This window comes from Scyliorhinus torazame, chromosome 5 (genome assembly GCF_047496885.1).
Source record: "Scyliorhinus torazame isolate Kashiwa2021f chromosome 5, sScyTor2.1, whole genome shotgun sequence".
Taxonomy (NCBI): domain Eukaryota; kingdom Metazoa; phylum Chordata; class Chondrichthyes; order Carcharhiniformes; family Scyliorhinidae; genus Scyliorhinus; species Scyliorhinus torazame.
This window is the reverse complement of record NC_092711.1, coordinates 261,917,177-263,070,609: the sequence shown is the minus strand read 5'-3', so window position 1 is coordinate 263,070,609 and position 1,153,433 is coordinate 261,917,177. Positions and strand designations below refer to the sequence as shown.

Here is a 1,153,433-nt window from a genome sequence, read left to right as displayed (position 1 = left end):
GTCTGACCAATGACAAGAATAACAGAAACAATTTGATTTGGTACACTCGTAGCCACTTGATGGACAAAAAGCAAGAGACTGATATGAGGCTTACAGTATATTCAGCCACATTAAGTTGTCAAATAGTCATATATGGCACAAAAGGCAATTTGGCCCATCATGGCAGTGCCGGTTCTCTGCAGAGCAATCCAGTCAGTCCCACTACCCTGCTTGATCCCTGTACCCCTGCACGTTTATTACCTTCAATTATTTTTATTATAATTATGACTCTATCTAACAAATCAACAATTATCCACAAGCAACATATCCAAGACGCTCATCAGGGCTGGAAAACGTAATGCTTACAGGCCAAAGTTTCCAGTGTTTTGGGCTCTATCTGCTGAAGTTTCAACACTTTCTCTAGTATATTCTCTATCTCTGGATCATTCAGCTTAGCCCTGGCTTCAAACTCATAAAGAAGCAACAGGATTTCTGTAGGATCTTTTGAGACATCACCTGCAAAGGAAGAGAAACAACGATGTTGGTAGCACAATAAAATGGCCATATTCAAGACTGCATTGCTAATGTCCAACTCAGAAAAGGAATTGATTATTGCACCTAGAAACATTAAGGTTCTTTAGCTCTATGAGCCCAGGCCTGTAACATCTGCATGTGCTCTAAGATTTGTTCTGTTTGAGAGTTTCAAGGTGCTCTTGATCACTGACCTGCTGCTGTGGATTTGAGCGTCGCCCAAATCTCCCAACAAACGTGAATATGTTCCCGTGCTTGAGTCAGGCTTGCAATCTACAAGGACAAAATAATTACGATGGAATGCACGTGTAGAGATTCCTAATATTTTAAAACTCTGTATTTCAAAATCTTTTTAGCAAACATGGTTTCATTTTGCAAACTTCACTCATACATTAATTTGTTTGCTTCTGTTCACAAAAGTGAAATCTTCATCATGACCAAAAGGATTCCCAGTCAATCACCTTACCATACCAATCTATACAAGTTCATGTAGGTCAATGTTTGCATGTATTGTAGGATAGGTGAAGTGCCATAACTGTCGCTGAAGTCTGAGATGCAGATATTGTGCAGCATCAGTAAGTTAGCTTGACACTTTGATCCAGGAGCCAGTCACACCATTTGGGTTAGGAAGTGGCACAAGTTGGTTATGGGCAAAAAGGTGTAACTGGGTGTCAGATAAGTAAAAGGAGCCGAGGTCCGATGGTGGAGGAGCCTCTCTCCTTGTCCTTACCCAATAGGTAAGGTTTCTTGCTGTCATAGTTGCTGAGAGAAAAGCCTGCAAGGTGGAATCTACATGGCGCCATTCCACAGGAAGCCAATCAAATCAGGTGAATGCATGTGAATATAGTCGTGATAAGGGGCAGTATAGTCAGCACAGATCCTCACAGGTCATAATCCCTGGGCTGTTCCCTGAGCTATGTGCAAAATGGCACATGGATAAATAGATTAAAAGGTTAAATGCATAGCTGAAAGAGTGGTGTGGGAGGCAAGGGTTTCGAGCCATGGGACATTGGCATCAGTTTGGGAAGAAAAATAAGTTGTTCCATTGGGATTTTTTTCCACTTAAAATGTGCTCAGGCAACTGTCCTGGCAAATTTTCTAACTAGAGAATGGATGGGGTTTTAAGTTGATGAGGTCTAGGGCAAAATTCTCCATTTGGGAGATTTGGACGGGATTCTCTGTCGGCCTAAGCTGAAATCGTGAAAGGCGGTTGGGCGGAGAATTGGTTTTGACACCAAGATCGTGGTGGGTGTTGGGTTCACGCCAAATCGCAAATCTCCGGTGCCTCGACAGCGTTGTCAATACGTTCCCTTTCACAAGTACAGTAAATGGCATTTGCATATCATTAGCAGGCCTGACCTGTATTCTCCAGGGCTTCCGCGATTCTCCGCCTCCACTGGGGCGGGGGGGGATTTCCGGAGGCGAGGTTCACTTCTGCTTTTAAAAATCGTGAAACATATGCCGTGGCTGATGAGGGAGAGGAAGTAAAACACGCAGAGGCACGACCGTGGGCTGCCCGTCCTGCGACCGTGGCCTGCAAGGCAGCCATCTGGCTACGCACCCCACTGACCACCCATCTTGGCCCCTGGTTCTGCAGAGTGCTACCGGCCATATGGTTGCACCAACCCATCACACCCCCCAGCGCCACATCCACCCACCGCCATACCACGCCCCCTCCCCCCAACCGGCCCCCAGCAGGGCATCATGTGGTCCACCCAAGGCTAACGCCCACAGTAGCCACAACAGGGGGCCGCGGAGCGTACTGCTGGCAAGGGCCTCGCCAGCCGACAGTACCCCTAGCAACAGGGATGGGCATCAGGGTCAGGGGCCCCAATGTGCCCGTCAACCACCCTTCCCTTTCCCCCCCTCCCCGTGCCCGTGGGTTATCCTCCCCACCTCTCCCCCTCCTGCCCTTCTCGCCCCTTCCCCCACCCTGTTCGTTCTGTTCCCCCTCTTTTGCCAGGCGCTCCCTCCCTTTCGAGAGCTGCTCTGTGGTTCCCCCTCCCCTTTTAGTTCCATGTTCTCGCATGTTTGCCAGTTCCCTCCACCACTCACCCTCCCCCCCCTCCCCCCAGAGCATTTCCTCCTCTCCTTTGCCCTTTTTTTCCTCCCCCCTCCCATCTTTCTCGCTTCTGTATGTCTCAGCCTTATCCCCCTCCCGTAGTACGTGCAGATGTTCATTCCCGAGTGCGCCAAGGACAGATATAATAATAAGAAAAAGAGCATTTTCAGTGGTTCACGTGTATCCATTATGGCTATCTTCCCAGCCCGTTTTTCTGAATGAGTTTGTCTACTTCTCCAGGCGTGTTGAAATAATACTCCCCCTGATGCTGTATATCACCCAGAGTCTTGCCGGGTACAGCATCCCCAACCGCACTTTGTTCTTAAACAGAGCCGACTTGGCCCTGTTGAACTCGACCCAGCGCTTGGCCAGGCAGGCCCCAATGTCCTGGTATACTCCGATTGTATGCCCTTCCCGTTTACAGGACCACGTTCTCTTTACCCAGTTCAAACTCCGCTCCTTGTCCTGTGAGATACCCTCAATTACAACTCGAGAGAGATGATTGATAATACAAAGGCTTTAATTAGCAGTGAGCCAGACAGCTACCGAGAAGTGTGCTCACTGCACACTGGACATTACCTTATATATGGGTCCCTGGGGGGTGGAGCCAGAGGTGGAGTCCCCTAGGATTCCAAACCCATTCTTAAAGGGATTACATTAAAGGTGCAGTAATCAATCATCTCCTTGTCCTGAAATCTGTGGAGCTTTGCAATGATCGTCCATGCTGGTTCTCCTGTTTTGGGCCTTTGTCGGAGCGACCTGTGGGGCCTGTCCATCTCTGGGAGCTTGGGAAAGCTCCCCTCGCACCGACCACCTTCCCTAGCATCTGTACTACGTATTCTGTTGGGTTTCGGCCCTCATTGCCCTCAGGTAGCCTTACAATCCTTTTTTTTTGAATTTAGAGTACCCAATTAATTTTTTTCAATTAAGGGGCAATTTATTGAGGCCAATCCACCTACCCTACACATCTTTGGGTTGTGGAGCGAAACCCACGCAAACACGGGGAGAATGTGCAAACTCCACACGGACAGAAACCTTAGCCGGGATCGAACCTGGGACCTTCGCGCAGTGAGGCAGCAGGGCTAACCCACTGTGCCACCGTGCTGCCCACAGCCCGACAATCCTGAGGTTCTGGCGGTGGGACTTATTTTCCTGGTGCTCCACATTCCCCTTGAGTGCTCCCTGGGCCGCTACCAACCTTGCCACTTCGGGAGCGAGACAATCCGATCGTGCTGGTCAATGACTGCTTTTTCCAGTTCCTGCCCCTGGAGCTCCAACCGCCGCTCCTCCCTTTCCAGCGCCTTTGAAGGAAACCAGAGCAATTACGAAGGCCGCCTTCACGGTCACCAAGAGGTCCTCTCTAATGGAGCCCCTAATTTTAGGAGCTCTTGTGTTATGAGCTCCATTCACTGTCCTGTCAGTGGATGGGCCGGCATTTGTGTTTGCGATCCCGCTTGGTCTGCCATGTCCTGCTCTGCTTGACGCCTCGTGTCTGCAGTCTGGGTATCCCTCTCCTGACTCTTGCTGCTCTCACTATCTTTTCGGTTTCTTGGTTGACCTGAGGGATTTCCTTGGGTAGTTGCTTGTTTTAGGGTGAGGATGGTTTTTTTTTTTGTTGGCTCAATGCTGATTTCCAGGTTAAAAGGACCTAAGTTGAAGTCTTCAGAGGAGAGCCACCTTTCATGTGTACTGCTTAAGCGTTCTCCAAGGCGGCCTTCAGGACATGCGACAATGCAGAATCACCAAGCAGAAACTTATAGCCAAGTTCCGCACACATGAGTACGGCCTCAACCGGGACCTTGGATTCATGTCGCATTACATTCACCCCACACCATCTGGCCTGGGCCTGCAAAATCCTACCATCTGTCCTGGCTTGAGACAATTCACACCTCTTTAACCTGTTGCTCTCTTTGGTTGGCTCTGAATATGGCGGTCAATATGGTCGCCTTCCTTAATTCTAATTATGTTTGCTCTAGAGTTGCCAGGTATCTTTCGATACCTCCACAAGGTTCGAAACCGAATACTGATCAAAGACTTGATACACCAGTTAGTTAGTTCAAAGTCAATGCTTATTTAATTACACCCAGTTAAATATACCCATGCACGAAACTCTACAGACTAAATTATCACTACTGCTAAAGCCTATACTTAGCTTCAGGCGCCCACTCAGTCAGAGGAACAATGGCCGTTGTTCGGTTCTGAGGCTGCTGGGGTCGAACTGGTACAGGGGAACATCTAAGGTCATCTGTCTGGTAGCGTGCGTTGGCCTTGGACTTACTTGCTTCTGGTGCAGCTGGTGGACAGGTCTCTCCTCGGTGAGAGCCGGGTCCAAGAGAACAATTCTCTATTGGGGGCTCCTTCTTATACCCAAAGGGGCTTCGCGTGCTTTTGGGCGGGCCTTGAACTTGGCCCCAATCAATTGGGCCGTTTCTTGATCATTCATATTGATCTCATCGAATAAAGGGGTGGGTGCTCTGATGGCTGGGCGTGTCCTAGGTGGCTGTTGGCCTGCTTTGTTTCGGTCTCCTCTGGTGCCCTGGTGTCTGCCTTAGTATCGGTTACTCAAATGTTACTCGTTTGTTCCCGGAGATGGGCCATTAGTATGCCAATGGGCCGACAGTTGTGGTCTTGTCTGGGAGCTGCGGCTCCAATATACAGACAAACCCTGAACCTGCTTATTTTCTCAGCATTGTCCATTTTCCCTGCAATCTTTGCAAAGTGTCCATTTTGTAATCGGGAAGTGGCCATCCCAGATGGCTACAACCCCTCCTTGTGATCCTCAACGCGAAGCATGCAGGATCACATTACCGCATCGTCTTCGTTCTCTGACCAAGCTGGGCACCCATAAGCACTTCACAGGCTCTACACTGCCCTATCCTATGAATCGCAATTTTTACCTAAAATCATTTTACATACATACATCATTATAAAACTCTATGGGGCGCCATGACATTCAGGCATACATTATAAAATAAAAAAACTGGAACCTCTAACTATCCTCAATAAAGTATCCTCACTCAAACAATCAAAAATAATCTGCAACACTTTAAACTGTACAAATAGCAGCAACAGGCTTGGCAGTCAAGCAGAGGTTACATTTCTTTATTGAACGAACAAAACACACACAAAGAAAAACGGATGCACTTTAATTCACTTAAAGGGGTTGGGGGGTTTGTTGGAGTCCGAAAATAGGGGACCTAAACGTGTATACCGGGGTGCGAGAGCAGGAGGCTTTCCTTCGCCATTTCCTGAGTCTAAGTGTCTGTACGACACTGCAGAGTATCGCCAGTACTAAGAGTACTTCTACTATGTAGGATAGTGAATACCAGGTGATAAACCTGTCACACCAGGTCAGGGTGTCGGTAACTGTCTCGGGGGTAACTATCTCGGGGTTAACTATCTCGGGGTTAACTATCTCAGGGTACAGTGTATGGCAGGGGTGGGAATCATTCACGGGCTGTGTGGTAGGGGTCAGGGGGGTAGTGTCCGTGCGCAACTGAAGGGATCCCGATAAGATCCAGGTGAATAACATGAAGGTTGTCTTCATCTTTCCTCTTGTCGGTCTTCTTCTTTTTCTTCCTCTGGGGTTCCGGAGTTCTGTGGACACGAGCATAATATCTGTTATTATCTTGCTTAAGATCTCGTATGTCTGTCTGTCTGTCCTTTGTTGCCAATTACCCATTATAATTGGTCACCATCTGTGACTCCCTCATTTAAAAAAAAAAGAATATTTGGACAATATCAGAGAAAAATACTGACGAAGTGCGAGTCCTCTCGCAGCCTGCGCGATCTACCATCCTAGTGTTTGAGGATGTAAATAGCATATGGAAGAAACCTAAGAAGCAACCAGAAACAAACAAAAACGTTTCGAACTAAAAGTGCCAAAATGGGGTGCATGTGGGCCGCGGCAGGTAAGATTGGGTGGAATCCCCGGGTAGGACGGTGACCAGTGCTGTTTGTGCTCTACCTGAGCGTAGCTGACCAGAGGGGGGGGTCCTCAGGCAGGGCGGGGACCAGTGCCGTTTCTCCACTCTTGAGCGACCGGCAAGAACGGGTAAGAATGTGGTCGTCGTGGGGGCTGTCTCATATGATCGAATCAGAAGAGTAGCTATGAGTGGTGTCTGCCGACAAACTAGTTCCTCTGAACAGTTGTCTGTCGACAAACTTGTTCCATTAACTGCCAGTGGGCGTCAAAAGAGTGGTGGCGTGCGGCCAAGAAAACTTTTAAATTCACAAACAACATTTAACATGTACATTAAATGAGCAAACATACATAACATGGTGCAGGTTCCATCAGAAAGATGGACACCGTAAATCACATTTGGCTTGGGGTGGAACTAGCATATGGGGTCAGTGTAGTGTTACCGAAGAGGAGAGGAAAGAGGAGTGAAACAAAAATGAAGTGGCATTGCTGAAGTGTCGCTGCCATGAGAAGTGATGGGTAAGTGCTCACAGTTTGCATGGGGCAGCTGGGACCTTGCAGCTGCTGTGGATGGTGTTCTGTTTCATATCTGGGGGTTTGTCTAGCTGCTGGGAGTGGGTCTCCTGCAATCTCGGGCGAAGTGTCCTGACTGCCGACAGTTGTAACATGACCCCTGATGCACGTAAGGTAGAGCAGGCTCTCTGGGGTATGGTTCCCTGAGTGGGGGGTTGGGGCTGTTGGTGTCGTCACTGGCTCGGGGGGCATTTGTGGGCTGATTCCGTTGCGGTTTCATGGGGGCTTGACATTCTTGTGCGTAATGACCTAATTGGCCGCAATTGTAACACTCCTGGGATTTGGTTTGCTGTGGGCTGCTTCTTCCCTCATTTACCCATGCGGGGCCGTGGTGCGTCCTAACTGGATGCATGTCTGCCTGCTCTTCCCATGGTTTTGCAAATGCGGTTTTGCTTTGGACGGATTGTTCCCAAGTGCGGGACAATCTTTTCAAAACCCATTTCTCGTTGTGGGCCTCGTCTGAGGGGTTGTAATTTGCGCAAGCTCTCTGCCCTGCCTCTGAGAGACTAGGATTCGAGTCCATTTGGCCATATTATCCGCGGACAAATGGGCGCGGGCTAACTCTCCAAATACTGCTGTGAAATGTATCCACAAGCGTCCAGCAAACACTGTGGGCTGCTCTATTTTCTTTTGCCTACACTTGTTTAGGCCTTTACGGGGTCTCCTCTGTTATAGCTGATCGCATCCAGGATCGCTGTGTGCATTTCTTGGAGTGTGCCTCCTCCTACATTCTGTGGGTCGGGAAGGGCTGCCACGACTGAAGGGTTGAGGCTTAAAACTGTGAGCTTCACTTGCTCCTTTTCGTCCAGGCCATACATGGTAGCCTGCTGTTTAACTCTAGCGAAAAACTGGTGGGGGTCTGATGTGGGAAGGAACGGTGTAATTTTTCCACACGCGTCCTGTAATTGGGTCACGGTTAACAGGGTTGTATATAGGAAATATGCGTTTCCTTCTGCTGCGGCCCTGCGATGTGTGGTTACAGGGTTCATGGGTGTGTGTTCTGCCTGTTCAGTCAGGGGTTGGGGTGCTTTTCTTTTCTGGGGTTTTTCTTGCGTACATGTCCCATGTACGTATCTGTTGGCAGTTTCATTTAACTCCTGCCGATCGGGGCCATTTTCCTGGTCTAACTGGGGTCCAAACGTACTTTCAAACCCATTTTGGACAGAAAGCAGAGATTGCAATTCTGCAATTTGCTTTCGGCACTTTGCATGATCTACGAAGCTCTGCCTTTGTTCTGTCATAGAAGTGTGGAGCGCTCGTAGGGCTGCTTTTAAATCATTGCACTGTTTCTGCAATCGGTTTCTTGTCTTACCCAGGACACGCAGGGCATAATCGTACTGGGTCTGAAAACTACTCAAATGGGCGAAACAAGACTGGTATGCCCTCTTGGCATCATCCACATCTCTGCCCCTCGATGCTAACTGTTCTCTTAACTCCTTATTCTCCTTCTCAAATTCGCTCATATCTCCCTCACTATTTCTGTCTCTCGCCTCAATCCCTCTACGGAGCATCCTAACGACCTCCTCTGTGCCTCGCAATTGTGCCAAGCAGGACATGATTCCCATCGGCTTGCGAGCTTTCCCTAAGCTCTTCTTATGAATCTCTGACAGGTTCTCCCACCAAGTATGTCTTATACTCTCGGGACCTGTTTCTGCATTGGCGCAGAATTCACTCCGAAGGGGCCATCCTTTCCCTTTGAGATATTTCCTGATCTCTTCTTCCCATATGGGACACTGTCCTACTGTACCGGTTGCTGCGACCTCGAATTCTTGGGGGTTCATAAGGCGTTCCATTGCCTTCATTGCCATTTTCTCTCTATCTCTGGGTTCTCTACTGAATTTGGAACAGGGGTTAATAAAGTGGTGATGTAAACACGGGTATGGCTTACGCTACTTTCCGGCCTACAAAACTCCCGACAGTTTTACGCAACAAAATCTCTCAGGTTTACATTATATCCCTGTTAGTACGCATGCATTAACACACTTCCGAATCTTGGAGGTTTGATCAGTATCGTTCTCACACTTGTGGTTTTTCTGTTTCCAATTGGATTCCAATTCAAATGTGTTCTCTCAGAGTGACTAGGCCACTTCTAGGTCGGGTCCCGTAGGAGGTCGCCAGTAAATGTTGCTCTATTTGGTTGGCTCTGAATATGGCGGTCAATATGGTCGCCTTCCTTAATTCTAATTACGTTTGCTCTAGAGTCGCCAGGTATCTTTCGATACAAGGTTCAAAACCGAATACTGATCAAAGACTCGATACACCAGTTATTTAAGTTCAAAGTCAATGCTTATTTATTTACACACAGTTAAATATACTCATGCACGAAACTCTACAGACTAAACTATCACTACTGCTAAAGCCTATACTTAGCTTCGGGCGCCCACTCAGTCAGAGGAACAATAGCCGTTGTTCGGTTCTGAGGCTGCTGGGGTCGAACTGGTACAGGGGAACAGCTAAGGTCGTCTGTTTGGTAGCGTGCGTTGACCTTGGACTTACTTGCTTCTGATGCAGCTGGTGGACAGGTCTCTCCTCGGTGAGAACAATTCTCTCTTGGGGGCTCCTTCTTATACCTAAAGGGGCTTTGCGCACTTTTGGGCGGGCCCCAATCATTTGGGCCATTTCTTGATCATTCATATTGATCTCATCCAATAAAGGGGTGGGTGCCCTGATGGCTGGGCGTGTCCTAGGTGCTTTGTTTCGGTCTCCTCTGGTGCCCTGGTGTCTGCCTTAGTATCGGTTACTCAAATGTTACTCTTTTGTTCCCGGAGATGGGCCATTAGTATGCTAATGGGCCTACAGTTTTGGTCTTGTCTGGGAGCTGCGGCGCCAATATACAGACAAACCCTGAACCTGCTGGTTTTCTCAGTATTGTCCATTTTCCCTGCAATCTTTGCAAAGTCTCCATTTTGTAATCGGGAAGTGGCCATCCCAGATGGCTGCAAACCTGTGATTATCCCTCTCTCCAGTTGCTCCATCTGAACCTGTAGACTTAATTACCTGCAAAGTGTCGTATTGCATCTTTGACTTTGTCTCTACATATGTTTCTGGAGCCCACCTCTTCATTCACTTGAGGACGGAGCAGTGCTCAGAAAGCTAGTGATTCGAAACAAACCTGTTGGACTTTAACCTGGTGTTGTAAGACTTCTTACTGTACTCACCCCAGTCCAACGGCAGCATCGCCACATTATATTTCATTGATTAGGGTATGGTGTGGTTGGTTAATGTGTTCAGAAAATTCCAGCCGTTCGCTAATGGCGGAATTCTCTGGTCCCTATGGCAGTGCACCCCCGCCCGCAGGTTTCCTGCCGGCATGGAGTGGCTTTGATGGGAATTCCCATTCACACTGGTGGGAACAGAACAAATGGTGCACCCATTTCCACTACCAAGAAACACGTGACTGGGAGATTGGAAAATCCCATCCTATGTCTCAGAAAAGTAAGCATCATTTTTTCTGACATGAATTGATATAACTGATCAGTCTGCTAGAGAGAATTTTTGCGTATAGTTTACAATTTGTTCTGTGTCAATACAATAACACTCCCAAATATAAGCCTGTCACGACACCTGCTCTGAAGTATTTGTTGCTTTCCGACCAATTTCCAGACTAGCTGCTGCGGCCATTAATAAGCAAGTCTTTTGACCAATCAGAATGGCTTTATCAGTTGAGACCATCTGTGAAAGCTAAAGAGAAATATGATACACAGATAGACCCTTTGCAAAGATCAAGAAAAACAAACATGTTGGTAAAATGCAATTTTGGTGGTGGGGAAAGGCCGGTGGTGCAAAATACAAGGCAGAATCACCTGCCCATTATACAATCCGCCTAATTTTCCTTTCCAATGACTTCAAAATTGAGTTTCACCCCTATATATTTAAATAAGCAATTATAACATGACAGTTTTCAATAGCAATTGTACTCCAAAATAATTAACTGGAGAGTGTAAATATTTTCCTTCTTTCTGATTTACACTCAGCTTATCTGTTGCTCAGATCCTCTTCCTTAAAGAATTGTTGTAATAGAAAACTGTGTTCCAATATTGAAAGTTCAGGGCAGATCCACCTGCTTCAGAAAGCAGAAAGGTTAAGGCAACTTTCCAGAGACTCTGAAAACTGAAAGGTCAGTGAACCTCTTCACTTGATTGGACAAAATAAAAACTTCTTCATACTCTCTCAGCTGTCCTCCTCATATAAAAAATAAGTGCTTAAGTGTTTCTAACCTAACTCTAGACCCTGGATCAAAGGCATTTATATAATATTTGTCCATATTTACCTTGATCGCTAGTCACTGAACTACCTACTGGTTGGTTAAGAAGCTCTTGTTTGTAAGCAGATTTACAGAATTACTAAGTTAATACATTGTGTCTTTGGATACAAAGTCTATGGCCACATAAGGCATGAGTAGGTATCCATTTTGCTAATTTACGTGTCACTATCGTGGAGGAGGAGAACAGACATATCTTGCACTCTTTTGTTCCCCCTCCTCTTGTGATATGTCTTGCACAAAACCTCTGGCACTTGTCTTTTTTTAGCCTAACGTCCCACTCTTCTTTTAAATTGGCTGTGCTTTGGCCCCAGAAATTGGGGGACATTTTTTAAAATTAAGGCACCAATCTTAGTCCCGTTCAAAGTCCTGTTCATCAGCACAAGAATGCTTTTCTCAGCCTGTTCCCAGTTTTCATTCTTACATTCAGAACACACTAGCCAGGCAATGTTTCCAAACAGATGACAGCTTTTCAATATACCATTTTCCCTCAGTTCCCATTTCCAAAGCATTTAAAAAAAAAACATTGACTGAGCTCTTCCACCTCATCCCAGCCCCGCACCCATAAATTTATTTTAAAATTCTGGCTCCTCTCTCAGGACATTTTCTTTTCTTTAGGCTCTTCCCAGCCTGACTTTTTAAAAAATTTAGAACACACAATTTTTTTCCCCCCCCATTAAGGGGGAATTTGGCGTGGCCAATCCACCTACTCTGAACATCTTTGGTTTGTGGGGGTGAAAGTCACGCAGACAAGGGGAGAATGTGCAAACTCCACACGGACAGTGATCCTGGGCTGGGATTCGAACCCGGGTCCTCAGCAGCGTAGGCAGCAGTGCTAACCACTGTGCCGTCAGCCAGACTTTTCCCCCACTTGCATCTAGTTTTTTTCACAAGTCCTTGTCTTGATTCCAGTGACAGCCGCTCCAGAGCCTCCATGGCTTATTTCCCTCAGTTCCTGCAGCATCCTCCTCCTTAATCATATCCAGTACTCCATTCCAAATCCAACTTTAACCCTGTAATTGCCTTTCACTCCCAGTCCAAGTTTAAAAACCATTTAATAATCTTGACCCTATTTTTATTTCAACTTCATTTCCCCAACCTTCCTCTACTTGTCTATGTCTTAATTACCATTTCCACTCTCCGGTTCCTAGTAAAAGTTCCAACCTCTTCCCCATCAAGCACCGTCTCATCCCTCGGTGCAACCGAAAGTACTCGGACCTCCTCCTGTCTGTGGCCACACTCGCCATCGGGACCTCATACAACAGCCTAATCCACCTGACAAACCTCCTCCCAAAACCCGAACCTCTTCAGCACCTCCCACAGGTACCCCCACTCTACCCTATCGAAGGCTTTCTCAGCGTCCATCGCCACCACTATCTCCACCTCCCCCTCCGGCATCATGATAACATTCAAAAGCCTCCGCGTTCAACTGTCTCCCCTTCACAAACCCCGTCTGGTCTTCATGGATGATCTGCGGCACACAATCCTCAATCCTCGTGGCTAAGACCTTCGCCAGCACCTTGGCATCTACATTTAGCAAGGAAATCGGTCTGTAAGACCCACATTGCAGGGGATCCCTGTCCCGCATCAGGATCAAGGAGATCAGTGCCCAGGACATTGTCGGGGGCAAAGCCCCCCCTCCCTTGCCTCATTAAAGGTCCTGACTAACAGCGGGCCCAACAGGTCCATGTATTTTTTATAGAATTCGACCGGGAAACCGTCTGGCCCCGGTGCCTTCCCTGCCTGCATGCTTCCTATCCCTTTGATCAGCTCCTCCAGCCCAATCGGGGCCCCAATCCCGCCACCAGTCCCCTCTTCCACCTTTGGAAACCTCAATTGGTCCAGGAAGCGGCCCATCCCTCCCTCCGCCCGTGGGGGTTCGGATTGGTACAATTCCTCGTAAAAGTCCCTGAAGACCCTTATTGATGCCAACCCCACTCCGCACCACACTCCCTCCCCTGTCCTTAACTCCCCCGATCTCCCTAGCTGCGTCCCGCTTCCGAAGCTGATGCGGCAGCATCCGGCTTGCCTTTTCCCCATACTCATGAATCGCCCCCTGGGCCTTCCTCCACTGCACCTCCGCCTTCCTGGTGGTCACCAGATCGAATTCGGCCTGGAGGCTACGCCTCTTCCTCAACAATCCTTCCTCCGCGGCTCCTCCGCATACCTCCTGTCTACCTTCACCATCTCCCCCACCAGCCTTTCCCTCTCCTCCCGCTCCCTCCGCTCCTTGTGGGCCCTAATGGAGATCAGCTCTCCCCTCACCACCGCCTTCAGTGCCACACATACCATCCCCACTCGGACGTCCCCGTTGTCGTTGGACTCCAAGTACCTCTCTATACTTCCTCGGACCCATTCGCTCACCTCCTTGTCCGCCAACAGCCCCACCTCCAAGCGCCACAGCGGGTGTGGTCCCTCTCCTCCCCGATCGCCAAGTCCACCCAATGCGGGGCTTGGTGAATTGGCTATTGCCGAATACTCAGCATCCTCTACTCTCGCTACCAGCGCCCTACTCAAAACGAAAAAGTCGATTCGGGATAAGCCTTATGGACATGTGAGAAGAATGAAAATTCCCTAGTCCCCGGCCTTGCAAATCTCTGAGGGTCCAGCCCTCCCATCTGATCCATAAACCCCTCAGCACTCTAGCTGCCGCCGGCTTCCTACCCGTCCTAGACCTGGAGCAATCCAATGCCGGATCCAGCACCGTGTTAAAGTCTCCCCCCATTATCAGGCCCTCCACTTCCAAGTCTGGGATCCGACCCAACATACGCCGCATAAAACCCGCATCGTCCCTGTTCGGGGCATACACATTGACTAGTACCACCCTCTCTGCCTGCAACTTACCACTTACCATTATGTACCTACCGCCATTATCTGCCACAATGCTCGACACCTCGAATGACACCTTCTTTCCCACCAAGATCGCCACCCCTCGATTTTTAGCACCTAGCCCCGAGTGAAACACCTGACCTACCCACCCGTTCCTCAATCTTACCTGGTTTGCCACCTTCAGGTGTGTCTCCTGAAGCATAACCACATCCGCCTTGAGCCCCTTCAGGTGCGCGAACACGTGGGCCCGCTTAACCGGCCCATTCAGTCCCCTTACATTACAGGTTATCAGCCGGATCAGGGGGCTACCCGCCCCCCTGGTTATTGAAAATATGGAAAGATGTGGTTATTCCAAAATCTACTTTACTTACTTAGCAATGCGGGACCTAGGAACCATGCTACTAAGTGGTAAGTAGATGAAATCTGCGGTGAAGGTATGGGATATACCGGGGGATAACTTGAAAACATAGTTTGACCTGAATAGCACCCACTGAAGCTTGCATCGGAGTCGGGGAGTGAGAATCCCTGATCACCATTTAGAAGGTCGGCCATTTTTGGTATAAGGGGACTTCTAAGAATAGAGGTGAGTTTTCAAAAACATGGCGCCCAACGTTTTAATTAAAACCCTGTTAATTACGCCTAGCAGGTTGCTTTATTTTCTACATTGCAGCCGTCGTGTTAACACTGTGTTAATTACGCCCAGCCGGTTGTTTTGCTTTCTCCATGGCATCCAGCGTGGAGGCCTAGAATATTAGAAGTTTCTAGGTAAAGAGAGGCTAGAATATTAGAAGTTTCTAGTTGAGCAAAATGGGGCCTAGAGTGGGGGCTGGAATATTAGAAGTCTCTAGTTCCCAAGAAACGGTTGGAATATTAGAAGTTTCTGGTCTATGTGTGAGTCAGGCTTTACCTGCCAAGTTTAGTCTGGAAAGTCATGTGTGATTGACTTTTGTAAGGATATTCTGTGGATCGAGGGGACTGAAGCTCAGGTTGGGTGTGTAAAATCAGCAGACTCGAAGATGCTGACTCTGAGAAAAAGTCTGCAAGACATCTTGGTGACAGCACTAAAAATCTTGCATCCATTACTGGTAAAAAGAGGCCAAAAAATAAATCATCCTTAGAGTAAGGCAGATTGTGAGGTTACATCCTAGAGAAATGGGGACGCCTAGAATCTTTAGAGACCTATAATCAATCGACCCTCAACTAAAACCGGAAGATAGTGCCTTAGTCAGCCTTGGATAGGGCCCAGAAAGGGTACTTATCCTTAATTTCAGATTGCAACTGAAAGGGACAACCAGGAACAGAACTTAGAATTCCGAAAAATGGCAATTAGAATAATCCTCTTGCTCTGAAACACGGTCAAGAGAGCTGAAGCAATGAAACAAGAGTGGAAGAAATTAACAGAGGCAAACATACTCCTGCATAAGTGAAACTTTATCAGCATGGAGGGGGTCTCAATTTTTGTTAAGACTAACTAAAACCCTACAGAGGTCCAAGATCTCAGTGGATAAACGTGAGTGTGTGTTTAATAAGGGTTTGTGAAACCCTACAAAATAGAGATCCAAGATCTGAGTGGATTAATGAGTGTGTGTATCTCTAATAAGGAATTGTGAATTTCCTTTGGTGTTTATATTTTTTTTAAATGTTGTATTTTGCAAAACAGAGTTTCACATCAATTAGAAGTTATAAATGGCAGGTAGAAATGTGGTCAGTATTATGAGATGATAAATCAGTATGTTCAGAACTAAATTAGTCTCAGAATAAACAGATAAAGAAGTTTTTACTGGGCAGCAGTCAGAGCTGTGTGCTGGAAATCACTTTGAAGCTGATGTGTTGAAACTGACACTGCATAGCTCCGCAGGGTCCTAGTGCCTGACGATCACAAGATTCACCAGCAAAAATAATGATGTTTAGAATGTTAAATACATTGAAGAAGGAGCTTTAGAGAATAAAGATTTTGGATCAAAAGTTAGATAAGAGAATTACTTGCAGTATAAGGAAAAGAGAATCTGATGGCAGGGAAAGATTTGATAAAAAATTAATGCAGAGGAAATTTGGGTGAAGCTACCAACTAAAACTGCAGGAAAAATAATCAGTGAAGCTGTAAAATGTAAAGATAAGGTTGTTCAGAATTTGGGTAAACATACAGTTGACCTAGAGAAGCATGGTGGCTGGAGCAAAAGAAATTATATCATAATTAAAACACATGACCCAATTGGTGGGAAGACAGTGAACTGAAACCCGTTAGCAGCATTGATAGGACAGATGATGAAGTTAAAATGTCATGTTTGGAACTTACCTTCATAACAATCCGGTCGTATTCAAAATAAAGTAATTAAAGTAAATGCAGTAGCAATATCCGGAATGTATCAGGGTAAGGTTTCAATGATTGGATCACTGAGTGTGCAAAAGAGGAGGAGTTTGAGATTCTTTGAATCTCACTCAGGGGTGCAATGACAGAAGGAGGAGGCTTAACAGGCATTAATTGTATGAAGGACATAAAGGATAAGGAAAATAAACCAGTTCCAAAAAAAAAAGGAAAGAAATGGTAGCAAAAGAAATCCGGAAGTCCTGGAGAGGGCACTTCTGGAATCCAAAATAAGATAGAAAGTACAAATTAAAGAATAGGGCCCTCTCCACCCTTGACCTGTTCATTTGATTTTTCAGATGGAAAAAATAAATAACAGACAAACCAGTTCACAAGAAGGAAGAGAACTGCACTCCAGAGAAGAATGTTTTAGACAGGATTGGGGGGGAAACTAATGATACAATTAGCTACATATTTGAGGGAATTAAGTGACAAGAGCCCGGAGTAAAACTTTACGGGTTAGAAATAAATCAAAATATCAAATTATTACATAACAGTGAAACCTCCGGTCAGACATCTCTAATTGGACATCAGCTGATGGATGATCTGTAGTCTCCACGGGGTATGTACTACGTGGTGGAGTTATTAAGGGTCTCGGCAGACAGCAGTGACTGATGAGGAACCCCGATATGATAAAATAACATAGTTTAAGAATTTTTGTAGCTTAATGCCACGGCGGGAAAATTATTACCAATACAGCAAACAATATTGCATTGACGAACTGTAAACATTATTAAGGAAGAAATGTCATATAAATTGGTAGGAACTGTTATGTATGTATGATAAATGGGGGTATGTGTGCCGTTCAAGAACTTGATCAGCATTTCTAAACTGTGTGAATGTTTAAATAGAGGGGGAATACTGGTAGTTTAGTGTGTTTTATTGATTTAACTAAATAGAACTTCACAAATAATATTGATGTTGTTCACATGCCATATTTAGTATGTAATGACTATTGGTCCCAAAACCACAAAGGGATGTGCTGCTATTGTACTTTAATTTTAGTATTGAAATTGTGATAACAGTTGCAAATATGTAAAGTTGTAATACACGGTCTTTTTGTGTGGTTAGGTAATGAGTAATGTGTTAAGATAAGACTTAATTTTTTTTTACTGTGTATTTAACAATAAGGAGAATTTATTTGGAAAAAATGACAGTTCAATGTGGTTTTGCGAATACTGTGGGCATATTATATTGCAAATTTGTAATGGAAAATATACACTTTCATGTTGTAAGGGAAATGATAACAGACGAAAGGGATTTGAAGGAAATTTGTCAGAAAGATATTCTCTCATGTACACCAGGGGTTGGCAGACATTATCTAGATTATCATAGAATTTACAGTGCAGAAGGAGACCATTCGGCCCATCGAGTCTGCGCCGGCTCTTGGACATAGCACCCTACATGGTTCAGGACAATGTTAGACATTAATGTGGGGAAGTCAGGGATAGAAGCAGGATTGATTGCACCTTTTAAATTAATGAAGCAAGGGGTAGTACATGATATCATAATTTACCATTCCGATGAGAAACGGTAAGCAGTTTTGATGTCAGAAAAATGGGACAGGAAACAGCCAGTGATGAACAAAAGACCTTTTTGGTTACTGATGGACTGAGTTGTGTGCTGTTTCTAAGGGACATGAGGAAGCTTCTACGGTGCTGCTACCCCAAGGAAGTAAAATGCTTTGGAGGTAGTGGAACACACGGATATAGCTATTGTGTTACCTTCCTGAGCGGCTGCGGCTATAGTTCACGGTAATTGGACTTGAGGAAAGAACGGAAAAAGACACTGGTCTGTGATATGGAAACATTTACAAATTGATTTCAGTGCACAATTTAAAATCACAAAACATGTACATACAAATGAGAAAAATTGGGGATAAATGTTAGTCAGTACAATTAGATGGGGGGGATAATTGACGAAATGATATAGTTATGTTTCAAATGTCAAGACGGGGTGTTATTGAAAATATGGAAAGATGTGTCATTTGAATCATGGAAGTCTGGCAATGTCTGGTCTGAGAGAAACATGAGAGAATACAGGGCAAGATCCCACAAAGGGTTAACAGCAGCTGCAAGGAGAGGATTGGAAAATGCAGATAGCCTTGGTCAAGCAGGCTTAGCAAACAAGACAAACAGGATTTTGAATGAAGCCAAAAACAATGGCTCACACCTTCATTGAAAGTAACTATCTTAGTAAGCATCTGGAAAAGAATGGATGAGGTTCAGTTGAATTTGGTGAGAATTCTAGGTGTGAAAATTTGCTTAAACCAGGTAAATTAAAGAAAACTGGAGACTATCAGTCTACAAGAAACATAATTGAAAGGCAAAATCAAAGTCAAAATTGAGCTGAGGACACAATTGGAAAATAAAACTATAGAAATGACAGGAATTAAAAGTAACACCTCTTGAAGTCAAAGCATTTTGAACATCACAAAGGAAATAATGTACTCAGATCAATGAGATGAAGTCATGTCAAAATGAATACTTAGTTGGATTAGAAAGTTTAGATCAAAGATACTTTTTACAATCAAAGTGAAAAATGTTACTTTACAATGACGTCATAAAAACATAATAACTGTTAAGAAAGAGAATATAAACCTAGAGACCAAGGCAACCAGAACCAGAACTCAGAGGGAGAGAAAGAGAAGCAGAGAAGGAACAAGCAGCTAGAGTCAGATAACAGTCAGCTCAGCCATGGGAAAGAGACAGGGCAAAGCAGCCGAGCTAAAATAGCTAATACATCTAAGGAAGACTAGAATTTAAAGAGTAGCCAGAGTCAGCTCAGAGATAGCCAGCAGAGCTAGCTCTCACAGCTCGGTACATGGGAAAGATAGGACATAGCAACTGAGCTAACCAGCGAATACATCTAAAGAAGACCAGACTTTAAAGAAGATTGATTGTCAAGTTGGGCCTGAAGGTCCCTTCAACCAATCAGAAGGATCCAGAAACAAGATATTTTCCTTTCTGTAAAAACAGTAATTGCAGCTTTAAAAATAAATAAATAAAATAACTTAATTTAACCTGAAATAGTGGTTATTCCAAAGTCTACTTTACTTACTTAGCAATGCAGGACCCAGGATCGATGCTACTAAGTGGTAAGTGGATGAAATCTTCGGTGAAGGTATGGGTTATGCCGGGGGATAACTTGAAAACATAGTTTGACCTGAATAGCACCCACTGAAGCTTGCATCGGAGTCGGGGAGTGAGAATCCCTGATCACCATTTAGAATGTCGGCCATTTTTGGTATAAGGGGACATCTAAGAATAGAGGTGAGTTTTGAAAAACACCCTCCCCCGCCGACTAGCCATTACCCCTCCTCGGCCAGCCACGCGCCCGCACCCCACACCCGGCCCGTTGCCCACAACGGCATATCCCCGTCTCGACCCCCCCCCCCCCCCCACTCGCTCCAGCTCCTCCTTGACCATAGCAGCAGCAACTCGATCTCCCCCCACCCAACCCCACCGCCGCCCCCCCCCCCGGCAACGACCCATCCTAGCTGATTTACTCCCCCCATTGCACTTCCGCAAGTCAGCTGACTCCTGCTGACCCCAGCCACTCCCGCCTCTCCTTCGACTCCTCCCATTGTGTGGCACACCCTCCTCTCCCGTTCCCCGTCCATAGGCTTTCCCTCCTGCCCCTTCTGTTATAAGCACGGGAAACAACCCTTGCTTCCTACCCGGCCCTGCCACCTCTGACGCAGCTCCTTTTACAGGCCCAGTCCCCTCACCCCTGACTCGGTCCTCCCCCTCCCCGCGAGGCCCCATCTCACCGCCGGCCACCACCCCTGTTCCATTTACCTACCCCCTCCAAGAGCCCCCCCCCCGACCAACCCAACCAAAACAGTGCCCAACCCACCCCAGCCACCCTCACCAACCCGAAAGAGAAAAACACAGAGAAAACGAAACCCGGAGAAATACAAAGGCATAAAGAAAATAAAGGCCTTGAGAAAAAAATAAACATAACATATCAACCGCAGTCCCCAATCGCCCATCCCGACCCTCGATCTGTGTCCAACTTCTCGGCCTGAACAAAGGCCCACGCCTCCTCCGGAGACTCAAAATAATGGTGCCGGTCTTTGTAGGTAACCCACAGTCGCGCCGGCTGCAACATGCCAAACGTCACCCCTTTCCTGTGCAGCGCCGCCTTTGCTCGATTGTACCCGGCTCTGCTCTTCGCCACCTCCGCACTTCAGTCCTGGTATATTCGAACCTCCGCGTTCTCCCACCTGCTGCTCCTCTCCTTCTTGGCCCACCTGAGCACACACTCCCGATCGACGAACCGATGGAACCGCACCAGCACCGCCCACGGAGGCTTGATAGCCTTGGGCCTCCTCGCCAGCACTCTATGGGCCCCTTCCAGCTCCAGGGGCCCCTGGAAGGACCCCGCTCCCATCAGCGAGTTCAACATGGTGACCACACAGGCCCCCACGTCTGGCCTCTCCAGCCCCTCCGGGAGGCCCAGAATCCGCAGATTCTTCCGCCTCGACCGATTCTCCATCTCCTCGAACCGCTCCTGCCATTTCTTGCAGAGCGTCTCGTGCACCTCTACCTTTACCGCCAGGCCTAAGATCTCGTCCTCATTGTCAGAGATCTTTTGTCGAGCCTCGCGGATTGCCACCCCCTGGGCCGTCTGTGTCTCCAGCAGCTTATCAATAGAAGCCTTCATCGGCTCTAACAAGTCCATTTTAATCTCTCTGAAGCAGCGCTGGATACCCTCCTGCTGCTCCTCCGCCCACTGCATCCACGCTGCCTGGTCTCCGCCCGCCGCCATTTTGTCCTTCTTCCCTCGCACCTTCTTCGGGTCCACCTTTTTTGTCGCCCCGCTCCTAGTTGAAGCCATTTACTGACGGGGAGCTGTTGTAGACTCCTTCCCACACCGGGAAACGTCAAAAAGTGCCACTGGGGGCTCTGAAGAGCCCAAAAGTCAGTTTTTGCGGGAGCCGCCGAATGTGCGACTTAGCTCCCGCATAGCCGCAACCGGAAGTCCTCTCCGCCCTTTTTAATGGGAGCTCACCAATCCCCCTCTCCTGGTCCCCTGGGTGAACCACGAACAACTCACTCTTCCCCATGTTGAGCATGTACCCCGAGAAATCCCCGAATTCCCTAAGGATCCTCATTAGCTCCGGCATTCCCCCCACCGGGTCCACCACATATAGCAGCAAAGCCGTCTGCACAGAGCGACACCCTATGCTCCTCCACACCCCGCACCAACCCCCTCCAGTTCCTCGACTCCCTCAGTGCCATAGCCAGGGGTTCAATCGCCAGTGCAACGAGCAGGGGGGATAGGGGACACTCCTGCCTCGTCCCTCGGTGCAACCGAAAGTACTCGGACTTCCTCCTGTTTGTGGCCACACTTGCCAACGGGACCTCATACAACAGCCTAACCCACCTGACAAAACCCTCCCCAAACCAAACCACTTCAGCACCTCCCACAGGTACCCCCACTCTACCCTATCGAAGGCTGTCTCAGCGTCCATCGCCACCACTATCTCCGTCTCCCCCCCCCCTCGCCGACATCATGATAACGTTCAAAAGCCTCCGCACATTCGCGTTCAACTGCCTGCCCTTCACGAACCCTGTCTGGTCTTCGTGGATGATCTGCGGCACACAATCCTCAAGGCTAAGACCTTCACCAGCACCTTGGCATCTACGTTTAGCAACTAAATCGGTATGTAAGACCCACACTGCAGGGGATCCTTGTCCTGCTTCAGGATCAAGGAGATCAGTGCCCGGGACATCTTCGGGTGTAAGGCCCCCCCTCCGTTGCCTCATTGAAGGTCCTAACTAGCAACGGGCCCAACAGGTCCATATATTTTTTATAGAATTCGACTGGGAAACCGTCCGACCCCGGTGCCTCCCCGCCTGCATGCTTCCTATCCCTTTGGTGGGCTCCTCCAGCCCAATCGGGGCCCCCAATCCCGCCACCAGTCCCTCCTCCACCTTCGGAAACCTCAATTGGTCCAGGAAGCGGCCCATCCCTCCCTCCTCCAGTGGGGGCTCGGACCGGTACAATTCCTCAAAGAAGTCCCTGAAGACCCCATTGATGCCAACCCCACTCCGCACCACACTCCCTCCCCTGTCCTTAACTCCCCCGATCTCCCTAGCTGCGTCCCGCTTCCGAAGCTGATGGGCCAGCATCCAGCTTGCCTTTCCCCATACTCGTAAATCGCCCCCTGGGCCTTCCTCCACTGCACCTCCTCCTTCCTGGTGGTCACCAGGTCGAATTCGTCCTGGAGGCTGCGCCTCTTCCTCAACAATCCTTCCGCGGGCACCTCCGCATACCTCCTGTCTACCCTCACCATCTCCCCCACCAGCCTCTCCCCCCGCTCCCTCCTCTCCTTGTGGGCCCTAATGGAGATCAGCTCTCCCCTAACCACCGCCTTCAGCGCCTCCCAGACCATCCCCGCTCGGACCTCCCAGTTATCGTTGGCCTCCAGATACCTCTCTATACTTCCTCGGACCCGCTCGCTCACCTCTTCGTCCGCCAACAGCCCCACCTCCAAGCGCCACAACGGGCGCTGTTCCCTCTCCTCTCCCAGCTCTAAGTCCACCCAATGCGGGGCGTGGTCTGAAATGGCTATCGCCGAGTACACATTGACCAGTACCACCCTCTCTCCCTGCATCTTACCACTTACCATTACGTACCTACCGCCATTGTCTGCCACAATGCTCGACGCCTCGAATGACACCTTCTTTCCCACCAAGAGCGCCACCCCTCGATTTTTGGCATCCAGCCCCGAATGAAACACCTGACCTACCGACCCTTTCCTCAATCTTACTGGTCTGCCACCTTCAGGTGTGTCTCCTGGAGCATAACCACATCCGCCTTCAGCCCCTTCAGGTGCGCGAACACGCGGGTCCGCTTGACCGGCCCATTCAGTCCCCTTACATTCCAGGTTATCAGCCGGATCAGGGGGCCACCCGCCCCCCAGACATAACCCCTCCTCGGCCAGCCACGCGCCCGCACACCACGCCCGGCCTGTTCCCCACGGCGGCAGACCCCCATCTCGACCCCCTCCCACTCGCTCCAGCTCCCCCTTGACCATAGCAGCAGCAACTCGATTCTCTCCCCCCCCCCCCGGCTAGGACCCATCCTAGCTGTTTTACTCCCCCCATTGCACTTCCACAAGTCAGCTGACTCCTGCTGACCCCGGCCACTCCCGCCTCTCCTTCGACTCCTCCCATTGTGTGACACACCCTGCTCTTCCGTTCCCCATCCACAGGCTCTCCCCCTCCCCCTTCCATCCTAAGCGCGGGAAACAACCCTCGATTCCCCGTCCCGGCCCCGCCCCCTCCAGCCTTCAACGCGGGAAAAAGCCCGCGCCTTCCACATACCCGGCCCTGCCACCTCTGCCGCAGCTCCTTTTACAGGCCCAGTCCCCTCAGCCCAATTCGGGCCTCCCCCTCCCCCGCGGGGCCCCATCTCACCGCCGACCATCCACCCCAGTTCCCTTTGCTTCCCCCCTCCAAAAGCCCCCCCGACCAACCCAACAAAAACAGTGCCCAGCCCGCCCGAACGACCCTCACCGACCAGAAAGAGAAAAACACAAAAGAAAAAAAAGAAACCAAGAACAAAGGACCTCCCCTCCAAAAGTAACATATCAAGCGCAATCCCCAAACGCCCATCCCGACCCTCAATCTGTGTCCAACTTCTCGGCCTGAACAAAGGCCCACGCCTCCTCTGGAGACTCAAAATAATGGTGCCGGTGCTTGTATGTGACCCACAGTCGCGCCGGCTGCAACATGCCAAACTTCACCCCCTTCCGGTGCAGCACTGCCTTCGCTCGATTGTACCCGGCCCTCCTCTTCGCCACCTCCGCACTCCAGTCCTGGTATATTCGAACCTCCGCGTTCTCCCACCTGCCGCTCCTCTCCTTCTTGGCCCACCTGAGCACACACTCCCGATCGACGAACCGATGGAACCTCACCAGCACCGCCCGCGGAGGCTCGTTAGCCTTGGGCCTCCTCGCCAGCACTCTATGGGCCCCTTCCAGCTCCAGGGCCCCCTGGAAGGACCCCGCTCCCATCAGCAAGTTCAACGTGGTGACCACATAGGCCCCCACGTCCGGCCCCTCCAGGAGGCCCAGAATCCGCAGATTCTTCCGCCTCGACCGATTCTCCATCTCCTCGAACCGCTCCTGCCTCGTGCGCCTCCACCTTTACCGCCAGGCCTAAGATCTCGTCTTCGTTGTCGGAGATCTTTTGTCGGCCTCGCAGATCGCCACCCCCTGGGCCGTCTGTGTCTCCAGCAGCTTATCAATAGAAGCCTTCATCGGCTCAAGCAGGTCCGCTTTAATCTCTCTGAGGCAGCGCTGGATACCCTCCTGTTGCTCCTGCGCCCACTGCATCCACGCTGCCTGGTCTCCGCCCGCCGCCATTTTGTTCTTCTTCCCTCTCGCATCTTCTTCGGGTCCACCACCACCTTTTTAGTCGCCCAGCTCCTGGTAAAAGCCATATACTATCGGGGAATTGTTGTAATCTCCTTCCCACACCGGGAAACGTCGGAAAAGTGCCGTTGGGGGCCCTGAAAAGAGCCCTAGTCAATTTTTGCGGGAGCCGCCGAATGTGCGACTTAGCTCCGCAAAGCCGCAACCGGAAGTCACCGTTCTCACTCCTAAACACCGCGCAAAGTTTCTAGCGAAGGTTCAGGCAAAACGACAGGTGAATTGCTTGCCAGAAGTGATTACGAAGGATCAAACCAGGTTTATCAAAGGCCGACAGCTGTCGGCTAATATCAGACGACTTTTGAACGTGGTCATGTTACCACCCAGGAAGGGGACACCAGAGGTGATCATCTCCTTGGATGCAGAAAAGGCCTTTGATGGAGTGGCGTGAAAATATCTCTTTGAGATACTGGAATGGTTTAGACTTAGCGGGTGAAACAGCTGTACAGCACTCTAACGTGAGTGTCTGGACGAACGTCACCAGCTCATAATGCTTCCGGCTGCACAGAGGCTCAAGACAGGGATGTCTGGTGTCCCCGCTGCTGTTCTCTCTGGTAATTGAACCACTGATTAGCACACTCAGATCATCGGACTGGTGGATCTGCATTGAGAGAGGAGGCAGGGAGCATAGAGTCTTCTATATGCAGACGACCTGCTGCTCTATGTCTCAGTCCCCCGAGCCAGCACAGAAAAGATAATGGAGCTCCTGAGGGAGTCTGGAGCCTTCTCAGGATACAACTAAACCGGAGTAAGAGCAATATCTTCCCAGTCAACCCCCTGGGAGAAGAGGTGGAGCAGGGAGCGCTGCCATTCATGTTGGCCTAAACTAAGTTTGGGTATGTGGGGATCCATATAGCCCACAACTGGGCCTGACTCAACAAATCGAACCTAACCAGTTGGGTGGAAGTGTTGAAGGCAGACCTGCGAAGGTGGAACTCACTTTTGTCTCCCTAGTGGGGAGAATGCAAGCGAAAAATGAATGTCCTGTCGAGGTTCCTATTCGGATTTCGGTCGCTCATATCTTCCTTCCCAAATCATTCTTCGCCAAGGTAGGCAAGTTGATCTCGGCGTTCGTATGGGTGAGGACGAATCCCAGGATACGTAGAACCATCTTGCAAAGGGGACAACGCTCAGGAGAACTGGCACTACTAATTCTTCTGTTCAACTTGTAGGCAGCAAACAATGAAAGGTTGTGGGGTTTGCTTGGGGAGCCAGGGGCGGTGTGGGTGCAGATGCAGATGTGTAGGGACTTCCCTGCAGGCACTGGTTACTGCCTCACTTCCTTTCACCCCGGCCAGGTTCTCGGCGAGCCTGGTGGTGGTTGCATCATTAAAGGCCTGGAACCAACTCAGGCACCACATTAAGCTGAGGGACATGTCCGTCTTGGCACCAATCTGAAACAACCATAGTTTCATACCAGCTGGAATGGACGCAACCTACAAAACCTGGAAGAGGAAGTGAAGGCGAAATGAGGTTTTAAGGACATGGACATGGGATGGCAGATTGGCAAACCTGGAGACACTAACTGAAAAGTTCTAACTCCAGGAAGGGAGCGAGTTCAGATCTCTCTAGATCCGGGACTTTCTCTACAGAGAGGCATTCAGCTGTCTAAGCACACCTTGCCAGACAGATTGATATTGCATGAGTTGGGAAAGGGAAAATCTCAAAGACATATATGGGTGACTGGAGGAAATAAGGGCCCCACTGGACGAAACAAGGGAAAGCTGGGAGGAAGAATTGGGCCTCGAGCTTGAGGGAGGACTCTGGAGCGGGATTCTGGACAGAGTGAACTCCTCGTGCGCCAGACTGTGCTAATACAACTGAAGGTGGTTCACATACCACACCTAACCAAAGCGCACATGAGTGGACTCTTCCCAGGAGTGGAGGATAAATGTGAGAGATGCCAGAGGGGGCCGGTAAACCACTCCCAGATGTTCTGGTCCTACTCAAGATCGGTCAAATTCTGGGCCACCTTCTTTGAGACCATGTCCGAGGTCGTGAGGGTTAGGATAGAGTCATGTCTGCTGGTGGCGGTCTTCAGGGTGTCAGACCAACTAGGGCTTCTTGAATGGAGGTGGGCCGATGTCTTGGCCTTTGCCTCCATGATAGCCCTGGAACCTACTTGGTGGAGATCAGCAGCGTCACCTCGGGCCTTAGACTGACTGGCGGACATGGCAGAATTCCCAAAACTAGAACAATATTTAATTTGCTGTCAGGAGGCCAGAGGAAGGGTTCCACTCCAGGTGCAGGCAGTTAATTGCCATCTTCAAGGACCTGTTCGTGATCAGTAACTGGGCGCAAGGGGGAAGAAGGGGGAGGGTTGTCTTCATTGACACTGCTAAACCAAAAACTACACACTGTTCAAACTACATATATCCATTTTATTGATGTTTACAAGTAGAATTGGGGTTATGTTTCGCCATGTTTGAAATAAAAATATATATATATATATAGAAAAAAAATAACCTGCACACTAAGGGCAATTTCGCATGTCCAATCCACCTACCCTGCACATCTTTGGACTGTGGGAGGAAACCCGAGCACCCGGACTAAACCCACGCAGACGTGGGACGAACGTGCAAAATCTACTCAGTCACCCATAGCCAAATTGAACCCGGATGCCTGGTGTTGTGCAACAGCAATGCAAACCACTGTGCCACCGTGCTGCCCTGACAGATTGTGGAGGCACTGAGGACCACCACAAACCTGGAGACCCTCTGGAGGATGTACTGCAAGGCTCAAGTAGAGCGGTCCAGACATCAGATCCGCATTTTTAGAAGCCCAATGCACGGCCAATGACAGCACGGGTGGCGGAGTGGGCCTCGTTATACCTGGTCTCCGCCTGTCTCAGGACTCCGCATCGGCGCCATCAGCCACGGCCTCAGCGGGTATCTCTTGCCCCCATGAGCCAACCTGACATCCTGGGGTGTTCCTCGTAGGCACCGGGGATGGCCTAATGCCCTGAGATGTAGCTGTCATGCATGCTCGCAGAGTAGCGTGCATGTGCAGGATCCTCAGGCAGTGGTCGCACACAATCAGAACATTCAGGTTGTGGAACCCCTCCCTGTTAATAAAGGGCACTCCCTGATGCCCGGGGCTCGCAGGGTTACATGCGTGCCATTGATGCCCTGCTGGACGTGGGGCATCCTGGCAATGGCGACAGATCCTGCAGCCTGGACATCTTTAAGGGCCTGGTCCAGGTCGAATGTCATATGGCCGGATAGCCGGGCATACGGATCATTCGTCATTTTCTGGATGCAGCTGTGGGCGGAAGATTGCGATATGTTACACAGGTCCGCACTTGAGCCCTGGAATGACTGGTGGCAAAGAAATTTTGGCCGGCAGTGACCTTCAAGGCCATCGGGAGCGGGTGTCCTCCTCCTCCATGGGATGCCATGTCCGCGAGGTTGTGTAACAGATGCCGCACTGTCTTCCTGTTGAGATGCAGTCTTCTGCTGAATTTGCTGTCTGTCAGCTCATGAAAAGACCAATGACGTCTGTACATCTGGGCATGTCATTGGACCCCCCTTCTGGCCCCCTCCTCAGCCTGATGGGTCGACGACTCTTCAGGGTGTGCGGCAGCCCCCTGCACATGTGGTGCTGTCTCCAGCACAGCGAAGACAGCATCAGAGGATTCACATACCGGGACCCTCATATCTCCCAAGCCTCCACCCCACCCCCCCTCCCCATGACTGTACCACCTTCTCTGAGAGTGTCAGCTAGTTGGGCTGCAAAACATCGCTCTGCACACTCACCCCATGCCAGATCAGGATCCCTTGACCTCAAACCTCTGCCAGCAACATGAGGGAAGTCGTGCTCAGCAGTCCTCCATTCATCCAGGCACTTACCCTTTGGCCGCGAGAGGTTCCTCAGTGGTGAAGCGCTGCTCTTTAGTGTTTGATTGGTGGCAACTGCCTCTATGGTGCTGATGCTCCGAGAGTACAGGCACATTATTCAGGCATCAAAGGTTGCAGGACATCCAGCCCACTAATCATCTTCTCAGACATGGCATCTGTTACTTTGGGAGGCACTTGGGAGTTCAGGAGCGTGAAGTGCTATAACAGCTAACAAGGCTAATCCCACCTTTGTGATAAGATTTCAGCTGTGAAGCTAGAAGCTGTTCATAGTCAAAGGGATTGAAATTGACTTTCATGAGAGAAGCTGCAGCATGGCTCTGTCCTGGGAGTTTGATGGGCCAGTCAGGCTGCAGCTGTGGTTGCCATTATGGATCTTCACAATATTTAAAGATGGCTTGAAGGTGTCATATAAGCAAAGCCCCTCAACCCCCCTTATCCAGGCGACCCTGGACATGGACTCCTCAATCCCCCCCGAACACCCTAACACCCCTGAAGGGCCCCCATTCCCCCCATGGGGGAGCAGTTCCGGTGCCCTTGAGATGCATTCCGGTAAATGGAAAGGGCTCCTCACCTGCTCACTCCCCTTGGTAGCCATTGTATCAGCTTCCCATTTTTGTAAAGGCATACTAAACAATTCTCGTGCCACTTCTTGCGGGGGAGTTGGTTGACTCCCAGGAAGCCTTCAACTTCAATCGCGCTAATGAGACTGAAATGAATGCAAATTAGGCTTAATGACCTTCTCGCCATTTTTGGGCATGATCCAAAACTCGCTATCGTGATCGGGCTGGGTGAATTGCAAAATGGCTCGTGGTTTTGATCTCTCCCACGATTCACCCAGCACACCTGAATCGGTGCCCGTGCAACATGGCGGTTGAACCGCGCCCTATATGTTCAGCTGTGTTGTCTTATACCTCAGTCCAAAACTAAAATCGAACTTCTCTATCCTCAGTTCTTCTGCACCCTATCCTGATTTACTGTTTGCAATGCCACAGGAGATTAACAGCTGCGTTAATAAGTCACTTTGAGGGACTAGATTTTTGTACTTGCATATCTAATCATGAAAGACGAATTATAATATATGAGGAATATAAGGCATTATTACATGGATACTTGAAGCAGCACCATGTTCAACCACTTTGATATCACAATTGCATGCTTTTTATCTATTCATTTCAGATTAAGCAAAATTATTTATTTGAATAAAACAGTAATAAGATGCAAAAAATAGAATTTGTACACACCTGATAAGAAAGGGTGAAAAACTCCCTCATTCTGCTTGTGCAGTCCTCGCACTGCAGAGCTAAATTCCAGGCTTATAAATACAAAACACATGGATATCATTGGTAATACTTATGTTTTTAAAAAAAAAAATCTATTTAGTTCCATTCACTTTGTAGCCTATGTTACTGTAATAAAAATAATCGCATCTCATCATTTATTGGTATTCCAATCACACCAAATTCTTTCAGCCCATGTCTCGCCTGTGTATCAGATCCAAAACAATCCACTCACTAATGACAATGCTAATGGCTTTAAGGGTACAAAGTCAAAATGTGCAGCAGAAATTGCTATGAGGTGTACAATAACTTGACTTCAGGACTAAACTTGCCATTTTTATTAAACCTATATTCAGCATTCAGAATTATATGTTGCTGCCAGTACAATTCCATACTGAACAAAATTTTAAATATCTGAATAATCATCATCTTTTGTGGCACTGGACCCAGCTTTGAACTACAGAACTAATGTCGTAGACATTTGTTTTTTTACAATCACCAAATTTCTTTATTTTTCTTAAACTCAACTATTGTTGGTGGTCACAAGGCCAAATATAGGTGGCTTTAATTTTGGAGACATCTAATGTGCAGACATCAAACATGGTTTAATCCATCTGTTTTTTTAATGTTGCTTAATGTAACTCATAAGGAAGCTGTCGTGAACCAAGGTGAATTTGTTTACATATTTACAATTACATGGCTAGCACAGCATCTTGCTCCCAGTGCACACCCTGCTGGGAGGATAGATCTGATCAGGCTCCGAGTTGGGCCTGCCTTTACCCCTGCCATAATGAGCCCTACGTAGGGAGCCATTATTCGATGAATCCCACAGGGCGATCAAGGATTGATAGGCCACATGGGTTTATAAGACCCTCCCCCCAAGGGTTCAAAAGTCCCCCATCAGCTGCCACTGGCAGAGGCATTCTGCGTCACTTAGCCAGCAGCTGAACATCCACTGGCGGTGGATCTGGGTTGGGGGGAGTGTAACAGGTTGATGCACACCGCTTCCTGGCTGACCGCCGAAGGGGAACCATTGGGGCCTCAGTGCCGGACACGCTGTCGCTGTCACCGCGGATGCAATATATCACGTCCATATCGGAATGTGAATCGCAGAACTGTTGCTGGGCCGGACATGACGACCCAGATATCTGGGCCCTCAACCCAAGGGGCGGCGTCAGTGGTACTACCGCCGGTGGAACGTCGCAATAGGTGATCTCATGCCTAGTCAAGTGGTCCACACATTTCTTAAGGGTTTTCCCTTGTACTCGGAACCTACATAAGAACGAGGAACAGGAGTAGGCCATCTGGCCCCTCGAGCCTGCTCCGCCATTCAATGAGATCATGGTTGATCTTTGTGGACTCAGCTCCACTCTCCGGCCCGTACACCATATCCCCGAATCCCTTTATTCTTTAGAAAGGTATCTATCTTTTTCTTAAAAACGTTTAAAGAAGGAGCCTCAACTGCTTCACTGGGCAAGGAATTCCAGAGATTCACAACCCTTTGGGTGAAGAAGTTCCTCCTAAACTCGGTCCTAAATCTACTTCCCCTTATTTTGAGGCTATGCCCCCTAGTTCTGCTTTCCCCGGCCAGTGGAAACAACCTGCACGCATCTATCCTATCTATTTCCTTCATAATTTTATATGTTTCAATAAGATCCCCCCGCATCCTTCTAAACTCCAATAAGTACAGTCCCAGTCTACTCAACCTCTCATCATAATCTAATCCCCTCAACTCTGGGATCAACCTAGTGAATCTCCTCTGCACTCCCTCCAGTGCCAATATGTCCTTTCTCAGGTAAGGAGACCAAAACTGAACACAATACTCCAGATATGGCCTCACCAACACCTTATACAATTGCAGCATAACCTCCCTAGTCTTGGACTCCATCCCTCTAGCAATGAAAGACAAAACTCGATTAGCCTTCTTAATCACCTGTTGCACCTGCACACCAACTTTTTGCGACTCGTGCACCAGCACACCCAGGTCCCTCTGCACAGCAGCATGTTTTAACATCTTACCGTTTAAATAATAATCCATTCTGCTGTTATTCCTCCCAAAATGGATAGCCTCACACTTGGCAACATTGAATTCCATCTGCCAGACCCTAGCCCATTCACCTAACCTATCCAAATCCTTCTGCAGACTTCCGGTATCCTCTGCACTTTTTGCTTTACCACTCATCTTAGTGTCGTCTGCAAACTTTGCCACATTGCACTTGGTCCCCAACTCCAAATCATCTATGTAAATTGTGAACAACTGCGGGCCCAACACTGATCCTTGAAGGACCCCACTAGTTACAGGTTGCCAACCAGAGAAACACCCATTTATCCCCACTCTCTGCTTTCTGTTAGTTAACCAATCCTCTACCCATGCTACCACTTTACCCTCAATGCCATGCATCTTTAGTTTATGCAGCCGGATATGCAACCTATACGAGACCGAGTCAGTCTGGTCCAGCAACACCCCCGCGACCCACAGTGCACCATCGCCATTCCGTACATAAACCGTGTCCCCGACATGGAACATTCACCCCGACATCCCGTATCTGCGGAACCTCCTCTGCGACTCCGGATGCTACATGACAGCTCTACCAAGATTTAGAAGACCAAGACTTAAATGAGTCCGGAGTTGTCATTCCATCAAGAATTCTGCTGGAGCAATCCCAGGTCACATGTGGTGTTGTACACTAATTGAATAAGAAACACGGCAACTGCATGTCCACAGACACAGTCAACTGCGTTTTAAAACTTTGTTTAAAAGTTTGGACCACCCACTCTGACAGTCCATGAGAGAAAGGATTATATGGTGTTGTACAGATGTGCTGAATGCTATTGCATTGCAAAAAAAGGCAAACGTCCATCTGTAATCAGCACCTCTGGAAGTCCGTGAGTATAAACAGATCCCCAGAGTTTCTCAAAAGTAGCCCTGGATGTTGTGGAAGACTTCCTGAAAACTTCCTGCCACTTTCAGTGGACGTCCATGATTAAAAATATGGAGCCCATGAATGGTCCAGCAAAATCCACGTGGAGGCGAATACATGGACGACCTGGCCATTCCCACGCTGGCGAGGGCAGATTCTGCAATTCCCAGCAGGCTGGGCATTTTGTACCATTCTCTAGATGTCCGGATTGATATCCGGCCACCAAACATAGCTTTGTGCCGACATATGCATTTTGCCAGCTCACGGATGGCCAGCGTCGAAATCATGCATCAAGGCTTTCCGCCCAACAGGGGGTATGCCCAGCTGAATAGCCGACATTATTACTCCAGCCTCTAAACTCAACTCAGAGAACTACGGAGTAAAAGGTCGCAGATTCACTGAAAAAGGCTCCTTTTTACTGGCGCCGAATAACAGAAGGTGAAGCTTCACCAATGCCGGGTCCCTCTGCATCCATGCACGTACTTGAGTAGCCATCACTGGTAAGGTGTCCATAAAATTCAAGGCCGCAATCACCTCATCTGCTACAGGTGGGGCCAGGACGCTCGTGGGCAACGGCAATCTGATGAGGGCATCCGGCACCCTGCTACGTGAATGGTGTTAAAAAGTGTACTCGTAAACAGCAAGCAGGAGTGCCCACCGCTGGATCCTGGCTGAAGCAATAGGCGAGATTCTATTGTCCTCTCGGAATAGGCTGAGCAAGGGCTTGTGGTCCGTTATACACATTTTGATGGAATTTCTTAATTCCAGACAACAGCCAGACCTTCCCTCTCAATTTGTGCGTACCGGTGCTTGGCGTCCGCCAAGGTTCTCGAGGCAAACGCAATGGGGCGTTCCATGCTGTCACTCCATGCCTGGGCCAACACTGTCCCAAAGCCATAAGGGCAAGCATTGCACGTTAAAATCAAGGGTCCAGTCGGGTTACAGTGTCAAACCTATCGGTTTGGAAGATAGGTGCCTTTTCACAGCCACGAATGTCTTGGGACACGCCCAAGCACCATTTCTGATCTTTCCACAACACATGCAATGGGGCCAATAGGGAGGCCAGGTTAGCGGTAAACTTGCCAGGAGAATTAATGAGGGTCAAAAAGGATCAGAGTTCAGTGTCGTTCCATGGGGTGGGGGGGCCCCCTTTCTAGCCCAGACGTTATCCTCGACTGGGTGCAGCCCAACACAAACCACGTGATATCCGAGGTTTAATTCAATTATGCAATTTTTAAGCATACTTTCAATTGCATTGTTAACCTGTGCCAATTTTAAAGGGTTAAATCTATATGGATGTTGTTTAATTAGAACAGGATTTCCCACTTCTACATAATGTACAGCCATTTTAGTACTTCCCAACTTATCTCCACAAACGTGCCCATGTGATATCAATAACTCTTTCAGGTCAGTTTCTTTTTCCTCTGGAAGGTAACTCAACAATTTATCCCAATTTTTAAGAATATCCTCGTTTTCCAATTTAATTTGAGGGATGTCAAATTCAAAGTCATCTGGATTTAGTCCGTCACTGAGTTAGAATCATTAAAACCTCCTCCTTTTGTTCTCCTTCCCTTTCAAAGTACCTTTTAAGCATATTCACATGACACACTCGGTGGGCTTTCGTTCTATCCAGCGTTCTTACCACACAATTCACCTCACTTAATTTCCTTTCAATCTGATAAGGTGCACAAAACCTTGCTTTTAAAGGTTCATCTACCACTGATAAAACTTTATCTCCACTGGCAAAACTACGAACTTTTGCTTTCTTGGCCACTACCCTTTCATCACATGTTGGGCAACTTTTAAATGTTGTCTACCCAATCCCCCTGCTCTATTTAATCGTTCCCTAAAATTTGACACATAATCCAATAATGTAAGTTCCAACTGCTCACTCACCAATTTTTCCTTAATCCATTTAAGTGGTCCTCTTACCTCATGACCAAAAATTAGTTCAAAAGGACTGAATTTGGTTGACTCATTAGGTGCATCTCTAATTGCAAACAGTACGAATGGAATTCCTTTATACCAATCCTCTGGATAATCTTGACAATAAGCCCTCAACATTTCTGATGCCACCTTTCTAATGCCCCCTGCGATTCTGGATGGTACGCAGTTGATTTAAATTGTTTTATTCCTAAGCTATCCATAACTTCTTTGAATAACCTAGAGGTACAATTTGATCCTTGATCCGATTGTATTTCTGTGGGTAGTCCATACCTAGTAAAGAATTCAAGTAACTCCTCCACAATCTTTCTAGTTGTAATATTGCTTACGGGAATGTCCTATGGAAACCTAGTAAACACATCCATTATAGTCAAAAGATATTGATTCTCACTTTTCTTTTTAGGAAGCGGTCCTACGTAATCAATTAAGACCCTTGTGAAAGGTTCTTCAAATGCTGGAATGGGTATGAAGGGCGCTGGTTTTATCACTGCTTGAGGATTCCCGATCACTTGACATTTGTGACATGATCGACAAAATTGAACTACATCTTTATGTAGTCCAGGCCAATAAAAAGGTTTTTGTATTTTAGCTTGAGTTTTCTTTATTCCCAAATTACCTCCCACTGGTACCTCATGTGCTACTCGCAACACCCGCTTTCTATACCCTACTGGCAATACCACTTGATGAACATCTGGCCACTTTTCATCTGCCTGCATATGTAAAGGTCTCCCTTTTCTCATCAAGACATCACTTTTACGATAATAACATTCTGGTATACACTCATTCCTCATCCGTGTATGCTTTCTGATACATCTGTTTTATTTCTACAACTTTCTGTTGTAACTCCGCCAATTTTCCTGAACTAAAAATATCCGCTTCATCCTCCACCTGTTCTTTTCCAACCATCTGATCAAAAATCGTTTCTGATAATTGAACTTTAATTTGATCTTCACTCTTTGATTTCTCCTTTTGTCTTAACCTGTGACTTTGCAACCTTGTTACTACACAATCCTGAAAAATCCCAGGATATTCGTCCTTCAACACTTCAGTTATCTGATTTTCCACTGGCTCATCAACCACAGTTGGCATCACTCCCACTCGCGATCCAGCTGTATCATTACCCAAGATAAACTGTATTCCTGGACAAGTTAGTTTCTCTATTACTCCTACTGCCACTTCACCACTCTTCACTGGGCTTTCCAACCTTACATTATATAATGGAACACTACTCGTCTCACCCTGAATTCCACATATTATCACATTTTGTGGCAATATTCCTCCCAAACTGCATAACTCCTCATAATAAGAACATAAGAACTAGGAGCAGGAGTAGGCCATCTGGCCCCTCGAGCCTGCTCCGCCATTCAATGAGATCATGGCTGATCTTTTGTGGACTCAGCTCCACTTTCCGGCCCGAACACCATAACCCTTAATCCCTTTATTCTTCAAAAAACTATCTATCTTTATCTTTAAAACATTTAATGAAGGAGCCTCTACTGCTTCACTGGGCAAGGAATTCCATAGATTCACAACCCTTTGGGTGAAGAAGTTCCTCCTAAACTCAGTCCTAAATCTACTTCCCCTTATTTTGAGGCTATGCCCCCTAGTTCTGCTTTCACCCGCCAGTGGAAACAACCTGCCCGCATCTATCCTCTCGATTCCCTTCATAATCTTATCTGTTTCTATAAGATCCCCCCTCATCCTTCTAAATTCCAACGAGTACAGTCCCAGTCTACTCAACCTCTCCTCGTAATCCAACCCCTTCAGCTCTGGGATTAACCTAGTGAATCTCCTCTGCACACCCTCCAGTGCCAGTACGTCCTTTCTCAAGTAAGGAGACCAAAACTGAACACAATACTCCAGGTGTGGCCTCACTAACACCTTATACAATTGCAGCATAACCTCCCTAGTCTTAAACTCCATCCCTCTAGCAATGAAGGACAAAATTCCATTTGCCTTCTTAATCACCTGTTGCACCTGAAAACCAACTTTCTGCGACTCATGCACGAGCACACCCAGGTCTCTCTGCACAGCAGCATGTTTTAATATTTTATCATTTAAATAATAATCCCTTTTGCCGTTATTCTTACCAAAATGGATAACCTCACATTTGTCAACATTGTATTCCATCTGCCAGACCCTAGCCCATTCACTTAGCCTGTCCAAATCCCTCTGCAGACTTCCAGTATCCTCTGCACTTTTTGCTTTACCACTTATCTTAGTGTCGTCTGCAAACTTGGACACATTGCCCTTGGTCCCCAACTCCAAATCATCTATGTAAATTGTGAACAGTTGTGGGCCCAACACTGATCCCTGAGGGACACCACTAGCTACTGATTGCCAACCAGAGAAACACCCATTAATCCCCACTCTTTGCTTTCTATTAATTAACCAATCCTCTATCCATGCTCCTACTTTCCCCTTAATGCCATGCATCTTTATCTTATGCAACAACCTTTTGTGTGGCACCTTGTCAAAGGCTTTCTGGAAATCCAGATATACCACATCCATTGGCTCCCCGTTATCTACCGCACTGTTAATGTCCTCAAAAAATTCCACTAAATTAGTTAGGCACGACCTGCCCTTTATGAACCCATGCTGCGTCTGTCCAATGGGACAATTTCCATCCAGATGCCTCGCTATTTCTTTTTTGATGATAGATTCCAGCATCTTCCCTACTACCGAAGTTAAGCTCACTGGCCTATAATTACCCACTTTCTGCCTACCTCCTTTTTTAAACAGTGGTGTCACGCTTGCTAATTTCCAATCCGCCGGGACCACCCCAGAGTCTAGTGAATTTTGGTAAATTATCACTAGTGCATTTGCAATTTCCTTAGCCATCTCTTTTAGCACTCTGGGATGCATTCCATCAGGGCCAGGAGACTTGTCTACCTTTAGCCCCATTAGCTTGCCCATCACTAACTCCTTGGTGATATCAATCCTCTCGAGGTCCTCACCTGTCATAGCCTCATTTCCATCAGTCACTGGCATGTTATTTGTGTCTTCCACTGTGAAGACCGACCCAAAAAACCTGTTCAGTTCCTCAGCCATTTCCTCATCTCCCATTATTAAATCTCCCTTCTCATCCTCTAAAGGACCAATATTTACCTTAGCCACTCTTTTTTGTTTTATGTATTTGTAGAAACTTTTACTATCTGTTTTTATATTCTGAGCAAGTTTACTCTCATAATCTATCTTACTCTTCTTTATAGCTTTTTTAGTAGCTTTCTGTTGCCCCCTAAAGATTTCCCAGTCCTCTAGTCTCCCACTGATCTTTGCTACTTTGTATGTTTTTTCCTTCAATTTGATACTCTCCCTTATTTCCTTAGATATCCATGGTCGATTGTCCCTCTTTTTACCGTCCTTCCTTTTTGTTGGTATAAACCTTTGCTGGGCACTGTGAAAAATCACTTGGAAGGTTCTCCACTGTTCCTCAACTGTTTCACCATAATGTCTTTGCTCCCAGTCTACCTTAGCTAGTTCTTCTCTCATCCCATTGTAATCTCCTTTGTTTAAGCACAAAACACTAGTGCTTGATTTTACCTTCTCACCCTCCACCTGTATTTTAAATTCCACCATATTGTGATCGCTCCTTCCGAGAGGATCCCTAACTATGAGATCCTGAATCAATCCTGTCTCATTACACAGGACCAGATCTAGGACCGCTTGTTCCCTCGTAGGTTCCATTACATACTGTTCGAGGAAACTATCGCGGATACATTCTATAAACTCCTCCTCAAGGCTGCCTTGACCGACCTGGTTAAACCAATCAACATGTAGATTAAAATCCCCCATGATAACTGCTGTACCATTTCTACATGCATCTGTTATTTCTTTGTTTATAGCCTGCCCCACCATAATGTTACTATTTGGTGGCCTATAGATTACTCCTATCAGTGACTTTTTCGCCTTACTATTCCTGATTTCCACCCAAATGGATTCAACCTTATCCTCCATAGCACCGATGTCATCCCTTACTGTTGCCCGGATGTCATCCTTAAATAACAGAGCTACACCACCTCCCTTACCATCCACTCTGTCCTTCCGAAAAGTTTGATACCCTCGGATATTTAACTCCCAGTCGTGACCATCCTTTAACCATGTTTCAGTAATGGCCACTAAATCATAGTCATTCACGATGATTTGCGCCATCAATTCATTTACCTTATTCCGAATACTACGAGCATTCAGGTAAAGTACACTTATGTTGGCTTTTTTACCTCTGTTCTTCATCTTAACTCCTCGATCAGTAACCTCTCCTAAGTTATATTTCCTCTTAACCTTTCTCCTAATTTTCCTTGTCGTCGAACCCACATCTTCCTGTAACAACCTGCCGCATCGCTTACCATTAATGTTTTCACTTCCCGTTTTATTTCTTTTAGTATTCCTGGTCCTATTCACTGAGCTCCCCTCAGTCACTGTACCTTGTACTGTCGCCCTTTTTGATTTTTGACTATGGCTTCTCTGCCTTACACTTTCCCCTTTACTGCCTTTTATTTCTGTCCCTGTTTTACTACCTTCCAGCTTCCTGCATCGGTTCCCATCCCCCTGCCACATTAGTTTAAACTTTCCCCAACAGCTCTAGCAAACACCCCCCCTAGGATATCGGTTCCAGTCCTGCCCAGGTGCAGACCGTCCGGTTTGTACTGGTCCCACCTCCCCCAGAATCGGTTCCAATGTCCCAGGAATTTGAATCCCTCCCTCTTGCACCATCTCTCGAGCCACGTATTCATCCTCTCTATCCTGACATTCCTACTCTGACTAGCTCGTGGCACTGGTAACAATCCTGAGATTACTACCTTTGAGGTCCTACTTTTTAGTTTAACTCCTCGCTCCCTAAATTCAGCTTGTAGGACCTCGTCCCGTTTTTTACCTATATCGTTGGTGCCTACGTGCACCACGACAGCTGGCTGTTCACCCTCCCCCCAGAATGTCCTGCAGCCGCTCCGAGACATCCTTGACCCTTGCACCAGGGAGGCAACATACCATCCTGGAGTCTCGCTTTCGTCCGCAGAACCGCCTGTCTATTCCCCTTACAATTGAGTCCCCTATCACTATAGCCCTGCCATTCTTCTTCCTGCCCAGCTGCGCAGCAGAGCCAGCCACGGTGCCATGAACCTGGCTGCTGCCGCCTTCCCCTGGTGAGCCATCTCCCTCAACAGTATCCAAAGCGGTATATCTGTTTTGCAGGGAGATGACCGCAGAGGACACCTGCACTGCCTTCCTAATCTTGCTCTGTCTTTTGGTCACCCATTTACTATCTCCCTCAGTACCTTTCACCTGCGGTGTGACCAACTCGCTAAACGTGCTATCCACGACGTCCTCAGCATCGCGGACGCTCCAAAGTGAGTCCATCCGCAGCTCCAGAGCCGTCAAGCAGTCTAACAGGAGCTGCAACTGGACACACTTCTTGCACGTGAAGGAGCCAGGGACAGTGGACGTGTCCCTGAGCTCCCACATCGCACACGAGGAGCATGACACGGGTCTGAGATCTCCTGCCATGTCTTAAACCTTCGGTTAACTTGAACAATCTCAATTTCCCCCCCCAAAATTTAACTAAATAAATAAACAATGAAGAAAAAAAAAATATATATATATATACCAATGAAAAGAAACAGAAAAACAGAAACACTACTTACCAGTCACAAAAAGCACTTCCTCCCCTCCCAGCTTCGAATTCCCACCTCGTTTCAAATTCCCAAACTCACTCTTTGCTGTCTCACTCTGGCTGTCTTCTCTGTCTCACTGGGAGAACTCACTCTCTTACCATCAAAGATTGACTAGCTCCCATATCTCTTAAAATTGTGACTTCTTTACCGACTCCTCCTGGTACACATGAGTAAACTTTACCCACAAAAGTAAATTCTTTAAAGAGATCTGGCACCTTCTTATCAATCACCTCTTGATCAGGCTGTACAATTTTTTTGCACCTCCTTCACTTCACTTGGGCTTTTCTTTATCACTTTAACAAACCCCACAGGCTTATCCTGTTTTACCGCATCAGCCTTCCCAGTGCTTTTCTTCAACCACCAACACTGACTTTACATGGCCTAGTTTATTGCAGTGAAAACATTTGAAACTTTTCATTTCCCTTCCAGCCTCCTGAATTTCTTTTTTCATCTGAGGTACACTCTCCTTATCATCTCCCATCAGATCCCCATTACCACTTGAGTATTTCTCTTTTCCCCAGTTTTTATCCCTCACAGGCTGAAACTGATCTCGGATACCAAACTTTGATTTATGAACTCATTCATAACCATCTGCCATTTCTGCTGCTAACCTCGTAGTTTTAATCCTCTGCTCTTCACAGGAGTTCTCACTACATCAGGAATTGAATTTTTAAACTCCTCCACAAGTATAATTTCTCTGAAAGCTTCATACATTCGGTCTATTTTCAAAGCCCTTATCCACCTATCAAAATTACTCCGTTTGATCCTTTTAAACTCCATGTATGTTTGACCAGGTTCTTTCCTTAAATTTCTAAACCTTTATCTGTAGGCTTCAGGCACTAGTTCATATGCACCCCAGTTGGATTTTTTTCACCTCCTCATACGTCCCAAATACCTCCTCTGATAGTGATGCAAACACTTCACTAGCCGTACCTACCAGCTTTATTTGAACCAGTAATACCCACAAATTCTGTTGACATTCCATTTGTTTAGCTACCTTCTCAAATGAAATGAAAAAGGTTTCTACCTCCTTCTCATCACACCTTGGCAATGTTTGGACATATTTAAATAATCCCCACCAAGCCTTCGACTATGACGCTCTGTCGCTTTATCCTCACCACTATCCTCAAACTGTATGTTTCTCTTTATATACGCCAATTTTAACTGACTTGTCATGTTTCATGGCAATTTTCTGAAGTTCAAACTCTCTTTTTCTTTTTCCCTGATCTGTATCTCCCTTTCTCTTTCTTTTTGTTCTGCTAGGGCTATTCTCTTTTTCTCTTTCTTCTCTCTCTTTTTCTCTTTCTTTTTCCCTCATTTTGTATTCAAGCTGCTTTAATTCTTTTTCATGTTCAAGTTGCTTGATCTGTAACTGAATTTTTGCCATTTCTAATGAGTCAGACTGTATCTCAGGCAATTTTAAGTGCTCATCTACCGCTGCAAGTACCTCTTATTTTTGTAAGCTGTACGGTAACGTTAACTGCAATGTTTTTGCCAAATCTAAAAGCCTGTTTTAGCCTCTGTTCGTAAGTTCCTGCGTGTGACCTTCTCCACCCCCAAAAACTTCTGAGCTTCTGAAAGAGCCATTATCCACAGCACACTCCTACTTAAACTGGAATACCACACCTGAAAAGCAAACACAAATATGCACGCCCCTCACTGTCTTAAGCTCACAAAGTCAACCCAATGACGAAAGATAGACTTTTACCCCACGAGCACCCAATTTAATAATAATAATAATTGTCACAAGTAGGCTTCAATGAAGTTACTGTGAAAAGCCCCTAGTCGCCACATTCCTGCGCCTGTTCCGGGAGACCAGTACGGGAATTGAACACACGCTGCTGGCAATTTTCTGCATTACAAACCAGCTGTTTAGCCCACTGTGCTAAACCAGCCCCATTTCGTATGGGCCAGGGTTTAGAGAACACCACAGTATATGATGGAGTTCACCTAACCCATAACTTTTAATAGATTTTGGTTACGAGGAGCACAAGAGCCCACTTTCCAGGTGTTATGCAACAGAGATCTTAAGTATTTTTAAACAAAACAATGTTTATTCTTTGAATCCAGTTAACATTTTATAAACACACAGTAAACATTTTATCAGCTACCAACACAAATACCCCCCCAAAGATACAGTACTCTATAGGTAATAACTTTCCTAACATCCATAAGCCAAACACCCTTTTCAAACAAAACAGTAGGTTTGAATTCCTTACAGAAAGCAGGTATTTCTTTGAAGTTATCAAGTGGTCTGGAGGCATTCTTTAGCATGCAGAGAGAGACCAAAAAAACACCTTCTTTGTTTGAATGCAGCTCCCAACTGAAAACAAAACCCCAAAACTCAGAGGCACAAAGCAGCTTCCAGCTCAAAACGAAAGTAAAAGACTGAATCACAGCCCAGCTCCACCCACACAATGACATCACTGCAGCCATTTGATAAAACACACTTTTCTTAAAGGGACCCTCACATGATAACCCTGAAGACCCCTCTGTCATCCTTCCATGTCCTAAACATAGCATCTATCCTAGTCATTGTGAACTTATGGTTATTGCAGATAGGGGCCTCTATAGACATACCACTGAGTTTGAAGTGGCACCTGAACTGGTTCCCGGTCTTTATGTGGCTACCACACGGCTCCTAGATATGTGTGAGGGGCTGGGAGTGAGGCGGGGCCAGCACCCAGAGAAATGTCACCGTGCAGGGGGCCCAGTCTGCCTCAGGCTCATTGAGCCACCCCACTCTGTGTTTGCGCAGTGGTAAACAGGAGGTTAGGCATGTCCAGGCATCCCATGTGTCACCCTCTCTGCAAGATGGCTTTTTGGACACTCGGGGCTCCCCCCCAGACAAAGGCCATGATTAGCAGGATTAGTTCGCCTCGAGTTGGGGAGTTCCTGTCTGTGGCGGACCTTCTCCTCAATATTAGGCAGGTTGAGGCTCAGCCGTATGTGCAGCCGGCAGTCCCACCAATAGCTCAGAAGGTGCCACCCCGCTGGTGGCGTGCAGCGTGGTGTGGTAATGAAATAAAAACCAGGTCAAAAGGGTCTCCGGGGAACCAGAGGTCTGATTCCACATCCCAAACTTGAAAGTCTATGCTGCCTGCTCAGCGAAACCATTTGATGATGGGTGGTGAAGTGCGGCGCTCACGTGGCTGACACATTTCAGTAGCAAAAAATCCCCATTGGTGAATACGGTGACGTTGTCCGACACGAATACCTTCGGGATTCCATGAGGGTGGAGGCCTGGCCCACATCGTTGTCACCATGTGGTGGACATCTAACCATTTCAAATGGGTATCCACGATGAGCAGAAACATCACTCCCTGAAAAAGTCCTGCAAAATCAACGTGGAGAAGGGACCACGGTCAGCCCGGCCACTCCCATGGGTGGAGTGGTGCTACAGCTGGAAGCCTCTGGTGCTCCTGGCACCACATATATTGTCAGGGTCCCGATTTCGGAGTCGATTCAGGGCGAGAAGACATTACTTCGGGCCAACATCTTCAAATTTGAGACCCCTGGGCGGCCGTTGTGTAGATCCTTTGGGATGGCCCCATGGCCTCTTTCAGGCACGACCAAACAGAATCCCCAGAGCAAAATAACATCCACCACACTGAGCTCTGCTACCTTTGTGGTGGACGCCTCATCCGGGAGTGCTTGATGCTGAGTCCCGTATAGTAAAATGTGACGGACTCTGGTCAGCACTGGGCCCATCGGAGTCCATACCTCTGTCTGGGTCGCTGTGACTGGCAACGAGTCCATGAAGTGCAAAGCAGTGACTACTTAATCGGAAGCAGCGGGTGTGAGTGGTCTGGTAGGTAATGGAAGTTGGTTGAGGGCGTCTGCGTATCTTTGTGCCTGGCCGGTGCTCCAAAACATATTTGTACCTTGCCAAAAGTAATGCCGACACTGAATCTGGGTGGATGCCACAAGCGGGATTGCCCTGTCCTCCTTCAAAAATCCCAGTGATGCGCAATCAATTACACTCAAGACAAAGTGATTTCATAACTGAAGGCTTTAATCTACTAGAACTTGTTCCCCAGCAGCTTCGGTACGGAAAGTGAAGGCTGCTGGGACGGCACCGTTTATTATACTCCGCCTGTCAGGGCGGAGCTACGTAACAACAGCCAACGGTAGACTCCTGGGTCTAACCAATGGTCATCAGCCTCTTAGGGACCGCAATACCTGGTACTACCACATTCACCCCGTTAAAAAAAAAGAGTCCGGCGGGGGTGGAAGCCAGTGGTCACAGTCGCCTTTAACATGATATGATCAGGTATGGAGATACCGTGGTGTCGAGGATATTTACAAAGTGTTCAGAGTGAAGCAATCAGTCGATCGGGTGGCCTGGTCGTCCTTCTGGAGCGTCTGGGCTTCGGTGGTGATTCTGGTGAGGGTCCCGGTGGTTGCGACTCCGGGAGCATGGTTTCGGCCTCCCCTAGGCGGCGCTGTTGGGGCAAACGGTTGACAAGGGGAGGGGGGGCCATCTGTAGGTGGCGTCGGTGGGTGGGCGGGCCTAGGCAGGAGTACTGACCCCTCCCACTGCTGTGGGGGGGGGGGGGTAATGATTCGGGTGCGCATGGGGTACCGGCGGGCGCCAGGTCCCGAAGGGAGACTCTATCTTGCCGGCTGTCAGGGAACACCATTAGGCGTACTGGGGGTTAGCGTGCAGCAGGTGGACCCTCTCGACCAACGGGTCCTACTTGTGCGCCCGCACGTGCTTCCGAAGCAGGATGGGTCCGGGTGTCGTGAGACAGGTTGGGAGCGAGGTCCCGGAGGACCTCCTGGGGAAAACAAGGAGACGTTCATGAGGGGTCGGATTTGTGGTTGTACAGAGCAGCGACCGGATGGCATGGAGGGCCATCTGGAGGACTTCTTGCCAGCGGGAGACTGGGAGATTCCTGGACCGTAGGGTCAGTAGGAGAGTCTTCCAGACCGTTCCGTTCTCCCTCTCCACCTGTCCGTTTCCCCGGGGGTTGTAACTGGTCGTCCTGCTCGAGGCGATGCCCTTGCTGAGCAGGAATTGATGCAGTTCGTCGCTCATAAAGGAGGACCCCCTCTCACTGTGTATGTACGCGGGGAAACCGAACAGTGTAAAGATACCCTGGAGGGCCTTGACGACGGTGGTTGTGGTCAAGTCGGGGCAGGGGATGGCGAATGGGAACCGGGAGTACTCGTCAATCACGTTCAGGAAATACGTGTTGCAGTCGGTGGAGTGGAGGGGGCCCTTGAAATCCATGCTGAGGCGTTCAAAGGGACGGGAAGCTGTTATCAGGTGCGCCCTCTCTGGCCGGTAGAAGTGCGGTTTGCACTCTGCGCAGATTTGGCAGTCCCTGGTGACTGACCTGACCTCCACGATGGAGTAGGGCAGGTTGCGGGTCTTGACGAAATGGAAAAAGCGACTGACCCCCGGGTGGCAGAGGTCCTCGTGGAGGGCTCAGAGGTGGTCCACTCGTGCTGTGGCACAAGTGCCGCGGGACAGGGCAACAGGACGCTCGTTTAGCTTCCCCGGACGGTACAAGATCTGGTAGTTGAAGGTGGAGAGTTCTATCCTCCACCGCAAGATCTTGTCGTTTTTAATCTTGCCCCGCTGTGCATTACCGAACATGAAGGCAACCGACCGTTGGTCCGTGAGGAGAGTGAATCTCCTGCCGGGCAGGTAATGCCTCCAATGTCTCACAGCTTCTACTATGGCTTGTGCCTCTTTTTCGACTGAGGAATGCCGAATTTCGGAAGCATGGAGGGCACGGGAGAAGAAAGCCACGGGCCTGCCCGCTTGGTTGAGGATGGCCGCCAGAGCTACGTCGGACACATCACTCTCGACCTGGAAGGGGAAGGACTCGTCGATGGCGCGCATCGTGGCCCTTGCAATGTCTACTTTGATGCGGCTGAAAGCATGGCGGGCCACCGTCGAAAGGGGGAAGGTTGTGGACTGGATTAGGGGTCGGGCTTTGTCTGCGTAGTTGGGGACCCACTGTGCGTAATAGCTGAAAAACCCGAGACAGCGCTTCAGGGCCTTGGGGCAGTGAGGGAGGGGGAACTCCATAAGGGGGCGCATGCGTTCGGGGTCGGGGCCTATAACTCCATTTCGCACTACGTAGCCTAGAATGGCTAGACGGTCGGTGCTAAACACGCATTTATCCTTATTGTATGTCAGGTTAAGGATTTCCGCGGTCTGGAGGAATTTGCGGAGGTTGGTGTCGTGGTCCTGCTGGTCATGGCCGCAGATGGTGACATTATCCTGATAGGGGAACGTTGCGCGTAAGCCGTACCGGTCAACCGTTCGGTGACACCAAAGGGAACCCATAAAAATTGATAGACCAGCCCATCTGCCTCGAAGGCAGTGTACTTGCGATCACTATCATGGAGGGGTAGCTGGTGGTAGGCGGACTTGAGATCCACCGTGGAGGAAACCTTGTATTGTGCGATCTTGTTTACCAGGTCGGCTATACGGGGGAAGAGGGTACGCGTCCAGCTGCGTAAACCTGTTGATGGTCTGGCTGTAGTCAATGACCATCCTATGCTTCTCCCCGGTCTTTACCACCACTACTTGAGCTCTCCAGGGACTTTTGCTCGCTTCGATGACCCCTTCACCCAGCAGCTTTTGGACCTCTGTCCTGATGAAGGTCCGGTCCTGGGCACTGTACCGCCTGCTCCTGGTGGCGATGGGTTTGCAATCCGGGGTGAGGTTCGCAAACAGGGAAGGCGGGTCGACCTTAAGGGTCGCGAGGCCGCAGACAGTAAGGGGAGGTATAGGGCCGCCGAATTTAAAGGTCAGGCTTTGCAAGTGGCATTGGAAGTCCAGCCCCAGGAGGGTAGCCGCGCAGAGGTGCGGCAGGACATACAGGCGGAAATTGTCGAATTTCCTGCCTTGGACAGTGAGGTTCGCTAGGCAGAACCCCTTTATCTCCACCGAGTGTGACCCGGAGGCCAGGGAGATCCTTTGGTTTACAGGGTGGGTTACAAGTGAACAGCGCCTTACCGTGTCAGGGTGAACAAAGCTTTCCGTGCTCCCAGAATCAATCAGGCAAGACGCCTCGTGGCCGTTGGTGAAGACCATCGTTGTAGCCGTTGCGAGTGTCCGGGGTCGACTTTGGCCCAGTGTCACCGAGGCCAGATGAAGCAGTTGCGAGTTCTGATCGGGCAGCGTGTAGTCGGCCCAGCTGGGGGCCCATCCAAGATGGCGTCACCCATGGGTCGCACATGGTGTCCAGGGATGAACAAGATGGCGGCGGGAATGGACAAAATGGCGGCACCCACCCGTCCAGCGTGGTGTAAGATGGCCTGGCAGACCCCCACAAAGTGGCCCTTCTTGCCGCAGGCGGGGATGATTCGCCTGCCCGCAGAGGAAACAGCGGGGCCCGGCGGCGTTAGCGGGTCGTTTCGTAGCGCAGGCTTGCGGGGTCAGGGGGCCCAGGGGGCCGCCGGGCGGTCGGACGCATGGGTCTGTGCGTTTTTGTAGGCAACGTCCATGGACCCTGCCAGGGCCCGTGCCTCTCTAAGTTCAAGGGTGTCCCTTTCTAGGAGTCTTCAGCGGATATCTGAGGAGCTCATACCTGCTACGAAAGCACCCCTGATTAAAAGTTCCGTGTGCTCTCTCCCCGAAACTTGCGGGCAGCCACAGTAGCGCTCGGTAGAAATCTTCCAACGATTCCCCGGGGCTCTGCCGTCTCGTAGCAAGCAGGTGACGTGCGTAGACCTGATTTACAGGGCGGATATAATGTCCTTCCAACAGTTCGATCGCAGCATCATAGTTCTCTGCCTCCTCGATAAGGGTGTAGATCCCAGGGCTGACCCTTGAGCGCAGGAGATGCATTTTCTGTCCTTCCGAGGGGGTGCCTCCGGCCGTCTCCAGGTAGCCTTTAAAGCACGCCAGCCAGTGTTTAAATATTGCAGCCGAGTTCTCCACGTGGGGGCTGAGTTGAAGGCACTCCCGTTTGATTCGGAGATCCATCCTTCCAGCTTAAATCTAGTAGATTAAATTGATGCGCAATCAATTACACTCAAGACGAAGTGATTTCGTAACTGAAGGCTTTAACCTACTAGAACTTGTTCCCCAGCAGCTTCGGTACAGAAAGTGAAGGCTGCTGGGACGGCACCCTTTATTATACTCCGCCTGTCAGGGCGGAGCTACGTAACAACAGCCAATGGTAGACTCCTGGGTCTAACCAATGGTCATCAGCCTCTTAGGTACCGCAATACCTGGTACTACCACACCCAGGAGGTGTTTGTGGTCAGGAAGGACCATAACAGTGTGACCGTGCACACACTGGTGGAAAAGTTTCACAGTGAATACCACCGGCAAACCTTCTTTTTCCATTCACCCATCGTTTTGCTCTGCCGCCGCCAGGGTGCAGGAGGCAAACACGATGGGGCGCTCTGTGTCGTCGTCCATCCTGTGTGCAAGAACAGCCCCGATGTTGTCAGGCAAGGCATTGCAGGTCAGCAGACGGGGCTCTGGCAGGTCGAAATACGTTAAGAGTTGCGTTGAGTCTCTTAATCCGTGACCTGTGGTAGCCCCCCCACCGCCCCCAGCATGTTTTACATTATCGTCTGAAATATAGCACAGGCGGACGACACTCCGTTTGCGCCCTAGGTTTCGAAGAAACATTGCATTTAAATATGTGTTTTAAAACAGTGTATTTAGCCAAGCCTTTTTAAAGAGTTGACAGGTATTTAAGGTGTTTTCATGTTTTTTCCCCCCTTGGACTGTAAATAATAAGCCATTTTCCTTGGTAACATTTTTCTGCCAGCTAGCCAACACAGGAGAGTCACTGGAGGAGAAGAGCATAATTAATTGTGTCAAAGTTGAGAAGAACGACAATTGGAATGAGTCCCAGATGGCATAAAACAAAAATAATTCTACTTTTTAGTCATTGCAGGTCTGTTAATCCTCTCCAGTGTATTTTCTTGGCCAGACTGTTCATTCTTTTACCTATTTTTCGAAACCAATTTGCTTCACTACTTTTCAGCTCTACAGTCATCTTTCCCTCAGCTATCTGAACCATTAGTTTCTTATGAGCTGTAAGAAAAACAGCAAAGTCACTGTTAACAATTGGAAAATGCAGCCATTATAATGTTTATAGCGTATAAGCTTTTTATATCAGCGTGAAATTTGTTTGCAACAATTTTTAATCACTAAAGTGAAACATGTGATAAGTCCATAATTTCTCACAAATATACTTGAGGGCAGCACGGTAGCACACGTGGCTAGCACTGTGGCTTCACAGCTCCAGGGTCCCAGGTTTGATTCCCCGCTGAGTCACTATCTGTGCGGAGTCTGCACGTTCTCCCAGTGTCTGCATGGGTTTCCTCCAGGTGCTCCGGTTTCCTCCCACAGTCTAAAGACATGCAGGTTAGGTGGATTGGCCATGATAAATTGCCCTTAGTGTCCAAAAAGGTTAAGAGGGGTTATTGGGTTATGGGGATATGGTGGAAGTGAGGGCTTAAGTGGGTCGGTACAGACTAGATGGGCCGAATGGCCTCCTTCTGCACTGTATGTTCTATGTTCAGTAAATTGGAAAGTATAATCCAAAACTAAATATTACAGGAAGTACATTTTCAAATTAAACATTACAGAAAGTGCAAAAAAATGCACTTCTCTCCATACAGCATGCTGGACACGGAATGCCTCTACACAATTGCAATGTACGTGGTATTTACAATATACATTCCAGGTCAAGCACACGGCTCCAAGGTATTGGTCGGCACATAACATTCTTGAGGCCCTGAGGGAAAAGCAAATGGTGGATCCTGTTGGATGTTCCGTGAGCAGAATGTCAAAGTCAATTGGCAGAAGGCCTCATCGCATACGTTTTAAAGAAGCACCATGAAATACCATGGCTGGTGGCGAGAAGGGAACTCCCTCCAAGATCCTTAATTCTCACTGATGTTTTACTCCCACGACATGCTGCCCTCATAGAATGTACGATGGGGAAGAGATTGTCCTCCACTTCTTTCTGGAAAAAGGTGCAGTGGTCTTTGTTGTACCTTCCGACTAAAAGTACAAAAGAAATAGGATTGCAGAAGCACATGGGTTTCAAGCAAGATTAACAGAGGTTTATTGAATAGGTTTTCACTGTACAAGGTTTGGCACTAGACTCCCCAAAAGCCCGTGAAGTGGTCAATGATGTCACGTAAGTCCTGTGACTCAAATCTTAAAGACATTGCAGAGAGACGTACAGTGACGGGGAGGTGCTGAGAGGGTGAACAGAAGGTGGCACTCTTTCTGGAAACTTGAAATTAAACACTTTTAGTCCAAATTCCGACCACTCTTCCAACACCACTACAACGAAGGAGGCATGCCAGGCAACAACCCGGGGAGCCACAAAGATGGCAGAGACAGTAAATGCCTGGAGAGAAAGACTGAGGCAAACGCGTACACGTGGGGATCCGGCCACCCCTGAATGGGATGGGCTGCCAGAACATATGCCTGGATATCCCCCGATAAATGAATGCAGGGACCTCCTAACAAAGGAGCTCCAAGTGCTCAAAGACGGCATTAAACTCAAAATGCTATACTCCACCCCCTTAACAGTGACCCAATTACGGGACACGTGCGAGAAAATCACACCGTTCCTCCCCACCTCAGACCCCCACCATTTCTTTGCCACAGTTTTTTTTTTTTATAAATGTTTTATTGAATTTTTTTTCCCAAACAACAATTTTTCCCCTCTTACAAAGCAAACGCAACAATAACAATACAGAAATTGTAAACAATACACAAGTAACAAAACCCCTTTATCTTTGACCTAAACTAAACCCCCCCCCCCCCCCCCCGCCCTCCCCCTGGGTTGCTGCTGCTGGTCATCTGTCTTCCCTCTAACGTTCCCCTAGGTAGTCGAGAAATGGCTGCCACCGCCTGGTGAACCCTTGAGCCGATCCTCCCAGGGCAAACTTTATCTGCTCCAGTTTAATGAACCCCGCCATATCATTTACCCAGGCCTCCAGTCCGGGGGGTTTCGCCTCCTTCCACATGAGTAGGATCCTGCGCCGGGCTACTAGGGACGCAAAGGCCACAACGTCGGCCTCTTTCGCCTCCTGCACTCCCGGCTCTTCCGCAACTCCAAATAGAGCTAACCCCCAGCCTGGTTTGACCCGGGCCTTCACCACCCGCGAAATCACTCCCGTCACTCCCTTCCAATACCCTTCCAGTGCCGGGCATGCCCAAAACATATGTGCGTGGTTTGCCGGGCTCCCGCCACACCTCCCACATTTGTCCTCCACTCCAAAGAACCTGCTCAATCTTGCTCCCGTTGTGTGTGCTCTATGTAGCACCTTAAATTGAATCAGGCTAAGCCTGGCGCATGAGGAAGAGGAATTTACCCTGCTTAGGGCATCAGCCCACATACCCTCCTCTATCTCCTCCCCTAGTTCTTCTTCCCACTTTCCTTTTAGTTCGCCCACCGACTCCTCCCCCATCTCTCGGTAAATCTCTGACACCTTGCCCTCTCCGACCCACACCCCTGAAAGCACCCTGTCCTGTATCCCCTGTGTCGGGAGCAACGGAAATTCCCTCACCTGTTGTCTAGTAAATGCCCTCACCTGCATATATCTCAAGAAATTTCCCCGGGGCAACTTATACTTTTCCTCCAATGCTCCCAAGCTCGCAAAAGTCCCATCTATAAATAAATCTCCCACCCTCCTAATTCCCAACTGGAACCAGCTCTGAAATCCTCCATCCATTCTTCCTGGGGCGAACCTATGGTTGTTCCTGATTGGGGACCCCACCAGGGCTCCCCGCACCCCTCTCTGTCGCCTCCACTGTCCCCAGATATTCAATGTTGCCGCCACCACCGGGTTCGTGGTAAACTTTTTAGGTGAGATCGGTAGGGGCGCCGTCACCAGCGCCTCTAAACTCGTCCCTTTACAGGACGTTCTCTCCAGTCTTTCCCACGCCGCTCCCTCACCCTCCATCATCCATTTACGTATCATTGCCACATTGGCGGCCCAATAGTAATCGCCCAAGTTCGGTAGTGCCAATCCTCCTCTGTCCCTACTACGCTGAAGGAACCCCCTCCTTACTCTCGGAACTTTCCCTGCCCACACGAAGCTCGTGATGCTCCTGTCTATTTTATTAAAAAAGGTCTTAGTGATTAGTATAGGGAGACATTGAAATACAAATAAGAACCTCGGGAGGACCATCATCTTAATTGCTTGCACCCTGCCCGCCAGCGATAGAGGCTGCATGTCCCACCTCTTGAAGTCCTCCTCCATTTGTTCTACCAACCGTGTCAGATTAAGTCTGTGCAAGGTTCCCCAGCTCCGAGCGATCTGAATCCCCAGGTATCGGAAGTTTCTTTCCACTTTCCTTAGAGGCAAGCCTTCTATCTCTCTACTCTGGTCCCCTGGATGTATCACAAATAATTCACTCTTCCCCATGTTTAGCCTATACCCCGAGAAATCCCCGAACCCCCTCAAAATTAGCATAACCTCTATCATTCCCCCCGCTGGGTCCGACACGTATAACAATAGGTCATCCGCATATAACGAGACTCGGTGTTCTTCTCCCCCTCTAATCACCCCTCTCCATTTCCTGGAGTCTCTCAACGCCATGGCCAGAGGTTCAATTGCCAACGCGAACAACAATGGAGACAGCGGGCATCCCTGTCTTGTTCCCCTATATAGTCGGAAATACTCCGATCTATGTCGACCTGTAACTACGCTTGCCGTTGGAGCCCCATAAAGAAGTCTAACCCAGCTAATAAACCCGTTCCCAAACCCAAACCTCCTTAACACTTCCCATAAATACTCCCACTCCACCCTATCAAATGCCTTCTCTGCGTCCATTGCCGCCACTATCTCTGCCTCCCCCTCCACTGGGGGCATCATTATCACCCCTAATAGTCGTCGCACGTTAACATTCAGTTGTCTCCCTTTTACGAACCCTGTCTGGTCTTCGTGCACCACCCCTGGGACACAGTCCTCTATCCTCGATGCCAGTGCCTTTGCCAACAATTTGGCGTCCACGTTCAACAATGAAATGGGTCTATAGGACCCGCACTGCAACGGATCTTTATCCCTCTTCAAAATTAACGATATCGTCGCCTCCGACATCGTCGGGGGTAGAGTCCCCCCTTTCCTGGCCTCATTGAACGTCCTCACCATCAACGGGGCCAACAAGTCCACATATTTTCTGTAATACTCCACCGGGAACCCGTCTGGTCCTGGGGCCTTCCCTGCTTGCATGCTTCCCAGTCCCTTAATAACCTCGTCCACCCCAATCGGTGCCCCCAGGCCTACCACCTTCCGCTCCTCCACTTTCGGGAACCTCAATTGGTCCAGGAACTGCCGCATCCCCTCCTCTCCCTCTGGGGGTTGAGACCTATACAGTTCCTCATAGAAGGTCTTGAACACCTCATTTATCTTTCCTGCCCTTCGCACCGTGTCTCCCCTTTCGTCTCTAATTCCTCCTATCTCCCTCGCTGCTGCCCTCTTTCGCAATTGATGAGCCAACAGGCGACTCGCCTTTTCCCCATATTCATACCTCCTCCCCTGTGCCTTCCTCCACAGTACCTCCGCCTTTCTGGTGGTCAGAAGGTCAAATTCCGTCTGGAGTCGTCTCCTCTCCCTGTACAATTCCTCCTCCGGGGTGTCTCTGCAAATTCCCTATCCACCCTTAAAATCTCCCCCAGTAATCTTTCCCTTTCCTTGGCCTCTGTTTTCCTTTTGTGGGCCCCAATGGAGATCAGCTCTCCTCTGACCACCGCTTTTAGTGCTTCCCATACCACTCCCACAGGGACCTCGCCGTCGTCATTGACCTCCAGATATCTCTCAATACACCCCCGCACTCTTGCACACACTCCCTCATCCGCCATCAGTCCCACATCTAATCGCCAGAGTGTTCTCTGCTCCCTTTCCTCTCCTAATTCCAGGTCCACCCAATGTGGGGCATGATCCGAAACCGCTATGGCTGAGTACTCAGCTTCTTCCACCCTAGAGATCAACGACCTTCCCAAAACAAAAAAATCTATCCGGGAGTACACTTTATGGACATGGGAGAAGAAGGAAAACTCCCTAGCCCTAGGTCTAAGAAATCGCCATGGATCCACTCCCCCCATTTGGTCCATAAACCCCTTAAGTACCGTTGGCCGCTGCCGGCCTTCTTCCGGTCCTTGAGCTGGATCTATCTAGCCCCGGGTCCAGCACCGTATTAAAGTCCCCTCCTAAAATCAAGTTTCCTACCTCCAGGTCCGGTATACGCCCCAGCATCCGTCTCATAAATCCCGCATCGTCCCAGTTTGGGGCATACACGTTAACCAACACGACCTCCATTCCCTCCAGCCTGCCACTCACCATTACATATCTACCTCCGCTATCTGCTACGATGTTCTTTGCTTCAAATGCGACCTGTTTCCCCACCAAAATGGCCACCCCTCTATTCTTTGCGTCCAGTCCTGAGTGGAACACCTGTCCCACCCATCCTTTCCTTAGCCTAACTTGGTCCGCCACCTTTAGGTGCGTCTCTTGGAGCATAACCACGTCTGCCCTTAGTCCTTTCAAATGCGCGAGCACTCTGGCCCTTTTTATCGGTCCGTTCAGGCCTCTCACGTTCCACGTGATCAGCCTCACTAGGGGGCTACCTGCCCCCCTCCCGTGTCGACTAGCCATTACCTTCTCTAGGCCAGTCCCATATCCCGCCTCCGCGCTCCCGCTCGCTCCCCCAGCGTCGCACACCATCCCCGCCCACCCACTCTTTAGCCATTTCCTTTTGGATTTCCGCAGCAGCAACCCAGTTGTCCCCCCCCCCCCCCCTCCCCGCTAGATCTCTTTCTAGCATGATTGCTCCCCCCATATTACTTCCGTAAGTCAGCTGACTTCAACTGACCCCGGCTACTCCTGCTCACTCCTCGACCCCCCCCATGTGGGGAACTCCCATCCGCCTTGCGCCTGTCTTCCCGCCTTATTCTTTCTGGTGCGGGAACATCCCTTTACCTGACCCGCCTCTTATGGCGCAGCTCCCTTTCCCCTCCCCCTCCCCTTCCCCATTCTCCAACTATGTCCCGTCTTTCCCCCCTCACCGGCGCCCACATTTCCCCAATGTCTCCCCCCTTCCCTGTTTACTTCTCAATTAACTTCCACCGTAACATTAACAATAACATTTCCTGCAGCATCAGTCCCTCAGTTCCGATCCAATTTCTCTTCTTTGATGAAGGTCCATGCTTCCTCCGCCGTCTCGAAATAATGGTGTCTCTCCTGATACGTGACCCATAGTCTTGCCGGCTGCAGCATCCCGAACTTCACCTTCCTTTTATGCAACACCTCTTTGGCTCGGTTGAAGCTCGCCCTCCTTCTCGCCACCTCCGCACTCCAATCCTGGTATACCCGTACCACTGCATTCTCCCATCTGCTACTCCGCACCTTTTTAGCCCATCTCAGGACCTCTTCTCTATCCTTAAGGCGGTAAAATCGCACGATTATCGCCCTGGGTGGTTCTCCCGCTTTTGGTCTTCTCGCCGGAATCCGATTTGCCCACTCCACCTCCAAGGGGCCCGTAGGGGCCTCAGCACCCATCAGTGAGCTCAGCATCGTACTTGCGTACGCTCCACAGTCCACTCCTTCCACACCCTCAGGGAGACCCAGTATCCGAAGGTTCTTCCTTCGCGCTCCATTTTCTAGGGCTTCGATCCTTTCAGTACACTTTTTATGAAGTGCCTCGTGCGTCTGTGTCTCAACCGCCAGGCCCAGGATCTCGTCCTCAATATCTGTCACCTTCTGCTCCACCACACGGAGCTCTGTCTCCTGGGTCTTTAATGTCTCCTTGAGCCCCTCAATTGCCTGTAGCAACGGGGTCAGCACCTCCCTCTTCAGCAGCTCCACGCACCGTCTCACAATTTCATGCTCAGGCCCCCATGTCGCCTGCGCTTTCTCCGCCGCCATCTTGTACTTCTCTCTTTCTGACCCTTTGGTCGACGATTCCTCGCGCTGCAGCCGCCGCCGCCGGTTTTTTCCTCCTTCGTTTGGGGGGGACTCCCTTCTCACACGCCCCACACCGGGTTGCGTCGTCGAAAAATTCCCCGTTGGGGCTCTTAAAAGAGCCCGAAGGTCCGTCGGAGCTGGAGCCGCCGAAGCGTGCGGCTAGCTAGGCATCACCGCAACCGGAAGTCCCTTCAGTGGCCTTGATGAGGTCTCTTCACAGTTGTTCCCTCTGCTGCTAGAATTCACTTTTGATACAGGCCCTCAGGTCAGCTTGCAGCTTTAAGCTTGCCCTTCCCCCGCCTGCATGCTGGAAGAGGCCCTGTTTATCCTGCAGTTGCAGCCAAATCTTTTACTGTTTCTGCGTGTGTCTGGCAACCAAGAGACATACCCTTCCTGGGGGACACTGTCGGGGGAATATTGCAGCCTTCTTCCCACACCGGGAAATGTCAAACAAATGCCGTGGGGGCCCTGTAAAAGAGCCCAAAAGTCCGTTCCAAGCAGGAGCTGCCGAATATGCGACCTAGCTCTGCATAGCCGCACCCGGAAGTCTCTTTGCCACAGTTAAGCATCAGGCAACCATGTATGGCCTGGATGAGCGAGAGCATGTAAAGCTCACTGTTTTAAGTTTAGATCCTTCAGTAGCAGCAGCCCTTCCCGACCCACAGAATGTAGGAGGAGGCACCCTTGCAGAAATGCATACCGCAATCCTGGATGCGATCGGGTATAACCGGGGTGACCCCGTAGATGGCCTCAACAAACGTAGGCAAAAGAAATCCGAGCACCCCACAGCGTTTGCTGGACGCCTGTGGATCCACTTTGCAGCAGTCTTTGGAGACTTAGACCGTGCCCATTTGTCCCCAGACAACATGGCAAAATGGACCCGCACCCTTATCTCCCATGCCACAGAAACAGGACAGAAAGCTTGCGCGAGTTATGATCCCTCAGAGGAGGCCCATAATGAGAAGTGGGTAGTGAAAAGATTGTCCCGCACTTGGGAGCAATCTGTACAAAGCAAACCCGCAGTCAAGAATCCCGAGGAAAAGCAGGCCGCAGCAGATATGCAGGCAGTAAAAACACACCAGAACCCCGCATGGGTGAATGAGGGAAAGAACAGCCCCCACCCAAGTCACAGGAGTGTTACAACTGCGGACAGTTGGGACACTTCGCAAGAGAGTGCAATGCCCCTAAAAAGCCACAGAGAGCCCAGCAGACGGGCACTCTGAGTAAGAAGAAGACAGAGCCCATTCATAGCGTTGGCGCCCGTTCAGATCAGACGGACTTGACCGGAATGGACTGACGGTGCAAGGGCTCCCCCAGTTGGGTCTGCGACACCCTTTGGGATAGGTCCGGACGACCGGTAGTTGCAGCAAAAATTCGGGGACAGCCCATCGAATTTCTCTGGGACACAGGAGGATCCCGCACCACAATAAATTCCTCCACCATGTTCCAAAAGGACACGTGGCCCACTACAGCCACCATCACCCTCAGAGGCTTTACAGGCCACTCACAGAAGGGACACATCACAGCCCCTGTACCCATTCAAAACGGTACCATCATCACCAAGCACCCCGTAGTTTTAGTTGACCTGCCCCACATAGCAGAACACATTCTGAGAATCGATTTCATGAATTCCCATAATCTTTCATTCGATCCAGTCAACCAGTGTGTCTGGAAGATGGCAAAATCTGCAAGAGTCCCCGCAACGCTCAACATAGGAGAGTACGCGAACAAAATTGGCGCAGGAGGCGAATTTTGGTTTAACCCGACCACGCTTAGTACGGACAAGCAGGTTAGGGCAGTTCTGCAAAAGAAAAGGGCAGCATTAGCGACCCACAAGTACGACTGTGGACGGATGACTGGCTCCGTACAAATAACAGGACCTGACCCTAGACACCAAGAACAGTATGAGGGAGAAATCTCATAGAAACAGGCAGAGGGAGAAATCTCCAAGCTAATAGAAAGCTTATTAGAGCAGGGTGTACTTAAATCAGTAGCCTCCACTAATAATGCCCCGATTTGCCCAGTGAGAAAGCCTGATGGATCATGGCGACTGACCATCGATTACCGGGAACTCAACAAAAGTCCCGAGACCATGCTCAAGCAGGGACTCAATTCCCGATTCTTTACGGTTTTGGATGTCAGTAATGGATTCTGGTCCATTCCATTCGCAAAGGCGTGCCAGTACAAATTTGCCTTCACCTTTAAAGCACAGCAGTACACGTGGACATGCCTGCCACAAGGATTCCACAACTCCCCCTCCATTTTCCGACAGCTGGCAAATGGTTTAGCCAAATTCTCTCGCCCCGAATGTCTCGTTCAGTACGTAGACGACCTAGTACTGCAGACAGACACCAAGGAAGAGCACATTGAGCTTCTGTCTGAACTCCTGGAACTCTTACACTCAATCGGTTGTAAAGTCAACCCCAAAAAGGCCCAGATTTTGGAGGAAAAAGTGATATATTTGGGAACAATTATCACACACGGTAAACGCGAGATCGAGCATAAAAGGATTGACTCGATTGCTAAATTGCCCCTTCCCCAGAACGTTTCAGCCCTCCGGTCGTTTTTAGGACTGGTTGGCTACTGCCAAAACCACATTGACGGTTTCGCCAGCAAGGCAGCACCCCTCTCAGGCATCCTAAAGAAGGGAACCCCCTGTGAATTGCTTCCGCAGCATACGGATGCTGTGGACTCTTTAAAACAAGCACTCATAGCAGCCCCCGCACTACAAGTTCCAGACCCACTTTCTCCTTACGCCATAGAGGTGGCGACCACAGACTGCACCCTTTCGGCCGTGCTCCTCCAGGAACGGCACGACCAGTTATCTTACGCCTCCAGAATTTTAGATGCTGTGGAGCAGGGATTTTCAGCCTGTGAGAGGCACCTGCTCGCAGTATTTTGGGCAGTGCAGTATTTTTCATATATTACCGGACTGAACGCCATCAAAATTCTCACCGAACACACCCCCACCCAGCTTTTACTGGACGGACGACTCAAGGACGGCACAGTAAGCCAGATTAGAGCAGCGAGATGGACCCTTCTCTTCCAGGGACGGGACATCACTGTTAACAGGACAAAGACGCACACCTATTTAGCCGACACCTTACAGTACCCCGGAACCTCCCATGAATGTGAAATTATCTCTCCACACCACGACACAGGTGCCTTTATCGCTAAAACAACCCCCATAAAGATAGGTAGTTCAACCCAGAGCCCCTAGCACACAGACACGTGTGAGCCCATAAAGATCTATGTGGACGGATCTTCCACAGTCTTGGATGGGAAGCGCATAACAGGTTACGGTATCTATGTCGAGGACGCGCAGGGACGCGCCCTTGAGGAAATATCGTTAAAACTGCCAGGCCACTTAGGCGCGCAGGCAGCAGAGCTCGCGGCCATCGCGTATATCGTGGAACACCCAGATTCCTTGCCCAGGCCAGCAGACATATACTCGGACAGCCTCTATGTCTGCAACAGCCTCACGGAATTTCTGCCCCTGTGGAAAGCAAGAGGATTTGTTTCCGCAGACGGAAAACCCCTCCCCTCAGCCCCATTGCTCCGTCACATTTTAGAGAGAGCACAGAACAGGACTTCTGGGATAATCAAAGTCCGCAGTCACCATCGTTCCTCCCCCCCTGGAAATATGAATGCCGACGCACTGTCTAAGGCAGGTTCCAAACATGGATATTTTTGGACACCCCCCAAAAGCGCACCAATGAGTGCAGTTCAGGTCTCACAGACAAAGATCGAGGATCTAGTGAAGGCCCAGAAGCAGGACAGCAATCTCAGGGAGATTGTAAAAGGAAAATATCCAGCTCCCTGTGAGAGGTTCAAAAATGCACTGACCACACATGACGGTGTGGTGCTAAAAGACACCCTTTATGTGGTTCCTGAACAGGACAGGAATCAACTGATTTGTTTGTTCCATGACGGTCATAGATATCAGGGAATCGATCCCACTACAGCCCATCTCAAGCAGCTTTGTTGGTGGCCGAATTTAAAGGAAGATGTAAACCACTACATCGAGAATTGTCTTATCTGCGCCCAGAATGATCCGGACAGCTATGCCAAAAAGGCACACCCGACCCGTTAATGGCCCCTGGACTAACCTCCAGATTGATTTTATAGGACCACTGCCCCCTTGCAGGAATGGCTATAAATATGTACTTGTGGTAATTGACACATTTACGAAATGGGTGGAAGCATTCCCAACCCGCACAAACACTGCAAAAACCACAGCCAAGATTTTGACCCACCACATCTTTACACGATGGGGACTCCCCTGCAGCATTGAATCAGACAAGGTTCCCATTTTACGGGACGTGTCATGCAGAACGTCCTCACGATATTTGGCATCACCCAAAAATTCCACATAGCATACCACCCACAGTCGAGTGGTATCGTGGAGCGCATGAATCGGACCCTAAAATCCACCCTCAGAAAAATGGTCCAGCAGAACACCACTTGGGACTCAGTCCTCCCTTTCGCGCTGATGTTTTTGCGTAATACAATTTCTACTTCCACAGGTTACACCCCACACACTCTCATGACCGGACGCCCCATGAAAGGCACAGAATATTTGTTAGGTTTAGACTTGACCAGCCCCGAAATGACGGCCCTCACACACGAGAAAGCAGTAGGGCAATTAGTTCAAAATGTTAAAACGGCTCAGCTAGCAGCCGCAGTAAAATTGGGCACCAGAAAGAAACAGAGCAAGGCGCGTATAGGACAGCAAGTCATGCTCTCCGTGCATAACCCCAGCACATTCCTGTCGCCAAAATACTCGGGTCCGTACTCCATTGCGGACAAAGTAAGCCCTTCTGTATATAAAATAAAGTACCCCAACGGTAAGACTGCGTGGTTCCATATAAACCAGCTGAAGGCATATGGGACACAGTAGAACCACGCACACCACGTCATGCTCGACACAGCACACCACACCCCGCCCACAGCCAACGTAACCCTACCATCCCCCAACACGTCCAGCCCAGCCACGGACTCGACCTCGACTCCACCCCCGAAATATACACTCCGCCCCAAACGCCCACAGACTGCAGCAGCAGAGACAGCGACTGTGACTCGGACGATAGCCACAGCACGCCTCCCTACTATCCCCATGCAACAGGACCACACCCAGCGATTCCGACTACGATCCAAGTGATCCCTTCATGATCACTTTCCTAAACAAACCCCACCACCGACAACCGAACTACACCGACGACCCCGATTCTGTCCCCACACAACTGGACACCAACTATTGGCACTGAGATAATTCGTTCCGACTCGTTCGCAACGACGAGAGCGACTCCACCTCACACCATGCAGCCCTTTCAGCCCTGATACACTCAAGTGTTTGGCACCCAGGAGACGATGACGACCTTGGGTCTGACTCCCAAACCGAGAACCCCTTTGCGACCCTGTTCGCAACCGAGAACTGAGGTGTCCAGGTGATGTTTTAAAAGGAACCGCTAGGGAGAAGTGGTGTCCTTTCTGATGGAACCTGCCGCATGTTTTATGTTGTTTGTAAGTTTGTTAAATGTGGTTTGTCAGACAGGAAAAAAAAATTTCACGGCCCCACGCCTTTTCGGCCGAAACCTCGGAGGACTTGCCCACAGAGACTCACTATTGCCAGACACTAGTTCAGCGGAACTAGCTTGTCAGTTGAGATCTTCGTTTCCAGTGTGGTATTGAAAAACGCCAGTACCGGGGCGGTGGTGAGCTTGACCTTGAGCTCCTCCCATTCACTCTGGTGTGCGGGCAGCCACTGGAATTCCGTTGTCTTCTTGACCAGGTGGCGAAGAGCCGTCGTGTGCGAGGCAAGGTTAGGAATAAACTTCCCCAGGAAGTTGACCATCCCGAGAAAGCGCAGCACTGCCTTCTTGTCTGCCGGCTGCTGCATGGCTGCGATGGCTGCTACTTTGTCGGCATCCGGCCGCACCCCTGACCGGGAGATGTGGTCCCCCAAAAGCTTTAGCTCAGTCTGGCCAAAAGAGCACTTGGCTCGGTTGAGGCGCAGGCCCTGATCTCGTATTTGTGCAGACACGCTGGAGACGACTGATGTGCTCCTGTGGTGTGGTGGACCAGATGATAACGTCGTCTACATAGACGCGTACCCCTTCGATGCCCTCCATCATCTGTTCCATGATGCGATGGAACACCTTGTAGGCAGAGATGAAGCCGAACAGCATCCTATTGTAGTAGTATCTGCCAAATGGAGTGTTGGAAGTGCACAGCTTCCTGCTAGACTGATCCAGTTGAATCTGCCAAAAACCCTCTGAGGCATCAAGCTTGGTAAATATTTTTGCCCGAGCCATTTCGCTCGTGATTTCTTCTCGTTTGGGTATGGGGTAGTGTTCCCTCATAATGTTATTATTCAAATTGTTTGGGTCGATACAGATCCGGAGCTTGCCGGAGGGCTTCTTGACGCACACCATGGAGCTGACCCAAGGCTTTGGGTCCGTGACCCGGGAAAGCACTCCTTGGTCCTGCAGCTGCTGCTTGAGGCGGTTCTCGAGTGGTGCTGGGACTGTACGAGATGCGTGAATGACCGGGGTGGCGTCCAGTTTGAGCCGTATTCTGTACGTGTAGGGCAGTGTGTCCATGCCCTCGAAAACCTCCTGGTTGTGCGCGAGGAGTGAGTGGAGCTGCGCCCTAAAGTCTGCATCCGGGAAGTCGGACGTGCCTTCTGGAGACAGAGTGTGTACCCGTTGAACGAGGTGGAGGACCTTGCACGCCTGTGCGCCTAACAGAGAGTCCTTCGAGGATCCAACTATTTCAAAAGACAATGTGGCTTTATGTGAGCTGTGTGTAACCTCGAGCTGGCAGGACCCTGTGGCCGGGATGACGTTTCCATTATAGTCAACCAGCTGACAGTGGGATGGCAAAATCGGTGGTTTAACCTTCAAGGTCTGGAAGGCTGACCTTGCAAGTAGATTGGCGGATGCACCAGTGTCCAAGCGAAATGTGATCTGTGATCGGTTGACCGTTAGGGTGGCACACCACTCATCGCCCAGATCAATGTTGTGCACAAGCAGCGGCTGGTGGTTCCGACTTGGGGACATCCGGTTCTTGCGGATTACCACAACGCGGAAGGGTTCCCTGTCTTCGGTATCACTGGTCTGCATGTTGTCAGGATATGACTCAGTGTATGGGGGCTGAATAGCCCGCACGTCCCTGCGAGGCTGGCGGAATTGTTGAGGGTTGGCAGGTTGAGCTGCTCGACAGCAGGCAGCGCAGTGGCCCATCCTGCCACAGCGGCGGCATTGTCGCTCTTTGGCCGGACATTGCCGCTTTAAGTGGGCGGAGACACAGTTGCCGCACGTCGTGACGTCATGGCGTTCATTGCGCATGCGCGGTCTTGCGTAGAGCGCTCCAGCGCATCGCGTCCCTCTGCGTCAACGTCCCCTTCTTTTGGTGCGTACAAGCGCGGGAGACCTCGGAAAGCGCGCGAAATGGCTGCCCTCGTCCGGGCCGGGAGAATCTCGATCAACTGGACTCGCTCCGCATCGTAGGACCCCTGCCGTGCCGTTTCGGCCGCCTGGATTTGGGAGTGCCGGCTGGTCGTGTTCTCGTGGAGGACGCAGGTCTCAATGGCAGTCGCGAGGGTGAGGCGCTTAATGTTGAGGAGCTGCTAACGCAGGGTGTCCGAGATAACCCCAAAAACTATCTGATCCCATATCATGGAGTCGGAGGTGGCCTCATAGCCGCAGGACTGCGCGTGGATACGGAGGTGTGTCAAGTAGGATTGAAAAGGCTCATCCTTACCCTGCAGGCGCTGGTGGAAGAGGTACCTCTCGAAGCTCTCATTAACTTCTACGCTGGAGTGTTCCTCGAATTTTAGAAGCACCGTCTTGTATTTTGTCTTGTCCTCGCCTTCCGCGAATGCCAGGTAGTTGTAGATGTGTATGGCGTGTTGCCCCGCCGTGGAGAGGAGGAGGGCGATCTTCCTGGTGTCCGATGCATTCTCCCTGTCTGTGGCTTCTAGGAAGAGCTGGAAGCGCTGTTTAAACAGCTTCCAGTTGACGCCAAGATTTCCAGCGATTCGGAGTGGCTGCGACGGGCTGATGTTGTCCATGGATCAGGATGCCGGATTTCTGAAAGGGTGCAGGTAGGTCTCACAGTCGCTGGTTAGCTTCCACTACTGGTATCATGTCGTGTTGGGTGTTCCGATGCACAAATGATCCAACACGGCTGTAGATGATACAACTCTGTTTTATTGTCTTAAACAATAACAACTACTAACTGCTGGCTGAGGTTCGTGCTTCACCAGCTAACCTGTGGACCCAAACCTATCACGATCTTGGTGAGGCACTCAGCACATGGGCTATGTCTGAGTGGCACGCTGTGAGCTGTGCTCTGAGCTATCTCCTGGTAGAATGAGTGGGAACTGTGGTGTTCCCTGTTTTATAGTGCGTGTGCTCTCACTGGTGATTGGCTGCGATGTTGTGTGTGTGTTGGTTGGTCCAATTACCTGTCCATCAGTGTGTGTGTGATTGCACCATGATATGCTGATGTGGATATCATGACAGACGTAGGTGGGGAAACCGAACAGAGCGAAGATGGTGTTGAGGGCTTTGATGATGGTGGCAGATGTCATATCGGGGCATGAGATGGCGAAGGGGAATCTGGAATACGTGTTGCGATTGGTGGAGGGGAGGGGCCCTTTGAAGTATACGCTGAGGCGTTCAAAGGGGCGGGAAGCCTTCACCAGGCGCGCATGATCTGGCCGGTAGAAGTGCGGTTTACACTCCGCGCAGACCTGGCAGTCTCTGGTGATAGCCCTGACTTCCTCGATGGAGTAGGGCAGATTGCGGGCCTTAATGAAGTGATAAAAGCAGGTGACCCCTGGGTGACAGAGATTGTCGTGCAGGGTCTGGAGTCGGTCCACTTGTGCGTTGGCACATGTACCTCGGGACAGGGCATCAGGACAGAGCTTACCGGGGCGATACAAAATCTCGTAATTAAAGGTGGCGAGCTCGATCATCCACCGCAAGCTCTTATCATTTTTGATCTTACCCCGCTGTGTGTTAAACATGAAGGCAACCGACCGTTGGTCTGTGAGGAGAGTGAATCTACTGCTGGCCAGGTAATGCCTTCAGTGCTGCACAGCTTCAACGATAGTTTGGGCCGAATTTTGGAGGCATGGAGGGTGAGGGAAAAGAATGCCATGAGCCTGCCTGCCTGGTTGAGGGTGGCGGCCAGAGCGGCATCTGATGCATCGCTCTCGACTTGGAAGGGGAGCGTCTCGTTGACTGCATGCATCGCGGCCTTGGCGATGTCGGCCTTGATACGGTTGAAGGCCTGGTGAGCCTCGGCCGTCAGTGGGAAACCGGTGGAGTGGATGAGTGGGCGGGCCTTGTCCGCACAGTTAGGGACCCACTGGGCGTAGTATGAAAAGAACCCCCAGGCATCGTTTGAGGGCAGTGGGGAAGGGACAGATCCATGAGGGGGCGCATGCGATCGGCGTCGGGCCCTCGAACTCCGTTCTGAACCACATAGCCGAGGATGGCTAATTGGTTCATGGTAAAGACATACTTCTTCTTGTTGTAGATTAGGTTGAGGAGTTTGGCGGTGTGGAGAAATTTGGAAAGGTTAGCGTCGTGGTCCTGCTGGTCGTGGCCGCAGGTGGTGATGTTATCCAGGTACAGGAGAGTGGCCCGCAGTCCGTACCGGTCAACCATTCGGTCCATCTCTCGTTGGAAGGCCTGAGACCTCGTAAGTGACGCTGAAGGGAATCCTAAGGAAAGGGTAAAGGCGCCGTCCGCTTCAAATGTGGTGTACGGGCGGTCCGCCTTGCGAATGGGGAGCTGGTGGTAGGCAAATTTCAGGTCCACTATGAAAATGAAATGAAATGAAAATCGCTTATTGTCACAAGTAGGCTTCAATGAAGTTACTGTGAAAAGCCCATCGAGAAGACCCGGTACTGTGCAATCTGATTGACCATATCAGATATGCGTGGGAGGGGGTACGCGTCAAGCTGCGTGTACCAATTGATGATCTGACTGTAGTCAACGACCATCCTGTTTATCTCCCCCATTTTCACCACTACCATTTGGGCGCTCCAGGGGCTGTTGCTGGCCTCGATGATACCTTCCCGCAGCAGCCGCTGGACTTCAGACCCTGATGGTGGGGATGTTTGAAGAGGCGATAGGGAAGGGGGTGTTGCCACAAATGTTGGGGCAGGCATCGATTTCCCTGTTGCTAAAAAAAGATAAGGACCCGACGGAGTGTGGGTCGTATAGGCCCATATCACTTTTGAATATGGACGCAAATGTATTGGCGAAGGTACTGGCGGGTAGGCTGGAGGAGTGCCTCCCGAAGGTGATAGGTGAAGATCAGACGGGGTTCGTAAGAGGAAGGCAGCTCTTTTCAAACGTTAGAAGGGTATTGAATGTGGTTATGGCACCGGCAGAGGGGAAGGAATGCTGAGAAGGCGTTTGACCGGGGAGAATGGGGGTACTTGATGGCAGTTCTGGAGCGGTTTGGGATTGGATCAAGATTTGTGAACTGGGTAAAGCTACAATATAAGGAGCCGAGGGCGAGTGTCCACACAAACATCAGCTCGAGATACTTTTCTCTCCACCGTGGGACTAGGCAGGGATGTCCTATGTCCCCCCTACTGTTTGCTCTCGCGACTGCGCCGTTGGCCATCGCATTAAGAAGTTTGGGGATATGGAAAGGATTAGTGCGGGAGGGGGGATTGAGCATAGGGTGTTCTTGTATGCCGATGACTTGCTGTTAATACGTGTCGGAACTGAGTGTGTTGATAGTGGGAATATTGGAGCTGCTTTGGGTGTTTGGGTCTTTCTCGGGATACAAGCTGAAACTAGACAAGAGTGAGTATTTTGTGGTGTCTCGGCCGGGGGTGGGGGCAGGGGCTGCCATTCCGTAGGGCAGGGACTCACTTTAGGTACCTGGGGGTGCAGGTTGCCCGGGAGTGGGGGCGGGGGGTACTGGTGCTGGGCAGAAACTGTGGCTGCCCGTAAGTTTCGGGCAGCGAGCACACGGAATTTCTAATCCGGGATGCCTTCGTAGCAGGTATGAGCTCTTCAGAGATCCGCCAAAGACTTTTAGAAAAGGACACCTTGGGACTGAGAGAAGCATGGGCCCTGGCAGGGTCCATGGATGTTCCCTCCAGAAACGCGCAGTCTTATACGCCCGACAGCGCAGCGGCCACTTGGGCTGCGTGGCATCCCGCAGCGGCAGCCCCACTGAGCTTCCCCGTGTCCTCGCAGGCCTATGCTGTAAGACGGCCCGCTAACGCCGTTGGGCCACGTTGTTTCTTCTGCGGGCAGGCGAAGCACCCCCGCCAGCGCTGCCCAGCCCGCACCTCCACCTGCAAAGGGTGCGGCAAGAAGGGCCATTTTGTGGGGGTCTGCCAAGCACGAGCCGTGGCTGCGGTCTCCAACGACTCCGGACCGCCACGGCAACCCTCCCTTCGGGCCCCAGGCGGCCAGCACTCACCGCCACCCCCCCTATCCTAGGGCCATGCCCGACCCACGACAGCAACCACCTTGCGCCTCGGACGCCACACCTGGACGCCACCATTTTGTCCATCCCCGCCGCCATTTTGTCCATCCCCGACCACCATATGCGATCCATGGGAGATGCCATTTTGGATGGGTCCCCAGGCCCTAAGCACAGCCGACTACATGCTGCCCGATCACAACCCACAACTGCTCCATCTGGCCTCGGTGATGCTGGACCAAAATCGACCTCGGACACTCGCAACAGCAACGACGACGATCTTCATCAACGGCCACGAGACGTCTTGCCTGATCGACTCTGGGAGCACGAAGAGCTTTATACACCCCGACACGGTAAGGCGCTGTTCACTTGTTACCCACCCTGTAAACCAAAGAATCTCCCTGGCCTCCGGGTCACATTCAGTGGAGAGAAAGGGGTTCTGCCTAGCAAACCTCACTGTCCAAGGCAGGAAATTCAACAATTTCCGACTTTATGTCCTGCTGCACCTCTGCGCAGCTACACTCCTGGGGTTGGACTTCCAATGTAACTTGCAAAGCCTCACCTTTAAATTCGGTGGCCCTATTACCCCACTTATTGTCTGTGGCCTCGTGACCCTTAAGGTCGACCTGCCTTCCCTGTTTGCGAACCTCAGCCCGGATTGCAAACCCGTGGCCACCAGGACCGGACCTTCATCAGGTCAGAGGTCCAAAGGCTACTGAGGGAAGGAGTCATTGAAGCTAGCAACAGGCCCTGGAGAGCTCAAGTAGTGGTGGTAAAGACCGGGGAGAAACATAGGATGATCATTGACTACAGTCAGACCATCAACAGGTTTACGCAGCTGGATGCGTACGCTCTCCCCCGCATATCCGACCTGCTGAACAGGATCGCGCAGTACAAGTTCTTCTCCATGGTGGATCTCAGGTCCGCCTACCATCACTAGTGACCGCAAGTACACTGCCTTCGAAGCAGATGGGCAGCTCTACCAATTTTTAAGGGTTTCCTTTGTTTTCACTAATGGGGTCTCGGTCTTCCAACGCGAGATGGACCGAATGGTTGACTGGTACGGCTTACGCGCAACGTTCCCGTATCTTGATGTCACCATCTGCGGCCATGACCAGTAGGACCACGGCACCAACCTCCGAAAATTTCTCCAGACTGCGGAAATACTTAACTTTTTTTTTTTAAAAAAAATTTTATAGAAAATTTTTGGCCAACCATCACAGTACATTGTGTATCCTTTGCACAGTAATATAACAATATAAATAACAATGGCCAGTTTTATAAACAAGAAATAAATAATATATAAACAAAAACAAAACTAAATGGCAACTGCCTTGTCCCAGATAAATATTCTCCAAAAATATGTTTTAAAAATCCAATATACAATTATCTATAACAACAACCTATACATATTATACTTATATATTAACATCCCTGAGAATCCCTCTGGTTCCTCCCCGCCCCCCCCCCCCCCCCCCCCCCCCCCCCGGCTGCTGCTGCTGTCTTCTTCTTTTCCATTCCCTCTATCTTTCTGTGAGGTATTCGACGAACGGTTGCCACCGCCTGGTGAACCCTTGAGCCGATCCCCTTAGGACGAACTTGATCCGTTCCAGCTTTATAAACCCTGCCATGTCATTTATCCAGGTCTCCACACCCGGGGGCTTGGCTTCCTTCCACATCAACAGTATCCTGCGCCGGGCTACTAGGGACGCAAAGGCCAAAACATCAGCCTCTCTCGCCTCCTGCACTCCCGGCTCTTCTGCAACCCCAAATATAGCCAACCCCCAGCTTGGTTCGACCTGGACCCCCACTACCTTTGAAAGCACCTTTGTCATCCCCACCCAAAACCCCTGTAGTGCCGGACATGACCAGAACATGTGGGTGTGATTCGCTGGGCTTTTCGAGGATCTCGCACACCTATCCTCTACTCCAAAAAATTTGCTAAGCCGTGTTCCAGTCATGTGCGCCCTGTGTAACACCTTAAATTGTATCAGGCTTAGCCTGGCACATGAGGACGATGAGTTTACCCTACTTAGGGCATCAGCCCACAGCCCCTCCTCAATCTCCTCCCCCAGCTCTTCTTCCCATTTCCCTTTCAGCTCGTCTACCATAAACTCCCCCTCGTCTCTCATCTCCCTATATATGTCTGACACCTTACCGTCCCCCACCCATGTCTTTGAGATCACTCTGTCCTGCACCTCCTGCGTCGGGAGCTGCGGGAATTCCCTCACCTGTTGCCTCGTAAAAGCCCTCAGTTGCATATACCGGAATGCATTCCCTTGGGGCAACCCATATTTTTCGGTCAGCGCTCCCAGACTTGCAAACGTCCCATCTACAAACAGATCTCTCAATTGTGTTACTCCTGCTCTTTGCCATGTTCCAAATCCCCCATCCATTCTCCCCGGAGCAAACCTATGATTATTTCTTATCGGGGACCACACCGAGGCTCCAGTCTTTCCCCTATGCCGTCTCCATTGCCCACAAATTTTCAGAGTAGCCACCACCACCGGGCTTGTGATGTATTTCTTCGGTGAGAACGGCAACGGCGCCGTCACCATGGCTTGTAGGCAAGTCCCCCTACAGGACGCCTTCTCCAATCTCTTCCACGCCGCTCCCTCCTCCTCTCCCATCCACTTACATACCATTGAGATGTTGGCGGCCCAGTAGTACTCACTCAGGCTCGGTAGCGCCAGCCACCCCCTATTCCTACTATGCTGCAAAAATCCCTTCCTCACTCTCGGGGTCTTCCCGGCCCACACAAAACTCATGATACTCTTCTCAATCCATTTGAAAAAAGCCTTCGTGATCACCACCGGGAGGCACTGAAACACAAAGAGGAATCTCGGGAGGACCACCATTTTAACCGCTTGTACCCTCCCTGCCAGTGACAGGGATACCATGTCCCATCTCTTGAAATCCTCCTCCATCTGTTCCACCAACCGCGTTAAGTTTAACCGATGCAATGTATCCCAATTCTTGGCTATCTGGATCCCCAAGTAGCTAAAGTCCCTTGTTACCTTCCTCAGCGGTAAGTCCTCTATTTCTCTGCCCTGCTCCCCTGGATGCACCACAAACAGCTCACTTTTCCCCATGTTCAGCTTATATCCTGAAAATTCTCCAAACTCCCCAAGTATCCGCATTATCTCTGGCATCCCCTCCGCTGGGTCCGCCACATACACCAATAAATCGTCCGCGTAAAGAGATACCCGGTGTTCCTCTCCTCCCCTGAGTACTCCCCTCCACTTCCTGGAACCCCTCAATGCTATTGCCAGGGGCTCAATCGCCAGTGCAAACAATAATGGGGACAGAGGACATCCCTGCCTCGTCCCTCTATGGAGCCGAAAATATGCAGACCCCCGTCCATTCGTGACCACGCTCGCCATCGGGGCCCTATACAGCAGCTGTACCCATCTAATATACTCATCTCCAAAGCCAAATCTCCTCAACACGGCCCACAAATAATCCCACTCCACTCTATCAAATGCTTTCTCGGCTTCCATCACCACCACTATCTCCGCTTCCCCCTCTGGTGGGGGCATCATCATTACCCCTAGCAGCGTCCGTATGTTCGGATTCAGCTGTCTCCCCTTCACAAACCCAGTTTGGTCCTCATGGACTACCCCGGTACACAATCCTCTATCCTCATTGCCATTACCTTCGCCAGAATCTTAGCGTCTACATTTAGGAGGGAAATAGGTCTATAGGACCCGCATTGCAGCGGGTCTTTTTCCTTCTTTAGGAGAAGCGATATCGTTGCCTCCGACATAGTCGGGGGCAGCTGTCCCCTTTCCTTCGCCTCATTAAAGGTTCTCATCAGTATCGGGGCAAGCAAGTCCACATATTTCCTATAAAATTCGACTGGAAATCCATCCGGTCCCGGAGCCTTCCCCGCCTGCATACTCCTAATTCCTTTCACTACTTCCTCTATCTCGATCTGTGCTCCCAGTCCCACCCTCTCCTGCACCTTAGGAAATTCCAGCCGGTCCAGGAAGCACATCATTCTCTCCTTCCCATCCGGGGGCCGAGCTTCGTATAATCTTTTATAGAATGCCTTGAACACTCCATTCACTCTCTCCGCTCCCCGCTCTATCTCTCCTTCCTCATCCCTCACTCCCCCTATTTCCCTCGCTGCTCCCCTTTTCCTCAATTGATGGGCCAGCAACCTGCTCGCCTTCTCCCCATACTCATACTGTACACCCTGTGCCTTCCTCCACTGTGCTTCTGCAGTACCCGTTGTCAGCAAGTCAAATTCTACGTGTAACCTTTGCCTTTCCCTGTACAGTCCCTCCTCCGGTGCCTCCGCATATTGCCTGTCCACCCTCAGAAGTTCTTGCAGCAACCGCTCCCATTCCCTACTCTCCTGCTTTCCTTTATGTGCCCTTATTGATACCAGCTCCCCTCTAACCACTGCCTTCAGCGCCTCCCAGACCACTCCCACCTGGACCTCCCCGTTATCATTGAGTTCCAAGTATTTTTCAATGCACCCCCTCACCCTTAGACACACCCCTTCATCTGCCATTAGTCCCATGTCCATTCTCCAGGGTGGACGCCCTTCTGTTTCCTCCCCTATCTCCAAGTCTACCCAATGTGAAGCGTGATCCGAAATGGCTATAGCCGTATACTCCGTCCCCCTCACCTTCGGGATCAACGCCCTTCCCAAAACAAAAAAGTCTATTCGCGAATAAACTTTGTGGACATAGGAGAAAAACGAAAACTCCTTACTCCTAGGTCTGCTAAATCTCCACGGGTCTACTCCTCCCATCTGCTCCATAAAATCTTTAAGCACCTTGGCTGCAGCCGGCCTCCTTCCAGTCCTGGATCTCGACCTGTCCAGCCCTGGCTCCAGCACCGTATTAAAATCTACCCCCATTACCAACTTTCCCACCTCTAGGTCCGGGATGCGTCTTAGCATACGCCTCATAAAATTGGCATCATCCCAGTTCGGGGCATATACGTTTACCAAGACCACCGCCTCCCCCTGTAATTTGCCACTCACCATCACGTATCTGCCCCCGCTATCCGCCACTATGGTCTTTGCCTCAAACATAACCCGCTTCGCCACTAGTATAGCCACCCCCCTGTTTTTCGCATCTATCCCCGAATGAAACACCTGCCCCACCCATCCTTTGCGTAGTCTAACCTGGTCTATAAGTTTCAAGTGCGCCTCTTGTAACATAACCACGTCTGCCTTAAGTTTCTTAGGGTGTGCGAGTACTCGTGCCCTCTTTATCGGCCCGTTCAGCCCTCTCACATTCCCCGTGTTCAACCGGGTTGGGGGGCTTTTTACCCCCCCCCTTGTCGATTAGCCATCCCCTTTTTCCAGCTCCTCACCCAGTTCCCACGCAGCTGTGTCCCCCCCAGGCGGTGCCCCCCCCGCCCACCCCACCCCATTCCGGCTCCCCCCTCTCCCCAGCAGCAGCAACCCAGTAACTCCCCCCTCCCACCCCCCCGCTAGATCCCCCACTAGCGTAGTTACACCCCCCATGTTGCTCCCAGAAGTCAGCAAACTCTGGCCGACCTCGGCTTCCCCCCCGTGACCTCGGCTCGCACCGTGCGACGCCCCCTCCTTCCTGCTTCCCTATTCCCGCCATGATTATCATAGCGCGGGAACAAAGCCCGCGCTTCCCTTTTGGCCCCGCCCCCCATGGCCAACGCCCCATCTCCTCCACCTCCCTTCCTCCCTCCACCACCACCTGTGGGAGAGAGAAAAGTTACCACATCGCAGGATTAATAACATAAAACTCATCTTGCCCCCCCTTTTTCCCCCCTCTTCGCCCCCCATACTCGCCCCACCACTTTGTTTCAAACGTTCTTTTTTAATAACCCGCTTATTCCAGTTTTTCTTCCACAATAAAAGTCCACGCCTCATCTGCCGTCTCAAAGTGGTGGTGCCTCCCTTGATATGTGACCCACAGTCTTGCCGGTTGCAGCATTCCAAATTTTATCTCCTTTTTGTGAAGCACCGCCTTGGCCCGATTAAAGCTCGCCCTCCTTCTCGCCACCTCCGCACTCCAGTCTTGATATACGCGGATCACCGCGTTCTCCCACCTACTGCTCCGAGTTTTCTTTGCCCATCTAAGGACCATCTCTTTGTCCTTAAAACGGAGGAATCTCACCACTATGGCTCTAGGAATTTCTCCTGCTCTCGGTCCTAGCGCCATCACTCGGTATGCTCCCTCCACCTCCAGCGGACCCGGCGGGGCCTCCGCTCCCATTAACGAGTGCAGCATCGTGCTCACACATGCTCCGACGTCTGCTCCTTCTGCACCTTCAGGAAGACCAAGAATCCTCAAATTATTCCTCCTCGCGTTATTCTCCAGCACCTCCAGTCTTTCCACACACCGTTTATGGTGTGCCTCGTGCATCTCCGTCTTCACCACCAGGCCCTGTATATCGTCCTCGTTCTCGGCAGCCTTTGCCTTCACGACCCGAAGCTCCCGCTCCGGAGTCTTTTGCTCATCCTTTAGCCCTTCGATCGCCTGTAATATCGGGGCCAACAGCTCCTTCTTCATTTCCTTTTTAAGTTCTTCCACGTAATATTTCAAAAACTCTTGTTGCTCAGGGCCCCATGTTAAACTGCCACCTTCCGTCGCCATCTTGGTTCTTGCTTGCCTTCCTTGCCGCTGCTCCAAAGGATCCACTGCAATCTGGCCACTTCCCTCTCCTTTTTCCATCCGTTTCCAGGGGGGATTCCCTTCTGGTTTACCGCACAGTGCTTCTAGCCGTTAAAATTGCCGTTCGGGCTCTTATTAAGAGCCCAAAAGTCCGTTCCACCGGGAGCTGCCGAAACGTGCGACTTAGCTGGTCATCGCCGCACCCGGAAGTCCGGAAATACTTAACTTAACGTACAATAAGGATAAATGCGTGTTTAGCACCGACCGTCTAGCCATTCTCAGCTACGTAGTGCGAAATGGAGTTATAGGCCCCGACCCTGAACGCATGCGCCCCCTTATGGAGTTCCCCCTCCTTCACTGCCCCAAGGCGCTGAAGCGCTGCCTCGGATTTTTCAGTTATTACGCCCAGTGGGTTGCTAACTACGCAGACAAAGCCCGACCCCTAATCCAGTCCACAACCTTCCCCCTGTCGATGGAGGCCCGCCAGGTCTTCAGCCGGCTCAAAGCAGACAATGCAAAGACAACGATGCGCGCCATCGATGAGTCCCTCCCCTTCCAGGTCGAGAGCGATGCGTCCGAAGTAGCTCTGGCCGCCACCCTCAACCAAGCAGGCAGACCCGTGGCCTTCTTCTCCCGTACCCTCCATGCTTCAGAAATTCGCCATTCCTCGGTCGAAAAAGAGGCACAAGCCATAGTAGAAGCTGTGCAACACTGGAGGCATTACCTGGCCGGCAGAAGATTCACTCTCCTCACGGACCAACGGTCGGTGGCGTTCATGTTTGATAATGCACAGCGGGGCAAGATAAAGAACAACAAGATCTTACGGTGGAGGATAGAACTCTCCACCTACATCTACGAGATTGTGTACCGTCCTGGGAAGCTAAACGAGCCTTCCGATGCCCTGTCCCGCGGCACGTGTGCCACCTCACAAATGGACCGCCTCCGAGCCCTCCACGAGGACCTCTGCCACCCGGGGGTCACTCGCTTTATCCATTTCATTAAGGCCCGGAACCTGCCCTACTCCATCGAGGAGATCAGGACAGTCACCAGATACTGCCAAATCTGCGCAGAGTGCAAAGCGCACATCTACCGGCCAGAGAGGGCGCACCTGATAAAGGCTTCCCGTCCCTTTGAATGCCTCAGCATGGACTTCAAAGGCCCCCTCCCCTCCACCGACCGCAACACGTATTTCCTGAACGTGATTGACGAGTACTCCCGGTTCCCATTCGCCATCCCCTGCCCCAACATGACCACAACCACTGTCATCAAGGCCCTCCAGGATATCTTTACACTGTTCGGGTTCCCCGCGTACATACACAGTGATAGGGGGTCCTCCTTTACGAGCGACGAACTGCGTCAATTCCTGCTCAGCAAGGGCATCACCTCAAGCAGGACGACCAGTTACAACCCCCGCGGAAACGGGCAGGTAGAGGGGGTGAACGGAACGGTCTGGAAGACCGTTCTACTGGCCCTGCGGTCCAGGAATCTCCCAGTCTCCCGCTGGCAGGAAGTTCTCCCGGAGGCCCTCCACGCCATTTGGTCGCTGTTCTGTACAACTACCAATCAGACACCTCATGAACGTCTCCTTGTCTTCCCCAGGAAGTCCTCCTCCGGGACCTCGCTCCCAACCTGGCTAGCGACACCCGGACCCATCCTGCTTCGGAAGCACGTGCGGGGGCACAAGTCGGACCCGTTGGTCGAGAGGGTCCACCTGCTGCATGCTGACCCCCAGTACGCCTACGTGGCGTTCCCTGACGGCCGGCAAGATAGTCTCCCTCCGGGACCTGGCACCCGTCGGAGCCCCACGCGCACCCGAACCATTACCCCCCCCCCCCGCACCTCACTGGGGGGTCGGTCCTCCCGCCGCTCCTACCAAGGCTATTCCACCCACTGACGCCCCCTACAAGCGCCCCCCCCTCTCATGTCAACCGTTTGCCCCACCAGCACCGGGTGCTAGGGGTGACGAAGCTGCCATGGACGACGATGCCACGTTCCCGGAGTCGCAGACGCCCGGACCCCCACCAGAATCACCACAGAGCCTCAGATGATTCAGGAGGATGACCAGGCCACCCAACCGACTGATTGCTACACTAACTGTAACTGTAAATGAACACTGAGTGTATATACCTTCCACGCTTGTAATTACTCACGATACCTCCATATCTGATCATACCATGTTAAATGCAATTGTAACCACTGGCAACCACCCCCGCCGGATGTGGTAGTATCAGGTATTGCAGTACCCGAGACGCTGTAGACCATTGGGTAAGCCTAGCAGCTTACCATTGGCTGTTTGGTATGCGGCTCCGCCCTGACAGGCGGGGTATAAGAACAGGTGCCGTCCCAGCAGCCCTCATTCTGTACCGAAGCTGCTGGGGAACAGATCTAGTCTATTAAAGCCTTCAGTTATGATACAACCTCGTCTTTGAGTTTAATTGATCGTGCATCAACTCATCCACCACGTGCATCGCGGCTTTGGCAATATCTGCCTTGATGCGGCTGAAGGCCGAGCGGGCCTCAGCTGGCAGGGGGAATATCGTGGCTTTGATAAGTGGATGGGCTTTGTCTGCATAGTTGGGGACCCACTGGGCGTAATAGGAGAATAGCCCCAGGCAGCGTTTGAGGGCATTGGGGCTGTGGGGAAATGGAAGTTCGATGAGGGGGCGCATGCGGTCGGGGTCGGGCCCCAGAATCCCGTTTTCGACGACATAGCCGAGGATGGCTAGCCGGGTAGTGCGGAAAACGCACTTCTCTTTGTTATGTGTGAGGTTGAGGGATTGGGCAGCCTGGAGGTGGTCGTCGTGGTCCTGTTGATCATGGCCACAGATGGTAACATTGTCCAAGTACGGGTATGTAGCCCGCAGCCCAGTAGTACTGGTCCACCATTCGGTCCATCGTTCTCTGAAAAACCAAGACCCCGTTAGTGACGCAAAATGAGACCCTGAGGAAGTGGAAGAGACAGCCGGCTGCTTCAAAAACAGTGTAGTGGCGCTCTTCCGGGTGGATCGGGAGCTGATGGTAGGCAGACATCAGATCGACCGTGGAGAACACCTGGTACTGTGCGATCTGTTTGGCCATCTCCGCTATGCGGGGGATGGGGTACGCATCAAGTTGCATGAAACAGTTAATGGTCTAGCTGTAGTCCACAACCATCCGATTCTTTTCCCCGGTCCTGACGACCACCAGTTGTGCTCTCCAGGGGCTGTTGTTGGCCTCGATGATCTCCTCCCTCAAGAGTCGCTGGACCTCCGACTTGACAAAAATCAAGTCTTGTGGACTATACCGCCTGCTCCTGGTGGCGACGGGCTTACAGTCGGGGGTGAGGTTCGCAAAGAGCGAAGGGGGGGGGCGGGACCTTAAGGATCGCGAGGCTGCATAGTGAGGAGGGGTAGGGGTCCGCTGAACTTTAGCGTCAAGGCTTCGGTGACTGCATTGGAAGTCGAGTCCAAGCAGTAGGGGTGCGCAGAGGTGAGGGAGAGGTGCGCAGTTTAAATTGGGCGTACTCAGTGCCCTGTATCGCGAGGTTCGCGACACAGTACCCCCGGATCTGTACCGAATGGGATCCGGAGGCGAGGGAGATTGTCTGGGGTGCGGGGCAGATGTGGAGGGAGGAGCGCCTTACCATGCCGGGGTGGACGAAGCTCTCTGTGCTTCAGGAGTCGAAAAGACAGGGGATCTCGTGCCCATTCACCCGGACGGCCATCATTGAATTCCTCAGATGCTTTGGCCGCGACTGGTCGAGGGTTACTGCACCAGGTAGTCTGCGTGGTCTGAGGTATCGAGGTCAAAAGATGGCGACCTCCACGTCTCGAGCTGAGTCAAAGATGGCGACCAAGATGGCCGCCACCATCGGTCGCACGTGTTGGCTGGTGTTGAAGATGGCGGCCAATACGGCAGCCCCCACGGGTCACACGTATCGGGCTGAGTTAAAGATGGCGCCCCCACACGAGCAGCACGAGGCAGGTGATGCCTCTGGAGGGGTCGGTACCAGCAGGCACGCAGCCACCTTGTGGGGTCTGTGAGTCCATGGATTGGGCCTGGTGAGCTTTCGACTTCAGGGCTTTGGATCGGGCCAGACAGACTCTGGAAAAATGTCCCTTTTTGCCGCAGTCGCTGCATGTCGTGGTGCGGGCTGGGCAACGTTGCCGGGGGTGTTGGTCCTGCCCACAGAAGTAGCATGACGGTCCCCCGGGCTGCACAGGCAGCCGCACGGCACAGGCCTGAGACGTAGTCGGGTCTGGTAACGGCCGTGTCGGTGGTGCCCACAAGGGGTTCGCTGAGTCTGCCGGGAACGCGCTGAGGTTCTGGTCGGCCACCTCCAACAGGGTGGCTAGTTTTACCCTGTCCTGTAGGTCAGTGGGCCCGTTTTCCAGCATTCGCTACCGGATGTAGTTAGACCGGACCCCAGCCACGTAGGTGTCCCGGATCATCAACTTCATGTGCTGATCGGCCGTCACGTCCTTGTAGTTGCGGGCGAGTAGCGTCAGGTTCTCTAGGTACTCGTCCAGCGATTCCCCGACGCGTTGACGGCGGGTAGTGAGGAGGTCCCACACGAACACTTCATCCACGGGCTTCACGAACTGTCTCTTTAGGATTGCGACCGCCGCTTCGTACGTGGCCGCGTCCTGAATCATACCCGATATTCGGTGGCTCACCGGGCGTGGAGGAGGCGCAGCTTGAGGGCATCGGACGGAGGCGTTTCAGAGGAGTCGAGGCAGGCCTCAAAACAGCAGAGCCAGTGGGAGAAGATTTCCTTAGCTTCTGCTGCTTGTGCATCGAGTTCCAGTTTATCAGGCTTTAGAGGAGCTTCCATAGTGATGTCTTTGGTTAATAAATTGATGTATTATTAATTCACTGCAAGACGATGAGTGAGTGAACATAGGCTTTATTAACCAAGAACATGCCTGTCTGTGTCTGCTGTACAAATGAGCGCCGCCTCGAGGCGGTCGGTCTATATACCGACCGAGGGGGGGCGGAGCCCAACAGGTTCCAGTACAATACCTGTAAGGAGATCACATTACCATTGGGCCACAGTGCTCCACAGACAGCTTATACTATGGTGAATACATTCACCACAGGCAGACACTGCAAAGAGGCAATTGGGAAAGGCCATTGTCTAATGCTTTTCAGCCAGAATGCATCACTGGGTGGCACAGTAGCACAGAGGTTAGCACGGTTGCTACACAGCGCCAGTAACCCAGGTTTGATTCCCGCCTTGGGTCACTGTGCGGAGTCTGCATGTTCTCCCCGTGTCTGCGTGGGTTTCCTCGGGGTGCTCCGGTTTCCTCCCACAAGTCCCGAAAGATATGCTTGTTAGGTGACTTGGACATTCTGAATTCTCCCTTAGTGTACCCAAACAGGCACCTGAGTTTGGTGACTCGGGGATTTTTACAGTAACTTCATTGCAGCGTTAATGTAAGCCTACTTGTGACACAAATAAAGATTGTATGGGCTAGAGACTGTGATAGTCATGTAAAATACTTCTGAAAAATTATATTTCCTAACTGCAAATACACCAACAATTCATCACAGCAAAAAGATCACATTAACTGTAGGTTGGAAATGAAGGCCTACAAATTTTAGCAATGGGCGTCAAGCTAATAAATACATTTTAAAACAATGTTCAAATTCAATGTAACCAAAGTGACCAGACTCAAAGTCCCACAAAGATGACATAGACGAGTTGGACAACTGTCTGTTTTAAGAATATGCCAGATAACACTATGGATGGAAAGAAAAAGTTTGCATGGTATGACACCCTGAGTTGTCTGTGCTTGCACAAAAACAGATCAAGCAACAGGAGGAGGTATTGACACTAGCAGATCAGGGAGTGAAAGAGATATGGAAACCATTTAAATTTGAGCTGACCAATCAAAGATGGAAATGTTGCCAAAGTCCCAGAGGATCATGGGCTGTTCTTCCTTTTGAGAGCTGACCGATGGTGATTTAACCTGAGGGTCACCACACCTCAGGCGAGAGGCAAGGTTAAGAAGGCGGGGCCTTCACGAATAACCTCAGCCGGTACAGGAATTGAACCCTGTTGATGTCACTCCGTATCACGAACCAGCCATCCTGCCCCCCTTTCAGAGATTTACTGCAGAAACAAAATGGCTTGCTATCAAGAGGTAACAAAAAATATGTGGGGACTCCTTCCTGATAGTTACAGTGTGGTAGTCACCCCTGATGTATATATTGTATATACAGGATGTTGGTATAGGTACTTTACGGTAAGGCCCCTGTACTACAGGTACGGGGTTAGATCCCTGCCTGCTGGTTCTGCCCAGTAGGCAGAGTATAAATATGTGTGCTCCCAGTACAGCAACCATTTCGTCAGCTGCTGGAGGAGGCCACACATCTCAGTGTAATAAAGCCTCGATTACATCTTACTCTTGTCTTTGTGTAATTGATCGTGCATCAATTTAATACACTGAGTTTTTCAGAAGACGGACCTCCGCATCAAGCCGGATCGCCTGCAGCTGCATCCGCAAGCAGACAACGCCAAAAAGGACTATGAACATTGGCTAGCTTGTTTTGAAGCGTACATCGGGTCTGCGCCAGACGAATCTCCAGAAGCACAGAAGCTCCAGATCCTTCACACGCCGCTGAGCTCCAACGTCTTTTCACTTGTCCAGGACGCGCTGACCTACGCAAAGGCCATGGAGCTACTGAAGAAAAACTACGCTCAGCGGACTAACACACTCTAGGCCAGGCACCTCCTCTCCACACGGTGTCAACTTCCTGGTGAGTCGGTGGAAGATTTCTGGCACGCCCTGTTCCCCCTAGTTAGAGACTGTGACTGTCAGGCCGTTTCGGCCACGGAACACTCAAATTTGCTAACGAGAGACGCATTTGTTACGGGCATAGGGTCGAACTACATCCACCAGCGCCTCTTAGAGGGGGCCACGCTCGACCTTGCTGCGACCAAAAAACTAGCGCATTCACTTACGGTTGCATCACGCAATATTCAAGCCTATGCCCCCGACCACGCGGCCCACCCCGCCCTGTACATTGTGGACTCAGCAGACGGCCGCCCCATCGTGGACCGCATCAGCGACCGCCCTCAGCCAATCCCACGCCTGTGCCGCGTGGTAGCCAAACAACGCCGGGGGGCCCAAATGCTACTTCTGTGAGCAGTCAAAACACCCCCGACAGCGCTGCCTGCCGCGGAGCACCCTCTGCAAGGCCTGTGGCAAGAAGGGACATTTCGCTGCAGTGTGCCAGGCCCGCTCAATCATCGCTATTGTCCCGGCACCCCCCACGTGCAGCCAGTGGCCGCCGCAATCTTCCCCTCCTAGGACCATGTGCGGCCAGTGGACGCCGCTATCTTGCCCGACTCGCAACACGTGCGGCCCGTGGGCGCCGCCATCGTGTTCCTCCCAGGATTAACAGACGGCACCATCTTGCTTCCCCCACGACACGTGCGGCCCGTGTGCGCCGCCATCTTACCCGACTCAGGACCCATGCCCATCGGGCACCTCATCCGGCCGCTCATCGCCTGCAACCGGCAAAGACCAGCCGAGTCTTGCCTCGGTCACAATTGACCAGTCTCGACCACACACCCTCGTGACTGCTTCAACCAAAGTGAAGGTCAACGGGCACGAGATCTCCTGCCTGCTGGATTCCGGGAGCACTGAGAGCTTCATTCACCCCGATACGGTAAGGCGCTGCTCCCTCGCGGTACACCCTGCGAACCAGAGAATCTCCCTTGCCTCCGGGTCCCACTCCGTGGCGATCCGGGGGTACTGCATCGCCACTCTCACCGTCCAGGGCGTGGAGTTCAGCGGCTTCCGGCTCTAGGTCCTCCCCAACCTCTGCGCTGCCTTGCTACTCGGCCTGGACATCCAGTGCAACCTCCAGAGCCTAACCCTGAAATTCAGCAGGCCCCTACCACCCCTTACGGTGTGCGGCATCTTGACCTTTAAGTTCCCTTTTTGCAAACCTAACCCCGGATTGCAAACCCGTCGCCACCAGGAGCAGACGGTACAGTGCCCAGGACTGGACCTTCATCAGGTCTGAAGTCCAGCGGCTGCTTCGGGAAGGCATCATCGAGGCAGGCAACAGCCCCTGGAGAGCCCAAGTGGTAGTGGTGAAAAGTGGGGAGAAAAACAGGATGGACATTGACTACAGTCAGACCATCAATCGGTACACGCAGCTCGATGCGTACCCCTTCCCCGCATATCTGATATGGTCAATCAGATTGCACAGTATCGGGTCTTCTCGACAGTAGACCTGAAATCGGCTTACCACCAGTTCCCTATCCGCAAGGCGGACCGCCCATACACTGCGTTCGAGGCAGACGGCCGCCTTTACCACTTTCTTAGGGTTCCCTTCGGCGTCACCAACGGGGTCTCGGTCTTAGAACATAGAACGATACAGCGCAGTACAGGCCCTTCGGCCCACGATGTTGCACCGACATGGGAAGTCAAAAAACAAAAGCCATCTAACCTACACTATGCCATTATCATCCATATGCTTATCCAATAAACTTTTAAAATGCCCTCAATGTTGGCGAGTTCACTACTGTTGCAGGTAGGGCATTCCACGGCCTCACCACTCTTTGCGTAAAGAACCTACCTCTGACCTCTGTCCTATATCTATTACCTATATCTTCCAACGGGAGATGGACCGAATGGTTGACCGGTACGGACTGCGGGCCACTTTCCCGTACCCGGATAATGTCACCATCTGCGGCCACGACAAGCAGGACCATGACGCCAACCTTGCCAAATTTCTCCACACCGCCACTCTCCTCAACCTCACGTATAACAAGGAGAAGTGCACGAACCGCTTAGCCATCCTCGGCTATGTGGTCCAGAACGGAGTTCTGGGGCCTGACCCCGATCGCATGCGCCCCCTCATGGAACTCCCTCTCCCCCACTGCCCTCAAACGTTGCCTGGGGTTCTTTTAGTATTACCCCCAGTGGGTCCCAAACTATGCGGACAAGGCCCGCCCGCTCATTCAATCCACTGTTTTCCTCTGACGGCCAAGGCTCACCAGGCCTTTAACCGTATCACGGCTGACATCGCCGATGCACGCGGTCGACGAGACGCTCCCCTTCAAAGTCGAGAGCAATGCACCAGACTCGCTCTGGCCGCCACCCTCAATCAGGCAGGCAGGCCCGTGGCAGTCTTTTCCCGCACCCTCCATGCCTCCGGAATTCGGCACACCTCCGTCGAAAAAGAGGCCCAAGCCATCGTTGAAGCGGTGCGGCATTGGAGACATTACCTGGCCGGCAGGAGATTCACTCTCCTCACTGACCAACGGTCAGTTGCCTTCATGTTTAACACATAGCGGAGCAAGATCAAAAACGACAAAATCTTGAGGTGGAGGATCAAGCTCTCCACCTACAATTATGAGATTTTGTATCGCCCCGGTAAGCTCAACGAGCCCCCCGATGCCCTATCCCGATGTACATGTGCCAGCGCACAAGTGGACAGACTCCGGGCCCTGCACGACAACCTCTGTCACCCAGGGGTCACACGTTTTTACCATTTCATCAAGGCCAGCAACCTGCCCTACTCCATTGAGAAAGTCAGGGTGATCACCAGAGACTGCCAGGTCTGCACGGAGTGTAAACCGCACTTTTACCGGCCAGACCATGCGCGTCTGGTGAAGGCCTCCTGCCCCTTTGAATGCCTCAGCATGGACTTCAAAGGGCCCCTCCCCTCCACCGACCGCAACATGTATTTTCTCAGTGTGGTCGATGAATGTTCCCTTTTGCCGTCCCATGCCCCGACATGACGTCTGCCACCATCATCAAAGCCTTCAACACCATCTTCGCTCTGTTTGGCTTCCCCACCTACGTCCACAGCGACCGGGGATCCTCATTCATAAGCGATGAGTTGCGCCAGTACCTGCTCAACAGAGGCATTGCCTCGAGCAGGATGACCAGCTACAACCCCAGGGGAAACGGGCAGGTGGAGAGGGAGAACGGGACGGTCTGGAGGGCCATCCAGCTGGCCCTACGGTCCAGACATCTCCTGGCCTCCCGCTGGCAGGAGCACTTCACTCTATTTGGTCGCGCCTGTGCACCGCGACTAATGAAACCCCCCATGAACGTCTCTTTGCCTTCCCTAGGAAGTCCACCTCTGGGGTTTCGCTCCCGACATGGCTGGCAGCCCCAGGACCCATTCTCCTCCGTAGACACGTTCGACTCCACAAGGCGGACCGGTTGGGTGAGAGGGTACAGCTACTTCACGCCAACCCGCAGTACGCCTACGTAGTGTACCCCGACAGCCACCAAGACACAGTCTCCCTCAGAGACCTGGCACCAGCTGGTGCCACCCCCACCCCTCGGCACGACTCACCCCTCCCCCGGTGCACCCCACCGCAGTCCCCGCTCCGGGACAATCCATCCTCCCCTTGCTCACACCCGGGGATAAAGAGGATTTCGACACGCTCCCGGAGTCACAGAAGACCAAGCCGCCGCTGGAGTCGCTACCAGCACTGCGGCGCTCTCAATGACCGATCAAGGCACCGAACCGGCTAAATTTGTAATATTATCTGTACTTTTAAAACACAACTTTCTGTATATAGTTCTCCACCCCCCCTGCCGGATTCATTTTTTTAAACAGGGGGTGAATGTGGTAGTCACCACTGACGTATATATTGTATAGGATGTTGATATAGGTGCTTTACGGTAAGGCCCCTGTACCACAGGTACGGGGGTAGATCCCTGCCTGCTGTTTCTGCCCAGTAGGCGGAGCATAAATATGTGTGCTCCCAGTACAGCAGTCATTTCGTCACTAGCTGTAGGAGGCCACACATCTCAGTGTAATAAAGCCTCGATTACATCCTACTCTCGTCTTTGTGTAGTTGATCGTGCATCACACTGTTCAAGCAGCAAAGACTCAAATCCGTTCATCTGTTCATCCTCTAGCAAACCGTGTAAAAGAAACCAAGAAAAAGGAAAAATACTATTTAGGTGTGTAACAATGTTACAAAAGGTGCCAGGTGTCTCATATACACAGAAACTTATCAATATGCTAGTTTCTGAACTCAGCTACTGCAAAACTTACAAATGTGGAATATTTAGTTTGCCTGATGTGGAATGCACATTCTTTGCCTGAGATGCGTACCTCATTTGCCTACATTATAACAGCGTCTGCACTTCAAAGTACTTAATCGCCATCACTTAGCAAAGTTCTATGAGACCAAGTGAGCAGAAATCCAGTCTCAGGGAAATATGTATCACTGTGCACCAGCCAAGCAGATTGTCGATACTGTCACAAGGCAACTGAACAAGAACCAAACTCCCATCACCAGGCAAATGGGAAACATCCTGACCCATTTATACCATCCTAAAACAATACAGGAAGGCAGGGCAGCATAGTAGTTGCTCCATCATGGATGATGAAGCAGGAGTGCAGTGGGAACAGTGAGTGGCCTGTTGAGTGGGCACAGGGAGCCGTGGCTGAGCATGCGGGTAGGTATTACTGCTATTCTCCACTGTACAGAAGAACATAAGAATTAGGAGCAGTAGTAGGCTAACTGGCACATTAAGCCGGCTGCACCTTTCAAAAATATCATGGTTGATCTGACTTGTGGTCTTAACTCCACTTTCTGCCTGCCCCCCATAACCCTTCATAAAAATCAATATCAAACTCAGCCTTGAATATAATCAACGACTAAGCTTCCATTGTTCATTATTCCATTATTATGGTGGGGCAGGCAATAAACAAATAACTGATGCATGTGGAAATGGTACAGCAGTTATCATGGGGGATTTTAATCGACATGTCGATTGGTTTAACCAGGTTGGTCAAGGCAGCCTTGAGGAGGAGTTTATAGAATGTCTCCGCGATAGTTTCCTAGAACAGTATGTAATGGAACCTACGAGGGAACAAGCAGTCCTAGATCTGGTCCTGTGTAATGAGACAGGATTGATTCAGGATCTCATAGTTAGGGATCCTCTCGGAAGGATCGATCACAATATGGTGGAATTTAAAATACAGATGGAGGGTGAGAAGGTAAAATCAAGCACTAGTATTTTGTGCTTAAACAAAGGAGATTACAATGGGATGAGAGAAGAACTAGCAAAGACTTTATGGTGAAACAGTTGAGGAACAGTGGAGAACCTTCCAAGTAATTTTTGACAGTGCTCAGCAAAGGTTTATACCAACAAAAAGGAAGGACGGTAGAAAGAGGGAAAATCGACCGTGGATATCTAAGGAAATAAGGGAGAGTATCAAATTGAAGTAAAAAGCATACAAAGTAGCAAAGATTAGTGGGAGACTAGAGGACTGGGAAATCTTTAGGGGGCAACAGAAAGCTACTAAAAAAGCTATAAAGAAGAGTAAGATAGATTGAGAGTAAACTTGCTCAGAATATAAAAACAGATAGTAAAAGATTCTACAAATATATAAAACAAAAAAGAGTGGCTAAGGTAAATATTGGTCCTTTAGAGGATGAGAAGGGAGATTTAATAATGGGAGATGAGGAAATGGCTGAGGAACTGAACAGGATTTTTGGGTCGATCTTCACAGTGGAAGACACAAATAACATGCCAGTGACTGATAGAAATGAGGCTATGACAGGTGAGGACGTTGAGAGTATTATTATCACTAAGGAGGTAGTGATGGGCAAGCTAATGGGGCTAAAGGTAGACAAGTCTCCTGGCCCTGATGGAATGCATCCCAGAGTGCTCAAAGAGATGGCTAGGGAAATTGCAAATGCACTAGTGATAATTTACCAAAATTCACTAGACTCTGGGGTGGTCCCGGTGGATTGGAAATTAACAAACGTGATACCACTGTTTAAAAAAGGAAGTAGGCAGAAAGCGGGTAATTATAGGCCAGTGAGCTTAACTTCGGTAGTAGGGAAGATGATGAAATCTATCATCAAGGAAGAAATAGCGAGGCATCTGGATGGAAATTGTCCCATTGGGCAGACGCAGCATGGGTTCATAAAGGGCAGGTCGTGCCTAACTAATTTAGTGGAATTTTTTGAGGACATTACCAGTGCGGTAGATAACGGGGAGCCAATGGATGTGGTATATCTGGATTTCCAGAAAGCCTTTGACAAGGTGCCACACAAAAGTTTGCTGCATAAGATAAAGATGCATGGCATTAAGGGGAAAGTAGTAGCATGGATAGAGGATTGGTTAATTAATAGAAAGCAAAAAGTGGGGATTAATGGGTGTTTCTCTGGTTGGCAATCAGTAGCTAGTGGTGTCCCTCAGGGATCAGTGTTGGGCCCACAATTGTTCACAATTTACAAAGATGATTTGGAGTTGGGGACCAAGGGCAATGTGTCCAAGTTTGCAGACGACATTAAGATGAGTGGTAAAGCAAAAAGTGCAGAGGATACTGGAAGTCTGCAGAGGGATTTGGATAGGTTAAGTGAATGGGTTAGGGTCTGGCAGATGGAATACAATGTTGACAAATGTGAGGTTATCCATTTTGGTAGGAATAACAGCAAAAGGGATTATTTTTTAAATGATAAAATGTTAAAACATGCTGCTGTGCAGAGACCTGGGTTTACAGGTGCAACAGGTGATTAAGACGGCAAATGGAATTTTGTCCTTCATTGCTAGAGGGATGGAGTTTAAGACTAGGGAGGTTATGCTGCAATTGTATAAGGTGTTAGTGAGGCCACACCTGGAGTATTGTGTTCAGTTTTGGTCTCCTTACTTGAGAAAGGACGTACTGGCACTGGAGGGTGTGCAGAGGAGATTCACTAGGTTAATCCCAGAGCTGAAGGGGTTGGGTTACGAGGAGAGGTTGAGTAGACTGGGACTGTACTCGTTGGAATTTAGAAGGATGAGGGGGGGGATCTTATAGAAACAGATAAAATTATGAAGGGAATAGATAGGTTAGATGCGGGCAGGTTGTTTCCACTGGCGGGTGAAAGCAGAACTAGGGGGGCATAGCCTCAAAATAAGGGGAAGTAGATTTAGGACTGAGTTTAGGAGGAACGTCTTCACCCAAGGGGTTGTGAATCTATGGAATTCCTTGCCCAGTGAAGCAGTAGAGGCTCCTTCATTAAATGTTTTTAAGATAAAGATAGATAGTTTTTTCAAGAATAAAGGGATTAAGGGTTATGGTGTTCGGGCCGGAAAGTGGAGCTGAGTCCACAAAAGATCAGCCATGATCTCATTGAATGGTGGAGCAGGCTCGAGGGGCCAGATGGCCTACTCCTGCTTCTAGTTCTTATGTTCTCTGTGAAAAAGAATTTCAAATACAAGTAACTCTGAGAGCAGAATGGTCTCCTTATTTTTAAATTGTGCCCTTTGATTCTGGAATCCCATGAGTGGAAATTCCCTCAGTATCCACCCTGTAAAGCCCCTCAAGAATCTTATTGTCATGATATACATCAGCATATCAAGGTGCAATCACACACACACTGACGGACATAGAGTAGGACCAACCAGCATACACAACATCGCAGCCAATCACCAGTGAGAGCACACGCACTATAAAGACAGGGGACACCAGAGTTCCCGCTCATTTCTGGCAGCAGCCAGCTCAGAGCACAGAGCTCACAGCCTGCCTCTCAGACATTCACCATGTGCTGAGTGCCTCACCTAGATAGTGATAGGACAGGGTCCACAGATAAGCTGGTAATGCACGTACCCAAGCTTACAGTATGTTATTACAGTCGAGTTAATAAAATAGAGTTACACCATCTCCAGCCATGTTGACCTGTTTGTAGACCAGAACACCCAACACAACACTTATATATTTTAATAAGATCACCTCCCATTAGTCTGAACTCCAAAGGCATAATCTGCTCAACTTTTCCTCATAGAACAACCCCTTCAACCCACAAAATGAGCCTGATGAACCTTCTCTGAACATGAAGAATCTGAACTTTAAGGTTTATGCTTTTGTTTTTAAAATGTTTTTGTTAAGAATTTTTCAATAATAACAATATTTTCCACCTTACAAACAAACCCCCCCCCCCGTAACAAAAAAAAGAAAAAAGAACTCACGTGGCAAGACATGAACATGGCAAGTCAATAAGATACAAAACTTTGTACAGTGGATTCTTCCCGTACATGTCAGTTTCCGGATCCTACCATGTGTTTTCTTGCTCAAATGCCCCCCAGAGAAACCCCCATCCCCCCCTCAAACGGTGTCCCCCCCCCCGGGTTGTTGTCCGACCTTCCTCTAACGCTCCGCGAGATGGTCTAGGAACGGTTGCCACCGCCTGTAGAACCCCTGCGCAGACCCTCTCAAGACAAACTTTATCCTTTCCAACTTGATAAACCCAGCCATATCATTTATCCAGGCCTCCACACTGGGGGGCTTCGCCTCCTTCCACATTAGCAAGATCCTTCGCCGGGCTACCAGGGACGCAAAGGCCAGAATACCGGCCTCTTTCGCCTCCTGCACTCCCAGCTCGTCCACTACTCCAAATAGTGCTAGCCTCCAGCTTGGCTTGACCCGGGCTTTCACCACCTTAAATACTGTTCCCGCCACTCCCCTCCAGTGCTGGACATGACCAAAACATATGGACATGGTTCGCCGGACTTCCTGAGCACCTCCCACATCTGTCCTCCACCCCAAAGAACCTGCTCAGCCTCGCCCCCGTCATATGAACCACCTTAAATTGTATCAGGCTAAGCCTGGCACACGAGGAAGAGGAATTAACCCTACTTAGGGCTTCAGCCCATAGCCCCTCCTCCCCCAACTCCTCCTCCCATTTACCCTTCAGCTCCTCTACCAAAGCCTCCCCTCCCCCTTTCTTTCATCTCCTGGTATATCACCGACACCTTGCCCTCCCCGACCCATACACCCGAAATCACCCTATCTTGAATCCCCTGTGCCGGGAGTAGCGGAAATTCCCTCACCTGCATCCTCACAAACACCCTCAACTTGCATGTACCTGAAAACGTTTCCCGGGGGTAGCCCAAACTTCTCCTCCAGCTCCCCTAAGCTCGCAAACGTCCCGTCAATGAACAGGTCCCCCATTCTTTTAATCCCTACCTAATGCCAGCTCTGAAATCCCCCGTCCATCCTTCCTGGGACAAACCCCTCTCCACTGTGCCGTCTCCACTGCCCCCAGATCTTTAGCGTTGCCGCCACCACCGGGCTCGTGGTATACCTTGTCGGCGAGAGCGGCAGCGGTGCCGTCACCAGCACCCCCAGGCTTGTTCCTTTGCAGGACGCCATCTCCAATCTCTTCCACGCCGCCCCCTCTCCCTCCATCACCCACTTACGGATCATTGCCACGTTGGCTGCCCAATAATAACCACCCAAATTCGGCAACGCCAACCCTCCTCTATCTCTGCTACGCTCCAAGAACCCCCTCCTTACCCTCGGGGTCTTGCTTGCCCACACAAATCCCATAATGCTCCTGCTTACCCTCTTAAAAAAGGCCTTAGTGATCACAATTGGGGAGGCATTGGAATACAAAAGGAAATCTTGGGAGGACCACCATTTTAACCGACTGTACCCTACCCACCAGCGGGAGTGGCAACGTGTCCCACCTTTTAAAATCCTCCTCCATCTGTTCCACCAACCGCGACAAATTAAGTTTGTGCAGTGCCCCCCAGCTCCAAGCTACCTGAATCCCCAGGTATCGAAAGCTCCTTTCCGCCCTCCTCAACGGTAGGTCGTCTATCCCTCTTCCCTGGTCCCCCAGATGGATCACAAAGAGCTCACTTTTTCCCACATTGAGCTTATAGCCCGAAAAGGGTCCAAACTCCCGTAGGATCTGCATTACCTCAACCATCCCCTCCACTGGATCCGTCACATACAGCAACAGGTTGTCTGCGTACAGCGGCACTCGATGTTCCTCTCCCCCTCAAACCACCCCCTTCCATTTTCCCCGACTCCCTTAACGCCATGGCCAAAGGTTCAATTGCTAATGCGAACAGCAGAGGGGACAGGGGGCACCCCTGCCTCGTCCCTCGATACAGCCGGAAATACTCCGACCTCCGCCAGTTCGTGACCACACTCGCCACCAGGGCTTTATACAGGAGCTTAACCCAACTGATAAACCCTTCCCTGAACCCAAACCTCAACACTTCCCAGAGATACTCCCACTCTACCCGATCGAAGGCCTTGGTTTATGCTTTTGTAAGTAGGATTATAAAAACTGCACACAATACTCTAGGTGTGGGCTCACCACTTTCCTGTATAGTTGTTCCAAGTGCACCCACTTTTAAATTCCAATCCCCTTGTTTAAAAATAAACCTCAATTTGCCTTCTGAAGAACATGCTGTATCTGCATGGAATTTCGGTGATTTATGCGAATTGTCATGATCTTTGAATAAAGTTAAGATTTAATAATGAGTAAAATAAAGACTAATTAAGTTTTGGATAAAATAAAGTTAAAAGAATTGGACAAAAGTAGAATTGTAAGAGTGCAGCTCTCTGGAGGGATTTTTATGTGCCAATTAGCTGAGCAGCTGGGAAAGAGAAGTTTTGAGATCTGGCCCACCATGGTCATGTCATCAGCAAACTTGCAGATGGAGTTGGAGCCAAATTTTGACACACAATCATGTGTGTAATGGGAGGATAGTAGGGGGTGAAGTACACAGCCTTGCGGGGCCCAGGTATTGAGGACTATCGTGGAGGAATTGTTTATCCTTACTGATTGTGGTCTATGGGTCAAGAAGTTGAGGATCCAGTTGCAGAGGGAGGAGCCAAGTCCTAGGTTTTGATATGCGCTTGCCTGGGATTATGGTGTTGATGTTGGACCTGTAGTCAATGAATAGAAGTCTGACGTAGGAGTCCTTTTTGTCGAGATGCTCCAGGGATGAGTGTAGGGGCCAGGGAGAAAGCGTGGACTGTGGACCGGTCGTGGCGGTGTGCGAATTGCAGTGTATCACGTACTGGGGAGAAGGAGCAGTATTATTACGATCCCAGCAGATCCAACAGTGGCTAGGATACTGGAACTAAACCCCAATATGTTATTTTATTTGTGAGACTGTGCAGAAAGAATGATTCGCTCCAGGAGTGATTGCATGAAAAAATAGGGATTTGGTATTTAAAAAAAAGTTTTTATTGGCATTTTTCAATTTTACAGAGTGAAACTTTTGTGTCCGATATTTGCTATTTACAGTTTCTTATTTACATACACCTTTCTTGGTATATCTTCTCCCCCTCCCGGGTCCCTCCTTGGTATCCCCCTCTTCGTCCTGGGTGTTCTATCGCTGAGCTCCTGTTTCCCCCCCCCCGTTCTGCCTTTTTTGTTGCAGGCCTTGTGGGTTGGGCAGGGGGAGGGGCTATGTACCCATCTCCTCCCCCTTGCCCCCTTCATGCCTCTCCCTGTGGTTGCCCTGGGTTTCTTCCTCATCATCTCCGCCCTTTGTACCTCCTTGCTCTCCCTTGTCTCTCCCTCTTTCCCTAGTCACGGTTGGCCTCGAACAGGTCTTGGAACAGGCCGACTAATTGTTCTCATGCTTTATGGAAGCCCTCTTCTGACCCTCGTATGTTGTAATTGATCTTCTCCAGATGGAGATATTACGCTGGGTCTGCCAGCCAGTCTACAGCTGTGGGTGGTGCTGCTAATCGCCAGCCGAGCAGGATTCTCTGGCGTGCGATTAGGTAAGCGAAAGCAACAGCATTCTCCATGTGTAGTTCTGGCTGGTCTGATATCGCAAAGACTGCCACTCTCAGGCATGGCTCCATCCTCACCCCCACAACCTTGGACACCGTCACAAAGAAGGCTGTCCAGAACCCTACAAGTCTGGGGCAAGCCCAGACCATGTGGGCATGGTTGGTCAGGCCTTCCTGGCACCTTCATTCATCTTCCACCTCCAAGAAGAACATGTTCATTAGGGTTCTGGTTAGGTGCACTCTGTGCACCATTTTAAACTGCATGAGGCTGACCTTTGCGCAGGAGGAGGTGAAGTTGGCTCTGCTCAGTGCTTCGTTCCAGAGTCCCCACCCTACCTCTGCCCCAGTTCATCCTCCAATTTTTGTCTGGTCTCGTCCGTGGCATTCAAGCTCAGTCCAGTAACTGTCCATAAATGTTCCCGCAGTTCCCCCCTTCCTTACTGTCCGTGTTTATCAGTTCCTCTAATAATGTGTTTCTCGGGGCCCTGGGGTATCCTACTGCCTCCTTGTGGAGAAAGTGCTTGACTCGGAGGTGCCAGAGTTCCTGTCCTGTCGAAGTTCCAGGTCTTCCATCAGTTCACTTACTGTCGCTAGTCTGTCCCCCATGTAAAAGTCCCAAACTGTTAGCCTTCCTGTCTCCAATTTGTAAAAGTGGTGCCGAACATGGCTGGTGGGAATTTGTGGTTTCCGCAGATTGGGGCCATCTCAGTTAGACTGAAATGTTGCCTCATCTGGTTCCATGTCTTTAGTGTGGCTACCACCACTGGGCAGGATGTGTATTTTGTCGGGGCGATGGGAGCGCTGCCTTGGCAAGGCACCGGAAGGTCGTTCCCTTGCAGGAAGACTCCTCCACTTTCACCCATTCCATGGCGGGTTCATGTATCCATCCCCTCGCTCTCTCTGCCCAGTGGTAGTATTGTAGATTCGGCAGAGCCTGACCGCCCATAACTTTCCTGCTTTGCAGTGTTGATTTTGGGATTCTTACCCCCTCCCCCCACACAAACGTCATCATCATTTTATCGATGCATTGGAAGAAGACCTTGGTGATGAAGACCGGTATAGATCTGAACAGGAAGAGGGATCTCGGCAGTACGTTCATTTTGATCATCCGTACCCTCCCTGCCAGGGAATGGAAGCGAGTTCCATCTCCGTGGGTCCAATTCAACTTCCTCTGCCAGACTGGTCAGATTCCACTTGTGGATCCATGTCCAGTCGTTGGCTATCTGGATCCCCAGGAAGCGTAATTTGTTTTGGGCTAGTTTGAATGGGAGTACCTCCAGCTCTGTCCCTCCTTGCTCTGGCCCAGGTTGAGTTTGTAGCCCGAGAAGGCTCCAAACTCTTTCAGGAGCTGCTTGATTGCTCTCAGACCTTTCTGTGGTTCTGAGACCGAGAGGAGCAGGTCATCCACATAGAGTAAGGCTCTGTGCTCTCTGCCGCCTCTTTGGATGCCCTTCCAGCTTTTTGCATCTTGCAGAGCAATCGCCAGGGGTTCAATTGCCAGGGCAAACAGGAGCGGGGACAATGGGCATTCCTGCTGTGTGCCAGTTTCCCCAACCCTTCATGTTATCTCTTGCTCATCCACCCTCCCAGGCAGTCCCCCCCCCCCCACCCCCCAAGGTTGCTGCTGCTGCTGACCGACCTTCCTCCAACGCTCTGCGATAGTCTAGCAACGGTTGCCACCGCCTGTAGAACCCCTGCGCAGACCCTCTCAAGGCAAACTTAGTCCTCTCCAACTTTATGAACCCAGCCATATCATTTATCCAGGCCTCCAGGCTGGGGGGCTTTGCCTCCTTCCACATTAGCAAGGTCCTTCGCCGGCCTACTAGGGACGCAAAGGCCAGAATGCCGGCCTCTTTCGCCTCCTGCACTCCCGGTTCGTCCACTACTCCAAATATTGCTAGCACCCAGCTTGGCTTGACCCGGACTTTCACCACCTGAGATATTGCTCCCGCCACTCCTCTCCAGAACGCCTCCAGTGCCGGGCATGAACAAAACATTTGGACATGGTTCGCCGGGCTCCCCGAGCATCTTCCACATCTGTCCTCTGCCCCAAAGAACCTACTCAACCTCGCCCCCGTCAAGTGCGCTCTGTGAACCACCTTAAATTGTATCAGACTGAGCCTGGCACACGAGGAGGAATTAACCCTACCCAGGGCATCAGCCCACAGCCCTTCCTCGATCTTCTCCCCCAGCTCCTCCTCCCATTTACCCTTCAACTCATCTACTCGCACTTCCCCCTCTTCTTTCATCTCTTGGTGTATTTCGACACCTGGCCCTCCCCGACCCACACCCCCGGGATCACCCTATCTTGAACTTCTTGTGCCGGGAGCAACGGGAATTCCCTCACCTGTCGCCTCACAAAAACCCTCACCTGCATATATCTAAAGGCATTTCCCGGGGGTAACTCGAACCTCTCCTCCAGTGCCCCATGGCTCGCAAACGTCCCGATCAACAGGTCCCTCATTCTTCCAATCCCTGCCCGATGCCAGCTCTGGAACCCCCCGTCCATCTTCCCCGGGACAAACCGGTGGTTACCCCTGATCGGGGACCACACCGATGCTCCCATTGCACCCCGGTGCCGTCTCCACTGGCCCCAGATCCTTAGCGTTGCCGCCACCACCGGGCTCGTGGTATACTTTGTCGGCGAGAGCGGCAGCGGTGCCTTCACCAGCGCCCCCAGGCTCGTTCCTTTACAGGACGCCATCGCCATCCTCTTCCATGCCGCCCCCTCTCCCTCCATAACACACTTGCGGATCATCGCCACATTTGCTGCCCAGTAGTAGCTCCCCAGGTTTGGCAGCGCCAACCCTCCTCGGTCCCTACTGCGTTCCAGGAACCCTCTCCTTACTCTCGGGGTCTTATTCGCCCACACAAACCCCATAATACTCCTACCTACTCTCTTAAAAAAGGCCTTAGTGATCATGATGGGAAGGCACTGAAACACAAACAGAAACCTCGGAAGGACCACCATTTTGACCGACTGCACTCTATCCGCCAGTGAGAGCGGTAACATGTCCCATCTTTTGAAATCCTCCTCCATTTGCTCCACCAAACTCGTCAGATTCAGTTTATGTAGGGTCCCCAACTCCTGGCTATCTGGATCCCCAGATACCAAAAGCTTCCCTCCGCCCTCCTCAGCGGTAGGTCCCCTATCCCTCTTTCTTGGTCCCCCGCCTGTAATACAAAGAGCTCACTCTTCCCTACATTGAGCTTATAGCCCAAAAACGCCCGAAGCTCCCTTAGAGTCTGCATGACCTCCACCATCCCCTCCATTGGATCCGCCACGTACAGCAACAGGTCATCCGCATATAGCGACACCCGATGCTCTTCTCCGCCTCAGACCACCCCCCTCCATTTATTAGACTCCCTCAATGACATGGCCAATGGTTCGATCGCCAATGCGAACAGGGGAGACAGGGGGCACCCCTGCCTCGTCCCTTGGTACAGTCGAAAGTACGCCGACCTCCGTCGGTTCGTCACTACACTCGCCATCGGGTTCTGTAAAGGAGCTTAACCCAACTGATCAACCCTCCCCCGAACCCAAACCTACGCAGCACCTCCCAGAGGTACTCCCACTCTACTCGGTCAAAGGCATTCTCCGCGTCCATAGCTGCCACTATCTCCGCCTCTTCCTCCTCCGATGGCATCATCATCACGTTTAAGAGCAGCCGCACGTTAGTGTTTAATTGCCTGACCTTTACGAATCCCGTCTGGTCTTCATGGATCACCCCTGGGACACAGTCCTCGATCCTCGTGGCCAGCACTTTTGCCAGCAACTTTGCATCCACATTGAGGAGCGAGATCGGCCTGTACCATCCACATTGCAGTGGGTCCTTGTCCCGCTTTAGGATCAAAGAAATTGTCGCTTCCGACATTGTCGGGGGCAGGGTCCCCTCCTCTCTTGCCTCATTCAAGGTCCTCACCAGTAGCGGGGCCAACAGGTCTACGTACTTCCTGTAGAGCTCCACCGGGAATCCCGGGGCCTTCCCCGCCTGCATACTCCCCAAACCCTTGCTCAGCTCCACCAACCCAATTGGTGCCCCCAAACCAGCCACCTCTTGCTCCTCCACCCTCTGGAATCTCAGCTGATCTAGGAATCGTCTCATCCCCTCTTCCCCCGCTGGGGGCTGGGATCTGTACAGCTCTTAATAAAAGGCCTTAAATACCTCGTTTATTTTCGTCGCACTCCGAACCGTGGCTCCCCTTCCATCTTTGCCTCCCCCTATTTCCCTCGCTGCCATCTTCTTAGGGAGCTGGTGTGCCAGCATCCGACTAGCCTTTTCCCCATACTCGTAGGTCGCCCCCTGCGCTTTCCTCCACTGTGCCTCCGCCTTCCCTGTGGTCAACAGATCAAACTCCGTCTGGAGCCGTCGTCTTTCCCCAAGTAATCTTTCCTCCGGGGCCTCTGCGTATCTCCTGTCCACTCTCAAAATCTCCCCCACTAACCTCTCCCTTTCCATACCCTCGTCTTCTCCCTATGAGCCCTAATGGAGATTAGCTCTCCCCTGATCACCGCCATCAACGCCTCCCATACCACCCGCACCTCCCCGTTGTCGTTGGACTCCAAGTTCCTTTCGATACACCCCCTCACCTTCCCACACACCACCTCGTCCGCCAGCAGTCCCACATCCAGCCACCACAACGGGCGTTGGTCTCTCTCCTCTCCCAGATTCCAGTTCCACCCAGTGCGGGGCATGGTCCGAAACGGCTATGGCCGAATACTCCGTCCCCTCCACCCTCGGGATGAGGGCCCTACCCAGAACAAAGAAATCTATCCGGGAGTAGGCTTTGTGTACATGGGATAAGAAAGAAAATTCCCTGGCCTGCGGCCTTGCAAACCGCCATGGGTCCACTCCCCCCATCTGATCCATAAACCCCCTAAGTACCTTGGCCGCCGCCGGCCTCTTTCCAGTCCTTGATTTGGAGCGGTCCAGTGCTGGATCCAACACTGTATTGAAGTCCCCTCCCATTATCAGGCCTCCTATCTCCAGATCCGGAATGCGCCCCAACATGCGCTTCATGAATCCTGCATCATCCCAGTTCGGGGTGTATACGTTTACCAACACCACCCACGCCCCTTGCAGCCTACCGCTCACCATTACATATCGCCCTCCATTGTCCACTACAATAGTACTTGGCCTCAAATGACACCCGCCTTCCCACCAATATTGCCACCCCTCTATTCTTCGCATCCAGTCCCGAGTGGAATACCTGTCCTACCCATCCCTTTCTTAACCTGACCTGGTCCGCCACCTTCAGGTGTGTCTCTTGGAGCATGACCACGTCCGCCTTCAGTCCCTTTAAGTTGCGAACACTCGAGCCCTCTTCACCAGCCCATTCAGGCCCCTCACATTCCACGTTATCAGCCGGATTGGAGGGGCTCTCACCCCCCCCCCGCCGACTAGCCATCTCCTTTTCTGGGCCAGTCCCGTGTCCACGCCTCCCTCACCCTCCAGTCCCCCAAACGGGGGACCCCCGTCCCGACCACCTCTTCTGTGTCCCATTGCCTTTCGGCCAGTGCAGCAGCAACCCTTTCCCCCCCTCCCCGCTTGACCCCCGTCTCGCTTTTTTGCTCCCCCATGTCACTCCCGTAAGTCAGCTGACCCCGGCTTCCCCCGCCGTCCCATTGACCTCCCCGTGTGGGAGTCTCCCAATCAATATGCATTCCTTCGTTCCCCTTCCCGCCTTTCTTCCCGCGTGCGGGAAAAACCCCGCGCTTTCCAAAGCCCGCTCCGCCCCCTCTGGCGCAGCTCCTGTCGTGGCCTTGTCTCTCTCCCCCAGCCCATGTAACATTTCCTGCGTGTGATTGACCCCCTATATACAACAACCATCACACATCAAACCTCAAACATCCCCCCCACCCTCACAAACCCTCAGTTAAGAGTCGAACTTTTCGGCTTGTACAAAGGTCCACGCCTCTTCAGGCGTTTAGAAGTATTAGTGTTGGCCCTTGTATGTGACCCACAGTCGCGCTGGCTGCAGCATTCCGAATTTCACTTCTTTCCGGTACAACGCCGCTTTGGCCCGGTTGAAACTCGCTCTCCGCTTTGCAACCTCCGTGCTCCAGTCAGGGTATATTCGGATCTCTGCATTGTCCCACTTACTGCTCCGCTCCTTCTTGGCCCATCTCAGGACCCACTCTCTGTCCGTGAACTGGTGAAACCTCACCACCATCGCCCTTGGCGGCTCATTTGACTGGGGCTTCCTCGCCAGCACCCGATGTGCCCCGTCCAACTCCAGCGGCCTCGAAGGGGCCTTCGTGCCCATCATCGCCTCGAGCATCGTGCTCGCGTATGCCCCGGCATCGGCCCCCTCCACTCCCTCAGGGAGACCCAGGATCCGCAGATTCTTTCTCCTCGACCTGTTCTCCAGGTCTTCGAGTCTTCCCGCCCACCTCTTGTGTAGCGCCTCGTTCTGCTCCACTCTCACCACCAGGCCCACGAGCTCGTCCTCGTTCTGACTGACTCTTTTCTGTACCTCCTGGATTTTAGCTTTGTGGGCCTTCTGGGTGATCCCGAGTCCTTCAATTGCCGAAAGCATAGGCGCCAACATCTCCTCGTGCTGCTCCTCGAAGCAGCGCTTGATGAACTCCTGCAGCTCCCCTTTGTCCCTGGCCGCCGCCATTTTGTTATGTTTCCCTCTCTTTTCCCGTTGCTCCAGTGCCGCTCCTTTGGCCGTTGCACTTCTGGTCCGTTTCATAGAAGTTGGAGGGGGACCTCTCTTTTCCCTTCCCCACGGGTTGCGTAAAAAAAAAGTTCAGTTGGGGCTCCTCTAGCGAGCCCGAAAGTCCGTGGTAGCAGGAGCTGCCGAATTGTGCGGCTTAGCTCCGCATAGCCGCAACCGGAAGTCGTCCGGCGCGATTCTTTTATAGAAATCCCCTTGCATGGAGCTGTAGCTCTCCAGGATTTCTCCCAGACCTATTGGTGCTTCGTTACCCCTGCCTGTCATCCCCCACAACTGGCATATCCAGTCCATCAAGGAACTGTTTCAAACCCGCACCCCCGTCAACACCCGGTTACCAGTCTGCCTCTGCTGTTTTTTTATCTGCGCTATCTCCCTCGCGGCTGCCTGCTTTCAGGTCTGATGAGCCATTTGGCAGCCATGCTTGGTGGATTTTCTGCCATGGTCTTCTTTAGAAAGTCTGTGCCGTCCTAGTTGGGAGTGTACACATTTAGCGGTACTAACGGTGCCCCATCTAGGACATTGTTGACCATGACGTACCCCCCCCCCCCTCCCCGACTCGGTCCGTAACCATCCTAGTCTCTGTGAACTTTGTCCTCTTGCTAATCAGTGTGGTTACTTCCCTAGCCCTCGGCCCTTAATATGAACGGTACGTCTGGTCCAGCCAGAGCTTTCTTACCTGCAGTCAGTCCTTCTCCCTCAGGTGTGTCTCCTGCAGGAAGATTATGTCGGATTTCAGGCTTCTTAAGTGGGTGAAGACGCTGGGTCTAGTCACTGGGCCGTAAGCCACCTAACATTCCAGGAGATGATCCTGATGGCGAGTTTCTGTTCCCCCCCGTTCCTGCGGGGTCAACCTTACTTACCTAGTGGACGTGCCACTGCACTCTGGGGTTTCCCTTTTTAGGATGCCGTGCAAAATGGCCGCGGTCGCAGTTCTCATCATAGGCCGGGCCCTGCGCTTCAGTGTTTCTCTTTGTCTAGGGGCACCCAACATGGCCGCCAACTATGTGTACGTCATGTGGGTGCTCCCCTATACTCAAGGGTTTCCCTTTCTTTAGGGACCCTACAATGTGGCTGCTTGTGGTGCCATCTTGTTTCCGCGGCCTGCTCCCTGCCTGCCAAAGCCAATCCGAGTGCCAACTCTTTTTCCCTTCCTGTTTCCTATGTATTCCATGCCGCGGCCTCCCTTACTGCCTGTCTTCCGTGCTAGCCCTCCCTGCTAGTATGGTGGCTCCCCTCCAAGGGCTGGTCTAGCCCTTTGCCCGCTGAATGTCTGTTTTCTCTACCTGCCCCCACCTGCTTTTCCCTGTTCTCGCTCTCTCATGTGAGCTGTCTTTCTGATCAGAACGAGGCAGTACAGTCCCACGCAAACATGTTACATTGTCTATGAGTCTCTGTTTCTGATTTTTCAGCGATCTTCCTCCTAACCGCCTTCATCATTGCCTCGCTTGTCCTTTCTCCAGACTGTGGCCCGTATGAAGTCGCTTGCCTCTGCCGGGGTATTTGTGGTGGTATGTATTAGGGGTAATGTGGTACCTGTGAAGCTGAGAGGCTACTGGCTGATAGGTCCCGGGTCCTGGTTGGATCTGCCGACTTCTGGCTCCGCCCTGAAGGCGGAGTATAAGAGCCCGAGCTTCTCCCCACAGCCTCATTCTGTTGCTGAGCTGCTGGGGACAAGTCTCGCTTAATAAAGCCTAGATCGACTTCATCACTTCTTGTCTCGCGTAAGTCATTGTGCGCTACAATTTATTAAGCGAACTTAAAAGACTATGGAGCTCCGGATCGCCCCGGAGTGCCTGCGGATCAGCCCCCACACAGCGAACTCGGCGGCCGTATTCAAACACTGGCAAGCATGCTTTGAAGGCTACCTCCGAACGGCCCCCGGCCGGATCACGGAAGAGCAGAAAATGCAGGTCCTGCATTCGAGGGTAAGCCCGGAAATTTACTCGCTTATAGAAGACGCAGAGGATTTCCCAACGGCGCTCGCATTGCTGAAGGGCATCTACGTTCGGCCCGTAAACCAGGTCTACGCGCGCCACCAACTCGCGATGAGACGGCAAATTCCCAGAGAATCGTTCGAGGAATTCTAAGGCGCACTGCTAATTTTGGGACGAGGTTGCAACTGCCCGCCAGTGAACGCGATTGAACACACAGACCAGCTAATTCGTGATGCATTCGTGGCAGGTATGAACTCTCCCCGAATCCGAATTAGAAAGAGAGTCGCTAGGACTCTCAGAGGCATGGGCCCTTGCAGCCGCCCTTGATGTGGCCTCCCAAAACGCCTGCGCCCCCGACCGCGCGGCAGCCCCTTGGGCCCCGTGGATCCCCGTCGCGACCAACTCCCCGGCACCCCCCCCCCCGCAAGCTTGCGCGGTTAAAGCGTCAGACCATCCCGGTGGGGCCCGCTGCTACTTTTGCGGCCAAGTGAAACACCCCCGGCAGCGCTGCCCGGCCTGCGCAGCTACTTGTAAAAGCTGCGTCAAAAAGGGCCATCTCGCAGCAGTGTGCCGGTCCCGGGGGGTCGCCGCAGTCCCCGGAGAAGAACGAGGACAACAGATCCCGAACACCCCCCAACCCCCCATGTGCGACTCGCGGGCGCCGCCATTTTGGGTCCCGGGCACCACGAGGGGAGGATGGGCGCCTCCATCTTGTGACCCCCCAGCCACGTGCGATTCATGGGGGTGGCCATTTTGTCCACCCCCGACCACGTGCGACCCATGGGGGGGGGGCCATTCTGTCCACCCCCGGCCGCCTGCGATTCATGGACGCCACCATCTTCGTTGACAACAAAGGACCCCAGCATCGACGGCTCCACGGGGTCCGAAGAAGACGCCGCGACACTACTACCACGACTGGCTTCGGTGACAATGGATCAATCGCGGCCCCGGACGCTCCAGACGACGACAACAACAGTGCTGATCAACGGATACGAGACGCCGTGCCTGATCGACTCCGGGAGCACTGAAAGTTTTATTCACCCAGACACGGTAAGACTCTGTTTTCTGACCATCCATCCAAGCACGCAAAAGATTTCCTTAGCTGCAGGATCCCACTCAGTGGAGAGCAAAGGGTTCTGCATCGCAAACCTAACGGTGCAAGGGAGGGAGTTTAAGAACTACAGGCTCTACGTCCTGCCCCAACTCTGCGCGCCCACATTACTGGGATTAGACTTCCAATGTAACCTTCAGAGCCTAACATTCCAATTCGGCGGCCCAATACCCCCACTCACAATCTGCGGCCTCGCAACTCTCAAGGTTGAACCGCCGTCCTTGTTTGCAAACCTCACCCCGGATTGCAAACCCGTCGCCAGTAGCAGACGGTACAGCGCCCAGGACCGGACATTTGTTCGGTCTGAAGTCCAGCGGTTGCTGAAGGAAGGCATAATCCAGGCCAGCAATAGTCCCTGGAGAGCCCAGGTGGTAGTCGTAAAGATTGTAGCGCACAAAGACTCACGAGAGACGAATAGAGATGAAGTCGATGAGGCTTTATTAAGCGTGACTTGTTCCCCGCAGTTCAGTAACAGACTGGCCTGCGGGGGAGAACTCCTGGTTCTTATACTCCGCCTTCAGGGCGGAGCTAGAGGTCAACAGCCAACCAGGACCCGGGATCTATCAGCCAATGACATCACGGCTTCACAGTCCCACATATGCGGAGTCTGCACGTCCTCCCCGTGTCTGCGTGGGTTTCCTCCGGGTGCTCCGGTTTCCTCCCGCGGTCCGGGGATGTGCGGGTTGGGTGAATTGGCCAATGATAAGTTGCCCTTAATGTCCAAATTGCCCTTGGTGTTGGGTGGAGGTGTTGGGTTTGGGTGTGGTGCTCTTTCCAGGAGCCGGTGCAGACTCGGGGGGCCGAGTGGCCTCCTTCTGCACTGTAAATTCAATGATAATCTATGATTAATCTAGGACAAAGGTTCGGCACAACATCGTGGGCCGAAGGGCCTGTTCTGTGCTGTATTTTCTATGTTCTATGACCCTTAATGCATACTACCACATTCACCCCTTGTTAAAAATGAACCCGGCGGGGTGGTGCTTCGCATGGCGGTAGGGGTTTACAAGGCTGGTCCTGGGAGGAAAACTTTTGCATGTCATCACAGTATGTACAGGGTTTTTTTTTAAAAATGTTTTGCACTATTTACAGTAGTCGTAAGGGGGAAAAGAAAAAAAGTTCTCGTTAAAAGTCCACAACATTGTAGTGTTACATCTATGCCACGAGTCGGTCGGGCGGTCTGGTCGTCCTTGTCGATCGCCTCGGCCCCGGTGGTGGTGCTTGTTCCCGTGTTGTCGTCTCCGGGAGCCTTACGGTTTCTGCTTCAGCTTCACTGGTCGGACCTGGGAGGAGGACCGATCCTCCCGGGAAGGGGGCGGTGGCGGGGTGCGCCGGTGGCAGGAAGGGGGTGATTGGTGTCGGGGGGGTGTGCGTGTTGCCGGCGGGTGCCAGATCTCGCAGGGAGACCGTGTCCTGTCGGCCGTCGGGGTACTCCACGTAAGCGTACTGCGGGTTCGCGTGGAGGAGGTGAACACTCTCGACCAACGGGTCCGACTTGTGCGCCCGCACATGTTTTCGGAGCAAGATGGGTCCTGGGGCCGCCAGCCAGGTCGGCAGCGACGTTCCAGAGGAGGACATCCTGGGGAAGACAAGGAGGCGCTCATGAGGCGTTTGGTTAGTGCTAGTACACAGTAGCGACCGGATGGAGTGGAGAGCGTCCGGGAGGACCTCCTGCCACCGTGAAACTGGGAGGTCCCTGGACCGTAGGGCCAGTAGGACGGTCTTCCAGACCGTGCCGTTCTCCCTCTCTACATGCCCGTTCCCCCGGGGGTTGTAGCTGGTCGTCCTGCTCGAGGCTATACCGTTGCTGAGCAGGAACTGGCGCAGCTCGTCACTCATGAAGGAGGACCCCCTGTCGCTGTGGACGTATGCGGGGCAACCGAACAGTGTGAATATTGTGTTAAGGGCTTTAATGTCAGGGCAGGGGATGGCGAAGGGGAAATGGGAGTACTCGTCCACCACATTCAGGAAGTATGTGTTGCGGTCGGTGGAGGGGAGGGGCCCTTGAAATCCAGACTAAGGCGTTCAAAGGGACGGGAAGCCTTGATCAGGTGCGCACCATCCGGCCTGAAAAAGTGCGGTTTGCACTCTGCGCAGCTGTGGCAGTTCCTTGTGACTATACGGACCTCCTCCACAGAGTAGGGGAGGTTGCGGGACTTTATAAAGTGGTAGAACCGAGTGACCCCCGGGTGACAGAGGTCCTCGTGGAGGGTTTGGAGGGGGTTAATTTGTGCGGTGGCACATGTGCCGCGGGATAGGGCATCGGACGGCTCGTTCAGCTTTCCGGGACGGTACAGGATCTCATAGTTGAAGGTGGAGAGCTCGATCCTCCACCTTAAGATCTTGTCGTTTTTAATTTTGCCCCGCTGTGCATTATCGAACATGAAGGCTACCGACCGTTGGTCCGTGAGGAGAGTGAATCTCCTGCCGGCCAGGTAATGCCTCCAATGTCGCACAGCTTCCACTATGGCTTGGGCTTCCTTTTCCACTGAGGAGTGGCGGATTTCTGAAGCGTGGAGGGTTCGGGAGAAAAAAGCCATGGGTCTGCCCGCTTGGTTAAGAGTGGCCGCTAGAGCCTAATCGGAGGCGTCGCTCTCGACCTGGAAGGGGAGGGACTCGTCGATGGCGCGAATCGTGGCCTTTGCGATATCCGCTTTGATGCGGCTGTAGGCCTGGCAAGCCTCTGTCGACAGAGGGAAGGTCGTGGTCTGTATTAGGGGGCGGGCCTTGTCTGCGTACTGGGGGACCCACTGGGCGAAAAATGAAAAGAAACCCAGGCAGCGTTTTAGGGCTTTTGAGCAGTGAGGGAGGGGAAATTCCATGAGGGGGCGCATGCGTTCGGGGTCGGGGCCTATTATCCCATTGCACACTACATATCCCAAGATGGCTAGCCGGTTTGTGCTGAAAACGCACTTGTCCTCGTTGTATGTGAGGTTCAAGGCTTTAGCGGTCTGGAGGAATTTTTGGAGGTTGGCGTCGTGGTCCTGCTGATCGTGGCCGCAGATGGTTACGTTGTCGAGATATGGGAACGTGGCCTGCAACCCGTGTTGATGAACCATTCGGTCCATCTCTCGTTGGAAGACCGAGACCCCGTTTGTGACGCCAAATGGGACCCTTAGGAAGTGGTATAATCGCCCGTCTGCCTCGAAGGCTGTGTACTTGCGGTCACTTAGGCGGATGGGGAGCTGATGGTAGGCGGACTTGAGGTCCACGGTGGAGAAGACCTTATATTGGGCAATCCGATTGACCATGTCGGATATGCGGGGGAGAGGGTACGCATCTAGTTGTGTGTACCTGTTGATGGTCTGGCTATAGTCTATGACCATCCTTTGCTTCTCCCCTGTCTTTACTACTACCACCTGTGCTCTCCAGGGACTATTGCTGGCCTGGATTATGCCTTCCTTCAGTAGCCGCTGGACTTTGGACCGAATGAATGTCCGGTCCTGGGCGCTGTACCGTCTGCTCCTAGTGGCGACGGGTTTGCAATCCGGGGTGAGGTTTGCAAACAAGGATGGGGCCTCAACCTTGAGGGTTGCGAGGGCGCAGATAGCGAGTGGGGGTATTGGGCCGCCGAATTGGAAGGTTAGGCTCTGCAGATTGCACTGGAAGTCTAATCCCAGTAATGTGGGCGCGCAGAGTTGGGGAAGGACGTAGAGCCTGTAGTTTTTAAACACCCTCCCTTGCACCGTTAGGGTTACTATGCAGAAGCCTTTAATCTGTATGGAGTGGGATCCTGCAGCTAGGGAAATCTTTTGCGCACTGGGACGGATGGTCAAAAAACAGCGTCTTACCGTGTCGGGGTGGATGAAGCTTTCTGTGCTCCCGGAGTCGAGCAGGCATGGTGTCTCGTGCCCATTTATCAGCACCGTTGTTGTCGTCGTCTGGAGCGTCCGGGGCCATGCTTGGTCCAGCGTCATTGAGGCCAGACGTGATCGTAGTGCTTCAGCGTCTTCCGCGAACCCCGTCGAAGCGTCGATGCTGGGGTCCATTGTTGCCGTCCAAGATGGCGGCGGGGGTGAACAAAATGGCTGCCCCCATGCATCGCACATGGCTGGGGGGTCACAAGATGGCGGCGGGGGTGGACAAAATGGCCGCCCCCATGCGTCGCACAGGGCTGGGGGGGTCCCAAGATGGCGGCGCCCCTCCTCCCCTCGTGGTGGCCGGGACCCAAAATGGCGGCGCCTGCGGGTCGCACATGGGGTGCTGGGGGGGTTGGGGAGCGTTTGAAACGCGCAGGACTCCTTGTTCTCCGGGGACAGCGGTGGCCGGGACCCAAAATTGCTGCGCTTGCAGGTCGTACATAGGGCACTGGGGGGGGGGGGGTTGGGGAGCGTTAGAAACACGCAGGACTGCTTCTTCTCCTGGGACAGCGGCGACCCCCCGGGACCGGCACACAGCCACGAAATGGCCCTTTTTCCCGCAGCTCTTGCAAATCGCTGCGCGGGCCGTGCAGCGCTGCCGGGGGTGTTTCGCCTGGCCGCAGAAATAGCAGCGTGCTGCCCCGGGACGACTTGGAGTCTGAACCACGCAAGCCTGTGGGGTGGGGGTGGGGTTTGTCGCGACGGGGGTCCACGGAGCCCAAGGGGCTGCCGCGCGGTCGGGGCCGACCGCGCGGGCGTTTCGCGCGGCTACATCCAGGGAGGCTGCAAGGGCCCGTGCCTCTGAGAGTCCCAGCGACTCTTTTTCCAAAAGTCTTTGGCGGATTTGGGGAGAGTTCATACCTGCGACAAAAGCATCGCGCATCAACATGTCCATGTGTTCAATCGCGTTTACCGGCGGGCAGCTGCAGGCCGGTCCCAAAATTAGCAGCGCGCCGTAGAATTCGTCCAGCGATTCTCCGGGACTTTGCCGTCTCATTGCGAGTTGGTAGCGTGCGGAGATCTGGTTCACTGGGCGAATATAGATGCTCTTTAGTGCTGCGAACGCCGTCTGGAAATCCTCTGCGTCTTCGATGAGAGGGAAAATTTCCGGGCTTACCCTCGAGTGCAGGACCTGTAGTTTCTGGTCTTCTGTGACCCGGCCGGGGGCCGTTCTGAGGTAGGCCTCGAAACAAGTCTGCCAGTGTTTGAAAACTGCTGCTGAGTTCACTGCGTGGGGGCTGATCCTCAGGCATTCCGGGATGATCTTGAGCTCCATAGTCCTTTAAGCACGCTTAATAAATTGTAGCGCACAAAGACTCACGAGAGACGAATAGAGATGAAGTCGATGAGGCTTTATTAAGCGTGACTTGTTCCCCGCAGTTCAGTAACAGACTGGCCTGCGGGGGAGAACTCCTGGTTCTTATACTCTGCCTTCAGGGCGGAGCTAGAGGTCAACAGCCAACCAGGACCCGGGATCTGTCAGCCAATGACATCACGGCTTCACAGTCCCACATGACCCCTAATGCATACTACCACAGTACAGCGCCCAGGACCGGACATTTATTCGGTCTGAAGTCCAGCGGTTGCTGAAGGAAGGCATAATCCAGGCCAGCAATAGTCCCTGGAGAGCCCAGGTGGTAGTCGTAAAGACCGGGGAGAAGCAAAGGGTGGTCGTAGACTATAGTCAGACCATCAACAGGTACACGCTAGATGCATACCCTCTCCCCCGCATAGCCGACATGGTCAATCGGATTGCTCGGTATAAGGTCTTTTCCACCGTGGACCTCAAGTCCGCCTACCACCAGCTCCCCATCCGCCCAGGTGACCACAAGTTCACCGCCTTCGAGGCAGACGGGTGGCTATACCACTTCCTAAGGGTCCCATTTGGCGTCATGAACGGGGTCTCGGTCTTCCAACGGGAGATGGACCGAATGGTTGACCAGCACGGGTTGCAGGCTACGTTCCTGTATCTCGACAACGTAACCATCTGCGGCCACGATCAGCAGGACCACGACGCCAACCTCCAAAAGTTCCTCCAGACCGCTAACGCCCTGAACCTCACATATAACGAGGAAAAATGCGTTTTTAGCACAAACTGTTTGGCCATCCTGGGATACGTAGTGCGCAATGGAGTAATAGGCCCCGACCCCGAACGCATGCATCCCCTTATGGAATTTCCCCTCCCCCACTGCTCCAAAGCCCTGAAACGTTGCCTGGGCTTCTTTTCATATTACGCCCAGTGGGTCCCCCAGTACGCAGACAAGGCCCGCCCGCTAATACAGTCCACTACCTTCCCCCTGTCGACAGAGGCTCGCCAGGCCTTCAGCCGCATCAAAGCGGATATCGCAAAGGCCACGATGCACGCCATCGACGAGTCCCTCCCCTTCCAGGTCGAGAGCGACGCATCCGATGTAGCTCTGGCAGCCACCCTTAACCAAGCAGGCAGACCCGTGGCCTTTTTCTCCCGGACCCTCCACGCCTCAGAAATCCGACACTCCTCAGTGGAAAAGGAAGCCCAAGCCATAGTGGAAGCTGTACGACATTGGAGGCATTACCTGGCCGGCAGGAGATTCACTCTCCTCACCGACCAACGGTCGGTAGCCTTTATGTTCGATAATGCACAGCGGGGCAAAATTAAGAATGACAAGATCTTAAGGTGAAGGATCGAACTCTCCACCTACAATTATGAGATCTTGTATCGTCCCGGAAAGCTGAACGAGCCGTCCGATGCCCTATCCCGTGGCACATGTGCCAACGCACAAATAGACCACCTCCAAGCCCTCCACGAGGACCTCTGCCACCCGGAGGTCACTCGATTCTACCATTTCGTAAAGTCCCGCTCCTCCCCTACTCTGTGGAGGAGGTCCGTACAGTCACCAGGAACTGCCACATCTGCGCAGAGTGCAAACCGCACTTTTTCAGGCCGGATAGAGCGCACCTGATCAAGGCTTGCCGCCCCTTTGAACGCCTCAGTTTGGATTTCAAAGGGCCCCTCTCCTCCACCGACCGCAACACGTACTTCCTGAACGTGGTGGACGAGTACTCCCGTTTCCCCTTCGCCATCCCCTGCCCCATGACAGCGGCCAGTGTCATTAAAGCCCTTGGCACCATAATCACACTGTTCGGTTTCCCCGCGTATATCCATAGCGACAGGGGGTCCTTCTTCATGAGTGACGAGCTGCACCAGTGCCTGCTCAGCAAGGGCATAGCCTTGAGCAGGACGACCAGCTACAACCCCCGGCGGGACGGGCAAGTTGAGAGGGAGAACGGCACGGTCTGGAAGACCGTCCTACTGGCCCTACGGTCCAGGGATCTCCCAGTTTCCCGGTGGCAGGAGGTCCTCCCGGACGCTCTCCACTCCATCCGGTCGCTGCTGTGTACCACCACTAACCAAACGCCGCATGAGCGCCTCCTTGTCTTCCCCAGGAAGTCCTCCTCCGGAACGTCGCTGCCGACCTGGCTGGCAGCCCCAGGACCCATCTTGCTCCGGAAACATGTGCGGGCGCACAAATCGGACCCGTTGGTCGAGAGGGTCCACCTTCTCCACGCGAACCAGCAGTACGCCTATGTGGCGTACCCCGGCGGCCGACAGGACACGGTCTCCCTGCGGGACCTGGCGCCCGCCGGCAACACACACACACCCCCAACACCGATCACCCCCTCCCTGCCATCGGCGCACCCCGCGACCGCCCCCTTCCCTGGGGGGATCGGTCCTCCTCCCGTGCCCGCCCAGGAGTAAAACAGGAACAAACAGCGAAACGCTCCCGGAGACGACAACGCCCGAGCAAGCACCTGCACCACCACCGGGGCTGAGGCGATCGACGAGAAAGACCAGAGCGCCAGCTCGACTCGTCGAATCCGCATGACACTAAGAAAAGCAAGAATGTTGTTGTAACAAAAATCTTTTTGCTCATATTGTAAATAGTTCTCACAAACTTGTACATAGCCCAGTGTAGGGCTAAAGCTGTATTAACAGTCCGAAATTTGTTCCAGGGCTAGCCTTGTAAACCCTTACCACCATGCGAACCACCACCCCGCCGGGTTCTTTTTTAACAAGGGGTGAATGTGGTGTTATGTATTTACATAGAATTTACAGTGCAGAAGGAGGCCATTTGGCCCATCGAGTCTGCACCGGCTCTTGGAAAGAGCACCCTACCCAAGGACAACACCTCCACCCTATCCCCATAACCCCACCCAACACTAAGGGCAATTTATCATGGCCAATCCACCTAACCTGCACATCTTTGGACTGTGGGGGGAAACCGGAGCACCCGGAGGAAACCCACACACACACGGGGAGGATGTGCAGACTCGGCACAGACAGTGACCCAAGCCGGAATTGAACCTGGGACCCTGGAGCTGTGAAGCAATTGTGCTATCCACAATGCTACCGTGCTGAGAGGGAGGCTATTGCTCAGGTCGATGGTCTCCCCCTCTCTTTGGCGGCCGGATCCCCTTTCCTCGTGGGTCTGCCGGTTCGTCCGCTCACTGTTCGTGGCCCTTTCCGCCATCCTTTCGGCCCCTTGTGCTCCCGTTCTTTGGAATTTTGTTTGTTGTTCTCTTTCTTCTATTGGGGTTCTTGTGATATTGAAGTTTTGGGAAAAATTCCCCTAAAAGTGCCTTTTTTGATTCTGGTTGGGAGAGCCACCTGATGTGCATCTGCTCAGCACATCACCGGAAGTCCAGCCGTGATTTGGTATTTTAAAAACAAAACTTTATTAGGAATACAATATTAAACTCTTGAACATCACACCCAGAAAGAATAGCTTACAATTACCCCCTTAAACACTGCTACACAATTCCCCATTGAACAAGAAAAGAAACATACATCTCTCAATCCATCTTAAAATCAGCAAGGCATTGAGTAATATTTGCTTTACAGAACAGATTTGGCTCCTGTCAGAATCCCTCCAGAGTTTAGCTGAATATCTTCAAAAAACCTGGTTCGCTGGAGCATTTCAGCTTCTTCCTTGTCCTCAGACAAGACTGCTCTGCTTTAAATATTATTACTCTTTTCTAGCTATTCCACTGTGGGAGAATTGTGGACTCAGTGTCAGACAGATCAGACTTCAACTCCGTTCAAACTGTCCCTCTGCATCCCTTGGCTCCACCTCGCAATAACATTGGGACTTTCCGCAGTCAAACCACAGTACATTAGCCCAGACTGAAAAACATATTCCTCTGGTCAATTTCACCTTCGGGCACCTAAAGTCTCCCAGGCTTTGCAATCAAAATCCTTTTTTAAAAACATGACCACTGTAGTCAAACATACCATAACTCCAGGCTTTTAACTCTTAAATTGCCCAAATATTTGACGCCAGTATTTCTAAAATCCTCCATTCGCCAAAGCTTGAACAGCTAAGATCATAGCCATGACCAGCTGGAAATTGAAACAAGCTGATGCTGAAAGCTGCAGTTTTGAAAACCTCAAAAGAGTCTTCGCTTAACTCAGTAAGATGCTTCCTAAATAAAGATAAACCATGTGCTGTAACTATTTTCTTAAAAATATAGCGTTGATGGGGCGGTGGTTCAAGGCCAGGGATATAATAATAATCTATAATAATAAGAATCTTTATTATTGTCACAACTGACCCAAGCCGGGAATCGAGATATTCTTGAGTTCAGGAACATAGATGCGGAATGAGGTTAATTCAAATATACTGTGTGTGTCTGTGTGTGTGTAGCCATTACTATAGTTAACTGTGTTTCATATTGTGGTCTTTTTTGTTGTGTGTTTTACTGCTCAATAAACATTCTTTGTTTAAATTATTACAACAAGACTGGACAGTTCCATCACCAAATCAGAAAATAAACATGAAGAACCGGCGCTCCAAGATACCCTTGCATCTAACATCAGCAGGGTTCTTAACAGTATGAAGACACCTAGATCCCTCCGTACCACATCATTCTGCAGTCTTTCTCCAATGAAATTAGGCCCGTGTGCTCCCCATAACTACAATCTATTAAAAGTTGTGGGTCAGGTGAACTCCATGATACACTTTGGGGGTGCAGGTGTTGAGGATTGAGGAGAAATGGGAGGAGCTGGGGGGTGGGGTGAGATAGGATTGAGGGGGGGGGGGGGAGGGAAGGAGAGATATGGATGGGGAGTGAGGTTTAGTGTATCATGGAGTTCAACTGACCCACAACTTTTAATAGATTGCAGTTATGGGGAGAACAAGGGGCTCCCTTACAGGTGTGATGCAAAGAAAATCTACAGTACTTTTAAAACAGTATTTATTTATGAAATCAGATAACACTTTATAAACCCACAGTAAACATCTTAACAACTATCAACACCAAGAAATCCCCAAAGAATACAGTGCTCGACAGATAACCCTTAATAAATTCCCAAACATCCGGAAGACAAAAGACCCTATTTATCACAGAGATCAGGGGCGACATTCTCCAACCCCCCGCCGGGTCGGAGAATCGCCGGGGGCTGGCGTAAATCCCGCCCCTTCTGGTTGCCTAAGTATCCGGCACCGGATATTCGGCGGGGGCGGGAATCGCGCCGCGCCGGTTGGCGGGCCCCCCCACTCGATTCTCCGGCCCGGATGGGCCGAAGTCCCGCCGATAAATTGCCTGTCCCGCCGGCGTAAATTAAATCACCTACCTTACCGGCGGGACAAGGCAGCGTGGGCGGGCTCCGGGGTCCTGGGGGGGGCGCGGCGCGATCTGACCCCGGGGGGTGCCCCCACGGTGGCCTGGCCCGCGATCAGGGCCCACCGATCCGCGGGCGGGCCTGTGCCGTGGGGGCACTCTTTCCCTTCCGCCTCTGCCACGGTCTCCACCATGGCGGAGGTGGAAGAGACTCCCTCCACCGCGCATGCGTGGGAAACTGTCAGCGGCCGCTGACGCTCCCGCGCATGCGCCACCCGGAGATGTCATTTCCGCGCCAGCTGGCGGGGCAACAAAGGCCGTTTCCGCCAGCTGGCGGGCGGAAATTTCTCCGGCGTCGGCCTAGCCCCTCAATGTTGGGGCTCGGCCCCCAAAGATGCGGAGCATTCCGCACCTTTGGGGCGCCGTTTTGGGTGCCAGTCGGCGGACATTGCGCCGTTTCCGGAGAATTTCGCCCCAGGTTTAAATTCATTATTGAGAGCGGTCAGCACTTTGAAATCACCCAATTGATTTGGAGACAGTTCTTAGTTTGCAGAGATCCTTGCTTTGCCTGCAGCTATCCAGCTCTCGAAACTAAACTAACCACATCCTGTAGTGAACAGCCTAAAACTAAAGTAAAAGCAGACAGACAGCCCAGCTCAACCCACTCTTTGACATCACTGCAGCTCTCTAATAAACTCCCATTTCTTAAAGGTACATCTAGTACAGCTATTTTATAAACACCCATTTCTGAAACACCCATTTCTTAAAGGTACAATCACATGACAGGTTCTACTTTTCTATTCTTCCTTCCAAAGTGGACAGATCCCATTTTCCCACATTATACTCCCTCTGCCAAACATTTGCCCACACTTAAACTTATCTATATCCTTTTGCAGACACTTTGTATCCTCCTCAAAACCTGCTACCCTACCTATTTTTCATCATCAGCATCTTCAGTAAATCAGTATACAATCTCTTCATCCAAGTCATTAATTTAGACCGCAAATAGTTGTGGCCCCAGCACTAACCCCCGTGGCACTACACTACATTCAGCTTGCCAAATGAAAATGATCCATTTATCCCAACTCTTTATCCTGTTGGTCAATCCTCCATCCACTTTAATATAACAACTCCATGTGCTCTGAGAACATATGAAATAGGATCAGGTGTAGGCTATTCTGCCATTCAATGAGATTATGACTGATCTTTTGTAAAAGGACAAGACATTAATTTTAATAATTATTTCACATATATAATAATAATCTTTATTGTCACGAGTAGCCTTACATTAACACTGCAATGACGGTACTGTGAAAATCTCCCCAGTCGCCACATTCTGGTGCCTGTTCGTGTACACAGAGGGAGAAAACCGGAGCACCCGGAGGAAACCCACGCAGACACAGGGAGAATGTGCAGACTTTGCACAGACAGTGACCCAGCCGGGAATCGAACCTGGAACACTGGCGCTGTGAAGCTAGAGTGCAAACCTCTGTGCTACCATGTAGGTATATATATATATATATCTCTTAAAATTATATATATATATAATATATATATATGTGCGATCATTCAAGACATTTAGGTTACTGAGTGCCTCAAACTGTGATCCTTAATGCAGCCCCAGAACATGTGCATGTGATTCGCTGGCCCCGACCACACCTCTCACACTCATCTGCCACCCCCTGGAAGAACCCACTCATTCTTGCCCGAGTCATATGTACCTTGTGTACAACCTTAAACTGTATCAGGCTCACCCTTGCGCACAAAGAAGTTGTATTTACCCTACGCAAAACCTCGCTCCATACTCCCCAATTGATCTCGCCTCCAAGCTTCCCTTCCGATTTCTCCTTAATCTTCACCTCCCGCTCACTTCCCTGCTCTCCCAGCCACCTGTATATATCTCAAATTCTACCCTCCCCTTCCACATCTGGAAGCAGCAGTTGCTCCAACAGCGTGTACCTCGGCAAAATAGGGAACTCATTCCAAACCTTACGTGCAAGGTCCCTTACCTTCAAGTATCTAAACTCACTCCCTCCTCCCTCTCGGGACATCTACTCTCTCCCCCAGCTCCTCCAGATTGGCAAACCCTCACTTTGACCAGCCCCACTTCCCTCCGCCTCCTATACATGGTATCCATTCCCCCCCCACCCCTCTCAAACCCATTATTCTCACACAGCGGCATTAACACTGACATACTCTCCATCCTAAAATGCCTCAACTGGTTCCAAATCTTCACCATAGCCCTTAAGCTGGACCCCTACAGGATTCCTCCTCCATCCTGACCCATTCTACCCCCTCTCCTTCCCACCATCGCCACACCTTTTCCACATTCGCGGCCAATAATAATGAAGCAGGTTCGGCAAAGTCAACCCCCCTGATACCTCTGTAGCAGGATCCTCCTAACGCTTGCCACCTTCCCCACCCATACAAAGTCAGAAATAATGGTGTCCAGTTTCCGAAAAAAGGCCTTCGGTATAAAGATCTGGAGCGCCTGGAAAATAAACAGGAACCTCGGCAGAATATTCATCTTTACCACTTGGACCCTTCCCACCAAAGTCAATTGCAGTGTATCCCACCTCTTAAGATCCTCTCTGGCCTCCTCCACCAGCTTCGTTAAGTTCCACTTGTGGACCATCGTCGATTCCCTCGCTATCTGTATCCCCAGGTATCTGAACCTATCCCATGCCACCTTGAATGGCATCCCCCCTAAATTGGCTCGCCATCCCAACTCATTCACTGGGAACACTTCACGTTTCCCTACATTCAGCTTATACCCAGAGAACGCCCCAAAAGTCCCCAGCAGACACATGATCCTCTCCATGCTCCCCAGCAGATCCGAGACAGCGAATGGTTGGGCGAATGGGCCAGCGAAGATCGACACCTGATGTTCCCTCTGTCCCCTCATAATCCCCTGCTACTATGACGACCACCCCCCCAAGTGCCATTGTCAATTGTCCAGCGCAAAGAACAGTGGCGACAGCGGGCACCCCTGCCTTGTTCCCGGTGCAATTCGAAGTTCCGTAAGCTCATGTCATTCGTCCGCACACTCACCCTCGGTGCCACATATAGCAAGCACACCCATGCTACAATCCTCGGTCCAAAACCAAACCTTCCTCGAACCTCAAACAAGTACCACCTCTTCACCCGATTGAGAGCCTTCTCCGCGTCCAAAGACACCACTCCCTCAGGTACCTGGGCTCCCGACGGATTCATGACTACATTTAACATCCTCCTTATATTGCTCGACAGTTGTCTACCTTTTACGAAGCCCGTTTGGTCCTCCGCAATTGCCCCCGGGACACAACCCTCCATCCTTCTCGCCAACAACTTAACCAGCACTTTCCCATCCGTATTCAAAAGCGATATGGGCCGATATGACCCACATTCCACCGGGTTCTTCCCCTTTTTCGGAATTAACGTAAACACTGCCTGCGTCATTGTCTCCGTCAGTTCCCCCTTCTCCAGCGCCTCGTCATATGCCCCCAAGAGACCTGGAGCAATATAAGGAGGTTGTTAAATGTAGTCATGAATCCGTTGGGAGCCCAAGAGACCCGATGGCAGGTCCGTCGCGAACTCCTTATACAATTCCGCCGGATATCCATCCGACCCCTTCCCCGACTTCATTCCCCTTATACTATCCAGGATCTCCCACAGACCCAGGCGCTCGTCCAACACCTTCCTTTTTACTTCCTCCAGCGGAGAAAATTCCAGTTCATCAAAAAACGTCCCATGTCCTCTCTTTTCCCACCGGGTCCACCCTGTACAATTCCTCGCAATACTTCCTAAACGCCTCATTTATCTTCCCCGGCTCCAACATTGCATCCCCAGCCCGTATCTTCAATAATTCCCAGGACACGGCCTGCCTCCGCAGCTGGTGCGCTAACATTCGACTCCCTTCTCCCCATACTCATACTGCACCCCACTTGCCCTACGGAGCTGTCCTACCGCCCTCCCCGTTGTCAGCTTATCGAATTGGCCCTGTATCTTCTTCCTCCTCACTAATCCCTCCGTGGTGGGCACCCTTGAATACTCCCTATCCATCTCTACTATCTTGTTCACTAAACGGTCCTTTCCCTATTCGCGCAATCCTTGAATGAGATAATCTCCCAAAAGATGGCCGCCGACACCTCCTCTGATTCAACTCCACATAAACCTGAATCGCCGCCCGCACCTTGTCACAAAGGTCTCCACTCGCCAACAACCCTGAATCGAACCTCCACCCCCGGCCTCTGCTCCATCCCGTTCAAAGTCGAATCTTCAGCCAGTGGAGCGCAAGGTCCAAAATCACTATCCCCCCTCCACCCTCACTAAATTCTCCCAATTCACCACAAAATAGTCAATCCTGGAATACACCTTATCGATGTGCGAGATGAAGGAATACTTCCTGCCCGCCGGGTTCGTAAAAGGCCAGGAATTCACCATAACCATCCTTTCCATAAATCCACCCAGCTCCTTTGCCATTTGTACTCTACCCATCAACCTGGGGCTCAACATATCCACATTCAGCTCTGAGACAGTTAAAATCTCCTCCCATAATCAACTGGTGCGTGGCTAAGTACAGATTGCTGCCAGCAACCCCCTCATAAAACCCACATCATCCCAATTTGGCGCTTATACGATCACCAACACCACCGGCATCCCTTCCAATACGCCACTCAAAATCACGTATCTCCCACCTGGGTTCCTCACTTCCTTCGCGCTCACGAACCACGTTTTCCTGCTCATCGAAATTGCCACGCCCCGTGACTTTGAATCAAATCCCGAGTGGTAAACCTGCCCGATCCACCCCTTTCTAAGCTTAACCTGGTCCTTCACGCGGAAGTGTGTCTCCTGCAGAAAGACCACCTCCACTTTCAAGCTCCTAAGGTGCGCAAATACCCGTGATCTTTTAACTGGTCCATTGAGCCTGCGCATGTTCCACGTTACCAGCCTTACCGGAGGTTTGTGCTCCGTTCCCCTCTACCATCCGTCATCCTCTGAAGTTAACTCCAGCCTCGGTAATTCAACCTGTACCTAGACCATCCCAGAAGGCACCCGACTCAGCCCCTGACCATGTCCCTTCTCCCCCTTTGCCACATCGCGTCAACCTCCCCTGCCACGGCCACCTCTCTCGGCCTTCTCCCCCCTCGCTTCTGCTCACCAGTATTTTTTTTAATTTTTTAAAATAATTTTTATTAAAGGTTTTCATAAAATATCAATAACAAAATGAGAAAGAAAAAAGAACCCAACAGGGTTAAGTACAAAACACAATCTAAAAAAGCAACCCCCCAAACCCCTCCCCCCCGTACCTAAATAATAAATTAACATTAACACCCCGACTTAAGACAACAGGTGTATACACCCCCTCAGACCCTTCCAGTGTAAATAACATAAACAAAAATAAAGTAAACCCCCCCCTCCCCCGAGCTGCTGCTGCCATTGACCAATGTCTATCGTTCTGCCAGAAAGTCTAAGAACGGTTGCCACCGCCTAAAGAACCCTTGTACCGACCCTCTCAAGGCGAATTTCACCCTCTCCAATATAATGAACCCTGCCATATCGCTGATCCAGGATTCCACGCTTGGGGGCCTCGTATCTTTCCACTGAAGGAGAATCCTTCGCCTGGCTACCAGGGACGCAAAGGCCAGAATTCCGGCCTCTTTTGCCACCTGCACTCCCGGCTCCTCTGCCACCCCAAATATTGCGAGCCCCCAGCCCGGTTTGACCCTGGATCCTACCACCCTCGACACAGTCCTCGCTACGCCTTTCCAAACTTCCTCCAGCGCTGGGCATGCCCAGAACATATGGGTGTGATTTGCTGGGCTCCCTGAGCACCTAACACACCTGTCCTCACCCCCAAAGAACCGGCTCATCCTTGTCCCGGTCATGTGTGCCCTGTGCAGCACCTTAAACTGTATGAGGCTGAGCCTCGCGCATGAAGAGGAAGAGTTCACCCTCCCTAGGGCATCTGCCCACGTCCCCTCTTCGATCTCCTCTCCCAACTCCTCCTCCCACTTACCTTTCAACTCCACCACCGAGGCCTCCTCCTCCTCCTGCATCACCTGGTAAGTTTCCGAGATCTTCCCCACTCCCACCCCCCCCCCCCCCCCCCCCCCCGAGAGCGCCCTGTCCTGTACTGTGTGTGGCAGTAGCCGTGGGAATTCCACCACCTGCCGTCTGGCAAACGCGCTTACCTGTAAGTACCTGAAGGTGTTCCCCGGGGGGGAGCCCGTACTTCTCCTCCAGCTCACCCAAGCTCGCGAACTTCCCGTCCACAAACAGGTCCCGCAACTTTCGTATGCCTGCCCTGTGCCACCCCGAAAACCCTCCACCTGTTCTTCCTGGGGCGAACTGGTGGTTGCCCCGTAATGGGGTCCACGCCGAGGCCCTAACTTCCTCCTTATGCCGCCTCCACTGCCCCCATATTTTGAGGGCCGCCACCACCACCGGGCTCGTGGTATACCTCCTTGGAGGGAGCGGCAGCGGCACCGTTGCCAGCACCCCCAGACTCGTACCCACACAGGACGTCGTCTCCAGCCCCTTCCATGCAGCCCTCTCCCCCTCCAGCACCCACTTGCGCACCATTGTCGCATTGGCGGCCCAGTAGTACCCACAGAGGTTGGGCAGCGCCAGCCCCCCCTATCTCTCCTCCACTCCAGGAACACCCTTCTCACCCTCGGAGTCCCTCGCGCCCACACAAACCCCATTATATTCCTGTTAACCCGCCTGAAAAAAGCCTTCGGGATAAACACGGGGAGGCACTGGAACAGGAAGAAAAACCTTGGGAGCACCGTCATTTTGATTGACTGCACCCTACCCGCCAGGGACAGCGGCAACGCGTCCCACCTCTTGAACTCCTCCTCCATTTGCTCCACCAGCCTTGTAAAGTTAAGCCTATGCAGGGCCCCCAGCTCCTGGCCACCTGGACCCCCAAATATCTGAAACTTCTCTCCGCCCTTTTTAGTGGGAGCTCGCCAATCCCCCTCTCCTGGTCCCCTAGCTGAACTACGAACAGCTCGCTCTTCCCCATATTGAGCTTGTACCCCGAAAAGTCCCCGAATTTCCTAAGCATCCTCATTACCTCTGGCATTCCTCCCACCGGGTCCGCCACATACAGCAGCAAGTCGTCCGCATAAAGCGACACCCTTTGCTCCTCCCCACCCCGCACCAACCCCCTCCAGTTCCTCGACTCTCTCAGTGCCATAGCCAGGGGTTCAATCGCCAGTGCGAAGAGCAAGGGGGGACAGGGGACACCCCTGTCTCGTCCCTCGGTGCAACCGAAAGTACTCGGACCTCCTCCTATTTGTGGCCACACTCGCCATCGGGACCTCATACAACAGCCTAACCCACCTGACAAATCCCTCCCCAAACCCGAACCTCTTCAGCACCTCCCACAGGTACCCCCACTCTACCCTATCGAAGGCTTTCTCAGCGTCCATCGCCACCACTATCTCGGCCTCCTGCTCCCTCGCCGGCATCATGATAACGTTCAAAAGCCTCCGCACATTCGCGTTCAACTGTCTCCCCTTCACAAACCCCGTCTGGTCTTCATGGATGATCTGCGGCACACAATCCTCAAGGCTAAGACCTTCGCCAGCACCTTGGCATCTACATTTAGCAAGTAAATCGGTCTGTAAGACCCACATTGCAGGGGATCCTTGTCCCGCTTCAGGATCAAGATCAGTGCCCGGGACATCGTCGGGGGTAAAGCCGCCCCCCTCCCTTGCCTCATTGAAGGTCCTAACTAACAGCGGGCCCAACAGGTCCATATATTTTTTATAGAACTCGACCGGGAAACCGTCTGGCCCCGGTGCCTTCCCCGCCTGGATGCTTCCTATCCCTTTGATCAGCTCCTCCAGCCCAATCGAGGCCCCCAGTCCCGCCACCAGTCCCTCTTCCACCTTTGGAAACTTCAATTGGTCCAGGAAACGGCCCATCCCTCCCTCCTCCTGTGGGGGCTCGGATCGGTACAATTCCTCGTAGAAGTCCCTGAAGACCCCATTGATGCCAACCCCACTCCACACCACGCTCCCTCCCCTGTCCTTAACTCCCCCGATCTCCCTAGCTGCGTCCCGCTTCCGAAGCTGATGCGCCAGCAACCGGCTTGCCTTTTCCCCATACTCGTAGACCGCCCCCTGGGCCTTCCTCCACTGAACCTCCGCCTCCCTGGTGGTCACCAGGTCGAATTCGGCCTGGAGGCTGCGCCTCTTCCTCAACAATCCTTCCTCAGGTTCTTCCGCATACCTCCTGTCTACCCTCACCATCTCCCCCACCAGCCACTCCTTCTCTCCCCGCTCCCTCCGCTCCTTTTGGGCCCTGATGGAGATCAGCTCTCCCCTCACCACCGCCTTCAGTGCCTCCCATACCATCCCCACTCGGACCTCCCCGTTGTCGTTGGTCTCCAAGTACCTCTCTGTACTTCCTCGGACCCGCTCACTCACCTCCTCATCCGCCAACAGCCCCACCTCCAAGCGCCACAGCGGGCGCTGGTCCCTCTCCTCCCCCATCTCCAAGTCCAGCCAATGCGGGGCGTGGTCCGAAATGGCTATTGCCGAATACTCGGTATCCTCTACTCTCGCTATCCTCTACTCTCGCTATCAGCGCCCTACTCAAAATGAAAAAGTCGATTCGAGAATAAGCCTTATGGACATGTGAGAAGAATGAAAATTCCCTAGCCCCCGGCCTTGCAAATCTCCAAGGGTCCACCCCTCCCATTTGGTCCATAAATCCCCTCAACACTCTAGCCGCCGCCGGCTTCCTACCCGTCCTAGACCTGGAGCGATCCAGTGCAGGATCCAACACCATGTTAAAGTCTCCCCCCATTATCAGGCCCCCCACTTCCAAGTCTGGGATCCGACCCAACATACGCCGCATAAAACCCGCATCGTCCCAGTTCGGAGCATACACATTGACCAGTACCACCCTCTCTCCCTGCAACTTACCACTTACCATTATGTACCTACCGCCATTATCTGCCACAATGCTCGACACCTTCTTTCCCACCAAGATCGCCATCCCTCGATTTTTGGCATCGAGCCCCGAGTGAAACACCTGACCTACCCACCCTTTCCTCAGTCTTACCTGGTCTGCCACCTTCAGGTGTGTGTCCTGGAGCATAACCACATCCGCCTTGAGCCCCTTCAGGTGCGCGAACACGCGGGCCCGCTTAACCAGCCCATTCAGTCCCCTTACATTCCAGGTTATCAGCCGGATCGGGGGCTACCCGCCCCCCTCCTCCGGCGACTAGCCATGACCCCTCCTCGGCCAGCCAAGCGCCCGCACCCCACACCCGGCCCGTTCCCCATAGCGGCATACCCCCGTCTCGACCCACCCCACACGCTCCAGCTCCTCCTTGATCTTAGCAGCAGCAACTCGATTTCCCCCCACCCACCACCCCACCCCCCACCAGGGCCCATCCTAGCTGGTTTACTCCCCCCCCATTGCACCTCCGCAAGTCAGCTGACTCCTGCTGACCCCGGCCACTCCCGCCTCCCCTTCGACTCCTTCCATTGTGTGGCACACCCTCCTCTCCCACTTCCCATTCACAGGCTCTCCCCCTCCGTTCTAAGCGCGGGAAACAATCCTCGCTTCCCCGCCCCGGTCCCGCCCCCCCCCAGTCTTCGGCGCGGGAAAAAATCCCGCACTCTCCACCTACCAGGCCCCGCCACCAACCAAAACAGTGCCCAACCCGCCCCATCCACCCTCCCCAACCCGTAAGAGAAAAACACAGAGAAAAAGAAACCCTAAACCCCACGAACCAAAAATAGGCATAACATATCCACCGCAGTCCCCAATCGCCCATCCCGACCCTCAGTCTGTGTCCAGCTTCTCGGCCTGAACAAAGGCCCACGCCTCCTCCGGAGACTCAAAATAATGGTGCCGGTCCTTGTAGGTAACCCACAGTCGTGCCGGCTGCAACATGCCAAACTTCACCCCCTTCCTGTGCAGCACCGCCTTCGCTCGATTGTACCCGGCCCTCCTCTTCGCCACCTCCGCACTCCAGTCCTGATATATCTGAACCTCCGCGTTCTCCCACCTGCTGCTCCTCTCCTTCTTGGCCCACCTGAGCACACACTCCCGATCGACGAACCGATGGAACCGCATCAGCCCCGCCCGCGGAAGCTCGTTAGCCTTGGGCCTCCTCGCCAACACTCTATGGGCCTCTTCCAGCTCCAGGGGCCCCTGGAAGGACCCCGCTGCTCACCAGTATTACTTGCTAGCGTGGCAGCTCCTGTCATAGACTCCTCCCAATAATCCCCCCCCCCCACATTCCTCCGCTCAGGGAAGAAGATCATACCCTCCTCCACCCAATCAAAAGATACATCCTGAACTCCAAGTCACCTCCCCCGAGATCAAACAAACAAGAGATAAAACACAAACAGCCCCATGAAACAAGGGGGGGTTGGGATCCCAGAGCTGGGATCCCTACCCCCACTTCAACCATATTCCCAACCATTACAAAATACCAGCACACCAGTTACCCCGTGATTTCAACTCAGTTCTGCCCCCTAGTTTATACTCCTTGATTAAGTTCTCAGCTGCTTCTGGGGTCTCGAAGTAATATTCCCGGCCTTCAAACGTCACACATAACTTCTCTGGGGAAAGCACCCCAAACCTGATCCGCCACTGATACAGCACCGCCTTGGCCTTGTTGAACCCTGCACAACGTTTCGCCAACTCGGCTCCAATGTCCTGATATATTTGGACCTTGTTCCCCATCCATTCGCAGGTGCGTTTCTCCCAGGTTAAACGCAAGATCTTCTCTTCCTCCACAAATTTGTAGAGTCTCACGATCACTGCCCGTATCTGCCTCAGAGACCTGTGTGCTCTGTCCACTTCAGGGGCCTTATCCAGCACCCACTCCGCCATCAGCATCTTTGACAAGTACCTCGTGGCACTCACACCTTCCACTCCTTCAGGCAGACCCTTCATACGCAAGTCCTGCGTTCTCAAGCGGTTATCCTGCTCCTCCACCTTTGCCCTCAACATCTTGCAAAGGTCTCCCAAGAGCTCGTCTCTGCCTCCAATGCCACCACTCAATCGATGTGATCCAAGATCATCCCTTCAATTTCTCGGATCTGCGACCCCTGCACCACCACACATTTCTCCATGCTAAATTGCCCTTTCGTGTTCAAAAAGGTTAAGTTAGGTTACGGGGATGGGTGGAGGTGTGGGCTTGGGTAGGGTGCTCTTTCCGAGGACTGATACAGACTCGATGGGCCAAATGGTCTTCAGCACTGTAAATTCTATGATTCTCAGGGGGGAGAACTACCCAATGAGGGCATAGCCTATGATGCCTGTGTGGAGGCCACAGAGTGCTGCAGACAAAATACAGTGAGGCTCATACTGCAATTTGCACTTTGGGTGAGCAAACCACAGGGATGTTGAAGATGAGGCTCTGGTGCCTGGACTGGTCTGGTGAAGCAATGCAATGCAATTCACAGAGGATGTCACACATCGCCGTCACCTGCTGCATGCTGCACAATCTGGTGCTCCAACAGGGGGAGGAACTAACTGAGGACATGGAGGAGCAGCACATCTCCTCTGATGAGGATGACTTTGAAGGGGTTGACGCTGGGAAGATCCTCAAGGGAAAGTATGTTGACCATGAGGCCATGGCCATGTCCAGTCAAGGCAGACAATTTTAGGATGTGCATATTGCCGCCAGATTCATTGAGGTCCATGTGGATATCCAGTGAGGATACCCCAGTAGCTTCACATCCCTATGCAGCATTGTCCCTATATTCCAGGTTCCAAGTGAATTATGACAACTTGCTGTGGGGACAGTGCATAGATCCTCAAAGAATATATGTGAATATCTGACTCCTGTCTGGCTGAAGGGAGCTTACTTACTCTCAATGACCAGAGTCACGTTATGCGCTGATGCAACGGAGAGAGTTTACCTTCTCCAGATCCTACAGCATACTTAAAAGAGCTGAACCCTTGGCGAACAGTATCACCAGAGGCAGGTGGGATGGGGAGCCAAAGGTGCAGCGAGCACACAGAGAGAATGGTTGAATTGTGTGATGTCAGTCGAGTACATTCGAGGTACAGGCATAACTGTTGTGTTCAGTCACTGTAAAAGAATGTCAACAGTGTGCTGGGAAAGTCACTCAAAGCACCGAGCCCTGGACTGAGAACCCTGCCTTTATCTTGCACACAAATCGGGTTTCCACTTCAGCCTGACAGGAACACAGATCACTGTAACAAGGAACCATAAAAAAGGTGAAATTAGTGCCAATTTATTTACAGAACTGGACCTTATGTAGAAATGAAAAATACCAGTGTCCACGCTGTGTAACTAAAACTTCTTAACCTTCCTTAACCTGCCCCTATATCTTGGTGGAACTCCAACATCCATAGTGGAGATGGCAGCTGCTTGCTGACTGCGATGACATTGGTGTGGGTCCTCTGGAGGGTGGAGACCGAGGGGGCCCTCAGTCTGCTTTCAGTGACCTGCTACGTGGCTGTGTCACCCTAATCTGCTTGTGGGGTTGGAACGGTCACAAGAAGAGGGGATTCAGATGGGAGGGATACTCCTGCAATCACCTGGGTGAATGGACCCGGATTATGCACCAGCTGGCCCTTCTACCTATGGGTGCCCCTTGAGAAAGAGGGGCAGCTGTAGTGAGCTCGAGAAGCCCCACCTCCCTCTGGCATTGGTGGGTCAACGAGTGCCTCTGCAATGGAGTGCATGGAATGCAGCTCCTGCAGCAGTGCAAGCGAGAAGTCTTGAATCAAGGTCTCTACTGTGGCTGTCACCCTACCAGTGTTGACTGCAGTGCATTAGCTTGTCTGCACAATCACTCCAAACTGAAGACAGATGGACTCGTCCATGGAGCCTTGCAATCTGAGGAGTGCCGCAAACATCCCTTCCTGATTTTCCCTACCTTGCCTTTGGAGCTCCAGCAAAGGAGGCATAATCGAGTCCAGAGGCCTGCTCATCTCACTTGGACTCAGCAAATTCCAGGCCTCCAGCAATCCTCGTAGAGCCGGCACCCTTGGATGCCCCTGCTTGCTATAGATCGGACATTGTGATGTGCTCAGCAGACTGTAGACCCCAAGGCTACTCTAGAACTAGGTCCCACCATGGTGTGTCTGCAATGGTGGAGGGTTCAAGGGTGAAAGTTGTAATGGGTTTTCAGTGTGGATATATGATGGGTCTGTGAGTGTGAGAGTTTTGACTGATGAGATGACTGACTTACCTTAGCAGAACGGACTATATCATTCATCCTCTGGTGGAACTGGTTGGCTGTTCTCTTCCACAGGGCGTTGACACTGACGACTGCTGCCATTGCCTCCCATGGTGCATCAGTCACCTTGATTGCAGGTCTTCACCCAGAGTGTGGATCGAGTACACTGCAGCAGGCCTCCAATGTACCCAGCAGGCGCTCGAGGGAAGCGTCTGTAAATTTGGGAGCTGAATGTCTCCTGGGTCTGGCAGCCTCGACTCCCAGTGGCTTCCTCGGATTTGAAATGTGCTAGCTGCGCGCTGATCTTTGAAGTGTTGAGGTGATAGTGGATTGGGTGAATCAAAGGCCACCCGCCACAGCCACAGAGTGGAACACGTGATTGTCAATTTTATTCTCTAAGTTCTGCATGATACAGTTGAAAAAGCCTGCATTGCTGTCGCCCGGCTCAATACAACTTTCCCTGCACAACATCGGACTTTGCCGATTTAGGAGATGATTTGGTCCTTTGGATTTCTCAACAGCACACCCAGAAGCTTGTCACTCCATGAGCCAACTTGTCTCACTGAAACTCTTGTCTTTCTTACAAGGGTTTCCAATCTCCACATTTGAAGAATTTACCATGGAATTATCCCCCCCAAATTGCTCCCATTTGGACAGTTTCAACAAAAATTCACCTCAGATTTTCAATCTCGTCGTCTTGAGATCCCTTTCCTCTGGATCTTCCTTGTACATCTAAGTATCATCTTCCAAGCACAATTTCAGATCTTCGGCTGTATTACACCACCGAAGGAAGTAAGGAATAACCAACCTCCAGCTGCTTCTTCGGAACTTCAGGTTTCTCTCGAGCTTACTTTTCTTAAAGTCAGTCCCCCACAGCATTCTCTATTCATTTTGGAGCCAATCACTCTGCTCCATTCTCTCAACTTTGTTCAACAGGATCTATTTCTGATCTTTGTCCTTGTCCTTAATTAGGGTGCCTTTTTGGATTTGGTTCTGATCCTTGTGCCTGGGACCCATCTCCCAGCCCCGTCCCTGTGTCCAGTTCCATGGTACACTTCTCTGCAATGGCACTCTTCTTCAGGTCACTAGACCTGCAGTTTCACTTTCCTTCTTTTTCAGCTGTGTAGACACATGGGGTTAGTTCGCGGCATTACAATGTAAAATAAATGAACTGCGCATGTGCACAGGGCCAGTTCCCAGCCTGAAGATGTGAAAGACACCAACTGCGCATGTGAAGTCCTTTCCTGGCCGACGCATTCACAGGAGTCCACCGAACAAAGAAAAGCGACCTGCGCATCTGCAGCCATTCTAAGGCCAGGAGAGCAGGTGCTGGTTTAGGTAGGAAGAATAATGCAGAAGCCAGAAGAGCCACAAAGTGTAGAAGATCTAAACAAAAGCCTAGGAATGATAATGCTATTGGTGCGGGGCAAGTCACCCTCCAGAAATGTGTGGATTTTGAGAAGCAGAGTGCCTCATCTGTGGGAAAAACAAATAGGGCCTGCCCAGTACCAGCAGAATAAATAATCCAGCCCCAGTCCATAGTATGGAGGATTGGCCAGCACGTGAACGGAACATTTTGTCGCTGAATAATGTGAAAGCGGGCAATGTAGCCACCATCACAGTGGTGTTGTTGGTGAATGGCCAGCCACTGAAGAAGGAAGTAGACATGGGATGTCAGCTACTGTTGTAAGCGAACAGACCTACTGTTATCTCTCAGAGGTTCAACCCCCGAGGTTGAGGAATACTGCTCCTAAACTGGCTACATATACCAGAGGCCATAAAAATAGTACAGGTGACCATGACTCCAGTGAGTTATAGACATCTATCTGCACAGCTACCATTGATAGTGGTGTCGAGCCAAGGACTGAGTTTAATGTGACGTGACTGGCTTCAAGAGTTCAAGTAGAACTGGCTTGAAATATTTTAATTGAATGAAGAAGGCCTACATGACGTCATACAAAAAAACAAGGAATTGGAAACGATCAAAGGATTGCAAGCAAAAGTCATGTGGACCCGGAAGCCACCCCAAGAATGCTTGAAGCAAGTTCTGTGCCCTAAGCAATAGTAGAGAAGGCCATACAATTTGCTGAGTACGCAGCATCCATTGTGCCGGTAGTTAAACCAGACAATACCATTCGTACCTGTGGACATTACAAGCCGACGATAAACCACACTGTGAAACCAGGTAGATACCCCATCGCCAAAATAGAGGGTCTATATGCCCAGTTGGCTGAGACTTGATATATACCAAGTTGCATGTGAGCACGCTTACCAACAGTTAGAATTGGACAACGCATCAAGAGGATATGTCACCATAAATACTCATAAGGGATTATACCACTATACACATGTACTGTTTGGGGTTTCATCGATTTGTGGCATCTTCCAGCGAACTTTGGAGAGTTTGCTGCAGGGTTTCCCCAGGGTTGTTGTTTATTTGGACAAAGTTTTAATAACGGGATCCACTGAAGAGGAATATCTAGCCAATTTAGACGAGGTTTTGAAGATATTTCAGAAAAGGTGAGCTTAGTTGCGAGGTAGGTGTACACCCATATTAGGAAGAGAATCAAGGTGTGGAGAATTGCACAGCGCCCATTTGGGCGTGTCAAAGATAAAAATGCTGGTAAGAAGCTATGTTTGGTGGTCTGGCATCGATACTGATATAATACTGTGAATCAATGTGACCAATGCCAGTTACATTAGAGGTTGCCTGTTGCAGCTCCCTTACACTCCTGGGATTGGAGCTAACTGGTGGTCACCAATTATTGCACTTACTACAGTAAAGTAATTGAAATAGCTGAACAGTTACAATTCAGATGCGATAGCCTCTGAATATTAAATCGTCTTATTGTACCTACCTGTCTTTAAATATGATAAAAGAGAGTCCAGTCGCTCATGCCTGCCAAAAGAAATAGGCATTATAGTTAGGTGTTGACGTTAAAAATTGTTAGTAAGTATGGTTTACTCACTAACCATAAGCATAATTTTGTATGATTTTAATTATACTTGTTCTAATCAGGAATTGTGAAACAGAACAGGGCCAGAGCTATACACCACAACTCATATGTGACTTCCATGTGATTAAATTGCTTTTAAGCCATGCAACATTATGATATGCAAAATATTGAATAAATACTTAATTGAAAATATATTCCACATCCTCTCCAGTTTTGCTTTTAGCTTCCAGATTCTGGGCACCCATCTAAGAACTTAAATGCCTAGGCTGAACTTCCAAAGTCCCCTAATTCTAAAACTACCACAATTCTCTCAAGTTCCGAGATCTCTCTTCCCCAAGTTCCGAGATCTCTCTTCCCCAACCAATGGGTCTCTCGCTTTCAATGATCCCAAGTGCCTGAATTTATCACTATATTCTACTTTGTTCTAGGACCCACCCACAAAATACAGCAATCCGCAAAGCAATTATCAATCCCACAACTAGCATTCCCTTTCACAATGTTCCTATGCTGGCATCAATATCCCTGATAATATGGAGCAACAGCCAGTTCTTATAAAACCTTTGTCTGTTTTACCATGAGATCTGCCAGTAAGTTTGAAAACTTTCTATTTGCAATGAAGTATATATAAGTGTAAGGGTACTAATAAATATATTTAAGTTACAACAGCTTGTGACATATTGAAGGAGCATTACAGATCAAATATATAGTATAGTTAGTTAATTTCACATTGCTAGTGTTTTTCTTTAAATTCTAAGAACTAATGCTATTTTAAAAACTGAAATTAGCAGAAGCAAGATTATATAAAAAAGATATATCTTGAAAAAGGAAACACAACCAAGGCAATGGCAAGGAACAGAACTGGGGCTTTTAAAATAACAGACCAATTGGAGCTGGAGCTGTGGGGTTGGGGAGAGACATACCTGAGCCTGCATGTGGGAAAAATGCAGAACAAGAATAATATTTCAAATCACTATGGGACTTTTTCAAATAAGGAATAGAAAATAAGGGTTAAAAAGTGGACAACTGAATTTTTATTTTGAGAGAGAAACATAAGTCTGTTTTTAAAAATTTATGACTGGGTTAATTATAAAAAACAATGGTGATAAGCTTACCCAAGTTTGGTTGAATGAGCTCCAGGCAGGATTGGTGAACAAAATTAATTAAGTCAGTAAGATAGGTTTGAAGCACTGGAGGCTTAAAGTGGCAGAAAATTGCTGATGGCACATGTGATAGCCCAGGGTCTGGTGCCGACGCAGGGTGTAATGTTGGAAGTGCTTCCCACCTCCTTACACAGATGGCCTTGTAAATAATGGGCTGCGGGTTTCTGCCCTGACTCAGTCCGTAGCACACTCACATTTGTGTCACAGCATTCTGAATTTAAGCCGCACTCTATGGGCAGGATTTTCGGGGAGTGGGGGGGCGGGGGATGTTGGAAAATCCTGGCTTAAGACTTGAGAACAAGAATACAAGGTTGATGCTCCACGTAATGTTGAACAGCGGGTGGGAGTGGTCTTTGATTTTACTGCCCGCTTTCCCCAGGCAGGGGGAGGTGTAGATAGAATCAATGGATGGGAGGCAGGTTTGTGTGATGGACTGAGGAAGTATAAGCACTGTTTGTGCCTTCTTGGTGGTAGTGTTGACGTGGGTGGACCAGGACAGATTTTTAGTGATGTGCACCCCTAGGAATTTGAAGCTGTCAACCACTCCACCTCAGCCCCGTTGATGCAGACAGAGGTGTATACAGTACTTTGCTTTCTGAAGTCAATGACCACCTCTTTAGTTTTGCTAGCATTGAGGGATAGATTGTTGTCGTTGCACCACTCCACTAGGTTCCCCATCTCCCTCCTGAATTCTGACTCGTCGTTGTTCGAGATCTGACCCACGATGGTCGTGTCATCAGCAAACCTGTAGATGGAGTTGGAACCAAATTTTGCCACGCAGTCGTGCGTATAGGGAGTATAGTAGGGCCGCGGTATTGAGGACTATCGTGGAGGAGGTGTTGTTATTTATTCTTACTGATTGTGGTCTGTGGGTCAGAAAGTCGAGGATTCAGTTGCAGAGTGAGCAGCCAAGTCCTAGGTTTTGGAGCTTCGATATGAGCTTGGCTGGGATTATGGTGTTGAAGGCGGAGCTGTAGTCAATAAATAGGAGTCTGATAGTCAATGTTGTCAAGATGCTCTAGGGATGAGCGTAGGGTTAGGGAGATGGTGTCTGCTGTGGACCGGTTGCGGCGGTATGCGAATTGCAGTGAATCTAGGCGTTCTGGGAGTATGGAGTTGATGCGCTTCATGACCAACCTTTTGAAGCACTTAATTACTATTGATGTCAGGGCCACCGGACGGGAGTCATTGAGGAACGTTGCCTGGTTCTTCTTTGGCACCGTAAGTAGGTTTATGACCTACGTCTGCGAGCGGCATTCGGTCCCGCCTATTTGGTATGATGCTGGTCTTCTTGAAGCAGGTGGAGACCTCGAAGCAGAGTAGAGATGGTTGAAGATGTCCGCGAATACATCTGCCAGTTGGTGCGTGCAGGCTCTGAGTGTACGACTAGGGATCCCATCCGGACCAGTCGCCTTCCGAGGGTTCATTTTCAGGAAGGCCAATCTGACTTCGGAAGCTGCGACGGTGGGTATGGGTGTGTTTTGGGCTGCTGGGGCACTTCACAGTGGATCAATGCATCGAACCGAGTATAGAATGCATTGAGTTCATCGGGGAGCGGTGCGCTGCTGCCGGAGATACTGCTCGGCTTTGCTTTATAGTCCATCATATTGTTTAGGCCTTTCATAGATTTCATAGAATTTACAGTGCAGAAGGAGGCCATTCGGCCCATCGAGTCTGCACCGGCTCTTGGAAAGGGCACCCTACCCAAGGTCAACACCGCCACCCTAGCCCCATAACCCAGTAACCCCACCCAACACTAAGGGCAATTTTGGACACTAAGGGCAATTTATCATGGCCAATCCACCTAACCTGCACATCTTTGGACTGTGGGAGGAAACCGGAGCACCCGGAGGAAACCCACGCACACACGGGGAGGATGTGCAGACTCCGCACAGACAGTGACCCAAGCCGGAATCGAACCTGGGACCCTGGAGCTGTGAAGCAATTGTGCTATCCACAAGGCTACCGTGCTGCCCATCTACGATGTGAGTCTGTAATGCTAGTCTATGACTCTAGCTTGGTCTGATATTCTCTCTTGGCATCCCGGATGGCTTTGCAGAGGTTGTAGCTGGATTTATTGTCTAGGTCAGGGTCGCCCGACTTGAACGCCTCAGACCTGGAGATGGAAGTCTATCCAAATGATCACAGGTATTGGGGGACTGTGTATTTTTTTTCTTCAGTTGGTTGGCATCAATTATTACTGTGAAAAACCTCACTAGTGAGATCAACATTGGAAACTTTTCAATCTTGATTAGCAATCATGGAATGCCCATTGATGCATGAATCAGTGGGAACCAGCATGGAAATATGAAGTTATCTATACCTCATCACTGAGCAGTGGAACTTTCTCTAGAACTATAAATATTGAATCTTATGGAACAATGCCCTCAAGTGGGGCAGCAGCAAGATATTTGCAAAGAGACTGTGCTTGTACTTTTGAATACTGTGCATAAAGACCTGCAAAACAAAGTCCATAACACTACAGTGGCCTTAGCAGCTAAATCAAAACACAGTATGGATTTTGCAGTCAGAGTTGAACGAATAGTACTTGATGTTCATTGTGCTTACAGCTTCCCACAGAATTCTTTGTGTGGATTTTTAAACCGTAACTTATGGTCATCAGCTACAGGGATCCAGGTTTTGTCTGAACAGAAGGCTTAATTCTCCCAGCCCATTAGGGATGCGGGGGGTAGTTGGTGCTATATGTTACGTCAGTGCCATGTCTTCCAGCCTCTAGATTTGCATGGAGACAGACTTCCTGCAAGAGTGGTTGCCCACTTGTGTGCCACAAGTAGTCAATTAAGATGTTTAAAAGGGAAATTAGCCACTAATTGAGGGCAGATGAGCCCCACGCTGTCAGGAGTCTTGCAACACAGAGTAGGTGGCGTCACAGCTGAGGTTCTAAGTGTAATCATATTTTTTTTAACCCTGCTTGCAGAGCAATAAAGGTAAAATAGGCTTAACTGAAGCCAAAAGCATTCTTCTAGGTGGTCCGTCTTCAATTCACACTGATAACCCCAACAGATCTGGCTCTTTTTTATTAATCCCATCTTTTTTCAAATGCCCTCACATTTTTCATCTGTCTCAGCATTAGACTGACGAGTCCTGAAGGCGCTCCGGCACATGTCCAAATGCCGTCCTTAATTGCAAAGAGATGGAGATGTGGCTTATTAATTGGTCACCTGCCATAAGATTGCAGAGCATGTCACACATCTGCCATGAGAGTTGTCGTGCCTGAAAATGTTCTGGGTGTCTGAAGACTTTTCAAGTGAAGAAAATTCTGGCAAATTATTTTCTTGAAACAATAAGATTGAAAAATCCTTCTGCAGGAAACCAGGAAGGGAAAGTTAAGGGTATTCAATTCAATGTAATTAAAAAAGAAAAATAGAGACATAAAGGGCGCGATTCTCAGGCCACATTGTGCTCAAGCGAGCGAACACCAGGAGAGGCCACTCGCGGACGGACGTAGGTTGTAAACCTACTTACGACCTACCTGAGCGGGATCCACTGACCCCCTTTGATTCTCCGGCCTCCCCGAAGAGGCTGCAGCCAGGTGCTGATCAGTGCTTGTCCACACAAACGTGGACCAGGTGGAACGGCACCCAGCGGGTTCCCAGGCCAGCGGAGGCCCCTGGTTGGTTAGGGCGGCTCCCTGGCCATCTTCCTGGAAGGTGGGCACGTTAGCACTGCTCAGCTGCACCTTAGCACTGCCACCATATCACTGCCAAGGTGCCTGGATGGCACTGCCAAGCCAGCAGGAGTACTGCCTGGGTGTCAGTGCAAGGGTGCCTGAGTGCCAGGATGGCACTGTCAATGGTCAGGGGGTGAGGGGGGCCATACCCATGAAACAAGGGTGGAAGGGGGGGGGGGGGGGAGGCTGAAGGGTGGGGGAGTGCAGTACAGGTAAGTAGGGGGCTCCGGGAGGTTGGGGAGTGATGGGTGGGGGTCCTAGAAAGGAGGAGGGCTTGAAGAGGGGGGACGCCTAGGGACCCCATAACAGGTTGTCCTCACTTAGGGGGGTGTGGGGTAGTGTCATGTGTGTGGGGGGTGACATTGTCCATGGGTGGGGTGGTGTGGAACCCACAAGCTCACTTAGAGACCGGGCACCCTTTCAAAATGGCGGCCCGATATCGGAGTTCAGCTCCCCAGTGCTAAAAAAAAGTTCTAAGTGTGGGCTAAACCGGTGGGAAGCTCTACACGGCCCAAAAAAGTGGCTAAATGTCACTGAATAGCAGTTGGGAACTCGCTGGCAGGAAACTTCTTGAAAAACCCGCCACAAATTAACTTGGAACTTTTTTGGGAGAATCGCGACCAAGAGCTATGATTGAGAGCTCTTGACCATATCAAAAGCAGGTAAGTGCTTTTCTCTCAGAGAAAGCACTCCACTGCTTTTGATGTGGTCAAGAGCTGTCAATCCTTTCTAGCTAGATGTTTCTAAACAATGCAGTCTGTTTCACAGCAGGGTACTTGAGATCCATTCAAACATGAAAGGAAATGAAATTAAACAATCCAGACATCTGGCTGTCTGGAAGCTGTCAATTACAGTCTAGTAAAAGCAATTTCCCATTGATGTGAATAAAAGCCTTGCAGAAATGAGTTTTAAAGCACTGTTTTTTAATGTTTCTGGTGGGACTGCTCTCTGGCTTCCAGCAAGGTTGTCTGTTGTGGGGAAGGTCTCTTATTCTGTTATGGGGGGAGGGGGGTCTCTGTTATGCGGTTCTCTGGTCAAGGGAGTTGGGTCACGCTCACACTGTGGGGATGGCCCAGCAGCTCCCGTGTGTGTGGCGGGCGGGGCATCATCTCCCAAATGGAGAATGCAGCCTAAAATCTCTAACAATAATTAAAATCCTAAGGAAAAAGTTTCACACTTGCAAAGGTAAATTTTCAGCATCAGAGCGGTTGTTTTGTACCAACTAAGAATTATCACTTTGAAATTTCACATACGTTTACATTAACAAGTCTTTCATTTTTTCTGGCAAATTTACTGGGGTAAGTACCTCAACTTCCTGCCTTTCGGGCTTGACTGCTGAATCAGCTGGAGAGATACTGCAACAGCAAATCTTGCAAAGGTGTTTGGCAAATTGGACAGCTTGTTCTTGATTCCTGTGTTTAACTATGTATGTGTGGAGGGTGGGAGATGCTACCCACTTTAATCCATTTAACGGTGAACGTTAATAGTTCTAGCATTATTGTGGCCGCAAAATCAAGGCCTGCCATGCTTAAATAGTAGCACCGGAAGTAGCATCCCCACCTATTACAGTAAATTTGCAACCGCTTTTAACACAATTGTCAGAGAAGATGCAACTGGAATAGGTACAACCAGAATACAAGTGTGATGTAGTTACCTTGTTTCCTTATCATCTGTGTCTGTAATAGATGGCACAAGGCGAATTAAACATCTATTTAAGGTAAAGAAAAATAAAATGTACCACCTGGAATTACTTCAGAATTTCTGCAGATAAGGACTTGATAAATAATTTAAATACAGGTATATAATGTGTACAGTTCTTAGGACAGAATTCTCCGTCTCGTGACACCGCAAACGCGAATCATGATCACACTGCTGAGTGCTGCCCATATCCTTTAAATGCACAGAAGACCTTTGGTCATCTGGGAGCCTACCAGGCCATCCCTCTGGAAACCCTCATACCCTAGCTGTATCAATCGCCAAGCTCAATCAGAAGTCCACCAGGCTTTGCCACTCCTCAGAAGCACTGCCCCATTTTACAGGAAGCAGGGGATCAGCAGAGCTTACCCCAACCAGAGATTACCTGCACTGCAGCCTTTAGAACCCTCCACGGTTCTTTGCTGTCACTGACCCCCACCCTTCTGATCTCCTCCTGGTGAGACTGGCAGCGTTGACTGCTTTTGCCACCACCCCCCAGGCAGTGATCAGGAGGGCAGGCTCAAGTCTGTAGCGCACATTGGGGAAGAGGGTGTCCCTCTGCTATTCACTGGCATAGAATGGTGGTCCACCTCAGGTGTCGGTCTTCTGTGATTCATCTTGGTGGCAGCAGTGAGTGTGTGGTAAGTGTAGCACTTAAAAACAGCTCCAGCTGCCAGGCTCTTTGGTGCTAACTCCAAAGCTAGCATCAAATTCAGTCCCTGCTTCAACACTTAAGAGACTTTCAAACAGAAAATCTTGCCCGTAGCATTTTCAAAGGCCTTCCATTCCTTTTAAGTGTCAAATATCCAAATTTTAATGTCGGAACCACTTAACATGATTTCCCATTTTGTGGGGAGGGAGTGGTATAGTGGTATTGTCTCAGGACTAGTAATGCAGAGACCATCCAGTCATGCTCCGGGGACCCGGGTTAGAATCCCGCCATGGCAGGTGGTGAAATTTGAATTCAATTTTTAAAAATCTGAAATTACAAGCCTATATGTGACTCCAGATCCACAGCAATGTGGTTGACCCTTAAATGCCATCAGGGATGGACAATAAATGCTGGCCCAGCCAGCGACGCTCACATCCCATGAACAAATAAAAAAGTCAGGTGCCACATCAAAGTAAATTTTTTAAAAGCACAAAAAATAAGAGCTCATGTTAGCATGAATAGAGAGTTGTTCAGCTAGCAGGACGCAGAGTATGCTTACATTTCATTTTCAGACTGGGAAGCAGCAACTAGTGGAGTACCATAGAATCAGTGCCGGGGCATCAACTATTTACAATCTACATCAATGACTTGGATAAAGGGACTGAACGCAAGGTTGATAAGTTTGCTGATGGCACAAAGGTAGATAGGATGGAAGAAAAGGACATAAGGAATCTGCCACAGGATATAGGTAGATTAAGTGAGTGGTAAAAAAAATTGGTGCATGGAATATCAAGTGGAAAAATGTGAACTTGCCCACTTTACCAGGAGGAAAAGCAATATATTATTTAAATGGAGAGGGATTGCTGAACTCTGTTGCGGTAGAGAGCAATCTGGGTGCCCTGGTACAAGAGGTTAGAATGAAGGCACAGCAAGTGATTAGGAAAGTAAATATAATGTTATTGTTTATTGCAAGGGAAATTGAATATAAAAATAGGTAAGGTTTGCAGGGCATTGGTGAGATCACATCTGAAATACTGTGTATAATGTTGGTCTCCTTAAATAAGGCATTAGTAGCAGTTCAGAGAAGGTGCATGAGACTGGTTCCTGGGATGAAGCAGTTATCTTATGAGGAAAGGCTGGACCTGTATCCGTTGGAGTTTAGAGGAATGAGAGAAGCGGAATTAATGTTTCAGGTTAATAACCTCTTATAAGAACGTAAGGTTACTGACCTAAAATGCTAACTCTGTTCCTCTCTCCATAGATGCTGCCAGACCTGCTGCGTATTTCCAGCATTTTGTTTTTACTTTAGATTTACAACATCTGAAGTATTTTGCTTTTTATTTTTGTGATTTAGCTGAAGGATGATCGTCAGCCAGGTTACTGGAATGACTACCCTGCTCTCTTCAAATAGTGCCAAGAGTGTTTACATTTATCTGTACATGTATTGCCAGGACATCAGCTAAACATTTCATATAAAAAGTATATACTGTGTACCTTCTTGATGTTTATTTTATAGATTGGGACAAGTTATTCTTAATTTTCTAGGCTAATAGAATGGCATTGGGCATAAAAAAGTGCTCAAATTCCAACTTGATAATTTTTGACAATTAAATACTTACACCTTGCAGTTTCTACTAGCTGCAGAAGGCTTCAAGTTAACCAATGAACACTATTGGTCAGCATCTATGCATACCTGGGTATAAACCTGAGAGCAGAACATAGGCAAGCAGTTGGAGAGACCTTGTTTGGTGTTAATTTGCATCCTAGGATATCCTTCAACCTGTAGTCTCTTTGCACAAAGTAACCAAAAGCTGAAATTTACGGTGGGGGAGTTATATCAGAAATTGAATAGAAGTAGTGAAATAAAGTCAGTAATGCTGTCACTATGAGAATATGCTGAAAAATATTATTTGGTTTTAAGTTTTATCAATATGTGAACAATAAGATATTCCATTTATTGTGTTCTAGTTCTGTACCTGAGAGCTGTGAACAGCTGACTACAATCTTGGGAGAAGTCACATATATACTCAAATGCCCTTCTGGCAACATCTTCCTGATTATTCTAAAATATGCATATATAAGATTGCAAGAGTTAGATTATCAATGGTATTGTAAATGCTGAACCACTACAGTATACATCTCTACAATTACAAAAAAAAACATTAAATTACAAACACTGCTATGAATGTAAGAACTAAATATACATATTGTATTATATGCATTTGTTGCAGTAATGTTTTAAAGGCTTGGGTTAGGGTGTATATATATATATCTACTGCAGTGAGATATTTTTTAAATCCTGGTTTAAAAGACAGACAGACTTTGTGGCTGCAAAAGGTGCAATTAAGATGTCATAAAAGTGTGATAATAATTATTTTAATCATGCTTATGTTTATAAGGAGAGACCTAATTGGATTTTGTACTGATTTCTGGTGAGTAGATAATTAGAGACATTGCGTTTAAACTTAAGTATGCCATGGGATTTGAGTGGAATAAAGATGATGTAACTACTAGGAGGAGGCAGAACTGTAGCAGTCTGTTTTAGTGAGTTTCTGGATGCTGTGAACTGAACAGAAGATTTTTCAGAAGGCTGTCAGATTCAGCATTAATCTGACAGGGATCTGCAGGCTGTTAACTGAAAGGATCTCTCTTTTCAAGCAGTCTCCAACTTTTGCTTGAAGCCTAGTGCCAAGCTGGAGTACTTCACACTCCTCGAGTGTCAACAGGCTGTCAGCATCTCAATGTACTAAACATTTTGGTCTGCTCACTTTCAGCCTTGCCCTGAACAATATTACTCATCCAGATTCTAGATTGAAAGATGTTACAGCACAGGTGGAGGTTATTCGGCCCATAGTGTCCACGCTGGTCAACAAAGATCTGGTTACACTAATCCCATTTTCCAACTTGGCCCATAGCCCATGAGGTTACGGCAGTGCAAGTGAACATCTAAATATTTCTTAAATGTTACGAGAGTTTCTGAGTTGGGTGGAAAGTAAGGGGTGCATGGTTAACACAACCTGAAGCTGGTACATCCTCCTAGATTGCAGGCAGAGAGTAAAGTGGAATTTGAGAAGCTGCACATGAAGGAACAGTTATCCTGGATGACTTTAGTTGCTACAGCACTAATAACGCTAAGCACTGTCTCCAAGGAAATAAGAACTAGCTGTCATGCTTGTTGTCCCTGCCAGTTCTATACTGCTGTCTCCTGTTGTGTCACAGTTTGTCTTGCAAGGGAGAGGGAAGAGTATTAATCAGCATGATGCAACATGTTTGCGTGATGTGTTTGTTATAGCAGTAACTGGAAATGTGAGAAAGCCATCGCTTCTCAGCCTTTTGGCTAACATCAAGCCCAAGGGGAGGTGAAATGCCTTTACTTGTCAGCTTGGATCTTGTCTGTCTCCCTTCTGGAGACCATGAATTGGATTCAATTTGAATTGGTTTTTGAGGCAAGCAATGAGATGGATTAAGGGTTTGCTCTGTGCACTGGCTATTGGGATGGGATAAAAATTTTAATCAAAAAAAGGAAATGTGAGAAAGCTGTGAGAACATGAAGCTTGCAACAGTGTTAAATGAGCAAGAGTGAGTTGTAGCTCATGAGTGTTAAGCAGGAGTTCTGATTGCTAGAGATTGCAGATGGGTCATGAGTGATATGATTGTGGTACATTGAGAAGGCTGTGAGGTTGGTTATTCCATTGGTAGGAGATGGCATTTTAAGATGCATTCATTGAACTTGACCACTCCTGCAAGTTCACAGAACTTTTACCAACACTGGATCCATGTTCTCCCAGCCGATTGATCTTAATGGCTATCTGCTCCAACTCTCTTTGCAAGCTATCTCTGAGGGACCATTCTCCTATTTTCCCTGTACTGCACTGCAATTGAGAACCTTGGAGCTCTCTCAGGCCCACTACTTAATTGCTTCTTTCGACTCAGAGTTCTTTCCCAACCACTTCTACAACCTGTCGCAGTCAGCATGCACTTCCCTTTAAGAGATGCAGGCTGGTTTAAAGAAATAGAAGCTAGGGCAGCACAGTGTTGCAGTGGTTAGTACTGCTGCCTCACGGAGCTGAGGCCCCAGATTCGATCCCGGCCCTGGGTCACTGTCCATGTGGAGTTTGCACATTCTCCCCGTGTTTGTGTGGGTCTCGCCCCCACAGCCCAAAGATGTGCAGGATAGGTGGATTGGCCACATTAAATTGCCCCTTAATTGGAAAAAAAAATGAATTGGCTACTCTAAATTAAAAAAAATAAGAAATGGAAGCTAGCATTAATTGGTTCCAGCCTTGCATGAACCTGGGTTACACACTACAATTGTGGCAATGACAGCTGACACCACAAGCTTTGTGCATTGCCGACAATCCCTCCAGTGTGGGAATTGCGCATCACAATCCCAGCGCCTACTATAGCCCTTATCAAGGGCTGTGGTGTAACGTGGCATGGTGTAACGATAACAATCTCTCTCAACGTCAGCAAAATTAAAGAGCTGGTCACCGACTTCAAAAGCGAAGTATCATACACACCCCTGCCTGCATCAATAATGCCGAGATGGAGATGGTTGACCCCTTCAAATTCCTAGGTGTGCACATCACCAACAATCTGTCCTGGTCCACCCACGTCGACGCTACGAACAAGAAAGCACAACAGTGCCTATATTTCCTCAGGAAACTAAGGAAATTTGGCATGTTCACATTGACTCTCACCAATTTTTACAGATGCACCATAGAAAGCATCCTATCTGGCTGCATCACAGTCTGATAGAGCAACCGCTTGGCCCAAGACAGTAAGAAATTAGAGAATCGTGAACACAGCCCAGTCCATCACACAAACCCACCTCCCATCCATGGACTATGTCTACACCTCCCGCTGACTGACCCCTCCCACCAGGATTATTCTCTCTTCCAACTTCTTCCGTAGGGCAGCAGTTACAAAAGTCTGAGAACACGCTCTAACAGGTTCAAAAACATCTTCTTCCATGCTGTACCAGACCTCCTGAATGACCATCTTATTGACTGAACTGATCTCTTCACATATCTTCTCTACTGAGTAGTACTACACGCTATATGTGCACTCGATTCCTTGCCTATATTTACACATTGTGCTTTTATGTATGTCCTATGTGTTGTCATGTATGGAACAGTCTGTCAGGACCGTACACAGAAAAATACTTTTCATTGTACTTTGGTACACGTGACAATAAATGAAAATCCAAATTTAATATCTTTCCCCCCCAATTAATTCAATTTTGGAACACTGGGATTGACTGACTCAAGTAGAGTTGTGTTGTCATTTATCGGCTAATTATTAACGTGCACATGGCAAGTTGTCTTGCAATTTAGAACATTTCCTACTGACTAAAATTGTTGAAAATATATATTTTTTACCTCCAGAGCAATATGTGCAGCAACACTCAGAAAATCAGACACTGCAATTCTATTGGTGAGCATATCATCTTCACGCTCAACAGATTTCTCTGTGAGCTTTCCTATGGTTTTAATTGCCTGCACAGCTGTAAAAAAGTAAAGAAAGCCACAGAAAATATATATTTCAACTTGTATTTTGTAACTAGTATATTGAAATAATTCCACTTTAATTTAGGATGCTCATTTTGCTTTTGAAAACAAATAATATACGGTATAGGATCATTATCAGGAAGGATATAATAAAATGATATTGCCAATTTTACATTTACATTAATACATGGTCTTTTAGATTTAAAATGCAGCAGCAAAATTGGGTAGGAATTAAAGTTTTTAAAAATTGTGTCCGTCTCCCTCCACCTTTGATTTCCCCCAAAATGCACTTTAGACCATATAAGAATAATCTTTACTGTCACAAGTAGTCTTACATTAATACTGCAATGAAGTTACTGTGAAAAGCCCCTAGTCACCACATTCCGGCGCCTGTTAGGTACACTGAGGGAGAATTCAGAATGTCCAATTCACCTAACAGCACGTCTTTCGGGACTTGTGGTAGGAAACTAGAGCACCCGGAGGAAATGCACGCAGACACAGGGAGAACGTGCAGACTCCACACAGACAGTGACACGACAGGGAATCGAACCTGGGACCATGGAGCTGTGAAGCAAAAGTGCTACCCACTGTACTACCGTGCTTATCCCATCATGAGTTGACAATCAACTTCTTCCAAGCCTCAAACTTTAAATGGAGGTTTGACTCAGCACATGATTCCCCAAAGCAATAAACAGGGCTGGTCTCAGCTTGCCAGAGAACTGTTGTGTGCTAGTGGTGTAACCTCTATGGATAATGCACACTTGACAATTCAATAGATCTGTTAATCTGCAATAGTTAGCAGTGTAGCATCTACCTTTCTGTACATCACTTTCCAAAATAGCAATTTTGTAGAGACTGAACTGGGTGAAGGTATTATCTGGGTCAATTCGTTCTGCTTCTTTTATAGCCTCTTTTGCCTAGATATAAAACATTTGACAAGGTTCAATACAATTTAAGCCAGCTTCATCACTCCACATTGTTAATTCCGATAAAAAGCAAATACCCAAAAAGCCCATGACTGGAAAGGGATCCACAAATGGAACCTCATCAGTCTGACAGAGGAAGTAAAAAGTACCTGCAAAGATGGAACACACTCCCACTCTCCCTCGCAGGGAGAGTCCAGACGATCAAAATGAACGTACTGCCCAGGTACTTCTTCCTACTTAAGATTCATTCCGTAATCATAGGTTCACACCAGCGCTGACTGATGCCACCTTCAAAAAGTGGGGACAGGACGGAGGGACACTGACAGTCAGGGACGGCAGGGTTGCAACACTGGACGAACTGACAGAGAAATTTTAGCGAGCCGGGGGAACAAGCTAAGGTACCTGCAACTCAAAAACTTCCTACAAAAGGAGACGAGGACGTACCCACAACCGCCACTACTAGAAGGGTTACTGGACGCAAGCATACTAGATAAAGGAACCTGTGGAGGCATGTATGACCGACTCTTCCCGGAGGTGGAGGATAGATGTGAACGGTGCAAAGGAGGCCCGGCCAAACACGCTCACATGTTCTGGTGTTGGATCGTGTTTTCGGGATCCTTAAAGGGGAGGGGGAGCAGCCACAAGTCGTGGTCCACATAGGTACTAACAACATAGGTAGGAAAAGGGACAGGGATGTAAGGCAGGAATTCAGGGAGCTAGGGTGGAAACTTAGATTTAGGACAAACAGAGTTATTATTTCTGGGTTGTTACCCGTGCCAGCGAGACGAGGAATGAGAGAGAGGAGTTGAACACGTGGCTACAGGGATGGTGCAGGAGGGTGGGTTTCAGATTTCTGGATAATTGGGGCTCATTCTGGGGTCGGTGGGACCTCTACAAACGGGATGGTCTGCACCTGGACCAGAGGGGTACCAATATCCTGGGGGGAGAAATTTGCTAATGCTCTTCGGGAGGATCTAAGCTAGTTCAGCAGGGGATTGGGAACCTGAATTGTAGCTCCAGTATACAGGAGGTTGAGAGTAGTGAGGTAATGAATAAGGTTTCAAAGTTGCAGGAGTGAACCAGCAGGCAGGAAGGTGGTTTATAATGTGTCTTCTTCAATGCCAGGAGCATCCGGAATAAGGTGGGTGAACATGCGGCATGGGTTGGTACCTAAGACTTCGATGTTGTGGGCATTTCGGAGACATGGATAGAGCAGGGACAGGAATGGTTGTTGCAGGTGCCGTGGTTTAGATATTTCAGTAAGCTCAGGGAAGGTGGTAAAAGAGGGGGAGGGGTGGCATTGTTAGTCAAGGACAGTATTACAGTGGCAGAAAGGACGTTTGATGAGGACTCGTCTACTGAGGTAGTATGGGCTGAGGTTAAAAACAGGAAAGGAGAGGTCACCCTGTTAGGAGTTTTCCATAGGCCTCCGAAAAGTTCCAGAGATGTAGAGGAAAGTATTGCAAAGATGATTCTGGATAGAAGCGAAAGCAACAGGGTAGTTGTTATGGGGGACTTTAACTTGCCAAATATTGACTGGAAACGCTATAGTTCGAGTACTTAGATGGGTCCGTTTTTGTCCAATATGTGCAGGAGGGTTTCCTGACACAGTATGTAGATAGGCCAACGAGAGGCGAGGCCATATTGGATTTGGTACTGGGTAATGACCAGGACAGGTGTTAGATTTGGAGGTAGGTGAGCACTTTGGTGATAGTGACCACAATTCGATTAGGTTTACTTTAGTGATGGAAAGGGATAGGTATATACCACAGGGCAAGAGTTAAATCTGGGGGAAAGGCAATTATGATGCGATGAGGCAAGACTTAGGATGCATTGGATGGAGAGGAAAACTGCAGGGGATGGGCACAATGGAAATGTGGAGCTTGTTCAAGGAACAGCTACTGCGTGTCCTTGATAAGTATGTACCTGTCAGGCAGGGAGGAAGTGGTCGAGTGAGGGAACAGTGGTTTACTAAAGCAGTTGAAAAACTTATCAAGAGGAAGAAGGAGGCTTATGTAAAGATGAGACATGAAGGTTAAGTTAGGGCGCTCGAGAGTTACAAGTTAGCTAGGAAGGACCTAAAGAGAGAGCTAAGAAGAGCCAGGAGGGGACATGAGAAGTCTTTGGCAGGTAGGATCAAGTATAACCCTAAAGCTTGCTATAGAATTGTCAGGAATAAAAGAATGACTAGGGTAAGAGTAGGGCCAGTCAAGGACAGTAGCGGGAAGTTGTTGTGTGTGGAGTCCAAGGAGATAGGAGAGGTGCTAAATGAATATTTTTCGTCAGTATTCACACAGGAAAAAGACAATGTTATCGAGGAGAATACTGAGATTCAGGCTACTAGATTAGAAGGGCTTGAGGTTCATAAGGAGGAGGTGTTAGCAATTCTGGAAAGTGTGAAAATAGATAAGGCCCCTGGACCGGATGGGATTTATTTTAGGATTCTCTGGGAAACTAGGGAGGAGATTGCTGAGCCTTTGGCTTTGATCTTTAAGCCATCTTTGGCTACAGGAATAGTGCCAGAAGACTGGAGGATAGCAAATGTTGTCCCCTTGTTCAAGAAGGGGAGTAGAGACAACCCCGGTAACTATAGACCAGTGAGCCTTACTTCTGTTGTGGGCAAAATCTTGGAAAGGTTTACAAGAGATAGGATGTACAATCATCTGGAAAGGAATAATTTGATTAGAGCTAGTCAACACGGTTTTGTGAAGGGTAGGTCATGCCTCACAAACCTTATTGAGTTATTTGAGAAGGTGACCAAACAGGTGGATGAGGGTAAAGCAGTTGATGTGGTGTATATGGATTTCAGTAAAGCGTTTGATAAGGTTCCCCACGGTAGGCTACTGCAGAAAATACGGAGGCATGGGATTCAGGGTGATTTAGCAATTTGGATCAGAAATTGGCTAGCTGGAAGAAGATAAAGGGTGGTGGTTGATGGGAAATATTCAGACTGGAGTCAGACTAGTGGTGTACCACAAGGATCTGTTCTGGGGCCACTGCTGTTTGTCATTTTTATAAATGACCTGGAGGAGGGCGTAGAAGGATGGGTGAGTAAATTTGCAGATGACACTAAAGTCGGTGGAGTTGTGGACAGTGCGGAAGGATGTTACAAGTTACAGAGGTAGCCATGATGTGGAGGTGCCGGCGTTGGACTGGGGTGAGCACAGTACGAAGTCTTACAACACCAGGTTAAAGTCCAACATCGAAACAAACCTGTTGGACTTTAACCTGGTGTTGTAAGACTTCGTACTAAGTTACAGAGGGACATTGGTAAGCTGCAGTGCTGGGCTGAGAGGTGGCAAATGGAGTTTAATGCAGAACAGTGTGAGGTAATTCATTTTGGAAGGAATAACAGGAAGACAGAGTACTGGGCTAATGGTAAGATTCTTGGCAGTGTGGATGAGCAGAGAGATCTCGGTGTCCATGTACATAGATCCCTGAAAGATGCCACCCAGGTTGAGAGGGTTGTTAAGAAGGCTTACGGTGTGTCAGCTTTTATTGGTAGAGGGATTGAGTTTCGGAGCCGTGAGGTCATGTTGCAGCTGTACAAAACTCTGGTGCGGCCGCATTTGGTGTATTGCGTGCAATTCTGGTCGCCGCATTATAGGAAGGATGTGGAAGCATTGGAAAGGGTGCAGAGGAGATTTACCAGAATGTTGCCTGGTATGGAGGGAAGATCTTATGAGGAAAGGCTGAGGGACTTGAGGCTGTTTTCGTTAGAGAGAAGGTTAAGAGGTGACGTAATTGAGGCATACAAGATGATCAGAGGACTGGATAGGGTGGACTGTGAGAGCCTTTTTCCTCGGATGGTGATGTCTAGCACGAGGGGACATAGCTTTAAATTGAGGGGAGATAAATATAGGACAGATGTCAGAGGTAGGTTCTTTACTCCGAGAGTAGTAAAGGCGTGGAATGCCCTGCCTGCAACAGTAGTGGACTCGCCAACACTAAGGGCATTCAAATGGTCATTGCATAGACATATGGACGATAAGGGAATAGTGTAGATGGGCTTTAGAGTGGTTTCACAGGTCGGTGCAACATTGAGGGCCGAAGGGCCTGTACTGCGCTGTAATGTTCTATGTCCTGTGCCCCAGACTTGCGGGGGACTGAACAGCCTTCTTCGAGGCAATATCCGAAGTGTTGGGGATGAGGGTGGAGCCATGCCCGAAAGTGGCGGCCTTCAGGGCATCAGACCAGCCAGATCTATTCCTGGGAGGAGGGCGGAAGCCCTTGCCTTTGCCTCCCTGATCGCCGCCGTAGAATCCTGTTCGGCTGGCAGTCAATAGCACCACCCAAAGCTGCAGACTGGCTGTCCGACCTCTCAGAATCTCTCGAAATGGAGCAGATCATCTGCATAAAGCGAGGCTGTGTGCTCCACCCCCCAGACCAGCCCCCTCCAGCCCCTTGAGGCTCTCAGTGAAATTGCCAGCGGCTCTATGGCTAATGCGAACAGAGGGGAGAGGGGGCACCCCTGTCTCGTCCCCTGATGCAGCCTAAAATAGTCCGATGTCGTCCAATTCGTCCGTACGCTTGCCACAGGAGCTTAATACAGCAGCCTGACCCAGTCAATAAAGCCCCGCCCAAATCCGAACCGTCTCAGTATCTCCCACAGGCATTCCCATTCTACCCGATCAAAGGCCTTCTCTGCGTCCATTGCGACCACTACGTCCACCTCCCGGGGCATCATGATCACGTTTAATAGCCTTCTTACATTGTCCACCAACTGCCCTCCCTTAACAAACCCCGTCTGGCCCTCCCCAATAATGTCTGGAAGACAATCCTCAATCCTAGAGGACAAGATTTTGGCCAATAGTTTGGCGTCCACATTCAATAGGGATATCGGCCTGTAGGACCCACACAGCTCCGGGTTCTTGTCCCGCTTCAGGATCAGTGAAATCGTGGTCTGTGAAATTGTCGGGGGAAGCACCCCTCTCTCCCTTGCCTCATTGACTGTCCTCATCAACAACAGCCCAATATCCCAGAGAACCTTTTATAGGACTCCATTGGGTACCTGTCCGGCTCCGGGGCCTAACCATACTGCATGGCCTTCAGACCCTCCGCTATCTCTTCCATCCTGATCGAGGCCCCCACCCCCTTCTACCAGCTCCCCATCCACCTTCGGGAAATTCAGCCCCCCTAGGAAGTGCCTCATCCCCTCCAGCCCCGTTGGGGGTTCCGACCCATACACCCTACTATAAAACTCCTTAAACGCCTTATTCACCCCTGCTGAGTCTCCAACCAGGTTCCCAGCTCCATCCTTTACTTTCCCTATCTCCCTGGCTGCCTCCCTCTTTCTAAGCTGCTGTGCAAGCATTCTGCTGGCCTTCTCTCCATGGTCATAAATCCCCCCTCGCCTTTCTCAGCTGCTCCACCGCCCACCCTGTGGTTAACAAGCCAAACTCGCCCTGCAGCCTCCGACGTTCCGTTAAAACTTCTGCCTCTGGGGTCTCCGCAAACCTCCTATCGACCTGTAGTATCTCCTTTACCAGTCAGTCCATCTCTGCCCTGCGTACCTTCTCCCTGTGGGCTTGTATCAAGATCAGCTCCCCTCTAACCACCGCCTTCAATGCTTCCCAGTCCACCCCTGCCGAAGTTTCCCCCGTCTCGTTGACTTCCATGTAGTTCTGAATACATCTCTTCGTCAGCTAGAAGGCCCACATCTAATCTCCAGTGCGGGCGCTGGTTACTGTCTTTATTAACCTGTAGGTCAACCCAGTGCGGGGCATGGTCTGAGATTGTGATCACCGAGTATCCCTTCTCCACCACCCCCGTCAGTAAGGCCCTGCTCAGAATAAACAGGTCAATCCAGGAGTACACTTTATGCACGTGTGAGTAGAAGGAGAACTCCTTCACCCTCGGTTGCCCAAATCTCCAAGGATCTACCCCCTCCCCATCTGCTCCATGAACCCTTTTAGTTCCTTTGCCATTGCTGGCAGCCTGTCCGTTTTTGAGCTTGACCGGTCTAAACCAGAGTCAGTAACTGTGTTGAAGTCCCTTCCCATGACCAACTTATGCGAATCCAGGTCCGGTATCCTCTTTATAAACTCCACATCGTCGCCAGCATCCTGTTTATAAGCTCCACATCGTCGCAATTTGGTGCATACACATTTACTAGTGCCACCTGCACCCCTCCAATTTCCCACTGAGCATAATGTATCGGCCTCCCACATCCGAAACTATTCTTCCCACCTCAAATACCACCCGCTTGTTGATCATGATCGCGACCCCTCTAGTCTTCGAGTCCAGTCCCGATTTAAAAACCTGTCCAACACAACCTTTCCTTAATCTAATCTGGTCAGCTGCTCTAAGGTGCGTCTCCTGCAACATTACAACATCCGCCTTCAGCACTCTCAAATGCTCGAACACGCGTGCCATGTTGAATGGCCCATTTAACCCTCGTACATTCCAGGTGATCAGCCTAGTTGGGGGGGCTCATTGCACCCCTCCCCCTTCGCCGATCAGCCATCACCTATCCTGGGGCAGTCTCCGGCCCGCGCCATGAGCCTCCAACCCAACCTCCTCTCTGTCCCTCAGCATCAGTCCCTCCCTCGTCAGCAGAACATTTCCCCCCCCTCTCCCCACAAGTAACAGCACAATGTAAATCAACCCCTTTGATAAGCCTAACATCTCCTCACCCCCCACTGCGCTTCCATGAGCTAGCCCACCCAGCTAGCTTGGTGGCCCCACCCCTGGCACCAGACATTCTCCCACCTATTGTTCCCTCCCCATCTTGCCCCCTGCTCATACACACATATTCAAATTACAAAAAATCCCAACACAATTGCCCGACAGAAAAAAACCCGCGAAAAAGATCAAGCAAGCATCTGACCAAACACACCTTCATCCCCCAACAGTGCAAATGTAAACTTTAACTCACTCAGCTCTGCAACTGGCCCCAAATCAATACAGAAGGCATTACAAATAGCATTGACAAAACAAAAAAACAAGAAACTTTTTAAAGTTGCAGCAAAGTTCAAAAGTTCTCAGTCCGCCGCCACCAGTCCTTTCCTTTTCGGCAAGTCCAGCGCTTCCTCAGGTGACTCGAAATAAAAATGTTGCTCCTCGTACGTTGACCTGATCTGGTTAAACCCCGCTCTTCTCCTGGCCACCTACGCACTCAGGTCCTGATAGATGCGCAGGATACTGTTCTCCCATTTGCAGCTCTGTGTCTGCTTGGCCCACTGTAAAATATGTCCCTCTCCAAATACCTGTGGAATCTCACTACCATTTCCCTCAGGGGTCTCCCATTTGCGGCTTCCTCGCGAGCGCTCTGTGAGCCCTGTCTACCTCCAAGGGTCGGGAGAATGCCCCATCCCCCAGCAGCTTCTCAAACATGTCCACTATGTATGCCCCAGCGTTCGTTCCTTCGGACCCCTCCGGGAGCCCAACGATTCTCAAGTTCTGCCAACGGGACCTATTCTCTAGGTCCTCCACCTTCTCCAGGAGCCTTTTCTGCTGGTCTCTCAGCATCCCCACCTCCAGCTCCACCGCAGTTTGATGTTCCTCCTGGTCAGCCAGCGCCTTCTCTACTTTCTGGATAGCCCGATCTTGGGCATCCAATCTAAGCTCCAGCCGCGCAATTGACTCTTTAATCGGATCCAAGCAGTCCCGCTTCTGCTTGGCGAAGCCCTCCTGGATAAATTGCATCAGCTGCTCTGATGACCGCTGGGTCAACAAGCCAGAGGTCTGGTCATCCGCCATGCTTTCTCCCCCTGCAGCTTCAGCCCAAGCCATCTCTGTCCGTCTGTTTTAACCTTTGCGAGCACTTCTAGTCCTCCTCTCCATGCACCGATGTGGGAATCCAGTACCCAATTGCCTCTGTCATCGATTTTTCAAATCAGTTCCGGTAAAAAAACGGGGGAAAGGGTCCAAAGGTCCGACCCGAGCGGGAGCCACCAAATGTGCGACTTTCTCATTCATAGCAGCCACCGGAAGTCCTAATTAGAATTTCTAGATTCAAAGAATATTCTCAATGACAGGCATATGGTATTACAACATAGATGGCTTTGTCAGAGGGAGATCATTCCGAACAAATTTGACTGAATTTTCTGAGCACGTGACTAAGTCTGTAGATGAGGGTAGTGCAGCTGATGTAGCTTACATGGATTTCAGCAAAGCATTTGACAAGGTCCCACAAGGGAGACTTATTAAGAAGCAAATGCACATGGGATACAGGGGATCTTGATAAGGTGGATTCAAAGCTGACTGAGCTGTAAGAAACAGAGAGTGACTGGAAGCCAGCGTCCAGTGGATCGCCAATTATTATTCATTTATATAAATCGTGCCATAGATTACAAAAGCAAGGAAGTCATCTTGGAGTTATATACAATATTGGTCAGGCCACAGCTGGAGCTCTGAGTGCAGTTCTGGTAGCCACATTATAGGAAGGGTGTGATTGCACTGGAGTGGGTGCATTTCACCAGGATGTTGGTCAAGATGGAATATCATAGGTATGAAGAGAAGTTGGATGGGCTTGGTTGTTTTCACTGGAACAGAAGACAGGGGCGGCCTGATCGAAGTGTACTAGATTATGAGGGGCATGGACAGGGTGGATAAAGAACAGCTGTTCCCCTTAGGTGAAGGGTCGGTTACAAGGGAACACAAGTTCAAGGTGAGGGGTGGGAGGTGTATGGGAGATTTGAGGAAAAATGTTTTTACCCAGAGGGTGGTGACGGTCTGGAATGCACTGCTGGAGAGGGTGGTAGAGGCGGGTTGCCTCACATCCTTCAAAAGGTAACTGGATGAGTACTTGGCATGTCTTAACATTTGAGGTTATGGGCCAAGTGCTGGCAAATTGGATTAGTATTGGCAGATCAGGTGCCTTTCATGTGGCAGTGCAGACTGGATGGGCCAAAGGGCTTTTCCTGTACTATATTTTTCTGTCATTCTGTGAAAATAAAGGATCCGATGAGGAAAGCTAAAAAGTGAAAAGAACTAACCAGATTTGTTAGAAGTAAAAAAAAAAGTTGTGATGGAGCAGCTATTTTAATTAAATACAGGCAAATCTCAAGAATCATTAAAAGCTTCAAAAGAAATACACGAGAAAACCATTTATCTTTTATGGCGTAGTGGTATTGTCACTGGACTAGTAAAACAGAGACCCAAAGTAATCCTCTGGGGAGAGTGGTTCAAATTCCACCATGGCAGATGTTGACATTTGAGTTCGATAAAAATCTAGAAATAAATTAAATAAAAATGATGACCATGAAACCATTGTTCTTTGTCATAAAAACCCATCTGGTTCACTATTCTCTAGGGAAGGAAATCCTTACCTCGTCTGGCCTACATTTCATTCCAGACTGACCACAATGCAGTTGTCTCTTAAATGCCACCTGAAATGGCCTACCAAGCCAATCAGTTCAGGGCAATTCTGGATGGGTAATAAATGCTATGAACAAATATTAGAAAGAACTTCTCTTGATTGATGAATTGCCCTCTTGGATTGGAAATATTTCTCTTGATCATTTGGGGAATTCAGAATTATAAATGTTCTTAGTAGTGAATGTAAACCTAATGTGCTTCTGATAAAAGGTGTTTTAAGTCTTATGGATGTCAAAAGGAAAGCTTAACGGATTACTTAGTGTTGGATTCGTTGGGGGGTTGTATGTGAATTAACGATTGTTAATATGTTCACTGTATGTTTTGAAAAGGTTAACTTGAGTTCATAGAATAAACATTGTTTTGCTTTTAATATTACTTTTCCATTTCTGCTGTACACACCTGTAGAGTTGGCAGTGTGCTCCCCATACCACAATCTATTAAAAGTTGTGGGTCAGGTGAACTCCATGATACACTTTGGGGTCCTCTAAACCCTGGCCCATACCAAATTGGGGGCTCGTCCGGGATAAAAGTCTATCTATTGGATTGGCTTAGTGAACGTAAAGACAGTGAGGGGTGTGCATATTGTGGTTGCTTTTCAGGTGTGGTATTTTAGTTTAAGTGGGGAGTGTGTTGTGGACAATGGCTCTTTCAGAGGCTCTGAAGATTTTGGGGGTGGAGACGGTCACACGCAGTGCCTTACGGACAGAGACGAAAAGCTGAATGTTAGATTTGGCAAAAACATTGCAGTAAACATTACCTGACAAAATGCGAAAAGATGAGGTCATTATGGCGGTGGCGGAGCATTTAAAGTTACCTGAGACACAGTTTGACTCATTGGAAATGGCAAAAGTTTGGTTACAACTTAAACAAATGGAACATGAGAAAGAATTAAAGCAGCTTGAATATGAAAGAGATGGAGAAAAAAAGAGAGAGAAAGAGATAGAGAGGAAAAAGAAAAGGAGAGAGAAGGAGAAAATAAAGAATAGTCATAACAGAACAAAAAGAAAGAGAAAGGGAGATACAGACAGGGAAAAAGAAAATGGCCATGATACATGACAGTCAGTTAAAATTGGCAGACGTAAAGGGAAACCTACAGGTGGATGATGATGATGAGGATAGTGAGAAAGAGCGTCAAAGTCGAAGGCTTGGTGAGAATCTATTTAAATATGTCCAAGCATTACCAAGGTTTGACGAGAAGGAGGTGGAAGCCTTTTTCATTTCATTTGAGAAGGTAGCTAAACAAATAAAGTGGCCACAGGACATGTGGGTATTACTGTTTCAAACAAAGCTGATAGATAGGGCTAGTGAAGTGTTTGCATCACTACCAGATTCTGGGAGGTATCTGGGACGTATGAGGAGGTGAAAAAAATCGATCTTAAGTGCATATGAACTAGTGCCTGAAGCCTACAGACAAAGGTTTAGAAATTTAAGGAAAGAATTTGGTCAAACATGCATGGGGTTTGAAAGGATCAAACAAAGTAATTTTGATAGGTGGATAAGGGCTTTGAAAATGGACAAAACCTTTGAAGCAGCTCTCAGAGAAATTATACTTTTGGGGGAGTTTAAAAATTCAATTCCTGATGTAGTGAGAACTCATGTGGAAGAGCAGAGGGTTAAAACGGCGAGATTAGCAGCAGAAATGGCAGATGATTATGAATTAGTTCATAAATCAAAGCTTTGTTTCCGACATCAGTTTCAGCCTGAGGGATAGAAACTGGGGACATGAGAAATACTCAAGTGGTAGAAGCAAAGGTGATCTGATGGGAGATAATAAGGAGAGTGAAATGAAATGAAAATCGCTTACTGTCACAAGTAGGCTTCAAATGAAGTTACTGCGAAAAGCCCCTAGTCGCCACATTCCGGCGCCTGTTCGGGGAGGCTGGTACGGGAATTGAAACATGCTGCTGGCCTGCCTTGGTCTGGTTTCAAAGCCACGATTTAGTCCTGTGCTAAACCAGACCCTGCAGTGGACCTCAGATTAAAAAAGAAATCCAGGAAGGTGGAAAAGAAATGAAAAGTTTCAAATGTTTTCACTGTAATAAACTAGGCCATGTAAAGTCACAATGTTGGTGGTTGAAGAAAAGCACTGGGAAGGCTAATGTGGTAAAACAGGATAACACAGTGGGGTTTGTTAAAGTGGTAAAGGAAATCCCAAGTGAAGCGAAGGAGATGCAAAAGATTGTACAGCCTGATCAAGAGGTGATTGATAAGAAGGTGCCAGATGTCTTTAAAGAATTTACTTGTGTGGGTAAAGTTTACTCATGTATATCAGGAGGAGCAGGTAAAGAAGTCACAATTTTAAGAGATACGGGAGCTAGTCAATCTTTAATGGTAAGAGATGAGGAGTTATGTAGTTTGGGAAGAATGTTGCCAGAAACGGTGGTAATATGTGGAATTCAGGGTGAGAGGATATCAGGGTAACCCATTCAGGGTATCAGAAAGCATACACAGAAGAGAAATCGGAGTGTATACCAGAGTGTTATTACCGTAAAAGTGATGTCTTGATGAGAAAAGGGAGACCTTTACATATGCAGGCGGATGAAAAGTGGGCAGAAGTTCATCAAGTAGTATTGCCGGTAGGGTATAGAAAGGACGTGTTGCGAGTTGCACACGAGGTACCAGTGGGATGTCCTTTGGGAATAAGGAAAACTCAAGCTAAAATACAAAAACATTTTTATTGGCCTGGACTACATTAAGAAGTAGTTACATTTTGTCAATCATGTCACACATGTCAAGTGACAGGGAAACCTCAAGCATTGAAAACAGCGCGGGAGGAGAGACAGCCGGCACATTGAAAACAGCGCGGGAGGAGAGACAGTCGGCACATTGAAAACAGCGCGGGAGGAGAGACAGCAGGCACATTGAAAACAGCGCGCGAGGAGAGACAGCCGGCACAGTGAAAACAGCGCGAGAGGAGAGAGAGCCGGGACATTGAAAACAGCGCGGGAGGAGAGACAGCTGGCACATTGAAAACAGCGCGGGAGGAGAGAGAGCCAGCACAGTGAAAACAGCGCGAGAGGAGAGACAGCCGGGACAGTGAAAACAGCGCGGGAGGAGAGACAGCCGGCACAGTGAAAACAGCACGGGAGGAGAGACAGCCGGCACAGTGAAAACAGCGCGGGAGGAGAGACAGCCGGGACAGTGAAAACAGTGCGGGAGGAGAGACAGCCGGCACAGTGAAAACAGCGCGAGAGGAGAGAAAGCCGGGAGATTTATAAAGCGCGGGAGATTTTTAAAAGTGCGGGAGGAAAGAGAGCCGGGACATTGAAAACAGCGCGAGAGGAGAGAGAGCCGGGAGATTTAAAAAGCGCGGGAGCTGTGAGTCAGAGTGGAGATTTTAAAAGATCGCGGCCTAGTTTCGGGAGCAGTTCAGAGGAGGAGGAGCAGTCTCTGCCAGGGAGAGAACCTGAGAATATCTAAGACACTCAGAAGGTAAGTAAGTGATTTTTACTTTAATGCCTTTTTCAAATTGTGTGTGTCGGGGGGAAACTGAAGTGACATCACAGAAAAGCTGTGACCTGAGTGGCTGGTTGGGAATCTACACTAAATTTTAAAAAATTAAGCATTGGTAACTAATTAAACATAATTACTGACTGAATTATAATTTAGAGGGGTATCTAAGCCAGAGATCGGAGAGTACTATATTTAGCTTTCGCATTTATATTAGAAATCTAGTGCTAGGAAACAGATAGTTAACAGTAACTTTAAAAAATATATATATATAAAAAACATTTTTTAAACTTTTAATTTTAATTAATTGACGCAATGTCAGTTAGAGGGGTACAGTGCTCTGACTGTGAGATGTGGCAGGTCCGGGAGGCTTCCAGCGTCCCGGATGGCTTCATCTGCAGAAAGTGCACCCAACTGGAGCTCCTCACAGACCGCATGGTTCGGTTGGAGCAGCAATTGGATGCACTTAGGAGCATGCAGGTGGCGGAAAGCGTCATAGATCGCAGTTATATAAATGTGGTCACACCCAAGGTGCAGGCAGAGAAATGGGTGACCACCAGAAAGGGCAGGCAGTCAGTGCAGGAATCCCCTGTGGTTGTCCCCCTCTCGAACAGGTATACCCCTTTGGATACTGTCGGGGGGGGGATAGCCTATCAGGGGAAAACAGCAGCAGCCAGAGCAGTGGCACCACGGCTGGCTCTGATGTTCAGAAGGGAGGGTCAAAGCAATAGTAATAGGGGACTTTATAGTCAGGGGCACAGATAGGCGCTTTTGTGGACATGAAAGAGACTCCAGGATGGTATCTTGCCTCCCTGGTGCCAAGGTCCAGGATGTCTCCGAACGGGTAGAGGGCATCCTGAAGGGGGAGGGCAAACAGGCAGAGGTCGTTGTACATATTGGTACTAACGACATAGGCAGGAAGGGGCATGAGGCCCTGCAGCAGGAGTTCAGGGAGCTAGGCAGAAAGTTAAAAGACAGGACCTCTAGGGTTGTAATCTCGGGATTATTCCCTGTACCACATGCCAGTGAGGCTAGAAATAGGAAGACAGAGCAGCTGAACACGTGGCTAAACAGCTGGTGTTGGAGGGAGGGTTTCTGTTATCTCGACTACTGGGAGCTCTTCCGGGGCAGGTGTGACCTATATAAAAAGGACGGGTTGCATCTAAACTGGAGAGGCATAAATATCCTGGCCGCGAGGTTTGCTAGTGTCACACGGGAGGGTTTAAACTAGTATGGCAGGGGGGTGGGCACGGGAGCAATAGGTCAGAAGGTGAGAGCATTGAGGGAGAACTAGGGAATAGGGACAGTGGGGCTCTGAGGCAGAGCAGACAGGGAGACGCTGCTGAACACAGCGGGTCTGGTGGCCTGAAGTGCATATGTTTTAATGCAAGAAGTATTACGGGTAGGGCAGATGAACTTAGAGCTTCGATTAGTACTTGGAACTATGATGTTGTTGCCATTACAGAGGCCTGGTTGAGGGAAGGGCAAGATTGGCAGCTAAACGTTCCAGGATTTAGATGTTTCAGGCGGGATAGAGGGGGATGTAAAAGGGGTGGCGGAGTTGCGCTACTGGTTAGGGAGAATATCACAGCTGTACTGCGGGAGGACACTTCAGAGGGCAGTGAGGTTATATGGGTAGAGATCAGGAATAAGAAGGGTGCAGTCACAATGTTGGGGGTTTACGACAGGCCTCCCAACAGCCAGCGGGAGATAGAGGAGCAGATAGGTAGACAGATTTTGGAAACGAGTAAAAACAACAGGGTTGTGGTGATGGGAGACTTCAACTTCCCCAATATTGACTGGGACTCACTTAGTGCTAGGGGTTTAGACGGGGCGGAGTTTGTAAGGAGCATCCAGGAGGGCATCTTAAAACAATATGTAGATAGTCCAACTAGGGAAGGGGCGGTACTGGACCTGGTATTGGGGAATGTGCCCAGCCAGGTGGTAGATGTTTCAGTAGGGGAGCATTTCGGGAACAGTGACCACAATTCAGTAAGTTTTAAAGTGCTGGTGGACAAGGATAAGAGTGGTCCTAGGGTGAATGTGCTAAATTGGGGGAAGGCTAATTATAACAATATTAGGCGGGAACTGAAGAACATAGATTGGGGGCGGATGTTTGAGGGCAAATCAACATCTGACATGTGGGAGGCTTTCAAGTGTCAGTTGAAAGGAATTCAGGACCGGCATGTTCCTGTCAGGAAGAAGGATAAATACGGTAATTTCCGGGAACCTTGGATAACGAGATATTGTAGGCCTCGTCAAAAAGAAAAAGGAGGCATTTGTCAGGGCTAAAAGGCTGGGAACAGACGAAGCCTGTGTGGAATATAAGGAAAGTAGGAAGGAACTTAAGCAAGGATTCAGGAGGGCTAGAAGGGGTCACGAAAAGTCATTGGCAAATACGGTTAAGGAAAATCCCAAGGCTTTTTACACGTACATAAAAAGCAAGAGGGTAGCCAGGGAAAGGGTTGGTCCACTGAAGGATAGGCAAGGGAACCTATGTGTGGAGCCAGAGGAAATGGGCGAGGTACTACATGAATACTTTGCATCAGTATTCACAAAAGAGAAGAAATTGGTAGATGTTGAGTCTGGAGAAGGGTGTGTAGATAGCCTGGGTTACGTTGAGATCCAAAAAGACGAGGTGTTGGGTGTCTTAAAAAATATTAAGGTAGATAAGTCCCCAGGGCCTGATGGGATCTACCCCAGAATACTGAAGGAGGCTGGAGAGGAAATTGCTGAGGCCTTGACAGAAATCTTTGGATCCTCACTGTCTTCAGGTGATGTCCCGGAGGACTGGAGAATAGCCAATGTTGTTCCTCTGTTTAAGAAGGGTAGCAAGGATAATCCAGGGAACTACAGGCCAGTGAGCCTTACTTTAGTGGTAGGGAAATTACTGGAGAGAATTCTTCGAGACAGGATCTACTCCCATTTGGAAGCAAATGGACGTATTAGTGAGAGGCAGCATAGTTTTGTGAAGGGGAGGTCGTGTCTCACTAACTTGATAGAGTTTTTCGAGGAGGTCACTAAGATGATTAATGCAGGTAGGGCAGTGGATGTTGTCTATATGGACTTCAGTAAGGCCTTTGACAAGGTCCCTCATGGTAGACTAGTACAAAAGGTGAAGTCACACGGGATCAGGGGTGAGCTGGCAAGGTGGATACAGAACTGGCCAGGTCATAGAAGGCAGAGAGTAGCAATGGAAGGATGCTTTTCTAATTGGAGGGCTGTGACCAGTGGTGTTCCACAGGGATCAGTGCTAGGACCTTTGCTGTTTGTAGTACATATAAATGATTTGGAGGAAAATGTAACTGGTCTGATTAGTAAGTTTGCAGACGACACAAAGGTTGGTGGAATTGCGGATAGCGATGAGGACTGTCAGAGGATATAGCAGGATTTAGATTGTTTGGAGACTTGGGCGTAGAGATGGCAGATGGAGTTTAATACGGACAAATGTGAGGTAATGCATTTTGGAAGGTCTAATGCAGGTAGGGAATATACAGTGAATGGTAGAACCCTCAAGAGTATTGAAAGTCAAAGAGATCTAGGAGTACAGGTCCACAGGTCACTGAAAGGGGCAACACAGGTGGAGAAGGTAGTCCAGAAGGCATACGGCATGCTTGCCTTCATTGGCCGGGGCATTGAGTATAAGAATTGGCAAGTCATGTTGCAGCTGTATAGAACCTTAGTTAGGCCACACTTGATAGTGTTCAACTCGGGTCGCCACACTACCAGAAGGATGTGGAGGCTTTAGAGAGGGTGCAGAAGAGATTTACCAGAATGTTGCCTGGTATGGAGGGCATTAGCTATGAGGAGCGGTTGAATAAACTCGGTTTGTTCTCACTGGAACGAAGGAGGTTGAGGGGCGACCTGATAGAGGTCTATAAAATTATGAGGGGCATAGACAGAGTGGATAGTCAGAGGCTTTTCCCTGGGGTAGAGGGGTCAATTACTAGGGGGCATAGGTTTCAGGTGAGAGGGGCAAGGTTTAGAGTAGATGTACGAGACAAGTTTTTTACGCAGAGGGTAGTGGGTGCCTGGAACTGGCTACCAGAGGTGGTGGTGGAAGCAGGGACGATAGTGACATTTAAGGGGCATCTTGACAAATACACGAATAGGATGGGAATAGAAGGATACGGTCCCAGGAAGTGTAGAAGATTGTAGTTTAGTCGGGCAGCATGGTCGGCACGGGCTTGGAGGGCCGAAGGGCCTGTTCCTGTGCTGTACATTTCTTTGTTCTTTGTTCAGTGATAAAACCAGCGCCCTTAATACCCATTCCAGCATTTGAGGAACCTTTTACATGGGTCCGAATTGATGGTGTAGGACCGCATCCTAAAACAAAAAGTGTAAATCTATATCTTTTGACTATAATGGATGTGTCTACTAGGTTTCCAGAGGCCATTCCAGCACGTAATATTACAGCTAAAACGATTGTGAAGGAGTTACTTAAATTCTTTACTAGATATGGGCTACCCACAGAAATACAATCGGATCAAGGATCAAATTTAACCTCCAGGTTATTCAACGAAGTTATGGATAGCTTAGGAATAAAACAATTTAAATCAACTGCGTACCATCCAGGATCGCAGGGAGCGTTAGAAAGGTGGCATCAGACATTAAAGACAATGTTGAGGGCTTATTGTCAAGATTATCCAGAGGATTGGGAAAAAGGAATTCCATTCGTACTGTTTGCAATCAGGGATGCACCTAATGAATCAACCAAATTTAGTCCTTTTGAACTAATTTTTGGTCATGAGGTAAGGGGACCACTGAAATTGTTAAGGAAAATTGGTGAGTGAGAAATCAGAACTTACATTATTCTAAAAAGGCTTCTACCTCCTTCTCATCATCCTTCTCTTGGCAATGCTTGGACATATTTAAATAGATCCCCACCAAGCCTTTGACTTTGACGCTCTTTCTCACTATCCTCATCACTATCATCCAACTGTACGTTTCCCTTTACGTCTGCCAATTTTAACTGACTGTCATGTTTCATGGCCATTTTCTGAAGTTCAAACTCTCTTTCTTTATCTTTTCCCCTGATCTGTATCTCCCTTTCTCTTTCTTTTTGTTCTGTTAGGGCTACTCTTTCTTTTCTCCTTTCTTCTCTCTCCTTTTCTTTTTCCTTTCTCTCTCTTTTGTATTCAAGCCGCTTTAATTCTTTCTCATGTTCCATTTGTTTAAGTTGTAACTGAATTTTTGCCATTTTCAATGAGTCAAACTGTATCTCAGGCAACTTTAAATGCTTAGCCATAATTACCTCATCGTTTCGCATTTTGTCAGGTAATGTTAACTGCATTATTTTTGCCAAATCTAACAGTTTGCTTTTAGTCTCTGTCCGTAAAGTACTCCGTGTGACCGTCTCCACCCCCAAAATCTTCAGAGCCTCTGAAAGAGCCATTGTCCACAACACACTCCCCACTTAAATTAAAATACCACACCTGAAAAGCAACCGCAATATGCACACCCCTCACTGTCTTTAAGTTCACTAAGCCAATCCAATAGATAGACTTTTATCCCGGACGAGCCCCCAATTTGTTATGGGCCAGCGTTTAGATAATCTCAAAGTGTATCATGGAGTTCACCTGACCCACAACTTTTGATAGATTGTGGTATGGGGAGCACACGGCTCACTCTACAGGTGTAGTACAGCAGAAATGGAAAAGTATTTTTTAAAGCAAAACAATGTTTATTCTATGAACTCAAGTAAACCTTTTTAAAACATACAGCGAACATCTTAGCAACCATCAATTCAAATACAACCCCCAAAGAATATAACACTAAATAATCCTTAATAACTTCCCAAACAACATCCAGAAGACAGAAGAAACACGTTTTAACAGAAGCACATTAGGTTTACATTCACTACTGAGAACATTTATAATTCGGAATTCACCAAATGATCAGGGCAGAGAGATCAACAGTACACCTGCTCTGTCTGGCTTCAGCTCCAACACTGAAAACAAACTAAAACACATCCTGCAACAGCCTAAAACAAAAGTAAAAAGCTGACAAGACAGCCCAGCTCCACCCACACTCAGACATCACTGATGAACACCCATTTCTTAAAGGTACATTTCTTAAACACCCATTTCTAAAAGGTACTCTCGCATGACATCATGTTGTCTTGGTATTTTTGTCATTCACCTTAAATTGACACCTTCTGGTTCTTGATCCTTCCACCAACGAGTACAGTTTCTCTCTATCTACTCTGTCCAGATCCTGTCATGATTTTGAATACCTCCAACAAACCTCCTCTCAATGTTCTCTTTTCCAAGGAGAACATCCCCAGCTTTTCCTTTTTTTTTATAAAAAAATGTTTTTATTAAGAATTTTTCAATAACAAAATTTTCCACCTTACAAACCACGCCCCCCCCCCCCCCCCCCCCCCGTAACAAAGAATAGAAAAATAACTCGCGTGGCAAGACATGAACATGGCAAGTCAATAAAATACAAAACTTTGTACAGTGGATTCTTCCCGTACATGTCAGTTTCCGGATCCTTCATGTGTTTTCTTGCTCTAATGCCCCCCAGAGAAACCCCCCCCCCTCCATCCCCTCCCCCTCGAACGATGTCCACCCCCCCCCCCGAGTTGCTGCTGCTTCATCTAACGCTCCGCGAGATGGTCTAGGAACGGTTGCCACCGCCTGTAGAACCCCTGCGCAGACCCTCTCAAGGCAAACTTTATCCTTTCCAACTTGATAAACCCTGCCATATCATTTATCCAGGCCTCCACACTGGGGGGCTTTGCCTCCTTCCACATTAGCAAGATCCTTCGGCAGGCTACTAGGGACGCAAAGGCCAGAATGCCGGCGTCTTTCGCCTCCTGCACTCCTGGCTCGTCCACTACTCCAAATAGTGCTAGCCCCCAGCTTGGCTTGACCCGGGCTTTCACCACCTTAGATACTGTTCCCGCCACTCCCCTCCAGAACCCCTCCAGTGCTGGACATGACCAAAACATATGGACATGGTTCGTCGGACTTCCTGAGCACCTCCCACATCTGTCTTCCACCCTGTCAGCCCCTCGATCACCAGCATCGGCGCCAGCACCTCCGTTTTCAGCTCCTCCACTCATCGCTTGAGGAACTCCTGCTGGTCTGGCCCCCACGCTGCTCGCTCTCCGCCCTCCACCATCTTGCCTTTTTCCCCTCGTTTTGGTCTCTGCTCCAGGGCCTCTTTCCTCGTCGTTCCACCACAGATCTCTGCCATATATTGTGAGGGGGGACCTCACTGCACCTTCCCACACGGGATTAAATCAAAAACAGCTCCGTTGGGGCTCCTCTGGAGAGCCCGAAAGTCCATAGTCGCGGGAGCTGCCGAAACGCGCGGCTTAGCTCTGCATCGCCGCAACCGGAAGTGATCCCCAGCTTTTCCAATCATAGGAAGAGGAACAGGGGTGGGCAATTCAGCCCATCAAGCCTCTCCACCATTCAATACATTCATGGCCGATCGGACATTTCAATGGCTTTTACACACACTAACACCATTACGCTTTACGTTATTGTTAATCATCAATTTAATAAATCTCCACCATAAACATACTCAATGACTGAGCTTCCACAGGCCTCAGGGTTAGGGAATTCTAAAGATTCCAACCCTTTGTGAAAAGAAATTTCTGCTTACTGTGGTCAAACGCGACATCCTCCCTATTTTGAAATTGTGCCCCCTGGTTCTGGACTTTCCAACCAAGGAAAACATCTTACCTGCATCTACCTTGTCTATTCCTTTAGTATTTTGTAGGGTTCAATGACACCTCTTATTATTCAAAACGCAAGAGAATAAAGGCCCAGTTTGTCCAATCTTGTTTCATAAGATAGTCCCAGAATCTTCGGAACAAGTCTGATGAACCTTTGTTGCCCTCCATCTATGGCAATAATATCCTTTCTGAGATAAGGGGAACAAAACTCTACACAGGAGCAGTGTAAGGACTGGATTCTCCGGTGCCCGATAGCGGCAGCGAGATTTGCAAGCGGGCAGAGAATGTTGTGTGGAGCAAAAAACAGGATTGGTGCCTTGCACTGAATCCGTTGAGATGCTCCCAGTTCCCCGTTTGCGGCGGCATCGGGTTCCCCGCCCCCGCCAGCGGCCCCATGGAAATTGCAATTTGCAACGATTTGCCGATGATTAATGGGCTGGACACGAGATGCCCCATCCTTCTCAGGTTGGAGTCACCCGGACGTGAATTGGCACAAGCATTTCCGAATGGAGTCCAGGCGCCATGGCTGTTGAGGGGGAGCAAGAACGTATGAAAATTCTCCAAACGTTTTGGCCTTGCTTTAGGGGGGGGGGGGGGGGCTGCCTGGGCTCAGGGAATAGCGAGGAACAACTTGGTTGCAAGTGCATGGACCCAGGGTGCAACGGCTTACTCAAAAAGCGCTTCTGATGCCTTGACCACTCTGGTGGGGCTCTCCAATATAGTCCCGAGGGGGCATTGTGGTGGCCCACTGCGTACTCCATAATATCGCCCAGCAGAGGGACGACATGCTGGAAGAGGAGAAAGAACAGCAGGCATCATCTGACGAGGAAGATGAGGATGGCTTCCAGGGGTATCGGGGTGTGGATCCTGAGCTGACATGGCAGGCTGCCCAATGTGTGATCCAGGGCAACCGCACACATGATGACCTCATAATTTACTAACTAGAAGGCATGGCCGCTGGCAGTTCCGCTGCTCTGTCACACCTCTTCACTCCACTACTCCCAAAATTCATTCCCCGCGCCCCAGACACAGAAACCCTCTTCCCCATTGTTAAGGATGAGATTGCAGGGTACTAGGAAGTGCTTGTAAAATAGGGCTGAGTAAGTACGGCTTCAACAAAGGGCGGTCATGCCTGACAAATCTGTGAGGAGGTAGCAAGGAAGTTAGACAAAGGAGAGCCAGTGGACATGATCTGATTGGATTTCTAGAAGGCCTTTGATAAGATGCCTTACAGGACTCTGCTAAATTAGATAAGTCTCCATGTCTGCGTGGGCCTCACCCCCACAACCCAAAGATATGCAGGGTAGGTGGATTGGCCGTGCTAAATTGCCCCTTTGAATTACTGTAAATGTAAAATAAATAAATAAGATAAAAACCCATGGTGTTAGGGGCAAGGTACTGGCATGGAAAGAGGGCTGGCTGATTGGCAGAAGGCAGAGAATAGGGATAAAGGGGTCTTTTTCAGATGGCAGCCAGTGACTAGTGGTGTTCCACAAGGCTCAGTGCTGGGCCCACAACTATTCACGGTATATGTTAACGATCTGTAACAACGAAAGGAGGATATTGTTGCTAAGTTTGCAGGTTACACAAAGATATTTAGAGGGAAAGGTAGTGTTAAGGGAATGAGGAGACTGCCGAAGGTCTTGGACAGGCAAGGAGAGTGGCAAATGAAATACAATGTGGGAAAAGTGTAGGGTTATACACTTTGGCAAAAAGAATAGAAGCAGAGGCTATTTTCTAAATGGGGAAAGGCTTCGGAAGTCTGGAGCGGGGGCTGTGGTGGGGTGCGCTGGGAGGGGGGGGGGGTGGCGCCGGAGCAGAAGGCGGTGTGCGTGGGGACCCAGCTGGTGCCAGGTCCCTGAGGGAGACTGTGTCTTGGCGGCCGTCAGGGTACGCTACGTTGGTGTACTACGGGTTTGCGTGGAGTAGCTGTACCCTCTCAACCAGGTGGACTTCCTGGGGAAGGCAAAGAGACGTTCATGGGGGGTTTAGTTAGTCGCCGTGCACTGGAGTGACCGAATGGAGTGAAGTGTGTCGGGGAGGACCTTCTGCCAGCGGGTGACCGAATGGAGTGAAGTGTGTCGGGGAGGACCTTCTGCCAGCGGGAGGCCAGGAGATTTCTGGACCGCAGGGCCAGCTGGACGGCCTTCCAGACCGTCCCATTCTCCCGCTCTACCTGCCCGTTTCCCCGGGGGTTGTAGCTGGTCGTCCTGCTCGAGACAATGCCCCTGTTGAGCAGATACTGGCTCAGCTCATCGCTCATAAATGAGGTCCCCGGTCACTGTGGACGTAGGTGGGGAAACCGAACAGAGCGAAGATGGTGTTGAGGGCTTTGATGATGGTGGCAGACGTCATATCGGGGCATGGGATGGCGAAGGGGAATCTGGAATATTCGTCAACCACATTGAGAAAATACGTGTTGCGGTCGGTGGAGGGGAGGGATCCTTTGAAGTCCACGCTGAGGCGTTCAAAGGGGCGGGAGGCCTTCACCAGGCGCACACGGTCTGGCCGGTAGAAGTGCGGTTTACACTCCGCGCAGACCTGGCAGTCTTTGGTGATAGCCCTGACTTCCTCGATGGAGTAGGGCAGGTTGTGGGCCTTAATGAAGTGATAAAAGCGGGTGACCCCTGGGTGACAGAGATCGTCGTGCAGGGTCCGGAGTCGGTCCACTTGTGAGCTGGCACATGTACCTCGGGACAGGGCATCGGGGGGCTCGTTGAGCTTACCGGGGCGATACAAAATCTTGTAAATAAAGGTGGAGAGCTCGATCCTCCACCGCAAGATCTTATCATTTTTTATCTTACCCCACTGTGTGTTGTTAACCATGAAGGCAACCGACCGTTGGTCTGTGAGGAGAGAGAATCTCCTGCCGGCCAGGTAATGCCTCCAGTGCCGCACAGCTTCAACGATAGCTTGGGCCTCCTTTTCGAGGGAGGAGTGAATTTCGGAGGCATGGAGGGTGCGGGAAAAGAATGCCACGGGCCTGCCTGCCTGGTTGAGGGTGGCGGCCAGAGCGACATATGATGCATCACTCTCGACTTGGAAGGGGAGCGTCTCGTCGACTGCGTGCATCGCGGCCTTGGCGATGTCGCCCTTGAGACGGTTGAAGGCCTGGTGAGCCTCGGCCTTGATACGGTTGAAAGTCAGTGGGAAATCGGTGGAGTGGATGAGTGGGTGGGCCTTGTCCGCATAGTTAGGGACCCACTGGGTGTAGTACGAAAAGAACCCCAGGCATTGTTTGAGGGCCTTGGGGCAGTGGGGAAGGGGGAGATCAATGAGGGGGCGCATGCGATCGGCGTCGTGCCCTAGAACTTCGTTCTGAACCACATAGCCAAGGATGGCTAATCAGTTCCTGCTAACACACACTTCTCCTTGTTGTAGGTTAGGTTGAGGAGTTTGGCGGTGTGGAGAAATTTGGAAAGGTTAGCGTTGTGGTCCTGCTGGTCGTGACCGCAGATGGTGATGTTATCCAGGTACGGGAAAGTGGCCCGCAGTCCGTACAGATCAACCATTCGGTCCATCTCCCGTTGGAAGACCGAGACCCCATTAGTGACGCTGAAGGGAACCCTAAGGAAATGGTAAAGGCGGCCGTCCGCTTCAAACGCGATGTATGGGTGGGCCGCCTTGCGAATGGGGAGCTGGTGGTAGGCAGATTTCAGGTCCACTGTCGAGAAGACCCAGTGCTGTACAATCTGATTGACCATATCAGATATGTGTGGGATGTTGCTAACTTTTGGTTGGCTCTTAAATTGTAATTTGCTCTGTTTGTTTAATCTTTGCTCGCGAATCGCCCGGTATCTTTATGATACCGCCACGAGGTTCAAGTTCAAGTAATGATCAATAACTCAACACACCAATTAGTAAGATTCAAATCAAAACACATTTATTATACACAGTAAATCACTACTCATGCATTAACTCTACTTTCTAGGCTATTCCCATCACTAAAAGGCCTATACTTAGCTTCGGACTGGCCCACCAGGTCAGTGGAACAAATGGCCTTTCGTTCAGGTCCTGAGTCTGCAGGATTCAAAAGCTGGTATGGACTGGTAGCTAGGAGCGCCTATCTCGTAGCGAGCGTTGACTTGAGACTTACTTGGTTGGCGGCAGCTGAGACAGGTCACTCTCACGGGTTGATTAATGTTGCTGAGTGACCCTGCCAAAGAAGGACAATTTGAACTTGGGGGCATTACTTTATAGTCCCCAGCGGCTTCCCGCCCTTTGGGGCGGACCCCGTACCTGGTTCCAAGTGATTGGACTACTTTCCGATCACATTTGAATCGATTTCTCCAATACTGGAGTTGTTCCCTGATCGTTGGGCGGTCCTTAAATGTCCGTTGGTGACCATTTCTCTTGGCTCCTGCTGGCGCCGAGGAGTCTGGCTTGGCTTTATTTACCTTAACTGCTGCCATTGTGCCTTGGAATCGCTCATTACTATGCAGATGGCTGCTGCATTACTATGCAGATGGCTGCTGGTTTCTGTGCTGTCCTTACAGGTTTCAATACACATGATTTCTGTATTTACTAGTTGTGGTGGTATGTATTAGGGGTAATACGGTACACCATGATGCCGAGGGGCTATTGGTAGACAGATACTGGGTCCAGATTGGATCTGCCGCCTACTGGGCTCCACCCAGAAAGGCGGGGTATAAGAACCCGGTTTCTCCCAGCAGCTGCATTCTGTAACTGAGCTGCTGGGGAACAAGTCTGCTCAATAAAGCCTCGATCCAAACAGAGAAGGCGGGTTGACCTTAAGGGCCGTGAGGCCGCATACAGTAAGGGGTGGTAGGGGCCCGCCAAATTTCAGGATTAGGCTCTGGAGGTTGCACTGAAAGTCCAGGACGAGTAGCAAGGCAGCGCAGAGGACATAGAGCCGGAAGCCGCTGAACTCTACGCCCTGGATGGTGAGGGTGGCGATGCAGTACCCCCAGATCGCCACGGAGTGGGATCCGGAGGTCAGGGAGATTTTTTGGTTAACGGGGTGTACCGTGAGGGAGCAGCGCCTTACCGTATCGGGGTGGATGAAGCTCTTAGTGCTCCCGGAGTCCAGAACGCAGGGTATCTCATGCCCGTCGACCTTCACCTTTGATGATGCGGTCGCGAGGTTGTGAGATCGGGATTGGTCGATCGTGACGGAGGCGCGACGCGACTGATCGTCGGCGGTTGCAGGCGGTAAGCGGCCCGATGAGGTGCCCGACAGGCAGGGGTCCTGAGGCAGGGAAGATGGCGGTGCCCACAGGCCGCACGTGTCCTGAGGCAGACAAGACGGCAGCGCCCTCGGGCCGCACGTGTCCTGAGACAGGCAACATGGCTCCACTCATTGGTTGTGAGGTAAGCAAGATGGCAGAACCCACGGGCCGCACGTGTTGTGAGGGGAGCAAGATGGCGGCGCCCACGGGCCGCACGTGGTTTGAGACGAGGAAGACGGCGGCGCCCACAAGACGCACGCAGGGTGGGTGCAGAGACAATAGCGGCAATTGAGCAGGCCTGGCACACTGCAGTGAAATGTCCTTTCTAGCCGCAGGCGTTGTAGAATGCGCCGGGCAGTGCTGCCGGGGGTGTTTTGTCTGTCCGCAGAAGTAGGTCCCCTGGGGTTGGTTGGCTGCCACGCGGCGCAGACGTGGGGTTGCCTGGGGATGGTCGCTGGCGGGGTCCACAATGGGGTGGCCGCTGGCGGGGTCCACGATGCCCAGGATGGGTGGGCCGTGCGATCGGGGGCATACGCCTGTACGTTGCATGAGGCGAGTGTGAGCGAGAGCGCTAGTTTCTTGGTTGCTGCGAGGTCAAGCGTAGCCCCTTCTAAGAGGCGCTGGTGGATGTAGGCCGACCCTCTGCCCGTAATGAACGAGTCTCTCATTAGCAGGTTAGAATGTTCAGCGGCCGAAACGGCCTGGCAATCACAGTCTCTCACCAGGGCGAGCAGGGCACGCCAGAAATCTTCCACAGACTCACCGGGAAGTTGGTGCCGCGTGGACAGAAGGTGCCTGGCGTAGATCTTGTTGGTCTGCTGAGCGTAGTTATCCTTCAGTAGCGCCATGGCCTCTGCGTAGGTAGGCGCGTCTTGGAAGAGGGGAAAGACATCGGAGCTCAGCCGCGTGTACAGAATCTGGAGCTTCTGTGCTTGGGTCTGTCGCAGATCCGATGTATGCTTCAAAGCAAGCTAGCCAATGTGCAAAGGGCATTTTGGCGTTGTCTGCTTGAGGATGCAGCTGCAGGCGATCCGGCTTGATGCGGAGATCCATCTTTGTAAAATCTCTGTGTAATAAATTGATGCACTATCAATTACGACGAGACGAGAGCAGAGAGTAATTGAGGCATTATTACACAGAGATGTGTGGCCTCCGACAGCTGCTGCCGAAATGGCTGCAGTTCGGAGAGCACACACATTTATATTCCGCCTACTGGGCGGAGCCAGCAGGCAAGGATCTACCCCCGTACCTGTAGTACAGGGGCCTTTCCGTAATACCCTCGTATGCAGTGCAGTATATACAATATAATACAACAGTGGTGACTACCACAAGACTCGATGGGCTGAATGGCCTCCTTCTGAATTGTAGATTCTATGATTCAAATGCAATGTTAGCATTCGTTTTCAAAGGACTTGAATACAGCTGAGGCTGCTGACGCTCTGGTCAGACACTATTTGGAATATTGAGAGCAGTTTTGGGCCCATATCCAAGGAAGGATATGGTGGCCTTGGAGGGGTCCAGAGGGGGTTCACAAGAATGATCCCAAGAATGAAGGGCTTGTCATATGAGGAGCGGTTGAGGATTCCGGGTCTGTACTCGATGAAGTTTAGAAGGATGAGGAACCTGGGGGAGCTCATGAAAACTTAAGAGTAATGAGGCCCAGAGAGAGTGGACGTGGAGAAGATATTTCCACTGCTAGGAGAGACAAGAACCCAAGGGCACAGCCTCGGACTAAAGACATCCTTTAAAACTGAGGTGAGGTGGAATTTCTTCAGCCAGAGGGTGGCGAATCTGTGAAACTCATTGCCGCAGAAGACTGTGGAGGCTAAGTCACTGAGGTTCTTGATTAATAAGGGGACTGGGGGTTACAGGGAGAAGACAGAAGAATGCGGATAGGAAACATATCAGCCATGATCAAATGGCGTAACAGACTCGATGGGCTGAATTGCCTAATTCTGCTCCTAAATCATGGTCTATGGTCTAAGATCACCATACATTCCTCTAAACTCCAAAGGATACAGCGCACGTATGTCCAATCTTTCTTCGTAACTCAGGTAATTTAGTCAATGTAAACTATTTTTCTGAATACTAATGTCGCTGCCAGCAATTGCTTGAGAATTCGCCCACCTTGCTGCCTTCAGTGGAATATCAGTGAAGGCTTCAGATACTGTGAGTCGGGTTGCAGTCAGTTTTCTACTAGTGAAGCCCGTTTGAAAGAACCCTGAGGAAATTCCGGATGTGTTTGTGTGTTACTCAATATTGTCAAACTACTACATCTAGCAAATTGTCCTGTCATAGAATAGAATCATAGAATCTCCACAGTGCAGGAGGCCATTCAGGCCAAAGAGTGTACACCGACCTTCAAAGAGTATCCTATCTCGGCCCATTCCTCCACCCTATCCCCATAACGCACCTAACCTTTATATCCCTGGACACTAAGGGGCAATTTTATCATAGCTAATTCTCCTAACCTGCATATCTTTGGATTATGGGAGGAAACCGGAGCACCCAGAGAAAACCCACGCAAACACAGGAAGAAATTGCAAACTCAAGACAGTTACCCAAGGCTGGAATTGAACCCTGGTGCTGTGAGGCAGCAGTGCTAACCACGGTACCATTGTGCCGTCATGTTTAAATCAAATTTTCCAAGAATTTATCAGAACGTGCAAATTTTACTTCTGAGCAATGCCTCAAAACTTTATTTTCGCATCTTCACATTAATAATAATAATCTTTATTGTCACAAGTAGGCTTAGATTAGCATTGCAATCATTAACACTGCAATGAAGTTACTGTGAAAAGCCGTGTGCATCCAGTAATATTGCCATATTCTGTCCCCGAAATACAGGACATCTGCTTGTACGGATGCACTGCTATAAACATGGGAACAAATAGATGTTTGTACTCATGTAAATATATATATATATATATATATATATATTCTAATAAAGACGTAGTACCTTTTCCAATTGATTTAGATGAAGGTAACAAGATGTCCTGTTCCTCTGCAGTCTAGCCACGTTCTGATCCAGTTGTCCAGCAGAAAAAAAACTTAATGAATAACTGTACCATTGGAGAGCCTCTGTGTAATTTTGTACCTAGAAATTGGAATGACAAAATGTGAAATGAAGTGATTCCAACTCACTATAAGTCTCAGTTTGATTCTTTAAAGGTTAAAAGGTCTAAATGTTCAGACTTTGCAATCATGTTATGCTGCAATGAATCAGAATATTGAGGAAAAACTGTTTTGGATGGAGGATGGAAACAAACTAGTAAAGAAACTATGCAGGTACAGTGATGCAGAAAGGCCTTAGCAGAAAGTGTTCTTCCACAAACCTCCAGCTGACAACTCAAACTTGGAAAACATGTAATAACTTGACAGGGCAAAACAAAGTCAGGACAAATTCCAAAAATGTACACTGGTAGCCAAATTTTGCCACTTGCAACCATTTTCCTCTCACTGAGATGAAGTGCAAAAGAACTTTGCTACTTATGTGGCTAAAGGCTGTTTCCATTACAGCCTTGTTCTATGCTACCTGGGCAGGTGCAGTCGGCAGCATACACCTCCCAAAACCTCTGGGCAACCTGGCCTTCCCCGATCCACCTTTTATTCTTCATCAAAAAAAAGGTGTATTTTCTATTAAAATATCACATGGATTTTTCATGATTGTGTGAAGGAGAGAAAGTGTAAACCCTGTAACAGAAGAATGGCAATGAAAGAGTAGTTGGTCGTGAATTTTTTTTTTTGCAAAATGAAACCATATTCAGCACAAAATTTTGCTTACGGTTCTCGACTTCATACCCGAGAACAGGTGAAGTCACAAATTCTGTTTTTTTTCCTCTAGAACCAAATTTCTAAGTACACAGGTTATAATATATGGGTCTTGAGTTTCCATTCACAGGAGTGAGAGTGGTCAAAGACAAAAAGGTCTGAAAGTTATTGCTCAAAGACAGAAGTGCCCAAAAGCGTCTTCTGAGGAATTATGGGCACATTTCTCCAGAAAGGTTTCCAAGTGTGGTAGTGAGCGGGAATTGCCGCGAGCTTCCCAGCGCTCAGCCTGGTGAGGCAGACAACAAAATATGACATTAATTGGCCCACTTAATGAGGCCCTACGGGGCTTCACGCTGCAAATGAAGGCTCGCCAGCCGATTCACCGGGACCGCGCTTGCCAGCCCCCCCCGCTAACAATGTCGAACAGCACTTAAACAGCACTTGCACAGCCAACCCCACCTAGCTCGCAGCCTAGCTCTGACTCCGAGACACCCAGCCCCAAGGTTTGGAGACGCAGAGCTGGGGAGGCTCCTAGATGCAGCGAAGGCCAGGAGGGATGTCTGTTCCCCTGAGGGTCCTGGGGTTTGGGTCACAAGGCAGCCAGTGCCGCCTGGGATGAAGTGGCAGTTGCCGTCAGTTCGGGCAGCATGACCAGGAGGTCTGGCCTCCAATTACGGGTCAATGACCTATACCGAGCAGCATGAGTGAGTTGACTGCCCCTCCCCAAGACCTTACCACGCCCTCGCGAGCAGCCCCCCCCCCCCCCAACTCTCCATGTGCCTCCTCCCCACCCTCCTGTTACTCTCCCCTAACCACTCCCTTCCCCCCCCTAACTGTGAACCGCAGTGCCCTCTGTCGCCACAGGAGAAACTCTCCAACAGTAGCTGAGAGAGGGCATCTGGGTCACATTCTGGTGAGCACTACACAGTCACTGATGCACATAAGGTGGATGTTGGAATGCCCAGGTGAGACAGCAGTCGGCAGTCTGCTTGATCCCAGGGCCCAGCTGGGTCCCAGCCAGATGCTGAGCCTATTGAACATGCTATCACGGAGATGATGGAGACGTTAGGAAGCGGCCGTGACATTCAGAGGGAGATGTCAGCGACACTCCAGCAGGTCCATAGCCAATTGGAGGAGTCCTACAGGATTCAGGTACAGGACATGTCACTGGCAATGGTGGCAGCGAGGCCAACACTGCTAGGGTGGCGACTGCAGTGGAAAGACTGGTGCACGACGACAGCAGCACTAGTGGAGATGTCCAAGGGCGGTCATTGACGACCATGGCTGAGGGCCTCGGCAAAATGTCCGACTCGCTGGGGGACATGACCCAGTACCAGGCTGATCTTGATGAGGTGTTGCAGAACATATAATCATAGAATTTACAGTGCAGGAGGCTATTCGGTCCATCGAGTCTGCACCGGCCCTTGGAAACAGCACCCTACTTAAGCCCACGCCTCCACCCATGTCCTGTCCCAGATGGGAATGGCCGAGGCACTGCAGAGCTTGGCCTAGTCGCATGTGGGCATTGCTGAGGCACTGCATAGAATGGCCCAATCACAGAGGAACATCGACGAAGGCGTCGACACGATGGTGCTAACATTCGGGAGCCGGCAGGGAGGGCAGAGCCAAATGACGCAAGGGCAGCCGGGTCTCAAAGCAACTGCCCCTCTGTCTCGAGGTGAATTCCAAGGCCCTATGGGCACCGAGCGGGAGGACAGGGTGCTGGGTGCCAACCGTTCCCATCTCATGGAGTCGGAATGGTGGCCACCAGCTCCCCCGAGTTCCAGCCTCTGACAACGCCTCGTCTCGCAGTCAGCACATGGGACTGGACGGCTTGGCTGTGCATGTGCTGCCGACAAGTGCACTGGGGCCCTCCAGCCCGAGGACATCCGCTAGGGGCATCCAAGGCCACAGGACGTGGTAAGCAGCTGACTGTCTCCACCTCTGATCACAGAAAAATACAGTGCAGAAAAGGCACTTCGGCCTATTGAGTCTGCACTACCACATGAAGGGCATCAGATCTGCCAATCCTAATCCCATTTGCCAGCACTTGGCCCATAGTCTCGAAAGTTAAGACGTGCCAAGTGCTCATCCAGGTACTTTTTAAAGAATGAGGCAACTCGCCTCAACCACCCGCCCAGACTGTCACCACCCTCTGGATACAAATCCCACAATCTTCAAATCCCCCCTGAACCTCTCGCCCCTCACCTTGAACTTGTGTCCCCTCGCAACTGACTCTTCAATTAAGGGGAACAGCTGTTCCCTATCGACTCTGCCATGCCCATATAATCTTGTACACCTCAATCAGGTCACCCCTCAGTCGTCTCTGCTCCAGAGAAAACAATCCAAGCCTATCCAACCTCTACTCATAACTAAAATGTTCCATCCCAGGCAACAACCTGGTGAAACACCTCTACACATGCTCCAGTGCAATCACGTCCTTCCTATAATGTGACGACCAGAACTGCACACAGCACTCCAGTTGTTGCCTCACCAATGTTCTATATAACTCCAACATGACTTCCTTGCTTTTGTAATCCATGCCACGATTGATAAAGACAAGTGTTCCATCTGCCTTTTTAACCTTATTAACCTGCCCTTCTGCTTTCAGAGATCTATTTACAAACATGCCAAGGTACCTTTGTTCCTCAGGACTTCTCAGTGTGGTGCGGTGCCATTCATTGAATATTTGCTTGTCAAATTGCTCCTTCCAAAGTGTAAAGCCACGGCAGGATTAAATTCCATCTGTCACTTTTCTGCCCATTTGACCATCTCATCTATGTCTTCCTGTTACCCAAGACTTTCAGCTTCACTGTTAACCACCCAGCCTACCTTTGTGTCATCCGCAAACTTACGGATCCAACCCCGCACATAGTCATCTAAGTCATTTATATAAATGAAGAATAGGGGACTCAGCAGATCCCTGTGGTACGCCACTGGCTTCCAGTCACTAAAGCAGCAATCTGTCATCACCCTGTCCACTGCAGTTCAGCCAGATTTGAATCCACCTTATCAAGTTCTCCTGTATACCACATCCATTTGCCTTCTTTACAAGTCTCCCATGTGTGACCTTGTCAAATGCTTTGCTGAAATCAATGTATAGTACATAAACTGCACTACCCTCATCTATAGTTAGTCACGTCCTCAAAAAATTAAATCAAATTTCTTGGGCATGGCCTCTTTCTGACAAAGCCATGCTGACTATTCCTGATCAAACCTTGCCTCTCCAAGTGGATAGATTCTCTCAGAATTTTCTCCAGCAGTTTCCCTACCACGGACGTGAGACTCACTCAGGCTACTGTAGGGTGAGGGAATGAAAGATGAGTCATAGCCACAGTGGCTGATTCATCTTTCATTCCCTCACCCTACAGTATAAATATCTCCCACTTTCTATGCCTTTTAGCTTTGGCAAAGGGTCATTTGGACTCGAAACGTTAGGTCTTTTCTCTCCTTCCAGATGCTGTCAGACCTGCTGAGATTTTCCAGCATTTTCTCTTTTCTTTTCTGATTCCAGCATCCGCAGTAATTTGCTTTTATCCAGGGATAGTTAGGTTCTCTCATGTTGGAGATGGTCGTTGCCTGGTACTTGTGTGATGCGAATGTTACTTGCCACTTGTCAGCCTGAGCCTGGATGTTGTTCAGGTCTTGCTACATCTGGACATAGACTGCTTCAGTATCTGAGGGGTTGTGAATGGCACTGAACGTTGTGAAGTCATCAGTAAACATCCCCACTTTTGACCCTATGATGGACTTTCTTACCATTTAGGAAATACTCCGCACATCTGTTCCTTCTACCGAAGTGGATTACCTCAATTTTTAAACATTATATTCCATCTGCTATGTTTTTGTCTACTAAGTCTGCCCAAATCCTCCTGTACACATTCCCGCTTAACTTTGTATCAGTCACGAACTTGGAAATATTACATTTGGTCTCCACATCCAAATTAGTGACATATATTGTGAATAGCTGGGACCAAGTACTGATCCTTGCTGTACCCCACTAGCCACAGCCTGCCAAAGTGAGAATGGCCTGTTTATTCCTACTCTCTGTTCTCTGCCTGTTAGCCAATCATAGAATCATAGAATTTACAGTGCAGGAGGCCATTTGGCCCATCAGGTCTGCACCGGCTCTTGGAAAGAGAATCTCACTTAAGCCCTCACCTCCACCCGATCCCCATAAACCAGTAACCCCACCTAACCCAAGGGCAATTTAACATGGTCAATCCACCTAACCTGCACATCTTTGGACTGTGGGAGGAAACTGGAGCATCCGGAGGAAACCCACGCAGACACGGGGAGAACGTGCAGACTCCGCACAGACAGGTGACCCAAGCCGGAAATCGAACCTGGGACCCTAGACCTGTGAAGTAACTGTGCTAACCAGTGCTACCGTGCTGCCCACGGCCAACCCTTAATCTTGACTCCTATCCCATGTGCTTTCATCTTACTAATCATTCTCCTGTGGGGAACTTTATCAAAAGACTTCTGAAAATCCAAATAAAGTACATCTATTGACTCTCCTTTACCAATTTTGTAAGTAACATTTCCAGAAAATCAACAAGTTCATCAAACATGACTTCCCATTCATAAATCCGTGCTGACAATGCCCAAGCATATCATATCCATTTATCAGATCCTTTATAATAGATTCCAGCATTCTCCCTAATTAACTAATACTGATGCAAGACTAACAGGTCTGTAGTTCCCCGTTTTCTCTCTCCATCCCTTTTTAAATAGTGGGGTGACGTTTGGTACGTTCCAATCTTCAGGAACCATTCCAGAATCTATAGAATTTTAGACGATGATCACCAATGCATCCACTAACACTGTAGTAACCTCCTTCAACACTTTGGGAACCATATCAGGATCGGGGTACTCATCAGCTTTCAGTCCCATTAATTTCTTCAATACAACCTTCTTACTTATACTTCAAATCCGCATTCTCCCTAGTCCCTTGAATCTCTAGAGCTGGGAGATTTCTTGTATCTCTCAATAAAAACAGACTTAAAGTAATGGCTTCTCTGCCATTTCTCTATTCCCCATTATGAATTCTCCCGACTTTGACAAATACTTTCTTTTTACATCCTTTTTTATAGTCCGTTTCATTGTTTTTTTGTTTAGGTTGCAGTCATATTCTGTTTTCCCTTTATCAGTTTCTGGACCTTCCTTTGCTTTATTCTAAAAATCTCCCAATCCTTAGGTTTACCATTATTTTTGGCAACTTTGTTTAACTTTTATTTTAATCTTATACAATTCTTAACCTCCTTTGTAAGCTGCAGTTGACTGTTTTTTGGGGGGTTTGCATCATGAAGGAACGTATAGGTGCTCTAAGCTATGTAATAGTTCATTGAAGACTATCCATTGCCCATGTATAGTAAAACCTTGTAATGTATTTTCCCAATCCATCTCAGTCAACTTGTCGTCCTTCCTTCATAATTTTCCATCTTCAACTTTAAACCCTGGCTTCAAATTGAACTTCCTCACTTACAAACATAATGGATGCAATCTCACCAAATTCGCTCGAAGTGTGTTAGAGAGTGCGAAATGTCGTGAGTTTCCTCACAGCCACCCTGGCGCTAATTAGGCCATTAAGGAGGCCGCACATGCTTCACACCGCAAATAACTGTCCCACCAGCTGATTCTCCAGGACTGGGAACAGCAGCTGCCAGCTAACGAAGGGGAGCAGCACTTAAACCCGCCCTGCACAGCAAACCATAGACAGCACGCTGCCATGCCACCAAGGAGACACGGTGTAGTAGAGACAGGAAACCCTGCCCCCCCCCCCAAGGGGGACAGACGGTCAGCCACTGTTGACTGGGAGGCAGGGGCCATTAATTCGGAAAATGTGACGAGGAGGATCACCGCCCAATGCCGCAAGAAGTCCAATGACCTCCACCGGGCCACATGGTGATTTGGCACCGGCTTCCTGGCACCAGTCCCACCTGCCTACCCCGAAACCCCGCCCCCCCACCCCAACGACCCTGCACTGCCATTTGCTCAATACACCCTGGTATCGACCGGCACTCCCCACCCATGCTCAGCAGTGGTGCATCCACCCGCTGAGGCCCCGTATCTTATCTCGGTGGGCGAAAGTAGTGGATCCTCATCTCAGCAATGGAAACGGGCTGGTTAGATCGGAAACCAATCCACGCCCGGCATCGTTCCCAATTTTGGCCTCTCCCGCTATCTAGCCGGCCCGCCTATCCACGCCTGGCACGACTTGGTCAGTAGATCATGCCCTCTAAGTGTATTTTCAAGCGGGTTTGGCTGGAAGTTGTCACTTTTGCTGGGCGTGGGAAGTTTCACTCTGGGTTAGCCAACACTTAAGAGATCCCAATCTAACCAAATGGGAACATAGTCCCATAGCGAATGCATTTATCCATGTGTTTTTCCGGCATTCACAATGCCGAGAAACACCCCGCTATCTAACGGCCATCCTGTAAGATACGGGGCCTCAGCGGGTAATGCGCGACCGAAGCTGCACTGAGCCCCGTTTTCTGCTCTGAAGAGTTCCACTTGCCACAACTCCTCAGTGCAGAGGGAGATCGGGATACCATTTAAAAAGTCTGGTAGTGCCACCCAGTAGAGCTAGGGTGGTAATGCCAAGGTGCCCAGTTGCCAGAGGGAGAGCCATGGTACTACCCTGCTCTGTCCCTGACCACCCATTTAAAATCAGGTTATTCACGTGATGGATTCACATTGGGTTTCAAAATGTTTATTTTTATTGATAAACCAACTTTCCACTGTATCAAATAAAACTACATCTAGATATCACTCAAATATACCGAGGAATGTCTTTTAAAGTAATATTTTTCATCATGTTTTAAACTGCTGCCCAATTGAGCTGATTAATGGCAGATTTTATGTTGCCAATGTTTTAACTTTTTGAACAGAAACTCAAGAACCTTTTCAAAGTCAGCACAACTTACAGCAGACAAAGTGGAAGTTCTATCTCCATTGTAGTACAAAACAATCGAAAGAAGGGAGCTCAATGGGCAGCGTGTTTTCCTGCAGCAGACGTGCCTCACCATTGGCCGTTAGCAGGACATTCTGTTCCCTCCAAAGTCAACGGCCATTTGCATTTCTCGCTGCCGCACCACTGGGTAACCTGCTGTGAGGGGTTGGTTGCTTTCGGCGGGAAAGGCCAGAAATATTTGAAGTAGAGGTGGCTTGCCCAATAAAGGTAACAAAGTACAGAATTTCGGTATTCATGAATGCATGGTATATCTTTAATTGTGTTTCATAAATTTCTATTACTTGCTTCTCACCTCAAAATTCTTGGCAGCTCTTTCCCAGAGAACAATATGAAATCGAGTCAAAATATCTGATGCAAGTCGTTTCCCTGTGTAATGGCCTAAATTTGTCAAACAGAAAAAATTGATTACAGTGAAAGTATGCCGAAATGGTTGACAACTGTGGAATGAACATTACCATTCGGATTCGATAAGAACACTGTTTTTCTGCATTGACACTAACTTCTATACAAGTGGTTCTCAAAAACCTAGTCACCAGCAAATTATCCTGAGCAGTCGTCTTTGCAGTAAAGTCCCGCCTTTCATAACTTTCTTGTTTGTGTTTTCACTTACCTGCACTTTACACACCGCATCGCCTATTGCCTGAGCTATATTTGATCATCCACATTTGAAATGTCCAAATCTCTGCACTGATTGTGTGCAGTTTAGGTCTCCTTTTCTGAGGAAGGATGTTCTTGCTCTCAAGGATGTGCAACGATTTACCAGACTGATTCCAGGGATGGCGGGACGAGGAGAGATTGACGAGGTTAGAACATTACAACGCAGTACAGGCCCTTCGGCCCTCGATGTTGCGCCGACCTGTGAAACCACGCTAAAGCCCATCTACACTATTCCCTTATCGTCCATATGTCTATCCATAGAATTTACAGTGCAGAAGGAGGCCACCCGGCCCATCGAGTCTGCACCGGCTCCTGGAAAGAGCACCCTACCCAAGGTCAACACCTCCATCCTATCCCCACAACCCAGCAACCCCACCCAACACTAAGGGCAATTTTGGACACTAATGGCAATTTATCACGGCCAATTCACCTAATCTGCACATCTTTGGACTGTGGGAGGAAACCGGAGCACCCGGAGGAAACTCACGCACACACGGGGAGGACGTGCAGATTCCAAGCCAGAATCGAACCTGGGACCCTGGAGCTGTGAAGCAATTGTGCCATCCACAATGCTACCGTGCTGCCCACTCCAATGACCATTTGAATGCCCTTAGTGTTGGCGAGTCCACTATTGTTGCAGGCAGGGCATTCCACGCCCTTACTACTCTCTGAGTAAAGAACCTACCTCTGACATCTGTCTTATATCTATCTCCCCTCCATTTAAAGCTATGTCCCCTCGTGCTAGACTATCACCATCCGAGGAAAAAGGCTCTCACTGTCCACCCTATCTAATCCTCTGATCATCTTGTATGCCTCAATTAAGTCACCTCTTAACCTTCTTTTCTCTAACGAAAACAGCCTCAAGTCCCTCAGCATTCCCTCATAAGATCTTCCCTCCATACCAGGCAACATTCTGGTAAATCTCCTCTGCACCCTTTCCAATGCTTCCACATCCTTCCTATAATGCAGCGACCAGAATTGCACGCAATACCCCAAATGGCCGCACCAGAGTTTTGTACAGCTGCAACATGACCTCATGGCTCCGAAACTCAATCCCTCTACCAATAAAAGCTAACACCTTCTTAACAACCCTCTCAACCTGGGTGGCAACTTTCAGGGATCTATGTACATGGACACCGAGATCTCTCTGCTCATCCACACTACCAAGAATCTTACCATTAGCCCAGTACTCCGTCTTCCTGTTATTCCTTCCAAAATGAATCACCTTACACTTTTCTGCATTAAACTCCATTTGCCACCTCTCAGCCCAGCGCTGCAGCTTATCTATGTCCCTCTGTAACTTGTAACATCCTTTCGCACTGTCCAATCTTGTTTTCGCTGGAGCTCAGACAAATGAGGGGATCTCATAGAGACTTATAAAATTCTAACAGACTAGATACGGTGGATGCAGGGTCTTCCCGATGGTGGGTGCGTCCAGAACAAGGGGTCACAGTCTGAGGTTTCGGGATAGACCATTTAGGACAGAGATGAGTGGTCAGCCTGCGGAATTCATTACCACAGGAAGTAGTTGAGGCTAAGACATCGAATACATTCAAGAGGCGGCTAGATATGGAACTTGAGGTGAATTAGATCAAGGGTTAAGGGGAGAAAACAGGATTAGGCGATTAAGTTGGGCGATCAGCCATGATCGTGACGAATGGTGGAGCAGGCTGGTACGGCCGAATGGCCTGTTCCTGCTCCTATCTTCTGTTTCTTTGATAGGTACAACCTTAAGAGTACAGCTCAAGTGTGGTATCAGTTCATTTCCATGAAGGTACCAGCTTCACCATTAATTAATTTTCGAAGAGACCTTTTATTTCACAAGTTCTTTGGAAATGCGCAAATTAGATTTGTCTCAGTAGTCAGGCTCAGGGACAGTGTTGGGCAACCTGCGGCCCAGGAGCCGATGCAGCCAATCTGGGATCTGAGTGCAGCCCACAAGGTATTTTGTTGACTTTTGCCCACATGCATGTTACCACATTACGCTGATTTCTGTCTGTGAAGGTTTTTTCGTATCAATATGACTGAAGTGATATGCCATGAAGCAAGGGTAAGTGAGGTGTGGTGCTTGCTGATTGCTCCAACATTGACAGTGAGAGCTGTGTGCTGCCTTTGCGTCCAAATTATAAATATTTCTTTTGTTTTTAACACTTGAAACTGATGATAGTTCTATTAATATACAAATGATTTTCTAAAACTTAGGAAATATTTGGTCCACTAAATGTATTTAATCTTATTCATGGGTCATGGTTAGTGAACAAGCCTGATTTCAATCTTGCAGCCCACTGAGATGAAAGAGGGCCACTCGTGTAGTCTACTCACAAGATTAGGTTGTCCTATATTACAGGTTTGTGTGGTAGGTGTTGGCTCTCCGAATACTTTGAGGGAACTGGACTATTTACTACAGAGATCATATCATAGAGAATATGTGTCTTTATAAATCTTTGTAATCCTTAGTACTTGTAACCTCTGACTGGTTTAATTGACCTAAGGGGCAGGGGCGGAAGCCGGTGTAGATCAGATTAGAATTTCCAGGATCTATTTTACCCCGATATGCCCTTGGTTTTTTTGCTTTTTCATTTACTGCAATCCCTTGATACAAATCTGGCGAGGTTCCTATTTCATTATCGGACCGGCCTTCATCTCACAACATGGATAGCACCAGCAGAGCTATTACGGGCCGACGCCTCAACCTGCCTGAGCCTGACATTACCAAGTTCAGGCTGGAAAGTAGAAACAATGCAGAACCTCCTTGAAGTACCACCACCGGGCATCTGAGACAGGCCTTAAACCGCTTATGTCTGTAATTTCAGGGACGGTGTCCAGTGGGTCCCTGGGATCATGTTGGAGAGAATGGGCCTGTTTCACACATGGTTAGAACCCGAGAGAAGACCGTACGGAAACAATGCGGACCACCTCAAGGGCAGGGAACCAACTTCGGAGGAAACTACACCAGGGACATCAGTGCCTTTACGGTCCCTTGTACCACCATATAGTCAAGAGTGGACAGGACAATGACTCGGCCTCGGTCATGGACACAGAAATGTCAGCACTTATGGACGCCACCGCAACTGGAGCCGAGCCCCCTGGCAGAGCCGTCTGGATATGTTCTCCTGCTCCTTGACTTGACATTATTCTGTTCAATTTTGGTCTCCTTACCTGAGAAAGGACATACTGGTGCTGGAGGATGTGCAGAGGAGATTCACTAGGTTAATCCCAGAGATAAGGGGGTTGGATTATGAGGAAAGGTTAAGTAGACTGGGACTGGACTCGTTGGAATTTAGGAGGTGGAGGGGGTATATTATAGAAACATATAAAATTATGAAGGGAACAGATTGGATAGATGCGGGCAGGTTGTTTCCACTGGCATTTGAAAGCAGAACTAGGGGGCATAGCCTCAAAATAAGGGGAAGTAGATTTAGGACTGAGCTTAGGAGGAACTTCTTCACCCAAAGGGTTGTGAATCTATGGAATTCCCTGCCCAGTGAAGCAGTTGAGGCTCCTTCATTAAATATTTTCAAGATAAAGATAGATAGTTTTTTGCAGAATGAAGGAATAAAGGCTTACGGTGTTCAGGCGGGAAAGTGGAGCTGAGTCCACAAAAGTTCAGTCACGATCTCATTGAATGGCGGAGCAGACTCGAAGGGCCAGGTGGCTTACCCCTGCTCCTAGTTCTTTATGTTCTTATGTTTCACTCACAGTGACTTGCATAGATACCCCAGGATCCCCACCTCCCCCTCCAAGGACACGATTCGATCGCTCTAGACGACCACCTTCTCCACCTCGCGAATCGTCATTCCTTGTGCCTCGAGACACTCCTCTACCCGGTCCATCGATCCTTGCAGAAGTGCTACTGCTCCCTCAATGGCCTTCGACCAGTCACCATGCATCTCCTTCCTTTGCTGGCAAAATTCCTCTTTAAAGGCCATCAGTTGCTCCATCTGGGGCTTTCCCCCTGGCAACGACTGTTCCCCCTCTGCCATTACTACAATTGTTGCTGTCCCCTCCAGCTCGTTAGCCAGGTCTTGAACTGTTTTATGCTGGGCCTGGTAGCCAGTAGATATGCCAATCTTGGAGAACCTCTTCCTCTACATCTTCTGCACCACTTCCAGACCACAGGAGCATGGGTACTTATCCATTTTCAAATGGTGGCCAGACCTATCGTAAGTGCTTCAAAGCTTCCTGTCTGGTTGTAAACTACTTCAAGGATCAGCTTCTTGTACAGACCAAGATCCTTCATTCCCCATACCAACAGATTTCATCTCTCAGATCAAGAGCCATCAATTAAATAACTATTTTTAATTTGTTGTCAGATCAAGAGGGATAAATACTCAATTCTTTTTTAAAAAATCTAATTAAATAGTATACGGTGATTGGATTTACACTGACACAAAAACATTTTTCTAATGTTTAATTTCAAAGGTATAATTTAAAGGAATAACTCATGGCAGGACAGCTCCAAGGCGTGGTCTGCTCATCTTGCTCCATGTGGCAGGCTGGGGACAGTTCCAGTCAACAGGATCAGCATATGTGCAGGAAGTGTCTCCGGTTATAGCTACTGGAAGCTCGAGTTTCAGAGCTGGAGCAGCGGCTGGAGACACTTGGAGCATCCAAGAGTCGGAGAGTATCGTGGATAGCACGTATAGAGAGGTGGTCACACCGCAGGCTCAGACTCTGCAGGCAGGAAGGGAATGGGTGACCACCAGACAGAGCAAGAGAGCAAGGCAGGTAGTTCAGGATTCTCCTGTGGCCATTCCCCTGCAGAACATACATACCAATTTGGATACTGTTGAGGGGAATGGCCTCTTAGGGGAAAACAGCAACAGCCAAACTCGTGGCACCATGGTTGGTTCTGCTGCAGAGGGTAGGAGTAATAAGTGTGACAGTGCAATAGTTATAGGGGATTCAATTGTAAGGGGAATAGACAGGCGTTTCTGTGGCCGCAAATGAGACTCCAGGATGGTATGTTGCCTCCCTGGTGCTAGGGTCAAGGATGTCTCGGAGCGGGTACAGGACATTCTGGAGGGGGAGGGGGAAACAGCCAGTGGTCGTGGTACACATCAGTACAAACGACATAGGTAAAAACAGGGATGAGGTCCTAAAAGCAGAATACAGGGAGCTAGGAAGGAAGTTAAGAATTCGGACCTCAAAAGGTAGTGATCTCAGGATTACTACCGGTGACACGTGCTAGTCAGAGTAGAAATGACAGGATATATAGGATGAATACGTGGCTGAAGAGATGATGTCAGGGGGAGGGTTTCAGATTCCTGGGGCATTGGGACCGGTTCTGGGGGAGGTGGGACCTGTACAAACTGGATGGGTTACACCTGGGCAGGGCTGAAATTGATGTCCTAGAGCGGTTGGGGAGGGTTTAAACTAATATGCCAGGGGGATGGGAACCTACGCAAGGAGTCAGAGAAAGAGGGAGCAAGGACAAAAGCAAAAGGTAGAAATGTGAATAAGAAAAGTGATAGGTGGAGAAACCAAGGACAAAATTCAAACAGGGCAGGAGAGAAAAATATTGGGACAAGACAAGCATTGTGAAAAAGACAAACTTAAAGGCTCTGTGCCTTAAAGCACGGAGCATTTGCAATAAAGTGGATGAACTAATTGGGCAGATAGTTATAAATAGGTATGACATAATTGAGATTATGGAGACATGGCTGCAGGGTGAACAGGGATGGGAACAGAATGTCCCAGGGTTCTTAGTATTCAGGAAGGACAGGCATAAAAGAAAAGGTGGTGGCGTGGCACTGCTGGTTAAAGAGGAAATTGACACAATAGTGCGAAAGGATATTAGCTCTGACAATGTGGAATCTGTATGGGTAGAGTTGAGAAATACCAAGGGACAAAAAACATTAGTGGGTGTCAGACATAGACCCCCAAACTGCACTGGTGAGATTGGGAATGGCATTAAACAAGAAATTAGAGATGCATACAATAAGGGAATATCGGTGATCATGGGTGATTTTAATCTTCACATAGATTGGGCAAATCAAATTAGCCACAATGCCGTAGAGGAGGAATTCCTGGAGTGTATACGGGATGGTTTTCTTGACCAATATGTGGAGGAACCAACTAGAGAGCAGGCCATCTTAGACTGGGTACTGTGTAATGAGAAGGGAATCATTGCCAATCTGGCTGTACGAGACCCCTTGCCGACGAGCGACCATAACATGGTAGAATCTTTTATAAAGATGGAGAGTGAAGTCGTTGATTCGGAGACTAGGGTACTGAATCTTAATAAAGGGAACTATGAGGATATGTGGCGTGAGTTGGCCTTGATAGATTGGGGAGAGTTACTTAAAGGGATGACAGTGGATAGACAATGACAAACATTCAAGGAATGCATGGAGGAACTATAGCAACTGTTCGTTCCTGTCTGGCACAAAAGCAAAAGGGAGTAACAGGGCCAATCCATGCTTAAAGGAAATTAGAAATAGTATCCGATACAAGGAAGAAGCATACAGGTTCGCCAAGAAAAAAATAATAGGTCTGAGGATTGGGAGTAGTTTCGATTTCAGCAAAGACGGAGAAAGGGATTGATTAAGAAGGGGAAAGTACAGTACAAAAGGAAGCTTGCAGGGAACATAAATCCTGACACCAAGAGTTTCTACAGATATGTGAAGATAAATAGATTGGTAAAGAGACATGTAGACCCACTACAGACAGAAACAGGGGAATGCATAATAAGGGGCAAAGAAATGGCTGAGCAATTGAATACATACTTTGGTTCTGTCTTCACAAATGGGGGCACAAATCAGATCCCAGAAATGTTGGAGAAAGAAAGGTTTAGTGAGAGGGAGGAACTGAGGAAGATCAACATTAGTAGAGAAATGGTGCGAGGAAAACTGATGGGATTGAATGCGCATAAATCCCCAGGGCCTGAGAATCTGCATCCCAGAGTGCTAAAGGAGGTGGCTCTGGAAATCGTGGATGCATTGGTGGTCATCTTCCGGGATTCTATAGACTCTAGAAATGACCCTGTAGATTGTAGGGTAGATCACATCACTCCGATATTCAAAAAGGGAGGTAGAGAGAAAGCAGGGAATTATAGACCAGTAAGCCTAACATCGGTAGTGGGGAAAATGTTTGAATCCATTATCAAGGACTTTATAGCGGAACATTTAGAAAGCAGTGGCAGGGTCAGTCAGAGTCAGCATGGATTTAGGAAGGGAAAATCATGCTCGACAAATCTGTTGGAATTCTTTGAAGAGGTAACCAGTACAGTCGACAAGGGGGAGCCAGTCGATGTGGTATTTCTGGACTTTCAGAAGGCGTTTGACAAAGTCCCGAACAAGAGATTATTGTGCAAAATTAAAGCGCATGGGATAGGGGAAATGTATTGAGGTCGATAGAAAACTGGTTGGCAGAGAGGAAACAAAGAGTAGGGATCAATAGGTCCTTTTCAAATTGGCAGGTAGTAATCAGTGGGGTACCACAGGGGTCGGTGCTGAGACCCTAGCTATTCACAATATATATTAATGATTTGGATGAGGGAACAAAATGTAACATCTCAAAGTTTGCAGATGATACCAAATTAGGTGGGAGGGTGAATTGTGACGAGGATGCAGCAATCCTACACCAAGATCTGGACAGGTTGGGGGAGTGGGTAAACCAATGGCAGATGTAGTGTTATTTGGATAAGTGTGACGTTATTCATTTTGGAAGCAAAAACAGGAAGGCAGATTACTACCTGAATGGTTGTAAATTGGGAGAGGTGAGTGTATAGCAGGACCTGGGTGTCCTTTTGCACCATTCACTGAAGGTAAGCATGCAGGTGCAGCAGGCGGTACATAAGGCTAATGGTATGTTGGCCTTCATTGCAAGAAGTTTCAAGTATAGAATCAGGGATGTGTTGCTGCAATTGTAGAGGGCCACGAGTATTGTGTGCAGTTTTGGTCTCCTTCTCTGAGGAAAAATGTTCTTGCTCTCGAGGGAGTGCAGCGAAGGTTTACCAGACTGATTCCAGGAATGGCGGGACTGTCATATGAAGAGAGATTGACTAGGTTGGGATAGTTCTCGCTGGAGTTCAGAAGAATGAGGGGGGAATCTCATAGAGACTTATAAAATTCTAACAGGACTAGACAGGGTAGATGCAGGGAAGATGTTACCAATGATGGGTGTGTCCAGAACCACGAGTCACAGCCTGAGGATTCAGGGTAAACCATTTCGGACAGAGATAAGGAGACATATCTTCACACAAAGAGTGGTGAGCCGGTGGTATTCATTACCACAGGAAGTAGTTTTGCTAAAATTTTGAATATATTCAAGAGGCGGCTGGATATAGCACTTGGGGAGAATGGGATCAAAGGCATATGGGGAGAAAGCAGGATTAGCCTATTGAGTTGGCTGATCAGCCATGATCGTGATGAATGGCGGAGCAGGCTTGAAGGGCCAAAAGGCATCCTCCTGCTCCTATCTTTTATGTATGTATGTATCAAGAATTTACAGGGCAGAAGGAGGCCACCCAGCCCATCGAGTCTGCACCGGCCCTTGGAAAGAGCACTCCACCCAAGCCCACACCTCCACCCTATCCACACACCTCCACCCTATCCCCATAACCCCACCTACACTTTTTTGGAAACTAGGGGCAATTTAGCATAGCCAATCCATCTAACATGCACATCTTTGGACTGTGGGCGAAAATCGGAGCACCTGGAGAAAACCCACGCAGACACGGGGAGAACGTGCAGACTCCACACAGACAGTGACCCTAGCCGGGAATCGAACCTGGGACCCTGGAGCTGTGAAGCAACTGTGCTAACCACTTGTAGCGCACAAAGACTCACGAGAGACGAATAGAGATGAAGTCGATGAGGCTTTATTAAGCGTGACTTGTTCCCCGCAGTTCAGTAGCAGACTGGCCTGCGGGGGAGAACTCCTGGTTCTAATACTCCGCCTTCAGGGCGGATCTAGAGGTCAACAGCCAACCAGGACCCGGGATCTGTCAGCCAATGACATCACGGCTTCACAGTCCCACATGACCCCCTAATGCATACTACCACATTCACCCCTTGTTAAAAATGAACCCGGCGGGGTGGTGCTTCGTATGGTGGTCAGGGTTTACAAGGCTGGTCCTGGGTTGGAAACTTTTGCTTGTCATCACAGTATGTACAGAGGTTTTTTTTTTGTTTTGAACTATTTACAGTAAAAGGGGGAAAAAGAAAGAGTTCTCGTTAAAGTCCACAACATTGTAGTGTTACATCGATGCCACGAGTCGGTCGGGCGGTCTGGTCGTCCTCGTCGATCGCCTCGGCCCCGGTGGTGGTGCTTGTTCCAGTGTTGTCATCTCCGGGAGCCTTACGGTTTCTGCTTCAGCTTCACTTCTGGTCGGACCTGGGAGGAGGACCGATCCTCCCGGGAAGGGGGCGCTCGCAGGGTGCGCCGGTGGCAGGGAGGGGGTGATTGGTGTCGGGGGGGGGTGCGTGTTGCCGGCGGGCGCCAGATCTCGCAGGGAGACCGTGTCCTGTCGGCCGTCGGGGTACTCCACGTAAGCGTACTGCGGGTTTGCGTGGAGGAGGCGAACCCTCTCGACCAACGGGTCCGACTTGTGCGCCTGCACATGTTTTCGGAGCAAGATGGGTCCTGGGACCGCCAGCCAGGTCGGCAGCGATGTTCCAGAGGAGGACTTCCTGGGGAAGACAAGGAGGCGCTCATGAGGCGTTTGGTTAGTGCTAGTACACAGTAGCGACCGGATGGAGTGGAGAGCGTCCGGGAGGACTTCCTGCCACCGTGAAACTGGGAGGTCCCTGGACCGTAGGGCCAGCAGGACGGTCTTTCAGACCGTGCCGTTCTCCCTCTCTACTTGCCCGTTCCCCCGGGGGTTGTAGCTGGTCGTCCTGCTCGAGGCTATACCGTTGCTGAGCAGGAACTGGCGCAGCTCGTCACTCATGAAGGAGGACCCCCTGTCGCTGTGGATGTATGCGGGGCAACCGAACAGTGTGAATATGGTGTTAAGGGCTTTAATGACTGTGGCCGCTGTCATGTCAGGGCAGGGGATGGCGAAGGGGAAACGGGAGTACTCGTCCACCACATTCAGGAAGTATGTGTTGCGGTCGGTGGAGGGGAGGGGCCCTTTGAAATCCAGACTAAGGCGTTCAAAGGGACGGGAAGCCTTGATCAGGTGCGCACCATCCGGCCTGAAAAAGTGCGGTTTGCACTCTGCGCAGATGTGGCAGTTCCTTGTGACTGTACGGACCTCCTCCACAGAGTAGGGGAGGTTGCGGGACTTTATAAAGTGGGAGAACCGAGTGACCCCCCCGGGTGGCAGAGGTCCTCGTGGAGGGTTTGGAGGCGGTTAATTTGTGCGTTGGCACATGTGCCGCGGGATAGGGCATCGGACGGCTCGTTCAGCTTTCCGGGACGGTACAGGATCTCATAGTTGAAGGTGGAGAGCTCGATCCTCCACCTTAAGATCTTGTCGTTTTTAATTTTGCCCCGCTGTGCATTATCGAACATGAAGGCTACCGACCGTTGGTCCGTGAGGAGAGTGAATCTCCTGCCGGCCAGGTAATGCCTCCAATGTCGCACAGCTTCCACTATGGCTTGGGCTTCCTTTTCCACTGAGGAGTGGCGGATTTCTGAAGCGTGGAGGGTTCGGGAGAAAAAGGCCACGGGCCTGCCCGCTTGGTTAAGGGTGGCCGCTAGAGCTACATCGGAGGCGTCGCTCTCGACCTGGAAGGGGAGGGACTCGTCGATGGCGCGCATCGTGGCCTTTGCGATATCCGCTTTGATGCGGCTGAAGGCCTGGCAAGCCTCTGTCGACAGAGGGAAGGTCGTGGTCTGTATTAGGGGGCGGGCCTTGTCTGCGTACTGGGGGACCCACTGGGCGTAATATGAAAAGAACTCCAGGCAGCGTTTTAGGGCTTTTGAGCAGTGTGGGAGGGGAAATTCCATGAGGGGGCGCATGCGTTCGGGGTCGGGGCCTATTATCCCATTGCGCACTACATATCCCAAGATGGCTAGCCGGTTTGTGCTAAAAACGCACTTGTCCTCGTTGTATGTGAGGTTCAAGGCGTTAGCGATCTGGAGGAATTTTTGGAGGTTGGTGTCATGGTCCTGCTGATCGTGGCCGCAGATGGTTACGTTGTCGAGGTACGGGAACGTGGCCTGCAACCCGTGTTGATCAACCATTCGGTCCATCTCTCGTTGGAAGACCGAGACCCCGTTTGTGACGCCAAATGGGACCCTTAGGAAGTGGTATAATCGCCCGTCTGCCTCGAAGGCTGTGTACTTGCGGTCACTTGGGCGGATGGGGAGCTGATGGTAGGCGGACTTGAGGTCCACGGTGGAGAAGACCTTATATTGGGCAATCCGATTGACCATGTCGGATATGCGGGGGAGAGGGTACGCATCTAGTTGTGTGTACCTGTTGATGGTCTGGCTATAGTCTATGACCATCCTTTGCTTCTCCCCTGTCTTTACTACTACCACCTGTGCTCTCCAGGGACTGTTGCTGGCATGGATTATGCCTTCCTTCAGTAGCCGCTGGACCTCGGACCGAATGAATGTCCGGTCCTGGGCGCTGTACCGTCTGCTCCTAGTGGCGACGGGTTTGCAATCCGGGGTGAGGTTTGCAAACAAGGATGGGGGCTCAACCTTGAGGGTTGCGAAGCCGCAGATAGTGAGTCGGGGTATTGGGCCGCCGAATTGAAACGTTAGGCTCTGCAGGTTGCACTGGAAATCTAATCCCAGTAATGTGGGCGCGCAGAGTTGGGGAAGGACGTAGAGCCTGTAGTTTTTAAACTCCCTCCCTTGCACCGTTAGGGTTACTATGCAGAAGCCTTTAATCTGTACGGAGTGGGATCCTGCAGCTAGGGAAATCTTTTGCGCACTGGGACGGATGGTCAAAAAACAGCGTCTTACCGTGTCGGGGTGGATGAAGCTTTCCGTGCTCCCGGAGTCGACCAGGCATGGTGTCTCGTGCCCATTTATCAGCACCGTTGTTGTCGTCGTCTGGAGCGTCCGGGGCCGTGCTTGGTCCAGCGTCATTGAGGCCAGACTTGATCGTAGTGCTTGAGCGTCTTCCTCGAACCCCGTGGAGCCGTCGACACTGGGGTCCGTTGTTGCCATCCAAGATGGCAGCGGGGGTGAACAAAATGGCCGCCCCCATGCGTCGCACAGGTCTGGGGGGTCCCAAGATGGCGGCGCCCCTCCTCCCCTCGTGGTGGCCGGGACCCAAAATGGCGGCGCCTGCGGGTCGCACATGGGGCGCTGGGGGGGGGGGGGGGGGGGGGAGTTGGGGAGCGTCAGAAACGCGCAGGTCACCTTGTTCTCCGGGGACAGCGGTGGCCGGGACCCAAACTGGTTGCGCCTGCGGGTCGTACATGGGGCGCTGAACAGCGGTGGCCGGGACCCAAACTGGTTGCGCCTGCGGGTCGCACATGGGACGCTGGGGGGGGTTGGGGAGCGTTAGAAACGCGCAGGACTCCTTGTTCTCCGGGGACAGCGGCGACCTCCCGGGACCGGCACACAGCCGCGAAATGGCCCTTTTTCCCGCAGCTCTTACAAATCGGTGCGCGGGCCGGGCAGCGCTGCCGGGGGTGTTTCGCCTGGCCGCAGAAATAGCAGCGGGCTCCCCGGGACGACTTGGCGTCTGAACCGCGCAAGCCTGTGGGGTGGGGGGGGGAGGGGGGTTGTCGCGACGGGGGTCCACGGAGCCCAAGGGGCTGCCGCGCGGTCGGGGCCGTAGGAGAACGAGCCCAGCATAGCCCAAACGCTCCCCAACCCCCCCAGCGCCCCATGTGCGACCCGCAGGCGCCGCCATTTTGGGTCCCGGGCACCACGAGGGGAGGATGGGCGCCGCCATCTTGTGACCCCCCAGCCACGTGCGATTCATGGGGGGCGGCCATTTTGTCCACCCCCGACCCCGTGCGATCCATGGGGGCGGCCATTTTGTCCACCCCCGGCGATTCATGGACGCCGCCATCTTGGATGACAACAAAGGACCCCAGCAGCGACGGCTCCACGGGGTCCGAAGAAGACGCCGCGACACTACGACCACGACTGGCTTCGGTGACTCTGGATCAATCACGGCCCCGGATGCTCCAGACGACGACAACAACGGTGCTGATCAACGGACAAGAGACATCATGCTTGATCGACTCCGGGAGGACCGAAAGTTTCATTCACCCAGACACGGTAAGACGCTGTTTTCTGACCATCCAAGTATGCAAAAGATTTCCCTAGCTGCAGGATCCCACTCCGTAGAGATCAAAGGGTTCTGCATTGCGAACCTAACGGTGCAAGGGAGGGAGTTTAAAAACTACAGGCTCTACGTCCTCTCCCAACTCTGCGCGCCCACATTACTGGGATTAGATTTCCAGTGTAACCTGCAGAGCCTAACATTTCAATTCGGCGGCCCAATACCCCCACTCACTATCTGCGGCCTCGCAACTCTCAAGGTTGAACCGCCGTCCTGGTTTGCAAACCTCACCCCGGATTGCAAACCCGTCGCCACTAGGAGCAGACGGTACAGCGCCCAGGACCGGATATTTATTCGGTCTGAAGTCCAGCGATTGCTGAAGGAAGGCATAATCCAGGCCAGCAATAGTCCCTGGAGAGCACAGGTGGTAGTAGTAAAGACAGGGGAGAAGCAAAGGATGGTTATAGACTATAGCCAGACCATCAACAGGTACACACAGCTAGATGCGTACCCTCTCCCCCGCATATCCAACATGGTAAACCGGATTGCCCAGTATAAGGTTTTCTCCACCGTGGACCTCAAGTCCGCCTACCACCAGCTCCCCATCCGCCCAGGTGACCGCAAGTACACAGCCTTCGAGGCAGACGGGCGTCTATACCACTTCCTAAGGGAAATTTGGTGTCACGAACGGGGACTCGGTCTTCCAACGGGAGATGGACCGAATGGTTGACCAGCACGGGTTGCAGGCCACATTCCCGTATCTCGACAACGTAACCATCTGCGGCCACGATCAGCAGGACCATGACGCCAACCTCCAAAAATTCCTGCAGATCGCTAACGCCTTGAACCTCACATACAACGAGGAAAAGTGCGTTTTTAGCACAAACCGGTTGGCCATCCTGGGATACGTAGTGCGCAATGGGATAATAGGCCCCGACCCTGAACGCATGCGCCCCCTTATGGAATTTCCCCTCCCCCACTGCTCCAAAGCCCTGAAACGTTGCCTGGGGTTCTTTTCATATTACGCCCAGTGGGTCCCCCAGTATGCAGACAAGGCCCGCCCGCTAATACAGACCACTACCTTCCCCCTGTCGACAGAGGCTCGCCAGGCCTTCAGCCGCATCAAAGCGGATATCGCAAAGGCCACGATGCGCGCCATCGACGAGTCCCTCCCCTTCCAGGTCGAGAGCGACGCATCCGACGAAGCTCTGGCGACCACCCTTAACCAAGCGGGCAGACCCGTGGCTTTTTTCTCCCGAACCCTCCACGCCTCAGAAATCCGCCACTCCTCAGTGGAAAAGGAAGCCCAAGCCATAGTGGAAGCTGTGCGACATTGGAGGCATTACCTGGCCGGCAGGAGATTCACTCTCCTCACCGACCAACGGTCGGTAGCCTTCATGTTCGATAATGCACAGCGGGGCAAAATTAAAAATGACAAGGTCTTAAGGTGGAGGATCGAGCTCTCCACCTTCAACTACGAGATCTTGTACCGTCCCGGAAAGCTGAACGAGCCGTCCGATGCCCTATCCCGCGGCACATGTGCCAACGCACAAATAGACCGTCTCCAAGCCCTCCACGAGGACCTCTGCCACCCGGGGGTCACTCGGTTCTACCATTTCATAAAGTCCCGCAACCTCCCCTACTCTGTGGAGGAGGTCCGTACAGTCACCAGGAACTGCCACATCTGCGCAGAGTGCAAACCGCACTTTTTCAGGCCGGATAGAGCGCACCTGATCAAGGCTTCCCGCCCCTTTGAACGCCTCAGTTTGGATTTCAAAGGGCCCCTCCCCTCCACCGACCGTAACGCATACTTCCGGAACGTGGTAGACGAGTACTCTCGTTTCCCCTTCGCCATCCCCTGCCCCGACATGACAGCGGCCACAGTCATTAAAGCCCTTGGCACCATATTCACACTGTTCGGTTGCCCCGCATATATCCATAGTGACAGGGGGTCCTCCTTCATGAGTGACGAGCTGCGCCAATTCCTGCTCAGCAAGGGCATAGCCTCGAGCAGGACGACCAGCTACAACCCCCGGGGGAATGGGCAAGTAGAGAGGGAGAACGGCACGGTCTGGAAGACCGTCCTGCTGGCCCTACGGTCCAGGGATCTCCCAGTTTCCCGCTGGCAGGAGGTACTCCCGGATGCTCTCCCCTCCATCCGGTCGCTGCTGTGTACCACCACTAACCAAAAGCCCCATGAGCGCCTCCTTGTCTTCCCCAGGAAGGCCTCCTCCGGAACGTCACTGCCGACCTGGCTGGCGGCCCCAGGACCCATCTTGCTCCGGAAACATGTGCGGGCGCACAAATCGGACCCGTTGGTCGAGAGGGTTCACCTTCTCCACGCGAACCCGCAGTACGCCTACGTGGCGTACCCCGACGGCCGACAGAACACGGTCTCCCTGCGGGACCTGGCGCCCCCCCGACACCGATCATCCCCTCCCTACCACCGGCGCACCCCGCGACCGCCCCCTTCCCGGGAGGATCGGTCCTCCTCCCGTGCCCGCCCAGGAGTGAAACAGGAACGAACACCGAAATGCTCCCGGAGACGACAACGCCTGAACAAGCACCTGCACCACCACCGGGGCTGAGGCGATCGACGAGGAAGACCAGACCGCCCGCTCGACTCGTGGCATCAGCGTGACACCAAGAATGTTGTTGGATTGTAACATAAAGAATTTTTTTCTCTTACTAATATTGTAAATAGTTTCACCAACTTTGTACATAGCCCAGTGTAGGGCTAAAACTGTAGTAACATGCCCGAAATTTTCCTCCCAGGACCAGCCTTGTAAACCCCTCCCACCATGCGAACCACCACCCCGCCGGGTTCCTTTTTAACAAGGGGTGAATGTGGTGGTATGTATTAGGGGTCATGTGGGACTGTGAAGCCGTGATGTTATTGGCTGACAGATCCCGGGTCCTGGTTGACTGTTGACTCTTGGCTCCGCCCTGAAGGCGGAGTATAAGAACCTGAGCTTCTCCCCGCCGCTTCATTCTGTTGCTGAACTGCTGGGGACAAGTCTCACTTAATAAAGCCTCATCGACTTCATCACTACTCGTCTCTCTCGTAAGTCATTGTGCGCTACACAGAGGCGTTTCAGTTTAGTCCTGAAGATTCTCTCTCCAAAGATTCTGCACAGGGAAAAGCAAATAAACCCCCGGTTGTTGCCTTTATTCATGAATGGCATGTAATATATACTGGTTTGCTTAATTGGAATACAGTGGCAAGTTTAGGAAGTAAGTTAAGATTTCCTATTTTCCTTAAGAACTGTTCTAACAGTTAACTGTAAAGCTATTTCTTTGTTGCTAATGTGGTTCATTCTGTGATTACACTAAAGTTTATTTTAACATAAAAGATACCTATTGGTCAGTTTCATCACTCCTGTGGTCCAGTAACATTTCCTCACAGTTTTACAAATTGAAAACGGTTGGGTTCTCACTCAGGACCCTAACAATGCACTCACTCCTGTACAGTCTCAAATGAAACTGTGTGAGAGACTCTGGCCATTTATCTGACAGTAAATGGTCAGAGTCTCTCACACAGTTTCATTTGAGACTGCACCAGTAACATTTCCTCAGTTTTACAAATTGAAAACAGTTGGGTTCTCGCTCGGGATCCTAACAAGCACCCTTGTTCTTTCACAGGGTAACAACCTTTGGGTTATACATAGCCTGTGGCACTGTCCACTGCCTCCAGTGGAGACCGAGAAGTCTGTTCATTTGCTGTAGGAATGTCGGTTTCCAGTGCATGATGAATTCAGGTGGTATAGCATCAGTATTTGGAGGTTCGCTCATGTCAACTCAATAATAACCTTGCTAAACACCTCCACTGAGATTCAATTTCCAACTTTGTCATGGCGGGCAGGTTTTCTCTGGAGTCTAAAGCTTCCTCAGTGTCAGTGGATTCTCCCGAGACTGCAACTCAAAGTTGTGTTTTATTTAGGTAGGAAGTATGAATGATGTTGATGGGATGATGGCATTTCTGTTTTGAATTTTTAAAGCTTGACAGTTGCAACCAATGATCTGTATCACTGTCAGTGCTGAATATGTTGAGAAAAAGCTCAGAAAGACAAGTCTGGTAATGATCAGGTCGAGCTGGTACCAATGATGATCTAGGAAGTCTTCAGCACACTTTGTGGCAATTGTTCTGCAAGGTGTTACACAAATTCTTGGTGGCAGCAAAGCTCAAGTACTCTCTGTGCATTCTCATTTATCTTTCATAGGCCATGAAATCGGAGGCAGGATACCTATGCCTCATGGTCCACCGCCAATCTTGCATGGAAGACAACTATGATCCTGGAACCCTCACTGGGTCATATTGTAGCACACCACAAGAAAGGTCTTTGGCGAAGGAGATCGAAGGATATACAAATTGAAAAATGTTACTAAAAAATATATATATTTTTTTAATGAATTCTCCGTGGTTTCTGGCAGAATGCATTTTTACTGGTACATCGATTGAGTAGAATATCTTCTCTTCCTGTTGATGAAGGTTGCAGGTTTGTCCAAGGGAGCTTTGATGACCACATGTGTGCAATCAAACACACCCAATCCCTGTGGAAAGATTTCAACGGTCCCGAATGGTCCCAAAGGCCACACTCCTCTCTGCCTGGATATCAGAGTCAGTGCGGTAGCACATAACTTTTAAAAAAAATTATTTTAAAATAAATTTAGAGAACCCAATAATTTTTTACCAGTTAAGGGGCAATTTAGCGTGGCCAATCCACCTAGCCTGCACATCTTTGGGTTGTGGGGATGAAACCCACGCAGACACGGGGAGAATGTACAAACTCCACACAGACAGTGACCCGGAGCCAGGAACGAACCCGGGCCCTCAGCGCCGTAGCCGGCAGTGCTAACCACTGCACCATCCTGCCGGCCCTGATGCAGTAGCACATAAACTCTCCAGTCCTCTTCAACAGGCAGTATATTAAACAGGTAAATATCTATTTATCAAATAAGGCAGCAGAAGGCATTCTGATGGTTCAAAATTGTTTCATTGCGATACTATTGTTCAGTACAAACACTGGTTTCCACTCCAACCTTCTGTATCCTCTCCTTGTCCAGAACCAATCTCCCTACTGAGGAAAAATCCAGCTATTAAGTCGCAACGACCATCACCTGCTCTCAATTCACTCTGCAGCTCGTCTTTCTTAAATCTGAAAGGGACCTGCATTTCCAACATTGGTGACCTCCTTAATGGAATGGCGAGGTGCTACCTGGGATATCCCACACATGTTTCTGGTGGGTCCTGGAAGGTGACTTTCAGAGTCTCAGTCATTGAGTGCCCAAATGGTTCCATTAATTGCAGGTTACGCTGTCACTTGAAATTAACGGTCTTCTCTGACACTAGCATTATGACATCTGGTGGCAGTTCATTTGGCTTCAGGACACCAATGTCCCATTTTCATTGCTCTTGCTGTTGTTTCCCATGACATCATTCTGTGGCCTGTCCAGCCACAGGCAGCATCTTTTGCCTTGCCATTGCTGCAATGGCATTGGTGACTCTGGCTGATGTGTCACTACTTTTGCATTTGGGGGTTAAGGCAGATTAGGTGCATGAGTCTCATGCATCTTTCCTCCCCTTTACTGGCTGGTGCCCTTGCCAGGCATTTGAAATAGCACCTGCCATAGAGTGAAGTCCAGAAACGCCGTGTCAAAAGTAATTTATTTCCTACACATAGCTAGGATATACAGCAACTAAGAAACAGACTAAGTCCCAGCCGGGACCATCCTGAGATTTCAGCTTTTATCTTGGGGAATTAATTAGCCCACTGTTGGGCGTCCGTCCCTCAGCGGGGGAGCTCATACTCCACGGGCCCTATGGGGATATCAATCAGTTCGTCCCCATGGGTCTTGTGGGGGTTATAACATCCTTCTCTCCCCAAGTCCGAAAGTCCCTCTGTTACAGGGAATAGAAGATGTTGTCTTTTCTGCTTTGCCTGCGGTTGCGCCACTGCTGTTGTGGGGCTGGGTTGGGGGCATGTACACGTCCGGGACCGTCGTTTTGGTTGGCACCATTGGCGACCATCCCCTGACGATGCCATCAGCCGAGAACTCGAATGTCTGAATATCAATGTTGTATCCTGAATCCTATATCATCTGTGTTGGGGTCCCCAGGTCCCCTTGTGCTGGGCTGGTGCGGCTGGAAGACACTGCCTCCAGTGGGGTTTGTTCTGATGCTGGTCCCCTGCTCCGGTGGTGGTCTAGGTGCCATCCGCTCCCGTGTTTTTATCGAGTACAATGTTGGTCCAGTCTGTCGCACCACGGGTCTCTGGAATTCACCGTGCATAGTCTCTGAAGTTGCAGACGTATACTGCATCACCTGGTTGGAAATCACTGGCTTGCTTTGCCTGCTTTGGAACTGCTTCTGAAGGTCTTGACGCTTATATACTTTTCTGCTGATATCAGGGAACTTCAGGCTAAGGTGGTTTCTGAGCCTCCGGCCCAACAACAGTTCAGCCACTGTCAATCTAGTTGTAATGTGTGGCGTAGTCCAGTAGCTGAACAGAAAACACGCCAGCCTCTTCCCCTTGGATCCCGTTGCATATTTTCTCATACCTTCTTGAAAGTCTATACTGCTCGTTCAATCAAACCATTTGAGGAAGAATGGTATGGGGCTGTCCGGATGTGCTTCATCCCACTTGTCTTCGTGAAGCGTGCAAAATTCCTCCCTGGTGATCGGGATTCGTGACGAACACCTCTGGGATGCCATGGGTACTGAAGGAGAGTCGTAGTTTCTCAACAGTGGCTTTGAAGTGATGGACGACATTCGATGAACATCTAGCCATTTGGAATGGGTGTCAATTATCAGTAAGAGCATTGAGCCTTGAAAAGGTCCGGCTAAATCTGCATATAGGTGCATCCAAGGCCGACCCGGCCATTCCATGGGTGGAGTGATGTGGCTGGTGGGAGCTTCTGATGCTCTTGGCATGATTTCAGCATCCAGGCCTAGCTACCGTACGTAGCTCCTGAATAGCATTTTCATTTTTAACACCCCCAGGTGTCCACTGTTCAGTTTTTGAATTATGATCTGTCTGCCCTGGCTTGGGATCACAACGTGAGCCACCCACAGAAGGATGCCGAACTCCACGCTGAGCTCTTCCTGCTTGGTCTCAAAAGCCCAGCTCCTTTGGCAGTTTCCCTAGCTGGCACCCATATAATCTTTCAGACTTTCTGTGTTCCTAAGAGTTTTGCCATTCTGTGTTCCGAAGAGTTTTGCCATTTACGGTATATTTCCACTCTATGTCAGACCTACAAAAATGCATTACCTCACATTTGTTCAGGTTAAACACAATTTTGCCATTTCTCTGCCCAAGTCTCCAACCTATCTATGTCCTGCTGTATCTTCTGACAATCCTCAACACCATCTGCCGCTCCACTAACCTTGGTGTCATCCGCAAACTTACTCATCAGACCGGCTACATTTTCCTACAAATCGTTTATGTACATTACAAACAAGAGGGCAAGCACAGATCCCTGTGGAACACCACTAGTCACAACCTTCCATTCAGAAAAACAGCCTTACACTGTTACCCTTGGCATAACTTTGCCAACAGTGGGTCCTTCTGTGTCCAATCATATGTTTGTGCAGCGGCACTGGCAAGGCATCCATGAAATTTAAGATCGATTCGACCTCGTCAGTCCTTGTGGGGAGGGGGAGAAAGAGTGTCGGCAATGGGAGCCAGCTCAGAACTGCGTGCCCAGGCGATGCTCAAACGCATACTCATACGCTGTTAACAATAGGGCCCATTGCTGTATCTGGGCAGATGCTATTGGTGGATTTGCCTTGTCTTCTTTAAACAATCCGAGCAGTGGCTTCTGGTCCATTATGAAGGTGACCTGACGCCCACACACATACTGGTGAAAATTATTCATCGCAAAGACAATGGCTAGCCCTTTTTTCTCAATCTGGACATTGTTGCATTCCGCAGGGGCCACAGTCTGGGATGCATAGGCTGTCAGTCTCTCCTGTCCGGCATCCATGCGGTGTGATAAAACCGCCCTGATTCCGTACAGAGAGGCATCATAAGTGACCAAAAGGGGCTGAGGGGTCGTAATGGGTCAACAACCCTGATGACGACAATCACCACTTCACCCTGGCAAAGGTTTTTTCCTGCCACACACATTTGATGTTTCTTCAGAAGCGCATGCAGCAGTCAAGGACTGTCACCAGGTTAGGGATAGATTTAATGTAATAATTCACCAGTCCAAAGAACAACCGCAATTCGGTCACATTCTCTGTTGTGGGGGCTTTTTGATTGCTCGCACCTTCTCCTCTACTGGGTGCAGGACGTCCCAGTCAACACGATAATCTAAGTACATGACCTCTTTGGCGTAGAAAACGCATTTTCCTCTCTTAAGGCAGACGCCTCTCATGGAAAACCCGCGAAGGACTTCCTCCAAGCTGATGACACTCTGCATGGCAACCTTGTATATTCCTAGAGGCCTCTGTGGCTATTAATGGTCACACATTTTCTGGAAACCGTGTCCAGCTCCAATTGGAGGTGTGTGTGAATAATATAGAGTTTAGAAAAAGTATGTCCTCCAACCTACTTTGCATAGAGGTCCTCTATTCGCATCATCAGGTATCTGTCCAAATGAGAGGCCTTGGTTACTGTTAGCTTATAATCGCCGCACAAGCGGACAATTTTGTCTGGTTTCTGTACTGGAACTACAGGCATTGCCCATTCTGGAAATTGTATTGGCTGGGTAATTCCTAGGCTTTCCAAGTGATTGAATTCATCCTCCACCTTTTTCAGCAATGCGTAGGGAACTGGGCTGGCCCTGAAGTACTTTATTTGGGCCTCAGAGTCTATGTGGATCTTGGCCATGCTACCTTTAATTTTACCCAGGCCGTTCTCGACGATTTCCAGGTTCTTCCTCAGAATTTTGTATAAACACCCAGTGCCCATCCTGAAAATCCGCTGCCAGTCTAAACAGATGTGGAGATGCCGCCGCTGGAGTGAGATGGACACAGTAAGAAGTCTCACAACAACGCCAGGTTATAGTCGAACAGGATGTATTTGAAATAACAACTTTCGGAGCGCTGCTCCTTCATCAGGTGAAGTCACCTGATGAAGGGGCAGCGCTCCGAAAGCTTGTCATTTCAAATAAACAATTGGACTTCAACCTGGTGTTGTGAAACTTCTTACTGAAGCTAAACAGAGCCTCTGGATCCAATCACAGCCCAGCAGACTCGAGCTGGGAGTCTGTACTATTATCAAGGGCAACATGACAGACATCTCCGTAGGCAACTGGGGTCATTGTTGTACCTGCGATGGATGGTGGTTTCCCCGTGTATGTTACCAACCCAGCCTCGGTGTACCTTACGTTAAAATGCTAAATTCCCATGTTGATCTTTTCGAACATCTGCCATCCTATCACTGAGACTGCAGCCCTCCGTGTCCACCATCATTTCCACTGGATGACCATTCACCTGGAAAGTGATTTTGATGAGGGAAGCCTGCTGTGTGATGATGCAATTCAACAGCATGCACTCATCCTCGTCAGGCTTCTCTAGGTGGAGGGTCCTGCTCTAGGAAGGCGTTCTCCTCAACCAGGGTGACGTTGGCTGATCCGGTGTTGCAGACTATACAGTTCGACCAGCCACAGTTGTTGCATCTCCATGAATCCTCCTCCAGTGTGGTTGGAAGGAGATGCCTCGCCTGGCTGCAGCGGCCCTCGGCTAATGTGTCTGACGGTGTTCGAGCATGGACACGATCACAGAGGTCCTACTCAGAGGGGGCACCGCTTGTTTGAATGGGGAGGGCGTCCTATGCCAGTCACCTCCATCCCCGTTTGAACCCTGGAATTCCTGGACTCATTTCTCCATAGTCTCCCGTGAGAGGGAGATCCAAATACCCTTTTCATGTCTCGTGATGGTCTGGTCACCAGTTTCTGCTAGGTCGCCATGTTGTTTACTCTACAAACAAGGAAGTCTCATAGCATCTCGGGTAGGGATGGCCCATAGTCGCAGTGTTTCGTCAGTTTGCCTAATCGTGTGCTCGCTTCAGCAGCACATATACTAGTTTGTCTAATCGTGTTAGGAACTCAGTAACAGACTCCCCTGGGGTTCTCTCGGTCATGTTAATTTGGTATCTTTGGATATTAAATAATGACATGGGGTCGTAGTGGTTGGTCACGAATTCCTCAAATGTCTTGGGAGCCTGGGGCATTTTTGAAACAGTGCAAACCTTGCTCATTTGCAACCGTAGTCCGAGTGGCCTGCTGTTGCATCTGTTGTTCCCTTTTATCCTCGCGCCAATAGCAGTCAATGAGGAGTCCCAAAAAGGTGAGTCAAACGTACTTTATATCCCACTCATAGTTAGGAAATACAGCAACAGAGTAACAGTCTCAAGTCCCAGTCGGGACCATCCTGATTTACTGGCTCCTTCCTGGGCTGGTTTTATCTCAGGGAATTAACAAGCCCGGTTTTGGGCCTCCGCCCCTCAGTGGGGGAGCTCGTACTCCACGAGCCATATTGGGAGATCAATCGGGTCGTCCCTGTGAATCTTGAAGGGGTTATAACACTGTCCAATTCTACAGCTCCCGTCCCCTCTTACCAGTCCATTGGGCTCTATTAAATTCTGCCCAATGTGTGTGCCCTTCACCTTGGTGCCTGAATAAAAGGAATATTTTTCAATTTAATCTATACTGCATCTCTTGTGAAATCCAGTTACAAAATATTGGAAAAAGAAAATGGTCAGGCAAACGTGAAGGATAAATGTGTTGAAGGAGCATGAAAAGCAGGCAAAAACTGCAGAACATTATCTCAAGGAAGCTAAAAAGGGATGACTAATGTTCTAACCAATAAAACACACACAACACATATTTTGATCGTGAACAAAGGAAACAACATTTGAAGAGTTTAATAGGTTTCTCTTTATTAATGGCAAGATTCTTTTCATGCGGTAGATTAGCTAAAAAATGTATTTTGTGGCAAAACACCCCTGAAAGTTTAGGATGGGATCTCATTCATGGTTCTCATCAATATTACTGAAATCTTTCATTGGCAGGTGTACAATACATGAAAATAAGTTTCTTGGTAAAAATATAAGTTAGTCTGACGAGTTCCCTCAGGATGAACAGAAAATGCAAGTGCCCCTCCAAGGTACAGTATCTTATCACTTATGCTGCTCATGCAGATTTCTACTTGCCCTCCCACAGCTTAATTCATGCCACCATTCCTTGACCTAATTATGAAAATGAAAAAACAGTGGAAATTTTAGCAGGTCTCTTTCCTGTGTCTATGACACTGAGCTGCCCCTACACACTTTATGGAAAATGACCGTCTTAATGTCCAAATGTCTGCTGGAAAATAAAATGGTGGACTTCCGGGTGCGGCGATGACCAGCTGAGTCGCACGTTTCGGCAGCTCCCGGTGAAACGGACTTTTGGGCTCTTGATAGGAGCCCCAACGGCAATTTTGACGGCTAAAAACACTGTGCGGTAAACCAGAAGGGAATCCCCCCTGGATACGGATGAAAAAAGGAGAAAGTGGCCGGATTGCAGTGGATCCTTTAGAACAGCGGCAAGGAAGGCAAGCAAAAACCAAGATGGCATCGGAAGGTGGCAGTTTAACATGGGGCCCTGAACAACAAGAGTTCTTGAAATGCTGTGTGGAAGAGCTCAAAAAGGAAATGAAGAAAGAGCTGTTGGCCCCGATACTACAGGCGATCGAAGGGCTAAAGGAGGAACAAAAGACCCAGGAGCGGGAGCTTCGGGTCGTGAAGACAAAGGCAGTCGAGAATGAGGACGACATACAGGGCCTGGTGGTGAAGACGGAGACGCATGAGGCACATCAGAAACGATGTGTGGAAAGGTTGGAGGCACTGGAGAACAACGCAAGGAGGAACAACCTGAGGATTCTTGGTCTTCCTGAAGGTGCGGAGGGAGCGGACGTCGGGGCATATGTGAGCACGATGCTGCACTTGTTAATGGGAGCGGAGGCCCCGGCGGGTCCGTTGGAGGTGGAGGGAGCATACCGAGTGATGGTGCGAGGACCGAGAGCAGGAGAAATTCCCAGAGCCATAGTGGTGAGATTCCTCCGTCTTAAGGATAGAGAAATGGTCCTTAGATGGGCAAAGAAAACTCGGAGTAGTAAATGGGAGAACGCGGTGATCCGCGTTTATCAAGACTGGAGTGCGGAGGTGGCGAGAAGGAGGGGGAGCTTTAATCGGGCCAAGGCGGTGCTTCATAAAAAGATGATAAAATTTGGAATGCTGCAACCGGCAAGACTGTGGGTCACATATCGAGGGAGGCAAAACTACTTTGAGACGGCGGATGAAACGTGGACCTTTATTGCGGAAGAAAAACTGGAATGAGCGGGTTATTAAAAAGAACGGTTGAACAAAGTGGTGGGGCGAATGTGGGGGGCGAAGAGGGGGGTTAAAAAGGGGGGAAGAAGAGGAGTTTTATGTACTAATCCTGCGATGTGGTAACTTTTCTCTCTTCCACAGGTGGTGATAGGGGGAGGAGGGGAGGTGGAGGAGATGGGGCGTTGGCCATTGGGAGCGGGGCCAAGGGAGAAGCGCGGGCTTGGTTCCCGCGCTATGATAATCATGGCGGGAATAGAGAAGCAGGAAGGAGGGGGCGTCGCACGATGCGAGCCGAGGTCACGGGGGGAAGCCGAGGTCGGCCAGAGTTTGCTGACTTCTGGGAGCAACATGGGGGGAGTAATTACGCTAGCGGGGGATCTAGCGGGGTGGGTGGGAGGGGGGAATTACTGGGTTGCTGCTGCTGGGGAGAGGGGGGAGCTGGTATGGGAGGGGATGGGCGGGGGGGCACCGCCTGGGGGAGATACAGCTGCGTGGGAATTCGGATGAGGAGCTGGAAAAAGGGGATGGCTAATCGACAAGGGGGGGGGGGTAGGAAGCCCCCCAACCCGGCTGATCACGTGTAACGTGAGAGGGCTGAACGGGCCGATAAAGAGGGCACGGGTACTCGCACACCTTAAGAAACTTAAGGCAGATGTGGTTATGTTACAGGAAACGCACCTGAAACTGATAGACCAGGTTAGGCTACGCAAAGGATGGGTGGGGCAGGTGTTCCATTCGGGGCTAGATGCGAAAAACAGGGGGGTGGCTATATTAGTGGGGAAGCGGGTAATGTTCGAGGCAAAGACTATAGTGGCGGATAACGGGGGCAGATACGTGATGGTGAGTGGCAAACTACAGGGGGAGACGGTGGTTTTGGTAAACGTATATGCCCCGAACTGGGATGATGCCAATTTTATGAGGCGGTTGCTAGGACGCATTCCGGACCTAGAGATGGGAAAGCTGATAATGGGGGGAGATTTTAATACGGTGTTGGAACCAGGGCTGGATAGGTCGAAGTCCAGGACTGGAAGGAGGCCGGCAGCAGCCAAGGTACTTAAAGATTTTATGGAGCAGATGGGAGGTGTAGACCCATGGAGATTTAGCAGACCTAGGAGTAAGGAGTTCTCGTTTTTCTCCGATGTCCATAAAGTCTACTCGCGAATAGACTTTTTTGTGCTGGGAAGGGCGTTGATCCCGAAGGTGAGGGGAACGGAGTATACGGCTATAGCCATTTCGGATCACGCTCCACACTGGGTAGACTTGGAGATAGGGGAGGAAACAGGAGGGCGCCCACCCTGGAGAATGGACATGGGACTAATGGCAGATGAGGGTGTGTGTCTAAGGGTGAGGGGGTGCATTGAAAAGTACTTGGAACTCAATGACAATGGGGAGGTCCAGGTGGGAGTGGTCTGGGAGGCGCTGAAGGCGGTGGTTAGAGGGGAGCTGATATCAATAAGGGCACATAAAGGGAAGCAGGAGAGTAAGGAACGGGAGCGGTTGCTGCAAGAACTTTTGAGGGTGGACAGACAATATGCGGAAGCACCGGAGGAGGGACTGTACAGGGAAAGGCAAAGGCTACATGTAGAATTTGACTTGCTGACTACGGGCACTGCAGAGGCACAATGGAGGAAGGCACAGGGTGTACAGTACGAATATGGGGAGAAGGCGAGCAGGTTGCTGGCACACCAATTGAGGAAAAGGGGAGCAGCGAGGGAAATAGGGGGAGTGAGGGATGAGGAAGGAGAGATGGAGCGGGGAGCGGAGAGAGTGAATGGAGCGTTCAAGACATTTTATAAAAAATTATATGAAGCTCAACCCCCGGATGGGAGGGAGAGAATGATGGGCTTCTTGGATCGGCTGGAATTTCCCAAGGTGGAAGAGCAGGAAAGGGTGGGACTGGGAGCACAGATCGAGGTAGAAGAAGTGGTGAAAGGAATTAGGAGCATGCATGCGGGAAAGGCCCCGGGACCGGATGGATTCCCAGTCGAATTCTATAGAAAATATGTGGACTTGCTCGCCCCGGTATTGACGAGGACCTTTAATGAGGCAAAGGAAAGGGGACAACTGTCCCCGACTATGTATGAAGCAACGATATCGCTTCTCTTAAAGAAGGAAATGGACCCGCTACAATGCGGGTCCTATAGACCTATTTCCCTCCTAAATGTAGATGCCAAGATCCTGGCCAAGGTAATGGCAATGAGAATAGAGGAATGTGTCCCGGGGGTGGTCCACGAGGACCAAACTGGGTTTGTGAAGGGGAGACAGCTGAACACGAATATACGGAGGCTGTTAGGGGTAATGATGATGGCCCCACCAGAGGGGGAAACGGAGATAGTAGTGGCGATGGATGCCGAGAAAGCATTTGATAGAGTGGAGTGGGATTATTTGTGGGAGGTGTTGAGGAGATTTGGTTTTGGAGAGGGGTATGTTAGATGGGTGCAGCTGTTGTATAGGGCCCCGATGGCGAGCGTGGTCACGAATGGACGGGGATCTGCATATTTTCGGCTCCATAGAGGGACAAGGCAGGGATGCCCTCTGTCCCCATTATTGTTTGCACTGGCGATTGAGCCCCTGGCGATAGCGTTGAGGGGTTCCAAGAAGTGGAGGGGAGTACTTAGAGGAGGAGAAGAACACCGGGTATCTTTGCATGCGGACGATTTGCTACTATACGTGGCAGACCCGGCGGAGGGGATGCCAGAAATAATGCAGATACTTGGGGAGTTTTGGGATTTTTCAGGGTATAAATTGAACATGGGGAAAAGTGAGTTGTTTGTGGTGCATCCAGGGGAGCAGAGTAGAGAAATAGAGGACCTACCGTTGAGGAAGGTAACAAGGGACTTTCGTTACCTGGGGATCCAGATAGCCAAGAATTGGGGCACATTGCATAGGTTAAATTTAACGCGGTTGGTGGAACAAATGGAGGAGGATTTCAAGAGATGGGATATGGTATCCCTGTCACTGGCAGGAAGGGTGCAGGCGGTTAAGATGGTGGTCCTCCCGAGATTCCTCTTTGTGTTTCAGTGCCTCCCGGTGGTGATCACGAAGGCTTTTTTTAAAAGGATTGAAAAGAGCATCATGGGTTTTGTGTGGGCCGGGAAGACCCCGAGAGTGAGGAAGGGATTCTTACAGCGTAGCAGGGATAGGGGGGGGCTGGCACTACCGAGCCTAAGTGAGTATTATTGGGCCGCTAATATTTCAATGGTGAGTAAGTGGATGGGAGAGGAGGAGGGAGCGGCGTGGAAGAGATTAGAGAGGGCGTCCTGTCGGGGGACTAGCCTACAGGCTATGGTGACAGCCCCATTGCCGTTCTCACCGAGGAACTACACCACAAGCAAGGTGGTGGTGGCTACACTGAAGATTTGGGGACAGTGGAGACGGCATAGGGGAAAGACTGGAGCCTTGGGGGGGTCCCCGATAAGAAACAACCATAGGTTTGCCCCGGGGGGAATGGATGGGGGATATGGAATGTGGCAAAGAGCAGGAATAACGCAACTGAAAGATCTGTTTGTGGATGGGAAGTTTGCGAGTCTGGGAGTGCTGACCGAGAAATATGGGTTGCCCCAAGGGAATGCATTCAGGTATATGCAACTGAGGGCTTTTGCAAGGCAACAGGTGAGGTAATTCCCGCAGCTCCCGACACAAGAGGTGCAGGACAGAGTGATCTCAAAGACATGGGTGGGGGATGGTAAGGTGTCAGATATATATAGGGAAATGAGGGACGGAGGGGAGACTATTGTAGATGAACTAAAAGGGAAATGGGAAGAAGAGCTGGGGGAGATCGAGGAGGGGCTGTGGGCAGATGCCCTAAGCAGTGTAAACTCGTCGTCCTCGTGTGCCAGGCTAAGGCTGATTCAGTTTAAGGTATTACACAGGGCGCATATGACTGGAGCACGGCTCAGTAAATTTTTTGGGGTGGAGGATAGGTGTGCGAGGTGCTCGAGAAGCCCAGCGAATCATACTCATATGTTTTGGTCATGCCCGGCACTACAGAGGTTTTGGATGGGGGTGACAAAGGTGCTTTCAAAAGCAGTGGGGGTCCGGGTCGAACCAAGCTGGGGGTTGGCTATATTTGGGGTTGCACAAGAGCCGGGAGTGCAGGAGGCGAGAGAGGCCGATGTTTTGGCCTTTGCGTCCCTAGTAGCCCGGCGCAGGATATTGTTAATGTGGAAAGAAGCCAAGCCCCCGGGGGTGGAGACCTGGATAAATGACATGGCAGGGTTTATAAAGCTAGAGCGGATTAAGTTCGTTCTAAGGGGGTCGGCTCAAGGGTTCACCAGGCGGTGGCAACCGTTCGTCGAATACCTCGCAGAAAGATAGATGGAATGGAAAAAAGAAGGCAGCAGCAGCAGCCCAGGATCGGGGGGCGGGGGGGGGAGAGAACCAGAAGGACTCTCAGGGTTGTTAATATATACTGTACAATATGTATAGGTCGTTGCGACAGATAATTATATATTGGACTGTTAAATTATATTTTTGGAGAGTGTTACTTGTGATAAGGCAGTTGCCAATTAGGGTTAGTTTTCATTTTTGTTATTTATTATTTATTCATTTTTTGTTTATAAAATAGGTCATTGTTATTTGTGTTGTTATAATATTGTGTAAAGGATGCCCAATGTAATGTACTGTGTTGGTTGACCAAAAATTTTCAATAAAATATTTATTAAAAAAAAAGAAAATAAAATGGTGCCTAAATTCAACAGTTGAGCTGGCAAAAAATTGAATGTACATTGCTTTCTAATGCTACATTCTAAAATCATACAAATAGGACCAACTTTGTCAGATTGAACATTAGCCAAAGTGCTCTTAACTGTAAGCATGCTCCCGAGCAATGAATAATATAATCAATTATTATAAGGTGATTGCCTAATCCTCTTGACAATCTCTTACCTGCAACAATGCCTTCGATCTTCTGCATGGCAAGAGCATCCTTGCCTCTCTGCAGCAGTTGCATAAAATGCATTAATAAAACTTTTCCAATGTCATGACTGGTTTCAAACTGCTTGGACAAAGTAGTCAGAAATTCAAAGGATAATCCATCTCTGTTGAAAGCCATGGTGTTAGTAAGTCAGCATTATATTGATGTTTTCAGCAATAAGCACTCCTAGTAGTTATCACAATCTAATACTCATGATATCCTGGAGATCATAAACCTGAATTTTCCTATAATTGGGGTAGACACAGCCAGGTTTGTATGCATCTTTCTTCATCAATATGTCTGCAAGCTGCCAGAAAACAAATTTGTTTTAATGAAGAAAAATACTATGGCACTACTTTCAATGAGGGGTGGAGTTATTTGTTAACACTTAATATTTTAGCCAGTGCCTCAAAAGAAAGATGCAATGTCCTACGAAACATTGGGGTAGGATTTATATTAAAAAAGCTCACTTGTGCTCTGGGACTGCGGTGCTGAGGACCCAGGTACGAATCCCGGCCCTGGGTCACTGACAGTGTGGAGTTTGCACATTCTCCCCATGTCTGCATGGGTTTCACCCCCACAACTCAAAGATGTGCAGGTTAGGTGGATTGGCCACACTAAATTGCCCCTTAATTGGTAAAAAAATAATTGGGTACTCTAAATTTTTTTATTATTTTTTTTAAAAAGCTCACTTGTGCAATAATTTCCTGGAACATCTGTACAAAAGAATGGCAAATGCTGTAGATGCACTATTACTGCAGCATTAGTATTCAGGACATTCTGAACCATGGAGAAAAAGATACGGCATTGGGAACAAAATTGCAACCTCACAATATAAACATATTTATACTTTTTGACGTAATTTTGTTTTAGTTTGCTTCCAACTTTATCTGAGATATTAGAAATTCGAATTAATGGGAAAAATGGCTGATGAAAATGGAAAAAGACTGGCATATGTAGCAACTTTTACGATCACAACACATCCAAAGCATTTTACAGCCAATTGACTTTAGAAATTAAATATTGCTGAAAAGACATATTTCCAAAACTTTTGTCTTGTATTTTTCAGGACAAACGCAAGAATTTATAGGAGAAAAGGGGTGCCGAATGGTTAAAAACAAATCAGTCAACAAGGGGTTTATTCTCTGCAAACAAAAGGAGTTGAAGATGTTGAAGCCTTGAATTAACTGGAAGTGCACCATTGATTTCTCCATGACAATATCTCAGCTAGTCGATTTGCCAACCAATCAGCACTCCTTTTCTCGAGGAGTATAAAGTTTTGGGACTGTTTGAAAATTGCCTTTCTTGCATTTGCCCTCATCAGTGCAAGACAAATAACTTCAGCCACATCTCTTTCCAGCAATACTTTTGAAGTAGTCGCAGTTGTAATGCAGAAAACACGACAGCAATTTGTGCACGCAACTCCCACAGGCAGCAGATGACGATGACCAGCTAATATGTTTTTATGATGCTAATTGAGAAAAAGAATTGGCCCCAACACCAGGAATAACGCCCCTGCTCTTCTTCAAATAGTGCTAACGGATGTTTTACATCCACCTGAGCAGGCAAGTTGGGGGCCTTGATTTAATATTTCACCTGAAAGGCAGCACTTTCAATTGATCTTTGTGCTCAAGCCCTGCAGTGGGACTTGAACCCAGAACCTATGACTCAGAAGCAAGCATGCTACCAATGAGCCATGGCTGACAAATTTGAAAATAGATTCCAAGTGATTTAATCGATTCATTAACACCACTCAAAATTTACATACCCCTAATTGCTGAGAGGCAGTTATCTGCCAGTCACCTGAGGCCTGTTTAGTGGCACAAGGGTGTACATTGTATTCTTCTCTTTGAAGCTTCAGTAATGTGAGTCACCCTGGTTAGCTGAGGTCTGTATGAAAGACAGACAGAAAGCGCACTCAGTAAGCTCTGCGCAGGTCAAGGAGACACAGCCTGAGTGAGACACATCCAGAGTGGGAATTGAAACTTGGTAATTTGGTGCAGTGAGGTAATTGGGTGCAGATTGGGAGACGGTGCTTTTTCCCTAGTGTTTTATTCTCTTTCTTCTAGCCTGTAAATTTTAATCTGCAGAGAGAGAACCAGAGAGCATCCTGGGAAGGTAAGTGATTTTTATTTTTATTACCTTTTCAAATTGTGTGGGGGGGGGAAACTGAAGTGACATTACAGTAAAGCTGTGACCTGATTGGCTGGTTGGGAATCTACACTAAATTTAAAAATTAAACATTGTTAAACTAATTAAACATAATTACTTAATTATAATTAAGAGATGTAGATAAGCCAGAGATTGGAGAGTACTGTATTTAACTTTCACATTTATAGTAGAAATCTAGTGCTAGGAAACATATAGTTAACAGTAACTTTAAAAAAAACATTTTTTAAAATGTAATTTGCTAATTAATTAACGCAATGTCAATTAGAGGGGTGCACTGCTCTGACTGTGAGATGTGGCAGGTCCAGGCAGCTTCCAGCATCCTGGATGGCTACATCTGCAGAAAGTGCACCCAACTGGAGCTGGTCACAGACTGCATGGTTCGGTTGGAGCAGCAATTGGATGCACTTAGGAGCATGCAGGTGGCGGAAAGCATCATAGATAAGTTATATAAATGTGTTCACACCCAAGGTGCAGGCAGAGAAATGGGTGACCATGAGAAAGGGCAGGTTGTCAGTGCAGGAATCCCCTCTTGAACAGGTATGCCCCTTTGGATACTGTCGGGGGGGGGATAGCCAATCAGCGGAAAACAGCAGCAGCCAGAGCAGTGGCACCACGGCTGGCTCTGATGTCCAGCAGGGAGGGTCAAAGCGCAGAAGAGCAATAGTCATAGGGGACTCGATAGTCAGGGGCTCAGATAGGCGCTTCTGTGGACGTGAAAAAGACTCCAGGATGGTATGTTGAGAGTAGTAAGGGCGTGGAATGCCCTGCCTGCAACAGTAGTGGACTCGCCAACATTAAGGGGATTCAAATGGTCATCGGATAGACATATGGACGACAAGGGAATAGTGTAGATGGGTTTGAGAGTGGTTTCACAGGTCGGCGCAACATCGAGGGCCGAAGGGCCTGTACTGCGCTGTAATGTTCTATGTTCTGGTGCCAGGGTCCAGGACGTCTCCGAACAGGTAGTGGGCATCCTGAAGGGGGAGGGCAAACAGGCAGAGGTCGTTGTACATATTGGTACTAACGACATAGGCAGGAAGGGGCATGATATCCTGCAGCAGGAGTTCAAGGAGCAAGGCAGAAAGTTAAAAGACAGGACCTCTAGGATTGTAATCTTGGGATTACTCCCTGTGCCACGTGCCAGTGAGGCTAGAAATAGGAAGACAGAGCAGCTAAACACGTGGCTAAACAGCTGGTGTAGGAGGAAGGGTTTCCGTTATCTGGACCACTGGGAGCTCTTCCAGGGCAGGTGTGACCTGTATAAGAAAGACGGGTTTCATCTAAACTGGAGAGGCATAAACTTCCTGGCCACGAGGTTTGCTACTGTCCCATGGGAGGGTTTAAACTAGTATGGCAGGGGGGTGGGTACCGGAGCAATAGGTCAGAAGGTGAAAGCATTGAGTACTAGGGAATAGGGCTAGTTTGGCTCTGAGGAAGAGCAGACAGGGAGATGTTTCTAAAAACAGCGGGTCTGGTGGCCTGAAGTGCATATATTTTAATGCAAGAAGTATTACGGGTAAGGTAGATGAACTTAGAGCTTGGATTAGTACTTGGAACTATGATGTTGTTGCCATTACAGAGACCTGGTTGAGGGAAGGACAGTATTGGAATCTAAACGTTCCAGGATTTAGATGTTTCAGGCGGGATAGAGGGGGATGTAAAAGGGGTGGCGGAGTTGCGCTACTGGTTAGGGAGAATATCACAGCTGTACTACGGGAGGACACCACAGAGGGCAGCGAGGCTATATGGATAGAGATCAGGAATAAGAAGGGTGCAGTCACAATGTTGGGGGTTTACTACAGGCCTCCCAACAGCCAGCGGGAGATAGAGGAGCAGATAGGTAGACAGATTTTGGAAACGAGTAAAAACAACAGGGTTGTGGTGATGGGAGACTTCAACTTCCCCAATATTGACTGGGACTCACTTAGTGCTAGGGGCTTAGATGGGTCAGAGTTTCTAAGGAGCATCCAGGAGGGCATCTTAAAACAATATGTAGATAGTCCAACTAGGGAAGGGGCTGTACTGGACCTGGTATTGGGGAATCAGCCCGGCCAGGTGGTAGAAGTTTCAGTAGGGGAGCATTTCGGGAACAGTGACCACAATTCAATAAGTTTTAAAGTGCTGGTGGACAAGGATAAGAGTGGTCCTAGGGTGAATGTGCTAAATTGGGGGAAGGCTAATTATAACAATATTAGGCGGGAACTGAAGAACCTAGATTGGGGGCGGATGTTTGAGGGTAAATCAACATCTGGCATGTGGGAGGCTTTCAAATGTCAGTTGAAAGGAATTCAGGACCGGCATGTTCCGGTGCGGAAGGATAAATACGGCAAATTTCGGGAACCTTGGATAACGAGAGATATTGTAGGCCTCGTCAAAAAGAAAAAGGAGGCATGTGTCAGGGCTAGAAGGCTGGGAACAGACGAAGCCTGTCTGGAATATAAGGAAAGTAGGAAGGAACTTAAGCAAGGAGTCAGGAGGGCTAGAAGGGGTCACGAAAAGTCATTGGCAAATAGGGTTAAGGAAAATCCCAAGGCTTTCTACACGTACATAATAAGCAAGTGGGTAGCCAGGGAAAGGGTTGGACCACTGAAGGATAGGCAAGAGAATCTATGTGTGGAGCCAGAGGAAATGGGCGAGGTACTAAATGAATACTTTGCCGCAGTATTAACCAAAGAGAAGGAATTGGTGGATGTTGAGTCTGGAGAAGGGTGTTTAGATAGCCTGGGTCACATTGAGATCCAAAAAGACGAGGTGTTGGGCTTCTTGAAAAATATTACGGTAGATAAGTCCCCTGGGCCTGATGGGATCTACCCCAGAATACTGAAGGAGGCTAGAGAGGAAACTGCTGAGGCCTTGACAGAAATCTTTGGATCCTCACTGTCTTCAGGTGATGTCCCGGAGGACTGGAGAATAGCCAATGTTGTTCCTTTGTTTAAGAAGGGTAGCAAGGATAATCCAGGGAACTACAGGCCGGTAATCCTTACGTCGTGGTAGGGAAATTACTGGAGAGAATTCTTCGAGACAGGATCTACTCCCATTTGGAAGCAAATGGACGTATTTGCGAGAGGCAGCATGGTTTGTGAAGGGGAGGTCGTGTCTCACTAACTTGATAAGAGTTTTTCAAAGAGGTCACAAAGATGAATGATACAGGTAAGGCAGTGGATGTTGTCTGTATGGACTTCAGTAAGGCCGTTGACAAGGTCCCTCATGGTAGACTGGTACAAAAGGTGAAGTCACACGGGATCAGGGGTGAGCTGGCAAGATGGATACAGAACTGGCTAGGTCATAGAAGGCAGAGAGTAGGAATGGAAGGGCGCTTTTCTAATTGGAGGGCTGTGACTAGTGGTGTTCCGCAGGGATCAGTGCTGGGACCTTTGCTGTTCGTAGTATATATAAAGGATTTGGAGGAAAATGTAACTGGTCTGATTAGTAAGTCTGCAGACGACACAAAGGTTGGTGGAATTGCGGATAGCGATGAGGACTGTCAGAGGATTTTAGATCATTTGGAGACTTCGGCGGAGAGATGGCAGATGGAGTTTAATCCAGACAAATGTGAGGTAATGCATTTTGGAAGGTCTAATGCAGGTAGGGAATATACAGTGAATGGTAGGACCCTCAAGAGTATTGAAAGTCGGAGAGATCTAGGTATACAGGTCCACAAGTCACTGAAAGGGCCAACACAGGTGGAGAAGATAGGCAAGAAGGTATACGGCATGCTTGCCTTCATTGGCCGGGGCATTGAGTATAAGAATTGGCAAGTCATGTTGCAGCTGTATAGAACCTTATTTAGGCCACACTTGGAGTATAGTGTTCAATTCTGGTCACCACACTACCAGAAGGATGTGGAGGATTTAGAGAGGATGCAGAAGAGAAAATTACCAGGATGTTGGCTGGTATGGAGGGCATTAGCTATGAGGAGAGGTTAAATAAACTTGGTTTGTTCTCACTGAACGACGGAGGTTGAGGGGTGACCTGGTAGAGGTCTACAAAATTATGAGGGGCATAGACAGAGTGGATAGTCAGAGGCTTTTTCCCCAGGGTAAAGGGGTCAATTACTAGGGGGCATAGGTTTAAGGTGCGAGGGGCAAGGTTTAGAGATGTACGAGGCAAGTTTTTTTTACACAGAGGGTAGTGCCGGAGGAGGTGGTGGAAGCAGGGACGATAGATTTAAGGGGCATCTTGACAAATATATGAATAGGATGGGAATAGAGAGATATGGACCCAGGAAGTGTAGAAGATTTTAGTTTAGACGGGCAGCATGGTCGGCACAGGCTTGGAGGGCGGAAGGGCCTGTTCCTGTGCTGTACTTTTCTTTGTTTTTTTATCTTTGACATGGAATGCGAAATGTGGAGCCAAGAATTTGCAAAAGGAACATTCCCCACAAACCTGTGAATGTAAAATGTGATACTGAAAAGGTTTGTCGGGAAATTCAAACCAACATATGTAGGTTAATTTTCAGTCTTAATGTTGTTGTTTTTGTTTAAATTTAAAAAAGGTCATTATTATCTGTATTGTTACAATGTTGTGTAAAGGATGCACAATGTACTGTGTTGGTTGACCAAAAATTTTCAATAAAATATTATTTTAAAAAAAAAATTTTCAGTCTTAGCACTTTGATATTAAATATCACTGAACATGCAAAAAGAATCAGACACACCTTATAGAACCCCGCTCATCCTCAATGCCCAAGTAGTTAAAAACAAAAATCCAGCCAATAATCTTGAAGTAAGATATGGGTTACTTTAAGATGATTTCACTGACCGGTTATGCTCCAAGAGTAGTTTTGCAGCTTCAAGACAAACATCAAGTGATACTTTTCCAAGAAGATCTTCAACTGCTAAAATGAACCAAAATAAATAAAACACAGCATCACAAAATGTCAGTTCCTGCAAACTGTTCCTGTTGTGACAAAGTGCTCTAGTTTTTACCTGATCTGCTTAAATACGAACACTTCGGATCACCACATATCGGAGAGACCAAACGCAGACTGGGTGATCGCTTTGCTGAGCACTTTTGGTCTGTGCACATTCAGGACCCTGACCTTCCCGTTAGGCTAGCCATTTTCACACAAGACCCTGCTCTCATGCCCATATGTCTGTCCTTGGCCTGCTGCAATGTTCCAGTGAAGCTCATCTTTCGGTTCGGCACGCTACAGCCTTCCGATCTCAACATCAAATTCAACAACTTGCGATGATTAGCTCTACTCCACCTCGACCCCTTTGTTTTCATCCCATTTCATTTTAACTGTCTTTTACCATCTTTCTTTCTCGTCTTTCTTTATATATATTTATCCCCCCAATCCTATCCCCTCTTTCCTTACCTTTTCTCCTCTTTGCTTCCCCCTTCCCCTCCCCCACATCTACACCTGTCAGAGTTTACCCACTGATGTTAGTTTCTCTGCTGTTTGACCTTTCACACCTTTTGTTCTCTCTGGGGATTGCCATTAGCACTCTTTCCCCTTGGTTTCTGTGGCTATTAGACTCTGTTCCCCTGGTTTCTGTGACAATGACTCATCTTTCACTCTCTTACTCCACAGTATAAATATTTCCCACTTTCTATGTCTTTTGGCTTTGACAAAGCGTCAAAACGTAGCTCTTTTCTCTCCCTACAGATGTTGCCAGAACTGGTGAAATTTTCGAGCATTTTTTTTATTGGTTTCAGATTCCAGCACCCACAGAAATGTGCTTTTATTGTCAAGGAATGCTGTTAACAATAATAATAATCTTTATTATTGTCACAAGTAGGCTTACATTAACACTGCAATGAAGTTACTGTGAAAATCCCCTAGTCGCCACATTCCGGTGCCTGTACGGGTACAATGAGGAAGAATTCAGAACGTCCAATTCACCTAACAGGCCCATCTTTTTTGGGGACTTGTGGGAGGAAACTGGAGCACCCGTAGGAAACCCACGCAGGCATGGGGAGAACGTGCAGACTCGCAGAGTGACCCAAGCGGGAATCAAACCTGGGACTGTGGCGCTAATACTCTCCCAACCAGTACCACTGTGAAAACTGTAATGACCAATAAACATTAACTTTTTGTCAATTTTGTTGGAGCATGCGTGATGACCATACAGATTCCTTTTTACCTCTCTAAAAAAGCAACATAAGTATCCATCCAACTGGTTAATATTTTGGATTCTAGAGGATCAATAAAGATGGTAATTGTAAAGCAGTGTGCAACACTTTTTCTTCCCAGCACTGCAGCAGAATATCAAGGAGACGCATAGTATCCAAAACAATAAGGTCGATTTTTAAAAATAAATTTAGAGTACCTAATTATTTTTTTCCAATTAAGGGGCAGTTTAGCATGGCGAATCCACCGAACCTGCACATCTTTGTGGGGTGAAACCGACACAGACCTGGGGAGAATGTGAAAACTCCACACAGACAGTGACCCGGGCTGGGATCGATCTCGGGCACTCAGCGCCGTAGGTAGCAGTGCTGACCACTGCGCCACCATGCTGCCCCATAATAAGGTTGATTTTAATGGTCAGATTTCAGATGAGGTCAGGTGCAAAATAAATTTGCTGCCCCACGGTTTAAAGCCCATGCTAATTTTACACCTTGGCCTCATTGACATCTAATTTATTGGTTTCCCACCTTATCACACTGGAAACTGGAAGCCCACCCACTTTCATGACACAATTCTGAGGCACTGATAGACCTACCAAGGAATTTCAGCGGAGGCTGCATCACAGCCATTTGCATCGAACAAAGCTGCAACGTTTGGTGACACCAAATTTTAGACTGACCACACTCTCCAAGTAGACTCCACAGCACTAATGCCATGCAAAATGACCTCACAAGAGGCTTGAAGTGAATACGGACCACAAGATGCATCATTCAAGGAATCTTTTAACACCCCCTACCCACCCCGCAAAACGTTTAGCTCTGTGATTTAAAAAACAGCAGGCATTTTTGTAAATTTAATTCAGAATATTGTGTTGCCCTATTATGTATTTTTTTTAATTCCCTTTTCTTCTCATGTACTTAATGATCTGTTGAGCTGCGCGCAGAAAAATACTTTTCACTGTACCTCGGTACACGTGACAATAAACAAATCCAATCCAGAAGGATATAATGGTATCCTATCACAAAATGTGAAACGAAACAGACTATTTGCCAAACGCAGACATAAGAAAACATGATTTCTAGAGATATAACATGCACTTGGATTACTAGAAAATTATAACAGGAATTTCCAATCATATACTTATTTACAATCCTTAAGAATGTGGGTGAAAATGTTTGCAGGCCTGAAGATTGTCTCGTGGTTCCTTTCTTAAAAAATATTTTATTCAAGGCATTTTCATATAAAGAAACAAAAGCAGAACAACCACCATACAACATTATAAACAACCAACACTCACCCCCTGCTCCCCTAATACCACCCTTCTCACATCCTGCCTTCCCCATGTTAACCCCACCCCCCGCTGACCCCTCAAACCTCCTGAAAGAAATCAATAAACGGCTTCCACCTTTGAGTGAACCCATCCGCTAACTCCCTCAAGAAGAACTTGACGTTCTCCAGCCTCAAGAATTCCACCAGATGGTTCACCCACACTCCCGCTTTCAACAGCTCCAAATCCAGGTAAAATCCGTCTCCGGGCTATCAGGGAGGCAAAGGTCAGAACATCGGCTTCTCTCACCCCCTGGACTACCGGGTATTCCGACACCCCGAATATCGCTACTTCTGGATTTGGGACCACCTCCACCCCGAGCACCTCGGACATCACGTCTGAGAACCTCTGCCAGAACCCCCTCAGACATGGACACGCCCAGAACACGTGGATGTGATTTGCGGCGACTACCCCCACCCCATACCCACAACACCTATCCTCTACCCCTCTCAAAGAACCTACTCATCCTTGCTACTGTCATATGCACCCGATCTATTACTTTAAATTGGATGAGGCATAACCTCGCACACAAGGACGCACTCACCATCCGCAAAGCCTCTGCCCATGACTCGGCCCCCACCTTCCCTCCCAGCTCCTCCTCCCACTTGTGCTTTATGTTCCCTCCCAGTCCATCAATTCCTTGTAAACATCGGACATCTTCTCCTCCTCAATCGTGTCCCTCGACAGCACCTTGTCATGAAACCTGAGGGGGCGGGAGCCCAAGGGCGGCACGTCTCTACTTACGAAATCCCGGACCTGGAGGTACTGAAAGCCGTTCCCCATGGCAGCTCATACTCTTTCTCCACATCCTCCAAACTCGCAAATTTGTCCCTATGAATAGATCTCCAAATTGCTCGATCCCTGCTTACTGCACCCCCGAAACCTCGCATCTGAACCGCCCAGAGCAAATCAATGGCTGTCACAGATCAGCACCCACACTGAGGCACCCTCCAGTCCCAGATGCTGCCTCCACTGCCCCCACACCTTTAGGACCTACACCACCACTAGGCTCAAGGAATACCTGGCTGGCGAGAATAGCAGAGGCGCTGACAACCAACAAAGCCTTCAAACTTGTTTCCCTACACGATGCCACCTCCATTCGGCCCCACGCCGACCCTACCCCACAACACATTTCCGAACCATAGCAATATTCGCCACTCAGTAGTTTACCATGTTCGCCAGCGCCAGCCACTCCCCCCATCCCCATCCAGAATGACCCTCCTAATCTCTTGGGTCTTTCCCGCCCACACAAACCCAGAGATCAATGCATTAACCTTCTTAAAAAACAAATTTGGATTGAAAATTGGGAGGTTATGAACAACAAACCAGAATGTTGGCAGCATCGTCATTTTTAACTGTCAGAGGCAACATATCCCACCTTTAGAGATCCACTTTCATCTGCACCAGCCGAGTCCGGTTCACCTTGTGCAGCTGACTCCACATAGATACCCAAGTATCTAAAGCTCGCCCCTAGCACCCTGAACAGCAGTTCCCCTCACATCCTCTCCTGCCCACTAGAATCAATCGGGAACACATCGCTCTTTCCCATATTCAACTAGTATCCCGAAATACAGCCAAATTCCTCTGATATCCCCATCCCCGATACTGCCCAACGGATGAAATATAACAGATTGTTTGCATACAGTGATACCCTCTGCTTGACCCCCTCCAGCTCAATCCCTCTCCAGTGATTTAGCAGTTTGGATCAGAAATTGGCTAGCTGGAAGAAGACAAAGGGTGGTGGTTGATGGGAAAAGTTCAGACTGGAGTCCAGTTACTAGTGGTGTACCACAAGGATCTGTTTTGGGGCCACTGCTGTTTGTCATTTTTATAAATTACCTGGAGGAGGGCGTACAAGGATGGGTTGTGGACAGTGCGGAAGGATGTTACAAGTTACAGAGTGTAGCGCACAAAGACTCCGTGAGACGAATAGAGTGAAGTCGATGAGGCTTTATTAAGCGTGTCTGTTCCCCCGCAGCTTGATAGTAAACTGGCCTGCGGGGGAAGACTCCGGCTTCTTATACTCCGCCTTCAGGGCGGAGCTAGAGGTCAACGGCCAACCAGGACCCGGGATCTGTCAGCCAATGACATTAGGGCTTCCAGTCCCACATGACCCCCAATACATACTACCACATTCACCCCTTGTCAAAAATGAACCCGGCGGGGTGATGCTTCGTATGGTGGTAAGGGTTTACAGGGCTGGTCCTGGGAGGAAAAGAAAAAAAAAAACATTCGCAAGGCAATACAGTATTGTACAATTTTGTCCTGTTGCAACTATTTACAGAGGGTATGGGAAGAAAAGCAAAATGTTCTTGTGAAAGTCCATATTTAGTTTTAGATCGACGCCACGAGTCGGTCGGGTGGTCTTGTCGTCCGTGTCGATCGCCTCGGCCCCGGTGGTGGTGGTGCTTGTACCGTTGTCGTCGCCTCCAGGAACCTTACGGTTTCAGCTTGGGCTTTATTCTTGGTCGGTGCTGAGGGGAGGGGGACCGATCCTCCTGGGAAGAGGGCGGTCGCGGGGTGCGGCGGTGGCAGGAAGGGGGGGGGGGGGGGGGGGGGTTGGGTTGATGATGTCGGGGGGGGGGTGCGTGTTGCTGGCGGGCGCCAGATCCCGTAGGGAGACCGTGTCCTGTCGGCCATCGGGGTACTCCACGTAGGCGTACTGGGGGTTCGCGTGGAGGAGGTGAACCCTTTCGACCAAGGGGTCCGCCTTATGTGCCCGCACATGCTTTCGGAGCAGGATGGGTCCTGGGGCCGCCAGCCAGGTCGGCAGCGACGTTCCAGAGGAGGACCTCCTAGGGAAAACAAGGAGACGCTCATGAGGAGTTTGATTAGTGCTCGTACATAATAACGACCGGATGGAGTGGAGAGCGTCCGGGAGGACCTCCTGCCACCGTGAAACTGGGAGGTCCCTGGACCGTAGGGCCAGTAGGACGGCCTTCCAGACCGTGCCGTTCTCCCTCTCTACTTGCCCGTTCCCCCGGGGGTTGTAGCTGGTCGTCCTGCTTGAGGCTATGCCCTTGCTGAGCAGGAACTGGCGCAGCTCGTCACTCATGAAAGAGGACCCCCTGTCGCTGTGGACGTAAGCGGGGTAACCGAACAGTGTGAAGATGCTGTTCAGGGCTTTAATGACTGTGGCCGCGCGCGGTCATGTCAGAACAGGGAATGGCAAAAGGGAAGCGGGAGTATTCATCCACCACATTAAGAAAATATGCGTTGCGGTCGGTGGAGGGGAGGGGCCCTTTGAAATCGAGACTGAGGCGTTCAAAGGGGCGGGAAGCCTTAATCAGGTGCGCTCCATCTGGCCTGAAAAAATGCGGCTTGCATTCCGCGCAGATGTGGCAGTCCCTTGTGACTGTACGGACCTCCTCTAAAGAGTATGGGAGATTGCGGGACTTGATGAAGTGGTAAAACCGAGTGACCCCCGGGTGGCAGAGGTCCTCGTGGAGGGTTTGGAGGCAGTTAATTTGTGCATTGGCACATGTGCCGCGGGATAGGGCATCGGACGGCTCGTTCAGCTTTCCGGGACGATACAAAATCTCATAGTTGAAGGTGGAGAGCTCGATCCTCCACCTTAAGATCTTGTCGTTTTTGATTTTGCCCCGCTGTGCATTATCGAACATGAAGGCTACCGACCGTTGGTCCGTGAGGAGAGTGAATCTCCTGCCGGCCAGGTAATGCCTCCAATGTCGCACAGCTTCCACTATGGCTTGGGCTTCCTTTTCTACTGAAGAGTGGCGGATTTCTGAGGCGTGGAGGGTCCGGGAGAAAAAAGCCACGGGTCTGCCCGCTTGGTTAAGGGTGGCCGCTAGAGCTACGTCGGAGGCGTCGCTCTCGACCTGGAAGGGGAGGGACTCGTCGATGGCGCGCATCGTGGCCTTTGCGATATCCGCTTTGATGCGGCTGAAGGCCTGGCAAGCCTCTGTCGACAGAGGGAAGGTCGTGGTCTGTATTAGGGGGCGGGCCTTGTCTGCGTACTGGGGGACCCACTGGGCTTAGTATGAAAAGAACCCCAAGCAGCGTTTCAGGGCTTTTGGGCAGTGCGGGGGGGGAAATTCCATGAGTGCGCGCATACGTTCGGGGTCGGGGCCTATTATCCCATTGCGCACTACGTAGCCCAGAATGGCTAGCCGATCGGTGCTAAAAACGCACTTGTCCTCGTTGGACGTGAGGTTCAAGGCTTTGGCGGTCTGGAGGAATTTTTGGAGGTTGGCGTCGTGGTCCTGCTGATCGTGGCCGCAGATGGTTACATTGTCGAGATACAGGAATGTGGCCCGCAACCATGTTGATCAACCATTCGGTCCATCTCCCGTTGGAAGACCGAGACCCCGTTTGTGACGCCAAAAGGGACCCGTAGGAAATGGTATAATTGCCCGTCTGCCTCGAAGGCTGTGTACTTGCGGTCACTTGGGCGGATGGGGAGCTGATGGTAGGCGGACTTGAGGTCCACGGTGGAGAAGACTTTATATTGGGCAATCCAGTTGACCATGTCGGATATGCGGGGGAGAGGGTACGCGTCTAGTTGTGTGTACCTGTTGATGGTCTGGCTATAGTCTATGACCATCCTTTGTTTCTCCCCTGTCTTCACTACTACCACCTGCGCTCTCCAGGGACTATTGCTGGCCTGGATTATGCCCTCCTTTAGTAGCCGCTGGACTTCGGACCGAATGAAGGTCCGGTCCTGGGCACTGTACCGTCTGCTCCTAGTGGCGACGGGTTTACAATCCGGGGTGAGGTTCGCAAACAAGGACGGGGGTTGCACCTTGAGGGTTGCGAGGCCGCAGATAGTGAGTGGGGGTATGGGGCCGCCGAATTTGAACGTAAGGCTCTGTAGATTGCATTGGAAATCTAATCCCAGCAAGGTGGGGGCACAGAGTTGGGGAAGGACGTTTAGTTTGTAGTTTTTGAACTCCCTCCCCTGCACCGTTAGGGTAACTATGCAGAATCCCTGGATCTGTACGGAGTGGGATTCTGCAGCTAGGGAAATCTTTTGTGCGCTGGGATAGGTGGTCAAGGGACAGCGTCTTACCGTGTCGGGGTGTATAAAGCTCTCCGTGCTCCCGGAGTCGACTAGGCATGGCGTCTCGTGGCCGTTTATTAGCACCGTTGTCGTCGTCGTCTGGAGTGTCCGGGGCCGAGCTTGTTCGAGTGTGATTGAAGCGAGAAGTGGTTGTAGTAGTGGAGTGGGGTCCGTTGTTGCCGTCCAAGATGGCGTCGGGGATGGACAAAATGGCCGCCCCCATACATCGCATGTGGCTGGGGGGTCACAAGATGGCGGCGGGGGTGGACAAAATGGCCACCCCCATGCGTCGTACAGGTCTGGGGCGGTCCAGGATGACGGCGTCCCTCCTCCCCTCATGGTGGCCGGGACCCAAAATGGCGGCGTCTGCGGGTCGCACATGGTGTGCTGGGGAGCGCTATGACCGCGAGCGCTAGTACCGCGCGGAGCTCCCTCACCGGGGACAGCAGTGGTCGGGGCCCAAGTAGGTGGCGCCGGCGCGTCAGGCGTGGGGCGCGGGGTGGGGGTTAGGGTGGCGTTAGGGACGCGCAAAACTCCCTCCTCTCCGTGGAGAGTGTTGGCCGGGACCCAAAGCGGTAGCGCCGGCGGCAGGTCATACATGGGCTGCGGGGAGGGGGGTTGGGGAGCGTAGGTGGCGTGCAGAGCTCCCAGTTCTCCCGGGACCACGGTGGTCGGGACCCAGAGCGGCTGCGCCTGCGGGTCGTACATGGCGTGCTGGGGGGGTTGGGGCGCGTAAACTGCTTGCAGGGCTCCCTGTGCTCCCGGGACAGCGGCGACCTCGCGGGACCGGCACACAACCGCATAATGGCCCTTTTTCCCGCAGCTTTTGCAGATAGCTGCGCGGGCCGGGCAGCGCTGCCGGGGTTGTTTCGCCTGGCCGCAGAAATAACAGCGGGCGCCCCGGTGCGACTCGGCGTTTGGACCGCGCAAGCCTGTGGGGTGTCCGGGGGGGGGGGGGGGGATGCCGCGACGGGTACGTACGGGGCCCAATGGGTCGCCGCGCGGTCGGGGCCGTAGGCGCGGGTATTACGCGCAGCCATGTCTAGGGAGGCTGCTAGGGCCCGGGCCTCTGAGAGTCCTAGCGACTCTTTTTCTAGAAGTCTTTGGCGGATTTGGGAGGATTGCATACCTGCCACAAAAGCGTCGCGCATTAACATGTCCGTGTGTTCGTTTGCGTTCACCGACGGGCAGCTGCAGGCTCGTCCCAAAATCAGCAGCGCGGCGTAGAACACGTCCATCGATTCTCCGGGAGCTTGCCGTCTCGTCGCGAGCTGGTAGCGAGCGTAGATTTGGTTAACTGGCCGGACATAGAGACTTTTCAGTGCTGCGAACGCCGTCTGGAAATCCTCCGAGTCTTCGATGAGGGAGAAAATCTCCGTGCTCACCCTCGAGTGCAGGACCTGCAGTTTTTGGTCTTCTGAGACCCGGCCGGTGGTCGTTCTGAGGTACGCCTCGAAGCAAGTCTGCCAGTGCTTGAAGGCTGCTGCCGCGTTCACTGCGTGGGGGCTGATCCTCAGGCATTCCGGAATGATCCTGAGCTCCATAGTCCTTTTTAGGCACGCTTAATAAATTGTAGCGCACAAAGACTCCGTGAGACGAATAGAGTGAAGTCGATGAGGCTTTATTAAGCGTGTCTGTTCCCCCGCAGCTCGATAGTAAACTGGCCTGCGGGGGAAGACTCCGGCTTCTTATACTCCGCCTTCAGGGCGGAGCTAGAGGTCAACGGCCAACCAGGACCCGGGATCTGTCAGCCAATGACATTAGGGCTTCCAGTCCCACATGACCCCCAATACATACTACCACACAGCGGGACATAGATAAGCCGCAGTGCTGGGCTGAGAGGTGGCAAATGGAGTTTAATGCAGAAAAGTGTGAGGTGATTCATTTTGGAAGGAAGACAGAGGACTGGGCTAATGGTAAGATTTTTGGTAGTGGATGAGCAGAGAGATCTCGGTGTCCATGTACATAGATCCCTGAAAGTTGCCACCCAGGTTGAGAGGGTCGTTAAGAAGGCGTACGGTGTGTTGGCTTTTATTGGTAGAGGGATTGAGTTTAGGAGCCATGAGGTCATGTTGCAGCTATACAACACTCTGGTGCAGCCGCATTTTTGTAAAAAAATAAACTTTATTAAAGTTTTCAAACTCAATTTTTCCACTTTACAAATCAACATAAGAGATAACACAATAACTAATAAGTAACATTATTTAAATAAAATAGTGAACCAGCAAAGTAACAAAAAATAGTGCTCGCCCCCCACCCCCCCTCTCTGGGCTGCTGCTGCTATCTATTTTCCCTTAACGTTCCGCGAGATAGTCAAGGAACGGTTGCCACCGCCCGGAGAACCCCTGAACCAATCCTCTCAACGCAAACTTCATCCGTTCCAGTTTTATGAACCCTGCCATATCGTTTATCCAGGCCTCCACGCCGGGGGGTTTCGCTTCCTTCCACGTAAGTAAGATCCTTCGCCGGGCTACCAGGGACGCAAAGGCCAGAATATCGGCCTCTTTCGCTTCCTGCACTCCCGGCTCTTGCGCTACCCCAAATATAGCTAACCCCCAGCCTGGCTTGACCTGGACCTTCACCACCGTTGAAATCACTCTTGCCACTCCCCTCCAGTACTCATCCAGTGCCGGACACGACCAGAACATGTGTGTGGTTCGCCGGGCTTCCCAAGCACCTCCCGCACCTGTCCTCCACTCCGAAGAACCTGCTCAGCCTAGCTCCCGTCATGTGTGCTCTGTGTGGAACCTTGAACTTTATCAGGCTAAGCCTGGCACACGAGGAAGAGGAATTTTACCATACTTCGGGCATCAGCCCACAGCCCCTCCTCAATCTCCTCCCCCAGCTTCTTCCCATTTTCCTTTCAGCTCCTCTACCAGCGCCTCCCCCTCGTCGCTCATCTCCTGATATATTTCAGACACTTTGCCCTCCCCGACCCATACCCCCGAAATCACTCTATCCTGGATTCCGTGTCGGGAGCAGCGGAAATTCCCTCACCTGTTGCCTCGTAAACGCCCTCACTTGCATATATCTGAAGATATTCCCCGGAGGCAACTCATACTTTTCCTCCAGCGCTCCCGGGCTCGCAAACTCCCTCTCTCTAAACAAGTCTCTCAATTTCCTAATTCCTGCCCGGTGCCAGCTCTTGAACCCTCCGTCCATCCTTCCTGGGACAAACCTATGGTTATTCCTGATCGGGGACCACACCGAGGCACCCGTCACCCCCCTATGTCACCTCCATTGCCCCCAGATCTTTAAGGTTGCCACCACCACTGGGTTCGTGGTATACCTTTTCGGGGAGAGCGGTAGCGGCGCCGTCACCAGCGCCTTTAGGCTCGTTCCTTTACAGGACGCCATCTCCAGCCTCTTCCACGCCGCCCCCTCTCCCTCCCTCATCCACTTGCAAACCATCGCCACATTGGCAGCCCAGTAATAGTCGTCCAAATTCGGCAACGCCAGTCCCCCTGCTGTGCTGCAGGAACCCCCTCCTTACCCTCGGGGTCTTCCCCGCCCACACGAATCTCATAACGCTCTTATCTATTTTCTTAAAAAAGGCCTTAGTAATCAAAATGGGGAGACATTGAAACACAAAAAGAAACCTTGGGAGGACCATCACCTTTACCGCCTGCACTCTGCCCGCCAGAGAGAGCGGCAGCATATCCCACCTTTTGAAATCCTCCTCCATCTGCTCCACCAGCCGCGTCAGATTGAGTTTGTGTATAGTTCCCCAGCTCTTGGCTACCTGAATCCCCAAATATCTGAAGCTCCTTTCCACTCTCCTTAACGGCAGGGCGTCTATCCCTCTTCCCTGATCCCCGGGGTGTACTACGAAAAGCTAACTCTTCTCCATATTAAGCCTATATCCCGAAAAATCTCCAAACTCCCTCAATATCTGCATAACCTCTGTCGCATTTGGAGTATTGCGTGCAATTCTGGTCGCCGCATTATAGGAAGGATGTGGAAGCATTGGAAAGGGTGCAGAGGAGATTTACCAGAATGTTGCCTGGTATGGAGGGAAGATCTTATGAGGGAATGCGGAGGGACTTGAGGCTGTTTTCGTTAGAGAAAAGAAGGTTAAGAGGTGACTTAATTGAGGCATACAAGATGATCAGAGGATTAGATAGGGTGGACAGTGAGAGCCTTTTTCTTCGCATGGTGATATCTAGGACTAGGGGACATATCTTTAAATTAAGGGGAGATAGATATAAGACAGATGTCAGAGGTAGGTTCTTTACTTAGAGAGTAGTAAGGGCGTGGAATGCCCTGCCTGCAACAATAGTGGACTCGCCAACACGAAGGACATTCAAATGGTCATTGGATAGACATATGGACAATAGGGGAAAAGTGTAGATGGAGTTTAGAGTGGTTTCACAGGTCGGCGCAACATTGAGGGCCGAAGGGCCTGTACTGCGCTGTAATGTTCTATGTTCTAAGCGCCATTGCCAGCGGCTCTAAAGAAAAGGCGAAAAGCAACAGGGAGAGCGGGCACCCCTGCCTCGTTCCCCGATGCAGCCGAAAATACCCCAAACTCACCCAGTCCACCGCAGCCCCTCTCTCTGGTCAGGGACCCCGACTCGTATAACCTTCTGCAGAACGACTCAAACCTGCCATTCACACCCTCTGGGTCCATCACCATCTTAACCTGATCATCCCTCACTCTGCCAATCTCCCTCGTCGCCTCTAGTTTCTTAAACTGATGAGCCAACATCCTGCTTGCCTTATCCCCGTACTTATACACCCCTCATACCCCCCATAACTGCCCCTTGGGCTAGTGTCCACCTTCTCTGTGGACACTAATCCAAACTCTATCTGGAGCCTCTACCTCTCCTTCAACAGCCCAGCCTCTGGGGCTTCCGGATACCTCCTGTCTTCTCTCTAAATCCCGGCTACCAGCCTTGCCATCTCTGCCCGCTCTACCTTCACCCTGTGTGCCCGAATCGAGATAAAATTCCCTAAACTCCCCACTGACCAGCGCCTTGAGTGCTGCGTGGTGGTCGTGACCTCCCCAGTGTTGTTTATCTCCACATACCCCAGAATGGCAGCCCTCACCCGCTCGCACATCTCATCTGTCAACCACCCCATGTACAGCCTGCACAGCGAGCGCTGTCCACACCCCCCCCCCCCACCTGGGCCGCGTGCAAATCCACCCAGTGCGACGCGTGGTCAGAGACCACAATCGCTGAATATTCCGACTCCACCACCCCGCCAGCAAAGCCACGTCTAGCACAAAGATATCCATGATGTGGAGATGCCGATGTTGGACTGAGGTGGGCACGGTAATAAGTCTTACACACCAGGTTAAAGTCTGCGGGTTTGTTTAGAATCACTAGCTTTCGGAGTGCAGCTCCTTCCTCAGGTGAATCAAAGATATCCAGTCGGGAGTACACCTGCTGCATGTGGGAGAAGTGTGAAAATTCCTTCATCCTTGGCCTCCCAGACGTCCACGTGCCCCATAAACCTCTTCAGCTCCTTCGTCAACTTAGGACTTAACCGGTCCAAGCTCAGTTCTATAACCGTATTAAAATCCTGCCCCCCCCCCCCAATAATCAACCGACGCAAGTCCAAGTCAGGGATGTTGACGAGCACCCGCCTCATAAAATCTACGTCATCCCAATTTGGGGCACAAACGTTTCCCAAGATCACCGGCATTCCCTCCACTTTCCACTAACCATCACAAACCTCCCCCACCCCCCGAATCGACCACAATGTTACCCACCCACTTATTAACCAACGCCCCCCCCCCCAACCTTCATATCCAGTCCTGAATGAAACACCTGGCCATTGTCACGTGACCCATCAAGCCCTCCCTTGGATGTCCGTCATCGATCTTTTTCCAACTGTGTCACACCAACCACACCCTTGTCAGTAACCTTCCCCCACCAAACAAAACACCAAACGCATCCCCATCCGTTGTCCCTCATAAACCACATTGCCTTCCATGCCGTGCCAAAATAGTACTCTCGCTTCTGGAAACTCACCGACAGGCAGGCCGGATACAATACAGTGTGCAGACACGTGGGAAATACCGCGGCGTGGCTTCCGGGTCAACCTGAATACGGGCCAAGGCAAATTTTATTCTTCCCCAAACCGGGCTGGGTATCATCCTAGTACCTCAGTCAAACCATCAGAACCTGTTTGAAGAATGTGCTGCAAATGGCACAACCAGTCCCGACCCAAAAGACCATGGACCGTACCGTTACATTAAGGGAGGGCCACTCGGGGAGCTCCAAAAAGTGCAGCTGCAGGCAGTCGCCCTCTGTCTCCACATCCTCGGGAGCAGCACCCTTGGGTTCATCCAAATGTAAAGTAAGGCCCCTGGACTGGCCCCAGCTCCTACTGGAACGAAGGCCCTCTAATGTGTCCAAGACCGATGCTTGCGCCCACAACTCCTACACTGACTAGGCTCCTCATCCATTGGTTCACGAGACGGTTCCCTTCGGGGAGGAACGTCCGATGGCCACCGCCGTGGGTCCTTACGGCACCCCAGCCAAGGTATGCCAGGGGTGCGGGAGACACTTTTGGACAGGAGGTGTGTTATGGGCCAGGGTTTAGAGAACCCCAAAGAATAGCATGGAGTTCACCTGACCCACAACTTTTAATAGATTGTGGTATGGGGAGCACACGGCCCACTCTACAGGTGTGGTACAGCAGAAATGGAAAACGTATTTTTTAAACTCAAGTTAACCTTTTTGAAACATAGTGAACATCTTAGCAACCATCAATTCAAATACAACCCCCAAAGAATACAACACAAAGTAATCCTTAATAACTTCCCAAACAACATCCAGAAGACAGAATAAACACCTTTTAACAGAAGCACATTAGGTTTACATTCACTACTGAGAACATTTATAATTCTGAATTCACCAAATGATCAAGAGATAGTCTTTTCATGTCAGTGGTATCAACAGTACACCTGCTGTGTCTGGTTTCAGCTCTAACTGAAAACGAAACGAAAAACACACCTTGCAGCAAAAAGCCTAAAATGAAAGTAAAAAGCAGAGACAGCCCAGCTCCACCCACATTCTGACATCACTGATAAACACCCATTTCTTAAAGGTACATTTCTTAACCACCCATTTCTTAAAGGTACTCTCACATGACAGGTGGTGCACCCCAAGGCATGCACCTTCATTCCCTGAAGCTCCTGCTCTCTCAGGACAACACTATCTGGATGGCCTGTTGAAAAGTCAAAGACGGCCCGGCTAAGTTTCCACTGTGTGGCCGCGTTGTTTATGCCGTAAACCAAACAGTCTTGTAACATCTCTGACAAAGTGTCATCATAGTCACAGTACACCGCAATCCTGTGTAGAATGAATACGAACTCAGCGAGGGATTGTCCAGGGGTCTTCTCTGCGGTGTTAAATCGGTAACCCTGGACTATCGTGGATGGCGTTGGGTTAAAATGTTGCCCACCAAAGTCACAGGTTCATCAAACGTTTTACTGTCAGGTGCAGCTGGCTTTTAAGTTTCTTAGCACCACAAACGTATGTACGCCACAGGCATTTTGCAAAATGACCATTTGGCATTCATTTTCGGTGATGTTATTCACCCAGAAGTAGTAACGCATCCGTTATGCATAGTGGTTCCAACTCCCCAGCGCAGCATTCAATACATTAAAACGTCCGTAAAGAGGCATGGTTCAACAGAAAAAGAACTTCCAACTTGTATCCAACAAAAGTCCAAGGAAGTGGCTTCAGCAGCGTAGAGAGCTAGCCAACTTTAACCCTCGTCGCCAGTTTTGTGAGGGCCATGAAGAATCCAGCACGAAGTTATGGAATCAATCAGAAAGTAACTTTATTTACAATACGTACAGAACAGCAGTAGTTCACCACTGTTTCTTTCTTTAGCCGGTACCACACTGGCCAGCTCTATTTATACATCTGCAACTACTTATGATCGCCCCCGCCCCCCCTCATTGGGGGAGCTCATACGCCCCAAGAGTCATGGGATAACCAATTGTCCCCAGTCAATAGGATTCAGGCAGGTTGTAACAGTGTGATATTGTTTCATAAATTCGTGCTGGATTCTTCATAGTCCAAAGATGTGCAGGTTGGGTTGATTGACCATGCTACATTGTCCATTAATGTGCAAAGGTTAGGTGGGGTTATGGGTTTGCAAGGAGGTGGGCCTAGGTAGAGTGTTCTTTCAGAGGGTCGGGGCAGACTCGATGAGCCAATTGGCCTCAATCTGCACTGTAGGGATTCTATGATTTTAGAGGACAAGTGCAAGGGAAATGGAGGGGGCCAGCCATTCATGTCCACATGTTTTGTTGGTAGGGTTTGGAGCCCGATTTTCCAAGCACTGTCAGAGATCATGGGGGTGAAGGTGGCACCGTGACAGCTGGTGGTGGTTTTCTGTATGTCAGAGCTGGCAGAGATAGTGGAGGGGAGGGTGAAATGTTGTGGTCTTTGTCGCTCCAATTGCCCGGCAGTGAATCCTACTAGGGTGAAGGTCGGTGGAGCCACCGAGGGTGTCAGTGTGGTTGGGGGGTATGGCGGAGTTGCACAAATTGAAAATAAATAAAGTTTGCTCTCTGAGGGTCAGTGGAGGGATTCTTTGAAAGATGGAGGATGTTCTTGTCCCTATTTGAGGACTTCTTTGTCACCAGCAGGGGGGCTAGGGCAGGGCAGGATGGGGGGAGGGGGATGAGAAAATATGTCAAACTTTGTGGATTGTGATATGTTTTGGGAGAAATTGTGTGTATTTTGTATACTGGTTTGGAATAAAAATACTTAAAAATATTGTCTTCTGATCGCCTCTTTAAACTAGCTATAAAATGTATAACAGCAAAACTTTTCACACTTTCAGCCATAATATGATTAAGAAATCAATTGATCTGTTTAAGGTTCAATATTTTATATATTTAAGCTAATTAAAAGCGACTGTACTATAACAAAGGTATTCCTGACAATTGACTAGCAGTTTTACTCGAATACTAATTTTTGCTTCTATATCATGATGCTATGAATTTGTTTTTAAAATAATGTATTTTAACTCATTCTGGTTCATGCAGAACTAGGTTCAAACTCCACTTCTTACCTGCAGAAATAACTACATCGGAGGAAACACATTTCAAAAGGATTTTAATCTTCAAGAACAATCCAGCTGGGTGGGGATTCTCCTGTTGCATTAAAAAATTGAACAATTCATCACAAAACACAAAGTGTTTTTAAAATCGTGTTTTAATTCATATGTCCTGTCCATCAATTTTGTTTTACTATTTCCCATACTGAAGTCCCTGTACTTGTTTCTGCCACTCCTAACAATAATGATCTCTGCACCCTTAGTTGTCCAGAGTACTTACGCATTTTGTTTTTCAACCCAGACTTTGTAAGAGCTCATGCATTTCCCAATGTTTCACTCTCCCACTCTTGGGTTCAACTGATTGTGCTTCTTTCTGTGCTACCGGAGAATTACTGAAAAATATCCCCAATTGAGGCAGGACTAGAACAGGGAAATAAACAACCAATAACTTGCAGTATTGTGTTCCTCACATGCAGAGAGACATCTCAAAGTATTTTACGATGCAGAAGACAGCAGAGGTAAGAAAAAGATATGTAGAGGGAATGAGAGGGGTTTGGCAGGGTGAAAGCATAGTCAAAGAGATTGGTTGTTTGGAGGCTTTGGAAGGTAAATTATGGTGGCAACACAGGAGTATTGGCTGATGGAATGGGTGCCAATGATGAAGCAAAGGAGCAGGGAAAGAGGAGTAGGCTGGAATGAAATGTAAATAAAGGACCGTAAGACTTGGGAAAGACTGAGGAAATCAAATGGTGTGACAGAGCTGCCAACCTTTTCCAACAGAAATCAGTATTTTGGCAGTAAAATCAGTATTTCTCTTCAAAGAAGAAATACCCACAAATCTGAAGTACAGCTTTACGCCTTTAAAACATGAATGGAAAATGCAAATCTCACGTACATCATCATGTATGGGTGTTTCCAGATTAAGTTTCAAACATTCAGTAAATCGAAGAATGAAAAATGTGAACAAAATATTCAGCTTTTTACGTGAAGTTCAAAATTGTCCTTACACCAGTATCAGAGCTCAGTTCAGGGGGGGATACAAATGAAGCTTTGTGGGTAGAGCTAAGGAACAAAAAAGCAACAACCACATTGGTAGGTGTTTATTATAAATAGTCAGCGAGAAATTGAAGAGCAAATATGTGCGCAATTCGCAGAGGTGTGTAAAAATAATAATAGGGCAATTATATTACGTGATTTCAACTTTCCCAGCATTAATTAGGATAGTCACTGTGTTGAGGACTTGGATGTAGCGGAGTTCATAAAATGTATACACGAGAACTTTTTATCTCAAAATGCAGATGGTCCAACAACAGACGTTGCACTGCTGGACCTAATTCTGGAGAATGAAGCCATGCAGGGGAATGAAGCCTGACAAGTGGTTGATGTGTTGGTGGGGGAGCAGTTGGGTGATAGCGACCACAACATGGTATAATTTAATTTTGTTATGGACAAAGAAATGGACAAGTTGCAAAAAACGATTTTGGATTCGGGGAAAGTGTTTTTTTTCATAAAATAAGTCAGGACCTGGCCAAGATAGACTAGAAAGAGTTACTTGTGGGCAATCTACAGAAGAGCAGTGGGGGGCACTCAAAAAAGAAATGGGGAAGGTACAGGCCCAACATATTCCCTCCAGGGAATTGGAAGAAGTAACAAGCCCAGAGAATCATGGAAAACCAGAGATATTCAGGGTGCGAGGAGAAGGAAAAGAGAAGCTTTTAGCAAGTAGAAGGGGACCAAATCAACGGAGGCATTAGTGGAGTACAGAAGTGCAGGAGGCGCTCAAGAAAGCAATTATGAGAACAAAGAGGGAATATGAGAAAACTCTGGCTGGTAAAAGTAGAGAAAATCCCAAGATATTCTGTAAGTATAGAAATGGGAAGAATTTAACCAGGGAAAGAGTAGTGCCCATTAGTGACCAACGGGTAAATCTGGGTGGAGCCAGCGGACATTGGCTGGATGTTGAACGAATACTTCATAATTGTCTTCACCTAAGAAAATGAGGAGGTAGAATTAGAACTCGGAGTGAGAAACTGAGGTTCTTGAGCAAATGTCGCAGGGAGTGACAAGATATTGGAGGTGTTGGCAGGCTTAATAGTGGAGAAATCTCCAGGTCTGGATGAATTGTGTCCCAGGATGCTGTGGGAAGAGAGGGAGGAGATTGCAAGGGTGCTGACCCAAATTGTTAATTCGGCTCTGGTCTCGGGGGAAGTGCCAGAGAACTGGAAAACAGCTAATGTGGTTCCACTATTTAAGAGAGGTTGTAGAGATAAGTCAGGAAACTGTAGACCAGCGAGTCTCACGTCATTGGTAGGGAAACTATTGAGGAAAATTCTAAAGGAGAGAATCTATTTCCACTTTGGGGAGGCAAGGTTTGATCAGGATTAGGTTTTGTAAAGAGGTCATGCCTACAAATTTGATTGAATTTTCTGAGCATGTGACCAGTTGCGTAGATGAGGGTAGTGCAGTTGATGTAGTTTACATGGATTTCAGCAAAGCCTTTAACAAGGCCCCACATGGGAGACGTATAAAGAAGGCAAATGCACATGCGACACAAGGTGATTTGATAAGGTGGATTCAAAATTGGCTTAGATGTAGGAGACAGATAGCTGCTTTATTGACTGGTAGGTGTCATGATACCCACATTAACATATCATGGTGCAATCACACACACACACTGATGGACAGGTAGTTGGACCAACCAACACACACACAACATCGCAGCCAATCACCAGTGAGAGCACACGCACTATAAAACAGGGAACACCACAGATCCCGCTCATTCTACCAGGAGATAGCTCAGAGCACAGATCTCACAGCGTGCCACTCAGACATACACCATGTGCTGAGTGCCTCATGAAGATAGTGCTAGAGCTGGGTCCACAGGTTAGCTGGTGAAGTACGAACCACAGCCAGAAGTTAATAGTTATTATTGTACAAAATAATAAAACAGAGTTGTACCATCTACAACCGTGTGGCTTCGTTTGTGTATCGGAACACCCAACGCGACACGATACCAGGACTGGAAACTCGACAGCGACTGTGGGACCTACCTGCACCTCTTCAGAAACCCACCATCCTGCGCCATGGAAACCATCAGCCCGCCGCAGCCGCTCCAGATCACTGGAAATCTTGGTGTCAACTGGAAGCTGTTTAAACAGCGCTTCCAACTATTTCTAGAAGCCACAGACAGGGAGAATGCATCGGACACCAGAAAGATCGCCCTCCTCCTCTCCACAGCGGGGCAACACACCATCCACATCTACAACTCCCTGGCATTCGCGGAAGGCAAGGACAAGACGAAGTACAAGACGTTCCTGCTAAAATTTGAGGAACATTTCAATGTGGAAGTCAATGAGAGCTTCGACAGGTACCTCTTCCAGCAGCGCCTGCAGGGTAAGGATGAGCCTTTCAAATCTTACTTGACACACCTCCGTATCCTCGCGCAGTCCTGCGGCTATGAGGCCACCTCCGACTCCATGATACGGGATCAGATAGTTTTTGGGGTCATCTCGGACACCCTATGCCAGCAGCTCCTAAAAATAAAGCGCCTCACCCTAGCGACTGCCATCGAGACCTGCGTCCTCCATGAGAACGCGATCACTCCCAAATCCAGGCGATCGAAACGGCACGGGTCCTATGAGGCGGAGCGGGTCCAGTCGATCGAGTTCCTCCCGGCCCGCGGCCCGGACGAGGGCGGCCATTTCACGCACTTTCCGAGGCCTCCCACGCTTGTACGTGCCAAAAGAGGGGACGTTGACACAGAGGGACGTGATGCGCAGGCGCGCTCTACGCAGGACCGCACCGCTCTTGCACAGTGGCGCAACAAACGCCATGATGTCACGACGTGCGGCAACTGTGGCTCCACCCATTTAAAACGGCAATGTCCAGCCAAAGCGCGACAATGCCTCCGCTGTGGCAGGATGGGCCACTATGCTGCCTGCTGTCGAGCAGCTCAACCTGCCAACTCCCAACAATTCCGCCAACCTCGCAGGGACGTGCGGGCGATTCAGCCCCCCTACACCGAGTCATATCCTGAAAGAATGCAGACTAGTGATACCGAAGATAGGGAGCCCTTCCGCGTTGCGGTAATCCACAAGAACCGGATGTCCCCAAGTCGGAACCACCGGCCGCTGCCAGTGCACAGCATTGATCCGGGCGATGAGTGGTGTGCCACCCCAACGGTCAACAGATCACATTTCGCCTGGACACTGGTGCCTCCGCCAATCTCCTCGCATGGTCAGCCTTCCAGACCTTGAAGGTTAAACCACCGACACTGCCATCCCACTGTCAGCTGGTTGCCTACAATGGAAATGTCATCGCGGCCACGGGGTCCTGCCAGCTCGATGTTAGTCACAACTCACATAAAGCCACATTGTCTTTTGAAATTGTTGGATCCTCGAAGGACTCTCTGTTAGGCGCACAGACGTGCAAGATCCTCCACCTCGTTCAGCGGGTACACACTCTGTCTCCAGAAGGCACATCCGATTTCCCGGATGCAGACTTTAGGGAGCAGCTCCATTCACTCCTCGCGCACAACCAGGAGGTGTTCGAGGGCATGGGCACACTGCCCTACACTTACAACTTACGGCTCAAACCGGACTCCACCCCGGTCATTCACGCACCTCCTGGGGGCCCAGCACCACTCAAGAACCGCCTCAAGCAGCAGCTGCAGGACCTGCAGGACCAAGGAGTGCTTTCCCGGGTCACGGAGCCAACGCCATGGGTCAGCTCCATGGTATGCGTCAAGAAGCCCTCCGGCGAGCTCCGGATCTGTATCGACCCAAAAGATTTGAATTACAACATTATGAGGGAACACTACCCCATACCCAAACGAGAAGAAATCACGAGCGAAATGGCTCGGGCAAAGATATTCACCAAGCTTGATGTCTCAAAGGGCTTTTGGCAGATTCAATTGGATCAGTCCAGCAGGAAGCTGTGCACTTTCAACATTCCATTTGGCAGATACTGCTACAATAGGATGCCATTCGGCGTCATCTCGGCCTCCGAGGTGTTCAATCGCATCATGGAACAAATGATGGAGGGCATCGAAGGGGTACGCGTCTACGTAGACGACGTTATCATCTGGTCAACCACACCACAGGAGCACATCAGTCGTCTCCAGCGTGTCTTTGCACGGATACGAGATCAAGACCTGCGCCTTAACCGAGCCAAGGGCTCTTTCGGCCAGACTGAGCTAAAGTTTTGGGGGGAACCACATCTCCCGGTCGGGTGTGCGGCCGGATGCCAACAAAGTGGTAGCACTTGCAGCCATGCAGTAGCCATCAGACAAGAAGGCAGTGCTGCACTTTCTCGGGATGGTCAAGTTCCTGGGGAAGTTCATTCCTAACCTTGCTTCGCACACGACTGCTTTTCGCCACCTGGTCAAAAAGACAACGGAATTCCAGTGGCTGCCGGCACACCAGTGAATGGGAGGAGCTCAAGGTCCAGCTCACCACTGCCCCGGGACTGGCGTATTTCGATACCACACGGGAAACAAAGATCTCAACTGACGCCAGCCAGTCGGGCATTGGGGCGGTACTCCTGCAACGAGACGACACCGCATCATGGGCCTCAGTCGCCTATGCGTCGTGGGCCATGACCCCCACAGAACAGCGCTATGCCCAGATTGAGAAGGAGTGCCTTGGCCTGTTCACTGGCATCGACAAGTTTCAAGATTATGTATATGGTCTTCCGCAGTTCACTGTGGAGACCGACCATCGCCCCCTGGTCGGCATCATTCAGAAGGACCTCAACAATATGACCCCTCGCCTCCAGCGCATTCTGCTCAAGCTCCGGAGGTACGACTTCCAACTTGTCTACACCCCGGGGAAGGATCTCATCATCGCAGATGCTCTGTCCAGGGCGGTCAACACACCCTGGACCGCCTCGGAGGGGTTCATTTGTCAGTTCGATGCACAAGTAGCCTTAACATCGGCCAATCTGCCGGCCACTGATGCTTGTCTGGCCCACATTCGCCGTGAGACTGCGGCTGACCCCCTTCTACAGCGTGTAATGCGCCTCATGACGGAAGGGTGGCTCAAGGGGCAGTGCCCACAATTTTACAGTGTCCGGGACGACTTGGCCGTCATTGATGGTGTCCTCTTGAAGTTGGACCAGACCGTGATCCCACACAGCATGCACCTGCTTGTCCTCGAATAACTGCACGAAGGCCATCTCTGAGTTGAAAAGTGCAGGCGGAGGGCCGAGAGGCTGTGTACTGGCCGGGCACCAGTGACGACATCGCCAACATGGTGCTCAACTGCCCCACCTGCCAAAGGTTTCAGCCGGCGCAACCCCCTGAGACACTTCAGCCCTATGAGTTGGTCACGTCCCCCTGAGCGAAGGTGGGCATGGACCTCTTTCATGCTGGTTTAGCACACTGGGCTAAATCACTGGCTTTTAAAGCAGACCAAGGCAGGCCAGCAGCACGGTTCAATTCCTGTACCAGCCTCACCGAACAGGCGCCGGAATGTGGCGACTAGGGGCTTTTCACAGTAACTTGCTTTGAAGCCTACTTGTGACAATAAGCGATTTTCATTTCATTTCAGTCATGCGCTCGGCAGGGACTACATTATTCTTATTGACTACTTCTCAAGTTATCCGGAGGTCATACGCCTGCACGGCATGACGTCATCAGCTGTCATCCGGGCATGCAAAGAAACCTTTGCTCACCATGGAATTCCACTCACCGTCATGTCTGACAACGGGCCTTGCTTTGCGAGCCAAGAATGGTCTTCCTTTGCCACTTCATACAACTTCACACACGTGATGTCCAGTCCCTTGCATCCTCAGTCGAATGGCAAGGCGGAAAAGGGTGTCCAGATTGTGAAGCGGCTCCTCTGTAAGGCTGCTGATGCCGGATCTGACTTCTGTTTAGCCCTGCTGGCCTATCGCTCGGCCCCACTGTCCACGGGCTTCTCGCCAGCCCAGCTGTTGATGGGTCGCACCCTCAGGACCACTGTGCCGTCCATTCATGTTCCTGACCCCGACCATGCTCCAGTATTGCGAAAGATGCAACAACACCGTGCTCAGCAGAAGGTGGCACATGACGCGCGGGCGACTGATTTTCCTGCCCTGGCGCCTGGAGACAACGTACGCATACACCTACCGGAGGGTGGCTGGTTGCCAACCGCCGAGGTTCTCCGCCACGTGGCTCCCCGCTCATTCCTGGTTCGCATGCCCGATGGCTCCATTCGCCGCCGTAATCGGCGGGTCCTTCGTCTGGTTCTGGGCTCGCTACGAGATCATGCACCGGTGCCAAGCCCTCCTGTTGTCCCTGATGTCGACTTTGTTGAGCTTCCTGCCACTCTGCCTCTTCCTCTCTCGCCCGTGGCCAGGCCTATTCCTCAGCCGGTGGATCCTGACCCACCCTTGAGGCGGTCAACCCGAATTCGTCGCCCACCTGAGAGACTTGACTTATGAGCCTGTTAGCACATTGGACTCACTGAATTGTTTTACAGTACTGTTAACGAGTTTCTTTTCTTGTCGTTCATTGTTCCATAAGTTTTCTCTCGTCGTTTGCTGATTGCATTTGTTCTGTTATTGGTACAACCTCGTTGCTCTGTTGCACCCGATACCTTCCTCTGTATATAGTTTAGCCTCATGCACATGTTGTAAATATTGCACACACATACTCAGATGCACTCAGTACACATTTCTATTTATTAGCATGTAGGCACATATCCTTGTAAAGGGGGGGGATGTCATGATATCCACATCAGCATATCATGGTGCAATCACACACACACTGATGGACAGGCAGTTGGACCAATCAGCACACACACAACATCGCAGCCAATCACCAGTGAGAGCACACGCACTATAAAACAGGCAACACCACAGTTCCCGCTCATTCTACCAGGAGATAGCTCAGAGCACAGAGCTCACGGCGTGCCACTCAGACATGGACCATGTGCTGAGTGCCTCACTAAGATAGTGATAGGGCTGGGTCCACAGGTTAGCTGGTGAAGCATGTACCCAAGCCAGCAGTAAGTAGTTGTCGTTGTTAAGACAATAAAACAGAGTTGTCCCATCTACAGCTGTGTTGGATCATTTGTGCATCGGAACACCCAACACGACTGAGGGAGCTTTGGCCTGCTGAAAAGATGACCATTCACTCATGGCGGTGAGGACCCGGGTTCGATCCTGGTTGCAGGTCACTGGCCGTGTGGAGTTTACACATTCTCCCCATGTCTGCGTGGGTCTCACCCCCCACAACCCAAAGATGTACAGGGTAGATTGGCCATGCTAAATTGCCCCTTAATTGGTAAAAAAATAATTGGGTACTCTAAATTTAAAAAAAGATGATCATTCATAGAAACATAGGAAATAAGAGGAGTAGGCCATTCGGCACTTTTCTGCCATTCAATATAATCATGGCTGATCACCCAACTCAGTAAACTCTTCACCCTTTTCCCCCCATAGCACCAAATGAATGTTGCCAGAGTACACTCTCCCCTTTGCGAGGAAGAGATGACTGATGGTGAATTAACCAAGGGTCACCACACCTCAGTCAAGGGACATGTTTGAGAAGGTGGTAAATTCAGCTGGTAGCGTAATTGAACCTATGCTGTCTCCCAGCATACTGAACCAGCCATCCAGCTCACCGACCTGCACCTGCTAGCTGATACAGTCTCGGCAGCGCCCCGGCAAAGTCCACTTGTCACTGTGACACAGCTCCCAGCGATTGCAGTGGAGAACCTGGAGCACCATGTTCAACAGCACGAGTGGTGTTGTCCAAGGCAAGTCAGTGAGAGCCATGGCTGAGGGCCTCGATTACATGTTCCAGTCGCTGGGGGATATGACCTTGATGCAGATGGACATTGCCGAGGTTCTGTGGAGCATGTCCCAGTGTCAGGTAGGCATTGCTGAGGTGCTCTGGAGAATTTCCAGTCGCTGGGAGCCGTGTCCCAGTGACAAGTGGACTTTGCCGGGACGCTGCGGAGCAGTCCCAATCGCCGCAAGTGGGCATTGCCGGCGCTGAGGGGCATGTCCCAGACGTACATTGGTGAGGCACTGCAGAGCGTGGCCCAGTCACAAAGGAGCATTCCTGAGGGCATCGTCATCATGGTGCAGAGAATAGGGAGCAATGATGTAGGGGCCTCTGGAGCGGAATCTAAATACCCCGCTGACCCAAGGTGACCCCCAAGGTCCTACAGGCCCCAACCAGGCGGAGGTAGCGTGGCAGGATGACTCTGAGCCACCCTACGGGGAGACTTTGACGGTCATCAGCATTCCCAAGTCGCCCCCACCTGACAACATCTTGGAGTCAGCGGGCAGAATAGGCCGCATGGTTAAACATGTTCCACCGTCAAGGCGGCCAGGTCCTTTCGGCTCCAGGCCCTCAAGAGGACACACGCAAGACGTACAAAATGCCATAGTGCGCAGTAAACAGCCTCCAGAGAATTTCCAGTCGCTGGGGGCCTCGTCCCAGGGACCTCGGACATGTATCCTGGGGACACACCTAAATGTAGTGTGGGGGGGGACAACATCATTACCCACGGAATGTTAGGGTCACTATTGTAAACTACATTAAATCCAAGACATGCAAGGCCTCGTCACGTTTTTCCACACAATTGGCCGGCCTGCACCCCCTTCCCCCATTCGCCCTCCCCTAGCCCCAGCCCCCCAGGCATGATGGTCCTGGATCTGTCCCTTCTCTCCCCCAAAGCATACCATATGCACGTGATGGGTGTGAGCGTGCTGTCAGCAGACAGACAGGAGTCAGACTATGACATAGATTAAGAACAACCAGAGCTCAGTTCACAGTGGGTTGTCATCATCCTCCAGCTATGTATATTGACCCGCTGACATTGCTGACACAGGCCCATTACTCTGATGTAACAGACCCTGGGAGGGTGGGGCGGCAGAGGGGGATTAGGCGGGTGGGGAAACGGAGAGTGGGGGTGATATGACAGACGAAGCCACGTCCTATGAGAAGCGGGCGATGCCTAGGGCCTCCCTTGCCCTCCAGGATTCAGGACACAAGCCGCCGCTACCTGTCCCTCATCCTCCGGTTGCTCCTGCGGATTCTCCCAGGGCTTGTCCCTCTAGGTCCAGCTCTTCCTAGTCCTCCTCCACCACGTCGCCCCATTGCTGCGTCAGGTTGTGGTGGGCACAGCAGACCACCACAATGTACATGACCCTCTGGGGTGGGTGTACTGTAGTGTACCATCAGAGCGGTCAGGGCATCAGAACCACATTTTGAGCAGGCTGATTATCCGCTCAATGACAGCCCAGGTGGCCACATGGGCCTTGTTATATCGGGTCTCCGCATCGGTCACTGCACCGTACTGGCGTCAAGAGCCAGGTTCCAAGCAGGAACCACTTATCTCCCATGATCCATCCGATCAACATGGGGTGTCCCTCAAAAATGCCAGGGTCCTCCAACTGCCATAGGAAGTAGATGTTTTGCACACTCCTGGGGAAGTGCGCATACACGTGCATGATCTTCAGGTGGTGGTCACACACAGGCTGGACGTTCAGGGAGTGGGTCCCATTCCTCTTAATGAAGGATGCTCCCGGACCACCCCGTGCGCACAAGGCAAAATGTCATATATGTCAGCCCATGCTGTCCGACATCTCTTCGAACGACCAGGAACTCCTGTACATTTTTGACCATTGATGGCCTCTCCCTCTGGTTGCATCCCTGGCCTGAAGATGGGCGAGTCCTCAGAATATGGAGAGGGCCCTGGCATATGGGCTTCCATGTTGAGCTTATGCCGGTGTCTGGCCACCTGGACTGCGAGGGAAGCTACTATGGGGTATACTATATCATCTATACTATGATATCTGTAAAGAATCCCCCCCCCACCCCAACCGATAAACCCACCCACCCTCCGTTTGCAGGGGAGTTCACACTGCTGCAGCCCAGCTCTAGGATGCATCATTGTTTGCTGCTGCCTCTGCAGTTGTGTAGCCTCCAGTGTTCAGGCAATGTGTCGAGGCCGCAAGGTCTGATTGGGATTCTAGGCTGTCACACCTGCCTGTGACATGGCATGTAAACCCAGGGCAATCCGTTTGTGAACTGTGATGTGCTCACATTACGAACGTTGACAATGCCCTAGTCGCGATAGCCTGCAGCTGTGTGGCTAGAGGTCACCATGGTCAGAAGGGGTTAAAGTGACCGTCGCCATATTATCATGGATGGGGCTCTGTCTTGGAGGTGTTCGGTAGAACCGACAGGCAGAAGATGAGGTTTCCCCTGGTATGGGTAAACATGATCCCTTGAGCACAGTACGAAGTCTTACAACACCAGGTTAAAGTCCAACAGGTTTGTTTCGATGTCACATCGAAACCTGTTGGACTTTAACCTGGTGTTGTAAGACTTCGTACTGTGTTCACCCCAGTCCAACGCCGGCATCTCCACATCATGATACCTTGAGGAAGGGAGGGAAAGCTGACAGCCCAGAGGCAACCCCCTACCGGTAACAGCCGACACTCCAACCAGATCCGGCAACCCTTACCCCGACGGGTGCTCCCACACCTCCTACCCTGAACACCTCCTCTGATCCCCACAGCAGCCTCTTCGCTAGTTTCACGTTTTTAAAAAGGTGAGCTAAACGGCGCCTGTGTGACTGCTCGCTGGGGAGCCGGTTAGATGACGGGAGGCTGTTCGATACGGGGTTCCTACATTAATAGGATGGAGATTGGCCTAAATTGGTGATTATTGGTTTCTCGCCATGCCTCGGCGGGATCCTGATCTCACCAACAGGGATGGGCCGGCTAAATCGGAAACCAATTGGCGTCTGGTGTGCTTCCCGATTTTAGACTCGGAGCTGCCCACTCGGATTCGCGCCTGGCGCAGCCTTTAGATCGTGCCCGACATGTTTGCTAAAGCTGTGATTAAGAGGTTAACTGCTAGGCAGGTTGCGATGTCATTCATGGGAGGGCATGGGTCGGTTTTGTTTTGCTTTGAGCTTTGTCCTGTGTCTGTTGTTCTTCGTTTCATTTTTAGAGTTCTGCTTTGGTTTTCTGAGGCAAGGAGATGTTTCTCAAAGCGACTCCAAAAGATTCTCTCCCAAAGATATTGTGCATAAATCTGTAAGACACCGAGTGTTAACTACATTAATAAGTGGCATTTGACCCGTGTGTGAACTTTGTTTAATTCAAAGTTTAGAAGGAGATGGGAAAGTAAGCTCAAAGACCTCTCTTTATTTTTTTTAGATCTATTTTACAGTTAATTGAAAGCTATTTTTTTATGGATGTTACTGGGGTTAACCCTGCATTAACAAAGATTGTTTTCATATAAAAAAATCCCTATTTTCAGTGGAATCATTCCTGGAGTAAAGTATCCTTTCTCACAGTTTAAAAGTGAAAAATTGTTGAGGTCTCGTCCGGTTTCCCATTATAAATTGGGGTCTGGTCCCGATACCCTAACAGTTGTAGTATAACCAAGGGACAGTGAGAGAGATATTCAATGCTGAACATATTTATAAGTGCCAAAAGCAGTGAAGGATAAATAGAGTCAGTAAGCCTAGGTTATAATCTTACAGGAATGTTGTGCCACTAAAGCTAACTAGAGGACTGCATAAAATGCCTTACTTGGTTTGCAAGAATGACAGCATTAAGAGCTCTCTCCTGGTGTTGGTTGATGTCCCATTCTAGATAAACATTAGCCAATAAACGCAAAACCTTTGCCTGGAACAGAACAAGTCAGTTGTAATATTTCACATTTCAATATTGCATATCTGTGACACAGTGTCTATCCTTTAGTTCTTTAAGTCATTTCTGTCTCTTAAAGATTATCTTTCATAGGCCACTAATTATGTATAACACAATATCACTTGCATATCTGCACATAATTAAGAATATTTGGCACAGCAAAGCTTTAACATCATGTCTGTGAAGATGAAATAAAAACAGAAAATGCTGAATAAACTCAACAGGTCTGGCAGCATCTGCAGAGAGAAACAGATTTAATGTTTCAAATCTGTATGGCTTCTTCAGAGCTGAAGAGGGGCAGAAATGTGATGGATTATATAGTTGGAGAGAGGATAGAGAAGGTGTAGCAGTACTATTATTAATATTCAAAAAAGGTAGTATCTCTATCTTGAGGATAGCCTGATCACAAGTATGTGAATTGCCAAATCATCAGCAATCAGTTCCATATGAATAAAAATAAATTTGTCAAGGAAGGAGCTCTGGTTTGCTGAAAAGATGACCCATCAGGTACCTGCTGGAATTGATAGAGTGCATCAAAAATGAAAATCTGCCCCACAATGCATACAATGAGACACGTAGGAGATAATCATGTGACTGACCATTAATAATCAGAAATTGTGAATAGAGAAAGTCCCGTCAACGGTGCAACTTTTCCATGTACTTGCAATCAGGATCATTGCACAAATGAAGGGCTGTTTAAAGGAGTGTTTTTCAAACTTTTCCCGGGGCCCACTTTCACCTACCAGTCGACGATCGTGATCCACGCTGGTCACCCCTTTCAACACACCATTTCTGTTTACCTTTAATGCGACAGGTAAGCCTGCTTGCTCCTCATGATCTCACTCCAATCAGGTTCACAGGAGGAAAGGGTAATGCACAGTGCAGAGTTCAGCCTGTTCCTTTGTGCTGTCTTTATCTTTATGAGGACAGAAAATCTAACCTCGCACAAGTAGGTCATTGTGAAGAGGAAAAGCAACAAAATGTTTGTTTTACTCCGCACTGGATACTCCTCGGTGATGCTACTCCAGAATGCTGACAGCCTCATTGACTTATGCCGTGTTTTAAATGTGCTGTCACAGGTGATGTGCTGAAGTTCAGTCTCTTCATTTAGTGTCAGCTGTAAGTTAATAATTGACTCCAGCGTCCAAACTCAAAGGATTTTTCACCTACTGCTTCTCGCTAAATCTGCAACTTCTCTTCTGGAAAGTAGCGACAAAATCTATTGTGCACCAGGTGTGACGAGACATTGACAGTTCCCTTACTAACACTCTTTTCTTTGATGTGTTGTAGCAGTGTGGGGAACATGTAGTAGTTTTGACTTTGTACTCGCACTTGCCAAACTTTCAATGACTTTTGTAAAGCATCTATTTCTTCACTATGTTGAAAGCAATCATCATCCTTCCCTTGCAATTTGAGGTTCAGTTCATTTAGTATTGAAAAGATGTCTGTAAGGTAAGATATCATCAGCAAACATATCAGCCAGAGGGGACGATTTTTCAAGGAGGAAAGTATGGATTTCATACCAGTTCTTAAACTCTGACAAACACCCAACCCATTGACAGCCAACGTACTTGTGTGGAACAATAAATGTGTGTGCTCGGCCCCCATAGTGAAACTCAGTCTCAAAAAGCCTGGCATTGAGTGCACTGCGTTTACTGAAATTCACGACTTTCACAATTCTTTTCAACACCACTACAAGATTGGATGGAATTCCTTTTGATGCCAACGCCGCACGGTGAATGAAACACGGATTACAAACAATGTCCAGACCAGCTGTCCCCTTAATCCTTATTATAACTCTGCTGTTTTTCCCAGTAATGTTGGCTGCCCAATTCCTTGTGATTCCTCTGCAGTCGAGCACGCATTCTCCAACCACAATACTACTCAATGTTTCCAAAATCTCTGCGCCAATCGTAATGTCAGGCAGCACAGCAAATCCTCAACAAATTCATTGTGCCAAACAAATCTGAAACACCTGTAATTTCATTCAGTTGTACTGAGAACTCCTGTGCTGACTTTAAATGAGAAATAAGTTGGGCGTTTAAATTCTCAGCAATATGACAAATTTGGCGAGCCACTGGGTTATCACAAAGTGGGTGCATTTCAGTTTTTCAGCTGACCTCTCATCTAGGACCATACGAATTAAGTCTAATGTTGCAGGGAGAATTAATCTCTCTGCTAGTGTGGGGCATTTTATCTTTAGCTACAAGGTAAGAGGCTAATTGTGCTTTGTTACTTGTTACTTCTGCTAAGGACTTCAGCTGACAATTTTAGTTCTCGCTGCATCCTTTGAAACAAATCAAGAGGTTTGTCCAAATGCCATAAGTTTTGAGGGTTTTAAATATTTACTTGCCAATACTTTCCTGCATATAACATACATGGGCTTTGCATCCTGATTTGTATTGGCACAATTAACATAGCCTTACATCAAAAAATCAGCTTTATATTGCTTTATTCGCGATTTTAGTTTCTTCTTAATGGGTTGTTCACAGAAGCCCTGGAACGCTCACCAGCACTGTTTTGTTCCGCCATGGATTCTCCTGCGCAACTCGCACCAGCACTGCTTTTGTCCTCCCATGGACTCTCCCGACTAGCTCTCTCCAGCAGATTCAGTTGCGAGATCCTGCATGTTTGTGCCTCTGGCCCTCTATTCCTTATTACGAAAAGATCCATTTTCAATTCTTCACAGTCCTGTTACCTTGCTTGCTGGCAACCAAAAAATGGAGGAACCTCTCCTCCGTGATTTCACATCCAAAGCATGGACATGCAGGGTGCGTGACATCAGTGTACGTGACGGGCGCATGGCCTGTTCTCTGCTGCAGCTTTTGGCGGGAAGACTCCATTGTTTTTAAAAGGAAATTTGGTCCTGGGACAGCATGCTGGTGTCAGGAGGAGGCAGCATTGAGACAGTGCCCTGACGTCAGAAAGAGGCGGTCTGCCCCCTGGGCTTCAGGCCTGCGCTCTGCAGGATCCGCCAGGGGGGGGCACACGTGCGCGAGATGACCAGCATTCTTGAAAGTCGGTCGTGACCGGCATTTTTAGAAGTCAGTTGCAGCCTTTGAGCGTTTCTCTTGCGATGGGAATCGCCATGGCCTATTACTCATGCAACCCTCCCGGCACCCATCAGTTTAAAACATTTGCATTTCAAGTTGCAGAAGGATGAGGTTACTCTCTAGTGACCAGCTAGCTCGGGCTTTATGTTAGCATTCCTCGAGTTTTTTTGCCAATTCTACAATGACAAAATTCCACGACCAGATAATAATGCATCTGAACTCCCATGACCTTGAGACTTTCCCAGTTCATTAGGGTTTTGGGAAATATCACTATCAATAACAAGGCATAAAGGAAATGTGCCATAACTTTGGTATTTTGTCTCACTTTAATTCTGAGGCTCTCTCTTAAATCCAGACCCAGTACACAAGGAAGATAAAAATTGACTATAGTTCAGATTTCTGTACCAAGCCTTTCCAGGTACAGTGTTGAAAATTTCACCCGTTTTGGACTGAATTAAGGAATAATGTTAAATTAAACAATGCTATTTTTCAGTATTTTCATGAATAGTTTTGAGCAGAGAGACCTCAAAAATAGGTTTGCATTATTTACACAATCATGAACCTTCGAAAAATGGTCAATCAAGCAGGTTTACTGTATTAAGCTGCATTGCATGACATCTGCTATTTCATAGAATTTACAGTGCAGAAGGAGGCCATTCGGCCCATCGAGTCTGCACTGGCTCTTGGAAAGAGCACCCTACCCAAGTTCAACACCTCCCCCCTGTCCCCATAACCCCACCCAACACTAAAGGCAATTTTGGACACTAAGGGCAATTTAGCATGGCCAATCCACCTAACCCGCACATCTTTGGACTGTGGGAGGAAACCGGAGCACCCGGAGGAAACCCACGCACACACAGGGAGGATGTGCAGACTCCACACAGACAATGACCCAAGCCAGATTCGAACCTGGGACTCTGGAGCTGTGAAGCAATTGTGCTATCCACAATGGTACCGTGCCATCCTAACACTCATACCTTTACTTTTTTGCCCTGGATCCTTGACAACTGCAGTCCACAGAAGCGGCACGGTAGCACAGTGGTTAGCACTGTTGCCTCACAGTGCCAGGGTCCCAGGTTTGATTCCTGGCTTGGGTCATTGTCTGTGTGGACTCTGCACGTTCTCCCCGTGTCTGTGTGCGTTTCCTCTGGGCGCACCAGTTTCCTCCTGCAAGTCCCGAAAGACGTGCTGTTAGGTAATTTGGACATTCTGAATTCCCTCTCAGTGTACCCAAACAGGAGCCGGAGTGTGGTGACTAGGGAATTTTCACAGTAACTTCATTGCAGTATTAATGTAAGCCTACTTGTGACAATAAAGATTATTATTATAGAGGAGAATCTTCTAAGGAATCAGATTCACGTATTGCATTATTCTGAAGCATCAACAAATAACTGGCTGGGTTACAGAGCGAGATAAGAATGTTTGTGCATGTGGTGAAACATGCCATGCTGATGAGCAACAGCAAGCAAGTGCTGGTTGTGGTGTTGGGTGCTCTGAGGTACAGATGAACCAACACGGTTGCAATTGGTATCGACCATACTCCTGGCACCATGTGGTGTTGGGTGCTCTGAGGGACAGATGAACCAACACGGTTGCAATTGGTACAACGCTGTTTTTTCCAACTTGTTATTTACAGATCTGTCTTGATACTCCGCACGTGGTGACTCTCTGAGTGTGTTGTTAATCAGCTCCTGTCCTTGCCCTGGTCTCCAGATGGATTGACCACCAGGTGTCCTGTTTCTTGTCTTATACTGTCTCTGTCCTTGTCTGTGATTGGCTGTCGTGTTATGTGTGCTAATTGGTCTGTTGGTCTGTCTATCATGATGTGTGTGTTTGAATATCATGACATCCCCCCTTTTTTACAAGATTATATGCCTACGTGGTTATAAATATGAATGTGGGACTTCCGGGTGCGGCGATGACCAGCTGAGTCGCACGTTTCGGCAGCTCCCTGTGAAACGGACTTTTGGGCTCTTGATAGGAGCCCCAACGGCAATTTTGACGGCTAAAAACACTGTGCGGTAAACCAGAAGGGAATTCCCCCTGGATACGGATAGAAAAAGGAGAGGGAAGTGGCCAGATTGCAGTGGATCCTTTAGAACAGCGGCAAGGAAGGCAAGCAAAAACCAAGATGGCGTCGGAAGGTGGCAGTTTAACATGGGGCCCTGAACAACAAGAGTTCTTGAAATGCTGTGTGGAAGAGATCAAAAAGGAAATGAAGAAAGAGCTGTTGGCCCCGATACTACAGGCGATCGAAGGGCTAAAGGAGGAACAAAAGACCCAGGAGCGGGAGCTTCGGGTCGTGAAGGCAAAGGCAGCCGAGAATGAGGACGATATACAGGGCCTGGTGGTGAAGACGGAGACGCAGGAGGCACATCAGAAACGATGTGTGGAAAGGTTGGAGGCACTGGAAAACAACGCAAGGAGGAACAACCTGAGGATTCTTGGTCTTCCTGAAGGTGTGGAGGGAGCGGACGTCGGGGCATATGTGAGCACGATGCTGCACTCGTTAATGGGAGCGGAGGCCCCGGCAGGTCCGTTGGAGGTGGAGGGAGCATACCGAGTGATGGCGCGAGGACCGAGAGCAGGAGAAATTCCCAGAGCCATAGTGGTGAGATTCCTCCGTTTTAAGGATAGAGAAATGGTCCTTAGATGGGCGAAGAAAACTCGGAGTAGTAAATGGGAGAACGCGGTGATCCGCGTTTATCAAGACTGGAGTGCAGAGGTGGCGAGAAGGAGGGCGAGCTTTAATCGGGCCAAGGCGGTGCTTCATAAAAAGATAAAATTTGGAATGCTGCAACCGGCAAGACTGTGGGTCACATATCGAGAGAGGCACCACTACTTTGAGACGGCGGATGAAGCGTGCACTTTTATTGTGGAAGAAAAACTGGAATGAGCGGGTTATTAAAAAGAACGTTCGAACAAAGTGGTGGGGCGAATGTGGGGGGCAAAGAGGGGTTTTATGTACTAATCCTGCGATGTGGTAACTTTTCTCTCTCCCACAGGTGGTGATGGGGGGAGGAGGGGAGGTGGAGGAGATGGGGCGTTGGCCATTGGGGGCGGAGCCAAGGGAGAAGCGCGGGCTTGGTTCCCGCGCTATGATAATCATGGCGGGAATAGAGAAGCAGGAAGGAGGGGGCGTCGCACGGTGCGAGCCGAGGTCACGGGGGGAAGCCGAGGTCAGCCAGAGTTTGCTGACTTCTGGGAGCAACATGGGGGGGGAGTAATTACGCTAGCGGGGGATCTAGCGGGGGGGGTGGGAGGGGGGAATTACTGGGTTGCTGCTGCTGGGGAGAGGGGGGAGCTGGTATGGGAGAGGATGGGCGGGGGGGCACCGCCTGGGGGAGATACAGCTGCGTGGGAACCGGGTGAGGAGCTGGAAAAAGGTGATGGCTAATCGACAAGGGGGGGTAGGAAGCCCCCCAACTCGGCTGATCACGTGGAACGTGAGGGGGCTGAACGGGCCGATAAAGAGGGCACGGGTACTCGCACACCTTAAGAAACTTAAGGCAGATGTGGTTATGTTACAGGAAACGCACCTGAAACTGATAGACCAGGTTAGGCTACGCAAAGGATGGGTGGGGCAGGTGTTCCATTCGGGGCTAGATGCGAAAAACAGGGGGGTGGCTATATTAGTGGGGAAGCGGGTAATGTTCGAGGCAAAGACTATAGTGGCGGATAACGGGGGCAGATACGTGATGGTGAGTGGCAAACTACAGGGGGAGACGGTGGTTTTGGTAAACGTATATGCCCCGAACTGGGATGATGCCAATTTTATGAGGCGGATGCTAGGACGCATTCCGGACCTAGAGATGGGAAAGCTGATAATGGGGGGAGATTTTAATACGGTGTTGGAACCAGGGCTGGATAGGTCGAAGTCCAGGACTGGAAGGAGGCCGGCAGCAGCCAAGGTACTTAAAGATTTTATGGAGCAGATGGGAGGTGTAGACCCGTGGAGATTTAGCAGACCTAGGAGTAAGGAGTTCTCGTTTTTCTCCTATGTCCATAAAGTCTACTCGCGAATAGACTTTTTTGTGCTGGGTAGGGCATTGATCCCGAAGGTGAGGGGAACGGAGTATACGGCTATAGCCATTTCGGATCACGCTCCACACTGGGTGGACTTGGAGATAGGGGAGGAAACAGGAGGGCGCCCACCCTGGAGAATGGACATGGGACGAATGGCAGATGAGGGGGTGTGTCTAAGGGTGAGGGGGTGCATTGAAAAGTACTTGGAACTCAATGATAATGGGGAGGTCCAGGTGGGAGTGGTCTGGGAGGCGTTGAAGGCGGTGGTTAGAGGGGAGCTGATATCAATAAGGGCACATAAAGGGAAGCAGGAGAGTAAGGAACGGGAGCGGTTGCTGCAAGAACTTTTGAGGGTGGACAGACAATATGCGGAAGCACCGGAGGAGGGACTGTACAGGGAAAGGCAAAGGCTACATGTAGAATTTGACTTGCTGACTACAGGCACTGCAGAGGCACAATGGAGGAAGGCACAGGGTGTACAGTACGAATATGGGGAGAAGGCGAGCAGGATGCTGGCACACCAATTGAGGAAAAGGGGTGCAGCGAGGGAAATAGGGGGAGTGAGGGATGAGGAAGGAGAGATGGAGCGGGGAGCGGAGAGAGTGAATGGAGTGTTCAAGACATTTTATAAAAAATTATATGAAGCTCAACCCCCGGATGGGAGGGAGAGAATGATGGGCTTCTTGGATCGGCTGGAATTTCCCACGGTGGAAGAGCAGGAAAGGGTGGGACTGGGAGCACAGATCGAGGTAGAAGAAGTGGTGAAAGGAATTAGGAGCATGCAGGCGGGAAAGGCCCCGGGACCGGATGGATTCCCAGTCGAATTCTATAGAAAATATGTGGACTTGCTCGCCCCGGTACTGACGAGGACCTTTAATGAGGCAAAGGAAAGGGGACAACTGCCTCCGACTATGTCTGAAGCAACGATATCGCTTCTCTTAAAGAAGGAAAAGGACCCGCTACAATGCGGGTCCTATAGACCTATTTCCCTCCTAAATGTAGATGCCAAGGTCCTGGCCAAGGTAATGGCAATGAGAATAGAGGAATGTGTCCCGGGGGTGGTCCACGAGGACCAAACTGGGTTTGTGAAGGGGAGACAGCTGAACACGAATATACGGAGGTTGTTAGGGGTAATGATGATGGCCCCACCAGAGGGAGAAACGGAGATAGAAGTGGCGATGGATGCCGAGAAAGCATTTGATAGAGTGGAGTGGGATTATTTGTGGGAGGTGTTGAGGAGATTTGGTTTTGGAGAGGGGTATGTTAGATGGGTGCAGCTGTTGTATAGGGCCCCAGTGGCGAGCGTGGTCACGAATGGACGGGGATCTGCATATTTTCGGCTCCATAGAGGGACAAGGCAGGGATGCCCTCTGTCCCCATTATTGTTTGCACTGGCGATTGAGCCCCTGGCGATAGCGTTGAGGGGTTCCAAGAAGTGGAGGGGAATACTTAGGGGAGGAGAAGAGCACCAGGTATCTTTGTATGCGGACGATTTGCTACTATACGTGGCGGACCCGGCGGAGGGGATGCCAGAAATAATGCGGATACTTGGGGAGTTTGGGGATTTTTCAGGGTATAAATTGAACATGGGGAAAAGTGAGTTGTTTGTGATGCATCCAGGGGAGCAGAGTAGAGAAATAGAGGACCTACCGTTGAGGAAGGTAACAAGGGACTTTCGTTACCTGGGGATCCAGATAGCTAAGAATTGGGGCACATTGCATAGGTTAAATTTAACGCGGTTGGTGGAACAGATGGAGGAGGATTTCAGGAGATGGGATATGGTATCCCTGTCAATGGCAGGGAGGGTGCAGGCGGTTAAGATGGTGGTCCTCCCGAGATTCCTCTTTGTGTTTCAGTGCCTCCCGGTGGTGATTACGAAGGCTTTTCTTAAAAGGATTGAAAAGAGCATCATGGGTTTTGTGTGGGCCGGGAAGACCCCGAGAGTGAGGAAGGGATTCTTACAGCGTAGCAGGGATAGGGGGGGGCTGGCACGACCGAGCCTAAGTGAGTATTATTGGGCCGCTAATATTTCAATGGTGAGTAAGTGGATGGGAGAGGAGGAGGGAGCGGCGTGGAAGAGATTAGAGAGGGCGTCCTGTAGGGGGACTAGCCTACAGGCTGTGGTGACAGCCCCATTGCCGTTCTCACCGAGGAACTACACCACAAGCCCGGTGGTGGTGGCTACACTGAAGATTTGGGGACAGTGGAGACGGCATAGGGGAAAGACTGGAGCCTTGGGGGGGTCCCCGATAAGAAACAACCATAGGTTTGTCCCGGGGGGAATGGATGGGGGATATGGAATGTGGCAAAGAGCAGGAATAACGCAACTGAAAGATCTGTTTGTGGATGGGAAGTTCCCGAGTCTGGGAGCGCTGACCGAGAAATATGGGTTGCCCCAAGGGAATGCATTCAGGTATATGCAACTGAGGGCTTTTGCGAGGCAACAGGTGAGGGAATTCCCGCAGCTCCCGACACAAGAGGTGCAGGACAGAGTGATCTCAAAGACATGGGTGGGGGATGGTAAGGTGTCAGATATATATAGGGAAATGAGGGACGAAGGGGAGACTATGGTAGATGAACTAAAAGGGAAATGGGAAGAAGAGCTGGGGGAGGAGATCGAGGAGGGGCTGTGGGCAGATGCCCTAAGCAGGGTAAACTCGTCGTCTTCGTGTGCCAGGCTAAGCCTGATTCAGTTTAAGGTATTACACAGGGCACATATGACTGGAGCACGGCTCAGTAAATTTTTGGGGGTGGCGGATAGGTGTGCGAGGTGCTCGAGAAGCCCAGCGAATCATACCCATATGTTTTGGTCATGCCCGGCACTACAGGGGTTTTGGATGGGGGTGACAAAGGTGCTTTCAAAAGTAGTAGGAGTCCGGGTCGAACCAAGCTGGGGGTTGGCTATATTTGGGGTTGCACAAGAGCCGGGAGTGCAGGAGGCGAGAGAGGCCGATGTTTTGGCCTTTGCGTCCCTAGTAGCCCGGCGCAGGATATTGCTAATGTGGAAAGAAGCCAAGCCCCCGGGGGTGGAGACCTGGATAAATGACATGGCGGGGTTTATAAAGCTAGAGCGGATTAAGTTCGTCCTAAGGGGGTCGGCTCAAGGGTTCACCAGGCGGTGGCAACCGTTCGTCGAATACCTCGCAGAAAGATAGACGGAATGGGAAAAAGGCAGCAGCAGCAGCCCAGGATCGGGGGGGGGGGGGGGGGGGGGGGGGGGAGGGGGAGGAGGAACCAGAAGGACTCTCAGGGTTGTTAATATATACTGTATAGTATGTATAGGTCGTTGCTACAGATAATTATATATTGGACTGTTAAATTATATTTTTGGAGAGTGTTACTTGTGACAAGGCAGTTGCCAATTAGGGCTAGTTTTCATTTTTGTTATTTATTATTTATTCATTTTTTGTTTATAAAATAGGTCATTGTTATTTGTGTTGTTATAATATTGTGTAAAGGATGCACAATGTACTGTGTTGGTTGACCAAAAATTTTCAATAAAATATTTAATAAAAAAAAAAATATATGAATGTGTCCTGAGTGCAGCTAAAAGTGTGTGTGCGTGATATTTACAGCATGCACATGTGGCGTAACTATATACATGGGGCGATGTCGGGTGTGACATGCTAACGAGGTTGTACCATAACAAAAAAAGAAAAACTTTGAAGTGTTGTCCGGTCAAACGAGATCTGTAATGATAAAACAGTAACATGTTACAATACAATAGTTGCTAAACTTTGACGTGTGAACAGTCTCATAAGTCCAGTCTAGTAGGTGTGCGACAAATTCGGATTGACCGCCTCAAGGGTGGGTCGAGAACCACCGGCTGAGGCGCAAGCCTGGCCACAGGTGGCGCTAGAAGGGGCATGGTCTGTGACAGCTCCACGAAGTCACTATCAGGAACCAGTGGAGGACCTGGTGTCTGTGTCCAGTTCCGTTGCGAGCGTGGAAGGAGGCGAAGGGCTCGCCGATTGCGCCTACGCACGGATCCATCCTGCATGCGTACCAGGAACGAGCGGGGAGGCACGCGTCGGAGAACTTCAGCAGGTGCTGACCAGCCACCATCTGGTAGATGAATGCGGACTTTGTCTCCAGGGGCCGGGGGGGGGGGGGGGGGGGGGATCAGTTGCCCTTGTGTCGTACGAATTCTGGAGATCACGCTGCAGTTGCATCTTGTGCAGTACCGGAGCATGGTCTGTTGTTGGTGCCAGAATGGAAGGCACAGTTGTTCTGAGGGTGCGACCCATCAGCAGCTGTGCTGGCGAGAGACCCGTGGCTAGCGGGGTCGAGCGATAGGCCAGCAGGGAGAGGTGAAAGTCCGATCCGGCAGCAGCAGCCTTGCAGAGGAGCCGCTTGGCAATGTGAACGCCCTTCTCAGCCTTTCCATTGGACTGGGGATGCAGAGGGCTGGACGTGTGAAGCCATATGAGACGGCAAAGGACGACCATTCATGGCTGGCAAAACAGGGCCCATTGTCCGACATGACAGTCATCAGAATGCCGTGGCAAGCAAAGGTGTCTTTGCAGGCCCTGATGACAGCAGACGACGTCAGATCATGTAGGCGTATGACTTCTGGGTAATTGGAGAAGTAGTCCACTATGATGACATAGTCCATGCCAAGCGCGTGAAATAGGTCGACACCCACCTTCGCCAAGGTGAACGTCACCAGGTCATGGGGCAGAAGCGTCTCAGGAGGTTGCGCCGGCTGAAACCTTTGGCAGGTTGTGCAGTTGAGCACCATGTTGGCAATATCGTCACTGATGCCCGGCCAGTATACCGCCTCTCGGGCCCTCCGTCTGCACTTTTCGACCCCCAAGTGGCCTTCGTGTATTTGATTGAGAACCAGCTGCCACATACTGTGCGGAATGACGATCCTGTCCAGCTTCAGAAGGATCCCATCAATGGTGGCTGGGTCGTCCCGTACATTATAGAACTGCGGGCACTGCCCTTTGAGCCATCCTCCCGTCATGTGGCGCATCACTCGCTGTAAAAGGGGGTCGGCTGCTGTCTCTCTGCGTATGCGGGCCAGACTGGAGTCGTTAGCCGGCAGATTTGCCGTTGTCAAGGCCACCTGTGCCTCGACCTGACATACGAACCCCTCCGCATCTGGTGGTGTACTCACTGCTCGGGATAGGGCATCCGCCACGATGAGGTCCTTCCCTGGAGTGTAGACCAGTTGGAAGTCATACCTCCTGAGTTTAAGTAGGATGCGCTGGAGGCGAGGGGTCATGTCGTTCAGATCCTTGTTAATTATGGGCGGTGGTCAGTTTCGACCGTGAATCGTGGAAGACCATATACATAATCGTGGAACTTGTCCAAACCAGTTAACAAGCCCAGGCATTCTTTTTCGATTGGCGCGTAGCGCTGCTCTGTGGGGGTCATAGCCCGTGATGCATAGGCAACCGGGGCCCATGACGACGTGTCATCCCTCTGCAGGAGCACTGCTCCAATGCCGGATTGGCTGGCATCAGTTGAGATTTTGGTGGGACGAGACGTGTCGAAGAACGCCAACACTGGTGCCGTGGCAAGATTGTGTTTGAGCTTCTCCCATTCCAGCTGGTGTGTATGTTGCCACTGGAAGTCTGTGGATTTTTTTACGAGATGGCGCAGAGCCGTTGTGTGGGAGGCAAGGTTGGGAATGAATTTCCCGAGGAAGTTGACCATGCCCAGGAATCGTAGTACAGCCTTCTTGTCGGCCGGCCGCGCATGGCTGTGATGGCGCTCACCTTGTCTGCATCCGGACGGACCCCTGACAGGGAGATGTGGTCCCCTAGGAACTTCAATTCGGTCTGGCCAAAGGTACACTTGGCTCGGTTGAGGCGCAGGCCATTTTCACGTATGCGGGCAAAAACACGTTGGAGACGATGTATGTGCTCCTGCGGTGTGGTGGACCAGATGATGACATCGTCCACATATACGCGCACCCCTTCGATGCCTTCCATCATCTGCTCCATGATTCTGTGGAAGACCTCGGATGCCGAGATGATGCCAAATGGCATCCGGTTGTAGCAGAATCTGCCGAAAGGGGTGTTAAAGGTGCATAGCTTTCGGCTGGACGGGTCCAGTTGGATCTGCCAAAATCCTTTCGAAGCATCCAGTTTGGTGAATATCTTGGCTTGGGCCATTTCACTGGTGATTTCCTCCCGTTTAGGTATGGGATAATGTTCCCGCATAATGTTATTATTTAGGTCTTTAGGGTCTATACAGTTGCGGAGCGTGCCAGAGGGCTTCTTGACACACACCATGGGGCAGACCCATGGCGTGGGCTCCGTGACCCTGGATAGGACCCCTTGGTCCTGGAGATCCTGCAGCTGCAGCTTGAGGCGGTCTTTAAGTGGCGCAGGAACCCTGCGAGGTACGTGAACGACCGGGGTGGCGTCCGGTTTGAGGCGAATTTTGTATGTGTATGGCAGTGTTCCCATGCCTTCAAATGCCTCCTGATTGTGGGCGAGGAGCGATTGGAGATGTGGGTTGAACTCAGCATCCGGGAAGTCAGATGTGTCGTCTGGAGAGAGAGAGAGACAGAATTCGCTGTACAAGGTGGAGAGCCTTACATGCCTGTGCGCCCAGCAAGGAATCCTTCGATGAGCCAACTATTTCAAACGAGAGTGTGGCCGTGTGCGTTTTGTGTGTCACCTGGAGCTGGCAGGATCCCATGGCCGGGATAACGTTCCCGTTGTAGTCGACCATCTTGCACCGGGATGGCTGGATAGGTGGTCTGACCTTCATAGCATGGAATGCTGAATATGCTATGAGGTTGGCGGATGCGCCAGTGTCCAGGCGGAAAGTGATCTGCGATCGGTTGACCGTCAGGGTGGCACTCCATTCATGGGCCGGATTGATGGTGTTGACGCGGTTCACATCAATGACTGCAACCTGGAAGGCATCTTGGTCATCTGTGTCGTTGGGTTGGATGTCCTGATGTGTGGGCTGGACGGTCCGCACGTGTCTGCGAGGTTGTCGGAGTTGTGGAGGATCCATCGGTTGAACCGCTCGACAGTAGGCAGCGTAGGCCCATCCTGCCACAGCGTAGGCATAGTCGGTTTTTTGCAGGACATTGCCCTTTTAAATGTGCAGCTCCACAGTTGCCGCACGTCATGACGTCACGGCGTTCGTTACGCCACTGCGCATGCGCAGTTCGGTCTTGCATCGGGCGCACCTGCGCAGTGCGTCCCTCGATGTTGCCGTTGGTTTTGGCGCGCACAAGACCTCGAAAGGCACGCGAAACACCACCCTTGTCCGGGCAGCGGGCCGGGAGAAACTCGATTGCCTGGATGCGTTCGGCCTCGTGGGCGGCCTGGCTTGCCGATTCGATCGCTAGGGACCCCCTCCGTGCCGATTCGGTCGCCTGAAATTGGGCAAAGCGGCTGGTCGCATTTTCATGGAGGACACAGGCTTCCACCGCAGATGCTAAGGTCAGGCCTTTAATTTTAAGAAGCTGCTGGCGTAGGCCACTGGAGGCAACGCCAAAAACCATCAGGATCATGGACTCTGAGGTGTTGCCGTAACCGCAGGACTGCGCGAGTATGCGGAGGTAAGTCAGAAAGGGTTGAAAGAGATCATCCTTACCTTGCAGGCGTTGCTGAAAGATAGACCTCTCAAAGCTTTCATTTACCTCAACGTTGAAGTGCTGGTTGAGCTTGAGGAGGACCGTGTCATATTTGGATTGGTTCTCGCCTTCCGCGAACACCAAGGAGTTGTATACATCGATGGCGTGCTGACCTGCGGTAGTGAGGAGCATGGCAATCTTTGTTTCGTCCGAGGCAACCTGTTTTTCGTTGGCTCGCATGTACAGTTCAAATCGCTGCTTTAAGAGCTTCCAATTGGTGCCCAGGTTCCCCGCGACTTGCAACTGCTGCGGTTTGTTGTTGATGTCCATGGCTCAGGATGGCAGATTTGCCGGCAGGTATCGACCATACTCCTGGCACCATGTGGTGTTGGGTGCTCTGAGGTACAGATGAACCAACACGGTTGCAATTGGTACAACGCTGTTTTTTCCAACTTGTTATTTACAGATCTGTCTTGATACTCCACACGTGGTGACTCTCTGAGTGTGTTGTTAATCAGCTCCTGTCCTTGTCCTGGTCTCCAGATGGACTGACCACCAGGTGTCGTGTTTCTTGTCTTATACTGTCTCTGTCCTTGTCTGTGATTGGCTGTCGTGTTATGTGTGCTAATTGGTCTGTTGATCATGATGTGTGTGTTTGAATATCATGACACTGGTTACAGGGACTGCCGTGGACACAGCTTGCCAACGTCTTCTCTCTGCACATCTGAGCAGGACAGAGATGTAGATTTCAGGGGTAAAGCAATGAGAAGAAACTGCTTGCTTCACACAAGCAGATACATCAGCTGCATTTTGAGTACTGCATACAGTTCTGGTTGTTATGTTACAGAAAGGATATAGAGACACTGGGAGGGCACAGTGGAGATATACAAGTACGATATGAAAAATACCTGGGTGCTGTGGCCGAAAGTTCACCTGGGATGCTGTCCTGCAAAGGATGCTGGGAGTATTGGCCAAGTATAGGGACAAGCAGGTCGCAGTTTAAATAAACACTGAGGAGCAAGCTGCAGCCTAGACTTTACAATATACAGGCCATCCAAGGAACACCAGAACTATTCTGTCAATCACACTTGTTTACCAGACACAGCGGCACATAAACACTTTATTTGGAAGGGCCTACATGCCACCAACACTTGCAGGCATGGCCATGGAGTGCCCAACCCGAAACCAATGTGGCAGCCCCTGATTGGACTTGATCAATCAGGGTGATCGACCCTGATCGATTGATTAGCAGTGACCCAGAGACAGCCCAAAAGGGGACGAAATCCAAGCAGGTTAAAAAGGTGCTGCACCACCTTAGAATCTTTCTGTACAGCAGCAACGAAACATCGGTGACCTTCACCGGCCAACACGCTACCAACAGAAGGAAGACTAGAGCCAGAAACAGACCAGACCAAGGACCGGACAGTGAGGACTACAGGATTCAGCACACAGATAAAGACCAATATTTGTCTGGTACTTGCTAGTTAAGTTAAGGTCTCGTATGAACTTGTAGTGCTCTGTAGAATAACATATGTTGATGGTGTGATTGTTTAACTATAACACTATGAGTGCGAATATACTGTCTGATTGAAACAAATAGACTTGCAGTCACTTGTCCACTGTTAAAGTCTCACTGTACATATCTTACAGTACATATCAAGAAAGGATTGACAGACTAGGTTTCCTTTGGAAGAAAGACTGAGAAGTGACCTAATAAAGTTATTTAAAATTCTGAAATGTTTTATTCGAGTGGATACAATGAGAACATTTCATCTTCCAACGAAAGGCATAACTAGAGGCTGCCATTATAAGGTCGCCATCAAGAAATTTAACAGGGAATTCAAAGGAAACTGTTTTACCAAAGAGTGGTAAGAATGTGGAACGTGGAACCACAGAAAGTAAATAGCATAGATGTATTTAAGAGGAAGTTAGACAAGCTTTTGAGGGAGAAGAAAAGATGACTAAAATTGAGGGTAAGGAAAAGCTGGGTAGGACAGGCATACCAGGAATGCTTTGACACCAGGACGAGGGGGGATAGCCATATTAGTTAACAAAAGGGGAGTCTTTACAGCGACGAACATGATGACTGACCCAGGGGGATGGGTTAGTGGGGTCCTAGAAGAGGCCCCAGTGGTACTGGTAAATGTATACGCCCCAAACTGGGTCATAACAAGTTCATGAAAAGAACTATGGCAGAGATTCCCAACCTCGGCTCCTAGCAACTGAGAGAGTGGTGGGTGCCAGGAACCTGCTGCCAGAGGATGTGCTGCAAATAGTACATTAGCAATATTTAAGAGGCATCTGGATGGGTACATGAACAGGGAGGAAATAGTGGGATATAAACTAAGTAAGGGCAGAAGGTCTCTTTTTTAAGTTAGGGCATTATGATTGGCACAGGCTTGGAGGGCCGAAGGGCCTGTTCCTGTGCTGTACTTTTCTTTGTTCTCTCAAATCCAGAAAGCCAAGTCCCGTATAGACTTCTTCGTAGTGGGAAAGTCGGTGCTTCCAGGGGTAGTAGGGGTGGATGTGAGTTTGGAGATGGGCTGAGTCCCCAATGGAGGCTGGACACAGCCCTCCTCGCCAAAAAGGCTTTCTATGAAAGAATGTCACGAGTCATCAAAAGATATGTAATCTGCAGCTAGAATGGGGAGGTCTCCCTCCTCCACATTCTGGGAGACACTGAATGCAATGATCAGGGGGGGAATAATAGCACACTGGGTGCAGAGAGACAATGGGGAGAAGGCGGCCAAACAGCAGCTGATCGTTAGAATACTGGAAGTATATCAGCGGTACTCCATGGCCCAACTCTGGAGGTGCTCGAGGGGAAAATACTGCAAATGCAATTTGACCTGTTGGCCACTGGGAAAGCAGCGATCCATGTACGCCAGATGCGAGGGACAAAGCCAGCTGCCTGCTGACACACCAGCTGAGGAAACTGGCGGCCACAAGACTGATAGCGCAGATAAGGGACGAGAGGGTAGGGCGGACACGGTTCCAGGGGAGATCAACAGAGCCTTTGCAACTTTCTACCGAGCCTGCAGAGCGGGGGCTCGGAGATGAAGCAGTTCATGGACGGGTTGGACTTACCAGCTGTGGGGGAGTGAAAGAGGCAGGGACTCGAAGCGCCATTGGATCTGGAGAAGATTATGGAATACATAAATTACAAGCAGTCAGGGAAGCCATAGACCGATGGGACTTTTACAAAAGGTTTGTGGCAGCACTGGCCCCGCATTTGCGTGAGATGTCCAATGACTCGCTGTCAAGGGGGGCCCTGCCACCCACACTGGCACAGGCCTCGATTGCACTGATCCCAAAGAAAGACCCAATGGAGTGTGGGTCACACAGACCCATCTCACTCCTGAACACTGACGGAAAAATCATGGCGAATGCTCAGGCGAGGCGATTATAGAGATGCCTGCCAGGAGTAATCGCGGAAGGTCAGACCAGGTTTGTCAAGGGCTGACAACTGATGGCAAACATCACATCCTGCTGAACGTGGTCATGGCCCCATCCGGGGAGGAGTCATCAAAAGTGATCTACTCCCTGGATGCAGAGAAAGCCTTCGAGGTAATGGAACTGTTTGGGTTTGGGCCAATGTTGACCTTGTGGGTGAAACTGCTGCACAGCAATCCCATGACAAGCGTATGGACAAGTACCATCAGCGCTGACTTTTTCGGGCTGCAGAGAGGCACAAGCCAGGGATGCCCGTTATTCTCGCTACTGGTTGTGCTGGCAATTGAGCCACTGGCTGTCGCGCACAGATCAGCGGAGGAATGGTGAAGCACTGAGAGAGGAGACAGGGAGCACAAAGTCTCTGGGCGGATGACCTGCTGCTCTACGTCTCAAACACCCCAGCCAGCATGGGTAATATAATGAAACTCCCGAGGGAGTGCAATATCTTCCCCGTGAACCCACAGGGGGGAGAAGCAGAGCTGCTCAGGTGGAGATCAGCAGCACAACCCAAGGCCTCCGACTTGTTGTGAGAATGAACGGAATTCTGAGGCACAAAATTTTAAAAATTGCATCGGGGGGTGGGAAGAAAGATCCACTGCATGTGGAGGCAGCTCACCAACATCTTCGAAGACCTATTCCTCCCACTCTCCCTGGTGGGGGGAGCAGAAAATCAATATGAACATGCTGCCAAGGTTCCTCTTCCTGTTTGAAGACCTGTTTGTGACCAGGAGCCGTAGGAGGGGGGAAGAGGGAAAGAGATAGCTCCCATATCACTACAAAGACAGCGCGCAATGTTTGCACTGCAGTTGTGGCGTGGGTGCTCACATGCAGCAACACAGCCTACAAAGAGTTAAATCTCCATGCTAAGTTTTAACTCCTTCTTTGCTTCTTCCTGTGGTGCTGTCCTGTGTTCATCCACCTCCTCAGTTTAAAACAGACTAATTCTTGACTAGATTTGTCAACATATTTGTACTACATTTGCTACAACTATGCAAATTGATCACATTTGTAATATGTTTAATATAAGTGTATATTCTAATGGTATTTCTTTTCTGTTTCGTACAATGGTGTATTTTATTTATATATTTTATGATTGATACAACTGTGTATTTGGATAATATGTTTAACATGTTTGTTTCACACAGTATTCACACAGGAAAAAGACAATGTTGTCGAGAAGAATACTGAGATACAGGCTACTAGACTAGAAGGGCTTGAGGTTCATAAGGAGGAGGTGTTAGCGATTCTGGAAAGTGTGAAAATAGATAAGTCCCCTGGGCCGGATGGGATTTATCCTAGGATTCTCTGGGAAGCTAGGGAGGAGATTGCTGAGCCTTTGGCTTTGATCTTTCTGTCATCATTGTCTACAGGAATAGTGCCAGAAGACTGGAGGATAGCAAATGTTGTCCCCTTGTTCAAGAAGGGGAGTAGAGACAACCCCGGTAACTATAGACCAGTGAGCCTTACTTCTGTTGTGGGCAAAGTATTGGAAAGGTTTATAAGAGATAGGAAAGGAATAATTTGATTAGAGATAGTCAACACGGTTTTGTGAAGGGTAGGTCGTGCCTCACAAACCTTATTGAGTTCTATGAGAAGGTGACCAAACAAGTGGACGAGGGAAAAGCAGTTGATGTGGTGTATATGGATTTCAGTAAAGCGTTTGATAAGGTTCCCCATGGTAGGCTACAGCAGAAAATACGGAGGCATGGGATTCACGGTGATTTAGCAGTTTGGATCAGAAATTGGCTAGCTGGAAGAAGACAAAGGGTGGTGGTTGATGGGAAATGTTCAGACTGGAGTCCAGTTACTAGTGGTGTACCACAAGGATCTGTTTTGGGGCCACTGCTGTTTGTCATTTTTATAAATGGCCTGGAGGAGGGAGTAGAAGATGGGTGAGCAAATTTGCAGATGACACTAAAGTCGGTGGAGTTGTGGACAGTGCGGAAGGATGTTACAAGTTACAGAGGGACATAGATAAGCTGCAGAGCTGGGCTGAGAGGTTGAAAATGGAGTTTAATGCAGAAAAGTGAGAGGTGATTCATTTTGGAAGGAATAACAGGAAGACGGAGTACTGGGCTAATGGTAAGATTCTTGGTAGTGTGGATGAGCAGAGAGATCTCGGTGTCCATGTACATAGATCCCTGAAAGTTGCCACCGAGGTTGAGAGGGTTGTTAAGAAGGCGTACGGTGTGTTAGCTTTTATTGGTAGAGGGATTGAGTTTCGGAGCCATGAGGTCATGTTGCAGCTGTACAAAACTCTGGTGCAGCCGCATTTGGAGTATTGCATGCAGTTCTGGTCGCGGCATTATAGGAAGGATGTGGAAGCATTGGAAAGGGTGCAGACGAGATTTACCAGGATGTTGCCTGGTATGGAGGGAAGATCTTATGAGGGAAGGCTGAGGGACTGGAGGCTGTTTTTATTAGAGAGAAGAAGGTTAAGAGGTGACTTAATTGAGGCATACAAGGTGATCAGAGGATTAGATAGGGTGGACAGTGAGAGCCTTTTTCCTCGGATGGTGATGTCTAGCACGAGGGGACATAGCTTTAAATTGAGGGGAGATAGATATAGGACAGATGTCAGAGGTAGGTTTTTTACTCAGAGAGTTGTACGGGTGTGGAATGCCCTGCCTGCAACAGTAGTGGAATCGCCAACATTAAGTGCATTTAAATGGTCATTGGAGAAACATATGGATGATATGGGAATAGTGTAGATGGGCTTTAGAGTGGTTTCACAGCTCGGCGCAACATCGAGGGCCGAAGGGCCTGTACTGCGCTGTAATGTTCTATGTTCCATGTTTCTCACAAATGGAAATCTTCTAAAAACATTTTTTGTAAAAATGTATTTAAAGCCCCATGAAAGCGTTCACCATAATGATACTGCATAGAAAACCCCATTTCCCACCCGTATATGTTATTATCTCCCAGGGATCTAGCACTCTAACTTCACTTCCAGGGGTGTCATCCTTCACAAATATCAATGCTTACAGCCTGTCCAGCAACAATGGAAATTCAACTGTCACGCAGACTCTGGGCTCAAATCTGTGTTCTAACTCAAGGGGCAGACTTTCACCTTAAACAGACAGATAGAGCAAATGAATAGGGTCTCTAAGTGCATCATTCACCTTCTGTGCTCTGTTGCACATACGATGAGTGGAGTACAGAGCCATTGGAATATTGGGAGTTTTGTGAGGGCCACGAAGAATCCAGCACGAGTTTTAAGGATACAAAGTAATAACATTTATTTACAATAACATTATATATATATATATATATATATATATATATATATAAATAAATACAGCAGCAACTTCCCTTGCTGCACACTCCTTCCTGCTGGTTCCAAACTGGCCAGCTTTATTTATACTTGGAGTTTACTAATGGTAATTACAGGATTGTGGGATTGTCATTAGTCCCCAGCCAATGGAAGGCAGGCAGGTTATACCATCCCTCCCCCTCAAAGTCCAAGGAATCCACCGAAGACCCTGGCGAATGAGGGCATCGGACTCGTTTTGCCACAGGCCGGACACCATTTGCACGCGGCACTAGATCAGGCGGCGTGTAACGAGACGGAGACCGGCGCTTCCGTGATGAACGGCGTAACGGTTGTACATCCACGGCCAGTGGACCTGAGGATTCCCCCTCTGATGCGTCCTGTGTCTCCATCTCGGAGTCAGAGTCTGCTGCCTTCGTCATGTCAGCGTCTCGATCTCCATTCGGTTCTGTAACGACCTGCGCAGGCTTTGAGTGAGGCACCAGTGGAAGATAGTGAGGACTACCTTCCCTTGTTTCTGCGGCTGCAGAAATGAGCTCCGGGGGCAGGGAATCTTTGGAGGGGATAGTCTTCTGGACCGAACGTGGCCTACATGTTTGCGCTGGAGACGACCCTGGGCTTGCACCTGGTAAGAAATAGGGCCCGTTTGGCGAAAGATTACATCAGGAACCCACTGGGCACCACCAGCAAAATTCCGAACGAACACTGGGTCACCGGGCGCAAACTGCCGAATCAGCCGATGCAGAGAAAATCCCTGTCCCTGCCGTTCTTGTGTGCGGCGTATTTTTGCGTCAATGTCCGGGAAAACCATACTAAGGTGGGTGCGAAGTCTCCGGCCCATTAGGAGTTCTGCGGGAGCTACCCCAGTCACCGCATGGGGGGTGGTCCTATACGTAAACAAAAAGCGAGCCAGTCTCATGTCCATTGATCCGGAAGACTGCTTCGTTAGGCCTCTTTTGAATGTCTGCACTCTGCCAACCCATTTGAAGCTGGGTGGTATGCGGCAGTGTGGATATGGCGTATGCCGTTCATCTTCATGAACCTCGCAAACTCCTCACTCGTGAATGGAGTGCTGTTAACCGTGACCAGCACCTCGAGGAGGCCATGCGCACTAAACAATAAACGCATCTTTTCAATTGTTGCGCAGGACGTTGTCCCCTGCATCTTATGCACCTCTAGCCATTTAGACTGGGCGTCAATTAATAGAAGGAACATGGATCCTTGAAAAGGGCCTGCAAAATCTGCATGCAAGCTTCCCCAGGGCCGCCCTGGCCATTCCCAGTGATGTAGGGGCACGGCCGGCGGAAGCTTCTGATGCTCCTGGCAAATGGAGCAGTTTTGGGCCACCTTCTCAATGTCGGTGTCGAGGCCTGGCCACCAGACATAACTCCGGGCCAACATTTTCATCCTGGTCACACCTGGATGCCCATTGTGCAAGTCTCTTAGTACCAGCTCTTGGCCTTTTTCCGGGACAATCACACGTGGGGTCGTGGGGGTCGACATGGGGCCGGTCGATAAAGGCAATCGGCTCAGTGCGTCGGCATTTGCTATCTGCGTTCCTGGTTTGTGCTCCAGAGAATACTCGTATGCAGCAAGCAACAAAGCCCAGCGCTGGATCCGTGCGGAAGCAATGGGTGGTATTGGCTTATCCTCTCTGAAAAGTCCCAACAGAGGCTTATGATCAGTCACGATAGTGAAATGGCGGCCATACACGTACTGGTGGAAGCGTTTCACCGCAAAAACCACTGCCCTCCTTCTCGATCTGCGCGTACTTTTTCTCCGCTGCAGTCAATGTGCGGGAGGCGAAAGCTATCGGTCGCTTGGCCCCGTTCTCCATCTTGTGGGACAGGACGGCCCCAATACCATACGGGGATGTATCACATGTTACGAGCAAAGGCTTTCCAGGATCATAGTGGTTTAGTAACCCAGACGACGACAATTGTTGCTTTACCCGCCGGAAAGCGGTTTCTTGCGGCTGACCCCAAACCCAGGTGTGATTTTTCTTTTGCAGAAGGTGCAACGGGGCCAGCGTAGTTGCCAGATTGGGGAGGAACCTCCAGTAATAGTTTACGAGACAGAGAAAAGAACGGAGATGCGAAGTGTCAGTCTGGGCGGGGGCCTGTTGAATTGCACGCACCTTCTCTGCGACGGGGTGCAAACCTTTGTGGTCCACCCGATAACCTAGGTAGGCTACTTCCTTTGCCTGAAATACGCACTTTGTGCGACGTAAACGGACTCCAGCCTCCGAAAAGCGTCTAAGGACAGCCTCCAGATTTTCCAAATGTTCCTGCTCCGACGTCCCTGTAATCAAAACGTCATCTAAGTAGACAGCAACACGTGGTAAATCTCTCAAAATGCCATCCATAACACGTTGAAAAATAGCGCAGGCAGAGGATACTCCAAAGGGCAACCGTGTATATTCATACAGGCCCCGGTGTGTATTAATCGTTACATATGGTCAGGAGGCAAGGTCCAGCTCCAGCTGTAGGTAGGCATGACTCATATCTAATTTTGTGAAGGAGTGTCCGCCTGCAAGCTTCGCGTAGAGATCCTCTATGCGAGGCATTGGATATCGGTCGAGTCGGGAAGCCGTATTCACTGTAAGTTTATAGTTGCCACACAAGCGAACTGTGGCATCTGGCTTCATTACAGGTACAATTGGTGCTGCCCAGTCAGCAAAACGGACGGGCCTGATAATACCAAAACTCTCCAAACGAGTGAGCTCCCCTTCTACCTTCTCGAGCAAGGCGTAAGGCACCACGGGCGCCCGGAAATAGCGCGGCGTGGCTCCTGGTTCGACTTGGATATGGGCTACGGCCCCTTTTATTTTCCCCAAACCAGGCTGGAATACATCTGGGTATCGTCCTAGCACCTCAGTCAACCCTTCAGAAACTGTTTGGAGGATGTGCTGCCATTGCAACTGCAAATGGCGCAACCAGTCCCGACCCAACAGGCTGGGCCCATGGCCGCGCACCACAATAAGTGGGAAACGCCCCTCCTGGCGTCCATAAACAACAGGGGTCATTGTAGTTCCTGCAATGTCCAGTGGTTCCCCCGTGTAGGTGGCCAACCTGGCCTGTGAGTCGGTTAATGTAAGGGTCCGTATGCCCTGCTTGATGCGGTCGAATGTCCTCTGGGCGATCACGGAGACCGCTGCGCCAGTGTCCAACTCCATCTCAAGCGGGTGACCATTGACCCGTACTGTCACTTTAACGTGGGCCACACGGGGAGCTGCCACACAATGCAGCTGCAGGCAGTTGTCCTCCATCTCCACATCCCCAGGAGTAGTCGCCGCAGGTTCATCCACATGGAAGGTACGGCCCCTGGACTGGTCCCAGTTACGGTCGGAACGACGGCGCCACTGGCGCCCCCAGGACCGGCGTCCGCGACGGGGTCGGCGCCTACAAGTCTGACACGGACATGGCTCCTCATTCATTGGTTCTGGAGAAGGCTCCCTTCGTGGAGGAATGTCCGACGGCCACTGGCGTCGGTCCGGACGTCGCTTCGCCCAAGGTACCGCAGGAGTGCGGGGGGACGTTTTTGGACGGACGTGGTTGCGCCCCAAGGCGTGCACTTCCATTCCCTGTAGCTCCTGCACTCCTCGTTCTGCGCTCTCTCGGGACAATACTATTTGAATGGCCTTTTGAAAAGTCAATGTTGGCTCAGCTAACAAATTTTTCTGGGTGGCCGCATTGTTAATACCACAAACCAAATGGTCGCATAACATTTCTGACAAGGTCTCACCATAGTCACAGTAGCCTGGATAGAAAGCCGGAAAGGGATTCTCCAGGGGTCCTCTCAGCGGTATTAAACCGGTAACGTTGGACTATCGTGGACGGGGTTGAGTTAAAATGTTGCCCCACTATATTCACAAGTTCATCAAACGTTTTGGTGTCTGGCGCAGCTGGGTACGTAAGGCTCCTAATCACCCCAAACGTATGCGGGCCGCAGGCGGTGAGCAATATGACCACCTGGCGCTCGTTTTCGGTGATATTGTTTGCCCGGAAATAGTAACGCATCCGTTGTACGTACTGGTTCCAGCTTTCCAGCGCAGCATCAAAAACATCCAAACGTCCGTACAGAGGCATGGTATAATAGAAAACAACTTCCAACCTGTATCCAACAAAAATCCAGGAAGGTGGCTTCAGCAGTGTAGACAGCTATTCACTTTAACCCTCATCTCCAGTTTTGTGAGGACCACGAAGAATCCAACATGAGTTTTAAGGATACAAAGTAATAACATTTATTTACAATAACATATATATATACACATATATATATATACACATATATATATATATATATAAATAAAACAGCAGCAGCAACTTCCCTTGCTGCACACTCCTTCCTGCTGGTTCCAAACTGGCCAGCTTTATTTATACTTGGAATTTACTAATGGTTTCTCCGCCCCCCCCCCCCCCCCCCCTCATTGGGGCAGCTCATACTCCCACAGGATTGTGGAATTGTCATTAGTCCCCAGCCAATGGTAAGCAGGCAGGTTATAACAGGGAGTGACAGTGATACATTGCGAGCAGCACATGCTGCTGCCTCTGGTAACAGCATGCTTGTTCCCTCACCACTTTCTCAACCAATAATACCTCCAATATTGGCCAGACAGCCAGACTTGTCTGGCAGCAACTGTAGCACTGTGGGCTGCTGCCAAGAGACTCAAGCTCTTAGAAGTTGCCAAACACATGTATCTCGCAGTTCTCCATGAGTGACAATAGCCTTCCACAAACTTGACTGAAGTCCTTGAGGGAATCACCTCATAGGAGCATGAATTAATAAATGCCCATTAAAAAAGCACAAGGGTTGCGCACCTGGTTGACAAAATAATATTGTGATTGGAATTAAACCATTTGCAGCTTTGATCCATTTGGCTTATCTCTGGCGAGTGAGATAATATAAGTTTCAGTTTTACCAGTTGGACTTTACAATTGTATATTAACAGACATTAGAAAGACCTCTTAATATGTGAGCGGTTATATGGATACATGTTGAGTGCAGCCTATGTGGGGGGGAAAAAAAGGGATCAGCCCTCATTGTTTCGTTCCTATTCTGTTTTCCATGAAATGAGAAATATAACCAAATGTAAAAACCTCTCATCAACTTTTAATGATTCCACATACATTTAATATCCGAGCACAATTGCATAATCCTATGTACACGATCTATACATTGCTCATCTATACACGTATACAGATAACCTGTAAATTACTTTTCATCTTCCAAAAACGCATATATAAATTATACACACCTGCACAGGAGAACCTGGCGAATATCTTTTATCCATTTTCCCAATGTCGTAGCTCTGACTGGTAGACAGAAAACACTTTTTTTAGCAATACTATCAGTAGCAACAATAAGAAAAAAAATGACCTACCCAGGAGATTTACTTACTTTCTTCAAATACTCACTGCACCAGCAGGTTTACTAATATAATGCAAAGGTTCAATATTGGCCACCTCGGAAGACTTTTGGCGGGGCATACAGCTCGACTAGCCACTTCTAGTGGAATCACGGTCCATCCTGCCAATCAAAGGATTTCCCAAGCCTCCAGATCCCACTCCGTCCCGATCCGAAGCTTCTGCAGTCACCCTCACTGTCCAGGGCGTAGAATTTGGTAACTTCCGCCTCTATATCCTTCCTAATCTCTGCGCTGCACTCCTGTTGGGCCTGGACTTCCAGTGCAATCTCCAGAGCCTCACCCTCAAATTCGGCGGGCCCCTACCTCCCTTAATATTTGCGGCCTCGCGACCCTCAAGGTCGACCCTCCCTCCCTTTTTTGCGGATTGCAAGCCCGTTGCCACCAGGACCAGACGGAACAGCACCCAGGACAAGACCTTCATCAGGTCCAAAGTCCAGCGGCTGCTTCAGGAGGGTATTATCGAGGCCAGCAATAACCCCTGGAGAGCCCAAGTGGTAGTGGTTAAAACTGGGGAGAAACACAGGATGGTCGTGGACTACAGCCAGACTATCAATCGGTACACGCAGCTCGACGCGTACCCCCTCCCACGTATATCTGATATGGTCAATCAGATTGCACAGTACCGGGTCTTCTCAACAATTGACCTGAAATCAGCCTACCACCACCTCCCCATCAAACGGGGTCTCGGTCTTCCAAAGGGAAATGGACCGAATGGTCGACCAGTACGGTTTGCGGGCCACCTTTCCGTACTTAGATGTCACCATCTGCGGCCATGACCAGCAGGACCACGATGCCAACCTTGATAAATTCCTCCGCATTGCCACGCTTCTCAACCTGACCTATAACAAAGAGAAGTGTGTGTTCAGCACGACCCGGTTAGCCATTCTCGGCTATGTAGTCCAAAATGGACTTCTCGGGCCCGACCCCGACCGCATGCGCCCCCTCATGGAGCTCCCCCTCCCCCACTGCCCCAAGGCTCTCAAACGCTGCCTGGGGTTCCTTTCATACTATGCCCAGTGGGTCCCAAACTATGCAGACAAGGCCCGCCCACTCATTCAGTCCACCAAATTCCCTCTCGCGGCCGAGGCACAACACACTTTCGCCCGCATCAGAATAGACATCGCCAAGGCCTAGATGCGCGCAGTGGATGAGTCACTGCCTTTCCAAGTGGAGAGCGATGCTTCAGACGTTGCCCTTGCAGCCACTCTAAACCAGGCAGGCAGGCCCGTGGCATTCTTTTCCTGCACCCTTCATGCCTCTGAAATTCGACACTCATCCGTCGAAAAGGAGGCCCAAGCTATCGTTGACGCTGTGCTGCACTGAAGGCATTACCTGGCCGGTAAGAGATTCACTCTCCTTACAGACCAACGGTCGGTAGCATTCATGTTCAATAACACACAGCGGGGCAAGTTCAAAAATGATAAAATCGTGCGGTGGAGAATCGAGGTCTCCACCTATAATTACGAGATCTTGTATCGCCCCGGTAAACTCAACGAGCCCCGAGACGCCCTCTCCCGAGGTACATGTGCCAGCGCACTAGTGGACCAACTCTGGGCCCTACACGACAGCCTTTGTCACCCGGGGGTCACTCGATTGTACCATCAGGTCAAAGCTCGCAATCTGCCCATCTCAAGCGAGGAAGTAAGGACAGTCACCAGGGACTGCCAGGTCTGTGCGGAGTGCAAGCCGCACTTCTACCGGCCAGACCATGCACGCCTGGTGAAGGCTTCCCGCCCTTCGAACGCCTCAGCGTGGATTTCAAAGTGCCCCTCCCCTCCACCGACCGTAACACGCACATTCTCAGTGTGGTCGATGAGAACTCCAGATTCCCTTTCGCCATCCCATGCCCCGATATGACGTCTGCCACCGTCATCAAGGCCCTCAGCACCATCTTCTCTCTGTTCGGTTTCCCCGCCTACATCCACAGTGACAGGGTATCCTCATTCATGAGCGATCAGCTGTGTCAGTTCCTGCTCAGCAGGGGTATAGCCTCCAGCAGGACGACCAGCTACAATCCCCAGGGAAACGGGCAAGTAGAACGGGAGAATGGGACGGTTTGGAGGGTCGTCCAGCTGGCCCTACGGTCCAGGAACCTCCCAGCCTCTCGCTGGCAGGAGGTCCTCCCTGACGCTCTACACTCCATCCGGTCACTATTGTGCACCGCCACTAATAACACACCCCATGAACGTGTTTGTACCTTCCCCAGGAAGTCCACATCCGGGGTATCGCTCCCGACTTGGATCGCAGCTCCAGGACCAGTCCTTTTCCGTAGGCACATCCAACTCCACAAGGCGGACCCCTTGGTGGACAGGGTTCACCTGCTCTACGCCAACCCGCAATATGCCTACGTGGAGTTCCCCGATGGCCGCCAAGATACTGTCTCACTCAGGGACCTGGCACCGTGAGGTTCCACCCCAACACACTCCCCCAACCATGCGCCCCCCCCTACACACCCTCCTACCACGCCGCCAATATTGACCCCACCAGACCAACCCCCACCCGCACAAGAGGACGAAGAGGATTTCGGCATGCTCCCGGAGTTCCCAGATGACAGGCCAGCATCAGCACCGCCACCACCGCCACCTCCACCACCGACACCGTTACGCCGCTCCCAACGAAGCACCAAAGCACCGGATCGGCTGAACCTTTGACGGACTCCGGACCGTCTACATGGACTTTTCTTTTCTTTCTACTTCCTTGTTTTCCCCATGCTTAACACTGTACATAATTGCACTATTTGTATACAGTTTCACATCACCCCCACCGGACTCATTTTTAACAGGGTGTGAATGTGGAGAACCACTATATTAGGGGATGTAAGGTAGGACCTGCACTACAGGTTCGCCGGTAGCCTCTGCCGGCTGGATCCGCCCACTAAGATCTGTATAAATATGCATGACCTTCATTGCCCTGCCATTTCGCCAGCTGCAGCAGGAGGCCACGCATCTGACTGCAATAAAGCCACAGTTGTACCCAATCTGCGTCATTGTGCAATTGATTACGAATCACTGCCCTAACCCACATCATCTTTACCTTGTTCGGTTTCCCCACCTACATCCATAGCGATAGGGGGTCCTCCTTCATGAGTGACGAGCTGCGTCAATTCCTGCTCAGCAAGGGCATTGCCTCCAGCAGGACGACCAGTTACAAACCCTGGGGAAATGGGCAGGTAGAGAGGGAGAATGGGACAGTCTGGAAGGCCGTCCTACTGGCCCTATGGTCCAAGAATCTCCCAGTGTCACTCCATCCGATCACTACTGTGCACTACTACCAACGAAACACCTCATGAACGTCTCCTTGCCATCCCTAAGAAGTCCTCCTCGGGGACCTCGCTCCCAATATGGCTGGCAGCCCCCGGACCCGTCCTACTCCGCAAACACATACGGGCCCACAAGTCGGACCCACTGGTCAAGAGGGTACATCTCCTCCATGCTAACCCCCAGTACGCCTATGTGGCGCACCCCGACGGCCGACAAGACACGGTCTCCCTCCAGGATCTGGCCCCCGCTGGATCCCCACCCTCATATCCCCCCCCCCCACCAACCCCAACCATTTTTCACCGGCGCACACCACCGCAGCCCTTCCCAGGGGGATCCGTCCTCCCACTGGCCCCATCCGGATGCGATGAAGATGAAACGTTCCCAGAGCCACGGATGCCGAGCCGACGCCAGCCTCTCCGCCGGGACTGCGATGATCGCAGAGGAGGACCAGGGCCCCCGACCGGCTGCTAATTTCATTGTAAAATTAACTTGTAAATAATTGTCTGTAAATATGTGTATTGCATGTGACTATTCTTTATTTTCTCCTTTCTTCTCTCTCCTTTTCTTTTTCCTCGCTCTCTCTCTCTTTCTTTTTCATCTCTATCTCTTTCTCTCTCTCATTCTTTTTTTCTCCATCTCTTTCGTATTCAAGCTGCTTTAATTTTTACTCATGTTCCATTTGTTTAAGTTGTAACCGAACTTTTGCCATTTCCAATGAGTCAAACTGTGTCTCAGGTAACTTTAAATGCTCCGCCACCGCCATAATGACCTCATCTTTTCGCATTTTGTCAGGTAATGTTAACTGCATTGTTTTTGCCAAATCTAACAGTCGGCTTTTCGTCTGTCTGTAAGGCACTGCGTGTGACTGTCTCCACCCCCAAAATTTCTCTGAGAGCTTCATACGTTTGGTCTATTTTCAAAGCCCTTATCCACCTATCAAAATTACTCTGAGCCTTTCAAACTCCATGTATGTTTGACCAAATTCTTTCCTTAAATTTCTAAACCTTTGTCTGCAAGCTTCAGGCACTAGCTCATATCCACTTAAGATGGATTTCTTCACCTCCTCATACGTTCCAGATACCTCCTCCGGTAGTGATGCAAACACTTCATTCGCTCTACCTACCAGCTTTGTTTGAACCCGTAACACCCACATATCCCGTGGCCATTTCATTTGTTTAGCTACCTTCTCAAATGAAATGAAAAAAGGTTCCACTTCCTTCTCGTCAAATCTTGGCAATGCTTGGACATATTTAAATAGATCCTCACCACGTCTTCGACTATGACGCTCTTTCTCACTATCCTCATCACTATCATCCAACTGTACATTTCCCTTTACGTCTGCCAATTTTAACTGATTATCATGTTTCATGGCCATTGTATGAAGTTCAAAATCCCTCTCTTTATCGTTTTCCCTGATCTGTATCTCCCTTTCTTTTTCTTCTGCTAGGGCTATTCTTGCTTTTCTCCTTTCTTCTCTCTCCTTTTCTTTTTCCTCTCTCTCTCTTTCCCGTATGCCAGACACTTTAATTCTTTCTCATGTTCCATTTGTTTAATTTGCAACTGAATTTTTGCCATTGCCAATGAGTCAAACTCTTATCTCAGGCAACTTTAAATGCTTAACCATTACCATAATTACCTCATCTTTTCGCATTTTGTCAGGTAATGATAACTGCAATGTTCTCGCCAAATCTAACAGTCTGCTTTTCGTTTCTGTCCGTAAGGTACTACATGTAACATTCTCCACCCCCAAAAACTTCTGAGCCTCTGAAAGAGCCACTGTTCACAACACTCTCCCCACTTAAACTAAAATACCACACCAGAAAAGCAACAATCCTTCACTGTCTTTAAGTTCACAAAAGCCAATCCAATAGATAGACTTTTATCCCCCCCGAGCCCCCAATTGTTATGGGCGAGGCGTTTTCAGAACCCCAAAATGTATCATGGGGTTCAACCAACCTCTCCCTTTAATGTATTTGTTGCTTTTCCTAGCACACGGCTTTTTCCCTAGGTGGGGGATTACAATTATAGACACGTGGGTTTTTAAACACAAAACACTGTTTAGTCCATGAGCTCAACTTAATATCTTAAATAAACATTGGATCTCTTAACACCCCTTACTTCAAAGATAACTCAGAAAATATTGCAACAGTAAATAATTCCTTAAAATGTTCCTTCAAACTTCCAAGAGACTTAACACCTTTAAACAAAATCACATCAGGTTAAAGGTTTTACTATTATGAGTTGAAATCACCCAAATGATCCAGAGGTGGTCTTTTATGGCAGAGATCCAGCTCACTGCAAACACACACTTCCCAAGCTCTTTTTAAAACTACAAAACTCAACTGCAAAATGGCTGACCTGCCCTCAGCTCCACCCACTCTGACATCACTGTTTTCTTAAAGGTGCATTGCTTAAATATCCATGTCTTAAAGGTACCCTCACATGACACAAGGTACCATTGTGATGGCATCAATAAATCTGCTGATAGCAAACGAAGGATGATTTAATGGCTACACCCACATAACAGACCACCGATATCACTTATTGCAAGACAACATACGTGCTTTTGTAATGATTGGATAGTTTAATTAAGCATGCGGGCCTTTAATGTGATCATATATTATGCATGATATAACCTTAATTGATAATCATGATTGGACATAGATAACTAGCAACAAATGATTAAAATATGTTAATTTCTTGCAATCGAATCTCTAAGTGTAACTGTCGGTACCATTCTAAAATTTGTGCTTTTTGACCTAATTAGAGTGCCAGGAGCCCTCGCCATAGCCTGCAAAGAAAGACAAGTTTTTAACTCCCAAGTCATTGTCTGGTCTCTCATGGGAGAGTGCGGGAATCACATGACAGCCAAATAGCTGTATAATTTTTACCTCAACATGGACACCATCTTAAAATCTACCACAGCAGATGGTGGAATTTGAATTCAAGTAATTAATAAACCTGGTGGTAAAATCTTGTAGTGACCAGAAAAATAATGGACTGTCGCAAAAACCCAACTGAATCACGAATATCGTTCAGGAAAGGAAATCGGTTGTCCTCAGTCGGCCTGGCCTACATGTGGCTCCAGACCTGCAGCAATGTGGATGACACTTTACTGCCCTCTGAACTGCCCAGCAGGCTTCGACAACAAAGTTGAAAAAAAATAAATTGGCTCAGCCAACCCAGCATCAACCAAGGCACGGGAAATGACAATGCACTGAACCCAGTCATACATCTAAAGTCCTCCTCACGAATAATTGCAGGCCCTTGAAGAAAGCAGCACTTCCCACAGGGTCCTGAACGAGAGGTGAAAAGAATGGGGAGAGAAAGAGAGAGGGGCTCGAACGGGTAGGGGTGACGTCAATGCAAGGTAAAAATGGTAGAAAAGGAAAAAAGGCTGAGGGAGTAACAGCATTCAGAGGGAAGGAAATTTTTTAAAAATCACATTAAGTTCCACATTGATTGTGAGTTATGAATCACTTAAGTTAGTCAGTCTGTGATCCATGAGTGGTTTCTATGCTTTCCTTCTTTCTGTCCTGTCTTCGGCCTTCATTTTCCACCCAGCTTCAAAGTCAGCTACACCTTGGTCAAGCAGAGCGTACCATCATGGCAGTCAAGTGTATTCTATTTCCAGCTGTTGAGGTCAAAGGCACCCCATCTCAAGTAGGCTTTCAGGGTATCTTTGAATTTTTTTCCCCTGGCAGCCACATGATCTTTAACCAGTTTGGGTGGAGATTGCTCTTCGAAAGATGTGCAGGTTAGGTGGATTGGCCGTGATAAATTGCCCTTAGTGTTGGGTGGAGTTGCTGGGTTATGAGGATAGGGTGGAGGTGTTGACCTTGGGTAGAGTGCTCTTTCCAAGTGCCGGTGCAGACTCGATGGGCCGAATGGCCTCCTTCTGCACTGTAAATTCTATGAAAGCCAAGCATTTGGCATTCTGATGCAATGACCTGTCCAGCGCAACTGTGAGAATGGTCACAAGTACACTCAGGAGACCTGCTACCTAGAGAATGCTGGTGTTCTCGCGACGGTCCATTTAAGTATTTGTAAGATCATCCATAGGCAGTGATGATGGACCTCTGAAGCTTTCTCAGATATCAGCAGTATGTCACCCGTATTTTGCAGCTGTACAGAAGTGTCAGGAGGATGACTGCTTTTATGTCTGTTCTTAGGTGGTGCTTAATAAAGACTTAACTGAGCATAGAACATAGAACGATACAGCGCAGTACAGGCCCTTCGGCCCACGATGTTGCACCGAAACAAAAGCCATCTAACCTACACTATGCCATTATCATCCATATGTTTATCCAATAAACTTTTAAATGCCCTCAATGTTGGCGAGTTCACTACTGTAGCAGGTAGGGCATTCCACGGCCTCACTACTCTTTGCGTAAAGAACCTACCTCTGACCTCTGTCCTCTATCTATTACCCCTCAGTTTAAAGCTATGTCCCCTCGTGCCAGCCATTTCCATCCGCGGGAGAAGGCTCTCACTGTCCACCCTATCTAACCCCCTGATCATTTTGTATGCCTCTATTAAGTCTCCTCTTAAGCTTCTTCTCTCCAACGAAAACAACCTCAAGTCCATCAGCCTTTCCTCATAAGATTTTCCCTCCATACCAGGCAACATCCTGGTAAATCTCCTCTGCACCCGCTCCAAAGCCTCCACGTCCTTCCTATAATGCGGTGACCAGAACTGTACGCAATACTCCAAATGCGGCCGTACCAGAGTTCTGTACAGCTGCAACATGACCTCCTGACTCCGGAACTCAATCCCTCTACCAATAAAGACCAACACTCCATAGGCCTTCTTCACAACCCTATCAACCTGGGTGGCAACTTTCAGGGATCTATGTACATGGACACCTAGATCCCTCTGCTCATCCACACTTCCAAGAACTTTACCATTAGCCAAATATTCCACATGCCTGTTATTCCTTCCAAAGTGAATCACCTCACACTTCTCTACATTAAACTCCATTTGCCACCTCTCAGCCCAGCTCTGCAGCTTATCTATATCCCTCTGTAACCTGCTACATCCTTCCACACTATCGACAATACCACCGACTTTAGTATCGTCTGCAAATTTACTCACCCACCCTTCTGCGCCTTCCTCTAGGTCATTGATAAAAATGACAAACAGCAACGGCCCCAGAACAGATCCTTGTGGTACTCCACTTGTAAATGAACTCCATTCTGAACATTTCCCATCAACCACCACCCTCTGTCTTCTTTCAGCTAGACAATTTCTGATCCACATCTCTAAATCACCCTCAATCCCCAGCCTCCGTATTTTCTGCAATGGCCTACCGTGGTGAACCTTATCAAACGCTTTGCTGAATCCATATACACCACATCAACTGCTCTACCCTCGTCTACCTGTTCAGTCACCTTCTCAAAGAACTCGATAAGGTTTGTGAGGCATGACCTACCCTTCACAAAGCCATGCTGACTATCCCTGATCATATTATTCCTATCTAGATGATTATAAATCTTGTCTCTTATAATCCCCTCCAAGACTCTACCCACTACAGACGTGAGGCTCACCGGTCTATAGTTGCCGGGGTTGTCTCTGCTCCCCTTTTTGAACAAAGGGACCACATTTGCTATCCTCCAGTCCTCTGGCACTATTCCTGTAGCCAATGATGACATAAAAATCAAAGCCAAAGGTCCAGCAATCTCTTCCCTGGCCTCCCAGAAAATCCTAGGATAAATCCCATCAGGACCCGGGGACTTATCTATTTTCAGCCTGTCCAGAATTGCCAACACCTCTTCCCTACGTACCTCAATGCCATCTATTCTATTAGCCTGGGTCTCAGCATTCTCCTCCACAACATTATCTTTTTCCTGAGTGAATACTGACGAAAAATATTCATTTAGTATCTCGCCTATCTCTTCAGACTCCACACACAACTTCCCATCCCTGTCCTTGACTGGTCCTACTCTTTCCCTAGTCATTCGCTTATTCCTGACATACCTATAGAAAGGTTTTGGGTTTTCCTTGATCCTACCTGCCAAATACTTCTCATGTCCCCTCCTTGCCCCTCTTAGCTCTCTCTTTAGATCCTTCCTCGCTACCTTGTAACTATCCATCGCCCCAACTGAAACTTCACACCTCATCTTCACATAGGCCTCCTTCTTCCTCTTAACAAGAGATTCCACTTCTTTGGTAAACCACGGTTCCCTCGCTCGACGCCTTCCTCCCTGCCTGACCGGTACATACTTATCAAGAACACGCAGTAGCTGATCCTTGAACAAGCTCCACTTATCCAGTGTGCCCAACACTTGCAGCCTACTTCTCCACCTTATCCCCCCCAAGTCACGTCTAATGGCATCATAATTTCCCTTCCCCCAGCTATAACTCTTGCCCTGCGGTGTATACTTATCCCTTTCCATTATTAACGTAAACGTCACCGAATTGTGGTCACTGTCCCCAAAGTGCTCTCCTACCTCCAAATCCAACACCTGGCCTGGTTCATTACCCAAAACCAAATCCAACGTGGCCTCGCCTCTTGTTGGCCTGTCAACATATGGTGTCAGGAAACCCTCCTGCACACACTGTACAAAAAACGACCCATCTAATGTACTCGAACTATATCTTTTCCAGTCAATATTTGGAAAGTTAAAGTCTCCCATAATAACTACCCTGTTACTTTCGCTCTTATCCAGGATCATCCTCGCCATCCTTTCCTCTACATCCCTAGAACTATTTGGAGGCCTATAGAAGACTCCCAACAGGGTGACCTCTCCTTTCATGTTTCGAACGTCAGCCCATACTACCTCGGAAGAGGAGTCCCCAACTAGCATCCTCTCCGCCACCGTAATACTGCTCTTGACTAGCAGCGCCACACCTCCCCCTCTTTTGCCTCCTTCTCTGAGCTTACTAAAACACCTAAACCCCGGAACCTGCAACATCCATTCCTGTCCCTGCTCTATCCATGTCTCCGAAATGGCCACAACATTGAAGTCCCAGGTACCAACCCATGCTGCCAGTTCCCCTACCTTATTTCGTATACTCCTGGCATTAAAGTAGACACACTTCAAACCACCTACCTGAACACTGGCCCCCTCCTGCGACGTCAAATCTGTGCTCCTGACCTCTATACTCTCATTCTCCCTTACCCTAAAACTACAATCCAGGTTCCCATGCCCTGGCTGCATTAGTTTAAACCCCCCCAAAGAGCACTAACAAATCTCCCCCCCAGGATATTTGTGCCCCTCAGGTTCAGATGTAGACCATCCTGTCTGTAGAGGTCCCACCTTCCCCAGAAAGAGCCCCAGTTATCCAGAAATCTGAATCCCTCCCGCCTGCACCATCCCTGTAGCCATGTGTTTAATTGCTCTCTCTCCCTATTCCTCATCTCGCTATCACGTGGCACGGGCAACAACCCAGAGATAACAACTCTGTTTGTTCTAGTTCTGAGCTTCCTTCCTCGCTCCCTGAAAGCCTGCCTAACATCCTTGTCCCCTTTCCTACCTATGTCGTTAGTGCCAATGTGGACCATGACTTGGGGCTGCTCCCCCCCCCCCCCCCCCCAAGGACCCAGAAAACACGATCCGAGACATTACGTACCCTTGCACCTGGGAGGCAACATACCAAACGTGAGTCTCTCACGCTCCCACAAAATTTCCTATCTGTGCCCCTGACTATCGAGTCCCCAATTACTAATGCTCTGCTCCTCTCCCCCCTTCCCTTCTGAGCAACAGGGACAGGCTCCGTGCCAGAGGCCCGTACCCCATGGCTTACCCCTGGTAAGTCCCCCCCCCCACAAGTATCCAAAGCGGTATACTTGTTTCTCAGGGGAACGACCGCAGGGGATCCCTGCACTGACTGCTTCTTCCCAGTCCCTCTTACAGTTACCCATCTATCTCCAATCTTTGGTGTAACTAATTCCCTGAAGCTGCTATCTATGACCCCCTCTGCCTCCCGAATGATCCGAAGTTCTTCCAACTCCAGTTCCCTAACTCGGTCTTGGAGGAGCTGGAGATGGCAGCACTTCCTGCAGGTAAAATCAGCAGGGACACTAACGGCATCCCTCACCTCAAACATCCTGCAGGAGGAACATTGCACTCCCTTCCCTGCCATCCCTCTAACTTTCTACCAAGATCTGGCTAACAACCAAATTAAATTAAAAAAAATAATAATAATAATAAAATATGGTACTTACCTCACACCAATGGGTTTTATTATTAGGTTAGAGGAGGAGGGCGGGTGGGAGACACTACACGTGTCGTGTCTCAGGTTTCCTCTCCACCAGAATTTATTGGTGAGGGTCTTCCCAGAAGTCCGCGGGTCGAACTTCCTGTTCCCGCCTTAAAACACAAAAAAAAATTTTAAAAACAGCAAAGAGGAACCGAAAACGGGACCAGGTAAGTGTTTACCGCTGAAATTGACTAGCCTGCTCCTGTGAAGGTCTCCCAGAAATCACTAACGCACCGCTCCCGCTGAAATCGACTGGCCTGCTCCTGCAAAGACAAGTGTTTTTAAAGGAGAAACTTACCTCCCAGAAATCACTTGCGCACTGCTCCCGCTGAAATTGACTAACCTGCTCCGCTCCCGCTGAAATCGACTGGTCTGCTCCTGCAAAGACAAGTGTTTTTAAAGGAGAAACTTACCTCCCAGCAATCACTTGCGCACTGCTCCCGCTGAAATTGACTAACCTGCTCCGCTCCCGCTGAAATCGACTGGCCTGCTCCTGCAAAGACAAGTGTTTTTAAAGGAGAAACTAACCTCCCAGCAATCACTTGCGCACTGCTCCCGCTGAAATTGACTAACCTGCTCCGCTCCCGCTGAAATCGACTGGCCTGCTCCTGCAAAGACAAGTGTTTTTAAAGGAGAAACTTACCTCCCAGAAATCACTTGCGCACTGCTCCCGCTGAAATTGACTAACCTGCTCCGCTCCCGCTGAAATCGACCGGCCTGCTCCTGCAAAGACAAGTGGTTTTAAAGGAGAAACTTGCCTCCCAGAAATCACTTGCGCACTGCTCCCGCTGAAATTGACTAACCTGCTCCGCTCCCGCTGAGCAAAGTAGCTGCTCATGCACCAGGTCCTGTGTAGCATCTCCAAATGTATGATCGCTGACTGGGGCACGTAGTTACTGAGATAGCAGATGTGGTCAATTGCCTACCGGGGGGGGGGGGGGGGGGGGCGCGACACGCCACCATTATGCTGGCAGGGTTTAGTGTAAACACTGGTTTTGCCTGGAGGAGGGCATTTGTGTTATCAGCATTCAGCTGCAGCCCTAGGACTCAATACATTTCTCCAAACAGGTCAAGGGTATCCTGTAGGTTTTCTTCGGTGTGCGCCAGAAAAACGTGGTCATCCGCATTACTGGAGGTCTGTTGTGGTTGTGCATGGTCTTCAGCCTTTGGAGACTGAGAAGCTTCCCGTCAAACCTGCACTCTATTCAGAACCCATGTGGGAGGTTGGCCTTGACCATGCTGGAGATAGTTGCTCAGAAGATGAAGAAAGGATGGGCATAAGCAAACATTTTTGCTTGATGCCAGTTATGACAGGAAAGACATCAGACTCCAGGCAGCCGTAGAAAACAGTGGTTTCATTGAGGAAACCACACAACCATGACTTATTTCCATGGACAGCTGATGCAGCCCAGGATATTCCAGAGCTTTTCTGTTGACTCTGTGTCGAAGGTCTTTTCCAGATTGGAGAAGGCGGTGTAGAGCTTGGATTTGCTCACAGAATTTCTTCTGGAATTGCAAAATAGTCAAGATCAGATTCGTAGAGCTTTACGAGGCTCTGAATCCGTACTGGGATTCCAGCAAATTGATGGTTGTGGGCGGTGGCTACACCTTCTTCTGTAGAAACAAGAGCCCCATGGAGAAGTGCATCCATGGAGTTGGCCGTGTCATTCAGAACACCTGATCAATCAGCTGCTGGGGAAACATCCGGGGCTGATGATAGCCCTCCAACTTTGGTTCTTGCAAGGTCACGTCTCAACTGACATTAGTGCGTATCAATGGATTCGGAGGACACCACCAAGGAGCTGTTCTATGTGGAGCAGGAAGTGCCTTGGGTGGTGTTCTGACAGACAAACTCATCTTACTCATTGCAATTCCAGAGTTGGACATGATTACTTTGTCTGGAAGAAGACAATTAGGAAAGAAAGTAGGATGCTTGAATCTCTGCTCACTAACATCTGTAGAACTGACTCACAGGCCAATGAAGCAACAGCCAGACATATTCATGCTCACCAGATCATACCTTACAACCACCATCCAGTAATACTGCTTAGTTGAATATAATCATGAGGAGCTGGTTTGGAGTTGAGTCCAGACCAAATGAAATCTCGTGGCATAAGGTCAAACATGGGCAAGAAAACAACCTGCTGGTGGTAATCATCCACAGTTCTGCTCCAACGGATGAATCAGTAGCAGGGAGGGCACAAAATGTACTCTGATTCTGAGAATTCAATGCCAATCATTTACAGCAGCTTGGTAGCATCACTACTAACTGAGCTAGTAGAACTGTATTCAACCACGATTTGTGAACTCATGGCATGTATATCAATTGCTCTGCCAAAACCAACAGGCCAGAGGATCATTCCTGGTTTAATCAGCAGTGCCGGAGAACACCCATTTGAAACACCATCCAACTTGATAAAGCTACAACACAGGACTATTCACCTGCTTAACAGTGGAAATAGCATGCAATAGACCAGTGTTTTCCTGGGACCTGCTTTTCCCAACCTGCCGACCATCGGGGCCCAAAGCAGCCGACCTTCACAACCCACGCTAGCCGACCTCCGCGACCCACACCATTTTTGCTTATCTTTAATGTTACAGGTGAGCCTGCTTGGTCCTCACAATCTCACTTGCTTTGTCATTCAATATTACATTTCTGCTAAGGACTTCAGCTGATGATTTAAGTTCTCGCTGCATCCATTGAAAAAAAATCAAGAGGTTCGTCTTCAAACTCGCCATGCTTAGTCTCCAAATGCCGTAGGCCGGATTCTCGGTCGTAGGAATCCTCCGTTTCGCCGGCAGCGCACTCAAGCCCACCGATTTCCCAATAGTGCGAGGGTGTCCACAACGGGAAACCCCATTGGACGGCTGCCAGGTCGGAAAATCCGCCCCTTAAGTTTTGAGGGTTTTAAACTTTCACTTGCCAGTACTTCCCTGCATATAACACGCATCATAGGCTTTGCATCCCGATTTTCATGGACACAATTAACAAAGCCATACCTCAATAAATCATCTTTATACTACTTTTCCCGATCGTTCACCAGAGGCCCTGGAGCTCTGTGTACAACTCACACCAACTCTTGTTGTGCACTCTCCCGAGCAGTTCACACCAGCAGATTCAGTTGTGAGATCCTAGCCTGTTTGTGTCTCTGGCCCTCTTGTCATTATTACAAAACGATACATCTTCAATTATTCACAGGCCTGCTGCTTTGCTTACTGGCAGCTACAAAATGGAGAAATCCCTCCACCGTGATTTCACACTCAAAGCGTGACGTCAGTGTACATGCCGAGCACATGATCTGCTCCTGGTGGGAAGACTCATCATTTGTATTTAAATACCGGTTGTGGCTGACTTTCTTCCTTTCTAGATACAGGGACAGCATGCTGATGTCAGGAGGAGGTGGTACACAGACAGCACGTTGGCATCAGGACGAGACGGTCTGCCCCGCTGGGCTCTGGGCCGCTCTCCGGATTAGGGAGGAACACGCATGGGACCCATGGTGAGTGGAGCTGCAGCTCAGAGCCGGGGAGGGCCAGGTCGGACAGCTGGGGAAAGGCAGCACAATGGCTGAGTGGATGAACAGAGATAGGGGAAGGGCTTCAGATCTCGGAGCAGTGCACTGCCAGATCCGAACATAGGCGAGACGGCTGGCATTCTTAAATGCCAGTTGTGGTCGTTGGGCACTTCTCCCGCGATCGGAAATGCCGGGAACGATTGCTCCGCGACCCTCCCAACATACACCGGTGGGTCACAACCCACAGTTTGAAAACCCCTGCAATAGCTAAATTCCAAGAAGCGACACTGTGGCACAATGGTTAGCACTGCTTTTTAAAAAAACTTAAGAGTATCTAATTCTTCCGTTCCCAATTATGGGGCATTTTAGCATTGCCAATTCACCTACCTTGCACATCGTTTTGGGTTGTGGGGCTGAGACCCACACAGACACGGGGAGAACGTGCAAACTCCACACAGTCAGCGACCCGGGGCCAGGGTTGAACCCGGATCCTAGGACCCGTGAGGCAGCCTAGGCTAACTACTGCACCAGTGTGCCACTCTCGTAGTTAGCTGCCTCACAGCATTGGGGGCCCGGGTTCAATTCCGGCCTCGGATGATTCTCTCTGGAGTTTACACTTTCTCTCCGTGTCTGCGTGTGTTTCCGCTGGGTGTTCCGGTTTCCTCCTACAGTCCAAAGATGCGCAGGTAAGGTGAATTGGCTATGCTAAATTGCCCCTTAAGTGTCTAAAGATGTGCAGCTTAGGTGGGGTTATGATAGCGAAGTGAGCCAGGGAAGGGTACTCTTTTGGAGGGTCAGTGCAGACCCGATGGGCCTAATGAAATCCTTCTGCACTGTCGGAACTCAAGTTCTAAGTCACCTGTTGATCAATGACTCACGTTAAAGCTGCACAGTCTGGTCACATCCAATCAATAGTGTGGTGTACAACTAAACAATTAACCAAAGAAAGAGGTTCCATTCCACAAACAGTCCTAATCTTTATGATGGTTAAATTTAAAAGACACAGCTTAAGCCTTTGCAAGCATCTTTGAGCAGAAGTGCTGACTGAATGATCCATCTCAGCCTCTTCCTGAGATTCACAGCATCACAGAAGCAAGTCTTCAGCAAATTCAATTCACACCCAAGTGATGTCAATGAATGGCCAGATTATATAGATAGAGCAGCTATTGGCTGTGACAACATTCTGGCATTAGTACTGAAGACTTGTGCTTTCAAAGCCAGCCGCACATATACCCATTGATCATCTACAAATTATGGAAGTCATCATTAAAAATATCACAAGCAGCACTTACACAGCAATGACCTGCTCACCAATGCTCAAGTTTGGGTTCCATCAGGATCACTCAGCTCCAAACATGGACAAAATAGTTGAATACAAGAGGTATGGTGAGAGTTACTGCCCTTGCCGTGAGGGTAGCATTTGACCCGAGCTGGCATCAAGGAATCCGAGCGAGATTGAAATCTATGGGAATTAGATGACAAAATCCACTCCCTAGCAAAAGCATCCTGTTTGAGTGATGTCCTATCCACCACCAATATTCACTCCCTCCACAATCAACACACAGTGGGAGCAATGTGTACCATACACAATGCACCAAGCCTCCTTTGACAGCACCCTCCAATACACTCAGAGGTACTAGGGCTGCAAATGTATGGGAACACATCACCAACAAGTTTCCCTCCAAGCCACATCATCCTGACTTGGAACTATATTGCCATTCCTTCACTGTCACTGGATTAAAAACCTGTAATTCTTTTCCTAACAACATTTTGGGCATATTTACAACCAGATGGACTGCATCGCTTTAGAAGGATGGCTCGCCACTACCTCCTCAAGAGCAACAATTGATGGGTCAACAAATGCTGCCCTGGCCAGTGACATTAACATTCGATAAAATACAAGTCTCAATGCATAATTAATAGTTGTGTGGATTTCCTCTGGTCTTGTTGAGGCTGGGCAGGCAGCGATCTTGGGTGTCAGAAAACATAAAAGTAAAAAGCGCGGGGACAGGAATTGTTAGGGGACGGGACATTGCTAGGTAGAAAAGCAAGTGAACCACCTGCAGCTTTCAATTTACCACAGATGTCAGGATGAGGCGAAGTAGGGATGCTAAGGAGAAAAAGTCCATAACTCACCTGCATCCTCACTGCCCAGTACTGCCACATGCCAAGAACTCCTACCAGTATGATGCAGAGCACCATATCCTCCATTGGGATGAATGGAAGGAATTGTGGTATTCCCCTGCTGATTCTGTGTTGCTCCCTCCTGTTATGGCCATCCTTGGCCTGCAACAGAGAGGGCAGAATGTTGCTTATTGTGTGGTAGAGTGCCCGTCTTATCTGATTAGCTGGAGGTCTGGGGAAGAAGCAAGCATATGTTAGCATCATTGGAAGCTGTGTGCAAGAGGTGGAACATCTGAATGTCAGATGTGCGTCGTGCCACTATTGAATGCTGGTGTGTTAGTGATAGGGATGCATTGGTATGAGATGTGAAGATGCATTCATTGACCTTTGTGTGTGTGAGGTCATTATTCATTCTGCATTGCTACCAGGTCCTTCAGTCTAGATTCTGGGATTGGCCTCCCTGGCCACCTGCTCCCATTCTATTCTGAGGAAATACCTTGAGTGCCTCCTGACTACTTGAGGAAACATGGTCCCTCTCCTGTTATCCATGTTATACGTTTTAGTTTCCGTTGTATGAAGAGTCAATAGTCCTGTTCCTTTTCACCAAACACCATTTATTTCCTTCCACAGCCTCTGCACAAAACTCTTAACACACCACCTGACCCAACGGCCACCTGAAGCCCTTTACATATCAGTGTCAATCATTGGATACTTAAACTAAATGAGACAACCAATTGCAATGTCTCTTAATGCATTACTTAACTCTTCACCCATTACTTAACAATCCACTTCCATCACTAATATCTCGAGTGACATCAACGCATCTTGGAGCCCTCTTCCTGACTAGTGCCCCATTTCACCTTCAGCGTGAATGCTTCTATATCAATTGCTTTTAAATGAGTGTTCCAATGTAACCCCTTTAAGAGGGGAAAACTCCCTTTAAGAGAAGAAACACCTGCTAGCCTCGCACACTCTTCGGTCCCTACATGCTGCGTGTATAATGAGGAAGCAGCACAAAGTTTGAGTGCTCACTACCTCCGATAGAACTGGCATGGGCAGGTCACGAATTGCAACCCCCAGGTTCAATTAATGGTAACAGCAAGTAGGAACAAGTTTTATGCAAGGCAACCAAATGCCAAAGTGTTGCCTCATATCAAAATCTTTGAAGGAAAAGAACTGCATTCATCAAAAGGGTAAACTGTGCTTATGAAATATGCGCACTGTTCTATATAAATGATGCGGGTGACCAAGGAACCAATTTTCTTCAGTTATAATTAGTGAGGAATCACAGTTTCTGATACAAGGAACAAAGAAAAGTACAGCACAGGAACAGGCCCATCGGCCCTCCAAGCCTGCGCCGACCATGCCACCCGACTAAATAAAAATCTTCTGCACTTCCGGGGTCCGTATCCCTCTATTCCCATCCGACTCATGTATTTGTCAAGATGCCCCTTAAATGTCACTATCGTTCCTGCTTCCACCACCTCCTCTGGTAGCGAGTTTCAGGCACCCACTACCCTCTGTGTAAAAAAACTTGCCTCGTACATCTCCTCTAAACCTTGCCCTTCACACCTAAAACTTATGCCCCCTAGTAATTGACCCCTCTACCCTGGAAAAAAGCCTCTGAATATCCACTCTGTCTATGCCCCTCATAATTTTGTCGACCTCTATCAGGTCGCCCATCAACCTCCATCGTTCCAGTGGGAACAAACCAAGTTTATTCAACCTCTCCTCAAAGCTAATGCCCTCCATACCAGGCAACATCCTGGTAAATCTCTTCTGCACCCTCTGTAGAGCCTCCACATCCTTCTGGTAGTGTGGCGACCAGAATTTAACACTATACTCCAAGTGTGGCCTAACTAAGGTTCTATACAGCTGCAAAATGACTTGCCAATTTTTATACTCAATGCCCTGGCCAATGAAGGCAAGCATGCCGTATGCCTTCTTGACTACCTTCTCCACCTGTGTTGCCCCTTTCAGTGACCTGTGGACCTGTACACCTAGATCTCTCTGACTGTCAATACCCCTGAGGGTTCTACCATTCACTGTATATTCCCTACCTGCATTAGACCATCTAAAATGCATTACCTCACATTTGTCCGGATTAAACTCCATCTGCCATCTCTCCGCCCAAGTCTCCAAACAATTTAAATCCTGCTGTATCTTCTGACAGTCATCATCGTTATCCACAATTCCACAAACATTTGTGTCGTCTGCAAACTTACTAATCAGTCCAGTTACATTTTCCTCCAAATCCTTTACATATACTATGAACAGCAAAGGTCCCAGCACTGATCCCTGTGGAACACCACTAGTTACAGCCCTCCAATCAGAAAAGCACACTTCTATTGCTGCTACTCTGCCTTCTTTGACCTAGCCAGTTCTGTATCCATCTTGCCAGCTCATCCCTGATCCCGTGTGACTTCACCTTTTGTACCAGTCTGCCATGAGGGACCTCGTCAACGGCCTTACTGAAGTCCATATAGACAGCATCCACTGCCCTACCTGCATCAATCATCTTTTTGACCTCCTTGACAAACTCTATCAAGTTAGTGAGACACGACCTTCCCGCCACAAAACCATGCTGCCTCTCGCTAATACCAGGAAATCACAGGAAAATAATATTCAGCCACACATCTATTAATAGGCTAAACCAGGAAGGGTGGACAATAGCTGTATGCTGAAAGAACTAATATAAAGCACCAAAATGTTTCTTTTTTTTTTTTTAAATTAAACAAACTCGCGTGCCACTGATCACATTTGAATGGTCAAAAAGACGCGGTAGTTTAATTTTTTTCCTGATGACAATGGGATAAGGGGGGGCTTCAAACTGGTCATTTGACAAAAAGCAGAAATACATAAAATGATGTGATTTGCACATGATGATTCGGGGCATTGCTCATATCTCATTAAGGCAAGCCTCGATAGGACATTTTCATGTCTAACCCCTGCTTAAATCATAAGATGCACACTCTTGACTTTTTGCAGAAGTCAAGATATTTCTCCAGGCTTAAACTGGTAATTTTGCCTCATTAGAAGCATCAGCACAAGAAAATATTCTGATTGCTCATGCCAGCAAGTGTAGAAAAGAACATAGGCAGAATCATTTAGTACATAGAAATTTGGTCAGGTCAGAATCACTGACCTCATGCAAGTTCAGCAAACCATTTCAAGGACATGTTATTCTATCTAGTGCAGCAGAAAAGCGTTCCACTCTATTTCGCGGATGGATGGGACAACAAAGTATTGGTCAGGGGCTTGACGGAAACACAATGAATGCTAGAACAGTCTTTTTCAAACTTATTTTCCAGGGACCCGTTTTTATCAACCGGCCAACCTACGAACCGACAGTGGCAGACATTCGCGACCCACGCCGGCCAACCTTCGCGACCCACCATTTTCTTTTACCTTTAGCGCGACAGGTGAGCCTGCTTGGTCCTCACAATCTCACTCCAATCAGGTTCACAGGAGAGGGCTATGCACATATCAGGTGCAGGATTCAGCCAGTTCTTTTGTGCCGTCTTCATCTTTGTGAGGATGGAAAATCCAACCTCGCACATGTAGGTCATTGTGAAGGACAAAAGCAACAAAATGCTCATCTTAGACATCTCCGGATACTCCTCGGAGACGCTACTCCAAAATGCTGACAGTTTAATTGACTTGTGCTGTGTTTTTAATGTGCTGCCAAAGCTGAGGTGCAGAAGTTCAGTCAACTATATTTGGAGCCAGGCTTGCCAGTCCATTTAGTTTCCTTACAAATGGTGTCGTAGCAGTGTGGTGAACATGTAGTAATTTTGGCTTTGCACTTACAATTGCCAAACTTTCAATAACTTTTGGGAAAACTGCGATTTCTTCAGTGCCGAAAGCAATTATCATTCTTCTCTTGCAATTTGAGGTTCAGTTCATTTAGAATTGAAAAGATGGCTGCAAGGAAAGACATAGTTAGCATCCAAGTTTCATCAGCAAACGAATCAGCCAGAGAGAACTATTTCTCAAGGCGGAAAGAGTGGATTTCGTACCTCAGTTCGTAAACTCGGAGTAGCTCCCCTGTTGAATAATCATCACAGTAACTCTTCAAGTGGATGAAGTCCACTGTCATTGGGATTGACTGGTCACGGTTTCGATTCAATGCTTTATTTTAGTCTAAAAGGACAGCAAAACACTTATAGCCACCCTTCAGTACACAGAGGACGACGATGTAATGATTTCCCATGGCTTTCATTATATCCCATGCCAAACGTTCAGTTATGCCCATGATTAAACCATGAGAAATATATACTCTCTCCAGATCATTTGAGTAATGTTTCGGGATGCTGAACAGATGGAGGTCAGTCTTGTTCATCCCGCCGATGAAGAATCCAGCCCTACAGCGATGAAGTACAAGAAAGTAGTTTGATCAGCGACCCACCTGCGGGTCGTGGCCCCTACTTTGAAAATGCCTGTTCCAGAAGATGATGTCAAAAAAGTTCAATGACCTCACAGCAGCGACACAGAAGGCTCGATAGCAATGCTGTGCAGAAGCGATACTGAGGACTTCCGGGTGCGGCGATGACCAGCTGAGTCGCACGTTTCGGCAGCTCCCGGTGGAACGGACTTTTGGGCTCTTAATAAGAGCCCCAACGGCAATTTTAACGGCTAAAAGTACTGTGCGGTGAACCAGAAGGGAATCCCCCCTGGATACGGATGAAAAAAGGAGAGGAAGGTGGCCGGATTGCGGTGGATCCTTTAGAGCAGCGGCAAGGAAGGCAAGCAAAAACCAAGATGGCGTCGGAAGGTGGCAGTTTAATATGGGGCCCTGAACAACACGAGTTTTTGAAACGCTGCGTGGAAGAACTCAAAAAGGAAATGAAGAAGGAGCTGTTGGCCCCGATATTACAGGCGATCGAAGGGCTAAAGGAGGAGCAAAAGACCCAGGAGCGGGAGCTTCGGGTCATGAAGGCAAAGGCTGCTGAGAATGAGGACGACATACAGGGTCTGGTGGTGAAGACGGAGATGCACGAGGCACACCATAAACGATGTGTGGAAAGGCTGGAGGCGCTGGAGAACAACGCGAGGAGGAACAACCTAAGGATTCTTGGTCTTCCTGAAGGTGCGGAGGGAGCGGACGTCGGGGCATATGTGAGCATGATGCTGCACTCGTTAATGGAAGCGGAGGCCCCGGCGGGTCCGCTGGAGGTGGAGGGAGCATACCGAGTGATGGCGCGAGGACCGAGAGCAGGAGAAATTCCTAGAGCCATAGTGGTGAGATTCCTCCGTTTTAAGGATAGAGAGATGGTCCTTAGATGGGCAAAGAAAACTCGGAGCAGTAAGTGGGAGAACGCGGTGATCCGCGTATACCAAGACTGGAGTGCGGAGGTGGCGAGAAGGAGGGCGAGCTTTAATCGGGCCAAGGCGGTGCTTCACAAAAAGAAGATAAAATTCGGAATGCTGCAACCGGCAAGACTGTGGGTCACATATCAAGGGAGGCACCACTACTTTGAGACGGCGGATGAGGCGTGGACTTTTATCGTGGAAGAAAAATTGGAATGAGCGGGTTATTTTAAAAAAAAGAACGTTTGAAACAAAGTGGTGGGGCGAGTATGGGGGGCGAAGAGGGGGGTAAAAAGGGGGGAAAGAGGGGTTTTATGTTATTAATCCTGCGATGTGGTAACTTTTCGCTCTTCCACAGGAGGTGGTGGGGGGAGGAAAGGAGGTGGAGGAGATGGGGCGTTGGCCATTGGGGGCGGATCCAAGGGGGAAGCGCAGGCTCGGTTCCCACGCTATGATAATCATGGCGGGAATAGGGAAGCAGGAAAGAGGGGGCGTCGCACGGTGTGAGCCGAGGTCACGGGGGGAAGCCGAGGTCGGCCAGAGTTTGCTGACTTCTGGGAGCAACATAGGGGGTGTAACTACGCTAGTGGGGGAGGGAGGGGGGAAGTATTGGGCTGCTGCTGCTGGGGAGAGGGGGGAGCTGGTATGGGGTGGGATGGGCGGGGGGGCACCGCCTGGGGGGGGGGACAAAGCTGCGTGGGAACCGGGTGAGGAGCTGGAAAAAGGGGATGGCTAATCGACAAGGGGGGGGGGGGTTAAAAAGCCCCCCAACCCGGCTGATCACGTGGAACGTGAGAGGGCTGAACGGGCCGATAAAGAGGGCACGGGTACTCGCACACCTTAAGAAACTTAAGGCAGACGTGGTTATGTTACAGGAAACGCACTTGAAACTGATAGACCAGGTGAGACTACGCAAAGGTTGGGTGGGGCAGGTGTTCCATTCGGGGCTAGATGCGAAAAACAGGGGGGTGGCTATATTAGTGGGGAAGCGGGTAATGTTTGAGGCAAAGACTATAGTGGCGGATAGCGGGGGCAGATACGTGATGGTGAGTGGCAAACTACAGGGGGGAGACGGTGGTTTTGGTAAACGTATATGCCCCGAACTGGGATGATGCCAATTTTATGAGGCGTATGCTAGGACGCATCCCGGACCTAGAGGTGGGAAAGTTGGTAATGGGGGGAGATTTCAATACGGTGTTGGAACCAGGGCTGGACAGGTCGAGGTCCAGGACTGGAAGGAGGGCGGCAGCAGCCAAGGTGCTTAAAGGTTTTATGGAGCAGATGGGAGGAGTAGACCCGTGGAGATTTAGCAGACCTAGGAGTAAGGAGTTTTCGTTTTTCTCCTATGTCCACAAAGTCTATTCGCGAATAGACTTTTTTGTTTTGGGAAGGGTGTTGATCCCGAAGGTGAGGGGAACGGAATATACGGCTATAGCCATTTCGGATCACGCTCCACATTGGGTGGACTTGGAGATAGGGGAAGAAACAGAAGGGCGCCCACCCTGGAGAATGGACATGGGACTAATGGCAGATGAGGTGGTGTGTCTAAGGGTGAGGGGGTGCATTGAAAAGTACTTGGAACTCAATGATAATGGGGAGGTCCAGGTTGGAGTGGTCTGGGAGGCGCTGAAGGCAGTGGTTAGAGGGGAGCTGATATCAATAAGGGCACATAAAGGAAAGCAGGAGAGTAGGGAACGGGAGCGGTTGCTGCAAGAACTTCTGAGGGTGGACAGGCAATATGCGGAGGCACCGGAGGGGACTGTACAGGGAAAGGCAAAGGCTACACGTAGAATTTGACTTGCTGACAACGGGTACTGCAGAGGCACAGTGGAGGAAGGCACAGGGTGTACAGTACGAATATGGGGAGAAGGCGAGCAGGTTGCTGGCACACCAATTGAGGAAAAGGGGAGCAGCGAGGGAAATAGGGGGAGTGAGGGATGAGGAAGGAGAGATGGAGCGGGGAGCGGAGAGAGTGAATGGAGTGTTCAAGGCATTTTATAAAAAATTATACGAAGCTCAACCCCTGGATGGGAGGGAGAGAATGATGGGCTTTCTGGACCGGCTGGAATTTCCCAAGGTGGAGGAGCAGGAAAGGGTGGGACTGGGAGCACAGATTGAAATAGAGGAAGTAGTGAAAGGAATTAGGAGCATGCAGGCGGGGAAGGCTCCGGGACCGGATGGATTCCCAGTTGAATTTTACAGGAAATATGTGGACTTGCTCGCCCCGCTACGGATGAGGACCTTTAATGAGGCAAAGGAAAGGGGACAGCTGCCCTCGACTATGTCTGAGGCAACGATATCGCTTCTCCGAAAGAAGGAAAAGGACCCGCTGCAATGCGGGTCCTATAGACCTATTTCCCTTCTAAATGTAGACGCTAAGATTCTGGCCAAGGTAATGGCAATGAGGATAGAGGATTGTGTCCCGAGGGTGGTCCATGAGGACCAAACTGGGTTCGTGAAGGGGAGACAGCTGAATACGAATATACGGAGGCTGCTAGGGGTAATGATGATGCCCCCACCAGAGGGGGAAGCGGAGATAGTGGTGGCGATGGATGCCGAGAAAGCATTTGATAGAGTGGAGTGGGATTATCTGTGGGAGGTGCTGAGGAGATTTGGTTTTGGAGAGGGGTATGTTAGATGGGTGCAGCTGTTGTATATGGCCCCAGTGGCGAGTGTGGTCACGAATGGACGGGGATCTGCATACTTCCGGCTCCATAGAGGGACAAGGCAGGGATGCCCTCTGTCCCCATTATTGTTTGCACTGGCGATTGAGCCCCTGGCGATAGCGCTGAGGGGTTCCTGAACATGGGGAAAAGTGAGTTGTTTGTGGTGCATCCAGGGTAGCAGAGCAGAGAAATAGAGGACTTTCCGCTGAGGAAGGTAACAAGGGACTTTCGTTACTTGGGGATCCAGATAGCCAAGAATTGGGGTACATTGCATAAGTTAAATTTAACGCGATTGGTGGAACAAATGGAGGAGGACTTCAAGAGATGGGACATGGTATCCCTGTCACTGGCAGGGAGGGTGCAGGCGGTTAAAATGGTAGTCCTTCCGAGATTCCTCTTTGTGTTTCAGTGCCTCCCGGTGGTGATCACGAAGGCTTTTCTCAAAAGGATCGAAAAGAGTATCATGAGTTTTGTGTGGGCCGGGAAGACCCCGAGAGTGAGGAAGGGATTCTTACAGCCTGGTAGGGATAGGGGGGGGGGCTGGCACTAACGAGCCTAAGTGAGTACTACTGGGCCGCCAATATCTCAATGGTGAGTAAGTGGATGGGAGAAGAGGAGGGAGCGGCGTGGAAGAGATTGGAGAGGCCGTCCTGTAGGGGGACTAGCCTACAAGCTATGGTGACGGCCCCATTGCCGTTCTCACCGAAGAAATACACCACAAGCCCGGTGGTGGTGGCGACTTTGAAAATTTGGGGACAGTGGAGACGGCATAGGGGAAAGACGGGAGCCTTGGTGGGGTCCCCGATAAGAAATAACCATAGGTTTGCCCCGGGAGAATGGATGGGGGATTTGGAATATGGCAAAGAGCAGGAGTAACGCAACTGAAAGATCTGTTTGTGGATGGGAAGTTTGCAAGTCTGGGAGCGCTGACCGAGGAATATGGGTTGCCCCAAGGGAATGCATTCCGGTATGTGCAACTGAGGGCTTTTGCGAGGCAACAGGTGAGGGAATTCCCGCAGCTCCCGACGCATGAGGTGCAGGACAGAGTGATCTCAAAGACATGGGTGGGGGACGGTAAGGTGTCAGATATATATAGGGAAATGAGGGACGAGGGGGAGATTATGGTAGATGAGCTGAAAGGGAAATGGGACGAAGAGCTGGGGGAGGAGATTGAGGAGGGGCTGTGGGCGGATGCCCTAAGTAGGGTAAACTCATCGTCCTCGTGTGCCAGGCTAAGCCTGATTCAATTTAAGGTGTTACACAGGGCGCATATGACTGGAGCACGGCTCAGTAAATTTTTGGGGGTAGAGGATAGGTGTGCGAAATGCTCGAGAAGCCCAGCGAATCACACCCACATGTTCTGGTCATGTCCGGCACTACAGGGGTTTTGGGTGGGGGTGACAAAGGTGCTTTCGAAAGTAGTGGGGGTCCAGGTCGAACCAAGCTGGTGGTTGGCTATATTTGGGGTTGCACAAGAGCCGGGAGTACAGGAGGCGAGAGAGGCCGATGTTTTGGCCTTAACGTCCCTAGTAGCCCGGCGCAGGATACTGTTGATGTGGAAGGAAGCCAAGCCCCCGGGGGTGGAGACCTGGATAAATGACATGGCAGGGTTTATAAAGCTGGAACGGATTAAGTTCGTCCTAAGGGGATCGGCTCAAGGGTTCACCAGGCGGTGGCAACCGTTCGTCGAATACCTCACAGAAAGATAGAGGGAATGGAAAAGAAGAAGGTAGCAGCAGCAGCCCGGGGGGGGGGGGGGGGGGGGGGGGGGGGGGGGGGGGGGGGGGACCAGAAGGACTCTCAAGGTTGTTAATATATATGTATAATATGTATAGGTCGTTGCTATAAATAATTGTATATTGGACTGTTAAATCATATTTTTGGAGAGTGTTTATCTGAGACAAGGCAGTTGCCATTTAGTTTTAGTTATATATTATTTATGCTTTGTTTATAAAACAGGTCATTGCTATTTATACTGTTATATTATTGTGTAAAGGATACACAATGTACTGTGATGGTTGACCAAAAACTTTCAATAAAATATTTATATTAAAAAAAAGCGATACTGACAAGATGGTCCATTCTACCCACCTATTTTTATAGTATAGTATTGGCTAACAATAGGCACTGCTCTATAATTCCAAGTACCTTTATTTCAAAACTGCCAGGAAAACAAGCTTGTTTGGTGATAACACTGTCATATTTATCATTCACTAGAAAACAGGCGAGTGCAGTGCAATTCAATTAAGAGAAAGAGATTGCATGGGGTGAAATAAATAAGGTGTGAAAGAAGTGGCTTTGATAGTTTAATGAACAGAGGGAACACAGTTTAATGAAGAATTTACATCAGGCAATAAAATAATAAATAATAGATTTCAAGTGCGTTGCTTTAGTTCAAAGGGAAACATAACATTTTAAAACGTAATTAAGTGAGGCAAGGATAGGGTAAGTTTACTATTTAAAACATCAGGTGGATTGTCTGGCCCATCGCACCCGATTTCTGGTGTGGCGCACCCTGCTGGCAGTGGGAATCTCCGTCCCGGCAGCCAGCCAAGGGTTTCACATTGTGGGCACGACCATGTCGTCGGGAAAGTTTCTGCAGGCATGATTGCACTGCCAGCGAAACGGAGGATCCCGCCGATGAAGAATCCAGCCCCACAGCTATGAAGTACAAGAAAGTAGTTTGATCAGTTTTGGGTAAAGGGAACTCTGAGAGAGGCTGTATCAAACAATAGAGGGTAGAGGGATCAAAAGGAAGGAACACATTTCACAAAACAGTAAAGCTTCCGGGTGGCAGTAGCTGCTTAGATCTCCCAGAAGACAGCATAGTAGCTTGTTAAAGAGTGTAGAAGCTGGTAGTCTTCAAGCAGATGGTGTGGTGGTCTGGTAACAGCTAAAAGATACAGTGTGGACAAGGCTACACCTGGAGTACCAGTTTGTTGTCACCCGGTGAAGTTAGAGGCATTCTACAGACTTGGATGTTGATAAGGACTGTTGCCATCAGAAAAGGGAGGATTAGCACAGAGAGTAGATTAAGTTAAGATTTTTTGGAACAGTTTTAAAGTACTGTTAACTATGTGAAGCTATTCTTTTTTTAAATGTAATTTTTAAAGTTATTTAATAAACATTTACTTTAATATAAAATCATTACAATTGGTCGAAGAAGTTAATTCCTGATTTCTGAAAGCCTCCTCATAACATACAAATTGCAAAATTGTTTTGGCTGCTGTTTCAAGTTTCCCTTCAGGATTTGGGCAGCTCGGCAGATAGCATCTGCCATGCCTCAACAACAATACAAAGCTCAACTTTACAAATAACTCCTTCCATGTACAGCAGCAACATCATACATAATTCTGCTTTCCCAACATCTATGATCTGCCACTTTAAAAAATTATTTCTTGGTATATAAACATCGCTGCCAAGCCCAGCATCTTTTGCCCACCCCCAATTGATCTGAAAAAGTGGTGTTGTCGTGGTCCTGCACTGCTACTCTCATGTGGTATATGTACATACAGTGCTACCCGAAAGAGTTACATGTTTTAAACCCAACAATTAAGAAACAGTGATATAGTCCCAAGGCAGGCCGACAAGTGACTTGGAGGTGCAGTTGGCTGTTCCTATATGTGTGCTCATCTTTCCAGACGACAAGATATCACAAGTTTGGAAAGTGCTGTTGTTGGAGCCTTGGCAAGATGTTAGTGTATTTTGCAAATGGTTAATACAACAGCCATTGTACACCGGCATTGAAAGAGTGAACATTTAGCGGGGTGGATGGGATACTGACCAATGGTTTGTTTGTCCTGGAAAGATTGAGTTCCGAAAGTATTGTTGGAGCTGCACTGATTGACGTAAATTCAAAGAATTCCATCACACTCCTGACTGGTGCCTCTGGACAGGGTTGCGCTAATCACCAGAGAACTCCCAGTCTCTATCGAGCTCTTATAGTCACAGTATTTATCTGGCTAGTCCAGTTAAGTTTCTGGTTGATGGTAAGCCCACAGGTTGCTGGTGATTTCAGCAAATGGTATCACCGTTGAATGGTCAAGGAGAAATGGTAATATTCTCTCTTGTTTAGCAAAAACATCAACAAAGTTACTTCCAAACAACCTGCCAAAGTTATGGCAGCAAAGCAAAAGACCAAAGAAAATTATTCAAATGTAATCTTATCTAAGGATTAAATTTAAACACTTTGTCGCACTTGGTGGAAATCCTTAAAATTGAGGTCCTTACCTCAGCCAGAAAGAACTTTCTTCATATTTCTTCTGCTGATAAGTATCCACTCCAAAATTGTAACACAGCAAGGACAAGTAACCTGTCTAAAACAAACAGTCAACTCCATGCTGGTATTACAGTAAATACATAACCAAAAAAGCAAAACTGACCTGGAGAATATTTTTTTCCCCCAGAAGGAACCAACCTAAAATGGAATAAATTCCACATCTTTCAGGTGCAAGAAAATCACAGTCATTGTACAAAAATCTCCATGTGAGAATGGGGTCCTGTTTATCAGTGTCATGGATTAGAACTAAGTCTAGTATTTGAAATGTCACCATGTAGACCTTGTAAATCAGACTTCTTTGACAAGAGTTTACAGGAATAGCCTATATTTATTCCAATGCATCTATCTATCAAGAATGGAAAGGGTTCACGATTTTCCTTGGAGTGCTGCATCATAGGTCAGCATTGTTTAATTGCAAAAGAAAACTCAACAATCCTTTGACTAATTTGGATCAAGAAGATAGAAAAGTGAGTCTCCACATTTTTACTGCTCTTTTGGAGTGCTGTTTAAATGTAAAAAGCTTTTTAACCCAGGTCAAGTATCCCAACTTGTTAAGATTATCAAACAGCAACTTTCATTTTGAAAGTTTGAAGTACTGGTGAAATATTAAAGTTGCAATTTCTTCAGGGCTTCTCCTACTCCACCACTGTAACTTCCAACAGAATTTCAGCATAAATCTTGTGTTAACAGGGTTTCAACTGAACTTATGGCAATGAAGCGAGAGGAAAACCGGGAAATTTCTGCTTGTGTTCCATACATCCTGCTGTACAATCCATTTTGCTTCTTTGTTACATTTCCCCTCAACAAAAAATGAATAGCATTTAACCTGAAGGATGTCTTCCATTGGTAAAACCTTTTCTAGCTATATTGGAGATGTTAGAAGTGACAGGAATGGTCTATGGTGGTTCTAAATCAAATCAAATCAGCTTCTTCCCACACCTATTATTTAAGCCACATTTTTAATTCTCTAAACTGCTTCACCCTGTGTCAACTAGTGCATGGGCCAGTTAACATGTCGGAGCTTCCGCATTTTAATTTAGATCTTAACACTTCAAACCCTCCCAGCAGTATATCATTCCAAGGATGGGATTTTCCGGCTGTTCCCGCCAGCAGGATCTTTCATTCCTGCCGAAGGTGATCCCTGCGATTAATTCCCCGGTGTAAGGGTGGGCGAACCATCAAAATGCTATAGACTTCAGCGGGGCTGAATGATCCCGCCAGAGATCAATGGCTAGCCACCTCCGCTGCTGGAAAACAAGATACCTTTTTATAAGAAGGGGTATTTTAAACCAATTAGACCTTTGTGACTTAAGCGAATAGGCACAGAGCGAGGATTTCCAGAAACGTTTTTAAAAATCATTCACGTAAACGTAAACTCAACATAACACCCACAAACACACAGACATGCATAGACACAAGGTGAGCTCCAGAGATGAAGCATCGACTTAGATCACTAATAGAACAAAAAACAAGCCAGGTATTATAAGACAATCTTTTAAGGCAAAAAGCATCACAGGCATAAAGTGGTTCTTGATGGGGAAACCGATTCAATATGCTCTGGCCTGATCCTTGGGTTTTCCTCTCCAGAAGGTGTAACCACCGCTATCGTCCCTCAGCTGATGTTCGCCTGCTCTTCGGGTCTCTTGCAGGGCAGCCACGTCAATGTTAAAGTGTCTTAGTTCATGGACAATAAATTCAAAAGCAAGTTTTACTATTCTATTTTACTATTGGCGGAATCGGGGGTTGCAGAGGGGGAGGTACATCAATGTCCCAGGACATTGCTGCATGAGTTCCTTAGGGTAGTGCCCTTGTTCCAACCATCTTCATCTGCTTCATCAACTATCTTCCTTCCATCATAAGGTCAGAAGTGGAGAATTTTGTACTGCACCATTTGCGATCCACAGATTCTGATGCAGTCCAAGCCCACATGCAGCAAGACCTGGACAATATTCAAGCTTGAGCTGATAACATTTGTGCCAAACAAGTGATCGGCAATGACCATTTCCAACAAAACTATCATGGCTAGGGGATTGGCTGACTGGCAGAAGGCAGAGAGTGGGATTAAAGGGGTCTTTTTCAGGATGGCAGCCAGTGACTAGTTGTGTTCCACAGGGGTCAGTGTTGGGACCAATACTATTAATGACATACATTAACGGAAGAAGAAACTGTGGGCATTGTTGCTAAGTTTGCAGATGATGCAAAGATATGTAGAGGGACTGGTAATATTGAGGAAGTGGGGAACCTGCAGAAGGACTTGTACAGGCTAGGAGAGCGGGCAAAGAAGTGGCAGATGGAATACAATGTGGAAAAGTGAGGGGTTATGCACTTCAATAGGAAAAATAAAGGCATATACTATTTTCCAAATGGGGAAAGACTTTGGAAGTCTGAAGCACAAAGGGACTTAGGAGTCCTAGTTCAGGATCCTCTTAAGGTTAATATGCAGGTTCAGTTGGCAGTTAGGAAGGCAAATGCAATGTTAGCATTCATGTCGAGAGGGCTAGAATAGAAGAGCAGGGATGTACTGCTAAGGCTCTATCAAGCTCAGGTCAGACCCTATTTGGAATATTTTGAGCAGTTTTGGGCCCCGTATCAAAGAATGTGCTGGCCTTGGAGGGCATCCAGAGGAGGTTCGCAAGAATGATCCCAGGAATGAAGGACTCTGCCTGGACTCAATGGAATTCAGAAAGATGAGGGGGGACCTCATTGAAGCTTACAGGATACTGTGAGGCCTAGATAGAGTGGACGTGGAGACGATGTTTCCACTAGTAGGAGAGACTAGAACCCAAGGGCACAGCCTCAGACCGAAAGGACGATCTTTTAAAACTGAGATGAGGAAGAACTTCTTCAGCTAGAGGGTGGTGAATCTGTGGAACTCATTGTCGCAGAAGGCTGTGGAGGCCAAGTCACTGAGTGCCTTTAAGGCAAAGATAGATAGGTTCTTGATTAATAAGGGGACCGGGTGTTACAGGGAGAAGGCAGGAGAATGGGGATCAGAAACATATCAGCCATGGTTGAATGGTGGAGCAGACTCAAAGGGCCGAAATCTGCTCCTATAGCTTATGGTCCTATGACCTATAAAAGAAACAGATTGGGAAGAGTGTAAACAGGGAACGTGCCAGATCAGATAATAAGCATATATGGCATGTTGTGGGTGAGTGAGTGCTGGGATGTGATGATTGGAGGAGCCACAGGGAGATGAAGCATGTGGGAGGGCGAGTGGTAGGGTCCCGTGAGGCAGCAGTGTGTGCTCCCATCGATGTGTAATGGGTGGACGAGTGTCGACAAATGAGAAGAGTTACTTACCCTGGTCATTCATCTTCCTGTCCATAATGTCCATCCAGTTGTGCAACCGCCTCTCACGTGAGGTTGCTGACATGGCCAGTTAGTCTTCACCCACCCTGAGCGTACAGAATGTTGCGTCACTCCTCCGCCGCATCTAGTATTCGGGTCAGGGCTCCTTCGGAGAACCTCAGGGCAGAGTTCCTAGCAGCAATCATCTTGACATGTCTTGGAACAAGTGCGAGTTAAATGGAACACCCCTGATCAAAATGCTCAGCTGATGATGGTGCAGGCAAATCAGTCAGCTCACCTCAGGCACATCAGGAAACTCCTTAAAATGTATTTTTCACGCGACTACAAATACAGCGCAAAAACTCGGCAGTACCACTAGTATGCTGTTTTCTCACCCAAAAAGACACTTAGCCAAGAAATGGGAAAATTCCACTGCACACCATATTGCAATGCACCTTCACTCAACCTACATCTCCACAAATGTAAACGGATTTTAAGAATAACAAAGGTCACAAAGTATATCCTGTGCTATAATATTCTCAGTGCATACAGTCCCTGTAATTCAACAGGCCACCTGTGGTCAGACACATGCCACTTTGAGATGCCGCCCAAACCTCTTTGGCTTTTTCCTCAAATCCCCCCAGATAGATGAGTACACTGTGAGCCAATTTAGGTGGCTACAACCTGCATCTCTTTGGACTGTGGGAGGAAACCAGAGCACCCAGAGGAAACCCATGCAGACATGGGGAGAATGTGCAGACGCCGCACAGACGGTGACCCAAACCTGGGACCCTGGAGCTGTGAAGCAACATGCTAACCACTGTGCAACGTGCCACCCTAGCTTTGACAGGGTGACAGTTTGACATAGTTGACAGGTGAAATAAGTGGCCGAAAAGTGGCAAATTGGATTCAATGTCGGAAAATGTGAGATTGTTCATTTTACAAGAAAGAATGATGAGGTTGATTATTGTTTAAATGGAGAGAGATTGCAGCAAGCTGTAGCACAAAGGGACTTGGGGAGGTCGTTGTTCATGAAACCAAGTAAGCTAGCTGATAAGAACCCCGCTGATGTTTCCTTTCCAGAGTGGAAAGATGTAACTAGTGGAGAACCGCAGGAATCAGTACTTGGCCCGCAATTGTTCGCTTTTTACATTAATGACCTGGAGGAACAGAATGTAAGATTTTCAAATTTGCTGATGATACAAAAATAGATGGAAAGGCATGTTGTGATGAGGATGGTGTGATTCTGCAATGGGATATAGATAGATTGGATGACTGGGCAAAACTTGGCAAATGGAGTTTTATGGGGAGAGGCGCAAGATCATGCACTTCGGTATAAGAGATCAATAGGCAGATTAATATCTAAATGGAGAGAGATCGCAGGTGAGTGAAATTCAGAGAGTTTTAGGTGCTCTCGTGCATGAATCAGTGGAAATTGGCTCATTAGAAGTATTTAAAGTGGAGGTGGATATTTAATTGATCAAGGAACAGAGGGCTATGGGGAAATGGCACAGAAAAGAAACGGATGCCAGCCTAGATCCGCCATGATCAATTTGAATGGCAGGACAGGCTTGAAGCGCTTGGTGGCCTACTCCTGCTTCTAATTCTTGTGTTCTTAATGCAAAGGTATTCCAAAACCTAGAAGGGAAACTTGGAACATTGATTCTTCGTGGTATATATTTTCAATTTAGTATATTGTGAGAAAAGATATGCACACCAGGAAGGAACAATCCAGTTTGTTTGTGATCAGATAATAAAGAATTTTTATTAACTTAAAAGAAAAACACACAAAAGAGCTACAATACATTACAACTCAACTACACTGAGGGCAGCATGTGGTGCAGTGGATAGCAGTGGGACTGCAGCGCTGAGGACCCGGGTTCGAATCCCGGCCCTGGGTCATTGTCCGTGTGCAATTTGCACATTCTCCCCATGTCTGCGTGGATTTCACCCCCCACAACCCAAAGATGTGCAGGTTAGGTGGATTGGTCACGCTAAATTGCCCCTTAATTGGAAACAAAAAAATAATTGGGTACTCTAAATGTATAAAAAATACTTAACTAGACTGATGGCTACACATCTATAGTATCTCATCAAGTTACTCCTTTGTTCGCAACTACTTACATTACCTCAACTTTGAATCGTCTCTCTTCCCCAAACAACATCCAATATTATATACGTCTATGAACCAAATCCAGCAGGTAGTTACTACGCATAGGTTATTTGCCCACATTTGGGAAAGCTGTCTTCAGTTTCAGTGAAGGAATAATATTCCAGTTTTGGTTCTGAACAGCAGACCTTTAGCAATAACTTGCTTTTGTGCAAGACTGTCTCCTGCAGCTGGGAGTAGCCGTGAAGGTTGCTGCTTCTACGGTGTCCTTTTCTCCAGATGCTATGCTATTGCTACATCATTGTTTCTTTTTGATATTGCCCATCCTGTAGACCCAGCTTTTAGCATGTAAGTACCAATTCCTTTACCTCTCCACTATGAAGTCACCTCTTCTGAACCATTGTCTCTCCCCACCCCTGGATTACATAGGTTTTTCCCACTGGAATGCTAATTTGTACTTAAAAACATCCCTTCAGACAGCTGTACTTATCAATCCCCTTTCTATATTTTATCCCAATTTCATTTTTTAATCCTAATTTTCCTCAATTCTCAACATAGTATACAGCTGCATCAGGTAATAGGGAAGGCAGCTGGAGTATAAAAGTAAAGAGCTGTTGCTGCAACTGTAATCACGAGGCAACATTTAGAACATTGTGTTACTGAAGGGTGGGTGGGGGGTAAGGGGAGGAGCTGAGGTGCTTTTGGAGGGGTGGGGCTAGGGTTTGGGTGTGGTAGGTGGATTGGGGGGTGTGGTTGTTATTCGGATTGGTTGCATTGTCTTGCCTTTATATCATGTATAAAATGAAAAAAGTGGACTACAAATATTTCAAAAAAAGAATATTGTGCACAGTTTAAGTCCCCTTATTTAAGGAAAACCAGTTCAGTGGAGGCAATACAGAGGTGTACTAGGATGTTCCAGATATGGAGGGACTGCCATATTAGGAAAGATTAAACAGGTTTGGTTTCGCACTCCTCCCGAGTTCAGAAGAATGAAAGGTGATCTGATTAAAACACAAGGGCTGGATTCACCGTTTTGTAGGCGAAGTGTCGACGTTGGCATGGGAACTGTGGCGTTTTACGATGGAAGAATCAGCGGCAAACCCACACTGATCCTGCCACCGGTTAGGGACTAGCAGCAACGCCAAATAAAACTCCCGGCTCCTACGATATAAACGCTGGAAAATGGCCGGGTCTGTGGTCGCGCATGCGCATGGCAACGGCCTGCAACAGTCACGGCGTGAAACATTGCGCCAGCCGTGCGTGAACCAGACCGTCCAAATATTGATCCCCTGGCCACTCACCACCAGTCCCCGTCCCCCCCGCCCCCCGGCCAGCGCCACTGCTGCCGACCGACTGTGGCAGCGTTGGACACAGTCCGCAGCCGCCACGCTGGGTTCCACAAATTCTTGATTTCTCGAGGAATTAAGGGCCATGGAGAGAGAGCGGGTAAATGGAGTTGAAATCAGCCATGATTGAATGGTGGAGTGGACTCGATGGGCCGAATGGCCTTACTTTCACTCCTATGTCGTATGGTCTTATAGTTCCCGGCCGCAAAGACCACAAGTGAACCGCGCCGCTGCGAGCTCAGCCATCAGCGGCGATGAATCGCAGAGAACAGTATGCCAATGGCACTTAAATGCCGCGCGGTGAGCGACGCATTTACACCAATTTCGAGGTGCCGGAGGATCCCGATTTGACTTCTCTCAAAGGGTGGAGAACCGTTGGAATTTGTGGAGCTTGAGTCCTTGAACATTTTCAAGGCAGAGATCAATAGGTTTTTAAGGGTTACAGAGATAAGGCATAAAATGGAGTTGTGAGTGTTAGATCAGCCATGTTCTAATTTAAAAAAAAAAAATTTAGAGTACCCAATTCATTTTTCACAATTAATGGGCAATTTAGCATGGCCAATCTACCTACATGTTTTGGGTGGTGGGGGCGAAACCCTCGCAAACATGCTGCCCCTGCCATGTTCTAATTAAATGTGGAGCAGACTCGGAGTGCTGATTTGCCTTTTCCTGTTCCTAACTCTTACAAGTCTTATTGTTCCATGTTGCTTGCTATTCAAAAAAACAAGTAGCCCTACCTATACTGTTGGTTCCTAATTGGACCACAACAACTAGATCCTCCCCCTCCTATTCCATGTTTACGTCCAACTGCGAGATGCCCATAACCCTGATTGCAAGTGGCTGCAGAGAACAGAATCCATCCCCTGACTATACTGTCACCGATCACCATCACAATCTTATACCCCAACCTGAACAGTATCCCTTACCAAGTTGCTGTATCATCCGCCCTGCAGTCAGTTTTTATCCACACAGGTAGCAAACAACTCCTCTATCACTAGATGCTGGATACCCACACCTCCTTGGCCACAGCCACAGCATTCTATTAGAATCATAGAATTTACAGTGCAGGGGCCATTCGGTCCATCAAGTCTGCACCGGCCCTTGGAAAGAGCACCCTACCCAAGCCACACCTCTACCCTACTCCCGGAACCCAATAATCCCACCCCACCTTTTGGACACTAAGGGCAATTTAGCATGGCCAATCCACCTAACCTGCACATCTTTGGACTGTGGGAGGAAACCCACGCAGACATGGGGAGACAGTGACCCAAGCCGGGAATCGAACGTGGGACCCTGAAACTGTGAAGCAACTGTGCTAACCACCGTGCTACAGTATCCACAATGATTTCATCATGCACCATTCATCACAGACATCAGATCGATGTGGGTTCTTTGCATGCAAATAAATTTAAGTTTCTCGCACTGTTTGTAATTTGATAAAATATTGTTTTTCTCCCCTCTGCTGGACTAAGACATAATTATAATCCAGCAAGTATCACTGTAATTTGCCCAAATCATCACTTATTACATCTGAATCTTGTCATTGTGGACTCTTTAACTGTGAAGTTCATTGCGTCCATACCTAATATTGACACATCCAGACTAGTCACGAACATTAATTCCTGCCACTGAATAGGAACACTAACCCGGGTCTCACTTTGTCCTTCAGCATATGCACCATTTCTCCCACAATTGACATCGCTATTGCGGATCCACCACACACTTTCCAAAATGTCCCACTATGGTCAATTCTAGCATAGCCTCCTGCAGTTATATTTATTGCCTCTGTTAATAAACTAAAATATCCCATATGTCTTAACACTTTACCTACCTTTCCTACTATCTTTAGGGATCCGTTGCCATGCAATCCCAAGGTCCCACTGTTCTACACTTCTCAGTATCTTACCATTTAATGGACATTCACATGAATGTTGTTTTGTGAGCCTTACCAAATGTGCTACCTCACACTTCCACAGATTAAATTTAATTTGTCATTTCATCGACCAGTCCATTGATATTTTTCCCTACTTGTGCTTCCTTCTTCCACTGAACTCTTACTGCTGAACTACTGAAGCAATCTGGTCTCCCACTTTCTCCACTCGTGCAAGTGTTGTTTCTCCTGCCCGATGTTATTATTGTGTGTCAATTGCTTACCATGTGCTTTCCAAAATCGCCGGCTCCCTGCTCCGGCACTTCCTGCTTGCTCCCTCCTCGCCATTTGCTCCAATGCTTCCTTCTCTCTTCGCCATTCTCTTTGCTGCACGAGTAGGAGGGAGCAGCAAAGAGAGGTAGGCAACTGAGGTAGGAGGAAAAAGTGAAGAAAAGCAGAAGTGGAATAAATGGTAGAGGAAATGGAGGAAAGCAGCAAAGATAGTGAGGAAAACAGCGAATAGAGTTGGGGTAGTTGTGATGTGAATGGTGAAGGAAGACAGACAGCACTGGCAGAGGAAAGCCAGCAGCAGGAGGAAGGGGCAAAGAGAGCGAGAGAAGGCGAGCGGAAAGCAGGAGGGAGCAATGAAGGGAGGCATAAAGTGGAGGCAGGAGGGAATGGCTAATAGGCTAGAGTAGGAGGGAGTGTTGTGTGGTGTGTTCTTTTTCTGTCCTTGATAATCTGTGCCATCAATGAAGGCAGGCAGTTGCCTGCGATGATACTGGCCATGACGTCACAGGCCAGCAATCGAAAGCCGAACTAAAGACCCCCAAAACGGCAGAGACCCCACTTGAAAAACCAAACCCACGCAAGGAAGACCAGTCCTCGCGGAACCCTGGGGCCCGACCGGATCACGATCATGCCCCCACCCCCCGAAATCGCAACCAGCACCCGGGATACCTTCAGACCAGACCCCAAAATCGCAACCAGCCCCCATAACCCTGCCAGACGCAATTATTTACCTTCCACAAGGTCAGACTTCTCCCATTGGATCCCGGGACCATCCAGAAACAGCCGCCAACCAAGGGAAATGCAGTGGTCTGCAGGTAAGATTCAATCAGGGCAGCATGGTGGCACAGTGGTTAGCACAGCTGCCTCACGGTGCCGAGGTTCCAGGTTCGATCCCGGCTCTGGGTCACTGTGGAGTTTGCACATTCTCCCTGGTTTGCGTGGGTTTCACCCCCACAACCCAAAGATGTGCAGGGCAGGTCGATTGCTATGCTAAATTGCCCCTTAATTGGAAAAAACGAATTGGATACTCTAAAATTTGAAAAATGGTTACTCATTCAACGCGGTTTCAAGACTCCTCTTCCCAGCATACTCCTGGCAAACGTCCAAGCGATCGAAAACAATCTGGACAAGTTTAACACTGGACGTACCTCTCAGAGGGAAGTAAGAGACTGCTGAGTGCTCTGTTTCACGGAGACATGGTTCAACCCTGCCTCACCAGACTGCCATGCAACCTGGCGGCTTCTCAATTCACCAGATGGACCTCACAGCATCATTGGGCAAAGTGAAGGGTGGAGGGATTTGCTTCCTCATCAACTCCTCCTGATGCTCTAACATGGCAACCCTGGCGGACTACTACTCCCCGGACCTGGAATACCTGACCGTGAAGTGCCGCCCATACTACCTTCCATGTGAGTTCACTTCTGCTATTATCACGGTGGTCTACATCCTACCCCAGGCGGAAGGGAAGGAGGCGCTTGATGAATTGTACACCGCGATGAATAAATAACAGTGAAACAGAATACCTGGAGGCCTTGTTCATCGTGGCTGGAGACTTCAACAAGGCCAGCCTCAAGAGTGTACTGCCAAAATTCCATCAACACACCTCCTGTCCCACAAGGGGCAGCAACATCTCGACGACTTCTACACAAACATCAAGGCGCCTCCCAATCCATCCACCGACCGCACTTCAAAGAATCGGACCATAAGACAGTGCTCCTTCTCCAGGCATACAAGCAGAAACTTAATGGGAAAATCCCGTTAGGAAGGTCTGCAATGCTGGTCTGAGGCAACAGAAGAGCTCCTACACGAATTCTTGGAGTCAGCGGACTAGTCCATGTTCAAGACCTCAGCGGCCATCCTAAACAAGAATGCCACCACTTTCACAGACTTCATCAGCAAGTGTGCAAGAAGGTAGTACGTAACTGGAAACCACGGTTTAATCGGGAGATTCACTCCCTACTGAAGGCCAGGTCTCAGTCATTCAAAACAGGCAACCCTGACTTATACAAGAAATCCAGGTATAACCTCCGCAAAGCGATCAGGGATGTCAAGAGACAATGCCAGACGAAGCTAGAGTCACAGACTAACAATACCCACTCTCGTCGGTTATGGCAAGACTTAAACAATATAATTGGCTACGAAGCAAAGCAGAATAGAATCTCCGGCAGCAGCACACCCATCCCAGAAGAACTCAATGCATTCTACACTCGGTTCAAGCAGAAAACTATCAAACCATTGTCAACTGCCCCAGCATCACCAGACACACCTATACCCACTGCCATAGCTTCCGAAGTCAGATCGGCCTTCTTGAAAGTCATCTCTCGTAAAGCAACAGGTCTTAATGGGTCCCTGGTTGTGCATTCGGATCCTGCGCGGACCAACTGCTGGCTGTGTTCGCGGACATCTTCAACATCTCCCTACTCCATTCAGAGGTTCCCACCTGCTTCAAGACCACCATCATATGGGTGCCAAAGAAGAACCAGGCAATGTGCCTCAACGACTACAGTCCGGTAGCCTTGACATTTAACATTATGAAGTGGTTGAAAAGGTTGGTCATGAGGCACATCAACTTCATTCTCCCAGAATGCCTTGATCCACTGCAATTCGCATACCGCTACAACCGGTCCACAGTAGATGTCATTTCCCTGGCCCTACACTCATCCCTGGAGCATCTCGACAAAAAGGACTCCTATTCATTAACTACAGCTCCGCCATCAACACCATAATCCCAGCCAAGCTAATATCAAAACGCCAAAACCTACTTCCTCAACCATAGACCAAAACCAGTAAGCATAAACACCTCCTCCACGATATTCCTCAATACCGTGGCCCCACAAGACTTGCATACTTAGCCCCCTACTATACTCCCTATACACACATGACTGTGTGGCAATATTTGGCTCCAAATCCATTTACAAATTTGCTGATGACACAACCATAGTGGGTCAGATCTCAAACAATGATGAGTCAGAGTACAGGAGGGAGATAGAGAACCTAGTGGTATCGTGTAACGGCACAATCACTCCCTCAACGTCAGCAAAACTAAGGAATTGGTCATTAAATTCAGGAAGTAAAGTATCGTACACACCCCTGTCTGCATCAACGGTGCCACGGTGGAGATGACTGACAGCTTCAAATTCTTAGGTGTGCGCATCACCAACAATCTGACCTGCTCCACCCACGATGACGCTTTGCCTAAGAAAGCACAACAGTGCCTATACTTCCTCAGGAAATGAAGGAAATTCCGCATTGACTCTTACCAATTTTTACAGATGCACCATAGAACGCATCCTATCTGGCTGCATCAAAAAACCCTCCCACTCGGGTTATTCTCTCTTCCAACTTCTTCCATCGGGCAGGAGATACAAAAGTCTGAGAACACGCACTGGAGAACACGCACTATCGGTTCAAAAACAGCTTCTTTCCCGTTGTTACCAGACTCCTGAATGACCCTCTTATGGACTGAACTGATCTCTTCACACATATTCTCTACTGAGTAGTACTACACTCCGTATACCCACCCAATGCCTGTGCCTATGTATTTATGCATGTCCTATGTTTTTTCATGTAAGGAACGAACTGCCTGGAATGTACGCAGAACAATACTTTGCACTGTACCTCGGTACACATGACAATAAATCCAATCCAATCCAGGCACTGAAATTGCATGTGCATGGAGTGCACCCTCCAGCAAACACAACCTTCCAACAAAGGCTGCTGAATAATGATCAAAAGCAGGGACTCTTAAGAGCTTTGTCACCTCCACATCCTGGAGACATCAAGGTCAACTGCACCACTCCACGTAATTTTAGGATTCGCACATGGGTCACTTAAGTTTTTAAGTTAAGGACCACAGCATGTGATGCATTACTGCATAAAGCCATCTGGAGAACTCACTTCACAATAATTTCCGTATTTTCTAGGAACGATTGTTCGGAAAGCAATTAATGCCGGAACAAAAATTGTATCAAATGAAGGCCACAGACAGAGAGATCAATAACCAGAGAATTAGATTTAAAGTAAGCTGTATAAGGGTTCAAAAGGATTTGAAGAGAAATCTTTTCATCTGGATGGCGCTGGGAGTCTGGAACTCACTGCCTTAATGGGTGGCAAATGCAGAAACCCCAGTAGAAGTACTCAGATTAAGTGCTGCAACTTACAAAGAGCTGGAAAAGGTGATTAGACGGGATAGCTCTCTTCCAACCCTCACAGATACAATGGGTCAAATGGCCTACTTCTTTCATGAGATAAATAGGATGTTTTCTGTTAATCGCTGTCACATTGGCCACTTTGCAAGACCATTGGTTATAGAAGCAACTTTCCTTCATACTTGTTAGGTATTTGCAAAGTGTGGTCTCCTATTAGTGCTTTGACAGATTGATGTTAGGTGTACGTACAGAAAGATCTGTAAATGCAGTATACATTGTTTATTATCTGCAAAGACGTCTGCTTAAGACACATATCACTATTCCAATAAAACACATATTAGCTTTTGGTTCAATATCCCAAAGTGAACTTAGCAAGCAGAATATGTTGCCTCCTGATGACATTAGAATTTTCTGAATTATTTCATTTCAGATATGTTCGGTTTTGTATTGGTGATAAAGATGCCTCAATATTGAATCAAACATAAATCCTGAGGCTTGCTAAACTCAATCCAAACTCCACTGGAAAATGTAATTTTCAGCAGTGCAAAAATGACATTTGACAGTGACCATAACCAGTACATAAATGTTAAACGCATTAACAAACCTCTTTGGGCATTCTGAGTAGCATATCTTTACAGCGTTGGATACAAGTCACTGCATTCTTATGATCACACTGAGCCACAGCCTAACAACGGAGAGAGAAAAATCAATAGATTGCATGAACAAAATTAGAATATTGACCACAATAATACTGGGTAGGATCTTGTGCCACGCTTGGGGATGAGTTTGGTTGCAGGGCATAATTAATCAGGTGGGAGGTTGACAGTTGGGCACCCCACCACCTTCCCAATTCTGCCCCGATCAAGTTGAAGGTTGGAAGACCCATGGATGTCCTTCCTGTTCTGTGGATTTTCTTCCAAGCCCTTAAGCGATCGACGAATGCCCAGTTAAAAGCCCGTCACTGCTAGTATTAATTCAGGAACATGTTCTGAGAAAGGTCAATAACTTAAATGTTAACTCTGATTCTCCCCAAGCACCTGCTGACTATTTCCAGTTTTTTGTCTTTCTTTCAGATTTCCAGCATCTGCTTTATCATACATTTTGAGGAGATATTTATTGCCTCAAGCTCCGGTTATTTCCCCAGCGGATATTCCACCAGAAATCTTTGATGCTGACTTGTACAAAGGAACCAAATGAATGAGTGACAAGTAAGGCAGTCCAAGAGGGGCTTGGTGCCGCCTTGAGACTGATCAACAGCCGCAAATGTTGTTGGTTACCAATGACTGTTGCAAGAGTAGTTGCGTCATGACACCACTAGAACATTGCCAGCCTAACTCTCATGCCGAAAGGTTTTGAGACACATTGCAACTGCACCAACATATTCTTTTCATAACTTAGAGCATCCTAGACTGATCAGGAACCATAACTGCTTGTTTGATATTACTTCCAAAGAAGCTACCATTTCTGTAAGCCCTGCCAAACGCACCCAGGAATGAATACGGTGACAATTTCTACATGAAATAATAATTCAAAATGGCAGAAAATTATTTTGTAAAAATATAGTATACATGCACATACTGATTCTGCCTGATAGGAGTGAATTTTGAAGAGGTCCTTTTCCACATCATTCTTAAGTGCATGTACATCTGAGCAGCCATCATGTCCAGCAATAAGCCTTGCATACAACATTTCCAAACTCTGCGGGGGGAATGGAAAATGTTATCATCTCTCTATTGGGCAATTTAAATCTTTATTAAGCAATGTAATACAGAAATTTTAAACAAGTTCTCAGATTATGATAGCAACATAAAATTCCCATTCATATGCGTATTTACACACCACTCACATACATCATTGTTACCAAACTAGGGCAGTTCTTCTGGTGACTTTAACCATAACAAGCAGTAAAATCAATCAGATTAAAAGAAACAGTCAGGATCAGAGTGCAAATGAAACCTGAAATGTAAGGCAACCACTAGTAATGCTCGTCATCTGGCACAAAAATGGAAAATGTCTTAAAGCAGTACAAAATTATGGAATTGAAACCGGAGGGGAAATCGAACATTAAACGGGAAGTTTGCATCACAACCTACTGCCTTCTGGGACAATTAACCATTCTTTGCCACAGGTATAGAAAGTAACAGTAGCTCTTAACTCAATCTTTCCACGGTGCAACTGGGGATCCCACTCACTTCCTTCACTCTGCTATCAATAACTAAATGAAATCTGGTCAGCAATATTCTCTTATATAGGGATAAATTATGCTCCTTTCAAGATAGGAAATCACATTTAATGGCATTAAATCTGGAACAGAGCAAGAAGAATTTCAAATTTAGAAGATAATAAATTGTACCATGGATATAGGAAGCGAATACTTTCAACCACCTATAGGTTAGAAAAATCTGGGAGCTGTCAAAAGAGCTGGTAACTTGTTTTGCACAGGAGTAATTCAAAGTTAAAAAATAAATACTACCTCACCACATTTTCCACACTTCTAATTCCTTTCCTCCTCTCAAAGATAAAGTGACTACTATTGGGATGTACTTACAAAGGCATCTGTAACCCAAGGGCACCTCCTCAAGTGCATACAGTACATTAAATTATTTCTTCCTGATACTGAAATCTCAGCCCCCTGCATTCATTCGAAGTCCTTGAAATTCTTCCCAGTGTGCTGCCCATACTTTATCGCAGGCCTAAACAATGTATTATAAGGTTGAGCATAACTTTACCTTCACTTTTATACTCTAATCTTGTACTTAGTCAATAACCCCGTTTTCTTTTTCGAACAGCCTTCAAAACTATCTCTGCCATCCTTATGTAGCTTACGTATACTCCCAGGTATTTTTATTCCTGCAGACCCTTTAAAATTATTGAATTTAGCTTAAATTACCTTCCTCATTCTAAAGAACACAGGAAATAGTAGACCAAACGACCCTCAAGCCTGTTCCGTTGTTCTCTATGATCAAAGCGGATCTTTGGCTTCATGCCTGCCCACTCACCATATCTCGTGATTATCTAATTATCGTGAATTCCTATCTTGAAAGGAGCATAATTTATCCCTATATAAGAAAATATTGCTGACCAGCTTTCATTTAGTTATCAAATCTCTGTTGCAGCAGTCTTAAATAGATTCAATGGAGCATCCAGAACACAGTTAGAGAATTCCAAAGAATTCTGAATGCTTTACCGAGGTCACCTCACATTTTTCAAAACTCAAGATAATACAGATCCAATTTACTCGGCCTTTCATTATGGGAGAACCCACCCATCTTAGGCACCAAACATGTGAAGCATTCTCTCCATTGCAAATATATTTTGCCCAATATATGGCGAGCAAAGCTGCAGAGTTCTCCAAATGCAGTCTCACTAAAACTGTGTACAGTTGTAGCAAGGCTTCCTTATTCATGTACTCCAATCCCTTTACAAATAAAGGCCATTGTGCCATTTGGCTTCCTAATTGCTTTCTGTAATTGAAGGCTCACTTTGTGTTCTTTGTTCAAGTATATTCAAGTACTTCTGAACATCGACAGATACAAGTGACACGCCTTTAAAAAATGTCTGTTTTTCTATTCTAATGACCAAAGTGAATCACCTCATGCCTTGCCTTATTATGCTCCAGGAGCAGCACCAGGCATTCCTCAAAATTAGGCGTCAGCCTGGAGAATTTACAACTCAGGAATACTTGCATACCAACAGCAACAAGTGTTAGTCAGAGATAAGCAATTCCACAACTAACGGATCAGAAATAAACTCCGCAGTTCTGCGCCACATCCAACCAAGAATAATCATAGATAATTAAACAACTTACTGGAGGTGGAAGCTCTACAATTGTCACATTTTTTAATGATGGGGGTGTCCAGCATGCCAATGCAAAAGACAAGGCTGAAGCATTTTGAACGACCTTCAGTCAGAAGGGTCGCGTGAATGAAGATCTGCAGCATCACTAATGCCAGATTTCAACCAATTCAATTTAATGTACATGGGACAGGATTCTCTGTTGGCCGACGGCAAAAATGCGAATTGTGATTGGACGGAGCATCAGTTCCAACGACAAAATCGCGACGGGCACCGATTTGACGGCAAATCACGATTCTCCGTAACCTTGACCGCGGTGTCAATGCATACTCAAACGCATGCACAGTAAACATCATTTGCATATTAGCCACCCTGTATTCTCCGGGGCCTCCACAATTCTCCTCCTCCGATAGGATGAGTTGCAATGCGCGGTTCACTTGTGCTTTTAAAAAGTGAAAACGGCGTTGTGGCTGATGAAGGAGAGAGAAGAGGTAGGACACAGAGAGGAGCAAATGTGGGCTAGAGAGCCGGATACTGGCTGGGTTGGCTGTGGTGGGTGGGTGGGGGGGGGGGGGGGGGGGGGGGGGAGAGAGAGAAGGAGGGATGACGGGGGAAACAGGCCAAGATGCCGGCGTGACCCCCCATGGGACTGGGGCGTCCAGGTACGAACCACCATTACCGTGGCCATCTTGCTGTGCACTCACTGACCACCCACCCTGGCCCCTGGTTCTGCAATGACACTGGTAGTATGCCCCCCCCCCCCTCCCACACTTCCTCCGCCCCCCTCCCTCCCCCAACCACACCTCCTCCCCCTCCACCAGCAGCCCACCCAGGACAACACCCACAGTAGCCCCTACAGGGGCCATGGAGAGTATGGCTGGCGAGGGCAGTGCCAGCTGATGGTACGCCTGGCATCAGTGATGGGAACCAGGGCCGGAGGCCTCCACGGTTCCGCACACAGACGGGGCCAGGGGTGGGGTTACGCGGGGGCAGTGCCCAGTGCCAACCAGGGCCGCTGCACAGCTCGATGGACATGGTTGGGCATGGCGTTACGCACCATACTAACATGTCAGTCTTTCACCCCCTGCAGATTATGGACATTGGAATTCAACCAGCAATGGTGGCCTTCCTGCGAGTTACCGCAGCCCTGGTGGATGCCCTGCGGCTGCACGAGCTGGCGCTGCTCGAGGAAGAAGCTGCAGCAGTGGAGCACGCAGCAGAGAAACAGGTGGCAGCCGCCCGGGATGGAGAGCGAACCGACCAACAGGCTGAGGAGGAGATGCCAAGGAGGCGCCGCATGCGGCCTCGTATGTTCCAGCAGCGCCTGTCGTTCTCGGACCTGCCGGATCGGGCATGCCGTTGCGGACTCCTAAGCAGAGACAGTACAATATATCTGCCAGATGTTGGCACACCTGGCACTGCAGGGATATGGGGGTGGACACCCACTCCTGATGGCTGTCAAGGTGAGTCGTCTTGAACGTTTACACAACGTGCTACATTCAGGCACCGAGTGGGGCCCTGTCCGAGATCTCAGACATCAGTGCACAGGTGCATCTGCTCCGTCAGAGCCCAGGTGGCTCAAACATCCATTTCAATATGGATTGAACGCACCAGGCTGCCCGGGCTGCGGGGTTCACCACCATCGCCGGGATGCCCCGGATCCAGGGGGTGATTGACAGATGCATGTCCCCCTACGGGCAACTGCAGATGACAGGCCGCTCTACACAAACCGAAAGGGGTACCACCCGATGAACGTGCAGCTGGTGTGTGACCATCTGCTATGCATTATTCACCTCTATGCCCGATACCCATGCTGTGTGCATGACACCTTCATCCTGGCACACAAATATTCCTGACATGTTTGAGATCCTGTGGGTGTGGGCCCTGGATTGGCAGTAACAGCGGGTCTGGTCCATGGGATGGAGGATGATGATAACCCACTCTGTGATGAGCTCTGGTGCTCTGCATTGTATGCCAGTGTCTGATTCCTACCCATGGTAGCACTTGGGTTGTCCACCTGGGTGATCCCTGCATGCGAGCTGGCCATTCCATCACACGGTCCTTTCGGGTCCTTGGGGTGGCGTCCGCCCATTCACCCCAACCCACACTGGCTTACCCAGACCAGCCCACTCCTCACACCCATCAGACAGAGAACCAAGGCAGATTGCAACACTGGTAACAGGTGTTTAATGTGACCAATTATTTACAGATTTGTGTCCTAGCCTCTATAACAAAAGCGTGCCCTGCACCCATGCCACCTTAAGTCTACCTTTCTAGCCGTACGGGCCCTAATGCTATGTCCAGGTAGTCCCCCAGATGGTACAGCAGGAGGGTAGGCTGCCTGCTGTGATTCCTGCCCTGCGTCCAGGGTCCTTGTTGGTGAGCGTTTTCTGAGGTGACCAGGTCTGGACGGGCCCAGCTGCTGCTCGGGTGGCGTGCCGCCACGTTTGGACCACCAGATGCACGAGGGTGGAGTTGGGGGGGGGGGGGGAAGTTTGGGGGGGGGGGGGGGGGGGGGAAGAGGAGACGAGGTGCTGCGGCATTCTGGCACCACCCCTGCGGGAGTCATCAGCACAGGCCCCATCACGTCCTCCTCCCTTGGGGCTCCTGATAGCCCCCGAGCTACTCCATGGGACAGAGGTACAAGCTGAGCTATCCCTTGAGGCTCCCCTGCCACCTGCCGTTGCCAGTCCTGGATGACCACTCTGGTCTCAACCAGGGTCTGCACGCTCGTGGCCATGGGACACAGGAAGTGGACCATCTCCGTCTGGGATTTTGCCACATCACGATGCAACTGTGCCACCACCTTCTGGGTTTGTGTCACTTCAGCCAGTGAGTGCCCCATCTCCCTCTGGGACTGGGCCACCTCCCTCTGTGTCTGCCCCACATCAGCCAGCAGTAGGGCAATGCCACCGACATTCACAGCCATGGCCTGCTGTGACTGGGCCACGTTGAAAAGCGCCGTTGCAATGTCCAGGTGGCTCTGGCACTTGATTGCCTGTGAGACAGCAACCTTGTCCTGGGCCTCGGCCAGCGCCTGCATAGAATGCCTCAGGCCTTAGACATGTTGATCCATAGCCACGAACTTCGTCCCCAATGAGGACACCAACTGGTGGCACACATTGTCGGCACCACCTCCTGCTGCTGCATGCAGTTGAACTTCTCGAACTGCACCTGCAGGTACTGGATTCTCGTCGACAGCCACTCATGTAGTCCCTGGCTCTGCAGCTGCCACTCCACTACAGATGGGACAGTCCATTCCAGAAGCCCGAAACCCGTCAGGACGGCAGCTAGTCACTGGGGTAGGTCTGCCCTCCGACCGTTTGCCCCTTTGGGTGTTTCAACTCCACCAACTGTACTGGATCAGCTGTGTGGTTCGCACAAGAGAGTGTCCCAAGAGCTCTTCACTAAAGTGTCGAGGCGAGTGTCTCTGGGATGATGGTGGGTGTTGGATACAGCCATGAAAGGAAATCTCGGTCATCCTCTGACTCGAGCTCCGGCGGAGGGCAGGTGTCCGAGCTGCTATCCCTGTCACTGCTCGGTTCATTCGGTGTAGGGGGTGGCTGTGGCACTGGCTGAAGGATGTAGAGGCTTTAGACAAGGTGCAGTAGAGAATTACCAGAATGTTGCCTGGTATGGAGGGCATTACCTATGAGGAACGGTTGAATAAACTCGGTTTGTTCTCACTGGAACGAAGGAGGTTGAGGGGCGACCTGATAGAGGTCTACAAAATTATGAGGGACATAGACAGAGTGGATAGTCAGAGGCTTTTCCCCAGGGTAGAGGGGTCAATTACTAGGGGGCATAGGTTTAAGGTGCAAGGGGCAAGGCTTAGAGTAGATGCTCGAGGTAAGTTTTTTTTACAGAGGGTAGTGGGTGCCTGGAACTCGCTGCCGGAGGAGGTGGTGGAAGCAAGGACGATAGTGACATTTAAGGGGCATCTTGACAAATGCATGAATAGGATGGGAATAGAGGGATACGGACCCTCTACAATCTAGAAGATTGTAGTTTAGTCGGGCAGCATGGTCGGCACGGGCTTGGAGGGCTGAAGGGCCTGTTCCTGTGCTGTACTTTTCTTTGTTCTTTGAAAGACACAAGACAAGATGAATGATCAGATCACGGGCCTGTGAGGATGTGCATGTGAGTTGGGGCCGGGAGTGAGGGTGGTGTGGATGAGGATGTTGTTTTGGGGGGGTTCATACGTGTCATGGAAAACCGCAACTAAGCAGGCCGCAGATTTGGAGGAAAGGTGTGCCAGCTTACAGTTTCGTGCCTTGACCCCTACCTCTAACCTCAGTGTGGAACCCAAGCCAATTTAAATGTTGTCTAACTTTATCTTATATGGCCTTCTGCTCCTTCTAGGTGTGACCCCAGACAGAACATCAGACGTGGAATCGGCCAGCTGCATATCTCACCATTTGACCGGAGGAGTCTTTGGTGGAGTCTTCTGAAGGGCCTGGATCTGGACGGGCCCAGCCAACATTCGGGTGTCAAAAGTGACAGGGTTCCACACAGTTCTGCCTGCTGCCCATCAGATGCGCCAGTGGAGGGGATTCTGAAGCAGTGTATTCCAGCACCTCCTCTGTGGAAATCACCGGCACATGCCCCATCACTTCCCTCTTGGGTGCTTGATTGCCTCAGACTACCCCATGGGACAGAGGCGAGGCTGGAGTAAGGTCCGGAAGCTCCACCATCACATGCCACTGCCTGTCCTGGAGGCCCACACCCGTCTCAATCAGAGTCTCAATGCCCTCAGCCATTCAGCACTAAGAATGGGAAATGTCCATCAGCGAGTGAGACATGTCCTTCACTGCCTTCATCATGCACCTCTTGCACTGTGCCACGTCCCGCTGGAACCGTGCCAGATCCCTCTGTGCCTGACTCAGGTCAGTCAGCGCCCGCCCAATGCTCTTACCGCCCTCAGCCATGACCCTTTGTGATTGGGTCAAGCTCTAGAGCGCCGCAGCAATGTCCATGTGGACCGGTACATGGCTGCCTGCGACTAGGCTTCCCTGCCCGAGCCTCAACCATTGACTGCAAATGTACCCCAAGCGTTGGACATCTTCACCTATGATTGTGACTTTTTCACATAAAGTTCCCACCAGTCACCACCCATTCAGTGTTGTGCCTGGATACCACGTAGTCTCCTGCTCCTAGTCAGTTGGACTCCTCCAACTGCACCTGCAGATGCTGGAAGCTGACTTCCTGTAAACCCTGGCTCTGTGTCTGCATCACTACCAGAAACAATACACCTGTCCAGACTAGGGCTGTTTCCTGGGATCAGGCAGGCCTCCGACTGCCCGCTCCCTCAGGTCTCCCTACCTCCATCTGATGTGCTGCTGCGTATGTGACATGCGCACCAGGTGACCCAAGAGCTTCTACACTAATATGACTCACTGAGGTGATCGTATCTGTATTGTTGGAGGGTGCAGGTGAACGCAGTGCCGATATGTCAGTGCTGTCCCCAGACTGGTCCTCCGGGATGTGCTGGCGTTGTGGCTGAAGGCAAGGGAGCCCATGCGAGGAGTCTTCGTCTGTTGGTGACCCTGCAAGACAAGACCAGACAAATGGTGCAATCTCTGGTAGGAATGGTGTGGGGTTCAGGGCTGACTCACTTGCAATAAGAACATCCCTTTGCACTAGGCGCTCACTGGTTGTCACATTCTGACTTCCGGCTGGGAGATATTAGTCTTTTCCACCTCCCCAGCCAGCTCCTTCGCCCTCTGCTTGGTGGGGGTGAGTCCTGAGGTCCGGCTTGCCCCATCCAGTCTTCTCCACTCCTGCCGATTATGGGCAGTCTTTTCCTAGGGGACACATAAAGGACATGGTGAGACTCATGGAGGCGAATTACATAGCACGCGCGGGGGGTGGGTTGGTGGTGCCTGTAGCTGGTGGCTTGTGTGTGTACGGCAAGTGGCCAAACCAGGTGTTGGGGTTTGGTGCAGGGTGGGATGCGAGAGGGATGCAAGCAGATGGGTTTTGATGGGGGTGGCGGGGGAGAGGATTGAGGGACGGGAGTGATGCCAGGGACACAGAGGTGGTGACTCACTCAACCCGACATAAGGAGGTCATTCATCTTTTTGCGACACTGCAAGCCATTCCACCTGGAGAGGCCCACAGCACTCGCCGCCTCCACCCAGGCCCAGTTTATATCCACAGATGGTACCTCTGCCCACTTGGCAGAAGAGGGTGTCCTGCCTCTCCTCCACCGCATCCAGCATCCTGTCCAGCTACCGTCCATGAAGCTCAGGGCAGCTCTTCGTGGAGCCATCTTCTTGGCTGAAATGAGTGTGTGTGGGGAATTGAGAGTTTATAAGCAGCTCCAGCACGTCAAACTCTCTAGCGCCAGCGAATCAAGACGCTGGCAGGATTGAGAATTGCTCCAGATTCATGTGGGCAGAGTGCTGGGCCATTAGCATGTCTTGAATTGCTCCGGGCTGGTGCCCCCAACGGAACGGGAATTCAGTCCCAGCATCAACACTTGTCTATCTCAGAAAATCTCGCTCCATGACTCACTTATCCACCTTAAATCCTCTTCACAGCTTGCATTCCCATCAAGTTTTGTAAGGTCAGCAAATTTACATTCTGTTCTCGAATCTGTTGGAGGACATTTAGGACACATATATTCTGCTATGTTCTCCTTGGAAGGAAACACATTGGAGGAGTGGGATAGCAGATTCTCACAACATCTGGTTCCTGGGCTGCGACTCTACAACAAATCAAGTAAAAAATGGATTTGAGAGAAAAATGTTCAGGGCTCAGACTGTCCCTACTCCTTGAAAGGGAAGACGTCATATTGACATTTGCTCTGTAGCCTTCTTCAGTGTTGTACATTCTGGGGAAACGTGAAAGTTCTGGCTTGAAAAATAAAGCATTTTCTTTATTTTTAATAATAAATTTAGAGTACCAAATTCATTTTGTTTTGCAATTAAGGGGCAATTTAGCGTGGCCAATCCACCTACCCTGCACATCTTTGGGATGTGGGGGGTGAAACGGGGAGAATGAAAAATAAAGCATTTTCAACTACTATGAAGAACTTCCTTTAGTCAAAAAGGGAGACAGAAAGCAGGAAACTACAGGGCAGTTGCCTTAACATCTGTCGCAGGGAAAATGTTGGAAGCTATTATTGTTATGGCAGGGCACTTAGAAAAAATTGAGGCAGAATCAAAATGGTTTTGTGGAAGGGATGTTTATTCAATTTATTTATCTCTGAAGGAATGTGCTGTGGATAAATGGAATCCAGTTGACGCACTGGACTTAGATTTCCAGAAGGCATTTGAAAAGGGGCCATATAAACTGTTATTGCAGAAAATAAAAGCTCATCGTGTCGAGGAGTAATATATTGGCATGGGAGATTGGCTAGCTAACAGGAAGCATAGCGTACGTGTAAATGGGTCTTTTTCTGGTAGGCAGGGTGTAACGACAGGCATGCCACAGGGATCAGTGCTGGGGCCTCAATAATTTACAAACTACTTGGAGAAAGGGTTTGAACGAATGGTTGCCAAATTTGCCGATGACACAAAAACAGGTAGGAAAGTAAACTGAAGAGGACACAAGGAGGATACAAAAGCTTATAGATAGGTTAAGTGAGTGGACAAACGAACTATAACGTGCGCAAATTGAAATTGTCAATTTTGCCTTGAAGAATGAAAAATAAGCAAATTAGGTCAAGATCGCAGACTTCGGAAATGCAGAGGGATCTGGATCTCCTAGTGTATGAATCAAGAAGGTTCGAACGCAGATACGGCAAGTTATTCGGAAAGCCAATAGAATATTGTTTATTACTAGAGGAATTGAATATCAAAGTAGGGAGTATATGCTTTAGTTATATGTGACACTGATGAAACCACAGCTGGACTAGTGTATACAGTATGGGTGTCCATCTCTTTTTTTTTTTAAAACAATTTTATTGAGGTTTATTTTGGCAATGTAAACAGTTACAGCTAACAGAAATGTACAAACATCAATCAATATAAAACCACTACTTCAAACCATACTGCACATGCCCGCTTCTCTCCCCTAGACACTACCCGCCTATTTATCCCTCCTACTCTACCCTAATCTCCCCACTCCCCCCCTCTTCCTCTCCCCGCCCCCCCCCTTCTAACGTTCACTCTCCCACGAAGAAGGCGATGAATGGTTGCCACCTTCGGGCGAACCTCAGTACAGATCCCCTCAAGGCGAACTTACTTTTTTTCCATACCCAGAAAACATGACATGTCCGAAAGCCATAGTTCGGTCTTCGGGGGGTTTGAGTCCCTCCATGCCAGCAGTATCCGCCGCCGGGCTATTCATAGAATTTACAGTGCAGAAGGAGGCCATTCGGCCCATCGAGTCTGCACCGGCTCTTGGAAAGAGCACCCTACCCAAGGTCAACACCTCCACCCTATCCCCATAACCCAGTAACCCCACCCAACATTAAAGGCAACTTTGGACACTAAGGGCAATTTATCATGGCCAATCCACCTAACCTGCACATCTTTGGACTGTGGGAGGAAACCGGAGCACCCGGAGTAAACCCACGCACACACGGGGAGGATATGCAGACTCCGCACAGACAGTGACCCAAGCCGGAATCGAACCTGGGACCCTGGAGCTGTGAAGCAATTGTGCTATCCACAATGCTACCTTGCTGCCCCTATCTATTAGGGAAGCAAAGGCCAGAACATCTGCCTCTTTCTCCCCCTGGTCTCCCAGGTCTTCCGAAACCCCGAAAATTGCCACCTCTGGACTCATCACCACCCTTGTTTTCAACACCCCGGGACATGGCCCCCGCAAATCCCTCCCAGTACCCCCTAAGCTTAGGACATGCCCAAAACATGTGAACAAGGTTCGCTGGTCCTCCCGCGCATCTAGCGCACTTGTCCTCTACCCCAAAGAATTTACTCATCCGAGCTACCGTCATGTGGGCCTGGTGAACGACCTTAAATTGAATCAGGTCGAGCCTGGCACATGTTGCGGTTGAATTTACCCTACTCAGAGCTTCAGCCCACAGCCCGTCCTCCATCCCCCCGCCGAGCTCTTCCTCCCATTTGAGTTTCAGTTCCTCCCTCCGCCTGGGACTCTTCCCCCTTCATGAGCACCTTGTAGATATCCGAGACTCTACCCTCTCCTCCAGAGACTATTCTGTCCTGGATCCCTATTGGCGGGAGGTGTGGGACCTGTCTGCGTACACCCTCCCCACCCCCGCCCGCCGCCATGTTCGAAACCCTCCATCCATGTTCCCGGGGGCGAATCGATGGTCATCACATATTGGAGCCCAAACAGACGCACCCACCTCCCCCCCCCCCCACATGCGTCCTCCATAGGCCCCATATCCGCAGGCCCGCCCCCACTACCGGGCTGGTGGAGTACCTGGCCGGCGACAGCGGTAGGGGAGCCGTGACCAGGGCTGTCAAACTGGTGCCCCTGCACGAAGCCGCCTCCACTCGCTCCCAGATAGACCCCGTACCCACCATCCACTTCCTTATCATGGCTATGTTAGCCGCCCAGTAGTAGTTGATCAGACTCGGCAATGCCAGTCCTCCTTCGCTACCCACCATCCACTTCCTTATCATGGCTATGTTAGCCGCCCAGTAGTAGTTGATCAGACTCGGCAATGCCAGTCCTCCTTCGCTGCAGCTCCTTTCAAGCATCGCCTTCTTCACCTGTGGGAATTTTCCCGCCCAGACAAAGCTCATGATGATTTTGCCAGTCCTTTTGAAGAAGGACCGTGGGATAAAGATCGGGAGGCACTGGAAGATGAACAGAAATCTAGGGAGGATTGTCATCTTTACCGTCTGCACCCTCCGTGACAGTGGGAGTGCATCCCATCTCCGAAACTCCCTCTTCATTTGTTCCACCACCCTAGTCAAATTTAATTTATGCAACCTGCCCCAGTCTCGTGCCACCTGTATCACCAAGTACCAGAAACGTTCCTCCACCAGCCTAAATGGCAGCTCCTTCAGTCTGTTCGCCTGGCCCCTTGCCTGCACCACAAACATCTCACTCTTGGCCATATTTAATTTGTACCCTGAAAACCGGCCGAACTTCCTCAATGTTTCCAGTATATTTTCCTTCCCGGCCAGTGGGTCCGACACGTACAGGAGCAGGTCGTCCGCATAGAGAGGGACCCTATGCTCCACCCCCCCCGCCCCCCCATGTCATTTCCTTCCACCCCTTCGCAGCTCTCAACGCCATCGCCAACGGCTCTATGGGCAGCACGAACAGCAACGGGGAGAGTGAGCACCCCTGTCTGGTCCCGCGGTGTAGTCTGAAATAATCTGACATTATCCTGTTCGTCATAACGCTAGCTTTTGGGGCCTGGTACAATAGTCTGACCCAATTAACCGAACCCAAACCGTCCAAGCACCTCCCGCAAATAGCCCCGGTCAAAGGCCTTCTCAGCGTCCATTGCCACCACTACCTCCACCTCCTTGCCCGTCGAGGGCATCATGATCACATTAAGCAATCTTCTCAAGTTAGCTGTCAGCTGCCTGCCTTTCACAAACCCTGTCTGATCGTCCCCAATCACCTCCGGTACGCAGTCCTCAATTCTAATCGCCAGGACCTTGGCATCCACATTGATCAGGGAGATTGGCCTGTATGACCTGCAGGATTCCGGGTCCTTGTCCCACTTTAGTATCAGCGAGATGGTGGCTTGCGACATCGTCGGTGGCAGGGTTCCTCTGTCCCTTGCCTCATTAAAAACCCTTGTCAGGACCGGTCCACTATATCCGAGAACTTCTTGTAAAACTCTACTGGGTATCCATCTGGTCCCGGGGCTTTCCCCGACTGCATGGCATTCAGGCCTCCCAATACCTCCTCCGCTCTAATCGGGGCCCCCAGCCCATCCACTCGTCCCCTGCCTACTTTCGGGAAGGTTAGTCCATCCAGGAACCTTTTCACCTCCTCTGGCTCTTCCGGGGGTTCTGAAGTGTACAGCTTAATATAGAAGTCCCGAAATACCTCATTCAGTCCTGCCGGGTCCTCCACTCTGCTCCCCTCCCCATCAACCACTCTACTTATATCCCTGCCCGCCTCCCTCTTCCCGAGTTGCTGCGCTAGCAATCTGCTGGCCTTCTCCCCAAGCACATACACCACTCTCCTCGCCTTCCTAAGATGCTCCACGGGCCTACTCGTGGACAGCGCCCCCAATTCCACCTGCAATCTCCGTCTCTCCCTGAGTAGGTCCTCCCCCGGAGACCCTGCATGCTCGTCTATCCGGTGAATTTCCCTAACCAATCTGTCCATTTCTACTCTGTCCACCTCGAACCTGTGAGCCCGAATTGAGATCAGCTCCCCCCTCACTACTGCCTTCAGCGCCTCCCACAGGGTCGCTGCTGAAACCTCCCCTGTATCGTTCACCTACAAGTAATTTTGCATACACTTCCGAAGTCTCTCACATATCCCCTCCTCCGACAACAGTCCTACGTCTAACCTCCATTGCAGGCGTTGGTAATTCGCCCCCCCTCGACCTGCAGGTCCACCCAGTGCGGGGCATGGTCCGAGATAGTGATTGCCGAGTAGTCCGTATTCTTTACCTCCCCTACACAGTCCCTGCTCAAGTTAAAAAAAATCAATCCTAGAATATACTTTATGAACATGCAAATAAAACGAGTAGCCCTTCCCGTCAGCTGTCTGGCTCTCCATGGGCCCACAGCCACCATTTGCTCCATGAACCCTTTCAGCTCCCTTGCCATTGCTAGGAGTCTGCCCGTTCTGGGACATGACTGGTGCAGCCCCGGGACAAGGACCATATTAAAGCCCCCCCCCATTATCAACTTACGTGAGTCTAGGATCGGGATCTTCCCCAGCACTCTTTTGATAAAGTCAACGTTGTCCCAGTTCGGTGCATACATGTTCACCAGCACCACTCTTCTCCCCTCCAGCTTGCCCCCACTGTCTGCAACTACGCCCTCCGCCTCAAATTGAACCCGCTTATTGATCATAATTGCTACCCCCCTGGACTTAGAACTGGCTGATCCAGTTCCTTAGCCTAGTCTGGTCAGACACTTTCAGATATGTCTCCTGCAACATAATTACATCCAGGTGATCAGCCTGGTTGGGGGGCACAACCCCCACCCCACCGGTCAGCCATAACCTTTCTTGGGCCCCCCCCCGGCCCATGCGCCGTGCCATTCCTGGCTCGCCTCTTGGCTGCCTCCATCCCCGACCTCCTTTCCATTACCTACTTCAGATTCCCCCCGCCCCGCCCAGCAAAATAACTCTCACCACCCCCCCCCCCCCCCCCAAGCAACATCCCCCGATAATCCCACCCCTGCCATTCACTGGCTGTATTCTCCACCCCCCCCCCCCCCGACTCCCTTGACTAGCCAATCTGCTAGCCCGGTAACTCATTGCTCCGTCGCCCCCTTGTCTCACTCCCATGGTTTCCCCGACCTCATTTCCCCACTCTCCCGCACACCTTCCCCCGCTCCGACCCACTGGAGCAGTCTCACTAAGATGCGAAAGATCAAACAAGATGTAAACATCAAACAGCAACGCAAGGCTGCTCCAGGTACAATACAGTTCCAGCTGTGTACACAGAAAAGTGTTAACCCACGTCCCTTTCGGAGCACCAAAAAGGGAAAAAAAGAAATATATAACACCGCAAAATACAAGGAACAAGACCACTTGAGAGAGAGAGAGAGAGAGGGGGGGGGGGAAATACCCTCCCCCCACAGGCAAAAACTGCCCACAAAAAAATACACAAGGCACCTTTAAAGCAGTAAACAGTCGACCTGCAGTCCAGCAACAGTAAGCGTCCTTTCAACCAGTAATTCTCAGACCCTAGCTTGCGTCCGTGGGACCTTTTTTCAAGACCAGCCCCTGATCCCTCACAAGGTCCATCGCTTCTTCGGGCTCGGAGAAGTAGTGGTGTTGGCCCTGATGCGTAACTCAAAGACGGGCCGGGAAGAGCAGACCAAACTTCACGTGCTTTTTGAACACCTCCTTAACTTGTTTTAAGGCTGCTCACCGCCTGGCCACTTCCTGGCTTAGGTCCTGGTAAATGCGAAGGACATGGTTATTGCACGTGCTGCTCTTAGCGCTCTTTGCCCACTGCAGCACCCGCTCCTTCTCCGCAAACCTGTGGAACCCAAACACCATCGGACGGGCCCCCCCCCCCCCCCCCCCCCGGACGCAGCTGCCTCGCCTGTACTCTATGTGCACCCCTTCAGCTCCGGCGCTCGCGGACAGGCTTCAGCCCCCATCAGCTACATCAACAGGTCCGCCACGAACGCTGTGGCATCAGCTGCCTCCGGGAGGCCGATGATCCTGATTTTGTCTACGGGCTCTATTTTCAAGCTCCTCTACTCTGTCCAGCAGTCTTCTCTGTATCTCCTTCAACCCATCGACTTATAGTGCAGCAATCGTCTGCGCGTCCACCTGCTCTTCCACCGCCTCTCCCAGCTCCTTAACTTTTTCGTCCTGGGCATCCAATCTCTGGTTCAATTGATCCACTGCCTTCTGAAGTGGGTCCAAGTTATCCCGCTTCAACGATTCAAAACTGCTTTTTATCACCTGCAGCATGTTTTCCAGCGCCTGCTGGATCGCCGGGTCCGAGGTCCGCCCGTTCCTCAGCACCTCCGTGGCCGTCTTTCCAGTGCTCCGCAGTCCCACAAAACCGGGGAACCAGGTCCTCAAATCCCGCCGGAGTGAGAGCCCCCGAATGTGTGGCTCACTCACTCATTGCCACCACCGGAAGTCCATGGGTGTCCTTCTCTAACTGTCATGACACCCTGGGCTTGTGAGCGGTCAATTCCAGCCGCACTTGACCTGGAATCACAACACAGGTGAAATTCGTTTTTATATTAATACCCGTGGCTTTGGTTGAGTTAAATTGACTATAGTCACCAGGTTTGTAAAATTTAAATACAGATACCTTTTATTACAAACAGTAATTATAATTGAATAAGCACAAAATGCAACTGGCTATCTACTGTTGGATTCCCAACACCCCACATTCTAATCCATCCACCCTCTATACACACAGGACAAACAACACAGAAAGAGGAGAGGCAAGAGAAATAATCAAATAAAAGGATCAAGGATCTTTGATTCAGATGGATATCTTCCAGTTAGTTTTTAGCTCAAGGTTAGGCCTTTAGTAGGGTGCTTTATTTTCCTTCAAGATCTTCACTGCAGACACAAGGAGACAGCAGGCAGCCAGCAGCAGAGAGGGGGGAGAAACACAGATACTCTTCCTTCGAGGATCTGGAGACTTCTGGCAGGATCTCTCCGAAAAAAAACACCTGGCAGAAACCAATCGCTGACTATTGTCAGGCAGAACACTGCCCCTGGCCAACCCACCTGTGTCTAGTTAGGTAATCAAACTGATTTCCTCCAAAACTGGTCCCCAAGGTTCACCCGGAGATGACATGTCTAGTTTCGCCTCTCCAAAACACAAACCTAGGAACACACTGTCCTGTCCAGCACTCTTCTGCATAAAGGCACATTCCGATTATGGGACTATGGCCAAAATACTAAAATAATAAATGGGAACAAAGGAAATAAACAGGACGGACTCTTATAAAAGGATGTAAATGCTTTAGAAGCAGTTCAGTGAAGGTTTACTAGACTAATACCTAGATTAGGCAGGTTGACATACAAAGAAACATTGCTGTATCCACTAAGTTTACAAGCCTAAGAGGTGACTCGAGTGAAACATACAAGTTCCTGAGGTGTCTTGACAGAGTGGATGTGGAGAGGACATTTCCTCCTGAGGAAGAATCTAGAACGATGGGTCACTGTTTGAAAATAAGGGGCCACCCATTTAAGACAGGGATGAGGAAAATTATTTTCTTTCAGAGGGCAGAGTCTTCAGAATTCTCTTCCTCTGAAGGAGGTGGAAACAGATTCCTTGAATATTTTTTTTTTTAATAATATTTTATTGAAAATTTTTGGTCAACCAACACAGTACATTGTGCATCCTTTACACAACATTGTAACAATACAGATAATAATGACCTTTTTTAAATTTAAACAAAAACAAATAAATAAATATTAAATAACAAAAAATAAAAACTAGCCCTAATTGGCAACTGCCCTGTCTCAGGCCACCCCCCCCCCCCCCCCCATCCCTCCCCCCCCCCCCCCCCCCCCCCAAGTCCTGGGCCGCTGCTGCTGCCTTCTTTGTTCTCCCCTATCTATCTTTCCGCAAGATATTCGACGAACGGTTGCCACCGCCTAGTAAACCCTTGAGCCGACCCCCTTAGGACGAACTTAATCCGCTCTAACTTTATGAACCCCGCCATATCATTTATCCAGGTCTCCACCCCCGGGGGCTTGGCTTCTTTCCACATTAGCAATATTCTGCGCCGGGCTACTAGGGACGCAAAGGCCAAAACATCGGCCTCTTTCGCCTCCTGCACTCCCGGCTCTTGTGCAACCCCAAATATAGCCAACCCCCAGCTTGGTTCGACCCGGACTCCTACTACTTTCGAAAGCACCTTTGTCACCCCCATCCAAAACCCCTGTAGTGCCGGGCATGACCAAAACATATGGGTATGATTCGCTGGGCTTCTCGAGCACCTCGCACACCTATCCTCCACCCCAAAAAATTTACTGAGCCGTGTTCCAGTCATATGTGCCCTGTGTAATACCTTAAACAGAATCAGGCTTAGCCTGGCGCACGAGGACGACGAGTTTACCCTGTTTAGGGCATCTGCCCACATCCCCTCCTCAATCTCCTCCCCTAGCTCTTCTTCCCATTTCCCTTTTAGTTCGTCCATCATAGTCTCCCCTTCGTCTCTCATTTCCCTATATATATCCGACACCTTACCGTCCCCCACCCATGTCTTTGAGATGACTCTGTCCTGCACCTCTTGTGTCGGGAGCTGCGGGAACTCCCTCACCTGCTGCCTCGCAAAAGCCCTCAATTGCATGTACCTGAATGCATTCCCTTGGGGCAACCCATATTTCTCGGTCAGCGCTCCCAGACTCGCAAACTTCCCATCCACAAATAGATCTTTCAATTGCGTTATACCTGCTCTTTGCCACATTCCATATCCCCCATCCATTCCCCCCGGGGCAAACCTATGGTTGTTTCTTATCGGGGACCCCCCCCAGTGCTCCGGTCTTTCCCCTATGTCGTCTCCACTGTCCCCAAATCTTCAGTGTAGCTACCACCACCGGACTCGTGGTATAGTTCCTTGGTGAGAACGGCAATGGGGCTGTCACCATAGCCTGCAGGCTGGTCCCCCTACAGGACGCCCTCTCTAATCTCTTCCAAGCCGCTCCTTCCTCCTCTCCCATCCACTTACTCACCATTGAAATATTAGCAGCCCAATAATACTCACTTAGGCTCGGTAGTGCCAGCCCCCCCCTATCCCTACTACGCTGTAAGAATCCCTTCCTCACTCTCGGAGTCTTCCCGGCCCAAACAAAACCCATAATACTCTTTTCTATCCTTTTGAAAAAAGCCTTCGTGATCACCACCGGGAGACACTGAAACACAAAAAGGAATCTCGGGAGGACCACCATCTTAACCGCCTGCACCCTCCCTGCCATTGACAATGCTACCATGTCCCATCTCTTGAAATCTTCCTCCATCTGTTCCACCAACCGCGTCAAATTTAGCCTGTGCAATGTGCCCCAATTCTTAGCTATCTGGATCCCCAGGTAACGAAAGTCTCTTGTTACCTTCCTCAACGGTAGGTCTTCTATTTCTCTACTCTGCTCCCCTGGATGCACCACAAACAGCTCACTCTTTCCCATATTCAATTTATACCCTGAAAAATCCCCAAACTCCCCAAGTATCCGCATTATTTCTGGCATCCCCTCCGCTGGATCCGCCACATATAGTAGCAGATCATCCGCATATAAAGATACCCGGTGTTCTTCTCCTCCCCTAAGTATTCCCCTCCATCCCTTGGAACCTCTCAGCGCTATCGCCAGGGGCTCAATCGCCAGTGCAAACAGTAATGGGGACAGAGGACATCCCTGCCTTGTCCCTCTATGGAGCCGAAAATATGCCGATCCCCGTCCATTCGTGACCACACTCGCCACTGGGGCCCTATACAACAGCTGCACCCATCTAACATACCCCTCTCCGAACCCAAATCTCCTCAACACCTCCCACAGATAATCCCACTCCACTCTATCAAATGCTTTCTCGGCATCCATCGCCACTACTATCTCCGTTTCACCCTCTGGTGGGGCCATCATCATTACCCCTAACAACCTCCGTATGTTCGTGTTCAGCTGTCGCCCCTTCACAAACCCAGTTTGGTCCTCATGAACCACCCCCGGGACACATTCCTCTATTCTCATTGCCATTACCTTGGCCAAGACCTTGGCATCTACATTGAGGAGGGAGATTGGTCTGTAGGACCCGCATTGTAGCGGATCCTTTTCCTTCTTTAAAAGAAGCGATATCGTTGCTTCTGACAGTCGGGGGCAGTTATCCCCTTTCCTTTGCCTCGTTGAAGGTCCTCGTCAGTAGCGGGGCGAGCAAGTCCAAATATTTTCTGCAAAATTCAACTGGGAATCCGTCCGGTCCCGGGGCCTTTCCCGTCTGCATGTTCCTAATTCCTTTCACCACTTCTTCTACCGTGATCTGTGCTCCCAATCCCATCCTTTCCTGCTCTTCCACCTTGGGAATTTCCAGCCGATCCAAAAACTCCATCATTCTCTCCCTCCCATCCGGGGGTTGAGCTTCATACAATTTTTTATAAAATGTCTTAAACACTTCATTCACTCTCTCCGCTCCCCGCTCCGTCTCTCCATCTTCGTCTCTCACCCCCCCTATTTCCCTCGCTGCTCCCCTTTTCCTCAATTGGTGTGCCAGCAAGCTGCTCGCCTTCTCTCCATATTCATACTGTACACCCTGCGCCTTCCTCCATTGTGCCTCTGCAGTGCCTGTGGTCAGCAAGTCAAATTCCACATGCAGCCTTTGCCTTTCCCTATACAGTCCCTCCTCCGGTGCTTCCGCATACTGTCTGTCCACCCTCAAAAGTTCTTGCAACAACCGCTCCCGTTCCTTACTCTCCTGCTTCCCTTTATGTGTCCTTATTGATATCAGCTCCCCCCTAACCACCGCCTTCAACGCCTCCCAGACCACTCCCACCTGAACCTCCCCATTGTCATTGAGTTCCAAGTACTTTTCAATGCATCCCCTCACCCTTAAGCACACCCCCTCATCCGCCATTAGTCCCATATCCATTCTCCAGGGTGGACGCCCTCTTGTTTCCTCCCCTATCTCCAAGTCTACCCAGTGTGGGGCATGATCCGAAATGGCTATAGCCGTATATTCCGTTCCCCTCACCCTCGGGATCAATGCCCTACCCAACACAAAAAAGTCTATGCGTGAATAGACTTTATGGACATAGGAGAAAAACGAGAACTCCTTACTCCTAGGTCTACTGAATCTCCACGGGTCCACCCCTCCCATCTGCTCCATAAAATCCTTAAGCACCTTGGCTGCTGCCGGCCTCCTACCAGTCCTGGACTTCGACCTATCCAGCCTTGGTTCCAATACCGTGTTAAAGTCTCCCCCCATTATCAGCTTTCCGGTCTCTAGGTCTGGGATGCGTCCTAGCATTCACCTCATAAAATTGGCATCGTCCCAATTCGGGGCATACACGTTTACCAACACCACCATCTCTCCCTGTAATTTGCCACTCACCATCACGTATCTGCCCCCGTTATCCGCCACTATAGTCTTTGCCTCGAACATTACCCGCTTCCCCACTAATATAGCCACCCCCCTGTTTTTCGCATCCAGCCCCGAATGGAACACCTGCCCTACCCATCCTTTGCGCAACCTAACCTGATCTATCAGTTTCAGGTGCGTTTCCTGTAACATGACCACATCTGCTTTAAGTTTCTTAAGGTGTGCGAGTACTCGTGCCCTCTTTATCGGCCCGTTAAGCCCCCTCACGTTCCACGTGATCAGCCGAGTTGGGGGGCTTCCCACCCCCCCCCCCCCTTGCCGGTTAGCCATCATCTTTTTCCAGCTTCTCGCCCAGTTCCCACGCGGCTGTATTTCTCCCAGACGGTGCCCCCCCCGCCCATCCTTTCCCGCACCCACTCCCCCCTTTCCCCAGCAGCAGCAACCCAGTAATTCCCCCCTCCCCCCCCCCCCCCCCCGCTAGACCCCCCGCTAGCGTAATTACTCCCCCCATGTTGCTCCCAGAAGTCAGCAAACTCTGGCTGACCTCGGCTTCCCCCCGTGATCACGGCTCGCCCCGTGCGGCGCCCCCTCCTTCCTGCTTCTCTATTCCCGCCATAATTATCATAGCGCGGGAACCAAGCCCGCGCCTCTCCCTCAGCCCCGCCTCCCATGGCCAACGCCCCATCTCCTCTCCCTCCCCACCTCCCCCCATCACCACCTGTGGGAGAAAGAAAAGTTACCATACCGCAGGATTAATCATACAATCCCTCTTCGCTCCCCCCCCCCCCCTCGTCCCACCACTTTGTCCAAACGTTCATTTTCGTAGTCCAATCATTCCAATTTTTCTTCTACAATAAAAGTCCACGCTTCATCCGCCGTCTCAAAGTAGTGGTGCCTCCCTTGATATGTGACCCACAGTCTTGCCGGTTGCAGCATTCCAAACTTTATCTTTTTTTGTGAAGTACCGCTTTGGCCCGATTAAAGCTCGCCCTCCTTCTCGCCACCTCCGCACTCCAATCTTGATAGACGCGGATCACCGCGTTCTCCCATTTACTACACCGAGTTTTCTTCGCCCATCTAAGGACCATTTCTCTATCCTTAAAACGGAGAAATCTCACCACTATGGCTCTGGGAGCTTCTCCTGCTCTCGGTCCTCGCACCATAACTCGGTATGCTCCCTCCACCTCCAACGGACCCATCGGGGCCTCCACTCCCATTAACGAGTGCAGCATCGTGCTCACATATGCCCCGACGTCCGCCCCCTCCACACCTTCAGGAAGGCCAAGAATCCTCAAGTTGTTCCTCCTTGCGTTATTTTCCAGTGCCTCCAACCTCTCCACAGATCGTTTCTGGTGTGCCTCCTGTATCTCCGACTTCACCACCAGGCCCTGTATGTCGCTTTCATTCTCTGCTGCTTTCGCCTTCACGACCCGAAGCTCCTGCTCCTGGGTCTTTTGTTCCTCTTTCGGCCCTTCAATCGCCTGTAGTATCGGGGCCAACAACTCTTTCTTCATTTCCTTTTTTATCTCCTCCACGCAGCGTTTCAAAAACTCTTGTTGTTCAGGGCCCCATATGAAACTGCCACCTTCCGACGCCATCTTGGTTTCTGCTTGCCTTCCTTGCCGTTGTTCCAAAGGATCCGCTGCAATCCGGCCACTTTCCTCTCCTTTTTCCATCCGTGTCCAGGGGGAACACCCTTCTGGTTTACCGCACGGTGTTTTCAGCCGTTAAAATTGCCGTTGGGGCTCCTATCAAGAGCCCAAAAGTCCGTTTCACAGGGAGCTGCCGAAACGTGCGACTCAGCTGGTCATCGCCGCACCCGGAAGTTTCCTTGAATATTTTTAAGGCAGAGGTAGACAGATGTTTGATAAACAAGGGGCTGAAAGGTTATTTGGGATAGCTCAGATAGAATAGAATCCCTAGTGGAGAAGGAGACCATTGGGCACATCCAATCTGCACCGGCCCTTGGAAAGAACACCCTACTTAAGCCCACGCCTTCACCCTTTTCCCCGTAACCCCATCTACCTTCTATACACGAAGGGGCAATTTACCACGGTCAATCCACCTAGCCTGCAGTTCTTTGGACTGTTGGAGGAAACCGGAGCACCTGGAGGAAACCCATGCAGACACGGGGTGAAAGCGCAAACTCCAAACAGTCACCAGAGATCGGAATTGAACCCAGGTCGCTGGAGTTGAGGCAGCAATGCTAACCAGTGCCATCGTGCTGCCCAGACATGATCTTACTGAATGGTTAAGTGGGCGCAAGAAGGGACCAAGTAGCCTACTCCTGCTCCTATTTCGGGATTTGTATGTTCAACATGGACGATCCTGGTAGAGGAAAATAGGAAGAAAGAACATTCTGAAGACTTTGCAGGGTATGAAGAAAGGAAGTCTTTAACTATTTGGACATGCATTTCACTTATGTTGGTAGTAGCATAATTTCCAGGTTTGCTTCAGCATGAGGCTACTCCTTGGCAGACAATGGGATTGCTCGGTTAGCATGTAACGGTAGGATTGCACTATCATGAACATTGGAATAAACCCCCAGACCTATATGTATATGAAGTTCCTGCACAGTACTCTTCAGTAGTAGCAGCTCTACAGTTTGGGCATCTGCTTCTTTACTGAAAAAAGATTTGAGTGCATTCATGACTTGATGAGATCAAGCTGTGAGCTGCAGCTTACATTCATACACCTTAATAAGCTCTGAACAGGGCAGCACGGTGGTGCACTGCTGCCTCACGGCGCCAAGGTCCCAGGTTCGATCCCAGCTCTGGGTCACTGTCCGTGTGGAGTTTGCACATTCTCCCAGTGTTTGTATGGGTTTCACCCCCACAACCCAAAGATGTGCCGTTTAGGCGGATTGGACATGCTAAATTGCCCCTTAATTGGGAAAAAAAATGAATTGGGTACTCTAAATTTATTTTTTTTAAATTAATAAGCTCTGATCTTCCTTTATTGATTTGATCCAACTTGGAGCTGAGCATCTCATTTACCCTGGTTGCAATTATTGGTGCCTGTCATCAATGAACTCAATGGAATAAGTAGACAAATCACCCTCTTCAATAAAAAGGTGATTTTCCTCCAAAGAAATAACAAAAGCATTGACAGTGGGATCAAAGAGTGCAATAAGATCTAGGGCACCTTGCAACAACAGATCATCTGCTCAGCTCCAAGTTGGATCAAATTTGCAGCAGTTTAGTTGGGTTCAACAATTATACTATTTCTTTCCCTTTGTGGCGGAGTTGGCCGTTGGCATGTACATTTCCTTGTCTCTACTTCGAAGTTACCACCTCAAAAGCCCATTGTTTTCTCTAATCACATGTGTAAAATACCTATTTTCCACTGATAGGGGAATTTGCATCGTATCATTTCTCTGGATGTCTGTCTCTCAACTATTTTCTTTGATTTTCTTCTTTTTTAATCTTAATTTTCCTTCTTAACACTTATATATACACACACGGAAGTCTCCACGAAGATCCATTATTTACAAGTTTCTTGCCTTTAAAAAAAGTTCAGTCTATTCTTTCGACCAATGTAATACCTCAATATTTCACACTTCCCTACGTTATAGTCCATCTGCCATCTTGTTGCTCACTTCCTTACCTGTCTCTATATCTTTGAGCCTCTTTGTGTCATCCCCAAAGCTTTTCTCTCCACCTAGCTTTGTTACCATCGGCAAAATTTAATACATTACTCTCCGTCTCTTCATTCAACTAAGTTGGCAATATAGATTGAGGTCTCAGCACCACTTCTCCTGCCAAATCGCCTTTCCTGAATTTGGCATCGGCTGATGGAGAATCCTACCATATGTCTCGGCTTCCTACCTGTTAACCAATCCTGTACCCATACCAATACATTGCCTCTAATGCCATGCAAATTTATTAAGCCAATAACCTTTTCTGGGCACCGTATCGAAATCCTTTTGGAAGTCTAGTTTTAATATATCTACTGGTTCCCCTTTATCAACCTTACTACTTACATCAACTCCAATAAATTTGTTACACACAATGTACCTTTCCTAAAACCATGTTAACTTATTCTAATCATACTATGTCTAAGTGCAAGTTAACACTTCCTTAATAATAGATTACAGCACCTTTTTCCTCCCCCTCCTTTCTTTAAAAGAATAACATTTGCCAACTTCCAAACTAAGGGGACCATTCTTGAATCCAATGAATTCTGAAAAAACACAGCAAGTGCTTCCACCATCTCTGCAGCTATCTTGTTTATAACCTGGCCCCGAGGCTGTGTTGCATATTAGTCCCTCAGGCTTTTCCTATAATTTTTTTTTTTAAAAATAATTTTTATTAAAGGTTTTCATAAAATATCAATAACAAAATGAGAAAGAAAAAAGAACCCAACAGGGTTAAGTACAAAACACAATCTAAAAAAGCAACCCCCCAAACCGCTCCCCCCCCCCTGTACCTAAATAATAAATTAACATTAACACCCCGACTTAAGACAACAGGTATATACACCCCCTCAGACCCTTCCAGTGTAAATAACATAAACAAAAATAAAGTAACCCCCCTCCCCCCGCTGCCATTGACCAATGTCTATCGTTCTGCCAGAAAGTCGAAGAACGGTTGCCACCGCCTAAAGAACCCTTGTACCGACCCTCTCAAGGCGAATTTCACCCTCTCCAATTTAATGAACCCTGCCATATCGCTGATCCAGGATTCCACGCTTGGGGGCCTCGTATCTTTCTACTGAAGGAGAATCCTTCGCCGGGCTACCAGGGACGCAAAGGCCAGAATTCCGGCCTCTTTCGCCTCCTGCACTCCCGACTCCTCTGCCACCCCAAATATTGCGAGCCCCCAGCCCGGTGTGACCCTGGATCCTACCACCCTCGACACCGTCCTTGCTACGCCCTTCCAAAATTCCTCCAGCGCTGGGCCTGCCCAGAACATATGGGTGTGATTTGCTGGGCTCCCTGAGCACCTAACACACCTGTCCTCACCCCCAAAGAACCTGCTCATCCTTGTCCCAGTGACGTGGGCCCTGTGCAGCACCTTAAACTGTATGAGACTGAGCCTCGCGCATGAAGAGGAAGAGTTCACCCTCCCTAGGGCATCTGCCCACGTCCCCTGTTCGATCTCCTCTCCCAACTCCTCCTCCCACTTACCTTTCAACTCCACCACCGAGGCCTCCTCCTGCATCACCTGGTAAGTTTCCAAGATCTCTCTCTCTCCCCCCCCCCCCCCCCCCCCCGAGAGCACCCTGTCCTGTTTTTCCTATAATTTTTGTCTATCAATATTAATTTCCTAACTTTTTTAGCTCTAGTTTGCTGTCCATCACTCTGTTATCATTACCAAAATCGCAGTCTTGTGCTATTACTTGATTGTTTCCCTTTTAATCTCCCCCCACCACCTCTCCATTATTTAGTTCAAAGCCCTCACTACCATCCTCGTCATACAACTTGCCAAAAGGCATGTCCAGCATGGTTCAGAGGAAGAAAATTCGATTGGTCCAGCTCCCATTTTCCCCAGTACTGGTGTCTGCATCCCATGAATCAAAACCCATTTTTCCCACAGCATTCTTTGAGTCACGTATTCATCTCTCTAATCCTATTTCCCATATGCCAATTTTCTCGTGGCCCAGGTAATAATTATTACCTTTGAGATCTGCTTTTCAATTTAGCCCATAGCTGCTCATACACCCCTGCAGAACTTCCTTCCTTGTTCTATCTATGTTGTTGGCACCCATGTGGACTATGGCAACGGGATCCTCCCTATCCCACTGAAAGACAGAAAATACAAACATGGTGAAAAGGGTAGCTTATTCAAACTGGAAGGTGTGGAAATGAAGTCCAACAAGGATCAGTGCCAAGTCCATTATTCAAAATTTAAATTAACAAATTTAGACTTTGGAATCAAAAATACAATTTCTAAATTTGTGGAAGACACCAAATTCAGGAAGAAAGACAAGACTGAGGAAGACAAATTAAAAGATAACATGAATAAACTTGCAGTACAGATATATAAATGATAAAATTAATTTCAGCACTGACAAGTGTAAGGTATTACATTTCAGCAAACAAAATTAAATTGTCATTTTGTGTTACAATCATTGTAGAGATCAATAACTTCTTAAAAGAAACAAATCTTCCAGCGAATAAAGGAAATTATCGAAAGACACGATTTCACCTTTTAAGACTTTTACCATAACAGACCACATAAAATTGAAAAGATCAAACACCACTTAACAGGCAACTAGTATACAGACTTAAAAAGGTACTTTTGCATTAACCAATTAACTCAATCGAAATATAGCATTTGTAATGTTTTTATGTTATACCATGCTTCTGGCAGATAAGTAGTAATACAGAATTAAGTTCAGTCCCCCTGCACGTGGTGTCTAAATTTTCATGGTCCCTTCAAAATTGTTCCAGTCAGACTAAGTGTTCCCAAACAGTCTTTTCCAGCCAGGTCCATCTCAGTAACTACTTGTTCTTTAAATCTAAAATAGTCGAATCAATACTGTCCATAAAACCTCAAGACATAGGAGCAGAATAAGGCCAGTTGGCCCATCGAGTCTGCTCTGCCATTCAATCATGGCTAATATTTTTTCATCCCTATTCTCCTGCCTTCTCTCCAGAACCCTTAATCCCCTTATTAATCAAGAACCTATCTATCTCTGTCTTAAAGACGCTCAGTGATTTGGCCTCCACAGCCTTCTGCAGCAAAGGGATCTACCAATTCACCACCCTCTGGCTGAAGAAATTCCTCCTGATCTGATTTAAAGAATCATCTCTTCAGTCTGAGGCTGTGCCCTCGGGTTCCAGTTTTTCCTACCAGTGGAAACACCCTCACCATGTCCACTCTATCTAGGCTTCTCAGTATCCTATATGTTTCAATAAGATCGCCCCGTATCCTTCTAAACTTCGAGTACCCAGAGTCCTCAACCACTCCTCATATGACAAGTTCTTCTTTCCAGGGATCATTCTTGTTACCTTCCTCTGGACCTTTTTCAAAGTCAGCACATCCTTCCTTAGATACGGGGCCCAAAACTGCTCTCAATACTCCAAACGGTGTCTTACCAGAGCCTTGTACAGCCTCAGAAGTACATCCCTGCTCTTATATTCTAGCCCTTTCGACTTGAATGCTAACATTGCATTTGCCTTCCTAACTGCCGACTGAACATGCAAGTTAACCTTAAGGGAATCTTGAACTGGGACTCCCAAGTCCGTTTGTGCTTCTGATTTCCTAAGCCTTTTCCCATTTAGAACATAGTCTATGCTTCCATTCTTCCTACCAAAGTGCATAACCTCGCACTTTTCCACATTGTATTCCATCTGACACTTCTTTGACCACTCTCCTAGCTTGTCAAGTCTTTCTGCAGCACCCCTGCTTCCTCAATACTACCTGCCCCTCTACATTTCTATTTCAACAGAAAACCATATTTTCCAAACATTCTGCTTAGTTGCAAATGCCAAAACAATTCACCCTGCTCTTCACAGCAGCTGCACTTATCCTCCGCAGCAGTAATTTATTTGTATTTTTATGTCTGTCTTCAAAAAGCAGCTATCCCTTTTCTTCTTGCGAGAACTGCCACTTGGTTGTTAATAGGTTTTGGTTTGTTTCCTGGTGACAGCCAGATCACATGAGCCTGTCTCGGGGCAGTTAGTATGATCAGTATCCTCACATTAAGAGAATTCTATTTCACCTTGAACAAAAGGAGATATTTTTCAATAAAGTTTTATCAAGTCCCCCTTGGGTAGAGGAACAAAGATATCTAAGAGCACAAATTTCCATGTCACTAAACAGAGTGACACCAGATAACAAGGCGATAAAAATGGAAACCAAGCGCTAGGAATCATACCAAGAGGGTAGAGTCAAAATGGAGATAAGTTATGCTAAATTTGTATTGACTCTTGGTTAGGATATACATGGCAGTGCAACGTACAGTGCTGGTTTCAACATAGTAAAAAGACTTTAAAGACACTGGACAGGGTGAATAAACAATTTACAAGGATGACACCAGAAATGTGAGGTTATGCCAATCAGGAAAAGATGTACCAGCTGCGTTTTCTTTCCCTCTTGAAAAGAGAAGGCAGAGGGATGACCTAGTAAAGTTCTTTGAAATTATGAAAAGTTATGATAAAGTGGATAGATTTTTTTTCCACTTCTGGGGAAGGGCAATAATAGCGCAGGAAATCAAATCAGGAATTCATAAGAAATTTTATAGTGGTGAGAAAGTGGAACTCATTAACAGACTGTGGTTGAAGTTAATAGTATAAATGCATTTAAAGGGCAGTCAGACAAGCATGGGGATGGAAGAGGGTTATGCTGATACAGATGTAGAATAGGAGGAAGCCCGACTGGAACATAAGTGACACGATGGGCTGGTTGAGCCTAGTGGCCTGTTTCAATGTTGCATAGTCTGTGGTTTTAAATGGCACATTACATGCTCAGCACTCAATATTATAGTTAATTGATCGTATAACTCAATGATTGCTGCTACTGCGATCGTATAACTCAATGATTGCTGCCAGTCGATCACAGAACATAAGACAATTCACATTATTTTACCTAAACTCTATTGTTTTGACAGCTGTGGCCACAAAATGCAGAATAATGTTACTACATTGCTTTAATATGACATATTGCTACAGCAGCTTTAACAAATTCAGGCAGAGAAAATTGAAAATGAGAAGAAAACAAAGTCAGTATATAGGCACAGAGTGAGAACATGGGTAACAGGATCAGGAGAAAGCTATTCAGTACCTCAAACCTTCTTGGTCATTCAATATGATCACGAGTGATCTCCTAACTCAACTGCATCTTCCCACACTATCCCCATATTACTTAATTACTTTTGCACCCAAAGCCCATTAATCTCTGCTTTGTATACACCTCAACAATTGGAATATTCACAGTTCTTTGGGTAATTTCCATGATGCACAATCCTTTCAGTGAATAAATTTCTATTCATCTCCGTCCGAAATATACGACTCTTTAGTCTGAGGCTGTGACCGTTAGCTCTTGGCTTCCCGGTCGTGAACCAACCAACTAAAATCACGTTCCCAAAAACTTTCTATGGGCTGGATTCTTCGGTCCCCCAGTCATGTTGTTCGGTGGCGTGCCGTTTACTGGCAAAGGGACTTTCTACTTCCACCGCTTGACAATGTGATTTCCCATTGAAGCCACCCCACAGCGCCAGGAAACCGCGGGCAGGGGTATGTTGCCGGCGGAAACAGAGAATCCTAACGGCCGAAGAATTCCGGCCTATGTTTCAAATGCATCACATTCTCATTCTTCTAAGTTCTAAGGGAATATTGATCTAATCGAGTCAATATACCCTCATAAAACAATCCTCTCATCCTGCAATTTGTCTACAGAATCTCTGTTGTACATGTTCTAAGGAAAGTAAAGAGACCAAAATTGCAATGTTCCATCTGTGGTCTCACAAAGGCCTTGTATAAGTATAGTGCACTTTGTTACTCTTATACATCAATTTCTTTGTACTAAAGCCTAACGTACGACTTGCCTACCCAAATGCTTTCTGTACTGACATGTTAACAATCTGCATTTTGTATGCATGAACACTCAAGTCCCTCTGAATATCAACATTTCTGTCTCTTGCCATTTAAAAATTAGCCTGCATTTCTACTTTTCCCCTACCAAAGTTGATAACTTCACATTTCATCTGCCATGATCTTATCCACAGGCTCAACTTATCAACATTCCTTTGCAGCCTCTTTGGGTCGTTCTCACTGCTTGCTTTCCTACCCATCTTTGCATTGTCAGAGAACCAACGGGCAGCAATGTCAGTTAGAAGGCCGATGGGCCTGTTCCTATGCTGTAAATTTCTTTGTTCGAACCTGGATATGTTATACTTAGTCTCCTTACGCATAACAATGCTATAGATCGTAAATAGCTGATACCCAAGCACTAACTGGTTAATTACAACTTGCCAACCTGAAAATGGCCTATTTATTTCTGCTGTTTCCTTTCCCTTAACCAATCCCCAACTCGTGCTGATATATCGTCCCACAACCCCTTGAGTCAATAAGCAAAGCAAATATATCACCTCGTTTCATTTTATTTGCCTTTTCCAATAAAATGCAATTCCTGAGAGCAAGCATAGGCCACTAATTTGTGCATCAAGTAAAACAAAGAACCCTATTAAACTTAGGAAACAAGATTATGAAAAAATAAAATCAAAGTACTGTCACAGCCAAGTCCAGAAATCCATCTGCTAGCAAAGGTTTTCTACAATCCAACCAGCTTCTTCCAGTTTTTGTGAACATCTGTAAAAGAAAGCAGTCAAGTTTTATAAATTAATCAATCCACAAATTAAACGTATTTCTCAGAAAACCAGGTGCTGTGTCCTCGAGGAAGTTCAAGAGTTAAGCCCAAAATTTTCAACGGAAACTCCCTGTTCGACTATTATTTCCACCCAAAAATTCCCGTTTACACTACAGGATCATATGGGTTCCTTTACTTCTCCAGGTTCAAACAATGGTTTGCCACAGTTTTCAGAAATTCACTTTGATTCTCCTCGGTGTTCGTAATATTCTCCGAGCTATGAGATTTCTTAAGAGTCCTTACCATAGGATCCAGCTATATGACACTCCACAACTCCTGGGATTGTGGACACTGCAACTGAAGTGTGGCCTTCACTGCAATTTTGCTTGGAAACTCCAACCAGAGAGGCTGGTTTAGCACAGTGGACTAAACAGCTGGCTTGTAATGCAGAACATGGCAGCAGCGTAGGTTCAATTCCTGTACCGGCCTCCCTGAACAGGCGCCAGAATGTGGTGACTAGGGACTTTTCACAGTAACTTCATTGAAGCCTACTTGTGACAATACATAATCATTAAGGACAGCACGGTAGCATTGTGGATAGCACAATTGCTTCACAGCTCCAGGGTCCCAGGTTTGATTCCGGCTTGGGTCACTGTCTGTACGGAGTCTGCACATCCTCCCCATGTGTGCGTGGGTTTCCTCCGGGTGCTCCGGTTTCCTCCCACAGTCCAAAGATGTGCAGGTTAGGTGGATTGGCCATGATAAATTGCCCTTAGTGTCCAAAATTGCCCTTAGTATCCAAAATTGCCCTTAGTATTGGGTGGGGTTACTGGGTTATGGGGATAGGGTGGAGGTGTTGACCTTGGGTAGGGTGCTCTTTCCAAGAGCTGGTGCAGACTCGATGGGCCGAATGGCCTCCTTCTGCACTGTAAATTCTATGATAATCTATGAAACTCAGATGTACAGTTGATTGCCCTTTCCTTAAAGTTAACAGCTTCTGGCAAATTTCTCTATCTCTGCTCCTCAAAGTTGCCCCCATGATCCAACTAACTGCTTCAGCGAAAAATAACGCTGGTAAACCCAGAAACAAAACCTAGCCCCATGCAATCTATTTTCACGGCAATCTGACACACCTGGAATGTCCCAGGTGCAGATTAAACAAATTATCTCCCATTTCCAAACCTTCCCTTAGTTTTGGGAAATCATATCAATAAATTGCACCTTTATGAAGACAATTGTAGTCAGCTCTTTGCCACCCAGACTAAGAAAGAGGTCACTTATTTTGATGGTGTTCCCACTTCCAAATCTGACCTTCTTAAATCAACAAAGACTACCCTTTGAATTGTAATTCCTTTAGGTCTATTTATCTACCTCTTCAACAGGGGCTCCATTATTTTACATTTAATACCATCAATCTCCACTCAAAGTTAGAATATGAAAACATAGGACTTATGAAATTAGATATTTTTACAACATCTGGGAATAAACAGTGGTTGATTTTAACTTGGTTACTTGGCGTAATTGGACTGCTAACAGCCAAAAAGTAACATTAACTCACTGACTACAAGTACAAGGAGGCTTATTGGTAGAAATTCTCCCCTGGAGAATTGATTAATGTTGCCCCCCCACAAACTTACTGTTAATACAAGTAACAAGGGAGTGCTTAAATAATTTTGGATGGACAGCTAGCACACCTGATGATTCAAGTAGGAGGACACATTGGATCCCATGACATGCGAAACAACCCATTTCAATTCTGTAATACATTTGGGAATCATATGACATGGGCATATCATCCATTTCTATTAGCATGGAGTAGCTCAATGCTCCTTCTTGTGTCACAGCCATTACCCAGCCCACTATAGGCCCAATTATGACACTCTGACAATCATATTAACCCTCCTCAGTAAATGATTATCAGACAGCTCCATTTTGAGGTCATCGTCAACATTCAACTTTCTCCTAATAGCAATACGCATTAGAACACCAAATTGGCATGCACAGCCCCCTGGACCTATGCATTTGAGGCCTGAGCACCTGGGGGAGGCAGCGGTGTAGTGACATTGTTGGTGGACGAGTAATCCAGAGGTCCAGAGTAATGCTCTTAAGACATGTGTTCAAATCCCACCAATATGTAAAAATCTGGAATACAAAGTCTCATAATGACCGTGAAACTATTGTTAATTGTCGTAAAAGCCTATCTGGTTCACTTTTGTCCTTACATGGTTTGGCCTACTTGTGACTCCAGATCCATGGTAATTTGGTTGACTATTAATGCCCTCTGAAATGGTTAAAGCAAGCTAGTTGTATCAACCTGCTAACAAAAATCTCAAAGTATTACAACCGGACAGATCACTCGGCATCAAATTAGTCACTGGAAATAACCGCAGCAAACTCAGCCCTATCGATCCTGCATCTGGCACTAGTGTCAAAATTGGGAATCCATGTCACAGACCAGTCGAAATATCCCAACAATTCATTGCAGTGTTAATGTAAGCTTACTTGTGACAATAAAGATTATTAAAAACATAAACATACTCGGAATATCTCACAGAAAATATCTCCGAAATCACCATCACAGTCCCTGGGTACATCCTGTCCCACCTGTAGATCAGACCCAGCAGGTGGTGGCAAAGTGGTACATATTCAGGAGCAAGGTGCCCCTGGGAGTCCTCAACATTGACTTCGGACCCAGTGAAATCTCATGGCATGAGGACGAAGTCAAGCATGGGCAAGAAAACCTCCTAGTGATTACCACATACAACACACTCCAAGCTTTCCTCACCTGATGAATCAATACTCTCCATGATGTAAACCACTTGGAGGAAACACTGATGTTGGAAAGGATGCAGGCTGTACTCTGGGCAGGGGACTTCAATGTACATCACCAAGAGTGGATTGGTAGCCACACTATTTACTGACTGAGCTAATCGATATAGATCAACCTAAAGCACATAGCTGCAAGACTGGGTCGGCAGGAGGTAGTGAAGGAACCAACAAGGAAAAACATACCTGATCTCATTCTCATCAACTACATCTTTTGCTGACAATACTGGTAAAAGTAACCAATGCAAGAGGGTATGCCAAGAGCAACACCAGGGTTATCTAACAATAAGATGTTAACCCGGTGAAACGTCAACATAGGACTACTTGCATTCCAAACATAATTAGCTGCAAGAGATAGACAGAGCTAAGGGATTCCAAAGCAAACGAATCAGATCTAATCTCTGCAGTCTGCCACATTAAAAACTCACTGAAGCTGGCAGCATGGTGGCGCAGTGGTTAGCACTGCTGCCTCACGGCACCGAAGTCCCATGTTCGATCCCGGCTCTGTATGTGTGGAGTTTGCACATTCATTCTCCCCGTGTTTGCGTGGGTTTCGTCCCCACAACCCAAAGATGTGCAGGTTAGGTGGATAGGCCACGCTAAATTACCCCTTCATTGGAAAAAATGAATTGGGTACTCTAAATTTATTTCTTTTAAACTCACTGAAGAAAGTCACAGAAGTCAGCCAGTTTGACTCACTCCATGTGATATCAAGAAATGACTGAAGGCACTGAATACTGTGGGATGTGGGAGTCAGCCCTGGCAATATTCCAGCAATAGTACTGAAGTCTTGTGCTCCAAAATTTGTCATTCCCCTGGGTAAGCTGCTCCAGTACAACTACAACAATGGCATGTACTCAGCAATATGAGAAATATGTCCTGTACACAAAAAGCAGGACAAATCCAAACCGGCCACTTACCGCCCCATCAATCTACTCCATCATCAGTAAAGTGATGGAAGGGGTCACCAACAGTGTTATCAAGCAGCACTTACTTAGCAATAAATCGCTAACTAATGGCCAGTTTGAGACCTGCCAGGGCCACTCAGCTCATTAAAACCTTGGCCTCAACATGCACAAAATAGCTGAACTGCAGAAGTGAGGCGAGAGTGACTGCCCTTGTTGCCAAGGCTGTATTGATAGAGAATGGCATCAAGGAGCGCTAGCAAAGCTGGAATAAATGGGAGTTGAGCGAACACTCTCTGTTGGTTGGAGTCACACCTAGCACAAAGGAAGATGGTGTAGTTGATGGACGTCAGTCATCTCAACTCCAGGACATCATGGCAGGAGTGCCTCAGGGTAGCTAGCCCTAACCATCTTCAGCTTCTTTATAAATGACCTTTGTTTCATCGGAAGGTCAAAAATGAGGATGCTTGCAAACGATTGAACAGGTTCAGCATCATTCACAACTCTTCAGATACCAAAGCAGTCCATGTCCAAATGCTGAAATATCCAGGTTTGGGCTGACCAGTGACTCGCGCCAAGCAAAGGCCATCTCGAAGAGAGAATCTCACCATTGCCCCATGACATTCAATGACATAACCATCGCTGAATCCCCCACTACCAACATCAGATTCCCATTGATCAGAATCTGAACTGGACTATCTATATAAACACTTTGGCTACAAGAGCAGGTCAGTGGCTAGGAATTCTGGAGTGGATAAAACACCGCCTGGCTCTCCAAAGCTTACCACAATCTACAAACACAAGTCAACAGTATGATGTAATACTCTTCACTTCGCTGGAAGAATGCAACTCCAACAAGAAGCCATCGGGCAGGAGATACAGAAGTCTGAGAACACACACAAACAGACTCAAAAACAGCTTCTCCCCCACTGTCACCAGACTCCTAAATGACCCTCTTATGGACTGACTTCAATAACACTACACCCTGTATGCTTCATCCGATGCCAGTGCTTATGTAGTTACATTGTATATGTTGTGTTGCCCTATTATGTATTTTCTTTTATTCCCTTTTCTTCTCATGTACTTAATGATCTGTTGAGCGGCTCGCAAAAAAATATTTTCACTGTACCTCGGTACACGTGACAATAAACAAATCCAATCCAATCCAAGCTCGACACCATTTAGGGCAAAAAAAATACCGCTTGAATGGCTCTCCATCCAAAAACATTTACTCTCTCCACCACTGATTCACATTCGCAGTGTGTGTACCATTCATAAGATGAATTGCAGAAACTGACTAAGGCTCCTTCAATCGTGCCTTCCAAACCCATAATCACTACCATGGACAAGGGTAGCAGATACATGTACATGCGAACACCACAATCTGGAGGTTCTTATTGCTGTTCCTTCACTGCCGAGTCAAAATCCTTGAATTTCCTCAGTAACAGCACTATGGTGCACAGGGGCAGCTATGCATACCATTTACAAGATGCACAGCAGGAACCAATGAAAGCTCCTTCAATAATGCCTTCCAAACCCACAACCACTTCCATGGACAAGGATGGCAGATGCATGCTAACACCACAACCTGGAAGTTCCCCTCCTAGCCAGTCGTCATCCTGCCTTGGAACTTTTATTGCTGTTGCTACACTGCCGTTGAGTCAAAATCCTTGAATTCTCTCACTAACAGCACTATGGCTGTATCTACATCATATGGACTGCAGCTGTTCAAGAAGGTAGCTCACCACCAACTTCTCAAGGACAATTAGGGATGGACAATAAACTGGCGGCCTAGCCAGCGAAGAACACATCCCTTAAATGAAAAAAACAACAACAATCAGTCCATTTGACTGCCCACTTTCCATCAAATTTTAAAATTGATCTTGTGCGTGTTTGTCACCTAAGTGTACAAATTATCAAACTCAAATATCAGGCCAGTCTTTCTTGACAAAATTTTAATATGCATTGTATATATTAAATATATGGTTGTCAATTAAATACAATTGTATCTAAAGGACAGAAAAATAACTTATTTGACCAAATCTAAAGTATGCTGATCCAAACAACATTGCTAAATTTTAAGTGATTTTAAATATTAATACAACTAACTTTGTATTCAAATATTTTATCTGTATGAAAATTAAAAATAAGTACTTACTTGCCTTTCGTTGTGCCTTCATGTCTCTCAGAAGTTAGTGTTTCATGTACAATTAATTCCTTTAAAGTACATGAATTGTTTTTCAATTAACACAGTCCATGATGTGCGTCCCCGAATTTATTACCAGAAATTTTAAAAACCGATTGCACCCAAAATTACTGTATATATCAAGCACATCTGTCCCATGCATAAAAGCACCTTACCATTAATCTAACAAATGCTACACTTCAAAACTCACCAGTATTTGTCTTTGTAGTGTCACTTCAGTGGAATCAACATATTCACACAGGCAGATAAGCTTGCATGCCACATGCCGCACTGAAAATTGAAGCATTCACAAACTTGTTAAAATTCTACACACAAATGTCCTTATCGTTTCAGGACTTCATCCGTTTTCAGGTTCTGTCAAGACTGTACCAGTATTGCATAAAAAAATGTTTTTGCTCTTAATGTCTACCATCGTCATCGGGTTAATTCATTTTGCGTACAGTCCATTCTGAGAATAAATCCCAAATTGGTTTTGGCTTAGAGTTCAAACATGGCTTGAAATGTTTTCCAGAATCAGAATTTCATGTCTGGACTTCAAGTTGCAACATACTCTCCATGGACCAGGGTGGTGAAGAAGGCATTCAGCATGCTAGGTTTTATTGGTCAGAATATGGAATACAGGAGTTGGGACGTCCTGTTGAAGTTGTACAAGACATTGGTAAGACCACACATAGAATACTGCATTCAGTTCTAGGCACCCTATTATAGGAATAATATAGTTAAATTAGAAAGAGTGCAGAAGAGATTTACGAGGATGCTACCAGGACTTGATGAGTCTGAGTTAGGAGGAGAGGCTGGGACTTTTACCCCTGGTGCGTAGAAGGCTTAGGGGTGATCTTAGACGTCTGTAAAATAATGAGGAGCATAGATAATGTAGATAGTCGACATCTTTTCCCAAAGATTGGGGCAGCACAGTGGCTCAGTGGGTAGCACTGCTGCCTCATGGTGCCGAGGTCCCAAGTTCAATCCCGACTCTGGGTCACTGTCAGTGTGGAATTTGTACATTCTCCCCGTGATTGCGTGCGTTTCGCCCCCACAACCCACAAATGTGCAAGCTAGGTGGATTAGCCACGCTAAAGTGCCCCTTAATTGGAAAAAAATGGTTGGGTATTCTAAATCTGTTTGGTTTTTTTAAATCATTTCCCAAAGGTAGAGGAGTCTAGAACTAGAGGGCTTAGGTTTGAGGTGAGAGATACAAAAGAGACCAGAGGGGAAATTTCTGAGCATCTGGAACGAGCTGCCAGAGGCACTGGTGGAGGCGGGTACAATTTTTTCCTTTAAAAAGCTGTTAAAGATAGTTACATGGGCAGGGTGGGTATAGAGGGATATGGGCCAAATTCGGGCAAGTGGGACTAGCTTAGTGATAGAAACTGGGCAGCATGAACAAGCTGGGCCGAAGGGCCTGTTTCCATGCTGTAAACATCCATGACACTATGAGAGTAAAACTACCTTGTTCCGCTGAACAGTCATGAAATAAGGCATGAAGTAAAAATTAATCTTAAAAATGTGGGTTTTTTTCATATTCTCATGTTTAACTTCTTTTATTTCCATCGTCAGCTGTCAACCCAAAACCACCCTGTCACTTGAGCTATTTGAATTGCTTTAATTACTCATCTTTTCAATTCAGGCTTCACTTGCTGACTCTGCAATGTTAGGGTCCTTCCTCATTTTCCCCAGACCCGTACAATGCTTTTCCATTTTGGCTAATTATCCAATTCTCTTTTGATAGTCAAGGCTCAATCTACCTCCACCATGCTCTCAGGCTCGGATGGTGTTTTCGGGATCCTTCAGGGGGAGGGGCAGCGGCCCCAAGTTGTGGTCCACATAGGTACCAACGACATAGGTAGGAAAAGGGATAGGGATGTAAGGCAGGAATTCAGGGAGCTAGGGTGGAAACGTAGATCTAGGACAAGCAGAGTTATTATCTCTGGGTTATTACCCGTGCCACGTGCTAGCGAGACGAGGAATAGGGAGAGAGAGGAGTTGAACACGGGGCTACAGGGATGGTGCAGGAGGGAGGGTTTCAGATTTCTGGATAATTGGGGCTCATTCTGGGGTCGGTGGGACCTCTACAAACGGGATGGTCTACACCTGGACCAGAGGGGTACAAATATCGTGGGGGGGAAATTTGCTAATGCTCTTCGGGAGGGTTTAAACTAGTTCAGCAGGGGATTGGGAACCTGAATTGTAGCTCCATTATACAGGAGGTTGAGAGTAGTGAGGTCATGAGTTAGGTTTCAAAGTTGCAGGAGTGTACCGGCAGGCAGGAAGGTGGTTTAAAGTGTGTCTTCTTCAATGTCAGGAGCATCCGGAATAAGGTGGGTGAACTTGCGGCATGGGTTGGTACCTGGGACTTCGATGTTGTGGCCATTTTGGAGACATGGATAGAGCAGGGACATGAATGGTTGTTGCAGGTGCCGGGGTTAGATATTTCAGTAAGCTAAAGGGAAGGTGGTAAAAGAGGGTGAGGGGTGGCATTGTTAGCCAAGGACAGTATTACGGTGGCAGAAAGGACATTTGATGAGGACTCGTCGACTGAGATAGTATGGGCTGAGGTTAGAAACAGGAAAGGAGAGGTCACCCTGTTAGGGGGTTTCTATAGGCCTCTGAAAAGATCCAGAGATGGAGAGGAAAGGATTGCAAAGATGATTCTGGATAGGAGCGAAAGCAACAGGGTAGTTGTTATGGGGGACTTTAACTTGCCAAATATTGATTGGAAACGCTATAGTTCCGAGTACTTTAGATGGGTCCGTTTTTGTCCAATGTGTGCAGGAGGGTATCCTGACACAGTAAGTAGATAGGCCAACGAGAGGCAAGGCCATATCGGATTTGGTACTGGGTAATGAACCAGGACAGGTGTTAGATTTGGAGGTAGGTGAGCACTTTGGTGATAGTGACCACAATTCGATAATATTTACTTTAGTGATGGAAAGGGATAGGTATATACCACAGGGCAAGAGTTAGATCTGGGGGAAAGGCAATTATGATGCGATGAGGCAAGACTTAGGATGCATCGGATGGAGAGGAAAACTGCAGAGGATGGGCACAATGGAAATGTGGAGCTTGTTCAAGGAACAGCTACTGCGTGTCCTTGATAAGTATGTACCTGTCAGGCAGGGAGGAAGTGGTCAAGCGAGGGAACCGTGGTTTACTAAAGCAGTCGAAACACTTGTTAAGAGGAAGAAAGAGGCTTATGTAAAGATGAGACATGAAGGTTCAGTTAGGGCCCTCGAGAGTTACAAGTTAGCAAGGAAGGACCTAAAGAGAGAGCTAAGAAAAGCCAGGAAGGGACATCAGAAGTCTTTGGCAGGTAGGATCAAGGATAACCCTAAAGCTTTCTATAGATATGTCAGGAACAAAAGAATGACTAGGGTAAGAGTAGGGCCAGTCAAGGACAGTAGTGGGAAGTTGTGCTTGGAGTCCGAGGAAATAGGAGAGGTACTAAATGAATATTTTTCGCCAGTATTCACACAGGAAAAAGACAATGATGTCGAGGAGAATACTGAGATTCAGGCTACTAGACTAGAAGGGCTGGAGGTTCATAAGGAGGAGGTGTTAGCGATTCTGGAAAGTGTGAAAATAGATAAGTCCCCTGGGCCGGATGGGTTTTATCCTAGGATTCTCTTTGAAGCTAGGGAGGAGATTGCTGAGCCTTTGGCTTTGATCTTTATGTCATCTTTGTCTACAGGAATTGTGCCAGAAGACTGGAGGATAGCAAATGTTGTCCCCTTGTTCAAGAAGGGGAGTAGAGACAACCCCGGTAACTATAGACCAGTGAGCCTTACTTCTGTTGTGGGCAAAATCTTGGAAAGGTTTATAAGAGATAGGATGTATAATCATCTGGAAAGGAATAATTTGATTAGAGATAGTCAACACGGTTTTGTGAAGGGTAGGTTGTGCCTCACAAACCTTATTGAGTTCTTTGAGAAGGTGACCAAACAGGTGGATGAGGGTAAAGCAGTTGATGTGGTGTATATGGATTTCAGTAAAATATTTTATAAGGTTCCCTTGGCAGGCTACTGCAGAAAATACAGGGTGATTTAGCAGTTTGGATCAGACATTGGCTAGCTGGAAGAAGACAAAGGGTGGTGGTTGATGTGAAATGTTCAGACTGGAGTCCAGTTACTAGTGGTGTACCACAAGGATCTGTTTTGGGGCCACTGCTGTTTGTCATTTTTATAAATGACCTGGAGGAGGACATAGAAGGATGGGTGAGTAAATTTGCAGATGACACTAAAGTCGGTGGAGTTGTGGACAGTGCGGAAGGATGTTACAAGTTACAGAGGGGTATAGATAAGCTGCAGAGCTGGGCTGAGAGGTGGAAAATGGAGTTTAATGCAGAAAAGTGTGAGGTGATTCATTTTGGAAGGAATAACAGGAAGACGGAGTACTGGGCTAATGGTAAGATTCTTGGTAGTGTGGATGAGCAGAGAGATCTCGGTGTCCATGTACATAGATCCCTGAAAGTTGCCACCGAGGTTGAGAGGGTTGTTAAGAAGGCGTACGGTGTGTTAGCTTTTATTGGTAGAGGGATTGAGTTTCGGAGCCATGAGGTCATGTTGCAGCTGTACAAAACTCTGGTGCAGCCGCATTTGGAGTATTGCGTGCAATTCTGGCCGCCGCATTATGGGAAGGATGTGGAAGCATTGGAAAGGGTGCAGAGGAGATTTACCAGAATGTTGCCTGGTATGGAGGGAAGATCTTATGAGGGAAGGCTGAGGGACTTCAGGCTGTTTTCGTTAGAGAGAAGGTTAAGAGGTGATTTAATTGAGGCATACAAGATGATCAGAGGATTAGATAGGGTGGACAGTGAGAGCCTTTTTCCTCGGATGGTGATGTCTAGCACAAGGGGACGTAGCTTTAAATTGAGGGGAGATAGATATAGGACAGATGTCAGAGGTAGGTTCTTTACTCAGAGAGTAGTAAGGGCATGGAATGCCCTGTCTGCAACAGTAGTGGACTCGCCAACACTAAGGCATTCAAATGGTCATTGGATAGACATATGGACGATAAGGGAATAGTGTAGTTGGGCTTTAGAGTGGTTTCACAGGTCAGTGCAACATCGAGGACCGAAGGGCCTGTACTGCGCTGTAATGTTCTATGTTCAGACACTGCATTCCAGGTCCTAACCATTCGCTGTTTGAAAGTTGTTACGCTTTTTACCTTTGGAAAAATGTTATTTTTTATGTTTTTCTGGTTTGGTCTTTTTAAAAATATCAATACAAATTCTTTTGTGGCAGATACAGTATAATGTGGATATTTGTGAAGTTATCCACTTGTCAGAGAAACAGAATGGCAGAGTATTTTGTCAACGATGCTAGATTGGGAAATGTTGACGGACAAAGGAACTTCAGTATCCTACTGCACAAGTAACTGATAGCAAGTATGCAGGTACAGCAAGCAGCTAGGATGGCAAATGATATGTTGGTCTTCATTGCAAGAGGACTTGAGTACAGGAGCAAGGATGTCTTACTGCAGCTCTACAGAGCCTTGGTGAAACTACATCTGGAGTGTTGTGTCCAATTATGGTCTCCTTACCCAAGAAATAAATATTTGCTTTCGAGGGAGTGCAACAAATGTTCACCAGACTTATTCCAGGGAGAGAGGATTGTCATACGAGGAGGTGTTAGGTCATCCGGGCATGTATTCACTGAAATTTAGACAAATGAGAAATGTATAAAATTGAAAAGTATGAAAAGTGTAGGGATTTTGTTTCCTCTAGCTGGAGGGTCTAAAACAAGGAGTCACAGCTTCATGGTAGCAAGATGACTATTAAGCACTGAGATGAGGAGACATTTCTGGACTGTGGTGAACCTATTAAATTCTCCACAAGGTTGTAGAGGTCAATTCACTAAATATATTTAAGAAGGAAATAGATAGATTTCTATATTCCAAGGTTGTCGTGTCACCCATCTTTGCACAATTATGTGCTTTTCCTTTAAGTTTCATACCGTTTAACATAGATGGTAGATCCTTGGAATTTCTCTCGGAACGTATTCGGGGTCTTTTGAAATATCCCCTTAAATGTTAGGTGGATTAGGCCATGATTAATTGCCCTTAGTGTCCAAAACTGCCCTTAGTGTTGGGTTGGGTTACTGGGTTGTGGGGATAGGGTGGAGGTGTTGACCTTGGGTAGGCTGCTCTTTCCAAGAGCCGGTACAGCCTCCTTCTGCGCTGTAAATTCTATGTCTATGTCTGCCACTATCCACTAACCAGTATCACGAACAATTTTGGTCCAGATCCCTGTACCACAACTAATGGAAGGCGAACTAACTGCTGTCCTTGCGTCACTTGAGCCACAGTGGTCCCCACGATCTTTAAAGGCCCCACGGCATAGGTTTCCAATCGCGCCTTGGTATCGCAAAGTGTCAGTGGCATGATCCCTGCACAAAGCCGCTGAAATGTGCGAAGATCCACAAATGAGATTGCTGCACCAGTGTCCATTTCCATAATCACGAGATCACCATTAACCTGTATCGTGACCTGGATCGGTGGTACTTTTGGAGCAGCGACACAGTTCAATTGCACAAAATAGTCCTCATCAGGCGTGTGCACGTTCGGTACGATCTAGGTAGTTGTTGTGGGCGCCGTTCTCTGCATCGACCCTGGCAGCTAAGACTGTCACACATTTAGCAATATGGCCAACGGTGCCCGTCATCCCCGGAGGAATTTCCCACGGTCAGCGATAGCACCCGAGATCCTAATCCTGCTGGGGAAAGACTTTTGAGGTTTCCCATTTGAGGAACTCGGACAAGACCACCACCATGAGAATGCCAAGGGGGTTCGGAAGGAAGGGCGAGTAAAACTATGGTCACCAGCGTCCATGCACCCCTGCAGTGCCTTTCTTTGGAGATAGGGAAAGTTCAGTGGCCTATTTCAGATCAAGGATGTGTTCTGCTCATAGCTTCCCCTGTGTGGCCATGTTATTGATGCCGCACAGAATTCGGTCTCTCAGAGAGGGACGGCCCGAACTCTCAACGCTCATCCAGACATCTTAAATGGGGCGAGAAGTCTGCAAATGATTCGCTTGGAGGACGTGCTGCTGTGTTAAAATGACACTGCTGCATAATTACGCAAGGCTTGGGGTCATAGTGCTCCGAAATCAATGTGGCAAAAGATCTCGAGACTGCCGCCGTCGGATAAGTTAGCATCTTAATGATCCCAAACGTCTGGTCGCCGCAAACAGTCAGGAGGACCTTCTGACGGTCTTCTCCCAAATCGCATTTGCCTGAAAAAATTATTTCATGCGCTCTGCGTACTGGTTCCAATTCTCGAGGCCTACGTCAAAGGCTTCCAATTTTCCAAACAGCAGTATCTTAAATGGTTATGATGTTACCTCCCAGGAACTTCCGGCGGTCAGGCGGTTCTACGAGCGAGTCCAGAATTTCCTTTAATCCTCATCACCAGATTAGTAACTTGAGGATGGTGGTGATAAATGCACTTAAAATTAACAACTATTTACATTATTTTGCACAAAGCAGCATATCACTCCCAGTACAGTCCTTGTTGGGAGAACGAATCTCTTTAGGCCAAGCTTTGGGCCAGCTTTTATATTAGTACATAACGAGCCCCAGGTAGGTGGCCTATCTGGGCAACTCGCCCTCCACGAGTCCCACGGGGATATCAATGATAGTTTCCCCATGGGGGGTTATGACATATGCCATTATCCAAGTCATTCACGAATAATATGAACAATTGAGGCCTTAACACAGATCCCTGTGGGACACCACTAGTCACCTCCTGCCAGTTTTGAGTACCTATCCATTATCCTTACTTTCTGTCACCTGCTACCCAACCAATTTCCCAGCCATGTCAATAGTTTGCCCTCAATAATGCAGGCTTCTATCTGTTAACAGTCTCTTACGTCGGACTTAACAAATGCCTTCTGAAAGTCTATATAAACAAAATCCATAGACATTCCCCTGTCCTCTACCTTAGTCACCTCTTCAAAAAATTCAATGAGGCTCGTCACGCATGACCTACCTATCATAAATCCTTTGACAAAGGGTCACCTGGACTCAAAATCTTAGCTCTCTTCTCTCCCTACAGCTGCTGCCAGGCCTGCTGAGATTTTCCAGCATTTTCTCTTTTGGTTTCAGATTCCAGCATCCGCAGTAATTTGCTTTTATCACAAATCCATATTGGCTCTCCCTGATTAAGTGAAATATTTTGAGGTGTTCAGTACATTATAGACTCTAACAATTTCCCCACCATAGATGTTAGGCTAACTGTTCTGTAATTCACCGATTTTCCTCTTTTGCCCTTCTGTTTTCATCCTTGGGATGTGGGCATCGCTAGCTGGACCAGCATTTGTTGCCTATCCCTAACTGCACTTGAACTGAGTGGCTTGCGAGGCCATTTCGGTGGGGGGCAGTTTTTTTGTAACTAAAGGGTCAATTTAGTGTGGTCAATCGATTGGAGAAGCTTGTGGAGACCCAGAAGGCCCAAGGGGCGGCGATCCGGGAGGTGCAGCAAAAAGCCTTGGAGAACGAAGATGAGATCTTGGGCCTGGCGGTGAAGGTGGAGGCGCAGCAGGAAAAATTTAAGGACCGGGAGAATAGGTCGAGGAGGAAGAATCTTCGGATTCTGGGTCTCCCCGAAGGACTGGAGGGGCCCGATGCCGGGGCATATATGAGCACGATGCTCAATTCGCTGATGGGCGCGGGAGCTTTCCCGAGGCCCCTGGAGCTGGATGGGGCTCATCGGATCCTGTCAAGGAGATACAAAGCCAACGAGCCGCCAAGGGCTGTAGTGGTGAGGTTCCACCGCTTTATGGACAGAGAGTGCATCCTGAGATGTGTTATTGAAAATATGGAAAGATGTGTCATTTGAAACATGGATGTCTGGCAATATCTGGTCTGAGAGAAACATGAGAGGATACAGGGAAAGATCCCAAAAAGGGTTAACAGCAGCTGTCAGGGAAGGATTGTAAAATGGAGATATCCTTGGTCAAGCAGAATTAGCAAACAAGACAAACAGGATTTTGAATGAAGCCAAAAACAATGGCTCACACCTTCATTGAAAGTAACTATCTTAGTAAGGATCCGGAAAAGAATGGATGAGGTTCTGTTGAATTTGGTGACAATTCTAGGTGAGAAAAATTGCTAATACCAGGTTTATCAGTCTATGAGAAACTTAATTCAAAGCCAAAATCAAAGTCAAAATTATGAGCTGAGGACACAATTGGAAAATATACCTATAGAAATGACAGGAATTAAAATTCACACCGCTATTGAAACCAAAGCATTTTGAACATCACAAAGGAAACAATGTAATCAGATCTATGAGGTGAAGTCATGTCAAAATGTATACTTAGTTGGATTAAAAGGTTTAGATCAAAGATACATTTTAAAATCAAAGAAAATAAGAGTTACTTTACAATAACGTCATAAAAACTTAATTGTTAGAAAGAGAATATAAACCAAGAGACCAGAACGAGAACCAGAGCTCAGAGGGAGAGAGAGAGAAGGAACAAGAGAAGCAGCTCGAGTCAGATTACAGTCAGCTCGGTCATGGGAGAGAGACAGGGCAGAGCAGCCGAGCTAAAATAGCTAATACATCTAAGGAAGACTAGAATTTAAAGAATAGGCAGATTCAGCTCAGAATCAGATCAGAGATAGCTCTCATAGCTCTGTACATGGGAAAGATAGGACACCGCAACCGAGCTCATCAGCGAATACATCTAAAGAAGACCAGACTTTAAAGAAGATTGATTGTCAAGTTGGGCCTGAAGGTCCCTTCAACCAACCAGAAGGATCCAGAAGCAAGATCTTTTTACTTTTCTGTAAAGACGGTGATTGCATCTTTTAAAAAGAGAAAAAATATATAATAATAAAATAACTTAAAAGTTTTAACCTGAAACAGTGGTTATTAGCCTACTTTACTTACTTAGCAATGCGGGACCCAGGATCGATGCTACTAAGTGGTAAGTAGATGAAATCTTCGGTGAAGGTATGGGTTATTCCGGGGGATAACTTAAAAATATAGTTTGACCTGAATAGCATCCACTGAAGCTTGCATCGGAGTCGGGGAGTGAGAATCCCTGATCACCATTTAGAATGTCGGCCCTTTTTGGTATAGGGGGAATTCTAAGAATAGTGGTGATTTTCAAAAACAGATGGGCCAAAAAAGAACGGAGCAGCAGATGGGAGAACACAGAGATCCAAAATGACCAGGACTGGAGTGCGGAGGTGGCTAAGAAGAGAGCTGGTTTTAACCGGGCTAAGGCGGTTCTCCATCAGAAGGGGGTGAAGTTCGGGATGCTGCAGCCAGCGCGATTGTGGGTCAGGTTCCAAGATCGGCACCACTATTTTGAGACGCCTGATGAGGCATGGAACTTTATCCAGACTGAAAAGTTGGACTCAAACTGAGGGTTTGTCGTGGGGGGGATATTTACTGTGTTTGGGGAATGGTCTTTTTGTTTTGGTGCTGGGTGGAGAGGGTGAATGGATTTGATGTGGGGGCTGTGGGAGTGTGGGCGTCGGTGTTCGAGGTGCAGGGCCCCGCGGAGGAAGGGGGTTGGAGGCCTGGAGATGGGGAGTTGGGGTAAGGCCGCAAAAAAGGACCTGCGCCAGAGGGGGCGGGGCCGGCTCAGACGGAAAGCGCGGTCTTTTTCCTGCGTTTGGGAAGGATGGGGGTGGGGCCGGGGGGGGGGGGGGGGGGGGGGGGGGGGGGGAGGGCGGTTCTGGAGAGGAGCGCGCACTGATTGCCATGGGGTGGGGGGATTCTAACACTGGGGGGGGTCGATGGAATGGCGGGAGAGGCCAGGGTGAGCAGGAGTCAGCTGACTCACGGGAGTGTCATGGGTGGAGCAAAATGGCTAGATGAGGATCATGGGGGGGGGGGGAAAACTGGGTTGCTGCTGCATTGGCCAAAGGGGAGCTGGAAGTAGGAGAGGTAGTCGGGGCGGGGGTCCGCCACCTGGGGGACTGGAGGGTGCGGGAGGCGCGGGCACGTGGCTGGCCTAGAAAAGGAGATGGCTAGTCGGCGGGGGGGGGGGGGGGGGGGGGGGGGGAGTAACCCCCCATCCGGCTGATAACATGGAATGGGAGGGGCCTGAACAGGCCGGTGAAGAGGGCCCGGGTGGTCATGCACTTAAAGGGACTGAAGGCAGACGTGGTTATGCCCCAGGAGACGCACCTGAAGGTGGCAGATCAGGTTAGGCTGAGAAAGGGATGAGTAGGGCAGGTCTTTCATTCAAGGCTGGATGCGAAGAACAGAGGGGGTGCAATACTGGTGGGGAAGCGGGTGTCGGCCGAGGCACTGAATATTGTAGCGGATAATGGAGATCGATATGTGATGGTGAGTGGTAGGTTGCAGGGGGTGCGGGTGGTACTGGTGAACACATATGCCCAGAATTGGGATGATGCCGGATTTATGAAACGCATGCTGGGTCGGATCCCGGATCTGGAGGGACTTCAACACAGTGCTGGACTCAGCACTGGACCGTTCTAGGTCCAGGACGGGTAGGAGGCCGTCTGAGGCCAAGGTGCTCAGAGGGTTTGTGGACCAGATGGGGGGAATGGATCCATGGAGGTTTGCCAGGCTGCTGGCCAGGGAATTTTCCTTTTTTTCCCACGTACATAGAGCCTACTCCCGCATAGATTTTTTCATCTTGAGTAGGGCGCTAATCCCGATGTGGAGGGAACGGGATATTTGGCCATAGCCATCTCAGACCACTCCCCGCATTGGGTGGAGCTGGAGTTGGGGGAGGAGAGGGACCAGCGCCCGCTGTGGCGCCTCGATGTGGGACTGTTGGCGGATGAGGGGGTGTGCGGGCGGATGCGGGGATATATTGAAACATATTTGGAGGTCAACGACAACGGGGAGGTGCAGGTGGGGGTAGTCTGGGAGGCGTTGAAGGCGGTGGTCAGGGGAGAGCTAATCTCCATTAGGGCCCACAGGGTGCAGAGAGAGAGAGAGGAGAGAGAGAGAGAGGTTGGTGGGGGAGATTTTAAGGGTGGACAGGAGTTATGCAGAGGCCCCCGAGGAGGGGCTACTTAGGGAGCGACGGAACCTCCAGACGGAATTCGACCTGATGACCACGGGGAAAGCAGAGGCACAGTGGAGGAAAGCGCAAGGGACGGTGTAGGAGTATGGGGAGAAGGCGAGTCGGATGCTGGCACATCAGCTTCGTAAGAGGGAGGCAGCAAGGGAGATTGGTGGAGTTAAGGATAGAGGGGGGAATACGATGCGGAGTGCGATGAGAATAAACGAGGTATTTAGGGACTTTTATGGGGATCTGTGCAGGTCTGAGCCCCCAGTGGGGTAAGAGGGGATGCGACGATTCCTAGATCAGCTGAGGTTCCAGACGGTGGAGGAGGAGCAGGTGGCTGGTTTTGGGGCGCCGACTGGGCTGGAGGAGCTGGTTAAAGGATTGGGGAGTATGCAGGCGGGGAAGGCCCCGGGGCCGGATGGGTTCCCGGTTGAATTTTATAGGAAATACGTGGACCTGCTGGGCCCGTTGCTAGTGAGGACTTTTAATAAGGCGAGGGAGGGGGGGGGGGAGACCTTGCCCCCGACAATGTCCAGGGCGCTGATTTCTTCGATTTTGAAGCGGGACAAGGATCCATTGCAATGTGGGTCGTATAGACCGATCTCGCTCCTCAATGTTGCCGCTAAGTTGCTGGCGAAGGTGCTGGCTACGAGAATTGAGGATTGTGTCCCAGGGGTGATTCATGAGGACCAGACGGGAGTTGTGAAGGGTAGGCAGCTAAATACTCATGTGCGGAGGCTCCTCCTCAATGTGATTATGATGCCCTCGGTGAAGGGGGAAGCGGAGGGAGTGGCAGCTATGGACGCGGAGAAGGCCTTTGATCGGGTGGAGTGGGAGTATCTTTGGGAAGTGTTGCGGAGGTTTGGGTTCGGGCAGAGATTCATCAGTTGGGTCAGGCTGCTATATAAAGTTCCTGTGGCAAGTGTGGCTACGAACCGGCGGGGGTCGGAGTACTTTTGGCTGTACCGGGGGACGAGGCAGGGGTGTCCCTTATCCCCCTTGTTGTTTGCACTGGCAATTGAGCCGCTGGCCATGGCACTGAGGGAGTCCAGAAAATGGAGGGGATTGGTTCGGCGGGGAACACCGGGTGTCGTTGTATGCCGACGACCTGTTGTTATATGTTTTGGGATACAAACTCAACGTAGGGAAGAGTGAGCTCTTTGTGGTGCATTCAGGGGACCAAGGAAGGGGAAGAGACGAGCTACCGCTGAAGAGGGCGGAAAGGAGCTTTCGGTACCTGGGGATCCAAGTAGCTAGGAGTTGGGGGGCCCTGCATAAGCTCAATTTGACGCGGCTGGTGGAGCAGATGGAGGAGGATTTGAAAGGATGGGATATGCTGCACTCTCACTAGCGAGTAGGGTGCAGTCGATCAAAATGACGGTCCTCCCGAGGTTTCTCTTCGTGTTCCAGTGCCTTCCCATTTTGATCCCCAAGGCCTTTTTCAAACGGGTAAGCAGGAGCATCATGGGATTTGTGTGGGCCAATAACACCCCTAGGGTGAAGAGGGTGTTTCTGGAGCGTAGCAGGGACAGGGATGGGGGACGGGGGGGGGGGCTGGCGAATCTATGTGGCTATTATTGGGCAGCCAATGTGGCGATGATTCGAAAGTGGGTAATGGAGGGAGAGAGGGTGGCGTGGAAGAGGCTAGAGATGGCGTCCTGTGTGGGCACGAGCTCTCGCCGACAAGAGACCGGTGGTGCCGGCGACGCTGAAGATCCGGGGGCAGTGGAGGCGACATACGGGCGAGGTGCGAGCCTCGGTTTGGTCCCCGATTCGGGAGAATCATCGGTTCGTCCCGGGAAGGATGGATAGGGGGTTTCGGAGCTGCCATCGGGCAGTGATTAGAAGAATGGGGGACCTGCTCATCGATGGGACGTTTGCGAGCCTAGGGGCGCTGGAGGAGAAGTTTGGGCTGCCCCCGGGAAACGCTTTCAGGTACATGCAAGTGAGGGCGTTTGTGAGGCGACAGGTGAGGGAATTCCCGCTGCTTCCGGCACGTGGGATTCAGGACAGCGTGATTTCGGGTGTGTGGGTTGGAGAAGGCAAGGTTTCGACGATTTACCAGGAGCTGCAGGAAGAAGAGGAGGCCTCGGTGGAGGAGTTAAAGGGCAAGTGGGAGGAGGAACTTGGGGAGGAGATAGAGGAGGGTCTGTGGGCTGATGCCCTGAGTAGGGTTACCTCTTCGTCCTCTTGCGCCAGGCTCAGGCTAATACAATTTAAAGTTACTCAGAGCGCATATGACAGGAGCGAGGTTGAGTAGGTTCTTTGGGGTGGAGGACAGATGTGGGAGGTGCTCAGGGAGCCCAGCAAATCACATCCATATGTCCTGGTCGTGCCCAGCGCTGGATGGGTTTTGCGAGGACTATGTCCAAGGTGGTGAACGCCCGGGTCAAGCCGAGGGGGGATTAGCATTATTTGGGGTATCGGACGAGCCGGGAGTGCAGGAGGCGAAAGAGGCCGGTATTCTGGCCTTTGCGTCCCTGGTAGCCCAGCGGAGGATTTTGTTACTGTGGAAAGATGCAAAGCCCCCTAGTGTGAAAGCTTGGATCAATGACATGGCAGGGTTCATCAAGTCGGAGAGGATAAAGTTTGTCTTGCGAGGGTCTGTGCAAGGGTTTTCCAGACGGTGGCAAACCGTTCCTAGACTATCTCGCAGAGCGTTAGGAGGTCAGCAGCAGCAGCAGCCCAGGGGCGGGGGGGGGGGTTTCTTTTGGGGTGGCGTTTGGGTTAAGGTGGGGGGGTTTCCCTATTTGTGTTTTATACTGTTATATGGGGGGTTATTGTATTTGGGGGAAATCCAATGTATAAATTTTGCTTGTTGTGTTTTTGTTTCTTTTTCTTGTGGGGGGGGGGGGTTGTTGAAAATTTGTTGGAAAATGTGAATAAATATATTTTCCCAAAAAAAATCCCACATTAATACTACTTACTATGACTGCGACACATATGCCTAATTTCCACATTTATACAATCTAACACTTCTGAGTTGCTACTGCTACACAACACCTATTATAGTTTTAGATCCTGTCACTGACTGTTTATCTTTTCCCATACCAATGCATTTCTCTGTTGCCTTCTCTACTTTTTGATGTACATCTTCCCAATCCTGGCCCCCACTATTTAGTTCAAACCTTCCCGACTTCCTACGTTTTAAAAAATAAATTTAGAGTACCCAATTATATTTTTCCAATTAAGGGGCAATTTAACATGGCCAATCCACTTAACCTGCACTTCTTTGGGTTGTGGGGGTGAAACCCACAGACACGAGGAGAATGTGCAAACTCCACACAGACAGTGACCCGGGGCTGAGATCGAACCTGGGCCCTCAGTGCCACAGTGCTAACCACTGTGCACCCAGACTTCGTAATTTGTCCTGTTCGTTAGAACACTGTATCAGCATTGTTCAAGTATAGACCACCACACTGGTACAACCCCTATTTTCTACAGTATTGGTGCCAGTGCACCATGAACCGGAACCACTTCTCCCACACCAATCTTTGACCCAAGCATTCATCTCTCTAATTTGGTTTACCCCGAGCCAATTTGCACATGGTTCAGGTAATAATCCAGAGATTATAACATTTGACTTTCTGCTTTTTAACTTTGTGTCTAGCAACTCGTACACTCAATGCAGAGCTTTTTTCACAGTCTTCCCTATGTCTTTGGTACCTACATGGACCACAGCAACTGGATCCTCCCCTACAACTGCAAGTTCCTCTTCAGCCCCGATCAGGTATCACAAAGCACAGCACCAGTCGGACATCACAGCAGTCAGAATTCTCACTCTCAATTGCAGAGTGTTATACCACATTCCTCTTCACTCCCTCACTCGAATGGCACGCTTCAGCATTGTGGCATGGTCCGTCTGTTCATCCAACTTGCAGTTCTCCTCATCCACATCTCCTGAACAAAGTCAGGGGCTGAAGTTCCTTCATCACTATATGCTGGTCCCGCTTAACTGCCTGACTCTGTCACATCCTCCTGTCCCTGACCATTCTTCAGTTCTAAAGTTCTGTCTAACCCAGCAGAAGTGACCAACTCCAGGAACAAAATGACCAAGTAAATCTTCCCCTCCATGATGCCCCATGCAATGTTTAAAAATACAGACCCTCAGCTCAGTGACTTGGAGCTCAAGTTGCCTCAGCTGCAGATACTTTCTGCAGATATGGTTGTCTGGGATTGTAGTGCATTCCACAAATGAAATGGCTTCTGCTCTCAAGCCTTTATGCACAAAGATTGACATCAGAGGTCACATGCCTATAGCAAACCAAAGTATACAAAGGTTTTTTCTCCAAATAGCCCCCTTCACAAAAAAATAAAAGCAACCTGCATATACAACCATTTGCTAGTTGTAGGCCAGGCACACATCCACATACATCACTCATACATAAAACTGTTTATGCATTCTGTCCCAACACACACGTTGCACATATAGGCCGGAATTCTCAGGCTGTTCACGAACAGCGGGATTCTCTGGTCCCACCAGCAGCACAACCGTGCCTACAGGTTTCCCGGCGGCATCGGGTGATTTTATGGGAAATTCCATTGACATAAGTGGGATCAGAGAATCCAGCATCAGGAAACTATGCGCCACATCCTACTATTGAGAAACATGTGGCTGGGGAACCGGGGAATCCAGCCGATAATCTTTAACATGTTCAGCTATTCTCCTGTGCAGGTGGTTATTGGATGCCCATTAGTGTCACTCCTTCCTGGGGTAAGGTAGCCTCGACAGGTAATGTCACTGCCGTGGCAAATGTTGCTGCTGTGGTAATTGTTGGTGCCAATTCATTGCCTTTGCTGGGGATCAGCTGAACACTGGGACTGCTTCCTTGTGCAGTTGGTGAAATCACATCATCCTTATCAGCTGTCTTGCTGGGAAGGGATAGTTTCTCCAGTTTAACCTGTATGTTTGTAGTTATGATGATATATTTGGTTGCTTATTTTGACCATGCATGATTAAGGCTCCAAGTGGGTTGACTTTTGTTAAGTGCGTTGAATGTTTGGACAGACTGGTTCTTCAACTCTCAGCTCTGGCAATGATTTGGCAGTTTTATCAAAGCTAAATGTGGCATTTTGTCACTCAATTTTGTTACTAATTCTGGCTTCAGTGGTTATTTTAGTTCATGGAAGAGTAGTTTGGGAGCAAGATGACATTAGTCGCTGAACTGGACTACTTTTCCATGGCTCGGTAGTATTACCACTCCAGTATTAATTTGCTGGAGCTACATGATTGTGTGATGATTCCATGGCAATTTCCACTGCTGCCTCAGCCTTTCCATTTGATTGGGAATCGATGGAGATGATGTGTAGTATTGAATTCTCGAATCATTTATGAAGTACCTGAATTCTTCACTCATGAACGGAGACTCATTGTCACTCATCACATTGTCAAGGACACCATAACGACTGAAGTTTGCTTTCAGGCATTTTACAGTCTCACTTGGTGGTTGTTAATGTCAGCTTGTCTGAATGGTTGCCAACTGTGATGAGTTTCACAGAGAATGAACAGCTCTCCAAGCTTAATCCATGGCCTGTCTGGGTTGCTCAGCATGATGTGCATTACAAGCATGGCACTGGCTGACAAGGGTCCTTGATCTGATTGCTTATGTTTGCCGAGTAAAGCACTTCTCTTTCCTGCCTCAGGCGAGATTCACCCCTTGGTTTGAATGGGTGCGCTTCAACATCTCTTTTCTCATGTCCTTAGATAATTAACCTGGTTATTTTGTACAAGATGCCATTTTGGGTAATCATCTCATCCCTAATTGTCACAAGGAGGCTTCAATGAAGTTACTGTGAAAAGCCCCAGTAGCTTGTTAGTTTGTCAAAAGTATATTAACACGGCCACTGAAAATCTGAAATGAAAGCAAGCTGAAAACACTCAGCAAATCAGGCACTCTGTAAAGAAAGGAAGAATGCTGATAGTTTGGGGTGTAGAACTTTGGGGTGTAGAACCTTATCAATGCTGGAAGCTATTGGAAGGTATAGCTATAAGACCAGGAAAAGGAATATGTAGAGGAGAAAGTCCACATTCAGATTTATGAGTGAAGAATTCAGGTACTTCATAATGATTAGGGAATTCAATACTACACATCATCTCCATCTATTCCCCTATGCCTAATACTTTATTTGTATTAATAAGTTTGATATTGATGGTTTCAGGCCATCTTTCATCCCGAGTTCCTGCAGCACTTGAAGAATTGCATGTCATTGCATAGTTCGCCTGATCTGAGCAAAAGACTTATCGGTCAGATTCAATGGAACTGAAATTCCAATCAAACTGTGCCAAATTGGATTGCCACTCCAGTCTCACTTTTTTACCTTGCAACTTTGCAATATAATCTCACCTGGCCTTTCAACTCTGGCCTTAAGAAACCTGTGCAAGGCAACAGGCTTCTGAGTCACTCTCCCGCATAAATAGGAAGCTTAACAGAAGGAGCTAGGGCATGCATCTATTTCTGTTGCACAGCAGGAGTATTTTGGGTGGTGACAAAAAGCAAAGGGCTCTGGGCAGACATCGAGTCCAGTGCACATCTCTCACTTCAACAAGCACTGATACTGCAGGCCAAAAATCGAAACAAGAAAATCCACTTCCTTCCCACCTGGCAGACAGCAATTTTAAATTGCAGTTAGCAAGGGCTTTCACAACTAACAGAGACTTCTTTGAACATGCAGATTCAAAATGGACTCAAAGTAACAATTTGGATGCCAATGAAGTTAATTAAACTGGGGCTGAAAGAGAGTGCTGCGATGGCTGCCCCTCAAGGCAAAACATACCATAAACAACAAGGGCTAAAAGAAAGAGAAAATGCTGGAAAATCTCAGCAGGTCTGGCAGCATCTGTAGGGAGAGAAAAGAGCTAACGTTTCGAGCCCGATGACTCTTTGTGGCTAAAAGAAGTTCAGTTTCACAAGTTATTCTTTTTATCTGAATGTGGACTTTCTCCTCTACGTATTCCTTTTCCTGATCTTTCTTATAGCTATACCTTCCAATAGCTTCCAGCATTGATAAGGTTCTACACCCCAAACTATCAGCATTCTTCCTTTCTTTACAGAGTGCCTGATTTTCTGGGTGTTTTCAGCTTGCTTTCATTTCAGATTTTCAGTGGCAGTGTTAATATACTTTTGACAAACTAACAAGCTACTGGGGCTTTTCATAGTAACTTCATTGAAGCCTACTTGTGACAATAAGCGATTATTAGTATTATTATAAATAAGACTTGATCGCCATGTTGGTAGATCTGGAAAATGGTTTGGTGAGATTAAAGGCACTAACTTTGCAATTGATAATGTGAACATATCAAGGTTATTTTTCATTATGGCAGATATCCGTAGCCAGATCTATTACCACCACAAGACTGGTTTATGCATTTTTTTCACTCAACACATTCTCAATTAATTTAAGCATGGCTTAACAAGGCTTCTATCATGTTAGCTTTACTACACCATGAAGGCTAGTAAGCTGAGCCGAGACCGAGCTTATTCCACATGTCCATCCTTAAAAATGTATAGATAGTTGGGCCTGTACCCTTTGCCATAACTGATTCAATGGTGGTATCAAACCAATTACATTAAAGATTTACTTCTATGTCAAAGCCAAATTAGAATTTGAAAAAAAAAAGACAAATGCTGCCGAAACATGGCCGAATTGCTGATTTTCCATTTCCGTGTCCACAAATTGATATTAAGAATTACGAGGTTGAAAATCTGAAGTGTTGTGCAAGTGCAGTGTACCACATTGTACAATGAACAGGTGGGACACAGGTAGAAGTTCACCATATATCTCACATAGATTTTGATTTCCACCAGCATACTAACTTTGTGTTAATTTAAGTAATAAAAATGCTTCTATAGGAAATCCCAGGAAATTTGAATATGAACCAATTTTTGCAAAGCTCTTGAAAACAAAGCAATTAGCATACAATAAGGGTCAGACCAACTGGCCAGTTTGCTCAGGATGGGAGACACCAAAAAAATATTAAAAAGGAAATGGAGACATACATGTTTACCAATTCAACTAATTACTTACATTTTGTCCTTTGTTCATCAGTGATTGAGGATTCAAGCCTTTTGGTTACCGCCCAGTTCCACAAATTAATGGCATACTCTTCAACCTTTATTACAAAGATAAAAATATTTCATGACTTTGTGACTTAATACTGCCCAAGCATGCAACCTATCCATTTTGCTCGTATTCTAACCAAATTTAGTTGACAATTAGTGGTCCAAGAAAAAGTAACTTCACCTACAACCGAATCAAACAATTATATATATATATAATATATATATATATATATATAAATTGGGGAGGGGGGGGGGGGGGGCGCGGAGACCGGGATGGGGGGTGGTAGATATACAGTTGGGTGCCGGAGAGACAATTACGGAGGGCAATATTCGAATGGGTCTGGTGCTGGTGTTGTCCCTCGCTTCTCCCGGACGGATTTCACTGCCATAAGACATAGGAGCGGAAGTAAGGCCATTCGGCCCATCGGGTCCACTCCACCATTCAATCATGGCTGATTTCAACTCCATTTACCCGCTCTCTCTCCATAGCCCTTAATTCCTCGAGAAATCAAGAATTTATCAACTTCTGTCTTAAAGACACTCAACGTCCCGGCCTCCACCGCCCTCTGTGGCAATGAATTCCACAGACCCACCACTCTCTGGCTGAAGAAATTTCTCCTCATCTCTGTTCTAAAGTGACTCCCTTTTATTCTAAGGCTGTGCCCCTGGGTCCTAGTCTCCCCTGCTAATGGAAACAACTTCCCTACCACCACCCTATCTAAGCCATTCATTATCTTGTAAGTTTCTATTAGAGCTCCCCTCAACCTCCTAAACTCCAATGAATATAATCCCAGGATCCTCAGACGTTCATCGTATGTTAGGCCTACCATTCCTGGGATCATCCGTGTGAATCTCCGCTGGACCCGCTCCAGTGTCAGTATGTCCTTCCTGAGGTGTGTGGTCCAAAATTGCTCACAGTATTTTAAATGGGGCCTAACTAATGCTTTATAAAGCTTCAGAAGTACATCCCTGCTTTTATATTCCAAGCCTCTTGAGATAAATGACAACATTGCATTTGCTTTCTTAATTACGGACTCAACCTGCAAGTTTACCTTTAGAGAATCCTGGACTAGGACGTCCAAGTCCCTTTGCACTTCAGCATTATGAATTTTGTCACCGTTTAGAAAATAGTCCATGCCTCTATTCTTTTTTCCAAAGTGCAAGACCTCGCACTTGCCCACGTTGAATTTCATCAGCCATTTCTTGGACCACTCTCCTAAACTGTCTACATCTTTCTGCAGCCTCCCCACCTCCTCAATACTACCTGCCCCTCCATCTATCTTTGTATCATCGGCAAACTTAGCCAGAATGCCCCCAGTCCCGTCATCTAGATCGTTAATATATAAAGAGAACAGCTGTGGCCCCAACACTGAACCCTGCGGGACACCACTCATCATCGGTTGCCATTCCGAAAAAGAACCTTTTATCCCAACTCTCTGCCTCCTGCCTGACAGCCAATCGTCAATCCATGTTAGTACCTTGCCTCGAATACCATGGGCCCTTATTTTACTCAGCAGTCTCCCATGAGGCACCTTATCAAAGGCCTTTTGGAAGTCAAGATGGATAACATCCATTGGCTCTCCTTGGTCTAACCTATTTATTATCTCTTCAAAGAACTCTAACAGGTTTGTCAGGCACGACCTCCCCTTACTAAATCCATGCTGACTTGTCCTAATCCGACCCTGCACTTCCAAGAATTTAGAAATCTCATCCTTAACGATGGATTCTAGAATCTTGCCAACAACCGAGGTTAGGCTAATTGGCCTATAATTTTCCATCTTTTTCCTTGTTCCCTTCTTGAACAGGGGGGTTACAACAGCGATTTTCCAATCCTCTGGGACTTTCCCTGACTCCAGTGACTTTTGAAAGATCATAACTATCGCCTCCACTATTTCTTCAGCTGTCTCCTTTAGAACTCTAGGATGTAGCCCATCTGGGCCTGGAGATATATCAATTTTTAGACCTCTTAGTTTCTCTAGCACTTTCTCCTTTGTGATGGCTACCATATTCAACTCTGCCCCCTGACTCTCCGGAATTGTTGGGATATTACGCATGTCTTCTACTGTGAAGACTGACGCAAAGTACTTATTTAGTTCCTCAGCTATTTCCTCGTCTCCCATCACTAGATTACCAGCATCATTTTGGAGCGGCCCAATGTCTACTTTTGCCTCCTGTTCGTTTTTAATGTATTTAAAGAAACTTTTACTATCATTCCTAATGTTACTGGCTAGCCTACCTTCATATTTGATCCTCTCTTTCCTTATTTCTCTCTTTGTTATCCTGTTTGTTTTTGTAGACTTCCCAATCTTCTGACTTCCCACTACTCTTTGCCACATTATAGGCTTTCTCTTTTGCTTTGATGCATTCCCTAACTTCCTTTGTCAGCCATGGCTGCCTAATCCCCCCTCTGATAACCTTTCTTTTCTTTGGGATGAACCTCTGTACTGTGTCCTCAATTACTCCCAGAAACTCCTGCCATTGCTGTTCTACTGTCTTTCCCACTAGGCTCTGCTCCCAGTCAATTTTCGTCAGTTCCTCCCTGGGCACAATCTGGGCCACAAGCTCATCTACCTTGTTCCGTACACTGCGCGCATTTAAATATAGCACCTTTAATTCACTATTGACTATCGCTTTTTGTTTTCTTAGTGTGGTGGACCTTGGTTTACTGAGCCTTTCCATACACCGTGTCATATTTTGTGGGATTGGGACTATCGTAACCTCTCCTGAGTTTTGTCTTTTTGTGCTTTTTTGTATTCCTAAGCAGCTACGCTTCCCACTGATTACTTCACGTCTTGGTTCCCTGACTTTCCCTTCCCCCCCAAATCTCTAGTTTAAAGTCCTATTGACCACCCTATTTACTCTTTTCGCCAGAACACTGGTCCCAGCTCGGTTCAGGTGGAGACCATCCCAACGGTATAGGTCCCCCCTGTCCCAAAACTGATGCCAGTGTCCCATGAAAAGGGACCCCTCTTTCCCACACCACTCTTTTAGCCACGTGTTAACTTCCCTTATTCTTGCCTCCCTATGCCAATTTGCACGTGGCTCGGGCAGTAATCCGGAGATTATGACCCTTGAGGACCTGTTTTTTTAAATTTGAATCCTAGCTCTTTATAATCTCTAAACAGGTCCTCTTTCCTAGACTTGCCTATGTTGTTGGTACCGACATGGACCACAACAACTGGATCCTCCCCCTCCAGTATCCTTTCAAGCCGGTCAGATGTCCCGCACCCTAGCACCGGGCAGGCAACATAGCATGCGGGACTCTTTATCCTGCTCACAAAAGGATACTATCTATCCCCCTGATAATAGAATCCCCTACAACTACAACTTGCCTATTTACTCCCTCCCCTTGAATGGCCTGCTGAACCATGGTGCCTTGGTCAGCTGACTCATCCTTCCTGCAGCCCTGTTCGCCATCCACACAGGGGGCAAGTGCCTCATACCTGTTGGACAGGGTCAAGGGCTGAGGCTCCTGAGCCCTAACTGCCTGACTTGCAGTCACACCCTGCTGTCCCTGGCCTGGCCACTGGCAGGATTTAAACTACTTACTCTGACAGGTGTGACTGCCTCCTGAAACACATGTGTCCAGGTAAGTCCCCCCCTCCATTGTCGTCTCATGCTCACTTCCGCTTCAGCCGGCCCACCCGTCTTCCGCCTGTATTCTCCTTTTTCTCTGTTCCGGTGGATGCCAAGTTTGTTAACGCTTCCCTTCCTCCCCCCCCCCCAACCCCGTGGTTCGCCTTTCCTTCCTCTTAGATTTAACTGCTCCCCCCCCCCCCCCCCCAACTCTCTCCTGGTCTATCTCTCCCTCTCATGCTTTGGCTACTTTCCCTTGGTTCTTGGCTACCTGGCTATTCTTCTGCTTGGACAAACAGGTCCCGGAACAATTAGGTGAATGGCTCCCACATTCTGTGGAAGCCGTCGTCTGACGGAAGCCGTCGTCTGACCCTCGGATGGCAAATTTGATTTTCTCCATTTGGAGAGATTCCGAGAGGTCGGACAACCAGTCTGCAGCTTTGGGTGGTGTTGCTGACCGCCAGCAGAACAGGATTCTACGGCTGGCGATCAGGGAGGCAAAGGCAAGGGCGTCTGCCCTCCTACCCAGGAATAGATCTGGCTGGTCTGAAACCCCGAAGACCGCCACTTTCGGGCATGGCTCCACCCTAACCCCCACCACTTTGGACATTACCTCGAAGAAGGCTGTCCAGTACTCCCCAAGTCTGGGGCAAGACCACAACATGTGGTCGTGGTTGGTCGGGCCTCCTTGGCACCTTTCACATCTATCCTCCACCTCCGGGAAGGACCTACTCATACGGGTTCTTGCAACCTTTAGTTGCGTATTGCTGAGCCTTGCGCACGTGGACGTGGAGTTGACCCTATACAGTGCTTCGCTCCAGAGTCCCCACCCTATCTCAATCCCCAGGTCCTCCTCCCATTTCCTTCTTGTTGCGTCCAGTACGGTGACGGCCCCTTCTACCAGTCGGCCATACATGTCGCTAGTTTCCTTTATCTAGTATGCTTGCATCCAGTAACTCTTCCAGTAATCTCTGTCGTGGTGGTTGTGGGTACGTCCTGGTCTCCTTTCGTAGGAAGTTTTTGAGTTGCAGGTACCTTAGCTCGTTCCCCCTGGCTAGCTGGAATTTCTCGGTCAGTTCGTCCATTGTTTTGAACCTGCCGTCCGTGTCTAGGTCCCTGACTGTCAGTGTCCCTCCATCCTGTCCCCACCTTTTGAAGGTGGCGTCAGTCAGCGCTGGTGTGAACCTATGATTGTTGCAGATGGGAGCTTTGTCCGACATTTTGGTCAAACCAAATTGCTGCCGTAGTTGGTTCCAGGACTGAAGGGTGGCTATCACCACCAGGCTACTGGAGTGTTTTTTGGGTGGGGATGGGAGTGCTGCCGTGGCGAGGGCCCGGAGGGAGGTCGCCCTGCAGAAAGCCTCCTCCGCGTGCACCCATTCAGATTCTACTCCTTGATCCATCCCTTTATTCGCTCGGCCGTCGCCGCCCAGTGGTAGAATTATAGGTTTGAGAGGGCTAGCCCCCCCTTGGATTTTGTTTTTTGTAAGACCTTCTTTGGGATCCTAGCATTTCTCCCCCCCCGCCATACAAATGCCATGATTAGTGTGTCTAGTGCTTTGAAAAAGGCCTTGGGGATGTAGATCTGGTTGGACCGGAATAGGTACCTGGGCAGCACGTTCATTTTGATCGTCTGGACTCTCCCCGCAAGGGAGAGTGAGAGTGTGTTCCATCTTTGCAGGTCCTTTTTTCCTTCCTCTGTCAGACTGGTGAGGTTACATTTGTGGATCTCTTTCCAGTCATGGGCTATTTGGATCCCCAGGTTGCGGAATTTGTGTCGGGTTTCTTAACGGCACTCCAGTTAGTGCTGCCCCACCTACTTGTGGGTGTACCGGGAAGATCTTGCTTTTGCTCATGTTCAGTTTTTAGCCCAAGAAGGCACCACTCTTTCAGGAGCGCGATGATTCCATCCATGCTGCTTTGTGGGTCCGAAATGTAGAGGAGCAGGTCATCTGCATAGAATGAGACTCGTGCACTCTGCCGCCCCTTTGATTCCCCCTCCAGCTTTTTGCTGCTCTGAGCGCAATTGCTAGTGGCTCAATCGCTACAGCGAACAGCAGCGGGGACAGTGGGCATCCTTGTCTGGTGCCCCTGTGCAGCTGGAAGTATCGGGAGTTGGTGTTGTTTGTCTGTACGCTCGCCATGGGAGCGTTGTATCGGAGTTTTACCCAGGAAATGAATCCTGTTCCAAGCCCAAACCGCTCCAGTACCTCTATGAGGTATTTCCATTCGACTCTGTCGAAGGCCTTTTCTGCGTCTAGGGAGACAATCAACTCTGGTGTTCTTTCCCCGGATGGGGTCATTATCACGTTCAGCTGGCACCTAATGTTCGAAGTAAGCTGTCTACCTTTGACAAAGCCTGACTGGTCCTCTGCGACCACCTCTGGCATGCAGTCTTCTAGACTTTTGGCTAGAATCTTGGCCAGTCAGTATTTTGGCATCTGTGTTCAGCAGTGAGATGAGTCTGTATGACCCACATTCCGTTGGGTCTTTATCTTTCTTAGGTATCAGCGAGATTGAGGCCTGTGCTAGCGTGGGTGGCAGTGAGCCCTTCGCCAGCGAGTCTGTGAGCATCTCCCACAGCTGCGGGGCCAGTGCTGTCGCAAATTTTTTGTAGAAGTCCTCCGGGAACCCGTCTGGTCCCAGCGCCTTCCCCGCCTGCATGGAGCTAAAGGTGTCCATGATCTCTCCGAGTTCTAGTGGTGCTTCCAGGCCCGGTTTTCTGCCCTCCCCCACGACTGGTATGTCAAGTCCATCAAGGAACCGTTTAATCCCGGCTCCCCCATTGGGGACTCCGAGGTGTACAGCCCTTGGTAAAAGGCCCTGAAGGCTTTGTTGATCCTTTCTGGTTCTGTTTCTAATGTGCCTCTAGTATCCCTGATTTGTGCAATTTCTCAGTTGGCAGCCTGTTTTCTCAGCTGGTGTGCCAGCAGGCGGCTGGCCTTGTTTCAGTGTTTGTGTTCGTATAGGGTCCCACGTGCCTGGCGGAGTTGGATGCACTGCTTTCCTGGTGGAGAGCAGATCAAAGTTCCTTTGTAGCTCTTTCCTCTCTGCCAGCAGCTCTACGGTCGGGGCCTCGGAGTATTTACTGTCTACCTCCAGTATGGAGTCGACCAGTTGTTGCCTAGCCGCCCTTTCCTCCCCTTCTCTTCGCGCTTTGAAAGCAATGATTTCCCCTCTTTAGCGCTTCCCAGAACGTGGAGGGCAAGACCTCCCTGTTCTGGTTGTTCTCCGTGTACTCTGCTATGGCCCACGATATCTTTTCGTTGAAGGCCTTGTCAGCTAGTAGAGCAACGTCCAACCTCGACGTGGGGCGTTGGGCCCTGCCCGTCTCCAGCCTCACGTCCATGTAGTATGGAATGTGGTCTGATATCACAATTGCGGAGTATTCCACTTTGTCTAGCCCCGGAAGCACTGTTTTCCCCACCACAAAGAAGTCAATTCTGGTGTATACGTTGTGTACTGGGGAGAAGAAGGAAAACTCCTTCTCCCTGGGTGGGTGAACCTCCAGGGGTCCACCGCTCCCATCTGTTCCATAAAGTGACCAAGTTCCCTTGCCATGCTTGAGGTTTTCCCCATTTTGGGGTTTGATCTGTCAGTCGTTGGATCCTGTACACAGTTGAAGTCCAACCTCCAACCCCCCCCCCCCCCCCCTCCCCCCATGATTAGCCAGTGCGTCACTATGTCAGGGATTTCTGCCATGGTCTTCTTGATGAAGCTTGTGTCGTCCCAGTTGGGCGCGTACACGTTAACTAGTACTACCGGTGACCCATCCAGGGTCCTGCTGACTATGACGTACCACCCCCTTGGGTACGTAACCGTCTTTGTTGCCCTAAACATCGTCCATTTGCTGATCAGTAATGCCACCCCCGGGCCCTCGTCCCGTAGGAATGGTAGGTCTGTCCTACCCAGCCCTTTCTTACCCGCAGTCGGTCCGGCACTCTCAGGTGCGTCTCATGGAGGAAGATGATGTCTGCCTTCATATTTCTTAGGTGGGTGAGGACTCTGGATCTTTTCACTGGGCCGCCGAGTCCCCTTACGTTCCAGGTGGCTATCCTGGTGGGGGGCTTCTGTCCCCTCGCTACTGTGGGATTAACCATATTTACCTGGTGGACGCGCCACTGCCCTCCGGGGTTCCCCGTTGTTAGGGGCCGTCCAGGATGGCCGCTGTCACTGCTCTCTCCATGCGGTCGGGCCCCTGCGCTCCGGGGTTTCCCTTCGTCCAGGGGGCACCCGACATGGCCACCCGCTGTGCGACCGCCACACGGGTAGCCCCCTGCATTCTGGGGTCACCCTTCACCCAGAGACCGTACTGGGTGGATGCTTGCAGCGATTCCTGGTTCCGAGCCCTTGGTTGTGGCACTTTGCAGCCCCATTGCGGTTCCTTTTCTAGCCTTGTTTGTCCCTCCATCCCGGTGTCCCCCCCCCCCCCCCCCCCCCCCCCCCCCGGGATCCCTCCCTTCCCATGCCCCCCCCCCAACCCCGGTCCCTCCCTTTCCTCCCCCTCTCCCGTATATCCCTCTTTTGTCACTCTTTCCCCTTTTCCTATCCGTTTGCTCTCCCCCCCCCCCCCCCCCCCCCCAACTCTGCCTGGTCCCCCCCCCCCCAACTCTGCCTGGCCCCTTGTTGGGGGCGTGCTGCGGTCCTGCTTTGTTGCATGTCCCCGGTGCTAGCTTTCTTGCTAGTCCGGTGACACCACTCTTGGGAGTTACTGTCTCGCGTCTCCCTTGCCCAGCCTCTGCATTTTTATGCCCGCTTTTCACCAATCCTACCCTGCGCTCGCTCTCCCTTCTCCGCTACTCTCGTTCCCTCGTGTGGGGGCCTGGTCTCGCACCTGTGGCGGTCCCTCGGGTAGTGGTTTGCTTTTTTTTCCAGGGAGCGCTCAGGCTGGGGACGGGGGTCTGGCGTTCCCCTCCCCCCCCCCCTGTCGGTGTGTTGCTGCCCCATGCCAGGGGCTCTGTATTTCTACCCTCGAGTTGGTTTTCCAGCCCGTGTTCCTCAATAAACTTGTTTGCTTCGGAGGAGGCGGTGAAGAAATACTCTCTTTCTTGGCATGTGACCCAGAGTTTCGCTGGGTACAGCATACCAAAACGCATTGTTCTTGTGAAGAGCTGCTTTCGCTCTATTGAATTCAGCCCATCTCCTGGCGAGGCCTGCCCCAATGTCCTCGTAAACTCTAATGAAGTGTCCTTCCCATTTGCAAGTTCTGATTGCCTGGCCCAGTGCAAGATTGTTTCCCTGTCTTGGTACCGGTGCAGTTTAGCTATAACTGCCCTCGGGTGGTCCCCTGCACTGGGCTTCGGGCGCAGCGACCGGTGTGCTCTGTCAATTTCTGGTGGGTTGGGGAAAGTTTCCCTCCCACTGTTGCCCAGCATTTCGGCCACGTAGACCGTGGGGTTTCTACCCTCGCTCCCCTCTGGTAGGCCCACTATCCTGACATTTTGTCTTCTTGAGCGGTTTTCCTGATCGTCCACCCTGCCCTTCAGGCTCCCCATGTTGTGCCCAGTCTCGCCACCTCTTTCTCCAGGGCCGTGATCCGGTCGTTCATGTCAGTCGCGGCTTTTTCTAGCTCCGTAATGGTCGCCTCTTGGGTTTCCAGTTTCATCTCTTGGGCTTCCAGTTTCTTCTCTGCTCTGCCCAGGGTGAGCTGCACCTCCACCAGTGCCTTGGCCAATGCTGCCTGCACTGCGGCCTCTATGTCTGGTCCCTGCCTTGTTTTCCTGCTGATGATCCCTCAGCGCCTAGGCAAAGGCTGCCTTCCACAAAGGCTGCCTTCCAGTTCCCCACTGGCCCAGGGGGGAAATACTCCTGTCTGACCAGTTCTTTTTGTTGCGGCGAGGCTTCCGTTTCCCCGCTTTGTGCGCCGATTAGCTCGTCTGAACGGGTTCGCACATTGCCCAGTTTGCTTTTGGTGCCCTTTCTCCCTCTGCTTTGGCTCTCTTCTGGCATTTTTTTCCCCTCCGTTTTCTTTTCCCCCCATCCCATCTTTTTTTTTCCCTTTCCCTTTTTTCCACCCCCCTTTTTTTTTTTCTTCACCCATTTTCGTTCCCCGTCGCTTCTCTCCTTTAACACTTTTTTTCTCCCCCCCTTTTAAAAAGACTCTTTTCAGGTAAGTTTATTATTTTTAAATGGAAAAAAAGAAGAATTTTCCTCTCCCTTTAAAAGTTTTCTTTTCAAAGTTTTTTATTGAATGAGGGGAAGTTCTTCTTTTATTTTTCTCCTCCTCACACACCCAGGGTCGAGAGAGGCTTCTGGTCGGGCCGGGAGTCCCTCTTTGTTCCGCCGCCTGCCTTGTTGTGGTTGCTAGGGGGTCGCAGGTCGTTCCTGCTGGCTCGGTCCCCGCTTCGGTGCAGCTTCTCCTCGGCCGCGCACATTCTGCTGTGCGGGGGGGGGCCTCGGTCGAGCCAGCTTGCAGGCCCGTTCGGGGGGGGGGCAACGACTCTCCCAAGTCTCCGGCTCCTCTCGCACACCTTTCCCTCCTTTCCGCCCACGGGCCACAGCTTACCGGTCCGGTCCCTTGTGGCCTCTTCTCCTTTTCCCCTGCTTCTACCTCCGGGTGAGCGCTGCGTGGCTCCATTCGTTTTATTTCCTCCTCCCTGTTTTTTTTTTTTATATGCACAAAAATAAAAACCCACAAGGATTCAGAAGAAGAACCCCCCCCGCCCCCCCCGGACAAAACAGACGGAAAAAAAACGAGAACCGAGAAACTGAGAGCTGCCATGCAAGTCTTCCCCCTACAGAGCCCGACCAGAAGATCAATCAATATTTTAATACTTTGCTCTAAAAGTAATTCTGCAAAAACAGGAAATGGTAATTCAGTGCTCCTACTTTATAAATGGAATAACTCTATTGTATGCCACATAACATCACAATATTCAGAATTTCTGTAATTAATTGGATCGATCCCCTCCTACCTGTTGGGAAAGAGTTAATGTTCCCCAGTACTTAAGTTAATTGGTTATTAGACCACACTTATTGACTGCACACACGTATAAATAGTAGAACACAATAAAATTGGAGTTTAAGAAGTCATGACTTGCTTTCTAGTTCTTACTACAGAGATACTATTGGAGCTTAACAATGGTTGCAGAGGATGGTTCCTGCTTATGAGTAAAAAGGATTGCAAACTAAGATTACTTTGGACGAAGGACTGCATTCTGAATTCTAACCTAGGAGCGTGATTTAGAGAAGCTTGGAAAACAAATGGATGAAACCAAGTGTAGAGTGTCGGAATAGGACTACCCACCATTGTCTGACGAGTATCAACCCTATGACCAATGGAAGAATGAAGTTACCATCCTTGCCCAAGAAAAAACAAGGAATGACCTTGACACTTTCGTTACTGCACAAAAGCAAAATAAGATGCAAGGTATTCTCAGAATTAGATTCTGATCAGTGGAACTCAGATGAAAGTTTGGATACATTATTACCTTTCATGGATAGAATTTACCAAATGGATGACTTATTCAGTGCTTATGAGGCCTGAAGATTCTGACAGATTTAGAAAGTCAGAGGATAAAGAGTTTATAATGGAATTCAGTAGACTATATACTCTGCTGCAAAAATTCCATCCAGAAATCCCTCAATTAGTACTGTTGTTCAGGGCGGCATGTGGCACAGTGGTTAGCACTGGGACTGCAGCACTGAGGACCCGGGTTCGAATCCCGGCCCTGGGTCACTGTCCGTGTGGAGTTTGCACATTCTCCCCATGTTTGCGTGGGTTTCACCCCCACAGCCCAAAGATGTAGGGAAGATGCTGGAATCTATCATCAAGGAAGAAATAGCGAGGCATCTGGATGGAAGTTGTCCCATTGGGCAGACGCAGCATGGGTTCATAAAGGGCAGGTCGTGCCTAACTAATTTAGTGGAATTCTTTGAGGACATTACCAGTGCGGTAGATAACGGGGAGCCAATGGTTGTGGTATATCTGGATTTCCAGAAAGCCTTTGACAAGGTGCCACACAAAAGGTTGCTGCATAAGATAAAGATGCATGGCATTAAAGGGTAAAATAGTAGCATGGATAGAGGATTGGTTAATTCATAGAAAGCAAAGAGTGGGGATTAATGGGTGTTTCTCTGGTTGGCAATCAGTAGCTAGTGGTGTCCCTCAGGGATCAGTGTTGGGCCCACAATTGACATAGATGATTTGGAGTTGGGGACCAAGGGCAATGTGTCCAAGTTTGCAGACGACATTAAGATGAGTGGTAAAGCAAAAAGTGCAGAGGGTACTGGAAGTCTGCAGAGGGATTTGGATCGGTTAAGTGAATGGGCTAGGGTCTGGCAGATGGAATACAATGTTGACAAATGTGAGGTTATCCATTTTGGTAGGAATAACAGCAAAAGAGATTATTATTTAAACGATAAAATATTAAAACATGCTGCTGTGCAGAGAGACCTGGGTGTGCTAGTACATGAGTCGCAAAATGTTGGTTTACAGGTGCAACAGGTGATTAAGAAAGCAAATGGAATTTTTTCCCTGATTGCTAGAGGGATGGAGTTTAAGACTAGGGAGGTTATGCTGCAATTGTATAAGGTGTTAGTGAAGCCACACCTGGAGTATTGTGTTCAGTTTTGGTTTCCTACCTGAGAAAGGACGTATTGGCTCTGGCGGATGAGCAGAGGAGATTCACTAGGTTAATCCCAGAGCTGAAGGGGTTGGATTACGAGGAGAAGTTGAGTAGACTGGGACTGTACTCGTTGGAATTTAGAATGATATGGGGGTATCTTATAGAAACATATAAAATGAAGAAGGGAATAAATAGGATAGATGCGGACAGGTCGTTTCCACTGGCGGGTGAAAGCAGAACTAGGGGGCATAGCCTCAAAATAAGGGGAAGTAGATTTAGGACTGAGTTTAGGAAGAACTTCTTCACCCAAAGGGTTGTGAATCTGTGGAACTCCTTGCCCAGTGAAGCAATTGAGGCTCCTTCATTAAATGTTTTCAAGATAAAGATAGGTAGTTTTTTTAAGAATAAAGGGTTATAGTGTTCGGGCGGGAAAGTGGAGCTGAGTCCACAAAAGATCAGCCATTACCTCATTGAATGGCGGAGCAGGCTCGAAGGGCCAGATGGCTACTCCTGTTCCTAGTTCTTATGTACTTATAACTTAAGATACCTGAATATCTAGTGACTGGCTGGAAGAATCACATGATAAGTTTTAAAGATTGAAGACTTTTACTTAAATAAATTAACTAAAAGCAACACTGTCTAAACAATATTCAGGAGGCAACTTATACTCCAGACCACAGAAAAGATCTCCTCTGTCCATTGGTGGATTCTTTATTCTCTAGAAACCAAATTCTCAGCTCCCGATGGTTTGCTTCAGTTTTCTCTTTTCGAGGCAAATAAAGTCAGTTTGGTTTATTAAAAGTTAACAGTGAGCAGTACCCTTGAGATTCTTCCCTCCAGCCAAAGCTGGGTGAATCTTCCACCCTTGTTTAAATCCTCACGAATTTGGTCTCTCGCCAGACTGCAAGCTTCCACTAGTCTGGCTACCTCGATGATGTGTCTGCTCCCTCTCAGATGATTATTTTGGTGGTTCAGGAAAATCTTGGAAGACCTGCAATCCTTTTAGCCCTTCGAGCCTTCCCCGCCATTCATCACGATCATGGCTGATCATCCAACTCAATAGCCTAATCCTGCTTTCTCCCCATAACCTTTGATCCCATTCGGCCCAAGTACTATATCTAGCTGCATCTTGAATAAATTCAATGTTTTAGCATCAACTACTTCTTGTGGTAATGAATTCCACAGGCTCACCACTCTTGGGGTGAAGAAATGTCTCCTCATCTCTGCCCAAAATGGTTTACCCTGAATCCTCAGACTGTGACCCCTGGACACACCCACTATCGGGAACATTTTCCCTGCATTGACCCTGTCTCGTACTGTTAGAATTTTATAAGTCTCCATGAGATTCCCCCTCATTCTTCTGAACCAACCCCAGCAAAAACAATCCTAACCTAGTCAATCTCACCTCATATGATAGTCCTGCCATCCCTGGAATCAGTCTGGTAAACCTTCGCTGCACTCCCTCGAGAGCAAGAACGTCCTTTATCAGAAAATGAGAGTAAACCTGCACACAATATTCTAGATGTGGCCTCACCAAGGCCCTGTATAATTGCAACACATCGCTGCTCCTGTACTCGAAACCTCTTGCGATGAAGGCCAACATATCATTAGCCTTCTTTACCGCCTGCTGCACCAGCATGCTTACCTTCAGCAACTGGTGCACAAGGACACCAGGTCCCGCTGCACATTCCCCTCTCCCAATTTACAACCATTCAGGTAGTAATCTGCCTTGTTTTTGCTTACAAAGTGATTAACCTCAAATTATACTGCATCTGCCATTGATTTGCCCACACGCCCAATCTGTCCAGATCATTCTGTATCCTTGTCACAGTTCATCCTCCCATCCAACTTGGTATCATCTGCAAACTTTGTGATGTCATATTTTGTTGCCTCATTCAAATCATTAATATATATTGTGAATAGCTGGGGTCCCAGCACCAATCCCTGTTACACCCCACTAGTTACTGCCTGCCAATTTGAAAAGGACCCATTAATTCCTACTCTTTGTTTCCTCTCTGCCAACCAGTTTTCTATCCACCTCAATACACTTCCCCCAATCTTGCACAATAATCTCTTATGCGGTACTCTGTCAAATGCCTTCTGAAAGTCCAAATATACAATATCGACTTGCTCCCCCTTGTCAACTGTTCAAGTTACATTTTAAAAAGAATTCCAACAGATTTGTCAAGCATGATTTCCCCTTCATAAATCCATGCTGACTCTGACTGATCCTGCCACTGCTTTCTAAATGTTCCGCTATAAAGTCCTTGATAATGGATTCAAGCATTTTCCCCACTACCGATGTTAGGCTGACTGGTCTATAATTCCCTTTCTCTCGACGTCTCTTTTTGAATATTGGAGGGGCTGTTCCAGAGTCTATAGAATCACGGAAGACGACCACCAATGCATCCACTATTCCAGAGCTACCTCCTTGGCACTCTAGGATGCAAATTATCAGGCCCTGGGGATTTATCCGCCTTCAACCCCATCAATTTTCCCTGCACCATTTCTCTACTAATAGGATCTCCCTCAATTCTTCCCGCTCACTCAACCTTTCATTCACCAACATTTCTGGGATCTGATTTGTGTCCACTTTTGTGAAGACAGAACCAAAGTGTGTATTCAATTGCTGAGCCATTTCATTGTCCCTGATTATACATTCCCGTTTCTGTCTGTAGGGGGCCTAAATTTGTCTTTACCAATCACTCTCTTCACATATCTGTAGAAACTCTTAGAACGCGATTCTCCACTCCCACGTCGGTTGGGAGAATCGCTGGGCCGCAAAAATTTCCGGGGTCGCCGGTCCGACGCCCTCCCGCGATTCTCCCAAGCGGCGGGAACGGCCCGGTCAAGTTTCGCAGGCCGCAGAATCGCCGGAGACACCCAAAATGGCGATTCTCCGGCACCCCCGCGATTCTGAGGCCCGGATGGGCCGAGCGGCCAGGCCAAAACGGCGGGTTCCCCCCGGCGCCGTCCACACCTGGTCGCTGCAGTCGTGGGCGGTGCGTGAACACTGGGGGGGGGGGGCCTGTGGGGGGGGGGGGGGGGGGGGCGGGGCGAGGGGGGATCCTGCACCGGGCTTCACCTGCAATGTGGAGTGGCCCGCGATCGGTGCCCACATATCGTCAGGCCGTCCTCTCTGAAGGAGGACCTCCTTCCTTCCGTGGCCCCGCAAGATCCGTCCCCCATCTTCATGTGGGGCGGATTTGGACAGGACAGCAACCACGCATGTGCGGGTTGGCGCCGGCCAACCCGCGCATGACGTCCGTTATGCGGCGCCGGCCGCGTCATCTATGCGGCGCCGCTTTTACGCGGACGACAAGGCCTGGCGCGGGTAGATGACGCGGCCCCGATACTGGCCCATTGTCAGGGCCTGAATCGGTCGGGACCGGGGTCGTTCCGCACCATCGTGAACCTCGACGGCGTTCACGACGGCGCGGGTACTTCGGCGTGGGAGTGGAGAATCCCGCCCCAGGTGTCAGTCTTTATGTTCCTTGCAAGTTTACTTTCGAACTGTATTTTCCCCTTCTTAATCAGTACCTTGGTCCTTCTTCGCTGAATTCTAAACTGCTCCCAATCCCTCAGACCTATTATTTTTCTTGGCCAATCTATATGCTTCCTTGGATCGGATACTATTTCTAATTTTCTTTGTAAGCCTTGGATTGGCCCTCTTACCCATTTTGCTTTTGTGCCAGATGGGAATAAACAGTTGCTGCAGTTCCCCCATGCGTTCCTTAAATGTTTGCCATTGCCTATCCACTATCATCCCTTTAAGTAACTCTCCCCAATCTATCAAGGCCTCATATCTTTTTGTGGACTATTCTCCGCTAAAGCCTATCCCCATGGCAATGTGAATCTCATTGGCCTACTATCCAGGTAGAAATGCTAATTTGCTATCATTCCTACCACCACTCCATTCTATCTTACAATTAAATAGTTAAATATGTATAAAACCTAACATACTGAACACCTCCGTGAGGCTTGTAGAATAAGTCAATTACACCATGCACCTTTTCCCCAGTAAAACAACCTGCGCCCACCAAACGCACACATCTCCTTAACCTTTGCAACCAAGTCGTACATACTTGTTGCCAGACAGAATTCATGACACACTTCATTCCTCAATTTTACCCTAAAGAGAGAATCCTGAAACATAACTGTATGAACTTCATATGTTACATTTGCTTTCTTTAAGAAAATCTGGATGAATACATAAAACACTACAAAACTCAAGGAAACAGGCTGCTTTGTGTTTCTTGAGACAATCAAGCAAAATGCAGGAGAACATACTTACTTACTCATTCTGGTCTACTTTAAGCATACCTTTCATCATGGGGACAGTGTATTGCTGGGCTAACATACTTTTTGCCAGAAACTCTGGCGGGATAGAAAGTGGGCAACAATTCAATCATTTGTTCCAAGTTCCAAACCAAACAAAAATAATTGTGCTCAAATATATAATAAATGAAATTAAACAAAGAACAGTTGTAACCTATGTAATTCCCAGATGACTCGTGGTGGTAATGTCACTGGACTCGGAACCAAGAGGTCCAGGCTAATGCTCCGGGGACATTGGTCAAAATCCCACAATGGCAGCTGATGGAATTTAAATTCAATGAATAAAATCTGGAATTGAAAACTAGCCTCAGTAATGGTAACCATGAAACTATCATTGCTTGTTATAAAAATCCATCTGTTGTACTAATGCCCTTCAGAGAAGTAAATCTGCCATCCTTACCTGGTCTGGCCTACATGTGAATCCTGTTCCACAGCAATGTGGTTGAGAACTGTCCTCTGAAATGGCCTAGCAAGTCACTCAATTCAAAGGCAATTAAAAATGGACAACAAATGCTAGCCTTGCTGGTGACACCCACATTCCATGAAAGAATAAGCAAAAGACCTTGAGCATTCATTTACAATTGCTGACAAGTATATTTTCCATGGTTGGCCATTTGAAGTTCAGATAGAAGACCTTATGTTCCTCTCCATAATCACTGACTCCACACAGCAAAGATGTCGGAGTACAACAAATTGTCAAAGACAGTGGAAATTTGGGTGGAACGAGCCAGCAAAGAGTCTGCATGCAAGGCATCTTTCAATTTACGAAGCAACTTCCTTCTCTAGAGACTTGATAATTTTGTGGGGCAACCTCTATGTCAGGTCAATAAACAGCACAGCCATTCACATTTTTGTCAGGCATGGATATCAAGGATTGTAGGCAGATGGAAGTTAAAAGAGAGGTTAATCTTATCAAAAAATTCCAACATCACAACAACATTATTATATGATGGCATGGCAACATTCTGGACCATGGCAATCATCTTCTTAATGCGAATGGTTAAAGCAAACTCTATCAGTGCGAGAAAGTCTGTCTATTTGCAGCTGCAGATTGTTCCTTACTACAGAATGGTAGTGCAGCACCATCACAATACAGTAACTCTCTGGAGGTGAATCTGGAGCACCTTTGTCTTGCTCAGGTGAGCAAGGCTGAAGAGCGTTCCATCAGTTCTGGTATGTAAGGGGATATAGCGTAGATGACGTAAAGGCATATCACAGCAGAATAGAGTAGAATATGCCAAAGAATGTTATACGCAAACCTGTTGACGCCACTGCCGGTCTTAAAGGGTTCCAATGTTGCCCTGTCAGAGCTGACGTTACCCATCATGTAGTCATGAAAAGAGTTCACATGGTACAACTTTAGCGGGCAGCCAATTTTCTCCAGCAGCTCAACTAGACTGCCTCTGCTTACTTGGTCAAATGTCTTGGCGAGATTGATGAAGGCGCTATATAGTAGTCTCCTTTGCTCACGGCAATTCGCTTGCTGCCGTCAGACTGAAACTATCATATTAACTGTAGATCTTCCAGTTCTACATCCATTCAGGGTAGATGCGTTCAGGCAAGATCTGCAGTCTGGCAATGACAGCATACACTAGACAAGAGTAAAAAACTGAACAAATTCAACTTCTGTTGTCTCAAGACACCTCTCTGCATCTCTTGGCAGGACAACAGAGGTCCTGGCACATGCTAATTCCACCAGCATACACACATTCATAAGCCAACGACATCGGTGCTGTCTCAGCCAGGTTCATCAGATGGGTGAAAGGCGAATACCCAAACATCTTCGATGTAGTGAACTGGGCCAAGACTTCCTATATGTCCATACTGCCATTACAAAGATACTGCAAGTGAGAAATGATGATGGCAAATATATATCTATATATATTTATATTTTTTAAATTTAGCATACCCAATTCAGTTTTTCCAATTAAGGGGCAATTTAGTGTGGCCAATCCACCTAGCCTGCACATCTTTGGGTTGTGGAGGCTAAACTCACACAAACACGGGGAGAATGTGCAAACTCCACACAGACAGTGACCCAGAGCCTGGATCGAACCTGGGACCTCAGCGCCATGAGGCATCAGGGCTAACCCACTGTGTCACCGTGCTGCCCTTTGATGGCAAATATGACGATGACCTCTGGATTCAATTGTTTGGAAGGGCATTGGGAGAGGCGAGGAGAAACAAAAAGCTCAGCTGGCAGAGAAGAGGGACCGGAGAAAACAGTCCAGCGAATTGTGCACCTTCTCAGCTCAATTGTCTTTCTCTGCAACAAATGCAGCAGTTATGGCCGTGATTGCCGTGCCAGAATGGAGATTGTACAGGACCTTCAACCAACGATTTACACCAGATACATCAGACATTTTTTTCCTTTGGACCCACGGTGAAGAATCACTGAAATGAATACTCAATGACATCAATAAGTTCCATCCCACCATCAGACTCACCATGGACTCCAGAATCGGTTGCATTCTTGGACACATGTATCACCATCAAGGACGGTCACCTCAGCACTTCGCTTTACCGCAAGCCCACAGATAACGACACGATGCTCCACCTCTCCAGCTTCCACCCGAAACATATTAAAGAAGCCGTCCCCAATGAACAAGCCCTCCGTATATACAGGATCTGCTCAGACGAGGAGGAACGGAACAGACATCTACAGAGGCTGAAAGACACCCTCGTAAGAACGGGATATGCCGCTCGACTCAGATTGACAGTTCCAACACGCCACAGCAAAAATACACACCGACCTTCTCAAAAGACAAACAAGGGACACACTGACAGTGTACCCTTCATTATCCAGTACTTCCCTGGAGCGGAGAAACTACATCTTCTTCGGAGCCTTCAACACATCATCAATGAAGGCGAATATCTTGCAAGGCCCCCCGCAAACTCGCATTCAAAGTATCATCTTGCATCATTGGCTTGGCTTTGTCGATATATGCCGCAAGTTTCCCGGCGAAGCTGGCAACACTATTCAACGTTAATTGCTCCACTTAACGAGGCATCATGGGCTTCCCACCCCGAATGCCAGGTGATTTGCCGGGAATGCGTTCCACAGACCCCCGCTACCAACATGAGCAAATGGAGTATTGTAAACCACATTAAACAACTTTTTGCATAACCATTATGATGCCTCTGTCACTTTCTTCTGCAATGTGGGCTTACCCTTGGTCAGTCTCTCGAGGAAACCAGCCCCCTCCCCATGGCACCTACCCATCCACTGTGGTCGTGTCCCGGGAGCTGTGTAGTACCCTCTGGATGATCGGTTGTTGGCTGCTGAGTGTGCTGTGTTGGCTCCCACAGAGTGTCCAGGCATCAAGGTGCGATCGGAATGCTAGACAATGACTGCCACATGCTACATGCCCCGCCTACTCACGGGGACCCACTTGGCATGTGTCAAGTGCTCCCTTAACTATGAATGCCAAATCCCTATTAGCGATTGCCTTCATTCGCGTAGCCAGAGGCCTCAGCAGTCTGTGGGGGTTACGGGTGATCGGTGGGGCAGACTGGCTGAGACCAGGGTTGCCCCTGAAATGGGATTGGGATCCAAAGGTTGGCATGGCGGTGCCCCACCAGCGTCTCCCACCCCCCACCCCCTCAAAACTCCCATGGCTGCCCATCTCAGTGGAGGATCCCCCATTTCGCACAAAGCACTGGGGCGGTAAGGCCAGTACCCCAGTCTCTTTGCCTGTGGACAAAGATTGATACTCCCCTCCTCAGCTCCCCACAGAAATCCTTCCGCCAGGTTCACATTTTTAAAAAGGAGTATCAATCGGCGTCAGCGCGAGCACTTGCTGGGGAGGCCAGAAAACGACAGGAGGCCGTTGGATAACAGGTGGCGCTCGTAAATTATATGGAAATTAAGCTTAAGTGCTGATAATTGGTTTCTCGCCAGGCTACGGCGGAATTCCAAATTGTCCTAGTGGAACAAGCCAGTTGCATCGCAAACTGTTTGGCGCCATGGCATTTTTAGTCTCTCCCGCTATACACCGGCCTCGTTACGCTTGAGCGCGAGTGTAACGAGGCCAGAAGATCGCGCCCCATATATGGAGGAGATTAAATTTCTATGATTTCTTGGTCAGCTATCATTTAAGTAGATTTTGAGCAATAGAGGTGTTCTCCAATACAAGGTCTGATTACAGGAGTGACCAATGAAACTGAACAAAATTCTAGCTGCAGCAAATCTGTAAATATATATATATATATATATACACGAATTACCACAGGAAAGAAAACAATTTAAGAGAAACAAGAACAAATTTTACTTGAATTGCATCGTGACTGACCTCGCAATTGGAAAACTACCAGGAGGCCATTAATGTTTACAAGTTACAACTGGAAAAAAGAGCAAGTATTTTGCCAAACCTGAGTATCCTTGATTTTGTTTCTCTCTGCTTCATCCAAAGTTGCAACTTTACCGAACAGTTTGCCAATTACTTCTTCTACACTTCTAGTTGACTCCTTTTTCAACAATTCTTCAGCAAATCCTTCCGAAGAAAAATACATATCTCACCGATTGTCAAGTATGGAAAATAGTAAACTTTAAACTTTTGTTTAAAGAAATGATGCAGCACCAAAAATGTACACACAATTAAACAAGGTAATTTCAGGAATTTGTCAAATGTATTTCAATTTAATGATTTCTAAAAATATTGACTGAAAAAAATGTTTCACAGCATTAATTATTGAATCACATATTGTGACTTTTACCTCATATTTCCCTTGTCAATTCAGCACTACAGAACTGATAAAGTAACTGCAGGTTACAAAAGAGACTGTAATGTCAAAACAAGAGAGCAATTAATTCGCAATCTTTAGCGCATTTTCTACCCTCTATCGGGCAGCAGAGCTAAAAGTGATGTTTGTATTGTTGAATATTAGAAATAAGGGATAGGTTTAAGCAAGTTTACTTTAATGTGTCTGTGTAAGAATGGGTAAAACTAGTTAGATATTATAGAAAGGTTTGCATGTACGGGGGTTTTGGTTTCCATTTCAAACTGTGTCTACATTGTGTACACTTCATGACATGAAAAACAAACAAGATTTTTTAAAAAGACGAGTCGTTGCTCGGCAACCAGTGGCCACCATTAGGTTAAAAAGACGTTTGAGTTTATTTTATTTTTTACTGGACTTAAGGCAGTTGGAGCCAGGTAGTGAGAAAGACAACTCTCACAATTCTGCCAAAAGTGGATCCATGGGGTAATGGGCAGGAAGTCCCAGAAACTAAGTAACAGCCAGCTCGAGAAACCGGGGAACGAAAATAGACGTTCTAGGAATAGTGAAGTCAAATGAACAGGGAACTGAAATTTGAACAAAACACTGTTTATTGAAGTTAAAGCCAGAGCTGAAAAGTGCAGACCTGGTGAAGTTGGCTAGAGAAGCCATATATCTGAAGCAATCCCAAGGTTGGTGGTCTGCGTACAGTGTTCATGTTCTACCGGTGGCTCGGTACTGAGAGATTGTGTGAAAGTTTGAATACATGTTGCAATTCAAGACGGAGGAATACCAAGAGTGGGCCCTTCCTTAAAACAGCTGACAGAAAATGTTGATTGAAGATGTGTATTTACTGGAAACATTATCGCAGAAGATATATTTTGTAACCTTGGTTATCCTTAAAATCTGCATACATTTGTGAAGATAAATAAGAATGAATGAGCATTGTATTCTCAGCAATCTTTTCATGTTTAATGTTTTTTTTTCTGTTGTTAAAAACTAATTGTCAGCCCTGTGACTCTGTCATTCACATTTATGAAAAAAACTAAGGTCTTTTAATCCCGGGTCAATTATGAGACCTTCCGTCCGGTAGTCAAATGGGATCATAACACCAACATATATAGAATGTTTCATTTTGTGCACACTTTCCATTTGGAAATTATCACAATAGCAAAAGACGTTTAAAAAATGTAATCAAATAAGAATGATATATATATCTCCAGGCCTGTGATGCCAAACCATATGGTAGTGTGCTTTTTAATCTCCCCCATCTTTTTCACCAACTACTGACATCCTTCATCAATATGCTTCGGCCAATTGCCCTTGTAGATAGAAGTGGATTACCACTCCGTAGTGACCGACATGACACCTGTCTCGCCCGACCTTCTTAACTCAGGCTGCGTGAGACTGAAGAAGGTAAGCGTGCCACCGGCTCCAGCGTCGAAGTGCAAAAGGTGATGGTCGGCTTAGGGAGTCTTGTGCAGGTGGGGTGGTTGAGGATACCGTGGTGAATGCACCTTGTGGGGCTCAGTCTTAAAATAATTACTCTGAAGTTAAAAGTTACTTTTTTCCTTCCAACTCTTTCAGAGCAACTATGAGAGTAAATAAATAACCGAAGTTAGCAATTTAAAATCACTTTGTCAGGCCAGTGCAATTGTTCAAGGGAAACCTGACATGTGAACTTCCAAGAGGGATTCCCAGTGCATATCTCAATTACCTCCCCAAATGTGACCCTGCAAAGCCACAAAGTTATGGCCCATTAATAATTCTTTGTGATCTCTTTGACAGGCAGCTCTGTAGCCAGAAGTTTCTAACTGTAGATTAACTTTCACAGTAACTTCATTGCAGTTAATGTAAACCTACTTGTGACAATAATAAATATTATTATGTAGGTTGGCCCAATCCAGAAGTCAGTAAACAGCAATGTTATTGATCTAATTGGATTGTGGTTGCACTGCACCATTTGGTGGTAATGGTATTTTATTCAGAAACAGGTTTGCAGTGGAAAGATGAACTGCAGTGTAACTTGCATCAAAAAATTCATATAAACTGGAGTAATCAAATTAAAAAGATGCAAAATCATGTAGTAACAAAAATAAATGAACAAATTCAGCAGGTAAAAGTGTTGAATGAAATATTAAGAGTAAAATACAATTAAATTACATTAAATATAATTTAAATTACAAACCATTCCTATATTATTGGTATTGAAGTTTTTTTTAAACATTTATCATTCATGTACTACACGGAGGGCCCAGTCCATGGGCTGGATTTTATGGTATTCATGAGGAAGCTGGAACCAGAAGCGCACGGTCTGCTTATTCCTGCCATTTCAGCACAATCAATCAACTGTCAGCTGGCCAATTAATGGTTGCCCAGTGGGAAGACTGACCAATTAGCACTGGGAAGGAGCTGGGGTGGGTGCTGCTCTGCACCTAATTGAGTCTGTGGGGCAGGATATTCAACAGAAGCAGAGTTAGCCTGTAAACCGGTAGGTCACATCCGCCCAATTAAAGGTATGCTGGCATCGGGTTGGTACAATGTCACGAGAAATCCACTCTTTGAATAAGGCAGCATCCAGAAGAGACACTGAAGCAGCAGCAAATGAGAGCAGTTAATTTTCCATTATGTGGTCTATTGTTCCAGCAGCATCTCATTCAAGACTCTTGCCAGGGAGCAAATAACATCTGAGCGCACCGTTCCCATGCCCTTCTGAATAACGTGTTCAGAAAAAAGATTCATATCAGACCCTTTAACTCGGTTTGTCTCTCCATACAGGTTTAAAGACCACCTATTTCCAGCACTTTTGCTTTGAATCCTCACCATCTCTTACAGCTATCAGGTCAAATGTGAGGCTCGGGTCATAGCTCTATGACAACTTCCTGTTCGTCCTCAGACTTGTGCTGTGACTGATTGACTGAGAGTGCATCCCGCTTCATAAGACATCTTTGCCTTCTCTGGAGTTTTTCAAACAGCCTTTAAAAATCTGTTGTAATTGTGGACCACTGTTGCACCTGTATTAGTTGATGTAAGGTAGGACCTGTACTACAGGTACGCCAGTAGTCCCTGCCTGCTGGCTCCGTCCAGTAGGCGGAGTATAAATATGCGTGTCCTCCATTCAGCAGCCATTTCGCCAGCTGCTGTGGGAGGCCACACATCTGAGAGCAATAAAGTCTCAGTTGTATCCAACTCGTCTTTGTTCAATTGATTGTGCCTCAGTAATAATGGCTAAGGTCACTCCAAACTTGTCAGGGATTTTAACAAAGGATGTTCACAACATCAATGAACACTGATTTGTTGCTCTTCCAGTCCTTACTACCAAATTGATGATGGTAAAGTAGGGAATCAATGTCTGATAGTAAGCACTGTCATGAACTGCCCTGCAACCTTAGAAAAGTGGTCTGTCCAGGCGATCAAGCTTAGTTTTTCCTTTACTGTATCAGCACTGGAAGACTGGGCAAGGTGGTGTAAATGCATAACATTTAGCGGAGGCTATAGAAAAAGCAAAACCCTGCAGACAAGAGTGGGAAGATATCCATCAGCAGATAGCATGGAAATCAAAGTCCCTGACCATGATCAGCCTCAACACATCTTGGATACATTGGGATGATGCATGGTTGCCAATCGTGGCAGCTAGGGGACAGAGTTATAGTCACTATTGCTTCGCAAGCACATGATTTTACTTTCTTCATCCAGGGACCCAGTCCTCAGGTTTACCTATTATTTGTTGCAGTACAATATGTAATTGATAATATGGAAAGATGTGTCATTTGAAACATGGAAGTCTGGCAATATCTGGTCTGAGAAACCTGATAGAATTCAGGGCAAGATCCCACAAAGGGTTAACGGCAGCTGCCAGGGAAGGATTGTAAAATGCAAATAGCCTTGGTCAAGCAGGCTGAGCAAACAAGACAAACAGGATTTTGAATGAAGCCAAAAACAATGGCTCACACCTTCGTTGAAAGTAACTATTTTAGTAAGGATCTGGAAAAGAATGGATGAGGTTCTAGGTGTGAAAATTTGCTAATACCAGATTTATCAGTCTATGAGAAACATAATTCAAAGCCAAAATCAAAATTATGAGCCGAGGACACAATTGGAAAATAAAACTATAGAAATGACAGGAATTAAAAGTAACACCTCTACTGAAATCAAAGCATTTTGAACATCACAAAGGAAACAATGTAATCAGATCTATGAGATGAAGTCATGTCAAAATGTATACTTAGTTGGATTAAAAGGTTTAGATCAAAGTTCCTTTTTACAATCAAAGAAAATAAGAGTTACTTTACAATAACATCAAAAAACGTAATTGTTAGAAAGCAAATATAAACCGAGACCAGAGCAGGAACTATCAGATTCAGAACGACAACCAGAGCTCAGAGGGAGAGAGAGAGAAGCAGAGAAGGAACAAGCAGCTAGACTCAGATTACAATCAGCTCGGCCATGGGAAATGGACAGGGCATAGCAGCCGAGCTAAAATAGCTGATACATCTAAAGAAGACCAGACTTTAAAGAAGATTGATTGTCAAGTTGGGCCTGAAGGTCCCTTCAACCAACCAGAAGGATCCAGAAGCAAGATCTTTTTACTTTTCTGAAAAGACGGTGATTGCATCTTTTAAAAAGAGAAAAAATATATAATAATAAAATAACTTAAAAGTTTTAACCTGAAACAGTGGTTATTAGCCTACTTTACTTACTTAGCAATGCGGGACCCAGGATCGATGCTACTAAGTGGCAAGTAGATGAAATCTTCGGTGAAGATATGGGTTATACCGGGGGATAAGTTGAAAATATAGTTTGACCTGAATAGCACCCACTGAAGCTTGCATCGGAGTCGGGGAGTGAGAATCCCTGATCACCATTTAGAATGTCGGCCCTTTTTGGTATAGGGGGACTTCTAAGAAGTGGTGAATTCTCAAAAACAAATATTACTGCAAATCATGTCAGTGTTCACTTGATTCAAATCCCCGAAGGTCAGTGTTCACTTGATTCAAATCCCCGAAGATGGCAAATTCTCCTTTCGGAGGCCAGATCAAATTCTGACTGCCTTGATCTATTCAGAATCCTTACATATTGATTTTTCAGAGTCTTTCAGGGTTGCAATTTCATTGCATGATTTTTCTGCCTGCTGTTTTGCCTGACTGTACATCTGGTTGAGTTTTCTCACCTCCAGCTTTGATTCTCAAATGTGGAATTGAGGGTAGTTATTTCCTTGAGGGTCAGTATTTCCTCATGGCGCATTTGTGCTATCTCTAAACATTTGTTTGTTCAGATCTCAAACAGTTTGGTTAATTGAAGACTTCCGTTTATAGAGTGTTTTCAAAAAGTATATAAACTCAGCTTGATTCTTTGCACTTCAAATCTTCCAGTTCAGCTCGGATACAAATATTTTCCTGCAGAAGTATCATTTACCTTTTGCATGTTTAGCTTCTTTTAAATAATATCAGATAGCTTTCCTTCATCTATTAGCCATCTGCTCTCTCAGCCTTGCCGTGTTGCAGTGCATTAGTACCGTTTGGGTATCATGTTAGCATTTTCAAAAAATTACTTCTCACCTATTCCTCGTTTCTGCAATAAACTCTTCAGCTCCTTCATTTGATTGCACGGATATGGTCAGTAACCATCTGGTGGTTCACTCTTGTTCACCCTGGTATCTTCTGTCATCCTCACTGTGGTCTTGCCCTCACTCGAGTTTTCACTTCTCTCTGGATTCTATTGTTTCCATCTGCACTTTATTGGGAGCTGCCCTCTCTTTAAGGTCTCTTGTAATTTCCTGTCTACTGTTATTGTTTTTCTTATAGCTACAGCTTTCAATGTCATTATGTACCTTTAAAGCTATCAGTGCATTAACTGTTTCTTTTAAACTCAGGCAGTCCTGAAATTCCTCCTCTGATCCAGATTTCAATATTTATTTTTTAGGCGATCGGCTGCTTTTCAAAACTTCAAAACAGCAGCAACTCGCCTTTGTTTCCTTTTTCCTCTGCGGGTCCTTTTTTTCATAAGGTTCAGTCCAGGGTTGTGAAGTTAACTAGGATTTAAATAGTCAACCAAAGCGAAACAACGCATTCCCTAGCTATACACTCGATGCCGTGTAGAAATGGAGGCCTTTGAACCTTGCATAGATTGTATTGCTGCGTTGGAGAATACCTGGGTCTGTTAAATACAGTGTGCTTGTACTGTATTGATCCCACTCCCAACTCCTGGAAATTGCCCGAGGAGAGTCCTCGTGGTTGGCATCTAACCCGGGATTCCGTTGATGCCTGCTTGAGAGCCTTGCCTGACAACTGTGGCAGATAAAGATGGTGGCTGTGGTGGCCTGCACTGGGAAGGCTGCAGCAGACAGCACACACCCCACCATTAAGTCTGACCCATAATCCACGTGGTGGATGAAGAACTTTGTTTAAAAAAAATAATTTTATACTGTCCAATTCATTTTATTTCCAATTAAGGGGCAATTTAGCGTGGCCAATCCAGCTACCTTGCGCATCTTTGGGTTGTGGGGGCGAGACCCACGCAAACACGGGGAGAATGTGCAAACTTCACACGGACAGTGACCCAGAGCCGGGATCGAACCTGGAACCTCGGCGCCGTGAGAAAGCAGTGCTATCCACTGTGCCACCGTGCTGCCCTGACAAACTTAGTTTTTTGCTCTGCTTACTATCATTTACTTTGGATACATCTGTAAGCTACAAACTACTGATAAATCTCTCAGCAAACACTAAGATAGAATGAAACCAAAGTTCCATATATTTCCATAGTGATATGATGTGCTTTCAAATAACCTAAAGGTCTCTTTGAGGCTAAGTATTTTTCAGTTACAATTCCTTCTTTGATCTGATAAAATAAATGCTTCTCCACTGATTCCTTTAAGCTAATTTAATGCTAACTCCCAAAACAAAAACATTCAGCCCATACTGAAATGATTGTGGATGTTATGTCTCCACGAAAAGGCCCCAGAAAGACCATGCTTTGTTTAAGTTTCTCCACCTTCTGTTTTACTAGTTGTAATCTCTTAAGTCAACAGGTGTAATAGACTACAGGTCGGTTTATATTTCATTCACCCAATCTTTTACAGTGAAAGCATTAATTCTTAAAATTAAAAATTATTGACTAAAACGCATGAACAAAGAACTTTACATTTCTAATAGTTTTTTGGCTGTTTGTTAGCCTCAGAGATATTACAATCAATGTATATGTCAAAGACTTGGGGAGAGAATCTATGCCGGCAGGATTCTCCGTTCTGCCGACAGCGCACCCACACCCGCAGGTTTCCTGGCAGTGTGGGGTGGCCACAACGGGAAATCACATTGGCAGGGATCAGAAATGGAAAATCCCGCTGCCAGCGATGGTGATCTGGCGAGGAACGCACGGCTGGCGGACCGGAGAATCCCACCCTAGGGATTTCATTTGGCAGGAGGTGATGAATTCATAGTCAATGTCCAATCCCCAAGTCTGTCATTGCTTATCTGGGTATTGGGAAGATAAGGACACATTGCCGATCGTAGAGGAATACACAGGCAGTTTATGAGACCAATAAAATGCTATCAGAATACACAATGTGTTATATGGTATAAAATACCAGTCCTGATTAACATCGCATCCTTAAACTTTGTACAAGCAACACCACAGGAGAACCATTGGTATGTTTGAAGAAATAAACACTGAATACTTTTAGCTTTGATGGATCATGCAACTCATATCCACTAAATTCATTCTCTGCGCTTATTTAAATACCAAATTAAAATCCTATACAATCAGAGAATAAAATTTGCCCATTGGTAAATGTAACCTGGTGATATTGAAGTAGGTGCAATATTTTCCAGGTGGCCCAATTTTCTAAAGAAAACAATACTCTGCACAAATGCCTTTGAGTGATATTCTGACAGATGAAAATCAGAATGCCTGAAAAATACTACATTTAGGAACATTAAGTAATTTACCTTTTATCTCTGTGAAGATCAAATTTACATCCATTTCTTTCTAAAATTAGAATGTACATGGTTAAAATTCAAACAAAAATAACATGCTCACTAAAATATTTGCATCCTATTAACTTGCAAATCAGTATGGCACTACCCTCGACCATGAATAATTTGCTCTATGAGAGCTGAGAAGCAGGGGATGGAGACAATTGAGAGGGTTTCCATTACAAGCCTTAGGTTGTGGACGTAGGCCCTGCTCCAGGCAGTAATTGCCTCAAGCTGTGCAGTCTAATAAAGTGTTTGGGTTGCGAAAATGTGCATCCGTGACGATCTTCTTGCTCAAAGGAAACTGGAGATAGTTATTAAGATTTCAAAATTGCTGTGGAAGATTGTGTTATATGTCGGTTGTTATTATGTATGGTCACTTTAAGAGTAGTCACGTGATGGGCCGTGATGTTATCAGCTACTTTGCAGTCTTTGCCTCAGTCTAGATCAAGTCTTTGTACAGTTCACAGCCATCTAATAAACATCTAATAAATACGGAGGCATGGGATTCAGGGTGATTTAGCAGTTTGGATCAGAAGTTGGCTAGCTGGAAGAAGACAAAAGGGGGTGGTTGATGGGAAATGTTCAGCCTGGAGTCCAGTTACTAGTGGTGTACCACAAGGATCTGTTTTGGGGCCACTGCTGTTTGTCATTTTTATAAATGACCTGGAGGAGGGCGTAGAAGGATGGGTGAGTAAATTTGCAGATGACACTAAAGTCGGTGGAGTTGTGGACAGTGCGGAAGGATGTTACAAGTTACAGAGGGACATAGATAAGCTGCAGAGCTGGGCTGAGAGGTTGAAAATGGAGTTTAATGCAGAAAAGTGAGAGGTGATTCATTTTGGAAGGATAAACAGGAAGACAGAGTACTGGGTTAATGGTAAGATTTTTGGTAGTGGATGAGTAGAGAGATCTCGGTGTCCATGTACATAGATCCCTAAAAGTTGCCACCCAGGTTGAGAGGGTTGTTAAGAAGGCGTACGGTGTGTTAGCTTTTATTGGTAGAGGGATTGAGTTTCGGAGCCATGAGGTCATGTTGCAGCTGTACAAAACACTTTTGCGGCCGCATTTGGAGTATTGCGTGCAATTCTGGCCGCCGCATTATGGGAAGGATGTGGAAGCATTGGAAAGGGTGCAGAGGAGATTTGCCAGAATGTTGCCTGGTATGGAGGGAAGATCTTATGAGGGAAGGCTGAGGGACTTGAGGCTGTTTTCGTTAGAGAGAAGAAGGTTAAGAGGTGACTTAATTGAGGCATACAAGATGATCAGAGGATTAGATAGGGTGGTCAGCGAGAGCCTTTTTCCTCGGATGGTGATGTCTAGCACGAGGGGACGTAGCTTTAAATTGAGGGGAGATAGATATAGGACAGATGTCAGAGGTAGGTTCTTTACTCAGAGAGTAGTAAGGGCATGGAATGCCCTGCCTGCAACATGGACTCGCCAACACTAAGGGCATTCAAATGGTCATTGGATAGACGTATGGACGATAAGGGAATAGTGCAGATAGGCTTTAGTAGTTTCACAGGTCGGCGCAACATCGAGGGCCGAAGGGCATGTACTGCGCTGTAATGTTCTATGTTCTCTTGTTCAGCCTCATGTGTTTCAGCATCCTCAATCTGCAAGTACAATACACAACAGGATAAAAAGAAAACTAGTGATGATGAAGGATCAGAAAAATTATTTTCCTAATTAAGAGATAATCAAAGCTTTTGACTGTTGATGTTTATGCAGATCAACAGTAGGTCAGTGATTGCACCTCACATCTGCCATCAGACTGGTAAGGCTGTTGGGCACATATTTTTCTAAAAAGGAAGGTGCACAGCTTAAAATAAAACCCCAAAGTGCACAGGCTGCACAGCTTGCCATATGCAGTAGAGTAAGACACGGTGGTAAAGTGGGGCATCTAAAATTGGCTTATTCAATATTATTAACTAGACCATCTATAAAAGGGGAGTTGTGATTTACTTGTGTATTTGCTTTGTTTGGCCCCTTGTTCCGCACTGTAACTAATCACTGTTTGTCGATGTACCATTTGTCAAGTACTCTGTACGTACTGTGTACGTTCCCTTGGCTGCAGAAAAATACGTTTCACTGTACTTCGGTACATGTGACAATAAATAAAATAAAATCAGCAGATTCCGATATCACTGAAAAATGGAGGGTAAAATTTAGTGCCATGGGCATATTTGAGGAAGAATCTAAAAATTGGAAGCCAAATGCGGAAAGAATTCACTACTATATCCTAACCAGCAAGATTTCAGAAGATATTATTGGCGACATGGTGGCACAGTGGTTAGCACAGCTGTCTCATAGCGCCAGGGACCCTGGTTCAATTCTGGCCTTGGGTAACTGTGTGGAATTTGTACGTTCTCCCAGTGTCTGTGTGGGTTTCCTCGGGGTGCTCCGGTTTCCTCCCACAGTCCAAATATATGCGGATTAGGTGAATTGGCCATGCTAAATTGCCCCTAGTGTCCAAAGTTTAGGTGGGATTACAGGGGAGGGGGCCTAGGAAGGGTGCTCTTTCAGTAGCTTGGAGCATACTCTATGGGCTGAACGGCCTCCTGCTGCACTGTACGGATTCTGTAGGATTCAATTATTATAGTCCTTGCTTTTCTTAGTACCATTGGCAGTAAAACCTTTTTACTCCAAAGTCTGGTCCAGCTCGAGAAATGCGGTGACAAAATTTATCAAGAATAGGTTAAAATACTAAAGGACCATTAATAATAATCTTTATTGTCACAATGTAGTGCAATGTAGTTACCATGAAAAGCCCTTAGTCACCACATTCCGGCACCTGTTCGGGTATAGAGGGACTAGTGGAGGAAACCAGAGCACCTAGAGGAAACCCACGCAAACACGGTGAGAACGTGCAGACTCCGCACAGACAGTGACACAAGCCGGGAATCGAACCTCGGACCCTGGCGCTGTGGAGCAACAGTGCTAACCTCTGTGCTACCATGCATTCACCTAAATCATTAATAATCATGGAGCAGTTTTGGTTTCACCTAAGGAATCAGGTAGAAGGGTTGAACATAGCACTTTGTTGCGATGGTTAAAGCGCCTCACGGGAGTATGGTGAATATCTGGATGATCTAATTAGAGAACGATTGGTTTGTGGGTTGCGGAATGAGGCCATTAGGAGAGACTGCTAACGGTATGAATTTTAGGCTGAAAGTGGACCTAAAGATAACCATTCCAATGGTGCGTGCTGCTAAGGAGGCTTCTAAGATCAGAACAATCACAAGGACCCATAAACTGACTGCCACCCAGCAACATGCACTTCATTGCGGTGCAAAAACAGGCTGACTGCTAGAGCAAGGATAGCCAATGCAAACGGTGTGGCAGACTTGGTCACCCAGCAAGACTTTTCTGGGGTAAACCAGTTTCTCTAGAAAAGGACATTCAAAGAAAAACACACCTAAAGGAAGAAATAAAACAAATTCCACTAAGAAAATTCAGTGTGCAAGAAAGAAATAACAACAATACACACATAATGCATCATTCCTAGGAAGAATTCAAGTTGAATGTACTTTCACTTCAAAGTGAATCACATCAGTTCTGGGTAGTACCAAAATTGAATGTACAACCTATAAAATAGAGGTGGATATGGGGCTACCGCTCTCCTAATTCCCAAATCCACCCATGAATAAAAATTGAATCATCTACCATGTGCCATCCTAAGCACCTACATCAAAGAAATAATGCATCTAGGACGATACATCGTAGTCAAAAATAGAATTAAGTGGACAAACTGCAGAGCTGCCACTCCATGTTGTCCGAGGAAGTTTTCCAGCTCACTTTGGCCGGAAAATATAAAGTTGAACTGCAGTGCACCGAACAGCTTAGTTTATTCTATGACGAATCTACAGAGCATCTTAGAGAAACACAGCAGTGTGTTTGAGGACACACTGGGGTCCATTAAAGGAGTCATTAAAGATTAAGCAAAACAGACAGCCTAAGAGTTTCAAGGCTAGAGCAGTACTACGTCTAAAAGTAGAATCTGAACTAATGAGACTGGGCGGCATGGTCACACAGTGGTTAGCATTGTTGCTTCACAGCGCCAGGGAACCAGGTTTGATTCCTGGCTTGGGTCACTGTCTGTGCGGAGTCTGCACATTCTCCCAGTGTCTGCGTGGGTTTCTTCCTTGTGCTCCGGTTTCCTCCCACAAGTCTCGAGAAAAGGTTTACACAGGCATCTAAGGTGGTGGCTATTATGGAGGCCACAAGACGAATAAATGTAACAGATAAGATCATTCCTATGCTTAATTAACTACTATGGGATATTCGTCCCAAATCTAGTAACCCTACTTAAATCATTACATACTTTGTTGTGCATAAAACAATGGACACCAGAATGTGAAAAAGCACATCAGTGAGCTAAACAAGCACTGAGGAATTCAGATGTGTTGGTATATTTCAACCCAAAGTTACCATTGCAAGTAGTCTGTGGTGCCTCACCGTACGGAGTTGGAGAAGTAGTGTCACACATATTACCTACAGGGAAAGAAAGACCAATAACTTCTGCGTCATGGAGCTGAACAAGGCCGAATCAAACTACACTCAGTTGGTGGAGGCGGCACGGAGTATTATTTTTGGTGTGAAACAATTTCACCAATACCTCTAGTCGTCATTTCTTGCTGTTGACGCACCACAAGCCCGTAACAGCTATTTTTGGAATTGAGGTATCCCTATGTTGTCAGTAAGTAGACTTCAAAGAAGGTCTTTAAAATTATCTGCTCATTCCTACAAGGTCAAATACAAATCAGTCAAAGAACCATGCCAATGCTGATGCATTGCTACGTTTGCCTTTGCCTGCTCGTCAGTTATCAGACAGTAGTGCAAATATCTTCAATTGTGCTCAGATAAGAGCACAATTCAGTGACAGCAGCTCAACATGCCAGAAATGATTAGTGATAAGATACCAGATATGGTGTAAAAAGAGGATAGCAAGAACATATTCTGAATTAAAGCCAGATTTCCCCAAATTTTATAGATAGAATTTACAGTGCAGGCCATTCAGCCTATCGTGTCTGCACCAGCCTTTGGAAAGAGCACACTACTTAAACCCACAACTCTACCCTATCCCTGTAGCCCAGTAACCCCACCCATTTTTGGACACGAAGGGCAATTTAGCATGGCCTATCCACTTAACTTGCACATCTTTGGACTGTGGCAGGAAACCGGAGCACCCGGAGGAAATCCACGCAGACTTGGGGAGAACGTGCACAGACTCCGCACAGACAGTGACGCAGTCAGGAATCGAGCCTGGGACCATGGAACTGTGAAGCAACAGTTCTAACAAAGGGTCATCTGTATCGAAACATTATCTCTTTTCTCTCCCTACAGATGCTGCCAGACCTGCTGAGATTTTCCAGCATTTTCTCTTTGGTTTTCTTCATATACTCTGAGATGTAAATTATTAGGCTCTGGGGATTTATCAGCCTTCAATCGCATCAATTTCCCCAACACCATTTCTCTACTAATATTGATCTCCTCCTTCTCAGTAAACCCTGCGTTCGCCAACATTTCTGGTATCCGATTTGTGTCCTCATTTGTGAAGACCGAGCCAAATTGTGTTTGGTTGCGCAGCCATTATACATTCCTGTTTCTCCCTGTAAGGGGCCTAACATTTGTCTTCACCAATCTTTTTCTCTTTACGTACGGGTAGAAACTGTTAGTTAGTTGTTATATTCCCTGTAAGCTTACTCTCGGACTCTATTTTCCCCTTTTTGTTAATAAATGTAGAGTACCCATTTCTTTTCCCCCCCAATTAAGGGATAATTTAGCGTGACGAATACACATCTTTGGGTTGTGGGGGCGATGTGCAAACTCTACAGGAACAGTGACCCAGGGCTGGAATCAAACCCGGGTCCTCAGCAGCGTGAGCCTGCAGTGCTAACCACTTGAGGCCCCGTGCCGCCCTATTAGTACATTACAGCGCAGTACAGGCCCTTCGGCCCTCAATGTTGCGCCGACCTGTGAAACCACTCTAAAGCCCATCTACACTATTCCCTTAACATCCATATGTTTATCCAATGACCATTTAAATGCCCTTAATGTTGGCGAGTCCACTATTTTCCCCTTCTTAAAATCAATCTCTTGGTCCTTCTTCGCTAAATGCTAAACTGCTCCCAATTCAGAGCTGTTGTTGAAGCATGCACTGAAAGCCTCCAGGGAATAACGTTCATTACATCTCCATCTAAACATTTCCTGGGCAATGTACCACATCACCACACTGCAACTAGAGTTCTCCAGCTTTACTACTAAAGAGGAAGGCGAGAGCCACATTTGATCTATTCTTACCACAGGAGACGTCCAATATAGTAGAACGCAATCAGCAGTTGCATATCTTGAGAAGATAATTCGAGAAGACATTTGTTTAAACAAGGAGAGCAAGTGTTGGTTCTCAGCTGTACCACAAGCGAGAAGTGGGTTACTGCAACTGTACTGGCTCAAAGAGACCTTATCTTCTGTATAGTACAAATTGAAGTTGAGCTAGTGTGAAGACGACACGCCAGGCAGTTATCCACATGCATCAACGTGCCAGTACCGTGCATCCATACTAGATCATGTGACTGCTACTTTGGGTCAACCTGCAGAAGCAGAGATTGCCAAAGAATCCCCTTCTGCTACTAGTCGTCCGTCTGCAAAAGAGACTGTAATGCCTTCCAAGGTAGAGACATCCACTGAAGAACGGCAACATTGTGGATAGCACAATTGCTTCACAGCTCCAGGTTGCCAGGTTCGATTCCGGCTTGGGTCACTGTTTGTGCGGAGTCTGCACATCCTCCCAGTGTGTGCGTGGGTTTCCTCCGGGTGCTCCGGTTTCCTCCCACAGTCCAAAGATGTGCAGGTTAGGTGGATTGGCCATGCTAAATTGCCCTTGGTGTCCAAAATTGCGCATAGTGTTGGGTGGGGTTGCTGGGTTATGGGGATAGGGTGGAGTTATGGACCTTGGGTAGGTTGCTCTTTCCAAGAGCCGGTGCAGACTCGATGGGCCGAATGGTCTCCTTCTGCACTGTAAATTCTATGAAAACCTGAGAATGACCAAGGTCAAGAGCAACCAAATCCCTGAGGTGCTCAATCAGTGCGGAATAAACGCCCACCAGATTGTCTTTCCTATTAATCGTATGAAGACTGTGTTATAATTTAATGCTTGCCCCACATGTTTTAATTACTATGTAAAAATACTAGTTATATGTTGTGCTGAACCTTAGAAGGGGAGGGATGTTGTTGTGCTGTGCATGGTCACTTTTAAGAATTTAATCACATAACTCGTGATATCATTGGCTACTTGCGGGCTTTGCCTTAGCCTAGATGAATCTTTTGTACAGTTCACTGCCATTTAATAAACCTCTGTTGATTGTGTTCAACCCCACGTGTTTCAGCATTCCCATTATTTAATCCTGCAAGTACAATATACAACTGATTGTAGCTACACACTACATTGCAAAGTTCTAGCCTGTCAGTGAAGAAATTGGTCAATTCAGTAATACATCAATGCTACGTAAGATTTCTGGTGCCTCTGTCTTATTTTAACGTTACCATTATGCTTGGGTGTAATTCCTATTTTTAATTTTCATCTAAGTGATGATTATTTCGCCATGTAAGAACATTTCTTCGGCTGTGGCTACACTTTCCAAGTTAAAATAGTGGGGCTTTAAACCTGAAAAGTACAATATTCAAATGGTTTCAAAAATGTTGCAGAACAGATGATGGTTTAGGTGGCATACAGCATATGGTATGTAAATAAATATCATAAATAAAATATAAAGTGTATTTATACAACCATAATTTACAACAAGTCTTAAACCTCACCTGTGGCACACTCCACAAAGTAATCACATAATAAATCAATTTTAAAATACTGCCTTTTGGCTGTCGCCCGACATGGGGGAACAGTTATCTTTACACTTCAAGGATTTCATAGCTTTCAGTCGGTCTCTCCAGCTCCTAGTTTTTGGATCGCATTGGCCACGATGTTTGCCTACAAAAGTGGTACAATCAGCTAGCCATCATTTAGTTCATGGCTATTAATCAGCACATCATATTTAAGAAATACTTCAAATAAATTTGGATTAGCATAGTATATTAATCAATTTCAGGGCAGCAACATGAAGGGTTATAACCAAACCTGGCTGTCCATAAATTAGTCAACAGGAAGCTACGAGCAACAGCAAATTGCCGTTAGCTGTTGTTCATTGGGCAATACGACATGGTAAATGGAGAAATTGTCATTTAAAAAAACGTTTTCTTCTCAGCTTCAAATAATCGATAACCACGGGCTTCCCCTCACCCAAAATCCTTTCGGTACCATTTTGTTTTCAGTTATCGTTGCTTAAGAAAATCCAGTGGGCACTTTGCGACGCGGACCGGATTTAGTTTGAATCGGTAATTTTAAAAAGTTAGTTTCGTTTGTTCCCACTTACGCGTTTGATTCGAATAAAGCAACGATACGAGACTTTCGTGACACACTTTAAGCGTACATCAGGTTTTCAAACTTGGCCCCGTCGTGCCGACCTGGAACAACGCGCGCTCTTCAAACACCTGCTCGCGCTCTTCCCGCCTTTTAGCCCGGCAGGCTTTGCACACGCGCTCTGCTCCTCTCGCGCGCGTACAGAAGGATCGAGAATGTCTGTAGGTCACCACGCAGCCGCCAGCGAATAAGAATCCAGCGCTTTCTTTAGTAAATGGAACATCTGTAAAAAAAAAAATGGCATTGCCCGTCCACTGCCAGACACGTTCGATCTCTCAATTGTTTATGGCAGCCATCATAACTTAAAACAACAGTAACTGAAAGATGTCAACACTGAAAATAAAATACGCTTCGGGTTTCGGGGAAGTTAATCATAGGAACAGGGGTAGGCCAATCAGCGCCTCGAACCTGCCCTGCCATTATATGAAATCATGGCGGATCATCTCCACAGTGTAAGATCCTCAGAGCACCACCCTCCACTTCAGTACTTACACGCGCTTCATGAAAGAGGTGATTGAGGCTTCCAGTTCACACACAACTGGAGTACAAACCAGAATGTGATGGGGAGCTTTAAGTCTATTAAAAAAGTACGGTCAGCTGTTAAATCAAGAAAAATAATTGCGAATACCATTTGGTCCTTCAAGCCTCTGGCTCTTGGGAAATATTTGAACAGGTTAGGGTTTTATCAAGGTTGATAAAATTATGAATGGAATGAGCAAGGTTGTGGAGAAAGTTTTATTTTACTCGTGGCAGAATCCAAACCCAAGAGGCCATAAGTTCACGATAGTTGATCCAAAAGGGAAATTAGATTTTGTTACAGGGAATCCCTTACTTGCTTTGAGTAAAGAAGCTCGTCACAGTTCTAAATGGCTTGCCTTCCTCTAATTCGGAGATCATAACACCTGATTCTAGTCACCAGTAACCGGGCCCCCTTTTTCTAAAACTTTTTTTTAAATTTAAAGAATCCATTCCCCCCCCCCCCCCCCCAATTAAGGGGCAATTTTAGCGTGGCCAATCCACCTGCCCTGCTCATGTTTTCGGTTGGGGCGAAACCCACGCAAACAGGGGAGAATGTGCAAACACCACACGGACAGTGACCGGGGCTGGGATCAAACCCGGGTCTTCAGCAGTGCTAACCACTGCAGCACCTTGCCACCCTTTTTAAAACGGTTGTATTTTTTTGTGCACAGACTATTTTCTTTTTTTTAAGCTGCTAATTTGATTAATTATACAATTCTAATCTCCCTTTCAGATCCTGGATGTTCTATATTTGCTTAATCAGCCATAAATTGTATTATGACACCCTTCACAGTAGAAGGTAGACAGTGAATGCAGAGGATCTTGGTGCAATAACCATCACTAAGGAGACAGCCATGAATAAACAGATGGGATAAAGGGCAGATAAGTCTCTGGAACCTGATGGCGTGCACCCTAGGTTATTAAGGGAGGTGACAGCAGATATAGTGGATGCATTGGTTATGATATTTCAGAATTCCTGAATTCTGGAAGGGTCCCGGTGGATTGGAAATACGCTAATGTGATATCCGTATTCAAAAAGGGAGAGAAGCAAAAAGTAAGAAACTATAGGCCGGTTAGCTTGACCGCTGTGGTGGGGAGATTCCTGGAATCAATCATTCAGGAGGGGATGACTGAACATTTGGAAAGACAAAGCTCAATCCACCATTGTCAGCATGGTTTTATAAAGGGCAAGTCATGCTCGACAATCTTGCTAGAGTTCTTTGAGGACGTAATCAGCAAGGTAGATATGGGGAACCTGTGGATATGCTGTATCTAGACTTCCAGAAGGTGTTTAATAAGGTGCCGCATAAAAGACTGATCCAGAAGGTGAGATCACAGGGGACTGGGAGTTCAGTACTAGATTGGATTGAGGACTGGCTAACAGAAAGCAGAGAGACAAGATAAACGGGTCCTTCTCTGGCTGTCAAACTGTAACCAGTTGGATGCCGCAGGGGTCAGTCTTCGGACCTCAACTGTGGTACAATTTATAGAAATGGAGAGTGTAACAGCAAAATTTGCGGATGATACTAAAATAGGTGGGAAAGCAGGCAGCAAAGAGGAGATAAATATTTTACATCTAGGGCTAGGAGATTGGGCCAAAATTTGGCAATTGGAGTTTAATGTAGATAAATATGAGGTTATCCATTTTGGCTAAAAAAAATAGAAAAGCAAATTAGCGAAGTGGAAAGCAGATTCAAGATGCGCCTGGCAGAAGGATCTGGGTGTCTTAGTTCATGAATCGCAGAAAGTCGGTGTGCAGGTATAGCATGTAATTAAAAAGACAAATGGCAGGAGGAGAGACTGGGAGAGCTCCCACTCAAGATGGTGGAGAGGAGCTTTCGGTACCTAGGTATACAGCTGGCTAGGAACTGGGATGCCCTACACAGGCTCAATCTATCTCGGCTTGTAGAGCAGATGGATGGAGACTTTAAAAGGTGGGACATGCTCCCACTTTCCCTGGCGGGAGGGATGCAGACCGTGAAAATGATGGTCCTCCCCAGATTCCTGTTTGTTTTCCAGTGCCTTCCCATCTTCATCCCCAAATCCTTCTTCAAGCGGGTGAACGGGGTTATCACGGGATTTGTGTGGGCAAACAAGACCCCGCGAGTTAAAAGACTGTTTTTGGAGTGCAGGGGGGGGGGGGGGGGGGGAAAGAGAGAGGGTTGGCGCTACCAACCTTTTGTAGCTACAACTGAGCGGCTAACGTAGCCATGATTAGGAAATGGGTAATGGAGGAGGAGTCGGCTAGAGGCGGCGTCATGCAAAGGCACCAGCCTAGGGGCACTAGTAATGGCACCGTTGCCGCTCTCGCCAGCACGATACACCACAAGCTCGGTGGTGACGGCGGCACTGAGGGTCTGGGGTCAGTGGAAAAGGCACAAGAAGGAGGAGGGGGCCTCAGTTTGGACCCCGATACAGAATAATCATTGATTTGTTCCGGGCAAGATAGACGGGGGGGGGGGTTTCAACTCTGGCAGAGGGCAGGCATTAAAAGGATGGGGGACCCGTTCATAGATGGGACTTTCCGGAGCTTGAAGGTGCTGGAGGAGAAATTCAGCCTGCCCCGGAAACGCCTTGAGATAACTCCAAGTCCGCGACTTTCTCAAAAAACAGGTGGGGACATATCCATTGCTACCCCCTCGTAGGAGACAGGACAGGGTGGTGTCTGGCATCTGGGTAGGGGAGGGGAAGGTGTCGGACATCAACCAAGAACTGCAGGAGGTGGAGGAAGCCCCAGTGGAGGAACTGAAGGGCAAGTGGGAGGAGGAGTTGGGTGGGGAGCTTGATGAGGGCCTGTGGACTGATGCCCTAGGCAGGGTAAATTCCTCCTCATCATGTGCCAGGCTCAGCTTAATTCAGTTTAAGGTGGTACATCGGGCACACATGACGACGGCAAGAATGAGCAAGTTATTTGGGGTGGATGACAGCTGTGCGAGATGTTCAGGGAGTCCAGCGAACAATGTCCATGTGTTCTGGGCATGCCCGGTGCTTAAAGAATTCTGGCAGGGCTTTGCGAAGGCTATGTCCAGGATCTTCGACACGCAGGTGAAGCCGAGTCCGAGATAGCGATCTTTGGGGTGTCAGAGGATCCGGGAGTGCAGGGAGCGAAAGAGGCCGAGGTTTTGGCCTTTGCCTCCCAGGTAGCCCGGAGACGGATCTTGTTAATGTGGAAAGACGCGAAACCACCGAGTGTGGAGACCTAGGTTAGTGACATGGCTGGGTTTCTCAGCCTAGAGCAAATAAAGTTTGCCTTGAGAGGGTCCTTGCTGGAGTTTTCCCAGCGGTGGCAACTAGGAGAGTTGACTTTCTAGGAAAGCGTTAAAATGTCAGCACCAATCCGGGGAGGGGGGGGGGGTTAGGTGAGGAACTGTTCATTTAATGTATATTCTCTTTTTGTATAATGATAACAGCCACCTAGTTTTGTTAAATCTTCTTTTACTTTTCTGTTATTGGTTATGTAAAAGCTCGGTTTGAAAAAAACTTTAATAAAAACAAATTAAAAAAAAAAAGACAAATGGAATGTTAGCGTTTATTGCAAAAGGACTGGAGTACAAAAGTGGATCAGTGTCATTGCAATTGTATAGGGTGTTAGTGAGACCACGTCTAGAGTATTGTGTCCAGTTTTGCAAAAGGACTGGAGTACAAAAGTGGATCAGTGTCATTGCAATTGTATAGGGTGTTAGTGAGACCACGTCTGGAGTATTGTGGCCAGTTTTGATCTCCTTATTTGAGGAAGGATGTGGTGGCATTGGAGGCAGTTCAGAGGGAGTTCATCAGATTGCTTCCAGGGATGAAAGGTTTGACATATGAGGAGAGATTAAGCAGTTTGGGCTTATATTCACTGGAGTTTAGAAGGATGAGGGGGGGGGGGGGATTCTAATCGAGGTGTAGAAAATACTAAATGGGATTGATAGGTAAACACAGACCAAATGTTCCTCCTTGTGGGGCAATACGAGGGGTCAAGGATATAGGTTGAGAGGCGGTAGATTTAGAACATAGAAGAGGAGGAACTACTTCTCACAGATAGTGGTGAATTTGTGGAACTTGCTGCTCCATTGTGCGGTGAAATCTGTGTCATTAAACGGTTTCAAGAAAGAGATAGCTATATTTTTTGATTTTAAAAAATGAGTTAAAGGGATATGGGCAAACGGTGGGGATTAGAGACCAGGAAGAGATCATCCATGATCTGATTGAATGGCAGAGGAGGCTCAAAGGGCTGAATTGCCTACTTCTGCTCCTAATTCCTACGTTACCCTTGGCTATTGCGCGGTCAATACCAGCCTCACTTGACTGGGAGTTGCAATGCAGTTGAAATTAACTTCCATTTGAAAATACCAGAGGGCTTTGGCTGCACAATAACTAGTCCTGTTTGTAAATTTAAACAATTAACTTTTAATTAACAGTAATTATAATTTAATAAGCAACAAATGCAACTGGTTAACTACTGTTTAACCTCTTAACCAAACCCCCCCCCTCCCCCATCATATTTATATATATATACACACACACACAGACTGCAGACAAACACACAGAGGGAAGAGACGGATGTAAAATAATGATGAAAGTAAAAGGATAAGAGTCTTTGTTTCAAATGGACATCTTCCAGTTAGATTCTTTCGTCAGTTTGGGCTTTCAGATGGATGTTATCATCTCTTGTTTTTCCAGTACGAAGTCTTACAACACCAGGTTAAAGTCCAACAGGTTTGTTTCGATGTCACTAGCTTTCGGAGCGCTGCTCCTTCCTCAGGTGAATGAAGAGGTCTGTTCCAGAAACACATATATAGACAAATTCAAAGATGCCAAACAATGCTTGGAATGCGAGCATTAGCAGGTGATTAAATCTTTACAGATCCAGAGATGGGGTAACCCCAGGTTAAAGAGGTGTGAATTGTACCAAGCCAGGACAGTTGGTAGGATTTCGCAGGCCAGATGGTGGGGGATGAATGTAATGCGACATGAATCCCAGGTCCCGGTTGAGGCCGCACTCGTGTGCGGAACTTGGCTATAAGTTTCTGCTCGGCGATTCTGCGTTGTCGCGGGTCCTGAAGGCCGCCTTGGAGAACGCTTACCCGGAGATCAGAGGCTGAATGCCCTTGACTGCTGAAGTGTTCCCCGACTGGAAGGGAACATTCCTGCCTGGTGATTGTTGCGCGATGTCCGTTCATTCGTTGTCGCAGCGTCTGCATGGTCTCGCCAATGTACCATGCTTCGGGACATCCTTTCCTGCAGCGTATGAGGTAGACAACGTTGGCCGAGTCGCACGAGTATGTACCGCGTACCTGGTGGGTGGTGTTCTCACGTGTAATAGTGGTATCCATGTCGATGATCTGGCACGTCTTGCAGAGATTGCCATGACAGGGTTGTGTGGTGTCGAGGTCACGGTTCTGAAGACTGGGTAGTTTGCTGCAAACAATGGTTCGTTTGAGGTTGCGCGGTTGTTTGAAGGCAAGTAGTGGGGGTGTGGGGATGACCTTGGCAAGATGTTCATCGTCATTTTTTCCAGATTGTAATGATTTTCACTGTGGACTCAGAAATATAAGGCAGGCAGCATTCAATAGAGAGAGAGCTTCTGTCAGAGTCTAGAAGCTTCAGCCTTCAGCAGTAGGCAACAGAGCAGAGAGAAAGAGAGCTGTTTCCACCTGCAGGGTCCCATGACTTATCCTGGATTCTCTCCAAACAAAAACCCACCTGGCAGGGCCCAATCGCTGTCTGTTGCCAGGCAGGATATTTTCCCTGGCCAATCCATTGGCCATCAGCCAACCAATCAAAACAAATCCCTCCAAATTTGCTGCATGCCATAAAGTCTAAACTCTTCTGCCAAAATACAAAACTCAGAACAGTGCAAGTTCCTTACCTTTAAGTGGAGTATTTCTCAATTAGCAATCCATGGATCAAAATCCAACGCAGCCAACTTCCGGTTGCGGCGATGACCAGCTAAGCCGCACGTTTCAGCACCTCCCATTTCAACGGACTTTTGGGCTCTTATCGGGAGCCCCAACGGAAATTTTTTGCAGCCAAACCCAGTGTGAGGTGACAAAGGAAGGAGTCCCCCCCCGGGTGTGGATGGAAAGGAGCGACAGTAGTGGCCAGATTGCGGAGGATCCTTTGGAGCAGCGGCAGAGAAGGGAGAAGCAAGATGGCGGCCGAGGGAGCCCAGATGGCATGGGGCCCGGAACAGCAGGAGTTCCTCCGACGATGTGTGGAGGAGCTCAAGAAAGAGGTGCTGGCGCCGATGTTACTGGCAATCGAGGGACTAAAGGAAACACAAAAGGTCCAGGCGATGGAGCTCTGTGGAGTGAAGGCAAAGGCAGCCGAGAACGAAGACGAGATACAGGGCCTGGTGGTAAAAACGGAGACGCACGAGGCACTACACAAGAGGTGCATAGAAAGGCTGGAAGCCCTGGAGAACAGCTCGAGGAGGAAGAACCTACGGATTTTAGGTCTCCCCGAAGGAACAGAGGGAGCTGATGCTGGGGCGTATGTGAATACAATGCTCCATACTCTAATGGGAGCTGAGGCCCCAACGGGCCCCCTGGAAGTGGAGGGAGCGTACCGGGTCCTCGTGAGAAGACCAAAGGCAGGGGAAACACCAAGAGCAATAGTGGTGAAGTTCCATCGCTACAGGAACAGGGAGATGGTCCTGAGCTGGGCTAAGAAGACAGGGAGTAGCAAGTGGGAGAACGCGGTGATACGCGTGCATCAAGACTGGAGTGCGGAGGTGGAGAGGAGGAGGGCGAGTTTCAACCGGGCCAAGGCGGTGCTCCATAGGAAGAAAGTCAAATTTGGGATGCTGCAGCCGGCGAGATTGTGGGTCACACATCAGGGCAAACACTACTTCGAGACGGCGGAGGAGGCATGGACATTTATTCAGGAAGAGAAATTGGACTAGACTTGAGAAATTGACGCCCGGAGAGGGGTAGCGAGGTAGTGGCACAGAAATGTAAAGTGGGGAGAGGGGAGGGCTAATGTATAATAATGTTGGACGGGGAATTTTTCTCCCCGCGATGTGGGGGACATGAAGAAATGTGGGCGCCAGTGGAAAAGGGGACAGGGAAGGGGAATGAGGGAACTGCGCCATTAGGGGCGGGGCCGAGAGGACGGCGCGGATATTTTCCCACGCTATGGAAACTATGGCGGGAAAAAGGGCGCAGGAAGGAAGAGGGCCTCACACGCAGGGAGGTCAAAGGATGAACGGGGGAAGCCGAGGTCAGCCAGAGTTAGCTGACTTCCGGAAGCAATATGGGGGGAGTAATCAAGCTAGAGGGGGATCTGGGGGGGGGGGGGGGGGGGGGGGAGATTAACTGGGTTGCTGCTGCTGAGAATAAGGAGGAGCTGATACGAGACGAGGTGGTCGGGACGGGAAGGCGCCATCTGGGGGACAGACGGGTGCGTGAGACCTGGGTGAGGAGATGGTTTAAAAAAGGGGATGGCTAGTCGACGAGGGGGGGGTAAATGGCCCCCCAACCCGGCTGATCACGTGGAATGTGAGAGGTTTAAATGGGCCGATTAAGAGGGCAAGGGTGTTTGCGCACTTAAAGAGACTGAAGGCGGACGTAGTTATGCTCCAGGAGACGCACCTGAAGTTGGCGGATCAGGTTAGACTAAGGAAAGGATGGGTGGGACAGATATTCCACTCAGGGTTGGACGCGAAAAACAGTGGGGTGGCAATACTGGTGGGGAAACGTGTATCGTTCGAGGCCAAGACCATAGTGGTGGATAGTGGGGGCAGGTATGTGATGGTGAGTGGCAGATTGCAGGGTGAGGCGGTTGTGCTGGTGAACGTATATGCCCCGAACTGGGATGACGCGGGATTCATGAAGCGAATGCTGGGACGTATCCCGGACCTGGAGGTGGTAAACTTGTTAGTGGGGGGGGGGGGGGATTTTAACACAGTGCTTGACCCAGGGCTGGACCGGTCCAGATCCAGGACCGGGAGAAGGCCGGCAGCGGCCAAGGTGCTTAAGGGGTTCATGGAGCAAATGGGGGGAGTAGATCCGTGGAGATTCGCCAGACCGATGGGTAAAGAGTTTTCCTTTTTCTCCCACGTCCACAAGGTATAATCCCAGATAGACTTTTTTGTTTTGGGAAGGGCACTGATCCCGAAAGTGGCAGGAACGGAGTACTCAGCCATAGCCGTTTCAGATCACGCCCCGCATTGGGTGGAGCTGGAACTAGGAGAGGAAAGGGACCATCGCCCACTCTGGCGATTAGACATGGGACCACTGGCGGACGAGGGGGTACGCGGAAGGGTGAGGGGATGTATCGAAAGATACCTGGAGGTCAATGACGATGGGGAGGTCCAGGTGGGAGTAGTATGGGAAGCGCTGAAGGCGGTGGTTAGAGGAGAGCTGATTTCCATCAGAGCCCACAAGGGGAAACAAGAGGGTAAAGAAAGAGAGAGATTAGTAGGGGAAATTTTGAGGGTGGATAGGAAGTATGCGGAAGCCCCAGACGAAGGGCTATACAGGGAAAGACAAAGATTACAGACGGAGTTTGACCTGCTGACCACGGGAAAGGCAGAGACAGTGGAGGAAGGCACAGGGGATACAATATGAATATGGGGAAAAGGCGAGCCGGCTGCTGGCCCAACAACTTTGGAAGAGGGGGGTGGCGAGAGAGATTGGAGGAGTTAGGGACGAAACGGGAAAGATGGAGCAGAGAGCAGGGAAAGTGAACGAGGTGTTCAAGACATTCTATGAGAGGCTGTACAAGTCCCAACCCCCGGAGCGGAAAGAGGGAATGATACACTTTTTGGACCAGGACCAGCTAGAGTTCCCGAGGGTGGAGGGGCAGGAGGTGGCAGGTCTGGGGGCGCAGATTGAGGTGGATGAGTTGATCAAAGGAATTGGGAACATGCAAGCAGGGAAGGCCCCGGGACCAGATGGGTTCCCGGTGGAATTTTATAGGAAGTATATGGACCTGTTGGCCCCGCTTTTGGCGAGAACCTTTAATGAGGCTAAGGAAAGGGAGACATTACCCCCGACAATGTCGCAGGCGATGATATCGCTAATCCTGAAATGAGACAAAGACCCGCTGCAATGCGGGTCATACAGGCCCATCTCCCTCCTAAACGTAGACGCCAAACTGCTGGTCAAAGTGATGGCGACAAGGATAGAGGATTGTGTCCCAGGGGTGGTACATGACGACCAGACAGGGTTTGTTAAGGGGAGACAATTGAATGCCAATATACGAAGGTTGCTGGGGGTGATGATGATGCCCCCACCGGAGGGGGAGGCAGAGATAGTGGTGGCGATGGATGCAGAGAAGGCATTCGATAGGGTGGAGTGGGACTATTTGTGGGAGGTGCTGAAGAGATTTGGGTTCGGGGAGGAGTTCATTAGATGGGTTAGACCTTTGTACGTGGCCCCGGTGGCAAGCGTCGTTACAAACAGGCAAAGATCGGGATACTTTAGATTACATAGGGGTACAAGACAAGGGTGCCCCCTGTCCCGTTACTGTTCACGTTGGCAATTGAACCATTGGCCATAGCGCTGAGGGACTCTAAGAAGTGGAGGGGGGTGCTTAGAGGGGGAGAGGAACATAGTGTCACTATATGCAGACGATTTGCTGCTATATGTGGCGGACCCGGTAGAGGGGATGCCAGAGGTAATGCAGATACTCAGAGTTTGGAGAGTTCTCGGGATACAAATTAAATATGGGAAAGAGCGAACATTTTGTGATGCACCCCGGGGAACAGGGCAGGGGGAATAGATGCTCTGCCGCTGAGGAGAGTAGCAAGGAATTTTCGATACCTGGGGATTCAGGTGGCCAGGAACTGGGGAACCCTACATAAACTTAACCTGACGCGATTGGTAGAGCAGACGGAGGAGGACTTTGAGAGGTGGGATATGGTGCCCCTGTCATTGGCGGGCAGAGTACAGGCGGTTAAAATGGTGGTCCTCCCGAGGTTTATTTTCGTGTTTCAGTGCCTCCCCATCCTGATTACAAAGGCCTTCTTCAAAAAAATAGACAGGAGCATTATGAGCTTTGTGTGGGCAGGAAAGACCCCGAGGGTAAAGAGGGGGTTCCTGCAGCGCAGTAGGGACAGAGGGGGTTTGGCACTGCCGAGTCTGAGTGACTACTATTAGGACGCCAATGTGTCGATGGTCTGTAAGTGGATGAGGGAAGAAGAAGGTGCGGTGTGGAAAAGGTTGGAGACGGCGTCCTGTAAGGGAACGAGCCTAAAAGCGCTGGCGACGGCGCCACGACCGTTCTCCCCGAAAAGGTACACCACAAACCCTGTGGTGGTGGCGACCTTGAAGATCTGGGGGCAGTGGAGACGACATAGGGGAGTGACGAGTGCCTCGGTGTGGTCCCCGATAAGGAATAACCACAGGTTCGTCCCGGGGAGGATAGATGGGGGATTTCAATGTTGGCAGCGAGCAGGAATTAGGAAGCTGAAGGACCTGTTTGTGGACGGGACTTTTGCGAGTTTGGGAGCATTGGAAGAAAAATATAAGTTGCCACCAGGGAATGCTTTCCGATACATGCAAGTGAGGGCATTTACGAGGCAACAGGTGAGGGAATTTCCGCGGCTCCCGACGCAAGGAGTCCAGGATAGAGTGATTTCGGGGGCATGGGTTGGAGGAGGTAAAGTGTCCGAAATATACAGGGAGATGAGAGACGAGGGGGAGGCGATGGTAGAGGAGCTGAAGGGAAAATGGGAAGAGGAGCTGGGGGAAGAGATTGAGGAGGGGCTGTGGGCAGATGCCCTAAGTAGGGTAAATTCCTCGTCCTCGTGTGCCAGGCTTAGCCTGATTCAATTTAAGGTTCTACACAGAGCGCATATGACTGGAGCAAGACTGAGCAGGTTTTTCGGGGTGGAGGACAGGTGTGGGAGGTGCTCGGGAAGCTCGGCGAACCACACTCGCATGTTCTGGTCGTGTCCGGCACTGCATGAGTTCTGGGAGGGTGTGGCAAGAGTGATCTCAAAGGTGGTGGGGGTCCGGGTCAAACCAAGCTGGGGGTTGGCTATATTTGGGGTTGCAGAAGAGCCAGGAGTGCAGGAGGCGAAAGAGGCCGACGTCTTGACCTTTGCATCCCTAGTAGCCCGGCGAAGGATTCTACTTATGTGGAAAGAAGCGAAGCCCCCGGGCGTGGAGGCCTGGATAAACGACATGGCAGGGTTCATAAGACTGGAACGAATAAAATATGCGTTAAGAGGATCGGCTCAGGGGTCACCAGGCGGTGGCAACCGTTCCTTGACTATCTCGCGGAACGATAATGGAAAAACAGAAAAGACAGCAGCAGCAACCCAGGGGGGAGGGGGAAGAATTATTCCGTGTTCTTGTTTTTTCTTAGTTAGTTGTTGATATTTGCTTTTTGTTTATTTCTTTTTCCATCTGTTGTTAGTTTAATATATTATTTAAGTAACGTTTAATGTATATTCCTTGATTAAGTTGTAAAAACGGAAAATCTTTGTTTGAAAAACTTCAATAAAACATATGTCAAAAAAAAATCCAACGCAGCCAATTACCGCCCCAAGAGTCTACTCTCCATCATCAGCAAAGTGATGCAAGGAGTCAACAACACTGCTATCAAGCAGCACTTACTCGGCAATAACCTGTTCATGTACGCTCTCTTTGGGTTCCACCAGGGTAACTCAGTCCCTGACCTCATTACAGCCTTGGTTCAAACATGGACAAAAGAGCTTAATGCCAGAGGTGAAGTGAGAATGACTGCCTCGACATCAAGACAGCATTTCACAGAGTATGGCATCAGGGAGCCCTAGCTAAACTGGAGTCGATGGGAATCAGGGGGGAAACTCCCCGCTGGTTAGCGTCATTCCTGGCACAAAGGAAGATGGTTGTGGTTGGAGATCAATCATCTCACCTCCAGGACATCACTGCAGGAGTTCCCCAGGGTAGTGGCCTAGGCCCAGGCAACTTCAGCTGCTTCATCAATGGCCTGCTTTCCATCATAAGGTCAGAAGTGGGGGTGTTTGTGGATGACTGCACAACGTTCAGGCTTGGGCTGACAAGTGGCACGTTCCATTCGGGCCACACAAGTGTCAGGCAATGACCATCACCTACAAGAGAGAATCTAACCATCACCCCCATGTCATTCAATGGCATTACCATTGCTGAATCCCCCACAAGCAACATCTTGGGGGCTACCATTGATCAGAAACTGAACTAGCCGCATTAATACTGTGGCTACCAGGGCAGTTCAAAGGCTAGGAATCCTATGATGAATTATTCACCTCCTGCCCCCCCCCCCCCCCCACCCCACTCACCACCCTGACTTGGAAAATATCGCTATTCTTTCACTGTCGCTGGGGCAAAATCCTGGAACTCCCTCCCTAACAGCACAGTGGGTGTACCTACACCTCAAAGACTGCAGCGGTTCAAGAAGGAAACTTACCGCCAAGTTCAGAAGGGCAATAAATGCTGGCCTAACCAGCGATGCCCACATCCTGTAAATGAATGAAAAAAAAACCTGATAAATATAAAATAAATAGGAACAAAGGTAATGAACAGGAAAGGTCCCTTACAATTATGTGCCACCTTTTAAAATTTCAGTTTGATTTAATATACTTAATACTTTGCAAACCTTTATTTCATAAATCTATACATCTCAATATTGAAGATTTTTCATTGTTGCTTAGTTATCTGGTTTACAAGTTTTTCCACAAATTAAATTGGAGGCAGTTCCCTGAAATTTGACTCAATCCCCCTAGTTCAGCATTTCCTCCATCCCACATCCCGGTCCAGCAGCCTCATCATTTGGCTTGCTTGGTTTCTCCCCCCCTTACCTAACTATTGTATACAGTCAGGTTAGTGAAGGGTTAATTATTACATCTCTGTAATTCAAACACTAGAAGGCACCACCACTGCTCTGTATATAAATCAGACCTCAGAGAATGCTGGGTAGTTAGCGAAGGAGAAAGCATGAGAACAGCACGAGGAGAAAATTAGATTAGACAAGAATTATCACAAAGGTAGATCTTGGTATAATTAGTAACTATTTAGATTATAGATTACTGCCAGGCAGATTCAATATTACTTTATTATTAACTATAGCTCAGTAGCGTGTGCGAACTTCATTTCATTAATCATTATACAATAAATTAGTTCGGTTTCAATCTAATGATTGGTGGATTCTGTGTCATCAACACAATGGACTATTCTGGAAAAGACAAAGAACACACCATATCACCACCAAGAGTAATATAATATGGTACCAGGGTGACTCCTGAAGGAAGTTAGAGGATTTAGTCAGAAAAACTAATACGTAACTCGAAGCACCGACCTGTTACTGCGGGACATTGAAAAATCCAGGACTGATGGAGAAAGTTCACGCTCCACGACAGCTCCCGATCACCGGTAAACTTGATGTTAACTGAAAATAGTAATTGGGTATTCTAAATTTCTTTTAAAAAACTTGATGTTAACTGGAGAGAGTTCAAGCAGCAGTTTCAATTGTATCTGGCTGCTTCAGATTTAAATAATGTGAGTAATGAACATAAATTAGCTTTGCGTCTACCAATGGCTGGTCCACAAGCCTCCACAAGCCATTGAACTATACAACTCATTTCAATTTGCTGCGGATCAAGAGAAGACCAAATTTTAAGTAGTTATAGAAAAGTTTGATCTTCATTGCAACATTCAGATAAATGAAACTTTTGCGCATTTTCTTTTCAAGAGAAGAATGCAAAATAAAGGGGAATCAATTGATTGCTTCATGGCTGATCTCAAACTATTAGCTCAAACATGTAATTTCTCCGTGTTAAATGATTCAATGATCAGGGATCAAATTGTTTTCAGAATATTTAATGATAAGCTCAGCGAATGTCTGCCGAGACAGAAAGATCTCAAAGCTTGAAAATGCGATGGAAATATGCCGTTTGCATCAATTATCCAAAAGTCAGTATATTGAAATTTCTTTCCGAGAAAAGGGCGCTAAAACGAACCTAGAGGTAAGAATTTGTCCAAGGCAGTGTCGCAGATGAAAAAGATGCGCATTTTGGACGGCAGCCATTTTGCGCACGAACATTCTAAACCTACACATGTGCACTTAGCAAAATGATGCAAGATGGGCGAAGACCGATCTGCGCATGCGCGAAGACGTTATGTGCACGATGTGTACATAAATGACTTGTGGAAGGTGTGGAAATGCCCACCCTCAAAAAAGAATGTCCAGCTCGAGGAAAGAGTTGCTCACAGTGGCAAACACAACCACTTTGCTGCTCAGTGCAGATCCACTCTCAAATTTAAATCTTCGAATATAAATTTAAAACAGATGAATGTTAGAAGTGTGGATACAAAAGGAAGAAGGTTTTCAAGAAAATCTTCCAACGATTTAGATGCTTATTCTTTGGAAGATTCAGTAGGCATCATTGAGAAGTATGATAGAACCATAGAAGTCTCATCTCCTCTCAAGATAGTTCACTCGATCAATACAGATACGGAATGGAACACAGTCCTTCTCCAATCAATTTTAAGCTTGATACAGGCGCTTCTGCAAATTTTCAAAATAGGCTTGACTTCTCAAAGCTGACGCAAACTCCGAATAGCAATAAATTGACTTGTCAATTGCGCGACTACAGTGGCAATGCCATCAGCTCAGTGGGATCTTGCTACTTGTTAGTTACCAATCATGACACGACGATATCTCTTAAGATTTGAGATTGTTGATTCAAACAAATCTTCACTCTTCAATCTTGCACAAGCCTGCAAGGATTTACACCTAATTCAGAGGATTTATAGTGCAAGTTCATCTCAACCACCGATTCAAGACGACATTCAAGAGATTCTGGATCATTTTCCGGACATCTTTGAAGGCATGGGTACTTTTCCCGACCGATACAAAATTCAGTTACAACCAGATGCCAAACCTGTGGTCCACCCGGCGAGAAAAGTTCCTGAACCACTTCAAGAGAGACTGAAGCCTGAACTTGCCAGATTACAAAATCAAGGCATTATATCTAGAATTATAGAACCAACTGACTGGGTCAATTCCGTGGTTTGTGTAAAGAAATTCTGGTGATTTGAGGATATGCATCGACCCTAAAGAGCTTAATAAGGATATTAAGAGAGAGCACTGTCCTATACCCAAGAGAGAAGAAATCAGTAGCGAAATGGCGAATGCTAAAAAAAATTCCAAATTGGATGCCTCCAGAGGATTTTGGCAAATGCAGCTAGATGAATCCAGGAGAAAGTTATGTACTTTCAACACGCCTTTTGGTAGGTTCTGTTTTAATAGGATGCCATTTGGAATTATCTCAGCATCAGAGATTTTTCATCGTGTGATGGAACAGATGACTGAAGGTATTGAAGGTGTACGTGTGTATGTGGATGATATAAATCGATTGGTCGTCTACAAGAGAAGAACACAATTCAAGATTATTACAAGTATTTCAAAGAGTACATAAATTTGGTATGAAACGGAATAGAACCAAATGTAGTATTTCGACTCTGAAGACTTGGAGACCCAGAGTGAACTATCTTGAGAGGAGATGAGACTTCTGTGGTTCCATACTTTTCAACGATGCCTACGAAGAATGAGTCTTCCAAAGAATAAGCATCTAAATTGTTGGAAAAATTATCTTGAAAACCTTCTTCCTTGGTATCAGAACATGGTGTGCAACCTGACAAGATTGCTGCCATACAAAAAATGAAAGTCCCAGAGTATAAAAATGCCTTTTTAAGATTTTTGGGTGTTGTGAATTTTCTAGGAAAGTTCATTCCTAACCTCTCGTCCAGAACTACTGCTCTCAGAAATCTCATCAAGAACTCTACCACGTTTGATTGAACTGACAATTATCAAAAGGAATGGCTCGATTTAAAGTCTCAACTGACAACTGCACCTCTTCTTTCGTTCTTTGACCCAGATAGAAAAGTGAAAATCTTGACTGATGCAAGTCAGAGCGGAATAGTAGCTTTATTACAGAAAGAAGACAATTCCAGTTGCCAGTTGCCTATGCTTCCAAAGCAATGATGCCGACTGAACAACTGTGTGCACAAATAGAGAAGGAATGCTTGGGTTTACGGACAGGTGTTTCAAAGTTTCATGATTATGTTTATGGTCTTCCCACCTTTACAGTTGAAACTGACCACAGACCACTTGTCCATGTCATACAAAAGGATCCAAATGATGTGACACCAAAATTACAGAGGATCTTGATGAAACTTCTTAGATACAACTTCAGACTTGTATATACTCCAGGCAAGGACTTGATTATTGCTGATGCTTTATCACGTTCAATTAATTCAGAAGAAGAACCTCATGAATTTATACAGCAGAGGGTCAAGTGGAGCTTCGAGCTGAAACACTTCCTGCTTCAGATGTGAAACTGAACCTCCCATGAAGAAACCAAGAAGGATTCAATGCTTCAGCGTCATAAATCATCTATGTTCTATGATGATCATCTAAACAATGGTTGGCCAAAAGAGCATTGATCAAAGTTCGGGAATATACAAGCAGAATTAACAGTTGTGGATGGATTGTTACTTTGACTTGATCGGATAGCAATACCTTTGTCTCTCCGACCCATGCTACTTAACCAGATACATGAAGGTCACCTTTGCATTGAAAAGTGCAAGAGAAGAGCAAGACAAGCTGTGTATTGGCCAGGTATCAATCAAGACATCAGTGAAATGATACTTGAATGCGAAACATGTCAAAGTTTCAAACTGCACAATGCAAAGAAAAACTTCAACAGCATGCATTGGAGACATCTCCATGGTTGAAAGTAGGAATTGATTTGTTTCATTGCAATGGTTGTGATTATGTGGTAATCATAGACTACTTTTCGAATTATCCGGAAGTCATCAAGTTATCAGATCTCACATCCAGATCTGTTATAAAAGCGACAAAGGAAACGTTTGCCAGACATGGTATTCCAAACACTGTTATGTCTGACAACGGGCCGTGCTTTGATAGTCATGAATGGGCAGAATTCTCCCAAGAATACAATTTCACTCATATCACTTAAAGTCTGCACTACCCTCAATCAAATCGTAAAGTTGAGAAAGGAGTTCATATCATGAAATAACTTCTTTACAAAGCTTTTGGTTCTCATGCAGACATGAATCTTGCGTCACTCAACGAGAGCAACTTCGCTTCCATGGGTTTATCACCAGCAAAATTGTTGATGAACAGGGAGTTAAGGACTACTTTACCATCCATTACACTATCTGATCCAGATCATCTACCCATAATAAAAAAGATGCAACATCAACGAGATAAACAATGACTGCACTATGATCAACATGCAAATATACTGGTGACAGTCAGGATCAAAATTCCTGATGGAGGTTGGTCTGCAGCAGCACCACGCTCCTATGTCATTCAAACAGCTGAAGGATCAATTGTTCAACGTAATCGACAAACACCTTTGAAACTCAAACAGCACAACAATTTTCCAGATCTACAATTCCGTGAAAGTATTTTCAGCGATACAATGACATCTTCCAAAGTTCGTGAAGATTCATAGGGGACAGTAAAAACTTGATTCACCTCTTCGTGGTTTAAGGTGGTCAACCAGGAAAAGAAGGAAGCCGGACAGACTCAATTTGTGATTCGTACCTGTTGAACTTTCTCGTCATTGATTTTTCACTACATGTCAAAGTCATATACATATCATGTATTGTACTAATATTATACATTTTTAACTTTGTAAATAGAAAAGAAATGTTAAAAAGGGGTGTGTAATGATATGTCAGGTTAGTGAAAGGTTAATTATTACATTTCTGTGTAATTCAAACACTAGAAGGCACCACCAGTTCTCTGTATATAAATCAGGCCTCAGGGAATGCTGGTTAGGTGAAGGAGAAAGCATGAAAACAGCACTAAGAGAAGATTAGATTAGACAAGAGTTAACACAAGGTTAGATCATAGTATAATTAGTGACTATTTAGATTATTGATTACTGCTAGACAGATTCAATATTACTTTATTATTAACTATAGCTCAGTAGAATGTGCAAACTTCATTTCATTAATTGTTATACAATAAATTAGTTTTGTTTCAATCTAATGATTGGTGGATTCTGTGCCATCAACACAAAGACAAAGAACACACCATATTACCACCACGGTTAATATAACATCTATTTGCAGCCATAACTTCCCTATTGTCCACTCAAGTTATTTGCTCACTACCCCTCCACGAATTAAATAAAGCAACATTTTCTTTCCTTATTGAATCAGAAAATCGAGGTAGCAGACCTGGAACTCCCTCCCTTTCTTAAAAAAAATTATGAAATTGATTCTTATGATAGTTAAAATGAGCTAACATTATTTGCCCTATGTTACATTTCTCAAAACTTTTTTGCTAGCCTGTAATAAAAAATATATAATTTTCCTTTGCATTTCATAACTCTATGTACATGGATTGTTTGAATGCAAGTGTTATCCCCCTACCAGACCCCACCCTGCATCCAGAAACCTTGCATCCACTCTTGCAGAAATAACTTGCTTTGTAGGCATTTTTTTTTCTATGACAAAAACTTTATTTGAAGAAATATAGGCATTTATTTTTTTGCAGAAATAACTTGCTTTGTAGGCATTTATTTTTTTTCTATGACAAAAACTTTATTTGAAGAAATGCCAATAAAGGCGCACTCTTAAACTTCATTCGATACAACTGGTCCCACAATAAATTCCAAATTTCACCATATAAAATAAACACAATACAGGTTTCGCATGATCTATAGGGCAGAATTGAAAAGCAATATTTGAATCACAAACTTAACCCATTCAAGGGCAGATTCTGTGTTTAATAGGCCCAAAGTCAAATGGGTGAATTCTTACCTTTCAATGAACTTCTGGTATATACTAGCATCACTCTATAATTTACTTAATTTGAGATTTGATTTTTTGGCTAGATGTTATTATGGCGAATCAATATTTATCAATTTTCTCAAGCAAACTGTGGCCGCATGCCAAATGAAGAAATACACAACCACTTTCTGCAACATTCGCAGTCTCGAGTACTGCCGTCACATCTGGTTCATTTCAGGTGCAACATTGCGGAGAGAAAGTCAGCAATTTTGTAAACAATGTTTTTTGACAGACACTCTTACATCAGTGGAAAGATCGGGGTCCTCATTACAATTTAAAATGTTTCCATCAATCTCTACAACTGGCATTTACATCTCTTCCAACATCAGAGCTCAACATCCAGGAAGCTGCCATCTCCACACCAGCACTTGAAGCTGGCTATGGGATGCAGTAATATGAAGAACTAATAAATTACAAAAGTCCTTTCCAGAAAGTGCTATCATAAATAGTGTGATGCATTACTGCAGTAAAGAGTGGTATTTAACCCATAGCCAACACCTGCCATTTCACAATCAAAATTAGACCAAAAAATAGCCAACTTGGACCAGTATAATACAAGCCAATTTGAAAGAGAACTATACACAAAGTGATAACTGAGTTTGTCTACACAAGAGTGACTGCACTTCGACACATTTTACCGTTTGAAATGCTTGGAGATGTTGAAGAAATACCAGAAGGCACTATAATTATTTCATATTATGTAATTCTCTATATTTTAACACCATCCTGCAGCGGTCTGACCAGGGAAAAATCTGCTGCTAACAATAAGTAAACTTGCCATAGTTAATGGAAAAATATTAATTTTACTTTTCATTATCATCTTGTCACAGGAAAGAAATTAAATGCAAGGTACAAGACCCTTTAAAGCATTTATCAAACTTCATTTCAGCTTCTTTGAACATTTCCATTGAAAGGTGGACACGATCAATTATAGGAAATATGTGCTTGCTGACATTAAATATTCCCAGACCAAGCACAGCAGATTACTACAGGGTAAAGCACCCCTTACAATGAAGAAAGAATGTGGCAAAACATTAATTTTAGAACAATACAACAGCAAAATGCCCACAGAATCCAACTTCCAGATACCAACTTGGGTTCTGTGGACTGAAGCAGCTGTAACTCAGTTAAAGCGACCCACGTTAATTCCAGATGGGACTCTTTCTGCTGCAGGATTTTCCTTGCTTCTCAGCTGAAACAACATTTATACTGAGAAACAGGCAAAGGGACCCCTCATTCACAGCCTTATCAAATATTCACATAATCACGCCTTCAGTATAGATTTTATTGCATGTGTGTTCCTTATTATGGATCAGAAACAAAATAAACAAAATGTTCAAGATAAATTTTTAAAAATGGATATTTTTAGATACATTTCTAGAACTTGATCAAGGAGAACGCTATCAGTTCATTTGAAAATAGATTGTGAACGATGGAATTTTAAATACTTAATATCTAATTGGAACAATTTCCCCAATACAAATCTTGAATTTTAGCAAAAAGACTTTCTCCCTTCCAACGGGAAAACAATCTGGCACAAAATCTGCTAGACTCTCAGTATTATTCATCATTGCTTACAAAACTATAGAATATAGTGGTCTCCTCAGATCTCAAACAGAAGGTAGACTGCAAGAAAGGTTTAGAAATCAGATGTGTGTCATTTTTGCAAAATCTGCACTTAGTTTCCGCATAACCTCAGCATGTTGAAGTCCCTTATGCTCCTTCTTGGTTGAACCATAGTTCTCCTTCACAAATTTAGCAAATGGTGCTAGATCTTTTTTTGCAGGAGTGCCATCTTTTAGCATGCTCGTCAAGAGAACCAGAGGGCCTGTGCAGAGAGCACAGACAAAACGCTGTGTGTCCAGTGATTTGGAATGTCGACCAATCCTGCAGAGAAAGTTTAAATATGGAGAGCTCTACAGAATACAAGTAAACATTTTCAATAGCAGCTAATCTATTAGACAGAAACAATGCAAAGCAGCCTTTAATGAGATTTTCACTTTCACATGAACTATGAGACTTCTTATTGCTTTTTAGGAGGTTGAAGATAAAGGATAATATAATGCATAATCATGTTCGGTGATAACTTATTCTCAACTTATTCTCAGACAATTTTAATTTATTTCGGTCCAAGGAGAGGACTTTTTGTCTGAACACCTTATTGGATATTCATAGGATTATCCACTTTCTCAGTCAGTTTATAGGTCAGGAGGTTGCCAAGTCAACAATGTTGACATATTTATATAGTGAAAGGAGTATTTGGGACCTTTAATGTTGAAGAGGGAAGGAGGTAAAGGCGCAGGTGCATCTTGCCCAACACCCTCTCAGCATTCCGGCTGAGCACGTTGCATGCAGCACTTGGGGCTCGACAGAGTTTGGCAAATTTAGATTGTGAAGTTTCTCCTCCATTTAAATTCCTTTCATAAAATATCCTATATGTTTTGCCTCAAGACAAACACCCCCTTTTCTCCTTCTACATCAGGCCATCTATCTTTCGTTCTTAAAGTTGCTACTTTTTGTTGCAATCTCATACAACATCAACACATTCTCCTTCCCTTCGGCTCTGACGAAGAGTCAAAGGGTTTGAAACATTAAATCTGCTTTCATTCCTAACAGATGCTAAAAGACTTGCTGAGTTTTATCAGCATCCTCTGTTCTTGTTTCTGATTCAAGCATCCGCAGTATTTTGCTTATTTTACAAAGGTATTAGATCAGATGACCAAAAGCTTGGGCAAAAAGGTAGGTTTTAAGAAAGATTTTAAAAGAGGTAGAGGTGCAAGGAGGGAATTCCAGAACTTGTGTCCTAGGCAACTGAAGGTACAGCCAACACCAGTGGAGAAGTTAGAATTGGGAAAACTAAAGAGCATAGAAGTGATAGATGAACAGGACTTTATGTGTTAAGACTCGGGCAGAGTTTTGGATGTCCTCAAGTTTACAAAGGGTAGAATGTGAGAGACAGGCCAAAATGTAGAGGAATAGTTGAGTCTAAAGATACCGGAGACACAAATGAGTGTTTCAATAACAGTTGAGCTGAAAAAGGGCAAAGTTGGGCAATGTTAAGAGGGTGAAAAAAATACATCTTCGTAATGAAACAAATATGACATCAGAAGCTTAACTCAGGGTCAATTAGGACATCAAGGTTGCAAATATAATGTATTACAACTGTTGCTCGGGAGAGGGATAGATGGAGTCAGTAGCCAGGACAGAATTTGGAGCATGGACTGAAAACAAAGGCATCAGTTGTGGCGGTATCCACGTATATTAAAAGCTGATCAGAATTTGCTTTATATTAAATCATATATTCACTCTATATTAAAAGCTGATCAGAACTGATTTTATATTAAATGTATTAACCCTATATTAAAAACTGATGACTGATGTAAACCATTACTTATCGCAATAATGTTTTTCAACAAGTATTACAGACATTATCTTTGTAAGAGTTCAGATGCAATGAGCTCATTAAGTCTAGTGGCCTTGTCTGGAAATAAGCTCTGCCAACTAAGGGGGGTTACTGCTTGTCTAGTGCTTTGCCACGAAGGGAGGCTACTGCTTGGCAAGAGGCCTTGCCAAGAAGGGAAGCTGGTGTTTTTCTGGAGATAGCTACTGGAGGGATCAACCTAGTATCTTTAGGAACAGGTGCCCTTCTAGACCTTGAAACCAAGGCCTTGCCAACCAAGAGAGACTGTTCTTTGTCTCGAAATAACTGGGGAGTCAATCTATTTTTCAGAAGCAGGTGCTCTGCAAAAGACTCCCTAGAACTCCCTAAGTAAGAAAACTCTATAAATGTTTAAGCACAGGCTGCGAAAGGTAGAGTTTCGCTTGGAGAGTTGTTTAGGAGATTGCTGGGTGTTTATTTGATCAAGCTGCTATCTCAACTCGTAGAGTTCTGCTCATTGATTGAGTATCGAATTCCAAGGCTACTAGTCGATGTAAATATGAGATGTTTACAGCTTAAGCAAATATGTAGTTAAGAAGCTCACAGGCGAACTCATCATATATGCTGTATTTGTCAAACTGTATCATTTACCAAAAATACTTGTATTACCCTTTTTCTTTAAATAAATTGCGTATATATTTTACCATACAGGTCCGTGTCGATTTTTATAAATAAGAGTGACATTTAACTAAGGCTCATCATATTCTCACCCTTTGAGGCTATCGGAAGGGTCACTTACCCATGCCTGGCTCTCAAGAAATAGAAATATTTAGTTGAAGTTAAGGAAAAGATAGCCATCTAAGTCATAGTCTATCCTGTACACTGAAGGTAGTGAAAGCAAGGCACATTGTGAATACTATAATTAGAACTCCGAAATAGCGAGACTTACTTTAGATATTCACAAGACCTTGTCTGGTAGCTTACAACCTCGACTAATCGGGAAGATCTTAGATAGGATACTCCTAGACTGTCACACAGTCCTCCCAATATTTAATAGTACAGAATATTCAAAGTTTAAAAATGCATTAGGCATACAAATAGAAAAGATAAAATGGTAAATTTTCTTTATATGAAGTATGGGATATCTTTCTGAACTGCAATTTTCTCCAATCAGTAACAAATAAGGGTAACGCTATATATCTTGGGGTTCGATAGATTATATAGACAAATGAATGCAGAACAATGAAACCATTTAAGGAGAATAAGCAAATTGAAACAGTTAACAGTAGTAGACTGAAGACTGCAATACAGGGGAAGGATCTGGTTGTATTTTTGAACTATTTTCTACAAAGGCAGCAAACAAGATTTGAGTGTGGATAGTGCTGGCCGGAGAATGTATAAATCTCAGGAATAATATGCATGGCGCAAGGGTTTAGTTTTGGAAAGTTTAGTTGGTGGCTTCTATACTTGAACTGAGAAATAAGCATCCTAGCAAAGTGGCAACTAAGGAAACTGGGATAATCAGGGAAAAATGGTTTAGGAAGTTTGTGAACTTGTAAACTTGTATTTCTTTTCAAATATTGTATGCACAAGAATCAGTGTTGGGACCACTCGCTACTGTACACAACTTATATTAAATGATGTAGACTTTGGAATCAATTTCTAAATTTGTAGATGACACCAGACTCGAGTGCAAAGTCAATACAGAGGGGAATGTAACAAATTACAGGAGGATATCAATAAACTTTCAGAATTGGCAATTAATAAGCAAAAAGTTCAGCACAGATAGATTCAACATAGTACATTTTGTAGAAAGAAAAATCATTTATCACTTGGAAGGTGCAAAGCTAGGTAGACGAAAAAGGGATCAAAATACATACAAACCAATCAAAAAATATTGGCAAGCTGAAAGGAGCATAAACTTCAGTATGGAGCTGTTGGGCGAAATGGCCTGTTTCTGTACCATACATCCTTGATGATCATATGTAAGCATTTAAGAAGTTAAAACTCAAGATAATGGTATATTGTTTAGGAGGCAGAGTCATAATCTCAGATCAGACAGTTTGTCACGGTCGAGATGTGAAAAATATATATTAATCAGTTGGACTATTTCATAAAATCATTATTTTGGGTGAATTTTCAAAAAGGACAATGGCTGAGCTAACATGTCTCCAGCTGGTCACCTGATGCCTTGTAGCAGTTTCAAAGTAACAATGGCCACGGGGATGGTGAAGTTGTTTGAGCTAACTCCGGACAAAGAAAAGCCTTCACAGGTTTTAATCCCCCAAAATGGTGATAAAGGTCAAAGCATCAACAGTACTAACACCACGGTTTCAACAAAATGCTTCAGTTAGTTAACCCGACATCAGTGCCTCCAAAAAAAATCAAAGGAATCCCGAATCTGATAATCATCCTGTGTCCAACTGAGATGGTGTGCCACAAGATAGTCTCCCCCAAGCTGCACTCTGACATCATCTGATGAAATTGAATTTGATCAGTACTGTATGACCTCCAACATGAGCAAAGCTCCAGGCAACATCTTGTGCTGACTACCATCAAGCCAGTGACAGCAGAAAGAACTCCGACACCTCAACAAACCTGTCAACTGCTGGAAGCTTGGAACTCTTGCCCACAAACTAACAATCAGCTAACCTCCCCTCGGAAGCAGCATTCCAGTTGACCTCAGATTCTGGACTCTTGACATGTAAAATCTATGCTTATATTTTATTGTAGTTATGCCCTGAACCCTCTCCCTTATCCTCCAGATGGGTGGGCTGTACGAGAATGAGATGGTGTGTAAAACATACAAAGATAAACCAACTATTTTATTTTCATTTTACCTCGAGTTAGCTCTGTAAACTTAGCAGAGGATTGGAACATTTCTACATTTTAAGGTTGGGGAAATACATTTATAAAGGGGAAATCAGAAGTAAAAAAAACACCTGTTTATGGATGACAGGTCGAGACAGGGCAGTTTAAATTGGCTCCCCCCTCCTGACCGTGACAAGTTCCTAATCTGAAGGAGTTCTTTGGATGCTTGAATCCCTCCAGTGCTTCAAACAGTTGACTATTCTTCAAATATGCAAGTAGGTTGCCACAGAGCAACATGGAGGTGCAGCAAGAAAGGAAGTCAGCAAAATCAAATCCAGTTCACAGAGATAAACCCCGACTGTGTTTTCCTTATTTTTAAGTCTGAGTGCTTAAAAGAAATAGTACCAAGATCACGGCAAGTTGAAGATCTGAAAGAAATTAGAGATAGGGAGTAGGGGGTGGTTCAGGGAGAAATCTGAAAATGAAAGATCCGCCACTGCAGCACAGAATAGGGCTATAGTTTTGAGACCTTCCTCCTAATCTCTCATTCAACACGCATGATGATTAAAAGACTGCACCTCATCTTATGTTGGAGAATATTAGTTTAAAAACACTGCAAATTTCTCATGTACTCACATGTTTTTGCACTTGCTGCACTGATATGTATACTTGTAATTTATTTCATACGTGTGACAGCGTGTAACCATTGGTAATTCAGGGTGGATCAAGATGGATTTTTGTGCATACAACTTCCAGAATGGTCCATGTCCATCGCGCACGTTATTAATAAGCCAGGTAGCAGCATGACATAATTCATGAATCAATGTATCACGTAGACGTTCTGCAAAGCAACACCAAAATTAGTGTTTGAGGACAGGAAAAGCAGTCTTAACGTATGTTTTTACTAATGCTCTTGGATGTAGCAGCTCTCTGTTAAATCTATTCAATTAAGGAAAAATACATCAATGCAACTTATTGTTCCCATATTGTGAGAAAGCAGAGTTAGTTCTAAATGATGTTTTTTGTGCAAGAAAAGGTAAAACTAGTTAGATGCATGTTAAACAAAAGGTGTTTTCAGGTGACAGGGGCGTTTGGTTTCAGTTCAAACTCTCTCTTTTGGGCTGAGAGTTTACTGCGTGAAAAGTAAAGACAAGCTGGGAGAAAGAGTGAGCTGATGCTTAGCAACCTGGAGGCTTTAGGGAAAAGTCCTGGCAGTTTTTTGTTTATAGATTTCATTGAATTTACAGTGCAGAAGGAGGCCATTCGGCCCATCGAGTCTGCGCCGGCTCTTGGAAAGAGCACCCTACCCAAGGTCAACACCCCCACCCTATCCCCGTAACGCAGTAACCCCACCCAACACCAAGGGCAATTTATCACGGCCAATCCACCTAACCTGCACATCTTTGGACTGTGGGAGGAAACCGGAGCACCCGGAGGAAACCCACGCACACACAGGGAGGATGTGCAGACTCCGCACAGATAGTGACCCAAGCCGGAATCGAACCTGGGACCCTGGAGCTGTGAAGCAATTGTGCTATCCACAATGCTACCGTGCTGCCCCTGTTCAACTGTACGCAGGCAGAAGAGTGAGAGAGTGAACTGCTGTAAAGCCCTGCTAGAAGCAGGAAAGCCAAAGAATGGAGTAATGGGCAAGAACACAAGTCCCAGAAACGAGAGGACAGTTAGTTCTAGAAACTGGAGAATGAAGAAATTTTCAGGAAGATTGAAGTAAAAAAAAGGAACAAAGAGAAACTGCAATTGGAACAGGGTAATTTTGTGGAAAGTTAAAGTCAGACCATGGAAGAGCTGAGCTGAGGTTGGCAAGAGAGAAGCCACATATCTGAAGCAATCGCAAGGTTTGGTGTACTATTTCCATGCTTTGAAACCCGAGAGATTGTGTGAAAAGCTTGAATGGACACGATGAATCAAGACCAAGAATATTGAAAGGAGAGTTAGAAACACCGAATCCTTGCTAAAGCAGCTGAGGAAAAACATTGCTTGAAGGAAGATTTTAAAGCGTGACTTTTTGAGAGTGGTGTTTGGAAACACTTGTGTGATAATAATCTGGGGCGAATTTGAGGAGAAATCTACAAAAGATTGATTGGGTGGCAGATGCCACTTTGTTTCAGAGTGGAGTGTTATCTGACCACAGTTAACCTGGTGGGTTACAGGGACAGTGTATTTACCGAGAACATTATAGTGCAAGATATATTGGGTAACCTGTTTTATCTCTGAAATAGGTGTATGTTTGCGAAGTTAAGTGAGTGAAGGAGCATTGTATTATCAAACATGTCATATTTAATACATTTTTTGCTGCTGTTAAAAGCTAATAGGCAGTCTTGTGACTCTGTTCCAGATTTCCTTAAAAAAAAGAAATTCTATCTTTGGAGCCAGGGTTCCATTCTGGGATCTTCCTGTCCAGTAGTAATCTCAAGTGGGATTCTAACAATATAAAATTATTTTTTCCCCCAGTCCTATATTTGAGTTAATGATCTGGAAAAGTGCTATGAAATAGGGCTCTTAAGTTAGAGAAACTAGAGGGGAAAAAAGGGAACAATGGCTCAGAGACCGAATTTGTCATCCTAATCAGGACTCCATTCATCATTGGTCCTTCCAATTGTGGTAAAACGGCTAACGGCCTGAATCTTAGGCCCGATACAGAATTGGACACTTTAAAATTAAACCTACAGTCAGAACCACAGCCTGGCCCGATGGGAAGTCAAACAGCCAAACTTGAATGCACTGGACAGAGACAGACAAGTCTGGGCTTGTCCTGTAAACAGGGCATCAGAAGATAAATCGGCCCCATTCAAATGAATCGATTGTTGCGGATTGCCCAGATGAAGTCAGATTTTCTGGCACCTAGATCACCTTGTATGAGACAAGGTTGTGTGCAGACAATGCAGCAGAGGATGGATTGCTGTGGGGGGGGGGGTTCTTGATGTCCTGCAGAGTTGCAATCGATAACTCCATTGGGTGTTGCGACCGAAGTCCAGCAACCACAGTGGCTGAGGGCCAGAGAAACTTCTGGAAGGGCACAAAGAGGAGTATCAGAAAGAGGCATCTAGAGAGACCCCCCCCCCCCCCAGTGAAGACCTGATGCAAAGGCATCAGAGAACACTCAACGCTGGACCAGAGGACAGAATGGAAGCAGTGTGCAAGACGTACCTTCACAGACAAAGGCAACGACAGAGACTCACCTGTAGCTCGACCCAGTTCATCGACACGGGTAGTAGTAAGAGTCTTGGGCAGATACTATTTGGGATGATAACTGTTTTAGTGTGTTTGGGAATAAATTTGGGTTGAATTGTGAACTTGTCTGTCCATTGATCATCTCGCAAATAAGGGCACCTCGGTAAAACATTTGAATAATAAACTAGTCAAGTGTCTGAAGTTTTACAGACATCACAATTTCTGGGTATTCTATGTCATATCAAAATAGAGAGACTAGGGCAACTTAAGTACTTATGAAAATAAAATCTTATTGTGCCTTCAATTCACGCTAGTTTTGTTCTCACCAGCTGAATCACAAACTTTCTCTGACAGTTCAATTCTGGCATAGCGTTGAAGAATACCATCCCGTTTCTGTCCAGTAACGCAATACCCAGCAGTTTTTCGCATTTTCTTATTCCATGTGATCACCAACTTCTCTGGAAGCTGTAAATCATACAGAATGTCAATCACACCCAAACCTGCAGGATTTAATTGGTTGACTACCCAATATCGGATCAATAATCTTTTACCTTCTGCTGAAAGACACTCTCATTGTATAAATTATAGAGTTCTTGAGTTAATTCTTCCCGATTCTGTTTGAAATTCTTTACATACTTTGACGAGCTGAGAGTCAGGTCCTGCAGGAAGCAACCAGGCGTTAGGCATCTAATAAGAGATAAAACAGAAATTAAGGAGTGTAAATTTGAGTGGGACAACCACTCAAAAAGGGAGTTCTTAAAAAAAAATTAACACACATCCATGCATCAGGAGTTCCCGAACTTATTTGAGGATATTTGCTGGGTGTCAGTTGAGAGAGTAATCACCAATTACCTGCTACACTTCTTTCAGGAAAACCTTACAGGCAAGAAATAGGTATTGTAATAGCCTGCTTTGTTTGACATGGTCTTCGCTGTGTTAGTACATGAGTGGGCTTTAAAGGTTAATTTCTATTTTTTAACCTCTTAATTTAGCACTTACCTTTCCTTTAACTTATGGAACAATTTAAAGTGAAGTTTTATTCCAGCCTTAAAACAGAGTTAGACAAACTCTCCAAGTGTAGTTGCAGCTAATTAGATAGCTTGCTTAAACTGGTTTACGGAAGCTTGAATCAATTGCTTGAAGTATTCAAACAGGACATCCTCAGTGCGGTTTCATCTGCACCAAGTGCTACTTCAAGTTTGTGTCAAGTGGAAGTTGGTGAGCAAGGAAGTTCAGCAAGGGAGGGGCTCATTTTTCTACCTTTTTTAAGCCTCCAGTGGTTAGTACTTAACGATACAGGGAAGCTGACTGGCAAGTCAGAATACAGGCGGGCGATTGAGAACCTAGTGGAGTGGTGCAACAAAAACAATCTGACTCAATGCCAGCAAAACTAAAGAGCTGGTCATTGACTTCAGAAAGTAAAGTACTGTACACACCCCTGTCAGCACCAACGGGGCTGAGGTGGAGATGGTTAGCAGTTTCAAATTCCATGGGGTACACATCTCCAAAAATCTGTCCTGGTCCACCAAGAAAGCACAACAGCGCCTGTACTTCCTCAGGAAACTAAGGAAATCTGGCATGTCCACATTAACTCTCACCAACTCTGTACCATAGAAAGCATACTATCTGGCTGCATCACAGATTGGTATGGCGACTGCTCGACCCAAGACCGCAAGAGAGTCGTGAACACAGCCCAGTCCATCACACAAACCTGCCTCCCATCCATGGACTCCATCTACACCTCCCGCTGTCTGGGTAAAGTGGGAAGCATAATCAAAGACCCCTCCCACCCGGCTTACTCAGTCTTCAAACTTCTTCCATCGGGCAAAAGATACAAAAGTCTGAGAACGCGCATGAACAGACTCAAAAACAGCTTCTTCCCTGCTGTTACCAGACTCCTAAACGACCCTCTTATGGATTGACCTCATTAACACTACACCCCTGTATGCTTCACCCAATGCCGGTATTATGTAGTTACATAGTGTATTTGTGTTGCCCTATTATGTATTTTCTTTTATTTCCTTTTCATGTACTTAATGATCTGGTGAGCTGCTCGCAGAAAAATACTTTTCACTGTATCTTGGTACACATGACAATAAACAAAATCCAAAGTAACTGGTAAGTTATTTGACTTGATCTAATTGTAATGAATAGTTTTAAAAGTTGCAGTATGGCAGGTCAGCTCGGCCCCACAGAAAGTACATCCTGTGATGTGTGAGAAGTCATGGATGCACAAGGCGTCCTCAAAGAACATAGGTCCGGGGTGCAGGAAGTGTCACTGGCTGCAGAATCCTGACCTCTGGGTTTTGGAATTGTGCGGCGGCTGGAGTCATGTGTGCACCCAAGAGGCAGAGAACAAACTACATGGATAGCACGTTTAGGGAGGTGGTCACACTACAGGTCAGGAGCCTGACGGCAGTCGAAGAGAACCTAAGTTAGCAAGAGGGATGAGGTTCTGAAAGCAGATTTTAGTGAATTGGAAGAAAATCAGCAAGCTGGACCTCAAGTGCAGTAATCTTAGGATAATCTTGTTGGAAAAGAACTTGAGGACTGAATGAACATAATATGATAGAATTTTACGAATATGATAGAAAATGATTAATCTGAATTGGATCGGATTTATTGTCACGTGTATCGAGGTACAGTGAAAAGTATTGTTCGGTGTACAGTCCAGACAGATCGTACCATACCTTAAAAAACATAGGACATACATAAATACACAATGTATATAGGCACAGGCATTGGGTAAGCATACAGTGTGTAGTACTACTCTTTAGAGAAGATGTGTGAAGAGATCAGTTCAGTCCATAAGAGGATCATTCAGGAGTCTGGCAACAGCGGGGAAGAAGCTGTTTTTGAACCTGTTAGCGCATGTTCTCAGACTTTTGTATCTCCTGCCTGATGGAAGAAGTTGGAAGAGAGAATAACCAGGGTGGGAGGGGTCTTTGATTATGCTGCCCGCTTTCCCAAGGCAGCGGGAGGTCTAGACAGAGTCAATAGATGGGAGGCAGGTTCCTGTGATGGACTGGGCTGTGTTCATGACTTTGTAGTTTCTTTCTGTCTAGGGCCAAGCAGTTGCCAAACCAGGCTGTGATGCATTCTATGGTGTATCTATAAAAATTGGTAAGAGTCAATATGCATATGCCAAATTTCCTTAATTTCCTGAGAAAGTATAGGCACTGTTGTGCTTTCTTGGTCGTAGCGTCGACATGGATGGATCAGGAGAGATAGTTGGTGATGTGCATACCTAGGAATTTGAAGCCGACAACCATCTCCACCTCGGCACCCTTAATGCACATTGGATGTGTACAATACTTTGCTTCCTGAAGTAAATGACCAGCTCTTTAGTTTTGCTAACGTTGAGGGAGAGATTGCTGTTGTTACACCATGCCACTAGGTTCTCTATCTCATTCCTGTACTCTGACTCACTACGGCCGTGACATCAGCAAACTTGTAGATGAAATTAGAGCCAGATTTTGCCACAGTCATGTGTATATAGGAAGTATATTAGGGGGCTAAATATACAGCCTTGCGGGGCCCAGGTATTGAGGACTATGGTGGAGGAGAGGTTGTTGTTGATCCTTACTGATTGTGGTCTGGGGGTGAGGAAGTTGAGGATCCAGTTGCAGAGGGAGGAGCCAAATCCTAGCTTTTGGAGTTTTGAAATGAGCTTGGCTGTGATTATACAGGCGAAGCTGTATTCAATGAATAGGAGTCCTTGTTGTCAAGATGCTCCAGGGATGAGTGTAGGGACATGGATATGGCAACTGCTATGGACCATTGCGATAGTATGCAAATTGCAGTGGATCAAGGCATTCTGGGAGTATGGAGTTCACGTGTCTCATGACCAACCCCTCGAAGCACTTCATAATGATAGATGTCAGGGTCACTGGACGGTAGTCATTGAGGCATGTTGCCTGGTTCTTCTTTTGCACCGGTATGATGGTGGTCTTCTTGAAGCAGGTGGGATCCTCAGAACGGAGTAGGGAGGGGTTGAAGATTAGTCCGTACAGGATTGGAGTGCACGACCAGGGAATCCGTCAGGACCTGTTGCTTTTCGAGGGTTCACTTTCAAGAAGCCCGATCTGACTTCAGAAACTGTGATGATGTGTACGGGTGTGTCTGAGGCTGCTGGGAAGTCAGCGTTAAATTTAAACAAAGGAATTTAAGGTATTGGGGGCAAATTGGCAGAGGTGATTGGGTAAATAACGGTATGACGGCATTTGGGCAATGGATAGTCTTAAAAAAATTATGACATGGTTTACAGCAACTGTACATTCCTTCAAGGCACAAGAACACCAAAACGTAATGTCAGTCAATCATGGCTAACAAAGAAAGTTATGCATTGTATAAGATTATGCATTATATAACATTTAAAAGTAAAGACCTATAAAATTGCCAGAAATGTAGTAAACCAGAGGATTAGGAGGATTTTAGAATACAAAGGAAAGGAACTGATAAACGGAGAATAGAATATGAATGTAAATTAGCAAACACATAAAAAAACGACTGTAAAAGGTTGTATGCACAGGTGAAAAGGAAAGATTTGGCCAAGACAGATGTGGGTCAATAAACAGGCAGGGTCAGGAAAATGTATAATGAGGAACAAAGAAATGGCAGAGACGCTAAATCAGTAGTGTTTCGATCTTCACTGAGGAAGATAAAATAACTCTCAAAGAATTAGAGATCTTAGGGACTAGGGAGAATGAGGAATTGAAGGCAATTAGTATTAGTAAAGCTATCTTGGGACTACCAGTTGAAAAGACCTGATACTGTTCATGTCAGAGTGTTGAAAGAGGCAAGGTTTTTTTTTAAAAATTCGTTCATGGGATTTGGACATCGCTGGCTGGGTCAGCATTTATTTCTCATCTCCGAGGGCATTTAAGAGTCATCCACATTGATGTGGGTCTGGAGACACATATAGGTCAGACCAGGTGAGGACGACAGATTTCCTTCCTTAAAGGACATTAATGTACCAGATAGGTTTTTACAACAATCGACAATGGTTTCATGGTCACCGTTAGATATTTAATTCCAGATTTGTTTTTGATTGAATTCAAATTTCAGCATCTGCCAGGTTGGAATTCAAATCCAGGTCCCCAGAACATTATTCTAGATCTCTGGATTACTAGTCCAGCTACAATACCACTACGCCACTGCCTCCCCCCAATGAGTTAAAGAGATACTGGATGCATTGGTAATCATCTTCTAAAATTCTATAGATTCTGGAATGGTTTCTGCAGATTGAAAGGTAGCAATATAACCCCACTATTTAAAAACAGAGGGAGGGAGAAAACAAGAAACAACAGACCTGTTAGCCAGACATCAGCAGTAGGGAAAATGCTGGAATCTATTCTAAAGGATGTGATAAATGGACACTGGGGTAAAGATAATCTGATTGGGCATATTCACCATTGAATTCTGAATGGAAATCACGTTTGGTATACCTGGAGCTTCTTTATTGGCGATGTTACTAACAGAATTGATAAAGGGGACTTCCGGTGGCGACCATGGAGTGAACGGTCGCACATTTAGCAGCTCCTGCTTTTAGTGATCTTTTAACGGCTTTTAAGCTGGAATTTTTCAACATAAGTGGATAAAAGAGAGAGGAGAGGAGGACAGTGGCCATCCCAGGTGGCTACTGGAGCCGTAGCTCCCAGACAAGAGGACGACCCCTAATTTATAGAGCTGCGCCCAAGAAACAATCATAAAAGAAGAAATGGTTGGGAGTGAAGTTCAGAATTTGGTGGATGCAATGGCAGAGAAGCAATGTTCGACCACGCCACCTCAATGGACGATGGATCAGTGGGTTAAATACTTGGATGAGAAGTTCGCCCGGCATCGTAAGGAGCGTGCAGAGGACCCGATCCAGGCTGTGGCCTCGATTAAGGACGTGGTCGACTGGGTGGAGGAGGAAGTGACGACCCAGGGACAGGTGATCCAAAAGTTGCAGGAGCTGGTGGCGGAACAAGAGGAGCAGTCCACTGCGGTGGCAATGGAAATTAACATCCTACAGGATCGGCAGAAACAGCTGTTGGAGAAGGTGGAGGACCTAGAGAATTGTTCTCGCAGGCAGAATATCCGGATCATCTGTTTGCCAGACGGAAAGGAGGGATCGGGTGCCGGTGCGTACGTGGGGAAGATGCTGGAGAAGATGCTCGGGGCAGATGCATTCGACAGGCCGTTGGAGGTGGACCGGGCTCACAGGGTGCTCTTGCGTAAACCCCAGGGGCGTAAGCCCCAGGGGCGTGAGCCCCCGAGGACGATGGTGGTGAAGCTGCATCGGTTGGTGGACAAGGAACGCATTATGAGGTGGGCAGACAAAACGGTTCATATGGGAAGAGTCTGAGATCCGGGTGTATCAAGACTTGGGAGCAGAAGGCTAGCAGGATCAGCTGAGGAAGCAGCGAGAGAAATAGGGAAAATAAAGGATATGAGGGGAAGGTAGTGATGGACCCGGGGTCAGTTAACGACGTGTTCCGTGAATTCTATAGTCGACTATATGAGTCGGAACCCCCACTCGGGGAGGAGAGTATGAATCAATTCCTGCAGAGGCGAGAGTTCCCGAAGGTAGATGAGGAGCTGGTGGAAGTCCTGGAGGGCCCAATTGGAGTCGTGCAGGTGATAGACGGATTGGGTGCGATGCAGTCGGGTAAGGCCCCAGGACCTCATGGATTCCCAGTGGAATTTTATTAAGGATTCTCTGGGCTACTGGGGCCGCTTCTGGTCAAGGCTTTTAACGAGCCCAAGGAGCTGGGAGTGCTTCCCCCCAACGCTATCACATCCTGAAGCGAGACAAGGACCCGGAGAGGTATGGATCGTACAGGCCAATTTCCCTTTTGAATGTGGATGCTAAATTGCTGGCAAAGATCTTGGCCACCCGAATAGAGGATTGTGTCCCAGAGGTATTCGGGGAGGATCAGACTGGATTTGTAAAGGGCAGGCAATATTAGACGGCTTCTTAAGGTTATAATGATGCCAGCGGAGAGGCGCGATGTTGAGGTGGCAGCCATAGACGCGGAGAAGGCTTTTGACCGGGTGGAGTGGAAGTACCTATGAGATATTTTAGGCAGGTTTGGGTTCGGGAAGGATTTGTGGATTGGGTCTGGCTGTTATATCAGGTCCCGATGGCAAATGCAAGAACCAACCGAGTCTGGTCAGAATACTTTAGTCTCTGTCCGTTCTCCCCATTACTGTTTGCCCTGGCCAGGGAGCCCTTAGCAATGGCCGTTAGATCATCGAATGCCTGGTGGGGATAGTGAAGGGGCAGTGGGTGATGGAACACAGGTCTCTCTCTATGCGGACGACTTGCTGCTCTATGTTCATAGACCCGGTTTTTTTTGGGGGGGGGGGGGCGGGGGGTGGAAAGGAGAGAGAGAGAGAGAGAGAGAGAGAGAGAGAATTTGGGTGATTTTCAGGTTACAAGTTAAATATGGGGAAGAGCAAGATGTTTGTGATCCAGGCACGGGGGCAGGAATGTAGACTGAAGGAGTTACCTTTTAAAGTGGCCCTACTTTTAGCAGTGGCCTGAACATTAAATTTAAGTTGGCACTTCCAATTCAAGAGTTGCTTTTTTAATAAAAGAATATTTGCTGTCGGAGGAAGAACAGGAATGAAAAGAACTTCCAAAAGGGAAAAACAAAACGATAGAGCAAAATGATAAAGTGTTGGAAGTGAATTTTGAAACACCTCCTATACAAAGAGACCATTGCCTACAACTACATGTGTGACAAGCAATTGTTGATATTGGAAATTGCTGCTATAAATGTTTACATAAAAGCATTTCAAAATATCTTATCCATATAACAATGCTTTGGGACAAATAAAATGTGCAACATGCACAATAGCATGAACATACTAGTAATTTCCCCATTGCATTGGCAGTTGATGAATAGGTTGATAGGTGAGACTAAGGTTTATAAATGAGACTAACATTTAGCCAACAAGGTATTGACCTGATACATTAACTTGGTTTGCTTCACAGGTGCAGCCACACCTGTTGACCATTTCCGATATTTTTTTGTTATAAAGATCCAGAAACTAATTTATTTCAGACAGTCAAAGTCTGCACAGTTTACAACAAAATTAAGTAGACGTTGACAGCATCCCAGTGGCAACTTTATAGAAAAGCATTTCTAAGGCAACCTTATAAGAATACATACTTTTGCGATACTCCATGTTCAGACCGTGACCCGAAAACATTGGAAAAGTCTGGTACTTGGCTCAACGAAGTAAACTCGGATAAAACACCTTTCATTGGTTTAGATGGCGGGGGATCGATTGGGACATAAATCTTGGCTGTGGGTTTGCGCTTTTTTCCCAAAGTGTTACTGCAGGGTTTCCGTTTCACTGGCTCTACAGAGAAAAATAGGATAACAAATTTGCATGGAAAATTCACAAAATAAGCAATTTCTAATCCAAAAATCAGTCTCTTTGCAATTTCCAAAACAAACGAACACCATCTGGAAACCTCCACCACCCACTCCAAAAGCAGTTTTCCAAACAATGAAGTATGCATGCAATCCCTCACCAAATTTTTGTTTGCACACAGGATTAAAACTGGGTTTTAGTTTAGAACGCAACACTCCCATGGTGTTGCCACTAAGGAACCAATAAATTAAACTTGGGGATTTGCCCTGTTCCTTCGCAAATCTAATCTAAAATCAAGGTTTTTCCTCCAAGACCAGATCGTATTTGTTTTTGTTCATGGGACATGCCGTGCTGGCACTCGAGAAGTTGGTGGTGAGCTGCCTTGAATCATTGCAGTGTTTGTGGTGTAGGTAGGCACAGTGCTGTTAGGGAAGAAGTTCCACAATTTTAACCAAGCAGCAAAAACACTGTGATATATTTACTTCTAAGCCGCGATGTTATGCGATTTGGAGGGAAACTTGCAGGTGCTAATGCACATTCTTAGTATTCTAGATGGTAGGGTAGAGATCACAGGGTTGAAGGTGTTGGCAAAGCAGCCAAGCGGAGTTGAAGCAGTGCATCTTGTCGATGGCACACACTGCATTTCCTATGTGCCAATGTTGGTGTGACGCACAATCAGATTTTACCCAGATGGTGTTGAGATTCAAGTGTTGTTGGTGCTGCATTCATCCAGGAAAATATCTTGTAGAGGGAAGATATGAGGTGAACGACTTGCTGAAGATTTCAGACCTCGCCTTGCTTGGAGCCGCAAAATTAATATGGCGGCCAGTTAAGTTTCTGGTAAGTTCCCCAGGATTTTGGTGGTGGCGTTGCGAAGATGGTAATGTGGTTGAATATGAAGGCGGATGGGCAGATTCTTTCTTGTTGGAGGTGATCATTGCCTGGCAGAATGGTTAATTACCACTTATCAACCCAGGCCTCAATTCCATCCTGATCATACCGCACGTGGCCACGGTCTAATTCATTAATTTAGTGACTGGGATGTAAGGCTAATCAGCAAACACATCCACTTCTGATCTTATGGTGGAGGAAAGGTCATTAATGAAGCAGCTTAAGACAATTGGGCTGAGGACACTATCCTGAGGAACCTTGGTCATTTCCTGCAATGCATCTTGAAGATAGTACACACCGCTATCATTATGTGGTGGTGGAGGGAGTGAATGTTTATGGATGGGGTGTCTAGCAAGCAGGCTGCTTTTCATAGTCGAACAGGTCAGGTTAGACTCTGACCTGCTGTTGTATCTCCAGTATGTATAGATCATAGAATTTACAGTGCAGAAGGAGGCCATTCGGCCCATCGAGTCTGTACCGGCTCTTGGGAACAGCACCCCACCCAAGGTCAACACCTCCACCCTATCCCCATAACCCAGTAACCCCACCCAACACTAAGGGCAATTTTGGACACGAAGGGCAATTTAGCATGGCCAATCCACCTAACCTGCACATCTTTGGACTGTGGGAGGAAACCGGAGCACCCGGAGGAAACCCACGCACACACGGGGAGGATGTGCGGACTCCGCACAGACAGTGACCCAAGCCGGAATCAAACCTGGGACCCTGGAGCTGTGAAGCAATTGTGCTATCCACAATGCTACCGTGCTGCCCACACATAGCTGGTTCACTTCAGTTTCTGGTCAATGGTGACCCCCAGGGATTTCAGTGATGGTAATGCCATAATGAATGGCATGGGCTGATGGTTAGATTCTCTCTTGTTGGAGATCATCATTACCTACTACTTGAATGGCGCAAATGTTATTTGCCACTGGGTCAGCTCAAGCCTGGGAAATTTCCTGGTCTTACTCAAACAGTCCATGTGCAAATGCAGCATGAGGAGTGGCAAAGGGTGCTGAACATTTGTGCAGTCATCAACGAACATCCCCACTACTGATCTTATGATGAAAGACAGGTCATTGATGAAGCAGCTGAAGATGGTTGGCCGAGGACACTACCCCAAAGAACTTTGCAATGACGTTCTGGGGCTGAGATAACCGAACAACAAAAAACAAAAATGTGGCTGGTGTGCTTTCCATGCCAAATGGCATAACTTTGAATAGGTATATACCATCTGGAGTGACAAAAGCTGAAATCATATTCGCCTTTTCGGAAAAGGTACCTGCCAGTAACCTTTAAGTAAATCCAGTTTGGAAATAAAAGCTGACTGTCCCACTTTCTCAATGCAATCCTCCAAACGTGGGAAAGGTTAAGAGTCCGTTCGTGTAACTGCATTCACCTTTCTATAGTCCACACACAACCGTTGGGTACCATCTGGTTTAGGCACCATCACTATGGGTGAGCTCCATTGGCTGCAACCCACTTCAATTATGCCATTTTTAAGCATACTCTCAATCTCTTTGTTAACATGTGCCAATTTTAAAGGGTTAAGTCTGTATGGATGTTGTTTGATTAGAACAGCATTTCCCACATCTACATCATGTATAGCCATTTTAATATTTCCCAATTTATCTCCACAAACTGGCCCATGTGATATCAATAACTCTTTCAGGTCAATTCATTTTTCCTCTGGAAGGTAACCCACCAATTTATCCCAATTTTTAAGAACATCCTCATTATCCAATTTAATTTGAGGTAGTCAAATTCAGTCATCTGGATTTGGTTCATCACAGAGTTAGAATCATTAAAACCTCCTTTTGCTCTCCTTCCCTCAAAGTACCTTTTAAGCATATTCACATGACACACTCGGTGATTCTTCCTTCTATTTGGTGTTTTTAACCACATAATTCACCTCACTTAATTTCCTTTCAATCTGATAAGGTCCACAAAACCTTGCTTTTAAAGGTTCACCTACCACTGGTAACAACACTAAAACTTTATCCCCACTGGCAAAACTCCGAACTTTGGATTTCTTGTCCGCTACCCGTTTCATCACATTTTGTGCAACTTTTAAATGTTGTCTAGCCAATTCACCTGCTCTATTTAATCGTTCCCTAAAATTTGACACGTAATCCAATAATGTAATTTCCAATTTCTCACTCACCAATTTTCCTTAAACAATTTCAGTGGTCCTCTTACCTCATGACCAAAAATTAGTTCAAAAGGACTAAATTTGGTTGACTCATTAGGTGCATCCCTAATTGCAAACAGTACGAATGGAATTCCTTTATCCCAATCCTCTGGATAATCATGGCAATAAGCCCTCAGCACGGTCTTTAATGTCTGATGCCACCTTTCTAATGCTCCCTGTGGTTCTGGATGGTACGCAGTTGATTAAATTGTTTTATTCCTAAGCTATCCATTACTTCTTTGAATAACCTCGAGGAAAAATTTGATCCTTGATCCGATTGTATTTCTGTGGGTAGTCCATATCTCGGAAAGAATTTAAATAACTCCTCCACAACCTTTTTAGCTGTAATATTACGTACTGGAATGGCCTCTGGAAACCTAGTAGACACATCCATTATCGTCAAAAGATATTGATTCCCACTTTTTGTTTTAGGAAGCGGTCCAACACAATCAATTAGGACCCTTGTAAAAGGTTCCTCAAATGCTGGAGTGGGTATTAAGGGCGCTGGTTTTATCACTGCTTGAGGTTTCCCTATCACTTGATATGTGTGACGTGATTGACAAAATTTAACTACATTTTTATGTAGTCCAGGCCAATAAAAATGTTTCTGGATTTTAGCTGGAGTTTTCCTTATCCCCAAATGACCTCGCACTGGTACCTCATGTGTAACTCGCAACACCTCCTTTCTATACCCTACCGGTAATACTACTAACTTCTGCCCACTTTTCAGCCGCCTGCATATGTAAAAGGTCTCCATTTTCTCATCAAGACATTACTTTTACGTTAACACTCTGGTACACACTCAGATTCCGCTTCCGTGTACGCTTTCTGATACATCCATTTTATTTCTAGATCTTTTTGTTGTAACTCCGCCAATTTTCCTGAACTAAAAATATCCGCTATATCCTCCACCTGTTCTTGTTTTTTTTTCAACCATCTGATCAAAAATAGTTTCTCATAATTGCACTTCAACTTCACTCTTTAATTTCTCCTCGTCTTAATCTGTGACTTTGCGACCTTGTTACTACACAATCTGGAAAAATCCCAGGATATTCGTCCTTCAACTCAGTTGTCGGATTTTCCACTGGCTTATCAACCACAGTGGGCATCACTCCCACCTACAATCCAGCTATATCATTACCCAAGATAAACTGTATTCCTGGACAAGATAGTTTCTCTATTACTCCTACTACACCATTCTTCACTGGACTTTCCAATCTTACCTTATATAATTGAACACTACTCCTCTCACCCTGAATTCCACATATTACCTTTTCTGGCAACATCCTTCCCAACCTACATAACTCCTCATCTCTTACCATTAAAGATTGACTAGCTCCCATATCTCTTAAAATTGTGACTTCTTTACCTGCTCCGCCTGATACACATGAGTAAACTTTACCCATACAATTAAATTCTTTAAAGAGATCTGGCTCCTTCTTATCAATGACCTCTTGATCAGGATGTACAATCATTTGCACTTTCTTCGCTTCACTTGGGCTTTCCTTTACCACTTTAACAAACCCCACTGTCTTATCCTGTTTTACCACATCAGCCTTCCCAGTGCTTTTCTTCAACAACCAACACGGTGACTTTACATGGCCTAGTTTATTAGTGAAAACATTTGAAACTTTTCATTTCTTTTCCACCCTCCTGGATTTCTTTTCTAATCTGAGGTACACGCTCCTTATTATCTCCCATCAGATCACCGTTACCACTTGAGTATTTCTCATATCTCCTGTTTCTATCCCTTTTAACATCCAACAGGCTTAACAGGCTGAAGCTGATGTCGGAAACCAAACTTTGATTTATGAACTAATTCATAATCATCTGCCATTTCTGCTGCTAACCTCGCAATTTTAACCCTCTGCTCTTCTATACGAGTTCTCACTACATCAGGAATTGAATTTTTAAACTCCTCCAAAAGTATAATTTCTCCGAGAGCTTCATACGTTTGGTCTATTTTTAAAGCCCTTATCCACCTATCAAAATTACTCTTGTTTGATCCTTTCAAACTCCATGTATGTTTGACCAAATTCTTTCCTTAAATTTCTAAACCTTTGTCTGTAAGCTTCAGGCACTAGCTCATATGCACTTAAGATGGATTTCTTCACCTCTCATACGTTCCAGATACCTCCTCCGGTAGTGATGCAAATACTTCACAAGCTCTACCACAGCTTTGTTTGAATCAGTAATACCCACATGTCCTGTGGCCATTTCATTTGTTTAGCTACCGTCTCAAATGAAATGAAAAAGGCTTCTACCTCCTTCTCGTCAAACCGTGGCAATGCTTGGACATATTTAAATAGCATCCCACTAAGCCATCGACTTTGACGCTCTTTCTCACTGTCCTCATCACTATCATCCAACTGTACGTTTCCCTTTACGTCTGCCAATTTTAACTGACTGTCATGTTTCATGGCCATTTTCTGAAGTTCAAACTCTCTCTCTTCACCTTTTTCCCTGATCTGTAGCTCCCTTTCTCTTTTTTTTTGTTCTGAAAGGGCTTTCTTTTTCTCCTTCTTCTCTCTCTTCTTTTTCCTCTCTCTCTCTTTTCCTGCTCTCTCTCTTTCGTATTCAAGCTGCTTTAACTCTTTCTCATGTTCCATTTGTTTAATTTGCAACTGAATTTTTGCCATTTCTGATGAGTCAGACTGTATCTCAGGCAACTTTAAATGCTTAGCCACCGCCATAATTACCTCATCCTTTCGCATTTTGTCAGGTAACGTTAATGTTTTTGCTAAATCTAACAGTCTGCTTTTAGTCTCTGTCGTAAGGTACTGCGTGTGACAGTCTCCACCCCCAAAAACTTCTGAGCCTCTGAAAGAGCCATTGTCCACAACACCCCCCCCCCACTTAAACTAAAATACCACACCTGAAAAGCAACCACAATATGCTCACCCCTCACTGTCTTTAAGTTCACTAAGCCAATCCAATAGATAGACTTTTATCCCGGACGAGCCCCTAATTGTTATGGGTCAGGGTTTAGATAATCTCAAAGTGTATCATGGAGTTCACCTGACCCACAACTTTTAATAGATTGTGGTATGGGGAGCACACGGCTCACTCTACAGGTATGGTACAGCAGAAAATGGACCAGTGTTTTTTTAAAACAAAACAATGTTTATTCTATGAACTCAAGTTAACCTTTTTAAAACAAACAGTGAATATCTTAGCAACCAGTAAATCAAATACACCCCTCAAAGAACACAACACTAAGTAATCTGTATGCCGTCCTTTTAACATCCAACAGGCTTAACAAACCTTCAAATAGGAGCACATTAGGGTTTACATTCAAGACTGAAAACATTTCTACTTCTTCTGAATTCACCAAATGATTAAGAGATAGTCCTTCATGGCAGAGGTCAACAGCAGTGCAGCTCACAAACTGAAACTAAAAAGCAGAAGTGGAGCTCAGCTCCACCCACACTCTGACATCACTCCAGTAACATGAGCAGCTCCATTTCTTAAAGGTACATTTCGTAAACACTCATTTCTTAAAGGGTACTCTCACATGACTAGGTAGGTGATTAGTTGCGCTTTCTTTGAAATAAAATACAGCGGGCAGTTTAAACTCAAAAGGGGAAACCATCAAGGACTGTATTAAATTTAACTAATTAACAAAATTTCAAACTGGGGCAAGTGTAAGTAAGGGAATTAGTATCAAGAAATTAATTAGCACAGAACAGGTCGAGAGAATCAAATCAATTGTTTATAGGTATTAACTGAATTATAAAAGAGAGAACAGACATTTTTTTTTCCGAAAAAAAAAAAAGAGTATGGTTGAATAGTTGACACCTGTTGCTTACAACTCCTGCCCCAAGTTGGAATTTCAGGCCATTCCACGAGTCTTCAGGGACGTGTGAGGAAGTCTCATGCGATTTGAAGTTGAGCTCAGGATTTCCAAGCTCAAGGAGCTGCTGGAGTCACTGTAGCATCAGAAAGGCCAAGAGTTTTCTGGATCAAATATTACAGATTGTGGTCATTCCACAGGCAGTAAGAGTTCAGGATAGTAGATGGGTGTCCACCCAGAAGAAGAGAAAGAGGGTGGCTACTCAGAAGGTAAGTAATGGTTTGACCGAGGTACTGTGCCACTGCTAAGCCAGTACTCAGCTTTCAAGACTGCTGGAGTGCCAATTGCTTGAAGTACTACAGTCCAGCCCAGGGCACCAATTGGCGAGGACTACAAAGGAGGAAAATAAAAGTGCAGCCATTGTAGGAAATGTCATAATCAGTGGGCAACTGTTGTGAATCCCACATGTACATTGCCTCCTTGATGCCAAGGTAAAGAAAGGGCATCACAGAGTTTCAGAATTCTATAGTGGACAGAATGAACCGGAAGATATGGCGTACATGAGCACACGAGAAGGAGAGAACAGAGACCAGGGTTCTAGAGCCCAACATTCAGGAGTTAGGTAGGAATCGAAAACGTAGGACCTTGAAGGTCATAATCTATGGATTATTCCCAGTAACATACACTAATAAAGTAGAAATAATGCAAGTTGAGGCACGGTGCTGGAGGGAGAGCTTCAGTTTCTTCGGGCATTGGGACCTGCTCTGCAGCAGAAGGTGTGGTAGTCACCACTGTTGTATTATATTGTATATCTCAAGTCAGATCGCCTGCAGCTGCATCCTCAAGCAGACAACGCCAAAAAGGACTTCCAACATTGGCTAGCTTGCTTTGAAGCACACATCGGGTCTGCACCAGACCCAATCTCAGAAGTACAGAAGCTCCAGATTCTGTACACGCGGCTGAGCTCCAACATTTTTCCCCTCATCCAGGACGTGCCTACCTACGCAGAGGCTCTGGTGCTACTGAAGGAGAATTACGCTCAGCAGGCCAACAAGATCTACGCCAGACACCTCCTATCCACGCGGCACCAACTTCCCGGTGAGTCTGTGCAAGATTTCTGGCGTGCCCTGCTCGCCCTGGTGAGAGACTGTGACTGCCAGGCCGTTTCGGCTACTGAACATGCGAACCTGCCAATGAGAGACGCGTTCGTTACGAGCATAGGGTCTGACTACATCCGCCAGCACCTCTTAGAAGGGGCCACACTTGACCTCGCGGCGACCAAGAAACTAGCGCTCTCGCTCACGGTCGCCTCACGCAACGTACAGGCTTATGCCCCCGACCGCACGGCCCACCCCTCCTGTGCATCGTGGACCCCGCCAGCGACCGCCCTCAGCCAACCCCACGACTGTGCTGTACAGCAGACGACCAACCCCGGGGGACCCAAGTCCTACTTGTGCGGACAGACAAAACACCCCCGGCAGCGCTGCCCGACGCGGAGCGCGCTCTGCAAAGCTGTGGCAAGAAGGGAAATTTCGCTGCAGTGTGCCAGGCCCGCTCAATCGCCGCTATTGTCCCGGCACCCCCCACGTGCGGCCAGCGGGCGCCGCCATCTTCCTCTCCTCAGACCACGTGCGGCCCGTGGGCGCCGCCATCTTGCTTGCCTCAGAACCAATTGGCACCGCCATCTTGCCTGCCCCAGGACACGTGCGGCCTGTGGGCGCTGCCATCTTACCCGCATCAGGACCCCTGCCCGTCGGGCACCTCATCGGGCTGCTCATCGCCTGCAACCGCCGATGACCAGCCGCATCCTGCCTCGGTCACAAACGTCCAGTCTCGACTGCACAACCTCGCGACCGCTTCGACACAGGTGAAGGTCGACGGACACGAGATATCCTGCCTTCTGGACTCTGGGAGCACTGAGAGCTTCATCCACCCCGATACGTTAAGGCGCTTCTGCCTCGCGGTACACCCCGCTAACCAAAGAATCTCCCTGTCCTCCGGATCACACTCCGTGGCGATCCGGATGTACAGCATCGCCACCCTCACCGTCCAAGGCATAGAGTTCAGCGGCTTCTGGCTCTATGTCCTCCCCAACCTCTGCGCTGCCTTGCTACTCGGCCTCGACTTGCAGTGCAACCCCCAGAGCCTAACCCTGAAATTTGGCGGGTCCCTACCACTCCTTACTGTTTGCAGCCTCGTGACCCTTAAGGTCGACCCGCCTTCCCGGTTTGCGAACAGGGAAATGCAGATTGCAAACCCGTCGCCACTAGGAGCAGACGGTACAGCGCCCAGGACAGGACCTTCATCAGGTCTGAAGTCCAACGGCTGCTGCAGGAAGGTATCATCGAGGCCAGCAACAGCCCCTGGAGAGCCCAAGTGGTAGTGGTGAAAACCGGGGAGAAAAACAGGATGGTCGTTCATAGAATCATAGAATTTACAGTGCAGAAGGAGGCCATTCGGCCCATCAAGTCTGCACCGGCTCTTGGAAAGAGCACCCTACCCAAGGTCCACACCTCCACCCTATCCTCATAACCCAGTAACCCAACCCAACACTAAGGGCAATTTTGGACACTATGGGCAATTTAGCATGGCCAATCCACCTAACCCGCACATCTTTGGACTGTGGGAGGAAACCGGAGCACCCGGAGAAAACCCACGCACACACGGGGAGGATGTGCAGACTCCGCACAGACAGTGACCCAAGCCGGAATCGAACCTGGGACCCTGGAGCTGTGAAGCATTTGTGCTATCCACAATGCTACCGTGCTGCCCACTACAGTCAGACCATCAATCTGTACATGCAGCTCGACGCGTACGCCCTCCCACGCATATCTGATATGGTCAATCAGATTGCACAGTACAGGGTCTTCTCGACAATGGACTTGAAATCTGCCTACCAGCAGCTCCCCATCCATAAGGCGGACCGCCCATACACTGCATTTGAAGCAGACGGCGGCCGTTACCATTTCCTTTGGGTTCCCTTCGGCATCACCAACGGGGTCTCGGTCTTCCAACGGGAGATGGACCGAATGGTTGACTGGTACCTGGACAACGTCACCATCTGCAGCCACACTCCTCCTAACCTACAATAAGGAGAAGTGTGTGTTCAGCACGAACAGAATAGCCATCCTCGGCTGTGTGGTTCAGAATGGAGTTCTAGGGCCCAACCCCGATCGCATGCGCCCCCTCATGGAACTCCCCCTCCCCCACTGCCCTCAAACGATGCCTGGAGTTCTTTTCGTATTACGCCCAGTGAGTCCCAAACTATGCGGACAAGGACCCCCCACTCATTCAATCCACCGTTTTCCCACTGACGGCCGAGGCTCACCAGGCCTTCAACCGTATCAAGGCCAACATCGCCAAGGCCGTGATGCACGCGGTCGTCGAGACGCTCCCCTTCCAAGTTGAGAGCGATGCATCAGACATCGCTCTGGCTGCCACCCTCAACGAGGCAGGCAGGCCCATGGCATTCTTTTCCCGCACCCTCGATGCCTCCGAAATTCGGCAGTCCTCTGTTGAAAAGGAGGCCCAAGCGATCGTTGAAGCGGTGCGACATTGGAGGCATTACCTGGCCAGCAGGAGATTCACTCTTCTCACTGACCAATGGTCGCTCGCCTTCATGTTTAACAACACACAGCAGGATGATCAAAAATGATAAAATCTTGAGGTGGAGGATCGAGCTCTCCACCTACAATTACGAGATTTTGTATTGTCCCAGTAAGCTCAACGAGCCCCCCGATGCCCTGTCCAGAGGTACATGTGCCAACACACAAGTGGACCGACTCCGGACCCTGCACGACGATCTGTCACCCGGGAGTCAACCACTTTTACCACTTCATTAAAGGCCCGCAATCTGCCCGACTCCATCGAGGACGTCAGGGCTATCACCAGAGACTACCAGGTCTGCAGGGAGTGTAAACCGCACTTCTACCGGCCAGACCGTGCGCGCGTGAAGGCCTCCCACCCCTTTGAACGCCTCAGCGTGGACTTCAAAGGGCCCCTTCCCTCCACCGACCGCAACACGTACTTTCTTAATGTGGTCGACGAGTATTCCCGATTCCCCTTTGCCGTCCCATGCCCCGATATGACGTCTGCCACCGTCATCAAAGCCCTCAACACCATCTTCGCTCTGTTCGGTTTCCCCGCCTACGTCCACAGCGACCGGGGATCCTCATTTATGAGCGAGGAGCTGCGCCAGTACCTGCTCAACAGGGGCACTGCCTCGAGCAGGACGACCAGCTACAACCCCAGGGGAAACGGGCAGGTGGAGCGGGAGAATGGGATGGTCTGGAGGGCCGTCCAGCTGGCCCTACGGTCCAGAAATCTCCCGGCCTCCCGCTGGCAGGAGGTCCTCCTCGGCGACGCACTTCACTCCATTCGTTCACTCCTGTGCACCGCGACCAACGAAACCCTCCATGAACGTCTCTTTGCCTTCCCCAGAAAGTCCACCTCCGGGGTTTCGCTCCCAACGTGGCTGGCAGCTCCAGGACCCATTCTCCTCCGCAAGCACGTGCGGCTCCACAAAGCGGACCCGTTGGTTGAGGGTACAGCCGCTTCATGCAAACCCGCAGTACGCCTACGTAGCGTACCCCGACGGCCGCCAAGGACACAGTCTCCCTCAGGGATCTGGCACCAGCTGGGTCCCCACACATCCCCTCCCACCCCATGCCCCCGGCACCACCCTCCCCTCCCCCGGCACACCCCACAGTAGCTCCCGCTCCAGGACAATCCGTCCTCCCCTTGCTCCCACCCAGGGATGAAGAGGATTTCAACACGCTCCCGGAGTCACCGAAGACCAAGCCGACGCCCGAGTCGCCACCAGCACTGCGGTGCTCTCAACGACAGATCAAGGCGCCCGATCGTCAAAATTTGTAACCTTCTCTGTCATTTTAAAACCAATCTGTATGTATATAGTTTTCCACCCCCCGCCCCCCCCCTCTTCTACCCCCCTTCCCCTCCCCCCCTTCTCCTCCCCCCCCTTCTCTCTCCCCCCCCTTCTCTCTCCCCCCCCCCTCCCCCCCCTTCTCTCTCTACCCCCCCTTCTCCCCCCCCCTTCTCCCCCCCCTTCCGCCCTCTCCTCCCCCCCCTTCTCTCCCCCCCTTCCCCCCTCTCCTCCCCCCCTTCCCCCCTCTCTCCCCCCTTCTCTCCCCCCTTCCCCCCTTCCCCCTCTTCTCCCCCTTCTCTCCCCCTTCCCCCCTCTTCTCCCCCCTTCCCCCCTCTCCTCCCCCCTTCCCCCCTTCTCTCCTTCTCCCCCCCTTCTCCCCCCCTCTTCTCTCCTCCCTCCTCCCTCTCTCTCCCCCCCCCCTTCTCTCCCCCCCTCTTCTCTCCCCCCTTCCCCCCCCTCTTCCCCTCTTCTCCCCCCCCCCCTTCTCCCCTCCCCCCTTCTCCTCCCCCCCCTTCTCTCTCCCCCCCCTTCTCTCTCCCCCCCCTCCCCCCCTTCTCTCTCTACCCCCCCTTCTCCCCCCCCTTCTCCCCCCCCTTCCGCCCTCTCCTCCCCCCCTTCTCTCCCCCCCTTCCCCCCTTCCCACCTCTCCTCCCCCCCCTTCCCCCCTCTTCTCCCCCCCTCCCCCCCTCTCTCCCCCCTTCTCTCCCCCCTTCCCCCCCCCTTCCCCCCTCCTCCCCCCCTTCCCCCCTCTTCTCCCCCCTTCCCCCCTCTTCTCCCCCCCTCCCCCCCTCTCCTCCCCCCTTCCCCCCCCTTCTCTCCCCCCTCTCCTTCTCCCCCCCTCCCCCCCTTCTCCCCCCTTCCCCCCTCTTCTCCCCCCTTCCCCCCTCTCCTCCCCCCTTCCCCCCCCTTCTCTCCCCCCTCTCCTTCTCCCCCCCTCCCCCCCCTTCTCCCCCCCTCTTCTCTCCTCCCCTCCTCCCTCTTCTCTCCCCCCCTCTTCTCTCCCCCCCCCTCTTCTCTCCCCCCCTCTTCTCTCCCCCCCTTCCCCCCCCTCTTCTCACCCCCCCCTCTTCTCACCCCTCCCCCCCTCTTCTCCCCCTCCCCCTCCCCCCCCTTCTCCCCTCCCCTTCTCTCTCCCCCCCCTTCTCTCTCTCTTCCCCCCCCCTTCTCTCTCCCCCCCCTCCCCCCCTTCTCTCTCTACCCCCCCTTCTCCCCCCCCCTTCTCCCCCCCTTCCGCCCTCTCCTCCCCCCCTTCTCTCCCCCCCTTCCCCCTTCCCACCTCTCCTCCCCCCCTTCCCCCTCTTCTCCCCCCCTTCCCCCCTCTTCTCCCCCCCCTTCCCCCTCTTCTCCCCCTTCTCTCCCCCCTTCCCCCTCTCCTCCCCCCTTCCCCCCTCTTCTCCCCCCTTCCCCCCTCTTCTCCCCCCCTTCCCCCCTCTCCTCCCCCCTTCCCCCCCCTTCTCTCCCCCCTCTCCTTCTCCCCCCTCCCCCCCCTTCTCTCCTCCCCTCCCCCCTCTTCTCTCCCCCCTTCCCCCCCTCTCTCTCCTCCCTCCCCCCTCTCTCTCCCCCCCTCTTCTCTCCCCCCCTCTTCTCTCCCCCCCTCTTCTCACCCTCCCCCCTCTTCTCCCCCTCCCCCTCCCCCCCCTTCTCCCCCCTCCCCCTCCCCCCCCTTCTCCCCTCCCCCTCCCCCCCCTCCTCTCCCCCTCCCCTCCCCCCCTCCTCTCCCCCTCCCCTCTTCTCCCCCCTCCCCCCCTCCTCTCCCCCTCCCCCTCTTCTCCCCCCCTCCCTCTCCTCCCCCCTTCTCTCTCCCCCCCCTTCTCTCTCTCTCCCCCCCTTCTCCTCCCCCCCTCCCCTTCTCCCCCCCTCCCCTTCTCCCCCCCCCTCCCCTTCTCCCCCCCCTCCCCTTCTCCCCCCCCCTCCCCTTCTCCCCCCCTCCCCTTCTCCCCCCCCTCTTCTCCCCCCTTCCGCCCTCTCCTCCCCCCTTCTCTCCCCCCTTCCCCCCCCTCCCCTTCTCCCCCCCCTCTTCTCCCCCCTTCCGCCCTCTCCTCCCCCTTCTCTCCCCCCCTTCCCCCTCTCCTCCCCCCCTTCCCACCTCTCCTCCCCCCCCTTCTTCTCCCCCCTTCTCTCCCCCTCTTCTCTCCCCCCTTCCCCCCCTCTTCTCCCCCCCTTCCCCCCTCTCCTCCCCCCTTCCCCCCTCCCCCCCTTCCCCCCTTCTCTCCTGCCCCCTCTTCTCTCCCCCCCTCCCCCTCTTCTCTCCCCCCTCTTCTCTCCCCCCCTCCCCCTCTTCTCTCCCCCCTCTTCTCTCCCCCCCTCTTCTCACCCCTCCCCCCTCTTCTCCCCCCTCCCCCTCCCCCCCCTCTTCTCTCTTCTCCCCCTCTTCTCCCCCCCTCCCCTCTTCTCCCCCCTCCCCCTCTTCTCCCCCCTCCCCCTCTTCTCTCCCCTCCCCCCCTCTCCTCCCCCCCTCCCCTTCTCCCCCCTCCCCTTCTCCCCCCTCCCCTTCTCCCCCCTCCCCTTCTCCCCCCTCCCCTTCTCCCTTCTCCCCCCTCCCCTTCTCCCCCCTCCCCTTCTCCCCCCTCCCCTTCCCCTTCTCCCCCTCCCCCCTTCTCCCCCCTCCCCCCTTCTCCCCCCTCCCCCCTTCTCCCCCCTCCCCCTCCCCTTCTCCCCCTCCCCCCTCCCCCTTCTCCCCCTCCCCCCTCTCCCCCCCTTCTCCCCCTCCCCCCCTCCCCCCTCCCCCTTCCCCCCTCCCCCCCTCCCCCCTCCCCCTTCTCCCTCCCCCCCTCCCCCCTCCCCCTTCTCCCCCCCCTTCTCCCCCTCCCCCCTCCCCCTCCCCCCTCCCCTTCTCCCCCCCCTTCTCCCCCTCCCCCTCCCCTTCTCCCCCTCCCCCCCTCCCCTCTTCTCCCCCCTCCCCTTCTCCCCCCTCCCCTCTTCTCCCCCCTCTTTTCCCCTGGGGGCTGGGACCTATACAGCTCCTCGTAAAAGGCCTTAAAAGCCTCATTCACTTTCCCCGCACTCCGCACCGTAGTTCCCCTGCTATCTTTGATTCCACCTATTTCCCTCGCTGCCATCATCTTACAGAGCTGATGTGCCAGCACCCGACTCGCCTTCTCCCCATATTCATATATCGCCCCCTGTGCCTTCCTCCACTTTGCCTCTGCCTTCCCTGTGGTCAACAGGTCGAACTCTGTCTGGAGACTTCGTCTCTCCCTGAGTAGTCCCTCATCTGGAGCCTCTGCATAGTTCCTGTCCACCCTTAAAATCTCCCCCACTAACCTCTCCCTTTCCCTGCCCCCTCTCTTCACCCTATGAGCCCTGATGGAGATTAACTCTCCCCTGACCACCGCCTTCAGCGCCTCCCATACTACTCCCACCTGCACCTCCCCATTGTCGTTGGCCTCCAGATACCTTTCGATACACCCCCGCACCCTCCCGCACACTTCCTCGTCTGCCAGCAGTCCCACATCCAACCTCCACCACGGGCGTTGGTCCCTCTCCTCCCCCAGCTCTAGCTCCACCCAATGCGGGGCATGGTCTGAAATGGCGATGGCCGAATACTCCATTCCCTCCACTTTCGGGATCAATGCCCTGCCCAGAACAAAAAAATCTATCCGGGAGTAGGCCTTATGGACGTGGGAGAAAAAAGTAAATTCTCTGGCCAAGGGCCTGGCAAATCCCCACGGATCGACTCCCCCCATCTGGTCCATGAACCCCCTAAGCACCTTGGCCGCAGCCAACCTCTTCCCAGTCCTAGATCTAGAGCGATCTAATGCTGGGTCCAGCACCGTATTAACCCCCCCCCCCCTGCAACCTACCACTCACCATCACGTATCGGCCTCCCTTGTCCGCTACTATGTTCTTGGCCTCAAACGACACCCGCTTTCCAACCAGTATTGCCACCCCTCTATTCTTCGCATCCACCCCCAAATGGAACACCTGTCCTACCCATCCCTTCCTTAACCTGACCCAATCGTCACCTTCAGATGTGTCTCCTGAAGCATGACCACGTCTGCCTTCAGTCTCTTTAGGTGCGCGAACACTTGGGCCCTCTTAACCGGCCCATTTAGGCCTCTCACATTCCACGTTATCAGCCGGATTGGGGGGCTACCCCCCCCCCCCCCTGCCGACTAGCCATCTCCTATCTTAGGCCAGTCCCGTGCTTGCGCCTCCCGCACCCTCCAGTCCCCCAGGCGGGGAACCCCCGTCCCGACCACCTCTTCCATTTTCAGTTCCCCCCTCGGACAGTGCAGCAGCAACCCTAAAAAAAAAACTCTTTCCCCCCCACCCTGCTAGATCTACATCTAGCTCTTTTGCTCCCCCCATATTACTTCCGTGAGTCAGCTGACTTCTGCTGACCCCGGCTTCCCGTTGATCTCCCCCGTGTGGGAGTCTCTCCTCCTCCTTACCTTCCTCCATCCCCCCCCCCCTTTCGGCGCGGGAAAAAGCCCGCGCTTTCCTGAACCAGCCCCGCCCCGTGGCGCACCTCCTGTTCCGGCCCTTATCCCAGTTCCCTCATCCCCGAGTCGCACCTCCCTCCAGCACCGACGCCCACATTCCCCATCATCATCTCGTCTACAGAAAAGAAAAAAGGAATTTTAACCAGAACTCTACCCACATCCCCATCCATCATCCCACCCATGAAGTATTCTTTGCCCATATTTACAACCCCATATACAACCGACATCTCCCCCCGCAACCACATCCCCTCAGTTCGAGTCCAGTTTTTCCGTCTGAATAAAGGTCCAAGCCTCTTCTGGCGTTTCAAAAGAATGGTGTCGGTCCTGATAAGTGACCCACAGTCGCGCAGGCTGCAGCATGCCGAACCTGACTTTTTATGCAGCACCGCCTTGGCCTGGTTGAAGCCAGCTCTCTTCCTTGCCACCTCCGCGCTCCAATCCTGGTAAACTCGGATCACCGCGTTCTCCCATCTACTGCTCCGCACCTTCTTGGCCCATCTCAGCACACTTTCTTTGTCCACGAAGCGATGGAACCTTGCCACTATCGCCCTTGGTGGCTCATCGGCCTTGGGTCTCCTCGCCAGGACCCGGTGGGCCCCTTCCAGCTCCAGGGGGCTCGGAGAGGCCTCTGCCCCCATCAGCGAATGGAGCATCGTACTCACGTACGCCCCGGTATCAGCTCCCTCCACTCCTTCGGGAAGACCCAGAATCCGGAGGTTCTTCCTCCTCGACCTGTTCTCCAGGTCCTCAATTCTCTCGGCCCACCTCCTGTGCACCGCTTCGTGCGCCTCTATTTTTACCGGCAGGCCCAGGATCCCGTCCTCGTTGGTATTCACTTTATCATTCACCTCACGAAGCTCCACCGCCTGGGTCTTCTGGGTCTCCATCAGCCCCTCGATCGCCAACAGCATTGGCGCCAGCACCTCCTTTTTCAGCTCCTCCACACATCGCTTGAGGAACTTCTGCTGGTCTGGCCCCCACACTGCTCGCTCTCCGCCCTCCTGCTTTTTCCCCTCGTTTTGGTCTCTGCTCCAGGGCCTCTTTTCTCGTCGTTCCACCGCTGATCTCTGCCATATATTGTAAGGGGGGAAACTTACTGCACCTTCCCACACGGGATTGATTAAAAAAAAAGCTCCGTTGGGGCTCCTCTGGAGAGCCCGAAAGTCCGTTGTCGCGGGAGCTGCCGAAACGTGCGGCTTAGCTCCACATCGCCACAACCGGAAGTCGCTGGACTCGTTTTTAACAGGGGGTGAATGTAGTAGTCACTACTGTTGTATTATTATATTGTATATATGGGTATTACGGTAAGGCCCTTGCACTACAGGTACAGGGGTAAATCCCTGCCTGCTGGCTCCGCCCAATAGGCAGAGTATAAACGTCTGCGCTCTCCGAACATCAGCCATTTTGTAAACTGCTGTAGAAGGCCACACATCTCTGTGTAATAAAGCCTCGATTACATTCTACTCTCGTCTCGTCGTAATTGATAGTGCATCAGAAGGCACCGACTCAGCAAAGGTAAACAGGAATGGTACAAATGTCTTTGTATGGAGCTTCATTAGTTTGGTTGGGAAGGGATTGAATTAAATTGGCAGGCAGATGGGCACCAGCATATAGGGGTTGGACAGACGTGGGTTTTTTGGCTGACCTTGGGTTGTGTCAAGGTGTCTCGGGCCATAGGGAACTACATGACATGTAATGAAAACAGGAGGACAGGAGGAGATTCTACGTTGTGGGAGATGGGGGGGGGGGGTGTGGGTGGTCAGAAGTTGGTGATGGATATGGAGTATGCGAGTGATCCAACGCTAGATCTCTGGCACGCAAGAAGCTGAAAATACAGTTTGACCGGTTTTCCACGGACTGGGTGGTGCATCAGCTGCGGCGGGTAAAAGGGGTAGTGTATGAATGTGGGGAGAAGGCCAATCGCTTGTTCGCTCATCAGTTAAAATGACAAGCTGCAGTTAGGGAGACTGTGCAGGTGCGGGAGGCTGGGCGGGGGACTAGTGTCTGGTGCAGAGAAGATTAATGCGGTGTTTCGGTCCTTCTACAAGGGGCTTTATAAGTCACAGCCGCTGGAGGATGAGATGTTGGGGTTCTTAAAGGGGTTGGAATTTCCTCAGGTTGCAGGGGAGTTGTAGCGTTGGAGGAGGTGCACTAGGGCCAGATGGATTCCCAGTAGAATTCTACAAGAAGTTTGTGGATATTGGCCCCATTGTTGCTGGATGTATAATGATTCATTGTCACGGGGTTCCCTTCTGGAGACGTTGGGATAGGATAAGGATTCCATGGAGTGTGGGTCGTATTATCTGATTCCTCTGTTTAATGTGGGTGCAAAACGTCTGGCAAAGGTTTTGGTGTTTAATGTGGGTGCAAAACTTCTAGCTAAGGTTTTGGAGTTTCATGTAGGTGCAAAACTTCGAGCTAAGGTTTTGGCGTTAAGGTTTGAGACGTGCCTTCCGGAGGTTGTGGAAGAGGACCAGACGGGCTTTGTAAAAGGTCAGGAAGCTGTCATCTAATGAGGCGGTTATACAATGTGGTTCTGGCACCTGGGGTGGGGCCAGAGCCAGGGATAATTGTGATATTGGACGCAGAAAAGGCATTTGATAGGGTTGAATGGAAATACTTGCTTACAGTTCTGGGAAAGTTTGTGCCGTGGATGCAGTTGTACAAGGCACCGCCGGCCAGTGAACGAACTAATAAAAAACAAACTCAGGCTATTTTAGATTGTATAGGGGACACTGCAGGGTTGTCCTACGTCGCCGTTGCTACTTGTGTTTGAAATTGAGCCATTGGCAATTGCTTAGAGAGCCTCGGACAAGTGGAGAGGAATTGTGGGGGGGTAGATCCCAGCACAGGATATCTTAGTATGCTGATGATCTTTCGGTGTATGCAAGGGGCTGGGGGATGGTAATGGGGGATATTGGAGAGGTTTGGTTTGTTTTCAGGGTACAAATTGAATGTTTTGAAGAGTGAGTTTTGAGTGGTTGGCCCCATGAAGGGTGAGTTGGGGTGAGGGGGCTGCCCTTCAGTGCGCTGGGACTAGCTTTTGCTATCTGCGGGTCCAGGTGGTCAGACTGTGCGTGGCTTCACAAGCTGAACTTTACTAGCTTGGCGAGTGGTTTGCCTTCCATTGTCTCTGGCAGGCGGGCAGGGTGCAGGCAATTAAGATGAATACCTTGCCAAGATCTTCCGATCTTCCAATGGAATCGTGTTGTGTCTGAAGACGTTGGTGACGGCTAGTCTGCTGTTCACTCCAACGAAGTGCTTGTTGAATACGGTGGTCATCAATATGCTAGATATGGCAATAGTTTCACCTCCATTTCAAGCAGGGGCCAGGGGTCAAGGTGGTTGCCCATCTGTGGGAACCACTTGTTTCAGCAGGGATAAATGGATGCCACGTTCGCGGGGTGGGGGGGGGGGGGGGCAGCACATGCGGGATATGTGGACAGATCATGGAGGAAGAGCATGTATCGCTGGAGGAGGAGAAGGCTAGGTGAGAGGACGAGTTGGGTCCCATTTTGGAGAAAGGTGTAGAGGGAGTCTCTCCGTAGAGTGAATGCTACACCATCTTGTGCAAGGTTAAGTTTGATTCAGCTCAAGGTGGTGTTCAAAGCATATCTCACCAATGCCAAAATAAGTCCATTTTTTGAGGAGAGGTGAGAGTGGTGTTCAAGGAGACCTGCGAACCATACACACATGTTCTGGTCCTGCCCCAAGTTCGTGGTTTTTTGGGGTGCCTTTTTTTTAAAAATATATCGACAATTTTTAAATGTTGTTTTGGAGCCTTGCCCATTAGTAGCGATATTTGGAGTGTCAGACCAGCTGGAACCGAGGACAAGGTGATGGCGGATGCTTTGACATTTGCCCAATTGCTGGCTCGGTGGTGGATCCTGTGGAGTTGGAGACAGGCGGCACCGCCCAGTGCCGCAGCATGGCTGGGTAACTTGGAGATTTTGCAATTTGAGAAGATTAAATTCAAGATGAGGAGAGAGGTTGATATCTGGATAAAACCTTTGAGTGAACAGACTGGCTGAAGTATCGGAATTGGGCAGATACAACAGGCAAGACTGGCTAGACCATTAGAGAGAGCCGTTAAGGGTCAACCACATACTGTGGGCTTGGAGTCATAGGCAGGTCAGACCAAAGTCGGGATAGCAAAATTTCCATCCCTGAAAGTCTTAGCTGAATTATATGGGTTTCTACAACAATCTGGCAATTTCTTATTCCCCATTACTAAGACTAGCTTTTTAATTCCAAATTTACTTCAATGAATTGAAGTTCCCCCAACTTCCACAACATTACTCCAGTAACATTACCAATATGCCATCTTCCCTGTACAATGAGCTAGTATGAAATAATAGTCAGAGGAGATGAAGACACGTGTACAGATTAAATAAAGCAAGGCGATGAAAAGATGTAGATCATGGACATGGGGGTGTACCTATACACGTTCACATACATGCTTTCATATCGTCAGTCCATTGATGTGGTTGAGGGACAGGAATGGAGCTAATCAGAAACTTACCAGTAACAACCATTCGCCTTCCATTCAACTTGCTGGAAGTTAGAGCCGGAGTTCTGAGAGTTTTGTTTTTAATCCTTTGAAAAACAGACTCAAAATCGTCGCTGGATGTATCTGAAGGATCGGACATTTCATTCAATTGCTTGGAGTAAATGGGATGATTTGAGCTATTACCAGCTTCTGAACCCATAGGCTCTGTGGATAAAATGGAATCCAACATGCCCGAAGTGCAAGAACCCTGCTGTTCAGATCTCTTTTTCTTCCGTTTATCCAGCAGCCGATCGATCGGCAAACTTTTGACAAAATAGTCTTCAGTATTATTCGACAGTGATACCATTGATCTTGATGTAGTCGGTGTAGTATGGATTGCTTCCACAGAACATTCATTTACTGGCACATTGTTTCTCCGGATGGGTTCAGGTTGTTCTAAGAGACAGAAGACGAGGACATAATGTTAACTCCCGATTACAGCACAGGATGACCAACATCGTACACAATTTCAAAGACACCATTTGTATGCAGTAAACCAAATGCAAAATCTGTTCATTTAATGTTATTGCCATCTTCCACAAGGTATTACTGAAACTTTCTTCACACCAACCCAAATAATCCCTGGTGCATTTATTCAGTCAGAAAAATAATTGATATATATTTACTCTCTATTTTCTTTTCTCTGGAGCCAAGAAAATGTGTTTCTTATAGACTCCTGAGTGAATTGTTTCCAAAAGTCACAATGGTTGGCTTCTCAGCTACTCAGCTCAAATCATATAAGCTGCAGGCTCTCAATAATATAAAGCAGCACAGTGCGGGTATTCAGCAGACTCCAGAATACACATCAAAGGCATATCCACAGCTCAAGTTGAACTGTAATCAATTAAAGGCTGCAGGTGGAGGGACCTTAATGAACAATAGCCTGGGAAATCTAGGTACATACATAGGAATTGAGTAAGCTATTTGCCCTTTGAACCTGCTATGCCATTCAATAAGATCATGGCTGATCGGATTTGAACCTCAACTACACATTCCTGCCCACCCCGATAATCCTTCAGGCATTAGCTTATGAAGAATCTATCTCTTCTGCCTTAAAGATATTCAAGAATCCTGCCTCAACTACCCTCTGAGGAAGAGAATTCCAAAGCCCCACAACCGTCAGAAAACTTATTTCCTAATTTCTGTTCTAAATGGATGACTCCTCATTTTGAAACAACGACCCCTGAGCTCCAGATTATCCTACAAGAGAAAACATCTATCCTTTCCATATCTACCCGCTCAAGTGCCCCAACTCAGGATCCTACTTGCCCCAATCAAGTTTCTTATGCTTCAAACTCCAGCAGATACAAGCCCAACCTTTCCCCTCAAGGCAACCCGCCAATTCCAGATATTAATCCAGTAAACCTTCTCTGAACTGTCTCCAAGGCATTGATATCCCCCTTTCAAACAGGATGACCAACATCGTACACAGCACTCCAGTTGTGGTCTGACCAATACCCAGGACAACTTAAGCATAACCTCCTCCCTCCAGCACTCAATTCCCCACAATAAGTTACAGCATTCCAATAGTTTTGATAACCATTTGCTGCATCTGCAAACCAAACCCATGTGATTCATGTACTAGGACACCCAGATCCCTCCACATCCCAGATTCCCTGTAATCTCTCACAGTTGTCGACGATATACCTCTTTTTTTTCACTCATCTTGCTAATATGGGCAAACTCATTCTCCCACATTATACTCCATCTGCCAGATCTGTGCCCACTTACCCAACCCAGCCACAACCTCTTGCAGACCCACCAATGTCCACCCCACAAACTACTCACCCACCTCGCATTACCAAAAAATCCGAGCAACACCGTTGACAGAGGCAACAGTTCAGTCACAAGGACAAATGACAAAAACAATGTTAAATATTTCAAAACGAAGAAAAAACTATTTATCTTGGCATTCTGGCAGCCTGCACTGAATGGTATGCACTGTAAAATAAACAAAACATTTTGTATGGGAAAAGTGATTCTTCAAACATTAGAAATTACACCCCCGGGAAATGCCTTTAGATATATGCAGGTGAGGGCTTTTGTGAGGCGACAGGTGAGGGAATTCCCGTTGCTCCCGGCACAAGAAGTTCAAGATAGGGTGATCTCGGGTATATGGGTCGGGGAGGGCAAGGTGTCGGAAATACACCAGGAGTTGAAAGAAGAGGGGGAAGTGCTGGTAGAAGAACTGAAGGGTAAATGGGAGGAGGAGCTGAGGGAGGAGATTGAGGAAGGTCTGTGGGCTGATGCCCCAGGTAGGGTTAATTCCTCCTCCTCGTGTGCCAGGCTCAGCCTGATACAATTTAAGGTGGTCCACAGAGCGCACTTGAGGGGGCGAGGTTGAGTAGGTTCTTTGGGGTAGAGGACAGATGTGAAAGGTGCTCAGGGAGCCCAGCGAACCATGTCCATATGTTTTGGTCATGCCCGCCACTGGAGGGGTTCTGGAGAGGAGTGGCGGGAGCAATATCTCAGGTGGTGAAAGTCCGGGTCAAGCCAAGCTGGGGGCTAGCAATATTTGGAGTAGTGGACGAACCGGGAGTGCAGGAGGCGAAAGAGGCCGGCATTCTGGCCTTTGCATCCCTCGTAGCCCGGCGAAGGATCTTGCTAATGTGGAAGGAGGCAAAGCCCCCCAGCCTGGAGAAATGATATGGCTGGGTTCATAAAGTTGGAGGATTAAGTTTACCTTGAGAGGGTCTGCGCAGGGGTGCTACAGGCGGTGGCAACCGTTCCTAGACTATCTCGCGGAGCGTTAGAGCAAGGTCGGTCAACCTTGGGGGGGGGGGGGGGGGGGGGGGGGGGGGGGGGGGGGGGGGGGGGGGGAAAGAGAGGGGGTGGACTGCCTGGGAGGGTGAATGAGCAAGAGATAACATGGAGGGTTGGGGACGTACGGGTGAGGGCCAGTGTACAAAGCTGTGTAAATATATAATTTTGCAATGTATATATCTTGCTCTGCGCGATTTCTCGTTTTTTTTGTTACGGGGGGGGGGGGGGGGTTATTGTTTGTAAGGGAGAAAAATTGTGTTAAAAAACTTTAATAAATATATATATTTTTTAAAACATTAGAAATTGCTGTAGCAAACAGATGACATCTATTTCTAATCTTCAATTTGCAGTTTACTTACCATTATCAGCACTCTGTTCTGTCTCTACAATCCCATTTATATCCAATTCATCTAGAGATGAGTCATCACTCACGATAAAATCTTTGAGACTGTGCAGAAAATCTAATTACTATATGAATATCAGGAAGCATAATATGAAATTAGTAAATATACAATAATGTGCCCTGATGCCACAGTGTACTGGTGACTCCTGCCAACAACCACTAATGGGTCAATCATTAGGCACGGAAGAGATTGCACTGGAAAAGCAGGCATCCATTTCATTTCGACTTCCACCCCATTATGTATTCAGAATTTCTGTTCTCCATTCTAGAAATGTAAACGTTGGGTCAATGTGCTCAACTTTGCAATTAAGATTTTTCACAATACAGTAGTAATCCTAGAGGCAAGTGCAGACTATCAATGTTAACAAATAATTTTGAAACCAAGTACATATGCCCCCTCATTTATTAGGGGCACAATTAATGGAGTGAAATTTGAGAAAGACTGCTGCAAGCAATTTAACAGTTAATAGAAAGCTGGCATGTGTCGAGAATGGGGCAAATGGATATTCAAGATGTCAACTTCAGGTTAAGTGTGGTTAGAGGGCCCTGCATCAGTAATGTAATAAACATATTATTATGGTACTTCCTGAGAGCATTATAAAACAATATGTGACAGTGTGTCACACAAGGAGATATTTGTCCAAATGATCAAAAGCTTGAAGATCTTACTTTTTTGTAAGAAAGCAAGGTTGAGGTCTAGTAAGGGAAATCCAGAGCTTAGGAACCCAGCTGAAGCCACAGCCAAAGTGTTCAAAATATTGTTTTTGGGCTGGATAGTAAATATTAAAAGATTTTGAGCATCCAGCTGCTAAGATTTTGAGCATTTAGCTGCTAATGGAAATGATATTGGTGGATTGACCTGCTAAATTGCCCCTTAATTGTAAAAAAATAATTGGGTACTCTAAATTTAAAAAAAAAAACTTTGATTAGTACACCAAATCAGACAGTAACCATGGCAAGAGAAATGAAAGGTAATGGACGGAATCGCTTGCTGGAGAGTTTAGCAGAGACATGCCAAAGTCAGTGAAAAAGATAGGAGGGTCAGTTCTGATTAAAGATCATCGACCAGAAATATTAATTGTTTCTCTCTCCATAGATTCTGTCTGAACTGAGGATTTCTGCATTTTCTGGTTTTAGATCACAAGGATTTAATTCCTACTCAAATAACAACCAACTCCTAATGAATTCTGTGCGCACTATCACATCTGAAAATCCAGGAACTAGCGATTTGATTCACTGAAAAGATTTAGTTGAAACGGATTTGAATTAAATAGTAATTAGTGGGATCCTAACTGTCATATTCAAGCAAGAACAAAAAATGTGGACAGGGTCAACATCATGGCGGCACGGTGGCTGGTGGCCCAGTAGTTACAGCCTCACAGCCCCAGAGACCCGGGTTCAATTCCGGGATCGGGTGACTGTGTGTGGAGTTGCAGTGTCTCCCAGTGTCTGCATGGGTTTCCTCCGGGTACTCCAGTTTCCTCCCACAGTCCAATGATGTGCAGGTTAGGTGGATTGGCCAGGCTAAATTGCCCCTTAAGTGTCCAAAAGGTTAGGTGGGGTTACTGGGTTACGTGGATAGGGTGGAAGTGCTGGTTTAAGTAGAGTGCTCTTTCCAAGGGCCGGTGCAGACTTGATGAGCTGAATGGCCTCCTTCTGCACTGTAAATTCTATGATTAATCCACAAAGCTCTGAAAATCATTGAAATCAGTAGAGACCAGATCAAACTGCTTTTCTCCTTATGTTGAAGTCGAGGTATGAAGAGTCCAACGCATTTCTGAGCTGACAGAAATCGGTCTATGAATTAAGCCCTTCTGATTGTGATGTCCGAACCTAATTTTATGCAATAATTAAATTGATACAAAAATTTCCATTTTGCAACCAAGCATTAAGCCACTTACTCACCAATCATCATTTTCCCTGCAAGCCTTGTGCTTCTGGGATTTATTCAATGTTTTTACATGCATCAGAACTGATGGAGAAAGAGATTATGTCCATGTTAGCATACAAAATTAAACGCATTAATTCCTCCCTATTCTTTACATATATTATCTGCATTACAGCACTGTGCAAAATCCTTCCTGAAGCTGCAACAAACATATGTAAACCTCAGCACATGGCCCAACGAAACAATGAGATATTTTTAAAAATCTGTCTCATGGATCATTATAGTGCACACAGGAACATAAAGTACAGAGCAGGAAAAAAAAAAGAAACCACTATACTCAGTTCATCTAGCCATCTACTCTCAAATATCTTCCCAATTCTGCGAGGTTTTTGTTTTTGACCCACAGGTTCCTCACTCTGCATAAGCTCTTAAGCTTGAACTGTCCATGCAGTCTTTAAAGCTTAAGCTCAGGTCCCTGGTTCTATCATTTGTGACAATCTGAAATTCCGAGGCTTCAATTAAACCTTTTCCTCAATTGATTTTGAATTAATTTGACTATGAGCATAATGCTCTCTACAGTAAACAAAGTATGCTAAATATGGTCCTAATCCTTTGCGTTTCAATGGAAGTAGTTTCAGTTCCTCAAGCATCTCTTCATAACCATAGCTGCCCATACCTGGCAGCATTCTGGTAAGTCTACATTACATGCTTGCTGTGGCATTAATATCCTTTGCACAAGTAATAGTTCGCAATGCTCCAATTGGGACTCAAGCAACATTTTGTACATATTGATCATTTTGACCGTCTATTTCTACCTTCGTAACATCACCCAACTTAGCGCATCTGCTGCTGAAATCCTCAATCATACCTATGGTATCTCCAAACGTGACTACGCCAGTGCCCTACTGGCTCCAACATTCTATCCTCCGTAAACCAAAACTTTGCTACTTATGTTTAACTTGCAGCAAGTCCGTACCCCTAGCACCCCTGGGCTCACTTGACTTGCTTTTGTCAAGTAAAGTCGTTGAAATTCTCATCCTGGTTTTCAAATTGTTCCATGGCCTCACCCTTCCCTTTCTCGGTCATCTCCATCCCACACCCTAAAGAGAGATATCTGTGCTGTTCCAATTCTGACTTCTTGTGCATTCTTAATTTCCATTGCTCACCATTGGTGGCCATGTCTAAGGTTCCTACCCCCAAACTCTGGAATACACAGTCTATGGCTCGCTACCTCACTTTCCTCCTTTAAGACACTCCTTAAAACGCACCTTTTTTGGCTTAGATGACCAAATGCTTAGTCAATGTCCCAGTTCTTCTAGTCTCCAGATCAGACTCCAGACATACATCCCTGTGCATTCTGAACCTCCAAAAGCCCAAATGCACTGACTCCACAGGAATTGTCCAGGAAGTTTGAACATCTGATGGGCAATTGTTCTGCTCCCCAAATCCATCCAAAAAAGTCTCAGGCGGTGTGTTGGAGTCAGGGACTATGGACAGTCCGACCTAGTTACTGGACAGTTATCCTGGCAATGCTAGACAGCACGGCGGCACAGTGGTTAGCTCTACTGCCTCACAGCGCCAAGGTCCCAGGTTCGATCCCGGCTCAGGGTCACTGTCCGTCGGCCTGGAGTTTGCACATTCTCCCCGTGTCTGCGTGGGTTTCGCCCCCACAACCCAAAGATGTACAGGTTAGGAGGATTGGCCATGCTAAATTGCCTGTTAATTGGAAAAATTTAATTGGGTTCACAATTTTTTTAAAAAAAGGGAAATTCTAGACAGAAAAATCCTAGTTGAACTCCCCGGCACCTATAAATTGAATGCACCCCCCTCCACCATCCCCCTCAACTACCCAGCTCCCCAGACCCCATAACAACCCGTCCTAACCAGCACCAGCCACCTGACTTGCTTTCCCCTAATCACCAACCCAACTCGACCCATCAACTAACACTTAAAACTTACCTTACAGCAACTTGGGTTGTAAAAAGGGAGCATAGAATTCACAGTGCAGAAGGAGGCCATTCAGCCCATCTAGTCTGCACCGGCTCTTGGAAAGAGCACCCCACTTAATTCCCACACCTCCATCCTATGCCCGTAACCCAGTAACCCCACCTAACCTTTATTGGGTACTAAGGGCAATTTAGCATGGTCAATCCACCTAACCTGCACATCTTTGGGCTGTGGGAGGAAACCGGAGTACCGGGAGGAAACCCACGCATACACAGGGAGAAGTTGCAGACTCCACCCCAACAGTGACCCAAGCCGGGAATTGAACCTGGGACCAGGCGCTGTGAAGCAACCATGCTAACCACTGTGCGACCGTGCTGCCCACAGACCAGGTAAGGACGACAGATTTCTTACCCTAAAGGACATTAATGAACCAGATGGGCTTTTACGACAATTGATAATGGCTTCATGGTCATCATTAGACTTTTAATTCCAGATTTTAAATTCAATTAAAATTTCACCATGGCGGGATTCGACCCTCATCCCCAGAGAATGACTCTGCATCTCTGGATTACTATCCCAGCGCCAATACCACTATGCCACTGCCCTCCCGAGGTTTCACAGTGATTTTCTTCATTACTCTGAGGATTCCGGCATTGGATGAGTTTTTCTGCTTTGAGGATCAGAAGTCTAACTTTTTCAACAAATGCAGTTAAATGGATCGTTTTCGGCCTGATCAGGGTCAGGTGCAGGCTCTGCTTGGAAGTTTTTGGCTATTAATCTCCTTATCATGCCATGGGACATGTCATTGCATTAAAGTTGTTGATTCTTTATTTGATGGCAATGTCCCCATTTATAAAACTCTAAAATGCTGTTGACTATTTTCATTGTCTTCTCAAAGAACAAAACAGCACAGGAACAGGCGCTTCGGCCCTCCAAGCCTGCGCCAACCATGGTACCTGCCTAAACTAAAACCGTCTGCACTTACGGAGTTCGTATCCTTCCATTCCCACACTATTCATATATTTGTCTAGATGTCCCTTAAATGCCATTATTGTACCTGCCCCTACCACCACCTCAGGCAGCTCGTTCCATATATTTACCACCCTCTGTGTAAAATAAAAATTGCCTTGCACAGCTGTTCTAAACTTTTCCCCACGCACTTTAAACCTCTGCCCCCTAGTACTTGACTCGTCTACCCTAGGAAAGAGCATCCGACTATCCACTCCGTCCATGCCACTCATAATCTTGTAGACATCTATCAGGTCACCTCTCAACCTCCGTCGTTCCAGTGAGAACAGAGTTTAACTAACCTCCCCTCATAGCTAATGCCCTCCATACCAGGCAACATCCTAGTAAACCGCTTCTGTACCCTCACCAAAGCATCCACATCCTTCTGGTAATGTGCCGACCAGAATTGTACACAATATTCCAAATGAGGCTCAACTAAGGTCCTGTACAGCTGCAACATGACTTGCCAATTTTTATATTCAATGCCCCGACCGATGAAGGCCAGCATGCCATATGCCTTCTTGACCAACTTATCCACTGGGATTGCCACGTTCAGTGATCGATGGTCATGCACGTCCAGATCTCTCTGCTTGTCAGTACTCGCAAGAGTTCTACCATGTATTGTGTAATTCCTACATGCATAGGACCTTCCAAAGTGCATTACTTGTCTGGATTAAACTCCATTTGCCATTTCTCCGCTTAAGACTCCAACCGTTTATATCCTTATGCATCCTCTGACAATCCTCTTCACTATCTGCAACTCCACCAATTTTTGTGTCGTCTGCAAACTTACTAATCAGATCAGCTACATTTTCTTCCAAATCATTTATATACACCACGGACAACAAAGGCCCCAGAACTGACCCCTGTGGAACACCACTAGTCACAGCCTTCCATTCAGAGAAGTTTTAAGGAAATCTTTTCCTGGATAAATTTAGAGTACCCAATTATTTTTTTCCAATTAAGGGGCGATTTTAGCATGGCCAATCCACCTACGTACATCTTTTGGGGTTGTGACCCACACAGACAAGGGGAGAATGTGCAAACTCCACACGGACAATGACCAGGATCGAACTCGGGTCCTCGGTGCCATGAGGCAGCAGTGCTAGCCGCGGCGCCACCGTGCTGCCCCACTTTCAGGAAATCTTCCACATTATGATCCCAGCTGGTGTTATTACTGGACATCCCAAGGTGCAATCTAGATTGGTAGATCCTAACACTTGGAAATTTTGTCCCCCTGCCCCCAGTGCATTCTCCCAGTGTCTGCATGGGTCTCATCCCCACAACCCAAAGATGTGCAGGATTGGTGGATTGGCAATGCTAAATTGCCCACCTTAATTGGAAGAAAATGTAAAACTAAAAAAACACAAATAAAGTAGTACAAATTAAACAGAGCTGTATCTTATTTCTAATGCACACAAATACAAATATAATGTACTTCTTCTGCAGTCCATAATATTCAACATCTTCCTTGCTTGCCCACACTCTATGAAGCACATACTCCCATTACTTGTTTCTTCGCAAAAAACAAGTGTTCACATACGCTCATCATCCATGCAGGCTGACACACAAGTCTATTTAGCACTAAGGATCAATCATCCCCAGCTCGACGAGTCCCACACAGGGTTATAGCACCCCTCCCCAAAGACCGAAAATTCACTTTAAAAAAAAAAAAAGACCATGGAGGAGGAGAGGACAAAGAAAAACCAAGGAGGACAAAGAGGACAAAAAACCGTTAACACAAAACAATGGCCAGACGACAAAAGGAAACAATACAATAAGTGTTTCAGGCCCAACAGGGCACCACAAAAAGGGGGGAAAACAAGACAGACCGTAACACACCCTGCCGAACATTGGGCGAGATTCTCCGACCCCCCCACCGGGTCAGAGAATCCCTGGGGCGCCGCGCAAACAGCGATTCTACGCAGAGCGGAGAATCGCCGCTATTGGCGCCGGCAAGGTCGGCACCGCTCTACGCGGCCCCCACCCCCCCGCTCGATTCTCTGGCCTGGATGGGCCAAGCGGCCGTAGCAAAAAACCCGAGTCCCGCCGGCACCTTTCTAACATGGTCTGAGCCTGCGGGACCTCGGCCTTGAAGGGTCCGGGGGGGGGGGGGGGGGGGTCCACGATCGGGGGCCCACCGATTTGCGGGCCAGCCTCTAGGGCTGGGGGCCTCCTTCCTTCCGCGCCAGCTCCTGTAGCCCCACGCCATTTGGCGCGGAGAAGAAAGCCACTGCGCATGCGGCATTGGCACCGGTGCCACTGTGCATGCGCGAGTTGGCGCCGGTGCCATTGCACATACATGGATCCTGCAGCACCCAGTTGACGCGGGGTTCAGCAGCTGGAGCAGCGTGGGCCGCTCCAGAGCCGTGCTGGCCCCCTGTGGCCCGGAGAATCGGGCGCCGGAGGGCCTGTTGACGCCGGTGGTGACTCCCGCTTTTACGCCAGCGTCAACACTTAGCCGCCCGATAGGAGAATCCCGCCCATTATGTCCAGCTCAACAGCCCCACTAACCACACAAAGGGCAAAGCCACTGACAACCGAGCCTGGGGACGGTGCGCACCACAGTGGCTGACCCATCGACCTGAGGCCTTAACAGCACCGTGTAATTTTCAGCCACAAGGGGACTGGGGAATCAGACAACTCCCAATACCACACTCCATATACCCCAAAAATACTGGCCACAGCATCAACATACAAACAGGGTATTAACTGCACCCACCAAATGCTCAAGGATCTGTCGCCCCAGAATTTATACAGTATCAATTCAATCAGTCACATAAAAAATAAATACTGGGGACTTCCGGGTGCGGCGATGACCAGCTGAGTCGCACGTTTCGGCACCTCCCGTTGGAACGGACTTTTGGGCTTTTATTAGGAGCCCCAACGGCAATTTTTGACGGCTAAAACCATTGTGCGGTGAAATAGAAGGGAATCCCCCCGGATACATATGGAGAAAGAAGTGAGTAGTGGCTGGATTGCAGAGGATCCTCAGGAGCAGCGGCAAGGAAGGGAAGCACGAAGCAAGATGGCGGCGGAAGGAGGCCGTTTGGTGTGGGGCCCGGAACAGCAAGAGTTCCTGCGGCGCTGTGCGGAGGACCTGAAGAAAGAGGTGTTGGCCCCGATGCTACAGGCGATTGAAGGGCTAAAGGAGGCACAGAAGACCCAGGAGTTGGAGCTTCGTGATGTGAAGGCAAAGGCTGCTGAGAATGAGGATGAAATACAGGGCCTGGTGGTGAAGACAGAGACGCACGAGGCACTGCATAAAAGGTGTGTAGAGAGGCTGGAAGCCCTGGAGAATAACTCGAGGAGGAAGAACTTAAGAGTTGTGGGTCTTCCCGAAGGTGCAGAGGGGGCGGACGTCGGGGCATATGTGAGCACATTGCTTCACTCGTTAATGGAACCGGAGGCCCCGACAGGCCCCTTGGAAGTGGAGGGAGCATATCGAGTCCTAGCGCGAAGACCAAAGGCAGGAGAAATACCTCGAGCCATAGTGGTGAGGTTTCACCACTATAAGGACAGGGAGATGGTCCTGAGATGGGCGAAAAAGACACGGAACTGCAGGTGGGAGAATGCGGTGATCCGCGCGTACCAGGATTGGAGTGCGGAGATGGCGAGAAGGAGGGCGAGTTTCAATCGGGCCAAGGCGATGCTACATAGAAAGGGGGTATGGTGAACTGTGGGCGCCGGTGGGGAAGGAGAGGGGGAAGGAGAGAGGGAGCTGCACCATTAGGGGCGGGACTGAGTGGGAAACACGGGCTTTGTTCCCGCGCTATGGTAATTGCGGCGGGAAAGGGAGCGCAGGAAGGACGGGACCTCACGCAATGGGGGCCAGGGATAAACGGGGGAAGCCGAGGTCAGCCAGAGTTTGCTGACTTCTGGGAGTAACATGGGGGGAGCAATTACGCTAGAAAGGGATCTAGCGGAGGGGGGGGGGTTAACTGGGTTGCTGCTGCTAAGGGAAAGTGGAAGCCGTTATGGGGCGGGGTGGTCAGGATGGGAGGACACCGTCGGGGGGACAAACGGGAGCGTGGGAACCGGGTGAGGAGCTGGTCTAAAAAAGGGGATGGCTAGTCGACATGGGGGGGTTGGGGGGGGGGGGGGGGGGAGGTAAAGAGCCCCCCGACCCGGTTGATCACGTGGGATGTGAGAGGGCTGAATGGGCCGATTAAGAGGGCAAGGGTACTCGCGCACCTAAAGAAATTAAAAGGCAGATGTGGTCATGCTACAGGAGACGCACCTAAAACTGGCGGATCAGGTCAGATTACGTAAAGGATGGGTGGGACAGGTATTTCATTCGGGCTTGGATGCGAAAAATAGAGGGGTGGCTATATTAGTGGGGAAACGGGTAGTGTTTGAGGCGAGGACCATAGTAGTGGACAGTGGGGGTAGATACGTGATGGTGAGTGGCAGATTACAAGGGGAAGCGGTGGTTCTGGTGAACGTATATGCCCCGATCTGGGATGATACAAACTTCATGAAGCGTATGATGGGGCGTATCCCAGACCTGGAGGCGGGAAAGTTGGTAATGGGGGGAGATTTCAACACGGTGCAGGATCCAGGACTGGACCGGTCCAGGTCTAGGACCGGGAGGAGGCCGGCAGCAGCCAAGGTGCTTAAGGACTTCATGGAGCAGATGGGAGGAGTAGACCCTTGGAGATTCACTAGGCCCAGGAGTAGGGAGTTTTCGTTCTTCTCCCATGTCCACAAAGTGTATTCCCAGATAGACTTCTTTGTCCTGGGAAGGGCACTGATCCCAAAGGTGACAGGGACGGAGTATTCGGCCATAGCCATCTCGGACCATGCCCCACATTGGGTAGATCTGGTAGTAGGAGAGGAAAAGGAACGGCACCCACTCTGGAGATTAGATATGGGACTGTTGGCGGATGAGGGGGTGTGTATAAGGGTTAGGGGATGTATCGAAAGGTACCTGGAGATTAACGATGATGGAGAGGTTCAGGTGGGAGTGGTCTGGGAGGCACTGAAGGCGGTGGTCAGAGGGGAACTGAATCCATAAAGGCCCATAAGGGGAAACAAGAGAGTAAAGAGAGGGAGCGATTGTTGAGAGAAATTTTGAGGGTGGATAGGCAATATGCAGAGGCTCCGGATGAGGGACTGTACAGGGAAAGACGAAGGTTGCATACGGAATTTGACTTGCTGACTACGGGCAGGGCAGAGGCACAATGGAGGAAGGCACAGGGAGTACAGTATGAGTACGGAGAGAAGGCGAGCCGGTTACTGGCCCAACAATTGAGGAAGAGAGGGGCGGCGAGGGAGATAGGTGGGGTGAGGGACGAGGAGGGTGAGATGGAACAGGAACAGAGAGGGTGAACGGGGTGTTTAAGGCATTTTATGAGAGGCTGTATAAGGCTCAACCCCCGGAAGGGAAGGAGGGAATGATGCACTTCCTGGATCAGCTGGAATTCCCGAAGGTGGAGGAGCAGGAGAGGGAGCACAGATTGAGGTGGAGGAGGTGGTAAAAGGGATTGGGAGCATGCAGGCAGGGAAGGCCCCGGGACCAGATGGGTTCCCAGTGGAATTTTATAGGAAATACATGGACCTACTAGCCCCGCTTCTGACGAGAACCTTTAACGAGGCCAGGGAAGGGGGTCGCTGCCCCCGACAATGTCGGAGGCGATGATATCGCTGCTCCTGAAGAGGGACAAAGACCCGCTGCAGTGCGGGTCTTACAGGCCTATCTCCCTTCTGAATGTAGATGCCAAGCTCTTGGCCAAGGTGATGGCGACGAGGATCGAGGATTATGTTCCAGGGGTGGTTCACGAGGATCAAACTGGGTTTGTTAAGGGGAGACAGTTGAACACTAATATACGGAGGCTGCTCGGTGTGATGATGATGTCCCCGCCGGAGGGCGAGGCGGTGATAGTGGCGGCGATGGACGCTGAGAAAGCATTTGATAGAGTGGAGTGGGATTACCTGTGGGAAGTGTTGAGGAGATTTGGATTTGGAGAGGGGTTTATTGGGTGGGTTCAGCTTTTATATAGGGTCCCGGTGGCAAGTGTGATCACAAACAGGCAGAGATCTGACTACTTCCGTCTATATAGAGGGAAAAGACAGGGGTGTCCCCTGTCCCCTATACTGTTTACGTTGGCAATTGAGCCACTGGCCATAGCGCTGAGGGTCTTTCGGAAGTGGAGGGGAGTACTTAGGGGAGGAGAAGAGCACCGGGTGTCATTATACGCGGATGATTTGTTGCTGTATGTCGCGGACCCAGTGGAGGGGATGCCCGAGATAATGCAGGCACTCGGGGTTTGGGGAATATTCGGGATATAAACTGAATATGGGGAAAAGTGAGCTGTTTGTGATGCACCCTGGGGAACAGAGCAGGGGAATAGATGATTTGCCGCTGAGGAGAGTAACAAGGGATTTTCGGTACCTAGGGATCCAGATAGCCAGGAACTGGGGAACCTTGCATAAGCTTAATTTAGGAAGATTGGTGGAGCAGATGGAAGAGGATTTTAGGAGATTGGACATGGTGCCCCTGTCACTGGCGGGCAGGGTGCAGGCAGTCAAAATGGTGGTCCTTCCGCGATTTCTTTTTGTGTTCCAGTGCCTCCCTGTGATGATTACCAAGGCTTTTTTCAAAAAAGTGGATGAGCGTTATGAGCTTTGTGCAGGCTGGAAAGACCCCAAGAGTGAAGAGGGGGTTTCTGCAGCGTAGCAGGGATAGGGGGGGGACTGGCACTGCCGAGCTTAAGTGACTATTATTGGGCCGCCAATATATCAATGGTATGCAAGTGGATGGGGGAAGGGGAGGGAGCGGCGTGGAAAAGACTAGAGATGGCGTCCTGTAGGGGAACCTGCCTGCAAGCATTAGCGACGGCGCCTTTACCGTTCTCCCCGAAAAAGTACACCGCAAGTCCAGTGGTGGTGGCAACACTGAAAATTTGGGGGCAGTGGAGACGACATAAGGGAGTGACGGGTGCCTCAGTGTGGTCCCCGATAAGGAACAACCATAGGTTCGTCCCGGGAAGGATAGATGGGGGATTTAAATCTTGGCACCGAGCAGGAATTGCGAAATTGAAGGACTTGGTCTTAGATGGGACGTTCGCGTGTCTGGGAGCACTGACAGAAAAATATGGGTTGCCACCTGGGAATGCATTTCGCTATATGCAAGTGAGGGCATTTGTGAGGCAGCAGGTGAGGGAATTTCCGCAGTTCCCGGCGCAAGAGATCCAGGACAGAGTGATTTTGGGGGCATGGGTGGGTGATGGTAGGGTGTCAGATATATATAGGGAAATGAGAGATGAGGGGGAAGACGATGGTAGAGGAGCTGAAGGGAAAATGGGAGGAGGAGCTGGGGGAAGAGATTGAGGAGGGGCTGTGGGCAGATGCCCTAAGTAGGGTAAACTCTTCTAACTCGTGTGCCAGGCTCAGCCTGATACAATTCAAGGTTCTCCACAGGGCGCATATGACGGGAGCAAGGCTGAGTAGATTTTTTGAATGGAGGATAGGTGCGGGAGATGCGCGGGAAGCCCGGCGAACCACACCCACATGTTTTGGTCATGTCCGGTATTGCATGGGTTCTGGGTGGGTGTGGCAAAAGTGATTTCAAAGGTGGTGGGGGTCCGGGTCGAACCAGGCTGGGGGTTGGCTATATTTGGGGTTGCAGATGAGCCGGGAGTGCAGGAGGCGAGAAAGGCCGATGTTTTGGCCTTTGCGTCCCTAGTAGCCCGGCGAAGGATTCTACTTATGTGGAAAGAAGCTAAACCCCCGGGCATGGAGGCCTGGATAAACGACATGGCAGGGTTTATAAAATTGGAGCGGATAACGTACGCACTAAGAGGTTCGGCTCAAGGGTTCACCAGGCGGTGACAACCGTTCCTTGACTACCTCGCAGAACGGTAAGGGAAATGGAGTAGGTAGCAGCAGCAACCCGGGGGGGGGGGGGGGGGGGGGGGGGGGGCCCACGCGGGCCCTCAGGGGTTTCCTATTGTTGTTTGTATATTAGTTATTTATACTGGCATGTGGGACTTTATAGTCTTGAAGAGTTATTATTTTGTTGTTGGCAGTTGCCGGTTAGTTAATATATTATTTATTTGTTAAAAAAAAAACGGTCATTATTATTTATATTGTTTTAAAGTTGTAAAATGGGGAAAATCCTGTACTGTTCTTGTTTGACCGGAAAAATTTTGAATAAAATATATATTTTTTTAAATAAATAAATACTGGGTCCACACACCCCAACTGTATTGGTAGGCACAAAACCTGCAGCCTTGCAGTAACATCAGTACCCATGTAAAATACCGCTGTAGTCCATTTTGTAGACCCAACCAACAGACTTCCAAAATCAATGCCGCACTCACAAACCCCAACGATAGTCCAAAAGGACAGCGGCCAACTCCAATAAGGACTCCCCAGTTAACCATTATGCCACAGCAAGCCAGCATCTCGAAATGACCACAAATGGAAAACGTTGCACGACCATTGCCAGAAGTCGCCATGATGAAGGCGTTTCTGGTACTGTCGGATACATCAGACACCGGAACTCTCCCAGCACTAACACTCCACAAACCGGCATCAATCCTCGGCCCATTGCCACCTCACGTTTCAATACAGGTTCCGAAAAAGAATCTAGCAGCAACAAAAGTCCATACCTCAAGCAACAACATTTCGGGGAAGGCGGCCGACTGTTCCAATTCATCCTCGTCACCAATAAAGTAAATGGCAAAGGGGAATCCAAAGAGCTCATAAGAAAGACATTTATTCAGCTTAACAGCAGCATTTACACAGGACTCTGTTACACAACTCAGGATCCTCACTTCTTTCTATCAGCTGCTACTGATGCAGAGTTATAACAAAAGCTTTCTGCTCCTGGCATCTTTCCCTACTTCATTGCAAAGAAATGAAGCCAAGTAAGCCTTGCCCTATAAACAGGGAATTTCAAAACCAATGGGGAAAAGCATTTGCACATATCGTACCTTCACCTAGGAAGCACATTGTTGCACAAGCAACTTTGTCGGTCAAATGAAGAGCCAATCATACTTCAAGAAAAGTGGAACAACTCAGCTGTGAGGCTCTTGCGATGCTACCTGCTTCAAGCTCCTGCAACAGACTCATTTTCATCTTAGATTAGAGCAAGCAATTAGAGACTGCACCACTTCTACCTACTGGATGACTGGAAGGAGTCGTGGGGAGGAAATTGCTGGCTTCAAAAATCCTTACTTTCAAGGTCTGACCAGTAGGAAAAAATATAGGAATTTGAAGAACATGGCAATTAAGCACTTTGAGACTGTTCTACCATTCAATCAGATCGTGGCTGATCTCTTCCTGATCTCAAATCCACCTCCCCATCTGTTGCGCATATCCCTTCAACCCGTTTTTAAAATCAGAAATATATCTATCTCCTTCATGAAACCATTTAATGACTCCGATTCCACTGCACTATGGGGCAGTGAGTTCCACAAATTCACCACCCTCTGCAAGAAACAGTTCCTCCTCATATCAGTAGTCTCTCATTTAGTCTATTTTCTTTGATGGCTCCTTGACTTTTCATTTTGTTCTATTTCTGGATCCAACATCGCATTAGTTAAATGTTGCTCTTAATACAAATATTCCTAGGATGCAGTTCAAATTTGCACCTCTCACAATAGAGCAATAGGATGGCAAGTATGGAAACTGGATTAGGTTTGCACTGCTGCATATTGGATTACTCAAGGCTAAGGCAGATTCTTGTATTTGTTTTTATACTGAAATTATTCATTATGTACTAACATTGGTATGCTGAATATAGAAACAGGGTGACAATGTTCAATTCTCTATAGCTGACTTGTTGAAGACAAAGGTAAACTTTAAACGTACATTTTAAGATGCTACTCACATTTTTCATAATTTTCATCCGCACTGGAATCTGTGCTTAGTTCAGAAACATAGTCAGGTCTGATGTGGACAAAACATGAACAAAAGAATGGCCTTTAGGATGATTTCTGTACATAGAAATTGATAGCATAGAACTGCACTGCTGCCTTTCAGATGATGTGTTAAACTAAGACTCATCTTCCCTCTCAGATAGGAGCAAAATATCCCATGGCACTATTTTGAAGTGGAGCGGGGATGTTATCCCCAGTGATCTGGCCGATATTTATTTCTCAAATGAACATCACAAAAAACAATTATTGCATCGCTATCATATTGCAGTTTGTGAGCGTGCCGTCCGAATTGGCTTCCCAATTACCTACATTACAATTGTGGCGTAGTGGTATTGTTGCTGGACTAATAATCCAGAGGCCCCCCCCCCCAAGGGTAATGCTCTGGGGACCTGGGTTTGAAATCCACCAGGGCAGATGGGGGAATTTGAATTCAATTAAAAAAATATGGAATTAAAAATCTAATGATGACCATGAAACCATTGTTGATTGTCACAAAAACCCACCTGGTTCACTAATGTCATTTAGGGAAGGAAATCTGCCATCCATACCTGGTCTGGCCTACATGCGACTCCAGATCCACAGCAATGTGGTTGACTTCAGGGATGGGCAATAAATGCTGGCCCAGCCAGCGATGCCCACATCTCATAAACAAATTTTAAAAATGTAAAAATGGCCACTATACTTCAAAAATATTTCTGGCTAGAAAGCGCCGAGATGTTCTGTGGTCTTGAAACTCTGCCAGGTGTTGCAGCTTTACACTTAAGTTATCTGTATTTACTTACAATTTCATTTAATTGTTTGAGATTTTTATCCACTTCCCTTTTTAAAAAAAAGTTAAAATAACCAATTATTTTTTTTCCACTTAAGGGGCAATTCAACGTGGCCAATCCGCCTAACCTGCACATCTTTGGGTTGTGGGGGTGAGGCCATGAAGACACGGGAAGAATGTGCAAACCTCACATGGACAGTGACCCAGGGGTCGAGTCCGGGGCCTCAACGGCGTAGGCAGCAGTACCTACCGTGCCGCCCTTTTATCCACTGCCTTTTTAAAAATTAGAAATTAATTCTGCTGCCACCACTACTTATAGGTGAAGATGTGAAATGACCTGCTGCGTAAAAAAATTATTTTATTGTTGGTGATCTTGTATCCTTTGGTTATTAGATTACTAACTAGTAGAAATAGTCAGTCCTGATTTACCTTTATCAAATCCAATCAGATCTCCTTTAAACCTTCTCCATCCTAATTAAGTATTTAGTCCTTCTCCAACCTCTCATAACTGAAGCCTCTCATCCAGAGATCAGGGAATTCCTTCTGCACATTCCATATGACTAAATCAACAAGCAATTGAGCACCAACTTCACGAGTGTTGGTATATTCTTGAATAGGTATATTCTTGTACAGGTTAAAATCAATGCAAGGAAGGATAGCTAATTAATGTACTAATTTTTCTCAACATTTGCACCATCGGTATACTACAAAAAATGACCAGTTACTTTTCCCATCAGGGTTTATTGAAATAGAAGCTATAACATCCATAGTCTCCAGTATACTTGCACCAGGGGCTGGTTTAGGACAGTGGGCTAAACAGCTGTATTATAATGCAGAGCAAGGCCAGCAGCGCGGGTTCAATTCCTGTACCGGCCTCCCCGAACAGGCGCTGGAATGTGGCGAATAGGGGCTTTTCACAGTTTTCATTGAAGTCTACTTATGACAATAAGCGATTATTATATTATTACCTTTTAGTTTTAGTTCTCGAGATGCATCTTGATGTGGAATCTGTGTTTAATGGCCTCGTATGGATGATATCGGAGTTAACACCTGTAAAATGCGTACAAAACAAGATCCTGGATTGTAAAATTACAACAATGCCGTGAGAGTTGATGGAGTGGTATTCATGGAACAGAAACAAGGGAAGAAAGTATGAAATAATACTGTATTTCTTAACTAGAGCATTACACACACAGCCTGTACATAATATATATATATTATTTCCCCCCTCATCATAAGCTCTAATAATTTAAAAATTAAAAGTGGTGGAAGCAGAATTATAATACATACTGGACCTAAAATAAAATCTTCAATCAAACTATTCAGCCACCTCATTAAGCCAGAGGTTACCATCAACTCCGGGCAAGATAAACTGATTAAAAGCTCATCTTTAAAGCAAGGTCAGTCCTCTACTCAGCTAAATAGAATATTTCCTACAATTAAAACTTTTGCTGAGCAGATATACACTCTAAATTCATTGAAGGTAAGGTAACAAAATGTAAATACCGCCGAAGGCCACAAATTTCAGTCTATCCACACCAGATACCAAGATTTTGCATATCTAGCCATTGTTTTACACTCAAAGCTGAAAGCAGCTCCGAAGTAGAGTGGTGAAGAAAGAAAAGGAAACAAGTTACCAAAGATTCATTTTAAAATTTCTTCCACCCTACTGCCTCATTTTCTCCAATCCATACCATACTACTCATCTCTACAGCATTATCTTAATTCTGCATTCAATGGACAGACAGAGGCAGAGGTAGAGGCTGCAGGTTAAACTGCACATCTATTTAAGGTCAGGTATACTATTTTTTGCATTTAACAAATTTTTATGTCCAGATTTTTAAACTGCCTATGAAACGTTGCCACATTTAAATCACACCATCCAGCTAAGTGCAGATGCTAACAGGAAGTGTGTGCAGGAGTCTGTGCCCTCTCTTGAACATGCACAATGTTCCTCATGTTCAAAGCCCAAAGTTCAATATTCCAGTTGAAGCTGAACCAGTTTTAAGTAAAGGTTCTTCATTACTTGTAATCGTGTAGCTTTTCATAAAGCTCAGGATTCCATGTGTCTTATTAACCACTTTCTCAACTTGCCCTGCCAACTTCAACAATTTAGGCACATATCTCCCTAGGTTCATCTTTTCCTGCACTTCCCATTAGGATTATTCCCCTTGGGGCGGAGCAGTGGTTCCCACTGCTGCCTCACGGCGCCGAAGGTCCAGGTTTGATCCTGGCCCCGGGTCACTATCCATGTGGAGTTTGCACATTCTCCCTGTGCCTGCGTGGGTCTCACACCCACAACCCAAAGATGTGCAGGATAGGTATCCACGCTAAATTGCCCTTTAATTGGAAAATAAATTTAAAAATTGTTCCCCTTATTTTATATTGCCTCTCCAAATCCTCCTACTAATATGTACTATTAATGCTTTCCTATATTTTTTCTCTGCCACGTGTCTGCCTATTCCACCAGCCTGTATTTATCCTCTTGAGGCTCATCATTATTCTTCTCACAGCATTCTGAACTTTTGCATCATCTGCAAATTTTGAAATTGCGCCCTGGACACCAAATTCTGGGCAGTCATTAATATGCACTAAGGAAGGCAGTGCTCCAAATACGGAGGTCTGGGGAACTCTACTACAGCAATTACTTGCGTAACATAGAACATAACAGTGCAGAAGGAGGCCATTCGGCCCATCGAGTCTGCACCGACCCACTTGAGCCCTCACTTGCACCCTATCCCCGCAACCCAATAACCCCTCCTAACCTTTTTGGGCACTAAGGGCAATTTATCATGGCCAATCCTCCAAACCTGCACGTCTTTGGACTGTGGGAGGAAACCGGGGCACCCGGAGGAAACCCACGCAGACACGGGGAGAACGTGCAGACTCCGCGCAGACAGTGACCCAGTGGGGAATCGAACCTGGGACCCTGGCGTTGTGAAGCCACAGTGCTATCCACTGGTGCTACCATACTGCCCATACATTGTAGTTGCTTTCCTGAAAAGGACAAGTGTCACATGACACTTAGTAGGCCCGGGTAGGAACCCCCTAAAACAAAAATCCCTATGCCAAGTCAATATAGTAGCCCCATTTTATCCAGGACGTTGAAGAGGAACTATTTAAAACTGGGCAATCTAAAGCAGAAATTTATTGCATGCAACTCGCCCAGGTCTGAAAAACAACCATACGCTCCTGCCCCTCCCGGCTTACAAGCAGTGCTGTTAAGGCACTTGCTCTGGTTTCAGTCACTCAGTCAAGTTCTGATCCATGTTGCCCCTGACCCTTTTATTCTATGGCTTTCAACTTTGCTGACAGTACTGTTACACGGCATTTATCAACAGCCTTTTGAAAGTGCCGGTACACCACATTATCCACAAACCTCAAAACATTCAAATTAATTTAGTTAAACACAATTTAGCTTTAACAAATACATGCTAATTTTCCTCAATTAATCCAAGTGATTTTTTTGCTCCAGATTATAATTTCTGAAAACTTTCTCACCACTGAGGTTAAATTGACCAGCATGTTGTTACTTGGCTTATCCTTACACCTTTTTTTTTCCCCAAACAAGGTGTAACATTTACGACTCTCTCATCCTCCAGCATCACCCTGATGTTTGTGGTGGTTGGGACGATTATGGCCAGTGTCGTCTCAATTTCCATCCTGACTTCTCTTCCCGTCCTCAGGTCTTAATAACTTTTCAGCTTCAAAGAATAACCAGTCTTTCTCATACCTCCCCTTCATCAATGTTTAGCCCAACCAGTGTCTTAACTAGCTCCTAACTAGCTCCTTTCTCACTTTTAAATTGGAAGTATCTTGCTTGGTAATGACAATTGCAAAGTACTCTTTAGTATCTCAGCCACACCTCTGTCTCCAAGTCCAAAACCATTTTTGCAGCTCGAACAGTCCTATTCCTCCTTTCACCACATTTTAAAAATATATGTCCATAGAGTTATTCTGGTTGGTTATCAGTGTCTTCTCATGTTCTCATTTCCCCTCGTTTCATATTCAGCCCAGATCTCACTTGTATAATCGACCTGACATGTCAAGACACATTTTTTTCTACTTCATTTTACCCTCTTTCATTCTCCAAGGAGTTCCGGCCTAGTTTCCCCCATTTTGAGTGTAGAATCATAGAATCCGTAAAGTGCAGAAGGCCATTCAGCACATCATGTCTGCACTGACCCTTCGAAGGAGCATTCTACACAGGCCCACTCCTCCACCCTATCCCCACAACCTAAACTCCAGACCTCAACAATACCCAAACTGTCTCCGCTTAAAAGGCTGCATATTGTCCAGTTAGTTTTGCCTGCCAGTCTTTGACTCTGGGCCAGGTCAGATTTCATCCCAATTGGTCCACTTTCATTTTATTATATTTTACTCTAGATTGTTACAATCGTGTGGGCAGCACAGTGGTTATCACAGTTGCTTCACGGCTCCAGGGTCCCAGGTTCGAATCCGGCTTGGGTCACTGTCTGTGCAGAGTCTGCACATTCTCCCAGTGTCTGCAGGGGTTTCTCAGGGGTGCTCCAGTTTCCTATAACAGTCCAAAGATGAGCAGGTTAGGTGGATTGGCTGAGGTAAATTGCCCTTAAGTGACAAAAAGGTTTGCTGGGGTTACGAGGATAGGGTGGAGGTGTGGTGATAGGGTGGGGGTGTGGGCTTAGGTAGGGTGCTCTTTCCTTAGGCCGGTGCAGACTCAGATGCGCCGAATGGCCTCTTTCTGCACTGTATATTCTATGATTCATGCAGAACCCATGCAGACACGGGGAGAATGCGCAGATTCATAGAACCATAGAATTTACAGTGCAGAAGGAGGCCAGTCGGCCCATCGAGTCTGCACCGGCCCTTGGAAAGAGAACCCTACTTAAGCCCACACCTCCACCCTATTCCTGTATCCCGCCTAACCTTTTTAGACACTTAGGGCAATTTAGCATGGCCAATCCACCTAACCTGCAACTTTGGTCTGTGGGAGGAAACCGGAGCACCCGGAGGAAACCCAGGCAGACACGGGGAGAATGTGCAGATTCCGCACAGACAGTGACCCACGGCGGGAATCGAACCCGAGACCCTGGAGCTGTGAAGCAACACTGCTAACCACTGTGCTGAGCACCGTGCTACTATGCCGCCCTCGCCCTTTTCCAAAGCTAAACCTTATGATACAATGATCACTACAACGGTCACTGAGTGTTTCCCTATTAACACCAGATCCACCTCATTGCTTCAAAACAGGATTCAACAATGCATCCTTTATTGTTGAACAAGAAACATACTGATCATCCAAATCCTCCAGACCACAGTTCAAAAGGTCTTACAGAACCACTGCAGTTTACTTTAATCATATTATAAATTGGGATAGGAATAATGCCCTCTCACATTATAATTAAACTTTAGCTTTGCAGCTCCAGTTTCCCTGTGAATTTACTCTTTGGGGCTAACGTGCCTTCTCTCTCCAGTACTATAATGCTTTTAACATCCCTTTGGGGCATCTACTCTCTCCAGCACTGTAATGTTTTTAATTAAACACTACCACCCTGCCTCCTTTCTTTTCTTAACACCTTGTAGCCAGGGAAAAATTGTGCCCACTCTTGCCCTTTTGAGCCAGGTCACATTCTGCATCTCACCATTCTTACCAGGCTTTGTGGCTTCATCCACAAAAGGTCTCATTTGTATTCACGCTTACCCCACATAACACCATAATACATATTTCTTACTCTACTACTGACTTTCTCAACCGTTTGTGCATTGTTTTTCCACTTTAAAGTTACTTAAACCCATTTACCTGGCTATTTTAAAACTTTTTCAATAGCATTCAAGGTTATGATTGTGAATTTTGTTTTTGAAATCGTGGGATGCGTGCGTCACTGATTGGTCCTGCACTTGTTGCCCACCCCTAATTGCCCTCCAGTTGAGCGGCTTGCTCGGCCATTTCAGAGTCAACAACATTGGTGTGTGCCTGGAGTCACATGTAGGCTGGATCAGGAACGGATGGCGGATTTCCCTCCCTAAAGAGCATTAGTGAACGAGATGGTCCAAAGATGTGCAGGTTAGGTGGATTGGTCATGCTAAATTTACAGCGTAGTGTCCAAACGCTAGATGGGGTTGCTGGGTTATCCGGTTATGGTTAGCACGTTGCTTCACTGCACCAGGGTCCCAGGTTTGATTCTCAGCTTGGGTCACTGTCTGTACGAGTCTGCATGTTCTCCGTGTCTGCATGGGTTTCTGCCGTGTGCTCGGTATCTTCCCACAAGTTATGAAAGACGTGCTGTTAGGTGAATTGGACATTCTAAATTCTCCCTCAGAGTGGGACAGGCGCCAGAATGTGGCGACGAGGGGCTTTTCACAGTAACTTCATTGCAGTGTTAATGTATTCCTCATTGTGATAATAAAGATTGTTAAAAGAATTAGTTCGGAGGTGTGGGCTTAGGTAGGGTGCTCTTTCAGTGACCGCTGTAGACTCAATGGGCCAAACGGTCTCCTTCTGCATTGTAAATTCTATGGGTTTTCACAATAATCAACAATGGCTGCATCGTCATAATTAGACTTATTGAATTCAAATTTCACATTCGAATTCGAACCTGGGTCCCCAGAGCATTACCCTGGTTCTCGGAATTACTAGTCCAGTGACAATAATACTACACCACTGCCTCCCCTTATGTTACATAGATATCTTAGTGCAGAACCATGCTGCGTGTAATAAATGCTAGAGTTAAAGCAAAAACAGCAATGAACTACACCTGCTTACAAATCTCAATATCGTCATCATCACTGTCCGAGATGACTATGGTTCCACAATGGTTCTGCAGCTTCTCACCTACTTTATTTGTCAGTGCACATTCTTCTTGTCTGTTTCCTGGAGTAATTTTTGGTGACAATTCAGCCTCATCTTCTGAACTAGACAATAACAACTTGCACACACATGAATCACAGGTATTTGGACTCTCCTCTGTTTCTGACTCTAAATTAATTGCAGCATCTTCACAATTATCTTGCACGGGTTGCTTGGACTTCTTGATTCTTTCCTGAAGCTGAAAAATAGCAGGCAATGCAGAACTGGATAATTTTTTGGAATGGCACAAGAATAAAATACTGTTATGTCAAATAAGATAGGACACAAAAAATCCAGTGCTGAAATAATGTAGATATCTTACTACTAGCTTCCTCAGAACACTGTCTATCATGATTATGGCTAAATTAGATCTTCCAACACAGACCATGCAATGAAACATGCATATTGACCTACATCAATTGTTAAATTTGCATTGATACACTTTTCACTTTTAACATAGAAAAATATTGTAATGCACTACAAAACATAAAAGAAACAGAGAACCAAAGAAAATATTCAGAGGGATGCTGAAAAACTTGTTTAGAGTGGACTACAGGAGGAATCCTAAAAAGAAGACGAGGAGATTTAACTAAATTTTAAGACATGACGCCTATTTATGCAGCTGAAAGCATAAGCAACTGAAAGCAGTCACCAACGTGACTAGTGTCAGATCGAGTTAAGAGGTTGCAGCACTGAAAGAGATAGGAGGAGGCAAGAGCATGCAATATTTAATAATACAGAATATAGAAATTCACCCTCAATTTCTCCAGAAACGTCCCTAATAGAAATAGTAGATTTGAGTAAAGCGGGCATGGGAAACCATGTGGTTAAGGGGAAGGAAACAAAAAGGCTCGATTCAAATCAACTAAGCTGCTGATAATGAATAACACAGCACGGTGGCACAGCGTTAGAACTGCTGCCTCACAGCACCAGGGACCGGGGCTCAATTTCCGACTTGGGTCACTGCACGGAGTAGGCATGTTGTCCAGGTGTCTGCGTGGGTTTCCTCTGGGTTCTCCGGTTTCCTCCCACAGTCCAAAGATGTGCAGGTGAGGTGGATTGGCTCTGCTAAATTGCCCCTTTGTGTCCAAAAGGTTAGATGGGATTACAGGGATAGGATGGAGACATGGGCTTAAGTAGGGTGCTCTTTCCAAGGGCCGGTGCAGACTCGATGGGCCGAATGGCCTCCTTTCGCACTCTAAATTCTATGATTTTAAAGCTCGAAGCAGCTCATACATAAAAAAGGTAATAGCCATCATGAAACACCATATTTGGCAGCAACAAAAGGCACCAAACCTCGAGTACATAACAACATAGGTAATGTTACCACTTATCACTAGACCACATGCAGGTCATGTTAATAAGGGCAGCACAATTAAAGTAAGCTATTTTCTTGATGAATTTGCATTGGCATGATGGGCAGCACGGTAGCATTGTGGATAGCACAATTGCTTCACAGCTCCAGGGTCCCAGGTTCGATTCTGGCTTGGGTCACTGTCTGTGCGGAGTCTGCACATCCTCCCAGTGTGTGCGTGGGTTTCCTCCGGGTGCTCCGGTTTCCTCCCACAGTCCAAAGATGTGCAGGTTAGGTGGATTGGCCATGATAAATTGCCCTTAGTGTCCAAAATTGCCCTTAGTGTTGGGTGGGGTTATTGGGTTATGGAGATAGGATGGAGATGTTGACCTTGGGTAGGGTGCTCTTTCCAAGAGCCGGTGCAGACTCGATGGGCCAAATGGCCTCCTTCTGCACTGTAACATTCTATGATGTCTGATGTACCCGTTTAGATCACTCCACGATTGGTGACTGTAGCTTCAGCAGTCATGGTCTTAAATTCTGGAATTTCACCCTTAAATTTCTTCCTCTCGTCCCCTCGAAGATGTTCCTTCACTAAATGCCCTAATATCTCTATGTGACTCAAGTGTTAAACTTTGCTTTACAACACTCCTGTGAAGCACCTTGGAACACTTTAAAACATTAAGGAGCTAGATCAAAAAAATTGTATCTATACAAGATAATCCTTATTATTCTGGAATCCCTTCCTGAGGAAGTAGAACAGGTAGTTTCTCGCAATCATCTTCTTCAATTACCTTAAAATGTCTCATAGAAACATAGAAAATAGGAGCAGGAGTCCGCCATTCAGCCCTTCGAGCCCACTCCACCATTCATTATCATCCAACTCAATAGCCTAATCCAGTCTCCCCCACACCCCCAATCCTTTAATCCCTTTTGCCCCACGTGCTATAACTAACTACTTCTTGAAAACCTACAATGTTTTGGCCTCAACTACTTTCTGTCGTAACGAAGTCCACAAGCTCACCACCCTCTGAATGAACACATTTCTCATCTCTGTCCTAAATGGTCAGCCCTGTATCCTCAGTCTGTGACCCCTGGTTCTGGACACCCCCACCATTGGGAACATCCTGCTTGCATCTACCATGTCTAGTGCTGTTAGAATTTTAATCAATTGGATCACCCCTTAATCTCCAAATGTAAGGGCATATAATTTATGGTTCCTGACCTAATTATCTGGCTAGTGGTATAAAAGTATATACGCTTTTATGCGTATAAGGTGCCATATACGCAGCATTAAATGTAGCTCGATCATTCTAGATTATAGGTTCATCATCACCTGTGCTTCAATAGCATTCAGACCACCGTGTTGTGTCCAACCAAGTCGACCAGCTACACGCTGGAACAGGCTGCGTGTTTCTTCATCCATTTGGGCACTGTTCATCTGTATTACCATTTGTGTTTTACCATTTAGTAAAAGTGAACATTTACGAACCAGTCCACACAATGTCACACAGACATGCTATATGCTCACCTGAGGGGAAAAAAATGCAGATGACTAGTATAAAAAGGTAACATTCTCACAAAAGCAGCCAAGTTATTTTCTGGAAACCTGGCACAGGATGACAGCCAACGCTCAGGTAACTGGCACGGTCTGTCCAAAAACATTATATACGCAATGATTCTGTAAGGCAGTGATTCCCAAGCTTTTGTGTGTCATGACACACCCCTATACTTCTAAAAATAATTCGAGGTAGATCTTCTATTTTCTGTCTTCTTCCCTTATTGTGAAATTCGTTTTTAACTTCTCCCCGTCTCCTCTCCTTTTTAAAAAAAAAAACGCTCTGTCTCTCTCGCTTTCCCCAGGATATTTGCACCTTTTTTTGAGTTCTCCCTTTTTGTGCAGGTACATGGGACCTTTGTCTTCAGTTCTGTTCTGTTGGTCATGTGCATGGACCTGACCAACACAAAAAAAATGTAAAGCACACATGTACGGCTCTTTTCCAGCCGGTGCATGCACCGGAGGCTTAAAATTGGTGGGCTCTTGGAGATGTCAACCACGAGCTGTTGACAAAGGTTAGTTTTAGTTTAATTACAAGTCTTCTTGCGGAGGGGGCTCTTCACAACACACTAGGAGCCTGTGTTTTATGGAACTTGGCGCTCCAAACATATGGTGCAAGTGCACAATTCCACAGGCAATTAATTCTGAATTAGCAACTTTATCGGAGGCGATAAGTAGATGGATCTCTGGAGCACCCAAAAAAAATCAAGGTGACAATTTCTTAGAAGACAATAGAAACAGATGTGATATCACAATCAGGAACCAGCTGCTTGTCACTCAGGGAACAAACAGTAATTAAGAAACTAGCAGCACACAAAGCTACCGACTAAGTGCTGGAAAATGGGATTAGACTAGATAGGTTTCTTATGGCCAAAGGGCCTCTCTATCTGTACTGTAAACTGTTACAACAGCCCGTGGATTGCGGGCACGTGTCCTCACAGCTTCCGGGTGCCGAACAGTTAAAGTTGGTGGAACTAAAACAGGATGTGCCGGTGGAGAGCAAGACAGCGGGAAGCAGTCATTGGTCTGCCGCTGCCTCCGGTGCTCACTGAGCGTCTGCCCGGCCGCAGTGCACCTCACTCACCATTTGCGCAGACTCACAAAACGAGACCTCGCTTTAGCGCAGCCTCCAAACTATAAACTTCCGGAAAATTCCGCCCGCGGGAGAATACCCGGGGGGGGCGGGGTTTAAAAAAAAAATCGTTCGCGCAAAGGTCAATTTTGAATTCTGGCGCCAGACTGAGGCACGCAGGATGGCCGCCCCTTCTGCGCACGTTTTCGCCCCCCGCCTACCGCAGCCACGCCCCCCGCAGCCCCGACCCCGCCTACCGCAGCCACGCCCCCCGCAGCCACGACCCCGCCTCCCTCGCGGACACCACGTGACTGGGTCGGCGTTCGTGGTGGAGTTTATGGCGAGGAATGGATGTTGAGCAGAACTGTGTGATGTGCAGACTCAGACAAGATTTTACTGTGGATATTAACAGCAGCAGGGCTGAAGCTGAGTCTGTGTGATTGGGAAAATCGCCAATGAGGCGGAGGTGAGAGCTGAATATGATTGTTGTATTCGAGAAGAGGAAACCGTGCCTATTTGATAAACACAAGCGCAAAGGCAGCCAAAGAGGAGCTAGATGCTGTCAGTGAACCTGGCCTCATAGTTGTACGGCGACTTAATCACGCAATTAGACAAAATTTAAATGTACTGTTCCATTTTATTTATCTTGTGTCCACCTTGAGAATTGTGAAATGATTCATTTTGGTAGGAATAACGTGGACAATATATAATAAAGGGCACAATTCTAAAGAATTGGCATGTGGCCCATCTGGGTTCTGAATGTGGCTCAGGAAAATTTCTGTTGGATTGGATTGGATTTGTTTATTGTCACGTGCACCCAGGTACAGTGAAAACTATTTTTCCGCCAGCAGCTCAACAGATCATTAAGTACATGGGAAGAAAAGAGAATAAAAGAAAATACATAAAAGAAAATGTATACAATGTAACTACATAAGCACTGGCATCGGATGAAGCATACGGGGTGTAGTGTTAATGAAGTCAGTCCATAAGAGGGTCATTTAGGGGTCTGATAAAAGTGGGGAAGAAGCTGTTTTTGAATCTGTTTGTGCGTGTTCTCAGACTTCTGTATCTCCTGCCCGATGGAAGAAGTTGGAAGAGTGAGTAAGCCGGGTGGAGGGGCCTTTGATTATGCAGCCCGCTTTCCCCAGGCAGTGGGAGGTGTAAATGGAGTCAATGGATGGGAGGCAGGTTCGTGTGATGGACTGGTGTTCACGACTCTGAAGTTTCTTGCGGTCCTGGGCCGAGCAGTTGCCATACCAGCCTATGATGCAACCAGATAGGATGTTTTCTATGGTGCACCTGTAAAAGCTGGTAAGGGTTAATGTGGATATGTCGAATTTTCTTAGTTTCCTGAGGAAGTATAGGCACTGTTGTGCTTTCTTGGTGGTAGCGTCGACGTGGGTGGACCAGGACAGACTTTTGGAGATGTGCACCCCTAGGAATTTGAAACTGCTAACCATCTCCACCTCGGCCCGTTGATGCTGACGGGTGTGTACAGTACTTTGCCTGAAGTCAATGACCAACTCTTTAGTTTTGCTGGCATTGAGGGAGAGATTGTTGTCACTGCACCACTCCACTAGGTTCTCTATCTCCCTCTTGTATTCTGACTCGTCTTTATTCGAGATCCGGCCCACTATGGTCGTATCGTCAGCAAACTTGTAGATGGAGTTGGAACCAAATTTTGCCATGTAGTCGTGTGTGTACAGGGAGTAGAGTAGGGGGCTAAGTACGCAGCCTTGTAGGACCCCGGTATTGAGGACTATTGTGGAGGAGGTGTTGTTGTTCATTCTTACTGATTGTGGTCTGTTAGTCAGAAAATCGAGGATCCAGTTGCAGAGTGGGGAGCCAAGTTTTAGGTTTTGGGGCTTTGATATGAGCTTGGCTGGGATTATGGTGCTGAAGGCGGAGCTGTAGTCAATAAATAAGAGTCTGATGTAGGAGTCCTTATTGTCGAGATGCTCTAGGGATGAATGTAGGGCCAGGGAAATGGCGTCTGCTGTGGACCGGTTGCGACGGTATGCGAATTGCAGTGAATCAAGGTGTTCTGGGAGTATGGAGGTGATGCGCTTCATGATCAACCTCTCAAAGCACTTCATTACGACTGAAGGCAGGGCCACCGGACGGTAGTCATTGAGGCACGTTGCCTGGTTCTTCTTTGGCACCGGTATAATGGTGGTCTTCTTGAAGCAGGTGGGGACCTCCGAGTGGAGTAGGGACAGGTTAAAGATGTCCACATATACCTCTGCCAGCTGGTCCGCGCAGGCTCTGAGTGCACGACCAGAGATCCCATCTGGGCCCTTCGCCTTCCGAGGGTTCACTTTCAGGAAGGCCGATCTGACTTCGGAAGCTGTGATGATGGATATGGGTGAGTTATGGGCTGCTGGGGCACTCGACAGTGTATTGTTGGTTACCTGCTGGAACCGAGCATAGATTGCATTGAGTTCATCGGGGAGGGGTGCGCTGCTGCCGGAGATACTGCTAGGCTTCGCTTTGTAGCCCGTTATGTTGTTTAGTCCTTGCCACAATCGCCGAGAGTCTGTCTGTGACTAGCTTGGTTTGATATTCTCTCTTGGCATCTCGGATGGCTTTGCGGAGGTCATACCTAGATTTCTTGTATAGTTCAGGGTCGTCTGACTTGAACGCCTCAGATCTGTCCTTCAGTAGGTAGTCAATCTCGTGATTGAGCCATGGTTTCCGGTTGGGAAACGTACGTACTGCTTTCTTTGGCACGCAGTCATCCACACATTTGCTGATGAAGTCTGTGGCGGTGGTGGCATATCCATTTAAGTTGCTCGCTGAGTTCTTAAATATGGACCAGTCCACTGTCTCTAAGAGCTCTTCTGTTTCCTCGGACCAGTACTGCACAATTTTCTTAGCTGGATTCTCCCGCTTGAGTTTCTGCTTGTATGCCGGGAGAAGGAGCACCTTCTTATGGTCTGATTTCCCAAAGTGTGGTCGGGGGATGGAACAGTAGGTGACCTTGATTATTGAGTAGCAGTGGTCAAGAGTGTTGTCGTCCCTGGTGGGACAGGAGATGTGCTGGTGGAATTTTGGTAGTACACTTTTGAGGTTGGCCTTGTTGAAGTCTCCGGCCACGATGAACAAGGCCTCCGGGTGTTCTGTTTCGTAGTTGTTTATAACTGTGTACAGTTCGTCCAGGGCCTTCCTCACTTCTGCCTGGGGTGGGATGTAGACTGCTGTGATAATGGCTGAAGTGGACTCACGTGAACGATAGTATGGGCGGCACTTCACGGTCAGGTATTCCAGGTCCGGGGAGCAGTAGGTCGCCAGGGTCACCACATCCAAGCACCTCGCTTTGCCTGATGACGCGGTGCGGTGAGGTCCACCCGGTGAATTGAGAAGCCTTCAGGTTGTGTGGCACAGTCCAGTGAGGTGGGGGTGAGCCATGTCTCTGTGAAACAGAGCACACAGCAGTCACTTACTTCCCTCTGAGAGGTAAGTCTGGCATTAAGTTCATCCAGCTTGTTTTCAATCGCTTGGATGTTTGCCAGGAGTATGCTGGGGAGAGGGGTTGACTGTTATCCAAGTGCAGGATTGCCGCATTCTGATTTCCATTCAGGTAGTTTTTTTCCTACTGGTATGACTGAAATCATAGAATCCCTACAGTGCAGAAGGCGGCCATTTAGCCCATCCAGGCTGCACCGACCCTCCAAAAGAGCACTCCACCAGGTCCACTTTCCAGCCCTGCACCCGTCACCCATAACATAACTTGCACATTCCTGGACACTAATCGACAACTTAGCACCTAACCTGCATATCTTTGGAATGTGGGAGAAAACCAGAGAACAGCAAGGAAAACCACGCAGACACTGGGAGAACGTGCAAATTCCACACAGTCACCCAAGGCCAGAAGCAAACCCGGGTCCCTGGCTCTGTGAGGCAGCAGCGCTTGCTGCCCCTTCTATGAAATGATGCACACACAAACTAAGGGCAAGCGAAGTGATGTGCGTGCAAATTGTACCCAACATTGGATGCAGAGGGAGTGTACACCTCTCGCAGTCAAATTGTCAATATTTGTTTAGTTTTCCCTTCTCAAATTAAAAAAATATATATATTTATTTTAATAATCCTTATTGTCACAAGTAGGTTTACATTAACATTCAAATAAAGTTACTGTGAAAAGCCCCTAGTTGCCACATTCCGGCGCCTGTTCAGGTACACAGGGAGAATTCAGAATATCCAATTCACCTAACAGCATGTCTTTCGGGACTTGTGGGAGGAAACAGAAGCACCCCAGGAAACCCATGCAGACACGGGGAGAACCTGCAGATTCCACACAGACAGTGACCCAAACCGGGAACCGAACCTGGGACCCTGGGGCTGTGTATCATAGAATTTACAGTGCAGTAGGGGACCATTCAGCCCATCGAGTCTCCACCAGCCCTTGGAAAGATAATCCTATCTAAGCCCACACCTCCACCCTATCCCAGTAACCCCACCTAACCTTTTTTGGACACTAAGGGCAATTTAGCATGGCCAATCCACCTAACCTGCACGTCCTTGCACTGTGGGAGGAAACCAGAGAACCCAGACCCAGGCAGGCACGGGGAGAACGTGAAGACTCCGCACAGAGAGTGAACCAAGCTGGGAATCAAACCTGGGACCCTGAAGCTGTGAAGCAACTGTGCTAACCACTGTGCTACCGTGCCTGCCCCGAGTGCCCAGCACTTTTGTTTCCAATTAGGGGGCAATTTAGCGTGGCCAATTCTCCTGCCCTGCACATCTTTTTGGGTTGTGGGGGTGAGACCCACGCAGACACGGTGGAAATGTACAAACTCCACACGGATCAAACCCGGGTCCTCGGTGCCGTGGGGCAGCAGTAGTAACCATTGCGCCACCGTGCTGCCCGCTATACCTTTTCAAATTAATGACAGTTCTGTTAATACATAAATGATGAAGCATTTTCTAAAACTTGTATATTCAGTGTGTATTAAATGTATTTAATCTTATTCATAGGGTCATGATTGGTGAACAAGCCCGATTTCAATCTTGCGGCACATTGAGATGAAGAGCCACCATGCAGCCCATCTCAGAGGGCGGCACGGTAGCACAGTGATTAGCACTATTGCTTCACAGCGCCAGGGACCCAGGTTTGAATCCCAGCTTCGGTCACTGTCTGTGCGGAGTCTACAAATTCTCCCGGTGTCTGCGTGGGTTTCCTCCCACAAGTCCCGAAAGATGTGCTTGTTAGATGAATGGGACATTCTGAATTCTCCCTCAGTGTACCTAAACTGGCATGGAGGATTTTCACAGTAACTTCATTGCAGTGTTAATGTTAGCCTACTTATGACACTAATAAAGATTATTAGCCTAGGTTGCCCACCAATGCTAAAGAGGATGTGGGAGCAGAGTGAGCTGTGTGTGTACAAGTAGGCTTCAATGAATACACAAATTATTGAAAGTGGCAGGTTGAGAGAGCAGTTAACAAAGCATAAAGAGGTGTGAATTGTCTCTTACCAACTGTCCTGGTTTGAGACAATTCACACCTCTGCCCAGCAGAGGGCCGTAGAGCGGAGATGCTGATTGGCTGTTGCGGGGGAAATTTGCATACGTCCGTGTGCTCACCGTAACTTGAAGGTGTACCTGAGCAAGAGACCCTAGCTGTTCAGGTGAAGACAAGCATCCAGCAGAGGGCAGCAGAGCTGCTGATTGGCTGTTGCAGGGGAAATTTGCATATGTCCGTGTGCTCACCCTAACTTGAAGGTGTACCTGAGCAAGAGACCCTAGCTGTTCAAGTGAAGACAAGCATCCAGCAGAGGGCAGTAGAGCAGAGCTGCTGATTGGCTGTTGCGGGGGAAATTTGCATACGTCCATGTGCTCACCCTAACTTGAAGGTGGTTTGTGGAGGAGCTGTTGTCAAGTGACACTTAAACCCGAAACACTTCTTCAGTGTTTCTCTCCCTACCCCCTCCTCTAAACAAAAAAGAACAACCGCTGTAAAGATCAAGAGGAAGGTTCGAGGGCAGGTAGAAGTAGAAAGAAGTTGAACCGTGACGTCACAGCCTGCAGGTAAGGGATTGGCTGGTGACTGGTAAGTAGTTTTTCTTTTATTTTCCATCAGGTGTTATCGTGCGGGGCGCAGAGGTTGCCGAGTGAGTGCTTGCTGAGAAGGGGAATGAATAACAGGTAAGCTCTTTCTTTCTTTTTCTTTTTTTATCTAGAGGGGATGGCAGGGAAGGTAGTGCAATGTTCCTCCTGCAGAATGTTTGAGGTGAGGGACGCCATCAGTGTCCCTGCTGATTTCATCTGTGGGAAGTGCACCCATCTCCAGCTCCTCAGAAACCGCGTTAGGGAACTGGAGCTGGATGAACTTCGGATCATTCGGGAGGCAGAGGTGGTCATAGATAGAAGCTTAAGGGATGTAGTTACTCCGAAGAATAAAGATAGATGGGTGACGGTGAGAGGGGCTGGGAGGAAGCAGTCAGTACAGGGATTCCCTGTGGTTGTTCCCCTTAGTAACAAGTATACTGCTTTGGATACTGTTTGGGGGACGGGACGGGGGGACTTACCAGGGGTAAGTCTTGGGGTACAGGTCTCTGGCACAGAGTCTGTCCCTGTTGCTCAGAAGGGAAGGGGGGAGAGGAGTAGAGCATTAGTCATTGGAGACTCCATAGTTAGGGGGATAGATAGGAGATTCTGTGGGAACGAGAGAGACTCGCGGTTGGTGTGTTGCCTCTCAGGTGCCAGGGTGCGTGATGTCTCGGATCGTGTTTTCGGGATCCTTAAGGGGGAGGTCGAGCAGCCCCAAGTCGTGGTCCACATAGGTACCAACGACATAGGTAGGGATAGGGATGTAAGGCAGGAATTCCGGGAGCTAGGGTGGAAACTTAGCTCTAGGACAAACAGAGTTATTATCTCTGGGTTGTTACCCGTGCCACGTGATAGCGAGACGAGGAATAGGGAGAGAGAGGAGTTGAACACGTGGGTACAGGGATGGTGCAGGAGGGAGGGTTTCAGATTTCTGGGGCTCATTCTGGGGTCGGTGGGACCTCTACAAATGGGATGGTCTACACCTGGACCAGAGGGGTACCAATATCCTGGGGGGGAAATTTGCTAATGCTCTTCAGGAGGGTTTAAACTAGTTCAGCAGGGGCTTCGGAACCTGAATTGTAGCTCCAGTATACAGGAGTTTGAGAGTAGTGAGGTCATGAGTAAGGTTTCAAAGTTGCAGGAGTGTACCGGCAGGCAGGAAGGTGGTTTAAAATGCGTCTTCTTCAATGCCAGGAGCATCCGGAATAAGGTGGGTGAACTTGCGGCATGGGTTGGTACCTGGGACTTCGATGTTGTGGCCATTACGGAGACATGGATAGAGCAGGGACTGGAATGGTTGTTGCAGGTGCCGGAGTTTAGATATTTCAGTAAGCTCAGGGAAGGTGGTAAAAGAGGGAGAGGGGTGACATTGTTAGTCAAGGACAGTATTACGGTGGCAGAAAGGACGTTTGATGAGGACTCGTCTGCTGAGGTAATATGGGCTGAGGTTAGAAACAGGAAAGGAGAGGTCACCCTGTTCGGGGTTTACTATAGGCCTCCGAAAAGTTCCAGAGATGTAGAGGAAAGGATTGCAAAGCTGATTCTGGATAGGAGCGAAAGCAACAGGGTAGTTGTTATGGGGGACTTTAACTTTCCAAATATTGACTGGAAATGCTATAGTTCGAGTACTTTAGATGGGTCTGTTTTTGTCCAATGTGTGCAGGAGGGTTTCCTGACACAGTATGTAGATAGGCCAACGAGAGGCGAGGCCATATTGGATTTGGTACTGGGTAATGAACCAGGACAGGTGTTAGATTTGGAGGTAGGTGAGCACTTTGGTGATAGTGACCACAATTCGATTACGTTTACTTTAATGATGGAATGGGATAGGTATATACCGCAGGGCAAGAGTTATATCTGGGGGAAAGGCAATTATGATGCGATGTGGCAAGACTTAGGATGCATCGGATAGGGAGGAAAACTGCAGGGGATGGGCACAATGGAAATGTGGAGCTTGTTCAAGGAACAGCTACTGCGTGTCCTTGATAAGTATGTACCTGTCAGGCAGGGAGGAAGTGGTCGGGCAAGTGAACCGTGGTTTACTAAAGCAGTCGAATCACTTGTCAAGAGGAAGAAGGAGGCTTGTAGGGGTCTGGTGTGAGGTGCTCCGGAGAGTGAATGCCTCCACCTCATGTGCGAGGCTGGGGCTGATACAGCTGAAGGTGGTATATAGAGCGCACCTCACAAGGGCGAGGATGAGCCGATTTTTTGAAGGATTAGAGGATGTGTGTGAGCGTTGCGGGGCGGGGGCCCGTGAATCACGTTCATATGTTTTGGTCCTGTCCAAAGCTATAGGGGAGTGCTGGAAGGTGGTGTGTGTGAAACTGGACTCGGGTCCCCAGGATGCCATATTCGGGGTGTCGGACCAGCCAGGGTTGGAAACGGGAGCGGAGGCAGATATCATAGCCTTCGCCTCGTTGATCGCCCAAAGGCGGATCCTGCTGGGATGGAGAGCAGCCTCTCCACCCAGTGCCCTGGCGTGGCGGGGGGACCTGTTGGAATACTTGACCCTTGAGAAGGTTAAGTTCGAACTGAGGGGAAGCTCGGAGGGGTTCTACAAGTCATGGGCACTATTTATTATGCACTTTCAAGAACTGGATAACATCGAACATTAGTTGGGGGGGGCGGGCTGTGTAGATTAAGGGTGACTATGGGTAATCCCTGATTCCTTTTTGTCATTTGTTTATGTAAACATGCGGGCTGATGTTTGGGGGTTGGTGGGCGGATGGGATCGTTGTTATTATGGGGATTGACATATCTTGCTGATTATTGTTTATTGTTGATGGGTGTAAATGTGGGAGAAAATGTGAAAAAGGAGGAGAATAAAAATATTTATTTTTTAAAAAGTGGAAGAAGGAGGCTTATGTAAAGATGAGGGATGAAGGTTCAGTTAGGGCACTCGAGAGTTACAAGTTAGCTAGGAAGGACCTAAAGAGAGAGCTAAGAAGAGCCAGGAGGGGACATGAGAAGTCTTTGGCAGGTAGGATCAAGGATAACCCTAAAGCTTTCTATAGATATGTCAGGAATAAACGAATGACTAGGGTAAGAGTAGGGCCAGTCAAGGACAGTAGTGGGAAGTTGTGCTTGGAGTCCGAGGAGATAGGAGGTGCTAAATGAATATTTTTTGTCAGTATTCACACAGGAAAAAGATAATGTTGTCAGGGAGAATGCTGAGATTCAGGCTACTAGACTAGAAGGGCTTGAGGTTCATAAGGAAGAGGTGTTAGCAATTCTGGAAAGTGTGAAAATAGATAAGTCCCCTGGGCCAGATGGGATTTATCCTAGGATTCTCTGGGAAGCTAGGGAGGAGATTGCTGAGCCTTTGGCTTTGATCTTTCTGTCATCTTTGTCTCCAGGAATCGTGCCAGAAGACTGGAGGATAGCAAATGTTGTCCCCTTGTTCATGAAGGGGAGTAGAGACAACCCCGGTAACTATAGACCAGTGAGCCTTACTTCTGTTGTGGGCAAAATCTTGGAAAGGTTTATAAGAGATAGGATGTATAATCATCTGGAAACGAATAATTTGATAAGAGATAGTCAACACGGTTTTGTGAAGGGTAGGTCGTGCCTCACAAACCTTATTGAGTTCTTTGAGAAGGTGACCAAACAAGTGGATGAGGGTAAAGCAGTTGATGTGGTGTATATGGATTTCAGTAAAGCGTTTGATAAGGTTCCTCACGGTAGGCTACTGCAGAAAATACGGATGCATGGGATTCAGGGTGATTTAGCAGTTTGGATCAGAAATTGGCTAGCCGGAAGAAGACATAGGGTGGTGGTTGATGGGAAATCGTTCAGACTGGAGTCCAGTTACTAGTGGTGTACCACAAGGATCTGTTTTGGGGCCACTACTGTTTGTCATTTTTATAAATGACCTGGAGGGCGTAGAAGGATGGGTGAGTAAATTTGCAGATGACACTAAAGTCAGTGGAGTTGTGGACAGTGCGGAAGGATGTTACAAGTTACAGAGGGACATAGATAAGCTGCAGCGCTGGTCTGAGAGGTGGCAAATGGAGTTTAATGCAGAAAAGTGTGAGGTGATTCATTTTGGAAGGAAGTACTGGGCTAATGGTAAGATTCTTGGCAGTGTGGATGAGCAGAGAGATCTCGGTGTCCATGTACATAGATCCCCGAAAGTTGCCACCCAGGTTGAGAGGGTTGTTAAGAAGGCGTACGGTGTGTTAGCTTTTATTGGCAGAGGGATTGAGTTTCAGAGCCATGAGGTCATGTTGCAGCTGTACAAAACTCTGGTGCGGCCACATTTGGAGTATTGCGTGCAATTCTGGTCGCCGCATTATAGGAAGGATGTGGAAGCATTGGAAAGGGTGCAGAGGAGATTTACCAAAATGTTGCCTGGTATGGGTGGGGTAGATCTTATGAGGGAAGGCTGAGGGACCCGAGGCTGTTTTCGTTAGAGAGAAGAAGGTTAAGAGGTGACTTAATTGAGGCATACAAGATGATCAGAGGATTAGATAGGGTGGACAGTGAGAGCCTTTTTCCTCGGATGGTAATGTCTAGCACGAGGGGACATAGCTTTAAATTGAGGGGAGATAGCTATAAGACAGATGTCAGAGGTAGGTTCTTTACTCAGAGAGTAGTAAGGGCATGAAATGCCCTGTCTGCAACAGTAGTGGACTCGCTAACACTAAGGGCATTCAAATGGTCATTGGATAGACATATGGACGATAAGGGAATAGTGTAGACGGGCTTTCGAGTGGTTTCACAGGTCGGCGCAACATCGAGGGCCGAAGGGCCTGTACTGCGCTGTAATGTTCTATGTTCTTTAACCTGGGATTACCCCTCTCTAGATCTGTAAACACTTAATTACCTGCAAATGCTCGCATTCAAAGCATTGTTTTGCATCTTTGACTTTGTCTGTATGTACATGTTTCTGGAACCTACCTCTTCATTCACCTGAGGAAGGAGCAGTGCTCCGAAAGCTAGTGATTTGAAACAAACCTGTTGGACTTTAACCTGGTGTTGTAAGACTTCTTACTGCGCTCACCCCAGTCCAATGCCGGCATCTCCACATCATTTCAATTATGAAGCTAGTTTTTAAAACCCAGGACTGTTTTCTTTGGAGAAAAGGCTGAGATATGAAAGAAGTGATTTGATAGAGATTTTCAAAATCATGAGGGTTCGAGACAAATTAGACAAGGTGAAACAGCTGTGTGGTCAGGCCAGCAAGGCACGTGGACCACGAGCAGAAACTGCCACGAATCGATACTGGCCGTCTGCAAAAGCACTCAAATCAACATATAAACTCGTTATTGCTGTATGGTCTTTGTGATTACCCACTCACATTTACACAAAAGAACAAGACAATGCTATGAATATGTAACAAGACACAGGTGATTAACTTTGCAGCAGGACGAAGGACAGACAAATTATGCCATCAGACGTCAAAATGAGCTGATAGCTGGTCAGACACGTGTGTTTGAGAGGACAGTAGATCTTGATTGAATCATCCTGGATAAACAGGTGTGTCCTGTTTTCCCCACTAACGAGCTGGGGTCTGGATGGGACAATGGCCAGTATTGGGCACATATCTATGACTCCCTTCTTAAACAGTGGAACAACATTGGCTACTCTCCAGTCCTCTGGAACTTCACCTGTAGCCAGTGAGGATATAAAGATTACTGTCAAGGCCCCAGCAATTGCCTCCCGCAATATTCGAGGGTAGATCCCATCAGGCCCATGGGACTTATTTACTTTAATGCTTTTTAAGATGCCCAACACCACTTTACTAATATCAACATGACTCAGAATATCTACACACTCTACCCTATACTCCTCATCCACCAAATCCTTCTCTTTGGTGAATACTGAGGCAAAGTATTCATTTAGTATCTTTCCCATTTCCTCTGGTTCCATACATAGATTCCTTCCAATATCTTGAAAGGACCAACCCTTTCTCCAGCTACCCTTTTGCTCTTTACATATGTATAAATATGAATTCTAATCAACTGACATTTGAAAGATTCCTACATGCCGGATGTTGATTTTCCCTCAAACAGCCTCGCCCAGTCAAAACTCTCCAGATCCTGCCTCATTCTGTGTAATTAGCCTTCCCTAGGGACTGACCACTTTTGTCCTTTTCCATAAGTAGCTTAAAACTTACAGAATTATGATCACTTCCCAAAATGATCTACTGAAACTTCGATCACCTGGCCGGGCTCATTTCCCAACACCAGGTCTAATATGATCCCTTCTCAAATTGGGCCATTTACATATTGTTTCAAGAAACCCACCTGGTCTCTCCTTACAAACTCTACTCCATCCTTGCCTCAAGCAGGAAGTGTGTCCCAGTCAATATAGAGAAAGTTAAAATCACCCACCACGACAACCCTATTGTTTATGCATCTTTCCAAGATCTGTCTGCATATCTGCTCCTCTATCCCCCGCTGGCTGTTAGGAAGTCTGTAGTAAACCCCCAATATTGTGACAGCACCTTTCCTATTCCTGAGCTCTACCCAGATTGCTGCGCTGCCTGAACCCTCCAAGGTGTCCTCCCTCAACACAGCTGTGATATTCTCCTTAACCAATGCTGCAACTCTCCCACCCCTTTTGCATCCCCCTCTCTCCTGCCTGAAGCATCTAAATCCTAGGATGTTTATTTGCCAATCCTGTCCTTTCAACCAAGTTTCTGTAATAGCAACAACATCATAATTCCACGTACTAATCCAAGCTCTTAAGTTCATCTGTTTTACCTGAAATACTCCTCGCATTGAAACTAATGCACTTCAGTCCACCAGCCCCGCTGCATTGACCAACCACTCTCTGTCTGCTCTTTGTCTTAATCTTACGGGCCTTAGCTCTCCCTCAGTTACTTCTCCCACTGACTTACTGCTCTGGTTTCCACCCCCCTGCCATACTAGGCAGTTCAATCTGTTTCTCTGCCTTCCACTTTTCTCCTTCCTAGCTTTTGTTTCTGTCCCCTCTGACTTCCTGCATGGATTCCCATCCCCCTGCCACATTAGTTTAAACCCTCCCTAACAGCGCTAACAACAACAACAGCGCTAGGACATTGGTTCCAGTCCTGTCCAGGTGTAAACCATCCGATTTGTAATGGTCCCAACTCTCCCAGAACTGGTTCCAGTGTCTCAAAACTCTGAATCCCTCCCTCCTGCACCATCTCGCAAGCCACGCATTCATCCTGTCTGTCCTGTCATTCCTACTCTGACTAGCAAGTGGCACTGGTAGAAATCCTAAGATTACTACCTTTGAGGTCCTACTTTTTATTTATCTCCTAACTCCCTAAATTCAGCATGTAGGATCTCATCCCGTTTTTTTACCTACATCGTCGGTGCCTATATGCATTGGGTCCCGTATGAGGAAATTGCACCCGTATGAGGAAACAGCACCTAGCTGTTCACCCTCCCCCTTTAGAATGTCCTGTAGCCGCTCTGCGACATCCAGGACGCTGGCACCCGGGAGGCAACATATCTTCCTCGTTTGCATCCGTACAAACGCCTGTCTACTCCCCTTACAATCAAATCCCCTATCACTATAGCTCTACCACTCTTTTTCTTGCGCAGCAGAGCCAGCCACTGCCATGAACCTGGCTACTGCTGCCTTCCTCGGGTGAGCCATGTCCCTCAACAGTATCCAAAACGGTATACCTCTTTTGGAGGGAGATGACCGCAGGGGACCACTGCACTGCCTTCCTATTCTTCCTCCAGCTGGTGGTCACCCATTTCCTATCTCTCTCAGTACTCTTTATCTGCGGTATAACCAACTCACTAAACGTGCTCCCCACGACTCCCTCAACATCGTGGATCCTCCAAAGTGAGTCCATCCGCAGCTCCAGAGCCGTCAAGCGGTCTGACACGAGCTGCAGCTGGACACACTTCTTGCACGTGAAGGAGCCACGGACAGTGGACGTGTCCTTGAACTCCCACGTTGCACACAAGGAGCATGACACGGTATGAGATCTCCTGCCATGTCTAAACCCTTAAGTTAACTTACAACAGAAACTACAATGCCAAGTGAAAAATTGAAAGGAACGACTACCTACCAGCCACCAGCCAATCACTTACCTGCTGGTCGAGGAGACCAAGTCTGACTTGCTACCCTCTAGTATTTGTGAGAAGAAGAAAAAACACAAAACAGAACTCCTACCTTACAAAATGTAGCTCAGAATCTACTCCGGTGAGCCTAGGAATAAAAGGGTTAAAGACACTAGCCACCTGGTTTATAGAGAACCACTTACCATCTCGGACTACACTCCGGATTTCTCCTGTTCAACTCTGCTCCCGATATGGAGGGCTTGTCACCTGCAGCACGGCAAGGCCACTCACTGGAAATTTGAGTGTAACAAATCAAGGGATAAAATGCACCTCCTCCCCACCCAGCTTCAAATTCCCAGCTCCCAAAATCACTCTTTGATGTGTCTCACTCTGGCTGTGTCCGCTGGCTCACTGGGAGTGAAAAAAATATAGATTAATGACTGTTAAAAGCAACACCTTTGTTGCATTAATTACCCAGACAGATGCACAAATCAGTCTGATACAAGTTTCAATGAAAGGTCATTTTTACTTCTGATCTCACAGGTCAATACAATACCTGCATCAAAATTGTAGTTATTAAATAGATTCAACATTCCTACCATCTATCAAGTGCAATTTCCTCATACGGGACCCAATGCATAAGTTTATTACAAGCTACAAGAAGAATGAGTGCCAATAAGACCGTGCACATCTAACCATCACAGCATTACTTTCTAAAATATGCAATGTTTTTCAAATAGTGGTTGTTGTTTTAACATTTGTCCTTGTTCATTGAAATTGGTTTTGCAACCGAAAATGTTATCCACTTTTTTTTTCTTAAATTTAGAGTACCCAATTCGTTTTTTCCAATTCAGGGTCAATTTAGCGTGGCCAATCCACCTACCCTGCACATCTTTTGAGTTGTAGGGGTGAAATCCACGCAAACACGGGGAGAATGTGCAAACTCCACATGGACAGTGACCCAGAGCCGGGATCGAACCTGGGACCTCAGCGCCATGAAGCAGAAGAGCTAGCCACTGTGCCACCTGCTGCCCACAAAAATGTAATCCACTTGAGCTTTATTATCCAGTCACAAGCAGCTTTCGCAAAGACACAAGTGCATGGCTATAGAACTGGTAAGCCCTAATTGAAATCTTGAATTCCAGTCTGTTTCTGGACTTCACTTTCCATTTCTATCCACACCCATTTTGCTTAAATTGAACAGCTGAGAATACTTGGATATATTGGGATGATTTCTTCCTTATCCTTTCAATGATTCAAAAACAATAGCCGGAATTCTCCAATCATTGCGATTCACGTTTCCCATCAGCAGCACCACCCACACCTGTGGGTGTCCCGGCCGTGTTGGGTGGTTACAATGGGAAATCCCACTGACAATCAGCGGGAAGATAGAATCCCGCCGCCAGCAAACAGCACGCGGCCGAGAAACACATGGCTGGCAGACCGGAGAATCCCGCCCAATATGTTGAGAATTAACTTCATTTATTACTGTTTCAAAACGTTCATCTTAAAATTTCATACAGAGTAGTCGAGTTTGCCATGCATCTGAAACCAGGAACTCCCAGGGAAAATCATGAGATAGCTGATCCAAGTATATAAACAATGTAGCTCTTTTTTATCATTTTGTCTTGTGGTTTCATTCCTGCTGGATTTAACACTCGGCTCTAAAATTCTTGAACAGATTGCTGGTACAAGGGATCCCATGTCGTACCAGCATTTTCCCTCCTTGTTTTCCCCCACCTACTTCAAGTAACAGAACTTATTATGCTCCAAAGTAACAAATCTACTCCCTTTTCAAGCAGTAATTGTGGCTTACTTGGTAGCACTCACACCTCATTGTCAAATGTAGGTGCAAAGCTATTGGCGAAGGCACTGGCGGTGCGGAATGAGAATTGTGTGCTGGGCTGATAGAGGAGGACCAGACGACCCCAAGATTGACCGCGTGCACAGAGCTCTGAGAAGAAAGCCAAAGGCAGGTGAACAACCAAGGGTGATGGTTGTGTGTTTGCACCGTTTCCTGGACAAGAGAAAATTCTGAGATGGGCCAGGCAGGTGAAGAGGAGCTCTTGTGAGGGGAATGTAATCAGAATATACCTTGATTGGGGTAATGAACTGGTAAAATGCCGCACGAGATTCAACAAAGTCAAGGCGGTCCTGCATAAGGAAGGTGTGCGATTTGGAATGTCGGATCTGGCCCTTTTGTGGATCACCTTTTGTAAACAGGAGTACTTTTTAGACACCCCGGAGGAGGCAGGCAAGTTGCTTTCACACCAGGGGTTTGGGAATCTGTAAATACGTTAAAATGTTGTTGTTTTGTGTCATTGATGATATTGTCGTTCAATTATTGTACATTTCTGTGTCTGCTATGTTCTCTCCATCATTCTTCCTATTTTTTCATTTTACTGAGGTGGTTTTGATGTTCGGGGGCTGGGGAAATGTGGAGGGTGGGATAGGGGTTATTTATTTGTGGGTTTTTTTATGGCTTGTGGGCGATATGGTGGGGTTAGGGCAGTCGCAGGCCTTGTGCGGGGACTACCATCCTGATGTGTGAAGGGATGTATAATCTTTATCAGTGTCACACGTAGGCTTACATTAACACTGCAATGAAGTTACTGTGAAAATCCCCTAGTCGCCACACTCTGGCGTCTGTTCGGGTACACTGACAGAGAATTCAGAATGCCCAATTCACCTAACAGTACTTCTTTCAGGACTTGTGGGAGGAAACCCACACAGACAGAGGGAGAACGTGCAGACTCCACACAGATTGACCCAAGTCAAAATCGAACCTGGGACCTTGGGACCTGTGAAGTAACAGTGCTAACCACACCTTAGACTGTGTGTGTGTGTGTGTGTGCGTGTGTGTGCGTGTGTGTGCGTGTGTGTGCGTGTGTGTGTGTGTGTGAGTGATTAAAGATTTAAAACGAAGTCGACTCAGTCATTTGTCAACCGCATACGGGTTAAAGACACACTGTGCGCAACAACCCTTATTAGGCAACACTAGTTCTAAACTAGCATTATCCAGAGTTTTTTGTGTATTGCTTCAGGTAACTATCAAAAAAGCATTCTCCAAACTCATTTTCCAGACCACCTTTGCCAATGTGTTTGCCCGTCTGTATGAATATTAAAGCCCCCCCTATAATTATTAAATTATTTTGTTACAAGATAATGCGCTGTACAATGGGATAACTTATTATTCCTAATCTCCATCCATACTAACTCTACAGAGCCACAATCCTTTCTCGCAGAGGTCCTAATGTCATCCTCTTCTGTCAAAGTTACACCTCCTTTGCCATTCTCGTTTTTTTCAAAATAGTGTGGTATGTTGATTTCCTAATCTTGGGTCACCATGTCTCTGTAACAGCAATTAAATCCAAACTTTTTATCTGTGCTACTATTGCAGATGTTACATTCATTCAGATACAGACTCTTTAATTTCATTTTTTTTAAAAAACTATTATTCCCCACACGGACCTTACTCGCTGATCCACAATTGCTGTTAAACTCGCAGTCCTTTCCTCTTCCCTTCTGCTGGTCTTTAACCATATCGCTGTTCTTTTCCTCAAGATTTTTCTTTGAATTAAATCTCCCTTCACCTGAACTCTTCACTCCTTCCCAATCCCTATCCACTGCCCCAGATCTGCCAGGACACAGGACTAATTTAAGTGAAGCTCATACTTCAATTTTCTATCAGGAGATAGAAAAGGCACGTAAAAAAGGTAATATTACAATAATGGTGGGGGACTTCAATATGCAGATGGCCTGGGAAAATCAAGTTGGTAGTGGATCCCAAGAAAAGGAATTTGTGGAATGTCTAAGAGATGTTTTTTTTGGAGCAGCTTGTGATAGAGTCTACTAGGGAACAGACAATTCTGGATTTGGTGATGTGTATTTAGGCAGACTTGATTAGGGAACTTAATTTGATAGAATTTACCCTGCAGTTTGAGGGGGAGCTGCTGCAATCTGATGTAACGGTATTACAATTAGATAAGGGTAACTACAAAGACAAGAGGGAGGAGCTGGCCAGGGTTGATTGGAAAAGGAACCTAGCACGGAAGACAGTGGAACAGCAATGGCAGGAGGTTTTGGGGGTTATTCGGGAGGCACAACAGAAATTCATCCCAAGGAGGAGGAAATATGATAAGGAGAGGATAAGGCATCCATGGCTGATGAGGGAAGTCAAGGACAGCATAAAAGCAATACAAAGTGGTGATGATTAGTGGGAAGCCTTTAAAAACTAGCAGAGGACAACTAAAAAAGCAATAAAGGGCGAGAAAATGAAATACAAAAGTGCAAGCTAGCGAGTAATATAAAAAAAGATAGTAAGAGTTTTTTTCAATATATAAAAGGTAAGAGAGAGGCAAAAATAGACATTGGACAACTGGAAAATGTGGCTGGAGAAAGAATAATAGGAAACAAAAATGGCAGAGGAACTGAATAGTTACTTTGCATCAGTCTTCACGGTGGAAGACACCAGTGGGATGCCAGAGCTCCAGGAGAATCAGGGGGCAGAGGCGAGTGCAGTGGCCACCAGTAAGGAGAAGGTTCTGGGGAAACAAATGTTGATAAATCACCTGGACAGGATGGACTCCACCCCAGGGTTCCGAAAGAGATAACTGAGGTGATTGTAGAGGCATTGGTGGTGATCTTTCAGGCATCACTGGAGGCCGGTAGGGTCCCAGAGGACTGGAAAATAGCTAATGTAACACAGCTGTTTAAGAGAGGGAGGCAGAAGACATAAATTATAGGCCGGTTAGCCGGACTTCGGTCATTGGTAAGGTTTTAGAGTCCATTATTAAAAATGAGATCACGGAGTACTTGGAATTGCATGATAAAATAGAACTGAGTCAGCACGGTTTGTTAAGGGAAGGTCTGACAAATCTGTTAGAGTTCATGAGGAAGTAACAAGGAAATTAGAAAAAGGAGAACCAGTGGACGTGATTTATTTAGATTTCCAGAAGGCCTTTGACAAGGTACTGCATAGGTGACCAAAGTTAGAGCCCATGGTGTTAAGGGTAAGATCCTGGCATGGATAGAGGATTGGCTGACTGGCAGAAGACAGAGAGTGGGGATAAAGGGGTCTTTTTCAGGATGGCAGCCGGTGACTAGTGGTGTGCCTCAGGGGTCAGTGCTGGGACCACAACTTTTCACAATATACATTCATGATCTGGAGGAAGGAACTGAAGGCACTGTTGCTAAGTTTGCAGATGATACAAAGATCTGTAGAGGGACAGGTAGTATTGAGGAAGCAGGCAGGCTGCAGAAGGACTTGGAGACTGTGCAAAGAAGTGGCAGATGGAATATAATGTGGAAAAGTATGAGGTTAGGCACTTCGGAAGAAGAAATGGAGGCATAGTGTCATGTGAGAGTACCTTTAAGAAATGGGTGTTTATTACTGCAGTGATGTCAGAGTGGGTGGAGCTGGGCTTTTTATTCCCGTTTTAGGCGGTTTGCTGCAGGGTGTGTTTTAGTTTCGTTTTCAGTGTTGGAGCTGAAGCCAGACCAAGCAGGTGTACTGCTGTTCTCTCTGCCATCAAAAGACTATCTCTTGATCATTTGGTGAATTCAGAATTCTAAATGTTTTCAGTAATGACTTTAACCTGACATGCTTTTGGTAAAAGGTGTTTTAAGTCTTATGGATGTTAAAAGGAAAGCTTAAAGGATTACTTAGTGTTGTATTCTTTGGGGGTTGTAGTTGAATTAATGGTTGCTAAGATGTTCACTATGTTTTAAAAAGGTTTACTTGAGTTCATAGAATAAACATTGTTTTGCTTTTAAAAAATATTTTTCCATTTCTGCTGTACCACACCCGTAGACTGGGCTGTGTGCTCCCCATACCACAATCTATTACAAGTTGTGGGTCAGGTGACCACCATGATACACTTTGGGGTTCGCTAAACCCTGGCCCATAACAATAGACTATTTTCTAAATGGGGAGATGCTTAGGAAATCAGAAGCACAAAGGGACTTGGGAGTCCTTGTTCACGATTCTCTTAAAGTTAAAGTGCAGGTTCAGTCGGCAGTTAGGAAGGCAAATGCAATGTTAGCATTCATGACTAGAGGGCTAGAATACAGGACCAGGGATATTCTTCTAAGGCTATAAAAGGCTCTGGGCAGACCCCATTTGGAGTATTGTGAGCAGTTTTGGGCCCCTTATCTAAGGAAGGATGTACTGGCCTTGGAAAGGGTCTAGAGGTTCTCAAGAATGATCCCTGGAATGAAGAGCTTATCGTCAGAGGAACGGTTGAGGACTCTGGGTCTGTACTCGTGGAGTTTAGAATGATGAGGGGTGATCTTATTGAAACTTACAGGATACTGCGGGGCCTGGATAGAATGGACGTGGAGAGGATGTTTCCACATGTCGGAAAAACTAGAAGCAGAGGACTCAACCTCAAACTAAAGTGACAATCCTTTAAAACAGAGATGAGAAGGAATTTCTTCAGCCAGAGAGTGGCGAATCTGTGGAACTCTGCTGCAGAAGGCTGTGGGACCAAATCACTGAGTGCATTTAAGACAGATAGATAGGTTCTTGATCAATAAGGGATCAGGGGTTATGGGGAGAAGGCAGGAGAATGGGGATGAGAAAAATATCAGCCATGATTGAATGGTGGAGCAGACACGATGGGCCGAGTGGCCGAATTCTGCTCCTATGTTTGTGGTCATACTAATAGAACAGCTCCTTCCCCAAGTACTGATGTGTTATATATTTGTTGCTGCAAAGAGAAAAAGTATAAGAACTGCCATGCTTTAAGTTTGTAAAAACATAAGAGATGTCACTTCTACCGAGTAAGATGGTGAACTCCCCAAAAGCCCACAAAATGCTCCACTGATGGCACTAGGTATAGAATTTCATAGAATTTACAGTACAGAAGGAGGCCATTCGGCCCATCGAGTCTGCACCGGCTCTTGGAACGAGCACCCTACCTAAGGTCAACACCTCCACCCTATCCCCATAACCCAGTAACCCCACCCAACACTAAGGGCAATTTTGGACACTAAGGGCAATTTATCATGGCCAATCCACCTAACCTGCACATCTTTGGACTGGGAGGAAACTGGCACACCCGGAGGAAACCCACGCACACACGGGGAGGATGTGCAGACTCCGCACAGACAGTGACCCAAGCCAGAATCGGACCTGGGACCCAGGAGCTGTGAAGCAATTGTGCGATCCACAATGCTACCGTGCTGCCCAAATCACATAACATTTCACGAGCCAAGTGTTACTTTATTTCAGAACAGCACTTCCTCATTACTGCCAAAAACTTTTATTTAAAACACCAAATAACCAGATCTGATACAATATTCATTACATTGTTATTTATACATATATACATCAGTAAAACAGTCACTTTGGCAGGCATCTGTCTCGTTTAGGTAATATTCAATGTTTAGGAATTTGGCTCTGAGTGTCTTTCTGTTCACTTGCTGGTGGTACCTCTTGTGAAAGGAACGAAGTATGTTTTGGTTTGTACTGATGAATATGTAGTGACAGATTCTGTAATTTCTTAAGCAGCTGATCTCAGTTTTCGTATCACTGTCCAGACACACCTGGTCAGCTCAACAATGGCTAAGACACTGAACCAGATGCGTAACGGTTAGGTTTTAAGACTTTGTTCCTGGAGTAATGATATAAGAAAAAGGGCTTGGTTATTTTATAAACAAATTTTAATCTTAACACACAAGTTCCATTAAATCACACTGTACATGAAAATGCAGCTCTTGTTCCAGTTACACAGACACAGGCAACAAACACTGGCATTTACAAGCACTTTTCTTCTCTTAGGGACATTGGATTGGATTTGTTTATTGTCACGTGTACCGAGGTACAGTGAAAAGTATTTTTCTGCGAGCAGCTCAACAGATCATTAAGTACATGAGAAGAAAAGGGAATAAAAGAAAATACATAATAGGGCAACACAACATATACAATGTAACTACATAAGCACTGGCATCGGATGAAGCATACAGGGTGTAGTGTTAATGAAATCAGTCCATAAGAGGGTCATTTAGGAGTCTGGTGACAGTGGGGAAGAAGCTGTTTTTGAGTCTGTTCGTGCGTGTTCTCAGACTTCTGTATCTCCTGCCCGATGGAAGAAGTTGGAAGAGTGAGTAAGCCGGGTGGGAGGGATCTTTGATTATACTGTCCGCTTTCCCCAGGCAGCGGGAGGTGTAGATGGAGTCAACGGATGGGAGGCAGGTTTGTGTAATGGACTGGGCGGTGTTCACGACTCTCTGAAGTTTCTTGCGGTCCTGGGCCGAGCAGTTGCCATACCAGGCTGTGATGCAGCCGGATAGGATGCTTTCTACGGTGCATCTGTAAAAGTTGGTAAGAGTCAATGTGGACATGCCGAATTTCCTTAGTTTCCTGAGGAAGTATAGGCGCTGTTGTGCTTTCTTGGTGGTAGTGTCGACGCGGGTGGACCAGGACAGATTTTTGGAGATGTGCACCCCTAGGAATTTGAAACTGCTAACCATCTCCACCTCGGCCCCGTTGATGCTGACAGGGGTGTGTACTGTACTTTGCTGCCGGAAGTCAATTACCAGCTCTTTAGTTTTGCTGGCATTGAGGGAGAGATTGTTGTCGCTACACCACTCCACTAGGTTCTCTATCTCCCTCCTGTATTCGGACTCATCGTTATTCGAGATCCGGTCCACTATGGTCGTATCGTCAGCAAACTTGTAGATGGAGTTGGAATCAAGTTTTGCCACGCAGTTGTGTGTGTACAGGGAGTAGAGTAGGGCATTTGTTCAGAATCATTTTTCCAAGTCTGCCTCGGTGGCAACTTTCATGACTTCCCTGGTCAATTCCAGAGTCTTGTCTGTGTGACTGTCCAAGCAGCATTTTCTGTCTCCCCCCCCCCGCCCCTCTCTCTCTCCAAGCTCCTCAAAATAAAGGTGGTCAGGCTTGAATCTATTCTTGCTGTCGTGGCAGATTACTCCCATATATACAAAAGAACAGAGCTATACCATTTCTATGCATATAGGTAATCAGACTCTGTAATGGGCTGATGGCTAGCCAAACAAGGTTGTCCCAAATGACAATGGATCTTGAGTGGATCCTGGCTGGACACAACCTGTGTATTCGAGGTTAAGCACCTTTAAGACCTATCTAGATAGGCACATGAACAGACAGGGTATAGAAGGATACAGGCCCCACACCTGTACAGATTCCACCAGAGCTAAGGGGCTAACACCGTCGCCACGTGAAACACACTCGATTCTAATGAGATATGGTGCCGGATTTGTGATGCACACTCATGAGGCTGACAAGCTGCAGCCACGTTTACACACTTCACTCCCCACACACACCTTTCCAGCCAACAAGATGGCAACAAGGAGAGCAGCCCAAGGTTTCCAGATGCCAAGCTGGAGATGCTCTTGGGACACAGTGGAGGAGCGGAGGATGACCCTGTACCCTGGCCCAGGAAGGAGGATGATAGCTGCCGCCAATCGCCATGCCTGGGCTCAGGTGGCACCAGGTATTAAATGTGAATGGATATATACAGATTTGTGCCCGAGCCTCTATAAATTATGTCCTGCACCCGTGCCAACTTAGCTAATGTCTAACTTACAACCCCTAATGCTGTGTCTAGATGGTTCCACAGATGGTTCAGCAGGTGTGGAGGCGGCCTGCTGTGATTCCCGCCCTGCGACCTGGGTCTCCGTTGTCGGGTGTCTTTTGGGGTGACCTGGTTTGGATGGGCCCCGCTGCTGCTTGGGTGTCCTGGGTGGCGTGATGACGCCCTTCTTGCCCGCTGCCTACCAGATGTGGGGGGTGGAGTCCGAATGAGCTGCCATGTTCCGGCATCTCTGCAGATGTGACCGGCGTGGGCCCCATCACCACTATCTCCCTCTGGGTGCCGATGGCCCCCGGGCTACTCACCGTGAACGCCACTCGTGCAGTGTTGACCTGGGTGGCATGCATTGTCGGCACCACCTCTTGCTCCTGCAAGCGGTTGGACTCCTCCAACTGCAGGTGCTAGATGCTCGCCTCATGTAGTCCCTGGCTCTGTGACTGGATTTTCCTCGGTGCATTGTGTGAGGGGTGGGCTGGCTGGGGGACATTTTTTTTTTTGGGGGGGGGGGGCGGGGAAAGACAGAAATTGGCAGACCCGGTGGGTGGCCCCCCGACCATCCCTGCCACCCCAGGGATCCGATGGGACCATCTGATGGAATGGCCTGCTCGCACGCAGGGATCACCCAGGTGGATGTTGGAAAGTGCTACTGAGGGCAGTTGTCAAACAACACGGAGCACCAGAGCTCATCGCAAAGCAGGTTGTCGTCATCCTCGGTCCGATGGACCAGAACTGGTGTTACTGCCAACCCAGGGACCCCACCCTGTAATGTAGCAGGTATGTATCATGGAGAATGTTGCTTTGGAGAGGGGGGGTGGTGTTAGTGAGGGAGTGTGGGGTTCGGATATGCGGTTTCCCTGGTGAGTGCCCCCCTTCACCTCCCACACGAGCCGGTGAACCCGGAGGCGATCAGATCATCCCGTACGCATTGGCCCTGGTGTACACATCATGCTGCCTTCCGGCCTGTCTGCGCTCCCTGCCCCCACACACCCTCCTCGTTGGATGAGGCCTGGCATTCCTCCTCCAACACATCGCCCCTCTGCTGTGCGATCTTGTGGAGGACACATCAGACCACCACAATGCAGGCGTTCCTCTCAGCATCATACTGGAAGGCCCCTCCAGAGAGGTTCAGCACCTGAACTGTATCTTCAGGAGGCCAAAGCACCGCTCGATCACACTCCTGGTTGCAGTTTGGCTTCGTTGTAGCAGGTCTCCGCGTCGGTCTGTGGCCTCCGTACAGGTGGCATCAGCCACGACCGCAATGGATAACTCGTCACCCAGGAGCCAACACCCCCAATCAGGAGGGGGCACGTCTAGAACATGTCATAATCGTTCAGTGTGCCAGGATGATGGAGTCGTGCACATTGCCTGGGTACCGGGCATAGACGTGCATGATGCGCATCTGATGGTCACATATCAGCTGCACATTCATAGAGTGGAAGCCCTTTCAGTTTGTGTAGAACGACCTTTTATTCACAGGTGCCCGCAGGGGGACGTGCATCCCGTTGATGGCAGCAAAACCCCCGCAGCCCGGGCATCTTAGTGGGCTCGGCCCACATTGAAATGGATGTAATGAGCCGCATGGCCATATAGGGCCTCCGTGACCTGTGCAGCAATGTCTGGGAGATCCCGGACAGCTCTCCACTCGCCGCCTGGAAGGATCCTGTCGTGTAAAATGTCACGGCAACCGTCACCTTGACGGCCACTGGGAGTGGGTGACCGCCTCCATCCCCCCCATGGTGCCAAGTGTGCCACCATCTAGCCGATATGTCACACTGTCTTGCTGCTCAGCCGGATTCTTCGACGGCATGCCCAGTATGTCCTCGAATGACAGGCGCTGCCGGTACACCAGGCCTCATACGGCAATACTTGGCACTTCCTTGTCGGCCTGTTGGTTAGCTGGCTCTCCAACTTGGGCAGCTGCCACCTACCCCTCTGCTGCCCACTCCGCTGCTGCAGCTTCCTTCTCCTCGGACAGTGGCTAGCACTGCTGCCTACGGCACTGAGGATCCGGGTTCGATCCCGGCCCAGGGTCACTGTCTACATGGGTCTCAGCCCCACAACCCAAAGATGTGCAGGTTACGTGGATTGGCCACGCTAAATTGCCCCTAATTGGAAAAAAATGATTGGGTACTCAACATTTGTCAAGAAATGCAAGTAACTAGAGTCCTGTTATGGGCCAGGGTTTAGAGAACCCCAATGTATCATGGAGTTCACCCGACGCACAACTTTTAATAGATTGTGGTATGGGGAGCACACGGCCCACTCTACGGGTGTGGTACAGCAGAAATTGAAAAGTATTTTTAAAAAACAAAACAATGTTTATTTTATGAACTCAAGTTAACCTTTTTAAAACATAGTGAACATCTTAGCAACCATTAATTCAAATACAACCCCCAAAGAATACAACACTAAGTAATCCTTAAGCTGTCCTTTTAACATCCATAAGACTTAAACAAAACCTTTAAACAGAAGCATGTCAGGTTAAAGTCACTACTGAGACCAGTTATTAGTTTTAAATCACCAAAGGATCGATTTACAGTTTTTAGATTAGAGAGACTAATACCCCTTCTGGCTGACTGCAGCTATCCAGCTCTTAAACCGAAACTAAAACATACCCTGCAGCAAACAGACTAAAAGGAAAGTAAAAAGCTGTCAGACAGCCCAGCTCCATGCATACTCTGACATCACTGATAAACACCCATTTCCTAAAGGTACATTTCTTAAACACCTATTTCTTAAAGGTATTCGCATATGACACCTCCCCCCAAGAAAAAAAAACTATCAACATCAAGATCACCTTTTCAATATCCTTTAAGAAATGCACACAGTAAATATACTTTTTCCTTTCAAAAAACAACACACGCAAACAGGTATAATAGTATAGTCCATTTTTTTCCAGTTCTTCTTCCTCCAACTGAAATCCTTCTCGATTGACAGTCTTTTTGAACAAGCAGGGCTCTGCCCAATCCGTCCATTTCTCTACGCCTCGGCATTTCTCTTTAAAGTCAGATACTTTAGTTCAATCTGATCACGGAGTCCTTTCCAATTCTCCAACACAGGAGCATTGGTTATCACTGCTTTCAGGCAGTCAAATGCCTGTTGGAAGTCTGCTGTCCACTGAAATGTTCGACGTTTCTTCAGCAAGTCCATCAGTGGAGCAACCACACTACAAAAGCTTTTCACCAATGTTTGATCAAATCCACTCATCCCAAGAAATCGCATTATTTCCCTTTGTCTCGAGACTATCGGAAACTCCTCAAGAACTGTTGGTTTCACATCCGTGTGACCATTCGACCCTGTCCGAATGGATGGCCAAGGAAGGTGACTTTGTCTTTTCCAAATTCACTTTTGGCTAGGTTTATCACCAAACCCGCCTCCTGAAGTCGATCGAATAACTCCATACGATGGTTTAAATGTTCTTTCCATGTCTGGCTGAAAATGACCAGATCGTCGATGTATACCGCACATTTAGATAATCCTGAAACAACTTTGTTAGTTAATTGTTGAAATGTGGCTGGGACGTTTTTCATGCCAAATGGTATAAGTTGAATTGGTATATACCATCTGGAGTCACAAAAGCTGAAATCTCCTTCGCCCTTTCGGATAAAAGGTACTTGCCAGTAACCATTAAGTAAATCCAGTGTGGAAATAAAAGCTGATTATCCCACTTTCTCAATGCAATCTTCCAAACGTGGGATAGGCTAAGAGTCCGTTCTTGTAACTGCATTAACCTTTCTATACCAGTGTTCTTCAAAGTCGGGGGCGCGACCCGCAGGTGGGTCGCGGGCGGTTGTCGGGAGGGCCGCAGAGCCGTTGTCCACAGCGCTCCCGATCGCACAAATCCCCACGCAGCAGCCGGCTTTTAATAATGCTGGCTGCAGCGGCCTTTAAAATGGCCGCAAACATGTTAAAAAATGCGTATGCATATTCTGCGAACGTTTTTTAAAAAGTCGGCTGCATTGCACATGCGCGCACAATGATCGGCGCGCATGCGCATTCTGCGAACATGTAAAAAAATTTGGTGCAATGCAGCCAATTTTTTTTACATGTTCGCAGAATGCGCATGCATACCGATCGTGCGCGCATGCGCAATGCGGCCAACTTTTTTTAATAACATGTTCGCAGAATGCGCATTCGCGCCGATAATCGGGCACGCATGCGCAGTGCGGCCGCTATTTTTTTTAAACGGTTGCAGTTTTTTGGTTTACAAGTTCTGTAGTAGTTTTAATTCATTTATTTTATTCATTTTCTTTTACAAGTTCAGGGGGAGGGGGTTTATTTGCTAATAATTTACAGGAAAAATATGCAGAACTTTGGACAGATGGAGACTCCATGCTTTCCGACACCGGAAGGCTTCACCTTCATCCAACAGAATCCATTGGAGGAGCGTGTACAAGGGCCAAAGGGACATAAAAACATTTCCTCCCTTTTTGTCAGCAGCAAACAAGGTAAGAGAAAATGGTTGGTCGCGCAGGCTGGCCAGCATGGATCCTGAAGGTTGGCCGGTTGGTAAAAATGGGTCCCCGGAAAAAAAATTTGAAGAACACTGTTCTATAATCCACACACAACCGTTGCGTACTGTCTGGTTTAGGTACCATCACTACGGGTGAGTTCCATTGGCTGCAACCCACTTCAATTATGCCATTTTTAAGCATACTCTCAATCTCTTTGTTAACCTGTGTCAATTTTAAAGGGTTAAGTCTGTATGGATGTTGTTTGATTGGAACAGCATTTCCCACATTTACATCATGTATAGCCATTTTAGTACTTCCCAATTTATCTCCACAAAGTTGCCCATGTGATATCAAATGTCAGGTCAGTTTGTTTTTCCTCTGAAAGGTAACTCAACAATTTATCCTCATTTTCCAATTTAATTTCAGGTGTGTCAAATTCACAATCATCTGGATTTGGTTTGTCACTGAGTTAGAATCATTAAAACCTCCTTTTTCTCTCCTTCCCTTTCGAAGTACCTTTTAAGCATATTCACATGACACACTCGGTGAGTCTTCCTTCTATCTGGTGTTCTTACCACATAATTTACCTCACTTAATTTCCTTTCAATCTGATATGGTCCACAAAGCCTTGCTCTTAAAAGATTCACCTACCACTGGTAACAATACTAAAACTTTATCTTCAAAGGCAAAACTACGAACTTTGGATTTCTTGTCCGCTACCCGTTTCATCACATGTGCACCTTTTAAATGATGTCTAGCCAATTCACCTGCTCTTATTTAATCGTTCCCTAAAATTTGATACGTAATCCAATAATGTAATTTTCGATTTCTCGCTCACCAATTTTTCCTTAATCAATTTAAGGTCCTTACCTCATGACCAAAAATTAGTTCAAAAGGACTAAATTTGGTTGACTCATTAGGTGCATCCCTAATTGCAAACAGTACGAATGGAATTCCTTTATCCCAATCCTCTGGATAATCGTGACAATAAGCCTCAACATCGTCTTTAATGTCTGAAGCCACCTTTCTAATGCTCCCTGCGATTCTGGATGGTACGCAGTTGATTTAAATTGTTTTATTCCTAAGCTATCCATAACTTCTTTGAATAACCTGGAGGTAAAATTTGATCCTTTATCCGATTGTATTTCTGTGGGTAGTCCATATCTAGTAAAGAATTTAAGTAACTCCTCCAGAACCTTTTTAGCTGTAATATTACGTACTGGAATGACCTCTGGAAACCTAGTAGACACATCCATTATCGTCAAAAGGTATTGATTCCCACTTTTTTTTTGAGGAAGCTGTCTTTCGCAATCAATTAGGACCCTTGTAAAAGGTTCGTCAAATGCTGGAATGTGTATTAAGGGCGCTGGTTTTATCACTGCTTATTTGTGTTACATGATTGACAAAATTTAACTATATCTTTATGTAGTCCAGGCCAATAAAAATGTTTCTGGATTTTAGCTTGTGTTTTCCTTATTCCCAAATGACCTCCCACTGGTACCTCATGTGCAACTCGCAACACCTCCTTTCTATACCATACCGGCAATACTACGTGATGAACTTCTGCCCACTTTTCATCCGCCTGCATATGTAAAGGTCTCCATTTTCTCATCAAGACATCACTTTTACGGTAATAACACTCTGGTATACACACAGATTCCTCTTCTGTGTATGCTTTCTGATACATCCGTTTTATTTCTACATCTTTCTGTTTTAACTCCGCCAATTTTCCTGAACTAAAATTATCTCCCTCATACTCCACCTGTTCTTTTTCAACAATCTGATCAAAAATCGTTTCTGATAATTGCACATCTTCATCTTCATTCTTTGATTTCTCCTGTTTTAACCTGTGACTTTGCAACCTTGTTACTACACAATCCAGAAAAATCCCAGGATATTTGTCCTTCAACACTTCAGTTGTCTGATTTTCCACTGGCTTATCCACCACAGTAGGCATCTGCAATCCAGCTATATCATTACCCAAGATAAACTATTCCTGGACAAGATAGTTTCTCTATTACTCCTACTACCACTTCACCACTCTTCACTGGACATTCCAACCTTACCTTATATAATGGATTCCTGAATTCCACATATTACCATCTTTATTGGCAACATTCTTCCCAAACTGCATAACTCCTCATCTCTTACCATTAAAGATTGACTAGCTCCCGTATCTCTTAAAATTGTGACTTCTTTACCTGCTCCTCCTGATACACGAGTAAACTTTATCCACGCAAGTAAATTCTTTTAAGAGATCTGGCACGTTCTCATCAATCACCTCTTGATCAGGCTGTACAATCTTTTGCAACTCCTTCGCTTCACTTGGGCTTTCCTTTTCCACTTTAACAAACCTCACTGTCTTAACCTGTTTTACCACATCAGCCTTCCCAGTGCTTTCCTTTAACCAACACTGACTTTACATGGCCTAGCTTATTACAGTGAAAACATTTGAAATTTTTCATTTCTTTTCCACCATCCTGGATTTATTTTTTAGTCTGAGGTACACTCTCATTATCTCCCATCAGATCACCTTTACCACTTGAGTATTTCTCATGACCCAGTTTCTATCCCTCACAGGCTGAAACTGATGTCGGAAACCAAGCTTTGATTTATGAACTAATTCATAATCATCTGCCATTTCTGCTGCTAACCTCGCAGTTTTAACCCTCTGCTCTTCCACATGAGTTCTCACTACATCAGGAATTGAATTTTTAAACTCTTCCAAAAGTATAATTTCTCAGAGAGCTTCATACATTTGGTCTATTTTTAAAGCCCTTATCCACCTATCAAAATTACTCGTTTGATCCTTTCAAACTCCATGTATGTTTGACCAAATTCCTTCCTTAAATTTCTAAACCTTTGTCTGTAAGCTTCAGGCACTAGCTCATATGCACTTAAGATGGATTTCTTCACCTCATACGTTCCAGATACCTCCTCCGGCAGTGATGCAAACACTTCACTCGCCCTACCTACCAGCTTTGTTTGAGTCAGTAATACCCACATGTTCTGTGGCCATTTCATTTGTTTAGCTACCTTCTCAAATGAAATGAAAAAGGTTTCTACCTCCTTCTCGTCAAACCTTGGCAATGCTTGGATATATTTAAGTAGATTCCCACCAAGCCTTCGACTTCGATGCTCTTTCTCACTATCCTCATCACTATCATCCCTTTATGTACGTTTCCCTTTATGTCTGCCAATTTTAACTGACAGTCATGTTTCATGGCCATTTTCTGAAGTTCAAACTCTCTCTCTATCTTTTTCCTTGATCTGTATCTCCCTTTCTCTTTGTTCTGCGAGGGCTATTCTTTCTTTTCTCCTTTTATTTTCCTCTCTATCTCTTTCCACTCTCTCTCTTTCTTTTTCCTCTCTTTCGTATTCAAGCTGCTTTAATTATTTCTCATGTTCCATTTGTTGAATTTGTAACTGAATTTTTGCCATTTCCAATGAGTCAAACTGTATCTCAGGCAACTTTAAATGCTTAGCCACTGTCATAATTACCTCATTTTTCCGCATTTTGTCAGGTAATGTTAACTGCAATGTTTTTGCCAAAACAGTCTGTTTTTACTCTGTCTGTAAGGTATTGCGGGTGACGGTCTCCACCCCCAAAAACTTCAGAGCCTCCATTGCCCACAACACACTCCCTACTTAAACTAGAATACCACATCTGAAAAGCAACCACAATATGCTCACCTGTCAGGGTCTTTAAATTCACTAAGCCAATCCAATAGATAGACTTTTATCCCCCTCGAGCCCCCAATTTGTTATGGGCCAGGTTTTAGAGAACCCCAGTGTATCATGGAGTTCACCTGACCCACAACTTTTAATAGATTGTGGTATGGGGAGCACACGGCCCACTCTACAGGTGTGGTCGAACAGAAATGGAAAAGTATTTTTTAAAAGCAAAACAATGTTTATTCTATGAACTCAAGTTAACCTTTTAAAACAGTGAACATCTTAGCAACCATTAATTCAAATACAACCCCCAAAGAATACAACACTATGTAATCCTTAAGCTGTCCTTTTAACATTCATAAGACTTAAACAAAACCTTTAAACAGAAGCACATCAGGTTAAAGTCACTACTGAGAGCAGTTATTAGTTTTAAATCACCAAAGGATCGATTTATAGTTTTTAGATTACAGAGAGACTAATACCCCTTCTGGCTGTGACTGCAGCTATCCAGCTCTGAAAACGAAAGTAAAACACACCCTGCAACAAATAGCCTAAATGGAAAGTAAAAAGCTGACAGACAGCCCAGCTCCATCCACACTCGGACATCACTGATAAACACCTATTTCTTAAACACCCATTTCTTAAACACCCATTTCTTAAAGGTATTCTCACATCACAGTCCCCATTCTCAAAACTCAACTTTCTGCAAGAATTAATCATATTCCAATTAAATTATTAAAAATAAAAGGGGCTTCCTTCAACTGCAAGTCAATTCCATCTGCATGAATATAAATTGCAAAGTGACAGAATTTCACTCCTTTAGACTAATCTTGAAATACCTTTGTGCAAGTGGAATGCACATTATAAATTATTGTTAGATAAGTTACACCCAGTTTATTTGAGGGGGTGGTGAAGGGGAATTAACCTAGAACACTGAATTTTGTCTTCAGGACAGCAGCTTTATTAATTTGCATTCAGCGAAAATAACTCATTATTCATACATCAAACAGTATTAATTAGCCAGCTGTTTTCCCTTATCAAAATTGAGAAAAACTGGGCACGGCATGGGTGGGGAAGGGGGGGGGGGGGATTTAAACCAGAAATTGAAAATCTTACAAACCAGAATGTTGAAGCAGATTAGTGTGTAAAACCTGTGCCCATGCACATTTCCAGCACCAAATATCATAATAGCAATGCAAATTCAGGAAATAATCCCCAGAAACCAACACTTGACATTAGTTAATCTATAAAATTTGCAAGCAATTAATTCAATCCTCCACCCTTTATTCAAAATAATCTGTCGGATTTTGTTTTAAATCACAAGGCACTGCAGTAACGGAACAGAAGCAACCATGCAACAATTGAGACTGGTTACAACGTTTAGGAAATGTGCTGTGACTAGGATCATATTTTACAGGAGGGAGCTGGAAAAACAGGAAAAATGTCTACCAGCAAATCAGCTCTCACACAATTTCATATGCATTGCAGATGTAAAGAATCTTAATAAGTAACCTGTCAACCAACCAAGGTACATTGGGAAGAATGTTACAGGGGAAACAATGAGAAAACATTACATAAAACAATAGAACGGGTAAAATACCAAGTGTAAATCTGGTAGAGATACAATACACGGGCCATGCAAAAACCAACACAGAAACACAAGACTCCAGAAAAGCATCCAGCTGCTTTATAATTGTACACAGATACATTAGATTCTCATTCACATGTATTTACAGCTTCATACAGAAACAGCCTGAAATCCAGACAATGCAAAGGTCTGACGCCTCACTATCTGTACTAAAAATTTTAGGAGGCATGTTAAAATAGCTGATGTAACACAAATGAAAAGAAAAGGTAACCAAAATAAATCTAAGCACGCGGGAGTTAATAAAAAAAATCCTTGGGAGATTCTTTCAGAACATGCTCACCTGCCTCTCTCCTAGCATCAGTATCACCATCCATTTTATTTTATTTGTTTTAAATAAAAATCAATGTTTTATTATCCCACTGACCATCATAAGCCAGACATTATCTCTTTCTTCAATAAAAACATATGGGATTTTATGCAAATTATCTGGTTTTGTTCCATATAAACCAAACATGTGCTTTATTCAATACCACTCCACAGAAAATGTGGGCAGAAGAGGGACTGTCTAATATAAATATTTACAATCATCCCACTGGGAGTCCCAGCAAACCAAATGTCACATTGAAGTATTGAAGGATCAAATTGAAGCAATTCTTGACACAGACCTGAGAATAATAAACTCAAAGCAATTCCTGTTGTACTTTTGAGAAAGTAGCTTGAATGACCGCAGAAGAAAATCTTCCATAAACACCCACACAATTTCTTTACATATGCCAGTACAGGTGCAAAAGGAGTCATCACTTTCTGGCTGAATATCACACAAAATTGCTAAATCTACATAATAATAACAGATGAAATACTTACCTGGGGGCAAAAGAGAATCCTTAGCCCTTCACAAAAATGATCCTACAAAAATCAAATGAGTTTATTAAGTGAGGAAGAGCAACCATTCTCCAGACTGGTTTTAATTTTTCCGAACTGTTCTGCAATAGGCCAGTCTCCAAAACGTAATTCCAGACCTCAGCAACAGTTGAAGCACTGCTACTTTCTACAATTATTACATCTGCATGGTCATGCATAGACACACATACTGCATCCTTACTCCAGCTTGTGTGGGTCAAACAAGGAAATGCATTCCATTGCGTCACTTGAGTTCATATCCGACACACGATGAAACGCATTCTTGAACCAACATAGGGCAACTGGTAATGTGTATCCTGCTGCATCACTCAAAGAACTGGAGCAAATAAGCAGTACATACATTGGCTATTTGACACACTTTCTGTTCCATATGGAAAGCAGTTTCCAACACAAGTATAATTACCTTGCAACTAAAAAGCCTGAAAAGGCAGAGAGTACAAAGACTGACAAGAAAAAGAGCCTCAATGGTTTATAAAAATAATTTGACTGGAAAACATTAAAACATAACTACACCCCTTTAAAGAGTTAGTCGAAGGCCTTAAATGAACCCATCCAGCGATCAGGCCTTCAGACATTCAAAGGAAATCTCTGCTCTTAGAGTAGCGATGAGATGGTGATATCAAATGTTAACTTCTAATCACTAATGTGAAGCTCTGGCTAAGTAGCATTACAAATATTTTCAGATTAATCATCTATAAGGAATACCGTTACTCAAGTCAAATCAGAGGTGGTGTTACTGCACATGGTTCACTTGATACAACCTATTTCAACTGGGTTTAACTCCAACAACTGTTCAATAACAGGGCTTCAATCTTTGAAGAGTCACTCTGGGCTTGGATGAAAATATGTTATTGCCAGAATTTATGACTTGTCCCAAAACAGTCAAAACAATCTGTGTGTGATGGATCATGGAGCCAAGGTTGCAGTTCAGTATTCTCATGTCAAAGTCACAATGCTGCAGCAATGGAGCAAGTTCAAGCAGTTTCATTTGTCTCCACAGCCTTAAGTGGCTTGATCATATGGTCTGGTTTGTTGCCTGCAGCATAATGTTCCCACATCTGTGTGTATAGACGTTCCAGATCCATAGTGTATTGTTTGGTGTTGAACAGCGGACTGCTTACTCTTTGTTTCCACACCTTTCCTCGGATCTTCTTCAGGCTGTAACAATAAAGGCAATGTCAAAATGGTGGCAAAACTCAAAAATGCAGGAATCAACACTCATAACATTATGGATTAGGCACGTCTGTCGGGAGTACTTCACATACCATGCACTCAGCACTCAGTAGCTAAATAAGCAAAGGATTCACGAACCCGGGCATTCTAGCAACAGAATTCATAAGGTTTTCAGATTTGTGTTTCTTCAATGTTTTCCTAAAATTTATCACATGCTTTGCATATACTGCTCACCTCGCTCTTTTTTTAATATATAAAAATCATAACGTCAAGAAAGCTTGACATTCCAGCTCAAAATCTCAACAGGAACACAACGGTGGCAGAGTGGCTGGCACTGCTGCCTCAGTGACAGAGACCCGGGTTCAATTCCAGCCTTGTGTAACTACGGTCTGTGTGGAGTTTGCACTTTCTCCCTATGTCTGTGTAGGTTTCCTCCGGGTGCTCCCATTACCTCCCACAGTCCAAAGATGTGCCGATTAGGTAGATTGGTAATGGTACAATTGCCCCTTAGTTAGAGATGTACAAGTTAGGTGGGTTTTCAGGGATAGTGCGGGGGAGTGGGCCTAGAGAGTGTGCACTTTCAGAGGGTCAGTGCAGACTCGATGAGCCGAACAGTCGCCTTCTGCAATGCAGAGATTCTAAAACATTTCCCAAATTTCTGAAAATGAATGGACAAGCAGAGAACAGTTTGTCCCAATCAAGCATATATTTGATGCAGGTTCTTGTATACACCATTGAGTTTAAAAATTCAATTAATTAATCAAGCCAGGGGCAGCACGGTGGCAGTGGGTTAGCCCTGTTGCCTCACAGTGCCGAGGTTCCAGGTTCGATCCCGGCTCTGGGTCACTGTCCGTGTGGTGTTTGCACATTCTCCCCGTGTTTGTGTGGGTTTCACCCCCAAAACCCAAAGATGTGCAAGGTAGGTGGATTGGCCACACTAAATTGCCCCTTAATTGGAAAAAATGAATTGGGGACTCTAAAAATTTTTTTTTCAAAATTAATCAAGTCAGTACTGAAGCAATAATGCAAATGTTCCTTTTGAGGTAGATTGGGAGCAAACAGAAGGGGCTTTCAAAATTCTTGGAAAAATATGGTATGCAGACTCTTCCATTGCCAAAACACGAGTCTTACTTGATTTATAACTGGTAATGTAATCAGCAAAGTGAATGACAATACGTTAATATCTTTTCAATAATAATCTTCAATCACATTACTTTGCGAGTAAGAGAAACCAGATTCTATAAAGCTCCAAGACAGATAAGATAGTCTACAGCACACACTGCCAAACCTAATCCTTTCGCTCATTTGTCAGTTTGAACAACGGCACTTACATTTAAATGACCAATTGAGTGTTTGGAAATTGTCTCACAGACTTTATATATGGCATCAGTATCAAAGAAAACTGACCCAAAATCAAGACCAAATTGGTGCACTCAATTAGCCGGTCAAAAGTTAATGCTGTGCAGACTGACAACCTGGTATTCAGTACTGAAGGGGCAGACACAAGTAAGTTACAACTCAAACAATGAAGTTAGAAGATTAGAACATACTATTCCATATCTGTGCCCAACATGACAGCGATATCCTCATACTCCTGTCTTGTCTTTGCAATTAGTTCTGGACATCCCAAACACATCAGCTGTGAGGCAGCAACACGGGATGCCAGTGTTTCTCCTGCAACAAGGAACACAAAATATTTAACATGCAGGCCACAAATGCAAACTCTCATTCCAAATACAAATCACATCCATCCTACAGCATAAATGTAAAATTTGGTTGTTAAGCTGGCATCCATGTTTGATGTGATCTTTCTTTTAAATTGACATTTACACTCAATGGATAGCCTGTCTCTTTTTGCAGATTTATTTGTCATAGTTAAAAACAGGTTTGATCCCAGCCCTGGGTCACTGTCTGTGTGGAGTTTGCACATTCGCCCTGTGTTTGCGTGGGTTTTGCCCTCACAACCCAAAGGCTAGGTGGGTTGGTCATGCTAAATTGCCCTTAATTGGAAAAAAAATTGGGTACTCTAAATTTATTTTTAAAAAGGATTAAAGTGCGGGATTAACTAGAACCAGGCAAAGTGAGGAGATCATAGAATTTACAGTGCAGAAGAAGGCCATTCGTCCCATCGAGTCTGCCCTCGCCCTTGGAAAGAGCACCCCATATCTCCAACCTATCGCCATAACCAGTAACCCCACTCAACCTTTTTGGACACCAAGGGCAATTTTACCATGACCAATCCACCGAACCTGCACATCTTTGGACTGTGGGAGGAAACCGGAGCACCCGGAAAAAACCCACGCACACAGGGAGAACGTGCAGACTCCCCACAGTGACCCAAGCTGGGAATCGAACCTGGGACCCAGGTGCTGTGAAGCAACAGTGCTAACCACGTCTAAATCCCTTTTGAATTGAGCCTGTCTCCACCACACTCAAGTGTGTGCATTCCTGACATTAACCACTCACTGCAACAAAAAGGTTTTCCTCATTTCGCTTTTGCTTCTTTTACCAATTATTTGAAATCTGTGCCCTCTTGTTCGCGATCCTTTCACTAGTGGGAAGCTTTCCCTCATCCACTCGGTCCAGACCTCTCGTGACCTTGAATACCTCTATCAAATCTCCTCACAGCATTCTGTTCGCCTAGGGAAATAGTCCCAACTTCTCCAATATATCTTTATAATTGAAGTTCTTCATCTCTGGCACCATTCTCGTTAATAATTTCTGAACTCTCACCTGTGCCTTTGTATCCTTCCTAAATGCAGCATCTAGAACCGGGGACAATACTCCAGCCGAGATCAAACTTATGTCTTACACAAGCTCAACATAACTCAATGTTCTTCGACTCTATGTCCCTATTAATAAAGCTTATTATATGCTATTCTTTCAACCATGTTCTCAACCTGTCCTCCCATCTTCAATGATTTATGCATATACATCCAGATTCCTCTGCTCCTTTTACAATTGTACCCTTCATTTTATATTGTAGGGGTAACCAAATAACGGCTTGTGAACTGAATGCAGCTCTTCATCCCATAACGTGCGGCTCTTCCCATCTTCCCTTGTGCCGAGAAACCGACTAGTCGTGTTTTTGGAGAGGTAGGTTCGAACTGGATAGGGGTTCTAACACTAATTAAAGATCCAAGCTATTCCAGTCACAACAGATAAATTGAGATAGAATGGAAGAGACACACTGATACAAAACAGATGACATAACTTTTCACATTTTATTTAATACAAGTGAGCTGCATTGTGAAAGCAAACAAAACCTTTAGGATGGACATGAATAGACATTTGGCCTGTCACCTGCACTCGGGGTGAGCAGGTAAAGTGCAATGAATGGAAAGTTAAAGTGAAGCACTAACAACAGAGTGAGATATCCTCAAATCACTCTGAAGGGCTTTAAATTAATGTCCCGAGTCTACATTAAGGCTAAATGACATAGATTCACAGTAACTTCATTGCAGTACAATTGTAAGCCGACTTGTGACACTAATAAAGATTATTATTATAGTGGCCATTTGAATTCAGTTTTCTGAGGGGCAGGGGGATTTCTCTATTTGCTATCAGATCGTTCCCCACATTCTATATGACAAACACAGCAATTTGATATAATTAAAGGTTTGACAGAAATATCTGACAGCAAGTTTATGAAGATCTCACCCAGGATAAAGACAAACAAAAATATGCAAATGAGCTAGAAATGGAGAGAATGAAAAGGAACAAGGGAGAGATAAAAACATCTCAGACAAAGAGATAAAGAAACACAGAGATATCACAAAGGTGGAAGCAACTGAATCTTGATTTTCAATTGGTTCTTTTTGTGTATTGATATGTTGTAATGAAAATGTCTGTGTATTTGAGTGTGCGCATCCTGGGCTCTTACTGTTTAAGACAGAGGGTGAGAGAGGTATAACTGCCTGCAAGGTTCATTGTTAATATTTAATGTACAAAAGCACCAATCCTGGACTAAGTAGGGGAGACAGAGGGGAATCATAAGTTTAAGGTAGTCTGTGAAATCGTTACAAGAGGTAGAATCTGGGGGATTCTTGGAATTAGAATATTGAGACGTGAAGCACCAGAGAGTTCAATGTAATTTCAGAAATTTCAATCTCTCCATCTCTGAACCTCTCTCCATGTTCCTAACTTTATTTGCATCTTCTGGTTGACTATTCACAAGCACCAGGTCAAAGTCTAGCTCAGTGCCTGTTCTCAGGGAGTAGGCATTTAGACAGGAGTCTGTTCACAGCGATGAGTTATTTAGATATTGATGGAAGAATGAGTCATAGATGTTTACAGCACGGAAACAGGCCCTTTGGCCCAGCTTGTCCATGCCGCCCAATTTCTATCACTAAGTTAGTCCCACTTTCCCATATTTGGCCCATAACCCTCTACACCTACCCTGCCCATGTAACTGTCTTTTTTTTAAAAAAAGGAAAAAATTGTACCCCTCTACCAGCTCGTTCCAGATGCTCACCATCCTCTGTGTGAAGAAATTTCCCCTCTGGTCTCTTCTGTATCTCTCCCCTCTCACCTTAAACCTATGCTCTCTAGTTCTAGAGTCCTCTACTTTTGGGAAAAGATAGGATCAGCAATTAGATAGGGACAGCAATTTTCTTGTGGTAGTAGGTGGCTTTTGCAGGCATGGGAGGTTACTGGAAGAGGCTTGTTCATAAAGAGCGAAGGTTTAATTGTTAAAATTAGGCCTGGCATTTTGACAGAATGAAATATAATTAGGAATCATGGAATGATAAATTGAGGGAATGAATAGGTGTATACATGACAAGAATTCAAAAAGATTAAAAACTTTAATAAAGCTGTAAATAAACAGCAAGTAAGATTCTTGGGCAGCACGGTAGCACAGTGGTTAGCACTGTTGCTTCACAGCGTCAGGGACCCGGGTTCGATTCCTGGCTTGGGTCACTGTCTGTGCAGAGTCTGCACGTTCTCCCTGTGTCTGCATGGGTTTCCTCCGGGTGCTCCGGTTTCCTCCCACAAGTCCCGAAAGACATGCTGTTAGGTGAATTGGACATTCTGAACATTCTGAATTCTCCTCAGTGTACCTGAAAGCTGATTTGTGACACAAATAAAGATTATTATTAATATAGTGTATTCAGCACAAAAACAAAGTGCAAAGTGCAATGACAAACTTGTAAAAATTATTGGTTAGTGCAGTTAGAATATGATGCTTGGCCCTTAAATCAAAGGCACAAACAGGTTGTGGCAGAGATTCACCAAGATGAAATCAAGGATGAATAATACTTATGACCAGAGAAATTAACTTTGTGCTAAGGGGAGTCTCTAGAATCACAAGTGGTCAGGAATACAAATATTGACTGATTTTTCCTTTCTGTAGCCCAACAGGTCAGTTTCGGAGTACATGTTACTATTCTGCTCAAACGACACTATTCAATAAAGGAGATACTCAACCTGGGATTGTCCTGCTCGTACAGAATTGTTGCACCTAAGATTTCCTGGGAAAATAGCAAAACACAACACAGCAAATTTTACCTGTTAACAGTCCACACCCACTGAAGGATTTCAATTGCAATACCTAGCTACAAAAGCTTGGGGTATCAGGAAATTAACATCTGTCTTATTTATGAAACTAAAAAGCCAATTTTAAAACAAATGTTGCACTTTGATAGCATTGATAATCCAGGTGAACCTCACTCATTGGACCAAATAATTAATTTAGTTTCTCAAAGAATTACAGTAGATTAAAAGGCCAAAACTACTGATTAAAATAGATATGAACTTCAAACCTATTCAGTTTTACAGAACATCCGAAACCTCTTTGTGCACAACACCAAAGAGATGAATGCCACCATCAAGCCCTGCATGTGTAGGTAACAAAGTCTTCATTCCAAATACCAGTTATCTATGAAAGTCCACAAACCCATCTGGTGACGGCAACACTTCTGCCAGTTGGAATGCATGCCACAATGAATCAAAAGTTGCATATCGGAATACACATCATGCAACACCCCCTGCCAATTCATCACATACAGACAAGAATTGCAAGACTGCTACCTCTGCCAACCATGCTGAACACTAGTCAGCCAGATATCCATGCAAACTTAGCTGTGTCTGACTTGTTGCCACCAACCATTTTATAAACAAGAGACACAAAACACAAGGATCGCGTTTTCAAAAGGGAAAACAAAATGAAATGTCCCCAGAAATATTAAAATATAAACTAATCAGTTATAACAAGTCAAATAATTAAACCAGATCTATTTTTTCATTTTATTCTATATGATTTTAATCTGTAGGTTATTGGTATCCAACAACTTGCATTTATAAAGTAAAAAAGCTTCCAAGGAGATGGACAAAAATGTAACCAGAAGGTGAACCAGACAAACACAACATAAGGTTTACTAGATGCACAAGGGGACAGAGTCAGAAAAACAGAGTTCTGGGTGAAAAGAGAGGATTGGAAAGATGATGCAGGAACTACTCGGAAATAGGTTGGGGTGACACTCTGAATGAAATCGAACAGGAGGATGAGGATATTGAATCCTAAGTGCTGGGCAAACACTTTGCCCAAAGTAGAACAGCAAGGACAGGGATGTTAAATTATTACATAACAGCTGTACTGCACCATTCGGCTCCTTACCCCATTCAACAGAATCCTGGCTGATCTTCTAATTGAATACCATTTTCCTGCCCGTTATATCCTTGATTTCCCAGGATCAAAAAATCCTTTATTTCCCAGGATCAAAAATCCATCAATCTCAGACTTTAATATGCTTTAAGACAATTCCAACAATTTTAAATACTTTCACATCTCAGTCTTACTGCCCAACTGTTTATTGAGGCTGTTTTCTTCTGTTCTGGATTCACTAGCCAACAAAAACATTCTGTTTACCCTGTCAAACCCCCTCAGAATCTTCTACGTTTCAATGAAGTCACTTTCATTGTTCTCCACTTCAGAGCACAGGCCCAATTTACACAGCCCATCAGACAACCCTCTCATCCCAAGAATCACTGCAAATCTTCACTGTATCTCCTCCAAGACGAGCCTTCAGGTATAAAGGCCAAAACCATATACATCATTCCAGATTCTCCACCCTCTGGCTGAAGAAATTCGTCCTCATCTTGGTTTTAAAGGATCATCCCTTTAGTCTGAGATTGTGCACTCTGGTTCCAGTTTTTCCTCCAAGTGGAAACATCCTTTCCACATCCAATCTATCCAGGCCTCGCAGTATCCTGTAAGTTGCAATAAGATTCCCCCTCATCCTTCTAAACTCCGAGTACACACCCAGAGTCCCCAACCGTTCCTCATACGATAAGCTCTTCATTCCAGGGATCATTCTTGTGAGCCTCCTCTGGACCCTTTCCAAAGCCAGCACTTTCTTCCTTAGATATGGGGCTCAAAACTGTTCACAATACTCCAAATGGGGTCCGACCAGAGCCTCGTACAGACTCAGAAGTACATCCTTGCTCTTGTATTATAGCTATCTCAGCTATTGCATCTACCTTCTTAACTGCCGACTGAACCTGCACGTTAACGTTAAGAGAATCTTGAACAAGGACTCCCAAGTCCCTTTGTGCTTCCGATTTCCTAAGCATTTCCTCATTTAGAAAATAGTCTATGTCTCCATTCCTTCTTCCAAAGTGCATAACCTCACTTTTCCACATTGCATATATTGAAAAAAAACTCTTGCTTTTATATTACTAGCTAGCTCCCCCCCCCCCCCCCCCCCCACCCCCTTTGCTTTTTTAGTTGTCCTCTGTTCGCTTTTAACAGCTTCCCAAACCTCTGGCTTCCCACTAATCCTCACCACATTGTATGTTTTTTCTTTTGCTTTTATGCTCTCCTCGACTTCCCTCATGAGCCATGGGTGCCTCGTACTCCCTTTAGCATGTTTCCTCCTCCTTGGGATGAATTTTTGTTGTGCCTCCCGAATAACCCCCAAAAACTCCTGCCATTGCTGTTCCCCTGTCTTCTATGCTTGGCTGCCATTTCAATCCACTCTGGCCAGCTCCTCCCTCATGTCTTTGTAGTTACCTTTATTCAATTGTAACACCATTACATCTGATTGCAGCTTCTCCCTCTCAAATACAGGGTAAATTCTATCATATTGAGGTCACTGCCCCCCCCCAAGGGTTCCTTCACCTTCAGTTCCCTAATCAGGTCTGCCTCATTACACATCACCAAATCCAGAATTGCTTGTTCCCTAGTAGGCTCTGTCACAAGCTGCTCCAAAAAACATCTGACATTCCACAAATTCCTTTTCTTGGGATCCACCACCAACCTGATTTTCCCAGTCAATCTGCATATTGAAGTCCCCCATGATTATTGTAATAATTCCTTTCTTATTTGCCTTTTGACTCCCAATGTATTTTCTGCCCCACATCCTGACTACTGCTAGGCCTGTACGTAACTCCCATCAGGGTTTTTTTTTCCCTTTGCTATTCCTCAACTCTACCCACACAGATTCTATGCCTTCTGATTCCATATTGCTTCCGATTTAATTTCACTCCTTTAACAATGAAACGCCACCCTCTCTGCCCATCTGTCTGTCCTTTCAATAAGACACATATCTTTGGATATTTAGATCCCAGCCCTGATCATTAACCTGCACTTCTATCTTCTCCTTTAACTTTGATTTTCTCATTCCCCATACAACTGAACCCTTTTCTCCCTCTTTCCACCCCCCCGGACTCTGGTCCCAGCATGATTCAGAAGAAGACCATACCACTGGAACAGGTCCCCTCTTCCCTAGTACTGGTGCCACTGTCCCATGAATTCAAACCCATTTCTCCCACAACAATCTCCATTTACCTCCTTAAACTTATTGACCCGATGCCAATTAGCTCGTGGCTCAGGTAGTAATCCAGAGATTATTACTTTTTTGGTTCTGCCTTTTAATTTAGCTCCTAGCAGTTCATACCCCTTCAGTAGAACCTCTGTCCTTGTTCTACCTACGTGAACCACAACAACTGGATCTTTACCCGTTCCTCTGCAGTCCAGATGAGATATCCCGAACATGAGCACCAGGCAGGCAATACAACCTTTGGGATTATTGATCCTGATCAGAGAACAGTGTCAGTGCCTCTAACTACACTAACCACAATTACAACTACATTTCTTTTCTCTCCCCCACTTGAATGGCTCCCCCCTCCCTGCAGACCCGTCCACACAGGGAGCAAGAATCTCAAACCTGTTGGACAGGGAAGTTCAGATTCCAGCTCATCAACTCTGCTGGAGTTCCTCGAGCAACCAACGTTACTACAAACATGGTCACTAGGAACCACAATGGGGTCCACCAGCTCCCACCATCACGCATGAACAATTACCTGACTCTCCATCTTGTTTACACGTTTCCTTTTTTTTTCTTCTTGGGGGGAGGGGGGGGGGGGGGGGAGGGAGAAGAGAACAAGAGAGAGAGAGAGAGAAAAACCATCTAACAGCATCCCTGCTATCATCCAGTTAAACCTCCTCTAAGCTTTCTCAAAAGTCTCGACAGGTTTTCTAAACCAAGGTACCTGGAATCAGAATTTCCAACAAAACCTAACCAGAGATTGGTAAGGACAAAAGCCTTTGTAATAATGCCTGACAAAAGCCAGGCATTATTACAAAATCAAGTATTTTTCAAATTTGGTTTTGGGATATGGTATCATTGGTTAAGTCACTACCTATCCCCAATTGCCCTCAAGAAGGTGGGGGTAAGCCACCTTCTTGAACGGCTGCAGTCCATTTGGTGTAGGCATAACCACAGTACTCTTAGGGAGCGGGTTCCAGGATTGGGTTTGGAAGGTGCTGTCTAAGACACCCTGGTGAGTTCCTGCAGTTTCTTGTCGATGGTGCACACTGTTGAGGAGCAGAATCAGTGGTGAAAGGAGTGAATATTTATGGATGTGGTGCCAATCTAGCAGGCTACTGGGGATTCAGCAATGGAAATGCTTGTGAATGTCATGGAGTGATGGTTAGATTTTCTCTTCTTGGAGTTGTCCGTTGCCTGGCACGAGTATTACTTGCCACTTGCCAGTACAAGCCTGGATTTTATCCAGATCTTGCTGCATTTAGACATGGACTGCTTCATTATCCGAGGAGTTGTGATGGTGCTGAACATTCTGCAGTGCGCAATCATCAATGATATCCCCATTTCTGAACTTGAGGGAGGGAAGGTCATCGATAAAGCAGAAGGTTGGGACTTGGACACTACCTGGAGGAACTCCTATAGTGATGTCCTGGAGCGGAGTTGATTGACTTTCAACAAATATCCTCTTTTGTGTTAAGTATGACTCCAACCAGCGAAGAATTTTCCCCCGATTCCCACTGACTCCACCTTTTGCTTGGGCTCCTTGATGCCGCATTTGGTCAAATGTTCCCTTGACATCTCAGGCAGTCACTCTCACCTCTAGAGATCATATTTAACCTAAGGCTGTGACGAGGTCAGGAGCTGCGTGGCCTTGGTAAAACCCAAACTGAACATCAGTTGGCAGGTATTTGCTAAGTAAATGCCACTTGAAAGTGATGATCCCTTCCATCAATTTATCGATGACCAAGAGTAGACTGAGACAACTGGCAGGTTGAATTTGCCCTCCTTTTTATTGTACAGGACATAACGAGGCAACTTTCCACATTGCTGGGCAGATGCAAGTTTTGTAGCTGTACTGGAACAACTTATCTAGGGGACGGCAAGTTCCAGAGCAGGTCTTCAGTACTATTGCCGGAATATTGTCAAGGCCCATTGCCATTGCAATATGTAATGTCTTCAGCAGTTTCTGGAAATGTGAATTGAATTGGCTGGAAACACCTGTGATGCTGCAGACCTCTGGAGGATATATTATATAGATATCATTCCAATGGAATTGGTTAGTAATGAAGTTGCACTGCCAATAAATCAGACCATAGTGATACCATAACATCAAGTTGTGTGTGTAGTTTTGGTCTCCTTACTCAAGGACATAACTGGCTTCTCTCTCCCAGACTTCTTAAATTATGGATTTACAAGAATAATTTTCCAGTCTAATGTCACAGTTGCCAAATCTAAAAAGTTTACAAAGACTATAACCAACTATATAATGTTGTCATCTACTTCTTTTAATATGCCACGGGTGAAAGTCATCAGGTCTTGGAGATTTATGTATCTGAAGTCCACATGTTTTCTCCATTATCATTGTTCCTCGCTCACTGCAATTACCATTTTGTCTATTACAGTATCATTAACTGTATAATCCTCAAAATTCTGCATTCACAAGAAGCCACGGTTGGAGGAATGAAAATCTCCAATGTCCACTTTTGACAGTGGTGCCAGCAGCCAATACCACAGGTCTGGAATGGATTTCCTACATATTTTATGACATTCCTTAAAACCTGCTTCTTTGACCAAACGCTGTCAACCTCCTTCCTTTTCGCTCAGTGTTGATCATCAACCAATCATTCTACTATGAACTGTCTTGGAAGGTTTTCACCATTTAAAGTCCCAAATTAATGAAAGTTGTTTCTGACTTAGGTTGGCAGACTGTAATTAGTGGGGATAACACGAGGATCAGTACTTGGGCTCCAACAATTACAATCTGTGTCAATGACTTGGTTAAGGGAGAGTGAGTGTAACATCAGGTTTCCTGGTGATGTTGGTCGACCGTAGGGAAGATACAAAGAACATACAAAATTTATGGACAGGTTGGGAGAATGAGCAGGAACATAGTGGAATATAGTCTGGGAACTGCAAAGTAATCCACACTGGAAGGAAAAGTAGAATGCAATGTTTTTTTTTTAAAAAATGGTGAAAGGCAGGGACTTGCTTGTCTTTGTACACGAAAGTTAAAAGTTAGCACACTGGTACACCAAGCAATTAGAAAAGCAAATTGTACGTTAGCCTTTATTACAAAGGGTCCGAAGTAAAATGAAGACATCTTACTTCAATTAGGTAGGGTTTTGGTGAGGTCACACCTAAAGTATAGTGTACAATTTTGATCTCTTTACCCAAGAAAGGATATATTTGCCTTGAAGCAATGCAACCAAGATTTACCAGACTGATTCTTGGGATAAGAGTTTCATCCTATGAACAATAGATTGAGCAGACTCAGCCTATTGTCAGGGAAATGAAGATTTATATTAATTTTCATTTGGTAATATCACGGTTATATTTCTCATATACCGGAAAACAGGCTGGTGGGGATGCGATTAATGTAATTGGATAAAGCGACAGCGACTTCAAGGGTCTAAACATCAGTAAGAAGCAGTTTGGAGATGTTCATAAACCAAGAACAACTTTACAACAAGAATTTACATAAGGCAATAAAAGAATTAGCTTTGAAGTGGGTTGGTTTAGTTCAAAGAGGATCATACCCAAGTTGTAAAATTGTAAGTGAGACAAAGATAGAGTAAGTTTGCTTTTTTTAAATATAGAAGCTAGAAGTAGAAGAAAGGAATTTGATCAGTTCTGGTAAAAGGGAACTTCTGAGTAACTATGTGAAAGAGGATACAGAGATCAAAGGGAAGAAAACGCATTTAAAATAAACAATAGAAGCCTGCATGAAGGTGTAGCTGCTTCAATCTCCCAGAAGACAGTGCAGTAGCTGATCAGATCTCCCAGAAGAGTGTGAACAAGGACAGACCTGGAGAACCAGTTGCGGTCAGCCTCAGAGGAAACCCCAAGAACAAGAAGGCGTTGTGTGGTTAAATTACTAAAATTCTAAAGATTTAAAAATCAATAAGGACTATTGCCCCCAGAAAAGGGTAGGTAGATTAGCTCCGAATGTAGTTTAAGTTAAAATCTTTTCGAACGGTTCTAAAATACTGTTAACTAAACAAAGCCATTCTTATGTTAAAGTGTAATTTTTACATTTTCTTCACTTTATTAAACATTTATCTTAATATAAAATCATCACAATTGGTCAGTCATCATTTCTTGATTTCAGTAAACCTCCTCATAATATACAAATTGCCAATAACTGTTTTGGCAGTTGTTTCAAGTTTTCCTTTGGGATTTGGGCAGCTCAACATTTGCCATCAGACCTGCCTTAACAAAACACTCCCTTGCATTTAGAAAATGAGAAATAATCAAACTGAAACATAGAAAATTCTTAAGGGGACTGACAAATGAATGCAGGGAGCATGCTTTTTTTGGTTGGTTGGGAGGGAGGGTGCTGAGAATTAGGGGTCAAAGTCTCAGATTAATGCATTGGTCACTTGGGACTGAGGCGAGGATAAATATTTTCACTTACAGATTTGTGAATCATTGTAATTACCTCAAGAGAACTGGATGCTCGGTCATTGTCCAAGATAGAGATTGAGAGATTGATAAATTTTGAGGTATGAAGAGAACTAAGATATGAAAATGGAGAAGAATGGGATATGGGTGACATGTTGGCGCAGTGGTTAGCACTGCTCCTGACTGCACTGAGGACCCGGGTTCGATCCTGCCCCTGGGTCACTGTCATTGTGATGTTTGTACATTCTCCCAGAGTCTGCGTGGGCTCACCTCCACAACCCAAAGATGTGCAGGTTAGGTGGATTGACCATGCTAAATTCCCCATAATTGGAAGAAAAATTGGGTATTCTAAATTTATTTAAAAAAAGACAAGGATGGGGTAAACGGACAGTCATGATGTTACTGAACGCTAGAGCAGAATCAAAGGGTCAAATGACCTACTTATGCTTCTACTTCTTGTGCCATGTTCAAAGAAAAGATGAACGCAATTCTGAAAGTTATCACATGCTTTCAGGTGCACACAATAGCAATTATATACGTAGTACTAAAAATCTGTTCATTTAAGTCAAATTCGTTGTATTGTACAGTTTATACATGGTAAATTCCAAACAATTATCCCAATATCATGAGGAAAAAGCAGGAACAGCAGATGAAAAAAGAATGACGTGGCCAGTACAAAAATAGTCAGATGCACTGCTTAATAGCAACATTATTATACAATTCAGCCAGATTAATCACCACCATCACTAGGCAATCTCAGAAAGGATTCATTGAGCCCTTCCCTTACCACAGTTATACATTTACTGTTGCAATTGCGTGTTCTTCCAACCTGGAGAACCCAAGAAATCATTAAAAGTCAACTATTTAAAGCAATCAGCTGCTGAAAATGAGCTGTTGGATTTCACAGAGCAATAAAGCAATCACAGTGATGGGTATAATCTTTGAGCCCTATTACATACATCTCTATCAAATTAATTGACTTACATTCCTTATACAAAATAGAAAGAAAAATTGTTACCCACCATTACACATACCTGGCATAGTCACCATTGGTGTCCCTGCCCAGAGTACATCCATTCCTGTGGTATGTCCATTACAGAGTGGAGTGTCTAGACAGACATCTGCCATCTGTCCTCGCCTCACATGCTCCTCTTTTGGGGCGACAGGTGAAAAGATAATACGGTTAGCAGACAGTCCCATGCTCTGCGCGTACTGTTGAATGTTGGGTTCTCCCACAGCAGGGAATCGAAGTAGCCACAGCACGCTGTTAGAAACCCGCTTTAAGATCTGCAGAACAAGAAAGCACACATCAAGCATACCTTAAAGTGAGTCACTATTATTTCCAATATTTGTTCTTCAATATATATTTCGTCTCAATCACTGCAGCGATATTTTCCAAGATTTGGACATTTTCAGTTACATTACATAGTCTTCAGCATTTTTTCTAGTATTAAATATTTTCAATCTCCCATGACTTGATAATTGTTCAGATTTGATAATGAACAATTGTGCTGCTAAGGTGGAACAACATTAAAGCTTGCATTTCCAGTCCCATGTGAAAGTACTGTCCTGGCTGAGACGGGACAGAAAATAATTACATATCTACATTACCCAGACTATTCTAAAATCATAGTTTTTAAAAAAGGAACCAGGCTTTCCATGACAAGACATGATCGATAGCAGAGAAATTTTAAACCATCAGAGATTACATGTAATGAGGTGCTAATGCCCTCTGCGATTGAAGACAATCAAGTTCCAGAGAAATACATCAACTCTAAGAATTCCGGCCACAGAGAAAGGGTGTCAGAAGGCGGATATGTGAATCCTAATATTCCAAGATGGTATTAATGGCCCGACCATTTCCTGTGACCCAAAACAATGGATTTCAACCGAGAGCCCCATTAGTTACCCAAAACCCTGCTGTCACATGCCCGAGACACAAGTTGTCTGAATTTCTTCAGTTAATAATCTTTTGATAATAATAATCTTTATTATTGTCAGAAGTAGGCTTACATTAACACTGCAATGAAGTTACTGTGAAAATCCCCTAGTCACCACACTCTGCACCTGTTTGGAAACACTGAGGTAGAATTCAGAATATCCAATTCACCGAACAGCACGTCTTTCGAGACTTGTGGGAGGAAACTGGAGTACCAGGAGGAAACCCACGCAGGGGAGAACGTAAAGACAGTGACCCAAGCCAGGAATCAAACCTGGGACCCTGGTGTTGTGAAGCAACAGTGCTAACCACTGTGCTACCTTGCCAGCCTCAGTTTTTCAGAGGAAGCTATTCTCAGTTTTACATTTGTCCTTAAAAGAGACTAGTAACTCCATTCAAACAGCATGATGCTACCTACCATCTTACCATTAAACAGGTAACAGCAGAAGGATATCTGTCCTCGTAAAATCGCCTGCTGCTCAGATACAATTGTTTGGCGCTCAAAGGCTCAGAACTCGTGGAACATTGGAACTGGTGCCTTCAAGACTACTTCAACTCTAAGTGCCTCCTCACCTCATGGATGTCTCAGTGCTGGTAACACAGATCACCCTGCAACAGTCACCCAACCTACCCTCAGAAGAAACTCTCCATTAGATTTGGCTCTGGACTCAAAATCACAACTTATTGTTTCCTGCAGTCTGGCCATCTACCCCTCATTTCCCTCATCTCTCTTTTGTAATATTAGTGCAAAAGAGGCAGACATTGCAAAACTCCTTTCCGTATGTTGGGCATGCCTGCGAATAAACCCAACTGATAGAAATTGACTTTACTAGTCAGCTATGTCATGATATGCAGGCATGCAGATCATGATACACAGACAGGCAGCTAATGAACACAGAGAACAGGACTTGACCAATGAGCAGGCAGGATACTCAGGGGTGGCATCTCACTATAAAAGGCACGAGGCACTCACACTCCGCCTCTTTCCACTGATGAACATCTACAGAGTGAGTCAGGGTGTATGTACAGTATCACACCTCCTGCACATGGCTAAGAGCTAGTCTGGTTCAGTCAGACAGAATAACCACACTTAGGTTAGCAGAGAGTTGAACTCATAGAGAACTGTGCTACTGGTTCAATAAATCAGATTGAACTAGCTTCAAGGTCTGGAGTATCTTTTGGTTAAAGCTGCATCCAGTTGCAGCCTGTGTTATCCCAGAGTACATAACACGCCATGCTACCAGGTGACTGCTTAACCTAGGTGGTTTACCTCAGTCCATTCCGTGACGACCAGCGAATGTATCCCGGTACCATGGAGAAGAATCAGGTCCCTCACCAGCTCAGGACCTCCGGCAATTTCAGTGCCAACTGGCAGACATTCAAGCAAAAGTTTCTGCTGTACATTGAAGCTTCAGACCTCGTGGGTGCGTCTGATGCAAGGAAGATAGTGCTTCTCCTCTCAACAGCGGATGATCAAGCCATCAAACTCTTCAAATCTTTTCAATTCACCGAAGGTCAGGACAAGACAAAGTTTCAGACCATCCTGGAAACGTTTGACAGTCACTGAGAAGTGGACACCAATGAAGTCTTCAAGCACTACATATTCAAACAGCGTCTACAAGGTAAAGATGAATCTTTCAACTCCTTCTTAACAAACCTCCGCCTGCTAGCGCTGGCCTGCAACTTTGGTGATATTGCTGACTCCACAATCAGAGACAAAATCGTTTTTGGAGTTCACTCTGATCCTCTGAGAGAGCAACTACTGAAAACCAAGCATATGACCCTGCCAGTCGCGATTGAAACATGCACATTGCATGGGCATGCCAAAAATCGCTATGCCCAGTACAAATCGGCTGAAAATGAGAAACTTGCCTCCCATGAGGCAGAGAATGTGCAGGCCATCACCCTGATGCAGCGCCTCAGCATTGATGAAAGCGGCCATTTTGCGCGCTTTTCCCAGGGCCCCACGCATGCGCGATGCGAACGGGATAACCAAGCGGCCGACACCCGCACTGCGCATGTACGACGACGCGCGGAACGTCAGGACGCCGATGTCATGATGTGCTCGAACTGAGGCAACGCCCACTTAAAGAAACACTGCCCTGCAAGAGGCAGACAATGTTTAGACTGCTGGAAGCCTGGACACTATGCAACCTTGTGCAGGTCTGCACCAACAGTCAGGGGACAGCGCTCCCAATTCTGATGACAGCGCGTTCAGAGTGTGCAACAACGATTACAGGATTCTGATCCTGGCAGCACAATGGATCCAGAGGAAGAATGTCAGGACTCCGCCTCCGCCACATCCAACTCATCACAAAGTCAATCCATCCTCGCTGTGGATTCTGCGGACGAATGGCATGCGGTGATGCAGGTCAACCACTGCTCCATCCAGTTTAAGCTGGACACAGGTGCTTCCGCCAACCTCCTCTCACAGGCATATTTCAAACGCATCAGAGATGTTCCATCGCATCATGGAGCAGATGATGGAGGGCATTGAAGGGGTTAGTGTGTACGTGGGCGACCCCTGAAAAGCACGTTTCCCGTCTCTAGCAGGTATTCCACCGTGTCCATGCCACTGGCCTGAAGCTGAACAGGTCCAAAATGTTGCTTTGGCATGTCGACACTCTAGTTCCTAGGTGACCAGATCTCTCAGCAGTGCGTGCGCCCGGACAAAGACAAGGTCAAGGCCATCGAAGCCATGAAGGTCCCTGAAGACAATAAGGCGGTGTTACGCTTCCTGGGCATGGTCAATTTTCTGGGCAAGTTCATCCCAAACCTGGCCTCGCACATCACGGCCCTACGAAACCTGGTGAAAAAGTCCACTGCCTTTGAGTGGAAGGCCGCACATCAGGCAGAGTGGTTCGAGCTGAAAGCCAAACTCACCACTGCACCCGTCTTGGCATTTTGAGACTCAAACAGGGAGACGAAGATCTCGACAGATGCAAGCCAGGATGGCATCGGTGCAGAGCTGCTTCACCGCGATGACACTTCATCCTGGGCACCGGTAGCCTACGCATCGAGGGCCATGACGCCCACCTAAACAAGGTATGCGCAAATAGAGATGGAACGCCTGGGTCTTCTCAAGTTTCACGACTATGTCTACGGCCTGCCGACATTCACTGTCGAGACGGATCATAGGCCTCTGGTCCACATTATCCACAAGGACCTGAACGACATGACGCCTCGGTTGCAGCGCATCCTCCTCAAACTCAGAAGGTACGACTTTGACTTAGTGTACACGCCTGGCAAGGAGCTCACCATCGCTGATGCATTGGCCCGTTCCATCACAATGCCTAGTGAACCGCTGGAAATCATCCGGCAGATTGAATCACAGGTGCAGCGGTGTGCGAGCACCCTCCCGGCATCTGATGAGAAGGTGGTTCGTATCCGCGAGGAGACAGCCAAAGACCCCCTCTTGTAGCGTGTCATGCACCACCTTGCCAATGGCTGGCAGAAAGGGCAATGCCCTCAATTTTACAATGTAAAGGACAACCTGACGGTGATAGATGGTATCCTCCTCAATCTGGACTGGATTGTCATTCCACTCAGTCTCTAGAGCTTGGTGCTCCGCCAAATCCACGAGGGGTACCTGGGCGTCGCGAAGTGCAGACGCAGAGCCAGGCAGGCTGTCTACTGGCCCGGTATTAGCCAGGACATCTCAAACATGGTCCTCAACTGTGTGACCTGCCAACGCTTCCAGCCAGCGCAGAGCAAGGAGACGCTCCAGCAGCATGAAATCGAGACCCGCCTGTGGTCCAAGGTTGGCATCGACCTCTTTTGTGGTCGTGACTACGTGTTGATTATTGACTATTTCTCCAATTATCCTGATGTCGTGAAGCTCTCAGACCTCACATCTCGGACCGTCATCAAGGCCTGCAAGGAGACGTTCTCCAGGCATGGTATCCCACTCACTGTTAGGATTGACAATGGCCCGTGCTTCAACAGCCACGAGTGGTCTATGTTTGCCAAGTCATACCATTTCAAACATGTCACTTCCAGCCCACACTATCCGCAGTCCAATGGGAAGGTTGAAAAAGGGGTGCACATCATGAAACAGCTCATCTGCAAGGCCACGGATTCTGCTTCTGACATCTGCCTCGCACTGTTTGCGTACAGGGCAACCCCACTGTCCACTGGCATGTCGCCGGCTCAACTCCTGATGAACAGTGACCTGCGGACGACACTTCCAGCCATAAACTTGCCCAACCTGGATCACCTCCTGATGCTGCAGAAGGTGCAGCAGCTCCGAAACCAGCAAAAGCAGGGCTATGATGCTCATGCCACTGAATTGCCAGTGTTATCCCCGGCAGACACTGTCAGGATCAAGATACCGGATGGTGGCTGGTCTGCTCCAACTGTCGCTGTTCAGTAGGCCGTGCCCCGCTCGTATGTTGTACGTATGGCTGATGGTTCTGATGTGCGACGAAACAGACGGACACTCCGCAAAGTTGCCTGCCCGCAACCGCTTTCTTCTCCGTTTCCGTCCGTTGTTTTGCCACCTCCTGATACCTTGAACTACGAGGCCACCAGTCAGGCTCCATCCCGCCTGTCAAGGCGCCGTCGTCCCCACCACCATCTCTCCGGCGGTCGATAAGGATCAGACGCAAGCCCCAGAGACTGGACTTATGAACATTTGTTTTATTTGCTATGTTCTGTTTTCTCACATTAGATAGCTGTCTTGACATGTAAATACGTTCACATATACCACCGTTTGTAAATATGTTAATATATGCCACCACATGTAAGTACGTTCCCATATGCCAACAAAACCTAAAAAAAAGGGGAGATGTCATGATATGCAGACATGCAGATAATGATATACAGACAGGCAGCTAATGAACACAGAGAACAGGACATGACCAATGAGCAGGCAGGACAGTCAGGGGTGGTATCTCACTATAAAAGGCACGAGAGGCACTCACACTCCGCCTCTGTCCACTGATGAACATATAGTGAGAGTCAGGGTGTATTTACAGTATCACACCTCCAGCACGTGGCTAAGAGCTAGTCTGGTTCAGTCAGACAGAGTAACCACACTTAGGTTAGCAGAGAGTCGAACTCAGAGAGAACTGTGCTACTGGTTCAGTAAATCAGATTGAACTAACTTCAAGGTCTGGAGTATCTTTTGGTTAAAAGCTGCATCCAGTTGCAGCCTGTGTTATCCCAGAGTACATAACACGACAAGCTATAACCATGAGGGTAAGGGAAGATGATAAGAGGTTTAATTGAGAACTCATTAAGAATAATTAACTCTAATCATATTAAGGCATTACTTCAGTGCAACGATAGCTAGGAGTCTACTAAGGGTTAATCCAGATAATACTCTTTAATTCAATTTCTTAGGTTTCACATTTGCAAGTGCAAGGTCAGTGACGTCAACTAACTAAAAGGCCCCATTGTATGGTAAAAACTGGGCGGCTGCCCAGTACAAGTACTCCCGTTTCTATAGTAATAGCCAGTCTAGGGCTGATAATTTCTTAACAAAAACTGTGTTTTTCTAATTAAATTGGCAAGCGATGGAATGGGAAATTGGCACCAATGTATTTAAATACGTATATCTCTTAAATTGATGGACAGACAGTTTGGCCGAATTGAGTGAATTATAAAATAGTTAAAGCCAATCAGAAGTAAAAAGGCCAGACCTTAAAATAATAATCTCCTTAAGAATCACTTACCGGGATGGAAAAACTCATTCTGGAATCACCTTATCTATATTTCTGAAACCCATTTTTTTGCTGCTTGCTTTTGCTAATTGCCATCTTTCTTTTGTTTAAATCACTTAGTTATTTTATCCTGTGTATTATGATTTGAAGAATTACCAAGATCTGTAATTGAATGAAAACTCAACTACTGTACTCACTAAAGACAATCAATCTGACTAGCTTGCTGCAGGGCTAGTCGGAACTTCCTCAATGTTGTATTGAACACAAGGTTACCAGTGGCACAGCTGACAAATAAAGTACAAGTGGACTTTGCCAAAAAGCACAGACTTGACCTCTGTTATTTGGGAACTGAGAAGGGATAACGGATATCCAGGGTTCCGATTAGACACAGAGATCGATCACCAACCCTTTATTTTAGCTTTCCTCATGTTTGCTGTGCAGGTTAATCAATGAGGATTGATCACTGCAACATTAAGGGTTGAGGAAAATATGCCACCATTTAGAAAGGGGGAAATCAAAAATACCTTTCTATTTACTGACAGGGAGGGAGAGGAGAAATCAGGGCTGTTTAAATTAACTCCCTCCTGTCTGTAATAGTACAAACTCCGATTTAGGACTGATCTTCAGCAGAGTTCAATTAATATTCGGTTAATAAATGTTGCAAATAGGGAAAATGCTTGCAAATTTCTGATTCAGGGTCAGGGGGAAAAGATGATATTATGTCTTTGTATTTGTACATATTTTGAAATTTGTCACATCAAAAGTCTTGCCTATTTTTGCAAAAACTTGGCATGTTAGCTCTTGACTCTCAGCTGCAACACTTAGGAAAATCTGCTTCAAATAAAACTGCACCAAATCAAAAGAGGGAGAGAATATACAAAACAAACAATGTCCTTGGTGTTAACTTCTGGAAGGGTTTCTGATTAACAGCAAAAACAGGAATGACAATTGGAATACTGACTGCAAGTCGCACCCCGTCACATTTGCTATGAAAGATTGCTAATCGAAATATATTAAGTAATTATGTTCCAGAAAGGCACATGCAGTGGTGTACTTTTAGAATATTATTTCATGGGATATGAGCATCAATGATAAGACCAGCATTTGTTGCCCATCCCTAATTGCATGCGGGATGGTTTTCTGGGCCAATATGTTGAAGAACCAACTAGAGAACAGGCCATCCAAGATCGCAACAGCAGTAAAGCAAATTTAACAAAACATAATAGGATGCGAGATGTCCAGCAACAGATAGGAATCTGCCTAGAGGCAGCAGTAGGCAGTATTCAAAAGGCCCCATTGATATCCATCTCTCCCAATAATGAGAGTAGAAGGCTGTTTAGATAAGGCGCGAATAAGCTTATGAGAAACAGCTTCTAGACGATTGGGAAGGTCAATAAGTTATACGCATGTTCATGTATAGTAAAAGAAGTTGATGGGGCAGACAGGTGAATACACAAATCAAAGGTTTAATTGGCCCGATGATCAGAAGTCAGAGGCAGTTTACATCTAGCAGTCTCAAAAAAACATACAAGCCAGTTTCCAGCCACCAAGCATGAAGGTCAATGTTTTTTAACTCGCAACCGAGAGGTCCATTTTACATGAAACAAGCCACTTAAGTCTTAAGAGCTAAGGCAGTGCAGAAAACCTTTGTATCAGCAGTTTTAAACATCTTTGCTGGACCAGGAAAAGAAGTTTCTCAGACTTGAATATCATCCCTATATTGTGTAGTATCTATAAACTGGTTCTTTCATTTGGATAGTATTTGGGGAAATGGGAAATTATTACAGAGTTCAGGTGTTGTAGATATATTTTGGAACAAGGGTTACGTTCTATATAAAAAGTGTGTGTTTGGAATTCATACATCTTAATTGCATGAGAGCAGAGTAGTCCTGTTCGTGTGTATGTGTCTTTTTAAAAACTTTTAGTCTTTGATAATTATTAAAGCAAATTGCTATGGATGCTGGAATTTGAAACAGAAACAGAAAATACTGGTCAATTTCAGCAGGTCTGACAGCATCTGTGGAGAGAAGGGGACAAACATTGAGTCTGGATGACTTTGTCAAAGCTGGAGACAACTGGAAATAGGGCCAGATTTATACAGTCGGGGGGTGGAGCAGGCTAGAGGGCCAACCATAGGTGAAGATTGAGGATATAAAGACAAAGGGAATGTAAATGGAGGTGATTACGGCTGAGAAGGGTGCCGATAGTGGCACATTAAGAGATCAGTATATGTCAATAGTAGAACAAAGGTAAGCAATGTGTCAAAGGACAATTAGGAACACTGAACAGATGAACAGAAGAAATAAAAATAAATTGACAGTGAAGGTGGAGGAGAATGTTCACAGTTTAAAGTCTGGAAGGCTGTAACTTGCCTAACTGGAAGATGAGGTGCTGTTCCGGCTTCATTGTTACATTGCAGCAGGCCAAGGATGGACATGAGAGCACGATGGCGAGTGAAATGGCAAGCAACAGGAAGGTCTCGGTCCAGCTTGCGGACGGACCAAAGGTGCTCTGCAAAGCAGTCTACATTTCGTCTTTCCAATGTAGAGTAGACCGCAGTGTAATGTAGAGACTTCATTGTTACACAACGACTGAGCTGTTTATGCTCACTGGACTTTCACTTGTCTCCTCACACCAAAACAAAACTACACACCCATGAACCTGTGTTCCAAGTTGGGATACACTCACAGATAATATCAGCATGCTTCGTGACAAGAATCACAAATGGTACCAAACTCTGTACGAACATCCCCAATTCTGACTTTGATGAAGGGAATGGCATTGGTGAAGCAGCTGAAGGTGTTTGGGCCTAGGACAATACTCGGAGGAATTCATGAACAGATGCCCTGGGGTTGGGTTTTTTGCCTCCAACAATAATCTTCCTTTGTGCTTTTAAGACTTCAACCAGTAAATAAGATTTTCAATGATTCTCATTGAGTTCAATTTTGCTTGTGCTGCCTTGATATTAAGAGCAGTCCCTCTCACCTCCCTTCTCAAATTCAGCTCGATTCTCCATGTTTGTACCAAGGAGTACGTTGGTCCCAAGGGTACCAATGTTTGTACCTAGAGGCTTTTCACAGTAACTTTATTGAAGCCTACTTGTGACAATAGTGATTATTATTTTTATTAGGATGTAATTAAGTCTGAAGCAGGGTTGCCCTGGCAGAACCCAAACTGAGCATTTTATTGCTCTGTCAGGGGTGCTTGATATCACTGTCAACAGTCTCCTCCATTACTTTTCTGATTAGGTAATAATTGGCTTGATAAGGATTCTTCTTGCTTTTGGTGGATAGGACATGATTTTCCATATAGTCAGGCAGATAGATATGTTGCAGCTATATTGGAATAACTTGGTTAGGGACACCGCTAGTTCAGGAGCACAAATCTTTATTACTACTGTAGAGATGATTCCAAGGCCTTTAACCTTTTTCTGTCTAGTGTCTGCAGCCATTTATTGATATCACGTGGAGTTATTCAAATTCAATACTAGCATCTGTGATGCAAGGGACTTTAGGAGGAGGTAGAGATGGATCATCCACTCAGCACTTCTGGCTTAAGATGGTTGCAAACAATTCAGCCTCATCTTTTACATCGGTAAATTTGTGGAGTCTCCTCCTCCAGTTAATAGTTTAATTCTGCACAACCATTCACTACTAATGCGGGAGGACTGTAGGGCTTTAATCGGATCCATTTTCTCAGGCATCACTTGACTTTTAAGACTCTCCGTCGACTGTTTAGGATGCAAATGAATCGGTTTTGTAACTTCACCATGTTGCCTTGCATTTTTTAGGTATGCCTGCTGCTACATCGGCTTGCTCTCCCACAATCCTCATTGAAAAGGTTTGTTTCCCTGGCTTGACGTTAACAGTAGAGTGAGGGATCTGACAGGCCACGAGGTTCCAGGCAGTCGTAGAACACAATTCTGCTTATGATCATGACCCACACTGTGTGGATGCCCCATTTTGAGCTACTAGATCCATTCTGAATCTAACCCATTTAGTACACTGGTAGTGCCGCATAACACAATTGACGGTATCCTCAGTATGAAGACAGGACTTATCACCACAAGGACAGTGTAGTGGTCACTCTTACCAATACTGTCATGGACAGATGCATCTGCAAGAGATATGTTATGGAGTATGAAGCCAAGATATTGTTTCCCCTAGTAGGTCCATTCATTACATGGTGCAGGCCCAATCTGACCAGTATGTCCTTCAAGGCTTAGCCAGCGGTGATGTTACCAAGTCACTCAGGGGAATTGCAGTCTCTCAACCAGAGCCCCTGCTGTGGCCTTTCTACCCTAAAGTATTTCTTCCAAGCATTGTTCAACATAGAGAAGCATTGACTCATCAGCCGAGGGAAGGCAATAGGTGGTAATCAGCAAGAGGTTTCCTTGACCATGCTTGACCTGATGCCATGAAACTTCATTGGACCTGGAGTCAACGTTCAGGACTCCCAGGGCAATGCTCTCCAGTGTTTTTTTTAAACCTTGCTGTAGCAGTGACTTCATTTCAAAAGGCAGTCAAGAATCAAAACACATTGCTGAGAGTCTAGAATCACATCGAGGGTAAAGGCAACAGATTGCTTTCCTATAGGTCAGTAGTGAACCAGATGGGTATTTAAGGCAATCCAGTCATTTCACGGTCACTGAGACAAGCTTGATTTTAATTCAACAATTATTTATTAAATTTAAATTCCACCATCTGCTGTGGTGGAATTTAAATTCATGCCCCCAAACCATTATCTAGGCTTCTGGATTATTCACCAGTAACATTACCATGATAGTCTTGAAACGAAACATCCCGAGGCCTTGTTCATCGTGGCCGGGGACTTCAATCAGGCCAAACTCAAGAGCGTACTATCAAGTTAGCACCAACACGTCACCTGTTCCACTAGAGGCCCAAACATCCTGGACCACTGCTACACAAATATCAAACATGCCTACCGCTCTATCGCCCACCCACACTTTGGCAAATCTGACCACAAGGCTGTGCTCCTGCTCCCAGCTTATAAGCAAAAACGAAAGCGGGATAATCCGTCAAAAAAAGTTGTGCAGCGTTGGTCTGAGGAATCAGATGAACTCCTACGGGACTGCTTAGAGTCAGTGGACTGGTCAGTATTTAAAAACTCTGGGACAAGCCTGAACGAGTACGCCACCACAGTAACTGATTTCATTAATCAGTGTATAGAAGACTGCGTGTCGAAGAAGCAAATCCACGTGTTTCCCAACCGGAAACCCTGGATGCACAGGGATATCCACTGCTTGCTGAGGTCTAGGTCTGAGGCGTTTATGTCAGGCGACCCTGACCTATATAAGAAAGCCAGATATGATCTAAGGAAATCCATCAAAGATGCCAAAAGACAGTACCGGACCAAGCTCGAGTCCCAGGCTAGCCACACGGACCCCCGCCAACGATGGCAAGGTCTGCAAGACATAACGGGCTACAAAATTACAGCATGTAAAATCACCGGCTCCAACACACCCCTCCCTGATGAGCTCAACGCAGTCTATGCCCGCATTGAGCAAGAGGTCAGTAGGAGCAAGCCCGCCACCCTGGAAGCCTCGTATGAACTTGTATCTGAGGTCACCATTGCAGATGGTCAACCCATGGAAAGCCACTGGCCCAGATAGGGTACCCGGACGAGTACGCAGGTCTTGCGCGGATCAGCAGGCGGGGGTATTCGCAGACATCTTCAATCTCTCTTTACAACAATCTGAGGTCCCTATCTGCTTCAAGAAGACGACCATCATCCCCATACCAAAGAAAAGTCAAGCAGTGTGCTCTGACATCCATCATTATAAAGTGCTTCAAAAGGTTAGCCATGAAACAAATTAACTCCAGCCTCCAGATCAATTACAGTTCACCTACCGCTGCAACATGCCCACAGCAGACGCCATCTCCCTGGCCCTGCACTCAACACTGGAACACCAAGATAACAAAGAAACCTATGTCGGACACCTATTTATTGACTACAGCTCAGCCTTCAACACTATTATTCCTACAAAACTTATCTCCAAACTCTGTGGCCTGGGCCTCGACTCCACCCTCTGCGACTGGATCCTGAACTTCCTAACCCACAGACTACAATCAGTAAGGATAGGCAATAACACCTCCTCCACGATCATCCTCGACACCGGTGCCCCACAAGGCTGTGTCCTCAACCCCCTACTATATTCCTTATAAACCTATGACTGCCCTCCAACTCGATTTTCAAATTTGCTGATGTCACCACGGTAGTTGGCCGGATTTCAAACAATGGCGAGACAGAGTACAGGAATGAGACAACCTGGTGAACTGGTGCGACGACAATAATCTCTCCCTCGATGTCAACAAAACGAAGGAGATTGTCATCGACTTCAGGAAGCGTAGAGGAGACCATGCCCCTAAATACATCAATTGGAACGAAGTAGAAAAGGTCAAGAGCTTCAAGTTTTTAGGTGTCCAGATTACCAACAATCTGTTCTGGTCTCCCCATGCTGACACTAAGAAAGCCCACCAACGACTCTACTTTCTCAGAAGATTAAAGAAATTTGGCATGTCAGCTACGACACTCACCAACTTTTACAAATGCACCATTGAAAGCATTCTTTCTGGTTGTATTACAGCTTGGTATGGTTCCTGCTCTGCCCAAGACCGCAAAAAACAACAAAAGGTCGTGAATGTAGCCCAGTCTATCACGCAAACCAATCCCCCATCCATCGACTCTGCCTAATTCCCACTGCCTCAGAAAGGCAGCCAGCATAATTAAGGATCCCGTGCACCCCGGACATATTCTCTTCCACCTTCTTCCGTCGGGAAAAAGATACAAAAGTTTGAGGTCACGTGCCAACCGAGTCAAGAACAGTTTCTTCCCTGCTACCATCTGACTTTTGAATGGACCTACCTCGTATTAATTTGATCTTTTCTCTACGCCCTAGCTATGACTAACATTACATTCTGTAGTCTCTCCTTCCTTCCCTATGTACGGTAGGCGTTGTCTGTATTCCATGCAAGAAACAATACTTTTCACTGTATACTAATACATGTGACAATAATAAATCAAATCAAATCAAATTAAATGTCACATTCTCCCTTCAATGGAGATACAAGGAACCCTAACAAAGTTGTGGCTGTGTTACTGAAAATCACAACTTTAAGTAAATCTTGGGTTCCAAAAGGAATCAATGTTAAATCAGAGTGGGGATCCTTTCGACATTTGTCGCTCAGAAAAATCCCATGTACAAGTTGAAATACCACACTGGGACAGCACAGTTACATAGTGGTTAGCACTGCTGCCATGGGTTCAATTCCAGCCTTGGGTGACTGTCTTTATGGAGTTTGCACATTCTCCCCATGTCTGTGTGGGTTTCCTTCAGGTGCTCCAGTTTCCTCCACAGTCCCAAGGTATGCAGGGTACATGGATTGACCATGTTAAATTGCCCCTTAGTGTCCAGGGATGTGCAGGTTACCTGGGGTTATGGGGACAGGGGAGGGGAGTGGCCCTGGGTACAGTGCTCTTTCGAGGGTTGGTGCAGACTTGATCTACCAAACAGCCTCCTTCTGCACTGTTGAAATTCTATGATTCTATACCATGTGCATTTCTAGCTGAAATAACAGTAAAATGAAATAAAATTAAATATAAAAGAAATGTAATTTTAAAAAATGACACCAGTAATTTAGGATTGACCAAACTCCATTTAGTGGCAGGTGATGCAGGAAGCAACTGGAATCCTGAGACTGCCCACACTGATCACTAAATGGAGCCCAGGAGCAGGCAAGCCGGAGTGTAACGTCAGGAAGTAAGGGCAGCATAAGCGTGACTGGAACATGGAATTCCTACAGTGCAGAAGGGAGGCCCTTTGGCCCATCGGGTCTGCACCAACCCTCCAAAACAGCACCCCACCTCGGCCCACTCCTCCCCCCCCCCCCCCCCAACCTGCACATATTTGGACAGAGGCAATTCAGCATGGTCAATCCACCTAATCTGCACATCTTTGGACTGTGGGAGGAAACCAGAGCACCCGGAGGAAACCCCACATAGACACAGGGCGAAAGTGCAATCTCCAGAGTCACCCAAGGCCGGAAATTGAAGCAAATTACATAGTGCTGTGAGGCTAACTACTGTGCCATCCGTCACAAATGGGGCGACACATCGACTGAGGGAGAGAACAGAAGCTCTGTGGGAAAGATTTTGTGCGCAGGCAGGCCACAGAAGACAACATCTGTGGCAAACAGCTTTAAAATGAAATCGGTACATTAAAGAGATACACTAACATTAATTGAATCAGCGTAAAGCGAAGACTTAATGTACCAATTATCACGGTAAAATAGCATTCGTGTTATGCATTTTTCAGAACTGATCACAAAGCAATTAATTTAATGTTTGTTGACATTTCTTAGAAACTTACCAGAAGCAACAATGATAAAACTATTTACTGTTGGTTTAGGATGTCAAGAGAAAACATTCCACCAAAAAATACGGACAGAATAAAGTTGTATCTTATAAAATAATTCACCAAAGGATTACGAAAAGCACAAGGATCTTCGAAATAGGATTGTGCTATTTAATTTTGCTAATGTGATAACACTGAATGAAATTATCAACATCTTACCGAAACCTGAACAATGCACTATTATGCTCACTTGTTACTTATGGTCAATCTAGAATTTTCAATCCTTGCCTTACCCTTTCATTTCTCTGAAGTTACATTCCCTTTTAGTTGCAAAATGATCAATCCTAATACCACAGCTGCATGGAACTATCCACATCTTTAGTGAACTGTCAAGATGACACTTACACTGGCCCACATTTGCAGGGTAGATGGGTCAATCTTGTACAGCTGGTTGAAGTTGCAATAAACAATAGCATCTTCTGGCAATCCATATTGTGACCGTGTTGTGACGATGATTGTGCGTGGTACCTCCTCTCCAGTTGCTGCCTTGTTGTTGATCTGATGGCAGATTGAATACATGTTAATTAATGTCCAGAAAAGCTCAAAGATCGTTTCACTCAGAATATAGCCTCTGGCCACGAGCAGTAATCACCATAAAGCGACACTTCAGAGGCAATTGCAAAAACCAAAATTGTTCTACTTTCTCAATATCTGCCAATGGCTCACAGCTGCCAGTTCCTTTAAACACAAAGGACAAGAATCGATTTATGTCCATCAACCCTCAACTGAGCTATATCAAACCTACTTTCCAACAGACAAGGTAGTTTGCATGATCGTGGATTCAATGTCTTTAAGACCACCCCAATAAAGAGTTAATTTGAAGTTGCTCATGTTACAAGCTGCAGAAACTCTCATTTTCCACCTACACTAAAACCCATTTGTGCTTTCACTTACTTGTGTTGTTGCTAGTCCATTGCTGACAGTGAAGTTATTGATTGTGACCTGGATTTGCCCTTGATTGATCATGTTGATAATGGCTTCAGCTGCCGTATTCATTGGAACAACGGGCATTGAAAGTGCAGAGCTTGTGTCGCAGTTGTCTCCACCATCAGGACATTTCAGCTGGAAACAACACAAACTCAGAAAGCTTGGTTTGCTACTTTAGTTAGTATACATAAAGCAAAAAGGCAAGAGTTTTCAGATTGCTATTTCGGATTGATCTGATCATTGGTATTATAACCATCCCTACAAAACAGAGTACCTTGCCATCAAATGTACCATCACCCAAATTCTGCATCAACTACTGTGCTTTTTAACAGAAATAATTTTTGGAGGTTTGCTTTGAGAAAAGTTATCAGACTTCCGGGTGACGTCATTTAAAGACGGACGCACTGAAAACAGCTCCCGGTAAGGTTCGCACTTGATCTCTTTTTACCTATTTTTCCCCAGCGTTTTTGGTGCCCAAACCTGGTGAGGCAAGCAAGTAATCTCTTCCCAACAGGATTAATGAAATCAACAACAAAAAAATCTCAATACCAAAAAAGTCTCAGGAAGAAAGGTGAAAAAGAGAAGATGGCCACCGCCACACCCATCACATTAGACACACTGACCGTTGCAATGGCACAAGAGTTTGAAAAGTTCAGCAAGAAAATTGACAGGTAATTCAAACGACAGGGCCAGGAAATGAAAAAAATTTTCAAAGCCAATATTGAAGCATCTTTGGCCCCGATCTGTGAAAAATTATTGCGAACATCACACGTGATGAGGGCACATAGCGAGATGTTAAAAGGGATTGAGGAGGCCTTGTCGAGACACGGCAATCGGTTTGCCTTGATGGAGGCAGAGTTGTCAAATGTGGTGGAAAACAATAAAAGCCTGAGACAAAGCGGAGGACCTCAAAAACAGCTCACGGCTGCTAAACTTCAGGTTGGTGGGGCTGCCAGAGGGAGCGGAGGGTTCAAAGCCGACCCAGTATTTTTCGGACTTCTTCACGAGGCTGGTGGGAGGAGATGGAGTGTTTGCCCCTCTGGAATTGGACAGGGCACATCGAAGTTTGATCAAAACCAAGACTGAGAGAGTCTTGGGAGTGGGCAAAGCAAACTCAGAATATCGATTGGGACGGGCATACAGTCCATAGATACCAGGATATTGGAGCAGAGTTGGCCAGGAGACCGGCTGCCTTTAAAAAGGCGAAGGCGGGTTCTGTAATAAGGATGTGAGGTTTGGGGTGGTGTACCGGCACGTTTACGGGTTACACTGAACTCGAATGTCTACTTTATTGACACGCCGGAGCAAGCAGAGGCCTTCATTAGAGACAAGAAGTTGGGACTGCTGTGACAAGGTCTATTTTGGACTCTGTGCATGAAAAGGGATGTAGAGATGCTACTGTTTCTACCCATTTCGCTTTTGCTCTATTGGGGGAAGGGGGTGTTTGTAATGTAGCCACGTAAAATGGCTGCGTTCCGATTAATCTGGCCAAAACCCAGTTTGAAATGGCTAACCCGAAAGACTGCTGGGAAAAGCAGCTAACGAGACACAAGCAGGCAGCTGCAGACAGTATTGCATATTCGGCTCTGGGGAAGTTAGCCCAGATCGATACTCAGGGCTATCAACAGCCCATCAACCCAGGTATTTGCAGTTACATTCAGGACTGTTTGCAGCCCATCTATCCAGGCATCTGCAGTTAAATCGGCTATCCCCGGGAACAATTGCAACATATTAGCAATTGAATACCGGGCCAGACCTGTCGGCGCCTGTAGTGGCCGAAACAAAGACAGGTGAACGACCACCCCCCGATCGAGGAATCCCCTCACCATTGGACACATCGACCCCAGGGATTGGGGACAAATCCAATCACTTGGGACTCAGGGTCAAGGGCCGCCCCGGGAGGCGGGAAGCCCCTGGGCCCTATAAAAGTGAGTGGCTAAGTTCAGATCGCTCTCTCTCTCCTCTTCGCCTGCTCGAGACCTTCGCAAGAACAGCAACCGGCAACTGTAAGTTTGAACCCAGCGATCGCTATCCGGTAGAGGCACCTAGCCACCGACCTGTAGCAGCCTTTTGAATCCCGCGGGCCAGATCCGATTGGACAAGCCATTCGTTTCCCTGACCTGGTGGGCTCTTCCCAAGTTAAGTATTGGCCAGTAGTGATAGGTTTTATTATATAGAAAGTAGTATTAGGGTATTAATATTGCTTGTTATATATAATAAATGACCGTTGTTTTAATCCTTACTAATCGGTGTGCTGTATTATTAATCATAACCTGAACTTGAACCACGTGGCGGTATCATAAAGATACCTGGTGACTCGTGAGCAAAGGTGACGTAATCAGAGCCAATAGACTACGACTAAAAAGAGCAACAGTAAAAAGGGGATTGGTACGTGTTCCTTCCTTTTCTTGAAGGGGGGAGTGCGTTTTTTGTTGGTCTTGTTTGCGGGGGTGGGGGAAGGAGGACATATTGGTTGACGTTAGAGGGGATTTGTTAAGGCGACTTGGTTTGTTAGCTGATGGGGAGAGGAGAGCCTAACAAACGGGAGGGCGCGCAATAGGTCTTGCTAAAGTTTTGTGTTTGTGCGGTGGGGGAATTGGGGACGTGCTAGTAAGATTTATGGAAGAGACAGGAGAGGTAGATCCGTGGCACTTCATGCACGGGGGGGGGGGGGGGGGGCGCAAGGTGTTTTTGTTTCTTTCATCAGTACGCAAGGTGTATTCACGCATTGATTTTATCATTATGGATAGGACCTTGTTACTTGGGGTGAAGAGTGCGGACTACTCGGCCAAAGTGATTTCCACGCCACACCTGGTGGATTTAAAGGTGAAGGGTCAAGTGTGCAGGTTGGAGGCTGGATGTGGGTCGGTTATCGAATCCCAGGTTCTGTGCGGAAATTTCGGGGTCAACATTGAATGGAATGAAAACAGATGGTCTCACCATCTACGGTATGGGAGGCATTAAAAGCGGTGATTTGGGGGGAGGGGATGGAATATATGGTCACAGATAGGCAGGGCGAAAAGTCAGGAGTGTCAGGAGATAGTGGATGAAATTCTAGAGACGGATAGGGGGTTTGACCCAATACCAGAGCTTTTATCGCATAGGAAGAAGCTTCAAATGCAGTTTGACCTACTGTCCACGGATCGGGTGTGTATAGGGGCTGGTCTAGGAGTATGGGGAGAAGGGCAGCTTACTGTTCGCCCATCAGCTAAGGTGACAAGACGCTGCCAAGGAGATTGTGCGGATAAGGGATTCAGGGGTGTGAGTTGGTCTCTTCCCCAGAGCAAATTAATGAGGTGTTTTGTTTCTTTTATGAAGGGCTTTACAGGTCAGAGCCGCGAGAGGATGAGCAGGAGATGGTTAAGTTTTTGGAGGTCCTGGAGTTTCCCCAAGGAGGATGATGAATTGCGGGAGACATGGTAAGGCACTGTTGGAGCTGAAGGAGGTCTGCAGGGCTTTGGGTAAGATGCAGACAGGGAAGACGTCGGGGCCTGATGGGTTCCCGGTAGAATTTTACAAGAAGTTCATGGACCAGCTGGCCCCATTGGTTCTGGGGAATTTTTAAATGACTCATTGGGGTGAGGTTCCCTTCCAGTGATAGTGAGAGAGGAGTCCATCTCCTTTCTTCTGAAGAAGGAAAAGGACCCCATAGAGCGTGGGTTGTGCCGCCCAATCTCTCTGCTAACATAGATGCAAAACTGTTGCCTAAAGCTGAAGCTGGAATCCTGCCTCCCAGTAGTGGGGAAAGATCAGAAGGGGTTTGCAAGGGGCAGAAAACTGTCTTCTAATGTGAGGTGACTACTTAATGTAGTTCTTACGCCGGTGGAGACCAGAACCAGAGATTATTGTGTCTCTAGATGCCGAAAAGGCAATTAACAGAGTCGAATGGAGCTACAGGTTCACAGTCCTAGAGAGGTTTGAGATTGGCCCTGGGTTCGTATCATGAAATGCCAGCTGCCAGTGTTCAAACAAATAACATGAATTTGGGGTCGTTCAGGCTGCACAGGGGGACGAGACAGGGATGCCCAATGTCCCCGCTGTTGTTTGTGTTGACGGTCAAACTATTAGCGATAGCTTTTAGGGCCTCGGAGATATGGAAGGGAATTGTGAGGGGTGGAGTAGAGCACAAGGTGTCCTTATATGCAAACGGCCTACTACTGCGTGTTAGGAATCCCGAGCCAGGTATGGGAGAGATAATGGATTTATTGCAGTGTTTCCGTTCCTTCTCAGGATAGAAATCAAATGTTGGGACAGGTGAATATTTTGTGGTTAGTCCTCGAGGAGAGATACGGGATCAGGGGACTGCCATTCCGCCTGATGGGTCCAGTTTTCATTATTTAGGAGTTCAGATGGCCCAGGATTGGTCGTGACTCCGAAAACTGAATTTCACATGCCTGGTGAGCATAGTCAGAGCAGACTTACAGAGATGGGAAAGCCTTCCACTGTCGCTGGAGGGCCGAGTTCAATCTATCAAGATGAACATTTTGCCACAGTTTGTATTTTTATTCCAATGCCTCCCAGTTTTTCTGCTACAATCGTTTTTACTGGAAGTGGTGCGGCTCAAAATGGACTTCATATGGGCGGGAAGAACATTCGAATTTGGAAACGGGTCCTACAGAGGCAGGTGGGAGGGTTGCCCCAGGCAAATTTGTTACATTATTACTGGGCAACCAGTAAAACCTCCTTACCTTGCAGGTCAGCTGGGGAGAGAGAGAGAGAGAGAGGGAGAGCCGGGACATTGAAAACAGCGCGGGAGATTTAAAAAGCGCGGGAGCTGCGAGTCAGAGCGGAGAGTTTAAAAGTTTGTGGCCTGGGTGAGGTAAGTACTGTTTAAAAACCTCCTTACCTTGCAGGTCAGCTGGGAGCGGGAGAGAGAGAGAGCCGGGACATTGAAAACAGCGCGGGAGATTTAAAAAGCGCGGGAGCTGCGAGTCAGAGCGGAGAGTTTAAAAGTTCGCGCCCTGGGTGAGGTAAGTACTGTTTAAAAACTTGCTTACCTTGCAGGTCAGCTGGGAGCGGGAGAGAGAGAGAGCCGGGGCATTGAAAACAGCGCGGGAGATTTAAAAAGCGCGGGAGCTGCGAGTCAGAGCGGAGAGTTTAAAAGTTCGCGCCCTGGGTGAGGTAAGTACTGTTTAAAAACCTCCTTACCTTGCAGGTCAGCTGGGAGCGGGAGAGAGAGAGAGAGAGAGAGCCGGGACATTGAAAACAGCGCGGGCGATTTAAAAAGCGCGGGAGCTGCGAGTCAGAGCGGAGAGTTTAAAAGTTTGCGGCCTGGGTGAGGTAAGTACTGTTTAAAAACCTCCTTACCTTGCAGGTCAGCTGGGAGCGGGAGAGAGAGAGAGCCAGGACATTGAAAACAGCGCGAGAGATTTAAAAAGCGTGGGAGCTGCGAGTCAGAGCGGAGAGTTTAAAAGTTCGCGGCCTGGGTGAGGTAAGTACTGTTTAAAAACTTCCTTACCTTGCAGGTCAGCTGTTAGTTTCGGGAGAACAGTTTCGGGAGCAGGCCTATTGGCTGACTGTAAATCAGGAAGGATACAAAAGGTGTGGCTGAAGTGCCGTTAGAAGCAGAGTGCTGGAAGCAAACAGTGTGTATCTGAGTTTGGGTAAGGCTGAGTTTGGGTAAGGCTGAGTTTGGGTAAGGCTGAGTTTGGGTAAGAGGTGAGTGAGGGCTGTGTTTTTTGGAGTTTGGTGTTTGGGGTTGAGTTTCCAAAAAAAAATTTTTTAATCCAATTAATTAAGTAAATTAATTAACTAGTTAAGGGAATTTGGTGCTCATCTTAAGGAGGTGCAGAGAAGCAGACCTGTGAGGGAGTGTCGGGAGCAATTACATCACAGCCAGCAGGTAAGTGATTGGCTTGTGACTGGTAAGTGATTTTCCTCTCTTTGACTTTCTCTTAGCTGTGTAGTGTAGTTCAAATTTAACTTCAGGTTTAAGTCATGGCAAGAGAGCTCAGACCCGTGTCATGCTCCTCTTGTGAGATGTGGCAAGTCAGGGACCCTTCTGGTGTCCGACTCTTTCATCTGCAAGAAGTGTGTCCAACTGCAGCTCCTGTTAGACCGCTTGACGGCTCTGGAGCTGCGGATGGATTCACTTTGGAGCATCCGCGATGCTGAGGAAGTTGTGGATAGCACATTCAGTGAGTTGGTCACACCGCAGATTAAAATTACTGAGGCAGATAGGGAATGGGTGACCAACAGACAGAGGAAGAGTAGGAAGGCAGTGCAGGGATCCCCTGCGGTCATCTCCCTCCAAAACAGATTTACCGTTTTGGAAACTGTTGGAGGAGATGGCTCACCAGGGGAAGGTGGCAGCAGCCAGGTTCATGGCACCGTGGCTGGCTCTGCTGCACAGAAGGGCGGGAAAAAGAGTGGCAGAGCTATAGTGATAGGGGATTCAATTGTAAGGGGAATAGACAGGCGTTTCTGCGGACGCAAACGAGAATCCAGGTTGGTATGTTGCCTCCCTGGTGCAAGGGTCAAGGATGTCTCGGAGCGGCTGCAGGGCATTCTGGAGGGGGAGGGTGAACAGCCAGCTGTCGTGGTGCATATAGGCACCAACGATATAGGTAAAGAACGGGATGAGGTCCTACAAGCTGAATTTAGGGAGTTAGGAGTTAAACTAAAAAGTAGGACCTCAAAGGTAGTAATCTCAGGATTGCTACCAGTGCCACGTGATAGTCAGAGTAGGAATGACAGGATAGCTAGGATGAATACGTGGCTTGAGAGATGGTGCAAGAAGGAGGGTTTCAAATTCCTGGGACATTGGGACCGGTTCTGGGGGAGGTGGGACCTGTACAAATCGGACGGTCTGCATCTGGGTGGGACCGGAACCAATGTTCTCGGGGGTGTGTTTGCTAGTGCAGTTGGGGAGGGTTTAAACTAATGTGGCAGGGGGATGGGAACCGATGTAGGAAGTCAGTGGGGACGGAAACAAAAGGCAGGAAGGGAGAGTGTGTAAAGCATGACCAGAGAAAGCAGGGCAGAGAGCAAGGAAAGTCTACATTAAACTGCATTTATTTCAATGCAAGGGGCCTGACGGGCAAAGCGGATGAACTCAGGGCATGGATGGGCACATGGGACTGGGATATTATAGCTATGACTGAAACATGGCTAAGGGAGGGGCAGGACTGGCAGCTCAATGTTCCGGGGTACAGATGCTATAGAAAGGATAGAACAGGAGGTAAGAGAGGAGGGGGAGTGGCGTTTTTGATTAGGGAGAACACAGCAGTACTTAGAGGGGATATATCCGAGGGTTCGCCCACTGAGTCTATATGGGTGGAACTGAAAAATAAGAAGGGAGAGATCACCTTGATAGGACTGTACTACAGGCCCCCAAATAGTCAGCGGGAAATTGAGGAGCAAATATGTAAGGAGATTACAGATAGCTGCAAGAAAAGTAGGGTGGTAATAGTAGGGGACTTTAACTTTCCCAACATTGACTGGGACAGCCATAGCATTAGGGGCTTGGATGGAGGGAAATTTGTTGAGTGTATTCAGGAGGAATTTCTCATTCAGTATGTGGATGGACCGACTAGAGAGGGGGCAAAACTTGACCTCGTCTTGGGAAATAAGGAAGGGCAAGTGACAGAAGTGTTAGTGAGGGATCACTTTGGGACAAGTGACCATAACTCCATTAGTTTTAAGATAGCTATGGAGAATGATAGGTCTGGCCCAAGAGTTAAAATTCTTAATTGGGGCAAGGCCAATTTTGATGGTATCAGACAGGAACTTTCAGAGGTAGATTGGGGGAGACTGTTGGCAGGCAAAGGGACGGCTGGTAAATGGGAGGCTTTTAAAAATGTGTTAACCAGGGTTCAGGATAAGCACATTCCCTTTAGAGTGAAGGGCAAGGCTGGTAGAAGTAGGGAACCCTGGATGACTCAAGATATTGAGACTCTGGTCAAAAAGGAGGTATATGACGTACATAAACAACTGGGATCAAGTGGATCCCTTGAAGAGTATAGAGATTGTCGAAATAGAGTTAAGAGGGAAATCAGGAGGGCAAAAAGAGGACATGAAATTGCTTTGGCAAATAATGCAAAGGAGAATCCAAAGAGCTTCTACAGATACATAAAGGGAAAAAGAGTAACTAGGGACAGAGTAGGGCCTCTTAAGGATCAACAAGGACATCTATGTGCAGAGCCACAAGAGTTGGGTGAGATCCTGAATGAATATTTCTCATCGGTATTCACGGTGGAGAAAGGCATGGATGTTAGGAAACTAAGGGAAATAAATAGTGATGTCTTGAGAAGTGTGCATATTACAGAGGTGATGCTGGAAATCCTAAAGCGCATCAAGGTAGATAAATCCCCAGGACCTGATGAAATGTATCCCAGGATGTTGAGGGAGGCTAGGGAGGAAATTGCGGGTCCCCTAACAGAGATATTTGAATCATCGGCAGCCACAGGTGAGGTGCCTGAAGATTGGAGAGTGGCGAATGTTGTGCCCTTGTTTAAGAAGGGCAGCAGGGAAAAGCCTGGGAACTACAGACCGGTGAGCCTAACGTCTGTAGTAGGTAAGTTGCTAGAAGGTATTCTGAGAGACAGGATCTACAAGCATTTAGAGAGGCAAGGACTGATTTGGGGCAGTCAGCATGGCTTTGTGCGTGGAAAATCATGTCTCACAAATTTGATTGAGTTTTTTGAGGGGGTGACCAAGAAGGTAGATGAGGGCAGTGCAGTAGACGTTGTCTACATGGACTTTAGCAAAGCCTTTGACAAGGTACCGCATGGTAGGTTGTTGCAGAAGGTTAAAGCTCACGGGATCCAGGGTGAGGTTGCCAATTGGATTCAAAATTGGCTGGACGACAGAAGACAGAGGGTGGTTGTAGAGGGTTGTTTTTCAAACTGGAGGCCTGTGACCAGTGGTGTGCCTCAGGGATCGGTGCTGGGTCCACTGTTATTTGTGATTTATATTAATGATTTGGATGAGAATTTAGGAGGCATGGTTAGTAAGTTTGCAGATGACACCAAGATTGGTGGCACAGTGGATAGTGAAGGTGGTTATCTAGGATTGCAACGGGATCTTGATCAATTAGGCCAGTGGGCCGACAAATGGCAGATGGAGTTTAATTTAGATAAATGTGAGGTGATGCATTTTGGCAGATCGAATAAGGCCAGGACCTACTCAGTTAATGGTATGGCGTTGGGGAGAGTTATAGAACAAAGAGATCAAGGAGTACAGGTTCATAGCTCCTTGAAGGTGGAGTCGCAGGTGGACAGGGTGGTGAAGGCGGCATTCGGCATGCTTGGTTTCATTGGTCAGAACATTGAATACAGGAGTTGGAACGTCTTGTTGAAGTTGTACAAGACATTGGTACGGCCACACTTGGAATACTGTGTGCAGTTCTGGTTACCTTATTATAGAAAGGATATTATTAAACTAGAAAGAGTGCAGAAAAGATTTACTGGGATGTTACCGGGACTTGATGGTTTGAGTTATAAGGAGAGGCTGGATAGACTGGGACTTTTTTCCCTGGAGCGTAGGAGGCTTAGGGGTGATCTTATAGAGGTCTATAAAATAATGAGGGGCATAGATAAGGTAGATAGTCAACATCTTTTCCCAAAGGTAGGGGAGTCTAAAACTAGAGGGCATAGGTTTAAGGTGAGAGGGGAGAGATTCAGAAGGGCCCAGAGGGGCAATTTCTTCACTCAGAGGGTAGTGAGTGTCTGGAATGTGCTGCCAGAGGTAGTAGTAGAGGCGGGTACAATTGTGTCTTTTAAAAAGCATTTAGATAGTTACATGGGTAAGATGGGTATAGAGGGTTATGGGCCAAGTGCGGGCAACTGGGACTAGCTTAATAGTAAAAACTGGGCGGCATGGACTGGTTGGGCCGAAGGGCCTGTTTCCATGCTGTAAACTTTTATGATTCTATGATAACCAAATTGGAGAAAGTGCTGGGGTGGTTTGGGAATCAGGAAGTTAGTTGGGTACAGATGCAGTCTGGGTCATGTAGAGGAACTGGTCTGGATGGCCTGGACGGTATCCTTGCCTTTTTCGCCGGCAAAATATTCTGTGAATCCGGTGGTAGTGTCCAATTTAAAAATATGGCGGTAACTAAGTCAGCATTTCGAGCTGAGGGCAAGTCAAAGTGGGCCCAATCTGTCGGAATCACTTATTTGAACTAACAAAATTGGATACTGCCATTCAGGGAGTGGAAAGATAAGGGACGCTTTGAGAGTTGGGAGGAGTTGAAGGAGAAAGCATAGCTTGGGAGATCAAGCAGGTTCATATATTTTCAGGTGTGGGACTTTTGTTAGGCCAGCACTTCCTACTTTCCCAGAGGCACTGGTGGAAAGGATATTTTCATGTACAGGAGAAGGGCAGTATGTCTGGGATTTCTAGGTGGAAAATGGGAAAAGAGCAGGTTTCGGAGGATGAGGTGAAGGCCAGTTGGGACGAGTTAGAACCCATTTTGGAGGTGGTGATGCGGAATGAGTCCCTCTGCAGGATAAATGCTTCATCATCCTATGTGAGGAAGAGTTTGGTACAACTCAAGGTTGCGTTTAGAAGGCAGCATGGTGGCGTAGTGGCTAGCACTGCTGAATCACAGCCTCGAGGTGCCAGGTTCGATCTGGCCCTGGGTCACTGTCCGTGGGGAGTTTGCACATTCGCCCCATATTTACTTGGGTTTCACCTCCACAACCCAAAGATGTGCAAGATAGGTGGATTGGCCACGCTAAATTGCCCCTTAATTGGAAAAAATGAATTGGGTACTCTAAATTTATTTTTTAAAAGGTTACATTTAGGATACACCTCACCAAGGCCAGGATGAGCGGATTTTTTGAGGAGTTTGAGGATAAGTGTGAGCGGTGCGCTAACGGGTCTGTTCCCTATTTATAAAATTTTTTTTTAAAGAGTACACAATTATTTTTTTCCAATTAAGGGGGGCAATTGAGCATGGCCAATCCACCAACCTTCGACATCTTTGGGTTGTGGGGGTGAGACCCACGCAAACATGGGAAGAATGTGCAAACTCCACACGGACAGTGACCCAGTGCCGGGATCGAACCTGGGACCTCGCAGCATGGACCAGTCACAGCTGGCCATGGCTGGGAATGCCTACAACATTGACCAGGCGTTGGCCAACATGGCGCCAACACAGAGGGAGGTGGCCCAGTCACAGAGGGAAATGGCACAGTCACTGGCTAATGTGACACAAACCCAAAAGTGTTCAGTCGCAACATGATGTGGCTGAGTCCCAGAAGGACATACTGTAGCCATCTGGGATGGCCACTTACAACAAGGAACATGGACGTTTGCAAAGCCTAAAGGGAAGTATGGACAATGTAAGATTCAGGCAGGCACAGAGCCTGAATGTATATTCGTGAGTAGAGAATCCAGACAGCATCGAAACCCCCAACCGACGAGCATTTAATGGCCCATCTCCGTAAGACAAAGTTTTGATACTCAGGTAACCGATACAAGCCCAGACATTTCGGCGCCACTCCCTATACTCAGGAAGCATAAACAGCAAGGTCAATGAACATTGAGGACACGCCCAGCTATCAAGGCACCCGCCCCTTTATTGGCTCAGATCGAAGGCAGTGATCGAGAATTGCCCAATTAATTGGGTCCAAACCTAAGGACCGCCCAAAAGAGCGCAAAATTCCCAAGGATAAAGAGAGACACTGCCATGTGTTCGATCTCTTGTGGACCTGGCGCTCCGGCAACGTCCATCGCCAACTGCAGCACCACGACCAGAAGCAAGTTCAAGTTCAACGCTCGCTACCAGACGGATGATCCTAGCCGAACCGCAGTTACTTCTCCAGATCCAGCCGATCCAGATTCGAACAAAGGCCACTGTTCCTCTGACCTTAGCCAGGTGCCTGAAGTTAAGTACAGGTTGTCATAGTTGTTAGGTGTAGTTTAGCGCGTAGTGTTTATGTTGCATGTGTAAGTTAATCTTGCGTGTAAATAAAGTATCATTGACCTTGAACTAACTAACTGGTTGTTGGGGTCTTTGATCGATATCCGGTTTAACCGTGGGGTGATATCATTTGATACCTGGCGACTCTGAAAGCAATATATTGATATCTAGATAAAAGGGCAACATTATTGACTGCCATATTTATAGCAAGTAAAGATAGCAACAATGGTCCACTACCTGTGCTCCTGGCCGCGAGCGTGCGGACTCTGGTTGAGACCAGGGCGGGCCTCCAGAACCGGCAGTGGAAGGTGGCAGGGGAGCCTCAGGGGATATGTCCCCTCGCACCCCCATCCCATGGAGTAGCCCAGGGGCCAATGGGCACCCCGAGGGAGGAGGTGGTCATGGAGCCCATGCTGGTGACTCCCGCAGGGAAATGCTGGAACACCGCAGCACACAAGACTCCTCTTTCCCCCCCCCCGCCCCACTCCTGTCCCTGCCATCTGGTCGCCAGCGGGCAGAACAGGGCAGCACCACGCCACCTGGTGACCCAGGTTGCAGGCAGGAATCACAGCAGGCCACCTCCACTCCTGCTGTGCCGTCTGGGGATCTACCTAGATGTAGCGTTAGAGGCCATAATGCCAGAAAGTTAGACATTAGCTAAGTTGGCACGGTTGCAGGGAACAGTTTAGTTATGGGGCCAGAGCACAAATCTGTACATATTTGTTCACATTGCACACCTGTTGCCACCGTTACAACCTGCCTCGGTGCTCGGTCTGATGGGTGGGCTGGCCGGGAAGATGAGCGGACCCTCTGGGTAGTCTGGGTTCACTCAGACGGCAAGGATGCATCTGTGCACCGAGGTCAGAGAGATTATAATAATCATTATTGTGACAAGTTGGCTTACATTAACTGCAATGAAGTTACTGTGAAAAGCCTCTAACCACCACATTCCGGCACCTGTTCAGGTACACAAGAGGGAGAATTCAGAATGTCCAAATTACCTAACAGCACATCTTTCCGGACTTCTGGGAGGAAACCGAAGCACCCAGAGGAAACCCACGGGGACACAGGGAGAACGTGCAGAATCCGCATAAACAGTGACGGAAGGCGGGAATCGAACCGGGAACCTGGCGCTGCAATGCAACAGTGCTAAGCACTGTGCAACAGAGATCCCCGACAGGTTCGATCCGGAGAAGGCGCCTAGAAGGATCTCGTGGCGTAGAAGTTCAGGGCGACCGTCACCTTGACGGTCACGGGGAGCGGGTGTCAGTCCCCATAACCCCATGGTGCCAAGTGTTCCATCATCTGGCAGAAATGCCGCACTGTCTCTTTGCTCAGCCGGGGTCTTCGATGGCATGCCCGGTCCAGCAGGTCATTCAATGACAAGCACTGCCGGTACACAGGAGGCCGCTTGTCCCTCCCCCCGCCCCCCCCCCCCCCCCTCGTCGGTGGCCAGCACCGTGGGATCCTCTGGCCCTGGCGCATGTCCCAGATGTCAGGGATAACATTGACCAGTACTGCCCCCGCCAGGAGTAGGCACCGCAGTCCCCCTAGGGGTTACTGTGGACGTTGCCCTGAGTGGGCCGCCGGCGGGTGGCAGAATGGGGTGCGGGTGCCCATATGGTCAGTGTCACTCTGCAGAACTAAGGGCCAGGTTGGGTGGCCTTGCATGCCGCAGTAACGGTGGCACGTGCATGGACACCGCCCCAGTCCTATGGGGGGTCACCCCGGCCACTCGGCCTGTTTCCCCCCCCCCCGTCGTCATCGTCCCCTCCCTCCCTAGGCCCTAGCAGTGCCGCCCGCCCCCCTCCCCACCCAACCAGCACAGCCAGTGTCCGGGCCGGCAGTCACTCCTCTCCGGGTCCTACCTCCTCTTTCTCTCTCCATCAGCCACCACACCAGTTTCACGATTTTTAAAAGCACAAGTGAAACGCGCTGTCGGGAACTCAGCCCATTGGAGGAGAGAACTCCCGGAGGCCCGCTAATTATATGCAAACGGTGTTTACTGTACATGCGTTCCAGAACGCATTCACGCCGCTGTCGAGGTGTTGGAGCATTGCGTTTTGGCGTCAAACCAACGGCAGCCACTATCTTGGCAGAACTGATTTTCCGCTCAAATCGCCTTTTTTCAGCCAACAGAGAATTCCGCCCTATTAATTTGCTTATTTACCGCCGCATGAACAGACATTTGGTTTGAATCAAACGTCTTTATGTACAAAGGCGGCATCCACCCAACATCTCAGCATGTTTTTGCTGAGGAAAACACAACTGCACCCAAGGAGTGTGAAAAAATGGCCAAGGTGTGGCCAAAGAACCTTTGAACAGTGACATGCAAGTCACTCTACCATTGGCAAGTGTGAGCAACCTCCATTGACATTAAAACAAAACAAGCTTGTTAGTTGCTCAGCAGACCAAATGAAAACAGAAGCAAAAAAAAAAAAAAAAAAAAAAAAATTGCATTCATTTATCACTTCATGTACACCCAAAAGGAAACACAAGTGTTAAATTCAACTTGGCTCAATTTAATTGTCGTAGTTAACGCAGCTGCATTTACATTCTTACCTTCACTACTTTGACATCAGGCAGGCTGTCCAGGAACGCCTTTAGATCAATACCATTCAGAACAATTCTATTATCGTAAATGTGTCCATTTGACTTGAAGTCAATCACAGCCTTTTTCTAAAACAAAAAAAAACACACCTATATTTACAAAACATCAGATCTGGAAAGAACATCACCTGTTGGTTTCTCAGGGCCACTTGCTTTTACACAATGGATAAGGGTGTTCAATTTGCAGATGCAATCATTTTCACATTAATATGCAATACTAACATTTGCCTAAACACAAGTGATGGCATGCCCCTTCACCTTCTGTAGGACAATATCTCAAAATATCAACAGCCAAAATTGGAGAGTTATGGGGGAAGTGTGGGAGTGGGGTAAACAGTGGGACTAACTTGAAGCATTTTCAAAGAGCCAGCACAAGTATAACTGCTTTGGATTTAGAATATAAGATAACACAATTTATATCGGAGGTCAGGAAGATTAATTAAGAGTAGCAACAATCAGGGTGGCATGTGGCGCAGTGGTTAGCACTGGGACTACAACGCTGAGGACCCGGGTTTGAATCCCGGCCCTGGATCACAGTCCGTGTGAAGTTTGCACATTCTCCCCATGTCTGCGTGGGTTTCCCCCCACAACCAAAGATGTGCAGGTTAGGTGGACTGGCTATGCTAAATTGCCCCTTAATTGGGGAAAAAAAAAATTGAATACGCTAAATGACAGCCCAATTAGTTGGGACGCAAAATTCCAGGGATAGTGGACGCAAAAGGCATTGAAGTGTCCGATCAGCCATGATCGTTTTAAATGCTGGAGCAGGCACAATGGGCTGAATTGCCTACTCCTGTTCTCATGCTTCTAAGTCACCACCAAGGTCAAATTGAACATGACACACACTACTGCAAACTTGATAGGTGAAATATATAGAACAGAAACCATTAAGTTACTGAAGACGCTCAATTAATTTCATGATTTACATATATTTAGCACAACATATTGTTAGGACAGCATCATTCAGTACAATTCAACTATTTTAGACACATTACCAAGGAATAAATAGATTAACACACTTGCTGACTATTGTTAAAGGCTCAAAGAAATCCACGCTAGTTAGGGTTATAATTAATTATGATCACCATGATGGTCTAAACTTATTTCCACTTGTTGGGCTCTACTGAATCAAGTGCAAAGGAATGACTAAAAAAGTCTGCCTTCTTCACAATAAGATTTTCAACATATATTCGGAATCTCAGCAGTGCACTGTAACTGAAAAAATGATACTACGTATTCATCGCCTCATTGAGCATTTTGAGATAAAAAATATATTTGAAAGCTGTATTTTTCTTATTTTAATTTGTTTCCAAGGCGTGAATGTCGCAGGCAAGGCCAGCATTTGTTGCCGATCTTCAATTGCCTTGGAAAAGGTGATGTAATAGCAGAACACTTGAAAACAGTGGCAGGATCGGACAGAGTCAGCATGGATTTACGAAAGGGAAATCATGTTCGACAAAACTACTGGAATTCTGTGAGGATGTAACTAGTAGAGCTGATGGGAGGCAGCCAGTGGACTTGCTTTGTTTGGACTTTCAGAAAGCTTTCGACAAAGTCCCACATAAGATAATAGCGTGTTTATTTAAAGCACATGGGATTAGGGATAGAGTATTTAGATGGAGAGAAAACGGATGGGCAAACAGGAAAAGGACAAATAAACGGGTCTTTTGCCAAGCAGCAGACAGTGATGAGTGGGGTACCGCAGGGGTCAGTGCTGGGGTCCCAGCTATTCACAATGTATATTAATGATTTAGATGAGGGAACTAAATGTAATGTCTCCAAATTTGCAGATGACTCAAAGCTGGGTGGGAGGATGAGTTGTAAGGAGGATGCAGAGTGGCTTCAGTATGATTTGGACAAGCTGAGTGACAAAATGCATGGCGGATACAGCATAATGTAGATAAATGTGATATCATGTATTCACTTTGGTGGCAAAAACGGAAGGCCGATTATCTGAGTAGCTATAGATTGAGAGCGGAATGTGAAACTAGACCTGGGTGTCCTTGTACACCAGTCGCTGAAAGTAAGCATGCAGGTGCAACAGGTGTTGAAGGCGGCAATGGGGTACCAGGTTCGATCCCGGCCCTGGGTCACTGTCTGTGTGGAGTTTGTACATTCTCCCTATGTTTGCATGGGTTTCACCCCCACAACCCAAAGATGTGCAGGGTAGGTGGATTGGCCATGCTAAATTGCCCCTTAATTGGAAAAAATGTATTGGGTATTCTAAAGTTATAAAAAAAGGGGAAAAAAAGTCAATGGTATGTCGGCCTTCATAGCGAGGGGATTGAAGTACAGGAGCTGCAGTTGCAGCTTTCTGAGACCACACCTGGAATAGTGTGTGCAGTTCTGGTCTCTTTTCTCTGAGGATGTTCTTGCGATGGAGAGAGTGCAGCGAAGGTTTACTAGACTGATTCCGGGGATGGTGGGACTGACATAGGAAGAGATTGAGTCGTTTCGGATTATATTCTCCGGAGTTTGAAGAAGAATGAGGTGGGAATCTCATTGAAACCTGTAAAATTATAACAGGGTGAGACAAGGTTTATGCAGAAAGGATGTTCCCGATGGCAGGGTGTCCAGAACCAGGGGTCACAGTCTGAAGATACGGATAGACCATTTAGGACTGAGGTGAGGAGATATTTACTCACCCAGAATGTGGTGAGCCTGTGGAATTCTCCACCATAGAAAGCAGTAGAGGCTAAAACATTATATGCTTTCAAGGAGTTAGATATAGCTCTTGAGGCTAAAGGGATCAAAGGACATGGGGAAGGGGGAGGGGGGTAAAGGAAGAGAGTAACAGGAATAGGTTATTGGGTTGAATGATCTGCCAGGAACATAATGAATGGTTGAGCAGGCTTGAAGGGCCAAATGGCCTACTCTTGCTCCTATTTTCCATGTTTTCTATGTTTCGTAAACCACTTCAGTCCATGTGGTGTAGGTATACCCATAGTGCTGTTTGGAATTGTGTTCCAGGATTCTGGCCCAGTGACAGTGAAGGAAAAACAATACAGTTCCAAGTTAGGATGGTGTGACTGGGAATGGAACTTCTATTCCCATGCATTTGTTAATTTGCTCTTCTAGATGGAAGAGATTCCAGGTTTGGAAAGCGCTGCCAAAGAAGCCTCAAAGAGGTGCTGAGTGCATCTTGTAGCTGGCACACACTGGTTCATTAAATTATACAGTTCAATACAATGCTTTTCAGACTAAATTAGAGTGCAGTGCCTAAAAGGCATAATTATGTTGCAGCTCAGTTTGTGCCCATGCCCAATATTCGTTCCTTGCTCTCTAGTTACCTATTGCAGAATTAACAGTTGTGGCCGTGGACATTCTTACTCCGTTCATAACTGACTTTTACAATTACTAATATAATGCAGAAATGGATCATATACCCAAAAGTGACAATCTTTTAAAGCAGAGATGAGGAAGAATTTCTTCAGCCAGAGGGTGGAGAATCTGTGGAACTCTTCGCCACAGAAGGTTGTGGAGGCCAAATCAGAGAGTGTCTTTAAGACAGAGATAGATAGGTTCTTGATCAATAAGGGGATGAGGTTATGGGGAGAAGGCAGGAGAATGGGGATGAGAAAAATATCAGCCATGATTGAATGGCAGAGCAGACTCTATGGGCCGAGTGGCCTAATTCTGCTCCTATGTCTTATGGTCTAACTCAACCATGATGTTTCAAAGAAACCCGATAATGGAGACACACACAAAAGCCAGTTCAACAGATTACCTTCAGGTGTGGGAACATGTTGGCATGGTCTCCAATAAAGAAGGTGTTGGGCATGTAGGCCAGCTTTTCGGAGTACTGGTCTGCCAGATCAAGTGGTGATGTTTCCTTGTCGGTTATAATGTAATCCATGAATGGGGCTCCACTTGTTCCAGGATAACCAAGCCACATTGCCTAGGGATGTAAAGATGTACTTCAATATAACACTGGCCTTTCCATAAAATTACAGTTTAATTTATACAGTGTACTCATTAGAATATCAAGCAATGAACAAAACAATGAGCAATACAAATCTGGCATCTGGCTACTCCATAGAGGACATCTAATTGCTGTGCTGCATAAATTATGTAGTGAACGGAAGCAGGATACGGCAGTGCCCTCACTAGAAGATAAATATTCTCATTCAAAAAGATCTGGCATCTACATTTATACAGAACGTTTGGTGTATCAAAATGCTCCAATGCACCTAATCATTATTAACTTGGATTTACAAAGCACCTGCAACACAGTAAGATGCTCCAAGTTGCTTAATTGGAGCATTTTTTTTTTCATTTTCATTTCATTATGCATTTTTTTTTAAATTTAGAGTACCCAATTATTTTTTCCAATTAAGGGGCAATTTAGTGTGGCCAATCCACCTATCCTGCACATCTTTGATTTGTGGGGGTGAAACCCACGCAGACACGGGGAGGAGCATTATGAAATTTGAGAGTCATGGCACAAGATTAGGACACATGGCAAAAGGCTGCTATGGGGGATAGGTTTTAAGGAGCACCTTAAAGAAGAGAGTTAGAGAGAAGTTTAGTGAAGGAAAATCCAGAGCTCTGGGCCTAGACCCTGAAAACAGAGCTGCCAAATGGTGGAGCAATGAAAATCCGAGATATGCAAGAAAGAAGAAATGGATGGAGTGCAGAGATCTCGCAGAGTTGTAGGATGAGATAGGCAGGGACCAGCAATGAACAATGGAGGGATTTGAAAACAAGTTGAGAATGCAAAAACTGAGGCATTGCTAGACCAGAAGCCAAAAAGAGTGATGGGTGAATGGAACTTGGTGTAATTAAGAATGGAGCAGCAGAGTTTTGGATAACCTTAGAGGGGGTAAGACGTGAAAGGCTGAACAAATGTGCATTTAAACAGTCACGTCTAAAGATGACAAAGGCATAGATGAGGATTCCATCAGATGAGCTAAGACATCTCACTGTCAGATAGGAGTTACAGGTCATGGTGATGTCGGTATGCGGTTGGAAATCCATTAATTATGATACAACGGTTGTGAGCAGTTTGATTCAGCCTCAGTTGCCAGAGGGAGGGATGGAGTGATGGGTTCAGGGACAGAATTTGTGGTGGGGACCAACGACATACATACAAAGTAAATAGGAGTGGGCTATTTGACCAAATGAGTCAACTCAACCATTCAATAGAATCAGGTATCATCTGAGAACAGCCGCAACTCCTCCTGCCCGTCCCCCATAACCCTCATCCCTCTTACAGATCAAAAATCTGTTCATCTCAGTCTTGAATATATTAAATGACCCAACCTTCACTGATCCCTGGGTTGAGGAATTCCAAAGATTAACACTATTTAGAAAACAAATTCCTCCTCATTTCAGTCTTAAATGGGAGACCCATTATTTTTAAACTTGTGCCGCTAGGTCTAGATTCCCCCAAGAGGGGAAACATCCTCTCAGCAGCTACCCAACAAGGTCCCTAAAAATCAAGAGAAAATGCTGGAAAATCTCAGTAAGTCTGGCAGCATCTGCAGGGTGAGAAGAGTTAACGTTTCGAGGCCAGATCGCCCATTGTCAAAGCTAAAAGAGATAGAAAGTGGGAAATATATATACTGAGGGGAGGGGGGGATAGAAAGGGGAGTCATAGGTTTAGAAACCAAGGGAACGGTGTGCTAATACCCACAGAAGCCAAGGTGCTAATGGTAGCCCACAGAGAGAACAAAAGGTGTGAAAGGCCAAACAGCACAGAAACTAAAATCAGAGAGTAAACTGTGATAGTTGTAGATGTGGGGGGAGGGGAAGGGGGAAGCAAAGGGGAGAAAAGGTAAGGAAGGGGGGGGGATAAGATAGTGGGGGGGAAATATATGAAGAAAGACAAGAAATAAAATGTAAAAGACAATTAAAATGAAATGGAATGGGTAGCACGGTAGCACAGTGGTTAGCATTGCTGCTTCACGGCGCCGAGGTCCCAGGTTCGATCCCAGCTCTGGGTCACTTACCGTGTGGAGTTTGCACATTCTCCCCGTGTTTGTGTGGGTTTCGCCCCCACAACCCAAAGATGTGCAGGGTAGGTGTATTGGCCATGCCAAAATTGCCCCTTAATTGGAAAAAATGAATTGGATACACTGAATTATTTAAAAAAACAAAATGAAATCAAAGGGGCCGAGGTGAGGTAGAGCTAATCATCTGAAGTTGTTGAATTTGACTTCGAGACTGGAAGGCAGTAGCGTGCCTAACCGGAAGAGGAGATGCTGTTCCTCCAGTTTGCATTGAGCTTCACTGGAATATTGCAGCAGGCCAAGGACAGACATGTGGGCATGGGAGCAGGGTCGTGTGTTAAAATGCCAAGCAATGGGAAGGTCAGGGTCCTGAATGCGCACAGACCGAGGGTGCTCAGCAAAGCGATCACCCAGTCTGCGTTTGGTCTCTCCGATATAGAGACCACATTGGGAGCAGTGAATGCAATAGACCAAATTGAAAGGGGTGCAAGTGAAACGCTGCTCAACTTGGAATGAGTGTTTTGGGCTGTGATGTTAAGCATGGAAAAGGTAATGGGGTAGATGTTACACCTACTGCGATTGATGGGAAGGTGCCATGGGTGATGGGAGAGGTGTTGGGTATGGTGGAAGAGTGGACTAGATTATCTCGGAGGGAACGGTCTCTGCAGAATGCTGACAGAGGGAGTGAAGGGAAGATCTGTTTTGTGGTGGCATCACGCTGGAGTTGGCAAAAATCGCGAAGGATTATGCTTTGCGTGCGGGGGCTGGTGGGGTGAAATGTGAGCACGAGTGGGACTCTAGCCTTGCTCTGGGAGGGAGGGGTGTGTTGCGGGCCCTGTCAACAACTGTAGGTGGGAATCACGGTTGAGGAAGAAGGTATCCATTTTTGATGCACCACTTTGGAAAGTGGCATCATCGGAACAAATGCGACGGAGGCGAAGGAGCGGAGAGAAAAGGGATGGAGTCCTTACAGGGTGTAGGGTGCAAAGAACTGTAGTCCAGATAGCTGTGTGAGTCAGTGGGTTTGTAATGGATATTAGTAGATAGTCTATTGCCGGAAATGGGGACAGAAAGGTCAAGGAAAGGGCAGCACGGTGACGCTGTGGTTAGCACTGCTGCCTCAGGGTGCCGAGGTCCCAGGATCAATCCCAGCTCTCGGTCACTGTCCGTATGGAGTTTGCACATTCTCCCTATGTTTGCGTGGGTTTCTCCCCCACAACCCAAAGATTTGCAGGGTAGGTGGATTGGCCATGCTAAATTGCCCCTTCATTGGAAAAAATTAATTGGGTACTTTAAATTTTTTTTAAAAGGTCAAGGAAGGGAAGGGAAGTGTCTGAGATGGACCAGGTGAAAGTGACGGAGGGGTGGAAACTGGAAGAGAAGTTGATGAATTTTTCCAGGTTCAGACGAGAGCATGAAGCAGCACCAAAATAGTCATCAATGTACCGGTAAAGGAGTTGCGAGAGTGGACCCAGGTAGGCCTGGAACAAGGAATGTGCCACATACGCATAAAAAGGCAAGCGTAGCTGGGACCCATGCGGGTACCCATTGCTACACCTTTGATTTGAGAAAATGGGATGAGCTAAAGGAGAAGTTGTTGAGAGATAGAACGAGTTCAGCCAGGCGGAGGAGTGGTGGTGGATGGGAAATGTTTGGTTTCAATAAGATCACCCCTCATTCTTCTCAACTCTAAAAGTATAGGTCGAACCTGCTCAAGCTTTCCTCTTATCCCAGAAAGCAACATTGGGAACCTTCGTTCAACTGCCTCCAATGCAAGTGCATCCTTAAATAAAGAAATTAAATTGCACCGTACCCTCGGTGTGGGCCTATATAGTTGAAACAAAATTTCCCTATTTTTTACTCGCTGTATCTGCATGCTTTTTATGATTCATGAGGACACTCTGATCACTCTATACTGCAGCATTCTGAAGTCTCCCAATTAAAATAATGTTCTGCTTTTCTATGCTTCTCAGCAAAGTGGACAATCATATTTTCCCACGTTACACTCCATCTGCAAATCTTATCGCCCACTCACTTATCTATATCCCTTCACAGATGGTGTCAAAGAACAGAGGGTAGAAGTTGGAACCAAATTGTTAAGGAGCAGCATACGTCAGAGAGGGATGTTAAGACAAAGGTGACATTTTGAATTCAATGCACTGAGAAAATGGGTAAAAGATGTGGGTGAAACATTCTGGATGGCTTGGAGTTTGCGCATCTTAGATTCCAGAAGGTAAGTAAACGAAGCACTGAACAAAATCCTGGAAAGCTGTGAAGACAAAGATGATGGATTTGGCAGAACACAGTTGAGGTAGGGAAAGAACAACAATTTTTGGAGACTCAGCTTACTATCAAGCAGGGCTTAAATACACTAAGGTAAACTCTAGGACTAAGAACAATAAGGAAATGTTCAACATCACTTAAGTGTTGAATATCAGTATTGAACTGATACATTGTGCTTTGCAGAATATGTAATAATTTGGTTACCATTATCTCATTTACATCATAACTTTTAAATGAATTAATTGGTTACAGACCTGTATAGGAGCTGGACGAAGAGCAAACAGTTCATTCCGTGCTCCTTTCGTGTACCCATTCATGTTAACAAGAATGTGAATTCCATCTTGATGAATACGATCGGCTGCTTTGCCGTTGCATGGGATCTGCACAAAAATGCAACAGGGAAATGTATTCTACAGGAAACCCAAATAAGACAGTATTCTAGGGGACTATCAGAAGGCGTAACAAGATCTGCAGAATATTTAAAGACAAACCCTGGTGCAATAAAATGTTTGACACTCAAATCATACAAATGATTCATACGAATCCTACATTATTCATGTAGCAGCTTGTCTAACAATTTTAAAAATTCAATTTCCAGAACCATCCAGTCTATTAGAAAGTAAGAGGCTAGAGGATGATGGGTCATCAGTGAACAGATCTGAACAGTTAAAAGAAACATTACCATCTCCATGGACCAAAAATGCCCCGCGAGTGATTCAGAGATACACGAATCTCAACTCCGTATTTTAGGAAGGAAGTTCATCCTTAAGTAAGCTGCGCTTTGGACTTCCGGGTGCGGCGATGACCAGCTGAGTCGCACGTTTCGGCAGCTCCCGGTGGAACGGACTTTCGGGCTCTTAATAAGAGCCCCAACGGCAATTTTAACGGCTAAAAGCACTGTGCGGTAAACCAGAATGGAATCCCCCCTGGATACGGATGGAAAAAGGAGAGGAAAGTGGCCGGATTGCGGTGAATCCTTTAGAGCAGCGACAAGGAAGGCAAGCAAAAACCAAGATGGCGTCGGAACGTGGCAGTTTAATATGGGGCCCTGAACAACAAGAGTTCTTGAAACGCTGCGTGGAAGAGCTTAAAAAGGAGAAGAAGGAGCTGTTGGCCCCAATATTACAGGCGATCGAAGGGCTAAAAGATGAGCAAAAGACCCAGGAGCGGGAGCTTCGGGTCGTGAAGGCAAAGGCTGCCGAGAACGAGGACGATATACAGGGCCTGGTGGTGAAGACGGAGATGCACGAGGCACACCATAAACGATGTGTGGAAAGATTGGAGGTGCTGGAGAATAACGCGAGGAGGAATAATTTAAGGATTCTTGGTCTTCCTGAAGGTGTAGAAGGAGCAGACGTCGGGGCATACGTGAGCACGATGCTGCACTCGTTAATGGGAGCGGAGGCCCCGGCGGGTCCGCTGGAGGTGGAGGGAGCATACCGAGTGATGGCGCGAGGACCGAGAGCAGGAGAAATTCATAGAGCCATAGTGGTGAGATTCCTCCGTTTTAAGGACAAAGAGATGGTCCGTAGATGGGCAAAGAAAACTCGGAGCAGTAGGTGGGAGAACGCGGTGATCCGCGTATATCAAGACTGGAGTGCGGAGGTGGCGAGAAGGAGGGCGAGCTTTAATCGGGCCAAGGCAGTGCTTCACAAAAAGATAAAATTTGGAATGCTACAACCGGCAAGACTGTGGGTCACATATCAAGGGAGGCACCACTACTTTGAGACGGCGGATGAGGCGTGGACTTTTATTGTGGAAGAAAAACTGGAATAAGCGGGTTACTAAAAAAGAACGTTTGAAACAAAGTGGTGGGGCGAGTATGGGGGGCGAAGAGGGGGGGGGAATGATGAGTCTTATGTTATTAATCCTGCGATGCGGTAACTTTTCTCTCTTCCACAGGTGGTGGTGGAGGGAGGAAGGGAGGTGGAGGAGATGGGGCGTTGGCCATGGGGGGCGGGGCCAAAAGGGAAACGCGGGCTTTGTTCCCGCGCTATTATAATCATGGCGGGAATAGGGGAGCAGGAAGGAGGTGGCGTCGCACGGTGCGAGCCGAGGTCACGGGGGGAAGCCAAGGTCGGCCAGAGTTTGCTGACTTCTGGGAGCAACATGGGGGGTGTAACTACACTAGTGGGGGATCCAGCGGGGGTGGGGTGGGAGGGGGGGGGGGGGGGGGGGGGGGGGGAAGAGTTACTGGGTTGCTGCTGCTGGGGAGAGGGGAGAGCCGGAATGGGGTGGGGTGGGCGGGGGGGGGCGCCGCCTGGGGGGTGACACAGCTGCGTGGGAACCGGGTGAGGAGCTGGAAAAAGGGGATGGCTAATCGACAAGGGGGGGGGGTAAAAAGCCCCCCAACCCGGTTGATCACGTGGAATGTGAGAGGGCTGAACGGGCCGATAAAAGGGCACGAGTACTCGCACACCCTAAGAAACTTAAGGCAGACGTGGTTATGTTACAAGAGACGCACTTGAAACTTATAGACCAGGTTAGACTACGCAAAGGATGGGTGGGGCAGGTGTTTCATTCGGGGCTAGATGCGAAAAACAGGGGGGGTGGCAATACTAGTGGGGAAGCGGGTTATGTTTGAGGCAAAGACCATAGTGGCGGTTAGCGGGGGCAGATAAGTGATGGTGAGTGGCAAATTACAGGGGGAGGCGGTGGTCTTGGTAAACGTATATGCCCCGAACTGGGATGATGCCAATTTTATGAGGCGCATGCTAGGACGCATCCCGGACCTAGAGGTGGGAAAGTTGGTAATGGGGGGAGATTTTAATACGGTGCTGGAGCCAGGGCTGGACAGGTCGAGATCCAGGACTGGAAGGAGGCCGGCTGTAACCAAGGTGCTTAAAGATTTTATGGAGCAGATGGGAGTAGAAGACCCGTGGAGATTTAGCTGACCTAGGAGTAAGGAGTTTTCGTTTTTCTCCCATGTCCACAAAGTTTATTCGCGAATAGACTTTTTTGTCCTGGGAAGGGCGTTGATCCCGAAGGTGAGGGGGACGGAGTATACGGCTATAGCCATTTCAGATCACGCTCCACATTGGGTAGACTTGGAGATCGGGGAGGAAACAGAAGGGCGTCCACCCTGGAGAATGGACATGGGACTAATGGCAGATGAAGGGGTGTGTCTAAGGGTGAGGGGGTGCATTGAAAAATACTTGGAACTCAATGATAATGGGGAGGTCCACGTGGGAATGGTCTGGGAGGCGCTGAAGGCAGTGGTTAGAGGGGAGCTGATATCAATAAGGGCACATAAAGGAAAGCAGGAGAGGAGGGAACGGGAGCGGTTGCTGCAAGAACTTCTGAGGGTGGACAGGCAATATGCGGAGGCACCGGAGGAGGGACTGTACAGGGAAAGGCAAAGGTTACACGTAGAATTTGACTTGCTGACAACGGGTACTGCAGAAGCACAGTGGAGGAAGGCACAGGGTGTACAGTATGAGTATGGGGAGAAGGCGAGCAGGTTGCTGGCCCATCAATTGAGGAAAAGGGGAGCAGCGAGGGAAATAGGGGGAGTGAGGGATGGGGAAGGAGAGATGGAGCGGGGAGCGGAGAGAGTGAATGGAGTGTTCAAGGCATTCTATAAAAGATTATACGAAGCTCGGCCCCCGGATGGGAAGGAGAGAATGATGTGCTTCCTGGACCGGCTGGAATTTCCTAAGGTGGAGGAGCAGGAGAGGGTGGGACTGGGAGCACAGATCGAGAGAGAGGAAGTAGTGAAAGGAATTAGGAGTATGCAGGCGGGGAAGGCTCCGGGACCAGATGGATTTCCAGTCGAATTTTATAGGAAATATGTGGACTTGCTTGCCCCGATACTGATGAGAACCTTTAATGAGGCGAAGGAAAGGGGACAGCTGCCCCCGACTATGTCGGAGGCAACGATATCGCTTCTCCTAAAGAAGGAAAAAGACCCGCTGCACTGCGGGTCCTATAGACCTATTTCCCTCCTAAATGTAGACGCCAAGATTCTGGCCAAGGTAACGGCAATGAGGATAGAGGATTGTGTCCCAGGGGTAGTCCATGAGGACCAAACTGGGTTTGTGAAGGGGAGACAGCTGAATACGAATATACGGAGGCTGCTAGGGGTAATGATGATGCCCCCACCAGAGGGGGAAGCGGAGATAGTGGTGGCGATGGATGCCGAGAAAGCATTTGATAGAGTGGAGTGGGATTATTTGTGGGAGGTGTTGAGGAGATTTGGCTTTGGAGATGAGTATATTAGATGGGTACAGCTGCTGTATAGGGCCCCGATGGCGAGCGTGGTTACGAATGGACGGGGGTCTGCGTATTTTCGGCTCCATAGGAGGGACGAGGAAGGGATGTCCTCTGTCCCCATTATTGTTTGCACTGGCGATTGAGCCCCTGGCAATAGCATTGAGGGGTTCCAGGAAGTGGAGGGGAGTACTCAGGGGAGGAGAGGAACACCGGGTATCTCTTTACGCGGACGATTTATTGGTGTCTGTGGCGGACCCGGCGGAGGGGATGCCAGAGATAATGCGGATACTTGGGGAGTTTGGAGAATTTTCAGGATATAAGCTGAACATGGGGAAAAGTGAGCTGTTTGTGGTGCATCCAGGGGAGCAGAGCAGAGAAATAGAGGACTTAACGCTGAGGAAGGTAACAAGGGACTTTCGCTACTTGGGGATCCAGATAGCCAAGAATTGGGGTACATTGCATAGGTTAAACTTAACGAGGTTGGTGGAACAGATGGAGGAGGACTTCAAGAGATGGGACATGGTATCCCTGTCACTGGCAGGGAGGGTACAAGCGGTTAAAATGGTGGTCCTCCCGAGATTCCTCTTTGTGTTTCAGTGCCTCCCGGTGGTGATCACGAAGGCTTTTTTCAAAAGGATTGAGAAGAGTATCATGAGTTTTGTGTGGGCCGGGAAGACCCCGAGAGTGAGGAAGGGATTTTTGCAGCGTAGTAGGGATAAGGGGGGGGGGGGGGGGGGGGGGGCTGGCGGTACCAAGCCCGAGTGAGTACTACTGGGCCGCCAACATCTCAATGGTATGTAAGTGGATGGGAGAAGAGGAGGGAGCGGCGTGGAAGAGATTGGAGAAGGCGTCCTGTAGGGGGACTTGCCTACAAGCCATGGTGACGGCGCCGTTGCCGTTCTCACCGAAGAAATACACCACAAGCCCGGTGGTGGTGGCTACTCTGAAAATTTGGGGGCAATGGAGACGGCATAGGGGAAAGACGGGAGCCTCGGTGTGGTCCTCGATAAGAAATAATCATAGGTTTGCTCCGGGGAGAATGGATGGGGGATTTGGAACATGGCAAAGAGCAGGAGTAACACAATTGAGAGATCTGTTTGTAGATGGGACGTTTGCAAGTCTGGGAGCGCTGACCGAGAAATATGGGTTGCTCCAAGGGAATGCATTCCGGTATATGCAACTGAGGCCTTTTGCGAGGCAACAGGTGAGGGAATTCCCGCAGCTCCCGACGCAGGAGGTGCAGGACAGAGTGATCTCAAAGACATGGGTGGGGGACGGTAAGGTATCAGACATATATAGGGAAATGAGGGACGAGGGGGAGATTATGGTAGATGAGCTGAAAGGGAAATGGGAAGAGGAGCTGGGGGAGGAGATTGAGGAGGGGCTGTGGGCGGATGCCCTAAGTAGGGTAAACTCATCGTCCTCGTGTGCCAGGCTAAGCCTGATACAATTTAAGGTGTTACACAGGGCGCATATGACTGGAGCACGGCTCAGTAAATTTTTTGGAGTAGAGGATAGGTGTGCGAGATGCTCGAGAAGCCCAGCGAATCACACCCACATGTTCTGGTCATGTCCGGCACTACAGGGGTTTTGGGTGGGGGTGACAAAGGTGCTTTCGAAGGTGGTGGGGGTCCAGGTCAAACCAAGCTGGGGGTTGGCTATATTCGGGGTTGCAGAAGAGCCGGGAGTGCAGGAGGCGAAAGAGGCTGATGTTTTGGCCTTTGCATCCCTAGTAGCCCGGCGCAGGATACTGTTGATGTGGAAGGAAGCCAAGCCCCCGGGTGTGGAGACCTGGGGGGGGGGGGGGGGGGGGGGGGGGGAACCAGAGGGATTCTCAGGGATGTTAATATATAAGTATAATATGTATAGGTTGTTGTTATAGATAATTGTATATTGGACGGTTAAAATATATTTTTGGAGAATATTTATCTGGGACAAGGCAGTTGCCATTTAGTTTTGTTTTTGTTTATATATTATTTATTTCTTGTTTATAAAACTGGCGATTGTTACTTATATTGTGATATTACTGTGTAAAGGATACACAATGTACTGTGATGGTTGGCCAAAAATTTTCAATAAAATATATTTTTTTAAAAAGTAAGCTGCGCTTTACTCAAATACAAGGAATTTGAGATCTCAGCCGGCACAGTCCTTCACGGTCTCTAGATCTAGCCTGATTATACTGCAGCGGGTTTGTGTCATATACCAGCGACACATCTACATACAACATGGTATCTTTAATCTTTTGATAAATATACCCTTCACACAGGAGAACCCGAAAGGCTCTGGGAACATCAGGTGTTGAACACATACATGAAAATGTCAGCAATCAGCAGGCTGTACTGCAGCACATGGGTCTTCAATGCCTGTGTATAAAGTTAGGACTGGAGACTGAAAAAAAACTATTTAACCCTAATTCTCCTTTCCCAAACAACATATACAGAAATTAAAGACTAAGCTTAATACTATAGAAAGCCTGTGAGCATAGATGGTAAAGAGGGACGTAAAAATGGAAATTAGGAAAGCAAAGAGAGGATTCAAGAAAATACTCATACAGGTAACCCAAAGATGTTATACCAGTACATTAAGAGCAGGAAAATAACTGAGGAAAGAATAGGGCCCATTAGAGATGTACATGGTAACTTATGCGTTGATGCAGGTGTGGGCAGGGTTCTCATAGTACTTTGTGTCAGTCTTACCAAGGGATCATTCAAGTTAAAGAGGAGTGTGAAATATTAGATAGAATAAGCATAACTGAACTGGAGGCACTGACCACCCTGAAGGCAAATAATTCACCAGGGCCAGATGGATTGTAGCCCAAGCTGTTAAATGAAGCTAGGGCGAGAACTGCGGTTGCTCAGATGGTCAGTTTCCAATTCTCACCAGGTAGAAATGAGGGACTACAAACATGAAACCCTGCACCATTATTTAAAAATGGTGTGAGGGACAGGCCAGAAAATTATAGGCCAGTCAGTCTGACTTTGGTCGTAGGCAAGTTATTGGAACCAATTCGAAGACACAGGATAAATCGTCACTTGGAAAGTTGATCACGGATAGCCAAGATCGTATCTTACTTAGTTAAAATCAATTTGTTTGACGAAGTAGCAAGAAAGATTGATGAAGACGGTGAAGTGGATGTTCTCTACATGGATTTTGGGAAGGCATTTGACAAGGTTCTATACAGCGGACTAATCAGGAAAGTGAAATCCCATGGGACACAGGGGAAAGTGACAAGTTGGATCCGAAATAATCTCAGCAACAGGAAATAAAGAGTCGATGGATGTAAAAAAAAATAAAAAAATTTGTTGGTTTTTGCCTTGGATTGTGACAACATTGCAAAAAAAAAAAAAATCAAAAATGCATACAGGAAAATAAAATAACGAAAGGGAAAAACAAATTAATCTGGTACGAATACATAGTAAACATATATACACAGTTACGGGGCGGGCTCCCAGTAATCGGATCCTACAACCGTACTGTTTGACTATTTACATATAGCCCCATGGTATTAAAACATACCAGGGGTGTTTGCAGCCACCAAGGCGTACCCTGTTGTTGTTGTTGTGACCACACCGATGGGTTCTCTTTCATTCTGCGCTTTTTGGTTCCTCTGCCACCTTTTCCAATTTGAGGAATTCCGCTAAGTCGGCCTGCCAGTCTGCAGCCTTGGGTGGTGCTGATCTCCAGTTGAGCAGGAGTCTCCGGTGGGCAAAGGCGCCTGCCCCTGTCCCATAAAGAGCTCTGGCTGTTCCGACGCACCAAAGACCGTCACTCGTGGGCATGGCTCCACCCTCACCCCACAATCTTGGACATGGCCTTGAAAAAGCTGGTCCAGTACTCGACAAGTCTGGGACAGGACCAGAATGTGGGTGTCGTTGTCGGGGTCTCCTTGGCACCGTTCACATTTGTCGTCCACCTCAAAGAACCCGTTTGTGCGCCCTATGCACGACCTACAACTGCATTAGGCTCATCCCTGAGCACGAGGTGGAGTTCGCCCGAAACAGTGCTTCGATCCAGAGTCCTCCCCTACCTCCATGCTTAGTTCTTCCTCACACTTTTCCCAAGTCTCATCCAGCGCGGCCCTTATCTCCTCTAGCAGTCGTCTGTACTGGTCAGCGCAGCTACCATCCCCTAGTTTGTCCAATGTTAAAAGTCTGTCCAGTCGGATGTGTACAAGTCCCTGGGGGAATGTTGCAGTCTCATTGCAGAGGAAGTTCCTTAGTTGCCTGTACCAGAGCTTGTTCCCTTTCGGGAGCTGGAGCTCGCCAGCTAGTTCCCCCAGAGTTGCTTCTCTATGTATAGGTTCCCTAACGTCAGTACCCCATCATCTTGCCTCCATCTTTTAAAGGAAGCGTCTATTGTTGAAGGGTGAATTTTGTTTTTTTACAAATGGGGGCCATAGTAGATATTGCACCCAGATAGAAATGTGCCGGTGTTGATTCCCCATCCTCAAGAGTGGCCAACACCACCGGGCACCTTGGACCTCTGTGCAGCCGGAGATATTCAGAGCTGATGGCTTTTGTCCGGACGCTCACCGAGTACAGTACAGTTGATTCACCCATGAAGTGAACCCTGGTTCAAACCCAAACCGTTCTGGTACCTCCATTCGACTTTGTCAAAGGCCTTCTCTGCAATCAGGCAGATGAACACTTCTGGTGTCATCATGTTCAGCAAGTACCTGCAGTTCGCCATTAGCTGCCTGCCCTCAACAAAGCCTGTCTGATCCTCCACGACTACCTCTGGCACGCAATTCTCCATTTGCCTTGCCAGGAGCTTCGCCAGGACTATAGCGTTAGATGGGCCTAGATTACTCGAACTCAGTCGGGTCTTTGTCCTTTTCTAGGGATCAGTGATCTTAAGGCCTGCGCCAATGTGGGCAGCAGAGTGCAGCTCGACAGTGAGTCATTGAACATCTCCCACAAATGCGGGGTCAGTGCTGCCTCGAATTCTTTACAGAAATCCACCAGAAATGCATATGGACCCAGTCAGTGCCTTCCCCAACTACATGGATTAGATGCTCTCCTATGACTTCCCCTAGTTCCAGTGGTGTTTCCAGTTCTGTCTCTTTTCCTCCTCCACAGCTGGTCTGTCCAGCCCATTGAGAAAGCGCTTCATCTTCCAAGTTCCCCTCCGGGGGCTCAGAGGTATTAAGTCGCTACGGCCTCATGGATTCTGCCTGCTGCCGTGACTAACTTGCTGTTCCTGTGTTATCTCCTTCAAAGCTGCCTGCTTTCTCAGCTGGTGGGCTTGTCTCCATGTTCATAGACGTCAGTCTCCATGTCCATAGAGGATCCCTGTGTCTGGCGGAGTTGGTTCACTGCTTTCCAGGTGGAGAGCAGGTCAAATTCCATTTGGAGTTGTTCGCTGCAGATTCTCTTCTGTAGTTCCACGGTCAGGGCGGTGGAGTATCGTCGATCCACATCCAATATGGAGTCAATCAGCCGTTGCCTAGCCGTCCTCTCCTTCCTGTCCCTAAGTGCCCTGAATGCAACTATTTCACCCTTATCACCGCCTTCAGTGCCTTCCAGAAGATGGAGAGCGACACCTTCCTATTTCGGTTGCAGGTTATATACCCATCAATGGCTTATGATATTCTTTTGCAGAACACCTCGTCGCTGAGGAGGCTGTGTCCAGCCTCCATGGGGGGCGCTGGGCTCAGCCCATCTCGAACCTCACATCCATGTAGTGTGGTGCATGGTCCGAGATTACGATTGCGGAATATTCTGCCCCCACTACCCCTGGAAGCAACAATTTACCAACTGCAAAGAAGTCAATACGGGAATATACTTTGTGGGCTTGGGAGAAGGAGAACTCCTTCCCCCTCGATGATTGAGCCTCCACAGGTTTACCCTCCCATCTGCTCCACAAAGGTGTTCAGTTCCTCAGCCATTGCCGATTGTTTCCCTGATTTGGGGCTGGATTTATCAGTCCTTGGGTCTTGCATATAGATATAGATATAGAATTTACAGTGCAGAAGGAGGCCATTCGGCCAATCGAGTCCGCACCGGCTCTTGGAAAGAGCACCCTACCCAAGGTCAACACCGCCACCCTATCCCCATAACCCAGTAACCCCACCCAACACTAAGGGCAATTTTGGACACTAAGGGCAATTTAGCATGGCCAATCCACCTAACCTGCACATCTTTGGACTGTGGGAGGAAACCGGAGCACCCAGAGGAAACCCACGCACACACGGGGAGGATGTGCAGACTCCGCACAGACAGTGACCCAAGCCGGAATCGAACCTGGGACCCTGGAGCTGTGAAGCAATTGTGCTATCCACAAGGCTACCATGCTGCCCCCTCTCAGTCATGGTTGTTCTTATGAAGCCGGCGTCATCCCAGTTAGGAGTGATTCGGTTTACAAATCACTGTCCCTTCCAGGACACCGCTAACCATTACATACCATACCCCGGGTTCATCCCTGTTTCCCAATGTAAAGGTCGTCCTTTGCCAACAGTATGGACATCCCCATTGCCCTCGTACCATAGCACGCTTGATACATCTGTCCTATCCAGCTCTGCGTTACCCTCAAGTCGGTCCTTCTCCAACACGCGTGTCTCGTAGGAAAAATATATCGCCCTTCAGACTTTTATGATGGGCGAAGATTGGCCATGCTAAATTGTCCCTTAGTGTCCAAAAAGGTTAGGTGGGGTTACTTGGTCCACGGGGATAGGGTGGAGGCGTGGGCTTAAGTAGGGTGCTCTTTCCAAGGGTCGGTGCAGACTCAATGGTCTAAATGGCCCCCTTCTGCAGTGTAAAATCTATGACTCTGGATCTTTTAACCAGGCCATCGAGGCCCCTGGCGTTCCAGGTGACTATTCTTTTTTGGGGGGAATTAGGCAAAGTGCCTCAACGACTACCATCCAGTGGCCTTGACATTCATCATAAAGTGCTTCGAGAGATTGGTCATGAGGCACAGTCGCTCCATACTCCCAGTATGCCTCGATCCACTGCAATTCACATGTCACCACAACCGGTTCACAACAGACGTCATCTCCCTGGCCCTACACTCATCCCTGGAGCAACAAGGACTCCTACATCACTCCTATTTATTGACTACAGCTCTGCCTTCAACACCATAATCCCAGCCAAGCTCATATCAAAGCTCCAAAACCTAGGACTTGGCTCCTCACTCTGCAACTGGATCCTCGACTTTCTGACCTATTGACCACAATCAGTAAGGATAAACAACACCTCCTCCACACAATAGTTGAACAACGATGAGTCAGAATACAGGAGGGAGATAAAGAACCTAGTGGAGTGGTATAACGACACCAATCTCTCCATCAATGCCAGCAGAACTAAAGTGCTGGCCATTGACTTCAGGAAACAAAGTATCGTACATACTCCTGTCTGCATCAACAGGGTCGAGGTGGAGATGGTTGACAGCTTCAAATTCCTAGGTGTGCACATCAACAAAACTCTGCCCTGGTCCACCCACGTTGACGCTACGACCAAGACGGCACAAGAGCGCCTGTACTTTCTCAGGCAACTAAGGAAATTCGGCATGCCCACACTGACTTTTGCCAACTTTCACAGATGCACCATAGAAAGCATCCTATCTGGCAGCGTCACAGCCTTGTATGGCAACTGCTCGGCCCAAGACCGAAGAAACTACAGAGAGACCTGAACACCGCCCAGTCCATCACACGAACCTGCCTCCCATCCAGACTCTTTCTACATCTCCAGCTGGCAGCATAATCAAAGAACCCTCCCACCCATCTTATTCACTCTTCCAACTTCATCCATCAGGCAGGAGATACAAAAGTCTGAAAACACGCTCTTACATGTTCAAAAACAGCTTCTTCCCGCTGTCTGCAGATTCATAAACGACCTTCTTATGGACTGATCTGATCTCTTCTCACATCTTCTCTACCGAATAGTGCTACACTCCAGTAAATTTGCCCGACAGAAGCCTTCAATTTTATTTCCGACAGCTTAATCTGGAGCATACACCATTCCCAACACATCTTCCTCTTCAAGCAGCAGTGCTAGTTTACACATTTCAATTTTTTTTTTTGGCCATATCTTTTTATTAAAACAGTGAACAATATATACAAGGCCAAAGAGTACAAACGCTAATTTTGTGTTGGAGAAACTGGGTATCTTCCCCTCAGTACCAATGTACAGGGAGGGGGGTGGATACTCTGATTATTTAAACATTTCACAACACATTTCTACAAAAATCAAATGGTACAAGCACTAAACTTTGTGCTGGAGAGACCAGATACCCTCGCCTCTGTACCGACAGAAGGGAAAGGCAAGTCAAGGCCAAATCTAATGATGAAAGGGGTCTGTCGCTCCAATTAATTTTGCATTTCTTTAGGTAGTAGTCTTTTGTCTTGTAAACTGTTGAGATATTTCTAGGGAAGGTGATGCAATTTAGAACTTAATGTTTCCTTACTAATAACACCAAATGATTCAACTGGTCATTGAAGGGCCACTAAACAAGTAGTAACTAATTAGGCCTTAAATTGCACAATAACTGTACAGTTAAATGTAGGGAGTACAAATGAGCAGTGAATAGAGGTCATTAGCCCAGATTGTGCCATTAGCAACAAATCAAATGTATTCACCGCTGACCCAAGAAAGCTGTTCACAAAGACACAGCAATCTTTATGGCATCATTTTATGCTCGAGGCGGCATTTTAAATTTGGCACCAAATCAAGGGGATATCTTGACATGCAACAGCAGTGAGATCAGCAAACGCATCAGGAAGCATGTGCACACAATAAATTAGGAACTTCAAACCATTTATTATCATTTTACTGTAGTGTATTTATAAACAATTATGAAGTTAGAACACCATTTAAAAAAATCAGTTACACCTTATTCAACCAGATGCAAACTTTTCAATGATTTTTACAGAGAGACGAATAGCACAGCACAGAAGTGGAAGTTCTCATCAAATCATGATTGCAAAGGAACCTCTACATGCAGTCTATGCAGGAAGAGTGTAGTCTCGCTGACAGAAACACCTGGATTGCTACATTATTTCCACCCCATAATTAGGAGAGGTGAAGTTGACAGGCTCTCCACCCTGAGCCTTCTCATCCCTGGGGAGAGCATCAAATTCTGCAACCTAGAGTCTATATAATAAAAACAAAACCTGACTAGGTCACAATAAAAACAAGTGCCACTAGTTTGCTTGACAGACAGCACAGTTAAATCTCCAACCCACTACTGAAGTGAAAATAACAGGGACAAAAGCAAAACGAATATACTAACATCTACTCTACTCCTTGATCACAAGATGGATTTTCAGAAAGGAATTTAATGAAAGTGAAAAAAGGAAAACAAAGGGAAAAAATGGACCATTTGTTCTTTGGTGCTGTTTTGAGCTCCAAAGGCATTAAACGGTAATGCTGTTATACTGAGCTTGCCTTTCGTAGGCTACAAATTAAACCCTGGACCATAACTGCACAGATCGCGATCTAGGCAATAAGAAGTAGAAATACACTATGATGGAATTACATGGTGTACAAATTCCCAATCAATGTTTATTGCACCTGAAATGTACATGCCACTTGTTCTTACCTGGGATAGGTCCACAAAATGATTAGCTTCAGCAACCACCTTCACACGAAAATTAGTGCCATCATCGGAACTCAATGCATAGCAAAAAACCTGCCAGACAATAGGTGAAACACAATAATTTGATATACACCGAATAAAATGCTACATTAAGTTGCTGGCATAAATGTCATGTTTAGTTTCAATTTCACATGAGCAAGGTTGTCAATCTAACTTTAAACGCTGGACCCGACCAGAAACCCTGAAACTTGGTACAGGCCACATTAACTATTGGGACACATTAGACTAAATATTGGTCTGCTTCCAATTTTCAGCTGAAGCTGGCACAATATATATCAATGTGGAGGCTGAAGAAATCATAGGGAAAGTTTAAAAATTGTTTCTGTAGAGCCAGTGGGAGCAATGGTGCTCCTTCCAGCTCTGTATCACTGAGGGCTAATTCCAGCCAGCACTCTACTCTCCTTCATTTTCTTCCACACTATTAACGGATTTACTGGAAATATACAATGCCTACATTTAATCCCACAAGTCACACAGGCTGCCCTGCTGCTGACCATTATTCATAAAAGTAGTTTGAATTAACAGAGGCCCCGGCACACCTATGGCTTTCAACCACCACTATTTTTGAAGGTTTCACAATGAGTTCAAACCCTCAGAAAATGATTCTGATGATGCAGCTATTGCATAGGCAATCACAAAGAACATCTTCACAGAAGCAATTATAGGGCAAGAATGAACAAACGTAGCTGCCATAAAACATCAGTACCGATTTAAACGATTTAACTTTACATAACAATGTATTTATCACTCTTGTTAGCTTTACATTGTCTTCACCTAGCTGCTTATTATTTCCAAATTAAGCAGATAGGCTTTTCATTCATCACCATAGAGAAATGCAAAATGAAGCTCAATTTATACGAATCCTGTGGTAATTTATCTCGAACTACAGTTCCAGTGAAGACTATTATAAAAGCCATAAAATAATTTTTATTCTTAAAAAAGCTAGATCTTAGCTTATGATAAAAGCAGTCAAACTAGTCAATATTAATTTGGGGATATTGGCCTCACTGGCAAGGCCAACATTTATTGTCCACCCATAATTGCCCTGGAGAAGGTGGTGATGAGCAGTCTCCTTGAATAGCTGTAGTCCATGTGGTGTAGGTACATCCACAGTGCTGTTAGGAAGAGATTTCCAAGATTTCGACCCCTTGAAGGAATGATGACATAGCTCAAAGTCAGGTTGATGTAGGGCTTAGAAGGGAACTTGAGGGTTGTGGTTTCCTGTGAACCTGCTGCCCTTGTCCTTCTAGGTGATAAAGGTCATGGGTGTGGAAGATGCTATCGAAGGAGCTTAGAAAGTAGCTGCAGTGCACCTTATAGACTGAACAGTGTGTATAGTGCTGGTGGAGGGAATGAATGTTGAAGGTGAATGGGATACCAATCAAGCGGGATGCTGTGCCCTGGATGATGTCAACACTTCTTGAATATTGGTGCTGCATCTATCCAGGCAAGTAGAAAATATTCCATCCTGACTGCTTTGCAGATGGTAGAGATGGCTTTGGGAAGTCAGGAGGAGATTTACTCCCTCCAGAATTCCCAATCTCTTTGCTCTTATAGCCACAGTATTTATATGGTCAGCCAATTCAGTTTCGGGTCAATGGTTAACCCCCCCACCCACCCACCATCCAGGAAGTTGATAGTGGGAGATTCAGCGATGTTAATGCCATTGAATATCAGACAGGAGATGGTTAGATTCGCTCTTGTTAGAGATGGTCATTGTCTGGTGCTTGCGTGGTGCAATAGTTACTTGCCACTTGTCAGTCCAAGCCGATATTGTCCAGGTATTGCCGCACTTCAACATGGACTGCTTCAGTACCTGTGGAATCGCAAATGGTACTGAGCATTGTGTATCATCAGTGAATATCCCCACTTCTGATCATATGTTGGAGGAATGGTCATTGATGAAGTAGCTGAAAATTATTGGGCGGAAGATATGAGCAATTGTTCTCAAGTGAATTGGTCGTATGGATCCAACCGAGGTCAAATAATGACTTTAAATTAAAACAATAATTTGTTACATTTTATCATTACCATTAATGGGAGAAAAAATTACGGAAATAAAGATTTAGGTTTAAAATAAATTGATTTAGGTACAGGCTTATCCACCTCTCCAAGATTCATGCCATTAAAATTCAAACCACCATGATAGCCTTCCATTCCAGCCCTATTTTTCAGCTGTTCCCTTTGCCAGTCCCCAAAATCAAACTTCACGACTGTCATTAAGTCATAAAGATATTCATGAAAGGTGAAGCTTGAACCCCCGTAGTGATCCAGGGGAAAGGAACTCAAGGAGAAACTGAAATGCTGAAGGTGGATTCTTGAAAGCTTTTGAGTGAAAGCGGCATTATAATTTTTTGTTTAATAAACATTTAATTCCTTAGTTAAAAGTTAATCAGCAAAGTCCTGTGAATCTACTCAAGAACTACCATCCATCACTTCTAAAAAAAAAAAAAAAATGCAGTTAGGATCCATCAAACCAGGTTTTCCTCTGGGACCTAACTAGTCCAGCAGTAACATCAACGGGGATTGTAACAGGGTGGCATATGAAAGGACTAGATACCCTGAAACCATAAAAGATAATGAAGTAGATAAAACTTCCCTTTTTTGGACAAGCATTTAAACTTCCTCTTGATCATTAGGCATATTGCCAATTAACCATATTTCTGGAAGACTAAACAAGTCTTAAAATGAAGCTTCATCTATGAAGACACATTTGCTTCTCTGGTTGGAGGTTTAATTAAATCATAATCTCACACATGGCTGTTGCACTTGAAATTCAATTCCATATCGTTCAACCTGTGGAAGGGTACAAAAGAGTTCCACAATCCAGACGACAAAAAAAAAGTCACAGGCCACACGACCAGCACTTATCTAAAAAGCTTTTAATTCTAGAATTTAACCAAAAGAAATATGAATTACTTCTAGTTACCTCAAATGTTTCAGAATTGTGCATCCCAGGAATCGACTGCATCAGATGAGAGGTGGGGTGGTTCCCAAAATCTGAACTCACAAAACCAATTTTCAGACGTCCATTACTAGCTTTCAAGTCTTTTGGATGTTCATACGGTGGCTTGTGAAGCACATTAATCTGCAGAGAAAAAACGTAAACATTACCAGTGTCTGTGCGCGCACGTGTCGGCTTGGGGTGGGGGCGATTCGGGAAGGTCGGGACAAATGTTAATCAGCTCCTCACAACATTACTCCAGGTCTAAGTTTAAATGCACCCCCTTGGAAGACCTGTTTATGACCTCCAGTAGGCAGCTTTTCATTCCAACATCTAACCAATAAAACTCACCAAGGACTCCTACATCAGACTTCTATTTATTGACTACAGCTCTGCCTTCAACACCATAATCCCAGCCAAGCTCATATCAAAGCTCCAAAACCTAAGACTTGGCTCCTCACTCTGCAACTGGATCCTCGACTTTCTGACCCACAGACCACAAATCAGTAAGGATAAACAACACCTCCTACATGATAATCTTAAATACCGAGGCCCTGCAAGGCTGCGTACTTAGCCCGCTAGTATACTCCCTGTACACACACGACTGTGGGGCAAAATTTAGCTCCAACTCCATCTACAAGTTTGCTGATGACACGACCGTAGTCGGTCGGATCTCAAACAGCGATGAGTCAGAATACAGGAGAGAAATAGTGAACCTAGAGGAGTTGTGCACCGACAACAATCTCTTCCACAACGTCAGCAAAGCTAAAGAGCTGGACATTGACTTCAGGAAGCACCCTTGTCTGCATCAAGGTGGAGATGGTGACAGCTTTAAATTCCTAGGTGTGCACATCACCAACGGTCCTGGTCTACCCATGTCGATGCTACGACCAAGAAAGCGCCTATACTTCCTCAGGAAACTATGGAAATTTGGCATGTCCACAGTAACTCTTACCAACTTCTCCAGATGCACGATAGAAAGCATCATATGTGGATGCGTCACAGCCTGGTATGGCTACTGCTCGGCCCAAGACCGAAAGAAACTAGAAAGTCATGAACACCGCCCAGTCTATCATACGAACCCGCCTCCCATCCTCGACTCGGTCTACACCCCCCCCCTCGGCTTGGGAAAGCAGGCAGCATAATCAAAGATCCCTCCCACCCAGCTTACTCATTCGTCCAACTTCTTCCATCAGGCAGGAGATACAAAAGTCTGAGAACACGCACCAATAGATTAAAAAACAGCTTCTTCTCCGCTATTTCCAGACTCCTAAACAATCCTCTTATGGACTGATCTGATATCTTCACACATCTTCTCTACCAAGTAATACTACACCCAATGCCTGTGTCTATGTATTTACATTGTGTATTTTATGTTTGCCCTATTATGTATTTTCTTTTCATGTACGGAATGATCTGTCTGAGCTGCACGCAGAACAATACTTTTCACTTTATCTGGGTACATGTGACAATAAACAAATCCAATCCAAACAAAGCCTAATCATGTGAATAATTAATTAGTGTGGATATACCATTGCAGCTATTAATCAAGAAATAGCTTGTAATAAATGAAATGGAATAATCAAAGATAACTTTAATCTTCATATAGACTGGACAAATCAAATTGGAAAATATAGCTTGGAGGACAAGTTAATGGAATGCATTTGTGATCAACCATGGAAGAAGCTACTTCAGATTATTTTTTGTGTCGGATGACAGGGTTAACTAGGAATCGCATCGCAAGGAATACTATGGCAAAGAGTGATCAGAATATGAAAAATTCGGACAGTGATGTACACATGTCCAAAACTAAAGTTCTGAATTAAATAGAGCCAATTACTGAAGTATAAGATAGATTGGGAAATTAGATTCAAAGTTATGATAGCAGATAGCACCCTTTTTTTTTTTATAAAAAGGGTGATCATTTGAAGAAATAGATTTGCAATTATAAATATATCTACATTCCATTGAGACACAAAATCACCATAAGAAAAAAGACAAACTTGCTGACTGAAGTGAAGGATGGTATTATATTAGGAGGTTCAAAATAGTGTCAAGGAGAAATATGTCCACAGATTGGGGAAGTTATAAGTACTGGATGATCAAAATAATTAATGGATGAAAATTAAAATGTATGAACAGAAACTAGCCAGAAATACCAGAACAGATTGTCAGAGCTTATACAAGGTGTAAAAGGGAAGCGTGTAAATAAAAGATGCCTTGAGGCAAAGATTGGAGAAATTATAATGCAGGAAAAAGGAAGTAGCAGAATCATTAAACAAATACTGTCCGCCGTCATAGTAGAAATAGCAGGGAACCAAGGGTCTAAAAAGTGTATGAAACTTAAAAACATAAAGCAGTAGAGAACTTTTTTTTGGAAATATGTTTTTATTAGTTTTTGCATTTAACTTGAAACAACTTTGCTGAATAAAAAATTAAATAATAAACAAAAGAGAGCAAAAGATTCACAGTACACGACAAAACAAAAACGAGAACAGGGAAACAAACTGATCCAATATTAACACGCAGGTAACATACATGCAGATTTGAGGCCTGTTAGCATTAGGCCGTCAGTAATCGATGGTCCCAGGGTATTAAAACATACCACGGGCTTGTTTAAGGTCACCCAGGCGCACCCTCTTGCTGTTGTTGCCATCCTGGGTTCTCCCCCCTTGGGTGCCCTTTGGTCGCTCTGCCCTGTCCCCTGTACTCTGGCTGGCATCTCCCCCCCCCCCCCTCTCTCTCTCTCCCCCTCCATCTTTCATCAGCTTCAGTCCCCTGCTTTATAATAATCTTTATTAGTCACTTGTAGACTCACATGAACACTGCAATTAAATTATTGTGAACATCCTCTAGTCGTCACACTACGGCACCTGTTCGGGTACACAATGGGAATTCAGAATATCCAAATCACCCAACAAGCACGTCTTTCGGGACTTTGTGGGAGGAAACCTCGTTCTCTTTTGGGAGCTGTAGTATGTCCGTCAGTTCATCCGGATTCGCTATCCTGCCGTCTATGTATAGGTCTCCTACAGTCAGTGTTGCCTCATCTGGTCTTCACCTTTTAAAGGAGACATCCAATGTCACCTGGTGAATTTATGATTCTTGCAGGTAGGGGCCATTGAGGACATTGTTTTTATTCTTAAAATTAGTTATTATTCAAAATTTTTACAAACCACTACAAAAACAAAACAACAAAAAGCATAGTAATAATTAAGATAACTTAACAAAACAAAGTGAGGTAACTGCCCTTGACAAATAATATCTATCCACCACCCACCACTCCCCCCACCCGTTTGCTGCTGACCTCCACTTAACGTTCCGCGAGAAAGTCAACGAACGGTTGCCACCGCCTGGAGAACCCCTGAAAGGAGCCTCGCAAGGCAAACATTATCCTCTCCAACCTGAGAAATCCAGCCATGTCACTGACCCAAGCCTCTACACTTGGGGGTTTCGCATCCCTCCGCATTAACAAGAGCCGCCTCTGGGCTACCAAGAGGCAAAGGCCAGAACTCCGGCCTCTTTCGACTCCTGCACTCCCGGATCGTCTGACACTCCAAATATCGCTATCCCCCAGCTCGGTTTTACCCGAATGTCCAAGACCTTGGACATAGCCTTTCCAAAATTCTGTAAGTGCTGGACATGCCCAAAACATATGGACATGGTTTGCTGGGCCCCCTGAACACCTCACACACCTGTCCTCCACCCCAAAGAACGTACTCATTCTCGCCACTGTCATGTGCGCCCGGTGCACCACCTTAAACTGAATCAGGCTAAGCCTGGCGCAAGATGAGAAGGAATTGACCCTGCCCAGGGCGTCAGCCCACAGGCCCTCACCCAGCTCCTCCTCCCACTTGCCCTTCAGCTCTTCCACCAAGGCCTCCTCCGCCTCCTGCAGCTCCTGGTATATGTCCGATACCTTGCCAACCCCAAACCACACGCCCAAGACCACCCTGTCCTGTATCCTCCGGGCAAATAACAATGGAAATTCCCCCATCTGCTTTTTCACGAACGCCCGAACCTGCATGTACCTAAAGGTATTCCCTGGGGGCAACTCAAATTTCTCCTCCAGCGCCCTCAGACGAGCAAACGTCCCATCAATAAACAAGTCCCCCATGCTTTTGATACCCATTCTGTGCCAGCTTAGGAACCCACCATCTATTCTACCTGGAACGAACCTGTGATTGTTCCGTATCGGGGTCCAGACTGAAGCCCTTGCCTCCCCCCTGTGCCGTCACCACTGACCCCAGATTCTCAATGTCGCCGCCACCACCGGGCACGCGGTGTACTGTATCGGCGGGAGCGGCAGCGGAGCAGTTATCAATGCCCCCAGGCTACTATCCCTGCAAGACGCTACCTCCAACCGCTTCCAAGCCGCCCCCCTTCCTCTACTACCCACTTCCGAATCATGGCTGCCCAATAATAGCTGCAAAGGTTCGGCAGCGCCAGCCCACCCCCACCCCGACTGCGCTCTATGAACACAGTCTCTTAACACGCGGGGTCTTGTTTGCCCACAGAAATCCCGTAATAATCCTGTTTACCCGCTTGAAAAAGGACTTGGGGATGAGGATGGGAAGGCACTGGAAGACGAAGAAGAACCTGGGGAGGTCTGTCATCTTCACGGACTGCACCCTGCCCGCCAGGGAAAGCGGCAGCATGTCCCACCTCTTAAAGTCCTCCTCCATCTGATCCACCAGCCGCGCAAAATTGAGCTTGTGCAGGGCATTCCAATTCTTAGCCACCTGAATGCCCAAGTAGCGAAAGCTCCTCTCCACCATCTTAAGCGGTAGCTCTCCCAGTCTCTTTTCCTGACCCCTCGCATGTATCACAAACAGCTCGCTTTCCCCAACATTCAGCTTATACCCCGAAAAGTCCCGGAAATCTCTAAGGATCTGCATGACCCCCCCATCCCCTCCACCGGATCCGCAATGTACAGGAGCAGGTCATCCGCATACAGCAACTCGACTGCCAGGGCAAACAGCCGGGGGGACAAGGGGCACCCGTGCCTCGTTCCTCGATGTAACCTAAAGTACTCCGACCGCAGCCGGTTCATCAACACACTCACTACCGGGGCCTGATACAACAATTTAACCCACCCTATAAATTCCTCTCCAAACCCAAATCTGCCTAACACCTCCCACAGGTACTCCCACTCCACCCGATCGAAGGCTTTCTCCGCGTCCATTGCCACCACCACTTCTACATCCCCCCCCCTCCGAGGGCATCATGATCACATTCAGGAGCCTCCGCACATTCGTGTTCAACTGCCTGCCCTTCACAAACCCCGTCTGATCCTCATTGATCACTCCTGGGATACAGTCCTCAATCCTAATGGCCAAGATCTTGGCCAACAGTTTGGCATCTACATTAAGCAGCAAAATCGGCCTATAGGAGCCACATTGCAACAGGTCCTTATCTCGCTTAAGGATAAGCGAGATCAGAGCCTGTAACATCGTCGGGGGAAGGGTTCCCTTTTCCTTAGCCTCGTTAAAAGTTCTCAACAATAGCGGACCCAATAGCTCGGAGAATTTCCTGTAACATTCTACGGGATACCCATCTGGTCTTTGCCCGACTGCATATCCTCCAACCCCTTAACTAATTCCTCCATCTCAATCGGGGCCCCCAGTCCCTCTACCCGCCCCTCCTCCACCTTAGGGAACCTCAGTTGGTCCAGGAATTGCTTCAAGCCCTCTCTTTCTCTCCCTCTCTCCCCCCCCCCCCCCCCACCCCCCTCCGGGGGTTCTGACTCATACCATTTGCCATAGAAGTCCTTGAAGACCTCGTTGATCCTTGCCGAGCTTAGCACCATGTTACCCCCCTATCCCTAATTCCCCAATCTCTCTGGCCGCATCTCTCTTCTGTAGTTGATGCGCCAGCATCCTGCTTGCCTTCTCCCCATACTCATACACCGCTCCTTGTACCTTCCTCAACTGAGCCTCCCTCTGCTTTCCCCGTGGTAAGCAGATCAAACTCCGCCTGCAGACTCCGGCGCTCCTTTAACAACCCCTCCTCGGGGGATTCCGCGTACCTCCTGTCCACCCTAAGTATCTCCCCCACCAACCTCTCCCTCTCAATCCTGTCCCTCTTCTCCCTGTGGGCCGACTGAAATTAGCTCCCCCGACAACTGCCTTCAGCGCCTCCCAGACCACACTCACCAAAACCTCCCCAGTATCATTGGTCTCCACATAGCTTTGGATACACCGCCGAATCTGCCCACAGACCTCCTCATCCACCAATAGTCCAACGCCCAGTCTCCACATAGGGCGTTGGCCTCTCTCCTCCCCGAGCCCCAACTCCACCCAGTGCGGGGCATGGTTCGAGATCGCAATAGCCGAATACTCCACCCCCTCCATTCTCGGGAATAGCGCCCTACTTACCACGAAAAAAATCAATCCACAAGTACACCTTGTGCACATGAGAGAAGAAAGAAAACTCCTTTGCCGTTGGCCTGGTAAATCTCCACGGGTCCACACCCCCATCTGGTCCACGAACCCACTCAGGACCTTGGCCGCTGCCGGTCTCTTACCCGATCTCGACCTAGACAGGTCCAGTGCCGGGTCCAGGGCCGTATTGAAGTCCCCCCCGCCACATTACCAAACTGCTTGACTCCAAATCCAGAATCCTACTCAACATCCGCTTCATGAACCCTGCATCATCCCAGTTCGGAGCATACACATTCACAAGCACCACCCAGGCCCCCTGCAACTTGCCACTCACCCTAATATATCTACCCTCTTTATCCGCCACAAAACCCGCCGCCTCAAATGCCTCCCGCTTGCTCACCAGAATTGCGACCCCCCTGGTCTTCGCATCCAGCCCAGAGTGGAAAACCTGCCCCACCCATCCCTTCCTCAGCCTGGTTTGTTCCGCCCGGAGTGGAAAACCAGCCCCACCCATCCCTTCCTCAGCCTGGTTTGATTCGATCTTCAGGTGCGTTTCTTGTAGCATGGCTACGTCTGCCTTTATCCCCCTTAAGTGCAAAAACACATGGGCCCTCTTGACATCTCACGCCCCCCCCCCCCCCCTCCCCCCTCCCCCCCCCCCACCAACTAGCCATCTCCTTTTTTAGGCCAGCCACGTGCCCGCGCCTCCCGCACACTGCAGCACCCCAGCCGGAGGCTCCCCGTCCCGACTCTCCCCTTTAAAATAGATTCTCCTTCAGTCAGCAAAGCAGCATCCCAGACCCTCAACTCCACCCCCCACCACCACCCCAGTCAAGCATCCGCTTAACCCCCCCTACCCCCATTGCACTCCTGCAGGTCAGCTGACTCATGCTGACCCTGGCCGCTCCCGCCTCCATCTCCAATCCCACTGATGGCTCACCTTACGAGTCTACAACACCCCCCCCCCCCCCACCCGCCACCTAAGTGAGGTAAAGAGAGTTACACCCCCCCCCCCCCCCCCCCACCCCCACCCACCACCACACCCCATGTGTACAGAGAAAGAAGAAAAAAAAACAAGGCACAATACTCTCAAACCCCCTCGCTTCGGGTACTGCCCCCACCATTGAGTGGATAAACCGCTCTCCCTTCTGGACCAACCCACCACCTGTGACGCAGCTCTTCCCAACTGCGACCTTGCCCAAAGCCTCGAGGGCCCAGGGCAAAGGGGGCAACAAAAATACAAGAGAACACGGGGAAAACCCCAACATAAACCGCCAGCCCCCACAACATACTACAGTCCATTAGCTCAAGTCCAGCTTCTCATTCTTGATAAAAGACCACGCCTCATCCGGCGTATCGAAATAGTGGTGCCGGTCCTTATATGTAACCCACAGCCTTGCCGGTTGTAACAACCCGAACTTCACCCTTTGCTGTGGAGGACCGCCATGGCCCGGTTGAATCCCACACGCTTCTTGACCAGCTCTGCACTCCAGTCCTGATAGATATGGATCTCCGTGTTCTCCCACTTGTTGCTCCGCTTCTTCTTCGCCCATCGCAGGACACACTCCTTATCGGTGAAGCGGTGGAATTTTACCATCATAGCTCTCGGCGGCTCGTTCGCCCTAGGCTTCTTTGCCAGGGCTCTGTGCGCCCCAAAAGCCCCGCGCCCATCAGCGTACCCAGCAACGTGGTCACATATGCCCCAGCATCCGACCCCTCCACGCCTTCAGGGAGATCCAGAATCCGCAGGTTCTGCCTCCTTGACCTAGTCTCCAGGTCTTCCAGCTTCTCCTGCCATTTTCTGTGCAGCGCCTCGTGCGCCTCCACTCTTACCGTCAGGGCCAAAATCTCATCCTCTTTATCAGAGGCCTTCTGCTGCACCTCCTTTATCGCCGTCGCCTACATCTTCTGGGTCTCCACCAACCTCTCAATCAACGCCTTCATAGGGGCCAAAGTCTCCGCCTTTAACTCTGCCAAGCAGCTTCTCAAACTCCTGCGGCTCCCGTGACCACTGGGCCCACGCTGCCTGATCCCCGCCAGCTGCCATCTTGTTTTTTCGCGCCCGTTCTCCTCTCTTCTCCAAAGCCACATTTTTGATCGCCCCACTCCTGGTCCACTCCATACAGCACTGGGGGACCCTCACTGTTTCCTTCCCACGCCGGGAATCGCCGTCAAAGTGCCGCTGGAACTCCGTAAAAGGGTCTAAAAGTCCGTTATGGGCGGGAGCTGCTGACCGTGCAACCTACCTAGGCATAGCCGCAACCAGAAGTCCATTGAGGACATTGTTACCAGTCCACAATGGCGCCTGACTTGGTTTTGTCCTTTTAAGTGTGGCCAGCACCATTGAGTTTCTTTTGAGTACTTGGCTGGGGGGAATGGGAATGGGGCCATTGCAGGAGCTCTGCTTCAAAACTGAAATGAGGAAAACCTTTTCCACCAAGGTTGTAAATCCTAGAGTGCTGTGGGTAGTCAATCCTCCATTAAAGTGGAAATCAATAGATTTTTAGTCTCAAAGGGAATAGAGGAATATGGCTGGCAAGTGGAGCTGAGGTCAAGAGTCAGCCATAAATCTTATTAAATGCCAGGCCAGGACAAGGGGATGTGTGGCCGATTCCTTCTTCTATTTGTAATGTTACTTTCATCATTTTGGAGAAAGGATAAAGTTCGTAAAATAACAAACCAACCCAGTCTCCTAAGTGGAGAGCACCGCCATTGGTACCGCAAACAAGTACCTTTTGTGTCCTTTTATTAATGGATCCCAAAACTACACCCTTCGACCAAGTTTATGAAAGAGATTTCTAACACTGCCAGAAAACTTCCACCAAAAAGGTAAATGCAGCTTGATAGGTAAAAATTAATTTGGCATGTCAACAAATTCACCATCTAGACAGAGAAGATACAGTGCAGGAGGCCATTCGGCCCAACGAGTCTGCACCAACCCACTTAAGCCCTCACTTCCACCTTATCCCCGTAACCCAATAACCCCATCTAACCTTTTTGGACACTAAGGGCAATTTAGCATGGCAATCCACCTAACCTGCACATCTTTGGACTGTGGGAGGAAACCCACGCAGACAAGGGGAGAACGTGCAGACTCCGCACAGACTGTGACCCAGCGGGGGATCGAACCTAGGACCCTGGCGCTGTGAAGCCACAGTACTATCCACTTGTGCCACCGTGCTGCCCTAGTTAAGTAACAAGGATTTCTTTAATTAAGTGCAAATGTTTATTTAAAAAGAGAGTAAAAAATTAAACTCAAAAACACTTTACTGTATAAAGTAGAACGTTATATCACCTATACCAATTCTTGGCAACCTGACCGCCTTATTGTGACTGAATTAACTGCAGTGGCTTGAGGCAACAAATCTCTGCCTCCAAGGTGACATTACTCCCCAGAAGCCACCTGATACTTTACGAGCAACGGCAGATTGTTATGGGGGAAAATGAACGAACGAATACTCGACACTTTCAAAGATTGACGTGACTTTGGAGTGTTCTGGAGAAACTTCTGCAATATAGGATAGAAGGCAAGTTGAGATATGCAAAATTATATTGCGCAATATGTAAATATATGCTACCTTGTCAAGACAGAGATTTCCATGTCTCTCAGCAATAGCTTTACGGAAGGCATGGGACAATGGGTACAGCATGCTGTGGTGTGGATGGACAGATGGCAGTCGATTTTTCTCCAGTTGGTCAGCTACAATACTGACCAATTTCTTCATCCTCTCGTCATAATCTGTCCAGTCACATACAATCTAGAGACAAAGAACAAGTGTATTTTTATAGTTAATTACAATCTGATACACACATTCGGAGTTAGAAATTAATGCAGACAAGCAAGGCCACTCTCACCATCTTCGCGTGTGCTGAGAAAAATAACCTCCCTAATAAAGCAATATCAAGCAATTCAGCAGTCATCAATTTGATCCTTTGTCCTACTATTCTTTACTTTGGAGGCAAACTTTTCTCTCACTGAAATGCTGCTACGAGACTTTATACAAGGTGTTATGTTAACCGCTGATATTTTACTATTTTGGCAGTCAGTTCACTTTACCTGCTGTTCCAAAGTATGTTCAATTCAAATAAATAGGGGAGCAGGTGTGTTCAATTTAGGATGATTTTGATGCAGAGCTTATGTCACAAGATCTCCTTTTATTGAATTTATCATTTCGATCTGGTGTTGGCAGACAAACCCAACGGGCGCGAAGTAACGGAAACATTTCAAAGTGTCATTTTGGGCGCAATTGGCGGGGTGTTTCTTGACAGCCACGTTGGTGAGATCGCAGCCCGTATTTAACGGCAAGGAGGTTGGCTTGCATCACAGGGGCGAGGATCCACCGAGATGGCCTCAAGTTCACGTCAAACAAAATTATCCTTCGCTCTTACTGACCACATGTCCATTATCTCACAGAATCTCCAACTGATGGGGTCAGGCCATCTGGAGCAGTTAACCCCTCCCCACCCAAGAGACCACCATCAAGGTGCCACAGCTATCACCCCCACCTTCCACCAGCGCAGAGACACACACCTCGGTGGTAATACTAGTGGACTGACTTCTGGGACACAATCAGGTGAGCACCACACAGTTGCCGATGCACATCGGGCAGAGGCAGGAGCATCAATGGGAGTCAGCAGTCAGAGGTTTGCTGGATCCCCAGTACTCGGCTGAATCCGAGTCAGATGCCGAGCCTCTGGACAAGGTTATCCCAGAGCTGACACAGATGCTAGGACAATGCTGACAGATTCAGGAGGAGGTATCAGTGACATTCCAGCGAGTGCATAGCTGATTGGAGTCGCCGCAAAGGCTACTGGCACAGGAGATGTGTTGACAATGTGTGGCAGAGGCCAACACTGCTAGGGTGGCAACCGCAGTGGAAGACCTACACCACGAGGTCTGCGCTTTGATGGTAGTGACAAAGGCATGGTTCAGTCTGTGACAACTATGGCCGAGGGCCTCGACATCATGTCCCAGTCGATGAGGGACATGTTCCAGACGCAGGTGGACTTTGCCAAGCCACTGCAGAGCATGGTCCAGTCAAGGAGGACCATCGCTGAGGGTGTCGACACGATGGTGCAGATAATGGGAAGCCACCTGGACTGGCAGAGGCCTCTGGAGTACAGTCCAGCTGCCCCTTCATCCCCCTGGAGACCCACAGTGCCCTATGGGCACCATCAGGGAGGAGAAAGCACTGGAAACCAACCCATGGCCTGCCACCAAGGAGACAACAACGCAGTTCTTCGGAACACCCCTCTCCTAACACTGCCGCATCTCAGGGGCAACAGGCAGAACAGGGTGGCACGGCGATGCCAGTGTCACCGGTAAATTAGCTGGGGCTCTCTGGCTCCAGGCCCTTCAGAGGACGTCTGCCACAGGCATAAAAGGACACAGGGCATGAAGAACAGCAGGCTGCATTCACCTCAGCCCTGAATGAACCGGTTGCATAGAGGTCGAGAGCTGCGGTGACCTTCACGGCCACCGTGAACGTGTGTCCTCCTCCCCCGTGGGGTTTCAAGTCCGTGTGAAGAATAAATAGAAGTAAGGCATTGCTTAGCAACAGGAGGCCACTTTTCAAAGGGGATGTCATTCCTTTTTTCTTAGTTTTAACTGTAAGCCAGGATAGCTGGACCTCGGGGAATGAACATCTCTTAATGCTGGACAGGACAGTAGCTGCAAAAAGGTAGGCTTCCTAAAGAACAAGTTCCAATGCAAATAACAAGGGAATCGGGACAGAAAGAATGTTTAAGACACCAGGGCAGCACGGTGGCGCAGTGGGTTAACCCTGCAGCCTCACGGCGCCGAGGTCCCAGGTTCGATCCCGGCTCTGGGTCACTGTCCATGTGGGGTTTGCACATTCTCCCCGTGTTTGCGTGGGTTTCGCCCCCACAACCCAAAGATGTGCAAGGTAGGTGGATTGAACACGCTAAATTGCCCCTTAAATTGGAAAAAATGAATTGGGCACTTTAAATGTTTTTTTAAAAAGTGAATAGAGACCAAGATATTGTTCAAAAGAATTCAAGAGTTATAAAATGTTCTGAATTAAAGACACAACTGCAGTAACTAGATTTAAAAAGTGAGATAGCAAACTTGAGGAGGTAAATGAAACGATTGATGCAATTTTAATAGTCTGTGAAATAAGAGTTAAAGCAATTGTGAGTAGGTTGCACAACAGCCAAGACAAAGAAATTCTAAAGGGATTGACGTGAAACCCTAGACTGGATTTGCTGCTAAATGTGGAGCGGAAACTTTGTTTAAAAGTGTCATTTGGAAAACCCTGCCTGGATTTCAGAATGCAAACCACCAAGGAAAAGCATACTTATAAGAGAAGATTTTAAACGTGTTCTTGGGATTGGAGTTTGGAAACTCTCACGTGACAATCATCGGAGGGGGATTCTCCAAGGAGAAATCTACACTAACTTGGGTTCAGAGTGGAGCGTATTTATTTGCCCAGTCATCAGGTGTGCTTACAAGGGACTTGAGTTAATGAGATCATGGTAGATTAAAATGTACTTTGTAATCTGTGTTAATCCTAAAACATGTGATTAATTGTTTTTTTTGGGGCGCAATTGGCGGGGTGTTTCTTGACAGCCACGTTGGTGAGATCGCAGCCCGTATTTAACGGCAAGAGGTTGGCTTGCATCACAGGGGCGAGGATCCACCGAGATGGCCTCAAGTTCACGTCAAACAAAATTATCCTTCGCTCTTACTGACCACATGGAGTCATTAAAGGAGTATTATATCAGAATCCAATTTTTTAATGTTTAATAAATGTTTTTTGTTAAAACTAATTAGCAGTCTTGTGATTCTGTTCCTCCACATTTTATTGTTAGGGTTAGGAAGCGATTGCTTGTAAGATGTATAAAAAGTGTATAATCATTGGCTCCAGTTCTATCCTTCACCAGCTGGCTTTCTGGAGTACAGAATGCCTACCGTGCAGAAAGGGGGCCAGTTGGCCAATCGAGTTGACAACGACCCTCCAAAAGAGCATCCTACTTAGGCACAATCCCCCACCCTATCCCGATAACCTCACCTAACCGTTGGACACCAAGCGGCAATTTAGCATGGCCAATCCACCTAACCTGCACATTTTTGGATTAAATATTATAATCCACAATTATATCTGATATATAGTTATAATCCATAATATGACATTTTGATTTTAAGTGAACCCATGCATGTGACCATCACAAACTGCCTACTCTTTAAATAGCTAATGCGTGAATAGCACCAAGACTTTTAAAAGTTTTTTGTTTACAAATTTAGAGTACCCAATTCATTTTTTCCAATTAAGGGGCAATTTAGTGTGGCCCAATCCACCTACCCTGCTCATCTTTGGGTTGTGGGGGTGAAACCTACGCAAACACAGGGAGAATGTGCAAAAACGGACAGTGACCCAGAGCCGGGATCAAACCTGGGACCTCGGCGCTGTGAGGCAGCAGTGCTACCCACTGCGCCACCGTGCTGCCCTTGAATACCATCAAGACTTCCACTGGGTCAGCTTTGGATTCAGACCAGAAATAAACTCCAGAGCCCATTGTCATTCCCCCGCCTACCATTTACTCCAAATTTCAAGTTGACCATGAGCCACTATCCAGAATGGCACTGTATAATTCCCAATAACAACATATTATGAAGGACAATCCATCAGACATGACCAAACAGTGCCCAACAATCATCAACATAGCTTTGTGACATTATTTATATGTTTTACACTCTAATTTATAAAGGCGGAGGTCTTGGTCTCCATCCACATTTAGGAGGATATCCCACCTCGAAGAGCTGTCAGCCATTTAAATGGGAAACAGTTCTCAGTCCCAGCAACATTATCAGGAACGTTGGCTACTGCTGGGACTGGTACACGAAAACGGCAATGGAGGCCAGTTCCAGCGATAAGTCAGGTGGTTTCAATGGGGAGAGGCAGGCAATTACTTTTCAGAGGTAGCCTTTGTTGGGGACAGGGTGCCTAAAGGGAGGCTACTTCCTCCCCTTAGAGACCATTGCCGGGAATCACCAGTAGCAGTGGGTGGTCAAATGGCAGATAGGCTGCCTGACATCTACGTTGCTGTTGGTGCAATTCGAGGAGTGGCCAGGCAGCTCAAAATACCAGCCCAAGAATTGTGTTTGAAAATCTTGAAAATATATGTTTGGAAGTGAATCACGCTTACACACTGTCAAACACTTTTAAGCAGTTGGTTATAGGAGCATTCTTATAGCAGGCAACATGTCTACTGCCTCAGCAAATGAGACTAATCTCAAGTTAGGCAAAAAAAAAAATAAAAAAAAATCACAAACTTTGTTGATGGATAAGGTGACAGTTACCACCAATCACATGTAACGTTTGACAACCCCAATTCTGTCACTTAATTTTTTACATTTTCCTTTCTGCCTTTTATCCGATATCAGAACTGGACTATATTTCAAATGTTAGTTAAGTAACTTATCAGCATGCAGTATGATTGGTACAGCACAACTTATTCCTGATCCAGTTTCCAGATGCACAGTAGTGGTTACGTTAATCTGATCCTAGTGTAGGCAATAAAACAAGTGGTTAGAATGTGGAACTTGCTGCTGCAAGTAGTTGAAGCAACTAGAGTAGTTAAGGTAACTGGTATCAATATGTTGAAGGGAAAGCTAGGTAAACACAGGGCTGAAAGGACCAAAAGGATACGTTGATGGGGTTTGATAAAAATGGGTGGGAAGAGGCTCATATGGAGAATACTTCACAGATCCACTGTCAAAATGGTCTGTTTCTGTAAACACTATGCATCTTTTATACAATGAAATAAAACAGCATAAGAGTTTTACAGCATAATTATAATCAGGAAAAAAAGTTTAATTCCAGCATCAAATGTAACCCAGAGGCATTTTGTTTAGTGCAAGATATGTTTATAGAGTGAGCTGTATGAAAAACTAGTTACTGTTTGTGTAATAAGCCAGAGTTCTGGTCCACTGAAAAAACTGCAACCAATTCATAGGTAATCAGTTACCTGCAAGCAGTGAGCCAGATTACAATAGGCGTCTGGGAAGTCTGGTTTTAGCTTTAAGGCAGTTCTATAGGAAGCAATGGCTTCTGGAATATTTCCGGAATCCTGTAACATAAAGACAAGTAAGTTTGAATTTCAATCGCTGCAGGATGACATTACAATTTCAACCCATGAATAATCAATAAGACTCGTACTACTTAAATATTGATCATGAATTGCACACTTAAATTCACATGACTATCACTTCCCCAATGCACAGATTAGGTCGGAATAAATAGATTTTTTAATTCTTCAAACATCACCCTCACCTTGTGAATTGAGGCTAGATTGCTGTGAGCATCAGCAAATGCAGGATTTATCTGTATTGCTCTTGTGTAGCACTGCAAGGCACCCTGCACATCTTGCATTTCTTTAAGTGTGTTCCCCATGTTCGAGTAGGCATCAGCAAATGTTGGACTGATTCTGACAAAGGATGACAATCATACATAATAATAATCTTCATTATTATCACAAGTAGGCTTACATTAACACTGCAATAAAGTTACTGTGAAAATCCCCTAGTCCCCATACTCCGGCTCCTGTTCGAGTACACTGAGGGAGAATTCAGAATGTCCAATTCACCTAACAAGCACGTCTTTTGGGACTTGTGGAAGGAAACCAGAGTGCCCGCAGGAAACCCACGCAGACACAGTGAGAACTTGCAGGCTCCGCACAGATAGTGACCCAAACGGGAATCGAACCTGGGATACTGGCGCTGTGAAGCTAACCACTATGCTACCGTGCCGCCCACATCAGACAGTCAACCCAAAACATGCTTCCAATGACAAACGAGTAAGGGAAAATTTGAAATACGACATATTAAAACAAAATACACAAGTCCAAGGATACATGGGGCGCGATTCTCCACTCCAACGCTGAAGTGCCCACGCCGCCGAGGTTCACGACGGCGCAAAACGGCCCCGATCCCGACCGATTCAGGGCCCGAAAATGGGCTAGGATCGGGGCCCCGAGAAACTCGGGGGGGCGTGTCGCATAGGCCGCGTCGTCACTGCACGAGGCCCGAATGACGCGGCTGCGTCATAAATGCCGCGATCCGCGCACAGAGGACCCGGAGAAGGGAGGAGATGGCTGAGCCCCGAAGAGCCGCATCGAGGTTCCGGGACACGGACCTGGACACCCTGGTGGATGAGGTCGAGCAGAGAAGGGACACCCTCTGCCCAAGACGTGGGCATCGCCAGCCATCCAGCGCGGTGAGGCGCGGTTGGCACCACAGTCAGTGCTGTGGGGCAGACCCCCCGGATGGGGGAGCAGTGTCGCAAGAAGCTGCGCGACCTCACCCGGGCTGCCAGGCTAAGTGCCATGAGGGTGCCCCCAGGCCCCCCCCCGGTGTGGTGGGGGGGTGCCATGGTGCCCAACTATCTACTCGACCCACATGAGCCCCGGGACCCCCCTGGAGCGAAGCCATGGCGTGCTGTCTCCTGAACCAGCAACAATGTAGTCTATATCTGCATGCCCTGATGATACCTGCTAAATAGTGATGCTTTATCCAACCACCGCCCGCCCCCCCTCCAAGGACAAGACAGCTCACAACCAGCACCCGCTAACCGTTCACGAGCAGAGGGCCCTGGACCTCGCTGGGGGATCCGCCACCCGGGAGGTCGCGTCATGCCAGGTCGGAGAAGCAAGTGAGAGAACCCTGCATGTCCTCCCCACCCCCAACCCGTCATTGCCCCCCTCACACTCTGGCCACTGCACCCCCGATCCCATCCCCCCTCACACTCTGGCCACTGCACCCCCGATCCCATCCCCCTCACACTGTGCACCCTCCACCACCATACACCCGGGCCACCGTGTCTAACGAACCCCAAATCTTTATGTTCCCCAGGGCCACCTGCGAAACCTTCAGGGACGTCTCGCCCAGGAAACAGCGGAACCTCGCCAACCGCAACTGCACCCAGGGACGCACGCCACAGGTTGGCAGTCGGTCAGACCTCTCAGTCTGGGACGCAGGACCGTGACGCTCAGACCACCAAGACAGACATTAGTGAGGGGCACAGGGTGGACATTCATGTCGAAGCGCACATCACGGCCACACACCCGCTGGATCCACCTGGAGGTCAAGACGACATGGCCCGCATGGAGTTTGCGCCGGGCCATGAGGGGGACCACTACATACCAGACTTCCTGACGGATGATGACCTCGAGCTTGCGGCACTGCTGTCTCCCACACCACGCACCATCACAGAGACACTCACCTCGGTTGGGCATATAAGTGATGAGGCTCCCGGGTCACTGTCTGGTGCGCACCCCACAGTCGAGCCGGTACAGCAGGTGGAGCTTGGAGCAGCCGAGGGGCTGGGCGGTCAGAACGCAGCCCAGGTCCAGCAACCAGCTGCCACCCAGACGGTTCCCGGGTTCCTGGATGTAATTGACCAACCCGGACAATCGATGCAGGTGGACACCCAGGGACAGAATAACGGGATGAGGGCCATCTTCCAGGACCTGCACACGCAGTTGGGAGGAGTCTATCTGCGTCCAGGAGCAGGGAATGGTGCCGCTCATCGCAGCCACTCAGGCCGACACCGCACGGGTGGCGTCCGCGGTGGAGGCAATGGGTGAAAGGGTTTCGGCCATGGGTCAGTTTCTGCAAGGCGTTGGGCTTAACGTGCACGCTTCATCCATGGCCCAGGAGAGGGCTGCCCTCTCACAGGCAGCCATCTCAGAGCCAACAGGACATTGCCGCCGCTCTCGGGGCCCTGGCTGAGTCTCACCATGCCATGGCCCGGTCCCAGCAAGCGATGGCACAGTTCCAGCAGTCGGTCGCGAAGAGCATTGACCGCCTGGCGCACGTGATGGATGGCGTCGCGCACTCACAGGTCGAGATTGCACAGTCCTTGGCAGGAATGTTGCACTCTCTGGGCTCCGTCTCGGCGAACATTCGGACCGTGGTCGATACCGCTGCAGGCCTCCAGTACTGGCAGCGCCAGGTGTCGGTGGTGCGACGGGGCATGTCTCCGAGCGCATCTCCGTCCCACAGTGAGGCCCGGGGGCCACCGGGCTCCCCGAGGGAGGTGGTGGTTCTGGGACGTCCCGGTACACTCGGCCTCACCCCGTTCTGTCCTTGGTGCATCTGGTGGGGAGCGGGCAGGTCAGGGTGGCACCACGCCATCCAGCACGCCCGCCGAGCAGCCTGGCCCATCGAAGCCGGGCCGCCCCAGGAAACGTGTGCCGACGGGGAGCCATGTCGTGGGGCTTGATTCTCAGCAGTCTGCCTCCACTCCTGCTGTACCATCTGGGAACACACCTGGACGTAGTGGTAGGGCTCATAAGGCAAAGACGTTAGGCACGTAAGAAGTTGGCACGGGTACAGGGCACAGGGCACAGTCTAGTTGTAGTGGGTAGGGCACCTATGTTAACCACACAAATAAACTCACTGTTGAATTTGACTTGTAAGAATGTGTGCTATGTCCGGTGCCAGGGGGCTCGTGAGGGTGCCCGATTGGCGTAGTGGTATAGGAGCCGTTCAATGTCTGTTCCGGATGTGCTGACCTTTCCCCCCCTGCCTCCCATAATCGGACACCGTTGTCCTCGGTAAACCGACGTCAGCCACCCCCGGGCATGTGGTGAAATATCCGACATGAAGGCTGTGACCACCGGAGTACATGGTTCAGCTATAGCCATGAGTCAGACCTCGGCTGGCGAATCTGAGCACACAGCTCACCGCAGAGCGGGCTGTCCTCATTCAACATGGCACTGATCACACCCGCTTACACAATCATCAATGTTGTGCAATCCCGTAGTGGTAAGGTGATGTGGAATTGTTGCCGTGAACGCGGTGCCCGGGGGGGGGGGGGGGTTGCTGCTGCTGTGTGGTGCCCGTGTACAGGAGTGACGGTGCAAGTGGCAGTGTCCAGCCAATCCCACCCCCACAGTGCGTGAACCGTGCGGCCACCAACGCGCGCGTGCCCGCTGTCCGTAGCGGTGCCATCGCGCAGCCTCCTGGACGTAACGAGCAGCCGAGCAGTGTCTGTGTCCTGCGCCCCTGCCCCCACCCTGATGCGCGCCAGCATCCTCATCCTCCACATCCTCCTCTTCCCCATCCCCCTCGTTTGCGTTGGCTCCGGTGCCGTCGGGTCCTCCCTCCAACTCCTCCACCAGGTCATCTCCCCTCTGCATGGCAATGTTGAGCAGCGCACAGCAGACCACAACCATGCGACCGACCCTGTCGGGTTGGTACTGCAGGTCCACTCCTGATCGGTCCAGGCATCCGAAGCGCAACTTCAGCAGCCCAAAGCACCGCTCCACCACACACCCTGGTTGCTGCATGTGCCTCGTTGTATAGGCTCTCCGCGTTCATGTGAGGCCTCCATATTGGCGTCATCAGCCATGACCTCAATGGATAGCCCTTGTCGCCCAGCAACCAGCCCCTCAGCCGGGGAGGGGGGGGGGGGGCACCCATCGAACATTGCGGGGATGAACGACTGTGCCAGAATGTAGGCGTCATGCACACTGCCGGGGTACTTTGCACACACGTGCATGATCTTCATGTGGGGGCCGCACATCACCTGAATGTTCGTGGAGTATGTGCCCTTCCTGTTCATGAACACTTCCCTGTTGTATGCAGGTGAGCGCATGGGGACGTGCACACCATCGATGACACCCTGGACCATCGGTATCCCGGCCACCTTGGCGAATCCACGTGCCCGTGCTTCCTGCTGTGCTCGGTCCTCGGGGAATTGAATGTACCTGTCCGCGATGGCGTACAGGGCATCGGTGACGGCCCTGATGCACCGGTGGACCGATGCCTGTGACATCCCGGATAGGTCCCTGCTCGGCGCCTCGAAGGAACCGGTCGCATAAACGTTTAGGGCCACCGTCACCTTGACGGAGACTGGTATCGCGTGTCCTCCTCCTATTCCACGTGGTGCGAGGTGCGCCACAAGCTGGCATATATGTGCGACCGTCTCCCTGCTGAACCGTAGTCTCCTCCTGCATGTGATGTCCGTTAGGGCCTCCAACGACATTCTGTCACGGTACACCCTCGGCCTTGCTGGACGCCTGTGGTGCCCTGGCACCACCATCAGTGGATCCACCTGCTCCTCCTCCTGCTCTCTCCCCCCGCCCCCCCCCCCCCCGTACTTGCTCTGCATTCCTCGCCGTCTGGCGGTCAATGTTCCCCTCCGCATTCCCCTGTACATTCGTGTCCCGAGCTCCTGCGGCCTGCGCGTCGACGACGGGCCACTCCGTAGCCATCCCCTCTGCTGCACCGGCAACCGCTGCATCTGCAGCCACTGTGGGCCGTCTGACTCTACGCCGCCGGATGGCAAACTCCAGAGCTGCGGCACCAACCACGGCAGTGAACATCACTGTCTGGTTGGCATACATGGTGACCTGCAGGAGGGTGGTGGGGGGGCAAAGAAACGACATGTTACACCAAGGTTCTTCCACACCTCGCCAGCCGGGTTGCATGGGATCCCTGTGTCCCGGTGGCCTGGTTGCGCTGCAAACACGCAGCCAGCCTAACACCTGGTCACAGTCTGCGCCCAACGGTCAGTTCACACCGTACTGCTCACCAGTGTGCCACTCGCCTGTGCCCATCAGCCACACGCAACCTGCGGCTGTGTCCTCGTCACCATCCTGCCATATCAGGGCGGCTGACATGCGGCATCCGCGGATGGACGATACCATCCACTCTCCCTCACCCCCCTCCCACCTGCACGACGCTCCCTCATCCCCCCCTCCCACCTGCACACTCCCCCTCATCCCCCTCCCACCTGCACACTCTCCCTCATTCCCCCCTCCCACCTGCACACTCCCTCATCCCCCCCTCCCACCTGCACACTCCCCCATCCCCCCTCCCACCTGCACACTCCCCCTCATCCCCCCTCCCACCTGCACTCTCCCTCACCCCCCCCCCCTCCCACCTGCACTCTCCCTCATCCCCCCCTCCCACCTGCACACTGTCCCTCATTCCCCCCTCCCACCTGCACACTCTCCCTCATCCCCCCCCCTCCCACCTGCACACTCTCCCTCATCCCCCCTCCCACACCTTTGGCCGCAGCCTTCTCGGGTAAGCCGACCCGGTCTCCAGGAGCTGCGGAACAGTCCGCTCACCTCCTCCCTGCTCAGCGTCAGCCAGCACGACTGGCTGACGACTTTAAATAGCAGGTGTGAACTGGGGTCACGCCGTCGGGACTTCGGCTCATCCGGGCCTGAGAATAGCAGGGGTGCCGGAGAATCGCCATTTTGGGTGTCTCGGGCGATTCTCCGGCCTGCGCAGCGCGGAACTCGACGGGGCCGTTCTCGGCGCTTGGGAGAATTGCGGGAGGGCGTCGGACCAGCGTCGCAGGAAATTTTGGTGACCCAGGCGATTCTCCCAACCGGCGCGGGAGTGGAGAATCGCGCCCATGGTGCTTTCAAAAAGGAATAATTGTCCAGTTTCGGAGATAAATTCTCTACCTTCAGAACAAAGCTGCCAAATAGCTGATTTTTCATATCAACAATGTGTGCATTCACACTGCTAAAGATGGTGATAAAGTAAATTAAGCACTCTTTATATTTCTACACAATTTCACTTTCATATAATTTTCAATAACTTTTATCGGGTCCAACAATATTTCACATTACCCAATCAAAACAGTGATGAACCAGAGATGAACGATTCTTCACTAAGGAATTAATCTCTTAAAAAAAAATATATATATATTTATTCAAATTTTTCCACAAATTTTCAACCCCCCCTCCCAACAAGAAGAAAGAAACAAGAACACAACAATCAGAGCTAATACATTGGCTTTCCCCATATACAATAACCCCCCTATAACATTTAAAAACACAAATAGGGAAAAAAAAACACCTTCACCCAAACTCCACCCCAAAAGAAACCCCACCCCCTCTCCCTTGGGCTGCTGCCACTGCTGACCTCCTCTTAATGCTCCGCGAGATAGTCTAGGAACGGTTGCCACCGCCTGAGAAACCCTTGCACAGACCCTCGCAAGGCAAACTTTATCCTCTCCAGCTTGATGAACCCTACCATGTAATTGATCCAAGCTTCCACACTAGGGGGCTTCGCATCTTTCCACAGTAGCAAAATCCTCCGCCGGGCTACCAGGGACGCAAAGGCCAGAATACCGGCCTCTTTCGCCTCCTGCACTCCCGGCTCGTCCGATACCCCAAATAATGCTAATCCCCAGCACGGCTTGACCCGGGCATTCACCACCTTGGACATAGGCCTCGCAAAACCCCTCCAAAACCCATCCAGCGCCGGGCACGACCAGAACATATAGACGTGATTTGCCGGGCTCCCCGAGCACCTCCCACATCTGTCCTCCGCTCCAAAGAACTTACTCACCCTCGCCCCTGTCATATGCACTCTGAGTAACTTTGAACTGTATTAGGCTGAGCCTGGCGCAAGAGGAGGAAGAATTAACCCTACTCAGGGCATCAGCCCACAGACCCTCATCTATCTCCTCCCCAAGCTCCTCCTCCCACTTGCCTTTTACCTCCTCCACTGAGGCCTCCTCCTCTTCCTTCAGCTCCTGGTAAATCACCGAAACCTTGCCTTCTCCAACCCATACACCCAAAATCACCCTGTCCTGAATCCCACGTGCCGGAAGCAGTGGAAATTCCCTCACAAACGCCCTCACTTGCATGTAGCTGAAAACGTTTCCCGGGGTAGCCCAAACTTCTCCTCCAGCGCCCCATGGCTCGCAAACATCCCATCGATGAACAAGTCCCCCATTCTTCTAATGCCTGCCCGATGCCAGCTCCGAAACCACCCATTCATCCTTCCCGGGACAAACCGATGATTCTCCCGAATCGGGGACCAAACCGAGGCCCCCACCTCACCCCTGTGCCGCCTCCACTGCCCCCAGATCTTCAGCCTCGCTGCCACCACCGGACATGTGGTGTACCTGGTCAGTGAGAGCGGCAGCGGTGCAGTCACCAGCGCCCTCAGGCTCGTGCCCACACAGGACGCCATCTCTAGCCTCTTCCACACCACCCCCTCTCCCTCCATTACCCACTTACGGATCATCGCCACATTGGCTGCCCAATAATACCCACACAAATTCAGCAGCGCCAGCCCCCCCCCGTCCCCGCTACAGAAACACTCTTCACCCTCAGGGTCTTATTCGCCCACACAAATCCCATGATGCTCCTGCTAACCGTTTGAAAAAGGCCTTGGGGATCAAAATGGGAAGGCACTGGAACACAAAGAGAAACCTCGGAGGACCATAATTTTGACCGACTGCACCCTACCCTTCTAGTGAGGGTGGCAGCATATCCCATCTTTTAAAATCCTCCTCCATCTGCTCCACTAATCGCGTCAAATTGAGATTGTGCAGGGCCCCCCAACTCCTAGCTACTTGGATCACTAGGTACTGAAAGCTCCTTTCCGCCCTCTTCAGCGGTAGCTCTCCCCCCCCCGGACCAATCCCCTCCATTTCCTGGACTCCCTCAGTGCCATGACCAACGGCTCAATTGCCAGTGCAAAAAACAAGGGGGATAAGGAACACCCCTGCCTTGTCCCCCGGTACAGCCAAAAGTACTCCGACCTCCGCCGGTTCGTAGCCACATTCGCCACCGGGGCTCTATATAGCAGCCTGACCCAACTGATAAACCCCTCCCCGAACCCAAACCTCCGCAACACTTCCCAAAGATACTCCCACTCCACCCGATCAAATGCCTTCTCCGCGTCCATAGCTGCCACTACCTCCGCTTCCCCCTCCACCGAGGGCATCATAATCACATTGAGGAGGAGCCTCCGCACATTTGTATTTAGCTGCCTACCCTTCACAAATCCCGTCTGGTCCTCATGAATCACCCCCGGGACACAGTCCTCAGTTCTCGTAGCCAGCACCTTCGCCAGCAACTTAGCGTCAACATTGAGGAGCGAGATCAGTCTATACGACCCACGTTGCAATGGATCCTTGTCCCGCTTCAAGATCAAAGAAATCAGCGCCCTGGACATTGTCGAGGGCAAGGTCCCCCCCCCTCCCTCGCCTTATTAAAAGTCCTCACTAGCAACGGGCCCAGCAGGTCCCATATTTCCTGTAAAATTCAGCCGGGAACCCATCCGGCCCCGGGGCCTTCCCCGCCTGCATGCTCCCCAATCCTTTAACCAGCTCCTCCAGCCCAATCGGCACCCCCAAACCAGCCACCTCCACGTCCTCCACCCTCAGGAACCTCAGCTGATCTACGAATCGTTGCATCCCCTCCTCCCCCGCTGGGGGTTCAGACCTGTACAGATCCCCATAGAAGTCCCTAATTGCCTCATTTATTCTCACCGCACTCCGCACCGTATTCCCCCCTCCATCCTTAACTCCACCAATCTCCCTCACTGCCTCGCTCTTACGAAGCTGATGTGCCAGCATCCGACTCGCCTTCTCCCCATACTCATACGCCACCCCCTGCGCTTTCCTCCACTGTGCCTCTGCTTCCCGTGGTCAACAGGTCGAATTCTGTCTGGAGGTTCCGTCGATCCCCAAGTAGCCCCTCCTCGGGGTCCTCTGCATACCTCCTGTCCACACTTAAAATCTCCCCCACCAACCTCGCCCTCTCCTCTCTCTTCTCCCTGTGGGCCCTAATGGAGATTAGCTCTCCCCTGACCACTGCCTCCCAGACTACCCCCACCTGCACCTCCCAGTTGTCGTTGGCCTCCAAGTATCTTACAATTCACCCCCACACCCGCCCGCATACCCCCTCATCCGCCAACAGTCCGACATCAAGGCACCACAGCGGGCGCTGGTCCCTCTCCTCCCCCAACTCCAGCTCCACCCAATGCGGGGCGTGGTCCGAGATGTCTACGGCCGAATATTCCGTTCTCTCCACTTTCGGGATTAGCGCCCTCCTCAAAATGAAAAAATCTATCCGGGAGTAGGCTCTATGGACATGGGAAAAGAAGGAAAATTCCCTGGCCAGCGGCCTGGCAAACCTCCATGGATCCACTCCCCCCATCTGGTCCATAAACTCAGAGCACCTTGGCCACAGCCGACCTTTTACCCATCCTGGACCTAGAACGGTCCAGTGCTGGGTCCAGCACTGTGTTGAAGTCCGTCCCCCCCATTATCAAGCTACTAAGGAATGAATCTCTATCACATTTTTACATTATTAGCATTCACCTTGATAAGACTATAATACTTCTCCATAAACTGAATTTTAGAAAATGTCTTTTCAGATTTTTATGCATATGCTGCAGATGTGCAACCCTATCTCAACAGGTTTCTCCACTGTTGCTGAATTATCAGATTGCTAATCCGACATCCTTTACTGCACAATAAGAAATTTCCTTCATTATAGGGGTGCTTGAAGCCATTGTTTTCAGGTCCCAATCCAAACTACTTTGCCTCGCAATCGCCTGAGATTTAGTCACTCAATTTGCAACCTTGGTTGCACATTTGACCCCAAGATGAACTTCCAACGTTTATTTGTGCCATTACCCAGACCACATATTGCCACCTCTAACATCGTCCAATTTCAATGTCTCATCTCATCTGCTGCTGAAACCCATTTATGCCTGTCATCTCTAGACTCGACCATCCCAACACACTCCTGCCTGCCCTCCACACTACCCTTCATAACATAAACCTGAAGTTTGCAAAACTCTACTGCCAGGGTCTAAATCGCAGCAAGTCCTGTTCCCATCGTCCCTGCACTTACTGTCCTATATTTGTTCCTGGTCAAGCAACATCTTGCTCGTTTCCAAATCCTTCCATGGCCTTGCCCCACCCCAACGCTAATCTCCTCCAATCAACAAACCGCCAAGATATTTTCACTCTAATTCTGGCTTTGATTGCATTCCCAACTAATCATGCCACTGTGCCTTCAGAAAACTTGGGCCAAGTTTTGGAATTCTCTCCCTACACCTCCTTGGCCTCGCTACCTGCTTTCATTCTTAAAACCTCTCTCTTTGACCAAGCTTTTGGTCACTGAATTAAAAAGCCCTGATGGCTTGGTGTCATACTTTGTTTCCTGATGCCTTGGTACATTTCATTATGTTAAAGATGTCAGATAGATACAAGTTACTATTTTCAAATTCAATTCCAAATATAATTTTTCCACAATCAGTAATAAAGACAAATTATTCTCCTGCAGCCAACTAATCTTACAAGAACTCTCCCATGACCCAATGACTTTTTATTGAAAAAAGTATTTTACCACCATGTCATAATTTCTTCTGCTACAAAATGCTATACATGTTGGATAAAAGTTCACCAGTGAATTGCAACTGACCCATCACAATGTCCTTGTAGTCATTAGAACTGTGAATTTATAATAAAACAAGTTCACGTCAAAATGTCTTCAAAAATCAGTTGACTGTTAGAATAGGAATACTATATGATGCATTATGCAGGACATCTCATGCAACCAAGTGGATAGTTACCTGATAGCCTCCTTATAGTGCATTAATGCCTCCTGCAGTTTTCCTTGCTGCTGCAGTACACTGGCCAGGTTTGAATGGGCAGCTGCAAATTCTGGAAACACCTAAAACATCAAAAATAGACTTACGACTTGGTTTTCATTTAAATATTTTCCAATATTCTATGACTTATAAGCAGATGCAGTTCAGCAAGAACTAAAAAATTAAGGGCAAAATTTTCACAATGTTTAAACATCTGGGGTAAAAAGATTGTAATACACCTTCAGTAAATCAACACTCCAGAAAAAGTCAGAAATTGGATTTTATCAAATAATCTGCGTTTTCAACCATTTCATCCCACATTTCGAAGGGGATGGGGTTTCAACAGAAAGTTACCTCTCGAATCAGACAAGGGTCTGGATTGATGTCCAGTTTCTGTGGATTTTGTTCGGCTTAGTCAGGATGGTACATGGGTTGCTACATTAGTCCTAGTTCTCTAAATTAAGTTTGAATCCCCAGCTAGTCATTTCAGCTGCAAAATTAGCATGAATATTAAATGAGGTTCAATCATGTATTACTAATAGCTGAAGCCTATTGGCACTCACTTCATGTAATAATTCCTACATTAACAAACCATAAAGTTCCAGTGTCAATCAAAGCATAGTCCATACATAAACCTTTGGAATATGTAAATGTAATACCATTCATCAAATTTCTTTTAAGTCAGTATCATTCTGCAACTATTTTAAGTAGTACAAGACCAGGTCTCCAGCTACAGCGGTTTTTCATTGCTAACTCACTTCTAGAGCTTTCCGATACAGTCGTACAGCCTCCTCAATGTTCCCTTGTTCCCTTTTGATATTAGCCAAGTTGTTGAGAGAGTCTGCATGTGTGGGACAGAGACGCAGCGCTGTGTTGTAACATTCCTCTGCTTCAGCAACCTATCCAGGAGAGAACGCTCAGATCAGCAACAAACTATTGTTTAATTACACAAGCAGCCACTTTTCCCCCACACATGAAGTAAAAGCAATAGTTGTGTGAAAATGGTTTGTGTGGACCAATGGATTGTTTCCCTGTATACTCATTCAGTCATAATTTACTTTTCCAAATACACAACACATGCTTCCTTTCCCAACAATCATTCAACCACTTCTGCTCAGTAACACCAGGTTATCTCCGCACCATCATTCACTTCACATTACATACAAGTGGCAGGAGTCATTCCTGTTCAATAAGGGACGCTGTATACCTCTTAAATTACAAATTCAGACAGTTAAAATTATTTATATATAAATACACAGCCTGCAACACTGTCAATTCTCTCAAATGCTTACATTTCCCTTCTCCTTCAGTGCATTAGCCAGATTACAGTAGGCATCTGGAAAATGAGGTTGCAATTCAATGGCTCTTCTATATGTGTCAATAGCCAAATCAATCAGCCCCTGTTCATAATAGACACAAGCCAGGTTTCCATGAACAACTGCATGATTAGGACTCAGGCTCAAAGCACGTAGGTATGCAGCCACAGCCCTAGGGAAATAGAAATACATGATATGAGCAACAAAAAGAACATAACAGTCAGTCTGCTTTACAATTTAAGCATTCTGACGATGTTGCAGCATTGCTCAGTGAGATGGGCGAGGCAGCATACGTTGCTTCACTGATCACAATAGCATTCTATCAAGTATTGAATAATGAATTAAATGAGATGTAGGAAATGAAGTTCGATATATTTTCTTCAATAAATTTGACCTACTCAATAACTGGATTTCTTTTTCCACCACCCAGCAGAGATTTTTCTAGAGGATTAAATTATCTAGGGTTACAGCATAAGAGAGTCTGTGCTGATTCTCTACAAAAGGAATTCACAGTGTCATTCATCTTTTCATGGTAGCCCTGCAAATTCTTATTTTCCAGATAATGATCCAATTTGTTTTCCTCATTGTTTCTTTTGTCAATTACCATACATTTGTGCCTCATGCTTCCTGTTACATGTTACATGTTACATGCATGAATAAGAACAGTTTCTCTCTCCATCTACTCTGTTCAATCACCTCATATTTTGAATACCTATCAGATCTCTTGCTCTTTTCCAATAAGTCTCAGTTTCTCCAATCCATCTATGTAATAGAAGCTCCTCATCCCTGGAACCACTCATGAGAATCTTTTCTGCACCTGCTTGAATGTCTTCACATTCCTTCTCGGATGGAAGGATACCCAGAACTGGACTCAACATTCAAGTTGAGGCAGATCCTGTGTTCTAGAGATTTATAATAACTTCTTTGATTTTATAATCTTATTCAGTTAGAACGAGAACTGGCTGGCAGGACGCAAGTATGAATAAAAAGGTTGTGGGTCTGTTTGGGGACTGGTCAGCAGTGGTGTCCAATAGAAATTGAAGTTGTGACCATTGCTCTTCACTATTTAAAAAATGATTTGGATGCAGGTATTGGAGCCATGATCTGCAAATCAGATCTGTTTGAGCTTTAAGACTGCAGGCGATGCTCAACTGCTTCAAGTGAATCTTAATGTAATAGGAGAATGGACTCATGACTGGCTATGCATAACTTGGATAAGAGCAATGTTTTGTTTTTATAAATTTAGAGTACCCAATTTTTTTTTTTCCAATTAAGGGGCAATTTAGCGTGGCCAATCCACCTATCCTGCACATCTTTTGGGTTGTGGGGGCGAAACCCACGCAGACACGGGGAGAATGTGCAAACTCCACACGGACAGTGACCCAGGGCCGGGATTCAAACCCGGGTCCTCAGCGCCGTAGGCAGCAATGCTAACCACTATGCCACAATGCTACCCGGATGAGAGCAATGTTATGCCTGTGTTCAACATTTATTGACCCCCTCAGGCAAAGCACTAAAGATGGAGAGAGAAGGATCTGTGCATTCTTAACACACAGTCATCTCTAAAAAGGTACATGAACAAGGTTGTGATGCGAGAGTTGGAGCAAATAGGCTTTTTTAGACATAGTCTAAAGCCATGACCTACTACTTTGTCCTTCTTCCGTAACAAGGGTGTGATGCACTAATTGAGGGTCTGTCTCTAAGCTAGCTGACCAAAACATACAACAATTAGTCGAAGGTCAGAATCAAGGAATCTTCAAACATTTCTCTTTGGTCCCAATGCAAACACTCCGACTCAGCAACACACAAGAAAATAGTCGTTCAAAACGTTGAGCTGAAATTTTTTAATTAAAAAAAAATAAAAAATTTAGAGTACCCAATTCATTTTTCCACTGTGCCACCATGCTGCCCTACATTGAGCTGAAATTACAAAAAAGTACTGACAAAGAAACATCTTCAACTCTTACCCCCACCAATTGATCTTCGGTCTATGTTTTTCTCAGGGGAAGATGGTGGTATATTGGTAAAGTTACTGGGCTAGTAATCCAGAGGTTAGGGCTAATGCTCGGAGGACATTGGTTCAAATACCACCACAACAGCTGGTCGAATTTAAATTCAGTTAATCAAATCTGAAATTGAAAACTAGTCTCAGTGGTCCTGACTGTGACAACCATTACCAATTTTGCCATTCTTAACTAGTAAGGCCAGAGTAAGGATCTAGTAAGGATCTCAAGAGGTAGTGGGTGAGACATATTCTTGAAGATAAGTGAATGACTTGCCAGCTCTATACAGAGGGCATTTAGGCTCGATCAGGAAAAGAACAAATTTCCTTCCCTACCCTAAAGACATTCGTTAAATGAATCTGGTGGTTCGGTCATTCCAAGTGTATTTAATTAACAAAATTTAAATTCCCAAACTGCCTTGGATGATTTGAATTAATTTCTCTTGGCCTCCTAGAGTACCAGTCCAGTATCACAACCAGTTTGCTATCATACCTGGTGCCTAGTGCTGCTGGTGAAGGTGTAGGTCAGGTTCAAGCCTGCAGCAGTGGTCTAACATCAAATTATTAACTGTTTTGATTATGGAATAAAGTTTGGAAGTTGCAAAACTAAGTTGTTTTTGAGGGAGGGGTAAAACTAAGTTGACCAGCAAGTAACATTGACATTCCTGAGACTGTCATTTTAAAAGTGTATCGTGGGTGAAGAAAGAAGGGGAAGCAGAAAAATTTGGTTCAATTACTATACTGTCACTCAGTTCGTGAGCAATGGACTTCAAATTTAGACCACAATGAGCAACATTTGACAGGCAGTTATCAGTTGGTATGAAAAGAATAAAACATTGAGGCTAGATATTATTTATTTTTGTATCAGTATTTAAATTAAGAACATTACTATTAATACTCATCATTCCCAAGAAAGTAACAAATCACTTACTGATACTGGAATTGCATTGATGCAGTCAGCTGTGGAAGTGCATATACATTTAAGTTTTCTATCTCAGCTATCATATTGTTTGAGAGGATGTTACTAGAATATTTAAATTCATGCCCAAGACCGAGACCGAGAAAAGATTGCACCTGTATCAGCAGCTGCAACATATGTAACTGCCTGGTGCCTAGGCAGTCAGGAGTTAGTCTTAATGAACACCATCTAAACTCCTCCCACATCACAACACTATTTATAGAAGTCAACTTGTGTTTCAGATAAATCATAGAATTCCTACGGTGCAGGAGGCCATTCGGCTCATCGGGTCTGCACCGACCCTCTGAAAGAGCACCTTACCTAGGCCCACACCCATAACCTCACCTAACATGCACATCTTTGGACTGTGGGAAGAAACCCACGCAGACACGGGGAGAAAGTACAAAATCCACACAGACATTTTACCAAGGCTGGAATCGACCCCAAGTCTCTGGTGCAGTGATGCAGCAGTGCTAACCACTGCACCACCACGCTGCCTACTGTAGAAACATAACAGCTGTTGCCATTGGACATTTTGAGACAGAATGTTATGACCTCCCTTCAAAGGAGAAAAGAAGAGCAGCACAACAATCACAATCAAGTCCGATAGGATCAGTTGTGACATTTATGTATTTGTCGAGCAACCCAATACAATAGCAAATAGCCACTTTGAAAAATATTGGTTAATCACCGTAGCCGTCAGTTTATGAGAATTTAAATTATTTTTTGCTCACCTGTCAAAAATGCGAGCCTCCTTCAGGACATTTCCCAAGTTGATGTAAGCATCCAAAAAATTGGGATCCAAGGTAACTGCCTGAAATTCAGTTATGATTCATCATAAAGTACAATGAATAAAGAGATAAATAGGTTCCATTCCTACTCATCTTAGAACAAAATATCGGAATGCTTGTACCATTATAGTTTTGTAAAACTGACGTTCGAGGTTTAAAAACAATTATGCAGAAACAAAACTGAACTCAAAAGGTAGCACACAAAAAACTGTAAAAGACATCACATTCCTCAACAATAGAATTCCACTTTAAAGGTTCCTTTAAAATCCAATTGTCTTTTCTTTTGAAATAAGCTTTGGATGTTTGTAATTTATACTGGGACAACATTAAACTATGGGTGTACAAGATCAAAAATGTCATTTATAATACCAATTAACAAAAGTTTCTGCAATATTGCTTAGGCAGGGCAGAACAAAAGTTACTTCAAACAAGTCATGAACAAATGCATGGCATGGCTCATGGAAATACCCTCCACCCAAGCAAGGTGCACCAAACCCCCAAGCAGATAGCCACTCTCAACAGTCAGCATCGCTCATGGTAACAATAATTTTATCCGAGCCTTAATGTTGTGATGGGTACTGCATTCATTGATGATTGCACTATCTAAAGAATTGGATAAACATCCAATGAATCAGTTTAGTGTAGTTCTAAGCTTCGCAAACTGGGAAAGTCTCAGGATAATTCCCTGATCTGTGCTGATTTTTCTCACCATAGACATTGGCATGGAATCTACAACTGATTCAGTGACATTAACACTGGGGAATAAAGAAAGAAAAAACTGTAATAGCATTTTAGCATATTTTACAGTACATATGGAAAACGGATATGGACCTTCGAATGGGGACATAATAGGCAATTTTTTAAAAAGGGGGCAGGTACAGAGTCAGTGAATAATTCCAAGATATGGGACCAAAGTGACAAAGCTCTTTGCTATCAAAGCTCAATAGCATTTAATAAAATCAAGATTCTTTTTTCTTTAAGCACATCAAATTAACTGGATTTTACGATAACCTGGCTGATTTCCCGCTCATATGTTCTGTTACTTACAAATTATTCATGCTTTGGAATTTAATTTCACAACTTTTCACGATGTGACTTGATCACCAAGCCTCTGGGCTGGTTGTCCACCACAATTCTCTATTGTATAGGAAGTTGATGCAAAAGATAACCAAATACAAAAGTTTAATTTGCTGACCCAATGAATAGAAGGTCCTTTAATGTTAGCTGCATATCACGTTGAACTATATGCAGTTAGGTGGACAATAATTGTTTTTTATATTTGAGTACATAAAGAAACACTGATACTATTGGTTGCAACTGAGCTAGGAGATTATAGGATCGCAATGTTTCACTTCCATCAATAAATTCAACTTCAGAGCGGAGGCAAGATACTTCCCAAAATGATAAGAAAATATCTCCCTCAGGCAAGATATACAGCAACAGGAAACAGCTGGCCTATCAAAATGAACATGGGATAGGGAGGGGCAGAACTAGTTAAAAAAAGTGCGCACAGTTCAAAAAGACTTTTCCTTATTTTCATTATTAATCAGGCAAGTTCAGGAAGGTGCGAAGAAGTATTTTTGCAGGGAAAGTTTAGCACCTGGAATGGTCTTCCGGGAGGTCAGAAACTCATTTCATTCAAACACACCACTAGTTATTGTGTTAGAGATGATAGATTTCTGTATAAGCATAAGCTGTGTATGGCAAAAATGGCCTACTCATCTGTACCTTTTTTTAGATCAAAACATAAAACAAATGCAAGGATACCCATTATATTTCTGCTTGAAGGGAATATTGGAGTATGGTGTGGAAAGGGTTGACCACTTACCTTTTCAAAATGGTGGATAGCTAGCCAGATCTCTCCCTGGGCATTGAACACACATCCGAGGTTGCTCCAGGCAACAGCAAAGTTTGGCTGAGTTTCAATCGCTTTCAGGTAACAAGCCTTAATTAGTTTAATTGAAACAAGAGGGGGAACCAGGAAGATAGGATGGGAGATTTGTAACAAAGATTGAAAGGAGGGAAAAGAAAATTTAATTAGTGCTCATTCTCACACCAGACAAAAGTGAACCTGCAGCAAAGGCTAGCGCTGAATTCGCTCGCTGGCCCCATGAGAGCATGCGCAAAAAACCTCAACCCACTTGCAGCGAGCCATTTTTCAGTTATGAAGTGTGGAATAATAAGTTTCTCTCTTCCATTTCAATCTCTATTAGCAGAGATTTTAAAACAAGATCATCGCAGCAGAACCTATCGACTTGCCCAAAAAGTATTGCAGCAGTTTTATTGGCAGAGATTACATCCTTTTCCTCTACAAATGTTATTAGTGATCTGAACAGCTTAGGTTTTACAGCATGTGCAATTCAGTATACCGAGGTTATTGAAAGATTATGATCACACATATGACTGTCTGAGAGTCTCTTAAAACAATGGATTTTCACTAGCAGTGAGAATATATTGTAGAGCAGAGTGCACAACCTCAAATGACAGTGCTGGATGCAGATAAAGGTCCCTGTAATGCAAAGCGCTATTGCCAATGCGCCATGCACGGCTCTGCAACATGTTGCAGTGGCGGCACCAGCGGTTCGCAGGCGCAGATGTAGAATTTTTTTTTTTTTTTTTTAAATCGCAGCACAGCGCACGCATGCGCAGATGCAGAACTGCATAGTAAATCACCAGCTGAAATATTTACCACAGGTAGTCCGCAGCACTCAGGCACAGCAAAGGAATCACTAGAGATGCAGGTGCTAAATTGCCCAGGCTGTGAATTGAATACACAATGCCAATTTCACCGTACCCAGGAAGAAATAAATCAACATTAAAGCCAAATATTAAAACTAAAAATCACTTTCAATCGAAAAGATTAACGTTAGAATTCACAAAGACTTAGAATTCACAAACTAGAAAATTAAATGGATCACTACATTGGGGCAGCTGCGCAAGGTCATGCTGCAGACATTGTTCTTTTGACGTCAGTCAGAATTAACTGGCACTTGTGACAACCTGGGCATTTCACTCCGAACTATCTAAGGTAGACGCTCAGCCAGCCATCTACTGAATAACGCTGGCGCACGCATGCGCATCGCCGCGCAGCCTATGCGTTACTGCAGGCTCACAGCGCATGATCAGCAGAGCAGAATGCTGCAAACCAAACAAAGAGGAAAGAAATTAACAAAATCAGTAGTTAGAAGCTTTACTGGTACTTTGTAGAGCTATTGCCAATTTTACTTTTTAAACTAATTTTCTCTAAGACAGTGGCTACTAATTTAAAAACATGTATCAAGTTGAACATTTTTTTTTCTTCCAAATTACAGTTTTTCCCATTTTTAAAAAAGTAAATATAAAATACTTATTTATTTAGACACTTTTTTGGAAGCCACGAGACAGAAGAACTCAGGCATGGAGGCAAATTGTTTGTGGCAGTGCTACAAACCCGTTACCATTATTTCATCTCATTTTCAGGGTAGTCGATGATGGGAAGAGCAGACGGTGTCGCCCCTAGATCCTGGCCTCGAGATCCGGTCAGCGAGGCACCTACAGGGGAGAGCTTTCACCCGCCTGAAACCTTCTATGTATAATATCAATCATGAAAACGAAAAAGACAAATAAGAAAGACAAAATAGTTAGTAAAGAGTCCAACAACATATTCCTGGATTTGTTCTAAAATGCAATCTTCTGAAAAAAAAGAAAGACACAATTTCACATTTGTATTCCAAACCAGTTAATGTGTTTAGCTTCAGTTCATGCAAAGTGCTGTCATTGTCAGATGCAGTTGTACATAACATGTCTGTGCACCAATTTTGTGAAACAAAATTGAAGTCAGTCGTCCGCTCTGAAAACTTCGAATCACCAAACTCAAAAAAGATATTGTAAACATAAAAAGTTTTTGGTTACACCTATCCATTTGGAGAGGTTGTAAATAAATTTTGCCTATCCAATTGGAAACACACCTAGGCATGTGTCCAGTAGCAGGGAGGAGTGGGGAGGACAGGTGGGACGGGGGTGGTTTATTCCTGGACCCCTGCCCCCCTCAAGTGCGCCAAACAGCCTCAAATTCAAGGAAGAAATATATTACGAGATAAAGTTTCAATTTATAACACTGCAAATCCGCTGGTTTTGTCTTTTAAACATACCGATCAGAGCTTTAAATGAAATTTCATTTTATACTTCATCAAACGAAACATCTAACTATCGCCTTCCACCGCTGAAATAAAGAAGTCAGCATCGAGGAGCAAGCGCAGTCTCACTTTATACAGATTGAAGCCGCAGTGGAATGCACTGAAAGTTAGCTCTCCATTCAACGGCCTGTGGGCTGAGGCACTATTTACCCCATTGATCTTTCACACCCCGCCCCACCTCCCTCCCTCCCTACAGCCACCCACATCCAACCCCCCTCCCCATAAGCACACATACACAAAGTCAAATGGACAGCTACACTGCGCAGACACTCCACTTTGCAAGCGCGCGGGACTCAGAATGTCAGGCGAAGGGACTGTACAAGGTCCCCCACTTCTTCCATTCTTTGCCCCTCAGTGGCTTTACATAAGGTGGCTTTTAACTCTCCAAAAAGGTTGTATTTATATGTATATATACACATGTATATACATACATATATATATATATATCCATACACATACATTGAAATGAGAATTTGAAGTATGGGTGATCAACACCACTTTAAATCCAGGACTAAACTACATCAAAAAGAAATTCAACTGCTAGAAGCCACCTTATTAACTGAGCAAATCTGGTATATCGGTTCATTTCTCAAGACTAAACCAGCACGGAAGAAACAAAGTTATAATAATCACTCAAAACGTGGACTATTGAATGATGTTGAACATTATTCATGCAGCCTTTCTTCCCATTAATGTTGATGGCTTGTGCGAGGGGTGCACATGGTGAAAGCAGCTGACATTTGTCGCGAACAGAGATGGGATTAAAAGCAGAGGACTGCACTGGGTCATACTGTTTCAGCCAATCTTTTAAGTATCTTTACTTGGTCACGGGAGTCTTATTTTCTGACTGTACTTATTCCGTCAGAATCCTCCAGTCATCTCTGGCGATGATGTGTACAGTTGATCATCTTCCATGGTTACTATCCAGTCATTGTAACTACCAGTCAGGATGATGGATTGCTATCATGATTATCTGAGAAAGTTTATGTTCACAATATTATCCAATTAACAACAGCACTTACCTTGGCTTCTTCTAAGCGACCCAGGGCTTTAAGGAGGTTCCCCAGGTCACTGCGAACACAATATAAATCCTGTAAGAGAACATGAATAAACTTAATGATTCATAAAACGTGGTATCCAAAAAAAAATTTGTTTTCATTATAAATATGATCAAAATCCTCCTATGAATCTCAACTGAATCTGAATTACATTACATTTCCATTTATTCAGCCAATTTGCTGCTAAAATCTGAACACTTCCACCAACTATTCCACTTTCTGTCCACTGTTCCTACCTAAAGTATGTACAGTAACCTTAAAGTGCAAAACAAGCTGTTGAGAGGTTCTGTTTCCATTTGTCTGACTACAACACTTTAACTAGGAGGTTTTTCTCAGTTTTCAGACAATCAGCACTGGAGAAGAAGGAGCTACTTGACACATGGCAAGTTAGCTTGCTGCAAAGTCTTGGCTGACATTTCTGCCCAACAATTTGTAAAATGGACAGACATAGCTAAATGGAATTAAAAAAATAACACTTTGGCCAATAGTTAAGATTTAATTGCAACATAAACCGTAACGCAGATTACGAGCAGGTCTCTACTGGCACTGCTCACATCGGATTTTATCAACAGGAAAGGTGTCCATGGTATGTAGATAATATAGATTTAAATTACCTAATCGCATTAACTTATTTCAATGGCATTAATATTTTTGCTTCAATCAAATTTCATGACTATGCCATGTCCAGATTGATAAGTAAAAACAGCTTCTTTAAACATCGAATTATAAATTATTGTAATTCAGGTTGAGCATCCCTTATTCAAAATGCCTGGGGCCAAGTGTGTCTCGGATTCTGGAATATTTTGAAATACCTGTATGGGTATAGTTGTAGCTAGCGGATCTCGGGTGAACACCATGTTACTTTTAAAGTAGAAACATGATCAGCACTCAAAACAAAGTGTGGATTTCAGAGCTTATCGAATAAAGGGTGCTCAAACTGTGCACCCTCCTAACAATGGAGTCAGGCTGCATCTCCACTGGTTGAAGGATGCAATTACAACTGGAAAAGCTTACATTTAAGCAGTTTGCACCAATTTCTGATGTAGATTTCAATATAGAAACTGGATGGTGTCTGCACTCTGATCCAATTATCCCCCAGCTTCTAAGGGTACATCACTTGAAGGTATGTTTGGGGATTTTGACTTGAAATAATGTTATGGAATATCAACTATCGTTAACAATTTTAAGACTGCACTCCCCTTCGATAATGCAATCCGAGCTCTGTTTCACCTACCTCAAATAGTTCCCTGTATTTTTGTTCGGGGTACAGTATTGCGAAAGTGCAATTTTAAAAAGTGATTGAAGTACCACTGTTTCTGAACTCTGCTGAGGAGCTAATATACACTTTGTTTTTGTTTTTTCCTCGAATGACAGCAAAGTTGAAACTTGTGGTTGTGTGGTGTACTAGGAATATTTTTTTTAAAAAATGCTCCTTATTGCTGGGAACGCCTAGGTCTTCATTAATCTACAAGCAAGATTCAGGGAAGAGGCCAAATCAGAACAAATGGTTTCTCAGTTAAGGCAGACATCTCTTTGCCCTCTTGCAAATTGATGGCTGTGATTTTTGGAGGTCAATCATCTCGCCTCCCCAGAACATCACTTCAGAGTTCCTCAGGGTAGTGTCCTCAGCCCAACCACCTTCAGCTGCTTCATCAACGGCCTTCCCTCCATCGTAAGTCAGAAGTGGGGATGTTTGCTGATGATTGCACGTTGTTCAGTACCATTCACAAATCTTCAAGATACTGAAGATGTGCATGTCTATATTCATGCCACACAAGTGCCAGAGACTGCCAAGGTGGAAGTCAAACCCTTGTCCCCAGAACATTAGCCTGGGTCTCTGGATGACTAGTGTGGTAACATTATCACTCTCCCAGATATATGACAAGCAGTCTTTTGATATACAGAAAGCCTAACAGTTACCAGAAGACAATGTATAGAAGCCATTGGAAATACATGGCTCATGCATCCAGGGCTTGGGTGTCTACCATGACTAGATTAGGCATGTCATCTTGCAGCCAACCCCACACCACAAGGATCTCATTTTGCATTTCTCTTTTCATCTTCCTGCCAAACACAAAATCAAGTAGAGGTCGAAGCCTTCATTAGAAGATGATGTGGAGATGGCGGCGTTGGACTGGGGTGAGCACAATAAGAAGTCTTACAACACCAGGTTAAAGTCCAACAGGTTTGTTTCGATGTCACTAGCTTTCAGAGCGCTGCTCCTTCCTCAAGTGAGATCATTAGAAGGGCAGATATTAGATTGCCTTGCGAACTGAACTTTTAATTTAGAGATCCCACATTTCCAACTACTGGAACCATTTAGTATAAAATTGGTGTTTCGGTGCTTTCAATCATAGAATTTACAGTGCAGGAGACCATTCAGCCCATTGAGTCTGCACCGTCAGGGGAATGATGGTACTCAGTTTAAAGCAAATTGCACAATTGACCATACAGATCTTGAGGTTCTTTGTCTCCTCTGTTCCATTAACGAAGGCCGATACCTGCACTTGCCTAGTAATTTCCACATGCACTAACTAAGAGGAGAGAGAATCCATGTAGAATCGTTATGTGGTTGAGCTTACTCAAAAATGACATTCTTGTTGATGGAAGACTCTAATTTAGTCAAAACTCCACATCAGGTTGAAAATGTGCCCACGCAATGCATGTAACTCTTAAACATTGATGATAACAGTCTGGGATCAATGGGACCTGAAGGGGTGCACTCGCGGATGGGATTTTTCATAATCAGCAAGTAACGTATAAGTAGTCCAAACAGAACATGTAGTGGGAAGTTTACCAATGTTGCCTTCACTGACCGAAAGCATTTCCAACAGAAGATTACATCAAAAAATACAGAAAATAAGTGTGCCCTTTATAAAAATTGGCAAACAGAATTTCATTCAGAAAGTAAAATTATAGCCATGCAAAATAGTATTACAGATTATTAAATTTACAAGATCAAGTGAAATGGAACTGGCTAATCAATTATTTTTAAACCCCAGAAACTGGAGTTGTAAGACAAAAAATGCATGCTAACATACAGGGTTGTACTGTAGAGCAGATACATAGGCTTGCACTGCTCCCTCCATGTCTCCTGCTGCAACCAGCGCTGCCGCCAGGTTGATGTATCCATCGATAAAGTCTGGTTTGAGTCGGAGGGCATGTCGATAATGTTCAATAGCTTCCTGAAGCTGTCCACGCTCTTTATAGACATTCCCCAAGTTGGAGTAGGCCTCAGCCAACATAGGGTTCTGTTTGATAGCCAGAGTGCTAAAGTGAGCAGATCTGGGAAAAGAAAATGTAAAAACAGTACAATAAAAGAAAGTTGTTTTAAAAATTAAATCCGATTAATCTTCTGCCCACAACATATAGTCATAAGCAGTTTCAGTCTTTGTCATACAGTTGTTCATTGTCATCAGACTATTTATACTGAAAGAATATCCATGTGAAATATCCATGCTCCTTCTGGCTAAATTACAATGATTGAAGTTTGCTGCATTCCCAACTGAAAAATCATTGGCTTATAAAGTGAAAATATGTAAGTCGTTCATTACCTGTCCAGCCTGCGACACTGGAAATGTATGGAGGAAAGAAGCAGCAACACACCAGTGTTATCAGGCTCCTGTCGCCAAAGTTGCATGCAGTGCCTCTCGGCTGCCTCGAAATCTCCAGCTTGGTATTCACGATGTGCCAGTTCTGCTAACCCTGGAATGGAAGCATGAATTTATTGTTGCTGTTTATTCCAGAAACGGGCATGGAAAATTAAATACGAAAATGTTTTAAAATGCATTTTTAAAAGGTGAGAATACAAAAGCAGAAAAACGTACATTGAACACAAGACAAAGTCAAATCCCTGGAAAACACACCCACTTTGTCAATAGCCCCTGTAATACCACCCCTTGTAAAATTACACAACAGTAACACAGATTTATGTTGTGCTTTAAACGTAGCAAAACATCGCAAGATGCTTCAAAGGGCGGCACGTGGCACAGTGGTTAGCACAACTGCCTATGGCATCGAGGACCAGGGTTCGGATCCCGGCCCTGGGTCACTGTCCGTGTTGAGTTTGCACATTCTCCCCGTGTCTGCATGGGTTTCACCCCCACAATCCAAAGATGTGCAGGGTAGATGGATTGGCCACACTAAATTGCCCCTTAATTGGAAAAAAAAATAATTAGGTACACTAAATTTTAAAAAAAGATGCTTCAAAAGAAAACTTTTAAACTGTAATCCTTATTTGAAATGGTGCGTGACTGGGAACCAATGTCCGTTAGCCAGCACGTGGATGATTTGTGAACAGGGGCGTGGAAGATATGTCAGCCGGAAAGATATTGAAATAGTAACGTTTTTTTTTTTAAATTAAGAATACCCAATTAATTTTTTCCAATTAAGGGGCAATTTAGTGTAGCGAATCCACCTAGCCAGGACATCTTTGGTTTGTGGGGCGAAACCCACACAAACACAGGGAGAATGTGCAAACTCCACATGGACAGTGACCCAGAGCCAGGATTGAACTTGGGACCTCGGTGCCGTGAGGGAGCAGTGCTAACCACTGCACCACCATGCTGCCCTGAAATAGTCAAGTTTTGAGGCGAAGGTGTCAATGATACTGCTTCAGCAGCTGATGGGTTGACCAGGGCTGGAATCCAGCAAAGTCACATGGGTGGAAGTTGGCAATCTTGGCAATGGTGCAGATATTAAGAATTACCAACATGCAACATCTTGCAAATACTTTTCTTCGTTTAAGCAACCAGAAGATTTTTGAGGGGCAATGCACATCTCATAGCATGGACATAGAGGTATCAAAATTACTGTGCACTTTATAATTACTGCACACTTTAAAATTTCAGACACCCTTCAGAACAATTTCTCAATGCAGAGTTAAAATTCCAACGAAATTGGTGCTCCTCAGTGTAGGGGAATGGAGTATTGTGTCTATTGGTCATGGAATACCGGTACAAATCAGTGTCATTAAGCTTAAAATGATAAGTTTACTTTAGGTGTCAGTCCCTCAAAAGGATGGAATCTGCCAAGCTTCAGGATTTGTATCTCCTCAGGTCACTCAGCAGGCCATACTTCAGTATACCCCAATACTGCTAGTCCTAACCTGCAAGCATCCTCACAGCACTAGCATCATTGTTTTCTCTTCTGACATTGGCTAATTTTACGGCCAAGTGAGATTGCCCCAATTTGCCATAGGGTTGGCTTGTGATTTGGGTCCATGCAGCAATTAGGTTGGGACCAGCTAACAAATTTGATTCAAGACCCTCTGACAAGTATCCCATCAACCAAAGGAGAAATCTTTTGGCTAAGTAAAAGTCCTGCCTCCAGGTCACAAGGTGCAAGGTTTGAATCCTACTCAACAGTTCCTGCAGGTGGCCCAACCTCCTCATAATGGTTGTTTGAGTCCATAAAACCTTCCCATCGCTAGGACCTATTACCCTATCTGCTCATACAAAGGTGATTATGGTCATGAATGGAATATTTACACCGGTCAGGCCAACAATTCTTTTCACTAGTTCTCAGATGGTTAATTGAAAATATCTCATCAGCATGGTTGAATCAGAACTCATGTTCCAACCACAAAATTCAGTCTGTTCATAATTTATAGCGACAATTGGACCATAAACTGAAGACTGGCCATTCAGAGCTAATGAATATGAAGGCCATGGGTTTTATGCAAAAATGGAATTCTGTTTTATTGCACAGAATTGCTAATTTTTTCTTCCATGTTTTCGGAATTATAAACTATTATTTCTAGGTGGAAAGCAAAACAAAAAACAAATCAGTATTCTTGAAGAGATTTGAACTGATGGCACAGGATTAGAGACAATTGAGAATTCAGCTAACCTTAAGTGAGATTAGATACATGAAGAAAACAAATATATTTCCCAGATATGTTGAACAAATCCCAATCAAAAATGTAAAGTTAGATAAAGTGATCTAATTTATACCGCCTGGGTTCTTTGCAATCCACTTCAGAAAACTCCGCACAGGGACAACGACAACAAGTGAATCAGCAGTCAACACCAAATAGGGGCTGTTTAGCACAGGGCTAAATCGCTGGCTTTGAAAGCAGACCAAGGCAGGCCAGCAGCACGGTTCAATTCCCTTAACAGCCTCCCCGAACAGGCGCCAGAATGTGGCGACTAGGGGCTTTTCACAGTAACTTCATTGAAGCCTACTTGTGACAATAAGCGATTTTCATTTCATTTCATTTCAAGTGAAGGCGGCAGTCAGTCGAACACAGATCTCCGCCACATTCCCTTAACAGCCTCCCCGAACAGGTGCCGGAATGTGGCGACTAGGGGCTTTTCACAGTAACTTCATTGAAGCCTACTTGTGACAATAAGCGATTTTCATTTCATTTTTCATTTCATTTCATTTCAAGTGAAGGCGGCAGTCAGTCGAGCACAGATCTCCGCCACATTGTAAACTCAACGTTAATACTATTACACAATGACTTCCGGGTGCGGCGATGACCAGCTGAGTCGCACGTTTCGGCAGCTCCTGGTGAAACGGACTTTGGGCTCTTGATAGGAGCCCCAACGGCAATTTTGACGGCTAAAAACACTGTGCGGTAAACCAGAAGGGAATCCCCCCTAGATACGGATGGAAAAAGGAGAGGGAAGTGGCCAGATTGCAGTGGATCCTTCAGAACAGCGGCAAGGAAGGCAAGCAAAAACCAAGATGGCATCGGAAGGTGGCAGTTTAACATGGGGCCCTGAACAACAAGAGTTCTTGAAATGCTGTGTGGAAGAGATCAAAAAGGAAAAGAAGAAAGAGCTGTTGGCCCCGATACTACAGGCGATCGAAGGGCTAAAGGAGGAACAAAAGACCCAGGAGCGGGAGCTTCGGGTCGTGAAGGCAAAGGCAGCCGAGAATGAGGACGACATACAGGGCCTGGTGGTGAAGACGGAGACGCAGGAGGCACATCAGAAACGATGTGTGGAAAGGTTGGAGGCACTGGAAAACAACGCAAGGAGGAACAACCTGAGGATTCTTGGTCTTCCTGAAGGTGTGGAGGGAGCGGACGTCGGGGCATATGTGAGCACGATGCTGCACTCGTTAATGGGAGCGGAGGCCCCGGCGGGTCCGTTGGAGGTGGAGGGAGCATACCGAGTGATGGCGCGAGGACCGAGAGCAGGAGAAATTCCCAGAGCCATAGTGGTGAGATTCCTCCGTTTTAAGGATAGAGAAATGGTCCTTAGATGGGCGAAGAAAACTCGGAGCAGTAAATGGGAGAACGCGGTGATTCGCGTTTATCAAGACTGGAGTGCGGAGGTGGCGAGAAGGAGGGCGAGCTTTAATCGGGCCAAGGCGGTGCTTCATAAAAAGATGATAAAATTTGGAATGCTGCAACCGGCAAGACTGTGGGTCACATATCGAGGGAGGCACCACTACTTTGAGACGGCGGATGAAGCGTGGACTTTTATTGTGGAGGAAAAACTGGAATGAGCGGGTTATTAAAAAGAACGTTCGAACAAAGTGGTGGGGCGAATGTGGGGGGCAAAGAGGGGTTTTATGCACTAATCCTGCGATGTGGTAACTTTTCTCTCTCTGGGGGGAGAGGGGGGAGGTGGAGGAGATGGGGCGTTGGCCATTGGGGGCGGGGCCAAGGGAGAAGCGCGGGCTTGGTTCCCGCGCTATGATAATCATGGCGGGAATAGAGAAGCAGGAAGGAGGGGGCGTCGCACGGTGCGAGTTGAGGTCACGGGGGGGGGAAGCCGAGGTCAGCCAGAGTTTGCTGACTTCTGGGAGCAACATGGGGGGAGTAATTACGCTAGCGGGGGATCTAGCGGGGGGGGGGGGGGGGGGGGGGGAATTACTGGGTTGCTGCTGCTGGGGAGAGGGGGGAGCTGGTATGGGAGAGGATGGGCGGGGGGGCACCGCGTGGGGGAGATACAGCTGCGTGGGAACCGGGTGAGGAGCTGGATAAAGGTGATGGCTAATCGACAAGGGGGGAGGGGGTAGGAAGCCTCCCAACTCGGCTGATCACGTGGAACGTGAGAGGGCTGAACGGGCCGATAAAGAGGGCACGGGTACTCGCACACCTTAAGAAACTTAAGGCAGATGTGGTTATGTTACAGGAAACGCACCTGAAACTGATAGACCAGGTTAGGCTACGCAAAGGATGGGTGGGGCAGGTGTTCCATTCGGGGCTAGATGCGAAAAACAGGGGAGTGGCTATATTAGTGGGGAAGCGGGTAATGTTCGAGGCAAAGACTATAGTGGCGGATAACGGGGGCAGATAAGTGATGGTGAGTGGCAAACTACAGGGGGAGACGGTGGTTTTGGTAAACGTATATGCCCCGAACTGGGATGATGCCAATTTTATGAGGCGGATGCTAGGACGCATTCCGGACCTAGAGATGGGAAAGCTGATAATGGGGGGAGATTTTAATACGGTGTTGGAACCAGGGCTGGATAGGTCGAAGTCCAGGACTGGAAGGAGGCCGGCAGCAGCCAAGGTACTTAAAGATTTTATGGAGCAGATGGGAGGTGTAGACCAGTGGAGATTTAGCAGACCTAGGAGTAAGGAGTTCTCGTTTTTCTCCTATGACCATAAAGTCTACTCGCGAATAGACTTTTTTGTGTTGGGTAGGGCATTGATCCCGAAGGTGAGGGGAACGGAGTATACGGCTATAGCCATTTCGGATCACGCTCCACACTGGGTGGACTTGGAGATAGGGGTGGAAACAGGAGGGCGCCGAAACAGGAGGGCGCCCACCCTGGAGAATGGACATGGGACTAATGGCAGATGAGGGGGTGTGTCTAAGGGTGAGGGGGTGCATTGAAAAGTACTTGGAACTCAATGATAATGGGGAGGTCCAGGTGGGAGTGGTCTGGGAGGCGTTGAAGGCGGTGGTTAGAGGGGAGCTGATATCAATAAGGGCACATAAAGGGAAGCAGGAGAGTAAGGAACGGGAGCGGTTGCTGCAAGAACTTTTGAGGATGGACAGACAATATGCGGAAGCACTGGAGGAGGGACTGTACAGGGAAAGGCAAAGGCTGCATGTAGAATTTGACTTGCTGACTACAGGCACTGCAGAGGCACAATGGAGGAAGGCACAGGGTGTACAGTACGAATATGGGGAGAAGGCGAGCAGGTTGCTGGCACACCAATTGAGGAAAAGGGGAGCAGCGAGGGAAATAGGGGGAGTGAGGGATGAGGAAGGAGAGATGGAGTGGGGAGCGGAGAGAGTGAATGGAGTGTTCAAGACATTTTATAAAAAATTATATGAAGCTCAACCCCCGGGTGGGAGGGAGAGAATGATGGGCTTCTTGGATCGGCTGGAATTTCCCAAGGTGGAAGAGCAGGAAAGGGTGGGACTGGGAGCACAGATCGAGGTAGAAGAAGTGGTGAAAGAAATTAGGAGCATGCAGGCGGGAAAGGCCCCGGGACCGGATGGATTCCCAGTCGAATTCTATAGAAAATATGTGGACTTGCTCGCCCCGGTACTGACGAGGACCTTTAATGAGGCAAAGGAAAGGGGACAACTGCCCCCGACTATGTCTGAAGCAACGATATCGCTTCTCTTAAAGAAGGAAAAGGACCCGCTACAATGCGGGTCCTATAGACCTATTTCCCTCCTAAATGTAGATGCCAAGGTCCTGGCCAAGGTAATGGCAATGAGAATAGAGGAATGTGTCCCGGGGGTGGTCCACGAGGACCAAACTGGGTTTGTGAAGGGGAGACAGCTGAACACGAATATACGGAGGTTGTTAGGGGTAATAATGATGGCCCCACCAGACGGAGAAACGGAGATAGTAGTGGCGATGGATGCCGAGAAAGCATTTGATAGAGTGGAGTGGGATTATTTGTGGGAGGTGTTGAGGAGATTTGGTTTTGGAGAGGGGTATGTTAGATGGGTGCAGCTGTTGTATAGGGCCCCAGTGGCGAGCGTGGTCACGAATGGACGGGGATCTGCATATTTTCGGCTCCATAGAGGGACAAGGCAGGGATGCCCTCTGTCCCCATTATTGTTTGCACTGGCGATTGAGCCCCTGGCGATAGCGTTGAGGGGTTCCAAGAAGTGAAGGGGAGTACTTAGGGGAGGAGAAGAGCACCGGGTATCTTTGTATGCGGACGATTTGCTACTATACGTGGCGGACCCGGCGGAGGGGATGCCAGAAATAATGCGGATACTTGGGGAGTTTGGGGATTTTTCAGGGTATAAATTGAACATGGGGAAAAGTGAGTTGTTTGTGGTGCATCCAGGGGAGCAGAGTAGAGAAATAGAGGACCTACCGTTGAGGAAGGTAACAAGGGACTTTCGTTACCTGGGGATCCAGATAGCTAAGAATTGGTGCACATTGCATAGGTTAAATTTAACGCGGTTGGTGGAACAGATGGAGGAGGATTTCAAGAGATGGGATATGGTATCCCTGTCACTGGCAGGGAGGGTGCAGGCGGTTAAGATGGTGGTCCTCGAGCTTCCGGGTGCGGCGATGACCAGCTGAGTCGCACGTTTCGGCAGCTCCCTGTGAAACGGACTTTTGGGCTCTTGATAGGAGCCCCAACGGCAATTTTAACGGCTGAAAACACCGTGTGGTAAACCAGAAGGGTGTTCCCCCTGGACACGGATGGAAAAAGGAGAGGAAAGTGGCCGGATTGCAGCGGATCCTTTGGAACAACGGCAAGGAAGGCAAGCAGAAACCAAGATGGCGTCGGAAGGTGGCAGTTTCATATGGGGCCCTGAACAACAAGAGTTTTTGAAACGCTGCGTGGAGGAGATAAAAAAGGAAATGAAGAAAGAGTTGTTGGCCCCGATATTACAGGCGATTGAAGGGCTGAAAGAGGAACAAAAGACCCAGGAGCAGGAGCTTCGGGTCGTGAAGGCGAAAGCAGCAGAAAATGAAAACGACATACAGGGCCTGGTGGTGAAGTCGGAGATACAGGAGGTACACCAGAAACGATCTGTGGAGAGGTTGGAGGCACTGGAAAATAACGCAAGGAGGAACAACTTGAGGATTCTTGGCCTTCCTGAAGGTGCGGAGGGGGCGGACGTCGGGGCATATGTGAGCACGATGCTGCACTCGTTAATGGGAGTGGAGGCCCCGGCGGGTCCGTTGGAGGTGGAGGGAGCATACCGAGTTATGGTGCGAGGATCGAGAGCAGGAGAAGCTCCCAGAGCCATAGTGGTGAGATTTCTCCGTTTTAAGGATAGAGAAATGGTCCTTAGATGGGCGAAGAAAACTCGGTGTAGTAAATGGGAGAACGCGGTGATCCGCGTCTATCAAGATTGGAGTGCGGAGGTGGCGAGAAGGAGGGCGAGCTTTAATCGGGCCAAAGCGGTACTTCACAAAAAAAAGATAAAGTTTGGAATGCTGCAACCGGCAAGACTGTGGGTCACATATCAAGGGAGGCACCACTACTTTGAGACGGCGGATGAAGCGTGGACTTTTATTGTAGAAGAAAAATTGGAATGATTGGACTACGAAAATGAACGTTTGGACAAAGTGGCGGGACGAGTGGGGGGGGGGGGGGGGGCGAAGAGGGATTGTATGATTAATCCTGCGGTATGGTAACTTTTCTTTCTCCCACAGGTGGTGATGGGGGGAGGTGGGGAGGGAGAGGAGATGGGGCGTTGGCCATGGGAGGCGGGGCCGAGGGAGAGGCGCGGGCTTGGTTCCGCGCTATGATAATTATGGCGGGAATAGAGAAGCAGGAAGGAGGGGGCGTCGCACGGTGCGAGTTGAGGTCACGGGGGGGGAAGCCGAGGTCAGCCAGAGTTTGCTGACTTCTGGGAGCAACATGGGGGGAGTAATTACGCTAGCGGGGGATCTAGCGGGGGGGGGGGGGGGGGAATTACTGGGTTGCTGCTGCTGGGGAGAGGGGGGAGCTGGTATGGGAGAGGATGGGCGGGGGGGCACCGCGTGGGGGAGATACAGCTGCGTGGGAACCGGGTGAGGAGCTGGATAAAGGTGATGGCTAATCGACAAGGGGGGGGGGGGGGGGGGGGTGGGAAGCCCCCCAACTCGGCTGATCACGTGGAACGTGAGGGGGCTTAACGGGCCGATAAAGAGGGCACGAGTACTCGCACACCTTAAGAAACTTAAAGCAGATGTGGTCATGTTACAGGAAACGCACCTGAAACTGATAGATCAGGTTAGGTTGCGCAAAGGATGGGTAGGGCAGGCGCTCCATTCGGGGCTGGTTGCGAAAAACAGGGGGGTGGCTATATTAGTGGGGAAGCGGGTAATGTTCGAGGCAAAGACTATAGTGGCGGATAACGGGGGCAGATACGTGATGGTGAGTGGCAAATTACAGGGAGAGATGGTGGTGTTGGTAAACGTGTATGCCCCGAATTGGGACGATGCCAATTTTATGAGGCGAATGCTAGGACGCATCCCAGACCTAGAGACCGGAAAGCTGATAATGGGGGGAGACTTTAACACGGTGTTGGAACCAAGGCTGGATAGGTCGAAGTCCAGGACTGGTAGGAGGCCGGCAGCAGCCAAGGTGCTTTAGGATTTTATGGAGTAGATGGGAGGGGTGGACCAGTGGAGATTCAGTAGACCTAGGAGTAAGGAGTTCTCGTTTTTCTCCTATGTCCATAAAGTCTATTCACGCATAGACTTTTTTGTGTTGGGTAGGGCATTGATCCCGAGGGTGAGGGGAACGGAATATACGGCTATAGCCATTTCGGATCATGCCCCACACTGGGTAGACTTGGAGATAGGGGAGGAAACAAGAGGGCGTCCACCCTGGAGAATGGACATGGGACTAATGGCGGATGAGGGGGTGTGCTTAAGGGTGAGGGGATGCATTGAAAAGTACTTGGAACTCAATGACAATGGGGAGGTTCAGGTGGGAGTGGTCTGGGAGGCGTTGAAGGCGGTGGTTAGGGGGGAGCTGATATCAATAAGGACACATAAAGGGAAGCAGGAGAGTAAGGAACGGGAGCGGTTGTTGCAAGAACTTTTGAGGGTGGACAGACAGTATGCGGAAGCACCGGAGGAGGGACTGTATAGGGAAAGGCAAAGGCTGCATGTGGAATTTGACTTGCTGACCACAGGCACTGCAGAGGCACAATGGAGGAAGGCGCAGGGTGTACAGTATGAATATGGAGAGAAGGCGAGCAGATTGCTGGCACACCAATTGAGGAAAAGGGGAGCAGCGAGGGAAATAGGGGGGGTGAGAGACGAAGATGGAGAGACGGAACGGGGAGCGGAGAGAGTGATTGAAGTGTTTATGACATTTTATAAAAAACTGTATGAAGCTCAACCCCCGGATGGGAGGGAGAGAATGATGGAGTTTTTGGATCGGCTGGAAATTCCCAAGGTGGAAGAGCAGGAAAGGATGGGATTGGGAGCACAGATCACGGTAGAAGAAGTGGTGAAAGGAATTAGGAACATGCAGACGGGAAAGGCCCCGGGACCGGACGGATTCCCAGTTGAATTTTACAGAAAATATTTGGACTTGCTCGCCCCGCTACTGACGAGGACCTTCAACGAGGCAAAGGAAAGGGGACAACTGCCCCCGACTATGTCAGAAGCAACGATATCGCTTCTTTTAAAGAAGGAAAAGGATCCGCTACAATGCGGGTCCTACAGACCAATCTCCCTCCTCAATGTAGATGCCAAGGTCTTGGCCAAGGTAATGGCAATGAGAATAGAGGAATGTGTCCCGGGGGTGGTTCATGAGGACCAAACTGGGTTTGTGAAGGGGAGACAGCTGAACACGAACATACGGAGGTTGTTAGGGGTAATGATGATGGCCCCACCAGAGGGTGAAACGGAGATAGTAGTGGCGATGGATGCCGAGAAAGCATTTGATAGAGTGGAGTGGGATTATCTGTGGGAGGTGTTGAGGAGATTTGGGTTCGGAGAGGGGTATGTTAGATGGGTGCAGCTGTTGTATAGGGCCCCAGTGGCGAGTGTGGTCACGAATGGACGGGGATCGGCATATTTTCGGCTCCATAGAGGGACAAGGCAGGGATGTCCTCTGTCCCCATTACTGTTTGCACTGGCGATTGAGCCCCTGGCGATAGCGCTGAGAGGTTCCAAGGGATGGAGGGGAATACTTAGGGGAGGAGAAGAACACCGGGTATCTTTATATGCGGATGATCTGCTACTATATGTGGCGGATCCAGCGGAGGGGATGCCAGAAATAATGCGGATACTTGGGGAGTTTGGGGATTTTTCAGGGTATAAATTGAACATGGGGAAGAGTGAGCTGTTTGTGGTGCATCCAGGGGAGCAGAGTAGAGAAATAGAAGACCTACCGTTGAGGAAGGTAACAAGAGACTTTCGTTACCTGGGGACCCAGATAGCTAAGAATTGGGGCACATTGCACAGGCTAAATTTGACGCGGTTGGTGGAACAGATGGAGGAAGATTTCAAGAGATGGGATATGGTAGCATTGTCAATGGCAGGGAGGGTGCAGGCGGTTAAGATGGTGGTCCTCCCGAGATTCCTTTTTGTGTTTCAGTGTCTCCCGGTGGTGATCACGAAGGCTTTTTTCAAAAGGATAGAAAAGAGTATCATGGGTTTTGTTTGGGCCGGGAAGACTCCGAGAGTGAGGAAGGGATTCTTACAGCGTAGTAGGGATAGGGGGGGGGGCTGGCGCTACCGAGCCTAAGTGAGTATTATTGGGCCGCTAATATTTCAATGGTGAGTAAGTGGATGGGAGAGGAGGAAGGAGCGGCGTGGAAGAGATTAGAGAGGGCGTCCTGTAGGGGGACCAGCCTGCAGTCTATGGTGACAGCCCCATTGCCGTTCTCACCAAGGAACTATACCACGAGTCCGGTGGTGGTAGCTACACTGAAGATTTGGGGACAGTGGAGACGACATAGGGGAAAGACCGGAGCACTGGGGGGGTCCCCGATAAGAAACAACCATAGGTTTGCCCCGGGGGGAATGGATGGGGGATATGGAATGTGGCAAAGAGCAGGTATAACGCAATTGAAAGATCTATTTGTGGATGGGAAGTTTGCGAGTCTGGGAGCGCTGACCGAGAAATATGGGTTGCCCCAAGGGAATGCATTCAGGTATATGCAATTGAGGGCTTTTGCGAGGCAACAGGTGAGGGAATTCCCGCAGCTCCCGACACAAGAGGTGCAGGACAGAGTCATCTCAAAGAAATGGGTGGGGGACGGTAAGGTGTCGGATATATATAGGGAAATGAGAGACGAAGGGGAGACTATGATGGACGAACTAAAAGGGAAATGGGAAGAAGAGCTAGGGGAGGAGATTGAGGAGGGGATGTGGGCAGATGCCCTAAACAGGGTAAACTCGTCGTCCTCGTGCGCCAGGCTAAGCCTGATTCAGTTTAAGGTATTACACAGGGCACATATGACTGGAACACGGCTCAGTAAATTTTTTGGGGTGGAGGATAGGTGTGCGAGGTGCTCGAGAAGCCCAGCGAATCATACCCATATGTTTTGGTCATGCCCGGCACTACAGGGGTTTTGGATGGGGGTGACAAAGGTGCTTTCAAAAGTAGTAGGAGTCCGGGTCGAACCAAGCTGGGGGTTGGCTATATTTGGGGTTGCACAAGAGCCGGGAGTGCAGGAGGCGAAAGAGGCCGATGTTTTGGCCTTTGCGTCCCTAGTAGCCCGGCGCAGAATATTGCTAATGTGGAAAGAAGCCAAGCCCCCGGGGGTGGAGACCTGGATAAATGATATGGCGGGGTTCATAAAGTTAGAGCGGATTAAGTTCGTCCTAAGGGGGTCGGCTCAAGGGTTTACTAGGCGGTGGCAACCGTTCGTCGAATATCTTGCGGAAAGATAGATAGGGGAGAACAAAGAAGGCAGCAGCAGCGGCCCAGGACTTGGGGGGGGGGGGGGGGGGGGGGTGGCCTGAGACAAGGCAGTTGCCAATTAGGGCTAGTTTTTATTTTTTGTTATTTAATATTTATTTCTTTGTTGTTGTTTTTGTTTAAATTTAAAAAGGTCATTATTATCTGTATTGTTACAATGTTGTGTAAAGGATGCACAATGTACTGTGTTGGTTGACCAAAAATTTTCAATAAAATATTACTTAAAAAAAAAAGATGGTGGTCCTCCCGAGATTCCTCTTTGTGTTTCAGTGCCTCCCGGTGGTGATCACGAAGGCCTTTTTTAAAAGGATTGAAAAGAGCATCATGGGTTTTGTGTGGGCCGGGAAGATCCCGAGAGTGAGGAAGGGATTCTTACAGCGTAGCAGGGATAGGGGGGGGCTGGCACTACCGAGCCTAAGTGAGTATTATTGGGCCGCTAATATTTCAATGGTGAGTAAGTGGATGGGAGAGGAGGAGGGAGCGGCGTGGAAGAGATTAGAGAGGGCGTCCTGTAGGGGGACTAGCCCACAGGCTATGCTGACAGCCCCATTGCCGTTCTCACCGAGGAACTACACCACAAGCCCGGTGGTGGTGGCTACACTGAAGATTTTGGGACAGTGGAGACGGCATAGGGGAAAGACTGGAGCCTTGGGGGGGTCCCCGATAAGAAACAATCATAGGTTTGCCCTGGGGGGAATGGATGGGGGATATGGAATGTGGCAAAGAGCAGGAATAACGCAACTGAAAGATCTGTTTGTGGATGGGAAGTTCGCGAGTTTGGGAGCGCTGACCGAGAAATATGGGTTGCCCCAAGGGAATGCATTCAGGTATATGCAACTGAGGGCTTTTGCGAGGCAACAGGTGAGGGAATTCCCGCAGCTCCCGACACAAGAGGTGCAGGACAGAGTGATCTCAAAGACATGGATGGGGGATGGTAAGGTGTCAGATATATATAGGGAAATGAGGGACGAAGGGGAGACTATGGTAGATGAACTAAAAGGGAAATGGGAAGAAGAGCTGGGGGAGGAGATCGAGGAGGGGCTGTGGGCAGATGCCCTAAGCAGGGTAAACTCGTCGTCCTCGTGTGCCAGGCTAAGCCAGAAGGACTCTCAGGGTTGTTAATATATACTGTATAGTATGTATAGGTCGTTGCTACAGATAATTATATATTGGACTGTTAAATTATATTTTTGGAGAGTGTTACTTGTGACAAGGCAGTTGCCAATTAGGGCTAGTTTTCATTTTTGTTATTTATTATTTATTCATTTTTTGTTTATAAAATAGGTCATTGTTATTTGTGTTGTTATAATATTGTGTAAAGGATGCACAATGTACTGTGTTGGTTGACCAAAAATTTTCAATAAAATATTTAATAAAAAAAAAATACTATTACACAATTCTCCCTTGAAGCTTTTCCCTACCCGGTTGATAAAAATTTTTTTTATCAGCTTTGTCGTTCAGAGTTTCTGTCTCACTGAGGAGGCTTCAAGTCAATCCAGGTCCAAAAATTTGAAAATAATGCTCACAGTTTGATAGCAGTAACAAAATTCCTTCAGAGGCTGAGACAATCCAAAACATTCTAAAACAAGCAACAAAATTCTAAATAAAACAACCCACAAAGTGCTATAAAGTAATTTTGTCCTTCTCGCAATGTATTGGATCCATAAAAAATTTCACGATCCAAACCTTCATCAAAAATTATTTAGTTCTTCCTTTGGTCACACGACGTTTCATTGAAATCTGCCCATTAGTTTTTGAGATATATTGTTTACAGACAAAGAGGGGCAAAGACATTACCATCACCCAACTTCAGTGGCGGAGGTAATTAGACGCCTAGATAGAGGTCCAGTCCATTTTTGTGCATAGAGGGAAGCTTTTACCATCCAGGTATTTAATGAGTGCACCCTCAAGATCAGAGGTACTGGAATTGGCCCCCAAGCAACCTAAACTGTCTGCTTTATTTAGAGAGATTTAGCTCTGCTTCACTGCAATGGTTTAAAAACTAGATGTTGAAATTATGCAGCAATTTTAACATTGGCTCCCCCATTGTAGTAGTAAAGTTTCACTAGGTTCCCCCATTGTAGTAGCAGTAAACTTTCACTATGAGTGCACCCTATTATTAAGGTCAGCATTAGCATTCTCTGTCAAGAGCACTTACATCAGTCAAGTTTGCTCAGTTAAACTCTCCCCAAACTAAGATTGCTAAATGTCAACATTTATTGGGATAATTATTGCACTCCCCTGTTTGGAGTCTGAATGTCAGCTTCTAATTTGCCATGTTAATTTTTTTTTTCCTCCCCATTCCCTCCACAAGTCTCGTCAAGTTTAACTTATGAGCGGAGCCCAGCTTCGTGCCACCTGTAACGGAGACTTGACACCATCAACCGGAAGGGCAGCTTACTCAAAACTTCCCTGGCGTTTATGGAAAACACCTCACTTTTTGCCATATTAGATTTGTATCCCGCGGAGGTACTAAACTCTCCCAGGAACCCCCATTATGCTACCGAACCATTCCACTGGGTTCAAAATATATAATAGGAAGTCGTCCGCATACGGGACTCCACCGTGCTCAACAAGTTCCCATTCCCTAGAGGTCAGAAGAGCCATCGCCAATGGCTCAATTGCAAGTGCAAAGAGCAATGGGAAGAGTGGGTGCCCCTACCTCATCCCGCACGGCAATGCAAAATATTCCAAATTGACACCATTAGTCAGAACACTCGCCCTCGGGGCCTTATATAATAATCTGATCCAGTCGACAAACCCGTATCCAAACCCTAACCGCCCATCAACAAGTACGCCCACTCCACTTGGTCAAATGCCTTCTCCACACCAATGGATACCACCACTTGCACATCTTTCCCCTCCGCAGATATCATGATCGCATCCAATAACCTCTGTACATTTGCCGACAACTGCCTGCCTTTTACAAGCCCAGTCTGGTCTTTCCCAATCACTCACAGCACACAACCTTCTTTTTTTATAAAAGTTTTATTAGGGTATTTGTAGTTTTTATAATAATAACGATAACAGCAACATAAACATGGGACATAAAACAATTCCAACCCTATCCCGTTCTTCGCACCCCTAACAGTAACACAATAGCCTAGCCCCTCCCCCTCCTAGATTTCTGCCTCTGCTGGCATTTAAATTTTTTCCGAGAAAGTTGACAAACGGCTGCCACCTCCGGGCGAACCCTAACATTGACCCTCTCAGGGCGAATTATTTTTCTCAAGACTGAGAAATGCAGCTACGTCACTAACCCAGGTCTCTAATTTCAGGGGCTTCGAGTCCCTCCACATTAACAGTGTCCGTCTCCGGGCTACCAGGGAGGCAAAGGCCAAGACGTCAGCCTCTCTCACCCCTTGGACTCCGGGCTCTTCCGACACTCCAAAGATCGCCACCTCTGGACTTGGCACCACCTGTGTTTTGAGTACCGTGGACATAGCCTTTGCAAAGCCCTGCCAAAACCTTCTAAGCTTCGAGCATGCCCAAAACATGTGGACATGATTTGCTGGTCCCCCCGCACACCTGTCCTCTTCTCAAAAAAAAAACTTGCTCATCCAGGCCACCGTCATGTGTTCCCGGTGGACTACCTTGAATTGTATCAGGCTAAGCCTGGCACATGATGAAGATGTGTTAACCCTGCTTAAGGCATCCGCCCACAGACCCGCCTCTATCTCTCCCCCTCGCTCATCTTCCCACTCGCCCTTTAGTTCCTCGATCGGAGTTTCCTCCGACTCCATGTCCTTGGTAGATACCTTGATACCTTCCCCTCTCCCACTCAAGTTCGGGAAACTACCCTGTTCTATATACCCCGTGGTGGAAGGAACGGGAAGGTCGGGACTTGCCTTCTCAAAAAATCCCGTACCTGCAGAGAGCTAAACTCATTCCCTGCTGGCAATTCAAATTTTTCCTCCAAAGCCTTCAAGCTAGGAAAGCTCCAGTCTATAAATAGATCTCCCATCCTTTCAATTGCTGCTCTCTGCCATCTCCGGAACCCTCCATCCAGTCTACCCGGTACAAACCGATGGTTGTTGTAGATCGGGGCCCAAACCGTGCTCCCTCTGCTCTCCTGTATTTCTTCCACTGCCCCCAGACTCTAAAGAGCAGTCACTATCACCGGGCTTGTGGAGTACCGGGCCGGCAAAAACAGGAGAAGTGCCGTTATCAGTGCCCCCAAACCTGTATTCTTACACGATGCCGTCTCTACTCGCTCCCACGCCGACCAGCACCCCCCCCCCCTTTCCTAATCATGGCTATATTAGCCGCCCAGTAGTAGTTACAAAAGTTCGGCAGCACTAACCCACCCACAGCCCGAAATAACCCAATTCACCCATTTTTTAAAAAGGCCCTCGGGATAAAGATGGGGAGGCACTGAAAGACAAACAGGTATCTGGGGAGGTCCGTCATTTTCATGGTCTGTACCCTCCCCGCCAGTGATAGCAGAGCACGTCCCATCTCTTAAAGTCCTCCTTCATTTGTTCTACTAGCCAGAACAGGTTCAACTTGTGCAATGTCTCCCATTCCCGAGCCATCTGGATTCCCAGATAGCGAAAGCTCCTTCCTACCATTCTAAACGGCAGCTCTCCCTGTCTCCTCTCCTGCTCTCTTGCCTGGATCGCGAACATCGCCCTTTCTCTCTCCCCCCCGCACCATCTGCACCCAGTCAACTGCACCCAGCCAACGAAGCCCCGACCAAACCCGAACCTTCCCAACACCTCCCACAAGTAATCCCACTCCTACACCGATCAAAAGCTTTCTCCACATCGATCGCAGCCACCACCTCCATTCCCCCCCCCCTCAGAGGGCATCATAATAACCTTTAAGAGCCTTCTAACATTGCCTGCCCTTCACAAATCCCGCCTGGTCTTCCCTCATCACCCCCGGGATACAGTCCTCTATCCTTGTGGCCAGTACCTTAGCCAGCAGTTTGGCGTCCATATTCCAACAGGGAGATTGGCCTGTATAATCCGCATTGCTTAGGGTCCTTCTCCCGTTTCAGAATCAGTGAAATCGAGGCCTGCAACATTGTTGGGGGAAGGACTCCCCTCTCCCTTGCCTCATTAAATGTCCTCACGAGCAGTGGGCTCAATATCTCCGAAAACTTCTTGCAGAATTCCACCAGGTAGCCGCCCGGCCCCGGGGCCTGGCCGATTGGATGCCCTCCAGCCCCTCCATTATTTCCTCAATTTTAATTGAGGCTCCCAGCCCTTCCACCCGTTCCTCCTCCACCATCGGGAACCTCAACTGCCCCAAGAACTGCCTCATCCCCTCAACCCCAGCTGGGGGATCCGGCTCGTATAATTTACTGTACAAGTCCTTAAACACCTCATTTACCCCCACTGGGTCCAGGACCGCCTCTGTTCTTTACTCTCCCTATTTCACTGGCCGCCTCCCTTTTCCTAAGCTGGTGCGCTAACATTCTGCTTGCCTTTTCCCAGTACCCATACACCCCTCCCCTGGCCTAGCTCAGTTGTTCCACCACGTTCCCTGTAGACAATAGCCCAAACTCCACCTGCAATCTCCCCCGCTCCTTCAGTAACCCCGCGTCCGGGGCTTCCGAATATCTTCTACCCATCTGGTGTATCTCCCCAACTAACCGATCCCTCTCTGCTCGTTCCACCTTTTCTCTATGGGCCCGTATCGAAATTAATTCCCCTCTGACCACTGCCTTCAGAGCTTCCCACACCGTTGCTGCCGAGTCCTCCCCCATAAATTTATTTCCAGATAGTTCTGTATGGACTTACTCACCTGCCCACAGACCGCCTCATCTGCTAACAGCCCCACATCCAACCTCCATAATGGGCGCAGCCTTCTCTCCATACCAATCCGTAGATCAACCCAATGTGGGGCATGATCCGACACTGCAATTGCCGAGTACTCGGTATCCACCACCCCAGGCAGTAGAGCCTTGCTCAGAATAAAAAAGTCGATCTGAGAATATACCTCGTGGACATGGGAGAAAAAAGAAAACTCCTTCGCTCTGGGTCCATGGGTCCACTCCCCTCATCTGCTCCATAAATCCCTTAAGCCGCGGCTGGCACCCTCCCTGTCCTAGATTTTGACCGGTCCAATCCTGGTGAGGAATTGAACTAAAGAGAATGGTGCTAGACTGGGATGACCAGTTAGGATAGTGTAGAAGTAGATACTAATACAGGTAATTAGAGGATTAGGGTAGCGGACTTTTAAACATCTCTAGCTTAGGCTGGAGAAAATGGGTAGCAGTCTAATTGCCTGTAACTGGGATTTCGCAAAGCATGAAGGGGGTATGGGCAGCCATTAGGACCTGTTCTTCATGCAAAGGATGCTGCAGAGAATGCTGGGTGAAAGGGGCCCCAGGGCTGAGGAATGTAGAGTGGGCCTATCAGGATCAGTAATTGTGAAGATCAGTTTATGTGGCCAGGTCAAGGAATGTGTGAGAAAGGCCCATGAGAATCTTGCATTCGTTACCATTACCTTATTTGGTCGTGTGTATGTGAAACTTGATGCTACATGAATGTATATGAAAACGAGATGCTTTGTCCCTTGGTTTCACTCGCTCTGGAAGTTTCAAGAGGCTTGTAGTCTCCTGCCTTTATCAGAGCGAGTGCAACTTGCAAGCTGTTTGAAATAAAATAAATTAATACCTACAAAACCGCCTCAGCGTTTGACTGAGACCAGACTGAGGGCAGAAAGAACTCAACTTCAACATTTGGAGGCAGCGGTGGGATTTCAAGGGCGAATTCCCGACTATCTGCGAAATCAGAATTAAACCAGCCTTGGACGGAGAGGGGAAATGGGCTCCCGGTGTGAGTAGATTATAAAGGACCACGTCGGTTTTCCCCTGCCTCATAGTCTGAAGCTGGTTTGGTCATTCGCCAATGGTCGGGTAAGATCGTTCGACGAAATCAAAGGTCAGTCTGGCGGATTAGAAAAATTAATGTCAGTTGATGTAGGTACGGCTGAGGGTTAAAACGTGACTGAGGGAATATGGGGTAATAATTCAGTTGGTAATTGAGGTAATATTGCCTGGTAATTCAGTTGCATGTGGTTGAAAATTAAAATTGGTTATATTAAATTACACTTTAATTCGGTTAAGTTCTTTAACGGGTTGAGGGAATGTCAGAGACAATTCAGTTAAGACCGCTGATGGAATGTTCTGGAGACAATTGAATTCCGTACAATTACAATTGGCTAAGTTAGATTTTGTTCTTGAGAGATATGTCTTATGAGTGGAAAAAAGTTGGGAGATGAATGGCCACTAGGGGGAACCAGAGACTTGGAAAATTCAGAACCGTATCGGAAAAAAGAGGCGGCTTCAGGATTGTTTAAATTTACTTTACAGTTTTGAAGAAGGGAAAAGGGAAAGCCCCGTCCTTTACATTGTGTTTCCTGTGCAAATTCAAACTTTTATTGTCCAGTTGGTTGAGATGAATGAAAGTATAATGCTTTGAATTCCTTTTGTTGGAGTGGAGATCTCGGTGGATGAATGAGTGTGTGTGTTTAATAAGAATTTGCGAACTTCCTCTGGTATTTCTAGTTTTTAAAATGTTGTGTTTTGCAAAACGAAGTTGCACATCAATTAGGAGGTATACATGGCAGTTAAAGTGAGATTTAAAACGGCTAAGTATTTGAAAGTTCTTTAAAAAAAATCAGTAATAATAATTAACATTGTGGAAATTATTTGGAACACAATTCTCAGGAAGTAAACAAAAAGCAAAATCAAAAAGTATAAATTGGGATTTGTAAATGATTAGTTGAACTCAGCATAGTCTTGGCTGCTCAAAAAAAAAGGGGAGAGAACAAAGGAATCTAAAATTGAAATGTGAAGACTAGGCATTCGGTGTGGGCTGGGTCCATGTGCTCCTTTATGAGAGGCAGCCATGATGTACCTACATTAAAAAATTTTGTTCTGTGTTCCAAATTTGTAGAGATTTCAGTTATTTTCTCTGTAAACTCACTCCGTATCAAATTTAAGATTTGGGTATTTTCATATAGCAAAGACTATGGATTTTTAACTTTATTTTAAGATTACACAGCGGGAAAGGAAGATCCCAGTAGAAAGGAAGAAGGCCATTTTAGAGAAGCCCAAACCGTAAGAGGGGTTAGGCAAGTACTGGACTATTCGACTACTGTAGGGCCTTGGTGTATAAGCACTCAACTTGAGGGGACGCTGCAATCACTGACCCCAGGGAGGTAGGCAGTCCCGAGAGCAGGTGAAATCGGGACTGTAATAGGATACCGCTTTCAAGAAAAAATTAATTAAAACATGCCCTTGCGTTATATTGGTATAGTGGAGAGGAGCATTGCGGCAGTAAGGGGACAGAAACATGGGGACCAATGAGACCAGTATTAGGAGGTAGTCGGTGGAATTGATACGGCACAGCTCCACCGGGTCCTAGTGCCCACTGACTTGCAAGAAAGTCACTAGCAGAAGAAATTAAGTTTAGAATGTTAACTACATTGCAGACGGAGCTTTAGGGAATAAAGATATGGGACCAGAGCTTAGATTAGCAGTATTACTTGCAGTATCATGAATGAGAATCTGATGGCAGGGAAAGATTAATGAAAATAGATGCAGAAATAAAAAATTAAGATAGTAAAACCAATTGATAACGTAGAAGAAATAAGGAAACAGAAAGAAAAGTATTTTAAGTGACAAAGCTTAGGAGTATTAAGGAAACCAAACCTAGCAATAGAAAGAATGACACAGGGTTAATCAGCACACAATTCCAGCACACAATCCAGGGAGGCCGGCACAGGCCGCAAAAGCAATATCCCTTGACCAGAGGTGCCAAATGCGAGCTGGAAATAATGGTCAGAGAGTTAGAACAGCAGGGAATCATTCAAGAAGTCACATATGCATCGACGAATAGCCCACTTCAGGCAGTTAGCAAGCCTGATGGTACATTTAGAATGGTAACGAATTACAAAGCATTAAACAAGGTCACAAAAAAAAGGATAAACGGTATTTAATAAATCCACAAACTACATTGGAGAAGGTGGCAGGCAAAACTTATTTAACTAGTATAGATTTAGCCAACGGATTCTGGAGTGTTCTGTTAGACCCAGACAACAGGGAAAAGATAGCATTTACCTTTGGTACTCAACATGACGTATACTGTAAATTGCCACAAGGATATGTTAATTCCCCGAACCACTTTCAGGCAATAGGAAGGGAGTTGATTAAAGATGATTTGGCTCTAGTGTATATTGATATGTTAATTGGAGATGATGATCAGGGGGACACATGATGAAAGAGTGACCAAAATTATTAAAACACTTAGTGAAGCAGGATTTAAGATAGGGTTAAAGAAATGCCAGATTGGCAGGAGCGAAGTCGACTATCTAGGGTATTCAGTGTCAAGGGCAGATGGGGAAGCCAGTGTTGGGATGAGAGAGAAAGTTGCTAGAATCAGAGCGCCGTTTCACGAAACGGGATTCAGCAAATCATGGGAATTTTGGGGTATTTGAGACCAGTAGTGGAAGACTTTAGTCATGCTAGACCCATTTATGAAACTTGGGAAGTGGATTTTAGGTGGACCAGTGAAGCACAGAGGCGTTTAGACCAGTTAAAAACAGCTGTAGCAACATCCGGGCCATAGAGGATAGATATGAAGAGGATGATTTGAGCATTAAATTTGATCTGTACGCAAATGGATATGGTATGGTGCTTGCTAATCATAGTACTCAAGACACCTATCAAACATTGACAGGAAATTGGGCAAGGGCTGAACAAAAGTTTTCAGACATCGCAAAATGTCTGGCAGACGTAACAAAAAGGATAGCAGAGATTGAAAATGTATCAGCCGGGAAGAAAATTTATGTCACAACTGAATTTTAGAATTGACAGAGTTAACCAAGAGACAGGGTTGTCCGCAAGGCACAAATACAGCTCTTTTAAACCCTGCCGTAATGTTTATTCATAACATTAAAAAGGGACAGAAACTTGATAAATCAGTTTGCAGAACAGAGCTGGTAAATGCTGGGGTGGTATATACAGATGCTAGTAAAGGTCAGGAGGACGAAGAACAAGCCAGATGGGCATCCATTTTTTTTTTTTTTAAATAAAAAAATTCAGGAAAGAAAATGGAGAAACAGGGAGTAGCATAAACAACTGAGGCACCAATGGAAGAATGGTCATTAGAGTATGCAGGCCCTCTTTTTCCTAGGAGCAGCAAAAGTCATTTGTACTTTTTAAATCAAAGCTGATAGCAGCATGGGGGAAGTTGAATTAGAGAATCAGTGGCATCTGGAGCAAAGGAAATTGTATCAGAACTAAAACATCCGACCCAATTCAATAATAAGAAGTATTATTGTCATCCATAGGCAACCTATCGGCAGCAAATGAAGTAACGTAATCAGTAAGGAATTGAGAATATGGGATGATAGGTCACGGGCTATTATTAATGAACCCCAGTTTAAAATGATTCATTGTGAACATAATGAAACATAGTGTCAAGGATGTGGCACATTTTGTAGCCCAGTAGTTTGGACAGGGAGTAATCATATGAAACCTAGGAGAATGGCAGATTTAGAGCATTCAGGTGAGTTGATATTGCATTTAGAACGACAGAAATGGGGAAATGCTTCGGCTCCCAGGGAAATTTGGGGAATTCAGTTTGTCATGATTTTTTTGTGAAACATCAGGCAACACTGATGATTGAAGTTGTGACCACAAGATAGATTTTGGACATGGCATGGTGTGATAATGACAAATTGTAATTACTGCAGAGAATACCAAGCTGATGACAAAGTGATTTGGGAAAGGATGTGCAGGATTGTGGAGGTGACAAACTTGTGGTACCAATTAGTGAGGGAGTACGTAGTTTAAGAGATGTTGGGATGACTCGGGGACGTAAAATTAGCCTAACAGTGTTTAGAGACTGCATCACTGCAATGATGCCGTGCCACAGGATAGATCATATCCCCAAACTGCTCGGACAAGGGAAAAAGGAATGTTTGGTTGGGAGTGTCAGGGGATAACTGCACTTACTAGTATTATGTAATCAGTGGAGTGGGATGCCATTGAATTGAAACCGGTTAGCACCATTGATTGGACAGATGATAACGTTATAATGTCATGGAAGAAAAACCTTGCGGGTTAGAAACAAATCAAAATATCAAATTATTACTGAATAGTGAAACCTCCGTTCAGACATCTCTAACTGGACATTAGCTGATGGATGATCTGTGGTCTCCATGGGGCGCGTACTACGCGGTGAAGTTGCTAAAGGTCTCGGCAGACAGTAGCGACTGACTAGGAACCCCCGCATTTTAAATGGCAATAGTTTAAAAATCTTGGCAGCTTAATGCCACGGCGGGAAATTTGTAACAAATGCAGCAAACAATATTGCATTGGAGTGTAATAGTTATTACAGACGAAATGTCCTGAAAATTGTTAGGGACTGTTATATATGGATTCAATTGGGTTGTAACCCCAAAGGTTGACTGCGTTAAAGTGCAAGTGGTGTTATTGCAAAGTAAAAAAACAAACAAACAAATAATGGCAAGTATACACTTCATGCTGTAAGGAAAATGATAACGGACATGGGGATTTGAAGAAAACTGAGTTATTGTCTCAAGTAAGCCAGGGCTGACAGACTACATTGCTCAGTACAATGTTAGACGTTAGTGTGAGGAAGTCAGGAATAGAAACAGGATCGATTGAAGCTTCTGCAATTAATAAAGCAAGATAATCAGTGGATAATACATGATATCATAATTTGCCATTCCAATGAGAAACAACTTCCTAAAAAAAAAAAAGTGAGGGACAAAAGACCTTTTTGGTTGCTGATGGACTGAGTTGTGTGCTGTTTCTAAGGGACATGAGGAAGCTTCTACGGTGCTGCTCCCCCAAGGTAGTCAAATGCCTTGGAGGTAGTGGAACACACGGATATAGCTATTGTGTTACCTTCCTGAGTAGCGACAGCTATGGTTCACGGTGATTGGACTTGAGAAAAGAACAATACAAAGAGTCTATCAACACTGGTCTGCGAGATGGATGAATTTACAATTGATTTCCATGCACAGTTTACAAATCAAGTCATGAACACACAAATGACAAGGATTGGGGATAGCTAGTCAGTACAACTATAAGGGGGATATAAACCCTACAGCAGGATTCAGCTCAGAGTCAGCTCTCAAGGCTCGGTCATGGGGTTTTACCTGATGCATGGATTGATAATACTTATTATAATTGTATACTGTATAATCATTGGATGCCTTAATATGTGTAGTAAGAGGACTATGGCTCGGATGATGCCGATAGACTCGGCCCATCACCACTCACCAAGATGACATCCCATTACTGGCGACCATCAAACCAGAAGGAACCCAGACAGAGAGCCAGTGGCTGTAAAAATGTGATGAGGTGTTTTTGTACGGAATGTAATGAATTGCGGGACGGTCTTTCAGACCAGACATCGATACAGGTTAACCCGGGGATGTTAGGAGGTGAAGTAAAATGATAAAAGGAAGGAATGAGGAATTGAACTAAAGAGAATGGTACCAGACTGGGATGACCAGTTAGGATAGTGTAGAAGTAGATACGAATACAGGTGATTACAGGATTTTTAAACATCTCTAGCTTCGGCTAGAGAAAATGGGTAGCAGTCTAATTGCCTGTAACTGGGATTTTGCAAAGCATGAAGGGGGTATGGGCAGCCATTAGGACCTGTTCTTCATGCAAAGGATGCTGCAGAGAATGCTGGGTGAAAGGGGCCCCAGGGCTGAGGAATGTAGAGTGGGCCTATCAGGATTAGTAATTGTGAAGATCAGTTTATGTGGCCAGGTCAAGGAATGTGTGAGAAAGACCTATGAGAATCTTGCATTCGTTACCATTACCTCATTTGGTCGTGTGTATGTGAAACTTGATGCTACATGAATGTATATGAATGTATATGAAAACGAGATGCTTTGTCCCTTTGTTTCACTCGCTCTGGAAGTTTCAAGAGCTTGTAGTCTCCTGCCTTTATCAGAGTGAGTGTAAAGCTGTTTGAAATAAAATAAATTAATACCTACGAATCCGACTCAGCGTTTGACTGAGACCAGAAAAGAACTCAACTTCAACACTGGATCAATGACTGCATTGACCTCTCTTTCCCCCCCTCCCCCCAAGATAAGATTATGTGACTCTAGAACTGGGATCTTACCCAACACCCACCTCATAAATTCCACATCATCCCAGTTTGGTGCATAGATGTTCACAAGTGCCACCCGCATCCCTCCCAGCTTCCCACTCACCATTATGTACCTGCCCCCCGTATCTGACACGATTCTCCCAGTCTCAAATGCCACGCGTTTAGTAATCAGGATCACAACCCCTGTGGTCTTAAGAGTCCAGCCCTGAATGGAATACCTGGCCAACCTTAATCTGGTCTGATCTAGAACCTCACGCGAGCCCTCCTGACTGGCCCGTTTAGCCCTCTGACGTTTAATAATCAGCCTAGTTGGGGGGCTTCCTGCCGACCCCCCCCCCCCCGCCGACTAGCTATTACCCTTCTTAGGCCAGCCTCCAGCTCACAACCCTCACCTCCTCGAGCATCCACCGTTCTCGACCTCCCATTTGTCCCCTAGTAACAGCTCCTCCCGTCAGCAGAGCAGCTTCCCTCCCCCTCCCCAGAAACAGCATCAAAAACCCAACCCCCAATATCAAACTTAGCGCCTCTGCTTCCGTAAGCCAGCTGACCTAGCTAACCATGTAGCTCCCGCTCATGGCACCAGACATCCCATCTCTCCACTGTTCTCCCTCCTCCCCCCCACTTGGGACATATATATTCAAAACGTCACAGTCCCCAGTAAACAAACAGTAGAAAAAGAAAAATCCCTCCACCCAACTCCCAATAGAATAAAGTTAACTTTAGAAATAGAAATAGCCCCTTGTTGCACAGGGCACTACATCAAAAAACACAGTTCCAACCGAACCCACAGAAAAAACAAAGAAAATCCATCCACCCTTCCCCCAGCAACACCAAGTTGAATTACAAAACTGAGCAACAGCCCAGGAATCAATATTAGAAAAACTTCACATAGTGCAAAAGAGAGAGTAACTTTAACAAAATCGATACAGCATTACCCGTCTCGAGTGATCTCAGTCATTTGCCAGTCCTTCACTTTTAACAAAGTCCATCGCCTCATCTGGCGTCTCAAAATAAAGTTGCTGCTCTTCATAGGTGACCCATAAACGAGCTGGATAAAGCAGTCCAAACTTCACATTCTTCTTGAAAAGGACCTATCTTACTCGGTTGAATCCCGCTCTTCTCTTGGCCAGATCCGCACCTAGGTCCTGGTAGATGCGCAGCAAGCTGTTCTCCCACTTGCAGGTCCGTGTCTGCTTGGCCCACTGCAAAATCTGTTCCATCCAGGAACCAGTGCATTCGCACCATCGCCCTCGGCGGCTCGTTCACACACGGCCTCCTCGCAAACATTCTGTACGTTCTATCCACTTGCAAGGGACAGGCAAACGCCCCATCACCCATTAGCTTCTCAAGCAGATTCGCCCCATATGCCCTTGCAGCCCTCAGGGAGGCCGACGATCCTAAAGTTCTGTCGACCGGACCTGTTCTCCTGCAGCCTTTTCTGCTGATCCCTCATCAGTCCCACCTGTACCGCCAACGCAGTTAGGTGTTCCTCATGCTCGACCACCTTCTCTTCAACCTCTGGATCGCCCAACCTTGGGCATCCAGCACCTGCTCCACCCGGTCGATCGATGCCTTCATCAGGTCTAGGCCATCCTCCTTTTGCTTGGCGAAACCCTCCTGAATAAATTTCACCAGCTGCTCCGTTGACCACTGGCCGCTGAGCCAGTACCCTGCACCTCCGCCATGTTTTTCTGTACAGTGGGCTTTACACGTGCCTTCTCTACTTGATTTTACTTTCTTATACAACCACTTCTGGTCCACGTCTCCATATACTGGTGTGGGATTCCTCCTCACTGTCCCATCCACTCCCGATTTTTCAAAAGAAAACTCAAAATAAGTCAGGGAAAAAGGTCTAAAAGGTCCGCCACGAGGAGCTACCAAATGTGCGACCTCCTACTGCATGGCTGCCACCGGACGTCCAGCACACAACCTTCTATCCATGTAGTCAGAAACCTTCGCCCCGAACGTTTTGCATCAACCTTCAGCAACAAAATTGGGCGGGATGACCCATACTGCTCGGGATCTTTGTCCTTCTTCAGGTCGAATGAGATAGATGCCTGTGACAACGTGAGGCAGAGCTCACCATTCTCCAGCACCTTGTTTTACATCCCCACCAACAGGGGACCCAACAATGACCCAAACCACTCAGAACTCGGCTGGGATTCCGGCTGGGGCCGTGGCCCTCCCGGATTGCATCAGCCCCACGCACCTCATCACCTCTCGCTGTCCCACTGGGGCCCCCAGCCCTTGCACTCTTATTTCTCGACCCTCGGGAACCCCAAGCGATCCAAACAACGCCTTCTTCCCATGTCCCCTACATCCCTCCTCCACTGGGGCATACATTGTTGCCCAACACCATCGGGGTACCTTCTGTCCTCCCGTTCACCATCACAAATTTATCTACCACCTGATTCAGCCACAATCTTCCCTGCTGCGAAGGGGACCCTCATACTAATCAGCACTGCCATCCCTCTAGTTCATACCTAGCCCCTAATGGAAGACCCGGCCCACCAAACCTTTCCCTAGCCTCATCTGATCACCCACGTTCAAATGGGTTTCTTGCAGGAGTATTCGAGTCTTAATCTCCTCCAATGCACAAACAGGTCCATTTAATCACCGAACGTTCCATGTCCAAAGGGTTGAGGAGCACCCCTCTCCCGCAAATCAGCCATACATCTGTGTTAGCCAGTTTCCTCAGGTCGACATTTCACAACCAATGGGCCCCTCACAAGACATCCAGTGCCATCGAATCTGATGCACCTGCACATCAACAACTCCCGCCACGTCACTCTTCCAATCCCTCCCAATCTAAGCCAATGAACGAACTAAAATCATGTTCCCCTCTCTCCATCGACATTTTGTCCCCCACATCACTTCAGTTTACTAGCCTCCCCGCTAGCATGGTGGTCCACCAGAGGTCCTACCTCAGAACCCTCGCTCCCAACGTGTCATAACCCTGCACCCGCACAAAACCGGGAAGAACGCACACCAAAAACAAACAAATCCCAACGTTAGAGAATAGGGAAGAGAATAATAAACGAAAAGGTGGAAAAAGAAAAGCAAACAAGCAACAATCAGATTGGCAACAACACAGTCCAAAGGTTCCCGACCCCAAAACTTGCTTGTTTCCTTCAGAGTGTCCAAGTAGAACCCTTGGTTCTGAAACGTGATCTACAGTCGAACTGGGAGCAATATCCCAAATTTCAAGCCTTTACCCTGTTGAAACAGGCCCATCGCCGCACCGCAGTTGGGTAAATTCAGACCATGTTCCCTTCCCAGGTGCATTTCTTCGTCTCCCTCACCCGACGCAGAATCTTTTCCTTATCCAGGAACTTGTGAAACGCACCACATCGCTCTCTGCTGCTCACCCGTCTTCGACTTCTTCCTCACTGCTCTGAGCGTTCAGTCCCCCTTGAGGGGTTGATCAAAGGCCCTCTCTCTCCGATCAAGTTTTCTATCATGCGCGCAACTTAATCTGTGGCCTGCAAACCCTCAATCCCTTCCGGAAGCCCAATACGAAGATTTTGGCGTCTCCCATGATTCTCAAGCTCATCTACCTTCTCACGTAGTTTCTTCTGGCCCTCCGCCACCAAGGTGATCTCTAGCGAGGCCAGCCGGTCCTCGTGGTCAGCCACAGAATCCTTCATTTTTTGAAGCGACGCTCCCTAGGATTCCAACCATTGTTCCATCCTTTCAACAGCTACCTGAATCAGGTCAGTAATCCTGGCAAGATCTTCCGAGGTTTCAAACCTGTTTCTGTACTTCAGTGCCAGAACTTCGACCAGTTGGTCGGGCGACCACTGCACCGCCATCTTGGGAGTCCACTGGGTAACTGTCATCTTATGTTAGTGTTACTCTAGTAATTAAAATTATGAAAAATTCAGACTTCTAAACCTGTACTTTCATTGAGGGTTTCTTAAACGGTTAGCTGATTGTAAAAAGGCAAAAGGCTATTCGATTTCATAACTTAGCAATGTTTGAATGAATATTCTATGACCATATTTATTTTTTTTCTCTAATCCTTATTGTCACAAGTAGGCTTACATTTACACTGCAATGAAGTTACTGTGAAAACCCCTAGGTACCACATTCCGGCGCCTGTTCGGGTCCACAGAGGGAGAATTCAGAATGTCCAATTCACCTCACAGCATGTCTTTCGCGACTTTTGGGAGCACCCCGAAGAAACCCACGCAGACACGGTGAATGTGCAGACTCCACACAGACAGTGACCCAAGCCGGAACTTGAGCCTGGAGCTGTGAAGCAACAGTGGTACCCACTTTTCTACGTTCCTGAGAATACCTACCAAGTTGTGCCGAATTTTGCATTCGTCTTGGACTTTTGAGGGCTAGATTTGCAAAGTCGCCAAAGGACTGGAATTGGTTGAAAGGGGCAACCCTTCAAATTAAGGATATTACCCAATAACAGAAAAACTGAATACTGTTAAAACTCGTTATTTCTCCCTAAAGTTAAACGGGCACCTGGTAAGACAAAGCCAAACTGAGCAACCGGTCAAATTAAGGCTCCAAATGCAGATTAAATGAGAATAGGCATATGTATGTGACTCCGTCAAAGGCAATAATGGTGATAGTTGACATCTTTTTCTTTTTGACAAGGCCTCTCTTGATATCCAAGGTTCCGGAAATTTATCCTTCTTCCTCACAGGAACATGCCGGTCCGGAATTCCTTTCAACTGACATTTGAAAGCCTCCCACATGTCAGATGTTGATTTACCCTCAAACATCCGCCCCCAATCTAGGTTCTTCAGTTCCCTCCTAATATTGTTATAACTAGCCTTCCCCCAAATTAGCACATTCACCCTAGGACCACTCTTACCCTTGTCCACTAGCACTTTAAAACTTACTGAATTGTGGTCACTGTTCCCAAAATGCTCCCCGACTGAAACTTCGACCACCAGGCCGGGCTTATTCCCCAATACCTGGTCCAGTACAGCCCTTTCCTTAGTTGGACTATCTACATATTGTGTTAAGAAGCCCTCCTGGATGCTCCTTACAAACACTTCCCTGTCCAAGCCCCAAGCACTAAGTGAGTCCCAGTCACTATTGGGGAAGTTATAAGTCTCCCATCACAACAACCCTGTTGCTTTTACTCCTTTCCAAAATCTGTCTACCTATCTGCGCCTCTATCTCTCGCTGGCTGTTGGGCGGCCTGTAGTAAACCCCCAACATTGTGACTGCACCCTTCTTATTCCTAATCTCTACCCTTATAGCCTCGCCGCCCTCCGAGTTGTCCTCCCGCAGTATAGCTGTGATATTCTCCCTAACCAGTAGCGCATCCCTCCACTCCTTTTACATCACCCTCTATCCCGCCTGAAACATCTAAATCCTGGAACGTTTAGCTGCCAATCCGGTCCTTCCCTCAACCAGGTCTCTGTAATGGCAACATCATCATAGTTCCAAGTACTAATCCAAGCTCTAAATTAATCTGCCTTACCTGTTGTACTTCTTGCATTAAAACATATGCACTTCAGGCCACCAGTCCCGCTGTTTTCAGCAACATCTCCCTGTCTGCTCTTCCTCAGAGCCATACTGGCCCTGTTCCCTAGTTCTCCCTCAACTTTTTCACCTTCTGACCTATTGCTCCGGTAGCCATCCTCCTACCATACTAGTTTAAACCCTCCCGTGTGACACTAGCAAACCTCGCGGCCAGGATATTTATGCCTCTCCAGTTTAGATGCAATCTATCCTTCTTATACAGGTCACACCTGCCCTGGAAGAGCTCCCAGTGGTCCAGATAACTGAAACCCACACTCCTACACCAGCTGTTTAGCCACTTGTTTAGCTGCTCTATCTTACTATTTCTAGTCTCACCGGCACGTGGCACAGGGAGTAATCCCGAAATTACAACTCGAGAGGTCCCGTCTTTTAACTTTCTGCCTCATGCCCTGAACTCCTGCTGCAGGACCTCATTCCCCTTCCTGCCTATGTTGTTAGTACCAATATGTACCACAACCTCTGCCCGTTTGCCTCCCCCTTCAGGATGCCCGCTACCCGTTCGGAGACATCCTTGGACCCTGGCACCAGGGAGGCAACATACCATCCTGGAGTCTCTTTCACATCCACAGAAGCACCCATCTGTGCCCCTGACTAGAATCCCATGTGACTACTGCTCATCTGCGCTTTGACCCTCCCAGGTCAAAGACCAATTTGGCTTTGCCTAAAATAGTGTGTCCAATTTTGATCAACTCAAGGCAGATAATATAAAGGCACAGGGAATGGTTTTGATAAAAGCCACAAGAGCACACTCTGATCCTCTCCAGGAGACTTTTGAGAAATCATCCAGATATCTCCTCCCAGGTCTTATATTTTTCATAGAATCCATACAGTGCAGAAGGAGGCCATTTGGCCCATTGAGTCTGCACCAAACACCTGAAAGAGCACTCTACTTAGGCCGAATTCCCCCAACCCTATCCCTGTAACCCCATTTAACCTGCACAAAGGACACTAAGGGGAAATTTTAGCATGGCCAATCCACCTAATCTGCACATATTTGGGCTGTGGGAGGAAACCGGAGCACCCCAAGAAAGCAACGCAGAAACGATGAGAATGTGTAAACTACACACAGCCACCCAAGGCTGGAATTGAACTCTAGTCCCTGGCGCTGTGCGGCAGAATGCTCACAGATTTTCTTCAACTTTGTTTTGCCACGCTTGCTTCTAGTCGAAGACAGGGGTGATGGAGTTGGTGATACTTATAGGATCATAGAAGCTTACAACACAGGCGGCCATTCTGCTCCCATGATTAGCCTTAATCACCCGCATTTACATTCCTTTTGCTTTTCTGTCTGCGAGGACATCTTTATCAATCTTCGTCTATGGCTGGCCCTCTATCAGACTCAAAATGTTAGCTCCCTTCTCCACAGATGCCATCAGGCCTACTGCGATTGTCCTGTACTTTGTTTGTTACAGATTTCAGCATCTGCAGCAATGTGCTTTTACATTTGTCCCCATCATTGTGCTAGCTCTTTCAAAGGGCAACTGTGCTTCGTCTAATATCCCCATGTTCTGAACATACATAATTCATCAAGCACTTATCATACTTTCTCAAAATTATTTACATACTCAGCTTCCACCGCCTTCTCCAGTGGTGTGTTCCAGATTCCAACAATTCAGTGAAAAGAATTTGCATCAGCCCTCCAGAACGTTTTCCCATGATTTTGTATCCATGATTTTGTATCAGTTATTGAATCAAAGGGAATAATGTGTTTCCATTTACCCTATTGATAAGTGAAACAGTTCTAACTTTTCCAATATCTCCTCCCTCACCCCGGTAATATCCTAGTTAACCTCCTCCATACCTTTTCTTAATTTACACCTTTGTTGAAGTGTGGTGCTTTGAACTGCCCACACTACTCCATCTGAGTTCTAACCAAAGATTCATGAATTTCAAGCATGCGGTCTTTGATTTTATATTCTATTCATAAACCCATAACGGGTGTGCTTTTCTAAAAAATACATATACACATCCCTGCAATTTTAAGGATTTCTACAATAGACACCAAGGCCTTTCTGCTCAATTACACTTCTTCAAAATCATGCCATCCATGCACTCTACACTAAAGTCTAGATCATTTATAAAAATGACAGACCAAAATTGACACTTGCGAAACCAATGCCAACTACCTCCCAATCTGAAAAACATTCAAACACTTGATACCATTGGCTCTTTTATCCTTCATTGAATACGAGCATTTGCTGGCAAGGCCAACATTTGTTACTGTCCCCAATTTCCTTTTCGATGAACTGAAGCAGTCCATTTCGTGCAGGTGCACAGAGTGCTGTTCGGGATGCTGTTCCAGGCTTTTGGCCCAGCAGCAGAACAGCAATATAGTTCCAAATCAAGATGGTGTGTGGCTTCAGCGGAACTTGCAGGTGATGTTGTTCCGGTGGACCGCTGCTACCCTTGTCCATCCAGGTAGAGCTCACACATTTGGTTGGCACTGTCAAAGTAGCCTTGGCAAGTTGCTGCAATGCATCGTGTTATTTGGTACTGCTGCTATGGGAGTGAATGCTTTCTTTTTTATAAAATAAAATATATTTTATTGAAAATTTTTCGATCACAATCTTTTCCCCTTACATATCAAACATAACAAAAAAAGAAAATTTAACAGTGAACAAATGGCTAATCAACATGGTAAACTAATCATTTAACATAAACTAAAACTTTCCACCTCCCCCCGCCCCCCCCCCCCTCCCCCCTGGGTTGCTGCTGCTGGTCATCTGTCTTCCCTCTAACGACCCACACCCCCGAAAGCACTGTCCTGGATCCCCTGTGCCGGGAGCAGCGGAAACTCCCTCACCTGTTGTCTTGTGAACGCCCTCACCTGCATATATCTAAGGAAGTTTCCCCGGGGCAACTTGTACTTTTCCTCCAATGCTCCCAAGCTCGCAAACGTCCCCTCTATAAATAAATCTCCCACCCTCCTAATTCCCAACTGGTGCCAGCTCTGAAATCCTCCATCCATCCTTCCTGGGGCAAACCTGTGGTTGTTCCTGATTGGGGACCCCACCAGGGCTCCCCGCGCACCTCTCTGTCGCCTCCATTGTCCCCAAATATTCAATGTTGCCGACACCACTGGGTTCGTGGTAAACTTTTTTGGTGAGAGCGGTAGCGGCGCCGTCACCAGCGCCTCTAGGCTCGTCGCTTTACAGGACTTTCTCTCCAGTCTTTTCCACGCCGCTCCCTCTCCCTCCATCATCCATTTACGAATCATCGCCACATTGGCGGCCCAATAGTAGTCGCCCAAATTCGGTAGCGCCAATCCTCCTCTGTATCTGCTACGTTGTAGGAACCCCCTAAGGAGGGGGGTAAGGACCCTTGGGACTTTCCCTGCCCACACGAAGCTCGTGATGCTCCTGTCTATGTTTTAAAAAAGGTCTTAGTGATTAGTATAGGGAGACATTGAAATACAAATAAGAACCTCGGGAGGACCATCATCTTAATTGCCTGCACTCTGCCCGCCAACGACAGAGGCTGCATGTCCCACCTCTTGAAGTCCTCCTCCATTTGTTCTACCAATCTTGTCAGATTAAGTCTGTGTAAGGTTCCCCAGCTCCTAGCGATCTGAATCCCCAGGTATCGGAAGTTTCTTTCCACTTTCCTTAGAGGCAAGCCTTCTATCTCTCTACTCTGGTCCCCAGGGTGTATCACGAATAGTTCACTCTTCCCCATGTTAAGCCTATATCCCGAGAAATCTCCGAACTCCCTCAATATCTGCATGACCTCTGTCATCCCCCCACTGGGTCCGTCACATACAACAGTAGGTCATCCGCATATAGCGACACTCGGTGTTCTTCTCCCCCTCTAATCACCCCTCTCCATTTCCTGGAGTCTCTCAACGCCATGGCCAGAGGTTCAATTGCCAACGCGAACAACAATGGAGATAGCGGGCATCCCTGTCTTGTTCCCCTATATAGTCGGAAATACTCCGATCTTTGCCAACCCGTGACTACACTTGCCGTTGGGGCCCCATAAAGGAGTTTGACCCAGCTAATAAACCCGTTCCCGAACCCAAACCTCCTTAGCACCTCCCATAAGTACTCCCACTCCACCCTATCAAATGCCTTCTCTGCATCCATTGCCGCCACTATCTCTGCCTCCCCCTCCACTGGGGGCATCATTATCACCCCTAATAGTCGTCGCACGTTGACATTCAGTTGTCTCCCCTTTACGAACCCGGTCTGGTCCTCGTGCACCACCCCCGGGACACAGTCCTCTATCCTCGATGCCAGTACTTTTGCCAACAATTTGGCGTCCACATTCAATAATGAAATAGGTCTATAGGACCCGCACTGCAACGGATCTTTATCCCGCTTCAGAATTAGCGATATCGTCGCCTCCGACATTGTCGGGGGTAAAGTCCCTCCTTCCCTGGCCTCATTAAACGTCCTCACCAACAGCGGGGCCAACAAGTCCACGTATTTTCTATAAAATTCCACCGGGAACCCGTCTGGTCCCGGAGCCTTCCCTGCTTGCATATTCCCCAGCCCCTTAATAACCTGGTCCACCCCAATCGGTGCCCCCAGGCCTTCCACCTCCTGCTCCTCCACCCTCGGGAACCTCAATTGATCCAGGAACTGCCGCATCCCCTCCTCTCCCTCCGGGGGTTGGGACCTACACGGTCCTTCATAAAAAGGTCTTGAACACCTCGTTTATCTTCCCTACTCTCCGCACCGTAGCTCCCTTTTCGTTCCCCCCCATCTCCCTCGCCGCTGTCCTCTTTCGCAGCTGATGGGCCAGCAGGAGACTAGCCTTTTCCCCATATTCATACCTCCTCCCCTGTGCCTTCCTCCACAGCACCTCCGCCCTTCTGGTGGTCAAAAGGTCGAACTCCGTCTGGAGTCGTCTTCTCTCCCTGTACAGTCCCTCCTCCGGGGTCCCCGCAAATTCCCTGTCCACCCTTAAAATCTCCCCCAGTAATCTTACCCTTTCCTTGGTCTCTGTTTTCCCTTTGTGGGCCCTAATGGACATCAGCTCTCCTCTGACCACCGCTTTTAGTGCTTCCCATACCACTCCCACTCGGACCTCCCCGTCGTCATTGGCCTCCAGGTACCTCTCAATACATCCCCGCACTCTTCCACACACTCCCTCATCCGCCATCAATCCCACATCTAATCGCCAGAGTGCTCACTGCTCCCTTTCCTCTCCTAGTTCCATGTCCACCCAGTGTGGGGCATGGTCCGAAACCGCTATGGCTGAATACTCAGCTTCTTCCACCCTTGAGATCAATGACCTTCCCAGAACAAAAAAAATCTATCCGGGAGTACACCTTACGAACGTGGGAGAAGGAGAACTCCCTGGCCCTCGGTCTAAGAAATTGCCATGGATCCACTCCCCCCCCCCATTTGGTCCATAAACCCCTTGGCTGCTGCCGGCCTTCTTCCGGTCTTCGTTCTGGATCTATCTAACCCTGGGTCCTGCACGGTGTTGAAGTCCCCTCCCAATATCAAGTTTCCTACCTCCAGGTCCGGTATACGACCCAACATCCGTCTCATAAATCCCGCATCGTCCCAATTCGGGGCATATACATTAACCAGCACGACCTCCATTCCCTCCAGCCTGCCACTCATCATTACATATCTACCTCCGCTATCTGCTACCATGCTCCTTGCTTCAAATGCTACCCGTTTCCCCACCAATATGGCCACCCCTCTATTCTTTGCATCTAGTCCTGAATGGAACACCTGTCCCACCCATCCTTTCCTTAACCTAACTTGTTCCGCCACCTTTAGGTGCGTCTCCTGGAGCATAGCCACGTCTGCCCTTAGTCCTTTCAAGTGCGCGAGCACTCGGGCCCTTTTAATCGGTCCATTCAGGCCTCTCACGTTCCTGATCAGCCTCACTAGGGGGCTACCTGGCCCCCTTCCCGTGTCGACTAGCCATCACCTTCTCTAGGCCAGTCCCGTATCCCGCCTCCGCGCTCCCACTCGCTCCCCAGGCTTCGCATTCCATCCCCGTCCATCCACTCTTTAGCCATTTCCTCAGCAGCAACCCAGTTATCCCCCCCCCCCGCTAGATCCCCTTCTAGCGTGATTGCTCCCCCCATATTACTTCCGCAAGTCAGCTGACTTCAACTGACCCCGGCTACTCCTGCTCCCTCCTTGACGGACCCCCCCCCCCCCCCCCCCCCCCCCCGTGTGGGGAACTCCCATCTGCCTTGCGCCTGTCTTCCCGCCATTATCTTTCTGGCGCGGGAACATCCCTTTATCTGACCAGCCTCTTGTGGCGCAGCTCCCTTTCCCCTCCCACTCCCATTCCTCATTCTCCGCCTATGTTCCTTCTTTCCCCCCTCACAGGCGCCCACATTTCTTAGTGTCTCCCCCCTTCCCAATTTACTTCTCTATTTACATCGACAATAACATTCCCTACAGTATCAGTCCCTCAGTTCCGATCCAATTTCTCCTCTTTAATAAAGGTCCATGCTTCTTCCGCCGTTTCGAAATAGTGATGTCTCTCCTGGTACGTGACCCACAGTCGTGCCGGCTGCAGCATCCCGAACTTCACCTTTTTGCGTAACACCTCCTTGGCTCGGTTAAAACTCGCCCTCCTTCTCACCACCTCCGCACTCCAATCCTGGTACACCCGTACCACTGCATTCTCCCATCTGCTACTCCGTACTTTTTTAGCCCATCTCAGGACCTCTTCTCTATCTTTAAGGCGGTGAAATCGCACGATTGTCGCCCTAGGTGGTTCTCCCGCTTTTGGTCTTCTCGCCGGGATCCGATGTGCCCCCTCCACCTCTAAGGGGCCCGCAGGGGCCTCAGCTCCCATCAACGAGCTTAGCATCGTGCTTACGTAAGCCCCGCAATCCGCTCCTTCCACTCCCTCAGGGAGACCCAGTATCCGAAGGTTCTTCCTTCGCGCTCTGTTTTCTAGGGCCTCAATCCTTTCAATGCACTTTTTGTGGAGCGCCTCGTGCATCTGTGTTTTGACGGCCAGGCCCAGGATCTCGTCCTCATTATCCTTCACCTTCTGCTCCACCACGCGGAGCTCTGTCTCCTGGGTCCTTTGTGCCTCCTTGAGCCCCTCAATTGCCTGTAGCATCGGGGTCAGCACCTCCCTCTTTAGTAGCTCCACACACCGTCTCAAGAATTCGTCCTGCTCGGCCCCCATGCCGCCTGGGCTTTCTCCGCCGTCATCTTGTGTCTTCTCCCTTTCTGTCCCTATCGTCGAGGATTCCTCACGCTGCAGCCGCCGCCGATATTTTCCTCTTTCGTGGGGGGGGGGGGACGACTCCCTATTCACTCACCCCACACCGGGTTTCGTCGCGCGAAAATTTCCCGTTGGGGCTCTTAAAAGAGCCCGAAGGTCCGTTGGAGCTGGAGCCGCCGAAACGTGCGGCTTAGCTAGTCATCGCCGCAACCGGAAGTCCTTCCTGGGAGTGAATGCTTAAGGTGCGAATCAAGCAGGCTGCTTTGCCCTGGATGGTGTCGAGACGGAGTATAGTTGAAGCCGCACTCCAACAAAGAAGTGGAGAATATTCCATCATTCTCCTGACTTGTGCCATACAAGTAGACATGATTTGGGGAGTCAAGGTACATTACTTACTGCAGAATTCAAAGTTTCTGACCTGCTCTTGTAGCCACAGTATTTACATGGCTGGTCTAGTTAAGTTTTGGTCAACGGTAACCTCCATGACCCCCATGATGTCGACAGGGAATGATTTTGCAATAGTATGCTATCCAATGTCACAGGGAGATTGTTAGGTTATCTCCTGTTGGAGATAGTTATTTCCTGGCACATGTTATTTGCCATATCAGCTCAAACCCAGATGTTGTCTAAGTCTTACTGAAACTGTGTGTCCATATGCAGTGTGGGAAGTTGTGAATGGTATATAAATGATCTGGAGGAAAATATAGATGGTCTGATTAGCAAGTTTGCAGATGACACTAAAATAGGCGGAGTTGCAGACAGTGAAGGGGCCTGTCAGAGAATAGAGCAGCACATAGAAAGATTGGAGTGTTTTTTTTAAATAAATATTTTTATTCGCCTCCTTTTTCACATTTTCTCCCACATGTACACCCATCAACAATAAACAATAATTAGCAAGATATGTCAATCCCATTAATAACAACGATCCCATCCACCCACCAACCCCCAAACATCAGCCCGCATGTTTACATAAACAAATGACAAAAAAGGAATCCGGGATTACCCGTAGTCACCCTTAATCTACACAGCCCCCCACCGCTCCCCCCCCCCCCCCCCCCCAAACTAATGTTCGATGTTACCCAATTCTTGAAAGTGCATAATAAATAGTGCCCATGACTTGTAGAACCCCTCCGAGCTTCCCCTCAGTTCGAACTTAACCTTCTCAAGGGTCAAGTATTCCAACAGGTCCCCCCGCCAGGCCAGGGCACTGGGTGGAGAGGCTGCTCTCCATCCCAGCAGGATCCGCCTTCAGGCGATCAACGAGGCGAAGGCTATGATATCTGCCTCCGCTCCAGTTTCCAACCCTGGCTGGTCCGACACCCCGAATATGGCCTCCTGGGGACCCGGGTCCAGTTTCACACGCACCACCTTGGAAATTACCCTAAACACCTCCTTCCAGTACTCCCCTAGCTTTGGACAGGACCAAAACATATGAACGTGATTCGCCCCCCCCCCCCCCCCCCCGCAATGCTCACACACATCCTCTACTCCTTCAAAAAAAAAATTGGCTCATCCTCGCCCTCGTGAGGTGCGCTCTATACACCACCTTCAGCTGCATCAGCCCCAACCTCGCAAAGGAGGTGGAGGCATTCACTCTCCGGAGCACCTCACACCAGACCCCCTCCTCTATAACCTCTCCCAGCTCTTCCTCCCACTTTGCTTTGATCCCTTCCAGTGGTGCCTTATCCTCTTCCAGAATAGCTCCGTACACCGCTGACACTGCCCCCTTCTCTAGTCCCCTTGTCGTCAACACCTCCTCCAGCAATGTGGAGGCCGGTTCCTCTGGGAAGCTCTGTATCTCCTTCCTGGCAAAATCCCGAACCTGCATGTACCTAAACTCTTCTCCCTGCTCTAGCCCATACTTCGCTTCCAGCTCCCTCAATCCTGCAACCCGACCCCGAAGAAACAAATCTTTTAGCGTCTTAATCCCCTTCTCTTCCCATTTCCGAAAACTTCCATCTCACCTCCCTGGCTCAAATCTGTGGTTCCCCCGAATCGGCATTTCCCTTGACCCCAAACCCAACCCCAAGTGTTGGCGAAACTGCCTCCAGATTCTCAATGAAGCTATTTTTACCGGACTCCCAGAATATTTCCCCGGAGCTATCGGGAGCGGCGCTGTTGCAAGTGCCTTCAGCCCCGACCCCCTACACAAACTCTCCTCCATTCTGACCCACTGAGAATCAACCCCTCTGCCCCAGCTCCGCACTTTCGCCGCCCAGTAGTAGTACAACAGGTTCGGGAGACCCAAACCCCCTGCCTGCCTTCCCCTCTGTAGCAGCACCTTTCTCACTCTGCCCACCTTCCCTCCCCATATGAATGAGGTAATCCTTCCCTCAATCTCCCTGAAAAGACTTTGGCAGGAAAATCGGTAGGCATTGAAAAATAAACAGGAATCGCGGCAACTCACATTCATTTTAACCGCCTGTACCCGACCCGCCAGTGACAGAGGAAGGCCTTCCCACCTTGCCAGATCGGCTCTCCCCACCAAACTAGTGATGTTGTACCTGCGAGGCCTCCCCCACTCCCGAGCAACCTGCGCCCCCAGATACCTAAAATGAGTCCCTGCTCTACGGAATGGCAGCCACCCCACCCCTGCCCCCACCCCCGGCCGAGACACCACAAAGTACTCACTCTTGTCCAGGTTCAACTTGTACCCAGAGAAAGACCCAAATACCCGCAGTAGCTCCAATATTCCTCCTATCGACGCACTCGGCTCCGACACATACAGCAGCAAGTCGTCAGCATATAAGGACACCCTATGCTCTATCCACCCCCCCCCGCACTATTCCTTTCCATGCTCCCGAACTTCTCAATGCGATGGCCAACGGCTCAATCGCAAGTGCAAACAGCAGGGGGGACATAGGACATCCCGGTCTCGTCCCACGGTGGAGAGAAAAGTATCTCGAACTGATATTATTTGTGCGGACACTCGCCTTCGGTTCCTTATATAACAGCTTTACACAGTTCACAAACCTTGGTCCAATCCCAAACCGCTCCAGCACTGCCATCAGGTACCCCCATTCTACCCGATCAAACGCATTCTCGGCGTCCAATGCCACAACTACCTGTTTCCTTTCTTTCCGCCGGTACCATAACAACGTTCAAAACCCTCAATGTTCGAAAACAGCTGCCTCCCTTTCACGAACCCCGTCTGATCCTCCCCTATCACCTTCGGAAGGCACTCCTCCAGCCTACCCGCCAGTACCTTCGCCAACACTTTTACGTCCACATTCAGCAGTGATACGGGCCAATACGACCCACACTCCGTTGGATCCTTATCTTTTTTTTTTAGTAACAGGGAAATCGATGCCTGCCCCAAGGTTTGCGGCAACACCCCTTTCTCTATCGCCTCCTCAAACATCCCCACCATCAGGGGTGTCAACCTATCCTTGAATTTTTTATAATATTCCACCGGAAACCCATCCGGCCTTCGCCGACTGCATCCTCCCAATCGCATCCTTTATCTCCTGCTCCACTATTGCTCCTTCTAATGTAGCCCTGTCCCCCTCCCCTAGCCTCGGGTACTCCAACCCATCGAGAAATTCCTGCATCTCACGGTCTCCTCCGAGTGGCTCTGACTTGTACAACCTCTCATAAAACTCCTCAAAAACCTTGTTAATCAGCACTGGGGCCACCACCAACTTCCCTGCCCTATCCTTCACCTGAAGAATTTCCCTTGCCGCTGCTTCCCTCCGGAGCTGACCTGCTAACATACGCCTTATCTCCATGTTCATAAACTGCACCCCTTGCTCGTCTCAGTTGGCGCACCGCCTTCCTGGTGGACAGTCGGTCGAAGCTCGCCTGTAGTTCTTTCCTCTTTTCCAGCTTCGCTGGGTCCCCATCTTCTGCATACCTCCTATCTACCTCCAACACCTCGTCTATTACCCTCTGCCGCTCCAACCTCTCCTCTTTATCCACCCTGGCCTTAAACAAAGTTACCTCATCTCTCACTACCGCCTTTAGAGCCTCCCAGAAGACTGCCTTCGACACCTCACCCGTACAATTGAAACCTACATATTCCTTAATTACCTTTTCAATTTTCTCACAGAACACTTGGTTCCCCAAAAGCCCCACATCCAGTTTCCACCCCGGTCTCTGCGCTGCCCTCTTCTCCAGCACCATATCCACCCAATGTGGAGCGTGATCTGACACTGCAATTGCAGAGTATTCCGACCCCTTGACTCCAGCCAGCAAAGCCTTCCCCACCACAAAAAAGTCGATCCGCGAGTATACCTTATGGACCGCTGAGAAAAACGAATACTCCCGTTCCCTTGGGTGCAGGAACCTCCAAGGGTCCACCCCTCCCATTTCCACCATTAGCCCAGCCAGCGCCTTCGCCCCCCCTGATGGGACCAGCGAGCGCGGCCGTGATCTGTCCAACCTTGGCTCCTGCACCAAGTTCCAGCCCCCCCCCCCTCCCCCACACAATCAACTCATGCGTGTCCAAGTCGGGGATAGCCCCAAACACCTTCCTCGCGAATCCCACATCGTCCCAATTGGGGCCGTATACATTTAACAGCGCCACTAATCTCCCCTCCAGTGCCCCGGTCACAATCACATATCTACCCCCCCTGATCTGCCACCACCTTCTCTATCTGGAAGCGTACCCTTTTGCTGACCAGCACCACTACCCCTCGAGCCCTTCCATCAAATCCGTCGTGAAACACTAGATTAACCCAGCCCTTTTTAAGTCTCACCTGGTCCTTCACCCTCAAGTGAGTCTCCTGCAGCATTGCTACATCGGCTTTCAAACTTGACCTCTTGACCGGACCTCCTAGCCTGCTCACGTTCCACGTGATTATCCTTACTGGGGGTCTCTCACCCCCCCCCCCCCCACCTTTCTTATCCACCATCACCATACCCCCCAGGCCCTGCCCCATAAGCCTGACCCGCCCCTGTCCATTGTTAACATCGAACCCCTTTCCCCCCCTCCCAAGAACCCACCCTACAAAAACATCCCCCAACATCCATCCCTCCACCCCCTCTTGCTCACCTCGTAGGCCCATTGAAGCCTGCTATCCAGGCTCCAACGTCCGCAGTCCTCCTCTCACCTCACCCCCGTTCACTAACTGACTGTAGTTAGCTAGCGCGGGTGGCTCCCCCCGCCAAGACCTCTCGCCCCCTTCCGCCCAGTCCCAGAGAAAGAAACACCAAAACAAACCCAACAATCCAACCCCTACAATTCACTAACATAACATTTAACCGTCGCAACACAGAACGCCATTAACTTGAACTCTGTAACAATGCAAAGAGAAGTAAATTTCAATACAAATTAGTAAAAAGAAAGTTGTAACATTTGTACATTGTCCAGCCGCTAAACACAGTCCACAGTCTCTCTTCCAGTTCCGCTCTTCACGTCGGTCCCAAGCCTTCTGCCCTCACGAACGCCTCAGCCGCCTCCGCTGTCTCAAAATAAAAGTCTTTGGCGTTATAGGTTACTCTCAACTTCGCCGGGTACACCACACCAAATCGCACCCCCTTGTTGTACAAAGCCGCCTTCACTCGCCCAAACGCCGCTCGTCTTTTTGCCAACTCCACCGTCCAGTCCTGATAGATCCGAACCGCAGTACCATCCCACACCACCTCACGCTTCTGCTTCGCCCAGCTTAATACTTTCTCCTTCATGCAAAACTTATGGAAGCAGATAATTACTGCCCTTGGCGGCTCGTTCACTTTGGGCTTCGGCCTTAATGACCGATGAGCTCGGTCTAGCTCGTACAGGGTGGGGCTTTCACCATCCCCATCAGCTCTGCCAACTTCTTAGCGAAGTATTGCGATGGCCTTGGGCCCTCTGTCCCTTCGGGCAAGCCCACAATTCTCAAATTGTGCCGCCTTGAGCGGTTTTCCAAGTCTTCCAGCTTTGCTGAGTCCTCTGTTAACTTCCACCACCCTCCGCAGCTCGTCCCCCATCGAGGTGACCTGGTCGCTGTGTCGTGTCACGGCCTCCTCCATCTTCTCGCCCTGCTCTCTCACCTCGGCCAATACCTTTGCCACCTCCACCCTCATTGGGCCGATTGCCTCCTCCAACAATGACCTCAACACGACCGCCATCTCTTTCCTCAGGACCTCCATGTGCCTCACCAAACGTTGTTCCAGCTCCACCACCATCACCTCGGTCATCTTCTCCACCGTAAGTAGTGCGGCCCCGCCTTGCAGTTTGGCTTCTGCCATCCTGTCAACACTTTTGCTCGTCTTCTCCTTTGGCGGCGAACCCGCGTTTCCTCCTTTCTTCGACGCTGCTTTTCGCATCCTTTAGCGGCTTATTGTTTTTTTATCTTCTTTCCTTTCTCCTCTCTCCACCTTCACCTTCCTGCCCTTCATCAATCTGACATTCTTCTTTTTTGAAAAAAAAACTTTTACCAAACTTCCTTAAATATTTTTTTCTTTCTTCTCTGCATTCACCTGGGATCAGGCTTCAACCTTCTTTCTTCCTCCTAGGTGGGAGCCATCCGTCGTGGAGCACCTTCCCTACATGATGCCCTGGCCTCGGGCCTGCCGCCTCGGCCTCCTCGTAGCTCCACCCCCGCTGCTCTGACCCGCCGGGTCCCGCGCCTCAGACCCCACCGCCCGACACCCGGGCTGGGTTCTTCGCCGGTTTTTAAACCGGCCCCGCTGGCTGCTCGTGGCGGCCCCAAAGGCCGACGATAGTTGTGGAGTGCGTGAGGACTCGGGGATTTCGCCGCGAATCGCGGCCACCGGCGGGAGCTCTCTTTTTTGCGCGAAAGATTGGAGTGTTGGGCAGAAAAATAGCAGATGGATTTCAATCCAGAAAAATGCGAGGTGATGCATTTTAGAAGATTAAATTCAGGTGTCAATTATACAGTAAATGGCAGAACTCTTAGGAGCATATTGACATACAGAGGGATCTGGGCGTTTAGGTCCATAGTTCCATGAAAGTGGCAATGCAGATGGATAAGATGGTCAAGAAGGCATATGGCATGCTTGCCTTCATCGGCCGGGGTATTGAGTACAAGAGATGGCAGCTCATGCAACAGTTGTATAAAACTTCAGTTCGGCCACATTTTAGAATATTGTGCGCAGTTCTGGTCGCCACACTACCATATGAACGTGGATGCTTCGAACAGAGTGCAAAGAAGGTTTACCATGATGTTGCCTGTTCAGGAGCGTGTTAGCAGAGGAGAGGTTGAATAAACTCAGATTATTTCCGTTGGAAAGATGGACGCTGAGGGCTGGTTGTGGTCTGTAAAATTACGAGAGATATAGACATGGTGAATAGTCAGAAGCTTTCCCCCAGGGTGGAAGACTCCATTACAAAGGGGTGCCAGTGAAGGTGGTGGAGGCAGGCACGATAGCAACGTTTAAGATGCATCTTGATAAGACACATGAAAAGGCGGGGAAATGGAGGGATACAGATCATTTGGGCAAAAAGTAGAAGGTTTAAATAAGGAATCTAGATCAGCGCTGGCTTGGTGGGTTTAAGGGCCTGTTCCTGTGCTGTAATGTTTTTTGTGCAATTAACAGCAAACATCATCACCTCTGGACTTATACTGGATAGTAGGTCTTGATGAATCAGTTGGAGATGTTAGGGCCTTGGACATTACCCCGAGGAGCTCCTGCAGCAATGACCAGCCTATTAAGCCTCCCATGAAGCACTGTTTTGAAATGCCTACCAGAGGCCTATATATCCTTTTCACCACCTGAATCAGTCATGCATGATTTACTTTTAACAAATTCACATGGACCTTCCTTCATTAATAATAATAATCGCTTGTCACAAGTAGGCTTCAATGAAGTTACTGTGAAATGCCCCTAGTCGCCACATTCCGGCGCCTGTTCGGGGAGGCCGGTACGGGAATTTAACCCACGCTGCTGACCTTGTTCTGCATTACAAGCCAGCTATTGAGCCCACTGTGCTAAACCAGCCCCTATGACATTCATTAATCCACATCTTTCCAAACAAAGTTTAATTTACCCCCAGTAACAGTTAGAAATAACTTACCCACTGATGTTAACAAGACAGGCCAAAGCTCCCTGGTTTAAACCCTCTCCCAGTTCTCAAATAGTGGTATAATCTTAGCAAACCTCCAGCTCTCTAGCACTTCTGTGTTCAACAAGGATTGAAGTATTTTGACCAATGCCTCTGCCAGTACCACAGTTGCTTCTTTCAGCAATCCAAATTGCACCTTTCTAGATCTAATGACTTAAGCCACTTTCAGTAACTATAATCTTTCAAATATGTCTCCTCCAACTATTATCCTGGCCCAGAACTTCACTTTCTTTTCTTAACATCACCATCGTATCATTTGCTTCCCCTGGGGAGAGAAGCAAAACACTAATTTAATATTTTCACCATATCATCTACCTCTGCCTAAAGATCTCCCTTGGTCATAGGTCAACCTTCCCCATTTACAATTTACACGTTAGTAAAATGTTTCCTAATATTTTCTGGTAACCTCCCATATTAACTTATCGATTTCTCTTATACATTCCTGAATCATATTGAATCTTGCACCTGACAAATGTCAAGACCCTTTGTGCTTTATTTTAAATTTTCATTGTTATCCAGGGAACATTAGTTTTGAATGTTCTTCAATGGACAATGTTTGGTTTTACCTGAACTCTTTCTTCCTCAAATGTCCTTCAATGCTTCATCCCAGAATTGTCTTTTCTAATCTACTTGCCTTGAATCCCTTCTTAAAAATCACGGAAACTCGCTCTTCGACAGTTGAGCATTTTTATTTTTGATATTTTCTGGTCTCTTTCCATAATTACCTTTTATTTTGCAGTTAATGCTATGTGATTTCTGATTGTAACATAATCAACTAGTCCTACTTCATTCCTTAGAACCAGATCTAAAGCTGCTGCTTTCCTTGCTGAACTGGAAACAACGATTGTAAAAATTCTCCTGTGCTATAACCAGAAATACTCCTCTTTACAAACACTTTTACCCAGTCTATATTAGGTTCCCTAATTTTATTCCATTGTTGATAAAAACACTTTTTAAAATTTGCCCACCTATTTCCTTGTTTGAAATTCTATTTAAAAACTTGGAATAATGAAAAAGCTCCCTGGCAGATTTGGTTCCAGAAAGATTTTGCAAATATTTTCCATTTAGACTGTATTGTCCTTTATCCATACTGCCAGGTCTCCTCCTCGTTTCCCTTCTCTATCATTCCTGAATACTTGGTAGCAAGAATATTGAGGACCCATTCCTGGCCATGTATATAGCAATTTGCACCTGTAGTTTTGTTGCACTACAGATAGTCGCATTTGTTATTCGCTTCAACCGGGATCCTGCCATTGTTTTGCAATACTTATTGCTATTAATATTTCTCTGCTCTACAATCTCATTCCTGCTCCTCAACAGTTTTCTGTGCCAGTCAACCGCTTAATTAAAACACTGGTCACAATTTGTACTAGGACAGTATTGGACTGGCTCAACAAGTCTTTTCCCATCTGTTATTTTTATTTATTTCATGCTGGGTTAACACCCTGGATGTCCATCTTTGGATCCCAGGTTCAAATCCAGTTCCAACATAAGGGACAAAATCCATTAGCTATATAGTCCATGTGGGCATTTTGAACATCGTTCTAAATAGATGTGACAATTAAAGTACAAAACTAAACTACACTGACCTTTGCTTAGAAAGGTCTTTCGTGGTTTCAGGAAATCATATTTTGACATATTGAAGGCTTATTAGGTTTACCTTCAATTTACACCTGACCATGTTAATCTGAACTGCTACTAAACTAAAAAAATTACCTTGCAGGAATATGTTGACGGCCCCAGCTTTCCAAATTTAATGTGATTATGAAGCGCTTATTCCACTTCAAAATACCCAGAAACATAAAAGGAAAATGTGCATTCCATGCATCTAGTAAAACAATTTACTATCACCAGTAAAGTCTTCGAACATTTGAATTGTGAGATCAGGGCAGACAGGCAATCAGGTCAGTGAATAGTTATGGTGTACAAGATCCAGGTTTTATCCCTGGTCTCCGCCCAAGTTAGAGCTGCCCTCAGTTAAATGAGGGAAGATTGGTGGGAGTTGGCACCCCGACCACTAATACATTCATTGGTGGAAGTTCACATGTATAGATGTGAGGAGAGGTCTAGCGAATTCAAGTATGATGCATTATATTTAAATATGCAACAGTGGTTCATGGTCAAAACTCTTGCATTCATGCCTTTACCATGAGAACTACCAGAATGAGACAAATTCCCACTATATTGCACCATAGCTAAGAATGCATGTCTTCAGAGGGTAAGAAATAAGAAAACAAATTGTTGCAACTTGAAATTCATGATTACGTTCTGCAAATCGAACACTAGTATGTCACCTTTTTAAAAATTAATTTATGGGATGTGGATGCCGCTGGCTAAGCAAGCATTTATTGCCCTTGAGAAGCTGCCTTCTTGAACCATTGCTGTCCCCAAGCTACAGGTACACTCGAGTGTGTAATTGAAAAGATGGAAAGATATGTCATTTGAAACATGGAAGTCTGGCACTACCTGATCCAAGAGTGCATGAGAGAATGTAGGGAAAAATCCCATGAAGGGTTAACAGCAGCTGCAGGAGGGGGCTGTGAAATGCAGATAGCCTTTGTCAAACAGGCAAACAAAACAGGCAGGTCTTTCAAGTCACAATCGAGTGAATTTTAGTATACAGCTAAAAGCAATGTTTCGCACCTTCTTGAAGTTAGGTAAGCAGATGGAAAAGAATGGATAAGGTTTTCAGTTGAATTAAGTGACAAATGTATAGGCGTGAAGTTCTACTGACACCAGGTGAATATGGGAAGCTGGAGACAACGTGTCTACGAGAACACAAATTAGACCCAAATCAAAGTCAAAATTATGAGCTGGGGGGACACAATTTGATAATAAAACTATAGAAATGACAGGAATCAAAAGTCACACCACTTTGAAATCAAAGCATTTTTGAACATCACAAAGGATACAATGTAATCAGAGATCTATGAGATGAGGTCATGCTCAAAATGAATACTTAGTTGTGTCAGATTAAAGGTACCTTTTATAATCCAAGTGAAATAAAAGTTGCTTTATAGTAATGTCATAAAAACTTAATAGCTGCAGGAAGGGAGATATAAACCCGAAGAAAGGGGACAGCCAGCAGTCAGCTCTCATAGCTCGGTGACATGGGAAAGATAGAGCATAACAACTGAGCAGAACAGTGAATCCATCTGAGGAAGACCAAAAGCTAAAGAGAAGTGATTGTCATGGTGGAATTGAAGGTCTCTTCAACCAACCAGGAGAATCCAGAAGCAAGATCTTTTTACTTTTCTGTAAAGTAATTGCATCTTTTAAAAGAAAAAATATAATAAAATAACAAAAGTTTTAACCTGAAACAGTGGTCATTACAAAAAGTCTTCTTTACTTAGCAACGCAGGATCCAGGATCGATGCTACTAAGTGATAAGTAGATAAAATTCTTCTGTGAAGATATGGGTTATACCGGGAGATAACTTGAAAATATAGTTTGACTTGAATAGCACCCACCTAAGCCTGCATAGGAGTCAGGGAGTGAGAATCCCTGTTCACCATTTAGAATATCAACCCTTTTTGGGAGAGGGGGAATTCTAAGAATAGTGGTGAGTTTTTAAACTTCAAGTGCTGTTAGAGAGGGAGTTTTTCTACAGGACAAAAAACAATCAATCAGATTTTTTTATTCTTACACCAGTGCCCCCAAAATATCCTTCTCCAAGAAACTTTTTGAGATTTAACCACAAGTCTTAAACTGACAAACTGAAGTTTAGTGCTAGATATTGATACAATTACCCTTTTCTTACCAGTAACATTTATTTTACCTGGCCACACATCAACTATTTCAAATAGCCAGGTGATTTGTGAGCAGAAGGTGGGTAGGTTTAGCATCTTAGCAAAAACCATATCCTCACATTTTCATGAACAGGGTTGCGTTTAAAGTTTGCCCAAAATGAGACTTTTCAAAAAAAAAGTTAGAGAATGCAGAAAACTCATTAACCTGTGCCTCTTAAAAGTATTCAAAAATTCTCAGAACAAAAGTATTTTAACAGATCTACGTTGTGGTCTCTGCCTTGGATCAATTATTCTTTCGTGCTAATGCTCGACGCCAGTCTGATTCCTTGACAAGAGCTTTTCTTCACCCAAGACCTTAAATAAGGAAGACACGGATCTGGCCTGTTTTCACAAGGCGTCTCCATGTATATTGGCTATATACTCAGCATACACACAAAAAAAGTTATCCTCATATAACGTGTGTTGTTCTCGCTTCCTGGAACTTATCCGGAGCTGCACGAACAGTATTGCTTCCTTCATTCTCCCACTCTGAAGTGCAGGTCAGATCTCAGGCTTCGTTTGTAACGATCAAATAATGTCGGCCCCACTCACTCGCAGAAAGATTACTTCATCATTCAGTAAGGGAGCCTGCACCAATTTTACTCCCCTTCTAACTTTCTCACCTGTGCTGTCAGTCACACCGCCGACCGACGCCGCCATGTTCTCGTTCCAGGTGCAGCTCCCGCCAGGCCGCTTTCTCTTTCGGGGCGGCTTTTAATCAGGTCTCGCTTGCCTCACTGTCCCAATTAATCGATGGCTGTCACAAGGCCCGGGGCCGCGATGTTTGTGTGGCAGTCCTGGTCTTTTCCCCGCGAACTGTTACGGTAGTCACATATCAACTGTTGAATTAATTTGCCGCCACGGTTTCTTGTTAGCAGCCCGGTAGGGAAAGTGCCTTGTCGTCGTGGTGGCCGTATCCCCCGCCCGCTCGTTCGGCTCGCTGCCCGCTCGGTCCTTCTTCCCTGCAGATGGCGGACGGAATAAGGAGAACTCTAATTGGAACTATTTTCACATCAAAGAGTCTACCTACTCATAAAAATAACCCCATTCGAATAAAAAATTCCACGAATTCCGCCGATAGTCGGGTGCATTTTATATCTTCGTTAAGATTTCACCATATGCCTTCTCTTGTTTTTACAAATTCGGATTTTGTTTCAAATTTCGTAAGCTTTTCGCGGAAGCGCCGGACATTGAAGCGCGAATCCCACTCATCATTGCTTCACACGGAATATCACTGCGCGACAGCATTGCGGCGGCCACGGGGAGAAACGCATGCGCAAACAAAACCGATTGTGTGGAAAGGTCGAGAACATTCACGTGGGCGGCCGTGGCCATTTTAGAGTTGAAGGTAGTTCAGTGAGGGCCAGATGTCAATAAAGCAAGAAGTAAATTCGAAATGGATAAAACAAACCGGTGTTTTATTGTGAAATTGTTTATGATCATTAAGAAATAATACATGCAACTCATGGTTCTTGCACTGGTCAATGCGGTAGGTCAAGATATAAACGTGTGGCTAAAGCGTTGATTGAAGGACATTATAGAAAGGATATTGAGGTTTGACAAATGAGCTAGTTTACCAGTATAAAGATACATAAATATGAAAAATAATTTGAAAATTAGGTTATATGTAAGTGAGAAATGACTATTTACCTTGGGTATGAGACTGCAATTACAAGGGTTAAAGACTTCAGATCGAATTTCCGCAGATAATCGACTTCTGTGCCAGTGTCACTGTAACTTCAGAAGTGTGGGGGAAAGAATGAAAGAACAGGAGAGGCAAATGGTAAAATGGGTGAATCCAGTCAATTGTGAGTGGCAGCACAGTGGTTAGCACAGTTGCTTCACAGCTCCAGGGTCCCAGGTTCAATTACCGGCTTGGGTCACTGTACGGAGTCTGCACGTTCTCCACGTGTCTGCGTGGGTTTCCTCCCACAGTCCAAAGATGGGCAGGTTAGGTGGATTGGCTATGCTAAATTGTTCTTAGTGTTAGATGGGGTTACTGGATTATGGGGATAGGGTGATCTTTCCATGGGCCTGTGCAGACTCGATGGGCCAAATGGCCTTCTGCACTGTGAGTTCTATGATCTGTGACTTCAAGTAGCGGCCATGCAGTGCCACAGGGCGGCTCCTGCTTGAACCCCTTTTTTTTTGGCCCTTTCCTCCTGTTTTTGGGGTAGATTAGGCAGAAAAGTAGAGGGGAGAGTGTTCTCCGCTGGATGGACGTGTTTATGGGCTATCAGGCCCGGCTGAAGACAATGAAAGACCTGCCAAAAGAGTTGGAGGAGACTCGTGGCGCAGTTCCAATTATGGCAGGAAAACTGCAGATGGAGCAATTGATGGGCCTCATCAAAGAAGAATTTCAGCAGCAAAGGAAGGTGCGGCAGAGTGACTGGTTGAAGGCAATTTAGGGGGCAGCAGGCCTTGAAACACGGGGCAACAATCCGGAAGTAGTGTCCGACCAGAGTGACCGTATTATATCTTTGGAGGCGGAGATGATGATCCTGGGTAATCTGCAAGTCGCTGTGAAGGTGGAGGTTCAGGAGAATAGGTCCAGGTGACAAAACCTGAGGATTGTGGGTCTGCCAGAGGAAGTCGAGAGAATGAGCGCCACAAACTATGTCACGAGGATATTGGCCATGTTGGAGGAGAAATGTTGGACAAGGCCCCCAAGGTGGACCGGGGCCCATAGGTCATTGAGGCAGTAGCTGAGAGCTGGGGTGCGAGCAGTAATTGTGCAGATGCACAGGTTTCTGGACCAAAAGAAGATCCTGAGGTGGGCCAAGACAAAATGAGTCTGTGAATGGGAGGGGCATGGGAGCGGAGCTGGCTCAGATGCAAGTGGGGTTCAACAAAGCCAAGGCAGTGCAGTACCGGCGACAGATTCGATTTTGGGTATTGTACCTGGCCAGACTTTGGGCAACCTATGATGGCCTGGACTATTATTTTGGGACACCGGAGGTGGCAAATTATTTTATCAGGGATCATAGCTGGGCGACAGCTGAATGGTGACTTGGGATGGAGAAGTTAAATCTGCGAAAGTTGGGTTTTGTTATTGTTTGCCAATATGGGGGGAAGGGGGGAGGAGTTAAGAAGGTGTAAATTTGTAAAGGAGCAATTGCTCCCCCCAACTACTTTTCTTGGGAGGTCTTTCGTGTTTTTTTGACGCTTTGATTTTGTACGGGCTGTATTTTTGGGGTTGTGTGGGGGGAGGATTCGGGGAGTGTCGGAGAGGGCCTTCGGGCAGGAGTCGCCACCCTAGTGAGCAATGGTAATGAACAGAAGTGCAGCGGGGAGGGATGGAGGCTGCAAAGATTGTGACATGGAGTGTCCATGGGCTTAATGGGCCGGTCAATAGGTCCCCTCCCGGGTGTTCGCACACCTGAAGAGCCGGAGGGTTCGCACACCTGAAGATCCTGGGGGTAGAAGTGATTTTCGTGGAGGAGACACCTCCACGTGAAAGATCAGATGAGGCGGAGGAAGGGATGAGTGGGAAAAATCAAAGGGGGTGGCTATTTTGTTGAGCAAGAACACGGTTTACAGGGGCCAAGGAGGTGCGGAATCGGGGGGTGGGGGGGGGGTAGTAATGTGACCGAGTGGGGTGTTAGAGGGGACGCCGATGGTGTTGGTAAACATTTATGCGCCTATTTGGGATGATGGTTTTGTAAAGAGGTTACTGGGAGCGATTCCAGACTTGGATACTTACCAGTTGATCATGATGTTTCAATTGTGTAATGGAGCCGAGGTTGGATAGGTCGAGCCCTAAGTCAATGGGAGGTTGAGGATTGTGAAAGAGCTGGCAGGGTTCATGAAAAGGATGTGGATGGTGGATCCGTGGAGGTTTGGGAACCCGGAAGGGAGGAGTACTCCTCGCATGTGTATAGGGTGTATTCTGTGTTTGCTTTTTCCGTGGTGAGGTGGGCGGTGCTGATGGGGATGGTAGGGACGGAATATACAAAGATTGTGATCTCAGACCATGCACCACACTGGTTAGATGTGTAGCTTTGTTTGGGACAGGTTCAGAGGACAGGGTGGAGGTTGGACTCGGGACTTTTGACTGACAAGGAGTTTTGTGGGAGGGTGAAAGTCCAGCGAATTGCATTTTGTAACGTGATATCAGATATAAAGAGCATGGAAATGAAAGGCCATTCAACATGACAGATTAACTGTTTCTGTCTCTGGCAGGGTTCATTAAGCTGGAGAGGATAAAGTTTGCCTTGCGAGGGTCTGTGCAAGGGTTCTCCAGGCAGTGGCAACCGTTCCTAGACTATCTCGCGGAGCGTTAGGAGGAGGTCAGCAGCAGCAGCAGCAGCAGCCCGGGGGGGGGGGGAGGGGGCATTTCTTTTGGGGTGGCGTTTGGGTGAAGGTGTTTTTTTTTTCTCCCTATTTTGTCCTTTTAAATGTTATATGGGGAATTATTGTATATGGGGGAAATCCAATGTATAATTTCTGATTGCTGTGTTTTTGCTTTTTTCTTGTTGAGGGGTTTTGTTGAAAATTTGTTGGAAAATTTGAATAAATATATATATATATTTTTATAAAACTTTCTGTCTCTCCTGACGCTGCCAAATCTGCTCAGTATTTCCAGCATTTTCTTAAAGTTATTTATAATAATATAATAAATCTTTATTATTGTCACAAGTGGGCTTACATTAACACTGCAATGAAGTTACACTGAAAATCCCCCAGTTGCCACACTGTGACGCTTGTTCGGGTACACTGAAGGAGAATTCAGAATGTCCAATTCACCCAACATCAGGTCTTTCGGGACTTGTGGGAGGAAACCGCAGCACCTGCTGGAAACCCACGCAGACACGGGGACAACGTGCAGACTCCGCACAGTGACCCCAAGCGCGAATCGAACCTGGGACTCTGGTGCTGTGAAGCAACAGTGCTAACCACTGTACTACCGTACCGTTACGATACTAAGACCACCATTTTACCCGAGTACATGCAGAGCAATCCAGTAATCATCCCTTGTTTGATGACAGCAGCTACGCAAGTTTATTTCCTTCAAGATCCACTCAGTTCCCTTTTGAAAACATTGTTTCCATGTCCTCCACTCTCATGAGCAGTGTGTTCCAGGTCATCACCACTCACTGCATTAAAAAGGTTCTTCCTCACATTCCTCCTGTATCTCTTGCCTAAAATCTTAAATTGATATCCCGGGTCAGAGTATTTCCTTGTAACCAAAGATAATTGAATTGAAAGACTTTCATTCCCATTAAATCGTGCCCAGAATCCTGTTTTGGGAGTGTTTAGCGGTATATTTCCCGGCGCTAGGAGCGCCAAGAACGATCCCTCTATTAAACGAGAATCTGCTTCATTTTTGGGCCTCGGTGAGGAATGCCCCGCTGAGGCAGCACAGACTCATTTCATGCATTACGAGCTAAGCTCATTCGTGCAGGAATAAATCGAGGTGTCATTTAAAAATGATCTCTGGGACTTCCAGGTGCGGCTTTGCAGAGCTAGGTCGCATGTTCGATAGCTCCCGCTTGGAACAGACTTTTGGGCTCTTTACAGGGCCCCCACGGCATTTGTTTGACATTTCCCGGTGGGAAGAAGACTGCAACATTCCCCCGACAGTGTCCCCCAGGAATGGTATGTCTCTTGGTTACCAGACCCGGCAGAAACAGTAAAGAATTTGGCGGTAACTGCAGGATAAACAGAGCCTCTTCCAGCATGCAGGCAGGGGAAGGGCAAGCTTAAAGCTGCAAGCTGACTTGAGGGCCTTTATTAAAGGTGAATTCTAGCAGCAGAGGGAACAACTGTGAAAAGATCTACCAAGGCCACTGAAGAAGCGGGGACGAGGCTTCCGGTGGCGGCCATGGAGGAGTAGGTCGCGCATTCGGCAGCTTCCGTCTGAAATGGACTCTCAGACCTTTTTCAGGAGTATCCACAGACTTGTTGGGGCAGATTGGTGAAGTGAACACTGCCACCAAAAGGATTCCCTCTCGAGACATCTGGTTGCGGCTATGGGGAGCTAAGTCGCACATTCGGCGGCTCCCGCAAAAACGGACTTTTGGGCTCTTTCCAGGGCCACAAGGGGACTTTTTTGACGTTTCCCGGTGTGGGAAGGAGTTAATAATAGCTCCCCGTCAGTATATGGCTTTAACTAGGAGCGGGGCGACACAAAAGGTGGTAGTGGACCAGACGAAGGGAGGGAAGGAGGACAAAATGGTGGCAGGCGGAGACCAGGCAGCGTGGAGGCAGTGGGCGGAGGAGCAACAGGAGGGTATCCAGCGCTGCATCAGAGAGATTAAAACGTACCTGCTAGAGCCGATGAAGGCTTCTATTGATAAGCTGCTGGAGACACAGACGGCCCAGGGTGTGGCGATCCGAGAGGCTCGACAAAAGATCTCTGACAATGAGGACGAGATCTTAGGCCTGGCGGTAAAGTTGGAGACGCATGAGGCGTGCCACAAGAAATGGCAGGAGCGATTCGAGGAGATGGAGAATCGGTCGAGGCGGAAGAATCTGCGGATCCTGGGCCTCCCGGAGGGGCTAGAGGGGCCGGACGTGGGGGCCTATGTGGTCAGCATGTTGAACTCGCTGATGGGAGTGGGGTCCTTCCAGGGGCCCCTGGAGCTGGAAGGGGCCCATAGAGTGTTGGCGAGGAGGCCCAAGGCTAACGAGCCTCCGCGGGCGGTGCTGGTAAGGTTCCATCGGTTCGTCGATCGGGAGTGTGTGCTCAGGTGGGCCAAGAAGGAGAGGAGCAGCAGGTGGGAGAACGCGGAGGTTCGGATATATCAGGACTGGAGTGCGGAGGTGGCGAAGAGGAGGGCCGGGTACAATCGAGCGAAGGCGGTGCTGCACAGGAAGGGGGTGAAGTTTGGCATGTTGCAGCCGGCGCGACTGTGGGTTACCTACAAGGACCGGCACCATTATTTTGAGTCTCCGGAGGAGGCGTGGACCTTTGTTCAGGCCGAGAAGCTGGACACAGACTGAGGGTCGGGATGGGCAATTGGGGACTGCGGTGGATATGTTATGCCTATTTTTGGTTCGGGAGGAGGGGGGGGGGGCCTTTGCATTGTTTTGGGTTTCCTTTTCTCTGTGTTTTTCTCTTTCGGGTTGGGGAGGGTGGATGGGGCGGGTTGGGCACTGTTTTGGTTGGTGGCGGGGCCTGGTAGGTGGAGAGTACGGGCTTTTTTCCCGTGCCGAAGACTGGGGCGGCGGGGCCGGGGCGGGGAAGCGAGGATTGTTTCCCGCGCTTAGAACGGAGGGGGGAGGGGGAGCGCCTGTGGTTGGGGAGCGGGAGAGGAGGGTGTGCCACACAATGGGAGGAGTCGAAGAGGAGGCGGGAGTGGCCGGGGTCAGCAGGAGTCAGCTGACTTGCGGAAGTGCAATGGGGGGAGTAAACCAGCTAGGATGGCAAGCCGGATGCTGGCGCATCAGCTTCGGAAGCGGGACACAGCTAGGGAGATCGGGGAAGTTAAGAACAGGGGAGGGAGCGTGGTGTGGAGTGGGGTTGGCATCAATGGGGTCTTCAGGGACGTCTACGAGGAATTGTACCAATCCGAGCCCCCACGGGAGGAGGGAGGGATGGGCCATTTCCTGGACCAATTGAGGTTTGCAAAGGTGGAAGAGGGTCTGGTGGCAGGACTGGGGGCCCCGATTGGGCTGGAGGAGCTGATCAAAGGGATAGGAAGCATGCAGGCGGGGACCGGATGGTTTCCCGGTCGAGTTCTATAAATATATATGGGCCTGTTGGGCCAGCTGTTAGTTAAGACCTTTAATGAGGCAAGGGAGGGGGGCGGCTTTACCCCCGACGATGTCCCAGGCACTGATCTCCTTGATCCTGAAGCGGGACAAGGATCCCCTGCAATGTGGGTCTTACAGACCAATTTCCTTGCTAAATGTAGATGCCAAGGTGCTGGCGAAGGTCTTAGCCACGAGGATTGAGGATTGTGTGCCGCAGGTCATCCATGAAGACCAGATGGGGTTTGTGAAGGGGAGACAGTTGAACGCGAATGTGCGGAGGCTTTTGAACGTTATCATGATGCCGGCGAGGGAGGGGGAGGCGGAGATAATGGTGGCGATGGACGCTGAGAAAGCCTTCGATAGGGTAGAGTGGGGGTACCTGTGGGAGGTGCTGAAGAGGTTCGGGTTTGGGGAGGGGTTTGTCAGGTGGGTTAGGCTGTTGTATGAGGTCCCGATGGAGAGTGTGGCCACAAATAGGAGGAGGTCCGAGTACTTTCGGTTGCACCGAGGGACGAGACAGGGGTGTCCCCTGTCCCCCCTGCTCTTCGCACTGGCGATTGAACCCCTGGCTATGGCACTGAGATAGTCGAGGAACTGGAGGGGGTTGGTGCGGGGTGTGGAGGAGCATAGGGTGTCGCTTTATGCGGACGACCTGCTGCTGTATGTGGCGGACCCGGTGGGAGGAATGCCAGAGGTAATAAGGATCCTTAGGGAATTCGGGGACATTTCGGGGTACAAGCTCAATATGGGGAAGAGCGAGCTGTTCGTAGTTCAGCTAGGGGACCAGGAGAGGGGAATTGGCGAGCTCCCACTAAAAAGGGCGGACAGGAGCTTCAGATATGTGGGGGTCCAGGTGACCAGGAGCTGGGGGGCCCTGCATAGGCTTAACTTTACAAGGCTGGTGGAGCAAATGGAGGAGGAGTTCAAGAGGTGGGACGCGTTGCCGCTGCCCTTGGTGGGTAGGGTGCAGTCAATCAAAATGACGGTGCTCCCAAGGTTTTTGTTCCTGTTCCAGAGCCTCCCCATGTTTATCCTGAAGGCTTTTTTCAGGCGGGTTAACAGGAGTATAATGGGGTTTGTGTGGGCGCGAGGGACTCCGAGGGTGAGAAGGGTGTTCCTGGAGCGGAGTAGAGATAGGGGGGGGGGATGGCGCTGCCCAACCTCTGTGGGTACTACTGAGCCGCCAATGCAACAATGGTGCGCAAGTGGGTGATGGAGGGGGAGGGGGCTGCATGGAAGAGGCTGGAGACGGCGTCCTGTGTGGGTACGAGTCTGGGGGCACTGGCAACGGCGCCGCTGCCGCTCCCTCCAAGGAGGTATACCACGAGCCTGGTGGTGGTGGCGGCCCTCAAAATTTGGGGGCAGTGGAGCGGGATAGGGGGGGAAGTTGGGGCCTCGGCGTGGACCCCATTACGGGGGAACCACTGGTTCGCCCCAGGAAGAACAGGTGGAGGATTTTCGGGGTGGCACAGGGCAGGGATACGAAAGTTGGGGGACCTGTTTGTGGACGGGAAGTTTGCGAGCTTGGGTGAGCTGGAGGAGAAGTACGGGCTCCCCCCAGGGAACACCTTCAGGTACTTACAGGTAAGGGCGTTTGCCAGACGGCAGGTGGTGGACTTCCCGTGGCTACTGCCACACACAGGACAGGACAGGGTGCTCTCAGGGGGGTGGGAAGGAGTGGGGAAGATCTCGGAAACTTACCAGGTGATGCAGGAGGCCTCGGGGGTGGAGTTGAAAGGTAAGTAGGAGGAGTTGGGAGAGGAGATCCAAGAGGGGATGTGGGCAGATGCCCTAGGTAGGGTGAATTCTTCCTCTTCATGTGCGAGCCTCAGCCTCATACAGTTTAAGGTGCTGCACAGGGCACACATGACCAGGACAAGGATGAGCCGGTTCTTTGGGGGTGAGGACAGGTGTGTTCGGTGCTCAGTGCAGCCAGTTAAAATGGCGAACTCCCGATTTAGAATGGCCAACCCCGATTTAAAATGGCGAACGGAAAAGGCTGATGGGAAAATCAGCCAACAGGACTAAAAACAAGCAGCTGCAGGTAAAACTGTGTATTCCCCTCTGGGGAGGCCAGACAGAATCGATACCTGCAGCCATCAGCATCACAAAACACCAGCCATCTGAATATTAATTAGCAATCCCCGGGAACAATGTGCAACAAATTAGACACACAAAGCCAACCCAGACTTTTCAGCGCCAGCAGGAGCCTACACAAAGAGAGGTGAACGACCACCCCAAAACCACCCATCGATCAAGGAATCGCTCCAGCATTGGAGAATATCGAACGAAGTGATTGGGACGAAGTCCAATCACTTGGAACCAGGTACAGGGTCTGCCCCAAAAGGCGGGAAGCCCCTGGGGACTATAAGAATAGAGTCCCAAGTTCAAATCGACCCTTCTCCATCCTTCCGCACCCTTCGAGACCCTTCTGCTGACCTTCTGCAACAGCCGCTAAAATCGTAAGTCTTACTTGAACGCTCGCTACGTTGTAGGAAGTAGCTGAGAAGTAGAATTAATGTATAAGTATTGATTACTGTATATAATAAATGTGCGTTGATTTAACTCTTACTAAGCGATGTGTTGGATTATTGATCATTACTCGGACTTGAACCACGTGGCGGTATCAGAAAGATACCTGGCGACTCAAGAGCAAAGGTGATAGAACAAGAGCAATTAAACTAAGGCTAAAACGAGCAACAACAGGGAGCCCAGCAAATCACACCCATATGTTCTGGGCATGTCCAGCGCTGGAGGAATTTTGGAAGGGCGTAGCGAGGACGGTGTCGAGTGTGGTAGGATCCAGGGTCAGACCGGGCTGGGGGCTCGCAATATTTGGGGTGGCAGAGGAACCAGGAGTGCAGGAGGCGAAAGAGGCCGGAATTCTGGCCTTTGCGTCCCTGGTAGCCCGGCGAAGGATTCTCCTTCAGTGGAAAGATGCGAGGCCCCAAGCGTGGAATCCTGGATCAGCGATATGGCAGGGTTCATTAAATTGGAGAGGGTGAAATTCGCCTTGAGAGGGTGGGTCCGAGGGTTCTTTAGGCGGTGGCAACCGTTCTTAGACTTTCTGGCAGAACGATAGACATTGGTCAATGGCAGCAGCAGCGCGGGGTGGGGGGGGGGGGGGGGAAGTTACTTTATTTTTGTTTATGTTATTTACACTGGAGGGGGTGTATACACCTGTTGTGTTAAGTCGGGGTGTTAATGTTAATTTATTATTTATGTACGGGGGGGGGGGGGGGTTTGGGGGGTTGCTTTTTTAGATTGTGTTTTGTACTTAACCCTGTTTGAGTTCTTTTTTCTTTCTCATTTTGTTATTGATATTTTATGAAAACCTTTAATAAAAATTATTTTTTAAATGATCTCTGGACCCCCCCCCCCCCACTTACCATTTAGGAGGTTCTCGAGCCCAACTCTTAAGGGCAGCTCGGGGCCGATCCCTGGTATGGACAACATGTCACCATGGCACCGTGGTACTGCCACAGTTTCCGGGTGGCATTAGGAGTGGGCCTAGGTGTGGTGCTCTTTCAGAGGGTCAATGCAGACACGATGGGCCTCTCCTTCTGCACTGTAGTGATTCTACACAGGGTGCATACACAACACAACAGTACCATCAGCATGAAATGGTTGGTACCGAAGTTGGAATTTTTGTATTGACATAGCTGAATCAAGGCATACCAAGCCCAATGTAACCTCTTCCCAAAATAAATGACAGGTTACTTTTTGTGTCTCACATCAACAAAAAATAACTACTCACATCTATTTCCAAATGCCATTTTGCTCTGAACTATTTAGCTACACTGTTTTTCACTGGTGCTTTTACCCAAATGTACAAACATGACATTTGGTACAACAAAAGGTAATGGGGTAAAGTCATGACACGTAATACAGGTTCAAATTACCCTGGAGTGACAATACAAATGAGCTCGAACAGGAATTGAAATAGTCAATATTGTAAAGCAACTGGAATAGATCAAATTAAAACTGTCACCTGAAATCAGAAGGCCATATTTTCTTCACATTTGCTGAGGACATTCAACACAGACATGAATAAAAAGAAAAATATCCAATACCAGAAATCTGACAAAAATACAGTTCCAGAACTACAGGTCAAACAGCAAAAATGGCTTCATGTTTCAGATAGAATTTTAGCACAGCAGTCTTGTTGACTTGTACCATAATTTAATATTGCAGGAAGCAATCATTTAAGAAATTATAGACAGTAGATTTAAATAATATATACAGTTAAATAATTCTTTGTGATTCAGACACGTCTGTTCTCCAAATGCAAGTTTATTACTCGATGCCGATAGTGTAGTAACTATTGTGGTTATATAATAGAATAGCCGACTCCTGTTCTTGTAAAGGCACACCGTAAGTTCATGTTCCAAAGGCACGTCAGCGATTAGGATGTATTTAGTTAACAAGATATATATAAATTATAGATACTACAATTAAAGAATGTATCTTGGTCGTAAACAGGGGAAAGAGTCCAAAGTTAAAGTCCAGCGGTTCCCTGCTGGGATAAGTTAATTTGTAAATAGGGTAGAGTCAGACTGCAGCAATGATGAACAAATGCCCAGGTTCTGAGCATTCGGGCAGCACGGTAGCACAAGTGGGTAACACTGTGGCTTCACAGTCCCAGGTTCAATTCCCTGCTGGGTCAGTCTTTGCAGAGTCTGCACGTTCTCCCAGTGTCTGCGTGGGTTTCCTCTGGGTGCTCCGGTTTCCTCCCACAGTCCAAAGACGTGCAGGTTAGGTGAATTGGCCATGATAAATTGCCCTTGGTGACCAACGGTTAGGAGGGGTTATTGGGTCGGTGTAGACTCAATGGGCCGAATCGCCTACTTCTGCACTGTATGTTCTCTGTACAGTTGTGGAGGGTGAATGCGTCCTTAAGGTGTCCCATTGAAATTGGAAAATGGAGGCTGTATGGAGAATTGACAATGAGCCAACATAGGTTAAACCAGGAGTCCAAAGGAGGTAACTAATGGTTTTAATACTTAGTATTGCACACCAGCACATCCAATATAACAATTGAAGAAAGAATATAATCAGTAGCAAATTGAAGAAAGCAGTAAAACATAAGGAGGCAATGGTGTAGAATTTGTGAGGTCATGTGGCACAGCAATAGCATCCCTACCTCTGGGCCAGAAGCTCTGGGTTCAAGTCCAACTTCAGGACTTGCCAGCCATGGAGGGTACGTTCATAACGTGGCCAAATACGTTGCATATCAACTTGTAAATCCTTCCAATATGGCAGGTGATAAGAGTGAGAGTGTTTCCTGGTCAGCCATACTGCAGAAGGCAACAGCAAACCACTTGCAGTATTTTGCCAAGCATGGACCAAACCAGTGGAAGTCCATGGATGCCATCGCCTCTTAGGGCATGGTACCGGAAGGAGATGATGTAGATTCCAGAGCACAATGGAATCCAGCAGAAGTAGATCAGAGGTAGCTCAGTGCAATGCAACATTTCCACATATTGGCAAAATAACAATGTCTGTGGACAAGAACAGGTATGAAAATGGCTTAGAGAATATGATCTTTGCAGAAAGTAACAGCGACAGTGTAAGTCACAAGCGCCAGAAACCTGTGGTAAAACAGACTTTATTTACGAAAGTGCAACTTTGTGTTTCAATCCTTGCTCCAGAACTGAAGTGGTCCTAATAAAAGTGACAAAAGGGCAGCGCGGTGGCGCAGTGGTTAGCATTGCTGCCTCACGGCGCCGAGGTCCCAGGTTCGATCCCGGCTCTGGGACACTGTCCGTGTGGAGTTTGCACATTCTCCCCATGTTTGCGTGGGTTTCACCCCCACAACACAAAGATGTGCAGGCTAGGTGGATTGGCCACGCTAAATTGCCCCTTAATTGGAAAAATGAATTGGGCACTCTAAATTTATTTTTAAAAATAAAAGTGACAAATAGTATCCCCCAAATGACTGTGACCACAGTGCAATTTCCCTTAACTTCTTTGCAGTTTTTGACATAATCCTCCAAAACCTCTCCTCTGTTCTCTAACCTCACCTGGTTCCACTCTATCAGTTTGCAGTCAAGCCTTCTTCTGTTTTTCCAAAATTGTGCTACCTATATTCTATCTCACACCAAGTCCCAGGTTACCGGCCACTTCTCTCCTTGGTGAACAGCATCCCCCTAAATCCCAAACTCTCCCTTCTTTTGACTTGACTTGTGCAGCCATCCAAAAGCTGTTCTTGCAGTCAACTTTTATCACCTTTGTACACTACTCCTTTACTATCCTGCTTGGAAGTCTCATATCACCGTAAAACTCTTAATTTGTCCTGAATAGAACTGACAGTCTTATGTTTTATTCAGCCACAAATCTTGTCCTCACTAACTTAAATCGGTTCTTCATCTCGTGTATTGAATTCCTTATCTTATTCTGTCTGTTTCCTTTTCTAACAATGCCCCTCTTTTAAGTCTTATGATTCGGGTTTTGCTCTTTGCCATTTTATGAAAGTTTAAGATTCAATTAGGTATTTATTAACTGAAGAATCCCAAAATCCGTGAGGAACAGCTTCAAAAGTAGAAAAATCTACACAATAAAAAAGAGATTTTAGGCATCAAGTATGTCACTTGCTTCTGAAAAGTAGAAATAAAAACTAAAAGCAATGAACACTGAAAAGGTATTATCTTTACCTGAGATTTACAACAATTTTCACAATATATAGGATGGACTAACGGTTTTCCAGCAATTCAGGTGTAACATTTTGGTTTTCAAAACCCTGACATTTTAAACAAAACAGTATTTCAAACAGTAGTTTTAGTCAGTCATTTGGAACTGACATAAGATGTTACAAAATTGCAATGTACACATCACAAAGTACAAGAGTCAAATTTTTGTCTGATCATAATCATCAAAACACGAATCATGATTTTTTTTGCCAAATTATCCCCCACAACCCAATGTCACTGAAAGTTTTATGGGTACCAACAATATTTAACCAGGATTTAACCAAGCGGCAGTTCTTGTTACCCACCAAACCATTGGGGTGTAATCATGATACAGAAACAGAAATCAAATTATGGACAAATTTTTTACAAGAAGGATTTAAGACAAATAACAAAGTTCAAAACTCAAATAGGAGTTATCTTTCCAAGACTAGTACAAATAGTAGCCAAAATATTTTGTTGTTTATGATGGTATGTTTCCAGAGTGTGTACTCATTTCTTGAAATTACTTATGATCTTAAATATTTTTTTCTTTCGTCTTCCAACACAATGATATTTTGAATCTGGGACCGGCCTTTTGTTTCCTCATCCTGCTTCCATTTTCATTCACTTTCCACTTTCTTGTTGTTCATATCTTTAAATTAATATAAAATTGGGCAGACAACAATCCATCCTTCCCATTAATAAATGTGAATATGAATTCATCCACTGGTTCATCACTCAAAACTCAGCAAAGCTTTCTTCAGTCATCAAGTCTTTTAGAAAGATGTTGCGACAATTAATTTTAAAAATTAGATGATCAATTAAAAAACACAAGCTGCAATTATGCAGAAAGTGACAGATAATGAATCAAAAAGGAGCAGGATCACCATTTGGCGTCCATGTCTCATAAAAAATAAACATTTCCAGGAAAAGTAACAGGATTAATATTTGTTTTTGTACCTGTTATGGCCAGCTTTTAAAAACTGTGATATTAAAGTCTATAATCTACCACTGCTGATAATGAGCACTCTTCATGACTACCTTATGAACAAAAAAGTACAAATTCTCAAACTCCTTTTACACACAATTTTTGTCCAGCTTCCAGGAACATTCTTATATACAAAATCTAAATTTTTGAACATGAAGCACAGTTTGTTACTGGGCTTGGCATTTGCTCTCAATTTTTGTACAGGATTATCCATCCACACAACCATGAAAGTGCAAATGGATATAGCAAATATAAATGAAATCTACCACCAACTCTGTGATTATCTACACTAGAGTTGGCTCCTCTCTGTCTTTCTCCCACAGCAGATTGTTATGGTCATCTATGTATCCAATTCTGTATCGTAATGTGTTCACGTTTCTATATCTGAGTCTATATCACTGTCCCCTTCAATGGAGTGGAATTCCTCGCTGTCTTCCTCATCTTCACTCAGCTGTACCTCATTAAGAACACTTGGTCCATGCCTCTGTTCCTCATCTTCTTCTTCCTCTGATAGCTCATAGTCACATCCTCCACTGCTGAAGGTTGTATCACGTGTATTTGATTTGAGCCCAGTTTCTTCATAGCTCTCATAGCTGAGGGAAAAAGGTTGCATTATTGTTTAGTAAACTTATGATTTAATTGAGCCGTGAAGCAACCAGAGTAACACTGGATCCAATTAAACTATATGAGACACTAATATAGCACCTTTCAAGGCTAAACATGAGTGCTTCATAAAAAGCATTTCTTTCAAAGTGCCTTGAAGTGCTGTACATATCACATTACATATCACATTCTGGTCAAGAGGCATAGTCACTGCATCGCCTACTGTGCCTTCTGACATACCCCAAAAGTCCCATCAAAGATCAATACAGCACAGGAACAGGCCCTTCAGCCCTCCAAGCCTGTACCGGTCATCTTACCACCCTTGGCCAAAACCCTAAAGAACAATACAGCACAAGGTCCTGTTTAATAGCTAAAAGTTACCCCTCAGCAACTTCATTGAAAGTAAATTAGCTTCGACATGGCTACAATGACATAAATGTTTACTTTTTCACCACCATGGTGGACTTCAGGCATGTTGTTTTACCAGCTGATTTCATACCTAACAAGTTATGTTGAAACCTATGATAGCTCATGGAATTGACACCAGGTCTAAAAGAAATTAGATTTCTTTATTATTATGGCTAATTTTGTATTTTGTTTAACATAGGAACATATTCAGCCTTCTGAACTTGCTCTGCCATTCAATAGGTCTGGAGTTGTCTCAGCTCCACTTTGCTATCTGCCTCCCATAACCTTTGACATCATTGTCTACCAAAAATCTGTCTCACTCTGCCTTGAATAAATCAATTAACCTGCTTTCAAGTGTTTCTTTAAAAATTCTTTCCTAGGATGTGAGCAGCATTTGTCCCCTAATTGCACTTGAACTGAGTGGCTTGCTACGCCATTTCAGAGAGCATTTAAGAGTCAACCACATTGCTGTGGGTCTGGAGTCACATGTCGGCCAACAAATTTCCTTCCCTAAGACGGGCATTTGTGAACCAAATGAGTTTTTATGACAATTGATAACAATTTTATTAGACTTTTAATTCCAGACTATTTGTATTGAATTCAAATTCCATTATCTACCATAGTGGGATTTGAAACTGGATTCCCAGACCATTATCCTGGGTCTCTGGATTACCAGTCCAGCAACAATACCACTATGCCACCACCTCCCCCGTATGTACTTATTTCTACAGTACCATACTGAAAAATAAAAGTATATTTTAATTAATCCATGTCATTGCCTACAATCCTTTTCAACTACAATGTTTTCCTGTATGTTAGATATTATTTTTTTTAAATTTTATAAATTTAGTGTACCCAATTCATTTTTTCCAATTAAGGGGCAATTTAAGATGGCCAATCCACCTACACTGCACATAGAATCATAGAATTTACAGTGCAGAAGGAGGCCCTTTTACCGACCAGCCCCTGGAAAGAGCACCCCACTTAAGCCTATCCCATCCCCGTAACCCAGTAACCCCACCTAACCTTCTTTGGACACTACAGAAAATTTATCATGGCCAATCCACCTAAGCTGCACATCTTTGGACTGTGGGAGGAAACCGGAGCACCTGGAGGAAACCCACACAGACACGGGGAGAATGTGCAGACTCCTCACAGACAGTGATCCAAGCTGGGAATCGAACCAGGGACCCTGGAGCTGTGAAGCAACTGTGCTAACCACTGTGCGACCATGCTGCCCCATCTTTGGGTTGTGGGGGCGAAACCCAAGCAACACGGGGAGAATGTGCAAACTCCACACGGACAGTGTCCCGAGCCAGGATCGAACCTGGGACCTCGACGCCATGAGGCAGTAGTGCTATCCAATGCATCACCATGCTGCCCTTATGTTAGATATCATATGTGGAAAGTGCAACTGGTGTTTCATTGAAAACTTTTATGGTATCTTTGACAATGGCAAATGCATTATACCCTCCTCAGTGACAATTTGTGTCGAAAAGGAGTTTTTAGTGTGAAGGGTATCACAGACTCATCTGGCCTTCTGTCCCACAGAACTGCAGCAAAACACTGCCAGTTATTGTTCGCACAGCTTTTCCCCCTCAAACCTTGGTTGCATTTTCATATCTTTTGAAGTTTTAACATTGAATCATTTAGATATCCAAGTGATGCTTTTTTGTTATAATAATCTTTATTGTCACAAGTAGGCTTACAATTAACACTGCAATGAAGTTAGGGCAGCACGGTGGCACCAGTGGATAGCACTGCTGCATGACGGCGCCAAGGTCCCAGGTTCGATCCTGGCTCTAGGTCACTGTCCGTGTGGAGTTTGCACATTCTCCCCGTGTTTGCGTGGGTTTCACCCCCACAACACAAAGATGTGCAGGGTAGGTGGATTGGCCACGCTAAATTGGAAGAAATGAATTATGTACTCTAAATTTATAATTTAAAAAAACACTGCAATGAAATTACTGCGAAAAGCCCCTAGTCGCCACACTCCGGGCCCTGTCCAGTTACACAGAGGGAGAATTCAGAATGTCCAATTTATCGAACAAGCACGTCCTTCGGGACTTGTGGGAGAAAACCAGCGCCCGGAGGAAACCCACGCAGGCACGGGGAGACCCCGCACAGACAGTGACCCAAGCGGGAATCGAACCTGGGACCCTGGCACTATGAAGCAATAGTGCTAACCACTGTGCTGCCGTGACTGTTAATTTGTCCATGTCCATGAGATATGAGCTTTGTTGACAATGCATTTAGTGCCCATTCCTAATTGTTGTCGAGACGGTAATGGTGGAACGCGAATGTGCGGAGGCTCCTGAACGTTATTATGATGCCGGCGAGGGAGGAGGAGGCGGAGAGAGTGGCGGCGATGGGCGCTGAGAAGGCCTTCGATAGGGTAGAGTGGGGGTACTTGTGGGAAGTGCTGAAGAGGTTTGGGGAGGGGTTCGTCAGGTGGTTTAGGCTGTTGTACGAGGTCCCGATGGCCACGAACAAGAGGAGGTCTGAGTACTTTCGGTTGTATCGAGGGACGAGGCAGGGGTGTCCCCTGTCCCCCCTGCTCTTCGCACTGGCGATTGAACCCCTGGCCAAGGCACTGAGAGAGTCGAGGAACTGGAGGGGGCTGGTGCGGGGTGAGGAGCATAGGGTGTCGCTCTATGCGGACGACGTGCTGCTATATGTGGCGGACCCGGTGGGAGAAATGCCGGAGGTAATGAGGATCCTCAGGGAGTTTGGGGATTTCTCAGGGTACAAGCTCAACATGGGGAAGAGCGAGTTGTTCGTGGCTCACCCAGGGGACCAGGAGAGGGGGATTGGCGAGCTCCCACTAAAAAGGGCGGAGAGGAACTTCAGGTATTTGGGGGTCCAGGTGGCCAGGAGCTGGGGGGCCCTGCATAGACTTAATTTCATGAGGCTGGAGGAGCAATTGGAGGAGGAGTTCAAGAGGTGGGACGCGTTGCCGCTGTCCCTGGCGGGTAAGGTGCAGTCAGTCAAGATGACGGTGCTCCCAAGGTTTTTGTTCCTGTTCCAGTGCCTCCCCATTCTTATCCTGAAGGCCTTCTTTAGGCGGGTCAACAGGAGCATAACGGGTTTGTGTGGGCACGAGGGACTCCGAGGGTGAGAAGGGTGTTCCTGGAGCGGAGTAGGGATGGGAGGGGGTGGGGGGGGCTGGTGCTGCCCAACCTCTGCGGGTACTACTGGGCCGCCAATGCGGCGATGATGCGCAAGTGGGTGATTGAGGGGAAGGGGGCGGCATGGAAGGGGCTGGAGACGGCGTCTTGTGAGGGTACGAGTCTGGAGGCGCTGGCAACGACGCCGCTGCTGCTCCCTCCAATGAGGTATACCACGAACCCGGTGATGGCGGCTACCCTCAAAATTTGGGGGCAATGGAGGCAGCACAGGGGGGAAGTGGGGGCCTCGGAGTGGACCCCGATACGGTTTGTCCCAGGGAGAATAGATGGAGGGTTTTCGGGGTGGCATAGGGCAGGGATAAGCAGGTTGGGGGACCTGTTTGTGGATAGGAAGTTCGCGAGCCTGGGTAAGCTGGAGGAGAAGTACGGGCTCCCCTCGGGAAACACCTTTAGGTATCTACAGGTAAGGGCGTTTGCCAGGCGGCAAGTAGTGGAATTCCTGCTGCCGCCGCCTCAGGACAGGGTACTCTCGGGGGGGTGGGTTGGAGAGGGGAAGATCTCGGCAACATACCAGGTGATGGAGGAGGAGGCGGCCTCGGTGGAGGAGCTGAAAGGTAAGTGGGAGGAGGAGTTGGGGGAGGAGATCGAGGAGGGGACATGAGCAGATGCCCTAGGGAGGGTGAACTCTTCCTCTTCGTGCGCGAGGCTCAGCCTCATACAGTTTAAGGTGCTGCACAGGGCACACATGACCGGAACAAGGTTGAGCCAGTTCTTTGGGGGTGAGGACAGGTGTGTTAGGTGCTCAGGGAGCCCAGCAAACCACACCCATATGTTCTGGGCATGCCCAGCGCTGGAGGAATTTTGGAAGGGCGTAGCGAGGATGGTGTCGAGGGTGGTAGGATCCAGGGTCAAACCGGGCTGGGGGCTCGCAATATTTGGGGTTGCAGTGGAGCTGGGAGTGCAGGAGGGGAAAGAGGCCGGTATTCTGGCCTTTGCGTCCCTGGTAGCCCAGCGAAGGATTCTTCTTCAGTGGAAAGATGCGAGGCCCCCAAGTGTGGAATCCTGGATCAACGATATGGCGGGGTTTATTAAATTGGAGAGGGTGAAATTTGCCTTAAGGGGATCGGTGCAAGGGTTTTGCAGGCGGGGGCAACCGTTCTTAGACTTCCTGGCAGAACGGTAGACAATGGTCAGCAGCAGCAGCCCGGTGGGGGGGGGGTTCTATTTTATTTTTGCTTGTCTATACTGGGGGATCTGAGGGGCTGTATATATTTGCTATGTGTTTCGGCGGATGTTAATTTATTATTTATGTATAGGGAGGAGGGGGGCACTGGATTGTTTTGTTTTGTTTGGTATTTAATTCTATTGGGTTCCTTTTACATTTTGTTGTTGATATTTTGTGAAAACTTTAATAAAAATTATTTTTTTTTTTTTAAAAAAAGGTAATGGTGAACCACCTTCTTGAACCACTTCAGTACATGCAGTGTAGGTACACCAGTACTATAACAAAGCAAATTCCAGGATTTTGACCCAGTGACAATGAAGGAAGAACGATCTAGCTCTAAGTCAGGATAGTGTGGGGTTTGGAGGGGAACGTTGATATTCCCATGCGTCTGCTTTCCTTGTTCTGTTGGGTAGTAGAGTTTGGAAGGTGCTGTCAAAGGATCTTTAATTTCTGCAGTTTATATGGTAGATTGGAAACACTGCTGCCACTGTGAGTCAGTGAGTGAAGGGCTGAATGTTTAATGTGGTGAATGGTGTGGCAATCAAACAGGCTGTGCTTTGACCTGAATGGTGTCGAGCTTCTTGAGTGCTGTTGGAGTCGTACCCATCCAGCTGAGTGGAGAATATGCCATCACACTCCTGATTTGAGCCTTGTAGATCAGTGTTTTTCAAACTTTTTTTTCCGGGGACCCTTTTTTACCAACCGGCCAAACTTTAGGACCCAACCTGGCTGACCTTCGCGACCCACGCCAGGCGACCTTCACGACCCACGCCGGCCGACCTTCACGACCTACGCCGGCCGACCTTTGAGGCTCACGCCGGCCGACCTTCGCAGCCCACGCCGACTGACCTGCGCGACCCACCATTTTCACTTACCTTGTTTGTTACTGACAAAAATGGAGGAAATGGTTTTGGGTCCTTTTGGCCCCCCGAACTTGAAAAAAAAAGGCTGCGACCATATTTTTAAAATGTGACCGCACTGCGCATACATGCCCGATCATCGGTGCGCATAGTTTTGCGCATGCACACCGATGATCGGGCACACATGCGCAGTGCGGCCGAATTTATTTTATCTGTTCCTGGCCATTTTGAAGGCCGCTCGCAGTTGGCATTATCAAAAGCCGGCTGTTGCGCGCGGATTTGCGAGATCGGGAGCACCGCGACGGACGGCTCCGCGACCCTCCCGACACCCGCCCGCGCCCCGAGTTTGTCAATACCTGTTGTAGATAATGAACAGGCTTTAGGGAAATCAGGAGTCAAGTTACTCGCTGTGGAATTACTAGCATCTGACCTGGAATTGTAGCCACAGTACTTTTGTGGCTGGTCCAGTTAAGAATGTTAATGGTGGAGGATTCAGCGATGGTTATAGAATTGAATGTCATGGGGAGATAATTAGATTCTGGCTTGTTGGGAGATGGCCATTTCCTGGCATTTGTGTGATCCAAATGTTACTTGACACTTTATCAGCCCAAGCTTGAATATTGTCCAGTTCTTGCTGTTTACAGACACCGACTCCTTCAGTATCTGGGGAGCATTGAATGATACTGATCACTGGGAAACATCAACGCATAATCCTCACTTCTGATCTTAGATTGGAGGGAAGATCATTGATGAAGCAGCCGAAAATAATTGGGCCTAGGACACCACCCAAGTGAAATAGAATTACTTTGTCACAGATTTGCTATTGCTTTTAGGTAATGATATGTAGCTGCTATTTAATGGTAAAGATTTATTACTTAACCTAAGCCTAACCAAAAAGGTAAATAGAACAAACAAACAATACAGTACCTTTCGTGACTTAGGTGCCCCACAGAACTTTACAACCAGTGATTTATTTTTGAAGTGTTATCGCTATTGTAATGCAGGAAACACAGCAGCAAATCTCTACACATGGTACCACAAACCGCAATGTGACACAGCTATATTATCCAAAGTCCGGCTGTCGAACAACGGACATTTTTCTCTTGCGAGATCAGGACACTTCCCACAGCAAAGTAGGAAATAAAGTGTGGAAATTAAGACATTCTTGGGCTTATCCAGATGATAGAATCAGCGAGAGTTGTGCACACAGAGGACCTGCAGCACTTTTAAGATCTGCTCCCCAGCCTTCCCTATTCTCCAGTCACAAAGCTACCTGTCCCACTTGCAGGATAGAGCTGGGGATTCTCTCCAAAATGGTCTGTAATCCCAGGGAACTCGAGGTTAGAGACAGAACTAAGTTACATGTCTCGTGAACCGATTTGGTATGTTTGTAAATAGCTCTCTTGTAAAGGGAGGCAAATCCACTAATTTCTTCCAACCAAACTGGGATCAGTTTATTGCCACCAACTCCCAGTGAACGGATCATAGCGGCGGGGGATAAGATTGCTTCCGGGAATGATGCTTCATGAATTCTAGATCAGGTCTCAGTACTGCACTTTAGATAGTTATCTGACAACAGAAAACTTGGGCAGGATTTCCCATGCCAGTGGCAGGATCTTCTGGTCCCATCATTAAAAACGGGGTTTCCCTTCTATGAGATGCCCCCCTCACTTCCAAACTAATGGTGGATAATTCAAAACCTTGGAAAATCTGAAATCCAGCACAGTCTCATTCCAGGTTGCCAGATTTTAGATATCGGACCTATAATGATCAGAATTTATTTTAAGTGATGTTGGTCATGGGATAGGTATCGGTCATGGCAATAAAGAAAATATAATTATTCAGGTGTTGAGCACCCGCAGTAAAACATTTTCAATAATCATCAGTTAAACTTGTGATTTTGACCCTGCAAGTGAGTGATGCAACATTGCATGAGGTGAAAAAAAAAAGACATAAATATCTATTTCCAGCCTATATGTTTCTCATCCCGATATTGAAAACTGTTGATTCGACTAGCAAAGTGCATTTTAAAATAGCTTGATTTTTATCCCCTGAGCATTGTTAATTTACAGGTCAACAGTCTTAACTAAATGAAGATGATAAAAGGGTCACTTAATATCAAAATCTTTTCAAGCATTGTAACCACTTCCAGCTGTTCAGGACCACCTGCCTGTCTCTTTAAGCCACCACCAGGTGTCTTTTCCCATGGAGGCCTCTTAGCAAGGTTGCTCAATCACCTGATCGTAATACCCATTCATTGTAGCCAACCCTAAGAAATCGAACCACACTATTTCCCAGTTACTAACCAAGCTATTCGCCACCCCGTATGACCTCCACTCTTCTAGCCCATCAAAGCTGGATCATATGAATATATAAAATATATAATAATCTTTATTGTCACAAGTCGGCTTACATTAACACTGCAATGACGTTACTGCTCTTCTGCATATTTTCGCTGGCAAAATGTGTAACCCTGTTCTATGGCGAGTAGCATTTCTACCATTACAAACTCCTTCCAACTTGTAGAACCTCTGCCCCGAACAACAATTTACACGACTGAGCACTATAACCCCTCCACCGCAAACAAAGTATAATTTTGACTAGATTTCTCCCCATTACGCATTTCATGGTGGCCCCTGTAAACCCCACTGAACAGGACTTTAGCCCTAATGTCCCAGTAAGAGTAATCTTTATCCATGTCGCATTGCTTCCACTCCCCACGCCACTTCCACTGAGCAGCATCTTGACTTCTGTGGTACTGCAACCAAACAGCATCTTCAGCAGCAATTTCACTGATGCCCCCCCCATCACCCCTTCTCTGCACAGTACTTCAGCATGAACCCTCCACCATTAATTAGAGCCCCTAACTGAGCAGCATTTTGCCTTCATAATGCACAAGTAGCATTTTAGCCTTTGTCTAACACTAGCAATGAGCAGAGGAGATTGAGACTTTCCTATATTATTCCTTCCCATTGAGATGATGAAGGCAGTCAAATGTAAATTAGTTCATTAACAATGGGGAGATCTGCCAACATACATTTATCTACAAAAAACCTTGAAGTCTGATAGATGTTCTTTAAATTGTCAATAGTGAGGGCAGCACGCTGGCACAGTGGTTAGCACTGCTGTCTCACGGCGGCGAGGCCCCAGGTTCGATCCTGGTTCTGGGTCACTTTCCGGGTGGTGTTGCCACATTCTCCCCGTGTTTGTGTGGGTTTCACCCCCATGACCCAAAGATGTGCAGGGTAGGTGGATTGGCCACATTAAATTGCCCCTTAATTGGAAAAAATGAATTGGGTATTCTAAATTTATTTTAAAAATAAATAAATTGTCAATAGTTTAACAGAAGGAAAAGACAGTCAAATCCAGGTGGTTTTAATCTGACCTGGTCAGAAATTTACAGGCTCCTTCCAATTTGCAAACTTTCTTCAACAAACAGCTTGAGTAAGTAATAATTACCTCAGAAAAAGTCAAGTTACTCAAGATCAGTAAGCCATTACTCTATAAGTGAATCTAGTTAAATCGTAATACCTTCACACGGTTTGGGAGCTGTCCCAACCTAACCTGAATAATCAGATTGGTCATGTGTTTACCGACTGTTTGCAATGTAATGGAAAGCAACAGAAAAAAAGATCTCACAATCATCCCTGATGAATGAACACACAAATTTAGAGTAGGCCCCTCGAGCCTGCTCTGCCATTCAATAAGATCATGACTGACATGCTTGTAATTTCAACCCCACGTTCCTGCTTACCCCCAATAACCTTTCATCCCCTTGTTAATCAGGAACTATCTAGATCTGCCTTTAAAATATTGAAAGATTCTGCTTCCACTGCCTTTTATGGAAAAGACTTGCAAAATCCCTTGACCCTCAGAAAAAGAAACGTCTCCTCATCATTGTCTTAATGGAGCGACCCCATATTTTTTAAGGGATTTGTGGAAAAAAGACAATGAACTAGTCAAATGTTAAAATAGACAACTTACCTTTGAGTAAACAAGAGAATGGAACAACTTATGTCCAATAAAGTTGACGCAAGGAGCATTAAGTGCCTAATGGTACTATCAAAATTTCCTGCACCTCTTTTGTATATCTAATAAAACCTGAAGTTTGGGTCCTGCTGGTTTGAAGCAAAATGTGATTTAGAGAAATGATAACCCACTCGGTTCAAATAATTTTACCTCACATTACTGTCCTCCATGATCTGAGAGGTCTCACCACCATCTCCCTCATAGGACATCATGCTCTCCTCATTCTCCATTCCCATGCGTGTATTCTCAGGTATCAGATTAGGTTTTTTTGGTCGGATGGCAGTCGTTTCAACATCAGAGTCACTGCCACTCTCACTGAGCTGAATAGCTTTTTGAAACAAAGAAGAGTTCAAATTAACAGGCAATGTTAATGGTCACTCAACCAACAGTTAGTCACAATATTGTGTCTGTATAATAGAGTCAAGCCCTTGGTACCAGGAAGCAATTTTCCTGCATAATGGTGGAAATACCCATTTCAGTTTCTTTCACATAAGGCAGTTTGTAAGTTTCAGATTTTGAAAGAGAAGTGGTGGGTAAAGAATTCCTTTTTAATGTTGAGACCCCAGTCAGTTATTAACTGAGAGCTGACTCCAAATAAAAAGACTACGCTGCTGTAGCTGATCTGGAATACCACATTTAAAAACATGCCAAAAGCCCATGAGCCTGTCAGCATTCTGGTGCTGCATCTCCTCGGAGTATCCAGTGCCAAAAAAAATATTGCTATTGCCCTTCACAACAACCTACATGTGCGAGGTTGGATTTTCCTTTTTCATAAAGTTGAAGACAGCACAAACGATCTGGCTGAATTTTGCACCTTATATGCGCATTTTCCTCTCTTCCTGTGAACCTGACTGGAGTGAGATTGAGAGGACCAAGCGGGCCCTCCTTTCGCATTAAAGCTAAGTAAATGCGGTGTATGTTGTGAAGGTTGGTCGGCGTGGGTCGCGAACGTCAGTCAGCATAGTTCGCGAAAGTTGGCCAGTGTGGGTCGCAAAGATCGGCCCGTTGGCAAAAGTGGGTCCCGGAAAAAAAGGTTAAACAACACTGGGATAGAGGAACATAGGAATCTCAGAGTACAAATAAACTAATAACTGAAGGTTATGCCACAGGTTAAGCAAGGCCATAAAAAAGGTAAAACCGTACACTAGGCTTTGCTTCTAGAGAGTTAGAATTGAAAAGTAGGGAAGTTATACTAAATCTAAGCCAGTGTTTTTCAATCTTTTTTTCCCAGGACACACTTTAAAAAAAAATTTAAAGTACCCGATTATGTTTTTCCAATTAAGAGGCAATTTAGCGTGGCCAATCCACCTTGCCTGCACATCTTTTGGGTTGTGGGGGTGAGACCCACGCAAACACGGGGAGAATATGTAAACTCCACAGGGACAGTGACCTGGGGCCGGGATCAAATACGGATCCTCAGCGCCATGAGGCAGCAGTGCTAACCACTGCACCACCATGCCGCCCTCCCGGGCCCCACTTTTGCCAGCCAGCCGACCTTTACGACCCACGCCGACTGACCTTCGCAACAGATGTAAGCCGACCTTCACAAGCGACGGCACATTTGCTTACCATTAATGCGAAAGGAGAGGCTGCTTGGTCCTCACAATCTCACTCCAATCACCTTCACAGGAAGAGGGCAATGCGCATATCAGGTGCAGACTTCAGCCAGTTAGTTTCTTTGTGCCGCCTCAATCTTTATGAAAAAGGAAAATCCAACCGAGCAGATGTGGGAAATTTCTTCTTCATAGTCTGTGAGCCAGAAGCCCTGGAACTCTGTTCAGAGCTAACACTAGCACTATTCTGTCCTGCCTTGTACTCTCCTGAGCAGTGTCTCCAGCAGATTCTGTTGTGAGTTCCTGTCCAATCGGTACACTGCCTATTTGAGACTCTTGCCGTCTCTTCATTTTAAAAAAATGATCCATCTTCACAGTCCTCTTCCCAGCAGCTAGAAAATGGAAGCAGCTCAGCTCCGTTATTTGGCACCAAAAGTACGTACATGGAGGGTGCTTGACGTCAATATTATGTGCAGGGTGTGTGGCCTGTTTTCTGCTGCCATTTGTGTTGGAATATGTAAATAATTTAATTTCTTTTCATGTAAAAGGCAGCCGTGGCTGCCATTCTCAATTTAAAATCTGGTAGCGGCAGTTGGGTACTTCTCCCACGATCTGGACCACTGCAGGAACGGCGTTACTGATTGCTCTGCAACCCTCCTGACACCTGCCCGCTGCCTGGTTTAAATTTCAAACAATGACAGTAAGTGTCAGTTACCATCAACTGGTGCATTTTCCATGGCAGTACCTCAACCAATCAGAGCCCACTTGCCAACCAACCAGCACTCTTTTCCCAGACAGAATAAATTATTCTTGCAAAGTTCCTGATGAAGACGAAAAGCTTCGACATTTCTCTTTTTGCAGCGACCATCATATTAATAGCTTTGACAACGGGTCATCTGGACTCGAAACATTAGCTCTTTTCTCTCCCTACAGATGCTGCCAGACCTCCTGAGATTTTCTCTTTGGTTATATTAATAGCAGACCCTGTTATGCATAATATGCAAATTATTTTTCCATTTTATAGAAATAAAATAATTGTTCCAGTTGAGTGCTGACCAGCTGTCTTTCACTCTTATCTTTAACTTCAATCCATTCCTGTGTCATGTATTTTGATGATGCTGCCCCAACATCTTAGTTTCAATTAGTGATTTGCACTGAGTTAATTGATCTCAGACTCGACATGATAATTGTTTTCAATATCCTTGGGGTACAACAAAGAAAATCAGCCAGTTTTCTGTTCCAAGTCATTTTCCAGTGACTTCTGCTGCAAAGAGCATACATGTAGATAACAGGTGAGCATTGGATCTTTTTTTTTTGTGATGTCACTAGGGGGTAACTAACCTGCCGACGTTTAGGCCACTTAAATGATATACAGGAAATGAATGTCAACATCAGTGCACCAAATAGAACATAAGAACGAAGAGTAGTTGTGGGCAATTCAGCCCCTCTAGCCTGCTCCGCCATTCAATACGATCATGGGTGATCTCCTCTCGGTCTCAAATCCACTTTCCTGTCCATTCCCCATAACCTTTCAACCCATTACGAATTAAAAAGCTGTCTATTACCTCCTTAAATTTACTCATGTCTGGCAACCACCTCACTCTGGGATAGTGAATTCCACAGATCCACACGACTCTTTGAGAGAAGTAATTTCTTCTCACCTCGGTTTTAAATCTGCTACTCCTTATCTTAAAACTATGGCCCCTCGTTCTAGATTGCCCCTCAAGAGGAAACATCCGCCTACGTCTACTTTGTCAATACCTTTCCTTTTATCATCTTATATACCTCAATTAGATCTCCTCCCATTCTTCTAAACTCGAGAGAGTAGGCCTAAACTGCTCAATCTATGTTCATAATACAAACCTTTCACCTCTGAAATCAATCTCGTGAACCTTTCTAAACTACCTCTAATGCAACTACATCCCTCCTCAAATAAGGGGACCAAAACTGTACACAGTGCTCCAGGTAAAGTCTCACCAATGCCTTGTACAATTGCAGCAACTTTTATACTCTATTCCTCCAGCTATAAAGGCAAAAATTCAATTTGTTTTCCTTATTACCCGCTGTACCTGCATACTAGTTTTCTGAGATTCATGCACGAGGACATCCATATTCCTCTGCAACAAAGCACTCTGAAATTTCTCTCTATTTAGATAATAAGTTGCCTTTCCATTATTCTGACCAAAATGGATAACCTCACACTTATTCGCGTTAAACTCCACCTGCCAACTTTTGGTCCACTCACCTAACCTATTCATATCCATTTGTAAATTTCTTATTTCCTCATTGTAACTTACTATCATACCTATTTTGGTGTCATCTGCAAATTTGGCGATAGAACCATCTATCCCTGCATCCAAATTATTAATATAGATTGTAAATAGTTGGGGCCCAAGGACCGAACCCTGTGGCACTCAACTAGTTACATCCTGACAAGCAGAAAAATACCTATTTATCCCGACTGTCTGCTTGCTGTCGGTTAGCCAGTCCGCTATCAAAGCTAATAAATTACCCCAACCCCCTGTGATCTTACCATGTGTATTAACCTTTTGTGCAGCACCTTATTAAATGCCTTCTGGAAGTCCAGACCTACTACATCTACAGGATCTCCATTATCCACTTGGCTTGGTGCATCTTCAAAGAAGTCTAGCAAATTAATCAAACACTATTTGCCCTTCATAAAACCACCCTGACTCCAATGGAATGCGATTTGACTTTCTTATTACTTCCTTAACAATGGATTCTGAAAATTTCCCAATGACAGATGTTAAATTAAGTAGTCTATAGTTTACTACTTTCTGCGTCCCTGTTTGAATAAGGGCATTACATTATCATTTTTCCAACCCATTGGAATGTTTCCCGCATCCAGGGAATGGATCCACGAGCTTCACTGCCACTTCCTTTCAGACCCTACGATGTAGACTATCAGGCCCTGGGAACTTGCCTGCCTTTAATCCCAATAATTTGTTTAGTACTTTTTCCCTATTGACGATGATTGTTCTAAGTTCCTCACTTTCTATTACCTCTGCATTATCTGTTACTACTGGGATGGTACTAGTGTTCTCCACCATGAAAACTGAGGTAAATTATTGATTTAGAGTTTCCACCATTCTCATGTTCCCCACTATTAACTCCCCAGTTTCATCCGCCAAGGGACCAACATTCACTTTAGCTACTCTTTTATATACTTATAGAAGATTAGAAGCTTTTGCTACCTTTTTCAATATTTTGCATTAGTTTTCTTTCATAATTTATCTTTGCTCTTTTTATTTCTTTTTTAGTAACCCTTTGTTGATCTTTAAACGTTTCCCAATCTGCCACTGGTCTTTGCGATATGACATGCCTTTATTTTTGTCTTCATGTTATCTTTAACTTCCTTGCATAGCCATGGATGTTTTCCCCCTCTCTTACAATCTTTCTTCCTTTTTGCAATATATTTTAGTTGGGAGGAATTGAATATCTCCTGAAACAACTGCCACTGCTCAACTGTCGTACCTTTTACTCTTCCTGCCCAGTTCACTGGGGCCAAATTTGTCCTCATACTAACATAATCACCTTTAACTCCTGAACGCGAGTATGAAACTCCAGTTTCTCACCCTCAAACTGAATTTGAAATTCTATCATGCCATGATCACTCTTCCTTGGAGGATCCTTAACTATGAGGTCATTAATTAATCCCTCTTAAGTGCACAGATCAAATCCAGAATAGCCTACTCCCTGGTTGGTTCCACAACATATTGCTCCAAGAAACAATTGTTAATACATTCAATGAACTCTCCCTTGAGGCTACCCTTGCCAATTTGATTAATCTAGTCTATACACACATTAAAATCACCCATGATTATCGTCATACCTTTCTTACAAGCCTCCAATAATTCCTGGTTTATACTGTGCCCCACTGCAGAACTGCTGTTTGGGGATCTATAGATTACTTCGACCATGGACTTCTTTCCTTTGCTATTTCCTATTTCTACCCAGACTAATTCCATGTGTTGATCGTCAGTGTCAATATAATTTCTCACTACAGCACAGATATCTTCCTTTACCAGTAAAGCTACACCACCTCCTTTACCTTTCTGTATATCTTCTAAAATGCTGAGTACCCTTGGATATTCAACTCCCAGACTTGGTCTCCGTGTAACCATGCCTCAATAATCACCACCAAATCATAACCCCCCACCTCTATTTGCGCCGTTATCTCATTAATTTTGTTCCTAATGCTTCGTGCATTGAAATATAAGGTTTAAAGTTTCTTCAATTACCAAAGTTCTCTACTCTTGTCCGATTCCTTATACAGCCAGAATATAACAAGGGGACAGCTGTAAGAAATGCAAGTGTATTTCTTGTAATGTATTTGGTCGTCTTTGATTCGTGTCATACCTCATTAACTGATCTCTTGGCAGAATAGGGCTCAAACTACATTTTGAGGAATAGTCAACATGTATTTAAATGTGAACACTGGACCTACTTAATGATAGTAACCACTATTTGATGTTTCAGAACAGGTATAGAAACAGCCTTCAGCCATCATGTTTAAGGTTGCTGGATCTCCTAAACTCATATGCCTCCCCATCTTCAAAAGTCTCTTGAAAACCTACATTTTTGATTGTGCAATTGGTCACCTCCTGTAATTTCGCTCCCATTTCCTACTCAATGCTCTCTCATCTCTTTCAAATCTTTTTTTTTATATATACATAAGAGATTCTATATGTATTTACTGTTGTTAGAATTCCACTCAGGGGACTTTGTTGATTCCATTTAACTATGTTGCAAACTCTTATTTTCATATATCTTCTTGCTTTCTAAACTCATCAAATTCACAATACAATCTGGAATAGCAACAAGAATTCTCCTTACAAGAAAATGGGTTATCTCCTTCTTCCTCTTCACTGTGTTCCTCATCCTCCCCATCTGACATTAGCAAGTCTTCATACAAGATGCTCGCCTGACGCTGCGGTATATTTATCTCATCCTCATCTTCCATTTCACACTCTCCCTCAGTTGCTTCCTGTCAAACATAATATTGCAAAATATTTGATGGTGTGTTTAATAAATGAAAACAGAAATGCATGAAAATGTCAAATGAAACATTCAAGGTTGCAATGAATTATTACATGCAGAGCAAGGTAAAAGTCACTTGCTGGGGCAGGTGTCTTCGGTTTACCATCATCATCTTCCTCAAAACCCTCCACATCCACATCAGATTCCTCCTCACCTGTCCTGATTCGTCCCTCACGGCAATGACCCTAAGAAATAAATATACTGCATGAGAATTTGAAAGTAATGCAATCCTAAAAGAGGGACACACATTCCTTCAAAGGAATATCAAAGCCAGCAAAGTCCTGGAATCAATCCCTGGTCTACATTTATTCAGCTGGCCTCAGCTGTAGTAACAAGGGGAGCATCACATTTGACGTCAGTCAATGGATTGAGGAGAGAACATTTAAAAAAAGTCCTCTTCTGATCGCTATTCAGTGACCACTGCAAGATAGTATACGCGTACAAATCTTTGGTGAGGACACGATTGTGCATACGGTCAAATAGCATACTAATATTCCATGAAAAATCTCTGCTGCGAGTCAGAGCAGAGATTTTAAAAGATCGCGGCCTAGTTTCGGGAGCCGTTCGGAGGAGGAGGAGCAGTCTCTGTCAGGGAGAGAACCTGAGAACATCTAAGACACTCAGAAGGTAAGAAAGTGATTTTTACTCATTTTTACTTTTATACCTTTTTCAAATTGTGTGTGTCGGGGGGAAACTGAAGTGACATCACAGAAAAGCTGTGACCTGAGTGGTTGGTTGGGAATCTACACTAAATTAAAAAAATTAAGCATTGGTAACTAATTAAACATAATTACTTAATTATAATTTAGAAGGGTATCTAAGCCAGAGATCGGAGAGTACTATATTTAGCTTTCGCATTTATATTAGAAATCTAGTGCTAGGAAACAGATAGATAACAGTAACGTTAAAAAAAATGTTTTTGAAATATTTTTCAAAATTTTAAACTTTTAATTTTAATTAATTGACGCAATGTCAGTTAGAGGGGTGCAGTGCTCTGACTGTGAGATGTGGCAGGTCCGGGAGGCTTCCAGCGTCCCGGATGGCTTCATCTGCAGAAAGTGCACCCAACTGGAGCTCCTCACAGACCGCATGGTTCGGTTGGAGCAGCAATTGGATGCACTTAGGAGCATGCAGGTGGCGGAAAGCATCATAGATCGCAGTTATATATATGTGGTCACACCCAAGGTGCGGGCAGAGAAATGGGTGACCACCAGAAAGGGCAAGCAGTCAGTGCAGGAATCCCCTGTGGTTGTCCCCCTCTCGAACAGGTATACCCCTTTGGATACTGTCGGGGGGGATAGCCTATCAGGGGAAAACAGCAGCAGCCAGAGCAGTGGCACCACGGCTGGCTCTGATGTTCAGAAGGGAGGGTCAAAGCGCAGAAGAGCAATAGTAATAGGGGACTCTATAGTCAGGGGCACAGATAGGCGCTTCTGTGGACGTGAAAGAGACTCCAGGATGATATGCTGCCTCCCTGGTGCCAGGATCCAGGATGTCTCCGAACGGGTAGAGGGCATCCTGAAGGGGGAGGGCAAACAGGCAGAGGTCGTTGTACATATTGGTACTAACGACATAGGCAGGAAGGGGCATGAGATCCTGCAGCAGGAGTTCAGGAAGCTAGGCAGAAAGTTAAAAGACAGGACCTCTAGGGTTGTAATCTCGGGATTACAGGAAATAGGAAGATAGAGCAGCTAAACACGTGGCTAAACAGCTGGTGTAGGAGGGAGGGTTTCCATTATCTGGACCACTGGGAGCTCTTCCGGGGCAGGTGTGACCTATATAAGGACGGGTTGCATCTAAACTGGAGAGGCATAAATATCCTGGCCGCGGGGTTTGCTAGTGTCACACGGGAGGGTTTAAACTAGTATGGCAGGGGGGTGGGCACGGGAGCAATAGGTCAGAAGGTGAGAGCATTGAGGGAGAACTAGGTAATAGGGACAGTGGGGTTCTGAGGCAGAGCAGACAGGGAGAAGTTGCTGAACACAGCGGGTCTGGTGGCCTGAAGTGCATATGTTTTAATGCAAGAAGTATTACGGGTAAGGCAGATGAACCTAGAGCTTGGATTAGTACTTGGAACTATGATGTTGTTGCCATTACAGAGACCTTGGTTGAGGGAAGGGCAGGATTGGCAGCTAAACGTTCCAGGATTTAGATGTTTCAGGCGGGATAGAGGGGGATGTAAAAGGGGTGGCGGAGTTGCGCTACTGGTTCGGGAGAATATCACAGCTGTACTGCGGGAGGACACCTCAGAGGGCAGTGAGGCTATATGGGTAGAGATCAGGAATAAGAAGGGTGCAGTCACAATGTTGGGGGTTTACTACAGGCCTCCCAACAGCCAGCAGGAGATAGAGGAGCAGATAGGTAGACAGATTTTGGAAAAGAGTAAGAACAACAGGGTTGTGGTGGTGGGAGACTTCAACTTCCCCAATATTGACTGGGACTCACTTAGTGCCAGGGGCTTAGACGGGGCGGAGTTTGTAAGGAGCATCCAGGAGGGCTTCTTAAAACAATGTGTGGACAGTCCAACTAGGGAAGGGGCGGTACTGGACCTGGTATTGGGGAATGAGCCCGGCCAGGTGGTAGATGTTTCAGTAGGGGAGCATTTCGGGAACAGTGACCACAATTCAGTAAGTTTTAAAGTGCTGGTGGACAAGGATAAGAGTGGTCCTAGGATGAATGTGCTCAATTTGGGGAAGGCTAATTATAACAATATTCGGCGGGAACTGAAGAACATAGATTGGGGGCGGATGTTTGAGGGCAAATCAACATCTGACATGTGGGAGGCTTTCAAGTGTCAGTTGAAAGGAATTCAGGACCGGCGTGTTCCTGTGAGGAAGAAGGGTAAATACGGCAATTTTCGGGAACCTTGGATAACGAGAGATATTGTAGGCCTCGTCAAAAAGAAAAAGGAGGCATTTGTCAGGGCTAAAAGGCTGGGTACAGACGAAGCCTGTGTGGAATATAAGGAAAGTAGGAAGGAACTTAAGCAAGGAGTCAGGAGGGCTAGAAGGGGTCACGAAAAGTCATTGGCAAATAGGGTTAAGGAAAATCCCAAGGCTTTTTACACGTACATAAAAAAGAGGGTAGCCAGGGAAAGGGTTGGCCCACTGAAGGATAGGCAAGGGAATCTATGTGTGGAGCCAGAGGAAATGGGCGAGGTACTGAATGAATACTTTGCATCAGTATTCACCAAAGAGAAGAAATTGGTAGATGTTGAGTCTGGAGAAGGGTGTGTAGATAGCCTGGCTCACATTGACATCCAAAAAGACGAGGTGTTGGGTGTCTTAAAAAATATTAAGGTAGATAAGTCCCCAGGGCCTAATGGGATCTACCCCAGAATACTGAAGGAGGCTGGAGAGGAAATTGCTGAGGCCTTGACAGAAATCTTTGGATCCTCACTGTCTTCAGGTGATGTCCCGGAGGACTGGAGAATAGCCAATGTTGTTCCTCTGTTTAAGAAGGGTAGCAAGGATAATCCAGGGAACTACAGGCCGGTGAGCTTACTTCAGTGGTAGGGAAATTACTGGAGAGAATTCTTCGAGACAGGATCTACTCCCATTTGGAAGCAAATGGATGTATTAGTGAGAGGCAGCATGGTTTTGTGAAGGGGAGGTCGTGTCTCACTAACTTGATAGAGTTTTTTGAGGAGGTCACTAAGATGGTTGATGCAGGTAGGGCAGTGGATGTTGTCTATATGGACTTCAGTAAGGCCTTTGACAAGGTCCCTCATGGTAGACTAGTACAAAAGGTGAAGTCACACGGGATCAGGGGTGAGCTGGCAAGGTGGATACAGAACTGGCTAGGTCATAGAAGGCAGAGAGTAGCAATGGAAGGATGCTTTTCTAATTGGAGGGCTGTGACCAGTGGTGTTCCACAGAGATCAGTGCTGGGACAGTTGCTATTTGTAGTATATGTAAATACTTTGGAGGAAAATGTAACTGGTCTGATTAGTAAGTTTGCAGACGACACAAGGGTTGGTGGAATTGCGGATAGCGATGAGGACTGTCAGAGGATACAGCAGGATTTAGATTGTTTGGAGACTTGGGCGGAGAGATGGCAGATGGAGTTTAATCCGGACAAATGTGAGGTAATGCATTTTGGACGGTCTAATGCAGGTAGGGAATATACAGTGAATGGTAGAACCCTCAAGAGTATTGAAAGTCAAAGAGATCTAGAAGTACAGGTCCACAGGTCACTGAAAGGGGCAACACAGGTGGATAAGGTAGTCAAGAAGGCATACGGCATGCTTGCCTTCATTGGCCGGGGCATTGAGTATAAGAATTGGCAAGTCATGTTGCAGCTGTATAGAACCTTCGTTAGGCCACACTTGGGAGTATAGTGTTCAATTCTGGTCGCCACACTACCAGAAGGATGTGGAGGCTTTAGAGAGGGTGCAGAAGAGATTTACCAGAATGTTGCCTGGTATGGGGGGGCATTAGCTATGAGGAGCGGTTGAATAAACTCGGTTTGTTCTCACTGGAACGAAGGAGGTTGAGGGGCGACCTGATAGAGGTCTACAAAATTATGAGGGGCATAGACAGAGTGGATAGTCAGAGGCTTTTCCCCAGGGTAGAGGGGTCAATTACTAGGGGGCATAGGTTTAAGGTGAGAGGGGCAAGGTTTAGAGTAGATGTACGAGGCAAGTTTTTTTACACAGAGGGTAGTGGGTGCCTGGAACTCGCTACCGGAGGTGGTGGTGGAAGCAGGGACGATAGTGACATTTAAGGGGCATCTTGACAAATACATGAATAGGATGGGAATAGAGGGATACGGACCCAGGAAGTGTAGAAGATTGTAGTTTAGTCGGGCAGCATGGTCGGCACGGGCTTGGAGGGCCGAAGGGCCTGTTCCTGTGCTGTACATTTCTTTGTTCTTTGTTCTTTTGTATGACTATGTTTAAAATTGAATACCGAATTGCACAAGAGTCTGGGATCAGTCTCGGCATCCAATAGGTAAATGTTATTGTTGATCTTCTAATGGGTCAACTTCATCCAAACATATGTTGTGATCAATGTAACTGTGCACCAGAATGCGTCAGTAGTTTCAGAAAAGGGAGAGAAACAGAAATCACAACAGTTTAAGAGGGGCTGTCCATTGGTACCTCCATTGTCACATATAGGAAATGAAGACTAATGCAACATAAATTAGCCGTACACAAGTTTATACAAGGCGAGTTTAAGGAGTAGAAATGGGACGTTCAGAACCCCTTTCAGATCATGAAAAAAAGACCTTTCAGCTGAACCATTTATTAAAATCTCCGTCTTTCCTCACCTGCATCAACCTGTGGTGCATTTTCTCTGGTGTTGTTGTTGGGGTGGCACTGGCAGACAGACTACCTTCCTCATGAAACAAAGAAAGTTCCCTAGACGTAATAAGTGACATATTTCCATCTTCGAATTCTGGTGGCTGAAACATCCGCAAAAATAGAAGAGGTAATTTTTTTTTTTAATTTCTAAAAGCATTTGATTTTCTTTTGTCAGGTCTATGTGTAATCGTAAAAACGTATATCATCGTAAGTAAACTGATGAATTTTCTCCAATAGCCATGTGATCTGATCAGCACATAAGGTAAAACAATTCTCAGAGTATGTCAGCAGATGTACCACAAGAAATTACATTTATGCAAGGTAAACAAACATACAAGTGATGAACCGCCCTGTGCTCAAGACATGAGAGGATTTGGGAGTGATCGTGGGATCTGCAGGCAAAAATCAGGAAGCGCAAGCGATTCTTCCTCAGTTTTAAATTTTCCACATTCAAATGAAGGGCTCTGGTATAATTGCCATGGAATCCACTGCAGAATTTTCCCTCAAGTAATCAGATCTTCTCCAGCACCCCCTTTAGAATTGTACTCTTTATTTTATAATCTCTCTCCATGTTCTTTTTCCAAAATCACTTCACATTTCTCGACATTAAATTTCATCTGCCAATTGTCAACCCATTCCACCAACCTGTCTATGTCCTTTTGAAGTTCTAGACCAGTGATTTTCAAAGTGGGGGTCACAACCTGCAGATGGGTCGCCAAAAGGCCACCAAAATGATCCCCAAAAATCGCCTGACCATGTTTACTGTTTTCTCTCTGAGTAAATTCTCACTGCATTACAGTGCATGACCGAGTGAGGCTGATGTAGAAGCCAGTGCCATGGACTTCCTTGCCTCTCTGGGCCAGACTGTAGTTGGGCAGCTTGCAGTCGGAGAACTGGAAAATTCTCTTTGGGTGACATATCTTGCTACTGTGTTCAGCGCAGGATCTGTATTATTTCTTGAGTTCAGTGTGGTACTATTTCTTGAGTTCAGTGTGTCTGCACGGTAGCACAATGGGCGGCATGGTAGCACAGTGGTTAGCACTGTTGCTTCACAGCGCCAGGGTCCCAGGTTTGATTCCCAGCTTGGGTCACTGTCTGTGCGGAGTCTGCACATTCTCCCCGTGTCTGCGTGGTTTTCCTCCGGGTGCTCGGGTTGTTCCCACAAGTCCCGAAAGACGTGCTTGTTAGGTGAATTAGACATTCTGAATTCTTCCTCAATGTACCAGAACAGGCGCCGGAGTGTTGGGACTAGGGGATTTTCACAGTAACTTCGTTGCAGTGTTAATGTAAGCCTAACAATAATAAAGATTATGATATCGATTATTATTTTATCATTCCCTCAGTTAAGCTGGACAGACAGCCTCCTCCAACCGTACAAGCCCCTATGTCCACTCCTTCCACTTCCAAATTGTAGCTCCACACCGGGGCTCTTGTCCTTCAAGGACGCTTCTTTTTTTCATGGCGTCCCCCGCCGCCATCCACCCCTCTTCCCAGGTACTCATCACCAAGTATCCTTCTCTGCTGTGTGGCTGCATGGACTCCATCAGCTGAATCAGTTCCTCTACAGCAAGGACCTTTGCATCTATCTTTATCGGGGCTTGTATTGTTCGCCAAAGATGGCATTAGCTGGCGACTAAACTACACTCATGTATACAGGAGCCGGTAAAATGTTGCCGGTGTATGGAATGGAATGTGTCTGCACGTTTTGAATATTGGTCAGCTGAATTGTGCCCAGCATAGTTTTTTTTCAAGCATGCTTTCAGTCTGTTACATAATTACCTGGGAAACGGAACTGACAGGCGTCCAGTGACATTCTGCCTGACCGTGTTTTTAGTTCAACAGTTAGGGCTCCTGTTTCTGAAGTTGAAGTTTTGAGTTTAATTTCCGATCCAAGGTCGTGTTAGATTTTGAACGCGTCAACACGACATTGTTAAAACTGTGCAATATTGAGCCTGTTAATCTTTCCAGCACTACATGCAATTTTCAAAATGCTAACAATGGGTGTGAAGAAATAAAATAATCAAATAATCCTGAGTTACACCCTTTAGCAAGGTGTCAGGGTGGAGCTGTCATTTAAGGTGAAACACCAGCTCAATTAAAAAAATTACATTCAATAATACAGAAGTGGCAACAATGAGTGAGACTTTAAAAAAAATCTATACTTAAAGTTTTTTAACACAATTTTTCTCCCTTACAAACAATAACCGCACCCCCCCCCCCTCCTCGTAACAAAAAAAAAACGAGAAATTGCGCAGAGCAAGATATATACATGGCAAAATGATATATTTACACAGCTTTGTACACTGGCCCTCACCCGTACGTGCCAGTTTCCCCAACCCTTCATGTTATCTCTTGCTCATCCACCCTCCCAGACAGTCCCCCCTTTCCCCCTCCCAGGACGTTCCCCCCCCCCCCCCCCCCCAAGGTTGCTGCTGCTGCTGACCGACCTTCCTCTAACGCTCCGCGAGATAGTCTAGGAACGGTTGCCACCGCCTGTAGAACCCCTGCGCAGACCCTCTCAAGGCAAACTTAATCCTCTCCAACTTTATGAACCCAGCCATATCATTTATCCAGGCCTCCAGGCTGGTGGGCTTCGCCTCCTTCCACATTAGCAAGATCCTTCGCCGGGCTACTAGGGACACAAAGGCCAGAATGCCGGCCTCTTTCGCCTCCTGCACTCCCGGTTCGTCCACTACTCCAAATATTGCTAGCCCCCAGCTTGGCTTGACCCGGACTTTCACCATCTGAGATATTGCTCCCGCCACTCCTCTCCAGAACCCCTCTAGTGCCGGGCATGACCAAACCATATGGACATGGTTCGCCGGGCTCCCTGAGCACTTTCCACATCTGTCCTCTACCCCAAAGAACCTACTCAACCTCGCCCCTGTCAAGTGCGCTCTGTGGACCACCTTAAATTGTATCAGGCTGAGCCTGGCACATGAGGAGGAGGAATTAACCCTACCGAAGGCATCAGCCCACAGACCTTCCTCGATCTCCTCCCCCAGCTCCTCCTCCCATTTACCCTTCGACTCTTCTACCAGAGCTTCCCCCTTTTCTTTCAACTCCTGGTGTATTTCCGACACCTTGCCCTCCCCGACCCATACACCCGAGATCACCCTATCTTGAACTTCTTGTGCCGGGAGCAACGGGAATTCCCTCACCTGTCGCCTCACAAAAGCCCTCACCTGCATATATCTAAAGGCATTTCCCGGGGGATGAGTGTGACTTTTTAAAAGTAACTATGGAGAATCTTTTGTGAATGTGGCGTGGGTCGCGACAGTTGGCCATTCTGTAAACGTGGGTCACTCGAAAAAAAGTATGAAAACCATTGTTCTAGACCATCATCATCAAAGTTCTCAATGTTTGTTTCCTCTACAAACATCCATTAACTACTGATCTCAGACTGGATTCAATGACAATCATTTTCTAATCTCCTGTAATGTGAAGTTTATGGTTAATTCTTGTACATTGGAAGAGTAGAGTAGAGTAAGAGGGATAAATAGGCGGGTAGTGTCTAGGGGAGAGGAGCGGGCATGTGCAGTATGGTTTGATTGAAGTATTGGTTTTATATTGATGTTTGCACATTTCTGTTGTCTGTAACTGTTTACAATGCCAAAAAATACCTCAATAAAATTGTTTGTTAAAAAAATAAAATTTCTTGTACATTGGAATTATTGACCCATTGTGGTCAGCTTCATAATCAGATTTTGAGTCCATTTGGCAGTTGAAATATGCAACATGTGAATTGCATGGAGTAACAGTTTGCAACAGTAAACACAATTGGGACTGTAACATTCAACACCATCAAATTCAGTTGAAATGTCCTTATTTGTTATCTTTCCAAAAAGGTTTGATTCTCTATCAAGCCACATTTCAGATATGTAAAGTGGTTGATCTTTGTCATGATATGCAAACATTCAGCTAATGAACACATAGAATAGGACACGACCAATGAGCAGTCAAGACACTCAGGGATGGTATCTCACTATAAAAGGATGAGGCACTCACACCCCGCCTCTTTCCACAGACCAACATCAACAGAGTGAGACAGGGTGTATCCTCAGCATCACACCCCAGCACGTGGCTCAGAGCAAGGCTGGTTCAGTTAGACTGAGTTACTACATTTAGATTAGCAGAGAGTCAAACTCCTTGAGAACTGTACTAATAGATCAATAAAACACATTGAACTCACTTCAAAGTCTGGAGCATCTTTTACTAAAAACTGCATCAAGTGGCAACTTGTGTCATTCCAAATTACATAACACAACATGGTACCAGGAGTGGGGTTCAATCTAGTCAGTTCAACTCAGCAAGATCCGTGACGACCAGCGAATGTATACCGGCACAATGGAACAGATTCAGGCTCCTCACCAGCTCAGGACCTCCGGCAATCTCAGTGCCAACTGGCGGACATTCAAGCAGAAATGTCAGCTTTACGTTGAAGCATCAGACCTCAATGGTGCGTCTGATGCACGGAAGATAGCTCTTCTCCTCACCACAGCGGGTGATCACGCCTTGGAAATATTCAACTCCTTTCACTTCGCCGAAGACCAGGACAAGAAAAATTTTCAGACCATCCTGGACAAGTTTGACAGCCACTGAGGTGGACACCAACAAAATCTTCGAGCGCTACATATTCAAGCAGCGATTGCAAGGTAAAGACAAATCCTTCAACTCATATTTAACTAGCTTTAGACTGCTAGCGCAATCTTGCAACTTCGGTGATATCACTGACTCCATGATCAGAGACCAAATCGTTTGTGGCGTTCAGTCTGATCCTCTGAGAGACCAGTTACTGAAGATCAAGCAAATGACCCTGCCAGTCGCGATTGAAACATGCACACTGCATGAGCACGCCACAAATCGCTATTCCCAGTACAAAACGGCAGAAACTGATAAACTAGCCTCCTACGAGGCGGAGAGTGTGCAGGCCATCTCCTGGATGCAGCGCCTCAACATTCACGAAAGCGGCCATTTTGCGCGCTCTTCCCGGGGCCCGACGCATCCGCGATGCAAACGGCATAACGAAGCGGCCGAAACCCGCACTGCGCAGGTGCAGACCATCTGCAACGACGCACGGGGCGCCAGGACGCCGACAGCATGACGTGTTGGAACTGTGGCACCGCCCATTTAAAGAAACACTGCCTTGCAAGAGGCAGACGCTGTTTAAACTGCGGGAAGCCAGGCCACTATGCAGCCCTGTGCAGATCTGCACCACCAGTCAGGAGCCAGCGCTCCCAATTCCGACGATGGTGCATCCGGAGTGTGCAACAACGCCTACAGGATTCTGATCCCCGCAGTGCAACAGATCCAGATACTGAATGCCTGGACAATGCCTACCATGTGGGCATTATTACAAAGTGTGAATATGCCACATCAGACACATCGCAAGTCCAATCGATCCTAGCTGTGGATTCCGAGGACGATTGGCGAGCAGTGATGAAGGTCAACCACTGCCCCATCCAGATCAAGCTGGACACAGGTGCCTCTGCCAACCTCCTCGCACAGGCAGACTTCAGACGCATTAAGAATCCCCCCACGGTCCTTCCAGCTGCCTACAAGCTCCTGGATTACAATGGGAATGCCATCATGGCACTGGGATCCTGCCATCTGCACGTATCCAACCAACACACACAAGCATGGTTACACTTTGAAATTGTTAAGCCGGACAGGGCATCCCTACTAGGTGCGCACGCCTGCAAGCAGCTGAACCTTATTCAAAGTGTTTACACCACAACATCCTCCCACGTGGATCTTCAGGCCGGCATCGACGACATCCTCCCCCAGTATCCAGATGTGTTCGACGGGATGGGCATGCAGCCGTATCGATACAAGATTCTGCTGTGGTCTGATGCCAAGCCAGTGGTCCACGCACCACGACGAGTCCCTGCTCCACTGAGAGAGCAAATAAAGGCACAGCTCAAGGATCTTCAGCAAAAAGGCATCATATCCAAGGTCACCGAACCGACTGACTGGGTCAGCTCGATGGTGTGCGTAAAGAAGCCTTCGGGGGACCTGCGCATCTGCATTGATCCCAAGGATCTTGAGAAGACTATCATGCGGGAACACTACGCCATCCCGAAGCAGGAGGAACTCATGAGTGAGATGGCATACACGCGTTTCTTCACCAAATTGGATGCATCACAGGGATTTTGGCAAATCCAGCTGGAAGAGTCCAGCAGAAGGCTCTGCACCTTCAACACGCCTTTTGGCATGCCATTGCATGCAATTGCATGCCATCTGGCATCATCTCGGCATCGAGATATTCCATTGCATCATGGAGCAGATGATGGAAGGCATTGAAGAGGTTCGTGTGTACGTGGACGACATCATCATATGGTCCACGACCCCTGAAGAACATGTGTCCCGTCTCCAGAAGGTATTCCGCCTTGTACATGCCAACGGCCTAAAGTTAAACAGGTCCAAATGTTGTTTTGGCACATCAACGCTCAAGTTCCTAGGTGACCAGATCTCACAGCATGGTGTGCGCCCAGACACAGACAAAATCAAGGCCATCGAGGCGATGAAGGTCCCGGAGGTCAAAAAGGCGGTGCTGCGCTTCTTGAGTATGGTCAATTTTCTGAGCAAGTTCATTCCAAACATGGCCACACACACCACGGCCCTATGCAACCTAGTGAAAAAGTCAACTGCCTTTGAGTGGAAGGCGGCACACCAGACAGAGTGGCTGGAGCTGAAAGCCAAGCGCACCACTGCACCAGTCCTGGCATTCTTCGACCCGGAGCGGGAGACAATGATATCCACAGATGCGAGTCAGGATGGCATCGGTGCGGTGTTGCTTCAACGAGATGACACATCATCCTGGGCACCAGTAGCCTATGCATCAAGGGCGATGACGCCCACTGAAACCAGATATGCGCAGATTGAGAAGGAGTGCTTGGGTCTTCTCACCAGCATACTCAAATTTCATGATTATGTCTACGGCCTGCCGACATTCACTGTCGAGACGGATTATAGGCCTCTGGTGCACATCATCCACAAGGACCTGAACGACATGACGCCTCGGTTGCAGAGAATCCTGCTTAAACTTCGGAGGTATGACTTCAACTCGGTATACACATCTGGCAAGGAGCTCATCATCGCTGATGCATTGTCCCGCTCCGTCACCTCGCCCAGTGAGTCGCTGGAGATCATCCAGCACATCGAATCGCAGGTGCAGCTGTGTGCTAGCACTCTCCTGGCGACTGATGAGAAGGTGGTTCTCATCTGTGATGAGACAGCCAAGGAACCCCTCTTGCACCGCGTCATCCACAACCTCACCAATGGCTGGCAGAAAGGACAGTGCCCACAATTTTACAATGTGAAGGATGACCTGACGGTGATTGATGGTATCCTCCTCAAGCTGGACAGGATTGTCATTCCGCTCAGTCTCCAGAGTTTGGTGCTGCGCCTGATTCATGAGGGCCACCTGGGCGTCGTGAAGTGCAGACGCAGAGCCCGGCAAGCTGTCTACTGGTCCGGCATCAGCCAAGACATCACAAACATGGTCCTGAACTGTGCTACCTGTCAGTGGTTCCAGCCAGCGCAGAGCAAGGAGATGCTCCAACAGCATGACATAGTGACCTCTCCGTGGTCCAAAGTTGGCATCGACCTCTTTCATGCGAATAGTTGCGACTACATATTGATCATCGACTATTTCTCGAATTACCCTGAGGTGCTGAAGCTCCCGGACCTCACCTCTCGGACTGTCATCAAAGCCTGGAAGGAGACGTTCTCAAGGCATGGCATCCCCATCACTGTCATGAGCGACAATGGCCCATGCTTTAACAGTCGAGAATGGTCCGCGTTTGCAAGGTCATACAATTTCCAGCATGTCACCTCCAGTCCGCACTATCCGCAGTCCAATGGAAAAGTCGAGAAAGGGGTGCACATTGTGAAACAGCTCATCTGCAAGGCCACGGACTCTGCTTCCGACATACACCTTGCACTGCTTGCATACAGGGCGACTCCATTGTCCATTGGCATGTCGCCGGCTCAACTTCTGATGAACAGGGACCTGCGGACGACGCTTCCAGCCATACACTTGCCCAATCTGGATCACCTCCCGGTGCTGCAGAAGATGCAGCACTCAGACACTGTCAAAAGCAGGGCTATGATGCCCATGCCACCGATCTGGCCGTGCTATCCCCGGCAGACACTGTCAGGATCCAGATGCCGGATGGTGGGTGGTCTGCCCCGGCTGTCGTTGTTCCACAGGCCGCGCCCCTCTCTTATGTTGTACGTATGGGTGATGGCTCCATCGTGCAAATTAATTGACGGGCACTGCGCAAAGTTGCCTGCCCGCAACCACTTTCTCCTCCATTTCCATATGTTGAATTGCCACCTCCTGCTATCTCACACCACGAGGCCACCAGTCAGGCTTCCATCCCGTCTGTCAAGGCGTCGTCGTCTCCTCCGCCACCTCTCCGGCGGTCCACCAGGATCAAACGCAAACCTCAAGAGACTGGACTTGTGAACATTTGTTTAGTTTGCTCTGTTCTGTTGTCCTCCGTCAGTCACGTTAGACAGACTCATTCACATGTAAATACATTCACATACGCCAACAAAACATTTTTAAAAAGGGGAAGATATCATGACATGCAAGCCTACAGCTAATGAACACATAGAATAGGACACGACCAATGAGCAGTCAGGACACTCAGGGGAGGTACCTCACTATAAAAGGGATGAGGCACTCACACCCCACCTCTTTCCACAGACCAACATCTACAGAGTGAGACATGGTGTATCCTCAGCATCACACCCCAGCACGTGGCTTCGAGCAAGGCTGGTTCATTTAGACTGAGTTACTACATTTAGATTAGCAGAGAGTCGAACTCATTGAGAACAATAAAACACATTGAACTCACTTCAAAGTCTGGAGCATCTTTTACTCAAAACTGCATCAAGTGGCAGCTTGTGTTATTCCAAATTACATAACACAACAATCTTCAAAATCATATCTATGTTTCCCCATTTAAAGTTACAACAACACCTCATGCCAGGAAATTGGTGTTGAATGTTGAACATATGTCTGTTTCCCGCTGGCATTGCAAACATAGTAGGAAATAGTACTTTAATTTTAAATGCAGTTTAATAGCATTTATAGGGTCATAACATCCAATTCGCATTTACCTCCTCTTGAAAACTTTGTTGAAACCTTTTTTAAAAAAATGTACTTTCTTCCAAACATGTGTAAAACAGCAACAAATAACAAACACTCCACAAAATCACAGTCCACAGTTTGTACAATTTCTCCCTTTTTATCCCCTTCCACAACGAACAATTCCACAAACAGCATCATGAACAACCCTCACCACATCTCAAAGCCCTTCGCTGACACCCTCAACTCAAACTTAATCTTCTTCAACCAGAGAAAGTCCTAGCCAGGCCGCCATCCCTTGGGTGTATCCGACCTCCAATTCAACAGGATCCTTTGCCAGCCAATTAGAGAGGCGAAGGCCACAACATTGGCCCCCTTCCCTTCCAGAAGCACCGGCACTTCCAATTCCCCAAAAACTGTCACCTGACCTCCACCCCACCCCACTATGTTAGATAGCGTCCCAAACACTGCCTCCCAGTATCTCTCCAACTTCTCGCAACCCCAGAATATGTGCGCATGATTTGTTGGCCTCCGTTCACACTTCTCACACTCATCGACCACTCCTTGGAAGAACCCACTCATCCTCGCCCAAGTCATATATACCCTATGCACCACCTTGAACTGAATCAAGCTCATCCTCGCACAGAAGGAGGTTGAGTTCACCCTCCGCATCATCACGCACCACAATCTCAAATTTATTCCCCCCCCCACCCTGAACTGCTCCGCCCATTTGTTCTTGATCCTTAGCACTTGCTTCCCCCTGCTCCCCCAACCACCCTCTATCTCTCCAATCCTATCCTCCCCCAACTCATTCGGGTGCAGCAGTTGCTCCACTAACGTGTGCTCCGGCAACCTGGGAAATGCCCTCCAATCTTTTGCCGCAAAGTCCCGCACCTGCATATATCAAAACTCACTACCCATCGGTAAGTCAAACCTCTCCCGCAACTCAAGACCCGCAAACCTCCCTTCCAAGTACAAGTCCTCGCCTGTCCCACCTCCTTCCACTTCCCATACATCCCATCCATCTCCCCGGCTTGAACCTGTGGGTTCCGCACAATGGCGTCAACACCGACATCCCCTCCAACTTAAAATGTCTCCTCAACTGATTCCACACCCTGACTATAGACCGCATCACTGGGCTCCCTGTATACTTCCCCAAAGCTAACAGCTACAGAGCCGTCAACATAGCCCTCAGACTGAGCCAGGGAGGTGGGATGGAAGTTTTCGGAAATGGGAAGAGAAGGGGATTAAGACGCTAAAAGATTTGTTTCTTCGGGGTCCGTTTGCAGGATTGAGGAAGCTGGAAGCGAAGTATGGGCTAAAGCAGGGAGAAGGGTTTAGGTACATGCAGGTTCGGGATTTTGCCAGGAAGGAGATACAGAGCTTCCCAGAGGAACCGGCCTCCACATTGCTGGAGGAGGTGTTGACGACAAGGGGACTGGAGAAGGGGGTAGTGTCAGCGGTGTACGGAGCTATTCTGGAAGAGGATAAGGCACCACTGGAAGGGATCAAAGCAAAGTGGGAGGAAGAGCTGGGAGAGGTTATAGAGGAGGGGGTCCGGTGTGAGGTGCTCCGGACAGTGAATGCCTCCACCTCGTGTGCGAGGTTGGGGCTGATACAGCTGAAGGTGGTATATAGAGCGCACCTCACAAGGACAAGGATGATCCGATTTTTTTGAAGGAGTAGAGGATGTGTGTGAGCGTTGCGGGGCGAGGGGGGGGGGGCCCGTGAATCACGTTCATATGTTTTGGTCCTGTCCAAAACTAGGGGAGTACTGGAAGGAGGTGTTTCGGGTAATTTCCACGGTGGTGCGTGTGAAACTGGACCCGGGTCCCCAGGAGGCCATATTCGGGGTGTCGGACCAGCCAGGGTTGGAAACGGGAGCGGAGGCAGATATCATAGCCTTCGCCTCGTTGATCGCCCGAAGGCGGATCCTGCTGGGATGGAGAGCAGCCTCTCCACCCAGTGTCCTGGTGTGGCGGGGGGGGACCTGTTGGAATACTTGACCCTTGAGAAGGTTAAGTTCGAACTGAGGGGAAGCTCGGAGGGGTTCTACAAGTCATGGGCACTATTTATTATGCACTTTCAAGAACTGGATAACATCGAACATTAGTTGGGGGGGTGGGTGTGGGGGGGGGGAGGGGGGGCTGTGTAGATTAAGGGTGACTATGGGTAATCCCTGATTCCTTTTTGTCATTTGTTTATGTAAACATGTGGGCTGAGGTTTGGGGGTTGGTGGGTAGATGGGATCGTTGTTATGGGGATTGACATATCTTGCTGATTATTGTTTATTGTTGGTGGGTGGAAATGTGGGAGAAAATGTGAAACAGGAGAATAAAAATATTGAAAAAAACAAAAACATAGCCCTCAGGCTGGATCCCCGACAGGATTCCTTCTCCATCTTGACCCATGGCGCCCCTACCATCGCCTCACATTCTCCACATTCGGTGCCCAATAATAGTGCAGAAAGTTTTGTAGCACCAACCCCCCTTTCTGACTCTTCCTCTGTAACAGAGCCCTATTTACCACTGGCACCTTCCCTGCCCATGTGAACTCAGAGATCACTGTCTCAAGCTTCCGGAAGAAGGCTTTTGGGAGAAAGATCGAGGAGGTCTGGGAAACAAACAGGATCCTGTGCGTCGTAGCCCATTCCCTTGTCACCCAAATACCTAAACCTTTCCCTGGCTACCTTGAACGGCAACACCTCCAAGTTGGCCCCCACCCTGCAATGTTCACTGGAAACACCTCACTCTTCCCAATATTTAACTTATACCCGGAGAAGGCCCCAACCTCTGCAATAGTCTCATGAACCTACCCATATTTTCCAGCGGGTCCAACACAAACAACAATTGGTCGCCCGCATACAATCCCCTGCTACTCCACAGACCCCCGAAAGGCCATCGCCAACCAAGGGCTCAATCGGCAGCGTGAACAGCAGTGACAACAAAGAACACCCTGTCCCTTTCTCTGTGCAGTCTAAAACTTTGTGAACTTATCTCATTTGTACATTCACTTGCCACTGGGGATACATACAAAAGACACACCCACGCCACAAACTTCAGGCCAAACCCAAACCTACCCAAAATTTTTAAAAAGTACCTCCACTCCACCCAATCGAAGGCCTTCTCCGCATCCATAAAAACGATAACCTCTGGCACCCATGCCCCTGACTGAGTCATAACCACATTTAACAGCCTCCTGCTATTGCTCGAGAACTAAGGGCCCTTTACAAAACCCTTTTGATCCTCAGAGATCACTCCTGGCACACATCCTTCACTTCACTCCACTCCACCCCCCCCCCCCCCCCCCCCCCCCCCCCCCCCGCCAATAACTTAGCCAATTCTTTCAAATCCGTATTCAACAACAAAATGGGCCTGTACAACCTACACTCCATCAGATCTTTCCCCTTCTTCGCGATTAGTGTAATCGATACCCGTGTCAGCATCTCTGACAACTCTCCCTTCGCCAACACCTCACTAACCATCCCCAACAAATGTGGTGCGAACTCTACCAAAAATGCCTTCGAAAACACCACCGGGAGGCCGTTTGGTCCAGAGGCCTCCCCGACTGCATTACTCTGATACCATCAATCACCTTCCTGAGCCTCAGCGTTTCCTCCAACGGTTGCCTTTTCTCTTCCTCCAACCTTGGGAACTCCAACCAGTTCAAAAAACGACTCATACTCCCTTCCTCTCCACCCTGCTCGCCCCTATACAGCTTCTCATAATACCCCCTGAACACCTCGTTTACCCCCCTGCCTCTGACACCATCTCCCCCTTCTCCATCCGCACCCTTAAAATTTCCCTAAACGTCACCCCCTCCACAGCTGGTGGGCCAGCAAATGTCTTGCCTTCTCGCCGAACTCATACTGCACCCCTTTGTCCTCCATAACTGCCGCACATCCTTTCCCATCGTCAACCTATCAAACAGCCCTTGCAACCTCTTCCTCTCCGCCAACAACTCCTTAGTGGGAGCCCTCAAGTGTCTCCTGTCTACTTCAACTATCTCGTCCAGCAACAGTCCATGCTCCTCCCTCCTCCTCCTATCCCTGTGTGCCTTGAATGAGATAATCTCCTGTCACACTCCGCCTTCAACGCCTCCCGAAACGTGGCAGCTCACACCTATCCGTTCTGATTAATTTCCACATAATCCCAAATCGCTAGCCTCACCTTTTCGCAGAACCCCTTATTGGATTGGATTGGATTGGATTGGATTTGTTTATTGTCACGTGTACCAAGGTACAGTGAAAAGTATTTTTCTGCGAGCAGCTCAACAGATCATTAAGTACATGAGAAGAAAATGGAATAAAGAAAATACATAATAGGGCAACACAACATATACAATGTAACTACATAAGCACTGGCATCGGATGAAGCACACAGAGTGTAGTGTTAATGAAATCAGTCCATAAGAGGGTCATTTAGGAGTCTGGTGACAGTGGGGAAGAAGCTGTTTTTGAGTCTGTTCGTGCGTGTTCTCAGACTTCTGTATCTCCTGCCCGATGGAAGAAGTTGGAAGAGTGAGTAAGTCGGGTGGGAGGGATCTTTGATTATACTGCCCGCTTTCCCCAGGCAGCGGGAGGTGTAGATGGAGTCAATGGATGGGAGGCAGGTTCGTGTGATGGACTGGGCGGTGTTCACGACTCTCTGAAGTTTCTTGCGGTCCTGGGCCGAGCAGTTGCCATACCAGCCAAAAGACCCAAATATCTGCCAAAAGACCCAAATCTAGCCTCCAGCCCGGCCTCTGTACTTGCCCTGAGCGAAGCATGATCCAAAATCATAATTCCCACATAAACACCCCCCCCCCACCTCCACGGATCAACCATTCCCATATGTTCCATAAATCGTCCCAACTCCTTCATCATCCTCGAACTTCCCATTAACTTGGGGCTCGACCTGTCCGCCTTCAGCTCCAACACAATTAAAATCTCCACCCATAATCAGTTGGTACATATCCAAGTCTGGAATCGCTCCCACTAACCCCTTTACGAACCCTGCGTCGTCCCAATTGAGTGCATTTATGTTTTTTTTCTTTTTAAAAAATAAATTTAGAGTACCCAATTATTTTTTCCAATTAAGGTGCAATTTAGCATGGGCAATCCTCCTAGCCTGCACATCTTTGGGTTGTGGGGTGAAATCCACACAGACATAGGGAGAATGTGCAAACTCCACACGGACAGTGATCCAAGGCCAGGATTCGAACGCATCAGCGCCGTAGGCAACAATGCTAACCACTGTGCCGCCCCTGGGCGCATATAAGTTGACTAGCACCACTGGCGTCCCCTCCAGCACGCCACTCACTCGTACATATCTTCCCCGGATCCCGCACTTCGCAGGAACTCACAAACCCTGTCCTTTTGTTCAGCAAAATGGCTACACCCCGCGGCTTGATTCAAACACAAATTGAAATACTTGTCCCACCCATCCCTTCCATAACCTAACATGATCCTTCACCCAGAGGTGCGACTCCTGTTGAAAAATCACCTTCACTTCCAAACTCCTCAGGTGTGCCAAAAACCCGGGACCTCTTAACCGGGCCATTTAATCCATGTCACAATTCTTACCAGAGGCTTACGCTTCCATTCCCCTCTACCACCTGCCATCATTCCCCCAACGGGTCCACTTCACTCAATACTGCCCTAAACTGGGCCCATCCAAGATGGCCTCCTCTCTGCCCATGACCACGCTCAGTCTCCAACTCTGCCACGTCGCAAACCCCTTTTTCCCCTTCCATCCATCCCTCCACCCCCCCCAAAAAAAATCAGGCCACCTCTTGCGGCCTCCTCCACCACCTCACCTCCATTCACCAGCATTACTTGCTAGCGTAGCAACACCCACTCGAAGGCCCCCTCTGTGATGAATGGCTTTTATTTTGGCAAACAGCTGAACAGCACAGCAAAAAAAAAAAAGAGGACGGGCACAATAAACTCTATTCAACAGTTTATCCTGTCTATTTTTTCTTAAGAATAATCAGTTCCATTTGATGAAAGGGAAAAGGTGAAACATGAACTCTGTTCTCCCTGCACAAATGCAACCTGACCTCAAGATTTCCAACATTTTCACAGTTTTATCCCAGTTTAGTACTGTTGAATGTGGTACTGTAAAAATTATAAGAATCTCAATCAAGAAATCCATGGTTTCATGCTTTAGACTTTAGTCTTGATGTGATAATGATTTCACTGAAATAGCAGAATTACAAAAGGAGAGAAACTGCCACGTGTAAGGCCCTATAGGAACACTGAAGAATATTCACAATTTTTGCTTTGCAGTGAAGACGACAATAATAACACTAAAATAATGTAGAGAAACATTTTGTATTTTGACCGACGAGATGACTATAGAAAGGGTAAAAATTAATCTTGGAAAGCGAGTACATACAAGACAACTTGCTATGGTACCAACCTGAGGAGTATGAGGCCCTGGAGTCAGGGGATCAAGACTGTCAAACTCTGCAGCATCAAGAGCAGCCTCCTTGGCAGATGCAATATCTTTTTCCAGCTGAGTCAAATGCTCATCATACTATTTTAAAAAATGGGAAAATCAAATCAAATTTCTTTTAATATCAAAAACAAGCTGGACGAACTTAATGCTAGACTTACCTCTCAGTTGGAAGTAAGGGACTGCTGTGTGCTCTGTTTCACAGACACATGGCTCACTACTCCTGCCTCACCGGACGGACAGTGCCATACAACCTGCCGGCTTCTCAATACACCGGACAGACCGCACGGCGTCATCAAGCAAAGCAAAGGGGGGAGGGGTTTGCCTCATCAATTCCTCGTGGTGCTTGGAAGTGGCGACGCTGGCGCCCTACTCGTCCCCGGACTTGGAATACCTGACCTTAAAGTGCCGCCCGTCCTACCTTCCACGTGAGTTCACTTCAGCCATTATCACAGCAGTCTACATCCCACCCCAGGGAAGGCAGCGCTGGACGAATTGTACAGTTATAAATAACAATGAAACATAACTCCCTGAGGCCTTGTTCATCGTGGCCGAGGACTTCAACAAGGCGTGTACTGCCAAAATTGCACCAACACATCTCCTGTCCCGCCAGGGGCAACAACACTCTCGATCACTCCTACACAAAAATCAGTGCAGTGCTGGTCCGAGGCAACAAAGAGCTCCGACATGACTGCTTGGAGTCAATAGCCTGGTCCATATTTGAGAACTCAGCGACCAACCTAAACGAGTATGCCACTTCCGTCACAGATTTTATCAGCAAATGTGTAGACGACTGCATGCCAAAGAAAGTAGTACATACGTTCCCATTCGGAAACCATGGCTTAATCGGGAAATTGACTCCTTTTTTTTTAATAAATATTTTATTGAGAATTTTTGGTCAACCAACACAGTACATTGTGCATCCTGTACACAACATTATAACAATACAGATAACAATGACCTATTTTATATAAACAAAAAATAAATAAATATTAAATAACAAAAATAAAAACTAGCCCTAATTGGCAACTGCCTTGTCACAAGCTACACCCCCCCCCCGCCCACCCCCCCCCCCCCCCATCCCCCCCCCCCCCCCCCCCAAAATCCTGGGCTGCTGCTGCTGCCTTCTTTTTTCCCCCATCTATCTATCCGCAAGATATTCGACGAACGGTTGCCACCGCCTGGTGAACCCTTGAGCCGACCCCCTTAGGACGAACTTAATCCGCTCTAGCTTTATGAACCCCGCCATGTCATTTATCCAGGTCTCCACCCCCGGGGGCTTGGCTTCTTTCCACATTAACAATATCCTGCGCCGGGCTACTAGGGACGCAAAGGCCAAAACATCGGCCTCTCTCGCCTCCTGCACTCCCGGCTCTTGTGCAACCCCAAATATAGCCAACCCCCAGCTTGGTTCGACCCGGACTCCTACTACTTTTGAAAGCGCCTTTGTCACCCCCATCCAAAACCCCTGTAGTGCCGGGCATGACCAAAACATATGGGTATGATTCGCTGGGCTTCTCGAGCACCTCGCACACCTATCCTCCACCCCAAAAAATTTACTGAGCCGTGTTCCAGTCATATATGCCCTGTGTATTACCTTAAACTGAATCAGGCTTAGCCTGGCACACGAGGACGACGAGTTTACCCTGCTTAGGGCATCTGCCCACAGCCCCTCCTCGATCTCCTCCCCTAGCTCTTCTTCCCATTTCCATTTTAGTTCATCCACCATAGTCTCCCCTTCGTCCCTCATTTCCCTATATATATCTGACACCTTACCATCCCCCACCCATTTCTTTGAGATCACTCTGTCCTGCACCTCTTGTGTCAGGAGCTGCGGAAATTCCCTCACCTGTTGCCTCGCAAAAGCCCACAATTGCATATACCTGAATGCATTCCCTTGGGGCAACCCATATTTCTCGGTCAGCGCTCCCAGACTTGCGAACTTCCCCTCCACAAATAGATCTTTCAGTTGCGTTATTCCCGCTCTTTGCCACATTCCATATCCCCCATCCATTCCCCCCGGGGCAAACCTATGGTTGTTTCTTATCGGGGACCCCCCCAATGCTCCAGTCTTTCCCCTATGTCGTCTCCACTGTCCCCAAATCTTCAGTGTAGCTACCACCACCGGGCTTGTGGTGTAGTTCCTCGGTGAGAACGGCAATGGGGCTGTCACCATAGCCTGCAGGCTAGTCCCCCTACAAGACGCCCTCTCTAATCTCTTCCACGCCGCTCCCTCCTCTTCTCCCATCCACTTACTCACCATTGAAATATTAGCGGCCCAATAGTACTCATTTAGGCTCGGTAGTGCCAGCCCCCCCCTATCCCTACTACGCTGTAAGAATCCCTCCCTCACTCTTGGAGTCTTCCCGGCCCAAACAAAACCCATGATGCTCTTTTCTATCCTTTTAAAAAAAGCCTTCGTGACCACCACCGGGAGGCACTGAAACACAAAGAGGAATCTCGGGAGGACCACCATCTTAACCGCCTGCACCCTCCCTGCCATTGACAGGGCTACCATATCCCATCTCTTGAAATCTTCCTCCATCTGTTCCACCAACCGTGTTAAATTTAGCCTGTGCAATGTGCCCCAGTTCTTAGCTATCTGGATCCCCAGGTAACGAAAGTCTCTTGTTACCTTCCTCAACGGTAGGTCCTCTATTTCTCTACTCTGCTCCCCTGGATGCACCACAAACAGCTCACTCTTCCCCATGTTCAATTTATACCCTGAAAAATCCCCAAACTCCCCAACTATCCGCATTATTTCTGGCATCCCCTCCGCCGGATCCGTCACATATAGTAGCAAATCATCCGCATACAAAGATACCCGGTGTTCCTCTCCTCCCTTAAGTACTCCCCTCCATCTCTTGGAACCCCTCAGCGCTATCGCCAGTGGCTCAATCGCCAGTGCAAACAGTAATGGGGACAGAGGACATCCCTGCCTTGTCCCTCTATGGAGCCGAAAATATGCCGATCCCCGTCCATTCGTGACCACACTCGCCACTGGGGCCCTATACAATAGCTGCACCCATCTAACATACCCCTCTCCAAAACCAAATCTCCTCAACACCTCCCACAAATAATCCCATTCCACTCTATCAAATGCTTTCTCGGCGTCCATCACCACTACTATCTCCGTTTCACCCTCTGGTGGGGCCATCATCATTACCCCTAACAGCCTCCGTATATTCGTGTTCAGCTGTCTCCCCTTCACAAACCCAGTTTGGTCCTCGTGAACCACCCCCGGGACACATTCCTCTATTCTCATTGCCATTACCTTGGCCAGGACCTTGGCATCCACATTTAGGAGGGAAATTGGTCTGTAGGACCCGCATTGTCCTTTTCCTTCTTTAAGAGAAGCGATATCGTTGCTTCAGACATAGTCGGGGGCAGTTGTCCCCTTTCCTTTGCCTCGTTAAAGGTCCTCGTCAGTACCGGGGCGAGCAAGTCCAAATATTTTCTGTAGAATTCAACTGGGAATCCGTCCGGTCCCGGGGCCTTTCCCGTCTGCATGTTCCTAATTCCTTTCACCACTTCTTCTACCTCGATCTGTGCTCCCAGTCCCACCCTTTCCTGCTCTTTCACCTTGGGAATTTCCAGCCGATCTAAAAAGTCCATCATTCTCTCCCTCCCATCCGGGGGTTGAGCTTCATATAGTTTTTATAAAATGTCCTGAACACTTCATTCACTCTCTCCGCTCCCCGCTCCATCTCTCCATCCTCGTCCCTCACTCCCCCTATTTCCCTCGCTGCTCCCCTTTTCCTCAATTGGTGTGCCAGCAATCTGCTCGCCTTCTCCCCATATTCATACTGTACACCCTGCGCCTTCCTCCATTGTGCCTCTGCAGTGCCTGTAGTCAGCAAGTCAAATTCCACATGCAGCCTTTGCCTTTCCCTGTACAATCCCTCCTCCGGTGCTTCCGCATATTGTCTGTCCACCCTCAAAAGTTCTTGCAGCAACCGCTCCCGTTCCTTACTCTCCTGCTTCCCTTTATGTGCCCTTATTGATATCAGCTCCCCCCTAACCACCGCCTTCAACGCCTCCCAGACCACTCCCACCTGGACCTCCCCATTGTCATTGAGTTCCAAGTACTTTTCAATACATCCCCTCACCCTTAGACACACCCCCTCATCCGCCATTAGTCCCATGTCCATTCTCCAGGGTGGGCGCCCTCCTGTTTCCTCCCCTATCTCCAAGTCCACCCAATGTGGGGCATGATCCGAAATGGCTATAGCCGTATATTCCGTTCCCCTCACCTTCGGGATCAATGCCCTACCCAGCACAAAAAAGTCTATGCGCGAATAGACTTTATGGACATAGGAGAAAAACGAGAACTCCTTACTCCTAGGTCTACTGAATCTCCACGGGTCCACACCTCCCATCTGCTCCATAAAATCTTTAAGCACCTTGGCTGCTGCCGGCCTCCTACCAGTCCTGGACTTCGACCTATCCAGCCCTGGTTCCAACACCGTGTTAAAGTCTCCCCCCATTATCAGCTTTCCCATCTCTAGGTCCGGAATGCGTCCTAGCATTCGCCTCATAAAATTGGCATCATCCCAGTTCGGGGCATACACGTTTACCAAAACCACCATCTCTCCCTGTAGTTTGCCACTCACCATCACGTATCTGCCCCCGTTATCCGCCACTATAGTCTTTGCCTCGAACATTACCCGCTTAGGGAAATTGACTCCTTACTGAAGGCCAGGACTGAGGGGTTCAAGTCAGGCAACCCTGACCTATACAGGAAATCCAGGTACGACCTCAGGGATGCCAAGAGACAATATCAGACCAAGCTAGAGTCACAGACTAGCATTACAGACTCTCTCGTTGGTTGTGGCAAGGCTTAAACAACATAACGGGTTACAAAGCGAAGCCGAGCAGAATCTCCTGCAGCAGCGCACTCTTCCCCGATGAACTCAATGCATTCTGCTCAGTTCGAGCAGAAAACCATCAAACCGCAGTCAACTGCCCCAGCAGCCCCTGACACACCCATACCCACCGTCACAGCTTCCGAAGTCCATCTTCTTGAAAGTGAACCCTAGGAAGGCAATGGCTCCGGACGGGTCCCTGGCCGTGCACTTAGATCCTACGCGGACTAGCTGGCAGATGTGTTCGCAGACATCTTCAACCTCTCCCTACTCTGTTCCAAGGTCCCCACCTGCTTTAAGGAGACCACCAACATACCAGTGCCAAAGGTGAACCAGGCAACGTACCGCAATGACTATCGTCCGGTGGCCTTGACATCGATCGTAATGAAGTGCTTCGAGAGGTTGGTCATGAGGCACATCAAATCCATACTCCCAGAATGCCTAGATCCACTGCAATTAGCATACTGCCCCAACCGGTCCACAGCAGACGGCATCTACCTGGCCCTACACGTATCCCTGGAGCATCTCAACAACAAGGACTCCTACAACACTATAATCCCAGCCAAGCTCATATCAAGGCTCCAATACCTAGGACTTGGCTCCTCACTCTGCAACTGGATCCTCGACTTCCTGACCCACAGACCACAATCAGTAAGAATAAACAACAACACCTCCTCCATGATAGTCCTCAATACCGGGACCCCGCAAGGCTGCGGAATTACCCCCCTACTATGTGCCCTACACACACTCTACTGCATGGCATCATCTCCATCTACAAGTTTGCTAACGACACGACCGTAGTGGATCGGATCTTGAACAACGATGAGTCAGAATACATGAGCAAGATAGAGAACCTAGTGGAATGATGTAACAACACAATCTCTCCCTCAATGTCAGTAAAACTAATGAGCTGGTCATTGATTTCAGGAAGCAAAGTATTGTGCACATCCTTATCTGCATCAACGGAGCTGAGGTGGAGATGGTTGACAGCTTCAAATGCCTAGGTGTGCACATCACCAAAAATCTGTCCTGGTCCACCCACGTCGACGCTACGACCAAGAAAGCACCACAGCGCCTATACTTCCTCAGGAAACTAAGGAAATTCTGCATGTCCACATTGACTGACCAACTTTTTAAAAATAAATTTAGATTACCCAATTCATTTTTCCAATTAAGGGGCAATTTAGCGTGGCCAATCCACCTAGCCTGCACATCTTTGGGTTGTGGGTGCGAAACCCACGCAAACACGGGGAGAATGTGCAATCTCCACACAGACAGCGACCCAGAGCCGGGATCGAACCTGGGACCTCGGCGCCGTGAGGCTGCAGGGCTAACCCACTGTGCCACCGTGCTGCCCTGACTCTGACCAACTTTTACAGGTGCACCATAGAAAGCATCCTATCTGGCTGCATCATAGCTTTGTATGGCAACTGCTGGGCCCAAGACCGGAAGAAACTACAAAGAGTTGTGAACACCGCACAGTCCATTACATTGCCCCCCATCCATTGACTCTGTCTACACCTGCCACTGCCTTGGGAAAGCAATCAGCATAATCAAAGGCCCCTCCTACCCAGCTTACTCACTCTTCCAACTTCTTCCATTGGGCAGAACACGCACCAACAGATTCAAAAACAGCTTCTTCCCTGCTGTTACCAGACTCCTAAACAATCCTCTTACGGAATGAACTGATCTCTTCACACATCTTCTCTACCGAGTAGTACTACACTACTGTAGCTTCACCCAATGCCTGTGTCTATGTATTTACATTGTGTATTTTATGTTTGCCCTATTATCATCATAGATCATAGATCATAGAATTTACAGTGCAGAAGGAGGCCATTCGGCCCATCGAGTCTGCACCGGCCCCTGGAACGAGCACCCCACCCAAGGTCAACACCTCCACCCCATCCCCACAACCCAGTAACCCCACCCAACACGAAGGGCAATTTTGGACACTAAGGGCAATTTATCATGGCCAATCCACCTAACCTGCACATCTTTGGACTGTGGGAGGAAACCGGAGCACCCGGAGGAAATCCACGCACACACGGGGAGGATTTGCAGACTCCGCACAGACAGTGACCCAAGCCGGAATCGAACCTGGGACCCTGGAGCTGTGAAGCAATTGTGCTAACCACTATGCTACCGTGCTGCCCCATTTTCTTTTCTTTTTCTTTTTCTTTTCATGTATGGAATGATCTGACTCAGCTGCAAGCAGAACAGTACTTTTCACTGTATCTGGGTACACGTGACAATAAACAAATCCAATCCAAACAAAGCCTAATCATGTGAATAATTAATATTCGTGTGGATATACCACTTGCAGCTATTAATCAAGAAATGAGAGCTTGTAATAAATGAAATGGAATAATCAGAGATACACATGACAATAAATAAATCCAACATCCAACTAATAGAGTACCAAATCATTTTTTTCCAATTAAGGGGAAACTTAGTGTGGTCAATCCACCTACCTTGCACATCTTTTGGGTTGTGGGGGTGAGACCCACGTAGACACGGGGGAATGTGCAAACTCCACACGGACAGTGACCTGGGGTTGGGATCAAACCCGGGACCTGAGCGCCGTGAGGCAACAGTGCTAACCACTGCGCCAACGTGTCGCCTAAAATCAAATCAACTTACGAAGAATTGTAAAGATTTTAACCTGCATCAAATATTTTCACATATGCTTTATATTTAGCAACAGCAAACACGCCACTTTGATCCAAGAAGACTGGATTCATAGATGTAGTTACACCCATAGTCTTAATCGAAAACATTATTTTAAAATTAGTACTATTTGAGAGTAAAATACTTCATGCCTGGCTGCACACATGCATGACAGCCTGCAGAGAAACACTGCATCATCACATCACCAGGAAGGAGTTCCCAAGAATTGTCTGAAGCTGAGAGCTCCAATTGCATGGCAGGATTCAAAATTTGAGTGTTGGATAAACTTTGCATGAGATTCCATGGTGCTTTAGTGAACAGAAGTATATTTATTTCACATATTTCATATCATACTGTAAATTTTAATAACTTTAACTTTTGAAATTATATAACGGTGGTAGGCAAAGTCATGGAAAGGGTACTGAAGGATAGGATTTCTGAGCATCTGGAAAGACACTGCTTGATTAGGGATAGTCAGCACGGATTTGTGAGGGGTAGGTCTTGCCTTACAAGTCTTATTGAATTCTTTGAGGAGGTGACCAAGCATGTGGATGAAGGTAAAGCAGTGGATGTAGTGTACATGGAATTTAGTAAGGCATTTGATAAGGTTCCCCATGGTAGGCTTCTGCAGAAAGTGAGGAGGCATGGGATAGTGGGAAATTTGGCCAGTTGGATAACGAACTGGCTAACCGATAGAAGTCAGAGAGTGGTGGTGGATGGCAAATATTCAGCCTGGATCCCAGTTACCAGTGGCGTACCGCAGGGATCAGTTCTGGGTCCTCTGCTGTTTGTGATTTTCATTAATGACTTGGATGAGGGAGTTGAAGGGTGGGTCAGTAAATTTGCAGACGATACGAAGATTGGTGGAGTTGCGGATAGTGAGGAGGGCTGTTGTCGGCTGCAAAGAGACATAGATAGGATGCAGCGCTGGGCTGAGAAGTGGCAGATGGAGTTTAACCCTGAAAAGTGTGAGGTTGTCCATTTTGGAAGGACAAATATGAATGCGGAATACAGGGTTAACGGTAGAGTTCTTGGCAATGTGGAGAAGCAGAGAGATCTTGGGGTCTATGTTCATACATCTTTGAAAGTTGCCACTCAAGTGGATAGAGCTGTGAAGAAGGCCTATGGTGTGCTAGCGTTCACGAACAGAGGGATTGAATTTAAGAGCCGTGAGGTGATGATGCAGCTGTACAAAACTTTGGTAAGGTCACATTTGGAGTACTGTGTACAGTTCTGGTCGCCTCATTTTAGGAAGGATGTGGAAGCTTTGGAAAAGGTGCAAAGGAGATTTACCAGGATGTTGCCTGGAATGGAGAGTAGGTCTTACGAGGAAAGGTTGAGGGTGCTAGGCCTTTTCTCATTAGAACGGAGAAGGATGAGGGGCGACTTGATAGAGGTTTATAAGATGATCAGGGGAATAGATAGAGTAGACAGTCAGAGACTTTTTCCCCGGGTGGAACAAACCATTACAAGGGGACATAAATTTAAGGTGAATGGTGGAAGATATAGGGGGGATGTCAGAGGTAGGTTCTTTACCCAGAGAGTAGTGGGGGCATGGAATGCACTGCCTGTGGAAGTAGTTGAGTCGGAAACATTAGGGACCTTCAAGCAGCTATTGGATAGGTACATGGATTACGGTAAAATGATATAGTGTAGATTTATTTGTTCTTAAGGGCAGCACGGTAGCATTGAGGATAGCACAATTGCTTCACAGCTCCAGAGTCCCAGGTTCGATTGCGGCTTGGGTCACTGTCTGTGCGGAGTCTGCACATCCTCCCCGTGTCTGTGTGGGTTTCCTACGGGTGCTCCGGTTTCCTCCCATAGTCCAAAGATGTGCAGGTTAGGTGGATTGGCCATGATAAATTGCCCTTAGTGTCCAAAATTGCCCTTAGTGTAGGGTGGAGGTGTTGACTTTGGGTAGGGTGCTCTTTACAAGAGCTGGTGCAGACTCAACAGGCCGAATGGCCTCCTTCTGCACTGTAAATTCAATGATAATCCATGATTAATCTAGGACAAAGGTTCGGCACAACATCGTGGGCCGAAGGGCATGTTCTGTGCTGTATTTTTCTATGTTCTATGTTCTAACCCATGAAATCTGAATCAGTTAAGGCTGAATATTTCTGAACACTAAAATAAAAATGAAGACTTAAATATCAACAGACTAAGATTAGGCAATATCAACTTGTAGACTTCACATTTGAACCAAAACTTTATCTCTGACCTCGGTCCTATCTATATAGTTGGATCGGGTAGATTTATTTAACATATAAGGATTAATCATAAAAATTAATTTTAAGTATCCAGCCTCCTGCACTCATGGAGAACATATTTAATGAACAATTTACCTGTGCAAATTCCTTAGTGCCTGGTGCAGTACCAACATTACAGGCCAGGAAAATTGATTTGTGTAGATATTGAGTGCGAAAATAACCAGTCTCAGTTAAAATGCCCCTTACTGTTGAATAGTCTGACATTTATTGCCGCAATTCAAATATCAGGAATTTCCATTTAGATGAAGTACAAAGGGCAGTAAAATCAAACAGAGTTCTTCTCTGGCTGATAATAGTACACTTATGGAAAAATAGAAAAGGAAAGAAAGGTCCAGGGCACAATGAGAATCACAGAGAAGGAGGAAAACAGAGTCAACAAACAAGACTTGGATTTCTAATAAAATCCAGCAGATAAGACTAACCCGACATATTTTACAATTGTATGTATATATTAAAACAGGGGCACCCATTTACACATGACCACAAGCTTGGACTTAATACAAAGCCTTCAAAAATATTTTTACCTCAGCCAGAGTTTGGTGACAGACATTCACGATCTCCTGACCAGTTTTTGTGTACAGACTATCTGTACCTGCAAGTGAAAGAAACAAAGCTATGTCAATAATAGGATCTCAAATAAACAAACACATTCCATTATCTTGTCTAGAAGCATTTCGCACCATAGATGTGATTTTTCTGATTAACTGAATGTTGTTTATTTCCATATAACAAATTTTTTCCACAATAACAAAGAGCAGAGAAGAAGGGCTCTAGATGATATTGTTTGACATTAAAAGGATTAATTTAACTTAAAGGTGAAAGACATGGCAAGAGAGCTCCAAGCCGTGGTCTGCTCTTTTAGCTCCATGTGGGAGATCAGGAATGCTTCCCGTTCCCAGAACCAGCAATTGTGTAGGAAATGTCTCCAGCTGCAGCTCCTGGAAGCCCAAGAGGAACTAAATTCGTACTTTGCTTCTGGCTTCACAAAGGAAGACATGAATAATGTACCAGAAGTTCAGAGAAACACAAATTTTAGTGAGGGCCTGAAGGAAATAAGTAGAGAAATGACTTTGGGGAAATTATTGGGATTGAAGGCGGATAAATCTCCATGGCCTGATAATCTTCATCCAAGAGTTCTAAAGGAAGTGGCCCTAGAAATACTAGATCCATTGGTGATCAGTTTCAAAAGTTCTTTGGACTCTGGAATGGTTCCTCCAGATTAGAGGGTAGTTAATATAAGCCTGCTATTCAAAAAGGGAGGTAGAGTGAAAACAGGGAACTATAGACCACTGAGTCTAACATCAGTATTAGGGGAGTTTCTCAAGTCCATTAGCAAGGATTTCATAGCATAGCATGTGGAAAGCAGTGGTATAATCAAGTCAACATGGATTTGCAAAAGGGAAATCATGCTAGACAAATCTACTGGAATTCTTTGAAGATGTAACTAGTAGGGTTGACCAGAGAGAACCGGTGGATATGGTTTATTTAGACTTTCAGAAGGCTTTCAGCAAGGTCTCACATAGCAGATTGCTATGAAAGTTAAAGATCATGGGATTGCCGATAGTGTCTTGAGACGGATAGAAAGCTGGTTAGCAGACAGGAAGCAAAGGCTTTGAATAAATGGGTCTTTTTCCGATTGGCAGGCAGTGACTAGCAGAGTACCACAGGGATCTGTGCCAGGACCACAACTGTTCAGATCATATATTAATGATTTCGACGAGGGAACTAAATATATTATCTCCAAATTTGCAGAAGATACAAAGTTGGTTGGGAGGATGAGCTGTGAGGATGCAGATGCTTCAGCAGGATTTGGGCAGGCTTGGTGAGTGGGTATATGCATGGCAGGTGCAGCAAATTGTGGGTGAATGTGAGGTTATCCACTTTGGTAGAATTAATAGGAAAGCAGATTATTATTTGAATGGGTATAAATTGACAGAGGTGGATACTCAGCGAGACCTTAGTGTTCTCGTGCATCAGTCGCTAAATGTAAGCGCACAGCAGGCAGTAAAGAAGGTAAATGGTAAGTTGGCCTTCATAGTGAGATAATTTGAGTATAGGAATAGGGATGTTTTATTGCAATTGTATAGGGCATTGGAGAGGCCAGACCTGGAGTATTATGTGCAGTTTGGTGTCCTTATCTGAGGAATTATGTTCTTGCAATGGAGGGAATGCAGCAAAGGTTTATCAGGCTGCTTCCTGGGATGGCAGGATTGTTACATGAGGGGAGCCAAGTCGGTTAGGATTATATTAATTGGGGTTTAGAAGAGTGAGAGGGGATCTCATAGAAACTTATAAAATTCAAACAGGACTAGACTGGGTAGCTTCAGAAAGAATGTTCCCAATGGTAGGCGAGTCCAGAACTAGGGGTCATAGTCTGAGGATAAGGGGTAAACCTTTTAGAACTGAGGTGAGCAGAAATTTCTTCGCCCGGACAGTGGTAAATTTGCAGTATTCACTACCATAGAAAGTAGTTGAGGCCAAAACATTGTGTAATTTCAAGAAGGAATTAGCTCATGGGGTTAAAGGGATCAGGGTATTGAACTTGATGATCAGCTATGATCATAGTGAATGGCGGGAATGCTCAAAGGGTCGAATGGCCTACTTAAAAGTTTATTGGATAAACATATGGATGATAATGGTATAGTGTAGGTTAGATGGCTTTTGTTTCGGTGCAACATCGTGGGCCGAAGGGCCTGTACTGCGCTGTATTGTTCTATGTTCTATGTTCTGCTTCCATTTTCGATGATCTCTCTTGATTAAATGAAGAAAATCATTAGGGCATTGGCTCTTTGAAAGTTTGACTCTAATGATGGATTCACGTGACTGGGTAATAACGTCTGTCTGACATATAATAGAGAGAAATCTAAGTATTTATGAAGGTGGTAGAGGTTTCGAGTTTTTAAAAATTGATTTTATGGGCTGTGGGTGTCGCTGGCGAGGTCAGCATTTATTGCCCATCCTTAACTGTCCTTCAGAAGGCAATGGTGAGCTGCCTTCTTGAACCACTGCAGCTCCAGTTGATATAAAAGCTTTGGGTATGATCTCAGCACTGTTCTGAATTCCATATTGTATTACATTTTCATGACTAGATCAACATAACCTTTCTCTCTGTGAACAATGAATGCAATATTAAATTTGATGAGATGGGTTGGAGAACTAGTGAAGAAGAAGAATTTTTTTTGTATAATTCCATCATGGTATGGAAGGTTGAATGCACAAGGTCCATAAAACATAAGAGCATGATTAGGCCATTCGGCCCAAAGAGTCTGCTCCACCATTCAATCAGATATATTTCTTATTCCCTTTTTTCTGCCTTCTCTCCATAACCCTTGATCCTCTTACTAATCAAGACCTGTCTTGAAGACACTGTGACTTGTCCTCCACAGCATTCTGCGGCAATAAGTTCCACTGGCTGGAAAGATTCCTCCTCATCTGTTTTAAAGGATTGGCCCTTCAGTCTGAGGCAGTGCCCTTGGGTTCTAGTTTCTCCGACTAGTGGAAACATCCTCTCCACGTTCACTCTATCTCGGCCTCTCAGTATTCTGTAAGTTTCAACGAGATCACCCCCCCCATCCTTCTAAACTCCATTGGGTGCAGACCCAGAGTCCTCAACCACTCCTCATATGACAAGTCCTTCATTCCAGGGATCATTCTTGGGAACACAATTTACTGTCCACAATCACAGACCTATTTGTTATTCTGTTCAAGTCAAAGGCCAAAATTACCAATGCTAAAATGTATTATTTCATTAGATATGGGCATTGTTGATAAGGCCAGCATTTGTTGACAAGCTGTAATTGCCCTTGAATATATCCGAGTGAATTGCTAGGCCGTTTTGGAGGTCAGGTCAGAGTAAATTACAATGCCATGAGTCTAGGTCATAGAAAGGCTTGGCCGCGTAGGAGTAGCAAACCTCTTTCACTAAAGAACATTCCTGAACCAGATGGGTTTTGTGACAATCCACTGGTCATGATCCTCATGGTCATGATTATTGATATGAACCATTTCTTGCCAGATTTATTTAATTAATTTAATTAACGTTCCTCAATTGTTGTGATGCTATTTGAATTCGTGAGTTTTCTGCTCTCTCCAGTGGCAAACTTGGAGGTGGGAAGGGTATCTAATTAGGTGGGATGATGGCATACCTGTATCCCACTCCCATCCTGCCTCCACCAGAAATAAATTCTGGGACTGAAAGCCCACAGTTGCCCTTTCTGCCCCTTTTCCAATTAATGACCACTTAAAGGCCTCATCACGCTTCCATTGGTATCAAGCAAGTTGCATGTGAGCCCGTCACCATGCAGCACATACAGCAGCAAAAACCATGCAGCCAGCTTATCACCTCGAGGGGTGCTCCCTCGATCAAAGGCACTCAGTGCCTAATCGAGGAACCGGGCATACAAACATGAAATAGAAGAAGTAGGTAATTCGGTGCTCGAGCCTGTTCTGCCATTCAATGTTGATCTGTCTGTGTTTTGAGTTCCACATTCTCATCTACCCCCTGATAACATCTGATTCCATTGCCTAAAAAGAACCTGTCTACCTCTACCTTAAAAATATTCAGTTCCCCTGCTTCTACCGTCTGCTGAGGCAGAGTTCCAAAGTCACACAACCTTCAAAGAAAGACATTTTCCTCATCTCTGTCCTATAAGGGCGACCCCTAATTTTAAAACAGTGCCCCCCCCCCACACCTTTCAACGTCCAGCTTGCCAAGATCATTCAGGATCTTATATGAATCAATCAAGTCACTTCTCAATCTTTCAAACTCCAAGGGAAACAAGCCCAGTTTGTCCAACCAATCCTCACGAGACAACCCACTCATTCCAAATATCAATCTAGTAAACCTCCTATGAACTGCCTCCAACGCTTTTACACCTTTCCTTAAATAAGGAGAAAACTGCACACAATATTCAAGATGTGGCCTCACCAATGCTCTAAATAACTAAAGCATAACATCTTTACTTTTATGTTCAATTCCCCTTGTAACAAAGGATAGCATTCCATTAGCCTTCTGGACTACTTCCCTCCTAACTTTTTGTGACGCATTCACAAGAACACCTAGATCCCTCTACAGCTTGACATTCTGCATTTGTTCTCCAGTAAGTAATACTCTGCCTTTTTATTTTCTCTGCCAAAGTGAACAACTTCACATTTGCCCACATTATACTTTATCTGCCTGATTTTCCCCACTCACTCAACCAATCTTTATCCATCAGCAAGCTTCTTCTCTTCTTTACAACATACTTTCCCACCTACCTTTGTGTTGTCTGCAAATTTCACTATCATGGTAGCACTGTTGCTTCACAGCTCCAGTGTCCCAGGTTCGATTCCCGGCTTGGGTCACTGTCTGTGCAGAGTCTGCATGTTCTCCCTGTGCCTGCGTGGGTTTCCTCCGGGTGCTCCGGTTTCCTCCTACAAGTGGTGACTAGGGGCTTTTTACAGTAACTTCATTGCACTGTTAATGTATGCCTACTTGTGACAATAAAGATTATTTCCCTCATCTAAGTCACTGATGTAAACTGTAAAACGTTGAGACCCCAGCACAGACCCGTATGGGACTCCAATCAGACACAGACCCATTTATGCATACTTGTTTTCTGCCAGCCAGCCAATCTTCTATGCATGCTGCCATGTTACCCCTGACACGAAGAACATTTTTTTCCCCAATAACCATTGATGTGTCACCTCATCAAATGCCTTCTGGAAATCCAAATGCAGTACATCTACAGGCTCTCCTGTGTCCACAGCACATGTTATTCCTTCAAATAACTAATACATTGGTTAAACAGAATTTCCTTTTCACAAAACTATGCTGACTCTTCCTGATTACCATGAGTTTTTCCTAGTGTCCAGCTAGAACCTTCTTAATGATTGATTTTTACACCTCCCCATCGATGGGCATCAAGCTAACTGGCCAACAGTTTCCTGTTTTCGGCCTCCCTCCCTTCTTGAAAAGAAGGGTTATATTTGTTAATTACCAGTCTAATCGAGCCTTTCCAGAATATAGAAAATTTTGGGAAATTAACACCAACGAACCTATGACCTCATCAGCTACCTCTTTTAAGACAAGTAAGAAGGTTAAAGTCCAACAGGTTTGTTTCAAATCACAGACACTGCTCCTTCCTCAGGTGAATGGAGAGGTAGGTTCCAGGAACATATATATAGACAAAGTCAAAGATGCAAGACAATGCTTTGAATGCGAGCATTTGCAGGTAATTAAGTCTTTTCAGATCCAGAGATAGGGGTAACCCCAGTTTAAAGAGGTGTGAATTGTCTCAAGCCAGGACAGTTGTTAGGATTTCGCAAGCCCAGGCCAGATGGTGGGGGATGAATGTAATGCAACATGAATCCAAGTTCTCGGTTGAGGCCGTACTTGGCTATAAGTTGCGGAACTTGGCTACAAGTCGGCGATTTTGCATCGTCGCGCATCCTGAAGGCCGCCTTGGAGAACGCTTACCCGGAGATCAGAGGCTGAATGCCCTTGACTGCTGAAGTGTTCCCCGACTGGAAGGGAACATTCCTGCCTGCCGATTGTCACGCAAAGTCCGTTCATCCGTTGTCGCAGCGTCTGCATGGTCTCACTAATGTACCACGCTTCGACATCCTTTCCTGCAGCGTATGAGGTAGAGAACTTTGGCCGAGTCGCATGAATATGTACCGCGTACCTGGTGGGTGGCACCCATGTTGATGATCTGACACATCTTGCCGAGATTGCCATGGCAGGGTTGTGTGGTGTCGTGGTCGTTGTTCTGAAGGCTGGGTAGTTTGCTGCAAACAATGGTTTGTTTGAGGTTGCGCGGTTGTTTGAAAGCAAGTAGTGGGGGTGTGGGCAAGATATTCAGCTTCATCGATGACATGTTGAAGGCTACGAAGATGATGTCGTAGTTTCTATGCTCCGGGGAAGTACTGGACGACGAAGGGTACTCTTTCAGTTGTTTCCCGTGTTTGTCTTCTGAGGAGGTCGGTGCGTCATCTTCTTGGACTTTAAGCTAGTGTTGTAAGACTGCTTACTGTGCTCACCGCAGTCCAATGCCGGCATCTCCACATCTTTTAAGACCCTAAGTCCACCTGGACCTGCAAACCTGTCAGCCTGCAGCTAAATCAATTTGCTCAATATCACTTCCCTCATGGTTGCAATTTCATCAATTTTCTCTTTCCTTTATTTATAGCTATTACTGGAATGGGTTTTTGCATCTTCTACAGTGAAGACAGAAGCAAAATATTGTTCCTTTCTTCTGCCATTTCCTAATTAACTCCTCATTCTCACTCTCTAGAGAACGCTCACTTATTCTGTTCTTTTCTACATACCTGTTGAAACTTGCTATCCATTTTTACATTTATAGCTACCATCACGACAACAGGAAGGTAGTGTGTGCCTGTGAGATCCACTCCCCTGCACCCCTCTTCCCACGACTCCCACCTGACATTACTTACCTGCGGCCTTCGCCACTCCACAATCCTGGTGCCCGTAGTTCTACCAGCAGTTAGAGCCTCTCCTATGGTACTGTTCAGCACAACAGTTGGCAGCCTCAGATTGGCTGGCAGTCCTTTGTAGGTGAAACATCCAACCTGTTGATCTTTATTCCAGGGCAAAGCCATTGCCTGATTGACGTGAATTGGCAGCCTTTCCCGAAAGAGGTGGTGCAAGTCTCTCATCTGCTCTCCAACCAACAGACATGACCTCCAATGCATCAACAAGATTCCACCCCATGTCTCTGGATCAGTAATGTCTGCCTCTGCATTACTAATCCAGTAATTTAACCATTATGCTATTATATCCCTAAAAATATGATCATTGGCTCTCATGCATTTATCTACTTCCAGATTACAGAGTAGTTTTAATGCAATGTTAATTCTTTGTGCATTGACTCTTCCTTTCTGGTTGCTCCTGCTCTGGCTAAATCATTCTGTGGCACAGAAATTCTCAATGACTTTCAAATTACAATTTCCTGCAGCATTTAGGTTAGCTTTTATGTTGAGTCAAGTGTTGTGCCAGGACCTCGAGGTGCTGGGGATAACCTCAAACTAAACCAGTTAGAATCTCTAGGCTGGAATTTGAGGAAACATAATAAGAACAGTTACAAAGACTTAGCAAAACTGGCATGCTTGTACTGGGTTTACCATCAGCTGCAAGACTCCCAAGCCAGGAGTCAGTGATTGCAACCACATTAAATTCATATTTCCCGAATATCTTGAGCAAGTAGCTGATCGTAACTATCTACTGTTATTTTACCGCCCCCATTGTTTCTGCAATCTGCTCTCTTTATTTTTTATACTTGTTCTCAATCGTTATGAAATTCTCTTTTAACAGTATCATCACCTGCCTGGTCTGTACATGCAAAACAAACCTCACCTAGATATCCTTGCCAACGGTGTGCTAAAGTTTTTCACCTTCCGTAAAACCTTCAATTGCATTACTTAGCAGGTTCGCAACCAACTTTTTTCATGATTTGATGGAAGTCAATCCCACACAAGAACAGCAAAAAAAGCATCCTGTTAAACTCCAGTCTGATGAAGCTTGACTGCTTTGAATTACTCACTACTTAATATCAGTATCATTCTGTCCTTTCATGATCTTGAAAGTCTGAATTAACTTGCTTCTCAATCTTCATTTATCCAGTGGAAGCAAATTAAGTTTCTAAAGCATCCTTTTAATTTGAATTTTTCACTCAATCTTCCTCATCACTCTTCTCTACATCCTCTTCAATCTATTTCATACCTTTTTGAAGGCAATTGAGATTGGGAGCTGTTCAAATATGGCATCACCATTCAGATACATGGTTCTAATTTTGACTTGTATCTGTCAACCTTCTCTCAATGGCAGAGATTTTGCTGTGAGAACGAAATTGTGCATTCAGACAACATTCACAATCAGGACTGACATTTAAATGTAGTAATGAGGGAGTGCACTCTTGAAGGTGCATCTTTGGATGAAATGTTAAACCAATGTCCTATGTGCCTTCTCAGGTGGATATAAAAGAGCCCATGCCATTATTCAAGTTCTTCCAGTGTCCTGGTCAACATTTATTCCTCAACTTAAAAACTGTAGACATTTTCCTCATTATCTTGTAGGACCTTGCAATTACAATATGAGAGCTACATTTCCCTAAATTACCAACAGTGACTACAATACAAAAGTGCTTAAATGGCATTGGGATATCCCAAAATTATGACAGGTACTTTCCATTCCTGGAAATGTAATGCAATTCATTACATATACAGAGTCTTTATATTTCCATTATCTTACTACCCATGAAGTACAGCTTTTATTTTTTGGCAGGTATATTGAGATACTTTCTATCTCTTTTATCCTGGACAAAAGGTTTTCAACAAATTTTATAACATTACTAGTAGCACCCATTTCAAGATCATGCATGACTAGATTAAACAAAGAGAACTTGCTACAAATTAATACAAGAAACTAAAAAAAGATAGACCAGGAGATAGGAGAGGGGGAGTTGCATTTTTGATTAGAGACAACATCACAGCAGTACAGAGAGAGGATATATCCAAGGGTTCGCCCACTGAGTCTCTGTGGGTCGAACTAAAAAATAAGAAGGGTGAGATCACTTTGATAGGACTGTACTCTTGGCCCCCAAATAGTCAGCGGGAAATCTAGAAGCAAATATGTAAGGAGATTCCAGATAGCTACCGGGAAAATGGGTTTTAATAGTCGGGGACTTTAACTTTCCCAACATTAATCGGGACAGCCATAGCACTAGGGGTTTAGATGGAGAGAAATTTGAGTATATTCAGGAAGATTTCCTCATTCAATATGTGGATGGCCTATATGGAGAGGGGGCAAACTTGACCTCTTCTTGGGGAATAAGGAAGGGCAGGTGATGGACATGTTAGTGAGGGATCACTTCGGGAACAGTGACCATAATTCCATTAGTTTTACGATAGCTATGGAGAATGATAGTTCTGGCCCAAAAGTTAAAAATCTAAACTGGGGCGAGGCCAATTTCGATGGTATTAGGCAGGAACTTTCAAAAGTTGATAGTGGGAGCCTGTTTACGGGCAAGGGGACAGTTGGTAAGTTAGTAGGGGTCTTTCAAAGTGTGTTAACTAGGGTTCAGGGAAGGCACATTCCTCTTAGAGTGAAGGGTAAGGCTGGCAGAAGTAGGGTACCCTAGATGACTCGGGGATATTGAGGCCATGGTCAAAAGGAAGGAGGAGGCATATGACATGCATTGGCAGTGGTTCCCTTGAAGAGTATAGGGCTTATCGGAGTAGAGTTAAGAGAGAAATCAGGAGGGCAAAAAAGTGGACATGAGATTGCATTGGCAGATAAGATAAAGGAAAATCCAAAGAGCTTTTACAGATATATAAAGGGCACAAAGAGTGACTAGGGAATGGATAAACAAGGTCATCAATGTGAGGATCCACAAGGGATGGGCGAGATACTAAATTAATATTTCTTGGCAGTATTTGCTGTTGAGAAAGACACGAATGTTAGGGAAATTGGGGAAATCAAAAGTGATGTCTTGAGGAGTGTACATATTACAGAGAAGGAGGTGCTGGAGGTACTAAAGCGCATCAAGATAGACAGATCCCGGGACCTGATGAAATTTATCCCAGGGCATTGTGGGAGGTTAGGGAAGAAATTGTCGGACCCCTAGCTGACATATTTAACTCATCGACAGCCTCAGGAGAGGTGCCTGAAGATTGGAGGGTGCCCTTGTTTAAGAAGGGCTGTAGAGATAAGCCCCGGAACTACCAACCGGTGAGTTCTGCAATGGGTAAGTTGTTAGAAGGTATTCTGAGGGACAGGATCTACAGGCACTGAGACAGGCAAGAGCTAATTAGGGAAAGTCAGCATGGCTTTGTAAGGGGAAAGTCATGTCTCACGAATTTGATTGAGTTTTTTGAAGGGGTAACTAAGAAGGTAGATGAGGGCAGTGCTGTCGACGTTGTCTACATGGACTTTACAAGATACCGCATGGTAGGTTGTTGCAAAAGGTTAAATCTCATGGAATCCAAGGTGAGGTAGCCAATTGGATACAAAATTGGCTTGGCGACCAAAGCCAAAGCTGGTTGTGGAGGCCTGTGACCAGCAGTGTGCCTCAGGGATCAGTGCTGGGTCCACTGTCATATATATAAGATTGGTGGCATAGTGGATAGTGAAGAAGGTTATACAAGATTGCAACAGGATCTTGACAAATTGGGCCAGTGGGCCGATGAATGGCAGATGGAGGTTTAATTTGGATAAATGTGAGGTGATGCATTTTGGTAGATCAAATCAGGGCAGGTAGGGAGTTGGGGAGAGTTACAGAACAAAGAGATCTAGGAATACAGTTTTAAAGCTCCTTGAAGGTGGAGTCGCAGGTGGACAGGGTGGTAAGAAAGTATTCAGGGTGCTCGGTTTTATTGGTCAGAATGTTGAATACAGGAGTTGGAACGTCTTGTTGAAGTTGTACAAGACATTGGTAAGACCACACATGGAATACTGTGTTCAGTTCTGGTCACCCTATGTAGGAAGGATATTGTTAAACTACAAAGAGTGCAGAAGAGATTTACGAGGATGCTGAGTTATAAGGAGAGACTGGATAGGCTGGGACCTTTTTCCCGGGAGCGTAGGAGGCTTAGGGGTGATCTTAAACAGGTCTATAAAATAATGAGAAGCATCGATAAGGTAGATAGTCAACATCTTTTCTCAAAGGTAGAGGAGTCTGGAACTAGAGGGCATAGGTTTAAGGTGAGAGGAGAGAGATACAAAAGAAACCAGAGGGGAAATTCCTTCACACAGAGGGTGGTGAGCATCTGGAAAGGGCTGCCAGAGGCAGTGGTAGAGGCGGGCACAATTTTGTCCTTTGAAAAGCAGTTAGTTACATGGGCAGGGTGGGTATAGAGGGATATGGGTCAAATGCAGGCAAGTGGGACTAGCTTAGTGATAGAAACTGGGCGGTATGGACCAGCTGGGCCCATGTGCCTGTTTCCATGTTGTAAACATTTAAAACTCTTTAATTCTATTGATCTGTTACTTGAATATTTTAGCTTAGTTACTATAATATTTTACCTTGATTTAGTTGTGCTACTTAAATATACGAGCCTCTCAAATCAAGGTGATCTTTTTTGCGAGTACAAAATTCTCCTTTTTGCTGATAAACCCGAAGAAGGCTCCCTCTGCAAAGTGAGCTGGCTACAGTGGACTGGCCTTCCTTTCTGAAGTGGTGTTTGGTTTTAATCCATCAATGGATCGCAAATAATAATAATCTTTATTATTGTCACAAGTAGGCTTACATTAACACTGCAATGAAGCCACTGTGAAAATCTCCTAGTCTCCACACCCTGGCGCCTGCTCAGGTACACTGAGGGAGAATTCAAAACGTCCAAATTACGTAACAGCACGTCTTTTGGGACCTGCGGGAGGAAACCGGAGCACCTGGAGGAAACCCACAGGGAGAACATGCAGACTCCACAAAGACAGTGACCCAAGCCAGGAATCGAACCTTGGACCCTGGCGCTGTGAAGCAACAGTATGGGAGAAAGGCTTTGCGAGCATTTGGTGCAAACTATCCAAAAGGTTTGAGAAGAATTCCACTGTATCGTCTCTCTCTCCATTTCATGCCCACTTTCACCACGTTTCTTACAGGCCAACAATGCCAACATTTTTCCTGGTTGGTGTACTTTTAATTTCTTTGTTAGAACAGAACTTCTTTGTTGAAGTTTATGATTGAACACTTTTTTTATTGTAACTCACATTTGTTTTAAACTACTGTATATATTTCTCCCCTGAACAGCAGAAACAACATTCCTTTTGATTCAGCACAGCCTGTAGCTCATTCTCACCCCAAAGCCAAACACATACAGTTTCACTTATACAGGTGAATACAAGGACTGTTCATTAAATTAAAAAATTATTGAGACACAATTACAAATGCAGTGACCGAACTGTGTTAAGAAGGCATGTTATGGGTTTTACCATTATACTTGATACTGTTGGAGAGAATAAGTTCCACATCCTGCAGGAATACCTCACGATTATGGTACTTGTGTTTGGAAATATTCTGCAACACCAGAAACATTCAGAGATTTTAATAACTCCCTCACAGAATTGACAAGTGAGTGCACAATTTCCATGCAGCCACTCAGAAGCTTCCAAAATGTTATTAAGTTAATTTTCATACCTTTCGCACTGTTTCAAGGTCCATGGGATTTGTGATCACTTTGTAATAATCAGGAACAAACTTCTTGTTAACGGGATGATGGAAGGGCCAGGACTGACAGGAAGGAGGAAAAGTGTTAGCAATACAGATCCTAACAGGACTCTCAATTTAATTTGCATCAGTCCTTTGGAAGAGACAGACACATCGAGTCCAACTTACATCTGGCACAGCCATCATCTTTTGAGTAACGATATTGTCCAGTATAAAGGAGAAGGCAACTTGATCGTCATCGTCCAGGAGAGGATTAATGGCTTTCTCCAGGCGGACCAGTTTATCTTCTTTCTAATAAAAGCAAATAAAATCTTGAAAATAATCATCAAAAACTAATCCCATTCCATTGAGGTTAACACTTTGCAAATCCTCCGAAAAAAATCTTAAGCTATAAAGATGGCATTGTGAATTTCCCAAGTTGACAGGGACTACATGCTAGTTGAGAGGAAAATAGAGAAGGTCAGAAAACAGGATTAGTGAATGCTCAGTGAGTGACAGGTGCCAGTCTCAGAAACCAGCACAAAAACCTAGATTGGCAGTGCAGTATTGAGAGAGTGCTATCTGAGGTTCTGTCATTTGAATGAGAAGTTTGGTCAAGGGCCAGCTTGCTTCTTCAGATAGATAGATATAAAAATCACCACAGCATTGTTTCAAAGAGCAGCAGAGTTTCTCCAAATATTCAGGTCAGTATTTATCCCTGAACCAAGATGTGAACAACAGATAATATGGAAATAATTGATTGCTGCTTGTGAGACCCCGTTGAGCACAAATTGATAATCATGTTCTTACTTTACAACAATGACTACACTTCACAGAGTCTTTCAGGGAATGAATGATGGAGTATTTCCTTCACTCAGTGCCTGGTCAGTTCAATCTCACCCATTGCAAAGGGCACAATTTTTACGGTTTTCATGTGCGCACAAAATGTCTCATGAACGGTACATCAAAAATGTGTTAAAGTGACAATTACACTATAATAGCCGTAAACATGCCCTTCAGAAAATGAACTTAACAAGGAACAACCTTTTATTTTATAAATATTTAATTCAAATTTTACTGGATATTCTTAGAATTATTTTCGTATTTTTAAGCACAGTAATGTAAAAAAGCAGAGATTATAGGTTGCAATGGGAAGCACACAGTAAGCTGATACAGAATGAGTCTTACTATTCACCTCTTTGAACTTCATGTCACAGAGTTCCACCATACTTTGGGCAATTTGGGTCAGAGGATGCTTCGTACCTGGAGAGAGGCAAATAGGTGCTCAGTGCAGCCACTCACATTTTACTTCTGTGACCATGCACCTACCTGCGTACAACCTACCATTCTACTCTCCTCACACAAATTATCACTTATCCATCCAAATATATGCACAATTGCCACTTCATAACTGCCAGCTTCCAAATTATTCCACACCCACTTAGTCAACCAGATGGAGTTCCAGCTCACTCACAGTATGTTGCAGTACAGAAACAGGCCATTTTCACGATCATGTCTGCATCCATTTTTTTCTCCACACAAGATAGGTTTTTAAAAATTAATTTATGGGAGATGGACGTCACTAGCTAGGCCAGCATTTATTGCCCTAGTTGCCCTGCAGAAGGTAGTGGTGAGCTGCCTTCTTGAACCGTTGCTGTCCCTGAGCTGTAGGTACACGCACAGTGCTGTTAAGGAGGGAGTTCCATGATTTTGACCCAGCAACAATGAAGGAATGGCGATATATTTCCAAGTCAGGATGATGAGTGACTTGGAGGGGAACCTTCAGGAGGTGGTGTTCTATCATTCTACTGCCCTCGTCCTTCTAGATGGTGGTAGGTAGTGAGTTTGGAAGGTGTTGCCGAGGGAGCTTTGGTGAGTCCCTGCAGTGCATCTTGCAGATGGTGCACACTGCTGCCACTGTTCATCGGTGGTGGAGGGGATTAATGTTTGTGGAAGGGGTGCCAAGCAAGCAAGCTGCTTTGTCCTGGATTATGTCACGTTTCTTGAGTGTTGTTGGAGCTGCACTCATCCAGGCAAGAGGAGGGTATTCCATTTCACGCCTGACTTGTGCCTTATAGATGGTGGACAGGCTTTAGGGGTTGAATTACAGGCTGCAGAATTCCTAGCCTCTGACCTGCCCGTCTAGCCACAGTATTTATGTGGCTAGCCCAGTTCAAGTTTTAGTCAATGATAACCTCCAGGATATTGATAGTGGGGCATTCAGTGATGGTAATGCCACTGAATGTCATAAAGTGACAGTTAGATTCTCTCTCTAATTGGAGATGATCATTGCCTGCCACTTGTGTGGCATGAATGCTACTTGCCACCTGTAAGCCCAAGTCTGGGTATTGTCCAGGTTTTGCATTTGGACATGGACTGCTTTAGTATTTGAAGAGTTGCGAATGGTGCTAAACATTGATGATTGCACAATGAACATCCCCACCTCTGACCTTATGATCGAAGGAAGGTCATTGATGAAGCAATTGAAGTTGGTCAGGCCTAGGGCCTGTAAGTAGTTGCACTCCCCTGAGGAACTCCTGCAGCGATGTCCTGGAGCAGAAATGACTGACCTGCAACCACCACAACCATCTTCTTTTATGCCAGGTATAACTCCAATCAGCAGAGTTTTCTCCCTGATTCCCATTGACTCAAGATTTGCTCGGGCTCCTTAAAGCCAGACCCAGTCAAATACTACCTTGATGTCAAGGGCAGCCACTCTCACCTCAAGGCTGGAATTCAGCTCTTTAGCCCACATTTGAACAAAGGCTTTAATGAGGTCAGGAGTTGAGTGCCCCTGACTGAATCCAAGCTGAACATCTGTGAGCAAGTTATTTTTTAAGTGTCACTTAATAGTACTGTTGATGACCCCTTCCATTACTTTACTGATGATCAAGAGTCAACTGATGGGGCAGTAATTGACCGGTTGGATTTGTCCTGTTTCTTGTGTACAGGACATGCCTGGGCAATTTTCCACATTGCTGTGTAGATGCCAATGTTGTAGCTGAACTGCTTTCCCAGGGGCGTGGAAAGCTCTGGAACATAAGTCTTCAGTACTATTTCTGGAACATTTTCAGGGCCCATAGCCTTTCCAGTATCCAGTACCTTCAGCCATTTCTTGATATCATAGAATCCATAGATCCATGGGTTCTTTATCTATGGAGTCAATTGAATTGGCTGAACATCTGTAACACTAGGGACCCTCGGAGGAGGCCGAGATGGATCATCTACTCTGCACTTCTGGCTGAATACTGCAGCCTAATCTTTTGCACTGATGTACTGGGCACCTCCATCATTGAGGATGGGGATGCTTATGAGGCCTCCTCTTCCAGCCTATTGTTTAATTGTCCACCACCATTCACAATTGGAGGTGGCAGGACTGCAGAGCTCAGATCTGATCCATTGGTTGTGGACTTACTGCTAATTCTATTTGGCACGCAAGTCATCCTGTGTTGTAGCTTCACCAGGTTGACACCTCATTTTTAGGTATGCTTGATATTACTCCTGGCATGCCCTCCAGCACTCTTCATTGAACCAGGATTGATCTCCTGGCTTGGTGGTAATGGCAAAGTGGGGGATATGCCGTGCCATGAGGTTACAGATTGTGGTCGAGTCCAATTCTGCTGCTGCTGATGGCCCACAGTACCTCATGGGGGCCCACTCTGGCGTTGCTAGACCTGTGCAAAATCTCTCTCATTTAGTGGTAGTGCCACACAACACAATGGAGGGTATCCTGAATATGAAGGTGGGACTTTGTCTCCACAAGGACTGTGCAGTGGTCACTCCTACTGTCATGGACAGGTAGGATGATGAAGATGAAGTCAATTATGTTTTTCCCTCTTGTTGACCCTGTCACCACCTGCTGCAGACTCAGTCTCGCATCTATATCCTTTAGGATCCAGCCAGCTTGGTCAGTAGTGGTGCTATTGAGTTACTCTTGGTGATGGACATTGAAGTCCCCCACTCAGAGTACATTCTGTGTCCTTGTCATCCTCAGTTCTTTCTCCTGGTGTTCAACACAGTGCATGGCAATCAGCAGGCTTTTCCTGCCAATGTTTGACCTGGTGCCAGAGTCGATGTAGAGGACTCCCAAGGCACCTCCCTCCCAACTGTACACCATTGTACCGCCACATTTGCTGGGTCTGTCCTGCTGGTGGGACAGGACATGCCCAGGAAGGGTGATAGTGGTATCTGGGACATTATCTGGAAGGTGCGATTCCATGATTATGACTGTTACGTGCCTTTTCCAGACAGCTCTCCCAATTTTGACAAAAGCCCCCAGATGTTAGTAAGAAGAATTTTGCAGGGTCGACAGACCTGGGTTTGCCGTTGTTTCTGGGTCAATGCTGAGTGGTCTACTGGTTTCATTTTGTTGTCATTGTAATGGTTGGCTCGGACATTTCAGAGGGCACTTAACAGTCAGAATCACAAAATCACAGAAAATACAGTGAAGAGGTCCTTCGGCCCATCGAGTCTGCACCAACACATGAAAAGCACCTAACCTACCTACCTAATCCCAATTGCCAGCACTTGGTCCATAGCCTTGAATGTTATGACGTGCCAAGTGTTCATCCGATACTTTTTAAAGGTTGGGAGGCTATCTGCCTCTAGCACCCTCTTGGTAAAAAAGTTTTCCCCTCACATTCCCCCAAATCTCCTGTCCCTCATCTTGAACTTGTACCCCCTCGAGACTGACCTTTCAAATAAGGGGAACAGCTGTTCCCTATGCATCCTGTCCATGCTCCTCATAATCTTGTAGTTCCTCAATCAGGTAGTTCCTCAGTCTTCTCTGTTCCAGCAAAAACAACCCAATCCTATCCAACTTCCCTTCATAACTTAAATGTACCAACCCAGGCAACATCTTGGTGAATCTCCTCTGCACCCCCTCCAGTTCAATCACATCATTCCTATAATGTGGCAACCAGAAATGCACTCAGCACTCCAGCTGTGGCCTCACCAAAGTTCGATATAACTCCAACATGGCCTCCCTGTTTTTGTAATCTATGCCTCGACTGATAAAGGCACGTGTCTCATATGCCTTTTTCACCACCTTATCAACCCGCCCTTCGCCTTCAGAGATCGATGGACAAACACACCAAGGTCCCTTTGTTCCTCGGAACTTCCCAGTGTCATGCCATTCATTGAATACTTCCTTGTCAAATCTGATCTGCCACTTATCTGCCCATTTGACCATCCCGTCTATATCTTCCTGTAACCCAAGACACTCAACCTCACTGTTAACCACCTGGCCAATCTTAACGTTATCCGCAAACATTCTGATCCTACCCCCCACATAGTCATTTATGTTGTTTATATAAATGATGAATAATAGGGGACCTAGTACAGATCCCTGTAGTATGCTACTAGACACTGGCTTCCAGTCACTAAAGCAGCCATCTGTCATCACACCTCTGTCTCTTACAACTAAACCAATTTTGAATCCACCTTGCTCTGTATCCCATGTGCCTCTGCTTCTTTATAAGTCTCTCATATGGGACCTTGTCAAAGGTTTTGCTGAAATCCATGTAAACTACATTGTGGTGTCAACTACATTGCGGTGCATGTGGAGTCACATGTAGGCCAGACCAGGTATGAACTGAAAATTTCCTTCCCTGAAGGGCATTAGTGAACCAGATGGGCTCTGATGACAATCAATAATGGTTTCATTCAACTTTAATTCCAGACTTCTGTTTAATTCAAATTTCACCATCCCCACCCTAGGTCTCTGGATTATTAGTCCACTGACAGTACCACCACCTCCCATAGTAGCTCATGTTACATTCTGCTTCACGCGTCTCATGTCATTTAAACTTCCTCTTTTTTGATCAACTGTGTAATTCCCTTTCAGAATAAGTTATGTACTCTATTTCAGCAATTCCACATTCCAAACACTTTGCTCAAGAGGTATGTGCCATCACATTGCTGTCTCAATCAGTGGAAACAATCATTTTTATACCTTTAATCCATCATAATTTTTAAGATTTGACATCTGATTTCCCGAAACATTTCATTCTAATGAACAAAGCCCTAAATTCACAACCCTTTCCCAATAACATATTCCTTAACACATGCAACATCCTGGGAATCTAATTGCACTTTTTTCCATTGCTTTTTAATTCTCCTAAAGAGAGTTGCTTGAAAATGTGCAAATTACTCCAACATTGGCCTAATGACTTGCACAAATTCAAGATTACTTCATTTTTCCTTTCCAGAACTTTAGACACAAAACCGAGAACTCCATTTGCCTTTTTATGGTTTTATCTACTTGTACTGATACCTTTAATGACTTGTGTATCTGCATGCCATTTTCCACTCCTCTATTCTACTTATGCTATCCTTCAAGGTTATTTTCCTTTTCTCATCCTTACCTCAAATCTTTCAACATTGACTTGGTTCGGTTATCCAATTTACTCAACACTTTATTTAAGAAATATAACCATTATACATTATGACTCAGAGCTCCTTCATGAACTTAAAAATAAATGTAAATGATTTTGTAGCAATAACCTGCAACTCTTACCATTATACGTGGCACAGTTTTTTACAATAAGTTCCACTTGCTCTCGGAATTCTTCACGTGAATGGCACATCCGTTTGCGTACATTCTCTCTCAAGGTCTGCAAGTCCATTGGTTTCGTGATAATTTTATAATAATCTTTCACAACCTTCGCGTTAACTGGAGTATGGAATGGATAAGTCTGTGGAGAGCAAGAGAACTTACCATAGGTCAAATGAAATGGAAACGTCCCTCTTGTTGAACCAACATATTATCCTCTCACATGCTTACTTTCAAAACAGTTTAGTGTAAAAACAGAACTGAATGATATTATAGAGCATGTTAACATGAATAGTGCAAAGGGATACCTTTCCAGCACATTTCCCAAATGAATATAATCCCAACAGGTATGAAAAGATTTAATTTTCTAAACCAAAGTATCCCAAACGTTTTCTGCCATGAAATCCTTTTGATCTCCCAAGAGTACTGAAGAACCCGAAAGATCATTCTTATTATGTTAAACAGGTAATCCACAAAAAATTGATTGTTTTTGTGCAATAGATACATACAGACAAAAACAGTTAAAACATTGATATTTCATTGATTTCTAAAATTAAAAACTTATCTTATTCAACATGTACTTAGGTGTTATATTGATAATTATCAATGGGAGAAGTGATGCTTCTTCTTTTGCGCACAAACTTGTTTAATACTAGGTGTTGCTAGAGACCTGAATTCTGATATCACACACACTCAGACGTAATAGTAGCACAAACACTCGCACCTCTCTCGCAGGCACACAGCTTTCCGCCTCTCTCTCACTCACACGTAGGCTCCCACCTGTCTCTCACTCGCACGTAGACTGTCGCCTCTCTCTCACACGTAGACTCTCACCTCTCTCTCACATGTAGACTCCCGCACCTCTCTCCCTCTCTCTCACACACGTAGACTCTCGCCTCTCCCACTCACACACATACACGTCCACCTCTCTCTCACACGCAGACGCCCACCTCTTTCTCCCACGTAGACTCTCACCTCTCTCTCACACGTAGATTCCCGCACCTCTCTCCCTCTCTCTCACACAAGTAGACTCTCGCCTCTCCCACTCACACACATACACGTCCACCTCTCTCTCACACGTAGACGCCCACCTCTCTCTCACACGTAGCCATCCACCTTTCTCTCACACGTAGCCATCCACCTCTCTCTCACACGTAGGCGCCCACCTCACTCACACGGGGACTCCCACCTCGCTCTCTCTGTCTCTCACAGAGAGACCCCCGCCTCTCCGCCTCTCACAGGGAGACCCCCGCCTCTCCGCCTCTCACAGGGAGACCCCCGCCTCTCCGCCTCTCACAGGGAGACCCCCGCCTCTCCGTCTCTCACAGGGAGACCCCCGCCTCTCCGTCTCTCACAGGGAGACCCCCGCCTCTCCGTCTCTCACAGGGAGACCCCCGCCTCTCCGTCTCTCACAGGGAGACCCCCGCCTCTCCGTCTCTCACAGGGAGACCCCCGCCTCTCCGTCTCTCACAGGGAGACCCCCGCCTCTCCGTCTCTCACAGGGAGACCCCCGCCTCTCCGTCTCTCACAGGGAGACCCCCGCCTCTCCGTCTCTCACAGGGAGACCCCCGCCTCTCCGTCTCTCACAGGGAGACCCCCGCCTCTCCGTCTCTCACAGGGAGACCCCCGCCTCTCCGTCTCTCACAGGGAGACCCCCGCCTCTCCGTCTCTCACAGGGAGACCCCCGCCTCTCCGTCTCTCACAGGGAGACCCCCGCCGCTCCGTCTCTCACAGGGAGACCACCGCCTCTCCGTCTCTCACAGGGAGACCCCCGCCTCTCCGTCTCTCACAGGGAGACCCCCGCCTCTCCGTCTCTCACAGGGAGACCCCCGCCTCTCCGTCTCTCACAGGGAGACCCCCGCCTCTCCGTCTCTCACAGGGAGACCCCCGCCTCTCCGTCTCTCACAGGGAGACCCCCGCCTCTCCGTCTCTCACAGGGAGACCCCCGCCTCTCCGTCTCTCACAGGGAGACCCCCGCCTCTCCGTCTCTCACAGGGAGACCCCCGCCTCTCCGTCTCTCACAGGGAGACCCCCGCCTCTCCGTCTCTCACAGGGAGACCCCCGCCTCTCCGTCTCTCACAGGGAGACCCCCGCCTCTCCGTCTCTCACAGGGAGACCCCCGCCTCTCCGTCTCTCACAGGGAGACCCCCGCCTCTCCGTCTCTCACAGGGAGACCCCCGCCTCTCCGTCTCTCACAGGGAGACCCCCGCCTCTCCGTCTCTCACAGGGAGACCCCCGCCTCTCCGTCTCTCACAGGGAGACCCCCGCCTCTCCGTCTCTCACAGGGAGACCCCCGCCTCTCCGTCTCTCACAGGGAGACCCCCGCCTCTCCGTCTCTCACAGGGAGACCCCCGCCTCTCCGTCTCTCACAGGGAGACCCCCGCCTCTCCGTCTCTCACAGGGAGACCCCCGCCTCTCCGTCTCTCACAGGGAGACCCCCGCCTCTCCGTCTCTCACAGGGAGACCCCCGCCTCTCCGTCTCTCACAGGGAGACCCCCGCCTCTCCGTCTCTCACAGGGAGACCCCCGCCTCTCCGTCTCTCACAGGGAGACCCCCGCCTCTCCGTCTCTCACAGGGAGACCCCCGCCTCTCCGTCTCTCACAGGGAGACCCCCGCCTCTCCGTCTCTCACAGGGAGACCCCCGCCTCTCCGTCTCTCACAGGGAGACCCCCGCCTCTCCGTCTCTCACAGGGAGACCCCCGCCTCTCCGTCTCTCACAGGGAGACCCCCGCCTCTCCGTCTCTCACAGGGAGACCCCCGCCTCTCCGTCTCTCACAGGGAGACCCCCGCCTCTCCGTCTCTCACAGGGAGACCCCCGCCTCTCCGTCTCTCACAGGGAGACCCCCGCCTCTCCGTCTCTCACAGGGAGACCCCCGCCTCTCCGTCTCTCACAGGGAGACCCCCGCCTCTCCGTCTCTCACAGGGAGACCCCCGCCTCTCCGTCTCTCACAGGGAGACCCCCGCCTCTCCGTCTCTCACAGGGAGACCCCCGCCTCTCCGTCTCTCACAGGGAGACCCCCGCCTCTCCGTCTCTCACAGGGAGACCCCCGCCTCTCCGTCTCTCACAGGGAGACCCCCGCCTCTCCGTCTCTCACAGGGAGACCCCCGCCTCTCCGTCTCTCACAGGGAGACCCCCGCCTCTCCGTCTCTCACAGGGAGACCCCCGCCTCTCCGTCTCTCACAGGGAGACCCCCGCCTCTCCGTCTCTCACAGGGAGACCCCCGCCTCTCCGTCTCTCACAGGGAGACCCCCGCCTCTCCGTCTCTCACAGGGAGACCCCCGCCTCTCCGTCTCTCACAGGGAGACCCCCGCCTCTCCGTCTCTCACAGGGAGACCCCCGCCTCTCCGTCTCTCACAGGGAGACCCCCGCCTCTCCGTCTCTCACAGGGAGACCCCCGCCTCTCCGTCTCTCACAGGGAGACCCCCGCCTCTCCGTCTCTCACAGGGAGACCCCCGCCTCTCCGTCTCTCACAGGGAGACCCCCGCCTCTCCGTCTCTCACAGGGAGACCCCCGCCTCTCCGTCTCTCACAGGGAGACCCCCGCCTCTCCGTCTCTCACAGGGAGACCCCCGCCTCTCCGTCTCTCACAGGGAGACCCCCGCCTCTCCGTCTCTCACAGGGAGACCCCCGCCTCTCCGTCTCTCACAGGGAGACCCCCGCCTCTCCGTCTCTCACAGGGAGACCCCCGCCTCTCCGTCTCTCACAGGGAGACCCCCGCCTCTCCGTCTCTCACAGGGAGACCCCCGCCTCTCCGTCTCTCACAGGGAGACCCCCGCCTCTCCGTCTCTCACAGGGAGACCCCCGCCTCTCCGTCTCTCACAGGGAGACCCCCGCCTCTCCGTCTCTCACAGGGAGACCCCCGCCTCTCCGTCTCTCACAGGGAGACCCCCGCCTCTCCGTCTCTCACAGGGAGACCCCCGCCTCTCCGTCTCTCACAGGGAGACCCCCGCCTCTCCGTCTCTCACAGGGAGACCCCCGCCTCTCCGTCTCTCACAGGGAGACCCCCGCCTCTCCGTCTCTCACAGGGAGACCCCCGCCTCTCCGTCTCTCACAGGGAGACCCCCGCCTCTCCGTCTCTCACAGGGAGACCCCCGCCTCTCCGTCTCTCACAGGGAGACCCCCGCCTCTCCGTCTCTCACAGGGAGACCCCCGCCTCTCCGTCTCTCACAGGGAGACCCCCGCCTCTCCGTCTCTCACAGGGAGACCCCCGCCTCTCCGTCTCTCACAGGGAGACCCCCGCCTCTCCGTCTCTCACAGGGAGACCCCCGCCTCTCCGTCTCTCACAGGGAGACCCCCGCCTCTCCGTCTCTCACAGGGAGACCCCCGCCTCTCCGTCTCTCACAGGGAGACCCCCGCCTCTCCGTCTCTCACAGGGAGACCCCCGCCTCTCCGTCTCTCACAGGGAGACCCCCCGCCTCTCCGTCTCTCACAGGGAGACCCCCGCCTCTCCGTCTCTCACAGGGAGACCCCCGCCTCTCCGTCTCTCACAGGGAGACCCCCGCCTCTCCGTCTCTCACAGGGAGACCCCCGCCTCTCCGTCTCTCACAGGGAGACCCCCGCCTCTCCGTCTCTCACAGGGAGACCCCCGCCTCTCCGTCTCTCACAGGGAGACCCCCGCCTCTCCGTCTCTCACAGGGAGACCCCCGCCTCTCCGTCTCTCACAGGGAGACCCCCGCCTCTCCGTCTCTCACAGGGAGACCCCCGCCTCTCCGTCTCTCACAGGGAGACCCCCGCCTCTCCGTCTCTCACAGGGAGACCCCCGCCTCTCCGTCTCTCACAGGGAGACCCCCGCCTCTCCGTCTCTCACAGGGAGACCCCCGCCTCTCCGTCTCTCACAGGGAGACCCCCGCCTCTCCGTCTCTCACAGGGAGACCCCCGCCTCTCCGTCTCTCACAGGGAGACCCCCGCCTCTCTGTCTCTCACAGGGAGACCCCCGCCTCTCTGTCTCTCACAGGGAGACCCCCTCCTCTCTGTCTCTCACAGGGAGACCCCCGCCCATCTGTCTCTCACAGGGAGACCCCCGCCTCTCTCACAGGGAGACCCCCGCCTCTCTCTCACAGGGAGACCCCCGCCTCTCTCTCACAGGGAGACCCCCGCCTCTCTCTCACAGGGAGACCCCCGCCTCTCTCACAGGGAGACCCCCGCCTCTCTCGCACAGGGGGACCCCCGCCTCTCTCTCACAGGTAGACCCCCGCCTCTCTCACAGGGAGACCCCCGCCTCTCGCACAGGGGGACCCCCACCACTCTCTCACAGGGAGACCCCCGCCTCTCTCTCACAGGAGGACCCCCGCCTCTCTCTCACAGGGGGACCCCCGCCTCTCTCTCAAAGCGAGACCACCGCCTCTCTAACACAGGGAGACCCCCGCCTCTCTATCACAGGGAGACCCCCACCTCTCTATCACACACACACACACACACACACACACGGAGTCTCCATCCCCCTCTCTCTCTTTCTCACACACACACACACACACACACACACACTCACGTAGACTCTTGCCTCTCTCCCCCACATGTGGATTCTTGTTACGACACCCAGGTCGGTCATTCCGACCCCTCCATCCCCCTCTTGATCGGAGTCGCAACACGATTGAATTAACCATTAATTCTTAGAATTATGCCAATGGTCTTAGGGCCTTGTCTGCCCAATAGTTAGAGTCACTAGGTTTGTAAATTTAAACAAAATTACTTTTTATTTATAACAATTATAATGAAATAGTAAATATTCAGTATAAGAGAGAGAGAAACATGCAGACAGACGGACAGACAGACGGACAGACAGAGGGACAGTCCTTTCCCTCCTGAGTGTCCAGGATTCAAACTCTACTTTCGCATTCAGCCAATATCCAATCACCACCTGTTACCAGGCAGAATACTCAGCCTTGTGGCCAATTCATTGGCCACCAGCCAACCAATCTAAGGGAATCCCACCCCATCTCCTGGGTGCCAGAGTCTGAGTTCTCTGTCCAAAGCAAGCAGAGTGTGTAATATGTTGTAAGTTTTGAATTCCTCATTCTCTGCTGCTTGGCTTAAAAGAATGATGTCCATTAAGCATCCATGGATCAAAAATGATAACGGCAAAAAAAATCAAAGGAAAATAAGGGAATCAGCAGGAAGGACCCTAAAAGGAACGAAACGTCAGGGGCGGTACATTTCATTATGAGGTATGCAAGACATAAATCACAAACACATATCCATCCATCCATCCCCATTATATAAGTTCCCTTCCCAGTCTCTACATTTGTAACTAAAAAGTCCTTAAATCTGTGACAAAGCTTCCGCAATCATAATACTCTTTACAAGAAAGTATACATTTTTAACATTGAACTGTTGTAATAATAAACTCAAACGGAATAATATTGCGTTCCTGGTTTTTAATTTCTCTACAAATGCAAGCGGATTATGGTCTGTATAAGGGGACCTTCCCCTTAGACAAAAGCCCTGCATATCTCTCCTCTACCTCATTCATCACAATTGGTCCCTCAGCAGTGTTTACCTCAGGTCTCCTAGGTCCAGTTAAGTCTACAGTCATATTGTCCACTTTTGTTCCCTTTTCAAAATCCCCCTTATGAACTCCAACAAGTCCCATGGGCCTTCCTGGCAACTTCCAACACACTGAACAAATGTGCCCCACCTTATTACAATGGTAACACCGAGGCCTTTGAGTCTTATCTTCACCCTCAGGACCTTCCTTCCTGGTCTGAGGAGATCACAGAGTATTCCCAGTTATCCATTTCTTACCTTGGCTACCTACATTCCTTTCACTCTCCCATTTCCTACCCTTTTCAAAATTATGGGGGTGATGGAACATAGATTTATGGATCAACTCATAATCATCAGCCACAATTGCTGCTTGTCTAGCAGTCGCCACCCTTTGGTCTTCAACATGGTTCTTATCTTAGAAGGTAGGACATTTTCTAACTCTTATGAGAATGTGACCTCTCTCAGAGCTTCATTGTATGCTGCAACTCCCAATGATTATACCCATCTGTCAAAATTGTCCTGCTTAACCCTTTTGAATTTCGGTATACGTCTGTCCCAGCTAGGTCCTTGAATTCTAAAACTTTTGCCGATATGCTTCTGGAACCAATTCATTTGCACCCAGAATAGCCTTTTTACCTCATCATAATTCTGAGACAACCCCTCCGAGCATAAACTTCCTGTGCCCACCCCGTCAATTTACTTTGGGATGCTATTTTCTCAAAAGCCCGAAAAAGTGTTTCCTTTGAGAGGGCCTGTATAAATTTAAACGTATCGCCACTCCATTCTGTTCTAAGATTAAGCTCCCCTCTAGTTGCTGGCTGCTCCCCTCTAATTTCCAGTGCCTTAAACTGAAACTTTCTCGCTTTTGATTTTTCCTCTCTCTCTCTCTACTTCCAACCTCCTCATTTCCATCTCCATTTCTTTTTCCTTTTGTTGCATCTCCATCTCTTTTTGTTGCATCTCCATTTCTTTTTGCTGCATCTCCATTTCTTTTCCTTTTGCTGCATTTCCATTTCTTTTTGCTGCATCTCTAATTAATTAATTAGTAGCTGGATTTTAGCTAATTCTACTGATGGTTTCAATGACCCAGGCTGTGTTTCTGGCATCTCTTTCAAATTTAAGTGTTGTGTAATCACTTCAGTTTCTCTACATTTCTAGTTTTAGCTGATACCGCTATTTTTTATTCACCTGCCAATTCAACTAACTTGTCTTTTCAAAGCCCTTTTAAATAAACAAAAGACAAGTCTTCTACCTGAAGAAAAACCTTAGCAGCTTCCAGAGCCATCCTGCTATATTGCTACAAACCTGGTGTCTCTTTTTAAGTAATACTGTAACCCAAACAAAGAGTCATCCAGACTTAAAACGTTAGCTCCCTTTTCTCTCCACGGATGCTGTCAGACCTGCTGAGATTGTCCAGTATTTACTGTTTTTGGTTCAGATTCCAGCATCCGCAGTAATTTGTTTTTATCTTTGTCCAACCCGAGGTTGACTTTTCAATGCATTGGCTGCTGATAGACTGACTACTGTGGCAACAAAGTGAAAAACCGTCTTTGATTGGACAAGCTGGAAAGACAGTTTTTCTCAAATTTAAAACCGCCAGACCTACCACGGACCCCAGATGAGTTCCATTTTGAGAAATGCTGTTCTAAACCATTCGTCTGAAGTGAGCGTCCACTGATATCAATTTATGGGCTGTTTAGTGTTATGAGCCCAAGATAACTGGATTGAGATTCCCAAAACATCTTTTTATGTACCCATACAGCCAGGAAAGATTATAATCCCATCAGTGTTGGCCAAGTTTCAATGCAGGTCCAAGAGGTGAAAATTCAACATGCATCCAGTTTTTAAACTGTTCCTTCTCCTGAGCTTCAAATAAAATAAAATCTGTGAACTCTCACATTTACTAGGTCTCGCATGTCATTGATGATTCCTTCCAAAATGGATGATAGGGTGACCATCGGGTCTGTCCGTCGCCTATGAATAGACTTGTGAGGTCTCTATTAAGGGGGAAAGAAAACAGAAGTGAACAGTTTTGCAGCATCAAGAGCTCTGATTACCAGAATAATCTTATTCATCTCTTATTTGACACAATTATCTGATCTTGACTCCAGTCTGTCAAAACAGCTTCCCAAAAATCTAATACAATGAATGTGCGAGAATTTCTCCAAATTGATTTAGACACTGGTTGCTCTCTCAGGCACTTCCTCAAACTGATCTGCATGCTTCAAAATCTTTATCCTATTGCCAAAATCACCTATTCCCATCTCGGCAAAATTGCCTGCCTCGGTCTAGATCTTACTACCAACGCCACACTTTTACCAGCTCTGGATTAAAAACTTTCCAATCATCACTGATGGCCTCTGCAGAAAGTAATCTCCGAACACATTACTGCTTGACCTCCATTCTCTATGAGATCTCTTGCTCCTTTGTCATTAACTATTTTAAAGATGCAACACAATTCCAAGTTTATGTTCTAAAAGACAACATGTTAACTCTGTGCACCCTCTTTCTGGGTACATTCATATTTAGTAATCTAGAGTTTCCTGCACTTCTTTTAAGATTTCTATAAATAAAATGTGAGGAATAGCAGGATATTGCTGAAATTATACTGTAGAATTTCTTGAACTGAAATTATACCAGTAAAACTGTTCTATGTCTGTTGCAAGCTTTAGTAAATCGTTTTACATTTGGCTCAGAAATCAATAACCGCTACTTCAGGTACATATAAAAATAATTTACATTTCTACCATCCTTCAGTCATGAACTAATTTTCAGCTTGAAACTTTTATTCGGTTTCTCTCTCCACAGGTGCTTCCAGACCTTCAGAATATTTTCAGCAATTTTGTTTTTATTTTAAATAAAAAGAGAGCTTACATTTAGGTAATCACAATGCACTGTTGTTCCCACTCGTCTACGGCGTTTCGGAGGAAGTTGCTGTTTGGGGAATTTGAGGACCAAAGATTTCCTGCGCACTTCATCTGCACTGAAATATCAAATGTTAGAATATTTAGAATAAGTGAATTTAAAAGTTAAGGATGCTTCAGAAATTCAGATGCATAAGTCAGAAGTGGCAATGCACAATGGCACTGTGAAAATGATAGATTCATGGATATTCAACAATGAATGCTGGAAATTGACTCCCAGGTCTTCTGACACACCAAATATTGCCACTTCTGGACTCGGGGCCACCTTGATCTTGAGCACTTCAGACATTACTTCTACGTACCCCTGCCTGAACCTCTTCAGCTTCGGACATGTCCAAAACATGTGAACATGGTTCGCGGGCCTCCCCACGCACCATTCACACCTATCTTCCACCCCCTCAACGAACCTGCTCATCCTGGCGATCGTCTTATGCACCTTATGTACTATCTTGAATTGAATAAGGCTAAGCCTGGCATACGAGGAAGATGCTTTTACCCTCTTCATAGCCTGCGCCCACAACCCAGCCCCCATGTTTCCCCCCAACCCCCCAACAACTCCTTTCACTTCCAACTTCTCCTATCCGGGCTCCATCCCATTCCATTAATTCGTTGTAAATCTCAAATACCTTACCCTCACCCGTTCCTGCTTTCAATACCACCTTGTCCTGCAGCCCCAGGAGCGACAGGTCGGGAAAGGACAGCACCTGCTTCCTCACATAATCCTGCACCCATAAGGACCGGAACCCATTCCCATTTGGCAGCTCATATTCCTCTTCCAATTCCTCTAAACTCGAAAACCTGGTGGAGGTGTGGGTTTGGATGGGGTGCTCTTTCCAAGAGCCGGTGCAGGCTCGATGGGCCAAATGGCCTCCTTCTGCACTGTAAATTCTATGATTCTATACACGAGGTTGCCTCCATCCGCTCCCACCACCGCCGACCACTCCCCCACCACCCACTTCCTTACCATGGCTATATTCGCTGCCCAGTAATAGTTTATTACATTACCCAAATCCAACCCACTCCCGCGTCCTCCCTCCAACAGCACCTTCTTTACGTGTGGAGATTTCCCCGCCCACACAAACCCCGAAATGAGAGCATTAATTTTCCTGAAGAAAGACTTTGGAATGAAGGTTGGCAGGTTCTGGAAAACAAGAAAGAGCCTCGGGAGTACCGTCATTTTCACTGTCTGCACCCGCCCATCCAGCGACAACGGGAGCACGTCCCGCCTCTTAAAGTCACCCCCCCCCTCATATGTTCCATCAATCGCCCAAATTTAATTTATTTAGTTGTTCCCATCCCCATGTCACCTGGATGCCCAAATACCTAAAGCTCGCCCACACCACTTTAAGCGGCAGCTCGCCCAACTTCCTCACCTACCCCCTTGCCTGGATCAGGAAGACCTCACTCATCCCCATGTTTAACTTATATCCAGAAAACCAGCCAAATTCTCTAAAATATTCATGATTCCCCCAATACCTCCCAGTGAATCAGCTTTGTAAAGCAGCAGATCGTCTGCATATAGCCACACTAAATTGCCCCTTAATGGAAAACATGAATTGGGTACTTTATTAATAGTTTTTAATTATTTAATAGTTATTAATTAATAAACTATTATTAACTCAAAATTATTATTTTTTTTAATAGTTCTTATGTTACGGTATTTTGCACTGGCCTGTGCTGAATTTGTCTGCCTCTCATTGGAGCTGTCTGTCTCAAAGGTGCCACCACTCCACCCCTTCTCCCCAGTTTCACAATCTTTATTAGAGCGCACAAAGTTTCTGTGTCTAAGCATTAATGTAGGTTCGGAATAGGTGGGAATCCAGCACTCAGCATTTTATCTCTCCTCACCTCGCATTATCATAAATTATCTAACAAGTTAGCTCCACTTTCTTATCTTTGGCAATTCTTTACTTGCACCTAAATTTTACTTACAATTCCTATGTTTTCAGCTTTTAAAACTTGAGCATCACTGGCAAGAACAGCATTTGTTGTCATCCTTAATTGCCTTGGAGAAGGCGGTGAAACAGCTTCTTGAACCATTGCAGTCCAAGTGATGTAGGTACAGTTCTGTTAGGAAGGTTGTTCATGGATTTTGACCCAGCAACAGTGAAGGAATAGCGACAACGTTCCAATGCAGGATGGTGTGTGGCTTGGAAGAGAATTTGCAGATGGCGATGTCCCATTTATCTACTTACCTTGCCCTTCTAGGTGATAGAGGTTTCGGGTTTGGAGAGTGCTGTCGAAGGAGGCTTGGCAAACAGCTGTAGTGCATCTTGTAGAAGATATATACTGCTGCCACTGTGCATCAGAGGTGGAGGGAATTAATGTTTAAGGTGGTGGATAGAGTGTTAATTTGTCCTGGATAGTGTCAAACTTCTGGAATGTAGTTAGAGCAATATAATTGGCTGCACATACTTCAGCCTTGCCTTAAGCACTGATGTGCTGGGCTCCTCCATCATGGACAATGGAAATATTTATTTGTCCACCACCAATCACAACTGGTTGTAGCAGAACTGTAGAGCTTTGATCTGATCTATTGGCTGTAGGATCGCTAGGATAATAACTGGCTTCTCCCAATGTTTATCGTTTTTGTAGCCCTATGTTCAAATATAGCCTTTTCTGAGGAATTATAACAGAGGGTTTTGTTTGCAAATCTAAGTGTGCCAGACAGAGACAGGGTCAGACCGGGAGAGTCAGTCAGTTAGTCTGACGGACAGAGGCAGAGTCAGTCGGACAGAAACAGTAAAGAATTATCCAAAAGCCAGTGTCCACTTTCAAGCTGCTCGCTCAAAACAATCAACTTCTATCTGCATTTTCTTCTGCAAACCCCATCCGTCATAATATCAACAACTTGCATTTCTTGAAATGCAACTTTGAAAATAGCCAAACGGTGCCCGACAGCCTCAGAAATCTGATTATCGTGTAATTTTTGCACGCCCAACCAAGTAATGCAGGCCATCAGCAATGCTGCCATTTTCTATTTCATGAAGATCACCCCAGAATATCATAGGCTGTTATATCAAACCTTTACAATGTAGTACTCACAACTCATCTGAAAATTTGGATTGGCCTGATCATTTGCATAGTTTAAACAAAAAGCACACACAATAGACACAGATTATTTGTGACAAGGTGCCTACAAAATAACTAAAAACATTCAATTTCCTACTTCCGTGTTCACAAAACCGTTGATCAGATTTTGCTCCAATTTTTCAATATAGCTCCCCATTGTTCTTTTTACTACCTCCTTGGAAAGGTTAACTGTGCAGAATTCCATTTTTGCCCACATGACTAACCACAATTTCTTACTTACCTCTCAATCAGCTGTTTGCCCAACACAATTTTGGTTCCTTCGACTTTGATAAGTTCTTCGTTGTCATTGGGTATAACAGTCTTTTCAAGTTCCTCTTCCTGTTCCTCGGTCATCGCAACTGGGTTACTTGGTGGAGCATTTGTTTGGTAATACAGAGGACAAAACTTATTGGTTCTCATGTGGCCAATGGAACCACAAGCACCACATTTTAGCTGTAGATAGAGAAAAGAAAGGAGGCTTCAAGTTCTTCCCAAGTTACAGTTTCAAGACACTCTTTTTTAACTCCACTGACTAGCTAAAGACAAACCATCTAGTACAGATTAACAATAAATCCCAAAAATCCTGAATAAGTGGGACTACGCCATGATATCATTATTCCATCCTCCTTTCACATTGCTAGCCCCCCCTCCCCTCCACACACATTGCTCAGACGATTTTTGGGGGCCCTTCTACTTGGACGTAAAGGTAATTTTTTCACTAAAAGTAAACAAGTCTAGCAGTTGCACTGAACTTACGAATAGCTGTCATCTGAAGTTAGTCTGATAAACTAGATCATTAATTACTAACTCCGGTTGCATGGCAAAAAAGCTTAAACAAGAGACAAGGGTACAATAAATAAATAAATAAATAAATAAATGTAATTTGAGTTTAGAAGTTACAAATGAAACTGAATAAATCAATGCTTGCTCAGATTACCTTCAGGTCTGGCCTTTCTTTGACCTTTTTGGGTTTTTTCTCTGGTGGTCCTTTCAATTTCTCCTTTTCCTGATTCCGTTTGAGTCGCCGAAGTTGCTCCTGAATTCTTCGTCGCTCTCGTCGCATTTCCTCACGATGTTGCTCATCAAACAGAGCAAATTTACGTCTATGAAAGAATGTAAGAGCGAGGTATGAGAACAATTTTTTTCCCCCATGAAGCTTCCAGCTTATTTTGGTCTTTACCAACACCGACTCGATCATCATTTGATGGCTACTCATTCTTCAATCTAATAATGAATGTGATGATATATCTTTTGAAAACTTCACCCAATTCTGAATTTTCCAAGCAAGGCAGGTGACTGTCTATTCCTTATACCTTGCATTTATCTGTACTAAATTTTGTCTGCCACACATTTACTCAGATTTTGCCCAACTCCTTTTGTCAGTCAAATACTTCTACTATTGGCATTTTGTTCATGTCAAGAACAACTTGCATTTATAGGAGGGTAAACTGGCAAGAAACATAAACATAGACTAAAAGAAAAAGAATAAGAGTGGGCACAAAATTGGCAGATGGAATACAATGTGGAGAAATGAGAGGTTATCCACTTTGGCAGGAAAAACAAAAATAGAGTATTTCTTAAATGGCGAGAGGCTGGCAAGTGTTGAACTTCAAAAGGGCATTAGGTGTCCTTGTTCATGAGTCACTGAAATTTCCAGCAATTAGCTTTAGTATATCCAGTCTAACATGCAGGTACAACAAGCAATTACGGAGGCAAATGGTAGGGTGACCTTTATCACAAGAAGATTTGAGTATAGGAATAAAGTTGTCTTTTTTTTAAATTTAGAGTACCCAATTGTTTTTATTCCAATTAAGGGGCAATTTAGAATGGCAAATTCACCTACCCTACACATCTTTTTAAGTTGCTGGGGTGAGGCCCACACAGACACGGGAGGAATGTGCAAACTCCACACGGACAGTGACCTGGGGCCGTGACTGAACCCGGGTCCTTGGCACCATGAGTCAGCAGTGCTAAACAGTGCGCCACCGTGCTGCCCCAGGAATAAAGATGTCTAACTGCAATTATACAGAACCTAGGTGAGACGAAAGCTGGAATGATGCAAGCACTTTTGGTCTCCTTACCTAATGAATGATAGACTTACCATGGAGTAAGTGCAACAAACTAATTGCTCATATGACATTCCTTCAGTCCCATGATCATTCTTCTGAATCTCCTCTCGACCCTCTCCAAGGCCAGCACATCCTTCCTTCGATATGGGGCCCAAAACCGCACACAATATTCCGAATGGGGTCTGACCAGTGCCTTATACAGCCACAAAAGTACATCCCTGCTCTTGTATTCTAGCCCTCACGATATGAATGCTAACACTGCATTTGTCTTCCTAATTAACTGCCAACTGAACCTGTATGTTAACCTTAAGAGAATCGTGAACAAGGACTCCCAAGTCACTTTGTGCTTCTGATTTCCGAAGCCTTTTCCCATTTAGAAAATGCCTCCATTCTCCCTATCAAAGTGCATAACCTCACACTTTTTTACATTGTATTCCACCTGCCACTTCTTTGCCCACTCTCCTAGCCTGTTCAAGTCCTTCTGTAGCCTCCCTGCTTCTTCAACGCTACCTGTCCCTCTACATCTCTTTGTATCACCTGAAAACTTAGCAACATTGCCCTCAGTTCCTTCTTCCACATCATTAATGTATATTGTGAATAGTTGTGATCCCAACTATTGTGGAACACCACTAGTCACCGGCTGCCATCCTGAAGAAGACCCCTTTATCCCCACTCTCTACCTTCTGCCAGTCAGCCAAACCTCTTTCTATTCCAGCACCTTGCACCTAACACCATGGGCTCTTATTTATCACCTCCTGTACGGCACCTTGTGAAAGGTCTTCTGAAATCCAAATAGATCACGTCCACTCAGGCTGGAAGGTAAAAGAGGTGGGGGAGTTGCAATACGGGTTAGAGAACATATTACAGCTGTACAGAGGGAGGACACCTTGGAAGAATCGAGTAATGAGGCACTGTAGGTAGAACTCCGAAACAGGAAGGGGGCAGTCACTATGATGGGGGTGTACTTCAGGCCTCCCAACAGCCCATGGGAAGTTGAAGAACAGATATGTAAGCAGGTTCTGGATAGATGTAGAAATAATAGGGTTGTTGTAGTGGGAGACTTTAATTTTCCTCATATTGACCCCTTAGGGCTAGGGGTCTGGATGGTGAGGAATTTATTAAGTGTGTCCAAGAAGGTTTTTTGGAACAATATGTGGACAGCCCGACTAGAGGGGGGGGGGGCTATATTGGACCTAGTACTAGGGAACAACCCGGCCAGGTCAACAAAGTTGCAGTGGGAGAACATGTGGCGAACAGCGACCACAATTCCATAAGTTTTTGGATACTCATGGAAAAGGAGAGTGTCGTTCTAGGGTTAAGGTGCTAGATTGGGGAAGGCTAACTACAACCAGATTAGGCAGGATTTGGAGGCTGTTGGTTGGGAGAGACCGTTTGAGGGTAAATCCCAATTTGGCATGCGGGTGTCTTTTAAGGAGCAGTTGATGGGCGTGCAGGACAGGCATCTGTCAGTAAAAAGGAAGGTGAGGAATGGCAAGATTCGGGAACCATGGATGACCAGGGAAATTGAGAATCTTGTCAAAAAGAAAAAGATGCATTCGTGAGGTACAGTCAACTTAAAACAGATGAAGCACTTAAGGAATACAAGGAAAGTAGAAAAGAACTCAAGTAGGGAGTTAGGGAGGCAAAAATGGGTTACGAAATGTCCTTGGCAGACAGGATTATGGAGAATCCAAGGCATTTTATATGTATATTAGGAACAAGAGCGTCGCTAGAGAAAGAGTTGGTCCACTCAAGACAAAGGAGGGAAATTATGTGTAGAACCAGAGGAAGTAGGTGAGGTCCTCAATGAGTATTTTGCATCGGTATTCACAAAGGAGAGGGATACATTGATTGATGGTGTCTCAGAGGGATGTGTAAACACTTTAGAACAGAGGGAGGAAGTGTTGGGTGTATTAAGGTAAACATATCCCCAGGGCCAGATGGCATCTATCCCAGATTACTGAGGGAGACAAGAAATGAAATCGCTGGGCCTCTGACAGAAATCTTTGTGTCCCCATTGGCCACAGGTGAGATCCCAGAGGATTGGAGGATAGCCAATGTTGTACCATTATTTAAGAAGTGTTGCAAGGATAATCCGGTTAATTATAGGCCAGTGAGCTTGATGCCAGTGATAGTGAAATTGTTGAAAAAGATTCTCAGAGATAGGATCAATGCACATTTGGAAGTGAATGGTCTTATTAGCGACAGACAGCATGGTTTTGTACAAGGGAGGCCATGTCTCACAAATGTAATTGAATTTTTTTTAAGGAGGTGACAAAAATGATTGATGAGGGAAGAGCTGTAGATGTTGTCTACATGGACTTTAGTAAAGCATTTGTAAGGTCCCTCATGGCAGGCTAGTGCAAAATATTAAATCACATGGGGTCAGGGGTGAATTAGTTGGATGGATTCAGAACTGGCTTGGCCATAGAAGACAGAGGGTAGCATTGGAAGGGTGTTTTTCCAAATGGAGGTCTGTAACTAGTGGTGTTCTGCAGGGATCTGCTCTGGGACCTCTGCTCTTTGTAATATATATAAATGACTTGGACAAAAACGTAGCGGGTCTGATTAGCAAGTTTGCGGATGATACTATGATTGCAGGAGTTGCGGATAGTGATGAAGATTGTCAGAGAATATAACAGGATATAGATAGGCTGCAAAATTAGGCAGAGAAATGGCAGATGGAATTTAACCCCGACAAATGCGAGGTGATGCATTTTGGTAGATCCAATTCAGGTAGGAGCTATAAAATAAACCAGGAACATAGAGACACAGAGATCTGGGCGTGCAGGTCCATAGATCCTTTAAAAGTGGCAGCACAGGTGGAAATGGTGGTAAAAAAAGCATATGGCATGCTTGCCTTCATAGGACATGATATAGAGTATAAAAGCTCGAAAATTATTTTACAGTTATGTGGAACATTGGTTAGGCCACATTTGGAATACTGTATCCAAATATGGTCACCGCACTACCAGAAGGATGTGGAGGCTTTGGAGAGAGTACAGAAAAGGTTTACCAGGATGTTGCCTGATATGGAGGTTATTAGCTATGAGGACAGAGAGACAGTGGCTGATGGGTGACCTGATAGAAGTTTATAAAATTATTAATAGGGTGAACTTGGAGGCCTTTTCCCAGGGCGGAAATGACAATTACAAGGAGCCACAAGTTCAAGGTGAGGGAGGAAAGGTTCGGCGGAGATGTGCGGGGAAAGGTTTTTTTACACAGAGGTGGTGGTGGCCTGGAATGCACTGCCAAGTGAGGTGGTTGAGATAAATACATTAGCGACCTTTCAGACTTATCTGGATAGGCACATGAACAGACAGGGTATAGAAGGATGCAGGCGGTTGGTCTAGATAGGACACGTGATCAGCGCAGGCTTGGAGGGCTGAAGGTCCTGTTCCTGTGCTGTATTGTTCTTTGTTCTTTATCTCATTCATGTGGTGATTCCTTCAACAATGCAGCACTCACTCAATACTATACTTGGGTTTCAGCCAGGATTTTTATATAATATAATAATCTTTATTGTCACAAGTAGGCTTACATTAACACTGCAATGAAGTTACTGTGAAAAGACCCTAGTCGCCACATTCCGGTCCTATTCCAACAGAACAGAGGGGGAGAATTTAGAATATCCAATTCACTTACAGCACAACTTTCGGGACTTGTGGGAGGAAACCAGAGCACCCGGAGGAAACCCACGCAGACAGAGAGAATGTGCAGACTCCGCACAGACAGTGACCCAAGCCGGGAATCGAACCCTGGAGCTGTGAAGCTACTGTGCTACCCACTGTGCTACCGCTGTGTGCTCATGTCTTCATGGTGTGACTTGAAACCACAACATTTTGGGCTCAAAGGTTATAACGCCACCACTGAGCCCTGATGGAGCGTTTTCAAGATTATCTCATTGCTCACCCTGAATACCTATTTGTCCTTTTGTACACTGCTTGCCATGAACACATCCAAATAATTAATTTCCTTTTAATGTCCTGTTTAAAAGCAACCTTTTACATGTCAGGTGAAATTCAGTCTCAAATGTAAATTCCAGCACTCAAAAGGAACAAAAAAAACAGTTTACAGTGCAACTGAAAAAGTGAAAATTCCACTTACATGAAGTCTTCATCTTTTGTTGTTCGTATTCTAACATATGCATCGATTACTGCAGCTTTCCGGACAGTCTCACATCTCACATACTCCTTTCCATCTTCATCTCGGAATGTGCGATAAATTTTAAGTCGTCGTCCTGTTGCTGAGGAGTTAAGGCTGGTAACAGAGGCTGTGTCATCATCTTTGTGAAATATTCCAGGCGTAGGAGTGCTGCAAGCTAAAAGATCAACAATGTTACCACATTATTTCATCTCAAATCAAACGGTCATGTCATTTAATCTAAAAATGAGAAAAGCAGAATCTGAGTGCACACTGATCTTTCAACTCAGTGAAATGAAAATGAAAGTCTGCTGGCTATGTGAAATAGGTTTGGGCAATTTCAAATCAGTTCCTAATGGGCACTGCCCATAGCAGAAAACTGTAAGTATTTTAACATTAAATGATGTCTCATATGAGGGGCCACACTGGATGGTTGGTGCAGTAAAGAGTACTCATCTGAGGTACACTGTTACAGCAGAGTTTAGATAGTTTTACTCTGCAACTATTATAAATGTCCTTAAAGCTTTGTGCAAACACTAGGTGTCTGAAGTGGAAATAGATACATGCTCTAGTACTCACATCCAGCACACAGATAAACACAAGAGTTTAAAAAGACAAAAACAATTGATTTGAAATAGAGCTTTATATAAATGAGGGGCAGCATAACAAATCAGGTATGATGATGGTTTAAGATGCTATATGTTCTGGATAATCCAGTTGACGTTCACTCCTGCCATAGGCAGGGATACAGTTCCATGGTACAAGTGACCTCTAGCACCAAATTTTTAACTGTGATTCGAGATATAGCATGTTGACTATTTAATCATGTAATTGTTGTTGAGCCCAATCCTGTCCTCATTTATGTTCTGTCATGGGTGTCCCTTTAAGAGAGGGTTTTGTCTTATCACATGGTTTCAGTGATGTCATTGTATGGGTGGAGCTGGGCTGTGGCTCTGTGAGCTGTTTTTACTTTTGCTTTCACATTTGACTGCTGTGGACTCAGGGAGAAAGAAGTATTTTGTTCCTGTCTTCCTATTTTCATTTTAAATATCTGTTCCATAAAATACTCTTTGATTATAGCTACCTGCTATTTTGGTAACTTTAGATATAGTTTGCTTTCCGGAAGGGTTTAAACCTGGTGAGACGAGGTCAGAATCTCAGGGAAAACCAGTCTTATTCAAGTGAGAATGCAGAGTGCTGGGTCACGCCCTTAAAAAGGGTGTTTTTGGTTTATGGGATTTTGTTTTTGAATTGGAACAGTTAAGGGGGAATTCATTAAGTGTTATACAAACATTACTATAGTTGTGGGGTATCTTCATGTTTGTAAATGATAAAAACTGACTTCCAGTTGCGGCTATGCCTAGGTAGGTCGCACGTTCGGCAGCTCCCGCCGGGAACGGACTTTTGGGCTCTCTAGAGGGGCCCCAACGGCAATTGTTCGACGGCTTCCAGTGTGGGAAGGTGACAGCAAGGTCCCCCCGACATTATATGGATTGGACCAGGAGTGGAGCGGTGAAAAAAGTGATCTTGGAGCAGCGAAAAGTGAGAGGGAGAAAAAACAAGATGGCGGCGGGTGGAGACCAAGCAGCATGGGCGCAGTGGTCGCAGGAGCAGCAGGGGTTTCTTAAACGCTGCTTTGAGGAGCTGAAAACCGAAATTCTGGCGCCAATGAAGGCGGCGATTGAGAAGCAAGTGGAGACCCAGAAGGCCCAAGGGGCGGCAATCCGGGAGGTGCGGCAAAAAGCCTCGGAGAACAAGGACGAGATCTCGGGCCTGGCGGTGAAGGTGGAGGCGCACGAGGCGCTGCACAAGAGGTGGGCGGAAAGATTTGAGGATCTGGAGAATAGGTTGAGAAGGAAGAATCTTCGGATTCTGGGTCTCCCCGAAGGAGTGGAGGGGCCCGATGCTGGGGTATATGTGAGCACGATGCTCAATTCGCTGATGGGCGCGGGAGCCTTCCCAAGGCCTCTGGAGCTAGATGGGGCTCACCGGGTCCTAGCAAGGAGACCCAAGGCCAACGAGCCGCCAAGGGCTGTAGTGGTGAGGTTTCACCGCTTTATGGACAGAGAGTGTGTCCTGAGATGGGCCAAGAAAGAGCGGAGTGGGAGAACACGGAGATCCGAATCTACCAGGACTGGAGTGCAGAGGTGGCTAAGAAGAGAACTGGTTTCAATCGGGCTAAGGCGGTGCTCCATCGAAAGGGGATGAAGTTCGGTATGCTGCAGCCAGCGCGATTGTGGGTCACGTTCCAGGATCGGTACCACTATTTCGAAACGCCTGATGAGGCATGGAGCTTTATACGGACTGAAACGTTGGACTCAAATTGAGGGTTTGTGGTGGGGGAATGTTTACTGTGCATATGGTGTTTATTACATCTAGGGAATGTTCCTTTGGTTTGGGTGCTGGATGGGGATGGGTGAATGGATTTGATGGGGAGACTGTGGGAGTGTGTGGGCGTCGGTGTTGGAGGGGCAGACCCCCACGAAGGAAGAGGGGGAGTGGAGGCCCGGGGATGGGGAATTGGGGTAAGGTCGCAAAAGGAGCTGTGCCAGAGGGGGCGGGGCCGGCTCAGGAAAGCGCGGGCTTTTTCCCGCACTACGGAAGGATGCGAGTGGGGGCCGGGAGGGGATGGGAGGTGCTGGAGAGGAGCGCACACTGACTGCCAGGGAGGGGGAGGGGGGATTCTCACACTGGGGGGGGGGGGGGGGGGGCTCGATGGAATGGCGGGAGAGGCCGGGGTCAGCAGGAGTCAGCTGACTTACGGGAGTGTTATGGGGGGAGCAAATGGGCTAGATGTGGATCTAGCGGGGGTGGGGGGGGGTGGAGGGTTGCTGCTGCATTGGCCAAAGGGGAGCTGGAAGTAGGAGAGGGGGTGGGGGGGGGTGTCGTCTGCCGTCTGGAGGGTGCGGGAGGCGCGGGCATGTGGCTGGCCCCCCAATCCGGCTGATAACGTGGAATGTGAGGGGCCTGAACGGGCCGGTCAAGAGGGCCCGGGTATTCACGTACTTAAAGGGACTGAAGGCAGACGTGGTTATGCTCCAGGAGACACATTTGAAGGTGGCAGATCAGGTTAGGCTGAGAAAGGGATGGGTAGGACAGGTATTCCATTCAGGGCTGGACGCGAAGAACAGAGGGGTTGCAATTCTGGTGGGGAAGCGGGTGTCGTTTGAGGCAATGAATAGTGTAGTGGATAATGGAGGTCGATATGTGATGGTGAGCGGTAGGTTGCAGGGGGTGCGGGTGGTACTGGTAAACATATATGCCGCGAACTGGGATGATGCCGGATTTATGAAACACATGCTGGGTCGGAATCCGGACCTGGAGGTAGGAAGCTTGATAATGGGGGGGGGGGGATTTCAACACGGTGCTGGACCAGCACTGGATCGCTCGAGGTCCAGGACGGGTAAGAGGCCGGCTGCAGCCAAGGTGCTTAGGGGGTTTATGGACCAGATGGGGGGAGTGGATCCATGGAGGTTTGTCAGGCCCCTGGCCAGGGAATTTTCATTCTTTTCCCACGTCCATAGAGCCTAGATAGATTTTTTTATTTTGAGTAGGGCGCTAATCCCGAAAGTGGAGGGAACGGAGTATTCGGCCATAGCCATCTCAGACCACGCCCTGCACTGGGTGGAGCTGGAGTGAGGAGAGGAGAGGGACCAGCGCCCGTGTGGCGCCTTGATGTGGGATTATTGGCGGATGAGGTGGTATGCGGGTGGCTGCAGGGGTGCATTGAAAGATATTTGGAGGCCAATGACAATGGGGAAGTGCAGGTGGGGGTTGTCTGGGAGGCGCTGAAGGCGCTGGTCAGGGGAGAGTTAATCTCCATCAGGGCTCACAGGGAGAAGAGAGAGGGCAGGGAGAGCGAGAGGTTGGTGGGGGAGATCTTAAGGGTGGACAGGAGATATGTAGAGGCCCCAGAGGAGGGACTACTCAGGGAGCGCTGGAACCTCCAGACGGAGTTCGACCTGTTGACCACAGGGAAAGCAGAGGCACAGTGGAGGAAAGCGCAGGGGGCGGCGTATGAGTATGGGGAGAAGGCGAGTCAGATGCTGGCACACCAGCTTCGTAAGAGGGAGGCAGCGAGGGAGATAGGTGGAATTAAGGATAGCGGGGGGAATATGGTGCGGAGTGCAGTGAGAATAAATGAGGTATTTAGGGACTTCTATGGGGATCTGCACAGATCTGAGCCCCCAGCGGGGGAAGAGGGCCTGTTGCTAGTGAGGACTTTCAATAAGGCAAGGGAGGGGGGGGACATTGCCCCGGACAATGTCCGGGGCGCTGATCTCTCTGGTCCTGAAGCGGGACAAGGACCCCCTGCAATGTGGGTCGTATAGACCGATCTCACTCCTCAATGTGGATGCTAAGTTGCTGGCAAAAGCGCTGGCTACGAGAATTGAGGACTGTGTCCCGGGGGTGATTCATGAGGACCAGACGGGATTTGTAAAGGGCAGGCAGCTAAACACTAATGTGCGGAGGCTCCTCAATGTGATTATGATGCCCTCGTTGGAGGGAGAAGAGGAGGTAGTGGCAGCTATGGACGCGGAGAAGGCCTTCGACCGGGTGGAGTAGGAGTATCTTTGGGAAGTGCTGCGGAGGTTTGGGTTCGGGGAGGGGTTCATCAGCTGGGTCAGGTTGCTATATAGAGCCCCGGTGGCGAGTGTGGCTACGAATCGGCGGAGGTCGGAGTACTTTCGGCTGTACCGAGGGACGAGGCAGGGGTGCCCCTTGTCCCCCTTGTTGTTTGCATTGGCAATTGAGCCTCTGGCCATGGCACTAAGGGAGTCCAGGAAATGGAGGGGACTGGTCCGAGGGGGAGAGGAACATCGGGTGTCGCTGTATGCGGACGACCTGTTGCTGTATGTGGCAGATCCAGTGGAGAGGATGGCGGAGGTCATGCAGATCCTAAGGGAGTTTGGGGACTTCTCGGGGTATAAGCTCAATGTAGGGAAAAGTGAGCTCTTTGTGGTGCATCCAGGGAAAGGGGATAGACGACCTGCCGTTGAAGAGGGCGGAAAGGAGCTTTCGGTACTTAGGGATCCAGGTGGCTGGGAGTTGGGGGGCCCTGCACAAGCTCAATTTGACGCGGTTGGTGGAGCAGATGGCGGAGGATTTCAAAAGATGGGATGTGCTGCCACTCTCGCTAGCGGGCAGGGTGCAGTCGGTTAAAATGATGGTCCTCCCGAGGTTTCTCTGTGTGTTCCAGTGCCTTCCCATTATGATTCCCAAGGCCTTTTTCAAACGGGTAGGTAGGAGCATCATGGGTTTCGTGTGGGCAAATAAGACCCCGAGGGTAAAGAGGGTGTTTCTGGAGCGTAGTAGGGACAGGGGAGGGCTGGCTCTGCCGAATTTGTGCGGCTATTATTGGGCTGCCAATGCGGCGATGATCCGTAAGTGGGTAATGGAGGGAGAGGGGGTGGCGTGGAAGAGATTGGAGATGGTGTCCTGTGTGGGCACGAGCCTGAGGGCTCTGGCGACGGCACCGCTGCCGCTCTCGTCGACAAGGTACACCACGAGTCCGGTGGTGGCGGCGATGTTGAAGATCTGGGAGCAGTGGAGACGACACAGGGGCGAGGTGGGAGCCTCGGTTTGGTCCCCGATTCGGGAGAACCATTGGTTCGTCCCGGGAAGGATGGATGGGGGGTTTCGGAGCTGGCATCGGGCAGGGATTAGAAGAATGGGGGACCTGTTTATAGATGGGACGTTTGCGAGCCTAGGGGCACTGGAGGAGAAGTTTGGGTTACCCCTGGGAAATGCTTTCAGGTATATGCAAGTGAGGGCGTTTGTGAGGCGGCAGGTGAGGGAATTCCCGCTGCTCCCGGCACAGGGGCTCAGGACAGGGTGATTTCGGGTGTATGGGTTGGAGAAGGCAGGGTCTCGGCGATCTACCAGGAGCTGAAAGAAGAGGAGGTGGCCTCGGTAGAGGAGTTAAAGGGCAAGTGGGAGGAGGAGCTTGGGGAGGAGATAGATGAGGGTCTGTGGGCTGATGCCGAGTAGGGTTAATTCTTCCTCCTCTTGCACCAGGCTCAGCCTAATACAATTTAAGGTTACTCACAGAGCGCATATGACAGGGGCGAGGTTGAGTAGGTTCTTTGGGGTGGAGGATAGATGTGGGAGGTGCTCAGGAAGCCCGGCGAATCACGTCCACATGTTCTGGTAGTGCCCGGCAATGGATGGGTTTTGGAGGGGTTTCGCGAGGACTATGTCCAAGGTGGTGAAAGTCCAGGTCAAGCCGAGTTGGGGGTAGGCACTATTTGGGGTAACGGACGAGCCGGGAGTGCAGGAGGCGAAAGAGGCCGGTATCCTGGCCTTTGCGTCCCTGGTAGCCCGGCGGAGGATCTTGCTATTATGGAAGGACGCGAAGCCCCCCAGTGTGGAAGCCTGGATAAATGACATGGCAGGGTTCATTAAGCTGGAGAGGATAAAGTTTGCCTTATGAGGGTCTGTGCAGGGGTTCTTCAGGCGGTGGCAATCGTTCCTGGACTATCTTGCGGAGCGTTAGGAGGAGGTCAGCAGCAGCAGCAACCCTAGGGTGGGGGGAGTCTCTTTCGGGGGGGTAATTTGGGTGGGTGGGGGGGCTTCCCTACGGGTACCTTTGAATGTCATATGGGGGGGGTTACTGTATATGGGGAAACCCAATGTATAAGTTTTGACTGTTGTGTTTGTGTTTCTTTCTTTTTGTTATGGGGGGGGGGTTGTTAAAAATTTTGTTGGAAAATTTGAATAAACATATCTTTTTTTTAAAAAGTAAATGATAAAAACTCTTGCTGTGTGTGTTTATATAAATGTTAACTAAGTTCTTAGAATAAAGCTTATTTTGATTAAAGTGTCTCGGAAGACTGTTGAATCACACCTCAAGTGAAGGCTCTTGTGCTCATCCTAGCAAAATTCAACAAAAAGTTATAGTCAGATGAACTCCATAATATACTTTGGAATTTCTAAACCCTGGCCCACAACAGTTCACAGATGCAGCTCCAGCAGCAGTCACTCACCAGGATTCTAGTGCATCGGTGACTAATAACTAATGGTCTGTAACTTCCTCAGAGTGGCAAACATCAGCGGATTGAAAGTGCGCCCTGGCAACATCGGCATGGAATAACTGGTGCGCTGAAAGGTAAGTCACTGCTCTTTTTCACAGCAGTACCTGCCCTGAGGGCAGGTTTAAAGGGCCAATTAAAAGACAAGTGGTTGGTTCAGGCTACCGAGGGGAGGGGGGGGTCGGGGGGTCGGAGCGGCAGTAAGCCCCTTGGGGGAATCGCATATTGGGGGTGGGTAGGGGGGGGGGGCCAGAGCGGCAGTAGGCCCCTTGGGGGAATCGCATATTTCGGGGGGGGGGGGGGGGGGGGAGATCAGGGCAGAACTGGTAGAACCATCCAAAGTTAGCGATTTAAATCGCTGGTTCCCAGCCCAGGGCAAATGTCCAGAGTAAGTTCGCACTTCTGGACAATTGCCAGGTAAACCCTTACTGGGAATTTCTTAGAGGGATTTCCCAGTGCATCATTGGGGTAGCCCCTAAATGCGACACTGGAGAACCAGGAAGTTATGGGTCAATGTGTTAAAGCAAGATAATCCATCCTGCCTGAATATTTCAAGATTTGAATGTACACTTGATCCTCAGTGCTTTTAACTGGAGAAATGCTTTGTAATTAAGGTATGGTAGCCAGTCATTTAATGTTTTTATCCCGAGAAAATAAAACCAAACAAAAGTTGCGGTGAAATGAATCTCCCATGTGCCCCAGTTGATTAATGTGCCGCAATTCAGCCACACAGATCAGAACTCTTCAAACTCAATCAAAGGTTTCTGCTGAATTAGCTGGTCTCAGTTATCATAGCAATACGTTCCTCATGTTATCCTCGAGGACTGGATGGTGTTTTGTCTCTGGGACTGCAGAGGTTTCGCCTTATGATCATCAACTAGTGACATCAGCCATGTGGATACCAGGTGCAAAAAGTATTGATCTCAGCTATTTTTTTTTTTTTTTTTTTAATTATTTTTTTCTATTCTCATGTTGCATCTTCAGTCAACCACATGATTGTCAACAATACAGTTCTTCCTCATTTAATCAATTCCTTGGTGCAAAAATGCTATTTTGCTCAACAGCATGCAGTTCTGTTCAACACACCAAACTTAAATGTACTGAATGGTTAAAACAAATTCCCGTAAATTTATCATTTGTATTCTACAGCAAAAAAAAAAAACTTAGTTAAAGCGACATCGCAATTCTGCTCAACTGCCTCTAATGTTTAATAGATTCAGCACATACTGGATGATCATTTTTATTTGAGCAGTTACTGACATTGTTACATATTTGCAGTCAAGAAACTGCTCACAAACTACCCATACTCAATTAACATTTGCACTCTGTGCGTTAAAAGTTTAATTTGCCATTCTAAGCTTCATCACTTACCCTCCAACTGACATCCTGCAACACCCACCTTTAGTCCCACTTCCTGCAGCACTCGGTTTCAGACCCTCTTCCTGCAGCACCTGCCCACACATAGCTGCAGCTAAATCTTACTGAGCGGTCAGTAAAATAATGCCTCTCCTGCAGCGATACCAAGCAAATGCCACTCACATGAACCTTTCCTGTCCTTCTTCTCCTTTTTGTCGCGATCCTTATCATTCCCAATTTCCTCTCCCATCAACATCCTCTGAAGTTCCTTGCGCTCCTGCTCCTCACGCTCACGTGAAAGCTGCGAGCTTGTTTTCTTATTCTGTAACATGTTTTCAATATTTTTTCCCATTTCCTCAAAATCACTGTCTTCTGCTGAGCTGCTGTCTGTGTCTGTCGAGAGAACTTCTGTTGATGACAGCACTCTGAAAGTAAACAAAGAACATTCTCTGGGATTACACTTGTCAATTTTGTGAAAAATAAGTTTATCAGTTTCAAATGCACCAACAGAATTTCAAACAATGCTATCACCAACCCCATTGGAATTCAGCCCAAACACAATACTAACACTAAAGTTCAGCCCATATCCCTCTTTTGGCATAAGTATGAAGGTGTACTGTAATACTGTTAGAAACTGAACTGACTAATTAGTTATCCTGGGGAAAAGAGTTGGTAGACAGCATTGGCGATATATTTGAGAGACATACTTTGATGTTGGATAGTAAGTCCAGGATAGTAAGTTGGATAGTCTATTTCAAGGCTACACAAAATATTCTGCCATGCAATTGAGCTACAGTTCTTTTCAACTTTTTGCATAAAATGGACAAGCAAAAGGGAGAGTTGTCTTTAAAGTTCTGTCAGTGGCAAGATGGGAGCATGCTTCCAATTTGAAAAATTAGCACAACCCTACATAGAATCATTCTCCAGAATCCTCCACACTTAGGAGTTAGAAGGCTAAAGGATGAACAAACTACAAAATAAAGTCAGGTTTAAAATGCAAGCAGCAGTGTTTGATAAAAGTATGGGTATTTCAGGTATTATTTTACATGCATATCAATGGACACCTATCACATGGTTCCGCAGAAGAAACCATTAAACAGATGGAATTACTTTTCACTGCAAGATGCAACAGTAAAGTCTTCTAACCATTCACTATTTGGAAACTAGATGCATTTGGACCTCGTTTAATTTAAGAGAATGCCAGCAACATCAGGTATTTATAATGTACACTAACACAATTATTCTAGCATTCTTACAAGTGGCTCTAAAGTGTTAGTTGTGATTTTGAGATCCAATTTCAAATGAAATCACCCTTGGCAGGAAACTTGAAAGTCCTGAGAACTCTTTTATTTATTCCAACACTAACTTATAGAATCACCACAGCACAGAAGATGACCATTTGGCCCATTTGCCCATGCTGGCTCTCCCAAGGAGCAATTCACAGACTGCCACTCCCCCACCCTCTCCCCACATCCTTGCACATTCCTCCTTTTTCGATAGTTAAAAAATGTGGAAAAAGTTACGGCACAGAAAGAGGCAACTCTGTCCATCGTTTCTGTGCCGGCTGAGCAATGAGCTAACCAGCCAACTTCCATTTTCCAACAATTGGTCCATAGGCCTGTAGGTTACGGAACATTAGGAGCGTATCCAGAAGCCTTTTAAATGAGGGTTCCTATCTCAACTACCCTCTCAGGCAGTGAGTTCCATACCCCTATTGCCCTCTGGATTTTTTCATCTCCCCTCTAATCCTTCTACAAATCACCTTAAATCCGTTAGCCACTGATTTAGGTCCTTCCCGTTCACTCTATCCAGACCTCTCTCAACCCTGTAACACCTTGATTAAATATCCCCTCAGCCTCCTCCCTTCCAAGGAAAACAATCCTAGCCTATCCTATCTTTCCTCATAGCTGCAAATTCCCAATCCTGGCAATATCCTTGTAAATCTTTTCTTGATCTTCACTACTTTAACTACATCCTTTTTGTAAGAGGTAACCAAACTACACAGAATTCAAGTTATGACCTAATTTGTGTTGTATATCGCCCCAGCCTAACATCCCTGCTCTGACACCCTATGCCTCAACTAATAAAGGAAAGTATTGTATATGTCTTCTTAACCACCTTATTAGCCTGTCCTGCTACCTTCAGGGATCGATGGACTTGCACTCCGTGGTACCTCATTTTCTCCAGACCTCTCAGTATCCTCCCATTTCCTGTGCATTCCTTTGCTTTGTCTGACCATTCCAAAGACATCACCTCACACTTTTCCAGGTTGAATTCTGTTTGCCACTTTTCTGCCCTCCTGACCAACCCATTGATAGCTTCCTGGGGTCGACAACTTCCCTCCTCAGTATCGGTCAATTTTTGTGCCATCTGCAAACTCTGATCATGCTCCATATCTTGAAGCCCAAGACATTAATATACAGTGCAAAAAGCAGGGACCTAGTATTCAACCCCAGGAACTCGATTAAAAACAGCCTTCCAGTCACAAAACACACATCAAACATTAATTTTTTTTTCTGCCACTGAGCCAGTTTTGATCCAGCTTGCGATATTCCCTTGGATCCCATGGCCTTTATGTCTTGTAAATCAGTCTGTGGTGGTCTCTATGTGTGCATGTACACAAGAGGTTAATGTGTCAACAGTAGCACCACATGATCACTAGAGGGCCGGACCAACAGGGGTATAAAAGGCAGCCACATTGGGGCTCTCTCTCTCTTGGGTGCACGGTGATCAAAGCAACAGCAGACTAGTTTAGATAGCGAGTGGAGTTACGTATAGTTACCACAGTTAGATCTTGTTAACCTTATCATTGGTATCAAAGTTAGAGTAAAGAGCTCATGTAAATATTGTTGTAGTTACTCAATAAACCTTTTGTTACTACTGGAAGAGTTCGAATCTTCTTCATCGGGATTCAGAATACCTCACCACTAACCAAGGATTGAGTAGCACATGTTACCTACCACACAGGTAACAAAACATGGTACCAGTTGAGTGGCTTTCACAGAACTAGTTAGATTAGGTTAGACAAAAAGAGAAGAAAAAGAGAAGACTGGACATTCGACTGTGGAAGACTTCGCAGCAAATGGATCCTTGACGACTAACTATGGGACTCATTGGACCTCTATGGCAGCTGGAAACAACCGGTAATTTAAGTTATGACTGGAAAAGATTTGAACAGATATTCCAAATATTTATCGCAGCTAATGATTTAAGCACGGTCTCCAACGCACCGAAAATAGCACTACTACTCTCAATTGGAGGGCATGAAGCTAGATAAATCTATAATTGCTTTAATTACGTAGAATGTGAAGACGACACCAAAATAGAAGTAATACTCAAAAAATATGATAAAACACTGTAAGAGTCACTCTGGTGAGATGCTGGAAAGATTTAACAATTGTCATAAATGCCAGAGAAATGGAGGGTCCATCACTGATTTTGTTACAAATCTCAAGTTAATACCACAAGGCTGTGATTATGCTGATTTTAGAGACACTGTGATAATGAATCAATTAATTTCTGGACGAACTGATAAAAATTTGAGGGAAGAACTATCACAAAATAAGCATCTAATTCTAGAAACTGCTATACAAAAATGCTTTGCTTATGAACAAAAACAAAATCAATACTGTAAGTCTTTACAAACACAGAATCAGTGTTTAGAAAACAAAATCGCTAAAAACGGCGCCAGAATTTACCACGAGGCAGAGGCAGGATTTCACTCGATGCAACAGCTCTTTTTGATTGGCAGCCATCCCTAAAAGACGCAAACCGGCAAAAGTGTTTTGCGCATGCGCAATAGCGCACAGTACCGGAAACTCGAATTGCACATGCGCAATCGATCCTACGCATGACGTTAGAGGACCAGGACCTCGGCCACTTAAAAGAGAAATGCACGAAAATGAACAAAAAGAAATTTAAAGTTGCAAAACCCAATTTTCTTACCTCAAAAGACAGAACAATGCCCGAACTTACACCAGCAGTTGAAAATAACTTCCACAACACCCTGGAACAAGCAGTCTGCACCACCCAAAGTGACGAGTACAATGGAAAATCCGAAACAAAGAAGATGATTTGTTAATTGAACATGAAGAGAACGATAACAACTCCGAAACAAAATTGGATGATTTGTCTATCGAGCAATACACACAATACTGCTCAGACATGGCTGAGTTATTCGGATAAGCTGATCGCATCATCAGCAACAAGGTTGAAAAGCTCAACACTACTCTTCTCATGGTAGATGAATCCAATACCATGGTGCCATGGCAGATCGTCGATACATTGGATGACAGCAATACCCAAGACGAAGACGACGCCACACAGAGAGCACAGAATGTCTCAGTTGAGAGAGCACAGATTGACTCTACAGCGATAACACTGCACGACTCCACAAAGAGAGCGATGACAGACTCCGCAGAGAGAGCGATGACAGACTCCACAGAGAGAGCGATGACAGACTCCACAGAAAGAGCGACACAAGCCTCCATACAGAGAGCGATGCAAGCCTCCACAAAGAGAGCTACGCAAGCGTCCACAGACAGCTCGGTGAGAGACTCAAAAATGTAAGCAAGCAAACACTGCATAGCAAACGCCATGCATGAACAAGACCATGAAGATCTATCAAGCTTACTTGAGCCACCGGAAGAAGACTATGAAAGTCTACCCAGCTCATTGAACCAACAAAAAGACACTGAATGTCAACCAACTGTATGTGAGACAAGTGACGAAGAAATCACAATTCACATACAGGATGTGCAGGATCACAGCGAGACTGACAGATCTCAGCTCGTCTGCACAGAAGCACTCAACAATCAGAGGAGGGCTACTCATGGGTCCAGAGAGACCACGTCAAATGAAATCGTGAACATTTTGACTCTAAAAGAGGAGCACCAAGAGTCCAGAGAGACCACATCAATAGAAATCCTGAAGATTTTGACTCCAGAAGAGGAGCACCAAGAAACCAAAGGTGATTCAAATGAACCAGAAATAACTCCAGAAGAGGAGCACAAAGAGATCACAGATGATTCAAGTGAACCAGAAATGACTCTAGAAGAGAAGTACCAAGGAAGCAAAGAGGAGGAATCAAATCCACCACAAATGACTGATGTCACCAACATCAATGCAACATCAGATCATTCTCACAATTCTCAAGAAGAAATGCTCAATGTAACAGATACCACAAAGGACACCGACACCAATAACTGTGACAATGACTCACATCATCCAAACGGAACACTCATTGAGCGGAACAGCAACAACGAAAACTATATGCAGCGCAACAAGAACAACAACAAACACAACAAGAAGCATAACAAAAACAGAAACAACGAGCATGACGAAAACAAAAACAAGAACGACAACGAAAACGACCAAGACAGAAACGACAACAATGAAACAACGACCTGCACAACATGGTACAACTCTGCACATGAAGGACAATGCTACAGCTGCAAAGCAATGGCAAGTGTACAAACATATCATGGCATGGCAACAAATCTCACAAATTCACATTTGCTCCACAACAAACAAGCAAACTAGCTGTCAAGAAAGATGACATGCAGAATCACTACCACAAACACAAGAAAAAGTCCAGGTTAGACAACAAAGATGTAACACTGAATCGCTACCACAAGCATTAAAAAAAAGCATAAATCAGACAACAAACTGATTCGACCATTCAAATACCTCATTGATGACTTCTTGGTTACTTAAACACAGGAACACTGATGATGTTCACAAAGAAATAACAACATCAACATCACCACTTCAACAACAGAAGACGAAAGCAACTCGACAGAACAAACTCAAAGTATGGACTCACAAATTTTTTTTTTTTTAAATTAAGACTGGACTCATAAAATATTCATTGGCATTGTATAATCGTCAAGATCATCACAACTTGTACGTAACATAATTTATCTATCTATTTTACGCAAGCAAAAAACAAAAACTTAAGAGACTAAATGTATTAACATTTGACGGACTAACTCATTGATTTTCTGTAATGCATTTGTAAGCTGCATCCATTATGGTTTGTTCAATTTTCTTTACAACATACAGAAAGTACGTAACACAAAAAAAGGGGGATGTGGTGATCTCTATGCGTGCATGTACACAAGGGGTTAATGTGTCATCAGTAGCACCACATGATCATTAGAGGGCCGGACAAACAGGGGTATAAAAGGCAGCCACATTGGGGCTCTCTCTCTCTTGGGTGCACGGTGATCAAAGCAACAGCAGACTAGTATAGATTGCTAGTGGAGTTACGTATAGTTACCATAGTTAGATCTTGTTAACCAACTTCTGGTTGCGGCTATGTGGTGCTAAGTCACACATTCGGCGTCTCCCGCAAAAACGGACTTTTGGGCTCTTTTCAGGGCCCCCAACGGCACTTTTTCGCCGTATCTCGGTGTGGGAAGGAGTCTATAACAGCTCCCCGTCAGTATATGGCTTCAACTAGGAGCGAGGCGACAAAAAAGGTGGTGGGGGACCCGAAGAAGGTACGAGGGAAGAAGGAGAAAATGGAGGCGGGCGGAGACCAGGCATCGTGGATGCAGTGGGCGGAAGAGCAACAGGAGGGTATCCAGCACTGCTTCAGAGAGATTAAAACGGACCTGCTAGAGCCGATGAAGGCGTCTATTGATAAGCTGCTGGAGGCACAGATGGCCCAGGGGGTGGCGATCGGCGAGGCTCGACAAAAGATCTCTGACAATGAGGACGAGATCTTAGGTCTGGCGGTAAAGGTGGAGGCGCACGAGGCGCTCCACAAGAAATGGCAGGAGCGGTTCGAGGAGATGGAGAATCGGTCGAGGCGGAAGAATCTGTGGATTCTGGGCCTCCCGGAGGGGCTGGACGTGGGGGCCTATGTGGTCACCATGTTGAACTCGCTGATGGGAGCGGGGTCCTTCCATGGACCCCTGGAGCTGGAAGGGGCCCATAGAGTGCTGGCGAGGAGGCCCAAGGCTAACGAGCCTCCGCGGGCGGTGCTGGTGAGGTTCCATTGGTTCGTGAATCGGGAGTGTGTGCTCAGGTGGGCCAAGAAGGAGAGGAGCAGCAGGTGGGAGAACGCGGAGGTTCGGATATACCAGGACTGGAGTGCGGAGGTGGCGAAGAGGAGGGCCGGGTACAATCGAGCGATGGTGGCACTGCACAGGAAAGGGGTGAAGTTTGGCATGTTGCAGCCAGCACGACCGTGGGTTACCTACAAGGACCGGCACCATTATTTTGAGTCTCCGAAGGAGGCGTGGGCCTTTGTTCAGGCCGAGAAGTTGGACACAGATTGAGGGTCGGGATGGGAGATTGGGGACTGCGGTTGATACGCTATGTTTATTTTTGTTTCGAGGCGGGGGCCTTCGTATTGCTCCGGGTTTCTTTTTCTCTGTGTTTTTCTCTTTTGGGTCAGTGAGGGTGGCTGGGGTGGGTTGGGCACTGTTTTGGTTGGGTTGGTCGGGGGGGCTCTTGGAGGGGGGTAGGTAAACGGAACAGGGGGGTGGATGGCAGTGAGATGGGGCCTCGCGGGGAGGGGGAGGCCCTAGTGTAGCCACTTAAAATGGTCAACTCCCGATTCAAAATGGCGAACGGCAAAGGCTGATGGGAAAGTCAGCCAACAAGACAAAAACCAGCAGCTGCAGGTTGGCTGTGTATTTACCTCTGGAAAGGCCAGACAATATCGATACCAGCAACCATCAGCATAACAAAACAACAGCCATCTGCATACTAATGAGCAATCCCCAGGAACAATAAGCAACATTTAGACACACAAAGCAAAACCAGACTCTTCGGCGCCAGCAGCAGCCTACACAAAAGGAGGTGAACGAGCACCTCAAGACCGCCCATCGATCAGGGAACCGCTCCAGCATTGGAGAAAATCGAACCAAGCGATTGGGACAAAGTCCAATCACTTGGGACCAGGTACAGGGTCCGCCCCGAAAGGCGGGAAGCCCCTGGGGACTATAAGAATTGAACCCCAAGTTCAAAATCGCTCTCTTCTCTTCTTCTCCACCTCTTCGCGCTCTTCGTCCTGCCTGGGTCACCCAGCAACAACGAACCAACATTGACCGTGACCGGAGCAGTGAAGATCGAACTCGTAAGTTTAATTCAATGCTCGCTACGAGATAGGCGCTCCTAGCTACCAATCTGTACCAACTTCGAATCCCGCAGGCTCAGAACCCGAAAGAAAGGCCATTTGCTTCCCTGACCTGGTGGGCCAGTTCCAAGTTAAGTATAGACCTGTTAGCTGTAGAAGTAGCTTAAACGTAGAATTTGTGCATGAGTAGCGATTACTGTGTACAATAAAAGTGCTTTGATTTAAACCTTACTAATCGGTGTATTGGATTATTGATCATTACTCGGACTTGAACCTCGTGGCGGTATCATAAAGATACCTGTCGACTTGAGAGCAAAGGTTATATAAAACAGAGCAATTGAACCAAGGCAAAGTTAGCAACACGAGTCAGGGGTGAGGGGACCGGACCTGTAAAGGGAGCTGCGTCAGAGGTGGCGGGGCCTGGTAGGTGCAAAGCGCGGGCTTTTTCCCGCGCTGAAGACTGGAGGGGGTGGGGCCGGGGTGGGGAAGCAAGGGTTGTTTCCCGCGCTTAGAACGGAAGGGGGAGGGGGAGAGCCTATGGATGGGGACGGGAGATGAGGGTGTGCCACACAATGGGAGGAGTCGAAGGAGACAGGAGTGGCAGGGGTCAGCAGACTTGCGGAAGTGCAATGGGGGGTGTAAATCAGCTAGGATGGGTCCTAGCCCGGGGGGGGGGGGGGGGTAAATCGAGTTGCTGCTGCTATGTTCAAGGAGAAGCTGGGGCGAGTGAGGGGGGGGGGGTCGAGACGGGAGTATGCCGCTGTGGGGAACGGGCCGGGTGTGGGGTGCGGGCGCGTGGCTGGCCGAGGAGGGGTCATGGCTAGTCGGCGGGGGAGAGGGGCGGGTCGCCCACTGATCCGGCTGATAACCTGGAATGTATGGGGACTGAATGGGCCGGTTGAATGGGCCGGTTAAGCGGGCCCGCGTGTTCGCGCACCTGAAGAGGCTCAAGGCGAATGTGGTTATGCTGGAGGAGACACACCTGAAGGTGGCATACCAGATAAGATTGAGGAAAGGGTGGGTAGGTCAGGTGTTTCACTCGGGGCTGGATGCCAAAAATCGAGGGGTGGCGATCTTGGTGGGAAAGAAGGTGTCGTTTGAGGAGTCGAGCATTGTGGCAAATAATGGCGGTAGGTACAGTTAGGTAAGTTGCAGGGGGAGAGGGTGGTACTGGTCAATGTGTATGCCCCGAACTGGGACGATGCAGGTTTTATGCGCCGTATGTTGGGTCGGATCCCAGACTTGGAAGTGGGGTGCCTGATAATGGGGAGAGACTTTAACACGATGCTGGATCCGGCACTGGATCGCTCCAGGTCTAGCAGGCTAGAGTGCTGAGGGGGTTTATGGACCAGGTGGAGGGGTGGACCCTTGGAGATTTGCACGGCCGAGGGCTAGGGAATTTTCATTCTTCTCACATGTCCATAAGGCTTATTCCCGAATCGACTTTTTCATCTTGAGTAGGGCGCTGATAGTGAGAGTAGAGGATACTGAGTATTCGGCAATAGCCATTTCTGACCACGCCCCGCATTCGGTGGACTTGGAGATGGGTGAGGAGAGGGACCAGCGCCCATTGTGGCGCTTGGGGGTGCGGCTGTTGGCGGACGAGGAGGTGAGCGAGCGGGTCCGAGGAAGTATAGAGAGGTACTTGGAGGCCAACGACAACGGGGAGGTCTGAGTGGGGATGGTATGGGAGGCACTGAAGGCGGTGGTGAGGGGAGAGCTGATCTCCATTAGGGCCCACAAGGAGCGGAGGGAGCGGGAGGGGGGGGCTGGTGGGGGAGATGGTGAGGGTAGACAGGAGGTATGCGGAGGAGCCCGAGGAAGGATTGTTGAGGAAGAGGCGTAGCCTCCAGGCCGAATTCGACCTGGTGACCACCAGGAAGGCGGAGGTGCAGTGGAGGAAGGCCCAGCGGGCGATTTACGAGTATTGGGAAAAGGCAAGCCGGATGCTGGCGCATCAGCTTCGGAAGGGGGACACAGCTAGGGAGATCGGGGGAGTTAAGGACAGGGGAGGGACTGTGGTGCGGAGTGGAGTTGGCATCAATGGGGTCTTCAGCGGCTTTTACGAGGAATTGTACCGATCCGAACCCACACAGGAGGGAGGGAGGGATGGGCCGCTTCCTGGACCATTTGAGGTTTCCAAAGTGGAAGAGGGTCTGGTGGCGGGATTGGGGGCCCCGATTGGGCTGGAGGAGCTGATCAAAGGGATAGGAAGCATGCAGGCGGGGAAGGCACCGGGGCCGGACGGTTTTCCGGTCGAATTCTATAAAAAATATATGGACCTGTTGGGCCCGCTGTTAGTTAGGACCTTCAATGAGGCAAGGGAGGGGGGGGGCTTTGCCCCTGACGATGTCCCGGGCACTGATCTCCTTGATCCTGCAGTGTGGGTCTTACAGACCGATTTCCTTGTTAAATGTAGATGCCAAGGTGCTGGCGAAGGTCTTAGCCACAAGGATTGAGGATTGCGTGCCGCAGACCGCAGATCATCCATGAAGATCAGACAGGGTTTGTGAAGGGGAGGCAGTTGAACGCGAATGTGCGGAGGCTTTTGAACGTTATCATGATGCCGGCAAGGGAGTGGGAGGCGGAGATAGTGGTGGCGATGGACACTGAGAAAGCCTTCGATAGGGTAGAGTGGGGGCACCTGTGGGAGGTGCTGAAGAGGTTCGGGTTTGGGGAGGGGTTTGTCAGGTGGGTTAGGCTGTTGTATGAGGTCCCGATGGCGAGTGTGGCCACAAGCAGGAGGAGGTCCGAGTACTTTCGGTTGCATCGAGTGACGAGACAGGGGTGTCCCTTGTCCCCCCTGCTCTTCGCACTGGCGATTGAACCCCTGGCTATGCCACTGAGGGAGTCAAGGAACTGGAGGGGGTTGGTGCGGGGTGGGGAGGAGCATAGGGTGTCACTTTATGCGGACGACCTACTGCTGTATGTGGCGGACCCGGTGGGAGGAATGCCGGAGGTAATGAGGATTCTTAGGGAATTCGGGGACTTTTCGGGGTACAAGCTCAACATGGGGAAGAGCGAGCTGTTCGTAGTTCATCCAGGGGACCAGGAGAGGGGGATTGGCGAGCTCCCACTAAAAAAGGCGGAGAGGACCTTCAGGTATTTGCGAGTCCAGGTGGCCAGGAGCTGGGGGGGCCTGCACAGGCTTAATTTTACAAGGTTGGTGGAGCAAATGGAGGAGGAGTTCAAGAGGTGGGACGCGTTGCCGCTGTCCTTGGCGGGTAGGGTGCAGTCAATCAAAATGACGGTGCTCCCAAGGTTTTTGTTCCTGTTCCAGTGCCTCCCCGTGTTTATCCCGAAGGCTTTTGTCAGGCGGGTTAACAGGAGTATAATGGGGTTTGTGTGGGCGCGAGGGACTCCGAGGGTGAGAAAGGTGTTCCTGGAGCGGAGTAGAAATAGGGGGGGACTGGCGCTGCACAACCTCTGTGGATACTACTGGGCCGCCAATGCGACGATGGTGCGCAAGTGGGTGATGGAGGGAGAGGGGGCTGCATGGAAGAGGCTGGAGATGTCGTCTTGTGTGGGTACGAGTCTGGGGGCGCTGGCAACGGCGCCGCTGCCGCTCCCTCCAATGAGGTATACCACGAGCCCGGTGGTGGTGGCTGCCCTCAAAATAATAAAAACAAAAAAATAAAGTAAACCCCCCCCCCCCCCCCGAGTTGCTGCTGCCATTGACCAATGTCTAAAGTTCTGCCAGGAAGTCTAAGAACGGTTGCCACCACCTAAAGAACCCTTGTACCGACCCTCTCAAGGCGAATTTCACCCTCTCCAACTTAATAAACCCTGCCATATCGCTGATCCAGGATTCCACGCTTGGGGGCCTCGCATCCTTCCACTGAAGAAGAATCCTTCGCCGGGCTACCAGGGACGCAAAGGCCAGAATTCCGGCCTCTTTCGCCGCCTGCACTCCCGGCTCCTCTGCCACCCCAAATATTGAGAAGGCTTGGGACAGACGTGAAGAGCGGAACTGGAAGAAAGACTGTGGACTGTGTTTGAGCGGCTGAAAAATGTACAAATGTTACAACTTCCTTTTTACTGATTTGTATTGGAATTTACTTCTCTTTGCATTGTTACAGAGTTCAAGGTAATGGCGTTCTGTGTTGCGACGGTTAAATGTTATGTTAGTGAATTGTAGGGGTTGGATTGTTGGGTTTGTTTTGGTGTTTCTTTCTCTGGGACTGGGCGGAAGGGGGCGCGAGGTCTTGGCGGGGGGAGCCACCCGCGCTAGCTAACTACAGTCAGTTAGTGAACAGGAGTGAGGTGAGAGGAGGACTGCGGACGTTGGAGCCTGGATAGCAGGCTTCAATGGGCCTACGAGGCGTGCAAGAGGGGGTGGAGGGATGGATGTTGGGGGATGTTTTTGTTGGGTGGGTTCTTGGGATGGGGGGGGGGAAGGGGTTCGATGTTAACAATGGACAGGGGCGGGTCAGGCTTATGGGGCAGGGCCCGGTGGTATGGTGATGGTGGATAAGAAAGGTGGGGAGGGGGGGGTGAGAGACCCCCAGTAAGGATAATCACGTGGAATGTGAGAGGGCTAGGAAGTCTGGTCAAGAGGTCAAGGGTGCTTGCACATCTTAAAAGTTTGAAAGCCAATGTAGCATTGCTGCAGGAGACTCACTTGAGGGTGAAGGACCAGGTGAGACTTAAAAAGGGCTGGGTTAGTCTAGTGTTTCACGACGGATTTGATGGAAGGGCTCGAGGGGGTAGCGGTGCTGGTCAGCAAAAGGGTACGATTCCACATGGAGAAGGTGGTGGCAGATCAGGGGGGTAGATATGTGATTGTGGCAGGGGCACTGGAGGGGAGATTAGTGGCGCTGTTAAGTGTATAGGGTCCCAATTGGGACGATGTGGGATTCACGAGGAAGGTGTTTGGGGCTATTCCCGACTTGGACACGCATGAGCTGATTGTGGGGGGGGACTGGAACTTGGTGCAGGAGCCAAGGTTGGACAGATCACGGCCGCGCTCGCTGGTCCCATCAGGGGGGGCGAAGGCGCTGGCCGGGCTAATGGTGGAAATGGGAGGGGTGGACCCTTGGAGGTTCCTGCACCCAAGGGAACGGGAGTATTCGTTTTTCTCAGCGGTCCATAAGGTATACTCGCGGATCGACTTTTTTGTGGTGAGGAAGGCTTTGCTGGCTGGAGTCAAGTGGTCGGAATACTCTGCAATTGCAGTGTCAGATCACGCTCCACATTGGGTGGATATGGTGCTGGAGAAGGGTTGGAAACTGGATGTGGGGCTTTTGGGGAACCACGTGTTCTGTGAAAAAATTGAAACAGTAATTAAGGAATATGTAGGTTTCAATTGTACGGGTGAGGTGTCGAAGGCAGTCTTCTGGGAGGCTCTAAAGGCGGTAGTGAGAGATGAGGTAATTTTGTTTAAGGCCAGGGTGGATAAAGAGGAGAGGTTGGAGCGGCAGAGGGTAATAGATGAGATGTTGGAGGTAGATAGGAGGTATGCAGAGGATGGGAACCCGGCGAAGTTGTAAAAGAGGAAGTAACTACAGGTGAGCTTCGACCGACTGTCCACCAGGAAGGCGGTGCGCCAACTGAGACGAGCAAGGGGTGCAGTTTATGAACATGGAGAGAAGGTCATTAGCAGGTCAGCTCCGGAGAGAGGCAGCGGCAAGGGAAATTCTTCAGGTGACGGATAGGGCAGAGAAGTTGGTGGTGGCCCCAGTGCTGACTAACAAGGTTTTTGAGGAGTTTTATGAGAGGTTGTACAAGTCAGAGCCACTCGGGGGAGACCGTGAGATGCAGGAATTTCTAGATGGGTTGGAGTACCCGAGGCTAGGGGAGGGGGACAGGGCTACATTAGAAGGAGCAATAGTGGAGCAGGAGATAAAGGATGCGATTGGGAGGATGCAGTCAGGGAAGGTGGCAGGGCCGGATGGGTTTCCGGTGGAATATTCTAAAAAATAAAGGATAGGTTGGCACCCCTGATGGTGGGGATGTTTGAGGAGGCGATAGGGAAGGGGGTGTTGCCGCAAACCTTGGGGCAGGTATCGATTTCCCTGTTACTAAAAAAAGATAAGGATCCGACGGAGTGTGGGTCATATTGGCCCATATCACTTCTGAATGTGGACGTAAAAGTATTGGCGAAGGTACTGGCGGGTAGGCTGGAGGAGTGCCTTCCGAAGGTGATAGGGGAGGATCAGACGGGGTTCGTGAAAGGGAGGCAAGTTGTTTTCGAACATTAGGAGGGTATTGAACGTTGTTATGGCACCGGCGGAAAGAAAGGAAACAGAGGTAGTTGTGGCATTGGACGCCGAGAAGGCGTTTGATCGGGTAGAATGGGGGTACCCAATGGCAGTGCTGGAGCGGTTTGGGATTGGACCAAGGTTTGTGAACTGGGTAAAGCTAATATATAAGGAACCGAAGACGAGTGTCCGCACAAATAATATCAGTTTGAGATACTTTTCTCTCCACTGTGGGACGAGGCAGGGATGTCCTATGTCCCCCCTGCTGTTTGCACTTGCGATTGAGCCGTTTCGGGAGCATGGAAAGGAATAGTGCGGGGGGGGGGGGGGAATAGAGCATAGGGTGTCCTTATATGCCAACGACTTGCTGCTGTGTATGTGTCGGAGCCGAGTGCGTTGATTGGAGGAATATTGGAGTTACTGCGGGTATTTGGGTCTTTCTCGGGGTACAAGTTGAACCTGGACAAGAGTGAGTATTTTGTGGTGTCTCGGCCGGGGGTGGGGGCAGGGGTGGGGGGGCTGCCATTCCGTAGAGCAGGGACTCATTTTAGGTATCTGGGGGTGCAGGTTGCCCTGGAGTGGGGGAGGCTTTGCAGGTACAACATCACTAGTTTGGTGGGGAGAGTGAAAGCCGATCTGGCAAGGTGGGATGGCCTTCCTCGGTCACTGGCGGGTCGGGTACAGGCGGTTAAAATGAATGTGTTGCCGCGATTCCTGTTTATTTTTCAATGCCTACCGATTTTCCTGCCAAAGTCTTTTTTCAGGGAGATTGAGGGAAGGATTACCTCATTCATATGGGGAGGGAAGGTGGGCAGAGTGAGAAAGGTGCTGCTACAGAGGGGAAGGCAGGCAGGGGATTTGGGTCTCCCGAACCTGTTGTACTACTACTGGGCGGCGAAAGTGCGGAGCTGGGTCAGAGGGGTTGATTCTCAGTGGGTCAGAATGGAGGAGAGTTTGTGCAGGGGGTCGGGGCTGAAGGCACTTGCAACAGCGCCGCTCCCGATAGCTCCGGGGAAATATTCAGAGAGTCCGGTAATAATAGCTTCATTGAAAATTTGGAGGCAGTTTCGCCAACACTTCGGGTTGGGTTTAGGGTCAAGGGAAATGCCAATTCGGGGGAACCACAGATTTGAGCCAGGGAGGTGGGATGGAAGTTTTCGGAAATGGGAAGAGAAGGGGATTAAGACGCAAAAAGATTTGTTTCTTCGGGGTCGGTTTGTAGGATTGAGGGAGCTGGAAGCGAAGTATGGGCTAGAGCAGGAAGAAGGGTTTAGGTACATGCAGGTTTGGGATTTTGCCAGGAAGGAGATACAGAGCTTCCCAGAGGAACCGGCCTCCACATTGCTGGAGGAGGTGTTGCGACAAGGGGACTGGAGAAGGGGGCAGTGTCAGCGGTGTACGGAGCTATTCTGGAAGAGGATAAGGCACCACTGGAAGGGATCAAAGCAAAGTGGGAGGAAGAGCTGGGAGAGGTTATAGAGGAGTGTGAGGTGCTCCGGAGAGTGAATGCCTCCACCTCATGTGCGAGGTTGGGGCTGATACAGCTGAAGGTAGTATATAGAGCGCACCTCACGAGGGCGAGGATGAGCCGATTTTTTGAAGGAGTAGAGGATGTGTGTGAGCATTGCGGGGGGGGGGGGGGGGGGGGGGGGGAGAGGAGGAGAGCAGCCTCTCCACCCAGTGCCCTGGCGTGGCGGGGGAACCTGTTGGAATACTTGACCCTTGAGAAGGTTAAGTTCGAACTGAGGGGAAGCTCGGAGGGGTTCTACAAGTCATGGGCACTATTTATTATGCACTTTCAAGAATTGGATAACATCGAACATTACTTGGGGGGGGGGGGGGGGGGGGGGGGGGGGGGGCTGTGTAGATTAAGGGTGACTACGGGTAATCCCGGATTCCTTTTTGTCATTTGTTTATGTAAACATGCGGGCTGATGTTTGGGGGTTGGTGGGCGGATGGGATCGTTGTTATTATGGGGATTGACATATCTTGCTGATTATTGTTTATTGTTGATGGGTGTAAATGTGGGAGAATGTGAAAAAGGAGAATAAAAATATATATATATTTTAAAAACATGCCACATATGCCCTCTTACTGTTGCTGTGGTCGACCCCGCGAGTTCTCCCCACTTCGGTGCCCTTTGGTCCTTCTGCCCTGTTTCCCCTGTGTTCTGGGTGGTGTCTTCCCCTGTCCCTTCTTTGGTTCCCCCTACATAACCCCCCTTCCTTCTCTTCATCTTTTGTCTATTTCACCCCCCCCCCCCTCCCCTATTGGTTGCTGCTCAAGAACAGGTCCTCGAACAGATTACCAAATGGCTTCCACGTATTGCAGAAACCCACCTCCAATCCTCTGGTGGCCAATTTGAGGAAGTCTGCTCCGTCGGACAGCAAGTCTGCAGCCTTGGGTGGCGCTGCGGATCTCCATCCAAGCAGGAGTTTCTGGCGGGCGATCAGGGAGGCAAAAGCTAGAGCGTCTACCCCTCTCCCCGTAAAGAGTTCTGGCAGTTCCGAAAACTCACTTGTGGGCACGGCCCCACCCTCACCCCCACAATCTTGGACATAGCCTCGAAAAAGGCGGTCCAGGACCCAACAAGTCTGGGGCATGACCAGAACATGTGGACGTGGTTGGCCAGGTCTCCCTGGCATCGTTCACATTTGTCTTCCACCTCAGCAAAGAACCCACTCGTGCGTGTTCTGGTCAAGTGTGTGCTGTGCACTAACTTTAGCTGTATTAGGCTCAGCCCTGCGCGTGAGGTGACATTCGCCCTATGCAGTCCTTCAATCCAGAGTCCCCTGCCCCAACTCCATGCCCAGTTCTTCCCACCACATTTCCCTCGTCTCCTCCCGTGGTGACCGTATTTCCTCCAGTAGTCATCCATACATGTCAACGTAGTTACCGTTCCCTAATTCACCTGCAGTTAGAAGTCTGTGCAGTCGGTAGTGTCCTGGCAGCTGGGGGAACATTGCTATCTCCTTGCGGAGGAAGTTTGTTAGTTCGTTCCCTATTGGAAGCTGTAGCTTGTCCATCAGTTCTCCCAGGGTCGCTATCCTGCCGTCTATGTATAGGTCCCCTACTGTCAGAGTCACTCATCCTGTCTCCACCTTTTAAAGGAGGTGTCCAATGTCACTGGGTGAATTTATGGTTTTTGCAGATGTGGCCATGGCAAACCAGTCCGTAGTGGTGTCCAAGTTGGTTCCAGGTTTTAAGCGTGGCCACCACCACTGGGTTTTTTGAGTACTTGGCTGGGGGGCATGGGAGTGGGGATATGGCCAGTGCTCGGAGGGAAGTCCCCGTACAGGAGCTCTCCTCCATTTATACCCATTCTTCTCCCGGTTCCTTGACCCATCCCCGTACTCTCTCTCGGTGGCTGCCCAGTGGGAAAGCTGGAATTTTGGGAGGGCCAGCCCCCCCCATGGTTCTCCTTCTTTGTAGGATGCTCTTGCGGATCCTAGGATTCTCCGCGCGCCCCCCCCCCCCCCCCCCCCCCCCCCCCCACATACACAAACATCATGATTAATCTGTCTAATTTAATGAAGAAGGCCTTGTGGATGAAGATCGGGAGGGATCCGAATTTGAAAAGGAATCTGGACAGCAGGTTCATCTTGATTATCTGCATTCTCCCCACTAGGGAGAGCGGGAGTGAGTCCCACCTCTGTAGGTCCCTCGTTACCTCCTCCATCAGGCTCGACAGGTTACATTTGTGGATCAGGGTCCAGTTGTGGGCTATTTGAATCCCCAAGTATCGGAATATAGTTTGGGCCAGCTTGAACAGCAATCATATAAAGCCACAGTAAAAAATAGAAGAGACGAGACAAGGAACATTAAAAGGACTAGCCTTGAGGTTTTGTACTTGTAAGTAATGAGCATTCAAAATAAAATGGATGAATTAGTTGCGCAGATAGATGTGAAGGGGTATGATACAGTTGTGATTACAGAGACATGGCTCCAAGGTGACCAAAGATGGGAACTAAACATTGAGGGTTAATCAGTTTTTAGGAAGGACAGACAGGAAGGAAAAGGCGGTGGATTGCTTTGTTGATTAAACAAGATATCGACACAATATTGAGGAAAGATATTAGCACAGACAATGTGGAATTTGTATGGGTCGAGTTAAGAAACATTAAGAAAAACAATCATAGGGGTGGTATACAGACCATCAAAGGGTAGTGGGAATATTGGGAATAGCATTAGACAGGGAATCAGAGATGCACATGATGAAGAAACATCGGTGATTATGGGTGACTTTAATCTGCATATAGATTCGGTGAGTCAAATTAGTCACAATACAGTAGAGCAGGTATTTCTAGAGTATAGGGGATGGATTTCTGGATCAATGCGTTTCTGAACCAACAAGGGAACAGGCCATCTTGGACTGAGTGTTGTGCACTGAGAAAGGATTAATTGACAATCCAGTTGTGAGAAAATCCTGGGGGATGAGTGCCCATAATGTGATAGACTATTTATCAAGGTGCACAGTAAGTAGCTGATTCTGAGACAAGCGTCCTGAATCTCAACAAAGGTAATTCTGACGGTATGAGTTAGCTATGATGGACTGGGAAACATTACTGAAAGGACAGTGGACAGGCAATGGTAGGCATTCAAGGAATGAATAGGTGAATTCCAAAAATTGTTTATTCCTATTTGGCACAAGAGTAAAAAGGGAACTGTGGCCAAACTACGGCTTACAAGGGAAATAGAGATAGTATTAGATTCAAAGAAATAGTATGCAAATTAGCAAGCAAAAGCAATAAACCTGAGGATTGGGCAGCACGATGGCGCAGTGGTTAGCACCTCTGCCTCACAGCGCCGAGGACCCGAGTTCGATCCCAGCCCAAGGTCACTGTCTATATGGAGTTTGCATATTCTCCCCGTGTATGCGTGGGTCTCACCACCACAACCCAAAAAGATGTGCAGGGTAGGTGAATTGGCCACGCTAAATTGCTCCTTAATTGGAAAACAAAAATTGGGTACTCCAAGTTTATTAATTAAAAAATAGTCCTGAGGATTGGGAACAGTTTAAAATCCAGCAAAAAAGGACCACGGGATTGATTAAGAAGGGAAAAAGGCAATATGAAAGTAAGCTAGGGGGGGGGACACATAAAAACTGACTGTAAATGTTTCTGTAGGTATGTAAAGAGAAAACGATTGACAAAAACGAATGCAGGCCCCTTACAGTCAGAAACGGGGGAATTCATTTTAATTTTTTTGATATAAATTTAGAGTACCCGATTCATTTTTTCCAATTAAGGAGCAATTTAGTGTGGCCAATCCACCTACCTTGCACATATTTGGGGTGTGGGGGCGAAACCCAAGCAAACACGGGCAGAATGTGCAAACTCCACACGGACAGTGATCCAGAGCCGGGATCGAACCTGGGCCCTCGGTGCCGTGAGACAGCAGTGCTAACCACAGTGCCACCGTGTTGCCATGAAACGGGGGAATTCATAAGGACGAACAAAGAAATGGCTGAGGACTAAATTCGTACTTTGCTTCTGGCTTCTCAGAGAAAGACATGAATAATGTACTGCAAGTTCAGAGAAACAAAAATTTTAGTGACGGACTGAAGGAAATCAGTCTTAGTAGAGAAATGGTTTGGGGGAAATTGAAGGCGAATAAATCTCCAGGGCCTGATAATCTTCATCCCAGAGTCCTTAGGAAATTGGCCCTCGAAATAGTAGATCCATTCATTGGTGGTCATTTTCCAAAATTCGTTGACTCTGGAATGGTTCCTACAGATTGGACAGTAGCTAATATAAACCCGCTATTCAAAAAGGGAGGTAGAGAGAAACCAGGGAACTATAGGCCAGTGAGCCTAATGTCGGTGGTAGGGAAGGTGCTGGGGCCCACTGTCAAGGATTTCATCGCACAGCATTTGGAAAGCAGTGGCATAATCAGACAAAGTCAGCATGGATTTACGGAAGGGAAATCATGCTTGACAAATCTACCGGTAGTCTCTGAAGATATAATTAGGAGAGCTGATCTGGGAAAATTGGATGTGTTTATTTAGGCTTTCAATAGGGTATCTTATAACAGATTACCATATAAAGGTAAACCGCATGTGATTGCAGATGTATCGCAAGCTGGTTAGCAGACAGGAAGCAAAGACTTTGAATAAATGGGTCTTTTTCCGATTGGCAAGCAGTGACGAGTGGGGTACCACAGGGATCTGTGCCAGGACCACAACTGTTCACATTATATATTATTGATTTGGGCGTTGGAACTAAATGTATTATCGTTGAGTGAGTGGGCACATGCATGGTAGATGCAGTATAATGTGGATAAATGTGAGGTTATCCTTTTCGGTAGCAAAAATAGGAAGGCAGATTATTATTTGAATGAGAGGTGGATACTCAGCGAGACCATGATGTCCTCGGGCATCAGTCGCTGAAAGTAAGCACACAGGTACAACAGGCAGTAAAGGCGGCAAATGGTATGTTGGCCTTCATAGTGAGAGGATTTAATTATATGAATAGGGATGTTTTCCTGAAATTGTGTAGGGCATTGGTGAGGAGACCACACCTGGAGTATTGTGTACAGTTTTGGTGTCCTTATCTGAGGAAAGATGTCCTTGCTATGGAGCGAGTGCAGAGAAGATTTACCAGGCTGATTCCTGGGATGGTAGGACTGTCATATGAGGAGAGACCAAGTTGGTTAGGATTATATTCATTAGAGTTTAGAAGAGTGAGCGGGGATCTCATAGAAACGTATAAAATTTAACAGAATTGGACAGGGTAGATTCAGAAAGAATGGTCCTGATGATGGGGAGTCCAGAACTAGGGGTCATAATTTGATAAAGGGCAAACATTTTAGGACTGAGGCGAGGAGAAATGTCTTCACCCAGAGTGCAGAATCCGTGGAATTCACAACCACAAAGTAGTTGAGGCCAGAATGTTATGTGGTTTCAAGAAATAATTGGATATAGCTCTTGAGGCACCCCCAGGCTTCCCCAGCCCCAAAAGCCTGAACTCCCAGCTCACCCATCTGCTTGGCCCTAGCTCTTACGCTCCTCTTAGTGCCCCCTGACCTAAGCTAGCCTCGCTGACCCCTACCCTTGGCGCATGTCTGACTACCACCCGACCACTCAGGCCCTCCCCCCCCACACAGAAAAGACCTACTAACCTGATTGCATTCCTTAGTGAGTAAACACCTGCTCTCTAAAGGACATTTACATAGCCCTTAACCAGCCCAGAGCCAGTCCCCCCCCACCACCCAAATGCAAACTCCCGAAACAATGCGCCCTCCAACCGTCCCTCCAGTCCATATTCTCTGCCAAGACTAAGTAACTTCTTGAATGGAGCAGTCCAGTACAGATTAAATTAACAAACCGCCGCCACATTACATCTCTGGAAGCCAAAAGTCCTTTAGTTCAGGTCCAGTTTCTTCTCTTTAATAAAAGTCCAAACCTGATCTGGCGACTCAAAGTAGTAGTGATGCTCTTCGAACGTTACCCAAAGCTTTGCAGGATACAGCATTCCAAACCTCACCTCCTTTTTAAAGAGGGCCGCCTTTACCTCGATGAACCCCGCACGCCTCTTGGCCAGCTCCGCTCCCAGGTCCTGGTATATGCGCACCTCACATTCTCCCACCTGCTGCTCCGCTCCTTCTTGGCCCATCGCAGCTAACGTTCCTTGGCTGAAAGCCTGTGGAAGCGAACCACCAGGGCCCTCGGTCGGTCGCCCGCCTTGGGCTTCCTTGCAGGGGCTCTGTGCGCCCCATCCAGCTGCAGGGGTCAAGGGAAGGCCCCCGGCCCCATCAACGCCTCCAGCATACTCGACGCGTATGCTCCCGCGTCCGATCCCTCACTGCCTTCGGGAAGGCCAACGATCCTTAGGTTCTGTCTTCTGGCTCTGTTTCCCAGCTCCTCAAGCTGCTCCTGCATCCTCTTTTGGCGGGCGTTCAATTCCTCCACCTCGTGCTCCAGCACCGTTATCGGGTCTTCCTGGCTGGAAAGCTTCGACTCAACCTCCTTGATTGCCTTCTCCTGGACCGGCTGTGTCTCGACCATTCGGTCCATCACCGCTCTCATCGGGTCCAGCGTGTCTCTTTTCAATTTGGCGAAGCAGTTCTTAAAAAACTCCATCTGCTGCTCCCTTGGCCAGTGAGCCTCGCTCTCTGGTCCCTACCGTCCGCCATGCTTCGCTGCCCGTTCTGCTGTCCTCACTGTTCCTGCTTCGATCCTAGCCGCTTCACTCGACCAGTTCAGGTCCAGCCATCCATACCCCAGCCCGGGGATCTGGTGGAACCCAACTGAGCATCAGTAAGCAGATTATTGGTGATTTATGGTCGAGCATAGACTGAAGAGACAGTAATTGGGTGGATTGGATTTGCCCTGCTTTTTGTGAAAAGGGCACACCTGGGATATTTTCCACCCTTTCAGGTAAATCCCAGTGTTATGTGCTGCACTGAAGTAGCTTGGCTAGAAGCACGGGTAATTGTGAGCACATATCTTCAGCGCCACAGACAGGATGATGCTAGGGTTCATAGCCTTTGCTGAATTCATTGCACTCAGATGCTCATCTGGTGAAGTGAACTGAATTAGCTGAAGATTGTCATCTATGATGGTGCAGACCTCAGGAGCAGTCTGAGATGGATCATAGACTTGGCACTTCTGACTGAAGACATTTGCAAATATTTCTGCCTTGTCTTTTGGAATCATCATTAATGTGGATGGAGATATTCATATAGCCTCCGTGTTTAATTGTTCACCACCATTCATGATTGGGTGAGGCAAGGATGCAAAGCTTTGATCTGATCCACTGGCTGTGGGATCACTTGGCTCAACTTCATGTTGATTCCACTTTTTGGCTTATGTGCAATAGCTTCACCATGTTGCCACTTTATTTCTGGATAAATCGGGTGCTGTTCCTGGCATCTTCTTCTGCACTTCTCATGGAAACAGTTGATCCCCTGACTTGATGGTAATGGTAAAGTGAGAGATATGCTGAACCATGAGGTTATTTTTAGTAATACTACTGATAACCCACAGCACTTCTTGGATGCCTAGTTTTAAGTTGCTAGAAGTGTTCTAACTCTACCATTTTGCATGATGTTAGATTCATACAATAAAATAGAGGGAAAGCCTCAATATGAAGACGGGACTTCAACTTCACATGGTCAATGTTAAAATGTCAATAGGGATGGGATACTGACCAGAACTATAACTAGCCAGCACTTAACACCAACATCACCAAACACGGATACTGATTGAATCAATGAACAATGTTGTTAAAATATATTTTATTAATTTAGTTATAATTCAATTATATATTACTATTATCAGTGTGGTATATGAGCATACCACTCATATGGCTTTAAGAGGGAGATAAATTTCTACAAGTATGGAATTCAAACATACAAGATCCTGAGGGGTCTTGACAGGGTAGATGTGGAGAAGTTGATTTGGGGAGAGAATCTAAAACTAGGGTTCACTGTTCAAAAATAAGGTACCGCCCGTTTAAAACAGAGGTGAAGTTTTCTTCTCTCAGAGGGTCATGGGGCTTTGGCATTCTCTTCCTGAAAAGTTGCTGGAAGCAGAGTCTTTGAATATTTTTAAAGCAGAGGTGGACAGGCTCTAGGTAAGCATGGATAAGTTATCGGGGGGTGGGCAGGATGCAGATTTGAGGTTCCTAGGAGTTCAGCCATGATTTTAATAAATACCAGAGCAGGCTTGAGAGGCTGAATGGCCTACTCCTTGTTTATATGTTTAAGAGAGCAACTTTGGTAGCCTACAATACTGATATTTTCCCACCTTTTGATGGGAGTTCATAGTGAAGTTATTAACAGTAACAGCCTTACTTGTTCTGAAGGTCAAAGATTCGCTGACACTCTTCCTTATATCTCTCCTGATGTTCAGCAACTGAAAAACGTGAACCACGGGCAAATTTGCTCATGGGAGTATCTCCAGATCTGGCCTGCTCTGTCGACATTGTTCGCACAACATCAATCACTTCCCATCGAGAAAGTTTCTTAATCTGTTATAAAATGAATTGAAAAATCAACTGAATATGCCAACTTTGTGAAATTTTCTTTCATAAACGTGTACAGCTGCAATGATTTATATGTGAATCAAATAGAACTCAACAAACAAATCAAAATCCAGAAGGATTCTGAAAATCAAAGTTAACCCCACATTTTGCTCTAGAACAGACAAGAAAAAAGATTTATTGCTGGTAAAATTGGACAGTTCAATAACTTACCTCTTCCTCTGGTACTCCAAACTTCCGAAGGAGTTGTTTGGCATTTTTCAGAGATAGGCGCCGCAGGTCAGCATCTGTTCCTGTTACAGTCTTCTTCACAGGTTGAGGCTGGTTGTCATCCTACAAATTTAATTGAAAATTGGTTCACTAGATTTTTTCATTTACTGAGACAACATATATCAATTTTCAAGGACAGAGATGGATGGAAAGGGTCAACATTCATCTTCACAGTAGGATTTATGAAATTCCAAGCAAAATTTTATGAAATCTGCAGCACTTGTGGAACAGTCTCAAACATAAAAATGGGAAAAAAAACACCAGCAGGTCCATCAGCAATTAAAATAGAAAAAGTAGATTTTGTGGGATCAAATAATTAGACCTTGTCACTACTCCAATGTGCACAGCAATATTCAGCACAGTTTCTAAGATGAAAGCCAAATCTGCCAAGCATTGTGCTTGTTTGCTCATATAATATGCTATAGTAACAATGTGCTGGGAGGGCAGCACGGTGGCGCAGTGGTAGCACTGCAGTCTCACGGGGCCGAGGTCCCAGGTTCGATCCCGGATCTGGGTCACTGTCCGTGTGGAGTTTGCACATTCTCCCCGTGTTTGCGTGGGTTTCGCCCCCACAACCCAAAGATGTGCAAGGTAGGTGGATTGAAAACGCTAAATTACCCCTTAATTGGAAAAAATGAATTGGGTACTCTAAATTTTTTAAAAATACCTATGTGCTGAGACCTTCTCTGGTGGTCTTTATCCAAGACAGCTTACATGCCAAGCAGATGTTAACTCAAGACGGATGCATTATTTCTCAAATTCTCTGGAGTTTAGTAGTCCATTCCATCAAGTGCGAATGCGGAGTAAATCCTATATAATCCCATTCACAAGATGACTGTTTTTGGAACAAAAGCAAAGTGCTGGAAAAACACAGTGGGCGGTATTTTCCTCAGCTTTGCGGCAGTAGATTGCTATTACTCAGTTTGTGTTTTATTATTTGTGTGGCTCTAACCACCGAGAAATCCATGGCGGGGGTTCGCCATAAGTGGGTCCGGAAGGTCCCTCTGGTGAGAACAGCCAGAAAATTCCGGCCAGCAGGTAAGGCACCTGCACAGAGTGAAGTTTTGAGTCCAATACGACCCTTCTTCTTTAGTTCCTAAAGAGTCATATTAGACCCAAAAAATTAATTTTGTTCTCTCCGCAAATATTGTCAGACCTGCTGAGCTTCTCCCAGCACATTGTTTTATTTTAGATCTTCAGCACCAGTAGAATTACCTCTTTAATAATAATATTAATCTTTATTGTCACAAGTAGGCTCACAAGTTACTGTGAAAATCCCCTAGTCGCCACACTCAGGCGCCTGTTCGGATACACCAAGGGAGAATTCAGAATGTCCAATTCGTCTTTCGGGACTTGTACGATGTAACCGGAGCACCCGGAGGAAACCCACACAGACACCAGGAGAACATGCAGACTCCATTCAGACAGAGACCCAAGCCGGGAATCGAACCTGGGACCCTGGCGCTGTGAAGCAACAGTGCTAATCACTGTGCTACCATGTCTTTGGGAATATCATGCAAGCTTTTATTGCTGCGACGGTACCAAGAATAGTAAATCACTAACCATGCTTCATTTGAAACTATTACGAGTTGACCTCTGGATCACAGATCAATTGCTTCATGTGCATTCGTGGGTACAGACAATGTAGATGGTTCCCACTTTCAACTACAAGCTCAGCTCAATTCATGTAGCCAAAATGCTGGCACAGAATATTGCCAACTCTTTTTATTTTAAATTAAAACATTTGTGGGATGTGGGTAACAATGGATAGGCCAGCATTTACTGACCATCCCTAAGTGCCCTTGAGAAGGCGGTGCTGAGCCGCCCTCTTTAAACACTGCAGTCCATGTGGTGTAGGTAAACCCACAATATGGTTAGGAAGGGAATTCCAGGATTTTGAACCAGTGACAGTGAAGAAGTAGGTGATATAGTTCCAAGTCAGAATAGTGTGCACCTTGGAAGGCAACTTGCAGGTCATGGTATTCCCATGCATCTGCTGCCCTTGTCCTTCTAGGTGGTGAAGATCAGAGGTTTGGAATGTGCTGCGGAAGAAGCCTTGGTAATGTTGTGCATGTTGTAGATGGTACACACTGCCGCCACTATGCATCAGTGGTGGTGGGATTGAATGATGGAGATGTTGTTGAGCTGCACTCATCCAGATAAGTGGAGAATATTCCATCATACTCTTGGCTTTGCCGTGGAGACAGGCTTTGGGGAGTTCGGAGATGAGTTACCCTGTGCAGAATTTCTAGCTTTTGGTCTGCTCTTATAGAAACGTATGGCTGGTCCATTTCAGTTCCTGGTCAATAGTTAAGCCCAAGATATTGATGGCGGGAGGATTTGGTGATAGTAATGCCATTGAATGTCAAAGGGAATTGGTTAGATTCTGTCTTGTTGGTGACGTTTATTGTTTGGCAACTGTGTAGCACAATAGAAGGGAGCGAGAAAGCAGGAAACTACATGCCAGTTAGCGGGCAGCATGCTAGCACAATGCTTAGCACTGTGGCTTCACAGTGCCAGGGTCCCAGTTTCGATTCCCTGCTGGGTTGCTATTTGTGCACAGTCTACACGTTCTCCCCGTGTCTGCATGGGTTTCCTCCGGGTGCTCCGGTTTCCTCCCACAAGTCCCGAAAGACGTGCTGTTAGGTGAATTGGACATTCTGAATTCTCCCTCTGTGTACCCGAACAGGCGCCGGAATGTGGCGATTTGGGGCTTTTCACAGTAACTTCATTGCAATGTAAGCCTACTTGTGACAATAAAGATTATTATTAAAGTCTGTCAGGCAAAATTTTGGAATCTATTATTAAGGAAGTTATAGCAGGGCACTCAATTACATCAAGTCAAGCAGAGTCAATATAAAGTCGGGCAGCACGGTGGCACAATGGTTAGCACTGCTGCCTCACAGATCCAGGGACCGGTTCAATTCCGGCCTTGGGCGACTATGTCTGCGTGGGTTTCTCTGGTTTCCATCCACAGTCCAAAATGTGCCAGTTAAGTGGTTTAGTCATGCTATTAAAAAAATTGACCCTTCGAGTCCAAAAGATGTGCAGGTTAAGTGGGGTTAGAAGGTTAGGGCAGGGGTGTGGGCCCTTTCAGAGGATCAATGCAGACTCGATAGGCCGAATGGCATCCTTCTGCACTGGATGTATTCTATGGTCTTTTTCAGCAATTTATGAAAGGAAAATCATGTTTGAATAATTTACTGGTGTTCTTTGAGGAAGTGACAAGCAAAGTGGATAAATGGGAACCTTTCTATGTGCTGTACTTATTTCCAGAAGGCGCTTGACAAGGTGCCACATCAAAGCTTACTACGTAAAATAAGAACTCATTGTGTAGGGGTAACATGTTAGTGTGAACAAAGGATTGGTTAGCTAATAGGAAACAGCAAGTAGACATAAATGGCAATTTTCCAGTAGGCAATATGCGATTAGTAGGATACCACAGGGATCAGTGATGGGACCTCAACTTTTACAATTTTTATAAATGATTTGTATGAAGGGGCCAAATGCACGATTGCTAAATTTGCTGATGATACAAATATAGGTAAGGAAGCAAATTGTGAAGAGGATGTAATTGATTTGCAAAGGGATATAGATAGGTTAAGTGAGTTAGTAAAAAATTGGCAGGTGGAGTATCATGTGGATTATCATGTGAGAAAATGTGAAATTATCCACTTTGACAGGAAGAATAGAAATGCAGCTTAGTATTTAAATAGAGATGTATGACAGAACTCTGAGGTACAAAGTGATCTGGGTATCCTGGTAACTCCCTCTTAAAATTAGTATGCAGGGCCAGCAAGTGATTAAGGTGGCAAATGGAATGTTGTCACTTATTGCAGAAGGAATGGAATATAAAACTAGGGATGCTTTGCTGAAGTATAGGCCGTTGATGAGACTACATCTGGAGGCTGTGTACAATTCTGGTCTCCTTATTTAAAAAAGGATATTAATGTGTTAGAAGCAGTTCAGAGAAAGTTGACTCGACTGATACCTGTCACAGGGGGATTATGTTTTGAGGAAGGGTTGGACAAGTTGGGCCTGTATTAATTAGAGTTTAGAAGAATGAGAGGTGATCTTGTTGAAACATATCAGATCCTGAGGGGACTTAACAGGATAGATGCTGAAAGGATGTTTCTCCTGATGGAAGAGACTAGAACTAGGGGACAAAGTTTAAAAATAAAGAGTCTCCCATTTAATACAGAGGTGAGTTTTATTTTTCCCTGAGAGGATCGTGGGTCTTTGGAACTTCCTTAACGAGAGAGCAGTGTAGACAGGGTCATTGAATATTTTCAAGGCAGAGAGAGATAGATTCTTGACTAACAAGGGAGTCAAAGGTTATCTAGATAGGTGTGAATGTGGAGTTGTGGCCACAATCAGATCAGTCATGATCTAATTAAATGGCAGAGCCGGTTCTAGAGGTCGGATTACCTACATCTGCTTCTAATTTGTATGTTCATTTGCGTGAATGCTAATTGCCACTTATCAGCCCAAGCCTGAATGTTGTCCAGGTCTTGCTGCATAGGGACACGGACTGCTTCCGTATCTGTGAAGTCATGAATGTTGCTGAACATTTTGACATTGCGTAATCATCAGCCGGCATCACACGTCTGACCATATCACAGAGGGAGAGTCACTAATGAAGTGGCTGATCGTGATTGGGCCTAGGTCGCCACCCTGAGGAATCCCTCAGAGCACAACTACAAACAGTATTCTGGACTCACCCAAAGTCTGAGCTGTGTGTCTTAACCGATGATTTATTTTGGTACCCAAGTGAAGTTTGTGAGTGAGGAGACAAGCATTATTTATTCAGAGAAATTACTTATGCTGGTTATCAGTATGAAGACTCGGGTTAAATCGGTAATAGTTGACAGTTTCCAATGTTGTGAACAGACAGCAAAAATACAAGGCAACAATTCAGACTCTAATGGGTTACCTTTTGCTGCTGTGGCTTGTTGGGAACCTTGACATAGGAAAACCCTTCACCACAGCCAGTAGGATCAGCAACTCCAGTGACTTCTAGGAGACATTTACCCTTCATTGCAGCTATGAACGCTCGTGTGGTATTCCAGGGTGCTGTTCTGACCTAAAAAGGAAAGATAAAAGCAGAGTAGTTAGAATATGGAATTGGTCAAGTGTTGAGTGAGAACCGTCCCGTGGTTGACAGTCACACATCCTTCTAACATGAACAACCATCCATGTATAATCCAGTTTTACCAACAATTCAGTGACGACCAGATTAAACCTGCAGCACTAAAACAGCTAAATTCAATTTCCTAAAATTGCTTTCACACTTATGGCTAATCTTCATTATAGTGTTAAGAAAACAAAGGTAGTTTTAAGGAATTTACATTTGTATTGGTAAACATTAGAAATTAGGTATAGTATTAAGTGTGTTTAATTTAAGGGGGACTTCCGGTGACGGCAGGTGGGAGGCATCCGCACAATTCGCCCGTTCGGAAACGGCATTTTCGGGGCTTTAAGCCCGGTCCCAGGTAGTGGAAAGGTCACCGCGGGGTCACCAAGGAAAATGGAGGCTGGAGCACCAGGGGAGGCCGCATTGCTTACGGCTGAAGAAATAACTACGGTGATGGCTGCGGAGTTCGAAAGGCAGTTTCCAAAATACATGGAGACAATGAGGAAGGAGATGAGGGAGGTTTTGAGTGTGCTGGTGGAGGAGGCGATTTCCCCAGTGACGACGGCGGTGGTGAGCGCAGTGGCGGAGGTGCGGCAGCAAGGGGAGGCACTGAAGGAAGTGGAGGAGACATTATTGCAGCACGGTGATCAATTTACCTCAATGGGGAAGGAGATGCGGAAGGTGATGGAGATTAACAAGGGTCTGCGAGGAAAAATGGAAGGCCTGGAAAACAGATTCAGGCGACAGAATTTGAGGATTGTGGGGCTGCCCGAAGGAGTTGAAGGACCGAGGTCGACTGAGTATTTTGCCGCGATGCTGGCGAAACTATTGGGGGAGGGGGAGGATCCCACCCGATATGAACTGGATCGGGCTCATCGGTCGTGGAGGCCTGTACCAAAGGCGAGTGAGCCGCCAAGGGTAGTGACTCTGTGTTTCCATAGGTACAGTGTGAAGGAGAAGGTCCTGTGCTGGGCCAAGCAGAAGCGGATGGGTGCAGTGGGCTGGAGCTGGTATACGTGTATACCAGGACTTTACGGTGGAGCTGGCGAGGAGGCAGGCTGCCTTCAACCGGGTGAAGAGGGCACTGTACATTAGCGAGGTGCAGTGTGGCATTGTATACCCAGCGAAGCTGAGGGTGACTTACAAGCTTTTATTTTGGAACGGCAGAAGCAGCGGGGGAGTTTGCGAAGGCAGAAGGGCTGTGGCAGAACTGAGAAATTGAGAAATGGCCCTGTGCCGATGTAACCTCATGACTGTATTTTCTTCTTTTTTGTTTCACTGCGTGGGGGTTATGGGCTAAAGGAGCCAATGTTGTATATATTTGGACAAGGGAAGTGATGGGACTTTCACTCGAAATGAGGGTTCTTTGGGGTGTAGGTGAATATGCGGGGTTTGTGTGTTAAAAAGGGGATTTCTGGGCTTTCCTTTTTTTTTTAAATTTAGAGTACCCAATTATTTTTCCCAATTAAGGAGCAATTTAGCATGTCCAATCCACCTAACTTGCACATCTTTGGGTTGTGGGGGTGAAACCCACGCAGACAGGGAGAATGCGCAAACTCCACACGGACAGTGACCCAGTGCCGGGATTCTAACCCGGGTCCTCAGCGCCGTAGGCAGCAATGCTAGCCACTGTGCCACCGTGCTGCCCTATTTCTGGGCTTTCCTAGGGCCAGGCAAGGGGGGAAAGGGACCCGGGCGGGGGCCTCCACGCTGGCCGGTTTAAGCCGGCCAGTGAACGGGAGTGAGGGAGGGGAGTGGACTCTATAGGTTAATGGTGACCATGGGCGATCCCGGACTCCTTTTCCTTTTTCTCCTTTGATTTTTGTTTCCACCATGGGAGGGTTTGTTTTATTGGATGCATATAGGTGGGCCATTGTTTGGGGTGGTGGGAGGATGGGATCGTTGTTATTGTTAAGGGGATTGATTTTGTATTTGTTACCATTTACTGTCTAATGGTGGGGTGTAAATTTTGAAGGAAAATATGAAAATGGAGAACAAAAACATTAATAAAAATTTTAAAAATTGTGTTTAATTTAATGTTTCTGTGCCTGGAAGGATAAAACCTATAGTTATATTCATGTCAGACAAAGGTGTTTGCATGTGTAGGGTATGGTTAAGTTCCAACTGGGTTTCTACTATGTTTAGAGAGGGCTGCGGAATGGAGAATAAATAGTAGTAGCAGGGGCATTGCTTAGCAACAGGAGGCCACCTTCCTTTGTTCTTAATTTTAACTGGAAGCCAGAGCAGTTGGAGATATGTAGAGAGTGAAAAGGTAGCTCTCACAGCTCTGCTAGAAGTAGATGGTTTGGAAAGCTAGATAGGGAACATCTCTCTCAGCTTTGCTGAAAGAAAAACCATGTCATGTATTAATGAGCAACCCGTTAAGGAAACTAGAGGAATAAAGAGAAGTTCCCAAGAAGTCTGAAGTTAAAGATACTAGAACAGAGATCTATTCAGTAAAGACAGACAGATTTAAGAGGAATGCCAAGACACTAGAAAGACTCAAGTGATTTGCAGGTCTGCTCTGTGAGATTTTACTCCAGTCTGTGGAATGAGTTTGGGTCACTGTTTGTGCGGAGTCTGCGTGTTCTCCCCGTGTTTGCGTGGACTTCATCCAGGTGCTCCGGTTTCCTCCCACAAGTCCCGAAAGACGTGCTTGTTAGGTGAATTGGACGTTCTGAATTCTTCCTCTGTGTACCCGAACAGGTGCCAGAATGTGGCAACTAGGAGCTTTTTATAGTAACTTTATTGCAGTGTTAATGTAAGCGTACTTGTGACAATAATAAAGATTAATTATTAACTGGAAATAAGTGGCTGGACTCAGAGTTTGTGTAGAAGCTGTTAGACAAAGAAATTCTAAAAGGGATGGTATAAAAACCTGGACTGGATTCACTGCTAGAAATAGAGTGGAAGCTTTGTTTGAAAGTGTCATTTGTAAAACCTGGACTGGATTTCGGATTGCAAACAGCTATGCGAGAGCATTATTATGAGAGAAGAATTTAAAAGTGTGTTTCTGAAAGTGGAGTTTGGAAGCTCATGTGACAATTATCTGTGGGGATTCAAAGAGAAAACCACAGACACTAACTTGGGTTCAGTGCAGAGTGAGTATATTTGTCACAGCCATCTTGAGTGTCTGTGTGGGTTTCCTCCGGATGCACTGATTTCCCCCCACAAGTCCCAAAATACATGCTGTTAGGTGATTTGGCCATTCTGAATTCTCCCTCTGTGTACCCAAACAGGTGCCATAGTGTGGCAAATGAAGATTAGCAATAAGTGTGAAAGCAATTTTAGGACATTGAATTTAGCTGTTTTAGTGCCGCACAGTAACTTCATTGCAGTGGTAATGTAAGCCTACTGGTGACACTAATAAAGATTATTATTATTGTGTACTTAAAAGGGACTTTTTCTGTTAATGAGACCATTGTTGCTTAAGACTTACTTTGTAATCCATGTTAATCTTTAAATTTGTATGTATTTGGCAAGCTAAGGGAGGAGTAGGTATATTGGATCATAATCTAATGTTTTCATGTTTACTAAATATTTCTTCCTGTTATTAAAACTAATCAGCATTCTTCTAAAAAAAAGATATTTTATTCCAAATATACACAGTCCATCAAATCATAGTTAACAGTTTGTACAGTTTTTCCCCTTTTAAACCCCCCCTGCCCCCGCGACAAACAGCTCCACAAATAAAGTCATGAACAGCTTCCACCGCATTTCGAAGCCCTCTTCTGACACCCTCAGAGCGAACTTAATCTTCTCCAGCTGGAGAAAGTCATACAAGTCCCCCAGCCACACTGCCACCCCCGACGGCATATCAGACCTCCAATTCAAAAGGATCCTTCGCCGAGCAATCAGAGAAGGCCACATCATCGGCCACCTTCCACTCCAGCAGCCCCGGCTCTTCCAAATCACAAAGATTGCCACCCTAGGGTCCAACCGGACTTCAGCCCGCACTCCTGGATAATGTTCCAAACACCGCCTCCCAAAAAACTCTCCAGCTTCTCACAGCCCCAGAACAACTAATCAGCAGTCCTGTGACTGTTCCTCAACTTTTTACTTTAAAAAACAAAAAGTTACAATCTTTGAGCCAGGGTTCCATTCTGGAAACTTCCCGTCCAGTTATCATACCAAGTGGGATTGTAACAATGGACATGCAAATAGTTATCCACGTGAACAGTAGGACAAGATGAATTGATAGGTAGGTTGACACATTATTCTTGTGTTTGTTAACAGGATTAGGTATTCTTTGAATTACCCCAGGGTCTTTGGCTATTAAAAATAAATTTACTGTTATCTCATATTGCTGGACTTGGGTGTGGCAGGTGATAAAAGAGTATCTTTGATTTTTGAAAATATGTTATACGTAACATGAACATAAATCTAGTGAAGTGAAAACACAACAGAAACTGAATCAAGGGTCTAATCGTGTAAAATAGTGCTTAATGCTCGAGAGAAATTAATCCAGTGTTTCAACAGACATTTTTTCAGAATAAGGGGATGTCCATTTAAGATGGAGATGAGGAGCAATTTCTTCTTTAAGAGTGTTGAATTTTTCGAATGATTTAGCCCAAAGAGCCGTGGATACGGAGTCATCAGATATATTAAAGGCTGCGAGAGACAGATTCTTGGACTATCATGGGAGTCAAGGGTTATAGGGAACAGGCAGAAAAGTGGAGTTGAAGCCAAGATCATACCAAACAAGATCTTACTAAATGGCAGGCTCAAGGGGCCCTATGGCCTATTCCTGCTCCTGATTCTTTTGTTCTCATGTACACTGACATGATTGGAATAAGAGCTGGGTTTTTTTTACAAAGGAGTAAAGAGAAATGTTACCTCATCATCAATCTTCATCTGAAATTCTTCTTCATTCTCCTCCTCAGGTGCAAAGAATGATTTTTCACCGTACCCAGCATCCTGAAAGTAGTGAAAATAAGTTAATTTGCATTATTTAAAGAATCAACTCTGATTGACAATAAGCTTTGTGGATACAACCTAATGATTACTTTTAAACAAAACTTTATGCTAAAGTAACAGCACCTACCTAAGATCCTTTCATTAGAACAAAGTGCTTTACCTGGGTGATCTGACTGATTTATAAAAGGGAAATCATGCTTGACAAATCTACTGGAATTCTTTGAAGATGTAACCAATAGAATTGATCAGAGAGAACAGGTGGATGTGGTTTATTTAGATTCACAGAAGGCTTTTGACAAGGTCTCACATAGCAGATTACTATGTAAAGTTAAAGCGCAAGGGATTGCGGGTAGTGTCTTTAGATAGAAAGTTGGTTAGCAGACAGAAAGCAAGAAGTTGGAATAAATGGGTCTTTTTCCGATTGGCAGGCAGTGACTAGAAGGGTACCGCAGGGATCTGTGCTAGGACCCCAACTGTTCGCATTATATATTAATGATTTGGACGAGGGAAACAAATGTACTAACTTCACAATTGCAGATAATACAAAGTTGGGTGGGAGGGTGAGCTGTGAGGAGGATGCAGAGATGCTTAAGCGGAATTTGGACAGGCTGAGTGAGTGGGCATGTGCAGTATAATCTGGATAAATGTGAGGTTACCCTCTTTGGTAGTAAAAATAGGAATGCAGATTATTATTTGAATGCGTGTAAATTGAGAGAGGTGAGTACTCAGCGAGCCCTTGGTGTCCTCGTGCATCATTCGTTGAAATTAAGCGCGCAGTACAGCAAGCAGTAAAGAAGGCAAATGATATGTTGGCCTTCATAGCGAGAGGAATTGAGTATAGGATTAGGGATGTTTTACTGCAATTGTATAGAACACTGGTGAGCAGGCCACACCTGGCGTAATGTGTGCAGCTTTGGTGTCCTTATCTGAGGAAGGATGTTTTGCTGTCGAGGGAGTGCAGCAAAGGTTTACCAAGCTGATTCCTGGGTTGGCTGGACTGTAATATGAGGAGACTAAATCGATTAGGAATATATTCATTGGAGTTTAGAAGAGTAAGAGGGGATCTCATAGAAATTTCTAAAATTCTAACAGGGTATATTCAGAAAGAATGTTCCCGATGGTGGAGAGTCCAGAATTAGGGGTCATAGTTTGATAGGACTGAGGTGAGGATAAAATTCTTCACCCAGAGTGGTGAATCTGTGGAATTTACTACCACAAAAAGTAGTCGAGGTCAAAACGTTGTGGTTTCGAGAAGGAATTACATATAGCTCTTGGGGCAAAAGAGATCAACAGATACAGGGGATAAGGTGGGATCAACGACGAATCAGACTACAGAAGGGAGATAGATCACTTGGCTGCATGGTGTACCGAAAACAACCTCTCTCTAAATGTCGTAAAGACCAAGGAACTGATCATCGACTTCAGGAAGCATAGCACGACACACGCCCCTGTCTGCACCAAGGCTCTAAAGTGGAGATGGTCGATAGTTTTAAGTTCCTGGGGGGGTCACCATCACCAACAGTCTGTCCTGGTCCACTCACATTGATGCAACAGTCAAGAAAGCCCAACAACGTCTCTACTTCCTACGGAAGCTAAAGAAATTCGGCATGTCTGCATCGACTCTCACAAACTTCTACAGATGTGCCATAGAGAACATCCTATCCGGCTACATCACAGCTTGGTATGGCAATTGCTCAGCCCAAGATCGTAAAAAACTGCAGAGTGTGGTGAACTCAGCCCAACACATCACACAAGCTTGCCACCCTCACATTGATTCTGTATATACCTCCCGCTTCTTCAGGAAGGCAGGCAGCATTATCAGAGTCCCCTCCCACCCAGGCTTTGCCTTCTTCCAGACCCTTCCATCATGCAGAAGGTACAGAAGTCTGAAGACCCGCACATCCAGACATGGGAACAGCTTCTTCCCCACAGCTACTAGACTCTTCAACGACGCTCCCTCGGACTGATCTGTTCCCTGTAAGAACACTATTCACGACACCCCGTAGTGCACTTGCTCATGTATTTGCTTTGTTTGGCCCCTTCTTCCGACCTGTAACCAATCACTGTTTGTCAATGTATTCTGTCGATTATTCTTTTTTGTCTACTATGTACGGACTCTGTACATTCCCTTGGCCGCAGAAAAATACTTTTCACTGTACTTCGGTACGTGACAATAAATCAAATCAAATCAGGGTATTGAACTTAATGATGAACCATGATCATAATAAATGGCAGAGTAGGCTTGAAGGGCCGAATGGCCTCCTCCTGCTTCTATTTTCTAGGTATGTTTCTGTGTATACAGCTCAGAGTTTAAATTCCAGCTAACTGAAATTAATTTATGTAAATAACATCAACATTTCTCAAAATAATTCTCACCTCACTCTGAAATTAGAGTCAATTAGGTGTACCAACATTACTCGTTGCATTATGCACATATTAAGTTAGCAGAACCTTCAGTCTATTTGAATCATAGAAAATGATGCAGAACCATCATTGGGACTAGTACGTGGAAGGCAGAGTTCTTGGACCTCTTTTCAACTTTTTTTAATGGAAATAAATTGTAAACAACCATCTTTATATAAATCGTAGGCTGCACAAACCATAGAGTCTGAACAATGTCAACTTCGACCAGTTGTAAGCAGTGAATCTGTTACATAGGTAGTGCCAGGCAATAAGCATAGCTAACTGGAGAGAATTTAATCATCTCTCCTTGACATTTCATGGTATTACCATCACTTATTCCCCCACTATCAACATCATGGTGGTTCACCATTGAACAGAAACTGAACTCGACAAGTCATTTAAGTACTGTGACTACAAATGTAGGTCTGAGCTTGCACATTGAGGCAGGGAACAGATTTCCTGACTCCAAAGAGCCTGTCTATCACCAACACTCAGGAGTATGAAGGAATACCCTCCACTTGCCTGGAAGTGTGCAGCTCCTAAAACACTCAAGGAGCTTGAAAGCATTCAGGACAAAGCAGTCTGCTTGATCAACATTCCATCCACCAACAAACAATGGCAGCAGTGTTCACCATATGCAAATTACACTTCAACAATTCACTAAAGCTCCTTTGACTGCACCTTCTAACCCAATCTCTCCACCTAGAAGGACAAGGGCAACAGATGCACGGTAACATCATCACCTGCAAGTTCCCCTCCCAAGCCACACACCACCCTGACCTGGAACTATAATCACAGTGCCTTCACTATCACTAGATTAAAATCCTGGATCTCCCTTCCAACCAGCACTTTAGGTATACCTACATCAAATGGACTGCAAGGGTTCATGGCAGCGGTTCACCACCACCTGTTCAAGCGTAATTAGGGATATGAAACAAATGCTGACCTTGCCAGCAATGCCCACATCCACTGAATGAGAATATAAACAAAAAACCTTTGAATGAAAAGAGTTTTCTTGTTACACTGTCTTGGGAGATGGACAAATATAAATTCTGGCTCTAAGACGAGAAAACAAAATTACAATAGATTTTGGCCAAATGAACTAAACTGCCTCTCTAATTTAAGCAATGCATTGACAACACCATGGCTGATTCACAGATTTCTGTCCTGACATAACCACAATCAAACACTCAAGTGCAGTACAGGACTGGCATAGCCAGCTCGTCTGAAGTCCCCGAGACTGCGATGCTTAGCACTAGTGCAGTTCAAGTAAAATAGTTAGATTTAGACACTAATCACAATATCAAACTGAAGGACTAGTTTTCCATCAATCCACAAAACCACCCATATCACCAATCCCAATAGCGAAACCAAATATCTTCCTAAAATGCAATCCTCATAGCAGCTGCTCCTTAAATCATAATTAATGCTTTTGAAATATATCTGGATTCAAAACAGTAACTGGAAGTATACAAGGACCAGTGTAAACATTAATCACTATACAAATGGACTCTTGATACAAGTCAGTGTAAGTAATAAACAAAGCACTGTTCAATCCGCATTGGAATGCTATTTTTTAAGCTTACTGTGCAAACTGTGCACAAAACATTGCTCACTGTTTTCCCAATATTATTAGAATTCCCAGTGTAATCTGGTTCATGCTGTAATTTTAAAGATACATTCAGTGGGACTTCATCAAGAATACAATGTTCCACTTCACCTTTAAACGTTGCTCTGCTGCTAACATACTGTAATATGCACAGCACTGCTCTGGAGAAACCATTGCTCGAATCTCTTCCTCTGTGGGTAATCGGAAGTCTGGTTTCAGCACCCACCAGTTTGAATCCATTCCTTTAGAAACAGGTGAAATAAATATAAATAGCGTGTGCAAGGAATTTGGATATTTTATGTTTTTGTGATAATGCAACAGCAGAATTTTATGTCACAGAAGTTACATGTCACTGCAGTAACATTATAAAACTAACATGCCAATGGTGTTTTCCATTTCTGCAGAATCACAACAGCCAGCCTTGCATTACTGTAATAGGACAACAGTACTGCAATGACACAAGTGCATACACTTACTCATCACTGTCCAGCCAATGTGTGTACATTCAAGACCTTATACCTGTTCGTTTGAAATCTGCGCACAGTTTTAATCGTTTCCTGATGCTGCTCTCAGAGTGGGAAGGAAATGCCTTCTTTATGTCCTCCATGCGGATTCGACGTGGGCGATCCTTACTTTTCCAGAAAAGGCGATAAATAAACACCTTCAGAAAAATAAGTAACTATTATATACACATCAAACCCGATAAAGGTTGCAAATTTACAATTAATTCAGCTCGATGCAACACACGTACCTGAAGGAAGTCTCGTACATGTGTGTTTGCACGCTTTGAGTTTGGACCAGGCACTTCATAGAGTGGGCATTGTTGGCCTACAACAAAAATATCAACCAATTCTCTAATATGGTATCCCTGGCGAGTTCTGATAACCAGAAAATCCGTTTCTGGCATCTTGTGCAGGTATATCGGACAGCGAAAGAGATTGTTTTCAAATGCCTATTAATGAAAAAGAATCCTATAATTAAAGCTCTTCAATTCTTTTCTCAATTAATGCTCCAGAGATTTTTGCTTAGCTGGTTTTATCTGATGTTTATTGGTCAAGGCAGAGTGAGGTTCTGAGATTGAATGACATTTGATTTTAAAAAGTGAGACTTTTGTAACCCAAAAATCTAAAGGCCCAAAGTGCAGCATATCACCAAGGTTAAGATAAGGACTGAGGTATGTCAAGTATTAGCGATGCCAAGTTGCAGATTTTAAAATCCTTTTGCTGCAAAATAACTTGCAATAATGATGGATTGAAATTTGACTGCAAACCACATTGCCTACCCACACCCTGCTCAGTTGTTCATCTGAATTCTGCTTTCATTGTAAAGACTCTGTTTTCATTTGGACTTCTGGATTCCTCTACTGCAGGAATTCTGTTAGAAAAACATGAGACTTCGCTGTTGGAGAGCTTTTGTTCTGCAACTGGACTATGCCGCGATCCCTGCCTTCCATCAAAAGATAATCCTCTTTTGCTGGAAATTAATTTTAAGGTTGAAAACTACTAATTTCTTGATTAAACTCCATTGGCTCTTATGTTGCTGGGCTGGTCCACGAGCCCTCAGCCTGTTCTTTACAGTTCCCCTGTTTTTCAAGGCATTAAAGTGCTCCTCTGCTGTTTCTCTCGTCCAACAATCATTCCTCAGGTAGTTTATTAAACCCAATTATATTATCCTGAATAAATTACCACTCCTCCACTGGATTAATAGATTCAAAGATGTTTACAGCACAGAAGGAGGCCATTTGGCTGATTGTGTCCATGCCAGTCAACAAAGATTTGTCCACACCAATCCCATTTTCCAGCACTTGACCTGCCAGCCTTGGAGGTTACGGCAGCGCAAGTGAATATCTAAATACTTCTTAAATGTTCTGAGTAACTCCCACCATCGCCTGGGTGAAATGGTTTCTCCTCTTAGCCTTTTAGCTATTACCTTAAATCTATGCACCCCAGTTGTTGGCCCCTCTACTAATGGTAAAGCGTCTTCCTATCCACTCTATCTATGCCTCTCAATCTTGTATACCTCTATCAGGTTCCCTCTCAACCGTTGCTTTTCCAAGGAAAACAGCCCTAGCCTATTCAATCTTTCCTCATAGCTCAGGCCCAACTAGAATCCTCTGCACCCTCTCCAGTGCAATCACATCCTTCCTATAATGTGATGACCAGAACTGCACACAGTATTCCAGTTATGGCCTCATCAACGTTTTATAAAGTTCCAGCATAATCACCCTGCCCTTCTGTTCTATGCTTCTTCGACTAATAAAAGCAAGTATCCCATATGCCTTCTTAACCACCTTATCTACCTGCCCTGCACACCAAGGATAGTACACCAAGATCACTCTGATCGTCAGTACTTCCCAGACCTACCATTCATGGTGTAATCCATTGCCTTGTTAGCCCTCCTCAAAAGCTAACACTTTTCCGGGATGAATTCCATTTGCCACTGTTCTTCAATCTGGCCAGTCCATTGATATCCTCCTTCAGCCTACGACCATCCTCCTCACTATTGACCTCCATACCAACTTTTGTGTCATCTGCACATTTCTTCATCATGCCTCCTACATTACCTTCATCAATACTCCTGGTTACCGCTTCAAAAATTCTATTAAATCTGTCAAACACAACCTCCTCTTAACAAATCCATGCTGACTATCCTCGATTAATCAGTGTCTATCCAAGAAACATTCTGTCCCCCATAATTTTTTCGACTAACTTCCTTACCACTGTTGTTAGGCTGACTGGCCTGGAAGTTCCTGGTATTTCTTTACTTCCCTTTTTAATAATGGCATTCTGCAAGTTCCTTGTCAATAGAATATGGACCAGGAGGAAGCCAATTTCAGTCCAAGGCTTTAGTGGAGGGTGGTTAATCAGGAAAGCAACAGAGTCTGATTCAGTAGATGCTCTTTCATCTACAAGATAAATTCTCAGTCCTTTGACCATTCTTCACTTAAACGTCAGTCTTCTATTATCAGCCTTAACTCAAAGTACAGTCTTGCTTCTAAGTCAAAGTCAAAACATTGTGCCTTCAAGCCCTCAGAAGCTCAAGTCCTTAATCTAGGTTGACACTTGACTGCAGAACTAAGAGAACTCTGAATTGTCACTGTGTCTTCTTTCTGATGAGATACTAAATCTAGATTCTGGCATCTTGTTCAGATGTTAATGGTCCCAGTGCATTACTCAAAATAGAGCAGGGATGTCTTCGAGAAATAGGCCTCATGTAAACCTAAAAGCCTGGGGACATCTGATTATTCATGTGGCCACAGAAAGCAAGGTGTGGAGGAATAATTTTTCATCACTGCCCACTTCTGGCATCCTATTCATTTGTCTATAGAGGATGAACAGATGTGGAAAACATAGGCACAATAAAGATAATACAATTAAAATAAAGTAAAATGGAAATGTTAATATTCAAAAATAAAGACAGCATGCAAAATAAACCTGAAACGTTTCCCTTCAAGTGATCATTTTACTGTACATATCAACATCTGCTGTATCATTTGAAACTCCATGCCTGTCTCATCATTAACCATTTTTTCTAATGCAGGTTTCATCTATTAATTGCTCTTCCTGGTTTACAAAAGTTTTACTGAAGCCCTAAAAAAATTAATTAATTTAGAGAAACCACGCATTTGACCAACTTGTGTTGGATTTGTGCAGATATATCAACCAAGAGGAGTAAGCCAACTACTTCCTACTACGTCCAACTGTAGCACAGACCTTTTATCCTAAAACCCTTAACTTAATTGCTCAGCATGATATACGTGGATTTCAAGATTAGCAAGTACACACTGTAAAAATAAATTAATGGAAAAGGCCGTCAGCAGTAAGCTGTACAAAGCAAAGGTGGCAAACCTATAAACTTGAACAAAAGTGACAATCAATGAAAAGCAAAAAAAAAGCACAGGAAATGTTTTTGGTGCTCAACACTTAGTGTCCCACCCTAAACCAGTTCCTACCTGCAATAATTGGCCTGGGTGTAAGGATCCAAGGAATGGAGATGTGTGACAATAAACTGTCTCACCATATTTACAGTCCGGTGCACCTGGATCCTTGCCTGGTTTCTATAATGGAATAGTTACAATTTAACAATGTAGCACATGCAGTAGGCACAAGATTTCAAACACACAAACATTTGAAAATAAATGTAAATGTCACATTTTGTCAAATATCAGTTTGTTTGTACAATAGGGTGGACCACGGATATTTGTCAATTATAGGGTTGGTGTGGTCAATACTTGTTTGCAGTTTTAAAATTATTTTCTATAAAAATATTTATTTACCAAATTTCAACTCACCCGCTTGTAATAGTTTTTGATTTTGGTTGCCATGCCAACTTGCATCATAAGTGGTGGATATTCTTCACTGTACTCAGCAAGAATGAGGTCACCATCTTTACCTGTCAGATCCTGAGGAGTTCGCATGAAGAACATTTCTCCACCACCAGAGGCTTGACGCTCTTGTTCACGCATCTAAGAGCAAAAACATACATCACCCAAATCAACTCTGCAGTGCACGGGAACACAGTAATATGTACAATGAAGAACAATTCAAAACAATTATACCAATGAATTGGTGTGACAAGCTCTTTTCACCATCCATTGCTGATGACTAATTCACCTTCCATCAAAAACTCAGACCAATTTTCTCTTTCACTTGATCTATGTTTCATCAACACATCTTGCAATAAAATTCTATCCACTACCATTTTGAGAAAACCCAAATTTACTCATTATGAAATAGGCAGGTGAGGTAATACAGTGAATGTTTCGACATTAGCTTCATTTATCAACATCAAACTTCATCCTTATCTTATTCATTTAATTTGACATAATCCTTTTGATCAGTCTAATTTTCCCGTATTTTGCTCACGGGTTTTGGTGCTATCAGCAGTTGTAAAATATTACAAGTGCTTTCCTCTATTATTTATTAACAAGATTTCCATTTATATGAAACCTTTAACATAACAAAGTATCTCAACATGCTTCACAAAGATGGGGAATAAAAATCAAGAAGAATAAAAATCAGTCATTGGGAAGAGTGTTCGGGGAAGTGACTTTATGGGCATTTAAAACTGGAGAAAGATGCAGCAAGACGGATAGATTTATGAATAGAGTTCCGGACAAAATAATGACGGAGGAGATGGGGAATGCACAAAATCTCGAATTGGAGTTGACAAGGGTATCAGGCAAGAGAAGGTTGCAAAAGTGAGACTTCTCATTGAATAACAGATCAGGCTCGAGGGACCAAATGGTCGACCTCTGCACCTATTTTTTATGTTCATTTGAATTTCAGTGCAGTGTGATGCCAGGTATGTAGGCTGTACATGTCAGATCATATCAAACAGCATGTCCCTTCAGTTGTTCGCAAGAGGCAACGTACTGACCATATGCAACCAGCCCATGCAACTATTCAGAATCTTACAAAACATATCAATAAACCTCTTTTTCTGACAGATATGCAACATAAATAAGAATGTGAAACCTATAAATGATGAATATGGCTAAATGCCTATGTGGCAGATCCTCCTCAATGTATACATTCTGAACTTAACATGCTAGAGTTTATCAAATCTTTGCATAAATTTTATATTATTTAGAAATAAACTCGAATGAAAAATAAAGTTAGCTGTCAGAGCTAATGTTGCCGGAGATCTTGGTACCTGGCATGAGCAATGTTACTGAACTATCACTACATAATGCTAATATTCTGTTTCTGAATCAGAGATTACTATTTTATGGAGATGCATAGGTGTTTGTGCCAAAATCATGTACCTGCTCTTCATAAATTGATTCATGATATTGTTACATGAAGTACTGACAGAGTCTTTTTCCTAAGAGAATGGTTTGAAGGATAACACTATCTGTACTCAGACTGTACAGAAGTGTTGGATCACCTTCCATAGAATCATAAGCACAGGAAGAGGTCAACTGTTAAATTGTCCAACTATGTTTTACACAGAAAAAATACTTCTGTTATATCACAGGGGAGTCCATGCAATTGTTTTAACATGGGGGATGATTGAGAATGCCCCTGATTTAAAGGAACAAAACATGAGATTCATGACTAAAAGAGATATTTACCTTGGCTTTTTTCTTGATATGTTTTAGCAGTGGGTACACAGAATGAGGTCCTGGTTGTGACAAGGCTCCAAAAGAATATTTCTTCAGTGTTGGCCGGTGGGATTGTCTGAGTTTCATTGGGCCCATATGAGTTGGAAAAAATGGCTGCCGAAGTTCCACGGCAGGAATAGAGTGCTGCAACAGAAACCAGAATTCAGACCCAAGTTACTAGAAATAAACACAATCTGATATTACACACCGTGCTGAAGTAATAAGAGCTTGACTTATAAATAAAACAGGTTTGAAAGAAATCAATCATTAATGCCCATTTATTCTTTCTGAAAGGTTAACACCATACTAGACATATTCCAGTCCTTAGGTACTTACCATTCAAGCCACTGCTTCCTCCTTTACTTGCATTATCACAAGATTACTTTTGGAAATTAAGGATGAAATGAGGATGGCCTCCGTCAACTTCTATGCGAAGCAACTTCTCATCCTTGGTATTTCAATCTTCATCTCGGTGTCCTTAACCTCTCCTGACCTTATTGTTCCCTAAAAATCTCTGACCATGCAAACTCTCCCACCCTTATTCACAGCCACATCCTCAACCTTGCCGTTTCATATGGCATTTCCACTCCCTGAGTCTTGAACACACACACACGGCCATTTTTGGCCACCTCCTTATAGCTCTTATTACTCAAATTACCCTGCTCACTTCCATCACCTTCTGCATGCAGCCTGGAAAAATTTGCCTAATTTACTTAAATCTGCCCCTTTTCAATGTCCCAATTGCTTAAACTTCGGCACATCATTGGTTACAGAACTTTTGAAAGCATTGATCCATGTAACCACATTTTTATCTCCAACTAAGTGCCATGTCTAAAGCAAGATTTTCCTCCCACCTTGACCTCCATGTTTGTCCCCTCAAATCCAAAATGAGCAGACTGTAATGAATCCAGTGCACAACTGGTTTAACCATCCATCACCAGATTTAACTGGACCAGATAAAGAAATATCGGGACTTCCGGTTGCGGCTATGCTGAGCTAAGTCGCACGTTCGGCAGCTCCCGCCAGAAACGGACTTTTGGGCTCTTTTGAGGGGCCCCAGCAGCATTTGTTCGACGGTTCCCAGCGTGGGAAGGTGACAGTACAATTTCCCCGGCACTGTATGGATTGGACCAGAAGTGGAGCGGTGAAAAAAGTAATTCTGGTGCAGCAAAAAGTGAGAGGGAGGAAAGCCAAGATGGCAGCAGGTGGAGACCAGACAGCGTGGGCGCAAGAGCAGCAGGAGTTTCTTCAGCGCTGCTTCACGGAATTGAAAGCAGAGCTGCTGGAGCCGATGAAGGCTTCGATCGACCAGCTGGTCGAGACCCAGAAGGCCCAAGGGGCAGCGATCCGGGAGGTGCGGCAGAATGTCTCGGAGAATGAGGACGAGATATTGGGCCTGGCGGTGAAGGTGGAGGCGCATGAGGCGCTGCATAAGAAATGGCAGGAGAAGTTCAAGGACATCGAGAATCGGTCGAGGAGGAAGAATCTGCGGATTCTGGGCCTCGCAGAGGGAGTAGAGGGGTCGGATGCTGGAGCATATGTGGTCACAATGCTGAACACGGTGATGGGCGCGGGTGCCTTCCCGAGGCCCCTGGAGCTGGATGGGGCCCACCGAGTCCTGGCAAGGAGGCCCAAGTCTAACGAGCCGCCGCGGGCGGCATTGGTGCGGTTCCACCGCTTGGTGGACAGGGAGTGTGTCCTAAGATGGGCAAAAAAGGAGTGGAGCAGCAGGTGGGAGAATCCAGAGGTCCGTATATACCAGGACTGGAGCGCGGAGGTGGCCAAGAAGAGGGCCGGGTATAATCGGGCTAAGGCGGTTCTGCATCGGAAGGGGGTGGAATTCGGGATGCTGCAGCCGGTCAACTGTGGGTCACGTTTAAGGACCGGCACCATTACTTTGAGACGCCGGAGGAGGCGTGGACCTTTATTCAGGCTGAAAAGTTGGACATGGACTGAGCGTCGGTTGTGAGGGGAGGTTGTGGGGGGCTACTGTGGTTACTGTGCTTTGGGGGATGTTGGGGATATTCTATTCTGTTCTGTATTGTTTCCTTGGGTGCTGGGTGGGGTAGGGTGAAATGGTTCGAAGTGGGGGTTTTGTGAGAGTGTGGGCGTCGGTGGTTGGAAGGACGGGGCCCCGTTGGGGGGAGGGGAGATGGGAGGCCTGAGGTAGGGAGCTGGGATTAGGCCGCAAAAGGGAGCTGCGCCAGAGAGGGCGGGGCCGACCTGATGGAAAGAGCGGGCTTTTTCCCGCGCTTGGGAAGGAAGGGGGCAGGGCCGGGGGGGGGTGGGCGGTGTTGGAGAGAAGCGCCCGCTGATGGACAGGAGGGGGAGGGGGAGGAAGATTACCACACTGGGGGGGTCGATGGAGTGGCGGGAGTGGCCAGGGTCAGCAGGAGTCAGCCCCCCCCCCCTCCTATGGGGGGGGGGGGGGGAAGCAACGCAGCTAGGGGGACACCTAGCTGCGGGGGGGGGGTGAGGGGGGAACTGGGTTGCTGCTCCATTGGCCAAAGGTGAGCTGAAGCTCGGAGAGTCGGGTCGGGGGTCTGCCGCTGCGGGGAATGGAGAGTGCGGGAGGCGCGGGCACGTAGCTGGCCTAGAAAAGGGGATGGCTAATCGGCCGGGCCCGGGGGGGGAGCCCCCTGATCCAGCTGATAACTTGGAATGTGAGAGGCCTGAATGGGCCGGTCAAGAGGGCCCGTGTGTTCACGCACCTGAAGGGACTGAAGGCAGATGTGGCTATGCTCCAGGAAACGCATTTGAGGGTGGCAGATCAGGTTAGGCTGAGAAAGGGGTGGGTAGGGCAGGTTTTCCACTCGGGGTTGGATGCAAAGAATCGAGGGGTGGCGATTTTGGTGGGCAAGCGGGTGTCGTTTGAGGCGCTGAACATCGTGGCAGACAATGGAGGTAGGTATGTGATGGTGAGTGGTAAGCTGCAGGGGGGGGGGGGACACACGACACTTCAACACGGTACTGGATCCAGCATTGGACCGCTCCAGGTCCAGGACGGGTAACAGGCCGGCGGCGGCCAAGGTGCTGAGGGGGTTTATGGACCAGATGGGAGGAGTGGACCCATGGTGGCTTGTCAGGCCGGGGGCCAGGGAATTTTCTTTTTTTTCCCCACGTCCATAAAGCCTACTCCCAGATAGACTTCTTCGTTATGAGCAGGGCACTAATTCTGAGGGTGGAGGGAACGGAGTATTCGGCCATAGCCATCTCAGACCATGCCCTTCATTGGGTGGAGCTGGAGCTAGGGGAGAGGGACCAGCGCCCGCTGTGGCACCTGGATGTGGGCTTGATGGCGGATGAGGAGGTGAGCGGGCGGATCCGGGGGTGCATTGAAACCTATCTAGAGGCTAACGATAATGGGGAGGTGCAGGTAGGGGTGGTCTGGGAGGCGCTGAAGGTGGAGATTAGAGGAGAGCTAATCTCCACCAGGGCCCACAAAGAGAAGGAGAGGAGAGAGGGAGAGATTGGTGGGGGAGATTTTAAGGGTGGATAGGAGGTATGCAGAGGTCCCCGAGGAGGGACTACTCAAGGAGCGACGAAGCCTCCAGGCTGAGTTCGACCTGTTGACCACCAAGAAGGCAGAGGTGCAGCGGAGGAAAGCGCAAGGGGCGGTGTATGAGTACGCGGAGAAGGCTAGCCGGATGTTGGCACACCAGCTTCAGAAGCGGGAGGCAGCGAGGGAGATTGGGGGAGTTGGGGTTAAAGGGGGGAAACATAGTGCGGAGGGAATAAATGGGGTATTTAGAGACTTTTATGAGGGGCTGTATAGGTCTGAGCCCCGACGGAGGATGGGGGGGGGGGGGGGGTGTCCATTTTTGGATCAACTGAGGTTCCCGAGGGTGGAGGAGGAGCCGGTGGCTGGGCTTTGGGACCGGTACCGGTAGGGCTGGAGGAGCTGACTAAGGGGCTGGAGAGTATGCAGGCGGGGAAGGCACCAGGGCCAGATGGGTTCCCGGTGGAATTTTAGCAGAAGTACATGGACCTGCTGGGCCCTCTATTAGTGAGGACTTTCATTGAGGTGAGGGAGGGGGGGGCCCTACCCCCGACGATGTCCAGGGCGCTGATCTCGCTGATCTTGAAGCGGGACAAGGACCCATTACAGTGTGGGTCACATAGGCCAATCTCTCTCCTCAACGTGGACGCGAAGGTGTTGGCTAACAGAATTGAGGACCGTGTCCCGGGGGTGATTCACGAGGACCAGACGGGTTTTGTTAAGGGAAGGCAGCTGAATACCAAAGTGCAGAGGCTCCTTAACAAAATCATGATGCCTACAGTGGAGGGGGGGGGGGGGGGGGGGGGGGGCAGAGATAGATGCCTACAGTGGAGGGGGAGGCGCGATGGACGCGGAGAAGGCGTTCGATAGGGTGGAGTGGGGTACCTCTGGGAAGTGTTGAGGAGGTTTGGGTTGGGGGAGGGGTTCATTAGTTGGGTTAGGCTACTTTACGAAGCCCCGGTGGCAAGTGTGGCCACGAATCGGAGGAGGTCGGAGACACCGGGTTTCGTTGTATGCCGATGACCTGTTACTATATGTGGCGGACCCAGTGGGGGGGATGCCGGAGGTGATGCGGATCCTCAGGGAGTTTGGGGACTTTTCCGGGTATAAGCTCAACGTGGGGAAGAGTGAGCTCTTTGTGGGGTACACCCAGGGGACCAGGGAAGGGGGATAGACGAGCTTCCACTGAAGAGGGCGGAAAGGAGTTATCGGTACCTGGGGATCCAGGGGGCCAGGAGCTGGGGGGCCCTACACAAGCTCAACTTGACGAGGCTGGTGGAGCAGATGGAGGAGGATTTTAAAAGGTGGGATATGCTGCCACTCTCCTTGGCGTGTAGGGTACAGTCGGCGAAGATGACAGTGCTTCCGAGGTTCCTTTTTATATTCCAGTGCCTCCCCATCCTGATCCCTTGGCTTTTTTTAAGCGGGTCAGTAGGAGCATCATGGGATTTGTGTGGGCGAAAAAGACCTCAAGGGTGAGAAGGGTGTTTCTGGAGCGGAGTAGGGACAGAGGAGGGTTAGCGTTACCTAATCTGTGTGGGTATTACTGGGCTGCCAATGTGGCGATGATACGCAAGTGGGTAATGGAGGGGGAGGGGGCGGCGTGGAAGAGGCTGGAGATGGCGTCCTGTGTGGGCACGTGTCTGGGAGTGCTCGTGACAGCGCCGCTGCCGCTCCCGCCGACTAGGTACACGAGTCCGGTGGTGGCGGCGACTTTGAAAATTTGGGGGCATTGGAGGCGCCACAGGGGTGAGGTAGAGGCTTTGGTTTAGTCCCCGATCCGGGAGAACCATTGGTTCGTCCCGGGGAGAATGGATGGAGGGTTCCTGAGTTGGCACAGGGCAGGAATTAGAAGGATGGGGACCTGTTTTTAGATGGGACGTTTGCGAGCCTTGGGACGCTGAAGGAAAAATTTGGGCTTCACCCCGGAAATGCCTTCAGGTACATGCAGGTAAGGGTGTTTGTAAGGCGGCAGGTGAGGGAGTTCCCGCTGCTTCCAGCACTCAGGATCCAGGATGGGGTGCTCTCGGGGGTGTGGGTTGGAGAGGGCAGGGTCTCGGCGATCTACCAGTAGATGCAGGAGGAGAGGAGGAGACCTCGGTGGAGGAGCTAAAAGGTAAATGGGAGGAGGAGCTTGGGGAGGAGATAGACGAGGGTACGTGGGCGGGCGCCCTGGGTAGGGTTAATTCTTCCTCCTCTTGTGCCAGGCTTAGCCTGATACAATTTAAGGTTCTTCACAGAGCGCATATGACAGGGGCGAGGCTGAGAATGTTCTTTGGGGTGGAAGACAGGTGTGGGAGGTGCTCAGGGAGCCCAGCAAATCATACCCATATGTTCTGGGCGTGCCCGGCGCTGGATGGGTTCTGGAGGGGTATTGCGAGGACGGTGTCTAAGGTGGTGAACACCCGGGTTAAGCCTAGCTGGGGGTTAGCACTATTTGGGGTTTCGGACGAGCCGGGAGTGCAGGAGGCGAAAGAGGCCGGTATTCTGGCCTTGCGTCCCTGGTAGCCCGGCGGAGGATTCTGCGACAGTGGAAGGATGAGAGGCCCCCGAGCGTGGAAGCCTGGATCAGCGACATGGTAGGGTTTATTAAGTTGGAGAGGGTAAAATTTGCCTTGAGAGGGTCTGTGCAAGGGTTCTTCAGGCTGTGGCAACCGTTCCTGGACTTTTTAGCGGGGCGTTAGGAGGTGCTCAGCAGCAGCAACCGGGGGGGGGGGGGGGGGGGGGGGGGGGGGGGGAGAGAATCTGTGATGTAGTTGTAAGATGTCTATTTATGTGTTCTTTGTTTTTCTTTTTTCTGTAAGGGGGGTTTGTTGAAAATATGTAAAAATTTGAATAAAAATATTTCTATTAAAAAAAAAGAAATATCAGGCTTCACTCTCTTCCACTGGAACTCCGCAGTACTCCATGATCATCTGGAATAAAGATATCATCCAGTTTTTTTGGCATCAACACCTTTTCCTTATCCCTTCTTTCCTGTCCTCTCCACCCACATCACTAACACGTGCAAAGCAATCATGTTCTTTGTCACCAAGATTAAGCTCATCCACTTGGCTGTCTTTGCCAAATTATCCTCTGGACCACTCTCTCCTGTCCTTGCAAACTGACATCTCATCTCTTACGTTTTTTTTCTTCTTCAAAGACCTTGACAGTTGTGGTAAACTCCGACATCTGTGCATATCATTCCCAGAATTTATTTGAATTTCTGCAATCAGATTTCTACCTGTCACAACATCATTAACTCGGCAGACCCACTAAGTTTCCATCCTTGACCTCCACCTCTTCTTCATCTACAGCTGTACCTTGGGAACATCGTCCTCAGACATTGGGTCAGCTTCTAACTGTAAGTAAATGATGTCCACCTTAATTACTTTTTCCAACTTTGTGTACACAAATTCCTCCATATCGCAGTAATCTTCTTCATCCCAACAGCCAATCCCCCATCCTGGAACTCCCCCTTCCTACAACTCTAATCTTTTGTTCAGTGCCTTACTATTGGCAGTCATGCCATCAGTTGCCTAGGTTCCCTGCTCTGGAACTCCCTGCCAAAGCTCCTCTGCCTATTCAGTTCCCTGCCCTCCTTGAAGGCCCTCCTTAAAACTAACCACTTTGACCAAGCTTTCGTCACCACTTATAGCATCTCTTTCTTTGGCTCAGCATTCATTTCTTTTTAATTACACCTCTGAGAAATATCTTGGGACATTTTTCTATGTTATAAGTGCTATATAAACGCACAGTATTATTCTTGTTGGGTGTAAACTGACCTGTCCCAGTGACTTATCAGCTTTCTCCCTGTCTTCAACAGTTTTACTTCTCCACATAGTCCCCACACTATTACCCAGATATCTTGTTTGTTGGATAAACAATAATCCCACTTTCTTCCTTTGTGACGAGTGGTGAACTCATTTGAAGATTCTCCTTAAGCTGATCTTCTACAAAATCTTGATCTTGGGGGGAAAATAGAAATCATAGAAATTACAGCACAAAAGGAGACTATTCAGTCCATAAAACCTATGTTAATGCTAGTTCTTCAACTGAAACTATCTACTCTCATCTCATTTTCCTGCTCTTCTTTTGCATCACTCCATATTCTTCCTTTTCAAATACGTAGCAATTTGTTTTAGAAAGACCTTCATGCTTCACAATTTAATTGTTGATCACTCTCTTGAACATGTTGCATATTTAGGATCACTTTCCCCATAAAAGAATAATTCATGTGTCCTTGACACATCGCCCATGGTGAACTGCTGCAGCCAGGGTGTAACACAACAGACGGTTCTCACTCTTATTCTTCTACCATATATTCCTCCTGAAACACCACCTCCCCCATTCATCCTACCTCCCATTCACAATCGTCAGTGTTTCCTATTACTGAGATTCCTTCTTGCCTCCCTTCGTCTCTGCACAGATCAACCCTTGTTGATTTCATTTTTCGCCATTGCAGCCTCTTTGCGTCCCCCTAATGGATTATTTTCCCATCTAACTTCAATGCATTACACTTGATTCCCCCCACCTAAGACATGACAAGATGGTAAGTAGTTGAAGCCCCAACACGGATTGCTTACAACATGCCACTAGTAACAGCCCCGCACCTGAAAATTACCTATTTATTCCTACTCTGTCTTCAGATCTTTGACCATAAAAGTCACATAGAAGGAGGCCAATTTTCCCTCGTGTCTTTGCCCACCTTCTGCAAAAGCAACTAAGCCAGCCCCACTCCATTGTCTTTTCCCTATAATGCTGCGAAGTTTCTCTTCAAATTTCTTTTTTTCATTCTTCTTTCATAGCATCACTAGCAAGTCCATCATTTTTTGCCCATCCCCAATTTTCCCTCAACTGAGTCACAGTGGCTTCATCGGCCATTTCAAAGGACAGTTCAGAGTCAACCACATTTCTGTGGGTCTGAAGTCATGTAAAGGCCAGACTGGCCTTTCGATTCTCTCTGGTTCGCGATCCTTCTGTCAATTAGAACAGTTTCTCCCAACTTCCGGTTGCGGCTATGCGGAGCTAAGTCGCACATTCAGCAGCTCCCGTAAAAAACAGACTTTTGGGCTCTTTTCAGGGCCCCCAACGGCATTTTTGCGACATTTCCCGCGGTGGGAAGGAGTACAATAGTTCCCCGACAGTATATGGCTTTTACCAGGAACGGGGCGACTAAAAAAGTGGTGGTGGACCCGAAGAAGGTGCGAGGGAAGAAGGACAAAATGGCGGCGGGCGGGGACCAGGCAGCGTGGATGCAGTGGGCGCAGGAGCAACAGGAGGTGATCCAGTGCTGCTTCAGGGATATTAAAGCGGACCTGCTTGAGCCGATGAAGGCTTCTATCGATAAGCTGCTAGAGACACAGACGGCCCAGGGGTTGGGGATCCGCGAGGCCCGACAAAAGATCTCCGACAATCAGGACGAGATCTTAGGCCTGGCGGTAAAGGTGGAGGCGCACGAGGCGCTCCACAAGAAATGGCAGGAGCGGTTCGAGGAGATGGAGAATCGGTCGAGGCGGATGAATTTGTGGATTCTGGGCCTCCCGGAGGGGCTGGAGGGGCCGGACGTGGGGGCCTATGTGGTCACCATGTTGAACTTGCTGATTAGAGCGGGGTCCTTCCAGGGGCCCCTGGAGCGGAAAGGTGCCCATAGAGTGCTTGCGAGGAGGCCCAAGGCTAACGAGCCTCCGCGGGCGGTGCTGGTGCGGTTTCATCGGTTCGCTGATCGGGAGTGTGTGCTCAGGTGGGCCAAGAAGGAGAGGAGCAGCAGGTGGGAGAACGCGGAGGTTCGCATATACCAGGACTGGAGTATGGAGGTGGCGAAGAAGAGGGCCGGGTACAATCGAGCGAAGGCGGTGCTGCACAGGAAGGGGGTGAAGTTTGGCACGCTGCAGCCGGTGCGACTGTGGGTCACCTACAAGGACCGGCACCATTATTTTGAGTCTCCGGAGGAGGCGTGGACCTTTGTCCAGGCCGAGAAGGTGGACACAGATTGAGGGTCGGGATAGGCGTTTGGGGATTGCGGTTGATATGTTACTTTTTGAGGGGGGGTCCTTTGCTCTTGTTTTTTTTTCTGGATGGGTGAGGGTGGTTCGGGCGGGTTGGGCACTGTTTTACTTGGGTTGGTCGGGGGGGGGGGGGCTCTTGGAGGGGGGGGTCAGCAAATGGAACAGGGGTGGATGGCCGGCAGTGAGATGGGGCCCTGCGGGGGAGGGGGAGGCCCGAGTCGGGGGCGAGGGGACTGGGCCCGTAAAAGGAGCTGCGTCAGAGGTGGCGGGGCCGGGTAGGTGGAAAGCGCGGGAAAAGACTAGAAGGGGCGGGGCAGGGGCAGGGAAGCGAGGGTTGTTTCCCAAGCTTGAGATGGAAGGGGGAGGTGGAGAGCCTGCGGATGGGGAATGGAAGAGGAGGGTGTGTCACACAATGGGAGGAGTCGAAGGAGAGGCGGGAGTGGCTGGGGTCAGCAGGAGTCTGCTGACTTGCGGAAGTGCAATGGGGGGAGTAAAGCAGCTGGGATGGGTCCTAGCCGGGGGTCCTGCTGTGGTCAAGGGGGAGCTGGAATGACCGGGGGTCTACCGCCGTGGGGAACGGGGCGGTCGTGGGGATTTAAGAGTAGGGGGAAAAGGCAAGCCGGATGCTGGCGCATCAGCTTCGGAAGCGGGACGCAGCTAGGGAGATTGGGGGAGTTAAGGACAGGGGAGGGAGTGTGGTTGGCATCAATAGGGTCTTCAGGGACTTTTATGAGGAATTGTATCCCACTGGAGGGAGGGAGGGATGGGCCGCTTTCTGGACCAATTGAGGTTTCCGAAGGTGGAGGAGGGTCTGATGGCGGGATTGGGGGCCCCGATTGGGCTGGAGGAGCTGACCAAAGGGATAGGGAGCATGCAGGCGGGGAAGGCACCGGGGCCGGACGGTTTCCCGGTCGAATTCTACAACAAATATATGGACCTGTTGGGCCCGTTGCTAGTTAGGACCTTCAATGAGGCAAGGGAGGGGAGGGCTTTGCCCCCGACGATGTCCCGGGCACTGATCTCCTTGATCCTGAAGCGGGACAAGGATCCCCTGCAGTGTGGGTCTTACAGGCCGATTTCGCTGCGAAACGTAGATGCCAAGGTGCTGGCGAAGGTCTTAGCTGCGAGGATTGAGGATTGTGTGCCGCAGGTCATTCACGAAGACCAGACGGGGTTCGTGAAGAGGAGGCAGTTGAACGCGAATGTGCGGAGGCTTTTGAACGTTATCATGATGCCGGCGAGGGGGGGAGGCGGAGATAGTGGTGGGGATGGACGCTGAGAAAGCCTTCGATAGGGTAGAGTGGGGGTACCTGTGGGAGGTGCTGAAGAGGTTTGGGTTTGGGTTTGTCAGGTGGGTTAGGCTGTTGTATGAGGTCCCGATGGCAAGTGTGGCCACGAACAGGAGGAGGTCTGAGTACTTTCGGTTGCACCGAGGGACGAGGCAAGGGTGTCCCCTGTCCCCCCTGCTCTTCGCACTGGCGATTGAACCCCTGGCTATGGCAATGAGGGAGTCGAGGAACCGGAGGGGGTTGGTGCGGGGTGGGGAGGAGCATAGAGTTTCGCTCTATGCGGATGACTTGCTGTTATATGCGGCAGACCCGGTGGGGGGAATGCCGGAGGTAATGAGGATCCTCAGGGAATTCGGGGATTTCTCGGGGTACAAGCTCAACAAGGGGAAGAGCGAGCTGTTCGTGGTTCACCCAGGGGACCAGGAGAGGGGGATTGGCGCGCTCCCACTAAAAAGGGCGGAGAGGAGCTTCAGGTATTTGGGGGTCCAGGTGGCCAGGAGCTGGGGGGCCCTGCATAGGCTTAATTTCACAAGGCTGGTGGAGCAAATGGAGGAGGAGTTCAAGAGGTGGGACGCGTTGCCGCTGTCCTTGGCGGGTCGGGTGCAGTCAGTCAAAATGACGGTGCTCCCAAGGTTTTTGTTCCTGTTCCAGTGCCTCCCCGTGTTTATCCCGAAGGCCTTTTTTAGGCGGGTCAACAGGAGTAAAATGGGGTTTGTGTGGGCGCGAGCGACTCCGAGGGTGAGAAGGGTGTTCCTGGAGCGGAGTAGAGATGGGGGGGCTGGCGCTGCCCAACCTCTGTGTACTACTGGGCCGCCAATGCGACGATGGCGCGCAAGTGGATGATGGAGGGGGAGGGTGGGTTGCTTTCTTGGACTATGTTTTGTACTTAACCCTGTTGGGTTCCTTTTTCATTTTGTTACTGATATTTTATGAAAACCTTAATCAAAATTATTTTTAAAAGAACAGTTTCTCCCGATCATGACTTTGAACACCTCTATCTCAACCTTCCCTTTTCTAAAATCAACAGTCCCAACTTCTCCAAACTAATACTCCAGTTGGGGCCGAACCAGTGCTTATCATAGTTTTCTTGCATTTGTACTCTTATGTCTGTATTATGAAGCCCAACATTCAATGTGTTATTAACCACTGTCTCAAATTGCCCTGCAACCTTCAATGAGTTGTGCACTGACAGCCCCAGTTATAGTATTTGGCATCCACCTATCTCAGGAAACAATGGGCTATGCCCTGGGCGCAACTCACTCCTGGAATGAACATTGCTTGTTGTGGCTATAGAGTGGCAATTCCATACACAGGAGGCACAGATGAATAGTGATGCCCCGAGGTCAACTGATGTGTTCTCCCTCCATCAGGCTCCTTTATCTGCCACCTGGTTGTTTCTTTTGTCCTCTGCTTTTTCCACACCCTTCCTGATTCCTTGTTTCTAGGCACTCGATTCAGCAGCAAGGACTTCCCATACATCAATTCCAAAAACGGTCAACATTAACTTGCCCCGATGCTCCATCCGTGATGATGTGTTACCCTATGAGTCCTTATCTTCTGTAGCCTTTCAGGTGGCATCTTATCGAATGAATTTTGAAGATCCAAATATGCAAAACAACTTAAGAAATAGGAGCAGAAGTAGAACAAATGGCCCCTCAAGCTTTCTGTCATTCAGTACAGTGACCAGTTGATCATCTTCCTCAACCTCACCTTCCCCACCACTCTATCACCTTGAAGCCTCTTTGTGTCTTCCTCAGCTTACATTCCTGCTTTTGTATCATCAGCAAATTTCAACATATTACTTTTGGTCTCTTTGCCGAAGACTACAAATACCTGATGTTGCAGCACTGACCCTAGCAACACTCCACTGGTACGCCTGCCAACTTGAAAATGCTCCAACTTACCTACTACCCTCAACTTCATGTTCATTAACAATCCTCCATGCATGCTACTCCACCAAATCTATGAACTCTTATCTTACTAACTAACCTTTTGTGTGGCAACTTGTTGAATGTTTTTTGGAAAGAAAAGCATACTGCATCGTTTGGTTTCCTTTTCTCTAATCCTACTAGTTACATCCTCAAAAACTCCAACAGATTTGTCAAACTTGATTTTCTTTATCTCAAAAACGTGTAGACTTTGTCTGATCATACCATGATTTTCTAAGTGCCCTGTTATCACTTCCTTAATAATAGATTCTAGCATTGTCTGAACAACTGGTGTCAGGCTAACTAGCCTGGCATTCCCTTCTATTTCTGGCTTTCTTTGAATCGTGGTGTTACATGCGCAACCTTCAAACACACTTGGACTATTCCTGAATCCAAAGAGTTTTGGAAGATCACAATAAATGTATTCTGGTAACATTGTAACTATCTCGGCACACTTTTTTTTATAAACCTGGTATATGCCATCAGTGTCTGAGGATTAGTCAGCTTCCATTCTCATTAGTTTCTCAAGTATTTTTTTCTTTGCTGATATAGATTAGCATAAATCCCTCATTCTTAAAATCCTTTCGTTACCCTCTATTTCAGGAATGTAATTTGTGCCTTTAACTGTGAAAACATACAAAATATTTGTTTATTGTTTCTACCATTTCCTTATGCTCCATTATAATTTCCGACTCAGCCTCTAGATGATGCACATTTACTTTCTCTATTGTCTCCTTTTTTATATGCACAGTATTCCGACTATTTATTTTCATATTTCTTGTTAGTTTACTCCCATATTCCATTTACCCCTCTTGAGCAATTTTTTGGTCACCCTTTGCTTGTATCTGAAATTCTACCACTTGGTAGGGTACTGTTTGTCTTCGCAATGGTATAATCTTCTAATAGAATACTATGTCCTTCACCTTTTTTTAGTCACAGTTGGATCACTTTTCCTTTGGAGTTCTATTTTTCAACGGAATTTGGGCTCATTCAGAATTATGAAATATTTCTTCAAATGGTTGCTGATGCTCATCTATTGTCACAACTTTGAATCTAATTTCCCAATTTATCCCTCATGCCTTTGCAATTGGTTTTAAGTTCCAGTTTCAGATAAATGTATGTCACTTTCAAATTCAATTTAAAATTCTTTCATATTAAGACCACTCCTTCCCAGAGGATCCCTTACGATGAGCTGACTAATTAGCCTTGCCTCATTACACAAAATAAAGTCTAAAATAATCTCTTCTCTGGTTGGTTCCATGACATATTGTTCTAGGAAACAATCCCAAATGTATTCAATAAACTCATCCTGCAAATTACTTTTTCAGGCTTAATATGCCTGGTCTATATGAATAATAAAGTGCTTCCACGCTGCCTTTGTTACATGCACCTCTTCTTTCTTAATTACTGTGGCCAACTGTATAGCTACTGTTAAGGGTACTAAAAACTACTTCCACATTTTTATCCTTGTTATTTCTTATCTCCACCCATACTTACTCGACTTTCTGCTCTTCCTTCTTCACTACTGTGCTTACATGACACTTTGCCATAAGGGCAACTCCCTTCCTTTCCCCATTTTATCTATTGTTTCAAGTGCCCTTGATTATTTAGTTCCCAACCTTGGTCAGCATATAACCAAGTCTTTGGGCCAGTTTAGCTCAGTTGGCTGGATGGCTGGTTCAAGATGCAGAGTGAGGCCAACAGCACGAGTTCAATTCCCATACCAGTTATTCATGAAGAGCTGCCTTCTCACCCTTGCCCCTCGCCTGAAGTTCTCAGATTCAATCACCACTAGTCAGCTCTGGCCCTCAAAGGGGAAAGTAGCCTATGGTCATCTGGGACTATGGTGACTTTACTTTACTATGGCGTTAAAGGTTTACATGAAACATATTTATCTCAATTCGTACCATTCATTTATATATCTGGTTATGAATGCTCTCTGCATTCAGAAAAAGTGCTATCGCCCGTTGTGACCATTGAGGCCGATTAGGGAGAGGCAATCCCTTCCACAGCTAGCAGAGATGAATAGCATCGATCCAAGTTTAACTGATGCTTTTCGATCTACTGGGCACTCTTTTCTGCCATCTGGTCACTTCTTTTGTCATATGCTTTTTCGATGACCTTCCTGACTGCTCGTCTCCAGGCACTTTGGTCTGCAGCAAGGACTTCCCGGTCTACTTGAGGTCCCACATGTAGGCATCCTTGTATTGTAGACATGGGCAATCGATTGGTCTTGTGCTGATGGCAACTCACTATGGGCCGAATAGAACTGTAAATTCTATGATTCTATGACTATAGAGCATGTCTTTGGGAATTAGGCCAACATCCATCTGTCACACATGACACAGCCAACTGTGGTTAAATATGCTGGGGATCGCTGCACGCTGATGTACTTTCCTATTGGCACTCAGTCCTGCCTGGAGATGTGCAATATTTGTCTGAGGCAGCAGAGGTAGAAGCTGTTCTGCCGCTTTTCTTGGCTTGCATATGTTGCCCACACTCCATTACTGCAAAGGAGGGTGGTGAGAACAAAAGCTTTATGGTTTATGCAGAGCTCTGTATTTTCAGTTAAATCATATTGTTTAATAGTAGCTATAACAAACTCGCAATGAGGCAAACTTGGACAGCATGTTAAGTGAAATTGGTCAAGCATTCCCGCCGACAGAAGAGCAAATCCCACTGTACAATGTCCACGATGAGCCGAAATTCTGCACTTTACCAAACTTGTCTACGACTGTCATATGATCATGCTGACCAATCAGAGCACAGTTAGGCCACACAAGTGTGCAAAATTGTGGAACTGACAATGTTTTACTCACCCATGTTTTGAAACACAGATCTTTCCTTCCAACAGAGACACAAAAGTTCATAGGGATGTTGCAGGAGTGCCAATTTTCCATTTTTGATGATTTCAGGTTGAATACCATAATTTCCCTGGTTTTTACCACTGGCAAGGCAGCCAATGGCTTTGTTGAGCTCGACTATGGTGGGCTTGCTGTTCAGTTCTGCCATAACACAGAAGTCTCAAATAGCACTGAGAACCTATTCAGTGACAACATTCTCAGTTGCGTAATGTTCAAGGTAATGTGCCATCCATCTGTTTGCTAGGTTCAATGTTCATCATCCTTGTCTTGGTCTTCAAAGGAGCTGATTTGGTTTCTCTGGGCTCGGTGCTTTCTAAATTCCTTCATGCATCCCTCTAGTACATTTGGATTCAACAGCAAATTGTATGCCATTGCAGAATTGCAACCAGTATTGTTTGGCGCACTGCTGAGCAGTGTGCAGAGGCTTGTTTTTGGCTGCTCTGAGAGCATCTAGGTTTTGTTTGCTGGGGAGTTGGTTTACTTTTAGTTTAAAGCCCCATCTTCAAATCCAGCTATCTAATTTGCCAGAATAGTAATCCTAACCCGATTTAAATGGAGTCCAGCCCATCGGAGCAGCTCCCAGTTTCCTCAGTTATGGTGTCAGTGTCCATGAATCAAAACCTGTCTCCCACACCATTCTGAGTCAGTGAACTGTTTGATCCTATGGCTGAGGGTTAGTAATCCAGAGATTATTGCCTTTGGGATTCTGCTATTTACTTTGATGTATGCTCTTCAAACTCACTTAGCGGAACCAGATTTCCTATTCTACTCATGTCATTAACACTTGCACTATGACAACTGAATTCTCCTGCTCCCACTGCATTCTTCTCCAGCCACAAGAGAAGCCTTAAATCCCAGCTCCAGGCAGGGAACACAGCCTTCAGGACCTTCTGGGACCTATCTGTCCCTCAGACTATCGTGTCCCCTCACACTACTTTTCACTCTACCCATTTGAAGAGCCTCCTGTACCAGTGTCATGGCAGTTTGCTCATCCATCCTGCAAATGTTTCTCTCCTCCACAAAGACAGCAAAAACCTCCTTGCTTAGCTGTTGTCCAAGTTTACGGCCAGGTTTCCTCAGCAATGCAATTAGAGTTCCCTGTGCCTGACTCACAGTCACATCCTCCTGTTCATGACCCATAACTAACCTAAGAGACGTGACTACCTCCCAGATCAAGTTTCAGGGTAACTTTTCTCCAGATACCCTACTACGTCAGCAGCTCAGACTCCAGTTAAACAATTGTGAGCTGAAGTTCCTCAAGTTGCAAACGCTTACTGTGGATGTGGTTGTCTAGGATTGCAAGACTTTCTACAAACTTCCACATTTTGCATTTGTAGGATCTCCTTGTGAATCCTGTTGGCAAGCATATCTCATTCTTGACAACTTTAATAGATATTTTACCTCGGGCACAGTCTCTTTCAAAATATCATGATCATTACTTCAAAAAGCCCATCTTTACCCACCCATTGTGCCAACCTATTAGTCCATCTTTAAATTTTCTTCTGTAATGTTCTTGAACAGGCCATTGCTTTCCAACACCATGCCCACAGTCCCCAAAACTCCTTAAAGCTCTGTTTCTAGCAACAATACCAGCGACACAAATAACAGAGGTTGTGTCTACAGGTGCAGTACACTACTGATCCTGTCCATCTCAACCCTTTCTCTTTTTTAAAAAATGTTTTATTGAAAATTTTTTCCCAAACAACAATTTTTCCCCTCTTACAAAGCAAACGCAACAATAATACAGAAATTTTTAACAATACACAAGTAACAAAACCTCTTTATCTTTGACCTAAACTAAACTAACCCCCCCCCTCCCTCCCCCCTCCCCCCCCCCCCCCCCCCTCCCTTCCCCCTGGGTTGCTGCTGCTGGTCATCTGTCTTCCCTCTAACGTTCCCCTAGGTAGTCGAGAAATGGCTGCCAACGCCTGGTGAACTCTTGGGGCGATCTTCTCAGGGCAAACTTTATCTGCTCCAGTTTAATGAACCCCGCCATATCATTTACCCAGGCCTCCAGTCCGGGGGGTTTCGCCTCCTTCCACATGAGTAGGATCCTGAGCCGGGCTACTAGGGACGCAAAGGCCACAACGTCGGCCTATTTCGCCTCCTGCACTCCCGGCTCTTCCGCAACTCCAAATAGAGCTAACCCCCAGCCTGGTTTGACCCGGGCCTTCACCACCCGCAAAATCACTCCCGTCACTCCCTTCCAGTGCCGGGCACGCCCAAAACATATGTGCGTGGTTTGCCGGGCTCCCGCCACACCTCCCACATTTGTCCTCCACTCCAAAGAACCTGCTCAATCTTGCTCCCGTTATGTGTGCTCTATATAGCACCTTAAATTGAATCAGGCTAAGCCTGGCGCATGAGGAAGAGGAATTTACCCTGCTTAGGGCATCAGCCCACATACCCTCCTCTATCTCCTCCCCTAGTTCTTCTTCCCACTTTCCTTTTAGTTCGCCCACCGACTCCTCCCCCTCTTCCCTCAGCTCTCGGTAAATCTCTGACACCTTGCCCTCTCCGACCCACACCCCTGAAAGCACCCTGTCCTGTATCCCCTGTGTCGGGAGCAACGGAAATTCCCTCACCTGTTGTCTAGTAAACGCCCTCACCTGCATATATCTCAAGAAATTTCCCCGGGGCAACTTATACTTTTCCTCCAATGCTCCCAAGCTCGCAAAAGTCCCATCTATAAATAAATCTCCCACCCTCCTAATTCCCAACTGGTACCAGCTCTGAAATCCTCCATCCATTCTTCCTGGGGCGAACCTATGGTTGTTCCTGATTGGGGACCCCACCAGGGCTCCCCGCACCCCTCTCTGTCGCCTCCACTGTCCCCAGATATTCAATGTTGCCGCCACCACCGGGTTCGTGGTAAACTTTTTAGGTGAGATCGGTAGCGGCGCCGTCACCAGCGCCTCTAAACTCGTCCCTTTACAGGACTTTCTCTCCAGTCTTTTCCATGCTGCTCCCTCACCCTCCATCATCCATTTACGTATCATTGCCACATTGGCGGCCCAATAGTAATCGCCCAAGTTCGGTAGTGCCAATCCTCTTCTGTCCCTACTACGCTGAAGGAACCCCCTCCTTACTCTCGGAACTTTCCCTGCCCACACGAAGCTCGTGATGCTCCTGTCTATTTTATTAAAAAAGGTCTTAGTGATTAGTATAGGGAGACATTGAAATACAAATAAGAACCTCGGGAGGACCATCATCTTAATTGCTTGCACCCTGCCCGCCAGCGATAGAGGCTGCATGTCCCACCTCTTGAAGTCCTCCTCCATTTGTTCTACCAACCGTGTCAGATTAAGTCTGTGCAAGGTTCCCCAGCTCCTAGCGATCTGAATCCCCAGGTATCGGAAGTTTCTTTCCACTTTCCTTAGAGGCAAGCCTTCTATCTCTCTACTCTGGTCCCCTGGATGTATCACAAATAATTCACTCTTCCCCATGTTTAGCCTATACCCCGAGAAATCCCCGAACCCCCTCAAAATTCGCATAACCTCTATCATCCCCCCCGCTGGGTCCGACACGTATAACAATAGGTCATCCGCGTATAACGAGACTCGGTGTTCTTCTCCCCCTCTAATCACCCCTCTCCATTTCCTGGAGTCTCTCAACGCCATGGCCAGAGGTTCATCTCAACCCTTTCTCAACATTCAGAACAGTTGACTGTGCCATCCACTTGAATTGTCACACTTCCATGTCCAACTCTGCGCAACTGCCCTGATTACAGCCTGTGTGTTACCAAAGGTAGCTTCTTTGACATTACACAACCACCTCTGTGCTGTCGGACTGCCCAAAATATTATTAAAATTATCTCGGACACTGAAATCATGAATGAGTAAAAATCTTTCACAAGTGAATTTGGGAGGACCAAAGGTATCATTTTCAGAATCTGCATAGACTCTACTTTCTTACCACTGACTGAAATCCATTTTCCTGACCAGTCACTCTTCCAGGTTTAATGAACCCAGATGTAATTTACATAATAAAAACAAAATACTCCAGATGCTAGAAATCTAAAACACAATCAGAAAGTGCTGGAAATGCTCAGGTCAGCAATCAATTATAAAGAGAAAACATGTGCAATCGTGTTGGCCCATTGAACCTCATATCCCAACCATCAATAAGATCATTCATTTTCACCTTTCCAACATCTTCCAACTCTACTCCTACATGATTTACATTTCCACAAAATGCCCTTATTTAAATATGGTCACTTCTTGACTTGATTTCTCCAAGTTTTCCTTGCTGATCTTCCATTCTCTTTTGTAAACTAAATCAAATACTGGTGCACTGTCAGACATGGTGTTGCACAATGTCATTCTGGATGAAATACCCAAAAGTGAACAGCAAAAATACTGATGATGCTGTAAATCAGAAAACAAAACAGAAAATACGAGAAATACTACTCAGCAGGCCCTACAGCATATGTGGAGAGAGAAATAGAGTTAAGTTTCAGGTCTGTGACTTTGTGCCATAACTGATGGAAGGTTATGGTGAACACCAGTTTCTCAAGGTTACGGTGAACAGCAGTTTCTCGAAGAGGTCACAGACCTGAAACATTAACTCTGTTTCGCTGTCCTCAGATTTTAAGACGACTTCAGTATTTCCAACATTTTCTGTTTTTATTGCAGAATTCCACCATCCATAGTATTTTGCCTTTACAAAATCTTAAAATGTTGCAAATATACATCATGTAAATCAGCATTTGTGAAGAGATTGTAATCTTATGATAGAACTAATCTGTTGTGTATTTCCAGCATTTTCAGTTTTTGATTTAAGCCCATGTATTGACTAAATGGACAGTGCTCTCCTCTAATTAAGACAGTTAAGTACATGAGCTGTACAGATTTAAAAAGGTCAATGGTTCAAACCTCAAGAGAGATAGCAGGAAGGCCATTGCTAGAATTAATCTCAGTGAAGAAATGACGAGGAATTCTGTTCCTGATTATTGTTCAACAATTTTTGTTGTGCAGCCACCAACTTGTATCCCTCCCCTTCTGTACTGCAGATATAATTAGTCAGCACTGGAGCGTGACTAAATGAAACCCACACCGAGGAAGAATACAGGTGGCCTCTACTCACCTGAATAATGTTGCCTCCAAATGTCCCTCGTAGTCCTTGCTGTTTGGGGTAGTAGAATTCATCATTGGAAAGGTTCCAGGGATCCTTGACCTCCGGCTGTGACATGTTCTAACAAAGACAGAGAGGACACTTAGCATTTTGGTCCGGAACCACTATGGTTATGAAAAGAATCATAGAATCATACAGTACAGGAGAGGCCCGTTGGCCGACCAAGCCGCACCAACAAAAAAAAAAAACTACTCTACACTCATCCCAACTCCCAGTACTTAGCCCATAGCCTTGAATGTTATTACATTTCCCCCATATTTTCTTCTATATCGTTTATATATCACGATGGCACAATGGTTAGCACTGCAACCTCACAGTGCTAGGGATCCGGATTCAATTCCAGCCTTGGGTGACCGTGTCTGTGTGGGTTTCCTCCAGGTACTCTGGTTTCCTCCCACAGTCCAAAGATGTGCAGGTTAGGCGGATTGGCCATGCTAAATTGCCCCTTAGTGCCCAAAGGTTAGGTGGGGTTACAGAGAGAGGGTGGGGGCTTGGTAGGATGCTCTTTCAGAGGGCCGGTGCAGACTCAATGGGCGGAATGGTCACCATCTGCACCGTAGGGATTCAAACATCACAAACAATAAGGGACCCAGCACTGAACCCTGGCCACTGGACACCGGCCTCCAGTCGCACAAAAGCATCCGACCAACACCCTCTGTCTCCTATCACTAAGCCAATTTAGGATCCAATTTGCCACGTTACCTTGGATCCCATGAGCTTTTACTTTCTTTATCAGCCTCTGATGTGGGACCTTGTCAAAGGCTCTGCTGAAATCCAAATAAACTACATGAACTGCACTGCCCTCAGCTGCACACCTAGTCACCCCCTCAAAAAAGTCAATCAAATTTGTTAGGCATTCCGAACTAACACCACCGGCTCGGACTACTTCCAGCTACAGAGAGGAATAAGACAGGGCTGCCCCTTGTCCCCACTCTTGTTCGCTTGCGATCGAATCCTTGGCGATAGCCCTGCGCGACGCAAAAGGCTGGAAGGGAATCCGGAAAGGAGACAGAGAGCACAGAGTCTCACTCTATGCAGATGCCCTGCTCCTCTATGTCTCGAAGCCACAGGAGGGACTGAAGGCAATACTGCAAATACTGAAAGAGTTTGGAACCTTCTCGGGCTACAAACTTAACCTGGGCAAAAGCGAGACATTCCCAGTGAGCCCAAAAGGGGGAGAGACAGAGCTGAAGGGGCTCCCGTTCAAAACGGCCCAGAACAGATTCCGTTACCTGGGGATCCAAATAGCCAGAGAGTGGACACAGATCTACAAGTGGAACCTGACCAGCCTGGTGGAGGAAGTAAGAAAAGACCTTCAAAAGGTGGGGCTCACTCCCACTCTCCCTGGCGGGAAGAGTGCAAACAATCAAGATGAACGTACTGCCAAGGTTCCTCTTCCTGTTTAGATCCATCCCGATCTTCATCCCCAAGGCCTTTTTCCAAAACATAGACAGGCTAATCATGGCGTTTGTGTAGGGGGGCAAGAACGCGAGAATTCCCAAGCCGACTGCAAAGAGGGAAAGTCAGAGGGGGCCTGGCTCTACCGAACCTACAATACTACCACTGGGCAGCAACGGCAGAAAAAGTGAGGGGATGGGTACAAGAACCCGACACAGATTGGGTACAAATGGAGGAGGCATCCTGTAAAGGAACAATCCTCCGGGCCCTGGCCACAGCAGCACTCCCATGCTCTTCAACAAGGTACACAACGAGCCCAGTGGTAGCGGCCACACTGAGAATGTGGACCCAGTTGAGACAGCACTTCGGGATAACCAAAACTTCCCTTATGGCCCCCATCTGCGGCAATCACAGATTCCCCCCAGCCATGCTAGATACCACCTTCAAAATGTGAAGAAAGGACGGAAGCACACTGACGGTCGGGGACTTCTACGTAGGGCGCAGACTGGTGACACTGGACGAACTGAAGAGGAAGTGGAAACGAGCAAGAGGACAGGAATTGAGACACCTCTAAATAAAGTACTTCCTCCGCGAAGAGACAGTAGGGTACCCCAGGGCCCCAGAAAGCACACTACTAGAGGACCTGATAGGCACAAGCAGCGAGAAGGGGGGGGGCTATGTGGGAAAATATACGGACAGCTACTGGACAGAGCCCAAACACCACTGGACGGGACCAGACAAAAATGGGAGGACGTACTGGGGACAGAGCTAGGATGGGGACTCTGGAGCGAAGCACTGAGCAGGGTGAGCTCCACCTCCTCCTGCGCAAGGCTAAGCCTAATGCAGCTCAAAGTGGTGCACAGAGCACACCTGACCAGAACCCGAGTGAGCAGGTTCTACCTGGAGGTGGAGGACAAATGTGAGTGGTGCCAGAGGGGCCCGGCCAACCACATCAACATGTTTTCGACTTGCCCCAAGCTTACTGGGTTCTGGACAGCCTTCTCCGAGGCAATGTCTAAAGTTGTGGGGGTGAGGGTGAAGCAATGCCCAATAGCGGCAATCTTCGGGGTATCGGAGCAGCCAGAGCTACACATGGGGAAGCTGGCCAACGACCTTGCTTTTGTTTCCCTAATCGCATGTCGGAGAATCCTGCTCAGCTGGCGATCGGCAGCACCACCCAAAGCTGCAGACTCGGAATTTCTCCACCTGGAGAAGATTAAGTATGCCATCTGAGGGTCAGAGGAAGGCTTCCTGCATACTTGGGGGAAGATCGTCTGCCTGTTCCAAAACCTGTTCGAGGCCAGCAAAGAGGAGTAAGCCAGGGGAAAAAAAAAGATGAAGAACCAAAGGACTGCGCAACCCAGGAGGAGAGGGAGAAAATGGGGAAACCCCAAGAGAAGAGGAAGGATGCTGAAACCAATTGGGGGGGGGGGGGGGATGGGGGGATATCATAGACCGATCCAGAGGGCAGCAAAATGTACATACAGTTAGTCAAATGAAGGACAAAACAATCCTCTCTGAAAAATAAAGCAAATTATCGCGGGCAAGAAAAATGTAATGTATATAAGTAACAACTGTTTATAAATATGAGAATAGCCAATAAAAAGATTTAAAAAAAAAAAAAATTTGTTACGCATAACCTCCCTCTAACAAACATGCTGACTGTCCCTGATCAAACTTTGCCTCTGGTTTGCCTTTGGGCTGGTTTAGCACACTCGGCTAAATAGCTGACTTTTAAAGCAGACCAAGGCAGGCCAGCAGCACGATTCAATTCCCGTACCAGCCTCACTGAACAGGCGCCGGAATATGGCATCTAGGGGCTTTTCACAGTAACTTCATTGAAGCCTACTTGTGACAATAAGCGATTTTCATTTCTTCAAGTAGAGACTGACTCTGTCCTTCAGAATTGTCTCTCATAGATTCCCCCTACCGCCGATGTGAGACTTACTGGCTTATCTCTACCGCACTTCTTGAAAAACAGAACCACATTAGCCATCCTCCAGTCCTTTGTTACATGCCCTGTGGCCAGAAATGAATTAAAAATTTGAGTCAGAGCCCCTGTAATTTCCTCCCTTGCCTCCCACAGCAGCCTAGGATACAACTCATCTGGACCTGGGGATTTATCCACTTGTACCTCCAGTACCTCCTCACCCTATGTCAAACTGCTCAGGAACCTCTGTCTGAATTCTGCACAGACATCCTCCTTCTCCAAAGTGAAGACAGATGTGAAGTACTCATTTAACGCCCTTCCCACGTTATCCGGAACAGCGAACAGATTACCCCCTTGGTCCAAACGGGTCCTACTCTTTTCCTGGTTATCCCTTGATGTACTTAAGGAATATCTTGGGATTTTCCCTAATCTTACCATCCAGTGCTTCTTCATGCCCCTCTTTTCTCTCTTAATTGCTTTTATGAGCTCCCCACCACAGACTTTCTACACTCCACGAGGGCCTCGGTAGATTTGCACCCTTTGAAAGCCTCTCTTTTCCTTCCAATCCAGTCCTGAATATCCCCAGACATCCCGGGTTCTCGAGACGTGTTGCTCCTACATTTCACCCTAAAGGGAACATGTTCATAGATTTCATAAAAAGGAAGAGAATGGTGGCAAAGTAGTTAGCACTGCTGCCTCAGGCGCTAAGCACCCGGGCTTGATCCCTGCCCCAGGTCGCTGTCCATGTGGAGTTTGCACATTCTCCCAGTGTATGTGTGGGTCTCACCCCCACAACCCAAAGATGTGCGAGGTAGGTGGATTGGCTATGCTAAGTTGCCCCTTAATTGGAAAAGTGTTTTTAAAAAGGAAGAGAACTGGTAGGAAAAGATCGCACCCTGAACTTCAAGAAAGGATGGAGAGAAAGGTGGGTGGCACAGTGGCTATCACTCTGCCTCACAGTGCCAGGGCCCGAGTTCAATTATTACCTTGGCTGACGGTCTGTGTGGAGTTTGCATGTTCTCCCCATGTCTGCGTGGGTTTCCTCCGGGTGCTCCGGTTTCTCGCAGCGAGTCGGTGTAACCCCAACCGGCCGAATGGCCTCCTTACACAAAGTTAGTGCTCATGGGAATGCGGGTAGTATACTAGCATGGATTACGGTTTGGTCCATGGACAGAAAACCATTAGGTAGGAATAAATAGAGTATTTTCGGTTGACAGCCTGCAATTAGTGGGGTATCCTTGTAGTTGGGTTTCTGCAATTTGTAACCTATTGCAATGATTTGCATGAGGGGACTGAGTGTTACGCATCCAGGTTTACAGACAATACAAAGTTAGTGGCACAACAAGATGTGAGGAAGACCCAAAGAGGTACAATATGATTTAGACAGGTCAAATAAACTGACAGGTATGTGGTAGATTGAATGTAATGAAGTTGAATGGGAAATTATCCATCTTGACAGGACAAAGAGAAAAGCAACATTTTTTTTAATGGTGCAACATTGAATAATATTAGTATTCAGAAGGGCCCATGTGCCTTTGTACACAAATCACAGGAAGTTGATGCGCAGACGCAGTAAGTAATTAAAACAGCAAGTGGTAAGTTAGCCTTTGTTACAAAGGGAGTGCAATATAACAGTAAATAAGTTTTACTGCAATTGTATCGGCCCTTGGTAAGACCATGCCTGGAAAACTGTGTACCGTCTTGGCCTCCTTATCTTGGAAAGAGAGACTTGGAAGGAGTGCAACAAAGGTTCTTCAGACTGATTACTGATATAAGGAGATTGAGTGGAGTGAGTCTATATTCCCTTGAGTTTGGAACAATGAGAGAGAATCTCATTGAAACATAGAGAATTCTTAAGTAGCTCAATAGGGTAGATGCTGGGAGGATGCTTCCTCTGGTTGGGGAGTCGAGAGCTAGGGTCACAATGGTTGGCCATTGAGAAATTAGATGAGGAGCTGGAGGGAGACAGAGAACCAAGTGGAGTGGTGTAACAACAACAATCTCTCCCTCATTGTCAGCAAAACTAAAGAGCTGGTCACTGACTTCAGGAAGCAAAGTATCGTACATACCCCTGTCTGCATCAATGGTGCCGAGGTGGAGATGATCACCAACAATCTGTCCTGGTCCACCCACGTCAATGCTATGACCAAGAAAGCACAACACGCCTATACTTTCTCAGGAAACTAAGGAAATTCGGCATGTCCACATTGACTCTTACCAACTTTTACAGATGCACATAGAAAGCATCCTATCTGGTTGCATCACAGCCTGGTATGGCAACTGCTCAGCCCAAGACCCCAAGAAACTACAGAGAGTCGTGAACACAGCCCAGTCCATCACGCAAACCTGTTTCCTATCCACTTTCTCTGTCTACATCTCCAGCTGCCTTGGGAAAGCGGACAGCGTAAACAAAGACCCCTCCCATCCGCTTATTCACTCTCCTAACTTCTTCCATCGGGCAGCAGATAGAAAAGTCTGAGGATACCGACTAACAGATTCAAAAACAGCTTCTTCCCCGCTGTTACCAGACTCCTGAATGACCCTCTTATGGACTGATCTGATCTCTTCACACATCTTCTCTACTGAGTAGAGAATTACACAATTACATTGTGTATTTATGTATGCCCTCTGTTTTTTTCCATGAATGGAATGATCAGTCTGGTCTGAAGGCAGAACAATACTTTTCACTGTACCTCGGTACACGTGACAATAAACAAATTCAATCCAATCCAACTTGAAAAAGAACCTGCCATTTCCATAGTGTCTTTCAAGACCACAGGCTGTCCCAAAACACTTTACAGCCATTGAAATATTTTTCAAATGTAGTCACTGTTGTAACAGAGGAAAGCGGCAGTCAATTTGCTCAAGGCAAGCTTCCACAAACAGCAGTGATAATGACTTGATAATCTGTTTTTGTGATGTTGATGGAGGGATAAATATTGGCCAGAATTACTCACCTCTTCTTTGAAATAGTGCCATTATGTCCACTTAAGGGGGTAGACGGGGCCTCAGTTTAGCATTTGATCCGAAAGACAGCACCTTTGGCAATGCAACACTCCCTCAGCCCTGGAGTGGAACACAAAACCACAACCTTCTGAGTCAGAGGCAAGAGTGCCACCAACTGAGTCACAGTTGTCAGGATTGTGAATCTTTGGCAATCTCGGGCTGTGGATATATACACTTATTGAGGGTGTTCAGGATAGCGATCACTAGATTTTTAACTAATAAGGGAATCAAGGGAGCAATGGGCAATGCAGGAAGGTGCAGCTGAGATAGAACATCAGCCATGAACTTACTGAATGGCGAGACGGATTAAGTGGACAAATGGCCGAATCTGCTCCTATTTCTTATGCTTTTAAGAAGTCTGACAACACCAGGTTAAAGTCCAACAGGTTTGTTTCGAAACAAAGCTGTTGGACTTTAACCTGGTGCGGACAGACTTCTTACTGTGCTCACCCCAGTCCAACGCCGGCATCCCCACATTATGCTCTTAAGGGAGAGGAAAAAGTGAAGATAAGAGAAAGAAATATATTTAATATAGTCTGAAAAGACCTGGTTGAATGAGCCTCCTGTAGAGGCACCTACCAGATGGCTGCCTGCTGTCAAATAAGAAAGAGAAGATAGAGGTTGTAATGAAATACCCTCATAGCACAATCCTGAACAAATAACCAGCTGCATAAGTTACAGAATGCCTTCACCTCATCTGATAAATAGATCTGACAGGGAATTTTGCATTTATAGCTGAAACTACAATGATCTCACAAACGGATCTATAATACTGATGCAATGAGCCCTAAATCTGTGTTTTTCTGCTGGCTCTCAGTCAGATATTGCAAAGAGGTAGTGCTACACATTAACAGACTTTGAAAGGCAGCATCAACAGAAATCATTCAATTGACTCTCATTTGTAAAGAAACCATGACCTCAATCCTAATGACCTCTCCATCGTACTGACCTGCTGTGGCTCATCCTTGATGACACCGGTTTTTCCCAACAGGATGCGACTCTTACGAGCTGATGATTCTTTTTTGTTCTCTTTGGAAGGCGAGTTAGATGTCATCTCCTCTTTCTCATCAGGAATTTCTGGAATAAAGCACAGCAGCTATAAGTGTTCACCTAACAGTACACTTCAATGCCAATCTGATTAAACAATGCAAAATAATATCACATAGTGAAACTGAACACATTATGCTGTTCACTGCTGATCCCTGACTTTGTACAAAACGGAAAGCTATTACCACAATTATTCAAAGATAAATACAGTTCTTAAATCAACTATAAAGTTGAAGTGCAAAATAAACGTATGCTTTTACATGCTACTTCTGCAATTCAGAAATAACAAGCTTGCACTTATATGGACCCCTTCAGGATGTCCCAAAGTACTTCACAACCAATGAAATATGTTTGAAGTGCAGACAATGTTGCATGTCAGGGATACAAGGCAATCAATTTTCACTTAACAAGGTTCCCAAACAGCTCAGAGACAAATTACCAATTAAACTATTGGAGTAATGGTTGCTAAAGGACGAATGCTTGCAAGACACTGGGAGAACACCATTGCTTCTCTTTAAAATAGTGTAACAAGATTGTTTACATCCACCTGAGATTCAGTCAACTATTGGTTTACCAAGGAAGTGGAATCTCTTAAGAGGAAGAAGGAGGCCTATGTGAAGATGAAGTGTGAAGTTTCGGTTGGGGCGATGGATAGTTACAAGGTAGCGAGGAAGGATCTAAAGAGAGAGCTAAGACGAGCAAGGAGGGGACATGAGAAGTATTTGGCAGGAAGGATCAAGGAAAACCCAAAAGCTTTCTATAGGTATGTCAGGAATAAGCGAATGACTAGGGAAAGAGTAGGACCAGTCAAGGACAGGGATGGGAAATTGTGTGTGGTCTGAAGAGATAGGCGAGATACTAAATGAATATTTTTCGTCAGTATTCACTCAGGAAAAAGATAATGTTGTGGAGGAGAATGCTGAGCCCCAGGCTAATAGAATAGATGACATTGAGGTACGTAGGGAAGAGGTGTTGGCAATTCTGGACAGGCTGAAAATAGATAAGTCCCTGGGACCTGATGGGATTTATCCTAGGATTCTCTGGGAGGCCAGGGAAGAGATTGCTGGACCTTTGGCTTTGATTTTTATGTCATCATTGGCTACAGGAATAGTGCCAGAGGACTGGAGGACAGCAAATGTGGTCCCTTCGTTCAAAAAGGGGAGCAGAGACAACCCCGGCAACTATAGACCAGTGAGCCTCATGTCTGTAGTGGGTAAAGTCTTGGAGGGGATTATAAGAGACAAGATTTATAATCATCTAGATAGGAATAATATGATCAGGGATAGTCAGCATGGCTTTGTGAAGGGTAGGTCATGCCTCACAAACCTTATCGAGTTCTTTGAGAAGGTGACTGAACAGGTAGACGAGGGTAGAGCAGTTGATGTGGTGTATATGGATTTCAGCAAAGCGTTTGATAAGGTTCCCCACGGTAGGCTATTGCAAAAAATACGGAGGCTGGGGATTGAGGGTGATTTAGAGATGTGGATCAGAAATTGGCTAGCTGAAAGAAGACAGAGGTTGGTGGTTGATGGGATATGTTCAGAATGGAGTACAGTCACAAGTGGAGTACCACAAGGATCTGTTCTGGGGCCGTTGCTGTTTGTCATTTTTATCAATGACCTAGAGGAAGGCGCAGAAGGGTGGGTGAGTAAATTTGCAGACGATACTAAAGTTGGTGGTGTTGTCGATAGTGTGGAAGGATGTAGCAGATTACAGAGGGATATAGATAAGCTGCAGAGCTGGGCTGAGAGGTGGCAAATGGAGTTTAATGTAGAGAAGTGTGAGGTGATTCACTTTGGAAGGAATAACAGGAATGCGGAATATTTGGCTAATGGTAAAGTTCTTGAAAGTGTGGATGAGCAGAGGGATCTAGGTGTCCATGTACATAGATCCCTGAAAGTTGCCACCCAGGTTGATAGGGTTGTGAAGAAGGCCTATGGAGTGTTGGCCTTTATTGGTAGAGGGATTGAGTTCCGGAGTCGGGAGGTCATGTTGCAGCTGTACAGAACTCTGGTACGGCCGCATTTGGAGTATTGCGTACAGTTCTGGTCACCGCATTATAGGAAGGACGTGGAGGCTTTGGAGCGGGTGCAGAGGAGATTTACCAGGATGTTGCCTGGTATGGAGGGAAAATCTTATGAGGAAAGACTGATGGACTTGAGGTTGTTTTCGTTGGAGAGAAGAAGGTTAAGAGGAGACTTAATAGAGGCATACAAAATGATCAGGGGGTTGGATAGGGTGGACAGTGAGAGCCTTCTCCCGCGGATGGATATGGCTGGCACGAGGGGACATAACTTTAAACTGAGGGGTAATAGATATAGGACAGAGGTCAGAGGTAGGTTCTTTACGCAAAGAGTAGTGAGGCCGTGGAATGCCCTACCTGCTACAGTAGTGAACTCGCCAACATTGAGGGCATTTAAAAGTTTATTGGATAAACATATGGATGATAATGGCATAGTGTAGGTTAGATGGCTTTTGTTTCGGTGCAACATCGTGGGCCGAAGGGCCTGTACTGCGCTGTATTGTTCTATGTTCTATGTTCTATATTGAGCTGCTGATAATAATTATGATTTGTAAGAATCCAGGCAATCTCTGATCTGTTCTAATCGATTCCCAAATTTATCAAAAATGCTTGTGCCTGTAAAACCTTTTACAGGTTTGTCTTTCAAGAACCATTTCCTCTGTATTCAATCAATCCATGTACTACAGATAATTTTAGGGACATTTTCAGGCCAAGTTTGACAACATCAGAACTGTAGTTAGAAGCCTAATGCCAACGTTTAACTGGATGGAATAGATTTTTTCCTCCAATTCTCTCCATTGCTAATGTTTAAAGTGTTGCCAGAAGCCTTAAGCTATTGTACCCCAGTGCCCAATTTCTCATCTAGTGATTTAAATAGTAAATTACAACAAGTTATTCGACTGTGAGGGTATCACTCCTGAGCCAACTCGAACCTGCAATGAAATAGTGCCTTTCACAACCTCAGGACCCAAAATCCATTCAGTATCTTTTCTGAAGTGTAGTCACTGTTATCATGGCCTTCGAATATTGGCGGTGGCAATTTGTCTACACCAATTAAGGTTAGAAGCAGGAATCAGTTGGGCTTTCTTTTGCTGGAGCTGGTCATGAAAGCAGAGCTAGCAAAAGTGAACTGACAAATTAGATTAAGGAATAGGTCCACAGAGATGTAGTGGCAGACATTTAAAGCAATATTTCAGAATACAGAGAATAAAGACATTCCAACAAAAAAGAAAAATTCCAAGGGAAAAACATACCCATCCGTGGTTACATATAAAAACACAAGAATGGGTGGCAGGTCAGAATGGTGGACAGAATCTCAAAAACAACAGAGAATGACTAAAAGATCAGGAAGGAGGTAAAAATTAGAGTATGAGAGAAAGCTATCAAGAAATTTAAAAACAGATAGTAAGAGTTTCTATAAGTTTTTAAAAATTAAAAGTGACCGGTTCGTTGGTCTCGGGACAAGATTCTCGCTTCGCGGTTGTGCTCGCGAATTTGTGAGAGGTCACTGGTTCAAATCTCGGATGAGCCCTTTGATGTTGTTTCTTATTGGGTGTGGCATAGTGGTTAGCACTGCTGCCTCACAGCTCAAGGGTCCCAGGTTCAATTCCGGCCTCGGGTGACTGTGTGGAGTTTGCACTTTGTCACCGTGTCTGCGTGGGTTTCCTCCAGGTGCTCCGGTATTCTCCCACAACCCAAAGATGTGCAAGATAGGTGGATTGGCTATGCTAAATTGCCCCTTAGTGTCCAAAGATTAGGCTGGGTTGCAGGGTTACAGGGATAGGGTAGAGGCGTGGGCATAAGTAAGGTGCTCTTTCCAAGGGCCGGTGCAGACCCGATGAGCCAAATGGCCTCCTTCTGCACTGTAAATTCTATGATAGCTTCTAGGAGTGATAATCCTATAAAAAGTGGGTATAATGAACTACTAATGGAAAATAAGGATATGCCAGATGAATTGAACAGGAATTTTGCATCAGCCTTCGCTATAGAGGATACAAGTAACATCACAGAAATAGCTGTAAATCAGGAAATGGAAGGGAGGGAGAAACTCAAGAAAATAACAATCACCAGGGGAGTGGTGCTGAGAAACTTGTTGGAGCTGCGGACTGGAAGTCCCAATGTCCTGATGGAATTCAACGAGGATGTTAAAAAAGTGCACAGTGAGATAATTGATGCGTTGATTTAATTTTCCAATATCCCCTAGATTTGGCGACGGTTCCATTGGATTGGAAAATAATGAATGTAACTCCTTTATTCAAAGAATGAAGGAGACAGAAAGCAGAAAATCTCAGGCCAGTTAGTCTAACATCTGTCACAGGAAAATACAAGAAGCTATTATTGAAGACTTTATAGCCAGGACACTTGGATAAATTAAAGATAATCAGGCAGAGTCAACATGGTTTTGTGAGAAGAAAATCATATTTAACCAATTTAGTGGAGTTCTTTGAAGAATGAACATGTGCTGTAGAGAAGGGGGAACGGGTGGATGTACTGTACTTAGATTTCCAGACGGCATTTGATAAGGTGCCACATCAAAACTTATTGTGGCAAATAAAAGCTCATGGTGTAGCAGGTAACGTATTGGCATAGCAGATTATCTAGTTGGTATGAATGGGTTTCTTTTCGGTTGGCGAGATGTAAACAGGTATGCTGCGAGAGATGTGCTGCGACTCAACGCTTTTACAATTTATATCAATGATTTGGATGAAGGGAACGGAGGAATGGTTGCTAAATTTGCCAATGATACAAAAGAGGTAAGTTGTGAAGAGGACATAAGGAGACTATAAGGGATATAGATAAAGTGAATCGGCAACAATGACAAATGGGAGTATAATGTGGGAAAATGTGAAATTGTTCATTTTGGCAGGAAGAATAAAAAAGCATATTCTTTAAGTGGTAAGAAATTGGAGAACTCCAGATGCATGTCCTCGTGCATGAATTGCAAAAGATTAGAATACAGGTACAGCAAGTAATTAGGACAGCTAATAGAATGTTATAATTTATTGAATGCAAAAGTAGACAGGTTATGCTTCAAATATACAGGCCTTTGGTGAGACCACATCTGGAGTACTGTGTACAGTACTGATCTCCTTACTTAAGAATGTAAATGCATTAGAAGCAGTTCAGAGAAGGTTTATTAGGCTAATAGCTAGAATGGGAGGGTTGTCGTATGAGGAAAGGTTGGACAGGCTACGCTTCTTTCTGCTGGAGTTTAGAAGAGCAAGAGGCAATTGAAACACAAAATATTGGGGGTCTTGACGGGGTGAATGTGGAAAGGGTGTTTTCTCTTGTGGGAAAATCCAGAACTAGGGAGCAATGTTTAAAAAGGATAGAAACATGCATAGAAAATAAAAGGAGGCCATTCGGCCCTTCGGGTCTGCTCCGCCATTCATTATGATCATGGCAAATCATCAAGTTCAATATCCTGATTCTGCCTTTCCCCCATATCCCTTAATCTCTTTCACTCCAGCAGTTACATCTAACTCCTTGAAATTAAACACAACATTTTGGCCTCAACATTTCCATGGTGGTGTATTTCAGATTCACCACTGTCTAGGTAAAGACATTTCACCTCACCTCAGTCCTTAAAAGTCCTTATCCTCAAACTATGACCCTTAGTTCTGGACTCCCTACCATAGGGAACATTCTTTCTGAATCTACTCTGTCCAATTCTGTTAGAATTTCATGAGTTTCTATAAGATCCCCTCTCACTCTAGATTCTAAACTCCAATGAATATGATCTTAACAGTCTCTCCTCATATGACAGTCCCACCATCCCAAGAATCAGCCTGGTAAACCTTTGCTGCACTCCCTCCATAGCAAGAGCATCCTTCCTCAGAGAAGGACACAATACTCCAGGTGTGACCTCATCAATGCCCTCTACAATTACAGTAAAACATCCCTATTCCTATACTTAAATTCTCTCGCTATGAAGGCCAACATACCATTTGCCTTCTTTACTGCTTGCTGTACCTGCATGACTGACTCACGAGGACACCAAGGTCTTGCTGAGTATCCACTACTTTCAATTTACACCCATTCAAATAATAATCTGCCTTCCTATTTTTGCTATCGAAGCGGATAACCTTACATTTATCGACATTATACTGCATCTGCCATGCATGTGCCCATTCAATCAGCCTGACCAAATCCCATTGAAGCATCTCTACATCCTCCTCACAGCTCACCCTCCCACCCAACTTTGACCATCTGCAAATTTGGAGATAATAAATTTAGTTCCCTCATCCAAATCATTAATATATAATGTGAACCGATGGGATCATAGAACAGATCCTGCGATACCCCACTAGTCACTGCCTGCCAATCGGAAAAAGAACCATTTACTCCAACCTTTTGCTTCCTGTCTGCTAACCACCTTTCCATCCATCTCAAGACACTACCCCACATCCCATGCGTTTTAACTTTACATTGTGATCTGCTTTGTGAAACCGTGTCAAAAGTCTTCTGAAAGTTTAAATAAACTACATCCACCGATTCTCCCTGATCAATTCTACTGCTACAACTTCAAAGAATTCAAGTCGATTGTCAAACATGATTTCCCTTTTGTAAATCCATGCTGACTTAGTCTGATTATACCACTGCTTTCTAAATGCTGTGCTATGAAATCCTTGATAATGGACTACAGCAACATCCCTACCATGAGATGTTAGGCTCAGTGGTCTATAGTTCCCTGCTTTCTACCTCCCTTTTTAAATAGCGGGGTTATATTAGCTACCCTCCAATCTGTAGGAACCATTCCAGAGTTCGAAGAAGTTTGCAAAATGACCACCAATGGATCGACTATTTCTAGGGCCACTTTCTTAAGGACTCTGGGATGAAGATTATCAGGCCCTGGATATTTATCCTCCTTCAATCCCAATAATTTCCCACTAATACAAATTTCCTTAAGCTTCTCACTAAAACTTGTGTTTCTCTGAACTTCCGGTAAGTTATTCCTGTCTTTCTATGTGAAGACAGAAGCAAAGTACGAATTTAGTTCCTCAGCCATTTCTTTGTTCTCCGTTATGAATTCTCCCGTTTCTGACTGTAAGGGAGCTACATTTGTTTTTAATCAATCTTTTTCTCTTTACATCCCTGTAGAAACTTTTACAGTCAGTTTCTATGTTCCCTGCTAGCTTACTTTCATATTGCATTTCCCCCTTTTTTTTTCAATTATTTTTATTCAGGTTTTTAATCGAAACAAAATTTTTACATAACCATTAACAACATTTAACAAAACAAGCTGAACGTTAACATTATTTTTTTTAAAAATGAATATGCAGTAAGTAAACACTTCCCCACCTTCCCCACCGCTCCCAGATTGCTGCTGCTGCTGACATTTTAATGCTGTCCTAGAAAGTCGAGGAACGGCTGCCACCTCCAAGAGAACCCCATCATGGACCCTCAAGGCAAACTTTATTTTCTCAAGACTGAGAAACCCAGCCATGTCACCAACCCAGGTCTCCACACTCGGGGGTTTTGTGTCTCTCCACATTAAAAGGATCCGTCTCCGGGCTACCAGGGAGGCCAAGGCCAAAACCTCGGCCTCTTTCGCTTCCTGAACTCCCGGATCGTCTGACACACCAAAGATCGCTATCTCTGGACTCGTCACCACTTGTTTAGGATCTTGGACATTGCCTTAGCAAATCCTTGCCAGAATCCTTTGAGAGCCGGACATGCCCAGAACATATGGACATGGTTCGCTGGGCTTCCCGCACATCTATCCTCAACCCCAAAGAACTTGCTCATTCTTGTGCCGTCATGTGTGCCCGATGGACCACCTTAAACTGAATTAAGCTAAGCCTGGCACATGATAAGGAGGAATTAACCCTGCTTAGGGCATCAGCCCACAGGCCCACATCCAGCTTCCCGCCTAGCTCCTCCTCCCACTTGCCCTTCAGTTCCACCACTGGGGCTTCCTCCGCCTCCTGTAGTTCTTGGTAGATGTCCGACACCTTCCCCTCCCCTACCCAGGTGCCAGAGACCACCCTATCCTGTGTCCTACGTGGGGGTAGCAACGGAAATGCCACCACCTGTTTTTTTTAGAAAGGCGCATACCTGAAGGTATCTGAAGGCATTTCCAGGGGGCAGATTAAATTTCTCCTCCAGCACCTTCAAGCTGGGAAAAGTCCCGTCTATGAACAGGTCCCCCATCCTTTTAATACCTGCCCTTTGTCTGCTTTGAAACCCTCCGTCTATCTTGCCCGGAACAAATCTGTGATTGTTGCGTATCGGGGTCCACACTGAGGCTCCTTCCACCTTCCTGTGCCTTCTCCACTGACCCCAGATCCTTAGTGCCGCCGCCACCACCGGACTTGAGTAGCGCGCCGGCGAGAACGGCAGAGGTGCTGTTACGAGTGCCCCTAAGCTGGTGCCTTCGCATGACGCCGCCTCTAACCGCTCCCACGTCGACCCCTCCCCCATACCCATTTCCTAATCATGGCTATATTAGCCGCCCAGTAGTAGCTGCAAAAATTTGGCAGCGCCAGCAACCCCCCCCCCCCACCTCCCGCCGACTGCGCTCTAGAAACAGTTTCTTTACTCGCGGGGTCTTATTTGCCCATACAAATCCCAAAATGATCTAGTTCACCCGCTTAAAAAAGGTCTTAGGGATGAAGATGGGAAGGCACTGGCACCGGAAGACAAACAAAATTCTGGGAAGGACCGTCACTTAACGTTCTGCACCCTCCCCGCTAGAGAAAGCGGGAGCATGTCCCACCTTTTAAAGTCCCCCTCCATCTGCTCTACCAGCAGGGATAAGTTAAGCTTATGCAGGGCATCCCAGTTTCAAGCCACCTGTATGCCTAGGTACCGAACGCTCTTATCTACCATCTTAAGCAAGCTCTCCCAGTCTCTTCTCCTGCCCTTTCGCTTGGATCATGAACATCTCACTTTTCCCGTTGTTTAATTTGTACCCCGAAACGTTACCGAAGTCCCTCAGAATCTGCATGACCTCTCCCATCCCCTCCAGTGGGTCCGAAATATACAAGAGCATATACAAGAGGTCACAGATATAGGTTGAGAGGCGGTAGATTTAAAACTGAGACGAGGAGCGCTACTTCTCGCAGAGGGTAGTGAATTCGTTGAACTCACTGCCCCATAGTGCGGTGGAGTCTGAATCATTAAATGGTGTCAAGAGGGAGATAGATATATTTCCGATTTTAAAAACGGGTTAAAGGGATATGTGGAACAGGTAGGGAGGTGGCTTTGTGGCCATGAAGAGATCAGCCATGATCTGATGCCTGCCTTGTATGAGGTTCTTAGTATTAGCAGGGATGTAGCGGTTATCAAAGACTCTCATCCTTGGGTATAAGACAGCATTTGCGGATTGGACACGATGTTGGATCTCCGAGTTGGTCAGCCCTTAATGAGAGGTGGCTCCCCAAGTAGGAGAAATGTTCCAGGTTTGGAAGGGTTTCTCCATTGATCATGATGGAGGGAGAAACTGCATCTTGCCATGGGATGGGTAGGTCAAGAATTTGAGTCTTCATGTGATTGACACTGATTCTTCGGCTAGCTATCCGCGAAGGCATCAAGCATGGCTTGGAGATTCGTTTCCGAGAGAGTGGAGATGGCGAAGTTATCTGCAAACAGAATTTTCACGAGTGACGTCTATGTTGTTTTCTTCTTGGATTTCAACTGGTTGAGGTTAAAATGTTTTCTGTCCATCCTGTAGACGGGGTCCACTCTACTGGGAAACCTGTTCTTGACATGGTGAAAGATGGCCTTTGGAGAAAAGAGTAGGGGTGATAACACATTCCTGCATGACTACTATCTTGACCTTGAAGGTTTCTATCATATTTCCGTCGGTGAGAACTGTCATTGACATCTTGTCGTTGGAGGATGCTCATGAATTTCTCTGGACAGCCGGTCTTTGACAGGGTTTCCATAGTGCATTCCAATTGATTGAGTCAAAAGCCTTGGTCAGATCGATGAAGATTGTGTAGAGTGGTTGATGTTGCTCCTGGCATTTCTCTTGAAGTTGTCGAGCAGTGAAAATGATTTTCATTGTCTCACGATTTGGTCAGATGCCACACTGGTTTTCTGAAAAGATTCAGACACTTGGAGAAGGCGGCTAGCGAGGATTCCCAGCGATGGGAGAGTAGGGAGATTCCTCGGTAATTTCAACAATCAACTTTGTCTCCTTTCTTGAAGATGGTGGGAATGATGGCATCCCTGAGGTTGGCAGGGATTTATTCTCAGTCCCAGATTTTCAGAAGTAGCTGATGGAGATGATGGGTGATCTCTTCTCCAAATTTGAAAATCTGCGTTGGAATCCCATCCACTCGTGCGGCTTTTCCATTCTTCATGTGTTTAATTGTGGCTTCTACTTCATCCGCGCTTGGTGGGAGTCCAAGCTCATCTTTGATGGAGAGTTGGGGGATTTCCACGAACGCTACCTCAACTATGGTTGTATAACAGTTTAGGAACACGGTGAAGTGTTATCTCCATCAAAGGCTGATGTTTTCTGTCTCTCAAAAGAGTTCCTTCCTTATTCCACACCGGTTTGTGGCCTAGGGCGTTGGGTCCATATATTGCCTTGGTGGCACTGAAACAGCCCTGTGTATCCTGCTTGTCGGTGAGGAGTTTCGGTTCCTTCATTTTCTCGGTCCACCATTGGTTCTGGATTTCCTTAGTTCTTCTTTGTAACTCCGCCTCGGCTAATTGATGAGCTCTCCTCTTTGCTTTGTTGGTGATGTTGCTTTGCGGAAGCGGAAAGCTTTCCTCGTCTTGTCAATGAGGTCTTGGTCGTTCTCATCAAACTAGTCTTGGTGTTTCCTGGTCTTGTAGCCAATGGTTTCTTCACAGCTTGAGATGATAGCTGCCTTCAGCTCTTTCCAGTTTTTCTCCACTCCATTAGAATGAAAGCTTTAGCAATTTTGGTGAAGACATTGTTTGAAGTTCACTTGCATGCTTACTCGTCTCTTGAAGCCGCTCAATGTTGATCTTTTTTCTGAGTTGTTTCTTCATCTTTCACTGCTTCTGGTGAAATTTGATGGACACAGAGGAGCGCATGAGCCACTGGTCTGTCCAGTAGGCATCTGCACTGGTTGTGGTTTTCATGATGAGGACATCCATTTGGTCTTGGGATCAAACAATGACACAGTCGATCACTGCCAGTGCTGAGATCGTGGATGTCTCCAGCGCGTCTTGAACTTGTCTTTTTGGCAGAACATGTTGGTGGGGGCAGCACGGTGGCGCAATGGTTAGCATTGCTGCCTACGGCGCTGAGGACCCGGGTTCGAATCCCGGCCCTGGGTCACGGTCTGTATGGTGTTTGCACATTCTCCCCGTGTATGCGTGGGTTTCACCCCCGCAACCCAAAGATGTGCAGGGCAGGTGGATTGGCCACGCTAAATTGCCCCTTAATTGGAAAGAAATAATTGGGTACTCTAAATTTATTTTTAAAAACATGTTGGTAAGACAAGCTGGTGTTCCACGCATTTGGTGAGCAGGAGAACCCCATGGTATTTCTGTTCCCAACTCCTTCCTGTCCGATGATTCCTTTCCAGAGTTGGGGGTCCTTTCGACCCCTGGCATTGAAGTCCCCCTGGGGGATGTTGGAGAGTATGGTGACCAGGATGGAGCAGGAGCCTTCTTTGGACTCATCATCGGCATCCAAGGGTTGGGGCATAGATACTCACGACCGTTGTTTGCTGGTTCTTGGCAAGTTGTAGACGAGAATCATGAGGCATTTATTGATGTCAACAAGGAGCTCAGAGAGTCAGTTATGGAGTTATTATTAATGGCAAATCCAATTCCATGCATCCTGGGCTGATCCTTGGTTTTTCCATTCCAGAAGATAGAACCACTTTCCTCTTCCCTCAAGCAAGGGAACCTCGAAGACTTGACAGATCTCATACTACTGCAGCCTTCATCCGCCATCGCAGCCATTGATATCACACAAGTATCTTTTGCCGGATCCGCTGTCGAGGACTTGTTTTGGATTGTGCTTTGTCTGGTTCCTCCTTTCTGACCTCATCATCATGGGTGACCCTCCCAGGAGTTTACAATACTGACAGCATCACTCTCGGGATCAACAGAAAGCTCAAGTCTCCACATCACGGCAAGGTGGCAATCCACAGAAAGGATACTGCTAAGAAGTGTGTGACCCTGGTAAATGTTAGGTCATCTTCTCAGAAGCATCTGCGCTCATCAGAGCTTCTCAGAATGTTATGAGTTAGACAAGGAGATTTGCGCATGAAATCATGGATGTGGTGAGTTATAATAATCCATGGTACTATTCAACAGCACCCCATCAATCACTTAAAAATATAACAAAGAGGTAGGTTGCACAAACACAGCATATAAAGACAAAGCCAATGATGCAAGATGATACTTTGAATGAGCCTTTGCAGGTAATTAAGTCTTTACCGGTCCAGACGGTGTAACCTACCTCTTCACTCATCTGATGAAGGAGCTACGCTCCGAAAGCTAGTGATTCCAAATAAACCTTTTGGTCTTTAACCTGGTGTTGTAAGACGTCTTATTGTGCCCTAACTAATCTATTCTTTTCTACCATACAAAATCAGCAGCAGCCACGACTGACTATTGTCTCGGACAGACACTGAAAAAAATCATTCGCATCATGGCTTCCCAACATTTCAGAGCTGCAACAGGTTAATACTCTAGGTTCTGTCTGCATTAAAATTATCATGAATAGTTAAATTTGGAGAGATTTAACTGGCTTTAGGCTTTATTGTTCTGCCATAAAGTGCCTCTAAAAAGACATACCAAGAATTATGTTTTCATCATTCGGGTCCAAAGTCAACACAGGTGGTTCCAGAATTTTGTCCATGGCTTGGTCATCCCAAATTATATTATCTTCCCATCTTCCATACACCAGCTCTTCATTATCAATAGGGAAGATGGAATACCAAGTTTTATCATCTTCTTGGGATGCTAATGAGGGAAAGCAATGGTAAACATGAGAAATTTTATTAAATCACCTTTGTGGTTTATCCACTATTAAGAATGTATCATAAAAGATTAATCATTTGCTTTTATAGACCATCTTTATTGTAATAAAATGTTCAAAACGCTTCACAGGAGCATTATCAAACAAAATCAGACCATGGCCACAAAAGGTGTAAGTCAGGTTGCCAAAAGCTTGCTCAAAGAGTCGGATTTTAAGGAGCATCTTACCAAGTTGAAGAGGCGGAAGGGTTTTGGCAAGGAATTCTAGAGCATGGGACGAAGACACTTCCAGACTGGGAGCCAATAAAGGTCAGAGAGCACAGACGTGAGGGTAATCCAGGACTCAGTTAATGTCAGGACATGGGCAGCTCAGTTTTTAATGTGCTCAGATTTTCAAATCAACCCATGTTTTCATCTGGTTTTCCATCCCATCTAGGAGATAGGGTGAGGTATCACAAGGTACGCATAGATGTGTGACAGATTAAATGAACCAAAGGGTCTTTTCTGATCTTCATGGCTCATGTTTGTAATTTTACCAAGTATGCAACATTGGAGATGAACCATGAAAGCACTGGAATGTTTGAGTCCAGAGATAAAAAAGGCTTGAATGATGATTTCAATGACAGACATGCCAAGGCACAAGCAGGGGTATTGATCATGTGGAATCAGAGCCAGGGAACAGCAATTTTGAAGGGGACCAAAGGCTTTATTATTCAATGGGAGGAAATATCTGTTTATCCAGGATTGAATGTTGGCGATAAAATTGTGATTTATTAAACACCAATTGAGCACGCTACTTTTTTTCATATTTAAAATGTTTAAATATTTCTTACAAAGTAAATCATACACACACAACACTGTCCCATAACTATTTTTTAAATACAGAAACTCTTATTTCTAACTTCAATGAAGGAATTCAAAATGATTTGCTTTTCATTAAGCCACAAAGTATTTTGTCAAGCAATTATGCTTGCTGAATTTTGTTTTGCTTCGCTCTGGTGTACTGTTAAGATCGACTTTTATTACCCAATTCTACCCACCCCAAGAAGGTTGTAGTGAGCTGCCTTTTTGAACCGATCTTTGTGGTTGAAGTGCTCTCTCGTTGTTTTTGGGTAGGGAATTCCAGGATTTGAGCCAGCAACAATCAAGGAATGATGGTAAACATTCATAAATGTAGATGATGTGCAAACCTGGAGGGGATCTTGGAGGTGGTGGTGTTCCAATGCACCGGCAGCCCTTGCCCCTGTGGGTGATGGAGGATGCAAGTTTGGAATGCGCTGCTACAGTAGATAGGGCACACATTACAGCCACAGTATGCCAGTGATGGTCGATCAAGTTGGCCCTGGATTGTGTTGCACTCAAGTGTTGTTGCACTAGCTCATATCCAAGCAAATGTTCCATCATTGTACGTTGCACATGTGGAGAAGTTTTAGAAAGTCATTCTGCTGCCACAGAATATCCAACCTTTGACCTGCTCTATCAGAACTGGCATTTATGTGGCTGGTCCAGTTGAGCATCTAGAAATCTCAATATGTTGATGGTGGAGCACCCGGCAATGGTATTGCCATTAATGCCAGGTGGTGATGGTTTGGACCTTTCTTGTTGGAGATGGTCATTGCCTGGCGCTTATATGCAGTGAATGTTGTCACTTATCAGCCCAGGCCTGGATGTTTCCAGGTATTGCTAAAGGTGGGTATGGGCTGCTTCACAATCCAAGTAATTATGATTGGAGTTGAGCACTGTTTAAACATCAAGAAGGGCAAGAGGAATGGGCAACAAATGTTGGCCTGGTCAGCAATACTAACATACTACAAAATAACAAACAGCCCAATTTCTGAACCACAGAATCATTACAGTGCAGAAGGAGGGCATTCAGCCGCGTGTCAGTACCGGCTCTCCGAATGAGCAATTCACTTGTGCCATTCCTCGGACTTCTCCTGCTGACCTCATATGATGGAGTGAGTCATTGATCAAGCAGTTTAAGATAGCTGGGCTGAGCAAGCTATCCTGAGGAACTCTTGCAATTTCATTAGAAGTGGATTATCTTTTATCAATTAAACAAGATAAAAGATTTTCTGTAACCCCTCACCAAACCCCACTTCCTTTAATAAATACCCTTTCTTGGACATGCTTCCACCTTCCTCTGCCTGCTCCTAGCTTGGCCCGCAGTGCAATATACATTCTTGCCCATTTGCTTCAAACATATCTCACACACACTTCATTATTCCGGCCCTCCACTCCACAAATCGCACTTACCAGACTTTGCCTGCTTTGACTCTTCTACACCCTGTACAATATGCATGTGCTTCCTCACCCCGCTCCCAGAATACATATGCCTTCCCTGTCTACAGGTATCTACCTTTCGTTGTGGAACAAACACTACTTTCCTATAACTTTTCTTTCAAACGGAAATTAGTTTCTAATTTCAGTGATAAAATTCAACATGATTTTTTTTCATTAAGCCATAGTTAAATAACCCAGCCTATCATTCATTCCTTAACCCAAAAAGAAAACACATGCACTGTTTGCTGGGGTACTATACCATGCTGTTCTGGTGTATGTTTGTCCTTCCCTTTGACGAGGATTGGAGGACCTGGCATTGTAGCTTTCTGCATTGGTGTGGGAGGCACAGGATTCGACAACCAAGAAGTACCACGGTTGAGCCCTTAACAGAAAAGAAATGAACTGCTTGAAATTATGTTGGAAAGGAATCTATTACGAGAGTTGGGGGGTAGTGTCAATGAGGAGAAATATACAATTAACCAAGAATAATAATTACTGCATGAATGTTGTGACCTTTCTATTATTAATTGACTGATGATAATGATTTTGGCTTCTGTCCATTATATATACAGAACATGATAACTGTGAAATATAAAGAAAACAAAAACGCTGCTTTCTACCAATCCAGCCTATGCCTCCTGTTAAAAAGCTCTACTCCTCAAGAATAAACAAAATGGGGCAAAGTTTTATACCTTGTTGTGCATTGTATGCTGTGGCGTTTCGGGTCATGCTGGATGGCAACCACCCAGCTAGGCTGGCGCGCTGGGATTTTGTGGTCTTATGTTTGACATCCTCTCCATTCCAAATAATGTCCTCTTCCCAGGGCAGCTGAGTAACCATGAGAAAGTGCTCATCTAGAAGAGCCTCCATTTCACTCTGCAACTCCTTCTCATCAGTTGATTTTTCTACCTCCTCACAAGACTCCTAAAACCATGAACATAGATATTTACAATTAATGACACCACTAATAAAGACATCAAACTAGAGTGCTTGATGGAGTGATGTTATAATGAAATATAACAAGAAGGAACAAGTTCCTTCAGGACATCCCAATGAATTGCGTGGCACATTTCTTCCCCATTCTACCTCAACTCGCACAACCCTCACATTTACAGTTAGCTCCTTTCAATACACAAGGGCTCACACTCTTGGGAGAAAAAAGGAAATGTGAAAGAAGAAGCAACACTGCACACAACATGAACAACTGGATTTATATCATAAACAACCTTAAATATCTATCCATCTCATCAAACAGTGAAGTTAAACTCACAATTAATTATCAAACTTTCCGAATAAGAGAATGTTGCAAATAAAATTAGAAAATAAATGCAACATGTTTCCTTGTGTAGAATATTCTTGAAATAAATAAACAAAATGTAACCCTCCTGTCCTTTCCATTTTGATGCACAAGTCATCTAACAAAAGCAAATGAAGAGGAAATAATAAAACTGAAAAAGAAATAACAACTGACAGAAAATAACTTGGGAAACTTTGAGAAAAACTGCACTTGAAATTGAAACTGACTTTCATGCCTCCAGATCCAGGATCAAATCCAACTTAAAAGTTTTCCTGCAATCCAAGATCCAGGCTCAAATAGAAGTCTGATAACATGCAAGCTTGCCACTGGGAACAAAATTCCTCAGCGAAAAGGAATTCACTTGGGCCCTTTCCAGAGGAGAAAACAGGTTGTTCTTAACACCGTCCTAGTCAGCACCATAGTCACAACACAGTAGTCAGCACTTGCAACGAGACGCTCAGGCTCTCGACCAGGAAGCACCAAGACTGGTTCAATGATAACAATCAGAAGATCCAGGATCTCAACAGCAGGCGCAAGGCATTCCTGAACGGGCAGCTCCACCAAATCTCGAGTGAGAGGAAACAAGCTTACAGGCAACTAAAGGCCAGGGTGCAACAAAGAACCAATCACCTAAAGAACAGATGGTGGGTGGAAAAAACACATCAATTCACCAACAACCACGATGTGCACGGCTTTTTCAGCACAATCAAAACCATCTACATACGGTCCAAGTACCCAGGGGCCCACCCCATTGAGACTAAAAACGGAGAGGCGCTTATCAAAGGCAGACAGGCACTCAACGCCTGTTGGACAGAGCACTTCTCAACTAAGACACAGCCTTCAACACAAACGTCCTCGACACCATCCCGCAACATGCCACCCGCCACCATCTCAGCATAATGCCAGCTCGCCATGAACACAAAAAAGCACAAAGCTCATGGTCTACAGAGCAGTCGTGGTCCCCACCCTCCTGTATGCATCAGAGACAAGGACAATGTACAGCAAACACCTCAAATCCTTGGGAGAGATATCACCAACACTGCCTCTGCAAAATCCTGCAAGCCCACTGGCAGGATAGGCGTACCAACATGAGCATCCTCTCCCAAGCCATTATCCTCAGTATCGAGGCACTGGTCAGGCTCGACCAGCTGCGATGGGCGGGCCACATTGTCTGTATGCTCGACACAAGACTTCCAAAACAAGTGCTCTACTCCGAGTTACTCGGAGGGCAGAGGAAATGCTACAAAGACACTCTGAAAGCCTCCTAAATGAATGCAACATCCCCACCGACACATGGGAATCACTTGTCTGAGAACACACAAGCTGGAGAGAAAAAGCATCTGCGAAGGTGCCAATCGCCTCACGCATCATAGGGCGGAGGCCAAGTGTAAACAGAGGAAGGAGAGCACGGAATCCAGAGAGTCCCACCCACACACCTCATCAAGCACCACCTGCCAAGTCTGTGGCAGAGTCTGCGGATCCAGGTTCAGACTTTTCTGCCACCACAGAACCCACCTCCCCGGAGTGGAAGCAAGTCATCCTCAATGCTGAGGGACTGCCCAAGAGGATGATGGTCATTCAAGCCTTGTTTCAGCCTGGATTTATACAGTATTCATGGAAAATTCTAACTAATTTGAGATAACCCACGAAGGGCGAGGGGAGTCACACATCTCATGGATGCTCAGTAGTCTCTGACTTCAACTGCTATTTTTACATTAATGGGCAGAGTTGTATAAGATGGATCACAGTCATTATGCAGCAACAATCATTCTTTGCCTGCTGATAATTACAGGACTAAACAAACATTTTCAAAGAGTTTAAGAGCTAGATTATCAGTCATTGGCAAAATAGATGGAAACTCTAACTCTAATTTCCAAGTAAATAGAAAGCACAGTTTAGCAAAGAAAAGACAAACAAGGACACTCAATCCATTTGAACTAGTCCATCGAACCTTTCCCCATACATTTGCTTTGCTCACCTGTACCTCTACCAGACAGGTCACTTCTTCCTCCAGCATCAGTTCTTCTTCCATTGCTTCCTTGAGTTTGAAACCGTAATCAAACCCCTCACCATCCTCTGGCACCCCTAACATATCGTACCAAAGCTGTGCGGGTCCGTAGCGCCATTCTGCGACTTTTGGTCTCATATCCATTATATTATCTGTATCACCAGTGGATTGAGAGAACTTGGACTCCACAGGAGCCATCATCGTTATCTGCAGGTAGTAAGGATAGAAAGTAGCTGTATAGCTTATTCTGGTTACTAAGTAACAGATTTTTATTTAAGTATTCATTCATTCCGGTTTGCTCTGTCCAAAGACAGGCCCTTAGCTCATTTCCAACGCTTCGTTGTGTTCTGTTTTCTTGGCAATTTTTATTAGTGGTGGTTTGCCATTGTCTCTACTCTCAGGGGCAGGGCGAGGAGGCAGGTCCCAAGATCCTTCAAGCATGCTTCTTACCTGGTTCCACCTCTCACCTTAAAAATTCACATTGTCTTCTGCCTCACATCAAGTGGTTAGCACTGCTGCCTCACAGCACCAGGGACCCGGGTTCAATTCCAGTCTCAGGTGACTGTCTGTGTGGAGTTTGAACTTTCTCCCAGTGTCTGCATGGGTTTCCTCTGGTTGCTCCGGTTTCTTCCCAGAGTCCAAAGATGTGCAGGTTAGGTGGATTGGTAGTGCTAAATTGTCCCTTAGTTTCCAAAACGTTGGCTGGGTTTACTGGGTTGTAGGGATAGGGTGGGGTTGTGGACCTAAGTAAGGTGCTATTTCCAAGGGTCGGTGCAGACTCAAAGAACAAAGAACAAAGAAATGTACAGCACAGGAACAGGCCCTTCAGCCCTCCAAGCCCGCGCCGACCATACTGCCCGACTAAACTACAATCTTCTACACTTCCTGGGTCCGTATCCTTCTATTCCCATCCTATTCATATATTTGTCAAGATGCCCCTTAAATGTCCCTATCGTCCCTGCTTCCACTACCTCCTCCGGTAGCGAGTTCCAGGTACCCACTACCCTCTGCGTAAAAAACTTGCCTCGTACATCTACTCTAAACCTTGCCCCTCTCACCTTAAACCTATGCCCCCTAGTAATTGACCCCTCTACCCTGGGGAAAAGCCTCTGACTATCCACTCTGTCTATGCCCCTCATAATTTTGTAGACCTCTATCAGGTCTCCCCTCAACCTCCTTCGTTCCAGTGAGAACAAACCGAGTTTATTCAATCGCTCCTCATAGCTTATGCCCTCCATACCAGGCAACATTCTGGTAAATCTCTTCTGCACCCTCTCTAAAGCCTCCACATCCTTCTGGTAGTGTGGCGACCAGAATTGAACACTATACTCCAAGTGTGGCCTAACTAAGGTTCGATACAGCTGCAACATGACTTGCCAATTCTTATACTCAATGCCCCGGCCAATGAAGGCAAGCATGCCGTATGCCTTCTTGACTACCTTCTCCACCTGTGTTGCCCCTTTCAATGACCTGTGGACCTGTACTCCTAGATCTCTTTGACTTTCAATACTACTGAGGGTTCTACCATTCACTGTATATTCCCTACCTGCATAAGACCTTCCAAAATGCATTACCTCACATTTGTCCGGATTAAACTCCATCTGCCATCTCTCCGCCCAAGTCTCCAGACAATCTAAATCCTTCTGTATCCTCAGACAGTCCTCATCGCTATCCGCAATTCCACCAACCTTTGTGTCGTCTGCAAACTTACTAATCAGACCAGTTACATTTTCCTCCAAATCATTTATGTATACTACAAAGAGCAAAGGTCCCAGCACTGATCCCTGTGGAACACCACTGGTCACAGCCCTCCAATTAGAAAAGCATCCCTCCATTGCTACCCTCTGCCTTCTATGGCCTAGCCAGTTCTGTATCCACCTTGCCAGTTCACCCCTGATCCCGTGTGACTTCACCTTTTGTACTAGTCTACCATGAGGGACCTTGTCAAAGGCCTTACTGAAGTCCATATAGACAACATCTACTGCCCTACCTGCATCAATCATCTTAGTGACCTCCTCGAAAAACTCTATCAAGTTAGTGAGACACGACCTCCCCTTCACAAAACCGTGCTGCCTCTCACTAATACGTCCATTTGCTTCCAAATGGGAGTAGATCCTGTCTCTAAGAATTCTCTCCAGTAATTTCCCTACCACTGAAGTAAGGCTCACCGGCCTGTAGTTCCCGGGATTATCCTTGCTACCCTTCTTAAACAGAGGAACAACATTGGCTATTCTCCAGTCCTCCGGGACATCCCCTGAAGACAGTGAGGATCCAAAGATTTCTGTCAAGGCCTCAGCAATTTCCTCTCCAGCCTCCTTCAGTATTCTGGGGTAGATCCCATCAGGCCCTGGGGACTTATCTACCTTAATATTTTTTAAGACACCCAACACCTCATCTTTTTGGATCACAATGTGACCCAGGCTATCTACACCCCCTTCTCCAGACTCAACATCTACCAATTCCTTCTCTTTGGTGAATACTGATGCAAAGTATTCATTTAGTACCTCACCCATTTCCTCTGGCTCCACACATAGATTCCCTTGCCGATCCTTCAGTGGGCCAACCCTTTCCCTGGCTGCCCTCTTGCTTTTTATGTACGTGTAAAAAGCCTTGGGATTTTCCTTAACCCTATTTGCCAATGACTTTTCGTGACCCCTTCTAGCCCTCCTGACTCCTTGCTTAAGTTCCTTCCTACTTTCCTTATATGCCACACAGGCTTCGTCTGTTCCCAGCCTTTTAGCCCTGACAAATGCCTCCTTTTTCTTTTTGACGAGGCCTACAATATCACTCGTCATGGGCCAAATGGCCTCCTTCTATACTGTTGGGATTCTATGATTCCAAGTTTCTCACTAAAATATCCTCCTTCCTTTTGTTTCTCAGCCATATGAATTTAAATGCAACTCATTGCAGGTTTTCACATCTGCAACAGTGGATCTGCTGCTGGAACCAAAATCTATTCCTTCGGAGCATGTGGACTCAACAGTTTCAATGCTCTTTTAGCTAGTCTCCCGTCCTGTTGTCCCAGCTCACAGTAAACTCTGATACTCCTACCCTATCCTGCACCATGTCTGCTCAAAAGATACCCTGTTCTCACTGATCTACACTAACTTCTAGCTTCCAATATCTCTGTTGAAATGAACATCAAACTATGGTGATAACTGTATTTTATACTTCACATCACCTGAAGTATATGTTAAATTACATAAAGCTAGTTAGAAACTGCTAGAACGCAAATGTAATAAATGTAACAATAAGAACAAACGCTTGCACTCTGTACTTTATGATTTATAACATTGATGACATTTTCTCATGCAGTAAAAACATATCAATGCACCATCAGACAAGGACCCATAAATTGGTAGTCCTTTGATTCTGGAGTCACTGGAACCTATAGTTTTACTTAGTTCTTTTGCTTTTTCTTTAGATACTGGGACAGTCCAACTGATCTTGCACTCTCACAGGAGAGTGAGAAAAGGAAAGGAAAAAAATAAATAAAACCTGGACAGGTTGGACAAGTGTTTTGATGCCGATTTAATCACCTTGACAGTTTAAATTTAGTAGACACAACATGAGAATAAGTGGATTCAGGCTCTACTCCAAAGCAAATAATATGGGCTGACACCTCAGTGCAATACTGAGTGAATTATCCAAAATTACCTCTTTCAAATGGGCTTTCCCATTCATGTGGGTGCCAGGGATACCAAGAAGAGGAACAAGGAGATCTCTTGGAGTCCTGGCCAGCATTGGTGGCTCAACCAACACCAGTGAAGTATATTATATTGTCAGTATATTATTTTTTCAATTATCTCACATTTGTCTGGCATATCGGCTGCTGCATTTCCCTAGATTACAACACCTTTTTAAAAATCAAATAATTGTCTGTGAAGTGTTTAGGTCATCTTCGTGCTAAGTATAAATATATTAATTTCAGTTTATTAGTTGTTGTTGTTTTGATTCCTCTTGTGGGAATTGCCAGGTGTGCACCGCCGTGATAGTCACATAGACAGGCAACTCAGAGAAATGTGGTACAGAGAGATGTTGTGGAACCTGGATCTCTTTGCTTCCATCATGGTGCTGTGTGTGACTTTCTGCAACTAAATGCAAGTCTAATTCAGATTTATACTGATTATGTGACATTATTTGGATCAGACAAAAATACAGTATATGCTTTAAACCTCCTGTCCCTCACTCATTCCATCTAATCCGCCACACTTTGCACATTACATACTCATTATCAGAGAGATACTGTTCAGGTGGTGGAGATGCACATTCCATAACTGATTACTAGAGAGACACTTTTCAGGTGGTGGAGGTGTACACATTACGTACCTCATCATCAGAAAGGCACTGTTCAGGTGGTGGGGGTGCAGCATAATGATACTCCCAGCCAGACTTTTGTTCCTTTGTTGTTTCTTCTCCCTCTCCTTCTTGTATGGGAGCTTCAGGTTGTGGTTCCCGGTGCTTCTTTTTTCTTTTCCTTCTCGCACTTCGCCAAACCGATGGGATATTTTTTCCGGGTCCAAAGAGGCGCAAAAAACGTAACACCTGCAAGATAAGGGAATTAAATGAATGAACCATACATTGTGGCCTTCCCTAACAATCACAACAAAAATTCCAAGGAATTGGAGATCAGAAGCTACCCTCTGAACATGTGACAACTTGTCAAAGGAACTCGATCTATTAAAGCTATGCAACATGATCCAGTAAGGAAACACCATACCACCTTGCGCTCCCCAACAATGATCTAAGGGTTGCCAGAAAACTATTTGATAAAATTGTTGATCCACATCATCTAACACTGGGATTTTAGTTGTGACTTATGGCAGAAAAAAGTACAAAGCAAAGACCCGAGACAAAGGCTGGGCTAAACCTCTGAAAACAAAGAACTGCTGCAAAGCCACTGGCTGCAGTGATCCGCAAACATTGATTTGCAAAACGGCTTTTTTGCCTAATGCTATGGTGACACGTTCAAAATAAAAATCAGACATTTAAAGCACAACCTGTAGATGTAATGCATACTGCCAATGCATGGTAGTTACATAATGGTTGGCTCCATTGACAGAGCCTGACATAAGAAGTTTTGATTAAAGAGAATGTTGTAATTCAGTCAGCATTTTTTTCTATTGAAAAGTAAAAGCAGATCTCCATGCCATTGGTCATAGGCCAATGTTGTTTTATAAGTAACATACAAAATATAATCAGGATCACTGATTTATGGTGGACAAGCGAAACTCCATTTCTATTGCAAAGTATTATGGGACATTTGGTGATATTTTTTACTCTCGTGATTGTGATTATGTTCATGACTTTCAGAAATTGTAAATGTGACCGCCACCATTATGTATTTGCTGAGCTACGTACTTAATTTTATGTTTTAGTTGGTTATATATCATGTGACTCTTTTCTCAGAGTACAACGTTTATGTGGTATATATATTTATATTCCCCTATTTAATTCACTGCATAAGGAATCCAAATAAACACAGTTTCTCACCTGCCCTGGCCGAAATTCTGGGAAAAGTTCTGTAACATTGGGTAATTGCTTGGTTGAATCTCGCTGCATGATACCTGCCAGCGGCAATGTGAGTTTATCCTCCTTCTGAGATTCATTCTGCCTTGATCGTGGAATGTGTCGGTCTGTTTCAGACTCTGAATCAGAGGAACTGCTAAATTCAACCTTCTCTGATGAGGATGAAGGAGCAATTATGGAAGGTAAAATGATTCCATCATTCTCATCAGCGACTGAACGAGGGAAAAGGGCATCAGCAGCACGGGTTCCTACAGTAGCGTTGGAATTAAGCACTGCTGAATTTACTCCATTTGCTGTGGGAAGAAACAAAATAACATTTTGCATTCAATCCATCACAACCTTATAGTCAAGTGCACATAGTATGAAATTCCCATTGAGTCAGCTCACACTACAACTTTCTCCCGCTCACTGCAGGAATTTCTATCATGCGCAGTGCCCTTGTATGGTGACTATTCTAAAATTATGCTCATATGAAGGAAGGTTATCCCATAATTGGAACTAAAACAAATTAATAATTATTTTAGGCTTAAACTGATGATAATCCTGCCTACTCTGTTTGTAATTTATGGTTACATAGGATAACAGCACAGTAACAGGCCATTTAGCCCAACCAGTCCATGCAAGCTTTTATGCTCTGTCAGGATTCTTCCCATCTTTCCTCATGTAAATCTATTAGCCATGCCCTCTATTCCCTTTTCCCTCATATGTTTGACAGAATTCCCTTAACTCATCTACAATATTCATTTCAGACATTCCCCGTGACACCACTCTGGGTGAAGACATTTTTTCTGAATTCTTTATTCAAATTCTTGCTTATTATCTTGTATCGATGGCTTCTCATTTTGGTTTTCCCCACAAGTGGAAATATTCTCTCTGTATCCACATGATCAAAACCTTGCATAATTTAAGAGAACACTATTAGGTCATCCCTCCTCCTCATTTTTTTCAAGAGAAAAGAAACCCAATTTTTTTTCCCTTTCCTGATATTTAAACCTTCATATTTCTGATATTTTCCTTGGAATTATTCTCCGCACCCTCTCCAGTCCCTCTATGTCCTTTTCATAATATGACAACCAGAACTATACGCAACATTCCAAGAGTGATCTAATCAAGGTTCAATTACAGGCTCAGCATAATTTCGCTACTTTTCAATTCTATCCTCTAGAAATAGTGCTTAGTTTGCTTTTTCTTTAATGACCTGTGGCACACAGTTTCATTGAGTGGTGCATTTGTATTCTGAGATCCCTTTGTTCCTCTACTTCTACCTTGACTCGCAATTTCCAAGTAATAAGTGACCAAATTATTCTTCATAGCAAAACGTACTAACTTTGATTTATCTGTGTTGAATGTAATTTGCTATTTGCCCATTCTGCAAGTTTATTAACGTCCTGCAGTTTGTTGCAGTCCTCCTCATTATTGACCATCTACCTCATCAACACCCAACCCCCAATCCCTCCACAACCAATTTGGTGCTTTCTCTCGAGTTGAACGGTAGGTTTACATCTGATGGGCTCAATATTATTCAAATAATAAATATTCTACTTTCTTGAAATCTGCCTGTTATAAGTTCTTACTTTATTATTTCTTATGCTCTCTTTTCCTGTTCTGTTTACATTTAGGCTGCTTAAGCTTCCTGTAGATCCGTCCTACCACTTTACTAGTTTCTTCAATCTCCCTATTTACCTTTTCCACCAGGATACAGGTCCCAGCCCAGTTCAGTTGGACATCTTCCCATCAGCTCCCTCCTGCCCCAGAAATTGTACCAGTGTCCCATGAAGAAGAACCATTCCTTCCCACACGAGCCATTTAGCCACATGTCAATTCTCTTGATTTTTCTGCTCCCATGCAATTTCTATGTGGCTTAAGCAGTAAACCAGAGATAATTACACCCAAGGTCCAGCTTTTATATTTACAACCTAACTCCAAATACTCTTTCAGCAGGATCGCCTCCATGATCCTACCTGCGTTGTTTGTTCCAATATGGACCATGACCAGTGGATCTAACCACTCCCATTCCAAGTTCCCCTTTAACCATCTTGAGATATCCCTTACCTTGGCACCGACTGGGTAGGCAACATACCTTTCGGGAACCTCGTTCTTGGTTGCAGAGAATGCCAACTAGCCCCTAAATACAAAGTCCCCTCTTTTCACCACATTTCTATTCTGTTCTACACTCCTCCCCCACCCCACCCACCCCTCACCCCATGCTGTGGATATGGTTGTCATGGTTGAATAGCTGGCAACCTTTTGAACTATGATGTCTTTGTCTGGCCTGTTGGAAGCTGCGTCAATTGGATTAAATTGCTGTGTGTACGATATCTAGATTATTATATCAACATATCTCACCAATACTACAAATACTCGTGAACACTGATGCAATATTGCTTTAGAGTTGAAGACAGTTATTGCACAACACAAAAGAGTATTCCTCAAGTTTTTCTTTCTCTCTTCGCTCTTTTTAACTAAACTTGAACTCACCAATTAATTCCTGTGAAGCTGCCTCTTCCTTATTTAGTGGTGGTGGTGGTGGTGGGGGAGGCATGAGCTTTGAGTCCACATCTTCACTGTCTGCATCATAGTCATCATCATCGTCTTCTGCAGCCAGCAAGATAAATCCTTTAGTGTACAGTTTCCACTACATGGGGGCAGGTCTTATTTATTAAAAGGGTTATTATATGCTTTAAATTAAGCCAAACAGTCAACTCGCTATAAATATCAGCATTTTCAGAAACTAGAAATTGAGAATCCTGTACTAAACAAGTTTTCCACTCTCCTGCAATAGTAAAGCCCATCTAGTTAGAGATCAGGGGCGGGATTCTCTGACCCCACGCCGGGTCGGAGAATCGCCGGGGGCTGGCGTGAATCCCGCCCCCTCCATGTCCCGAAGTCTCCGCCACCAGAGATTCGGCGGGGGCGGGAATCGCGGTGCGCCGGGGGCGGGAATCGCACCGCGTCGGTCGGTGGGCCCACCCCCGCTGATTCACCGGCCCGCGATAGGCCGAAGTCCCGCTGCTGGAATGCCTGTCCTGCCGGCGTGGATTAAACCACCTTTTGAACGGCGGGACAAGGCGGCGCGGGCAGGCTCCGGGGTCCTGGGGGGGGCGCGGAACAATCTGGCCCCCGGGGGGGTGGGGGGGGGGGGGGGGGGGGGACGGTGACCTGGCCCGCGATCGGGGCCCACCGATCCGCGGGCGGGCCTGTGCCATGGGGGCACTCTTTTTCTTCCGCCTTCGCCATGGTCTTCACTGTGGCAGAGGCGGAAGAGACCCCCTCCCATGCGCATGCGCGGGGATGACGTCAGCAGCCGCTGACGCTCCAGTGCATGCGCCGACCCGCATCGCCCGGCAAAGACCTTTCGGCCCCGGCTGGCGTGGCGCCAAAGGCCTTTCCCGCCAGCCGGTGGAGCGCAAACCACTCCGGCGCAGGCCTAGCCCATCAAGGTGAGGGCTTGGCCCCTAAAGGTGCGGAAGGGGCGGCCCGACGCCAGAGTGGTTCCCGCCACTCCATTACGCTCCCGGAACCCTCCGCCCCGCCGGGTAGGGGAGAATAAGTCACAATGTGGAAAAATCTGTAATCAGCTGAAAAATGCAAAATAATTGAAATATTAGACATCTCAGATCCCTGCATTCTCACCTCAAATCATCAAGTTATTTTTTCTTTACACATGCCCATTGGTTAGCACTGCTGCCTCACAGCTCCAGGAACCCGAGTTCAATTCCGGCCTCGGGTGACTGCCTGTCTGGAGTTAACACTTTCCATGTCTGCGTGGGTTTCCTCCGGGTGTTCCGGTTTCCTCGCACAGTCCAAAAACGTGCAGATTAGGTGGATTGGCCAAGCTAAATTGGCCCTTAGTGTCCAATTGGTGGGATCACTGGGTTATGGGGATAGGGTGGAGGCGTAGGCTAAGTAGGGTGCTCTTTCAATGGGTCGGTGCAGACTCGGTGGGCTGAATGGCCCCCTTCTGCACTGTAAATTCTATGATTCTATGAACCCCTATTATCATGCTTGAAATTATAACACAGGCCATTCATTCTATTTTCTGCATATTGAATTTATTACTCATCACAGGTCTGATGAGGCAATTAGGAACATGCTTACTGTCATAACTTTTCAGCTTTATTGCCAATCGTTAAAATGTCAGACTTCGCTATTCATCCGTGCATTAATTGGACAGTTAACTGATTAATATATTCAGAGTAATGCTACTTACCTAGTTTCCTCACTGGTTGAAGATTTCCCATCACCTGACGATACCTGCGAGTCTCATCTTCTGCTACCTCATTGATATCTGAGTAATCAATGGCATCATCTTTACTCTGAATCCAACCTATATACAGAAAAATAATCATCAGATCGGTTAAATGCTGCCCACGGTTGAGGTACAACACAGAGCAGTTCTGGGCTTGTTTGCAGAGCTTCGTCAGAAAATCGAGGCAAAGTCGTGCATTTGTATAGAGCCAAAACATTTCACTGAGATGTAAAATGAAAATAGATGTCAAGGCAAAGGAAGAGAGATTATGAGGTTTGGTCAAAAAAGCTGGGTTTTAAGGAGAGTCTTAAAAGAGATAAGATAGAAAAAGAGAGGACATAGCTAAAGTTACTGACATGGCAATGGGGGATGTGCACAACAGATCAGAGTCAAAGGATCAACCAGGACTGCATTTAGTAAATGAACTGACAGGTTACAAAAGCACACACGAGAGCTTCAGCAGTGTGAGCTGAGGGTGCAGTAAAGGCAGGTAATGTTCGCTACAGAGATAGAAATAAGCATGACAATAGTGTGAAGAAGCATGGAACATCCTTATCTACAGGGGTAGAGTGGAAGATGAGACTGAACTATGCATCCAAGAAACTTAGTACAAATGGCTATTGCTGATTTACGCATTTGTTTGAACAATTGCTTGAAATTATATGGTGCCTTTTATGTAGAAAACAATGTTCCAAGTGGTTAGCACTGTTGCCTCACAGCGCCAGGGACCCGGGTTCAATTCCAGCCTTGGGTGACTGTCTCTTTGAAGCTTGTACGTTCTACCGTGTCTTTGTTGGTTTCCTCCGGGTGCTCCAGTTTCCTCCCACAGTCCAAAGATGTGCAGGTTAGGTGGATTGGCCATGCTAAATTGTCCCTTAGCGTCCAAAAGTGGGGTTACCGGGTTACGGGGATAGGGTGGGGTCCTCTTTCAGAGGGTCAGCACAGACCCGATGGCTTGAATGGCCTCCTTCTGCACTGTAGGGATTCCATGATCTCTACATTTGCTGAACCAGAAGATATGAATGCTGATCAAAAACTTTGTCAAAGATAGGATTTTTAAGGAGGCTCTTTCAAGTGTGAGGAGAAGGGGAAGAGACAAGAGGTTTTGGAAGGGAATTCCATGAAAGTCAGGCCTGTGACTAAAGATGTAGTGGACAGGGGAAAAGCCATGACAAAAATGGGATTTAAAGAGAGGATGAGAATAAAAATTGAAAGGTACCTCACTGAGTTTGGGAAGGATAGGCAAGTAGGCTTGGTGCATGACAGGACACAAGAAACAGCTTGGATTTGTGGAAAGAGGTGTCATGAAAGGCTGGCAAGGGAAGTATCTGAGCCGTCAGGTTTGTGATTGTTCTTAGAATATTGCCACGGTTTGAAAGTCCGCATTTATTGACCATTCCTAGTTTCCCCGGAGAATATGACTGCTAGTGTGTGGTGATGGTGCCCCCACCTGGTGTTAGGTAGAGTTGCAGAATATTAATCCAGTGACAATGCAGAATAGCAATATAGTCAAAGTCAGAATGGTGAGTCAATGAGGGTTTCAATAGCAGATAGGCTGAAGTGTATTATGTTACAGATGTGGGCATGATGGAGAGGACATTGGAGCAGAAACACAAGTTTGCTGTTAAACAGGACCATAAGATTGCAAAGAATCAAAAGAAGGCTAAGTTTATAGCTGAAGAGGAAGGGACATTAAACACATAGGACTGTTAATTATGTGTAAGAATTTAACACAAAGTAAATGGTCGACAGTCACTGATGATCACTGAAGATAATTTTGGAGGTTTGGAAGAAGGTGTCATAGTGGGCAGGTTTAAGGAGGAGGTCCACGATGCAGAGGTGTGATGTCTGAAGACTCATCCATCAGTGGTGGAACAGAGGAAAGGAGGTAACACGCTCAACCAGAGCTGGAGAATGGAAAGTACATATTAGATCGCAAGACTGGAAACAACTTCAACAGAAGAGCGGAGCAAAGCCCAAGAGGAATTTGAGGATGAAAACTGTCAAGTTGATACAAGCCGGACAAGATATGGACTATGGAGTTCTGGAATTTATGTAGCACACCTGGAAGGCCAGCAAGGAATACAACCCAAAATACAAACTTTTTCTTTCAAACTAAATTACATTTTTGAAGAAAAGCCATTGTTTACCCTCTGCATTGCTGCTCCTTTCATCAGATTCCACTGCATCATCCTCATTGGCTGTGATTTCTTTGATGAGGGTCCCGAGACCTAGTGTCCCCAAGCCATCCAGGTGTTTTTTTGACTCCTGCGAACAGACAGTGACCATGTTACACCGCACTGAAAGTGACATGGAAACACACACAAGAAATGAAATACCATTCTTTTTGATCAGCAGGAAAATAACATCATATTAGCAGGAGCAGTGACATAAACAGCAAATGAATATAACTTGTTCTCTCCCTTTCATGTTCACTTCTCTAGTTTCAGAAAGAAGCCTGGTCGTAATATTGGTCCCAATGGACTTTGAAAAAAATACGTAGTGTGCAGGGTCAGTCAAGAATGTGACTTTCGGCTTGGGGGTTGGTGTGGGGAAATATTGAAACCAAGTTTTGAAAATACTGTAACTGTGGAATGAAATACAAGTTTATATTGTTCTGAGTCAAGGTCCGATTATACATTTGCAGTTTGGCGGTGATAAAAATGAAATGTTACACCAGCCTTTCAGGTTCAGACTGCAAATGTGCAGAGCCAGTAAGTTAGATACCAGCGTGAGTGATGATATGGAGCACCATTCAGAAGTCACAATTCAAAACTTGTAAGCAAATTAGGGGCAGAGAGGGGGGTGGTACCAGAATGTGCAGGTAAAAAGCTTTTGATGCACATGGCGCTCTATCTCTCTCTTCTTTGTTCTTTTTCCATTGTTCTCTTCCCCACTGGGCTTTTATTTCTTTTGTTTGTATTTAACCGTGTATTAATCAAGTTTTTACAATAAACGCAATCTCAAACTACCACCGGCCCCCGTCTCTAACTGGAAAATAAGAGATCCTGTAGTCGGGTTGACCTGGCTTGATTTTTCCATTGTGAAAATAGTGGTCCATTATCAGTGTTCCATCCAGCACTCCAGTTACTTACATTTCTGTAGTGGATTTCAGGTGGAGAAAGGCTTTACAAAGAGATGGAAGCTGAACAGCAGGGGAAAAGAGAAACCATAAGGAGAGATCTGAGGTGTGATGGTTAGGGGAGGGGTGCTCCACTGAAAGCAAAACCTGTACAACATTTAGGCATGGACTGATAAGTGGCAAGTAACATTCGTGCCATAGAACTGGTGGGCAATAACCATCTCCAATTATAGAGAAGCTAACCATCTCCTCTTGACATTCAATGGCATTACCATCGCTGAATCTGCCACTCTCTACATCGTGGTTGTTACCATTGACCAGAAACTGAACTGGACCAGTCATATAAATACGGCAACTACAAGGGCAGGTCAGAGGTTGGAAGTTTTGGAGTGAGAAACTCATCTCTTGCTGCTCCAAAGTCTGTCCACCATCTACAGCAAGGAGAATGATGGAATACTCTCCATTTTCCAGGATGAGTACACTCAAGGGGGTCTGCAGTTAGATGAATTGGATATTCTGAATTCTTCCTCAGTGTACCCGAACAGGTGCTGGAATGTGGCGACTAGGGGATTTTCACAGTACTTCATTGCAGTGTTAATGTAAGCCTTCTTGTGACACAAATAAAGATTACTATCCAGAACAAAACAGCCTGCTTGATTGGCTCGCCATCCACCTTAAAATGTTCACTGCCTCCACTACCAATGCACAATGGCAAAGCGTGTCCCACTTACAAGGTGCACCACAGGAATTCATCAAATCTTCTTTGACAGCACATACCAAACCCCATGATCTCAAAAGATAAGGGCAGCAGGTTAAACATGGGACACCATCATCTGCAAGTTCCCATCCAAGCCACAAACAATCCTGACGTCACTTGAACGATACCGCTGCTCCTTAGCTGTCACTGAGACAAAATAACAGAACTTCCTCCCTAGCCACTGTGGTTGCACCAACGCCACATGGACTGCAGTGGTTTAAGAAGACGGCTCACCAACACCTTCATAAGGGCAATTAGACATGGACAATAAATGCTGGCCTTGTCAGCATTTATAAAATAGGATAAGTGAGGCCACAGAAGGATTTGAAAGCACGATCTGAGCTCTTCAATCAATTTACTGGGATATAGGGAGCTCGTAAAGTTTAGTACAGACGGGGTAATGGAAGTGATTAATCAAGCCTTCTGAATGACCTTACTTGTGAAATACCATTTACTGGTTAACCTGCTATCAGAGAAGTTCAGGTCCATAAACAGAATAATATAAAATGGTTGTATGCCAGTGACAATTCCAGCTGTCCAATATTATTCAGGCAAAAAGGGCTTTGACCGCTGCAGTGGGTACTCCACATTGATATAATGAAATTAATGGAATAATATTCAGACGGGAATACATTGTTGTTGGAGATATTTGTTGTACTAAGGCCATGCGAAAGTTTACTTCGAAAACATATCTAGCAGCTTCCTTTTGTTTTAAGGCATTCTACAATTTCTTTCCATGTACAATCCATTCTTTTTCATGCCTCCGAAAGATCATTTTGCACCATCATACAATGAAAACTAAGTCATTAAGCATCAAGAGTGTAAGCTATTTACTTATTCCATAATGTACATGATGCTATTTTAATCTATGGATCTAAAGACATAAACAAGAGGCTGGCCGACTACAGTGACAGCTTCAACGGGCTGGAAATTTAATCCTGCTCTTTAGGTTCACACATGCAGATACTATTATGTACTTGTGTACTTTCTATTTTGCTACGACTCTACAGTCAACTTACACTCAACATACACATTACCTTGTCAAGAACACTGTCATCCTCCAATTGTCCATCCTCATTGATATTTCCAAAGAGAAAGCCAGTGAGAGAGAATGGTTGTTCGTGATCCTCATCACTGTCCGAGTCTGACATCTTCAGAAGGGCCACCAACCCACTCCCTAGAAATAAGAGCAAACATAAGTCCCTCTGACTGAAAAATTTAATCAACTCATGGATCCACACTTCATGAATTAATAATACTGCAGAGGACAATATTTATCAGATTTAGTATAGTTATGTTGCTCCGTTGAATGTGATGAACAGTTTATTTTAACTTGCTCAGAGAGAAGTGCATGGATTGGCGAATGGGTGATGACTTGGTGGTGAAACTCACCAGGTTGGAGACAGAAAGATTGTGCAGGTGGATTTCTGACGAGTTCTGAAGAACTCAAGATGCACCTAAGATTCTCTATTGTGCACTTCCTCCATAAGTTCTATCACAAGCAATCTCTTCCACAGAAATCTGAAGCAATTTGCCTCTAAAGAAATGGTGGGTTTCTAAATTGTGTTGTTCAATCAAATTTCTTTAAGGGAAGGAAACCTGCTGTCCTTACCTGATCTGGTCTACATGTGACTCCAGACCCAAAGCAATGTGGTTCAGTCTTAAATGCCCTCTGGATTGGCTTAGCAAGCCACTCAGTTGTATTATCCCGCTACAAAATGAAACAAAAAGGAATGAAACCAGGTGGACCACCTGGCTTTTACCTGGGCACCGGAAACGACAACAGCAAACCCAGCCCTGTCGACCCTGCAAAATCCTCCTTACTAACATCTGGAAGCTTGTGCCAAAATTGGGAAAGCTACCTCACACAATTCACGAAACAGCCTGATGTAGTCATACTGACGGAATCATACCTTACAGATAATGTACCAGACACCATCACCATTCCTGGCCATGGCTGTCCCACCAGCAGGCCAAACGAAGCAGAGATGCAGGCATAGTGGTGTACAGTCGGGAGGGAGTTGCCCTGTGAGTCCTCAACAGTGAACCTGGATCCCATGAAGTCGCATGGCACCAGGCTAAACATGGACAAGGAATTCTCCTGCTGATTACTATGTACCATCCCCCCTCAGCTGATGAATCAGTATGGTTCCATGTTGAACACCACTTAGAGTACCTTGTGTTGCCCTATTATATATTTTATTTTATTTTATTTTCATGTACTAATGATCTGTTGAGCTGCTCGCAGAAAAACACTTTTCACTGTGCCTCGGTACACGTGGCAATAAACAAAATCCAATCCAATCCAAAGAGGAAACACTGAGGTTGGCAAGGGTGTAGAAGGTACCCTGGGTGGAGGACTTCAATGGCCATCACCAAGAGTGATTCAGTAATACCACCACAGACTGAGCTGAGCAGGTCCTAAAAGACAGCTGTTAGACTGAGACTGCAGCAGGTGGTGAGGGAACCTGCCTGCCACAGTTGCATCTGTCCATGACAGTGTCGGCAGGAGTGATCACCACACAGTGCTTGTGGAGACAAAGTCTCGGCTTCACATTGAGGATACCCTACAACGTGTTGTGTGGTACTACCACGTGCTAAATGGGATATACATTTCCAACAGAACTAGCAGCTCAAGACTGGGTATTCAGGAGGTGCTGTGGGCCATCAGCAGCAGCAGGATTATACTCAATCACAATCTGCAACCTCATGGCCCAACATACCCCCCACACTACCATCATCACCAAGCCAGGGGATCAATCCTGGTTTAATAAAGAGTGCAGGAGGGCATTCCAGGAGCAACATCAGGCAGACTGAAAAATAAAGGTGTCAACCTGGCTAAGCTACAAAACAGGACTATTTGCATGCCAAACAGCATAAGCAGCAAGTAATAGACAGAGCCACACAATTCCACAACCAAGGGACAAGATCTAAAGGCTGCAGTGCTGCCACATCCAGTTGTGAATGGCAGGTGGACAATTCAAAAACTCACTGGAGGAGGACGCCCACAAATATCCCCATCCTCAACGATGGAGGAGCTCAGCACATCAGTGCAAATGATAAGTTCGAAACATTCGCAACAATATTCAGACAGAAGTGCCATTTGGATGATCCTTTCGGCCTCCTCCGGAGGTCCCCAGCATCACCGATGTCATTCTTCAGCCACTTTGATTCACTCCACGTGATAACAAGAAACAGGTGAAGGCACCAGATACTGCAAAGGCTATGGGTCCTGCAATAGTCCTGAAGACCTGTGCTCCAGAACTGACCGTACCCCTAGCCAAGCTGTTCCAGTACAGCTACAACATTGGCATCTACCTGGCAATGTGGAAAATTGCCCAGGTATGCCCTGTACACAAGAACAGGCCAAATCCAACTGAGCCAATTACCACCCCAGTCTACTCTTGATCAACAAATTGATGGAAGGGGTCATCAACAGTGCCATCAAGCAACACTTACTCAGCAATAATCTGTTCATGAATGTTCAGTTAGGGTTCAAGTCAGTCACCATCCTGACTTGGAAATATATTGCCATTCCTTCAGTTGCTGGGTCAAAATTGTGGAACTCCCTCCCGAACAGCACTGTGGGTGCATCTCCACCTCAGAACCACCTTCTCAAGGGCAACTAGGGATTGGCAATAAATGCTGGTAAAGCCAGCGATGCCCACACCCCATAATGAATAATTTTATTTTTTTAATTCAAATTTCCACATGGTCAAAACAAGGGGGAGAAATTACCAGCATGTGTATGAACACCTTCCAAATCCTGAAGCTTTATACAGCCAGAGTGGATGAGTGTATTTGGAAATTTGGAGCATGGTGGGATCTTGGCGCAGAGTGGAAAGAGGTGCTCTTTTGCTTTTTTTTTTAAAAAAAGAATTCCTACAGTGCAGGAGGCCATTTGACCCACAGAGACTGCACCAACCCTCTGAAAGAGCATCCTATCCAGGCCCACGCCCCTGCCCTATCCCCGTAACCCCATCTAACCTGCACAGCTTGGACATTCAGGGGCAGTTTAGCATGGCCAATCAACCTAACTTGCACATCTTTTGCTTTCTAACTGTTTCATCTTCAGAGAGTGGTCTTGCCCTGCTGCAGAGGCTACAAGGGAGAGAGCTGATTAACAAGTAGTGGGTAAGTTGATTTTTCTCAAATTTAAAGCTATATTAAGGAGAGTAAGAGTTCTAGCTTAAAAAAAAAACTTAAATAATTTTCTCATTGGCATACATTTAACGCAAGAGTCTTTTAAATAAAAGTATAACTGGGGAACTCAGTCCCAAATTTTGCATGGTCTGCAGCATGTGGGAATAAGGCAAGGCTGGATGGCATTTAATTTGATGCAGAGTCTAACAGATAAGGCTGGTGAACTGAGGGCACTGATTAAAGATGGTAGGCAAAAAGAGGGCAGCACAGTAGCGGTTAGCACAGTTGCTTCACAGCTCCAGGGTCCCAGGTTCGATTCCCGGCTTGGGTCACTGTGTGGAGTCTTCACGTTCTCCCAGTGTGTGCGTGGGTTTCCTCAGGGGGCTCCGGTTTCCTCCCACAGTCCAACGATGAGCAGGATCGGTGGATTGGCCATGCTAAATTGCCCTTAGTGCCCAAAGCGGTAGGTGGGGTTACTGTGTTACAGGGATAGGTTGGAAGTATGGGCTTAAGTGGGGTGCTCTTTCCAAGGGCCGGTGCAGACTCGATGGGCCGAATGGCATCCTTCTGCACTGTAAATTCTATGTAATTCGATGTAAATTGGATCCAAAACTAGCTTTGTGGCAAGAGGCAGAAGATAATGGTTGAAGGTTGTGGGTGGAAGCCTGTGTCCAGTGGTGTGCCACAGGGATGTGTTGGGTGCCTTGTTGTTTGTAGTGTGCACTAATGATCTAGATATAAATGCGAGGGGTATGATCAGAAAGTTCACAAATTACACAAAAATTGGTGGTGTGGTAAATAGCAAAACGAAAAGCCTTAGATTACAGGGTGATATAGATGAGCCGATCAAATGAGCAGCACAGTAGCAAATATCCTGGAAAGTGTGAGGTGAAGCATTTTGGGAGGGCTAACCCAAGGGGATAAACAATGAATAATAGGATGCTCGGAAGCACAGAACCAGAGGGACCCTGGAGTGCATGTCCAAAGATCCCTGAAGGCAGCAAGAGAGGTAGATAAGGTGATTAAACTCACTACCTGAAAGGGTGGTAGAGGCAGGAACTCTCACAACATTTAAGAAGCATTTGGATGAGCATTTGAAATGCCATAAGCATACAAGGGTACAGACCACGTCTGGAAAAGAGAATTAGAATAGATAGCTGTTTGATGGCCAGCACAGACACGATGGGTCAAAGGGCCTCTTTTCTGTGCTGTAAAAGCCTAGGACTCTATGACTTTACATTAATACTAGAGAACATTAATATGCTTTTAAACAAAACAAAAACTGTGGTGATGGCAGCCCTGAGGGTGTGGGGGCAATGGAGGCAGCATATGAAACTGGAGGGGGAGTCAATGTGGTCACCGATCTGTGACAATCACCAGTTTGTCCCGGGGGTGGCTGGATGGGGGCTTTAAGGTAGGGAAGGGGCCCCTATCAGAGAGGTGAAGAGGAAGTTGGGAGGGGAGCTGGAAACTGAACTGTGGGGAAAAACTTTGAAAAGGGTAAATGCATCCTCATCTTGTGCTAGACTCAGCTTGATTCAGTTCAAGGTAGTCCACAGGGCCCACATAACGGTAGCCCGGATGAGTAGGTTCTTCGAGGAGGTGGAGGACAGATGTGGATGGTGTGGGGTAGCCCAGCCCACCATGTTCATATGTTTTGGGCATGTCCGAAACTGAGGGAATTCTGGCAGGGATTTGTAGATGTTATGTCGGAAATCCTGGAAGGTAGGGTAACTCTGAGTCCAGAATTAGCAATATTTGGGGTGTCGGAAGATCCGGGGGCAAAGGGGGAGAGGGAGGCCGATATTCAGGCCTTCTCCTCCCTGGTGGCCCGGAGACGGATCTTGCTGAGATGGCTGGACTTGGAGCCCCCAAAATCAGGAGTGTGGGTCAGCAATATGGTAGAGTTTCTCAGTCTGGAGAAAATCAAGTTTACTTTAAGAGTATCAATACAGGGGTTCGCCCGGTGTTGGCAGCCGTTCATCGATTGAACAAAAACTGAACGTCAGCAGTAAGGGGGGAAGGGGGGGGGGGTGGAAAATAGGAAGCATGGTAATGTTAAATAAGGACAGGGAATTTAGTATCAGGGTAATTGGGGATAGGGCGGGAGAAGTGGGGTACGTGGTTTATTGTGTGTTATTTTAGGGAGCATTTTGTGCGTCGACACACGCGGTTGTTTTAGAAATGTCAATATGTTAAATTGTGAAAATTACAAATGCTTCAATAAAATATATTTTTTTAACCTCAACCTCAAGGAAGTCATATAATTACTGAGCAATTCAGTGTCTCCCACAGCACATAAATGTCGAGTGATGTCAAAATAAATTGAAATTCATTTCTTCAAATGTTCACAGATGCAATACTCAGAACTTCATGGAGCAAAACCTTGAGAAATCGTGATGGATGCCATCTCATTGTTTGGAAGTACTGCATCTGTCCAAATATTGGACAGAATTGAAAAACCCCAACAATATTCACCCATTTTGGTCTCTATTACCTTAGATTTCTGAGTCTTGGAGATGATAGAAAATGTGGAATCTCACTCCGAAAGATCAACAGAACTCTCCACCCATAAACTTATGAACACAAAGTTATCTTTTATTTGGATGAAGTTCAAGCTTGATCCGCCAACGGTGAACTCTATTTTGCCTTTGGCAAAATTACAAAGCTTACAAATGCATTTACATTATTGCTACATTGGTTTCAAACCTGGGAAGTGGCAGCTTTTCAGTCCAGGTTGAGCCCCTGATGTATATTTTTCTCTTCCATCTAGGGTTCCAAAGAAAATCAATTCAAAGTTCCAGTGTAGTTCAGGAAACTAGTTCACACATTAGATGGAGCTTCTTCGCCAGGCTCTACTCAGTTTACATGAGCTTGTTTCATTCCAGAATCACCTCCAGTCTCTGGCAAAATAAAATAAATGTACTCATTTGTACCTTAGAAGAGTCTGAGCTTGAGCCTGCTTATGGAGTCTCATAGGTTCAAATGTGATGGTCGCTGTTGTTGCTACATTTTATAAATTAGGTAAAAGAAGCATTTATTGATTTATATTGCACATCATGCAATATCGAATTCAATAATTAACACTGCTGAACAATGTGCAATAATTTAAAATCCAGTCGAGATGCCAATGGACAAAGAGATATGAGACAAAATTTAACATAAATTAAGCATACATTTATGAACCGGTCGAAGAATCAAGAATGCCACATTCCTATAATAATGTTTAACCTGACTTCCGGGTGCGGCGATGACCAGCTGAGTCGCACGTTTCGGCAGCTCCCTGTGAAACGGACTTTTGGGCTCTTGATAGGAGCCCCAACGGCAATTTTGACGGCTAAAAACACTGTGCGGTAAACCAGAAGGGAATCCCCCCTGGATACGGATGGAAAAAGGAGGAGAGAGTGGCCAGATTGCAGTGGATCCTTTAGAAGATGGCGTCGGAAGGTGGCAGTTTAACATGGGGCCCTGAACAACAAGAGTTCTTGAAATGCTGTGTGGAAGAGATCAAAAAGGAAATGAAGAAAGAGCTGTTGGCCCCGATACTACAGGCGATCGAAGGGCTAAAGGAGGAACAAAAGACCCAGGAGCGGGAGCTTCGGGTCGTGAAGGCAAAGGCAGCCGAGAATGAGGACGGTATACAGGGCCTGGTGGTGAAGACGGAGACGCAGGAGGCACATCAGAAACGATGTGTGGAAAGGTTGGAGGCACTGGAAAACAACGCAAGGAGGAACAACCTGAGGATTCTTGGTCTTCCTGAAGGTGTGGAGGGAGCGGACGTCGGGGCATATGTGAGCACGATGCTGCACTCGTTAATGGGAGCGGAGGCCCCGGCGGGTCCGTTGGAGGTGGAGGGAGCATACCGAGTGATGGCGCGAGGACCGAGAGCAGGAGAAATTCCCAGAGCCATAGTGGTGAGATTCCTCCGTTTTAAGGATAGAGAAATGGTCCTTAGATGGGCAAAGAAAACTCGGAGCAGTAAATGGGAGAACGCGGTGATCCGCGTTTATCAAGACTGGAGTGCGGAGGTGGCGAGAAGGAGGGCGAGCTTTAATCGGGCCAAGGCGGTGCTTCATAAAAAGATAAAATTTGGAATGCTGCAACCGGCAAGACTGTGGGTCACATATCGAGGGAGGCACCACTACTTTGATACGGCGGATGAAGCGTGGACTTTTATTGTGGAAGAAAAACTGGAATGAGCGGGTTATTAAAAAGAACGTTCGAACAAAGTGGTGGGGCGAATGTGGGGGGCAAAGAGGGGTTTTAAGTACTAATCCTGCGATGTGGTAACTTTTCTCTCTCCCACAGGTGGTGATGGGGGGAGGAGGGGAGGTGGAGGAGATGGGGCGTTGGCCATTGGGGGCGGGGCCAAGGGAGAAGCGCGGGCTTGGTTCCCGCGCTATGATAATCATGGCGGGAATAGAGAAGCAGGAAGGAGGGGGCGTCGCACGGTGCGAGCCGAGGTCACGGGGGGAAGCCGAGGTCAGCCAGAGTTTGCTGACTTCTGGGAGCAACATGGGGGGAGTAATTACGCTAGCGGGGGATCTAGCGGGGGGGGGGGGGTGGGAGGGGGGAATTACTGGGTTGCTGCTGCTGGGGAGAGGGGGGAGCTGGTATGGGAGAGGATGGGCGGGGGGGCACCGCCTGGGGGAGATACAGCTGCGTGGGAACCGGGTGAGGAGCTAGAAAAAGGTGATGGCTAATCGACAAGTGGGGGGGGGTAGGAAGCCCCCCAACTCGGCTGATCACGTGGAACGTGAGAGGGCTGAACGGGCCGATAAAGAGGGCACGGGTACTCGCACACCTTAAGAAACTTAAGGCAGATGTGGTTATGTTACAGGAAACGCACCTGAAACTGATAGACCAGGTTAGGCTACGCAAAGGATGGGTGGGGCAGGTGTTCCATTCGGGGCTAGATGCGAAAAACAGGGGGGTGGCTATATTAGTGGGGAAGCGGGTAATGTTCGAGGCAAAGACTATAGTGGCGGATAACGGGGGCAGATACGTGATGGTGAGTGGCAAACTACAGGGGGAGACGGTGGTTTTGGTAAACGTATATGCCCCGAACTGGGATGATGCCAATTTTATGAGGCGGATGCTAGGACGCATTCCGGACCTAGAGATGGGAAAGCTGATAATGGGGGGAGATTTTAATACGGTGTTGGAACCAGGGCTGGATAGGTCGAAGTCCAGGACTGGAAGGAGGCCGGCAGCAGCCAAGGTACTTAAAGATTTTATGGAGCAGATGGGAGGTGTAGACCCGTGGAGATTTAGCAGACCTAGGAGTAAGGAGTTCTCGTTTTTCTCCTATGTCCATAAAGTCTACTCGCGAATAGACTTTTTTGTGCTGGGTAGGGCATTGATCCCGAAGGTGAGGGGAACGGAGTATACGGCTATAGCCATTTCGGATCACGCTCCACACTGGGTGGACTTGGAGATAGGGGAGGAAACAGGAGGGCGCCCACCCTGGAGAATGGACATGGGACTAATGGCAGATGAGGGGGTGTGTCTAAGGGTGAGGGGGTGCATTGAAAAGTACTTGGAACTCAATGATAATGGGGAGGTCCAGGTGGGAGTGGTCTGGGAGGCGTTGAAGGTGGTGGTTAGAGGGGAGCTGATATCAATAAGGGCACATAAAGGGAAGCAGGAGAGTAAGGAACGGGAGCGGTTGCTGCAAGAACTTTTGAGGGTGGACAGACAATATGCGGAAGCACCGGAGGAGGGACTGTACAGGGAAAGGCAAAGGCTACATGTAGAATTTGACTTGCTGACTACAGGCACTGCAGAGGCACAATGGAGGAAGGCACAGGGTGTACAGTACGAATATGGGGAGAAGGCGAGCAGGTTGCTGGCACACCAATTGAGGAAAAGGGGAGCAGCGAGGGAAATAGGGGGAGTGAGGGATGAGGAAGGAGAGATGGAGCGGGGAGCGGAGAGAGTGAATGTAATGTTCAAGACATTTTATAAAAAATTATATGAAGCTCAACCCCCGGATGAGAGGGAGAGAATGATGGGCTTCTTGGATCGGCTGGAATTTCCCAAGGTGGAAGAGCAGGAAAGGGTGGGACTGGGAGCACAGATCGAGGTAGAAGAAGTGGTGAAAGGAATTAGGAGCATGCAGGCGGGAAAGGCCCCGGGACCGGATGGATTCCCAGTCGAATTCTATAGAAAATATGTGGACTTGCTCGCCCCGGTACTGACGAGGACCTTTAATGAGGCAAAGGAAAGGGGACAACTGCCCCCGACTATGTCTGAAGCAACGATATCGCTTCTCTTAAAGAAGGAAAAGGACCCGCTACAATGCGGGTCCTATAGACCTATTTCCCTCCTAAATGTAGATGCCAAGGTCCTGGCCAAGGTAATGGCAATGAGAATAGAGGAATGTGTCCCGGGGGTGGTCCACGAGGACCAAACTGGGTTTGTGAAGGGGAGACAGCTGAACACGAATATACGGAGGTTGATAGGGGTAATGATGATGGCCCCACCAGAGGGAGAAACGGAGATAGTAGTGGCGATGGATGCCGAGAAAGCATTTGATAGAGTGGAGTGGGATTATTTGTGGGAGGTGTTGAGGAGATTTGGTTTTGGAGAGGGGTATGTTAGATGGGTGCAGCTGTTGTATAGGGCCCCAGTGGCGAGCGTGGTCACGAATGGACGGGGATCTGCATATTTTCGGCTCCATAGACGGACAAGGCAGGGATGCCCTCTGTCCCCATTATTGTTTGCACTGGCGATTGAGCCCCTGGCGATAGCGTTGAGGGGTTCCAAGAAGTGGAGGGGAGTACTTAGGGGAGGAGAAGAGCACCGGGTATCTTTGTATGCGGACGATTTGCTACTATACGTGGCGGACCCGGCGGAGGGAATGCCAGAAATAATGCGGATACTTGGGGATTTTTCAGGGTATAAATTGAACATGGGGAAAAGTGAGTTGTTTGTGGTGCATCCAGGGGAGCAGAGTAGAGAAATAGAGGACCTACCGTTGAGGAAGGTAACAAGGGACTTTCGTTACCTGGGGATCCAGATAGCTAAGAATTGGGGCACATTGCATAGGTTAAATTTAACGCGGTTGGTGGAACAGATGGAGGAGGATTTCAAGAGATGGGATATGGTATCCCTGTCAATGGCAGGGAGGGTGCAGGCGGTTAAGATGGTGGTCCTCCCGAGATTCCTCTTTGTGTTTCAGTGCCTCCCGGTGGTGATCACGAAGGCTTTTTTTAAAAGGATTGAAAAGAGCATCATGGGTTTTGTGTGGGCCGGGAAGACCCCGAGAGATGGAAGGGATTCTTACAGCGTAGCAGGGATAGGGGGGGGCTGGCACTACCGAGCCTAAGTGAGTATTATTGGGCCGCTAATATTTCAATGGTGAGTAAGTGGATGGGAGAGGAGGAGGGAGCGGCGTGGAAGAGATTAGAGAGGGCGTCCTGTAGGGGGACTAGCCTACAGGCTATGCTGACAGCCCCATTGCCGTTCTCACCAAGGAACTACACCACAAGCCCGGTGGTGGTGGCTACACTGAAGATTTGGGGACAGTGGAGACGGCATAGGGGAAAGACTGGAGCCTTGGGGGGGTCCCCGATAAGAAACAACCATAGGTTTGCCCCGGGGGGAATGGATGGGGGATATGGAATGTGGCAAAGAGCAGGAATAACGCAACTGAAAGATCTGTTTGTGGATGGGAAGTTCGCGAGTCTGGGAGCGCTGACCGAGAAATATGGGTTGCCCCAAGGGAATGCATTCAGGTATATGCAACTGAGGGCTTTTGCGAGGCAACAGGTGAGGGAATTCCCGCAGCTCCCGACACAAGAGGTGCAGGACAGAGTGATCTCAAAGACATGGGTGGGGGATGGTAAGGTGTCAGATATATATAGGGAAATGAGGGACGAAGGGGAGACTATGGTAGATGAACTAAAAGGGAAATGGGAAGAAGAGCTGGGGGAGGAGATCGAGGAGGGGCTGTGGGCAGATGCCCTAAGCAGGGTAAACTCGTTGTCCTCATGTGCCAGGCTAAGCCTGATTCAGTTTAAGGTATTACACAGGGCACATATGACTGGAGCACGGCTCAGTACATTTTTTGGGGTGGAGGATAGGTGTGCGAGGTGCTCGAGAAGCCCAGCGAATCATACCCATATGTTTTGGTCATGCCCGGCACTACAGGGGTTTTGGATGGGGGTGACAAAGGTGCTTTCAAAAGTAGTAGGAGTCCGGGTCGAAGCAAGCTGGGGGTTGGCTATATTTGGGGTTGCACAAGAGCCGGGAGTGCAGGAGGCGAGAGAGGCCGATGTTTTGGCCTTTGCGTCCCTAGTAGCCCGGCGCAGGATATTGCTAATGTGGAAAGAAGCCAAGCCCCCGGGGGTGGAGACCTGGATAAATGACATGGCGGGGTTTATAAAGCGAGAGCGGATTAAGTTCGTCCTAAGGGGGTCGGCTCAAGGGTTCACCAGGCGGTGGCAACCGTTCGTCGAATACCTCGCAGAAAGATAGACGGAATGGGAAAAAGAAGGCAGCAGCAGCAGCCCAGGATCGGGGGGGGGGGGGGGGACCAGAAGGACTCTCAGGGTTGTTAATATATACTGTATAGTATGTATAGGTCGTTGCTACAGATAATTATATATTGGACTGTTAAATTATATTTTTGGAGAGTGTTACTTGTGACAAGGCAGTTGCCAATTAGGGCTAGTTTTCATTTTTGTTATTTATTATTTATTCATTTTTTGTTTATAAAATAGGTCATTGTTATTTGTGTTGCTATAATATTGTGTAAAGGATGCACAATGTACTGTGTTGGTTGACCAAAAATTTTCAATAAAATATTTAATAAAAAAAAATAATGTTTAACCTTTTTCTGACTGTTTTGATTGGCCAGTTTAATGGGCTTGGTGAATTTATTTGATGGCGTTCTCTGGAACACACAGAGGCACATGGACGTGCACAGGACTGGAACGGTGACATGTGGGGGGGAAACTCACTGAGAGGAACCAAGATTGGCCCTTTCCTCTCATTTCCCTCTGGTGATGCTAACGTATGGTAACTGGAAGAGGAGTATGCTTGATCATTACCTAAAATCATTCTGCAACGACTGCCGGCTCAGTCAGCAACCAAAACAGCAGCGTGAGTGACCAGTGAAGGTACCCACCTGGCCCCCCCAGAGTTGAGCAGTAAAGTTGAGATCTTTCGGGTTTTTAAAATAAATTTAGAGTACCTAATTATTTTGTTTTCCCCAATTAAGGGGCAATTGAGTGCGGCCAATCCACCTAACCTGCACATCTTTTGGGCTGTGGGGGTGAAACTCATGCAGACATGGGAAGAATGTGTAAACTCCACACAGACAGTGACCCAGGGCCAGGATTCGAAACCAGGTCCTCAGCGCCGCAGTCGCAGTGCTAACCACTGCGCCACCATGCTGCCCTCGTTAAGATCTTTTGTGAGCCAGTGCTACCTGATGTTTAGATTGGGCATAATCAGTCCTATTGAAGTTTAATTAGGTTTTTCAAAATACCAGCCAATTACCTTCTGCTGGAAAGGAGTGGATGGAGGGATGGGGGTGCAATGAACGGTAAATATGGAGATGTTGTGATATGGGGATGACTTGAGAGGGGTGACAACGGATGAAGGAAGGATGACATGATGGACATGGCATGGGAAGATGGAATAGCATGGGAGGAGGATAGCATAGGATGGGAAATGACATGGAGGGGATGCGAGGTATGGCATGGAAAGGACAGACTGGCTAGGGATAGGAAGAGGAGGCAAGGGAGGGGTGGATGAGATGATGGATGACAAATCCACACCTCAGTTATCTAGTCTGCACCTACCCCTCAGTGCCAGTTTTAGCAGTCACACTATTTAAAATTGACTCGCTGTATGCAAAGCTCTTTGGGACAATTCTGAGGGATACATTGGGTTTCCATATAAATACAGGTGATCAAGGAATATTCAATGATGAGGAAGCAATAAATTGGTATAAAACCGATTAAAAGGGAGGAAGTATTAGGATTTAAGGGCAGTTTCTCAGGTTGGATGAAGATGTTTAGTCAAGTCCCACATGATTCTGGTCTGGGAATACTTCAGCTTAGTGATTTGGATATAGGGCAAGATGGACTGATGACCAAATTTGCAGTGGTTACTAAAATAGAAGGCATAAACAAAAACATTTCAGAATCAAAGTAAGCTACTGAGAAGATGAGAGTGGGCAAAAACATGGCCAATCAAATTCAATGTCAGTAAATATGAGGTGGTATATTTTTATTTTGGGGGGGTAAGCTCGATGATATTGAACAGCAGAGCGGTTTGGGCATTCAGATTCCCGAAGAAAACAAAGCGAATGGAATACTATGCTTTACAGCAAGAGATACAAGACATATGAATATAAAAAACAAGATATAATTGTTTTTCTTTCTAAGACCACAGTTCAGAGTAGTGTGCAGCTTTGGATTCCACACTACAGGAAGGATGTTAGGTGTTAGGAAATAACACTGGAAATAACATTGGTTGGAATTGTCGTTATTAAAATAAGGTACAAGTTTAAACTTAATTTGTGTTACTGTAATTGTGTGCTAAGGAGTTAAAATTTCAGTTAGCTCATATTAACAAAGGTGCCTGCATGTCTGTAGGTTGGTGGCCAACGCATGGGTCCAAAAGGCCGTGCTCTGCCTGGTAACAGGTGGTGATTGGATTATATCATGGTGGAATGCTTTTCAGAGTCCCAAAGAGATTCAGTTTTGATCCTGGCAGCATGAAGAAAGGTCCTGCTACTCTTTCTCCTCCGAATCGCTTTCCAGAAAGCCTGCTATGATTGCTATCTCTCTCCAGAAAGCCTGCTATGAGGGCTGTATTCATGAAACTAGAGGCCTGAATATAAACCACAAACTAAAGTTTGAAGAGAAGGTGCCACTCCAAAAAAGATGTGAGTACTGCATTTCTTAACTACAGCGAACATGAATGAATGAGTCTTTAATCTGCAAGCTTTCTGTGAAGAAAGGTGTGCTAAAAACTATAATCTGAAACAAAAACTCTTTTTCCTTTTGATTACTATTTTATCCCTTTCCACCCTGTGTGTTTATCTGTCTTTTTTCATAGATTTTTCATAGAATTTACAGAGCAGAAAGAGGCCATTCGGCCCATCGAGTCTTGTGTGTGTGTATGTATAGAGGGTGGGAGGCAGGTTAAAGTGGGGAGTTAAGAATTAGTTAATAGTTAACCAGTTGTATTTGCCGTATAGGTCATTATAGTTCTTGTTATAAATAAACAGTAATTGTGTTTCAACTTACAAACCTGGTGACTGTAATTATTGGGCAGCCAAGGGTCAGAGACTTTGGGGATTTTTATAAGAATTATTGGTTAATTCACTTTCGTTGTGACTCCAGGACAGGTGGGGCTGGAATTGACCACGCACTTGCCCAGGATGTCGTAACACATAATTGTTTTACTCTTTTGTTAAGTTTTTTTTTAAATATGTTTTATTGAAATTTTTTTCCCAAACAACAATTTTTCCCCTCTTACAAAGCAAACGCAACAATAACAATACAGAAATTTTTAACAATACACAAGTAACAAAACCCCTTTATCTTTGACCTAAACTAAACTAAACCACCCCCCCTCCCCCCCCCCGGGTTGCTGCTGCTGGTCATCTGTCTTCCCTCTAACGTTCCCCTAGGTAGTCGAGAAATGGCTGCCACCGCCTGGTGAACCCTTGAGCCGATCCTCTCAGGGCAAACTTTATCTGCTCCAGTTTAATAAACCCCGCCATATCATTTACCCAGGCCTCCAGTCCGGGGGGTTTCGCCTCCTTCCACATGAGTAGGATCCTGCGCCAGGCTACTAGGGACGCAAAGGCCACAACGTCGGCCTCTTTCGCCTCCTGCACTCCCGGCTCTTCCGCAACTCCAAATAGAGCTAACCCCCAGCCTGGTTTGACCCGGGCCTTCACCACCCGCGAAATCACTCCCGTCACTCCCTTCCAATACCCTTCCAGTGCCGGACACGCCCAAAACATATGTGCGTGGTTTGCCGGGCTCCCGCCACACCTCCCACATTTGTCCTCCACTCCAAAGAACCTGCTCAATCTTGCTCCCGTTATGTGTGCCCTATGTAGCACCTTAAATTGAATCAGGCTAAGCCTGGCGCATGAGGAAGACGAATTTACCCTGCTTAGGGCATCAGCCCACATACCCTCCTCTATCTCCTCCCCTAGTTCTTCTTCCCACTTTCCTTTTAGTTCGCCCACCGACTCCTCCCCCTCTTCCCTCAGCTCTCGGTAAATCTCTGACACCTTGCCCTCTCCGACCCACACCCCTGAAAGCACCCTGTCCTGTATCCCCTGTGTCGGGAGCAACGGAAATTCCCTCACCTGTTGTCTAGTAAACGCCCTCACCTGCATATATCTCAAGAAATTTCCACGGGGCAACTTATACTTTTCCTCCAATGCTCCCAAGCTCGCAAAAGTCCCATCTATAAATAAATCTCCCACCCTCCTAATTCCCAACTGGTACCAGCTCTGAAATCCTCCATCCATTCTTCCTGGGGCGAACCTATGGTTGTTCCTGATTGGGGACCCCACCAGGGCTCCCCGCACCCCTCTCTGTCGCCTCCACTGTCCCCAGATATTCAATGTTGCTGCCACCACCGGGATCGTGGTAAACTTTTTAGGTGAGATCGGTAGCGGCGCCGTCACCAGCGCCTCTAAACTCGTCCCTTTACAGGACTTTCTCTCCAGTCTTTTCCACGCCGCTCCCTCACCCTCCATCATCCATTTACGTATCATTGCCACATTGGCGGCCCAATAGTAATCGCCCAAGTTCGGTAGTGCCAATCCTCCTCTGTCCCTATTACGCTGAAGGAACCCCCTCCTTACTCTCGGAACTTTCCCTGCCCACACGAAGTTCGTGATGCTCCTGTCTATTTTATTAAAAAAGGTCTTAGTGATTAGTATAGGGAGACATTGAAATACAAATAAGAACCTCGGAAGGACCATCATCTTAATTGCTTGCACCCTGCCCGCCAGCGATAGAGGCTGCATGTCCCACCTCTTGAAGTCCTCCTCCATTTGTTCTACCAACCGTGTCAGATTAAGTCTGTGCAAGGTTCCCCAGCTCCTAGCGATCTGAATCCCCAGGTATCGGAAGTTTCTTTCCACTTTCCTTAGAGGCAAGCCTTCTATCTCTCTACTCTGGTCCCCTGGATGTATCACAAATAATTCACTCTTCCCCATGTTTAGCCTATACCCCGAGAAATCCCCGAACCCCCTCAAAATTCGCATAACCTCTATCATCCCCCCCGCTGGGTCCGACACGTATAACAATAGGTCATCCGCGTATAACGAGACTCGGTGTTCCTCTCCCCCTCTAATCACCCCTCTCCATTTCCTGGAGTCTCTCAACGCCATGGCCAGAGGTTCAATTGCCAACGCGAACAACAATGGAGACAGCGGGCATCCCTGTCTTGTTCCCCTATATAGTCGGAAATACTCCGATCTATGTCGACTCTTTTGTTAAGTTAATCGGCAGTCCTGCAACTCTATTCATCCACAGCTCTAAAAACAAAAGTTACAATGCATTGAGCCAGGATTCCACTCTGGAATCTGACTTTCCAGTAGTAACATCAGCTGGGATCGTAACAGAGGCAAAGAGGATGCAGCACAAATTCACGATGACCCTGCCTGGTATGAGGCAGTACCAATAAGATGACAAAAATTGGAGCTGTTTACATTAGAGCAGAGGATATGAAAGAGCAATATGACAGAAATGTATTAAATTGTGAAAGAATGGGACCATAGAAACAAACCATTTCCAGTGGTTGAGTAAACCAAAACATGGGAACATAGATACAAGGTTAAATGTAAAAGATTTAGGACAAAGAACAGGAGAAATTTTGTTTTTCTCTTTGGAGGGAGTCAAGAGGTTATGGAATGCAATACCAGAGTTGCTGACTGAAGCAGACTTGCCAATCCAATAAGTTAAATAGGTGGAATAAAGGTATATGGGGACAGAGCAGTCAAATGGAATCAGGATACAGACTGAATGGGTTGAGTAGCATGTTTCCACCCTACAATTTATATGCAATTCTGAGCATCTTTCGTCCACTTAGAGTTTATTAACCCTGGTGTGTCAAATCCACAATGCTGTATCTGTTGACTGCCACCTGGCTCGACATTGTTCAGTTAGCTCATTCTTTACCCAGTCTCCCACTTGATTCCTCTCTCCTAGCAGCAACAAGGCCACAACCTCACTCACTCCAGGATCTTACACTGTGCTTCAGAAGATAGAACACTTATAGAAGGGAAGATGAAAACAAATTTCAGGGAAAGGGCCAGTTCCAACAAAAGGTTATTATCCCTGAAACATTAACTCAATTTCACTCTCCACTGATGCTGGCAGACCTGATGAATATTTCCAGCATCTGCAGTATTTTGCTTTTGTACTGTTATATTCAGCCCCTGCTAAAGTCCATTTACTCACCACAAATTACATTGATGACAAAGGTAATTAAGAGGGACTTCTGAGAAGGTTAGTTCAGGTAAGGGAAGATCAAACGGAAAAACAGTGGGCAGAATCTCCAGCCCCAAGTGCCCCCCCCCCCCCTCCGGGCAGCGTGTTTTAGGGTGACGGAGGCATGCCCGCCATTGGCTGTCAATTAGGTTACCTGTTGTTTGCAACCTCCGCTGCTTGAAAGTCCCGGCCAATATATCAGAGGCAAGTTTACCCTATGCAAGATAGCTGTTTTGAGACCGCAGCCCATACAGCAGGAAGCTGTGCCCACTCCCAACAAGCTGTGCCTGGAGAAAGCCTGTTTTGAGAAGTCAGTTCTCTCTATTTTAAATTGAAAGCAACCCCAAATGATATAGGTGCCTGGTGTGGCATTCATTGCTGGATATTGCTTTTAGTCTTAAAACCTATGGGATGTTGCTTGGAGAGGTTTAGCTGAGGGTAGGAAAATAGAGGGGTTTGGATCTGGGTAAATGTGAAGATATTGTGGATAGCCATAAATGTAGTTAAATATTTTTAGCTGACTTTGTGCATTTAACTGTTTAATAAACATCTATTTTGTTTAAAATCATCACAAACAGTCTGGGACATCCTTCACCACTCTTCACACTTTCTTCACAATATACCAAGTTGAAAAAAACAAGCATTTCAAAGTTTCCTTCTGTGTTTTGGAATACCCTAGCATTTAACATCATCTATGCTCTTTTTTTTAAAGTGTTTTTATTCAAACCAGGGCATACATAAACATATAATCACTTCAAAACATAACAATCCCCACAATTTGACATTTTTTTTCCTTTTTCTCCTCTTAACCCACGATCAACGTGGCTAAAGCTACTACATCAGCCCCCTCCCCTCCAACAGCTCAGGCAATTCTGACACCCTAAAGATCGCCACCAGTGACATCCCCACCTCCAAAATTTTCGAAAGCATTACAAATATCTGGACCCGGAATCATAATCGCGGACATGACCAAAACATGTGGACATAATTTGCCAGCCTCCCTCAACATCCCTTGCACTTATCCTCTACCTCTGCAAAGAACCCACTCATCCGTGCCCACGTCAGGTGAGCCTTATGCACCACCTTAAACTATACCAAGCTCATCCTGGCAAAAGGAGACTTAGCATTGATCCAGTGCATAATCTCACTCCACAACCCCCATCCCAACTCTATGCCCAGCTCCTCCTCCCACTTCCGCTTTACCTCCTCGATTGCCATTTTCCCTGTGCCCACCAGCTATCCATAGATGTCTGCGATCCTCCTGTTCCACAACTCATAATAACCTGTCCAACAGACTGTGATCCGGCAGCCATGGGAACAAAGACACCTCCCTCGCCACAAAATCCCGTAACTGTATATATCTGATCTTCCCCCCCGCCCCCCCAACTCATACTTCTCCTGCAATTCCCCTAAGCTTGTAAATCTTCCACCAACAAACAAGTTCCCCACCCATTCCTGTCCCTGTGCCACCACCTGCATGTCGCATCCATCCCTGCCGGGGCAAACCGATAATTCCCACAAATAGGGGCCAGCACCGACATACACATCAGCTATGCTCTCAACATTGATATTTGCATAACAGCACCGTGTCTCTTAAAATATTGCACTAAATTTAAAAACTGGCTCCTTTTGTTCTTAATGTTGGCAACCTGATCTAGGCCATAAGCACAAGAATTTCCACCTTAAATCCCTATACCTATCTCCCCTCCATTAAAATGCTCATTAAAACACACCTCTTTGACTAAGCTTCTGTTCAACTATCCTAATATTCCCTCCTTCAGCTCAATGTCACAGAATCACAGAATTGGAACGGCACAGGAGGTCATTTGGGTAATCGTGTTTGCAGCAGCTCTCCAAACGAGCATAATGCTTTAGTGTTATTTTCCCCATATCCTTGCAAAATATTTCCATTCAAGTAATCATCTGATGCCCTCTTGAATGCCTTGATTAAACCCAACTCCACCAGGAGTGTGGAGTTCGCACATTCTCCCGTGTTTGCGTGGGTTTTGCCCCCACAACCCGAAGGTTAGGTCGATTGGCCACGCTAAAATTGCCCCTTAATTGGAAAAAAATGAATTGGGTAAATTTATTTTTAAAAGAAGTGCATTCCTGACCCAGACCATTGGTATGAAAAGTTTTTCCTCACATCACATTTGGCTCTTTTGCAGTTGGCTGGATGGCTGGTTCGTGATGCAGAACAACACCAACAGCCGGTTCAATTCCCGTACAGGTTGAGGTTACTTGAAGGCCCCATCTTCTCAACCTTGCCTCTCGCCAGAAGTGTGGTGACCCTCGAACTATCACAGTACGAAGTCTTACAACACCAGGTTAAAGTCCAACAGGTTTGTTTCGATGTCACTAGCTTTCGGAGCGCTGCTCCTTCATTCACCTGAGGAAGGAGCAGCGCTCCGAAAGCTAGTGACATCGAAACAAACCTGTTGGACTTTAACCTGGTGTTGTAAGACTTCGTACTGTGCTCACCCCGGTCCAACGCCGGCATCTCCACATCTCGAACTATCAGTCAGCTCTCTGAGGGGAGAGCAGGCAGACTCTGGTCCTCTGGCGACACTTATTTTTACCCCTTTTGGAATTCTATCCCTTATTTTATTTTGTCTTTCCATGTTCTTTCTACCAAATCGTGGCACGTCAATATTTATTTAATTACACTATGAAGTATCTTGAGATGTTTTAGTGCATTGCATGTATATATTGTTAATCCTATTAAATTACTAGCCCAAACCCTTGGGACGAATAACGTAAAGAAAGCAACCGAACATGGATTAGATTAAAGGCCACTGAATTAGATTGAGTCCACTGAATGAAGATACTTGACAACCACTAACCCGCTCTCTACATTGGGATGGAAGCACCTGAAGAATCTGCCTGAGTCACAAATGGAAATGGGGAGAAACAAACCCCCCTGCAGCAAAATAAAGTCTGTTTGGTAAATAGTAAAGGGGAGATTCTGCAGATGCAGCAAAGTCCAAAGACTCGATTGAGTTCCAACCCCAGATCCTCCAGTTCCAACCCAGTGACTGAGACTCTTTCCGGAATATTAACTAACCTCTGCTTCCTCTGCTTCACCTTTGGAGCTTTTCTTCAGCTGAAATTCCGGCCCATCCACCGCTCCCGCTCCGGGGCCGCCGCCGCCTCAATTCTGTGGACCCACGGAGATCAATCCTTATTGCGCCCAAGTCAAATTATCCGTCAGCCACAGCACAAGACCCGCTCCGAGGGTTTCGGTCCACTCTCCCAGCTACAGATCCCGGCACAGACTTACCGAACACCCGGTGCCGCTCATCCTGCACGACAGGCAAAACTGGGCAACCTCCAGGTACAGCGCCACCCACTGCCCTGGAGGATCACAGCGCCACCCACTGCCCTGGAGGATCACAGCGCCACCCACTGCCCTGGAGGATCACACCGCCATCCACTGATCGGGAGGATCACAGCGCCACTCACTGACCGGGAGGATCACATGGCCGCCCATTGACCGGAAAAATCACAGTGCCACCCACTGACCTGGAGGATAATAGCGCCACCCACTGACTGGAAAAATTACAGCGCCGTCCACTGACCGAGGATCACAGCGCCGCCCACTGACCGGGAGGATCACAGTAATCCACCCCTTGACCGGGTGGATTACAGCGCCATCCACTGACCGGAAAAATTACAGCGCCACCTACTGACCGGAAGGATTACAGAGCCACCAACTTTGACCGGGAAGAGCACAGCACCACCCACTGCCTTGGACGACCACAGCGTCATCCACTGACCGGGAGGATCACAGCGCCACCCACTGACCGAGAGAATTAGAGAGCCACCCACTGACCGGGAGGATCACAGCGCCACCAACTGACCGGGAGGAGCACAGCACCATCCACTGATAGGGAGGATCACAGCGCCGCCCACTGACCGGGAGGAGCACAGCGCCATCCACGTCGCAGTGTCACAGCGAAACTGCCTGTGTCATGTTTCTGAACCTTCGTGCCCTGGAGGATCACAGCGCCATCCACTGATCGGGAGGACCACAGCGCCACCCACTGATCGGGAGGACCACAGCGCCACCCACTGATCGGGAGGACCACAGCACCACCCACTGATCGGGAGGACCAGAGCGCCACCCACTGATCTGGAGGATAGGTCTTACTGTTTTGTTTTGAAATAAAACTGGTCAGCAGAGTTACCCTCCTGACTTGGAAATATATCTTATAACACCAGGTTAAAGTCCACCAGGTTTGTTTGGAGTCACAAGCTTTCGGAGCACAGCTCCTTCAACAGTGGGTGACTCATTGGTGTTCAGGTTAGAATAGAAACACTATTTCGAACCTGCCGCACCAGGAGCTACAGGATAAGGTGGTGATGAGACCAGGAGTAGGAGACGGGGAAGGTTTCAGAGATCGACCATAGAACAACAGCGCAGTACAGGCCCTTCGGCCCTCGATGTTGCGCCGACCTGTGAAACCACTCTAAAGCCCATCTACACTATTCCATTATCGTCCAGATGTCTATCCAATGACCATTTGAATGCCCTTAGTGTTGGCGAGTCCACTACTGTTGCAGGCAGGGCGTTCCACGCCCTTGCTACTCTCTGAGTAAAGAACCTACCTCTGACATCTGTCTTATATCTGTCTCCCCTCAATTTAAAGGTATGTCCCCTCGTGCTAGACATCACGGACCAGGAACTGATGGAGTGGAGGAGCCCCGCTAGGGGAGGTGGAGAGAAAGTGGGAAAAAGAGCTGGGTGGGGTTGGAGGCCGGATTATGGGAGGAGGCCCTGAGACATGTCAATGCATTCTCATTGTATGCCAGGCTCAGCCTGATACAGTCCAAGGTGGTCCACAGGGCACACGTGACGGTGACCCAGATGAGCAGGTTCTTTGAGGGGTGGAGGATAGGTGTGGGCGCTGTGCAGGGGTCCTAAGAACCATGTCCATATGTTTTAGGCATGTCCGAGGCTGCGGGGCTTCTAGCACGGATTTGCTGATGTCATGTCAGAAGTGTTAAAGCTGAGGGCAATGCCAAATCCAGGGGTGGCAATCTTTGATGTGTCAGAAGATCCGTGAGCCCAGGGGGTGAGAGGCCGTGTCCTGGCTTTTGACTCCCTGGTGGCCCGAAGACAGATCTTCCTAGGCTGGAGGTACTCGGAACCCACAAAGTTGGGGGTTTGGGTAAGTGACATGGCAGGGTTTCTCAGACGCAAGAAAATTAAATTTGCCTTAAGGGATCGCTGAAGGAGGCCATTCAGCCCATCGAGTCTGTACTGGCCCTCTGAAAAGGTACCCTACCTAGGGTCAGGCTCCCACCCTATCCCCTTAATCCCACCTAACCTAATTCGGACACCAAGGGCAATTTAGCATGGCCACTCCACCTACCCTGCACATCTTTGGACTGTGGGAGGAAATGGGAGCACCTGGAGGAAGCCCACACAGACACGGGGAGATAGTGCAAACCACACAGTCACCTGAGGCTGCAATTGAACCTGGGTCTGGAATTGAAGCTGGGTCCCTGGAACTGAGAGGCAGCAGTGCTAATCACTGTCACCATGCCACCTGCTACTGATCTCTACCTCAATGGCAAATGCACTTCATTTCTGAATTGTCATGCCATCCTCTCTGAATCACCAATTTTTGGTGCAGGCCCATTGAGTCTGCAGTGGGTCTCTGAAATAGAATTCTACCTAATCCCACGCCACTGCCATATCTCCGTAACCTTGCAAATTCTCTTTTGAGATTAATCACTTTTATTCCTTTTGCCAATTATTTTGAATGTGTGCCCTCTTTTTCTCTATGCTCGAGTGGGAACAGCTTCACACAATTTACTCTGTCAAGAGCTTGAATACTTCCATCAAGTCTCCTCTTGGCCTTCCTTTTTCCAAAGATAACAGACCCAACCTCTCCAATCCATCCTCTTGCTGCAGTTCTCAGTACCCCTGGAATCATTCTTGTGAATCTCCACTGTACTCTCTCCAATGCCTTCACTTCCTTCAAATATGGTACCCAGAACTGGACGCACTACTCCAGATGAGACTCAACTATTGTTTTATACAAGTTCAACATGACCTCCTTACTTTTGTACTTAATGCCCCTTTTAATAAAGCCTAAAATACTATATGCTTTATTAACTGCTTTCTCAACATGTCTTGCCATCTCTGATGACTTGTGTACATACAGAATCATAGAATACAGTGCAGAAGGAGGCCATTCAGCTCATAAAGCCTGCACCAACCCTCTGAAAGAGCACCCTACCCAGGCCCACTCCCCCACACCATCCCCGAAACCCCACCAAAACGGACACTAGTCCTGAAGCTGTGAGGCAGCAGTGCTAACCACTGTGCCATCATGCTGCCCACCAAGTTCCCTCCGTTCCTGCACCTCCTTTAAGTTTCTCCACATTCTTCCTGCCAAAACGAATCACCTCACACCTCTCAGCATTGAACCTCTGCCACATGTCTGCCCAAGCCACCAAATATCCTTTTGAAGTTCAAGATCATCATCATAGTTTTTGTTTCCAATCTTTGTATCTGCAAATTTGGAAAATATGCCCTAAGCACCGGTCTACGTCATTAATACACATCAGGAAGAGCAAGGCTCCCAACACGGACCCCGAGGGAACTCCACTCCAAACCTTCCAATCCAAAGAACGGCTGTTTATCACAAAACTAGTTTCCTGCCACTCAGCCAATTTCTCATCCAAGTACCTACGAGCTGGAATTTTGCTCACAAGTCTCTTGGATGACACTGTATAGCCTTTTGAAAATCCATGTATGCTACATCAACAGTGTTTCCCTCATTAACCTTCTGCATTATACCTCCTCAAAGAAGTCCAGCAAATTAGTTAAACACGATATCCCCCTTAATGAATCCATACTGGCTTTCCTCAATTGTCCTAGACCTGTCTAAATGACTGTTGATGTTGTCCCAAATTATAGATTCCAGAAGTTTCCCTTCCAGTGAAGTCAGACTGACTGGTCTGTAGTTGCCAACTTTATCGTTGCACACCTCATTGCACACCTTTTTGAAAAAGGGCATAACATTCACAATTCTCCGGTCCACTGGCACCACAATGTCTAAGACCGGGTGATTTTCACTAGTGCCTCTGCAATTTCCACTCACTTTCCCTCCGTTACCTTGAATGAATTTCATCCAAACCTGGCACTTTATCAATTGTAGGTAAAGTAACACCTCCACCCTCTCCATTGTAAATTCTACTGGCGTATCAGTTATCTCCTCTCAGCCTAAGTGCATGTCTTTACAAAGTCAGGGGCTAAAGTACCCATTTAATGCCTCTCATTTCTCCTGTCTCTACATGCAAGTCCCCCCCCTTTTTTTTTTATATCCTTAATCGGCCATACTCTTTTTACCAGCCTTTGATTATTTTTATGCTCATTGAAGACCTTGGGATTCCCTTTTATGATCCTGACCAGTAGTTGAAAGGATGGAGACCTAATTCCACTAATGGTGACTTGCCAGTCACTTCAACATTACACCTCAACACCCATCAAGTAGATGGAGTCTTGAAAGTCTCAATGTGCAGCGCAGAAGTAAATTAATCCCAAAATAAAACCCCTCCTAAGGAGGTAAGTCTTGATCACAGCCTGTCATATTTGACAGCACCTTCAGAAAAGTAGGAAGAAATCAGTACGGTCAACCTAGTCCAGAAACTGGCCAGATCCATGAACGGAAGATGCCCAAACCCATACAAACAGCAATCAACCCAACGTACTGCACGTGAGGTACTGCTCTCTGGCAAGGTTACCAAGTCTCCATGTCAAATCTATTGACACACAACTGAACTTTCAAAATTATCACCAATGTATTTTGTATTGGCACCAATACTCTGGCTGGCTGTGCTTGTAAACATTGCACTGTGACACCAACACCATGAATATGCAGTCCCTCCGCTGAATAAAACCGCTACATCACCGAAGACATGTCGATCCCGACCGAGTTGTCCAACCTACTACCAACCCATCTCAAATCTAGGTGGCCATTTTAGGTCACCCTTTCAAGTCCACCAGTAATCTTCCTGGAGCCTTAATGACCACTATCAATGCTTTTGTGACAAATGGAGGATTTTAAGAATATTGGCTCCTAAATATTGGGACAATTTAACAGTTAAAAGCCTGAGGCTAGTGTGTTTGACTGCAGTGGTCATGTTTTTTAAAAAGTCTTTGTTTTTTTTTTTAAAGGCCTGGGAACGTCCTGGAATCAGGTGAAACTGACCAGAGGAATGTGGTTTGACTGGGGAAGTCCCTAGGGACTTGATGTGCTTTGCAGCCTGCAGGGATAATTTGTTTTTCAGCTTGGGGAGAGTTCCTTGCTGGGTGGAGCCCAGGAATGCAAAGGCAGCTTTAGAGAAGCTGAATTCTGATCTGCCTGACCCTGAATCCACAATTCTCTCACAGTAGGATAACTATAAAAGAGTAATAACATGTAAAGCATAGCAGTCTTGTCCAGAGACCAGGAAGAAGCTGAAACATGGCAGATGATCCTGCTTTCTGAAGATATTCAGCCAGAGTCTGAAGTGGTCTTAACAGTAGCCAAATTTGTTTTAGAAAGCATGTATCACTCTTTGCCAAGCTAATTTTAAGATATATTGAGAACTGCATGTTTATTTTCTTTAATGTAATTGGAAATTGAGTAGTGTTAAGGGATAATTATAAGCTGTTATTTTCAGGTGTGTTTTTAAAAAACTTACTATTTTATTCATTCATGATGTTTTGTTTTAGAAATACCAAAGCCCTATTTTTCATGCAATCACTCCTGGAGCGAATCATTCTTTCCGCAGTCTGACAAATCAATGAAAATATTAGGGTTTCGGTCCAGTGTCCTAGCCACTGTTGGGGTCTGGTCTGGGATTGTAATACTTAGAAGGATTGTAGCTTACCTTATAGGGAGGATCCCTCGGTGCAAGATGAAAGATGAAACCTTCTACACAAATGGGACAATCATCAACTGCCTCAGCACCGAACATAATAGATGCTACCACCTTCTTCATAGATGGAAGATTAAAGCAGTCACATCAAGTGACACTGGAGATCAAAATATGTCCTCAAGAAATTCACCGGTAACCTCCCAATTACAGACTGGAAGCTTTGGTATGGATACTTGGCATAGATATTTATCTTTGACTTGTTTTTTGCTACTATCTTATGAAAGAAGACAATCCACCAGCCATATGAACACTTAATGGGTATGGACCCCATTTTTACAAACTCCAATACAGGCATAGTTTGTGATTTTTCTCTGTTTGAAAAAGACCCATACAAAAACAAAGACTGTAAGCAACAAATATGCATTCAGTAGAATGCAGACAGGATATAAAACCTCCAGTGTTGCTGAATATTGCAAAGCACCCAGTTATTTAGTATTGATGTGGGTAAGGTTTCATAATGCATCTGTATCAACCTGCAGATTGCAGATAAATGCCTGAGTAAGACTGAAATGAGAATTGATCCACAAGCAACCACATTAGATTGAGGTTTGGTGTAGAACTGAAAAACTGTCAAATTAAAACACAGGAAAAGCAAAACGCATTCGCTTTTTGCTGACCTACATTTTAAATGTACGAACAATCTCAACAAAATATACCATGACCTAATATTAAAAATGGCATCACAATGTTAAAATTTTCCATTACAAATCCTTCATATGCTTCTGTATTCAATGTTAATTATATTTTTATGTATATAACATCCAAAATTAAAGTCTGCCCTATTTGCCACACCAGTCACCCAGAGTTCAAGAACCACATAGACACTTCAATTATAAACAAATGAGACTTAATTTTATTTCAGCAGTACAGTACAATTTTCATGAATCATTTCAAAACATTTCAGTCCTAATTTAACAATTGTTTATTCTAAAAACACAATTCTGGTTTCTAGTGCATAGTTTTAGCATTGCCCACCACAGTTATAACAGTGAAAAGCATGATAATGACAAGACAAAACACGAAATGCTTCAGAGTTCTCAGTTTTACCTGTAAAAACCTGCAGCATTTTGCTCTACACAGACCTCAGCTATCACTGTACCAATGCCAATAGGGACACATTGGATCCCAAATGTAAGAGTGATATACAGAACTATGGCCTTACTGAAACATGTACACAAGATAACATAAGGGTACTAATAACACAAGTTAACTTGTGCAGGATATGGAAGAGAGTTTTGGTTTTAAGTATGTCAGTGAAATAATTTCAAAGTTAACCTTCGGCATTAAAAAGTTTAGAGTTTTAAATGCATTAGAAGCAAGCAACCCTTGCTAAGGTTTTATAGTGGTTATACACTATGCGCCATTGCACACAATAAATACCATTTTCCCCTCAATTGTGTTATCTCCCTTTCGGTACATGTCTCTCCCCTCAAAACCAAACAGCTAACTTGTCTTCACGACACCAAAAAACTGTTTGTAACCAGTCCAAGTTCACTCACTCTTGGCTTATTTTGCTTTTTATCAGCAGCTCAGTTGTTTTTCCAGAGAACCAAATTCAACAGATCAGAGACACAGAAAGGTTTCTGTTCTGAACAGTTCAATGAAAGTCATTATTCTCATATCAACACCAAGACAGAGGATCGAGTATCGTTTCACAAAAACTACTGTATCAAGAGATTATAGATTTGATGGCTCTGTTCTTAGGAAGGTTTAATGGCAAAGCCTGTGATTACATGGCTTTATCCATGTTCGTTTGCTGGAATATGGATATCATCCAGAGACCGAATGACCTGGTACAAAATATAGTGAGGATGAACCTAACAATTGAGTGTTACAGACTTCAGTAAAATAAACAGTAGCATCTGGATTGATTTCAAATTGTCCTATCAAAGAACACCTGATAGGGTTGTGCACATATCCGCTCAACTCCATGAAAATGCTATCTGTACTGAAGAGGTTTATTTGATTATAAACATGTGAGATGATGAAAACAATTCAGACCTTGACTTGATCAATGACAATCCAAACAAGCTGGCTGCTATACATTAGCAAATGTCCTTTTTTTTTTACATTTTCCCTTTAATCCTATGTCAGTACCATCTGCAACTTACTTCGAACCTGCAAATGAGTTTAATCACTTAGCCAAATTGACTCCTGAATTCGTACCTTGTCAGAGTTTAGTTGTGCCATGTAAAAATGATGGCTGGTATGCATGCAAGTGATGGAAAATTTGCCAATAGAGAATCTGTTCAAACAGGTGAGATCCATTTTTAATGATTGGAGCTGTACTCTTAAAAATTGGCCACCAAGTGAACAAAATATCTAATTTATACAAAAACCCAGTTTTCAGCAAACCCCAGTGAACTTTAGGATGGCTGTTCTGTGTACCAATTTATATGGGGCTACTGAGAGGCCAGCTTCACCAAATCAATAAAAAAAACACTTTCATAAATAGGCTGCAAAAGAGCCATCTCACAGTGATCTCTACTTAGCCCATTTTAAATTTGACAATTAATTTTAACATGAACACTGTCTTTTTTAGGTTTTCCATAGTGCAAGATATCTATTTTGCCAAAGCAATCTTGACAGTCCCAATACATATGGCACTAGCAAGACTTAATATGGATTAAAACTATAACTGATATTAGTTCAGGATTTTACATAGGAATCAATGGCTGTACCAATTTATGCTCTCAGAGCTAATGTGTGAAATCTGCATTGCTTTCTGTTAGCCAACAGTTAAACATCTGTGAAAGCAAATCTTAACTTGAAACCTGAGGATTGGAAAAAAAACAGCAGTGGCCATTCGTTAAACATGCGTGAATAACAAAGCAGCCAAATCATGGTCTCCAAAAATCACCAAAAGCCAATTGTGAATAAGGCATATGGAAGATTCTTGTGGCTCCTAAAAGACAAACTTTCAGTCCAGCTCAGGGATTGCTAGCTAGAGTCCAGTGCCATTACTGATTAAATCTCTCAATGAGGGTCTGCATATCTGTAAAAACACCCAGCAAATAAAGCAGCATTTTGACAGTTTCCAGTTTCAGTCATACAAACTTATTTTGTGCAAGATCCTTGCGTTACACCACAATGCAATCTGAAGCACAGCTGACCCATGGCTTCAAAGTATGCTTCCAATCTATGTACAACCGAGGTGTTCACATCCTCAAGCTACAAAAGTACACAATTTTTGCTTTTCTTCTTCCGATGAGGGTAGAGGACTGCTCTTACGGCCTCCACGAACACTTCTCGGATTCCATCCTGATTGAGTGCTGAACATTCCAGGTACTTGACCGCTCTGATCTGTTTGGCTAAGGTGACGCCCTGGTGCATCGTCGTTGGGGAAAGGCTTTGCTCCTTGAGCTTTTTTATGGTCTCAGAATCATTCCTTAAATCCTTCTTCGTGCCCACCAAAAGTATAGGAACATTTGGACAGTGGTGCAAAACCTCTGGTTGCCATTTATGACGGACATTGGCATAGGACGACGGGCTAGCAACAGAAAAACAGATAATGAAGACATTACTCTGTGGGTATGATAGAGTGCGGAGACGGTCATATTCTTCCTGCCCTGCAGTATCCCAAAGGTTGAGGCTGACAGTTCGTCCATCCACAGTCATCTGTGCACTGTAGTTGTCAAATACAGTGGGGACATATTCTCCAGGAAAAGCATTTGTTGTGTAACTAATGAGAAGACAGGTCTTCCCAACTGCACCATCTCCAACAACCACGCATTTTATAGTCTGCATTATTCATACGCCACAAAGGTCAAGCTTCTCTCTGCCAATACACAAAAAAAATCAAGACAAAACACTCCACAATATATAGTTACCTCATTACATATAAACACCGTGCTTTCAGGCTCCTATCCAAGCATTAAACAGGTTTCACAATCTGCAGTAAGATAATTAGATAGCAAAAGCTACAGGTAGTTGAACCAGTCAGATTATGCAGCCTTTAATAATGAGAATTTTGGAACGTTTCCACAAAACCATTAACAAAGTTCAAACATATAGCTGTCAAATGCACCCGAGGTTCTCCTTTGCTGATGTTTAAGGATTAAAAGTCTAGTCCAAAGGTGTGCAGGTTAGGTGGGGTTGTGGGGATAGGCTGGAGGAGTGGGCCTAGGTGGGGGTCCACTTTCAGAGTATTGGTGCAGACTTGATGGCCTCCTTCTGCACTGTAGGGATTCTATGAAATAAATTCTATGAAAAAACACTCTACAATTATTCAAGAAGACACCATTATTCAAGGGAAGGGATAAACCGAAACTGCAGGCCAGTCAGTCTAACCTCAAGTGGTGGGGGAACTATTGGAAGCAATTCTAAGAGACATTTCTAAGAAATTTCATCTGCATTTGGAGAGGCAGGATTTAATCAAGAACAGCCAGCATGGTTTTGTTAAGGAGAGGTCATGTCTGATCAACTTTTCGAACAGGTGATCGGGTGTGTAGATGAGGGAAATACATTTGACGTAGTCTACAGACTTGAACAAGGCTTTTGATAAGGTCCCACATGGGAGACTGACAGCAAAGGAAAATTGGATCCAAAATTGGCTGAGCAGCAGTAAGCAGAGGTTGAGTGTCAAGAGGTGTTTTTCTGACTGGAACCCGGTGTTCAGTGGGGTCCCCCTGGGATCATAGAAACCCTACAAAGCAGGAGGCAGCCATTCAGCTCATTGAGTATGCACCGACCCTCTGAAAGAGACCACCCCTACCGAGGCCCACTCCCCCCCCCCCCCCCTCCCCTCCCCAGCCCTATCCCAGAAACCTCACCTAATCTACTCATCTTTGGACAGTATGGGATAATTGCACATCTTTGGACTCTGAAGCAAACTGGGGTACCTGGAGCAAACCCACGCAGACATGTGGAGAACTTACAAACTTCACACAGATTAGTGTTGGGGCCCTTGCTGATGGTGGTTTATACAAATAATTTAGTCTTGAATGTAGGAGGGTTGATCAGCAAGTTCATAGATGAGACAAAAATTGGTGAGGTGGTAAATAGTGAGGAGGATAGCCTTAGGTTACAGGAGGATATAGACGGGCTAATCAGTGGCAAATGGAATCCAATCCGGATATGTGTGAGGTCATGCACTTGGGAAAGACAAACAAGGCAAGGATTACATGATTAACGACATGACCCTGGGGAACACCAATGATCAGAGGGATCTGGATGTACACATACCTTAAGGTAGCAGTGCAGGTGGATAAAGTGGTTAAGAAGGCAGATGGTATACTTGCATTTATTAGCCGAGGCACAGAGTTTAAGAACAGGGAGGAACTGTATAGAAGGTTGGTTAGGCCAACAGCTAAAGTATTGCGTGTAGTTCTGGAATCCACATTATAGAAGGGATATGATAGTTCTGGAAAGGGTGCAGAGATTTACCAGGATGGTTCCTGGGCTGGAGAGTTTTAGTGATGAAGAGAGATTGGATAGACTGCAGTTATTTTCCTCGGTGCAGAGGAGACGGAGGATGGGGATATAATTGAGATGTATAAAATTCTGACGGACATACATATTGGAGACAGAAATAAATTTTCCCCTTGGAAGGAACAATAACATTTACGTTAAGGGGCTAGAGGGAATGTGAGGAAAAGCTTTTCATGGTTCAGGAAGTTTAGAAGGAATCTGAGGAAAACCTTTTTCACCCAGAGAGTGACACTGGTTGTTGCTCTTCCACATCCCGCCTAAAATAACACCCGCAATTATGATTAAAAAGATTGGTCATTCATCTTATACTGTTTTTGAGATCTTCATGTTTGCAAAATGGCTGCCACATTTGTCCACACGAGTCACCGCAAAGTAATTCATTGCATACAAAATAGGAGACAGATGGTAAAGTACCAACTAAGTGTAAGACTTCCAAACAATCCATTAGAGTTTTAACCACAAATTTCTTCGGTTAAATCCTGATGTGTTGTTTTTCCCCTTGGTGAAATAGGGTGCGATCATTCATCTTGACTGAATTCAAGCTGATAATAATTGCCTGCCAAGCCACACTTGACTCCGCCCCCCCCTTGCCACCCCCCCGCTCCATCCCATCCCCTATTCGCCACTCCCCCTAACCTCCCGCCCGTGCTCCCCCTTACTGTACCCTCCCTTCACCCTCTCCTCCCCCTCCCCCCGACTCCGCTCCCCCCTCCCCGACACTGCCCCCCCCTCCCCCGGCTCTGCCCTGCCCCCCCCCCTCCCCCCGGCTCTGCCCTGCCCCCCCCCCCCTCCCCCCGGCTCTGCCCTGCCCCCCCCCCTCCCCCCGGCTCTGCCCTGCCCCCCCCCCTCCCCCCGGCTCTGCCCTGCCCCCCCCCCTCCCCCCGGCTCTGCCCTGCCCCCCCCCCCTCCCCCCGGCTCTGCCCTGCCCCCCCCCCCTCCCCCCGGCTCTGCCCGGGCCTCCCCTCCCCCGACTCTGCCCGGGCCTCCCCTCCCCCGAACCGGGCCTCCCCTCCCCCGAACCGGGCCTCCCCTCCCCCGAACCGGGCCTCCCCTCCCCCGAACCGGGCCTCCCCTCCCCCGAACCGGGCCTCCCCTCCCCCGAACCGGGCCTCCCCTCCCCCGAACCGGGCCTCCCCTCCCCCGAACCGGGCCTCCCCTCCCCCGAACCGGGCCTCCCCTCCCCCGAACCGGGCCTCCCCTCCCCCGAACCGGGCCTCCCCTCCCCCGAACCGGGCCTCCCCTCCCCCGAACCGGGCCTCCCCTCCCCCGAACCGGGCCTCCCCTCCCCCGAACCGGGCCTCCCCTCCCCCGAACCGGGCCTCCCCTCCCCCGAACCGGGCCTCCCCTCCCCCGAACCGGGCCTCCCCTCCCCCGAACCGGGCCTCCCCTCCCCCGAACCGGGCCTCCCCTCCCCCGAACCGGGCCTCCCCTCCCCCGAACCGGGCCTCCCCTCCCCCGAACCGGGCCTCCCCTCCCCCGAACCGGGCCTCCCCTCCCCCGAACCGGGCCTCCCCTCCCCCGAACCGGGCCTCCCCTCCCCCGAACCGGGCCTCCCCTCCCCCGAACCGGGCCTCCCCTCCCCCGAACCGGGCCTCCCCTCCCCCGAACCGGGCCTCCCCTCCCCCGAACCGGGCCTCCCCTCCCCCGAACCGGGCCTCCCCTCCCCCGAACCGGGCCTCCCCTCCCCCGAACCGGGCCTCCCTCCTCGACCCGGTCCTCCCAGACCCCCGACCTCCCCTCCACCCGCTTCCCTTACCCTCCCTCTGCTCCCCCTCCTCCCTTTACCCTACCCCTCCTCCCCCTCCCTCCTCCCCTCACCTCCCCCTCGCCCATTTCCCACCCCCTCCCCTTCCCACCCCCTCCCCCTCCGCCCCCCCCCTCCCCGCCCCCTCCCCACCCCCTCCCCACCCCTTCCCGCCCCCTCCCCCTCCCCCACCACACCCCCCTCCCCTCTACCCCTTACCCTCCCCCTCTACCCCTTACCCTCCCCCTCTACCCCTTACCCTCCCCTATGCCAATGGATGTGGTATATCTGGATTTCCAGAAAGCCTTTGACAAGGTGCCACACAAAAGGTTGCTGCATAAGATAAAGATGCATGGCATTAAGGGGAAAGCATGGATAGAGGATTGGTTAATTAATAGAAAGCAAAGAGTGGGGATTAATGGGTGTTTCTCTGGTTGGCAATCAGTAGCTAGTGGTGTCCCTCAGGGATCAGTGTTGGGCCCACAACTGTTCACAATTTACATAGATGATTTGGAGTTGGGGACGAAGGGCAATGTGTCCAAGTTTGCAGACGACAGACACCAAGATAAGTGGTAAAGCAAAAAGTGCAGAGGATACTGGAAGTCTACAGAGGGATTTGGATAGGCTAAGTGAATGGGCTAGGGTCTGGCAAATGGAATACAATGTTGACAAATGTGAGGTTATCCATTTTGGTAGGAATAACAGCAAAAGGGATTATTATTTAAATGATAAAATATTAAAACATGCTGCTGTGCAGAGAAACCTGGGTGTGCTAGTGCATGAGTCGCAAAAAGTTGGTTTACAGGTGCAACAGGTGATTAAGAAGGCAAATGGAATTTTGTCCTTCATTGCTAGAGGGATGGAGTTTAAGACTAGGGAGGTTATGCTGCAATTGTATAAGGTGTTAGTGAGGCCACACCTGGAGTATTGTGTTCAGTTCTGGTCTCCTTACTTGAGAAAGGACGTACTGGCACTGGAGGGTGTGCAGAGGAGATTCACCAGGTTAATCCCAGAGCTGAAGGGGTTGGATTACGAGGAGAGGTTGAGTAGACTGGGACTGTACGCGTTCGAATTTAGAAGGATATGGGGGGATCTTATAGAAACATATAAAATTATGAAGGGAATAGATAGGATAGATGCGGGCAGGTTGTTTCCACTGGCGGGTGAAAGCAGAACGAGGGGGCATAGCCTCAAAATAAGGGGAAGTAGATTTAGGACTGAGTTTAGGTGGAACTTCTTCACCCAAAGGGTTGTGAATCTATGGAATTCCTTGCCCAGTGAAGCAGTAGAGGCTCCTTCATTAAATGTTTTTAAGATAAAGATAGATAGTTTTTTGAAGAATAAAGGGATTAAGGGTTATGGTGTTCAGGCCGGAGAGTGGAGCTGAGTCCACAAAAGATCAGCCATGATCTCATTGAATGGTGGAGCAGGCTCGAGGGGCCAGATGGCCTATTCCTCGTACTTATATTCTTACCCTTACCCTCCCCCTCCCTGACCTCCCCTCCCCTTCCCCTCCCCCGACCCTGCCCTGCCCTCCCCGACCCTGCCCTGCCCTCCCCCGACCCTGCCCTGCCCTCCCCCGACCCTGCCCTGCCCTCCCCCGACCCTGCCCTGCCCTCCCCGACCCTGCCCTGCCCTCCCCGACCCTGCCCTGCCCTCTCCCGACCCTGCCCTCCCCTCCCCCGACCCTGCCCTCCCCTCCCCCGACCCTGCCCTCCCCTCCCCCGACCCTGCCCTCCCCTCCCCCGACCCTGCCCTCCCCTCCCCCGACCCTGCCCTCCCCTCCCCCGACCCTGCCCTCCCCTCCCCCGACCCTGCCCTCCCCTCCCCCGACCCTGCCCTCCCCTCCCCCGACCTCCCCTCCCCCGACCCTGCCCTCCCCTCCCCCGACCCTGCCCTCCCCTCCCCCGACCCTGCCCTCCCCTCCCCCGACCCTGCCCTCCCCTCCCCCGACTCTGCCCTCCCCTCCCCCGACTCTGCCCTCCCCTCCCCCGACTCTGCCCTCCCCTCCCCCGACTCTGCCCTCCCCTCCCCCGACTCTGCCCTCCCCTCCCCCGACTCTGCCCTCCCACTCTGCCCTCCCCTCCCCCGACTCTGCCCTCCCCTCCCCGACTCTGCCCTCCCACACCCTGACATCCCCTCCCCCGACCTTTCCTTACCTTCCACCCACTCGCCTTACCCTCCCCCTCCCCTCCCCGTTCCGCTCAACCCCTTACCCTCCCCCTCAACCCCTTACCCTCCTCCCCACCCCCAACCCTCCCTCTCCTCCCCACCCCCACTCCCCTTACCCTCCCCCTTCCCCCCCCACTCCCCTGCCCCTCCCCCCCACTCCCCTGCCCCTCCCCCCCACTCCCCTGCCCCTCCTTTGCCCCCTACCCCCCCACTCCTTTGCCCCCTACCCCCCCCACTCCTTTGCCCACTACCCCCCCACTCCTTTGCCCCCTACCCCCCCACTCCTTTGCCCCCTACCCCTCCCACTCCTTTGCCCCCTGCCCCCCCACTCCTTTGCCCCCTACCCCCCCCACTCCTTTGCCCCCTACCCCCCCCACTCCTTTGCCCCCTACCCCCCCCACTCCTTTGCCCCTACCCCCCCCCACTCCTTTGCCCCCTACCCCCCCCACTCCTTTGCCCCCTACCCCCCCCACTCCTTTGCCCCTACCCCCCCCACTCCTTTGCCCCCTACCCCCCCCACTCCTTTGCCCCCTCCCCCCACTCCCCTTACCCTCCCCCCCACTCCCCTTACCCTCCCCTCCTTTGCCCCTTACCCTCCCCTCCTTTGCCCCCTACCCCCCACTCCTTTGCCCCCTACCCCCCACTCCTTTGCCCCCTACCCCCCACTCCTTTGCCCCCTCAGCCCCCACTCCTTTGCCCCCTCCCCCCACCACTCCTTTGCCCCCTCCCCCCCACCACTCCTTTGCCCCCTCCCCCCACCACTCCTTTGCCCCCTCCCCCCCACCACTCCTTTGCCCCCTCCCCCCCACCACTCCTTTGCCCCCTCCCCCCCACCACTCCTTTGCCCCCTCCCCCCCACCACTCCTTTGCCCCCTCCCCCCCACCACTCCTTTGCCCCCTCCCCCCCACCACTCCTTTGCCCCCTCCCCCCACCACTCCTTTGCCCCCTCCCCCCCACCACTCCTTTGCCCCCTCCCCCCCCCACTCCTTTGCCCCCTCCCCCCCCACTCCTTTGCCCCCTCCCCCCACTCCTTTGCCCCCTCCCCCCCACTCCTTTGCCCCCTCCCCCCCACCACTCCTTTGCCCCCTCCCCCCCACCACTTCTTTGCCCCCTCCCCCCCCACCACTCCTTTGCCCCCCACCACTCCTTTGCCCCCTCCCCCCCACTCCTTCGCCCCCTCCCCCACTCCTTCGCCCCCTCCCCCGACTCCCCTTACCCTCCCCCCACTCCCCTTACCCTCCCCCCACTCCCCTTACCCTCCCCCCCACTCCTTTGCCCCCTCCCCCCCACTCCTTTGCCCCCTCCCCCCCACTCCTTTGCCCCCTCCCCCCCACCACTCCTTTGCCCCCTCCCCCCCACTCCCCTTCCTCTCCCCCCCACTCCCCTTCCTCTCCCCCCCCACTCCCCTTCCTCTCCCCCCCCACTCCCCTTCCTCTCCCCCCACTCCCCTTCCTCTCCCCCCCACTCCCCTTCCTCTCCCCCCCCACTCCTTTGCCCCCTCCCCTACCCTCCCCCCCCACTCCTTTGCCCCCTCCCCCTACCCTCCCCCCCCACTCCTTTGCCCCCTCCCCCCACCACTCCTTTGCCCCCTCCCCCCACCACTCCTTTGCCCCCTCCCCCCCACCACTCCTTTGCCCCCTCCCCCCCACCACTCCTTTGCCCCCTCCCCCCCACCACTCCTTTGCCCCCTCCCCCCCACCACTCCTTTGCCCCCTCCCCCCCACCACTCCTTTGCCCCCTCCCCCCCACCACTCCTTTGCCCCCTCCCCCCCACCACTCCTTTGCCCCCTCCCCCCCACCACTCCTTTGCCCCCTCCCCCCCACCACTCCTTTGCCCCCTCCCCCCCACTCCTTTGCCCCCTCCCCCCCCACTCCTTTGCCCCCTCCCCCCACTCCTTTGCCCCCTCCCCCCCACCACTCCTTTGCCCCCTCCCCCCCACCACTCCTTTGCCCCCTCCCCCCCACCACTCCTTTGCCCCCTCCCCCCCACCACTCCTTTGCCCCCCACCACTCCTTTGCCCCCTCCCCCCCACTCCTTCGCCCCCTCCCCCGACTCCCCTTACCCTCCCCCACTCCCCTTACCCTCCCCCCACTCCCCTTACCCTCCCCCCCACTCCTTTGCCCCCTCCCCCCCACTCCTTTGCCCCCTCCCCCCCCCACTCCTTTGCCCCCTCCCCCCCACTCCTTTGCCCCCTCCCCCCACCACTCCTTTGCTCCCTCCCCCCACCACTCCTTTGCCCCCTCCCCCCCACTCCCCTTCCTCTCCCCCCCACTCCCCTTCCTCTCCCCCCCCACTCCTTTGCCCCCTCCCCTACCCTCCCCCCCCACTCCTTTGCCCCCTCCCCCTACCCTCCCCCCCCACTCCTTTGCCCCCTCCCCCCCACTCCTTTGCCCCCTCCCCCTACCCTCCCCCCCCACTCCTTTGCCCCCTCCCCCCCACTCCTTTGCCCCCTACCCCCCCCACTCCTTTGCCCCCTACCCCCCACTCCTTTGCCCCCTCAGCCCCCACTCCTTTGCCCCCTCCCCCCACCACTCCTTTGCCCCCTCCCCCCCCACCACTCCTTTGCCCCCTCCCCCCACCACTCCTTTGCCCCCTCCCCCCCACTCCTTTGCCCCCTACCCCCCCCACTCCTTTGCCCCCTACCCCCCACTCCTTTGCCCCCTCAGCCCCCACTCCTTTGCCCCCTCCCCCCACCACTCCTTTGCCCCCTCCCCCCCACCACTCCTTTGCCCCCTCCCCCCACCACTCCTTTGCCCCCTCCCCCCCACCACTCCTTTGCCCCCTCCCTCCCACCCCCCTCCTTTGCCCCCCTCCCTCCCACCCCCCTCCTTTGCCCCCCCTCCCCCCACTCCTTTGCCCCCCTCCCCCCCACTCCTTTGCCCCCCCTCCCCCCCACCACCTTTGCCACCCCTCCTTTGCCCCCTCCCCCCACCACTCCTTTGCCCCCTCCCCTCCACCACTCCTTTGCCCCCTCCCCCCCCACCACTCCTTTGCCCCCTCAGCCCCACCACTCCTTTGCCCCCTCCCCCCCACCACTCCTTTGCCCCCTCCCCCCCACCACTCCTTTGCCCCCGCCCCCACCACTCCTTTGCCCCCGCCCCCCCACCACTCCTTTGCCCCCGCCCCCCCACCACTCCTTTGCCCACTCCCCCCCACCACTCCTTTGCCCCCTCCCCACTCCTTTGCCCCCTCCCCCCCCACTCTGCCCCCTCCCCCCACTCCTTTGCCCCCCTTCCCTCCCACTCCTTTGCCCCCCCTTCCCTCCCACTCCTTTGCCCCCCCTTCCCCCCCACTCCTTTGCCCCCTCCCCCCCACTCCTTTGCCCCCTCCCCCCCCACTCCTTTGCCCCCTCCCCCCCCACTCCTTTGCCCCCTCCCCCCACTCCTTTGCCCTCTCCCCCCCACTCCTTTGCCCCCTCCCCCCCACCACTCCTTTGCCCCCTCCCCCCCACCACTCCTTTGCCCCCTCCCCCCAACCACTCCTTTGCCCCCCACCACTCCTTTGCCCCCTCCCCCCCACTCCTTCGCCCCCTCCCCCCCACTCCTTCGCCCCCTCCCCCGACTCCCCTTACCCTCCCCCCACTCCCCTTACCCTCCCCCCCACTCCTTTGCCCCCTCCCCCCCACTCCTTTGCCACATCCCCCCCACTCCTTTGCCCCCTCCCCCCCACTCCTTTGCCCCCTCCCCCCCCACTCCTTTGCCCCCTCCCCCCCCACTCCTTTGCCCCCTCCCCCCCACTCCTTTGCCCCCTCCCCCCCACCACTCCTTTGCCCCCTCCCCCCCACCACTCCTTTGCCCCCTCCCCCCACTCCCCTTCCTCTCCCCCCCACTCCCCTTCCTCTCCCCCCCACTCCCCTTCCTCTCCCCCCCACTCCCCTTCCTCTCCCCCCCCCACTCCCCTTCCTCTCCCCCCCCCACTCCCCTTCCTCTCCCCCCCACTCCTTTGCCCCCTCCCCTACCCTCCCCCCCCACTCCTTTGCCCCCTCCCCCTACCCTCCCCCCCCACTCCTTTGCCCCCTCCCCCCACCACTCCTTTGCCCCCTCCCCCCACCACTCCTTTGCCCCCTCCCCCCCACCACTCCTTTGCCCCCTCCCCCCACCACTCCTTTGCCCCCTCCCCCCCACCACTCCTTTGCCCCCTCCCCCCCACCACTCCTTTGCCCCCTCCCCCCCACCACTCCTTTGCCCCCTCCCCCCCACCACTCCTTTGCCCCCTCCCCCCCACCACTCCTTTGCCCCCTCCCCCCCACCACTCCTTTGCCCCCTCCCCCCCCACTCCTTTGCCCCCTTCCCCCCACTCCTTTGCCCCCTCCCCCCCACCACTCCTTTGCCCCCTCCCCCCCACCACTCCTTTGCCCCCTCCCCCCCACCACTCCTTTGCCCCCCACCACTCCTTTGCCCCCCACCACTCCTTTGCCCCCTCCCCCCCACTCCTTCGCCCCCTCCCCCCACTCCTTCGCCCCCTCCCCCGACTCCCCTTACCCTCCCCCCACTCCCCTTACCCTCCCCCCACTCCCCTTACCCTCCCCCCCACTCCTTTGCCCCCTCCCCCCCCACTCCTTTGCCCCCTCCCCCCCCCCACTCCTTTGCCCCCTCCCCCCACCACTCCTTTGCCCCCTCCCCTACCCTCCCCCCCCACTCCTTTGCCCCCTCCCCCTACCCTCCCCCCCCACTCCTTTGCCCCCTCCCCCCACCACTCCTTTGCCCCCTCCCCCCACCACTCCTTTGCCCCCTCCCCCCCACCACTCCTTTGCCCCCTCCCCCCCACCACTCCTTTGCCCCCTCCCCCCCACCACTCCTTTGCCCCCTCCCCCCCACCACTCCTTTGCCCCCTCCCCCCCCACCACTCCTTTGCCCCCTCCCCCCCACCACTCCTTTGCCCCCTCCCCCCCACCACTCCTTTGCCCCCTCCCCCCCACCACTCCTTTGCCCCCTCCCCCCCACCACTCCTTTGCCCCCTCCCCCCCACCACTCCTTTGCCCCCTCCCCCCCACTCCTTTGCCCCCTCCCCCCCCACTCCTTTGCCCCCTCCCCCCACTCCTTTGCCCCCTCCCCCCCACCACTCCTTTGCCCCCTCCCCCCCACCACTCCTTTGCCCCCTCCCCCCCACCACTCCTTTGCCCCCTCCCCCCCCACCACTCCTTTGCCCCCCACCACTCCTTTGCCCCCTCCCCCCCACTCCTTCGCCCCCTCCCCCGACTCCCCTTACCCTCCCCCACTCCCCTTACCCTCCCCCCACTCCCCTTACCCTCCCCCCCACTCCTTTGCCCCCTCCCCCCCACTCCTTTGCCCCCTCCCCCCCCCACTCCTTTGCCCCCTCCCCCCCACTCCTTTGCCCCCTCCCCCCACCACTCCTTTGCTCCCTCCCCCCACCACTCCTTTGCCCCCTCCCCCCCACTCCCCTTCCTCTCCCCCCCACTCCCCTTCCTCTCCCCCCCCACTCCTTTGCCCCCTCCCCTACCCTCCCCCCCCACTCCTTTGCCCCCTCCCCCTACCCTCCCCCCCCACTCCTTTGCCCCCTCCCCCCCACTCCTTTGCCCCCTCCCCCTACCCTCCCCCCCCACTCCTTTGCCCCCTCCCCCCCACTCCTTTGCCCCCTCCCCCCCACTCCTTTGCCCCCTCCCCCCACCACTCCTTTGCCCCCTCCCCCCACCACTCCTTTGCCCCCTCCCCCCACCACTCCTTGGCCCCCCTCCCCCCCACCCCCCTCCTTTGCCCCCTCCCTCCCACCCCCCTCCTTTGCCCCCCTCCCTCCCACCCCCCTCCTTTGCCCCCCCTCCCCCCACTCCTTTGCCCCCCTCCCCCCCACTCCTTTGCCCCCCCTCCCCCCCCACCACCTTTGCCACCCCTCCTTTGCCCCCTCCCCCCACCACTCCTTTGCCCCCTCCCCTCCACCACTCCTTTGCCCCCTCCCCCCCCACCACTCCTTTGCCCCCTCAGCCCCACCACTCCTTTGCCCCCTCCCCCCCACCACTCCTTTGCCCCCTCCCCCCCACCACTCCTTTGCCCCCGCCCCCACCACTCCTTTGCCCCCGCCCCCCCACCACTCCTTTGCCCCCGCCCCCCCACCACTCCTTTGCCCACTCCCCCCCACCACTCCTTTGCCCCCTCCCCACTCCTTTGCCCCCTCCCCCCCCACTCTGCCCCCTCCCCCCACTCCTTTGCCCCCCTTCCCTCCCACTCCTTTGCCCCCCCTTCCCTCCCACTCCTTTGCCCCCCCTTCCCCCCCACTCCTTTGCCCCCTCCCCCCCACTCCTTTGCCCCCTCCCCCCCCACTCCTTTGCCCCCTCCCCCCCACTCCTTTGCCCCCTCCCCCCACTCCTTTGCCCCCTCCCCCCCACTCCTTTGCCCCCTCCCCCCCACCACTCCTTTGCCCCCTCCCCCCCACCACTCCTTTGCCCCCTCCCCCCAACCACTCCTTTGCCCCCCACCACTCCTTTGCCCCCTCCCCCCCACTCCTTCGCCCCCTCCCCCCCACTCCTTCGCCCCCTCCCCCGACTCCCCTTACCCTCCCCCCACTCCCCTTACCCTCCCCCCCACTCCTTTGCCCCCTCCCCCCCACTCCTTTGCCACATCCCCCCCACTCCTTTGCCCCCTCCCCCCCACTCCTTTGCCCCCTCCCCCCCCACTCCTTTGCCCCCTCCCCCCCCACTCCTTTGCCCCCTCCCCCCCACTCCTTTGCCCCCTCCCCCCCACCACTCCTTTGCCCCCTCCCCCCCACCACTCCTTTGCCCCCTCCCCCCACTCCCCTTCCTCTCCCCCCCACTCCCCTTCCTCTCCCCCCCACTCCCCTTCCTCTCCCCCCCCACTCCCCTTCCTCTCCCCCCCCCCACTCCCCTTCCTCTCCCCCCCACTCCTTTGCCCCCTCCCCTACCCTCCCCCCCCACTCCTTTGCCCCCTCCCCCTACCCTCCCCCCCCACTCCTTTGCCCCCTCCCCCCACCACTCCTTTGCCCCCTCCCCCCACCACTCCTTTGCCCCCTCCCCCCCACCACTCCTTTGCCCCCTCCCCCCACCACTCCTTTGCCCCCTCCCCCCCCACCACTCCTTTGCCCCCTCCCCCCCACCACTCCTTTGCCCCCTCCCCCCCACCACTCCTTTGCCCCCTCCCCCCCACCACTCCTTTGCCCCCTCCCCCCCACCACTCCTTTGCCCCCTCCCCCCCACCACTCCTTTGCCCCCTCCCCCCCCACTCCTTTGCCCCCTTCCCCCCACTCCTTTGCCCCCTCCCCCCCACCACTCCTTTGCCCCCTCCCCCCCACCACTCCTTTGCCCCCTCCCCCCCACCACTCCTTTGCCCCCCACCACTCCTTTGCCCCCTCCCCCCCACTCCTTCGCCCCCTCCCCCCACTCCTTCGCCCCCTCCCCCGACTCCCCTTACCCTCCCCCCACTCCCCTTACCCTCCCCCCACTCCCCTTACCCTCCCCCCCACTCCTTTGCCCCCTCCCCCCCACTCCTTTGCCCCCTCCCCCCCCCCACTCCTTTGCCCCCTCCCCCCCACCACTCCTTTGCCCCCTCCCCCCACCACTCCTTTGCCCCCTCCCCCCCACCACTCCTTTGCCCCCTCCCCCCCACTCCCCTTCCTCTCCCCCCCACTCCCCTTCCTCTCCCCCCCACTCCCCTTCCTCTCCCCCCCCACTCCTTTGCCCCCTCCCCTACCCTCCCCCCCCACTCCTTTGCCCCCTCCCCCTACCCTCCCCCCCACTCCTTTGCCCCCTCCCCCCCCACTCCTTTGCCCCCTCCCCCCCACTCCTTTGCCCCCTCCCCCCCACTCCTTTGCCCCCTCCCCCCACCACTCCTTTGCCCCCTCCCCCCACCACTCCTTTGCCCCCTCCCCCCACCACTCCTTGGCCCCCCTCCCCCCCCACCCCCCTCCTTTGCCCCCCTCCCTCCCTCCCACCCCCCTCCTTTGCCCCCCCTCCTTTGCCCCCCCTCCCCCCACTCCTTTGCCCCCTCCCCCCCACTCCTTTGCCCCCCTCCCCCCCACTCCTTTGCCCCCCCTCCCCCCCACCACCTTTGCCACCCCTCCTTTGCCCCCTCCCCCCACCACTCCTTTGCCCCCTCCCCCCCACCACTCCTTTGCCCCCTCCCCCCCCACCACTCCTTTGCCCCCTCAGCCCCACCACTCCTTTGCCCCCTCCCCCCCACCACTCCATTGCCCCCTCCCCCACCAATCCTTTGCCCCCGCCCCCCACCACTCCTTTGCCCACTCCCCCCCCACCACTCCTTTGCCCCCTCCCCACTCCTTTGCCCCCTCCCCCCCCACTCTGCCCCCTCCCCCCACTCCTTTGCCCCCCCTTCCCTCCCACTCCTTTGCCCCCCCTTCCCTCCCACTCCTTTGCCCCCCCTTCCCCCCCACTCCTTTGCCCCCCCTCCCCCCCACTCCTTTGCCACCCCTCCCCCCCACTCCTTTGCCACCCCTCCCCCCCACTCCTTTGCCCCCTCCCCCCCACTCCTTTGCCCCCCCTTCCCCCCCACTCCTTTGCCCCCCCCTCCCCCCCACTCCTTTGCCACCCCTCCCCCCCCACTCCTTTGCCACCCCTCCCCCCCACTCCTTTGCCCCCTCCCCCCCACTCCTTTGCCCCCCCTCCCCCCACTCCTTTGCCCCTCCCCCCCACTCCTTTGCCCCCCCTCCCCCCCACTCCTTTGCCCCCCTCCCCCCACTCCTTTGCCCCCCTCCCCCCCACTCCTTTGCCCCCTCCCCCACTCCTTTGCCCCCCTCCCCCCACTCCTTTGCCCCCTCCTCCCACCCTCCTTTACCCCCCCTCCCCCACTCCTTTGCCCCCCCTCCCCCCACTCCTTTGCCCCCCTCACCCCCACTCCTTTGCCCCCCCTCCCCCCACTCCTTTGCCCCCCTCCCCCCACTCCTTTGCCCCCCTCCCCCCTACTCCTTTGCCCCCCTCCCCCCCACTCCTTTGCCCCCCTCCCCCCCACTCCTTTGCCCCCCCACCCCCCACTCCTTTGCCCCCTCCTCCCCACTCCTTTGCCCCCCTCCTCCCCACTCCTTTGCCCCCCTCCCCCCCACCCCCCTCCTTTGCCCCCCTCCACCCCCCTCCTTTGCCCCCCTCCACCCTCCTTTGCCCCCACCCCCCTCCCCCCTCCTTTGGCCCCCACCACCCGCCTTTGCCCCCCCTCCCCCACCCCCGCCTTTGCCCCCCCTCCCCCCGCCTTTGCCCCCCCTCCCCCCGCCTTTGCCCCCCCTCCCCCCCGCCTTTGCCCCCCTCCCCCACCCCCCACCTTTGCCCCCCCTCCCCCCGCCTTTGCCCCCCCCTCCCCCGCCTTTGCCCCCCTCCCCCACCCCCCACCTTTGCCCCCCCTCCCCCCGCCTTTGCCCCCCCTCCCCCGCCTTTGCCCCCCCTCCCCCCACTCCTTTGCCCCCCCTCCCCCCACTCCTTTGCCCCCCCTCCCCCCCACTCCTTTGCCCCCTCCCCCCCACTCCTTTGCCCCCCTCTCCCCTCCTTTGCCCCCTCCCCCCCACTCCTTTGCCCCCCTCCCACCCACTCCTTTGCCCCCCTCCCACCCACTCCTTTGCCCCCCCTCCCCCCTCCTTTGCCCCCCCTCCTTTGCCCCCCCTCCTTTGCCCCCCCTCCCCCCTCCTTTGCCCCCCCACTCCTTTGCCCCCCTCCCCCCCACTCCTTTGCCCCCCTCCCCCCCACTGCCCCCCTCCCCCCCACTCCTTTGCCCCCCTCCCCCCCACTGCCCCCCTCCCCCCCACTCCTTTGCCCCCCTCTCCCCTCCTTTGCCCCCTCCCCCCCACTCCTTTGCCCCCTCCCCCCACTCCTTTGCCCCCCCTCCCCCCCACCCACTCCTTTGCCCCCCCTCCCACCCACTCCTTTGCCCCCCCCTCCCACCCACTCCTTTGCCCCCCTCCCCCCCACTCCTTTGCCCCCTCCCCCCCACTCCTTTGCCCCCCCTCCCCCCCACTCCTTTGCCCCCCTCCCCCCCACTCCTTTGCCCCCCTCCCCCCCCACTCCTTTGCCCCCCTCCCCCCCACTCCTTTGCCCCCCTCCCCCCACTCCTTTGCCCACCCTCCCCCCACTCCTTTGCCCACCCTCCCCCCACTCCTTTGCCCCCCCTCCCCCCACTCCTTTGCCCCCCCTCCCCCCCACTCCTTTGCCCCCCCTCCCCCCCCACTCCTTTGCCCCCCCTCCCCCCCCCACTCCTTTGCCCCCCCCACACCTTTGCCCCCCCCCACTCCTTTGCCCCCCTCCACCCCCCCACCCTCCTCCATTGCCCCCCTCCCCCTCCTTTGCCCCCACTCCCCTCCTTTGCCCCCACCCCCCTCCCCCGCCTTTGCCCCCACTCCCCCCGCCTTTGCCCCCCTCCCCCTCCTTTGCCCCCCCACCCCCCACTCCTTTTCCCCCCCTACCCTCCCACTCCTTTTCCCCCCCTCCCCCCCCACTCCTTTTCCCCCCCTCCCCCCCACTCCTTTTCCCCCCTCCCCCCCACTCCTTTTCCCCCCTCCCCCCCACTCCTTTTCCCCCCTCCCCCCCACTCCTTTTCCCCCCCACTCCTTTGCCCCCCTCCACCGCCCTCCCCCTCCTTTGCCCCCACTACCCTCCTTTGCCCCCACCCCCCTCCCCATCCCCGCCTTTGCCCCCTATCCCCCGCCTTTGCCCCCCTCCCCCGCCTTTGCCCCCCTCCCCCCGCCTTTGCCCCCCCTCCCCCGCCTTTGCCCCCCCTCCCCCCGCCTTTGCCCCCCCTCCCCCCGCCCACTCCTTTGCCCCCCTCCCCCGCCTTTGCCCCCCCTCCCCCCCACCCCCCTCCTTTGCCCCCCCCTCCCCCTCCTTTGCCCCCCTCCCCCCCACTCCTTTCCCCCCTACCCCCCACTCCTTTGCCCCCCCTCCCCCCCACTCCTTTGCCCCCCTCCCCCCCACTCCTTTGCCCCCCTCCTTTGCCCCCCCTCCCCCCCACTCCTTTGCCCCCCTCCCCCCCACTCCTTTGCCCCCCCCTCCCCCCCACTCCTTTGCCCCCCCTCCCCCCCACTCCTTTGCCCCCCCTCCCCCCCACTCCTATGCCCCCCCTCCCCCCCACTCCTTTTCCCCCCCTCCCCCCCACTCCTTTTCCCCCCTCCCCCCCCACTCCTTTGCCCCCCCACTCCTTTGCCCCCCTCCCCCTCCTTTGCCCCCACTCCCCTCCTTTGCCCCCACCCCCTCCTTTGCCCCCACCCCCCCCGCCTTTGCCCCCCCTCCCCTGCCTTTGCCCCCCCTCCCCCGCCTTTGCCCCCCTCCCCCCCACCCCCTCCTTTGCCCCCCCACCCCCCACTCCTTTGCCCCCCTCCCCCCCACTCCTTTGCCCCCCTCCCCCCCACTCCTTTGCCCCCCCCACTCCTTTGCCCCCCCCACTCCTTTGCCCCCTCCCCCCCCCCACTCCTTTGCCCCCTCCCCCCCCCACTCCTTTGCCCCCTCCCCCCCCACTCCTTTGCCCCCCCACTCCTTTGCCCCCTCCCCCCCCACTCCTTTGCCCCCTCCCCCCCACTCCTTTGCCCCCTCCCCCCCCCACTCCTTTGCCCCCTCCCCCCCACTCCTTTGTCCCCTCCCCCCCCCACTCCTTTGCCCCCTCCCCCCCCCACTCCTTTGCCCCCTCTCCCCCCCCACTCCTTTGCCCCCTCCCCCCCCCACTCCTTTGCCCCCTCCCCCCCCACTCCTTTGCCCCCTCCCCCCCACTCCTTTGCCCCCCTCCCCCCCCCCCACTCCTTTGCCCCCTCCCCCCCCCACTCCTTTGCCCCCCCTCCCCCCCACTCCATTGCCCCCCCTCCCCCCCACTCCTTTGCCCCCCTCCCCCCCACTCCTTTGCCCCCCCCTCCCTCCCACTCCTTTGCCCCCCCCCTCCCCCCACTCCTTTGCCCCCCCTCCCCCCCCACTCCTTTGCCCCCCCTCCCCCCCCACTCCTTTGCCCCCCTCCCCCCCACTCCTTTGCCCCCCCCACTCCTTTGCCCCCTCCCCCCCACTCCTTTGCCCCCTCCTTTGCCCCCCCCCACTCCTTTGCCCCCCCCACTCCTTTGCCCCCTCCCCCCACTCCTTTGCCCCCTCCCCCCCACTCCTTTGCCCCCCCTCCCCCCCACTCCTTTGCCCCCCCTCCCTCCCACTCCTTTGCCCCCCCCCACTCCTTTGCCCCCCCCTCCCTCCCACTCCTTTGCCCCCCCCACTCCTTTGCCCCCCCCCACTCCTTTGCCCCCCCCCCACTCCTTTGCCCCCCCCACTCCTTTGCCCCCCCCCACTCCTTTGCCCCCCCCTCCCCCCCACTCCTTTGCCCCCCCTCCCCCCCACTCCTTTGCCCCCCCTCCCCCCCACTCCTTTGCCCCCCCTCCCCCCCACTCCTTTGCCCCCCCTCCCCCCCACTCCTTTGCCCCCCCTCCCCCCCACTCCTTTGCCCCCCCTCCCCCCCACTCCTTTGCCCCCCCTCCCCCCCACTCCTTTGCCCCCCCCCTCCCCCCCACTCCTTTGCCCACCCTCCCCCCCACTCCTTTGCCCCCCCCTCCCCCCCACTCCTTTGCCCACCCTCCCCACTCCTTAGCCCCCCCTCCCCCCCACTCCTTTGCCCCCCCTCCCCCCCACTCCTTTGCCCCCCCTCCCCCCCACTCCTTTGCCCCCCCACTCCTTTGCCCCCCCTCCCCCCCACTCCTTTGCCCCCGCTCCCCCCCCACTCCTTTGCCCCCCCTACCCTCCCACTCCTTTTCCCCCCCTCCCCCCCCACTCCTTTTCCCCCCCTCCCCCCCCACTCCTTTTCCCCCCTCCCCCCCACTCCTTCTCCCCCCCACTCCTTTGCCCCCCTCCACCGCCCTCCCCCTCCTTTGCCCCCACTACCCTCCTTTGCCCCCACCCCCCTCCCCATCCCCGCCTTTGCCCCCTATCCCCCCGCCTTTGCCCCCCTCCCCCGCCTTTGCCCCCCTCCCCCCGCCTTTGCCCCCCCTCCCCCGCCTTTGCCCCCCCTCCCCCGCCTTTGCCCCCCTCCCCCGCCTTTGCCCCCCTCCCCCCGCCCACTCCTTTGCCCCCCTCCCCTCACTCCTTTGCCCCCCTCCCCCCACTCCTTTGCCCCCCTCCTCCCCCACTCCTTTGCCCCCTCCTCCCCCACTCCTTTGCCCCCCCACTCCTTTGCCTCCCCCACCCCCGTCTTTGCCCCCCTCCCCGCCTTTGCCCCCCTCCCCGCCTTTGCCCCCCCTCCCCCGCCTTTGCCCCCCTCCCCCCCACCCCCCTCCTTTGCCCCCCCTCCCCCTCCTTTGCCCCCCTCCCCCCCACTCCTTTGCCCCCCCTCCCCCCCACTCCTTTGCCCCCCTCCTTTGCCCCCCCTCCCCCCCACTCCTTTGCCCCCCTCCCCCCCACTCCTTTGCCCCCCCTCCCCCCCCACTCCTATGCCCCCCCTCCCCCCCACTCCTTTTCCCCCCTCTCCTTTCCCCCCCCACTCCTTTTCCCCCCTACTCCTTTGCCCCCCCTCCCCCCCACTCCTTTGCCCCCCCTCCCCCCCACTCCTATGCCCCCCCTCCCCCCCCACTCCTTTTCCCCCCTCTCCTTTCCCCCCCCACTCCTTTTCCCCCCTACTCCTTTTCCCCCCTCCCCCCCACTCCTTTGCCCCCCTCCCCCCCCCACTCCTTTGCCCCCCCTCCCCCCCACTCCTTTGCCCCCCCTCCCCCCCACTCCTTTGCCCCCCCTCCCCCCCACTCCTTTGCCCCCCCCTCCCCCCCACTCCTTTGCCCCCCCCTCCCCCCCACTCCTTTGCCCCCCCTCCCCCCCACTCCTTTGCCCCCCCTCCCCCCACTCCTTTGCCCCCCTCCCCCCCACTCCTTTGCCCCCCCTCCCCCCCACTCCTTTGCCCCCCCTCCCCCCCACTCCTTTGCCCCCCCTCCCCCCCACTCCTTTGCCCCCCCTCCCCCCCACTCCTATGCCCCCCCTCCCCCCCCACTCCTTTTCCCCCCTCTCCTTTCCCCCCCCACTCCTTTTCCCCCCTACTCCTTTTCCCCCCTCCCCCCCACTCCTTTGCCCCCCTCCCCCCCCCCACTCCTTTGCCCCCCCTCCCCCCCACTCCTTTGCCCCCCCTCCCCCCCACTCCTTTGCCCCCCCTCCCCCCCACTCCTTTGCCCCCCCCTCCCCCCCACTCCTTTGCCCCCCCTCCCCCCCACTCCTTTGCCCCCCCTCCCCCCCACTCCTTTGCCCCCCCTCCCCCCCACTCCTTTGCCCCCCCTCCCCCCCCACTCCTTTGCCCCCCCTCCCCCCCACTCCTTTGCCCCCCCTCCCCCCCACTCCTTTGCCCCCCCTCCCCCCCACTCCTTTGCCCCCCCTCCCCCCCACTCCTTTGCCCCCCCCCTCCCCCCCACTCCTTTGCCCACCCTCCCCCCCACTCCTTTGCCCCCCCCTCCCCCCCACTCCTTTGCCCACCCTCCCCACTCCTTAGCCCCCCCTCCCCCCCACTCCTTTGCCCCCCCTCCCCCCCACTCCTTTGCCCCCCCTCCCCCCCACTCCTTTGCCCCCCCACTCCTTTGCCCCCCCTCCCCCCCACTCCTTTGCCCCCGCTCCCCCCCACTCCTTTGCCCCCCCTACCCTCCCACTCCTTTTCCCCCCCTCCCCCCCCACTCCTTTTCCCCCCCTCCCCCCCCACTCCTTTTCCCCCCTCCCCCCCACTCCTTCTCCCCCCCACTCCTTTGCCCCCCTCCACCGCCCTCCCCCTCCTTTGCCCCCACTACCCTCCTTTGCCCCCACCCCCCTCCCCATCCCCGCCTTTGCCCCCTATCCCCCCGCCTTTGCCCCCCTCCCCCGCCTTTGCCCCCCTCCCCCCGCCTTTGCCCCCCCTCCCCCGCCTTTGCCCCCCCTCCCCCGCCTTTGCCCCCCTCCCCCGCCTTTGCCCCCCTCCCCCCGCCCACTCCTTTGCCCCCCTCCCCTCACTCCTTTGCCCCCCTCCCCCCACTCCTTTGCCCCCCTCCTCCCCCACTCCTTTGCCCCCTCCTCCCCCACTCCTTTGCCCCCCCACTCCTTTGCCTCCCCCACCCCCGTCTTTGCCCCCCTCCCCGCCTTTGCCCCCCTCCCCGCCTTTGCCCCCCCTCCCCCGCCTTTGCCCCCCTCCCCCCCACCCCCCTCCTTTGCCCCCCCCTCCCCCTCCTTTGCCCCCCTCCCCCCCACTCCTTTGCCCCCCCTCCCCCCCACTCCTTTGCCCCCCTCCTTTGCCCCCCCTCCCCCCCACTCCTTTGCCCCCCTCCCCCCCACTCCTTTGCCCCCCCTCCCCCCCACTCCTATGCCCCCCCTCCCCCCCACTCCTTTTCCCCCCTCTCCTTTCCCCCCCCACTCCTTTTCCCCCCTACTCCTTTGCCCCCCCTCCCCCCCACTCCTTTGCCCCCCCTCCCCCCCACTCCTATGCCCCCCCTCCCCCCCCACTCCTTTTCCCCCCTCTCCTTTCCCCCCCCACTCCTTTTCCCCCCTACTCCTTTCCCCCCTCCCCCCCACTCCTTTGCCCCCCTCCCCCCCCCACTCCTTTGCCCCCCCTCCCCCCCACTCCTTTGCCCCCCCTCCCCCCCACTCCTTTGCCCCCCCTCCCCCCCACTCCTTTGCCCCCCCCTCCCCCCCACTCCTTTGCCCCCCCCTCCCCCCCCACTCCTTTGCCCCCCCTCCGCCCCACTCCTTTGCCCCCCCCTCCCCCCACTCCTTTGCCCCCCCTCCCCCCCACTCCTTTGCCCCCCCTCCCCCCCACTCCTTTGCCCCCCCTCCCCCCCACTCATTTGCCCCCCCCCTCCCCCCCACTGATTTGCCCCCCCCTCCCCCCCACTGATTTGCCCCCCTCCCCCCCACTCCTTTGCCCCCCCCTCCCCCCCCACTCCTTTGCCCCCCCCTCCCCCCCCTCCTTTGCCCCCCCCTCCCCCCCACTCCTTTGCCCCCCCCTCCCCCCCACTCCTTTGCCCACCCTCCCCCCACTCCTTTGCCCCCCCTCCCCCCCACTCCTTTGCCCCCCCTCCCCCCCCACTCCTTTGCCCCCCCCACTCCTTTGCCCCCCCTCCCCCACTCCTTTGCCCCCGCTCCCCCCCACTCCTTTGCCCCCCTCCCCCCCACTCCTTTGCCCCCCTCCCCCCCACTCCTTTGCCCCACTCGTTTGCCCCCTCCCCCACTCATTTTGCCCCCCTCTCCCCTTACTCCTTTGCCCCCCTCTCCCCTTACTCCTTTGCCCCCCTCCTTTGCCCCCTCCCCCCCACTCCTTTGCCCCACTCCCCTTACTCCTTTGCCCCCCTCTCCCCTTACTCCTTTGCCCCCCTCTCCCCTTACTCCTTTGCCCCCCTCTCCCCTTACTCCTTTGCCCCCCCTCTCCCCTTACTCCTTTGCCCCCCCTCTCCCCCTTACTCCTTTGCCCCCCTCTCCCCTTACTCCTTTGCCCCCCTCTCCCCTTACTCCTTTGCCCCCCTCTCCCCTTACTCCTTTGCCCCCCTCTCCCCTTACTCCTTTACCCCCCTCTCCCCTTACTCCTTTGCCGCCCTCTCCCCTTACTCCTTTGCCCCCTCTCCCCTTACTCCTTTGCCCCCCTCTCCCCTTACTCCTTTGCCCCCCTCTCCCCTTACTCCTTTGCCCCCCCTCTCCCCTTACTCCTTTGCCCCCCTCTCCCCTTACTCCTTTGCCCCCTTCTCCCTTGACTCCTTTGCCCCCTCCCCTTACTCCTTTGCCCCCCTCTCCCCTTACTCCTTTGCCCCCCTCTCCCCTTACTCCTTTGCCCCCCTTACTCCTTTGCCCCCCCTCCCCTTACTCCTTTGCCCCCCCCCTCCCCTTACTCCTTTGCCCCCCTCTCCCCTTACTCCTTTGCCCCCCTCTCCCCTTACTCCTTTGCCCCCTCTCCCCTTACTCCTTTGCCCCCCTCTCCCCTTACTCCTTTGCCCCCCTCTCCCCTTACTCCTTTGCCCCCCCTCCCCTTACTCCTTTGCCCCCCTCTCCCCTTACTCCTTTGCCCCCCTCTCCCCTTACTCCTTTGCCCCCCTCTCCCCTTACTCCTTTGCCCCCCTCTCCCCTTACTCCTTTGCCCCCTCTCCCCTTACTCCTTTGCCCCCCCTCTCCCCTTACTCCTTTGCCCCCCTCTCCCCTTACTCCTTTGCCCCTTTCTCCCCTTACTCCTTTGCCCCCCTCTCCCCTTACTCCTTTGCCCCCCCTCTCCCCTTTGCCCCCCTCTCCCCTTACTCCTTTGCCCCCCTCTCCCCTTACTCCTTTGCCCCCCCTCCCCTTACTCCTTTGCCTCCCTCTCCCCTTACTCCTTTGCCCCCCTCTCCCCTTACTCCTTTGCCCCCCTCTCCCCTTACTCCTTTGCCCCCCCTCCCCTTACTCCTTTGCCCCCCTCTCCCCTTACTCCTTTGCCCCCTCTCCCCTTACTCCTTTGCCCCCCTCTCCCCTTACTCCTTTGCCCCCCTCTCCCCTTACTCATTTGCCCCCCTCTCCCCTTACTCCTTTGCCCCCCTTCTCCCCTTACTCCTTTGCCCCCCTTCTCCCCTTACTCCTTTGCCCCCTTCTCCCTTACTCCTTTGCCCCCCTCTCCCCTTACTCCTTTGCCCCCCTCTCCCCTTACTCCTTTGCCCCCCCTCTCCCCTTACTCCTTTGCCCCCCTCTCCCCTTACTCCTTTGCCCCCCTCTCCCCTTACCCCTTTGCCCCCCCCTCCCCTTACTCCTTTGCCCCCCTCTCCCCTTACTCCTTTGCCCCCCCCTCCCCTTACTCCTTTGCCCCCCCCTCCCCTTACTCCTTTGCCCCCCCTCTCCCCTTACTCCTTTGCTCCCCTCTCCCCTTACTCCTTTGCCCCCCTCTCCCCTTACTCCTTTGCCCCCCTCTCCCCTTACTCCTTTGCCCCCCTCTCCCTTACTCCTTTGCCCCCCCTCCCCTTACTCCTTTGCCCCCCCTCCCCTTACTCCTTTACCCCCCTCTCCCCTTACTCCTTTGCCCCCCTCTTCCCTTACTCCTTTGCCCCCCTCTCCCCTTACTCCTTTGCCCCCCCCTCCCCTTACTCCTTTGCCCCCCTCTCCCCTTACTCCTTTGCCCCCCTCTCCCCTTACTCCTTTGCCCCCCCTCCCCTTACTCCTTTGCCCCCCCTCCCCTTACTCCTTTGCCCCCCTCTCCCCTTACTCCTTTGCCCCCCCTCTCCCCTTACTCCTTTGCCCCCCTCTCCCCTTACTCCTTTGCCCCCCTCTCCCCTTACTCCTTTGCCCCCCTCTCCCCTTACTCCTTTGCCCCCCTCTCCCCTTACTCCCTTTGCCCCCCTCTCCCCTTACTCCTTTGCCCCCCTCTCCCCTTACTCCTTTGCCCCCCTTACTCCTTTGCCCCCCTCTCCCCTTACTCCTTTGCCCCCCTCTCCCCTTACTCCTTTGCCCCCCTCTCTCCCTTACTCCTTTGCCCCCCTCTCCCTTACTCCTTTGCCCCCCTCTCCCCTTACTCCTTTGCCCCCCTTACTCCTTTGCCCCCCCTCCCCTTACTCCTTTGCCCCCCCCTCCCCTTACTCCTTTGCCCCCCTCTCCCCTTACTCCTTTGCCCCCCTCTTCCCTTACTCCTTTGCCCCCCTCTCCCCTTACTCGTCTGCCCCCCCCTCCCCTTACTCCTTTGCCCCGCTCTCCCCTTACTCCTTTGCCCCCCTCTCCCCTTACTCCTTTGCCCCCCTCTCCCCTTACTCCTTTGCCCCCCTCTCCCCTTACTCCTTTGCCCCCCTCTCCCCTTACTCCTTTGCCCCCCTCTCCCCTTACTCCTTTGCCCCCCTTACTCCTTTGCCCCCCCTCCCCTTACTCCTTTGCCCCCCCTCCCCTTACTCCTTTGCCCCCCTCTCCCCTTACTCCTTTGCCCCCCTCTTCCCTTACTCCTTTGCCCCCCTCTCCCCTTACTCCTTTGCCCCCCTCTCCCCTTACTCCTTTGCCCCCCTCTCCCCTTACTCCTTTGCCCCCCCTCCCTTACTCCTTTGCCCCCCCTCCCCTTACTCCTTTGCCCCCCTCTCCCCTTACTCCTTTGCCCCCCCTCTCCCCTTACTCCTTTGCCCCCCTCTCCCCTTACTCCTTTGCCCCCCTCTCCCCTTACTCCTTTGCCCCCCTCTCCCCTTACTCCTTTGCCCCCCTCTCCCCTTACTCCTTTGCCCCCCTCTCCCCTTACTCCTTTGCCCCCCTCTCCCCTTACTCCTTTGCCCCCCTTACTCCTTTGCCCCCCTCTCCCCTTACTCCTTTGCCCCCCTCTCCCCTTACTCCTTTGCCCCCTCTCCCCTTACTCCTTTGCCCCCCTCTCCCCTTACTCCTTTGCCCCCCTTACTCCTTTGCCCCCCCTCCCCTTACTCCTTTGCCCCCCCCCTCCCCTTACTCCTTTGCCCCCCTCTCCCCTTACTCCTTTGCCCCCCCTCTTCCCTTACTCCTTTGCCCCCCCTCTCCCCTTACTCATCTGCCCCCCCCTCCCCTTACTCCTTTGCCCCCCTCTCCCCTTACTCCTTTGCCCCCCTCTCCCCTTACTCCTTTGCCCCCCTCTCCCCTTACTCCTTTGCCCCCCTCTCCCCTTACTCCTTTGCCCCCCTCTCCCCCTTACTCCTTTGCCCCCCTCTCCCCTTACTCCTTTGCCCCCCTCTCCCCTTACTCCTTTGCCCCCCCTTACTCCTTTGCCCCCCCTCCCCTTACTCCTTTGCCCCCCCTCCCCTTACTCCTTTGCCCCCCTCTCCCCTTACTCCTTTGCCCCCCTCTTCCCTTACTCCTTTGCCCCCCTCTCCCCTTACTCCTTTGCCCCCCCCTCCCCTTACTCCTTTGCCCCCCTCTCCCCTTACTCCTTTGCCCCCCTCTCCCCTTACTCCTTTGCCCCCCTCTCCCCTTACTCCTTTGCCCCCCTCTCCCCTTACTCCTTTGCCCCCCCTCCCCTTACTCCTTTGCCCCCCTCCCCTTACTCCTTTGCCCCCCTCTCCCCTTACTCCTTTGCCCCCCCTCTCCCCTTACTCCTTTGCCCCCCTCTCCCCTTACTCCTTTGCCCCCCTCTCCCCTTACTCCTTTGCCCCCCTCTCCCCTTACTCCTTTGCCCCCCTCTCCCCTTACTCCTTTGCCCCCCTCTCCCCTTACTCCTTTGCCCCCCTCTCCCCTTACTCCTTTGCCCCCCTCTCCCCTTACTCCTTTGCCCCCCTCTCCCCTTACTCCTTTGCCCCCCTTACTCCTTTGCCCCCTCTCCCCTTACTCCTTTGCCCCCCTCTCCCTTACTCCTTTGCCCCCCTCTCCCCTTACTCCTTTGCCCCCCTCTCCCCCTTACTCCTTTGCCCCCCTCTCCCCTTACTCCTTTGCCCCCCTTCTCCCCTTACTCCTTTGCCCCTTCTCCCCTTACTCCTTTGCCCCCCTCTCCCCTTACTCCTTTGCCCCCCCTCTCCCCTTACTCCTTTGCCCCCCCTCTCCCCTTACTCCTTTGCCCACCCCCCTCTCCCCTTACTCCTTTGCCCACCCCCTCTCCCCTTACTCCTTTGCCCACCCCCCTCTCCCCTTACTCCTTTGCCCCCGCCCGCCGTTCACCACCTCCCTCCCCACCCTTCCTCAGCCCTCACCTTCCCATTCCCGCATATTTTTTTCACTTCAAACTTTATTTCGACTTCTGTCTCCCTGTCCTGTCCCCGCAGCCGCCATCATCTCATCAACCTCCTACCTATTGTGGTTCGGACAGGACACAGGACTTGAAAACTGACCTTCAGCAAGCGAAAGAGCCGAAATCCCAGGGCAGCTACGCCCTCCCCGCTCCTCGGCCTGTAAAGTGTCCGAAACCAACTTTCAACTTACCTCAGCGTCCCCGGAACAAGCTGCATCCGGGCCCTATCCGCAACGCCCCCTGGGGAATGTAGTGCGGTCCCCGCAGCTGCTGCGCTTGCGCAATAAAACGGCTGTTGTGATCTGTGCTGGCCAATGCCGCGCGTGCGCACAGAGACCGGGCGGACACCCATTCTGTTGGGTGAGCCCCTGTTTGTGCACATGTGCACACCTTCTATCTGTTCACTTTCACAATAGCTAACGCCAACTCTTTCAAGAGGCATAATCCGACAAACGTAACTGTTGAGCTTGTAGTTGAGAAGCAACCAAATGCATTTCAGAGAAGGTTGACTCCTTTGATTCGCGAGATGAAGGGACTGTCTTATGAGGAAAGGTTGAACAGGCTGGGCCACTGGACTGGAATTTAGAAGAATGAAAGGTGATCATCCAGTGGCTTCTGATGGAGGGGGGGGGGGGGAGAGCGTAAAATTGCATGGACAGGATTCTATCCGGGATCCCGCACACCCCAATGCCAATGCAATTTCACGCTAGGGTGGCAAGGCCTCAGATGGGAACCCCACCCATGCCCCTCTTAAGGGCCTTTACCAGCCTGGCCTGAATTTTTAGGCACTGGTTGGATCAGGGAGCAAGTTTACAATCCCGATGTCGGGCTGGAAGTGCCTAAATGTGAAGGCTCCTCAGATTTGGGCCGCGCTCCCCTCAGGGTTCTGAAAGCTCCAGCTCTCCTCCACCCCCCCCCCGCCCCTCCAATCCCCTCAGCTCTGGAATTAACCTAGTGAATCACCCTCCAGTGCCAGTACGTCCTTTCTTAGGTAAGGAGACCAAAACTGAACATAATACTCCAGGTGTGGCCCCACTGACACCTTACACAATTGCAGCATACCTCCCTAGTCTTCAACTCCATCCCTCTAGCAATGAAAGACAAAACTAATTTCGCCTTCTTAATCACCTGTTGCACCTGTTGAATCTAGAACAAGGGGGCACAGTATCAAAATAAGAGGTCTCCCATTTAAGACAAATATGAAGCAGAATTTCTTCTTTCAGAGTGTTGTTAGTGTTTGGACTTCTCTTCCCAAAGCGCCTAGTAAGGCAAATTTTTGATCTACAAGTTAGTCAAGGGTAAAAGGCAGAGAGGTTGAGTTAAAGCTACAAACAGATCAACAGAGATCCTATTGGATGTTTGAGCAGGCTCAAGGGGCCAAATGACCTTCTGCTCCTATTTCTTATGCTTGATCAGAAGATATTTTAGGAAGAACCTTGAAGGAGCTGAGGCAAGTGGAGAAGCAGTACATTAAGAAACACTCTAATGTGCTTCAGAGTTGTATTCTCAAACAAGATTTGACGCTGAGCCACATAAGGGACTATTAAGACAAGCAGCACGGCGGCACAGTGGCTAGCACTGCTGCCTCATAGCGCCATGGACCTGGCCTTCCTGCCTTATGTGACTGTCTGTGTGGAGTTTGCACTTCCTCCCTGTGCCTGCCTGGGTTTCCTCCGGGTGCTCATGTTTCCTCCCACAGTCCAAAGATGTACAGGTTAGATGGCTGGCCATGCTAAATTACCCCTTAATGTCCAGGGATGTCCAGGTTATGGATTTATGGGGTGGACAGGTGTGTGGACAAGAGTTGAGTTCTTTCAAAGGGTTGGTGCAGTCTCGATGGGCTGAATAGCCTCCTTCTGCACTTTAGGGATTCTCTGATTTCTACGAAATCTTTGGTTAAAGAGGTTAATTTTACGTAGTGCCTTAAAGGAGCAGAGGAAAAGTTTAGGAAGGAAATTCCAGAACCCATGGCCTGGGCAGCAAAAGGTACGGCCGTGCCATTGATGGTGAAGTGAAGATAATTGAGAATGTGCAAAAGGCTAAAATCAGAGGAATGTAGGTATCTAAATAAGCTGATGGGCTGGAGGAGTTTACAGAAATTGGGCTGCATCCGAGAAATGATTTGAATACAAGGATGACATATAAAATTTGAGGCATTCTCAGATTGGGAGCCCATCTAGATCAACACGCTCAAGGTGATGGATGAACTGGAAAACTTATAATGCAGAGGCAGAACATTTGTTAACTTTGCAGAGTGCGGAGGGTGGGAGACTGACCAGGACAGCATTAAAATAGAGACAGAACTGAAGATGACAAAGACATAGACAAGAGTTTGAGTAGCTCATAAAACTGATGCAGGACTGTCGATGTTACACGGTTAGAAAGGGTCTTTGTGATGGAGATCATTTGGGAGTTGGAAAATCAATTTGGGGTCAGACACCTGTGGTAGTCACCACTGTTGTATTGAATATACTGCATACGAGGGTATTATGGTAAGGCCCCTGTACTACAGGTACGGGGGTCGATCCCTGCCTGCTGGCTCCGTCCAGTAGGCGGAGTATAAATGTGTGGGCTCTCCGAGCTGCAGCCATTTCGGCAGCAGCTGCGGGAGGCTCCACATCTCTGCGTAATAAAGCCTCGATTACACTCTACTCTCGTCTCGTCGTAATTGATAGTGCGTCAATACCAAAGTTGCAAAACATCTGGTTCAATCTAAGAATCTGTTCAAGAAAGTTAATTGTACATTAATTGTGCTGAGTTGTATGTAAGTGATGCACATCCACTTATGTGCCTATAAATAGAAACAGCCTGAAACTGCGGTGACTTTCTTACGGTGTGTATGGTTGTAACATTTATCACTGTTAATAAGGGCTTAAAAGAGAATAACGTTTGTCTCCAGTTCTATCCTTCAACATCTGATATTTGGAATAACACAAGATAGCAGGAAATAAGAGCTGAAAAACAAAATGGAAAAAGTAAGAGTGAATGAATCCCGGAAAAACACAAAGATCATTTAATAGATCTTTCAGGTATGATTTGAAGTATTGTTATGCAGCGAACTGCCCAAAGTGAAGAGGCAGGATTCGTGAGGAAGAGGATGAAGATAATGATGAATCTGAACAAATTATGCTGGTCAGGAGTTTCAGTCTTGCGATGAATGATTTACTTGCCATTTCCTTTAACTGTGCAGTACCAGATGGTGCTTGTGGTCGAGCATATTTTGCTCGACTGGATAAAATTTTATTTTTATTTACTAAGTAGTGAGGATGGCAAGATTAAGGAACATAAAATTTACTTGCTTTAGGTTTGGTGATGATAACACATTGAGATCACTAAGGCGTGTTGTAATTTTACGTAAAATAGCTGTTGCAAGCTATTTTGTAAGTATTGATGTAGATGGCTATTCTGTTGAGTAAACCGATGAAACTTGGCATGGAGCATAAGGAAATCAATTTGGGAAAGGCGATCAATCATCAATTTCAGCCAAGCCATTATGTTATTCCCTGAATAACACCTGATCTTTCTCATCAGAATGTTAGATGCATGTTAATGGCATCAGGTGATCAAAATCAGAGAACAAAAAACAAAGTGCAATTTTAAGATTTTAAATAGAGTCCCGTGTTGAGCGCATTTAGCCAGGTATTTCCTGGCGCTTGCAACACCGAGAACAATCCTGCTATTAAGCGCGACTCTGCTTAATTTCTGTGCCTCGATGAGGAACACCCTGCTGAGGCTGCACTTAGTCCCATTTCCTGTACTAACGAGCTCTGCTTACCAGCACAGGGCACGTTATCCGGCAAGGGCATGAATCCACCTGGGCACCTTGGCACTGCCAGCCTGACACCCATGCCAGGAATTGGGCCGGGGGATGCCCTGCCTTTATGAGATTGGGTGCGGGGGGGGTCTCGATGATCCCCTTATTGGTGCATTGTGGGGTCGGGAGGGTGCAGTGGGGGGGTCTGGAGATTGGGGTGCCATTTGAAACTGGTACCCCAATCCCTTCGTGCTTTGGCGAGCAGAACTCGTTAGTTCACAAAATGGGTATGTGTGGCCTCAGTGGGGTGCCAGGCTGGCAGTGCCATGGTGCCCAGGTGACATCAGGGGTGCCAGGCTCCCACCCTGACCAGAGCCCAACCACCCAGAACTCCCCAATCGCCTGGGAGACCCCCCCCAAGTGCCGGCACACCCGGTCCATGTTTGTGGAAACCAGTGCTAAACAATGCCCGCTCAGGGTCTCCAAGGCGAGGCCATTAGGTCCCGGATGCTGGGTAGATCCAGCGTAGACATATTCAAGTGAGACTAACTGCTCATTTGAAAGTGCAAATCCTGACCTCAACGGGCGGGATCCAGGTCGTGACGCCGAGCAAGATCTTGTTTGACCTCGTGAGGCATGACAAGGTCGGTAAATGTCCTGAGAGGCCTCTCGCAAGATTTACTGGCCTCGTCAAAAATCCTGTTAAAGGATATACGTGCAATTGATGAAGAGTCCACAAGACTAATAGAAGAAATTAGTAAGAAGTGTAAAATCTAAAGTATATCAAGGGACACTGCCATATCCTATTGTAAACCTTCCTTTGGCAGGCGACTTTAAAAATGTAGTTACCATGGATCTAAAGGTGTTGACAAAGACTGAAATATGTTCATCCTAGATTTTATAGACCTTGGGGACCAAATTTACTTTTTCTATAATAACAAGAGGGTTACTATGTAGAAATGAATAGATGCTGGACTTGGGACACCAGCAAAGCTCTCGAGTGATTATGGGAGGGTTGGTTGAGCGGGGGGGGGGGGGGGGGGTGCAGATTTGCCAATGACAATTTCAGAAAAGTGTGAAAATATGAACATCATGGCCATGAATACTGCAACTGAAAGACCTTGCAACAATGGACTTTGTGAAAGGAATAATGTGGTGATCGTTGAAATGGTGCATAATCGTCTAGCTGATAAATTTGACTGCAAGTTGACAAACTTCAGCTCTGTGTGATAGTCCTCCTGCTTTGGAAGGCACGACAATTAGTTCTAATTTTTCTCCACATTTTAGTATTTTCCATGCAGGGAGTCAGGCTTTCATCAAGGCTGAGGTCTCAGAGAGGCCATAGGGAATAGAAAGGCTCCGGTAAGGTAAATAGGTTGTAAGGCAGTACTTCTCAAACATAGAAATCACTCCTCACAATTATTTGAAATTAATTACAAAATCTCAGATTCTGAGCAGTTGCTAGAAATATAGGAGGCATTTTGTATCTCATATAGAAAATGCTCTTGTGTTTTGTGATACAGGCCCTGAGGAACAGATTGCAGCAGATTAAGGGCGGGATGGTGGTAATGTGACTCATCATGACATACACAACAGAGCTATCACATCCACAGGCGAATTGCCAAGAATGAGTACTCAGATGACATATATTTCAGGGAACTCTCACAAATGGAGGTTTGACAATTGTGGGGCACGTAGGTCAAACTACTGGGAAGTATTTCTTGAATGTTCAGGATGAAAGTCAAGAAGCGAGGTCCATGCTCAGGCATAATGTGGTGAAAAAGTGAGAAAATTCAGTGCAAAACTGATAAGTATGTTCAGATGTGACTCTTGTGTCAGAAAACTAAGACGAACCAAAGAAAAAACCTCCACTAGTGCAAGAGGGAGATCACGCAGTCATGGTCCATACATACATACATAAAATTGCAAGTCGAGGCTGTAGCTTTAATAGATATGACAATGAAATGAAGGCTACAGGAAGGTCTCAGGACAACTAGAAGCAGATGTAAATGTATTTTACTACAAACATGTATCAAAACAGGTTACAGCAAATAAACACCCCGGGAAACATACTTTCCAACAATCAACTATACAGTCTGTACAGATTCCCCCCCCCCCCCCCCCCCCACCCCCACCCGGCGCCGAACAGCTCCTCAAACACGGTCACAAACATCCCCCACCTTTCCTCAAACCCCCCTGAAGAGCCCCTTAACTCATACTTTATCTTCTCTAATCGCAGGAAGTCATACAGGTCACCCAACCATACCGCTACCCCCCGGTGGCAATGCCGACCGCCACTCCAGCAAAATTCGCCGCCGTGCAATCAGAGAGCCGAAGACCAAGACATCGGCCTTCCTTCTCTCCATGAGCTCCGGCTTCTCTGAAATGCCAAATATCGTCACCAAAGGGTCCGGGTCCACCTCCTCCTCCACTATCCTGGCTAAGACCGCGAACACACCTGCCCAGAATCTTCCCACTTTTTCACAGCCCCAAAATATGTGCACGTGATTCGCTGGCCCCACCCACACCTCTCACACTCATCTGCTACCCCCTGAAAGAACCCACTCATTTTCGCCCGAGTCATATGCACCCTGTGCACCACCTTAAACTGTATCAGGCTCATCCTTGTACAAGAGGAGGTCCTGTTTACCCTAAGCAGTGCCTCACTCCATGCTCCCCAATTAATCTCCCCTCCCAACACGGCTTTCCATTTGAAGCAGAAGACATCATGATTGTGAAGCTTAAGTAGCTCCTAATAAACTTGAAGATAAACAATAATAAAGGAAAAACAAAATACATTCGATAGTTGGTGAGAGTTCAGAGTTTACTCTAAGGGACCAGCTTTGTTACATTAATGGATTCGTATTGAAAATGTCCTTGCAAATGGGGTTAAAAGGCCAAAGCCAGTTGCTCAGGATTTTGAGAGTGTCCAGGTGACACAAATGTATTCCCTCACAGCGAGAAAAGAAATCTTGAAATATTATAGCTCTTTTTTGACATAAAAAGCAACTTTCTGCAATGTTAGGAAATTGGAATGAAATTAAAAGCAAAGAAGTGTAAAGACAGCCGTGTCGCTGCACTAAGGGCTTTTGAGATGCAGGTTAGACCAGTAGCAGGGTGAAACAGATACTTTGTTAAGCAAAGTGGAGCCTAGCAGTCTCATGGCCTAGATCATAGCCGCGCCCAGTTGCAAACAGAGTTTATTTTTCTCTCAGAGGCTAAAGCTGTTGTGACGAAAGAAGAAGAAAGTTGTCTGCGTCTGCAGATGTCCTGCCACATCTAGCCGTGAATGGTGGTGGACAATTAAACAACTCACTGGGAGAATCATGTGATGTGAGTGTGGGAGCAGTTGCATTTTCACAAACTCCAGTTCTACTCATCTTTCAATCCATTGGTTCATCCTGATGCAAATTTCGTACTTGTTTTTTCTTGGGCTACATGACTTGCACCATGTCCCAAGAAGTTCCTGATTGGTCTTTTTGTGAGAAAGAGCTGAGGAAAAAAAATGCTTGGATTCTTGGGTGCGAACTAATGGCCGAGCAGGACACAAAGCCAAGCGAGCCAGTTAGATCGAGTCCAAAATTGGGAACCAGACACCAATCGGTTTACAATCTAACTGGCTGTGGTGAGCACGTATGGCTGTTGTATATATTATTGTATTTACTCACTGTTACTGTTGTTGTGTTGATGTTGTTGTTGGCTCCGCCTGTGGCTCCACCCCTCTGAGAAGGTATATAACCCATCGATCCGGGAAAGCCTTTCAGTGTGGGAGGAGCTACTGGTGGGCACATTCCAGCTGATTAAAACCACAGTTCTTGTTAACTACCGTTTCGACTGGATTGATTGGTATCAATTTAATCAGCTAGATTTTGTTGCGATGGAAGCCATTTTAAAACCAGAACGCCTCAAACATGACCCGCAGGCGCCGGAGGCTACGGCAATATTTGAGCATTGGCTCAATTGCTTAGAGTCCTACCTCAGCTCCTTCGCCGCCAAGGTCTCCCCGGAAATTAAACAGCGTCTCCTCAACGCCCGGGTGAGTCACAGGATTTTCCAACTCATCAGAGGCGCGGCCTCATACACGGAGGTAGTGGAGCTGCTCAAACGACAGTCCGTGAGGCCAGTGAACAAGGTACTCGCTCGACACCTCCTGACCACGCAACGTCAGCGCCAGGGTGGATCACTGGCTGAATATCTGCGTGAACTGAGAGTACTCGTCCGCAGTTGTAACTGCAGGACTGTCACAGCGGTCGAGCACGCGGAGCTGATGGTTCCGGGACACCTTTTTTTTGGAAAATATATTTATTCAAATTTTTCAACAAAACTCCCCCCCCCGCCCAACAAGAAAAAGAAACAAAAACACAACAAGCAGAGATTATACATTGGATTTCCCCCAAATACAATAACCCCCCATATGACAGTAGAAAACAAAATAGGGAAACCCCCCACCTTAACCCAAACGCCACACCAAAAGAAACCCCCCCTCCCTCCCCCCCCCCCCCCCCCCGCCCCACCCCTGGGCTGCTGACCTCCTCCTAACGCTCCGCGAGATAGTCTAGGAACGGTTGTCACCGCCTGAAAAACCCTTGCACAGAACCTCGCAAGGCAAACTTTATCCTCTCCAGCTTGATGAACCCTGCCATGTCATTGATCCAAGCTTCCACACTAGGGGGCTTCGCATCTTTCCACAGTAACAAAATCCTCCGCCGGGCTACCAGGGACACAAAGGCCAGAATACTGGCCTCTTTCACCTCCTGCACTCCCGGCTCGTCCGATACCCCAAATAATGCTAATCCCCAGCTCGGCTTGACCCGGGCGTTCACCACCTTGGACATAGTCCTCGCAAAACTCCTCCAAAACCCATCCAGCACCGGGCACGACCAGAACATATGGACGTGATTTGCTGGGCTCCCCGAGCACCTCCCACATCTGTCCTCTACCTCAAAGAACCTACTCAACCTCGCTCCTGTCATATGCGCTCTGTGAGTAACTTTAAACTGTATTAGGCTGAGCCTGGCGCAAGAGGAGGAAGAATTAACCCTACTCAGGGCATCAGTCCACAGACCCTCATCTATCTCCTCCCCAAGCTCCTCCTCCCACTTGCCCTTTGTGGTATTATCAGGTATTGCAGTACCCGAGAGGCTGAAGACCATTGGTTAAACCTAGGAGTTTACCATTGGCTGTTTTGTATGTAGCTCCGCCCTGATAGGTGGGGTATAAGAATCAGTGCCGTCCCAGCAGCCCTCATTCTGTACCAAAGCTGCTGGGGAACAGTTCTAGTCTATTAATGCCTTCAGTTATGTTACTACCTCGTTTTAATAGTAATTGATCGTGCATCAGTTTAATAGACTACTACTTAATATGGATCTCCGAATCAAGCCGGAGTGTCTGCAACTCAGCCCCCACGCTGTAACTCGGCGGCGATTTTCAAGCTCTGGCTGCCGTGCTTTAAAGGCTACCTCAAGACGGCCGGAGACACACGCTCGGGGGAGCAGAAACTGTATCTCCTGCACTCAAGGGTAAGCTCTGGGATCTACACCCTCATCGAGGAGGCGGAGGACTTCAATGCAGCGATCGAACTGTTAAAAGGACATTATATCCGCCCTGTAAATCAGGTCTACGCAGGTCACCTGCTTGCAATAAGACGCCAAAGCCCTGGGGAATCTTTGGAGGAGTTCTACCGCGAGCTACTGGTGCTGGGCAGAAACTGTGGCTGCCCGCAAGTTTCAGAGAGCGAGCACATGGAACTCCTAATCCGGGATGCCTTTGTAGCAGGTATGAGCTCCTCAGAGATCCGCCAGCGACTCTTAGAAAAAGACACCCTGGGACTTAGAGAGGCACGGGCCCTGGCAGGGTCCATGGACGTTGCCTCCAGAAACCCGCAATCCTATGTCCCCGACCTCATGGCAGCCCCCTGGGCAGTGTGGCATCCTGCAGCGGCAGCCCCACAGACTTTCCCCGTGTCCCTGCAGGCCTGCGCTGTAAGACGGCTCACTAACTCCGTCGGGCCCCGCTGTTTCTTCTGCGGCAGCGGTGCCGTCACCAGCGCCCTCAGGCTCGTTACCACACAGGACGCCATCTCTAGCCTCTTCCAAGCTACCCCCTCTCCCTCCGTTACCCACTTACGGATCATCGCCACATTGGCTGCCCAATAATAGTCACATAGATTCAGCAGCGCCAGCCCCCTCCCCCCCCTGTCCCTGCTATGCTCCAGAAACACCCTCTTCTCCCTCGGGGTCTTATTCGCCCACACAAATCCCATGATGCTCCTGCTTACCCGTTTGAAAAAGGCCTTGGAGATCAAAATGGGAAGGCACTGGAACACAAAGAGAAACCTCGGAAGGACCGTCATTTTGATCGACTGCACCCTACCCGCTAGTGAGAGTGGCAGCATATCCCATCTTTTAAAGTCCTCCTCCATCTGCTCCACCAACCGCGTCAAATTGAGCTTATGCAGGGCCCCCCCAACTCCTAGCTACTTGGATCCCCAGGTACCGAAAGCTCCTTTCCGCCCACTTCAGTGGTAGCTCGTCTATCCCCCTTCCCTGGACCCTTGAATGCACCACAAAGAGCTCACTCTTCCCTACGTTGAGTTTATACCCCGAAAAGTTCCCAAACTCCCGAAGGATCCGCATGACCTCCGCCATCCCCTCCACTGGATCCGCAACATACAACAACAGGTCATCGGCATACAACGACACCCAGTGTTCCTCCCCCCTCCGAACCAATCCCCTCCATTTCCTGGACTCCCTCAGTGCCATGGCCAGCGGCTCAATTGCCAGTGCAAACAACAAGGGGGATAAGGGACACCCCTGCCTCGTCCCCCGGTACAGCCGAAAGTACTCCGACCTCCGCCGGTTCGTAGCCACACTCGCCACAGGGGCTCTATATAGCAGCCTGACCCAACTGATAAACCCCTCCCCAAACCCAAACCTCCGCAACACTTCCCAAAGATACTCCCACTCCACCCGATCAAATGCCTTCTCCGCGTCCATAGCTGCCACTACCTCCGCTTCCCCTTCCACCGAGGGCATCATAATCACATTGAGGAGCCTTCGCACATTTGTATTTAGCTGCCTACCCTTCACAAATCCCGTCTGGTCCTCATGAATCACCCCGGGACACAGTTCTCAATTCTCGTAGCCAGCACCTTCGCCAGCAACTTAGCGTCAACATTGAGGAGCGAGATCGGTCTATACGACCCACATTGCAATGGATCCTTGTCCCGCTTCAAAATCAAAGAAATCAGCGCCCTGGACATTGTCGGGGGCAAGGTCCCCCCCCTCCCTCGCCTTATTAAAAGTCCTCACTAGCAACGGGCCCAGCAGCTCCACGTATTTCCTGTAAAATTCAACCAGGAACCCATCCGGCCCCGGGGCCTTCCCCGCCTGCATGCTCCCCAATCCTTTAACCAGCTCCTCCAGCCCAATCGGCGCCCCCAAACCAGCCACCTGCTCCTCCTCCACCCTCGGGAACCTCAGCTGATCTCGGAATCGTTGCATACCCTCCTCCCCCGCTGGGGTCTGAGACCTGTACAGATCCCCATAGAGGTCCGTAAATACCTCTTTTATTCTCACCGTACTCCACACTGTATTCCCCCCCTCTATCCCTAACTGCACCAATCTCCCTCGCTGCCTCCATCTTACGAAGCTGATGTGCCAGCATCTGACTCGCCTTCTCCCCATACTCATACGCCGCCCCTTGCGCTTTCCTCCACCGTGCCACTGCTTCCCCCGTGGTCATTGATGCGCAATCAATTACACTCAAGACGAAGTGATTTCATAACTGAAGGCTTTAATCTACTAGAACTTGTTCCCCAGCAGCTTCGGTACAGAAAGTGAAGGCTGCTGGGACGGCACCGTTTCTTATACTCTGCCTGTCAGCGCGGAGCTACGTACAACAGCCAATGGTAGACTCCTGGGTCTAACCAATGGTCATCAGCCTCTTAGGTACCGCAATACCTGGTACTACCACAGTCATCAGGTCGAATTCCGTCTGGAGGTTCCGTCGTTCCCTAAGCAGCCCCTCCTCGGGGGCCTCGGCATAACTCCTGTCCACCCTTAAAATCTCCCCCACCAACCCCTCCCTCTCCCTCCTCTCTCTCTTCTCCCTGTGGGCCCTAATGACCGCCTTCAACGCCTCCCAGACTACCCCCACCTGCACCTCCCCATTGTCGTTGGCCTCCAAGTATCTTTCAATACACCCCCGCACCCGCCTGCACACCCCCTCATCCGCCAACAGTCCCACATCGAGGCGCCACAGCGGGCGCTGGTCCCTCTCCTTCCCCCAACCCCAGCTCCACCCAATGCGGGGCATGGTCCAAGATGGCTATGGCTGAATATTCCGTTCCCTCCACTTTCGGGATTAGCGCCCTACTCAAGATGAAAAAATCTATCCGTGAGTAGGCTCTATGGACGTGGGAAAAGAAGGAACATTCCCTGGCCAGCGGCCTGGCAAACCTCCATGGATCCACTCCCCCCATCTGGTCCATAAACCCCCTGAGCACCTTGGCCGCAGCCGGCCTCTTACCCGTCCTGGACCTAGAACGGTTTAGTGTTGGGTCCAGCACCGTGTTGATGTCCCCCCCCCCATTATCAAGCTTCCTACCTCCAGATCCGGAATCCGACTCAGCATGCGCTTCATAAATCCGGCATCGTCCCAATTCGGGGCATATACGTTCACCAATACCACCCGCACCCCCTACAACCAACCACTCACCATCACATATCGATCTCCATTATCCAGTACAATATTCAGTGCCTCGAACGACACCCGCTTCCCCACCAGTATTGCAACCCTTCTGTTCTTCGCATCCAGCCCTGAATCAAAGACCTGCCCTACCCATCCCTTTCTCAGCCTAACCTGATCTGCCACCTTCAAATGCGTCTCCTGAAGCATAACCACGTCTGCCTTCAGTCCCTTTAAGTGCGCAAACACCCGTCACCTCCCCCCCCCCCGCCCCCCGCCGACTAGCCATCTCCTTTTCTAGGCCAGCCACATGCCCGCGCCTCCCGCGCCCTCCAGTCCCCCAGGCGGCGGACCCCCGCCCCGACTACCTCTCCTACTTCCAGCTCCCCTTTGGCCAATGCAGCAGCAACCCAGTTCCCCCCCTCCCTCCCTCCCGCCACCCCCCCCCCCGCTAGATCCTCATCTAGCCATTTTGCTCCCCCCATGACAGTCCCGTAAGTCAGCTGACTCCTGCTGGCCCCGGCTTCTCCCGCCATTCCATCGACCCCCCAGTGTGAGAATCCCCCCACCCCTTGGCAATCAGTGTGCGCTCCTCTCCAGCATCGCCCTTCCCCCCCGGTCCCACCCCATCCTTCCCTGACGCAGGAAAAAGCCCGATCTTTCCATCTGAGCCGGCCTCGCCCCCTCTGGCGCAGCTCTTTTTTTGCGGCCTTACCCCAACTCCCCATCCCTGGGCCTCCACCCCCCCTCATCCTCCGCTGGGCCCTGCCCCTCCAACACAGACGCCCACACTCTCCCACAGCCCCCAAATCAAATCCATTCACCCAGCCCCACCCAGCACCAAAACAAAAAGAACATTCCCCAAACGCAGTAAACACCCCCCACGACAAACCCTCAATTTGAGTCCAACTTTTCAGTCTGTATAAAGTTCCATGCCTCATCAGGCATCTCAAAATAGTGGTGCCGATCTTGGATCGTGACCCACAATCGCGCTGGCTGCAGCATCCCGAACCTCACCCCCTTCCGATGGAGAACCGCCTTAGCCCGGTTAAAACCAGCTCTCTTCTTAGCCACCTCCGCACTCCAGTCCTGGTAGATTCGGATCTCTGTGTTCTCCCACCGGCTGCTCCGTTCTTTTTTGGCCCATCTCAGGACGCACTCTCTGTCCATAAAGCGATGGAACCTCACCACTACAGCCCTTGGCGCCTCGTTGGCTTCGGGTCTCCTTGCCAGGACCCGATGTGCCCCATCCAGCTACAGGGGCCTCGGGAAAGCTTCCGCGCCCATCAGCGAATTGACCATCGTGCCCATATATGCCCCGGCATTGGCTTCTCCACTCCTTCAGGGAGACCCAGAATCCGAAGATTCTTCCTCCTCGACCTATTCTCCAGGTCCTCAAATTTTTCCTGCCACCTCTTGTGCAGCACCTCGTGCACCACCACCTTCACCGCCAGGCCCAAGATCTCGCCCTCGTTCTCCGAGGCTTTTTGCCGCACCTCCCAGATCGCCGCCCCTTGGGCCTTCTGGGTCTCCACAAGCTTCTCAATTGACGTCTTCATTGGCGCCAGCATTTCTGCCTTCAGCTCCGCAAAGCAGCGTTTGAGGAACTCCTGCTACTCCTGCGACCACTGCGCCCACGTTGCTTGGGCTCCACCCGCCGCCATCTTGCTTCTCGTCCCTCGCACTTTCCGCTGAACCAGAATCACTTTCTTAACCGCTCCACTCCTGGTCCAATCCATACAGTGCCGGGGGAACCTTGCTGTCACCTTCCCACACTGGGAGCCGTCGAACAATTGCCGTTGGGGCTCCTCTAAAGAGCCCAAAAGTCCATTCCTGGCGGGAGCCGCCGAACGTGCGACCTACCTCGGCATAACTGCAACCGGAAGTCCCGGTCCGGGACACCTATGTGGCAGGTGTCCGGTCCAGCTACATCCGGCAGCGGCTTCTAGAAAAGGGGGCCCTCGACCTCGAGGAGACTGTGAAGCTGGCTACCTCGCTGGAAGTGGCCTTCCAGAGCCTGAATGCCTTCCTATCCGACCACGCGGCATCCTCGGGGACTTTGGAGGCGCAGCCATCACACGACCCAGGCAGGCCTCATTCCTGCACCGCGCGGCAGCTGTCCAGCTCCGGAGGACCATGCTGTTACTTCTGCGGTCAGGGCCAGCACCCCAGGCAGCGTTGCCTGGCTCGCAACTCCACGTGTAACGGGTGTGGCAAGAAGGGACACTACGCTAAGGTATGCCTCGCTAAGCCTAAAAATCAAAAATCAAAAGCCTGTCAAGCCCGGTCTGAGACTCACAGACCCCGCAGTGTGGCATTGTGCCTGCCCGGAGCGCCCTCTGCTGACGCGTCACTCGCCGCGTGCGACCCGTGGGAGCAGCCATCTTGGCTGACGTCATCGACTCCGCCTGCTGTGTGCGATCCATGGGGGCCGCCATCTTGTCTGACGTCATCGACGTCAAACACCGCGTGCGATCCATGCGGGTCGCCATTTTGTCCGACTTCGTCGACGACGCCATTTTGCGACCAGCATGACACTCATCGCCATCAACTCAGCTCCTTTCAACTTGACCAGTCCACCCTTGCCATCTTCAAAGCTCGATGATGGCCATCAGCCTCAACGGGCAGGAGACGTCCTGCCTCTTCGACTCCGGGAGCACAAATAGCTTTGTCCACCCGGACATGCTAAGGCGCTGTTTCCTCCGGGTCCTCCCCATCTCACAAGTCATATCGCTAGCTTCCGGATCACACTCCATGCAGATCTGGGGGTACTGCACCGCCAACCTGGCAATACAGGGTGCCGAATACGCCAATTTCAAATTCTACGTCCTCCCCCATCTCAGCACCTCTCTCCTACTGGGTTTAGACTTTCAATGCAACCTCCGTAGTCTAACCCTGAAGTTCGGGGGACCCCTGCCCCCCTTCACCGTCTGTAGCCTCGCGACGCTGAAGGCCGCCCCTCCCTCGCTCTTCGCGAACCTCACCCCAGACTGTAAGCCCATTGCCACCTAGAGCAGACGGTACAGTGCTCATGACAAGGCCTTCATCAGGTCAGAGGTCCAGCGAAGCCTGAGGGAAATTGCCAAGGCCACGATGCACGCCGTGGACGAATCCATCCCGTTCCAGGTGGAAAGCGATGCGTCTGACTTTGCCCTGGCAGCCACTCTTAACCAGGCAGGGAGGCCTGTCGCCTTTTTTTCCCGTACATGCCATGCCTCTGAAATTCGACACTCCTCTGTTGAAAAGGAGGCACAAGCCACTGTGGAAGCTGTGCGGCACTGGAGGCATTACCTGGCCGACAGGAGATTCACTCTCCTCACAGACTAACGGTCGGTCGGTTGCCTTCATGTTCAACAACACGTAGCGGGGCAAAATTAAGAAGGACAAGATTTTGCGGTGGAGGATCGAGCTCTCCACCTGTAACTACGACATCTTGTATCGTCCTGGGAAGCTCAATGAGCCCCCAGATGCCCTGTCCTGTGGAACCTGCGCCAACGCGCAGGCTGACCGGTTACAGGCTATCCACAACGACCTCTGTCACCCGGGGGTCACCCGGCTTCTCCATTTTGTCAAGGCCCGCAACCTGCCCTACTCCACAGAGGAGGTCAGGGCCATGACTAGGGACTGCCAAGTCTGTGTGGAGTGCAACCCGCACTTCTATCGGCCAGACAAGGTCCACCTGGTGAAGGCCTCCCGCCCTTTTGAACGCCTCAGTATGGATTTCAAAGGGCCACTTCCCTCCACTGATCGTAACGTGTACTTTCTCAACGGTGTTGATGAGTACTCACATTTTCCTTTCGCCATCCCATGCCCTGACATGACCTCTGCCACAGTCAGCAAGGCCCAGCGCAGCATCTTCATCCTGTTCGGTTTCCCCACTTATATTCACAGCGATCGGGGATCCTCATTCATGAGCGATGAGCTGCGTCAGTACCTGCTCAGTAAGGGCATCGCCTCGAGCAGGACTACCAGCTACAACCCCAGGGGAAACGGACAGGTGGAGAGGGAGAATGCTACGGTCTGGAAGGCCGTCCTTCTGGCCCTACAGTCTAGAAGTCTCCCAGTCGCCCGCTGGCAGGAGGTCCTCCCTGACACGTTCCACTCCATCCGGTCACTGTTGTGTACTGCCACTAACGAGACCCCTCACGACCGTCTGTTTGTCTTTCCCAGGATGTCGATCTCCGGGGTCTCGCTTCCTACCTGGCTCATGACTCCTGAGCCGGTACTCCTCCGGAAGCACGTGAGGAGCCATAAGGCCGACCCCTTGGTCGAGAGGCTTCACCTCCTCCATGCGAACCCTCAGTACGCATCCGTGACACACCGCGATGGGCGGCAGGACACAGTCTCCCTCTGGGACCTGGCCCCTGCGCCCACCATCACCTCGCCGCTTCCTTCTACCTCCCCATCTATCCATCAACTCATCCGGGGTCCATTAGCACCGCCCCTGCGCTGTCACCCTGTCCAGGACCCTGTTGTGAGGACGACGTGCTCCCGGGGTCGAAGGTCTCGACGCCAGCGCCTACACTGCGACGTTCACAGCGGACAATACACCCTCCTGTGAGACTGAACCTGTGAGTCCGCTTCACCCCTGCCGGACTATTTTTTAACAGGGGGTGAATGTGGTGAGCCTCGTATGGCTGTTGTATATATTATTATATTTACTCACTGTTACTGCTGTTGTGTTGATGTTGTTGTTGGCACAGACTGTGGCTCCGCCCCTCTGAGAAGGTATATAACCCATCGATCTGGGACAGCCTCTCAGTGTGGGAGGAGCTACTGGTGGGCACATTCTAGCTGATTAAAACCACAGTTCTTGTTAACTACCGTTTCGACTGGCTTGATTGGTATCACTGGCCCACCCCCGTTGGTGAGATCCAAATCCCACCGCAACGCAGTGAGAAACCAATAATCACCAATTAAGGTCAATCTTTGTCCCATTCACGGGAAGGACACCTTATCTAACAGCCTCCCATGGTCTAACCGGCTCCCCAGTGAGTGGTCACGTGGGCTCTTTAGTGGACCTTTTCAAAAACGGGAAGCTGGTGAAATGGCTGCTGTGGGGATTGGAGGAGGTGAGTAGCCATCGTGAAAAACGGGCAGTCAGCCCGGAGACACCAAGGCTGCTGCCCCATTGCTCCGGTGGGGGCAGGGGGGAGGGCCTGTGGGAGCCCTGGGGAGGACAGGCCTGGTGGGGGAGGCAGGGGCTGAACGCCTGCAGTTCCAACATGCTGTATTCTGGATCGTATATAGCCATGCCAGGGGCTACCGCAGCTGCTGCCTATCCGTTCCACTGAATGCCCCGAGGACAGAGCCCCATTCTGGTAATGTGTTGAAAGTCACTTTAGCACTCACCGACCATTTTAGCCTCTGGCCTCACATCTGAAGGCTATAGCTGATAGGAAATTGGCAGTGTTAGTTATGTGAGCACTTCACAGCTCGCAAGTGGATCTCCCCCCCCCCCCCCCTTTCCGGACGATATTCCTTCTCACACATGCACACTCTTACAAGCATACAGATGCAGACATTTGACATGCACTACCTTTTACATGCATGCTTTCCTGTATGCATATTGGGCACCTTTCCATTGATGTGGGGCTGCTGCTAGGGTTGGGGGGGGGGGGGGGGGGGGGGGGGGGGTGCGCCGGCTGAGATGCTGGTGGTTTTATTTCTTGTTGATTGTTTTTTGTTTATGGTGTATTGTGGGTATATTCAGTTTCTTGCTAATTGCTCTGTACTTTGCTTTGTTTTTTTGTATCATGGAGCTGTTATTGCACAGGTCCAGGGGTGATGTGCCTTGTTGCATTGTGCGCACTGTCTGCGAGCACCTGCATTAAGAGGAATGGGCATCACGACCAATTTGTGCGACCACCACCTGAAGGTTATGCATGTGTATACACGCTTCCTCAGGTGTGTGCATGACAACTACATCCTGGGCCAGTTGGACATCCCAGGATGACTGGATGGCTCTTGGGGGATAAGGGTACTGCTTAGGACAATGTTTTTCAACTTTTTTGCCAGGGACCCATTTTTACCAACTGGTCATCCTGCAGCCAACCTTCGCGGCTGACCTTCACAACCCACGCTGGCTGACCTTCACGACCCACGCTGGCTGACCTTCACGACCCACGCTGGCTGACGTTCACGACCCACGCTGGCTGACCTTCACGACCCACGCTGGCTGACGTTCACAACCCACGCTGGCTGACCTTCCTGGTCCATGCTTCTCGAACTTTGCGACCAACATTTTTGCTTACCTTTATTGCGACAGGTGAGCATGCTTGGTCCTCACAATCTCACTTGCTTTGTCAGTCAATGTTACATTTCTGCTAAGGGCTTCAGCTGATGATTTAAGTTCTCACTGCATCCTTTGAAAAAATCAAGAGGTTTATCCTCAAACTCGCCATGCTTAATCTTCTAATGCTTTTAAAGTTTTGAGAGTTTAATCTTTCATTTGCCAGTACTTCCCTGCACATAACGCACATGAGAATTGCATTGGCACAATAAAGCCATACCTCAAGAAATTATCTTTATACTGCTTTGTTTCCGATTTCAGCTTCTTAATGGGTTGATCATCAGAGGTCCTGGAGCCCATAGCAGTACTGCTTTGTCCTGCCGTGGAGTCACCTGAGAGGCTCTCTCCAGCAGATTCAGTTGTGAGATCCTGGCCTGTTTGTGTCTCTGGCCCTCTGTTCCATATTACAAACGGATCCATCTTCAGTTCTTCACATACTCCTGTTGTTTGCTTGCTGACATCTACATAATGGAGGAATCTCCTCTAGGATTTTGCGGCCAAAGCACGGATCACGTGACATCAGTGTACGTGTTGGGCGCATGACCTGCTATCTGCTGCCACTTCTGGTGCGAAGACTCTGACGTTTTTAATAAGATATTTGGTCCTGGGACAGCACGCTGACATCAGGAGGAGGCGGTACTGGGACAGCGCGCTAATATCAGGAGGTGGTATTCTGCTCCAATGGGCACTGGGCCTGTGCACTGCCGGATCTGCCTGAGGGGGTATGCATGCGGATGGCATTATCTTTTTTTTAAACAGCTCATGGTGTCCCATGAGTTTTATTTGTGAAGACTGATAACTTATAATACACCATTATAGTGACACAATTCCAGAGGTTTCAAGCATTCACACAGATTTCACACGCTGGTGCTTAAATTCCACTTTTCCTGCCCCAGAGGAGAACCACACGTAATTTATTTTCTGTGCTTGCTGCTGGTGCCTTTTTCTTGGATCTCAGTTTGAAGAACAAACAAATTACTGTTTATATAGCTATCACATACTTCCTCCTCCCTGGATGGTGTAGGCATTGAAGTACTTGTGGAAGCCAGTGAACTGGTGCTGACTGCCAGCATTCAGACCCGCCATTCTCACCCCTCACACAAACGTCACTCGGCCGCTCTCCGTATCCTCCACAGGCCCCGAGCTCCAACATTCCCACCGCCAGAAGTACCGCCCCTGCCTCCTCCTACTGGTCAGAGGAACAATTGGACTTTGGATGTGACAGTTCGACAGCTAATCACTGATTGGATAATCTGGGCAGCAATCGGATGGAGCAAGGCAAAATGCTGCGGCTGCTGGCAGTTGTGACTGGCATTCTCAATCTAAAAGCTGGTCGCGGCTGTTGGGTGCTTCTCCCGCTATCGGGAACGCCACGACAGATCGCTCCCCGACCCTCCCGACACCCGACGACGACCCACCCGCGGGACGTGACCCTGGGTTTGAAAAACCCTGGCTTAGGACCTAGCTAATGGTGTCAGTACGGAGGCCTGTGACCGATGCAGAGACCTGATATAACGAGGCTCATGTGGCCACCTGGGCTGTCATTAAGTGGTGCACGGACTGCTTAAAATGCAGTTCCGATGCCTCGACCGCCCTGGTGGTGCACTGCAGTACACCCCCCCTGAGGATGGTCCACTTTTGGTGGTCTGCCGTGCCCTTCATAACCTGGCACAGCAGGGGGGAAACGTGCTGGAGCTGGAGGAGGAGGTCATGCGGCCTCGTCAGAGGAGGAGGAAGGAGGAGCTGGACTAGGTGGGGCTGGAGGACAAGCGAGGGAGGATCTGCGGGTGCAGCCAGAGGTTGGAGGACAGGTGGCGTCGGCGAGAGTCCAGCATGCCCGGAGAGCCAAGGAGACCCTCATCCTCGCCCGCTTCTCATTGAACATGGCTTCATCCATCATTTCACCCCTCTCCCCATCCCATCCCCCTCACCAGTTCGCCCCCCTTCCACCGATCCACCTCTCCCTCCCCACCTACCCACCCATCCCTCCCACCCTGCCCAATTGTCCTGTTCCACCCTTCCAGGGTCTGTGTTACATCACTCCAGGGTGATGGGCCTGAGGGCACTGACAGTGGTCAATATACAAGGCAGGAGAGTGATGATAACCCACTGTGAGGTGAGCTCTGGTGCTCCTCAATCTATGCCATAGTCTGACTCCTGTCTGCCTGCTGATAGCGTGCTCAAATCCATTACCTACATGTGGTGTGCCTTGTGAAAATGTCTGATGATGACCATGAAACCATTGTCGATTGTCGTAAAAACCTATCTGGTTCACTAATGTCCTTCAGGGAAGGAAATCTGCCGTCCTTATCTGGTCTGGCCTACATGTGACTCCAAACCCACAGGAATGTGGTTGACTCTTACATGCCTCCTCAAGGGCAATAAATGCTGGCGATTCCCCCTCATCCTTCTAAACTTCAACGAGTACAGACTCAGAGTCCTCAACCGCTCCTCATATGACAAGCTCTTCATTCAAGGATTATTCTTGTGAACCTCCTCTGGACCCTTCCCAAGGCCAGCACATCCGTCCTGAGATACAGGGCCCAAAACTGCTCACAATACTCCAAATGGGGTCTGACCAGAGTTTTATACAGCCTCAGAAGTACATCCCTGCTCTTCTGTTCTAGTCCTCTCGACATGAATGCTAACATTGCATTTGCCTTCCCAGATGCCTACTGAACTGCATGTTAATCTTAAGAGAATCTTGAACTAGGACTTTGTGCTTCTGATTTCCTAAGTCTTTTCCCATTTAGAAAATAGTGCCTCCATTCTTCCTACAAAAGTGCATAACCTCACACTTTTCCACATTGTATTTCATCTGCCACTTCTTTGTCCACTCTCCTAGCCTGTCCAAGTCCTTCTGCAGCATCTCCCCCCTTCCTCAATACTACCTGTCCCTCTGCATATCTTTGCATCATCTGCAAACTTAGCAACAGTGCCCTCAGTTCCTTCTTCCAGATCATTAATGAATATTGTGAAAAGTTGTGATCCCAATACCGACCCCTGAGGCACACCATTAGTTACCGACTGCCATCCTGAAAAAGACCCCTTTATCCCCACTCTCTGCCTTCTGCCTGTCAGCTAATCCCCTATCCATGCCAGTATCTTACCCTTAACACCATGAGCTCTTAACTTATTTAACAGCTTCCTATACACCACTTTGCCAAAGGCCTTCTGGAAATCTAAATAGATCTCCTTTGTCTAACATCCTCGTGATATCCTCAAAGAACTCTAACAGATTTGTCAGCCATGACCTCCCCTTGACGAAGCCGTGCTGACTCAGTCCTATTTTTTTCATGCACTTCCAAGTACTCCGCAACCTCATCTTTAATAATGGACTCTAAAATCTTACCAATCACCAAACTCAGGCTAACCGGCCTCTAATTTCCCGTCTTCTGCCTCCCTCCCTTCTTAAACAGGGGTGTTACATTAACCATTTTCCAGTCCTCTGGGACCCTCCCTTCCTCCAGTGATTCCTGAAATATCACCACCAATACCTCCACAATCTCATCAGCTATCTCCTTTTGAATCCTGGAGTGTAGTCCATCCGGCCCAGGCGACTTTTCCACCTTCGGACCTTTCAGTTTCTCCAGAACCTTCTCCTTTGTGATGGCCACTACACTCACCTCTACTCCCTGATTCTCCCGAAGTTATGGTGTCACACTGATGTCTTCCACCGTGAAGTCTGATGCAAAGTACCTATTTAGTTCCTCTGCCATTTCTTTGTTTCCTATTACTACTTCTCCAGGCTCATTTTTCAGTGATCCAATGTCTATTCTTGCCCCTCTCTTACCTTTTATATATTGAAAAAAACTCTTACTATCTTTTTTTATATTACTAGCTAGCTTACATTCATATTTCATCTGCTCCCCCCAATTGCTTTTTTAGTTGTCCTCTGCTCGCTTTTAAAGATTTCCCAATCCTCTCGCCACCTTGTATGGTTTTTCTTTTGCTTTTGTTCTGTCCTTCACTTCCCTCGTCAGCCATGGATGCCTAAATTAAAAAATTAATTTTTAAAAATTTGACTTAAATAACTATTTTGGGTTGATTTAAATTAATATTTTTAATTTGATTTAAATAACTTTTTTAATTTCAATTAAATAACTATTTTAAATTTGTTGTCAGAGCAAGAGGGATAAATACTCAGTTTAAAAAAAATCTAATTAAATAGTACACGGGGATTGGATTTAATCTGACACAAAACCATCTTTCTAAAGTTTAATTTCAAAGGTTGAATTTAAAGGAATAATTCAAGGCAGGACAGCTCCAAGGTGTGGTCTGCTCCTCTTGCTCCATGTGGCAGGCTGGGGACAGTTCCAGTCTCCAGGGTCAGCATGTGTGCAGGAAGTGTCTCCAGTTGCAGCTCCTGGAAGCTCATGTTTCAAAGCAGGAGACACTGTGGAGCATCTGTGAGTCGGAGAGTATTGTGGATAGCACGTATAGAGAGATGGTCACACCGCAGGCTCAGACTCCGCAGGCAGGAAGGGAATGGGTGACCACCAGACAAAGCAAGATAGCGAGGCAGGTAGTGCAGGAATCTCCTGTGGCCATTCCCCTGCAGAACAGATATAGCGCTTTGGATACTGTTGAGGGGAATGGCCTCTCAGGGGAAAACAGCAACAGCCAAACTCGTGGCACCACGGTTGGTTCTGTTGCAGAGGGGAGAGGTGATAAGTGTGACAGTGCAATAGTTATAGGGGATTCAATTGTAAGGGGAATAGACAGGAGTTTCTGTGGCCGCAAATGAGACTCCAGGATGGTATGTTACCTCCCTGGTCCTAGGGTCAAGGATGTCTTGGAGCAGGTACAGGACATTCTAGAGGGGTAGGATGAACAGCCAGTGGTCGTGGCACACATCAGTACAAACGACATAGGTAAAAAAAGGGATGAGGTCCCAAAAGCGGAATACAGAGAGCTAGGAAGGAAGATAAGAAATTGGACCTCGAAGGTAGTGATCTCAGGATTACTACCGGTGCCACGTGCTAGTCAGAGTAGAAATGACAGGATATATAGGATGAATACGTGGCTGAAGGGATGGTGTCAGGGGGAGGGTTTCAGATTCCTGGGGCATTGGGCCCGGTTCTGGGGGAGGTGGGACCTGTACAAACTGGAGGGGTTACACCTGGGCAGGACTGGAACTGATGTCCTATTTGCTAGAGCGGTTGGGGAGTGTTTAAACTAATGTGGCAGGGGGATGGGAACCGATGCAGGAAGTTGGAAGGTAATAAAACAGGGGCAGAAACAAAAGGCAGTAAGGGGGAAAGTGTAAGGCAGAGAGGCCATAGTCAAAAATCAAAAGGGGCGACAGTACAAGGTACAGTGACTGAGGGGAGCTCAGTGAATAGGTCCAGTAATACTAAAAGGAATAAAACGGGAAGTAAAAACATAAATGGAAAGCAACGTGGCAGGTTGTTACATGAAGATATGGGTTCAATGACTAGGAAAATTAGGAGAAAAGTTAAGAGGAAAAATAACTTAGGCGAGGTTACTGATCAAGGTGTTAAGATCCAAAACAGAGATATAAAAGCCAACATAAGTGTACTTTACCTGAATGCTCGTTGTATTCGGAATAAGGTAAATGAGTTGAAGGCGCAAATCATCGTGAATGACTATGATTTAGTGGCCATTACTGAAACGTGGTTAAAGGATGGTCATGACTGGGAGTTAAATATCCAAGGGTATCAAACTATACGGAAGGACAGAGTGGATGGTAAGGGAGGTGGTGTAACTCTATTATTTAAGGATGACCTCCGGGCAATAGTAAGGGATGACATCGGTGCTATGGAGGACAAGGTTGAATCAATTTGGGTGGAAATCAGGAATAGTAAGGCGAAAAGGTCACTGATAGGAGTAGTCTATAGGCCACCAAATAGTAATAGGATGGTAGGGCAGGCAATAAGCAAAGAAATAACGGATGCATGTAGAAATGGTACAGCGGTTATCATGGGAGATTTTAATCTGCATATCGATTGGTTTAACCAGGTTGGTAAAGGCAGCCTTGAGGAGGAGTTTATAGAATGTGCCCGGGATAATTTCCTGGAACAGTATGTAATGTAACCTACAAGGGAACAAGCGGTCCTAGATCTGGTCCTGTGTAATGAGGCAGGATTGATTAATGTTCTCATAGTTCGGGATCCTCTTGGAAGGAGCGACTACAATATGGTGGAATTTAAAATACAGTTGGAGGATGACAAGGTAAAATCAAACACTAGTGTTTTGTGCTTAAACAAAGGTGATTACAATGGGATGAGAGAAGAACTAGCTAAGGTAGACCGGGAGCAAAGACTTCATGGTGAAGCCGTTGAGGAACAGTGGAGAACCTTCCGAGCGATCTTTCACAGTGTTCAGAAAAGGTTCATACCGACAAAAAAGAAAGACGGTAGAAAGGGGAAAAATCGACCGTGGATATCTAAGGAGGTGAGGGAGAGTATCAAATTGAAGGAAAAAACATACAAAGTGGCAAAAATTAGTGGGAGACTAGAGGACTGGAAAGTCTTTAGGGGAAAACAGAAAGCTACTATAAAAGACATAAAGAAGAGTAAGGTAGACTATGAAAGTAAACTGGCTCAGAACATAAAAGCAGATAGTAAAAGCTTCTACAAATATATAAGACAAAAAAGAGTGGCTAAGGTAAATATTGGTCCTTTGGAAGATGAGAAGGGAGATTTAATAATAGGAGACGGGGAAATGGCTGAGGAGCTGAACAGGTTTTTTGGGTCAGTCTTCACAGTGGAGGACACAAATAACATGCCAGTGACTGATGGAAATAAGGATATGATAGGTGAGGACCTTGAGATGATTGTAATCACTAAGGAGGCAGTATTGGGCAAGCTAATGGGGCTAAAGGTAGACAAGTCTCCTGGCCCTGATGGGATGCATCCCAGAGTGTTAAATGAGATGGCTAGGGAAATTTTACACGCACTAGTGATAATTTATCAAAATTCACTAGACTCTGGGGTGGTCCCAGAGGATTGGAAAGTAGCAAACGTGACACCACTGTTTAAAAAAGGAGGTCGGCAGAAAGCGGGTAATGATAGGCCGGTAAGCTTAACTTCGGTTGTAGGGAAAATGCTGGAATCTGTCATTAAGGAGGAAATAGCGGGGCACCTGCAGGGAAATTGTCCCATTGGGCAGACGCAGCATGGGTTCACAAAGGGTAGGTCGTGTCTGACTAATTTGGTAGAATTTTTTGAGGACGTTACCAGTGCAGTAGATAACGGGGAGCCAATGGATGTGGTATATCTGGATTTCCAGAAAGCTTTTGACAAGGTGCCACACAAAAGGTTGCTGCATAAACTAAAGATGCATGGCATTGAGGATAAAGTGGTAGCATGGGTAGAGGATTGGTTAACTAACAGAAAGCAGAGAGTGGGGATAAATGGGTGTTTCTCTGGTTGGCAACCTGTAACTAGAGAGGTCCTTCAAGGATCAGTGTTGGGCCCGCAGTTGTTCACAATTTACATAGACGATTTAGAGTTGGGGACCAAGTGCAATGTGTCAAAGTTTGCAGACGACACTAAGATGAGTGGTAAAGCAAAAAAGGGCAGAGGATACCAGAAGTCTGCAGAAGGATTTGGATAGGTTAGGTGAATGGGCTAGGGTCTGGCAGATGGAATTCAATGTTGCCAAGTGTGAGGCTATCCATTTTGGGAGGAATAACAGCAGAATGGATTATTATTTAAACGGTAAGATGTTAAAACATGCTGCTGTGCAGAGGGACCTGGGTGTGCTGGTGCACGAGTCTCAAAAAGTTGGTGTGCAGGTGCAACAGGTGATTAAGAAGGCTAATCGAGTTTTGTCTTTCATTGCTAGAGGGATGGAGTTCAAGACTAGTGAGGTTATGCTGCAATTGTATAGGGTGTTGGTGAGGCCGCATTTGGAGTATTATGTTCAGTTTTGGTCTCCTTACCTGAGAAAGGACATATTGGCACTGGAGGGAGTGCAGAGGAGATTCACTAGGTTGATCCCAGAGTTGAGGGGATTAGATTATGACGAGAGGTTGAGTAGACTGGGACTGTACTCATTGGAGTTTAGAAGGATGTGGGGGGATCTTATTGAGACATATAAAATTATGAAGGGAATAGATAGGATAGATGCGGGCAGGTTGTTTCCATGGTCGGGGAAAGCAGAACTAGGGGGCATACCCACAAAATAAGGGGAGGTAGATTAAGGACGGAGTGTAGGAGGAACTTCTTCACCCAAAGGGTTGTGAATCTCTGGAATTCCTTGCCCAGTGAAGCAGTTGAGGCTCCTTCTTTAAACGTTTTTAAGAAAAAGATAGATGCCTTTCTAAAGAATAAAGGGATTCGGGGATATGGTGTACGGGCCGGAGAGTGGAGCGGAGTGCACAAAGATCAGCCATGATCTCATTAAATGGCGGAGCAGGCTTGAGGGGCCAGATGGCCTACTCCTGTTCCTAGTTCTGATGTCCTTATGTTCTTATTACAATGGGATGAGAGAAGAGCTAGCTAAGGTAGACTGGGAGCAAAGACTTTATGGTGAAACAGTTGAGGAACAGTGGAGAACCTTCCAAGCAATTTTTCACAGTGCTCAGCAAAGGTTTATACCAACAAAAAGGAAGGACGGTAGAAAGAGGGAAAATTGACTGTGGGTATCTAAGGAAATAAGGGTGAGTATCAAATTGAAAGAAAAAGCATACAAAGTGGCAAAGATTAGTGGGAGACTAGAGGACTGAGAAATCTTTAGGAGGCAACAGAAAGCTAAAAAAAAAGCTGTAAAGAAGAATAAGATGGGCAGCACAGTGGCGCAGTGGTAGCACTGCAGTCTCCCGGCGCCGAGGTCCCAGGTTCGATCCCGGCTCTGGGTCACTGTCGTTGTGGAGTTTGCACATTCTCCCCGTGTTTGCGTGGGTTTCGCCCCCACAACCAAAAGATGTGCAAGGTAGGTGGATTGAACACGCTAAATTGCCCCTTAATTGGAAAAATGAATTGTGTACTCTAAATTTAAAAAAAAACAAGAGTAAAATAGGTTATGAGAGTAAACTTCTCAGAATATAAAAATGGATAGTAAAAGTTTCTACAAATATATAAAACAAAAAAGAGTGGCTAAGGTAAATATTGGTCCTTTCGAGGCTGAGAAGGGAGATTTAATAATGGGAGATGAGGAAATGGCTGAGGAACTGAACAGGCTTTTTGGGTCGGTCTTCACAGTGGAAGACACAAATAACATGCTAGTGACTGATGGAAATGAGGCTATGACAAGTGAGGACCTTGAGATGATTGTTATCATGAAGGAGGTAGTGATGGGCAAGCTAATGGGGCTAAAGGTAGACAAGTCTCCTGGCCCTGATGGAATGCATCCCAGAGTGCTAAAAGAGATGGCTAGGGAAATTGCAAAGGCACTAGTGATAATTTACCAAAATTCACTAGACTCTGGGGTGGTCCCGGCGGATTGGAAATTAGCAAACGTGACACCACTGTTTAAAAAAGGAGACAGGCAGAAAGCAGGTAATTATAGGCCAGTTAGCTTAACTTTGGTAGGAGGGAAGATGCTGGAATCTATCATCAAGGAAGAAATAGCAAGGCAGCTGGATGGAAATTGTCCCATTGGGCAGACGCAGCATGGGTTCATAAAGGGCAGGTCGTGCCTAACTAATTTAGTGGAATGTTTTGAGGACATTACCAGTGCGGTAGATAATGGGGAGCCAATGGATGTGGTATATCTGGATTTCCAGAAAGCTTTTGGCAAGGTGTCACACAAAAGGTTGCTGCATAAGATAAAGATGCATGGCATTAAGGGTAAAGTAGTAGCATGGATAGAGGATTGGTTAATTAATAGAAAGCAAAGAGTGGGGATTAATGGGTGTTTCTCTGGTTGGCAATCAGTAGCTAGTGGTGTCCCTCAGGGATCAGTGTTGGGCCCACAATTGTTCACAATTTACATCAATGATTTGGAGTTGGGGACCAAGTGCAATGTGTCCAAGTTTGCAGACGACACTAAGATAAGTGGTAAAGCAAAAAGTGCAGAGGATACCGGAAGTCTGCAGAGGGATTTGGATAGGCTAAGTGAATGGGCTAGGATCTGGCAGATGGAATACAATGTTGACAGATGTGAGGTTATCCATTTTGTTAGGAATAACAGCAAAAAGGATTATTATTTAAATGATAAAATATTAAAACTTGCTGCTGAAAAATGAAATGAAAATCGCTTATTGTCACAGGTAGGGTTCAAATGAGGTTACTGTGAAAAGCTCCTAGTCGCCACATTCTTGCGCCTGTTCGGGGAGGCTGTTACGGGAATCGAACCGTGCTGCTGGCCTGCCTCGGTCTGCTTTCAAAGCCAGCGATAAGACCTGGGTGTGCTAGTGCATGAGTCGCAAAAAGTTGGTTTACAGGTGTAACAGGTGATTAAGAAGGCAAATGGAGTTTTGTCCTTCATTACTAGAGGAATGGAGTTTAAGACTAGGGAGGTTATGCTGCAATTGTATAAGGTGTTAGTGAGGCCACACCTGGAGTATTGTGTTAAGTTTTGGTCTCCTTACCTGAGAAAGGACGTACTGGCGCTGGAGGGTGTGCAGAGGAGATTCTCTAGGTTAATCCCAGAGGTGAGGGGTTTGGATTACGAGAGGTTGAGTAGACTGGGACTGTACTCGTTGGAATTTAGAAGGATGCAGGGGGATCTTCTAGAAACATATAAAATTATGAAGGGAATAGATAGGATAGATGCGGGCAGGTTGTTACCACTGGCGGGTAAAAGCAGAACTAGGGGGCATAACCTCAAAATAAGGGGAAGTAGATTTAGGACTGAGTTTAGGAGGAACGTCTTCACCCAAAGAGTTGTGAATCTATGGAATTCCTTGCCCAGTGAAGCAGTTGAGGCTCCTTCATTAAATGTTTTTAAGATAAAGATAGATAGTTTTTTGAAGAATAAAGGGATTAAGGGTGATGCTGTTCGGGCCGGAAAGTGGAGCTGAGTCCACAAAAGATCAGCCATGATTTCATTGAATGGAGGAGCAGGCCCGAGGGGCCAGATGGCCTACTCCTGCTCCTAGTTCTTATGTTCTTATGTTGTCCTCCCCTTAGCATGTTTCCTCCTCCTTGGGATGAATTTTTGTTGTGCCTCCCGAATAACCCCAAAAACTCCTGCCATTGCTGTTCCACTGTCTTCCCTGCTAAGCTCCCATTCCAATCAACTGGCCAGGTCCTGCTGACTATTCATAGAATTTACAGTGCTGAAGGAGGCTGTCCAGCCCATCGGGTCTGCACTGGCCCTTGGAAAATGCACCGTACTTAAGCCCATGCCTCCACCCTATCCCCGTAACCCAGTAACCCCACCTAACCTTTTGGACACTCAGGGGCAACTTAGCGTTGCCAATCCATCTAACCTGCACATCTTTGGACACTATTGTGCTTGAGCAGACTTCTTTGTCCCCTTAGCATCACTAACAGCATAAGAAAATACTCCTTCTGTTGTTTGAGCTGTATACAAAGGCTGCACCCATTCCCTTAACATTGGGAGTGGTGCTGATCTGACAGAGAAATTTGTTCCAACTCATTAGATGCTGGGCAAGGTAAGGAGAGGTATTGAGAGGAGGCAAGTGCAATCTTCACTGACCTCTGCTGGCAATTGTTTACTCCCTGCTTGTGCCTCCAAAATGCTGACTGTCAATGTTAAATTCTGGGAGGGTGCTTGTATGATTCAAAGCGGCTTCCTCAGCTTCACTGCAGATTCATTTCCTCAGTCAATTTCCTAACTCTGGCTTTTTGCAAGAGCACTGGGATTCATATCTCTGCAGCTAAGACCTCAGAGATTATTAACAACATTTCTAATTGTGTTTCACTCTGATCTCTCATTTCTGCTGCTCACATGAGCTCATCCTTTCTCTCTTGGCTCACTGCCCCCCTACTGTACATTAAAATGTAATACTCCACCACATGACTTGCTATTCTAGCTCAGATTTATTGTCCTCATATATAATAATAATATAATAATCGCTTATTGTCACAAGTAAGCTTCAATGAAGTTACTGTGAAAAGCCCCTAGTCGCCACATTCCGGTGCCTGTTCGGGGGGGACGGGAATTGAACCCGCGCTGCTGGCCTTGTTCTGCATTACAAGCCAGCTGTTTCGCCCACTGTGCTAAACCAGCCACTATTGACCACACATTCCCACCCCTACACTTTATTGTTACCTACTTCTTTAATGTTCTCCCACCATCAAAGCGACTTTTCTCACACTCACTACCTCTGTTATTTCTATACACTTCTTTTCCACATTTATTTTTACATTTACCTTTCTTTTTTCAGTCTCACTGTGGTTCTCATGTTTTTTGAGCCCTTGCTCCCATACTCCAATTGTTTCATCCTGCTCAAGTATCGGGAAAGGTGTGCTGACTTTTGACATTGATTAGCCAGCTACTGACATGATCAGGTTAAGATGTTTACTGGCAGCCAATCTACATCTATTTCATTGTGTCATGGGGTTGGGCCTGTCATGATATTCAAACACACACATCATGATAGACACACCAACAGACAAATCAGAACACACAACACCACAACCAATGACAGAAAGATATAAAAGCACAGACACGACCCCCGGTGGTCAGTATTAGCTGCAGAGGAGAACCAGGACACATTGGTTACCAAACACACTCAGGGAGACAGCACGTGCAGAGTATCCAGAACGAACTGTATTATAAGAGTTATAATAAAATAGAGTTGTACCACATACAACTGTGTTGGCTCATCTGTGCACCAGAGCACCCAACACCACATGGTACAGGAGTGGATCGATACCTGCCGGCATACCTCAGTGTACACAGACAACCAGCAGTGCCCAGGCAAAATGATAGAGCTCCCGGTTCCGCAGCCGCTCCAGTGCCACGGCGATCTCCGCGAAAACTGGCGGCGATTCCGGCAAATGTTCGAATTGTTCCTGGTGGCAGCTGAACTCCAAGACCTGGATGATAGCGAAAAAATTGAATTTCTCCTCACCATCGCCGGTGCAAGGGCAAGAGAAATATTCACAAGGTTCAGGTTCTTCAGGAGGCAACAAAGGTACGATTACCAGGCAGTCCTGGGCAAATTCTCCAAGTACTGTGAAGAAAACGCAATCCAATCGGCACATAAAGGTAAGAAAAGCTGCAGTACTCACCTCGTGGCTGGGATCCCGGAGCCCGAATTCCCAGAGGCCGAAATCCCGGGCCTGAGAGAAGGCTGGGTCGAGGTCGGCGGCCATCTTGCTAAAGGTATCACGCTAGCACAGTTGCGCGAGCAGTGCGCAGAACCGGAAGTTTCGTTTGCGCATGCGCGAGATGCTGCGCACGCGCAGTCAAGAAAACGGCCATCGGTAAAGGAACAGCGATCTGAGCATGCGCAGTCGCTTCCTACGTGCTACATACCGAGCGTCAGGATGTCAGAGGCCCCAGACTGCACCAATTTAAAAGGGAAACGTCCCAAATCCAATTTAAAAGGGAAACGTCCCAAATCAAAAAATCAAAAATCTGTTAAAGCTGTAAAACAACCTTCCCTCACCTGGAATGACAGCACAGTGCCGCAAATTGACCCAGGAGATGAATTTGACCTCCGAAGAACCCTCCGACAAGCAGTTACCTACGCACAAGCTGATGATTCCGACCTTGAATACTTCGATGACGATCTTTACAGTGTTTCCGGACCTCGCGAGCCCAATGATAGCTCCGTGGTCCTACATGACTATGACTCGGACGAACCTTTCGTGTTGCACATTGGCGGCCCCCACATTGAATCCGACGCAGATGCGGATTCATTTTTCGGATTTGAGGATCTTCAATCCAGCAGATATGACGTTCCAACTTATCAGTACCGGATGATGCTGCAGCCTGACATTAACAGACAGGGAGCGGTGCAAGCACACGGAGAGTGCCCTGCTGCCACACAGAGCGTGGTCCACGTCCCGCTCAACGTTCCCGACTCTATGAAAGAAGACATGCAAGACTCCAGAGTGCAGTCCTCGCATGAACCAGAAGTGACTCCAGTGTCACAAGCTTCCACAGCAAGCTCGTGGACAGACTCCACAATTGCAGAAATGCAAGACTCCAGAGCGCAGTCCTTGCACGGACAAGAAGTGACTCCAGTGTCACAAGCCTCCACAGAGAGCTCGTGGACAGCCTCCACGATAGAAGCAACGCAAGACTCCAGAGCGCAGTCCTTGCACGAACAAGAAGTGACTCCAGTGTCACAAGCCTCCACAGAGAGCTCGTGGACAGCCTCCACGATAGAAGCAACGCAAGACTCCAGAGCGCAGTCCTTGCACGAACAAGAAGTGACTCCAGTGTCACAAGCCTCCACAGAGAGCTCGTGGACAGCCTCCACGATAGAAGCAACGCAAGACTCCAGAGCGCAGTCCTTGCACGAACAAGAAGTGACTCCAGTGTCACAAGCCTCCACAGAGAGCTCGTGGACGGACTCAACGATGGAAGGAACGCAAGACTCCAGAGCGCAGTCCTTGCAGGAACAAGACCATGAGGGTCTAGCAACCTCTCCTGACCAACCAGCGGCAGACGATGCAAGTCTGCCATGCTCACGTGAACAGCAAGAAGGCTATAACAGCCTACCATGCTCCACTACACAGCAGCATGAACATGACGGTCTCTCATGCTACAATGAAGGGCACAGCGCTGAAGACTGTTCAAGCCCAACTGAAGACAAGCCAAAGGAATCGCCTCGTCCAAGCCCGAAGAAAAAAGGTTTATGCGCTGACCTTCAGGATCATTATAGCCGAACAGAGATTAATAATGCTGCACGGCCACAGAAGGATGCTGAGGATTTGCTAACGAAATTAATTGAATGTTTAACTTGCAAGGAGCAGACTGAGAATTGCCAGTGTTTTAGTACGGATCGAAAAAATGGACAAGACATTGATCCTCAGGTAATGGAAATAACACAACCTGAATCATATCTACAGCAGGGACAAATGTCTCCCTTCAACACAACACCGCAAAATCCCAACTTCAGAGACCAGCAGTTAGTCAGTAATGACTCTTCAAACCTTGAGGGGAACATTAATTGCATTGAACCTATACACGCTCCACTGATTATTGAGCAGAACATTGGAGCAAGAATCCTGAGGACACCGACATCGAGTAGCCAGATAACGAATTTAAAACCCATAGCAGTTTCAAGTGAACCAAGTGTGCTTTCCACTAATGGTGAAGATGCAGATAAGGTCGACCCGATTATCCATTGTACCACACTAACCCCAGTGATTAAGCAGTTATGTATGGGGAGTATAATGTGGGCAATTGAGAACAGTAAAAGAGAGACTGTGACCATGCCAGTCCCAGCAAAATCAGACCCAGAGACCATGAAGGCATGTACATTAGACAAAGATACATATGAGGCACCTGAGAAGAAAAGTGAAACGGAATGTTCTTTGGAAAATAGTACAATGTCGATAGAAACATTGGATCCTATATTCGAGACCATACCTATGGGAGAATTTGGGGGTAATAAACAAGGTTCTGCAATGTCTGGGGGAAGATTTAAAATTCCAAAGAAGAAAAGCCCAAATGAAGGACAACGGCAAGACAATGACAGTCCACCGACATGGTGTGCACCACCAGATGAAAACTCTGACAATTTACCCAACCCTAGTGAACAGCAAGCTGCTAATGAGGATCTATCCACGGGATGTGAGACGAGTGACGACAGCATCCCACTTCCCATGCAAAAGGTGCAAGGTGACAGACCTCGCCTAGTGCGTACCGAGGCACTCGACGATCACGGTGGGACCACTGACGACTGCGGTGGTGGCGCACCGCTTCCACCCTCGATGGCTCGACCCTCTCCACTGGTTGGTGCATTCCTGCATGTTCCGACTCCAGAAGTGCAGCTTCAGGGAATCTCGGCTGCCTCCAGTGAACCTGTTGGGACTCCGGACGGGGGGCATCGACGGAAGGCAGACCGGATTCCAGATGGGGAGCAGCCAAGCGCCGACTCTGATTCGCGCACGCCAGACCTTGCTCCGGACGGGCGGTGTCGCGGCCTCGGTGATGGCACGCTCAGGGTGACGGCGGATGCCACGGCGACAGGGAATGGATCGCGTGGCAGTCCCACTGGGTCGGCAGTGGCAACCAGCACCGGCGGTCCAAGATGGACACACCAATTCGCGCCATCGCCAGACGTTGATGCGAGCAACAATTCTCTCTCCAAGGCGACATGCTTCGACGTTTCTCTGCGGAGTCGCCCTTCCGGCACAGCAGGTGGCCGGAACCAGCGTACACGGTCTCGGCCAACTTCCACATCTGGCACAGTCATCGCCTTGCATGATATTAGTGATGGTGCTACTTCGATGGCAACGACCCATCGGCTACAAGATGCCGTCCACCACAAACATAAAAAGAAAAAGACTCCACCTTGTTCCTGGCATGCAGGGCGGATGGATTGGTGCGTAGGCGCAATCAGCGAGCTTTGCGCCGCCTTCCACGCTCGCAACTGAACCGTACGCACACGCCGGATCCTCCACTGGTTCCCAAGGATGACTTCGTGGAGATGCCACGGATCATGCCCCTTCCATCGCCACCAGAACCAAACCACAGCCAAGGCACCACTAACAAAGATGTTGAATGTTATATTTGCACGAATGAAAAAACCAAGCACTGCACGAAGTACAACAAATGGTAAAGTAGAGACTTCGGCAACAGCATCACCTCCAACAGTCCAAGGTGAACCAGTGTGACCCCAAATCTCCACAGCTGAACCGGCTTGAGGACCAGCCCATTCTTGAGGCGGTCACCCATTAGACTGGACTTATAACGCTGTTCATACGTTCAAAAAGTCAAACACTTCTGTATTATAACCTGTTGTTGTTTATTGTTCCAGATATCGTCTGACCAGACCAATGTTCAAGTTTTTTTTTCTCTCGCATCCAAGTTTTGTTATGGTACAACCTTGTTAGTGTGACGCACCCGACATCGCCCCATGTAAATAGTTACGTCATATACACACGCTGTACATAACATACACACACACTCTTCGATGCACTCACGACACAATTATATTTATAACCACGTAGGCACATATCTTTGTAAAAAGGGGGGATGTCATGATATTCAAACACACACATCATGATAGACACACCAACAGACAAATCAGAACACACAACACCACAACCAATGACAGAAAGATATAAAAGCACAGACACGACCCCCGGTGGTCAGTATTAGCTGCAGAGGAGAACCAGGACACATTGGTTACCAAACACACTCAGGGAGACAGCACGTGCAGAGTATCCAGAACGAACTGTATTATAAGAGTTATAATAAAATAGAGTTGTACCACATACAACTGTGTTGGCTCATCTGTGCACCAGAGCACCCAACACCACAGGGCCATTCTCTTTGAACTAGATGTTGCTTTAATGCAGAGTTAATGTCAGAAATCCACCACTGGTGTGACTGTACTGTGACGGTGTCCTTATTTTGTATTGTGGGAAGACTCCCAGTGCAATTTGCATCCTCAGTTGGTAATTAGCTTCTGGAAGGGAGAATAATCTATGCAAAGGCTAACTACAGAAATCATGAACAGCAAACAAAGGTAGCACAGTGGTTAGCACAACTTCACAGCGCCAGGGTCCCAGGTTTGATTCCTGCTTGGGTCACTGTCTGTGTGAAGTCTGCACGTTTCCCCATGTCTGCATGGGTTTCCTCCGAGTGCTCCTTCCACCAAGTCCCGAAATACGTGCTTGTTTGGTAAATTGGTTATTCTGAATTCTCCCTCAGTGTACCCCAACAGGCGCCTTTGTGTGGCGACTAGGGGATTTTCACAGTCACTTTATTGCAGTGTTAATGTAAGCCTACTTGTGACACGAATAAAGATTATTATTTTCAAAACTTAATGTAAGAACATGATTGCAAAAACTTCAGTGTGAAAAGTCTGCTTCTCTTTAAACAGCTGACCTGAAGTCCACATCCTCTGGTTACAGAACTAGTGGGTATGTCAAACAATTTGTTGGGGTTCAGTTTAGTTATAGTTTTTAGAATGTCAATAATGTGTCTGCTGGGTCATTTTTTTCCAATGTAAACATTCCCTGCTTCATTTTGTCTGTTATTGTACTTCTGGTGTCAGATCATTATTTTTTACATTTAGAGTACCCAATTCATTTCTTGGGTTAGAGTACCCAATTCATTTCAGGCCAATCCACCTACCCTGCACATCTTTGGGTTGTGGGGGCGAAACCCACACAAACACGGGAGAATGTGCAAACTCCACATGTTTTTGAGGTGAGGGAGAATCGCCATTTGGTGTCAAACCGGCGACTGCCTCGATTTTGGCGTTGGAAACTATTCTGCGCCCAATCGCATTTCCCGATTTCGGCGTCGGCCGACGGAGAATCCCGCCCATGGAGCTTTTACCTGGCTCAAGACACCTGTGAATATTACTATTGCAAGGGTCTCTGGTTTTGATGCTTAAGCATTGTCAGTCTTTCTAAGTTGCAAATTGTGTATTGATCAGCTATTAACATTCCAAGAGAATAGAGAAACTATTTATACATTAAACAATTAGCTCTTTCAGGGCATAGTGAACTTGAGAACATGTTTATTTGATGATGCAGAGTTGGAGGAAAAGACACCAGCTGAAGATTACTGGGGGCGGCACGGTGCCGCAGTGGTTGGCACTGCTGCATCACAGCTCCAGGGACCCGATTCCACCTGGGTTCGATTCCACCCAGGGTGACTGTGTGGAGTTTGCACTTTCTCCCTATGCGTGGATTTCCTCCAGGTGCTCCGGTTTGCTCCCATAGTTCAAAGATGTGAGTTAGGTGGATTGGACACGCTAGGTTCCACCCTTAGGGTGAGGTTACAGGACAGGGATAGGGCTTAGGTAGTGTGACCTTTACAAGGGTTAGTGCAGACTCAATGGGCCAAATGGCCTCTTTCTGGACTGCAGGGATTCTATGAAAAGACACAATGGAAGAGATCTAATTATGGAGTAACAGAAATAACCATGAACAATCAGAGAGCAACTGAAAAACAGTAAAAAGAATAATAGAATCCGAGAGAAAAAGAGGGACCTCAAATTATGAAAATTAACAGAGGAGGAATAAAGGGAGAATCACGGAGAGAGGGAAACAGGAAAGAAACAGTAAAAGAGAAAATGGAGAGAAACAAAGGAAATTTGGTTAGAGGAAGTGTAATTGAGAAAGAGGGAGAAACACAGACATAAAATAATGAATAACAGACATTGGCTAAACGAGAAGTGCAAAGAGGAGAGTCACAGAAATGTAGCAGAGCCAAAGGCCAGGATCTTCCAGGAAGGACCAGAAATTCGCATCTAGTGCCAATGGACTTTTTGCCTGTTCACCTAATTTTCCATCTCGCTCATGATGGGGCCGCCCACAATGGGTCCCTGGCCAAAGATGGGAAGACGAACACAGGAATGGACACAACTGGAATGCAGAGGAGAAAGAATTGACAAAAATTGAGACAAGAGGAAATAGAAAGAAAAGCAATAATAGGAGAGAAACGAGAGCATGGAGAGGAAGAAAACAAAAAAAGTAACAGCGAACAGAGACAAACAAATATAGATGAAAAGGAGAAATGTAACAGATAGAGGAAGAAATAACAACAACCAACACAAGATCGGAAAGAACAGAAAGTAGTCCGCAAAGAGGGATACAAGGGGGAGAGCAACAGATAAAGAAAAAGAAAAACAGAAATAAACAGGGGGCTGAACCTTCGTTGTAATTTTGGGAGCCCAAGCGAGGAGCGTTTCCAGGTTCCAGGCCTGCAACACACCTGTACCTGAATGATACTTTAACAAGCAGGCAAATTAGTGACCAGAGTATGTCGTCACCGTCCAATTAAGAACCCCTGGTGGGTTTCTAAAGTTGAAGGGTCAAAAGAAGGCCCCCCAGTGCAAAGTCAGCTGCACCACAGTCAGAGGTAGGAGCTCTTGTGCAGATAAGAGAGGGCACCTCAAGGTGGAGGTGTTCTCTGAAGAGCTTTTCTCAATCCAAAAAGTTGACAGCTGCCAGGCTGTCATCTCGGGAGGGTAATCTCAGGTTGGAGCCGTCCCCTGGTTAGGGCGCTCCCTCCATCTCTTAGCAGTGTTTTGGCCTCAATGGGAGGCCCGTACATTGACTGGAAAATTCCAGCATGGACGTGGAGAAGGAATTTGATCGGGTGGAGTGGCGGTACTTGTTTGAGGTTTTAGGAAGGTTTGGGTTTGGGCCGAGATTTGTGGCATGGGTGCGGTTGCTGTATGTGGCACCAAGGGCGAGGGTGAGGATGAATGATATGAGCTGATGAAGCTTTGACTTACACAGGGGTACGAAGCAGGGATACCCGCTGTCCCCACTGTTGTTTGCACTGGTCATAGATCTGTTGGCGATGGCTCTCAGGGAGTCGTTGGAGTGGCGGGGGATTATGAGGGGACAGAGGGAGCATCGGGTTTCGCTTTGTGCCGATGACCTCTTGCTGTATGTTTCGGACCCGTTGGAGAGTATGGGAAGGATTATGGGCCTGCTAGGAAGGTTTGGAGGGTTCTCGGAGTAAAAACTGAATGTAGGGAAAAGTGAGGTATTCCTGATGAGTGAGCTGGGACAGCGGGCTAATTTAGGGGGTTGCCATTTACGGTAGTGAGGGATAGGTTTAGGTATTTGGGGATTCAGGCAGCGAGGGAATGGACGCAGCGCCATAAGTGGAACTTAAAGAAGCTGGTGGAGGAGGCCAGGGAGTATCTTAAGAGGTGGGATACACTGCACTTAACGTTGGTGGGGAGGGTCCAAGTGGTGAAAATGAATATTTTGTCGAGGTTCTTGTTTATCTTTCAGGCTTTCCCGATCTTTATACGAAAGGCCTTCTTTCGGAAAGTGGACCCGATCATTTCGGACTTTGTATGGGCGGGGAAGCTGCCGAGGGTAGGGAGAACCTTGCTACAGAGGCAGAGGCAGCAGGGGGGGTGGGGTGGTTGGCGTTGCCGAACTTGCTTCATTATTATTGGGCGGCGAATGTGGACAAGGTGTGGCGGTGGTTGGAAGGAGAAGCGGTAGAATGGGTTAGGATGGAGGAGGAATCTTATAAGGGGTCTAGTTTGAGGGCTATGATGATGGGTAGGTATTCAGGGAGCCCGGTGGTGCAGTCCATGGTGAAGATATGGAATCAGTTGAGGCATTTCAGGGTGGAAGGGTTGTCGGTGGGTTTGAGCTGGGGAGGATGGATAGTGTATACTGGAGGGGGAGGGAAGTGGGGCTGGTCAAGGTGAGGGATCTGTATTTGGAGGAAGGGTTCGCCAGTCTGGAGGAGTTAAGGGAGAGGGTAGAGCTGCCAAGGGGGAGTGAGTTTAGGTATCTGCAGGTTAGGGACTTTGCGTGAAAGGTCTGGAGGGAGTTCCCTAGGTTGCTGGGATACACCCTGCTGGGGCGACTGCTGCTTCCGGATGTGGAAGGGGAGGGAAGAATTGGGAAATATATACAAATGGCTGGGGGAGGAAGGAGGCGAGCGGGTGGTGAAGATCAAGGAGAAAAGGGAATCATAGTTGGGAGGGGAGATCAATTGGGGAGTATGGAGTGAGGCACTGTGTAGGGTAAACGGGACCTCCTGTTGTGCAAGGCTGAGCCTGATACAGTTTAAGGTGGTGCACAGGTGCAAATGACTCGGGGCGAGAATGAGTTTGTTCTTTCAGGGGGTAACAGATGCGTGTGAGAGGTGTGGTTGGGGTCCAGTGAATCATGCGCACATGTTTTGGGATTGTGGAAAACTGGGAAGATTTTGGGCGGGAGTGTTCGCGGTCTTAGCCAGGATAGTGGAGGAGGAAGTGGACCCGGAGCTCATGGAGAGGAGGAAGGCAGATGTTGTGGCCTTCACCTCTCTGATTGTGCGGCGGCAAACTTTACTGCAGTGGCGGTCGGCATCGCCCGGCTTGGGTGATATGTACAACTTCCTGTGCTTAGAGAAGATAAGGTATGAGTTAAGGGGCTCTGCAGGGGTGTTTGAGAAAAGGTGGGGGATGTTTGTGACCGTGTTTGAGGAGCTGTTCGTCGGAGGGATGTGGGGGGGGTGGGGAGGGTGAAAATGGGGGGAAATCTGTACAGACTGTATAGTTGATTTTTGGGAAGTATGTCTCCCGGGGTGTTTATTTGCTGTAACCTGTTTTGAAACATGTATGTTTGCAATAAAATACATTAAAAAAAGAAAACACTTTGGCCTGGGTGGCACCCATGGTCGGCACCTCCTCCTTCCTCCCGCACATGGTTGGACTCCTTCAGGTGCGCCTGCAGGTGATAAATCTGATGCACGATCAATTACACAAAGACTTGAGTTGGATACAACTGAGGCTTTATTGCTCTAAGATGTGTGGCCTCCCACAGCAGCTGGCAAAATGGCTGCAGCATGGAGGACACACATATTGATACTCCGCCTACTGGGCGGAGCCAGCAGGTAGGGACTACCAACGTACCTGTCGTACAGGTCCTACCATACATCACCTAATAGAGGTGCAACAGTGGTTTACCACATTCACTCCCTGTTAAAATTGAGTCCGGCGGGGGTGGTGGAGAACTATATACAACCAATGGTTTCCTTTTTACATTTACATTTACATTGACATTTGATAGAGAGAAAAAAAAATGTATTTTGAAGTCCAGGGGACCAGTTAGAGGTTTAACCGGACTTGGGCCTTGATGTGCCGCTGGGAGTGACGTAGTGGTGGCGGCGATGCCGATGCTGGTCTGATGTCCGGAGCCTCCGGGAGCGTGCCGAAATCCTCTTCATCCAGGGGTAGGATGGATGGTCCCGCGGGGGTTGCTGCTGGGAGCACCGGGGGAGGCGAGGGTGGTGCCGGGCCGGGGGGGTGTGTGTGTGTGTAACCTGCTGGTGCCAGGTCCCTGAGGGAGACAGTATCCTGGTGGCTGTCGGGGTATGCCACATAGGCATACTGGGGGTTTGCATGGAGCAATTGCACCCTCTCCACCAACGGGTCCGCCTTGTGGAGTCGGACGTGCCTACGGAGCAGGACGGGTCCTGAAGCCAAGTCGGGAGCGACACCCCGGATGAGGACTTCCTGGGGAAGGCAAAATGGCATTCATGGGGTGTGTTGTTAGTGGCGGTGCACAGTAGTGACCGAATGGAGTGTAGTGCATCAGGGAGGACCTCCTACCAGCGGGAGGCCGGGAGGTTCCTGGACCGTAGGGCCAGTTGGACGGCCCTCTATACCGTCCCAATCTCCCTCTCTACCTGTCCTTTTCCCCGGGGGTTATAGCTTGTCGTTCTGCTGGAGGCGATACCCCTGCTAAGCAGGAACTGATGCAGCTCATCACTCATGAAGGAGGATCCACTGTCACTGTGGCTGTAGGCGGGGAAACCAAACAGAGTGAAGATTGTGTTGAGGGCTTTGATGACGGTGGCAGACGTCATATCGGGGCATGGGATGGTGAAGGGGAATCTGGAGTACTCATCGACCACACTGAGAAAATATGTGTTACGGTCGATGGAGGGGAGGGGCCCTTTGAAATCCACGCTGAGGCGTTCAAAGGAGTGGTAGGCCTTCACCAGGCGCACACGGTCTGGCCGGTAGAAGTGCGGCTTGCACTCCACACAGACCTGGCAGTCCCTGGTGATTGTCCGTACTTCCTCGACGGAGTAGGGCAGATTGCGGGCCTTTATGAAATGGTACAACCGTGTGACTCCCGGGTGACAAAGACTGTCGGCAGGGTCCGGAGTCGGTCTACCTGTGCGCTGGCACATGTACCTCGGGAAAGGGCGTCTGGGGGCTCGTTGAGATTACCGGGGCGATAAAAAAATCTCGTAATTGTAGGTGGAGAGCTCGATCCTCCACTTCAAGATGTTAACATTCTTGATCTTGCCCCGCTGTGTGTTATTGAACATGAAGGCTACCGACTGTTGGTCAGTGTATCTCCTGACAGCCAGGTAATGCCTCCTATGCCGCACAGCTTCAACGATAGCTTGGGCCTCTTTTTCGACGGATGAGTGCCGGGTTTCTGAGGCATGAAGGGTGCGGGAAAAGAATGCCACGGGTCTGCCTGCCTGATTGAGGGTGGCGGCTAGGGCGACGTCTGATGCGTCGCTCTCTACTTGGAAGGGCAGTGTCTCGTCTACTGCGTGCATCCTGGCCTTGGCGGTATCAGCTCTGATACGGGCGAAGGCCTGTTGTGCCTCGGCCGTCAGGGGAAAATGAGTTGACTGTATGAGTGGGCGGGCCTTGTCCGCATAGTTTGGGACCCACTGAACGCAGTACGAAAATAACCCCAGGCAGCGTTTAAGGGCCTTGGGGCAGTGGGAGAGGGGGAGCTCCATGAGGGGGCGCATGCAGTCGGGATCGGGCCCCAGAACTCCGTTCTGGACCACATAGCCGAGGGTGGCTAAGCGGGTCGTGCTAAACACGCACTTCTCCTTGTTGTAGATGAGGTTTAGGAGAGTGGCGGTGTGGAGAAATTTGGCACGGTTGGCGTCGTGGTTCTGCTGATCATGGCCGCAGATGTTGACATTGTTTAGGTACGGAAAGGTGGCCCGCAAACCGTACCGGTCGACCGTTCGGTCAATATCCATTTGGAAGACCGAGACCCCGTTGGTGACGCCGAAGGGAACCCTGAGGAAGTAATAGAGGCGACCGCCTGCCTCGAAGGCAGTGTATGGACTGTCTGATTTACGAATGGGGAGCTGATGGTAGGCGGATTTCAGGTCAATTGTTGAGAAGACCCGGTACTGGGCAATCTGATCGACCATATCAGATATGCGTGGGAGGGGGTACGCGTCGAGCTGCGTGTACCGATTGATGTTCTGGCTGTAGTCCACGAAATAGAACATAGAACATAGAACAGTACAGCACAAAACAGGCCCTTCGGCCCTTGATGTTGTGCCGAGCATTGTCCGAAACCAAGATCAAGCTATCCCACTCCCTGTCATTCTGGTGTGCTCCATGTGCCTATCCAATAACCGCTTGAAAGTTCCTAAAGTGTCCAACTCCACTACCACAGCAGGCAGTCCATTCCACACCCTAACCACTCTCTGAGTAAAGAACCTACCTCGGCTATGTTCTGTGTTTCTCCCCAGTTTTAACGACTACCACTTGCCGCAAGCCTTAAAAAGGGCAGCGCGGGCCGGGCAGTGTTGGCGGGGTGTTTCTGCTGGCCGCAAAAGTAACATCGGGGACCCCCGGGGTTTGCTGGCTGGCGCGTGGCGCAGGCGTATTGGCTGGGTAAGGCCCCCGCTGGGATGGCCGTCTGTGGGGTCCACGATGCGTAGGAGGGGTGGGCCGCGCGGATGGGGGTGTAGGCCTGAACGTTGCGCGAGGCGACCGTCATAGAGAGTGCTAGTTCCTTTGTCTCTGCTAGGTCGAGCATGGCCCCTTCTAACAGTCGCTGGCGTATGAGATCCAATCCAATCCCCGTAACAAATGCGTCCCGCATGAGGAGGGTTGAATGTTCAGTGGCCATAACGGCCTGACAGTCACAGTCCCGGACGAGTGGGATTAGGGCCCGCCAGAAGTCTTCTGTGGACTCACCAGGGAGTTGAGAGCGAGTGGAGAGTACGTGCCTGGCGAAGAACATGTTCGTCTTCTGAGCGTAATTCTCTTTGAGACGCATCATGGCTTCGGCGTAGTTCGGCGCGTCCTGGATTAGCAGGAAGATGCTGGAGCTCAATCTTGAGTACAGGATCTGTATCTTCTGAGCCTCCGAGACAGGGCTGGGCGCCGAGTTGATGTATACCTTGAAACAAGCTAGCCAGTGTTGAAAGTCCTTTTTGGCGTCGCTTGAATGCGGATTCAGCTGCAGGCGATCCGGTTTGACACGGAGGTCCATCTTTTGTAAATCTTAGAGCAATAAATTGATGCACGATCTAAGATGTGTGGCCTCCCACAGCAGCTGGCGAAATGGCTGCAGCATGGAGGACACACATATTTATACTCTGCCTACTGGGCGGAGCCAGCAGGCAGGGACTACCAATGTACCTGTAGTACAGGTCCTACCATACATCACCTAATAGAGGTGCAACAGTGGTTTATCACAAAATGCTCGCTGACGACCCCTCATGTAGCCCCTGGCTCTGCGATGACATCTCCACAATCGATGGGACTGTCCATTCCAGAACCCCGAAACCCATGTGGATGGCAGCTAGTCCCTGTGGTAGGCCCACCTTCTGACCGTCTGTGCCCTCGGAGATTCCTACCTCTACGTGCTGTATGTGGAGCATGTGTGTGGTGCACACCAGATAATGCCCCAGGAGCCTCCTCACTAACATGCTGAACCAAGGTGAGTGTCTCTGGGAGACAGCTGTGACGGGAAATCCGTGTTGCGTCCTCGGACTCGAGCTCCGGGGTGCCCTGGGTCTCGGGTCTATGGCTCGTGTCCGTGTCGGTGTCCTGGTCAGCACCTGGGCTCTGGCTATGGCTGTGGCTTGGGGTGGGGGACACCAGAAGGGCCTACCCCATCACCAGCAGCATCTGTAAGGCACAAAACAAGACACATGATTAGGTCATGGGCCAGGGGGCGAGTGGGGTGGTGGGGGCATGTGGAACAGGGTGAGGGGATGTTGTGGATATGAAGGGTGATGTGAGGGTGGGGTTGAGGAGGTGGTGTGGGGGTGAGAGGATGGTGCGGAGGTGAGAGGGTCATGTGTAGGGGGGGTGAGGGTGGTGTTGGGGGGTTGACACATGTGTCACGGGCAACCGCAACTCAGCAGGGTCTCACCTCCTTGCCCTCTGCTGATCTCCACTGCCCATTCCTCAGGCCCATCGACCACATCCAATGCCCTCTGCTCTTCCGTGTAAAAGGACTGCAGATCCGGTGGTCCCCCTCCAGTCTTTTCCCGTTCCCGGCGGTTATGGGGGCGGGGCGGGGGGTGGAGTGGAGAACAGAAAATGCACAGTGTCAAACAGTCCGAAGCCTGCAGCCCAGCGGGTGGCAGCCGGTGGCTTCAGTGGCCAACGCACCCTGCCATGGCGGCCGGTATGGGTGCCGGAATGTGGTGCAGGGTGGGGGTTCAGATGCCCTCTGAGGGGGGGTGGTAGGGTCATGGGTGTGTGCTGCCCACCCTCCCTGAGGAGGTCGTACAGTTTCGTACCGCACTGCTGGCCGGTCAGGATGGTGTTGCTCATGGCATTTACAGCCTCCACCACGTGCGCCCAGACACAGCGAACACCGATGGCTCGCAGCCTTTTTCCCCACCCGGGGTACAGGGAAGCCCGCCTCTCCGCTAAGGCATCCGTAAAACAGGGTGCCTCTCTCCTTGCTGCCATCTTGTTGGCTGGGATGGTGTGTGTGTGTGTGGGGAGTGAAGTGCGTATATGCTGCTACAGCTTGCCAGCATCCGGTATCAATCGCGAACCCGGCGAATCCCTCACCATTTCTCATTGGAATCGATTGTGTTCCATGTGGCATCGCTGCTAGCCCCTTAACGGTTGTTGAATCGGTCCAAGTGCGGCACCAGTTGTGCTGTCGTAGAGGTCCAAGAATCCTGTCCCGGTGTCAACACTTAGGGCGGGATTCTCCAATAATTGGTCCCCACGCCGGCGTGAAAACCGGCACCAACCACTCCGGTGTCAACGGCCCCCAAAAGTGAGGAATTCTCCACTTTCTCGGTGGCTAGGTTGACGGCGGAGTGGTTGCTGCAGCTCCAGCTGGCGCCGAAGGGCCGGCACGAGTTCACACATGCACGGAACGGCCGGCGTATTTCCGTGCATGCGCGGGGGTTCCCTTCTCCGCGCCGACCCCTGGGCAATATGGCAGAGCCCTACAGGGGCCCGTGCAGAGGAAAGAAGGCCCCCACGGAGTGGGAGTATCTTTGGGAAGTGTTGCGGAGGTTTGGGTTCGGAGAGGGGTTCATCAGTTGGGTCAGGCTGCTATATAGAGCCCCGGTGGTGAGTGTGGCTACGAACCGGCTGAGGTCGGAGTACTTTCGGCTGTACCGGGGGACGAGGCAGGGGTGTCCCTTATCCCCCTTGTTGTTTGCACTGGCAATTGAGCCGCTGGCCATGACACTGAGGAAGTCCAGGAAATGGAGGGGATTGGTCCGGGGGGAGAGGAATACCGGGTGTCGTTGTATGCTGATGACCTGTTGTTGTATGTTACGGATCCAGTGGAGGGGATGGCGGAAGTCATGCGGATCCTTAGGGAGATTGGAGACTTTTTGGGGTATAAACTCAACATAGTGATCCCCAAGGCCTTTTTCAAACGGGTAAGCAGGAGCATCATGGGATTTGTGTGGGCAAATAAGATCCCGAGGGTGAAGAGAGTGTTTCTGGAGCGTAGCAGGGACAGGGGGGGCTGGTGTTGCCAAATTTGTGTGGCTATTATTGGGCAGCCAATGTGGCGATGATCTGTAAGTGGGTAATGGAGGGAGAGAGGGCGGTGTGGAAGAGGCTAGAGATGGCGTCCTGTGTGGGCACGAGCCTGAGGGCGCTGGTGACGGCACCGCTGCCGCTTTCGCCGACAAGGTACACCACGAATCTGGTGGTGGCGGCGACACTGAAGATCTGGGGGCAGTGGAGGCGACACGGGGCGAGGTGGGAGCCTCGGTTTGGTCTCCGATTTGGGAGAACCATCGGTTCGTCCCGGGAAGGATGGATGGGGGGTTTCGGAGCTGGCATCGGGCAGGGATTAGAAGAATGGGGGACCTGTTCATCGATGGGATGTTTGCGAGCCTGGGGGTGCTGGAGGAGAGGTTTGGGCTACCCCCGGGAAACGCTTTCAGGTACATGCAAGTGAGGGTATTTGTGAGGCGGCAGGTGAGGGAATTCCCACTGCTTCCGGCACGTGGGATTCAGGATGGGGTGATTTCGGGTGTATGAGTTGGAGAAGGCAAGGTTTCGGCGATTTACCAGGAGCTGAAGGAAGAGGAGGAGGCCTCGGTGGAGGAGTTAAAGGGCAAGTGGGAGGAGGAGCTTGGGGAGGAGATAGATGAGGGTCTGTGGGCTGATGCCCTGAGTAGGGTTAATTCTTCCTCCTCTTATGCCAGGCTCAGCCTTATACAGTTCAAATTTACTCACAGTGCGTATATGACAGGGGCCAGGTTGAGTAGGATCTTTGGGGTGGAGGACAGATGTGGGAGGTGCTCGGGGAGCCCGGCAAACCACGTCCATATGTTCTGGTCGTGCCCGGCACTGGATGGGTTTTGGAGAGGTTTTGCGAGGACTATGTCCAAGGTGGTGAACGCCCGGGTCAAGCTGAGCTGGGGATTAGCATTATTTGGGGTATCGGATGAGCCGGGAGTGCAGGAGGCGAAAGAGGCCGGTATTCTGGCATTTGCGTCCCTGGTAGCCCGGCGGAGGATTTTGCTACTGTGGAAAGATGCAAAGCCCTCTAGTGTGGAAGCTTGGATCAATGACATGGCAGGGTTCATCAAGCTGGAGAGGATAAAGTTTGCCTTGCGAGGGTCTGTGCAAGGGTTCCTCAGGCGGTGGCATAGATCCTAGACTATCTCGCAGAGCGTTAGGAGGAGGCCAGCAGCAGCAGCAGCCCAAGGGCGGGGTGGGGGGGGGGGTTCTTTTGGGGTGGCGTTTGGGTGAAGGTAGGGGTTTTTCCCTATTTGTGTTTTTAAATGTTATATGGGGGATTATTGTATATGGGGGAAATCCAATGTATAATTTCTGATTGTTGTGTTCTTGTTTCTTTCTTTTTGTTGGGGGGGGGGGGTTGTTGAAAATTTGTTGAAAAATTTGAATAAATATATATTTTTTTAAAAAGCAAAATGGTGGGCTCTTAGTCAATAAAATTGTTATGTGAGCATTTCAACATTTAAGAAAATGAATGTGCCGGAGGGATTTGGAGACAGACGTGAGTATTTATTCTTTGAGTATTTGTGAAGCACACCCTGTGTAATTGTACCACAAACAATAATAATGTGTATGATCTCAGACACACACGTCACCTGCCTTCCTCTTATCACTGTTTTTCTTCAAAATACAACTTTCCAGAGAAGTGCTAATTAGCTCTACTCATTGCCGATAGCAGTCTGAGAATTAGATTTCCAATTGGAAGTTTAAGGTTGCTGTCAGGGGACAGGTTTTCACTGTTTCTTCTTTCTGAATAATTTCATTTTGGCAAGCTGCCACATCACTACCTCAATGGTAATCCATAGTTCCCCATCTAAAATGAGAAGTATAAGCAACATTTGAGATGCCAGTGAACAACCTCGACGGTGACATATTGTAATAGATTCCAAAATGTAAATACAAATTCAACATGTTGTGCTACATTTGATATACAATGGGTGTGATTTAACAGAAAAGTTTCTAAGTGTCACCTTAGGCGGGTTTGGCAGGGTGTTTCTCGCCATATTTTTCCATGAGTTCCACACCGATATTTATCCATACTTTTTTGGGGACCTTGGGGAGTTTCTCCCCGGTCTAGCCCACACTTGGAAATTTTTTCAGCAGTGGGAAACTGAACTCGCCGGCGAGACCAGTTCCTCAGCAATTGGTGCACTTTGTGTGTGCACCGATCTCGGTGAGCTTTGTGGTGATATGCATCACTGTAAATACACAAGGGGTTAATGTAAATACACTACGACTAAGTAAACACTAGAGGGAGCACCAGAGACGTCATGACATGCAGACATACAGCTAATGAACACATAGAATATGACACGACCAATGGGCAGTCAAGATACCCAAAGGTGACACCACCACCCATATATAAGGACAGGGCACACATGCTCTGTCTCTTTCCACAGGCGACACTTAGAGAGTAGGACAGGGGCAGATCAGAAGCATCATACCCACCACATGGCTTAGAGCAGACTGGTTAGTTAGACTGAGTTACTATAGCAAGATTAGCAGGAGAGTCAAACTCATAGAGAACTGTGCTAATAGTTCAATAAATCACATTGAACTTACTTCAAAGTCTGGAGTATCTTTTGGTCAAAGCTGCATTGAGTTGCAGCCTGTGTTATCCCAGAGTACATAACACAACATGGTACCAGTAGTGCCTGTTGAATCTATGTAGTTCAACTCAGCAAGATCTGTGACTACTAGCAACAGCACCCAGGCAAGATGATCGATATTCCGGTTCCTCAGCAACTCAAGTACCGCGGCAATCTTAGTGCCAATTGGCATGCATTCAAGCAGAGATTTGAGATTTACATGGTAGCATTCGACCTAGATGGCATGGCCGATGCTGAGAAGATAGATCTTCTACTCACCATTGTGGGTGAAAGTGCAACAGAAATCGTCAACTCCTTCAAGTACTCCAAAGGGCAGGACAAGAGAGACTTCCAACAGTCCTGGACATGTTTGAAAACTACTGCGAGGTGAACACAACAGAAATCGGTAAAACTCACAACGAGGCAAAGGTAGGCTTGCAGCAGAGGCAAACGGCAATTTTGATTGGCAGCCACTTTGCACAAGGAGCCGCACATGTGCAGTTCCCACGAAGATGCGAAGCGGCGAAACAGTGTTTTGCGCATGCGCGAGAAGCCGCGCATGCGCAGTGAAGGAAAAGTGTTCTGCGCATGCGCAATCCATTCCTACGCTCTATGTCACAACCGTCATGACGTCAGAGGCCCCGACCACACTCACTTAAAGGGGAAATGTCTTAAAATAGTGGGGAAAAAATTTTAAAGCCAGAAAACACAATTCTTTCACCTGGAACGACAGCACAATGCCTGAACTTCGACCAGTAGCTGAAAGTAACCTCCGCAGAACCCGGCAACAAGCAGTTAGCACTGCCCTAAGAGATTATTTATTCCTTGAAGACTACGACTCAGACGATGATTTCATCATTGGACGTGGCGACCTCAGAACCGCAACGAGATGTGTTGTACATTGAAGCATCCGACACAGTCATGGACGAGTTCTTCGGATTTGAGGATCCTTAGCCCAGTATAGACGACATCCCCACCCATGAGTACAGGATTCTGCTGCGGCCTGATGCCAAGGGACAGACAGCGGTACAAGCCCACAGAGAGCAGCCTGATGCCAAGAGAGTGGTCCATGCACCACGAAGAGTCCCCGACTCCGCACAGAAAGCGATAACAGTCTCCACAGCGAGACCACTGCACGTCTCCACACAGAGAACACAGAAAGACTCCACAGCATAACCACTGCACGACTCCGTTGAGAGCGCACAGATCGACTCCACAGCGAGACCACTGCATGACTACACACAGGGAATGATGCCAGACTCCATAGAGAGAGCAATTCAAGCCTCCACAGCGAGCTCGTTGACAGACTCCACGATGGAAGCAACGCAAGACTCCAGAGCACAGTCCTTGCATGAACAAGACCATGAAGGTCCAGCAACCTTATCTGAGCAACCAGCAGCAGATGATGCAAGTCTGCCACGCTCAGGTGCACAGCAAGACGACTATGACAGTCTACCACGCTCACGTGAACAACAAAAAGACTATGACAGTCTACCCAGATTATTTGAGCCACCAGAAGAAGACTCTGACAGTCTTCCCAGCTCATCTAACCAACAAGAAGACACTGAAGGTCTACCCACTGTATGTGCAACAAGTGACAAAGGCTTCACAATTCCCATACAAGATGTGCGACATCTCAGCGAAACTGACAGATCTCAGCTAGTATGTACAGAGGCACTCGACAATCAAAGTGAGGCTACTAGTGACTCCAGTGACACCACGTTAATTCAAAACTCATCTACTCGAGCCTCTCCACAAGAACCTGAAATGACTCCAGACGGGGAGCATCAAGAAACCAAAGGTGATTCAGGTGATCCAGAAAGGGCTCCAGACAGGGAGCATCGACAAGCCAAAGATGATTCCAGTGAACCGGACACGACTCCAGACGGGGAGCGCCGGGGAATCAGAGACGGCACGCTCAATAAAACAGCAGATGCCACAAAGGACACTGACACAAGTAACTTTGTGAAGGACTCGAATTCTCCACTCGGTGTGGTCATTGAGCGCGACAAACACAACAACAAGCACATCAATAACAACAATGACATCAACAATAGAACAACAGCTGGTACGACATGGTACCACTCAGCTCATGAAGGACAATGTTACTGCTCAGCTTAGAACAATGGCGAGAGTGCAAACATACCATGGCATGTCAGTGCATCTTACCAATTTACGTTTGCTACACTACGGATGAGCAAACCAGCTTTCAGGAAAGATGTCATCAAGAATTGCTACCACAAGCATAAAAAGAAAAGAGTCCGCCTCAGACAATGAAATGATTTGACCATTTGAACACCTCCTGATGACGTCTTGGTTACGTAAACACCAGGACACTGACGGCATTCACAAGGGGATGACAACATCAACATCGACACTTCCATAACAGCACAAGAAAGCCACTCGACCGTGTGAATTCATGAACTTTGGACTCATAACTATTATTTGATATTGTATAATCCTCAACATCATCATAACTATTATTTGGTATTGCATAATTCTCAATGTCATCATAACTATTCTTTGATCTTGTATCGTCATCACAGTCATCATAACTTGTACATGTCATCACTTATTTACCTGTTTTTGTTCAATTTTTCTTTAATACTGTGCAGAAAATAAGCAACATGAGAAAAGGGGGGATGTGGTGATCTGCATCACTGTAAATACACAAGGGGTTAATGTAAATACACTATGACTAAGTAAACACTAGAGGGAGCACCAGAGATGTCATGACATGCTAATGAACACATAGAAAAGGACACGACCAATGGGCAGTCAAGACACTCAGAGGTGACACTACCACAAGGGGGCATTACACAACCCATATATAAGGACAGGGCATACATGCTCTGTCTCTTTCCACAGGCGACACTTAGAGAGTAGGACAGGGGCAGATCAGAAGCATCACACCCACCACGTGGCTTAGAACAGACTATAGTAGTTACTACAGCAAGATTAGCAGGAGAGTCGAACTCATAGAGAACTGTGCTAATGGCTCAATAAATCACATTGAACTTACTTCAAAGTCTGGAGTATCTTTTGGTCAAAGCTGCATCGAGTTGCAGCCTGTGTTATCCCAGAGTACATAACACAACAAGCTTCAGGGTCGCCACCCATGGGAAATGTCACTCTCCGTAGACATGCGTATTCTCCCACTACCCCCAAGTGAGTACACCCCACTGTGGGGTTGCTGAGGGCCTCCTGTTTTCAGGCTCCCCCATCCCCCCTGTCATGCCCCCCCCTTTTCAGGTCCCCATCTTCCAACCCCGAATCTTTAGGAGGCACCTTCATACCCAGCTTTCACCACCCCGCTGTTCAAACCCTTCTCACCCCCCTCTTTCATGGCCATGGCCTACCTCAGGCCCTGGCCCTTGGCACTGCCACCCTGGCAGTGTCCCCTCAAACCTGGCGGTGCCAACCAGGCACCTTGGCAATGCCAGTTTGACAGTGCCACCCAGGCACCCCACCAGACTGCACCTCCCTTACAACCCATGCTACATGAGCTCTCAACATATGTATTGTCCTCCTTGGCCAGGGGTCTTGCACAAAAATGCCACCAGCTACAAACCCCCTCTAAAACTCACCGCCAATGTTTCAACATGTTCTTTCTGTGTCCCCAAGGATAAAGACGGGAGAGCGGGTATCCTAGATATTCGTGTCCACACCTCCTCTGAAGACAGGACCCTGCAACCCGCAGGGGAGGTCGAGGAGGGGGCAGTGGCTGACATGGGGTTTGGCATTGGCCAAACAAGTGAGAGTCCAATGCAACGCAGATGTCCCTATAGCCTCTCTCGCACAGATGAGTCTTTCCCAGGATCTCACCCCATGTCGTCTTGCAGCATACCCAACAGACAAAGCTGGGCCATCTGTGGTTTCTGCCCCCATCCAGACCCTCAGACCACCCCTGAACCCGACTCCGAGGAGGACACCTGCTTTCACCTGCACCATCCACCATTGCAGAGACCAGCACCTCAGTGGGTAATATTAGTGATCAGGCTCCTGGGTCACTCTCTGGTGAGCACCTGCTACGCATGCTGCAGCACATCAGCTTGAGGCTGCCTATTCCAGGGAATAGCTGTCACCCAGACGGATGTATTTCTTGAAATACAGAACACATGAACATCCTATACTTACACCCTCATTGAGGAGTGGCAGGCCATGGACGTAGCAGTGTGAGCCCACCTTGCGGCCTTGTATGACAGCATGTCCAGTGAGTGAGCCCTAACCATTCACCCTCCCACAACTGTAACCTTCCCCGGCCCCTCACTGCATCCCTGGCCCCATCTATAATGGGCACCCGACCTGTGATCTGGGGAACCTCTGCCCTCATCACTCATCCCTGCCAACCGGAGTACTGGTGGTTGCTGCAACTGGTCTAAATGAGAGGTTCTGTGGCCCCTGCCCTGTTTCTTCCAGAGCAGTCTACTGTGGGTCTCCTCACTGAGTGAGCCTTGTGCTCTCCGCCAAAAGGATGGCAACTGGTTATATGGTGGAGAGGTTGGTACTGAGCAAGCACGTGGCTCTAAGAAACTGGTGTGCAGGCAGGTCCTATAGATGGGAATTGAGGGATATGTGCATTTGCTGGGACCTTAGCTGCAGTGCAATGTGGAACCTGGGTTCCACACACAGGTTGTGACAGAGAGCTGGTCACGTTTTGTGGACGGGGACGGGATGGATGCGATCAGGGGTGTGGTGGACAGGCAGGGCTTGGAGACATCTCTTGATCCTCAGGGGTGTGTAGCTGATGGTGTCACTGATGAGAGGGGGTTGGCTTAGCTCAGTTGGCTGGACAGCTGGTTCATGATGCAGAGCAAGACCAACAGCGCAGTTCAATTCCCACACCAGCTGAGGTTATTCATGAAAGCCCGCCTTCTCAACCTTGCCCCTCACCTGAGATGTACTGATCCTCAGGTTAAATCATCACCAGTCAGCTCTCCCCCTCAAAGGGGAAAGCAGCCTCTGGTCATCTGGGACTATGGTGACTTTACTTACTTTAGTCTGAGAGGGGCTGAATGCCAGGGAGGGTTACTGCGGCAATGTGCATGTTTCCTTTGTTAAGGGTGAGCTGGACTAATCTCTGCTGTGGGGCAGGGCGTCGAAGGAGTGCACTGAGGAGTGCCAACACCTGGTGGGCCGGCAACTGGAGCATACTGGGATATGAGGGTTTCCAGATGGGCAGGCTGTGTGTGTTGCCACATGACCAGTAGCCCTCAGAGCATTTGCAGGTTCTGTCAGCAGCCAGCACTACAACAGCCAGGAGCCTGTAAGTTGCTGCTAGGGGGTGGGTTGGGTTTAAGTGAATTTATTGCAGCAATGGGGATCAGTCAGGGCACCCTGATCCCGGGGTCCACACACTTGCCACCAAATCATTACCCACTATTACCTGAGGTCCAGGCTTACATTCCCCAGCAAACCTGAAAAGTTTCAAAGATTTGTTTTCCTCCTTGCACCGCCTCAGAGCCATGGCACCTGGGCCTGCGTGTAAATTGTTGCACCAAATCACACCAGCGTGACTCCCGGCCAAGAGGGATGGAGCATCACAGGGGAGTCGTGAATCGGGCTTTCAACACACTAATCAGTTTAAAATGCATACATATCATGGTTTTGCATGCCACCGCCGGAACGGGGCATGTAGCTCGCAGCCAGTTGATGATCGGAGCAAGGCAATGTGTTTGGTGTCCGGCGGCGATCCCATTTTTTGGCCAATGCTCCATTCTCCACCTGATCGAGAAACCCAATACAGTTGTCAGCCCAAGGAGAATCCAGTCCGCTGGCTAAGCTTTTCACCTTCTACTTATCAGCATAGAGCACAAGATCACCAATAATAAAGGGAACAACAATTTATACTGCATGAGAAGAGAGAGTGTTGATTGGTTGGCAAGTGGACTCTGATTGTTAGAGACATTACCATGGAGAATGCATTAGGGAACACTGAACTGTCAAGCTATGGTTTAAATTCAAACAGACAAGTCGACTCTGATTGGTCAAGGCATTGCCATGGGGAATGAACCAGGGGCTGGTTGTCCCCCAAGCTTTTATTTAGTTGCTGTTTTGTTGTTTAGTTGAAAAAGGTGCAATGCGTGGTCCAAAGATGTGCAGGTTAGGTGAATTGGCCATGCTAAATTGCCCCTTAATGTTTGGTGGGGTTATGGGAAAAGGGCGGGGAAGTGGGCTTCAGTAGGGTGCCCTTTCAGAAGGTCAGTGCAGATGCAATAGGCCGAATGGCCTCCTTCTGCAGTGTAGTGATTCTATGATATGCTCCTTCTGTCTGTAAAGGACAGGGCCCTATGTGTAAATATATGTATCAAACAGCGTGTACCTTTGACTACTCACAACAGGCAAAATACTGCCCATACCCGACCAGCCTGTACTTGCAAACTTGAAAACATATTGTCCAACATTCAATGTTATTCCGCAATTGGACAACAAATTGCTAAATTAGCCCGATTGAGCTAAGAATTACATTCTAAACCAATTTAAGATTATTGGTCGAACTCACAGTCGAGGTTCACTTACTCATGCTGGAAGCACGCTGAAAGGTTGTAAAGCCTATTTAGTTCATCAGATCAAAGAAGAAATCGAAAATGAGGGATAATTATTTTAATGGTTGGTTTGAGGACGTCCAAAAGCAGACTATATCATCATAAAGATGGGATGTACTTAGGAAGGTTTTCTGACTTTCAATTTGTCTGGGTGTTTGCTGGAAAAGTTAATTGCAGCTTGGAACTTGTGGATGTAGTTTGGGGTTAGCCAAAGTAAATGACAGATAGATCTGTATTGTAAGCAGAGTAAAGAACTAACATCGTCATTGACTATGTGAAATGCGGATCAAGCTTAATCTCAGTTTGAATTTTATGAGGTGTTAAGAACCGCGCTGATGTTCCCTACGAGGGAAAACCCAAAGGATAGCTTAAAACACTGGTTCTTAGTGGTGTGTATTTATTTGGAATGATGTGAGGAACAATGTACAACCCTGTGAGGAACGAGTCCAGTCGTTGTGCAAACAATTAATAAAGAATGGTTGTGATTTAATCACTGCATTGCACCTGGATTGGATCTGGGTGTGGCGATTAAATAGCGGGAAAGTCCAAAATCGAGGTTCTTGCCGGTCGCAAATCAGTTTGCAATCTAACCGGTCCGCTCCCGATGGCGAGTTCCAAATCTTTCCCAGATATGGCAAGCATACCATTAACCCTCACTTGCATTCATTTCCACCTCATTAGTAAAATTGAAGTCAAATGCAATGGCCTCTCAGGAATTAACCGGCTCCCCAGTGAGAATCATGTGGGTGTTGTTTTGTACTACTTTTTAAAAACGTGAAGCTGGTGCAATGGCTGCTGAGAGGAACTGAGGAGGTGGTAAGCCATTTCCATTTTCCAGCATGGAGCTGCTGCCCCAGTGCTCGGGGAAGGGGACCCCACAGAAATGTTGAGCCTGGTCAGGGGGCTTAAGCGTTCCACATCGGATGTCACCCCTGGGCCCGGGGGGGGGAGGGGTGGGTGAGGGGCTTTGCGTCTGTGAGGCCTTCAAGCCTTTAAATATTGTGGAGACCCGTAACGGCAACGACAGCTGCTGCCCTTCTGTCCTACCAAAACCTCCGGGACAGAGCCCTGTTCTTGGTTCAATGCTGAATGTCACTTTTATTTCCTTTGACTGTGGGGGACCTTTGGTGTCGGCATGTAGGGAGAAGTCACACACGAAGTGGCTCCCACCAGAGGACTTGTTTTTTGGCCCTTTTCGCTCAGTTTTGGGGAATATTTTCATGTAAAATCCCACCTGGTCAACAGGTGCCCGCTTAAGGGAAATGACAAGAAAGATCAGGACAAGAAAATTGCTGATAGAAGTTCATCGACAGATTTGGAAGCTTCTCGAGGCTCCACAGTGGAGAAAATGGCAGAGGCTGCTTCTGTGACTCCGGCCACTCCAATAACGGATGACATGCTTGCAGATGTCTTGACAGTGATGTTTGAGAAGCACTGGAGGGTTGTGTCCGGGGACCTTCGCAAGTCAATAGAGAATACCATGGGCGGGATTCTCCGGTCGCTAACGCCGAAATAGCGTTCGGCGATCGGCCTGAGAATCCCCGTTTTGGACTAAATCGGGGGCAGCGCCACTTTTGCGATGCTCCGCGCCCTCCAAAGCGGCGTACTCTGAGACATTGCCTGAGGCCCACCCCCTGATGCTCTGCCCCACGGCCATGGACCTGGCAATTCTCCGGGCTCCGGTTTCTGGACAAGGAACGGATCCTGAGGTGGGCCAGGCAGACGAGGCGGTATACCTGGGAGAGCAGCGAACTTTGAGTATACCAGGACCTGGGTGCGGAGTTGGCCAAGTGGAGAGCGGGCTTTAACAAAGTGAAGGCTGCCTTCCCGACCAGGCTGATCACATGGGACATGAGAGGGCTAAATGGGCCGGTCAAGAGGGCTCGGGTGTTCGTGCATTTGAGGAGCCTAAAGGCGGATGTGGCATTCTTACAGGAAACGCACATGAAGATCGGTTTCAGACTAGGCTCAGGAAAGGGTGGGTAGGGCAGGTCTTTCATTCAGGACTGGATCTGAAGACGAGGAGGGTGGCAGTCTAGATAAATAAACAGGTAGATTTTGAAGTGGGGAGCATCGTGGCGGATTCCCGGGGAGGTTTGTTTCGGTGAGTGGGAAATTGCAGAGGATGCCGGTGGTGTTGATGAAAGTTTATGCCCCGAACTGGGATGATGTAGAGTTTATGAGGCAGGTGTTGGGGGAGATCCCGGATCTGGACTCGCACTGATTGATAATGGGGGGGGGGCGCGGTTTTAACACTGTTCTGGAGCCGAAATTGGAACGGTCAAGCCCGAGGTCGGGGAGAGTGTCGGTAGTGGCAAGGGAACTGAGGGGGTTTATGGAGAGCATTGGGGGCGGGGGGGGGGGGGGAACGGTGGGGGGACGGGATGGGGGGGACGGGACGGACGACACACGCGGGAACGGGACGACCCGTGGAGGTTTGGTAGGACAAGGGCGAAGGAATTATAATTTTTTCTCCCATGTGGATAGGGTGTACTCCCGAATCGACTATTTTGTGTTGGATAGGATGTTGTTAGCGGGGGTGGTCGGTTCGGAGTACTTGGCAATTGTGGTTTCGGACCATGCATTGAGTGGACTGGCAGTTGAATGGCAGGGTGGTGAGGGGCGGAGGGAGAGACAGCACCCGCAGTGGAGGTTAGATGTGGAGCTGTTGGCAGATGAGGAAGTTTGTGAGTGGGTGAGGGCTGCTATTCGGGGATATGTGGAGCTGAATGTCACGGGTGAGGTTTCGACTGCCACGCTATGGGAGGCACTGAAGGCAGCAGTAAGTGGGGGGGAGAGTTTATTTCAGTACAGGCACACAGAGATAAGACGGAGCGGGCTGAGATGGCGAGGTTAGTGGAGGAGATTTTTCAGGAGGATCGGAGATATTCAGAGGCTCTGGAGGCGGGGTTATTGAGGGAGCGACAGAAACGTCAGATGGAGTTTGGGCTGATATCCACGGGTAAGGCGTTAGGGCAGTTGAGGAGAGCTAAAAGGGCAGTCTATGAGTTCGGGGAAAAGGCAAGTAGGATGTTGGTGCATCAATTGAGGAAGCAGGAGGCGTTATCCTGTTCGTCCTTACGCTAGCTCTTGGGGCCTGGTACAATAGTCTGACTCTTAACCAGTCCCTCCCCGAACCCAAACCGTCCGAGTACCTCCCACAAATAGTCCCACTCCACCCGGTCGAAGGCCTTCTCAGCGTCCATTGCCACCACCACCTCCAGCTCCTTGCCTGTCGGGGGCATCATAATAACATTAAGCAATCTTCTCAAGTTGGCTGTCAGCTGCCTGCCTTTCACAAACCCTGTTTGGTCGTCCCCAATCACCTCCACTACGCAGTCCTCAATTCTAATCGCCAGGACCTTGGCCAGGAGCTTGCCGTCCACATTGATCAGGGAGATTGGCCTGTATGACCCGCAGGATTCCGGGTCCTTGTCCCGCTTTAATATCAGCGAGATGGTGGCTTGCGACATCATCGGAGGCAGGGTCCCTCTGTCCCTCGCCTCATTAAAAACCCTAGTCAGGACCGGTCCCACTATCTCCGAGAACTTTTTGTAAAACTCTACTGGGTATCCATCCGGTCCCGGGGCTTTCTCCAACTGCATGGCCTTTAGGCCCCCCAGTACCTCCTCCGCTCTAATCGGGGCACCCAGCCCGTCCACTAGTCCCCCGCCTACTTTTGGGAAGGTTAGTCCGTCCAGGAACCGTTTCATCTCCTCCGGGGGTTCTGAAGTGTAAAGCTTACTATAAAAGTCCCAAAATACCTTATTCTTCAGACGGGTCCTCCACTCTGCTCCCCTTGCCGTCCACCGCTCTACTTATTTCCCTGGCCACCCCCCTCTTCCTGAGTTGCTGCGCTAGCAATCTGCTGGCCTTCTCCCCATGCTCATACACCACTCCCCTTGCCTTCCTAAGCTGTTCCATGGCCCTACTCGTGGATAGCACTCCCAGTTCCGCCTGCAGTCTCCGTCTTTCCCTGAGTAGGTCCTCCCCCGGGGACTCCGCATGCTCCTCGTCTATCCGGTGAATCTCCTTAACCAATCTGTCAGTTTCTGCTCTGTCCGCCCTATCCCTGTGAGTCCGAATTGAGATCAGCTCCCCCCTCACTACTGCCTTCAGCGCCTCCCACAGGGTTGCTGCTGAAACCTCCCCCGTATCATTCACCTGCAAATAATTTTGCATACACTTCCGCAGTCTCTCACATATCCCCTCCTCCGACAACAATCCTACGTCTAACCTCCATTGCGGGCGTTGGTAATTCGCCCCACCGACCTGCAGGTCCACCCAATGTGGGGCATGGTCCGAAATAGTGATTGCCGAGTATTCCGTATTCTTTACCTCCCCCACACAGTCCCTGCTCAAGATAAAGAAATCAATCGTAGAGTATAGTTTACGAACAAGCGAGTAGAACGAGTAGCCCCTTGCCGTCGGCTGTCCGGCTCTCCATGGGTCTACTGCCCCCATTTGACCCATGAACCCTTTCAGCTCCCTTGCCATTGCTGGGAGCCTACCCGTTCTGGGACATGTCTGGTCTAGCCCCGGGTCGAGGATGGTATTAAAGTCCCCCCCATCATCAACTTGCGTGAGTCTAGGTCTGGGATCTTCCCCAGCACTCTTTTAATAAAGTCAGCGTTGTCCCAGTTCGGAGCATATATGTTCACCAGCACCACTCTCCTCCCCTCCAGCTTGCCCCTTACCATAAGGAATCTGCCCCTGCTGTCTGCGATTACGCCCTCCGCCTCAAATTGAACCCGCTTATTGATCATAATTGCTACCCCGCTGGACTTAGAATCGAAGTCCGAGTGAAAGATTGGCTGATCCAGTCCTTCCTTAGCCGAGTCTGGTCAGACACTTTCAAATGTGTCTCCTGCAACATAATTACGTCCGCCTTTAGAGCCCGCAAGTGTGCGAACACACGTGCCCTTTTGGCTGGCCCATTTAGTCCTCTGACATTCCAGTGATCAGCCTGGTTGGGGGACACACCCCTCTTCTCCCCCCCCCACCCCGCCGGCAAAAGCTGCCCAAAAATACAACACACGGCACCTTTAAAGCAATAAACAGTCGACCATCAGTCCAGCACAGTAGGCATCCCCCCAAACGGTAACTCTCAGACCCTAGCTTGCGTCCGTGGGTCCTTTTTTCGGGACCAGCCCCTGATCCCTCGCGAAGTCCATCGCTTCTTCGGGCTCGGAGAAGTAGTGGTGTTGGCCCTGATGCGTGATCCAAAGACGAGCGGGGAAGAGAAGACCAAACTTCACGTGCTTTTTAAATAGCACCTCCTTAACTTGTTTAAAGGCTGCTCGCCACCTGGCCACCTTCTGGCTTAGGTCCTGATAAATGCGAAGAACACTGTTATTTCACGTACTGCTCTTAGCGCTCTTTGCCCATTGCAATACCCCCTCCTTCTCCACAAACATGTGGAACCTAATCACCATCGGAAGGGGGGGGTCCCCCGGACGCATCTGCCTCGCCTGTACTCTGTGTGCCCCCTCCAGCTCCGGCGGTCGGGGAAAGGCATCAGCCCCCATCAGCTGCATCAACAGGTCAGTCACGAACGCTGCGGCATCGGCTCCCTCAGCCCACTCTGGGAGGCCGATGATCCTCAGATTTTGTCTGCGGGCTCTATTTTCCAGCTCCTCCACTCTGTCCAGCAGTCTTCTCTGTCTCCCCTTCAGCCCATCGACTTCTAGCGCAGCCATCGTCTGCGCGTCCGCCTGCTCCTCCACCGCCTCTCCCAGCTCCTTAACTTTTTCGTCCTGGGCATCCAATCTCTGGTTCAATTGATCCACTGCCTTCTGAAGTGGGTCCAAGTTATCTCACTTCAACGATTCAAAACTGCTTTTTATCACCTGCAGCATATTTTCCAGCGCTTGCTGGATCGCCGGATCCGAGGTCCGTAGGTCCGCCATCTTTGCTCCCGGGTCAGCTTCCCCTGCACCTTGCCTTTGTCCTTTCCTCTCCCGTTTTCGCTGCTTTCTCCCGCAGCTCTGCCCGTTCCTCAGCACCTCCGTGGCCGTCTTTCCAGCACTCCGCAGTCCCGCAAAACCGGGGAACCAGGTCCTCAAATCCCGCCGAAGTGAGAGCCACCGAATGTGCGGCTCACTCACTCATCGCCGCCACCAGAAGTCGCCCGCTGCGTATTGTTAAACATGAAGGAAACCGACCGTTGGTCAGTGAGGAGAGTGAATCTCCTGCCGGCCAGGTAATGTCGCCAATGTCACACAGCTTCCACAATGGCTTGGGCCTCCTTTTCGACAGAGGAGTGCCGGATTTCAGAGGCAAGGAGGGTGCGGGAAAAGAAAGCCACGGGTCTGCCCGCCTGGTTGAGGGTGGCGGCCAGAGCTACGTCTGATGCATCGCACTCCACCTGAAAGGTGAGGGTCTCGTCGACAGCGTGCATCGTGGCCTTGGCAATGTCCGCCCTGATGCGGTTGAAGGCGGTTGTGGGCAGCACGGTAGCATTGTGGATAGCACAATTGCTTCACAGCTTCAGGGTCCCAGGTTCGATTCCGGCTTGGGTCACTGTCTGTGCGGAGTCTGCACATCCTCCCCATGTGTGCGTGGGTTTCCTCCGGGTGCTCCGGTTTCCTCCCACAGTCCAAAGATGTGCAGGTTAGGTGGATTGGCCATGATGAATTGCCCTTAGTGTCCAAAATTGCCCTTAGTGTTGGGTGGGGTTACTGGGTTATGGGGATAGGGTGGCGGTGTTGACCTTGGGTAGTGTGCTCGTTCTAAGAGCTGGTGCAGACTTGATGGGCCGAATGGCCTCCTTCTGCACTGTAAATTCTATGAAGGCCCGGCAGGCCACAGCAGTCGGGGAAAAACTGGACTTGATGAGTGGGTGGGCCTTGTCCGCATAATTAGGGACCCACTGGGCGTAATATGAGAAAAATCGCAGGCATCATTTCAAGGCCTCGGGGCAGTGGGGGAGAGGGAGTTCCAGGAGGGGGCGCATGCGGTCGGGGTCGGGCCCTAGGACTCCATTTTCCACGACGTAGCCAAGGATGGCTAAGCGGTTGGTGCGGAACACACATTTCCCCTTATTGTAGGTGAGGTTAAGGAGTTTGGTGGAATTTTTGGAGGTTTGCGTCATGGTCCTGCTGATCGTGGCCACAGATGGTGACGTTATCTAGGTACGGGAAGGTGGCCCGCAGCCCGTACTGGTCAACCATTCGGTCCATCTCTTGCTGGAAGACTGAGACCCCATTGGTGACGCCGAAGGGAACTCTACGGCAGTGATAGAGGCGGCCATCTGCTTTGAAAGCAGTGTATTGGCGGTCCTCCGGGCAGATGGGGAGCTGGTGGTAGGCGGACTTCAAGTCAACTGTGGAGAAGACTCGACACTGCGCAATCTAATTGACCATGTCAGATATGCGTGGGAGGGGGTACGCGTCGAGCTGCGTGTACCAGTTGATGGTCTGACTGTAGTCAATAACCATCCTGTGCTTCTCCCCAGTCTTCACTACCACCACTTGAGCTCTCCAGGGGCTGTTACTGGCCTCAATGATCCCCTCCCACAGAAGCCGTTGGACCTCCGACTTGATGAAGGTCCTGTCCTGGGCACTGTACCGTCTGCTCCTAGTGGCGACGGGCTTACAGTCCGGGGTGAGGTTAGCAAAAAGTGAAGGTGGATCGACCTTAAGGGTCATGAGGCCGCAGAAGTTGCTGTACTCTACGCCCTGAACGGTGAGGGTCGCGACACAGTACCCCCGGATTTGCACGGAATGGGATCCGGAGGCCAGGGAGATATTCTGGGTGACGGGGCGTACTGGGAGGGAGCAGCGCCTTACCGTAACAGGGTGGATGAAACGCTCTGAGCTCCCGGAGTCAAAGAGGCAGGTCGTCTCGTGCCCGTTGATCTTTACCGTCGTCGTAGCGGTCGCGAGGTTGCGGAGCCGAGACTGATTAAGGGTAATGGAGGTGAGCTGCGGAAGATGTTAGGCGGTCCCGGGCTGATCAGCGGTAGCATCGGTGGTCCACGAATGGCCAGACGAGCAGGGGTCCTGAGGCGCAGTCCATGATGGCGCCGAAGATGGCGGCGCCCATGGGCCGCACGTGGCCTCTGGTGGAGAAGATGGCGGCCTCCCTGGATCACACGTGGGGGGTGTAGCAATGCCGGGGCTGGAAACAGCGGCGACCGACCGGGCCTGGCAAATGGAAACAAAGTGGCCCTTCTTCCCGCACCCATTGCAGGTCGCGCTCCGTGCCGGGCAGCGCTGCCTGGGATGTTTGCTCTGGTCACAAAAATAACATTTGGGCCCTCCGGAGTTGGCTGGCTGACGCGCGGCGCAGGCTTGCGGTGAGCTTGAGTCGGCAGCTGGTGGGGCCCACAATGCCCACGAGGGTGCCGCGCGGTTGGGGGGGTAGGCCTCCAGATTACAGGAGGCCAGTTCTAGGGAATTAGCAAGCTGCCTAGTCTCTGCAAGATCGAGCGTACCCTCTTCCAATAGCCGCTGGCGAACATAAGTAGACTTAATGCCCGTGACATAAGCATCTCTGATTAGTAGTTCAGTGTGTTGGACTGCCGAAACTGCCTGGCAGTCACAGTTCCTACCGAGAATCCGTAGAGCCCGCAAGAAATCATCCTGAGTCTCCCCCGGGAATTGCCGTCTCGTGGCCAGGAGGTGCCTGGCGTACACTTGATTCACAGACTTGATGTCCTGTCCCTTGAGTAGCGTCATCGCTTCTGTGTAGGTGGGCGTGTCCCGGATGAGTAGAGGACCTGGAGTTTCTGTGGGTCCGAGAGTACTTCAGTGGCTGCTCTGAGGTAGCCTTCAATGCAGGCTAGCCAGTGCTCGAAGGTGAGGGCTCAGCTCCAGGCGATCAGGCTTGATTAAGATGTTCATCTTTTAAAATCTTGTGCAATAAATTGATGTACCACCAATTACCACGAGACGAGAATGGTGAAACAATCGAGGCTTTATTGCACAAGATGTTGTTTCTCCTGCAGCTGGAACCAGAATGGGAGCAGCGCAGGAGAGTATACACTTTTATACGTCGCCTGCTGGGAGGAACCAGCAGGCTGGGATTTACTGTGGTACAGTGGCAGTACCGTAATACATGTAATGTGTTACCAGTGGTGTTTACCACACCCGTGAATCATGTCCACATGTTTTGGGCCAGTCCAAAGCTTGGGGGATTTTAGCAGGGATTTGCCGATGCTACGTTGGAGATAAAAACAGGCAGTGACACCCAAGTTAGCCAATCAACATACAGGACAGAACACAACCAATCACCAGACAGAACACCAGAGGGGGCTTCCAACTATAAAACACACAAGGCATCAGCACTCTGCCTCTTTCTACTGGTGACAACTGTAGTGACAGTCAGCACCTTCTACACGTGGATCAGAGCTAGCCTGGTCTAGTAAGTTAGAGTTAGCACACTTAGAGTAGTATAGTGTCAACCCACAGCCAGCTGTGTGCATTGTTACAGAAGTTCAATAAATCGTATTGAACCAACGCCTATGTTTGGTGTATGCTTTACCGTTCATCTGCATCCTGTTGCAGTCCGTGTTACCCCAGGGTGAATAACACCACAGTCCCGAGTCCGGAAGTGCCGATCTTTTGGAGTGTCAGAAGACCCGTGAGTCCAGGGGGTGAGAGAGTCGATGTCTTGGCCTTTGCCTCCCTGGTAGCCCGGAGACGGGTCTTATTAGAATGGAGGGACCAGAGGCCGCCGTAAATGGGACTGTGGGTGAGTGACCTGGCAGAGTTTCTTCGGCTGGAGAAGATAAAGTGCGCCTTGAGAGGGTCTGTGGAGGGATTTGCCCGGAGGTGGCAGCCGTTCATCAACATCGTTGAGAACAGTTTAGATGTGGGGGAGGGCGGGGGGGGGGGGGGGTTAAGAAAAGGGTGGTTGGGGAGTGGGAGGCGGGATGGTGGGGTGTTCAGTATTTAGTTGGTTTGATTATTTGCAGCTCTGTTGGCTTATTTTGTTTTATGGATGTGTTTGATGTGTAAATATATAAATGTCTCAATAAAATGTATATTTGTTTAAGTGGCTGGTTGATGATAATTGCACCCATGAAACCCAAGGGTGTTGCCGAATAGGACTCCTGACCTCCCTGCAAGAATTAAGAACAGCACATTATGCAACTGGGTAGCCACATATAGCCATAGGCTGAAGGGGAATGCTTGTGGTTGTGTAAGACATATCTTTACTGGACCGACTATTTAAAGTAAAATTTACCCTTTTGTTTTAAACGTAACTTGCCTGTTAATTCATGTTTAATTTACATTGGTTCTGATTTGTGTTAAAAGTAAAAGTTACAAAAGTAATCTTGTTGGTAATTTCTTTATTTGAATATTTTGGGTTACAGTTTTCCACAGGCATCATAACAGTATCTTTCTAAAAACTTCACCCTGTCCTTAAATGTCAGTAGTTCTTCAAAAACATCTGCTCAAATCATCATCACTGTTTATCATTTTGAGTGATATTCAGTACAACTATAGAACACCCATCAAAGGGAAATGTACGTCAGGACCCATTGACAAGTTATTCATAAAAATTATTTTTAATTTGGGTAATAAACCATCTTCAATACAGTTTTATTGTTAAATTCTTTTAAAGTGCATATTTGAAAATGATAAGTTTCTGACAAAGCCCAGGTCTACAAACAAGACCTGGATTCTCTGATCCGAGTTCAACCTGCCACTGCTGTCAGCATGAATGGAGAATTTGATGCTCAGCCAAAACTCCATTCACTGCAGCGGAACTGGAGAACCCCATCAGCCTGAACGGACAGAGAATTCTGGCCCAAGAACTAACATTTAAACCACACCATCACTTATTTCTCTAATTCCAGCAAAACTTAAGGCTGCATTTAAATCAACTAATGTGTGCAGTAACGTTTCAATCTCTGTCCAGCAGGATTTTAAAAAAAATTCTACGAGAAAATTCTGTAGCATATAATGTGGACAATAACGTAAACACATTCTCTGGATCGATAAAATCAACTCAAATGAACCAATACAGTATCAGCTGCCTGTACCAAACTTTCCAATGAACAATGCTAGTTTAGTGAACTTATGGAATACAGAAAATCGATAATTAGTTATCCTTACTTAAAAGTACATAACATTCAGGCAGGCCAGCAGCGCGGGTTCAATTCCCGTACCAGCCTCCCCGAACAGGTGCCGGAATGTGGCGACTAGGGGCTTTTCACAGTAACTTCATTTGAAGCCTATTTGTGACAATAAGCGATTTTCATTTCATTTCATTTCTATGGTTGTCATGGTTTATTTTAAACTGATGACTAAATTGCTGCATTGCTGCCTTCAGTAACATACGGAACTCCGAATCAGAGCAGCTCAAATTTTGATTTTCTGATGAACGGTCGCAGACCTGACACACAAACTTATTTTTTCCTCTCCACAGATGGTGCCTGACCTGCTGGGCATTTTCCGTTTTTATTTCAGAGTTCAACCCTAGCTGTGATCGCAGCTCATAACTGCAACATGCAACCAAAGATCGGTAGCAGCAGCACGTGGAGTGCACAAATTACTATTGTATGTGGATTAGCGTGAATTCAGTGCTGAAACCTGGTGGGTGAAGACCTGGTGGGTTGCTACCAAGAAATGTTACAGTGGTAGATAACAGTTCTTGCTTAAAGTTGCCGCAGTTTAATCTGTGATTTGATCATCAACACATTGGCATGTTTATGCTCTGTTGTACAGAATTTCAGAGTTATGAGCTTATTAGACCAGGACTTGAATCCTGGGAGTCAAAATTCAGGTCAAAACAGGAAGTGCCAGTCAGACTCACTTCCACACTTTCAACCCAAAACTATTTCCCATCCGGCTGAACCATTTAAAACACATTTAATCTGTTATTCTAAGATCATAAAAATATTTATTCAACCGTGTTTCTGTACAAAGCAAAAGGAACTGAATTAATGACTTGCTCACAGTTTCTAAAACAGGCCTTTCCTTTTTTTGTGTTCTTCTGAAATACAAATAATTTTAATGACTCACTTTACCATTTTATTTCTTTTCTTCATTATGTCTAGTTACAAGCAACATTGCACCAAATCTTGTGATGAATATCTCAAATATCCTATTAGCCAATAAAACCTTTCTGGCTGAGAATGTTGCGCAAGGCTAGTATTATTGCCAAACAAATTGTCTGCTTGTATCACCGCCACATCGGCTGTCTGTTCTGTTTTAGGGTTCTGGTATGTTGACCTACCATAGTAACTCTATCAGGGTTTGGTTTCTTGAGCTGCAGAGATGGTTTGGCATGAGGATTTCTGGAGTCTGATGTCACAGTTTCTGATTTGCCCAGGAAACTCTTGGAAATCGTGACTGTAGAAGTCATAGTAAAAGTTGATTGATAAGAGCTACAGTTTGCCTTTTGATTTTGGATAGATTTTCTCCAGGATGTTGTTGCCTGTTCGGGTACTTTGACAGTTTCTTTTATTTCCTTGTCTTTGCTCATTTGTTTAATTTCTGATGTGATAGATTTCCTTTGTACTGGATTGAGCACATTCCTATTTGTTAAAGTTGGTATGGGTGAGAGAGGCTTTTCAGATGTATGTCCTTTATGTCCCAAAGATGTTGTTTTCTGGCCTTTCAGACTTAGAATTGAGTGGATCTTGGGAGGATCAATGTTCATTTTGAATTTTCTGTTCATAGCCAAGCTCCTGCTTTCACCTTTGTCCCCCTCTGTCATAAGTTTCTTGGCAAAATGCACCTTCTGATCAACTCTGGCTTCTACTCCCCCAAAAGTCTTTTTAGGAATTGGCAAAGATGGGTGAAACGGTTTCCTCTTTGTAGCTGCATCTTGTTCCCCTCTGTGCTCCAAGGACTCTCTCTTCCACTTTGAGCAGTGACTAGGATATGATTTTTTCAATGACAAATTTTCATAAGATTTAAGTCTTTTGACTGGAGTTCTGCATTCAGCTGTGCGATTCAGCTTTGGATGTTCTTTGACAAGTGGAAGGGGTTGTTGGGATTCTCCAGGTTCTCGTACAAGCTTTGCTGTTTCTTTGATAGTCTCAGGTTCCTGGTTCAGACTGTATACCCTTTCCTTTGGAATAGAATACCCAACCTGCATAACACAGTGACCCAGCTGTTGTATCAGAACTTTCTCAGACACCTTCCGCATGATATTTGCCAGTTCCTTGTCATTGAAGTCAGTAATTCTGCCATTTGTGTCATGGTCTTGTTCCACCTCTGCTACTCCCCCAGAAGTGTATGTCTCTTTCGTACAATGTGCAGTAGAGAGAGAGTCATGTTTATAAGACCTGCGTTCCCATCGCCTCATACTCTGACTTCGTAGATTTCTGGTAAGTGACCGCTCCAGCTCATCTTGACCGAGTTCAATTTCGATAGAAGAACAAGTTGCAACCGAATGCCGCTTCTCTGCCATTTCCTTATCTCTCTGTTGCCTCTTCAGTTCTTCAATTTCACGATTTGTATTCTCCTGTGAAACAGAAATAATGTTAACCATTAATAATTGGGGAGAAATCTGAGTATATTCCTTTATTTATGGATCATATACAGCACAGAAGGTGGCCATTTGGTCCATCAAGTCCATGCCAGCTCTCTGTACAGAAATCCAGTCCCACTCCCCATTCAGTCTCCATAGCCCCCACAAGTTTATTTCTTGTAAGTGCATATTCAATTTCCTTTGAAAATCATTGTTTCTGAATGCCCCATCTTGTGGGCAGCGATTTCCAGGTCATTACACTTGCTGTGCTTACTTTGCTCCGGAACTCTTGCCCAAAATCTTATCTCCTAGTCCTTGTTCAATCAGCTAATTTCTTTACCTATCTTATTTAAGCCTGTCATAATCTTGTACACCTTTATAAAATCTCCTCTTAGTCTCCTTTGCCCCGATGAGAACAACCTGAGCCTTTCCAACCTAATCTTGTAACTAAGGCCCCCTTGAACAATTCTGGCAAACTTCACTGCACTCTCTCAAGGACCTTTACATCTTTTCGAAAGTGTAGTGACCAGAATGGGACGCAGTACTCAAGTTGGCGCCTAACCAGAGCTTTATAAAGATTCAGCATAACCTCCTTGCATTTGAACTCAATGCTTCTGTTTATTAAGCTCAAGATCCCATCTGTTTTGCTTCTCTCAACGTGTCCTGCCACCTCCAGATTTTGTGCACAGCCACCCCCTAGGTCACTCTATTTCTGTATAATCTTTAGAATTGTGCCATTAAGTTTATATTGCTTCTAATCATTCTTTCTGTCAAAATGCATCATCTCATACTTATCTATATTTCATTCCATCTGCAGCTGGTCTGCATTTTCTGCTAGCCTATCTATGTCCTGGTACAGGCAATTTGTATCATCCTCACAGTTTGCTACTTCCCCAAGTTTGGTATCATAGGCAAATAAAAAAATTCACTCTGTATTCTAAGATCCAAATCATTTGTTTAAAGCATAACAAGCAGTGATCTTAGCATTGCCATTTAGGGAACACCACTATCTACCACCCTGAAAAACAATCATCCACCTTGACTTGTTGCTTTCTGTCATTAAGCCAATTTCTTATGCAATTGCACACTGGCCCTCCTATTCCATAAGCCTCAATTTTGTTAAATAGGCTTTCATGTCGTACCTTGTCAAACACTTCCTTAAAATTCATATACACAACATCTACCACATTCCCACCTCATTCCCTTTATTAACTTTCTCAGTTACTTCATCAAAAAAAATTGTACAGTAAGAAGTTTTACAACACCAGGTTAAAGTCCAACAGGTTTGTTTAGAATCACTAGCTTTCGGAGCACAGCTCCTTCTCAGATGATTTTTTTCACTGCCTCTTCCAGACAGTGGTCTCTTTTCTGGGGAGCTTCCTGACATTTTGGGGGGCTTTCTGGGGGCTTTCTGACTGGGGTCTCTATTCTTGGGGTGGTCTGTGGGGGGGGGGGGGGGGGAGAGGGGGGGGTGTCTCCATATTCATCCCCATTCTGGGGGGAGGAGGAGGGCAGAAAATCTGGTGGGGGGGGGGGGGGCTATGGGGGGTGGTTAGTTGCAGGACCTCGCTATTGGGCCACCCATTCAAAATGGAAGCCTGATAGTGGGATCCCCTTGGGAATCCCTCGTAATCCATAGATTTGCATGGCAAAAGATTGGGAATCTCTTCCTCATTTCCTCAACGTCAATCTGGTGCATTTCAGCTCAGGCAGGAGAATCCCAAATGGCGAATGTCGCCCAAGGTAAGCAGTTCTGCCATTTCCACCCACTTTATTTAGCAAACTAGGATGCAAGGCAACCAGACTAAGTGATTTATCTAGGTAGATAGTGTCGCCAAAGTCCCAGATGACCATAAGCCACTTTTCTCTTTGAGGGGAGAGCTGATTGGTGGTGATTTAACCTGAGGATCACCACAACTCAGGCAAGAGGCATGGTTGAGAAGGTAGGCCTTCATGAATAACCTCAGCTGGTACGGGAATTGAACCCGCACTACTGGCCTTGCTCTGTAGCACGAACCAGCTGTCCAGCCAAGTGAGGGAAACAGGCGCCCAGATGTGATTTATCTACACTAAGCATGGCTATCCTTTCCAATACCTCCTCCCTCTTAAATTGTCACAATATTCACTGCCAGGAGCAGAAATAGGCCATTCTGCCCCTTGAGCCTGCTCCGCTGTTTGATAAGATCATGGCTGATTTGATAGTAACCACAAATCTGCATCCCACCTGCCTCCGATAACCTATTACTCCTTGCTTACCGTAAAGAATCCATCCACCTCTGCCTTAAAAATATCTGAAAATTCAGCTTCCACCGCCTTTTCAGGAAGAGTGTTCCAAAGACTCACAACCCTCTAAGTGAAAAACTTTCACCTCATTCTGGTTTAGTGGGTGACCCCCTTATTTTTAATCAGTAATCTAGATTCTCCCTCATCCACCCTTTCAAGACCCCTCAGGATCCTCAACGTTTCAATCAAATTGTTTCTTACTCTTCTAAATTTCAGCAGATGCAAGCCCAGCCTGTCCAATCGTTCCTCATAATACAATCCAGCTATAATAATAATCTTTATTAGTGTCACAAGTAGGCTTACTTTAACACTGCAGAGAAGTTACTGTGAAAATCCCCAAGGCGCTTTTGTAGCTTTTGAATCGCAGCCAAGCATTCATAATAACCTTGGCTATTATTATAATAGTCCTTGGGCAATGCCAATACAAAATCTGTTAAACCTGCAAGAACAGATGATTCTTTTCTAACCCACACCAGATGCCTGTGAATCACAGTACTACTGCAGTGGGTGTTTTCTTAACTCCGACTGCTTCAGCCTGTTTTTCATGTTTAAGAGGCTGGGATTTAAAAAAAACATTAGATCAGGACTTTAAACACCTTTCACAAGAGTTTACCTCTAATCGATAAATTTGTGACTCCCACCTTGCAGGTTAAGGCGCTTGGACCAGTGAAAAAGGGGTATGTTTGAACTCAGCACTAATTTCCAATGGGCCTGCAGATTTTGGTTTTCTTGCCTATATGATTTATGTCTCGCCCTATTCCCCCTCCCCGCAAAAATTGGGATCTGTCAAAAAGGGGTCTGGGATTTATATATCCGGGTCCCACCTACCATTTTGAAAGTCTCCTGGGTTGGCCTGATTTCCCAAAACTCCAGCCCTGGCTGTCAGCATTAAGCATGGCTAATCGATCTGTATGCGTCCAGTAACATTTCCCCTCAATTTGGCAATACTACGACTGTGTGCAAGGCACTGCTGCTGTGCTTGGAAATGCTATCATGTTGCCAATATTCTCCTCAGCAACAGACAAAAGAAAGCAATATCCACAGCAAATAGTGGCAGCGGATATCAGAGCCTGGAAATTACTTTTGGGGACATTAGAGGACGAACATTTAATTTGTTTGTACGTAATTTCTATATCAGTTATTTTAGTGGAGGTAATATTCCATTTAAAATAGGTAGTTAATGCCAACTTTAAAATAGTGTGCAGAAGAATGTCACACCAACATGTTGTGTTTGTTAATGTCACCAGCAATTTCTAATGTCTGGCTATTTAAAGATATGGGGCTGGATTCTCTGCACCCTGATGCTAAAATCGCGTTCGGCGAGGGGGCGGAGAATCCGTATTCTCGCACGAAGTCGGGACTGGCGCCGGTTTCACTATTTTCAGCCCCCCAAAAAGCTGAGTATCCACCACCTCAGGCCATTGCCTGAGGGCCGCCCCGCTAATCTCCGTCCCCAACCACCCGAATTTCCGACGGCGTGGTTGTAATATGGTCCTGTCATTCGGGAATGTCGCGTGACGGCTGTGGGGTCAGTCCGGGGCCGCCACAGTCGGGGAAGGCCGATCGGAGGAGAGGGGGGGCTTCATTCGGGACTGTGTGTAGGCAGTCAGGGTTGGGTGAGCACTATTCCGGCGGTCCAGATCGGCAGGCTGAGTCCGCCATGGAGCACGGCACGGCCGTTGGAGGCCGCTGCCGTGCGCGGCCTCAGACCCGGAAGTGCGGGGGGCCGTATCGGCAGCTCGAGCTGCGAGCTCTACGAATGCTGCCTGCTATCCCCCAGCAAAACGGTGAATCTGTGGCCTTTTGACACCAGTTTTCCTGGCGTAAAAGACCACAGTTTTCACAACGGCATGGGGACATAGTCCCAAAAACGGAGAATCCAGCCCATGAAATCAGCACGAAGAAGAAAAATGATTTGACCAACACTGATGAATACACGACAATCCCAAGTAGAATCATACTTTGGTGTTCTTTCCGTATATGCATTCAAGTTTAGATATCAAAATATTAAACTGGTGTGGGAAAGGGAAGGGGGGAAGGCTATGGGCGGGACTCTCCATCGGCCGATGTCAGAATCCGGGAAACGCAATTGGGCAGAGAATCACATGAGATGAAAATCGTGGGCGACGCCAGGCACTCAACGAAATGTCATGCTCCAGTGCCTCGACAGTGGTGTCAATGTGTTCTACTCCGCATGTACAGTAAACGCTGTTGCATACCATTAACGGGCCTGACCTGGATTCTCGAGGGCTCCCACGATGCTCTGCCTCAGTCAGGATAATTACTTTTGACTAGTTTCACTTGTGGTCTTAAAAGTCAGGAAATAGTCGCCGTGACTACTGAGGGAGTGGGTACAAAAAAAGTGTCCAACATTGCTATAGTATGCTGACAGTTGTGCTGCCAGCTGGGGAGCTTCTGACAGGGTCGGGGGAGAAGCGGGGGCGGCCAGGAGGTGGGCCGTGGCGTCGGGGTGGACAGGCATGGAACACCACAGCAAGACAATCATGTGGCTCGCACGCTGCTGACTGCCCACTGTGAACTTAGTGCCACGGGTCATATGGGTGTCCCCTAGGCCACCCCCCTAGGTATCCTCTAGCCCCAGCCAGCCTGTCAATGGGATGGGCGCGCTCCAGCGCAAGCAGTGCCATCTTGTTGGCTGGAAATTAAAATGAAAATCGCTTATTGTCACAAGTAGGCTTCAAATGAAGTTACTGTGAAAAGCCCCGAGTCGCCACATTCCGGCACCTGTTCAGGGAGGCTGTTACGGGAATCAAACCGTGCTGCTGGCCTGCCTTGGTCTGCTTTCAAAGCCAGCGATTTAACCCTGTGCTAAACAGCCCCTTAAATGAGTGTGTGTGGGGAATGGAGTGCTACTATGCGGCTGCAGCCCGTCAGCCAATCCCCACCCCCGGCGAATTCATTAGAATTGCTCATGTTCCATGAGTCGCCAGTGCTAGCCTCTTAACAGTTCCGGAATTGCTCCGGGACCGGCACCAATTTTGCTCTTGTAGATTCTGTTCCAAAGCCTACACTTAAGTCTCTGAAACAGAGAATACAGTGCTATTTGTCCTGGGAGGACCACATTACACAGTCATTATTCCCCAGTGCTGGTATTATTAGAGTGGCACAGAAGCATGCCAGAGCCAATGCAATCAGATTAACATTGTTTGGAACCAAAATTCTTTGGGATGAATCTTACATTCCTAGTAGACGGTGATGCGACCATCAATTCACCATCAATTTACGTTGAGAAGTAAACCGGTTTTAATCAGCTTACAACTGAGCCTGCCTGTGACCGGTACAACAATGAATGCAGCCCCGCAGGTCAGCTGCCTTTATACTTCCTGTAAGGGGTGGAGCCATGGGCGAGCCCGTACATGCCCCGACATATCCCCCTGTGGGTGAAGCCGTACAATGGCCCATAGGTGGAGCCCACAGGGTTAAACACATAACGTAACACGATACAGCAGTAACATGATATCACAGTGCACTGGTGAATTAACAGTAGTTCCATTCACCACATTCACCCCGTTAAAAAATGAAGTCCGGCGGAGGTGACGGGTTTACAGATTCAGTCAGTCTGGTGCCCGGATCGTACGTTGCGACTGCCGAAGCACTGGTGTTACATCCATTTCGGGTGGCTGTGGAGCTGGGCGGAGCAGGCACAGGCGTGGACTCCTGGAGCGGCTCTTCCGGAGCTTCATTCCTGTGGACCAGTGCGGCGGGTGGGAGGGAGCGCGAGAACCATATCGGGGTAGGGGCGCTGAACATGGGAGGTTGGACGGGACCTAGTGTGGGGGATGCAGTAGTGGTCGTGGTGTCGGAGCCTGGGGGCACCAGGTCCCGGAGGGAGACGGTATCCTGCCGGCCATTGGGGTGTCTGATATACGCATAGTGTGGGTTGGAGTGCAGGAGCTGGACCCTCTCTACCAGGGGGTCGGTCTTATGGCTCCGAACATGGTTTTGGAGGAGGACTGGATCCGGTGTCATCAGCCAGGGCGGAAGAGAGGGCCCTGAGGCAGCTCCCCTAGGGAAAACAAACAAGCGGTCATGAGGGGTCTGGTTTGTGGCTGTGCAAAGGAGGGACCTAATAGAGTAGAGCGCATCGGGGAGGACCTCCTGCCAGTGAGAAACCGGGAGATTCCTGGACCGTAGGGTCAGTAGGACGGTCTTCCAGACCGTCGCATTCTCCCTCTCCACCTGCCCCTTTCCCCTGGGGTTATAGCTTGTAGTCCTGCTCGAGGCGATGCCCTTACTGAGCAGGTACTGACGCAGTTCGTCGCTCATGAACGACGAGCCCTTGTCGCTGTGGACATAGCTGGAGAAACCGAACAGGGTGAAGACACTATGCAGGGTTTTGATGACTGTGGGAGTGGTCATATCGGGGCAGGGAATGGCGAACGGAAAACGGGAGAACTCGTCGATGATGTTCAGGAAGTACGTGTTGCGATTATTGGAGGGGAGGGGTCCTTTGAAATCGATACTAAGGCGTTCAAAGGGCCGGGATGCCTTTACCAGGTGGGCCTTATCTGGTCGATAGAAGTGCGGTTTACACTCTGCACAGATTTAGCAGTCTCTGGTTACAGCTTTGACCTCCTCGATGGAGTAGGGCAGGTTGCGGGCCTTGATGTAGTGGGCGAGCCGGGTGACCCTCGGGTGGCAGAGGTCATCGTGGATAGCACGTAATCGGTCATCTTGCGCGCTGGCGCACGTGCCGTGGGACAGGGCATCTGGGGGCTCGTTGAGCTTCCCAGGACGATATACTATATCGTAGTTATAGGTGGAGAGTTTGATCCTCCACCTCAAGATCTTGTCATTCTTGATCTTGCCCCTCTGCGTATTGCCAAACATAAAGGCAACCGATCGTTGGTCGGTAATGAGGGTAAACCTCCTACCAGCGAGGTAGTGCCTCCAGTGCCGTACGGCTTCCACGATGGCTTGGGCTTCTTTTTCGACCAAGGAGTGTTGAATTTCAGAGGTGGTGAGGGTGCGGGAAAAGAACGCTACCGGTCTGCCTTCTTGGTTGAGAGTGGCGGCGAGAGCGACCTCTGAGGCATCGCTCTCCACCTGGAAGGGGGCGGACTCGTCCACCGCACGCATTGCAGCTTTGGCGATGTCCGCCTTGATGCAGTTGAAGGCCTGCCGAGCCTCGGCTGCCAGTGGAAAAATGGTGGCCTTAAATAGTGGGCAGGCTTTGTCCGCATTCTGGGGGACCCACTGGGCGTAACAGGAGAAAAATCCAAGGCACCTCTTCAGGGCCTTGGGGCAGCGAGGGAGAGGGAATTGGAGGAGGGAGCACATACGGTCAGGGTCGGGCCCTAGGACCCCGTTTTCCACGATGTAGCCGAGGATGGCTAGCCTGGTTGTGCGGAAAACGCATTTCTCCTTGTTGTAGGTGAGGTTGAGTTTTTGGGCGGTTTGGAGAAATCGGTGGAGGTTGGCGTCGTGGTCCTGCTGATCATGGCCGCAGATGGTTACATTGTCCAAGTACGGAAACGTGGTCCGCAGCTCGTACTGGTCCACCATTCGGTCCATTGCTCGTTGGAACACCGAAACCCCGTTTGTGACGCCAAAGGGGACCCAGAGGAAATAGAAAAGGCGGCCATCTGCCTCAAACACAGTGTAGTGGCGGTCCTCCGGGCGGATTGGGAGCTGGTGATATGCAGACTTCAGATCTACCGTAGAGAACACGTGGTAGTGCGCGATCTGATTTACTATGTCTGCAATCCGGGGAAGGGGGTACGCATCGAGTTGCATAAAGCGGTTAATGGTCTGGCTGTAATCAACCACCATCCGGAACTTTTCCCCGGTCTTGACGAGCACCACCTGAGCTCTCCAGAGGCTATTGCTGGCTTCTATGACCCCTTCCCGCAAGAGACGCTGGACCTCGGACCTATTGAACGTCCTGTCCTGCATACTATACCGCCTGCTTCTGGTGGCTATTGGCTTACAATCGGCGGTGAGGTTCGCAAAGAGGGGGGGGGGGGAGGGGGGGGGTCGATTTTTAGGGTTGTGAGGCTGCATATGGTGAGCGGGGGCAGGGGCCCCCCGAATTTAAGAGTTAGGCTCCTGAGGTTGCACTGAAAATCGATCCTAAGAGGAGAGGAGCACAGAGGTCTGGGAGCACATATAGTTTAAAATTAGAGTACTCAGCGCCCTGGATCGTTAGGGTTGCAGTAGTGCACCCTTGGATTTGCACCGAGTGCGACCCAGAGGCGAGGGAGATAGTTTGTCACGTCTGGAATATTGGGAGCGAACAACGTCTTACCATGTTCGGGTGAATGAAGCTCTCTGTGCTCCCGGAGTCGAAAAGGCAAGGTGTCTCGTACCCGTTTACCCGGACGGCCATCATGGAGCTCCTGAGGTGCTTCGGTCTCGACTGGCCCAGGGTGACCGCGCTGAGCTGGGGGTAGCCGGCGGCGTGATCGGAGGTGCTGGGGTGGCCGCGCGATGGCTGCTGTCCATGTCGTTCGTACATCTTGGACGGTGTAGCAGATGGTGGCCAAGATGGCGGCCCCCGTTGGTCGAGCGTGGCGGGCGGTGAAGATGATGGCGTCCAAGATGGCGGCCCCCATGGATCGCACGTGGCTGGCCGTGTGGGGGAGGATGGCCAAGATGGCGGCCCCCATGAGTCGCACGTGTTGTGCGGAGGCGGAGTCGGCAGACACGCTGCCACTTTGCGGGGTCTGCAGGCCTGTGGGTCGGGTCTGTGAGTTCGAAGATGGCCGGCTTTTAACTGCCTGGTTCAACGAGCCCCAGCTGTTAGGTCTCCGCCCCTCAGCAGGGGAGCTCGTATTCCATGCGCCCCACAGGGACACCAATTGGGTCATCCCCGTGGGCCCTGTGGGAGTTATTACATCACTCTCCCCTGAAGTCGTAAATCCTTCTGCCATGGAGGGTGGAGGAGATCATCTTCATCGCTCTGCCCGCAGCTGTGTTGCCAGCAGTTGTGGGGCCGGGCGAGGGTGTGTGTAATGTGTAGGGGAGCATCGCTTCCACGCCGATCGTCTGGGGGGTGCTGTCAGCAGTCTCTCCCTGGCCAAACTGTCATCTGATACTATGGATGCTTCTGTCTCCATGTCTGATCCAGAATCTTCCGTCTCATGCATTCCTGCGTCCTGGCCCTTGAGGAGTGTTGCTCCATGGCCCCTGGATGACGGGCAGGAGGGATGAAGAGCTGACTCATCTGGCGGGGCCGGTCCTGATGTGGGGTTCCTGCCTTTAAGTAGTTGCTCGTGTTTTCGTACCGCTCACTCGATTTTATTGTTTAAGAGACTGGCCCAACCTTCTCCACAGGGGACAGTCTCCAAAATTCGTACACAATGTTACTTGGCCTAAAACCCTCTGTCCTGCTTCTGTTAGCTATGGTATATTTTCTGAAGATCCTATTTTCTCTCCACCTTCCCGCCAACATTAGGAAATGTCAGGCTAAGACAAATACTTAGTCTTCGACCCATCAACAATTCTGCCGGTGCTACCCCTGTCGTTATATGCAGTGTGGTCCGATAGCTAAATAAGAATCGCACCAATTTTACTCCATCAACCCATGGCCTATTTCTTTATGCCCAGTTTAAAGGTCTGTGCTGCCCACTCAGCCAGGCCTTTTGAAGAGGGGTAGTATGAGTGTGTTTTACACCATTCGTCTGCATGAAGTACGAAAATCCCTCACTGGTAAAAGGGGTGCCGTGATCAGTAACACCTCCGGGATGCTTGACACTAAATGATTGGCATAGCTTCTCAATGGTAGTCTGAGAAGTGATGGATGGCATCTGGTAAATGTCCAACCATTTTGAGTGGGCATCAATGGAAACATTGACCCTAAGAAAGGTCCGTTGAAGGTGGCATGTAACCGCACCCAGGGTTGGCCAGAGGTGAAGAGATGCTGCTGGCGGGAGCTTTTGATGCTCCTGACATGCTGTGCACTGCTGCACCAACCTCCCGATTGCACCATCAAGCACCGGCCATCACACGTAACCTCTGGTGAGCATCTTCATTTTGGACACTCCTGGGTGTCCATTGTGCAAGTCAACTTTCCTGCCTTGGCTTGGGACCAGAACACGGGCTCCACAGGATAATGCCATCCTTTACGCTAAGCTCTTGTTGCTTAGCCATGAAAACCCACAGCTCCCCAGGCAATTTTCCTCAGGAAATGTAGTCCCGTGCATGACGGATTTGCGAGACTGTGACCGACAAGGTGTCCATAAAATTCAGCGGCACCTTGGCTTTGTCAGCTACTGGTGGGGACAGTGGGGGGGGGGGTTTGCAATGGGAGCCAGCTCAGGTCATGCGCATGCCGATTTGTGCTCCCAGACGATACTCAAAAACATACTCATAGGCTGCCAATAATAGCCCATCGCTGTGTCCTGGCCGAGTATATCGGTGGGATTGCCTTGACTTCCTTTTACAGGCTGAGCAACAGTCTGTTATGATTGTAAAGTGCTGCCCATAAACGTACTGGTGGAACGTTTTAACCGCAAAGATTACGGTTAGCCCTTCCTTTTCGATCTGAATGTACCTACGCTCTGCATCAGCCCAAGTCCTTGATGCATAAGTTATTGGCCTCTCCGCCCCATCATCCATCTGGTGCCATTTAGGGAGGCATCACAGTTGATTAGGAGTGGTCTGGAAGAGTCGACAGTTGACAAATGTCAGATTTTTTTAGGAGTGCATCGGTGCCAATACTCGGAATGAATTTACTGTAAAGTTTACGAGTCAGAGGAACGACTGTAGTTCAGTTGAATTCTCAGGCATGGTGGTCTGCTTGATAGCTCAAACCTTCTCCTCCATCAGCTGCAAGCCGTCCTTGTCGACCCAGTACCCCAGGTATGTGACTTCTTTCACCTGAAATACACATTTTCCCCTTTTTCGGCAAACGGCAGCCTAGAGAAATGGCGGAGGACTTCCTCTAAATTATCCAGGTGTTCCTTCCCGGTGACTCCAGTAATTAGGATGCCATCTAAGTAAACTGCCACCCTTGAGAGCCCATAGAGGATGCTCTCATAACCCACTGGAAGATTGCACAGGTGGACGATACTCCAAATGGGAGCAGGTGTACTCATACAGACCCTTGTGGGTATTGATTATCACAAACCCTCTGGATGCTGCATCCAACTCCAATGGAGGTATGTGTGGCTCATATCTAATCTGGAGGAGTAACCACCAGCCAACTTCGCATAAAGCGTGTGGCATTGGGTACCCATCCAACCGAAAGACCTTGTTCACCGTCAATTTGTAATCGCCACACAGGTTGATGGTTTTGTCCAGCTTCAGCACTGGGACTACAAGCGCTGCCCACTCCGTGAATTGGAGAATGAATAATCCCCAAACTTTCCAGCTGGCTGAGCTTGTCATCCACTTTCAACAACAGGGCATAGGGAAATGGGCGGGCCCTAAAATAGTTTGGTTGGGCTTCTGTCCATGGCTCCCTTTATATTCCCCAAGCCATCTTGGAAAACCTCCGGGTATTTCCCCCAGGACCTTGTACAACCCGCCTGTGCCCATTTTGAAAATTTCTGCTGCCAATCCAGGTGAAGTCCCTGCAACCAGTTGCAGCCCAAGAGACTGGGTCCGGGTCCCTGTACCACCATCGGGGGCAAGCAAACAGATTGTTGCCTGTAGGCAACCGGAGTCGTCGCCGTGCCAGCAATGGCCAGCGGTTCTCCTGGTATATGTTGCCAAACGTGCTTTAGTGTCCCATAGGTCCAGGCGTAGGATCCCTGTACGGACTTTCCAGTACATTTGCTGTCCTAGAAACTAAATAGCAGCACCTGTGTCAATTTCCATCTCTAGTGGGTGGCCATTAATCTGGATGGTAATTTTGATGGAGTTTACTCTTGGTGTGGCAGTGTAGTTTAGCTGCAACTCCTCGGGTGTGCTAGGTGTAAAGCCCTGGCTCTGGGTAGGTGTGTCCCCTGACGAGGGTTCTGGCATTCCTGGTCCCCACGGTTCCTCCGATTACTGGTGCAGTACCGCTGTTAGTCATCCTCCTGGAACTCAGGGGAAATGTCTCGCAGGGCTGTAGAGGCCACTGACCAATGGGTCTGGCCCCGATGCTGCTCACGCGGTGGCTGAGTCCCACAGGCTCTATCCTTAGGGGTCGTTATTCTCCAGAATGGTGGGGGTCCAATGCTAGTCACTTCCATATCTAATGACCGCTGGAGTTCCTGGATTTCCTTCTCTGCGTTTCCGTACAAGGTGAATAACTCTGTGGCCTTTTTCAAGTCCAAAGAAGGTTCTGCCAGCTACTTACGTTGGGTCACCATGTTGTTTACCCCACACACAATGTGGTCCCTCAGCATCTCTGGCAGGGATGGCCCATAGTCGCAATGCTCGGGCAGTTTGCGTAGGCACGTTAAGAATTCTGTGACTGACTCCCCTAGGGTTTGACTGGCCATATTGGACCTGTACTTCTGTACTATCACCAACGGTTTGGGGTCATAATGGCCCATCATCAGGGCTACCAGCTCGTCAAAAGTCTTTGAATGTGGGGCCTCAGGGTAGTTAAGGTTTTTTATAACACTAAAGGTAGGGGCTCCACAGGCGGTCAGGAGTATCACCTTTTCTCGGTCATCTCCTGTAATGGCATTCATCTGAAAAAAGTACTGGATTTGTTCAGCGTACTTGGCTGAATCTTCTACACCTGCGTTGAAAACTTCAAGCCTCCCAAAAGCAGCATTTTAAAATTTGCTCTGACCTTGCTCCCTTGCAGTGAAATTCAACCATGGTCCAGAATCGCAGCCTATAGTTCCATTTTTTTTTTGTCGCCAGTATAATATTCACAGGAGTCCAGAGAAGGATTAAACACACAGGTTTATTCTGTCAAAGAAAAACTAGGCCACAACGCGGGTAATGCACAGTGTGTCAGTGGCAGCCAGGTCAATCCGAAGTGCCAGTTCCGATCCAGACCGGCTTTTAACTGCCCAGTTCAATGAACCCCACTGCTTGGCCTCCACCTCTCAGCAGGGGAGCTCGTATCCCACAAGCCCCATGGGGAGCTTAATTGGGTCAACCTCGTGGGTCTTGTGAGAGTTATTACAGTTGCTTTCAACTGGAGAAGGATTGCTGGAGATTCCAACATACATTGGCAACTGGAGAAGTGCCAAATATGATGTGTGTGCGACCTGATGCATGCAAATGATGTGCACATACTCCAGTGGGGCTAGCACTCTCCAGCAGCATCAGACACAACCTGTGGCGTCTCAGCTCGCAGAATAAAATATTGTTCAGGAATACTGCTAATAATGACATTGTCCAGTGCTGGGCAGTACAATGGTGCAGTGGTTAGCACTGCTGCCTTACGGCGCCGAGGTCCGAGGTTTGATCCCGGCTCTGGTCAGTGTGGGGTTTGCACATTCTCCCAGTGTTTGCGTGGGTTTCGCTCCCACAATCCAAAGATGTGCTGGGTACGTGGATTGGCCATGTTAAATTGCTGCTTAATTGGAAAAAATGAATTGGGTGCTCTAAATTTATTTATTTTTAAATGACATTGTCCAGTTCTGATAGCAGCAGTAATTAAACTCTGTCCTGAAAATACTAGAAATACTTGACTATACCTGAATTGCTTTGAGGAATCTTTCACAGAAACTTTTGAGAACAGTACAATATTCTTCCAGTTTAAATGTTTCATCTTCACAGAAATACTCTACCAAGGACAGCCTTATTCTCTGGAACAATTCCATGGTTTTCCACGTCTCTTTCAATTTTTCCTTTGCAGTCTGCAAAAGGAAGGAAAACAGAAGACTTACAAAAAGTCATCCAAAGCTTCAACAAATTAATTCTTTGCAACATTAAGTTTTTAATGTTCTGAGCTCCATGCATTTTAACTTGAGCCTATCCTTTCCCATCCCCTGTCCAGCATAGAGAGGCTGCTGGAATTCAAGTCAAGCTAAAATGTGTTTATGATGGTAACCATGCAATCACGTAGGAAAATTAGCAACAGAGAGCAGTATTTTGTCAACCCCAGTGTGCTCTTCCTGATGTCGTAACTGGAACTGTGCGCCACTTCTCTTTTCTCTCTTTTAGCCTTTTCCCACATGATTATAATTAAAATTCAAACGATCAATCATGTGCATGTAAAACACATTCAATTCTATGCTTGGAGAAGCTTTTAATTGGTGACAGGCACCGTCAACTGACATCGCTGCCTCTATGGACAGCCTAATGGACAGCCTCCTGATCAAACAGAGAGACTCTGCATCACGGCCACAACTTTCCTGCTCTACTCCATAACCAATAACATAAGACTCACGAGCACAAAGGTGGCACGGGTGTTTTTCAAAATTAAATTTCATTTGTAGATATTTCACTTTATTCATGTGTTATTTGTAGATGCTAGATTAGCTAGAGAGCTAAGCGTACAGGCATGCATCATGGTTGGCATGCATTGATGGTTACAGGGCAGTTAGGGATATTTCCTTTATTGTGGAAGAAACAATGTTGTGTTTTTGAATTCACTCTTTATTGAATGTTCATATTAGTGTCCAGTGTTGTATTCGCCACTCTATGGAACATGGCTGAACTTGCCTTCCTTCTATGCATTGTAAAGAACATTGTCCGACAGCAATCTCAGTGCGGTAATTGAAATATTAGAGGTAAATTTAAAAGCCCTGTAAGGACTCAGCCAGCCAACACCCTGAGATGGGCACATATTTGAACAGTACTGACACCGCCCTTTAAGCTCCTCATTTTCTTAATAAAAGCAAAATACTGCAGATGCTGGAAATTTGAAATAAAAACAGAAAATGCTGGGAAAATTCAGTAGGTCTGGCACGCACGGGGAGAGTGAAACAGAGCTCATGGCCGGGATTCTTTGTCCCCATTTTTGGTGGGCGGGAAACCTGGGGAGAATATAACGTGGCCCTCAATCGGTTTATAAGCCCCGGGATTTGCCATTCACATTGCCCCACCATGCCAATGATGTAATGGGGTTCTCACCATGAAAGATCAGGGGCTAGTTTCTCCGATTCGAAGGCTATGTCCCAAAGCCGGCGTGGGAACGGTGGCGTTTTACGACAGAAAAAATGGCGTAAACAAAATCCACCGATCCTCCATTTGGCTGGGGTCTAGCAAGCCAGCAGCGTACAGCACCTGCTCTAGCTGCCGATACAGCCCAGAGAATAGCTGGGTCCGTGGCTGCGCATGCGCACGGTGGCGGTCTGCAGCGGCTGCGCCGTGCAACATGGCACTGGCCACTCGCGGGTCCGGCCTGCAAAATAGTGCCCCCCCTTGGGCCGGCTCACACACCCCAGACCACCCCCCAACAGTGCCCCAAGCCCCTGACAAAGTCCTCCCTGCCTGCGGATCGGCCCTCCCCGACGGTAGCGGCGCTGGTCTGAATCCGCAGCTGCCACGCCGAGTTCCTAACGAATGAGACCACAGGCGACCGACTCCGTCGGGAACTCGGCCGGTCGGGGGCGGAGCATCGGGGGCAGACCTCAGGCAATGTCCTGAGGACGTTGATACGTCGCGCGGTGTGCTTTGGAGGGGGCGGAGCATTGCGAAAGCGGCGCCGCCCCAGATTTGGTCGTGAACTTTGATTCTCCGGCCGATCGCCGAGCCTGATTTCACCGTTGGCGACCCGAGAATCCAGACCCTGGAATCTGATACCATATCATTATCTCCGCCTGTTAGGATTTCCTCTGTCGGTGGGGTTTACAATAAGTCTTAACGAGTGGGGGCCTGGCGAAGAGAACCCACCAGGGCCCCCACCAGCTAAGTACAGCCTCCGGGGTGGGGAAAGGGTCATGTCTGGAAAGTATCCTGGCATTGCCAGGGCACTGCTGGAATTGCCCCGACACTGCTCCCTGGCACTGCCCAATTTGAAAATAACGCTCCAATCTCTTGAAGGTCGAGGTTGCTGACAGGACGGGATCTGAAGCCAACATGACGTCGTCGGACTCTTCTTCAGACTTAGAGAAGGAGAAATGTGATAGATTATATACTGTAAAAGGGGAGGCATGGGTGGAGCAAAGTATAAGATCAGTGATAGGTGGGAGCTAGGAGAGATTGCAATAACGATGTGTAGGGCACAAGACAGAACAATATTAATGATAGTGTGAAAGACTGTGGAAGGTACTGATAGTGCCACAAAGATAAGATTGCAGAACGTGTTAACAGACAAATGAAGTTCAGTGCTCACTGAAAGCAAAACTTAAGAACAAATGACAGGTGACCTATGGGAGAGGAGGGGTTGCATTGGGACAAAAAGTTTTTTGGGATTAAAACAATGGGGTTAAGATGGAGGAGAAAGGTCACAGTTTTAAGTTGTTGAACTCAATGTTGAGTCCCGAGAGTTGTAATGTGCCTAATCGGAAGATGAGGTGCTGTTTCTCCAGTTTGCATTGGGTTTCATTGGAACATTGTAGCAGCCCAAGGACAAAAATGTACGCATGAGAGTTTGAATTGAAATGAAAAACAACAGGAAGGTTGGTGCCATGCATGTGGACTCAGCGAAGGGGTTCTGCAGTCATCCAGTCTGCATTTAGTCTCCCGTTTGCATTTATTGAGGTGGGAAGTGTATCCCATCTCAGTAGACCCACCTTGAACCTACCTACCAGAATCATAAAGTTCAATTTACGAAGCCGGTCTCAATCCCGGGCCACCTGCGCTCCCAAATACCTGATGTGGGTGGTTGCCACCCTAACTGGCAACCCCCCACTCTGACTTCCCCTCCTGGAGTAGACACCACAAAACACTCACTTTTACCCAAGTGCAACTGAAAATGCTCCAAATCTCCGAAACAGTCCCATGATTTCCCCCACAGAAGAGCTCCGGTCCAAAAGATACAATAACAGATCATCAGCATACAAGGACACCCTATGCTCCACCCCCTCCCCTCGCTATCCCTCTCCATTTATCCGAGCACCTCAATGCTCGGGCCAAGGGGTCTATTGCCAGCGCAAACAAAAGGGGAGACAAGGGACATCCCTGCCTCGTTCCCCTGTGCAACAGAAAGTACCCCGAATTCATTTCATTTGTTCGCGCACGCACCATTTGATCCTTATACACGTTGAGCATTGCTTACCTGAAATTTAGAAAATCGGAAAATCCACTTTTTTTCGAGCGCCAATGTGATGGCACGAATGGGAATTCCCACAAGGCTCCTGGGCGATGTGCAGTTCCCTATGCACGCCGCACATGCTTAGTTCCCAATTATCCGCACATGTGCAGTTCCCAACGTGCGCCGCACATGCGCAGTTCCCAATGTTCCGCACATGCGCAGTTCCCAACGCACACCTCACATGTGCAGATCCCAACGCGCGCTGCACATGCATCGTTCCCAACGTTTCACACATGTGCAGTTCCCAACGTGCACCGCACATGTGAAGTTCCCAACACGCGTCTCACATGCTCAGTACATTCCGAAATCCGTTACACACTCGGCCCCAAGCATTTCGGATATGGTAATGCTCAAATCTGCACAATTACACCCATGCTACAAACTTAGTCTCAATCCCAAACCTCTCCAACACCGCAAAAAGATAGCTCCACTCCACCCGATCAAACGCCTTCTTCGCATCCAGCACCACCTCCAAATGCCTCCCTTCTGTTGGAGAAAGCACCACATTCAACAGCCGCTGCACATTTGGTTACAACTGCCTGCCCTTCACGATCCCTCCCTCCCCCCATTCATTTCCATAATGTTGTTTTTATCCCTCATTTTCTTACCTTGACCAACTGTCACCACCACACCCAATACACCAGACTCTTCACACTTCCATGCCTCCCATCTCACCTTCTGTCCTCCCTTTGATCCCTCTTCCACTCCTCCATTCCCCAACCCAACCCTCTTTTCTCCCTCATTCCCTCTTCTAATTCTCAATGCCCCTGGCACCACTCCACAACCCCCCTCACCACTGACTCACCCTTCCCAGTCTCCGAGACCCAAGGCAAGAATCTCCTGCTTCCCTCCCTTGAACCTTAGAGCTAAACAAGGAAAAACAGTGACCTTACAAAAACTGCATAAAACTGAGGTGCACGTCACCTTTAAATGATGGTGAACTGGGTGCCACAAGATTCTCACGTGCCTCTGATTTTATTTTGAAGGTAGGACTTTATTGAAAACTTTTTCCCATTAATAATTATTCATGGCATTCAAACATATTACAAGTGCTCAACAGGCCATAGACCCGCTTCTGACTTTGGGCGGGATTCTCCGTTGGCTGATGCTGAAATCACAAAATGCGATTAGGCGGAGAAGAGGTTCCGATGCCAAAATTGCAGCGGGTGTCAATTTGGCTGGGATGGTGTGTGTAGGGAGTGAAGTGTTTATATGCAGCTACAGCTTGTCAGCCTCCTGATTGTCAATTGCGATAACTTGCGAATCCCGCACCGTTTCTTGTTGGAATCGAAAGTGTTCCACGTGGTGCTGGTGCTAGCCCTTTAACAGTAGCTGAGTCAGTCCAGGTGCGGCTCCAATTCTGCTGTCGTGGAACTCCACAAATTCTGTGCCGGTGTCAACACTTAGTCTCAGAAATGCAGAATCCAGCCCTTCATCTCAACCCACCATAGGAAAATTGAAATTTCACATCACACCCAATTAAAGTAAGCACACTACATGCCATATTTCCCACCCATTAAAGCTCGATAAACTCCGCCCCCTGCCCCCGAATGTTATGCATAGGCCTGACTTTAACTCACTCAAAGACTATTCAATTGCACAGAGTTAAAATGGAGTGGTGAAATAGGGTATGAGATCTAATCCCACAAGTCCCAAAAGACATGCTGTTAGGTAATTTGGACATTTTGAATTCTCCCTCTCTGTACCCAAACAGGTGCCGGAATGTGACGACTGGGGACTTTTCACAGTAACTTCATTGCAGTGTTAATGTAAGCCTACTTGTGACAATATAGATTATTATTATGATCACTGAGCGTTGCACCAGGTTAAGTTTTTTTGAAGAGAAATTTGGATATAAATCACCAAAATGACTTGGTTATCAATTCCAATGAAGTTCAGTGCCAATAGTAATCTTTTTGACAGCATTCAGATACAGAATTGTGAGTCATTCATCAAACCTGAATGAAGAGGGAAAAGCTGCAAGAGTGGTTTCAGCTATATTTATTGACAGTTTTGTATACTTCATCTCGCTGCAGCATGGCCGGTGAAAGCCGGGAGACCTCACCCCCGGGGTCCACCTGGCTTACCATGCCTTGCGAGATTCAATGCCGGGGGACAGCACCATGTTGTGTTCGGGCTGGCGGGTGGTCGGGGATTTTGGGGGCGAATTTCCGAGCCGCGAACCGGGCTGGAGAATCACCGCAACCGCGCCCTGATGCCGGCGCGCGATTCTCCGAGGTGCGTTTGATGCGGCACCGGCCGCGGGCTGCTGGAATCTCAGGCCCGGATGGGCCGAGTGGCCATGCGGATACGACAGAGTCCCGCCGGCGCCGTTCAGCCCTGGTCGCTGCCGGCGGGAACTCTGCACGAAGGGCCGGGGGGCGGGGGAAAGCGATCCTTCACCAGGGGGGCCTCCGATGGGGTCTGGCCCGCGATCGGGGCCCACCGATTGGCGGGCCGGCCTCTCCCCCCCCCGGGCTTATTTTGTTGCACAGCCGGCCCCTGAACACCGACGCCACGTTGAGTCGGGGCCGGCCCGCTGAAGCCCCCCGCGCATGTGCAGGTTGGCACGGCCCAACTGCGCATGCGCGGGTTGGCGTGGCGCCCATTTGGCGCCGGGAAGGGAGGCTGGAGTGGCGTGAACTGCTCCAGCGCCGTGCTGGCACCCTGTGGGGGACAGAATCGGTCGTACCCAGGCCCACTTCGTGCAACGTGATGGCGTTCACGACGGCGTGAACACTTAGTCTCCATTTTAGAGAATCACCCCCTTGATTTATGGGCTTTGGAGATTGGGTCCCGATCCCTTGCTACCACGGGCAGTTCCAATGAGCAGAGTTCCCTACTGTAAAAAATAGGGCTATGTGCAGCCTCGGCTGCACGTTCCCCTTTCAGGCCCCTTATTCAACACGCGTAACGTCGAATAGCCACGTGTTTCTCGGCACTCCGAGTGCCGGGAAACACAAGGCTCAACGCGCTCGCTAGGGACTTTGTTAACCTTTGGTTAACCAATGGAGAGATAGTGCCCATTGTTACCCTTTTGAGATACTTTTTAAATGTCTAAAATCAAGGTTGTTAATTTAGTAGCTGATTATGTCCTTTATGAATATCCATCAACTTCCCTCGTCCAAAAGCAGCAGCTTTCTCTCCTGCCCAAAGAATAAAGTACTGTACTTAAGAAGAAAATTGGACAACATAATCCATGAAAAGTCTTCAAATAGCTACGGGTGGAGATAAAAGGGTAATAGACTTAATTTTAACTATAGTAATTAATCCTTTGAAGCAATCAACAAAGTCCAAACAGTAGAATGCAAGTCAGGGGAAGTCATTATCAAACTATAGAGTGCTCTTATCAGATTGTGAATACTGTGGTTATTTCCCTTTGCCAATAAACAAAGGAGACATTCAGGCACAATACAGGAAGCGCCTCAAAGCTAAGTCGGAGGAAAAAGAGTCTGAGTTTTGAGGAAAACCTTGAGAAATGTGAGCTTTTCAGCCTGGAAAGGCGGCTAATGAGAGTAGGGGGTACAGAAATTGATCCAGGCAATGGTGCAAAATAGGCAGTGTAAACCAGCTGACCATCAGGCACCAACCTAGACAAATCTCTATCCCTAGGTCTTTTAGAGATATACAGAATATTCAAGATAATTATCAAGGTGATTTTGAAATATTACTTCAGATTCAATTATGGAATTGGGAATGTAGATTCAAATTATCAAAAGGAAGTTCCATTCACAGTGTGTTATAAAAATGTGAAATGGACTTCCTGAAGGACCCTGGAACAATTTAAAAAACAAATGGATGCTAAAGAAGAGGAACTGTAAGGTTTATCCTTGATAGGTAAACTAAGGTGAGTAGAATTACCTTCTTTATTTGTTACTAATTTGTCAACAGAGTTCTCAACTATCTTATTCTGTACAGTTTCCCTATGTCTACAATATTCTTATCCCTCTTGAATGATGTAAATAGCAGTCAAGTTAAAGCTAACAGTGAAATTTACTTACAAGTTGAATAAAACATAGAACCACTTAAGAGAAATGGCTCGCATTTTGCAGTGAGATTTGATTTACTGCATGTAATGTCAAGAAATGGCTGAAGGTACTGGATACTGCAAAGATTATGGGTCCTGACAACATTCCAGCAATAGTACTGAAGACTTGGTCTCCAGAACTAGCTGCACCACCAGCCAAGCTGTTCCAGTATAGCTATAGCACTGGCATCTACCCGACAATGTGGAAAATTTCCCAGGTATGTCCTATTCCCAAAAAGCAGGACGAACCAACCCAACCAATTATAGCTCCATCAGTCCACTCTCAATCATCAGCAAAGTGATGGAGGGTCATCAACAGTTATCAAATGTCAATTATTCATTAATCACCAGCTCACTGCCACTCAGCTCGGGTTCCACCAGGGCCACTCAGCTCCCCATTTCCTTGCAGCCTTGGTCAAAACATGGACAAAACAGCTGAATCCATGAGGGAGAGTGACTGAATGCAGCGCGGGGTGGGGGGGGCAACATTTTCCACTGGTTGGACTCATACGCAGCACAAATGAAGATGGTTATGGTTGTTGGAGATCAATCATCTCAGTTCAAGGACATCACTGCAGGAGTTCCTCAGAGTAGTGTCCAGTGTCCATCTTCAGCTGTAACATCAATTAACTTCCTTCCATCATAAGGTCAGAAGTGGGGATGTTTGCTGATGATTACACAATGTTCAACGCCATTCACGACTCTTCAGAAACTGAAGCAGTCTATGCACATATGTAGCAGATCTGGATAACATTCAGCCTTGAGCTGATAAGTGGCAAGTAACATTTAGGCTGCACAAGTACCAGGCAATGAGCATTTCCCCTGACATTCAATGGCATTGCCATTGCTCCATCCCCACTATCAACATCCTGGGGCTTACCATTGACCAGAGACTGAACTGGGACAGCCATATAAATGCTCTGGCTTCAAGGTGGCATGAATAGAGCATGGGGAGTGCATGAGGGGTGAGGCCTGTTTAACACTTATTACAGCACCAGTGTACCAAGGTAAGCCTTCCGCCTCCACATCCAACATACTACGCATTCAGTTGGGGTCGTCGAGCCCGACCCCCGGGCAACCCTACAATCCCATAACGAAAATTAAACCTTCCGAGCCACTTTCTCCCAGGTCATGTTTGCAGATCCAGAAAATGCCTCGCCTCTGCACTCCCAATTCATGAGTAAAAATCCAGAGAATGCACTACGGTGACAATTCCCAGACTGCAATCAATAGAAAATGTTATGATTTGATGAGAACTTCCACACTTCTGTTGTTAGCTTTGCTATAAAAAGCCTGTTAGAAAATTACATTATGTTACATTCTATTAAATGAGGAGTAACTGGCATTTTAACAGCATACTAACTTTATAATTACTGCTAAACACCCTCGTTGACCTTGAGAAATTAATTTTATATTTGTAGAATATCATTACGATTAAAATATATATATATTTTAATTTTTCTACTTAAGGGACAAATTAGTGTGGCCAATCCACCTACCCTGCGTGAGACCCACGCAGACATGGGGAGAATGTGCAAACTCCACATGGACAGTGACCCAGGGCTGGGATCGAACCCAGGTCCTCGGCGCCATGATGACAGCAGTGCTAACTACTGTGCCACCCATGATTAAAATATTCCACATATTTTTAAAATAATATTTTTTAAATTTGTTGATATAGATATTTTAACTTCTGTCTAACAATAATCATAAAATAAAGTTCCACGTGTCTATTGCAAATCCATTTAGTACATTTATATTCCTTCAATTACAGTATCCAATAGAATAATAAACATTTCATTCAGTTGCATAATCCATTCTAAAAACAAGCATTGGAAATCATAATCCTACTCAAAGAGTCCATAACCACTTTAAACTGTCAATTAAATTGTAAAATAGCAGCGCCCTACTGTGATAATGGGCCACTGTGAAATCAGCCATGCAGCACAATCCAGTAATGGTAGCCCGAAGATATTTGTCAAAACACAGAGTGTTTTAACACTCCGGACACTTTTTCAAAGAGTTAAAAGGCAAGAGTTTTAAATGCCTTGACGGCTCTCTTTGACGGTTCATTTTGGCACTTTTGACAGTTGTTTTGTCAGTTCGTCTTGACACTTTTTGCAATTATTTTTGCAGTTCCTCTTGCCACTTTCAACAGTTGTTTTTGACAGTTCGAATGAGATTCACAATTCCAATGAGAGTTTGCTCTTTACACGTATTCATGCCCACATTTAGTAATCCCAAAGGGCATCTTACTTCCCCAAAAAAGGCACCTGACCTCGCCCCAAAGGACAAATGACCTCCTCCAAAGGTGTCCTGGGACCATATGCATACCTCACCTCTCCGAAAGTGACCATGGCTATCTAAACAAATCCACAAAACTTTGGGCCTGCTCCTAACAGGTCTAATTTGCACAGGTTGGGCTGGATTCTCCAATTTGAAGACTAAGTGCTGACGCCAGCGTGGGAACAGTAGCGTTTTACGGCCGATAAAACGGCACAAAAGCTGCACCGATCCTCTGTCTGGTGGGGGGCTAGCAGGCACGTGGCATAGAACGGCCGGAGAATTGCCGGGTCCGTGGCTGCGCATGCGCACAGTGGCGGTCTGCAACGGCCGCGCCGTACAACATGGCGCCGGCCGCACGCGGAACCGGCCTGCCATAAACTGCTCCCCTTTGTCCAGACTCGCCACCCCCGGACCACCCCCCATCAGTGCCCCCAGCCCCTGCCAAAGCCCCCCCCAGCCCACGCAATGGCTCCCACCCGACTGTGGCGGCGCTGAAATCAGTGCGCAGCCGCCACTCCGGGTTCACAAAAATAAATAGCATGAGTGACCCACGCCTTTGTGAACTTGGCCCATCAGGAGCGGAGCATTGGGGGAGGGCCTCAGGTGACGTCCTGAGGCCATCCCAATGGCGTGCGGCGTACTCATTTTGGAGGGGGCAGAGCATCGCAAATGCGGCACACCCCATGATTTCGGAGCAAACGGGGATTCTCCGGCAAATTGCCAAACGCGATTTCGGCATCGGAGGCCGGAGAATCCTGCCCATGGTGTTTCAGACACCTCTCACACCAAAATCGCAGGAGTGGACCCAGCTTCTGATTTCTATGAGCAGCTGCCTCCACGAAATGCGCATGCAGAAATCCCGATTCAAGTTCATTTCCTGCCCCGGACAAATGGTGAGTGCCATGTTCAGGGTTGGAATCTCCAGATTTGGACCTCTTCGGCCATTTTTGGAATAACAAATAGGCCCTCCGTTAATGCAAACATCCAGGCCATAAAATCGCTGGTGAAACCTCCACATTTTCACATTATTCTGCGCATGTGCAGACTCTAGACATTGCTGTCAGTTTCAGCTGAGTAATGACAGTGAATGCTCACGGTCTTTCCATCATTTGACCACAAAATCTAGGCCAACAAGTTACTGAAAGTACAATATTTAAAATGGTAGCAATTGAATCACTGCGCAAAACCGTCTTTGTTCTACAGCTTGATATGTGACTTGATTCTTGGATGCAATTCTCTTTCATAGAACTTTAGAATGTGAAATGAAATGGCTTTTATGCCAATATTAAAAACTCAAGCCACAGAGTTCAAATCTCAAGATAGAACTAAAGATTAAAGATTAAAGATTAATGGAGCTGAATTTTCATGTCATGGAAAACATTTCAAGTGTACATCTTTTGTCTCGGAGCAGCAGAAGAGAACTCACACAGTGGGAAAACAAGTTAATGTGGCTTCTTTCAAATATTTTCTTTAGTAGTTCAGGCATGGCTATCCCCCATCTCTTACTGCAGATAGATTAACAATGTGAACAGCTCATCAAACACATTTTACAATTCACTCAGTCTGAAACAGAGGTGTGACATAAATAAAGGAAAACTACCAATGACAGAAATTTTCTACAACCATCATCTAGGGCGTCATTCTCCGACCTCCCGCCAGGTCGGAGAATGGCCGTTGGCCGCCGTGAATCCGGCCCCCGCCCAAGTCTCCGGTACCGGAGATTGGGCGGGGGCGGGAATCGGGCCGCGCCAGTTGACGGGACCCCCCCGCTCAATTCTCCGGCCCGCATGGGCCGAAGTCCCGCCCAGAAATTGCCTGTCCCGCCGGCGTAAATCAAACCTGGTATTTACCGGCAGGACCAGGCGGCGTGGGCGGGCTCCGGGGGGGGGGGGCCGCGGGGCGATCTGACCCCGGGGGTGCCCCCACGGTAGCCTGGTCCGTGATCGGGGCCCACTGATCCGCGGGCGGGCCTGTGCCGTGGGGGTACTCTTTCCTTTCCGCCTCCGCTACGGCCTCCACCATGGCGGAGGCGGAAGAGACTCTCCCCACTGCGCATGCGCGGGAAACTTTCAGCGGCCGCTGACGCTCCCGCGCATGCGTCGCATTTCCGCGCCAGCTGGCGGGGCAACAAACGCCATTTCCGCCAGCTGGCGGGGCGGAAATCCCTCCGGCGTCGGCCTAGCCCCTCAATGTTGGGGCTAGGCCGCCAAAGATGCGGAGCATTCCGCACCTTTGGGCCGGCGCGATGCCCGTCCGATTGGCGCCGTCTTTGGCGCCAGTCGGCGGACATCGCGCCGTTGGGGGAGAATTTCGCCCCTGATTTATGTAACTAATTTGTACAAGGGTCACCGTTGCCATATTTACAGTTATATAGAGCTGCCTGGAGCTAATTTTCAAATCACAATCCCATTGTCTCTTAAAAGTCATGAAAATCATAATACAGGAATCTCCTATTCTGTGATAAATATAACCAAAGTGCCAATCAGCATTGGGGCCAGTCAGTGAACAATAGAATGAGTATAGCAGCTGAATAGATGTGGTACTGGGCAACCAAATAAAGGTTGTGATATCAAGTGTGGTAATTTGTGGCAACAAAAACAGAAAATGCTGGAGACATTTTCATATTTCTGGGCAGAAATGGACTAGAATCTGTGACTATCGTGCCGGGGACAAAAACTATGTGTGGGATTCTCCGGGCGCGTTCGCCCTGCGACGGGAGAATCCCGTCCGAGGTCAATGGACTTTTCCATTGTCGGCGTCTCGCCCGTGGCGTTCTTGCGGCAGGCGGGGTGGGAGAATCCAGCCCTATAGCTACACCAAGCCAGGTCTAAATTCCTATGCTGCTGAATTTAATGGGAGAAATGAACTTGTGAACCTGGATTCAGGACAGACTCTGGAGACATGATTGTTTCTCTTTAATTCAGAAAGATGTCTTATTCAGCTCAAATATAAAGGTTAGAACTGAGCAAGGATAGCAAACACAGAAATACATCTCTCCACCAACTCTAATAATAAGAGATATTTTGTACATTAAATGACACTTACTATCAGTCCTTCAGAAAGGAGGCTTCAATGCCTCCAATTCTAATTTCCTTCTGTTTTCAATTTCAACCATCTCGATGGGCAATAGTTCAAGCACGGCAGTATTTATGTCAGTTTGTGTTAAACCTTTAACCACCTTTACCTGTAGAAAGGGAACCATCCGTGCTTCAAGCTCTGGATCTTCATTTAAATTTGTCTGCAGAGAGGCAAGTCTTTCAGTCAGCTTATTTAATTCCTCATTCATTCCATCTTCGGATAACCTGAGATGTTGAACAGTGAGTAGTTAATCAATGCATTTTATTGGTTCTCCTTGGCATGTCAATCAGTCCTGCAATATACTTCAATCAAAGATAATGTGTGCAATCTGCCCAAAATTAGACAGAGTTTTGGATCAGGCGAGAAAAGCTGTGTGAAATTCTTAACAATCTTTATTGTCACAAGTAGGCTTACATTAACACTGCAATGAAGTTATTGTGAAAACCCCTAGTCACCACATTCCGGCGCCTTTTCGGGTACACAGAGGGAGAATTCAGAATATCTAATTCACCCAACAGCACGTCTATCAGGACTTGTGGGAGGAAACCGGAGCACCCGGAGGAAACCCACGCAGACACAGTCAGAACGTGCAGACTCCAGACAGACAGTGATCCAAGCCAGGAATCGAACCTGGGACCTTGGAGCTGCGAAGCAACAGGCTTCCCACTGTGCTACCGTGCAGCCCATAAATGACTAAAGGCACTGCTCAGATTCGAAATCAGGCTCTCCTGTTTACTAGACAGGCCCTTTAACCAACTAAGCCACAGCGCCAACTTTACTCAGTGGCTTCACAGCCGTCTTTTCTCACCTGATTTAAGGGAACTCTACAATTTCAGAGTGCTGGCGCGGATCACACAGCCAGCTGAGAAAGGCCAGAAATGCCAGGAATCTGAGATGGGTGCCTGGATCCCAAAGTTACATTTAAGACCAAGGCCCAATTCCCCCAAATGGATATCGAGATCCCCCCTCACCCACTCGCCCCTCCATGTGGATAAGGGGAAAAGGGGAAGCCCCCACACAAGCCGAATGGGAAACCCCGCAATAGATGAAGGTAAAGCTCCTGCCAATGCTCCCTGGCAGTGCTCCCTAGCAGTACCCACTGACATTGCTTCCTGGCAGTACCCACTGACATTGCTTCCTGGCATTTCCCCGGTAGTGCCCCTTGAAAGGGTGCGAACCTCGCGATGTTACCCGCGGGGGGGGGGGGGGGGCGGTGAAGATCCCAAACTGAGATTATGCCGGCGCATATCCAGTTGTTGACCACTCGCGAGATTTTGTGCCCATGGCTAATGCATCCGCTAGATCGCACCCAATATTAAATATCGACATATCAATCAACAACTAATTAAAATTCTGCTGTATTATCTCTTAAAACATGAGTGTTTACAAAGCTACAAAACCTAGCCAGTTCTGACTGGTAACCAATAACATAACCTGAATGGCCATCTCTGCCATTGCCAATCAGATGAAATCTGGTTATAAACTATCTTCCTTGCTCCTCTTAGCTGGAATTCTAGAGCCATTTACACAATTCTCTGCTCCAGTCAGTAGCGCACCTCCGCCTTTGGGTTTCCTGACGGCATGCGGCGTTTCAATGGGAATGCCCATTGACAGTGCCCATTGATCAGAGAATCCTACCGCCAGTGAATGGCGCGCCACCTCCCGTTGCCGAGAAACACGAGGCTGGGAGCCGGAGAATTCCGCCCCTCATTCCTATAAGTCTCTTTATAAAATCCTCAGTCATCACCTGTGGCTAAAGTTTGCTCTGTTTTTCCTTTTATTTAATGACACACAAAAAAGAGAAGCATTTTTTAAAATATGGGAATATAATGTCATTAGTAGGTCGCAGATACTAGAAATGAATAGCCAATCATTAGGACCTGCAATGCATATGATTTAATGTTTCTGTTATAACCTGTCTGCTTACCACTGGTTGGGGACTAATGTCAATCCCACAATCTTTAGGGAGTATGAGCTTCCCCAATGAGGGGGGGCAGAGAAATCATTAGCAGATTCCCTGCATAAATAGAGCCGGCCAGTATGGAACCAGCTAGAGAGAGAGGAGTGAACAACAAGGGAGTTACTGCTGCTATTGTATATATATGTTATTGTAAATAAATGTTATTTCTTTCTATTCTACAATTCATGCTGGATTCTTCGTGGCCCTCACAAAAGTCTCTCAATCCAGTATAAATATGATGTGGAAATGCCGGCTTTGGACTGGGGTGGACATAGTAATAAGTCTTACAACACCAGGTTAAAGTTCAACAGGTTTGTTTCGAATCACTAGCTTTCGGAGCGCATCATTCACCTGATTTAACCTGGTTTGTCAGACTTCTTACAGTATAAATATTTGACTTGATTTATTATTGTCACATGTATTAGTATACAGTGAAAAGTATTGTTTCTTGCATGGTATACAGACAACACATACCGTACGTAGGTAAAGAAGGAGAGACTGCAGAATGTAATGTTACAGTCATAGCTAGGGTGTAGAGAAAAGATCAACTTAATATGAGGTAGGTCCATTCAGAAGTCTGATAGCAGCAGGGAAGAAGCTGTTCTTGAGTCGGTTGGTACGTGACCTTAAACTTTTGTATCTTTTTCCTGAGGGAGGAAGGTGGAAGAGAGTATGTCCGAGGTGCATGGGGTCCTTAATTATGCTGGCTGCCTTTCCGAGGCAGCGGGAATTGTAGACAGTCGATGGATGGGAGGCTGTTTTGCGTGATGGATTGGGCTACATTGCTGACCTTTTGTAGTTTCCTGCACTCTTGGGCAGAGCAGGAACCATACCAAGCTGTGATACAACCAGAAAAAATGCTTTCTATGGTGCATCTGTAAAAGTTGGTGAGAGTTGTAGCTGACATGCCAAATTTCCTTCGTCTTCTGAAGAAGTAGAGTCGTTGGTGAGATTTCTTAACTATAGTGTGTGATGGTATGTATTGGGGTAATACGGTACACCACATGTCGACAGGCTATTGGTGGAGGGATGCCAGGTCCTGATAGGATCTGCCACCTACTGGACTCCACCCAGAAATGCCGGTATAAGAACCCAGTTTTTTCCTCCATTTCCCTCAGCAGTTGCATTCTGTAACCACGCTGCTGGGGATAAAGTTCTGCTTAATAAAGCCTTCAATTGACATTACCTCAACCTGCCTCGCGTCATATTGACGGTGCTACATAGTGTCAGCATGGGAGGACCAGGACAGGTTGTTGGTGATCTGGACACCTAAAACCTGAAGTTCTCCACCCTTTCTACTTTGGTCCCATTGATGTAGACAGGGGCATGTTCTCCTCTACGCTTCCTGAAGTCAATAACAATCTCCTACATTTTGTTGACATTGAGGGAGAGATTATCTACCAGTTCACCAGATTCTCTATCTCATTCCTGTACTCTGTCTCTTCATTGTTTGAGATCCGACCCACTACGGTGGCGTCATCGGCAAATTTGAAAATCGAGTTTGAGGGGAATTTGGCCACACAGTCATAGGTGTAGAAGGAGTATAGTAGGGGGTTGAGGACACAGCCTTGTGGGGTACCATGTTGAGGATGATTGTGGAGGAGGTGTTGTTGCCTATCGTTACTGATTGTGCCTGTGGGTTAGCACAGGGCTAAATTGCTGGCTTTGAAAGCAGACCAAGGCAGGCCAGCAGCACGGTTCGATTCCCGTACCAGCCTCCCCGAACAGGCGCCGGAATGTGGCGACTAGGGGCTTTTCACAGTAACTTCATTTGAAGCCTACTTGTGACAATAAGCGATTTTCATTAGGATGTTCAGGATCCAGTCACAGAGGGCGGTGCCGAGGCCCAGGCCACGGAGTTTGGAGATGAGTTTTGTAGGAATAATGGTGTTGAAGGCTGAGCTGTAGTCAATAAATAGGTGTCTGACATAGGTGTCTTTGTTATCTAGGTGTTCCAGGGTTATCTGTGCAGGGCCAGGGAGATGGCATCTGATGTGGACCTGTGGCAGCAGTAGGCGAACTGTAGTGGATCAAGGCAATCCGGGAGGCTGGAGTTGATTCGTGCCATGGCTAACCTTTCAAAGTACTTCATAATGATGAATGTCAGAGCCACTGGACGATTGTCATTAAGGCACACTGTTTGGCTTTTTTTTTTAGTACAGGGATGATGGTCGTTTCTTGAAGCAGATAGGGGCCTCAAGATTGTTGTAAAGAGAGGTTGAAGATGTATGCGAATACCCCCGCCAGCTGATCCACGCAAGACCCGATTGCTTGTCTGGGTACCCCATCCGGGCCAGTGGCTTTTCCGTGCTCTGACATCTGCAATAGTGACCTCAGATACAAGTTCATCCGAGGCATCTGGGGTGGAGGGTGTGCTCTCGCTGACCTCTTGCTCAAAGCGTGCATAGAATGCGTTGAGCTCATCAGAGAGGGGTGCATTGGAGCCGGCGGTTTTACATGCCTTCATTTTGAGCCCGTTATGTCTTGCAGACCTTGCCATAGTCGGTTGGGGTCCGAGTGGCTAGCCTGGGACTCGAGTTTGGCTCGGTACTACCCTTTGGCATCTTTGATGGATCTCCTTAGATCATATCTGGCTTTCTTATATAGGTCAGGGTCGCATAACTTGAACGCCTCAGACTAAGACTTCAGCAAGCAGTGGGTATCATTGTTCATCCAGGATTTCCGGTTGGGAAACACGCGGATTTGTTTCTTTGGCACACAGTCTTCTACACACTTACTAATGAAGTCAGTTACTGTAGTGGCATACTCGTTCAAGCTGGTCACAGAGTTTTAAAAATACTGACCAGTCCACTGACTCTAAGCAGTCCCGTAGGAGATATCCGATTCCTCAGACTAACATTGCACAACTTTCTTTGATGGATCCTCCCACTTCAGGTTTTGCTTATAAGCCGGGAGCAGGAGCACAGCCTTGTGGTCAGATTTGCCAAAGTGTGGGCAGGCGATAGAGGCATGATTGATATTTTGTAGCAGTGGTCCAGGATGTTTGGGCCTCTGGTGAAACAGGTGACGTGTTGGTGGTAACTTGGTAGTACGCTCTTGAGCTTGGCCTGATTGAAGTCCCCGGCCACGATGAACACGGCCTCGGGATGTTTTGTTTCAAGGCTATTTGTGATGATGTATATTTCGTCCAGCACGATTTTCACATCTGCATGGGGTGCGGTGTAAACTGCCGTCAGGATAACGGAGCTGAAGTCCCGTGGAAGGTAGTAGGGGCGGCATTTGAGTGTCAGGTATTCTAGATCCGGGGAGCAGAAACTCACCAGTGTTGCTACATCTCGGCACCAGGCGGTGTTGATTAGAAGGCAGACCCCACATCCCCTAGCCTTGCCTGAGGCCGTCGTCCGGTCCATTTGGTGGATTGAGAAGCCCTCCGGTTGTAGGGCACAGTCCGGTGAAGCAGGAGTCAGCCATGTCTCCGTGAAACAGAACACGCAGCAGTTCCTCAGTTCTCTTTGAAAAGTGATTCTGGCTTTAAGTTTGTCGAGCTTGTTTTCCAGAGATTGAACATTAGCTATGAGTAAGCTGGGCAGAGCGGCTTTGGAGCCGCGTTGCTTCACTCTCACCTGCAAGCCTTCACATTTTCCACACTTACTGGAGTGACTGCTTCTTTTTGAGCCTGGGAGATGGTGGGAGACAGTGAGAATATGTGGTGTTAAGGGTATAGTTGCGCCCAATGTCCAATTATATAAATGTTCGTAAATTCAGCTGCGAAATGCATAATGCTTTTTTTGGGGGGGGGACGGGGGAGTCCGGAATTACTCACGAAAATTTGAGGAAAGCCTTTATTGCCCACCAAATCATAGGCTGAGGGCCATGAAACAGATACTAGTGCTGAACAGTTGCTTGTTGACTGTAGGAAGTTATACAGTACAGTTCCCCAGACGTCACTACTCAGATTATTGCTTTTCTTGATATATATTAATGACATATACTTGGGTGTACAGGGTAAATTAAATCTCATGTAAAGAAATGTATGGCAACATACTCTTTTTTAAAATCATGAACCCGGTGTGGTAGCTGATGAGGGAGAGAGAGGAGGTAAAGCACGGAGAGGAGCGACTACGGCTCGCAAACTGGCCGGGTTGACTAGGGTGGGGAGTGCCTCCAGGGGAGGTGGCGGTGTGATGGGCGGGTGGGGGGGGGGGGGGGGGGGGGGGGGAAACAGGCCGAGTGGCCGGGCTGACCCCATATGGGACTGGGGTGATGCCCTAGCACGGACCGCCATAATCACGGCCATCTTGCTGCGCACCGCTGGGTCTCAACTCGGACCCATCCCATGGAATGGCGATGGTGGGCACCAGCTCATCAGTGTTCTACCCCTCTGATGAGGCTGTGTCTCGAGGTCTTAACACGGGACAGGGGGCACGGCTGTGCATGTGCTGTCAACAAGTGAGCCAGGGCCACCCGGCCCCAGAGGACACCCACCAAGGGGCATTGAGGGCCACAGGATGAGGTAGGCAACTGGCTGCTTCCACCTCCGATGAGCATCCTAGACGTAGTGCTAGAGCTAGGAGGGCCAGGCACGTTGAGGATCACTGAGAGTGGCTCGCTCACCCACGGCTATCCCCTTGGCATGCGTGAAGTGCTCACTTAACAATGATTGCCAATCCCAATCAGCAATAACCTTTAGCCATGCAGCCAGAGGCCACAGCAGTCAGTGGGGGGTATGGGTGATCGGTGGGGCAGACGGGCAGGGAAAAGGGTTGCCCTCAGAATGGGTAAACATGATCCAGGATTGGCATGGTGGTGCCACGAACGGTTGCACCCCCCAGCACCTCCTCCCCATGCTGGCCCATCCCACTCCCAGTTGTGTGTTCCCACCCCCCACCGAGCACTGGGGTGGCAAACCCAGCGCCCCCAGTCTCTTTGCTTGCGAGCAAAGATGGCTACTCACCTCCTTGGCTCCCCACAAAAGCCCGTCCGGCAGGTTCACGTTTTTCAAAAGGAGTACTAATTGGCGCCACTGTGAACACTTGCTGGGAAGACCACTGAATGATGCAGAGGCCATTGGATATGAGGTCGTTCCCTTTAATTATATGGAAATGGGGCTTAAGTGGTGATAATTGGTTTCTCATCACGCTGAGGCGAGATCCCGATTTTGCCTACGGGGCGGGCCGGTTGCACCGCAAACTGTTTGACATCCGGCGCGGATCGCATTTTGGGCCTCTCCCGCTATTCACTGGCCTCATTATACTTGAGCGAGAGTGCAATGAGGCCAGAGAATCATGCCTCTAGTCTTCTAAATGCAGAATTAGATCCTTTATCTTTCCAAAATGTTCTCATTGCCTGCCCCCCCCCCCCCACCCAAACCAGAGTGTGACAAAAATTGAAATGAGAGTCTCCCCGTGCAAAAAGGTTGGACAAGCCTGATTTAGGGTAATGATGCTGGGGAAGAGTGATTTCAGTTATGAGGACCGTTTTAGAGAAGTTGGAGCTGTTCTCCACAGAGAAGGTTGAGAGGCGATTTGATGTTCAAAATTATGAGGGAGCTAGACAGAATAGACAAAACTGTTCCCTTTGATGGAGGGGGTGAAAACCAGAGGACACAGAATTATGGTACTTGGCAAAGGGGCCAAAGATGAAAAGACGAAAGAACTTTTTTTACATAGTGAGTGGTTAGGATCTGGAAGCATTTCCTGTGAGGATGGTGGAGGCAGATTTAATTGTGGTTTTCAAAAGGGTTGAATAAGCACCAGAACATTAAAATAATATTGGGTGATATGGAAAGGATGGTGGAACAAGATTGGCTGAGTTGCTCTTGCAGAGAGCCAGCATGGACTTGATGGACTGAATGGCCGAATTTCATGATGTAACCATTCTAGGATTCTGAGTGCTGTTAAGAGGAAACTAGAAAAATATTGTTATGCTACAGCCTCAGAATATCCAAAGGAAACAACAATGGCAGTACTAAAGAGAGACTCAACATGGCTTCCTGAGATCCCGATAAGAGGCCAAAAGCAGCATGACATTGAGAACAGCACAAAATTAAGACATGAACACCATTAATATTCATATCAATGCAAATTCTTGGTCGACAAATGCAAATTATTTCTTACTGCAAAGTAGGAGCAGAAAACATTTATAGACTTGAAGGCAACTCGTTGCTGTTAAAAAATGTGTTGACATAGAGAAATATTTACAATATGTAGTAATTAGGATAGCTGTAAACCTGCAGGGTTTTACGAATAATTTTGTGCAGCCTATAGTGCGAGAGAAAATGTTATCCAACCTGGCTGCTGCTCCAATGTGTTCCAGTTTATCTGGGAAGGAAAGAAGCTTTTTGTTCTTTTTTTCTGCTGCCTGTTAACAAAAGAAATACCAGCCTATTAAAGAAATGAACGGTCATGGATTAATTACATGGAGAATCTCAAATGTACCAGTGACATGCTGCTTCTGCAGAATGCTACGCATAAAGCACTCAATCATTGAATTAACAATTGCTGAAAAATGATACTCAAATCAAACAAATACGGCTGTCGTTTCGGTCTTGCTACGTAAATTCAACATCCTGCAGAATCCAGTAGCTGCTAATTGTGCATCACTTGGATTATTATCCCCCAAAATGACTGGTAGGTTGTGCACCTTCTCACAAGGATACGATGTAGGGGGAGCTTTTTCTGGCCTGGGGCTGACTCCTCACAACCAAAGTTTCGATGACAGCATGGGGAACAGGAGGGGTAAGACTGCAATGAGAACTGAAGTGAAGAGAAAGGTTGTAGTGACAACTGAAGATGAGATGTAATTAAAGCGAAGCCTGGTGACACTGTTCAGGAAGATATGAAAGGCAGCGAAAAAGCCAAACGTGTATTTAAAGTTTACTGTCTGCTCTCTTAAATACCTGCTTTTGAAGAAACAGAAAGGCCCCATTTGAGGAGTGTTGGGAACAAAAATACTCATGATAGGTGCTAACCATGCTAATCATACAGAATGACTGAAGATTATCATAGAATAATTATTATAGAATTCACAGTGCAGAAGGCGGCCATTCGGCCCATCGAGTCTGCACCGGCTCTTGGAAAGAGCACCCTACCCAAGGTCAACACCTCCACTCTATCCCCATAACCCAGTAACCCCACCCAACACTAAGGGCAATTTTGGACACTAAGGGCAATTTATCATGGCCAATCCACCTAACCTGCACATCTTTGGATTGTGGGAGGCACCCGGAGGAAACCCACACACACACGGGGAGGATGTGCAGACTCCGCACAGACAGTGACCCAAGCCAGAATCGAGCCTGGGACCCTGGAGCTGTGAAGCAATTGTGCTATCCACAATGCTACCGTGCTGCCCTAATGTTCCATTCTCAGGTTCATGTCTTGACTTACAACTCTGAAAATAAAAACCATTCAATCAGATGTTAGTTAGAGTTGATCAAAATTATGCTCAAACAGAATTTAAACAACGCAAGCAAAAAGACAAGTAACAGAACAGGAAGGAAAGTGGTCACTTGGAAGGCAATGCCTTTTCCAGGGATTGATTTTTTAATTGAAATTATTAAAAAGTACATAAAATTTAAAGATATTGGACGGGATTCTCCAACCCCTCGCCGGGTCAGAGAATCCCCGGGGGGCGGCGTGAATGCCGCCCCGCCGCCGGCTGCCGTATTCTCTGGCGTCGGTTTTCGGGCGGGGGCAGGGTTTACGCCATGCTGGTCGGGGGCCATTGGCAGCGGCTCCCCTGGCAATTCTCCGGGCCCCGATGGGCCGAGTGGCCGTCAGTTCCTGGCCAGTCCCGCCGGCATGAAATGGACATGGTCCCACACGGCGGGACCTGGCTGGTAGGCCGTCTAGTGGAGTCCTCGGGGGGGCGCGGGGGGATCCCCCCTGCGCATGCACAGGAACACGCCGGCCGGTCTGCGCATGCACGGAACCACGCTGGCCCTTCGGGCGTCGCAAACCCCTCTGCCGCCGGCCTAGCACCCGGAAGTGCGGAGGATTCCGCAACTTCCGGTTGGCCCGACGCCGGAGTGGTTCGTGCTGTTCTTGCCGCCGGCGTAGGGCCATCCTGCCAATTGCGGGAAAATCCCGCCCATTATTTTTGGAACAACACCTTTTCCCACAGCTAAACATTGCCAAATGACTTGAAACACCATGGAAACTTCCTCAGTGCCCAGAAGTGTAAACAGTTGCAGAAAAGAGGCCATGACTTCAAATGTGAAAATAGCTTGTTACAGAAAACATTCTGCAACATCAGAGTTGAAACGTTCAAGCACACTGCTGATTTTGGTCAGTCTGGTATTTTCTGTCCCTTATAGTTGTAAACGAATATCATTGGGATGTTTTCATGCTCACGTGCTTTCTTGAATTACTGAATCTCTTCCCATGCCCCTCTTTTAAATCAATTTGGTTGTTTGCAACTTTTCACAAAACTGGAATATTTGAACAGTTTAAAATGCAATTTTATGCAACAATATTTTTCCTGTGTCTTTCATGATGCAGTACTGCAGAGTAGTTTGAAGTGTTGAGCAGAATTCTCCATTTTCTTTTTTAAAATGTTTTTATTCTCCATTTTCACATTTTCCATCAAAATTTACACCCCACCCACAAACAGTAAACGGTAAAAAATACAAAATCAATCCCCTTAACAATACCAACGATCCCATCCTCCCACCACCCCAAACAACGGCCCACCTGTTAATATATGCATCCAATAAAACAAACCCTCCCATGGTGGCAACAAAAAAACAAAGGAGAAAAAGAAAAAGGAGTCTGGGACCGCACATGGTCACCATTGACCTATGGAGTCCACTCCCCCTCCCCCCCTACACTCAACGCCCTCCAACCTCTGAAAGAGTACCGTACATGATACCCAAGAGTTGCACCCCCCGTCCCCAGTCTCCAACTCCTCCCGTCCACTGCCTCTTGTAAAATTCCTCCCCCCAACCTCGGTTCCTTCCCCCCCAACTTTCCACCCCGGCTAGACCACTCGGACCCTGTTCTGCCAGGCTCCGATGGCCGCAGCCCCTCCCCCCACCTCACTCCTGTTCACTGACCGGCTTAAATCAGCCAGCATGGAGGCCCCCGCCCGGGTCCCTTTCCCCCTTGCCCGGCCCTAGGAAAGCCCAGAAATCCCCTTTTAGCACACAAACCCCACGTATCCACCTACACCCCAAAGAGCCCTCATTTCGAGTGAAAGTCCCATCATTTCCCTTGTCCAAATATATACAACATTGGCTCCTTTAGCCCATACACCCGCACGCAGTGAAACAAAAAAGAAGAAAATACAGTCATGAGGTTACATCGGCGCATGGCCATTTCTCAATTTCTCAGTTCTGCCACAGTCCTTCTGCCTTCGCAAACTCCCCCGCTGCTTCCGCCGTTCCAAAATAAAAGTCCCTGCGCTTGTAAGTCACCCTCAGCTTCGCTGGATATACAATGCAGCACTGCACCTTGCTAATGTACAGTGTCCTCTTCATCCGGTTGAAGGCAGCCCGCCTCCTCGCCAGCTCCACCGTAAAGTCCTGGTATATACGTATACCAGCTCCAGCCCACTGCACCACCCACTTCTGCTTGGCCCAGCACAGGACCTTCTGTACCTACGGAAGCACAGAGTCACTACCCTTGGCGGCTCACTCGCCTTTGGTACAGGCCTCCACGACCGATAAGCCCAATCCAGTTCATATCGGGAGGGATCCTCCCCTCCCCCAATAGTTTCGCCAGCATCGCGGCAAAATACTCAGTCGGCCTCGGTCCTTCAACTCCTTCGGGCAGCCCCACAATCCTCAAATTCTGTCCCCTGGATCAGTTTTCCAGGTCTTCCATTTTTCCTCGCAGATCCTTGTTAATGTCCATCACCTTCCGTATCTCCTTCCCCATCGAGGCAAGTTGATCACCGTGCTGCAATAACGTCTCCTCCACTTCCTTCAGCACCTCCCCTTGCTCTCGCACCCCCGTCACTGCGCTCGCTACCGCCTTTGTCACCGGGGAAATCGCCTCCTCCACCAGCACACTCAAAACCTCTCTCATCTCCTTCCTCATTGTCTCCATGTATTTTGGAAACTGCCTTTCAAATTCCGCAGCCATCGCCTTAGTTATTTCTTCAGCCGTAAGCAATGCGGTCTCCCCTGGTGCTCCAGCCTCCATTTTCCTTGGTGACCCCGTGGTGACCTTTCCACTCCCCGCCAGACCTTCAGCTGTTTTTGTTACGGACATTCTTTTGCTCACCCTAGACATTTTTCTTCACTGAGCCTTCACTCTGCCGCCTCTGTGCCTTCTCCCTGCTTTTGCCGCCTCCGTGGACCCTGGGACCGGGCTTAAAGCCCCGAAAATGCCGTTCCCGAACGGGAGCCCTCCATTGTGCGGCTGACTCCCGCCCGCCGTCACCGGCAGAATTCTCCATTTTTGAGACTAAGTGCAGCGGCAGTTAACTCTCTCACTGTCCAGAATGGCAGGATTCCATGGCAGAGTCTGCGCTTGGAACCTAATTAATTATGCACAGAAAGTTCCCCTCCGTGTCACCTGGCAGGCCAGCAGCTGGTTCTTTTGCCCACTATCAGCTGGTGGGTTCAAAGGCCACAGCGCCCTATTGAACAGCAGTCCAGCACATTAATATCACTCTCTCCAGGCCACCTGTCTTCACCAGACCATGCAGGATGTCAGCAACCCAGAGGAAAAAGGCTAACAGCCTCAAGAAGAAGTTTGTTCCTTGATTCAACCACCCTCTCCCTGAGCCATTCACTTGAGAGGCACCCATGCCCCACTTGGGCTTCTATCCATCACCTTTGTGCATCCCGATCAGTAAACGATGTGGTATCCTTTGGACACCCTTGTTTGTAAGCTTTTCATGCAGGCTTGTCAGGGATCAGCTTCCCTCCCATCGGTCTTCCCTCTGCCTTCCAATGTTCCCTTTCTTCAATCCACTTCCTACCTCTCCCGTTCCATTTCTCGCACAGCACTTCTCCACTTTGCCCCATTGTCTCCATCAGGGGGTCAGTTAGTGCAGTTGGCTGGATGGCTGGTTTGTGATGTGGTGTGTGCCGACAGCATGGGTTCCATTCCTGTACCTTGCCCTGCCGTCTCAATCTTGCCCCTCATCTGAGGTGTGGTGACCCTCAGGTTAAATCGCCTCACATTTTTTAAGAGTTAAATTCCATCTGCCTCCGATCTGCCCATCTGACCAACCTGTCTATATCTTCCTGTAACCCAAGACCTTCTACTTCACTATTAACCACAATGCCAATCTTTGGGTCATCCACAAACTTACTTATCATCCCCCCCTTCCCACATTCTCATCTATGTTGTTTATATATATCACAAACAATTAGGGACTTAGCACTGATCACTGTGGTATGTCATTGGACATCGGCCTCCAGTCACATAGTCTTCTATCACCACCCTCTGTCTCCTGCCAATAAGCCAATTTTGGATCCAACTTGCCAAGTTACCCTGGATCCCTTGTGCTTTTACCTTCTTTATCAGTCTCCCATATAGGACCTTGTCAAAGTTTTTGTTGAAATCCACATAAACTACATCAACTGCACTACCCTCATCTACACACCTGATTAACTCCTCATAAAAGTCAATCAAATTTGTTAAAGAAGTTTAAGGCTGGAAGAAAAACAAGAGGCTTAGGGCGAGGTGATGGGAAGGGGAACCCTGAGCAATGCAAGCTGCATTTAGGGCGGGCAGGCTGATAGCAAAGTCCTGTGGCTGGCCATTCCCCCAACCGCAACACAAATTAGCCCCCTCCCCACATGAAAATCGCTTATTGTCACAAGTAGACTTCAAATGAAGTTACTGTGAAAAGCCCCTAGTCGCCACATTCCAGCGCCTGGTACGGGAATTGAACCGTGCTGCTGGCCTGCCTAGATCTGCATTAAAAGCCAGCGATTTAGCCCAGTGTGCTAAACCAGCCCCACAAGGCAGCCGCAATTCCAATCGCACCCCTTCATGCTTGAGTGCCTTTGAAGTGCTGAGTTGGAAATTGACAGCACTTAACTCTCTTTGATGTGGTTGATGTTTGTAAACATTGTGGTTACAGCACTTAGAGTGAAGAAGATGAATGAAGCTGTTTTTTGGAAGCTGTCAATCACAGCCCACTAACAGAAATAAATGATTGGCTTGCAGTTAGAGGATCTGAGAGGTTTAATCACAGGCCACAGCTGTTCTCTTTCAAGGAATGGACACATGGTGCTTCCAGGTGAGTGTTGCAACTATAATTTCTTTCAGTGTCCCTGTATGGACTGTTCTCTAGCTTCCAGACAGGGGTCATTTTTATGGGGAATCTGTGTGTGTGTTGGGGGGGGGGGTGTCCCTTTAGTTAGAGTGTCCCTTGGGGGGGTCCTTTTATTTAGGGGGTCACCTTAGTTAGGGGTCTCTGTGGGGTGTCACCCTATTTAGGGGGTCCCAATGGGAGGTTCCTTTGGTTAGGGAGCCCTTTGGTTCGGGGGGGGGGGGGGGGGGGTGTCTCCCATTTTAGAGTGTCTCGGGAGGGGGGGGCGGTCTACTAGAGGAAGGATGGGCAGTTAGTGGATTGTGTGTCGGGGGGGGGGGGGGGGGGGGGGGGGGGAGGAGGAGGTGTACCTCAAATGGACTTTGACCCATGGCGAGGTCTACCATGTCAGGTTCACGCTGGTGATACCGGTAGAGAATCCTGTTCACGTGATTCCCGGCCCAGAGGACCAGAGAATCGCGAGGGCCTGGAGACTCTGGTGCCAAGCCCGCTAAAAAGGACCCATTTGCATCCATTCGCACCCGCCACTGGCACGCGGGTAAGATCCTCAATCCCGTCTGCAGCCGGGGGGGGGGGGGGGGGGGTTGCGGAGCACAGCGTTTGGTTCAGCATCTGGCGCGAATCTCGATTTCGGCTGGATGCCCGATTCTCCGCCCGATCGCGATCGGCGTTACGACGTCGCGGGACGGAGAATCCAGGCCAACATCTTCCATTCAAAGATAAAGACAGATACAAAGCAGAAAAGCTCAGAAGAACAAGGAAGAAAAAAAGTATAGAAAGATAAATGGAAGACAAAGGCACAAGGGGAATAGAGAGAAATATCAACAAGATGATGGAGGGAGACATATCTGAGAGACATAAACGTATCCTATGCAATGCCACAGACCATCACCACTGTGTTTTAAACATACTAACTAAATTTGTGCCAGTTACAAAAGCTAATTGAACTAACTTATGACTTAAGTCTCCTTATCTGGATAGTAAAAATGGCAGAGGTAATGTAATCTGTCCCTTTATAATTAGCATTCATACCCTATTATAAATAAATATGTGCATTTATGTGATACCATTCCTGACTTCTGGACCTCCCAGAGCACTTTACATCTCATTAAATATTTTGTATTTTGGTCACTATTATACTTTAGGAAAAACAGCAGACAAATGGCAAATGGCAAGTTCCCTCATGCAATAAAATAAATTACTAAATCAACTGGTGCTGGATGTGGGATATTTGTCGGCCAGTGCACAGGGAGAACTTCCTACTCTTCTTCAAGTGCTGCCACCGGATCTTTTACATCTTGCTGAGAAAGCAGGTTAACATCTCATCTGAAAGCTGGCACTTGAAACAGTGCAGCACTCCCTCAGTACAGCATGAAGTGTCAGCCTAAGTTATGTGTTCAAGGGGTTAGAACCACATCCTTCATATTTGAAGACGAGCGCTACCGCTGAACCACAGATAACACCGTCATGACACATTTGTTATTGTTATTCCATTCTACAAAATGAAGTGACTCCTCTCAATTAATTTTACTGCCCAAAGGGCCATTTACCTTGCTGTTTTACTGCCTAAAATATTTCTGTTTATAGGTCAATAATGAAGTGAGCAATATTCCAAAAACAGGGTCGTGTGTTCAAAATGCTTACCATGGCTACAAAGTGCATCAGGTTCATGCCAGGTTTGTTTGCTTTTATGTCAGCAAGCTTCAACAGTGACGCAATCCGAAATCCTGAAGCATTTCCTGAATATCCTCCCTGCAAATGGAACAAGAACACGAAGCACTGTTAAAATTAGGGGTCGCTCTTTTAGGACAGAGATGAGGAGAATGTTTTTTTCTCAGTGGGTTGTGCGACTTTGCAACTCACAATATCCACAGGAGTGGCCTGTATTCTCCAAGAAGGTTTAACCACAAAGGTTTATTTAGTCAAAGGGAAATAAGAACGCAATGCGGCATTCAGTGAATCTGGCCCAGTCAGGACTATTGATCTTGCCGGTTCCAATCCTTGCCGACTTTTAAGTGCCTAGTTCACAAGGCTCAGTTACTTGGCCTCCACCCCTCAGCGGTGAGCTCGTACTCCATGAGCCCCATGGAGGGGATCAACTGGGTCATCCCCGTGGGGCTCGTGAGGGTTATTGCAGAACTCTTTGCCTCAGAAGGCAGTGGAAGCGGGTTGCTGAATATTTTTAAGGCAGAGGTATTTATATTCTTGTTAGCAAAGGAATCAAAGGTTATCGGGGGGGTAGATTGAATGTGGAATGCAAAACAAGCAGTTCAGCCATGATCTTATTGAATGGTAGAACAGGTTTGAGTGGTACAATGGTCTACTTCTGCTCTTATTTCATATGTTCATATAAATTTGCATTCCTATCCAGAGATGTGTTACATGTTTGTGTAATTGTGATAAAGTTTTGTACATCATTTTGCTATCTTTACTTTAAAAAGGGATATTACTATGATAATATTTGATAAGGTAGATCATGAGATTTATTAACCAATTAGTAACAACACCTCAGTGCATTATTGACTAGATAATTTTCATTTTCAGCAGAGGTGGTAAATTGCTGATTGTGGATTGACTTCAATGGAACTAAAAAATTGCATTTTTGGCAGCGGTGAAAGATGATCATGACACTGTGCTGGTTGAATTACTCAGTTCAAAATACTTACAGCATTCATATGGTTCCCAGCTTTCAACACCAGCCTCAAGATAGTATGCAGCTCATCACAGTTCCGTAGTTCTGCAAGACAGCAAAAGCTTTATGCACATTCAGAATTGACTCTCACACATGCACAGCTTGCAGTACACCGACAGCTGCATGCATATAAAACATAAATATACAAATAATATTGCAAGTATGAATTCCTGTTCACAGTTTAGATGCATTGGTACAGGGGCCAGTTATTGAGGGACCTGCCTACGGCGCTGATGACCTGGGTTTGATCCCGGCCCCGGGTCACCGTCTGTGGAGTTTGCACATCCTCCCCATGTCTGCATGGGTTTCACCCCCACACTTAAAGATGTGCAGGTTAGATGGATTGGCCAAACTAAAATTGCCCTTTAATTGGAAAAAATAATTGGGTACTCTAAATTTTTTTTAAAAAAATGATTGAGGGGCATATCCAGCAGGGCAAGAATTCTGCGTGCGACAATGAAACTGTTAAGAAAGAGAACAGATTTTCAAAGTCTAATCTGAGATTTAAAAATTACAGCAGTAATTACACTTTCAAAGGTACTTGATTGGCTGTAACGTACTTTGGGACACCTTAAGGTCAAGAAAAGCACGATATACATAAGTCTTTTAGAGATCTGTGAATTTTGTTTGGTTTACTTTAGGTTTGTGTTTACTTGCTCGATATCTGAGAAACTTAGAAAACAGGAGCAGGAGAAGGCCATTTGTCCCTTCAAACTCGCTCCGCCATTCATTATGATCATGGCTGATCATCCAACTCAATAGCCTAAACCCACTTTCCCCCATATTCTTTGATCCCCTTCGCCCGAAGTGCTGTATCTAACGGCTTCTTGAAAACATACAGAGCGGGATTCTCTGGTCGCCGACATCAAAATAGCGTTCGGCGATCGGCCGGAGAATCCCCGTTCACGACTCAATCCGGGGCGGCACTGCTTTCACGATCCTCTGCCCCCTCTAAAGCGGCGTACTTAGAGAGCACGGCCGAGTTCCCGACAGCGTCGGTCGCGAGTGGTCTCATCCATCGGGAACTCAGCATGGTGGCTGTGGACTCAGTCCAGCACCGCCACAGTCGGGGGAGGGCCAATCCGCGGGCATGTGAGATTTTGCCAGGGGCTGCAAGCCCCTGGGGGAGGGGGGGGGCACTATTTTGCAGGCCGGGTCCTGATGTACCGTCAATTACCACGAGATGAGAATGGTGAAACAATCGAGGCTTTATTGCACAAGATGATGTGCCTCCTGCAGCTGGAACCAGAATGGGCGCAGCGCAGGTGAGCAGACACTTTTATACGCCGCCTGCTGGGAGGAGCCAGCAGGCTGGGATTTACCTCTGTACCTGTAATACAGGCAATGTGTTACCAGTGGTGTTTACCACATTCACCCAGTGTAAAAAAAAAAAAGACTCCAGCGGGGGTGAAGAAAAACATTCCAGATTGAGTCTGTCGGGGGCTCTAACCGCGATCGCCTCAGTCCTGGTTGTGATGTGGGCGCCGACGTGGTCACCTGCGACTCCGGGAGCGTGTTGTCCTCTTCTTCGTCACCCATTAGTGGATCCCGTGAGGGGACGGATCCTGCTGGGGTGGGGGCTGCGGTGAGGTTCGCTGGTGGGAGGGTGGGTGGCGCAGGGGTGAATGAGGCAACCGGTGGGGGGGGGGAAAGGAGCGGTATCAGGTCGGGGGTTGTGGGTGGGGACCCAGAAGGTGCCAGGTCCCAGAGGGAGACTGTGTCCTGTCGCCCGTCAGGGTATGCCACGTAGGCGTACTGTGGGTTTGCATAGAGGAGGTTGACTTTCTCAACCTAGGGATCCGATTTATGGCTCCGCACATGCTTCCGCAGGAGGACGGTTGCAGGAACTGTCAGTCATGTTGGGAGCAAGACCCCGGAGGAGGACTTCCTGGGGAAGGCAAATACACGCTCGTCAGGGGTCTCATTAGTAGCGGTGCACAAGAGCGACCGGATGGAGTGGAGCACGTCGGGGAGGACCTCCTGCCAGCAGGAGACCGGGAGATTACTAGACCGAAGGGCCAGCAGGACGGCCTTCCAGACCGTCTCGTTCTCCCTCTCCACCTGCCCGTTTCCCCAGAGGTTGTAGCTGGTCGTCCTGCTCGAGGCGATGCCCTGGCTGAGCAGGAACTGACGCAGCTCATCACTCATGAAGGAGGATCCCAGATCGCTGTGGATGTAGGTGGGGAAACCGAACAGAGTGAAGATGTTGTGCAGGGCTTTGATGACCGTGGCAGAAGTCATGTCGGGGCATGGGATGGCGAAAGGGAAACCGGAGTACTCATCAATTACATTGAGGAAGTACACATTGCAGTCGGTGGAGGGGAGGGGCCCTTTGAAGTCCATGCTGAGTCGCTCAAAGGGGCGGGAGGCCTTCACCAGGTGCGCTCCATCTGCCTGGTAGAAGTGCGGCTTGCACTCTGCGCAGACTTGGCAGTCTCTGGTTACGGTCCTGACCTCCTCAATGGAGTAGGGCAGGTTGCTGGCCTTGACGAAATGGAAGAACCGGGTGACCCCCAGATGGCCGAGGTCATAGTGGAGAGCCTGGAGTAGGTCCACTTGTGCGCTCGCACATGTACCACGGGATAGGGTATCAGGGGGCTCGTTGAGCTTCCCCGGGCTATACAGGATCTCATAGTTATAGGTGGAGAGCTCGATCCTCCACCTCAAGATCTTGTCATTTTTGATCTTGCCCCGCTGCGTATTGTTAAACATGAAGGCAACCGGCCGTTGGTCAGTGAGGAGAGTGAATCTCCTGCCGGCCAGATAATGCCTCCAATGTCGCACAGCTTCCACAATGGCTTGGGCCTCCTTTTCGACAGAGGAGTGCCGAATTTTGGAGGCATGGAGGGTGCGGGAAAAGAAAGCCACGGGTCTGCCCGCCTGGTTGAGGGTGGCGGCCAGAGCTACGTCTGATGCATCGCTCGCCACCTGAAAGGGGAGGGTCTCGTTGACCATGTGCATCGTGGCCTTGGCGATGTCCGCCTTGATGTGGTTGAAGGCCTGGCGGGCCTCAGCCGTCAGGGGAAAAACTGTGGACTTGATAAGTGGGCAGACCTTGTCCGCATAATTCGGGACCCACTGGGCGTAATACGAGAAAAGCCCCAGGCATCGTTTCAGGGCCTTGGGGCAGTGGGGGAGAGGGAGTTCCAGAAGGGGGCGCATGCGGTCGGGGTCGGGCCCTAGGACTCTATTTTCGACCACGTAGCCAAGGATGGCTAAGCGGTTGGTGCATTTTTCCTTATTGTAGATGAGGTTAAGGAGTTTGGCGGTATGGAGGAATTTTTGGAGGTTCGCGTCGTGGTCCTGCTGATCGTGGCCGCAGATGGTGGCGTTATCTAGGTACGGGAAGGTGGCCCGCAGCCCGTACTGGTCAACCATTTGGTCCATCTCTCGCTGGAATACCGAGACCCCATTGGTGACGCCGAAGGGAACTCTAAGGCAGTGATAGAGGCGGCCATCTGCTTCGAACACAGTGTATTGGCGGTCCTCTGGGCGGAGGGGGAGCTGGTGGTAGGCGGACTTCTAGTCAACTGTGGAGAAGACTCGATACCGTGAAATCTGATTGACCATGTCAGATATGCGTGGGAGGGGATACGCGTCGAGCTGAGTGTACCGGTTGATGGTCTGGCTGTAGTCAATGACCATCCTGTGCTTCTCCCCAGTCTTCACTACCAACACTTGAGCTCTCCAGGGGCTGTTGCTAGCCTCGATGATCCCCTCCCGCAGAAGCCGTTGGACCTCCGACCTGATGAAGGTCCTGTCCTGGGCACTGTACCGTCTGCTCCTAGTGGCGACAGGCTTGCAGTCCGGGATGAGGTTTGCAAACAGTGAAGGTAGATTGACCTTAAGGGTCGTGAGGCCGCAGACGGTGAGGGGGGGGGGGGGGGGGGGGGGGGGGGTCCGCCAAATCGGAGCAGGGTGGATGCGCTCCCGGAGTCAAAGAGGCAGGTCATCTCGTGCCCGTTGATCTTCACCGTCGTCTTTGCGGTCGTGAAGTTGCGAGCCGAGACTGATCCAGGGTGATGGAGGTGAGCTGCGGAAGATGTTCGGAGGTTCCGGGCTGATCAGCAGTGGTGGAGGTATCAGTGGGCAGCGAACTGCCAGACGAGCAGGGGTCCTGAGGTGCGGTCCAAAATGGTGCCGAAGTGTTTCAGTGCCTTCCCATCGTGATCACTAAGGCCTTTTTTAAGAGAGTAGGCAGGAGTATTATGGGGTTTGTGTGGGCGAATAAGACCCCGAGAGTAAGGAGAGGGTTCCTGGAACGCAGTAGGGACCGAGGAGGGTTGGCGCTGCCAAACCTGGTGAGCTACTACTGGGCAGCAAATGTGGCGATGATCCGCAAGTGGGTTATGGAGGGAGAGGGGGCGGCATAAAAGAGGATGGAGATGGCGTCCTGTAAAGGAACGAGCCTGGGGGCGTTGGTGACGGCACCGCTGCCGCTCTCGCCGACAAAGTATACCACGGGCCCGGTGGTGGCGGCAACGCTAAGGATCTGGGGCCAGTGGAGACGGCACCGGGGTGCAATGGGAGCATCGGTGTGGTCCCCCATCAGGGGTAACCACCGGTTTGTCCCGGGGAAGATGGACAGGGGGGTTCCAGAGCTGGCATCAGGCGGGGATTGGAAGAATGGGGGACCTGTTCATCGACGGGACGTTTGCGAGCCTAGGGGCACTGGAGGAGAAGTTCGAGTTACCCCCGGGAAATACCTTTAGATATGTGCAGGTGAGGGCTTTTGTGAGGCGACAGGTGAGGGAATTCCTGTTGCTCCCGGCACAAGAAGTTCAAGATAGGGTGATCTCGGGTGTATGGGTCGGGGAGGGCAAGGTGTCGGAAATACACCAGGAGTTGAAAGAAGAGGGGGAAGCGCTGGAAGAAAAGTTGAAGGGTAAATGGGAGGAAGAGCTGGGGGAGGAGATCGAGGAAGGTCTGTGGGCTGATGCCCTAGGTAGGGTTAATTCCTCCTCCTCGTGTGCCAGGCTCAGCCTGATACAATTTAAGGTGGTCCACAGAGCGCACTTGACGGGGGCGAGGTTGAGTAGGTTCTATGGGGTAGAGGATAGATGTGGAAGGTGCTCAGGGAGCCCGGCGAACCATGTCCATATGTTTTGGTCATGCCCGGCACTAGAGGGGTTCTGGAGAGGAGTGGCGGGAGCAATATCTCAGGTGGTGAAAGTCCGGGTCAAGCCAAGCTGGGGGCTAGCAATATTTGGAGTAGTGGACAAACCGGGAGTGCAGGAGGCGAAAGAGGCCGGCATTCTGGCCTTTGCGTCCCTAGTAGCCCGGCGAAGGATCTTGCTAATGTGGAAGGAGGCGAAGCCCCCCCAGCCTGGAGGCCTGGATAAATGATATGACTGGGTTCATAAAGTTGGAGAGGATTAAGTTCACCTTGAGAGGGTCTGCGCAGGGGTTCTACAGCTGGTGGCAACCGTTCCTAGACTATCTCGCGGAGGTGGGGGGGGGGACGGGGATGTCCTGGGAAGGGGGGGGGGGGAAAGGGGGGACTGCCTGGGAGGGTGGATGAGCAAGAGATAACATGAAGGATGGGGAAGCTGGCACGTACGGGTGAGGGCCAGTGTACAAAGCTGTGTACATATATCATTTTGCCATGTATATATCTTGCTCTGCGCGATTTCTCGTTTTTATTTGTTACGAGGGGGGGTTATTGTTTGTAAGGGAGAAAAATTGTGTTAAAAAACTTTAATAAATATATTTAAAAAAACAAAACAAAATGGTGACGAAGATGGCGGTGCCCACGGGGCGCACATGGCGGGCGGCATCAAAGATGGCGGTGCCCACGGGCCGCACGTGGCTTGTGATGGAGAAGATAACGGTGTCCCTGGATCACACGTGGGGGGTGTAGCAATGCCGGGCCTGGAAACAGCGGCGACCGACCGGGCCTGGCAAACGGAAACAAAGTGGCCTTTCTTCCTGCACCCGTTGCAGGTCGCGCTCAGCGCCGGGCAGCACTGCCTGGGATGTTTGCTCTGGCCACAAAAATAACACTTGGGCCCCCCCCGTGGTTGGCTGGCTGCCGTGTGGCGCAGGCTTGCGGTGAGCTCGATTCGGCAGCTGGTGGGGCCCACGATGCCCACGGGGGTGCTGCGCGGTCGGAGGTGTCGGCCTCCAGATTACGGGAGGCCACTTCTAGTGAATTGGCAAGCTGCCTAGTCTCTGCAAGATCGAGCGTACCCCCTTCTAATAGTCACTGGGGAACGTACGTAGACTTCATGCCCGTGACATAAGCGTCTCTGATTAATAGTTAGCTGTGTTGGACTGCCGAAACTGCCTGGCAGTCACAGTTCCTACCGAGAATCTGTAGTGCCCGCAAGAAATCATCCAGAGTCTCCCACGGGAGTTGCCGTCTCGTGGCCAGGAGGTGCCTGGCGTACACTTGATTCACCGACTCAATGTAATGTCCCTTTAGTAGCGTCATCGCTTCGGTGTAGGTGGGCGCATCTCGGATGAGGGGAAAAATTTCAGGGCTCACCCGTGAGTAGAGGACTTGGAGCTTCTGTGGGTCCGAGAGTTCTTCAGTGGCTGTGCTGAGGTAGCCTTCGAAGCAGGCTAGCCAGTGGTCGAAGGTGGACGTGGCGTTGGCTGCGTGAGGGCTCAGCTCCAGGCGATCAGGCTTGATTAAGATGTTCATCTTTTAAAATCTTGTGCAATAAATTAATGTACCGTCAATTACCACGAGACGAGAATGGTGAAACAATCGAGGCTTTATTGCAGCTGGAATCAGAATGGGAGCAGCGCAGGAGAGCGTCCACTTTTATACGCCGCCTGCTGGGAGGAGCCAGCAGGCTGGGATTTACCGTTGTACCTGTAATACAGTATCAGTACCGTAATACATGCAATGTGTTACTAGTGGTGTTTACCACAGGTCCGTTAGTGGTGCCATGTTGCATGTTTTGACCCTCAACTGCTTCCTGAGGTAACGAATTCTACAGGCTTACCACTCTGGGTGAAGAAATTTCTTCTTATCTCTGTCCTAAATAGTCTATGCTGTACCTTCAGACTGTGACCCACCATCGGGAACAACCTGCCTACATTTACCCTGTCCAGTCCTGTTAGAATTTTATAGGTTTCTATGAGATCCCCCTCATTATCTGAACATAATCCTAACTGATACAATCTATCCTCGTATGTCATTCCAGGAATCAGTCTGATAAACCTTTGCTGCACTTCCTTTAGAGCAAGAACATTCTTCCTGAGATAAGGAGATCAAAACTGCACACAGTATTCCAGGTGTGGCCTCAACAAGGTCCTGTATAATTTCAGCAAGATATTTCTGCTCCCGTACACAAATCCTCTCGCAATGAAAGCCAACATACCATTTATCTTCTTTACCACCTGCTGTACCTGCACTTCAGTGATCGGTGTACGAGGACACCCAGGTCTCGTTTCACATTCCTCTCTCCAAATATATGGCCAGTCTGCCTTCTTGTTTTTGCTACCAAAGTGGATATCTTCACATCTGTCCATATTATACTGAATCTGTCATTCATTTACCCACACACTCAGCTTCTCCAAATCACACTGAAGGATCAGTGCATCCTCCTCACAGCTCACCCTCCCACCCAACTTGGTGTCATCTGCAAATTTGGAGATTTTACATTTTGTTCCTTCATCTAAATCATGCATATATATTGTGAATAGCTGGGGTCCTAGCACCGATCCCTGTGGTACCCCACTAGTTACTGCCTGCCAATTTGAAAAAGTCCCGTTAATTCCTACTCTTTGTTTCCTGTCTGCCAACCAGTTTTCTATCCATCTCACCTGCAGGATTGCTTGGTTCAATTTTGAACTACAATTCTGCGCATGCAAGGTGACACAATCATAAAGAGTTAGTGAATGGTTTAAATAGCTTTGGATTTCGGAAACAATGTTACTAATTAAGTACGAAGATCTGAATGTAGCTGCATGTGCACTCACATTCACAGAATTGAATACCCTGATTCGGTTTCAGGATCTTACCATTTGCAGCCTTTATCAATGTACAAATAGATGTTAGAAGCGACGTGATTTGTGGCTCAAATTCATCTTTAAGAATCATGGCTTCCAAATGCAAGCGGTAACTGAAAAATAAACCATATTTATTCCCAAGAATCAGAATAATAAAAGATTTCCTCCGGACATCAGGATGAGCAACATATTCATAATGTTTCCTTCCAAACATGCACGGAATTAAACAATTGGGTAATGCAACAGAAAATTGTTGATCTTTGTTGTTAAATCTGTGATTATTGCCATGATCTACTGCAACGTGGCCGGTAGATGCTGGGAGAGGCCACCCATGCGCTTCCTGATAGACAGTACACCTCGCAAAATTTACCCAGGTCTCACGAGGCATCGCAATCAGGATCCCACCTACAATGGGCGGAACCAAGGCTTGTACACCTCAGTAGGTTTAAAACTTGCTTAGGCGTGCTGACTGGGGATCTATCGAACTCCCGGAATACAATAGCCAGATGCTGTTCTGTATTGGTCCACACAAATGGGGGAACTGCACCCGGGAGGGTGGGGGGGGGGGGGGGGATGATCTCCAGGCCCATCGGAGGCCCGTGAGTAGTCAGGAACAGGGCAGGGTAGACCCCTGACCCTCCCCCTGGAATGTGGGCACCTTGGCACTCCCACCCTGGTACTGTCAAGATGCCCAGCTGGCACTGCAAAGCCTGAAGGAGCACTGCCAAGGTGCTAGGTGCAGTGCACGGGTGCCCAGGTGCCCTGCTAAGGGTCAGGACCTGAAGGGGGGCCATGCCCATGAAAAGAGGGCGGATTGGGAATATGAAGGGGGGGGGGTGCAGGGCATATATGAAAGGGCCTCCAGAAGGTTGGGGGGTGTGAAGGGTCGGTGTCCTGGAAAGGGGGGCGGGTGCCTGAAATGAGAGGCCCTCAGTGACTCCTTAGCGGGGTGTCATCATTTGGAAGGGTATAGGGTAATGCCCATGTGTGAGTGTGTGTGTGGGTATCCTTTCACAATGGTTGCCCAATTTCTGAGGAGCCGGTCTGGCCAGTGAGTTCAGCTCCCCAGTGGTGTGGTGAAAATAATTCTAAGTGTGGGCTAGCCCGGAGAGAAACTCCCCCAAAAAGTGACTAAATGTGTTAGATAGTGGTGGGAACTCGCACACATAGCCAGGGTGAAACTCTAAACAAAGCCTGCCACAAATTACACTTAAAAACTTTTCCGTTCGATCGCGCCATTGAACCAGTGCTAGAGTAGGGACATCTGATCCACTAAACTTGGCATTAAACAAGGAACTGTAATATGGATCCACTACAGTGTTGATTTCCTATTGTATTGTAGTAACAATATACACACAAGCTGGGGATCCATATTTCTGGTGATCAAATTATTACAACAAACTTAGCACTGAAAGGTTTGTGCTGGAACTGTCAAATATGATTAAATTAAATGGCATTATCGTGTTACTGACATAAGGTCATACTCAGAACCTCAACTTTATGCTGCAAAGTTCAGTGTCAGATTCTTTTCATCACACTAATATGGAGCTTATTGCCTTCTACTAGCATTCTTCATGATACACAGTGCAAATATTAGTCCTAACTTTGAAAAAGATCAGCATGATTTACAGGCATTGATTTTGGGAAGCAGCCATGTGTTTTCAGTGTGGACTGTGCTTTGGTGCTAAAAGGATGAATCAGTCAGGGGTGAGGCACACCAGTCTAAACAAATCAATCATCCTAATCCAAGCTTTGTTTTTATTTTGTGACTTAAATACTAATAATTCAACCCTCGTTGCAAGCTTTATTTCATTGTGTTGACTCTCATCTTTCCAACCTTTCTACTTTCTTTGTACTCTGTTACAATAAATAAATCTGGACAGTATTTTGACCTATACATTGTGACCCAGTAGTACTTTCTGCTTTCTGGGGTAACAGGAAAACATAGGAAGCACCCAAATTACTCATGAGAAAGTGACTAATTGGGGACTTCCGGGTGCGACGATGACCAGCTGAGTCGCACGTTTCGGCAGCTACCTGTGAAACGGACTTTTGGGCTCTTGATAGGAGCCCCAACGGCAATTTTGACGGCTAAAAACACTGTGCGGTAAACCAGAAGGGAATCCCCCCTGGATACGGATGGAAAAAGGAGGAGAAAGTGGCCAGATTGCAGTGGATCCTTTAGAACAGCGGCAAGGAAGGCAAGCAAAAACCAAGATGGCGTCGGAAGGTGTCAGTTTAACATGGGGCCCTCAACAACAAGAGTTCTTGAAATGCTGTGTGGAAGAGATCAAAAAGGAAATGAAGAAAGAGCTGTTGGCCCCGATACTACAGGCGATCGAAGGGCTAAAGGAGGAACAAAAGACCCAGGAGCGGGAGCTTCGGGTCGTGAAGGCAAAGGCAGCCGAGAATGAAGACGACATACAGGGCCTGGTGGTGAAGACGGAGACGCAGGAGGCACATCAGAAACGATGTGTGGAAAGGTTGGAGGCACTGGAAAACAACGCAAGGAGGAACAACCTGAGGATTCTTGGTCTTCCTGAAGGTGTGGAGGGAGCGGACGTCGGGGCATATGTGAGCACGATGCTGCACTCGTTAATGGGAGCGGAGGCCCCGGCGGGTCCGTTGGAGGTGGAGGGAGCATACCGAGTGATGGCGCGAGGACCGAGAGCAGGAGAAATTCCCAGAGCCATAGTGGTGAGATTCCTCCGTTTTAAGGATAGAGAAATGGTCCTTAGATGGGCGAAGAAAACTCGGAGCAGTAAATGGGAGAACGCGGTGATCCGCGTTTATCAAGACTGGAGTGCGGAGGTGGCGAGAAGGAGGGCGAGCTTTAATCGGGCCAAGGCGGTGCTTCATAAAAAGAAGCTAAAATTTGGAATGCTGCAACCGGCAAGACTGTGGGTCACATATCGAGGGAGGCACCACTACTTTGAGACGGCGGATGAAGCGTGGACTTTTATTGTGGAAGAAAAACTGGAATGAGCGGGTTATTAAAAAGAACGTTCGAACAAAGTGGTGGGGCGAATGTGGGGGGCAAAGAGGGGTTTTATGTACTAATCCTGCGATGTGGTAACTTTTCTCTCTCCCACAGGTGGTGATGGGGGGAGGAGGGGAGGTGGAGGAGATGGGGCGTTGGCCATTGGGGGCGGGGCCAAGGGAGAAGCTTGGTTCCCGCGCTATGATAATCATGGCGGGAATAGAGAAGCAGGAAGGAGGGGGCGTCGCACGGTGCGAGCCGAGGTCACGGGGGGAAGCCGAGGTCAGCCAGAGTTTGCTGACTTCTGGGAGCAACATGAGGGGAGTACTCACGCTAGCGGGGGATCTAGCGGGGGGGGGGGGGGTGGGAGGGGGGAATTACTGGGTTGCTGCTGCTGGGGAGATGGGGGAGCTGGTATGGGAGAGGATGGGCGGGGGGGCACCGCCTGGGGGAGATACAGCTGCGTGGGAACCGGGTGAGGAGCTGGAAAAAGGTGATGGCTAATCGACAAGGGGGGGGGGTAGGAAGCCCCCCAACTCGGCTGATCACGTGGAACGTGAGAGGGCTGAACGGGCCGATAAAGAGGGCACGGGTACTCGCACACCTTAAGAAACTTAAGGCAGATGTGGTTATGTTACAGGAAACGCACCTGAAACTGATAGACCAGGTTAGGCTACGCAAAGGATGGGTGGGGCAGGGGTTCCATTCGGGGCTAGATGCGAAAAACAGGGGGGTGGCTATATTAGTGGGGAAGCGGGTAATGTTCGAGGCAAAGACTATAGTGGCGGATAACGGGGGCAGATACGTGATGGTGAGTGGCAAACTACAGGGGGAGACGGTGGTTTTGGTAAACGTATATGCCCCGAACTGGGATGATGCCAATTTTATGAGGCGGATGCTAGGACGCATTCCGGACCTAGAGATGGGAAAGCTGATAATGGGGGGAGATTTTAATACGGTGTTGGAACCAGGGCTGGATAGGTCGAAGTCCAGGACTGGAAGGAGGCCGGCAGCAGCCAAGGTACTTAAAGATTTTATGGAGCAGATGGGAGGTGTAGACCCGTGGAGATTTAGCAGACCTAGGAGTAAGGAGTTCTCGTTTTTCTCCTATGTCCATAAAGTCTACTCGCGAATAGACTTTTTTGTGCTGGGTAGGGCATTGATCCCGAAGGTGAGGGGAACGGAGTATACGGCTATAGCCATTTCGGATCACGCTCCACACTGGGTGGACTTGGAGATAGGGGAGGAAACAGGAGGGCGCCCACCCTGGAGAATGGACATGGGACTAATGGCAGATGAGGGGGTGTGTCTAAGGGTGAGGGGGTGCATTGAAAAGTACTTGGAACTCAATGATAATGGGGAGGTCCAGGTGGGAGTGGTCTGGGAGGCGTTGAAGGCGGTGGTTAGAGGGGAGCTGATATCAATAAGGGCACATAAAGGGAAGCAGGAGAGTAAGGAACGGGAGCGGTTGCTGCAAGAACTTTTGAGGGTGGACAGACAATATGCGGAAGCACCGGAGGAGGGACTGTACAGGGAAAGGCAAAGGCTACATGTAGAATTTGACTTGCTGACTACAGGCACTGCAGAGGCACAATGGAGGAAGGCACAGGGTGTACAGTACGAATATGGGGAGAAGGCGAGCAGGTTGCTGGCCCACCAATTGAGGAAAACGGGAGCAGCGAGGGAAATAGGGGGAGTGAGGGATGAGGAAGGAGAGATGGAGCGGGGAGCGGAGAGAGTGAATGGAGTGTTCAAGACATTTTATAAAAAATTATATGAAGCTCAACCCCCGGATGGGAGGGAGAGAATGATGGGCTTCTTGGATCGGCTGGAATTTCCCAAGGTGGAAGAGCAGGAAAGGGTGGGACTGAGAGCACAGATCGAGGTAGAAGAAGTGGTGAAAGGAATTAGGAGCATGCAGGCGGGAAAGGCCCCGGGACCGGATGGATTCCCAGTCGAATTCTATAGAAAATATGTGGACTTGCTCGCCCCGGTACTGACGAGGACCTTTAATGAGGCAAAGGAAAGGGGACAACTGCCCCCGACTATGTCTGAAGCAACGATATCGCTTCTCTTAAAGAAAGAAAAGGACCCGCTACAATGCGGGTCCTATAGACCTATTTCCCTCCTAAATGTAGATGCCAAGGTCCTGGCCAAGGTAATGGCAATGAGAATAGAGGAATGTGTCCCGGGGGTGGTCCACGAGGACCAAACTGGGTTTGTGAAGGGGAGACAGCTGCACACAAATATACGGAGGTTGTTAGGGGTAATGATGATGGCCCCACCAGAGGGAGAAACGGAGATAGTAGTGGCGATGGATGCCGAGAAAGCATTTGATAGAGTGGAGTGGGATTATTTGTGGGAGGTGTTGAGGAGATTTGGTTTTGGAGAGGGGTATGTTAGATGGGTGCAGCTGTTGTATAGGGCCCCAGTGGCGAGCGTGGTCACGAATGGACGGGGATCTGCATATTTTCGGCTCCATAGAGGGACAAGGCAGGGATGCCCTCTGTCCCCATTATTGTTTGCACTGGCGATTGAGCCCCTGGCGATAGCGTTGAGGGGTTCCAAGAAGTGGAGGGGAGTACTTAGGGGAGGAGAAGAATATCGGGTATCTCTGTATGCGGACGATTTGCTACTATACGTGGCGGACCCGGCGGAGGGGATGCCAGAAATAATGTGGATACTTGGGGAGTTTGGGGATTTTTCAGGGTATAAATTGAACATGGGGAAAAGTGAGTTGTTTGTGGTGCATCCAGGGGAGCAGAGTAGAGAAATAGAGGACCTACCGTTGAGGAAGGTAACAAGGGACTTTCGTTACCTGGGGATCCAGATAGCTAAGAATTGGGGCACATTGCATAGGTTAAATTTAACGCGGTTGGTGGAACAGATGGAGGAGGATTTCAAGAGATGGGATATGGTATCCCTGTCACTGGCAGGGAGGGTGCAGGCGGTTAAGATGGTGGTCCTCCCGAGATTCCTCTTTGTGTTTCAGTGCCTCCCGGTGGTGATCACGAAGGCCTTTTTTAAAAGGATTGAAAAGAGCATCATGGGTTTTGTGTGGGCCGGGAAGACCCCGAGAGTGAGGAAGGGATTCTTACAGCGTAGCAGGGATAGGGGGGGGCTGGCACTACCGAGCCTAAGTGAGTATTATTGGGCCGCTAATATTTCAATGGTGAGTAAGTGGATGGGAGAGGAGGAGGGAGCGGCGTGGAAGAGATTAGAGAGGGCGTCCTGTAGGGGGACTAGCCTACAGGCTATGGTGACAGCCCCATTGCCGTTCTCACCGAGGAACTACACCACAAGCCCGGTGGTGGTGGCTACACTGAAGATTTGGGGACAGTGGAGACGGCATAGGGGAAAGACTGGAGTCTTGGGGGGGTCCCCGATAAGAAACAACCATAGGTTTGCCCCGGGAGGAATGGATGGGGGATATGGAATGTGGCAAAGAGCAGGAATAACGCAACTGAAAGATCTGTTTGTGGATGGGAAGTTCGCGAGTCTGGGAGCGCTGACCGAGAAATATGGGTTGCCCCAAGGGAATGCATTCAGGTATATGCAACTGAGGGCTTTTGCGAGGCAACAGGTGAGGGAATTCCCGCAGCTCCCGACACAAGAGGTGAAGGACAGAGTGATCTCAAAGACATGGGTGGGGGATGGTAAGGTGTCAGATATATATAGGGAAATGAGGGACGAAGGGGAGACTATGGTAGATGAACTAAAAGGGAAATGGGAAGAAGAGCTGGGGGAGGAGATCGAGGCGGGGCTGTGGGCAGATGCCCTAAGCAGGGTAAACTCGTCGTCCTCGTGTGCCAGGCTAAGCCTGATTCAGTTTAAGGTATTACACAGGGCACATATGACTGGAGCACGGCTCAGTAAATTTTTTGGGGTGGAGGATAGGTGTGCGAGGTGCTCGAGAAGCCCAGCGAATCATACCCATATGTTTTGGTCATGCCCGGCACTACAGGGGTTTTGGATGGGGGTGACAAAGGTGCTTTCAAAAGTAGTAGGAGTCCGGGTCGAACCAAGCTGGGGGTTGGCTATATTTGGGGTTGAACAAGAGCCGGGAGTGCAGGAGGCGAGAGAGGCCGATGTTTTGGCCTTTGCGTCCCTAGTGGCCCGGCGCAGGATATTGCTAATGTGGAAAGAAGCCAAGCCCCCGGGGGTGGAGACCTGGATAAATGACATGGCGGGGTTTATAAAGCTAGAGCGGATTAAGTTCGTCCTAAGGGGGTCGGCTCAAGGGTTCACCAGGCGGTGGCAACCATTCGTTGAATACCTCGCAGAAAGATAGACGGAATGGGAAAAAGAAGGCAGCAGCAGCAGCCCAGGATCGGGGGGGGGGGGGGGGGGTGGGGGGGAAGAGGAGGAACCAGAAGGACTCTCAGGGTTGTTAATATATACTGTATAGTATGTATAGGTCGTTGCTACAGATAATTATATATTGGACTGTTAAATTATATTTTTGGAGAGTGTTACTTGTGACAAGGCAGTTGCCAATTAGGGCTAGTTTTCATTTTTGTTATTTATTATTTATTCATTTTTTGTTTATAAAATAGGTCATTGTTATTTGTGTTGTTATAATATTGTGTAAAGGATGCCCAATGTACTGTGTTGGTTGACCAAAAATTTTCAATAAAATATTTAATAAAAAAAAGAGAAAGTGACTAATTGTAATTCAGATTTGTCATTAGACTTAGGTTATGCTAACCCATTTACAGCAGAGTTTATAAAGAACAGTCTGCTCATGGAAACTGTTTCCAAACCATAAGTTTGCTAAAATATGTGGGGCGGAATCCTCTCGCGTCGAGGGACCCGAAAGGGACTGGAAGGGCTTCCCTCGGAGGTGGAGCAGCCAGCCATGACCAATCCTATGGCGGCTAGCCCATTAGACAGGCAGAGGCAAGGGCCCCAGCCAATCATGCAATGGGGACGAGCATGAAGTCACTGGCTCTATTGTTACCTCACAGGGCTGAAGGTCCAGCCGCTATATTTAAGCGGCACCTGGGTAAACATCCACTCCTTGCCATCAGTCTGGCTGTATATGAGGGGTTTGAAATCTCTGGATTTTCTGTGCTCCCTCTCCCTGCCTTCAGATCGGTTATGCACCTAGCCCTGTAGAACTGGAAGCCATCACCCTACATCCTCCCTCTGTCATCTTTGACCTTCCTTCACCTCCCCTGCCTTGCCTTCAGTGACCCTCAACCCACCCACATTGCCCTTGACTAACTATCATTCACCCTAGAGCTTCCCGCGTCACCAACGGTAAGCCCTCAGTGCACTGGAACTGCCCCATTACCCTTGACCTGCTATCCATCATCCTCAACCCTCCTGTCAGCCCTGACCTGTGCTCGGTTTCCCTTCACTCTCAGGACCTCACCATTGACCTTTCCTGTATAGCCCTTGATCTTCCCACAATCTTGCTTGACCTGCCATCTGGATATTGACCTGTGTTGTCCAGCTTTCTCTTCGTCTTACACAAACCTTTGTGGGGCTGCCATCTCCCATCCTCCCTTGCTCAGCTAACCCCCATTTCCCTTTCCCAGCCACCACCTGATCTCAATTATGCATCAATGCCTCCTCTCCCCTGGTTCAACAAAGTTCCCCATACATTAAAAACAACTCCGACACTGTCCAAATCTCCCAGGAAGATAAGCTCACCTGCTGCATGCCACCTTTAACCAGTCGTGAATCTCATTTGCTGCACAATTTAACTTGTCAAAGTTGTGTTTTAATGAGCATTCATAACTTGTCAATGTATTAAAAAGCTCGACCCCCTCCCCTCAATCTGCCAGCAATCTTGTAATCAACTTTCATTCCACCATCGAAAAGTTGACATTTAACTCCTGCTCACTTTATTAACCGCTCCCAGGAGTTTCACAAGATCCTGCCTTTGTAAAATGGCTGAACTAATACCAAAGACTAAAGGGCAAAGAATCAAAGGACAGGGTTGCAGATTAGATGTTGGGTAGGGGGTTGTAATATCAGAGGCGGTCTGTGCTGTGGTGTAAATTAGGAGTTGAGATTAACCTTGTCCTTCATTATTATCCTAGAGTGTAGGTTTTGGCTACAAAGAACAGGTTACATGGGCGCGATCTAATAGCTGCGGCGGACGAGAATTTGAGTGAACTGGTTAGATCATGGGAGAGTCTGAAATTGGGAACCCCGCTTGTAGTGATCTCTGTATATGTAAATACATGATTAGTTAATGTGCAGTCAGTACAGTCAGATGATCACTAGAGGACAACACTAACGGAGTATATAAGCAAGCTCAAGCAATTTTCCCGCTTTTCTCTTCATATGTGTTGTAGTTGGAAGATAGAAGTGTGACCAGCTCAGAGTGTAGAGTATTATATTCATTGTTAATTTAATTAAATCTTAGCTAATTGAACTACTAGTCAAAGTATTAAAGTAAAGAACTCACAAGCATATTTTGTTGTTCAATAAATAATTTGTCATCATCTGGAAGACTTTGAATGTTTATCATCAAGTTAAGTATACCTCGGCAAGCCAAATGAGTAGCATATGTATTACATCCCTGGAATATAACACCACAAGGCGCCAATAAGTTTCCAATCGAACCGGTCCGTTCCTGTTGGTGAAATCCGGATCCCGCGCGAAACCAATAATCACCAATTGAGGCCAATCTCCATCTCATTAACAGGAAGGACCTCCTGTCTAACGGCCTCCTGTGATCTAAACGGCTCCCCTTTAGCCCACCTATTGTAAAAGGTGAAGCTAGCCAAATGGCTGCTCTGGGGATCGGAGGAGTGAATAGCCACCTTCAAAACTGGGCAATCAGTCCGGGGGCACTGGGGCTGCTGCCTCAGTGCTGGGGGGGGGGGGTGCGGGGAGTCAGGGGGGGGGGCAGTCACTTTCAGTGGGGGGGTCACCCCTCGGCTGGTGAGGGAGAGGGGTCAGCGCCCGTGGGTCCGGACATGCCACCCCCTGGATCATGTACACCCATACCAAGGGCAACTTTAGTTTCTACCTGTCCGTCCCACTGAACACTCCCAGGACAGAACTCTGTCCGTGGTAATGTGGTGAAAGTGACCTTAAACCCCATGGACCATGCTTTGGCTGGACAGCTGAAGGCTATCACTAATAGCGATTGGCAATGTTAGCAATGTGAGCTATTCACAGCCCTCAAGTGGATTCCCGTGGGTAGATATGCCATGCCACATGTGGGTGTGACAGCCTAGCATCCCAATCAGACTGTGAGGCCTGGAGGCTGGGGGACCACAAGAGGAGCAGCCAACAATTGAACACCCAAGAGCTGGGCCGCAGCGCTGGGGATACCCACACAGCCACAGGGTTGCACCTGAGCCCGGTCCCAGTGCTGTTTTCGGTAGGGGTGTGGTATTTGGTGCCCAGTAGCTCCTGCTGTGGCCTGAGGTGCGCATGCAGGGTGGGGTCCCCGAGCACAAGCAGCCCACTGGATGGCACCTTAAAAGATGGCACAAATGTAAAGGTGGGGAGGCTTGCGGGATCAGCGGGCACCGGGGTGGAATTGGTCTCCCTCTCCAATTCCTTGCAGATATCACAGTATGGATGATATTGTGGATCCTGCAGCAGCTTCCCTGATGGAAGTGGCAGTCCAGGCGACCAGACACCGGAGAAGGCAGTGGCAGCAGCGTTGACAGCAGCTCAAGGTGAAAGTCCATATTCAGGGGCCCACCCTACACCCTGATCACCCCAGCCCACCAGGCCAGGAAAAGACCCAGAAGGGGAGGCCTGCGAGGGCCCAAGGTACACAGGCGTCACTGGTTATTCAAAGAGATGTCGGACAGCACGTACCACAGGAGGATCTGCCTCAACAAGGGGACAGTGCAGCACCTGTGCCATGTCCTCGTGAACTTGGCACCACGTGGAGGAGGAGTATACCTGTTCCTGGTGGGCATCAAGGTCACCGCAGTCCTCAAGTTTTACGCCTCTGGTTCATTTCAGGGATTGAGCGAGGACTTACGTGGCATATACCAACCAACAGCCCACAAGTGCATCTGTGAAGTAACAGATGCCCTGTTTGACCGGGCAGAAGACGATATAAACTTTGACTTGGATCAATCCCATCAAGATGCCCAGGGAACAGGATACTCTGCCATTGCCAAGGTGCTCCAGGTCCAGGAGCTAATTGATGGCACACATGTCGCCTTGTGCGCACTGGGCAGTCCGGGAGCACCCTTTATTAAGAAGGGGTTCCACTTCCTGTACGTCCAACTTTTGTGCACCAGCACCTGAAGATCACACACGTGTGTGCACGCTTCCTAGGGAGTGTGCACGACAGCTACATCCTGGGCAGTCGGAGATCCCCGGCGTGTTGAGGGACACCCCAGGATGACTGGTTGGCTCTTGGGGGATAGGGGGTACCCGCTTAGGACTTGGCTCATGACGTCAGTATGGAGGCCGGTGCCTGATGCGGGCACCATATATAAAAAGGCCTATGTATCCACCCAAGCTGTCATTAAGCAGTGCATTGGACGGATTAAAATGCGGTTTTGATGTCTCAATCGCTCTGGTGGTGCACTGCCAAGGATCGCCCGCTTTGTGTAGTTTACTGTGCTTTTTACAAGCTGGCACAGCAGTAGGGCGACGTACTAGAGGGGGAGGAGGAAGAACATGCGGCCTTGTCAGAGAAGGACGGGGAGGGTCTGGAGGCTGAGCTTAGGGAGGACACGCGGGAGCAGCCGGATTATGGGGGACAGGCAGCAGTGGCGAGGGTCCGGCATGCCCAGAGGGTTAGGTATAACCTTATTCTCACCTGATTTTCATAGGACGTGGTGTCATCCATCATCTCACGCCCTCTCCTTATCTCACCCACCGTCCCCCTCACCCGTCCCTGACAGAGACCCGAACTGTCTCTAGCTACCGATGGTCCCCCCCCCCCTCCCTCTCCCACAGTGGTCATCAGTTTTCTTAGCCTTCCGTTCTCTGTCACTACGTATGGGGGTGTCCCTAGGATGCACATTGGAGGTGGAGGCAGCCTGCCTGCCAGGGTTTGCAAGTGCCAGGAGGCCGATGCAAACTCACCCGTGGGGCTCGCTGGAGGTTGTTTAGCTTCTTACAGCATTGGGTGGCAATACTCCTGGTGACCCTCTCCATTCTGACGACCACTGCCTCCCAGGTGGCACTGGCTGTCCGGAGGCTGACCCTCCAACCCCCTCAGGGGAACAGGGTATCCCGTGTGGACTCCAGCGCATCCAACAGTCAGGCCAGGTAGGCACCATCAAAACATGGGGGGCTCGTCTGCACGGTGGCATGGCTGCGTGCTGTCTGCGGTTTGTTCTGTGTTGTGTTATGTAATTTGGAATAACACAAGCTGCCACTTGATGCAGTTTTGAGTAAAAGATGCTCCAGACTTTGAAGTGAGTTCAATGTGTTTTATTGAACTATTAGCACAGTTCTCAATGAGTTCGACTCTCTGCTAATCTAAATGTAGTAACTCAGTCTAACTGAACCAGCCTTGCTCTAAGCCACATGCTGGGGTGTGATGCTGAGGATGCACCCTGTCTCACTCTGTAGATGTTGGTCTGTGGAAAGAGGTGGGGTGTGAGTGCCTCTTCCCTTTTATAGTGAGATACCACCCCTGAGTGTCCTGACTGCTCATTGGTCGTGTCCTATTCTGTGTGTTCATTAGCTGCATGTTTTGCATATCATGACATCTCCCCTTTTTCTTCATGTTTTGTTGCATTACATGAATGTATTTACATGTGAATAAGTCTGTCTAACATGACCAATGGAGGACAACAGAACTGAACAAAACAAACGTTCACAAGTCCAGTCTCTGAGGCTTACGTCAGATCCTGGTCAACCGCTGGAAAGGTGGCAGAGGGAACGAGGACGCCTTGACAGGCGGGATGGAAGCCTGACTGGTGGCCTCGTGGTGCGAGGTATCAGGAGGTGGCAATTCAACATATGGAAATGGAGGAGAAAGTGGTTGCGGGCAGGCAACTTTGCACAGTGCCCGTCGATTCCTTCGCACGATGGAGCCATTAGCCATACGTCCAACACAAGAGCGGGGCTCAGCCTGTCAAACAACGACAGCCTGGGCAGACCACCCACCATCTGGTATCTTGATCCGGACAGTGTTTGCCGGGGATAGCACGGCCAGATCAGTGGCATGGGCATCATAGCCCTGCTTTTGACGGTCTCGAAGCTGCTGCATCTTCTGCAGCACCGAGAGGTGATCCAGGTCGGGCAGGTGTATGGCTGGAAGCGTCATCCGCAGGTCCCTGTTCATCAGGAGTTGAGCCGGTGACATGCCTGTGGCAATGGAGTCGCCCTGTACGCGAGCAGCGCACGGTGTATGTCGGAAGCAGAGTCTGCGGCCTTGCAGATGACTGTTTCACAATGTGCACCCCTTTCTCGACTTTTCCATTGGACTGCGGATAGTGCGGACTGGAGGTGACATGCTGGAAATTGTATGACCTTGCAAACGCGGACCATTCTCGACTGTTAAAGCACGGGCCATTGTCGCTCATGACGGTGATGGGGATGCCATGCCTTGAGAACGTCTTCTTACAGTCTTTGATGATGGCCCGAGTGGTGAGGTCCGGGAGTTTCAGCACCTCAGGGTAATTCGAGAAATAGTCGATGATCAATACGTAGTCGCGACCATTCACATGAAAGAGGTCGATGTCAACCTTGGACCACGGAGAGGTCACTATGTCATGCTGTTGGAGCGTCTCCTTGCTCTGCGCTGGCTGGAACCGCTGACAGGTAGCACAGTTCAGGACCATGTTCGTGATGCCCTCGCTGATGCTGGGCCAGTAGACAGCTTGCCGGGCTCTGCGTCAGCACATCTCGACGCCTGGGTGACCCTCATGAATCTGGCGCAGCACCAAGCTCTGGAGACTAAGCAGAATGACAATCCTGTCCAGCTTGAGGAGGATACCATCAATCACCGTCAGATCATCCTTCACATTGTAAAATTGTGGACACTGCCCTTTCTGCCAGCCATTAGTGAGGTTGTGGATGATGCACTGCAAGAGGGGGTCCTTGGCTGTCTCATCACGGATGAGAACTACCTTCTCATCTGTCGCTGGGAGAGTGCTAGCACACAGCTGCACCTGCGATTCGATGTGCTGGATGATCTCCAGCGGCTCACTGGGCGAGGTGACGGAGCGGGACAATGCACCAGCGATGATGAGCTCCTTGCCAGGGGTGTACACCAAGTTGAAGTCATACCTCCTAAGTTTAAGCAGGATTCTCTGCAACCAAGGCGTCATGTTGATCAGGTCCTTGTGGATGATGTGGACCAGAGGCCAATGATCCGTCTCGACAGTGAACGTCAGCAGGCCGTCGACATAATCATGAAATTTGAGGATGCCGGTGAGAAGACCCAAGCACTCCTTCTCAATCTGTGCATATCTGGTTTCAGTGGGCGTCATCGCCCTTGATGCGTAGGCTACTGGTGCCCAGGATGATGTGTCATCTCGCTGAAGCAACACCGCACCAATGCCATCCTGACTCGCATCTGTGGATATCTTTGTCTCCCGATCCGTGTCGAAGAATGCCAGGACTGGTGCAGTGGTGCGCTTGGCTTTCAGCTCCAGCCACTCTGTCTGGTGTGCCGCCTTCCACTCAAAGGCAGTACACTTTTTCACTAGGTTGCGTAGGGCCGTGGTGTGTGTGGCCATGTTTGGAATGAACTTGCCCAGAAAATTGACCATACCCAAGAAGCACAGCACCGCCTTTTTGTCCTCGGGGAACTTCACCGTCTCGATGGCCTTGATTTTGTCTGTGTTCGGGCGCACACCAAGCTGTGAGATCTGGTCGCCTAGGAACTTGAGCGTTGATGTGCCAAAACAACATTTGGACCTGTTTAACTTTAGGCCGTTGGCATGTACACGGCGGAATACCTTCTGGAAACAGGACACATGTTCTTCAGGGGTCGGGGACCATATGATGGTGTCGGCCACGTACACACAAACCCCTTCAATGCCTTCCATCATCTGCTCCATGATGCGATGGAATATTTCCGATGCCGAGATGATGCCAAATGGCATGCGATTGTAGCAGTATCTGCCAAAAGGCGTGTTGAAGGTGCAAAGCAGAGCTTTATGCTGGACTCTTCCAGCTGGATTTGCCCAAATCCCTGTGATGCATCCATTTTGGTGAAGAAGCGCGCGTGTGCCATCTCACTTGTGAGTTCCTCCCGCTTCGCGATGAAGTAGTGTTCCCGCATGATATTCTTATTGTGAGCTTTGGGATCCATGCAGATGCGCAGATCCCCCGAAGGCTTCTTTACGCACACCATCAAGCTGACCCAGTCAGTTGGTTCGGTGACCTTGGATATGATGCCTTTTTGCTGAAGATCCTTGAGCTGTGCCTTCAGGCGCTCTCTCAGTGGAGCAGAGACTTGTCGTGGTGCATGGACCACTGGCTTGGCATCAGGTCGTAGCAGAATCTTGTATCGATTCGGCAGCGTGCCCATCCCGTTGAACACATCTGGGTACTGGGCAAGGATGTCGTCGATGCCGGCCTTAAGATCCACATGGTACGATGTCCCGGTGTAAACCCTCTGAATGAGGTTCAGCTGCTTGCAGGCGTGCGCACCTAGTAGGGATGCCCTGCCCGGCTTCACAATTTCAAAGGGTAACTGTGCTGGTGTGTGTCAGTTGGATACATGCAGATGGCACGATCCCAGTGCCGTGATGACATTCCCGTGGTAATCCAGGAGCCTGCAGGCAGCTGGAAGGACAGTTTAAACAGCATCTGCCTCTTGCAGGGCAGTGTTTCTTTAAATGGGCGGTGCCACAGTTCGAACACGTCATGACATCACGTCCCGACGCTCCGTGCGTCGTTGCACATGCGCAGTACGGTTCTCAGACGTCTGCATCGCGCATGCGCCGGGCCCTGGGAAGAGCACGCAAAATGGCCGCTTTCGTCAATGTTGAGGCGCTGCATCTGGAGATGACCTGCACACTCTCCGCCTCGCAGGAGGCTAGTTTATCATTTTCTGCCGTTTTGTACTGGGAATAGCGATTTTTAGCGTGCTCATGCACTGTGCATGTTTCAATCGCGACTGGCAGGGCCATATGTTTGATCTTCAGTAACTGCTCTCTCAGAGGATCAGAGTGAACTCCACAAACGATTTGGTCTCTGATCATGGAGTCAGTGATATCACCGAAGTTGCAGGATTGCGCTAGCAGTCTAAGGTTAGTTAAATATGAGTTGAAGGAGTTGAATGAAGTTGGTCTTTACCTTGCAATCGCCGCTTGAATATGTAGCGCTCGAAGATTTTGTTGGTGTCCACCTCACAGTGGCTGTCAAACTTGTCCAGGATGGTCTGAAACTTTGTCTTGTCCTGGTCTTTGGCGAAGTAAAAGGAGTTGAATATTTCCAAGGCGTGATCACCCGCTGTGGTGGAAGAGCTATCTTCCGTGCATCAGACGCACCATTGAGGTCTGATGCTTCGACGTAAAGCTGAAATTTCTGCGTGAATGTCCGCCAGTTGGCACTGAGATTGCCGGAGATTCTGAGCTGGTGAGGAGCCTGAATCTTTTCCATTGTGCCGGTATACATTTGCTGGTCGTTACGGATCTTGCTGAGTTGAACTAACTAGATTGAACAGACTCCTGGTATCATGTTGTGTTATGCCTACCTGGCCTGACTGTTGGATGCGCTGGAGTCCACACGGGATACCCTGTTCCCCTGAGGAGGTCGGAGGGTCAGCCTCTGGACAGCCAGCCCCCTGAGCCTGCTCCGCCATTCGATAAGATCATGGCTGATCTTTTTGTGAACTCAGCTCTACTTACCCGCCCGCTCACCGTAACCTTTTAGTCCTTTACCGTTCAAAAATCTCTCTACCTTTGCCATTAAAACATTTAACGAGGAAGCCTGGCAGAAAATTCCACAGATTCATGACCCTTTGGGTGGAGACATTCCTCTTTAACTCAGTCCTAAATCTGCTCCCCCTTATTTTGAGGCTATGCCCCCTATTTCTGCTTTCACCCACCAGTGGAAACAACCTTCCTGCTTCTATCTTATCTATTCCCTTCATAATTTTATATGTTTCTATAAGATCCCCCTCATTCTTCAAAATTCCAATGCATATAGTCCCGTCTACTTAGCCTCTCCTTGTGCTACAAGATTCCTTAAGAACATTAAGAAAGTGAATTATTTGTTAAATTTTTATTGTCTTACCTTGGCACTCTCACCAAGAGCAACATAAAGAGATCTGCCTCAGACAGTTTTCTCTGGTCTCCTTCAAACTTCCTCAGGCGCTTTACCTGAAACAATATAATAAATTAAAATAAGCTAATGAATCTATTGTGGTATTGCTCACTTTAGTCTGGCACCTTGAATGTGGTGCCTGATGTTTACTATGGGCTGGATTTTACGTGCCCTTGGTGGGCTTGTTTCCCACGAGGTGGGCACATAAAATAGAGTGGGCACCCATTCCATCACCTTCCTGCCCAATCCTGTGGCCTTACCCAGAAAAGGTGAGGTGGGCGGGTGCCAAAATCAGTAGACTGCCGCCAGATTTAAATGAATAATCAAGGGTCATTTTGTCTTGTTATCAAGCCAACTGACCCTGATAATACATTGTTGTAGCCATCTGGGATGGCCACTTCCCGATAACAAAATGGACACTTTGCAAAGATTGCAGGGAAAATGGACAATACTGAGAAAACAAGCAGGTTCAGGGTTTGTCTGCATATTGGAGCCGCAGCTCCTAGACAAGACCAAAACTGCAAACCCATTAGCATACTAATGGGCCATCTCCGGGAACAAAAGAGTAACATTTCAGTAACCGATATTAAGGCAAACACCCCGGCGCCAGAGGAGACCAGAACAAAGAAGGCCAACGGCCACCGAGGACCCGCCCAGCCATCAGGGCACCCACCCCTTTATTGGAAGAAATCGATATGAACGATCGAGAAACGGCCCAATTTATTGGGGCCAAGTTCAAGACCCACCCAAAAGGGCCCGTACCCCCTTTTGGGTATAAGAAGGATCCCCCAAGAGAGAATCGTTCTCTTGGCTCCGGCTCTCACCGAGGAGAGACCTTCCCAACAGCTGCACCAGAACAAGTAAGTCCAAGGTCAACGCACGCTACCAGACAGACGACCTTAGCTGTTCCCCTTCACCACTTCGACCCCAGCAGCCTCAGAACCGAACAACAGCCATTGTTCCTCTGACTGAGTGGGCGCCCGAAGCTAAGTATAGGCTTTAGCAGTAGTGATAGTTGAGTCTGTATTATTTGTGCATGAGTATATTTAACTGTGTGTGTAAATAAATAATCATTTGCCTTTGAACTAACTAACTGGTGTATCGAGTCTTTGATCAGTATTCGGTTTGAACCTTGTGGCGGTATCGAAAGATACCTGGCGACTCTAGAGCGAAACGTAATAAGGAAGGAGACCATATTGACCGCCATATTCAGAGCCAAATAAAGAGAGAACACAATGAGCAACATTGTCTACGCCATAAAACGTTTGGTGTGGACTGCCGGGAGAGAATGGGAAGCCTGATTTTTTTTTTTTTTTAAATCAAATGTTCCAAGGGTGGGAAAGAAGCATTTCTTTTTGGCAATCGCAGGGTCACCCCTCCGTTAGGTTAAACACCACCCCTTTCCTTCCTATCCTCTCCCTCCCTTAAACTCACCCCTCCAACCCTGCCTTTTCTCCTGTGGCACGAGCAGCTGCCACTAATGCCTTCCAGGACTGATGGAGCTGCCAGCCAGAGGGCAGGACTTTCTCCCCAATGAGAGGAATCTGTCCCACTCGGCCCCTTGTTAGTCTGCCCCACAGCGCTTTATAGCTGTGTGGTGGGTCAGTGTGGAGCATGTTGGCTCCACGCCAACATGGTTTCCAAGGGGGCACGGCATCCTCACCCGGTATTATTTAGCAGTATGTTCCTGTTGCAGTCTAAATGTGACAGCATTTCACCCCTCACTGTGTTAAAAAAAATGAAGCAATATAACACCTAACTAACTATTGGCAAATTTATAGCAGATCTTACCAAAAAACATAGACCTCACAGAAATATTTGTAATATTGTTCAGCTGTAACTTTACAAAACGTGACTAAGATTCAATTGTTTCTTTCTTCCCAAAATCTCTCATAACCAATTATTTGCATTTTAATTCATTAATTTTATGAAATTGTATTTCATAGCTTAAATTTTATGAAATGCTGCAAAAAAGAGCCCAAATTTATTTATTTATTTTTGTTGCTACTAGCACCTCACAATTGTAATTTGTGAATGTGCCTGTCAGAGAACAAAAAGGGGTCTTTTTCAGGATGGCAGCCAGTGACTAGTGTGCCTAAGGGTCAGTGCTGAGACCACAACTTTTCACAATATACATTAACGATCGAGAAGAAGGAACTGATGGCACTGTTGCTAAGTTCATTGTCTTCTTGTTGTTGATTAAATGAGCTGGGTAGACTTTCATAGTCTTCTTCTAGTTGCTCAAATAAGGTGGAAAGACCTTCATAGTCTTCTTCATGCATGGTTGTCGCTCTGGAGTCTTTAATTGCTTCCATTCTGTCAATGACCTCTCGGTGGAGGCTTCCATCATTCTCCCTGTGAAGTCTTTCATCACTCTCTCTGTGGAATCGTGCAGTGTTCTCTCTCTGGAGACGATCAGCGCTCTTTCTACAGAGTCGTTCTGTGCTCTGTGTGGCATTGTTTTCTTCTTGGTTATTTGACAGGTTGCTGTCATCCAATATATCAACGATCTTCCATTCCATCATGGTATTGGATTCGTCTACCATGAGTAGAGTCGTATTGAGCTTTTCAACTGTATTACTGATGCTATGATCATCATAACCGAATAACTCAGCCATGTCCGAAAAGTTCCAGAGGAAAGGATTGCAAAGATGATTCTGGATAGGAGCGAAAGCAACAGGGTAGTTGTAATGGGGGACTTTAACTTTCCAAATATTGACTGGAAACGCTATAGTTCGAGTACTTTAGATGGGTCTGTTTTTGTCCAATGTGTGCAGGAGGGTTTCCTGACACAGTATGTAGATAGGCCAACGAGAGGCGAGGCCATATTGGATTTGGTACTGGGTAATGAACCAGGACAGGTGTTAGATTTGGAGGTAGGTGAGCACTTTGGTGATAGTGACCACAATTCGATTATGTTTACTTTAGTGATGGAAAGGGATAGGTATATACCGCAGGGCAAGAGTTATATCTGGGGGAAAGGCAATTATGATGCGATGAGGCAAGACTTAGGATGCATTGGATGGAGAGGAAAACTGCAGGGTATGGGCACAATGGAAATGTGGAGCTTGTTCAAGGAACAGCTACTGCGTGTCCTTGATAAGTATGTACCTGTCAGGCAGGGAGGAAGTGGTCGAGCAAGGGAACCGTGGTTTACTAAGGCAGTCGAAACACTTGTCAAGAGGAAGAAGGAGGCTTATGTAAAGATGAGACATGAAGGTTCAGTTAGGGCGCTCGAGAGTTACAAGTTAGCTAGGAAGGACCTAAAGAGAGAGCTAAGAAGAGCCAGGAGGGGACATAAGAAGTCATTGGCAGATAGGATCAAGGATAACCCTAAGGCTTTCTATAGATAGGTCAGGAATAAAAGAATGACTAGGGTAAGAGTAGGGCCAGTCAAGGACAGTAGTGGGAAGTTGTGCTTGGAGTCCGAGGAGATAGGAGAGGTGCTAAATGAATATTTTTCGTCAGTATTCACACAGGAAAAAGACAATGTTGTCGAGAAGAATACTGAGACTCAGGCTACTCGACTAGAAGGGCTTGAGGTTCATAAGGAGGAGGTGTTAACAATTCTGGAAAGGGTGAAAGTAGATAAGTCCCCTGGGCCGGATGGGATTTATCCTAGGATTCTATGGGAAGCTAGGGAGGAGATTGCTGAGCCTTTGGCTTTGATCTTTAAGTCATCTTTGTCTACAGGAATAGTGCCAGAAGACTGGAGGATGGCAAATGTTGTCCCCTTATTCAAGAAGCGGAGTAGAGACAACCCCGGTAACTATAGACCAGTGAGCCTTACTTCTGTTGTGGGCAAAATATTGGAAAGGTTTATAAGAGATAGGGTGTATAATCATCTGGAAAGGAAAAATTTGATTAGACATAGTCAACACGGTTTTGTGAAGGGTAGGTCGTGCCTCACAAACCTTATTGAGTTCTTTGAGAAGGTGACCAAACAGGTGGATGAGGGTAAAGCAGTTGATGAGGTGTATATGGATTTCAGTAAAGCATTTGATAAGGTTCCCCACGGTAGGCTACTGCAGAAAATAGGGAAGCATGGGATTCAGGGAGATTTAGCAGTTTGGATCAGAAATTGGCTAGCTGGAAGAGGACAAAGGGTGGTGGTTGATGGGAAGTATTCAGACTGGAGTCCAGTTACTAGTGGTGTACCACAAGGATCTGTTTTGGGGCCACTGCTGTTTGTCATTTTTATAAATGACCTGGAGGAGGGCGTAGAAGGATGGGTAAGTAAATTTGCAGATGACACTAAAGTTGGTGGAGTTGTGGACAGTGCGGAAGGATGTTACAAGTTACAGAGGGACATAGATAAGCTGCAGTGCTGGGCTGAGAGGTGGCAAATGGAGTTTAATGCAGAAAAGTGTGAGGTGATTCATTTTGGAAGGAATAACAGGAAGACTGAGTACTGGGCTAATGGTAAGATTCTTGGCAGTGTGAATGAGCAGAGAGATCTCGGTGTCCATGTACATAGATCCCTGAAAGTTGCCATTCAGGTTGAGAGGGTTGTTAAGAAGGCGTAAGGTGTGTTAGCTTTTATTGGTAGAGGGATTGAGTTTTGGACCCATGAGGTCATGTTGCAGCTGTACAAAACTCTGGTGCGGCCGCATTTAGAGTATTGTGTGCAATTCTGGTCGCGGCATTATAGGAAGGATGTGGAAGCATTGGAAAGGGTGCAATGGAGATTTACCAGAATGTTGCCTGGTACGGAGGGAAGATCTTATGAGGAAAGGCTGAGGGACTTGAGGCTGTTTTCGTTAGAGAGAAGAAGGTTAAGAGGTGACTTAATTGAGGCATACAAGATGATCAGAGGATTGGATAGGGATGAGAGCCTTTTTCCTCAGATGGTGATGTCTAGCACGAGGGGACATAGCTTTAAATTGAGGGGAGATAGATATAAGCCAGATGTCAGAGGTAGGTTCTTTACTCAGAGAGTAGTAAGTGCGTGGAATGCCCTGCCTGCAACAGTAGTGGACTCGCCAACACTAAGGGCATTCAAATGGTCATTGGATAGACATATGGACGATAAGGGAATAGTGTAGATGGGCTTTAGAGTGGTTTCACAGGTCGGCGCAACATCGAGGGCCGAAGGGCCTGTACTGCGCTGTAATGTTCTATGTTCTATGTCTGAGTATTATTCTTCAATAAACAAATCATCTTCTTTGGTTTCGGATGTTAATGTGCTCTTCAAGTTTAATTAACAAATCATCTTCTTTAGTTTTTGATTTGTTGATGTGCTCTTCACTTTTTATGCTGCAAATTGCTTGTTCCGAAAGTTATTTTCAACTGTTTGTTGAAATTCAACCATTGTTCTGCCTTTTGAGTTGGAAAATTTGGGTGATGTAGCTTTAAAACTGTTATGTTTGATTTTCGGGCAGTTTCCCTTTAAGTGGGCGTGGTATGAGTCTTCTGACGTCATGACACTCGTGATGTCATGCGTAATCATCGATTGAGCATGCGCAAATCGATCTTCCTCCAGAGTGAGCTCCTTTTTCAACTGCACATGTGCAGCTTCCCACGCATGCGCAGAACGGTATTTTGCCGGTTTGCGTCTTTTCTGGATGTGCGCATGTGTGTACTGCTACACGCAAAATGGATGCCATCCAAAACGTGCATCTTCATCGAATGCGATACTGTCTCTACCTCGTTGTAAGTTTTTGCGCCACTGTCAAAAAATTTATACTCTAGGTATTCATTATACTGATTCTTTGATTGTTCGTGATACAAACATTTTTCCATTCTGTTTTAAGTGTTAAATCATTTTGCATTAAGAGTTCTTCCCTTAATCTTTCATCTCTTATTCCAAATACTATCTGATCACGAATCTGACAATCATGCGGCATTAAAAAGTTGCAGGATTGTGCTAGTAGCTTAAGATCTGTGACAAAGCTAGTGATTCATTCTCCGTTTCTCTGTAAATGCTTGTGAAATCTGAATCACTCCAGTATAGGGGCTGGTTTAGCACAGGGCTAAATAGCTGGCTTTTAAAGCAGACCAAGGCAGGCCAGCAGCATGATTCAATTCCCTTTCCAGTCTCCCTGAACAGGCGTCAGAATGTAGCGACTAGGGGCTTTTCACAGTGACTTCATTTGAAGCCTACTTGTGACAATAAGCGATTTTCATTTCATTTCATTGGTTTGCATTTTGCAATGATCTTCAACTTTTGCCACAATCACCCCAAAGTTAGTTTTATCTTCGCCTTCAGCATATATGAACGAATTATAAATTTTGGTAGCTTGCTGACCTGCCATTGACAGAAGCAAAGCTATCCGTCTAGATTCAGAGGCTGTATTTAAGTTATGAGTTTCCAAATAGAGCTGGAATTGCTGTTCAAATAACTTCCAATTTAGATTTAAATTACCGGTAGTCTTCAGATGTCTGGGAGCCTGCACTTGGTCCATCGAATCGATTTGTTGTCGAGGATCCGTTTGCTGCAATGACTTCCACAGCCGAACAGTCAGTGTTGAAACTTTTTCTTTTCTTTTCTAATATTATTACTAGTTGTTCTTAAAGCTTGTTTTTACCTGATACCATGTTATATTACTGAATTGTAACATAAATATTACTCATTTGCTTGCCAAATTGTATTGAATTCTGTTGACAGTCAAAGTCTTCCAGATGATGACAAATTATTTATTGAGTAATAAAATAATAATCTTGTGAGTTCTTTCACTTTAATACTAGACTAGTAAAACAAATGAGTAAGATAAGATTAAACTAACAATTATGATAATACACTACACTCTGATCTGATCATGTCTTCCATCTAGCCCAGTGTTTTTCAAACTTTTTTTCCGGGGACCCATTTTTACCAACCGGCCAACCTTCGGGACCCAACCCGGCCGACGTTTGCGACCCACACCGGCCGACTTTTGTGACCCACGCCGGCTGGCCTTCGCGGCCTTTGCCAGCTGACCTTTGTGACCCACGCCAGCCAACTTTCGCGCCCTACGCCGGCTGACCTGCGCGACCCACCATTTTCTCCTACCTTGTTTGCTGCTGACAAAAATGGAGGAAATGGTTTTGGGTCCCTTTGGCACTCGTACACGCTCCTCCAATTAAACCTGTTGGATGAAGGTGAAGCCTCCCGGTGTCGGAAAGTATGGAGTCTCCATCTGTCCAAAGTTCTGCATTTTTTTCCTGTAAAATCTTATCAAATAAAACCCCCCCGAACTTGTAAAAAAAAAAGAATAAAATAAGTGAAAGAAATAAAAAATAAAATAAAATAAACGAATAAAATGAATTAACCCCCCCCCCCGAACTTGTAAAACAAAAAGCTGCGACCATTTTTAAAAAAATGCGGCCGCAATGCGCATACGTACCCGATCATCGGCGCGCAGTTGCAAACGCATTTTTTTTTAAAGATGCCCGCGGCCATTTTGAAGGCCGCTTGCAGCCGGCGTTATTAACAGCTGGCTGCTGCTGTGCACAGATTTGCGCAATCAGGAGAACCGCGACGGACGGCTCCGCGACCCTCCCGCGATCCACCCGCGGGTCACGCCCCCGAGTTTGACAATGCCTGATCTAGCCGTTCTCCACACACACTAACTAAAGAAAGAGCCGGAAACTCCTTATATAGCTCCTGTTCTTGTTGCCATCTAGTGATCATCTGTCTGTACTTACTTTACATTAACTGAACATGTATTAACACATACAGAGATCACTACAGTCATTGGTAAACAAATAGCTTTTTATGACAAAAGACTGTCATTTTATTCAAGATTTATTAATTAATTGAATTTAAATTCCGCATCCTTGGTGGGATTTGAATTCATATCTCCAAAGCATTCATCCAGACCTGTAACATTACCACAATGCTACTTTCTCCCATGAGAGAAATTATTGTAACTAAAGCCCACAAACTGGGAGAAAGAGATTTTATTTTTTATTTTTGCAATCTCCAATAAACCAAATTCATGAGATTTCCATTTTCCAATTGTCCTCATAGCTGACAAAATTACCTCTTCAGCTTCTGGCAGTAGTTTCAGCAGCTTATTCAATTCCTCAGCCCCATATCCTTCAGCAGTTCCTTGTTTAATATCTTCCACAATTTCCCACACCGATCTTGGGATGAAAAGGATGATCAAACTCAGTATAATGTTGCTTACATAGTGATGACTGCAGTGTTTAAAAATAATACTATGAAAAGTTCATTTGGCCTAATTCTCCTATCCTCCTTCAATTTTACAACTGGGACCTGGGATTCATGTCGCATTACATTCATCCCCCACCATCTGGCCTGGGCTTGCGAAATCCTACCAACTGTCCTTCACACCACTTTAACCTAGGGTTACGCCTATCTCTGGATCTGAAAAGACTCAATTACCTGCAAATGCTTGCATTCAAAGCATTGTCTTGCATCTTTAGCTTTGTCTATATATATGTTTCTGGAACAGACCTCTTCATTCACTTGAGGAAGGAGCAGTGCACCAAAAGCTAGTGTTTGAAACAAACCCGTTGGACTTTAACCTGGTGTTGTAAGACTTCTTACAGTTTTACAACTGCCAGCAGACACTCCTCAGACTGGAGGAAAAGATCTAAAAAAGCTTGCTTCTTTCTCGAGGGCAGAATAGGAGTTGGTTACAACACCCGCCTGTCGACTCTCAGAAGCCCACTGTCATATCAGGCTCAATTGAGCTCTGATTGGCAGTGGACGGGACTTCCAGGACAACTGATAGGCTGACACCTCTCCAACCCGTCCAGTCACAGCCCCAGCCCCACAGTGGCCAGAAGAGGTACTGCAGTGCTCGGGATCGTTCTTAAGGTACATCCAAGTGGTCCTGGAGGTAGGAGGATAGGGAATGCCCTGGGGAGTTGGTAGAGGGTGATCGCAGTATCGAGGGTTAAGCCAGGGAAGGAAGGAGGGCCAGTGCTCCCAGGACCTGGAGGGGAGGGTGCCCCAAATCTGAAGGGGCATTCATAATGAGGTGCCCCCCCCTCCACCCCCACCTCCCACCCGAGATGGAGAATTTTTCATTTCTCTGTTTCCCACCTTGCTCAGACCTGCGCACATCATCCTCTTAAGAATATTGTGTGTCTGAGTCAGGACAACCAGGACCCTGGAGGAAATCCTGTCCATGCAGTTTTATCCTTCCCCCCACCTCAGAATTCATCTGTGGGGAGCGTAAAATTCATAGAATCCTTACAGTGCAGGAAGCCATTTGACCCACCAAATCTGCACCAACACCCCAAAAGAGCATTCCATCTAGGCCCACTTCTCTGCCCCACCCCGCAACCCCACGCATTGCCCATGGCCAATCCACCAATCACAGGCCACAAGCTCAGTAAACTTCAAAGCAACCATATCCAATTAGAAGTACCACAAATCAAGAGTGATTAATACATAACTGATTACAATACCAGCTAGCTAGGATTGGGGAAAACATTGTTTGTAATTTAAGCAGATATATTGCAGAATCTGGCCAATTTTGAGATGCCAGAAGGATCCATTTGTGCCCCATTCGATTACCATACCACCATAAGTCAGATTATGAGCATGTTCAATCATACTTTACACATCATCATGAACCTGCTTGTGGGATTTCAGAAAATTATTCTAATGCCACTTTTTACTGTGGGCTCAATTCATGCTGACCTCGATTATAAGTCTAGAGTGAATAGGTTAGAATAATTTGTACTGGAATTAATCATCAATATTTTCTTCCTCACCGATGTTCTCAACACCTTCACAAACTACCTGATTCCAGTTTCTACATCAGCAATCCAACCCATCATCTTCGCACATTGGATTCGTCATTTTGGCCTCATCAAAGAAAAAAACAGCTTGTTTTATATGGTGCTTTGTAATGTCTTTCACAACCTGAGAACGTGTTTCACAGCCTATTATTTACTTTTGATAACCTGTTTATTGGCAAATGCAGTGACAAAATTGCACAGCAAATTCCCACAAACTGCAACAAGATAAATCTGTTGCTAATGATGTTGGTTGAGGTATTATTATTATTTTTATTGTCCAGAATACCAGCAGAGCTGCATTGTTCTTTTTCAAATACAGAATCTTCTAAGCCTGCTTGATGAGACAAGTTTAACGTTTCATCTGAAGGACGACAGCATTCCCTCAGTACTGCATTGAAATACACCAGTGAGCATTATGGTCCTGCAATGTTGGAGTGATAAATGTGATATTGGATGTGAAATCCAATGATCTGAACTGAATAATACAATTTGAAATGTAGTTGTTAACAACTTGTGACATTGCAAGTATCATATTAAGTTCCATGACTGGAGAAACCGGAGTATACATCCACCAATCTGCTTAAGGTGTCTGAACTGAATTCCTATCCCAGTTTATGTGTATCTCAATCAGCTTAATGTGAATCTTGTTCAGCATTCTTAATTGGATGTAGTTGATTTAATTTAAAACTATTTGATTATATAATAATAATAATCTTCATCGTCACAAGTAGGCTTACATTAACACTGCAATGAAGTTACTGTGAAAAGACCCTAGTCGCCACATTTCGGCGCCTGTTTGAGTACACAGGGGGAGAATTCAGAATGCCCAAATTACCTAACAGCACGTCTTTCGTGACTTGTGGGAGGAAATTGGCACACCCGGAGGAAACCCACGCAGACACGGGGAGAATGTGCAGACTCCGCACAGACAGTGACCCAAGCCGGGAATCGAACCTGGGACTCGAGCTGTGAAGCAACAGTGCTACCCACTGTGCTATAACGGAAGGCCAGATATACTAAAATGGTCTCCTCTCCTTCAAGCCATCCTCTTACCAGTTCGTAAAAGTTTTCTTGGAGCAGGTGATATTCGTGAGATTTTAAATTGTTGCGAGTTAGCTAAATGTCCTCCAAGATTATGATTATATGGTCTCAGATTTTCTTTTGAGAGGGAGGAAGAAAACCACTTCACTTTTTTAAGGCAGGATTAATCAGTGATCTGAAGAGCTGGATAAAGACAATGGAACTGATAAAACATAAAATTAATAAGGTAATATCACTAGTGGGAACATTGTACTTTTTAGGAAAGTATTAGCTCTACCTGAAACATGTCCTTGGCTCATTGTCTGCTGATGCTTCAGCCTGAGCTATTTCCTTGACAGTTTTTGTCAGTCGTGGTTTGCCATGAGCTTCAACTCGCAGGAACAGGGACAGAGTGAGAAGGCAGATTCCAACTCTGTCTCAGCTGAAGTGGAAATGTATCTATTCACTAGTGCTGTTGGCACTATTCTGAACCACTAGCTAGCCAATTGAAGTAATTGCACTCCCCCATTCCCCCAACCCTCTGCCACCATTCCCAGCTCAGATAACACCATACGTGTAAAAAGCAGTCCTTTTCTTGACTACAGCTCAGAGGTTGCACACTTCCAAGGTCTTAAAAGCTATATCAATAAATATTTTTTTACAAATAAGACTTACCTTGGTAGAAAAGACAAAGGGTATAAGTTAAACAAAGAGCAGCCAAGCTTGATATAGGTTGCTCTTTACCCAAACTCTTTGCCATCTCAGATGATGGGATGGTGGCTGAAATTTATTACTGCGGCACAGCAAATAAATAGAGCCTGATTACAGTAGGGTAGTTCACTCATGAGGCCATATACTCTTTCCAGCAAAAAACATTGAGTGTAAGAGGCTATTACACAGTTCACTGCCTCCCCATTAAAACACTGTACCCAAGTGCAATGTGCAAAACAATTGAATTTCAGGAAATCTGGTCATTAATCAGAATGCTTAAGGTGAAGAATCATCTCGTGAACCAATAACACAGCAAACAATTTTTGAAAAAACTCACAAAATACTCAAGGTGGACATTAATATCCATCAATTATCAAAATTAAAATCTGGCTCCATTCTACCTTTTAAACTGCTTGAGAGATATCCCCACATTCATGCTTCTTCTGGAATCCAGGAGAAATATCTGCAAAGAAAACAAAGAAACCCAATGGTCACTGTGAGAAGTGCCAGTCGGAGAAGGGGAGAATTCATGAGGGTGACTGTGAAAGTGAGAAACAGCATGAAAATAAAACTTGGTAAAAGGCATAAATTACAGAACAAAAAAGAAAAGAGAAAAAAAGCAAATCTCATTACGTTGGACTTTGTGTGAGAAATAGTTGCTGTCCACAAACGTTATTCATGTAGTGCTGCGTCTAGTGGAAAGTTACAGTTTACTTACAGAGTTGAAGCACAGGAGATGCCGCTGGCCACTTTCCATATGGACTGTGAGGTCTGAGGCACTGGAGTGACTCATGCAAGTCCCCTGCACATGTCTGTAAGACTTTGAAAGTGCAAAATCATGTGTCAACACGATCAATGCCATACACAAAAACTAAAATTACCAGTGAATGTGCATGAACTGCTTTCTTTATCCACTCCTGAAACAACAGGCATTAGAAAGCAAACTGGACCTTGTTCCAGATTATAGAAAGGGCATCAAGTTGCAGCTGAGGGCATTTAGCTTATTTGCTCTCAGGCAAAGTTATTAGAAACACTGTGGTGAGTTGCTGGAGGAATTTGACGATTTCTGCTGACCACATTGTGGTGAACCACGTATTGCTACTATATATATATATTTACCGTTATTCATCCTACTGTTATCCACCACTGTATATATGTTCACTGTTGTTCTTATTCACTGTTATTTACTGTTGTTGTGTTGATGCTTCAGTTGGCTCCACCTGTGGCTCCGCCCCTCGGGGGAGGTATATAATTGGCAGACCTGTGGCCAGCTCTCAGTGCAGGAGCAGCAGCAGGCTGGCATACTTCTTAGTTTATTAAAACTACTGTTCTCTTCTACAACTCGACTCGTGTGAATTGATGGTCCATCACACATAAAGGAAGAAAATTACACTGTCTTGCATAGGCATGGGACCAGTATCTGCAGCGCCATGGGCACCAGTCCTACATTGGGATGATCTAGGAGCAATCCCTTGGGGGACATTGCTTCACTAAGGAGGAAGTGATGGAGTTGTGTCACCTCCTGACAATGACTTGGAGCCTCAAACCTGGATGAGGATGAACTTTCCGGTGTTATGAAGGTCACCATCGTTTTTTTGGTCTTTACAAATGATTCCTTCCAAGTGGGAGTTAACAACACTTGCAGCATTCTGCAATTTACCATCCACAGAAGAATAGGGAGGCGACAGATGAAAAAAACCCCAGAAAGACTTGCATCTATATAGTGCATTTCATGACCACAGGATGTTCCAAAGCACTTTACAGCCAATGAAGTAGTTTGGAACCTTTGCAGCTAATTTGTAAACAGCAAGCTTCCACAAATAGCATTGTGATAATAACCAACTAATCTGTTTTTATGACATTGATAGAATGGTCAATATTGGCTCAGGATGAACTCTCCTGTGTTTCTTCAAAATAGTGCCTTGGGATCTTTTACATCCACTTGAGAGGGCAAGAGATGGCAGGTATGCTACCCTTGCTCGCCCTCCTGAAGCATGTCACTTCTTTCTGCCCCGTTACTTAGTTCTCGTTGGCAAGGAGATATGAAATAATCAGAAAACTCCTCTCTTCTGTGCAACTAAAAAGTGAATCTACAATCTCTTTTCAACAGTTTAATACAGGGAACTCTATTGTTTCCCACTCTTCTGACATGGAGTCCTTGCCATGAGTTTCACCACAAACTTTCCAATTGTCAGGAAGCAGAGATAGTTTTAAGTAATCTATGTTTATATTGTTGGATATTAGAAATAAAGTATACATTTAAATGAGTTTAATGTCAATGTTTATGTGTAATAAAGGGTAAAACTCTAGTTAGATTAGAAGCACAGAATTCCTACAATGCATAAGAAGGCCATTTAGCCCATCAGGAATGCACTGACCTTGTCAAAGAGCTATCAATCTAGGCCCCTGCCTCATTCCTGTAACCCCACCTAACCTGCACACCTTTGGACACTAAGGAGCAATTTAGCATGGTCAATCCACCTAACCTGCACATCTTTGAACTGTGTGTGTGTGTGTGTGTGTGTGTGTGGGGAGGGGGGTTGGAACTGTGTGTGTGGGGAGGGGGGGGGGGGGGGGGGGCGGGGAGAACCCATGCAAACACAAGGAGCAAGTACAAACTCCACAGAGATATGATCGGAATTGAACCTGGGTCCCTGAAGCTGTGAGGCAGCAGTGCTAACCATGCACATTTCTGGTAAACAAAGGTGTTTGCATGTTTGGGAGGTTTGGTTTCATTTCAAGCTGTGTTTGCATTGTGATTTGAGAGTTTTCAAAGTGAGAAGCAAATAGAGATCAGAGAAGGATTGAGCTGTTGCTCAGCAACCAGGGTCCGCCTTTATATGAGATAGGCCTGTTGAGTTTGGTTTTAAGTGGAGCCAAGGCAGCTGGAGCTGGGCAGTGGGAGAGAAGCTTGTTTTCACAGCTCTGCCAGAAGCAGAAGTGGAGGCAGGAAAATGGAGTAACGGGAAGAAATCAAGTCCCTGAAATGAAAGAACAGATGGTTCCAGAAATGAGGGAATGAAAAGAGAGGTCCCAGGAAGACTGCAGTCAAATGGACAAAAGTAACTGGAATTTGAACAAGTGTTCATTGGAATTTGAGTAAAAGGCAGAGTGTTCTGAGCTAAACAGACAGCTGCAGTAACCAGATTTGAAGCCTACTTGTGACAATAAGCGATTATTATGATTCAAGTGGGGAACCAAACATCAGGGGTAAAGCAAAGGTTTGGTGACATCTTACTGCAGCCTGTGAAGCAGCAGTGCTTTATTGGCATGCCTGAGGACCTGAGAGATTGTGTGAAAGCTTGAGTGCACATGGCAGTTCAAAACAGAGGAATACAAAGAGTTGGAAATCCTGGAATTGGCTCCTTGCTGAAAACAGCTGAGGAAAAACATTGTAAGCAGATTCTAAGACGCAGTTTTTCAAGAGTACAGTTTGGGAAACATGCAGGCAGAAGCCAGAGTACAATGAGGCCAGTTGACTCACAGTGCAATAATCATCTGGAGGGACTTGCGGAGAAATCCACATAAATTTTATAGGATGGCATCTGCTACTTGGTTTCAGAATGCAGTGTCTGACCACAGTTGGCCTGTTGGTTTACAGGGACTGTGTATTTACTGAGAATAACATATATTTTATGACCTGTGTTATTCTTAAAATTGGCATACATTTATGAAGGTATAGGTGGAGTGAATGAGTATTGTATCATAGTTAAACTTAAGTTTGATTATTTTTTTTTCTGTTGTTAAAAGCGAATTGGCAATCCTGTAGCTCTGTTCACCCACATCTTCAAAAAAAAAGAAAAAGTTGCAGTCTTTTGAGCCAAGGGTCTCATTCTGGGACCTTCCCATCCAGTAGTAACATCAAATGGAATCGTAACACAATATACAACCTCATAATGGCGTGGGAATAAAACACAAGAAAAGGTAACAACAGAATTATGTAGGCTAAGGCTACACAAAAGCCTTCTACCCAGATGTACTCTTCCACCAGAGACCGTCAGGCACAAGCTGTGACACGGGGTCTGATACATAAACTGTTCTGACTCAAACTAACTTACTCTTTCACTCCTGGGATCGAAGCAATTGCTTTTAAAGTTTCTCCGATGCTTACGGTCACCAAGTGAAACATTCTCCACCTGTTCAAATAACTCCTTCATTGCTGAAGTGTCTAACTGAAAGTCATCATCATCATACTTGTCTGATGTCCAGATGTTGTCTTTCCCCAAGATCTTGTCTTTTGGAATTGTGATCCAGTTCACTTTTTTCAATTTGGATTTCTGAACAGAATTTGGGGAAGATTGTGACCCAAAAAGCGATGGTGGTGGTGGTGGTGGTGGCGGCGGTGGTGGTGGCGTCAGTGCCATCAGGAAGCTTCCATGTAATGGAGGAGTATTGCCATTGCAGACTGGAGGAAATGGTGTTGGAGAGAGGGGGGAAGGTGGGGAAAGTTTAATGGGTTCAGCATATTTGGTTGCGACAGTCATTTCCATAATCATCTCATTATAGCCTTTTGTAAAGAAGCGTCAATGACTGTCTTCATCATCAGAATGGACCGCATGATTCTGATTCATCATCAGAATCATCAGTGTCCTGACATGCAAGCTTCCGTTAACATTCCATGTGTGCAGAAACTTGATCGCTTCTGTTATCCAGCCATCATTTGCAGTTCTTCATTTAATTGGACTCCAGATCCTTCAGTTTCCATCCTTCAATAAGAGGAAAGACAGGTTATTAGCAAAGTATTTAGCTACTTGAGGTTTGAGTTTATTGTTCAATGTTTGGAGAGCAAAGTAAATATATTGAAAATTAGGTTTTGAGAGCAATTTAACTGTCTTATCGGGAACGTCGCCTGTTCCAAGTCAGTTTATCATTTATAGAAGTGTTGGTGTGAATTGTTTGGCCACTGACCCATATGTTCAGAGAGCAGTGCAAGGCACATTCGCTTCAAATAAGTTGAATTTTACATCTCATCTCCATGTCTTGGATGTAGGATCTTGGAACTTGGGCTGCTTGTCCACATTTTCTACCAATATTCTTGATTGAAACTTTCCTGACAGTCTAAAGCTCAATGGAATTATAAATCTTCTGCATCTGGCAGAGTCAACCAACTATACAATGTACAATTATTTTAATCTATCAGAATAATTTTAAAGATAAAAACTAGTGATTGTACAACATGTTTAATTTGTATAAACTGATGTATTTTATTTAGTGCGCTTTGAGAAGGCACTAAATTGTGTTTCAATTCAGAGTGATTCTTATTCAACCCTTCTAATCAGCAAGGATAATTCGCCTATCTATAATATTAATAAGATCTCATTTACAGTACTGTGAGTTTTATAATATTAACCTCTGTATCTATCAAAGGAAGGATCTTGAGGCATCAGAGAGCACTTAATGCAGATACACTAGGATGCTGACTGTTTTGAACTGTAAATGGTTGGTCCTAATAAAGCAAAGGACAGGGTTGGGGGCAGTGGGGGTTCAGAATCAGCAGTGCTGGAACCTGGGGCGGGATTCTCCGCTATCCGGCGGGGCGGACCGTACCGGTGCCGAGGAGTGGCGTTAACCACTCTGGCGTCAGGCCGCCCAGAAGGTGCGGAATCCTCTGCACCTTCAGGGGCTAGGCTGGCGGCGGGGTTGGCACCGTGCCAACCGGCGCCGAAGGGCTTGGCGCCGCGCCAACCGGCAGCAAAGGGTCTGCGCCAGCTGGCGCAAGTTGGTGCATGCGCGGGAGCGCCAGCGTGGACTGGCGTCATCCCAGCGCATGCGCAGGGGGGTTCTTCTCCGCGCCGACCATGTCAGACCGTTACACCGGCCGGCGCAGAGGGAAAGAGTGCCCCCACGGCACAGTAGGCCCAGATCACGGGCCAGGCCACCGTGGTGGGGCCCCCCCCCCCGGAGCCAGATCCCCCCGCGCCTCCCCCCCCCCCCCCCCGAGGACTCTGCAGGCCGCCCGCAGAGCCAGGTCCCGCCAATGCGGCCTTGTGTAATATACGCCGGCGGGACTGGCCGAAAACGGGCAGCCACTCGGCCCATCGCGGGGTGGAGAATCGCCGGGGGGGGGGGGGGGGGGGCCGCTGCCAATGGCCCCCAACCAGCGCGCCGAGATTTCCGCCCCCGCCGAAAAACCGGCGCCGGAGAATCCGGCAGCCAGCGCCGGTGCAGCGGGGCTGGATTCACGCCGCCCCCCGGCGATTCCCCGGCCCAGCGGGGGGGTCGGAGAACCCCGCCCCTGGTTTCAGGTCCTCTTACTCCAGGAAAACTGTGCAACAGAACACCTTATTTTCTCGCAGTAAGTGGCAGGTGAAAAGCCTTGCTGGGCTGTGTTGGACAATACCAAGATGATTGGCATTGTAAACCAGCTTTATAATTATTAAATTATTATGATCCCAGAACAGACCCCAAAATTTTCTCGTATACCCGACAGAAACCCTAAAATTTTATTCAATTTGTAAGACTGCGAGGAACGGACTACAGGCACAAATTGGTTGCAGAGTTTAGCTCAGTTGGCTGGGCAGCTGCTTTATAATGCAGAGAGAGGCAAAAATGTGGATTCAATTCCTGGACCACCTGAGATTATTCATGAAGGCCCTGGCTTCTCAACCTTGCCTGAGGTGTGGTGATCCTCAGGTTAAATCACCACCAGTCAGCTCTCCCCCTCAAAGGGGGAAGCAGCCCATGGACATCTGGGACTATGGCAACTTTATATGAGGGGAGGCAGTGGCGTAGTGGGATTGTTGCTGGGCTGGTGACCTAGAGCAGTGTTCTTCAAAGTCGCAGGTGGGTCGCGGGCGGGTGTCGGGAGGGTCGCGGAGCCGTTGTCCGCGGCGCTCCCGATCGCGCAAATCCCCGCGCAGCAGCCCGCTTTTCATAACACCGGCTGCAAGCGGCTGCGAACATGTTTTTTAAAAAAAATTTTGTTGCGTTGCACATGCGCTCCGATAATCGGGCACACATGCGCAGTGCGGCCGCTATTTTTTTAACCAGTTGCAGCTTTTTGTTTTACAAGTTCTGTAGTGGTTTTTATTCATTTATTTTATTCATTTAATTTTTTTTTTCATTTATTTTATTCATTTTATTTTCAAGTTCGGGGGGGTTTTATTCATTTATTTCATTTATTTTATATTTTTTTACAAGTTCGGAGGGGGTTTTATTCATTTTTTTCATTTATTTTACTCATTTTATTTTTTTATTGTTTTTTACAAGTTCGGGGGGGGGTTTTATTTGATAAAATTTTACAGGAAAAAAATTCAGAACTTTGGACAGATGGAGACTCCATACTTTCCGACACCGGAAGGCTTCACCTTTATCCAACAGGTTCCATTGTACGAGGGCCAAAGGGACCCAAAACCATGTCCTCCATTTTTGTCAGCAGCAAACAAGGTAAGAGAAAATGGTGGGTCACGCAGGTCGGCCGGCGTGGGTCGCAAAGGTCGGCCGGCGTGGGTCACGAAGGTCGGCCGGGTTGGGTCGCAAAGGTTGGTGGGGTTGGGTCCCGAAGGTTGGCCGGTTGATGAAAATGGGTCCCTGGAAAAAAAGTTTGAAGAACACTAACCTAGAGTCATGCTCTGGGGACCTGGGTTCGAATCCTGACATGGTCAATGGTGAAATTTGAATTCAATAATTTCAAAAATCTGGAATTAAAAGTCTAAAGATGACCATGAAATGATTGTCAGAAAAAACCCCATCTGGTTCACTAATGTCCTTCAGGAGAGGAAATCTGTAGTCCTGGTCTGGGTTACATGTGACTCCGCAGCAATGTGGTTGACTATTAACTGCCCTTAGGAATGGACAATAAATGTTGAGGCGGCACGGTAGCACAGTGGTTAGCAATGTTTCTTCACAGCTCCAGGGTCCCAGGTTCGATTCCCGGCTTGGGTCACTGTCTGTGCGGAGTCTGCACGTTTTCCCTGTGTCTGCATGGGTTTCCTCCGGGTGCTCTGGTTTCCTCCCACAGTCCAAAGATGTGCAGGTTAGGTGGATTGGCCATGCTAAATTGCCCTTAGTGTCCAAAAAGGTTAGTTGGGGTTACTGGGTTACAGGGATGAGGTGGAGGTGTGGGCTTAAGTGGGGCGCTCTTTCCAAGGGCCGGTGCAGACTCGATGGGCCGAATAGCCTCCTTCTGCATTATAAATTCTATGATTCTATGAAATAAGAATACGGTATCTTAAAACAAACTTCATTACCAACGCAGTATTAAACCAACTTTAACGTCATCCAATAAATAGCTCACAATCATTAGTTAAACAATAAAATGAAATACTTTAACTCCTAATTGCTATCTTTTTATCTCCAATCAAGCAAAACACTTATCAGATGAAACTCCACTTTTAAATACAGTAAGCAAATGCACAAATAGTTGCTATATAGAAATGTGTTGAAGAATCTGCTCTGAGAGAGAGAGAGAGAGTTAGATCCTTCAGGAACCAGCCTGCAGATTCTTGCCTCTGTCAAACAACTGTTTAACTTCCCAGCATTTAGCAAAAAGCTCCTGTTCTGTTCACAGCAAAATTTAAACTGAAAGTCAACACCTGACTGCTTCAGCTCCTGGATCCTCCCATTAATTAAATCGGGCAGGATCTATCAGTCGCATCGCACCTGAACTGGAGTGCGACACAGCCAATAGATACCAGGAGAAGCCTGCAAGCTTCCCGGCAGCCAGTACACATCACAAGATTTATCCAGATCTCGCGGGATGTCGCAACCAGGATCCCGCCCACAATAGCATGACCAAGCCGCACGCACCTGAGTCGGTTTTAAACTCACTTAGGTGTGCTCATCCAGGATCTGTTGGCCTCCTAGCATCTGACGGCCTCCCAGGTAATCCCCAACCAGGCACCGTTCAATACTGGTCCAACACGGAACAACACCCAAGAGGGTCTCCCGGGCCAATGGAGGCCTCTCGGTGGTCAAGGAGAGGGCAGGGTGGCCCCCTGGCTCCCCCCCCCCCCCCGGAACATGGGCACCTTGGCACTGTTAGACTGGCACCTCAGCACTCCCACCCTGGCACTACCAAGGTGCCCGAGTGGCATTGCAAAGCCAGCAGGTGCACTGCCAGGGTCCCCGGTGCCAGTGTGGCACTGTCTAGGGTCAGGGCCTGAGGAGGACCATGCCTGTGAAAGGAGGGTGAAGGGGGTATGAAGGATGGGGGGTGCAGGGTGGGTATGAAGGGGCCTCTGAAAGCTTAAGGGGTAAGAAGGGTGGGGGCCCTGAAAGGGAGTGAGGCCCGAAAGAAGGCATGGAAAGATCTGAAACGAGGGGCATTCAGTGACCACATAATGGGGGTGTCATCACTTGGGAGGGTGTGGGGTAATGCCCATGTGTGTGGGCGGTGACATTGCCCATGGGTGGGTGTGGTAGGCCCGCTTCGGGATTGGGGCACCCTTTCAAAATGGTGGCTAAATCTCAGAGGAACCCCTCTGGAGGGCGAGTTCAGCTCTCCAGTGATGAAAATAATTCCATGTGTGAGCTTGACCAAGGAGAAATGCCCCAGGGCCCATAAAAGTGACTAAGTGTAGTTAGATAGCGGTGGAGAACTTGCCGACAGAGCCGACGGGAAACTCCCAGCAAGACACGCCACAAATGACACTTAGAAATGTTTCTATTAGACCGCATCCATCATAATCTATCCCACGAACTGGGTTATGGCCATCTTACTAAGGCTAACCACAACTGCTAATTATCTTATCCCCAAGGAACCTTCTTTCTATAAACAAAATTCCATTAGCCCTATTTAGGTCAACACTATACACGGTAGGAATGAATGGTGATCTTACTTTTACAATGTTTTAATTATCCCTTCTATAGCCCCAGTGTCTGCATGTCTTTTAAACCAGGGTTTTTAAACCCTTACTGCAGTCGAGCCATTTACATTAACACAGGCTTTTAACCATTACTACACCAGATACATATAATATATATATGAAATTCTTGCATTCATCACAAAATGAAATTCTTTCCTGCTCATGACATTTAATGGGACCTTGAGTGGCACATACATTCTGTCAATTGTTTCTTGCACTTGTTGGAATCCTGACAGTTTATAGACCTAGATAGCTCCCTCACATTGTTTATATAGTTCCATTCGTAAAGATATAAATTGTGCACTCCTCAATAGAGCAACATCCTGGATTCAAAGGAAAGCAGTTGCCTGACTCATAATAATAATCTTTAGTGCCACAAGTAGGCTTACATTAATTAGTCTTTACATTAACATCAATGGGAATCGGGGGGAAACTTTCTATTCATTGGGAGTCATACCTGGCACAAAGGTTGTGATAGTTGGAGGCCAATCATCTCAGCTCCAGGGCATTACTGCAGGAGTTCCTCAGGATAGTGTCTTAGGCCCAACCATCTTCAGCTGTTTCATCAATTACCTTACTTCCATCATAAGGTCAGAAGTAGCGATGTTCACTGATGACTGCGCACTGTTCAGCACCATTCATGATTCCTCAGATACTGAAGCAATCCATGTCCAAATGCAGCAAGACCTGGACAATATCCAAGCTTGGGCTGACAAGTGGCAAGTAACATTCATACTGCACAAGTGCCAGGTGATGACCATCTCCAACAAGAGTGGATCTAACCATCACCCCATGATATTCAATTCAATGGCATCATCATCATTGATCCCCCACCATCAACATTCTAGGGGTTACCATTGACCAGAAACTGACTAGACCAAACATATAAATACTGTGACTACCAGGGCAGGTCAGAGGCTAGGAATCCCATCTCAAGTAACTCTTCTCCTGACTCCCCAATGCCTGTCCATCATCTACAAGGTACAAGTCAAGAGAATGAAAGAATACTCTCTACTTGCCTGGATGAGCGCAGCTCCAACAACACTTGAGCTTGGTACCATCAGGACAAATCAACCAGCTTGGTTGTTACCCCTTCCACATACATTCAATCCTTCCACCACTGACGAACAATGGCAGCCAAGTGTACCATCCACTAGATGCATTGCAGGGACTCACAAAAGTTCCTTGGGCAACATCTTCCAAACCCATGACCACTACCATCGAGAAGGAAAGAGTATTAGTGATCTGGACGTGAATGGAGAGGGTACAATCAGTAAGTTTACAAATGACACAAAATTGGTGATGTGGTAAAGAGTGAGGAGATTACAGGACAATATAGATGGGCTGGTTAGATGTTTAGAACAGTGACAAATGGAATTTAACCCTGAAAAGAGTGAGGTAATGCACTCTGGGAGGACTAACAAGGGAAGGAAATGTACAATAAATGAAGTATAGAGGACCAGAATGATCTTGGTGTCCATGTCCATAGATTCCTAAAGACATCAGGACAGGTAGATAACGTGGTTAAAGAGGCATATAGGATCCTTGCCTTTATTAGCCAAGGCATAGAATAGAAGAGCAAGGAGGTTCTGGTGAAGCGGTGTAAAACACTGGTTAGACCACAGCTGGAGAATGATGTGCAGTTCTGGTCACCGCACTATAGGAAGGAAGTGAATGCACTAGAGAGGGTGCAGAGGAGATTCACCAGGATGTTGCCTGGGCTGGACTATTTCAGCTGTTAAGAGAAACTGGATAGGCTGGGGTTATTTTCCTTGGAGCAGAGAGGGCTGAGGGGGGACCTGATTGAGGTGTATAAAATTATGAAGGGCATAGATAAGGTGGATAGGAAGGAACTTTCCCCCTTAGCGGTGTGGTCAACAGTCAGGGTGCTTAGAGTGAAGGTAAAGGTCAGGAAATTTAGAGGGGATGTGAGAAAAAAACCTGAGACAAGAAAACCCTCACAACATTTAAAAAGTATTTACAGGAGCACTTGAAATGTCATAGCATACAAGGCTACGGGTCAAGTGCTGGAAAATGAGATCAGAGTAGATAGGTTCTTGATAGCCAGGGTGGACATGATGGGCCACAGGGCCTCTTTCCATTCTGTAAAAGCTCTATGACTCTAAGACTCTCTCTGAGTTATCTGGGAACACTACCACCTGGAGGTTCCCCTCGAAGTCACGCACCATCCTGACTTGGAAATATATTGCTGTTCCTTCACTGTTGTTGGGTAAAAATTCCCTCCCTAGCAGCACTGTGGGTGTACCTGCACCTCAGGGACTGCAGCAGTTCAAGGGTGGCATGGTGGCACAGTGTTTAGTACTGCTGCTTCACAGCGCCAGGGACCGGGGTTTGATTCTACCTTGGATGACTGTGTGGAGTTTGCAAGTTCTCCCAATGTCTGTAGAGGTTTCCTCCAGGTGCCCCGGTTTCCTCCCATAGTTCAAAGATGCACAGGTTAGGTGGATTGGCCATGGTCAACGCGTGGGGTTACGGGGATAGGTTGGGGGAGTGGGCTTAGGTAGAGTGCTCTTTCGGAGGGTTGGTGTAGAGTTGATGGGCTGAATGGCCCAGTTCTGCACTGTAGGGATTCTATGGATTCTAAGGTATTACCTTCTCAAAGGCAACTTCGGATGGGCAATAAATCCTGGTCTAGCCAGCGACACCCACATCCCGTAAATAAATCAAACAAAACATCACAATAATATATGGTGATAAAAAGATGGCAATCCAAAAATCTCTACCTCCATCAGAATGCTTTCAGAAAGTTGTAGATCTAAGTCAGCAAAAGTGGTGCAAGAGATTTGCTCAATTTCACATCACATCGGGTCTCACAGTGAAGCCAGACTGTTAACGTGTCAGTAGATCTTCGTAAGCAATGGCCGACTGTGCAGATGACATTTTAGTTATCCTGGGGATCAATGAGTAAAACCATATATGCTGATGCATCGTTGATGCCTTGGCGATGCACTTCAATCTTTGCAAGAATACCATTGTGGAATGTGCAAAGTGCAATAAACCCAGAGACACTGGGAAAACATCAATGCATTTATTAATGATTTGTACCGATTAGCAGAAGATAGTGAGTATGTTAATCTGAAAGATAAGCTGATTTGTGACAAAATGGTTGTTGGAGTAATGGATCTTGCATTATCAGATAATTTGCAGACCCAGGGAAACTGGACTCTGGCATATCGTTTAATTAAGTTGGCAAGCTGAGATCAGGAGGCAGAATCGGTAGTCAGAGGAGAGTGAGAGAAAGCCCAAGGCACAAAATGACAGATACAGTTAAATTTGTCAGATATAAAAAAAGGAAATAGAGAAAAGGAGACATGTGCAGCAAGTAAAGCAATTAATGGTATCAGCCCAGAGTAGCTGCTGTTGGTGTGGAAGCAAAAGAGGCGCACAATGCCATTGGTGCAAAAAGGTTGGGGCATTTTCAGGTAGTATGTCAAAGCAGAAAAAATGGGCAGCACAAAGAAATTTTTTGAAAAGAAACAGATGACGTTGAAGATTCACAGATTCTCTTAGGAGAGATTAAAGAAGTGGAAGCTATTGCAGTGTAGAGATCCTGGTAGAAGGTCATAGGGCACACTTTAAACTTGATCCCAGAGAAGCAATTTCAGTTCTTTCAGATGCTCATGGTTAAACCACAGAGTTCTTCAATCATCATTTCGGTGATGGCATATTTGTGAGCTAGCAATAATGTGGTGGCTCTCACCAGGGTACTTTGGTTTTGGCCCTTTTCGCCCAGTTTATAGGGTGATGTTTGGGGGCGGGGGATTTGAGTAGTTTGATGTATAAGGTTTCCACATAAAAGTAATGCCCAGCAAATATAACACAAGGCAGTAGTCTGGCGAAGAAGTACTGTTAGACGGAGAAGCCGCTCGAGCCTCGAAGGTGGAGAAAATGGCAGAGGCTACTGAGGCGACTTTGGTCTCTCCGTGTGTCGTGTTGGGTGTTCCGATGCACAAATGATCCAACACGGCTGTAGATGGTACAACTCTGTTTTATTCTCTAAACAACAGTAACAACTAACTGCTGGCTTGGGTACGTGCTTCACCAGCTAACCTGTGGATCCAGCCCTATCACTATCTTAGTGAGGCACTCAGCACATGGTCTATGTCTGAGTGGCACGCTATGAGCTCTGTGCTCGGAGCTATCTCCTGGTAGAATGAGCGGGAACTGTGGTGTTCCCTGTTTTATAGTGCTTGTGCTCTCACTGGTGATTGGCTGCGATGTTGTGTGTGTGTTGGTTGGTCCAACTACCTGTCCATCAGTGTGTGTGTGATTGCACCATGATAGGTGCAGGATGTTTGAGGTGAGGGATGCCGTTAGTGTCCCTGCTGATTTTACCTGCAGGAAATGCTGCCATCTCCAGCTCCTCCAAGACCGAGTTAGGAAACTGGAGCTGGAGTTGGAAGAACTTCGGATCATTCGGGAGGCAGAGGGGGTCATAGATAGCAGCTTCAGGGAATTAGTTGCACCAAAGATTGGAGATAGATGGGTAACTGTAAGAGGGACTGGGAAGAAGCAGTCAGTGCAGGGATCCCCTGCGGTCGTTCCCCTGAGAAACAAGTATACCGCTTTGGATACTTGTGGGGGGGGGGACTGACCAGGGGTAAGCCATGGGGTACGGGCCTCTGGCACGAAGTCTGTCCCTGTTGCTCAGAAGGGAATGGGGGAGAGGAGCAGAGCATTAGTAATTGGGGACTCGATAGTCAGGGGCACAGATAGGAGATTTTGTGGGAGCGTGAGAGACTCACATTTGGTATGTTGCCTCCCAGGTGCAAGGGTACGTGATGTCTCGGATCGTGTTTTCTGGGTCCTTAGGGGGAGGGGGAGCAGCCCCAAGTCGTGGTCCACATTGGCACTAACGACATAGGTAGGAAAGGGGACAAGGATGTCAGGCAGGCTTTCAGGGAGCTAGGATGGAAGCTCAGAACTAGAACAAACAGAGTTGTTATCTCTGGGTTGTTGCCCGTGCCACGTGATAGTGAGATGAGGAATAGGGAGAGAGAGCAATTAAACACGTGGCTACAGGGATGGTGCAGGCGGGAGGGATTCAGATTTCTGGATAACTGGGGCTCTTTCTGGGGAAGGTGGGACCTCTACAGACAGGATGGTCTACATCTGAACCTGAGGGGCACAAATATCCTGGGGGGAAGATTTGTTAGTGCTCTTTGGGGGGGTTTAAACTAATGCAGCATGGGAACCTGGATTGTAGTTTAAGGGTAAGGGAGAATGAGAGTATAGAGGTCAGGAGCACAGATTTGACGTCGCAGGAGGGGGCCAGTGTTCAGGTCGGTGGTTTGAAGTGTGTCTACTTCAATGCCAGGAGTATACGAAATAAGGTAGGGTAACTGGCAGCATGGGTTGGTACCTGGGACTTTGATGTTGTGGCCATTTCAGAGACATGGATAGAGCAGGGACAGGAATGGATGTTGCAGGTTCCGGGGTTTAGGTGTTTTAGTAAGCTCAGAGACGGAGGCAAAAGAGGGGGAGGTGTGGCGCTGCTAGTAAAGAGCAGTATTACGGTGGCGGAGAGGATGCTAGATGGGGACTCATCTTCCGAGGTAGCATGGGCTGAGGTTAGAAACATGAAAGGAGAGGTCACCCTGTTGGGAGTCTTCTATAGGCCTCCAAACAGTTCTAGGGATATAGAGGAAAGGATGGCGAGGATAATCCTGGATAAGAGCGAAAGTAACAGGGTAGTTATTATGGGAGACTTTAACTTTCCAAATATTGACTGGAAAAGATATAGTTCGAGTACATTAGATGGGTTGTTTTTTGTACAGTGTGTGCAGGAGGGTTTCCTGACACAATATGTTGACAGGCCAACAAGAGGCGAGGCCACGTTGGATTTGGTTTTGGGTAATGAACCAGGCCAGGTGTTGGATTTGGAGGTAGGAGAGCACTTTGGGGACAGTGACCACAATTCGGTGACGTTTACGTTAATGATGGAAAGGGATAAGTATACACCGCAGGGCAAGAGTTATAGCTGGGGGAAGGGCAATTATGATGCCATTAGACGTGACTTGGGGGGGATAAGGTGGAGAAGTAGGCTGCAAGTGTTGGGCACACTGGATAAGTGGAGCTTTTTCAATGATCAGCTACTGCGTGTTCTTGCTAAGTATGTACCGGTCAGGAAGGGAGGAAGGCGTCGAGCGAGGGAACCGTGGTTTACCAAAGAAGTGGAATCTCTTGTTAAGAGGAAGAAGGAGGCCTATGTGAAGATGAGGTGTGAAGTTTCAGTTGGGGCGATGGATAGTTACAAGGTAGCGAGGAAGGATCTAAAGAGACAGCTAAGACGAGCAAGGAGGGGACATGAGAAGTATTTGGCAGGTAGGATCAAGGAAAACCCAAAAGCTTTCTATAGGTATGTCAGGAATAAGTGAATGACTAAGGAAAGAGTAGGACCAGTCAAGGACAGGGATGGGAAGTTGTGTGTGGAGTCTGAAGAGATAGGCGAGATACTAAATGAATATATTTCGTCAGTATTCACTCAGGAAAAAGATAATGTTGTGGAGGAGAATGCTGAGACCCAGGCTAATAGAATAGATGGCATTGAGGTACGTAGGGGAGAGGTGTTGGCAATTCTGGACAGGCTGAAAATAGATAAGTCCCCGGGTCCTGATGGGATTTATCCTAGGATTCTCTGGGAGGCCAGGGAAGAGATTGCTGGACCTTTGGCTTTGATTTTTATGTCATCATTGGCTACAGGAATAGTGCCAGAGGACTGGAGGATAGCAAATGTGGTCCCTTTGTTCAAAAAGGGGAGCAGAGACAACCCCGGCAACTATAGACTGGTGAGCCTCACGTCTGTAGTGGGTAAAGTCTTGGAGGGGATTAAAAGAGACAAGATTTATAATCATCTAGATAGGAATAATATGATCAGGGATAGTCAGCATGGCTTTGTGAAGGGTAGGTCATGCCTTACAAACCTTATCGAGTTCTTTGAGAAGGTGACTGAACAGGTAGACGAGGGTAGAGCAGTTGATGTGGTGTATATGGATTTCAGCAAAGCGTTTGATAAGGTTCCCCACGGTAGGCTATTGCAGAAAATACGGAGGCTGGGGATTGAGGGTGATTTAGAGATGTGGATCAGAAATTGTCTAGCTGAAAGAAGACAGAGGGTGGTGGTTGATGGGAAATGTTCAGAATGGAGTTCAGTTACAAGTGGAGTACCACAAGGATCTGTTCTGGGGCCGTTGCTGTTTGTCATTTTTATCAATGACCTAGAGGAAGGCGCAGAAGGGTGGGTGAGTAAATTTGCAGACGATACTAAAGTCGGTGGTGTTGTTGATAGTGTGGAAGGATGTAGCAGGTTACAGAGGGATATAGATAAGCTGCAGAGCTGGGCTGAGAGGTGGCAAATGGAGTTTAATGTAGAGAAGTGTGAGGTGATTCACTTTGGAAGGAATAACAGGAATGCGGAATATTTGGCTAATGGTAAAGTTCTTGGAAGTGTGGATGAGCAGAGGGATCTAGGTGTCCATGTACATAGATCCCTGAAAGTTGCCACCCAGGTTGATAGGGTTGTGAAGAAGGCCTATGGAGTGTTGGCCTTTATTGGTAGAGGGATTGAGTTCCGGAGTCAGGAGGTCATGTTGCAGCTGTACAGAACTCTGGTACGGCCGCATTTGGAGTATTGTGTACAGTTCTGGTCACCGCATTATAGGAAGGACGTGGAGGCTTTGGAGCGGGTGCAGAGGAGATTTACCAGGATGTTGCCTGGTATGGAGGGAAAATCTTATGAGGAAAGGCTGATGGACTTGAGGTTGTTTTCATTGGAGAGAAGAAGGTTAAGAGACTTAATAGAGGCATACAAAATGATCAGGGGGTTAGATAGGGTGGACAGTGAGAGCCTTCTCCCGCGGATGGAAATGGCTGGCACGAGGGGACATAGCTTTAAACTGAGGGGTAATAGATATAGGACAGAGGTCAGAGGTAGGTTCTTTACGCAAAGAGTAGTGAGGCCGTGGAATGCCCTACCTGCTACAGTAGTGAACTCGTCAACATTGAGGGCATTTAAACGTTTATTGGATAAATATATGGATGATAATGGCATAGTGTAGGTTAGATGGCTTTTGTTTCGGTGCAACATCGTGGGCCGAAGGGCCTGTACTGCGCTGTATCATTCTATGTTCTATGTTCTATATGCTGATGTGGATATCATGACATCGTGGACGGCCGAAATGTTAGTGGTATTTGTATCTGTATTTATTGTGGGATATTTGTATTGTGGGAGAGGGGATATGGTTATGGGTAATTGCTGGGGGTTTTCTGGGTAAGTTTGCATTTTTGGGGTTGTTTGTGGGATGGGTGTTAAGTTTTCCTTTTCCCTCTGGGCACGATTTAACAGGAAACGTTCTAAGTGTCATATTGGGCTTGACTTCCTGGGTGCTTGCCGACGGCTGAGCCAGCGATACCGCAGCCTGTATTTAATGGCATTTATTGCCGGAGATGATCCCCATGAGCTTCATGGCGGAACGGGCTGCCCCGCTAGCTGATTTGCCGGAACTGTGTCAAGAGGCTCCCTGCTGACCCAAAGAGGAGCTGTCATAAACGCTCCCTCCAAACTAACTCCCAGGCAGCACAGGAGCATAGCACCATGTAGACTTGCTCCATGCTTCGGGGATGTCGACCTGGCCAGGCTGCTGGATGCAAGGTGAGATGGGACATCCTGTTCCCCCGTGAGGGTCAGAAGACCAGCACAGAGCCGCCAATGACACCTGGGAGGCAGTGGCAGGGGCCGTCAGTTCGGGCAGCGTATAATGTCAGAAGAAGAAAAACAACCTCCACGAGCTGCAAGGGTAAGTTAACACTGTTCCCTTGGCATCAGTCCCACCTGCCACACCCCTGACCTCCATCACCCCTCCTCCTAGCAAGTCAGCGGCTGGCACCTCGCACTTTCCCCCACAGCACATCATCGCTTTGTGCCCCAGCATATTCTGGCACACACCAGCACAACCCCTCCATGCCCAGGAGCAGTGACCACACATGCCACCTTCCACCAACTCCCCCTGATGCATCAAGCATTGCAGCTCACAATGCCCCTTCTCTGTCCTTGCAGGAGAAGTATGCCTATAACAGGATGAAAGAGCCCAGACGGGCAGAGAGGTTCTGGACATTAGAGTCCTCACCCGCTATGAGGTATGGGCCCTGGAGATTGCAGGGCTGGTCGAGGAGAGAGCAGTCACTGATAGCGAGGTTGGCTGCATCCAGAGATGAGGATCCACTGCCCGTTCACCAAGATGCCCTCAAGTGAGATGTTCATGTCAGACAGAAGATCCTTCCCTCTTACTGACCACATGTCCATTCTCTCGCAGGATCGCCACCTACGGGGCCAAGCCATCGGGGTCGCCACACCCCCCAGCCCCTCATGACACAAGAGAACACCTCAGGGGGGTGCTCCGAGGAGACCACAATTGAGGTATCACAGCTGTCATCCCCAGCGTCCACCAGGATAGAAACAAACACCTTGGTGGGCAACATTAGTAGACAGGCTTCTGGGGCACAATCTGATAAGCACCACACAGTTGCTACGCACCTCAGTCAGAGGTATGCTAGATCCCAGGACTCAGTTGATCTGGACATGATGGCAAGGCCCTCAGCTATGGTTGACGCTGACTGATCCACTCCTTGGACACCACCATTCATAATGTTGACTTTGTGCTGCAAGCTTTTAACTGATTCAGGAGGGGATATCAGCTGAGTGACAGTCAGATTCCGAGCCTCTGAGCAAGGTTATCCATGAGCTGCTGCATACGCGAGGGCACAGGTGTGAGATTCAGGGGGGGATATCAGCAACACTCAGGTGAATGCATAGCTGATTGGAGTATTCTCAAAAGCTACGGACGCAGGAGATAGCGTCGACAATGCGTGGCTCGAAGGGCAACTCTGCTAGGGTGGTGACTGCAGTTAAAAGCTTGCAGCAACAAGTCAACATCGTGAATGGTGGTGTCCAAAGAGTGGATCAGTCAGCGTCCACCATCGCTGAGGGCCTTGCCATCATGTCCAGGTCGCTGAGGGACATGTCCCAGGTGCAGGTGGACATTGCCGAGGCTCTCAGGAGAATGTCCCAGCCACTGAGGAGCATCGCTGAGTGCTAGAACACCATGGTGCAGACAACGGGGAGGCAGAACAGGGTGGCACGGCGATTACGAATAATAATAATAATCTATTATTATCACAAGTAGGCTTACATTAACACTGCAATGAAGTTACTGTGAAAAGCCCCTAGTCGCCACACTCCGGTTTCGGTACAGAGGGAGAATTCAAAATGTCCAATTCACCTAACAAGCACGGTTCCGGGGTTTCCTCCCACAAGTCCCGAAAGATGTGCTATTAGGTCATTTGGACATTCTGAATTCTCACTCAGTGTACCCGAACAGGCGTGGAATGTGGCGACTAGGGTCTTTTCACAGTAACTTCATTGCAGTTTTAATGTAAGCCTACTTGTGATAATAAAAATTATTATTATCGTGGGAGGAAACCGGAGCACCCAGACAAAACCCACGCAGGCATTGCACAGAAAAATGTGCAGACTCCGCACAGACAGTGACCCATGCCGGAATCGAACCTGGGACCCTGGTGCGGTGAAGCAACAGTGCTAACCACTGTGCTACCATGCTACCCTTTTGAGTCGGCCCCCCAGAGCCCCCTGCCAAGGGCATCAAAGGCCACAGAGCGAGAGAAACAGCAGGCTGAATCCACCTCTGGTGTTATCTAGATGGAGTGATAGAACACGGAAGATGAATAAAATTGAGGATCACTGCGTGGGCACGGGGGTGGGGGACGTCACCGTCTGTGGCTCGGAACAATGGGGGTTTTGAATGTTCATTTTACACCTGATACTTGTGAAACCTCAAGTTACGTTATCCTTCACAGCGGGCCTGCTTTCACCCCCGTCCCCAGCTACCCTCGTGCCCTCGTTTCCCCCCACCATTCCGTCCCTCCACCCTTTCATCCCCCCCGCAACTCTTCTGCTTCCACACCCCCTGCAACTCTTCTGCTCCCCGCCCTCCCCGGCAATGGTTCTACAGCAAGAGACCCTGATGCAGACACCATGCAGACTTTGGCATAGACTGAGGAGCAACAGAGCTTACCTCACAGCTGGTTATCATCACTCCCGTGCTGACATAGGCCCATCCCCCTGGAGCGATGTTACACAGACCCTGGAAGGGTGGACAGGGTATTCGGGATGGAGGGTGGGTGGGTGGGAGGATCGGATAATGGGAGGTGGAGAGAGGAGGAAGGGGAGAAATGGGTAGGAGGGTGGGGGATGGGGTCAATGGGGAGGGGAAGGGGGTGAGATGATGGACAAAGCCTCATCCAATGAAAAGCGGGCAAGTATGAGGGCCTCCTTGATCCTTCGGGCATGCTGGACCCTCATAGCTGCCTGTCCTCCTTCCTCCGGATGTTCTCACGGGTCCTCCTGGCTCATCCTCCAGCCCCTCATGGTCTGGCTCCTTCTCATCCTCCTCAGACAAGGCTGCACATCCCTCCTCCTCCAGCACATCGCCCCATTGCTGTGCCAATTTGTGGAGAGGGCAGCAGACCCCCGCAAAACAGTGAACCTCCTGGGGGTGTATTGCAGTGCACCACCACGGCAGTCCAGGCATTGGAACACATTTTAGCAGTCCGATGCACCACTCAATGACAGCATGCGTAGCAGCAAGGGCCTAATTATATCAGGTCTCTGCCTTGGTTTCCAGCCTCCGTGATTAGCCATGATCTCGGTGGGTACCCCTTATCCTCAAAGAGCCAACCTCTCATCCTGGGATGGTCCTTGAAGATGCTGGGGATCTTCAAGTGTCCCAGCATGTAGCTGTCATGCACGCTCCCTGGGAAGCGTGCGCACACTTGATTCAGAGGCGGTGGTCACACACAAGCTGAACATTCAGGGAGTGGAACCCCTTCCAGTTAATGAAGGGCACTCCCTGATGCCCCAGTGCGTAATGCGACATGTGTACCACCTATTATCTCCTGGACCCGGGACATCTTAATGGACTTGATCCAGCTCAAAGTTAAAATGTCAGCTGCACATGCATACAGGGCATCCGTATATTACGGATGCACTTGGGGCTGTAACTTGTGAAATGCCGCGGAAGTCCCCTGTCGAGTCTTGGAATGAACCTGCTGCATAAAGGTTCAGGGCTGTGGTGGCCTTCACGGCCACCAAGTGTGGTGGTCCTCCTCCTCCACAGGGTGCCAGGTCCACGAGGTCGTGGCACAAGTGCTGTATCATCTCCTTGATGAGACAGAGCGTCCTGCACACATGCTGCCCGTCACCTCATCAAAAGACCAACGACGCCTGTACACTTTGGGCCGTCGCTGGCGTTCCCCTCTGGGTCTCTATTGCAGAAGACGGGAGGATAGCAAATGTTGTCCCCTTGTTCAAGAAGGGGAGTAGAGACAACCCCGGTAACTATAGATCAGTGAGCCTTACTTCTGTTGTGGGCAAAGTCTTGGAAAGGATCATAAGAGATAGGATTTATAATCATCTAGAAAGGAAAAATTTGATTAGGGATAGTGAACACGGTTTTGTGAAGGGTAGGTCGTGCCTCACAAACCTTGTTGAGTTCTTTGAGAAGGTGACCAAACAGGTGGACGAGGGTAAAGCAGTTGATGTGGTGTATATAGATTTCAGTAAAGCATTTGATAAGGTTCCCCACGGTAGGCTATTGCAGAAAATACAGAGGTATGGGATTGAGGGTGATTTAGCGGTTTGGATCAGAAATTCGCTAGCTGTAAGAAGACAGAGGGTGGTGGTTGATGGGAAATGTTCAGCCTGGAGTTGTTACTAGTGGTGTACCACAAGGATCTGTTTTGTGGCCACTGCTGTTTGTCATTTTTATAAATGACCTGGAGGAGGGTGGAGAAGGATGGGTGAGTAAATTTGCGGATGACACTAAAGTCGGTGGAGTTGTGGACAGTGCGGAAGAATGTTGCAGGTTACAGAGGGACATAGATAAGCTGCAGAGCTGGGCTGAGAAGTGGCAAATGGAGTTTAATGCAGAAAAGTGTGAGGTGATTCATTTTGGAAGGAGTAACAGGAATACAGAGTACTGGGCTAATGGTAAGATTTTTGGTAGTATGGATGAGCAGAGAGATCTCAGTGTCCATGTACATAGATCCCTGAAAGTTGCCACCCAGGTTGATAGAGTTGTTAAGAAGGCATACGGTGTGTTAGCTTTTATTGGTAGAGGGATTGAGTTTCGGAGCCATGAGGTCATGTTGCGGCAGTACACAACTCTGGTGCGGCCACATTTGGAGTATTTTGCGTGCAGTTCTGGTCGCCGCATTATAGGAAGGATGTAGAAGCATCAGAAAAGGGTGCAGAGGAGATTTACCAGGATGTTGCCTGGCATGGAGGGAAGATCTTATGAGGAAAGGCTGAGGGACTTGAGGCTGTTTTCGTTAGAGAGAAGGTTAAGAGGTGACTTAATAGAGGCATACAATATGATCAGAGGATTAGATAGGGTGGACAGTGAGAGCCTTTTTCCTCGGATGGTGATGGCTAGCACGAGGAGACATAGCTTCAAATTGAGAGGGAGATAGATAAAGGACAGATGCCAGAGGTTCCTTACTCACAGAGTAGTAGGGGTGTGCAATGCCCTGCCTCAACAGTAGTGGACTCGCCAACATTAAGGGCATTTAAATGGTCATTGGATAAACATATGGATGATAATGGAATAGTGTAGATGGGCTTTACATTGGTTTCACAGGTCGGCGCAACATTGAGGGCCGAAGGGCCTGTACTGCGCTGTAATGTTCTATTGTTCTATAACCGGGCAGGTTCCTCAACAGAAATGGATGAGCCACAGCTGTGCAGACCCTCCCACATGGCCCAATCTCGTCGGAACCAAATCCTGGCATCCACTATTCCACTCGCGCTCAAGGTGCAGTTGAACATCCGCAACTTCCAGTGTGTTTAACCCACGGTGACGTGCAAGTGAAATGCAGCACTCGCCGCACCAGCAACAAAAGCATTAGCAATCTGCGAAAGCACTTCTTCAACATCTGCATCAGGTTGTTCATTTGGATCAACATCATGCACCAGGTCCCGCAGCATCTTCTTGCTCAAACCTGGCTGCTTTGTGGACTCATAATCCCCTGAGCCTCATCTTCTAGCTTCTAGGTATCTTAGAAATAATTGTCCTTCTTTCAGGTTACTGAAAAAGAAGGAACCAGCAGCAGGAGCCTCCAGGCATTTGCAGCTACAAGCAGCAGCAAGCAGCAAACACAACCTGCAATACACTTGAGAATAATTTGTTCATTAAACGGTCAACATATCTTTATATAAAAAGATAAAAACAAACCACTTAACAGTCCATATAACCATTAACCGACAAGGAATAGGCACCGTTCCCTACACACACAAGCCCTTTTCACTGCAGAATATCGGTATAAACACGAAGCTGCAACAGTGCATTTATCCAAAGAAAGCCAAATACACGTTAAACATTAAACAGTCAACAATACAATTAAGTCATCAGCATCTGAATCAACCCACCACTCTCTCCCCCTCCCGCAGCTCCCAGCAATAGACTCGCATCAGTAGAAAGTTGCTCGGGGGTAGCGTAACAATACACCAGAAAGTCACACTGCGCAGAGCACGTCAGAAGAGTGAAAGAATACCCCTTCCCTTCCCCAATACTGGTAGTGTGTCATCTTACATCCTCCCTTTACTTGCTCCAGACCACAGAAGCAAAAGAGGCGGTAGCAAACAGACACACAGTTTCCAGACATGAAACATTTAACAGTCAACAGTACAATAAGGTCACCAGCAATCTTCAAAAGCATTTTTTCAATATTTTCTGCAAGTTGCATAGTCGAATTGGTCCGCCACCCATTCCCGTTCTCCAGCACTGGAAGTAGGTCATCTTACTTCCTCCTTTTCCTCGTTCCAGGCCACAAGAGGTGGCAGCAAACAGACACATGGCTTCCAGACATCAAACATTCAACAGATCCAAAAGGTCACAGCAATCTGAAAAAGCATTTCTGCAACACCTTCATCACGTTGCTGAGCTGAATCAGTCCGCCACCCCATTGCCCTCTCCACAAGTGGTAGTGGGTCATCTTACTTCCTCCCTTTCCTTGCTGCAGGCCACAGAACAAAAAAAAAAAGAGGCAGGGGAAAACAGACACACAGCCTCTAGACAGCTACAGCAGCATTTGGGTCACGCCACCTTTCTCTCCTAATGTAATAATACTCGTTGTTGTCACAAGTAACCTTACATTAACACTGCAATGACGTTACTGTGAAAAGTCCCTAGTTGTCACATTTCGGCCCCTGTTCGGGTACACAGAGGGAGAATTCAGAATGTCTAATTCACCTCACAGCACATCTTTTGGGACTTGTGAGAAGAAACCCACGCAGCTCCTCCCACAGCTCCCAGCTCCTCAAAGGCACGAATAATCACACTGGAAAGTCACACTGACGTAGAACACACCAGAAGAGTAAAAGAACACCCTTTCCCCCTCTGCAGCACTGGCAGTAGGTCATTTTACATTCTCCCTTTCCTTGCTCCAGGCCACAGAAACTGAAGAGGCAGTTGCAATTAAACACACGGCCTTCAGGCATTTGTAACTAGCAGCAGGAGCAATCAGCAAACGCAACTAGCAGCACCACTTGAGAGCTGTGAAATGCTTATGTAACTAACAATTCCAATTCCTTGTTAGCAATAACCTTCAGCTGTGCAGCCAGATGCTGCCCAGACAGAAGGAGTTAAAGTTACCTTCAGCGTATAGCCACGAACGGGGCTCTGTCTTGAAAGTTTTTGGTAGGACAGACAGGCAGCAGCTGTAGTGCCCCTGTTATGTGGATGTACAATATTGGAGGATAGCCTGTAGGCCCTGCAGATGCTAAGCCCCTCACCCCTCCAGCCCAGGGGCAACCCCGACCAATGTCACAAGCCCCCGATATAGTCTGGTGACTGGTGTCGAAGCCGACTTGGTAAAGTGTGATGTCCTCCCTTTGTCCTTGGCGGGAAGGGAGCAGATTGAAAATGAACGTACTCCCAAGGTTTTTGTTTTTGTTTCAATGTCTCCCAATCCTTCTCCCCAAATTTTTCTTTTGTACGTTCAATAAAATGGTATCCTCCTTTATTTGGGCAGGCAAGAACCCACAGATTCGTAGGACATTTCTACAGAGAGAGAGGCAGCAGGGGAGTTTGGCGCTACCTAATTTGTTATTTTATTGTTGGGCTGCAAATATCGAGAAGATGCGGGAGTGGCTTAGGAATCCAGATTCTATATGAGGGTGGATGGAGACAAGCTCATGCAGAGGTTCGAGTCTGATGGCCCTGGTCACTGCCCCGCTTCAGTTATTCCCTGCAATTTACATTGAGCACAATAGTGGTAGCCACTTTGAGGATCTGATGGCAGTTCAGGCAGCATGTTAGGCTGGGCTCATGTCAATGTTGGCCCCTATTTGCAGGAACCATTTGTTTGTGCTGTCTGGCTTGAACTCGTCGTTCAGAGGTTGGGCAAGGGATGGGTTGGAGAGTTTCGGGGACGTGTTTATTGAAGGGAGGTTCCTCATTATAGATGAGTTATTGAAGAGCTTCCAGCTCCAAAGAACTAATGCATTTAGGTACTTTTTGCCTAAGGTGATTCCTTCATTACCCCTGGGACCACCGACCTCGCTTTTGGATATAGTCCTGTCTCTGGCCAAGTCGGGTGATGGAGAATTTCAGATATCTATGGTTAGATCCTGTTGACGGAGCAGGCTTCATTGGAGGAATTTGGAGGGTGAACTGGGTCTGGTTTTTGATGGGGGTGGTGGTGTGGAGAGAGGCTCTTCACAGAATCAACTCCACCTCCTCTTGTGCGAGGCTCAGCTTGCTCCAGTTCAAGGAGGTGCGCAGGGTGCACTTGTCTGGGGTGCGGATGAGTGGCTTCTTCTCAGGGGGTGAGGCTAGGTGCAAATGTTGTGCTAGGGGACAGATGAATCATACATACACGTTTTGAACTTGCCCTAAACATATGAGTTTCTGGGTCTCCTATTTCAGCACCATGTCGGGGATTTTGTGTATTCAGCTGGAGCCGTGCCGTTGGTGGCTATTTTTGGTGTGTCAGACTCGCCGGAGGTGCAGACGGGGTGAAGACGGACATCCTCGCTTTTGTCCTGTTAATAGCCCAGAAGCGGGTTCTGCTCGGGTGAAGGTACTGCCCGGTGCCTCGGCCTGGCTGAGTGATCTGATGGAATTTTTGTATCTGGAGAAGATTAAATATACCTGAGGGGGTCGGTGGAAGGGTTCTATTCGAGGTGGCAGCCCTTCACCTCTTTTTTCAAGGAATTAGTCACCGTCAGTTGCTGGGGAAAGGGGGTTTGTTTTTTGTTAAGTTTTGTTTGTTTATGGGGGGTTGGAGGGTCGTTGTGGGTGGGTGTATTTTGCAATGGTGTTTGTTATGTGATTGTTTTGTTTTACCTTTTAAGAATGAAAACCTTTTATGAATAAAAATATATATTTTTAAAAGCCTACATAGATCTGGAGGAATAGAGCTGAAGGTTCGGGGAGAACTATCAACTACATTAAATCACACAGAGAAAGTAATTACTGAAGTACTATATGTAATTCGGCTCAGCTGGCTAGATGGCTGGTTCGTGTTGCAGAGGGAGGGCAGCAACGCGGGTTCAATTCCCGGCTGAGGTTATTCATGAAGGCTCTGCCTTCTCAACCTTGCCCCTCGCCTGAGCTGCGGTGATCCTGAAGTTAAATCACCACCAGTCAGCTCTCCCCCTCAAATGGGAAAGTAGCCTATGGTCAGCTGGCTACTTTATCGTATGTAATTCAAGATCTGAACGTTGTTACTTTTAAGCAGAAAGGAATATATGTACTTGAATCTAATCTACATAATAGAATAAGAATGGTGAAGGGAAATTAGGGAACAGGAGTAAGTCATTCAGCCCCTCAAGCCTGTCCCGCCTTTCAATGCGATCATGGTTGATCTGTGGCCTAACTCCATTTATCTGCCTTTGGCCTATATCCCTTAATATCTTTGTTTAACAAAAATCTATCCATCTCAGATTTAAAATTGACAATTGATCTAGCTTCAACTGCTGTTTGTGTGGGAGAGAGTTCCAAATCACCATCACCTTTTGAGTGAAGAAATTCTTCCTAACATCTCTCCTGAACGGTCTAGCCCTAATTTTTAGACTATGCCCCCTGGTTTTAGAATTCCCAACCAGTGGAAATAGTTTATCTTTATCTACCTGTCTTTCCTTGTTAATATCTTGATACTTCGGTCAGATCACCCCTTAACCTTCTAAATTCTGGCGAAAATGGGCCTAATTTGAGTAATCTCTCCTTCTAACTCAACCCCTGTAATCAAGGTATCATTTTTATAAACCTACGTTGCATTACCTTCAAGGCTAAAATATCTTTCCTAAGGTGTGGCGCCCAGAGCTGCTCATTACTCCAATGGGGTCTAACCAGGGTTTGGTATAGCTGCAGCAAAACCCCTGTGTCTTTATATTCCAATCCTCTAGATATAAAGGTGAGCATTTCTTAGCCTTTTTGATTATTGAGACTTCAGAATAGAATTTCTGAAACAATTTACAGGATTGGGAGAACTAAAAACAGTGCTCTATAACACTAAGCTCAGAAGAGAAACCAATATGTTTATGTACACCCAGAAAGGTTCCACACACTAAACCTCCAAAGGTAAAGAAAGAGATTGACTCATTGTTAAGACAGTGAGTCACTTCACCTGTAAAAGAGCTGGATTGGTGCTCAGAGGTGGTATTGGTTCCAAAACCAAGTTAGGATACGTGCAGAGTTTTGGATGACCTCAAGTTATGGAGGGTGCAAAGTGAGAGGATGGCCAGCAGTGCATTCTCCATGTGGAATTGAGCTGGATATTTACAGCCAATAGGTGACATACCTCCCCAATATCTCCTGGGGATAATCATGAAGCCATCATGTAGCACTTCCTTCAGAGACACTGATAGTCAGAAGAATCTAGGGTAATATGTCCTTAGCCTCTAGACTCTTACAAATGGGTGTGTGAATATAAGAAAAATATGGGGTGCCACATGCTGAGAGAAATTTGTAGCATCACTGCAGACTTATTTTCATTCACCAGGGCATGCAATACCATGGGCTGCTACTTGCACACCTACTATTTTTCATTGATATTATTAAGGAACACCTTCTTGGAAATCAATTTAAATCTGTGCCACAATATGAACACATTTTTCCCTCTACAAGTCTTCTGTCAAGCCCCTCTTTGTCATCCTCCTCCTCCTCTTAATAATAATAATTGCTTATTGTCCCGAGTAGGCTTCAATGAAGTTACTATGAAAATCCCCTAGTCGCCACATTCCGGTGCCTGTTCGGGGAGGCTGGTACGAGAATTGAACCCGCGCTGCTGGCATTGTTCTGCATTGCAAGCCAGATGTTTAGCCCACTGTGCTAACCCAGCCTCTAGCCTCCTCTTCAGTCCATAATGGAGGAATTCCCATGGGGAAATCCATGTCCTCAGTGCAATACGAATACATTGAGCAGAACTAAATTGACCTGCAAGAAAAGTTCTGGCTGAGCTGCTTTGGTATCAAAGAGGTTGATATGCAGACAAAGTAAGCACAACTTTCAGTAGCAACTCATAAGAGCACCTCCTCAATGTGGTATTCAACTCAGCAATAACTTTGTGCAGTCCCAAAGTAAACTTATAAAGTGACAGGAATTCCTTATGGTATGTTTGGGCAGAGGTTAGGGAAGCGGGTAAGAGAGGTTAGCTTCTGATGTCCTTCACACACAGTGGAAGAGTTCCCCAGAGAGCAGCAACTATCACATTTTTTGGGAGGATAAGTTGCAGTTTTTTAGTAGCAATTCAGAGGATGCAGCCTTTAAGAACTTATTTCACTGTTTATGTCCTAAAACAGTGACAATTCAGCTCAAGGTAATACTTATTTCCTTCACATTTTCCTTTTTCTGGAAGAAGAATGAAAGTTATCCAAGTTGATATCAGATTTCCAAAAATAACGGCTATACAATATAAAAATAAAACAGCCTTATTGAGTAGAGATGTTCATAAATTATTACCAGGGCATAACATTTATAGAAGTGAGGTGAGAGTGACTGCCCTTGACACCAAGACAACATTTGACCAAGTGTGGCACAAGGAACATGTTGCAAATTTTTCTGGTTGGAGTCGTACCTACTTCAAAGGAAGATGGTTGTGGTTGTTAGAAGCCAATCATCTCAGCCGCAGGACATCGCTGCAGGAATTCCTCAGAGTAGTGTCGAAGTGGGTAGTGTCAAGTGCCAGGCAATGACTGTTGCAATAAGATAATAATCTTTATAGTCATAAGTAGGCTTACACTAACACTGCAATGAAGTTACTGTGAAAAGCCCCTAGTCACCACATTCCGGCAGCTGTTCAGGTACACGGAGGGAGAATTCAGAATGTCCAATTCACCAACAGCATGACTTTGGGGATTTGTGGGAGGAAACCGGAGCACCGGGAGGGAACCATGCAGACACAGGGAGAATGTGCAGACACCACACAGACAGTGACCCAAACCGGGAATCGAAACTGCGACCATGGCGCTGTGAAGCAACACTGCTAGCCACTGTGCTACCGTGTTATCATCTTAAAGTCCAAAAGCATTACTGTTGCTGAATACCCCACTATCAACAACTTGGGGGTTATCATTAGCCAGAAACTGAAGTGGGCCAGCTATATAAATACTGTGTTGACAAGAGGTCAGAAGCTGACAATTCTGCAGTGAGTAACTCATCTCCTGACTCCACAAAGCCTGTCTATCAAAGGCACAAATCAGGAGTGGATGGATTACTCTCCACTTGCCTGGTTGAGTGCAGATCCATCAACACTCAAGATGTTCCATCCAGGACAAAGCAGCCTATTTATTTGGAAGCCCACCACTTCCTTAACCTTCACTCCCTTTATCACCAGCACAAACTGACATCTTCCCGGAAGTAATATATAATAAATAATGCAAGTTTTTAAGACTTTTTAATTTTCTTTGCATAACTTTCTGTGGATCCCAGTTTTCTTTATTTTCATATATCAAGAACAGCTGCAGTTTCTTTGTAAGGAGGCTGCCTTCTGCTGGGTGCAGCACCTGATTATGTTATGTAATTTTGAAAGACATTTTTAGTGAACGTAATAAAATTGAATTCCACAGTAAGTTTGAAAGTGACATACTCCAGTGTCAAACCAGGTTCAACATTAAATGAAGCCAATTACCTAGGTATGAAGGGAGAACTGCCGAACAGACTAAAAACCATGGCAATAAATAAACGGTGGAAACATTTAAATAAACATTTTGAAATGCATTCTGTTAAAAATCTAAAACTCAGCAAGAAAGATCCATCCATGGTTTACCAAGAATGCCGAGGATAGTATTAGATTAAAATAAAAGGTTTATGATGCTGTAAGAATAATAGTAAGTCGAAGAATAGGGAGTGTTTTTGAAACCATCAAAAGTTAATTTAAAAGGAAAATATAGAATGAGGGTAAGTTGGCCAAGAAAATAAAAGTTCTGAGTGTTTACACGTAAATAAAAAAGTAATGGCTAAAATAAGCATTAGAGATAGCGATATGAGAAATTATCAAGTGGAATGAAAAATTGTGGGGATATTGAACAAATATTTCATGTCCGTCTTCACAGTAAATTACACGAATTACAGAGCAGAAACAGAGGGTAATAAAGTGGCTAAAAAGGGAGGAATTTAAGGAAATTAATACCAGTAGAGAAAAAGTATCAGAGCAATTTAAGGGACTAAAATCTAACAAATCCCCAGCACCTGATGGTCCACATCCTCTGGTTCTAAAAGACTTAGCTGCGGAGATAATGGGTGCGTAGTTTCTTATAAGGAAACTGCTATGAAAACATTAACTGGTGTTATTTAAATACTTTGCCAATATTGTGTGCTGCATCTGATTATATTATGTTCCAAAAATAGCTAGATTCAACATCAGTCCCAACATATTGCAAGTTAACAACTGTAATACTGCTGTTCAACAAAGAAGGGAGAGAGAACAGTGAACTAAAGGGCAGTTCGGCTGACATCAGTCATCAGGAAAATGCTGAAATCTATTAATAAGGAACTTTTAACAATGTACTTAGAAAATCATAGTATGATCGAACAAAGACAATATGGTTTTATAAAAGGGAAATTGTGTTTAACAATGTTAATAATGTTTTTGAGGATGGAATTTGTCGGGTAGATAAAGCGGACCAGCAGATGTAGTATACTTGGATTATCAAGAAGTAGTCAATAAGGTACCAGACAAACGGTTAGTACACAAGATAAGGGCTCTTGGAGTTGGGGCAATGTATTAGCATTGATAGAGGACTGGTTAACAGACTGGAAGCAAAGAGTAGGAACAATTGGGGCATTCTCGAGTTGGCAGGCTCTGGCTAGCAGAGTGCCACAAGGATTAATGCTGTTACTTTAAAAGAAAGAATTCCAATTAGGGGGCAATTTAGCATAGCCAATCCACCTACCCTGCACATCTTTGTGAGGGTGAGACCCACACAAACACAGGGAAAATGTGCAAACTCACGGACAGTGACCCGGGGCTGGGATGGAACCTGGGTCCTCGGCACTGTGAGGCAACAGTGCTAACCACTGCACCACCATGCCATCCAGCTATTTAATATCCATATTAATGACTTAGATGAAGAGACCAAGACTAATGTACCTTGCTGATGATACAAAGCTCAGTGGGAAAATAAGCTGTGAGAGGGATACAAAGAGAATGCAAAGAGATATAGTGAGGCTAAGTGTGTGGGCAACAAGGTTGCAGATTGGGTATAATGAAAGGAAATGTGAAATTATTCACTTTGATAATAAGAATAGAAGAGCAGAATATTTTTTTAAAGATGTGAAACATGTAAATGCTGGTGTTCAGAGGGACTTGGGTATGCTCATACAAGGAACACAGAAAGGTTACATACAGATACAGGAAGCAATTAGAAAGGCAAATGGCATGTTGGTCATTATTGCTAGGGATGGGAGTACAAAAATAATGAAATCTTGCTATGGTTGTACAGAGCTTTGATGAGGACATACCTGGAGCTTTGGTCTTCACATTTAAGGAAGGAAATCATTGTATTGAAGCTGGTCCTGCTAGGATTCCATAGATTAGCTCCTGGGATGAGAGGGTTGTCCTAGGATGAGAGGCTGAGTAAATTGGATCTATGCTCTCTGGCATTTAGTACATGAGAGCTTATCTCATTGATACAGATTGTATTCTGAAGGAGCTTGACAAAGTGGACAGTGAGAGGTAGTTTTCCCAGAAACAGAGGGGCACAGATTCAGGGGAAGGAGCCAATCATTTAGGGCTGAGATGAGAAGAAACTTCTTCTTTCAAAGGATTGTGAATCCTTAGTATTATCTACCCCAGAATGTTATGGATGCTCCATCATTGAATATATTTTAGGCTAATGTAGACAGACATTTGGTCTCTCAGGGAATCAAGGGTGGGAAAGTGGAGTTGAAGCTGAAGATCAGCCATTATTGTGGACAGCAGAGCAGGCAGGCTTCAACGGCCACATGACACGGTGCATCATACTCCTATTTATTCTGCTCTTTAATGGACCTGGAGGCAGTTTTGCTGCCCAGTAGTTACAGGAGACAACTGACACTATCCGTATTGGATATTTTCTTTGGGAAAATGTGAGGATTAATATTAACAATCAACAATACATTGCAAACCTCAGACTGGAGACTGTCAATTAGATCGACCTGACAGCATAACATTCAGCACTTGATGATATATTGTTACTGTTGTGCCTTTTGTTCCTTTCCCACAGGCAATGTGTGTGACTTTAATTTCCAGTACAAAATAGCTAGGTCAAAGGAGGAACATGGGCTGGACATTACTGTTGCCAATAATAAGTCAAATGCACTCAATTAGATTTCTCTATTCACGACTTGAAGCTTTACCTTATTATTGCCAATGAACGATTGGCCTATTCTTCTTGCTGCCAAATAATTGCCCTTCTCCCTCTGGGCTATCATGGGATCCTGAACAGCCGGTGAGAAACTTTTTTATTTTCATATTTTAAATATTTTAAAACTGGCAGGAAATCAGCCAAGTCAGCACAGGCAGAGAGAGAATCAAATCAAGGATCTCCCAGTCCATATGGCTTAATGTTGGTCAGAAATGATTATTTTGCTTCCATCAACACAATGCACCTGAAATAGCACACAGATTAGATAGATACTTAAAAGTATTGCCAAGAAAAATACAAAAGTACAGGGGCACTGTAGAAAGCGAACAAGAACCTAAGTCGGACCAAAAATAACCTTGACTGTGATCTAAAAATCTGTCGCCAAACAGCTCAGTACTGCTATACAGTGAGATAACTGCACCATTGGAAGAGAATCGTCTTGCTCACCCTGTGCATAATTTCAGAATGGCAAAAAGCAAATAAAATGTCAGAATGAATATCTAAGCGCACGGTCTCCAAATGTTTTGGATTTGATAGGTGGGCCTGCATTAGGAGGCTCAGTGTGGCTATTGGACTGAACCCGAGCTTTCTGCCCCGACTAAACTAATGCCACCTCCGATTGTATGGGGGGGGGGGGGGGGATTGGGTGGTATTTATTTTCGAAATCAAGTCCAGATTTCCAAAACCGTTCCCTCAACATCACCCACCCCCTCCAGAGACTGTTCTCCAGTTTGCGATCAGATTCTTACCGCTTTAAACGCTCCTGATCTTTGCTTCTCTCTGCTCCATCCTCCTGCCTTCTCGCCCCGTCTCCTTTTCTCTGAACAATCTGGGTGGGGTTTTCTTTGGAAAGTTGGAATCGGCGAGAAGATTGTGACGAACCGCACACACACACAGCACTTGGCTCAGCGATGGGAGTGTCCAGGACAGGTGGGTGGGTGGGTGCCGGAATGAAAGTCCTGGGAGATCTGGCGCAATAGATGCAGTTGTGTGGAACTCACAGCACGACCTCTGTGACTGGAATGTGTGAGTGGAATACTGAGAAACGCCCAGCATCAATCCTCCGGTCAGAGAAACAATGGGCTGAGTAAATACCACATCATGTTAGTGTCGGAATGTGTGACAGAAGTTCTAACCAGTGTACACAAAGATTAAAATAGGGAATCCTTTCAATGTGCGTCGTCTAATTTTGAAATATAATAATGTTATTGGGATTGTACTCTTTCTCTGAAGACTATTATGATATGATAGAAATAGCTTCCATTGACACTCATTGGAGGTGCTGCGGCGAAGTGCGGCTTTATTTAAAGAGAAGTACTGAGAGTAGTATGCATAGTGGTCAGGTGATATGTGGCCCACACTGGGTGGAGGAAAATCTGAGCTGCGCAAGGTTGCTCGGTTAGATGTGTAAGTACTTGGCATCTTCGGAGCAGGTTGCCTCATAAAGGGTCTGAACTACTTTTTTTTAAACTTTAAAAAAAATTTAGAGTACCCAATTCATTTTTCCAATTAAGGGGCAATTTAGCATGGCCAATCCACCTAGCTTGCACATTTTTGGGTTGTGGGGGCGAAACCCACGCAGACACAGGGAAAATGTGCAAACTCCACACGGACAGTGACCCAGAGCCGGGATCAAACTTGGGACCTCAGCGCCGTGAGGCCACAGTGCTAACCCACTGCGCCACCATGCTGCCTGTCTGAACTACTTTTTACTGTAAACTTGGTGCACCACTAGACCGTCGTCCTTTGCTTGCTTTTCTGAATACAGTGTGTCTTTTAACCATGAAATATAGCAAGTGGCAAGTTGGAAGTGGTATCCCAACACAACATTTTAAACCTATATGTTCACATACTTAGATAATATAGCTAACGTCCTGTGTACCTAGATGAATTACTTTGTCTCTCAAGCTTTATTTTCCAACTCTGTCATTTGTTCTTGCTTAGGGGAGAAATTTGCCGATAACAGGATGGCAAGGTGACACACTGCTGCCTCAGTGCCAGGGTCCCAGGTTTAATTCTGACTTTGGGTCTATGTGGAGTCTACACATTCTCCTCTTGGCTGCATGGGTTTCCTCCGAGTGCTTTGGTCTCCTCCCACAGTTCAACGATGTGCAGGTTCAGTGGATTGGCCATGCTAAGTTGACCCTTGATGTCAAAAGGTCATGTGGGGTTATGGGGAGTGGGTCCAGGTGGGGTGCTCATTCAGAGCATTATTGTCAAGGCAAGGTATAGGGCCTAGAAGCAAACATTTACATGGATCCTGAGGCCACACCCAAGTTTTACAGAGCCCGACCTGTACCCTATGCTTTACATGAGAAAATTGAGTCTGACCTTGAGCGGATGGAAGAATTAATACTGTGCAATTTACAGAGTAGGCAGCTCCCATTGTGCCAACACTTAAGCCAGATAAGATTGTATGAATATATGGAAACTATAAATTAACAATCAAGTGGCAGAAATGGGCAGGTATCCTATACTTAAAATAGAGGACATGTAAACCAAACTAGCATAAGGTAACATAATGTATGCCCACGGCAGTAAACTATTTACACTACATAGTACCGTTGGGATAACCAACATGCCGGTCTCTGTTGGGCCACCTTTTATGCTTAATGTTACGAGCCCCAGTTGGGTGTGCCTCCAGCCTTTAGCGGGGAAGCTTGTTTTCCATGAGCCCCATGGGGAGATCAATTACGGTTTCCCTGTGGGCCTTGTGGAGCTTATTACACCCCTCCCTTTCCCCAAGTCCAGAAGTTCCCCTTCTGTAAGCATCTGAGGAGGCCTGCACTGATTCACAAGTGGCTTTGCTTCCGTCAGTGGTGGGTCTGGGTCGGGTGGCGTGTAACAGTTGGTAGACCGCCTTTTTCTAGATGATCTCCAGAGGGTAATTGCCGTGATTCTGGCCCCAGGCATGACATCATCCGTCTGTGCGGACATCTCGGTGTTCATCTCTGAGCTAGAGCCTTCTTTGTCTTCTTGGTCTGGGTGTTGGTCCACTGTGGCTAAGCAATGGTTCCCGGGTCGGTGGCTAAGCAATGGTTCCCGGGTCGGT

General features: G+C 48.0%; 6 protein-coding genes and 1 long non-coding RNA gene across 23 annotated transcripts in view; 1 reads left to right on the top strand and 6 right to left on the bottom strand.

Annotated features, from left to right (window-relative positions):
- tex11 (testis expressed 11) overlaps positions 1-412,297 on the bottom strand; it is a 447,334-nt gene extending 35,037 nt beyond the window's left edge. Inside the window, exons 1-28 of the mRNA XM_072501531.1 lie at positions 412,235-412,297; positions 403,779-403,818; positions 395,488-395,609; positions 374,601-374,685; positions 354,771-354,850; positions 348,565-348,645; positions 317,579-317,698; positions 316,605-316,685; positions 302,896-302,981; positions 273,418-273,475; positions 246,689-246,784; positions 234,161-234,242; positions 217,457-217,532; positions 210,496-210,647; positions 179,780-179,865; positions 171,700-171,837; positions 142,979-143,081; positions 142,036-142,160; positions 138,631-138,716; positions 135,962-136,015; positions 130,377-130,382; positions 129,358-129,398; positions 116,585-116,818; positions 49,569-49,655; positions 30,067-30,137; positions 10,632-10,748; positions 705-783; positions 346-495 (exon numbers count right to left, since the gene is read on the bottom strand). Coding sequence (XP_072357632.1) covers positions 346-495; positions 705-783; positions 10,632-10,748; positions 30,067-30,137; positions 49,569-49,655; positions 116,585-116,818; positions 129,358-129,398; positions 130,377-130,382; positions 135,962-136,015; positions 138,631-138,716; positions 142,036-142,160; positions 142,979-143,081; positions 171,700-171,837; positions 179,780-179,865; positions 210,496-210,647; positions 217,457-217,532; positions 234,161-234,242; positions 246,689-246,784; positions 273,418-273,475; positions 302,896-302,981; positions 316,605-316,685; positions 317,579-317,698; positions 348,565-348,645; positions 354,771-354,850; positions 374,601-374,685; positions 395,488-395,609; positions 403,779-403,812 — 2,530 coding nt within the window. The 5' untranslated portion in view covers positions 403,813-403,818; positions 412,235-412,297. The remainder of the gene's footprint in view (positions 1-345; positions 496-704; positions 784-10,631; positions 10,749-30,066; positions 30,138-49,568; positions 49,656-116,584; positions 116,819-129,357; positions 129,399-130,376; positions 130,383-135,961; positions 136,016-138,630; positions 138,717-142,035; positions 142,161-142,978; positions 143,082-171,699; positions 171,838-179,779; positions 179,866-210,495; positions 210,648-217,456; positions 217,533-234,160; positions 234,243-246,688; positions 246,785-273,417; positions 273,476-302,895; positions 302,982-316,604; positions 316,686-317,578; positions 317,699-348,564; positions 348,646-354,770; positions 354,851-374,600; positions 374,686-395,487; positions 395,610-403,778; positions 403,819-412,234) is intronic.
- An 18,974-nt stretch (positions 412,298-431,271) lies between these two features.
- On the bottom strand, positions 431,272-499,694 carry gcna (germ cell nuclear acidic peptidase). 3 transcript variants are annotated; one of them, XM_072505475.1, is made up of 13 exons: positions 499,522-499,694; positions 498,216-498,410; positions 495,502-495,784; positions 489,725-489,806; positions 487,939-487,997; positions 475,163-475,229; positions 473,214-473,302; positions 470,065-470,487; positions 449,130-449,322; positions 441,519-441,654; positions 441,294-441,432; positions 438,412-438,616; positions 431,272-433,472 (listed from the first exon to the last, which is right to left on the bottom strand). In XM_072505475.1, the coding sequence occupies exons 2-13, from the start codon at positions 498,330-498,332 to the stop codon at positions 433,232-433,234; spliced, it is 2,034 nt and encodes a 677-aa protein (XP_072361576.1). In that variant the 5' UTR covers positions 498,333-498,410; positions 499,522-499,694; the 3' UTR covers positions 431,272-433,231. The 3 variants fall into 3 exon arrangements, with proteins under 3 accessions (XP_072361576.1, XP_072361578.1, XP_072361577.1); XM_072505477.1 differs by having other exon boundaries at positions 495,571-495,784; positions 499,522-499,691; XM_072505476.1 differs by lacking the exon at positions 499,522-499,694 and adding an exon at positions 499,377-499,514.
- Positions 499,695-499,810: 116 nt separating this feature from the next.
- LOC140421099 (uncharacterized) lies at positions 499,811-540,383 on the top strand. The gene is made up of 3 exons (XR_011946671.1): positions 499,811-499,975; positions 537,942-538,051; positions 540,309-540,383. It is a non-coding gene; the product is annotated as an uncharacterized lncRNA (long non-coding RNA).
- On the bottom strand, positions 532,537-696,176 carry LOC140421098 (UDP-N-acetylglucosamine--peptide N-acetylglucosaminyltransferase 110 kDa subunit). 7 transcript variants are annotated; one of them, XR_011946669.1, is made up of 23 exons: positions 695,598-696,175; positions 645,177-645,327; positions 644,664-644,907; positions 641,587-641,655; positions 638,218-638,334; positions 636,333-636,412; positions 632,615-632,810; positions 632,081-632,221; positions 631,305-631,405; positions 620,230-620,383; positions 619,925-620,026; positions 614,515-614,694; positions 604,539-604,697; positions 601,553-601,642; positions 588,055-588,180; positions 583,294-583,464; positions 579,519-579,635; positions 565,055-565,222; positions 564,506-564,658; positions 549,147-549,411; positions 540,383-540,426; positions 536,506-536,629; positions 534,781-534,940 (listed from the first exon to the last, which is right to left on the bottom strand). XR_011946669.1 is itself a non-coding variant. In XM_072505470.1 (22 exons), the coding sequence occupies exons 1-22, from the start codon at positions 695,632-695,634 to the stop codon at positions 534,757-534,759; spliced, it is 3,129 nt and encodes a 1,042-aa protein (XP_072361571.1). In that variant the 5' UTR covers positions 695,635-696,172; the 3' UTR covers positions 532,537-534,756. The 7 variants fall into 7 exon arrangements, 5 of the variants coding, with proteins under 5 accessions (XP_072361571.1, XP_072361572.1, XP_072361575.1 ...); XR_011946670.1 differs by having other exon boundaries at positions 549,159-549,411; XM_072505470.1 differs by lacking the exon at positions 540,383-540,426 and having other exon boundaries at positions 532,537-534,940; positions 695,598-696,172.
- Positions 696,177-709,300: 13,124 nt separating this feature from the next.
- On the bottom strand, positions 709,301-932,072 carry taf1 (TAF1 RNA polymerase II, TATA box binding protein (TBP)-associated factor). 4 transcript variants are annotated; one of them, XM_072505461.1, is made up of 43 exons: positions 931,240-932,072; positions 916,402-916,595; positions 911,162-911,260; positions 910,587-910,726; positions 907,861-907,978; positions 905,672-905,788; positions 903,940-904,056; positions 901,426-901,754; positions 900,262-900,477; positions 895,903-896,139; positions 893,320-893,551; positions 892,887-893,009; positions 890,162-890,329; positions 877,307-877,434; positions 869,976-870,083; positions 849,294-849,467; positions 847,509-847,682; positions 847,170-847,274; positions 843,969-844,169; positions 843,737-843,878; positions 843,329-843,459; positions 839,125-839,205; positions 834,088-834,237; positions 829,098-829,217; positions 828,697-828,872; positions 804,796-805,037; positions 796,190-796,403; positions 790,951-791,116; positions 790,255-790,466; positions 786,892-787,000; positions 785,916-786,014; positions 777,499-777,676; positions 772,177-772,244; positions 771,171-771,293; positions 770,973-771,065; positions 770,768-770,852; positions 758,367-758,434; positions 748,002-748,118; positions 732,467-732,601; positions 727,249-727,380; positions 726,992-727,142; positions 720,732-720,909; positions 709,301-710,921 (listed from the first exon to the last, which is right to left on the bottom strand). In XM_072505461.1, the coding sequence occupies exons 4-43, from the start codon at positions 910,698-910,700 to the stop codon at positions 710,699-710,701; spliced, it is 6,054 nt and encodes a 2,017-aa protein (XP_072361562.1). In that variant the 5' UTR covers positions 910,701-910,726; positions 911,162-911,260; positions 916,402-916,595; positions 931,240-932,072; the 3' UTR covers positions 709,301-710,698. The 4 variants fall into 4 exon arrangements, with proteins under 4 accessions (XP_072361562.1, XP_072361565.1, XP_072361563.1 ...); XM_072505464.1 differs by having other exon boundaries at positions 726,992-727,138; positions 727,272-727,380; XM_072505462.1 differs by lacking the exon at positions 911,162-911,260.
- Positions 932,073-937,942: 5,870 nt separating this feature from the next.
- On the bottom strand, positions 937,943-967,272 carry rhogd (ras homolog gene family, member Gd). Of its 4 annotated transcripts, none has more exons than XM_072505466.1 (2): positions 967,174-967,272; positions 937,943-940,890 (listed from the first exon to the last, which is right to left on the bottom strand). In XM_072505466.1, the coding sequence occupies exon 2, from the start codon at positions 940,857-940,859 to the stop codon at positions 940,284-940,286; it is 576 nt and encodes a 191-aa protein (XP_072361567.1). In that variant the 5' UTR covers positions 940,860-940,890; positions 967,174-967,272; the 3' UTR covers positions 937,943-940,283. The 4 variants fall into 4 exon arrangements, with proteins under 4 accessions (XP_072361567.1, XP_072361566.1, XP_072361570.1 ...); XM_072505465.1 differs by having other exon boundaries at positions 967,083-967,193; XM_072505469.1 differs by lacking the exon at positions 967,174-967,272 and adding an exon at positions 967,043-967,141.
- A 66,090-nt stretch (positions 967,273-1,033,362) lies between these two features.
- Positions 1,033,363-1,151,496, bottom strand: fhdc2 (FH2 domain containing 2). Of its 3 annotated transcripts, XM_072505459.1 has the most exons (15): positions 1,151,131-1,151,496; positions 1,150,374-1,150,625; positions 1,146,617-1,146,730; positions 1,120,693-1,121,340; positions 1,117,353-1,117,454; positions 1,117,036-1,117,097; positions 1,113,169-1,113,271; positions 1,105,175-1,105,260; positions 1,088,065-1,088,165; positions 1,080,065-1,080,135; positions 1,079,043-1,079,150; positions 1,071,454-1,071,524; positions 1,063,350-1,063,467; positions 1,050,347-1,050,508; positions 1,033,363-1,036,505 (listed from the first exon to the last, which is right to left on the bottom strand). In XM_072505459.1, the coding sequence occupies exons 4-15, from the start codon at positions 1,121,128-1,121,130 to the stop codon at positions 1,035,216-1,035,218; spliced, it is 2,712 nt and encodes a 903-aa protein (XP_072361560.1). In that variant the 5' UTR covers positions 1,121,131-1,121,340; positions 1,146,617-1,146,730; positions 1,150,374-1,150,625; positions 1,151,131-1,151,496; the 3' UTR covers positions 1,033,363-1,035,215. The 3 variants fall into 3 exon arrangements, with proteins under 3 accessions (XP_072361560.1, XP_072361558.1, XP_072361561.1); XM_072505457.1 differs by lacking the exons at positions 1,146,617-1,146,730; positions 1,150,374-1,150,625; XM_072505460.1 differs by lacking the exons at positions 1,117,353-1,117,454; positions 1,146,617-1,146,730; positions 1,150,374-1,150,625 and having other exon boundaries at positions 1,151,131-1,151,494.
- Between the last annotated feature and the right edge of the window lie 1,937 nt (positions 1,151,497-1,153,433).

Coding starts and splice junctions, on each gene's coding strand:
- rhogd (XM_072505466.1), bottom strand. CDS start 940,859: ATGCAGACTATAAAATGCGTGGTTGTTGGAGATGGTGCAGTTGGGAAG.
- LOC140421098 (XM_072505470.1), bottom strand. CDS start 695,634: ATGGCGGCGTCGGTCGGCGGTGTGACTGACAGCACAG. Junction 632,222..632,614: donor CACTGAAGGAGAAGGGAAAT/GTAAGCATTTGA, acceptor TCTCCTGGATAG/GTTGCTGAAGCAGAGGAATG. Junction 583,465..588,054: donor TTCGTCCAGCTCCTATACAG/GTCTGTAACCAA, acceptor TTACATCCCTAG/GCAATGTGGCTTGGTTATCC.
- fhdc2 (XM_072505459.1), bottom strand. CDS start 1,121,130: ATGATTATGGAAATGACTGTCGCAACCAAATATGCTGAACCCATTAAA. Junction 1,105,261..1,113,168: donor TACTGCCAGAAGCTGAAGAG/GTAATTTTGTCA, acceptor ATATTGTTTCAG/GTAAAGCGCCTGAGGAAGTT. Junction 1,071,525..1,079,042: donor TGATGCACTTTGTAGCCATG/GTAAGCATTTTG, acceptor TTTTGTTAACAG/GCAGCAGAAAAAAAGAACAA.
- taf1 (XM_072505461.1), bottom strand. CDS start 910,700: ATGTCAGACTCGGACAGTGATGAGGATCACGAACAACCATTCTCTCTC. Junction 877,435..890,161: donor TGATGAAAACATAATTCTTG/GTATGTCTTTTT, acceptor GCTTTATTCCAG/AAATTCCTGATGAGAAAGAG. Junction 771,066..771,170: donor AGATGATGGCTGTGCCAGAT/GTAAGTTGGACT, acceptor CCTTCCTGTCAG/TCCTGGCCCTTCCATCATCC.
- gcna (XM_072505475.1), bottom strand. CDS start 498,332: ATGGTAATACAGATGAACAGTGCCCAAATGGATGAAGAAACACGCAGC. Junction 438,617..441,293: donor GAAAGTTTGTGATTCAGCTG/GTGAGAACAAAA, acceptor GTTGCTTTGCAG/AACGTCTACGTGATACATTG. Junction 433,473..438,411: donor TGCAGCAAGTGCAAAAACAT/GTGAGTACATGA, acceptor CTTTCTCTGCAG/GATTGGTCGACATTCCAAAT.